This window comes from Ambystoma mexicanum, chromosome 2q, assembly GCF_040938575.1.
Source record: "Ambystoma mexicanum isolate Mex_15411 chromosome 2q, UKY_AmexF1_1, whole genome shotgun sequence".
Lineage (NCBI taxonomy): Eukaryota > Metazoa > Chordata > Amphibia > Caudata > Ambystomatidae > Ambystoma > Ambystoma mexicanum.
The window spans coordinates 799,619,490-800,772,922 of record NC_090924.1 but is presented as its reverse complement, the minus strand read 5'-3'; positions in this window follow the sequence as shown (position 1 = coordinate 800,772,922).

Below are 1,153,433 nucleotides of genomic sequence, written 5' to 3'. Positions count from 1 at the left end.
ATTAGAAGGTGCCAGTTTATTGGTGCTAACTTTTCATTGGAGGATTATCCTCTCTTCCACCTCCCAAGAGCCAACCTCTGTCTGCCTATAGGCCCGTGGAGTTCCATGATTGAAGGGAAGTGGAAAGGTACACACATTCTATCATTTGCATTTTTTTCATGACAACTTTTCTTTTTTTTTTTCTTTTTTTTTTATCTTTTGAAAAAACTACAGTTTGACATACCGAAAAAACCTTTGTTTCAAAAGCTCCCTTCCTTCATTAAATAAGTAAGTAATAAACTGTCCATTCACACTTCAAAAGACTTTGTTTCAAAATTCCTTAGATCCATTATCTAGAAAAACACAACCATACCAATCATACTTCTAAAAGATAGAAGAAGGAGAAAGAAAAAAAAAAACGAGACAGACACAGGTTTCTAAGAAACCGTCTTTCACACAACGTATGGTGGTGGAATTAGCTCCGCCAATATTTTGTAGACCAGCAAAGTGTCGGCTTTATAAGCATAGCTTAGAGAGGGAACTTCAAGAGTGCATCCAGGTAATTTACAATGGCACAAACATGTTTGACATTATTACCAGAAGAAATCAAACACCACCAGGCCGCCATGTCTTCATCTAAGGGCGCAAATTGTCCGAGGTGTGTAGAACGTAAGTCAAGGGTTGCCTTGCAGTCCAGGATTAGATGTTTCAATGATTCGACTGTACCAAGGCAGAAGCTGCATAGGTGATCTTTTATCAGAGGATCTTTTCTTTGCCATAAGATTTCCTTAGATTTCAAGATGTTCAATCGAAATCTAAGGAATTGCTTACGATAGTATCGAGAGTAGCATCGCAGCAGGTAGGAGGACTGGGAATTTAGTTTTTTTTGTTCACTACCCAGCCAATTAGTTGAAGCCAACTTTTCACGTTTCTCTAAATTGACAATCCATGCCCAGGACTTGAATTTTCTTTTTGCATATTGTGGCCGGATGAACAAGTCGTAGTTGCTAATTGACACAGCGTCAACCCATCCTTGCACTCTTAGCCGCCATTGGTCCAGTAAACAGACTTTTTTTGTCTCATGTTTGTTGATGAATATATAGTAGGCCGAAGCCTTGCTATCCACTTTCATCTTTCGCATTAGCGAGATTGATTTCCAGATCACGTGGCTGTACAGTGAATTCAGTGATAATTCATGGCGTAAGAATATGAGTGAGACACATTGCGGAAGATTGGGGGCACTCCGCCAGAAGCCGCCTTCAAGTTGGTTCCAGGTTTGCTCGTTAATGTTCCAGCTAGCTTCAGCGCCGAAAGTTAGTATGGGCACTACCTTTTGCAAGTAGAACATTAGAACTGGTGCTAGAGAAATTTTACCAAAGCTTCTATTTATTTTTGCAGCTTGGAGAGCTAATCTTGAAGACTTCAATTTCAGATCCTTAACCCACTGATGTTCACAAATTGAGTTATTAAACTGAACTCCCAGATAACGTGTGGAGTTAACTGAAGACAAAGGCTGGCCACCAATGGCCCACTTAAAGGCTCTGGGCCTCATTACGACCCTGGCGGAGTGGGTTTACGCCAGCGGTATTCGCGGCGGACCCGTCCGCCCTACTACGAGTTCCCGTAGCGCGGAGTTTCCGGGCGGAGAAATCCATGGCGCTACGGGACCTTGTTGTTAATTACGCCACCGTATTTTACGGTGGCGTAATTAACGCCTTCCCCACTCCCATTATACCCTATGGGGCAAAAATGGGAATGGGGAAGGGTAAAATGGGGAATGGGGATTTACCGCCCCGCCAAGGTCGGAATGGGGCGGTAAATCCGCCAACCCCCATGGCGCTATCGGCAGCTTTCCGCCGTGCTCCATGGTGCATATTGCACCACGATTTCCACCAGGGTCGTAATGAGGCCCTCTGTCTTTCCTACCAGTCACAGTTCCAATAGACACAATGTTAGTTTTTTCTGTGTTTTTTGAGAGTTCGTTAATAGATAGGTAGTCATAAAGACAGAGAAGTAGACGCTGCAGGCCAATCTGAGTTCTGTCCATCAAGACTAGGTCATCTGCATAGGCAATATATCTTACAGGGACCTGATTTATTTTAGGCGGAAAGCAATGGACCTGCTCAAGGTGGGGAGGCAGATCGCCAAAAATAATTTAAATAAATCAGCGGCAAGTGGACACCCCTGCTTTCCTCTCGTTGTTGATAGAATATTGGCTGATAGTTCGCTCTTGTTGAGATGCACCCGAATCGAGGTATTCGAGTGGAGGGCCATTATTGGTTCGACAATGCTGACTGGACAGTTCCAATTGTGCAGTTTTGCCCAAAGCAGGTCGCAATTTATCCTGTCAAAAGCCTGCTTCATATCGATGAATGCTAGATGAATTTTAGATCTCTCTTTCTTGCCTTCCAATTTTAAGATTGTTAGTATCAAAAGGTGTACGTCGACACCTATGCCCTTTGAGAAGCCAGTTTGACGTTCATCAAGAATACCAGCACCGTGAGCCCAGTTCACCAGATTCAATCGTAGGTTAGAGCCATAGATTTTACCGATTGAATCAAGCAGTGCAATGGGGCGATAATTTTCGGGAATATCCCAACTACCCTTCTTGTGAATCGGAACCACGATTGCTGTTAACCATGACTCTGGAAGTTGTTTATATTTGGCAATTTCCCTAAATAGACACTCAATAAAAGGAGCCCACATCAATATATTTTTATTGAGCATCAAATTGCTGATCATGTCATGGCCAGCAGCACGGGAGTTTTTTAACGTCGTGATTGCTCAAGTTATGTCGAGTTATGTCGACCTGCGACATTTCCACTTCCAAGGGCCCGGCTTTGACCCTAAGATGTGGTTCGGATTCAGGGTTTACGCTGTTAAACACTCTGGAGAAGTGCCTGCACGAACTATCACCAGAGATGGTGTTCTGGGTCGAGTTTAGGCTGTTGACAACTTTTTCCCTCAAAATGTCTCTACATGGCAAATTTAAGTAACTTACTGATGAGTGGCATAATATGCAGATATTAATGTTCCCCTACTCATGACAAGTTGGTGGAGGTTACTTTCCTTTGGGCAGGTTACTGCTTGGGCACGCTATTGCTTTTTGCTCTTTATTTAAAAAACTAACATAGTTGGAAATATGAAACTTCATAATCCAATAACTAATTTAACAAGCCATTAGCTTCCCAACCTTCAGATCTGAAGCATTTTTGGGGCAGCTAGAAGCACTTGTTGTGCTGTTACTAAAATGCCCCAAATCACATTAGAATGAAAGTTACATTAATAACATTGCCTGAAAATGTGCTTCAAAATGACATATATCACAACCCTGTAATTATCACATTCACAAAATGATTAAATAAAATGACATTTGCAATGTAAGTAAATAGCCATATATTTACACATAGTTTTAAGGATTTTCATTTTTCCATTAGCTCTGTTAGTTTCCATTTAGCTGGAATCGTGTGATGCAGAGGATCTGCAGTCTCTATGCTGAATGTTGATTTAAGGCAATACATACTTGACACACATAAACTAGGTCATTTGCTCTTCAAAAGAATGGGCTTTTTAGAGACGACAGAGCCACACAGATTTGGAAATGGGGGATGAATGAATAGAAAATCTGCCCAGCAATTAGAATATATGCATGTTTTTGTTCGGCTCAGAGGAGCTTTACATGTGGTATCTGAAAACAAAACAGCCTTTTCAAGGATTACATGTGTTTCCCAGTGCAGCATTTTACTTATTTAAACAACTTGCACCGTTCTGTTATTGTTCAGTGCGCTTTTGCATCAGGGCATTTTCTTTCAATACTGTAATGTGACTTTTCATCTTCACATACTTCTTCGTGTAATTTTAAGAAGGACAGACCTGTTCCTTGATACACTGTTCAATGAGTCATTTTCAGCAAGGTCCATAGTGTAACTCACAAGGCCCCTTTGCTGTGTTTAAGGAGTTAAGCCTGTCATTATTTCTAGTGTGCCTGCCAATCGAACAGTGTATTTCAAATGGAAGGCCTAACCTGGCCTTTCTTTTTCTTTGCTGGAGCTATCATTAAACCCCTCACATCCCCCTGGCACTTTCATGGATCATTCATGGGAAAGAGTAGGGGAGAGTGCGGGTTTCCTCTGAAGCCTTTTTTTCTTCTTGTTGAATCCCGTCTGTCTCATTTTCTTTCCTTAGGGAGTGGGTGTTGCAGCCTCCCTTTCCATCTGGTCAATGGGGAGTATGGGATGGAACCCACTCCTTTTCCTGGGTCCCTGAAGTCCTATCCTCTGGATCCTCAGGCTGGAATGGAAGGACATTATTTGTCTACAACTAGGAAGAAAAATAGAGGTTCAGTATTTTTTGCAAAACATATTTCCCCAAAAGATAGGACTTAGCATTTGAAAAAATAAAACAACATTGCATACTAAGGGATATTACATTTCATATAATAAACATCACACTTTTTCTTCTTTTAATTTTTTACAACTTCCTTCTTGACATTTCCAATGAATATCAATGGAACTACTTACCTTTTATAAGTCTATGCCCTGGGTTTTCATCCTCACTTCTCATTCCTCAGATGGTTCCTCAGATCGACTTTCATTGGGTTCCTCAGTGAGTCATAAAGCTTGTCTGGGATTACATCTTTTCAACTGATTGATTTGGACCCATTTGACTTCCATGTGTTCTCCTTTTGGGATGCAGATCTTGTAGGCAACAGGTGATATTTTATCCACAATGTCAAAGCTCCCACGCCAAGATGGAAGGAACGTCCATTCCTTTCTTTGTCTGGTTCTTCTGGAATTTGTACAGGTAAACCTTGCCACATATCTTGTAGTCCTTCTTTGTAGTCTTTAGATCATAATAGGTTTTAGCCAACGTTTCCAAATTGCGCTAAGCATAAGCAAAAGCATGATGGAGGTGCTTCCTTAAATTTTCAATATACTCATGAGTGATGGACACATTTATCAGTGCCTGCTCCTGATTTCTATAGAGCAGATGCTGAAGTAACACTATTTTTCACCTGGAACACCATTTTTCATCCGGTCATACGCTCAAATGGAGATATTTTTGTTGCAGAAGATGGTGTAGACCTAATAGCCATTAGGACAAGCGGTAATAAATGGTCCCAACTGGGTCCAGAGTCAGCCACAAACTTCTCTAAAATGTTCACAATTGTCATGATGTATCTTCCTACCCCCCTACTTGAGGCTAGGCAGTAGGAACAATTGAGTTTTCTTTTTACCCCTAGAATCTCCCACATTTTCACCATCACCTCACTGGAAAAATGACTACATTGATCCGACTTAATCCTTTGCGGGAGGCCAAAACGAGAGAAGATATGGTTGATCATTAGTGCAGCAGTAGTCTCTGCCTTACAATTTGGGGCAGGAAGACATTCTACCCACTTTGTGAACAAGCATGTTACAGACAACATGTACTTGTTTCCTCTAGAAGAGTAAATCACTGGACCGATGAAATCAACTTTGAAATCTGTCCATGGCAGTGTCATTTCCCTTTTTTTGTAGTGTAGCTCTGTGGGTGAATGAACTGGGTTTGAAATGAGCACATACAAGACACACATTTAGGTAAATGTCAAGGTCCTGGCTCATGTGCGGCCAGTAGGCAACCTTGCACAAGATTTCCAATGTCGTATGAAACCCAGTATGACCGGCAGTGGCTATGACATGGGTATGGTTCAACATCAGGCTTCATAATGAGGTAGTACCACCTACTAGTCACAGTCACATCCAGATAAGGCTTTCTATACCAACAAATCGTCTTGGATCCAGAACATCTTGGAAACCTTTATCAACACCCAGAGAACCTCTTTACTGTCATAATCTGATTCTGTTAGAGGGTACCTCAATGGGTTTTCAATGTATTGATAGAATTTTCCGATATTTGAGTCCTCCATCGTAGCAGTGATCAAATCTGCATTTGGGATATCTTTACTCTACCTGTATGAAATCCCCCTTCAGAGCTCTGATTCTAGCCAACTGGTCAGCCAGGTCATTTCAAGGGTTTTCTGGCCCCTCTATTTTGGAATGACCTCATATTTTCTTCCAACAGATGGTCATCTTAAAAGAAGTCACTCTTTTGTCAAATGACTGTATCAATTTGCCATGCTTTAATGATTTGTGGTTGGCACAACGCGTGCTTCGATTCTTCCAGTTAATGAATCCATTCCTGACATAATCAGAGTCAATGATTATGACCAGTTCCTTGATTTGCTGGTGCACTGCAGTAAGGATGGCTAGATAAACGGCCATCAACTCTGCCACCTGGCTGATTTGGGGTCCTATTTTGTACCCAGCAGAGGGCTCCAGGATATCATTTACCCAGGCATTCCCAATGCCAGCCACAAGTTCTTTTGTGCCATTGTTATCAACGTAGGAACACCCATGTCCTCGCTTAAGTTGGAGGGGAATAGTGAATTTTTGCACCGGTCTTCGTATGGTAACCTCTTCTTGCACATGAACTTCAACCACATACATAAAGCGGCAATTGTGCTGACCAGAATGCTTTTTCAGTGTTGTCAATGATCATGGGGTAACCCCACCAGTCGTGACCAGGATTTATTATTAATTAGGTCCAAATTTATTGCAAATCAGTTCAGAATGTCGCTGCCTAAATAAAAGGCAGTAGGGACATCTCTCACGACCCAACAATTATGTTCTATGCTTTTGCTTCCAAATGACATTTTTTGCATTCAGGGCTTCCAGACCTACTTCCTATTTATCAATCTATTTAAAAGTGGGAATGGTCTGATAATTTGGGAGTTTCCTGAATAATCCTTCACTGATGGAGTTTCTTCCATTCCTCAGGCATACTCTGGCAAGCACAGGCTCCTTCCCATCATTTATCGGAATGGGGAAAAACAACTGTTCACCCTTTTTCTGAATGTCCATCAGACTTTGAGCTGGTTCTTCGTCGTCTTTTTTCATGGGACTCAATGTTTCTTCTGACTTTGGACTGGTGCAAACTTTCTGAGTGTTCCATTTCAGTGTAGAATGCCAATTAAAACTGGGAGGAAGGTTGATTTTCTAGAACAGAGGAGGGTGCCATCACCAGCTTGTTCGACTACAGAGATGACAGTAATAGCTGGGACCTGGTTATTCTTGAAATGGAATCCTACTTTCTTGGACTGTCATTCGATCAAATGACAGGTATCATTTGTGTCTTGGCAGGATAGCTCAGGGTCAACATGCTCGTCTTGGCTTAGAAACCTCTGGGTATTAAGCGCTTTATAAATAACCAATTATAATTATAATTATGTATTTATTTATTTATTTATTATAATCATAGTTCATGCGTACATATTTAGTACTCATTTTCTATTTTATCGTCTGGTTAGTCTGGGTCCAGAGGACCTTGATTACACTGTTGATCAGAGGTGATAACCTCCTCAGGAGATTGTTCCCCAGCAAACAAGGTTTGCCCTCTGGAGTCACAACTGATGTCACCCCATTTTTATTTCCAGATCTGCAGTCCCTTTGACGGAAATGTCATTCCTGTCAGAATTTTGGAGTTGCCCGTGAAGAGGTATGAGGAGAATTTGGTGACCCATGACCCTTCCTGAGTTGAGCTGGTCAAAGGCCTTTTTTGGTCAGGAGGATGGCTTGTGATCCAGTGTCCACTAGAGCTGATAATTCACACTGACTCTGCACCTTGACTGGCACATAACGTCTGCCTTCTTTCTCCCCAAAGGTACAAATATATTGTGAGCTATATGCCAGCCCGGTGGTCATTTTGTTTTGAACTCTGACACTCTGTGATCTTGAGCGATTTTTCATTTCAGAGATCAGTAATCTGTAAAATAAAAAGTACAACTAACAGTGACGGATTTGGGGGATTTTCTTTCTCCCCCGATTCTTTGCTGTCTCCCTTTACCTGGACACAGTTTGCGAACCTGCTTGGGGGAAGGACACCTCCTCTGTTTCTACCTTGTCTGGCTCACATATTTGGGGTTGAAGAGTTTCTTGGTCAGTCTCCAAACTCTCCCTGTCCAACTCAGGGTGTTTTTGGACCAATTTTTCTTAGGGAGGGATCCCCCATTCCTGAAAGAGGTGGTTTGCTTACCTGAATCCTTCAGGGACTAGTCTCTTTCAAATGAGATTATCTTTGGCTCCTCCACAAAGCGGGTTCTTCTTCGGCCTCTCCTTCTTACCCTTTTATATGTGAGTTCTAACTTCCCTGGGCTAGAAGATTCACTTTCAGGCTGAGAGGTTTCTATGTGTTTTATCTGGGTGAGAAAGGAAGCTTCCACTAGAGCTTGGCATTTCCCCTCCACCTGGGCCCCCTCCTCAGGAACCTGTTTCTTGTGAGATGTTTCTTCCTGTCATTTCTCTCCTGGGGCATCAGACCTGGGCGTTAGGGAATTCTGGGAGGCAAGGTTAGGTTGAGGGTTGGACTGAGCCCTCAGCATGTGCCCCAGATTGTCAGTTAGTTGCTGGACTTGTCGCTCCAGCTGAAAGATGTTTTCTGGGTTGTAGGGAGGTGTCGAGTCGTACCTCTGCTGCTCCCGAAACAGGTTACTGTCCCTTCTTCCAGAATAGCTTAGATACTGGACATATCCTCGATAGTTTTCCTTCCGGAGTCTCAATTCTCGCAGGTTCATGTTTCTATTGTCCTGGATCCGGGGAGAGAGAGGAGGATTTTTCTGGAAGTTTTAATGGGAAAAAAGTTCAGGATGGGATGTGGAGTGATACTTCTCTCCTGAGGGAAGTTTGGTGAGATGTTTTCTGGGGCAGTACTTACCTGGTTGCCCCCCTGGCAGGGGGAGCTTATATATACCCAAGGATTGATGTGGTGCCCTTGTACCTAAGACTTACATAGGCATCAGGGTCAGAGGGATCATTGTTCTGAATTCCAGCCTGATTAGCATTCAGTTGGGCCAGAGCAGAGGGTCCCTTCTGCCTTCCATTTTGCTTGTTAGCCAGAGGAGTACTTTTAGGCCCCTTGGCTCCAGGTCCAAAAGAGGGGTAGCTCTCACCTCCACCACCTATGCAGTTTCAGGGGTGTTTATACTCTCAGTTCCAAATGCTCCTACACATAATACTTGGCATTCTTATGATAGGAAGCTCTTTATGGCCTTGATCTGTCTGATTGGGTCTTTAACCAAGCCATTTCCCTGTTTTGCCATCTTGTTCTTCATCTGCACCTGAGTCTGACTCAGAGCTGCTATTTGGACTCCATTCCCTGCCCTATAGGTGCTCCCCACCTCCGTAAAATGGTGAATACCTCCCAGACTCATAGTTTCTGGACTCCTCTCACCTGGACTGCAGTGAACTCTCAGGGTCACTTTCCCTATTTTCATGTTTAGGCCCAGGATAAAGCACATTTTCTTCATGCCTCCTTCCAGGGAGTCTGGGGAAATCCCCCCTTTCCCATGTTTGGAGGTTTTTAGTATGTCCTTTTAGTATGCCCTTCCTAGGCTGAAGCTCTGACTTTTCTCCTCTAGTGAAGCGGGCGAGGTGGTCTCTTTGTAGTCTCATCTTGAGCCAATCTAACTCCCTGATGTTCTCATCATAGGGGTTTTCATGGTCTGAAGGGTTACCAGACATTTGGTCGAAAAAAATTGGTCGACCAGACAAATGGTCGAACCAATTTGGTCGAAAACCAAATGGTCGAATTTTTTTTTTTTTATTTTCACCCCTTTTTTTTTTTTTTTGGGGGGGGTCCCCCCAACCCCCTTTTTTTCTAAAAACCCATTTTTGTAAAAAACGAAAACCCGAAAAATTAATATATAATTAAAAAAAAAAATTCGACCATTTAGTTTTTGACCAAATTGCGTTGACCAAATGTCATTCGACCAGTTTTAGGTCGACCAAATGTCTGGACACCGGTCTGAAGCACTCCCAATATTCTTTTCAGTCTCCCAGGACACGCTGGTCTGGCCCCCTTCCCTTCCAATTAATAGAGATGAATACTCATCAGTAGCAGACAAAGACTTGCCTTCTGGATCAATTTGGCAAAGCATAGGTGAGTCCAACGGTAAAACGTCCTTTCATCTAAAGACTTGTTTTCGATGGTTATTTTTACGAAAGTTTTTCAACTAAAAAACTCATTGAAAAATATATGGGATGTGTAAAAGTGCAAATAAGGGCTGAGTGGAATGGAATAGAGAAAACACAATAGGAGATGAGGGTTTGGGGGGAAACCCCCCAAAATAAAATAGATCAAATTCAATGAGAGTTTTCATTGAAAAATATTAATTATAAAAATATTTGAAAAAAAATCTGTTGATGAAATGACATATAACAAGTTCAACTGACTCATGTTCTCCAGTTCTTTCTCAGTGACATACATGAGGTCAGTTCCCATTTGTGCACGGGAGGTTGTGGATGACTGGCCTGAGGTCCCTGATGGAAGGGACATCTCTCCTTGATCAGAAAGCCCTATCCCATACCCTGACTCATCAGGGTGCATCAAGTCCTATTTATATTTTTCGATTTCATTTATAAACTTCTAACTCCTACTAATTTTCTTTGTCCTTATTTCCTGTTGGTATTCAGAGAGCTGTTTTTTTTTTTATTCTGACTCCAAGGCCTGACTAGTCTGGAGCACCCTGCCCTGTGCCACTAATCGACCCTTAATTTCCCTTACTTCCTCCTGAGATTTTGAATTTCCTCTTTTGGGGCGAGCTGCATTATGCGTGCATATTCCAGGTGCTTGTCTTTCAAGAAACTAATCTCCTTCTCTTAACGCACCCCTACTATGTGCTGCCTGTCACAGGTCAGCTTCTGCTTGTTTCACATGCCCCTCAAGTGCAATGTCCTCTTCCCTCATTCTGGTCATTTCCTGAGAATCTGACTGGCCCTTCTCTGCATTCCTGTCCAATTTGGATGCATCTTGGGCTATACTTAGTTGTAAGTACTGTTTCTTCAGAATATTGATGTCCTCAAGCATTTTGTCAAACTCCTATTGTTAGTCCATCTCTTTGATGGTGAACCAATCTGGTCATTCAATTTGCATTAAAGGTGGCTCACATTTTCTGCACTCTTTTCACATTTGTTTTTCAGCTCAACCAACTCTATCTCTCAATCTACTCTGGTATGCAGGTGGGTGTTCGCCTCAATTTGTAATTATTCAAGGAGGTTTTGTTGTTTTACTTCAAAAATATGGCTCTGGTGTGCTTTATCTTCTAAATGTTCTTTCTGTGCCTCTTTCAAAACCACACTCTGATTCAGCACTTAGGCCTCCCTAGTTTGCACTCTCTCTTCTACTAGCTGCAAGTGGAAATATAAATACGCTGTGAGCTGAGACATTTGATCAGTTCTCCACAAGCATTCGGGGTCATGTAAAAATGCATATAATGCTTTGTGCAATATCCCACCTTCAAACCAAATGTAAGTGCTCACTGAGGTATCCTCCTGGACCATTCTGGTTTCCCAGCTTCTGGCTTCGCCCTCACTCCATTCTCCTCGAATGAATAGCTTAGCCAGGAGATGCTTTCCAGCATCACTTATTTCTACAGTAGTCATTTTAAAATGGCTTTTTACAACTTTGTAAAAGTTTCTTTGTGCAGGGGCAAAATCACCATATTCCTGCTGGATTTCAACACAAAATACCAAATCAAACATATATTGTAATCATTCTGCTTCTTGCATTGGTACTCTACACAACCTTTTTTTTCTACACCTACACACCTACTTGGAACTCCGGGATCACTTCCCAGTCGCACTTAAACAGAGAAAAAACAACTTTCTATCCACCTCAATGTGATTACACCAGAACTGGTCTGTCACAATTCACTTGTCATGAGTCAAAAGACAATAAGCAAAATCCCAGACAAGCCCCCATTTGTAACGATATATTGTGAGACTCCGCTCAACTAAGTGCACATACATGCGTGTCTAATTGCAAACATCACAAAATGTGTCTAAGCAAGGCCTCTTCATATGACAGGACCTATTTTTCTAGCAAAATGCATACAATAATTGGCTTTCAAATGTGGCATAACAATGTGGATATACTGGATAACTAATGTGCCACTACTAGGAATGAATGATGGATAAATGAATTACTAATGATAACATAACAGGCCAGCATAATATCTGGTTTTACACCCCAATTAAATGAGAGCACAATAGATCTTTTTTTTTCGTTTGGATACATTGAGCACTATTTATGACTCATATAGAGACACATGGATCCCTCTCACTGTGCTAACCATGAGCCAAGAACCAGGCAGGGGTGTAGACTGAATATATATTTATTTAAAGTAAATGTTCAATAGATCTTTTAATGGTTACACACGCCTTCTTTCCTGTGGCACAAACAAATCTTCTACACCAATACACTTTCCTTTCCATAATAAACAGGTAAATATTACTTGATAAAAAGTAGATGGAAAACAAGGGACTGTTTTGATTTTAAAACAAGTTACACATCACACGTTCATTGTTTGATAAATGGGGGTTGTCTGCACACTTGAAAATGCTTGCAGTTTTGAAAACACACAGACTTTAAAAATACATGTGCAAATAGAACCGTGTTTCCTTTTCCTTTTTTTTTAAATGCAAGGTTTGGGATTGGTGACAATTATGCATTTTGTTTTGTGGCAATAGACACCCAATTACTTTATGTGACTATAACTAAACTTCCATTATGAAGAGGATGGGGGTTTCAAACTCTTCGATACTCCCCCCTTGTCAATCTATTTGGGAGTTAATTCAATTAATATACTGTCAAATATGCTAAGGGTCTACACAATTTTCACCCACCCACTATGAAGGGAATATATTAAGGCATGCAGATCCCCCACACACTTGTTTTCAAATGGATCAGTTATATTAACATTGGTACTCTGTTTTGGGGCACTCGGGGATGTGAGCCAGGCTCCCCTAGTAAAAAAGGGAAATTATATAATAGTTTTTTTTTTTTTAATCAGGATTAAAGATTCTATGTATTGCACAAATACCTTTAGGGTATTCTATTTTGTTTCTGCTTTCCTGTGGCCTGTGCATGGGCACATCAGTTATGCAATATTGCAGTATCTGTTACAGCCTTTGGAACAAAAGTCTCATTACAATAAGCGATGAATAGGTGAACAATGCTAAGAAACAGATTTAAGGCTCCAAACAACAGGTGCATCAACTAAAGTGTATTCATATTTTAATGTTAAAAAGCATGCAGGAAGGAATACATTGCGTTAACTGACAAGTAATGACAGTTTTATTTTTAAAACAAATAAATAAATAATGCATGCAATTCTGGGTTGGTATAGCCACACTTCATGATCACTTAGTCTACTTGCGTTGCAGCATCTGTACAGTTATAAAACGACTTGTATTTTCTTAGTGCTCTTCACATGTGCAATCTTCATTCCGCACATGAAAGGTTACTCCATTCTTTATTGTGCCATCAGATTCCATAAGGTCTACACTTTCTCTTCTTTGACCATTCTTCTTAGTGTGTCATCTTCACCTCATGCGACGCCCCACATTTTCCCTTTCATACATTCCTTACACATCTTCAGGGATCTCTCTTAAGAGACCATCATCTTTCTGTGAGAACCTCTTATAGGGCTTTCTCAATGGATAACTTGTTTCAGATATCTTTTGCGGTATAAGTATCATTACCGGCGTTGTGCATGGCACAATTTCCGGCTTCCAACATATAGGCAGAATGAAGGCAGGACTTATTGTAGAGGCATTTGGCTCCTCCTCTACACTAGTGTGAACATTCTACAGTTATAAGTAGCAGGACATGGCATTCACTATGGCAGTAGAAGTAATTTAAAAACACTATTAAACTATTGTGATGGTTGATGCAGTGAAGCATGTTTTGCAGCATAGAAAACCACTTGCAGTTTAAATGAAGTTAAAGGCAAGGTTGTATAATACAGTATAAGGTTTGCTATAGTTTTGACAGTAGGAAGGTCATTTTTTGAGCAAACATGTAATTATTTGTTGTACTGCAGGTTGATAATTTAGGTATGTATAATTATAGAATTGCATAATTGCCAACATCATCTATTCCAATATGCAGGTGTTTATGCAGTGATGGTGTTTGAGTTGCATTGTGGGTGCTGTAGTCTTAGTTTTATATTGGGAAATACAGAACTATAAATTCCAGAATGTAAAGAAAAAAAAACAGGACTGGATAAGCACCTACAAATTGGAATGGGTCGTGTATAAATAGTAGCACAAGTAAGTCACTTTGTATGTAGAAACACTTTTAAAAGCATTAATTGGGTATTTGGATAGGTGCTAGAGTGAAGTGTGTTTTACAGCACCGAACATCAATTGTTCTTCAAGTTCTATTATAAAAAACGAGGTAGAAAATATTACTTTTGAAATCTGGAAATAGAAATCTGTAATAGTTTGTACAGTAGGATGTGATAGAGGAAGCTCTGAATCACAGCATAAATGCACTCTCAGAGTTGCAAGATACATCTGAACTGTTGAACTAATGTGAGAGGGTTAGTGAAAGATGACTGTGGAGGCTGCAGACATGGCAGATGACTGCAGAAGTCGGGGGCTCAACCAATCAGGCTTTCTCTTTGTGGAGGGGGAGTTGAAGTGCAGAGGAGGACAGGGTAGCAAGTCCTTCATTTCTTGTTTGAATTTCTGAAAGCATTGAGCTCAACAAGTAGACTCTAACGATTATAGGAGATTTGTGGGTTAATTTGGTGCACATATATGCAAAGCAACTTGGTATCTCACATTATCTTGGCTTTGGAAATGTGGAGGTGGTATGATATGGAGTCCACTGTTACCCAAGTGTGAAGATATGATGCATTTGAAACATCCATAAATGATTGTGGTACATTGTGGAGGTAATTTACGGTGTGTAACTGGTGTGTCTTTGTAGTTTGCCATGTTTGATACTTCCAAATGTCTAATGGAACTTTTTACACAAATAACGTTTATTCTTTCACAAATTAGTCTGTGACAAGTGTGGAAAAGATCCACAAATAGAAAATGAAAGATGGGATGTCAATAAAGCTGAATGTGAATTTCTGTGAGATTTTGGAATGTCATCTTTTGAAAAGGATAATATATGACATGATGGAGTGAATATTTTCAGAAAAGATGGAGTACATCTAACAAGTATTGGAAATTACCATTTTCTTTGCAATATTCAGAATGGAAAAATGTATTAGTATACATTGTACGTGTACATATTAAGATCACGGTCTTAAAGGAACAAAAGATCTCTTTAAAGAGTCCACATTAAAGAGTATAAAAAGAAGGAATAAAGTTCATACATCTTCTATTCTCTGTTTTTTTGATCGTCTAGTCTGCTGACATGTTCTCCCGTCCGCAGACATCAAGGGTGAAGATACACAAAAAGGGAGCTAATGGTGTTTGCTGGTGTAATGAGAATGGAAAAAGTAAACACCTTCTATTAACATCACATTGCACTTTTCATTGTTTGTATGGCAGGGACGAGGGGTGGAACAGAACTTAATTGATGTCTCTTTTTTCCTCTAAGCTATACACATGCTCCACTATTTGCACCAGCATGGATCTTAATGCCGATTACAATATTGGAGATTCTTATGGAGTCCACCTGCTTTAGGTGTCAATATAAATCAGAATCCGTAAGAATCTATTATAACCATTATTTGTATTCTATTTTTAGACTTTTAAATGTGGTCTCCAACCTATTTTTGGTTTTTGTTTTCTGTTATTTTTCATTTTTTGGTTGAACGAGGGAGGGAAGGACGGAGCATTCCGAGGGGCACACACCAATTTAACGAAGGGACAGGTGGAGAAGGGAAGATGTGGAGCACTTGTCATAACAACTAAGGTAGAGGACAATTACTTTCATGGGACTACACAGTAGCCTTGAAGGCACTGCAGAATTGATCCCCAATGCAGGTGAATGCATCACAGTACACACTTAAGACAGTTGTCCATTGAAGGTATGGGTCAACTGACTCCTGTAAGGTCTTTGTTGCAGTAGGAGGAATCCTCTGCCCCACTGATGTGAAATGAGTGGTAGAAGATGAGGTCACAGTAGATGAGGTGCCTCTATGTCCCATGAAATGAATTGCCTTTCTGAGGGTAGTCGGGTGGAAAGTCTGGGTGTGGTGGTGCATGGAGGTACACATCCTCCTCTTCCTCCTGCAGTTCATCTGCTGCAGTACCCCTGTTCCCTTCTCCAGGTCCTCCAGGTGGTTGTGGTGATGGGGGAGGGATGGCCATGACTGATGCCATTTTGCCATTTTAGAGCTCTCCAGCTTCCAAAATGCAGCTCCAAAATGTTAGGTATTTTTCTGTCCTCTGCCAGTTTGAGAATGATTATGAGAAATGGGAGGGTCCTCTTGGAGGAACCGTCTACAGTCTTTCCTCCTGTCTGTGAACTTCAGAGACCAAAAAGAGCATTAAAAGTTGTGAACTGTTCAGAGAACAACAAAGAATGATAGTAGCTGTTGTGGAAGGGTAAAGTGTCAACTTGAGAGTTGGTAAAGTGGGCACAAATTGGATTTCAAGATGTCCACAAAGAGCAGACAACAATCACAGACATGCCATTGGGCTGAATGTTAGCACACCCGTGTGATTTTGCACAGGTGCACTGCAATGACCACGGATGAGACCTGATGTTTGCAAATTAATTAAAAGTCCATCACACCATTGCAGACACATTCATAGATCGCAAATGTATTCACAGCCGGGAGACATCATTCGGGTCCACTATCGGGGCAGAAACAGCACTCTGACATTCGTGAACTAACTAAAAGTGCTTCATGCCATTGCAGACAGGTTTGTTGATCACAAATGTCAGTGCAGCTGGAAGACGTCATTCAGGCACTCTATCAGGGCCACGACCGAGCTCTGGCATTCGCAAACATATTGAAAGTGCGTAAATGTCACTGCTGACATATCATTCTATTCGCAAACATCGGCACGCCACATAAAATGATTACATGTAATCGCGCTGACACAAACATCTATTTAGTCTGCAGACTTCAAATTGTGGGTTAAAAAATAGTGAACACATATTTACATGATATTTCAATTCATATACATTTTGGTAGGGAGGGAGAATCACTGTGTGATACATAAATAGGGGAATCTTGGAGTCGTATATGTTCATGATTGGGTGAATCAGGGATACAAATCTCAGCAAACCGTTTATCACTAATATCTTCTTGCAATGATTCGGGTGATTTATGGGGGAAATGGTCAGAGCTACAAGTAGGGCAATGAAAATCAATATTTCGAATGCTAAGATTTATTTACATATCTATATAGTTCTGTAATGTAATTTGTAATTTAGATTAATCTGTGCACATAATTTCTTCATCCTACTTTTAATATTGTGTATTGTGTTTAATAAGTGTTTCTCTACTTTTCCCTCATGATTAGTTTCTTCGTCTTGATTGTGAGGTATAAGAGATATTTAATGGATTGAGTGAAATAGTTTATGTATACATAACAGAATATAATTGTTTTGTAAAATATGAAATCATTTAGTATGTTGTTCTATCTTCTTTTGGGAAATATAGCTCTAGCCATTCCAGCATGCTTGCCATTTATATTATAATATATAATGTTTATATTTAGTTATATAACATTTTCACACACTTATTGCAATTACATACTGCATGTTTATAAATGAAATTCAAAGTTATTATTTATTTGCTAAAGTTTTTATATGATTTTCCCCACTGCAACCAATGTTGTGCTTCAGAGCCTGTCAGGTGTTAAAGTGAATTGTTTATATAGGGTACACAGTTTTTTTTCAATATGTGGTACAATCCATAATATTGTGTTATCATTTTGAAAAAAGTATTTCATTTTCCAAAGTTACAAGGGATGTAAAACATGCTTGTATTCATTGTTTACATTGTTGCTCTATGCACCATGTTTCCATTGAACCAATAAATCGTATATTGTCTCCCCTTGTGATTTTTGAAAATATTTATGCCATCTGTCCCCAGGTACGTCACTTGTGATGTCATCTTTGATGTCCTGGGTGTTAGTTTTAGCAGTGCACGGTGGTGGCTCAAGTTATGGTTGCTTAGCTTACCATAACTGGCTAATTGCTGAGGTTTTTCGATTTTACTTGTAACCGTAATATCCCCTTAACAAAGTTTTTCCACTAAATTTGATAGATTTTTATTAGTGCAATTTAACCATAATGTCCCTTTAACATTGTTTTTTCACTGAATTTCATAGGTTTTTACCAGGATACCCTTAATTTGACTACCACGGACTATGCGACTGTCCGCGGATCTTGGGCAGCATTCATACTGGCCAAAAGTACAGGGGTTACTGTACATTGTTGTAGCATGCAGCAAATAAACAGAAGATATTTAAAGGACAACACATATATGTACCACAATAAAAAATGAAATACATCTGCAAACTCTGTACTTATGAAACCTGAAGTACAATTACATAGGTTGTGTAACATAGTGGAATGCACCAAGCACAAAAGTGACCTATGCATCTAACAATATTACCTCAGTGCTGCTTTACTTATACTATCAGAAGCAACTGTCACAAGCAAGTCCAACCTAGTAAGACGAAACCCATACAAAAAGTAGTAAGTACACCATATTTCTTCTTGTAACATTGGACTTTGTTTTATGTACATGACTTGTATGAAGTATTGTTTTCTTCACACAGAAATGGAAAGCTGTAAAGACTGGAGTGGGGTAGCTGCACTCTGTATATGGCAGAATCGAAGCACAGAGCACCCTAGCCAAGATTCTCTATGTGGTAAAACATGGACAAGCAATTAAAGCTTAAGCTCTCAGGAGGTGATGCAGGTTGGTTCTTAAGTACTGTGTAGGCCCCAAGCACCCACACACTATGCTAGTGATAACGCAGTATTTATATAAATAATGTTCAAGTTATATACACAATCACAATAACACACTTTGAACTCTGGCAATACTATAATGGCAAATATAAAAAGGTCTACGTGGTACCACTCTTAAATATTGATTCCTTTGAAATGCATCAACTGCTAACAGCTCAAATGTCATACAAATAACATTGTAAGATGAATAAATGATAGACCACAGAAAGAAAGCAAGTTAAATCAAACCATGGCAGAACAGTCTATGCCACTACCATGAGACTGTTCTGTGTGAGGATCCCCCCACCTGGGCAACCTGTAAATAAAGACCAGTCCAGGTGAGCTTAATATAGTCTCAATAACTTCTAAAGGGTCTATGACCCCAATGTACCTGGTTTCGTAGAGTTCTTCGATGAGTCGTGGAGGGGCCCTTCTTGAGTGAACTCCGTTTAAAGCAGGAGCATCGTGATGTTGAGATTCTGTGAAGAAAAAGGGTGAACACTGTTGCTGCAGCAGCAGCTTCAGTTCTTTCAGTGCTTGTTGATGATTGGTCAAAAACGTCCTGCAAGCTGAGGCATGCGGGGCACCTCCATGATGAGTGTTCGTATCCGCAAAGAGTTACTGAAGAACTTTGCCCCAGCAAGGGCGTCAGGTCGTCAGCAGCTGGCGTCAGCGATCGGGATGTGAACACTGCAGGCTTTTGGAGCTTCGTCAGCATCTCTGAGGTCTTCAGGTGGTGGGGAAATCCACCGGCGAATTCTCCTCGGTTGTCGACCATCTTGACTTACTCCAGCCGGACAAAGTGGTTGACGATGATGAGCAAGGGAGTCCTTGGTTCAAATGTCTTAGGCACTGGAGCATTTTGGCTCCGGTCTTTGAGCAGCACGACGTCAAGTATTCTGAGCAACACACTTCGACAGGCTTCCAGTGGTTATAGCAAACCTGTGAACACTGGTCAACGATGATGGACGGATGTCCAGGTGCTTCACTTTGGATTCCTCATCGGCCCCGTGCTCCATTCAGCAACCTTTCGGCAAAGATCAGCTGTTGCACGATAGTCCCTTGTAGCTCGGGAAGAGGTGTCCTAGCCAGGTCCTCTCTTGGACCAGTTTTGTGAAGGTACAGCAGCTTTCAGATTGCGTTGAAGGGAAACAGCAGTTAACCTTCTTCTTCCTGCCCGGCTTCGAGAGTAAGTATCAAGTATCGACTTCAGCTTCTCAACAATTTCCATCAGTGGGAGGACCCCAGATATACTGTTTGGTCTCTTATTCACTCTTCTGGGTCACACTCAGGCAACCAATCATTCAGAGGGGCATTCATGCAGCGGCGGGCAGCCAATCAGGCGCAGAGTGCATCCAGGCCATTCTTCTCCATCCAGACACTCACAAAACGGAATGTGGATTCATACAAGCACCCAGCCATTCAGCACGCCACACTGCATTCATAACAGTTTCAGGCAGGGCTGTCTCAGTCTTTATGTCACTCACTAGATACTAGACACCCATAACATGAAATGCATATTCGTCACACACTCCATTCACCAAGGTCCCACCCTATAGACGTACCCATAACATATAGACCATGGGAAGGCTCCAGCCAGTCTGGCCTGGACTTCCCCACACTACCATATATGGAACATCCACCCAACAGCCAGTCAGGGGAAAGGACAGTCAGGGATTCCCAGGATTTTGGGAAAACAATTTAACAGGCAATAGAAAGCAAGAGGCCACAAGGGCCATCTTGTCTCCTATCAGGAATCAACTGATTCCAATGGCAGGGCCTGTGTATTCCAAAATGGAGGATAATCAGAGCACCTGTCAAATTCAGCATGGAGTGGGCCATGCACAGGTGCCAAAAAACATACCCTAGGACTACAGGGTTGTACCCCCACCCATGAGTGCCATAAGGGTATCCCAAGGGTATGTTCACCATGAACAAAAAGAGGAAGAGCAGCACTGCCAGGAGTCCCACATGGGAATGCAAGAAAAAATTACTCTGGAGTTTGGAAACATATCCATGACTTTCCCAAGTGCCTCCTTCATCGCAAACTGCAGTGAAATTCCGGTAACATGGCCTAAACTGTTCCCTCAACAATTAACAACAATAATGGCGGGATGATGGCGCGTCACCAAAGTGGCACAAAGTAGAAGCAAGTCAACCCACTTCATGCTGTGTACTCCATACCACTACACATCAACATGTTCAAATCCAAGATGTGCAGCCACTCCACACTGCTCTGCATACAGCTGCAATCAATGGGTCCACAAGTCCACCTAAATCCACACACTCTGCCTCCCGAAAGTCAAAGCCATAGCCATCTGCACTCTAAGCAAACAGACCTGCCACACTCTCTCCTTGCATACCACACCCAGGAAACCTTATTGGCCAATCCCCTGGCCTCTACAGTCCCATTTTCATGCCTGGCATTCTCAATTTAAGGGGGTGGGGAAAGAAATGTAACCCAGGGTAGAAGAATTAATTTGTAGTGGTGGCTCTGAAAAGAGCCTTTTTTTAAGGTGCTTGTAAACAAACACCTTTTGTTTTGTATTTTTTTGGCCTTTTCTTTTCTTCCTGACAGGCTTAAATGAACCTCTTCAAAGCAACCATTACATTTTAAAGGAAAATGGCATTTCCAATGTTGGATAAAAAGGCCATCTGCAGTGAAAAAGTTCACACTCATAGAATTAATGTTCTCATTGTGGAAAGAGAACATTCAAGCACTATGCAAAAATGAAGACACACATCTGTTTACAAGACACCTTCCGGCATCTTGCTGAGGACAGACTACATTGGGGTTGTTCCATACTGCTCTAGGTGGTATGTGCGAGAAACCCACCTTGGCACTGGGAAAAAGCAGCATCAGTGCCTTCACCAAGTCCTTCAGTGTAATGAGCAATCTTACAGCACTGATATAATCCAAATGCACTCATCCACAGCGCACCACTTCAACATCAGGAGTACTGAAAGTGGCTATATCTCTGCAAAGTACAAGCACTCCTTTCGAATTGCAGCCAGGCACACCACACCACCATACCTTCACTCCTTGAAATCCAAGATTGGCAGAAATGCGACTTCCTTCTGCATACCTCTGCAGATCACTCACAAAGGAATCTCCCATCATCCACACACTAACTATCTCCATCTCTCCAATAACAGCCCTCTTCACTAAACACAGAAATGAAAAAGGTATCTCCCTCTCTTCCTATAAAGTACAACCTGAACACCTGATTGGCTAATCCCCAGAGTCCCATTTCCATGCCAGGTATGCTAAGAAGACCAGATGTTGCATGCCCTTTCTGCGGACGACCGTGTGTCTACAGACTGTAACATACGGGCTGCCCTTCTTCCCTTTCCACTTCACTCTTTGCAGCACTCCCTCATTGGCTACTGTTAAGCAGTAACACACCCATTCACCAATCACATCCAAGAACTCTACATCTAACTCTGTCATCACAGTTCAACACTTCAAATGTACTGTCTAACACTCAGAGTACAGGTCTTTTGTTATTCCAAAGCACCTACATCAAAAACTACTGTAAGACTCTCCAAGATTTCTACTTCCAAATTAATTTTGTACAGTACATTTCAAACTCTTTTACAAATGCATCTGAATTGGGTTCCTGCCACTTACCCTGCATAACCTACTCAATAATCACACTCTCATTTATGCCATCTCCTGACATCAAGTGGCAGTTACTTACAATGTTGTGTGCTTTCAAGGTTGTCTTTTAATGCCCACTTTCATAACAGTTTCAAACCACATATCAAAATTTTAGCAGCACTCTGTGATATTTTTGTGAAAAAAGAAAACCACATTGGGAACATTTTCACAGCATGTTCAAGTGCCAGATCATATGTGAAACTTGAATATATTACCATGACATGCATGCTTGCCCATATCACCCATTCTAATGTGCAAAGTCTTATTTTCTTCATTCATTCTGTCACTTTTAAAACCACTTCTCCCACTAACACACCTGCAGTAAAACTCCCACAATGCACACATAAAACAAAAAGTGCATGTATGTTACCACTAACCTCAAAACTAACTATAAACTCAACCTTAGACCTAGCCACCTAATGTTGTCTCCACCACTGCCCATCTTGAACACGAATACCCTTCAGCTCAATAACCATAAGCCTAAAGTTTGTAACAACTCTGACAAACCTATCTGAGTCAACAAAGCAGCTGAGGCCCCCTCCCTCAAAGGAGCGCTTCTCAACGCAAGATCACTAGTCGCACATGCTACCGATATTGCCGACTTAATCACTGAAGGGAACTTGGATTTCCTCGCAATTACGGAACATGGCTGCATAATGCAGCAGGACCTGCTGTTATGCTAGCTATCCCTGATGGCTATACCATAGTCAGACAAGACCGAGATAATGCCCGAGGTGGCGGCATTGCGATTATCTCTAAATCTACTCTTGGCCTTAGACTAGCCCCTACCCATCTATCACAATCATGTGAAGTTCTCACTGCCAAAATCCAGATAAATAACTTGCAATCCCTTACTATGCACCTAATATATAGACCACCGTGCCCTCTTGGTACCTTTGAGGAAGATTTGCATAACATAATTATGAATAACCTTAAACCTGCCTCGCAACTACTCCTATTAGGAGACTTTAACCTAGGTTTTAATGGCCAAATGGATAAAAATGCAACCGACATAGCCTACACTATCAACGCATTAGGCCTCACCCAAAAAGTCAATAAACCTACCCACCTTAAAGGGAGAATACTGGACTGGATAGTGGACCTTAACACTCAACGCACTACCAGAAAATGTTGATCCTAGCATCCTAGTTCAGGAATTTAACAACATTATGCTCACCACACTGGATAAAATTGCCCCTGTCAAACTTAGACCTGGCAAACCAATAGTCCATTTAAACAAATGGTTCACTCCACAACTTAAAGACCTTCGCACCTTAAAGAATAAAAGTGAAACTAATTGGAGACTTTGCCCCTCTAGTGAGAACAAAGCTAAATTAACCTCACTTTCCTCACACTAAAAGAAGGAAATTTGCTGGGAAAACGTAATTCCTACAACAAGCGTATTGCTAACTCTAACCCGAGCATGAAAGAACTCTTTTCTATAATCAAAGAACTAGAGTCCCCAATTGCTATACCTGATGTCTGTACCAAGGACAAAACCTGGTGTACAGACATCCAACATGCCTTAGCTAATAAAATGAATACACTCCAGAATAAAATTCAACAAAAAAAGAAGTACTGAACTTACAGCACTCGCCCAATACCCTCTTGCCCAACGATTCACCATCGGCACACAATACTACCTTCCATTTTTCTAAAATGTCTATCCTGGAGGTAGAAAAAAATATCCTATCACTGAAGCCTCCGAACTTCAAAGGCGATATTTGCCCAGCTCAATTAATAAAAGATGCTGCCAGAGAACTCTCCCCATTCATAACTAAACTGATAAATGCCTCATTTGCCACAGGTACCATACCTGCTAACCTCAAACAATCTTGGCGGCTACCCATCCTCAAGAAACAGACACTAGATCCTCTTATTCCCACCAACTACCAGCCCATCACTACGGTCCCATTTCTACTAAAAATATTGGATAAAGCTGCATACATCCAAATTCAAAAACACCTGGAACTGCACAAACTTTTAGGCAATAGGCAATCTGGTTTCCGTCCACTACACGGAACAGAGACAGCCTTAATTGACCTAAAGTCCCAAATAGACAAGCAGAGAGACAAAGGAAGGACAGTACTCCTGCTCCTACTCCTACTTGTTCTTTCTGCCGCATTTGATTTGGTCAATCACAAGGTCTTATGCCGGCACCTTCACTCTGCAGCCCACTTCTCCACAGGTGCCATCAAATGGATTGAGTCCTTCCTGAGTGAGAGAACCATGAGAGTCTTCTCCCGCTCAGCAGCTGCCGACCCAATACCCATCCTATGCGGTGTTCCCCAAGGGTCTTGTGTTTCGCCTACCCTCTACAATATCTTCACTAAGCCACTGTTCGACGATCTGGACCAGCTGGGTATCACCTACACTAACTATGCAGATGATACTCAGATTCTCCTCCCACTTTCTGGGGATTACAGTATGGACATGGGTTTAGTGAACAAAGTTTACCTTATCATCCAAGCATGGATGGCCACTCATGGCCTGTGTTTGAACGATGATAAGACTGAACTTATAATTTTGGGTTCGCAGGCTAATATTAAAAAACTAGGCCAAGTATTCTCCTCATTTAATATTGACGGGAACACCATCCAAGTCTCCAAGGAAATAAAAACCCTTGGATTCTACCTAGACTCTACACTGTCCTTCGATAAACAGGTCAAATCCCTCGCCTCTGCCACGGCTTACACCTGCAAGCTACTTAGAGCTGGTAAGCCGTTCCTCTCTAGAATTGACTATTGTAATGCCCTATACAGTGGTGCCAATAAATCTACCATCCAAAAGCTCCAAACACTACAGAATAATGCACTAAGAGCAGCCCTAGGCATAAACAAGAAAACTCTCATCTCTTCCTTGAGACACCAACATAAATGGTTATCCACATCCAACAAAATACAACTAAAAATGCTTTCCTTGACCTACAAAGCCCTTAATAATGCAGCCCCCAGTTACCTTATAGATAAACTCCAGAGAAGAACCTCTTGCAGACCTCCCAGAACTGGCAATGCTAACTGACTACACCCAAATATAAGCTCACTACTATTGGGGGCAACAGCTTAACTGTAAAGGCAGCTAAATTCTGGAACTCACTGCCTCAGGAGCTGAGAGTGGACCAACTGTACCTACATTTCAGGAAAAACATAATAAAACACATCATTGCTACTGACCCTTAGTCTCCCTTTACCCACTGGGAACCTGTCCACTTCCAAAGAGACATGGTCATCCTGCATTAATAGTGTACTACTGCGCTAACTCTGAAGACCTTGCGATCTACTTGGAAGCCTAAGTGCTTTACGAAGGGCCCCACTTTTGCACGCATATCTTTTTGTACAGTGCCTATTGTTTATTTATGTAACTACATTGGCTACTCTTTGTCTTCGCCCTATTTTGTAAATTGTATATATCCTGTAATCATGCAAAACTGTATATTTTGTAACCTTGTAAATACTGTATCCTGTGTATACTCGTAACTTTTGTAAGCTTTGCATTTCCATAATGTTGCGCCCTTTTACCCACGAGTCTGGTGCGCCTAACAAATGAATAAACAAAACGAAACAACACAAAACCAAAGCATGCTAGGGACAGGAATTGCAACATTTAAAAAATGCACTGCATTTCCAACTACTCATTTCAGCACCATTTGAAGGAAACAACATAAATTCATGTGTACATTAACAACAGTGCTGTCTGTACATTTTAATAAATAAATAAAAGGAGCAAGAAAGGATTTCTCCAACACACTGCATTAGGACTCATGTAGCAAGCATCCATGTATGGGAAAATTAATAAAATTGTACACACAAACATTCTTCTTTCTAATCTGTACATCTTTCTTGGCTTCTGCCTTTTTCTCAGCCTACTAAGACTTGTACTACACCATTTCCTCTACAAATAGTACAAAAGCAGCTCTCAAACTGCAGCACAATAGGGCTTACTTATCAGTGGACCACCGACCCTAATACCAACGATGCTGATGCTCCCAAGTCCCCATTTCTATACAGTGCTGTACAATTGCACGGACATATAAACTAATGTTTTCCAACTCCTGACTTTCCAGGCTAACATGGCCTCTAATATCCTATTGACACTGGTAATCTTGCTGCCAAACAAGTATTAGGAATCTGGTGGCAACCCATCTGCACCAACAGCAGTGTTACAACCACACTTCTAATCACGTGAATTGTTACTAACTCTTCTTTCCAACAAATCCTCCTACAGTGTAAAAGAATCTGTTCTCCTACTATAATTGTTTTGCCATTACCACACATTCCCACTTATTTTCTTCTTTCATAATTGCAGTGAAGAACAGCCTCTTGAAAGACAGAAACATCTCTAATAGAACATACAACCCAGAAGAAAACTACTCTTGACATCCAACAAAGTAAGTGCAGTATTGTAGTAGTATTCTTTCTGTTACTCATACAGTGCAGTTTTGTTGTATAGTAGCCTACAAAATTCTATCCAATCCAACAGCATTTCCTCCACTCTTACTCATTGCACCTCATCAGGTGCACTCTTTGTATTCTCATCTAAACAACAGTATCGTAACACCCACTATTATCGTGAAAACATTGTGATGTACTTACTTACCTTCCCAACCAGAACCAACAGCCAATTGCACAGTCACACACCCGTCGATTTATGCCTGCCCTGATATTCATACACTCATGCACAGTGCACGCAAATACATTGCACACGATTAAAACCCACCCTTTCCTTTTTTCTCCAACAGACAGAAGAGAATGCCTAACAAAAAGCAACTCCATAGAAAACAATGCAAAAATAGAGTGGATACAACTAAAAACATGCAAAATTATCATCCACATCTAGCAGAGTTTGTAGAAAATATTCAAACTAAACAGCTAATACAATCACTGAAAGAAACTGAACCAGCTAGCAGGAAAGAATGTATGGCCCCCTTGCAAAAATTAAAAATAAAAATAAATGTAATAAGAAGAATAAAACCACCAGTAATGCTAGCACTGCATCTACCAATGTTAATCTAGCCACAATTAAGCATTCCAAAAAATTCATTTTACAAAAAGAATTCCAGCACAGAGTACTTCAGAATCTTATAAAAACAGCAGAGAAATCACGCTCAACGCTTAAAACTTACACCAGAAAGTGAATTCTGGAAGCTCTCATTGACTGTGCAATGCTCCTTAAAAGAAAACTGTTTATATTAATTTTAATCAGAATGAAACTATTAACAAAATTAATCAGTAAACTACAATAATTACTTTGCAACATGTGCAATATCAACATAGATACCTTTGCAAACAACTGTGCAGGTGAGTGGATTCACGCAACCAGCACAGAGCCATATTGCAATGAAGAGGCATACAAACAAGAGAAGACAAACTCAATTGCCATACATACCAGCGGCCGAGGGTATGAAATGGTAGACACAACCATTATGGCAGAAGAAACCCTCATTGAAAGAATGTCCCCAACAAACTTACAATCAACTCTCCATTCCAATGAACCAATCCGTCCCGTCTACAAATGGCCCTGCATCTCAATGTGCAACATATGAAGACAATCCTTCAAATCTTTACGCCAATTCCTCAATCACTATGTGAAAGTGAAAGACAAAATAAGAATAAAAACTTAGCAAATCATGGAAGCCTGTCCAGTGTGCAATTGTACAGGTCTGCAAGGACATTCATTAGCCTGCATTTCAAGACCTGCTTGCAAAAGCACCTTCCACCACAGCAAAATGTTAGCGACACACCACTACTATAGAGAATCTTGTCCAGAGACTGTAATATGCAAAATGTCTTGCTTTAGAACTGGAAAATTTCAATAATATTCTCCTATAACGCAGAGTCAAAGAACTCCTTGAAGAAATAGACCACATACAAAGCAAATATTTTGGAATGGAAGATCACTTAGAAAATCCTGCATCTTTAGAAAACAGTAGCGAAAACCTTACAATGTCAACCTTCTAGTACACACATACAAAAGAGAAAAAGGACATTTTAAATGCACATCTGATGAAGTACCAAACCAAGTGTGTGTATGTTGTCGGAGAAGATTGTATACAAAGAGCAACAAAACTGTAGATATACCGTACCAAATAGAAGACAATGAGAAATCCCAATGGTTCCAATTAGCTCTCTATCTCATAGCAGAAAACAAATACCCCTCAATACTTTGCACTATTACAATACATAGCTTGATAACAACCAAATGCCTTCACAGGCTATCACTAATAACTTGGAAATATTCCCACTTCCAAAACCTCTCCAACAGTTTAATTTATATGAGAGCATTATAATCCAAACAGTATACCCATTTCAAGCTATAATATGCCTTCAACCTAAAACAGCCACGTTGCCTCCTTCTGAATTACTGAAAGGCATTTGTGGCAAAGTAGTTTATTTTCCATTAAGTCTTAAAGAAAATGTAGACACTCTAGGAGTGCAACGGCCAATAGATCAATCGTTGATTATACTAGTGAATGGTGTACCTATGAATGAAAACAAAATTTGGAATCATCTAGCAGACTTAAACAAAGTTAGAGAAGCCCTACAATACCTTAAAGAGAACAATGAGTACTACAAAGAAATAAACATTGAACAAAACCTAAGGGAAACCACCAAAATAATTCAGGATTCCTCAGTAACTGGGCAGTTTCAACTTGTCGATCCTATTACAGCATCCAATATTTTAGACTAGTATACAATTCACCCACTGCACTCCAAAGACACCATAGATGATGCACTAGAAACATATCAAATGCGGCAAGCCAAAGGATCTCCAATCAGCTTATGGGGGAAAAACTGTAGAAGCACAAGCCTTTTCTCTACTCTTTCCTAATGGAAAAGGGGGAAAGTATGATGAAAGATGCACACAAATAACAGCATCAGAATACCGCTCTTTACGAATGTATTCTGAAGACCCTAGATTCAGACAAAACATTAAACAGGTTCCAGTTTTTTAAACAAGTCTGCTACCAAACTACCTCAAATGGTAAAAGACAAAGATGCTGTGTTGCAGTCAAGTATCACAAATCTCTTTGCAAACTTGCGTGGTACAAAATAGTACTGGTTTCATCATCATGCTGATGTACAGTGTATGCTACGGAGCCTTGGCCAACCCATATGGTTTGTCACTTTGAGTTGTGCAGAATATGCATGGGAGGACTTGCAGGACTTCCTCCGCATATCAAATCAAAACAAAGGAAGGATGGACATAAAAACTCCAGGAGAACTCTGCTTTCTTGACCGTGTAAATGTATCTAAATACTTTCACCACCTCTTTATTGCCATGCTGCACTTCATCCATAAGAAAACAAGTCCTCCCCTCAGAGAAGTGCAACACTTTTTTGGGAGAAAAGAATATCAATCCAGAGGAGCAGCACACATCCACATGCTTTTGTGGATAAAAGATGCTCCTAAATTTGATCAGGACAGTGATGCCGCTGTTTTGCAGTTCATTCACAAATATGTAACCTGCGACATTCCTTCAGAAAGCACACATAGTGAGCTGCATACACAAATGTTACGCTTCCAAAGACAGAAATGTGGCAAATATTGTCAATGCAGATATAATAACAAATCAAATACTACACCAAATGCTGCTCTGGTTTCTTTAGACTAGTTTCAGAAAAAGGGCAAGTAAAGAGCTTCATGTCTTTTGTTAGACACAGTGTGAAAGGCAAATCGCCTAAAAACACATACTGTATTAAAAGAACATCAATGATTACAATGCAATCATTGCCCTCTTGTGGAATGCAAACATAGATATACAGTACATTACAGACAATTCTACTGTTGTTGCACGATATGTCACAGTTTACCTAACCAAAGCTGAGAAAACAGAGCTAAAAGACCTCTGCGATGACATATCATCTGACAAATCACTGTCACAAAAATGTTACAGCTTTGGGATCAAAATGCTCTCCCATAGAGAATGTTGATGTTATGAAGCTCCAGACTGTTTAACATGCACAGCCTTATATAGAAAATCGGAAAACATAGTCTGGCTAAGCCTTGGTCCTGCTGCATCCAGAAAAAGAGTGCTGAAATCATACCAAGACATAGAAACAATAGCCATAAAATGATCCCAACAGCCAGAACAATGTATTGGACATACACTGCCCAACCAGAAGAAGTGCTTTGGAAAACATGTGCCTATGCCATATAGCCCAAAATGTCTCGTACAAGAATAATATTAAACCAGATGAAAAGAAAAAGGTAAATACATAGTCAAAACTTGTGGAGGCAGCCTTGTTAAACGTACCACACCCAGCCTAATTAATCATATAAAGCTATCATTTAAAATGCCTCAACATAGAGAACTATAGTATATGTCCCTAATACAACTTTTTAAACGTTGGAGAAAAGAAGAAGATTTATTAGGCACCCACGACTCCTTTGAACATGCTTTCACTGCAAATGAAAGCAGTATAGCAAATACTCATTTCAATCAGTACAAACATGTTGAACGCCAACATGAGGAAGAAGTTCAAGCACAACTAAATGGACACTCCTGAGGGTGGTTAACCTTCTCTAACAGGAAGCAGAGAGCCACACATAGTAAAATAAGCAGAATTAGCCATGACAGAAGTAGAAAACACCATCTGTCAATATGAGGAATTAGAAGAAATCTTTGCTCTGCTGAAATAACAACTCAATGATGGGCAACGTAGCATTTTCCTAGAAGTAACTAAAGAAATTGAAAAATGGTTTGCAGCATGAAAGTAACACTTGAAGCTGTGAAAATGATAAACCTGTAATCCTGTATGTAAGTAGTGAAGCTGGTTCAGATAAAACATTCTAAATAAAAATCATCAGCAAATTCCTCTACAAATTAACAAACAACAAGCTTTCAGCTGTTGTAACAGCCCCCACATGTTTAGCCCTACAACATAGAAGATGTTACTTTACACTGACTGCTGCTCCTTCCAGTATAACACCAAAACAAACTTTCAACAGAAGCTGCTATGGAGCTACGCAGAATTTTGAAACAAATGAAAATGCTCCTAAAAGATGAGGTGAGCATAATTGCAAGAGGTCCTTGAAACGAACTACAAATGACTCTTTGTAGGCAAATACGTTATTGTGTTCGGATATCTCCTACAATTGACACCAGTGAAAGGTGAACATATTTTTAAAACCTTAGGACACAAACAGCGCCGTAAAACACTTGGCAGCATAGGAAATGTAAATCTCTGGCAACATTTCCAATACAGAGAACTAACTCAAAACATGCGTCAGTCTGCAGACCTCACACATGCTAACATTTTAAAAAGCATTTGGATTGGTCTTCTTTCTAAGGATACACGCTCTATCTTAAATAGTAGACTCATCCATGAGCTATATAGGCATGATACATCTGCTCCTGATGTCATGGAACAATTATCACACAGCAATGTGAAATGTATGTCCTTAATGCCAACCCTAGAAAGCTGTACGCAATTCAATGAGACAATGTTAAAAAAGAAAATGCATCCAACAGTGCATATTTACTCCACAGACAAACTGGAACTGTACGGCATGCCACTCCGTATGTGTCAACAAGCACCAATACGACTGAATAGCTTAGAAAACTATCTCCAATACTGCTGGTCGGGAGAAAATCTTAACATTGCGTTTAAACTGTAAAACAATTCTGAAACGTAACCTTAACTTGGAACAAGATTTAGTTAATAGAGCACTTGGAACAGTAGTTTGCTCACAGACATATCCACGTGACAACAACATTCAGTTTGTCAACATCCACTTTGACAAACTTTCAGAAATTAAAAGGAAAGGATGCTCAACAGCGCAATATCTTCTTTTCAAACACATGTATGTACGCAGAGCACAGTTTTCTCTATCTCTTGCATACGCAGTCACTATTCACGAATTGCAACGTCTAACCCTAGATCAGGCATTGATTGACTTTGGCAGCACTGTCTTTAAGGAAGGTATGAGTTAAGTAGTACTGTCATGTCTATGTACACAGGAAGGACTATTTCTAGTCAATTTTGATACAAACAAAATCAAGGCTGACATTCCTTGCATCGTGGAGTACAATAGACTACGTGCACTCTACACACCCATCTCGATATGTACCCTGTTCCTCAAAAAGGAAAACTTGTTAAAAGAAAAGTTATGCAAACAGAATGTATAAGAGATCTCCAACAGTACCACCAAAGAAAGTGAAAGCAGCTGCTACTTCATCAAGTAGCTCAGCCATAAAACTATTTAGTGCAAATACAAGTACACATCCAACAGCACAAACAAAGAGAAATATGTCTTCTAACAAAACAAATGGAGGTCCAGCAAATAGAACAGACACAGAACTCACTAGTCAATTTAAATCTTCCAACACAACTATTGTAAATTGCAATGCACATGTAGCAATCAATGTTCTGTTCCAATTGCCACCAATTGTCCAAAACATTTACTTGAACGGCACACAAGTCCTATTTTAGGTCTTTGCCTTTTTATCAGCTACCTGTGTTTTTAGCATTGAACTTAATTACATCTGTATTGTGGTGCCAGGAAGCCGAACGCTATATATTGACCACAGAATTGATGAAAAATTAGGCATGCACTGTGCATTTTTCTTTACTGTTTTAAAAGGAGTGTTTCAATAGTTTTGTCTAATGTATTGTATCAAATATGATACCAAAACTAGAATCGATTTTGCATTACGTAATATTTGGTACAGACATTATTAATCAATATATTTTGACACTCCAAGATGTCTGACACATGTCTGGCGAATAGATGTTTGTTCCGTAGAGTGCATGAGGAACTCCTCAGTCACCACAGAGTTATAACAATATACTAAAGTCCTATTTCCATGTTGTTTCCCTTGTATGTGATCAAGCGGGTTGCTAACCGCGAAACGTGTTATTGCCTGATTTTCCCTGTCCGCGGCATACTCAATAAACTAATTTATTGCTATGGAACTTCTGGTGCATCATTTCAAGCAGATCGGAAGATTGTTTCCCGCTCTGCTGCTCTGAGGAGTGCAGTCTGCCAGCGTACCACAGTACGAAGTCTTTTCATCTTTCACACATATTCACACCGAGGAGGAAGGCGTTGGACTACACACCCACTGACGATATGAAGCGTAGTTAAGCTTTCCATTTCATCTTTGAAAAATGTATTCTGCACTCTGGATGACCTGGTGGAATTTCACGTTGAAGAGTGCCACGGGCTGCGCTGACTGCCAGATGAATTGTGGGCGGATGTTTTCCTCTCATCAGAGGGTGGAGGGACAAGCTGTTGCCACGGTAAGCTTGGCCCACACAGCCGATGCACGTACTTTCACTCTTTACGGTCATCCGTTTCAGCATAAACACGTACCCACCACAGAGGGGCGAAGGTGTTTGAGGAGCGGACATTGTTCCAAGTTGAATATACACCACATTCCACTGTGTTCATTAACATGACGTAACAAGTGGACAGGAAAAATGCTTGTATAGAACAGGCTGCTACTTTGTTCAGTGAAACACAATTCCTTAGTAATAACACCAGCAAAATGACAATTCCCCAGGATGTCACACCAAACAATGAAGTGAAGCTACTGAGAGAATTAGAAAAATTACAGGAGAGAGAGATCAGCAAATGGTGGGAGGAACACTCACTTCAGAATTATATAGATGCAGGTAGATTTCCCAGAGGTCTGCACATTTTAACTACACCATCGTTTGAAGATCAAGACCCCACCAAGTTACAACTATGGGGTGAATCCAATAATACTTGATCATTTACATTCCTGAATATTCTTATTAAATATGCACACACAGATAGACATAAAATCTTGCAAAGGATAGTTGGAGGATCAATTGTTGCTAAATACCCCCAAGGTCTACTGATTCGAACAAACATGGAGAAGGGCTATACAACTTTTGAAGATGACATTAAACTGAAGAAAGAACGATAGTTTATTTGAGATAAAGATGATTATGACAAGGGACCTGTGTATAAATGTGCACACTCTGACTCAAAAACAGTGTCAAAATCAACATGGAAACACAAGATATGTCAGTGGTTAACCTCTCTTCTTATACCTTTACTCTAGAACAGATTAAGGTATTAAAATTAGGTCTCAATTACTGCCCTACAATCCAATATGACTATGCGCAAACAAGAATTGACTTTGATAAGTTTATGTAGAAGGTAAGACGCAAGAAATTCTTTGCCATCAATCTGCCAAACCTTCAACATAAGGAGTCACTGCTTGAGGACACAGCTATGGCCATTGAAGAAATGCAGATCCTAGTGGATTTAGTACATTTAGAATCAGGACATCAGACTTAAGAAGGCATCAGTGAAGAAGAGTGGAATTCACTGGATATTCACATCGATTGGCCCGTAAAAAGTTAGCTTAAATTAAAATCTAGGTTCAATCCTATTTTCCGACAGGAAGGCCACATGGAAGCATTTCAGGACCTTGTTATTCATCATTTTGAAAAGGGGTTGAAGAAGAAATATCACAATAAACACAACCTGACCTTTCATGAGAGAGATACGTTGATGGCACTCCATACATTGTCTGACTGCATCATTAAACCCTCTGACAAGAATGCTAACATTGTCAGTTTGAATCGACACGATTACATCGCTGAGGCTAAAAGACAGTTTACAGACAATGGCCCTCATTACAACACCGGCGCTAAACCATGCGCTATTAGCACCATGGTTGGTGCCGGTGTTGTAACAAGTCCGCCATGGTGAAATGGGGAAATACCGCCCCGTTCCAAGGTTTGCGGGCGGTATTTCCCCATTTCACCATGGCCCTTCCCCATTCCCATTTTTGCCCCATAGTGCTCAATGGGAATGGGAAAGGCGGCAATTATGGTACCGCAAATTGCGGTACCGTAATTGCCTACGAGGTCCCTTTGCGGGTCCCTACTTTAACGGCTGGTCCAGACCAGCCGTTCTGGTCGGGTCCCGCAAAGGGACCTCGTAGTAAGGCGCTAAGTGGTTATCGGCGCCGCAGCCTTTTACGGCGCCGTTAACCACTTAGCGCCTGGATCGTAATGAGGCCCAATGAATGCTATCAGAAAATGGAGGGTGATCCCTCAGAAGACATGAATACTAAACATTAGGATTTCCTCAAACTACAGAAGGTGCAAAGCACTCTAGATGAAGAAGAATGTAGATTTCTTCAACCCAGATTTCCTATCATGCCAACCATTTATTTTCTGCCGAAGTTGCACAAAAGCATGAAGAAACCTCCTGGCAGACCTATTGTAACTCTTAGTGGAGCTCTCCTTGAAAATATATGTAAATATGTTGTTGAAACTTTGGTTTCTTTTGTGACTTCGTTACCATCGTATTTGAGGGATACCAAGGATTTCCTCAGCAAAATTAATGGCGTTTTGTGGGAATCCTCTTTTTTACTGGCAACACTAGATGTTATGTCCCTATATACTTCCATTAAACATGCGGACGGACTACGAGCTTGTGAATTCTTTCTAAACACACAATCCATTACCTTTTTAAAACATGGTAAAATCATCACAGAAATGATCCACCTTTGCCTTACTAATAACATTTTTTTGTTTGACAAGGATTATTACATCCAACTCCAAAGGACAGCCCTGGGCACTATGTTTGCTCTAACTTACGCCAACCTCACCATGGGGTGGTGGGAGAAGTTTGTGGTGTGGCATCCAGATAATAATGTATACACAGACAAGACTGCCCTTTGGCTACGATATATAGATGATGTATTCATCATATCACACTGCTGAATAATGGCTGATTTCTGAAAATTCTCAATGTGAACAAGCTCAATCTTAAATTCACAGAAAGCCACAGCAAGATTGCAATCATCTTTTTGGATATTCTTGTCAAAGTGGAACATGGTGAACTCATAACAGAATTTTATAGAAAACACACAAGCTCCAATACACCTCCACATGCAACAAGTAACCATCCATCAGTTCAAAATGGAGCATCCCTTATGGGGAGTTCATTAGAATTCGAAGGAACTGCTCAAAAATGTAAATCTTCAAGAAAGAAAGAACCACGATGGCACAAAGATTTCAGAAACCCTTGGGTATTCCAAAAAGGTGCTTGAAAGGGCATTCATCAAAGAGTGAGATCGGAACTTGCTTCTAATATCTAATTCTACCCAGAACATGGTTCGGGATGATAAAGCGATATGCCTGATTCTTCCCTATGGAGAGGGATGGAATAATATATGCCAAATCATGAACAAACATTGGCATGTGCTAAAACTTGATGAATATTTGGGATGCATCTTGGCAGAAAAAATTAATATCATCTTTTGGAAATTGATGTCCCTAAAAGAGAGTTTGGTGTCAAGTTACATGAGCCCGAATGTCAACACCATGGCAGATTCCTGGTTGAGCAAATTTACCCCTGGGTTTCATAGATGCATGAAATGCAATGCTTGCCAATATGCAACCAATTTAACAAGCTATTGCCATCCTGTTTTGGTAACAGATATTAAGATCAAGTCACAGACAACTTGTAACATTGTCTATGTGGTTCACGTTCTCATGTGTCCATGCAAAAAATGGTATGTGGGGAGTACTATTGGCCAACTCAAACTCAGGATTCCTCAACATATATGTTTTATAAAGAATACTGATCCCACATACCCTATGGCAGTACATTTCAAAACAGTCCATGGAGGTAAACTGGATGGGTTCACATTTTTTGGCATACATTTTGTTCCTGAACCACCGAGAGGAGGCAATCGTGAACTCCAATTACGACAACTAGAAACTAGATGCATCTTGGATCTAGAGACAAGGAAACCCAGGCGACATAATTTGGACAAGGAATTGTACACCTTCTTGGGCACATGGGCACCGGGAGGATAGCTTAGCGGCAACGTGCGTGCCTTGGAAGTAAGACAACACGAAGCAACACAAGTTCGATCCCCGGGTCCGCGCTTAGAAACCTCTGGGTGTTTAGGCGCGTTATAAATAAGCAACTAAGTGCAAAAAAAAAAAAACGAATCATTCCTGTAACAGCACCTCGATGCTCGAATTTTTTCTATTCATTTACTCATGTCAGATAGTGGATCAGAACAGTGGGGGCTCTACCATATTTTCTCAGGTCCTCCTTCTATTCCTTTCTATTCTTCCATTTCATTACAGTTATCTTGTGATCTTCTCAGAAATGCACCTTCTAGCTCACTGTTTCTCTGCCTGTCTTCCTCTTTCCTTTCCTTTCTGTTCTCTACTTTTCTTTTCTTTTCTTGTATTTTTAAACATTGCTGGAACCTGCCCTGTATGGGCATTGCATTTATCAAGGTACAATAGAATCTTCATTGGCATACCTGAGGGATTGTCATTCACAGAACTCTATTTTTAGAGGATTGGGTCTATTGAATGTTCCCTGAATTATTTTACACTTGGAATTTAGACATTTGCTCTATTTTCCTCATTTTAAGCCTGTTTGTTATTAGGGAAACTTTTGAATTTGTACATTATTGTATATATTGGTCATTACCACAGAGATGGCTATATTGTTTGCCATGGCTAATTGGCTGACAACATAGAGTTATATCAAGATGGGCATTGGCTTTTCATGCTTTTAGTCTCTCTGCACTTTCGTATAGTATTTTCCGGTGGGGTCAGTATGGGTTGCTTTTGACCGTTGTTTATTAGAGGGATTATTCCTGACACGTCAAGGCCTACAGGATTACGAAATGTACTTGTGTAAATATGGTATTTGAGCTGTAGAGTCTCCCATTGCTAATTGTCTTCTCCGATTTGTGTGTTCTTCTGCATGACACTTAGCCAATGGATTACAGCATATATCTCTGACATCATGACCAAATTTTGTTTCATTCTGCACCTGGCACTTTATTGAAAGGAGATTTTATATTATTCAATACAGCATTAGACCTGAGGGTGCATCAATAGTCTGCACTCTGGACGATGCTAGAGGTCTAAACATGAGTATGACAATATAGAATGTATTGACTATGCATTTTATTATATTGTGATATTGCACATTCATTACACACTATGCACTTTATTCAGAACCTTGTATTTGCACTGAATTGCACTAGGCACTTTTATTGTCATATTTATTGTCATATGGCTTGAAAAAATATCTCAGTTTTTTATGAGACCTTTCAAGTCGTCGGCTATGCTTTCGTAATTCATGGTAGTCGTTTATATGTAAATGCTGAATATTTTATCTGTATTAAGCATGTTATAGCATAACAGATATTCGCACTGAATTGCACTGAGCACCTTATTATTATTCAACAATTGTCCAAAACATTTACTTGAACGGCGCACAAGTCCTATTTTAGGTCTTTGCCTTTTTATCAGCTACCTGTGTTTTTAGCATTGAACTTAATTACATCTGTATTGTGTTGTCGGGAAGACGAACTCTATACATTGACCACAGAATTGCTGAAAATTGAGACATGCACTGTGCTTTTTTTACTGTGTTAAATGGAGTGTTGGAATAGTTTTGTCTAATTTATTGTATCAAATATGATACCAAAATGAGAATCGATTTTGCATTACTGTATAGTTGGTACAGATGTTCTTAATCAATATATTTTGACACTCCAAGATGTCTGACACATGTCTGGCTAATATGTGTGGGTGCCATAGAGTGTATGAAGAACTCCATAGTGACCATAGAGTTGTAACAATATACTCAACTCCTATTTCCATGATGTTTCCCTTGTATGTGATCAAGCGTTGTGCTGACCGCGAAACACATTGTTGCCTGATTTTCCCTGTCCTTGGCATACTCAATAAACAAATTAGTTGCTGTGGAACTTATGGTGCATCATTACACGCAGATCGGAAGATTGTCTCCCACTCTGCTGCTCCGAGGAGTGCAGTGTGCCAGCGTATCACGGTACAAAGTCTTTATATATCTGTCTAACAATGCCCTCTTAGACAAAGGCAATTTTCTGGAGAAAAAGGTTAGCATTTGAGCTAATTTGCATGACCAGAATGCCTTTCTGTTGTGGCTCAGAACTGGAGGTGATCTTCCAGCGATGGCTACTAAGTGGCATTGTGGAATATGTGACTTGGCTCAAATGGACTTTTCTACTACATATATATTCAAGGAAAACACTTTAGTTACAGGGACATTAAGGTGAGCAATACATCGTAACAAAACCTCTGAAATTGAAGGAAAAAAAAAAACGTTAGTTGCCGGGACATTACGGTGAGCAATACATCATAACAAAACCATTGAATGTCAAGGAAAACACTTTAGCTGCATAGACGTTAAGGTTAGAACTTAATGCAAGAAAACCCTGGAAATTCAGCTAAAGTCACCTTAACTTTGTGCCCCTGTGGCACAGACTATGACCACAAAGATCACATCACTAATCACATCACATTTTCTGTTTTATAAAAATTCAGATGCCATGTGTTATGAGATATTTAAAACTAAGAAAACACATGGCATTCAGGACCATGGACTGTCTGCCATACATGCAATACATGCAATAACCCGGACCAACATTGCTCTGTTTCAAAACGAGGAAGGATCCACCCCCTTAGGCCATGTTTCTCTAAGTTTTCTTCTAAGGTGGGGCCCATATATTAGGCAACATGGCTTTAGTGGGCTGACCCCTTCCTCACTTTGAAGCTAAGCAGTGTTCGTCCCAATTATTGCAGGTATAGGAAATCCACTGTTGCTGTAAAAATACCTATTTTTTATTTTCTATTATTAACTGGGAGACTACAAATACCAGAATGCACTTCAGCAAATGGCAAAAAATTGGCTCTGAGTATAAAACCTTCAAGGGCTGATAGAAGCACGGTTTAAAAAAAGGAAATAATTCAGATGCCCATTGGGTCGCCCATCCATGCAGTAACCGGGACTGACCCTGCTTAGCTTTAAAGCGGGAATGACCCCGCTTAACATCAAAGCAAAAAAAAGGGCCGGCCCATTCCTCTAAACGGTCTTGTAAGTTTGGCTCATTTATCAGGCAACATGGCCTGAGGAGGTTGGCCCCGTCCTCACTTTTAAGCTAAGCAGAGTCTGTCCTGGTTGCTGTATGAATGGAAGACATAGATGGCATGTCATTCGGACATAGCCAGTGATTTTTCACCCCTTACATTACAATAGTTATAAAAATATCTTTCAAAAACATTTTTTTTAAAGTAACTGTGGGTACCGAACTACACATGCCTGCGGTTATCGGTAGTCCTTCGTAAACTGGGATATAGCAGAAAATATCCACAAAATAGCTAGGAAAGAAATGCTTCCCTGCCCCCCAGGCCATTACCAAGTTCCCCCCTCATCAGTGCCAGCTACCCCCACACCCCAGACGGCCTCCTCTCCATCCCTGCCCTTTCCCTTTAAGCCCAGAGCACACGCTGCCTCTCTGAGGCAGTTTGCTTTCAGATGTTGGCTATTCGCAGCTATAGCTGAGGCTACAAAAAGTTTGTGTTCCAAACTCGGTCCCTGAACCCCTTCCAACTGCCAAATTTCACTCAGTGCTTTCTAGTCATCCCCCACGGATTTGCATATTTTTTGACCTGCAAATAGCTTTTTACTGTGTTTAATTTTCCCATAATCTCGGCTTGAGAGAAAAACAAGATGGCAGTCATTTTATTTCTTAAAAACCAGGATCCTGCAATGCGCCATGGGAGATATAACTATAATTTTTGGGGAAGGTGGCACCCCCTCTCTGTCAAATGTTTAAAATAAAATAATTACGGTACAAAATAACCTCAAATCAAGCATGGATCGTGAGTCAATGCTTCGTGCGCAAGTTGTTTTGGACCTGGTCCAAATCTGTTGAGCGGTTTAGGCTGTGTGATTTGGCAAAAATTGAGGTAGGCTGCACTTTTGGAGTACAACTTTCTTTTGGACGATCAATAACTTTTAAAGAAATCTATATAAAACATTGCAGTCTGGGGGGCCCCCAAACCTTTAATCACTTTCAAAATTTCGGCCAAATCTATTACTCAAAGCAAAAGTTATTAACAATAACATTTTGAGGGGTTCCTATGTGTCTCTGACTTACCTTAACTATAAGATGACGACCACCGCCCTATAATATATATATATATACATATATATATATTCAGTGAAAAAAACTTTGTTAAAGGGACGTTATGGTTAAGTTGTGCTACTAAAAACCTATGAAATTCAGTGAAAAAAACTTTGTTAAAGGGACGTTATGGTTAAATTGTGCTACTAAAAACCTATGAAATTCAGTGAATAAACTTTGTTAAAGGGACGTTATGGTTCCAAGTAAAACCGAAAAACCCTTGAAATTCACCAGTTATGGTAAGCTAAGCAACCATAACTCGCGCCACCACCGTGCTCTGCTAAGACTAACACCCAGGACATCAAAGATGACATCCTTGAAATTCCATAAACCATTTAAATATTATTATTTTGTATACATTTAACATATATATATTTTTTTATACAGAGCATAACAAAATAGAAACTACCTCTGAAGAAGCTGTTATGGAAAACACGCTTGACAACATAAAAGAAAAAATTGATTTACTGTTGACCAATTTTAATAATTTAAAAACTTTTGTTGAAGATAATTTTAAAACAAAAACGTCATACCATTGCCCCACATGTACTTGTGCCTCCTCGCCATATCCCAGTCAATTATCCCCAAACCCTCTCCATAATCCAAAACGTTTTGATGAGATTTCCATCCCTTCCTCACCTAATACCAATCATGTTGAAACCCCAAATTCTCCTGTTTTTGTTTCTGTTTCTGCCTCACCTTCTCTGTCATAAATTATTAATATATGTTAAATAAAGTTTAATTTTTATATTGTATTGTGAACAGTTTCCGTTTTTTTTTTAAAAACAATAAAAGTGTCCGCGGACAGTGCGAGTGTTCTGAAATGTTCGTACATAAACGAAAATGGAGGTGTCCTAAAGAACACCACACCTGTTCGTACTGTTCGCTAGCAAGTTGAAACTGTTCTAAGAACACACGTGGTGTCCTGAAATGTTCGTAAAGAAACAAAAATTAAAGTGTTCTAAAGAACTCTATATATGTCCTTAATGTTCACTATCAACTTAAAACTGTCCTAAGAACACAATTGCTGTCCTGAAATGTTCCTAAATACACGAAAATGATGTGTCATGAACAACAGTACAACTGTTCGTAGTGTTCGCTACCCAATTGAAAGTGTTCTAAGAACACAATTGGTGTCCTGAAATGTTCCTACATAAACTAAATTACACGTGTCCTGAAGAACACTATATCTGTCCTTACTGTTCGCTACCAAGTTTAAACTGTTTCACGTGTGACGCACTTTTAATTACTTCAGAACCCGAACAGTGTCCGTAGGACATCAATGCGCATGCGCTAACCAATCTCCGTGCACTTGGTGTCCTGCGGACAGGCGCTTCCTTCGCAGACTAGTTCACAAACAGATCATATGACCGCGCCCACGCTCATCGTGTGTCCTGAAATGCGGACACTGTTCGTCTCCCCGAACAATTTAAAAGTACATTTTCAGTTAATCCATAATATTTTTCAATAAAATCTCATCATGCCACAAGTCCCATATAGCAATCTTGACTTTCTATATACGTTTTGAAACTTTCCGATCCTTTTTTTGTGTTCGATCTGTCCGTGCACAGTGCGCATGTCCGTGGACCGCGCACAAGCACCCCTATAAAAGACCACGCCCAAGAGCTTATTCCCATTGTGTTTCTGGCTATTCTTCAGAACACAGTGATTTTTGCTGCCACCTGCAGACTACACCATCATCGACATGGCATCCTTGGCTGCTGAACTGCCACTTGGTGCTGCACCTGCTTCAGCACCACCACCACTCCCCCAAGGGCCTGAAGAGGGGAACAGGAGTGAGGATGCGGAGGAGGAAGAAGAGGATGATGAGAATGAGGTAGAGGAAATCCCTACTACCCGCACTAGGCGTGAGTCTTGGGTGTGGCGGTTATTTACCATTCATGGGAATGGTCCTAAGGCTCGTGCGAACCATGTTACCTGCAATGAGTGCAAAATGATACTCAGTCGCGGGAAGCACGGTAACCACAGCTTTGGGACCACTACTATGAAGCGACACCTGAGGTCATTCCACTCTGGGGCTATTCGCAGGGTTGTACCTTCATCCTCTGTTTCTGATCCTGTCACCACAAGGACCACCTCTGTGGGACAGCGTCTTTCTGAAGCTGCCTCACAGGCCATACAGAATTCTGATGACCCTTACCTTTCGAGGGTCAAAGTTGTATGTATGTACTGTGAAACAGTACTCTGCAGGGGGGAGCGACTTCGGAGTGCTTTTGAGACTATCGTCTCAGAGCACGAGAAGACCTGCTCACCACCCAAATAAAACCCACTCTACATCTTCCTCTCTCAGCTCGCCCTTTCTTATCCCTGTGGTTGGTGTCCCCCCCTTTACCCTCCTCTACCCTCCTCTCCTACTGTGTCGTGTCTGAAAAACCCAAAAAAATACAAAATTACAAAAATCAAAAAAAAATAAGGCTCTTTTCAGAGCCGCCTTTCCCAGTTAAAAAATAGAAGTGAAAATAAATGAAGCAGGGCTCTTTGTATTTTTTAGAAGTCCGCGAACAGTTCGCGAACATTAAAAAAATTGGGTTACTACTCCATCACAAATATTGTAATTTTCTCTGGAAGTGGTGGCTCTGAAAATAGCCTTTGGGTGGTGTTTGTAAATCAAAAATTGTAAATGCTTAACATCTACTTCAAAATTCCAAAAAAGGTCGCAATGCATTTTGTACATTTCTCAGAAAAATCTGATTGCCAGCATAAGTAAGATGGACTCCATCTCTGCGAAAAATGTATGTACTACAAAACATAATATTTTCATTGTGAAAAGAAGACATGCCAAAATCTCTTAGAAAGCCACAAACAGCCTTATTAACATTGCGCCTTGCTTTTTCCATTTGTGGACCAAATGAAGAAGAACGAAGCCACATTTGTCTCTGCGCAATCCGTGAAAATATCACTTGCAAATTAGGAAACATGTCCATAACCTTCCTCAGTCCTTCTTTCATAGCAAATTGCAAAAAAATTCCAGTCACATGCCCTAAACTGTTCCCTCCACAATGAATTACAATTATGTCTGGATGTTGCTCTGTCTCTAAAGTAGCACAGAGAGGTAGTAAATCCAACCACTTCATTCCACGTACTCCATGACAGTGTACTTCCACATGTGGGAATCCAAGATCTACAGCTACTCAACAGCTTTCTGCATGCACCTTCAACCAATGTATCCACAAATCTCCTAAAATCCAAACAATCTGTTTTCTGAAACACACAGCCATAGCTATCTTTTGTTCTCTCAGCAAAAAGAGTATCTCAAAAAATCTCTCCTGGCACAACACACCCACCAAACTTTCCTGACCAATCCCTTTCAGTGCTTATTCTCATTTGCATGACTTCTGAACCCAAAAATCCCCGGATGTAACTCCCGATGTCCTGGAACTAGCGCCATGTCCGCGGACATATCGTAACATGAACAGCCCTTCTACCATTTCCACTACACTCCACTACACTCTCTCTGCCATTCCCTCATTGGATGTACTCAAAAATCACATGACCATTCAAAATCACATTCAAGACCTCTACATCTAACTGCATCATCATAGATCAGCACTGCAAATGTACTCTGAATCTCTCTGAGTACAAGTGTCATATCATTGGCAAGCAGCATCTACCACAAATACGGTACAAGTCTTCAAGATTTCTACTTGCAGCTCCACGCATATCCATATGCATGAACACAAACTTCAGGTATGCATATTTTCTGTATAGTACATGACATAGCTCTCAACCATTTTTGTTTTACAGGCGGGTGAAATCACCCGATTTTGTTTTTAGCGGGTGAGACGCCCATTGGAATGAATGGGCGTGCAGGAGGCTTGGCGGGTGAGTCTGCCCTTTACAAGGCGTGTGACACCCGCCAAAAGCGTGTGACTTGAGAGCTATGGTAGATGAACACATTTTCAAACAGACTTTTACCTTGTAAAATCTGTTAAATGAATTTACTGTACTTTTTTCAATTTCCTAAAATCAACTACCACTTATACACCTTTATACTTTTTACTTTCTTTAAACACACACACTCAAATCATGTTAAACTAACATTTTTTAAATGAAATATATAGACTACATATATTCAAACAAAATTGCATGCAAACACAATCTATGTTTAAACCTTTAGAAAAATACTTATACAATTTCATATTTTTTGTTTTTATTTATTTATTTACTTAATTACTTTAAATTAGACATGACATTGAGGCTCTATTACCTAGAACAGTTTACTTACAGAAATAGTGGTATTCACTAATATATTATAAATTTCACAAGACATAGTAAAGATATTTTATTTTTGCTACAGTTAGTCAATCAATACAATTTGTTCATTAAGAACATATCATATACACTGAACTGATGCAATGTATCTTGAGTAAATAAATTAGTTTAATAGTTTTACAGAAGGCACTGAGGATTTCAATTAAAAAAATCAATATCTAAATTAAAAACAGTGCTATATACAAAGTTACTAATTTGAAGCTTTCACAGTTGCAGTGAAGACCAGTTTCCTGAAAAGAAGCAGCCGAATTCGAAGAAGAAAGAAAAACTAAGAAGTTACCTGTTAATTTTACAACAAAAAGTAAGTAACATATCACCATATTATTTATATTATTAATCAAATATACTATAACATTAATACCAGCTATTTTGGTTTCTTAAAATAGAGATTTTGTACCATTTTGTCCAAAAATTTCCATTTCGTAAACAGCGATTTACAACCAGAATGGCCCACAAATTTCTATTTTTGGACACACAAATTAGCCAACTGAACCACTACAATTTTCATATTATAGAACAAACAACTGTTTTAATTGTATACATTACATTTACTATTTGTACTTTTCCACACCACTAGCTTACTTTTTTTTTGTCATCTGAACCCCAGTTTAGTGACACATAAATTCAAGAATACCTACCCCTACTAGTTTTAGTTCCCAATGCACAATCACACACCATTACATACATCTTTATCATCTTACTCAAACACTCATGCACACAGCACACATACATTCCAGAACACCCCAACCCATATCTTCTTTATTTTTTTCAACAGACCCTAAAGAATGCCTACCAAAAGACAACTCCGTAGAAAGCAACGCAAAATCAGAGCAAATGAAAATAAAGGTGTCCAACATAAGCATCCATCTCTAGCAGAATGTGTAAAAAAAGTTGAAACAAAACAGCTAATACAATCATTTAGTGAAACACAAAAAGTTTCAAGTACAACAACTTCGCTTCCTCTGTCAAAATGTAAAACAAACCAAAAAACAATTAACAGAACATCACCTATCAGTACAGATAAAACTACTTCTTCAAATTTTAATATAGTGCAAAGTAAGCATACCAAGAAAAGTATTTTAGCCAAAATATACCGTCACAAAATCCTTCAAAATCTTATAAAAACAGGAGAAAAATCAGGTTCAAAGCTTAAAACCTATTGTAGGAAATTAATCTTAGCAGCATTGATGGACAGTGCAATTCTTCTCAAAAGAAATGTATTTATTTTACTGTTAAACAAAATGAAACCACTAACAAAACTAATAACTAAATTACAAAAAAGACTTCTCAATAAGCGAAATGTCAACAGAAAGAACTTCTTAACTATCTGCGGAGGTGAATGGAATCACACTACGAGCACAGAACCATATTTTAATGAAGAAGCGTACAAACAAAAGCAAACAAATACAATTGCCATAAATAGCAGTGGTCGAGGTTATGAAAAAGTGAATAATACCATAATGGAACAAGAAGTACTCCTTACAAAAATATGCCCTGAAAACTTAGAATTACCCCTCCATTCAACTGAATCAGAACGTCTAGTGTACAAATGGCCATGCACGTCAATGTGTAACATTCCCAAACAATGTTTCAAATCTTTACACCAATTCCTCAATAAATATAGATACCTGTCCAGTGCGCAAGTACACAGGACTACAAGGACATTCATTGGCCTGCATTACAGGACCTACTTGTAAAACCACTTTCCATGATATCAAAAGGATATCAACACATCATTCAACTATAAGAAATCTAGTCTATAAACTGTACTATGCTAAAAGTCCTGCTTTAGCACTAGCAAAGTTAAATAACATCCTTCTACATGGTACAGCAAAAGACCTACTTGAAGAAATTCACTATATCCAGAAAAAATATTTTATAAGTGAAAGCCATTTACAGAATGAAATAGCTTTAAACCAATTAAGCAACAATTCTACACATGGCAACCTTTTGCTAAACACATACAAAAAAGAAATACTAAAATTTACAAGTATATCAGCTGAAGTACCAAACCATGTATGTGTATGTTGCCGTAGAATTTTTTATAAAAGTAACACAAAAACCGTGGACCTATCATACAAAATAGAAGACAATGAAGATTCTAAATGGTTTGAATTAGCTCTCTACCTTCTAGCAGAAAACAAATATGAAATAACTGAGCCCTTAATACTTTGCAGTTATTGCACTACAAAACTTGACAACAACCAAACTCCTTCACGTTCTATCACAAATAATTTGGAATTATACCCAGTACCAAAACCTCTACAACAACTTAATTTATATGAGAGCATCATAATTCAAACAGTACACCAATTTCAAGCAATAATACGCCTTCAACCAAAAACAGCAAAATTACCTCCCTCTGAATTGGTAAAAGGCATTCGTGGAAAAGTAGTTTATTTACCATTAAATCTAAAAGAAAATGTGCATACTCTAGGAGTGCAACGTCCAATGCAGCAATATTTAATTATATTAGTAAATGGAGTACCTACAAAAGACAAAAAAATATGGCAACAGCTGGTAGATTTATATAAAGTTAGACAAGCCTTCCAATATCTTAAAGAGAATAATGAATATTACAAATAAATTAATATTGAAGAAAACTTGAAAGATACAACTGAAATAATTCAAGAAACACAAGAAGCTGGTCAATTTGAGCTACTAGATCCTGCTACAATATCAAATACTTTAGACCAGTATACAATTCATCCTTTGCACTGTAATGACACCGTACAAGATGTACTGGAAACTTACCAAATGCATCAAACAAAAGGATCGCCAATCAGTATATGGGAAAAAAGTATAGAAGCACATGCTTTTCCTCTACTCTTTCCAACTGGCAAAGGAGGAAGATATGATGATAGACCTATTCAAATATCAGCTTCAGAATACCGCTCATTACGGATGTATTCTGAAGATCCCAGATTTAGACAAAATGTGGAATGCATATTCCACCTACTCTTTGAAAGTGAACTAGCAACTTTATGTTACGGAGTTGCACACATATTAAAATCAGGATCACACTTTCAAAATATGACAGCTACACAAATATTAGAGAAAGTGCAACAAAAGGATGAGATTTTACAATCAAATATTACAAATCTATTAGCAAATATGCGTGGTACTAAAGAGTACTGGTTTCGACGTCATGGTGATGTACGTTGTATAATCAGAAACCTTGGCCCACCCACTTGGTTTGTTACATTAAGTTGTGCAGAATATGCATGGGAAGATTTACATGATTTCCTACGCATATCAAATAAAAACAAAACAAACATAGATATTCTAACACCTGGAGAACTTTGTTCTTTGGATCCTGTTAATGTTTCAAGATATTTTCACCATCGCTTCATTGCTATGCTACATTTTATTTGTTTTACAGTTTATTGAAAAATATGTCACTTGTCAAATTCCATCAGAAGCCACAAATAGTGATCTTTGTGCACACTTTTTACAATTTCAAAGACACAAATGTGGAAAATATTGTCGTCGCAAATACAAAAACAAAGGCAAATACTACACCAAATGCCGATTTGGTTTCCCTAGACCTAGACCAGTTACAAATACAGGTCAAGTAAACAACCTCATGTCTTCAGTTAGACATACTTTTAAAGGAAAGTCACCTAAAAATACATATACATAAAAAGAAAAGAAGAAGAAAAATATATCAATGATTATAATGCAATCATTGCTCACTTATGGAATGCAAACATAGATGTGCAGTACATTGCAGACAATTCTACTGCAGTTGCACGATATGTCACAGCATACTTAACTAAAGCAGAAAAGACAGAGCTCCAAGACCTCTGGAATGACCTGTCATCAGATAAAACAGTATCTCAGAAATTATACAGCTTGGGCATAAAAATGCTCACCCATAGAGAATCTTATGAAGCAGCTGATCGTTTAACTGGTACTTCATTGTATGGTAAATCTGAAAATATAGTATGGCTAAGTCTTGGTCCAGCTAAATCTAGAAAAAGAGTTCTAAAATCATATGAAGATATAGAAACAATAGCCAAACATGATCCCAACAGCCAAGACATTTTAAAAAACAATTTATTGGACACATACTACCCAAACAGAAGTAATACTTTGGAAAACATGTGTCTATACCAAATAGCCCAAAACTACACATACAAAAATAATATGAAACCCGATGAAAAAAAAGGTAAATATAGAGTGACAGACTGTGAAGGCAGCTTAGTTAAACTCACTAAACCAAATTTAATTAATCATATCAAATTGTCATTGAAGACTCCTCAACATAAAGAAGTATATTACATGTCCCTGCTACAACTCTTCAAATCATGGAGAAAAGAAGAACAATTACTAGATAACTATGACTCATATGAGGATGCTTTCAAAGCAAATGAAAGCACTATAACTGATGTAAACTTTACACAGTACAAAACAATGTTGTACAATGAACAACAACATGAAGAAGAACTCCAAGCTCAACTAGATAAGGATACTCCTGACAGTAGTCAACCTTCTGTAACAGGAAGCCAAGAACCACTGGGAGAACCACTAATAACAAATGAGGCAGAATTAGCTATGATAGAAGTAGAAAACACCATGTGTCAGTATGAAGATAAGGAAGACTTAACTATACTACAATCAAAACTAAACAATGAGCAAAGTAGCATTTTTCAAGAAGTAACAAAACAAATTGCACATGGTGTAAAACATGAAAATAAAGAATGTTCCTGCCATAATCATAAACGTATACTACTGCACGTCAGTGGTGAAGCTGGTTCTGGCAAAACATTCCTAATCAAAATCATTAGTAAGTTCCTTCAACAATTGACAAACAACAAACTGTCAGCTGTTGTCACTGCCCCCACAGGTTTAGCTGCCTACAACATAGGTGGTGTTACATTACACCGATTACTACTATTACCAGTAGAACACCAGAACAAATTAGACTATTACAAAATTTCTGCAGAAGCTGCAATGGAATTTACGCAGAGTATTGAAACAAATGAAAATGCTACTAATAGATGAAGTGAACATGGTCTCCAACCTGATGTTAGCTTTGATTCACCTCAGATTACAACAAGTACTCAAAACAGACCCTGAAGAGCTCTTTGCAGGAAAACACATTATTGTTTTTGGAGATCTGCTTCAATTAACACCAGTAAAAGGTGAACCTATTTTTAAAACATTAGGGCACAAACTCTGCCGTAAAACTGTTGGCAGCATTGGAAATGTCAACCTTTGGCAACATTTCCAATACAGAGAATTAACAGAAAACATGCGCCAATCTGCAGATCTCACTTATGCCAACATTTTAAAAAGTTTGAGAGTTGGTACACTTTCTAAAGAAGCAGAAGCAACATTGAAAACCCGGCACATTAATGCACTTTATGGCGATAATGCATGTGCTACAGATGTTATGGAACAATTAGCCCACAAAAATGTCAATTGTATGGCCTTAATGCCAACTCTTGCAAGCTGTCTCAAATTCAATGAAATAATGTTAAGTAAAGAAATGCAACCAATAATGGAAATTAGCGCCACAGACAAACTAGATGTACATGGTATGACACTACCCATGTGTGACCAAGCCACAACAAGACTAAATAATTTAGAAAAATCAATCTCAAACACAGCAGGCTTAAACGTAACCTTGACGTGGACCAAGGACTAGTTAATGGAGCACTGGGTACAGTTGTTGGCTTTCAAACATACCCACGTGACAACAAAATTCAGTTTGTCAATATACTCTTTGACAAACTTTCAGAAGTAAAAGGGATAGGACGCTCAACAGCTAGATTCCTTCTCTTCAAAGATATGTATGTACGCAGAGAACAATTTTCTCTAACTCTTGCATACGCAGTCACAATTCATAAATCACAAGGTCTTACCCTAGACAAAGCAATGATAGATATTGGTAACACAGTCTTTAAAGAAGGCATGAGCTACGTAGCACTATCACGCTTACGTACACTTGACGGTCTATTTCTAATCAACTTTGATGCAAGTAAAGTAAACGCTGATATTCCTTGCATTTTAGAATATAATAGACTTTGCTCACTATACACTCCCCATCTAAACACATATTCTGTTCCACAAAAACTAAAACGTTGTAAAAGAAAACTAAATCAAACTGAAATGCAACAGGACGTCACTGGAAATCCTCCAAAGAGAGTAAAAGAAACTAATACTTCATCAAGTACCACAAACAAAAAAGAATCAATTAGAGAAAGTAAACCAGGTACTTATTTAAAGAAGGAAGACAAACTCCAAAAAAAGCAGTTAGATACAGAACTACCTGGACCATTTAAATTCACAAATATAGTTGTTGTAAGTTGCTATGCAAATGTAGCAATGAATATTCTATTTCAATTACCACCAATTGTTGACAACATTTACTCACACAGTACAAACCCATTGTGTTTGCAAATGTTAGTACTTCACAGAAATGCAGCAAACAATCCTGACAACACATATAGTGTTTTTGGAATAAGACGACAATTGGACTACTGTGCTGGAATGGTGAAATTCACTATAAACTCACAGGAAGATCCACAAGAATTTCTTATGTACTTACTACAAGTACTGGAAAACAAAAACATACCTATAAATGAAATCTTTCAGATTTCATACATGTGGAAACATACATGCACTCTCTGCAACAATGTGACACAAGAAGAAATCCCCAATGAACGCTTCATATATATATGAATACCAAATTGTGAATCCATTCCATTTCAGCAACTTGTACAAAATGCAAACCATGGTAGATTATGCTTTACCTGCAATTCAGATAATCGCTCCACGTTAGTAATACAAACACATAGTAAATACGTAATACTAATGCTTCTACGTTACAATGCAGATGGTACCAAAAACAACTGCAAGCTGACTGGATTCACACATGGTCAAATATCACTTGGTAAGAAAACCTTCACAACAATAGGTATATTCTACCACGCAGGAGCCGCAACCAATTCAGGGCACTACACTGCATACATAAAAAAGAAATGTGGATGGTTTGAATGTAATGACAGTACCATTACTCTAAAGCAGAGATTACCAGCAAATCTTACAAACGCTTATTTGATGTTCTTAAAACCAAAATTTGATAAATAAACTGTATTTAAACCTTTAAGTAAATTTGTGTTACAAAAATATAAACTGTTAGAATACTCCAAAAGCTATCTAACTGCTCAAAGATTCTACAACAACTAATCAGATAAATGAATACCACTAAATTAGACCAAAAAATACACAGTTAGAATACGCCAATTGGTATCTAACTGTCCCAAAATTATAAATGTGTGTTAAAGTAATATAAACTGTTAGAATACTCCGAAAGCTATCTAACAGCTCAAAGATTCTACAACAACTAATCAGATAAATGAATACCACTAAATTAGGCCAAAAAATACACAGTTAGCATACGCCAAATTGGTATCTAACTGTCCCAAAATTTAACAATATCCAAATAGGTAAATGGAAACCACTACAATATATTAAAAAAATAGACAGTTAGAATACGCCAATTGGTATCTAACTGCTCCAAAATTTTATAATATCAAAACAAATGAAGAATTTGTTACTATTCCAAAAGAAATACAACAAAGCAAAGTATAAAGCATTAGCCAGAAACAACAAGTGAACACTGAAAACAAACAAACAAATAAACTGTAGCATAACAGAAAAAGGGTTTTTTTTAAATCCAACATGGATTTTTTTTTCTCCCACAGACCCAATGATTTTAGCAACAAATACAGAAACTGAGCAAATTGCACAGTACTCTGATTTGTACTCTACTAAATATGAGGGTCGAAAAAAAATAAAAGTATATTGCTTATACAAAGTAATAAGTCATTACAAAATACTAATACTAACATGCTATTTTCTTTTATCACAGAAATGAAGAAAAAAAACATGGACTCCCATTACTAGACCAAACAGTAAGTATACAATAATAAGGACAACCATAGCAGCACATCACATCCATAGTATCTAATAGCTTTGTTCCTTATACATTTGTTTTTCACCCAAAGTTATAAACAAATATGAATGTGATATGCTGCGGTGGTTGTTGCCAGGGCATAGAGTCTTGGGTGCATGGCCAAATGGCCATGCACCCAAGACTCTATGCCCTGGCAACAACCACCGCAGCATATCACATCCATAGAGTCAAACATTTCAACTATGATCTATGGGAAACTTTTAATGTCCGCGAACAATGTGAGTGTTCTTAGAACACTTTGAGCTTGCCAGCGAACAATACGACACCGTTTTCAGGACACCCCCTACGGACATTTCAGAACAACGCGATAGTTCTTAGAACACTTTCAACTTAACAACGAACAATACGGACACCGTCCTAAGGACACCCCCTACGAACATTCCAGGACACCGGGAGTGTTCTCAAAAACGTCTTCAGAACACCCCCATCTTGTTTATTTGCGAACAATTCAGGACACCGCTAGTGTTTTTAGGACACATTCAACTTGACAGAAAACAATACGGACAGCGTCCTCAGGACACCCCCTAAGAACATTCCAGGACACCGGGAGTGTACTCAAAAACGTCTTCAGAACACCCCCATCTTGTTTATTTGCGAACATTTCAGGACACCGCGAGTGTTCTTAGGACACATTCAACTTGACAAAGAACAATACGGACAGCGTCCTCATGACACCCCCTACGAACACAACCCGGACACCGGGAGTGTTCTTAGAAGCGTCTTCAGAACACCACCATCTTGTTTATTTGCGAACATTTCAGGACACCGCGAGTGTTCTTAGGACACATTCAACTTGACAAAGAACAATACGGACAGCGTCCTCAGGACACCCCCTACGAACACTCCCCGGACACCGCGAGTGTTCTTAGAAGCGTCTTCATAACACCCCCATTTTGTTTATTTGCAAACATTTCAGGACACCGCGCGTGTTCTTAGAACACATTCAACTTAACAGAGAACAATACGGACAGCGTCCTCAGGACACCACCTACGAACACTCCCCGGACACCGCGAGTGTTCTTAGAACAGTTTCACTTTGCTTGCGAACAAAACTGACACATTTTGACTCCTTAGAACACCCCCTAGTCAGTTTATTTAGAAAATTTCAAAACACCCGTGATGTCCGCAAACAAATCGAACACAAAAAGAACGTCTAACACATAAAAACACAACTTTCATCCTATCTCACACACTCCCACCCTGTCACATCCCGTTCTTGTTGGAAATTGCCATGGCGTTTATATGAGCGCTCTTCAACACACAGAACCCACTAAACTACAATTCCCATCTTCCTACTATGTTAGTCACGTGACACGCACGCACCACGTTGCCGTGTTATCTGAAGACCGTATTTAATACTGTCTGTTCGAGTGCCCAGCGCTCCTAAACTGTGTTAGTTTCGAGCATTGTTTCCTGACTCCTGTTTGATCTTGAATCCTGTGCTGAATCCAAGCCTTCGCCCCTGCCCTTTCCTTCCTGTTTCCGACGCCCGCCCCTCTTCGACTGATTTCCCCGGAATCCTTGAACTCGGCTTGCATCTCGACCTCCACTTGTTAAAGTCCTCTGGCTGTGACGCTTTTTTCACTCGAGCATGATAATAAAGGAACTAGCGTGAAGTAACGCTTATTTCCTTTGCCCTTAATTTTGTTTACTTCAACAATCATTTTTTGACACTGTTTAATTTGGACGCTTTGCTGAATTCTCTTTAAGTTATTTCTGGGTATTTTCTGGACGCTTTGCTGAATCTACTATTGGATTGCTTTGGACATATTGGGATGCTTTGCTGAAATCGATTTGGATCACTTTGGGATATTCTTTGGGACGCTTTGCTGAGTCTACTTTTGAACACTGTGGATATCTTCTTGGAACGCTTTGCAGCACTGAGGTCCTGAGGCACTGGCGCACTCCTCCTTCACCGTGGATATAAGCATTCCCCTCTTTGTCCATTACTAGTAGGTTACTGGTACATTTTTGCTACGGAACAGGTAAGAGTGGGTACTTGGGGGGTGTTGTTTGCTGTTAATTCGGCAATACCTGGCTGCATTCTGAACGTCTGCTCTGTTCTTCCCTCCTTTAGCTCTGCTGAGTCTGCTCCTGCCTTTTCACTCAAGCCCTCAGCCTGACAGGTGGAATAGATTCATTGTAGGCTGAGCTCTTGGGGCGGGAGTCTTTGGCATATCACGTTAGAGACTTTCGTGTTCGAAGACAGAAGGATACTTTTCCATAATTGGGAGAGTAGTATCTGTGGCAACTGGGATACCATACCTAGGCTGTGACAGATTTAGGAGCCTCAATTTTAACCGTCTCTCGGTTATGGAGGCTGGATCGGACCCATTGGCAGCCCTCATGCAGGCTTTTTCTGCTCTTCGTACCGATATGGCATCAGCACATGCGACATTACATCAACGCATGGATGTTTTACAGAGCTTTGTGCAGCCCTTACCCCATGACGAGGAATTCGGTGACGCCGCGGCTGCGGTGCCTCCTCCTGTACCACTTGTACCACCTCCGGCTCCAGCTCCAGTAGTCCTCCCTGGGCCATTCCCTTTGGCCCCACCAGAACGCTTTTTGGGTGATCCCAAAATGTATCGGACCTTTGTGAACCAATGTCGCCTTCATTTTCTTTGTCGTCCCTTGTCATTTCCTGATGCTACTACAAAGGTGGCATTCGTTCTTTCCCATCTGGGTGGCACTGCTGCAGCATGGGCTAATCCATTGCTAGAAGCAGATGACCCGGCTCTGTATGATTTCGATAGATTAATCCAAGCCATGAACAGTGTTTTTGATATGAGATATAAAGCACAGTCCTCGGATCTGGAATTCTTGGCTATTAGTCAAGGCAAGTCGGATCTCTTGACGTATCTTGCCCGTTTTAATCAATTAGCGGCTGAAACCACATGGCCAGAACAGAAGAAATCGGCTGTGTTTTATAAAGGTTTGTCAGACGACCTGAAAGATGCCCTATCAGTGGTACCTGCTCTTCCATCTGGCTTCCCCGAATTGCTAGACTTAGTCTTACAAGTCGATGCTCGACTCCGGCAAAGACGTGGCGAACGTCGCTATCCCGATATTCGCAACACCCCTCGACCAGATGGAAGCACACCTGTTTCTCAGGGAGAAGCTGAACCTATGCAAATCGGGGCAATTAGGGGTCCATTGTCCAAGACTGAACGAGAAAGGTGGGTGGTGAATAATCTATGTTTCTACTGTGGACAGTCAGTCCATTACATCCGTCTGTGTCCTAAAAGACCCGCTAAGTCGTCGGGAAACGCCAGGACTCGCCCTTGAACCGGGCCTTCCGGACGAGTCAAATGATCCCAGGCCCGGGTGAGTGTTTTCCGTCTTCGCATGTTTACCTTGCTATGTCCTTTACGGCTCCCGGCGTCATTACCTTTTCCAATCCGGTAATGATAGACTCAGGGGCTAGCGGGAATTATATGGACCTTAAGTTGGCCAAACGTTACGGACTACCTATATTTCCTAAAGCAAGACCTGAGGAAATACATGCGGTAGATGGTTCACGTTTAATATCTGGACATGTGACGGATCAAACAGGTCCACTACAAATGTCCACATTACAAGGACATTCGGAATCCATCACTTTCGACCTTATCACGGCCCCTCAATTTGGCATCATTCTGGGGCTTTCTTGGTTGCAAAAACACAATCCTGTAGTTGACTGGGTTGAACAAACCGTACGGTTCTCCTCCTCTTTTTGTATACAGAGGTGCTTTACGTCCCGTAATGTAGCGGTATTGTCCCCTTGTCTGGCGATGGTAGATTGCCTCCCTTCTATCAACGCCACGTCATCTAACCCCGTTTCGGTCCTCCCTTTGGAATACCAGGAATTTTCTGATGTGTTTAACAAAGGACTTTCAGAAAGACTGCCCCCACACAGATGCTATGACTGCCCCATCGACCTGATACCTGGAGCAACAATTCCCCATGGTCGAATTTACTCCCTTACACAGAAGGAGGAAGAACATCTACGGAGCTATATTGACAACGCCTTACGTTTCGGACACATACGTCCGTCCCGTTCACCAGCGGCCTCCCCAATATTTTTTGTGCCAAAGAAAGAAGGGGATCTGCGCCCCTGTGTGGACTACCGCGCCCTTAATAAAGTCACGGTGAAGAACCAGTATCCGTTGCCACTTATTACTGAGCTCCTCGATAAAATGACCTCTTCCACTATCTTCACCAAGTTGGACTTGCGTGGGGCATACAATTTGGTGAGGATGCGAAAGGGAGATGAGTGGAAGACTGCCTTTAAGACAAAATATGGGCTTTATGAATATTGTGTGATGCCCTTTGGGCTTTGTAATGCCCCTGCGACATTTCAGCATTTTGTAATTGACATCTTCAGGGATATGCTGGATTGCTATGTTGTTATCTATTTGGATGACATTCTAATATATTCAGACACTTTGCCCCAACATATACAGCATGTGTGCTCTGTTCTACTTCGTCTAAGGGAATACTCTCTCTTTGCAAAACTGGAGAAGTGTGTGTTCCATGCATCATCTGTAGAGTTTCTGGGGTTTCAGATTTCCCAAAAAGGAGTACTCATGTGTACCTCCAAGGTTCGGGCAGTTTTGGATTGGCCCGTTCCGAGCTCAGTAAAAGCTCTTCAGTCCTTCTTGGGTTTTGCCAATTTTTATAGGCGTTTCATCGCCTCATTTTCTGAAATAGTAGCCCCATTAACTCGGTTGACTAGTCCTAATGTTCCTTTTTTGTGGGATGAAGAAGCGCAAACAGCATTCCAGAACCTGAAGGACGCTTTTACCACCGCTCCTGTATTACAGCACCCCAATCCAGCTCTCCCATTCATTGTGGAAGCAGATGCCTCTGCTATTACAGTAGGGGCCATCCTTTCGCAGGTTTGCCTCGCTACTCAATGCCTACATCCAGTGGCTTTCCACTCTCGAAAACTTTCCCCAGCTGAACGTAATTATACGATTATGGAAAGAGAACTCCTTGCAATCAAGGTGGCGTTCAAGGAGTGGAGGCATCATCTCTTAGGTGCAAGACACCCGATAACTGTGTATACAGATCATCGAAACCTTCAGGCCTTGTCGCACGTGAAATGCACCAACGCCAGACAGATACGTTGGCATTTGTTTTTTACCATGTTTGATTTCACGGTGACGTATCGCCCTGGTCCATTACATGGAAAGGCAGATGCCTTATCCCGCATTGGTACTGACACGGAAACTGTCAAACAATCCACCCCGGTATTACCATCAGGGGCTGTTATATGTGTTTGTTCGGTCTCTCGGTCAATTGTAGTCAGTTTACGGAGATGGGCCAGGGATCATGTTTCTGTCCTGAAGGAAATGGACGCTGAACTGATCTCCGGACTTCCCTACGTTAAAGGTCTACTATACCTACCTGACAACCAAACCAGACGGAAGGCTCTTGAATGGTCCCATGACCTCCCGTTAGCAGCCCATCCTGGCCAGGCAAAAACCTACGATCTTTTGCACCGTTGGTGCTGGTGGCCTGGAATGAAGAAAGATACCGAACAATACGTCCGTAGGTGTGCCGTATGTACACAATGCAAAAGACAACCTGGTAAACCCGTTGGTCTTCTAATGTGTATGCCTTTACCACCGCACCCATGGCACACGGTGACCCTGGATTTTGTGGTAGAACTCCCCTGTATCGGGGGTATGTCCACAATTCTTGTGGTAGTGGATGTCTTTACCAAGATGGCTCGGTTCATACCATGTTCGGGAATACCAACTGCTCCCACATTAGCGAACGTATTCTTTGACCATGTGGTACGCTTTTTTGGTCTACCTACGATTCTGATTTCCGACCGGGGTCTCAGTAGTTTACCTCGCGCTTTTGGCACGTTCTCACTTCCTCATTGGGTGTTGATGCCCGCTTGTCCTCGGCCTACCACCCCCAAACGGATGGCCAGACCGAACGTACCAATGGCACCATGGAACAGTTTCTTCGATGTCTGTGTCTACAACATCAATCAAATTGGCTGTCGGTCTTAGGTGCCGCAGAATTTGCCTATAACAACTCCCTGCACTCATCGGTTGGCTGTTCTCCGTTCTATGCGTTATATGGGTTGCATCCAAGGACCCTTCCACCTGTTTTGCCTTCCCTACGGCAAGTTCCTGCAGTCAATGCAGTTAGGGATTCATTGATTGCCATCCGTAAATCCGTATTGGCACATCTACAAGCTGCACAACATCCCACCAAGATACAGGCGGACAAGCGGCATGCTCCGGCTCCTCTTTATTCCTGTGGGGACCGCGTATGGCTCTCAACAAAGCACCTGGCCATTCGGGGTAAACGGAAACTTTTACCATGTTTTGTGGGTCCTTACACGATCCTGCGGTGTCTCAACCCTGTTGCTGTTCGTCTGGACATACCAGGACATTGGAGGGTGCACCCGGTCTTTCATGTCTCCTTGCTTCGGCCTTTTGTACCTGGCACCCGATTGCCTCCCATCCCGGCCCCACTTACCGTCCGTGGCGAGGATGAATACGAGGTGCGTGCCATTCTAGACACCCGCCTCTGCCGTGGGGTTCGGTCCTATTTGATTGACTGGGTGGGGTATGGCCCAGAGGACAGGTCCTGGGATCCAGCCTCTAATCTGAATGCACCCCATTTGTTGCGTGCTTTCTGGTTGCATCGCTTGCGCGGGCACTGGAGAAATCGCCCTTTGTGGAGGGGTACTGTCACATCCCGTTCTTGTTGGAAATTGCCATGGCGTTTATATGAGCGCTCTTCAACACACAGAACCCACTAAACTACAATTCCCATCTTCCTACTATGTTAGTCACGTGACACGCACGCACCACGTTGCCATGTCTTCTGAAGACCGTATTTAATACTGTCTGTTCGAGTGCCCAGCGCTCCTAAACTGTGTTAGTTTCGAGCATTGTTTCCTGACTCCTGTTTGATCTTGAATCCTGTGCTGAATCCAAGCCTTCGCCCCTGCCCTTTCCTTCCTGTTTCCGACGCCCGCCCCTCTTCGACTGATTTCCCCGGAATCCTTGAACTCGGCTTGCATCTCGACCTCCACTTGTTAAAGTCCTCTGGCTGTGACGCTTTTTTCACTCGAGCATGATAATAAAGGAACTAGCGTGAAGTAACGCTTATTTCCTTTGCCCTTAATTTTGTTTACTTCAACAATCATTTTTTGACACTGTTTAATTTGGACGCTTTGCTGAATTCTCTTTAAGTTATTTCTGGGTATTTTTTGGACGCTTTGCTGAATCTACTATTGGATGGCTTTGGACATATTGGGACGCTTTGCTGAAATCGATTTGGATCACTTTGGGATATTCTTTGGGACGCTTTGCTGAGTCTACTTTTGAACACTGTGGATATCTTCTTGGGACGCTTTGCAGCACTGAGGTCCTGAGGCACTGGCGCACTCCTCCTTCACCGTGGATATAAGCATTCCCCTCTTTGTCCATTACTAGTAGGTTACTGGTACATTTTTGCTACGGAACAGGTAAGAGTGGGTACTTGGGGGGTGTTGTTTGCTGTTAATTCGGCAATACCTGGCTGCATTCTGAACGTCTGCTCTGTTCTTCCCTCCTTTAGCTCTGCTGAGTCTGCTCCTGCCTTTTCACTCAAGCCCTCAGCCTGACAGGTGGAATAGATTCATTGTAGGCTGAGCTCTTGGGGGGGGAGTCTTTGGCATATCACGTTAGAGACTTTCGTGTTCGAAGACAGAAGGATACTTTTCCATAATTGTGAGAGTAGTATCTGTGGCAACTGGGATACCATACCTAGGCTGTGACACACCCTCCCAAAACACTCCTACATACCAACACACTCTACAAAATACACATTTTGAACAAAGTTTCACCGCGCTGTCCGGGACGTCCGCGAATCCAATATGGCGGGCGCTACCGAAAAATCTGACGCGCTTCACGCTCCACGTCGTCCAATCAGCGAACACTTTGCATGTCCGCGAACATCACGCAAGACGATTGGCCAATCAGGACACTTTCCGCGGAGCGAACAGGGAAGTGTATCCGCAAACCGAACACAGATATCACTAATTTTTTTTATCTACTTTTTGGTCATTTTTAAAAAAAACTACTGGACGAATTTTCACCAAATTTGCAAAAGCACGCTTTCGGGACCAAGCCGCTGCTCCTGGTCCAAATTTGGTGGAAATCCGTCCAGCGGTTTGGGCTGTAGACGCGAGCAAAATTTTTTTCCCATTCACTCTATGGAGAGTGACTATAATGTATACAAATATGAGCATATAGAGGGAAGGTAGAGTAATAAAAATAAAACTATGACAAAGTGCTGATACCATAATGATTATCTTCATGCACAGAAAGGATTCCTCTCTTTCAAGCCTGTATCTTCCGCTAAGAACATGTTTCATATATGATGTGACAGGAACCCAAGTCTACAAATATAGTACCTTTTCAATTTTTACTTCCTGACTGTTACTGTAGAAAACTATGTGGCTTCGATATGTCACTAAAGGATAAAAAGGGAGAGCCAGCCATGTGATGTCATCAGTTATGTCATCAATGACATTTGTGATATCATCTTTGATGTCCTGGGTGTTAGTGTTAGCAGTGCACGGTGGCGCGAGTTATGGTTGCTTATGTTACCATAACTGGCGAATTTCAAGGGTTTTTCGGTTTTACTTGGAACCATAACGTCCCTTTAACAAAGTTTTTTCACTGAATTTCATAGGTTTTTAGTAACACAACTTAACCATAATATCCCTGACATGTAACATAGAACATACTAATCCCCTCGTAGTGATTTTCATGTCCGCGGACTACCGCCATGTCCGCGGACACATCGAAAATCTGAGCGTGGTGAATGTAAATTTAAATAGTGTGCCCCATTTCCCCTTTGAAGTTGGCTCTAAAAAGAGCCGTTTTTTTTATTTTTTTTACAGATGCTTGACAGACACCTGTTATTTTATATTTTTTTTCTTGTTTTTTTTTCTTACTTTACTCCTAAAATCTTCACATAACCTTCTCCAAAGCAACCCTTACATTCCAAAATAAAAAGGCATTTCCGGTAAAAGATAAAGAAATGCCATCTTCTTTAAAATTAACAGCATTACTGGCATCAATATTCTCATTGTTACAGAAGAACATACCAGCTCTAAGCATGAAGGCACACATGCCTCGGTTGATGACACACCTAGCAATGTTTTGCTGAGGACAAAAAACTGAACTATTGTCCCATATTGCCCTAGGTAGTAATCCAGAATAAATTACTTTCGCATTTGGAAGGATCTTCACTACGGCTTGAACCAAGCGTTCCAAATCAGCCAACAAAGTAGGGGCACTGACGTTGCCCAAATGGAAAGCACCATAGTGCAAAACTACCACATGCGGACTGTTCATCGTGGCCATATCCGCACAAACTTGTACAATTCCCTGTACATTGCAATCAGGCACAGTGCTCCACACCACCTCCACTCCTTTAACATCAAAGTTCTTTGCAACATGCCTGCATTCAGCGTACTGCTGTAAACAATACACAAACATATCTCCGAGCACCAACACCCTGACTTTCTCCACTTCTGCCATCTTCACCACACACAGTCTCTTTCAACACAAATCCACAACCTCGGCATCTGATTGGCTGATCCGTACAGTCTTCTTTCCATGTTGGATTTCCTGGAAAAACCCGGATTTACCACGCCCTGTCCACGAACAGCCGCGGTGTCCACGGACGGCGTCCACTTTACTCTCTGTACCATTCCCTCATTGCATACAGCTAAGCAATCACACAATACGAATAACGTCCTCAGAACACCCCCATTTTGTGAATTTTCCAACATTTCAGGACAATTATCATTTCATTATTCTACATATTAACATTACAAATATTATACTTTTATCTTGTACTCTGCACACAATGCTATCTTTCTCCATTAGCAGCTCAGTATACTACATAGAATCCCATAATACAATGCTATTTATTGATATAAATGCATCGTTCAAAGCACTAATAACGGTATGATATTTATTGCAATATCCTTGACACTTTTTTCAGAACATTATAATGAAAATCCCTAGTACACAAATTCCATGAAAAGTACATACACATGTGATGTCATCAGTGATTTCATCAATGACTTTTGCGATGTCATCTTTGATGTACTGGGTGTTAGTCTTAGCAGTGCATGGTGTTGGCGGAGTTATTTTTCATAGTTTACCATAACTTGCTATTTTCAGGGGTCTTTTGGCTGTACTTAGAACCATAACGTCCTTTAAACAAACTTTTTTTAATATCACGCAAACAATATACAAACATGGCGTGCAAAAACCAACTTCTACAGATGGCTTTACACAGAATGTTGCAAAGTAAGAATTTATGCTCGTTCACAGTGAAGGTCAGCTGCTTCATTTTTTTCTCGGGCCCCGGAGAGGCACACGAAGCAGACTATAAGGTTGTATTGTATTTTGACCTTGACAGAAAGAGATTGTGATGAAAGACTTCTCTTGAAGGAGTGTTGCTAAAACGTAAGAGAAGATAAAGATGAAATTTCTGAAACGAAACCACTTTTACATATTATATCACTATGCGAAAGATCGTTGGCACACGCAGAGTCGTATTTTCGGACTGCACCACTCGTAGACAATGGAAATTGCAATTGTACTGTAAGTAACCCTTTACATTACTTTATACCAAATATAATTACAATAGCGTAGCATTAAAGACCGCTGAAGTTGAACTTGTTCGTTGAAAGTGGCATAATGTTTTCTACCGCGTACTATCACCGCCGAATTGATCCCCTGTCGTTTAGAGGGCTCTGAAAAAGGCAGACGACACAGAGTGGGTTAATAGAAATCATTTAACCGGTCTATAGGCGGTCAAGCGCTCTACTTGCTGTGTCACTTTATTGTAGCCTGTCAAGTGGCACAGCGAGTACAGCGCTCGCTTTGACATCCGTGCACAGCTTGTTAACGCAAGTTCGAATCCCGGCAAGCCCAAACTCAGCCTTTCATCCTTCCGTGGTCGATAAATGAGCACCACACACCGTGGTTAATAATAAGCACCGCTTAGATACCTCACGGTTCTTAGCGCTATATGAATGGGAAAATATTATTATTCGATAGCAAATAGTTTCACGCCCTAATAAATAAAATGATGATTTTTAATGAAGATCGGCTGGTGAGACTAATTTATGTTTTTTAAAACAGGTACGTGGCCCCGTTTTGTCTATGTCACGATTTACAGACTCCAGCGGATGGGGTCTTCAACTGCCAGGTGCAAGTCCAAATATGCAACTTCATGACCCTCACCATTTTATGGGACAATCGCCAAGGACCAATATGCCCTTACGCAGTACTAGCGGCTACAAACAACATACCAACCAATACGGTGGTCTAATGGCTCGTTGTTGGAGCAACCTTCCGATAATCAGAGAGACCATTTACTGCTTTTATCATAAACCAACAGCAAAGGAACAACGCGCGGCTCCAAATAAACTTTTGCTGATCGATAGCAGAGACAATAGCAAATCGCTGAATATTCACTAAACATTTAGGGCCTGATTCACAGAACGTTTTCCTATGGGATTGCGCCATTATAAAACGCTTCCATGAATCATGCCCAAAATGTGAAATAAATGTACTTTACCAAATGTACAATCCTGCTGTTTACTTTTAAACCACAGTTTCATATTCCGAATTGTGGCGCACTGAGTTGTAACCTGATCTAACACTCTCTGTACCGCAAAGGAACATCGCGTGTCTCGGGCGTGTACATCGATGCCAGCCTGACCATGACTAAACAAATCAATGTACTTTCCTCCTCCACGGCCTACACCTCTAAATTAATTGCGCTCAGCAGACAATTTCTGACCCCAGCAAATTGCCTCACCCTAGCCAGAGCACTGGTCCTATCGAAATTGGATTACTGTAATGTATTACTACTGGGCACATCTAACACCAACCTAGCCAAAATGCAACTTTTGCAAAATAAAGTCCTGAGGGCCGCTCTAGGCATAAAAAAATCAGACCACATATCCAAGATTAGGAAAAATGCCCACTGGCTCCCCATCAAAGCCCGTATTATCTTCAAAACATTATGCATCACCCACAAATGCCTTACCAAAAAAGGACCTATCTACCTCAACAACACTCTGCATCCCAAATCCGACATGAGACTACTTAGATCCAATGACAAACTCCTCCTGGACCCCCCCCGATTCAAAAACACAAGAGCAGGGGGCAGCAGCTTCACCACTTTAGCCCCTAAACACTGGAACACCCTACCCATCCACATTAAAAAAGCATCTTCCTTTACGATCTTTAAGAAACAGTTAAAAACCTGGTTATTCAACCAATATTAGCACCCAAAGATAGGACCCCGTCCATCTTATACTGCTGTGAATACTTAGGCTATTGTATAATATTGTGAATATTCTGTAATTTATATCATGTAATGGAACGAATGCAATGTTTTGAATTTTACTAATTGCTAAGCTGTCTTTTAACCACGCCGTGACACCTGAGGGTTTGGGCGTGTAACAAATAAAAAAAATAAAAAATAAAAAAATAAATAAAACATGAACTTTTGCGGATCGACAACAAAGACAAATGCAAATTGCTGAATATTCTCTAAACATTTGATGTCAAATAAATGTACTTTACAACATTTACAATCTTGCTCTTTGCTTTTAAATCACAGTTTCATATTCTGAATTGTGGCGCGCTGTGTTGTGACATAATGTGTGTTGTCTTCCGGGTTCTGTGTAAAGTCGCATAGTACTGGAGACGACTGGGCACGTTTCATTACGCACCCTGTAACGTCACGGAGAGAGGCAGGGAATATGAATGCTTTGATAATATCAGGCTTAGTGGCGGGAGATATGATTTAGTGTCGCAAAAGCAAGTCAGCCAGGTCAATAGCGCCAATCATAGGATTATCACATAATGTCGACGCACACCAGCCGGATTTATCGTTTCTTTAGTGGACAAAAAGTCGGTTGACGCCCCTAGGAAATTGTACTATTAGCGGACAAAAGGAGTGCTCCTAAAACACTTTCACCCTGACAACTAACAATACAAACAACGTTCTCAGAACACCCCCATTTTGTGTAATTGCAACAATTTCGGGACACTGCGAGTGTTCTTAGAACACATTCAACTAGACAGATTACAATACGGACAGCGTCCTGAGGACACCCCCAGTTTGTGTATTTACGAACAATTAAGTATACCGCGAGTGTTCATAGCTCATTTTTACCTTCCTTGCGAACAAAAATGACACATACTCCGTCCTCTAAACACCCCACCATTTCGTTTATTTACAAAATGTCAGAACAGCCGTGTTCTCAGCGGACAAATCGAACGCAACAAAAACATCTAGCACATAAAAAAACAAAGCATTGAACCTATCTCATACTCCCCCACCCTCCCCAAACACTCTTACACACCAACACACGGCACTAAATACAATTTTTTATCCACGTTTCACTGTGCTGTACGCGGTCGACTGCGAATACAAGATGGCGGACGCCACAGAAAATCTGATGCGCTCCACGCCCCTCGCCGTCCAATCAGCGAACACGTCGCATGTCCGCGGACATGACGCAAGCCCATGGGCCAATCGGGGTGCTGTCCGCGGAGCGAACAGGGACGTCCGTCCGCGAAGCGAACGCAGATATCACTAATTTTTTTGCCTTACATTTTAGTCATTTTTTAAAAAAACTACTGGACAGATTTACACCAAATTTACAAAAGCACGCTTTTGGGACGGGGCCGCCGCTCCTGCCGCAAATTTGGTGTAAATCCGTCCAGCGGTTCCGGCTGTAGCCGTGCGCAAAGTTTTTTCCCATTCAGTCTATGGGAAAAAAAAAGTTTTGGGACCCCCCTTATAACTTTGCCCCCCCTGGACGAATCCTCACCAAACTTTGCAAAAAAATTCAGAGTGACCCAACTACTTTTTTTTGCAAAGTTTGGTGAGGATCCATCCAGGGAGAGCGAAGTTATAAGCCGCCCAAAAAGTGCTCTTCCTATGGAAACAGCAACTTAACCATAACTACATGGCCACTACTGTGGCCATGTAATACATATATATGTATTTATATTTATAATTTTCAGGGTGTTAGGACATTTGGAACTGATCATATGCACAGCCATCTTTACCCTAAAACCTGGCTACAATTCTGTGCAGGGAAAGGAGTGATTAAATCCAGACCACCCTCGATCCCCAGTGGAGTGGCTGTTGCTGCAGCCCTTTTTATCCTGGCATGACAAGCCTGATGTTTTCCAAATTAATATATATTGTTAAATGTTAAAAACGTTATAATGTTAGGGTGAGTGATGTGAAAAGATGAATGGGCCACTAGCCAAGATGTACTTAGTGATTCGTCAAAACCGATTATCACAGAGCTATTTGGCAATGTAAAGATCTGTGGTCATTCTTATATTCCCTAAATGCACTTTGATTTAATGCAAAGCAGTATGGAAAATCACTTGGGCTATTTGCCCCCTTTTCCTTTATCACAGGGTTCATTATAAAGAGTACACTAGTACCAGACATTCCATCTTTGAAAGATAACCTTCTATTAGAAAATAATGTACATGGTTACTCTAGGTTTTGATAATGTGCATTGCTCATAAAGAAGTGTAACCTTTTAACTAGCATGTATATGTTAAGTGATCATTATAAATCGACATTGTAAAATCTTAAAATTATGCAGTTTAGAACATAAGTGGAATTACATAATTTCATTACCACTCCTTCCCATTCATCGGGGAGCGGTTGTAATGGAAACTGTCATGCAATTATTGGCAAGTGCACATGCTCACAGAGGATGTCTGTGGTGTATTAAACACATGAATGTAGAAACAGGCAGATTTTTAGTTCAGTCTCCCCACATATGTGGCCACTAGCCATTAATTCCGAGTGTCCTGACGAGTAGAATTTAAAAGCCCTGGCTGTACCCTGAATGATGGTTTCAGCACCGGTTAGACAATTGCTTAGGAAAATTCACTTTGGTTAAAAATGAGCCTCTTCTGTTACACTTTAGTGAATTGTATATACTTGATTTACAGCTGTGTGGACAGTGGTTGTCTGATAAGAGTAGTTTTTATGACATTATTTAAGATAACTTAAGGAATGTAGCTTGGTCTTTCCAATGTGAACTTTCTTCAGTTCTGATAAATGTACTCATGTACCCAGATGAAACTGCAACTAAACTATTAGAACATATGGAAGCCCAACTCATTCTGCCTCATCACGAGTTTGACGGTAACCCTTAAATGTGGCGGTAACACTATTTCCACCACATTTAAGGGTCCGACAAATTACGGGTTTGGCAGGATTTACCCCCAGCATTGAGCTGGGGGCAAATCTGCCACAAAGTTGCCAATTTTTGGTGCTATTACCGCGCGCTAATACCACCAGTGGTAGTAGCGCCAAAAATTCTCCATTGGACCCAATTGGGAATGGGGAAATCCCAAATGGGCCCAATGGGGACTTACCATTCACCAAACCTGTAATACGTCACTAATAGCAGTGTGGGGTTGGCGGTAACGTTAATAGCCCCGGCTATTAGCGTTACCGGTAATACCACCGGGGATACCTCCCAACTCATGATGAGGCCCAATTTAAATAGAATTAACTTAAGTTTCTAAGGGGAAAACTTACATTCTAGATTTTTATTTTGCACGTAAATGTGAAATTGTTTGGTTCTTGTACTGTTATTTCGGGATTGCAATCACTTTCACCATGGGTTATACATGTGCAAATTCTAAAACAATTGCTTCATTCAATAGACCATACGGTGTGCATGACAATATTCCATTAATGAGGGGATACAATTGAATACGTGATTATATTCTGTATATGATATTCCTCGCTCTGCTGGTATTTATAAACGTGAAATTGGATCCAGCTACTGTAAAAATGTAAGGTATCTTGGCTACCCTCTATAATTAATTTGGCAACTATTGTATTACTTGGGCATATGTTTAGTTTTAAAAATAACTGTGCAATCTAGTATTCTGACAAATTCATTTTGGCACCTCTTTCAAGAATAATTGCACAATGTACAAGGTAGCTCCGAAGCTTTTCCAAGAATAATCCGAGTTTACTTATGTATGGCCTGTGCCTAAATCGATTTTTAAGATCATCTTAAACGAGGTTGCTCATGAAGCCAGGATGGAGGATGGAGGTGCGGTTGCTTTCAGGAGAAATTGGCTATCTTGATGCCACCTTCAGTCCATGACACCTCAAACATTCCTAGACAAGGGCCACATTAGGAGTTTGGTGGTAGCCGTGCCTGTATGGCACCGTACCACCAACCTTACAATGAGGCCCAAGGTCATTAATGCAGTTACTTGGGCAGTGCTTGTCCAATATTTAATCTTAAAGACGTACATCTTTTGGACAATTGTCCTGCCTCTGATAAAACTGCGAAATCCTAGTCGACCCATGCATGCGCGAAGTTCAATTAAATTCACTTAACCTAATTTAATGTCATGCTCGGTGTAATGCCATTGTTACTTAACACCTTAATATTTAGACGAAGGGGTTAAAGCCATTGACGAGGATATTTCTCATTGTATTTTAAGCATAGACATTTGAGTTTGTGCTAAAATGCAGCTCACTTTCCATGAAACAGTTGGAAAGCTGTGTCTGCTACTCATCAGTAATCTCTATGCATCATTTGTTGACATTTTCTTACAGAGGGATTGGTGGATACTTTTATTTATAAAACCCAAGCAGCAGATGTTTCTATCTGACTGTATCCTTTATTTATAGAGGACATGGAGTTGTTTTGTATTATGTGTGCCACACATGCCCATTAATCATGATGTTCAGTCTAAGGCTGTGGGCTATCAGCTGTCTACAGGATAGACATAGAAGTGGACAACCACGGACTGTACAAAGTACTCCTCATATACACACATACAGCCTTCGGTCAAAGGGGGTGGGCGGTGTTGGTGTGTCCAAGTGTTACATATGGTGCACAGACCCAGACTGTGTATTACTGCACATAAGCAGTACACTAGGATGTGGCCATAGAACACATTTACGAATCCTGTACCTCAGTTTCATACACAGTGCAAGGCTTTGTGCAGTCAGCATATGCATAAATCACTGACCACAGCTGAAGACTGTGGCCAATTTTTGTTGTATCATAACACAGGTTATGATGTGTGTATACCACAAATGTTTTAAATATCATCTCCAGGACACATGAATGTTGACATAGACGTTCTTGTTCTTTGAGTAGAGGTGATTATAAAAGTTTAAATACATATTGGTTCCCTATGTGTCTTTCGAAGTTATATTGTGCATATGTAATCACACAGAAAGGTGTGATCATTCACATTGTAACCTATAATCGGTCCTCAGGGGGCCTACGATTAATTTAGTATTCAGTGTCTTTCACAATTGATAATGCATGTTAGTTTTCAACTTAGAAACTCTGTTTTCTCTCAACTGAACTCCACACAGTCCCATGTTTTCATTGGCTTCTATCACTTTCCATCAGACAACCCTCAGCCTCTTCCTCCATCTCGCTAATCCCAGACTGTCTATCAGCAATTCAGTGCTAGTGAGATGCTAATGATCTCTGCCTTAATGCCGGTAAAACAGAGATCGTCCACATTGGGACCCCTGCTCCCGTTTTCCCACTTTCACTCTGGCTGACCACCCTTGGTCCTGCACCCTCACCAACTATTGAGGCAAAAAATGTGGGGTTCATGTTCAACTCTACTCTCTCCTTCTTGTCTCACATCTCGGACATGTCCAGAATGTCCGACTATCAGCTGCACCTCCTCAGAAGTATTGTACCTTTTCTCACCTTCCCCCAGATGCTCACTGTATCAAGAGCCCTGGTTCTCTCCAGACTGGACTACTGTAACAGTCTCCTTCTCAATCTTTCTACCTCTACTCTCTGACCTCTTCAACTTCAGAACAGAACCGCAAGGCTTATCCTTGGCCTCAAGGTCAGGGGCTGCATCTCTCTGGTGCTGAAATCCCTCCACTGGCTCCCTGTGGCTGCAAGGATCAAGTTCAGGTCCCTCTGCATAGTCCACAATGCTTTCTGGGACCACCCCTCCCGTTTTTCCCCTACTCTTTGTCATGCACTTATATTATTATAAATGCTCCGGCCAAGTATGCTAGTTATTGCTCTTAGATCATTCGGAATCTTCAAGGCCTAAGAATGATGATGATGTACCCTTGTTCTCTTCCCTCCTTGAAGTGCATTGATGCACTTCACTTATGTATAAGCACTTTACAAATAAACAACTACAATTACTTACACAAAGCGTTATTTATCTATGGCTCTATGCTGCGTCTATCCATTCTATGTTCTTAACAACAGCTTGCATTGAGTTAATACACTGGTAACAAGTGTGATAGGTATACAGTGTTTATAATGAATATAAAAAGATGTTTTGTAAAAGTATATATACGGGGTATATTAAAAAAGGGTGAGGGGGTTTGGGGGAGGTAATAAAGCCGGGTGAAATGGGGGGCTACTACCGTAAAAAGTATGGCTTAACTTGACCCCACCTAGTCTCATGTTATTATTATGATCTTTACCATCTTTTTTTTTATCACAGCATGTTTAACAAATGATCACAATATATCTCTTTGAAACTATTATTGTTTATTTTCATTGTTTTGTTTAAAACCTGGACCTAGCTCGAAAGCAGCAGAGCGCTGAACAGGGCATGGGCATCCAGCATTTAGGTTGGTATCCTTTAACAGTAATTCAGTACTGTGTGTTGTGGTCTGTGTGTAGTCTGTCTGTCTATTGGGATTAGTCCTTGGTCAGCTCTTGTTAAAGAAAACACATTTTGAGAGATTTCCAAAATTGCAGAATTGTGGGGGGATTCCGAGCGGATACCGGGATCGAGTTCCAGAGTGCGGTTGCATGACAAGAGAATGATTGTTTGCAGGTCCTCTCTTTGCGGACAAATTGTGATACAACCTGGTTAGTTGATTTGGTACATGAGAAGCGTGTGCCAACAGATATGTGAATATTAGTCACCAGGAAAGATGGGTGTGCTATGTGTGACTGCTTTGTAGACGATACATGCAGCATTGAACCGTATCCTTGCCTTGAGAGGATGTCAATGTAGTTTGCATAGGATGGGGCGATCCAGTCAAATTTTGGTGCACCCATAATAAGACATGCTGCCATGTGGTGGACTGCGTTTAAGGGAGCCAAGTGAGTTGCCAGAAGCCCCATCAGGGGGGCATTTAACACACTGATATGCGAGAACACAAGGGCCTGCACAACTGGCCGGATGTCCTGTGTTTAGATGAAGGGTTTTATTTGCAAAAAGTAGACATTTGAAGCCAGACAGTTTGGGCCATCCTGCCTATGTGTTTCTGGAAGGGCAGGCTGTTGTCAATGGAGAGGATATGCTGAATCTGAGAGTTGCAGATCAAACCCCCATACCATTTATCTATTGTTGGACAAGTTGTTTAGCGTGAGGACTGATAAGGACCAATTCAGTCTTCGATGGGTTACGTTTCAGGCAGGCAGTCAACATCCAGGACTGTATGATGGCTACGTAATCACAAAGACAACTGATGTCCTGTAGGCCTTTTACTCTCATGTACAACTGGGTATCATCCACTTATTGGTAGATGGCTATATCTGCTCCATGTAAAGATTAAAAAGGACTGGTGAGAGGTTCGAGCCTTGGGGGATTCTGCAGGAGATAAGGAGTTGGTTAGAATGCAACATGTTCATCTGGATGGCATGGTGTCTACCCAGGAGGTAGAAGGTAAATAATTTCAGGAAACTTAAAGAGAATCCCATCCTGTCGGTGAGTAGGAAGAGGTGGATGTGGTGGTTGACGGTGTCAAATAGGGGTGAGTGGCCAAGGAGGACGAGGAGGCATGAGTCACCCTTATCCATAATTTGGAGGGCATCAACCATCATTTGATGGTGGCTTTATCAATGGTACATATGGGGCAGAACCCCAATTGATAGTCGCTTAGGAGGTGGAGTTGTGCCATTCTGGGGAGTAGTTGTGTATCGACTAGTTTTCCAAAGTTTTTGCCAATAAACAGGATGTTGGTAATGGGCCGGTAGTTTTGCTTCTCCTTCCATGCTGTTGGGCTCCTTACGAGATTGGTGGAATTCCTGCAATATTTCCATATACATACTGTCAAACTCAGTTAATCAGTTACTTGTTCCGTGGGATTTACTACTGGATCACAATTGGTGGTATGGCAGCATTACTCCCCATTGTCGAGTTCATTTGACTCCTTTGAGAGTTTGGGAGATTTACTGTAGTAGTTATTCATCCTCTGGTATATCTGACATTTGGTGCCAGTAAAGCAGAGATACCTTTATCTCAGTCAATCAGTAAAGTTTATTTCGGATTAAAAGATCCATCAGCCTTTCCAATTAAATAATACATCCTAAACACATACTTAAACATACAACAAATATGCAGGCCAATTCATGATAGCCACAATATAGGATATGATATGATAAGTCACTTATAACGCGCCTGTACACAAGTGTTTTCTAGGCCTGACAAGACAAGGGAGTGAAGACAGAGAGAGTACAAGACAAATGATCATACAAGGCCTTGTGTCATTCAGATCATACAAGTGCAAGAACAAGAGGTGCAAGGGGAAAGGGAGGGGGAAGCACAAGAGAGAGGGGAGGGATAAATAGGGCAGCAATGCTCAGAGTAAGTGCAGCCAGGGCAGTGTGGCTCTGGCTAGTGCAAGGAGAGCAAGGGACAGTAGGGTTACAGTTATAGGCCCCGAGGCAGTGCAAGGGTGACTGATCAAGAAGGAGCCTGTTACCCAGAGAGGCTCTGAGGTTAGCCAAGCAACCAGCTGTACAGCAGACAGGTAGGTCAGGTAAGTCAACAGCGGAGGGAGAGAGAAAAAACAAAAGAGAAGAGGAAAGCTTTGAGCTGCTTCAGGAACTTCATGATAAAATTGAAACCATTTTAAACTTGGGTGCCTCAAACCTACAATGGCATTAACATCACCCCAATTACCATATGACAAACACATATATAACACAATAAAACACCATGATGGAGAGTTTCATGTAACCTAGGTGCGAGAGCCCCTCACAGCATATTAAAATCATCCCAAAAGGAATAATCATAGCACCATGGAGGGTCAATTAATGTGTTCAGAACCCGAGTCCTTTCCCTCATTACCAGTCTGTTTTCTGGCTATCCGTTGCCAAGCTACCTTTAGGTAGCTTGCAAAAGCTGTGGCCACCTGAACTACAGATAGGGCAAGAGTAACACAAAGGCTGGTCTCTAGTGCCTCAAGACACTAACCCTGAAAACTTCAAGTAAATAGTGTCTTCTTCTGTCATTATAAAGCTGCCAAAACTAAGTAAAATGTATCAGTTTCACTCTCTCCACAAAAACAACATGCATGAGCTTCTACTGGTGTCTTCAGCCAATGGCATGTTATGGCTTTGAGGGGAAGGATATTTAGCTTTCCTTTAGTTAAATGAATCCTCTGACAACTATTGGAAATCTCAAAGAGGTACTTAGCTGCCCATACCAAAGGCGACAGGGGAGGGTAAGGACTGACTTGTGTTTTCTGAAAATGTGCTTCATCTCTGTTAGACTCCATAAGATTCAACCATTTCATTTTGGTCAGTGTCTTCACAATTATATCCCAAGCCCACTTTCTGTAATGGCTTCAGATTTTGAACCAGCTTCCCATCTGCATTAGATTCCTGAACAGCCCTTTTGTCAGTTCCCCATTTTCCCTGGACCAGAACATTTGCCAACATAAAAATGACATTAAAGCCAAAAGGTCAGAGAGATAAGTCAAACCATTCTCCAAATGTGCAGCATATGCTGAGGAAGAGGGGAGGGGAGGGGGCATAGACAGGAGGCATGTGAGGAAATAATTTTTTGTCTTTTGTAACACACACAAATTCCCATAGCCACATATCTCACTCCTATAGAACCCCACAGACATACCCTACTCCTATAAATTATCAACAGGTGTTCAACTGAATGATGCTGCAGTCTATCTCCAAATCTAAAAATACCTCCTACAACCTGTCTCATCTTGATCCGTTGTTTCTCTATATGATTTGTCTATGTTAACCTGAGGTTAAATCTAATCCCCAAGTAGACAAAATGTTCACATGCCAGACATCTCTATCCATCCAAGAAAATAAGAGGGGAACACATCTTAGTGCTGGAGATGTGTATAACATGAAACTTAGCTGTGTTAACCTTTAGACCTCGAAAGGACATATATTCACAACATTTGTTCACTAGCTTAAGTAACGACTTTGGGGTCCTGGCCAGAATCATAGCGCCATACGCATAACTGAGGAACGGCAACTGCCTGTTTGCACAGCAGGGTATGTCAGCCTCCACTGATTCAAGGTAAGTTGATAGAGAGTTAACATACAGAATAAAGAGAAGGGGTGCAAGCACCCTTGCCTGCCTCCCTTCCTAACCTTGATGTATGCACTCAATTCACCACCTGTGACATAGCAAACACATATCCGAGTATCAGTGTACAAAGCCTCCAGCGTGTTAACAAAGGTTCTGGGACTCCATAGACAGGAGCACCCATTCTGAAAACATACTTTGACAGGATCAAATATAGATTCAGGCCCTGGTGAAACGTACGTGAGCCAGCTCTAAAGGCCAGTGGTGTATCTTACATAATTCTCAAAGTCCACTCCTTGAGCCTCATTAGCAATATTCGAGAGAATAGCACTTTGACCAAAGGCATACCATCTAATAAAGTAGTAAGTCGATATGATGAAGGGAGAGACATATATAAGCACAATAACACTAGTTTACCAGATCATTGGGACCTGTCCTGTTTGACAGAATTATGGGGTCCTTTTCTGGTGCATGTGTTCAGCGTGATCATCCTGAGCATGGAACAAATAATTGGGAAAACCATAATTCCATGGCACTTTCAATGGTCTCTGCCTTCCGATCACATAATCCAACTCTCCAACCGAAGTTTAGCCTAACCTCTCTTCCTCTAGCAAAGTCCCTCCTGCTCTTATCATTATGGACATATCCCCAATTAAATAGGGCATTAAAGTGATCACTTCGGTCAATCTCATAGATAAGGACCTCTGGTACAGCTTGGGTACCCATGTCCTATGCGTTAAAATGTCTTTCTACAGTCCTCCAAAAGGTTTATACATTGGCTAATATAGGAGCCTCACATAAGTCATCCCAGTTTTTCTAAGCAATCTCCAACTTCTGCCTGGGCAAGGCTGTTTTATAGTCCTGCTGTTTCAGCAGTTGCAGCACTTAAAGCAGCGTCCAGGCTTAGTCGGTCAAGTGGCACATCGAGTAGAGCGCTCGCTTTGACATCCGTGCACGAATCCCGGCAGGGCCAAACTCAACCTTTCATCCGCCCGAGGTCGATAAATGAGAACCACACATCGTGGGTAATAATAAGGAGCGCTCAGATACCTGAGGGCTCGTAGCACTATATAAATGTGAAATTATTATTACTGCTTTAAGTGCTTCAAAGAGGGCTCTTTTTGACCTTGCAATTATCCGATACCGATGATCTCTTCTCTTTATGATTACTTTTCCCATTTGGTCTGGGAATTCTAAAAATATTATTATAGGCCACTGTAATATGTGCAAATGCACGGACAATTCCCTTTATCTATATCTGGAGGCAACTCGTCCACTTCAACTTCAAACCTGTGATTTGGTGATGGAGGGAGTTGGCAAAGGGATGGGATCCGAATTACTACAGTTTTACAAACATGTGTTCCCCACAACGCCTTTATGTTAATGGGGCCCTGTGTGCTAACAGTTATTGCATTGCATTTTTTATCCTGATAGCCAAATCCCTACCTGTGGCTTCCCCACGCTCTGCTCTTGGGACAAACGACTTTGATAATCGCTCTACTTGTCTTAGAAAATTATCAGAATCCCAGTCCTCCTAATAAGCCCATTGATTGCAATAATCATTTGGATCTTGTTCCCACACACAAGCTCTACCTAAATGAGACACTATCCATTTGGCCAACTTGATGCCCCTGAGCCTATTCTCACATTCTCTTACCCGCTGCCTTGAGCCACAAAACAACATCTCCCCTTACTGTGATGCTTCTGGGGATATAGCTCTTCAAATCATATAAAAAGTCTACTGCTTCCGCTTGGTCCTTCTTGACTTATTTGCCATGTTTGACATGATCGACCACCGCACATAGCAACAGTCCTCCACTGGTTTGCCTCCGAACTTTCAGGCAGATACAAAGCAGACAAAATAGTTGATTTCAGATCTTCAAACCATTGCTAGGCTTGACACTAAACTGGCACACAAAGAAAGAAAATGTGGGAAGTAGGATTTATCTTGCTGCACACCAGCCTACCTGAACAATCAGTGACAATTCTGACTGCTCTAATGCACCTGCAGTTCAGGAAGGAACTCAAACCCTGATTTTAAGGGAATACCTAGATGTCGCTTATGGCATGCTACTATTCAGAGCTATGTACCACCCCTAGGGTTTGGAATATCCTCTGTTTCTGCCAGCATCTTTTAATCTCAAATTACTTGTTTAGCACTCTTTTGCTTCCTAGATATGGTCACACAATATAGACGCAAATAAAAATACAACACAATACAAAATGAATGTGCCCTGCATGGACTCACACATCCCTCTACCTCAAACAGTACAGCAATATAGTCACCCCACCATCAATCACTTTGAAAAATGTAAACGCAATATTTAAGAAATACTACTTCAGAAATATCCCAGACACACCACATTCTGACTGCTACTGGGAATTCATATAAAGGGAATTGTATATATATATATATATCATTAAAGTGACAAAAAGCATCCTAAAAAGGTGCTTGACATTGAAAGACCTATTTAATGTCCTAATATAGAGAGTGGTAAATGCAGGCTCAGTACAGGAAATGGGTAACCCCATAAATACAAAACAAAAACACACTATTAACTTCTACGAAATGGGACTTTGATGTTTGGGGAACACATATCCAGATTTTACCCATAGACAATATCCCAAATGTCTTCATTAAGCTTTTCAATAACAATCGTTTTTCACCAACCATGCAATTTTCCTCCAACAATACGGGTAAAATTACACAGACCCTCAATACCTCCAGCCCCGACCCTCACAACCTCCCTAGGTGACTGCTTAAAAAACTGTAATTTAAAACACCCAAACCAAATAGATAACCTAGTTAAAACCTAGAAAAATGTAAATTCAATCCCACAAAAATGGTCATCTGAACTTGGTAGAGCATTGTCAATAGCAGATCTGCCATTAAAAACTCCACCAACATTTATCAAAGTTTTGAAATGTTCAACATTGATTTCCAGGGTGCCGATGAAATGTGATTTCCCAAAACGTACAACACGTCTTTCCATTTCAGCCTGCCCAACCGCTACAAACGGTTCTCTATTAATAGAACTATTCAACTCTGATGCAGGGTCAAGGATCCAAAACGACTGTGGTCAATACCCCTCACACTGTTCGTTTTGAGAAGTAAGCATGCAGCCCCACCCTTACCTGCCTCTCCCCCAATAGACATTGAGGTTGCTCCAATAGACAAGTAACTTCCTGATGCACATTTGTAAGTAGCATCGAGACAGGGCCGCCTGTGGCTAAGGATGGAGATTGGGGCTTTGGACGTTGGTAGGCAACACACTTCAGTGTTTTTCAATGTACGTTCTGTGCAAAATTAAAAATTGAAGAATTGTATACCACAAAACAAAATTCTAAACAGGTCTTTAGCACTATTTCTTATTAACATGAACAATGCAACACTACAAGTTGAAAAACAGAGTCGTTGATGATGGCAATGCAAACATTAAGGCAAAACAGCTCCTGTTCATTCAAAGGAAAAGATTTAAATTGTTATTCCAAAAGTCATGGCTACTGGCACTGCATTCGGAAATATGATGCTAATCAGGGTCATACCACTGCAGCAGTTTCAGACTGGAAGAGCTTACCTGAAATCATCAAAAACGTACCCTAGCATTAAGGAGGGTATTTCCTTCCACCAAAAGCTACTGGTCATGGGAGGGGCACAGGCTAAAAACCTTAACTTTTATTTCTATGCTATTTACTTATTCTACGGTTACACATCAGATGCACACCTTGTACTCCTTGTCTCTGCGCGGGGGTCTCCATTTTGGGATTGCTTAGCTGGGGTCTGTAAAATAGAAAGTTGTGTATCCAGCATGTCTAAAATGATCAGGGCAAGTGTATAGCAGCATATCCTGGTTAACGTCCTTTTAACTAAGTTACATAAATATCCTTTGACTTACCTGAATGTGAAAACTGCTCATGGGACTCACCTAGACAAATATAGTGTTTTTGTGAACATTAAAATAACTTAGCTCCTGCGCCTGTATTTGATAAATATTTCTGAAGGTCATGGAACCATGCCAGCTGTATGTGAGAAGTGAGGGCATGTCGGTGCTTCAATGGGCGAGCAATGACATGCATCCTATTCTATCCTTAAAAAGAACAAAGAGCAGGAACTGAAAGAGTAGACCAGTACTGCCTTCACTTGTTCCTCCAAACAAAGAAAAAGCATGGAGCCTAATAGTCATTTCTACCTCCAACCCCCACTCTCTTCAGTCAAAGAAACAAGGGATTTAGCAGGTAGAAATTCCTCGCTTCAGCCCTCATGCCACACCACCTGTTTGCACGTCACTTTTGCTTTGCCTACCTTTGAGTGTGCAACAATTAGAGTTTGCTTAAAAGTCAAGGCAATAGACCAACCTATTAGCATTCTTCTCAGTACTGGAATATTTCCTGAGAATGGAAGCAAACAACATTTACGAGGCCTGTGACCTGCCCAACAGACTCTTCCTTTATTAGCTAGAGATTGGAAGAGATTGGAAGAACACACCTGCCCCTGCAGAGCAAACAAGCCCGGATTCCCAAGCATGTCACATACCTACCCATTAAACCTGGTAAAGTAGCTCAGAAGAACAAGAGGATCGACACTGAACAGAGTAAGCACTGTACTTTCCATCGGGTGACTTTCTCGTTCTGCTCTCTACCGTTACTGTTTACAGTATGATATGTTATTGTAGAGAGAATAAAGCAAGCAGCTGACAATACAAATCACTGCCAATCTCTCGATCTCTGTCTCACGTTTTCCTGTCTTGCAAAACCTTCCACAATGTGTTCCGCCACAGCATGACTGTGCTGATGTGCTTACATATTATTTGTCCTTAGCAGAGGTTCCCCAAAGTCAGTGATTAACCCCGGTAGAAACATGACCTTGTCCCTACCCATACCGCCCAGAGGTACTGAAAATACAGTACATTCTGCCTTCACTGTGTTCTAATGCAGTAACGAATGTTTCTGCAGTTTATATCACACATGTCTCTCACGCTCTGTCTCACACTTTCCTTTCAGACGTCCCACTGTTTGCTCTGCTACAGTATGTATGTGGAGATTTATTTTTTATTTTTTTATATTACATTTGTTGAACGACCAGACCCTGGGTTATCATGGCGTTATTACAGATATCTTATAATTACTGTGAAAGAGTTACATTACATCAAGCAAAAACTGGTACAGCTATTAACACGGGTATATACAGTTTATGAATACATGCAATGTGTGCATGCATGTGGGTGAGAGAGAAGGAAGTGAGATGCAGGAGGGTAAGGAAAGTATAGGCAGGTTCAGCGGTGGGAGCAAAACGTGTTGGACAGAGGCGAGACTAGGAGGGAGTTGGAGTGTGAAGACAGGAGAGGGGAAAGAGAGCGGGATAAGAACATGGGGAGGAGTTTGGAGAGGGAGAGATAGAGGGAAAAGGTAAGAACAGTTGGTGGGTGGAGATAGGCGAATTAGATGAGACAAGTAAGATCCGGGGAGGGAGTGCACAGCAAAGAGAAACAGAGTGACAAGGATGGGTGTATGAGAGAAGTGAGGAGAACATGTGGCGGCAACTGTGAAAGTAAAGAGACAAAACTCATCAACTCCCTTAGGAAGCTACTGATGGAGAGAGTTAAACATGTGCACAGCCTTTAGCCCTTCTCCCCCTTAGGCTAACAGACAGGGACACACAATAGGGGTTCCATGGCTGTAGTATATGGAGATTACATTTATATTGGTGTGGAATAAGGAAGCCTTTGCTAGGAAGATTGGCGCCCACTTGGAGGGTGAGGTAAGTGGCAGGGGTCACCCCTAATATGAAGTCTAACTGATGTTCAATTGTTAAAATACCTGTTTTTTTCCCTATGAAAGGCTGAAAATGGTTCCTTGTGTTATTCCTGAAGCTAATCTATTGTTGTCTGCTGAAATAATCTAGCATATGCAAAGTGTTTCTTAACAGAGACCCCCCAGAAAGGTCTTCTGTTTGAGAAGGAGGAGGAGACGAAGGCACTGTACAGCAAGGCAGTGCTGGGCTGTAGCATGGAGTGGGAGGGGAAAACTGAAGCATGTGTCAAAGTTGTAGGTTTCTAGCCCATGTTCTTGACACACAGCGCCCATGTGTTGTAGATGTTCTCTGAGCTTGGTAACCACAGTAGGCTTTTAAAACATGGTGTCTACAGAGAGCACTGAATCATAGACATGCTGGTGAAGAGCACAATTGGGAATCCTGCACAGAGAATGCAGAGGAGACTCAGGTGTGTCCGTTTGGAGCCTCCAACCTTCATACCCCATCCCTTTTCCTAAACTACACCCACCCTCAAAGTCCCTATCTTTTCAATCACACCCAAACAAGTCCCACCTTCTCTTTGGCACCACTGTCTTCATCCCCACTTTCCAGTTTTAGGACATGCATGCAACAAGCTCCCTGCTTTCACACTATGACTTGATGAAGAAGACTGTTAGTCCCTGCGGCCTTATTTCCGGGGGATCTGGTTTCCAGTGTTTTTATTGTGATGTGTTGGCGGTTTTTCTTCTATGGTGTTTCCTCTTAAGCTTGGTGAGTTAAAGAGCCATGTTTTGACAGTTTTCTGAATTCTAGGTGATCTTATGTTGTTCATAGTTCCAAAGTGTCACTGCTACATAGTAGAATGCTGATCCCTGAATTTTTTGTTTTGTGGATTGTTTTGGTTCGAGGAAATGTCATTGCTGGACCTCAATGTTCAATTTGGTTTGTAGATGGAGATTTTTTTCCAGTATGAATTCCGCTGCTTGGCTGTGGATTGGTCTATGTCAGGGGTCTGCAACCTTTGGCTCTCCAGATGTTTTGGACTAAAAATACCACCAGTCCTAGCCAGCATAGAGAATCATGAGGGGCCATGGATTTTGTAGTCCAAAACATCTGGAGAGCCACAGGTTGCAGACCCCTGCTCTATGTGTTATGCACAGTATTTTGAAGAACATGTGCTATTTGACCATTAGCCAAAGTAGTGTTCTCACTTAGTGAGTCTGAGGAGCTGTCTTGCTGCTGTGTTCCGTATTCGTTTTTTTCATAATGTATTATGGCATTCTGGGATAGATGCTGCTGGTGTATCCTATTCTTGACATGACGAGAGAGATGATGGCGAGTGTTCTGTGTGGGAAGGTGAAGAAGGGGAGTATCCTCTTGACTGCGTGTAAGTGGAAGAAGCATTTCTTAACTAATGTGTTCACTTGCAGTTCTAGTGTTAATTTATTGACCATTAATATTTATTTCGGACTGCTTTGGATGGTTCTGGTGGGTTTCCCAGTTAAGGAGGTCATTGAATGTGGTGATGGTGCGACAGGTCATTGAGTGCAATCAATAATTTGGGTTGAGTTTAAGGCTGTTGGTGCTCTTCCATTGGTTTATTCCTGTGAGGCAGTTGGTAACGGTTGGGTTTGGGTCTTTGATGGTGTTGATTTTGTAGATGATTTAAGCATTGTCTGTGTAGTTGTAGCAGGTCTGGCCATGTTTTTTAATGAGGTTAATCGGGGGTTATGTGGATGTTGAAAAGCATTGGTGAGAGCGTTGAGCCTTGTGAGACTCCACATGTTGTTTTGCAAGGTGTTGACTCGAATGGTGTTATCCAAGTTATTTTTGTTCTTTCTGTCATGAAGCATTTTAGCCAGACAAGTGCTCTGTTGCCGATTCCTATATATTTTAGTCTTTTGATGAGTATTCGTAGTGGACTGTGTTGAAGGCTGCTGTTAAATCCAGTAGTATTAGTGCTGATTTGACATTGCAGTCTGTGTTGGTTTTTATTATTATTATTATTATTATTATTATTATTTGTATAGCGCGCCATACCCTGGAGTATCAGGGCGCAAACAGACAAGGATATGTTCGACTTGGTTACAGGTACATAGAGATCAGATGAAGGTGCAGAGATGCGCTGAGCTTGGTTACAGATATGCTCGGCTGATTGCAAGTACAGGAAAAGGCAGGAAGTGTAGACATAGACATCAGCAATATTACAGCAAGCAGATATGAACAAGGAGAGATCAAGGACAGGGGAGCAAGGAGCATACTCCTGTTCGCATAGTATGAAGTTATTTACAGTAATGTACAATGTGACAAGTGGACTAGTTAGCAGTCGTTGGGAGAGATCAAGGACAGGGGAGCAAGGAGGGATCAGGACAGGGGAGCGAGGAGCATGCTCCTGTTCACGTAATATATAGTTATATACAGTAATGTACAATGTGACAAGTGGACTAGTTAGCTGTCGTTGGCTCTCAGCCACCTAGTGAGGTTTTGTCTAAATTTTGCGAAAGGCTGAGGTTCTCTGACATCATGCGGGAGGGAGTTCCATAGCTGCGCAGCCTTGACCGGGAAGCTATTTCCTCCTATAGTGGCAAGTTTGAAACGCGGGACTTGGAGGCAGTTTGCGTTGGCTATTCTGGTAGGTCTGGAAGAGGTCCTTTTGCGTAATCTATCCATGAGGTAAGGTGGAGCTTTGTTGTTGATACATTTGTGGGTGAGGGAAGCGATTTTGAGATGAATTTTGTCTACGGTGGCGAGCCATTTGTATTCTCTTCTTGTCGAGGATATATGTTCGTTTCTATTAATCTTGAGTGCTGCTCTCAAGGCATTGTTCTGGAGCACTTGAATTTTGTGGATGGTCTGTTTATTAGCTCCAATGTAGAGTCCATTACAATAGTCTAATTTGGACAGTATCAAGGCTCTGGCAAGTGTAATGCAACTATTTGTGGAGAGGAATTGTTTGCTCGCTCTGATAAGTTTGCATGTATATGCGGTGGCAGAAGCTAGAGAGTTGACTTGTTTGGTAAAGTTCATGGTGGCGTCAAGGTAGAATCCTAAGGTTTTTACTTCATGCGCTACTTTTATGATGTTCCCATCAATAATGAAGCTGTCGTACTCAGGGGTGAGTTTGGATATATAGGTAGTGGTGCCCAGGATGATAAGCTCAGTTTTATCATCGTTCAGGCATAGGCCGTGTGTGGCCATCCATGCCTGAACGATGCTATAGATCCTGTTCACTAGGGCCAGGTCCTTGGCGTAGTCTCCTGAGAGCGGGAGGAGGATCTGGGTATCGTCTGCATAGTTAGTGTAGGCGATACCCAGATGATCCATTTCATCAAAGAGAGGCTTCGTGAAGACATTGTAGAGGGTGGGTGACACACAAGACCCTTGTGGAACACCGCATGTTATGGGGATTGGATCTGCTGAGGCTGATGGAGCGAAGACTCTCATGGTCCGATTACTCAGGAATGACTTGATCCAAATTATGGCCTCTTTTGAAAAGTGGGCTGCCGAGTCGAGGTGACTACAGAGGACTGTGTGGTCCACTAAGTCGAATGCCGCTGATAGGTCCAGGAGGAGAAGTAGGGCCGCTTGGCCATTGTCTCTGCAATCGTCTATTTGGGCCTTAAGATCTATTAACGCTGTCTCGGTCCCATGTTGCGGGCGGAATCCTGATTGACGGATTCCAAGTAGGTGGTTAGACTCTAGGAAACTTTGAATTTGCAAGTAAGCCACTTTATCTAAAATTTTTAGGAGAAAGGGCACAGTCGTGATGGGCCTGAAGTTAGTCGGAATGGTAGGGTCAAGGGTTTGCTTCTTTAGTAGTGGCAGTACCCAGGACTCTTTTAGGTTGATCGGTACTGAGCCTGAGGTGAAGGAAGAGTTGATTAGTTTGGTTATAAATGGCGACAGTTCTCTCGCAGCATCCTTGATGAGTTGTGCTGGGCATTGGTCGCCTTTGCAGTTAGACGGTTTGAGTCCCAGGATGACCTTTTCTACCTCTATGGGCGATACCTTAGAGAAGCAGAAACGGGCTCCCAACTTGGGCTGTGGCGGTGGCGCTGAGCTCTGAGGGATGTGTGGTGTTAGTGATGCCTTCTTGATGGCAATTTTGGTTTGTAGGTTTGCTACCTTGTTTGTTAAGGCAAGTTGTATGCTAGAGCACCATTTTTTATCCTTGGTGCAGTTTTCTTGGGGTACAATGGGTGTTTCCAATTCTTTCAGAATGCTGAACAGTTCTTTGACACTAGATTTTGAGTTGGATATTCTAGTATTGTAGGTTTCTTGTTTGGCTAATAATATTTCTTTCTTGTATTGGGAGGAGGCTTTGGAGAGGTTGAATTTATTTTTGACTGATGGGGAAAGTCTCCAAGTAGTTTCAAGTTTTCTTTTGGCCAGCCTAAGATTTTTTAGGTGGGGCGTGAACCAAGAATTGAGGTGTTTTTTAGGTTTGCTATTTCTTAGTTTGAGCGGGGCTATGTGATCCAGGGCTGAGGACATGGCTGCATTATAATGTTCGACTAACAGATTGGGGTCCATGCAGTCGGGTAGTGAGTTTAATTTAGGTATTATAACGGGCATTAGATTTTCTACTGTCATTAGTTTTTTATTTCTCGTTGGCAGGGGTGGGGCAAGTGAGGACGGGGCAGTGACCCGGTGGGTTGTCACTGAGAATAATAGTAGGTGGTGGTCAGTCCAGATCTGCGGTACAGAATCCGTAATATTTACTTTGCAATTATGTTCTGCTATCCAATCAAGGATGCGACCTTTGTTGTGGGTGGGTAGTTCAACTTTTTGGATGAATCCCAGCTCTTTCAAGGTCAGAGCAATCGCTGACGATTGGGTGTCCTTATTGTCATTATAGCCTAGATTAAAGTCTCCTAGCACTATTGTTTGGGATGTATTTTTTAGGTTATTGGACAGGGATGTCGAGATGTCCTCAGAGAAGGTTCCAATAGGACCTGGTGGTCTGTATATGAGGATGATGTTTAGGGTTTGGGAGTTGGCGATGGCTATTTTGACCGTGAGACATTCACAGGATTGCATATTGGTAGTAGTGATGATCCTCATGTCCAGGCTAGTTTTAGCTATGATTGCTAGACCTCCACCTCGGGAGGTGAGTCTGTCCGCACGTAGGATTGTATAGTTGTCTGGGACTGCTAGTGATAGGGCTGGGCCAGCCGCATCATGTAGCCAGGATTCTGAGATGGCCAAAAAGTCTAAGTTGTCTGTAGCAATGATATCTGAGATCTCTGTGGCGTGTGCGACTAGCGACCTGGCGTTTATAAGTGCACCTTTGAGATATGATTTGTGGTCAGCTAAGTTAGGGCTGGTGGTGTTATGACAACCTTTAGTTGCCTGTTTGGAGTTATTTATTTTAGGTCTGTTAGGCTTAGGCTGTTTCCTAGTAGGTTCCGCAATACCCTTCAGGGGTAACTGTATTTTGTTTCGGGATTTTGATAGTTCAGCCTTCTTGGCTGGTATCTCATGCAATTTGGACAGGCGAGCACGTAGTCTAAGGTTTCTGTCTACAGTGTTGCATGGCCTTTGTAGGGTGGTACTATCTGGATAGTGGGTCATTTTAAGTCCAGTATTGGGTTGTTGTGTGTTGAGCATGATATGGCGGGTGCGATGGGTGGAATAGGACGTGGTGCAAGGACTCAGAGTGTTAACTTTGGTGCTTATTTTAGGTGGTTGTATTCCTAATGTGATGAGGAGGGCGATATACAATGGTAGCCAGGGTGACCTGTAGGCAAGACCCAGGGAGTACATGCTAAGTGACTGGATGATAATCCGATAGGAGTAGTTTCGGTGGCAATTGAGGTGGCTAAGACTAGGCAGGCTAGATGCAGCTATCAGGCTAGGTGCAGTTTCAGTAGCGATTTGAGAAGGCCAAGAACAGGCAGGCTAGATGCAGCTGTCATGCTGGGTACAGTGTCAAGGCAGAAGGGCATAATACAAGTCAAGTGTGGTCTATTGCCGACCATGGGGCACAATGCAGATCAAATATGGTCTATTAGCGATCATGGGGCACAATAGGGCACAGTACAGGGCAAGTGTGGTCTATTAGCGACCATGGGGCACAATGCAGATAGAATGTGGTCTATTAGTGGCCATGGGGCACAATGCAGAGCAGGTGTGGTCTATTAGCGACCAGGGGCACAATGCAGATCAAATGTGGTCTATTAGCGACCATGGGGCACAATAGGGCACAGTACAGGGCAAGTGTGGTCTATTAGCGACCATGGGGCACAATAGGGCACAGTACAGGGCAAGTGTGGTCTATTAGCGACCATGGGGCACAATGTAAGTCAAATATGGTGACCATAGGGCACAATGCAAGTCAAATGTGGTCTATTAGCGACCATAAGGCACAGTACAGATCAAATGTGGTCTATTAGCGACCATGGGGTACAATGTAAGTCAAGTATGGTGACCATAGGGCACAATGCAAGTCAAATGTGGTCTATTAGCGACCATAAGGCACAGTACAGATCAAATGTGGTCTATTAGCGACCATGGGGTACAATGTAAGTCAAGTATGGTGACCATAGGGCACAATGCAAGTCAAATGTGGTCTATTAGCGGCCATAAGGCACAGTACAGATCATCATACAGAGCATCATAGGGTCAGGCAGAGGGGGTCAGGCAAAGCGATGTCGTGGTCCCGTGCACAAAGCCTTGTGCAAAATCGGGTGTCTTTCTACAGGCAAAGGTGCTCAGGGGCAAGGGAGCCTTACCATGGTGGATGGCTCGCCGGAACGTCGTGGTGTGGCTGGGTGCCGTAGGTGAGCATCGGCGTGGGTCGGCTCGCGCTCCGGATGCGAACTTCTGATAGTGAAATATCCTGGAGTTGAAAGGGCAGTGTTTCTGGCCCCTGGCTCCTACGGCTCCAAACAGGCACCCAACAGCCTTAGAGTGGCCTTGGAGCTGGCCGCCGGCGTGATCCGCCTGCCGGCGGTTACAGCTGATGTTAACGAGGCTCAGCCTCGGTTTCAGGCCGCGCTGCGCCCGGCATGCGCGGGTCAGGCGGCGTGTGGGGACAGGGTCAGGCAGGCCCTGTCCGTGTTCCTCGTGGTTCCTCTGCTGGGCTGGGGTGCTGGGGGGGCTCCTGCCCTCGCCCCACGATGAGGAAGAGTGGAGTGAGGGGGTGAGCAGGCACCCAACAGGCCTTAGAGTGGCCTTGGAGCTGGCCGCCGGCGTGATCCGCCTGCCGGCGGTTACAGCTGATGTTAACGAGGCTCAGCCTCGGTTTCAGGCCGCGCTGCGCCCGGCATGCGCGGGTCAGGCGGCGTGTGGGGACAGGGTCAGGCAGGCCCTGTCCGTGTTCCTCGTGGTTCCTCTGCTGGGCTGGGGTGCTGGGGGGGCTCCTGCCCTCGCCCCACGATGAGGAAGAGTGGAGTGAGGGGGTGAGCAGGCACCCAACAGGCCTTAGAGTGGCCTTGGAGCTGGCCGCCGGCGTGATCCGCCTGCCGGCGGTTACAGCTGATGTTAACGAGGCTCAGCCTCGGTTTCAGGCCGCGCTGCGCCCGGCATGCGCGGGTCAGGCGGCGTGTGGGGACAGGGTCAGGCAGGCCCTGTCCGTGTTCCTCGTGGTTCCTCTGCTGGGCTGGGGTGCTGGGGGGGCTCCTGCCCTCGCCCCACGATGAGGAAGAGTGGAGTGAGGGGGTGAGCAGGCACCCAACAGGCCTTAGAGTGGCCTTGGAGCTGGCCGCCGGCGTGATCCGCCTGCCGGCGGTTACAGCTGATGTTAACGAGGCTCAGCCTCGGTTTCAGGCCGCGCTGCGCCCGGCATGCGCGGGTCAGGCGGCGTGTGGGGTCAGGGTCAGGCAGGCCCTGTCCGTGTTCCTCGTGGTTCCTCTGCTGGGCTGGGGTGCTGGGGGGGCTCCTGCCCTCGCCCCACGATGAGGAAGAGTGGAGTGAGGGGGTGAGCAGGCACCCAACAGGCCTTAGAGTGGCCTTGGAGCTGGCCGCCGGCGTGATCCGCCTGCCGGCGGTTACAGCTGATGTTAACGAGGCTCAGCCTCGGTTTCAGGCCGCGCTGCGCCCGGCATGCGCGGGTCAGGCGGCGTGTGGGGACAGGGTCAGGCAGGCCCTGTCCGTGTTCCTCGTGGTTCCTCTGCTGGGCTGGGGTGCTGGGGGGGCTCCTGCCCTCGCCCCACGATGAGGAAGAGTGGAGTGAGGGGGTGAGCAGGCACCCAACAGGCCTTAGAGTGGCCTTGGAGCTGGCCGCCGGCGTGATCCGCCTGCCGGCGGTTACAGCTGATGTTAACGAGGCTCAGCCTCGGTTTCAGGCCGCGCTGCGCCCGGCATGCGCGGGTCAGGCGGCGTGTGGGGACAGGGTCAGGCAGGCCCTGTCCGTGTTCCTCGTGGTTCCTCTGCTGGGCTGGGGTGCTGGGGGGGCTCCTGCCCTCGCCCCACGATGAGGAAGAGTGGAGTGAGGGGGTGAGCAGGCACCCAACAGGCCTTAGAGTGGCCTTGGAGCTGGCCGCCGGCGTGATCCGCCTGCCGGCGGTTACAGCTGATGTTAACGAGGCTCAGCCTCGGTTTCAGGCCGCGCTGCGCCCGGCATGCGCGGGTCAGGCGGCGTGTGGGGACAGGGTCAGGCAGGCCCTGTCCGTGTTCCTCGTGGTTCCTCTGCTGGGCTGGGGTGCTGGGGGGGCTCCTGCCCTCGCCCCACGATGAGGAAGATCGTCCCATATGGATAGTAACGCTGTTTCCTCTCATGGGTGTGAAGGCTACTTGTACCTAAAAATCAGAGGTTTCAAGTTTCAAATGCGCTCAACCTAAATGTATCTAACGTGGTGTGGTTCTATACACAATGAGCATGAACCCTGATATTAGTGATAGAAAGTAATATTTATTGCTAATTAGTACATACTTGGAAGATCTTTCCAACAAAAAAACGTTGACCTAACATAACAATTAACCATGAGCCAACACACGTATTTCGAGACCTAAGTCTCTTCTTCACGGCTCCACAAAGTTTACAAATGATCAACAAATTAAGGCTTCACATTCACAACTTTCAGTGATGTTAGTAATATGTGTAATCAAAATTCAGTTAAGAAAACATACAATATCCTGACAGTTATGTCCCTGCTGTCAGGGACAACGTCACGCACCACAGTAATTAATCCAACAAAATGTTTTATATCAAATTACAGAAACAATAAGCAATCAAAATCCATGATAACATGTGATATGAAATAAGGACACAAAGACAGAAAACAAAGAAAAACAGTTTTTGAATGTCTCAACAGGTATTACACTTCAGATGACTTAACAATGAACCTTTAGGTTGCATGCTAAGCAGTGATGCATGTGTGTGACATGCGGCCAAGTGCACCCAGAAGCAGGAAACCTGGATGCAACAAATCCATTGTGAATGCTCCTACTAATACATTGCTGTGTTCCTTATGAATTGAGTATGAAGGGTTCATGCATTTCAAAAGCATAATACTGCAGGAACTAAGGTGCACAAGTGATGTGTCCGATGAGAGATTGCCTGTGATCTAAACGATATTATTTTTAAATGTCGATGCTCTATTGAATGTATGATTGTATTGACCGGATTGGGTTCAGTTCTTTGAAGGTCACACAAGTTTTAGTATTCTCCAAATGAGACAAAACGGAGAATAGAATATTCCTATTCTGGAAATCCAACAAGTGGTCACATGCTTTGTTAATGTAGATGGATTCATAACTTATTGCAATAGTTCATGTAGGATCAAATAACTTGCATTTAGTAAGGATTCACTGGTTTTGAGATCAATAATGGATGCTGCGATTGCGTTTAAAGTTCCCTGGTTTAAATGTAAGGACACTCTGTTGTATACAGTGGAGTCTCCTTACATTTAAAACATGGAGCTTTAAATGTGATGCTGGATTTATGCAGTGGAATAGCCAATACAAGACACCTCCTGTGATGAGATTAAGCAACACTGTGATCATGCATTCAGGCATCACATGGCCAGAAAATTTACAGATAGTAGGTACAGCTGATGCAGAAGCCCATGAATTGCAGCATCCAATAAATAAGAGTATCATTCTGTCACGAACAGGGCCCTTTATATGGGGTAGAATAGTACGCGGGAGGGTGCCATATTAAGTACTGCAATCAAACCATGGCACCTTAATCACAATTAACATTTTTCAGTGTGGGCAGACACAAATCATGAAAGTCAAAACATGCAACAATCTTGAAAGTTACCGAAGCCAGTGGTGGGTATTCTGCAGGAGGTTAGCATCTGCAGATCAGAGGGGTGCCCTTACTTCACTCTTGGAACAAACTTGCACATGAGTAGTACTGTTTCCACCTAGTGCGACACTGTGGAGAGAGTGGGGAGGTGCAATCATTTTCTCTTTAGATGTACTGGTGATGATGGAAAAATAAATAAATAAAACTGAGTGTCACTCCATGAGACAAGCTGTCTTACATTGGTGCCAAGGGTGCAGTGTGTGTCGGCCGAATTTTCATTTCATGAGGACAAGTACAGGTATTGTCCAGGTAAAATTGTTTTTTTCTCTGTGTGGTAAATCAAATGGTGATTTCTCTCTACATCAGAGTTACTTTCCCCAGCAAGGAACAGACCACATTGTTGTGAACTTGAGTAACATAAGCTTCAAATTACTTTGGATTATTTTCCACATATTTGGTAGTTGTTCTTTGTTTTCAACCTAAAATACGTTTGACTAATTTTACCAAAGTTCTCCTCTTGCGCCACAAATGGAGTTGTGATTTTCCTCACCAAAACGTTTTGACATATTTTTATCATTTTTCTAAAACCTCTGTTTATTGAGATTCCTGAAAAGGTGCAATGCAATTTTCCTTTTTTATAACTTCAGGGATTTGAATGGACTGTGAAGAATCAAGGGTATTCGTCCCTTCTCCCCAAGAGGGAGCATCCCTCTTTGAGGATAGGGAAGTGACCTCATTAGGAGACAGTCCTCCTTAGGGGCCAAGGACTCCTGTTCCTGTGAGGAACTCCCTAGCCCATCCACTATAGTAGCACATATGGGACTATCAGATACAAAGAACATTATAGATTCCAGAGACTTTGGTAAAAGATCACATTATGTCCATAGAGGAGGATCTGTCTCTGTAAGGAGAGACGTACATTTAACTGAGACATGTAGGCTGAAAAGAGAGAACAAACACTCTAGGAAGAGGAAGAACACGCCAAAGAGAGGTGAAGCACAGACAGAGAGAGAAGAGTGTAAGCAGGAGAAGACCTCTGATGACCTGACACCTGGAGGAGGCGGAGTCGAGGAGAGTTTCGGATCCCACAACTTTCAGAGGAGTCCTGAGCATCAGACAGAAACGCCTAGCATTTCTGAACAGAGAGAAGCTGAGCAGAAGGGAATCCTTATCCCAGTGGGGGCATGACCACAATGGCTTTGTGGTGGGCAGTGCGTCCATCAAACAGCACTGAAACATCCAGCATGAGACTCAACGAGACACCTTGCGACCCGCATCCAGACCCGTCACAAGGAGAGAAAAGACCAACTGCGGGACACCGACAACAAGGAGAAGCACGAGATCAAGAGCAGAGGAAGAGAACTCGCGTGAGCCCTGAACCTGATAGCGTTCCCATACAGAGGTAATGGAGAGGACGGGAGTACCCGGTGGCCACTGGGGTATCGTTAGGGAGTGGGAAAAACTGGTCCCAGTGAAATTGATGAAATTCTAATTATAAAGCCATTAAAGTGGAACAGGGTTAATTTGATCAACTGAATAACAAATACTCCAGAAAGAGAGAAGTATAAAGAACTGGGCACAAACGCCCTGGAAATAGGGGAACGTGCCCCATGTTTAAGAAATAAAGAGTGGAGGAAACCAGAGAGAGAAGTTTATAAATATGAATGGGAAGGGAAATCAAGTGAACCAAATAAGAGAAGAAATAAACTGAGCAAGCCTGGCTTACAGGAGAGGGGAAGGTCAAGTCACTACAAAGTAGGCTTGGGTTACAAGAGTCAGAAAGGCATATAAGCCTGAATCAAAGTAAAAGAAAGAGTGAGACAAAGGATTGTGGAGTAACTATAACAAAACATGAGACAAACCCAAGTACATTGTAAAAGAGTTACAGACATTGTCCAGAAGGTGGCAAGAGACTACTTGAAGATATCTTACTGAAGAAAACTAACCATGGACTAAGAAGAGACATTGTCATAAGAGATAACCAGGAAAGGGAAGACATTCTCGTAGTATAATTTCAGTTAGTTAAACTACTGGTAGAGTCAGTTAGAACTAGTTTTGGACTGCTGCCTATGCATGCACAACATATTTCAGTCACGGCTCCCTTTACACAAACCAGCTTTCTCAAGAATACCTGTATAGATACATTTCAGTGTGTAATGTGTTTCATGTATGATGGCTCTACTTGCGCCTATGCTGACCATGCTTGAGTGCTTGAGTGTTTGAGGATTTTGCTTTGAAATTAAATGGCACTGTTCCAAACGATATCCGAAGCTAGATGATGGGTGTATCTTGCACTGCCAGCTCATGCAAAAGGACAGTCATCAACAATCAAGGATCCACAGTTTAAAATAATGTTCCCAAACAAGCCATATGCAGAGGTACTGGTCCCTGTAAACCAATGTAACCCCTTCCTTTACCCGTCAAAGCCTAGAATGCCATTATTTGAGCAAATACAGCCACAATTTCCCTACAGAGAGCCAGGTCTCGTGCTCAGGCACAAAATAGTCCACTACCAGAATACGTGCTTCACCTCATGGTGTCATGTTCGATTGCAAAAAGATCTACTTGATCCTTGATCGTTACACGTTTAATAAAATCAAATCCATTGAGTTAGGTAAAGATATACATTGATTATCTCTCTAGAGCATCACAACGCTCTCCTGGGGGAATATGCACTCTACCAATATACCTGTTAATTTATGTCATCGCTCATACCTATTATTATATTCCCATGTATGCCTCCATATGCCCAAGTGAATCATGTGGCCACACCACTGGTCCTTGTACTTTGGAGGAAGAATGGCTAATAGTGTTGGCTAATGGCCAATGGTGCTCAGATGTGCTTATGGTGCAACATTGTCTTCAGAAGGAGAATCTCTACTCTGTGATCCATCTGAAAAACAAAAGGCAGTGATCTTCCTGACAAAAGGCTATGCATGCTTTCATTGGACAATCAATCTCACATACATATCATTTACCTTAAACTGAACCATTCAAATGAGGGAGTTTGGGGTGTGTGGGGAGCGTTTTTTGTGTGGATGTGTCATTTCGCTCACTGAATCATTCATGTGACTGACCCCTCTGACCTCCCATTTCACACCACACTTTATCTACGAATGCACAAAAGTCGCTCAATCAGCAATTTGGTATTTTAGTCACAATATCTATGTCTGATGGGCTGTTAGCAGGTGTGAGGAATGCATGAGTGTATCAAGCTATGTTGAGTGTGTGCCTTTGCATGTGTTGGGTGAAGATAGCTGGTCGATGAGAGTGTTGACTAATTGAAATGAAACAGCCACTCATGACTAATGACAACAGAAGACCTATCTGATACACAATCTGCTATTGACATCAGGCTCCAAACATTTAACTCTGTGTGTTTGTATGTAGAGGCTTTTCGGCATGCATATTGTACATGTGGAGGTGGAAGCTGTAAGATTTGGCCAGGTATTCACCATCATTGGTCCATTGATTACTGTGCCTTGCATAGGGTGGCCATAGCTGGAAACATTCTGTCCATTCTTATATAATAGCAGTGAATGGGCATCTGAAAGTGGACTCTTGACATATGTTACCTCTAGGCTAGTCTATGATTGCTATACATTGGAATATGATATGTCCTATGATGGCAGCAATTGGCAGGGGACACAATTGTTCTGCAATGTGTGTAAATGCTTCATATGTTTCTGGGTACTGCTTCTTTATTAACACTCTTGTAGTTTAATTGAACTTGATAGGCCTATTGTTGTAAACCGACTGGTAATGCGCATTAATTGGACATGCTCCGAATTATCACTTTGATGTTATTGGTCAAATGCATTGATTGTAAACTGCATTTACACAAATCCTGAATGAAGTCATCCTTGGCGATTAGTGTGAACAATAACAGATACACACATAAAATACTGATCAGTATTGAAATAAACATGCAAAGGTCACCAAAAGAGATCATATGTGACAACCTTTCTTAGGTTTTCACTTTGCCAATATTCAGAGAAATTGGAAATTCTTTCCCCTTCTGAACCTTTTAGCTATGTGAAACCTGCACATTATTGTACAGGATTGCGATTCTGGCAGTTTGGACTCGTTCACACATGTACAATAACATTAATTTGCTGAACCACACAAGTCTAATTTGAATGAGAGTTTAACTCACAACCACTTGAATATCCTGTGTCCAAGTATAACGTTTCAAAGGTAACGATCATGTGAGATGTAGAGGTTTCACATGTAGAAGAAGTTAAAGTCATCAGCACCCACATCACTAGAGAGTGTTCACCAGCAATGTTGTATGTGTACTTGTATTTATTTAGTAACAGTGTCACTCTGAAAAGAAATGACTTACAAAGTAGGCAATAACAGGGTGCAGAGGCAGTCCTAGGTTAGGGTACCTTTACACATGAAGACAGTTATATTCAATGATGTACACAGGATTATGAAAGAGTAAGAAAGCAAACGAATTAAAAGACTGGTGCTGGAGAATATTACACAATTTTTAACATTGAAAGCCTGAGACCAATATCTATATATTTACAAACTACATTAAGTAATGCAACGGCAGAATACACAAGAGCTGGTTTGGGAAGTAGGTTTGACTAGGAGGATGAAAGGGTTGGAAGGCTACTTCTGTTGCTAGAAGTTGGAGTTTGAGCCTCGTTTTGAAGAGTTCCACTGAAGAGATGGCTCTGGTGGGTGGGTCAGAGCATTCCAGTGGAGGGGGGCAAGTAGGGAACAAATGCACGAGTCTGCCTGAGGTCAATTTGACTAATAGGTTGTAAAGAGTGGAGACACAGAGAGCTTAAGAGAGAGAGAACAATCGAGATGTGTTCAATGATGTAGTGGGGGAAAGTAGCAGACATGGATTAGAGAAAGTAATTCTGCATGGAAAGCCATCCTGCATGAGACTGTAGGTAGAGGTGGGAGAGGGTCTGGGTAGGTTGAAAACTGTGAGCATCACAAATTGAGGACTTAGTAGAGGGGAGGAAGAGACTGTAGCAGTAGACCAAGAAATAAGCCAGCACAGTAGTCCAGTTCGTTTTAGCACAAGAGTAGATATAAGGGTTTTAGTGGAGTGGTGCATGAGGTATGGGTGGATTATTCAATTAGTCTGGCTGCAGTGGCCATGATGAAGTAGCAGAATTTCGGATGGCTGTCAAAGTGACCCTGAAGGTTTCAAGCCATGTGTGGGGGTGAGGAAGCCAGGGGGCAAGAAAGGGGAGAGTGGTGAGTAGGTTTGGCATTGGAGACAGGTAAAAAGATGACTTCCATCTTTGAATAGTTTAACATGAGGCATTGCACAGTCATACAGTAATGAAAGGCAGTTAGCCAGTTGGTTTAGAGATTGCGGGAGAGAAGGAGGGGAAAACGAAAATGATCTGAGTATCATCAGTGAATAGATGACAGTTAAAGCTAAAAGAGAAATTGAGTTTGCAAAGGCAGGCGTTATAGGGTGAAGCTAAGTCAGCCAAGCACCGGTCTGTGAGTTACAACCATGAGAAGGGGTGTTGGGGAGGAGGTGCTAGAGTCCCTTGACATGAAGAAGCATTGTCAGAGAGATAGGGGGACATCCAGTCAAATGTGGTGTCCTTGAAGCCAAGGAGGGAAAGATTTAGAAGGAAGGAGGGATGATCTAGAGTGTTAAAGGCAGCAGAACCTTTAAGAAGAATGTGAAAGAAGAAGAGGTGGGAGTCGTGGGCAGTGTTAGAAACATTGGTGACATGGATAAGTGCAGTCTTGGTAGAATATTTGGACTCGATGTCAGATTGGTGGGTGTCACCAAGAGATTTTATTTAAACAATTGGCTGGTTTAGCATTTTGTGACAGCAAAATAAAAGAATACAGTTGCACAGATAAAAAGCACCAAGAGAAATCCAACAAATACAATAAATACAATTTGCCTAGACGATGCTGGTTACAAATACTTCAAATCACCTATCCATCCACATAATAGACTAAATGCCATCTTGGGAGAGCAGAGAGAAAAAAAGATAATATGGATAAATAACTTCCATGCTGCAACCCCAGACCACCACTATGCCAGATCAACCAGTGTTTACAGACTACCCATCTTAATTGCTCTCTGTCACTAAGCCCCGCATATAAAACCTTCAGTTGCTTTGAACATCAGCTCTAGCAAGATGACCTCTGCCTGCTACTAATATACCCACCCAACCTAAGTGTGCCAAGCATGCCAGGTCACCTATCTCATCCTTCCTCGTTCTTACCCCTAGAGCTTCTTTGAGATTTAACAACAGGGACGTATGCGTGGCCGTGGAATGGTACAGAGGTTCCGAAGTATGGGCTAGGTCCAACTCCTGAGATCTTTCAACAGCTGCTTGGGATTTCCAAGAAAGATTTGACGCAATAACTACACACAAATATGTGAAAACACCTTGATGAATTCACCAGCCAACTTAAAAACGGGACTTAGGTTTCCAACTCCAGCATTATTGAGAACCAGGCCTTTTGACTTGGGTTTATTCAAAATTAGGTGATTTAGTGCCTAATTCGCAGAAGCCTTTGAATGATACTGTCCGATCGGAAAACGCCATGTGAATACAGCCCTTAGGGTACAATAAGTTGTTACTGCATGGAGCTGTGCTCTAAGGGCACTTGGCATCCTCACAAAGAGGTCTCAATCATTCATATAAAGTAACATCGGCACAGGCTTCTTGTGAGTCTAGTAATTACCCGCCCATAGCACAGGCGATGTATTTTGATGGCCGAAAACCAACCACATCATGTATTCAGCCTCGTTAGTACAGACTCATGAGCATGACCAGACAGCGTCCATTTTGTAGGAATAGAATTCGCCATTTTGATTAATTTTCACTTCTTGCTTTCTGTTCAAACTGCTTTGCTGTAAGCGTATTCTATTCCGTAGTTGCTCATGCAATAGAGCAAGGCCACAAGATACATGTTGAAACACAACACAGGCAACCCAGACAGCAATGCCCAGTCTCCTCCCTCACAAGCCCTTGGAAGTAAGCAACAAGGCATTTAATCACTACGCAGGTGCCAGCTAGTCTCGCTGATGCGGTAGAAATGGTAGGAATGAACAATTAATGGCTTGAATTATGCTCTCTTTTACGGTCCCCCTTCACTGACCCCTGTAGAGCGAGTTGACCCCTAGCACACGAACAGGAACTGGAAGATAGTGAGGCCTGGAATGTGTCTCTCCCCTGCATGCAGCTTGCTTGTAAGAACAAGGGCAGTATGTTCCCTAAAACAAAGAATCGTGTCTGCAAGTCCGCAAATTGCAAACTGTTGCTAAATGAATGTCTATTTCAAAAGAAGTACATTATGGGTGGTATTGAATATGTGATTTCTGATAATAAGATGTTTGTTTTGTATATATATAATTGTTGTAGAATGCTTGCTCTCTTGCGTCCCTCAGGGTCTGGAGACACATGTTGGGGGACGTGAGACCCAGTTGGCCAACTGAGACTATTTGCTTTGCAATAAACCCTAGATTTTGGGAATTGAACCTCGTGTCTGGCGTATCAGTTCGTGTGTGGTGATTGTGCCTTGTTTCCATATGCGAGGGTCCCCAAGGGGCCCCATCAAAATGCCCCCCAATTAGGGACCCTCCCCCACTTGTTCCATCATATACGTTGTAATTTAAAGAAGACGAGAGGAGAAAACGAAGCGAGGACGAGACGGTCGAGCCGGGACCAAGAGGTGTTCGGGGTGCCCCTGTGACAGTGATGAGAGACTCCTTTGCAGATCTGTACACAGCTGATCCCTGGTCGACGTGTCCAGCCAGAGAACAAGGAGGCGAGGGTCCCGAAACGAGGCAGAGTGAGCCAAGATACGCAGACACAACGATTTTTGGTTGCCTCAGTATATGGACGAATTGCGTCTTCAAAGATGATTTGGTTGATCAGGTGAGTCGTGCCCCAATTCTAAATAACCCTGATATTGGTTGAGAGTCAGTTTTGCAAAATAAAATGCCCAGGGTAAGGTTAATTAACTAAGGGTAAGGTTAAAACATGCCCGGGGTATTGGCTTCCTGCCTAGTGGGATTTTTCCACTGCGGTAGACAATCTTTGGAAACTGGCCAGGTCACGCCACCCGTTGGTTCACCGGCATATGAGATTTATGTGAAGTATGGTATAGGGGCAATAACGTTTTGTGAAATTTGGCATAGGCAAACCAGACACGAAGAAGATTTACAATGGCCAAAACACGGGAGTTATGAAATTGCGAGGATAGATTATTTGGAAAAGGTATTGCTGCGAAAAAAGCACACCCTGCGGCATTTGACGTCATTAGAGACTGGAGGAAGGAAGCTATGCTTCATTGGAAAAGCAGGGAGAAAAATACACGCATGCAGAAGTCAAGAACAGAGAGAGTGAAGGAGCAGGATGAAAAGGAGTGGGATGATAATTTAAGAAGGTCAGAGAGATGTGGTCAGTTGGGAGTAGACAAAATATATCCTCAACAAGAATTGCATTCATCAGATGAGCTAATAAATAAAATATTAACTGAGAAGAGACAAGAGCGCCCAAAAAGAGAGGCTAATGGAATTACACCAGTGCCCATTGCTCAACCCCCTTCAGTTGCACAGCCCATCCCTGCTGCTCGGATCCCAGTGCAGACGCAGATCATACAGCAAGGAGCGCTACGGCCCGCATCTCCAGCGCCGCAGCAGCCACTCCCCGTTCACGTTGTCCTATCCGCACCTCCCTCTCAAGACATTCCCCTTCCCCCTCCGCCCAATGAACTTGAATTAACTGTAATAAGAGAAGACGATACAGGGAAAGAGGGGACGGCACAAAGTGAGTGCACTAGAGTAACCCGTAGTGCGGTCAGTATGGAGAGAAAACGGGAGCTGAAAGAACAGGCAGAGATGTATATAGATCGAAATGATGAGACATCAATGCTGGATTCGATGTATGATTTCAGAAAGACTGATGAAAAACAGGTACTGTTGGAATGCATAGGAGAATATTTAATGGAGAGATGGAAGCAGTTAATTGTAATGGTACCACCACAGAAGTTGCAGGATTTGAATGCGTTGGCACGATGCAGAGAGTTTCGATGTAGAAATAAAGGAACATGTGGACAGGCTTTTTGAATTTAAAAATGAACTTGATGATGCATATGCTGAAATGTTTGCCATTCCAGGGTATAGGAATAAAGATATATGAAGGGATAGGAAAGAGGCGGTACCATATGTACAGCAGCGATTTCATCCGCCGTCAAGACAGGCTAGTGAAAAAATGAAAATATGTACACGGAAGGCGCTAAAGTGGATTACAGATCCTAGTGTTCCCACGATGGAAGTGCACAAAATATTCGATCAATATACATTGCCAATGAAGAGAAAAGCACTGCAGGGGATGGTTGAATATTTACAGGATAGAGATATAGAAAATAAACAAGCTAGCCCCCCGAATTGATGGCACTATATAAGAGAGCTATTGAACGAGGAACAGGAGAAACAGCCTTATCACTTGATTTGGCAATAGTATTGCATATGAGGGAGGGAGGGGGAAAAGTAAGTGCGGTATTTCCGATGAGGGAAGTCCCACCTACTTTTGTGCCGAAAGTAGAAATTCCTGCAACAGCTGATCAACCAGCACAGGTAACAGAAGCACATTTTACAGCACAGTATGCACATGTCCCGTTCTCCAGACAAGAGGTGAATAATATAAAACAAACGATTCCTGATTTGAGGAATAATCCAGCTGGATTCTATAAGGAAATAGAGTCCTATTTGAGATCGTCAATTTTTACTATGAATGATATAGACTTAATATTCCCAGTAATTGTGCCAGCAGACATATGGAAGCAAATAGGAAAAGTGAATGATGAGGATGCCTACGGTGCCACGTGGGAAAATATAGCTATAGAGGATAAGAATAGAAAAGCAGGCGAGAAACCATCACCGAATATGCAAGCACTACTAGGACGAATAATACAAAAACTGTAGGAAATAGTTCCAGAAAAAAGAATTGTATGGGACAAATTAACTGCATGTGTTCAAAACAAAAATGAGCTATCTACAGATTATTTCAATAGATTTGAGGAAGTATTTATAGATTTTAGTGGGCAGGATGTAAGCACGGAGGCAGGTAAAATACTATGGGCCTCATTACGACCCAGGCGGTAATCTTCCGTCATTACCGCCATGGCGTAATGAGCGTTTACGCCGTGGGCCGATGGCGTAAAGAGCGCCACATTACGACCCATCCCGCACGAGCATTACGCCATGGCGGTAATGCAATTAACACCATGGCGGATAAGGCCCCTACCGGCATCGTAAAGCGAGCAAGGTGCACTTCCGCCACCGTAAGTAGCGGCCACCATAATTAGCGGCCACCGTAATTAGCGGCCACTGTAATTTGCGGTGGCCATAAAAAGCAGGACCGGAAATAGCGTCATCGCGCCGGAACGGGAAACAGCACGTTGGCCATCTTTAAAAACACAATCCATTGCCATCCTACCGAACAACACCAGATCCAACCCTGACACCTGTCCCAACCAATCACCCACCCATCCAACTACCAAAAATGCCTAAAGCTGTTAAGAAGGCATGTGACCGCCAGCGCCAGGAAAGATGGGAGCCGGGAAGAACTCTGCATGCTTGCGGAGACCCTGCAAGACAACGCAGCTGTCGTTTTCTCCCCTGAAATGACCAGGACAGCGATAGGGAAAAGGAAGGCCATCTGGGCCCTGGTGGCCGAGCGCGTCAGCGCGGTGGGGACCATACCCCGCACCCCACAGCAATGCAGGAAGCGCTGGGACGACCTCCGCATACGGGTCAGAACGGTCATCTCTGCGAACCGCAACCTTGCAATGGGTACTGGTGGAGGGTCGGAAATCCCCACTAAAACTCCAACCGTGGGAGGAGATTTGTGCAACCACGATTGGCATGGAAGCCATTGAAGGCGTCGGAGGGATGGAAAGGGGAGCTCCGACATCAGGCGATGAAGGTAGGTGCCTCAAACAAGACATGCCATAGTCACTGCAGTCCATTCATGTGTAGCACAAGGTTGCCCTAGAGTGTAAATGCAACACATTTCCACACTGCCCATAACCACATGCGAGCACCACTCTGTATACACTGCTGGCACCTGCATACCTGCACCACATTCCACACTAAAAGGAGACAACCTGCATGGCCCTGCCTGAAATCTGCCTCATCTACTGACCAGAATAATGTCTATCATTGTCATTCCAAAGTCCGCAGACCCATCAATAAAGCCCTCCCTCCTTTGCTCCACCACAGGTACAGATTCACACCCCGAGGACCAGGACACCCCTGCGACGAAGAGAGCCAAGAAGGCCAATTATACCGTCCCCGCACCCTCGACCTCAGCTGCAGTGAGGCAGACCCCACAACAAGCAGGACCCACTGCAAGCATACCGGACGTCCCACCGGCAAGCTCCCCTGTAGTCAGCAGGCCAGCAGCAGCTGCTCCACCTCTACCAAAATTGCCTGCCACAGAAGGCACCGGGTCAGCGGCCAGCAGCAACATGGGTGAGACAGCTGCAATAGCTGCATGTTCAGACTCAGACATTGAGGAGCACGAAGTCCGAAGCCCCACTGACCTACTACATTCCCCCTGTTTGTCAGACGCCAGCCCCCATGAGGATCACACACAGGGGCACACAGAGGTAGAGGAGTGGCCTTCTACCCCATGCCCAGTCCTCAGTCCACAGGAGGGGAGCAGCCCCTCCAACACACCACCAGCACTGGCCATGGGCCAGCAGGGGCAGCAGTCCCTCGAGGACATCACAGAACGGCAGCAACAACTGTCCACGATGCTGGCTGAGCATGCCGCTGAATGTGTGGGGGCTAGGGCAACCATTGAAAAGGCCACGGAGACCCTAAGGGCTGAAGTTGCTCAGAGCACTGCCACCCTGAGGGATGCCATGCAGGCCATGTCCAGGGACATCTGTGCTGAACTTGCCGGCTTGCGTCGTGCGCTCACTGAGCTCACCCACACCCTACAGGACGGGCATTCACGGGGGCAGGCAGGGACATCCTCCACTGCCAGTTCTGCACAGAGCAGCCCCGTCCGGCGTTCCGGACGTAACCTGCGCTCCACAGCCAGGGGTGCCCCGGGGGCCGGGAGAGGGGGCTTGTAACAGCCTGTGCCCACTGTCACAGGCATCTGTTGACACCTACATGGGGTGTGTTGGGGTGTGCAGGGGGGAGGGGGGAGGGGGTGTGTTGGGGTGTGCAGGGGGGAGGGGGGAGGGGGTGTGTTGGGGTGTGCAGGGGGAGGGGGTGTGTTGGGGTGTGCAGGGGGGAGGGGGTGTGTTGGGGTGTGCAGGGGGGAGGGGGGAGGGGGTGTGTTGGGGTGTGCAGGGGGAGGGGGGAGGGGGTGTGTCACGACGTTTCATAGTTTAAATACACTTTTTTCTTTCCCAAAATGAAATGTGTGGACATTTTCATTGTGTATGTGTGCTTTATTGGTGTACAGTCCACAGTGTGCATGTCCCAGAGACACACAGTGCCCCAAGTGCAGTCTCCATGTAATTCACACCAGCCGTGTGTGCTAGAAGCAGTGGTCGATGATACTTAGGCGCATTGCACGCCCCTCCTGTGCGTCGCCTCCTCCATGGGGTGCCGCCCCATCTGCACCCTCCTCATCCTCATCGTCAGGTGGTTGCAGTTCTGCGTCAGGGGGCAGGGGCACATTCCGTCTGACGCACATATTGTGTAGCATGACACATGCCATGACGATCTTTGCCACCTTCTCATGGTGGTACAGGAGTGCCCCACCAGACCTGCTGAGGCTTCAGAACCGTGCCTTCAATAGGCCAAATGTCTGCTCTATGACCACACGAGTACGTGTATGTGCACGGTTTAAGTCCTCCTCGTGCTGGTTCTGCGGGTTACGGACTGGTGTAAGGAGCCACCTCTTCAGGGGATAGCCTGCATCACCTGTATGTAGGCGAGAATGTATGTGTCAGTCATGTCGTCTGATCAAGAACATGATGTGCCAACATGGCTTGCATCCAACTGTTACTTTGGCTCACTTCTACATGCACTAATTGATGCACACAATGCAACCAGTATATGCTCATGGCTCCCAAGGCCTGTTTTGCATGCCATCACCCAATGTATGCAGAGGGGTTGAGTGCAATGTGAGTGCCCATCCTCTGTCTCCGTTCTCTGTGTTACTCACAGCCAGGTGGAGTATGCATCATTCCCCCCCCTATCTGCCAGGTGGAGTATGCATCATCCCCCCCCCTTTCAGCCAGGTGGAGTATGCATCATCCCCCCCCCCTATCAGCCAGGTGGCGTATGCATCATTCCCCCCCCTTTCAGCCAGATGGCGTATGCATCACCCCCCCCTTTCAGCCAGGTGGAGTATGCATCATCCCCCCCCTTTCAGCCAGGTGGAGTATGCATCGGTACGTCATTCACCTGCCCACTTCCATGACATTGGACTCACTGAGTAGCCAGGATCTTGGGCCTGCATGTCGCTCCATGTAGCGTGGTATTGTGGAGTTCCTCAGGACCATAGAATCATGGGTTGATCCGGGGAATCGGGCACAACAATGTGTGATGATCTTGTTGGAGTCACAGACCATTTGCACGTTGATTGAGTGGAACTGTTTCCGGTTGCGGTACGGTACCTCCATGGCACGTGGAACCACCAATTCCACATGGGTGCAGTCGATGGCACCAATGCAACCGGGTATGCCGGCTAGTGCATGGAAACCCACTTTGGTGTTTGCAATGTCCTGGGCAGTCCGTGGTAATGAGATGTGGTCGTCTGTGTGCTTGAGGAGGGCATCGAGCACTTGGATGAGTGTTCGTGAGAATAATGGTTGTGAAATGCCATGCAAATGCCCCACTATGTGCTGGTATGTGCCTGTGGCCAGGAAGTGGAGTACAGACACTACCTTCAGTAGGGGGGGATGGCGGTTGGAGTGTCTATCATGCTGACGATGTCGTTGTGTATCATGTCTACGATGGCGGTGATGGTGTCCTGGTCCAAATGGTACAGGGTGTGGATCTGCTCAGCAGTGAGGTTGAATGGATTGGCTCTGATGCGTGGGATTGGGGGCTGCCTGCGTGTTGGCACTGGCTCTGCTGGTGGGGCTTGCTGGGCCTGCCTTGCCCTCCTTCTCCTCCTGCGTCTCCTCTGTGCTGCCTGTTTTTGTTGTTGCTGTTGTAGCACATGCATTGCTATCAGGTCCTCCAGCCCCAACATTGCTAGTCGTATTGGTATCATTGTGGAGTGTGACTGGGTGTGGGAAGGGGTGGGGTGTGCTCTTATTGTACTTCTTGAGTCTGTATTGCCTTCACCTGTGCTGTTTCTGTGCACCTGTGGCAGCTGCATTCACTTTACATGGCCCTTTACGGTTGGTTCGCGATGGCGTAATTAGCACCATGGCCGTAAGGTACTTAACGGGCTGGGTGATGGCGTTAGGTACATGTCCGCTTGGGTCGGCATTTGCGTACCTTTCCGCCATGGCGCTAAGTACGGTGTGGCCGGTCGCGTGCGCGCATCCTTAGCGCCGTTAGCGGCAGCGTTAACTACAATGCCGCTAATGGCATCGTAGTTAACGGTCACGGGTCATGATCGGACCTGGCGGAAAACGATGGCGGTAACCATTTACCGCCATCATTTTTCACTTAGCGCCAGGGTCGTAATGAGGCCCTATATGTTGATAAGTATGTGAGAGGATTAATACTTCCAATTCAAAACAATAATGACATCGGAAAGTGCAAGGCAAGCAAAATCATTGAGTGCAGTATTACACATGGCCCAGTATTATGAAAATAGGGTGAATACAGAGAAAGAGAAAGAGGTGAAGGATAGGGTAAATTTGAAAACGAGGGTGTTACTTCAGCAGGTAGTGGGACATAATAGAGGGAGAGTAAATACACAAGGGAGGAGTAATTCTAACATGCATGGAGGGCCTCTGGGATTAAATCAGTTTGCATATTGTAGAGAAGAGGGTCATTGGCGAGTGCAATGTCCACACTTGCAAAATAGGTATGAGTATGGTCGGAGAAGACCGCACAGGGGACATCCGGGAACAAATGGACAGAGTAGAAATAATAATATGCAGCAACCCCAGAATAATCAAGGAAATGGCACTCAGAATCAGAGCCAAGATCAGAGTCAGATTTCTCATAACCAAAATCAGAGTGAGCGAAATAAAGGCAGGAGCGGAAACATTTTTGACACACAACCCAATACATATTATTGTGGCGATTATACATCGGATGATGTGTTGTTTCCTCAATAGGACAGCCCAAGACAGGGATCGGAACCAGTGTCCATTCCAGTGAATCAAAAAGAACCCTATGTAGAAATGAAAGTTGGGAATAGAGAGCACAGCTTTCTCGTAGACACAGGTGCGCAGAAGTGCTCATTAGACCACATTAGACCACCACTTAGTTCCGGAAATAACACTGTCAGGTCAAAGAAATATTTCAGTAGGGTTTGCAGGTATGCCAGTAATCAATCCAGTGTCCCAATCAGCACCAGTAACATTAGGTCCATTTACTGAATATTGTCCATTTCTCTTAACAGAAAATTGTGGGGACAATATTTTAGGATTAAACTTGTTGAAGAAACTGAGTGCAGTTATCCATTGCACTCCTAATGGAGTGTTCTTGACAATATCGCCACAGAATTTACCAGTATCTGAGTTCCTGTCCAAACCTTTGCCGGGGGAGTTGAGTGAAGTACCAGCTTGTATATGGGCGATGAATGACAATGATGTGGGATGCTTGAAGATAGAACCAGTCAAAATTGCTTTGAAGGAGGGAGTAACATTGCCACGTATTCCTCAATACAAGATTTCAATGGAGGGCGAGAAAGCATTGAAAAGTATTGTTTCAGATTTGGTAAAATTGAAGGTAATTGAAGAAATTACAGATAGCACATGTAACAGCCCCATTCTCCCGGTGTATAAGAAAGGAGGGAATGAGATACCGTATCATTTCATAATTGATCTGCGCGCATTGAACAAAGTGGTTGATCCTCAATTCCCATTGGTCCCGACGTCACCACAATTTTGACAATGATACCTGCCTCCACAGAATATTTTAGCGTAATAGACCTTAAAAATGCATTTTTCAGCATCCCAGTACACAAAGATAGTAGATACTTGTTTGCTTTCACATTAGGAGGGCGGTCATTTACATTCACGTGCATTCCACAAGGCTAAACAGAGAGTCCGAGTATTTATAGCAGGGCATTGAATATATGTTAGAACTACCGGCAGGTTGTGTATTGTTACAATATATAGATGATTTATTAATTGCTGCTGATACAGAGGAGATTTGTAAAAAGAGTACTGTCTTGTTGTTGTCACACTTAGCAGAGCATGGCCATAAAGCAAGTTTGCAGAAATTCCAATATTGTCGAAAGGAGGTGGCTTATTTGGGCTACCTACTTTCGAGAGAGGGGAGAAGACTGACACCAGAAAGGATAGAAAGTATCTCTGGTATGCCTATTCCAAAAATGCAGAAAGGAGTCAGAGCCATAATAGGCATGGCGTCCTATTGCCGGCAGTGAATAGTAAACTTTGCGATGATTGTGAAACCAATGGTGGAATTGACAAAAAAGGATGCAGTGATGCCTTTGCAATGGAATGAAGAATGCTAGAAAGCATTTGATCTGCTCAAAACTGCAATGTGCTCTGCCCCAGTTTTGGGCACACCAAACTATGAAAATAATTTCAAATTATTTGTGCATGAGAATGAAGGCTGCGCGTTGGCTGTTTTGACACAATAACAAGGTGGAAGAAATAGACCATGCAGCTATTTTTCTTCCGCGCTGGACCCTGTCACTTGCGCGTTACCACATTGTTTGTGAGCTATTGCAGTGGCTGCTGAATCAGTGAAACAAACTGAAGGAATGGTGCTGGGGCACACCTTAACTTTAATGGTGCCACAGGGCATAGACGTTCTATTAAATAGAACGCAGACGCAACACCTCACATCCGCTAGATTGGCTAGATTCGAAATTGTCCTATTTGCACCACACATTCAAATTATGAGGTGTCGCGTTTTGAATCCAGCAGAATTAATGCCACTGCCCAATGAAGAATTAGGTGAGAATGAATCACATCCCCATGATTGTTTAATGGTTACTGAGGAAGAAACGAAAGGAAGAGTTGATTTAACAGACACCCCAGAGAAAGAGCCAGATGGAGAACTGTTTTGTGATGGCTGCTGTTTCAAATTACCTGATGGCACATCAACTGTCAACTGCTGCCTATGCTATTACGACACAAAAAAGTATTGTAGAAAGTAAAAGAATCCCCTACAACTCCGCACACGCCGCAGAGATAACAGCATTAACCAGAGCATGTGAAATTTCAGAAAATGTGAGTGTAAACATATATACTGACAGCCAATAAGCCTTTGGGGTGGTACATAACTTTGGCCGACTCTGGGCTGAGAGGGGTTTCTTGACATCACATGGAACTAGGATACAACATGGCCCTTTGATTGTACGATTGCTGTCTGCACTTACGTGTTCAAAGCGCCTAGCAATAGTGAAATGCGAGGCGCATAAAAAAGTAACATGTTAAGTGGGAGAGGGAAACACATTTGCAGACAGGATTGTGAAACAAACTGCCACTGATTTGAGTACCAAGATGTTAACATTACAATCAGAAGTGCCTTGTACGATAGAGATTGGAATTGCCACTGTCAAAGACATGCAGGCAGGAGCAACTGCTGAGGAAATACAAGAATGGGCTGAGGGCTCTGCAGAACTAGATCTAGAAGGTTGCTGGGTGGACAAGAAAAGTAGAAATTGGTTGCTGCCCAACTCCTATGTAACCGCAATGGTCACAATGGCCCACAGTCCCACTCACATTTGTGCAAAGAAAATAGTTCAGCACTTAGCTACAGTATGGCAGAACACACACATAAAGAAAAATGCAGAAAGACTGGTACAGAATTGCATAACGTGTCTGCAACAAAATTTTGGAAAAGGAACAGCTACTCTAACAGGTAGCTTCGGGCCCCCTCTATGCCATTTGAGGTAATCCATTTTGATTTTATAGAGATGGAAAGATGTCAGAACTTAAAATACGTCCTAGTGGTTGTGTGTGCATTCAGTAAATGGGTAGAAGCATATCCATTGAAGGACTGTACTGCCATGAGCACTGCAAATGTGATGTTAAAGGAGTACTTTTCACGGTTTGGCTTGCCCCCGGTCATATGGTCAAACAATGGCCCTCATTTTGTGGGCGCAGTGGAATTACAGATTTGCGCAGGTCTCCAGATTGACAAACGATTCCATTGCGCCAGACATCCTATGAGTGCCGTCCTTATTGAGCGCCAAAATGGCAAATTGAAAGCCAAAATTAGCAAAATCTGTGTGGGGAATAAGATACGCTGGACAGATGCATTGCCCCTAGCGTTATTGTGCATGCGCACATCTGTGCAGGTAAGGACTGCGCTCTCCCCATATCATATTGTAATGGGGAGACCTGCAAATGTTTGGTGTGTTCTGCAGCCAAGGCGATTAAATGTAATCGAGTACCCTGTGCTTAGTACGAACTGTAACCTGTTAATACAGAAATTGTGTTTGATTCATCAGCAGGTGCAGGAGGCTATTGCCATCAGATACACTAGTCCGGGGCATTCTCTGCAACCAGGCGATTGGATATTAGTGAAGAACTTTGAGAGAAAATAATTGCTGGCACCCAGATGGCATGGACCCTACCACGTACTTTTGGCAACACAAACAGCAGTCCATGTGGATGGTAGGAAGGCGTGGATACATGCCACGCATACAAAGAATGTCCCATTGTCCTTGAAAGAACTGCCGATCCAGACGACCAGAGAGAGGCAGCTGCTTCTGAAACGAAGGAAATTGTTGCCAGTTCTGTGCCGCATAATTTGTCTGATCCTGAAACAAAGCCTGGAAAGATAGCTATAAAGGAGAAAGGGCTAACAGTGCCGCAACGTTGCTCAGCAGAATCTGCATCACTGTTGGCTGACACAAAGCCTGCATCGACACTTTGGCGCCCACCACTTATTGTTGCGCCGCAGGCTGACTCTGAGCCTGAGTCTGGAAGTGCACCTGCACTATTCTTTGATCACACAGTACCAGGAGCAAGGCGGTATAATTTGAGTGATCCAATCTTCGTTTTATTGATCTTTGTTGCCTCTGTTTCCCATCACGGATGAAGTGGGAACCGGAGGCCTAGGGGAGAGAGGCGTGGGAGTTGTACAAATCCGACAGCTCAGGAACGCGGCTCCCCGGTGCTATCTTCCATGTGTAGATCACCCCTCATGGACAATAGGGGCTCATATGGTACGAAGGCAATTGATAACTGCTCTGGAGTTCTATGAGCAAATGGCACGATAATCTTGCCCAACGAATAGCAATCCAGGCTGCTGAGAACTGGCAAAACACTTTGTTGACATTCCTGAACTTGTTAACGTTCGAACAAGTGCAACGGTAAGAGATTTTCACGACGAACATTCTTGGCGAAGAAGGTCCACGAGAGAAAAAAAAAAATGCCTGTACCAGCTTTTGCCTCCTCCTGCATCGCTGCTGATAATGAGTTAACTGTAAAGACTGTAAAGTTACAGAAAAAACATTGCCAAAAAATTGTATGCAGTAGTCATGTGTGTTATGATTATATTAGCGCCGATAATGGCAGTACTGGTACTATGGTATTTAGAAGAAATGCACCTATTAGAAGTGTTCTTACCTATTAGAAATATTTCTGCCACTCAAAGCCCGGTCCACATAATGTCCTATACTTTGTCCCCAATGGAAGAGAGACACAGGGAAGGATATGGAAATAACACATTACTCTTGATAATGAATATGACACACTAAATTCTGAGAAAAAACTATTGTTGGGTATGTGCTCACTTACCACAGCATGGTGGTAAGGAATAGGTTGGTATGTGCAGCCATTGCCATTCAATTCTGCATGTTACGCATCCTTAAGTGCATTGTACTATGGGAAATGGAATAAGAGTGAAAGGGGTCAATTGGATAAAACAAATATGGATAAATTCGAGGAGGTGGTAATGAAACCTATAGGTTACTCTATATTTAGCAAAGCAAGATTAATAAGACCAGCAGTTACACCACAAGATAGATTATATGTGCCATATAAAACATCTGTAATCACGTTTCATGTGAACCTAGAAGGAAATAAAGATAGAGTGCCCCCCTCCTATGCAGTAAATTACAGTCCACGTTCTGTTCCATTTTGCATAAAGAAAAAAGGCTCCTATTCGGTAGGGACATACACCAGGTGTATGAACATTGCAATCCTTGAGAGAGAGGAAGAACCAGTGTATATAGGTGACCCTGTCTATTTCATATGTGGAGAAAAAGCTTAGCCCTGGTTTCCTAGAAATTGGGGAGGTACTTGTTACTTGGGGATTCTGTTTCCAGGGGTGTTTCTTTCAAAAACAGCAGACATAGCCAAACTATCTAGATCAAGACCATGACGAGACGAGGAAGGAGGATTAATTGCAGAGTACATAGCAAAATCATTTATACCATTTTGGGGCCAAGCAATAAACTCCTATAATATAAGACAACTGTCCAGAATATTAGAGAAAACGATAAATGGGACAACGGACATATTATACAACATGATGTTGGAGGAAAAAGGGATTAGATTGCTGACACTCCAAAATAGGATGGCTCTTGACATAATTTTGGCTGATCGTGGGTGAGTTTGCAAAATCGTGGGATCATCGTGTTGCGTATTTGTAAGTGACTCATCGCCTACGATTTTTGAATCAATAAAATAGTTGCACGTTTTGAGCTCCGACCTCCATCCCCCAGAAGGTAGTTGGGAATTAAACATAAGCTCCTGGTTTTGGGAAATATTACGCTCATGGGGATGGAAACTAATTACAATCCTAGTAGCAGAGCTAGGAATATTTATGACATGTTGTTGCATACACTGTTTACCAATAATTTGCACTGAAATAAGTGAGGAGTGCGTACATATAGTAACACAAAAAAAACCTCCTGAGTTGGATACTCAAATGAATCATGAACTGAAGACAGTGAAAGAATTCATGTCAATCAATATTGATGACAATGATGACGATTATAGTAGTATGCAAAGTTCGGAATCAGATACTTGGTCAGAAGAGGATGCAATGTTTGGATGATGCGCTTGGCTTATAGCCAAGAGATGGGTTTGTGAGTCTAGAAATTACCCTCCCATAGCGTATGCAATGTATTTTGTTGGCCAATACCAACCACATCATGAATTCAGCCTCATTAGTACAGACTCATGAGCATGACCAGACAGCGTCCATTTTGTAGGAATAGAATTCACCATTTTGATTAATTTTTGCTTATTGCTTTCTGTTCAAACTGCTTTGCTGTAAGCGGATTCTATGGTGTTGTTACTCATGCAATAGAGCAAGGCCACAAGATACATGTTGAAACACAACACAGGCAACCCAGACAGCAATGCCCGGTCTCCTCCCTCACAAGTCCTTGGAAGTAAGCAACAAGGCATTTAATCACTACGCAGGTGCCAGCTAGTCTCGCTGATGCGGTAGAAATGGTAGGAATGAACAATTAATGGCTTGAATTATGCTCTCTTTTATGGCCCCCCTTCAATGAGCCCTGTAGAGCGAGTTGACCCCAGCACACGAATAGAAACTGGAAGATAGTGAGGCCTGGAATGTGTCTCTCCCCTGCACGCAGCTTGCTTGTAAGAACAAGGGCAGTATGTTCCCTAAAACAAAGAATCGTGTCTGCAAGTCCGCAAATTGCAAACTGTTGCTAAATGAATGTCTGAAGGTGTCATATTCGTCACAATTGTCAATCATCAAATCTATTTCAAAGGAAGTACATTATGGGCGGTATTGAATATGTCATTTCTGATAATAAGATGTTTGTTTTGTATATATATAACTGTTGTAGAATGCTCGCTCTCTTGCGTCCCTCAGGGTCTGGAGACACACGTTGCGGGACGTGAGACCCAGTTGGCCAACTGAGACTATTTTGGGAATTGAACCTTGTGTCTAGCGTATCAGTTTGTGTGTGGTGGGGGTCTCCTAGAGGCCCCATCATTCTCATCAATAGAGGGAAAATCTTTTCATTAGTATCTTTGACGAATGTGTTCATGTTATGTACAGACAGAAGAGAACCGGTGCAAGTAGGCAGCTCTGCTTGACCTGTATACTTGTTGATATTTTCCATGTGAGTTGGCCACAGGAGCCGAACCTATTCTGTAATGCAGTCTCAGAATAAAGAGCCCTAATAATGTCGAGCAGAGGTCTGTCAATTCGCAAGCTGCTAATATGCCAATGTAACATTCGCGCTTCCTGGCTGTCTCTTGGTTTCTTTCTCACTCTCTCTGTAATGTTCTCTTTCTCTGACTCTTTCTTTCTCATTGCCTCCTTCTTTGTGGGTAAGAATCATGTTGTTAGATGTGCATTTGCTAGTACCAGCCCAGTTGTTGCTGAGAGATGTGTAGCCAGAGGGAAAAAATCAGATATGTTAGGTGGGAGGCAGCTGTGTTGTTTTGCAAAAGCGGCAATACAAGAGGAAGTTATTTAATCATACTAACATTGTTAATTGGCCATTGTAGAATGCTCTTTTGCAATGATCACTTCAAGTATATATGATAGTAATCATTAGAAACTTACAAGTGGCTTACTGGGCAAAGCACATTATCAAAGCCTAGAATAAGCATATACTTGATTTCCTGATAGAAGAGAGAGGTACAGTCTGATACACTTCTAGCGCACGCACAAAATACATATATGAACAAAGGGAAGGGGACAAATGAAACCAGTGACTGTTGCTTTGAATTAGAACAAAGAACATTTTGGGAAAATAAGAATGGCCACAGATCGTTACATTTGACAAATACGTTTGTGATAACACGTTTGCACGTTTGAATCACTAAATACATAATGACCACACTGTGTTTGAGGTTCATTTCGTTATAATGTCTTTCTTTATCACCGGAACTCACCCGAACATTACAATGTATTTAATTTGGAAACATATATACTGATTCAAACAGACTTGTGAGTGGAATGGGTCAAACATCAGTCACTCCATCGGGATTCAAGGCTTGCAGGATGTTAGTCAAGTCTGAAGGTAAGGATGGCTGTTACATGCTCAGTTACCTATGCACATGGCATCCTAAGCGAATTGTGAGTATATATAGTAGGGGATTTGACACAATATGAAAAAATTAAAACAGTTGTTGTTTGATGCTGCTAAGAGTTCCCTGATCTCCCTAATAATAAAGTTACTTCAGGGGCTCTGAAAAAAATAGTGCATTTGATTCATATTTTTTCATATTGCCACCAAATGAACTGAAGTTTGCCATAAACCGCAAATACACATTGGGAGCACCAATTGTGTACAGCAAATCTGCTCTGTGTTTGTTAGAGTTGTATCATTACTCCTATGGTCCAAAGATACACAAGCAATCTAGAAGGGAAAACGCCCCTGCAAGACAACAATGGAAGAATGGTGGGGGAATACACAGCAGGGGAGTACAGTGTAGAAGGGTGGATTAATGGATCCATGAGACACCCTGTGTGCTCACTATATACATAGGATAGGCTATGTATAACGCGCTTAATACCCAGAGGTTTCTAAGTGGACCCGGGGATCGAACCTGTGGTGCTCCATGTTGTCTTGTTTCCAAGGCACGCACGTTATCCCTGAGCTATCCTCCTGAGACCAGCTGCATGCTCCTAAACCAACCTTATGGGGCAAGATGCTGGTGTCAAATGGCCAGGTTGTGGCATCGAATGTCAAGATATTGCGGAACATGCCAATATTAACACATGCACCAGGAGCACATGTCACTGGACTGGAAGGGGGTTGTACAGAAGGGTAGTATCATTGTGATGACTTCAAGTGAGAAACATAGAGGGAGATTACACATGCAAGGAGGACTGAGATAATGACAGATTCGTAAGGCCATCTCTTGAGGTGGCATACCTATGTGAGGCCTCAGGCTTAGCTAAATGCATCAACAACCTAGGTGATTCCTCGCACGGCCAGGTGCTCTCCCCAAATGATCAAGTAATCCACTTTATTTCTTCATATGGCCAAGTGATCTCATTATAGGACATGTATTCCAATACATTGCAGGCAAACCCATCAAATGATAAACTTCTGCTACAAGACGCCAAGAATTAGTATCATGTTACTAATGCAACATGTCAGCAATGGAGGGAGAGAGATGGGGTGTCTGGGGGTGAACATGTTTATAGGTGCAGCAGCAATTTCATGTTTCCACGTATTACCATCGTAATTTAGTGGAGACTTCATGGCCAGCTACAAGGGTCCTGGGCCCAGGTGCATGTTCATTAACATATGTCTTGACATTGTAGCCTCTGGAACGGCCATCAAAGGTCCTGCTCGTGTCATCAATTGCTCTGCTAGTCCCACAAAAGCCTATGCTCTATCTGCATTAAAGTCAGTTGCTCAAACCATGTGGCAGATAGTGCAGTCATATGCCAAGGCAGTTCCATTATAGTTTAGGCTTTGTCATAACATGCATGCACTACTATCAAATGCACAGACACTGCCTGACATTGCCACCACATAAATCAAGTGGTGGCATTATTTGCTCATACACTTCCATTATAGGTCACTTATGGCTACACTATGCTGGTGTGAGTCACAGGTGTGAATGTGTGCATACCCAAACACTCACGCATGCTTGGCTTTTTTCCCATTCCACCTTTTTCCACATTTTTCCACACTCTCACGGACCCCCGGACTGCTACTGAGTGGCCGATATGTCCACAAAGGGCATGGCCTGAATACAAAGGCTTTGGGGTACAGTCAAGGGCAGTGAAAAGAGCTGACTGAGGGCCAACAGAAGCCACGGGGCACTGGCAGAAAGGATAGGAACTGCAGGCAGGTACAAGGAAAGACATCTATTAAGCACGTTAAACACAGCACATGCAGAGAGCAAACACACAATTGCAATGCCTTTGCAGGAATTAAGTACTTGATCCAGTTGATCTCACAGGCTGGCTGGCGTGGACTTCGGCCTGTGAGGGGTCAGATGTGGCTGTGCTTGATCTAGCGCATCTAAATGAAAATTGCAATCATGCGCACCCATTTCAGGTGGTATGTCCTGTATTTTACTTGTATTTCCTATCCAGCACTTGGCATGTGGAGCAAAATAACAACATTTATTGTGAATGCCAACTGTTTTGGCTTTTGTGAAGGTATGGGAAAGGCATTTGCCAGCCACTGCCGTAGTGGTAATAATTGGCCAATGATGGCAGCAGCTGAAAAAATGGCACAAGTCGCTACGAATATAATAGCAGCATCTAATAGCAGTGCCTGGCAAATCCCTAATGCTTATACACTAGCCAAAACTGTCGGCTTTGCCAATGCTAGGTTTTAGTAGAACTTCAGTCAAGGACACGTAAAGTGCTTATAAATAGAGCTGCTGAGGGCAGACCTGGATAAGACATTTATATTACACCAGGAGAACATTTACAGCTCCAATTAGGCCAATAACTCTCAGAAGACTGCTTTAAAAAAAAAATACTGGCAGACACTTTGAGAGCAAAATCTGATGGCTAGGCTTGATAAAACTACCTCAAAGAGATCTCAGGAGGATGTGTTTTGTGAAGGGCAGGACGCAGGGGGTAACGGCCATAGGGATCACCATGGCTGTGGGCCGTCAGTGGGTGGATGCATATAACCAAGCACCACCAATAAGCAGCTTTGTATCACTCGTCATACGCCATTTCTGCCTAGATGTATTTGAATGCAATAGTTACTGCTTATAGGTGGCGCTTTACCACCACCGAATAGCCAAAACTAACAAACAAATGGATATAAGCATATGACTCCTTAGTAATGCAAGCGCATTAAAATCACAAAATGAAAACTCTGGAGAAATTATTCATAGTCCTCACGAACCTCTAATAAATCCAAACACCTAAATGCGTATTGTACGTAGAACATCTCTGTGAGGGAAGCGAAGCACCTTTTAATGAGAGCCCTATTTGAAACTTGTGAATACCTATCAGGGTTAAGCAACACACAACATAATGACAACTTGTTTTGTATATAGTGCTTTCTCCCACAGTTGTTGAATAGTCAACAGCACCGTAAATAGCAGCTGTTATTATTACCCAATGTAATAGTACACATTTCATCATCCTTGAAGAATGAAAGGCTGTGCCAGTGCAACCAATTGAGGAACCTGTGCTGATTGAACAGAACTCAGCAGGAGGGTTTACCTGCTTGGCAGGCTATAGGACCAATTATGTAAATGTGACTAAAGCAGAAAGGCAACCTTGGCAGTTCAGTGTTGAGTGTACGAGCAATAGACACACAACAACCTGCCATGCACGCGAAGGCAGTGAAATAAGATGTCCTGGCTTCGAAGTCTGCGGAAAGTGCCTAGGAAAATGTGTCCATGTTTAGAAACGCGTGTCAGAATGTAGCAGTGAAACTGACGCGCCACAGCTTCAGCTAATCTTCCACAGTCTCGCCTAGAAAGAAGTATGTGTGTTCCTTAGCGGGATAGTTGTGGCGCTGACCGTCAATCACGGCTCGTGCTCGCCGACTTCCAAACTCAAGGCAAACATGCTGACTCATCCCTCGGGGCTTCCACGCCATTCCTGCTAGACACGTGTATTAGCGCCACACGGCCATCCACTGAGTCAGGACCCAATTTATTATATTCAGTCTGAGGGGGAAAAAAAGGGTAGCTGGAGAGATCTTTTCAAATTGACAAACACCGTAGAAACGACAGGAAACAGCATAACGCAAAGCACATCATCTGCTGATTAAGGGAATGGCGCGCAGCTCAATTTCTTTCTTGGCAAAGGCTCTGACACAGATTAAAGCATGATGTGCGCTGATGGGTGAAGATGAGCGGCTTAAGCCGGAGGAATCCTCTTCATTTACTGTAAGTCCTGTGACTGTGTCATTTGACTCAATTAGCTCAAATGACTGGGGTAGAGCAGAACAAAACATAACATGAGCCCCGTGACTCATGCTGTCGCCCATGCCAGTTTACGAAATCAGTGTAATTGGACTAAATGAGAATGGATATCCAAGGGGAAAACTTGGCACCACAAACCTGAATATTAATGTGTAATTCTGTAGGCCTGTTAATGGGTGATAGATCAAGTTGTACAATGGAATATAAATACAATAATTTGATGAGCATTTTCCATCAACATATAAACAAGCAGCTTAAAATACTGGGTTCTTCTAGCATTCTGAATACATAGCACTAGATATATTTGTCAACATTACTCAGTGCAAAATGGCTGTGCTCATTCTTATTTGAAAAAATAATGGTTTACTTGTTATTTTGAATATTGACATATCTTAAATAAGAAGTTATTTGATTATGAATGATGTTGGAAAGATAGGTAGGCAAGTTAAGACCACCGTCCACCCACCACCCATCTGTTTCATACTGGATGATACAGGTTTGCATCCTGACTGGGCCGACTCAGTTTTTCACCCTTTTGCGATCAATACATTGAATAAAATTAGTGTAGTAAAAAAGAAAAAGGCATAATAGAGGATAACTTCAAAATGGTGGAAAGCTGAATGCAAGCCGTGTAGGAGTAGGGAAAGGCCGCCCTGAAGCTGTATATTGAGTTGACTAGAGGAAAACCAGTGTATTGCACACCTGTGAAAGTTATCCTGATAGGGCAACACATTCAAGTTTGCATCACCATATCTCAGTAGCCTAAAGCACCTTCTGCAGATTCCTGACTATAGTTTGCATGGATTTAAACTGAGAAAACTCACAGGGAATGGGTGCTTATCACCGGGAATGGGTGCTTATCAGGTGGCTGGAAATGTGGGTGAGAACTGATAGTGTACAGCCCCCATTTCCTGTTTCCCAAAGGCCCTTCCCCGGGTGTGACCATTGTTTTGGGCACATCCCTTGGCACATCTCCAGGCCCTTGCCCCATCCCTTCCATCCCTGCAGCCCACATACCCCCTTGCCATTTCTCAGCCCCTAGCGACCCCAAACCTCACCTTCCTATTGGGCCACCATTATAAAAATATAAAAGAGACCTGAATGGGAGACCACCAGGGGGCGCAGACATGCAGGCAGCCTAAGCCCGTGTCTCCCTCTCCAGCGACAACGAATGCTGAACAAAATTGTCCTTGAAAGACCCAACGCAACGCAAAAAGTGTACGGGACCAAACATGAACATTTAGGGACGAAGCGGAGGAAGTCTGGAGAAGAATCGTAAGCGTCTTCCCGGTAAACGCGGTCCCGGAAGAAGAACGCTCGAAGCCGTCACACCAACAACAAAGATGGCGGCCGACTGATCGAAGCCGAGGATTCAGGACATCCCGAGGCGGGCGAGAGCGAAGTGCCCTGCAGCCACGAGCCACAAACCGGCGGCAGCAGAAGAAACGCAAGGGATACCCGGTAAGGAGTGCGGGAGGGCGCGATTGAAAGCCCATAAAAGTGAGGAACGGGCTCCCGTAGCTCCATCCGCCCCTCCCCCCACGGAACCGCCGGAGGCACGCATCCCATCGTACCCGGATTCCCGGCTCAGGTCAGGGGCGACACACGTAGCGAGAGACTGGTGGTTCCGCGTTACCTGGGGGAACCCTGCAGGGGCGGTTCAACGAGCGCAGGACACAGGGAAGAGCTCTCCACAGAATATCAAAACTCGAGCCCCCAAATATTCATAGCCCAGGTGCACGCCAGCATGAGAGCCACACGTTAACTCGTTGCACAGCCACCACAGATTGCTGAAAGCGTGTGGACACTCTCACGCACTTAAATAATAAAGCACCGGTGGCCATCACATCCCAAATTGGCACCTGGCTCCATTCAGGCTCCAAATCTTTCAACAAGCTGGGCGGAGACCCCCAGCGACACGCATGGACAGAGCACTGGCGCTCTCATACAGAGGCGCAAAGCCCCAACGCCCAGAGAACCTTGAGTTATCTCAACCCACTGCGACACGTGTGCACAAAATATAGAGATATACTTTGAAAAGCTACCCATTCCAAGATAACACCAAACACCTGCCAAACTCCACGCACAAACTGGATCCAGCCACCCAGGCAGCGCTGCGCAGGTTCAGTCGCTCAAACGGGGCAATGGAGCAGAATGAAGCGCAAAGCACCTCGGAGATACCAGGTAACGACCGTGATAGTGCCACAAAATCTGACATTCGCCTCCTGCTCGGGGAGATCAGGTCAATAAAGACAAGCCTCACAGAAACTGTAACAGACCTCCAATCAAAAATGGTCAAGGTAGAAGATAGGCTGGACGCCGTGGAGAATGTCCAGCAATCAGGGGACATTATCACCATGCAGTACGAAGCTCGGCTCCAAGACCTAGAGCAGAAGGAACGAGACGCAGAGTCCAAAATTGACGATCTGGAAAACCGGGAGCGGAGAACCAATATAAGAATCATGGGCCTCGAGGAAACGCAGGGGGAAACCCCAACCAGCTTGGAAAGCAAAATAAAATCCCTGATTCTATCTCTCTATGAGGGCGATGACCCTCCATCAATGCAATTCGACAGGGTACACAGAGCGGGTGGCCCACCGCGTGGACCCCGCTCAGTCCTTGTTAAATGCCACTATTACACGCAAAGGCAAGAAATCCTAGCAAAGGCAAGAAACAAGGACACCATAGACTTCGAAGGCTCAAAGGTTAAACTTTTTCAGGACCTATCCGCAATGACCCTGGCTAAAAGAAGAGGATGTCGGCCCCTAACGGGGTGGTTGCAGGAAAAGGGAGTTCGTTATCGCTGGGGACACCCTTTCTCGCTCTCTTTCGGATACGATGGTGAGGAGTTCAGGCTCACGTCGGTTGAGGAAGCAGAAAGAGCTCTAAAACACCTGCAGGTCTCGGGGGGCGATGCAAATTCCGAGCCCAGAAGAGAACCAACAGGCCCATTGCGAGATTCAGCACCAAAGCCACCACGACGAGGACGGGCGCAATCCAAATGGAAATTCAAGAAACTTAACACTCCTTGAGAAACACTGACGGAATGCATAAGCACAGCAACTCTCAAGGACCACGAGGGAAAGCCGGCTTCGATCTTACCCACCTCAGCACCACAAGCTAATAGTTGATTGGACATTTGGCATGTTAAAGTTAAGGCCATGAACCCATATAAGTTAATAGTTGCACTAAGCAGGCCGCATTAATTGTTCAAGTTTTAGGTTGAAAATATGCAAAATCGCTGGAGAGGGGCCCCTTTAGTGTGGCCCTTCTATGAAAAGGGCGTCTCATTCACACACAAATGGGATGCTCCCGAGAGCATCTCGCAGGGGAGGGGAGGGAAGGGAGGGAGGGGGGAACAAGCAATCCTATAGAACAGAAAAATCGAAATGTTACAATACTTTACAAAGGGGGGTACCTCCTCAACATGGCAATAACCAAAAACTAGTGTGGGAAATAAAGCTACCTCAAAAGCTACGGATAAAAAGGGCACAACACAAGATTTACACTGGTCAGTATGGCTAGGACTTATGGAATCGTCTTCGGTTCCCTTAATGTTAAGGGCCTCAACTCCCCTCAAAAAAGATCAATGTTAACTCGTCAATTTAAACAATCCGGAGTAGATATTCTTTTCATCCAAGAGACGAAATACACCCAAGGGGAAGAACGTAAAATTGTGGGCAGGGACATGGAAGACTCAATATGGGCATCAGGCCCGCGCAAGAAAGGAGGGGTGGGAATACTATATAGGAAATCCCTGAGCCTCCAAATAGACCACATACACAGAGATAAAGAGGGCAGGTTCGTAGCTCTGAAAGGCAGGATGAGAACACGTAAGGTTACTCTTTGCTCAGTATATGCCCCGAATCAGGCCCAGTCCGCCTTTATCGAACCATTGCTCGATTTCCTAGAGAACTGGCGAGAGGGCACCCTGATTTGCGGGGGAGATTTCAATGTAGTGGCAGAAAGAGAAAAGGACTGGCTCTCAGTGGCACAGAATGTCCATCCCCCCAGCCACTTACAAGGCGATAGATTTCGAAGCATGTTAAGAGAACATCACCTAATTGACTCCTGGCGCACAACACACCCAGAGGACAAGGAATACACCTTCTACTCACCCCCGCACCAAACGTTCTCGAGAATAGATTATATACTATTGGGAGCAGAGGAGGAGAGTGCTATCTTGAAATCCACCATAGAGATTGTAGCCTGGTCAGATCATGACTTATGCACTGTAGAGCTAGACCTCGGCCCATCGCCCACACCCGAGCGCAGATGGATTTGTAATGACTTCTTGTGCAGAGACCCAATATTTAAAGAAACCCTGGCAGATGCCATCACTAATTATTTTGAAGATAATGATGTTAATGACATGCCACTAAACATAGTATGGGAGGCAGGAAAAGCCACGATTAGGGGACTCCTCATAGCAGAGGGTGCCGCCAAAAAAAGGCTTAGGCAGCTCAAAGAGAGGGAATTGAGAACAGAGATAACATCTCTAGAGAAAACTCTGAGGCAGAATCCAACTCACTAGGTAGACTTAATTGACCAAATCAAGGGACTTAGGGGAGAATTGAGAGACATATGGCAGGGCAAGGCACTCACGCAGCTTAAGTACCTAAAGCAGAAGTTCTTCGAAAAGGGGGATAAGGCCCACACAATGCTAGCGAACCGACTTAGAAAGCAAAGAGCGGAAAGGGCAGTCCATAAGATTAACGATGAATCGGGCTCCCTTCTCACTGGTCCACAGGACATAGTCAACCGATTTGCTAAGTTCTATTCAGAACTATACACAACAGAAGGAGATGAGCATGCTCCGGCTATACATCCATATTTATCCGCTCTCCCCCGACCAACAATAACAGAAGAACACCTAGGAGTACTAAATAATCCAATCACCACCTTTGAAGTTCAGGGAGCGATTTCTAACCTAAAAGCGGGCTCAGCGCCGGGACAAGACGGCTACACACCAGCCTTCTATAAAACTAACAGTATCTCCTTGACCCCATTCCTTACTAAATTATTTAACTCAATTTTGGAGACGGGCCAGGCACCTAAATCTTTCACTGAATCCATAATTATTGTAATTCCAAAGGAAAATAAAGACCCCCTGGAATGCTCATCATATCGCCCTATCTCCCTTATTAATGTAGACGCCAAAATCTATTCTAGCGTCCTAGCGGCACGGTTGGCGGTAGTCTTGCCACAGCAAATCCACACCGACCAGGTCGGGTACATAAGAGGAAGGCAGGGAGCGGACAACATCAGGAAGACCCTGGATCTCATGGCGACACTGCGAGAGGCGGGAGAGGGCCCCCTGCTCCTATCGATCGACGCCGAGAAAGCGTTTGATCGTGTGGAGTGGCCCTTTTTACGGGCAGTACTAAGATGGGTCGGCCTAGGAAACACATGGATCCAAGGGGCCAAAGCACTCTACCATTCTGCTCAAGCTAGAGTATCCATTAACGGTGTCGCCTCGACGTCATTCACCCTAACACGGGGCACGAGGCAGGGTTGTCCGCTATCCCCCTTAATATACGCATTAGTTATTGAACCATTTGCCCAGGTCATAAGATCAAGCCCCCTGGTTCACGGAATTCCACGTGGAGGAGAGGAATACAAATTAGCTATGTTTGCGGATGACATCTTATTATACCTCACCCGACCCGTTGAATCCATACCAGCCCTCTTTCAAGAGATACTCCGTTATGGGGCTCTCTCGGGCTTTAGAGCCAACCTGCAAAAAACCATTGCGGTTCCACTAAGACCTGATATCGCAGCTCTGGAGCGATTGGGGGCGGACTGGGGATTCTTGGTGCAGTCCCACTCTGTAAAATACCTGGGTGTAAACATAACGGTTCCCATATCAGGCCTATTCGAAGCCAACTACGTCCCACTATGGGAAGCCATCCAAGCAGATATACGTAGATGGACGCGGTTACCGTTATCCTGGGCAGCCCGCTTCACCTCCATAAAAATGAACATCCTACCTCGTTTATTGTTCCTGTTTCAATCCCTCCCCATAATAATACCAGAGCCGTTCATGGCGGAAGTCAAACGAGCGCTCCTAAAATATCTCTGGGCTGACAAGAGGTCAAGAATTCCGTATTCTACAATGATTCAACCCAAAGACGCAGGGGGTATGGGATACCCAGATTTAGAAGAGTACTACAGGGCATCACAGCTCAGAGTCTTATCAGACCACCTCTGGGAAAACCCCGAAAAACAATGGGTAGCCATAGAAAACGACATTTTTGCACCAGTCACGTTGGGAGAATGGATGTGGGTTCCTCTACCAGCAATGACCCGTAGGATAAGAGAACACCCAATTCTGAAGGTCTTATGGGCTCTATGGCGCCCTTCCCGAAAAATGGAGGGGGTCACAACATGGCCCTCCCCTCTCAGTCTCATTTGGGCTTCTCCCATCCGTGATCTCATAGCAGAGGTACAGCACTTTCAGCCTTGGCTCAATGCAGGGCTGTCGCGGGTGGGCCAAATGTGGAAAGAAGGCAATTTTATTACGTACGAAGAAGCGAGAGAACCAATGCGTGGAAACGAGGTGACCCCTATGCTATACCTGCAGCTAAGAAGTGCCCTGAACGATGCCAGGTGGGGCACAAAGTTAAAACGCCCCCTCACTCCATTTGAGCAGATAATAAGTGTCCCCCAATCAATGAAAGGCCTGATCTCACGCATGTACAAAGCCTTGCTCACGAGGGGTTGTCTGAAACGCCCCCAATCTGAAGCCAGGTGGGAACGAGAGTTAGGCCTCACTGAACAACCGAAAACCTGGGACACCATTTATAGAGCAGTGTGGACGTCATCCATCTCAGTCCAATACAAAATGCACAATGCACGCTTATTGGTCAGATGGCATTATACTCCCCAAAGACTGTCCAGGATGTTTCCCGGTACGTCTCCACTCTGTTGGAGAGGATGTGGTGAAACCAGTGATTACTGGCATCAATGGTGGAGCTGCCGAGTAGTGCAGACGTACTGGAAAGAGGTCTTGGGCTGGATACAAGCCATAGATGGAATACACAGGGACTTAACTCCGATCCTAGTCCTGTTCGGAGTAGAGCCAGACGGAGAGGATTCCAATGCAATACTTGCACACATGCCCCGCAACTTAATGTTAGCAGCAAGGGTCTGTCTGACAATAAAATGGAAATCCCCAACCCTGCCCACAAAGAACGACTGGGTCACTAAAGCGCACGCCATCTTTGAAATGGAAAGCCTCACAGCAGCAATCCAGGAATCTAAGAGGAACATAAACACGATATGGCTGCCCTTCTTAGAATTCTACTCAGCGCACAGGGATACCATGAGACGAAGTAACAGACACACACCGACATGAGCAGCAAGAAACATACAGAAAATTGCCCCCACTAGCTAGCTAGCCCACACAGAATAGCCAACAGAATGAGAAGTTAAGCACTACACCCAGCACGAAAGATCTCATCTGGTAAAGTTAAAAAATAAAAAAAAATAAAAAAATAAAAAGTTCCACACAAACTGTTTGATAGGACTCGACCATATCTATATTTGAGCAAAACCAGGGGAGGGAGGGGGGGAAGGGAGGGAGGGGGGGAGGGAGGGGGGAGGGGGGGGGGGAGGGGGGGCACAAGTGTTAATTTAGTATCTATGTGCAAGTCATCCTTTTCGTTGTCTGTTTTTTCTACCTGTTTAAGCTCATCAACACTAAGAACGACTTAAGATACAAGTATTACTGTGATTGACATGCATTATTTGAAACTTGTTGAAATGCAAAAAAAAATATAAGAAAACAATAATAAAAATATATTTAAAAAAAAAATGAGACCTGAATTTATTTTCATGGGAGAAAGGGCTCACACAAAACGCGCAAAACCCTAGCTCAAGTGAACAGAAATTAAAACTATTAATACAGCGGACCGAGCCCCGGGATGCAAATAGCTATGACCTCCTTGCTGGGTGGCACAACAGGGACAGTAATGGCCGTGCACCCTGGTTGAGACCCTCACTTTGCTTGGTCCTGCCTAGGCTCAGGCTGGTGGACCGTTACTGGTCCTGGTATGCCCCTTGATGTGATTGCCATAGTCATCAATCAGGCAAACAATCTTCAGAAGTTGATAACATTTGTACAGTTGATTTGGCAAATGTTGGGATTTGTACCAGATCTGTCCCTCCCCATATCTGGGGAAGCCTAACTATTATGCGTCAGGCAATCCTAAATCAGATGTGTATCCTCCAGAAGCTGGTAAAATATGTGGTATCAAGGTTTGTAAAATTAAACTATGGCACTTCATGGCAGACATGGACCTCTGCAATACATTTACAGCTGGCATATGATCAGCCACTTGCCAAGCATGAATCATGAAACCATTCCTATCTCATATGTTGATTACATGTGTAGCATTGAGATGGGTAATAGGGAAATGAGATGAGATTATGATAACCATGTAAGTGTGTAGGTGTAGTAACACAAATATCTCCGGTCCTTGCTTTCCTGAAGAATTCATGTATCTGCCCTCTGAAAAAATAAACAGTTGTTTTAGCTTTTGCTTTGAGACAAATTGGCACACCAGAAGAAAGCAATTAGCCTTAGTTTCAAGAGATGCTTTGTTATCTTTGAAGCTAAACTGCCAGAAACATACCACTTGAACATTTGAACATTTGAGATGCTCTTGAGGAAGAAAATCTTCAACCTTCTTAATTTACAAATAAGGAGACAAAATCTTGAAGGATGAGATAAAAGACTATGGGCCTCATTCCAAGTCCGGCGGTAACCAAGCCAGAAAAAACGGAAGGTTGCTGCCAGACTTGGAATGAATTACGGCCTCCGTGATTGCCAGAATCACCGGTGCATTACAACCCCAGTGACCCGGTAAATCAGGAGGCGGAATTCCGTAAATCCCCATTACCATGGAGTCCGATAGGGACACTGGTTCCGTCTATGACGGAGCCTGTGTTTCCATTTCTGTCTGCAGGCGGGTGGCATTACTCCCGCCAGGTCAAACCTGGCGGGAATGACACCTTCTGTCTGCAGAACTCGTAATTTGCTGGTCTGAAAATAACCGTGGCGGCAGGTTTACCGCCACCGTTGTTTCCGGACCAGCAGAGTCTAAATGAGGCACTATGTTTGTTATCTTCAATTCCATTTTTTGGAACTCAATACAATGCCACTGATTTCAACTGTAGCTTTTTACCTGGCAAGTATATCAGATAGTAGTGGGGAATATATCTGAATTCCGACATCAGTTAAATGAGAGGACATTGCAGGGTAGATCTGCAGCTGCCTCAGGAACACTAACTCTGTGAGCGAAGACAAGCACTATTGCCTCTCTATGGCTACTCATACTATCTTGTGGGAGTTCATATAACATGAAAGGGCATGCGACTTTCACAGAAATGCATCCACATGTCAGGATGACTTAAGTATTACAGTAACAGATCCGATGCCCAATGGGGTGCAAATAATGTCACAGATGGTTCCCCATCTGAAAGAGTTGCTCATGATTGCTTATGATTGTCAGGATGAGACTATGAGACTAGTGAAGCAAGAAACAGGTGTGCTTGAGTGAAAATAGTAACAACTAGAAAGGAAGAAAGGGTCAGCAAGGAAAGACCAGTGACAGACAGATGTGGTCTAGTAAGAACAGATACATCAGTAAGTGAGAAAAGATACATGTGTAGAAATTATTTTACTACATGTAACACCTTTCATTAAACAATGTGTATTTTGATGGGCTTTTGTTTGCATATCATTAAAGACAACAGGAACATGTGCTGTCTTTCAGAAACTAAGTTAGCAAATGCATAAGAGTGTCTCTATATATGCAGACATGTTGCATGAAGAACATACAGACGTATACAAATTATATTTTAATATTCTGCAAGGAGATAAACAGAAGTTGTAAAATACATTATTTATGATAGATTGAGTTACATTTGGTGATATACTTACACCCTATTAAATTGTGAGTACCAGTAAAAATTGCACACATAGTGCTTTTTCCCTTAATGTGTGACTTTTAAATGGTCATGGTAGTTTAAACTCTAGTAAAACCTGAATTATATGTTCATGCAAAGCTGTCTGAAAACCAGGAAGGAAAGAGTCTGTTTTCTTGAAAGCTTATATTTTTAGGTTTAGGTGGATGGCGTCCCTGGAATGACACTGGTGGATGCCTACCCAACAAGTAATGGAAACTTCAGGGGAACATATACCTACACCCATCCTGACCTCTGACCTGGCAGAGCAGTAAGCCCCTTTTTGTGTACCTGTTCCATTACGGAGCCCATTAAAAACATATTTCTTTTTAAGAAAATTGATGTTTTTGTCGATACTTTGATGCCAGCAACACACTAATTCAACATGAATTGTTTGGTAAAATGTGCACCAACATAATGCATTGGAAGGGGAAAATAATGAACGAGATTATCAACTCTCATTTGTATACCCTTTGTTCTATTTAAAAACCTAGACATCATTTCAATACAGTGGAGTGGCCCTGATTAAACCCATTTAAGACAGATACATTAAAACGTATGAACCATTATAAAATGTACATATTTTAATAACCCCATTACACCTGCAGGTACATACATGTGAAGGATTCCTCTGAATTCAGTATTTTATTGTGATTCTTAATTTATAGGTTTTATTAATAGTACATGTTCATTTAAAATGTATAAGGGAAGGACTTATTTCAGTCCAATTTGATCACACTTTCTGAGGTGAGGGCTATCTCTTAGCCAAAAACATCCACTTATGTCATGGTAAAATACATTGGGCAAATTAAAAAAAAGAATGGGCAGTGTGTGAGTGTGATTAAATGGAGGGAGACTAGCACAGGCCTGCCCAATCCAAAACTGCCATGTCAATGATCCTGCATGGGTGAAGTTTTCTGGATATTGAAAAGTCAAACTCATAGGTAGAGGTGATAGATTTTTTGGAAGAAAGCAAAGTAAGAGACCCTACCTGGAAGGTGAAAAATGGATTGTGGTTCCAACTTCAAAGGCGAGGCTAGGAACCTCGGGGCCATCTTTGACTCCACCCTTTCCTTCTCCGCCCACATCTCTGAGGTCTCTAAAAAGTCAAATTTCCGACTGCACCTCCTTTCCTCTCCTTCCCCCAGAAGCTCATGGTATCTCAAGCTCTGGTTCTCTCTAGCTTGAAGTATTGTAACAGCCTCTATCTTAATCTACCTGCCTCTACTCTCCGCCTTCTGCAACTAATCCAGAACGGGACTGCAAGACTTGTCCTTGGCCTCAATCCCTGGGATCATATCACTCCAACTCTGAAATCTCTCCACTGGCTCCCAGTGGATGCAAGGATTAAATTCAAAACCCTCTGCATTGTCCACAAGACTTTCTGGGGTCTGGGTCCAAAATACCTTCAGCTATCCCTCCGCAAATACCTCCCCTCTCGAGCTCTTCGCTCCTCTACCTCCAACTCACTCAGGGTCAGTCGTTTTTCTAAGAAACGAGCTGGAGGTAGATCTCTGTCTTTGGCTGGGGCCTCCCTCTGGAACAGTATCCCTGCCACTCTAAAACTTGAGGAGAACAATCTCCGGTTCTGGAAGCAACTCAAAACCTTCCTCTTTTCTTCTGCCTTCGCTCCCCTCTCCCCTGCTGATCTGTTCTCTCTTGGAACCGTGCACCTGAGCACCCTCTGTCTTTTGGGCCCAGGTACCTGCTCATCCTGCCACCCTCCCGCACTGCCTCCGGGCCTACCCATACAGCCCCCCCCTTTTTCTTCCTGCACTTATCAGACCTACCCTGCCTGCTGCCTTAAACCTAGCACTTGCAAATTGCTGGCTGCATTACCACTGTTTGTTGCCTTTATTATTTATTTATTGTTATTTATCTGTTTCTCCTCCTTCTTCGCACTGCTTCGCACTTTCCACCTCTCCCCCCTTCCATGCACTTTTCCCTTCCCCCATGCACGTGCGCGTTCTCAATGTCACTGGGCCTAGTAAGATCGCTGTTTTGTTCTACCCTGTTCTCCTCCCTTGCTTTGTTGCGCTCTGAAACATTTGTGTACGAGCGCGATAGAAATAAAATATCAATCAATCAATCAATCAATCAATCAAAGAGATGAAAGAAATTATCTTTAAGAAGTCCTTTTCCAGAGGAGATGAATGCAGAATCCTTTCCCTAGAAAGAACCAGATTGTCTGAGAGGGATTTGTAAGCAGGTGGGCGGATGGAAAGCAAAACATACCTGACAGAGTTGCCTCATGCTGTTTATGCCCATAGCTGTCCTGGCCCTTTGAAAGACAACCTAAACATTTGTACAATAACCCCCAAGAATTAATTAATCTCTAGAAAACATTTGTAAGTATTTTGGGGGGACCTTGCTTACAAGTTATGTTACTCAAGTAGACTGGGCCCGCGAAAGAAAATTTGGCAGAAATATATTTTTAAAAGAGTGCCCTTGAATCTATAATTGTGCAGGGCATATAGGGCCTCATTATGACCCTGGTGGTAGGGGGTTAACGGGGCCGGTAGAGCTGTCGGCCCCATTAACCTCCTACCGCCTCATTACGAGGTCTCCTCTCTCGGGACCCGCTAAGGACACCTGGTAAAACCAGGCATCCTTAGCGGGTCCCGCAAGCAGACCAGGATGCAAACAACGGGCCCGTTAATGACGGGCCCGTTGTTTGCATCCTCCCCATTCCCATTGAGCCCTATGGGGGCTCAAATGGGAATGGGATGTACTGCGTCTGGGTTCCCTGAATGGGGAAATACCGGGACCTCCAAGGTTCGATTGGTCCAGTATTTCCCCATTCAGGGAACCCGGACCCGGTACCCAGTATGGGGGTAGCCAGGCCCCAAATAGCGACATGGCTACCTCCATTGTCGTAATGAGGCCCACAGTCTCTGAGAGTAACCACGTATTTATTCCCTGCATTTCATGGGACCAACTAATATTTGGGTTTGTGACCACAGTTACTACGTGACTCACAGATTTTCAGAGATCATTAAACTTCTTGTCCTACCGATGAAAGGTGACATAAAAGAAACATCCTGACTACAGTTTTCTACTCATCAAAGTGCAACATGGATGAAGTAACATTAGCCCCTTCATTCCCAAGAGAATATTGTCAGTTTAAATAACCAATGTATTTTTTTCCAAATAACATTGTACAGAAATTGAAGGATTCTGCCTTAGAGGGACTCCTAAAGCCAATTAAAATGGAGTCCATGATTACTGTTCATTTTCAAATCTATACTCGCAAGCTTGTGTGACCCCTTAATCCATTAAGATAGTTTGCCCTCCAAGAAAAGTTGTACCCAAGCCTTTACAATGAGTTAAACCAAGTCAAACCTTTAAAACATTCCTGTATCTATGTACAAGTTTGAAACCAATGGTGTCCAACATTTTAGATTTGAATCAGCCCTAGAAAATCCCCCTAGGCACTCCCTGGCCACAGCATATGTGCTCTCAGCCCCAACTTTCAGTGCTATGCGGATGACACTCAACTTATTTTCAGCTCCCTTCGGCCACCTCTTCTCCTTCTCTCATCTCTGACTGTCTGTCTGCTATCCAGGAGTGGTGTGCCGCCAATGATCTCTGCCTTAATGCCAGTAAGACTGAGATTATCCTCATCAGCATACCTCCACCTTCCTTTCCTGTCACTCTCTGGCTGGCCTCTTGTGGCCCTCTTCCTGCTCCCACCTGTAAGGATAAAAACCTCTGGGTCATCTTCAAATCCACTCTCTCCTTCTCTCCTCACATCTCTGACATCATTAAGAAGTCACACTACCAGCTGCACCTCCTCAGAGGTATTCTTCCTTTCCTCTGCTTCCCCCAGAAGCTCACTGTGTCCAGAGCTCTGGTTCTCTCTAGGCTGAAGTACTGCAACAGCCTATTTCTAAATTTGCCTGCCTCTACTCTCCGCCCTCTGCAACTCATCCAAAACAGGACTGCAAGACTTGTCCTTGGCCTCCAGCCCAGGGAGTGTATCTCTCCAGGACTGAAATCTCTTAACTGGCTCCCAGTGGCATTGAGGATAAAGTTCAAAACCATCTGCATTGTCCACAAGGCCTTCTAGGGCCTGGGGCCTCAATACCTGCAACTCTCCATTTCTAAATATCTTCCTCCTCAAGCTCTTCACTCATCCGCCTCCAACTCCCTGAGGTTCTGTCACTTCTCCAAGTTAGTGGTAGATCTCTTTCTTCTGATGGGGCCTCCCTCTGGAACAGCCTCCCTGCATCTCTGAAACTTGAGGAGAACCATCTCTGGTTCCGGAAGCAGCTCAATGCCTTCCTCTTTGCTTCTGCTTTCTCTCCTCCTCTCCCCTGCTACTCTGGTTGAAACTGAAACTGCACTGGTTACCTGGCTACCCTCTGATCTCTGTCCCAGGTCCCCTCCCTGCCAGTTGCACACCTGCACTACCCCTGTGGCAACCCTTGCACTAGAGGACTGTGTCTGTATACCTACGGCCCCCAACAATCACTTGACACCTGATGCCTGCCCTAAGCCTTGCACTTGCCACTAACTGGCCGCACTTTGTATTTATTGTCTTTATTTGATTTATTATTCATTTATATTTATTACTGTTATCCTATGTACTGCACTGCCCCTGCCCCCTTCCGCGTGCACTTTTCCCCTTCCCCCTCCCCTGCTCTTGCACAATCTCAATGTCACCTGGCCTAGTACGATTGCTGTCTCTGTCATCCATCTGTTCCCCCTCCCTTGCCTCATAACGCCTTGAAACACTTGTATATAGGTGCGCTATAAATGCCATATCATATCATATCAAAAGGAAAGTCAATCATTTGCTCTGATGCTTACACCTTTCAATGGTTTCAGAGAAAACAAAGTGAGTGTTACTGTGTAATGTTTATTCTAAGAATCGCTTAGTCTTTTTCATTCCAATGACCAGTGGCAATGTGTATGTTCGTAGAGGATGTTACTCTTTTGTCTAGAATAATTATTTAGGTTAGCCTTCATAATTATTGTCATGATCCACTTGTGTACAGGCGCGTTCTAAATGCCACATCATGTCATATATCATATTATGATAATGTGTACATTCACAATACACCCACACATCCACAACACAGAGGACATGTTTCTTTTCTGTGGACAAGAGACCTGTAGTTCCTTGATTTATTAGTTTAAAATAATCAGATTGAAAACAGTGTGTTTCTTGTTCCAGATTGTGATGTGGTGTGGCCATGAATAGTGTGTGGGAGGGGAACTATATCAGAAATATTTCTGTGTAGAACTTTAGAAATGCAGATATATTACCAAGCTGCAAGTCATTTCACACTCACCTGAAGGTACCTAATTGGCAGCACCAAATGTAGGATGGGTTGAAAGGTATTGTATCAGAAGTTGAAGAAGAACGATCAAGGAGATAGCAACAGGACTGAGAGGAAAGCTAATATCAGGAGATAAGGTGTAGGGTGTGAACAAGGATTGGGGTATCTGGAAGCTACATCTATAATATTAAACTCACCAAAGTCCCTTACACCATTGGCTCATATTGTGTAATTCAAATTACATTCTTGCATACTTGTATATGTTTTTTCGGGGAATAAAAAGTAGAACAAAAAAATATAGGAACACATCTCCAAATCCTTACTCTTTTGGCACAGCGAATACTGAGAGCCACACAACTCCACACAAAGTTAGTGCATGTATTTGTACTGTGTTAAGCACAGTGACATGTTGCTGCTCCACACCCTCGGAATTAGGCCACAAGTGATGCTTGTCTGTGTAAATCGGACCTCCCTTGCTGATAATAACATTAGTGGCCATTGCGTCGAATTGAGGGAATTCGTCACTGCTCCCCAAGGGGGAGCCTCTTCCCCCTGTGAGGCTAGGGAGGTGAGCCTGCTCTGCAACACCCTCCCTAGGGTTCGTTGAAAGGGGAACCTCACCAGGAAAGACTGTCCCTTTGGGGACAAGGACTCCCATTCCCGTGAAGAACTCCATAGAGACAGTCAAATCATCACGTACATGATGGGTTCCACAACCACAGAAACTACTAACTGTGATGAAGAAACACTGAATAGATGCCAGAATATTACAGGCAAGGAATATGTCTCTTTAAATCTTAATATCCCATACACTGGGATGAGTATGATAATAACGGACACCCAACATACAGCAAGCAGAGAAGCAGAGTCAGCATAAGCCGACAAGCCTGTGAGTTTGAAACTCGCTTGAAGCGGGAGACAGGAACGCTGAGAAGGAACCCAAGGAGAGATGCTGGGACCCCAGAGTCAGGGTGCAAGCCACACATGAGAAACCCAGAGAGGAGAGACAGAGAGAGAGATTCTGGGATGCCAGAGCCATGGTGCCAGCTGAGCCTGAGAAACCCAGAGAGAAGAGACAGAGCAAGAGGCACTGGGCTGCCAAAGCCAGAGTGCCAGCTGAGCAAAAGAAACCTAGAGAGGAGAGATGCAGAGAGAGATAGATGCTGAGAAGTCAGAGCTAGGGCACCAGCCAAGCATGAGAAATCCATGGGGCAGGAGCCCAAATGAAGGTGGTGAAAGGACCACAGGACCCCATTGGGGGCAGTCAGTCCCTCCAACGTCACATATACCTCCACACATATAAGGACAGAGAGTGTCTGACACCTTTTCAATGGACAAGAGTAAGACAAATTAGAAGCATGACACCGAACGGAAGGCTATGACAGCAGGAGACCGGAGAAGAGACCCCAAAACAATAATTCTCCCAGAAGCATTTCCCCACATAATAGAAGGAAATGGGGAGAACGCTGATAAAAGACTGCCAAGAAGCAACCAGTATGTAAAGCAAATAACCTTTCTCTGTAGAAGTCACAAGATAAAGTTCCTCTTTGAGGAAATCACTTTAAATGGGGATGTAAGAGGAAATAATAACATAAAAGAACATAATACTAAACAGAGAAACCAACTGGGGATAACAATATCCTGGGAAACAGGGAGAGTCACAAGCCAATTTATATAAGAAGAAGAGAATATACAAAGGAGACATTACAGTGAATCCGACTTTAGAGAAATCAGACAAGTGAAGCTAAACAAGAGGCCAGTAGACCAGAGTAAACCAAACCACAATTGGCCAAGAGAGAAAAGCTGTTCTGACATAAGGAACCCATAAAGGATTTCTGAAGATAAGGGAAAACTACAAACTGCACTTAATTACACATACTTATAAAATACATCACAAGAGACTGAGGATGTCCATCCTACTAATGAAGAATCCTACAAACTGGTACTGGAAGTATCCTCAGGAGAAGGGAGTCCTTCTCCACCTATAAGTTAGTTTACATAGTGGTAGGGTCAGTTAGGGTAGTTTTTGAATGGCAGACATTTTCCTTTGGACATTCACAACTGACAGGCGAGCACCTTAGAAATATAGACAGGGACCACAAATAGAGACAGAGAAAGTTAGGCCTTATCCTACATTAATATAAATATTGTAAACCATGTCCATGAAGTGTTTCTGTCCTTCTGACCCACCACACCATCTAGTATTCACTTTCACTATCGCCATCCAACTCCTAATGAGCTCAGATGTGACAGGTACATTGCAAAAGAAGGTTAACAAAATGCTTATGTATGCAGAGTTCCAAAAGGAGCTAATGCACTTTACAGTACAATGACACGTGAGAGACTACAGTGCAATATGTGAACTCAAGCCTAAAAACTGGCTATTGCCATAAATCTGAATGAATATGTGAAATGGTGCATACAGTTATACAACCATGTTAGTGTTGAAGGACAGCTAGAACACATAGGTAGTGAAACAAAGAACACACTTGGTATGCATGTTTTTCTTCAGCATTCGTCATTAAAAGCATATTCACACACAGACACACACATATAATAAATATATATGTATGCATACTAAGACCATTACTTACTGTATATGACTATGTAGATAAACCTCCCTGTACTTTTACTTTATACATATACTATACATATACTACTGTATACTTCTGTGCACTACAATGTAAATAATTTGGCTAAAATCTTGTAACAACACATTCTGAGCTCTATCTCTGTGTATCTCACTTGTCAATGTATACTTTTTACCATTATGTAACTTTGTAAGCTTCGCATTTCCTTGCTGCGCCCTGCTACCTTCGGGTCCGGTGCGCTCTACAAATTTAATAAACAAACAAACAAACAAACAAACAAACAAACAAACAATAGAAAGAAAATGATTTCGGACAGTTATCTTTTATGTTGATGGTCTTTACGACTATATGCAATCTAAAGAAGGCAAATCAATATTTTCCTTTTTTGACATCATTCCTTGTGCACATTTGCTGCCACATGAACCATATCCTGTGTTATTGTTGATTTGCAAATTGCTTGCGCTCCCTCAAGAGTAGTAACTCCTTGCTTATTCGGGCACGGTTTGCAGATCTTGGATATGGATATTGTCATGTGTCAGACAAGTAAAGAGGAAGAGCTGTACAGTTTCCTTATTGTCACTGCACAACAGGCATTGGTCAGTATTCCTTATAGAGAAGCCAGCGAGTCACACTTAAGGGCATTCTCACATATAGGTTTCTTACATAAGGCCGGAACATTTCTCCATGGAACTTTCTGAATCCTTAATACTCTTTACACATAATTAGCTACCTTCCTAAGAGACGTACCATTTGTCTGGCTATATATCTATCAGACAGTGTGGTTTGAAAGGCCTTTTCAATGCCCTCGCAGTGATTCTGTTTATCAATGTTCAGTTGCTCCACAGGGCAGGTATTTCTATCCATAAAGCCATGTCAGTGGCATACTTAATCTACAATAGAGAACAGATACACAAACGTTTCATTAAATCAAACAGTTCATTGTAAAAACTACCCAAACACATATTGTCCCTATGATGGACCCAATATAACAGAGGCTTGGTGTTTGCCCTATTAGTTATACTTGTTATATCAGGTTTGTGGTACAGAGACACAGTGGGACTACTTTTTGGGAGACTGAACAATCAAACAATGCTTTCAGTGCTGATCTAAATACCATTGTGCGGCCCCCATGCTCCCAAAATGATGCACCATAAAGGGCAGCAGCTTCCACCGGTTTAACATGAACTATGTTTGACTTGATTGTTGTCTTGCCCAAAGCATAGGCAAAAGTAAGCATTGCTAAACTAGCTCTTATTAGAGTGCTGTTAATCTGAGGTCACCATGTCCTTTGGTTACTAAAATGCATGCCCACATAGTGAAATAATTTCACCTCTTTGATTACTATCTCTTCAATGATCAACTTACATTTGTGCACCTTTTTATTTCCAGAAGCACAAATTATCAGGTTGTCTTTCTTACTTTTGATTTCTGTTCCTTTATTAGGACATATCCGTTAAAATGGCCCAAATTGTTTTTTGAGACCTATTGATGTCTTTGAGATTAGAACGGCATAATGTGCATAGAGGAGAATACTAAACTCCTCGACACCAATTATTGGACTGTCAGCCTGAACAATGGAAGTCTGTTCCACCAATGTATTCATGTAGAGGCAGGAACATATGGGACCAAGAATGTAGACCTGGTGGATGCCCTTTTTTAATAGGCAAATACTTATTTGTCCACCCGCAGGGCACCACATAGCAGAAGCTGAGTTCTCACTGCACAGGGCAGTCACTGCTCTCAGTAGAGGAATAAGACCATTTGATTGGCCAAATATTTCCCGAGTTCAGACCGTGGGATGCCAGCAAAGGCCTTAACAACCTGGAAGACTGTCATGCACTACCCCAACAAAAGCCTACTTGTCATGCACTGAGAACATTGCTTTCCTTTAATCATTTTTCCAACAGATTTAAGGGGCAACGTCCCATATACCTTACAGAGTGCAAATGAGACCATAATTTGCCCGAGCTTCACTGTCCCCATTTATATATAAATCAATAAACTGTGTAGTATGCCAAGACGTGGGTACAGTTATCAAAAAATCACTCATATTAAACAGAGTAGTTACATAGGTGGCCCATATTTGGATTTGATTCATAAAAAGGTCAATTGAGAAGTTATTTGGGCTGGGTACGTTTTCCATATTTCTGTTACGTTAATGTCCCCCTACATCTGCTAATATTAATGTTATGCTTTTAGCATCTGCCTTGCAATGGCTGCATAGTTCCCCTAATGTGTCCTATGCAAGTTGAGTATAGCGCCGGTTCCTCTTTATGTAAACCTCAAATGTTGGAAAACAGGCCTCTTATGTAATACAATATTATTCGGCCGCCCTAACACTATTCCCCCCTAATGGTGAAGAGACACATCCCTAGAAAGACTGAGTGTTTTTTGTAATTACTTTAACCGTTCACAGATGAAGCTTGTGTGTTTTTTTTTGTTTTTTACTTTTTTACTTTTAAGCAATGGCTTATAGTGTTATCTTGCCACAATGCTTTTATTTTAAGCCCTTCCCTCTTAGATTCTCATGGGGTGGCTTTGTGATCTATCATTTAACAACTTTCACCAATACTTCATATGACTGTAATATGGTATCTGGGTGTGAGTTTAAAGCTCCAAGTACTATTTCAAGGATGGGGGTCCCATTAGTGTATTTTTCAGTGATGACTCTTTCCCTAAAAATACATTCCCGTTGGATTTGTTGCCTCAATTTACCAATACTCATACTGTCATCTCGGGTGTTGGGAATGTGGCATACATCAGTTATTTCTGAGCCCACCACCACCAATTCTGATCTCAGGTTCACCGTTAGACCCCGTATACACTACAATTTCATGTGCACTATCAAATGATGGAGCAATTGTGCTTTAGTGATAGAATTTGCACTCATATTTCTGGACATGTGCACAACATATTATTATTTGTATTTATTTGTATTTATTAAGTTTATAGAGCACTTTAATCCAAAGCGCTTTACATAGCAATAACAAGATTACATAGAAAAAAATGGAAGCATAATTATAAACCTGAGACAAACCTTCAACAAACAATAAGTAGAACAATTCACCTAGGTCTATAACAGAGAAGCAGAACAGAGAAAGAGTAAGAGGGAAGTAATGAGGTTAACAGGACGGGGAATGAAGAAGATGAGATTTGAAGGAAGAACGAAAGGAGGGGTACGAAGAAATGCTGCTCAATGACAACGCAAGATCAGATTGGTTCTGTTAGTAACCATTAGTTCGCTAGCTGTTTCTCAGTTGTCACTGATAGGGGATTATTTAACCAAGAAACTACATGTCTCATTATTATTATTATTATTATTATTATTATTATTATTATTATTATTATTATTATTATTATTATTATTATTACCCTGTGTTAGAGTGCATGCCTCGCTCTGTATTGTTGCAAAACACACACTTGCAAATCTATAGCATCTTCCATTTCAGGGGATTCAGAGAAATAAAGCTATAATTTAGTGGAATTTCCTTAAATATACCATTCTGTTACATTATAATTTCTCTGGTAGAAAAAATGGGAGACATTTTCCTTTTCTTCCTAACTTCTTGCCTTATTAGTTTCTGTTGTCCATAAAGGTGTACTTCACCTGGTATTATATATGTACACCCCCCTAACCTGGTTTCAATCTTTATTTAACTAATTTTGAGTCAAGTGAGTTTGTTCATTTTCATTATTTTCTAACAATTGCAAATGACCATGCCCAGGATCTGGGCATAAAGGTCTTTTTAGGCGGAAATGTAATCTGGCCTGTTTCCTAAAATTATCCTTATCTAGAACTGGTAACACAATACGTTATATGATGTCTGTAACAACATTTGATGATTTAGAAACAACTGGCAAACCAGCAACATGGATATCCTCTTTACCAACTTGTTTTTCCTTGATATCTGAAAACAATGATGCAAGTTTGAAGATGAACAAATTGGCCTCTCTAATAGGCACCTGGTGGTGTATGTATTTCTTCTTGAAAGGGGCTGGTGATCTTTGTGCTGTTTTTAGACATACTCAAACCGTTAATGTTAGAATGGATTTCTAAACTCTGCTATGGTGAACAGAGGTTTAGGAGGCCACCCTTGTTAGCGAACCAGGGGACACTTCTGGGAAGATAACCAGGCCAATTCACAGTAGCTTGGAGTGCTGTCAGGGCCAAGTCTCAGGAGGAGTGAGGGTGATCATAGGCCTTTCATGAGCACACACAGCGCAACACCAACAAAAACCATTAGACAGAAGTACATGAAAATATAAAATGTATTAGGCCCAAGAATAAACACACGAATAATGAAAAGCAATAGTAAAAATACCACACAAGCAACACACAATGTAAAAAATACACAGTCACTGAAGTCAATGTGATAACGTTTTGAACACCACAAATAACTGTAAAAAAGGGCAGACAATCTTTATAGCACAGACAGTCTTCAGAAATGGAAATCCCTAACTTTATAAGTCCAATCCTAGGATGGATGGAGCCTTGTGCTCAATGTTCGATACGTGCGTAAAAGCGCTCAGTCATGCGTAAAAGTCACAAAGTACCTTTCTAAGGAGCTCGCAAAGTTAGAGACAGGATTCTGAAGGGTAAAACAGGTTCCAAAAGTCAAGGGAGGATCTGATGCGATGAAAAAGCTATTCCCAACTTTCAGAAACTTTAGGAAGCTGAGGCTATACAAGCCAAAGAGAAGACCACAAGGCATCCTAAGTGCGTAAAATGCAATGGATGAACAAGGGGTCACCAGTAAGGGGTTTCAGTATTCACTGCCCTTAGCTCGGTTTTGGTCCAAACTTGGCAGATCTGGAGGGGGTTGTCAAAGGTTTGATTTCCTGCTCTCAGTTTGGCTGCAAGGTGTACAAGCACTGTGGGTCCAGATGCGGGTCCAGTTTGCAACAGAAGCTGTACCTCTCAATTTGTTTGAAGAACAAAGAAAATACCAATGCAGTTAGATACCTTTTGGAATATTCTAACAGTTTATATGTTTTACTACAAGTTTACTTGAGGTTTAAGTACAGTTTAGTTATCAAATTTTGGTTTAAGAACATTAAATAAGCGTTTGTAAGATTTGCTGGTAATCTCTGCTTTAGAGTAATGATACTATCATTACATAGAAACCATCCACATTTCTTTTTTATATATGCAGTGTAGTACCCTGAATTGGTTGTGGCTCCTGCGTGGTAGATTATACCTATTGTTGTGAAGGTTTTCTTACCAAGTGATATTTGACCATGTGTGAATCAAGTCAGCTTGCAGTTGTTTTTGGTACCATCTGCATTGTAACGTAGAAGCATTAGTATTACATATTTACTATGTGTTTGTATTACTAACGTGGAGCGATTATATGAATTGCAGGTAGTACATAATCTACCATGGTTTGCATTTTGAACAAGTTGCTGAAATGGAACGGATTCACAATTAGGAATGGATACATACATGAAGCGCTCATTAGGGATTTGTTCCTGTGTCACATTGTTGCAGAGAGTGCATGTATGTTTCCACATGTATGAATACTGGAAGATTTCATTTATAGGTATGTTTTTGTTTGCCAGTACTTGTAGTAAGTACATTTGAAATTCTTGTGGATCTTCTTGTGAGTTTATAGTGAATTTCACAATTCCAGCACAGTAAAGGCTCAAATTGAGCCTTTCCACAATAGTCTCTCTTAACCTTTTAGTGCTCTATAGACCACCTATTAATACTCCTTTTTTCGAAGAACAACTGCTGGCTTTCATTGGCAACTTCTGTAAACCCCATTCACCTACTATTATACTGGGAGATATTAACCTCTGGGCTGATAATCCCTTGGATGCTTTGTCCACTTCCCTAGCAGATTCCCTGTCCTCTTTATCCTTTACTCAGCACGTTAAAGCCCCCACTCATATTGGTGGCAACATACTGGACTGGGTAATAGCTAAAAATGTCCCTATTATTAACATTGATGTTAATCCATGTATCTGGTCAGATAATTTTTCCATAATTTTTCAGACCAACCATAATCATATTTTGAGAAAAAATAATCAGCCTATTTTACCTGTTATGTCAAGGAATTTACGCAAAATCACCCAAGATGCCTTTCGTACTACGGTCATACCTCTCTTAACCTCCTTAGAGATGACCATGCCACTTGGAGACTTTGTAGCTAACATAAGATCCGCACTTGATGCTACACTGGAAATATTAGCCCCACTTAAACCTTCTAACAAAAAAAAGTGAAAAAATGCTCCTTTTATTTCATTCTCAGTGGAAATTACTGAGGCGCATTCTAAAAAACGCCAACTGGAACAACAATGGCACAAACAACCATCTGAGTCTAGTCTTCCCTCCTATAAGCAGGCTCTTCTACATTATAAATCTCTTATTCGTTCTACAAAAGAATTGCATCTCAATTCCAGGATTTCTAAAGCCAAATCCAGCTCTAAAGAGCTCTTTGTTATCCTCCAGGAGCTTAGAGGTTGTACTACCATCTCATTGCCCCCGGCAGACAGTGCTTGGTGTCAAAACATCCACAATAGCTTCACTTATAAAACTCTAACTCATCAAAACAATATTAATACTCAGGTCAAACTATTAACTAATACTACATCCATTCTAGATAACATGGATTCGCCCAATGGTTCTCCTGTCTTCACTCTTAAACCTGTTTCAACAGTAGAAGTTATCGACACCGTCTCTAAACTCAAAACCACTTCTTGTAGGGGAGACATCTTTCCAGCCTCCTTATTCAAAGATCATATCCATACTCTTGCCCCATGGGTCACTACTCTTGTTAACAGATCTTTCAGTGAATCATATGCCCCCGAAAACATAAAGGAAGCATGGGTTACTCCTCTGCTTAAGAAGGAAAATCTGGATCCTGCAGAGGCAGGAAATTATCGCCCAATCACTAATGTTCCCTTTATGCTGAAAATCATAGACAAAATTGCCTACTGTCAATACCAAACTTTTGTCGAGGAACATGATATCCTAGACTCACAACAATCTGGGTTTTGCCCCAATCATGGGACTGAGACCGCACTGTTAGATTTAAAATCTTACATTGCTGGTCTTGTTGACAAAGGGCATACTGCCCTGTTATTATTATTAGATTTATCTGCTGCGTTCGATTTAGTCGATCATCAACTATTGGCGGATAGACTAATCACAATCGGCAAATGTTCCCCTGAAGCCTCTGCCTTGTTCAAATCATTTTTGGGTCCACGGAACATGAGAGTTACTAAGGATAATGCTCACTCCATTGCTTCTTTACTAGTATGTGGTGTTCCACAGGGATCATGTCTTTCGCCTCTACTCTTTAATATTTACTCTCGTCTTCTCTGCGCTCTTTTGTCTGCCATAGACATTTATTTTGCCAATTACGCTGACGACACGCAGGTTGTTATTAAACTCACTGGTGAGTATCTAAAAGATGTAGAGTACATTCATTCCATCTTTGCTGAAATCCAGAAGTGGATGGCGCTAAACTCATTGGCCCTCAACAATGCAAAAACAGAGCTGATGATTTTAGGTACCCAGCAAAAACTGAAGAAACTTGACACAAAATATGACAACTTTTTGATTGGTCAACATATAATTCCTGTATCTAAATCCGTAAAAACCTTGGGAGTCTATTTTGACCCGCAGCTATCCTACACCCGTCAGGCCGATTACCTCAAATCCTTGTGTCACTATTATATTCAGCTTTTATGGCAGATTCGTCCCTATCTGTCTAAAAAAAACCTTGCAGTGATTGCAGCTGCTATTGTAAACTGCAAGCTGGATTATTGTAACAGTTTAATGATCGGTACCTCCCAGGCCAACATTACAACTTTGCAGATTAGACAGAATAATGCAGCACGCGCTGTAATGGGCCTTAAGCGCAACATGAACGTCTCTGACGCCAGGCGCAGCCTTCATTGGCTGCCAGTGAAACAGCGCTTACACCACAAAGGCCTAACTACTGTGTTTAAATGCCTTCATGGTCAAGCTCCATCTTAACCTCACTACTAGGATTAAAAAGAAACCTGTCACCCATTCCTTGCGCTCAAGTAGCAATACTGTCCTGGTTCAACCCCCATTTATCCTGAAAAGATTTGGGGGTACTAGCTTTGATTCTTGGGCCCCGGCTCTCTGGAATGTATTCCCTAAATACCTTGCTAATAATGAGTCTCTGCCTATCTTCAAAAAGCAACTGAACCTTCCTGTTTGACAAAGGATAGGACTCATCTGTGTTTTTTAGCATAGCTCTCTTGGTATCGAAATCAGTTTTCCGCTATATTTCCTCATTCTGCTGGTCTTTGTGAGGTTTGGGTTCCCCAAGTCTCCCTGTCTCTTTGTTTTCCCTGTTTGACATTGTTTTCTGTTGTCTGCCTCCTTTTTCCTTTTGTGTGCGCCCTGAGGCCTATGGGTTAGTGGCGCAATACAAGAATGCAGATAGATAGATAGATAGTAGTCAATTTCTGTCTTATTCCATGAACACTATACGTGTTGTCAGGATTGTTTTTTGTGTTTCTATGAAGGACTAACATTTGCAAACACAATTGGTCTGTACTGTGTAAGTAAATGTTGTCAACATTTGGTGGCAACCAGGACTAATGTCTGGCAGAGGGACTCCCAGGACCCCCCCTTGTTAATTTGCAATTGAAATAGAATATTCATTGCTAAATTTGCATAGCAATCTAAACCAGTTATATTAGAAAATTTGAATGGACCAGATAGTTCTGTGTCCAAGTCATTTTTTCGGAGTGTGTGTTGCTTGGTTGTGGTAATTGATGAAGTATTAGCTTATTTTACTCTCTTTGGAGGATTTGCAGTGAGATCCTGTTGCATTTCTGTTTTAATTAGTTTTCTTTTACAAGGTTTTCCTTTCTCTGGAACAGGATATGTTTTTAGATGGGGGTGTATAGTGAACGTAGACTATTGTATTCTATAATGCATGAAATATCAGCATTTACTTTACTTGCATAGAAGTTGATTAGAAATAGACCGTCAAGTGTATTTAAGTGTGATAGTGCTACGTAGCTCATGCCTTCTTTAAAGACTGTGTTACCAATATCTATCAATGCTTTGTCTAGGGTAAAACCTTGTGATTTATGAATGGTGACTGCATATGCTAGAGTTAGAGAAAATTGTTCTCTGATTACATACATGTCTTTGAAGAGAAGGAATCGAGCTGTTGAGCGCCCTATCCTTTTTACTTCTGAAAGTTTGTCAAAGAGAATATTGACAAACTTAATGTTGTTGTCACGTGTGTATGTTTGAAAGCCAGTAACTGTAGTCAGTGCTCCATTAACTAGTCCTTGCTCCACGTCAAGGTTATGTTTAAGCATTACTCTACAGTTTAAGGATAATTTTAATATTTTCTCCAAACCAGCTGTGTTGGAGATAGAATTTTCTAAGGTATTTAGTCTTGTTGTGGCTTGTTGACACATGGGTAGTGTCATACCATGTAGGTCCAGTTTGTCTGTGGAGCAAATTTCAATTATTGGTTGCATTTCTTTTTTCAACATTGTTTCATTGAACTTGGAACAGGTTGCAAGAGTTGGCATAAAGGACATACAATTGACATTTTTGTGCGCTAATTGTTCCATAACGTCAGTAGCACATGAGTTATCACCATAAAGTGCATGGATGTGCCAGGTTTTTAATATTGCTTGTGCTTCTTGAGATAGTATGCCACCTCTAATACTTTTTAAAATGTTGGCGTATGTGAGATCTGCAGATTGGATCATGTTTTCTGTTAATTCTCTGTATTGGAAATATTGCCAAAGGTTGACATTTCCTATGCTGCCAACAGTTTTGCTGCAGTTTTGTGTCCTAAGGTTTTAAAAATAGGTTCACCTTTCACTGGTGTCAATTGAAGATCTACGAAAACAATAATGTGTTTTCCTCCAAAGAGCTCTTCATAGTTTGTTTTAAGTACTTCTTGCAATCTGAGGTAAATCAAAGCCAACATTAGGTTGGAGACCATGCTCACTTCATATATTAGTAGCATTTTCATTTGTTTTAACACTCTGCGTAGTTCCATTGCAGCTTCTGAAGAAAGTTTGTAATAGTCTAATTTGTCTTGGTTTTCTACTGGTAGGAGTAGTAATCGGTGTAAAGTGGCACCGCCTATGTTGTAGGCAGCTAAACCTGTGAGGGCAGTTACAACAGCTGACAGTTTGTTGTTTGTCAATTGTTGAAGGAACTTGCTGATGATTTTGAATAAGAATGTTTTGCCTGAACCAGCTTCACCACTGACGTATAGTAGTATAGGTTTGAAATTTTGGCAGGTACATTCCTTATTTTCATGTTGTACACCATGTGCAATTTCTTTTGTTCCTTCTTGAAAAATGGTGCACTGCTCTTTTTTCTGTTTTGATTGTAGTACAGTTAAGTCTTCTGTATGTTCTTCATAGTGACACATGGTGTTTTCTTCTTCTGTCATAGCTAATTCTGCCTCATTTGCTATTAGCGGCTGTCCCAGTGGTTCTTGGCTTCCTGTTACAGAAGGTTGACTACTGTCGGGAGTGTCCTTATCTAGTTGTGCCTGGAGTTCTTCTTCATGTTGCTGTTCATTGTGCAACATTGTTTTGTACTGCGTAAAGTTTACATCGGTTATAGTGCTTTCATTTGCTTTAAAAGTGTCTTCATAGGAGTCATAGTTATCTAGTATATCTTCTTCTTTTCTCCATGGTTTAAAAGGTTGTAGCAGGGACATGTAATATAGTTCTGTTGAGGAGTTTTTAATGATAATTTGATATGATTAATTAAGCTTTGTTTGGTAAGTTTCACTAAACTGCCTTCACAATCTGTCACTCTATATCTACCTTTTTTTTCATGGGGTTTTATATTATTTTTGTATGCAAAGTTTTGGGCTATGTGGTATAGACACATGGTTTCCAAAGTGGTACTCCTGTTCGGGTAGCATGTGTCTAGTAAATTGTTTTTTCAAAATGTATTGGCTGTTGGGATCATTTTTGTCTATTGTTTCTATGTCCTCATATGATTTGAGAACTCTTTTTCTAGATTTAGCAGGACCAAGACTTAGCCATACTATATTTTCAGATTTTTCCATACAAAGAAGTACCGGTTAAACGATCTGCAGCTTCATAGGAGCAACATTCTCTATGAGAGAGCATTTTTATGCCTAAGCTGTACAATTTCTGAGATACTGTTTTGTCTGATGATAGGTCATTCCAGAGGTCTTGAAGCTCTGTTTTTTTCTCTTTTAAGTAGGCTGTAACATATCAAGCAACTGCAGTGGAATTGTCTGCAATGTACTGCAAATCTATGTTTGCATTCCATAAAAGGGCAATGATTGCATTGCAATCATTGATATATTTTGATTCTTCTGTTCTTTTTATGTAATATGTGTTCTTAGGTGACTTACCTTTAACACAATGTCTAACTGAAGACATTAAGTTGTTCACTCCACCTGTTTCTGTAACTGGTCTAGGGAAACCAAAGCGTCATTTGGTGTAGTATTTCCTTTTGTTTTTGTATTTGCAATGACAATATTTACCACATTTGTGTCTTTGAAATTGTACAATGTGTGCATGAAGATCACTATTTGTTGCTTTTGATGGAATTTCACAAGTGATATATTTTTCAATAAACTGTAAAACAATGGAATCACTGTCTTGACCAAATTTAGGAGCATCTTTAATCCATAAAAGCATGTGGATATGTGGTGCTCCTCTGGCTTGGTATTCTTTTATCCAAAAGAAGTGTTGCACTTCTCTGGAGGGAGGAACAGTTTTATTAAAAATGAAGTGCAGCATAGCAATGAAACGATGATGGAAATATCTTGAAACATTAACTGGATCTACAGAGAAAAGTTCTCCAGGTGTTAGTATATCTATGTTTGTTTTGTTTTTGTTTAATATGCATAGGAAATCATGTAAATCTTCCCATGCATATTCTGCACAACTTAATGTAACAAACCAAGTGGGTGGGCCAAGGTTCCTTATCATACAACGTACATCTCCGTGACCTAGGAACCAGTACTCTTTTGTACCGTGCATGTTTGCTAACAGATTTGTAATGCTTAATTGTAAAACCTCATCTTTTTCTTGCACTTTTTGTACTAATTGCTTAGCTGACATGTTTTGAAAGGAGGTTCCTGATTTCAATATGTGTGCAATTCTGTAACATAGAGTTGCCAGTTCACTTTCAAAGAGTAGGTGGAATATGTATTCCACCATTTTGTCTTAATCTGGGATCTTGAGAATACATTTGTAACGAGCGGTATTCTGATGCTGTAATCTGAGTGGTTCTATCATCGTATCTTCCTCCTTTGCCAGTAGGAAAGAGTAGAGGAAAAGCATGTGCTTCTATACTTTTTTCCCATATGCTGATTGGTTATCCTTTGGTTTGTCACATTTGGTACGTTTCTAGTGCATCTTCTATGGTGTCCTTAGAGTGTAATGGATGAAATGTATAATGGTCTAAAATATTGGATACTGTAGCACGATCTAGAAGTTCAAACTGACCAGTTTCTGGTGACTCTTGAATTATTTCAGTTGTTTCCCTTAAGTTTTCTTCAATATTTATTTCTCTGTAGAATTCATTATTGTCTTTTAGATATTGCAAGGCTTGTCTAACTTTATGTAAGTCTACGAGTTGTTGCCAAATTTTTTTGTCTTTTGTTGGTACACCATTTACTAAGACAATTAAAGATTGCTCTATTGGACGTTGCACTCCCAGAATGTGCACATTTTCTTTCAGATCTAATGGTAAATATAATACTTTGCCACAAATGCCTTGCACCAATTCAGAGGGAGGTAATTTTGTTGTTTTTGGTTGAAGGTGTATTATTGTGTGAAATGGGTGCAGTGTTTGAATTATGATGCTCGCATATAAATTGAGTTGTTGCAGGGGTTTTGGTAGTGGGAATAATTCCAAGTTATTTGTGATAGCATGTGAAGGAGTTTGGTTGTTGTCAAGTTTTGTAGTGCAGTAACTGCAAAGTATTAATGGGTCAGTTATTTTGTATTTGTTTTCAAACCATTTTGAAACTTCACTGTCTTCTATTTTGTATGTTATGTCTATAGTTTTTGTGTTACTTTTATAAAAAGTTCTGCGGCAACACACACACACATGGTTTGGTACTTCAGCAGATGTACTTTTCGATTTTAGTATTTCTTTTTTGTATGTGTGTAGTAGAAGGTTGCTATGTGCAGAATTGTTGCTAGTCTATTGTAAAGCTATTGAATTTTGTAACTGGCTTTCACTTCCAAAATATTTTCTCTGGATATTGTCGATTTCCTCAAGTAGGTCTTTGGGTGTACCATGTAGAAGAGTGTTATTTAAATTGGCTAGCGCTAAAGCAGGACTTTTAGCATAGTACAGTTTATAGACTAGATTTCTTAAAGTTGAATGATGTGTTGATATCCTTTTGATATGATGGAAGGTGCTTTTGCAAATAGGTCCTGAAATGCAGGCTAATGAATGTCCTTGTAGTCCTGTGTAATTGTGCACTGGAAAGGTATCCATATTTTGCAGCACTTTCATTTTGATTTTGTCTTTGCCTTTCACATACTGATTGAGGAACTGGCGTAAAGATTTGAAAGATTTTTTGGGAATGTTACACATTGACGTGCATGGCCATTTGTATACTGGATGTTCTGGTTCAGTCGAATGGAGAGGTAATTCTGAGTTTTCTGGGGATATTCTTGTAAGCAGTATTTCCTGTTCCATTATCGTATTATTAATTTTTTCATGACCTTGTCCACTGCTATGGATGACAATTGTGTTTGTTTGGTTTTGTTTGTATGCTTCTTCAATAAAATATGGTTCTGTGCTTGTGGTGTGACTCCATTCACCTCCAAAGATATTTCAGAAGTTATTTTTGTTGACATTTCATTTATTGCAACGTTTTTTTTGTAATTTAGTAGTTAGTTTTGTTAGTGCTTTCATTCTGTTAACACTAAAATGAATAATTTCTTTTGAGAAGGATTGCTCTGTCTATTAAAGCTTTAAGATTAATTTTCTACGGCAGGTTTGAAGGGTTGTGCATGATTTGTCTCCTGTTTCTATATTCTGAAGGACTTTGTGGCGGAACATTTTTGCTAAAATACTTTTTTTGGAATGGTTACTTGCTAGTATATCAAGATTTATAGGAGCAGTTTTAGCAGTAGTGGTAGCTGAATTCTTGTTAAGCATTTTTCGTTTCATTTTACATTTTGATAGAGAAGGCAAAGTTTCTGTACTGGAAGCTTGTTTTGTTTCGCTAAATGACTGTATTAGCTGTTTTGTTTGAATGTTTCATACACACGCTGGTAGAGATGGGTGCTTATTTTGGACACTTTGATTTTCATCTGCTCTATTTCTGCATTGCTTTCTAAGGACTTGCTTTTTGGTAGGCATTCTTTGGGGTCTCTTGAAAAAAAAAGAGGGTATGGGTTGGGCCGTTCTGCAATGTATGTGTGCTGTGTGCATGAGTGTCTGAGTATGATGGGAAAGATGTATGTGGTGGTGTGTGATTGTGCATTGGCCAGTTACAATTAGTTGGGAAGGCTATTCTTCTATTTGTGTGTTACTAAACTGCGGTTCAGATGAGAGTAGAAAGTGTGCTGGTGGTGAGGAGAAGCATTAATAGTAAATCTAATGGTATAAAATTAAAACAGTTCTTTGTTTTGTAGTACTAACATTCTAAGGGTTGAGTATGTTATTTGTGTTCCAAAACAATGGGGATTTGTGTGTCATTCCACCTGCTAATCTTTGTTTAATAAATGGGGATTTCTGGGCAGAATAGTTCAGAAATCGCTGTTTTTTTTGGTGCGCAAATTACATGAATGAACCACACAGTGTGTTTGAAGAACAGTAACAATATTAAGGTAGTATTGTACTTACTCTTTTTTTGTGCAATGAGCAGGTCTCTTCGGATATGTTGTTTGTAGTTCAAATGCTGCTGATTTTCAGGAGAGTGGTCCTCACTGCAATTGTAAAGGAAAGAAGTTAGTAATTTTGTGTGTTTATAGCACTAAAGTTAATGTAGACGTTGATTTTTATGTTTTTGTGGTAGTATGCTTGTTTGATATCTGAACATAGTGTATGCATGCATTTCATTTGACTATGTGCAGCGTTTATATTTTATTTACAATATGTTAGGTTAACATGCTTTGCAAATGAGTAGAATTTTAAGTGCATGAAATTCACTTGTTTTTTTAAAGGTTTGTTGTAGATAGCAGACAGGTTTGGAAGTGACAGTTGATTATAGTAGATGGGAAAAATTTCAATAAGTTATTTTTATAGATAGACATGCCAACAATTGGGAGCAGCTGAGAGGGAGATTTCACCACAGCAATCGGGAACATTTATTTTTCTCATAGGATTGCATTGAGATTAGCATTAATTTAGGTGGGATACAGTCAAAAATAGTTTGATTTTTCAATGAAAAATCGGGAGTCTCGCGCCTAAATCGGGAGGGTTGGCATGTATATATAGGTAATGCGGGAGACAGTAAAAAATGGTGCAATTTTTCAATGAAAAATCGGGAGTCTCGCGATTAAATCGGGAGGGTTGGCAAGTATATATAGGCTATGCAGGTTTAGTGGCATTACTCTGTTTATATGGATTCATAACACGTGTACATGTACTGTGAATAAAATATGCATACCTGTAGTTTGTATTCATGTATGTGGATATGAATGCAGCTGTAAGTAGAAATCTTGGAGACTTGTAGAGTAGTTTTTGTAGTAGGTGCTTTCCAATGATATGAGACTTGTACTCAGAGTGATCAACAGTACATTTGAAGTGCGGAACTCTGATGATGGAGGTAGATATAGAGGTCTTGGATGTGATTGGCGGATGGTTGTGTGACTGTTTAGCTGTATCCAATGAGGGAATGGCACTGAGAGTGATGTGGAAAGGGTAGAAGGGCAGGCTAAGAGTTAGATGCCGCGTGGACACAACGGCTGTCCGCGGGTAGGGCATGCCACATCCAGGGCTTTCAGCAAATCTAGTATGGAAAGGGGACTGTAGGAATCAGCCAATCAGATGTTGACGTTGTGGATTTGTGTAGAAAGAGAGTGTGTGAAGTGAAGATGGCAGAGGTGGAGAAAGTCAGGGTGTTGGTGCTCGGAGATATGTTTGTCCATGGTTTACAGGAGTATGCTCAATGCAGGCATGTGGCAAACAATTTCGATGTTAAAGGAGTGGAGGTGGTGTGGAGTGCTTTGCCTGATTGCAATATAGGGGGAATTCTACATGTTTGTGAAGATATGCGTAGGATGAACAGTCCCCATCTGGTAGTTTTGCACTATGCTGCTTTCCATTTGGGCTATGTGAGTGCCCCTACTTTGTTGGCAGATTTGGAACAGTTGGTTCAAGCAGTAATGAACATCCTTCCAAATGCGAAAGTAATTTTTTTCTGGATTACTACCTAGGGCAATATGGGACAAGAGTTCTGCTTTTTGTCCTCAGCAAAACATTGCTAGGTGTGCAATCAATCGAGGCATGTGTGCTTTCATGCTTAGAGCTGGTATGTTTTTCTGTAATAATGAGAATATTGATTCGAGTAATGCTGTTTATTTTGAAGAAAATGGCATTTCTTTATCTTTTTTTGGGAAATTCCATGTTGTTTTGGAATGTAAGGGTTGCTTTGGAGAAGGTTATGTGAAGATTTTAGTTGTAAAGTAAGAAGAAAAAAAAACCAGAAAATACAAAATATGTCAGGCATCTGAAAAAAACAAAAAAAAACAGCTCTTTTCAGAGCCCACCTCAAAGGCGAAATGGGGCACACTATTTAAATGTACATTCACCATGCTCAGAACTTCGATATGTCCGAGGACATGGCGGTAGTCTGCGGACAGAACATATTACATACAGGGATTCTGGGGTAGAGAGGCATGCAAATGAAAATGAGCAGAGCTAGGGATTGGTCAATAAAGTTTAGTGGGTGTGTTGTGCAAGGAGAGATTTTGTGAGAACGTCTTTTTCCAGAGAGACGAATAGATAGCTATGGCTGTGTGTTTTCGAAAACAGATTATCTGGATTTTAGGAGACTGATGGATACATTGGTTGGAGGTGCATGCAGAACGTTGTGGAGTAGCTGCAGATCATGGATTCCCTCATGTGGAAGTGCACTGGCATGGAGTGCGTGAAATGAAGTGGCTGGACTTGGTACCTCTCTGTTCTACTTAGAGACATAGCATCATCCTGACATAATTATAATTCATTGTGGAGAGAACCATTTAGGACATGTGTCTGGAATGTATTTGCAATTTGAAGGACTTGAGAAGGTCATGGACATGTTTCCAAATTTCCAAGTAATTTTTTCTCGTATTGCGCAAAGACAAATATTGCTGTGTTCTTCTTTATTTGGTCCACAAATGGAGAAAGCGAGGCTCAATGTCAATAAGGCTGTTTGTGGCTTTCTAAGAGATGTTGGCATGTCCTCTTTTCACAATGAAAATATTATGTTTCGTAGCACATACATTTATTTCGCAGAGATGGAGTCCATCTTACTTATTTTGGCAATCAGATTTTTCTGAGAAATATACAAAATGCATTGCAACCTTTTTTGGAATTAGAGTGACCTATTTTGCAGTAGATGTTGACGATTTCAAGTTTTTCAAACACACAAAAACACAACCAAAAGGTTCTTTTCAGAGCCACCACTTCTTCCCAGAGAAAAGTGCATTGGTGTTGCTAGGGAGCACCCTAAAATGTTATATGTCCTAGGACTGTCTGCGGACCTTCAAAAAATGCACAGAGCCATGCACTGTTTATTTGACACTTCTATTTTTAATCTGTGAAATGCAGCTCTGAAAAGAGCCTTTTTTGGGGATTTTTGTTGTTTTCTTTGGGGTTTTTTTACACATGACACACTAGGAGAGGAGGGAAAAGGAGGGGAAGGAAGGGACACCAACCACGGGGATAAGAAATGGCAGGTGGAGAGAGGAAGATGTAGGGTGGGCCTTACTTAGGTAGGTGGCAGGTCTTTTGGTGGTCCGCGACCGTAGTCTCAAAAGCACTTTGAAGACTCTCCCCCCTGCAGACTACTGCATCGCAGTACATACACAATATTGTGACCATCGAAAGATAAGGGTCAACAGCATCACAAATGTCCTGTGAAGCAGCTGGAGGGATGTGCTCTCCCACAGGAGTGTCTCTTGTGGTGAGAGGAGCGGAAACTGAGGATGCTGTAGAGGAACTCAACCTACTACGTTTATCACAAGGTACAACCTTGCGAATGTCCGCACTGTGGAACGAAGTTAGGTGTCGCTTCGTGGATATCGTACCAAAGCTGTATGAACCACATCTCCCACGACTCAGCACCAATTTGCACTGGTTAAGGTGACCTTGTTCGCACGTGCTTTTGGTATGTTACCATAAACGGTAAACAACTGCCACACCCAAGACTCCCGGCGAGTGCTGGTAGTAGGGAATTCCTCGACCTCATTCTCTTCATCCTCTTCATCCTCGTTCTCTACATCCTCACGTGTGTTCCCCTCTGCAGGCCCTTGGGGAGGTGTGGTGGTGGAGGGTTTGGGGTGGTGCTGAGGCAGATGTAGCAACAGCAGCCATGGATGCCATTAGGGTTGATGAGATAATCTCAGCAAGAGCAGCAAAGGCAGCAAAAGTCAATCTGCAATAGCCAGAAGTACAATGAAGATCAGCTCTGGGGTGTGGCCTTGCATAAGGGTGGAGGAGTGCGCCTCGCGAACATATCGAACACCCAAAAAGGTTCAAAAAGTTACAAAAAGTATATGGAAAGCCAGGGCCATTGTCTGGGACATGTGAAATGGTGAATTTCTACTGTAAAATAATTTGGATTGTCTGAATAAGTTCTTTAAAAATGTTGGCGAACCGGACAGAGTCCGCAAATTAGGTCACACGCTCAGCGTGGTCGAGGGAACATGATGACGTCAGGAACACGTCCGCGAAGGGAACAGGTGTCTGCAGGACACCAAATGCACAGGAACAGTCATGCGCATGCGCGCGGGTGTTCTACGTACAGTGTTCGGTTCCTGAAGCTAATTAAAAGTGCGACACAAGTGAGACAGACAGTTACGGACAGGCACAATGTTTGCAGGATTTACGGGTGTGGTGCGCATGTGCGTAGATGTTCTGCAGACTGTACGGCCAGGTATAGTGCCCTTAGGACACCTCCATTTTGTTTGACTACAGACATCCCAGACACCATGTGTGTTCTTAGGACAGTTTCAACTTGGCTGCGGATGGTACGGATTTGTCCATTTTGTTCACTTACGGATATCTTGGACAGCAGGTGTGTTCTACGAACAGTTCCATCTTGGTTGCGAATGGTACGGACAGGTATATTGTCCTTAGGACACCCCCATTTTGTTAATTTACAGACATCCCGGACACCTGGTGTGTTCTAAGAACAGTTCCATCTTGGTTGCGAATGGTATGGACAGGTGTAGTGTCCTTAGGACATCCACATTTTGTTAATTACGGACAGGCCAGACAGGTGCGTTGTCCGCGGTCATTTTAACTGCTTTAAAAAAAAAAAGACACAAACAATGTCATTAAAAGAAACATAAAAATGTTTTATTATTACATGGACGCAGTAGCGTCCATGTAGTTATGGTTAAGTTGCTGTTTCCATAGGAAGAGCACTTTTTGGGTGGCTTATAACTTTGTTCCCTCTGCACGAATCCTCACCAAACTGTGCAAACAAAGTATATGGCCCACTCTGAATTGTTTTGCTAAGTTTGGAGAGGTTTGGACCAGGGGGGGCAAAGTTATAGGGGGGGTCCCAAAACGTTTGTTTTTTCCTATAGACATAATGGGAAAAAACTTTGCACATGACTACAGCCTGAACCGCTGGACGGATTTACACCAAATTTGCGGCAGGAGCGGCGGCTTGGTCCAGAAAGCGTGCTAAATCTGTCCAGTAGGTTTTTTTAAAATGACCAAAATGTAAGGCAAAAAAATGAGTGATGTCTATGGCCAATGGGCTTGCGTCATGTCCGCAGACATGCGACGTGTTCGCTGATTGGGCGGTGTGGTGCGTGATGCACGTCAGATTTTCTGTCGCGCCCGACATCTTGCATTTGCCGCCGACCTCGGACAGTGCGGTGAAACTTGAATTAAAAATTGTATTTAGTGGCGTGTGTTGGTGTGTAAGAGTGTTTGGGGAGGATGGGGGAGTATGAGATAGGTTCAATGTTGTATTTTTTTTTATGCGCTAGACGCTTTTGTTGTGTTCGATTTGACAACACGGCTGTTCTGTAATGTTCGTAAATAAACAGAATGGATTCGGTGTCAAGTTGAAATTGTTCTAAGAACACTTGTGGGCTCTTGGAATGTTAGCAGGGGGTGTCCTGGAGACGTTGTGTGTATTGTTCGTTTGCCAAGCTGAAAGTGTTCTAAGAACACTCACGGTGTTTACGTAGACAAAGAAAATGGGGGTGTCTTGAGGACGCTGTCCGTATTGTCCTCTGGCAAGTTGAATGTGTTCTAGGACCTTCCTTGTGTCCGCGGACATTAAAATGGTTGCAATGCTTGAATCTATGGGTGTGATATGCTGCGGTGGTTGTGGCCAGGGTATAGAATGTTGGGTGCATGGCCATTTGGCCATGTACCCAACACTCTATGGCCTGGCCACAACCACTGCTGCATATCACAGTCATATGCCATGCACCCAAGAGTCTATGCCCTAGCTAGAAGTATCGTAGCATATCACAGTTATATGTGATGCACCCAAGAGTCTATGCCCTGGCCACAAGTATAGCAGCATATCACACTCATAGTGGCTAAGAACACTCGTGGGGTGTTGGAATGTTCGCAGGGGGTGTCCTGGAGACGTTGTCTGTATTGTTCGTTGGCAAACTGAAAGTGTTCTAAGAACAGTTGCGGTGTCCTGAAATGTTCGTACACAAAGAAAATGGGGGTGTCCTGAGGACGCTGTCCGTATTGTCCTCTGGCAAGTTGAATGTGTTCTAGGACCTTCCTTGTGTCCGCGGACATTAAAATGGTTGCAATGCTTGAATCTATGGGTGTGACATAGTCATATGCCATGCACCCAAGAGTCTATGCCCTGGCTAGAAGCACTGCAGCATATCACACTCAGAGTGGCTTATAACTGTGGGTCAAAAACAAATTTATAAGGAACAAAGTTATAAGCCAGTATGGGTGTGATATTCTGCGATGGTTTTATTTATGATGTTATACTTACTATTTGATTTAGTAACGGGAGTCCATGTTTTTCTTGTGCATTTCTGTGATATAAGAAAATAGCATGTTAGTATTAGTATTTTATAAAGAATTATTACATTGTACAATCAACATTTTTTCTTTTTTTTTTACCCTCATATTTAGTCGATGACAAACGAGAGTACTGTGCAATTTGCTCAGTTTCTGTGTTTGTTGCTAAAATCATTGGGTCTGTGGGAGAAAAAAATCCATGTTGGATTAAAAAAAAACCTTTTTCTTTTATGCTACAGTTTATTTGTTTGTTTGTTTTCGGTGTTTACTTGTTGTTTCTGGCTAATGCTTTATACATTGGATTGTTCCAGTTTTTGGGAGCAGTAAGATATTAGGTATTTGTTTGGATATTGTACAGTTTTGGAGCAGTTAGATACCAGTAGGCGTATTCTAACTGTTTATTTTATGATACAATTTCGTGTTATTGATTTATCTGTTTGAATATTTCTAAATTTTGGGACAGTTAGATACCAATTGACGTATTCTAACTGTCTATTTTTTGATTTATTTGAGTAGTCCTAATTTATCTGTTTAGTTGTTGTAGCATCTTTCGGCAGTTAGATAGCTTTTGGAATATTGTGACAGTTTATATTTTTTTACTACAAGTGTACTTAAGGTTTAAGTACAGTTTAGTTATCAAAGTTTGGTTTTAAGAACATTAAATAAGCGTTTGTAAGATTTTCTGGTAATCTCTGCTTTAGAGTAATGGTACTATCATTACATTCAAACCATCCACATTTCTTTTTTATATATGCAGTGTAGTGTCCTGAGTTGGTTGTGGCTCCTGCGTGGTAGATGATACCTATTGTTGTGAAGGTTTTCCTACCAAGTGATATTTGACCATGTGTGAATCCAGTCAGCTTGCAGTTGTTTTTGGTACCATCTGCATTGTAACGTAGAAGCATTAGTATTACGTATTTACTATGTGTTTGTATTACTAACGTGGAGCGATTATCTGAATTGCAGGTGGAACATAATCTACCGTGGTTTGCATTTTGTACAAGTTGCTGAAATGGAACGGATTCACAATTAGGTATTGATATATACACAAAGCGCTCATTGGGGATTTGTTCTTGTGTCACATTGTTGCAGAGAGTGCATGTATGTTTCCACATGTATGAAATCTGGAAGATTTCATTTATAGGCATGTTTTTGTTTTCCAGTACTTGTAGTAAGTACATTAGAAATTCTTGTGGATCTTCCTGTGAGTTTATAGTTAATTTCACCATTCCAGCACAGTAGTCCAATTGTTGTCTTATTCCATAAACACTATACGTGTTGTCAGGATTGTTTGCTGCATTTCTGTGAGGTACTAACATTTGCAACCACAATGGGTCTGCACTGTGTAAGTAAATGTTCTCAACAATTGGTGGTAATTGAAATAGAATATTCATTGTTACATTTGCGTAGCAACTTACACCAACTATATTTGAGAATTTAAATGGTCCATGTAGTTCTGTTTCTGACTGCTTTTTTTGGAGTTTGTCTTCCTTCTTTGAAGAAGCACCTGGTTTACTTTCCCTAATTGATTCTTTTTTGATTGTGGTACTTGATGAAGTTTTAGTTTCTTTTACTCTTTTTGGAGGATTTGCAGTGACATCCTGTTGCATTTCTGTTTGATTTAGTTTTCTTTTAAAACATTTTCCTTTTTGTGGAACAGGATATGTTTGTAGATGGGGGTGTATAGTGAACGAAGTCTATTGTATTCTAAAATGCAAGGAATATCAGCGTTTATTTTACTTGCATCAAAGTTGATTAGAAATAGACCGTCAAGTGTACGTAAGCGTGATAGTGCAACGTAGCTCATGCCTTCTTTAACCCTTTAAGTGCCATGGGTATTTCTCCCCAGTGCCAGGGCCTTTTTTGGTGATTTTGGTACGTGGCCATTCAATGGCTTGTAACTTTTTTGTTACATGAGATATCTTGGCCAAATTTGGCTCCTTTTTTTTCCACATGTAGGCGGTCGTAACGCCACCCAGGAATCCCAGGTTGCTGTAGGGGGGTGAGAGAAAATAAGGAAAAAGTGTGAACATTTTGGGTTTTTTCAAAAAATGCCAATAAAATGATGTACAAAGAAGCCTGTGTTTTTTTCCTTGTAAGAGCTAGGAACAAATGGTTTGCTGTGCTGAGTTCCCCAATGTTGTGGCTTTCAGGAACAGGTTGAGTGGAAATGGAAAAAAATTATTTTGATGTGGTTATCAACTGTTTTGTGAGAGGTAGGCGATTTTTGCCATTTTTGCCAATTGGACATGCATGGACGGAATGGAAGAAAAGGGCAGGAAAGCCAAATTGGAGGACAGAAAGGCATATATTTCTGAAAAGTAGACAAAATTCCAAGTTTAGGAAGGGGTGATTTGCATAGGTCAGGCAACAACTAGGTAGGGGAAACTGCCATCGAATGGGGGAAAAGCGGGAAAATGACCGAAAAAAAAAGGTATGTGTTGGAAATGGTTGGCTTGGTACGGCAATGGCTTCTATGAATTTTGAGAAAAGCAATGCTCCGCTACATTCCCCCGACTCTTGCAGTTAGGAGAGCATACCATTTTTGCAGTGTTTTTACAAAACAAGCAATACCACAAGCCAAACACTGAGCCATGGTACACAGGAGTTTTACGCTCACGGCCTGACCAGACGCACTTAGCATGTGTAAATTGGGAAAACCAATGTGGTGAGGAACGGCAGCCATACATTTTTGGAAAGAGCACAGGCAGACCTTTTCAAGGGTAGGTGACTTGTGCAGGTTACAAAAGTGTATGGTGGCTAAAGCAGCGACTAAATGTAGGTCACATTTGGGAAAAGAAAGGGTTGTGAGACAAAGGGCACCAGCAAATGGGTCAAAACGTTATGAAAACCACACAAACACAACACATGGCCTACCGTCCCGCGTTCCCACAGGTGTCCCGATGAAAATGGTACCCCACATGTGTGGGTGCACCTACCTGACCGCCAAGGGGAAAGCCTAAAACACAAGTAACCCCAAGTCTGTTTTCAGAGGGAAATCTTAGACATTCTGCCGACAGGCACAACGTACAGATATGGGCCTCGGGTGTCCAAGCCACCAAGGAAAACGGGGAACCCCATGCATTTTCGAAAAGAGGACACCCGTGGGAATACGCAGAGGTATGATTTGCGCACATCGCCCCGGAATTTATTAGCCAGACAGCCCCGCAAAGTCCGAAATGTCGGGAAAAAAACGCATTTTCCGCACATTTCGCTTGACACACCCATCGAAACACGCCCCCAACAACAAATGGCCTACTGTCACGCGTTCCCACAGGTGTCCTGATGAAAACGGTACCTCACATGTGTGGGTGCACCTTCCTTGCCCCCAAGGGGAAAGCCTAAAACACAAGTAACCCCAAGTCTGTTTTCAGAGGGAAATCTCAGACATTCTGCCGACAGGCACAACGTACAGATATGGGCCTCGGGTGTCCAAGCCACCAAGGAAAATGGGGAACCCCATGCATTTTCGAAAAGAGGACACCCGTGGGAATACGCAGAGGTATGATTTGCGCACATCGCCCCGGAATTTATTAGCCAGACAGCCCCGCAAAGTCCGAAATGTCGGGAAAAAAACGCATTTTCCGCACATTGCGCTTGATGCACCCATCGAAACACGCCCTCAACAACACATGGCCTACCGTCACGTGTTCCCACAGGTGTCCTGATGAAAACGGTACCTCACATGTGTGGGTGCACCTACCTGGCCGCCAAGGGGAAAGCCTAAAACACAAGTAACCCCAAGTCTGTTTTCAGAGGGAAATCTCAGACATTCTGCCGACCGGCACAACGTACAGATATGGGCCTCGGGTGTCCAAGCCACCGAGGAAAACAGGGAACCCCATGCATTTCCGAAAAGAGGACACCCGTGGGAATCCGCAGAGGTATGATTTGCGCACATCGCCCCAGAATTTTTTACCCAGACACCCCTGCAAATTCCGAAATGTCGGGAAAAAAACACTTTTTCTGCACATTTCGCTCAACGCACCCATCGAAACACACCACCAACAACACATGGCCTACCGCCCCGCGTTCCCACAGGTGTCCCGATGAAAACGGTACCTCACATGTGTGGGTGCACCTACCTGGCTGCCAAGGGGAAAGCCTAAAACACAAGTAACCCCAAGTCTGTTTTCAGAGGGAAATCTCAGACATTCTGCCGACCGGCACAACGTACAGATATGGGCCTCGGGTGTCCAAGCCACCGAGGAAAACAGGGAACCCCATGCATTTCCGAAAAGAGGACACCCGTGGGAATCCGCAGAGGTATGATTTGTGCACATCGGCCCAGATTTTATTACCCAGACACCCACGCAAAGTCCGAAATTTGGGGAAAAAAATGCATTTTCCGCACATTTCGCTTGACGCACCCATCGAAACACGCCCCCAACAACACATGGCCTACTGTCACGCGTTCCCACAGGTGTCCTGATGAAAACAGTACCTCAAATGTGTGGGTGCACCTACCTGGCCGCCAAGGGGAAAGCCTAAAACACAAGTAACCCCAAGTCTGTTTTCAGAGGGAAATCTCAGACATTCTGCCGACCGGCACAACGTACAGATATGGGCCTCGGGTGTCCAAGCCACCGAGGAAAACAGGGAACCCCATGCATTTCCGAAAAGAGGACACCCGTGGGAATCCGCAGAGGTATGATTTGCGCACATCGCCCCAGAATTTTTTACCCAGACACCCCTGCAAATTCCGAAATGTCGGGAAAAAAACACTTTTTCTGCACATTTCGCTCAACGCACCCATCGAAACACACCACCAACAACACATGGCCTACCGCCCCGCGTTCCCACAGGTGTCCCGATGAAAACGGTACCTCACATGTGTGGGTGCACCTACCTGGCTGCCAAGGGGAAAGCCTAAAACACAAGTAACCCCAAGTCTGTTTTCAGAGGGAAATCTCAGACATTCTGCCGACCGGCACAACGTACAGATATGGGCCTCGGGTGTCCAAGCCACCAAGGAAAACGGGAAACCCCATGCATTTTTGAAAAGAGGACACCTGTGAGAATACGCAGAGGTATGATTTGCGCACATCGCCCCGGAATTTATTAGCCAGACAGCCCCGCAAAGTCCGAAATGTCGGGAAAAAAACGCATTTTCCGCACATTGCGCTTGATGCACCCATCGAAACACGCCCTCAACAACACATGGCCTACCGTCACGCGTTCCCACAGGTGTCCCGATGAAAACGGTACCTCACATGTGTGGGTGCACCTACCTGGCCGCCAAGGGGAAAGCCTAAAACACAAGTAACCCCAAGTCTGTTTTCAGAGGGAAATCTCAGACATTCTGCTGACCGGCACAACGTACAGATATGGGCCTCGGGTGTCCAAGCCACCGAGGAAAACAGGGAACCCCATGCATTTCCGAAAAGAGGACACCCGTGGGAATCCGCAGAGGTATGATTTGCGCACATCGCCCCAGAATTTTTTACCCAGACACCCCTGCAAATTCCGAAATGTCGGGAAAAAAACACTTTTTCTGCACATTTCACTCAACGCACCCATCGAAACACGCCACCAACAACACATGGCCTACCGCCCCGCGTTCCCACAGGTGTCCCGATGAAAACAGTACCTCACATGTGTGGGTGCACCTACCTGGCTGCCAAGGGGAAAGCCTAAAACACAAGTAACCCCAAGTCTGTTTTCAGAGGGAAATCTCAGACATTCTGGCGACCGGCACAACGTACAGATATGGGCCTCGGGTGTCCAAGCCACCGAGAAAAACAGGGAACCCCATGCATTTCCGAAAAGAGGACACCCGTGGGAATCCGCAGAGGTATGATTTGCGCACACCGCCCCAGAATTTATTACCCAGACACCCCTGCAAAGTCCGAAATGTGCCCCAGACTTTGCGGGGGTGTCTGGGTAATAAATTCTGGGGCGATGTGCGCAAATCATACCTCTGCGGATTCCCACGGGTGTCCTCTTTTCGGAAATGCATGGGGTTCCCTGTTTTCCTTGGAGGCTTGGACACCCGAGGCCCATATCTGTATGTTGTGCCGGTCGGCAGAATGGCTGAGATTCCCCTCTGCAAACAGGCTGGGGGTTGCTTGCGTTTTCGGCTTGCCCCTTGCCAGCCAGGTAGGTGCACCCACGCATGTGAGGTACCGTTTTCATCGGGACACCTGTGGAAACGCGTGACGGTAGGCCATGTTTTGTTGGGGGCATGTTTCGATGGGTGCGCCGAGCGAAATGTGCAGAAAATGCGTTTTTTTCCCCACATTTCGGACTTTGCGGGGGTGTCTGGGTAATACATTCTGGGGCGATGTGCGCAAATCATACCTCTGCGGATTCCCACGAGTGTCCTCTTTTCGGAAATGCATGGGGTTCCCTGTTTTCCTTGGTGGCTCGGACACCCGAGGCCCATATCTGTATGTTGTGCCGGTCGGCAGAATGGCTGAGTTTCCCCTCTGCAAACAGACTGGGGGTTGCTTGCGTTTTCGGCTTGCCCCTTGCCAGCCAGGTAGGTGCACCCACGCATGTGAGGTACCGTTTTCATCGGGACACCTGGGGGAACGTGGTATGGTAGGCCATGTGTTGTTGGGGGCGTGTTGCGATGGGTGCGCCGAGCTAAATGTGCGGAAAATGCGTTTTTTTCCCCACATTTCGGACTTTGCAGGGGTGTCTGGGTAATAAATTCTGGGGTGATGTGCGCAAATCATACCTCTGCGGATTCCCACGGGTGTCCTCTTTTCGGAAATGCATGGGTCTCCCTGTTTTCCTTGGTGGCTTGGACACCCGAGGCCCATATCTGTATGTTGTGCCGGTCGGCAGAATGGCTGAGATTCCCCTCTGCAAACAGACTGGGGGTTGCTTGCGTTTTCGGCTTGCCCCTTGCCAGCCAGGTAGGTGCACCCACACATGCGAGGTACCTTTTTCGTCGGGACACCTGTGGGAAAACGAGAAGGTATGACATCTGCTGTTGGCGACGTGTTTCGGTGAGTGGACACAGGGAAATGTCTCTGAAATTGGCCGGAAATGAAGACAATTCTCAGACATTTCGTCTGGCCACCCACCGAAACACACCGCCAACTACACGTGGCTTACCTTCCAGCGTCCCCACATGTGTCTCGATGAAAACGGTACCTCACATGTGTGGGTGCACCTACCGGGGGCGCAAAAGGAAAAGGGTAACCCACTGGGAACCCCAAGCCATTTGCCACTGCCCATTTTGTTCATGTGGGCAACCTACAGATTTGGGCCTACGGTGTCGAAGCCAGCAAGGGAAACGGGGAACCCCATGCATTTCCCAAAAGAGGACACCCGTGGGAATCCACAGAGGTCTGCCTTGCGCAAATTGCCCCAGTTTTTATTAGCCACAATCCCCGACAAAGTGTGACATTTGGTGGGGAAAAAACACAATGTTCACTTTGTCTGGGGTTCTGGGTAATAAATTCTGGGCCGCTTCGCGCAAGTCAGACCTCTGTGCATTCCCACGGGTGTCCTCTTTTGGGAAATGCATGGGGTTCCCTGTTTACATGCTGGCTTCGACACCCTAGGCCCAAATCTGTAGGTTGCCCACATGAACAAAATGGGCAGTGGCGAAAGGCTTGGGGTTACCAGCGGGTTACCCTTTTCCTTTTGCGCCCCCGGTAGGTGCACCCACACATGCGAGGTACCTTTTTCATCGGGACACCTGTGGGAACACGAGAAGGTATGACATCTGCTGTTGGCGACGTGTTTCGGTGAGTGGACACAGGGAAATGTCTCTGAAATTGGCCGGAAATGAAGACAATTCTCAGACATTTCGTCTGGCCACCCACCGAAACACACCGCCAACAACACGTGGCTTACCTTCCCGCGTCCCCACATGTGTCTCGATGAAAATGGTACCTCACATGTGTGGGTGCACCTACCGGGGGCGCAAAAGAAAAAGGGTAACCCACTGGGAACCCCAAGCCATTAGCCACTGCCCATTTTGTTCATGTGGGCAACCTACAGATTTGGGCCTAGCGTGTCGAAGCCAGCAAGGGAAACGGGGAACCCCATGCATTTCCCAAAAGAGGACACCCGTGGGAATCCACAGAGGTCTGCCTTGCGCAAATCGGCCCAGAATGTAATACCCAGAACCACCAGCAAAGACCCACATGGGAGAAGGGTGCCCAAGGCCAGGGATATTACCGCAGACTTTGCTGGAGCCCTGGCTGCCCTGCGTTACAGCTTCACCCCACCAAGGAGTCTCGGCAGTGTGCCAATACCCCCACGAAGGGAAAAGCTGTAATGCAGCCCAGCCGCAACTCCAGGACAGTTGGAGGTGATCTGCCCAGACGGGCCATTCCCACCCACACCACCAACAATCCAGCCCCAGTCTCACCCACCCCACTGACAGTGGGCCCTAACCATAGAATAATAAAAAACAGTACTCACATAACGATGCAGCTGCTCGGGTAGAAAAAGCTGTAAACAAAACAAAGAACATGTGTTACCTACGGTCACACCAGCAAAATGTAGCCCTCCCCGTGGGCAGATAAGGAGGGGGTCTGTCCTGCACTGCTCCCTGGGCTCAGGCGTCCGTTCCTAGGAGCAGATATATGGTCCCAGGGAGGGCTGCATGACTTTGCACCCACTCCATTGCGGGTAGGGGGGAGGGGGTCAACGCCCCATCCCATTAGAAAATTCCCTGACCCTTTGGGGTGCCCCACCGCCCCCCCCCCCTAAAAAGCGTTCCATCATTTTCATTTTTTTCCTTTGGTAACCCAACTCCCCTTGGTGCAGAGGGTCACATTGGTGTGCCAATCTGGCACCGGGGTGCCCAAACCTTACTGCCCCATCTATTGGGGGTCCTGCCCCACCTTTTGGGGTGCCCCCCCCACCCCCAATGGCTGGGGGACACACCTCATGCAGGCCTCCCTGGGCCTCCTCCTAACGGCTGCGTGAGGTACACCCCCCTCCATTTGGTGTGAGGGGGGAGAGGGCCACCCCAAAAGGTGGGGCAGGACCCCCAATAGATGGGGCAGTAGGGTTTGGGCACCCTGGGGGCAGATAGCCACACTAATGTGGCCATCTGCACCAAGCAAAGTAGGGTAAACAAAAAACAAAATACAAATTCATAAGCTTCTTTTTAGGGGTGGCTGAGGGCCACCCTAAATTGGCAGCGAATGATGTACCGCAACGGGGGGTGGCTCTCAACCGCCCCCACCCCAAATGGAGGGCCCCACCGCAAGCAACTTTTCCCCCCCGCCCCTTCGGGTCCTCGGGGGACCCCACGCGGGCGCCCAGTCCCTTCCTCAGCAGTCCCTCTCTACCCTTTGGCAATTTCTTTGTTTTGCAATTTTCTTTTCATTTTTCTTTCCCCAACGCTATTTAAGTGCAATTTTATTCCGTGCTTTACTTTCTTTCCATTGTGCATTTCCGCTTAGGCTCCTTCTAAAGGATGCGTTCCGGTCTCCTTTCCCCTTTTTGCTCCTTTATTCTTACCCCAGGATTCCCTCTTCCCCATTCCCCGGGTTGGCTTATTATTATTGTTAAATTATCTCTCCCCAAAAAGGTCTTCCTCCAACCCATCTTGCCAGCGAGCCCATCTCCCCCCTTCCGCCTGGTGAGTGCAGCCGCCCGTGTTTTAGGTCCGAATCCACCCTTCTGGTGGCATCCGTAGTCCCCGTTCCCCCCCGTAGCCCATCCGCCTCCCATTCCCTCCCCGCATCCATTTCCTCATTCCCCGGCCCTCCCCGCCTCCCGCTCCCGCCCACCCCCTCCCATTGGTCAAGCCAACTTCTCATCCACCCTAGCTACTCGCGTGCCCGGCCTGGCTCCCATAGCCCCCGAGAGCCTGGTGAGTGCAGCCGCCCGTGTTTTAGGTCCGAATCCACCCTTCTGGTGGCATCCGTAGTCCCCGTTCCCCCCCATAGCCCATCCGCCTCCCATTCCCTCCTCGCATCCATTTCCTCATTCCCCGGCCCTCCCCGCCTCCCGCTCCCGCCCACCCCCTCCCATTGGTCAAGCCAACTTCTCATCTACCCGAGCTACTCGCGTGCCCGGCCTGGCTCCCATAGCCCCCGAGAGCTTGGTGAGTGCAACCGCCCGTGTTTTAGGTCCGAATCCACCCTTCTGGTGGCTTCCGTAGTCCCCGTTCCCCCCGTAGCCCATCCGCCTCCCATTCCCTCCCCGCATCCATTTCCTCCCCGCCTACCGCTCCCGCCCACCCCCTCCCATTGGTCAATCCAACTTCTCATCCACCCTAGCTACTCGCGTGCCCGGCCTGGCTCCCATAGCCCCCAAGAACCTGGTGAGTGCAGCCGCCCGTGTTTTAGGTCCGAATCCACCCTTCTGGTGGCATCCGTAGTCCCCGTTCCCCCCTGTAGCCCATCCGCCTCCCATTCCCTCCCCGCATCCATTTCCTCATTCCCCGGCCCTCCCCGCCTCCCGCTCCCGCCCACCCCCTCCCATTGGTCGCATCAAGAGGACTTCCATTCATAGCCAATCCCCCCAGGGCAGCCCCTGCCCGGCAGCCCCATCGGCTAAGGACCCATGGCCAAGGGCGGCTCCAACAGAGGCGGCTCCAGGAAGTGTCAGCAGGTGTCCGCAGGGGACGCCAAGGAAGCCAGCAACCAACAGTCACCACCAAAACCGTGAGTGTGGTATGGGTAGGGGAGTAGAGCAATCACTCCACTCCAGAAAGCCCATGCCACTCTATCTTACCACCAAATAACATAGATTGCCATAATGTTAGCATGTCCACTCCTAGACGGAATTTGTGAAAGTTAGCATGTCCACTCCTAGACGGAATTAGTGAAAGTTGGCATGTCCACTCCTAGATGGAATTTGTGAAAGTTAGCATGTCCACTCTAGAACTGTGAAAGTTAGCATGTCCACTCCTAGACGGAATTGTGAAAGTTAGCATGTCCACTCCTAGACGGAATTCGTGAATGTTAGCATGTCCACTCTAGAACTGTGAAAGTTAGCATGTCCACTCCTAGACGGAATTGTGAAAGTTAGCATGTCCACTCCTAGACGGAATTTGTGAAAGTTAGCATGTCCACTCTAGAACTGTGAAAGTTAGCATGTCCACTCTAGAACTGTGAAAGTTAGCATGTCCACTCTAGAACTGTGAAAGTTAGCATGTCCACTCCTAGACGGAATTGTGAAAGTTATCATGTCCACTCCTAGACGGAATTTGTGAAAGTTAGCATGTCCACTCTAGAACTGTGAAAGTTAGCATGTCCACTCCTAGACGGAATTGTGAAAGTTAGCATGTCCACTCCTAGACGGAATTTATGAAAGTTAGCATGTCCACTCTAGAACTGTGAAAGTTAGCATGTCCACTCCTAGACGGAATTGTGAAAGTTAGCATGTCCACTCCTAGACGGAATTGTGAAAGTTAGCATGTCCACTCTAGAACCGTGAAAGTTAGCATGTCCACTCCTAGACGGAATTGTGAAAGTTAGCATGTCCACTCCTAAACGGAATTGTGAAAGTTTGCATGTCCACTCTAGAACTGTGAAAGTTAGCATGTCCACTCCTAGATTGAATTGTGAAAGTTGGCATGTCCACTCCTTGATGGAATTGTGAAAGTTAGCATGTCCACTCCTAGACGGAATTGTGAAAGTTGGCATGTCCACTCCTTGATGGAATTGTGAAAGTTAGCATGTCCACTCCTAGACGGAATTGTGAAAGTTAGCATGTCCACTCTAGAACTGTGAAAGTTAGCATGTCCACTCCTAGACTGAATTGTGAAAGTTGGCATGTCCACTCCTTGATGGAATTGTGAAAGTTAGCATGTCCACTCCTAGACGGAATTGTGAAAGTTAGCATGTCCACTCTAGAACTGTGAAAGTTAGCATGTCCACTCCTAGACGGAATTCGTGAAAGTTAGCATGTCCACTCTAGAACTGTGAAAGTTAGCATGTCCACTCCTAGGCGGAATTTATGAAAGTTAGCATGTCCACTCTAGAACTGTGAAAGTTAGCATGTCCACTCTAGAACTGTGAAAGTTAGCATGTCCACTCCTAGACGGAATTTGTGAAAGTTAGCATGTCCACTCTAGAACTGTGAAAGTTAGCATGTCCACTCTAGAACTGTGAAAGTTAGCATGTCCACTCCTAGACGGAATTGTGAAAGTTAGAATGTCCACTCCTAGACGGAATTGTGAAAGTTAGCATGTCCACTCTAGAACTGTGAAAGTTAGCATGTCCACTCCTAGACGGAATTTGTGAAAGTTAGCATGTCCACTCTAGAACTGTGAAAGTTAGCATGTCCACTCCTAGACGGAATTGTGCAAGTTAGCATGTCCACTCCTAGACGGAATTTATGAAAGTTAGCATCTCCACTCTAGAACTGTGAAAGTTAGCATGTCCACTCTAGAACTGTGAAAGTTAGCATGTCCACTCCTAGACGGAATTGTGAAAGTTAGCATGTCCACTCCTAGACGGAATTGTGAAAGTTAGCATGTCCACTCTAGAACTGTGAAAGATAGCATGTCCACTCCTAGACGGAATTGTGAAAGTTAGCATGTCCACTCCGAGACGGAATTGTGAAAGTTAGCATGTCCACTCCTAAACGGAATTGTGAAAGTTTGCATGTCCACTCTAGAACTGTGAAAGTTAGCATGTCCACTCCTAGACGGAATTGTGAAAGTTAGCATGTCCACTCTAGAACTGTGAAAGTTAGCATGTCCACTCCTAGACTGAATTGTGAAAGTTGGCATGTCCACTCCTGATGGAATTGTGAAAGTTAGCATGTCCACTCCTAGACGGAATTGTGAAAGTTAGCATGTCCACTCTAGAACTGTGAAAGTTAGCATGTCCACTCCTAGACGGAGTTGTGAAAGTTAGCATGTCCACTCTAGAACTGTAAAAGTTAGCATGTCCACTCCTAGACAGAATTGTGAAAGTTAGCATGTCCACTCTAGAACTGTGAAAGTTAGCATGTCCACTCCTAGACGGAATTATGAAAGTTAGCATGTCCACTCTAGAACTGTGAAAGTTAGCATGTCCACTCCTAGACGGAATTGTGAAAGTTAGCATGTCCACTCTAAAACTGTGAAAGTTGGCATGTCCACTCCTAGACGGAATTGCGAAAGTTAGCATGTCCACTCTTAGATGGAATTGTGAAAGTTAGCATGTAAAAGTTGCATTTAGAAAGTGTGCCTTACAGCCTCTCCGTCAAGCTTAGAAATGTGCCCAATAGCCTCTCTGGTAAATTGAATTTAGATGTGTGCCCAAGATCCTCTGTGAAAGATGCATTTAGAAGTGAGCCCAATAGCCACTCTGTGAAAATTGCATTCAGTAGTGTGCCCAATAGACACTCTGGAAAGCCGCATTTAGAAATGTACCCAATAGACACTCTGGAAAGTTCCATTAGAAGTGTGCCCAATACCCTCGCTGTGAATTTAGTAGTGTTCCCAATAACCACTCTGTGAAAGTTGCTTTCAGAAGTGTGCCCAACAACCCCTCTGTGATATTTAGAGGTGTACCCATTAGCCGCAATGAGAGTTACATTTAGAGGTGTGCCCAATAGCCTCCCGGGTAAATTGAATTTAGAAATGTTCCTAATAGCCTCGCTGGAAAACTGAATTTGGAAGTATCCCCAATAGCCTTGCAGGAAAATGAAGTTAATAGTGCGCCCAGTAGCCTCTCTGTGGAAAATTGAATTTAGATATGGGCCCAATATCCTCTGTGAAAGCTACATCTAGAAGTGTGCCCATTAGCCACGCTGTGAAAGCTGCATTTAGAAGTGCTACCAATAGCATCTGTGAAAGTTGATTATAGAAGTGTATCCAATAGACACCCTGGAAAGTCTCAAGTAGAAGTTTGCCCAATAGCCTCTCTGGAAAATTGAACTTAGAAATGTAGCCCAGTAGACGCTCTGTGAAAATTTGCATTTAGAAGTGTACCCAATAGCCTCCGCGAGTGTTACACTTAGAAGTGTGCCTAGTAGCCTCGCTGATAAACTGAATTTAGAAACGTTCCCAATAGCCTCTGTATGGAAAATTGTACTTAGAGGTTCGCCCGGTAGCCTCTCTGGGAAAGTGATTTTAGAAGTTTGCACATTGAAAGAGCATATAACCATTCTTACCACACCCCACGCTTACTCTCTCCTTTACATCACCACTCAACTAGAACACAGAGATACTATGACACCATTCGGTATAACTGTTCCCATACGAACATCCACCGCTTACTCCACATCATTCTATGTAAACACTGCTGGTCTCACACCCCAGCCAGGCGTTTTCCTCAGGCCTAACGCAGCCACATCTGTTCCGGATAAATCCTGCCAGAACGAACACATTCTCCTGATCTCTCAACCACCACACCTATCAATAAGAATCAGCTATTACATGTGTACCGCACGAGCTGCACACATATCCAGTGCACACACGCACCTTTTGACTCTCCCTACTCTCTCTACTGATCTGAACTTCGGTTCCCAAGGGCGTTCAACCTACCAGCGCCTTCAGACCATACCAATGGTATATAAGGCGCTATATAAGTGCAAAATAACAATAACAATAACAATAACAATAATGTTGACAGGTGCATTCTTTGTTTTCATGTTGTACACCATGTGCAATTTCTTTTGTTACTTCTTGAAAAATGCTACGTTGCTCATTGTTTAGCTTTGATTCTAGTATAGTTAAGTCTTCTTTATCTTCATACTGACACATGGTGTTTTGTACTGCTATCATAGCTAATTCTGCCTCATTTGTTATTAGTGGGTCTCCCAGTGGTTCTTGGCTTCCTGTGACAGATGGTTGACTACTGTCAGGAGTGTCCTTATCTAGTTGGGCCTGGAGTTCTTCTTCGTGTTGCTGTTCATTGTGCAACATTGTTTTGTACAAAGTTTACATCAATTATACTGCTTTCATTTGCTTTGAAAGCGTCTTCATATGAGTCATAGTTATCTAGTATTTCTTCCTCTTTTCTCCATGGTTTAAAGAGTTGTAGCAGGGACATGTAATATACTTCTTTATGTTGAGGATTCTTTAATGACAATTTGATATGATTAATTACATTTGGTTTGGTGAGTTTTACTAAGCTCCCTTCACAGTTTTTTCACTTTGTATTTACGGTTTTGTTCATCAGGTTTTATATTATTTTTGTATGTGTAGTTTTGGGCTATGTGGTATAAACTCATGGTTTCCAAAGTGTTACTCCTGTTTGGGTAGTATGTGTCCAATAAATTGTTTTTTAAAATTTCTTTGCTGTTGGGATCATGTTTGGCTATTGTTTCTATATCTTCGTATGATTTTAGAACTCTTTTTCTAGATTTAGCTGGACCAAGACTTAGCCATACTATATTTGCAGATTTACCATACAATGCAGTACCAGTTAATCGATCAGCTGCTTCATAGGATCCACATTCTCTACGAGACAGCATTTTTATGCCCAAGCTGTACAATTTCTGAGACACTGTTTTATCTGATGACAGGTCATTCCAGAGTTCTTGGAGCTCTGTCTTTTCTAATTTGGTTAAGTATGCTGTGACATATCGTGCAACTGCAGTAGAATTGTCTGCAATGTACTGCACGTCTTTGTTTGCATTCCATAAGTAGGCAATGATTGCATTGTAATCATTGATATATTTTTCTTCTTCTTTTCTTTTTATGCAATATATATTTTTAGGTGACTTACCTTTAACACTATATCTAACTGAAGACATGAGGTTGTTCTCTTGACCTGTATTTGTGACTGGTCTAGGGAAACCAAATCAGCATTTGGTGTAGTATTTCCCTTTGTTTTTGTATTTGCGACGACAATATTTGCCACATTTGTGTCTTTGGAATTGTAACATTTTTGCATGAAGATCACTATTTGTGGATTCTGATGTAATTTCACAAGTGACATATTTTTCAATAAACTGTAAAACAGTGGCATCACTGTCTTGATCGAATTTAGGAGCATCTTTAATCCATAAAAGCATGTGGATATGTGGTGCTCCTCTGGGTTGGTATTCTTTTCTCCAAAAGAAGTGTTGCACTTCTCCAAGGGGAGGAACAGTTTTGTTATAATAAAATGTAGCATAGCAATGAAGCGATGGTGAAAATATCGTGAAACATTAACAGGATCCTGTGAACAAAGTTCTCCAGGTGTTAGTATATCTATGTTTGTTTTGTTTTTGTTTGATATGCATAGGAAATCATGTAAATCTTCCCATGCATATTCTGCGCAACTTAATGTAAGAAACCAAGTGGGTGGGCCAAGGTTTCTGGTCATACAACGTACATCTCCATGACGTTGAAACCAGTACTCTTTAGTACCACGCATATTTGCTAATAGATTTGTAAGATTTCCTTGTAAAACCTCATGTTTTTGTTGAACTTTTTGTAATAATTGTGTAGCTGTCATATTTTGAAAGTGTGATCCTGATTTTAATATGTGTTCAACTCCGTAACATAAAGTTGCTAGTTCACTTTCAAAGAGTAGGTGGAATATGTATTCCACATTTTGTCGAAATCTGGGATCTTCAGAATACATTCGTAATGAGCGATATTCTGATGCTGATATTTGAATAGGTCTATCATCGTATCTTCCTCCTTTGCCAGTAGGAAAGAGTAGAGGAAAAGCACGTGCTTCTATATTTTTTTCCCATATGCTGATTGGTGATCCTTTTGTTTGACGCATTTGGTACGTTTCCCGTGCATCTTCTATGGTGTCATTAGAGTGCAATGGATTAATTGTATAATGGTCTAAAGTGTTTGATATTGTAGCAGGATCTAGGAGCTCCAATTGACCAGCTCCTTGTGTCTGTTCAATTATTTCACTTGTATCTTGCAAGTTTTCTTCAATATTAACTTCTTTGTAATATTCATTGTTCTCTTTAAGATATTGTAGGGCTTTTCTAACTTTATGTAAATCTACCAGTTGTTGACACATTTTTTTGTCTTTTGTAGGTACTCCATTTACCAAGATAATTAAAGATTGCTGCATTGGACGTTGCACTCCGAGAGTGTGCACATTTTCTTTTAGATCTAATGGTAAATAAACTACTTTTCCACAAATACCTTTCACTAATTCAGAGGGAGGTAATTTTGCAGTTTTTGGTTGAAGGCGTATTATTGCTTGAAATGGGTGCACTGTTTGAATTATGATGCTCTCATATAAATTAAGTTGTTGAAGGGGTTTTGGTAGTGGATACAATTCCAAGTTATTTGTGATAGCACGTGAAGGAGTTTGGTTGTTGTCAAGTTTTGTAGTGCAGTAAGTGCAAAGTATTATGGGGTCAGTTATTTCGTATTTGTTTTCTGCTATAAGGTAGAGAGCTAATTCAAACCATTTAGAATCTTCATTGTCTTCTATTTTGTATGATAGGTCTATAGTTTTTGTGCTACTTTTATATAAATTTCTGCGGCAACATACACACACGTGGTTTGGTAATTCAGCTGAAGTACTTTCAAATTTTAGTATTTCTTTTTTGTATGTCTGTAGTGAAAGGTTGCCTTGTGCAGAATTGTTATGAAGTTGGTTGGCAGCTAATTCATCTTGTAAGTGGGTTTCACTTCCAAAATATTTTGTCTGGATATAGTCGATTTCTTCTAGGAGGACTTTTGCTGTACCATGTAGAAGAATGTTATTTAAATTGGCTAGTACTAAAGCAGGACTTTTAGCCTAGTACAGTTTATAAACTAGATTTCTTATACTTGCATGATGTGTTGATATCCTTTTGATATCATGGAAGGGTGTTTTGCAAGAAAGTCCTGTAATGCAGGCCAAGGAATGTCCTTGTAGTCCTGTGTACTTGCATATTGGACAAGCATCCATATTTTGCAGTAGTTTAATTTTGATTTTGTCTTTGCTTTTCACATATTGATTGAGGAATTGGCGTAAAGACTTGAACATTTTTTTGGGAATGTTACACATTGACATGCATGGCCATTTGTACACTAGATGTTCTGATTCAGTTGAATGAAGGGGTAGATCTACGTTTTCAGGGCATATTTTTGTAAGGAGTTCTTCTGGTTCCATTATGGTATTATTAACTATTTCATAACCCTGACCACTGCTATGTATGGCAATTGTATTTGTTTGCTTTTGTTTGTAGGCTTCTTCATTAAAGTATGGTTCTGTGGTTGTAGTGTGACTCCATTCACCTCCACAGATATTTAAGAAGTTATTTCTGTTGACATTTCGTTTATTGAGAAGTCTTTTTTGTAATTTAGTTAATAGTTTTGTTAGTGGTTTCATTCTGTTTAACACTAAAATAAATAACTTTGTTTTGAGAAGAAGTGCACTGTCTATCAACGCTTCTAAGATTACTTTCCTACGATAGGTTTGAAGTCTTGAACCTGGTTTCTCTCCTGTTTTCATAAGATTTTGAAGGACTTTTTGACGGAACATTTTGGCTAAAATACTTTTCTTGGTATGCTTACTTTGTACTATATCAAGATTTATAGAAGTTTTATTTGTAGTGATAGTTGATTTTCTGTTAATTGTTTTTTGGGTTGTTTTACTTTTTGATAGAGGAGGGAAAGTTTTTGTACTAGAAACTTCTTCTGTTTCACTACATGACTGTATTAGCTATTGTGTTTTAACCTTTTTTTACAAATTCTGCTATAGATGGATGTTTATGTTGGAGACTTTTCCTTTCATTTGCTTTACTTCTGCGTCCCTTTCTACGGAGTTGCTTTTTGGTAGACATTCTTTAGGGTCTGTTGAAAAAAATACAGAAGGTATGGGTTGGGGTGTTCTGCAATGCATGTGTGGTGTGTGCATGACTGTTTCAGTAAGGTGATAAAGATGTATGTAATGGTGTGTGATTGTGCATTGGGAAGAACAACTAGTAGGGATGGCTATTCTTGAATTAATGTGTTACTAAACTGAGGTTCAGATGACAGAAAAAAGTAAGCTAGTGGTGTGGAGAAGTATAAATAGTATATCTAAAGCTATACAATTAAAACAGTTGTTTTTTCTACAACATCTAAATTCTAGCGGCTGAGTTGGGTAATTTGTGTGTCGAAAAAATTGGAATTTGTGGGCCATTCTGCCAGTAAATCACTGTTTAAGACCGGGGGATTTTTGGTCAGAATGGTGCAGAATCTCTATTTTTAGGCACAGAAATAGCATGAATTAAGCTTACAGTGTTAGTAATAATTCAAATATTATGGTAACATTCTACTTACTTTTTTTCTAAAATGAGCAGTTTGCTTCTTAGTTGTTCTTTGTAGTTCCAATTCAGCTGCTTCTTTTCAGGAGAATGGTCTTCACTGCAATTGTAAAAGAAAGAAATTAGTAATTTGGTTTGTATATAGCACTCTTTTTAATTTAGACATAGATTTTATACATTGAAATGCTCAGCGCCTTCCTTAAAACCATTAAAACTATTTTAGGACTAACTGTAGGAAAGAAAATATCTTCACTATGGCTTGTTAAATTCATAATGTACCACTGTATACCACTATTCCTGCAACTAAGCTTTTCCACGTAATAGTGAGTCCATGTCATAGCCTGCTTTTCCACCTAATAGTGAGTGAATGTCATAGCCTGCTTGTCCTATATAAATGTAAGTAATTATATAAACTAAAAAAAGTAAAACCAAATATGTGTTTGTACAAATATTATTCTTTGAGATTTGGTCATAGAGTGTGCATGTAATTTTGTTTGATTATATGTAGTCTATATATTTTATTTGAAAAAGATTACTTTAACATTATTTGCGTGTGTGTGTGTACGAAGAAATTAAACGGTATAAAGGTTTGTAAGTCACAGTTCATTTTAGGATAATGAAAAAATGATCGTAGATTCATTTTACAGATTATACAAGGTAAAAGTCGGTTAGAAAATGTGTTCATGTACTGTATAGAAAATATGCATACCTGTAGTTTGTGTTCATGCATATGGATATGGACGAAGCTGCAAGTAGAAATCTTGGAGATTTGTCTAGTATTTCTCGTAGATCGTGGTTGCCAATGGTATGAGACTTGTAGTCCGAGAGATTCACCGTACATTTGCAGTGCTGATCTATGATGATGCAGTTACATGTAGAGGTCGTGGATTTGATTGGTGGATGGTCATGTGATTTCTTAGCTACATCCAATGAGGGAATGGCACAGAGAGTGAAGTGGAAATGGTAGAAGGGCTGTCCATGTTACGATACATTCACGGACATGGCGTTAGTTCCAGGACACCGCGTATTACATCCCGGGAATTTGGGGTTGGGAGGCATGCAAATGAGATTGAATGTAGCAAGGGATTGGTCAGTAAAGTTTAGTGAGCTAGGAGAGGTTTTCTCTGATATTCTTTTTGGTGAGAGAAGAACAGATAGCTATGGATGAGTGTTTCAAAAAACAGATTGTGTGGATTTTGGGAGACTCGTGGATACATTGGTTGAAGGTGCATGCAGAAAGCTGTGGAGTATCTATAGATCTTGGATTCCCACATGTGGAAGTGCACTGGCATGGAGTGCGTGGAATGAAGTGGTTGGACTTGCTACCTCTCTGTGCAACTTTGAAGATAGAGGAACATCCAGACATAATTGTAATTCATTGTGGAGGGAACAGTTTAGGACATGTGTCTGGAATTTCTTTGCAATTTGCAATGAAAGAAGGACTTCAGAAGATCATGGATATGTTTCCAAACTCCAAAGTAATTTTTTCACGGATTGCGTAGAGACAAATGTGGCTTCGTTCTTTCTCATGTGGTCCACAAATGGAGAAAGCAAGGCGTAATGTCAATAAGGCTGTTTGTGCTTTCCTAAGAGATTTTGGCATGTTCTCTTTTCACAATGAAAATATTATGTTTCGTAGTACATACATTTTTCGCAGAGATGGAGTCCATCTACTTATGCTGGCAATCAGATTTTTCTGAGAAATGTACACAATGCATTGTGACCTTTTTTTTTTAGAAATGCAGCATCTATTTTGAAGTAGGTGTTAAGTATTTATAATATTTGACATACAAACACCTCCCAAAGGCTCTTTTCAGAGCCACCATTTCCTCCAAGAGAAAAAAGCAATGGTTACAATAGGGCAGCACCCCATTTTTTTTTTATTTTCGCGAACTGTCCGCAGACTTTCAAAAAATAAAAAGGGCCCTGCATTCTTTATCGTTACTTCTATTTTTTAACTGTGAAAGGCGGCTCTGAAAAGAGCCTTATTTCTTTTTGATTTTTGTTATTTTGTATTTTTTTGTTTTTTTTACACACGACACACTAGGAGAGGAGGGGAAAGGAGGGTAAAGGGGGGACACCAACCACAGGTATAAGAAAGGGCGAGCTGAGAGAGGAAGATGTAGAGTGGGTTTTATTTGGGTAGTGAGCAGGTATTCTCGTGCTCTGAGACGATAGTCTCAAAAGCACTCCGAAGTCGCTCCCCCCTACAGAGTACTGTGTCACAGTACATACATACAACTGTGACCCTCGAAGGTAAGGGTCATCAGAATTCTGTATGGCATGTGAGGCAGCTTGAGGAAGACGCTGTCCCACAGAGGTGTTCCTTGTGGTGACAGGATCAGAAACGGAGGATAAAGTAGAGGCAATCAACCTACTAAGCTCTTCGCAAGGTACAACTTTGCGAATGGCCCCAGTGTGGAATGAGTTCAGGTGTCGCTTCATGGTCGTAGTCCCAAAGCTATACGAACCATGCCTCCCACGACTGAGTACCATTTTGCACTTGTTGCAGCTGACACGGTTCGCACGAGCCTTAGGACCATTCCCATGAACGGTAAACAACCGCCACAACCAAGAATCACGCCGCGGGCGGCTAGTAGGGATTTCCTCTACCTCATTCTCGTCATCCTATTCTTCTTCATCTGTATCCTCACTCCTGTTCCCCTCTTCAGGCCCTTGGGGAAATGGTGGTGGTGGAGAGGGTGGGGGTGGTGCTGAGGCAGATATAGCACCATGTGGTTATAGTCGAGCCATGGATGTCATAGGCTTGGAGATGTAAATCTCAAAATCTGCAAAGTATGCAGCAAAATGCAGTGAGCTCTGTGGAATAGTCAGAAACACAATGAGAATGCGCTCTAGGGGGTGGTCTTATATAGGGGTGCTTGTGCGCGGGTCGAAGACATGCGCGCCGTCCGCAAGACAGATCGAACATCAAAAAAGTTTTAAAAAGTCACAAAAACTATGTGGAAAGTTAGGATTAGCATGTGGGATTTGTGGTATGGTGATTTTTAATGAGAAATATTGTGGATTACTTGGAAATGTACTTTTAAACTGTTTGGGGACACGAACAGTGTCCGCATTTAGAGCACGAGATGAGCGTTGGCACGGTCACATGTTTGTTTTGTGAGCATGTTCGCTAAGGTAGCGGCCGTCCGCAGGACACCCAATGTAGGGACATTGTTTTGGGAATGCGTGTTGATGTTCTACGGACAGTGTTCGGGTCCTGAACTAATTAAAAGTGCGTCACATGTAAATGAACAGTTACGGACAGCCGTTTGTTCTTAGCACAGTTTAATTTATTTGCTAACAATACGGACAGACATAGCGTTTCAAGCACACCTCCATTTTCATTTATTTACAAACAATTCAGGACACCACGAGTGTTCTTAGAACAGTTTCTGCTTGCTAGCGAACACTACGAACAGGCATAGTGTTCTTAAGGACACCTCCATTTTCGTTTCTTTCCGAACATTTCCGAACAACCGCGCTGTCCGTGGACACCTAAATTGGTTTCATCACAAAGAACTGAAAGTAATTACAACAGAATATAAGAAAAGTGACTTTATTTCATATATATATATATATATATATATATATATATATATATATATACAATTATGACTGGGAAGGTGGGGCAGAAACGGAAACAAAAACAGGAGAATTAGGGATTTCTAGATAACTGGGATCAGGGGAAGAAGGGAAGGAAAGCTCATCGAAACGCTTTGGCCCATAGACAGTGTTTGGGGTTAACTGAGTGTGATAGGGTGAGGGGGGACAAGTGCAGGTTGGACAATGGTGTGCTGTTGGTGGTTTCACATGATTTTCCACAAAGTTTTTCAAATCCATAACATTTTGCATAAGGTCGTCCATTTTTTTGATTAATCTGTTGTAGAGTGATATCCTCTGATTGTTGTTGTGAGATGCTTGGAATTTTTGTATGGTCTGTAATAAAAAAAAAATGTATATGTTAAATGTATACAAAATAATATTTATTAATTGGTTTATATAGTAAAGTGTGTACCATTAGGTGGACTATATTCTAACATTTCCTCTCGTAGGAAATGCTCCTCTAGCCAGTCGAGAGTACTACACATTTCTGTGAGAAAATAAAAAAGTAATATGTTTTTTTTTCTTATAAGAAAGTTTATAAAAATATGAGTAAAAAGAAGTGCACTTACTATGTCTGGTGAGATATGTAATCAGTAGTCTATACGTCTGGTCTTGCTGTTGGTTGTGGAGCGTCTGTGAGGTAATTATGGTGGAAGCCACTTTATCTTCTTTTGGTATATGTTTTAAAACATATTGTATTTAAATGAATGGTTAGTGTGTTACATATATGGGTTACATTTTTTAAGTATTACTACATATACTTTGTATGTGTGCTGTTTTGTGAACGTGTTAAATGTTCCTATGTTATGATATAACTATTAAACATACCCCCCAGAGTTTTTAGGTGGTAGTACTGTTGTCCGAACATGTCTGCGGACCGTCAAATTCAGTAGAAAGGGTTCAGTATGTTCCATATTATATGTACATAAAGTCAAAGTTATTATTGTTAAGTTGTGCTACTAAAAAACTATGAAGTTCAGTAAAAAAACTTTGTTACAGGGACGTTATGGTTAAGTTGCACTAATAAAAACCTTTGAAATTCAATGAAAAAACTTTGTTAAAGGGACGTTATGGTTAAGTTGCGCTTCTAAAAACCTATGAAATTCAGTGAAAAAACTTTGTCAAAGGGACGTTATGGTTCCATGTAAAACCGAAAAACCCTTGAAATTCGCCAGTTATGGTAAGCTAAGCAACCATAACTCGCGCCACCACCATGCACTGCTAAGACTTACACCCAGGACATCAAAGATGACATCACAAATGTCATTGATGACATCACTGTCCCATCTCCTCCTCCTCAACAGCATCAAGTGCCTCATCACCTGCAAAAACATAAAAGAAGAGTAATGAAAACCGGCATTAGCACCGTAGCCCACACACATAGGCATGATGAGGCAGACATCAGTACATAAATGACACCTGTCACACATGACAATAACTCTGGCATGCATGCACTGTCAATGAGTTGGAAGGGGAGGCAAAAAGCAGACACTGACGACTCCAAGTTGGAAAAACAACACATGTGCTGCATGCTGGATAGCACTGGCATCACACATTAGCCTGTGAGTGGCATGCACAATCCACATACATGACACATGCCAGCACACAGATGGCACATAGCATAGCCATGGCAGATTTGACAAGGACACCCAGATGGTAGCAAATCAGTACTGCCACCCATCCATGTGAGATAGACATCATGAAATAAAACATGCAACATAGTGTGACAAAACATGCATGTGCCACACGCTGCAACAAAGCCAGTGTTCACTGATGTAGTGATGGCAGGCACATGGATACATCAATGGTTGGTCACTTCGACATGAGAGGATACAATTGTCATCTTCAACATTCAAACTGTGCCCCAAAATGATTGTGTTCAGGCCATGTGTAGGTGCACATTACTCAATCAGCCTGACTGTTCAAATCTTTCCCATAATAAGTCAAGAAATGTGGCCCATTGTGTGGTGTAATCTATGACTGAAGTATGTCACATTTGGGACAGTAGGACACAAAAATGTGTGGTAAAAATGCTAACAATGTAATAAATCAGGCATCATGAACAGGAAAATAGCATGGAGAATGTTGTGGCAAGAGGACAGCTGAAGGCCAAGTGCAGTAATTCATGTGCAAAAAGTGAACTGTGGTCAGAAGGGATACTGTGAAACGGAAACACAAGTCCGGTAAATGGTTTTGAGGGACCACATGGGTGACCCATAGCACTCATGACTACACATCCTCACCTGTCACTCAATCAGAACACATCACCCAAGCAACATACACATGGATTGCACACACATGCATGGTCACTTACCAGACATTGCTTCAAGATCTGGTAGGTCTCCCACGCCTTGGATCTGATCCTCTGTGATGAATGCTCCAGTGACAGACTCATGTTCAGTGAGTTGTTCCTCCTCTGTTGGAGACCCACCACCAGTCACCAGAGTAGAGGCATGATTTGAAGCCAGCTTGTTCTTTGCTCTGCATTTCAGGTCATTCCACCGCTTAGAGCAATCATCAGCTGTGCGCTTCACAAATCCAATTGAACTAATGTGGTCCGCGATGGTCTGCCAGTGGGCCCTACTTGAGCAGTCGTAGTCTTGCACCCTGCAGTCACCACCATTTCCCAGCCATGGGCCGACACATAGCCCACAAGTGCATCTAGTTCGGCATCACTGAACCTAGGCTTCCTTGATGTGCCGCAGTGGGTAGCCGTGTCTGGGGTCCCAGCCTGTACCGCAAGAGCACCCTTCTTCCTCTTGGAAGGTGGTGCGGACCCTTAGTGGCTTACGCCGCTCTGGTTGGTAGGGGCAGAAGCGCAGGTGGACTGGGCACTGGAAGTAGCCAAAGGCACGATGACCAAAGGTCTCACTGCAGGCATTGGCTGCTGGGTGATGTTGGCAGGACCAACCTCGGTGTAATGGACTTGGACCAACACTGTCCCGGCTGGGAGACTAGGAGCTGCGGTAGATTGAGCTGCAGCTGCCCCTGCAGCCTCCTCACCCTGGCTATTTGTGGCAGCAGATGACATTGCTACCCCAGTGCCACGTGGCCTGGTGACAGCAACTTTCACTGCCACATGTGGCTTAGACTTGGTGACCCGGAGGTCAGCCTGGCAGTCATCCAGTGCCGGTTCGGTTGACAATATGGGCGGGTTTAACAAGGCCTGAGCTGGGATGGTGTGTTAGGCAGAAACCTGTGCAGTTCCCTCTGGGACCACTGCAAAAAGTTTAAGACTACAGGAGTTTGCAGTAAACCCAATTGGTAGCAGTCTGCACCACCCAGATTTGCCTGGTAGTTGTGGCTGAGCAGTCAGACATCTCTCAAGATGAGTTAGGCAGTATTTAGAGTATACAAGATAGGGCAATTTACACAGTAGAACAAGCAGACACGGATCAGAGCTTGGGTGTAAAGATATATAATTATTTATTTAAAAACAAATCTATGAAAAACACACTGGCACTAATATGGCAAACAACTTCAATCACAGTTACTATAAGTATATATCAATCCCATAACAATATTTCGACAAGTCTAGGTTGAAGACACCACTTATTTGCAGACAGAGGTGAGTGCTTCACCTAGATGGCACTCTAATATTCATTAGAAAGGGAGAGAAAAAGGCAGGGTAAGAAACCAACTCAGTACCAACACTTTCACGAAGCAAATTCAAGGCAAGCAAGGCAGGGTCTACTGTAGATCACAAAGTTCAGAGGCCAGGCACACTCGGAGAGAGGCAAGGCGGTATGTCCCAAAAGTATCACAGTGGAAATGCACTTCAAGTCTTTGTAGCAAAATGTCACAGAAAGGTTGGGCCAGTTTTTCGAACAATAGTTAAGAGGGTCTGGAGGTGACCCAGTGGAAAGGTAAGGATTTAAGACACCTCACGCTAACCGTCACAAGGGAAGCCAGGTGGACACAGTACCTTGAAAGTGAAGAGACAGCTCCAGCGGGGGCAGTTGTTCCTGGTGGTGGATGCAAGTCGGGGCTTTGCCAGAAGATGAGATGATCTCATCGTAGAGGAAAGTTGAAGATCGTTGCACCACCAGGGAAGAGACCAGCCGCGGAGTGCTCAGTCACAAGGCACCACCTTTTGGTCGTGGTACAGTGGTTAGTGGCTATCCAGTTGCCGGGGTGCTCAGCACGGGCAATTCGACCACTAGATGTCCTGGAAGCGAAGAAAAAGCAAGGGACTGGTTGTTCCCACCAGTCAAAGGGAAGAAGACTATCCAGCAGGGAGATCTCCTCTGTCGTTGGGAAGTGGTGAGTCGGTTCAGCAGGGCTCCACCGGAGGTGTCATCGTTGCAGGTCGGCTCAGCTTTACCCTCGTTGGATTCTTAGGTCCTGTGGCGACTTCTCAAGTTCCAGTCCCAAAAGCCCTGCTTTTATGCAGAAAACCCCCATTCATTCAGCCGAGCTGTCAATCAAACATGCTAAGTGGTGAGCGGGGCGGCTCACCACTTGGGCCAATCACACCAGGGTGCGACTTGAGTTGGCAAGGCAACTCAGTCCAGGGTGCCTAAACCCCCTCTAACACCCCTGTGGTACCCAGACAGAATGGCACCACTCTGGAGAGCTTCTGTGCAGAAGCCCGCCAAAAGTGGAACAAAGGGCTCAACCTTTGGTTCGGAGTTACAGAGGCGAACACATACGCCTTTTTAAAAACCGAGTTCTGGCAGAAAATACCAACCAGTGAATTTATTTAAAACAAATAAACCGGCGGTATGGTAGAGACTAATGTGAAAAATTATTAACCTCGAACAATGGGAAGAATCCCATAGGAATATATTTGCGGTCGAATATAAAAAGTAGTATCCACTGCCACCAGCCAAAACTCGACGAGGGGGGACGGGACAGTGCCCCCTCGAACAACAGACTCAGGGGTAATCGAATTACCCCTATCAGTACGTCCACAATAGGATGGTTTGTACTGGTTCTGTTAGTAAATTTAGGTCTAGTAAAGCCAATGGTGACTTTACATGCCCTGGGAGGCAGTAGTCAGTCCCAGGGTATGGAGTCTATGGTGGGGGTCACCTAGGACACCCCAGTGTTACGGCACAGAGGGTGCTGTGTAACACACATAGCAAAACACATGAGACCCTATGGAGTAAAAGACCCCATAGCCCATAGAACACATTAACATTCAAACAAATACCACAAATCATGTCCAAGAGTGGAAGGAAAAGAGTCTCACTCTTGGCAGGATGAAAAAAACAAACTCCAGAAATCCAGCAAAGCTGCTGGGGGACTCACTAGGTTAGGAAATTCAGCCTAAACAGAGAATTCTCCCTAACACTCGCCCCCCCCCCCCCCAGACTAAGGGACTGGAGGATTTAATCCACTCCTGGATGAATCTCATACCTCTAGTCGATGACATACATCCTAGAGAGACCATCAGCATTTTGGTGGTGACACCCTGACCTGTGCTCAATGGTGAAATCAAACCCTTGCAGGCAGATTGACCATCTCAGTAGTTTTGGGTTTTCCCCTTTCATTTGCATTAACCATCTCAAGGGTTGGTGGTCAGTCTGAATGACAAAAGTAGAACCATACAAGTATGGCCTACACTTCTTCAGAGCCCACGCAATAGCAAAGCACTCTCTTTCGATTGTTGCCCACCTTGTTTCAGGATCCTTCAGCTTGCGGCTGATGAAGCAAACGGGGTGCTCCCTACCTTTCCCATCCAGTTGACTGAGTACTGCACCTATTCCTACATTTGAAGCATCTGTCTGCACAATGAAAGTTTGGTGGTAATCAGGAGCTCTGAGTACTGGGGCTTGGCAAAGAGCCTTTTTCAGGTTTTCAAAGCCCTGATTTCTCTCCTCATTCCATTTAACCTTCTTAGGGAATTTTGGAGAGGAGATGACATTCAGAGGAGAAGCTATGGTCCCATAGTTCTCAATGAAACTCCTGTAATACCCGGTGATACCTAAGAAGGCTCTCACCTGGGTCTGAGTAGTAGGTGTTGTCCAATTTTGCACAGCTTCAATCTTACTGAGCAAAGGCCTTATTTCTCCACCTCCTACCTCATGTCCAAGAAAGACTACCTTACTCTGTCCAATTTGGCATTTACTCGCCTTTATGGTCAGATTGGCTCGTCCAAGAGCCTGCAAAACATCTCTTAGGTGGTCTACATGTTCTTCCCAGGAATTGCTGAACACTGCTATGTCATCCGAGTATGCCATGCAGAAGTCCTCCATCCCATTCAGAACCTGGTTTTCCATCCGTTGAAATGTAGCAGGTGCATTTTTCAATCCAAAAGGCATTACCCTAAACTGGTATAAGCCAACGGGGGTAGAACATGCAGTTTTCTCCTTGGCATGGTCTGTCAGAGCTATTTGCCAATAGCCTGACGTCAAGTCAAATGTGCTGAGGAACTTGGCTGAACCAAGTCTATCCACCAACTCATCTGTTCTTGGCAAAGGGTGGGCATCAGTCTTGGTGACTGCATTAAGAGCTCTATAGTCCACACAGAATCTAAGTTCTTTAGATCCTGTCTTTGGTACTAACACCTTTGATGTGGGTTCTTACATTTTCTGACATTCTGTATCCTCTGCTTTTGACCGGCAGACAGTCACCAGTGAGTATGTCATGCTGGCCCCAATGGGTCAAGCCTGGTGAAAGTGAGAACAGAGAGGCAAACTGATTCAACATAGAATTGCACTCTTCTTGTTGCGCAGTTGTCAGATTTGAAGAGAGATTTACTCCTTCAATCTTTTCGTCTAAAGGTAAGCCTCTGAGGAGATCCGGAAGAGCTTCACTCTCTTCTTCTTCCTCTGATGATGCTAGAAGCAACGCTCCTACATCAGGTCTGGAGACATACGCTTTGAGTCGGTTGGTGTGGAAGACTGTTGGAGCCTCCTGGGGATTGCCCAAGTCCACCAAATAGTTGACCTCTCCAAGTTTACCCACAACTCTGAAGAGTCCCATCCATTTGTCTTGCAAGGCCCTCTGCCTTGTTGGCATCATAACGAGAACTAGCTGGTCTTGAGTGAACTCTACCATGTTAGCCTTTTGATCATGCCAGTGCTTGACCAATGCTTGTCCAGCTTTCAAGTTATCACTTGCTTCCACCATCATGTGTGACATTCTCCTCCGGAGACCTATCACGTAGTCAGTCACTCTGACTGGCTTGGGGGAAGGAGCATTCTCCAACCCCTCCTCAATCAGGGCCAATGGACCTCTGACGGGATGACCATAGAGAAGCTCAAAGGGAGAATAACCTACTCCCTCCTGAGGGACTTCTCTATAAGCAAAGAGAAGGCATGGCGGTAGAAGATCCCACTTTCGTTTAAGGGGGTCCTCTAAAGCACCTATCATGCTCTTCATGGTTCGGTTGAACCTTTCTACCAATCCATTGGTTTGTGGGTGGTAAGCTGTTGAGAACTTGTAAGTAACTCCACAGGTTTTCCACATGGCTTTCATGTAGTGGGACATAAAGTTTGACCCCCTGTCAGAGATTACTTCCTTAGGAAACCCGACCCTGGTAAAAATACCAAGGAGGGCCTTAGCCACAGCCGGAGCTGTAACAGTCCTCATAGGAATCGCCTCAGGATACCTAGTAGCATGGTCTACTACAACAAGTATAAACCTGTTGCCTGAGGAGGTTGGAGGATCAAGGGGTCCAACAATGTCAATCCCTACTCTCTCAAATGGGACTCCCACAACGGGGAGAGTCACTAAAGGTGCCACATTCTTGGAGCCAACCTTACCAGAGGTCTGGCAGATGTGGCAGATCCTGCAGTGTTTTTCTACTTTGGCCCCCATCTTTGGCCAGTAAAAGTAGAGAGAGAGCCTTTCCTTAGTCTTCTTGAAACTCAAGTGACCAGCCAAAGGAATCTCGTGGGCTAACTGCAAGAACTGTTGTCTGTTCTCTTGGGGTACTACAAGTCATTTGTAGTCTCCAGGTTCAGACTCTGTCGGTTCACTGTAGAAGAGGCCATCTTCCCAGTGCAACCTGTATTTCCCAGCTCTTGCCCTTCAGCCTGAGCTTCTGCCTGGTGGCGAAGACCTTCCAGAGTTGGATATTCTCTCTGTCCCTTACTGAAGTCTGCCCTGTTGGGTCCACCTTCTGCAAGTAAAGACTGCAGCTAGGATGGTCAACAGGATCCAGATCTCCAATGAGTTCATGGCCTTCCATTAGCTCTTCCTCAGAGTCTAATTCTACCACACAGGGTTGTACCACCCTCTCAGCCTCAGCTGGAGGGGGAGTTACTGGTGTAACTTCAGACAACTGAGGGGAAGTCCTTGTCGGCTGCACTGAAGTGCTGGTTTCTGGTTTCTGTTTAGAAGTTTTAGGTTTCCCTTTCGCTTCCGATTTCTTTGAGACAGCAGCTGACAAATCCAGTGGAGCAGGAGTGATATCCTTCTTCATCATCTCCTCGGGAGTACCTCTCATGGTTCTCTCCCTTGCAGGTCTGGTTAGCTCCTGTAACCGTTTACTAGGAGGTGTGGGGGTATGAGATACAACTACAAGAGTTTTTAAATCGTTACCGAGCAGAACGCGTCCTGGTACCTCACTTTGTATGCTGACAGGTATCTTCACAGTCATGTCGTTACACTGGATGAGAACTGGTAATTGGGGAAGCATCTGCACAGGCCCTCCAGCTAACTTGGTGAGGCGTTTGGGTGCCTTAGCAACATCCTCAGCCTGAAAAAAAGATTTATCCACCAGTTATGCTGGCCCAAGTGTCCGTAATGGCAGGAGTCTCCTGACCATTCACCTGGACACTGTCCTTATAATACTCTTTAGTATTATCTGGGATAGAATTATAGACATCTAAATTCTGTTGTTCCCACAAACCCAGAGACACTAAAGAAACACTGGCTGAGACTCCAATGGGTTCATCAGCCAGCAGTAGAAAGTTTCCACTTGCCATTTGGACTTCCTCCTCTGGAGCGAAGGCTAAGGAGACAAGCTGGACCCCTGAAGGTTTACCCTTGCATCTGGGATCTCCTTTCACATGGTCAGTGGAGCCACAAACAAAGCATTTACTGAATGCTTTCTGGAATGGTGGCTTGTTCTGGCCTCCCTCTGGTTTGGCACCAGAAGGTACACTATTCCGCTGTGGTTTTCCTTGTGGCTTACCCTTATGGTTTTGTTTGGGGCCCTCTTTGGAATTTGAGTTATTAAAATTCTCTTTTGAGTCTTTTTTAGGCTGTTTTTTCCTCATCCTTTTTCTGAGTTGCCCCAGAATCCTTATGAATAGCCCTGTTGGCAACCCACAAGTCAGCAGCCTTAGCTAGCTTCCTGGAATCCAATTCCTTTGAATCAGCCAAGTGCTGTCTGAGCTCAGGAGAACAGGCATCATAAATTGACTCCAACATAAAAATAATCTTCATACCCTCGTAAGTGTTCACCTTGTAACCCTTGATCCATCCCTCTAAGTTTTTCAACCCTTCACTCACCCAGGTAGCCCAAGGGGTACCATCATGCTTTTTGAGGGATCTAAACCTCTTAAGATACTGGGAAGGGGTCTTCCCAAATCTAGCTATCAGAGCTAGTTTCACACTTTCATACTCTCTCCTATCCTCCTCCCCCAACTCCATTACCACATCAGTTGCAACAGGGAGGAGCCTAGAGAACAACCAGGTAAGTAGCTCATTACCTGTGATGTTCTGGAGCCCATGATTATACTCAAACAAACTCAGCCAATCCAACACATCCAACTTTGGTTCATACATACCAATTAATTCCTTAGGCATCCAGGGTCTTTTGGGACTGGAACTTCTAGAGGAGCCAGAGCCAGAAGCAGTTTCAACAGACAACATTTTCATTTCTAACTCATGCTTGAGCTCCATTTCTCTGAGCCTAAGAATTTGTTGCATTTCTTGGTGTTTCTGTTCAGTTTGAGCAGTAATTCTTCTGAATTCCAAGTCTATTTTAATTTTTTCTAGTTCAAGGAGTTGAGGACTTAGTGTGGGACCTGCTATATGCCCTGTAGGTACAGCTGGTAAGGCAGACAGAGGGGTAGGTGAGACAGTTTCATTAGCCTCTCCTTCCTCTTCAGCCTCTTCATCACTATCATCAGAACTTTGATTTAGATCAACACCATTACTGTCATCTACATTTGCTGGAGAAGTTGGTTCCTCTGAACCAGTACCCAGACTTTGGTTTTCCAGCAATCTTGCTATCAGTTCAAATTTCTTGCCTTTTACAGAAAGATTCTCTTGTCTACAGAGAGCTCTCAAACCCTCAGTATTTTTACCTGACAAGGACTCTTGACTGTAGACTTCCATAGTAGACATGTTTTTTGAAAGTTGCTTTTTAGTGCTAAGCTTTGTGGTTAGTTATCCTAAAGTGTTGAAAAACACTCTAAACTGTATACTCGATACAAATCCCACCGCTGTACACCAGTGTTAGGCAGAAACCTGTGCAGTTCCCTCTGGGACCACTGCAAAAAGTTTAAGACTAGAAGAGTTCACAGTAAACCCAATTGGTAGCAGTCTGCACCACCCAGATTTACCTGGTAGCTGTGGCTGAGCAGTCAGACTTCTCTCAAGACGAGCTAGGCAGTATTTGGAGTATACAAGATAGGGCAATTTACACAGTAGAACAAGCAGACAACGATCAGAGCTTGGGTGTAAAGATATATAATTAGTTATTTAAAAACACATCTATTAAAAACACACTGGCACTAATATGGCAAACAACTTCAATCACAGTAAATATAAGTATATATCAATCCCATAACAATATTTTGACAAGTCTAGGTTCAAGACACCACTTATTTGCATACAGAGGTGAGTGCTTCACCTAGATGGCACTCTAATATTCGTTAGAATGGGAGAGAAAAAGGCAGGGTAAGAAACCAACTCAGTACCAACACTTTTACGAAGCAAATGCAAGGCAAGCAAGGCAGGATCTACTGTAGATCACAAAGTTCAGAGGCCAGAACCACTCGGAGAGAGGCAAGGCGGTATGTCCCAAAAGTATCACAGTGGAAATGCACTTCAAGTCTTTGTAGCAAAATGTCACAGAAAGGTTGGGCCAGTTTTAGAACAAAAGTTAAGAAGGTCTGGAGGCGTCCCAGTGGAAAGGTAAGTATTTAAGACACCTCACGCTAACCGTCACAAGGGAAGCCAGGCGGACACAGAACCTTGAAAGTGAAGAGACAGCTCCGGCGGGGGCAGTTGTTCCTGGTGGTGGATGAAAGTCGGGGCTTTGCCAGAAGATGAGATGATCTTGTCGTAGAAGAAAGTTGAAGATCGTTGCACCACTAGGGAAGAGACAAGCCGCGGAGTGCTCAGTCACAAGGCACCACCTTTTGGTTGCGGTACAGTGGTTAGTGGCTATCCGGTTGCCGGGGTGCTCAGCACGAGCAATTTGACCACTGGAGGTCCTGGAAGCGAAGAAAAAGCAAGGGGCCGGTTGTTCCCACCAGTCAAAGGGAAGAAGACTCTCCAGCAGGGAGATCTCCTCTGTCGTTGGGAAGTGGTGAGTTGGTTCAGCAGGGCTCCACCGGAGGTGTCATCGTTGCAGGTCAGCTCAGCTTTACCCTCGTCGGATTCTTAGGTCCTGTTGCGACTTCTCACGCTCCAGTCCCAAAAGCCCTGATTTTATGCAGAAAACCCCCATTCATTCAGCCTAGCTGTCAATCAAACATGCTAAGTGGTGAGCAGGGCGGCTCACCACTTGGGCCAATCACACCATAGTGCGACTTGAGTTGGCAAGGCAACTCAGTCCAGGGTGCCTAAACCCCCTCTCACACCCCCTGTGGTACCCAGACAGAATGGCACCACTCTGGAGGGCTTCTGTGCAGAGGCCCACCAAAAGTGGAACAAAGGGCTCAACCTTTGGTTCGGAGTTACAGAGGCGAACACATACGCCATTTTAAAAAACGAGTTCTGGCAGAAACTACCAACCGGTGAATGTATTTAAAACAAATAAACTGGCGGTATTGTAGAGACTAATGTGAAAAAGTATTAACCTCGAACAATGGGAAGAATCCCATAGGAATATATTTGCGGTCGAATATAAAAAGTAGTATCCACTGCCACCAGCCAAAACTCGACGAGGGGGGACGGGACAGTGCCCCCTCGAACAACAGACCCAGGGGTAATCGAATTACCCCTATTAGTACATCCACAATAGGATGGTTTGTACTGGTCTGTTAGTAAATTTAGGTCTAGTAAAGCCAATGGTGACTTTACATGCCCTGGGAGACAGTAGTCAGTCCCAGGGTATGGAGTCTATGGTGGGGGTCACCTAGGACACCCCAGTGTTACGGCACGGAGGGTGCTGTGTAACACACATAGCAAAGCACATGAGACCCTATGGAGTAAAAGACCCCATAGCCCATAGAACACATTAACATTCAAAGAAATACCACAAATCATGTCCAAGAGTGGGAGGAAAAGAGTCTCACTCTTGGCAGGATGAAAAAAACAAACTCCAGAAATCCAGCAAAGCTGCTGGGGGACTCACTAGGTTAGGAAATTCAGCCTAAACAGAGGATTCTCCCTAACATGGTGTCAACTACATCTCCCTGAACCATTGGGGGGGGCATAGGTGTCCCTGATTGGTCCTCCACACATTGGCCTCTTGGGCCTCCCTGCATTTCCTGGCCACGTCCCCTACCGGGCCCACCTCTTTGAGGTCGGCCACCTTTGCCTCCCTTACTGCTTGGTTGCCTCCCAACCATGGCACTGATGTTGTTGTGCATAATGGAGTTGCAGTAAACAATTGTCCTGGGCAATTGGGGTGAAAGGGGTAGGGTACTAGATGGTGACCCCTGGGGGAAGATGACGGGTCACGCAACACACAGGCACCCCGAAAATAATATTTAAAGTGCACGCAACATCTGGTAGACCGCGTGCATGGAATGAAGAACCTGCACTACGCTGTGGCACCTAGAAACACAAAAATAAGCGTACGCGTGGTACACAGCCTACAATGGCCTCTGAATGGGTATGCGACACACAGGGGCAACCACAGTTGAACAATATGTGCGCAACTCACCATCTGCCTGGAAAAATAATGTGAAAAAGACGCACGTGTGCGTGTTGGCAACATCCCCGCCAAAAGAAGAATTGAACGCTGTCTGAGTATAAGGGAGTACGAACTGGAACCGTTGTGAAGTAATCACGTGTGAACCGACAAGAAGTACAAGAATCACCCATTCGCTCTCCACTAAAACACGTACAAGAAAATGGCGTCCTACGCGTACCTTTTAACCCAGCCCACATGTGCATCGTCACTTACGTGCGTACGCGCTAAGGCCCTTTCCTCCAATTGCACGCAGTGACACCCAGATGTTTTTGCACGTGTAAAATCAACATGCACCCGTGTTGATGGAAATGCTTTTGCACGTCACTTCACAGACGCGCTTACGCGCTAAGGGCCTTTCCTCAAATTACACACAGACGTGCAGTTTTTTCACGTGCCAAATCACTCCGTATCAAAATGGCCACGCAACAACACACAGAAGACCACGCTCCTGCCCAGAAGGCCATTTTCCTGCCCCCCCAGAGCCCTGAGCACGCTACCACCCACCATCTGCTGCTGCCTGCCTGCCTGCTGCCCACGTCCCCTACTGTTTGGTACCTGCACGTCAGCCATCTGCAGGGGTGCAGTTGCTGTGACCACCCCTGCTGGAACAGAAGACTTCCGACTGGTATACTATCTCTCAACAGCCCAGCCCCAGGACCCAGTTGTCCACCCACACCTGCCTCTGTGGTTGCCATGTCGGACACAACACTATCTGGCACCACTGGCAAACCCCAGCCACAGAGTCAGAGGGCTACCAGCTTCAGTGCCAGTGAAGTTGGTATCCTGGTGGAGCAAGTCATGGGGCAGTATGATGCCCTCTTTGGAAGTTCACGCACCGACAATGAAGGACGGAAGAGGATCTGGATGGACATCGTGACTGCCATCAACGTGGAGGGGTTGGCAGTCCGTGACATTCAACACGTCCGGAAGCGCTGGGAGGACTTCATGTCCAGGACCCTCAAAGGGGTGCCGGGTCCGCCTAACCAACAACCAGATGAGGGTCCTGGAACGTATACGCCCAGCGCTCCACCTCCAGGTCCTTGAGAGGCAGACCCATCTGGAATCGAGCGGTAACTGTACATGCGTACTGATTGGACGCTGTGCATGTTGAGGTGTTGCAGGAGTGTGCAGGTTGTAGATATGTCTTTGTAGGGCCATGTATGCATGTGTATGTACAGGGAAATGAGCCTGCCGCATGTGAGTCCTCTCATGTGTGAGACACATTGGTGGTGTATGTGTTGGTAAGCATGCTGCCCAAATTTTGGGTACACACATTTTGGGTGCACACATTTTTACATTTCTGTGTATGTACAGTGGCATGGTTGTGGTGTCACACATGGATGGTGGTTCCACCTGCATGTATCTGCACTATGTACATGTGAATGTGTGTGTATTTGACAAGTGTGCAACTGTGATACACCATGGATGCATGTGACACTGACATGTAGGAGGCTGATTGCCAGATGTGACATGGATGGTGATGTTATCACTGTGACAGGTGGTGGAGATGTACAGATGCATGTATATCTGGTGGCGTGTGTGCATGTGTTCTGCACTCCCCGTGTTGCATATGACGTGAGGCTCACCTTCGCCTGCGCATGCTGTTGTTTGTGTATGGATGGTGCTGACTGGTGCAACATTCCTGTTGATTTGCTCATGTGAGTGAGTTGAAATAACATGTGTGTTGGGGAGTGTGATGCCATGTCTGAAGTTTGACACTGCCATTCACGTACAACTGCCATGTGTTTATCAGACCATTGTACAGTGCCCTGAGGCCTGTGTTCTATCTCTCCCTGTCTGCAGCGTTAACTGATGAAGAGGGCGGAGACGGTGCTGTGGAGCAAAGCAGCAGGGATCCCACCGCCAGCCGGAGACGCAAGGCCCGGCTCCCCCCCCATGTTGTCATCTCGTCGGGGAGTGAGGAGTCTGGCGCCGCGTCCGTGGCCACAGCTGCTGAGGGTAGGTCCAAGAGGCAGAGGTCGGAGGTGACTCCTCAGCAGCAGAAGGGGCAGCTGAGACCCCACAGGGTCCGATGGAGGAAGATGGCACAGAGTCATCCAGGTTGGTGGGGGGTTTGGTTGAGGAGGAGGCCGTGGAAGGGACAGACACAGGGTCTGGAGGGGGGATTCCACTGCTGCTAATGGTGCAGTCCAGGGGCTGCAGGCAGCACAGGCTCCCGCGGCGGTGCCTGTTTTTTAATCCTGTCCCGATCCTTTGACTGCATCATCCCGCACGAGCAGGGATGCCTACGTCCAGACCCGTTCTCAGAGAGGGGATGAGCGCACAACTGACCTTCCTCTCCCTGCGGATGTGGCAATCCAGGACCGTGTTGAGCCTATCCTGGCTGGGGTGGCATTGCGCCAACGGGGAATGCGAGATGACCTGCAGTGTTTTCGTGAAGACAATGCACGCCATCTCGGATGCCTCTTTGACCACTTTGACCTACTGGGATGGGAAACTAGTGCTGGATTCCTCTGTCTGCTGGACCTTCTTCCGACCCCCTCCTCACCTGAAACCCCTATGCGCCAGTCATCCTCCGTGCCATCTTCCGGCCCATGTATCACTTGAGTACCCTGTGGAGCTGCCTCTGACCCAGCGGCCAGGCTGGTGGAGGACACACCAACAACAACTGCACCCCAGCAGGAGGAGGACATGCAGGCATCAAGAGCCAGGGCACAGGCACAGCAGCAGCAGGCTCAAGGTGGGAGCGATGATGGCTCGGGGCCATCAACATCAGAGGGGCTAGCATCGGCTGGAGGGCAGGAGGACCCTTGATTGGAGTGTCTTCTGTGTGGCAGCAGTTGGGCCAGAACATAGATGCGGAGCGGCGGCGGGCGGAAGAGGCACGGCTCACTATGGTCAGGGTGGAGAACTCCGTGCGCAGGGCGCTGAGGCGGTCCGAGTGCCTCAAGGAAATTCGCAGGGAGTTGGAGGTGGACATGGCGTTATCCCTGCGAAACCTCTGGGCCACGGAACAGGCCCACCTCCAGGACATAGAACAGGAGTTCAATGATGCACTGGCCCGGGAAATCGACAAGTGAGCCGTAGGACTTGCCAGCCGCCACTGTATATAGTTAGTTAGTGTTAGGTTTCATTTATGTTTTTCTTTCATTTGGGGTGCTTGGACTATGCCCCACCTTTTTGTAGATAGTTCTTTATTAGGTAGTCTTTTTTGTAGGTTTCATTTCAATAGTTGGGCTCATGGACCCTGGATTTGTTATTTGTATATAGTTGAACAGTGGATTTTTCATCATTACTTTTTTTATTTGACCATGGAGCAATAGATTTTTCTTATTTCTTTCCCTTTGGATTTGCTTTGTTGGACGGAGACTTTGGACACATCTTCATTTGGATTTATTTGGATTCTGATTTCATATATTTTATTCATTTTGGGACATGCTGCATTTTATTTCTTATTTCCATTATTGTGTGTTACCATTTAATTCCCTTCATTTTGTGTTCACTGCATTTTTGTTTCGTACTTCAATTTGTGGTATTCTCTCATTGGTTTCATGCATGTCACAATGTGGTTTTTCACATTCACTGCCACCCATTGTGTGTGTGTGTGACGGACATGTGTTGATGTACATACTTGCCATTTGGGTTGTGTCATGTAATGGGCATTTCAATGTGGGGGTGGATGGAATACTTGGTTGGCTCTTTGGACAGGGGTGGCATGCAGTGGGCTTTGGGTGGCCATAAGGCCCATGATTGTGGATAGTGATGACGTGGTGGGGGGGACATGAGTCGGGGCCTGCTGGCAGGTGTCTGTCACTGCTGGGTGGGTGGGGGTGCAGGGGGACATGAGTCGGGGCCTGCTGGCAGGTGCTTGTCACTGCTGGGTGGGTGGGGGTGCAGGGGGACATGCGTTGGGGCCTGCTGGCAGGTGCCTGTCACTGCTGGGTGGGTGGAGGTGCAGGGGGACATGAGTCGGGGCCTTCTGGTAGGTGCCTGTCACTGCTGGGTGGGGGGGTACAGGGGGACATGTTTGGGTGCTTACTTGTGCATGATGATCTGTGGGCTGGCTGGGGGGCTTGGCCAGGCTTGCAGGGTAGTCCCCTGTGTTGTGGACTGCCTGCAGGGCCTGGAGAGGGGGGAGAGTGCACACCTGGGAGGACACACACTGCCAATTTGCGTTGGTGCATCCCAGGAATACACGTACCCCGCTCGGCCAAGGCCTATCGCGTGTATGACTTCCCGCGCACCGCTCAGAATAGACGTACCCCGCTCGCCCAAGCCCTATCGCATGTATAACATCCCGCGCAGCCCTCAGAATACACATACCCCGCTCAGCCAAGGCCTATCACATGTATAACTTCCCGTGCACCCCCAAGATACACGTACCCTGCTCAGCTGAGGCCTATCGCATGTATAACTTCCCACGCACCCCTCAGAATACACGTACCCCGCTCGGCCAAGGCCTATTGCATGTATGACTTCCCGCGCACCCCTCAGAATACACGTACCCCGCGCGCCCAAGCCCTATTGCTATGACTTCCCGCGCACCCCTCAGAATACACGTACCCCGCTCGCCCAAGTCCTGTTGCGTGTATAACTTCCCGCGCAGCCCTCAGAATACACGTACCCGGCTCAGCCAAGGCCTATCACATGTATAACTTCCCGTGCACCCCCAAGAGACACGTACCCTGCTCGGCCAAGGCCTATTGCATGTATAACTTGCCGCGCACCACTCAGAATACACGTACCCTGCTCGCCCAAGCCCTATCGCGTGTATAACTTCCCGTGCAGCCCTCAGAATACATGTACCCCACCCGGCCAAGGCCTATCGCATGTATAACTTCCCGCGCACCCCCAAGATACACGTACCCCGCTTGGCCAAGGCTATCGTGCGTATGACTTCCTGCGCACCCCTCAGAATACACGTACCCCGCTCCGCCAAGGCCTATTGTGTGTATTACTTCCCGTGCACCCCTCAGAATACATGTACCCCACGCACCCAAGCCCTATTGCATGTATGACTTCCCGCGCACCCCTCAGAATACATGTACCCCGCTCGCCCAAGCAAGCCTATTTCATGTATAACTTCCCGTGCAGCCCTCAGAATACACGTACCCCGCTCGGCCAAAGCCTATCACGTGTATAACTTCCCGTGCACCCCCAAGAGACACGTACCCTGCTCGGCCAAGGCCTATTGCATGTATAACTTCCCGCGCACCACTCAGAATTCACGTACCCCGCTCGCCCAAGCCCTATCGCGTGTATAACTTCCCGTGCAGCCCTCAGAATACATGTACCCCACCCGGCCAAGGCCTATCGCGTGTATAACTTCCCGCGCACCCCCAAGATACACGTACCCCGTTTGGCCAAGGCTATCGTGCGTATAACTTCCCACGCACCCCCAAGATACACATACCCCGCTTGGCCAAGGCCTATCACTTGTATGACTTCCCGCGCACCCCTCAGAATACACATACCCCGCTCACCCAAGCCCTTTCGCATGTATAACTTCCCACGCAGCCCTCAGAATACACGTACCCCGCTCGGCCAAGGCCTATCGCATGTATAACTTCCCGCGCACCCCCAAGATACACGTACCCTGCTTGGCCAAGGTTTATCACATGTATGACTTCCCGTGCACCCCTCAGAATACATGTACCCCACTCGGCCAAGGCTTATCGCGTGTATGACTTCCCGTGCACCCCTCAGAATACACGTACCCCACTCGCCCAAGCCCTATCGCGTGTATAACTTCCTGCGCAGCCCTCAGAATACACGTACCCTGCTCGGCCAAGGCCTATCGCGTGTATAACTTCCCGCACACCCCCTAGATACACGTACCCCACTCAGCCAAGGCCTATCATGAGTATAACTTCCCGCGCACCCCTCAGAAGACACGTACCCCGCTCGGCCAAGGCCTATCGCATGTATGACTTCCCGCGCACCCCTCAGAATACACGTACCCCACTCACCCAAGCCCTATCGCGTGTATAACTTCCCGTGCAGCCCTCAGAATACACGTACCCTGCTCGGCCAGGGCCTATCGCGTGTCTAACTTCCTGCGCACACCCAAGATACACGTACCCCGCTCGGCCAAGGCCTATGGTATGTATAACTTCCCGCGCACCCCTCAGAATACACGTACCCTGCTCGGCCAAGGTCTATCGCGTGTGAAACTTCCTGCACACCCCCCAAATACACTGTACCAGCCCTGTGAACTGGTGAAGGGTTAGCATGGACCTTTGCGCTGCATTGGGGATATCAATGCCTTATCCTTGTGCAAGGGGCATTCTTGGGGGCGTAACTGGAGCTGCGGGATGTTCGCTGCACCAGCCCTCAAAATGGCTTTGATATTCCATGAATATGCGGTGCGCCAGAATGCTGTTTAGCGCACACGGCTGGCGCACGCTGGCACACGCTGCCTCTCTGTGCTGCTCGCGTGCGCTGCCTCTGCGCTGAAATCTATGAATTACCAAGATAATGTGTTTATCTGCTGCTTTTTGAACTTGTGCAGTGTTTATATGGTATGGTAGAACAATTTCAGATACCCCCTGAGTGTTTGGGTAGTGTTGATGTTGTCCGCGACCGTCCGCGGACATCAAAATCATTAGGGGGGTGTTCGGTATGTTCTATGTTATATGTATATAAAGTAAGGGAATCCTAGTAAACATCTATCAAATTTACACTATGAAAATGTATATTCAATAAAAATCTTTGTCAAAGGGACGAGATGTCATCAATGACATTTGTGATGGCATCTTTGATGTCCTGGGTGTTAGTCTTAGCAGTGCACGGTGGTGGCGTGAGTTATGGTTGCTTAGCTTACCATAAAAGGCGAATTTCAGGGGTTTTTCGGTTTTACTTGGAATCATAAGGTCCCTTTAACAAAGTTTTTTTTACTGAATTTCATAGGTTTTTAGTAGTGCAACTTAACCATAACGTCCCTTTAACAAAGTTTTTTTACTGAATTTATTTTAAGCTTTTTCTCTACTGAGTATTTATACAATTCAGAGAACATATTCTTTGCACCTAGATAAGTGTAATTCAGCAAAACCAGGTCATCTGCATAGAGAAGACATGGCACGGGAGACCCTCTCCGTTTAGGACAACGTACAGTGCTTGGTAGTAACTGTTCGGGCAGGTCAGCCATATACAAATTGTACAGCAACGCTGCCATAGTACAGCCCTGTCGCCGTGCTTTGTATATTGAAATAGATACAGTTGTATTCCCTTCATCAGTTAGGTGCACCCGCACTTGAGAGCCCTCAATCCACACACCCGCGATCCACGCCATCAAACGCGACTGAAAAGTCTATAAAAATTAAATACAATTTGGGACCAGCCACCTCACGCGTTTCTTCGATAATTGAATTGAGAATTCTCAAATTGTGAGTGGTTCCAGCCCCAGCTCTGAACCCAGTTTGGGTACAATGTAGTAACTTGGTGTTGTCTACCCATCTTTGTAACACATCATGGATAAAAAATTAAAATAATTTGCATGTAACATCAAGTAGAGAGAGCAATCTCTAATAGTATGGTAGGCTGCGTTCACCCTTTTTGCACACAGGCAGTAAGTTTGCCTGGTGCCATGACTCAGGACTCTTTTGAGTTTGGCACACCCTGTTGAAAAAAACCATATCAGTCAGTATCCAACAGTGTCACTACTGTAACAGAAAGTGCAAGTGATGGTGGCTCCTACCACCTCCTTACAAAGTTATACAAATTCACTGTGCCCCATATCAGGTTCAGTTGACAGACATTTGTCTACACTCTAAACAGCAAGACCAACTCAAGTTCAAATTGGTGAACAGAGATATGACAGAAGGCCATCTAGTGAGGGAGTAAAACCGTGTCTATTTTGATGTTTACTAAATAACACACAATTATGTGGTTTATTCTGTATTTGAAAGGGGAGCCTGCTATTCAAACCGTCCTTTCTTAAAGATACATGAAAAAAGCATACTGCATGCATCTGCCCCTGCCACCATTCTTCCGACAACTGCAGCATCTGTTCATCAGTGACTTAGGGCAGGTTCAAAAGTCACCTATTTAATTCCTGACAGCTGCTGTGTCCCAGAGTAACTGCAGATTGGGATTAAATTTGGCATCTCTGATTCAAAGTGTAATCATTTTTGCTGTATCGGTCTGGTGGCAGGTTATTCTCTAAAAGTAAACCATAACTAGTTATGTTTTGTTGAATGATAAAAGCACACACATATTACAGCCACACCAATTTGATATCATACACGTGTCAGCTCTGTGAGCCCACAACAGCTATTTGAGGAAAATGTATTGATTGCGGCCTGGTTGACTTCACTCCAGTAAATGAGACAATAGGCAGGATGCTGCCTTCCTTTGTTTCTGTGGGAGGAAGGGTAACACAGGAGCCACAAAGGAGTTCCACAAACAGATTTACTGGGAACCTTTCTTCAAAGGGGCACTCATATAACAAGGGACAGCCTAACACCAAAGGGCCTTTGAAGACCAAAGGTATGGGAAGGGACAGAGTTAGAGTAGCCAGAGAGGGAAAAATGACCCTGATAAAGGGGTTCACTGTTTTGTTATTTTCTGTTGTGGCTCTTCTTATTCCCGTCCCCTCCATATCCTGCAGAACAAGGTGCTATGGGCTTGATGTAAGAAGGCAAGGGCACAACAATCCATTCCAAAGTCCTCGCTCATAACAGCGAAGACAGAAGGCCTTGAAGGTAGAGGAGAGCACTGTTTCCTGACCATCTCCAGGGAAAAGTGGGGGTGACTGTTGTTAACCAAGGCCTCAAAGTTGACTGCGCTGGTACCAGGACCCTGTCTACAGGAGGTAAAGGATCACCTGTATGTACAAGACAAGCTCCCTAAGTGGCACTGCCATCAAATGACTTACACTGTCCCTGGAGAGAGACATTGGATAGGTCATCCTAGTGACCCAAAAGTCAAGGAACAGCTCTGGGCCCTGAATCCCGCATTGAACCACATGAGAGCTTCACCAACCAAGACATCACATGCCTGTCACAAGAGTATTGGTACCACATGCCATTGCTGCTTGCACCAGCTCACCAACTCAATATTCAATCATCATCTCAGGAGCATCCTAGAAGCTGCCTCAATGCTGTAGATGCCCCAAAGACAAAAAAGGGTAGTGTGAAAAGGCCCTGCATCTAGGTCCACTTGTGGGACAATCATACATTTAAGCCCCCATCTCTCCCATAAAAACACATAATCTTTGAACAGTGATTTTGCTGGCTGCAATTGCTTGCTTGGTCAGACCTGTTCAAGTAGTCAGAGTGCTATTCTATACCAGTTATGCATTGTATGTGTTCTCTTCATGGCAGGGGGTTCTTTATGGTGTTTTCAGTGAGATGTTTGCATTTTAGATTGTTTAATTACAGTACATATAGAACCTTCAATGGATATTCATTTACTTTGTGTCTTTTGAAATATTGATGTTTGTGTTGCTACTGTTATTACTTCACACCCCTCCTGAGAGTACAGCCTGACTATGGCCCAGGTTACCAAAACTGTGAAGAAGGTCTACTTGTTGGGCTTTGTCTGTGCCTTGGATCGCTGTTAGTTTAGAAGTAGCGTGGGTCTGAGTCGGCAGCTGAGTCACTACTCATTCCTGCACTCCTGCATAGCCAAAGTCGTTTTGTCAAAGGAGTTGCACTCAAGTTTAATGTAAGTTGCACAAATTGTGCTCAACTTGATTTACCTTTCAATTAAAATGCTGAAAAGGAGCGCTCGACCTAAATGGTCTTATGCTATTCAGGAAAACCCAAGCCGAGTCTCGGCTGAACATTTTCGAAATAATTCACAGAGAAATGGAAAGAGGCAAAAACAAAATGTTACTCTCATGGGCCAATAAGAACACAACACTATTACAAGCGATTGGAAGTTCGGAGGAGGAACTGGAGAAAAACCCAGAAAAAACAAAAAACAATTTAAAGACTGGGATTGGATTGGAACATTGGAGGCAGCATCAAAGAACAAATTAACCATACATTTACCGACTATAAGCAAAAAGTAAATGAACCAATGGAATATTTGAATACATTTCCCAATAGGAAGCTGTGTACCACGTTTTTGAGAGTGCACCTGAACTTGCTGAAAACAAATGCGATCCTTGCATGAGAGGCTTGTGAAGTTCCAGTAGCTATCGCTACTGTAAAAACAAAGACACACTAGAAACGATTCGACATTTGCTGTTGTCGTGTCTGGGCACAGTGGCAAAAAGAGACATATATATGGGACACCTTTTTAAGGACCAACATTCCTATGTCGGGGAGGCCTGGAGGTCTCGGTTGTTGAGTGGAGACAACACTAAATTTGTGATTGCCATTGCACATTTCTTCCAAAACCTAGGACTCGAGAGCAGGCGGAAGAAAAACCATTATTAGAAAGTTAACGAAGCCCCTAATAATTTGACCTTGGACATTGAGGAATGTATATTTGTTTTCTTTCGTTTAAAAACCCTAGACCAAACGAAAAGCGGAAAAGTAAAATGGATAAATACTTTCTTCTTGCAAAAATTGCAAAAAAAAGGAAGCAAAGGAAATAAAAAAAAATGATTTTTTTAATGTTGAAAAGTGCAGCGGCAGAAAACAAATAAAAGCACATTCACAATGGAGATGCAATTAAGAAAATATACATGTTCCTTACATGGTCAACCTGGCGTAATCCCCATCACTATCACACATCACTTGTCACTTCACTGCAACTGTGGACATGGTATAAGTATGCCATCTCTACTTATTTATGCATGCACCTCTCTGTGCTACGCACAACACCTGAATGATCAACTGCTCCATGATGGTGTGCCTGTCAAAGTGTGTGTGTGACCAAAGCACAATAACAGCGATGACCATGGTGAACCCTACTTTCTATTATTGCTTCTGACATTGCACCCACAGCGGTAAAAAAATATATATGTTGCCAACCTCAATTTCAGGGTCTGCTGTAATATAATGCTTACATTAACATAAATGTTATCCCATATCAATAAATCTGAGAAATACGTTAATATATGATATAATCTTTGTAATCAATTTCCTCAATTTGTATTTTGCACCATAAATCTAATTATGCAATGTGATAGAGCATCATGTTTTAAGCAGGTGGGCAAGGGAAGAGGGAGACCTATGGACTACTGCTCTCCCCAACCTGCTGTGCCAGGATTGGAGCCCAAATCCCACCACCCATTACCAAGAATACTGGACGGATGTCAGGCTATCCTCCCAGCCAGACATACATAATGACAACATAAATGCAGAGAGTTCAAAGCAACATGAATGTGAATATTGTGTGTTCTGTCAAGTGGGAGAAGAATTGGTCACTGAAGTTATGGGACTGATCTTTCAGTGGACAGCTTACAAGCCACATAGGCACAGCAAAATTGCCAATAGTTTACTGGTAGCGTGGGTGGGGGAGGTGCAGTGCTACACAGGTGCCATATGTTACCCCTGCTTTCTGGCCCCAGCCTGGGCCAGCCCTTGTGCTTTCCCTGCCCCTTGGTAGGGAGGGTCCCCTTTGGAAAAATAACACCCCCACTCCTTAGGCCAGCTGGATAGGGAGGGGTGCTGCACCTACAAAATAAAATTGCTTTTAACATGGTTACTACAAGGATGTCCTGGTTGAGTCATATTTGGGCTCCACCAGTGAGGGATGATCTGCCGGATTCACTGCGCTTTCAAAAATGGTTTGAAGCTGGCTTGCCATACAGGACCTGCAATCTTGCCTTAATGTCGGTGAGCTCTCAGTATTTAGTTATCTGCATTTGAACTGAGTGTTGACTGCTAATAAGTGGAAAGCAGAAATACAGAGGGACTTAACTCTCACAAAAAGATACTGGACATGCTTTTGGATGTTGAGGGGTTGATCTCGAGGCTGTATGCGCCATTGGGGGTGCTGAAGGTAGAGGGCACTGGGGTAATCAAACAGAGATGGGAAGAGATGTGGAGAGGCAGTTGGATGACAAGTTGTGGACAATTCTATGTAGATCTGAGCATAAGACATCTATAGCATGTCAATATAAACTGCATGGTATCAAACTTTTGCATCAATGGCAACATGATCCAGTGAGGCTATCCAGGATGTTCCCGGTAGTGAGCCAACTTTGTTGGAGGCATTGTGGACACACATCCAATTATTAACATATGTGGTGGTCTTGTGTCAAGGTACAGTGTCATTGGAAAGAGGTCCAGGGCTGGATTAGGGGATTGGATGGTATAGAGCATAATCTAGATCCTATGTTGGTGTTATTCAGGACTGAGGATTCGCAGGAGGGGTAGAGGGCTTTGACACATACACCTACTTTACATTGTTGATGACTAGGGCCTGCTTGACGATAACTGGAAGTGAGATTTCTTGCTGTTGGAAAGGGAGTTAGTCACTAAGATGAAAGAGATATATGAAATGGAGGACATCACAGCATGGATGCATGAATTTAGGGATTCATGGGAATTGGAATGGTCGGCCTTTCTACAGAAATATGAACACAGGCAATGGGTGCATCCCTGAGTGTGTGTGTGGCTTCTGGAGGTGAGTCTAATGTGGCTAATGCTCAGTCAGAGATGCCTCGTGTGTCAGGGCTAAAAAGGGAATTGGATGGAAGGATTTCCATGTATACCTGCCATTTTTGTTGTGGGGGAAATTACCTGCCTTTTCAGTATTTTTGTATTCATGTATTCAGATGTTGGATCACATCCAAGGGGAGAATGATGGGGGGGGCGGTGTTCTATTTGAGACATGTTTGATACGTCATTGTATTGTGATGCAAAACCTTAAATTGAATTGGAAAAAAGAAAAGGATGTGTCTTTAAGGGGAAAAGTTGCCAAAGTAATGTAACCAGTCTCTAGAGTCCGAAATGGATCAGGAGGGCAGTTATGGGTCAATAGTACCTTCTTGGTGGTTTGAAAGCGTTGAACCAGACTTTGAGGTATTGTGCAAGTGAAACAAACCCAGTTCAGGTGCGTCGAGTCATCTTGCTCAAGCAGCAAGCTGGGGTTGAGTCAGTTTGAATGTGGTGGCTCAGAATAGTTGGAAGGTGATGTTCAAGCAATTCAGGTCAGAGTACGCACCAGGATCAGTGATAATCGGTAAAAACCACTAGGTAGGGTTGATGCGTCATGCTCCAACAGTTCAAGTTGAAGATCAGTTATAATTCAAAGGGCTGATCCTGCTGTTCTGGTGTGTTGTCCGATGGAGTGGTGGTTCCAGATCCAGCGGGGTTGAGTCATTTAGAAACTGCTTGTTCATGTCAATGAGTGCAATCCAGTGGTTCGAGGTGAGTCAATTGATGAGAGGTTGGTTTGAGCCAGCCGAGCATGTGACAGGATCTGTGAGGACATGATGTGGCATTGAGCTGTTTCAAAGTTGCAATCATGGTGCATCAAAGGTTTGGTTGAGTGCCAAAAGCAGCACTGGCAGTGCAGCTTGATGGTGGTGAACATGGTTCGACTGTGGTTCAACTGGTTTAATGTGGCAGAACAGGGATCCTTAGCTAATCTAGTCTTCTAAATGCTGTAAATTCCACTCCAGCGTATCAGGGCAAGTTGAGTCCATTCACGGCCTGCTCCCCACCCATCCTACGGAGGTTTTATGCATAATGTCAGGTCCTGGTCCACAGCAACAGTCACCCCCTTTGTGCCCTGGGAGTGGGTGTCAAACAGAGCTTGAATCTGATTTTGACTGCTCATTCTTCAGGTCAATGGCTGAGGGCTTTGGAAATATCAACTTTCCAAAAAGAGGGCCAAATGAATCCTTCCTTAAGTTGTCAATGGTCTAAACGTGAATCCTAGAAGGAGTGGGAGACCCCATCTTTTATTAGCTGAAATCCACAGGTGATTGGACAAAAGCAAACATGCTTCAAGAGGTCCAATCCCTGCCATTTTGACAAATGGCCCTTCCCATCTTCCATCATTCCCAAACTGCTTTGTGCTAAAGTAATTGGAAGAGACAGACAAGAAGGTGGTGTGCAGAGTGAAAAAAGATGGTTGAATCATTCCCCAATTGTGCTGAGCTCCCTAGGTCTTCACTAACCCTACCCCCTTCTCAGGCCCATAAGAACACAAGCCCTGTAGTATCCTTCACTCATGGTGTGAGGATGGTCCTTTTGTGTTGGGTGTATCCTTTGATTCCTGTTTCTCAGGACAGCTCTTTAGGAGAGCTGTCTTTCTTGAGAAAGGTGTTACCTGACCTCACAAAGGATTAAAAGAAGGCAACCACTTCTACCGCCCCCACTGGCTATGGACCTGCTGGGTGCAGCAGTGACACCAGTTGGGAGAGAATACACACAGCCTGTCCATGGCTATTCTGGCTCACATTGTTGACACATGTATGATTCAGTTACAAGTGTGTCTGTAATAATTATATGAAATACCAGCCACTATAACACAAACTCAGATAAGGTTAACGTTTAAAGATCAAGCTGCTACCAGAATGGTGATTGTTTATAATTATGTAGTTTTGGAACAGAGATATATATTTTAAATGCAACTCCTTTGTTGGAGTGACTTGACTGTCACTACAACTGTCAAGATGGCACTTGTGATCTCTCAACGTGCTTGGTGCCCCTGGAGAGCAGGTGCTGCAGATCAGGATACTGATGCAGCATGGCGCTGGTGCACATTGTGCTTTTGGCATGTAGTTTTCTGAAAGACCATCCTTTCTAAGAAATAATTCCCTGGCATCATTTTAGTATTATTACAAATCAAAAAAGCAAGAGCTTCAACACCCTTGCCAGATGGCAATTCTTCACAGTTGCTTCTGCATGCTAGGCCCAGGCTCAATAAATACCACAATAACATTAATAATAATAATAATAATAATAATAATAATAATAATAATAATAATAATAAACATTTTAATTTAAGAACATGCAGACTTTTGGTCAAATTGACATTGCTCAGAAACTGTATTCACCACTTCTGGTAAATTTTCCAAAATCCCCATGGAGTCTTATGGACTCCAAAAATGCCGAATTACACGGTCCTACCACCACTCATGATCCTATGGTAAGACCACCGGAAAAGTGAGGGTAATGGTAAACGATGTTGGCAGTGTGTCTTATTCATTTTTGACACTTCTATCACTCCTGGTGGAGGCAATAAAAAGAAATAGGTATACTTTCTGTGTACCATTATTTCTAGGTGTACACCCTGATACAATATTGGGCACTGGTAACTCTCATAGAGCATGAAGCCCATCTCCTGTCATTATTTTTACAGGTTGCTTCTGTCATCAAAGTTATTGTTGGGGCCCCTCACATAGCCAGGAACCATGTTACCATTGTGGACTTGCTAGATGAGATCACGTTATGCAGGCCAGGAAATGGCTCCATTGGCTAAATGTAGAATCAGAAATTCAATTTCAACTGGTTTGCCTGCCTTCAAATGCCACAGCAGTCGTGCACATAGCAACTTAAAGAAAAACAGTATATATATAGCCCTATAGACTGAGGGAGGGGACATTATCATGGGGGAAAAAAGCAATAGACATCCTTTTGACTTTAGCGCAGCAGTGCCCCTTTCTTTATTCAGAACGTTCTTATAAAAATGTGTTCTCCTAGGCAGTTTGGTGAATAGCACCCAGACATGCTTACAGGTACAGTGGAACTGTACAGAAGTGAGATTAATCAATCAATCAAGGACGGACTTGTGGATGGAAGAATTAAAATGAATACAAAAATACGAATTGAAATGTTTCTAAACCCAGTGCAGTTCGGGCATTACACACTACATAGCCACATTAGGCCTCATCACAAGTTGGCCGGTATGGTAAAAATGCGGCAGTAATAGCGTTACTATGAATTGTGTGGATTGTTGGAGGATTCAACTCCAGCTCTGAGCTGGAGGTAAATCTGCTGACTTTCTGCCCATTTTCAGTGCAATTACCACCGCACTAATTGTGCCAAAAATGCACCAGTGAGTCCAGTGGACTCCAAAAAAATGGGGACTTACACTGCCACCGGTAATCCATCGGTAACGGTGATCTGCCGGGATACCGGCCAACTCGTGATGAGGTCCTTTGTCTTCAAAAGGCTATCCTTGATTATAATACTCACTGTGGAGTCTGCCACGTTGACAATTCTTGTACACAGATTGCTTTAAGATGTGCCACAGTTAACAAACCCTCTGCCCCACCTTCTTACCTGTTTCACATCTACAAACTAAGCCACGGGTATTGTTAGCACTCCTGATAATCCCTGTTACTGGACAAATGCCTAGACAGTCACAGGACTGCATGACTCACTGAGCCACGCCATAAACGCCCAGCACACTAAAAAAAAATCAGCATCTCTCGCAATTCCTTTTTCATAAACAACTTTGGCAATCCGATACAGAGGCTGTTTTAGTTACATTCCACATAGCGTGCATTCTGCTCGTGCTCGGCAAGAAGTTCAGGGTCATGTGGAAACCCAGGCATGGCTTACTCTCCAATTATCACTACTTTGTTGCATTTAGTGCTGCGATGATTTCAGAAAATGGTGGGGGCAGAGATCATCCCTCAGCTGTTCAAGTTAAGCTATGCAGACATGGAGTTTGGAAACGTGTACTTGCCTCTGCTTCAGTATTTCTGGGCTGTCTCTCTACGACCGCAAAGCTGGAATGTGGAAAATGACTTCCAGCCCTCTATGACTGATGGAAGGTACACCCAGGTTTTGAGTGATAGTAGAAATGAATGGCTGCAACTACTCAATAAAATGACTGCTTTATTTAGAAAGTGAAAATTGATGCAAACTTAAACATAAAATGTCCTCTTGAACAACAAAATGAATTTCATTCTTCCACTGGATATTTTTTTGAAAAGAGGGAACAGTCTTTCTGTAGAGATGACACTTTTCACCAGGCTCCATTATGAATTATTACTGCGGTGAAATGGTTGGGCTGCATATATACATTTCTTATAGAAGTATTTCCAAAAGTTGACTTTATACTGAGTACTCTGTAATGTGAAGCACGCAAAATGACGTACGGTAACATTACAAATCGGGCAGCGAAAGCAATAGACGTTTGAAAACATGTTAGCTCTCCATGGAGTTTTCCTGTTACAGAAAAGACTGCAGCTGCATCCATGGCTCTTGTTACACAACAAAACAGTAATTACATATTCTCAAAGGAGCATACCCGCATTTGTATTCGGTGAATCCGATCTAATTTGGATAATGTCCTTATGTGCATCCCATGTTCCCTTTATAGAAGCATGCGAATGTCCCAAGCAGCCCTTCCGTGGCGTGATACATTGTACTGTAAAGCACTGTAAAGTGGCATTGTAGTGCATAATTTCTGCCATGTTGGCAGCATCATGGCACATGTAACTGGGAGTAGGATTTAGGGAATGTCAGTGAGAGGCAAGGGAGAGACAGTTGTTAAAACTGGGGTGTAGGTGGGTGCAGCCTGAAATTATCTGATTCTTAAGAATTTGGCATATTTCTAGATGTTTCTGGTCGTGGCAATTGGGGTGTCTGTATTTCCAAATCGTCGAACCAAAATTCATTTTGTAAACAGGGCTGGTGTGTCACGAAATATGCTGGTCTGGGAGAGAATGGGTGCATGTGTGGTAGTGGCCAAGGTTATTGCATAATAATGCAGAGCTATATCTCCAGGGTTCAGCTGTGCTTAGTGAGCTGGCAAGGATCCTAGCAATGACTAGGTAGAAGTGTGAGCCATGTATGTAGGGTAAGAAGTAGGTTAGTAGGGAGTGGGCAATGGGCTGAATTCAGGGCTGGCTGTATTCATCCGAATCCTGGTTGCCCTCGCTTTAGTTCTTATGACTAGCTGTTCCCGGTGTAACATACCTCGTTCTAGCATATCTTAAAGGTCAATATTGTGGCAATAAGTCCCCAGGTGGCGGGCCAATACCGCCCCAGGTAATGCCCCCGCGGCCGTAGTTACCGGCCTGAGCGTAAACGAGGGTCGCATTGCCATTAGCACCCCGGCCCGTTAGATCGGGGTACTAATGGCATTTTTTTTCTGTTTCGTGCGTTTCAAAACAGAAAAAAAATAAATATGAAAAAAAATGGCCACCGGGAAAGGGAAAACGTAGTCCGTTTTCCCTTTCCATGGCGGCCATCGGGAGTGGACCAGAAGAAAAAAGAAGGTAAGTGGGGTTGGGAGGGCAGAAGGGAGGGGAAGGGGAAGGAAGAAAAGAAAAAAAAAAAGTACTGCGGTCTCCGGCGGGGGACGATGGAAGCCTCCAGCCGTGTGGAGGCTTGGAGTGGGGATGGCCGCACACGGCTGGAGGTTTCCATCGTCCACCGCTGGAAACCGGGGGATAGAAGGTAAGTGGGGTGGGAGTAGGGAGGAAAGGGGGAAGAAAAAAATGTCTTACCTGAGTCCCAGCGGGGGACGAAGGAAGCCTCCAGCCATGGGGAGGCTCGGAGCAGGGATTGACCTGTTTCGAGCCTCCTCATTGGCTGAGGGGCTGCCACACCCCTCGCCAGGAACAGAGTACCCGGCAAACACGGCGTACAAGGGAATACCGTGTGGTATGGCTCGCAAATGAGCCAATTACCATGCTGTATTCCCATTACGCCGCGGGTGCCGAGTACTAATGGTCAGTAATTCATAGGGTCACTTCTGTCCACCTTCTTCAATATCAGAATTACCACTGATCACTTCCAGGAAAGAGGTGTGGGTCACTGCGACTTACTAATGGTCATTGAAAAGGCTAATCGTATCAGATGGAATGAGAGGCATGTGCGGTATAAGAACAGTACCTAAGTTCCATCAATCACGCAGGCCTCTAGGAAGTGTCTTTTTAGACGTGTAATTGTCAACCTTGTTCCATTGCAGAGTCCTGTGATGGCATAAGATTGTGTAGTAGCATAATTACAGCAAATGCTCTAATTAACTGCTCATTGACACTGGGCTCTGTGTGAAGAGAAGTGGTGTGGAAAGAAGTAACTTCCAAAATGTTTGCGATAGTGGAAGGTGAAGGTGACCGGGTAGAACCATGCTCATTCTGTTAGTTGAAATGGTAGCTGTTGTTGAAGTGGGTGAACTTTGCATTTCGACAGCAGAGGGCAAACTAACACTGATACATTTCATCAGCTGTGTAAGGAAACATACCAAAACATTTTATATTTAAATATAGATATCTTTTGTGTAGTTGCTAATTGGTTGTGTTCCAATTTACTCGTCCCCATTTGGTGAGTTCCTGTGAAGAGGACTTGATGTCCCATTTCCATGCTGACCGAGACGGTGACCTTTAGAGTCAAGAGAGAACATTAAATCCTATGTATGATGCAGCAGGTGCTTGAACGATAAGACATTCATTGGCATTGTCTCTTCGTTATGTTTGTCCTGGGTACAATTGTGCCTGTGCTTGAGGGGGTGTTAATAGATAGTCAAGGGTGTTTGGGCCACATGTCTGTGCTGTACTGATGCATTAGCAGGGAGCTGACAGGTCCTGAGAAACATTTGCAAGCTACCATAGTTGGTCACGAGTATGTGGTTTGAAGCCTGAAAGCTTTCTTTCTATGTTGCCACTTCAGAACATTGGTGATGTAATCTCATCAGGCAGATCAGTCCCTAGTCCTTCAGGTTTCAGAAGCACTCCTGGAGGAGGTAGAGAAGCTGTAGTTTCTCCTCCAGAAGAGTTTCCAGCTCCTCATTAGGTATCTCGGGTCCATGGGCAAGCTATTCCCCTGACATATTGCAAGGACTGTAACAGAGTGCTTTAGACCCCCAATAAACTGAATATCTTATACTTGCCTACCCCTTCCTCCCAGAATCATGGCTAGGGGCCTTAATATTCTTCACTGGACCTGAGATACACACCCTGCATTGTGGTTTTTCCTCCTTCCACCTCTAATTCCTTCCTAAGGCCAATTGATATAGGGCCTATGGACATACTATTTTCTTTCCACAAACACGCTTTGGTGTTCTTGTACTTTTTCCTCTTATTTTCTCCTACCACATCAGTGTATGAGGCTGTTATGTTGCTATCTTTGTCTACCAACATCACTTTTATTGCCACCATAAATGGTCCCATGCTCCCTGAAAGCTCCGGTGTATATGTCTGCAGAGGTTTTTCTCACTAATTTGTACTGTGCCAGTTCATTCACTAATACTCATGACCACACAAAGCTATTAAATATTATCGCCATTTTATGGATATACTTCTCCATCCATCTGCATGCAAAGGGAACTTAAAGAATATAACATTAACAGCAGGTTATTCATGTCTATGGTATGTATCAATGCCTACATACTCGGCTTCAGCTTGTCCCACTTTACAAAGTCCAATTCCAAGGTCATCCTAAGTTTGCCAAGATTTTTCATCAGGACATTTCTAATGTGTCTTGAGAATACAATATCTAAGTATTTTATTTTATTTGGTTCCACTTCAATGGGAAGTCAGCAGAGTTGTCCCTTTAGGCCCTCATGAACATAGGCATCATACTTGACTTAAACAAATCATCCCTGTATACTATACAACACACATAAAATGATCAAGTGTTGGTAAGCTTGGAGGACTACGAACAAAGTTTGAGATAATTTAGTAGCATTTCAACCGCAAATGATAAGATCTTGTTTTCACAGTTACCTATCCGAATTCGACTGTGATTCTGCACTTCTTTATAGAGATTTCCAATGGATTCCTACAACGTTGAAGAAGATAGGTGATTGTAGACTGTCATGTTTAGAGCCTTTCACCAGCGGGATCAAGGTTCAGACTACGCCATGAGTATTGACCCTTCTTGGAGAACCCAGGCACAGTGCCCACACATTTCATACAGAATGTCTCTCCCAAGTTCACCTTTTTCTAAAACTGCAAATATGATGTTCAACTGGACATTATGAAATGCATTCTCTGCATCGAGCCTATGAGATGATATTCCCATCTGCCTTTGCTGTGGTGAAAGATGTCCATTATCTGTCTGGTATGGGAGTTCTTATTTCTTCTTCTTGTTCTTCATCATCTGAGTCGGATGTATACTTTGTCTATGGATTGACCCCAACCTATCTATCCAAATTTTTCCGAGGAGGTTTGCATCCAGGTTGATCCTCAAATTTTGCATGTCGTTTGCTCATTTGAGTGGATCTCTTCCTGGTTACTTTACTACAATAGTGAAGACCTCCGTATCATTGCTGACAATAGAATCTCTAGTGTTAGGACATTATCAGTATCCTTGTAGAAGCAGGTCTTATAACCATCTGGATTTGGTGATTTGCCCAGTCTGAGCAATTCTATCGTACATTCAGTCTACATATCTGTTGTTTTGCAATTCAGAAGTTAATTGTCAAAGTCAGTAATTTTTGGACACTCTGCACTTCTATAAGGATGACATTTATGCTTGATTTGATTTTAGTGTGCCATATACATGACAATAGATTTTTTCAAAAACCTGGTTTACCAGTTTCCTTTTCGCCAGGATACATCTGATTGGGTTCCTTATAGTGTATTCATTTTTGGTTTGCAAGTTTCTTGAGTTTATGGGCCAGGAACTTATCAGACCATTCACAGCTTTCCCAATAGTTTTGTTTCATTCGGCTCATTACCCCTTTTTGAGTTGTATTCATTCAGCTCATAATTTGCTGGCCCCAGGCCTTTCTTTGTATCAAAACAAGGGACCTTTGACCTTTTCCTGCTCCTCGAGGTACTTGAGTTCTTTCATAATATTAGACAGATTGACTTTTTCATTCTTTCTGTATTTAGAAGCCTAATTTATCAGCAAACCTCTGAGGAATGGCTTCAAATGGTACCAAAGTGTAGCAATGCTGTCCAGTGAGTCTCTGTTTGTGTCCAAACATTGTGTTATCCAAGTAGTATCCTTGAATGCCGAGTCTCTGCCCTACAGAAGGTTAGAGTTGCAGGGACACTGAAAGTCTCTTACTTGGAATTTCCCCATGCGTGATGATATGTCCACATGAGCATGGTACAACAACACAATGCTCCCAATACGCAAGTCTAGGATGGATTTCATAATCCCTATGTCAGTCATAAACAACTCTATCTGCAAATAGAATGCTATGCCATTGAATATAAGTTTAATCTCTAGTACTAGAGTTCAGTATTCTCTATATATCTGATCAATCCTGAAATGTTTGGAAGTCATTGAGGTTATTTCTATTTCTGTCAAGTTTGTCACTAATATTGCTACAATCTAAAGGTCTATGAGAACTAAATTTGAAGTCTTGTCTTAGAACGATATCTGCACCTTGTTTTGAGGCAAATCCTTATCTAGGCTCCTCAGGAAATTTGAAAGCTTAATTCTCAGCATATAGACACATGCCAGCATCAAATGATTCCCTACTCTAATACTCAATTCAATTGTGGGTCCTATTACTCCAAGAAGGATATATCCTTAAATCGCTTATGAATTAAATATTGATCCTTTTTACTTCTTTTCATAGGTGCTGTTGTACTCTAACCTCACCTGCTCTCTACCCAAGTTGGCAATCTCAGTCTTGATTAACTGTTAAATGGTTCTCCTGAAGCATAGTGATGTCCACCTTATTCTTTTAAAAATGATCACTTTCTTATCAACATTTACCCTTTATTCTTGTCACAGTCTGAATCCAACTCAAGGGTCCCAAAAAGCAGAGACCTCTGTAGATATCAGGCATACACCTGAAGAGGAGACAAGGAATTAGGCAGTAAATAGGATGGTATGGATTAGAGCAATTGAATAAGGCATGGAAAGTATGCTCTACCAGGGGACCAAGAATGAATACCTTACAGGTCGTGCTCTGTTTGCATAGCAATGACTGAGAAGCAGTTTCAATAGGGATTGAACACTACCTCCTCAAGTAGGACCAACAGGAATCTGAAATGTTTAGGATCCAATGGAAGGGATGCCAAGCTATGAGAGGAGGTAGGAAGGGAAGATTACAAATCCTACAACTATTAGTAGTGGTGCCTTATCAAATGAGAGGTAATGTATTATCATCCCTTCAGTTACGGGCACTTTTCTTTGTTGACATGGTGGTGGCAGATATGCTTTTCTGCAGTAGGGCCCCCTTTCACTAATTCAGTTTTCATTCTCTGTCTTGTTTGAGAATTGTTACAGTTCAACAGTGAGAATGACCATTCAGCAGTACAATGGTGGTAGTGTAGTGTGTACTGTTTGCTCTTAAATCAGTCTGAAGTGAGCATACATTGTATCTATTTCAATAGTGCTGTACAGTACTGTGTGATTTGTATGTGTTTTTAGCCATAAGGGTGCATCAGACTGACTGGTCTTTCATTAGTTGCCAGCATTGTCCATGCTCTCATATGATTATATGTGTAGTGCCTTTGTTAAATCAGGTGTAAAGTACTTAGACTATGGTTTCTATTATCTTAATCTTATTTGGTTAGTTGATATTTACTTCTTCATATAAAAATAAGTCGAATTGGAAACCCAACTATACTCTCAAGGAAGATCACATTCAATTGGCTAAAGAAGAGCACACATTGTTACATTAATTATAATTGAAATAGAGAATGTGAAGATATATGAAATTAGTAAACAGCACACCTTTACTATCAATGATATTTTTTCCAGTGTTGGTGACCATACAGGTATTGTATGTATAGCGTGCTAGATATGCAGGGATATGGAATGCATTATACATGTTATTAGGAACCAGGGTGGCACCTTGCACCAATACAGTTGCTTGAATCATTGGCTTTACGTAACGGTATGAGTGAGCTGCATTCAAAGCAAGCTACCTGCTCCAGCTCCACTGACACCTCCTATCTTCCAGTACCATCTCCTACCTTGCATCATCTCAAAATGAAAAACAAAGATTGCTTATCTGCCGCAATTGCCCTGCATGTGGAATCTGCATATTTGACATCAACCATGAAAATGTGCTCTTCTGATAGCGAACACATTGTTTATATTGTTTTTAGGGTTTAGGTAAAAACAGATGTGATGGATTGGAATCTAACTTTTCAGATGTTTATTATTAGCACCCGTGACATGGGGTGGCACCAACCAGGTTGCCCGGATCACGGGCTGAATCCCATGATCCACGCTCGTGTTACAAGCAACTTGGCAGTTGCTTCCCCTGCCCTGCCATCTTCCCCCCACCCTCCCTTCCCTTAACATAATTGTACCCATCCCTCCCTCCCCATTTACCTGATGGATGTGGCGGCAGCAGCCCAGCACCGCTGCTGATTCTCTGACTTGCTTATTACTTCCGCCATGGAAATGGAAGAGGGGTTACTCTTGGAGCCCTGCCATGCAGCTCTGTGGCGGCCTACTCTACACAGCCTTTTCTTTGAATGAAAGGGACGCAGCAAGGTGTCCTATTAATTCATGGAAAAGACACCGCTATCAGCACCTCGGGTTACCAGATTGACAACCCAGGGTGCTAATGGAGTTAGTAACCCATACTAAGGGATATACTGGGTCGGGGTAATGTACCGGTGCCATCGTGTGGAACATGTTACCGGGTTACTAACACCATAATATAAAACAATGTGTGTAATTCTTTTTGAGAGGAAGGTCTGCTATTTAGACCCCCTTTACATAAATGCTTCCATCCAAGATTATAGTGCACACATGGGCTTCTAAGTAAACAACCTGTGGGTGCTCTCTGCCCAGGCTGTGTAGTGTCACAGGTTACTTTCAAAGGTCCTCTATGCATCCTTGACAGCTGTATTCCTGACAACATTCCTTCCTGAAAATGTGTCCTTTTTAATCTTCAGCACCTCTGATCTAAATTATAATAATTGTATGCCTTAGTGAGTATGGTGGCATGTACATCTTCAAATGTAAGCCATGTCTAGTTGTGTCATTGTGACTGATAAGACCACACGATTATACAGCTACAGAAATTTGATTTCACACTAGTGTCAGCACAGATAGCAGGGCTGCCTAAGAAATGACTGATGGGTATTGGTGCCCAAGATGCAGCCTCTTTGATTCCCCAGAGGAAGGCCAACACCTTCCTCCAGGTCTCCTGCAAACCAATGCTTCAAAGGCAACCCTGACATTACAAAAGTCACTCTCACACAAGGGGGATGACCACTGGAGTACTTTTCAAGCAAGCAGGCATAGGGAAAGGGGCTTTGTTAGAGTAGCCAGCAAGGAGAAGTGGGCTGAGAGAAGGGTTCCACCAGCTTGCTTTCTTTTAGGGATCTCTTCATTTTCCTGTCCCCTCTATTTCCTGTAGGCATGGTACTGTGGGTGTCATACCATGAGGCAAAGGGCACTTGCTATGACCACCTGAATTGGACTGCTTGCAGAAGGCTTGTGAAAACAGGTTCCCTGGAATGCTCCTTCTCACCCCATGAACATGATGGCCCAAGAGTTAAAAACGCAAATAGCAACTAACTATTCGGACAGCCTCCAGGAGGGCCGGTGACATCCACATATGCGGAAAGATATATCCAATCAATGTCTTTTTGGATACAGGTTCCTCAGCACTGGTCATGGACCCAAATGCCTCGATGGATGATGTTGACTAATGCCAAGAAACCATTGTGCTGATGTCATTACTGACACCATGACATAGCCACGTTAGGGACAAAGTAAACCTGCAGCCATGCCCAAAGTTACACGGGCATGCACGGTTTCACACAAGAACACACTTAGACAGTTCTGTAGATAGAGGAAAAATACCTATACATACTGTCATAAGCTTTTATTATTTTGCTCATTAGCCAAGTGCAGAAATGCTAAACGCAAGGCTACAAAGAGGTACAGAGAAAGCTTGTAGATGCTTATCACAACTAACCCTACGGAACTACAGGATTATGTAAGGAGCCTGGAAGGACTAAACACGATTAACCTATGGGAAACATAGCACAGTATAGATATGTAGAAATCAGAGTATAACTATAATGAGGTTACATGAGGCTGCAGCCACAGGATGAGAAACAAAGAAAAAAGAAAAACAGAATTAGGCTGCACAAAGCACATAGCCAAGGCTTGCAGCCAAGGTCAGAGACAAACAACACATTCGAAAGCTAAGAGGCACAGAGCCATCTGCAGAATAAATTAATAAATCCTCAGAAATTGCAGACCAGAGAGCTTGATTTCATGGTCCTCAACTACGTGGTGCAGCAGAACGAGACAATGGTCATTCACCTACGGTGGGTAGAAGGACGGTTCTCAGTAACACAGACATGAAGTGAGACATGGAATCTTTAACAACGTTGCAAAGCTGAGAGGACTTTAACAGGCATAAGTGGTGGTACTAACAATTACATTGAGAACACATAGTCATTATCATCACGTTGACAAGGTGCACTGAGCGCTGAAAGAAAGCTGGGTCCCAGGCCTTGGGAGATCAGCTCCAGCCAATCAGGGAATAGAAATCCAGGGGTGGATGGCAGAGGACAAGGGCCAATGGTAATCCTAAGACCCTGCAACAATGTAATCATTTCTTGGGAAAGGGGAAGGCCAGCCACCTGACATGTGAGGACCAATAAAACAATATCTATAGGTGCCGTACGTAAGTGATAACATCCCAATCACCCAACCAGGTGAACTCTTAGGTTTTTTGGGGAACTGCACAGGTTGTGATGTTGCAATGAAGCAAAATGGCCCAAAACAGGCTTGGGAGAATTGATTCTGGGAATTTTCAAATGTAATAAATGACAGTTGCAACTTGCCTTTGGCTGAGTCCTACGTTTGTGTACTGCAGGAGGGTTGTTGGGCACCGGGAGCTGAACCATTGAGCTCGTATTCACCCCCAGTCCCTCTTGCATACCTAAGCCAATAAGTTGGTAACTGAGGGATGGTTGGCTATGCCAGTTCGCCATAAGCTGCCTCTTCCGCTGCAGTGCCTGGAGTACTGTGGGGCACCTCCTGGTAAGCGAACCCTATGGGAGGTGTAGCCCCGTTCAACAGTCATGAACCAGCTTGGAAATATCCTGCCTGCAGTCCATGAGGAGCCTGGCAAATCAGAAGAGTGATGTGGCAGCTCTGGGGGAGCCGGTGGGCGAACTGCATGAGTGGATCTCAGAGTGTAAGTATTGACTCAGCCACACAGCAACTGAGGAAGGTGGTAAATAATGTTGGGTGTGGGGTGGTAAAGAGTATTGTTGAGTACCTTTGAAGTATGGTCAAGTATTGTTTAGTAGTATCAAGTATTGTAAGATATAGTAGGGTAAGGAGCAGAGGTAGATGTCATTTTTGTGGTTAGGGAACATTCAGTCTGACAGAAGTATGGATGACAGAAGTTATGTGCATATCAAATTCACTGTGGATTGGGAATTTTAGCTTGGGTCATGGATGATGATATCCCTCTGTAAAGGCTCAGCAAAGGGAGCTAACCTAGATTGCGGAGGGTGTTCTTCTGATTAAGTCTCGCTGAGGTGTTTTATCTACAAGGCGACGCTGTAGGTACAGATTGAGCACATTGGTATTCCCTGTTACGAGGCAGGAAGATAGCTGTGGGTCATGTTGGGGTTGTGAAAACGTTTTTGTAATGAGACATTAGCATTGTGAGTGTTGTAGGTGATCTCGAGCACTCCCTTATTTAGTAAAACAGTGACATCACCCATCAGGTTTGTTCTGTGAATAGGACGAGGAGAGCACGATGAGGAGTTGGTGTTGAGAAATTAAAATTGACGGAGTAGGGTGCTCTGATGTGGTGCGCGGAAGGCGCATACTTAAAATTGGTGGGTGTGCCTGAGGAGTAGAAGGGTGGTGCGCGGAGCACGCTTAACAGGTTGGTTGGGAGCCAGAGAGACTTTTTGAAAGCGGGTGAAAACTGGTATTTGAGAAATCAAAAAAGCAAAAAGAACAATATTGAATGTCTTTTTTCCTATCTGTATAAAAAACAGAAGTGTTGAAAGCCTCAGTTTGAGGTCAAGTCCAAGGAAATGTATCCGGGGAAGTGCAGGGGGATATTCCCTCTACAGCACCTATGTAAGGCCCTTCCACGATATAAGGACAAGATTCGTTAATATAGCACGGAATGGACAAAAAGCAAAGAAGATATATTGACTAAGCTGTGGCCACAATGCAGAAATTTCTCCAAAAATGTGCAGCAACCATTACAGACGCACATACAAGACACATACAAGGGGAAGAAGTTGACCAATCACATTGCGATATTCAACTCTGGAAGATGTTCCAAGAGGATAAGGGGGAAGTAGCAAGGCGTCAATGGATGCTGAGTCAGCACGAGACACCAGGTGAGGGCCCTGTTTCCGGTTCCTCCACTTCCTCCTGAGCATGAGAAAGAAGGGTCTGCAGCAGGAGTGCAGGGGTTATACCCTATATGGGAGCTAAAAGCAGCGGAGGAGTACACAAATCCAATATTTCAACCTGCGCCATATACCAAGGAGGAGGGGCAGAAAGGCATCAAACAGGCAAGTGGTGGTAAAGGAGCACACAGCAAGACACAGACGAGTACCAAGGATGGGGCTAGAGGGCAAAGCATCGAATGAGTGGGTAGGAGGGCAGATACTTCTGAAATTGGATGCAAGGACAATGGGATAACCAGCCATGGTGAGTAAGGAAGTAGTGAGTCATAAGGGGAACAGCGAAGTGCGAGAATGGGCAGAGGCGTTGGAGGAAATAGAGAGGGAAGAGTGTGAGAGAGTGTGAAGAGAGAAAGAAAAGACAGAAGAAAAAGAGCGGGAGCAGCGAGAGACGAGAAGGAGGATGGAGATAGATGAAATAGAAAGACAGAGAGGAAGACAAGAAGAAAAAGCAAGTTCTGGCATGAACGGAAAGAAGAAAGTGGGAAATAGTGTGACTTGCAAGAGAGCGCAAACGCAAGGAGGAGGAGTGTGTAATAAGAGACATAAGAATAAATGAGAAATGGGGATGGTAGGTGACAAGGTGGGTGGGGAAAGGTGAATGGAGCAACACCCCGGCTCCACACATTACAGGACTGCTCCACCATCACACAGGACAGACGCAGGGTCCTCCAGGAGGGGGGACAGTGGGAACTTGATTGAATTTGAGGAGGGGCTAACTGAAGACACAAACTCAAAGAGGCTAAACTTCGTGGACGATATTGACAGTGACATGGGGGTCATGGGGGACACCGAAGCGAACGAAGATGTAGGGGGAAGTGAGGACGAGGGAAAGGGGTGACCCAGGCATCAATCAACGGGGAGAAGTGCAGATAGAAGCATGACATGGGAAATAGAAAGAGACACAGGGAGAACTAGGGGTGACAAAGACGAGAGATCACAGCAGTCCAGGGACATATCCCGCAGTATGGACAATCTAACCCATTACATGCAGATGACGGAAAGGGAGAACCGGCAGAGGAACTTTCTGACATTAAAAGTGTTGAGATATCGGATAGGCAGATCAGGCTGACACAAGGAGCGGATGGGGAGATCGGGTTTACACAGTTGCCCTTACTGGAAAATGGAGGGGCAACCTCAATACATACCATGGAAGCATATAGATAAGGAAAACCTGAGGTGTAGGTTACCTTCGTTAACCGTGGGTGGGGGAAATGTATATACAAAATGGAAAATATGACAGCGGGACAATAATTAGCAGTAGGAGACATAAAGGGACTATTGGTTACAGTTCTCAGGGAAGCAGCAGGTGACGTATGGAAAAGGGTGGGGTACTCAGGAGTGACTACCCTGGACACAGTGCATGATGGCATGCCATTTGCTAGCTGCCAAGCGGCCATTTGGCATGCTCTATGGACACAGCCCATACACGTCAGACATTAGTGCAATTATGGCACGCAGAGTGGGAGAAAACGAAGACCCCTTACATTATATTCAGACTATTCAAGAGCTTTGGCGCCTTGAAATGTGAGAACTGTGGCACAAAACAATGGCATTATTCTATCATATACTATGCCACTGGCTTCCTGACTAGGTGCAAAGGGAACTAAAGAAATTGGTGGTGATAGAAGCAAAGCCTTGGTTAGAAATACAACTCACAATACTACTCTATTGCAGGTTAATGCAAGAGAAAGTGAGGAAAAATTGCGAGGAAGGAAATCAGGAGGAGGCAAGGTTAGTACAGAAGAAGCTATCTAAATACGAGATGGAAGGGGCGGTATTAACAAGGATGAGAGGACAAGGGGCATCACAGAGGCAGTACGGCCAACCGCCTGTGGGAGGTGGGTTCATGGGGCGGGGGATGAGCAGCATGGGTTCTAAGGAAGAGGGTGGCCACCAAGGGGACACGTTTACAGGCATCAGATGCATCAGAACCAAGGAGGGTTTACGGGGGGTCTTGAGGATATGGGCAGCAAATGCAGCAGGGTCCAGAAGGGTTTTCTGGGGGGTATCAGAGGCAAATGTGAGAACCACCCCAGTGCTGAGTGTGTGGACAGTTAAGGCATATCACAAGGGTATCCAGAAACAGGGGAGGGACACAACAAAATGGGGGAATGCAATAACAGCCACCATTTCAAGGACAACAGAATGAGTTCTATACCCAGGACCAGACACAACCACAAGGACATACACCACAATTCCCACCGACACACCAGCCCATGACACAGGCACCACAAATGCAAGTGCCTCTGCAGCAGTATTCGCAGGCACCACAGATGCAAAAACACACAACACGCATACACAGCACAGCAAAAAACGCAGATGAAGAACAGAATACAACCAAGACGGTATAGTGTCACACACAGACTACATGACCATGACTCCCATACGGAAATTAGGGGGGGTCACTGTAGTTGGGTGCAACCTATTCGTGTACCCTCAATAGGACAGCCCACAGACAGACTTGATATGTTCCATTCTATTGATTACATTACACCTAACCCGGCGGATGAACCAGGTATAGGAGACAACACTTTTTCCTTTCTTATAGACACAAGGGTGACTAAATCCTGCAACCGGGAGGGGAAATATAGTATGTCAGGTGATGCCATGAATGCTCAAGGGTTCTCTGGGGCGACATAAGTGTTTTTTTTACAGAAGATATTGCACTTTCCATAGGGGAGCACGACTTAGCTTTGCCCCTGTAAATTTTCGACAGACACTTGTAAACATACTAGGGAGAGACATCATGAGCAACCTTAACATGACCATTTCATTCACTGATAAGGGGATAGTTTGTTTCACACCAGAGATACATCTTCTAAGCTTGAGGGAGATCATTCAGGCTTATTGTGGACAGAAGGTACACAGGGGGTGCCAGTAAACAAGGAGTTGTTTCAGTATGGAACTGAAATAATAATAGCATGGCTCCCTGGGATTCAGGGGGAAATGTGGCACATTCCAAATGAGTACTTATTCAGGCCAGAAATACCATTAGATGAGAAGGAAGGGATGATAGTGCCGCTAGAATTAGATGCGGTAATAGTGGAGGACGACTGGATAGCAGTGCATGAGACAGACGACAGGGAAACTGTGGCGAGCAGTGATTGCTGTCGTAGAAGGATACAGGCTGACCAGAGTTACAGACGAAGAACTATTCAAAGACAACAGATCAGACCACGAGATGGTCTTCAAAATGAGCATCACATATTGGGTGAGAATACATTACAGAGAGGTACCATAGAGAATGGCAATGGCACTGAAAGCACCTCCAAACATTCTTGCAGAGGATTTGGCAAGGGTCCCCAGCATCTTCTGGAACACAAGTACCTATAATATGGGCTCCTGAAGGGGATAGGAGCTGTGGAGATAAAGCTGAAGCCAGGAGCCATTTTTCTGCAAGTCAGGAAGTGGCCACTTTTGAGAGAGGCAGACAAAGACATCTATGGGACCAGTGCAGCACTAGTTAAGCAGGGCATCCTAGTGCCATCAGAATCACCATGGCGGTGTACACTGTCAAATGGAAAAAGAGGAGTCATGGTGTTTTAAACAGGACTTGCACCCTCTTAACCACATTGTAGAAGCAGAATTTACTTTAGTACCAAATCCAGTGACAATCTTGTGTAGCATTCCCACGAAAGCTGCCTACTTTATGGTCATAGTTGAAGAATTAATTCTTCTCTATACCACTTCTCCCAGACTCACAGGACTTAACTTCATTTCTAAATAGAACTAAGAAGTGGAAACATACAAGACTTCCTCAAGGGTACTGTGAATCACCTTCAATATTCAATAGTGTACTCCAAATAGACCTAGCCAATGTACTGATGGAGAGCATAGTTATACAGTACGTAGCTGACATGTTGATTTGTAGCAAGACAGAGGAACAGTGTAGAAATGACTCAGTACACATGTTGACAGTACTAGCAGAAAAGGGTTACAAGGTGGACAAGGCCAAATTACAATATTACCAGACAGAAGTGTTGTACATTGGACAGATGATATCGCAAAATGGCAGGACAGTAACACCAGAAAGGGCAGAGGCAATAAGCTGGATAGCAATGCCCACAACAGTTAGAGAGAGATACAGCAGTTTTTAGGACTATACAACGATTGCAGGGCATGGGTATTTGACTACAGCGCTTACACTAGGCCCTTACTGAGCACACTGAAGGAAGCACAAAAAGTGGAATAGACATTACAATGGACAACAGAAATGACTGAGTCATTTGATGAGATGAAGGAAGCAATATGCACTGGTCCAGAGTTAGGGATCTCAGATTATCAAAAATAATTATTTCTATTCTCGCACTCCAATGGAGTGGTTATGACCGCAGTACTGATACAGAAGACGAGCATGGGGCACAAACATCTAGCCTATTACAGTGGGAAATTAGACCCAGTCATGAGTGGACACAATCTATGCGAACAAGAATTGGCTGTAGCCGCATTCACAGTTGAAAAATCTGTGAGTATTACCATGGGATGCAGCCCCACTCTTTATGTGGAGCATGGTCTCTTTGCAATACTGGAAAGAATGAAATGTACATTGACTACACAAAGAGCTAGGTACTACTGTCTAACCCAGCTCTCAAGATAGTGAGATAGAGACTTGTCAACCTGGCAACTTTCATTGCTGACATTTTATAGGAGGGTGACTATGCACATGATTGCACAGCAAACATAGAAGAATTCAGTGACACTCACAAGGTACAGGAGAACACACTGGAGGGGGGCGAGGTGAGGTACATTGACAGATTGTCAACAATTAACCCAATGACTGCGGAAAGACATACTGGGACAGCAGTTGTGAGATTGAGAGAGGATGGGACAAGCCAGGTGGTTACAAGCGCACGTCTGTTGTCACATTATTCAGCACACGTAACAGAATTAATGGCCTTAATATTGGCATCGATATGATATGAATTGATATGGTGTTGCATTTATTACACGCCTGTAATCAAGTGTTTCTAGACACAACATTGGAGCACAGCAGGGAGAAGGAAGTCACGATTTATTCAGATTCAGCCTATGTGACATCCACAGTGCATTCTGGGCTGTCACGTTGGATGAGGAGGGGCTTCAGGCCTGTTGATGGATCACCAGTGCAGAACGCAATCCTACTAGGCGGATTGAAAGAGGTAAAAGACCTCCCAGAGCGAATAGCAATAGCGAAGTGACAAGCACACGCAAGAGGGGAGGATCCCATCTACAGGGGCAACAAAGCAGCAGACGGGGAAGGAAAACATGCTGTCTACTTTGGGGACATTTTAGAAATGGACGCTTCGTCCCACACATTCAATTCTGTAAGAGCTGTGATACTAAAAGAAGGGTACAGCACATTACCAGTGACACAGCTCATTGAACTGCAGGTAGTTGCTCCCAGGGATGAAATAGAGCTGTGGACAAGGAGGGGATTCCCAGTGTCTCTGACAGATGCCTTATGATGGCAAAACAATACAGGGAAGGTGGTCATGTCATTCTCATTACTGCACACTGCACTGACACAATTACACTATCCAACTCATACTGGGAAGGAGGTGTTTTCTACTCTTATTGGAGAAACATGGTTCTGTCCTTTCTTGGTGGAACACGTGGCTGAATTCATGACTAATTGTCTAGTGTGCAAGCAATATATGGCATGCCATACATTAAGGGTAGTGAAAGGATCCATAGCTCACCCAATGGGTCCATTTGAACATCTACACTTTGACTATGTCGACATTATCCAAGTTTGCCAAGGTTACTGCTACATAACAGTGGTTGTATGTCCATTTTCCGTTAGATCAAGTCTGATCTATGTTCCCATCCCGATGTCCTTAGAGTGGCGAAATTCCTGGTTCAGGAGATAGTCCCATGATAGGGCGTGTGTGAAGTCCTGCGGTCCGACAATGGCCCTCACTTCACCAATGATATGTTCAAGCATATCACAACCTCGTTAGGAATTAAACACAAATGCCTATCACCCACAAGCAAACAGGTGTGTGAGCACCTCAACGGCTTGCACAAGGAAGATATAGCCAAAACTAAAATGATGATGAATAAAAATTGGCTCCATTGCTTTCCCCTAGCCTTTTTCGCACTGCGTAATAAACCCAGTTCCGACCACCATTTAACCCCCATGAGGTGGTGACAGGATGGCGCTTGCAACTTCCCCTGGCTCCTCCCACTAGAGCAAATTAAAAACGCTAAAAATGCATCTGATATATTGGGACAAGAAATGTAAGAGTATACACCTTCTTTGATTGCTATTGCCTCTTTTATTTCTCACCAGCTGCGGAGACAACAGGAGAGGCCTGAAGTTGGAGAAGGGAGCAACAGCAAGTACTTTGATGCAATTTCTCTAGGAGGTGTGATGTCCTGCAGTTCTTAGGACCGCACATTGTGTAACTGATAACTGAGTGAGCAGTTAAACTGGTCGGGAAGAAAACTTGGAACCACCTCGGTAACATCAAGCCCTACAAAGCAGTGGCCTCTCCTAGCACCGACATCAACAGGGCCATGATCCATCACCAGAAGAGCAAAACAATAACCTGGAATTAGCCCAGCCCAGCAGAGGACACCGAATGGTTACTCGCTCACGAGCAGGAGAGATAGGGCAAGGACTTCCAACACATCCAGAGTGAGGATACACTGTCTGTTTATTTTTCTTTCCACACACATTACTCATGAAAGTGTGACTGTTTTATTCCATTTGTTCAATGATTCACCCTGAAACTTTCCAAAGCCAATTTGTCCAATTTGTTAGGAGATCCAACACCATACAGAGACGTCATAGTAATGTGTATTTCCGTGACTTCATAACATAGCTGGCTCAAGTCTATCCACACCTTGAAAGGGGAAATCCCTCAGTCCTTGCAGTACTCTGAGACCCTAGAATTAAGGATTCGTGGGAACTGCTATTCCTTCTTGCTATGGTGGATAACTTTGTTTGCAGGCCTTGAACTAATTCAATTTTAACACAATAACACATGTTTTGCACATTTCAGGGGGGCAACTGATATCTTCAAGCTGCGCTAGGATCCAAGCAGAGTAAGTCATGGAAACGGTTATTAAAAAAGGGCTCATTATGTCTTGTTTCTTTTGTCCAAGTGGTGTTTTTGTTTTCATTTTCTGGTGAATATCTCCTGCATCTAGTGCTACCTCTGTATCCTCTACTAAATTTGCCCCAACTTCAGCAGGTGGAACGACCATGTCAGGTGGACAAGGAAGCACTGTAAGTCTAGTAGGGAGAGGTAAGTGCAGTGCTGATACAGACATTGGAGGGGTGGACCTTTATCTCACTGATACAGCATGAGTATCTAACAACATGTGGTACAAGCACATGATTAAAGTAGGTAAAGACACCACTGGGGAGAGCTGCTGTGTCTGCTCACTAATATCCTATGACATGAGTGCCTTCAGAACATTCATAGCCACTGAGATACCAGCATCAAGAGCACAAAGCCTTATGTACCTATCCATGGTTAGAACCTGAGGAAGATTCCAAGGGAAAACAGCAACATTGAGATGGATGTCCAAGGCAAAATTTCCCTATGAAGACAGTTATATAAAGACTCTTGACATGATGAATAATTATTGGCAATAAGACCAGGCCATACAATACATAACCGATGGCTCACAGAAAGGAGAGACAAAAACAATACCACTGAAGGAATTACCATGCCCGAAGAGGGGGGGGGGGTCAAGGAAATAGGAGGAGAACCGCGTTGTTGGGAAAGACCACAAATGTATATGGCCTAGTATACACAGGTGAAGGATGGAAGGAGGGAGTAGTTAGAAGCAAGGGATCCAAGTGTGAGCACCAGTAAACACGGTACAAACACAGTTCAAGGAGAACATGACAAGTACCTGAAGGAATGGCATGCGAGCACCAAGTTACTGACCTGGGTGGACAATGAACCTGGAACAATGCCCATAATACCACTGAAGAAACCAGAATTATGTTACCAGAATGTTGGTGCAGTAAAGGTTGGAGAAAACACGTAGTGCAGATACACAGAAAAGCATTATTAATCGATCACTTTTTGGCGTGCAGATCCAAGGCATACAAGAAGCTACCACCCAACTGAGGAGATTTTGCTCGTTGGTACACATCAATATGCCACCACTGGTGGTGCCACAAAAGGACATCAAGATGGATGACTTCCCTAACATGGATGATAACAAAAGGAAAAAGAGATCAGTGCAAATAGAAGAAAAGGGAAGAAAGAATAGGTCAGTAGAAGTGACTATAGTGAAAAGAAAAAAATATTTCTCATCAGAATCAGAAGCATCACTGGATGATGTGTGATGTGCCACCTGGAAACGGCTATTCAGTAGTACAGAAATGTTTTCCGCATCAGTAGTTCCAGCTCTGCAAAAATACACAAATGCAAAATTGTTGCAGATAACAAGATGGGAGCTGATGCAGACACTAAACTCAACATTAAATGGCTTCGAAGCAATAAAAGAAGAGCTCTGAGCAGTAAGGTTGATGGCTCTCTGGAAGAGATATGTTCTAGACCTTCTCACAGCAATGGATGGAGGAGTTTGCACCAAGTTCTGGAGTTCCTGTTGCACGTGCGTTCCCGCAAATGACGGCGAGAATAGCACACTGACAGAAGCAGTGACAATATAATCAAAAGTACATGCCAAAATGGATTAGGAAGTAAAAGGAACAGGAAAAGACCAGAGCTGGCTATCATATGTATGGTCATGGATGCCAACATGGTTGGCGGACGGAATGAAGGTATTACTAGGGGCACTAATATCAGTACTAGTAGGACTGTGTGTAATTAAGATCTGCATTACACAATGTCACAACACTACTGAGAAAACTATAGGGATGAATGTGTTATTGGATATAAACATAGACAAAGAAAAGGACAAGATAGTGTAAGAAAGAAATAACCTGAGGGCAAAGATAACGCAGGGCCCATGTTTCCTGACTGAGATGATAACATTCAACAATCCCTTTGACAAACACAGATACTGGGTGAAACGAGTATGGTGCAACCCGGAAGGGGACCGCAGTTATATGACATGAAGTTTCGATGACCATGCAAATTACTATGGACATCTTGGAGGAGTAATGAAGATCTGGCTACGAAAAGCAAGGTTGATGAAGTATGGTGGTTTGGTCAACAAGTCGACCAGAAGGGTGACTGAAGAGAGGGTTGCTGGATTGCCCCTCCTCACCCCATGAACATGACAGCTCAAAAGGTTAAATACGCATGGAGCAACTCACTTTTCGGACAACCCCCAGGTCACATCCACATATGCAGACAGATATTCTCTTAGGCAGCCATTCAAATCTTATCCAATCAATGTCTTTATGGATACAGGTGGTTCAACACTGGTCATGGACCCAAATGCCTCGATGGATTATGTTGACTAATGCAGAGAAATCATTGTGCTGATGTCATTAGTGATGCCACATTAATCACAAAGTAAACTTGCAGCCATGCATGAAGATACACGAACATGTATGTGCACACACGAAGAACACGCTTACACAGTTCTGTAGATAGAGGACAGATACATATACATACTGTCATAAGCTTTTATTATTTTTCTCATTAGCCAAGTGCAGAAACGGTGAATTCAAGGCAACAAAGAGATGCAGAGCAAGCTTGCAGATGCCTATCACAACTAACCCTATGGAACTAAAGGATTATGTAAGGAGACTGGAAGGACCAAAAACAATTAACCGATGTGAAACATAGATTGGTATATATATATGTGGAAATCATAGTACAACTATAATGAGGTTACATGAGGCTGCAGGCCACAGGACGAGAAACAAAGAAAAGCAAAATTAGGCTGCACGAAGCACAAAGCCAAGGCTCACAGCCAAGGTCAGAGACAAACAGCACATTCCAAAGCTAAGAGACACAGAGCCATCTGCAGAAAAACAGAATCAATCCTCATAAATTGTAGTCCAGAGAGCTCGATTTTGTCGCCTCAAACACATGGTGCAGCCGAACCAGACAATAGCCCTTCACCCACGGTGGGAAGAAGGATGGCTCTCAGTAACACAGACTTGAAGTGAAACATGGAATCTTTATCAACATTGCAACACTGAGGGCACTCTCCCATGCAGAAGTGGTGGTATTAACAGTTAGAATGAGAACACATAGTCATTCTCATCACCTTGAGAAGGTGCACTAAGCGCTGAGAACAGTGCTGGATCACGGGCCTGGGAAGATCAGCTCCAGCCAATCAGGGAACAGAAATCCAGGGGTGGATGGCAGATGCCAAGTGCCAATGGTAATCCTGCAACCCTGTAACAATGTAATAGTTTCTTGTGGAAGAGGCAGACCAGCTACCTGACATGTGAGAACCAATAAAACAATATCTATAGGTGCCATCCATAAGTGATAACACCCCAATCACCCAACCAGGCAGACTCTTAGGCTTTTTGGGGAAGGGCCCATGTTGTGACTTCAGAATGAAACAAAATGGATTCTGGGAATTTTCGAATGTCCTGTATGATCCCTGTCAGTGTTTGTAATAAATGACAGTTCTAGCTTGCCCTTGGGGGAGTCTTCCATGTGTGTACTGGGGGAAGTTGTTGGGCCCTGGGGTACGATGTCCTTTCATCACCTGCATGTTCATCCCCTGGCATTTTAACATGCACATGCCATCAAATGTGCTCATCCAGTTCCCCAACCCGAAGCCAAATCAATATTTTGGAAAGAACCATGAAGCCTTGCTTGATGAAATTGAGACACAGGAACAAGACAAAAAGGTAGTTGAAGAGGCCATGTTCCTTTGGATCATTTTAAAGGGTCATAGTGACTTTTAAGCCCCCTTTCCTTTTTTTTCAAAAACAGATCATTGAACATTGACACTGTTGCCAATAATTTGCCTGAACACCACAGCTCATTTACCCAGAATTCCTTTTACAAAAGCTCATCACATTTTTTAGGGGGATGGTGGGAAATGGCAGATAAGGGCTTGGGTGGGTAGGCAATAGCCAAAAACATGTGTGGGAGGGGAGGCTTGGGCGGGGGGAACCCCCCAAAAAAAAGAAATTTTGAGCATTTTCGATGGAATGTGCACGTTAAAATGACAGGGGATGAAATTACAGGCGATGAAATGACATGGAACCGGCCCTGGGAACGGAACCAGTGAGCTCGTAGTAACCCCTAGTCTCTCTGGCATACCTATGCCAACACTTGCATTGGACAGCTCTCCTTTGACATTTGATCTTTAAAAGGTGAGATGCACCCCCCCATGCTGTGACTTATTTTTGGACTCTTGAAGCACAAGAAAAATTCACTTTTGGGAGTGCAGTCCATTCCAAACTCTTCCACCTGTGAGATGAAGACAGAAGACATCAAAGACAGAGGCACGCTCGATCCCAAACTATCCCGAGGGAACAGTGTGGGTGAACTGCTATGGACAAAGACACACCTCTCTGATGGCTCACTAGAACCTGATTCCTGTTGATTGGCAGTGAAGCTTCGCCTGTAGGCGCAAGCCAACTTCCTTGAGTAAAAGTTCAGAACTGAATGACTCAGCTTGTCCCTAGAAATGCTGTAATAGGCCTTGCCTGTCACACAGAGGTAAAGGAACAGCTCTTTGTCCCGATTCCCACATCACACTGCTTGTGAGCTACACCAACGGGTACATCACCTGCTTGCTTCAAGCTTCTTCATGCCACATGACATTGCTGCTTGTGAACTGCACTTTGTGTTGGACCTAGTCATCCAGTTCCCCAACCCGAAGCCGAATCAATATTTTGGAAAAAACCATGAAGCCTTGCTTGATGAAATTGAGACACAGGAACAAGACAAAAAGGTAGTTGAAGAGGCCATGTTCCTTTGGATCATTTTAAAGGGTCATAGTGACTTTTAAGCCCCCTTTCCTTGTTTTTCAAAAACATATCATTGAACATTGACACTGTTGCCAATAATTTGCCTGAACACCACAGCTCATTTACCCAGAATGCCTTTTACAAAAGCCTGCATTCTATGTCTTTATTTTACAGAGGTGGGTTTATCTAGTGTTTTCTAATTAATTGATAGCATGTTATTGTTTCATTTCTAAAGTCTACATTTTGACAAACCCTCGATTAGACATTCTTTTATTTTGAAATCATTGCACTAAAGCTGTTTGGGTTGCTGCAGTTATCAGCACACACCCATCCTAAAGAGGATAGCCTGCCCTCCAGCCTCATTACCACAAATGGCGAAGGAGGCAAACCTGACGGGTTGTGTCTGTCTCACCTTTATGTATGAGATCACTTCTGGTTTAGTAGTACTGTGGGGCCGAGTAGGTGTTTTAGCCACTGCCCATCCCTGTACACCTGTAGAGCAGCAGCGATGTTGTCACAATAGGTCTGTGGCGCTGGCTGTTTTTACCCTCACCTAGTCAGTGGCAGATTTAAGGCAAAGGGCCCCGTGGGGAGCACCTGGTGTGGGCCCTAGGTGGGCAGGTCATGGAGGTGGAGCTTTGGGTGGGCGGTGTTAAGTGTGGTCACAAGAGCAGGACGATGAGAAAGAGGGGCGAGGGAGACAGAGGGGCAAGGGAGAAGTGAGATGAAGGGATGAGAACGAAGGAGAAAGAAATATAAGTAAAGACAGGAAGGCTGGGAGAGGTAGTAAGAAATATTATATAAAGTGAGTAAAGAGAAAGAAAGATGGAACATAGGATGGAAGAGGAAGTCGTGGGGGAAGGGCGATGGGGTTAGAGAAGAACACAGGTGAGAGAATGGTAGAGAAACAGATGAAAAACGAGATAGGGCGATGGAGGGGAAGGGAGAAGAAGGCGGGCCGGACAAGAAAGATAGAGAAAAACGCTCAGAGAGCTACAGAGGTAACAAGGTGGGCCCCTGAGGGCAGCCTGTGTGCTGCAGGGGAGCCGTGCAGCTGCTATACGCAGTGCTGCGGTCCATGAATTCCCCTCTGAGCCGGGCCCTGAGTCTCTGACTCAACGGGCTAGGGACGGTCCCTGTCCTGGGGCTTCCTTTGGGGCAGCCCCCAACTTCAGGGCGCACATCAGTGCAGGCAGCAGTTCCCTTCACGGCTTCGGACTGTAGTGTAGCGCCTAGGGAAGGAAACCGCGGCGCTAGCGAATAAGGCAAGAAACTTGGCCCATACTTGATGTCCTGCCTCCAACACAGCCAACATGTAACTCATACCTGGTGGCCTGCCTCCCCATTCCCAAAATAACAAACGCACACTGTAACAGTTCTGCTCTTCTTTCACAATTTTAGGCTAAAGTTTTGACACTGTGAAAGAAGGGCAGAACAAACGCACACACAACTCAACTCGAACTGGAGTGACATCACAAAAGAAAGGGCCTTTTGCTGTGTGGAAGGGGTGGGGCCTGGGACAGGGGCCCCGTCGCCATTTGTCTGCCTGGCGACCGTTAGATCCGCCTCTGCACCTAGTCACACTTATCAACCTCTATATTAGTTCACCTGTGTGATTCATTATTTATTGAATGGGCTATGTATGCAGAGTTGCTAACGTGTAACCCGTACACCTTCATTTATTAATAACTTTCTTCATTTTCTGACACTATACAATAATTCCCAGTGCCAGTGGGAAATGTCTTGTGTTTTTGCTGCTAACTTTCCCCACTTCCCACTTGATTTAGGGTTTGCCCTTTAGTTTTACGAGTATTATAAGCAACATGCTGCCTATAGTGTGTTATGCTGATAACGCGTGACATAAGCGATATAAAAGGCTGGTCTTTTTAAAAGTTATCAAGGAGCTTTGCTGCTTGCTCATTGTCTTCAACCACAAACCGAATTATAGTCATGGTTCAGCAGTTTCTGTATGACTCAGCCCGCTGTTGCTAAGGGCTGCTTCCTATTTAGCAGAAACATGGAAGGCTTACTATCTGATTCATGCGCACTGGCGGTTAAGTGCATTACCATTTAGCTGAGTTATGCTTCCTGAAAATCTATTTTCGAACACGGGCAGAGTCTGCATTCGGGATTTTCCAACCAAGTAGGAAGGCTTCGCGCTCCTTGTTGCTCTTCCTAGATTTTCTGTATTACTGTGTTAGTATTGTGTTACTTGGGGAGAGCCTGCACACGACAATGGCTACCTATTCACTGCTGAGCGAAAACAGAAACTGAGCAAATACGGAAAGAGGAAGTCGCTTGCTCGCTCGCCCTCTGTGACTAAGAGCATGGTACATTCAGTCCGCTTGGCAACCCATCACAGCAACCCAAAACACCAAAGGCTCACTGCACAACTGTTTCAAAGGACATCTGTTTATATTGCTGCCTCTGAGCAAGAACTTATACTGTCCAGCTTGGCTGTTTTTACAATAAAGCTCAATTAGAACTGGACATCATATTTGAGAAGAAAACTTGAAATCGTGGCAATGTAATGAAATGTTGCCATGTTAAAAAAGAGTGTGGTTTTGTTTTTGCTATGCCTGTGTTAATGTATGTCCCATATCAAATAGTTCAACATAAAGAACGCTGTTATGATATAACACAATGATAAAAGGAAAGAAAACTACAAAACAGTTACAAATCAGAAATGGGTAATTCAAATTAAACTTTTCTTCAATGATTCCATGATGTTAAAGTGGCCCTCATTACGACCCTGGCGGAAATCGAAAAACGATGGCGGAAATGCAATACCGCCATCGAATAGCGCTCGGTGCGACTATGACCCGTCACCGCAAAGTACGATGCCATTAGCGACACCGTGGTGAACGCCAATGCTAACTGCACCAAGCACGCGCGCGCGCGCCATGCCAAACCGTAAATACCACCATGGCGCAACGGTACGCGAATTCCGACCCTAGCGGACATGTACCTAACGCCATCAAGCACGGCGGAAAGTACCATTCCGCCATGGCGAGAAGTACGGCATCGCGAATCAACCGTAAACGGCCCCACTGAGTGCCTGTACACCGCTCCCTGCCCACAAAGTACAACTCCCCGTAGGTGCAATGAAGTCACAATGCAACCAGTGAAATGTACAAGTCACCCATGCATGCCAACGAACAAAAGAATCACAAGAGGGGCCAATGGGAGCTGCAGGGCACAGATGGCACGAATACAGAAGCCATCCCAATGGACATGACCACAGTCCCCCACTAAGAAATACACGCAAACACAGGCACCTGTGACCAGCAATATTCCGAAAATCACATCATTCCACCAGTCCACCTGGCTGACCGGCATCTGTTACACAAAACCCAATCCCCCGCCCCTGAGCATGACAACATTCAAACAGTCATATTGGCAGCCCCCATCCCTAACCTCACTGGGCTTCGTAGGCAAACGCGCCCAGCACAGTACCACGCAACTAAACTCCGAAGCTGGAACCCAATGCAGATCTCCTCACAATACATCGCTCCCCAAATAGGAATATGCCACATCACTTGCAAAGAAGAACGCTACACGGCCCATATCAGAATAGAAATTTAATGCACAACAAAATCACCAAGCCCATACAGCCATTAGGCCATGAACTCCAAAACACATTTCACCATTGTGGGCTGCATCCGCAAGAAATGACCAGCTACTACTTGTGTGACGCCCTGTTCCATCATGGTACACAGAGCCACATTCACGTACGAAAAGGCAACATGGAAGCGCACAGAACCGCAGGGCCGTCCCAATGGGGAGGCACTAGTCCAGCTGAAAGGCCGAAATGTTGCTCCGAGCCACTAGTACTGCGTAAGGGCATGTGGCCCATTGGCGATCGTCCCATAAGATCGTAATGCTGCTCCACTGATTAACACGAAGCAGCAGGTGTCGGGAGTAAAAGCCATCTGCAGGAGTGGCATACAGATGGCAGTGGCAAAAGGGGAGGAGATACCTGTCAACCAAAAGAAAAGAAAAAGAACAGAATGGCCATCAGAACTACATTCGAACAACTCACTTCAATGATCACACTAAATCCACAGCCATATGCATGCTAGCCCACTCCAAAGGATCATCACCACCCCAAAACCACTTGCGACTCATAACTATCTATATCGAGGTGTAAACACCATCACAAACGAGTGTACCTGTGCATGCATCTGTGAAAACAGAATCCATCAGATGGGAATGTTAACGTGCATGGACACAAGTGTCTGAAGGCGCGTCGAGACAGGGAGGGCTCAACAAGGCCAGATAGACGATGGTCCCACTATGGCAGCCCTGCATCACATAGCGCAGGGGAGGCGGACAGATTCCAAGAAGCCCTGTACATGGCAAACTCTGTATCAAATCATCTGCCCATGCATCCATTCATCATTCCCTCATCCCGGTATAAAAACGCCTGAATATTTACTCACATAACATTAGAAATATCCATTGAGTCTGTGCGTTATGCAGGCTGCAAAATCCACAGTGCCCCAGCCCGGAATTCCAGTGTTGTGAAGTAACATGTATTTGGGAATGTCCGGCCTCATCGCCCACGTCGCAATTGCGCATCCCAAACTATTCATATCAATCATTGCATCCTCGCCATGGCCCCTGTCTCAAGGACATTGAACAATAGAACGTTATATTTGCAGTCAGACCTGTGGGCATCTCCTCGCCGCTAGCTGAAAACCGAAAGCGCCGCCCTTCGAATTCCTCATTTGCAACATCACGTCGAAAAGGCATCTGTGGCCGTTTGAAATCACAAATTAATCCATCTAGTGCGGCTGTGTGTGAAAATGGCAACTGCCTTCACCCACAAATGGGACGCCCCGCCCGTCGGTGCAACTCGGTACAGTGATGCATGAGGGCCCACCGTTACTCGAGTACTACGTTCCACTGACCCTTCACAAGTCTGTTCGCGACTGCAAAGATTGTATGTGAAACAATGGGACCATAGCCGAATGTACATATCAACCAATGTTACACGGCCATCGGGTACAAATACATGATTGCAATAGCAAGATGCCATTACTCGAATTGCAGCGTTGTGTGCGGGACGTGCTCGGCCAAAGGGGAGAGCAGCTTGCACAGGTGGAATGAATCACCACAGGTGGAGGCCATACAGCCTGAAAACACATAAATTGCACACCCAGTCTCCTCCCACACCCACTCCGAAATGCTACCGACAGGACTCGCGATGTTGGCCCTGGGGGACCTGATAGCACTGCAAGTACTCCAACTCCAAGAAGAAGACGAACACCAACTACAACCGGCCGCACGGAGGAGACGCAGGAGGAGGAGGAGGGCAAGGCAGGGCCAGCAAGGGCCGCCAGCACAGCCACTACCACCACGCAGGCAGCCCGCAATCCCACGCCTCCGAGCACATCCGTTCAACCTCACTGCTGAGCAGATCCACACCCTCTACCGTTTGGACCGGGACACCATAGCCGCCATTGTGGACATGACACAGGCTGACCTTGTCAGCATGATAGATAGCCCAACCGCCATCCCACCCCTACTGAAGGTGGTGTCTGTACTCCACTTCCTGGCCACAGGCACCTACCAGCACACAGTCGGACAGTTGCATGGCATTTCTCAGCCACTGTTCTCACGGACACTATTGCAAGTGCTCGATGCCCTCCTGCAGCACGCAGACGACTACATCTCTCTACCACGCTCGGAGCAGGAAATTACCAACACAAAAGTGGGATTCCATGCACTTGCCGGCATACCGGGTTGCATTGGTGCCATCGACTGCACCCATGTGGAATTGGTCGTCCCACATGCCATGGAGGCCCAGTACCGCAACCGAAAACAATTCCATTCCCTGAATGTACAAATGGTGTGTGACTCCAACAGGATCATTACACATTGTTGTGCCCGATTCCCTGGATCAACCCATGATTCTATGGTCTTGAGGAACTCTACAATACCACGCTACATGGAGCGACACGCAGGGAACAGATCCTGGCTACTCGGTGAGTCTCATTTCATGCATGATGATGTGGGGTATGTGATTCGGCAATGACCTGGCAGGAAGGGGGGGGGTGTGCGTACGTAGCAATGGCATTCCACATCATACGTTTATCGTCCACATACAGGTGATGCTGGATATCCACTGAAGAGATGGCTCCTCACACCAGTCCGGAACCCACGGGACCAGCATGAGGAGGACTACAACCATGCCCAGTCACGTACCCGTGTAGTCATTGAACAGGCATTCGGCCTACTGAAGACTCGTTTCCGCTGCCTCAGCAGGTCTGGCGGGGCACTCCTGTACCGCCATGAGAAGGTTGCAAAGATGGTCATGGCATGTGTCATGCTCCACAACATGTGCGTACGTAGAAATGTGCCCATGCCCCCTGACGCAGAACTGCAAGCACCTGAAGATGGTCATGATGAGGGTGGGGATGTGGCAGCACCTCAAGGAGTCTGCGAGGCACCGGAGGGCCGTGACATTCATCAGCATCTCATTGATGCATGCTTCTAGCACTCACGCCTGGTGGCTGATACATGGACACGGTACTCGTGGCACTGTGTGTGTCTGGTACATGCACAATATGGACTGTACGCCTATGATGGCCTAGTACACAAAGATCATTGTCCACACATCTCATTGGTTGATCGTGCATTGTTTATGGCATATGTGATATCATGTAGAACACCCTATCGACCCGCCACCCAAGTGAGCCCAAAACACCCCCTCCACCCTCCTACCTCTCCCCCGAACACCAGTGTCCAAAGATGCTCATCGTCAGTGGGCAGTCGCTATTGCAAGCCCCCTCTGCGGGTATCAGGGGCACCCCTGCCTGTGGAGCGCAGGTTCCTCCCAGATCTACGTTGGGGGCTGCCCTGGACGGAACTTGCAACGGATGATGTCTCTGCCTGCTCACGTCCATGCATGTCCCTAAGGGTTTGTGAGAGCTCAGTGAGCACACGGCGCACTGCGGCAAGTTCGGCACATACGTCTTTGGACGTCGCATGCAGTTCCCCCCTCAGGCTCTCGGTGCTTCTCTCCATTTGTACTCTCAGGCTCTCGGTGCTACTCTCCATTTGGACTCTCAGGCTCTCGGTGCTACTCTCCATTTGTACTCTCAGGCTCTCGGTGCTACTCTCCATTTGTGCCCTTAGTGTCTCTGTACTTCTCTCCATTTCTGCCCTAAGTGTCTCAGTTGATGTTTCTATGTCTGCCTTAGTGCCCCCACATTCATCGGCATGGTCCTTGAGGAGCGTGGCCAGTTGCTGCTGTTGCACGATTAACTGGTCGAGGGACTGTTGCCTCTGCTGGGCCATGGCCATTTGCGGTGGTGTCACAGAGGGGCTGGTGACCTCATGTTGCCTTGCCACAGGGCTTGTGGGGGATGGCCAGTCGTCGTCTTGTGGGTGCCCCTGCGTGGTATCCTCATGGTGTACGGGATGGGACAGACAGGGGGATTGGGACAGGTCATGGATGGATCTGACTTCGACATCCCCGTTTTCTGTGTCGGAGCATGCTGCCATCAATGGGGTGTCACCTATGGTGCTGCTGCCACCAGAGGCAGTGCCTTCTGTGGCATCCATTGGGGGGACCTGTGGTGGTGGTGTTGTGGGCATGCTGGCTGCTGGGGTGCCTGTTGATGTTCCCTCCTCTGTGCTGCCACCTGATTTGTGCTGCTGCCGTGTCTTGATCCGTGCAGCTGAGGTGGAGGGTCTTTGGCCGTTGGTCTTGGCCCTCTTTGCAGGTGTGCTGGTAGGGGTGTCCTGATGCTCGTCGTTTGGATCGGACCCTGTGGTGGAGTAAAGGAGGGCGAGGGTTATTAATGGGTCTGTGGGAATTGGAATGGCATTGTATCACATGCATTGGGGTGGTACCTGAGGGTGATTTGGGTCGGGGCCTTGGAGGTGCTTTCATTTGTGTGTGGAGTGAGGGTGCAGTTGTTTGGCAGCCTGCAGTTAGGGTGTGCCTGCTGCACGTGTAGTGGGTGTTTTAGGGGTTTTTAATTATTTATGTATTTATTGTGAGTTTTAAAGTGCGCTATCAGGCCAATGTGTGTGGAGGTTCTCCTGGACATGTGTTTCTGTTGCACTATGGGGACACATGGTACTTCACATGATTGGAAATTGTGGATTTAGCATTGTTTTATTTGGGCCACCTACCTGATTCTTCGGATGTCTGCACTCCTTTCTCCATCCCTCCGACTCCCTCTATGCTCTCCATTCCAATGGTGGAGGCACAGATTTCTTCCCAGGGGGTCAACTTGATGGGTGATTCAGGACCTCCCCCGGTGGCTGTGGCAATGTTGCGGTTGGCAGAAAGTATGCTACGGACGCGTATCCGCAGGTCGTCCCATCGCTTTCTGCATTGCTGTGGGTTGCGGGGTGCGGTCCCCACCGCACTTACACGCTGTGCCACCAGGGCCCATATGGCCTTCTTGTTCGCAAGTGCCGTCCTGGTCATTTGCGTGGAGAAGACGACGGCAGCATTCTCCTGGAGGGTCTCTGTTAGCACGGTGAGTTCCTCACGGGAGAAGTGGACCTGCCGCTTGCGGTCGCAGGCTTTCTTCGCTACTTTTCCCATTTTTCTTGGTTTCGCTAGGGTGGATGACGGGTTGGGGTGTGTCTCAGGGTAGTGTTTTTAGTGGTTGTGTGGATTTTGTGGTTTTATAGGTGTACGGCGGGATGTTTCCCGTTCCGGGCCCATGTTTTTACTTCCGTTTCCGTATATTTACGGTCACCGTACTTTCCGGTTGGCGCTCACTGCGGTGTCCGCTAAGATGGGTGGCGGTATTGCACCTAGGGCGCCGTACGGCGGCGGTGTGGGCCGTTTTGGGGTCATTTCCGCCATTGCAGACTTTGCACTTCCGCCATGCCGTGGTGCTCGTGCCCGATGGGTCGGAATGGGCCGCACTTTGCTCCTTCGTGCAATGGCAGAAACGCTATTTACGCTGTGGCGGTCCGGTCAGTCACTTTCCGCCAGGGTCGTAATGAGGGCCAGTGTGTTGAAACACTTTTATAGTGTGCCAACCGGAGTGTGGGAAGGCAGGTAACTCCTGTTGGTCCTTATAGCTCGACCCTGAATATCAATGGGGGGAAGAAAAGAATCATTTGGAATGCTAAGAATATGCAGAGGTTCTACTCCACCCTGGGGAGACTATTTGGCAAGGGGGAACATGAGTCTCAGCGCCTTATGATCCCATACCGGGATGTATTGGCCAGAATATACACAGAAATGCTGAGCCCTTACGTGAGGGTACAGCCTGTCAGGAATCATTCCTATGATCCAGTTGTCCAACTGGAAAAAAAGGACCTAAGGAGGTTGCTTAGAAATGGGAAAAACCTCACACTCCAGGATGGTAAATATATGAAGGATGCGTATAGGCGCTGGCGGTGCCTCTATAAGTACGAGATGGTGTTGAAAGATGCGTCCAGGATGATATATTTGAGTCTAGGAACATTGGTGCATTCTGACAGGCAATGTTGTGGCTGCCCCTGCCTCACGTGACTTGATTAATCCTATAAGTGAGCACAACTGGGTGACCCACTACTCTGAAGTTTATAGAGAGGCAGCTAGTGATGTCAATATGGGGGAGGTCCTCCCAGAAGTCCTGCAGCAGCTGACCTTCAACGAGAAAGCCATAGAGCACATTATTATGCGCATTAGAACCTCCGAAACCCCAGGATCTCATGGTCTTTCTAATGCAGTCCTTAATCTCAATTCAAAATGATGGTCACTTTTTGGAGGAATTCTAGAAAGAGCATCAATTCCGGCGAGTTGTAAGGAGTCGATTGTGGTACCAATTCACAAAAAAAGAATGCTTTTTGATAGCATGGGTCCGAATTAGTCCTGTTAGGTGGACCAGGGTCCTGCAAAGGTTTTGTACGATCGGACTGAAAAAAAAGGTCCGACCGTACAAAACCACCGAAAAATGCTACCACCAAAGGTTCGAACACCAAAAGTTCGAACCTTTGGTGGTAGCATTGCAGGCAGGTAAAAAAAAAAAAACCTGCAACACCCGCTCACTATACTGTGTGGCATATTGAGTGGGGTGTTGCGGGGACACTCCTGCAGCACACCTGCAAAACAAAAAATATGGAAAAAAACAGGGGCCGCAGGGGTTTCTCCGCAACACCCCACTCACTATACTTTACAGTATAGTGAGTGGGGGTTGCAGGGAAAATACCTGCAGCCCCCGTAGTATGTAAGTTTGTTCGCATGAGAAAGGTGCAAACTTTTGGTAGTTCGTACCATTCTCAAGCGAACATTCCGGCCGCGGCAAAATCAGCCACGGTCGGATCACTTAGAATCCCTTCAAAAGGGAGTAGATGGAAATTTCCTAAACTGGAATGATAATTGGGTTGTGTTTTCCAAGGCTGGTTTGGATAAATGTAAGGTAACATGCAATGTAATGCTGGATGCATGAAGAGCTTGAGAATGTGCTTAGCAAATCATGGAAGTTTAGTGGCAAAATTTACTCCAGGTCAAACTACAAAATTCTTTGACTTCCAAGCCTGAGACAAGAGTTGCATAGTCAAGGATAGACTTTGTATACAACTGAATGTTCTGCTATACCCTGCTATTCAGTATACTTGCTGTTTCCTGTTCAAGGTTGGAACTTGCTTCCTTGCTCTGGTGCTCATTGAAGTCCTGCAGTAGCATGCTGATAGCTGACAGTGTTTGGATAACATCATAGTGTAATTTCCCCATTATGGTGAAACCCCAGCAAAAGAAGACATCACAAATATCTACAAAGGGTGCATACACTCGACCCAGTTATCCAAGTGGTTTAAATGGCAAGACCACACTAGGTGGAATGGGTTCCATAGCAGCAGTCATGCCAGCTGAGTCAGCTCTTGAACCAGCCTCGCTGAATTACCTTCAGACCTCTGGTCCTAACTATGCCATAGAACGGGTGTTCCCTGTCTTCAGCTTTTTCGCTTTGTATGCCTCAAGAAGTGGTTGCCCCTCTTTTCAGGGCAGATAGCTCTACTTCGGGCGTACCTCTGGGCATCACAAGTGAGCTAATTGATCCCTCCTCTGATGGTCTCTCAAATAGATCAATTTTAGAGGCTTTAGAATGCTCAATTGATCCTCATTATGAGGGAAGCTGCTTGCAGAATGAACATGTGAGGGGGGGTTTGGTGCGAGTCACTTGGAGTAATAGTCCCTAGTACTACTGCATGTCCGTCTATTTCTTTGGCCGGCGGCCATGCTGACAAGAGCGTTATTTTGGCTATCTCTGCCTTTCCTAATGCCATTGGTTGTTTTGATGATATCCCTGTCAACATCAGTGCTAGAGTACAAGCAAGACGAGAGATGCAAAGGACGCTCTCTCCTTCCCTGCTTACAGATTTACACTCTATTTCTTCTGGTTAGCCTCTGCTGGCCCTCTAGAATCACCTTGGTCAGCTTTTTCTCCAGACCTTCTTGACAAAAGTGATATCATCAATGCATGCGACCAGGAGAGTGTACTGAGTAATTCACGGTTCTTGGTTGACTGCGTAAATCACTTTACTGTTGCCTTCTCAGAAATAATTAACTCTCTAAGCATACTTCAGGATTTGAGTGAGAAGGACACTGAGAAGATGGATAAATGTCTGGACATTATCTTGTCTTTGACTTCTTTTCTAGGTAGAACTAACAAGCTGGTAGAGTTTGGCATGCATGATTTGGTGCCTGGACCTCGCAGTAAGTCATCAAACAAGGCCAATGGAGGCCAAACCATGGGCAATATCAAAGGTAGCTCTGTTGAAAAGCCAACGCGCCGAGGCAGTCCGGTTTCCATAGGCATCACTAACGATACTGCTCTTGCTGGGCCACATAGCCTAAACTGCGGGCTGCCATTCGCTGTTCAGAACTCTGATCCGCCTGAGTGTTCCACCCTAGGGGTGTTTAACTCACAATACTGCCCAGCATCCAAGGGCACGAGCCGCAAGTTCTCTATTAACATCAACCCTGAGCCTTAGGTTTTGGAATTGAGTTCTCAGAGCCTGCATAAGTCCTCAAATAAATCTGGTGAAAGGATCGCTATTTACAGTGAAGACCCTCTAGCTGGATAGAGGGAAAGTAATTTGATTTTGTGTTTTAAGGGCCTGACAAAAGGCAACACAAACGTTTATAAAAGAACATTAGTTAAAGGCATGTCAGCAAATTTGGGTGTCAATGATATTTCTTTTAAACTTTTTGTCCAGGGAGCGCATTTTATCTGATTGTATGTACTGTAAAGGCTGCAATGATCATTTTTGTTTTTCTAATCAGTATTTTCAGTATTGTGGATCAGACGATCGAGAAGCTCTGTCTTGCAAAGCAATTGAAGTATACAAGGACGCTCGGCTTCACATTTGCCATTTACACGGGAGTTGGTATGTTCCTTGTGAAACTGTAGATACAGTTGAGCCAGTAGTTAGGCAGGTCGATATGAAGTTGTTCCAAGAAGAAAAAGCTAAATTAAATTGTTTGATAATAGATCTGACAGGTGTGGAACTAGAGCAGATATTGTTTGGTTCACCTCTTCAACTTGTTGTGTGTCCGAACAAGCCCAGAAGAAGGTATATGCCTGTATTCTACAGGTCTTCCCTAAAAGGTACCTCTAGATTTTGTTGGTATAGAGTTGACTACATTCCCAGCAGATGACCCTTTGCTTACTCTCGCATCCAGAATGCTGAGGCAGGTGGTTGCAAGTGATCTGCCACGGGCCCCATTGCACAAGTGAAATTGTTTAGCTGGAATATGGCTGGTGTCTGAGGCAAACTAGTGGATGTCGATTGGATAAATTGGCTAAAAACCCATGACGTGATCTGCCTGCAAGATAACTAGTTAGAAGACGATTCTCAGCTTGCTACTATTTCCCATGAATTTAGATTATTGTCATGTGCTGCAACTCGCACGGGGTCGAGCTGTCCGAGAAAGGGCTTAGTGATGCTAGTACATATGGCTCTAAATTGTAACCCTGTGTAAATTCCTAGACCTTCTGACCAAGCCTTAGTGGTTTCTGCTGCTCCGATTAGTTTTGCTGCATGTAAGCTTCTTATTATTAACATATACCTGAATGAGAATTCCAAAAACATTTTAACGTTCAATGGTAGGTTATCAAATTTGATCTCAGACATTGGTGATGCAAATATAGTTATTTTGGGGGATTTCAATGCCAAATTGGGAGGGAATCCAGTAACTGACAAAGAAAGGAAATTATTGGAAGTTTCTTGTGGGATCCCAAAGAGAAATCATTGTATGCCAATAGGGGACCATGTGTAGGTCCCTACTCAACTTCCTTTTGAATTATGAAGAGTCTTGTAAAGCTTCCCACGTGATGAAATTGTTCAAGTATAAACTAGCTTTTGTATTGGCTGCAGCAGAACCTGTTGGGCAGGATCGTTCCACTCAGGCTCTGCTAGAAGGCCCTCGCCTAAGAGAAATTAACCTTGTTAATTGCTAGTAAATACTGTTAGACACCGAGCACTCTTTGGGTCGGCGGGCATACAAGCATAACAATGCATCCTGGTGTGATGGGGAGTGCTGCAGGGCAAGATTTCAATTGTGTGTTGCGTCAAAGAATAAGAATGACTGTAGGCAATTTATATAATCTTAAACAAGAGTACAAAAAGCTTTTAAATAGTAAGAAAAAAGTTTTCACTGAGACCCAGTGGGATCTTTTGGATGAGACAATTAGGGGAAATGGCGTGAAGAAATTCTGGAACCTTGCGGCTCGTGGATTCCTTAATAGCGCTCAAGCGAAGGGAAATTTAATTTCATAATCTGAGTTGGCCTCTCATTACAAGGAAATCCCATTTAATGTGGATGCAGAGGTTCCCCTCTATGCTTGGAAAGTATGCTTTTACAATAGTAAGGTTACATTCTAAATTTGAGAGGTTATGCACGCTAGCTCCGGATGGTATTAAGTCAGACATCTACAAATGTTCCCGGTTGGGTAGGCCCCAATCTTGTTGGAATTATTTTATGTGATTTCACGCACTTTGGTTGTTCCTTACACCTGGAACAAGAGCATTATTATACCTGTTTTCAAGTAGGGATCACATGCCGACCCCCACTGCTATAAACCCATATCCTTGTTAAATAGCGCTTCTAAGATCTTTGCCAGGTGTTTGGCTCCAGACTTGCTGTGTGGGCAGTGGACAATGATACTCTGCCTGCTTATCAAGCCGGTTTTAGAAAAGGATTTATGACAATCGATCATGCCTTCGTTCTTAAAACATCATAGAAAAATATGTCTCATTAAGAAGCGGCCGGGTATACACAGGCTTTTTCGACTTAGCGAATGCCTTTGACTCCTTGAAACGGGCCTTGTTGTGGTGTAAGCTGCACAAATTGGGCGAGCCCGCCACTGTTTTGCAATTGATCATCTGTCTTTATTCAGATACAAGGGCCTCTGTTGTTAGCCATGCTGGGAAGGGGGCACCCATTGAGTTTGCCACTAAAAAAAGGGGTAAGACAGAGCTGTCCAATGACCTCCTTGCTTTTTATCATTTTTTTTCAGATTTTAAGCCTCATTCCCAACAGGAAGGTACAATATCGCCAGTTTTAAATGTACACGGATGAGGCCATTCTACTTGATCTTGCACTGAAGGTACTGGGATGTAGCCTGGGTTATGGAGCTAGCTACTTTGATCTCAATGGTTTGAATTTTAATCTTTCTAAGATGAAGATAGTATTCTTCAGTAGCAATGTTCCTTAATATACTTGGTCAATTCATAACGTTAAGATTGAAGTAGTGAGCATGTATTGCTTCCTAGGGGTTGTTTTTTCAGGCAATTGTTCCTGTACTTTGCATTTAGAGCAGGAGGAATAACTGATAGGCCTGCCGAGGTTTTATTAATGGTTCAGTTGCCACTAGCTTGATAAATGCACCCATGTTATGGAGACAAAGGTTCACGGGCTGTTCTGTACAGTAGTAAAATCTGGGGCAATGTGAATTTGTTTGTCCTGGATTGTATCCAGCATGTGTTTTTGGGGAAGCTCCTGGGTCTGGACCTAAGCACCCCAGACGTGGGTCTCCGTTTGGAAGTGGGTATTCTCAGTATCAGTCTGGAGGTTGAATTGACATTTCTGGAATGGCTCGGGAAACTATTCACATGTCCCCAGAAAACACAAATGTCAGGAATGCCACGGGGGAGATGGTGTCAAAGGGCCCCCATGTACTATTGATTTAGGAAGTGTGCCATCTTGTCCAAGAAATGGTGTCTAGATACTACTCAGCTGAAGGTGAGTGCCATCAATAAACAACAGCTGAAAGAGAAAGCTAGGTAGTTGGAATGTAACCAAGCTCTGGAGGGTATAACGAAGTTGTGCTCACTGAGATATGTAGCTGCTGCACACAGCTCAGCTCCAGTAAATACGCCAATAAGCACAATACGATCACCTGCCCAAAGGTGCATTGTGGCAATGGTCAGGCTTAATACTCTACTGTTAAAGGATTGTATGTGTTAGCTTTTTAAGAAAGAATAAGCACTGTTCCTGTGGTAATGGGGCTATTGAGTATTTACCCCATTTTCTGTTAATTTGCAATATACTATTGGATCTAAGAAGGCAGTGCCTTCATGGTCATTTTACGTAACAATGTTAGATCGGTTTCTGAGGCAATGTTGTTTACCTTGTCTTGTGCTGATAGGTGTTTTATCTTTGATTTCTGTGAATATATAAATGCCTCTTTTAAATGGTTAGGAAGACAATTATAACTTAGCCTTCCCCAGCCAGCTTTATTTATTCAAATTTGGCAACCAATGCATTTAAATGTATGTGCATAACTGTATGTATTTTAGTTTATACAACATGTTGTATTTGTATATGCATGATATACTTATTTATTATTCCCTTGTAAATGGCATAAGCCATATAAAGCGTTTACTACTACTACGTTATTGGTAACCGAAGGCAAAGACATGATGTGGTCAAATGAAAATGTCCTGCATCTAGTTATTAAAGTGTTATTGCATGGCATGACATGCTACGCTTTATTTTAGCTCACTATGAGGCAGGATGGTGCACTTCTTGGAACAACTGTCCCAATGCAGGATGTGTTCATTAAAATATGAGAAAGGCAGAGGTAGATGTGAGACCAAACAAGGTAGCTACAAAGAGAAGAATCCAGAATCACCTTTGAAGGCATGCTTATTAATTTAAGTGAATCGTACTGGGCCTCTGGCAATTGAAGGCACACATTTTATTAACACTACACTGTAAACTGAAACATTATAAAATTATGTGAGAGAACGATGTGATAGGAACAGTTACTCGAAGGACTGGCAGAGGAAGAACAAGTACAACCTCCAGGGCTGCGTTTTCCTATGTAACTCTTTAACAAGCAAAGCTCTGTGTAAAACGACCATGAATACACACATTCCAGGAAAAAATGTATGCATTTACCTGCTGTACATTTACTTTCAGTACTGGGTGTTTTTTTTTCTTCATTATTGCTTATGTGGTGCGAGCACTTTGTGGACGTATGAAGTGAGTATGCCTTGTGAATAAGGAAAAGAAAATTAAACGTGATTCCTGGCTCCATGGGAGATGAAAGCACTGGAGGAGTTGTAAAACCAGTTTTCTTTATGGAATGTTTGCACAGCACTTAGCTTCATTTGTTTGCTTGTTTAAGTTTACGTATCCCACTTTTTGGATTTTCCGAATGTAGGTAGTTATAGTAGTCTACTCTGTTTTTTATTTACTCCATTTAATTGCAGGAATGTTTCTTGCATCCATTATTGTATATGTTGCATCCAATATTTTACTCTTTGTGCAAGAAGAAACATCTTTGGGTTGTGTTTGTGCTGGTAGAGAGGTTCCCAGACCTCCCTTGTTTTGCATAAATTAACTTTGGGTCTCACCCTAAATTACCAGGGTGATCCAGAAGCTCACTGCTCTTAGAGAGGCACAGCTTCACTTCACTGATGATGCCCAACAAGGCTGAAACACGTGTATGAGGTTGCTGTTGGTACTCTTGTTCAGAGGAGAATGGGCTAGTATTTCAGTGCTGGACTGCACCTTAATGCTAGTAAGACTGAGATTCTACTCATCGGCACACCCACTCCCTTCTTCCCTGTAGCTCTCTGGCCAGCCTCGCTTGGCCCTCCTCCTGCTCCTACCTGCAAGGCAAAAAACCTTGGGGTCATCTTCGACTCCACACACCTTCTCTCCTCATATATCTGACGTCTCTAAGAAGTCACACTACCAGCTGCACCTCCTCAGAGGTATTCTTCCCTTCCTCTCCTTCCCCCAGAAGCTCACTGTCTCCCGAGCCCTGGTTCTCTCGAAGCTGGACTACTGTAACAGCCTCTATCTTAATCTGCCTGCCTCCACTCTCTGCCCCCTGCAACTCATCCAGAACAGAACTGCGAGACTTGTCCTTGGCCTCAAGCCCAGGGACCGTATCTCTCCAGGAGTGAAATCTCTACACTGGCTCCCAGTGGCTGCGAGGATTAAGTTAAAAACCCTCTGCATTGTCCACAAGGCCTTCTGGGGCCTGGGGCCTAAATACCTTCAACTCTCTCTTCCTAAATATCTTCCTTCCCGAGCCCTTCGCTCATCCATCTCCAACTCCCTCAGGGTCAGCCGCTTCTCGAAGCAACGAGTTGGGGGTCGATCTCTCACCGTGGCAGGGGCCTCCCTCTGGAACAGCCTTCCTGCCTCCCTGAAACTTGAGGAGAACCATCTCTGGTTCCGGAAGCACCTCAAAACCTTCCTCTTTGCTTCTGCTTTCTCTCTCCCTCTCCCCTGCTAAAGTCTCGACTGAATCTGCACCGAATCTGCAACTGGGCCACTCTCACCGACCTCGGTCCTGGTCCCAGCCACTCTCCTCTTGCACTGCCTCCCTGGCAACCCCTGCACTGAGGGACTGTCTCTGTATCCCTACAGCCCCCCCTTTCCCAGCACTTGTCTGCACTTACCTTGCACTTGCCACCAGCTGGCCCTATTTATTTACTTATTCTACTTACTTGTACTGCACTTCCCCCCTCCCCTTCCCCTTGCACTTTTCCCTCCCCCGTACCCCTGCACTTGCACGGTCTGAATGACACCTGGCCTAGTAGGATCGTTGTCTGTCTTCCCCTTGTTCCCCCCTCCCTGCCTCGTCGCGCCTTGAAACACTTGTGTATAGGCGCGTTACAAATGCCATATCATATCATATCATATCATCTGGGCAAGACAAAGACTGATATGCAGGGACATTTCTTCTCTGTGAAAGGGACAGTGAGCTAAAGACTTGGTAGGGTCTCACCCTAAATTACCAGGGTGATCCAGACGTGGACCCCTTGCTCACTGTTCTTAGAGAGACACAGCTTCACCTCACTGATGATGCCCAACAAGGCTGAAACACGTGTATGGGGTTGCTGTTGGTACTCTTGTTCAGAGGAGAATTGCCTAGTATTTTGGTCCTGGACTGCTCCTGGGAAGGACAAAGACTGATATGCAGGGACATTTGCCAGATCTCCCTTGTTTTACATCTGCAGTGGCACCTAATGCCATTCTGATCTGTATATTAGCAAAATGGCTGATTGTAATAAATTGCCATCTGGAAAGGTTGTGAAAGACCTCACCTTTTTTATTGTATTAAATAATAAAATAATGCGGGTCATTTCATCTCTGAAAGAGTAATCTGCTGATCAGATTCCCCTTTCATAAACTCCATGCCAAAAGCATAGTGTGTAACTGTGTCCTGCTGCATCAATATCCTGAATTGCAGAGCCTTCTCTACCAGTGGCACAGAGCAGGTTCAGAGGTCACAGCTGCCCACTTGACAACTTGACAGCTGCAGCAAAATCACATTTCGCGGTTTGGGTTTATACTGAACCACATGCACACTCCTTAAGAGCCTAGCCCTCCCTCAGCCGATGTTACCAGAAAAGGCAAAGGAGTCTCTTAAGTGTGTCTGTTTAACCTTTATGATTGTGTTGGACCTTGGTTTGTAGAAGTGTGAGGGCTGAGTGGGCACTTCAGCCTCCACTCATCCTTGTACTCCTGCTTAGCACAATTTAATTTGTCACACTGATGGTCAACATATGACATTTTAGATTGCAGTGGATCGGCACAACTACCAGAGGATGGGCCTCATCACGACTTTGGCGGTAACTATTAAATCCGGCGGTCGCGCTATTACCGCCGGATTTAAGGGTCCGCCAATTCAGGACTTCTGCGGATTTCGCCCCAGCTCTTGGCTGGGGGGAAATCCGCCGAAAATGTGCGCTATTACCGCTGGTGAGAAATCCCCCGGCGGTAAGAGCGCGAATTTTCCCCATTGAGCCCACTGAGGAATGGGGCATTCCCGAATGGGCTCAATGGGGAATCGGGAATTACGTTACCGCCGAACTCGTGATCCGGCGCTATTAGTGCCGGGGAGTTCGGCGGTAGGGCTAATACCGCCAAAGTCGTGATCAGGCCCGATGTGTATAATTACTGAAATGTAGGGGTAAAAGTTATTGCTCAGAGAACCCTGAGAGGTATGGGGAGAGTCTCTATTCCAAACAGAGCTCTCAATAGGTTTTGTTAGTGTCACATCCAACATAAAAAGATTTCATTAAATATAGAGGGTCCACAAAGGTGCAGTTGTCGTGCTCAAAATATTGAATAATTATTGAATTCTTGACATGGTTTATGTTGCAGATCCATTCAATAACATCCAAATGTTGTTTTGTCCTAATCTACACTGATTATGAGGTCTAAAGCTCATCTCACTTCACATATTAATGGTGTTAAGATAACAACCAGTTATCTTTCAATGGATAATTCAATCATCCATAGTCGAGACAATGATTTAACAAGCTTTAGTTTTAGTTTATTGTAAAATGGTTTATATTGGGGTGCAATTAATCATGTAACCCATTTCAGTAGATTCATCAAATGAAACACACCACAATGCAAAATACTGATAAAACATTAGCCACTTTAATTCATACATAAACTGTTTGTAATGAGAAAAAACCGCATCACTATCAGTATGATAATTATTCCCTGCTACCTTTTAGGCCTCCCAGTGTAGCACTTGGCTAACCATCAAACCATATTGAACAATACAGTGAAAGGAAATTAATAACGAAGCAAAGATTAAGGCAAACATTAAACTGGATATATACAGTGTGACAATGCTGAGCTATACTCAATCATACCAGTAGGTCAGACAAAGTAGAAGATCTCCCTGTCCTTTTCCTGGACTTTTGCAATAAATAAACAAGAACAATGAGTTAAACGGTTTCCATTGGGGCGCAAAACAATTCTATAAACGTTCATCAGAATGTTTTTTCCTTTAAGCAATCAGTCGTTAAGGGTTATAAACCTCACCCAAGGATACTCTCCCAGAAGTATTATCACTCATCATTAACAGGAAAACATAAGTTTATGATGTTTAACAACAAGATATCTTCACATTGGGGCTCAAAAATAAGTGTATAGGTTTTGTTAGCCACCATCGTGTGATTATTTTTTTTTATATTCTTCTTTTCCAATCACTCATTTTATGGCTGTGTTAAGTGTCCCCACGTTCATTTCTTGGCTTTGTGTTCTGTTGCTTTGGCCATCTGCTTCTCATCGTGGACTTCTGGAAACCCTTGACCTGGGTTTCAGGCCCCACATGTGCTTACACACATTAGGCTTAAACAGTGTCAGAATGTAATGCCAGTTAACACTAATGAAAGCCCCAGAGAGTCCACCAGGACGCTCACCACCTGTCCCACAACATATTCCTCCTTCATGACTTGGAGTCATGACCCAAGTCTCCAACAGACCATTCTCATCTACATGATTCTTTCTACGAGTCCTGTCCTTTTCCTTTTCTCCTCTACTCTTTACTCCTACGTTGACACCTCTTAAATCTCCTCAATGCTCAAACACTCTTTAACCCTCACCTGACAGACATATTGCTTGTATGTTCTTTCACAAAAACCTCTTTAACCTCTCCTCGGATGCCTTGCTTCTCCTTCCCTTCCATCTCTCTGTTTTCAACTTCCTCATTACAACTTTTCAACTTGGTGTTTCCATCAACCTCATTTATGTATTTTCCCACTCCTTTTCTCTTAGCACTCTTCCTCCGGACACCACACTCCCTTCTCCACTCTTCATATCCTCCTTGCTCCACTCCATCTCTTTACTCTCCACATCCTCCTCCTTAATTTTTACCAGTTCATTACTCTTTTCCTCCTTCTTACTCTTAAGTACCACATTGATTTTCACCAAATGTTTACATTGTCCAGTACTTCCTTTACCACCTCCTTTGTTTCCATCACCTCCTTGAATCTCACTACTTCCTTGTCTTCACCTCGTTTCATGTGCCACCTTCTCCTGGATCTACACTACCTCCAGACTCATTCTCTGCCCTCTGATATTCTTTCTTCAGCCTTCTTTAATCAACTCCAGCTTAGCCTTCTCCTCCTCCTCATCATCCTCTTCTTGCTCCTGAATCTGATTTCAGGGCTCTCCAAATCCAGCAACTTGCTGTCTCCAAAAACCCACACTAAACCTCCTAAAACCAACACTCCCCATTTTTAAACTACTGAAGCTCATTCCCCAGTCTCATCCCCTTGCAATTGAAAACTATGATGTAACATTATTAGATCTTTTTGGAAATCGTTTGGCAGGGCGAGCTCTGGGAATAAACTCCTTTTCCAAATAAGCAGCCATGTTGTGTTAAGTGATTAACCAATATCTGGCACAGCCACATTCATAGATCTCATATCGGTGATCTGTACTGTGGATATGTGTGATCCTCTCCATTTCTGGATGCAGTACTCCCTTCCACTCAGCTGTTCCTACCATAGCTTGCACCTGAATAATAAAACATTTAAAAAAATGCTGGTAGTGTGGTTACTGGGGCCCTGATATTTCTCCAACTGTGAGGACACACAAATATTACAGGCCATAAACAAACCTTGATTAGGCTCTGATCCTGAATGTGCCTGATGCTTATTAGTTGTTCACAGGTTTTAGGGGGCACAGCACCTGCTAAATCGTACATAATATTTGAGCCCATTAAAGGAGCAAAAGCAGCACCTAATTTACTGTCACAAGCTCCTGCCAACTGATTGACGCATGGTGGGATACACCATACGGTGCTCCTAGCATATCCCCCTTGATCAGCACTGCTTAGGAAGCAGCAGCACCTCTCCCCCATATCTAGCCCCCATTTGCTCCTAGAGTCAGGCAAGGGACTTTGGGCTTCATCCTGAGTTGGGCGGTATCCCGGCGCTAATTTTGCCAGGATACCGCCCAATGCTATTAGCATGACCGCAACTCGGTCCAGCACAATTCGCGCCAGATCACGAGTTGCGGTGGGGATGTAAATCACCATTTCCATTTGGACCCAATGGTGGTTTCTTAGAACTATTAGCACTGGCGCAAATAGTGCTGTGCTAATAGCGCCGAAAACAGGCGGAAAGGGGAGCCTTTACCTCCAGCAAAAAGCTGGAGGTAAAACTCCCACTTTCCACACAACTCGAGATCGGGTGGCACGGTAAATGATGTGGTGATAGCATTACTGCTGCATTTTACCACTCTGCCCAACTCATGATGAGGCCCTTTGTCACAATACAATTACAAACTAATTTAAAAAGGCAAAGTTTCATAGCCACTCATTATTTGGTTACCTCACCTCTAAACACTAGCTAAGAAAAAAGGATTGAACAATTTCCTCAGAACAGGCCTCATTTAGCACTAACCAACAGCACATCATTCACCATCTTCTGCCTGATTTGCATATTCTCTCCCTAGTGAGGTACACAAACATAGTTCCCATAAAATATATTGATGTCCGAGTCCAACACAGAAGTCCAATGGGACCTCAGATAAATATCACTTTGGTTTTCCTTTGTCTATAAAGCCCATATGAGGTGTGATAGTTCTCAGGGTGTGGGTGTGCTTTAATTCTAAAATAACAAGCTTTTCAAAGATTTTTCTTTGAAATAGACTTTTGATAGCTGAACATTTGTGCATACTCTGATAGCCCAAACTCATAACATTTGCAAAGACAAGTGTAATGGTGCAGACAAAGGAGGCAGACACAAAGGTGGCATGTCTGGGGCCACAGGATTTTATTTAATAGGAAAGAAAAAAAAACCTAACTATTCCTACTCATAGGAGGAGTTTCTCCACCTCATCCAAAGAGATAAGGGGACTGTCAGGATGTCTATCAACTAAAACATGTCCACCGTCCAATGTTAAGAAACACCTTACTTCTATATCTTATGCTAGAAACTAAATAATAAGGCAGTACTGTCCTTGTTCCAGGAGAATGACTCAATTCTCCTGGGTTAGGGTTCTTGTTTTATCTAAACAATTCCCAAATCTTAAGAAAATCTCAGGTCGCCCCACATTGTCAGGGGAATGACTCATTTCCCCTGATGGTGAAGTTCCAAACAATACTTGTATTCTTCTACTGGATGTGCAAGGAGAATGTCTCGCTTTCCCTTGTGTTTGGTCTCACATAGTCTGGCGAATAACTCCCTTTCTTAGGGTTTCGGACCTTACTTCCAGTCCGAATTACCAGAAGAATTACTCCCTTCTCCTGATATCCTGTTATGAGTTCCTTACATCCAGAGGGATCATTCTCTTTCCCTGGTCTGCTTTTCCTGTGGATGCACACCTACTTTACCCAATTCGAAGTGTTAGGAGGGTCCATGACCCTGGCTTCTCATCTTCTATAATTTGACTCTCTTGGTTCACTACTTTGCCAAGCACTGTGGCGAGGAAGATGACTTTCTTACTTTGGGTTCCAGACACTGGTTTCTCCTCTTCTTTGCACTGGCCCACTTGGTCCACGTCCCTGCCCAGTACTGCCGCAAAGAAGATGACTTGTATCACTTTCTTGCTTTGGGTCCCAGACCTTGGTTTCTCCTATTCTTTGAACTGGCCCACTTGGTTCACTTTCCTGCCAAGCACGACCACGAGCAAGATGACTCATACTTTGTTTAGGGTCCCTGAGCCTCCTATGGCTGTCACTGAGCTTATCTCTGCCACTGCCATGAAGGACTCTCCCTCTCAAGTTCTCTTTCTGATGCTTGGGGGTCATCGACCCTTCTTTGGTGGTCAACGGGCTTCGTTCTACCATTGCAATGAGCAGGAGAAGGTTTTCAGGATTTCTGTGCCTGCCTTGCCACCCAAGCATTATGATGGCAAAGGGGCCTAGGGACAACTGCATGCAACATCTTGCTGAGCTGCCCCACATCCCTTATGGTACTCCCATGCCACTGTTTACATTGTTTGCATTCCCGGCACAATGCTGGGGCTTCCTGGCATGGTGTGCATTCGGTTTGGCTACTCTGGAGTCCTGCTTTCCATGTTGCTGTGTGATGGCATTCCCTGCGGCCATTCTTATTCCTTCCTCCCCTCGACAATGCTGTGCACAGGTCTGCTTCCACTAACCTTCAGATCTACAGATGTAGCGGACTGTCAGCATACTTGGAACTCACTCCCTTAGGATCAGCGACGCAGGTTTGAATCTCCAAGTTTGGTGTGCAGCTCACCTGCAGTCTTCCGCGGCTGCCCAATCCATTGTTGATCTTTATGCAATGTTGCCAGCAGTGACTGGGCTCATTGTTTATGTCCTTTGTCTCTTTCAAAGGTTCCATCTTCATTGATCCTTGGGGCCAACTCGTGCCAGTACTTCGATTACCTAAATTCCTGTCATTCCTCTACATCTCAGTACTTCCAAGAACCTTGAGGTACTCTGCCTTATAACGGTACATTGTTCTACTGTCTACAAATAGGTGAGAAGAGGAAGGAGGGGATGGAATATGTGGGGGTGTGATGGTCTTATAAGGGCTGTACCCTAGATGGTTGTACTTACCCAGAAGTGGTATCCATCCCCATAAGACCCTCCGCATTATACCACGCCAAGGGGGACTATCGGGTAGTGGCCTCACCTCCCTTGTCTCATGGGAAAAGCTTCCCCCTCAGGGAGAAGTGACACCATCTAGTGAATCATCACACAACATGGTTAAACAGTATATGCATTAAGTCATGTGCCACCTCAACTCCCTTCAAGATTGCAACAAGCAGAGAAGATCCCCAGAAGTACTGGGTATACTAATTCACAGCTATTGTGAGAGCCGTAGAACCTTTGAATCTTTTCCAAGGTAGCAAAATGTTTGAGGCTCACCCATGGGTAAGAAATGAGGGACCTGTTAAGTAGGGTAGACTGCTGCCATCCCTCACAGATCTAACATGCTCACTACCCTAATGGGGTTGACAGTTGCCCTCCAGACAGAAGGTTCAACTTTTGTACTAATAGTTATATACAGTCCTAATCAGCAGCACTAGATCATAAAATAGAACAACCAGCTTTATTAAGACCAATATGTGCTTAGACCGATGTGGCTGGCACCAATCTGCAACAATTTCATGAGGCCCAAGAGATCAACAGTTGTAATTTCTATACCCCTCTCACCTCTGTAAACTCTCCTCTACATTCAAGGAGAAGCCATAATGGGATTGAAGAAATGTGATCATGTGTCCAATGTTAGGAGAAGCCTCCACTGGTTACCTATGGAGGCAAGGATTTAGTTCTGCCTATTTACTATTACCTGATACGGTGGTATCCAGTGTATCTGGCAGGTAGGCTTAATAATAAAAAAGAAATCAAGAACCTTAGATCTAATAATTTTAAGTTTTTTAGCAATGCCAAGAACTAATCTGTCCGTGGTCAAAAGAAGTGCATTCTCGGCGGCAGCACCCGGAAGCTGGAATGCAATGCCATTTGACATCAGAAGACATGAGTCGTTTAAAAAACTAAAAACCTACTTGTTTAGATAGGTTTAGGTTCAGTGGTTCAGATGGCCTGTGTCAGCATTTGTTTGTCCTGTTTAACCATCTTTGTTGGACTCTAGCCCTGGGCGCCCGTATGCCTACGGCGCATTTTGGTTGTGCATGTATATTTTAAATTATTATTAGTAATAATAATAATAATAATAATAATAATAATAATAATAATAATAATAATAATAATAATAATAATAAAAATAAAAATAATAATAATTATACCGTCTTGTCTCCCAGGCCCTGAGCTATTTTACACTCCCTCTCCTTCCATGACATTGTCATTTGCTTCTTATCGAAGATATGTAAACTGCCAATGTCAATGCCCTAATTACCTCCCACCTCCCTCCTCATTACCTGCTTCTAGCTCATCTGTATCGAGGCTTCACTCTTTCTCCTCCGCCACACTGAATGAGCTGCTTTTCATTTTCCAGAAAACCAACCCATCATGTGCTCAGGTGGGACCCTTTGCTGCACTAACCATCAAAAATGTGTACCTATTTGCAGATCCTCTATCTTCCAACTCTTAAACCTCTCACAAATTTCTGGAAAAAAACGCTGTATATTCTGAAAAGTCATCACCATTCAATCTATCCTTAAGAAGCGCTGTGCTGATCCTAACAATCCACTTAACTGTTCCTCTCATCCCAACTACTAAAAATCCTAGAAAGTGTGGTTTCCAGCATGATTACCATGGAATCTAATGGACTCAATCCCACTTTAATCTGGGTTCCACTGCTGATATTCCACTAAACAGAACTGACCCCATCTCCAACTTTGTTACCACTGCCCATCACATCAAGGTCTCCTCTATCGTCATTCACTTCTCTGCAGCCTTCAACACTTGACGATCAACCCTCTTTCCTAGTAGCTCTTTCCAGTGTTGGTATCCAGGACACTGCATTCAATGCCTCCACTTCTCTGGTTGAAACGTCTTGGTTTCCTAGAACACTGAAATCTCTGATCTGATCTTATCCCATCCCAGCAGATGTGCCACAAGCATCAACTCCATGGAGGAGTAATCCACACAGAGTAGGTAGCGGGCACTGAATGAAACCCTTTCACGGTTTCAAATAACACCCTTTCTGCATATGTACAAGCTTGTTATCCAGTAAAGCAAATAATTACAAATATGGATAACTGTCTGAAGGACCGTTCTAACAGCACAATTCCATTTTATCTTCATGTGGCACACATAAACATACCAACATTCATATATTTTATTTATTAATTTATATGGCGCTCCAACCCCAAAGGTATCTGGGCACAAATGCCCTGACGAAAAGGCGGGGAAGTGTTACATCAGGTAGTGTTACATCAGGTTTACTGTTGTGAAAAGACACAGCAGAACAACTGTATTATATGGTGTCACAGTGGGTCCATTCACTCATTGCATGCCGAAACACGTTTAGGCAATATCTGAGAAGATTTTGGAAATTTCAAACAACATTCTTTGGGGTCATCACAAGTTGGGTGGAGCGGTAAAAATGCAGCAGTAACGCAATTACCTCTGCATTACCGCTCCGCCCAACTATGAGTTAGGTGGAATGTCTACAGATTTACCCCCAGCTCAGAGCTGGAGGTAAATCTGGTGACTTTCCACCCATTTCTGGCATAATAAGCTCTGCAGCAATTGTGCCAAAAATGTACCTGGGGTCCAGTGGACCCAAAAAAAGTGTGGACTTACCTGCTAATAGCGACAGACAGAGTTGCAGTAACGCTATTTGCATTGGGTGGTATGACTTACCGCTGGGATATCGCCCACTCCTGATGAGGCTCTTTATCTGTCAACAACATTGATTATTAAATTCAAGTTTCGAATACCAGCAGCAACGCTCTCTTCAGGGGGTTTCTGTAGTAGTTATTCAGGGTACAATTAGACCATATAAATACTTGTACACCAATTACAGCAGGTGTCAAATGCCAGTGCTAGGCAATTGAAGGTGTCGGATGTCAGTGCCAGGCATTTAGGACCCTATTAATGTTGACCTCCTTTCCATGTTTTGTTGAATTACAGTAATTTGCATTGTGTTTTTGTTGTCTTGCATAAATTACATTTTGCATAAACTAAATCTAGGTCGTTTTCTCAAATCATGTATGCACAAACAAGCCTTCTGTGAGCTCTTCACTTTCTTTTAGACACCCTCCTAACCCATGCCCCTCCCTGATTTACGGAGCATAGCCGAAAATCATGCGTGCTACAATGATGTTCTGTGTCTTTTCACTGTATGTCCAGTCCCTCAACTGTACATGAGGTCAATGGCCGTGGCCCCGACAATAATAGGGAGGAAGAAACTCTGAGTCCTCATAACATATGTGGCAACTAGGATATTTCCAAGTTTCACCACTCTGGAGAGCAAACCTATTGTCATGATACGGGTGATGCAAGAATATGGAATACAAATGACTACCCTTTGCCGCAGGATCTTGTATGTTAGCTGGGACCCTTGTGGAGACCCACAAACATTTAAGCAGGATTGGAAGCACTGCAGACCAGCAATACAGCATACAACACTTCATCACTGGCTGCAGGATGCTAGCTGGATCCCTCAGGAAGACTTGCCAGAAAGAAAGGAAGACCATTAGTGCTGCTGAGATACAATACAGCCTACAAGATTTCACTAGAGGATCCAGTATGCCAGCTCAGATCCAAGGGGAGATGCAAATGAATTAAATGAAAACCATGAGAATTGAAGCCATGGAAGCTGGAGCAGTCATGGGAACGGGAAGGGCAGCTGATGGACTCAGAGGAGAGACACTGAACTGCAAGGCGGGGCTTCTGACTAGTTTCAAGAATGCCACGTTGCAACCTAAGCATCAGAGCATAGCACAGAGATCAGTTTTGAGACAAATTGTTTTCTGAGATGCGGGGAACTATCAGAGGGCATGGAACAGTGAGAGAAACGTTCTAACCAATGCATTGGGCCTCATTACGACCCTGGCGGTAAGGGGTTAACGCCAGCGTTAGCTGCGCCGACCCCTTACCGCCAATTACGAGGTCCCCTAGCGCCATGGTGCTTTTAACACCTGCTTTTAGCAGGTGTTAAAATCCATGGCGCTAAGGGACCATGGAGTTAATTACGCCACCGTAATTTACGGTGGCGTAATTAACGCCTTCCCCACTCCCATTATGCCCTATGGGGCAAAAATGGGAATGGGGAAGGGTAAATGGGGATTGGGGACTTACCGCCCCGCCTAGGTCGGAATGGGGCGGTAAGTCCGCCAACCACCATGGCGTAAACGTAGTTTACGCCATGGTGGTAAAGTCACGGCCCAGGCGGTAACTTACCGCCTGGGTCGTAATGAGGCCCATTGTCATTGCTGGTCACACTGAGCTTCAAGGAGACCTGTAAAAAGCTGAACATGTTCAGTTGCAGTAGGGCAGACAAGATAGATGATCAATGTGGATGCAGTGATTTCACACAGTCACCCAGAGCACAGGGAGTATTCAGGATGGTGGCAGAGTAAGCAAAGCATCTCAACAGGAGTACAGAGTTCCTACTTGCAAGTTGAGGTGGAAGCTAATTATCGTAGGAATGTTGCATAGCCTGAACCCGATAAGGGGGTTGCAAGAGTTGGTGTGGAGCTGAGAGCTGAGAGGCCTGAGAAACCTACAAAGCCTGAGAGGCCTAAGAGGTCTTGACCCATGGCACTGCTGCAAAGTCCAGGGAGCTGGACACTATATCCCTTAGACAAAGGAGCTGGTCACTGTATGTCTAGGTGCTGACAAGAGGTGAGGTGGGCGCTATAACCCTGAGACATGAGAGCTGAGAACTATATACCTTAAAGGTATATACATAGTGACCTGGGTGCTATATTGTATCGGCATTATTTAGTGAATTATCAAGAAGCTATTTCCCTGAGACTGACTTTTGAGAGGCAAGAGATGAGCTGGGTCTACATCCCAGAGACTGTACTTAGAACAGAGATCCAGAGGGAGACCGGAAGCCCTTTTAGTTAGGAAACCCTGGATTCACTATAGTTTAATCCCCGCATACAAACTTTCTGCCAAATAACTCAGATATAGAAACACTTTTTCCTGTTGTAGAGAAATCGTGAGTGCCTATAGTTATTTACCATGACAAGAATAAAATATCACAAACTAAGTATGTTTGTCACATATTCGTTTGGAGTGCGATATTATGGTTTCAGACTTGGGATCGACATACTTTGGCCAACTGATTAACACTTTCTGTAGGAAGTAGACTCAATTCTCCACTTCAGGAATGGGACAAGATGAATCTTGCACTGGTGCATGTGCAGATGACACAAGGGCAAAATTGGCCTAGTGAAAAAAACATGTTGTCAATTCTTATTTTCACCTGGCCTACGTGTGCCCTACTTCTATGCCCTGGTTACAAAATGCATTGATAAATATTCTTTCTACAATACAGAAATGTATTCTCCAGTGCTAACTGCACTTGCACCAATTAAAGGTTTCTTTAACATGGCACTAGGAGTAATAGAAGAAATGTATTTGAGAAAGTGTATTTTCTATTTCACAGGTAGTCTCTTTAAAAACCCATGTTTCTTGGGAGGTTTATATTAGCTCCCTACCCAGAAAAGGGGGGAATTTGGTATGAATTTTACTAAATCTAGACACTCAGAAAATGGATGCAAAACTCTGGAATCCAAACCTAAAACCACACTCTTCAGGAGACAGCTGGTTTCCAAACAGCTCTTCCTTCCTGAAGAGCAAGAATTAACACAGATAACACTATAAGTTTACAACTCTTGTGACTTTATGGAACGAGTGCAGGCCTTTGTAAAAAAAAATACCAAATCCCCTAAAGAAATGTAGTGTGGATGTCTTACCCGATGGCCAGAAACAGATGGAACATAGACACAAGCAGATCTAGACAATGGGTTTTCATTACATGTAAGGCAGTGTGGTATAAAATGGTGGTAATGCAGTGGCAACTGTTACCAGTGGATTACCGCCACATTAGAGCACTGCCTACTACAAATTTAGTGTTGAGGCAGAGGAAAAACCTGCAGAAAAATGCTGCAGGTAATTCCACCGGGCACCACCTTACTGCCAAAATATGTCCAAATAGGCAGAATTACTGCTGCCAATATCCCCATGGAGACCCATGGACTCGATATATGAGGAATAACCCTTCCATCCATAGCATGGATAGGCCGGAAAGCTTTAAATCTCTGTGGGTGGAGAACCTGTGCCTCGGGCCGCCGAGCCTGTCCTACCACCAGAATGTGTTTTCCTGATGTGTGTGGAAAAGACTGATGCATTGACAGGTGAGCTCCAGAATCAACAAGCGAAGAACCCCTGAAGCTTGGGATGATGTGGCCCCTCTAAGGAAATCCTTCCCCTTGCCCAGAAGATACAGATAAAGAGACACCAGAGATAGAAAAGGAAGGACTGCATTCCCGGGTAGTGGACAGGTTTGACAAGCACTCTCCGGTTTCGAACACAAGGTTGCAGTGTCAACATCCAGTCAAGCAACTGAGGCACTGATAGACTCTGGAAGCCTGCAGAGTTCTTTATGATGGCTTCTGATATCCCCAGAGCATCTGCTAACCAACAACACAGTTAAGATAGTCTGTGCTTATGTGGCTTTGGGGACATAAACAAAAGCCTGTATAACACTATGATTGTGAATTGCGGTTATCTCAGTTAAATCATCCATTTTTCCAGGTTTACCGTGGGCAGGTCAGATGATTTTCCATGTAAAAAAAACTCCACGTTCATACCAAATCATTTTATTAACAGGCTACACAATTTGGATGAATTTGATTTTGAGGGAATGCTATCATGGCCCCAGGATGCTCTACCCTCCAGCGAAGTGGGCAGTCATTCACCATAACTACTGAGGCTAAAGGCCTAAAAAGAAGTCATTCCTCAATTCCCACAAAAATGTCCCAAGGAACAGGAGAGAACATTATTTCAGGAAGATCTACCAGGGTTCAGAAAACCAGAAGAAACTCCCCCAAAAAAGCATTACAATGAATCATCTGTCCTGGCATCCAATAGGTAGTCAAATGTTAAGGAAGAGCCAAATTAAAAATGTATCTGATTAAATCAGATTCCTGTCCCAAGAGCTGAAGAATTGGCAGGACAAGGGAACCATTCTACCAAGGTCTTCGGCATGAGCCATGAGCTGCCTGGAGACTGTCAATTGTGAGGTCTGCAGACACCTGTCATGAACCATGCACCGTCCCTAAACAATGGTACATAACTCCTAAGCACACTGGTTATAATTATGGTTGTCACCACCAACCACACTCCTTAGGTCCAGTTCCCCAATTGTATATATTGTCAGAGGCAGTGGCATCCTAATAATTGCAGTGAGTCTGAATGATGAGTTCTCACAACATTATTGGCAGGCCAAGCACATTTAAAATGTTAACATTCTGGAGCAAAAGCTCATTGTCAAGATGTGCAGGCTGCACAGATATGGAATAGAAACAATTTAAAGCACCATGCGCTAGGAAACACAATCATCAAAAAGCTCATTAGACATAAGGGAGTTGGAAACTGCCAGAGTCGGAACCCAATTTCCAGACAGGGTATTAAACATGTTGGCTTTAACTGAACATAGAGGAAACCTTGTAACAACTCAAACAATGTGTGTGTTACTTTGATTAGTCCAGCAACATTGTATAGGGGAATGGCTAGCACCCACTGCACAGCCCCACAAATACAATGTATCTTTCCCCCTATATGGGGTTAAAAGAAAACAAGCATGTGCCTCCAGCATCAGAGGAATATATGCATCAAATACACAGCAATCCAATTAAAGTTATCTTTGGATTCTCCACTTACCGGAAGTTGTCTGCAGGAGTAACACATATTTTGGGTTCTTAGAAACACACAGGGAAGAGCAGAGAGCGTACAGCCCAAACCAGTATGAAATCCAACATGGTGGAAGGTCCTTATAATATTCCGGGACAGCTCCCTCAGAGATCACCTGATCCCTATCACATAGACCAAGCAGAGGGTGGCATATCCCATACCAACCAGGGGAAACATTTCACCCTAGAGCACAACAAAAGGGAAGGAGCAGATATCCTTTGAAACGCGGCTGTGGTGTCAAGGGCGGTGCGCTGGTGAAAACAGAGCTGTTAGGCTGCTGTTTGGCTCTGGTGGTGAAGGAAGAGTGAAGCCTTTGCGGAGCGCTCCTGACGGTTTGGAAAGGTGCGGATTAACTATCGTTACTCCAATCTCTGTGGATGAAGCTGGATGAGCACAAGGTCGTGCTCTGGTGTGGGAGTCAGAGCGCTTTCAAGGAGTGCGATTCCGGATTCCGGACTAAAACAGGAGGTGAGCGTTACTTGATTAGTTCACCCCATCAAATGACTCAGCAAATTCCTTTGACCTTCTAGTACAATAATCCAGTATATCCACAAGGGCTGCAGTGGCCCCTATTTGTGATTAGCACGACTGTGACTGCGGGGTATGACCCTTTGAGTATTCGCGCTTACATATATAGTTTGCTTCTGGTTTAATCGGCTTGACTGCGATTGTGGGGTTCTACCCTTTGAGCAGTCGAGCCAATTAGTGTGCCTTGGTGTCCTAAGAGGGCACATTTGTGAATTCTTTGATATAGCTCTATTGACTCCATTGACTTCAAAACCTTTCAAAAACTTTGCCAAACTTACCGATTCTTGCTACTCACCTGCAATCAAACTGTGAATTGTTAACCTTGGTATGCAGATCTTGGAGAAGGTAATTTGGTGAACTGTTAGAAGATATAAAGACCAAAAAAACCATAGTGGGTTGGCCTAAGATCCTGATTCATCCTGATTCATCCTTTGACTTTGTGAAGTGAGTGCATCATGGCATACAAACTAACAACAAGTATGCCGCCGAATATACCGCATTTAGCTTCAATCAGCAAACCATTGAATACAGGTGATTCAGAAGCCATTCAGCAGAACTTTTACTCAATCACCTCAATCACACCAACGCGAGTATTGTTCGTTTCAAAATCCAAATTTACTTTTGAAAATCAAATGAATGAATCTATTGTTTCCATTTCTTCTATGTCAACTCCTCACTTAGCCAATTATAACAAATCTGGTGGGCCTGAGAGAAATAGCTTGCCATTTCCTGTGAGCACACTTTGTGTGAAGGTTAACCCCCAACCACTATCTGACCATACAATGTTAGTGTCTACGAAACATATTCCGAGACACTCTTCCTCCCGCATTGTCACTTCACCTATAAAGTTTCCTTCCTTGTGTAATGATCATACTTGCTTGTCCATTCATGCAAGCCAATGTGCATCTCCAGTATTATGGAGTGACAAGAATTGTTATGGTGAGGTTGCCCACGCGGAAGAGGAGGTTTCGATTCAAGTAGATTCACGAGATCAAACTCGTAACTCGATGTTACAATCTTTTGCTTTTCCCACACCTAGAGCTACCAAAATAGTTCCAGCTGATCTTTTTCTTCAACATGCAACTATGATTCAACCAGCTCTTATTGCCATTAATACTACCGTCATGAGTTTATGTAAACTGTTTGAGTCATTAGATACAAAAGTCTCACATCAGTCGAAACAATTTGATGATTTAACAAAGTGGCTATCGGCATATTTCTCTACTGTTCAGTCCAAGAGTCTGCTTGCGCACAATGATCTATGTGCAGTAAATAAATCAATAGAATGTGTGGATGCTAAGGTTGATGATATTGAGTACAATCAGATCAGGAATAGTGAACAGATAGATATTGCTAATCAAAAGGTGTCGACTAAGGTTTGTACTTTGCCTTTGATCCCTGGCATAATACGTTCTAATATGAGCTTGTGTTCTGGCCCAAGTGAGGAAGCAAAGCCTACACCTATGGTTCATATACCTCAAAAATGTGTAACTGATGAAATCCAGGCAAATATGGTGTTACCACCTGAACGGCCAGTAGGCCAAGGTTTGAGCCACTTAGAGGCTCTAAAAGTGAGAAATCCCAAAGTTGTTCAAAAGATGTGCTAAACAAAAAAACAAAGAATATGGTAAATGTTAAACATACCAAAAAAACACTCAACTCCTTTTTCAAAGCTTTGAACAAAATGTCTGCTCCTCAAGAAAAGGTACAAGTGCTAGGTGAATCAGCTCCTATTGTAACAACTATACCAGAAGTACCTCTGTTCTCATTTTTGGCACCTCTAATTACAAAGGGACCAGGCAATAAAGATGAGCGGAGCGGCCCCTTGTCTCCTCTTTCACAACTTGTACTATCTATAGCCCGTAACAATGAGGCTGACAAACAACTCGCTGCGTTAAAAAAACATAATAACGAGGTGTTTGGTCTACCTGAGGCTAAGTCCACTGAAGTGTTGTCAAAGCATACAGTATGTAACCTGCCAACTATGCCAATTAAACTCTTCAGTGAACAAGTATGTGAACCAACTGTTTTGCCTATTATAACCAATGCTAATGCTTCTCTTCCAAAAGTGCATGTACCAATAACAGATGGTTTGGTAACACAACATGTGTTTGAGAATTTTAAACAGAAGGTAGATGAATACTTGGCCACGAATATTGCTAGGATGCAGCACACCATACCTGCGGTGGTGGCGACTGCAAGTGGACATAGTTCACAAAGCTTCGGTCGCAAAGAACAACAAATGCAGGAGGAAATGTATAATGATCATCGTAATATGAACACTGACAATTCGAAACTATCATGGAAACCATCAAATCCCAGCCTGCAATCAATTTCACGCCACATACACCCACGCAGGGCACATTTCCACACTTTCATTTTAAAATGTAGAGATGGGAATTTCCCATCCTATGACTTGAATCATCAAAGTGTGTTGAATATCTTTGGAGATATCCCTGATCTATGCAATGTATCAACACAGGATATCGATCAAATCGAATTCATTTCGGACGTGTCACAATCAATTGTGAGGTTATGGCTCCCCTCTGGAGTAGTCTGAGACTCCATTTGGAGATGCAGGATGCGATTGTTTGACATGGGTTTCCTCCTAGCTGAAGATCCTTCAGGTATACGCTCTAAAATCCAAAATGTATACTTGAATCCAAATATTTATCATGGAGTAAATCAAGATAATGTAGTTGTTCAAAGTGGTGCGACTCAAAATTGTTAAACACCAATAAGTGTTGCCCCTTTTAAAATAGCAAGTTGGAACACAAGGGGCAATTCTCATTTACAGTCCTCCATTACCAAATTGGCCAAACTTTGCCAGGTGTTAGCTTTACAGGAAACTTGGCTCATTGATTGCCCACTGTGGGATGGGTATGAGATCGCCCTTCTTTATGCCCTTCCAAGTGGGGGTAGACCGTCGTCAGGTCTACTTGTCGCAGTCCACATTGAGAGTGGGCTGCGTGTCAAGCCCTGGTCTGTTGGGGCGCAAATAGAATTAGTCCAAGTTGTTAGTCACACGCAAATTATAGCCTTTGTTAACATCTATAGGAACATTGCCGTCATTTCTGATGACATCTTCTATGATGGCTTATCTGGAATATTAGATATAATAATGATGAGCAATAGTATATCAGAAACTATCATTGCGGGTGATCTCAACATGGACTGTCTAAACACAACGAGCAGCACACAGAATGTCCAGAGATGAAATAACTTCATGCAAGACCATAACTTTTTTATGCTTAATGGCGCTGTAGATGGAGACATACCTTTTCAACATACGTGGCAGCGTGGGTCTAGCAGAAGTACAATTGATTATATCTACATGAGTGCTCGCTTATTTAAAAATGTAATCAAACTTGATATCTGTGACCATGCACACAGTGATCACAGGTTGTTGATTGTGCACTCCACTTGGAATGCAGTGCCAATCAGAGACAAGCAAACATTACATGCAGAGGTAACAGTTAATGCCGCTAGAAATCGTCTTCGATGGAACCCTAATACTCTATTTAGTTTTCAAAATAGTGTGGAACAAAATGCTTTACAAGCTGACTCCAAGGAATATTCTGATCTGCTAAATCCATTTAGGAAAACCATCACAATCCTTCGGTCCAACCGAATACGACATCCAGACATTTTTAATGCAGAGATACATCGCATTAAAGCAGACTATAAAAATCTCCAAAAAGAAAAATTAGCAGCATCTCCAGATCCATTACAGTGGCAGCACCTAAAAACAGCCAGATGCCGCTACGAAAATTGGCTGAAGAGTAGAAAGGCAGTTCAATTTCAACGGGACAGTAAGACCACGTTAAAGACCATGTCCAATAAAAATTCTGCCAATATGTGGCAGTTACTGAATGACCATGAATGTCATTTACAAGGAGACGCACAAATCAACAGCGTCAAGGAATTGGACTGGATTTCCCACTTTTCTTCGTTGTATACTGATTCTGCTTTTTCACAGATTGTTTATTCACCTTCTTCGGCTTCCATGTGGCAATTACAGATTTCCACAGAAAGAATACGTGTCATCATTATGCAGGCAAGTTCCTCTAGGGCGATGGGTTCTGATGGACTTCTGAACTTTATGTTCAAAACCCATCCTGACGAATGGGCGAATATTCTTTTTTCCATCTTCAAAGAAATTTTGTCCACACGGACCATCCCCCTTTCTTGGAAAACGTCCATTATTGTTCCGATCTTCAAAAAGGGAGATTAAAGTGTTCCTGCCAACTATTGGCCGATCACTTTATTAGATGCACCAGGAAAAATATTCACTAAATTAATTCTCTGTGAATTCAATGCCTGGACTCTACAATGCCAGCTACGAGACCCACATCAAACAGGGTTCGTTGCTGGCATGGGAACTACCATAAACATGTTTGCACTAAATTCAATTAAATCACAATGCCAGGCGCTTAAACAACAAGTCTTTTTTGCTTTTGTGGATCTCAATGCCGCTTTTGACTCAGTGAGCCGGGTCCTTCTGCTTACCAAATTGTCTAGAGACAACTGTCCAGTGACATTATATGATGTCATACATTCATTGCATTCTCAAACCTCCATCAGAGTCCGGCTACCATTAGACGGCTTATTGTCTGAGCAGATTAGTACCTTTCGGGGTTTGAAGCAAGGATGCAAGCAATATTCAACTATTTTATTCATGACGTTCGATCTGTCTTGATAAATGTAACGTCAGATTCTCCAAAGCTCAATATACAACCTATTCAATCTCTTATGTATTCAGATGACCTAGTTCTTATATCAAAAACGCAACCAGGTCTGCAGCGCTTACTGGAGGCGTTTTACATCTATACTCAAGATAATGAGTTGCAAATCAGCTTAAGCAAAACTCAAATTGTTGCTTATTCACCTAAGCGTCAAGGCCCACTATCGTATATATGGACATTTGATCAATCCCCCATACAAATGGTACCCCAGTACACTTATCTGGGAATCATTTTCGAGGGCCAGTACAATGCAAAAGCCCATATAGCACAAGTAGAGACAAAACTTACATCATGTATCTCTCAAGCGAAAATAATAATGTTTAAATATGGTAAATTCTCCATAAAGCCCGCTTTGGTGTTATGGAATATGAAAGCAATTCTGGCTCTTTTGTACAGCCTTGAAACACTAAATACCAACTTAAATTTTCCGTTTGATAAATGGGAGGCAAAATATTGGCGAACTGCCGCCTGGATAAGGTATGAACTGGGATTGATCTCTATCCATGCCATATATCAATGACATCTGTGTGCATTTTTCAGAAAAATGTTTGATTTCAATTACCTTAAATGTTTTACTAAAAACCCTGACAGAATATATATTTACCACCGGTCAATCACTCATTAAACAATGGCTTGCAAAGGTCTCCCATATACTAAACGCGCAGATGTGTCATTAGACCTATTAATTCAGAATCCCGACAGAGCTAAATCAAAATTATTTGATCTTGATTGGATAACTACCAGAACTCTATGTCTTTCATATCATAATATAGAGTTATCCCCATTCCCACACAAAAAATCAAGAGTCTTGCCATCATATCTGATTCGGTGTCCCTCTCATAGAATTCGTAATGGTATTCTAAGACTATGTTTTAATTTATGAAATACCAGGGATGTGCAAGCGAAGCGGAAACAAATAGCTACAAATGACAACTATTGCCGCTTTTGTTTGATGAGAGACGCTTGTGAAACTTTAGAACACATCATATCAGAATGTTGTGCACTACAAGCTTTGCGTGAAATACATTATACAAGGCATTGTAAATATTTGTCCTTTACAGAACAGGAACTGTGTTGGTCATTAATTTTGAGTGCTTATAATCTACCCTTACAAATTGCAACTGTTAACTTTTTAACATGTTTAAAGTTGGAGATTACAGAAAACTAAAAATAGCATTGCACATGGAACAAAAAGAAAAAATATGATTACCTATGTGCATCCATATGTGGTGAATTAACTCTGATGCTCTTTTAAGCAACAATATCCCTCTGTGTCGATTTTACTAAACATTGGTTACATGATCATGTACTCCTTTGTTCTCCCACCGTTTTAGTGGTTTTGCAGAATGTAAGATAAATGTCATGGATTCTAATATGTATATGGTTTTGAAATTAATATGTAAAAATGTATTTTTGTGTAACTAACATTTGAAAGGTTGATTAATTTCAGCTGATACAAATAAAAGAAAAATAATAATAAATAAAGCCCAGCCAACCCAGTCAAGGATTATCAGTCCTGGGAAGATCTGTGAGAGAAGCAGATTCTGGGAGACCAGCTAGTGCGTTGACTTGGCTTTAGAGTCATGAATCTGGTGAGTGCTGGATGATAGGGGGATTCATGGTCTACGAGACCAGGACCATGTAGGATGCACAACAATGATGTGCTGCAAAGAGGAATCCCCTTCAAGAGGTAAGATTAGAGAAGCATCAGAAATTATATAATATTGGGGACTACTCGAGAGAGAGGCCCTAGAGGAGAAAACTGGCAGTTTGGAGAAGGAAACAAGGGATAACATCTCGGAAGTAAAGGAGAGGGTGAAGCAGAAGTGTTTTAAAAAAAGAAGAACCGATTGTCTGGAAAGAAAGAGTAAAAGGTGCCGGCTGGGAAATGATGGGTACCACATGGGAAGAGGAAGAGGTGTGAAGAGAGAAATATTACAACAGATACAGGTTGTTGGAAGGATGCCTAGACGTGGGTCCCGTACCTGCTGTGCCTAGAGAACCAAGCTGCTCTTCACTGTTGAGGCCCAACTAGGCCAGAACATGTCTGGGGATGCTTGTGGTCTCGTGCAGAAGGGATGTGACCAAGCAGTTTGGCTGGACTGGCCCTTTTGTGGTGGGATCAAGCCTGGTTTGCATATGGTCTTTCCCCTTTTGTAATGGGTTGGCAGGTTAAGAATGGTGGTCTGAAGGAATGCCCAGGGCAATGCAAGAGGCTAGGATTAATTCTAAACCTTCCAGACATCACCTCTTTTGTTTTGCTATGGTTTAAGGGAAGACAGGAAGAGGGAATGGCTATGGGGAAGTATTGAAGAGAAAGAGACCACAGAGGGAAAGAGAGTATTTGGGACAATGACGTCAAGTGATATTGGCATTGGCGCAAGGAAGCAACTAAAGTGCTAGAGTTAGGCAAATATCCTATGAGACCATGTGATAAAGAAGAGAATAATAATAGAGAGACAAGAATGTGGCGGTTCCTGAGAACCAAGTTGGTCCAGGGTAAAGTGTATTAGGGGGAGATGGTTCTTGATTGCAAGAGCTACTGGGCCTATGAGAGATGATATGCCTTAAACAGCTGCAAGACTTGAGTAAGCTCTGCTTCCTAGAACCCTGCAACCATTAGCTAGTTGCTAAATAACTATAACAAGTGAGCATGCCGATACAACACTGGGGCAAGTCTGCTGAGCACATCAACTGGAACTGACAAGAAGTGTGCTTTGCACTACATCCCTAAGAGAAATGTGCTGTCCACTGTATGCTTTAGAGACAACAAGATGTGAGCTGAGCACTATATCCCTGGGTCAAGTGAGCTGAACTATACCCTTAGAAAAGTGAGCTCAACAATTTATCCTCAGGTCACTTGAGCTGGCCACAATATTTCTGGAGACTGAGACAAGTGAGTTGGGCACTACATTCCTTTGCACTGACTAAAGTGTGAAAAGTTAGGCTTGATGCTATGTCCCTGGAAGGATTACTAATAGCGAGATGGTCCTATATGCCTGGAATTCTGTTTGGTGAATGGCCAGGAAGCAGGCAGGGTGATATAAGGTGAAAAGGGAATTCTGCCTAACCCTCATTGACTCTCACCGGCTACAGGGCACCATAACTCACTCCTAAATCTGTGACTATCAACTCCACTCACACAACTAAGGACCTTGCTGAATATTTCACTGCAAATATTTCCAAAATTAGAGAATCTCTCCTGACCTTCCTAAGACTACCTCCTCCTATATTTTACTCTCTGCCTACTGTACCATCATCTTCTGCCTCTATCTCCCACTTTAGTCTCACTAATACTGTCGAAGTACTATCTCTACTGCTGAAGGCTAATCCCTCTTGTGCACCATCGGACCCTTTTGCTCCTCAACTGTTCAAGTCTATTGCCCCTTTACTGGCCTCAAACGTAGCTGAACTCTTCAACCTGTCCTTCGACTCTGCTTGCTTCCCCTCGATTTTCAAAACAGCCATGGTCACCCCTCTCCTAGAAAAGCAACGGCTAATAGCTAATCTTTGCCCTCTGTCACTCCTTCCTCACTACCATCGTACTCACTTCTTAGACATCCATAACCTTCGAGACCCCCACAAGCAGGTTTCCGCTCCTGTCACTTCAGGGAAAATGCTCTCATGAATGTGTCCAACTTCATTGCCTCTGCTAAGAACTCCCACCTATCCTCTATACTAATTCTTCTGGACCTGTCTGCTGCTTTTCACACTGTTGATCACTCTGATCTCCTTAATATTCTCTTTCTTCTTGGAATTTGCAATCAAGCCCTGGCCTGGATTGAATCCAACCTTGCACCTTGCCAATCCTCCATGTGCTGGAGCAACAAGACCTCTTAACTCCTCTAACTGTTTGTGTTCCACAAGTTTCTGTCTTGGGTCCACTCCTCTTTACACTTTATACCTCTGCTCTTGGGGAACTAATCTCCTTCTTTGGGTTCTCGTACCAACTCTTCACAGATGACACCCACATCTTCTTCTCTTTTCCTGTGCTCTCCTCTGATCTCTTTATCAACATTTCCAACTGTCTCTCTCTGCAATGAGCTATTGGATGGCATTGTACTCTTTGATGTTAAACTCTACCAAAACAGAGGTGCTCTTCTTCCCTGCCAAATGCTCTCTCTCATCTCTTCCTCTGCCTATCCAGTTACCACCTGACACTCTCCCCTACTTGTTTTCAGCTAAAAACCTCAGCATCATCTATGACCCTTCTCACACCTTCTCTACTTTCATCTTCAAAATTGAAAAAGTAGCTTGCCTCAACCTCCTAAATATTAGTAAAATCTGTCACCCCTTTCCTTTCAGCACAGCAAAGCATCTCTTAGCCACTCTTGACTTCTCTAAACTGGACTACTGTGCCAGCATCCACTTTTGTCTCCCTAACTATGTGGTCAGTCCTCTCAACAAGATCATTAACTTCACTACCAGGACCCTTTTTGACTGTCCTCATTTCACACCTACTTCCTCATACCGTTCTTTTTCAGTGCTCGCCCCTACCCTGTGGAATAAGCTTCCGTTTTCACTGCGTAATAGTGGAGATTTTCTCCAATTCCGCACAGCACGGAAACATATCTTTTTTAAATATTTTTTATATTAGAAGTGCTTCTTTGGACTGTCCTTCCTTTTCAGCGCCAAGATGCTCTTGAGCCTTAGTTTGCGCTTCACAAGTTTAGCACAATACAATACAATACAATGCCATCACCAGGCTGAATGGCTGACTATTCAAAACAGGGTCAGATTTAAATGTCTTCTCCTGGTTCACAAATCTATCCATGGTAAGGCACCACTGTATCTACCCTCCTCTACCCAACTCTACAAACCTTCTCGTAATCTCTGCTCTCGACTACCATTGTGGCTCCTGGCCCTCCCTCTGCTTCCTCTTGCTGCCACTCATTCTCTCTTCTTGCTTCACTTTATTGGAATGCTCTTCACCTGACATCCTAGAACAGTCCACACGGATTTGTTCAAAAACAAACTAAAAGCCTTCCTCATCGCCTCCAAGTTACCCTCTTAACCTGCCTCTCATCTGCCAGCTAGCTAACATTTTTCCCTCAGCTCTAACCTTCCTCTGTCCCTCACTTTTTCTGCCTCCACTCTAGCACGATCCTTCATGGTCACATCCCGAGTGCAGCTGGCCGAACTGCCTACCTGCACTTAAAAATATCCAATGTTCACTGTCCTTAATCTATGTATGTCTACTTATGTATTGTACCCGCGACTATTCCATTTACTCCCCTCCACAACCTAGTCAGAATGTCCCTCAAACTCACCCCACTGTAAACAGCTCATTGCTTCCCATCAAATCTTATTTCTTATCTATTGTACATTCTTTTGTGATAAAAAGAGCATTGTTCCTTCTGTATATATAGAAATATATATGTATAAAAAAACAAATATATCTTTGAGTCTGTGTTTTGAGAGTCAAGATCTGTGCTAGCCACTATATCCTGACACTGTATTAAGAGCATCCTTGGGGCTTCTTCCCAATATTGCATATAGAGCAGAGATCCAGAGGGAAGCCATTGTCTTTATTAGATAGGAACCATCAGATGTACTTTGTTTAATCCTCTTCTACACATTTTGCTCCGAAAGTTTAGAGACAGGAACATCCTTTTTATTTGTAGAGCAACCCTTCCTAATGTTATGCATTTATACTATACTGGCAATAATTCAATATTTGGAACCTTATCTTTTGCGTCAAGCATTCCAGTGGTCTGTCAGCAGGTCTAGTCGTTCATCGGTAGTACCAGTTTTCTTTGCAAACTACAGGCTATACATTCCTTTAGCTGCTTTATATTTTTAAGCTTTAAGAAGAGCACTCAGCACAGACTCAGAAGAGGAATACAGTCACTCCTACAGCCTTGGCCCAGTGCATCACTCTCCAAAATCCCTTAGGATCTTTTCCATGTTTGGCCCTATTCAACACTAACCATTTAAGTCTAATAAATTAATACAATTATTTATACAGGCCTAGGTGGATGGTCTTAACTCCTAAGTAAGCAGGTAATTACAGGTTTTGTAAAGAGAATGAGCATCAACTTGAAAAATTCCTAAGGGCCTACTGAACGGACCGTTGAAGTGTCTAAGTAGGGCGGTAAATGGATCATAATCCTCACATCTCTAGACTGGCCACAAGAGCAGTAGACATGACTCACTGTTCTGTTTATATGCAGCAAATAAAGCTAAAAACAATGTAAGAGAAAAGCAGAATTGCTCGCTCCAGACACAAGGACAAGCCCCGTCTATCAGGGCAGGCTACAACAGCATTCAGACAGGCCTCACAGTTGTGTGATGCATTTTTTTCTTGGCAAAATAAGAGAACATTGCTGAAGAAAGTTCGGCAAGTTGCTAAGGTAGAAACGCTGCCTGGATACCATTTTGTATTTTTTAGGATGGATTTATGCTGCGGTTAATTGGAGTACATCACAAATCGGTGGCAATGAAACATGTTTTGAGGTTATTTTGAGAAAGGAGGAGAGGGGAATCCAGTGGCTTGTATTTGGATTTGTTATGAGCATTGCAATAATACTGACACATATGTCATGGCTTGTTAATGGTTTGCTTATTGCTGATTTAGTCATGGTTTCCTGTACTTTCATGTGCCTGAATCATTGCTTTATTGGATTAATCAGACTGACTGCATGGCCTTATCAAGCAGTATGAACTTTGTCCACTTGTGTACATGGAAGTATTTGTATTGTGCACATTTACTTGAATTAACCTTGCAATACAGAATCGTGCACTATTTTAGCAGTCCCTGTGCATGATTCTTTCTTGTAGTCATCTCATATAATCCAAAGATCCTACCTACCAGTTAGAAACTTTTACTAAATATTTTGCAGAATTCTCTCATTTTGTGTAATGATCTAACAATGAGAAGGAAACAATCAGAATGGAGAAGGCGAAAGACAAGTGTTCGATCTGAGTCAAGATTGAAGAGGAGAAAAGGCTGATGTAAAACAGAGGTGAAGAGGATCACACTTAAGCAATAATTACTTGCTCCAAGGGATCGAATGGCTGATAATGGCCCATGGCCGGAGTTAAAGGCCTTAGAGTAGCCTGGGCCTTTAACGAGGGTCCCTGATGCTGTTATCACGCGTTCCAGCCCTTGGAATGGGTGTTTATTCCTATTAGCACTCTGGATTGCCAATCCGGTAACCCAGGGTGCTGAGAGAAAAGGATTTCTTTTGAATGAACGGGGTGCCTTGCGGTGTCCTGTTCATTCAAATGAAATACTCACGAAAGATGGCTGCCTTGGATCAGGATTTCCATTGCTGCCAGTGAGGACATCGGGAGGAGGAAGTAGCAACGGCAGCGGGCACCCATCGCCATGGTAATCAGGTAAGTGGGGGTAAGGGGAAAAAATTAAGAAGGGAAGGCAGGGTGGGGGAAGATGGCGGGGCGGGAGAAGCAGTCATCGGGTTGCTCGGTACAGGGGCTTGTATCGGTAGATCCAGCCCATGATCCGAGCACCCTAATTGGTTGCTCCCCCCACCCTGGGTGCTAATGCAAAAATAAAGGCTAATGGCTGGAAGCTTTTGAATTAAACGCAACCACTGGCAGTGCTCTGAGTGACCCTACAGGACATCATTTTTCAACTTTCATGCCATTACAAAAGGGTAAAGACAATATACAAATCAGACTAGCCTCCATTCCAAAAGGAGCAATTTAGCTGAGCATACTCAATTATATCCCGTTTTCATGAGGCCACAGGCAAACCCAGAAATACTCTACCTCTATGGGCATCATCAAATACTCTACCTCTATGGGCATCATCAGTTAGGCATTGCTTGTGTCTCTATGCATAGCAGGCTCACAGCCTACTTCTGCACACCCACTTAGGCTGAATAACTATGGTATGCAAGGTTTCCCATAACAATGCCAGTGAGTTTTGGTTTATTATTCACTGTTTCGAGTAGTAATATACCCGAGATGATGGGATATGCATAGAAGTGTGTTCCGAACTTGCTATGATGACCTTACTGATGACCGTTTAAGAATCCCATACATTCATGCATACGTACATTACAATAACAGGGGCAAAAAGATGTCTGTGTCTACTCGTGAAATTGTTAAGAACAGATGTGATCTAGCTGTTTAGGCTGGACTGCCTCTTAGGTGGGACCAAGCTTGATTTGCTTATGGTATTTCTCTTTCTTTAATGACACGGAAAGCTGAAAAAGAGTGGTCTGGATGTTTTGCACAGAGCAATACGAGTGGTTTTGGAGGTGAAATGGACCCTTAAGTTTGAACAAGAGGACATTTTGGAAATCATTAAGAAGACTAGCTCCTTTCAGGCTGCCGGTCCGAATAATCTTTCCAATTGTCTCTTTAAATTGGCTGCTAAAATCTGGTCTATGATCTTGTTTATTCTCTTCAAGTCAAAGGACTCTGCAATTCCCTATTCCTAGGAAATCTCCTTTGTTATTCTCATATATAAATGGGGCATTAGATCTGACCCAACAAAAATACAGACCCATTGATATAATGGACACTGACAACAAGACACTTGCCTCGCTGTTATTGAGAGTTAGAAAACTGGGCATCCAGCTCCCAGAGGCTCAAAAAATATGAAACAGGCTTCTGTAAAAGTATTGGTACAACATTGAATGGTTTCTTACAAAAATATTTTCAGGAACTGCCTTGGAGAAAAGAATGTAACTCCATATTTGTGGCTTTAATTTATTTGTCAGCTGCTTTTGATTTGGTCAACAGGAATCTCTTGTGTTCTAAATCAGCGAGATGGGGTGTCCTGGGTGGATTTTTGAACAACATAATCTGCCTCCATAGGGACTCCAATATCCAAGTTAGACTCAATCATCTTGGTCAACTTTCGAAAAAGATACATTTGCAAAATGCCCTCATTATTTGCCACCTTTGTTCTTCATATATATCCAAATCAAAATCCAAATAACTAGCCCAGTCTGAGTAGTAGATTAGAAATCCAGAAGGATATCAGTTTCCCTGTTAAATAGGAAGTCTCTGATGCAACAATTTCGCACATCCTAACATTATTTGTTAGGTTGTTCTGAGAGAGAAATATCCCTAAACCTATAGGTGGTTAGCCCAACTGCATCCTGAAAATGCTAATAAAATCTTTAAAACATACCTTTGGGTCACATGTCTTTTTAACACATATGGTACATTGCAGAGCTCCATGCTTGAAAAGTACATACTGGCGTTAGACACAATAGTCTGTAGGGCAGAGTGAACCAAAGAAGGCTCACAGAATTAAGAGCAGATAGTCCTTAAAGTGGTCTAGCTTTAGTCTAATTGCCTGTTGGCTTACGCCTTTAAAAGAAAGGGGTCACACACCACTTCTTGGAATCACCTTGAAGTATCCTTGGCTCATCACTTGAGAAGATTTTCTTTGACCCTACTGGGGGAGCAGTCCTTTCCAGAGTTCCCCATTTGTGAGGTGAAGGCAGGTGGCCCAAAGCATACGAGAGCTCTGTCCCATAACCATTCCCAGAGACCATTGTGGGTGATCGCCTGCTGGAATAGGATCTGCCTCTCTGCCAGCCACAGCGGTACCTAGGACCTCACCATGTTGGAGGACCCCTCCAGTTGTGCAACATGCTCCCCTGTGTTTGATAGCTAGAGAGCAAGGCCCCATCCTGTCCCTGAGTCCTTGGAGTGGGTTGCAACGCAACCCAAGAAGTGACCTGCTGTTGGTTCAAGGCCACCTCTCTGCCAGCCAAAGTAGTACCCAGGATGTCACTGTGTTTAAAGACCCCTGTAGTTGTGTGTCAGCCTCTCACATCTTTGGGAGCATGTGAAAAGGACTCATCTTGTCCCTCGACCCCAGAATTAGGACTCACACCACCATGAGAGTCAAGACAGCCGGGACCCTAGAGTTTTTGTTGTTGAATTGCTTGGAGTGTGTTTCAAGAACTGTTCAACACATTAGAACCAGTAGGATCCTCTGCTGCTGCCTTTTCCTCTCTCCTGATCTCTGCACAAACCAGGAAGTCTGGTTTGGTGCTGTCGAACTACCAAGAACTGGAAACATGGTACCATTGACTGCTGACTGCCCCTTTGGTCCATTTGTGGGCCCTAGAGACTGGCTATGTTACTTTCAACCCTTTTTACTCACAAGTACATATTCCATTTCAGGAACATTATGCATTTGCTAGCTTTTCACCCCTGATTCATTACCCAGAGTGCAGCATCTACAATCTTTGATTATTCTGTGTTCTTTATTCAGGGGTGGGTTTTGTGTACTGTTTTTCTAGTTAGTTATGAGTGTACATGGTGTGTCTGAATAAAGTATATATTTATACAGAACCTTGATTGGACATTCCTTTATGTTGGACTGTTATAGTTTGCTATTTGGGTTGCTACTGAACCACATTCACACTCCTCTTAAGAGTACAGCCTTCCCTTGGCCGAAGTTACCACCAAAGGCAGAGGAGGTATATCTCTTGACTTTGCTTGTTTTACCTTTATGATTGTATTGGCAGAAGTGTTAGGACTGAGTTGGCATTTTAGCCTCTACTCACCTTGTACTCTTATGGGACAGAAGTAAATTTGTCACACACGGCTATTTAAAATCCCTCTCTACAGACATCACAGAACAAAACTTAACAGCTCTATAACCAACCTACACACCACTGCCCTAGCCAATGTATCCCAGCACCAAGGGCACACTAGACTCCAATCTGGATACAATTACTTCTATACCCAGGGCACAAAACACCTAGAAACCGACTTGCTTGAAGTAACTGGATACTTCAGAACTGCACCAACACAACACCAAAACTACATCCTAAAACATGTACGCTTACACACACACCTAGATGAATGTTGCTCTCATACCCAGCTTTAACATACTTTAATTAAAATGACAGGTACAAATTCACAAGCAAAATATATTAAATACAAGCTCCTGAAAGTTGGATAGCAGTGAACACTATATAACACTTAGCTATCACAGCATCAGCAAAAGTGGAGCAATGTATGTTGTCAGCAGAAGAGCAACAAATCACAAAAGGTACTCTCTCTTCATCCTTTTGTTTTGAGGTGTTAAAGAATCTCGTTCTTAAGTTGCATCCAGTTACACACATATTCATTTAGAAACATTATTGAGCTGGGTTTTATAGTGCTTAAAACTGAGGTTTGAGTGTTTGCAGCATTACAATGATATTTCTCCAAAGAGTTGCTTTCCTTTGCACTACCGAAAACCTTATGCTCTTGTTCAAGGAAGGTTTGTACAGTAGCTCTACAGTCTAGTCCCTACAAGCCGTGCCCCATTGCAGCTCTGATTTGTACATGTTGTGTTGACTGCATTTTTCTATATAAAAATCATAGGCATGGATGTAATGTAATGTAATTTGTCATTTATATTGCGCCTTTTCCCATTGGTATGGTCCCAAAGCGCTATAGGTGAATGCCCTCAGATGACCGAAGCCCAAGGTGTAGGAAAATTTCTCAGAGGAATTGAGAATGCAGGTGTGCATTTTAGCCAATGTGAAGTTGGGTAGGGGGGCCAAGTTCCTACTAACTACTCATGTCGAAGGGGCTTTTTTCTGTTGGCGAGAAATGAAGAAATTCACCTTAGTGCTGGGTCCCTTATGCCGAGGGAGTGGAGTCTGTCGATGAGGATGCTGTGGTCGATGGTGTCGAAGGCCACTGAGAGGTCGAGGAGTATAAGTGTGGTACAGCATTCTGCACCTGTGCTGTTTTTGAGGTCATCCCAAATGGAGACTACGGATAATTCAGTTGCACAAAGGTGTCTGAAACCGCACTGGGCGCAATTGAGAAGGTGATTACGTTCAGTGAAGAGGCAAAGCTGGGAGTAGGTTGTTTAGTCAGTGTGTTTGGCTAAGAAGCAATTGTTATAAAGGGGTTTATAATTGCCTTGAAGGAGGGGGTCATGTAAGTGATTTCTACCCAGCACTTCACCTAAGTCAATTCCTTGCCTGGGATGCACAATTGAAACCCTTAATTATATATTTTTGTCTCTAAGTTCTTTTATTTCTGAATGATGTACCCTTATATCACGCCCCTCTCTTTGAATCCCCTGGTCTCACTGAACCGGGAAGCAGGCTGTTTTGCAAAGTTAAAAGATTTATTTTTCTGAATTTGAACAATACATATATATATCACACTATTAATATTTATACAATTGTGATTGTTTGATTCCCTTAGTTCCCTTTGTTCCCTCCTCCTTCCCTCCTTCTGCGCTCTCCTCACCTGAGCTGCCGGAATTGTTGTCCGTAGACTGTAGTTTTCGTCTGGCCAGGTAATCCTTCTCCCTTCTTGGATGAATGTGCTTGTCACGGAAGGAAGCAAAAATTACCGCTAGGAAACAGCAGTTCCGTGGCCCCTTTTCTGGAATCAAGCCGGAGGAAGGGAAAAACCCAATCGGGAAGAAAAAACCCTTCATAGCACTTGAGTTCTCTTCTTTTTCTTCTCTGTAGGTGTCGGTGAAGGCTGATCAGGAAGCGAACAAGCAGTATGGCGTGAAGATCGGGCAGCGCCTTTGAAGGAAGCGATGATGGAAACAACACTGGCAGAAGAGACCTCCGGAAGGTAAGCCGAGGATGGGTGAGTCCACCCAGTAGCTCCGAAAGAGGGAGCCGGGTCTGGTAAGGAAAGGAAGAGACGGCATAAAGGAATCTGGGGAGTCCAGCCAGAAAGGGGGAAGAGAAGGGACACAGAAACAGGTAAAGTGGAGAAAGGCAGGTCCGGAGAAAATAAGGAACCGGACCTAACAAAAAACACTGGAGAGCGCCCAAAGGAAGAAAGCCAGGCGTCAGCAAAAGCACTTCGCGGGAACAGCGAAGTGGAGGACATTGGAGTGAGGAAAGGTTGCAGCAAAGCAAGGAGTACCAAGCCTCGGGAGCGCATAAACCCGGAAGGGAGACTTCCAATGCGGGTTGCAATGCAGAGTCTGCTGGGAAAAAGGAGGTTTTAAACTCCCGGCAGGCAACGCCCACAGAAATGGCCGAGAATGATGACCATAGAAAGAGGACTAAAACACACTGCCCCTGTGCCGCCACCTGTAACGCGGAAGAATCCGCCAATCGCGGCAGCGGCGGATGACAACAATGATCAGCATTGGGTGATATCACAACAATCAACAAACTCTATAATCAGAATGGGTATGGATAAGAAAATAATGCAGCATAGAATAATACTTGATATGGGTATGAAAAGAATGCAGCATAGAATAATACTTGATATGGGTTCAATCAAATGCAATATCACTCTTTACCCCTCATACTACTCAATCACCCCCAATATGCCAGATAAAGAGATGGAAGAGGAGAACACAGGTTTCAGGAATAAACACTCAACACATACAGTTTCAATCCCAATTCCCCCCAGCAAGCATAGAGAGAAACAGGAATGATTTCAAAACAGTTCAAATGCTTTTTAATGTGGTTTTGAATTAATGGGAAAAACACTGAAAAATGAATTTAATTCTCTAAATTGGATTCAAAACTAGTGGGAGCCACGTTTTATAGTTTCAGGTAAACACTAGCAATGATGATTGAATAACAAGCAGATTGGAAACTGAATTTTGAGGTCAGATGCAAAGAATAGCTGTTTTACACGTGATGAAATTGAGCCAAATGCAAATTTGCTGCAAACTTTTCAGCGCGCGAGAAACGCTGGAGATTTTGTTTCTAGCATGTACGGTTCAGAAGTTAAGAAGGTTTTAGTAGAGGTCGATTTTTCTCAGAGTCAATATTTTCAAATGAAAGATGCGCTTTTGAATTACAAACAAGGATTTTCTTTACACTAAGGAGTCTATGAAGATGCAAGATACCAAACAGACAGCCACCAGAACAGCGGCGCCTCTGCTCTGACTTTTGCCCGCCAAGACAATTGTCTTTCTTCAGCAAATATATTAGCTCAAAGATGGATTTATCACTACAATTTACAAAGGACTATATGGATGAGGGAAAGATTCAGAAAAACAAGAAAGAGATTTTACAATGCAGTTCTGGATATGATAGAATGGGTTGGATTGGGTTACTTAAGGATATGAGATTGGCTAAGGACAATTCTATGCTATAGATACTCACTACTATGGTTTGGAATAGGCCCGTCAAGTTCTGGTCAAAAGGTTTTGGACTGGAATTCTGCTAGCCCACCGGACAGAATTCAGGCACCCGGTTCTGCACTCAGCATGGCACTCTGGTCTCTGCACGGCCTCTGGACTGGATCTGACGGGTTGGATCTGGGTTACAGCCATCTGGTTACAGCTCTGCTCTACTGGTTTGGATCTTCTGGGTTCTAGCAAGAGTTCTTGGCAATAAAGCAGAAACAGTACAGCCAGGCTGTTCAATTTTTGGTGTGCCCTTTGGAAGTCTGGGGTCAAAATCAGGTTTCAAGATTTTAAAGGCCAGCTGGGAAGGGTTCAGCTTTGGAATTGGGCCTTCTGCTTTAAGTTCTGGAGTCTTGGATCTGGGTTCTCCTGCAGAGTGCTTTGCCAGTAAGTCAGTTGATGGGTGAATCTGTGTGTCTCTAGGTCCTAAACTGTCCCTATTTATGTATTTCCCAAAGGGGTGAGTAGGCTGAATTATACTAAGCACACCCTCTAGGAATCCTATTGGTTAGAATATTTCCCCTCTCCTGATTTGAGAAGGAAATCTAGCGTCATAGTGATGCTTTGTTTTACAATCCAGGGAGTACCTCCCCTTTGTTTCAGTACAGTAAATCTATTTTTCACATGAATCATATTTACAATATCACCAACTTGCAAATAATACATATTCACATCACAGATTTAATTGAGCACGTATCCGTCCGAGTCTCATTTTAGTGCAAGCTTAGGTTAAAAATTCACAGTTTTTCGCGCTTTTGGTGGGGTACCCAGTGTCAGATCTGTCCACCTTTTTCTCCATACATGCGCATGACATCTGGGTATAATCCTGTGAAGTTTCATATATCTAGCATTATCACAATTGCTACAACATCAACATTTTGGTAGTCCTGTCTCTGAACATCGCACAAGTTCAGAGTAGTTTCAAACTGTGAGAAAAAATTTCATTTTAACAACACTATATTTACAGATTTTTACAGATTTGGCACAGTTCTCTGTGAGTCTTTTTCAAAAAGATATTTTCTTGTGGGTCAAGATACACATATCTGTCTGGTCCCGCCCCCCAAGGTTTGGCTGGATCCAGAGCACTCCCAAGCTCTCTTCCTGCTGGCATTTATTTTCTGTTGACAGTTGAATCTGCATATCTTTTCAATCAAGGGAGTCTTTTGTCTCTCCTCAGAGCAACAGGCAAAAGTCTCCTACCACCTCCATTAACAACACAATGACAGTTCCTGAGCAGAGAGCTGGGGGAAGATGCCTTTGTTTGGGGCAAACTGTGGAATGTGCCTTTGAAGTACTGTGGCTAACATTAGTTCCCTTTTAAAATCCCTAGTTTAAAATTGTCTTTTCTAAATAAACTTACATTTTCAACAAATATACACACAGATCTCATAATTCCAGTCTTTTTCAAACATAGAGATTGAATTGTAGCAACCTATATTGCTTTTGATGGCAAGTCTCTTCTTTTCCAGAATTTGATCTTAATGTAGAAGTATAACTAAAAGTATAAGTAAATGACAGCTCTGACACAGGCGAGCGGCGGTACTGCGCCCATATTTTGACATATTTTTTCAGGCAAGCACCTTTTTGAATGGGGATATTTTTGTGATGCAATGTGCTTCTCCTGACATTGTGCTTAGGTGGATTCTTTAAATAAAGTGATGTTAAACACCCAACAAGGATGTTGGATCTTTTCTGATGTTTGGGAACCATGATTTTGCACTTTCAACAGCCAAGGAAAAACTGATTTTAAAGCACTTCTGGGTTTTCCTGACAATGCAGCACTGCCTTTTCAGGTAATTCCATTTCACTCTGTGGGCAGCCCAATGACAGGTTTTGGTAGTGTGGTCTCCGGTTCCACCACTGACAGAGGCAAAATAGATTGGCAGCTTATTTTTCAGGTTTCCCTACGCGCTTCCCCGAGATTTATAGCGCATAGACCTTTTTAGCAGCCATCCTGTTGTTTCTGATGAAAGCAGCACACAGTGATGTTGCAGGGCAGAGCCTAGTGGGTCAGAACATCCCACAGTCAAGTGAAGATTATTTGAGGAAGGGTTTGATGTGTGATGTCTTGAATGCTGCTGGGAATATGCCTGAGGTGAGGGAACAGTTAAGGATGGATCTTGCAATGCTGCCTGTACATGTTGAAGTAAAGATTTATTTGATGAGGGCAGGAGGGCAGGAGTATCTCAGTGATCTGGATGAGCGGCTGCAGGCAAGTAGCTTAAGGATTTCGAGTCTAGAGAAGGAAGAGAAAGAGGAGAAGATAGCAAGGGGGCTAGGGGTATAGGGGTCAGGTGGGGTGTAGATGATCAGGGTGGGAGTGCTGCTAGGTTTGTGCCAATGGTGTAGTTTAGTTTAGTTTAGTTTCTTTATTTATACCGCGTGCCGAACCCTGGGGTAACTGGGCGCCAGAGACTTAGAGGAGGTTACAACATGGTAAAGACATACAGTAGACTAACAATAAGTGCGGTTGACCGGGTGACACGGTGGTCAACAGGAGACAAGTACATTAAGAAAAAAAGTCAGATGACAGTGGAGTTCTTGTTGGCGAGCCATGATTTGGTTTGGGCTCTAAAAGTCCAAAAGGATGGTTCTGCTCTAAGGTTCAGTGGTATACCGTTCCATAATTTGGCGGCTAAGACCGGGAAGCTGGAACCGCTTGCTTATTTTAGGGAGAATTTGGGGATGGATAGGCAGTGTGAGTATGGTGTCCTGGTTGGTCTGGTTGAGGTGTGTTTAGAGAACTTGTCTGCCAAGAATTTGGGGGCGTCATTGGAGAGGCATTTGTGGACGATAACAAGGGATCTGAGGGTGATTCTGTCTCATACCGGGAACCAGTGTGCATCTTGTCTGATGCTGGAGATATGTGCGTGTCGTGGGATACTCAGGGCGGCTCTGAGGGCATTGTTCTGAAGCACGTGCAGTTTGTTCAGATTGCGTTCTGAAGTGCCGAGAAAGAGAGTATTGCAGTAGTCCATTTTTGAGAGCACTAGCACTCTGGCTAGGGTAACAGAGCTGGACAGAGAAAGGAAGGGTTTGCAGGCGTTGATGAGCTTATTTGTATAAGCTGTGGCTGAGACTGTGGCATTCACCTGTCTTTTGAGCGAGAGAGTGGAGTCTAGATAGACCCCAAAAGTTTTAATTTCTTTGGCCACAGTGATTAGTTTACCGTCTATGTTGATGGATGCCTAACAGGGGTCCAGTTTGTTTAGCCATGGTTGGGAGCCAACAAGAAGGAGCTCAGTTTTCTCATCGTTGAGGCATAAACCGTACTCTGCCATCCAGGCTTGGATCTCCAGGTAAAGATTGTTGATCTTTGTGGAATCCTCTTCATAGCACCCTGATAAGGTGATGAGAATCTTGGTGTCATCAGCATAGTTTGTGTATGTGACGCCCAGGATGTCAAGGCGGTCGAACAATAGCTTGGTGAAGATAGTGTATAAGGTCGGCGAGACACACAAACCTTGAGGAATGCCGCAGAAGATGGGAATGGGGTGGGCTGAGATCCCCGGGGAGAAGACCCGGGTGGTTCAGTTGGCTAGGAAGGACTGGATCCAGGCAGTCGCCTGGTTAGAGAAAGCCGCAGATGCTGTCAGATGTTTCATGAGGATCTGATGGTCGACAAGGTCAAAGGCTGCTGAAAGATCTAGCAGTAAGAGAATGGCTAGATTGCCCTTATCTTTAGCCTCATCCATCTGGATTTTTAGGTCCAGGGCGGCTGTCTCTGTTCCATGCCTTGGACTGAAGCCTGATTGTCTAAGAGGCCCAGGAGGTTGTTCTCTTCTAGGTGTTTCTGAATTTGCAAAGATTTTTAGGATGTAGGGAACAGTGGTAATTGGCCTGTAGTTGGTTGGGTTGTTAGGGTCTAGTTTTTTTTTTTTTAGTTGAGGCATGACCCAGACCTCCTTGAGGCTGCTAGGGACTGAGCTTGATTTGAAGGATGCTTTGATTAGGGCAGTTATGAAAGGGGCCAGATTGTTGGCACCTTCCTGGATGATGGGAGCTGGACATGAGTCCCCTCGGCATCTGGAGGGCTTGAGGCCTTTGATGATGCTTTCCACTTCTTCCGTAGATACCGGGGAGAAGGGGTGGCAAGTTGGGACTTCAGAGGTGGGCGGTGATGGTGGAGTATTTGTTTTTTTGGCTAGGTTGAGCTTTTTTTGTTCAATTTTGGATTGAAGCATGGTTGTTTTGTCAGCCAGGGCTTTCTGGATCCTCTCACACCAGTCTGCATCTTTCACGCAGATTTCTAAGGGTGTGGATGGGGACTTGAGTTCCCTGAGGGTGGTGAAGAGGTCCTTTGTTTTAGATTTGATGCTCTCAATTCTGTTGTCGTAAGTCTCTTCTTTGACCCTGAGCATGGCAGTTTTGTAGGTGGTAGCTGCTATCGTAAATTGTGGTTTGTTGGCTTGGTTGGCTTGGGTGATTTTCTCCAGGTGGCTTCTGCAGCTCGTTTGGCATTCCGGAGGATTTTTAGCTCTGTGGTGAACCATTTGTTCAGGTGAGCTGCCAGTTAGGTTTTGGTGAGTTTGATAGGGGCGAGGATATCTACTGCTGATTCAAGAGTTTTATTATAAAGGTCAGCGAGTTTGTCCGCATCTAGGTTGGCGTAGTTTGCGGGGGTGAGGATGTTGTGGATAAGAGGGCTAAGGTTCTGCACAGTGGTGTTGCGGTTATTCCTGGTGAGGGTTTGCGGGATGGTGGCTGGAAGGGTGATTGGTTGTGGCTTCCCTTGGAAAGAGAAGGAGGTGACGTGATGGTCTGACCATGCAATTGGCTCGTTTTTAAGGATGGCTGTGGGACAGTTCAGATCTGCTAACCAGTCCAGGGTTCTACCTTTGATATGAGTTGGGGCTGTGATTCTGAGTTTGAACCCTAGTGGAGATATAGTATTCTTTCAACCAACGTGTTGTAGAAATGTCAGAGAGTGCATCATAGAGTGCTTGGGTGATGTGAGAGGACGGTGAGTGCAGGGGGGCACATGAAATCTGAGATGATCTTGTGGAGTTCCTTGCTGTTTTTATGGGCGTTAGAGATTCTGTTCCCGTAAAATGATTTTTGGGCATTCTGGATTTCTGCCTTGTAGACATGGATCTAATAGGTGTAGCCTGTACTGTTATTGGGAGATGACTCTGCCCATGATTTGCTTTCTAGTGTGTGGATGAGTGTTTTGAGGGATTTGAGGAAAGGGGTGAACCATCTAGGTGAGGCGCCTAGCCTGTGGGAGATGGATCTAGAGGGGGGTGAGACATATGAGGGCACTGGAAAACCATAGGCCAAAATGGCTGATAGAGTACAGACCTCTCTCGATTGACAGATTAGGAAGGTAGGGGAGTAGGGAGATTGCCAAGTTTGGGGTTACTATGAACTTGTTCCACAGCAGGACACAGGTGGATGGTCCAGTGTTTGTCATACGTGGAGGAGAAATCGGCATCAGAATCAAGTATAGAATAGCTATGTGGTCCGTCCATATATGAGCAGTTGTGGGAGGAGCATGGAGATAAGGTTAGTGGAGCTGAAAATTGCATCAAGGATATGTCCTGCTGTGTGTTTGGCACTTGTTACCTGCTGAGTCATGTTGAGGGCTTCCAGGTTGTGCAGGAGTGGTCATGTCATGGGGTTGTTCCGGGAATTGAACCATATGTTGAAATCTCCTAGCAAGGTGAGGGAGGATTGGGTGACCAGGATGGCTACTAGGGAGTCACTTAGGGCATTAGCAAAGTGTCTGTTGTAGCCGGGAGGTCTGTAGATGAGTAAGAACCTATGCGTAAGAAAGGGGTTGGTGAGACATTTCACTAGGAGGTATTCCCAGGGGGTCATTACAAGGTTGGCGGTAGGGGTTTAACAGGGCCGGTAGAGCGGCCGGCCCTGTTAAACCCCTACCGCCGTATTACGAGGTTTGCTCGCGGAACCTGGTAAGGGTGCCTGGTTTTACCAGACACCCTTAGCGGGTCCTGCAAGCAGACCAGGGTGGTAACAACGGGCCTGTTATTTGCGGGCCGGTTGTTAGCACCCTCCCCATTCCCATTGATCCCTATGGGGACTTGAATGGGAATGGGGAGATACCGGGACCCTTAAATGAGGAATTACCGGGTCCTCCAAGGTTGGAATGGTCCGGTAATTCCTCATTTAAGGAACCCGGACCCGGTACCCAGTAAGGTGGTAGCCATGCTGCTAATAGCAGCATGGCTACCTCCAACCTTGTAATGGCCCCCCACTCCCCGTCTCCATTGCAGGCTTACTCCAAGAAGTGTGAGATGGAGAGGTGAGATTTATGGAGTATGGCAATCCCAACTGTTGTAAGTGGGGAGTGTGTAGGCGGGGGGGTGTGCCTTGTGTATGATGTTCGGGTGACATCTGAGAACCTGGTTTCTGTGATGAAAAGGATGTCTGGGCTTTCTGACGAGATGCGGTAGTATATATTGTGTCCGTTTTGGTGACAGATCTGGCATTAATGAGAATGCAACAGATTAGGATACAATGGCTGGGGTTGTTAGCCTCTGGAGAGGCGAGCGTAAGTGGGAGGTAAGGATGTGGGATTTAACATGTAAAATTAGGAACATGGGAGATATGTTATCCTTTTAAATAACACCGATATACTACTCACACTAGCATGCATTATAAAGAAACCTTTTACATGAACAACCTTTTCAGAGACGTCCAGATACATTCCATGGTGCATTCTGCCATTCAGATCGTTAATGGTGATTCCTCATTATAGAAAAAATTGATAATTTATCTGAACAAATCAGTCCTTGTCCTGTAACAGGGATTTGGTGCTGTTGCATTGTTCAAAATCCTATATTTGTAAATATCTTAGGATGTCAGTCTATTGGGAATGAAGCATGTGCCCAGGCATCTTTGCCCTCAGATCCAGTAAAATTCCTGCACATTTCAAGATGGCCTGTTGACAACAATGGAGCTATTGATGACACAGCCGTTTCCACCTCACATCTGTTGTACTAATCTGTATACATGTTACAAACAGTTCAATTTTAGGGTGAGTGCTGTGAAACATGAAAAGAGCAGCAATCACTAGGTGTGTTGTGTACCTAGTGATTCGATCATAAAGAATTGTAGTAAATCTAATGTTCCTAAAATGCTCTTTGATTTTATGCAAAGTAACCTGGAACCTGTTCTAGTGATATTAGTCACCTTCCCCTTTCTCATGAGGATATTTTCAAAGAGTACAATAGGAGTGTACCAAACTGCCCATCTTAGTATGCTATCCTTAGATAAGAAAATTATTCACATGGTTATTTTAGGTTTTGATGATGTGCTTTTCTCAGTAAGTAAAATGTTCTTATTATGGCTGTTATATATTGGAAGTGGTCATTAGAAAAACATGTATATCATTACGTTATTTATTTTTTGAATAATTGCTTTTGCATACAAAATCACACAGCCGACCCTCCTCCTACTACTTCACTGTCAAGATAACCTTTAGCTTTTTTTTGTTCTGCTATCGCAAATGTCTGCAATGGATAGGATGTACATAGCATATACCCATTTGACTAGGTAACCTGCATCAACATATGAAGAGTCATAGAGAGGGTGAAAGTAAGTGAGCACTATAATGGCATTTGATATGCTGTGTACAACTAGCTTGACATAATTGTAAAACATGATTGCTCTTGATCTACACCGAATATAGATTGATTGTGTTCCATAATGTCTAAGAGTTGTTTCAAAATGGAGGTAGATAATTTGGGGTTAGTAGTGTGAGGTTGCAACTCCAAAGGCTTGAGCTCTTGTTACACTTTCATTTACTGGTTTTAAGTGACAAAAAAAGCTAATTGGCAATGCTCCCTACTCTGATTTTGTGTCTGCAAGTGCTGATACTTGAGTGATGTTGATGGTGAGTAAAGTCATATTAGATTTGAACGAGACCAAAAACACATTGGAAAGTACAGGAGGATGGTCCAGCAATGCAGGAAAATGTCTCAATCAATATAGCTGGATGGTCCGAAAGTAACAAAGCAGTGTTGTGCGACACATTAGGACAATTAAGTACCTACATTTGGCAAATCATTCCAAAGAAAATTACACCTATCCCAATCTATTCAGAGATGTATTTGCAGTTAACAGAAAAGGCAAAATGTACTCACTCAGTAAATGAGACTCATTTGACACAGTTGTGCTTTCAGGCTTCTGCTTCATTACAGAAGCCCAAATGCTGTTAACCGGTGATAATAAAACACCCGGGGGAGTCTGTAACTCACCTAGAGAAAGGTCTCTGAAACATTACATCAAACAATACCCTTCAATTCCCTCTCTACAACTCTTGTTACAGCTTAAATTACTTAATCACAATAATAAGCAATACATACAGAGAAAAAATATATGATTGATGAAAAGCATTAATAACCCAATCTCGCTAGGAAACAAATTTATTTCACCAAAAAATATGTTCTACATTACAAGAAATGAACAAATACATACATCTTGCACTTGCCACCTGCTGGCTGTACTTTTACTTATTGTTATTTATTTTCTTATCCCATGTACTGCACTGTCCTCTCCCTCTTACCCCCCCCCCACACTCTCCTCCCTCCCCTGCCCATGCACTTGCGCGATCTGAATGACACCTGGCCTAGTAGGATCGCTGTCTGTCTTCCCTCTGTTCCCCTCCCTTGCTGCCTCACGCCTAGAAACACTTGTGTCTAGGCGCGTTATAAATGCCATATCATATCATATCAAAAAAGAACATATACTTTAACACAATACAAAATGATAGTGCTTATTAAGCACACCATGAATAACTCCTACTACATTTCTAAGTGTATCAAATTCACAAAAACGGATACAAAGATTTGATAAGGTGACATTAATTGAAAACAGTAATACATCACCACTAGCCTTATAAACAATAAAAGTACAACGCCATTAACCACAACAATAATACATCACCATTTGACTACTAATCTATCATTTAATTAGTTTGGCTTTGAAAGATTGGCCAACATGATTGAACTGCTTGGTGTTCCTCAGGGTATCAACATTACCTAAACCATCTAAAAACAGATGGAAAAAATGGTAATTGTTACATTTCTTTCCTTGCTCAATTAGAAATAATTCATAAATTATCAACAACTGAAAACATTGTAACTCAGTTACATCATGAATTCAAATGTGATTACATAGTTCACAATCTTTCGCTTAAATAGGCAGGAAGTACATCATTGCTACATTTAGGCAACATCTTATCATGTCTTAGAGTATGAACACAGCAACATAATGTGGTGTTGATGTGGTTTTACAAATTCTAAAACACAAGGGCCCTTTTTACAAAGCCTTTTTGAATGGGGTTTTCCTATAGGAAAACGCCCTTGTAAATCAGGCCCATAATTTCATATTTATCTTAAATATCATTTTCTTGTGCATACATTAAGTGCTATATAGAAAGAACACAACGCGATGTGAATTTCAGGATTACAGAACAAGAAGCAAGCATGAATCCTTTAGTTGTTCCAATTTGCAGAAAACGAGAGCCAGACAAAGTTAAATTTTCAGGTGTTTGTTACTTCCACCTTTATTAATTTCCATTCAAACTTCCAGAGGAAGGCAGAGGGCTCCAACAGTGGCTGTGGTGCTGTACCATTGGCCTGTCCACCAGAAGCAGGACAATAGGGCCTGCAGTTGGAGTTGGGGGGGGGAGGCGGATCAGCAATTGGTGAATTAACGAAAAGGTAGGCGGCCTGGACAGCATTACTCGAATAGCAGTGTCAATTCATTTTACCTTCATTTTTCTAATCTCCGACCAAAGATGATGCCTCACTTCCTCTAACAAAAACTCCCCCTTACTATACACTGTACAAGTGGTGTGCGGCAACTGCAGGGTTAATTCCCTTTGAGCAATGTGTTAGGGCTGTGAGCGCCATGAAGGCAAGCTGGTCCCCTATGTAACTAAACTCAGTGCAGTCTTTTCAGGTTGGAGGTTGGTGTACGAATTCCTCCAGTCGGGGTGTTCTGCCCTATAGCTCTGTCCTATAGCTAAGTGTGAGTGTTGCTGGAGTACAGTCTGGCTGAGGTTAGGCGAAAGACATTCCCCCTTTTGCCTCAGCTTTTTGATATAGCCTGATGACTCAGCGTTATCCTTCAAGAAGCAGAGGGCAGTCTCTTCTGCCAGAGGATAAAGTGGCCATTGCTAGCCAGTGTTTAAGTATGGAGAGGGAGCGGGCGGCCATGAACATGAATAGGAACACAGAGAAGAATATGTGTATTATTGTGGAGCTATCCTGTCCGCATCCTCTTTTGAATCTTCCACCACTCCCAGCACCCCCCGCTATGGACTGTCATGAAAGTTCGGAGCAGCTTGTGGAACAAAGAGAGCCCTATGTGAGTGGTGTAACCCGCCCTATTTCCTGCCTAGAAAACCCCAGAAACCCCAAAAATTGTAATAGGCAGCCAGTTAGTTGACCCTGACGGTGGTGAAGTCGACATGAATTCTAGGATCTCTAGGGTCATGCCTAAGGTCTTGATAACGATCTCTTCAGGTGGGGAAATAAGCAATGCAAGTAGTACAAGGGGAATGGCATTAATGGCAGAAATTAACCTTGACACCCAAGTCAAGGAAGCTCAAGGTCATATACTGAAAGGGAAAGATTACTGACTACGTCCCAAAAGCATTTGCGGTGGCCCTTGTGGGTGAGTGCCGGCAAGTTGAGCTGGCAGTGGGAGAGATCGCAGATGCAGAGTTACTGGGAGGAACAGCTGTGCTGGAATCCCAACTCTTGTCTTCCCCCCATTGTACCACAAGCGCATCAGCCAATGTAAATGCTAACGTTGCTAAAGCTGTTAATGCAGGGCCCGTGTTCCCACAGCCCCCTCTTATTCTATCTGTACCCCCTTACCCTGTGCCTTCGTACCTGGTGTACCATCTAATGTGGATCATAGCTTACATTACAATTATGATGGCCATGGACAGAGGAGAGATCCCTCCTGGGACAAAAAACTACAAGGGAAGCGAAGAGGGGTTCAAAGGAGTAGCAGCAACGTCTATGCCATATGCACCACTTATACACAGAGCTTCTGTGAGTGATCTGTCTGAAGTTGCACTAGAGAGTCCTGTGTTACAGACAAACATGGACCCTTCGAGAGAGAGGCTGAAACCTTATACCCATTGAAACTTAATAACAATAAGGGATAGGGAAAGCTCAACAGCTCCAATTCGATGGATAACAATGGTATTCCGGCGCCCACACAAAGACCATGGAGAGAGAGCAGCAGTGATGCATTTAATCCACTAAGTCAAGGCAATTCTAACATAATGTCAGCCTTAACCATCACATTGAATCGTTTTTTAAAATTGTATGAAGTTATAAATGACAACTTAAATGACCACACCACCCTACTAGCAATGTTACATTAAAAAATAAATTTTATAGAGGGGTTTGTCACGGCCGTGTAAGCAGGTTTTTGCAAGAAAGAAGATCACATCCTTTCACTGGCGCAGAATGCAATGCACCCTATGACAAAAGAATTGACAGAAAAACTTGACATGGTTGAAGGGAGAATTTACAGGACCAGACATGATTCGAGCCCATCAAGAATATGAGAAAGATTAATCCAGAGGACTCGAATGATGTCAACAGAGCTAGCTCTTCTGGGCCTACAGGCTTAACAAACATCACTGTGGCTCCACAGACATCCAATGAAGTGACTCATCGTGTCAATCTTTTCATAGAGGAGGAGACCCCAAAAATCACCAAGCGGGTAAGTCACAACCCTGTTCATACTCGAACTCTATTGCCCTCTGAAGTAGATGGGATTATTGAGGTTATTGGAGACAAAGTTCCACTGGTCAACCAGGATCAGGTGACTGGACAAGCCCAACTGTGTCCTACTAGTGGGTAGGATGATATGGCGCCCTAGCAGGATTACTGTGTCTTCTCTCACAGAAGAAAAAAGGAAACCTCTTCGTAAAGTGCAGCAAAGGAAATCTAAAAATGTGGGTCAAGGAAAGAAAATCAGATCAAATGACTCTAAAAGCTTAAACGTAGCACCTAATATAGATGAGCCAACTAAGACCTCAACCAATATCACAAAATTGTAGACCCCTCAATGTGAACGTTGAAACTAAACTGAACGCAGTTGAGGAGAACCAATTGTCCATTGTTCATGAGAGATCGAGGAGCTCACAAGACGAGCATGTGGAGGTAGTTTTGAATATGTCAGTATACTCTGTTGCTGAGAGTCAAGCTCATCTCCATCAAAGGGCCTGGAATCCAGAAGCTAACCCTGAGTCTATACATCAGAGGCCAAAAGAACACTTGGAGGTCTGTGGATCACAAAAACTGAATCTTAGGGGTGAACGAATTTTGGAAGGAAACCACAAAGAAGCCATACTACATTGAATAAAGACCCCCCTCGCACCTAGCCTTTCAAACTTTAGAGCAAAAAAAGGCTGATGGCCCATACATAACACAACCAGAAACTAAAGAAACTCCTAACATAATGACAAAAACGATTGCCGTGGGAGATTTGGCTTGTCTACAAAACAACTGATTTCCTCCCAGGCTGAAGTATAAAACTAGCCTGGATAAATGTGTTTTACTAGAACTAGTGTTTGTATAGCAGCGATGCCCTAATATCTAATCGATCTAATATCCTCAAGTTCTTACATTGTATTCCAAAGCTTAGAGCTTAAGTGATATCAATTTGGTTGAGTTTGTTGGTAAAAGTAGGCTGGATACCTTTCTGGTGCATTTAAATTCAAATCTGATAAAGCAAACACTAATGGAGGCAGCACCAAATCTGCTACCACTAGGCTTTGATTTGACCTATGTCCAAACAAGATGAATGTCATAAAATACAGAGTTTTGACAAGTTAATCTGTGAAACATATGAGGATGTTTGGCCAAATGGTGAAGATAATCTAAGCTTCTTTTCAAAGCAGCGCCCGCAGTTCATGGTTAGGTTTAAAGGCCGGGGAAATCGTGAGAGGAAAATAATAATTCAGGAGACAAGGGGGTATCAAGAAAAGGAGATGGACTAATGGGCGTGGATGGTAAATGCCCTGGTTTTGAATAACGAAAGGGTTTAACTAAGAACAAAATCAAATTCCAGACTTATAAAAGTAGGGTCATGGAACACACAGGGCTTCAGTCGTCTGTTTGGGAAGGGCACAATTAATTTTGAGGAGTTCCATATACTATGCCTGCAAGGGACATGGCTTTGTTACACTCTGAGTCTGGATGGATATTCAATCCACCTAAATTCGGCAACCAAAGACTGGAGAGGAAGACTGGCCTCAGGCCTTTTGGTTGCAATTAGAAGTGACATAAGTATAGGGCTGGTGGAAATGAACAACCCAAATGTATATTTTCAGCAGTTAATAACACAATGGAATAACATGAGTAGTATCAGTAGTAATTTGTGTGTTATTCTCAACCTGTACTGGAATACAGCAGGTAGAGGGGATGAGGCTTTTGTAGTTTTGTAGAGTGCGTGATGGAGTTGATTGACCATTATCTTGAGACGATAGAAAACCCCATCATCCTGATCTGTGGGGACTTAAACAGCAAGTGCACAGACAGAAAGGGACAACTTATAAAAGAGGAACTCTCCCTTTCCAAATCCGCTGAGAATGGAGGGGCGCGTTGGCTCAAAGAAATTAATTTTAGGGACGACCAACCTGTCAAAGGAGCCCTCAATTAGAAACCCTGGACTACTTGTTTATATCAAGCAACTCTTTCCAGCATGTCGCAGGGTTTGAGGTATGGGGAATCCTACAGCAGTGATCACAATATCTTGCAACAGCTCTGGGGTACCTTAGATACACCACCCGTTTCACAATATGAGGAGCAGTTGGAGGCCACAGTGGGTGGAAATCGGTTGAAATTGTGGCCTAAACAGATCACATTGTTTACAAGGAGATATGCTGAATACGTAAGGAACTGGAAGGGCCAGATGACGCAAAGGCATGAGAATACTCTCTAATTCTGTCAGACTTCATGGAGGTGAAGAACATGGGGCTGAAGAGGACACTTTCGACCAACAAATCACAGAAAGGAAAAAAAAACTCAAGCGAGAAATTAAGCAAATTAAAGCTCATGCAGGGGTAGGAGTTGAGGTTAGTATTAAGAACATAAGACAGTAATACAAGAACTGGATATGGTCACATAGGGCTGCCACGATCCAACAGGATGTCGAGAGTGTTCTGAGGAAGATAGCAAAGATGCAGACATGGGAAAAGTGGCAATTGATCCACTCTCTCAAGATCCTGCAGTTGGCTGTTCAAACAAATGCAGTAACAGAGGAGTAATGAGTTGCCCATTTTTCCAACCTGTTCAGGACTCCAGACACAATGGGCCTCAGTCCGAGTGTAACTGTCTGGAAATAAGGGTGCTGGTCACACTGTACAGGCACCCTTTCCGGACAACCACACTCCAACTCGTCCTTCCTCGGCTGCTGACCAGGTAGTTGGAGCTGTCACGGAAGCACTGGCACAGAGAGCAATGGTGCCGGGGGTTTTCATGTCTGCATTCCCACAGAGTCCTCTGGGACTGAATGGGAATGGGGACTTACACTTTCCCCCGCCTGATATCCCAGGCCGCCGGGACTTGTAATGTCCCGGTGGCACCGGGGTATCAGGCAGTGGAAACAGTATTTTGAGTTCGGCGGCAACCTCATAATGAGGACCAATGACACCATTAAGAGGAATACCACAGGTCACAGAGTGTTCTTTCCAGATTGATAAACAAGACATTTTGGCCCTAATAAAAAAACAAGTAGCTCGAGAGCACCGGGCCCAGACGGGTTCACAAGTGCCATGTTAAAAACAGAAGCCGGAGCTATGGGCGGGCTTCCTGTTATTACTGTATAAACATATATCAAAGCTTAGAGAAGTACCATTATCTTGGAAGTCTGCCGTCATTGTCCCAATTTTCAAAAAGGGCAATAGGGCTGATCCTAATAATGATCACCCTATTGCCCTTTGGACATGGTGGGTAACCACTCAATCATTTTACAGGGCTTAAATAAATGGGTGGAGTCCTCTTCCAAATTTAACATCTTCAAGTCGGGTTTTGGAAAGGATGTAAGAACAGTACTGAATGTGTCTTTGCTCAATATCCTGAAGACTTGTACATTACAAAAGACCCCAAGATTATAACTAGCATTCATTGATCCGACCCAGGCGTTTGACAGCATTGACAGAAACCTTCTTTGGGTGAAATTGGAGAAATGTGGGTGTCCAAACGATCTGTTGCGCGCAATTAAGGCCTTGTACAAATCTACCTCGCCAAGGGTCAGACTGAACATGGCTGGATGTCTATCAAGACAAGTAACAACGGGCAAAGGATTAAAGCAGAGTTGTCCTTTAGCTCCAGCTCTGTTCATCCTGTTTGTTTCGGGCATGGGTGCAACCGTGAACAAGGCTTAATGTTTTCTACCAAAATTAAATGGGAAGACATTGAGTTGGTTACTGTACAAGGATGATCTGGTCCTATTAGACCAGAGGCAGATAGGTTTGCAGTGCCAGCTCAATGCCCTAAACGTATATGTTGAACAGAATGGTCTGAGGGTGAACATGGCAAAGTTGAAAGTCTTGACATTTTCACCTCGCTTGACCAAAGAAATAAGACGTTTGAGTGGCGCTTCAACCGAGAGACCTTACAGGAGGTGGACACTTTTACATACTTGGGTATGTGTGAACATTAGCTCAATTGACGTACCAAGAGAGAAAATCCTGAGAGCCAAGGCTACAAACTTGGCTTCACAGGGTTTTGTTTTGTTGAGGAAGTACTGTCATTACTCGTTGATACTAATTCTGAATTTATACAAGTTGAAAGTTGTAGCCATATTATCATATGGAGAGGATGCCTCCTTTGCACTGCTATATATTGTTCGGCCTGTTTTAGTAGAGCTATATTGGAGCAAAGTATTTCCCTGCCTATAGGAGTCTAGGTGTTTCTACATGAGCTGGGCCTCAGCTTGCTCTACTCTATGGTGATGTGGAAAACTCTATCACTATATTGAAAATGTATAGACCCAGATACACCAATTGTATTTCAAATACTGAGGGGCACTTTGCTGAAAAAGAATGAGCCAATACTGAATGAATGTAAGCATGCTTTCTGCAATATCATTATGAAATTGTCACAACTGAACAAGAACAAACTAGTGTAAAATCATCTGATTGGTGTGAAAAAGAAACTATGGAACATGGACTGAATTTAGTCTCTAGAAGCAAGGGCAAAATATAACCTGTATCATCAGTGCAGCTTGGACTGTAGAATGTACCACACTCTACCCCGATATATGAACAAGTTTCCATTGGCTATCATTGTACCCAATTTCTACAGTTTCATATCAATTTGTATTCCACAAAAGACATGTTGATTACAAGGAAAGTATGAGATGTAGCATATACGATTTTCACATTTTTACAGTGAACAATACTATAGAGACACTGTAGACACTCCAGCACCTTTCGCTAGTTTGCACAGGCTTAACAGAGATAAGAGCACAATAACTGGGGAATTTCTTCTCTGAAACTCACAGTTTTGGACCAGATGAGTGGTGGAATATATTTTTAATGGGTGAAAAGTTGTTAATTTTGGTTAGATTTTCAGATGAAGTTTTAAAAGAATATGATCAATAACCGCTCTGTTTGATGATGATGTTTTGTTCATTTTTAAGAAATGTTGATGAAAAGTTTGTTTGTGATCTTGATATGTGTTTTTATACAGATGGTGAACAGTTTTTTATGAGCCAATAAATCAAATGAAACATAAATGCATTTACAATCTCTCTGAAAGGGATTCCTCCTGGCTGCTCCTGTAGCCTTATAGGTAGCTCCATTAATGAAAGGTGTTGCATAAGATCTTTGAAGCCATTACATGGCATAAGGTACGAAGGTCAAGAGAGCATAAGATTAAATCAGGCATTAAAGGACGTAGAAGCCGTCAGAGATATTCACTGCTAATGTTACCACTGGTTGTCTATGACAGCCATTTACGCTATGTTGGTTTAGAAACTAGTACAATAGCCTGGGGTTCATGAAGGATGCTTCACTACTGCCCTCCGGCAAGTGAACACTATTAGAAGCAGAGAACTTCTGCATCTGGTCAGACAATAACAGGCCACATATGTGATACCTAGTAACTGCTAAGCAATTGATAAACTTGCTCCCATTGGAGAATATGATGACCTTCATGGCACTGTGACAATGCACAGGGTCATACAGGCCATGGAGCCCGAAGGAGCTGAACAAGTGTACACAGAATTATTAACTGACCCTAAATCTAAAATCCTCCACTCTACAGCAGGTAAAGTCCCTACATACTCATTGAACTTGATAATAACAACAGCTATCATATGTACACACTTCTTAGGATACACTCTAAAACAGTGTGACATTGTAAATAAATACTCAGGTAAATCTAAACAACCCCCAGATCTTTTGAGTGGTGCATGTATAGCAAGCCATGGTCTCGCATTCGTCTTTTAGTAGAAATCTCACAGTTATTATGCACTCAAGTGTGTAGGCCATGCTCTGTAATTGGAGAACAAGGAAACTAGCCCACAGTTTAATCGTTCACAGTTCAGGTGCATACAGAAACATGTTGGAATCAGGATCGGAGTGGTGAACAGGTGTTATTGGCAAGAGGCTGAAGCCTTGGTGTGAAGGAAGAGTGGAAGAGGGTGTGAGAGCTGAATAAAGGTGAAAGGGCGAGCTGCGTGGAATACCTGCCGCAAGTGGCAATGACTTGCAATAGGAAGGCAATAGTGCAGCAAAGGAGATGAAGAGGGCTGTCCAAACAAACAAAGTGGCTAGTGCTTTCCCAACAAAAAGTAAAGCCAAGGAAGTTGGCAGTCTATCCTTTACTCCCTTTGTCACATATATATTAAAAACCTGACAACATTAATTAAACAGAAGGCGGTTACTCCAAGGCAGAAATACCTTGGAGCCAATGATTTGAGGTATTAAACAATGTGAACACACACTGGAAATTCTGCAAGGAAATGATAATGTGAAAATATATTTATTCAGGTTAGCCTTAAGCTCCCCATTTTCTTTCATGCACTCAATCCATCTTGCAAAATCTCCTATTTGGAGCTGCAAGGAATCGCTGCACAAGAGTGCTGAGAATGTTGTTGCAAATAAATGAGCTCATTGTTATTACAGCCTTGGATCTTGCACAGACCGGACCAAGCACAATGAAATATTTTCGTCTGCAGCTGTTAATTGTGTGGGTCTCACAAATGCACGTACTAATAATAAGAATAGTTTATGACACAGGAAATGTTCTGTTCTGTTCTGTTTGAATCAGGAAAGGGTTATATTAAAGAAACTGTAAAACAGTTAATGTTGGTAGGAATGTCTCCTTTCAGTGAGACCACTCTGTTGTCTTGTAAGGCCAGATAGCTAGATTGTACAAGCATAAAATCACTGACAATTGTATGTTTTCACAGAAAACCCTATACGTAGCAGAGAGCTGTAATCTATCCATGACCTCTATGACGTCGCAATCGTAGAATAACTCATGTAAACTGGGGTGCAAAAAAGGATGTGATTTTTTTTCCTTACATTGCTCACTTTTGCACAGCTATTGCTGGGTAGAACCTGGGTCCGCTTGAAGCAAATAAACTCTGTTGTTTATGCTCATCTCTGTGTCTGTTGGTCTTATCTTGTTTGCAGTACAGTCACCAGATTTTGGTTTTACAATAACTAACTACTTATTTTATTTATTTATTTATATAGCGCTAAAGCCCGCAGGCATCAGAGCGCATTCCAAAGAGACAGGACGGTAAGAAACTAGGGTAATTCATAGAATTTCGCTGAAAAGTGTCGCAAGCGGCTGGCGCAGAGTGTCCGCGTGCGATTGACTGCGCCAGGCATGTGCGCTAAAACCGATTTCCGCGCACAGCGTATTCATGGATTTCATGCTCCCAAACCAGCCGTGGCGCAGAGTATCGCAGCGACCCTGCAGCAGCGCCAGTAACGCCCCCAAGAACGCCCTCGCGCAAGGAAAAGCCATCAAAATCGCTAAATCATCGCAAAGGGCTGCGCTAACCCTGGACCAGTTTACAGGGCTGCCAAACAAGGAACGCAAAGCGGGTAACGTGCATATCAGGGGTACGCGTGAAGTCATACACGCGATTAGCCAGGGTACGTGTATTACAGGGGTAAGCGGGAAGTTTAACACGCGATTGGCCAGGGTACGTGTATTACAGGGGTACGCGGGAAGTTTAACACGCGATTAGGCAGGGTACGTGTATTACAGGGGTACGCGGGAAGTTTAACACGCGATTGGCCAGGGTACGTGTATTACAGGGGTACGCGGGAAGTTTAACACGCGATTAGCCAGGGTAAGTGTATTACAGGGGTACGCGGGAAGTTTAACACGCGATTAGCCAGGGTACGTGTATTACAGGGGTACGCGGGAAGTTTAACACGCGATTGGCCAGGGTACGTGTATTACAGGGGTACGCGGGAAGTTTAACACGCGATTAGCCAGGGTACGTGTATTACAGGGGTACGCGGGAAGTTTAACACGCGATTGGCCAGGGTACGTGTATTACAGGGGTACGCGGGAAGTTATACACGCGATTAGCCAGGGTAAATGTATTACAGGGGTACGCGGGAAGTTTAACACGCGATTAGCCAGGGTACGTGTATTACAGGGGTACGCGGGAAGTTTAACACGCGATTGGCCAGGGTACGTGTATTACAGGGGTACGCGGGAAGTTATACACGCGATTAGCCAGGGTACGTGTATTACAGGGGTACGCGGGAAGTTTAACACGCGATTGGCCAGGGTACGTGTATTACAGGTGTACGCGGGAAGTTTAACACGCGATTAGGCAGGGTACGTGTATTACAGGGGTACGCGGGAAGTTTAACACGCGATTGGCCAGGGTACGTGTATTACAGGGGTACGCGGGAAGTTTAACACGCGATTAGCCAGGGTAAGTGTATTACAGGGGTACGCGGGAAGTTTAACACGCGATTAGCCAGGGTACGTGTATTACAGGGGTACGCGGGAAGTTTAACACGCGATTGGCCAGGGTACGTGTATTACAGGGGTACGCGGGAAGTTTAACACGCGATTAGCCAGGGTAAGTGTATTACAGGGGTACGCGGGAAGTTTAACATGCGATTAGCCAGGGTACGTGTATTACAGGGGTACGCGGGAAGTTTAACACGCGATTGGCCAGGGTACGTGTATTACAGGGGTACGCGGGAAGTTCAACACGCGATTGGCCAGGGTACGTGTATTACAGGGGTACGCGTGAAGTTATACACGCGATTAGCCAGGGTACGTGTATTACAGGGGTACGCGTGAAGTTATACACGCGATTAGCCAGGGTACGTGTATTACAGGGGTACGCGGGAAGTTTAACACGCGATTAGCCAGGGTACGTGTATTACAGGGGTACGCGGGAAGTTTAACACGCGATTGGCCAGGGTACGTGTATTACAGGGGTACGCGTGAAGTTATACACGCGATTAGCCAGGGTACGTGTATTACAGGGGTACGCGGGAAGTTCAACACGCGATTGGCCAGGGTACGTGTATTACAGGGGTGCGTGGGAATCATCACACGCGATTAGGCTGGGTGGGTCCTCACAGGTGTTCCCTGTACACCCTCCACGGCCCCTGCAGGCAGCCTACAAAACAGGGGACTACCCTGCACACCTGCTCATGTCCCCCTGCACCCCCACCCCCCAGCAGTGCAGGGGCAGCCTCCACCAGGCCCCCACTCATGTCTCCCACCACCCCCACCCTCCCGCCACCAGGGGCAGCCTCCACCAGGCCCCCACCCATGTCTCCCACCACCCCCACCCCCCCGCCACCAGGGGCACTCTCCACCAAGCCCCCACCCATGTCTCCCACCACCCCCACCAGTGCAGGGGCACCCTCCACCAGGCCCCCACCCATGTCTCCCAACACCCCCACCCACCAGCACTGTGGGGCACGTGGCCAGCAGGCAGTCAGGCAGCAGCAGATGGCAGGTGGGAGCGTGCTCAGGGCTCTGGGGGGCAGTAATTTGGCCTCCTGGCCAGGAGCGTGGTCTCTCGTGTGTGAACGCGTGGACAGCCTGATAGGGAGTGAAATCCCACACGTCAGCAAAGGCCCTTAGCGCGTAAACCCGTCAACAGCATATGCGCGCCTATAGTCACCTGCACGTGCAGGAAATTGTTGCGTGACACGTCCCAGTGTCAAAGCGTGTGATTGGTGAAAATGGATGTACACGTAGAAGTGACAAAGCGTGTGATTGGTGAAAATGGATCTACACGCAGAAGTGACAAAGCGTGTGAATGGTGAAAATGGATCTACACGCAGAAGTGACAAAGCGTGTGATTGGTGAAAATGGATCTACACGCAGGAGTGACAAAGCGTGTGATTGGTGAACGTACACGCCGCGTAAGTGACGCTGTACGTGTGGGCCTGTATATAAGGTACATGTAGAACACCATTTCCTTGTACGTGCTTTTCGTGGAGAGCGAGTGGGTGAATTCTGTACTTCTTGTCGTTTCACACGCGATTTACTTCACAGCGTTTCCAGTTCGTATTCCCTGTTACCTCTGACAGCTTTTTCTCTTTTTTCTCTTTTACTGGTTTACCTGGGCCTGTTCCCTCAAACAGTGTCCCCTTCTACTGTTGTCCTGTCTTCTCAGACAGCGTACACATCTTCTTTTGGCGGGGGTTTAGCCAGCCAAACGCGCTCATTCTTCACGCTCTTTTACCTGGCAGACGGTGAGTCACGCACGTATCCAACTTCTGTGCTTGCCCCGTGTGTAGCCTACCCCTTCAGAGGTCATTCTAGGCTGCGTGTGACACGCATACGTTCATTCTTGTGTTACTGGGTGCCACAGCGTAGTGCAGGTTTTTCTTTCTGCACACGTGGTCTAGGAGGGGTTGCGTGCACGTCATCTCCCTTTTTTGGGCCTCCTGTGCGTTGCGTGACCCGTCATCTTTCCCCAGGGGTTACAATCAGCCGTGCTAGAGCACTAGGGTACAATTACCATCTGGTACCCAACCCCTTTGACCCCCAATTGCCCAGGACAATTGTCTACAGCCACTCCCATACGCACATTAATATCAGTGCCATGGCTGGGAGGCGAGGATTCCGTAAGGGTGGCAAAGGTGGAAGAGCCACAAGTGGTGGCCGTGGTGGATCCGGTAGGGGACGTGGTCGTAACTTGCAGGGTGAGCCTGTCCCCCCATGTGTGGAGGACCAGTCAAGGGCACCCATCATCCCCCCCCTCTCCCCCCTCCCCCCCTCCCGTTGAGGCTGAAGTGGCTGACACCATCCATGCTCAGCCCTTGTTGGACCAGCCCATTGTGGCACCAGACCTGGCTGACTCCATGGCTGACGTCCAGGTCAGCAGGGCTACGACACGTGCGCTGGTGCACGTTGATGCCATCATGCCACGTGGATCTGGGGCAGCAAGGTCATCTGCTGCACCAAGGAGGCAGGGCGGAGTGGCTGCAAGTGTAGCTGTGGCTCCATCCACCCCAGCCCTCACACACCCAGCCAGGACAGTGTCGGTCCTAGTCCATGCTGCTGACATTCCCCCTGACACCATCACACTAGAGCCAATGCCTGCACCAACTCCCATGCTGAGTGTGCAATCCCACACTCCTGATACAGAGTCCACCAGGGCTCCTGCCCCTAGTGTCCAGAGCGGCGCAGGACACTCAGGATCACCACCACCTTCCAAGCGGAAGAGGAAGAGTGCTCGTCCGGCACAGGCTGATGCCCCAGACACGGCTACACAGTCCGGCCCGTCCAGGAAGCCCAGCTTCACGGATGACGAACTGAATGCACTTGTCGAGTATGTGTACGGACATGACAACGAGATGGTCATTGTTGCAGGATCCAAGACCACACCTGCACAACGCCAGGCACACTGGCAGACCGTTGCGGACATCGTAAGTGCCCTTGGAATCGTGAGGCGCACAGCCAATGATTGCTATAAGCGCTGGAATGACCTAAAGCGGAGGGCAAAGAGTAAGCTGGCCTCAAGTCATGCTGCAACTCTAGTGACTGGAGGTGGGTCTCCAGTAGTAGACATGGAACTCACTCCACATGAGTCAGTCGCTGGGACCTACGTCACGGAGGAACAGATCCAAGGCGTGGGAGATCTGGCTGATTACGAGGCATTGTCCGGTGAGTGCACATGCATGTGTGTGTCATCCATGTGCATGGTGTGTGTGTGAGGGCTTCTGTTTGGGTGCCAGGTGAGAGTGTGTGCGCCTCAGTCGTATGGGTCAGCCATGTGCTTCATGCAATACTTCCTGCGCAGCTGCATTTGGCCATAGCAGTATCCCTTCTGCCAACAGTAGACATCTAGCACAACTGCACGCCAGTTGCCCTTGAAGTGTCACCTTGACACAACATATTTGCTTATTTTTCACTGTTCATTCAGTCAGTTTGTTTGCATTCCACCACTTTCACTAGGCATGTCGCTGTCCACTAGTCACATGTCTGACATGGGTATGGTAAAGTGGAGTGACTTTGTTACCTGGATATCATTTGTACACACATGTCCCTGTGCAATTTGACCATTTCAGACTGGCAGCTCCAGGTGAAAAATCTGACCTGTTAGAATCAGAAAAGCCATTACATGCGGGAACTGGACTGAATGAATAGGTGCTGCCCTCCTCTCCATCTTCACTCAATAGCAATGGTACATGCCATCTGTGTGATGGCATGTGTGTTTCACCTGCCAATCACAGGCCAATGTGTGATGCCACTGCCAGGCAGCATGCAGAAAATTTGTTCATCTTCCATCTTGGTGTCATCAGTGTGTGCCATTTGCCTGCACTTCATACGCAGTGAGGGTGCATGCATGGGAGGGTTTTAGTCATGTGGGACATGTGTCAATCAAGTACTGGTTCTCTTGCTTCTCAGCCCTCAATGTGTGCCATGGTGCTAATGCCTGTTTCCATTACTTTGTTTTCATGTCTTTGCAGGGGAAGACGCACCTGATACTGCTGGGGTTGTGGAGATGGTGCAGACCCAGGAGGTGTCCCAGGGCCGACCAACCACCAGTGAGGGACGTGGTGTGGTGGTGGGGGAGAACCCACAAGTGCTGCAGGTCGTGCTCTCAAGGGGTGTCTCTGGCTGCACCTCCCCCGAGCTGTACTCAGGTGTTGATTCGGATGAGACCTACGTGCCGTCGCTGGTGAGTGTTCCAGGGAGGGATTCTGTTCTGTCTCACCCACCTGCACCAGGGTCAGTACCCTCCATGGGGATGTCAGTGTTGGCAGCTACGCCTTCGGTGGTTACGGATGCAGGGTCACACTCCGCGACCTCTGATCCTGTTCCTGGGCCAGCAGATCAGAGGGGGAATGCAGTCCTGCAGCCTCAAGCAGTGCCGGCACAGCAAGGCGCAGTTCGCCTTGCCCCAGACAGGTGTGGTGCCCGCCGACGTGGTGGCCGTACGCCACCCGGCAATACCGCATGGGAGCAATCCATTTACGGTATGGCTACCCAACAGGCTGCATCATCCGAGATGATGGCTCAGGCCATGGATAGGGTGGCCACTTCCATTGTCCCCCCAGAAAGGCTGATGGAGCGACTAGAGCAGGCAACCGACTCCATCTGCCAGTCACACAGGGAGGACATGTTGGGGTCCAACAGGGACAGGCGGGCGGCACTGGCGACTCTGCAGGAGGCCATCTCCATTGAGTCCCAGGGCCACAGGGAAGCCCTGAGGCAGGAGCTCCTACACCTCAGGACGACTCTTGTTGAGCTTGAGGCTTCAACACACCAAAGGACAGAACAGCAGCTGGAGCGTCTCACCCGTACGCTCTCAGCTGAGATGCAGGCAACGAGGGCGGAGGTCCGGGCATCCCGTGAGTTGTTGCATGGGGACCTCCGCACACTCATCCTCCAGAACCAGACCTACCACACCCGCATGCTTGCAGCCATGGAGGAGCAGACTAGGGCCTTGCGTGGGCTGCCTCCCATAGTGCAACCACCTCCGGATGCAGCTGCACAGGGTGATAATAGCGACAGCAGTGATACTCCCACAATAGGGTAGCCGTGTGGGCCATGAGCCCATGGAGGTGTTTTATCTTCCCAGGATCCACGCAGGTGGGTTCTGGTGTGCATCCTGTCCTCGGACCTCCTGGGTGGCCTCCCCAACCCCCCCGGGCCCATCAATGGCCATTTTTGATTGTTTCTTTTTTATATTTTTATTTTGATTTCTTTTATTCCCAATTTTTTTGGCACGATCTGTTGGCTCCGATCTGTTGGCTCCGATCTGTTGGCTCCGATCTGTTGGCTCCGATGTGTTGGCTTCGATGTGTTGGCTTCCGTGGTTCCTGTGGGCATACGCTGCATTGTGGCTGGGCACATGCAGGCTTGTAATGTATTTGGTTCAGATGCTTGGGTTTGAGTCACACACACCCCTCCTGCTTCCCGTTTCCATGGGCTTGCAAAGGGTGTGCCCAAGTGACAGTGAATTACACAGTGACGTTGGACTCCCATGAGCTGTGTGGCCAGTCTGTAGTCAATACTGTGTATACATTCATAGTGCATATTGCTGTTGTGTTGTACACTGCATGTTGCATTGATGTGTAACTCTTCTTCTGTGTCTACCTCCCAATTTGCAGGTCCCTTCCTCAAGTCCACACAAGGACCTCTAGTCTGGCGATGGGGACCATGTTGGCAGCAGTGCACCTACAACTCTACATGGCGCCAACACTGCACAGTTGGTAGTGGTGGGAGTGCAGGCATTTCCAGGTGGTGAGACTACTAATATGTAACATTTTTGATGTCATGTTAATGGTACTACGTGCTCAAGTATGTTGTTGGTCCGGCATTGCTGTGAGCATTTCAGGTGTTGCAGGTTTCTAATAGTGCCACTGTACATAGTGAGAGTGATGTCATGTTGTGGGGATTACTTTGTTTACCTGCAATTAGCATGACATGGCACGGTGTGTCGTGTGGCAGTGCTGGGGTTGGGTTGGCTGACATGGCACTGTCCTCTTGTTGCATTTTGCAAGTGGGTATTCATTTTAGCTGCTTCAATGTGTAACTTCACAAAACTGCATTGGTGGTGTCTGTGTGGGTAGGGATGCACACATTGTGACACTTCCAGGTGAACAATCTCAGGCTGATATGGTATTCACGGTTCATTCTCCAGACATTCAGGATCAGTGTCAGGTTGAGTCATCATTGATTGTCAGATGGAATGTGCCAGGGCAGTGTGCACTCCACAGGGGTGTGATTTCTATGTGAAGTAATTAGCCACTAGCTGTGTACGGGCTGCCTCCCCCCGTGCCCTTTCCCCTCCCATGCGCAGCGGCTGTGCATGTGGTTGGGGATGTGGGGCCACCACCATGTCCACGGCCAGGCCCCGGCGTGTTGCAACGTTGTGCAGGACACATGCTGCCACTATGATCCTGCACACTACTGGGGGAGCGTATAACAGCTGCCCGCCAGAACGGTCAAGGGAGCGAAAGCGTGACTTCAGCACTCCGAATGTGCGCTCCACTATGCCCCTGGTTGTAATGTGGGCTGTGTTAAATCTTACCTGGGGTGGCGTGGTGGGGTTCCGAATTAGCGTCATCATGTGGGGGCTGAGAGGGTAGGCACTGTCCCCTGTGGAGGTGGGGATTGGTATCATTGGTGAGGTTGTGACCTTGCTCAGTATCCAACATGCATGCATGTGCAGTGGCATACATACTCACCAAGCAGCCATGTATCGCCATGCCGCCCAGCTTCTAGGTCCCGGCTTAGGGTGGACATTCGGTAAATGAAGCTGTCGTGGGTGGAGCCGGGATAGTTTGCATATACTGAGGTGATGATTCCCTTGGCATTACATGCTACCTGCACGTTGATGGAATGCCAGTGCTTGCGGTTCCTATAGATGTGCTCAGATGCCCTGGGGGGACGTAGAGCCACATGGGTGCAGTCGATGGCACCTAGCACTTTGGGGAATCGTGCCACTGCGTAAAAATCCAGGGCGGCAGCATGCCTTTCTGCAGGTGTTCTGGGCAGGTATATGTGCCTGCGGACTGATGGGCGTGCAGTCATGATGTTCAAGACCTGGTGTAGGCAGCGTGACTGGGTGGCCTGTGACACCCCACCCACTATGGCACTTGTCCGCTGAAATGATCCAGTGGCTAAGAAGTGCAGTACATTGAGGACCTTCTCCAGGGGGCTGAGTGCTTGGGAGCACAGGGTGGGTGATGTGAGGTCATCCTCCCACTCACTCACCAGGTCCAGTATGATGTGTGGTGGAAACCTGTACCTCCCATACACCTGGTCATCAGGCATCCCGAAAAGGCTGGTTCTGGGTGTGAATATTCTGGCCCTGACTATCCTCCTCCTCCTCCTTTGGTAGCCCACTGCCACTGCTGCTAGGAACGGTATGTTCATCCTGGCGTCTGAGCTTGTTATTGTTAAAGTCCGCAATTTATGCTTAGCGCGTGTTCTAGGCGAGCGTGTGACCCGCGCACCCCTGGAATCCAGTTCCCAGTCCAATAGCGTGTGGAAATTCACACGCACCACGGGATACAGCGTGTGACCCGCGCACCCCTGGAATCCAGTTCCCAGTCCAATAGCGTGTGGAAATTCACACGCACCACGGGATACAGCGTGTGACCCGCGCACCCCTGGAATCCAGTTCCCAGTCCAATAGCGTGTGGAAATTCACACGCACCACGGGATACAGCGTGTGACCCGCGCACCCCTGGAATCCAGTTCCCAGTCCAATAGCGTGCGGAAATTCACACGCACCACGTGATACAGGTTCGCTGACGTACTTGCGTGTGTAAGTGGCCGCGCACCCATTAAATACACGTACATAGGCCAATCGCGTGTACGCGCACTTTTGTCCAATTACACGCGATGACACTCTGATGTGCAGTATCTCCACGTGTGCCCCGTCATCACGTGCTGAGTGGGGAACACCCGTGCGGGTCACGTCACAGACGCGCTTACGCGCTGAGGGACTCTGGTCCAATAGAATCGCGTATGCGTGCTGACGCGCTTACGCGCTAAGGGCCTTTCCTCGGATTTCACGCTGACGTGCAGGATTTTCACGTGCCAAATCACTCCGTATCAAGCTGGCCACGCGAAAACACACGGAAGCCCACGCTCCTGCCCAGAAGGCCGAGTTACTGCCCCCCAGTGCCCCGAGCAGCCTCCCACGTGCCATCTGCTGCTGCCTGCCTGCCTGCCTGCCTGCTGCCACCGTGCCCTGCCATTTGGTGCCTGCACATCAGCCATCTGCAGGGGTCCAGTTGCTGTGTCCACCCCTGCTGGAACTGAAGACTCCCGACTGGTATTACATCGCTCCACAGCCCAGCCCCAGGACCCAGTTGCCCACCCACACCTGCCTCTGGGGTTGCCATGTCGGGCACTTCCACATCTGGCACCAGTGGCAACCCCAGGCCAGAGGGGCAGAGGGGCACCAGCTTCACTGTCAACGAAGTTGGTGTCCTGGTGGAGCATGTCCTGGGGCAGTATGATGCCCTCTTTGGATCGTCCCGCGCCAGCAAGGAAGGACGGCAGAGGATCTGGGCCGACTGTGTGGTTGCCATCAACGCGGAGGGGGTGGCAACCCGCGACGTCCTGAAGATCAAGAAGCGCTGGGAGGACTTGAGGTCCAGGACCCTTGTGAAGGCCCGGCGCCTCGTGGAGGGGGGCCGGGGCCGCATGAGTTCCATCCAGATGAGGGTCCTGGAACGCGTACGCCCAGCGCTCCACGCCCAGATCCTTGAGAGGGAGGCCCGTCTGGAGTTGAGCGGTAAGTGTCCATGCATTACTGTGTGAGACAGGGCATGTTGCGGTGTGCTGGTTCTATGATACTTGCCTGTATGTGTGCCATAGGCCATGTATGCATGTATGTGTGCAGGGACATCATGGTAATGCATGTGCGACCAGTGATGTGTGATGCACATGGTTGTTGCATGTGTTGAAATGCCGCATGGGGAGCCCTATTCAGATTTTGAACATGAGAGCATGCCAGTCTCTGTACCTGGACATGGGTGGGGGTGAGGGATGGGTGCTGATGCCAGGTACATATATGGTAGCCATGTCTGTGTGCCTGACCTGCGTGTCTGTGACTTGTGCATGCCATGGATGCATGACACATGTGTGTGACAATGCACAGATTCAGTAAAGCAGCCAAATTACCCTTGTAACCGCTGTGTTTGGTGTGTTTGGGGCCAGATGGATGTGACTGAGGTGAAGTGTGTGCATGTGATGGGCATGAGGCATGATGCATGTGAGTTACATATCATTGAATGTTTCAAGAGTCCATTGGACATGCATGGAAATGTCCATGGCATGCACCATGCCTGTTACTGTGTGTGTTTTGCCTGGACTGACCCATGTGTTGTGGAGGGACATGATGGAAGTGTACTTTGACAGTGGTGCTCATCTGCTATTGCTTCCTGTCTAGGGGACCATTGTACAGTGCCCTGATGCTTGTGTTCTTTGTCTCCCTCTACGCAGCGGCTAGTGAAGAAGAGGGCGGAGACGGCGCTGTGGAGCAAGGCGGCGGGGATGCCCCCACGGCTGCAGCGGAAGGGGTGGGTGAGCCCCCACAGGGGCCTGCTACGGTGGGAGACGGTGAGGAGCCATCCAGGTTGGTGGTTTGCACAGAGGAGGAGGAGGCCGCCACTGGGGCACACATGGGGCCTGGTGGGGGCATCCCTGCTGGTGCAAGTGGTGCAGTCCAGGGCCAGGGGCAGGAGGCAGCACAGGTCACCGTGGAGGGGCCTGTGCATGTCGCTGTCCCTGACCCTGTGAGTGCACCACCATGCACCAGCAGGGATGCCCCGTCCCAGGCCTGTCCGCAGGTAGAGGGGATGTCCATGTCACCTGACTCCCCTCCACCTGCGGACGTGGGAACCCCTGGCCGTGCGGAGAAGGTCCTGATTGGGGTCGCGATGCGCACGGCTGTGATTCGTGATGCCGTGCGTGCTTCCCGGGAGGAGCACGCACGTCATCACGAAGTGCACCGTGCCGACGTGGCCCAATTGGGATCGGCCATGTTCGGGGGTTTCCTGCATGTGTTGGCCAATGTGGCGGCCCTCTCCTCCTCTGTGCAGGCTATCCACCAGTCGTTCTCCTTGCCGTCTTCCAGCCCAGATGCCACCAGGGCCCCCTGTGGACCTGCCCCGACCAATGCAGCCAGCTCGGTGGGGATCCCATCCCTGCCACAGTCGGGAGTCAGAGATCCAGCAGGGGTGGACACCAGACCAACTGGACCCCAGCAGATGGAGGATGTGACGGCATCATCGGGCAGGGCACGTGCACGACGGCGTCGGTGGTTTCCATCAGCCTGGATGCCGTCGTGCTGGCACAGGCAGTTGCGTCGGAGGCAGCAGCAGGCTCAACGTGGGAGGCATCATGGCTCGGGGCCATCAACATCAGGGGTGCAGGCATCGGCCGGAGGGCAGGAGAACCCTGGAATGGGAGTGGCTTCCGTGTGGGAGAGGTTGTGCCAGCGGATAGGTGCGGAGCGGCAGCGGGCAGAGGAGGAACGGCTCACGATGGTCAGGGCGGAGGACTCCATGCGGAGGGCGCTGAGGCGGGCTGAGTGCCTGGAGGGTCTTCGCAGGGAGTTTGAGCTGGACACTGCGTTATCCCTGCGGGACCTCGGGGCCAGGGAACATGCCCGCCTCCAAGCCATTGACCAGGAGTTCGATGATGCCCTGGCCCATGACAACAACCAGTGAGCCGTCCGAATAGCCCGCTGCCTTTGTATATAGTTGTATAGTTAGGGTTAGGTTTCCTTTGTTTTTTTGATTTTTTTTTGGTTGCGATTGGACAATGCACCACTTTTTTGTATATAGTTCACTTTTTAGTTAGTAGTCAGTTAGGTTTAATTTGGTAGGGCTCATGGACCCAGGATAATCTTCTTAATTGGCTTATTTTAATTTTTCAGAATTTTTTCTTGGACATTCATCTTGTTTTGTTTGATTTGCTTTGTGTTTTTTCTTATTTGCTATTCAATACATATTATTTTTTTAATCTTGAATGTGTCGTATCATCTCATTGCTTTCAGGCATGTCATGTTGGGTGTTTTGTCATTCACTTGCAGCCATTGTGTGTGACAGACATGTGTTAAATTGCATTATTTACATTGGGGGTGTAACATGTAATTGCCTTTGATATGTGGGTGGGTGTGATAGTTGGTTGGGCCTTTTGGCAGGGGAGGATGGGCATTACGGACATGATTGGGGAATGTTGGGACCCAGGTGCAGGGGGGCATGGATTGGACATGGGTGGGGGCCTGCTGGCAGGTCCCACACAGTGCTGGGGGGTGGGGGTGGTGGGAGACATGAGTGGGGGCCTGGTGGAGGGTGACCCTGCACTGCTGGGGGGTGGGGGTGGTGGGTGACATGAGTGGGGGCCTGGTGGAGGGTGCCCCTGGTGGCTGGGGGGTGGGGGTGGTGGTAGACATGAGTGGGGGCCTGGTGGAGGGTGACCCTGCACTGCTGGGGGGTGGGGGTGGTGGGTGACATGAGTGGGGGCCTGGTGGAGGGTGACCCTGCACTGCTGGGGTGTGGGGGTGGTGGGTGACATGAGTGGGGGCCTGGTGGAGGGTGACCCTGCACTGCTGGGGTGTGGGGGTGGTGGGTGACATGGTTGGGGGCCTGGTGGAGGGTGACCTGCACTGCTGGGGTGTGGGGGTGGTGGGTGACATGAGTGGGGGCCTGGTGGAGGGTGACCCTGCACTGCTGGGGTGTGGGGGTGGTGGGTGACATGAGTGGGGGCCTGTTGGAGGGTGACCCTGGTGGCTGGGGGGTGGGGGTGGTGGGAGACATGAGTGGGGGCCTGGTGGAGGGTGACCCTGGTGGCTGGGGGGTGGGGGTGGTGGGAGACATGAGTTGGACATGGGTGGGGGCCTGCTGGCAGGTGCCCCACAGTGCTGGGGGGTGGGGGTGGTGGGGGACATGAGTTGGACATGGGTGGGGGCCTGCTGGCAGGTGCCCCACAGTGCTGGGGGGTGGGGGTGGTGGGGGACATGAGTTGGACATGGGTGGGGGCCTGCTGGCAGGTGCCCCACAGTGCTGGGGGGTGGGGGTGGTGGGGGACATGAGTTGGACATGGGTGGGGGCCTGCTGGCAGGTGCCCCACAGTGCTGGGGGGTGGGGGGGGGGGTGGGGGACATGAGTTGGACATGGGTGGGGGCCTGCTGGCAGGTGCCCCACAGTGCTGGGGGGTGGGGGTGCAAGGGGACATGAGTTGGTGTTCATTAGTTCAAGGAGACATGTGCCTTTGCTGGGGGGCATGCCCATGGTGGGTGGGCTGCCTGCGGGACATGACCAGGGATGCAGGGTAGTCCCCTGTGGTGTGGGCTGCCTGCAGGGGCCGTGGAGGGTGTACAGGGTACACCTGGGAGGACCCACACTGTCAAATCACATGTGGAACTTCCCGCGCACCCCTGAAATACACGCGCCCAGGCTGTTCGCGTGTGGAACTTCCCGCGCACCCCTGAAATACACGCGCCCAGGCTGTTCGCGTGTGGAACTTCCCGCGCACCCCTGGAATACACGCGCCCAGGCTGTTCGCGTGTGGAACTTCCCGCGCACCCCTGGAATACACGCGCCCAGGCTGTTCGCGTGTGGAACTTCCCGCGCACCCCTGAAATACACGCGCCCAGGCTGTTCGCGTGTGGAACTTCCCGCGCACCCCTGAAATACACGCGCCCAGGCTGTTCGCGTGTGGAACTTCCCGCGCACCCCTGAAATACACGCGCCCAGGCTGTTCGCGTGTGGAACTTCCCGCGCACCCCTGAAATACACGCGCCCAGGCTATTCGCGTGTGGAACTTCCCGCGCACCCCTGAAATGCACGCGCCCAGGCTATTCGCGTTTGGAACTTCCCGCGCACCCCTGGAATACACGCGCCCAGGCTATTCGCGTGTGGAACTTCCCGCGCACCCCTGGAATACACGCGCCCAGGCTATTCGCGTGTGGAACTTCCCGCGCACCCCTGAAATACACGCGCCCAGGCTATTCGCGTGTGGAACTTCCCGCGCACCCCTGAAATACACGCGCCCAGGCTATTCGCGTGTGGAACTTCCCGCGCACCCCTGGAATACACGCGCCCAGGCTATTCGCGTGTGGAACTTCCCGATCGCGTGTGAAACTTCACGCGAACCCCTGTGATGCACGTACCCTGCTGAAATCGCGTGTTAGACTTCCCGCGCACCCCGGTATACACGCACACGTATTTTTTGTCAGCGGGTGTCCGTGTTTGTGGGTACCCCTTTGCACGTCTTTTTTCCTGGAGGGCCACAGTATGGGACATTCATCATGACAGTATATAGGTGCGATTTGTTGGCGCACCTTTTGGCGCACATTTCTTACAGCCGCAGAGACGCTACCGCCTGCTTTCTTGTGGCGGTCGTGTTTGTGCCTGTGCGCTGGTTTGAGCGTGCGCTTTTTTCCCCTATTCTATTCCATGAATACGTGTTGTAGGCGAGCGTGTGGGCGTTCCGCGCACTGGTGCCCTGTACTTCCCCCGTGACGCCCACGTTTTGGCAAGTTGTTCCCCATTCCGAGTGTTACGCCCGTGTTCCGCCTACTTTTGTTGCGTGCGCCGCGCTATGTGCGATTTTCGCTGTGGCCTGTGCGATTTTCGCAGTGACCTGGCGCACGCTGTTAGATGGCCTGTGCGCCAACGTGCGCCGCGCACTTTTTATCGCACATCCGCTGGTTTTCTCGCGCACGGCCTTCCATGAATCGACGTGCGCTGCTTTTCGTGCGATTTTCGCAATTGCACTGCGATTTTCGCTATTCCACTGCGATTCGCACGTTTTTGCCCACTTGCGCCGCGCTAATTATTCCATGAATCGGCCTAAGACGGGACAAAAGTGGGCCAAGCAGTTATTTCATAGTGCTAGGTTTGTCGTAATTCAAAGATTTATTTGAATAACAGTGTTTTCAATTTCTTCCTGAACTGAATATAGTTCAATTCGAGTTTCAATGAAGTTGGTAATTCATTCCATTTTTGGATACTTCTGGTCGGAAAGGCCTTGCCAAGACCATTTTGCTTTTTCCTTGAGGTAGTTTGTAGGGAGCCTTTGTTCGATGATCTAAGGCACCTAGATGGCGCGTGTCACTTAAAATGTTTCTTTAAATAAGCCGGAGCGTCTGATACAGTCTCTGCCGGTCTCATGGCTGGACAGGTCTCTTTCCCCAACCGGGAGACCCCGAGCAGCCCTGCAGCACTGCAGCGCCAGGCAGAGACTCTGAATTTTCCACAACTACAACTACAGCTACAGCAACTGCCAAGTTGGCTGCCGCCATGCCCGAGTGCATACCTGGCTCCCAGGCTGCCCTGGGCCTGCGACAGCCTGATAGGGCAAAATCTGCATTTGAAGGAGCCAACCCCCTGCACCTGAAGGTGAAGCCGGCTTTCACCAAAGGCTAACACTCAAGGCCACTGCCTGATCTAGTCTCTGCCGGTCCCATAATGGGACAGGCCCCCTTCCCAAACAGGGAGACTCCCAGCAGCCCCAAGCAGAGAATCTGAATTTTCCACTACTACAGCTACAGCAACTTCCAAAATGGCTGCCGCCATGCCCGAATGGATATCTGGCTCCGAGGCAGAGAATCCGAATTTTCCACAACCACTACTACAGCAACTTCCAAAATGGCTGCTGCCATGCCCGAGTGAATACCTGGCTCCCAGGCAGAGAATCTGAATTTTCCACAACCACTACTATAGCTACAGCAACTTCCAAAATAGCTGCCACCATGCCCGAGTGCATAACTAACTCCCAGGCAGAGAATCCGAATTTTCCACAACCACTACTACAGCTACAGTAACTTCCAAAATGGCTGCCGCCACGCCTCTCAAGCAGAGAATCTGAATTTCCCACAACCACTACTACAGCTACAGAAACTTCCAAAATAGCTGCCGCCATGTCCAAGTGCATACCTGGCTCACAGGCAGAGAATCTGAATTTTCCACAACCACTATTACAGCCACAGCAACTTCCAAAATGGCTGCCGCCATGCCCGAGTGCATACCTGGCTCCCAGGCTGCCCTGAGACTGCTACAGCCTGCTGGGGCAAAATCTGCATTGGAAGGAGTCAACCCCCTGTGCCGGAAGGTGAAGCCCGCCCCCACCAATGGCCAACACTCAAGGCCACAGTCTGATCAAGTCTCTGCCGGTCTCATGTGGGGGAGGCCCCCTCCCCCAACAGGGAGACCCCCCAGGAGCCCTGCAGCCCCAGGCAGAGAATCTGAATTTTCCTCAAGCACTACTACAGCAACTTCCAAAATGGCTGCAGCCATGTCCGAGTGCATTCCTGGCTCCCGGGCAGAGAATCCAAATTTTCTACAACCACTACAACAGCTACAGCAACTTCCAAGATGGCTACCACCATACCCGAGTGCATACCTGGCTCTCAGGCTGCCCTGGGCCTGCTACAGCCTGATAGTGCGAAATCTGCATTTGAAGGAGCCAGCCAGTGTGTATATTTAGAAGTTGTGCCCAATAGCCTCTCTGAGAAAGGTTGCATTTAGAAGTGTACCCACTAGCCAATGTGTATATTTTGAAGTTGCATTCAGAAGTTGTGCCCAATAGCCTCTCTGAGAAAAGTTGCATTTAGAAGCTGTGCCCAATAGCCTATGTGTATATTTAGAAGCTATGCCCAATAACACCTCAGAGAAAAGCTGCATTTAGAAGTTGTGCCCAATAGCCTCCCTCAGGAAAAGTTGCATTCAGAAGTGTACCCAATAGCCTATGGGTACATTTAGAAGCTGTGCCCAATAACCCCTCAGAGAAAAGCTGCATTTAGAAGTTGTGCCCAATAGCCTCAATGAGAGAGTTGCATTTAGAAGTAATGCCTAATAGCCAGTGTGTATATTTAGAAGTTGTGCCCAATAGCCTCTCTGAGAAAGGTTGCATTTAGAAGTGTACCCACTAGCCAATGTGTATATTTTGAAGTTGCATTCAGAAGTTGTGCCCAATAGCCTCTCTGAGAAAAGTTGCATTTAGAAGTTGTGCCCAATAGCCGCTCTGAGAAAAGTTGCATTTAGAAGTGTACCCACTAGCCAATGTGTATATTTAGAAGTTGCATTTAGAAGCTGTGCCCAATAGCCTATGTGTATATTTAGAAGTTGTGCACAATATCCTCTCTGAGAAAGTTGCATTTAGAAGTGTACCCAATAACCTATGTGTGGATTTAGAAAATAAACAAAGTATCTGGAGCGTATATAGTACAATCTGGAATGCAGAGAACGTTTCGAAAGAGCATATAACCCATCCTATCACACCACCACGCTTACTCTCTCCTTTACATCACCACTCAACTAGAACGCAGAGATACTATGACACCATTCGGTATAACTGTTCTCATACCAACATCGGCCGCTTACTCCACATCACTCTAAGTAAATCTGCTGGTTTCACACCCCCCAGCCAGGCGTTCTCCTCAGGCCTAACGCAGCCACATCCGTTCTGGATAAATCCTGCCAGAACGAACACATTCTCCTGATCTCTCAACCACCACACCTATCGCTAAGAAGCAGCTATCACACGTATACCGCACGAGCTGCACACATATCCGGTGCTCACACGCACCTCTTTGACTCTCTCTACTCTCTCTACTGATCTGAACTTCGGTTCCCAAGGGCGTTCAACCTACCAGCGCCTTCAGACCATACCAATGGTATATAAGGCGCTATATAAGTGCAAAATAACATAACATAACATAACATATAGGCATCAATGGACCATGGTGAGCGACTTGAAGATAATTCTCTCCTCCATGGCCAACCAATGAAGATCTCTTCTGTCGCCTGTGATGTGTTCCCTTCTTGACCTGCCTGTAATTGTCCTGATGGCGTTATTTTGGATCACCTGGCATTGTTTCAGACATTTACTGTTCGCTCCTAGGAGCAAGGAGTTTCCATAGTCTAGTCTGGATAGCATTGTTGCTCTGGCAATGATGGTACTGTTCTTATGATCGAGCAAGGGTCTAATTTTCTTCAAGAGTATTTGATGGTATTGGCAATTTCTCTTTAGGTAGGCTGTGTGTGCCTCTGCTCCTAAGGAGGCTTGTAGATAGACTCCCAGAGTCTTCACTTTCTCGGATATTAGGATTTGGGTGTTTTTGATACTGAATGAAGAGTACAGGGAACTCAGTTTCTTTCTGGCCTGTGTGGATCCGAAGATCATAAGCTCGGTCTTAGAGCCATTGAGACACATCCAGTTGTCCTTCATCCAACTCTCGATGGCGTTGTATATGGTTGAGAGTTTGTCAATGTCCTGTTTGTAATCCCCACTGAGCTCAAAGACCAGCTGGGTATCGTCGGCAAAGTTGGTAAAAAATATACCCATTTCGGACAGGATGGTACAAAGGCAGCGCATATACAAGTTGAATAGCAGTGGGGAAAAGCTAGCTCCCTGTGGAACTCCACAATCCACTGGTTTGGTGTTTGAGGCTTTATTTCCCCAGACAATCCTGGATTGCCTATCATCTAGAAACGAAGCTATCTACTCAGTTGCCTCTGGTGAGCAGTTTCCTGTGTTTTCGATGGCCTCTCGGAGTCTAGTATGATCTAGCAGATCAAATGCTGCTGAGAGGTCCAATAAAATTAACAAGCCTGATTTGCCCTTGTCCAGAATGGACAACATTTTGGTCTGGAGATCTAAGAGAGCCGATTCGGTACTATGACCGGTCCTGATGCCGGACTGTTGGAGATGTAGCAGGTTGTTGTCGTCCACGTAGTTTTGGAGTTGTTCGGTGGCTATTTTATCAAGAATTTTCAACAGAAAATTGCAGTTTGTTATGGGTCGTGGGTTGGCTGGGTCTTGTTGGTCTAAGTCGGGTTTCTTAGGTAGAGGGGTGACCGTGACTGTTTTGATTATAGTGGGTACAATATGGTCCCTAAATGAAGCATTAACCATTCTTCTGAAGAAAGGAGAAAAGATATCAGGGTTGTCTAAGATAAGTTTTGGTGATAGTACGTTTTCCGAACATGAAGTACATCTCATGTTTGAGAGTGTTTTCTTCATTTCTTCTAAAGTAATGGTCCTGAATTGAAATTTAGGATTTCCCGGATCATTTTTCTTTTCTGTTGGTTTAATCTTGATCGGTATGCTTGTGGCTTGACAATTAAGAATGGTCTCTGGCTTTGATGATTTTGTTATGGAGGGCCATTTGAACTTTCTCACAATCTGTTTCAGTTGGCTGGAAAGGTGGAGTGAGTGTTATGGGTTTGTCTATGGATTTAAGAACCTGAAAGAGCTTTCCCGTGGAGTTGGCTGTTGTGCTAATAAGCTTGTTGTAATAGTTTTTCTTCAGATCAATAAGTTTGGATTTGTATCTGCGGTCGGCAATCTTCCAGTTTGTTTTGTTTGTTTCAGTGGGATCTTTTAACCATTTCCTCTCAAGATTCCGTTTTTCCTTTTTAAGATCAATAGCTTCCGCATTGTACAATTTTGGTGATTAGTGTAAGGCCTAATGTTGTTGTTTTTTAAAGGGGCTTGGAGATCGAGTAGTTTTTTCATGCCTTGGTTGTACGTCAGTATGATGTTTTCGCATGAGCCCTCATCTTTAGTGTTAGTCATGATTTTATTAATTCCTTCTGAAAGCATATTGCTAGTGATTTTTTTCAGATTCCTGTCAAGTACAGATTTAGGTGTGTTATCTATTCTTTCCTTTTTTTGTTTCAGAGTCAGGGAGGTTTCGATTTTGAAGTGATCTGACCAAATACATGGGTATGTTCCAAGCATGGTCAAGTTGGAGCTATTTGAGATAATCCAATCAAGCTGGTTCCCTGTGACTGCCGTAGGGCCCTTGTAACAAGACTTCAGAGCATTAGAAATGAAACTGGACTGACACTTTGTACTTATCTTTGAAAGTTACAACTGATACATCAGGGCACAATAATAACAATAGTTGTAATTTGTGTTCTTAAATAGTGCTTCAAGACAGATTCCTCTAGCTTAGTAGTGCTATAATAACAGGGGTTATCCCCAATCCCCAAGTGAATGGCATTTACCATGGACTTCATATTCTGTGAGGCTGTTTGCCAGGAAGTAATTTAGGCAGGGCTTAAATTGCCCTGTAGCACGTCAGCACCAGCGTGTGAGCAGAGGTAGCTGGTTAGTGCTGCAGCTCACCATACTATATTAGTTATTGTTTTAGCCTTCTACTGACTTTATTTCACTTTTAAATTAAGTATCTTACTGTTCTTAGTGGAGGGAATGTTATACTTGTCCAAGTAGAACTGAATGAATTGAATTGTGAATTGAATTACTTATACCACAGACTTCATATCCCGTGAGGCCATTTACCAGGAACTAATTTAGGCAAGGCTTATATTTGCTCAGCTGCGCGTCAGCGCCAGAACGTGAGCAGAGGCAGCTGGTAAGTGCTGTTTTGTGTCTGAGCTGTGTCCGAAGAGGTCCTTGCCTATCGTTCTTTGTATCACTGTCACGGCTGTCAGGTACTTGTTTTCATTAATTTTTCCTTTGTTTAGCTGTATTCGCTTTTCTAGTTACACGATGGCAATACAGTATTAGGCTCTATGCCCACTGTGGGTCAGACTAATCATCGCACCAACATTCGTGCCCATGAGATTGTGTTTTGTTATCTTGCAATGGACTTTGGTACTTTTTCTAATAGCCCTACGAAGCCATTACAAAACATGGCACCTCCACCATCTTCACTCTTATTATCATCACCCGCTAGGAGTATCCAACTCACAGATTGTACCTTGGATGATATTCCCTATTTATTGTGATATAAAGCATGGTATTTTGGAAATGTTAAGCCTACTGCTTCCATTGTTAATACTTTTGCATGTGATAGCAAAAAGAACGTTGTTAACCTTATCTTTCCTAAAGAAGACTTAAGAACTACACCCGTAATTATTCCACATACAGTACTTTCTTGAACTTCCAATATCACCATCCCTTTGTTCTCCTTGCAGAATTTGACCTGTTCACTCACTAACACTGGGGAAGTACCTAGGCTGAATCAAAAAGTAAACACACCTCTGTACTTTCCAAAGGCATATTGTGTACGATCCACCCCTGATGATACTTTCTTTAATTCCGTTCAGAGATCATAGCATTCCTTGAAATCAACCAGGGCTTGGTGACATCTGCCGGAACCCTGTGGGAGTCACTGAAATGTTACGTCAAAGGGATCTGTTTGACTAAAGAACAGGGAATTTTGAAACTCATTAGACGGGAACTGTCCTAAAGCGAGACCCGCTTAAAATAACTCAAACAACTACAGTCCACTTCACCAGAGCCACAGGTGCTAGAATCCTTGAAGACAGAGCTAGGCAAGTTCAGAGCAGCAGCGGACCATGAGCTAAAATTGCTATTGCATGGCCACCACGTCCGCCAATAGGGAGAGGGGCAGAAACTGGGCGCCCTTCTCGCGAGGCTGATAGCGGCAGACCGAAAACCCACACAGATTGAGCAGATCCGAAACATCCAGGGCACCCTAGTACATACCGGCAAGGAAATAGCGGAAACATTCTGCACCTGTTATCAAAACCTATACGGGACCAACTTCACAGCCACACAGGAGGAACTGACCCACTACCTAGCTGACATAGAACTATATTAGGTGGACACTATGCCAAGGGAACCCCTAAATACACCCATCTCTTCAGAGGAGATCCTCCAGGCCATTAAAGACCTACCAGGCACTAAGGCGCCGGGCCCCGACATGCTAATAGGCGAGTTCTACAAAGCTTTCACGCCCATCCTCGCCCCACTACTGCTACAGGTCTTTGAGAAGGCACTTGAGTCCGGATCATTGCCCCCGACCCTCCGAGAGGCAGACATGATATTATTACACAAAGCCAACAAGCCCCCAGAAGAATGCGGCTCGTACAGACCAATATTACTGATCAACTTGGACAACAAAATATTAGCCAAGATCCTGGCCTCCAGACTCATTCCCCTGATGCCCGCGCTGGTACTCGCAGACCAAGCCGGATTTGTACCAGGCCGCAACACAACATTCGGCATCAGACGCATGTTCGGAGTCATGGAGGCACTAGACCACTCACACCAAGTGGTGGCGGTCCTCTTAGACGCCGAGAAAGCTTTCGATCCCATTGAATGGCCCTTTCTCTTTGAGATCTTTCAACAAATGGGCCTCGGCAAGAGATTCCTCCAGCTAACAGCCCTTCTCTATAATCAACCCCACTCACACATCATCCTAGGGAAAACCAGATCGACAGCAATCGATCTCAAGCTGGGAACAAGGCAAGGGTGCCCACTATCCGCCTTGCTCTTTGCTCTGGTGATGGAGCCCCTCGCCTCAGATCTTCGAGCCAGAGACATACACAGAGGCCTGGCCCTTGGTCCCCACAAATTAATAATCTCCCTGTATGCAGATGACATCGCCCTTTATATACGTGCCCCGACAACAAACCTAAATCCAGTAATACGCGATATAATAAAATGTGGCTTTTTCTCCTGATTAAAGATCAACCACAGTAAGTCAATTATTTTCCCACTCACCCCAGAGACCCAAGAATTCCAAGGTGACTTTGGTTTCAAATGGGAACACACAAATGTTCGCTATTTAGGCATCCAAATGGCCAGAGACCATCAAACCCTCTTCCAAGACAACTATGGTAAAGTAATCCAAACACTACTATCCAAAGACAGATGGAAATCACTACCACTCACCCTATGTAAAAATGGTGATACTCCCCAAACTCCTCTATCTATTCGTAAATCTCCCCCTACTGGTACCCCAAAAACATCTCCAACACCTGAGGAGCATAAGTCTGGAACTCCTCTGGGGGGGCAAACCAGCCAGAATCGCCTACAAATCACTAATTCAGCCAGTAAAAAAAGCCATTCCCTGATGTAAAACGCTATTACTGGGCAGCACAAGCCCCATTCTTTGGTCACTGGTACGCCACGCAATTCGTCCTCCCCCACGTCCAGCTAGAGCAACCTCTCGCATCCTCTAACCTGCTCAGAGCAGCCATCTTTGGCCTGACGCATACCCCACACAACACCCTAAACACGGTTCCTTCCACCATAGCAATATGGAAAAAAATTGCGCTGAAATGTAATATTCAGTCCAGGTACTCCCCCCTACTTCCGGTAAAATTCATTCCCAGAGTCCCCCTGACCGCAGAGAAACTCTACTTGAATTGGGTCGACAAGTTAAAATTAAAAACCATGGGCGACCTTTTCATCGAAGGGCACTTCTTCACTCCCCAACAGGCCAAAACCTGCAGAGGCTCCTCCGCCCTTGACACGTTTATTTACTTCCGCCTCAGAGGCACCCTGCAAGCCATATTACCCTTGTTTCCGCAACAACCCGCAACATGGCAACTGCTTCACAGGGTCATCCAGTCGCAAGGAGAGGGTAAGCTAGTTTCGATGCTATACGAATCCCTACTATCAGAAACAGCCCTGAAACCAATAACACCTAAAGTGAGATGTGAAAGGGCCCTTCAGTCCTCAATTCAAGATGAAGATTGGGAATACATTCTAGCACAAACCCAGAACGTATCGCTAAACACAAGATACAAACTAATACATCTAAAATTCATTCACCAAGCGTACCACACCCCCGCTAGAATCCACCACTACCACCCCTCGACCACCTCGCAGTGCGGTTGCTGTGGTGCATCATCGGCAGACTTCCTCCATCTCGCATGGCCCTGCCCAGTAATCCATCAATTTTGGGAAACGATACTGGAAAAGACAGCCGCGATAGTAAGCATACCCATAGAACCGGACCCCAAGACCACCCTATTGGGACTCACCAAACACTTTCCCCCCTCAACACGCAAACTAGGAGGGCTACTGCTATTGTTGGCATGCAGGAGAATCGCAATGTCATGGGGAAAGGGACCCATACCGACCGCACAACAGTGGCTGAAGGACATATCATATTGTCAGGACACGGAATCAAACTTTATCAAATTATTACCCCTGCACGCTTGGCCGCCCGGGGCCCATATATCGCTTACTTATTGTCCACCGGGCACAGTGACTCCTCTCGAGACACATCCCCAGAGTCCCAACGGAACCACACGTGCACGCGTCCCCTACCGAATACAGCAATCAACTGTTGATCACTACTACCTCATGCACAGGTGCATCCTGGGGTGGGCGAGGGATGGGGAGGCGGGAAATGAAGCACATGTTACTTCCATGTGTGTCGTTATGTTATAATTTCTTTTGTTTATAGTACATATACCAAAAATAAAGTTTTTAAAAAAAAATACTTTCTTTAATAACTTAAATGGGGTAGTTCACAGCTACTTTAAGAAATCTGCCACTCCTAAAATGAAATGGGAACTTTTAAACACTAGGGGCCTCATTACACGGACGGCGGTAAGGGTTAACGGTCACCGTTAATGGCAACGGTGACCGTTAACCCTTACCGCCGTACTACGAGGTCCCTTAGCGGGTTGGTGCTTTAACGCCTGCTTTTTGCAGGCGTTAAAAACCAACCCGCTAAGGGACCTCGGAGCTAAGTACGGCACCGCAAAATTGCGGTGCCGTAATTAGCGCCTTCCCCATTCCCATAGAGCCCTATGGGGCAGAAATGGGAATGGGGAAGGGCAATGGCGGAAGGGGGATTTACCGCCCCACCAACCTTGGAATGGGGCGGTAAATCCCCTTTCCGCCAAGGCGGTGCCGGTAATTTACCGGCATGGTCCAGGGTGCTAATAGCACCCTGGATCACCGCCTTCCGTGTAATGAGGCCCTAGATCCTTGGCTCAACATACGGTAGAGTTACTTGATGTAATTGTTGAAGCCAATTTGAATGTTTTAATTATACCAGAAAGCAGCCCTTGCTACTGCAGCCAGCTTTTAAATTATTTCAGTAGATCGTATTGCATTATGAGGTGGGGGTGTTGCGATTATACATAGGGATTCCCTCAAAATCCACCAATCTAACATATTAGTTATTGATGGTTGTGAAGCGCTTTTAATCAAGCTTAATCTTGATCAGAAAACATTGATTAGCATCTGCCTGATCTACAGGCCTCCGGCCTTAGCTACTGACTTTGAGGAACAATTCCTTGCCTCCTTAATGGATAATTTGAACCCCACATCCCATTTCCTTCTTCTGGGAGATTTTAATTTTTGGTTTTTGACCAAACTGACATCTATTAATGAATGCCCTTCAAGAAGTTGGCTTTAAGCAACATGTAAAGTACGAAATGCATAAAGTCGGCAACATTTTAGACTGGATCCTGACAGACAATATTTATTTTGAGTCTCTCAACATCAAACCATGTTTTTAGTCAGATCATCATCTAATGTTCTTCATCTTGCTGCTACCTTCCGTGGTGCAGCGTGTAGATAATAACTTGAGAATTCTCCAAAAAATGAGGATCCTAATAAACGTTCCTCCGCAACTATCGAACACTTTGTTGTACCCAACCTGGTGAGGTTAGCTGCCCTTAACAATGTTAATGATCTCATACAACACTTTCAACAATCCCTCCTTGATGTAATTCATACACTCCCTCCCATTTATACTAAGACATTAAAAATGTATACCACCAAAAATACATGGTTTGATAATAATATCATCAGAACCTGGAAGGGCAAAAGACACAATGGGCCTCATTACGAATCAGGCGTTAAGGGGTTAACGGCGCCGTAAACGGCGCCGACCCTTAACGCCTGATGCCAAGGTCCCTTTGCGCCATGGTGAGTTTAACGCCTGCTTTTTGCAGGCGTTAAAATCCATGGCGCTAAGGGACCATAGTGCTAATTACGCCACCGTAATTTACGGTGGCGTAATTAGCGCCTTCCCCACTCCCATTATGCCCTATGGGGCAAAAATGGGAATGGGGAAGGGTAAAATGGGAAATGGGGATTTACCGCCCCACTCACCTTGGAATGGGGCGGTAAATCCGCCATCCACCATGGTGTAAACGTAGTTTACACCATGGTGGTAAGGGTACGACCCAGGCGGTAACTTACCGCCTGGGTCGTATGACAGACTATTGCATAAGAACCCTAGTGCTGAGAATGTATTAGCCTATAACAAATCAGCCAATGAGTGTAAATAGGCTAGTCTTGATGCCTATCAATCAGCCTATAATACAGGAATTACAAACGCTAAGTCTAGAGAACTATTTGTCATCCTCAAAAGACTTGAGTGTTAGGCCGTACCTAAGACATCTCTGGTTGTCTCCAATGAATGGTGTCAAAACATAGAGAATGAATTCATGAACAAAATTATCCAACACAAACAGGCAATCTCTTTCAATCAACTTTTACTTGATCCTATTCCACCAGATGCTGGAAGTATCAGGGTCAAACCTAAGACAGTTCAGGATTTCCCTCGTTTTTCGTTTTGGCAAATTACTGTGGATGACGTAAGAATTATTGTTGAAAAGCCCAAACCCACTGTCTGCTTGGGAGATAGTTGCCCCTCACAGACTTTAAAGGACTGCTTTAACTTTTTACTCCCGGGAACCACCCAAATTGTTAATCTCTAATTTCTGATTTCAATATTCCCCCTCCTTAAAACAAGCTTAGATCACACCAGTGCTTAAAAGGGATAATAAGGACCCAACTTTGACAAATAATTACTAACAAATAACTAATTCCCCTTAACTTATGGAGATTGTAAATAGAATTGCCTATCTTCAACTCCAACAATACATCAAAGAACTTAATATTTTAGGAGCTCACCAGTCTGGCGTTAGGGCTAGACATAACACAAAGTCAGCACTATTAAATATAAAAGCTAACATGAATAAGATCATTGACAAGGGACACCTGAATTACATCTTTTATGGGGCGACGCACAGTGAGAGTAGCAGTAGGTGGCTCATATGCAATCCAAGTGGCTCTTGAGTGTGGAGTGACACAGGACACATGCCTCTCATCAACACTGTTCAATATATATATATATATATATATATATATATATATATATATATATATATATATATATATATATATACTAAGCCACTTTCAATCTTTTGGATGGCATCAGCATTTCATATACCAACTTCACTGACAACTACCAGATCTTACTGGAGCTTTCCAATAACTATGAACAAGACCCACGGACTCAACAAGATTTTCACCCTTATCCAGGTGTGGATAGCAAGTAACTCCCTGTCTTTAAATATGACAGCAACAGTAACTCATTTCTGGCTCTGGACCACATTTGAGTAAATTGTACTCCAGGAAGGAGTACTTTGTTATTGTTGATTGCTGCATTAAGGTTGCAGCCTGTGTGAAAACATTTGGAGTCTACGTTGACACTCAATTGTCCTTCTCTAAACAAGTGGACCAATTGAGCTCCACATTTGGTTGTATTAACAAATTATTACGCCAAATCCATCCATATACTTCTTTGGAAAACAGATTTCTATCGGCCACCGCTCTTATAAACTCCAGGCTAGACTATGGTAATAGCCTGTTTTCTGGTATTTCCCCAAAAAACTTGAATAAGATGCAAGTTCTCCAAAATGGAGCAGTCAGCGTTTGTGAATTAGGCAAGGCCAAGCATGCCACGCCATTCAGGCATGCCCTCCATTGGCTCCCAGTGATGTACCTCATCCAATACAAGGTGATGTCATTGACTCAGAAATGCATTCATGGTGGTGCCCCGGGCTACCCGAGTGCTTGTTTGCATGTGAAGCCCATCAACAGAACTCTTTGTTCTAACTCTATCATGTTGCCGTGTCAACCAGGACATAATCTTGCAAAATTTGCAGGATACAGCTTTGATATCTGGCCCCAAAAATGTGGAATCTCCTTCCAGCTGATCTTCTGAATCTTTCCTGCGCTAATAAATTCAAAAAGGACCTGAAAACCTTTCTTTTGGCCTGATTGATCTTCCCCTCTTTCTGTTCCTTCATGATTTGTGTCTGTTAGTTCGGGCAACCTGAGGCCATTGGGTATGTGGTGCCTTATATAAAATTTTAAATAAATAAATACATATTCAAGTGGCGTGGTGGATGTGAGTGGATAGAGCAGACCTACTATTATAAGAGCGGGGACTCGGTCCCTCTTTTGGCCCATCAATGGAGGAGGGAATGGTGTTCCACTGAAATGTGAGCTTGCAGATCTGAGCACCCCATGTAGGGTCAAAATGATTATCCCGTCACTGCTTTGAACTATGTTAGTTATTGGTACATCTTCTGTAAATCCTGATCAGCTGTTGGCATATGAGTGAGTTGGGGTTTCAGAAGGGATCTCCTTCTCGGACAAATCTTGAGTCTCATGAGGAGTGTTAACAGTGGATCATTTGTGATGTAATATATGAATCTGCTTATCCACACGAAAATCCAATACAGCCCCAGTAAAATGGTTCTTAAAGCCAGCTAAATGCCAGGACAATCAGAATATGGCCAGGGAGAGCAGATATTTTAAATTTAATTGTAAATGATTAAGTACTAGGATAAAGTGAGAAATGTGGCCAGTAGTTTGTCAACATCACTGCAATGGTAGTTCTGTTGGGTTTCATCATTACCTCATCACCAGGTTCTTAGTATGCAGACTACAGCAATGTGGCAGAAGAGAAAACATGTACTGTTGCCAGTCAAGAGAATGTATTAAAATGGGCCATGTTTCCATGTTGGCGTCCCCTGAAGTCACTTCCCCTAGTGCAGTTGCACATTTGGTATGATATTTAGGCTCTGGCTCATTCTTGTATTTTCATTTAGCACTTGCTCCCGGACATATCTACTTCCCTGACTTTGTTTTCTTACAAATCTGCAGATATACTGATATAGCCACATGCTGGTTCAAACAAATGGAATGTAGAGATGTTATTACCTTACTTAGATAAGGGTTACTTCCCACTGAATTAATAGATCAAGGGAAATGTACCCAACATGTTGAGATGCCGAACATATAGCTCAGCAAGCAAATGACTCAGATATCTGCGTGAGCGTCTAGTCACCACTTTGCAACCTGCTAAGGCAGACCCAACCACAGCCCTTCAGCTCTCTGCGTTTGATAAATGGAGTGCCTAACATCCTGATTCTTTGTACTGATTGTTAATCATCCTATACATTTAATTCGCCAAGGATGTGTGTGCATTGGGGGCCGGACATGTTCAGAGTTGGGCTTCGACTCTCTGACCTTACTGGTGTCTATTAGGCCTTTTATCACCCACTGGAGTAAGTTACAAATGAAATGAACTGCAATCTGAATCACTTGTGTAGGAGCGCGATAGAAATAAAATATCAATCAATCAATCAATCAATCAATCAATCAATCACAGTATTAATACAAACCATTTATGACATACACATATTTACAATATAAAGATCTATGGTCATTCTTACAGTCCCATAATGCTCTTTGATATAATGCCAAGTAGTCAGGAACCTGCAAAATTAGCAGGATACGGTTTTGATATCAGGCCCCGAAAGTGTGGAATCTCCTTCCAGCTGATCTTCTGAATCTTTCTGTTCCTTCATGATTTCTGTCTGTTAGGTCAGGCAACCTGAGATACTTGGGTGTGTGGCACCTTGTGGAACCTTTATTGATGTTATGTGTGCCCATCCCCTTTCACACAGGGGTATTTAATAATAATAATAATAATAATAATAATAATAATAATAATAATAATAATAATAATAATAATAATGATTTGGAATCCATCTTGGAATGATAACCTTCTATTAAAAATTAATATTGTTGTTCGAGACTGTGAATATGGGCTGTGTTCAGTAAGACTAGTGTAACAATCGTATAACAACTACAATGTTGACTGGAAGTGATCATTAGAAATAAACATTTTAAAATTCTATTAAGAACCAGTTTACAGTTTTTCTACAATGAAATGATGTATTTCGTTTGGTAAAATGTATTTCATTTTAAGAGACACACCATTTGTCTCTTAAAATGTCCTTCCTTCTTGGAAAGGAAGGAGATTTTAAAATCAATGATCAGTTTCTTCTGTGAGCGCCAAGGCAATGCTTGATTTTGTGCGCTGGCCACCGTTTGCACAAACACTTAAAATTAACATGGAAAATAACAAATGCAGTTGTAGATTCTGCATCCTAATCCTCCTGTACCTTACAAGGCCTGTCAGAACCCCAGCAACACCCGCAGAGATTATCAACACACACCTCACGTCTCCCTATTGCCTCAATGCAGCCTCATTTTGATGGCAACATTCTTGCAGGACACATGCTAACACCCTGTTATTCTCATTTCCTTTTAACCATAAAAACATCACCTTCTCCACCACCCCTTTCAAGATAGCTGAGTTACTATTTTTCTCTAGTCATGCTGATGCCTGCAGAGCTGGTTGTCTCTAGCTAATGGCAGTGTGTTTGGGAAACTTGGGGGGGCAGAGGGAGCGCTATGGATCAGCGTCTGATAAGCTGGGAACAGTTAGTCTGGATATAAATCAGCATTTTGAGTGTTTTTTTTCTACTTGAAAACAAGATAAACTGCACTGCCCTGGGAATTCGAGGACAATGTTCACACATCGGCCAGAATCTACTGAAACCAAGAACATGAGACAGACTACCTCTCACAGGTAACGTGCAGAACGCGTTCAGGGCACAGAACACACAACGGAGACAACTAGTGAAACGTACATAGTGTGTTGGCGTAACCTCCGAATCTCACCGAGAAAATGCTAAGAAGCCCCTTTAAAAGAAGTGTAAGCAAAATCGACTAAAAAAAATGTTCTGCCACGTTGACATACATAAATATGATGATTCTACTAAGACAACATGCAGTGGAAGGCTCGATTTCCTTTCATCTACTGTGTCCTCGTCAGACATCAGATGTCTTCTCATGAAGCCATAATGGGGCTGTTTATGTTTGAGGAAACTGTGTGTTGCTAGTAGGCATTTTCCACTGTCTAAACTCCCTTCTTCCTCCTCTTTCTCTTGGGAAAATGTGCTGATGTCATGCTCTGGTCACAGCTGCTGATTTGCCTGCACACTAATTTCCTTCCCGACTACAGACGAGAAGACTGAAGTTATTTGCAAGCGAAATGGAACTGAGGGCTAGGGAAAAAAGATTCGCATTTACAATGCTTACCTAGTATTGCCCTAATTACAAAGAACATTCAGCTCAGCCCAAGAGAGGATGGGGGTGGGGAGGGGGGGTTAAACACTGTCGAAGCACCAAACACCAAATCTCCTTCAGCGTGTATCAAACAAATGTATTACAGCTGCATCTTTTGCAAAAAGAAACATAGTTCATGCTTCATGATGTTTAACTGTAAGGGTTACAGAGAATAACAATTTAAGAATCCAAAGTATTATACTGGTAGGCACAAAAGATGGTTTGAAGCAGTCTTTTCTGGGGTATACATTTGTATGTAATTATCGCTGTATCTCTTATTTTACAATAATTAAGCGTACACAAGGCAAGGAAGCAAGAGAGGGAGAGAGAAACGGGGCAGGGGAGACGATGCAATATTAGCACATGTTGGTATTGACAGAATTCTGATCATTTTCTGTTCAACAGCAGACACGGTAACAACAATGCAAACCAGGCAACATTTCTTTAAATAAGACACCTCCTTACTGGGATGACCTTTTATTTCGCTGCAATACCCTATTTAACACATTAAAGAGAAGGCTAAAACATGGGAAAATGTATAGAGAAACCGTTTACTGTTACATGACAACTAATGCATGCTCATGTTAAAACATCTCTAGCTTAACCAAATTCACAATTGATATTCGTAACTTATGAAGACACCCTTGATATTTAAACCATTTCATTTACTATACTCACTATTAAGGTAATGTTTCTTTTTATGTACTCACCAAAACTCCCAAACACGTATTGCTGCTACTACTATGTGCTTATAACCCTAAAGACCTCAAGATGGGTCATTATCGCTCGGGATAATGACCCTTCCCCAATTTATGGCCCTCGGCTTTGCCTCGGGACATAACTTTGCAGCCGGTCATTAACTCTCAATAATGACCACTGCCTCGTTCTATAAGGCTATAGTATTTCTAGCTGGACATTACTGATGGAACAAGTTTAGAAAATGATCATGAATTTTGTAACTCAATACTTCTGCCATATGTTATGTTTCGTTACCAGGCATTTATTGTGCCCCAAAATCACCATCATAGTGATCTCAGTCAAGTTGACCTGTCTGAAGATTGGCGTATTGTACAGCCACGTGGGGGAACCCAGACTTTAGTCTGTAGAAGAAAAGGAGTAAGGAGAAGGTAAGAGAGTGGGAAAGTAGGTGAAATGCAACGCATGTTGGGATGGGGTATGCATAATCGCAAAATGAATGTTTTTTTGATAACTTAGATGTACATGGATTCATTAAGGTGGCACTCAGATCAGGATTGCAGAAAGGAAGGTATGTTGTAAACGTGTGTAGTATCAAAAGAATTGTCTTTGTTAAGCAGTTTAGTGAGACATACAGAGTTAATAAAATGTAATGTTTGGCTGCGTAATAGGCTTGAGATGTGCTCCGGCAACTCAGTTGAATTGTGGTGACTTTTGACCTGCAATTAACATTAGCTTTTTTTCCACAGACAAACTAGTACATCGGGACTAACAAACTGGAAGACCAGATGTGGTTCAGTCTAGAATAAACTATGTGAAAGATTAATTTAATTTGAGAACTCATGGTTAGAATCGGCTACTATGGATCAGTGGACACATTCTGGAAGATGGTGCAAGCCTGGAATCAGAAGGAGGCAGTCATTATTTTATATTCTATTAATTTGTTGCCTCGGAGTGCAGCTGCTTCACAACTCAAGGTTCCTGTACAGGGGGCTGTGTATGTTACATGGCTGTTATCATAAGGGTCTAACACAGTCGTTGCTTGGATAGTTCGACAGTACTGAATGCCACAGTGAGACCACCTCACAGGACTGAGGACTGGAGGGGGAAGCTTTCAGCCTGCAAGCTAACATTGCAAACACCAGTGCACCCAAACATTAGCATTGAGGGGCTATCCAGCCCATTAATGGGCAGTGCTATACTAGGTGTAGGAGGGTGAGCCTCAACATACTTTCATGTGTGGGTGGTTTTCAGTTTGCAGATTCCCTACTGAGGATGTAGCTCAGAAGCTAGCTGCTGCCTGAGCATTCGTTGGGCCTTGCTAACAAGCGTTGTGGAAGCCTCTGGGATTGTGTATACTGGCTCCCACGTAGGTGGTTGCTGGGCTCCTCTGAGAATAATCTGCATATAAACCACCCCTTTTCAACCAGTTCCTTGAGCTTCACAGGCATTGGTTGAAGTGTACCAAAAGAAGTAGTGGAACTGTTCCCTGCTTGCCTGCCCCAGAACTCCACAAACCCCATCACTGCACCCGCTCCCACACACAATCCAAACCTCCAATCAAACACACCTGATATTTAAGGGAATGTTCAGTGCACTGCACTGAAGTGCAAGCTGCAACTTCTTCCTACACTTGTATTTTAAAACTAAACCATTCCAGAACGGTTTCTTTTTAAAATAAAAGTATAGGAACAGTGAAACTTAAAAATAAAAAGTATAGGAGCACCGATCCCGACCGCTCCCACCCACTTCAATCTCTGTTCACAGGACTAGTTAGGGTAACAGTTGACAGTTTGGTGAACTCAGATAGAGATGGGACAAACATCTGAGTTTACCAGAACCATGCTCTTTGTTTAGAATAGAGCAGACTTCATGCCCAATTTGGAGAGAATAACTTTGAAACTCAAGTTAATTTGCTCTAAAAAGACTAACAGGCTAGAAAAACATAATCTGGCTAGCATATATACCTGAAAACCCTTGCAATAAGAACTGTCAGGATTGTTGTATATCATGAGATGCAAATTGAACATTTATGCCACTCCCTGCTAAATGAACTACATTTTCAATCCCATTTTAGTTAAATATTCTGTTTCGTATGTTGTATTACATAATGTTACAATGTGTTTATACTGCTCCAACGCCCCAAGTAACAGTCAAAGACCACCTTTGCATGTCTGGTTTATTGTGCCCCCACTACGGATTTACGGACTATAGTCTGTGAGGAAAGACAAAAGGAAAGGGAAAAACATGGTGTAACTATGGGGTGAATAGGGAAAGTCATAATCTAGTAGGTACGATAGAGAGGGTAATGTTTGTGAAAGTGTGCGTGCATGAATCTCCAATAAGCCTGGAACATGACTGAATTTTTTAGAAAGTACTGAGTACATTAAACAGTGTCTGAGGTTTCAAGCTATTTGGATCTGAGGCTTCCACTGTTTAGAAAACTGAACACTGGAATTATAGCCACTCCTATAGATGTATTTATTAATTTATTTATTCATGCATGTACAGCAGTGCACAAAGTCCAGGGGCATCTACAAGCTAGTTACAGTGTGAAGACAACGGCACAGCCGTAATCTGACGATCAGTTGAAAGGGTGGCTTCTTAGATTCTTTCTTAAAGATAGGTAGGAGGGTTAAGCCTGCAGGTGGGTTGGAGTTTGGTCCAGAAGGTGGCAACCCAAACTGAGAAGCTAGCCCCTCCTCCTTTTTTGCGGTTATATCTAAGTGTTTCCAGGCAGTGTTTTCAGGCAAGGCGTAGTCGTCTTGTGGGGGCTTTACTTTTTATCTTTTGGATAAGGTAGGATGGGGCAAGGTTGGCTAGGCATTGGTGAGTAATAGAGAATGTTTTGAATTGTATTCTTTCCCTGACTGGGAGCCAGTGGAGGGATTTCCTTATTTCAGACACGTGGTCATGTTTGCACAAATCGGTGGCTGCACACAGGGCATTGTTTTGGACTACTTGCAGTTTGTTCAAGTTATTCTCTGATGTGCCACAAAATAGGGAGTTACAGTAATCCAGTTCAGATCCAACGAGAGCTCAGGCAATGTTGGTGCAGTTCTTGGAGGATAGGAATGGTTTGCTCGCATTAATCAGCTTGGTAGCATAGGCAGAACTGGATGCAATGTGATTCACCTGCCTCGACATGTTGAGAAAGGCATCAAGGTAGACCCCCAAGGGTTTTACGGCAGACACCACGGGGATGTTGTGGCCATCAATGGTAAAGGAGTTGAAGGATTTGTCAAGCTTGGTGAGGTGTGCTGGGGAGCCAACAATCAAAAGTTCTGTTTTCCATAGTTCATGCGAAGGCTATCCATTGCCATTCACGTTTGAACGGTCTCATAGATGGTGTTTACATTGGAGTATTTGCCGCATAAGAGGATGAGGATTTGGGTGTCATTAGCATAATTTGTATAAGAGGTGATGAGGGAGTCAAAGAGGTCAAAGAGAGGCTTAGTGTATATGTTGTAAAAGGTGGGCGAGATACAAGAGCATTGGGGTACACCGCAAGTGATAGGGGTAGGGGTGGCTAGTGCAGTACTGGCAAAGAATCTTGATGTTCTATTGGACAGGAAAGATGCAATCCATTTAGTGGCTTTGCAGGAGAAGTGTGCTGAGGTGGAGAGGTGATGGCAAAGAGTGGTGTGGTCCACCAGGTCGAACGCTGCTGATAGGTCAATTAGGAGGAGAACAATAGTTTGCCTGTGTCAATGGAATCGTCCAATTGATTTTTACGTCAAGGAGGGCTGTCTGTGCCATGCCTAACCTGATTGATGGGTGCCCAGGATGTTGTGAGATATGAGGAAATCCCGGATCTGGCAGTAGGCTGACTCTATCAATGATTTTCAGCAGGAAGGGGACAGTTGAAATGGGCCGGTAGTTAGTGGGTATGGTGGGGTCCAAGGTAGGTTTTTATAGTGGGGGGAGATCCAGGATTCTTTCAGGGCAGTGGGCATAGTGCAGGTGGCAGAGGATGAGTTTGTGATGGCTGCAATGAGCGGGAGTAGTGGTTCTGCACACCTTTTGACAATAGACGCTGGGCATGTGTCCCCTTTACAGCAGGAAGGTTTCAGAGCCTTGGTGATGGTTTCTAAGTTGTTGGTTGAGATAGGTAGGCATTGAAAGCGTGGGTTGTCTAGGCTTGGCTCAGTATACTTTGTCAGTGACACCAGGGCTGATACGAGTGACCGCTTGGTGTGGATCTTGTTTTGTAGTTATTTAATTTTACCCGTGAGTGTATTCTGGACGGTGTTACACCAGGCGTTATCCTTAGTTACAAAATATGAATATTGGATTGTTTGGCGTGGTTCAAATACGGCTCTTTGGTAATAGTTAATTGTAGGATACCTAACCGGAAACCTAGAATTCAGTAGTAGTGGGGGCTAGGGAAATGATACAATAGGCACATCGGTGTCCAGTCATTTGGTCGAATTAAAACTGATCGAATACCATTTGGTCGACGCAATTTGGTCGAAAACCAAATGGTCGAATTTTTTTTTTAATTATATATTTATTTTTCGGGTTTTCGTTTTTTAAAAAAAGGGTTTTTTAGAAAAAAAAGGGGGTTGGGGGGGACCCGCCCCCCCCCCAAAAAAAGAGTGAAAATAAAAAATAAAAAAAATTCGACCATTTGGTTTTCGACCAAATTGGTTCGACCATTTGTCTGGTCGACCAATTTTTTTCGACCAAATGTCTGGTAACCAGGCACATCAAATGATTGCAAAAGACAAAAGCACAGTGGATGGACTTTTTTAATTTGCATAATTTTAAAAGTATGCAGATTAACATATCCACAAAAGTGAACTGCGCATTTCAGGGGGGTTAGGTGACAGTTCAAATGATGCACTGTTCATCCCCCTTACATAAATTAGTGTTGGTACATTCTCACAACACTAAAGTGGTGGCTGGTGAATTCTTTTGATTGACGGCAGTGGTCGAAGTGTACAAAAAAGAAGTAGTGGAACTATGTTCCCTGCTGGCCTGCCCCCGCTCCCCACAAACCCCATCGCCACACCCCCTCCCAGACACAATACAAACCCCCAAACACATGCATCTGCTGCTTAAGGAAACGTTCAGTGCGTTGCAGTGAAAGTGCAAGTTTCAACTTCATCCTATACTTTCATTTTAAAACGAAACCCTTCTGGAACGGTTTCTATTTAAAATAAAAGTATAGAAACGGTAAAACTTCATGTAAAAAAGTAGAGGAGCACCGCTCCCAACCGCTCCCACTCACTTTGACCACTGACTGAAGGGGTGTAAATGTTTACCAAGAATATGTAGGAGCGAACATATGTAGTGAGGGAGCCTGAATCGATCAAGAAAGGATCGTTGGGTTCCCCCCTGAGAGCATTTTAAAATAATGGGTTAAAAATGTGTGTCTTACAGCACACTTCCCCTTACAAATTGGTGTATGGGAGCTGGAAGCGCATCAGAGCCTTCTTTTGGAGAAAAAAATATTTCTATCTCTGTTTGAAGGACAGGAATGGAAGTGAGACAGCAGTGTTGCAAATCACTGCTGTTCCCTGTAAATGCATAACAGGTTCGACAATGACTAACATAGTTTGTGCATCCTCGTGCACCTACTCCAAATCAGTGCAGTGAAATGTGACAATATTTTCTCCATTTTAAAAGAGCAATCAATTTTTGGGATGCATTTTGAAATGCAGAGAAACACCACATTCAGAACAAAGCAAATGATTTTTGGCGCAAGTGATGAGATGTGCAAAATAATGATTCACCTTAACCACAAAGGTGAGTTGAGCATTTTAAGGGGGTTGTGCAGCAGTACAAATAACTAGCCAGAGCCCTTGCATACCTTATTATGAAGAGAATGCTCCTGACATAATGTACGCAGGATCCTAGCAGCCATGTGAAAGTGCAATTCACAGTGGCGGGCGATTAAATGGCCCATAAAAAAAAAAAGATTGCATTTCTATCACCGGTCCAGGGATGTAAATGCAAGGCAGCAGTGGGTCATACTGCTGCTGTTCCATTTAATTAAGTAATAATAGCGTGTTCTGTGGGCTTCACCAGCCGGTAATGGCCTGGTGAAGCCTACAGAACATGTTATTACTGCTAGTAACACCCTGTGACAAACCCTCATGGTGCTAATAACAACTGAAGAAATAAAAAACAGCTGTGCTGCTTCATTCGCAACAGCAGTCGGGGAGAATCAGGATTGCCATGGAAATGGCTGGCAGTGCTCCGCTCAGAACCCCTCTTCCATTTTCATGGCTTGATCAGGAAGCCAAGTGGATGGTGCGGCCCAGGTGGAGGAGCCCTTTTCAGGTAAGGAGAGTTAGATGGGGTTGGCGGGTGTTGAGGTGCTAGAATTGGGGTGTGAAGCAGGGCCAGAGGGAAAACAGCAATTCCGGGTGGAGGTTGGTGCGCGGACCTCTCGGGGTGCTAAAAGAAAATGCATGACAGGGTTGGCAATGACCCTATCATGTATTGCACATTTCCTTGTGGCAATTCCAAACCAGCAGAGACAAATGTGTCTATTTCTTTATTTATTTATTTAATTTATTGTGTTTTAGTTTTCATTGAAACTTTACACATAAAATACCTTAAATAAGAAAATGATTATAGCAAAAGAAACATAGATAATTAACAAAAACATTCGATAAAAAATTACCAGGGAAGGGAAAAACATTGAATTCTCTCAATATACATATCATTAAAAAAAAACCATATAAAACATCTTCATTTTTAAATTCAGATTTACAGTAGTCTCTATTTAGACATCGGATCAGAGACCGGACCTTGCCACGTACTGCCACCTATTCTCCAATAAGACTTTTCTATCTACATCACATATCAATCTACTTTCAGCGTTGTTACAATTCCTATAGACATGGGGACCTATGATGGCCAACAACAACTCTTAGATTTCACCGATGACTATTTAACAACTCTTCTTAATGTCTTCCTATATGTTTATGTTAAGGCTAGTTTCCACCTTCAGCCAAATATTATACAATGCCATCAGGAGCCTTATACTGTTGGAATTAATACAGTGATGCCAAAATAACTCCTCTTTAATATAATCTAGGTTATGCACAAAATTACCCACAGCAAGGTTTATGGCACTTAACATTTTATGGCATTCAGTCAGCAAATGTCTGGCCGTCTCTAGCTGATTCGTTCCTTTACATAACCGGCACAGCCGTAGTTCTGGGGGGATCATGTCTATTCTGCCAGTAATCGTTAGAGTAGGTAGATGTTCGAGCCTTAGTAGTAAGATAAAACGTCTAAGTCTCCTATCCGGGCATAAATTAAGGTAACTCTGAGGATTTTTATAACTGTACAGTCTATACTGGACAAACTGATAGCTTTTCAGCTTCTGGAGATGCGCGTAGTTCTCCAGCCAGTCCCAGAGCTCTATGCATTTGGCCAGGGCCCTTTGCATTTCTTCAGTGACACTACCCATCCTTAATTGCCAATGGTCATCAAAAATTTAGACATTTGCTCCTTCAAGGGGCACAAGGATTGATCCTTCAAAATCTCTAGGTAGACCGCATTAAGTAGCCCGTTCTTAGTCTCACCACTCATTCTCAAGTAGAGTAGGGCACGCTTTTTTACTACTACAGCTTTCAATGAGGTCAGCCCCAGTTCCAATCTTATTATTGCCATGGGGATTCCTGGTGGTAAGCCCAAGATAGAGCGCCAGAATTTCCCCTCAATCACCTGCAACCATTTCAAGTCAGAGTTGAGGAGAGCTTCCAGGCCGTAGGTGATCATGGGGGACAATACTTGTACGTAAAGTTGTTGCGTACCCCAGATAGTAAATCCACCTTGATTTACTGTGAATCTGTGGAACAATGCAGACAATTGGGTTGCCTTTACCTTACGTGACTGCTTACACATTCCATAGTCACCAATGCTCTCAAATTCTATCCCTAGGTAGCGATAATGAGGCGAATATGCAATGATATCTGAACCAACTCTAAGCTACACACGAGTGGTGTTCTTGTTGGGTAATCTCATTGCCTTAGTTTTTTCCAGATTAATTTTAAGGCCGTTCCTCTCGGCGTATTCCCACAGAGCAACGGCCGACCTTCATAGCCCACTAATAGCGTGGTCCAGTATAACCAGGTCGTCCGCATAAGCCAGGACAGGACAGATGGAGTCTCCTATTTTCGGTGGGCAATTTATTGCAGCCCTAATGGCCTCAGGGATGTCGAATACGTACATATTATAGATCAGAGGGGCCGTAACACAACCTTGCTTGACCCCCCTGTTTAGAAACACACTTCTAGTAGTTTGTCCTTCCTGATCTAATTTTACTTTGACAGATGTATTCTGATGGAGCAGTCTGAGATAATGGGTCAGGTCCTCAGGGCATCCCATTTCTTTTAACTTCCGCCAGAGAGACTCTCGGGGAATAGAGTCGAATGCTGCCGAAAAGTCTATATAGAGGGCATATAATGGTGGTTGCCCTCCTGATCTGGCTCGTGTCCTCAGAAGGTCCAGAACCATGATGTTATGCGCCATGGAATACCCTTGCCTGAAACCACTCTGGAATTTACAAAGTATGTCAGATTGCTCTACCCAGAGCTGTAACTCCTTTAGAAGGAGAGAGGCAAATATTTTGCCCGTGACATCCAGCATTGAGAGCAGTCTATAGTTGCTAGGGTCCGTTCGGTTACCCTTCTTAAAAACTGGTATAAGCACCGCTGTTTGCCAAGATCGGGGTATTTTCCCCTCATTTAGGATCTTTTTAAACATTATAACTAGCAAGGATGCCCAAAATTCAGGGTGCGACTTCATTACAATATTTGCTAGACCATTGGGGCCCGGAGCTCGGGAGGATTTTAATTCTATGATTGTATTCAACACCATTTGGTAAAATGCATTAATAGGAGGATTTAGCGGCCTATTAATCAATGTATAGGATTCCTCTATATCTACCTTGGAATTCCTATTTTCAAGAAAAGCTACCCATGTTTCAGCATTAACAGGATTGACTAGTGTGCCTTGTACAGTGCCTCGCGCTTCACCCAGCAAAGACCAGATATTACGAGTTTTGCCTGTACAGATCGTATTTACTAATCTTTGCCAGGACATGATTTTATCTAATTTCCGTTTGGCCTTGATCATAGCTCTATATCTGTTTTTAATGCTCCTTACTTTGCGTTGTTACAATTCCTATAGACATGGGGACCTATGATGGCCAACAACAACTCTTAGATTTCACCGATGACTATTTAACAACTCTTCTTAATGTCTTCCTATATGTTTATGTTAAGGCTAGTTTCCACCTTCAGCCAAATATTATACAATGCCATCAGGAGCCTTATACTGTTGGAATTAATACAGTGATGCCAAAATAACTCCTCTTTAATATAATCTAGGTTATGCACAAAATTACCCACAGTTCTACATTCTCTCTTCAGATTTCTAATTATTTTATCAAAGGGAAGCTTTTCCCCCCCACAGCTAATCATGGCCCCCATGCGACAGACAGCATGTTTCTCAACAAAAGTAGAGATCCAGTTTTCAATGGCATTACTCATCATCTCCCCGAGGTTCAATAGCAGGTTTAGATTATCATTAGCCAAAGCTGCCACAGCAAAGGCGACATTCTTATCCGACCAACTGATCCTAGTGCCAGCTTTATTTGGCAGAATGTTGCCCATGTTAGTACTAGGAGGAGCATTTGTTCCGATATTCAATTTGCATATGAGTGTAGCATGATCACTCCACTCATTAGGGGTTATTTGCATATCCTCCACTATCTCATACAATCTAGGGGAAACAAAAATGTAGTCTAAGGTACTACACGAGATGCCATTGGACCAGGTGTGATTGCCAGAAGAGTCGCTCACGGCTTTGCCATTGAGCATTTCAATGTCCCATAATTCAAACAAATGTTCCCATCCTTGGCCTTCAGGATCATTTTTTTTGTGTGTTGCATATAATTTCTAGCTTTTAACTTAGGGTTATGAGACTTCCCTTTGTTACCGCTCATGTGGCAGTTGAAGTCTCCCACCACTATTACCCCAGTGTTACCAAATTTTAACAACCAGGTAGCCAGTAGATTATGTAAGGCCTCCTGAAGTTGTTCTCTTATTAGTGCACCAGGGGCGTTATATAGACTGACTAATAGGAAGTGATCCTTTCCTATCTGGTTTTTATATTCGACCTCAACTGCCATCATATTTCTGGGACAATCGGTTTTCACTAATTTAGAACCAAACGTGTTGGCTACCCCTGTAATAAGTCCGCCTTGGGGTCTTCCCTTTGTGCCTTTATTTGCTGCCATTTGGTAGATGACAAAGCCATCCAAAATCAATGGCTCCATTGCCCAAGTTTTTTGAAGGCAGAAACAGCTATGTTTATCCAAGATCTTAATAGAACCCTCAGTTGACAACAGATGAGAAAAACCCCTACAGTTCCAAGACAGAATAGTAATATCTCGTTGCTTTGGCAACACACCAGGAAGCGAATCCGCTAGCCATTTTAGTACTTGTTGAATATCTGAAATGTCCACATTTTTTCGTTCAGGAAGATTGGGGCGGAGGTTAGTCTCAACTGTCAGATCTAACTTTGCCGGCAATTGTCCTAAGTCTACTGTATTTAGATCAGCGTCAACCTCCACATCAACCACTTTCAGTTCGGTCTTATAGTTCCTTAGCAATGACGCGGTAGATAGGAACTTACAATGTAATGCTGAGACCTGAGGATTCGGGCCTTTTAATGGTTCCACGAATTGGAAATCGTCTCACTTAAGGACCCTCAATTGCGGTACATAACTCAGTCTAGTTTACAATTCTGAGCGAGAGAGCCATTTTGAATTTTCGCTTAAATATAAGTTCTTTATCAGACATATACGATTTCCTTCCGTGGCAGAAGTAGGTTCGGTGGGACGAGTTATGATAGGTGTTGCTGGTAACTCTAATGAACTTCCAGGGCTCTCCTCGTCCACATTCACTGGTCCTTCACTCAGATTCTCCCCCTCGCATATAACCTCCACCTCCTCAGGCTCATTCATCTTATCTCTTTCAGGTATTAACCAACTAGTCAAACGACCCTCACCACTGTTCTTCCTTTTCTTTGCTCTGGCTGCCCGTTTTTTGGATTTCTTTGAGGGATGTCCAGAAGATTCTTTAGCAGGCTTAGATAGGGCCATTTCTTTGGATCTTTTAATCACAGCCGCCCTCCTAGCCAGTCTGCGTTGCTTACGCGAATAAAATAGTTCTTCGTTTTCTTTGTCTGCCTCCAACCTCCAATAGGTGTCAGCCAAACATTCACTTTCAGCTTCGGGGCTATCTTCCATGGAAGCCATCACCAGGTTCGGTGATACTGATAGTCTTCCCGTGGATTCAACTAGAGGAGGGGAAGGGAATGGAATATTTCTCTGCTTATTTGCATTGGAGCAGTGCATGTTGATAGGTATCGATCCTGAAGCAGGAGTCATTTTCCTTTGAATATTAAGACATAACTCCAGTAGTGAGTTATTGTCAATGTCATCATAATTAGAGGCACATATAGACCCTACATTAGAAAGCACGGGAGCCGAAGCTTCCTCAATAGTGGTGGAATTAGTTTCAGGAAGTGGGTTTTGTGGAAAAAACTCAGTGATCATTCCCTGATCCGCGGGTATGTCATTCTTAGCTTTCTTCCTGGGTTTTGCCCGTGCAGTAGCATTGTTCGAGGGACTCTTAACTGTCTCCATTCCCTTAATTCCTCTAAAATTGTACTTCGACTGTGTAGTTCTCTTCTTTGGAGGCATACGGGTTTTCACCAAGTAGCGCCCTCCGCACTTAAGTATAGCGAGGTACAATATCAGGAAATAAGTATAGAGATTGATGGAAGAAAATTATCGATCCCTTCACCCCTAAGAAGATGGAGAGGGATAAACCACAGTTATCCAGGTAATCCCTCTCTCCTAGTGACCAAGGAGTTGCTCGGCTCTCACAATGACACAAAACGCACAGGATCAAAGGCCTAAGCCCTCAGTCTCCTGTGCGTATGAGCTTGAGGACCGATTAAGTATAGCAGGCAGCACTGACCCCCCTCCTCAAGTTCAGCCGGATGGTCTCCTGGTACGAGTATGGAGTCCAACACTCCTCCCACGGATGCCCCACGAGCCAAGGGGGATGGAGATTTGCGCACAGCCGGGGGTTAGTAGGGAGCAATGGCTCTCAACCAATTTATAGTGTTATCAAGCTTAACACTATAGTTGTACTGTGCTAACAGATACATGCACAGTAACCGATAATCCTCAATGGGCACTATGTGGGGATCAATGTGCAAAGCAAGGAGCATAAAATGTAGCCCAAGTGATGTGGCTCGCACCTCTCCACTCACCTCCAATATTTGCAGCAAAAAGGCCCAGTGGAAATGTGCCAACTGACCCCGTATAGATAGGAGTCAGCAGGAGAGAGCACGGTGCCCCGCCTCACTGTTCAGCCGCTGCACCCCCACACCGGGTCCGTGATCACGGTCCCACGCCTAGCACCACTCCGCCAGCGCAGTGGCTCCCGTGGGTGAAGGGGGACAAAGGGCCACGCTGTATCTCGGTTGCTGCCAAAAAAACTACCAAAAAAACAAAACACAAACTCAGCCGCTTCGTCCAGCCGTTCCTCGGTCCTCACTCCTCACTCCTCGGTCAGTTAGAGGAAAGGACCGTGCGGCGTGGATACGTGGCTACGGCGTGAGTACGCCAACGAAGAGAGCTGTGTCAGGCGGCACCTCAATTCGGCGTACACAGTGTACCCAGAACAACGCTGTAAGAGGCCGCCTCCGACACAAAGCCTCTGCATTCAGGGTGGCAATGTGTCTATTTCAAAGAGCATTCATGTTGTACGTTCAGCATTGAAATGCACATGAATAAGCTCTTATTGTAGCAAAAGTACAAATGGAGAAAAATGTGTGTAGCTGTGATTTGCAAAAGAATATTTTTTGATGACATCAGTTGTAACGTTCAAAAACTGAAACACTGAATGGATTGGGTGTAACATAATGAGGGCGAGGTTGACTAGTTGCTGCAGGCCCGTAGTGATTTACCGGAAACAATGAGGAAACACACAAGTTGAAAGAAAACACAGTTTTCATGCAAGTTATAGAGAAAGAAAAGATGTCCGGGTGGTCAATCTCGTAAGACAGGAAGACTGAGAGACTCTCAGCACGCCCACATAACATTACAGTATTTAAGAGCGAAAAACCACAAGACTACCATACAATACAAAATATCGGGTGTATTACAATTCCAACATCCCTATTTTCTATCACCAATAAGAGTACCTAAACACTATATATGTTCCAACATTTCATTGGTTAGTGCAATCCTAGTGACATAGTGACTGCATCCCCCTACAGAGGCCCTAATTGCATAATCAGCAGAACATGGAAACAAACCCTCTGTAGCAACACAATTGAAACAGTGACCTTCTCTCCAATGTGACCGGTCATCTATCTTGGTAACCTCTCGTTCTCAGGCCTTGCAGCCCCTCAAGCAGTAACATACTTTCGGAACTATCTTAGTGTAACATATAGATGTATCCGACACTCAGTCTACTGACCAAAACCTCGTATCTCTTGGGAAGCAGGTAGCCACATGAGGAGCACAGTTAAGGCAACGGCTCTTGAGGGATGAATTATTTAATTTGTGTGTGTTCAGCCAAACTGCAGAACATTCAGAAATTAGCTTAGTGTTGTGAGTGGAAAAACCTATAACCGTAAAGTCAATAACTACTTCTAAAACAGCAGACAGCATTTTAGTGTTGAACATTAGGCTTAATGTGACCAATTGGTATTCTTTATGGTGTTTAAGAATGATAATGAAAATGACTGCAGGGCCTGTTGTGACAAAATGGCCTAACCTTGCTCAGCTTGCCAGAGCTCCACATGTGGGTAACCTTTACAGAGCCCGTATTTCCTGTTATGTTTGGTTTGTTAACGGTGCATCCCTATCTCTACATGTCTAAGTTACTGAAAAATTTTAAAAATGATAAGCCAAAAGTAAATTACTGGTCTGCTTAAATTATCATTCCATCGGGAAACACTGCTGGTGATTTTGCAATTACATAGTAGCAATTCGCTGGGGATGAATGCCACACGTAATAAAAACACGACGAGTGAAACATGTAGGTTTAAGCATTTCAAGCCCCCACTCAAACACTAGCAGGATTAAATAGCACCATTGGTAGTTACTGCGGGTGGTAAGAATTAAGCCGGTCACAATATATTTAAATTACAGGGGCTGTCATAAGGCCTTTAAAACACAAAACACTCATCCATCATCACAATTAATGTTACTTTCCATACAGCAGCCAGATATGGGTACTTTAAGTTTTAAAAATGTCCAAAAGCTCTTATTTTGCTCGAAAATAAAGACTGTTTGGGACTGCCTGTTGTATTTTTACCACTGATGGTATTAACCTTTGCTGGTAACCCAGTGAATTGTGTTTTTTGGTCTGGGGGTAATGGGAACTTCGTTAAAGGAGGAGATACATGGGGTATTTGCAGGAGCCTTCTGCCTGTCTTAGGCCCCCCACATCCAGACATTACTTCACAATATCCGTTCTTCTATAAAGAAAACCTGTTTTCCACCATGAAAAAGGACCAGACATGACCCTTCGCAGAATGGAGACCCTAGAAAGGTGGGTTAAAATAACAATGCCTGACAAATAACCTAAGCAAGCAGGTGAAATACATGCTGGTACACGTGTAAGAAAGATCCAGAAAAAATGTTGTAACCTCTGTTAAACCTCCCACCGTTTCAACCTTTGAAACGTGTAAGGCCCTCCGAGGCCCGCTGTGTAGGGCAAGCACTGAACAATAATTTGAATAAATACATTAATAAATACATAATGTGCCCAAGAGTGCAGACTGTGGCTGTCAACCGAAGCAAGGTGAGAGAAATACTTGCGGGGAGGATTTAGCAAAGAGGAGATCTTGTTAGCCTAGGAGCATGACCTGATGCCAGAGGGTGATACTATCAAAGCCTGACTTCCACCCTAAATTAAGAAGGGAGCATGACTTGCAGGTTTGCAAAGTCAAGAAGCGAGTTGGGAGCTATAACCTTGAGACTGAGAAATTGATAAGTGAGCATGGTGCTGTATCTCTTGGATTGAACTAATCAAGATACAAGCTGGGCACTAATAAACAGAGGCTATGTTTTACCAGTAACCCCACAATAGGAATACCATCATATTTGTATGCTTTGCTGCAGCCTGACACTGCTGACTGTCACCAATGCTAAGAAGGGATTCCCCTTTCTGTTGTAGAACTACCTCTAGACACTATATGCATACCAACCTTTTATTTATGAACTGAAGACAAGAGGTACATCAGGGACTATAACCCAGAGTTTGGGCGAAGGATTTGGGTTCATAAGGAACTCTAACATCCCTATTAAATTAGGGTAGAGACCCTATAGATTACCCCAGCCTAACAATGTTTTCTGTAGAATTTTCTCAGTTAAGAATATCCTGTTTTATTATGAAAAGTGCCCTTTTCCTCACAGACATTTATGTAAAACCCATCTGACTGTGTTAATAAATGTTCTGAAACCAACCACTGTGTCAAATGCTTATTGGATGTGCTACATATGGTGTTTCAGTGAGATCCACAAAACCTAATACAGAACTCCAATCTACGCCCCTGAAGGCACTGACACACTCCAATCTGAAAGCTTTGACTATGCTGCCCATACAAAGCTAAGTAGGAAATAGAAGTGGATACCTGAAATTCCAGGCTCCATTTTGCACTTGCTAAATGAACAGTCCATCAGTGGCACATAGGTATAAAGTCCACAATTTTAAGTTTAATGACTTCCCGGTAAACCGAAAACACTCATCGAAACAGACATACTGGTGGAGATTCCACAGCAATGTTTTGGAGCTAATTCTCTGCCACCACAATTCACTATTTTGAAAGGATTTAAGATCTTTACCATTTTGGGAACCAGCTGGGAAACAATGGTGATAATGCACCTGAATATTTCTGAATTTACCATATAAATTAACCAAGGGGACAACACTGACAGACTGCCTAGTGAGAATATGGGATACACAGAGAGTCCCTCAAAGGTTGGGGTCAGCCCTGAGAAACAATAAAACTCCACAATTTCTCCTATGGCTCAGTGGAATATTTGCACCATAAAGGAGCCATTCTGGGGAAAATAAGACACTTTGCATCCTCATGAACAAGACGTAGGGGAAGGAAAAGAAAATTATAGCAAAGGGAGGAATTGTGGGGCTTTCACTAGAGACTACACCAGTGGGGGTACCTGGAAAAGTAGAAAGGTTAGGGTAAGCTAATAATGCAGAAGAGGACATTGGAAAAGAGGGCACTAGGAAACCGTCAAGGATCAATGACATTTCCCTGCATTTACCATTTGACTTCATTTCACTGCCTTTTATGGGGGAGGCAGATCCCATTGACACCGTCCTTCCCATCACACCCTTCCCTAGCCCCCACCACAAGTTATCCAATGTAACCATCCAGCTGCCAGCACATACCACCTTGTTCCACAGTGATATGCTCTTCAGTAAAATGTGATGAAACGGCTGTGGTGAAATGTGGGTGTACCAACATGTATACATCCCTGGGCTATGAAAAGCTACTCTTATGGAGTTACTCATTCACTGTAGGCGCCCCCCAAACTCCTCTTTGGAAATAGGCTCTACCACAGCGAAATGGGGTGGACATAGGGGGTCTGCGGAGAAACTCCAGCCACCTGTGAAACAGAAAACTAAGTGTAGAGGTGGGAGAAGAGATGAATCCAAACTGGGCAATGACTGAAGAGGAAGACACCACAGAGCTTAACCATATCTCAGGGTGTGGGTAAATCCTCCAGCGGATGCAAGACATAGAGATCATAATGTAGATACATCTAGGCTGGGCAGTGAATTAGACCTCCCTGTGCCAAGACTCTAGGGACAATTGTAGGTGTTTATATAGACTCCTGGAAAATAATATCCAAGAGATTCCCAAATAGCAAAGGGCTATTATCCAGATTCCTATAACTGTGTTCTTGAGGGAGGTCACAGTCCTAATAGAGCTCCTCCATATGAACATACATAATTTCAAGGGCAAGAAACAAACCAGGTATCCCAGTGCTGACATTGAGTGAAAAGCAGAGAACCAAACAAGGCAGTGGACCCAAAAGGAACTTCTATATAAAAACATGTTGTAGGGTATTCTTATAGAATCACTGCAAATGGGGATATCATTAGAGAATAAAACTGAAACCTCTGCATTGATTTGTGGAGAGAATACCGGTGGAGGTCGGCGGATCGGATTGATGTGACGTATTCTTATCACAGACACCAGGATTCATTGGATTGCAGTTATTGTATTGTATTGAAGTATTCATTTATAGATCACCTTTCCTTATTTGTATGGTCTCAAAGCGCTTTGTGACAGGAACACCTTTGGGGGCCGAATACCAGGAATGGGAAAGGTCTGAGAGGAGGCCAAGATTAGGATTTAGGGGAGCTGGCTAGGCTCCAGTAAGCAACCCAAGAGTTCAGGCATATGGACGGGTGCTGAGGGATGTCTCGACAGAGCGGTGGTGCAGGAGACTCAATATGCTCCCAGCTAGACTGATATTTGCGATAGGTTGTTAGTGTATTCTAATGGCAGAGGTGTCGTGGTAAGTCTGGTGTTTCAGTGCGAGGAGGTTATCTGATCGGCTAGATCGAATTTGTCATAGCCGTAGCTGCATTCTACAGTTCCTGGAGGGATAGCGTTTCTGACGCAGATGTCCACCAAAGTGGTGCATTTATGCATACCATAAGCTCAATGGAGCTTATCTTTTATGTTGCTGTGTCATCTAATCTTCTGTGGGGAAGAGAAAGCCAGCTACCTTTTCTAGGCACTATGGACAGGCTACACTCAAGTCTACCAAGTGCAATAGACTGGTTGTCCCAGAACATCTTCTAGGTGGGATAGACAGGCTACCATAGAAACCAGGCTAATGGGATTATCTGAGTATAATAGACAGGTTGCCTTCATAGTCGTATTACATACGCTAAGACAATCAGTCTAATAAGTGCAATATTAAGGATACCTGCATGTAGCACTGTGTGTTACAATGACTAACTTATGCAGTGATAAGTGCAATGGAGGGTTACCAACATTATCTTCGAACATCATGGGCGTGCTAAACATTGTAGGCATAGCTGCTCTAATTGTGCCACATGTGTTAACTTGCATGTGTTTTAGTCTATTTGGTATGCCAGGCTACCCGCATATCTAGGTACAACCCCCTTGCTGTAATTACAGGTAGTGCAAGTAGGCTAACTGTCTGTACAAAGTACCAAGGCCCCAGAGTAGTGGCAAGTTATCCTGATGGATTTTTAAGCACAGAAGGGGCAATCCTAATACATCTTGTTGGTGCAATTAACAGTCTGATCTCGGATGGCTTTAGGCACATTGGGCCGGTTCTCCCTATGATCTTCAAAGTACAGGGGATAGGACATCATCCTAAGCATATGTGTGAATGGACAGGGTAACAAAAGAGTGCAACACCATTCCTACCACCCTTGAAAATCCATTTAGGTGCCACACTGTTCCCACCCCCAACAATCCATCTAAGTGCAACTCATTTCCTAGCCTCAAAATCCATCTAAGTGCAACTCATTTCTTACCCCCAAAATCCATCTAAGTGCAACTCATTTCCTACTCCCATAATTCATCGTAGTGCATCTAATTTCCAACCCCCAAAATCGATCATAGTGAAACTCATTTCCTACCCCCAAAATCCATTTAAGTGCAACACATATCCTACCCCCAAAATCCATCTAAGTGCAGTACACAGATAACTCCCAACGCTCCTAACTGACTGTCATATAGACTGCAAAGAAAATTCCAACCAAATTGAACTTTGGGAGTGTAGTGAAAACCAGTTACACAAATAGGCTAGATGGCAGTAGGTATGAGAGTTTACGTAATAAGAGTGGTGGGGTTTTCCTGGAGTACAGGAATGTCTGTACTCCCCGTCCACACCACACTTACCTGATTGGACGCTGTGGGTTGTCTGTGTCAGGCGTCCCAGGCAAACATGGGCAGACATGGAGTGGAGTTGCTCAGAATGGAGCTGCCCATTGCCTATGGCCCATAGCCAGCTGTCCAGGCATGGCTGCTCTAGGACAATCAGGGAGGGTGAAAGGCGAGAAACAGGGAAAGAAGGAAAATGCAGTAAGGATGTGGGCAAAGGGCCTGTGTTAAAGCACAAGGGAAGCAGCAGCCTGCACTAAAAACATACTTGGTGCTGAATTAAATAAATAAATGGTGTTGTGAGGCAGCAATATACTAACACGAGGAGGTTGAGGGAAAAGATGAGTCACCAGCAAACCCTCACATTAAAGGCAAAACCCTTATCAAGCAACAACAGAGCTGGGGACTCCAAATTTATACCGCTATTTCAACAGGGTGTAACTGAACCAACTGTCGACCTCAAGTTAACGAACCAACCGCAAATTTATGGGCAACATCTGAAAGAGAGTCCCAAACAATTTTTTTTTTAATATTTTCTTAAAATGATTTTTATTTCAAACTCATTTGATTATATTGGTTTGATACAATAACACAGTTAATTCACCTCTCATGGATTTAATCAATAGAGGAAAAAAATCAGGTTACATTTTTGTTAGACAGAACAATAAAGAAGAACCACGCCGTGTAGGGCCAAGACAGTGTGATTACATAGCTAAGACCCATACACATAAGATTCTAAACAAATCAAAATCTATCAAAAAACCAAATGTAATTCTTCATCAAAATACCCACCCACTCGTGACATTCATACCACTCATACTCATTCATGAGACATTATTCATTCATTCATACACCAATTGAATTTCAACATTGCATTAAAACCTGCCCAATATGTTTCTTTCCTATTACGGGTTTACTCCATGGAAATTCTTCAGGGGCAATATTAAAGTGGGAAAAAATATAATCGACACAGAAATTCATAAAATGTTCTGAGAAAGGTATTCAGACGGACGATATCAATCTGTCAATCTCACTAGATACCCAAAATCTGGTTACATAGGATTCATCATACAGAAGCATCAACAGGTGGTTCCCCCTGTAAAAGAGTGGTATGTAGCTTAGAATATGGATTTCTAGGCATTGTCAATTAAAGTACAAGCAGTACTGAAAAGGACTACAACCGAAATTAATAAGGTTCCAGAGAACACATCAAGCTTATAATGAGCTTACTAAATTCAACAGACAATGTTCTGTTCACATAGGATACAAAGGCAGTGCTGATCCCCAACATCTCATTCGTCAAACCTTATTTTTCTCGAAAGTAGAGAGTGTTCTTCAGCAGCGAGAGGGACAAATGTTAATCTAAACTACGTATCATGGGAGCTTCTTTTTCCTACTGTGCAAGACTGTGATGGCTCTAAGTATAGGGAAGTCTATGTCAGTCGCATCTCTACAGAGTTAGCTCCCCCGTCACTCCCCATTGTGGTGGGGGGCATGGGTACTTTCCAATCAGTTGGGCTCAATCATCTCATGGTACGATGTCGCATCTAAAATAAAGAGCACTCTGAACAGACAAAACAGATTTGCTTATCAAAATCACTTACGTCCTGATTGAACACTCCGCAGTTAATCCATCTAGGGAATGTTAGCTATTGATGTCCAGCAGCTGTAACCTGCTCGTATCCACAATTCGGGGTCCTAACTGGTGTGTCAAGCATCCAGTGGGTCACATATCACGGCTCTAGAGGAGCGGGAGAAGGGGTAAAAGGATGTATTCAATAATTCAAAACACGAACCTCATGAGCTCGATATACCGAAACAATTGTTATTGTGTTGGGGTACCCGTGTCCCCTTTGATAATTCTTACCCCACAAGCAAGGTAGACTTCACGAATAGGTTGCTGTGTTTCTCCACGTAGCAGTGCCCCTTTAAATGGTGTGCATCCACAACATTTGGATTAGCCGACGATCAATCTTGCATGCCCTACGTCAAATAGCAAGGTCTGGTCCATGGATTAGAAACCAACACCAACCGGAAAAAGGGGAAGAAGAGAAGAGAGATAACGGTCGGTTACGTGTTACCCAATTCAAAAAAATGGCCTCAATTAATCCACCATACGTAATATCCCAGATTCTAACCAATACGGTCTCCACACGTCCCATGAATGATGTGTAAACCCTCGTGCGACGTTCTATTTCAACAGAGATTGCATTACTCCGGGGCTATCCAGCCCCCTGCATCTAGAACGATTCAATCGAGACGCTGGAAAAGTAGTCTGCCGTGTTAGCGAACCGGAGCAGGGGAAGGAGGGAGTGCAGTGTGTCATTAGCACATTTCAGCATGCCTCATTAGCATAATTTCAGTGTATTACGGTCAACCGGCACTAACGGATGAGTCCGTTGCTACTCCCGTGGACATAGTCAGAGTGCTTACCTCCAAAGGTTGGCTCTGTGTTGGACTCGAGTCGGGTGTCGCGTCCTATACCGTTCCGCTAGCGAGTTACATTCATCCGTCCTCCAAATCGATCGAGACCGGAGGGAGTTCTCTTTTACCGTGTCAGGTGGCTCACTATCGGCCAATCAGTTGGTGCGCACTCCGTACTCGTTCTATGTCACGTGATTACTGAATTCAACCCACCCGATACCTTGTATACGTTGTCATGGTTAACCGGGTCAGCTGGCTCATTTTCAGCCAATCAGCTGATATGTGGTCCGTACTCATTCTTTGTCCCGTTATCATAGAAATACGCCCACCCGACGTCTCGAGTACGTTGTCATGTGGAACGGGCCGCCGCACATGCCCCAAAAGGCACCAGCAGGCCTCCACGGCTCAACCCGTGTCTTCGAGAGCAGCAGCCTAGTTTAGATCGGCCTCACCTGTATGGGTGTTGCTGCGGTCCATGTTGAAGCAGGAAAGCACAAAGAGAGGGTCTGCCTCGGCAGCTGTTTAATGACGAGCTTCCTGCTGGCCCTGCGGCCAATCAGGGAGGGTGGGAGGTTTGGAGGCGAGAAACCGGGTAAGGAGGGAAACACTGTAAGGACGCAGGTGAAGGAGCAGTTTTAAAGTGCACGGGAGGCAGACGTCTGCTCAAAAAGCACACTCAGTGCTGAATTAAATAAATAATTAGAGCCAGGAGGCAGCAACCTGCTTTAAAAGCACACACAGTGCGGAATTAAATACATAATTGGACTCAGGAATCAGCAGCCTAGTTTAGATGGGCCTCACCTGCATGGATGTTGTTGTGGTCCATGTTGGAGTGGGAAAGGACAGAGCGAGGGTCTGCCTCAGCAAATTAGGCCTACTAGGGGGAAATACCAGCGTCTTGTACAGATAAGCAGTAGACACATACCCTACCCAGTGTGGCCCATTATGTGTTTTTTAGCACGACACAGTGCACTCACATGCGCTTCATAGCCAAGCCAGAGACATGTGCTCATCTAAAATCATCTGTTTTAATGAAGAAACTGTGTGCTTTGTAGATGATACATGCAGTCTTTAACAGTATCCTGGCTTGGAGTTGAAGCCAATGTAGTTTGTGTAGGATAGGGGTAATTTGGTCAAATGTCCATGAATATGCCGTAATAAGATGTGCTGAAGCATGGTGGACTGCTTTTAGGGGAGTCAAGTGAGCAACTGGGAGCCCTGTCAAGAGAGCATCTCCCCCATCGATGTGCGAGACTTCAAGGGCCAGCTCTAGGGTCCGGAAGTCCTGCGGCAGGATGAAGGGTTTGATTTTTCTAGGGTAGAAATTCTGAGCCAGGCTATTTGGGCCTTCTTGGCTTTGTGTTTCTGGAAGGTCATATTGCTGTCAATGGTGAAGCCTAAGGATTTTGGTGCTAGGTGCATATCCTGAATATTACTCATGTTGCCAACCTTGGGAACACTTTACTTTCTGTGGTCCCTGAGGGGCCATGGTTCTGTCGTTGGGCAGATCCCTTGCTGGGTTCCTCTTGCACTCCTGCTATTCTGGTGCTTTTTTCTCACCTTCCCTGCCCTCGATCTCCCACCCGCATTCCCACCACTATTAGGGGCATCATCCGGGTTCTTCGGTGCAGCACTGCATGCTCCTCTGGTGCTTAACCTGCCTGGCAGTCCTGCACCAAATTCCTCCTTCTCCTGGCAGCACTCTACATGGCAGTCCAGCATAGCTATTAAACACAGCACTCACCAGTGTGCCTTTCTGGAGCCGCATGTATTTTTCCCTTGTGGCAACTGCTACCGTGGCCGAGTGATTCTTCCTGGGGGTTGCTTAGCCTCTCGAATCAGAAGTGCACAACAGACCCTCAATTTCCAATGCAAGTGTCTTCTCTTGCTTTGCCCTCCCCGACTGAAGAAGGTAAGCCTATAAAAGAGGTGGTGGGGCGGTTTAGGGAAGTGCTTGTGAGCTGGGTGCTCCCAAACAGCCCTTTAAGATGAGTAGCAATACCATGGAGATAGATGGGGATGCAGATGTTATTCATACAACAATTATCAAGATGACACAAATAGTTTGGCAAAGTTTATCTGTTTCAATGTCAAGTATCTAAAACAGAGAGTAAAACGAACATCAGCAATCGCTCGATCCTCTGACTCTACTTACTTCATAAAAAAGTTGGTTTCTTATACCTATAACTGGTCATCGCTGACGTTCTGACCTGTGTTATTACCAACGTCATCCTACGCGGCAACTACAGAAACCTAACTGGAGGTAGGATTAGTTTGAAGTGAATAACTAAGCATAGGTTCCATATCTGTATAGAGTAACAGAGAGAAATAAATGGATAGTTAACATCAGGTGGGGCAACTAAGCCCTCCCCTCAAAATGGCCAGTATGAACGTCGCTAAATGTATGACATCACATTGGCTGCACAAGCTATAGGACCCCCAACTACGTGGTCCCCTACAATTGGTTGGATTCTAGCCCCGTCAGTATTTCTCCACCTACGTTAGCAGCATGCAGACTGAACAACCAGGTGCGGGTGAGCTCGTCTTAACACCAGCTTCCCACCAATTAACATTCATCCATTATCACCTCAATGGTCCAGTGTCAATTAGTGCTTTGAAGAGATGATGAAAAAAATGAATTGTATACAGAGGCAAATGGAGCAAGGTGGGTAGCAGGAGGTCCAAGAAGAAGAGAAGAACAGTAGAATAGTGTAAGTGATTTCAATCCAGCACACACCCATGTCAACGCTCAGCATGTAGTAGTGCACAACTGAAATCCTTATTTATTTTTGTCTAAAAGTTCACACCCTTCTCCTGGAACCCTGCCCACCCCACCTTCCCTCCTCCCCCCCCCCCCCGGTCACACCTAAACAGGAATCAGGCTGGTTTGCAAAGGTCAATATTTATTTATCTATTTAAAATGTAATCACAATATGTTTAATAGATATACAACAATCCCCAATGGGGTGACAGAACACTGAATAATATCTTTAGTACACTAGGAATAGGTACTAAGCAAAACAAATGCAGCACTGAAAATAATACTTTTGTGTTGGTTCAGATCAGATAGTACTGTGGTTAGAGGTTCCCCCTGCAACACCCCTCAATCCCCAATAGGCAATGTAAAGAGATAGGAGGTGAGAGCAGGTATTCAGAAATGGCAGAAATCAAACAGAATATCAATCCCACTTTCCCCCAGCAAACACAAGAGAAAAACGGAATTGACTGTCCAGCTGTCAGAATGGCTTTTAAAATCATTATAATGGCCTGGGCAAAACACCAAATGTGGTCAAAAACACTTAACTTTCTCTTATGGGAGCCGCTTTGTACAGTTGCACACAAACACAGGGAATGATTTAGTCCAAAAAAACATTTGAAATCTTAAAATTCCAGTCGGAAACAGTTAAAAGCTCTTTTACACGTGTAAAAATTTCTCAAAATTGAAATTTGCGGAAAACTTTTCAGTGTGCGATATTCGCGAAGACTGGAGAATCGCACTGAATTGGAATGTGGTGTTGGGTTCTATGGATAGGTACATATGTTAGCTGCAAGTAGGAGTTGAAATTCCATTTCTATCACAACAACTGAGGGAGTTAGGGAGTTTTAGTGGAGGTCGTTTTTGGAATGCACTTTTAAAAATGACAAATGAGTTTGCTTACACTAGGGGATGACTATGAAGAAGCGAATAACACACGGGGATTACATTCACTGGATCAGGGTGACCACCTGATGAGGAAACCCGAATTATTCAGATGAGAAAATGGGCAGCGCAACGATACTTCTAACATTACTGGTTCTGACTGAAAGATAGGATGGGTTGGAGATAGGGACAAGACTATGCAAAGGACATATGCTATGTGACATAATTCTTCCTATTTATACTCACTGGATGAGTTTTTAAATGGGACCGTCAGCATGGAGTGAGTCTGGTCTAAGAAAAACAGCACATCAGGCACGGGACTGGAACCTCTAGGCCGGTCGCCGGATTGGTACAGGATCTGCTAGCCCAGTTGGTGGGTATTTGGATCAGCTGGATGGCGAGTTCCTCAGGCAAGCCTAGTGGTGGCAAGCCACAGGATTTCTGGATGCTGGTTCAAAAGGCCTTCTCACCCACACAGCGCTTTCCTGAGTGGAGAGGATACATTGGAGGATCAGGGCCTTGCTGGAAATCAATAGTCTCTATTGCTGGCAAGAGATTTGACATCTGGATCTGGAAGAATAGTTAAATCTGGATATAGAATGCTGGATCAGAGTGCTCCGCCGGAATCAGGATGGTGGCTGGATCAGTGAGTCCCTATGTGCTCTCAGCTGTCTCTATTTATGCCCCAAAAATGACCTCACAAAGGGGTGTATGGACTGGTTTAGCTAAACCTGCCCCTTTGAAAGGTGATTGGGTCTGAGTCTACTCTCTTCCTTGATAGGAGGAGAGAAACAGAGTGTCAGCTTTATGGTGTAATTTTATGATGCTGAGAATCCACCCCTAGCCACTGGAACACAAAGTCTAATTTTGGCAAAATACATATTTACACATGTGCAATCTCTATAAAAATCACATGCATATTTTACATAGCAGCTATTCCTCAAAACCCCGTAGCTGTGGGATCATGTCTCCCCTTTCTACAGACTTTTGCCCTTTTCGCTATGAACACACTTTTCAATTTTTATGCAACTTTCCACAAAAGTGTGTGTTTAACATGGGAATGAGTGTATACAGTTTCACAATTCTAGCGGAAATACATTGTGTAAAATCACATATCTTGCCATTGCTGTCCAGAACATGTCACACAGATCTGGCACCTCTTCACCCGTGCAGCCGGAAATTAAATGAACAACTCTGTCCTTTTCATATTTTCCACCATTTTGACTAGCAAGTAATAAGTCTTTTTAAAAAGTGTTCTTTGTACATGTTGAGCCGCAGATGGTTGCTTGGGTCCGCCTCTTTTTGTCTCCCTGCAGTCCAGGAGCATGCTCCTCCTTGTTTGTTCCTTGCAGAGGCCGTTTATGACCCTCTTCACACTTCGAGTTTCCTGAGCTGCAGCTTGTCATTGTTCCTTTTCCCTCTGTAGACCAGATTCTGTCCTGCCCTGTAATTAACGCCTCCCTGTGAGTTCCTACTGAGTGAAGGACTTCCTTCTGTGAGAAAAAAACATGCTATTACAGTTTTGCAGCTTCAGCCAAACTAATTAACTTTTAAACTTAGCAAAAGAAATACACATCAGTTTCATCACATACAAATACATTTCTTTCTTGGCCTTAAAATCTGTGGAATCAAAACACAACTAAAATCTGTATTGTATTCCTTTTTGCAACAATCCTGTTTATGTTGCTACTTCAGCAGACTTTTTATTTTTAGGTCATTTTAAAGCTGCCTTACTGACTCTGACTACTGTCATTCAGGCAGCCCCGAGTACTGCACCCAGATTTTGGCTGTCAGTTTTCAGACTTTGTATGTTTCACAATGTTCCATTTGATACATGGATTTTAGCACCGGCAAGATTGAGAATGTTGAAAAGTATTGTGTTATAGGCATTTTGGAGTTTTTAGGCAACACAGCAAATGACAATTGTAGGCACATTTTTGGGTTTCATTCGCAAAGTGCTGCTTTTCTCTCTGCACTCTGTTTGCTGGTCATGGGTCCCACTGGCACATTTCTGCAGGATGTGCTCTATTCCACTGCACATGCACCATGGGTGGCAGGTTGTGCATCCCTCTTTTTCTGTGCTGAAGTACATAGTTTTTGTAGGTTTTTGTAGGTTTTTGGCGCGCACCAGGGTTTTGCCGCCATTGTTGCTGTTTCTTTCCCCATTACTGGCAGGGTGATGCCGCAAAGCATAGCGGAGTGGGTCAATACATCCCACAATAGTCACTAAGATATAAGGGCGGGCAAAGGAATTTTGGTGGCATTGAAAGAAAGGAAAGACTGCACATTCTGAACATTGAAGAGATTGTGATGACAGGAGCAGGCCGTAGTTGAAATAAAAGTGAAGAATGTGAGGGAAGAATCAAGGAAAATGCTGAGATTCTGAGCAGATGAAGAGCAGTTGAGAGAGGCAGGAATAGAGATAGAAGGAGGGGCAAAGGAGGACGAATAGTAGAGACAGGAAACAAGAGGACCTCCGTCTTCAGGGGTTTAGATGGAGATAATGATCTGCCATCCAAGACTGAATGGAAAGGTGCCAGGAAGTAACGGTAGAGTGAACAGAGGGAGCGAAACAGGAGAAAGTAAAAAAGAGCTGCGTACCGTCTGCATGAAAGTTGTTAGAAAGGAAGAAATAACCGAAGCTAGGGGAATTGTGTAGGGGGAGAATAGGAGCGGACCTAGAACTGAACCCTGGGGGACACCAAATTGGAGAGAGAGAATAGAAGATGTTTGGCCATCCTGGGAGACAGAATATGTACGATCTGTGAGTTAAGATGGAAACTAGTCAATAACAGACCCCCTGAAACCAAGAAAGGAGAGATGAGAATGATTGACTCTGTTAAAAGCTACTAACAGGTCAAGAAGAACTGGGAAAGAAGATTTCTTAGACTAGTGAGCAGAAGGAAGAGAACTCACAGACAGAAATAAGAGTACTTTTTGTAAAGTGAGAGGGCTGGGATTGGTGTAGGGGACAAATAGAGGCAGTACTTATATGGGTAGAAACTTGTGAATAAACAATATGTTTCAAAGGTTTGGAAAGAAAACAAAGGTGTGATATAATTGAAGGGGAGAGAAGATACCAGTGAGGGTTTTTTAAGAATGGGGAGTATAGGGGCATGTTTAAATAAAGAGGGGAAGGTAGAGGACTGGATAGAATGATTAAAGAAAGTAGCCAATCATGGAAAGAGAAAAGGATAGACTTTAGAAATAAGAGATGAGGGAAGATGGTCAGAAGTGGCAGCAGTAGGGTAAGCCTTGAAAAGAAAGGAATAAATAACTGAATGAATGCATGAAAGGGGAGAGGAGGAGGATGATGATGTGGAATCAAGGGCAGAAGAAGAGCGAAGAGGAATGATTTGAGAATTGAAGTAGCGAACAAAGTCGGAGACAGAAAGATAGGAGTGCAAAGAGGGGTCAGGGGAGAAGGAGAGAGAAAATGTGTCAAAGTTTGGGAAAGATGATGAGGATGAGAAGTAAAAGAGTTTAGAAGATTAGTGTAATAGAGCTGTTTTTTTAAAAACAGTTTTTATTGGTTTTGCAACATATAGCCATGCACCACAATAAACCATTGTACCAAAAAACTTACATGTACAGTTTCATGTTTTAATGTTCTCCCATCCCAACCCGTAACTCCCTCCTCCCCATGGCCTACATCATACCTTGATCTTCCAAAACCCGCACCTCCAAGCATTTCCCACCATTATTCCTCCCCTACAGAACTATCTGTCTCGAGGCTATCCCGGTCAAATATGGATAGCAGCTACTAAATGTCTCCATGCAACAAATGTTTCAGCCTCTGCTTCCCCACCTCCACCAGTCGTCACTTGCCATACCCTTGTTTCCGCATTCGCCCATTTCTTTAGATCCTGCCACCAGACATGTGCTGACCGTCTCATGCACACTTTCCAGCTCATTGCTATTCAGCATTTGGCCAATATATACGCTCAGTCTTTGAGTTTGTTTACATGTTTAGCTCTACAAGGCCTAGGGAACCCCCCCAAAAGGCATGCCCAAGGGGTGCTCACATCTAGGTTATTCTCCGCATGTGTCATGATTTGGGCCACCTCCCTCCAAAAACCTCCTATTTCGGGGCATGACCAAAACATATGTACCATTCCTGCATCCACTTTCCCACATTTCGGACATGTCTCTATACATGCATGGTTGACTTTGAACTCTTGAAATCACACATTTCTCGATACCTTTGTATGGTATCCTTGTGCTCTGATCCACAGAACATCCTCCATTGATTTCCCCACACCCTCCTCCCAGTTTAATCTCGTTTGGACAATCTCTTTCCCTATCTTAGACATCAGCAACTCATATGTACGGGAGACCTCGTGGCCTCCTTCAGACACATCATAAAATGTTTCTATCACTGCATCTGGCTTTAGGGCCAGCACCGCTTCAGGCCTCATGCCCTGTATAATCCTCACAAACTGAGAATTTGTGATATGCTGTCCCTGATGTAATCCTGTGTCCTCCACCAATCTATCAAACTCCTTGGGCTTCCCATCTATCCACACATCTCCCACCATCGCTATGCCCACCGGTTCTCACTTCCTTCTGATGTTCAGCCTAATTTGTTCATCTACGCGTTCCAGCGTCACTAGCGGTATCTGTGGGGAACACAGGGTCGGATTATTTATCAATTGGCAAGCTCTACACCACATTTTCATCTCCAGGCCAAGCAATCTGCCCTCTCCAACCCTCCATTGCTTCGGTAACCACATACTTTCATCCAAGAAACACGGAGTGCTTTCGGCACTCAACAGCTTAGGTTCAAGTGGTTGTTCTTCCAATAGCCACCTCGCTACATATTGGAGCTGGCTAGCCAGATAGTATACTTCAAGGTTTGGCAATCTAATGCCTCCTTCCTCATATGAATTTTGTAGCTTCCACAATGCTATTCTATTCCTTGAATTCTGCCAGATGAAACCACTTCCCCTGTAGTTTCAAGAAGAAACATTTGGGTATTGCATGTGGGATGCTTGCAAAGTAATGTAATAGCCTAGGCAGAACTACCATCTTTTATAATGCCGCTCTCCCCATCATAGTTAATGATAGTTTGGTCCAAAATGCCATACTTTTTTCTATTTTGGACAATGCCTTTTTTAGTATTCTGCCTGTGTTCTTCTTCAGTATTGTGATATACATCTATACCCAGCTATCTAAACGTCATGGTTTCCCATATTACCGGTAGTACCAGCAGTTTGTGTTTAGGTGTTCTTACATACCTTCCCAGGGGGAATATACTTGACTCTTGTGGGTTAACTGTTATACCTGATAACCTTGCATATTGTGCCATAACCTCCAGAATGTATTGTAGGTTCTCTTCTGGGTATTGCAGGTACAATACCATATAATCCGCATACAGTGATATCAAGTGTTGCCATCCTTTGGTGCTGATTCCAACTTCCCCATATTGCTGCCTCAGATACGCCACTAAGGGCTCCAACGCTAGAATAAAAAGCACTGGGGATCACGGGCATCACTGTCTGGTGCCCTTACTCAGCTGCCATTGTTCTGAAATACTAGAGGCCATTCTGAAAACTGCAACCGGCTCACTGTACAATAATCGCACCCATCTCAGGTGTATGGGCCCAACCCTGTATTCCTCCAGAACTGCCAGTAGCCAGGGCCATTTAACCGAGCCGAACGCTTTCACTGCATCGAGTGAAATTATTGACACTTCTTGCAAGCCCCCCTGGGTGTGATCTATGACATGATGGAGTCTCTGCAAATTTTCGGTTATATTGCTATGTGGAACGTAACCAGTTTGGTCTGAGTGTATAAGTTTGCTTACAACCTGTTAGCCATCACTGCCGTCAGGATCTTACTGTCCTGATTGAGCAGTTGGACTTGTCTATAGGAACCGCATTCTGTGTCTAGTTTATTGTGTTTAGGGAGCGGAATAATAATCGCCTCATGTATAGTCTCGGGCAGTGTGCCTGTACTAAGCACCTTGCTGAGCATCGCTAGCAGTGGGGGGATTATTTCCATCTTATAAGCATTATACAATTTGCTGGGTAGTCCATCTGCACCTGGGGCTTTGCTGGTGGGCAATAGCTTCATTACTTGCTCTAGCTCCTCTGACGTTAGCAGGACTTCTAGGCTTTCTCTTTCTGCTTCCCCGAGTTTGGGAAGTGTGATCTCTGTTAATGCTTCCCGTATGTCTATCTCTTCCCCTTCAATGGAATCTGCATAAAGTCACTTACAGTATTCCAAAAAGCATTTGTTTACTCCTTCCTGGGTTTCTCGTATCTGACCATCCATCCCTTGCATTGCTCTAATAGTCTGCCTAGAGGTCTCGCTTTTGTATAACCAGGCTAGTAATCTGTCTGGTTTGTTGCCTCCTGCATGCTACCTCTCAACATATTTCATATGGCTTAGATTGCCTAGCCTCTCCCAGTGGCCTCTGCATTCTTGTAATTGGGTTATGGTCTTGGCCTCCTCTGGGGATCTAGTGTCCCCCTGCATCATAGTTTCTAACTTCCGTTCTGCCTTTTGCAGTTTGTGTCTTATACCACCTGGCAACCCCTTAGATTTAGTATTTGCTGCTCCCCTCACTACTACATTAAATGGCTCCCATAATGTTCCAGCTGAGTCAACACTGCCCGTGTTGCGTCTGAAATACTCTTCTATCTCCGTCCTCAGGTCCTCACTGAACACCGTATCTTTTAATGATTCCGCCCTAAGTCTCCTTGTCGGGATTCAGGCTCTCGGTGGTAGGATCTGCCATGTTACCACCAGCGGGGCATGATCTGAAAGTACCATGTCTTAGTATTCTGCTCGTGTCGCTTCATTAATAAAATCTGTTCCGATGAATATTTAATCCAGCCATGTGTACAAGTTCTGTGGGGCGGAACAATGTGAATATTCTCTATCTTGTGGGTGCCGCAGCCTCCATACATTTATCAACTGAAAAGCTTGTAACAGGGTGTTTAGGGCTTTAGCTGCCAGGGTCGGATGTGTCAACTTCTTGTCTGACCTGTCCATCACTGGATCTAGGGTACAATTAAAGTCTCCCCCCACACCACAGCTCCATCAATATAAGGACTAATCTTGGTATACAGGGTTATGAAGTAGTCTGTAGTATCTTGATTCAGGGCATACACATTGATAATACACACTTCCTTATTTTCCACCAGCCCCCTTATCAATACCATCCTCCCGTCTGTGTCTATTGTGGACTGTATTAGCTTAAACGGGACATTAGGCACTATCCATGTTATGACCCCTCTGGCATACGCTGAGTAGGTTGCTCCCAGGGCCATCCCTTTCCATTGACTTATTATCACATCCTGCTTTTCTTTGTTCAGTTGAGTTTCTTGCAACAATGCTATATCTATTTTCTGTCATTTCAAGTACATCATAACCCTATTAAGTTTAATATAGTTATTTAGCCCCCTCACATTCCAGGTTGCTATCCTCATTTCACCCATCTTATCCAGTCCCAACCCTCCCATCCCAGCTCCCTCCCTCCCCGTCTCGCTTTCTGGTGTGTGGCTGTAGGCCTGTCCCTCTATAACTTCCCAAACCCCCCCTGATTTACCCCCAAAAATTGCCCAGCTCCAAAACGGAATCTCAGGCATCCCTGCTTCTCCCTCTTTTCTTGGCAATTGCCAGTACTTCGAGTGCAGCAGGCGGATACTGTGCTACCAGTTTCACAACTAACTAACCTACAAAGGGTAAGAGTGATTCCTGCACTGCCCGTTCTTACGCAGTGTGCATTGCTCCCGCATTCCATTAATAGTCATAGGTCCCAAAGCCTGCTTATCTAATAGTACAAGTGTCTCTATCGCCCCCACTCTTGTTACCTCCCCCGTCCCCCGGGTTTAATTACCCATATGGGGGTGAGAGTGATTCTCAAAACAAAGTTACATAATAGTATGAGTGTCTCTATCTCCATGATCTATGACATCTCCCCCCCCTCCCCGGAATGTGCCTTAGTGTCCCCATGGTCGTGTCACTTATCACTTCCTTCTGTGGTATGGTCACGCTGCTCCGACAGCATGTTCTGCTGGTACATTCAGTTGTTCACGTCTTCCGGGGTCTCGAAGAACAAAGCATGTTCTTTATACAACACCTTCATCTTCACTGGATACAGTAACTTAAACTTGAGGCTGGCTGCCCGCAGCCTCTGTTTCACTGACCCATAGATCATCCTTTGCTTCTGTACCAAGAAGGTGTAGTCTCGGTATGCTGTGATAGATGCCGACGCTCGATTGATGGTCCCACCTTTATGGAAAAGCTCCAAAATCTTCTCTCTATCCTTATAATTCAATATCTTGACTATTATCGGTCGAGGTGGGGCGCCGGTCTTCTCGTCAGATCTGTGTGCGCCCTCTCCACTGTAAACCCCTGAGTAAGTAGTTGAGCCCCTATTTCCTGTAGGAGCATGTTCTCAATATAGTTTGTTGGGTTTTGGCCTTCCTCATCTTCCGGCAGTCCGATAATGTGCACGTTATTTTGCCTGGCTTTGCCTTCTGCTTTCTCCGCCCTGTTTTCCAGGTTCTGCACTTGTTGTTTCAATGTAGTGACATCCATAGAGTTGTCTTTGCAGCTGTTCGTGTTGACCTTCACTTCTTTTTCCAGCGCCCCAGTACGTTCCGACACTGCTGTGACGTCTTGTCTCAAGAGATTCATATCTGTTTGAATTGCGTCTATTTTGAACTCTAATGACAATTTCAGTTCCGCTATGGTGACCAGTATCTGTTTGTCCATTCTTCCTTGTGAATCTCCTGCGCTGGCTTCTTGCAGATGTGGCTTGGCTCCTTTTCAAACGTTGGGTAGGCCTGGCAAATGTGTCCAAGGTTGACTGCTTAACTTTACAGTTGTTTGCTTGGGCCACCACTGTTATTGCCTTTTCCGTAGAATTCTTTTTCCTTCCTGGCATTTGTGGCATCAGACCACTACCGGCACTGTGCCTCGAGGGGGTTGTGCACTTTTGCTAGGTTACTGGTGCATATACTGTGCTTTCCTTATGGTGTCTTCTCCTTCTCACCGAAGTCGTCAATCAAGACCTTTATTATCTCACCGTTGTTTATACCACTTGGGACTTGTTGTTTGTGACCAGCCCTTGTTATTCTCCGCCTCGCAATGTCCTTATCTTTTATATATATATTCCTCGCACCCAGTTCTGGTGAGGTGCTAGGTATTCGGCAGTCCTTACAATAGTTCCACTTATGTCCTCCCAGGTTGAGGTTGTGCAGCTCCTCCTCTACAGTCACCCGTGACACGCCGCCAGCACCTCTCAGCATGCCCACAATGGGTCCCCATAAGTGTTCCTTCCTTGCGAGCCCTCCGGGTCAGCCCGCACAGGCTCTCCTTAGACTTCAGCCTTACTTCTTCCTCAGTCACGCTGCATGAGCCTTGTGCCTAATTTAGCACTCCTCAACGTACATGTGCCCATGCAGCATGGCTTCACAAGCTTCCTTTTCTCATGATTGCCAAAGTGGGGCTTTAGCTCCGCAGCCAGTGCCATCTTGTTGTGTTTGGAGCAAGTCACGGCAACACAGGGGTCGCTTTTCTTATCTGCCGCGTTATGGTTGTCCATGTGGTACATGAGCTGCCAGAGTCATTGTCACTGTTCCTCTTATTCTTGCCTTTTATTTGTGTGGGTCCCCCAGAGCCTTCATGTATTGCTACTTCTATGTATACGCTACTTCGCCTCATAAGGCTTACCTTTCACTAAGGAAGCCCATCCAATGTGTAGCAGGTGTTTTCTGGGCGCCCAGGATCGTTTGTGCCTTGGCGCCCGGCCGCTGGGACATTTACTCAGAGGGTTCCTTAACAGGTCCTCAGCTTTATTCTGCCCCTGGCTATCATGCTGCTGTCCCCTCTGTTCTGCGCCAGTCTTTGCTGTTTATTCTCGTGCCCTCCGTAGAATTCCGTTTCCCACACCGCCTCCTGTGCTTGGGGCTTCCAGACGTACACATCTGCCTTTCTGTCCTTTGCGCTCAGTCTATGGGGCTCATTGACGTTACTCCCAGAGTCTCGGTGCCCCCCCTACATGCTTGCGTCCGGCCCCCATGGGTGTTCCTTGCTAGTGAATACGCCAGGCACTGGAGGCAAAATCTTCATTCAGATTCTGCTTTCATTTGAGAACATTGCATACCGGGCTCCACCAACAGAATGTGTGCTCCACAGTGGACGTCTGCCTTTGTTGTAGGGTTTTACGAGCTTCCCGTTCTTTTTGTTTGCCAGAACGGGGCTACAGAGCCCGTGTCCTAGCAATGCTCGGTTCGCTTGGGGTCCACTGTATGGATGCGGTGATCAGCTTCCCTCGTCTGCCTTGCAATGCCGTCCCTGCAGTGCTACCAGCTTTGGGGGTTCACGGTCCTTTACAATGCATCCTATGCGCTACAATGTATCTTCAGTTCCTGCGCTTGTCCTCTCAGCTGCTCTCTCCCAGTGGACTGCCTCCTCTCATGTCGTTTTTTCTGTTTAATTCCGCTTTCACCCTCACTCTTTGGGTCTGTCTGCAATGTAAGGTGGTACGCCACTCCAGACCTGCAGTGTCACAATGACGCCTCTTCTCCTTTGTTCTTAGTTGGGTGCCATCCTGTGTTTGCTGTCTGATGAATCTTGCCAACTTTTACGACTCAGGAGTCGCTTGCTTTTGTCCTTTTCGCGTCGGATTCTTCACTGCTGCATTCCGCCAGCATTCATACAGCAGTGGCTTCAGAGACACTCTTTACAGCCAGCTTAAAGCACCTATTTCCATCAGGATCATTGTCTGATTGGCAGGATCCCCTGTAGCCACGCCCCATGTAATAGAGTTGTTAAGCAGACAATAAGGCACAATCAAAGTCTGCGTAAACATAGGAGAGATTTATAAGGTCAAGCAGATATTGGGATTCCCTCTATCAGCATTCTGCATTGTGCCAATGTACCTCGCGGAGCAAAGGGCAGGAGTAAGCCAAGGTTGATGTGGCTTTTAAGATGGAGAGAAGGATGAAAGAGCATAAAGAAGGTCAAGAGGGCCAGAGATGGTGGAAGAAAAAATAGAAGCAAAAGTGTCAGCAGATAGACTAGACAAAGTGTTAAGAGGAGGAAACAAATGTGGAAATGAAGGTAGAAGTATCAAAAGAGCAGAGATCCCGGGGAGAGGATAGAGGAAGGAGGAAGTAAAAATGAAAAAAGAGAGGAGAGAGTGGTCGGTTGAGTTCATAGGACGAACAGATAAAGAAAAAAGAAATGATGAGGAGGAGATTAAGTCCAAAGAGGAGACTGAAATATGAGAAGGGGGGTTAGGGAGATTAGAAAGATGATAACAATTGAGAATGTCCAGCAGTGGGAGCGAAGAATGAGTAGAGGACAGTAGAAGATTGAAATCACAAGGGACCAAGGCCATTGGATGGTAATTTACTGCCTGATGCTTAACTCCTCCATAACTGAGGTGATCCACCTGCCAGCTTCTAACACATCACTTCTCCTCCCTCCTGTCTATCCCCCGACACCCTCACCACATTTATTACCTGTGCCCTCATTAACCATCCCCCGATCTTCACCCACATTTGTACATGTCTTCTTTTTTCCAAATTGATAAACGGGCTACCCCCCACACCTTGCTAACTCATCACTTCTTATTCCAATGCTTGCCTTCTGAAATCTCAGATCCTCCTCAACCCATCTGTACTCCATCCTCCCTTTGCCATCTTTAACTTTTTCTCCTTTCCCGTACTTAATGCTGACCACTGAAACTTCCTGCCGATTGACAGCAAGTACATCCACAGCGATCGCTGTTCACGGTACACAACACATAACTCACTCCAAGCTCAGAAGAGCTCTCCTTTGATTTGCCAATCTTTGCTTTACTATTTAGACACCATTTACCTTATATAACTACAAGCACAGCAGTGTGTCGGTAATGGGGGAGGAGGGTGTTGCGATAGTTGGTTGTATATCCCTTAAGATGTGGAAATGGTGTGTGATTAGAAAGGGGAGTAGTGCATAAAACAGAATTCTGTGGAGATCAATGGCTATACATGTGTGATCATATGATGCATTTTCTTTCACTGTTTCTGTCAGTCCTGATAGTGCCATTTTAAAAGAGTGATTTAGATTTATAGAATTCAGGAGGGTGAAATAAAATGTACAATTGTTTTTCTTTTTGCTGACCATTTTACAATAACAATTTATATGCTGTCAGGTTGATTTATCATGTGATGTGTGCACATTTCAAGTAATCTCGTTAAAATGGAGTGCTATTTTATCCATGGGTTTTTGCACTTTTTTCAGACTTATCACATTTCTGGTGAAACTCCACCCCTATCTCTGCCCATTTACAGCGGCGTAGACAGGGTTAGGGCCTGAGCGGGCAAGGCCCACCCACAATCTGTAAACGCCCTCTCAGCAGCACTGTGTGAACATTTACAGATGTTAATGTCACTGTGGTGGGCCTATCTACATTAGCTTCACACCCCAATTGTTAGACAATCCTGGCTACGCATTTGCCAATGCCATTCCAGCCCCCACCTGAGGTGGAATCCATTAGTAATATTTTTGTTTTTGGTTATAAGGTGGCGCCAAAGCACCACCTAAAAGCTGAAACTACTGCATTAAAACACAGCTACGGAGCAATGGCATATGAGGAAGGACGCAAATCGTGTAAATGTTTTTTGGGGTTTTCCCACCCAGTGACTTCCCTCACTCTCAAAACACATCCTCCAGGGATCACTTTCAGCCAGCTTTACCAAGCCTTAACATCAAACTTAGTCTTCAAAGTACCTGCCAGTATTTTTTCAAAGCAGTCTTCTGAGAGTAAATGACTTAATTGGAGATGTAAATGCGCTTCTGGTGTAATAAAATAGTCAACCAGGTCTGCCATTAGTCACTCGATTTATAAGCTCTATTTGAGTCCTTCACTGAAGTGCTATTACAAGAGGCATTGTCAAATGTGTGTATAGGCGCGTTACAAATGCCTTATCATATCATATCATATCATATCATATCATATCATATCAAATCCAACAGTTTAGACATGTGTATAAGTATCAGGCATTTGCCAGGCACTGATATTACATGCACGGTTACTTGCCTGGAAAATGCCTGGTCTATCCCTACACAAAAGCCAAAACTGGGCTAAGGCTGCCAACAGCACATCACTGCTCACCCCTCCCTTGCCCTTTTTTCAGAGCGCCAGGGGACCACTCCGGTGGTGATAGTGCGCAGTACAAATATCCTTTAGCATTAACATTAACATTAACATTAACATAACCTTACACAAGAACTGTGAATGATAGCATGTCCCAAACTTAGAATTGCAAATGGTAGCATGTCCCATAAAGTTCAATTTAGAAGGTATTCCCAACATCACTGAATGTCCCCTAATAGCGTCTCTGTGTTAAAGTTCAACCTAGACAGTGTGCCAAATATCACAAGTGTGCTAAAGTCAAATCTAGAAAGTGTGCCTAATAGCGTCACTGTGACAAAGTTTGAACTTTGAAAGTATGCCTAATAGCGTAACTGTGGTGTAGTTGAATCTAGAAAGTGTGCCTAATAGCGTCACTGTAGTATAGTTAAATTTAGAAAGTGTGCCTAATAGTGTCACTGTGCTAAAGTTGGATCTAAAAAATGTGCCTAATAGTTTAACTGTGGTATAGTTGAATTTAGAAAATGTGTCTAATAGCGTAACTGAGGTATAGTTGAATTTAGAAAATGTGCCTAATAGTGTCACTGTGCAAAAGTTGAATCTAGAAAATGTGCCTAATAGTTTCACTGTAGTATAGTTGAATTTAGAAAGTGTGCCTAATAGTGTCACTGTGCTGAAGTTGAATCTAGAAAATGTGCCTAATAGTGTCACTGTAGTATAGTTGAATTTAGAAAGTGTGCCTAATAGCGTCACTGTGGTATAGTTAAATCTAGAAAGTGTGCCTAATAGCATCACTGTGGTATAGTTGAATCTAGAAAGTCTGTCTAATAGCGTAACTGTGGTATAGTTGAATTTAGAAAATGTGCCTAATAGCGTCTCTGTAGTATAGTCACTGTGGTAAAGTTGAATCTAGAAAGTGTGCCTAATAGCGTCACTGTGCTAAAGTTGAATCTAGAAAATGTGCCTAATAGCGTAACTGTGGTATTGATGAACTTAGAAATTGTGCCTAATGTACGCCCCCTGTCCAGCTCTCGTGCTTGATCAAAGGCACTTTACTGATAACCACCACATCAAACTACTTACTTACTCTCCCTTATACACCATCATTCAACTTGAACACAGCTGTACTATGACACATTCGGTCTAGCTGTTCTCATAATTAATATGACCCCACAAACTCCACATTATCCTAATAAAACACAGCTAACTGAGCACATTCCGACTAGCCTAAGCGTCTCTTCAGGCCTAAAGGAGCCAGAACTCCGCCTGGGTGTCCACCCTCCAGACTGAACACATCCAAATGATTTCCTCAGCACCACACCTACCGCTAAGAAGCAGCTTTCATGCAAAAACACACCAGCTGCACACATATCCGGTGTGCCCATGCACCATACCACACTCTCTCTCTCTACTGACTGAACTGCGGTTCCCGAGGTTTTTTAACCTACCAGTGCTTTGAGAGCATACCAATGATACATAAGGCGCTATATAAATGCCAAGTAGCATAACATATCAATGCCAATACTTGTTTCAATTTCAGCACTGCATGTATATCATCTACCAATGTAAGGCAACCACCCATGGGATTACCTAGTCAGTCAAACATGCCCATTTACAGAGTTTCTTGTAGAAGCTCTTCTCCATGTAGAAATACAAAGAATGCCATGCCAATGTCATACAATCATTTTAAACCCCTGTCAAATTCATATTGTGTTCCTGAGTGTAAGCTAAACTTTTCTATGTAGTTCTATATTACTTTGAAATTGGTTGTATTTCCTGGATGAACAATGGCAGGATTCAGGTGTGTAACCTAATATTGCTTACATGCCATCAGATACAAGAATTGTAAGGAAAATCTATGCAAATTAATTTGGAGTTTAGAGCATATGCAATGATGGAATGGCATATAGATCCCTAACCATCTTCATAATCTGCTTCATGGTAACTCTCTGCAACTCTGCACAATGTTTTATAGTAGCTAAGGTGACAACCTTTTTATATATCCCATGAAATGACTTTCTAAGTATGTTAGTGACTACTCAAAACTTTAGTTCTTTATTAAATCATCATGACTTTTAACTGGGGAGGGGAGGGTGTGGGGGCGGGGGGACACGCTTGCAGATTATACTATTAACTGCACCCAGCATCGGGTTTGCACAGTGAAGTTAAACCATTTTGGGCCCCCTTAAAATAGAGCAGACTTCTGTAACAGGATACGGTTTCTTTAATAGCCCCCCAAGTCATCGCTCTGTTTTAATAAGTGTCACGAATGTCTTGTGGCCTATCAGGAATACATGCCAGTAAGTAGGTAAGAGCGAGCCAGACATCTGATCTCATCTCCCGCTGTGATGCGCCTGAAGCCCATTGAGGACAAGGGCTACTCATAGTAACGCGGGGTATCTGAGCCTCATTGTTCTTTAATCAATACATTAACATTTGAATTGGTTAATTGCATTGGTCTGGACAATGGATGCTCGTATCTAGTCCCCTGCATGGCATGTCTGGTCTTTGTAGGCGATTAAACAATGGAGGGACAATGTTTACTTATCGACATGACAATGTACACTTAACAACATGAGCAGGGCACTAAGCAACATGCACAACTAACAAGGACTAACCAACCTGCACAGATCTGGGTCTGTGCTGCACGAGGCATGAAAACGAATGCATGCGTTAGGTGGGAACGTGTTTTATTTGCATAGATATTTTGCAGAGTAAACCTCGATTGTCATCAATGTGAATCGCTCTGGTTGAGTGTCTTCTGCAGGGCGTCACTCAGACAATTGATCATCGTGAATGCGTAACGCTAAAACACATGATATCACGCTGTTGTGGCTGCGCGTGGCACACAGATAATTAGTTATTCACAAAAAACCCAAAGATACCTGCCAGACGGATATTCGATTGCCAGTCATGAGACGCTAGAGCGAGTATAGCCCACGGAAGGCCGCTTTTCAAAATTACTACCTCTGGCCATATCGAAGAAAATCAATATTTACAGAGTGCAAGAACAAAAAAAAAACATGTTTTCAGATACACGTGTGAGAGGATCAAAGTGCAACTGGTTCCGAAGTAAACTCCCTAGTTGCCTAAGCAATTATGAAAGTGAAACTGCATTTAGGATACTTTGAAGAAGTAGCTTAATTTGATGAACGTATACTTGGGGACATTTCCCACTTATTGTATAAACGCCTAACAAGCAAACAATACAATCAATAAAAATAAATAAATAAATGTGGCTCATGGGAGTCCAATCCACCTTCTAGGCTACATTTCTTTCTCTCTTGCTCTAAGCTTATATCGTGCAAACACGGTTGCTGTTCTTTCAATGTCAGAGCTCGACCAATTAGAAACTCTCCAAAGGCCTGATAAGTTGTTCATTAGAAGGTTTTTAAATAGTTCACAAATATGGAGAAACTGGTTGAGCAAATGTGGTTTCCTCGCATACATTTGTGGATGAACTGTCAGAAATGTATTTTGTGCATTAACATCTGGCCCTTACTTTCATTCCAAACCTCTCAGAAAACCATTTCAAGACATGAAAACATGCTTGGTTTTAAATTCCCCATAGCTTAAGAACATTACCCTGGTTGCAAATTCTGTCATGCATCAGCCGCAAACCAACAATTTGCCTGACATGGCGTAGGAAAATATAGAAACCTCATTACACAAGAAACATCACGGCAGTAAATGAACACCCTGCCCAGAATAACCTGATGCTAGGCCAGTACTCCTTCAAACCTTTTAGCGGTGACGTCTTCTTGGGAGACGTTCTCTTAAGTTAGGCCATTCCAACCTCTGAGGAGGGGTACCGTGAGGCACACGTCTGGCACGCTGACTGCACAGTGCTAGTCACAGGAGATGGATGAGCAGCAGGCCTCTTGTCCCTACTCTCGTGCATACCTCTGTGATAGAATGTAATCTGTGAGAGTGGAATCGCCTGAGTTTTGTTTTTATTTTTATTTTTATTTATACAAAAAAAGTGGGCACTGTTAATCAGACTCGCCGTTAGGGGCAGTTACAGAGTGACATGTGCATGCATAACTGCAGACAGCCAGCTGCCATTTTTAACAATGGGCGCCCCAGAACAAAATTATACATACTTGTGTACCACAGGGACTGGTGGCAGATGATTTTTAACTAACTTTAAGCCATGTCTGGCCATGTTTAGCTCCTTTTGGTTCCTAGGAATATACAATTATATTAGCAAAAGCCAACTGATGTCATATTACGGTCTACTTGGTTACAAGTGGTTCCATGCGATGTGGCAGGGCCTTATGTGTGTCAGCATCTGGGAACTGGGTTTCACCCAAAACAACCATTTGAGGCTAGATGAGGAAGCTACGTTTTGATCCCTCTGAGAAGGTTTGACACCTTCTCTATAGAAAAGGAACTCTCCCCAGGGGCTGGGAACCAAATCTTCAAGGCAAGCGAAGCTAGTGCAATGGACAGGTCATACCAGGGTGACAATTACCTGGATCTCTTTGATGGAGGCAGTCATGAGACGTGAGTGGAGTTAGAGCAGCCAGGAGAGTAGTACCGGATCACGGAAGGGTCCCTACATCTTCTCCCAGAGCCCCCCATCTTCATGTGCTCACTCCACACTTACTGCAGAGATATTACACCGGGTATGCCATTGGTAGGAATTGCCATATGGCAATGGTTTGAAACCCCTGGATTTGAATGTTTTTTAATAAATAATACAATGATGCAGGTAATTCCATCTCTGTAAGGGCAATCTGCTGTTCAGATTCCCCTGTCATAAGCTCCATGCCAAAAGCATAGTATTATCTGTCACCTACTTCATGAATATCCTGATTTAAAGAGCCTGTTCTACCAATCGTTGCACAGAGCAGGTTCAGAGGTCACAGCTGCCCATTTCACAGGTGCAGTGACAGCCAAGTCTCTGAAATGCAGGGCTACATTTAGAAATATGCACTCCTGTTCCAAAAACGACATAACTCTGAAGTGGTTATCCTGGTGGCACACATAACTAAATATCAGCCATAAATGAGTTAGGGTATGTGACCAGCATCTCTAAGCATTATCCCAGCCACATTACCTTGATTTTGCAGATGTGTCAGCCCTATGGGTCCAGCTCAGCTGTGAAAGGATCATGTGTATTCCCCCAGACAAGGCCCATCCCTGTCCACTGATAAGACTAGCCTTGGGAGTTTGCTTCTCTTTGTTTCTTTGAAAGGGCAGGTAACACCCATTCGCCCAGGACAGCCACTCCACAGATGCTGGCCTGGGAACAGAAACCAAGAGGAACATCCATTCACAAAGAGCTAAGCCTCATCCCAGGGTTCTACATTTCTAAAGTCCTTTGATCCGATTGGGAGGGGGCAGAGTTAGAGTGAGCAGGAGAGGGGTCTGCACAGGTTTTGGAGGGTTCTGCAACCTTGATTCTCTCTCTCTTTTTCTCTTTCATGTCCCCTCCAATTCCACTGGAGCAAATCATTTTTGGTGTGACATCACAAGGCAGAGTCCACACATTCCAAGAGCAGGGATTGGACCCCTTAAGTAGGCTAGCTTTAGTCCAATCACCTGGGGACATTTGCCTTTAAAAGAAGGGGTCGCCCTCCACTTCTTTGAATCATCTTGGGAATCATCACTTGAGAAGATATTGCTGGACCCTGCTGAGAGAGCAGTCCTTTTGAAAGTCCTCTAGCTGTGAGTGGAACATAGGTGTTCCAAGGCAGAGATCAGCTCTGTCTCCTAACAATCCCCAGGGACCATTGGGGTTGAAATATGCTGGTACAACATTACCTGCTTCTTTGCCAGCCACAACTGTACCCAGGAACTCACCTTCTTGGAGGACCCCTGCACTTGTGTGCCAGCTACTCCTGTGTTTGAAAGCCAAAGAAAGAAGGACCCATCTTGTCTTTGAGTCCCTGGAGCTGGACTCACAGCAACCTAAGAAGTGACCTGCTGCTGGAGCAAGACCGCCTCTCTGCCGGCCCCAGTGATACCTAGGACCTCACATTGTTTAAGGACCCCTGCAGCTGTATGCCAGTCTCCCCTGTTTTTGGGAGCATGCAAAAAGGATTAATCCTGTCCCTGAGCCCTTGGATTGGGACTCACAGCACCTTGAGGGGCAAGACTACCAGAATCCTAGTGTTTTCTGCTGTTGAACTTCTTGGAGCTTGTTTCAAGAACTGTTCAGCACATTTGAACCAACAGGAGCCACTGTTGCTGCCTTTTGCTCTCCTGATCTTTGTACAGTGCCAAGAAGTCTGGTTCGGCACTGCTGAACCACCAAGATCTGCAAAGAAGATATGATTGACTGTTAAGTGCCCCCTTAGTCCAGTTTTAGTCCATAGAGAATGGTAAGGTCCCTTTGAACCCCTTTTGCTCACAAGTACATTTTCTTTTTCAGGAACAATATTGCTTTTGCTTGCCTTTCACCTTTGATTCATAACCTATAGAGTGACATCTACTATCGTTGCTTATTCTGTGTTCTTTCGTCAGGGGTGGGTTTTGTGTAGTGTTTTTCTAGTTAGTTATTATTCTACATGGTGTGTCTGATTAATGAGTATATATTTCTACAGAACGCTGATTGGACATTTGTTTATTTTGGACTGTTGTACTTCGCTGTTTGGTTGCTACTGAACCACAATCACACCCCTCTGAAGAGTATAGCCTTCCCTCGTCCCATGTTACCACAAAAGGCAAAGGATGTATATATCTCTTGACTTTGCCTGTTTTACCTTTATGATTATGTTGGCTCTTGGTTTGTAGAAGTGTGAGGACTGAGTGGACATTTTAACCTCTACTCTTCCATGTACTCCTGCAGGGCAGAAGTCAGTTCATCACAGAAGTTACCAGGCATAAGACTCTGAACCAGCAGTCAGGAATGGACCGCTTACATAAGGCTATTTGAGAACCAATCTGCTGTAGAAGAATGCCTATTTAAGGGGTGAGACATCTCCCACTGTAGAATCATCTTTCGACTACTGAAGAAGTATTGCAGCGGGAAATTTGTTAAAGGTACTGTCTACTGCAAACTCTCCTTCCATAGAGGTGAAGACAAATAGCTCAAAGAAAAGGGCAAGTCTTTTCCCTCAACCATTCCAGAAGAGCATTTAGGGTGACCTGCTGACTGGGCTCAGCTTACTACAATTTGAGACCACTGGTACCCAGGAATGTGTTCACTGGAGCTGACAGACAATGGAAATCTCTCTAAAAACCTTCCTGGCTGGGAAGTGCAGGTCCACCTAGCTCCCGGAGACCCTTCATGGTGTCCCGCAGCAACCAGAAGTCAAGAAACAGACTCCACCTTTTATCAATTTTTAAGTTAGATCACCCAACTCCAGGTGCTTTTAGAGGCACTGCAAGCACCTGGAGCTGCTTTGGCTCTCACTGCTTTCTGATTCAGTGTCAAGCCATGCAGCTGCTGACTTTACCCGTCTCCCCCCGTGCTCTAGACATTTGAATTGATCACAACTGAAGAACCAGATTGCATCACTGGAACTCCTTTAGCCAACTGAATCCATTTGTGATGCTGGCTTTCTCAGGAAAGGAGCATGGAATGCACACATGCGGAAAGGGAACATACATGGACATGTGGCACTAGCCACTGTTTGGACAATAACACCCTCAACACCATTTAGGCCCTACAAGGTGCTGCTTTGCCCTTTCTGTAGGAAGAAACACTATATACTACATTATGCACCAGGCTGCAGGACTATATCCCAGTGGACATTTTGGGCCAGCAATGTCATCACATCCATCGCGCAACCCGAGCATGGGGCTTGCGCTCGAGCTACCAGCAAAACAAGAGGTGAGTAGCTTGGAGCATGCACACCGAGAGCATGCTTTGGCACACAGGGATTGTGCAAGGGGCCAAGCCCCACTGGGCAACTACTGCTCCCTTCCTGTACTTAAGTTAAGTACCGGTGGGAGTGGGGAAGCAATCCACATACTGCGGACCGTGCACTAAAGAATAATAAAAATGTGATTCTGACCAGAGATACTAATGGCACTTCAGCCCACTAATGCTGCACCCTTTACCTGTGTCAGCTTGGACAAGAGAACAGACCACGCAGTGCATGTGCTTGTGTCAGTACAAATATAATAATAAAACTGCACAGTGCATGTGCGACAGGCCCTCTACTAACCAAGGTCACTAACTGATAGTGAACACTGCACAAACAATGTTTATGTGTGTGCAAGGAAACACATGTATACACGATTAATGGTACGTTTTTGCAGACTAGAGTACGCCAAGAATTGCGCCTCCAGGCAACAACAGAGGACGCTCTGCCCGCCCTGAACAAGCTGAGGGTTTTTTATGGTTCTGAAACTTATGGTCCTGAATAATGTTATGTTGGGATAAGTGGGGGAAGGCTAACCCATGATATGTATCTACGTCGGTTGTCTCCATGACCATCAGACTGGCTTCACAGCAGTCAGAAGCACGGAAACTACTCCCCTGAACATCCGTGAAGACTTGCTCTCCAACCTCGATTCTAATCTCCCCTCTGTCCTCATTTTACTCGATCTCTCTTCTGCCTTTGACATGGTCAAGCTTGCCATCATGCCCAACCGGCTCCATGATAACCTGGGTATTACCGATCAGGCCCTATCCTGGCTGACCTCTTTCCTCTCCAATCGACACCACCCAGGTCCAACTTGGATCCTTCCTCTCCTCTATCTCACTCTCTACCTGGCTGTTCAATCAATACCTAGAACCTCTTGCCCACCACAGTGCCTCTCTCTGCCCCAACCTTCAGTGCTATGCGGATGACACTCGTTTCCAGGCTCCCTTCTGCCACCTCTTCTCCTTCTCTCATCTCTGTCTGTCTGCCTGCTATCCAGGAGTGGTTTTCCGCCAAAGATATCTGTCTTAATGCCAGTAAGCCAGAGATTCTCCTCATCGGCACACCTGCACCCTCCTTTCCTGTCACTCTCTGGCTGGCCTTCCTTGGCCCTCTTCCTGCTCCCCCCTGTGAGGCTAAGAACCTCTGGGTCATCTTCAACTCCACACTCTCCTTTTCTCCTCACAACTCTGATGTCTCTAATAAGTCACACTACCGTTTGCACCTCCTCAGAGGTATTCTTACTTTCCTCTCCTTCCCCCAGAAGCTCACTGTCTCTAGAGCTCTGGTTCTCTCTAGGCTGGACTACTGCAACAGCCTCTTTCTAACTTCCTGCTTCTACTCTTCGTCCTCTGCCACTCATCCAAAACAAGATTATGAGATTAGTCCTTGGCCTCAAGCCCAGGGATCGTATCTCCCCAACACTGACATCTCTGCACTTGCTCCCAGTCGCTGTGAGGATTACGTTCAAGACCCTCTTCATTATCCACAAGGCCACCTGGGGCCTCAATACCTCCAACTCTCTCTTCGCAAATACCTTCCTACTTGAGCTCTTTTCTCCTCCGCCATCAACTCCCTCAGGGTCAGCCACTTCTCCAAGCAACAAGTTGGTGGTAGATCTGTTTCTTAGGCTGGGGCTAACCTCTGGAGCAGCCTCCCTGCCTCTCTGAAAATTGAGGAGAACCATCTTGGTTCCGGAAGCACCTTAATACTTTCCTCTTTGCTTCTGCCTTCTCTCTTCCTCTCCCCTGCTGAATTCCTGGTTGATACTGCACTGGTCACATGGCTACCCTCTGATCTCAGTCCACGTCCCTTTCCCGCCATGTTGCATACCTGCACTGCCCCCAGCAACCCTTGCAGCTGAATCTGTAACACTAAAGTCCCCCTACCTGCACTTTGGACACCTGCTGTCTGCACTTACCCTTGCGCTTGCCACCCGTTGGCCGCACTTCTTGTTATTGTTTGATCCCATGTACTGAACTGCCCCCTCCCCTTCCCCCTTGCACTTCTCCCCCCCTTTCCCCTGCACTTGCACAATCTCAATGTCACTTGGCCTACTATGATCATTGTCTCTGTCTTCCCTTTGTCCCCCTCCCTTGCCTCGTCGCACCTTGAAACACTTGTGTAAGTGTATAGGCGTGTTATAAATGCTGTATCATGTCATATCATACATTGAGCTAGACTATATAAGACAGAGTGTCTTAAATGATTGTGAAGAGCACATGACACCACAGCACCCAAGGAGGTGTGCAAGAGCTGAGGAACTTCCTTCCCTAATTCAAGTGAAAGCTGCCTCTGGCTCCAGGGTATCTGGCGGAGGCAGCGAGTGAGGGAGGTGCCCGAAACTCCCTTTGCTTAGTGTTCTAGGAGACCCAAATGCACTCTGTGGTGATTGGCTGGCTGACTGTCTGGCAAGGACAGCCACCCTGCTGGGTGACTGATAGCTAGGCTGGAATGAATGGGAACAAGCTGCATAGAAGGCAAGGCTTTTTGGCTTGGAAGGCAGAGTCTACCACTGGACGAAGGAATCCGAAGAAGAACTTGAAGAGGATGCCTGCTAAAACTCCTGGACCATTGGTTTGCCCGGTGAAGCCCTGCTGCTGTGCTGAAACTCCAAATATGTATTGACAGAGAAGCTCCTGCAAGGAAAACTTCCCCCTTTGAGTTGGTGGAACCAATCAACTCCAAAGTAAGCCACCTGGACATCCTCTCAAAGCTGGTCGAATATCCACTGCAGTCGCTACTTGAACCGGATAGCCAGGGAGAGGAACACCCGTTTGTGTGCATTGCTTTTAAGCTGGCCGAGAGTTCCAGGAAGATCCTCGGACCCCCAGGAAGCTGGACTGACAGAGCCTGAGCCCCCTCAACAGAGTGTATGATCCCAGAAGCAAGGAAAGCCCATCTCGACAGCCAGGAACCACGGTGTTGCTATTTGCAGTAGACACGAGGAGCTGAAACTCCAAACAGCATCTTGTTTGAAGTTTGCCAGTTGCGAGCGGTGACCGTCCCATTGCAGTGCTGGAGTCCCCAGATGTCCTCCCTCTTGTCCCCACGACTGAGACCCAGGAACAGTGAGATCTGCAGAGCTGCCCAGGAACAGAAATCATTTGCTGCACCTTTTCTTCAACATAAAGGTATTGTAAAGTCTAAGAGAACTTACCGCTTGTTGTGTAGCCACTTGTCCTCGTTGGAGACTTGCTTGGTTGCATGTGTAGAGTTACTGCCAGCTTCTTTACTTCACAAGCCTAAACAGATTGTGGCTCTACTGTGATTTTCTTCTATTCTACCAAGACTTTTTAAACATTGGAAAATACTTTCTACTTACCTGCAAGAAGTGTTTCAGTTCACCTTGACTTTTGGTAACTTAACATTGGCTGGCCTATGCTCCCTGAATGACTCTTCTCTCTGCTGCTTAGGTGTTTTGCCTTCCTTCCAGGAAAGGGTTAACTGAGTTTGCATTTGGGGGTTGTATTGAACGTACTTACCTACTTGAGAAAAACTGTGTGAATACTTGTTTCATTCTGAACTCTCTTCTCCTTAACACTACTCCTAAGAATATTCTAAATGCAACAGTGATATATTAATGTCAACAGCCCCCTAGCTATTGAAGTCACCTGAGGGTGGGTGTAGGTAGTGCCTGTGTGTCATCCCAAATGGGTATTTGCTGATTTAGATAACTAAAAGTGTGTATTTTTCAGCAGGGTGTGAACACCATATTCTTATGCTCTGCCTATTATGTTCCCCACCTTCCATTTGCACTCTTTCTCCCTTCTCTCCTGCCATACATTTCAATCTGATGTGTCTTCATAGTGCGTGACATGAGAGATGTTTGGCGTGTGATACCAGTTAAGACATTGAAACTGAAAACACTTTTGGATGGTGGAGAAGGTTTACGGCAGGTGTGATTTCATTGACGTCTATGGATGTCATAGGTCTTTTTGCTAGGGTAACAATTAGTCAATTGTGTCTTCTCATCCTTTCTTTTCTTTCTCTTCTCTTTCCCTCCTGTCTCTTCCTCCTCCACTCCTCGTTCTCCTGTTCTATCTCTTCTTCCACCCATTCTGTTTTAGTTGTGACTCTAGAATTGTCTCCTTCCATTTTATCTTATGCCTCACTCTGATTTCTGTTCTGCCACATCCCATCTGCATTCACTCACCTTGCTCTCCATCCAATCCCCATTCATGTCCACCCTATTCTATTTGTATCTCTTCTCACCAATACACCCCGTAATCCGTCTCTTTACAACTCCATTTTCTGTCCCTCCAATTACCCTTTCTCTCTCTCTATCTCTCTCTCTGTCATTCTCTCTCTCTCTCTCTGTTTCTCTCTCTCTTTCTCAAGTTCCTCTTCTTTCTATCTCAAATTTCTGTCTTCCCTCACTCTCATTCTCTTTCTTCTCTCATCTCGTCTTGTCTCCTCTCCATGTCTTTCTTGCCCTATCCATTCTTTCTATCTTCCTCCCAAGCTCTCTCACCCTTGCATCTAGTTCCCTCTCTTTCCAGTTTATCCACCCTTTCTGTTTCTCTCCCTTTCAATACATGCTTTTAAATTCAGGCTTACCAGAGGGCGACATGGCTCAACATTGGCAGGCTAGGCAACAGATTGGTTTGGGGGTTGTTAGTTACATGGTCATTGGGTGCAGCCAGGAATGGAAGCCATAATCATCTTCAGCGTGTGAAGTAGCCTCTTTATAAGAAGAGAAAAAAAGGAAAGACATACAGTTGTCAACTTGCTTGTTGGATTGTGTTTCTCCTCTCCTGCACCCAAAAGAATCATCTATAAATATGTGTCACGATTTAGTCTTTTATGCACCAAAAACAATCTCATGCAAACATGTTTCTCCTCTCCTGCACAAAATATATCATGCTTAAAGTTGTGCAATTGTAGTTCTCCTCTCCTGTGCCCCAAATAAACAAGTGTCAATATGTCATTTGGTTTATGCCTTCACACAAACAATATGTGGGATTTCTCTTTTATAGCACCACAAAAAATTATGCTTTCTCCTTCACTGCGTCCAAATGGCCTCTGTCGATGTCACTATATATGGGTCTATCTTTGTGATTGTGCCCTCCACCCTGAAAAAAACCTGGGCAAATGTTCTATCCTAACACCTAATTCTTCAATTTTCCTATCTCGAGCTCTATAATTTGAACTCTACGCAAGCCTATTCTAATAACAATCCTAGTCTACCTGATTCTAAGCACCCACACTACACACCAAATGCCTGCCACAAGCTGAACGGAACTTCTAGGCATCTGCCTTAAACCGACATAATCTAATACCTAATTTGCCTAGAGAACACCTATATTTTAGAAAGGTCACTCAAATTTAAGGTAATTAGTGGGGTGCAGGGGAGAAAAACAGACACTGGGTCGTATCAAACAATGTAAAGACAACAGGTGGCCACAAGCTTGTGGAACACTCCCGTCCCCTGCACACCCCATTTTTGTTGCAAAGACAACCAAACTATTATTGGTATAATTAGTGAAGATATTGCATATAGTGAATTTCCAAAAACAACATTTATCACTATTTTTCCATCAAAGTATTGTTTTATATAAAAAAGACAAAGTCTTTAGCTGTACATATATTTTCAATCAATAATCAATAAATACAGACTATTGTAAATATATCATAGCCTGATTATTACAACATAATTCAATCAGTCTTAATTCTTCAGGTAGACATTAGCATAACGTAAGACACCTTTGGTTCACAACTTTATATGTAGCTTGACATAACATCCTAACAAGCTCTATATATTATTCAGGGTGTTCTTTTATGCTTCTCACTTTACGCGTTTCGGGGCATGACTTTCACCTTCTTCAAAAGTTGTCTACAAGACCTCTTTTGTATTATATCTAGAGTGTACAATAAAGGGAATTTTTAGTTAATATCACTTTGCGACATATTATTCATATAGTCCTGTCATGATCTAATGACTCGGATTTTATCATCACCTGGATTTGTTAATAGATTATTTTATTCCTTTGATGATATGTTCCCAAGTGTATGGACCTGAAAAACCGAAAAATCCATGATAAGTATTTTAAAAGCATCCAGTTATTTTCTTAGAATGTATAGTAAGGAGACTAGTTCCAACAATTACCTGAGTCAATGATAATCACGTGTGTTGAAGGCCCAAGGTTTTTATATCAATAGGTAACTTTTAGGATCTGTAGTCCTTATACAGTAGATACAGTAGATACGTCAATAAAAATTAGACGATCTGTAGATAAATGCAAAGAGAGCTGGCTATAATGTCCGTTTGTAATTGTAGACTGTGTACAATTGTGAGTCAAGCCTCTTCTTAACTTCATACCTAATCTAGAAGCCAAAAATAAGTGTAGGTTAATCACCCATAGATATTCTAAATAACCTCTGCTTAGGTCAAGATGGTTTACATAGAATGTGAAATTCCAATCCCAATCTCATCAGTGATTTAGGCTTGCCTGTATGAAGAGCATGCACGTTGGGAAGCTTTTCGCGGAAATGCAGAAAAATGTCAAAAACAAAATGGCTGCTTGTTATGGAAACAGCGTGATGATGCTAACACGCATAAGTGCAATGACGTCACGTTGTTTACATTTGGAATGCAAAAGATGCATTCAAAACACTCGCAGTGTACCTGTATAGGCATAACACTAAATAAACAGCTCCAAGTTTTCAATGGCTGTGAATTCAAAGAAGATATAAATAACATTATTCTTATTAGAGCGCAATAATGTGTTGATTACCTTCATGATACTGTTATAGTCCCTTATCTGTAGTCTGGTGTAAACCAGTCATCTAAAGGACTGGTATAACAGTATATAAACCTTTCAAGGTTTTAAAATAGCTGTAAATATTAAAATTGCTGTAAATATAAAGAGGAAGTGAGTGACACTATTTGTATTAGAGCGCAATGATGCATCCAAGAACCTTAAAGAGGTGGGGTCGTATCATAGCTACAGTTATATGTTAAACTGGTTAACAATGAAATGAGGTGACTATATAGAAGTGGAATTATAAATAGGATCATGTGAGCAAAAACAAAGCTCATTATAGAATCTAATGTCGTTTTTATTTGTTTCTCTTTTGTCCATGTTTCTTCTTGTTCAGTGTGCTAACACTGACTCACAATTATGTCTAGATTTTTAATGTGCTATGTATTATTTGAAATGTAATCATGGCCTTGCACCTTCTTACATTTCATGTCTTGTTTCACTATATCAACCATCTAGCCAGATGCGTCCATCTATTAAACCTTTGTTTTCTCCTCAGCAACCAACTTCTCGATGTTGCCCATTGAAACTAATTTCTCCCACATTATGAAATGACTTTGCTTAAGGTACAGGTTATTATTCTGCCATTGTACTATTTAAAAGAATAGCGAAAAGAAAATCTACTCAACTTGTAATTTGCAAATCGCTAGTATACTTTTAGTTGGCATACATGTTTGATTTGCTCTATGTAAAATGTGTAATTAACTGCCTTTGTACTTTTTTTCCACATGTACTGTGTTTTTGGCTCAAAGCACAATATAAGTAAACCTCAGATAAATAAATGAATACATTTTTAATACCCACATGGCGCACTCCATCTGAAACAAAGCATTCTGACAAAGTAACAAGGGAAATGGGTTATAGAAGAAAGAATAATACAATAATGAAAGAAAATCTAAGCAGGCATGATGATGAAGAAATAAGCATCACTTTGTTACATGTAATATTTACTAAATTGGGCAAAACTGGAGATGAAAAAGCATCTATGGTGGAATGATTGAACATGGAACTGCTACCTTTATTTTTTTATCAGACTTTCTCAGGTATAAAATCTTAAATGTATTCAATGCCTGGGAGTTTGCAGCAAATCTGACCACTATTGTCTGCTAGGAACTGTAACCCTTTTATTCCAAATACTCATTGGAAACACATTAGAATTGTTCATGTGGACAGTAGGATGAATTTTGTTTATGTTCCATCATACATTCAAACAAGGAGTTCTCGGAAGTTCATATTTCCCAAGTGTGCAACAGATCTTCAGTTGATTGATCTGCTCAATGATTGTCTGTTAACACAGCTTGAGCATGCCTCCCTCTTGCTTGCTTATGTCCTCAAGAGTGCCCAAGCACATATTTCTGCAGGAAAAGAGTACTGCAAATTCAGATGGCAAATTCCTACTAATAATCGCTGGGAGTAACTGTGGCAGTACTACCAAGAGTAGACGAGGCTGTCTACGGACAGGTAACAGATGACTACTATCTGCTGAAGATTTCAAGCTAGCCAATCTGAAAAGCCTACATCTGATTATTACATTGAAGCTGCAAGCACTGAAGGATCACAGTTGTACTGAGTCATTGCTCCATGGGTTCTTGATAACAAGGATTTGAAAATTAAGATATTTTGCAAAACCTAGTCTCACTACCAAAACTTTTTCTGAATGCTGACCTGGCAGAAGATACATACCACAAATAAGCACTCAAAAGGACAAAGACTAGCCACCCAGGCTTTCTGTAAGTATGTGCACATCCTAGTGAGACAATCTTGCAGTTAGGGCATAAAATTGCTTTTAAAACTGGATAAACCAACGTGATGATTAGGGCACTAAAGGTTGGCCTACCAAGCCTCAAAATAAAAGGTATGTTCAAAGACTCAAAGAAGCCAAGATTGAATAAGGGAGTGTCAGAATGCAGGCAGACACTGTGGGATGTATTGATCCACTCCGCTATGCTATGCGGCATCACCCTGCCAGTGATGGGGATAGAAACAGCAACAATGGCAGCAAAACCCTTGTGCATGCCAAAAACCTACAAAAAACTGTGTGCCTCAGCACACAAAAAGAGGGATGCACAACCTGCCACCCATGGTGCATGTGCAGTGGAATAGAGCCCATCCTGCAGAAATGCATCCTGCGCCAGTGGGTCCCTTGACCAGCAAACAGAGTGTACAGAGAAAAGCAGCACTTTGCAAATGAAACCTAAAAATGTGCCTACAAATTACATTTGTTTCGTTCCCAAAAACTCCAAAATGCCTATAACACAACACTTTTCAACATTCACAATCTTGCCTGGTGCTAAAAGTCATGTATCTAATGAAGCATTGTAAACATACAAAGTCCTGATATGAAGAGCAAAACATTCATCAGAAAACTGGATTGTCTGACAACTGACAGCCTTGCCAAAATCTGGGTGCAGTACCCTGGGCCGCCTGAATGACAGCTGTCAGAGGAGAACTGAGGTTACTTCAATTTGACCTAAAACTAAAAGTCTACTGAATTAGCAAACCTCCACAGGATTGTTGCCAAAAAGGAATACAGATTTTAGTTGTGTTTTGATTACACCGATTTTAAGGCCAAGAAAGACATGTATTTGTATGCGATGCAACAGATGTGGGTTTTGCTAAGTTTAAAAAGTAATTAGCTTGGCTGAAGTTGCCAGGACTTGAAAGCAGGTTTTTCTCCCAGAAGGAAGGCCTTCCCTCAACAGGAACTCACGGGGAGGTGTTAATTACGGGGTTTGAACAGAATCTGATACAAAGGGCAAAGAAACAATGACCATCCTCCAAGACAGGACATTGAAGGTGTGAAAGGCCGTAAAGCTGCTGCAGCACAGGAAACTCCTGACTGACAGAAGCAAATTCCAAAGGAGGGGGCCACCACATGCTTCAAGAAGTGACAAACACTGACCATTTGGTGTTAACAGGATATGTAATCGACATTTTTAGAAAGTGTATAATTTATTATCAAAAGGGGTGCAAAATCTGAAAATGGCAGATTAATTAACCTAATTTTTAGCACTACCTTTGAAAATTTAGTACAACCATGTAGCTTATTCTGAACAGGAATGGCAATAAATGTGGGTTTATGTGGTCTGTATTTCCACTAGAATTGTGAAACCTTATACACTCATTCCCATGTTAAACACCCACATTTGTGGAAACTTGTATAAAAATTGAAAAGTGTGTTCATAGCGAAAAGGGCAACATTCCATAGAACGGGAAAACAAGATCCCACAGCTATGGGGTTTTGAGGGATAGCTGCTATGTAAAATACAAATCTGTGTATGTGAGATGCATAGAGATTGCACATGTGTAAATATATATTTTGCCAAAATTAGAATTGGTGTTTCAGTGGCGAGGGGTGGATTCTCAGCATCATAAAATTACACCATAAAGATGACACTCTTTTTCTCTCCTCCTATCTCTTTACATTGCCTATTGGGGGGTTGAGGGTTGTTGCAGGGGGAACCGCTAACTACAGTGCTATCTGATCTGAACCACCACAAAAGTACTACTTTCTGTGCTGCATTTGTTTTGCTTATTACCTATTCCTAGTGTACTAAAGATCTTATTCAGTGTTCTGTCACCCCATTGGTGATTGTTGTATACCTATTAAAACATATTGTGATTACATTTTAAATACATAAATAAATATTTACCTTTGCAAACCAGCCTGATTCCTGGTTCAGTGTGACCGGGGGGTGGGGTTCCAGGAGAAGGGTGTGATATGAGTGGTATATCGTTCAGAAAAATGAACTTTTAGATAAAAATAAATAGGGATTTCAGTTGTGCACTACATGCTGGGCTTTGACTTGGGGGTGTGCCATATTGAAATCACTTTCAGCTTGGGGGCTCGTCCGGGATCCTGAATTAGACATACCACTCATGACAGTCTAAGACAGCGTGCTAACTGACGGGGTACATACACCTTGTTGGGTTACCATACTGTGCTACACTGTAAAAGCACCCTGCAAAAGAAATGCTCAAAGGAGTTGGGCCTGTTTGCAATAGTAAAGTAACCCTGAGATAAGTCCGAAGGAAATTAATATTTCCGGAATGGCGACCCCAGTGGAAATCAATACTGCAAGGGAATACCTACTGCACAAATTGTTTGTCAGGGAATAAAATAAGAAGTCACTGAAACCAACCTTAATAACTGGCAAGACAAGGGGCCATTACATCAAGCACTCAGTGAGCTGTACATAACCCCTAAAATAAAAGAGGAGCAATGCAAAATTGCCAAAATAGCGGCCTACCTGTACCTCCACATCGGAGTTATAGAGGAAAAGTATGCAGACCATGTGGACTTCACAAAGAGGCAAAGGGAAGCACTGCAGAAAATCCAGACTAATCTGGACTCTGCAGAGCAAAGGCTCCAGAGCAGCCAGGAAGCTGTAACAGAGGCTAGGGTGTATGCCACCAAATTGCAAGAAGAACTGATGCTCTTACTGCAAAAGAATGCCCAGGTTCTGAAACTGCAAAAAGAGTGTCAAGAAAGGTTGGACTCTTTAAATCAGAGCCAACAAAAGCTTGAGCAGCAAATGAATTATAATAGAGTCTGTGCAGAACAGATCGTCACCCTGCAAAACCACCTAGAATCCTTAAAAGAGAGAAGAAAATATTAAATTGATTATCAAAGACCTAGAATCACGGAGTGAGATGAGGGACATCCTGGCTGCACAAAGGGGCAATCTAACTCAGGAAAGGGACGCCTTAGGTCAGGAAGTCAGCCATTTAAAAACAAAGTTAGGAGAAAATCACGTGGCCCTTCAGGAACTTGGTGGAATCAAAATGGATTATGAAAAGCTGTTAGAACACACCAGGTGGGTGGAGGAGGCTCTGGCAAAGAATAATCAAACCAGTAAGCGCCAAATTCAGGAGATGAGTCTCCTGCAGCAAAAATTGGCCCAATACTCCAAATTCAGACAGGAAGCAAAGAGAGACAATGAGGCTCTCTGTGAAAAGAATGACAGGCTCCAAAGACAGATAGCCATGCAAGAACTACTCATAGAGACCAGTAAGGCCTTAATAGAGGAACAAAAGGGTCAGATCTTGGCATGTCATCAGGAAATTGGGCCTGAAAGAGATGAGGTAAGATGGGAGAGAGAAACCCCTGAGCATAACCTCAGGAACCCTGGTATCAGGGGCTTTAATCCCTTCAATTCCATGACCTCTGCCACCCCCATATCCACTGGCTCATATGAACCAAGGGCCACGGGGATGGTAGACTTCAACACAATGGGAAATATGGGACTAATAGATCAGCACCTCCAAGATATGGATGGGTGGGCATCTATGTACAGGTTCCCAAGTGCTAGGGCCATCTTCTCTGATCAGGGAGACTCCAGTGAGGGGAGAATCAGAGAACTGGATCCTCAGAAATATCATCTACTTAGAGATCAGTCAGTGAAATTTGGTGGGAAATTCCAGAGGACTAGGCCGACTAAGAGCATACCAAAAACCTCGTCCCAGCTAGGTACTCAGCCAATCCTGGAAGCAAGGGAGAGTCAGAAGACTCTTCTGAGCGCCATAGGTCTCAAGAGACTTGGCCCTCACATTCTGCCAGCCATTCCCAAGCTCGCAGAATCAGGGAGAGCCTAGAAGATCAGACAGCCACCTCTGGTAGCAATGCCTCTGAGTCAGAGGATGAGTGGACCAGGGTGACCAGAACTAAAAAGGCCAACAAAGTTAAGAGGGCTCTGCTGAAAGATCCTCTGAAGCAAATCAAAGCTACTAGGAGCATCATCACACCCTACCACAAAAATGCCAAATATTCAGTTTGGGAGCACCTTAAATTGTTTGAGCAAATGATGGAGACGTTTCACCTAAAGGACAGCCAAAGCTGTATCCAGTATGTTAAGTGGACATTTTCACCTGAGTACTCCAGCTTCTTTGTGGGGCTGGAGGATCAGAACCATTCAAGATTGTCCACTTATAGGGTGGCCATCCTAAAGCATTTTTCTATTCATAGAAACACTCAAGAGGCCCGCAAGTCAGCCTACAAACTGCAATGTGGGGAAGACCAGGCCCCACAAGAATTTGTCCAAAAATTGAAACGTGCCTTTGCGCAGACCACCAGGAGGATGTGCACTGACAGTAGGGAATTTATTAATACCTTCTTTCATGCCCTTCCTAAATACATTATGACCCAACTAGTGAGGGACTTTCATGAGAAAAGATCACTAGACTGGGTCATTGAACAAGCAACTCACACCTACGAAGTGCAGAAGCCACTAGAGAGTAAAAATACTAGCAAAAGCCCAAAACCGACCAACTGTCATGGTGCATGCTCCAAAACATTTGGAGCTGGCTGGCCTTTTCCCAGTCACTGACATCCATCAGGGTTTATAAAGCCCCAAAGGGTAGTCCAAGAACTTCCTGGACTCAGTCCTGGCGCAGTTGGCGCCAGGCTCATGATTTTCCATCTGGTAATGCACTGCATGGGACTACATACAGCCCAGTCAAAGGGGGCTGAACCATCTGGTTTATCCTCGGTGTGGCTGTGGGACTACTTTACCTGTGATTGCAGAATGAGGCTGGAGGGACTATTTTATTGGAACTACTTACAAGGCTATTTAAACCACACCCTACCAACAGAACACGCTTCACGTTATTCTGCACTCCTGCAGCGTAACACTCACCATGGTTGCCTAGCTTCAGTACCTGAACCCCAGCAGCCACGCCCATTCTGGAATTTCGATCCATCGACACCTGAGAAGAGAAGAAGAGAAGAAAGAAACAGGAATTAATACCGAGTTTCGACCTTACCTGAAGGATTTCTTCCAAGCGGCCGCTCCTTCAACTGCTGTTCAGTCGCCGCGCCTGCAGAAAAAGAAAGCATCTGCAAGAAAAGCTGATACTCACCCAGAGACCGCTTCCATTCTAATTCCTCTGTAGCGGTTCCTCAGATCGCCGCTGCGGAGCCACGCTGCACCTGTATATCAGGAAAGAAAAGAAGACAGTAGGTTAGTCATGCAAGGGAAGAAACCATTATTAGAGACATTCTGCGTCACTCACGAATGCTATACTCACCCACAGATAATCTGCGCAGCGTTGAAGGACGAGTCAAATCTTCATTAAAAACTGCTTAAGGCCGCGCCTGAAAGAAAGGTGAATACAAGGTTAAAACTTGGGTAATAAAGACATTTAAGCAACTATTCCAAGCATCTATTGGCATAGAGACTTACCTGCTGAGTTAAGCAATTCAAGACTCTGCTACATCCCCACTGGATCAGTGAAGGAACTAGATCCAGGGAAAGACTGTAATATTGTGGCCCTGCAGCTTCAAGCGACGCCCCCGAGGAGACCAGGTGAGCTTGACACCAACACTCCTGCTGCTGCTAAGGTGGCAGAGGTAAAGGTTGCCCCCATTTTAGATCTGGAGATGGGGGGGCCTAAAAACTTTCCCACGCAGAATCTTACCAACCGCAGACCCAGAAAGGGAGTCAGGGAGGTAATCCCACCAATGGGACCCCTAACTCCCCTGACTACATCAGCCCACGATATAAGGGCAACAGGCCCATCCTGGGCTATGTGTGGACTCCTCCAGCACAAATGGGTGGGGGGATCCAACCAGGCAGCTGCCAACCCAGGGAACTTCCCTCCTCACTTTCCCCAGGTGGGCAGTAATCCCCCAAATGCCGGGCCCAGTTCTTTCCCCGATACCCGCCAAACCTCAACCCCCAAAATAACCCTTCTTTCTTTCCAAACTTTCCTGAGCCCATCAGCCCAATCCGGGAGAGGGGAGGCCAAGGGTGGAGGGGTACCAAAACTATCCTAACCAGGGGTATTATGGGAGAAGGGATAGTTACCCTTTCCGTGATCAACCAAGGGTAGTCCAGAGGACCCCGTACCAGCCAGAGCGGGTGTCCCAACTGGAGCGCCAGGTCCAGAACATGGCACAGGATCTGGGTTGCATGTTGAGGGCGCAGCAACACCCTCCAAAGAACATGGTGACTCAGAACTCCTCAAATCAAGGGTCTGGTGCTCCAGAACAATGACGGGGGAAGAACCCCGACAACCCACCGGTTCCCAGGGAGGAGGCACAAGGGGAAGAGGGGTGTAAAGCCTCAGAGGAAGCTTCCTTCCCCACTTGTGAAAAGCCCCTGGAAACCCAGGAACCGGGACCAGAATCTCCTGCCTCCGAAATCTGCAACCTAGGGAACAGAGGGTGGGTAGGAGAAATAAAGAGCTAAAAAGACCCATTTTGTGGAGGAGGTGTGAATCGTCCAATTTGAGGGAGAGGGGTCCTCAGAGGATTCTGGGAAAAGGATCTTCTCCTTCAGGGATGGGGGAACTCATCCCAAAGAAAAATGGGTCCCAAGAGATCCTGATCAAGACTGGGGATATGTGGGGAACGAATTAAAACCGCCATCATCAAACCCCAGAATGACCAGCAAGAAAATCCCCTTGTTCAAAACAATTCTGGTGACTGCCTCCAAAAAGGGGGCGGGGGCAGCCCAGAATCAGAACTAGGGGAGTCCAAAACTCCCCCCATATCCAGCTGCCAACTTTTTCTTAGAGGTTCCCAAGATCCCAAACAAAATCCTGCCCATATCACCTCTCTGTCAGAATCCAAAGCAAAGAAATGTACCCACCAATTGGCCAAAGATGTGCATATCTTTGCCCCCTTGAGGAAAAGGAGGGAAGATTTTATGCCCCGGTCCAAGTACAGGGGCAATGTACAATTTTGGCACTGGTGGACACTGGATGCCAAGCCACCCTTCTGACAAAAAAGGCCTTTGATCAGCTGAATTTGGGAAGGGGGGATAATTACCAAATCCCTTTCACCCATCTTCCTGGAAAACTTCAGAACTTCGACGGGAATGAAATTCCTGTCGAGGGGACTGTAGATTTAGACATTAAAATTGGGCGACACAAGGTGAAGCACCCGGTCATAATTGTGACTCCAGAGGGCACACCATGTTTACTAGGGAATGACATCCTGCGTAGATTGTCTCCCCTTATAGATTGTGTAAACAAGGTTCTCTGGACCCAGACTAACTGACCAATAAAATTGAAACATAGTGTCAACCATGTTAGTTTAAATGGCATATGCCACATGGTTGAGCAAAAACCTGACCAAATTGAATTCCACTTCAGGAATAACCAAATCCCAGACGTAACAGTAATTGCAGTAGGACAACGTAGGGGAGTCCTCTCTATTTCTGAAAATCAATATTCCTTCCAGTCTAAGGTGGCATTCCACACTGGAAGGGAATACTCTGAAATTCTATACAAATTCACAATAATAAAATCCTACTCCTATAGTTCAAAATGATGAGAAATCAGCTCAAAGCGTGGCTGATATTCAGAAAATTCGAGAGCAGTTGTTCCTCCTTATTCAATTAAATGAAGGGAAGGACTCTGTTCTCGCTCGAATGTGTGTGAAAAATGGTAAGAGCTTCATCAGCGAGGCCATGTTGCGCAAACTCCCAAAAGATCCAGACATTCCCACATTTAAACTGTTAGACAAATGGGAAATGGACCTGGATTCACCCAGTTCCAAACATCTCCTGCCTAGCAGGTGTATGCTCAAAATTTCCATAGGTAACAATAGCATAGTCCATAATTGTTGGGTTGTGCAAGATGTCCCTGCTGCATTTTATTTAGTCAGTGACATTCTGAATCGCTTTGCCATTAGTTTTGACCTACTAAACTTCAAAGCCTGCTCCCGATTAGTGGGTAATCCCATGGACTTTTGACACAGAGAAAGCATTTCTGTCAGCTCAACTGCTGCCATATGCAGTTGAATATCAGATTGGAGAGGAAGTCACCATGCCAGAATGGACCCGACAATTCTCACTGGAAGTAAAAATTAAAAGAGGAGAGAAACTGAAAAATCCTGACGCCTACGTTCATCGCAATGCTCATTACCAATATCAAGGGTTGGGGGTAAACCCAACACCACTAGTCCATACAGAACACAACACCATTCCAAAAGAGGTGGATAACAGCAACCTAAAGCGTATCACTCTGGCCGCAGGCACCATTATTGGAATGGCGGTTGATGACCAACATTTTTCAATAGATGTATGTAACAAACTGTTAGGACCAATCCCCAAGGACTGTTTTGACAGAGATCGTGACGATGACGCAATACCAGACAGGATCTTCACCTGCCATGGGGGAATTTCCTGGTGTACTCTTCTTGCCCTTATGGCAAGGAAGATGTGACCTGTGACTTCAGGAGGGATGAGGTGATCTTTCAAGTCCACAAGGACTACCTTCCCCACCTGAAGCCATCAGTCAAAATCAGTACTTTGACAAGGGACTTCTCCACCCAGATGGAGGAGGCTGCTGAGATAGCCAAACCAGAAGTCTTTCCAGGCTTCAGGCAGATGGTTGAAGAGAGAGTCAACCTAGCTGATGCCTGTGAGACTCTGGAGGAAAAGCAAAAATTGAAACAAGTTTTCTTAGATTTTCAAGATCTCTTTGCGGTGGACTCATATGACTGTTATCGCACCAACATCCACACAACAACAACTCCCATGGACCCTGGCATGACTCCAGTGTTTGTGAAGCAATATAGCTTGCCTCTCGCATCAATGGAGTCCCTTACTGAAATAATTAAGAACCTTGAGTCCTGTGGGATAATTTGTCCAGTCCACAGCACTTTCAATAATCCGGTGCTGGGGATTTTGAAACTAAACGGCCAGTGGAGACTCTGTGCTGACCTAAGGGAGCTCAACAAATGGGTCCATACTTCCCGATGGGCTCTTCCCTACATTGACCAAGGGCTGGCCCAGATCCAGGGGTCAAAGGTATTCACTGCCATTGACCTGACCAATGGGTACTGGACTGTACCTGTCAGTAGGGAGGACCAATACAAGCTGGCCTTTACCTTTGGGGGCAGCAGTACACTTGGACCCGGACTCCCTTCGGATACATCAAATCCGGCAATTAATGTAACATCTTTCTGCATAAGGCCATGCCCGACTTGGGTGAAAGGGGTAACCTGGCCTATGTAGATGATGTTCTAGTCAAATGCTCAACTGTGGAGAAACACACAGTGGAGATCCGTTATGTTCTGACACAGTTGAGGGCTGCTGGAGCAAAGCTATCTTTCCAAAAGGCACAGTGGTGTAGGACCCGTATCAATTTCTTGGGGCATGAGATAACTCCTGAAGGTCTCTGTCCCCAGGAAAAGAAAGTAGAAGCACTCCAGAAAATAAAAGACCCCACAACTCTGCGGGAACTAAGGAGCCTCCTTGGACTAACTAATTACAGCAGAAAGTTCAATGAGGACAACGCAGAGATCACGAGACCCCTGATCCGTCTGTTGAAGGGGGGGGTCAAGTGGGAGTGGGGTCCAGAACACGCTGAGGCAGTAAGACAACTCAAAAGAAGAATCTCACAAGCGCCTTGACTAGCTTACCCTGTCAAAAACAAGGAGTTCTTCTTGAAGACAGGGTTCTCAAATACATGCTTTACTGCAGTATTTTATCAAAAGCATGATTAGGTCAATAAAGTAATCTACTATGCTAGTAAAACTTTATCCTCTGTGGAGGAAAAATGCAACGATTGTGCGAAGGCACTCCTGGCGCGGTGTTGGCATTGAAGAATTATCGCCCGTTTATCCAGGGGGATCACATCATAGTGGAGACTCCACACCAACCTTTGCAATATCTCCAAAGTTACAGAATCCGGGCCAGAAATGTGAGTAATTCCTGAATTACTTCCTGGATTCTGTCAATGCAAGGCTTTCCTGTGGAGGTCAAATACGGACAAAACAAGAAGAGTCCCCTCGCTCAAAGTCTGGCTGACTTGCATGATTGTGCAAGAGAAAAGTGTCTCAAGGACGAAAGATTTAAAATCAAGGACAACATGGAGGCATACCTTAATTCCCCACACAAAGTCTATGAAGAAGACAAGTGTGAGGGAAAGCCCACTGTCTATGTGGATGGGTGCTCCTACCATGTTGACAACAATGGGGAAAAGGAACTTGTGGCCGGCACGGGGAATGCATGGGTGAATGATGCCCCAGAACCCTCCACTGGGTACAAAGTCGGTCCCTGAAGTAGTCAAGTGGCAGAGCTGATGGCTGTGCATCAAGCCATCCTCACTGCTGTCCAACTCCACAAACTAGTCATAATCACTGATTCAGATTATGTATGGAACGGGTTCATCGAGCACCTGGATAATTGGAAAACCAGAGGCATGCTATGTGCTAATAATAAACCATTGAAACATGGAAAATTAATACAAAATATTGATGATCTGGTCACCTCGAATGGGATGACCATCTACTGGAAAAAGATCAAGGACCATTCTAAAGTAGAGGGACCAGACAAAATTGGAAATGACCTAGCTGATCAGCTGGCCAAAACCGGAGCCATCCAAGGGGATATACTTAAGATTGATTCCCTGTTGGGGGAAATCCAGGTCACTGCTATCACTAGGTCCCAGACAAATGCTCACAATGAACTCTCAACTGCACAATGGAGTAAGGAGACCCCAAATGCTGATTGGATTACGGCTCAAAAAGGGGATCCAATAATTGGTAACTTTGAGGATCCTAAGAACTTTCCCCTGACGGATACCGATTACATTGGGAAAGAGGACCCCAGAGTGTTGATGAAATGTCCAAAAATGTTCCAAATCCAGGACAGTTTGCTGGTGAGGGGATCCATACCTGGCCATGACCAGTGGGTGGTCCCCATCTCATTCCGAAGCCTGATGCTAAGTCACGCTCATGATGCGGCCACAGCCGGTCATCAGGGGTTTCATACGACATTAGAAATCTTGCGAGAGGTTGCATAATTGCCACACATGGGGCAGGACCTCGACCATGTCATAATGCCTACCTCCAAGGAGCCAGACAGGGCCCGGCACCCTCAGAGGCAGGCAACATGTATACTAGGGAAGTCCCAGCCACCCCAGATAGGGGCTCTTTGGACTCAGTCCTGGCGCCGTTGGCGTCAGGCTCATAAGGGATAACAGTCCTGGCACCATCGGCGCCAGGCTCATACAAGATATGGAAGGAATAGTGTTTGGTGCAAACTTACCTGGCAGACCATGCTGCAATTTCCTTACCTGGCTGATCATTCTACAACTTCCAGATGAAAAAGGAACTACTTAACCACAAGGGTGTGGCTGGTGGCAGGATACATACCTTCAGTGGAAGGATACATACCTGGGACTACTTGAAAGGCTATTTAAGCCATGCCCAGACAGCAAACCACGTTTCGCGTTGTTCTGCTCATAGCCGCTGGATGCTCATTGTGCCTGCTCGTGCTCCAGTCCTCGACCATGCCTTCCAGCATCCTTCGGCTCTGCGACGCCCATCCAGATCTCCTGCAGCATATCAGCACCTAAGGGGAGACAAAGAGAAGAAAGCAAGGTGAGAAAGGGAAAATAACCAAGAAGCACTTACCTGCCAAGCTAATTCTTCTTACCTTCAGGTCGATGCCATTCCTTGGGCATTTCAGCACCCCGGCCCCTATGGGGAAAAAGCAAACATCACATTAGTGAATACAAGAACCGTAGCAAACAAACCATTTAAAACTTACCTGCTTAAAGGTCGGACTCAGCTTCTGCTTCGTGCCGGCTCCATTTCTTTGGCATTCTCGAACTCCGGCCCCTAAGGAAAAAGAGACAGGAAAAGAGAGTAGTGGGCCTACACCAAAACTCACCTGTAATCAGGTTTTCGACGGAAACCGCCCTCAGCCCGGAGTCTTCCGTTACCTGCAAAAGAGAAGAGGAACAGTTTAGACTCAAGCTTGCCATAAACATTTACGGTACTTACCGGAAACAGACAAGCGAACTCGAACTTACTATCCAGTGACGTAACTGGATCCCAACGCGCCCCTGCATCAGAAGCAGGATGGAGAGCTCGCCTTTTCAATCCCTAAGGTGAGTCTCCACAGGGAATTACAGAAGGGTTGCAAGGAGGGTGAGAAGGGGAACAGGAGATCAACACAAAACCCGCAGAGTATTAACCCTTCCTTTTCGCTCACAGAAGGGTATTTATCCGAGCCAGACAAGCCAGATTTGGGAACCCAGCCCACTCCATCCTTCGAAGAGGCCACTGCCGTCCAGACCACGCCCGCGCCTCCGTGGGAACCAGGTGAGCGTTACAGACCAATACTTGAAGGGGCGTCTTGTGTGTGCACAATTTCAGCCAACATCACTCACACACTGTGCTCCCCTCCAAAAGTGGGGGATGACACTACCCTGGTCAGATTTGCAAGTCGATTTTATTAGGCCCATGATTTGCTCCTCTAGGGGGAACAAGTACATGTTGACCGTAACATGCTTGTTCACTAAATGGGTGGAATGTCTCCCAGCCCCAAATTGCAAGTCAGAAACAGAATCTGCCCTGATGATCAATCACATCTTCTTGAGTGATGACCAAGATGTGGGAGATACTTGGGGTAAAAAGGAAATTACACATTGCCTACCGACTAGTCTCTAGTGCTGGAGTTGAAAGGTACAACAAAACTATTGTGAGCATATTAAAAAAGTTTGTGGCAGATTCTGGAAGTTGGGACATTTGATTACCCCTTGTCCTGATGGCCATCAGATCTATCCCTTCTTCTGCAACCAAAATGTCTCCATTTGAGCTGATGACTGGACGAAGGCTGGTGCTACCCCAGCATCTGCTCTATAGAACCCAAGAGCAGACCTTGATAAATGCCTCCACAACTCATGAGTATGTTGAGAATCTGAGAAAACACCTTCAACATGCTTTTTCCTATGCTCAGCGGAATCTAGAATGATCTGCAGGCAGTATGAAGACCCACTATGATCTTAAGACAACTGAAAAGGAATACCAAGTAGGAGACCAGTTCTACTTGTACAATTTCCAAAGGAACCAAGCCAAACAATGCAAATTCCTCCCAATTGTAATTGTAGACAGAATCTCACCAGTCATCTACAGAATCCGCATCCCAAGGGCAGTTTGGCAGAAGGGGAAGACAAGTGGGTCCGCATAAACCAGCTGAAGAGTTGCCATCCCAGGCATACTTTGCAGCAAATAGAGCAAATAGAGGAGCCAACCTAGAAGAATCCACCTGTTAGAACCATTAGTAAACCTAGATGGGGAGTATTGTAAATTGCATTCAATGCATGCATCTGACCCACTACACCCTTGGGGAGTAGTAGTGGGAACATTTCCATAACCATGCTATGTTCTGTTTTCTAGCATTGGAACTAAGAATGTTCTTATCACCAAGGAGGACCACTCGGGGACCGGGAGGAAAGACCCAAGGAGCCTGGAGTGCCGCTCCATACTCCCAACCAGAACCAGCAAGACTCCTGACCAGAATCGGCTTCGAGAGCATGTCGCTTCACCACTGACGGGAGAAGCAGCTGAATTTTTCCACATGGACAAAAGAAAAGAACATCCCAATCTCCTGACTTCCCCTTGACGGGTGGTCAAAATCAAGTCGGTAGGGGGGGCTCTGTAAGATATATTGACCCACTCCACTATGCTGTGCGGCATCACCCTGCCAGTTATGGGTATAGAAACAGCAACAATGGCGGCAAAACCCTTGTGCGCACCAAAAACCTACAAAAGCCTACAAGAACCGTGTGCCTCCGCACACAAAAAGAGGGATGCACAACCTGCCACCCATTGTACATGTGCAGTGGAATAGAGCACATCCTGCAGAAATGTGCCAGGGTGTCCCATGTCCAGCAAACAGAGTGTACAGAGAAAAATAGCACTTTGCAAATGAAACGCAAAAATGTGCCTATAAATTACATTTGTTTTGCTCCCAAACTCTACAAAATGCCTAAAACACAACACTTTTCAACATTCAGAGTCTTGCATGGTGCTAAAAGTCATGTATCTAATGAAGCATTGTAAACATCCAAAGTCCTGATATGAAGAGCAAAACATTCATCAGAAAACTGGATTGTCTGAAAACTGACAGCCATGCCAAAATCTGGATGCAATTTGACCTAAAATTAAAAGTTTGCTGAATTAGCTAACCTCCAAAGGATTGTTGCCAAAAAGAAATACAGATTTTAGTTGTGTTTTGATTCCACTGATTTTAAGGCCGAGAAAGAAATGTATTTGTATGCGATGCAACAGATGTGGGTTTTGCTAAGTTTAAAAAGTAATTAGATTGGCTGAAGTTGCCAGGACTTGAAAAGCAGGTTTTTTTCTCCCAAAAAGAAGGCCTTCCCTCAACAGGAACTCACAGGGTGGTGTTAATTGCGTGGTTTGAACAAAATCTTATACAAAGGGCAAAGGAACAATGACCATCCTCCAAGACAGGACATTGAAGGTGTGAAAGGCCAAAAAACTGCTGCAGCACAGGAAACTACTGGCTGACAGAAGCAAATTCCAAAGGGGGGGACACCACATGCTTCAAGAAGTGACAAAGACTGACCATTTGGTGTTAACAGGGTATGTAATGGACATTTTTAGAAGGTGTATAACTTATTATCAAAAGGGGTGCACAATCTGAAAATTGCAGATTAATTAACCTATTTTTTACCACTACCTTTGAAAACTTAGTACAACCATGTAGCTTATTTTGAACAGGAATGGCAATACATGTGAGTTTATGGGGTCTGTTTTTCCACTAGAATTGTGAAAGTTCAGACACTCATTCCCATGTTAAACACTCACATTTGTGGAAACTTGCATAAAAATTGAAAAGTGTGTTCATAGCGAAAAGGGCAAAATTCCATAGAAAGGGGAAACAAGATCCCAGAGCTACGGGGTTTTGAGGAATAGCTGCTATGTAAAATATGCAATCTGTGTATGTGAATTGCATAGAGTTTGCACATGTGTAAATATATATTTTGTCAAAATTAAACTTGGTGTTCCAGTGGTTAGAGTTGGATTCTCAGCAACATAAAATTACACCATAAGGATGACACTCTGTTTCTCTCCTCCTATCTCTTTACATTGCCTATTGGGGGGTTGTGGGGTGTTGCAGGGGGATCCACTAACCACAGTGCTATCTGATCTGAACCAACACAAAAGTATTACTGCATCTGTTTTGCTTATTACCTATTTCTAGTGTACTAAAGATCTTATTCAGTGTTCTGTCACCCCATTGGTGATTGTTGTGTACCTATTAAAACATATTGTGATCACATTTTATATACATAAATAAATATTTGCAAACCAGCCTGATTCCTGGTTCAGTGTGACCGGAGGGGTTCCAGGAGAAGGGTGTGATATGAGTGGTATATCGTTCAGAAAAATGAACTTTTAGACAAAAGTAAATAAGGATTTCAGTTGTGCACTACATGCTGGGCTTTGACTTGGGGGTGTGCCGGATTGAAATCACTCACAACACAGAGAAAAGTGGCTATTTGCCATAGCATGATGTGTTCACTACCAGAATGTCTATGTGTTTATATTGGCAAGCATGGAAAAATCCCCAACAACATACACTTAAGATAGCAAAGTTTGACATGTTGCTTACAAAACAAAACCTAATGATGGAGTGATGTAAACAAAAGGAAAGCATTTACCATTTTTGATTAACGTTTCCATTATTAAAAGAAAAAACATAAGAAGGAAAGATTATAATTTCCAACTGAAATATGATGGCAATGTCCTTTCTATTAGGGGCCTTTAAAATTAATTTCCTTAAATTGATGGGTGATTTTCTGAGGGGAGTAATGCAGTGAGTTCATAGTCTCAGAGCTAGGACAGGGAGCAAAACTGTGCATGCAACGTTTTAGGGTGAGACAAAGAGGTGGATTAGAGCAAGCTTTCGCCCATTGTCCTCCCCACCACAATGTCCTCAAGTTGATGAATACTGGCTATGATAGAGAGGGATGGACAGAATTATTTGTGTGGTCCACAGCCCAATCTCACCCTCAGAGTGTGGAAGTCCTGGGTGACACTCAAGAAAACATGAACAACGTGCCTTCTTCTGAGTATGGGTGCTCTATGGCAAAAGGTGAAAAGCAAGGTGGTATGGTTGAAAAAGAATACATTTGGATAAGGATACGGGGGTGGTCTGATTCAATGCTATGGAAGTAAGTCAGGAATATAGGGACACCCTACTTCTTGACAGCCATCCCAAATGTTAACATTCTTCCCCATGCAAATAATTGTCCTGGACAAGGGGTTGAGACTTGTGAGGCACAGGAAGTCCTGGAGATTGGGTGGTACTCTGGTTTGTACTGTGTTCCAGGTGTGCTCATTTGAGGTTGTCACAGGGAATAGAATGAAGAATTCTTAAAGGTGTCCCGCCTATCAAGTACAAAAAAGACTGACTGCAGATACAACAAATGAAGCAGAGACGAGAGAGAGAAGTTAAAGGAACAGAGGAGATGTCACAAAAGAAAGAAGTGAAAGGAGTGAGTGAAGGAAATGACAGGAAAGTGTGAGATTAGAAGAGGAGAAGAAAACAGGTGGAATGAGCAAAGTGGTAAGACAAATAGGGAAACATTTTGGTCCACAGAAAGAGTGAAATGGAAAAAAGTGTAGAAGCATAATAGTAATGTGTTCTGGAGTGATGGTAAGGTAGCACGGAGGATAAAAATAGAGGAGAAGTTGGAAAAGAGAGAAATGATCAGATCAGGTAGCAGAAAAAAAGAAGTGGATGAAGAGGAAGAAAGATCTCATACATGTCTGCTTGTCGTTAAATAAATAAAATATCTTTTGGAAGGCCAAAATAGTCAACTTTCTGTTTTTTCACTGGTGAGAGGATATTACTTTACTCTTCTACCATGATTTTAAGATGACAAATGTACAAACAATAGCAGTTTTACATACTCTGGGAGCTTCTGTGCTCCGGAAATCAGCACTCAAAAGTGGCCATGTAATGGCACTATAAAAACAATAAATGTAGGAAAAGCAATGAAAATGACAAACTGTGGGTAATGCTTGAGCATACATTCGATGACAAATTTTTAATTGAAATGTGTACCACTAAGCATTAATTGACAGGCATTTAAATAACAGATGATCATGCTTGCCATTTGCTGCTTTAGGTGTTGAGCATTTATCAGTGACTTTCATGTACAATGCAGCATGATCTCTTGGTGCCCGGTACAGTCTCAATGGGATCCACAGGTAGGATGTCATTTCTTTTTAAATGCATTTATTTCATTGTGTTAACTTAAATATAAACTTTAACAAAACATCATCTAAACCAGTCAAAAACAAGACCTAACAAGTCCAATTTTCATTTCCTCCCAGAATTTCTGATAATTCTTTGCTCTAGGTGTGTCCACTTTGTGTCACTGCAGCCCCACTGTCTTCTAAGACTCTGTTCAAATAGTTCACCACAGCACTGATACTGGACACCTTACTTCCGATTGTCATTGCTGTCCACCAGTCCCCTGGATTTAATGATGGAATGTATTTGATCATGGCTCCAAAATAGAGGGTTCCCAGCTCTGTAAGACCTGGACATAACAGCAGCAGGTGCTTGAAGGTCTCGATTTTCCTTTTTCTGTCTAGAAACGACACTGGTTTGGAGCTTTTGGTCCATTCCTTGATTGTATCGCTAACATTTTGTTAGTTGGAAATAGGTTTAATCTGAAACATAGAAAATGCATTTCTTATCAGGAATTTCATGAGGTATTGCAGAAGAGAACCCAATTTCTTAACTCATGGTCGAGTTGGTGGTGTAGTGTGTATACCCCTGCTTTGTCCAAGATGGTAATCCAATCATTTTCATACAGTTTCATTTCTATCCTACATTTTTTTTAAGGTCTTCTCTGCAGCTTTCCAACTCACTTAATTTACCGTCGTTATTGTATATCCATTTTTTTATTGTTTTGTTTGAGCCGTGTAGAATTTCTTCTTGTAATATCTTGAAGATTTCTTGGTTGACTGGGTCTATACATTTGCTGAACAGAGCCATTTGTTTCCACTCTACAGTCACCTGGAGGGAAGACATTTTCCAGTTATCTATGCAGGATGTGCATAGGTAGATAGCTGGGCCCTCTCATCCCTTTTTTCCAAAAGAGGCCCTCCAGTCGAATCCAAATGTTGGTTAGAGTTTTGATAACAGCATCTGAACCATATGTAAGGATTGGCACTACTTTCTTTAGGTAGAAATCCATCACAGGTTGTATTGTAAAACAGCCATTTTTCGTATTTATTTTGCATACCTGGGCTGCTAGGTTGTTTGCTTTGCAATGTAGGAATGCTGAAATTGGAGACCCCACGAGGCTGTTATTCCTAGGTACTTGAATGTTGTCACCTGTTCAATTCTTGTTTGGCCCAAGTACCATTTATTGGAGTTAGTTTGGTTCTTGGCCTTGGGTTTTCCAAACTCTGGGATCTTTGTTTTCTCTGTGGTTAGCTGTAAATTGTTCTCAGCGAAGTAGCTAAGTATCTTCTCAGTTGGTTTAACTGCCCCTGTAGACCCACCGGTGTCTGATCAATCAGAACTAAGTCATCGGCATAGAGGAGCATAGCTAGGGAAGCTTCTTGCCTTACCTAGCGAGTTGCCAATGACTGCCAGAAAAAAGTTGAAGGGTTCCGGAGCCAGGGTACACCCCTGCTTCAGGCCTCTAAATGTCGGATTTTGGCTGAAAGTAGGCCTGTATGGTTCTGTCTTGATCTTATTGATGTATTCTCATGAAGGTTCATTAAAGAGGCCAGGATGGAATCTGGACATTTCTTCTTTGCTACTTTATTCAAGAGGCGATTTTGGCTGACTTGGTCGAAAGCCGTTACCAGGTCCACAAAGACGAGGTACATCTTACTATTGGTTTTCCCAAGCTCTCGCCTCCAGGGTATTTAATATCAAGATATTGGCTCCAGCACTGGTCCCTCTTCTGAAACTGGTTTGGAGATGGTCATAGCATCCTTGATGTTGCAGCCAGTAAGATGGGCTGGACAGAAGGAAGGAGCCAAAGGTCTTGCTAATCATGTCCAGAAGGGTGATCGGGCGGTAGTTTCCAGGGTCTTCCCTGTGCCCCTTCTTGAATATCAGGACTATGACCTCTTTCCTCCATGAATCCAGAATTGTCAGAATCTTCAAAATGCGGTCGAACAAATTCTTAGTGAGCGTCACCCATTCTTTTGGATGCTCCTTCGGTGTGGCGTTACTCAAACCATTGGATCCGGGAGCTCTAGAGCTTGATCGTTTTTGAATTTTGTGTCTTATTATTTCTAGGTAATATTTGATTTCCTGTTGTGATTTCCTGAAGTGGGCGATCCAAGTTTCTTCAGACATGTTGTTTGTTTGGGAGGCAGATGGATTTCCTCCCAATGATTTCATCAAGGTCCAACAATCTCATGGTCTTCTCCCACATACAACTTCTAGCATTACCTCAGAGTCCTGCTGGTAATGATTATGTTTGTCAGTGCAAAGCCATCTTTTACATGACTTTTCCGCTAATTTTGCTTCAAGCCGATCTTCTGGCTTGTGTGATCAGACCGCTTGATGTCGCTTTTCCCTCATAAGCCTCCTTTGTTCCACAACCATGGGTTGGGTGGACTTGAATTTTCTTTCGGACTTGGATTGTAGTGGAGAAACATGTCAGCAGGGGAACAAAGTCAACTATTGTGCTCCAGAGCAGTGGTTCCTTCTCTGCAGATGGATCGAATAACTTGTTTGTGATGTGCTCAATTGCTTATTTTGTGATTCCCATCCTTGCCCCTCCACTGGTGACCTCAACTGATCGTGCCCATGATGGCCTTGAGATCCTGAATTTTTCCTCGCATATGATTTCTAGGAGGTCATGGTAACAACTCTAAATGCCAAAACAGCTGGGAGGTATGAGCCCGAGGCGAAGATTTAATCAAGGATTGCCTTTCTATCCTCGTCATGTCGGCTGCGGGGGGATGTTCTGTGCTATTGCCCCATTTAGGCAATGCATGTCTCTGTCTGCCATTAACGAGTTCCATGACTTGCTTCTGTCCGCTGATGAGCTCTCATTCGAGCAAGGCAAGTTGCGTTTGGGTCTCTGCATGATAATGCCAGACGCCTCCTGTTCAATATATGCATCATCTATGAGTGATTCTACCAAGGACAAAAAGGCAGCAGTCATAATTGCCGTGGGGTTCCAGTAGATGTTTATAATTGCCAGTCGTGAAAGAGAAACCGACTGCTGGTGACCATACTGCTATGGTGACTTGAGTGAAGAGATTTGCAAAGACCTGGGCAGGGTGCTTCAGGCCACACCCTGATTTTATTGCTCTCAAGAGGCCTGAGAATTGTCTTACTGTTTCTCCCTTGGCTGCAGGGATTAGGAATATCTAAAATCCGTCCAGGCATGGTTTTTTGCATAACCATGTTTCTTGCAGTCTCAAAAGGTTGTGGTTACCTAGGTTGACATTGCTCTTTACTGTAATGTGCTTGAAACCTCTTGTGTTCCACGAAGCCATCTTCAGTTTGCCAGGGGACTCAACAGGCTGCTATACGTTTCTTTGTAAGACAAGTGTGCCTGCTAGCCATGCCCATGAGGGGTGTTTGCTGTGTTGATTTGTGATGCCAATATCTCTCAAGTTCGTGTCATTAAGGATGTCATTTTAAGGTATATTCAATATGCCTCTAAAGAAATTGCCTAACCCAGTTCCTCCTCATATGTCACTGCCCATTTCTTTCTCAGCAATCAGGGTGATGGTCCTCTAAGAGTTCCTTTAGATTCAATACTAGAATGTTTGGAACGATCCAAGATGATATGCCTGAAAATGTTTGCAATTCAACATGGGTTCTTTTATTTTCTATTAGATGTTCCATTGTTGCTGATTAACGAATGTGGATAACGACAAATAGGTTAATTTCAAGATGTCTAGATGATGCCATTGCATAGTTTTAAAGATGTTTTTAATCACAACTGTAGAGACTTGAAAACTATCACACTGGTTGCCGCCAATCACATAGTGAGATTGACTGTGATAGGGGAGTCAACAGGAATGAATGAATATCTAAATGTTTGTCCTTTTTTATACATTTATCAGTAGATAGGTGAACACTATATAGCTCTGGGAGTTGAGTCTTCCATTGTGAGATTATTTTGCTTCTCCATTTACACAGGTCTTACAAACTAAGGAAAACAAATACAATTTACAGTTAAAGTTTAGATTAGGATCATATGGAACAGAGATTTAATTAATATTAGGAATCTGACTTGCCTTTCGCCTGTGACAAGATGAACAATTTCCTATCCCCCTTTTCTAAATACAATCGATTGCATCAACTCTATCTCCCTGGCTCTTAAATGCCACTGTGCACCATTTGGCCTCTCTCACGGGCAAATGCGCTAATACTTTCCAGCTTTGTACTGTTGGTGTAAAATGAATGTTCATTCTAAATAATCATGCGAATGACAATACATATGCAACACCCTGAATACTAGCCAACCACATCTTCCTAAAAGGTAAAGAATCAAACATTATGTTCAGTGCATTTTTCACCTTCATGATGCTCGGTTATCCCTGGCCTAGATCAGTGGGTAAACAACCAACCTCATCATAAAAAGTAGCCTCTTTAAATTTACCTTTGATCCCGAGGTATCCTTCTGGGCGCAGATCAACCAATGCCCAGAAATGCAAATTCGTCCATTCTTAAAACGAACTCACAAGATCGGAGCGATGCTGTCCGAAATTGGTGACTGTCATGTTAGTTACTAGGCCTTTGGATTCATCTAAAACCAGATTGATAGGCTTACCTTGAACCTCAGAGTTAGAGACTACATTATTAGCCTGTCATTGAAAAACCCTTCCTTGGCACAGAATCGAGCAAAGGATCATATTCAAAATGTTATGGCTGACAATTGTATTTTGCCACACCTGACTAGAGCTCCTAATTTAGACTGCTACTTTAAAGCTAGTTACGATCTAAATCTCGCCACACCTGCATTTGGCATGACTAGGGCCACTAACTTAGATTACCACTTTAAAATTAAAATCTCACCACTTTTTATTCATTGCCACACGTGCATGCTTCCTGACTAGGGCTCCTAATATGGATTGCTACTGTGAAGCTCACCGTTGTCTATACATTGCCAAACCTGCATTCACACTGCCGCATACATTTGTCATGCACACTATTTGTCATTACCCTAGCCTAAACATACATCATCCTCGTCAGAAGCTGCTATACAAATGCCACATAACAACACAAGAAGCAAAAGGGCATTAGGGTCAGAGCTGCCTATCCAACACGCATTGAGGCATATACCATAGACATCATTTACCAAAATCAATATTAAATCAAAGCCATAATGTTATGTAGCGGTAACCCAGAGCTCTGGAAAAACAACTTTCAGTAGATGAGAATAGAAGCATACTACTACTTAAGATATAACTTTGCACACAAGCATTTCAATAATCCCAATAGAAAAGGAAATCTCTTTCACTAGCACTTAAAGGTGGGATGGAATATTCTTACTGTAGTTGTGATCAGGTTTGGTTTTCCAGTAGAGAGCGCTAGACTTAGCGATTCTACTGATGTGACTATCTGTCATGCTTTCCCACCCTCTTTTCACACCATACCCCATTAAAATGTTTTATCCTCCCTCACAACTTAATTACTCTCCCACCTGCTCTCTAAAGTAATTTAACCATGTGTGCAGAACATCATAAAATAAAATAAAATAAATAGTTACTTGCATGTGGACATGACCCATCCAAATAAACCACACCTCCTCACAAAACCTGGTCCAAAATCATGTAGCTCATTGTGGAGCTAGACATGTGAATATGTTTTAAAAAAAGTCCACTTTCATACCAACACTTGCTTGCCTAAAACTGTGTTATTTCGAGTGGCAATCAAGGACCTTCCTGTGTTGAGAGATTAATACGGCATCTACGACTATGGCCCCTCCGCTGGCCCAATATCATAAAGGAGAGAAACTTTATTCTTTAATGAAACCATACCGCCCATATTCCAGGCAAGTACAGCAAGTGATGAATATGATGTCCAACTTGGGTCCTTCCTTTCATCTTTCTTCCTCTCTACCTGTGGTGTTCCCCAGAGGTCTAACCTCTCGCCCTGGCTTTTCAACCAATACCTGGCAACTCTCGCCAACTGCATTGCCACTTTCTGCTAAATTCCCAGTGCTACACTGAAAACACTCAACTCATTTTTAGGCTGCCCTCTCCCACCTCCTCTCCCTCTCTCATCTCTAATTGCCTAACTGCCATTCAAGATTGGTGTGCCGCCAATGATCTTTGCCTGAATGCCAGCAAGACAGAGATCCTCATCGGCACACCTTCACCATCCTTTCCCCTCACTCTCTGGCCGGCCTCTCTTGGCCCTCCTCCTACCCCCACCTGCGAGGCTAAGAACCTCGGGGTCATCTTTGACTCCATCCTTTCCTTCTCTGCACACATCTCTGAGGTCTCTAAAAAGTTAAATCTCTTACTGCACCTTCTCAGAGGTACTCTGCCTTTCCTCTCCTTCCCCCAGAAGCTCATGGTATGCCAAGCTCTGGTTCTCTCTAGCTTGGACTATTGTAACAGCCTCTTTCTAAATCTACCTGCCTCTACTCTCCGCCCTCTGCAACTAATCCAGAACAAGACTGCAAGACTTGTCCTTGGCCTCAAGCCCTGGGATTGTACCTCTCCAGCTCTGAAATCTCTCCATTGGCTCCCAGCGGATGCAAGGATTAAATTCAAAACCCTATGCATTGTCCACCAGGCCTTCTGGGGCCTGGGTCCAAAATACCTTCAGCTATCCCTCCGCAAATACCTCCCCTCTCGAGCTCTTTGCTCCTCTACCTCCAACTCCCTCAGGGTCAGTCGTTTTTCAAAGAAACAAGCTGGGGGTAGATCTCTGTCTTTAGCTGGGGCCTCCCTCTGGAACAGCCTCCCTGCCACTCTAAATCTTGAGGAAAACCATCTCTGGTTCCAGAAGCACCTCAAGACCTTCCTCTTTTCTTCTGCCTCTCTTGACACTGTGCACCTGGCCACCCTCTGTCCTACGGGCCCAGGTACCTGCTCACCCTGCCACCCTCCCGCACTGCCGCCGGGCCACCCCTTGCACTGGGGTCTGTATCTGTACCCATACAGCTCCCCCTTTTTTCTTCCTGCACTTATCAGACCTACCCTGTCTGCTGCCTTAAACCTAGCACTTGCAAATTGCTGGCTGCACTACCACTGTTTGTTGCCTTTATTATTTATTTATTGTTATTTATCTGTGTTTCCTTTGCTTCGCACTTTCCACTTCTCCCCCCTTCCATGCACTTTCCCCTCCCCCTCCCATGCACTTGCACATTCTCAATGTCACTGGGCCTAGTAAGACCGCTGTTTTGTTCTCCCCTGTTCCCCTCCCTTGCGTTGTCGCGCTCTGAAACACTTGTGTATGAGTGCGATAGAAATAAAATATCAATATCAATGTAAAGTGTACATAGCGAGAATAACTTAAACATGATCCTAGAATCACACATATGCATCCATAAGGCATGAAACAAATAAGCACTCATCATGAAGAAAATGCACCAAGTCAAATATGCATTTATACATGAAGAATATTAACTTTGCAACCATTGAGAAATGAAGCATACTAACATAAGCAATATATAAGCTAAATGCAACACGAACGACATGCGAGTCTAGCTCAGTTACATAGAAACGCAGTAATAATGGGCAGTCATTTTTTCCAAAATGGGTGGCGTAATAAGCTACAAGTAAACGAAAGGCCTCAAGTTCAGATCGATCCAAGGTTACTAAGAAATTAGGGAGGGTCTGCATGCCACAGAGAAGGCACAAGATGAGTGTTCCCAGGAAGTAGATGGAATACTCCCAAATTAATTAAAGTCTGGAAAAGTACAACCGCCTATTGCGAGCCAGGTGCTGAGTAATTATAAGTCAGAAGACCCCATAAAGAATGAGCTCAAGAGAGTTCACGGAGGTCGAGGAGACCATAACTTTTGTATTGATATTAGCTAAAATACTCATAAATGCAGGGTAAATTAAATCCAAACGTGGTCCTCTGACACGTTACTCATTATTGAAGAATATTGTCTATTCATCAGCGACGAACACCAATAGGACACCTGCCTCACTCCTCACACACATTTCCAGACACAGGACATTGCACAAGGATACCTACAAAGGTGATCACTCTAGCCCATTGCCTACAGATGAGGGATGGTATTTTTCTTGAATTAGAACCCTGGCAAGGGACAATCAGATTGTTAAACGCAATCTGATTGGCCCTCGCCGGGGCTTTACCTGGCACAGAATCCCTCGAATCTTCATCACCGGTGGAGGGGTGTGGCAGTCGGACAGCCAATGAGGAGGCTTGGAATGGTGTAATCCCTGCTCCAAGCCACCATATGGCCGGAGGCTGCCATCCTCCCCCACAGGGGATTCAGGTAAGTGTTTTCTCCCTCCCCCACTTTCCCCCTCCAAAACATCCCATCCTCACCCTCCCAACCAGCGTGTCCACTCCCGATGGCCGCCATTGAAAGGGAAAACAGACTCAGTTTTCCCTTCCCTGGTGGCCATTTAAAAAAAAAAAATAATACAAATTCTGTTTCGAAACCCTGCAGTGATTTGGAACAGAAAAATAATGCTATTAGTACACCGGTCTTGCCCGCAGTGAGGGGCTTATTACTTGATTTAGACAAGCAGCCAGTGGACCTCTCTTCCCCTACTCTTTTTTGGTTCAGGTGTTGATGACCTGCCAGTTGTCGAAGGTTGGTCAGTGCAATGCCAACCAATTAAACTCCTGGTGACAATCTGCCCCTTATGTATTGTATTAAGCAATAGTTAAATGCATAAATTATTTAGTCTTTTTTTAATGATTATTAATTTTTAAATTCACATTTTTATTGGATTATAATACAACACATTACAGTTTACAAAAACATGGGCCGGGCAGGCCAAGCACATTATTTACATTAGCTCCAAGAACCTCCCTGATATTCCTTCATACAATTTCAATTTCTTCCTTTTGTTCTAAATTACTCCCTGCATTTAAGACATTCTGCATAACTCATCAATCCAAGCAGACCTGCAAGGCACTGTAACATTTTTCCAATCTATCAGAATAATCACCTCGGTGGGTAGCTCAAATCTTACAATAGGCAATAGCCCCCCAATATTACAGTCTCAATGTCAAAATCCATATCCGTTCCTAAGACTTGATTCATTATTAATTCACCTTTGAACAATCCCAGATCATGTGTTTGAATGATCCTGCCATGTGACCCCAACAAACATTGGTATCACTGAAACCTCTCTCAAACCTGTTGACTGGAGTCCAGTATAAATTATTCAGTATTTTGGCCTGACAGGCTCTTTCCCCTAGATTCACCAATGTCAAGGCAATATTTCCACATATCTTTTCTCATCTCCCAGCCGTCATCTCTGAGCCCAGGCAATCAGACCAGGCAATAAGAATTTTTTCATTTGTTCCTGAAACTCATCAGGAATGTGTACATATTAGAAGCACAGTGACCCTTTACATTTAGTCTCAATCGATGTCTCCCAAGAACATCATCATCAGAAACTTTCTGCCCCCTCAATGCCAGCCTTCATTTTCGATAATTACTGTATGTGCATCCTTGAAGGCCCGTGGTGGTAACCAAATTGTTGAACGGGAACCACCTATCATCCTCAATCAGGTCTCTGCCCCACTGCACCCCGGTTAAGAACCAATCCAGCCAGAAAATGGGTTGCCCATCAATCTTGACACATCGATTTAGCCAAACCGATGACCTTGCTGGAACTTTGTCCTGATTCCCAAACATCTCCTCCAATTTCCACCACGTTCTCCTCAGAAAATCTGACTCTGCTGATGCTGAATGTCCTTTTATGTTCACGGATGCCAAGAGTGCCTGAGGAGATAGTGACGTGTTCAGACCAGTCTCTGCCCTTGTCCACTCATTAGGCGAATTTTCCAGGAACAGTAACTGGTGGATGGAAGACAATTATAGATGATACAATGCAAAATCTGGGATCCCTAGAACCCCCCTCTCACAAGGTAGTTGTAACTTCTCCAATTTAAGTTGTGGCTGTTTGTTTTTCCCACAAGACATTTTGTAACAAGCCGTCGATCTCCTTGAAATGTTTATTTTGTATCTGTAGAGGTAACATGCTCATCACATCATTTAAGCGTGGTGCAGATGACATTTTTATGGCATTCACCTTCCCCAATAGGGATAACTTTAAGTTTGACCATCTTGCCAGTTCTATCTTCAGATTGGAAGTTGTTCACTTCACTTTAACATTCACCATGCAACAAACTTCATTTGTTAGCCAGACACCCAGGTATTTCATTTGTTCTGGACATCATCGAAATCCAAGCCTTGTGACATCTGTGCTGGAGCAGGCAGCTACAGCTGGCATTACTTCAGATTTTGCCCAATTTATTTTGTATCCTGAAAAAGACTGAAAATCTTTGACTTGCTGCCAACAGTGAGGAGTCCCAGATCCATAGAACCAACAGCATCGTCATCGGCATGTAACCAAATCTTCTGCACCACATCTCCATACTGTACTCCTTCTATCTCTTCATCATGCCTGATCCTCCATCGCCAAAACGAAAAGCAGAGGCAGCAGTGGACAACCTTGCCTTTTTGATGTAGTCTTGTTGTTTTCAATTTTCAGGTGTTCTTAGGAGGAGCCATCAGTTAAGCATTATCCAATTCAAAGTTTAAGCCATATAGAAAATGTATGTAGTCAGTGCCCCTAACCAGTTCCCTTGCCCCTTAGGTTTCATATCACCATGTTATCATTCTGACATGTTTTTGATATAAAAAATGTTGTTTTGAATGAAGGGCTCTGAGAGAAACACTCCTTTGTTTGTGTGCTGTCCCTGATTTATCCTGGATTTTAATAACACTTTATTAACATGAAAGGTTTTGCCTTTCACATTTTTTATTCACGTTACCGAGTCCGACTTTTTCTGGCTCCTGGTCCTATGCATAAACCTGGGGTTTTACAGGTCAGGTTACAACTGCATGTCCCAGAGTCCCAGAAAACCACTCCCTGATAAATGGAGAAGGACAGCGTGTCCCTCATTTGAGTGGGGCAGGGGGTGGAGGGGTGGTTCACCACTTTGTCTCATCTTTACAGTTGCTGACCATCAGTCCTTTTGACTGTTAAGCAGAATGGCCAGGCAGGCTGGAAAATATATAAAAGTTCCCTGAGGTCACTAATTGGAAATTAATGAAATGGACCCATGCCAGAAGTTAAACCTTGACAGGCATAAAAGAAAGTTGAAAGACAATTCACAACTCAAAGAATTAAAGGTATTTTACTTGAATTTAAACAAAAATCACAATAGTCATGAAAGAGCTGGTCAATTAAAAACATAAGACAGTCTACCCCTAGGTAAGCAGATGATTATTTAGCAAAGTAAGAAAATGGAAACAGATCATGTTTTATAAATGTACTGGCCTCAAAAATAAAAAAGAAATCACTTTATTCAGCCAAATAGTAGTAACACCTGCGAGCATAGATCTGTTCCCCCAACTGCTGTAAGAGCCCAATATATGCATATCTACATGACACAAATCAAACAATCATGCATGACCCACACAAACCACTTCATTCATGTCCACCATCCAAACCTATACTTTGCACACTCACACACACACCTCCAAAAGACACCTACGCACGACTAAAAAACATGTTTCTTTCCAAATTAAGAATTGAATTGTGTTATTCAGTTCATGGTAAATTAAACTCTTGTGTCTATAATGAATCATTGTAGAAGAACAATATTACTGACTCGCTTGGTCAGATGGTCCTCTTGGACTTCTCAACACATTCCTGGGACTGTCAAGAACCGATAACATTGTGAGCAGCATGATCATTATCAATTCCAGAATGCACTTGAGAATGACTCTGGTAACACTCCTGCTCATGTTCACGTATCTCCTCAAGGTCCACTCCTACATCACCCATAACATCCCTGCCCCTCCCATCTTCAATTTTTTTTAATTCTCTGACATTCACAAGACTAACCACACTAGACCTGGAACAATTTTTCAATTGAACCACACTCCATAAAACTCTGGCAAACTTTTTCACACCAGAGGGACCCCCCCCCCGTTCTTAACAAAATTAGTATTATTAATCCTTATAATATATACCTCGGACAACATGACCACTCTTGCCCCTCAGTCTGCAAGATATTATTCCTTATATCTAGCTTGGCATCCCACAACCCTATGAAGCAATTCACTGGACTCCATTATTGTTATTGTCAGGGTGGGTTATTCGAATTACGAGATTTAATGCCTAATTTTCCATATCGCTGTGGGAGTTCCCTGCCTAGTATACTAACTAAAGTGCTTTTCAGTCTGTCTTGGAAGTCCAAAACATAGAATTCCTAACTTTGGCTTGGGGTATTACTCCCTTCCCCTTTAAATACTGGCAGTATCACACTGTCCTTTAATATACAACTTTCAAATATCTTCTCATTATTTCCTTGATTAGTCTCTGCAATTGTTATGATGGGTTTAAGAAGACTCTTTTCCATCTTTGGGTCTCTATTGCAGACATATCATAGGTTTCACTTCCTTCGCTGTATCTTTCACTATACATTTTTTATATTCCAGTAAGGAGGGTGGTTTCCTCCTTACGTGAATTTGTTTTACTTCAGCTGGGTCTTTCCAATCTTGCATCTGTGACACTAATTGTAGCTGTTTCTTGACTTGGAATCTGAAATGATCACCCTCTGTGTTCCCTTTTAATCTCTTCTCTTTTCCCAGGGTATGACTGAACTTTCCCAACATCACATGTTGTATTTAATTCAGAGTCTTTTCCCTTTTCCCAGTGTATGTTGTTTTTCACTATTGCCTTTCTCATAATAATGTCCCCTCTTGGGTTCTCACACTTTCCTTGACATGTTGTTGGGTAAATGGGTTTTGAGTTTATAATGAGACAAGTTGGATTCACAACATAACAATCTCCTCCTTGAAACCACCCATGACTACAGTACTCCCCATTACCTTCCTTTTCAATGGAGAGCATTTTTTGGAGTCGGGCACCTCAGAACTTCTCCTGTCTTTTACCGACCATTTGCATTTTCCCTTCTCGGATATAGGGTCTCTCATGGTTTCCTGTTCTCTATTGGCTTCTCGTCTCACCTCGTTATTCTGATCCAGCATTGTGAAACCGGACTGCTTCTGGCTCTGCCTTTACAATGGCCTTGCTGATATTCTTTGGACCACTGGTCCACCACGGAAATGTTCCCGTGGTCCAACTACCATTGGCGTTCAAGCTTCTGCCCGACTGAATACTTTCAATGCGGGTACACAGAAGCATTGGTGTTCCACTCATTCTGCTAGAGCGAGTTTGCGACTTGAGAGCTCTCGCATTCCTGCCACATACAGGGGTTTCATCCCTCAGGGCTTTCCCATGATGACATCTGCTCTCCTCTCTTTTTTTCCATTAATTGAGATTACATTATAAGACATGCTTGTCTCAATAGATTGGTAAATTCTTTTTAATGGGGCATCAACGTGTTCATCAAACAAATGGTATCACCGTAGAGTTTCTTCATCCCAGTCTGAATCTGAATAGATTTCCTGAGTTGGACAACATCTAATGTAGGCCGTCATTTTTGTCACTGTAGGGAGCACCTCACCGGAATGGGAGTCTTGTCTTTTAAGGGATAATCTCTCCTGGTGAGGTCCCACTTACCTTTACCCCTAGAGTGTGGATTGCGGAACAGGATCACCTACCTAGCCTCATAGGAAGTCGCTCCCCCTTGGGGAGAAGGGACAAATTCCCTTGATTCATCACAATTCATGGGATCATACATATGCAACCAAGACGAAAACACTTCAGTAGTGGGTATTTAACCTTTAAGAGCTACATAAGGAGGCATTCCACTAAGCATATTCGGAGGACTGTGATATGCCGACACCATTGTTTGAATAGCCTCTTTCTGATTCTAATTGGATGCTTGTGTCAATTGAGTGCATCTCATTAGAAGTCAATTAAATCTTTCAATCAATTTTTCCTAGCGCAATACAAAGCATATCTCTTTTGCCTGATTCGCTTCTTTTTTAGATTTGTCAAAATGGCAGCAAAGTGAACTGCAACTCATTGTTGGTCATGAGATATTCCTTCTTCAAAGAAAATGTAATTTAAAACCCATTTCAAGTGACACCACGTTTAAAAATAATTGCATGCTCTTTCAGTTAGCTAACGTGCCTTCAAAAACAGATTCAAAACTCTCCTAAAAATGTATTTTCTTAACACTTAAAGTATGCTCTTTTCATGTAGCTCCAAAACAATGTTCAACCCACCCTGATGACTCCATCCAATTTTGGCAGAATCTTTTGCGGTGGTGTATAATGGTCCTCTCATTTGCCTGACCTTATGAGAAAATGTCACAATTCTTAAACCTGAGAGATCAATTAGTGCTCCATTATATACTCCTGGATTTAAATCTGACTCGTGAAGCTCTTTTAAACTACTACCCATGTGTCCCCATTCACACAATCAAAAACACAAAACGTGTATCCTGAAAGAACCATCATGCAAACACTTTGTCCATGAATTAACATGTCTATAAGGGACCATTTCCAGAACCATGCTTGACCGTCAGAACTAAGGCTTTGATTTCTTAACAAGAATCTTCCTCTACTATTTAGTTTGCCATTCTGCACATGTGTGTCATTACCTTTCCTGTTGCACTTGTTGCTGGGTGCAATGTGATTGAAACTGTCACAACAATAACACACAGTTTTTTGTTAGGGTCAGTCCCAACTCTCCATACTGCCCTTCCATTCTTGTAAATACTTTTGCAGCACATGCAAGTGTCTTTATTCCCTTTGTATTCCACTTTGTTCACTTCACCACCGTAATTGAGTGCTGTTGAGTACTCCAGAGTTTGCTTAACTATTTGCGCCAAATCAATAGTTAATCAATAGTTAATTACATTGTCCATATCTTTACCATCAATAACCTTTCTTGTAGTTTTTTAATCATAGAAACATCAAAAGATCTGGTCACGATACAAATGATCAGATAAATGTTCAAATTGCAGTTTCCTGGCAAATCCCTAAGGGCAGAAACAAATGTTGATATGTTCTCATTGATTCCTTGACTCCTGTTGAAGAACCCATCTTTCTTAGATGACATTCTTCTTAGAGGCAAATTCTCGTTCCACCTTGATTACAGACGCTTCCTTTATATCTGATATATCACCAGAATTGAACCAACTCTAATGGGGGTAATGTTTCAAAAACTCTTTGGCCTTCCACACCACAAGTGTTCAAAAGAATGTCTTGTTTCCTTTCTTCATAATTATCTTTAGCTCATGTAAGATCGTTGTTTTTGTTCTCCCCTGTGCCCCTCCTTTGCCTGACCGTGCTCTGAAACACTTGTGTACAAGCGCGATATAAATAAGATATCATTTCATCAGTTCATTTCATTTCATGTATGTGTGGAACATTGAAAACCAATGTTCCTACTGATTAACAGGCTCTTTCGTGGTAGAGACTTCAAACACGTAGGGACAATGATTGTTCTTGAAGTAGCCATATTAGCTCTATTGTTAGAAAACAGACACAACAAGAAAAACATGGAACTGATATAATATGTCAAAATAGGTATCTGATATAAAAAGTTAATATACCAAGTTCAAATAACTACCATTCTCCAAGCAAAGTCAAAGATTACGCAGACTGTAGGAAAACAAATCACAGCAGAGGTGATCTTTAGTCTATGGAGTCACACAGAACTCTGCACAAATGAGTGCACAGTGCACTGTAAGAGGGTAGTACACCTTAAGAGCATCTTTGCATCCAGAACTCACTGCCCAGAAAGTCTCTGTCAGGACAGTTTGTGAGACTGAAATAACCTTTATCGGCACAAGCACCTTTCAAGTTTGTGAACTACACTGCACCAGACCTATTCTATACATTCTACATTTTTTCATAATGGATTTTAATCAATGAGGAACTGTCACATTTACCTACTAAATATTGTCTTCATACCAACTGGATGTTCATACTAAATATAATCAAGCATCAAATTATCCAATTAATTACACAGCTATAACTCAAATGCTTGCAGTAAGGGTGAAACACGTGTAGGCCACTTTTCTGGTGCATCTACAAATACATCTTATTTGTACCATCTTTGAAAACAAGACCATATTTTTAACATGCTCTATAATTTTTTTCATTTATATTGATGATATACTGTTAAAACGAGGGGGCTATGAAAAAACATTTAGAAACTTGGCTACGTAACCGTTTTCTGTGGCTCTGTGAGCTGCTCCTGTTTCTGGTGTCAAACACATTCATTGCTGAAGTTATCTCTTCTAGTATGGGACACAAATCAACCATAAGAGGTTAATGTAAGAAACTTGCGCTATAGTAGGATCACTTTTTTGGAAATGGAGATAAAGTTGTAATGCAGCAAATGAAAGATAACAACATAGGCAGATAGAGAAAAATGAAATGAGTTTGGCTTGATTAATCATATTCTCATATCCCTCAGCAAACACGCGTGATTGGTTGATTATATGACAGCGTAGATGCACTATATGAGAAGCAGGCAGCACCTCATATTGTCTATTGATATGCTCAGATTTGGTCCTGATAAAGGCCGTATGTGTAATAAGTGGAGAGACAGAGATGTTCCCACTGATTAGGCCAAAACACAAAAGTGTCGACATGGTGTTCCCATACAGGTTAGTTTGCAACATGTGTATGAGGTTCAATCTGATGCGTAGATAATAAGACGTACGTCATCGTCACAGATCATTTTTTTTAACTTCTGAACCACAGTTATGTCTAATTACATTTTCAGCATCTGTAGTTTTTGAGTTGTGTGTTTTTGTAACCTCTACCTTTGTATGTGAAAGTTTTGATCACATGTGATTTTTAATGATACTATTTCTTGTAAATACATGTGTTTTGTATAATAAAATTGCAGTTTTTGATAATTGAGGTTTTCGGATGCATGACCCTGTAATTTGGCCAGTTCTAATGTGAACATAGATTGAGTTTTTTTTATTTTTATAAAGTGCAATATTAGACCTATAAAACACTTTGTAAAATCAATTCTAAAAATTCTATCCTGAAAGATCTAGATGATCATTTAGAAGTCCTTAAAGATAATGGGCCTGATTTTCAAAGCTTTTTTCAATGGAATAGCCCCCTTGAAAAAAGCATTTGCAAATCAGGCCCAATATAGCATATGGAGAAATGTTTATTCTAAGAGAACATTTTCAGAACTACTTACCTTTTCAAAAGAAACTACTACTATCACACATTAGCTTCTGCTTACAGGACATGCACACATTCAATGCAGCAAAATTAAAATAAAACTGAAAAATAAAAAGGAGAATTAATAAACTACAGACCAATACCATATAATATGGCACGCAATACTGTCAAACAATAATCAGATGTATGCATTTATTTTCAACGAAACTGGCTTGTACTACTACATCTAAATCCATAGCTACAAGCCTACATTGGACATTCTGCAGACATTGTATACACTATAGAAAGAACAGTGCAGAGATTTCTTAATCTAAGGGCCAGATTTACAAAAGTCTTTTTCAATGGCACAATCCCATTGAAAAACGTTTTTATGAACTATGTCTTAGGTCATTTAGAAGCTAAACATAACATTAAACAAGCCACATGCTTTCCAGAGCATCTGAAGCTATTCATCAAATGTGCATGGTGCACCATCTGCCTCTTCATATTGAATGAAACCAAATAATTCAAAGTGGCCAACAGAAGAATACACATAATTGAAAAATTCCTCAAATGTAAAATAACTTTTGTGGTCTACTTTCTCATTTGAGCAAGTAATAAGTTGTATATTTTCAGCACTATCAGACAACTATGAACACGAATTTAGGAAAAACTCAGAGTTCCTAAAAGAGCATATGAACATTATCTGATGGCATTTAATTAGAAAGAAGAATCCAGAATGAAGCACATTTGTCTGGTTCGCTTTTTGACACTGAGCGCACTGAACAACATTCACATGATGGAAAATGAGAATTAAAGCTGTAAAAAGAAAAAACCATTTGGATTTACCAACTTTGGCAAGAGATGATGCTCTGAACACACATACCAAACGTAGGTCTATGTGAACAAAAACCAGCATTCTTCCCTTAAAAATATCATTGGGATCTATCATATCTATTATTTTCTTTTTGTTTCTACGTTGGTAAACATAAAATCAGTTACATTAGTCAAGCCTTAACTATGTCTGATATGTTGTATAATAATCAAAGGCTGACACCTGAATTGCCATGCGTATTTATTAACAACTTTAGCATTTCATATGCTAGTTCCAAGTTTGTACTGCTTCGTTATTATGTGTACGTTCATTATGTTAACATTAGCATCCTGTCATGTCATAAATTCAAAAACCAGTCAGTGTTCAAATAAATAAGGAGTGTGAGATATTTCAACCCATGCCAATGCACCCTACTACATCCCTTTGCCAATGGGGGAAAGAAACTGCCAAAAATGGAGGTGCTAACCCCTGTGTGTGCCAAATCTGGAAAACTGTGCATGGTTCACTATCACAAGAGGCTGCACACCCTGCCATACAAAGTCAAAATTGGTGTAAAAACTGGAATCATTGAATGTCACCTGTCACCTGTCAACTGTCAATTATATTAAAAAAAAGGAATCAGATGATTTCTATCTACACTCACACCTCATTCCCCAGATAAAGCAATCCGCTCGGTAACCCAGCACTCTAAGTCCTGAAAAAATTGACTTTGTGCATCAATTACAAACAATTTTTCATCAAATATATTTATTCCAAAAGATTTCTTTTTTAAAGTACCTAAAACATATGAAGGACCCTGACACAACACAAGAAAAAAAAAACAGATGGGACCTTTTAAATCCTTATTTGTGATTAAAGTTGAAACTCTTTAAATGAGCAACCTAAAGAGGGATACATCTGAACATTGGTAGACATTAACCTAATTTCAGGCTGTTGCTTTGAAGACATTGATGAAACCTGTACTATTTAAGAAACCAAAGTTATGAAAATATTCTCATTATAGCAGAACAATTAATGTTGCAAACCTAAGATTGTATGTACATGATCCACTGATAAGCGTCCAGAGATGTACCGAATTAGAATTATTAATCCAAAATGTTGTGGTTAAAATTAATACAAATCCGTAGAATGACAAAGACAACTCTCACAAAGATGGGGATTGAACTTGAATATAGACAATCAAATATGAAATGTATGTGTCCGATTTTATTAGGGTGCATAATTTTAGAAATGTACATTTGTACATTATGTAGATAATAGCTCTGTTCTGACTGCCAACCCAAACAAAGCATGTTCCTGCGGCCACTCACAGCCGTGGGGGTGTGTTTTCAAATTATGCCCACACCATAAACTTGGAGATGTCATTTGATAGAATAAATATAGGCACTTCACAACACATAGGACACTGCTTCCTGAACACATCCAGATTTCCGCGCAGCACGTGTTCCAGGACTCTTCATCTTGTAGCTGACTCCAGACTTCTTTGAGTCCAGATTTCTTTGCAGAATCCAGACTTTAGCATTACTGAACTCTTGCTAGCTAGACCCAATTTCAAACATCCAACACTTAGAAGAATATTTCTGATTCAGCTTGGCTTGCTACCATTAAGGCTTGCCCGCTGAAACTTGCATTCTGTAATATACCGTGACCGGTGACCAGAAGGGCCCATCCTAATCCAGTCTGAGGTGCAGTCGCAATTGACCAGAGCCGTGCAGCTGATCCAATCCCTCCAGAAGTGCCCTGCTGCCGGTAGACCGGACCCGATCCAATGACCAGAGCGTGACAGTCCAATTTCATTACAAGGGACTGTAAGTATTAATAGTAAGAACAGTGATCCATAGTATATCTGCATTGTATTATCCCAATGTCAACCCATCCCATCTTTAAATTCAGAACCCTAGTATTGTTAGAATCCTCCTTGCGCTGATTTTTCTCATCTGTGTTACAAAACCATAACCCATTAGTGATTTGGATTAATTAAAATAATTCCCATTCAGAACGGAAACTAGAGTATCACACATGAAGAGTTATGAGTGGCCGTGAGTAACTATGGAGATTCATGCGTGGCATTCTCTTTTTCATAGTCATTCATATAGTTTAATAAAGCCAAGCTGTCATTTATAAAATTGAAATCCTGTTCTATTTTCGCACTTATTTTTCACAAACGCCTCCCACTGAAACATCTATAAAGTCTCCAATTTCAAAGATAGAAATGGAATTTCAACTCTCACTGATATCTAAGACCCTTGGCTACACCCAAAACAAAAATCGTGGAACAGTGTATTTGACCCGTTTTTCGCATAGTAAAAGCTAGACATTGTCTTTCATTCTGAATACCTCCTGATTACTTCTAGCTGAGCAAAACCTTGTAGGGGGAATATTAACTTAAATGCTATCTGTTCACAAACCAAAACTGTTCTTTTTCTTGTGTTTTCTATTCTGCCTCATTATAAGTGAATTCAATTGCTTTGCTTACTTTCTGAATTGTATTGTCACCGTTAGGTGATTTCTGTCCCATATATATATATATATGTATATTCAATGAAAAAACTTTGTTAAAGGGACGGTATGGTTAAGTTGCGCTACTAAAAACCTATGAAATTAAGTAAAAAAACTTTGTTAAAGGGACGTTACGGCTCCAAGTAAAACTGAAAAACCCCTGAAATTTGCCAGTTATGGTAAACTAAGAACCATAACTCGCACCACCACCGTGCACTGCTAAGACTAACACCCAGGACATGAAAGATGATATCACAAATGTCATTGATGACATCACTGATGACATCACATGTCTGCTCCCCCTTTTTTCCTTTACTGACATATCTAGGCCACATGGGTTTCTTCAGTAACAGACAGGAAATAAAAATTGAAAAGGTACTATATTTGGAGACTTATCCCTCAAGTATGTTCTTACAGTAATTCCCTTAGGGTCCAGTCACATCATATGAAACATATACATAAGGGAAGACACAGGCTTGAAAGACAGCAATGGTTTCTGTGCATGAAGATAATCAGTAGGGTTATCAAAAGTTTCTGATATTTTCTTTATTACTGTACTTTCCCTGTACATGCTCATATTTGTATACATTGTATTCATACTAGTTTCCTTAGGGTCCAGTCATATCATGTGATACACATACATAGGGAAATTAGCAGCTTTGAAACAGAGCAATCATTTCTCTGCATATAGATAATCAGTAAGTTTATGAACTCTTCCTGCTACTACTGCTGCTTTTTTGCTTTCTTCACTTTCCCTGTAGATACTCATATTTGTATGTGTTGTTGTATCTTTGTGTTTTATCTGTAATAATGTAATTATGTACTAAGTGGGTTTTATTAACTACTTATTACATGTTTCACAGTACACAAAACTCTAATAAGAAAGCAGTTATCATTTCACTATTCAACAGGTCAAGATTATGAATATTGCACATTCATCATGTATGCTGCACAGAATGACTATTTTTCTGCATGAGTACCTTAATATACTGGATAGAACTTCATAATAGAATGCTATTTATATAAATGGATTGCTTAATGCACTAATTAGCTCATGATATTTATTCCAATGATCCTTGACACTTTATCAACATTATAATAAGACTCCCTTGTACACATATTTCATGAAAAGTACATACACATGTGATGTCATCAGTGACGCGGTGGTGGCGCAAGTTATGGTTGCTAAGCTTACCATAACTGGTGAATTTCAGGGGTTTTTCGGTTTTACTTGGAACCATAACGTCCCTTTAACAAAGTTTTTTTAATGAATTTCATAGGTTTTTAGTAGCGCAATTTAACCATAACGTCCCTTTAACAAAGATTTTTATTGAATTTCATAGGTTTTTATTAGCGCAACTTAACCATAAAGTCCCATTAACAAAGTTTTTTTTACTGAATTTCATAGGTGTTTAGTAGCACAACTTAACCATAATATCCCTGACTTTAAATACATGTAACATAGAACATACTGAACACCCAACTAGTGATTTTGATGTCCGCGGACTCTGCTTATGTCCGCGGACAGTCGTGGACAACAGCAACACTACCCAAAAACTCAGGGGGTATCTTAAATTGTTACATCATGCCATATGTAAACTGCACAAGTTTAAAAACCAGCATACAAACACATTATATGTAATAATAAATAAGAAGTGTAACCTATATATGTAACACATCAAACATCCATTTAAATACCATATGTACTCAAATGGAATATACCAAAAGAAGAAAGATAGGCTTCCAACATAATTACCTCACAGAAACTGCACAACTAGGAGCAAGAGCAGAGCTGAAAACCAGTACAAACACAACTTACTAGAAGCTAGTAAGTGTACTTCATTTTTATTATATATTTCTAAAATTTCTGTATTAGATACAATAAAAGTGATATATTTTTCTTTTCTCACAGACATGTCCAGTACCTTGAAGTGGCTTGAGGAGAATTTCCCATGTGAGGAAATGTCTGAAGATAGTGAGCCTAATGGTAGACACTTCTCTATATAAGCCAATTAATAAGCATTACTTTATGTACACTTAACATATATATCTATTTTTTACAGACCATACAAACATTGAAAATAGTACACCAAAAGATATATTGGATAAGACTCTCCAGCACATGGAAGAAAAAATGGACATGCTCATGGCAAATTCAAACAATTTGAAAAACTGGAGGACCAGATAAAAGAAAAAATAAGATACCATTGTCCCACATGTACCTGTCCCCCCTCTCCATATCCCAGTCAATTATCCCCAAACCCTCTCCATGAAGAAAAACTTTTCGATGAGACTTCCACCCCTTCATCTCCTCCTAGCAATCCTCTTGAAACCCCCAATTCTCCTGTGTTTGTCTCAGTTTCTGCTTCCCCTTCTCCTTTATTAATTTACATCTATATATAATAAAGCAAAAATATTATATGTGTCCTAATTCAGTTCGTTTTTGTGTTTTTTTTTTTAAAAAGCAGTTGAGGTGTCCGCGGACAGCGCGGGTGTCCGAGATGTCCATAATGAAACGAAAATGGGGGTGTCCTAAGGACACTATACCTGTCCGTACTGTTCACAGGCAAGTTGAAACTGTTCTAAGAACACAAGAGGTGTCCGGGATGTCCACAATTAACCAAAATGGAGGTGTCCTAAGGACACTATACCTGTCCGTAATGTTCGCAGGCAAGTTGAAACTGTTCTAAGCACACACTTGGTGTCCGTGGTGTCCGCAATTAACCAAAATGGAGGTGTCCTAAGGACACTATACCTGTCCGTATTGTTCACAGGCAAGTTGAAACTGTTCTAATAATACAATTGGTGTCTGGGATGTCCGCAATTTACCAAAATTGAGGTGTCCTAAGGACACAATACCTGTACCCATTGTTCGCAGGCAAGTTTAAACTGTTCTAAGAACACACTTGGTGTCCCGGATGTCCGCAATTAATGAAAATGGAGGTGTCCTAAGGACACTATACCTGTCCGTAATGTTCGCAGGCAAGTTGAAACTGTTCTAAGAACACACTCGGTGTCCGGGATGTCCAATTAACCAAAATGTAGGTGTTCTAGGAACAAAGTACCTGTCCGTACTGCCTAAAGAACATCTACGCACATGCGCACCACACCCCGTAAGTTTTCCGAAAATCGCATCTGTCCGTTACTGTTCGCGTCGCTTGTGTCTCACTTTTAATTCATTTCAGGACCCGAACACTGTCCGTAGAACACCCGTGCGCATGCGCACAACCGTTCCCATGCATTTGATGTCCTATGGACATCCATTCCCTTCGCGGACATGTTCGCGACGCCATCATGTCACCGCACCCACGCTGAGCGTGTGTCCTGAATTGCGGACACTGTCTGGGTCCCCGAACATTTTAAAAGTGCCTTTTCGGGCAATCCACAGTATGTTATGCTAAAAATGCACCATAGAACATGTCCTAGACAATAACCCTGACTTTCTACATACTTTTTAGAACTTTTTGAGCCCTTTTGGGGTGTTCATTCTGTCCGTGGACAGCGTGGGTGTCCGCGAACTGTGTGCCAGCACCCCTATAAAAGGCCACACCCCAGAGCTCATTCTCATTGTGTTTCTGGCTACCTTACAGAACACAGTGTATTTTGCTGCAATTTTCCAGATTTTTTTCTGAAACCTGATGGCATCCATGGCTCCTCTACTGCCAACTGTTGCTACATCTGCCTAACACCACCCCCACCCCCTCCACCACCACCACCTCCCCAAGGGCCTGAAGGGGCAGAACAGGCATGAGGATGTAGAGGAGGATGAAGAGGATGACGAGGATGAGGTAGTGAAAGTCCCTACTACCAACACTTGCCGTGAGTCTTGGGTGTGGCGGTTATTTACCATTCATGGTAACGTATCCAAGGCGCATGCGAACAAAGTTACCTGCAACAAGTGCAAAATGGTGCTGAGTTGCGGGAAGCTTGGTTCGTACTGCTTTGGTACGACTACTAAGAAGCGAAACCTAAGGTCATTCCACGGTGGGGCAGTTCGCAAGGTTGAACTTTGCAAGGAGCGTAGTAGGTTGAGTTCCTCTACTTCATCCTCTGTTTCCACTCCTCTCACCACAAGAGACACTCCTGTGGGAGAGTGCATCCCTCCAACTGCCTCACAGGCCAATCACAATGCTGATGACCCTTACCTTGCGAGGGTCACAGTTTTGTGTATGTACTGCGATGCAGTTCTCTGCAGGGGGGAGAGACTTCGAAGTGCTTTTGAGACTCTGGTCTCAGAGCACGAGAAGATGTAAGGCCCACCCTACATCTTCCTCTCTCCATCCACCCTTTCTTATCCCCGTAGTTGGTGTCCCCCTTACCCTCCTTTCCCCTGCTCTCCTAGTGTGTCGTGTGTAAAAACCCCCAAAAATATAAAACAACAAAAATCCCCCCAAAAAAAGGCTCTTTTCAGAGCTGCCTTTCACAGTATAAAAATACATGCGACAAATAAATGGTGCAGGGCCCGGTGCATTTTTTTTTAGAAATCTGCAGACAGTTTGCGAACATCTAAAATTTTGGGGTGCTGCCCTATCAAAATCATTGTAATTTTATCTGGGAGGAAAAAGTGGCTCTGAAAAGAGCCTTTTGGTGATGTTTTTTTGTATTAGAAAAACTTGAAATAGTGAACACCTACTGAAAAATGGATAGATGTAATTCCACAAAAGGACGCAATGCATTTTGTATGTTTCTCAAAATAATGTGATTACCAGCATAAGTAAGATGGACTCCATCTCTGCGAAAAATGTTTGTGCTACGAAATATAATATGTTCATTGTGAAAAGAGGACATGCCAACATCTCCTAGAAAGGCACAAACAGCCTTATTAACATTCCACCTTGCTTTCTCCATTTGTGGACCAAATGAAGAAGAACGCAGCCACATTTGTCTCTGTGCAATACGAGAAAATATTACTTGAGAATGTGGAAACATTTCCATGACCTTCCCAAGTACTTTTTCATCGCAAATTGCCTAAACTGTTCCCTCCACAATGAATTATAATTATGTCTGGATGAAGTTCTGTCTCCAAACTAGCACAGAGAGGTACCAAGTCTAGCCACTTCATTCCACGCACTCCATGCCAGTGCACTTCCACATGAGGGAATCCAAGATCTACAGCTACTCCACAGCGTTGTGCATGCACCTCCAACCAATGTATCCATGAGTCTCCCAAGATCCACACAATCTGTTTTCTGAAACACACAGCGATAGCTAACTGTTCCTCTCTCAGGAAAAATACCTTCTGACAAACTCTCTCTTTACACAACACACCCACCAAACTTTACTGACCAATCAATTGCTTTGCTCATTCTCATTTTCATGCCTCTCCACCCCAAAATCCCTGTATGTAATACACCATGTCCACAGACTACCGCCATGTCCGCGGACATATAGTAACCTGGACAGCCCTTCTAAAATTTCCACTTCAATCTCTGTGCCATTCCCTTATTGGATACAGCTAAACAGTCACACAACCATCCACCAATCACATCCAAGACCTTGTCATCTAACTGCATCATCAGAGTTCAGCACTTCAAATGTACTGTAGATTACTCTGAGTACAAGTCTCATATCATTGGAAAGCACCTACTACAAAAACTACTGTACAAGTCTCCGAGATGTCTACTTGCAGCTGCATGCATATCCACATGCATGAATACAAACTACAGGTATGCATATTTTCTGCACAGTACAGTTAAAACTCTTGTAAAAGAATATAAACAAAGTAACTGCCACTTAACCTGTATAGCCTATAAAATGAACATATTGTCATTTTTTTCCATCTACTATAATCAACTGTCACTTCCAAACCTATCTACTATCTAAACATTTTTTTACACACAACAGTATAATTGTACAAAAACACGAAGTAGTGTATTATAAAAGTACACACAGCCAGGATAATGTCATGCACCTTCATATACTCACACAGATAGACTCTATCATTGAAAAACTCCCCACTGCAATAACACCACTGCCTGTAAATCACATATTTCTGATTTATTACCCACACTTTCACAAATGCATACATTCCATGTTTTTCTATACAGTATCTGCTATTTACCTTCCTTATAAAAATTGCAAAATAGGTATATTATTTCTTCTGTCTCCTAACATTCAATAACACAGCCTTAAAAAACCAAGCGAGTTTCATACACTTCCTATTCTACTCATTTGGAAATCATGTTGAACTAACATATTTAAAATAAAATATAAGACTGCGCATAGTCAAAGGAAACTGCATGCTATATACACACACAATTACTAACTCCTTTCCTTTACAATTACAGTGAAGACCACTCTCCTGAAAAGCAGCAGAATCCGAAGTACAAAAAACAACTCAGAAGAAACCTAATCATTCCACACAAAATACGTAAGTACAATAATGCCATAATATTCTTACTGTTACTCAAACATACTGTGCGGTTAATTCATGGTATTTGTGCACCAAAAAAAAGATTAGTGCACCATTCTGCCCACAAATCCCCATTTGTTAAACAGGGATTTTCAGGCAGAAAGCCGCACAAATCCCCGTTTTTTGCGCACAAATGATATAACTCAGCCTCTAGAATGTTAGTATTGCAGAACAAAGCAATGTTTTAATTCTATACCATTATATTTAGTATTTGTGCTTCTCCTCACCACTAGCTTACTTTCTACTGTCATATGAACCCCAGTATAGTAACCCACAAATACAAGAATAGCCTTCCCAACTAGTTGTAGCTGCTCAATGCACAATCACACACCATCAAATACATCTCTACCATAATACTCAGACACTCATGCAGACAGCACACATGCATCACAGAACAGCCGAACCCATACCTTCTTTATTTTTTTCAACAGACCCCAAAGAATGCCTACCCAAAAAAAGTCTGTAGAAACAACGTAGAAGTAGAGCAAATGAAAAAAGAAGTGTCCAAAATAAGCATCCATCTCTAGCAGAATTTGTACAAAACGTTTAAACAAAACAGCTAATACAGTCATTTAGCAAAACAAAACATGCTTCAAGTATATAAACTTTGCCTCCTCTATCAAAATGTAAAACGAAACAGAAAACGATTATCAAGAATTCAGCTACCACTACTGCTAAAACTGCTCCTATAAATCTTGATATAATGGCAAGTAAGCATACCAAAAAAATGTATTTTAGCAAAAATGTTCCGCCACAGAGTCCTTCAGAATTTTATAAAAACAGGCGAGAAATCATACACAACCCTTAAAAACTACCGTAGAAAATTAATCTTAGAAGCTTTGATAGACAGTGCAATCCTTCTCAAAAGAAAGTTATTTATTTTAGTGTTAAACCGAATGAAACCACTAACAAAATGAATTACTAAATTACAAAAAAGACTTCTCAGTAAACAAAATATCAACAAAAATAACTTCTTAAATATCTGTGAAGGTGAATGGAGTCACACCCCAAACACAGAACCATATTTTAATGAAGAAGCATACAAACAAAAGCAAACAAATACAATTGCTATACATAGCAGTGAAAACCTTAATAATACCATAATGGAACAAGAAATACTGCTTACAAAAATATCCCCAGAAAACTCAGAATTACCTCTCCATTCGACTGGACCAACATCCAGTATACAAATGGCCATGCACGTCAATGTGTAACATTCCCAAAAAATCGTTCAAATCTTTACGCCAATTCCTCAATCATCATGTGAAAGGCAAAGACAAAATCAAAAAAGAAACTGCTGCAAAATATGGATACCTGTCCAGTGTGTAAATACACAGGACTACAAGGACATTAATTAGCCTGAATTTCAGGACCTATTTGCAAAAGCACCTTCCATCATATCAAAATGATATCAACACATCATCCAACTATAAGAAATCTAGTCTATAAACTGTACTATGCTAAAAGTCCTACTTTAGCACCAGCCAATTTAAATAGCAATCTTCTACATGGTACAGCCAAAGAACTACTTGAATAAATTGACCATATCCATAAAAAATATTTTGGAAGTGAAAGCCACTTACAAAATGCAATACCTTTACAACAGACTAGCAACAATTGTACACATGGCAACCTTCTACTACACACATACAAAAAACAAGTACTAACATTTAAAAGTATATCTGCTGAAATACCAAACCATGTGTGTGTGTTTTGCTGTAGAACTTTTTAGAAAACAAACACAAAATCTATAGACATAACATACAAAATAGTGGATAATGGAGATTCTAAATGGTTTGAATTAGCTCTCTACCTTATAGCAGAAAACAAATACGAAATGACTGACCCCTTAATACTTTGCAGTTACTGCACTACAAAACTTGACAACAACCAAACTCCTTCACGCGCTATCACAAATAACTTGGAATTATTCCCACTACCAAAACCCCTACAACAACTCAATTTATATGAGAGCATCATAATTCAAACAGTGCACCCATTTCAAGCAATAATACGCCTTCAACCAAAAACTGCAAAATTACCTCCCTCTGAATTGGTGAAAGGCATTCATGGCAAAGTAGTTTGTTTACCATTAGATCTGACAGAAAATGTGCATGAACGATCTTTAATTATCTTAGTAAGTGGTGTACCAACAAAAGACAAAACAAAAAAAATTGGTAACAACCCGACGACTTACATAAAGTTAGACAAGCTTTGCAATATCTAAAAGACAATAATGAGTACTACAAAGAAATTCATATTGAAGAATACTTAAGGGGAAGAACTGAAATAATTCAAAAGTCACAATAAACTGGTCAATTTGAACTTCTGGATCCAGCTGCAGTATCCAATATTTTAGACCATTATACAATTCATCCATTGCGCTCTAAAGACAGCATAGATGAGGCACTAGAAATGTACCAAATGCAACAAACCAAAGGATCACCAATGAGCATATGGGAAAAAAGTATAGAAGCACATGCTTTTCCTCTACTATTTCCTACTGGCAAAGGAGGAAGATACGATGATAGACCCACTCAGATAACAGCATCAGAATACCGCTCATTACGAATGTATTCTGAAGCTCCCAGATTTAGAGAAAATGTGGTATACATAGTCCACCTACTCATTGAAAGTGAACTAGCAACTCTATGTTACGGAGATGAACACATTTTGAAATCGGGAACCCACTTTCAAAATATGTCAGCTATGCAATTAATACAAAAAGTGCAAGAAAAAGATGAGGTTTTACAATCAAGTATTACAAATCTGTATGCAAACATGCGTGGTACAAAATAATACTGGTTCCGACGTCACAGAGATGTACGTTGTATGACCAGAAACCTTGGTTGACCCACTTGGTTTGTTACATTAAGTTGTGCAGAATATGCATGGGAAGATTTACATGATTTCCTACGCATATCAAACAAAAACAAAACAAACATAGATATACTAACACCTGGAGAACTTTGCTCTCTAGATCCTTTTAATGTTTCAAGATATTTCCACCATAGTTTCATTGCTATGCTACACTTTATTTGTAACAAAACTGTTCCTCCACTCGGAGAAGTGCAACACTTCTTTTGGAGAAATGAATACCAAGCCAGAGGAGCACCACATATCCACATGCATTCATGGATTAAAGATGCTCCTAAATTTGGTCAGGACAGCGATGCCACTGTTTTGCAGTTCATCCAAAAATATGTCACTTGTGAAATCCCTTCACAAACGACACATAGGGACCTTCATGCACAAATTGTACAATTTCAAAGACGCAAATGTGGACAATATTGTCGTCGCAAATACAAAAAGAAAGTGAAATACTACACCAAATGCCGCTTTAGTTTCCCTGGACCAGTTACAGAAACAAGTGAAGTAAATAACTTCATGTCTTCAGTTAGACAAAGTGTTAAAGTAAATCACCTAAGAACACGTATTACATAAAAAGAACAGAAGAATCAAAATATTTCAATGATTACAATGAAATCATTGCCCACTTATGGAATGCAAACAAAGATGTGCAGTACATTGCAGACAATTCCACTGCAGTTTCACAATATGTTACAGCCTACTTAACTAACGCAGAAAAAACAGAGCTTCAAGACCTCTGGAATAACCTATCATCAGACAAAACACTATCTCAGAAATTGTACCGCTTAGGCATAAAAATGCTCTCTCATAGAGAATGTGGTGCCTAAGAAGCTGCAGATCATTCAACCGGTACTGCTTTGTATGGAAAATCTGGAAATATAGTATGGCTAAGTCTTGGTCCTGCTAAATCTAGAAAAGAAGTTCTCAAATCATGTGACGACATAGAAACAATAGCCAAAAATGATCCCGACAGCCAAGACATTTTGAAAAACAATTTACTCGACACATACTACCCGAACAGGAGTACCACTTTGGAAAACATGTGTCTATACCACATAGCCCAAAACTTCACATACAAAAATAATATAAAACCCAATGAAAACAATGGTAGACATAGAGTGACAGATTGCGAAGGCAGTTTAGTGAAACTTACCAAATTAATCTTAATTAATCATATCGAATTGTCATTAAAAACTCCTCAACAGAAAGAACTATATTACATGACCCTGCTACAATTTTTTAAACCATGGAGAAAAGAAGAAGAGATACTAGATAACTATTACTGCTATGAAGATGCTTTCAAAGCAAATGAAAGCACTATCACCGATGTGAACTTTATGCAGTACAAAACAATGTTGCAAAATGAACAGCAACATGAAGAAGAACTCCAGGCCCAACTAGGTAAGGACACTCCCGACAGTAGTCAACCTTCTGTAACAGGAAGCCAAGAACCACTGGGACAGCCACTAATAGCAAATGAGGCAGAAATAGCTATGACAGAAGTAGAAAACACCATGTTTCACTATGAAGAAGATACAGAAGGCTTAACTGCACTACAATCAAAACTAAACAAAGAGCAGTGCACCATTTTTAAAGAAGTAACAAAAGAAATTGCACATGGTATACAACAGGAAAATAAAGACTGTACCTGCCAAAATTACAAACCTATACAACTATACGTCAGTGGTGAAGCTGGTTCAGGCAAAACATTCTTAATCAAAATCATCAGCAAGTTCTTTCAACAATTGAGAAACAACAAACTGTCATCTGTTGTAACTGCCCCCACAGGTTTAGCTGCCTACAACATAGGCGGTGTCACTTTACACCGATTACTACTCCTTCCAGTAGAACACCAAAACAAATTAGATTATTACAAACTTTCTACAGAATCTGCAATGGAACTACGCAGAGTTTTGAAACAAATGAAAATGCTACTAATAGATGAAGTGAGCATGGTCTTCAACCTAATGTTGGCTTTGATTCATCTCAGATTGCAAGACGTGCTTAAAACAAACTACGAATAAAACTTTAGAGGAAAAGACATTATTGTTTTCGGAGATCTTCTTCAATTAACACCAGTGAAAGGTGAACCTATTTTTTAAACCTTAGGACACAAACTCTGCCGTAAAACTATTGGCAGCATAGGAAATGTCAACCTTTGGCAACATTTCCAATACAAAGAATTAACAGAGAACATGTGCCAATCTGCAGACCTCACCTACGCCAACATTTTAAAAAGTATTAGAGTTGCTGTACTATCTCAAGAAGCACAAACAATATTAAAAACCCGGCACATCCATGCACTTTATGGCCATAACTCATGTGCTACTGATGTTATGGAACAATTAGTGCAGAAAAATGACAATTGTATGGCCTTAATGCCAACTTTTGCAAGCTGTTCCAAATTCAATGAAACAATGTTAAAAAAAGAAATGCAACCAATAATTGAAATTTGCTCCACAGACAAACTGGACGTGCATGTTATTACACTACCAATATGTCATCAAGCCACAACAAGACTAAATACCTTAGAAAATTCTATCTCCAACACAGCTGACTTGGAGAAAATATTAAAATTATCCTTAAACTGTAGAGTAATGCTTAAACGTAACCTTGATGTGGAGCAAGCCCTGGTTAAAGGAGCACTGGGTACCATTGTTGGCTTTCAAACATACCCACGTGACAACAACATTCAGTTTGTCAATATTCTCTTCGACAAACTTTCAGAAGTAAAAAGGATAGCGCGCTCAACAGCTCAATTCGTTCTCTTCAAAGACATGTATGTACGCAGAGAACAATTTTCTCTAACTCTTGCATACGCAGTCACGATTCATAATTCATAAATCCCAAGGTCTTACCCTAGACAAAGCATTGATAGATATTGGTAACACAGTCTTTAAAGAAGGCATGAGCTACGTAGCACTATCACGCTTACGTACACTTGACGGTCTATTTCTAATCAACTTTGATGCAAGTAAAGTCAACTCTGATGTTCCTTTCATTCTAGAATACAATAGACTACGTATACTATACACCCCCCATCTAAACGCATATCCTGTTCCACAAAAAGAAAAACGTTGTAAAAGAAAACTAATTCAACTGAAATGCAACAGAGTCTGACTGCAAATCCTCCAAAGAGAGTAAAAGAAGCTAATATTTCATTATTTACCATAAGTAAAGAAGAACCTATTAGTCAAAGTAACTAGGGTACTTCTTCAGAAAAGCAACACACACTCCGAAAAAATGACTTGGACACAGAACTATCTGCTCCATTCAAATTTTCAAATGTAACTGGTGTAAGTTGTTACGCAAATGTAGCAATGAATATTCTATTTCAATTGCCACCAATTGTTGACAACATTTACTTACACAGTACAGACCAATTGTGTTTGCAAATGTTAGTCCTTCATAGAAACAGAACAAACAATCCTGACAACACGTATAGTGTTCACGGAATAAGACCAGAATTGGGCTACTGTGCTGGAATGGTGAAATTCACTATAAACTCACAAGAAGATCCACAAGAATTTCTAATGTACTTACTACAGGTATTGGAAAACAAAAACATACCTATAAATGAAATCTTCCAGATGTCATACATGTGGAAACATACCTGCACTCTCTGCAACAATGTTACACAAGAAGAAATCCCTAACGAGCGCTTTGTGTATGTATACATACCAAATTGTGAATCCATTTCATTTCAGCTACTTGTACAACATGCAAACTTTGGCAGATTATGTACTACCTGCAATTCAGATAATCGCTCCACCTTACTAATACAAACACATAGTAAATACGTAATACTAGTGCTTCTACGTTACAATGCAGGTGGTACCAAAAACAACTGCAATCTGACTGGATTCACACACGGTCAAGTTTCACTTGGTAAGAAAACCTTCACAATAATAGGTATAATCTACCACGCAGGAGCCACAACCAATGCAGGTCACTACACTGCATATATTAAAAAGAAATGTGGATGGTTCGAATGTAATGATAGTACCATTACTCTAAAGCAGAGATTATCAGCAAATCTTACAAACGCTTATTTAATCTTCTTAAAACCAAAATTTAATAACTAATCTGTACTTCAACATTAACAAAAATTGAAACAAAAAACTATAAACAGTTAGAATACGCCAACAGGTATCTAACTGTCCAAGATTCTATAACAACCAAACAAATAAATGAATACCACTAAGTTGTTACAAAAAATAGACAGTTAGAATACACCAACAGGTATCTAACTGCTTTAAAAATATGCAACAAGATTACCAGCAAGTCTTACAAACGCTCATTTAATCTTCTTAAAACCAAAGTTTAATAACTAATCTGTACTTCAGCATTAACAAAAATTCAATGAAAAATCTATAAATAGTTAGAATACGCCAACAGGTATCTAACTAGCCCAAGATTCTATAACAACCAAACAGATAAATGAATACCACTAAATTGTAACAAAAAATAGACAGAATACGCCAACAGGTATATATAACTGCTTCAGAAATCTGCAACAATCCAACAGATAGAACATTAACCAGAAACAACAAGTGAACACTGAAAGGAAACAAACAATACATCACACCAATGTTTGATTCTATGGGTGTGATCTATGGGTGTGATATGCTGCGGTGGTTGTGGCCAGGGCCTAGAGTCTTGGGTGCATGGCCGACGCAAGTCGATTGGCCAATCAGGACACTGTCCGCAGAGTGAACAGGGAAGTGTGTCCGCGGACCGAACATAGATATCACACATTTTTTTTACCTACTTTTAGGTCATTTTTTTTAAAAACTACTGGATGGATTTTCACCAAATTTACAAAAGCACACTTTCGGGACCAAGCCGCTGCTCCTGCCACAAATTTGGTGAAAATCCGTCAAGTGGTTAAGCTGTAGTCGTGACCAAACTTTTTTCCCCATTCAATCTATGGGGAAAAAAGACATTTTGGGACCCCCCTATAACTTTGCCCCCCCTGTATCAAACCTCACCAAACTTTGCAAAAAAATAGAGTAGGCCATATACTTTTTTTGCAAAGTTTGGTGAGGATTCGTCCAGGGGGAGCAAAGTTATAGGCCGCCCAAAAAGTGCTCCTCCTATGGAATCAGCAACTTAACCATAAGTACACAGGCACTACTGTGGCTGTGTAGAGTATGTATATATATTAAACTTATGTGTGATTTGAATATTAAATAAATAAATATTTACCTTTCTTTCCTGTTCCTCTGAACCAAGATAGGTGTGAAAATGTGATTTTCAATTGATCATATAATTTCTTGTCACGTATGTATTTGCAGAATTTGAACAAATAAGTAATTGGTCAGCAGTCTGTCAGACAATTTTATTTTACAAATAACTTTGAACACACAAATAAAAATAAAGGACATACAAATTGTTATTTCATGATTCTGAGACATTGTTACAGTTTGGTCCAGTGCACCCACTACAAGTGATTCTGTCAACATATATATAGATAACACCCACTCCTGCCCCTAAGATGGAACCATAAATGTTTAATGTATCAAGTGTATCAAGTGCATAACAAGGCTCCATAACTACGTGCCATATGCAAAGTATATAGATGGGGCCTTTAGATTTTATTTTTTCGTCGAGAAACAGAGGTAGAAGCCCCCAGCTAGGTTTAGTGTTTAACCTGATATATAACGAAATTGTTCCCAAAAGCCAGCAGAAATCCAAATACAAAAACATATTTACAAAGTTTGATAAGACAAATCATTCAGAAATTAGATACCAAAACAAATTTAGACTGCTACACAAACTCTGAAGCTCTGCTCTAATAGAATCTACACATTTGTGATTAACCATTCCTATTCAGAATGGCTTGAACTGAACTATAGGTATTTCATTAGGATTAGTCAAGTTCCAAATAGCGAATGCATCCAAACAGTGATACAAATAAAAAACCTTTCATCAGATGTTTGTAAATACTTGAGATTGATGGCATTCTGGAGATAAGTTTCATCAAGGCCCACTCTCCACATGAAAAGAGACACAACTATGGGGGTAATTCATAGAAATTCGCGCACAAGTGGCACATGCGGCTGTCACACAGAGTGCGCGTGCGAATCTCTGCGCCAGCCGCGTGCGCTAAAATCCATTTCTGCGCACAGCGTATTCATGGATTTTAGCTACCAAAACCAGCCGTGGCGCACATTGGCGCAGCGACCCTGCAGCAGTGCCAGTTACGCCCCCAAGAACACCCCTCGCACAGGGGAAAGCCATCAAAATCCCCAATCCAGCGCCAAGGCCTGCGCTAACCCTGTACCAGCACGGCAAGCGGGGAACGTGTATTACTGGGGTTCGCTGGAAGTTTCACATGTGATAGGCCCTGTGCGAGTGGGGTACGTGTATCACTGGGGTTTCGCGGGAAGTCTCACACGCGATTGGAGCAGGGTACGTGTATTTCGGGGGTGCGCAGGAAGTTTCACACACGATTGGCCCTGTGCGAGTGGGGTACGTGTATTACTGGGGTTCGCGGGAAGTCTCACACACGATCGGAGCAGGGTACGTGTATTTCGGGGGTGCGCGGGAAGTTTCACACGCGATTGGCCCTGTGCGAGTGGGGTATGTTTATAACTGGGGTTCGCGGGAAGTCTCACACGCGATTGAAGCCGGGTACGTGTATTCCTGGGGTTTGCGGGAAGTCTCACACGCGATTGGAGTCGGGTATGTGTATTCCTGGGGTGCACGGGAAGTTTCACACGTGATTTTGCTGCCAGAGTGGGGTACGTGAATTTCGGGGGTGTGCGGGGAGTCCTACACGTGAATTGGCAGTGTGGGTCCTCCCAGGTGCTCCCTCTACACCCTCCATGGCCCCTGCAGGCAGCCCACACCACAGGGGACTACCCTACACCCCTGGTCATGTCCCGCAGGCAACCCATCCACCATGGGCATGCCCCCCAGCCAAGCCACATGTCACTGATCACCAACTCATGTCCCCTTGCACCTGCACCCCCCAGCACTGAGGGGCACCTGCCAGCAGGCCCCACCTCATGTCCCCCTGCACCCCCATGCCCCAGCACTGAGGGGCACCTGCCAGCAGGCCCCTACTCATGTCCCCCTGCACCCCCACCCCCCAGCACTGTGGGGCACCTACCAGCAGGCCCCCACTCATGTCCCACTCATGTCCCCCTGCACCCCCACCCCCTAGCACTGAGGGGTACCTGCCAGCAGGCCCCCACTCATGTCCCCTTGCACCCCCACCCCCCAGCACTGAGGGGCACCTGCCAGCAGGCCCCCACTCATGTCCCCCTGCACCACCACCCCCCAGCACTGTGGGGTACCTGCCAGCAGGCCCCCACTCATGTCCCACTCATGTCCCCCTGTACCCCCAACCCCCAGCACTGAGGGGCACCTGTCAGCAGGCCCCCACTCATGTCCCCTTGCACCCCCACCCCCCAGCACTGAGGGGCACCTTCCAGCAGACCCCCACTCATGTCCCCCTGCACCCCCACACCCCAGCACTGTGGGGCACCTGCCAGAAGGCCCCCACTCATGTCCCACTCATGTCCCCCTGCACCCCCACCCCCCAGCACTGAGGGGCACCTGCCAGCAGGCCCCCACTCATGTCCCCCTGCACCCCCACCCCCAGCAGTGAAATGTCGATCTCATGACACAAACCAAAAGTCAACTATGTACATCAACACATGTCCGTCACCCACATACACTGGTTGGCATTGCTTGTGTAACCCACATTTTCACATGCATCAACCCAATGAGCGAATCCCACACATGGAAGTAAAACATGAAAATGTATTATGTACATAAAATCAAAAATGAATTGAAAGCATACCAAAATATGAAACATGAAATGAAAAGCATGTGAAAAAGATGATTGAATGAAAATGATAACCAATCCAAAAAAATTAGAAAGAAAAACAGTCCAAAGTCACCCTTCAACAACGCAAACCCAAAGGAAATGTAAAAAAAAATCTCCATTGCTTCATGTTCATAATAAAAAAAAAGAGAAATCAATCCATAGTCCAACTATTTACAATCCATTGTCCGGAAAAAAGAAATCCATTGCTCCATGTCCATAATGCAAAAAATTAAAAATAAAAATGAATACATGGTGAAACTATATACAATCCATTGTCCAAGGATGTAAAGGGTCAATGATCCCAACCAAACAAATGAAACCTACCTAACAAACTACCTATATATATAACTATATACACATTTGTGTGGCATTGTCCATTGACCACAAATAAAAGGAAAACGAAAAGGAAACCTAACTCTAAAAACTATTTACAAGGGCAGCAGGTTAGTCCGACGGCTCACTTTTGGATGTCCCGGGCCAGGGCATCATTGAACTCCTGCTCAATGTCCTGGAGGTGGTCCTCTTCCATGGCCCTGAGGGTTTGCAGGGACGACGACATGTTCTCCTCCAACTCCCTGTGAATTGCCTCGAGGCACTCGGCCCGCCTCAGGGCCCTCCGCCTGGAGCTCTCCGACCTGACCATCGTGAGCTGTGCCTCTTCTGCCCGCTGCCGCTCCACATCTATAGCATGGCCTAACCGCTGCCACACCAAAGACACTTCCAGTCCTGGGTCCTCCTGCCCTCTGGCCGATGCCTGCCCCTCCGATGTCGAAGGCCCTGAGCCATGATGGCTGCAACCTTGTTGCTGCTGTGCCTCTGCCTGTGCCCTGGCTCTTGCTGCTTGCACATCCTCCTCCAGCTGGGGTGCAGTTGTTGAGGTGGCCACCCCTGCTGGACGTCCGACTCCCGACTGTGGCAGGGATGAGTCCTCCACCAGCCTGGCCACAGGGTCAGAGGCAGCTCCACAGGGTAACCAGGTGATACATGGGTGGGAAGATGGCAAAGAGGACAACTGGCGCGTAGGGGGTTCAGGTGAGGAGGGGGTCGCAAGGAGGTCCAGCACACGGAGGAATCCAGCACTGGTGATCCGTCCCAGCAGGTCAACGCGGTCAAAGAGGCACCCGAGATGACGTGCAGTCTCTTCACGAAAAGACTGCACGTCACCTCGCATGCCCCGTTGACGCGACGCTATCCCGGCCAGGACAGGCTCAACACGGTCCCGGATAGCCACGTCCGCAGGGAGAGGAAGCCCAGTTGTGTGCTCATCCCCTCCCTGAAAACGGGACTGGACGTAGGCATCCCTGCTGGTGCCAGATGATGCAGTGACAGGATCAGGGACAGGATTGCACACAGGCACCTCCGCGGCGGCCTGTGCTGCCTCCTGTCCCTGGTCCTGCACTGCACCACTAGTACCAGTGGAATCCCCACCTCCAGACCCCATGTGTGTCCCTTCCATGGCCTCCTCCTCCACCAAACCCCCCACCAACCTGGATGACTCCATGCCATCTTCCTCCGTCGGACCCTGTGGGGTCTCAGCTGCCCCTTCTACTGCTGAGGAGTCCACCTCCAACCTCCGCCTCTTGGACCTACCCTCGGCAGCTGCGACCTGGGACGTGGCACCAGACTCCTCACTCCCCGATGAGATGACAATCTGGGAGGGGAGCCGGGCCTTGCTTCTCTGGCTGGTGGGACGATCCCTGCCGCTGTGCTCCACAGCACCCTCTCCACCCTCTTCTTCAGTTGACGCTGCAGACAGGGAGAGATAAAACACAGGCATCAGGGCACTGTACAATGGACTGATACACACATGACAGTTCCACATGAGTGGCAATGTTTAACTTCAGACACGTCATCACACTCCATGACACACATGTCATTTTAACTCACACACATGAACATTTCAACAGCAATATTGCACCAGGCAGCACCATCCATACACATGCAACAGCATGAACAGCCAAAGGTGAGCCTGACATCATATGAAACACAAGGAGTGCACTAGACATGCACACACGCCACCACACTTACATGCATGTCTACATCTCCTCCAACTGTTGCAGTGATGAGATCGCCATACATGTCACATCTGCCATTCATCCTTCTACATATCAGTGTCACGTGCGTCCATGTTGCATCACAGTTGCACACTTGTCAGATACACATACATGCACATGTACACAGTGCAGATACATGCATTATGAACCACCATCCATGCCACAACCATGCCAATGTACATACACAGAAATTCAAGCTTGTGTGCTCCCACACCTGCATTTGCCCAGCATGCTTACACACATACACCATCAATGTGTCTCACAACTGAGAGGACTCACATGTGCAGCCTCACGCCCATGTTCATACACATCCCTACATGGTCCTACATAAACACATGTGAAACCTGCACACTACTGGCACACCACGACACGCACAGCATACTATCAACATGCATGTACACTTACCTCTCGACTCCAGAAGGGTCTGCCTCTCAAGGATCTGGACGTAGAGCGCTGGGCATACGCGTTCCAGGACCCTCATTTGATAGTTCGACAGCTGGCCCCGGCGCCCCTTGGCATCTGCTGCCTTAGCGAGGCGCCGGGCCTTGTTGAGGGTCCTGGACCTGAAGTCCTCCCAGCGCTTCTTGACATGATGTAAGTCGCGGACTGCCACCCCCTCCGCGTTGATGGCAGTCACAATGTCCATCCAGATCCTGGTCTGTCCTTCATTGTCGGCGCGCAAACTTCCAAAGAGGATATCATACTGCCCCAGGACTTGCTCCACCAGGACACCAACTTCGGTGGCAGTGAAGCTGGTGGCCCTCTGCCTCTCTGGCTGGGGGTTGCCAGTGCTGCCAGATGGTGTTGTGCTGGACATGGCAATCCCAGAGGCAGGAGTGGGTGGGCAACTGGGTCCTGGGGCTGGGCTGTGGAGCGATGGAATCCCAGTCGTGAGTCTTCGGTTCCAGCAGGGGTGGTCACAGAAACTACACCCCTGGCTGACGTGCAGGCAGCAAATGGCAGGGCACGTGGGAGGCAGGCAGTCAGGCAGCAGCAGATGGCCGGTGGGAGCGTGCTGGGGACTCTGGGGGGCAGTAATTCAGCCTTCTGGGCAGGAGCGTGGTCTTCTGTGTGTTTTCGCGAGGCCAGCTTGATACGGAGTGATTTGGCACGTGAAAGAATTGCACGTCAGCATGTAATTCGAGGAAAGGGCCTTAGCGCGTAAGCGTGTCAGCTCACGCACGTGATTTTATTGGACCAAAGGCCCTTAGCGCCTAAGCGCGTAAGTTACATTACACGCGCGGGCATTTCACTTATAGCATGTGATGACAGAGCACACGTGGAAAAACTGCACGTCCAAGTGTCATCATGTGTAATTGGAGGAAAGTGCCCGCGTACACACTTATCTGACGTGTACGTGTGGGCCGGTTTAAAAGCTACGTGTAGGACGCCATTTCCTTGTACGTGCTTTTCGTGGAGAGCGAGTGGGTGAAATCTGTACTTCTTGTCGGTTCACACGCGATTACTTCACAGCGTTTCTAGTTCGTACTCCCTGTTACCTCTCACAGCTCTTTTCAGAATTTTTGTTGGGCCTGTTTCCTCAAACAGAGTTCACTTCTCCTTTTGTCCTGTCTCCTCAGACAGCGTACAATTCTCCTTTTGGCGGGGGTGTTGCCAACGCGCACACGCACGTATTTTTCACGTTCTTTTTCCAGGCAGACGGTGAGTTCTGCACGTACTTAGCAACTGTGCTTGCCCCATGTGTCGCGTTCCCCTTCAGAGGTCATTGTAGGCTGCATGTATTATGCATTACGCTTATTTTTGTGTTTCTGGGTGCCACAGCATAGCGCGGGTTCATTTTTTCATGCACGTGGTCTACGAGGGGTTGCATGCACGTTAAGTTTTGATTTTGGGCTGCCTGTGTGTTGCATGACCCGTCATCTTCCCCCAGGGGTCACAGACAGCTTTGTTAGAGCACTAGGGTACGAATTCCATCTAGTATCCTACCTCTTTGACCCCCAATTGCCCAGGACAATAGTTTACTGCAACTCCCATACGCACAACAACATCAGTGCCATGGTTGGGAGGCGACCAAGCGGTAAGGGAGGCAAAGGTGGCTGACCTTCAAAAGATGGGCGTGGTGGGCGCGGTAGGGGACTTGGCTGGGATTTACAGGGTGCCCCTATACCCCCATGTGAGGAGGAACAATCAGGGACACCCATGCCCACCCCATGGTTGAGGGAAACGTGGCTGACACCATCCCAGCTCAGCCCCTGTTGGACCAGCCCATTGTGGCACCTGACCTGGCACAGGATGACTCCCTGGATGACTTCCAGGTCAGCAAGTCTAGGCCACGTGTGGCGGTGCAAGTTGTTGTCACCAAGCCACGTGGATCTGGGGCAGCTATGTCATCTGCTGCCCCAAGTATGCAGCTCCATCCACCGCAGCTCTGACTCTCCCAGCCAGGACAGTGTCAGTCCAGGTCCATCAAACTGACGTTCCCCCTGCCAACATCACCCTGCAACCAATGCCTGCATCAAGACCTATGGTCATTGTGCATTTTCACACTCCTACTACCCAGTCCACCGGTGATTCTGCCCCTACTGACTAGAGCGGTGTAAGCCACTCTGGCTCTGCTCCACCTTTAAAGAAGAGGAAGAAGGGTGCTCTGGCACGTCAGGCTGAGAACCCAGACACGGCTACTACTCCGGTATCTCAAGGAAGCCTTGCTTTAATGAGGCGGAACTTGATGCACTTGTGTCCTATGTGTCGGCACATAGCCACGAAATGCTGGTGACTGCAGGGTCCAAGACCACAACTGGTCAACGTAAGGCACACTGGCAGATCATCGCCGACCGCATAAGTGCCCTTGGATTTGTGAGGTGCACAGCTGATGATTGCTACAAGCGGTGGAATGACCTGAAACGCAGAGCAAAGAACAAGCTAGCCTCAAATCATGCCGCTACTCTGGTGACTGGTGGTGGGTCTCCACTTAGGACAACAAACTCACTGAACATGAGTCTGTTGCTGGGGCCTTCGTCACAGAGGAACAGATCCAAGTTGTGGGAGAACTACCTGATTATGATGCATTGTCCGGTGAGTGCCCATGCATGTGTGTGTAATGCATGTGTATGTTGTTTGGGTGACGAGTTCTGATTGAGTGCCAGGTGAGGGTGTGTGTGCCTGAGTGGTATGGGTCACCCATGTGCTTCATCCAAAACATTCAGCGGCCTTGGATTTGAGTGTGACAGTATCCCTTCTGCCCACAGTAATAATTTAGCGTAACATTACGGCAGTTGCCCTTGAAGTGGCATCTTGCAACAACATTGTTTGTATTTTTCAGTGTTCGTTCAGGCTGATTGTTTCAATTCTCCCACTTTTGCTACGCATTCCTCAGCCCTATTGTCACATTTGTGACATGCTTCTGTCATTGATGAACCCCACATTGGCTCACATGTGTTACCTTGTTAGGTGAATGATTTGACCATTCAGGCTGATTGAGTATTGGCCTGATCACATACATTTTTGGGGCCTGTTTGAATGTGGAACATGATAGTTGTTTCCTGTCATGTTGAAGTGCGCAACCATTGATGTGTACATCGGCCTGCAATCACTGTATTTTGTACACTGGATGTGTTGCAGTGTGTGGCACATGCATATTTTGTCACACTATGTAGCATTTTTCATCTCATCATGTCCATCTCACATGGATGGCTGACAGTATTCATTCACTGACATATGGATGTACTTGTGAAATGTACCATGTCTATGGTACATGCCATCTGTGTGATGGCATGTGTCATGTATGTGTATTGGACATGCCACTCACAGGCCAATGTGTGATGGCAGTGCTACCTAGCATGCAGCAAATGTGTTGCTCTTCCATCTTGGTGTCATCAGTGTCTGCCTTTTGCCTCCCCTTCCAACTCAGTGACAGTGCATGCATGGGAGGGTTATAGTCATGTGGGACATGTGTAAATCATGTACTGGTTCTGTAGCTTGTCAGGCCTATTTGTGTGCTATGGTGCTAATGCCTGTTTCCATTTTTTGTCTTTCATGTTTTTGCAGGGCATGACACACTTGATGCTGTTGAGGTTGAGGAGATGGTGCAGACCCAGGAGGGATCTCAGGCACGACCGGGCACCAGTCGGGGACGTGGTGTGGTGGTGGGTGAGAACCCAATCTTGCTGCAGACCATTCTGTCCAGGGGTGTCTCTGGGTGCACCTCCCCAGCTCTCTATTCAGGTGTTGATTCGGAAGATGAGACCTATGTGCCATCGCAGGTAAGTGTTTCTGCCAGGGATTCTGTTCTGTCCAACCCACCTGCACCAGGGGTAGAACCCTCTATGGGGATGTCAGTGTTGGTAAGTCCGCCTTTGGTGGTTACGGATGCAGGGTCACACTCCACAACATCTGATCCTGTTCCTGGGCCAGCAGATCAGAGGGGGAATGCAGTCCTGCAGCCTCAGGCAGTGCCGGCACAGCAAGGCACAGATCGCCTTGCCCCAAACAGGTGTGGTGCCCACCGACATGGTGGCCATACGCCACCAGGCAATACCGCATGGGAACAATCCATGTACGGTATGGCAACCCAACAGGCAGCATCAGTTGAGATGATGGCTCAAGCAATGGAGAGGGTGGCCACTTCCCTTGTCCCCCCTGAAAGGCAGACAGAGCAACTACAGCAGGCAACAGACTCCATTTGCCAATCACACAGGGAGGACATGTTGATGTCCAACAGGGACAGACGGGCGGCACTGGAGACTCTACACCAATCGATATCAATAGAGTCCCAGGGCCACAGGGAAGCCCTGAGGGTAGAACTCCATCACCTCAGGGAGACTCTTGTTGACCTTGAGGCTTCCACTAACTTGAGGACAGAACAGCAGCTGGAGCGTCTCACACGTTCTCTCTCAGCTGAGATGCAGGCAACTCAGGAGGAGATCCGGGCATCAAGTCAGGTGGTGCATGGGGATCTCCGCACTATAATCCTCCAGAACGAGACCTTCCACACCCGCATGCTTGCTGCCATGGAGGACCATACCAGGGCTTTGTGTGGGCTGCCTCCCATAGCACCACCACCTCCTGTGGCAGCAGCAGAGGGTGATGAGAGCGACAGCAGCAGTTCTCCCACATTGGCATAGCCGTGCAGGCCATGATCCCATGGAGGTGTTTTTTTTCCCAACATCCACACAGGTGGCTGTTGGTGCGCCCCTGTCCTCAGACCTCCTGGTTGGCCTCCCCTCCTGGCCCCCACATGGGCATTTTTGATTTTTGATCTTTTTTTTACAGTGTGTTGCCTTGTGTGACTCCCGTGGGCATCCACTGTATTCCGGCTGGGCACATGCAGGCTTGTCCTGAGTTTGGGTTAGATGCTTGGGTTTGTGAGACACACACCCCTCCTGCTTCCCGTTTCCATGGGCTTGCAAAGGGTGTGCCCAAGTGACAGTGATTTACACAGTGACATTGGACTCCCATGAGCTATGTGGGCAGTCTGTAGTCAATACAGTGTATACATTCCTAGTGGATATTGTTGTATTGTACACTACATGGTGTATTGATATGTGCTTGTGCATCCATGTCTTCCTCCTAATTTGCAGATTCATTCCTCATGTCTTCACAAGGCCGTCTACTTTGGAGATGGAGTTCATGTTGTAAGCAGTGCACTTACACATTTGTGTGGCAGCAGCACTGTACAGTTGGAAGTGGTCGATGTGCTGCCATAATCAGGTTGTAAGACTACCACTACTTTAACTTAGTACTGTGATGTTTATACTATGTTTGAGGTTGTGCAGCTGCATTGTATTGTTGGTAAGTATTTGGTCATGCGTGTTGTTAGTTTTACATTACTGGGAGCATATTGTGTGTGGCCAGTTTCCATTAGGGACACTGTACTTTTTTGACACTTGTGTCATGTTTTGGGGATTGCTTTGTTTGCTCTCACATAGCATGACATGCCATGGTGTGTTGGGTGGCGGTGCTGGGGAGGGGTTGGGTGACATGGCACTGTGTCTTTTGATGACACAGCATTGGTGGTGTTTGTTTAGGTAGGGATGCACACAATGTAACACTTCCAGGTGACCAATCTCAGGCTGGTATGGTTGTGACAGTTGACTATCCCTTATGTCATCATCATTGATTGTCAGATGGTATGTGCCAGGGCTGTGTGCACTCCACAGGGGTGTGCTTTTAGGTGAAGTAATTAGCCACCAGCTGCGTATGGGCTGCCTCACCCCGTGCCCTCTCGCCTCCCATGCGCAGCGGCCGTGCATGTGGTTGGGGATGTGGGGGCACCACCATGTCCACGGGCAGACCCCGGTGTGTTGCAACGTTGTGCAGGACACATGCTGCCACTATGATCCTACACACTACTGGGGGAGCGCATAACAGCTGCCCGCCAGAACAATCAAGGGAGTGAAAGCGTGACTTGAGCACTCCGAATGTGCGCTCCACTATGCCCTGGGTTGCAATGTGAGCTGTGTTGTATCTTACCTCAGGTGGCGTGGTGGGGTTCCGAATTGGCGTCATCATGTGGGTGCTTAGAGGGTAGGCACTGTCCCCTGGGGAGGTGGTGATGGGTATCATAAGTGGGGTTGTGACATTACTCAGTATCTGACATGCATGCATGTGCTGTGGCATTTATGCTCACCGAGCAGCCATGTATCACCATGCCGCCCAGCTTCTAGGTCCCGGTTTAGGGTTGACATTCTGTAAATAAAACTGTCGTTGTTGGACCCTGGATAGTTGGCATATACTGAGGTGATGATTCCCTTGGCATCACATGCTACCTGGACGTTGATGGAATGCCAGTGCTTGCGGTTTCTATAGATGTGCTCTGATGCCCTGGGGGGACGTAGAGCCACATGGGTGCAATCAATGGCACCTAGGACTTTGGGGAATTGGGCCACCCCGTAGAAATCCTGGACGGCAGCCTGCTTTTCTGCAGGTGTTCTGGGCAGGTATATATGCCTGCGGACTGATGGGCATGCAGTCATGATGGCCAAGACCTGGTGTAGGAAGCGTGACTGCGTGGCCTGTGACAACCCCCCCACTATAGCACTTGTCCGCTGAAATGATCCAGTGGCCAAGAAGTGCAGTACATTGAGGACCTTCTCCAGGGGGCTGAGTGCTTGGGAGCACAGGGTGAGTGATGTGAGGTCATCCTCCCACTCATTCACCAGGTCGAGTATTATGTGAGGTGGAAACCTGTACCTCCCATATACCTGGTCATCAGGCATCCCAAAAAGGCTGGTTCTGGGTGTGAAAATTCTGGCCTGACTATCCTCCTCCTCCTCCTGCGGTATCCCATGACCACTGCTGCTAGGAACAGTATATTCATCCTGGCGTCTGAGCTTGTTTGTTGTTTGCGTGCATTTTTATGCTGCGCGGGTCCATGTACGCCTGCTTCCTGCTGGCGTAGGTGTTTCCGGATTAGCGCGTCTTTTTTGGCGCACGCGTTAGCCCCGTTCAAATCCATGAATATGTGTTTTGAACGTGCGTGTGGGCGTTCCGCGCATTTGCCTCCTGTACTTCCCCCGTGACGCCCACATTTTCACGCGTTGTTCCCCATTCTGCATGTCACGCCCTCTGTTCCTCCTTCTTTTGTTGTGTGCGCTGCGCTATGTGCGATTTCGCTGTGCGCATAGCGCATGCTGTTTGGAGACGTTTGCGCCAGCGTGCGCCACGCAGAATTCATTGCGCACATCCTGGGATTTACACGCGGACGGACTTCCATGAATCACTGTGTGCGGGTTTTGCTGCGATTTTCGCACTGGCACTGTGATTCGCACACTTTCGCACGCTTGCGCTGAAAATTTCAGCACACATTAATTTCATTAATCGGCCTGTCTATTGGGAACATTCTTTACTTGAAAGTATGCAATATAAGGGTCTCAAGCATTTACAAAGACATCAGGAAAATAGATATAATGGCCTAAAGAAGCACAATATAAAAAAAACCAGGGACATCTGGAGCAAAACTAATTTAGATATGCCAAAGGTATATGGATGCATGGAATTCCTAGGCAGACTCTTGCAACACAAAATGAGCTTCAGGATGCATTAGAATCGAGCCAAAATGTGGTTCCTGGTGGTAAATGTGTGTGAGAAGTGGAACAATTTAGTTACTTGAAGGTGGTATGCGCAGGGGTGAAGCAACACTAGAAATACATTTATAAGTGACACAGCTTTGAATTGATCATACTTAAACCATACCCCTGACAATCATCCTCCGTACACTAAGTGATTCCCCAAGCATTGCAAAATGTGATCTAATATGGCTGAAGAAAGCACTTTGGTTGGGAAAGAAAGCGATCTTCAAGCATTGGAAACCTAATGAGAAGCCTCTGATAGAGGGTGTGGCAGACTAACAGGTCAAAACTGGCTTCTCCAGTGAGAGTGACTTTTGAACTGAGGTAGATGCAGGAAAACGTTGAAGTACTCTATTCTCAGATGGCTAGATCCACGTTTAGGAATCACAACCTCCTTACTACATGGGTATAAACATCTGTTTTTACAAAAAGAAGGTGCAAATCGAAGAAAACGTTGAAGTGACATCACAGAAATATCTAATTTTATATGAATGAAAACCATGGTTTGGAGTCTTCAGGTCAGGGATGACCGAAAAATACTGCAGTGCTAAGCATCCAAAGAGGCTGCTTGAAAAGATGATGGAGGTCAATTCCTTATGGGCAACGCAGCACGGTACCAAGCGGGCCAGGTAACTTGTGCCCCATGGCTGCCAGGCTGGGGAGAGGGGCGAGCAGCAGCCCTACAAACAGGGCTGTGCTCCTCCTCTCCCACACCACAGCCACAAGTCAACATGCAGTCGCTGGCCGGGATGACAGAAGGGAAGGGCAAGGTGTTAAAGCAACACTTTGCCCTTCCTCCCAAACGGAGAAGAAACACCAGTGCTCTGAGAAGCAGGAAGTAGGGGGAGAGGAGCATTCTTGTCAGGCACCATTAGGTGCAGATTGCTGTTGGCATCTGCCGGCCAGGGGGCTGGCACCACAGCCCCCACACAGACACAACAAGGACCCAGGGGACAGCCCTAGGGTCCTATAAAAGGAGCTGCTTTTGGCAGAAGAAAACAGAATCAGTTTGGGTCCCTGCACGAGGACCCACGCAAACCAGTTTGTCGTCCCTGCACATGGACCCAAACAAAAGAGTACTTTGAGGACACACACAGGCCGATTCATGGAATAATTAGCGCGGCGCAAGTGGCCAAAAACGTGCGAATCGCAGTGGAATAGCGAAAATCGCAGTGCAAGTGCGAAAATCGCACGAAAAGCAGCGCACATCGTGTACGTGGATTCCAGGGGTGCGTGGGAAGTTCCACACGCGATTTGGCCGGGTACGTGGATTTTAGGGGTGCGCGGGAAGTTCTACACGCGATTTGTCAGGGTACGTGGATTTCAGTGGTGCGCGGGAAGTTCCACACGCGATTTGGCCGTGTACGTGGATTTCAGGGGTGCGCGGGAAGTACCACACGCGATTTGGCCAGGTACGTGGATTTCAGGGGTGCGCGGGAAGTTCCACATGCAATTTGTCAGGGTACGTGGATTTCAGGGGTGCGCGGGAAGTTCCACACGCGATTTGGCCGTGTACGTGGATTTCAGGGGTGCGCGGGAAGTCTCACACGCAATTTGGCCGGGTAAGTGGATTTCAGGTGTGCGCGGGAAGTTCCATATGCGATTTGTCAGGGTACGTGGATTTCAGTTGTGCGTGGGAAATTCCACACGCGATTTGGCTGTGTGCTCCCAGGTATTCCCTGTACACCCTCCACGGCCCCTGCAGGCAGCACACACCACAGGGGACTACCCTGCACACCTGCTCATGTCACCCAGCACCCCCACCCCCCAGCATCCAGGGGCACCCTCCACCAGGCCCCCAATCATGTCTCCCACCACCCCCACCCCCCAGCCGTGCAGGGGCAGCCTCCACCAGGCCCCCACTCATGTCCCCCTGCACCCCCACGCCCCAGCAGTGCAGGGGCACCCTCCACCAGGCCTCCACTCATGTCTCCCACCAGCCCCACCCCCCAGCAGTGCAGGGGCACCCTCCACCAGGCCCCCACTCATGTCCCCCTGCACCCCCACCCCCCAGCATCCAGGGGCACCCTCCACCAGGCCCCCACTCATGTCTCCCACCACCCCCACCCCCCAGCAGTGCAGGGGCACCCTCCACCAGGCCTCCACTCATGTCTCCCACCACCCCCACCACCCAGCCACCAGGGGCACCCTCCACCAGGCCCCCACTCATGTCTCCCACCACCCCCACCCCCCAGCCACCATGGGCAGCCCCCACCAGGCCCCCACTCATGTCCCCTATCACCCCCACCCCCCAGCAACCAGGGGCACCCTCCACCAGGCCCCCACTCATGTCTCCCACCACCCCCACCCCCCAGCAGTGCAGGGGCAGCCTCCACCAGGACCCCACTCATGTCTCCCACCACCCCCACCACCCAGCCACCAGGGGTACCCTCCACCAGGCCCCCACTCATGTCTCCCACCACCCACACCCCCCAGCATCCAGGGGCACCCTCCACCAGGCCCCCACTCATGGCCCCTATCACCCCCACCCCCCCGCCACCAGGGGCAGCCTCCACCAGGCCCCCACCCATGTCTCCCACCACCCCCACCCCCCAGCCACCATGGGCAGCCCCCACCAGGCCCCCACTCATGTCTCCCACCCACCCCCACCCCCCAGCCACCATGGGCAGCCCCCACCAGGCCCCCACTCATGTCCCCTATCACCCCCACCCCCCAGCAGTGCAGGGGCACCCTCCACCAGGCCCACACTCATGTCCCCGTTCACCCTCACCCCCCAGCATCCAGGGGCACCCTCCACCAGGCCCCCACTCATGTCCCCTATCACCCCCACCCCCCCGCCACCAGGGGCAGCCTCCACCAGGCCCCCACTCATGTCTCCCACCACCCCCACCCCCCAGCAGTGCAGGGGCAGCCTCCACCAGGCCCCACTCATGTCTCCCACCACCCCCACCCCCCAGCCACCAGGGGCACCCTCCACCAGGCCCCCACTCATGACTCCCACCACCCCCACCCCCCAGCAGTGCAGGGGCACCCTCCACCAGGCCCACACTCATGTCTCCCACCACCCCCACCACCCAGCCACCAGGGGCACCCTCCACCAGGCCCCCACTCATGTCTCCCACCACCCCCATCCCCCAGCCCCCCTAGCCACCAGGGGCAGCCTCCACCAGGCCCCCACTCATGTCTCCCACCACCCCCACCACCCAGCCACCAGGGGCACCCTCCACCAGGCCCCCACCCATGTCTCCCACCACCCCCACCCCCCAGCAGTGCAGGGGCAGCCTCCACCAGGCCCCCACTCATGTCCCCCTGCACCCCCACCCCCCAGCAGTGCAGGGGCAGCCTCCACCAGGCCCCCACTCATGTCCCCCTGCACCCCCACCCCCCAGCAGTGCAGGGGCACCCTCCACCAGGCCCCCACTCATGTCCCCCTGCACCCCCACCCCCCCAGCATCCAGGGGCACCCTCCACCAGGCCCCCACTTATGTCTCCCACCCACCCCCACCCCCCAGCCACCAGGGGCAGCCTCCACCAGGCCCCCACTCATGTCCCCCTGCACCCCCACCCCCCAGCATCCAGGGGCACCCTCCACCAGGCCCCCACTCATGTCTCCCACCACCCCACCCCCCAGCCACCATGGGCAGCCCCCACCAGGCCCCCACTCAAATCTCCCACCCACCCCCACCCCCCAGCCACCATGGGCAGCCCCTACCAGGCCCCCACTCATGTCTCCCACCACCCCCACCCCCCAGCCACCATGGGCAGCCCCCACCAGGCCCCCACTCATGTCTCCCACCACCCCCACCCCCCAGCAGTGCAGGGACAGCCTCCACCAGGCCCCCACTCATGTCTCCCACCACCCCCACCCCCCAGCAGTGCAGGGGCACCCTCCACCAGGCCCCCACTCATGTCCCCTATCATCCCCACCCCCCCCGCCAACAGGGGCAGCCTCCACCAGGCCCCCACTCATGTCTCCCACCACCCCCACCCCCCAGCAGTGCAGGGGCAGCCTCCACCAGGCCCCCACTCATGTCTCCCACCACCTCCACCCCCCGGCAGTGCAGGGGCAGCCTCCACCAGGCCCCCACTCATGTCTACCACCACCCCCACCCCCCAGCCACCAGGGGCACCCTCCACCAGGCCCCCACTCATGTCTCCCACCACCCCCACCCCCCAGCCACCAGGGGCACCCTCCACCAGGCCCCCACTCATGTCTCCCACCACCCCCACCCCCCAGCCACCAGGGGCACCCTCCAACAGGCCCCCACTCATGTCCCCCTGCACCCCCACCCCCAGCATCCAGGGGCACCCTCCACCAGGCCCCCTCTCATGGCCCCTGTCACCCCCACCCCCCCGCCACCAGGGGCAGCCTCCACCAGGCACCCACTCATGTCTCCCACCCACCCACACCCCCCAGCCACCATGGGCAGCCCCCACCAGGCCCCCACTCATGTCTCCCACCACCCCCACCCCCCAGCCACCATGGGCAGCCCCCACCAGGCCCCCACTCATGTCTCCCACCATCCCCACCCCCCAGCAGTGCAGGGACAGCCTCCACCAGGCCCCCACTCATGTCTCCCACCACCCCCACCCCCCAGCAGTGCAGGGGCACCCTCCACCAGTCCCCCACTCATGTCCCCTATCACCCCCACCGCCCGCCACCAGGGGCAGCCTCCACCAGGCCCCCACTCATGTCTCCCACCACCCCCACCCCCCAGCCACCAGGGGCACCCTCCACCAGGCCCCCACTCATGTCTCCCACCACCCCACCCCCCAGCCACCAGGGGCACCCTCCACCAGGCCCCCACTCATGTCTCCCACCACCCCCACCCCCCAGCCACCAGGGGCACCCTCCACCAGGCCCCCACATATGTCCCCCTGCACCCCCACCCCCCAGCATCCAGGGGCACCCTCCACCAGGCCCCCACTCATGGCCCCTATCACCCCCACCCCCCCGCCACCAGGGGCAGCCTCCACCAGGCACCCACTCATGTCTCCCACCACCCCCACCCCCTAGCAGTGCAGGGGAACCCTCCACCAGGACCCAACTCATGTCTCCCACCACCCCCACCCCCCAGCACTGCAGGGGCACCCTCCACCAGGCCCCCACTCATGTCTCCCACCACCCCCACCCCCCAGCCACCAGGGGCACCCTCCACCAGGCCCCCACTCATGTCCCCCTGCACCCCCACCCCCCAGCATCCAGGGGCACCCTCCACCAGGCCCCCACTCATGGCCCCTATCACCCCCACCCCCCCGCCAACAGGGGCAGCCTCCCCCAGGCCCCCACTCATGTCTCCCACCACCCCCACCCCCCAGCCACCATGGGCAGCCCCCACCAGGCCCCCACTCATGTCTCCCACCCACCCCCACCCCCCAGCCACCATGGGCAGCCCCCACCAGGCCCCCACTCATGTCCCCTATCACCCCCAGCCACCAGGGGCACCCTCCACCAGGCCCCCACTCATGTCTCCCACCACCCCCACCCCCCAGCAGTGCAGGGGCAGCCTCCACCAGGCCCCCACTCATGTCTCCCACCACCCCAAACCCCCAGCCACCAGGGGCACCCTCCACCAGGCCCCCACTCATGTCTCCCACCACACCCACCCCCCAGCCACCAGGGGCACCCTCCACCAGGCCCCCACTCATGTCTCCCACCACCCCCACCCCCCAGCAGTGCAGGGGCACCCTCCACCAGGCCCTCACTCATGTCCCCCTGCACCCCCACCCGCCAGCATCCACGGGCACCCTCCACCAGGCCCCCACTCATGTCTCCCACCACCCCCACCCCCCAGCAGTGCAGGGGCACCCTCCACCAGGCCCACACTCATGTCTCCCACCACCCCCACCACCCAGCCACCAGGGGCACCCTCCACCAGGCCCCCACTCATGTCTCCCACCACCCCCACCCCCCAGCCACCATGGGCAGCCCCCACCAGGCCCCCACTCATGTCCCCTATCACCCCCACCCCCCAGCCACCAGGGGCACCCTCCACCAGGCCCCCACTCATGTCTCCCACCACCCCCACCCCCCAGCAGTGCAGGGGCAGCCTCCACCAGGCCCCCACTCATGTCTCCCACCACCCCCACCCCCCAGCCACCAGGGGCACCCATCACCAGGCCCCCACTCATGTCTCCCACCACCCCCACCCCCCAGCATCCAGGGGCACCCTCCACCAGGCCCCCACTCATGGCCCCTATCACCCCCACCCCCCAGCATCCAGGGGCACCCTCCACCAGGCCCCCACTCATGGCCCCTATCACCCCCACCCCCCCGCCACCAGGGGCAGCCTCCACCAGGCCCCCACCCATGTCTCCCACCACCCCCACCCCCCAGCCACCATGGGCAGCCCCCACCAGGCCCCCACTCATGTCTCCCACCCACCCCCACCCCCCAGCCACCATGGGCAGCCCCCACCAGGCCCCCACTCATGTCCCCTATCACCCCCACCCCCCAGCAGTGCAGGGGCACCCTCCACCAGGCCCTCACTCATGTCCCCCTGCACCCCCAGCCCCCAGCATCCAGGGGCAGCCTCCACCAGGCCCCCACTCATGTCCCCTATCACCCCCACCCCCCCGCCACCAGGGGCAGCCTCCACCAGGCCCCCACTCATGTCTCCCACCACCCCCACCCCCCAGCAGTGCAGGGGTAGCCTCCACCAGGCCCCCACTCATGTCTCCCACCATCCCCACCCCCCAGCAGTGCAGGGGCAGCCTCCACCAGGCCCCCACTCATGTCTACCACCACCCCCACCCCCCAGCCACCAGGGGCACCCTCCACCAGGCCCCCACTCATGTCTCCCACCACCCCCACCCCCCAGCAGTGCAGGGGCACCCTCCACCAGGCCCACACTCATGTCTCCCACCACCCCCACCACCCAGCCACCAGGGGCACCCTCCACCAGGCCCCCACTCATGTCTCCCACCACCCCCACCCCCCAGCCACCAGGGGCAGCCTCCACCAGGCCCCCACTCATGTCTCCCACCACCCCCACCACCCAGCCACCAGGGGCACCCTCCACCAGGCCCCCACCCATGTCTCCCACCACCCCCACCCCCCAGCAGTGCAGGGGCAGCCTCCACCAGGCCCCCACCCATGTCCCCCTGCACCCCCACCCCCCAGCAGTGCAGGGGCACCCTCCACCAGGCCCCCACTCATGTCCCCCTGCACCCCCACCCCCCAGCATCCAGGGGCACCCTCCACCAGGCCCCCACTCATGTCTCCCACCCACCCCCACCCCCCAGCCACCAGGGGCAGCCTCCACCAGGCCCCCACTCATGTCACCCTGCACCCCCACCCCCCAGCATCCAGGGGCACCCTCCACCAGGCCCCCACTCATGTCTCCCACCACCCCCACCCCCCAGCCACCAGGGGCAGCCTCCACCAGGCCCCCACTCATGTCTCCCACCACCCCCACCCCCCAGCAGTGCAGGGGCACCCTCCACCAGGCCCACACTCATGTCTCCCACCACCCCCACCACCCAGCCACCAGGGGCACCCTCCACCAGGCCCCCACTCATGTCTCCCACCACCCCCACCCCCCAGCCACCAGGGGCAGCCTCCACCAGGCCCCCACTCATGTCTCCCACCACCCCCACCACCCAGCCACCAGGGGCACCCTCCACCAGGCCCCCACCCATGTCTCCCACCACCACCACCCCCCAGCAGTGCAGGGGCAGCCTCCACCAGGCCCCCACCCATGTCCCCCTGCACCCCCACCCCCCAGCAGTGCAGGGGCACCCTCCACCAGGCCCCCACTCATGTCCCCCTGCACCCCCACCCCCCAGCATCCAGGGGCACCCTCCACCAGGCCCCCACTCATGTCTCCCACCCACCCCCACCCCCCAGCCACCAGGGGCAGCCTCCAACAGGCCCCCACTCATGTCCCCCTGCACCTCCACCCCCCAGCATCCAGGGGCACCCTCCACCAGGCCCCCACTCATGTCTCCCACCACCCCCACCCCCCAGCCACCAGGGGCAGCCTCCACCAGGCCCCCACTCATGTCCCCCTGCACCCCCACCCCCCAGCATCCAGGGGCACCCTCCACCAGGCCCCCACTCATGGCCCCTATCACCCCCACCCCCCCGCCACCAGGGGCAGCCTCCACCAGGCACCCACTCATGTCTCCCACCACCCCCACCCCCCAGCAGTGCACGGGCACCCTCCACCAGGCCCCCACTCATGTCTCCCACCACCCCCACCCCCCAGCAGTGCAGGGGCACCCTCCACCAGGCCCCCACTCATGTCTCCCACCACCCCCACCCCCCAGCCACCATGGGCAGCCCCCACCAGGCCCCCACTCATGTCTCCCACCACCCCCATCCCCCAGCAGTGCAGGGACAGCCTCCACCAGGCCCCCACTCATGTCTCCCACCACCCCCACCACCATAGCAGTGCAGGGGCACCCTCCACCAGGCCCCCACTCATGTCCCCTATCACCCCCACCCCCCGCCACCAGGGGCAGCCTCCACCAGGCCCCCACTCATGTCTCCCACCACCCCCACCCCCCAGCAGTGCAGGGGCAGCCTCCACCAGGCCCCCACTCATGTCTACCACCACCGCCACCCCCCAGCCACCAGGGGCACCCTCCACCAGGCCCCCACTCATGTCTCCCACCACCCCCACCCCCCAGCAGTGCAGGGACAGCCTCCACCAGGCCCCCACTCAAGTCTACCACCACCCCCACCCCCCAGCCACCAGGGGCAGCCCCCACCAGGCCCCCACTCATGTCTCCCACCCACCCCCACCCCCCAGCCACCATGGGCAGCCCCCACCAGGCCCCCACTCATGTCTCCCACACACCCCCACCCCCCAGCCACCATGGGCAGCCTCCACCAGGCCCCCACTCATGTCCCCCTGCACCCAGGTCCTCACAATCACCAACCATGTGCGTAATGGTCAGCCTCCACAGCCAAAAGGCCCTACCAAGTAACCCATTCACCCACATGGAAATGAAAATTACATGTTACACCCCCAACGTACATAAAGCAAATGAACCCATGTCTGTCACACACAATGGTTGCAAATGAATTTGAAAACACCCAACATGACATGCATGAAACCAATGAGATGATACCACACAGTGAAGTATGAAAACAAAAATGTATTAAAAAAATATGAATGCAAATGAAATGAAACAAACTACAATGCCAATGAAAAAAAGAAAAGGTGCATGTCCGTCCCAAAAAATGAAAAACACAAAATCCAAAAAATATGTACTTCAAAGTCACATTAAAAATGAAATCAATCCGACAGAAAAAAAATAAAATCCAAACACCATTGCTCCATGGAGAAGAAAAAATAAAATTAAAAAATAAAACAATCCAATGAAGAACTATGTACAAAATATCCAAGGGTCCATGAGCCCAACTGAACAAAGGAAACCTACTAAAAACCCTAACAAAAAAGCAACTATATACAAAAAGTGGAGCTGTGTCCGTCGACTCCAAATCATAAGAATAAACAAATGAAACCTAAAACTAAAGAACTATAAACAAAGGCGGCGGGCAACTCCAGCGGCTCACTCCGTAGTGTTCCGGGCCAGGGCATCATCAAACTCCTTGTCTATGTCCCGGAGGCGGTCCTGTTCCATGGCCCCGAGGGTCCGCAGGGACGACGCCATCTGCTCCTCCAACCCCCTGCGGATTGCCTCAAGGCACTCGGCCCGCCTCAGGGCCCTCCGCATGGAGTTCTCCGCCCTGACCATCGTGAGCCGCTCCTCTTCCGCCCGCCGCCGCTCCGCACCTATCTGCTGGCCCAACCGCAGCCACACGGAAGACACTTCCTGTCCTGGGTCCTCCTGCCCTCCGGCCGATGCCTGCCCCTCCGATGTTGATGGCCCCGAGCCATGATGCCTCCCACGTTGACTCTGCTGCTGCCTCCGACGCAACTGCCTCTGCCAGCACGACGGCATCCAGGCTGATGGAATCCACCGACGCCGTCGTGCACGGGCCCTGCCTGATGATGCCGGCACATCCTCCATCTGCTGGGGTACAGTTGCTGTGGTGTCCACCCCTGCTTGACCTCCGACTCTCGACTGTGGCAGGGATGGGATCCCCACCAGCTGGCTGCATAGGTCAGGGCAGGTCCACAGGGGACCCTGGTGGCATCTGGGCCGGAAGACGGCAAGGAGAACGACTGGCGTATAGCCTCCACAGAGGAGGAGAGGGCCGCCAGATTGGCCGACACATGCAGGAAACCCCCGAACATGGAAGATCCCAATTGGGCCACGTCGGCACGGTGCTCTTCGTGATGATGTGCGTGCTCCTTCCGGGAAGCACGCACGTCATCACGAATTGCACCCGCGCGCATCGCAACCCCAATCAGGACCTTCTCCATACGGACACGGGTCCCCTCGTCCGCAGGTGGAGGGGAGTCAGGTGACATGGACATCCCCTCTACCTGCGGACGGGCCTGGGACGGGGCAACCCTGCTGGTGCATGGTGGTGCACTCACAGGGTCAGGGACAGCGACATGCACAGGCCCCTCCACGGTGACCTGTGCTGCCTCCTGCCCCTGGTCCTGGACTGCACCACTTGCACCAGCAGGGATGCCCCCACCAGGCCCCATGTGTGCCCCTGTGGCGGCCTCCTCCTCCTCTGTGGAAACCACCAACCTGGATGGCTCCTCACCGTCTTCCACCGTAGCAGGCCCCTGTGGGGGCTCACCAACCCCTTCCGCTGCAGCCGTGGGGGCATCCCCGCCGCCTTGCTCCACAGCGCCGTCTCCGCCTTCTTCTTCACTAGCCGCTGCGTAGAGGGAGACAAAGAACACAAGCATCAGGGTACTGTACAATGGTCCCCTAGACAGGAATCAATAGCAGATGAGTACCACTGTCAAAGTACACTTCCATCATGTCCCTCCACAACACATGGTCAGTCCAGGCAAAACACACACAGTAACAGGCATGGTGCATGCCATGGACATTTCCATACATGTCCAATGGACTCTTGAAACATACAATGATATGGAACTCACATGCATCATGGGTCATGCCTATCACATGCACACACTTCACCTCAGTCACATCCATCTGGCCCCATACACCCCAAACACAGCGGATACAAGGGTAACTAGGCTGCATCAGTGAATCTGTGCATTGTCACACACATGTGTCATGCATCCATGGCATGCACAAGACACAGACACGCAGGTCAGGCACACAGACATGGGTACCATATATGTACCTGCCATCAGCACCCATCCCTCACCCCCACCCATGTCTAGGAACAGAGACTGGCATGCTCTCATGTCTAAAATCTGCATAGGGCTCTCCATGTGGCATTTAAACACATGCAACAACCATGTGGTTCACACATCACTGGTCGCACATGCATTACCATGATGTCCCTGCACACATACATGCATACATGGCCTATGTCACACATACAGGCAAGTATCAGAGAACCAGCACACCGCAACATGCCCTGTCTCACACAGCAATGCTTGGACACTTACCGCTCAACTCCAGACGGGTCTCCCTCTCAAGGATCTGGGCGTGGAGCGCTGGGCGTACGCGTTCCAGGACCCTCATCTGGATGGAACTCATACGGCCCCGGCCCCCCTCCACGAGGCGCCGGGCCTTCACGAGGGTCCTGGACCTCAAGTCCTCCCAGCGCTTCTTGATCTTCTGGACGTCGCGGGTTGCCACCCCCTCCGCGTTGATGGCAACCACACAGTCGGCCCAGATCCTCTCCCGTCCTTCCTTGCTGGCGCGGGACGATCCAAAGAGGGCATCATACTGCCCCAGGACATGCTCCACCAGGACACCAACTTCGGTGGCAGTGAAGCTGGTGCCCCTCTGCCCCTCTGGCCTGGGGTTGCCACTGGTGCCAGATGTGGAAGTGCCCGACATGGCAACCCCAGAGGCAGGTGTGGGTGGGCAACTGGGTCCTGGGGCTGGGCTGTGGAGCGATGTAATCCCAGTCGGGAGTCTTCAGTTCCAGCAGGGGTGGACACAGCAACTGGACCCCTGCAGATGGCTGATGTGCAGGCACCAAATGGCAGGGCACGGTGGCAGCAGGCAGGCAGGCAGGCAGCAGCAGATGGCACGTGGGAGGCTGCTCGGGACACTGGGGGGCAGTAATTCGGCCTTTTGGGCAGGAGCGTGGTCTTCTGTGTGTTTTCGCGTTGCCAGCTTGATACGGAGTGATTTGGCACGTGAAAATCCTGCACGTCAGCGTGAAATTCGAGGAAAGGCCCTTAGCGCGTAAGCGCGTCAGCACGCATACGCGATTCTATTGGACCAAAGGCCCTCAGCGCGTAAGCGCGTCTGTGACGTGACCCGCACGGGTGTTTCCCACACAGCACGTGATGACAGAGCACACGTGGAAAGACTGCACGTCAGAGTGTCATCGCGTGTAATTGGACAGCACGTCAGAGTGTCATCGCGTGTAATTGGACAAAGGTGCGCGTACACGCGAGTGGCCTATGTACGTGTATATCAGGGGTGCGCGGGCACTTACACACGCAAGTACGTCAGCGCACCTGTATCCCGGGGTGCGCGGGAATTTCCACACGCTATTGGACTGGGTACTGGATTTCAGGGGTGCGCGGGTCACACGCTCGCCTACAACACGCGCAACGCATAAATTTGCGCGCTAACAAAATAACAAGCTCAGACCCAGGATGAACATACCGTTCCTAGCAGCAGTGGGCGTGGGCTACCAAAGGAGGAGGAGGAGGATAGTCAGGGCCAGAATATTCACACCCAGAACCAGCCTTTTCGGGATGCCTGATGACCAGGTGTATGGGAGGTACAGGTTTCCACCACACATAATACTGGACCTGGTGAGTGAGTGGGAGGATGACCTCACATCACCCACCCTGTGCTCCCAAGCACTCAGCCCCCTGGAGAAGGTCCTCAATGTACTGCACTTCTTAGCCGCTGGATCATTTCAGCGGACAAGTGCCATAGTGGGTGGGGTATCACAGGCCACCCAGTCACGCTGCCTACACCAGATCTTGAACATCATCACTGCACGCCCATCAGTCCGCAGGCACATATACCTGCCCAGAACACCTGCAGAAAGGCATGCTGCCGCCCTGGATTTTTACGGTGTGGCACGATTCCCCAAAGTGCTAGGTGCCATCGACTGCACCCATGTGGCTCTACGTCCCCCCAGGGCATCAGAGCACATCTATAGGAACCGCAAGCACTGGCATTCCATCAACGTGCAGGTAGTATGTAATGCCAAGGGAATCATCACCTCAGTATATGCCAACTATCCCGGCTCCACCCACGACAGCTTCATTTACCGAATGTCCACCCTAAGCCGGGACCTAGAAGCTGGGCGGTATGGCGATACATGGCTGCTTGGTGAGTATGAATGCCACTGCACATGCATGCATGTCAGATACTGAGCAAGGTCACAACCCCACCAATAATACCAATCACCACCTCCACAGGGGACAGTGCCTACCCTCTCAGCCCCCACATGATGACGCCAATTCGGAACCCCACCCCGCCACCCCAGGTAAGATATAACACAGCCCACATTACAACCCGGGGCATAGTGGAGCGCACATTCGGAGTGCTAAAGTCACGCTTTCGCTCCCTTGACCGTTCTGGCGGGCAGCTGTTGTACGCTCCCCCAGTAGTGTACAGAATCATAGTGGCAGCATGTGTCCTGCACAACGTTGCAACACGCCGGGGCCTGGCTGTGGACATGGTGGTGGCCCCACATCCCCAACCACATTCACAGCCGCTGCGCATGGGAGGGGAAAGGGCACGGGGGGAGGCAGCCCGTACACAGCTAGTGGCTAATTACTTCACATAGAAATCACACCCCTGTGGAGTGCACACTGCCCTGGCACATTCCATCTGACAATCAATGATGACTCAACCTGACACTGATCCTGAATGTCTCGAGAATCAACCGTGAAAACCATATCAGCCTGAGATTGTTCACCTGGAAGTGTTACAATGTGTGCATCCCTACCCAATAAGACACCACCAATGCAGTTTTGTGAAGAAACACATTCAAGCAGCTAAAATGAATACCCACTTGCAAAATGCAACAAGAGGACAGTACCATGTCAGCCAACCCATCCCCAGCACCGCCACACGACACACCGTGCCATGTCATGCTATTTGCAGGTAAACAAAGTAATCCCCACATCATGACACTAGTGTCACAATGTACAGTGTCCCTAATTGAAACTTGCAACACCTGAAATGCTCACAGTAATGCAGGACCAACAACAAACTTGAGCAGGTACTACCATTAACATGACATCACAAATGTAATAAATTAGTAGTCTCACCACCTGGAAATGCCTGCACTCCCACCACTACCAACTGTGCAGTGTTGGCGCCATGTAGAGTTGTAGGTGCACTGCTGCCAACATGGACCCCATCTCCAAACTAGAGGGCCTTGTGTAGACATGAGGAAGGGACCTGCAAATTGGGAGGTAGACACAGATGATGAGTTACACATCAATGCAACATGCAGTGTACAACACAACAGCAATATGCACTAGGAATGTATACACAGTATTGACTAGACTACCCACACATGTAGTGGGAGTCCAATGTCACCATGTACGTCAATGTCACTTGGGCACACCCTTTGCAAGCCCATGGAAACGGGAAGCAGGAGGGGTGTGTGTGACTCAAACCCAAGCATCTGAACCAAATACATGACAAGCCTGCATGTGCCCAGCCACAATGCAGCGTATGCCCACAGGAACCACGGAAGGCAACAAATTGTCCCCAAAAAATTGGGAAAAAAATAATTAAAAATAAAAATAAAAATAAAAATAAAAATAAAAAAAAATAAAAAATGGCCATTGATGGGCCGGGGGGGTTGGGGAGGCCACCCAGGAGGTCTGAGGACAGGGTGCACACCAAAACCCACCTGTGTGGATCCTGGGAAAAAAAACACCTCCATGGGCTCATGGCCCACACGGCTACCCTATTGTGGGAGTATCACTGCTGTCGCTATTATCACCCTGTGCAGCTGCATCCGGAGGTGGTTGCACTATGGGAGGCAGCGCACGCAAGGCCCTAGTCTGCTCCTCCATGGCTGCAAGCATGCGGGTGTGGTAGGTCTCATTCTGGAGGATGAGTGTGCGGAGGACCCCATGCAACAACTCACGGGATGCCCGGACCTCCGCCCTCGTTGCCTGCATCTCAGCTGAGAGCGTACGGGTGAGACGCTCCAGCTGCTGTTCTGTCCTTTGGTGTGTTGAAGCCTCAAGCTCAACAAGAGTCGTCCTGAGGTGAAGGAGCTCCTGCCTCAGGGCTTCCCTGTGGCCCTGGGACTCTATGGAGATGGCCTCCTGCAGAGTCGCCAGTGCCGCCCGCCTGTCCCTGTTGGACGCCAACATGTCCTCCCTGTGTGACTGGCAGATGGAGTCGGTTGCCTGCTGTAGTCGCGCCATCAGCCTTTCAGGGGGGACAATGGAAGTGGCCACCCTATCCATGGCCTGAGCCATCATCTCGGATGATGCTGCCTGTTGGGTTGCCATACCGTAAATGGATTGCTCCCATGCGGTATTGCCAGGCGGCGTAAGGCAACCATGTCGGCGGGCACCACACCTGTCTGGGGCAAGGCGAACTATGCCTTGCTGTGCCGGCACTGCCTGAGGCTGCAGGACTGCATTCCCCCTCTGATCTGCTGGCCCAGGAACAGGATCAGATGTCGCGGAGTGTGACCCTGCATCCGTAACCACCAAAGGGGTAGCTGCCAACACTGACATCCCCATTGAGGGTTCTGACCCTGGTGCAGGTGGGTGGGACAGAACAGAATCCCTCCCTGGAACACTCACCTGCGACGGCACGTAGGTCTCATCATCCGAATCAACACCTGAGTACAGCTCGGGGGAGGTGCAGCCAGAGACACACCTTGAGAGCACGACCTGCAGCACTTGTGGGTTCTCACCCACCACCACACCACGTCCCTCACTGGTGGTTGGTCGGCCCTCGGACCCCTCCTGGGTCTGCACCATCTCCACAACCCCAACAGTATCAGGTGCGTCTTCCCCTGCAAAGACATAAAAACAAAGAAATGGAAACAGGCATTAGCACCATGGCACACAATGAGGGCTGAGAAGCAAGAGAACCAGTACTTGATTGACACATGTCCCACATGACTAAAACCCTCCCATGCATGCACCCTCACTGCGTATGAAGGGGCGGCAAATGGCACACATTGATGACACCAAGATGGAAGATGAACACATTTTCTGCATGCTGCCTGGCAGTGGCATCACACATTTGCCTGTGATTGCCAGGTGAAACACACATGCCATCACACAGATGGCATGTACCATTGCTATTGAGTGAAGATGGAGAGGAGGGCAGCACCTATTCATTCAGTCCAGTTCCCGCATGTAATAGCTTTTCTAATTCAAACAGGTCAGATTTTTCACCTGGAGCTGCCAGTCCAAAATGGTCTAATTGCACAGGGACATGTGTGAACAAATGATATCCAGGTAACAAAGTCACTCCACTTTACCATAGCCATGTCAGACATGTGACTAGAGGACTGCGAAATGCCTAGTAAAAGTGGTGGAATGCAAACAATCTGACTGAATGAACAGTGAAAAATAAGCAACAATGTTGTGGCAAGGTGACACTTCAAGGGCAACTGGCGTGCAGTTGGGCTAGATGTCTACTGTTGGCAGAAGGGATACTGCTATGGCCAAATGCAGCTGCGCAGGATGTATTGCATGAAGCACATGGCTGACCCATACGACTCAGGCGCACACACTCTCACCTGGCACACAAACAGAAGCCCTCATACACACACCATGCACATGGATGACACACACATGCATGTGCACTCACCGGACAATGCCTCGTAATCAGGCAGATCTCCCACGCCTTGGATCTGTTCCTCCGTGACGTAGGTCCCAGCGACTGACTCATGTGGAGTGAGTTCCATGTCTACTACTGGAGACCCACCTCCAGTCACTAGAGTTGCGGCATGACTTGAGGCCAGCTTACTCTTTGCCCTGCGCTTTAGGTCATTCCAGCGCTTATAGCAATCATTGGCTGTGCGCCTCACGAATCCAAGGGCACTTACGATGTCCGCAACGGTCTGCCAGTGTGCCTGGCGTTGTGCAGGTGTGGTCTTGGATCCTGCAACAATGACCATCTCGTTATCATGTGCGGACACATACTCAACAAGTGCATTCAGTTCGTCATCCGTGAAGCTGGGCTTCCTCGACGGGCGGACTGTGTAGCCGTGTCTGGGGCAGCAGCCTGTGCCGGACGAGCACTCTTCCTCTTCCGCTTGGAAGGTGGTGGTGATCCTGAGTGTCCTGCGCCGCTCTGGACACTAGGGGCAGGAGCCCTGGTGGACTCTGTATCAGGAGTGTGGGATTGCACACTCAGCATGGGAGTTGGTGCAGGCATTGGCTCAAGTGTAATGGTGTCAGGGGGAATGTCAGCAGGATGGACTAGGACCGACACTGTCCTGGCTGGGTGTGTGAGAGCTGGGGTGGATGGAGCCGCAGCTGCCCCAGCAGCCTCTCCGCCCTGCCTACTTGGGGCAGCAGATGACCTTGCTGCCCCAGATGCACGTGGCATGATGACATCAACGTGCACCAGCGCACGTGTCATAGGCCTGCTGACCTGGAAGTCAGCCATGGAGTCAGCCAGGTCTGGTGCCACAATGGGCTGGTCCAACAAGGGCTGAGCATGGATGGTGTCAGCCACATCAGCCTCAACGGGAGGGGAGGAGAGGGGGGGATTATGGGTGCCCTTGACTGGTCCTCCACACATGGGGGGACAGGCTCACCCTGCAAGTAACGACCACATCCCCTACCGGATCCACCACGGCCACCACTTGTGGCTCTTCCACCTTTGCCACCCTTACGGAATCCTCGCCTCCCAGCCATGGCACTGATGTTAATGTGCGTATGGGTGTGGCTGTAAACTATTGTCCTGGGCAATTGGGGGTCAAAGGGGTTGGGTACCAGATGGTAATTGTACCCTAGTGCTCTAGCAAGGCTGAATGTAACTCCTGGGGAAAGATGACGGGTCACGCTACGCACAGGAGCCCCAAAAAAGGGAGATGACGTGCACGCAACCCCTCCTAGACCACGTGTGCAGAAAGAAAAACCTGCACTACGCTGTGGCACCCAGTAACACAAGAATGAGCGTATGCGTGTCACACGCAGCCTAGAATGACCTCTGAAGGGGTAGGCTACACACGGGGCAAGCACAGATGTTAGATACGTGCGTGACTCACCGTCTGCCAGGTAAAAGAGCGTGAAAAAGGAGCGCGTTTGGTTGGCAACACCCCCGCCAAAAGAAGATTTGTACGCTGTCTGAGGAGACAGGACAACAGTAGAAGGGAACACTGTTTGAGGGAACAGGCCCAGGTAAACCAGTAAAAGAGAAAAAAGAGAAAAAGCTGTCAGAGGTAACAGGGAATACGAACTTGAAACGCTGTGAAGTAAATCGCGTGTGAATCGACAAGAAGTACAGAATTCACCCACTCGCTCTCCACGAAAAGCACGTACAAGGAAATGGTGTTCTACACGTACCTTTTATACAGGCCCACACGTCCATCGTCACTTACGCGGCGTGTACGCGCTAGGGCCATTTCCACCAATTACAAGCTTTGTTACTGCCGCGTGTACGCGCTAGGCCCATTCCCACCAATTACACGCTTTGACACTCGGATGTGTCTTTCATTTTTTTAACACGCAACATTTTCAAACGTGTGCCCAATTCAACGTGCACGTGACTTCATAGACGCGCATACGCTGGTGACGCCTTTACGCGCTAAGGGCCTTTGGTCCAATGACATCGCATATGCGTGCTGCCGTGCATACGCGCATAGCCCTTTCCTCGTATTACACGCGGACGTGCAGTTTTTCACGCGCGCTGAAATGCGCATGCACGTCTGTACGCGTCAGGTCACAGGGGCGCTTGCGCTTGAGGGGCCTTCTCTCCAATGAAAATGTGTATGCGTGCAGACGCGCTTACGCGCTAAGGGCCTTTCCTCGAATTACACGCTGACGTGCAGATTTTTCACGTGCCAAATCACTCCGTATCAAGCTGGCCACGCGTATGTACACGGAAGACCACGCTCCTGCCCAGAAGGCCGGACTACTGCCCCCCAGAGCCCCGAGCACACTCCCACCTGTCATCTGCTGCTGCCTGACTGCCTGCTGCCCATGTGCACTGCCATTTGCTGCCTGCACATTAGCCTGGGGTGCTGTTGCTGTGACCACCCCTGCTGGAACCGAAGACTCCCGACTGGGATTCCATCGCTCCACAGCCCAGCCCCAGGACCCAGTTGCCCACCCACTCCTGCCTCTGGGGTTGTCATGTTGGGGCAAACACCATCTGTGACCACTGACAACCCCCGGCCAGAGAGGCAGAGGGGCACCAGCTTCAGTGCCACCGAAGTTGGTGTCCTGGTGGAGCAAGTCCTGGGGCAGTATGATGCCCTCTTCGGAAGTTCCCGCGCCGACAAGGAAGGACGGACTCGGATCTGGACTGACATCGTGACTGCCATCAACGCGGAGGGGGTGGCAGTCCGCGACTTACAACATGTCAGGAAGCGCTGGGAGGACTTCAGGTCCAGGACCCTGAACAAGGCCCGGCGCCTCTTGAAGGCAGCGGATGCCAAGGGGCGCCGGGGCCACTTGTCGGAAGAACAGATGAGGGTCCTGGAACGCATATCCCCAGCGCTCCACGTCCAGGTCCTAGAGAAGCAGACCCGTCTGGAGTCGAGCGGTGAGTGTACATGCATCCTGATTGTGAGCAGTGCGTGTGGTGATTATTCGGTAGTGTGCAGGTTGCACATCTGTTTGTATGGGGTCGAGTATGGCTGGGGGTGTACAGGGCCGTGGGGCTGACACATGCGAGGGCTGTAATGTGTGAGACATGGATGGTGCTTGTGTGTGTAGGCTTGCATGCCAAATGCAGTTGTGTGGGCACACATGTTTGGATGAATGTGTATGTAAGTAGACATGTCCGTGATGTCACGCATGTATGTTGTTTTCGGCTGCATGTATCAGCACTGTGTACATGTGCATGTGTGTGTATTTGACAAGGGTGCAACAGTGATGCAACATGGATGCATGTGACAGCGGTATGTGGAAGCCTGATTGGCAGATGTGACATGGATGCCCGTCTGAACACTGCGACACTTGGCAGAGGTGTACACATGCATGCAAGTGTGGTGGTGTGTGTACATGTGTGGTGCACTTCCTGTGTTGCATGTGATGTCGGGCTCACCTTTGGCTGCTCATGCTGTTGTATGTGTAGGGATGGTGGTGGCAGTTGCGATATGGCTGTGGTATGGCTCATGTGTGCGAGTTGTAATGACATGTGTGTTGGGGATTGTGATGACATGTCTGAGGTTTGCCAATGCCACTCATGTGCAACTGTCATGTGTGTATGTGTCCATTGTACAGTGCCCTGATGCCTGTGTTTTGTTTCTCCCTGTCTGCAGCGTCAACTGATGAAGAGGGCGGAGAAGGTGCTGGGGAGCACAGCGGCGGGGATCCCACCGCCAGCCGGAGACGCAAGGCCCGGCTCCCCTCCCGTGTTGTCATCTCGTCGGGGAGTGAGGAGTCTGGTGCCGCGTCCCAGGCCGCAGCTGCCGGGGGGAGGTCCAAGAGGCGGAGGTTGGAGTTGGACTCCTCGGCAGCAGAAGGGGCAGTTGGGACCCCACAGGGCCCAACAGGGGAAGATGGCACGGAGTCATCCAGGTTGGTTGGGGGTTTGGTGGAGGAGGAGGCCGTGCAAGCACCAGAGACGGGGTCTGGAGGTGGGGATCCCACTGGTGCTAGTGGTGCAGTGCAGTACCAGGGACAGGAGGCAGCAGAGGCCGCCACGGAGGTGCCTGTGTGCAATCCTGTCCCCGATCCTGTCCCTGCATCATCTTGCACCAGCAGGGATGTCTACGTCCAGACCCGTTTTCAGGCAGGGGATGAGCTGACATCAACTGGCCTTCCTCTGCCTGCGGACGTGGCTATCCAGGTCCTGGTTGAGCCTGTCCTGGCTGGTGTGGCGTTGCGTCAACGGGCCATGCGAGGTGACCTGCAGTCTTTTCATGGAGAGACTGCACGTCATCTCGAATGGCTCGTTGACCACGTCAGCCTGCTGGGACAGGTCACCCAGGCCGGATTCCTCCGTCTGATGGAGCTTGCTCCGACCCCCTCCTCAAATGGACCCCCTACGTGCCAGTCGTCCTCTGTGCCATCTTCCCACCCATCAGTCACCTGGGTGCCCTGTGGAGCTGCCTCTGACGGTGCGGCCAGGCTGGTGGAGGAGGCATCCCTGCCACAGTCAGGAGTCGGACGTCCACCAGGGGTTTGCCACATCTACGACTGCACCCCAGCCGACGGAGGATGTGCAGGCAGCAGGAGGCAGTGCACGGGCAGAGGCAGAGCAGCAGCAGCAACATGGTGGGAGCCATGAAGGCTCGGGGCCTTCGACATCGGAGGGGCAGGCATCGGCCGGAGGGCAGGAGGACCCAGGACAGAGAGTGTCTTCCCTGTGGCAGCGGTTGGGCCACGCCATAGATGCGGAGCGGCGGCGGGCGGAAGAGGCGCGGCTCACAATGGTCAGGGCGGAGAACTCCATGCGGAGGGCCCTGAGGTGGGCCGAGTGCCTCGAGGCAATCCGCAGGGGGTTGGAGGAGGACACGGCGTCGTCCCTGCGGACCCTCGGGGCCATGGAACAGGACCGCCTCCGGGACATCGAACAGGAGTTCGATGATGCCCTGGCCTGGAACACCACGGAGTGAGCCGCTGGACTTGCCCGCCGCCTTTGTATATAGTTCTTTAGTTTTAGGTTTCCTTTGTTTGTTCTTATGATTTGTAGTCGACGGACACTGCTCCACTTTTTGTATATAGTTGCATTTTAGTTATGGTTTTTTGTAGGTTTCCTTTGTTCAGTTGGGCTCATGGACCCTTGGAAGTATTGTACATAGTTCTTCATTGGATTGATTTTATTTTTCATTTGACTTTGGACAGCATTTTTTTGGATTAGGATTTGGTGTTTTTATTTTTTTAAACGGACATGCAGCTTATCTTTTTTTCATTGCCATTGTAGTTTGTTTCACTTCTTTTGCATTCTTATTTTTTTTAATACAATTTTGTTTTCATACTTCACTGTGTGGTATCATCTCATTGGTTTCATGCATGTCATGTTGGGTGTTTTCCCATTCATTTGCAACCATTGTGTGTGACGGACATGGGTTCATTAGCTTTATGAACACTGGGGGAATAACATGTAATTTCCATTTCCATGTGGGTGAATGGGTTACTTGGTAGGGCTTTTTGGCTGTGGAGTCTGACCATAACGCACATGATTGGGGATTGTGAGGACCTGGTGGAGGCTGCCCATGGTGGCTGGGGGGTGGGAGTGCAGGGGGACATGAGTGGGGGCCTGGTGGAGGGTGCCCCTGGTGGCTGGAGGGTGGGGGTGGTGGGAGACATGGGTGGGGGCCTGGTGGAGGGTGCCCCTGGTGGCTGGGTGGTGGGGGTGGTGGGAGACATGAGTGGGGGCCTGGTGGAGGGTGCCCCTGCACTGCTGGGGGGTGGGGGTGGTGGGAGACATGGGTGGGGGCCTGGTGGAGGGTGCCCCTGGTGGCTGGGTGGTGGGGGTGGTGGGAGACATGAGTGGGGGCCTGGTGGAGGCTGCCCCTGGTGGCTGGGGGGTGGGGGTGGTGGGAGACATGAGTGGGGGCCTGGTGGAGGGTGCCCCTGGTGGCTGGGGGGTGGGGGTGGTGGGAGACATGAGTGGGGGCCTGGTGGAGGCTGCCCCTGCACTGCTGGGGGGTGGGGGTGGTGGGAGACATGAGTGGGGGCCTGGTGGAGGGTGCCCCTGCACTGCTGGGAGGTGGGGGTGGTGGGAGACATGAGTGGGGGCCTGGTGGAGGGTGCCCCTGCACTGCTGGGGGGTGGGGGTGGTGGGAGACATGAGTGGGGGCCTGGTGGAGGGTGCCCCTGGTGGCTGGGGGGTGGGGGTGGTGGGAGACATGAGTGGGGGCCTGGTGGAGGCTGCCCCTGGTGGCTGGGGGTGGGGGTGGTGGGAGACATGAGTGGGGGCCTGGTGGAGGCTGCCCCTGCACTGCTGGGGGTGGGGGTGGTGGGAGACATGGGTGGGGGCCTGGTGGAGGGTGCCCCTGGTGGCTGGGGGGTGGGGGTGATAGGGGCCATGAGTGGGGGCCTGGTGGAGGGTGCCCCTGGATGCTGGGGGGTGGGGGTGCAGGGGGACATGAGTGGGGGCCTGGTGGAGGCTGCCCCTGCACTGCTAGGGGGTGGGGGTGGTGGGAGACATGGGTGGGGGCCTGGTGGAGGGTGCCCCTGGTGGCTGGGGGGTGGGGGTGGTGGGAGACATGAGTGGGGGCCTGGTGGAGGCTGCCCCTGTGGCTGGGGGGTGGGGGTGGTGGGAGACATGAGTGGGGGCCTGGTGGAGGCTGCCCCTGGTGGCTGGGTGGTGGGGGTGGTGAGAGACATGAGTGTGGGCCTGGTGGAGGGTGCCCCTGCACTGCTGGGGGGGGTGGTGGGAGACATGAGTGGGGGCCTGGTGGAGGGTGCCCCTGCACTGCTGGGGGGTGGGGGTGGTGGTAGACATGAGTGGGGGCCTGGTGGAGGGTGCCCCTGCACTGCTGGGGGGTGGGGGTGGTGGGAGACATGAGTGGGGGCCTGGTGGAGGGTGCCCCTGCACTGCTGGGGGGTGGGGTGGTGGGAGACATGAGTGGGGGCCTGGTGGAGGGTGCCCCTGGTGGCTGGGGGGTGGGGTGGTGGGAGACATGAGTGGGGGCCTGGTGGAGGCTGCCCCTGCACTGCTGGGGGGTGGGGGTGGTGGGAGACATGAGTGGGGGCCTGGTGGAGGCTGCCCCTGCAATGCTGGGGGGTGGGGGTGGTGGGAGACATGAGTGGGGGCCTGGTGGAGGGTGCCCCTGCACTGCTGGGGGGTGGGGTGGTGGGAGACATGAGTGTGGGCCTGGTGGAGGGTGCCCCTGCACTGCTGTGGGGTGGGGGTGGTGCGAGACATGAGTGGGGGCCTGGTGGAGGGTGCCCCTGGTGGCTGGGGGGTGGTGGGAGACATGAGTGGGGGCCTGGTGGAGGGTGCCCCTGCACTGCTGGGGGGCGGGGGTGGTGGGAGACATGCATTGTTGATCAGTAGTGCAAGGTGACATGTGGGTTGGCTGGGGGGCATGCCCATGGTGGATGGGCTGCCTGCGGGACATGAGCAGGGGTTCAGGGTAGTCCCCCGTGGTGTGGGCTGCCTGCAGGGGCCGTGGAGGTTGTGGAGCGTACACCTGGGAGGACCCACACGGCCAATTCACGTGTAGTACTCCCCAGAACCCCTGAAATACACATACCCTGCTGAAATCGCGTGTGGAACTTCCCACGCACCCCTGAAATACACGTACCCTGCTGAAATCGCGTGTGGAACTTCCCGCGCACCCATGGAATACACGTACCCTGCTCGCACTGGGCCAATCGCGTGTGGAACTTCCCGCGCACCCCTGAAATACACGTACCCTGCTGAAATCGCGTGTGGAACTTCCCGCGCACCCCTGAAATACACATACCCTGCTGGAATCGCGTGTGGAACTTCCCGCGCACCCCTGGAATACACGTACCCTGCTGAAATCGCGTGTGGTACTTCCCGCGCACCCATGGAATACACGTACCCTGCTCGCACTGGCCCAATCGCGTGTGGAACTTCCCGCGCACCCCTGAAATACACGTACCCTACTGAAATCGCGTGTGGAACTTCCCGCACACCCCTGGAATACACGTACCCTGCTGAAATCGCGTGTGGAACTTCCCGCGCACCCATGGAATACACGTACCCTGCTCGCACTGGGCCAATCGCGTGTGGAACTTCCCGCGCACCCCTGAAATACACGTACCCTGCTGGAATCGCGTGTGGAACTTCCCGCGCACCCCTGGAATACACGTACCCTGCTGAAATCGCGTGTGGTACTTCCCGCGCACCCATGGAATACACGTACCCTGCTCGCACTGGCCCAATCGCGTGTGGAACTTCCCGCGCACCCCTGAAATACACGTACCCTGCTGTAATCGCGTGTGGAACTTCCCGTGCACCCCTGGAATACACGTACCCTGCTGACATCGCGTGTGGAACTTCCCGCGCACCCATGGAATACACGTACCCTGCTTGCACGGGGCCAAACGCGTGTGGAACTTCCCGCGCACCCCTGAAATACACGTTCCCCGCTTGGCGTTTGCTGTTTGCCAGCCCGGTGAACTGGTCCAGGGTTAGCGCAGCCCTTTGCGATGATTTAGCGATTTTGATGACTTTTCCTTGCGCGAGGGCGTTCTTAGGGGGGTTACTGGCGCTGCTGCAGGGTCGCTGCGATTCTCTGCGCCACGGCTGGTTTGGGAGCCTAAAATCCATGAATACGCTGTGCGCGGAAATCGGTTTTAGCGCACGTGCCTGGCGCAGACAATCGCACGCGGACACTCTGCGCCAGCCGCTTGCGACACTTTTCTGCGAAATTCTATGAATTACCCTGACAGTCTCTTCTTTTTCTTTTACAAAAGTTTGCTGTGTACTCAGCGTCTTCTGTATCTTCCCCTTTCCCTCTTGGAACAGTCCCCTGTTCAAACAAACCTTTTTCGAGCACGGCAGGAGCTGTGTGATTTACCTCGAAACATCACGGTCAAAAGAGAAGGAAAGGGAGTCAGAGCCTACAGCAGCCCCGGAAATCACCACCTGAACTGTAGGAGAAGACCAACGCCGTCACCCATCAGCTGGGACCAGAGAGCGGCGTGTGCTAAAAAATAGCGCAGCTAGGAGGAAGAAGGCACGGCGAGGGAGCCCGGCACAGGCGACGACTGCTACTGTGGTTCAACTAAGTCAGTCCCTGCTGGGTTTACCCGGCAACAGGCCTCCATACGAGCACCTTTGTTAAAAGGTGGGAAACAAGCCGACACGGAGCAGGGCTTAAAAGCTATACTGTGCAAAAAGACTTTAGCGAACATAAGCGGGAAAGTATAATATGGCCGTAATTTTTCATTTTCTTTACTTGAAAGACAATAAAATGGTGAATTTTTAAGGCGCATGGCCAAGGCATTAGTATCATGTTGGGACGAATATGAATATGGAAATTATTTAAACGGCACCGCTCAAAAGGACCTTAGCAAACAAAATTGGGGAGGATAAAGGCGCGGCAGTATTGTATTCCGTAAACTATATAACATATGAGAATTGTTAAACACTTTCCGCGCAAAAAGACTTTAACGAACAAAATCGTAGAAGATAATAGCACACCAGTATTTTATTTCATAAACTTTAAAGGTGCAAAATTGTACATGTTTGAAGGGGATCCCAAGAACTCAACTATAACACCATGAAGGTTTCAAGCCACGTCTCACACATGTGAAAGCGAAATGGCAGATTGAGTTACAAGTCAATATCTACGGCCAAAGCAGTAGTAACATGTTCTAAAGATTAGAAAATATGAATACCCGGTTACCGGACACAGCACAGAATTTACCTGACATGGGTAACAAACAGTTTGATCTATTTAGTTTTCATTTACCTGCCATGGGTAATAACAACTGTTCAGTGTTTCTATTCATGTAAAAAAAAATAACTTGTGTAGCCACTACACAATAAAACAGATCTTACATTTTGCACAGTCAAATGCGGTGGGGATTACGTTTGGCCCAGCCGCTCCGGTCACAGCGCATTGCACGATACCTTGACCAGTGCCACTACGGAGGGGGAAAAACTACGGCTGCAGACTCTCAGTAGGTCGCAGGCGAAAGAAAGAAGAGGCTGACATCAGCCCATCCCCACCATCTTTGCCATAGATCCTGACAATAAGTTTGGGGCAATGGGCAGAGAACAAAGGCACAGGGCGGGCAGCCCACAGCAACCGTCGAAGACAAGACAGCCAATGGACAACTACACAACTCAATCCCTCCAGCACCACAGAGACAACTGATGGCACAGAAAATGTGAAGAGCATTAACATGGGTAAATACATTCCGCATTTTGGAAGCAGGACGACGCAGAGCATAACAAGATCGTCAGGTGCAAGTTGGTGCACAAACTTCATTTAAAAAAGGGGGGCACCACCATCTACAGTGCGCCCATTTGAGCAAACTGGAAGCATAACCAATGTCATCAAACAAACAAGCTCCCTAAAAACTTTCAGTTAAAAACACTAGGGGGTTTGGCCAATAATCAACGGGTAGAGCATGGGTCTACCAGTAACAAAATGCAATTTTCAAGCCACCGTCCAGACACAGAAAGCAGAATGGCAGTTTGAGTACAAACCAATATTTATTTAAACCAAGACAAATCACACAAGTCAAGTTTTTTCCTTCATGAGCACAACAAAATTCGTTTACCCATGCCCATGAGACGAGTTTTTAAATGCACAAACCAGTACACTGACACAGAGCAAAGCAAGACACAGAACATGCTCGCCCAACAAACAGGGGTAGACCCTGGACAGCGCGCAACAAGCCAAATAACCAAAAGCATTGCAGTTTCTCAAAATTGCCAAAATTATTTTGCATAACAAGCAATGCTCAAGTATCAAAGGGGAAAGCAAGAACAAAGGAGAAAGTCACGGCGGTCACGCAGCTCTTTATTAGAACACCAGTCAGCTCAGCTGGCAAAAGCGCTCAATTTTTGTACATCCACACAGAACCTGCTGATGCCGATTTTTAAGCCCGGCAGAGCCGACACACAACCCAATGCAAATCAGCACCAGCCAGAAACAGAAGGCCATGGAAAGGAGATCCCGTAGATAGGGATCTCCAACTCCAAGCAGCTATCCGAACAGAGCTTGCCAAATATTTCTGTGTACGCAGAATAAACAACAGAATCCTGAAACAGGGTTCAAAACAGTACCTCAAAACTAAGGAAAACCCGTACTCGGGGGACTTTTTACAACAACACTACTGAGGTAGTGCAACAGAATCTTCCCCTGGCACGGACGGGGGCGACAACAATACGGCAAAGAGCACAGAAGCGTTCAGTACATCGGGTGCTAGCGGTAAGGAGCCATGTGAAGAAGGGGAGACGGCTTACTTCAAGGTAAGTAAGAGAGAACCCACAGGGGGCACCAGAAGACACATGATTTCTCAAACCTACCGACGGTCCCACAGCCAGCCAGGGGCCCAAAGAAACACACACTCAGGCAGACAAAAACAAGCCAGTCCTGAAAAAAACTGCTTAAAGAACTGAAACAACGGCTAAGACAGGACAGACAACCAAACAGTTAGGTAGCACAGCAAGCAGAGCGTTGGCATTCGTACATCTGCTCAGAAACTATGGTTCCAGGGGCCAGTCGGGGCTGTACCAAACACTGCCCACCAGCCATTAAAAATCAAAAGACCTATTCATCTCATATTGTAAACCCGCACAGAAATGCAGAGCCAGGCCTTAAGCACAACAAGCAGAGCGCTCCTTTAACATCGGCCAAGAGCCTGCAGACACAGTTTTCAAACCCCGGCAGGGCCAAACTCAGCTTTTTACCTCTCTGAGGGCAAAAAATCAGCGCCACACATGAGGAGTTGTAATGATATAGCACTCAGAGATCCAAGGGGCACAATTTAAAGTTTTTGCAGGACCAAGACCCAGCAGTCGCCCAAGGTGCTCCCACATACCAAATTGAGAGCCGAATGATTATAACAAACCCGAAACTAAGGTGTCAACAAACGAGAAGTGTTCCAGACCATTTGGGATTTCCTGCAACATGCAGGTAGTACACAAGTTGATGACCAGTTTTTCCAGCGGTCAGAGGTGACAGACCACAGCAAGGGGAGAATCCACCCAAGGAAGACACAGAAGAACGTTTCTCTGGCAGATGATTAAAACAGAGTCACAGATACAAGCATATCCAACCGAGATGGGGTAAGAAGCAGCATCAACACAAGAAAGCAGGACAAACGAGCACAAACTGGGGCCAGAATAAAAGCCCAGGCTTGCCACGATGGGCAGCCAAGGTAACAGAAAGAGCGATATATCAGACCACCCTCCCAAACTGTACAGAACAGTAAAGAGGCTGAAAAACAAAAGGGGTATCGGAACGAAGAGAGGCCATAGCACATATGAAAAATCACGAATCAGGCAGATAGTACATCAGGATGCTAGAGAATAGGGTGACACGGCCCACATGGCAGCAAAATAGGGCTGGGACAGGAAAGCTGCAAGTAGCACTGAACCTGAAAACAGGTATCTACAAATTAATAAGCAGTGGGGAAAAGCACCACACAGCATAATATAACAGGCCAACACCCGAGTGCCGGGGCCAGGGAGCTACAAGTGTGCACTGAACCTGAAAACCGTTTCGACAAAATTAATAAGAAGTGGGGAAAAGCACCACACACCACAATATAACATTCCAATGCCCGAGGGCCAGGGCCAGGGAGCTAGAATTTAGCACTGGACTTGAATGCGGGTGCTAAAAAATTTTAAGCAATGGAAAAACAGGGATGGATCGTCCCATAGGAAACCCGGGAGATTTCACAACAGGTTACCGCAATTTGAGTCGCAGGGGGGAGATAACTCACTCGTATAAGAAAAAGGTTTTGGCTTGCTGGGAAAATGTACCAGGGCCCATTTGGAACTATTGATTCCAGGACCCTCTAATTTTGCTCTCAGTCCACCCCTGGTGGTAAAACACCATGCAGCACAAAGCCAACAGGCCAACGCTGCAAAGGGCCTAGGCCCCAAAGCATCTAATAGCATAAAAAACAAAAAATGGTTTGAAATAGATAACAGGCCAACGTCACAAGGGCCGGGGCCAGAAAAGATAACAGCATGATATCCAAAACCGGCTGAAATACGAGTAAATGGGAATACAGGGGTAGCACGAGGGGACTCCCCAGGAACAGCCAAAAACACTAGCACAATGCAGGAAACAAATTAGTAAAGCCAAGCCAACCCTGCAATGAATAAAGTGTTAACAAACCTACAGGCACAGTGAACGGGCCAGAGGGCCCCCCTGAGCAGGAGTACATGTAGGTACTGCAGCAAGTGGAGAAGTAGAAGGGGGCCCAGAAACAGTAAGACCATGAGCGTCAGAGCAGGAGCACCCTCACCCCATACCCAAGGGGTAGGAAAGGTTTATTTTTTCTTAAACAAACAGGATTGATGGGTTTATTAAAAGAAACAAGTTTAGGCAACTGTACAAGGGGAAACAGGAGGCTAACACATGAGGTTGGGCCACACATAACTACAAGCGAGCAAGTGTGTAGCAGGGGGAGGTTCAGTATTTAATGCACCCATTTTATGAAACCCCTCACAGGGTCCAGTACCAGGCACGGTCAAAGGGCAAACCCCAACTATAGGGAGCAGACAATGCAACTGGGGGGAAGCAATGAGCAACAACTTTTGGGGGAACCTGGACAGCCGACAAGCCATCCAGGTCATGGCGGCACGGGCCAGAGGGGGTAACCTCGGGACCTGATGCCCAAAAGTACAGCATATTATAGTTACTGTAATTATGATTATGTTTTGTTGTGACCATAATTGTGCAATAAAATCCCACTGTTTTTTATTGCCAACACTTGCCCAATGTCTCTCGTGCACTACCTGGGGGGAAGGGCTTGGGTCACCACCCCAGGACTTGTCATCAGTCTGCCTGCATATGGGTCCACTGGTTATATACCATGGTAAAATAAAGTGGAGGACTCATTAACATACTAATTGAATGTGGTGTCACCAGAAATAAGCATATCAAGGTGCCCTCTGAAAAAAGTGGGGGGACTACATCCACCTGCATGTACCCTGCATCTACCCCCGAGTTGAGTCCAGCTTTTATGCAATTATTTTCATTATTAATTTGTTGAACTTTGATATCTTTTTTTGTTCCTTTCTTTAAGAGTATCTGAAATACTTATGGATTAATAGCACTATCCATTTTTTTTTCAACATAATTAACTATTATTCAAACAAAAAAGACCCACAAACAAGACTTTTTAACACAGGAAGTACCGACATCTTCTCTATAGCTTCCTGAAATTGATGAATTGTACACCTGCCCATTCTTTGGAGCTAGCTACAGTTCACAGCGCCTATCAGGGAAACAATCTGCTTCCTCGCAGTGCCAGTTTTGGCTCCTACTTCTCTTAACCTCTGCTCTTCTGCACACCAAGTCTCTGTTTGTCTCTGCTGGGGCTGAGGTTTGTAAAATGAGTCACATCTCCTTCCTGCCTAGCTTCTCAGCAGGCTTCAAAGCCATGGAGCACTCGTGTGGGTCCAAACCGAACCAACTGGTAACCGCATCAGAGAAAAGCCTCAACCCTTGGGCGGCTCTTCACTTGCTGTCTTCCTCAGAAATCCAAGCAGTGCTTCTTTTCCGAGGACTCAGATTTCCTGTAGAAAATGCTCTCTCTCTCTCACTGTCACTGAAACTATGAATTTGTCATTCAAAGTACAACCGTAACAGTGGTCGAAACGGAAACAAATTACTCTGGGATTCAACCTGAGGGGAGCAGGAGCCTGCATTTGCCAGTATGCAAAGTAATGTGAGCCTAAAATGCTCTGTGTTTTACAACTGTACTAGGAAGACTGAATGAAACACATTGAAGGGCAATGCCTTATCTGACAACCTGCTAGCAGTAATTATTTCCCATAGCATGCAGCAGTTTATGTCTCAAAGCATGCCGTTTAAACACCTCTCCCCTTTCTAATGGCAAGGAAATATATTCCAGGGGCAACACATTTGACTTGGAAGCAACATAAGTTCGAATCTTGATCCCACACTTAGAAACCACAGTGCTTGTATTAAGCGCGTTATAAATGAGCAATTAATTTACATTAATCACAAACCATTTACACCTCTTAAGGGAAATGCAACAACCCATACCCACCCCCATTACCCAATGCCTGCTGTTCCTTCAGCTGACCAACCGTAAATGCACTAAAATGAAAAACAAAGATAAACCGTAACAGAGCTCTTTTGAGCCCATAAATTAGTCTATGTGAACAGATGATCACTTCAGGTGCAGCGGTATATGGTATTTTAGGCCGGGCTTTTGATATCTTTAGCTCCGATCTCTGGAGTGACCATTTTTCTGGGAGTCCGAATGCGAGGAAATCCGGCACAATTCCACCACTGAACCACTATTTCCTTACAGGTCACTCAGCCAATCAACATACTAACACATTTACTGTAGATGCAATTCTGGGCTCTACAAAGGATGCCCTTTCAAGAAATGTCAAGCCATGCTAGGGATGCAAAAATACTCTGATGGCACGGCATCTTGCTGCATATATGAACACTTGCTTCCAGAGAAAAGTCATTTAACCTCTGAGATTTTCATGCCTGAGGAACCGACTCCTGGGTGCCAGTTCTTGTAACAACATTGTAAAATATTGAATCCAGGCCTGTGAACTGCACGTGGCATTTATAAACTATCATAGAGCTTGAAGTACAAATGTAAAACCGTATCCTTCCAGTACCAAAATACCAATGCCTTACCATCTATCTTTCATGTTAAAACCAAAGTACATTAATGTACAAGAATATTTCATACACCGAAACCGTAGCCATTATTAACCTCGACAACAAATGTGAAGCACTGAATTCATATATGTCTATATATATATATATATATCGAAAAAACAAGGAATGGGCGCACTCCAAATCCCTGCACAACCTTCCAAGCCACTGGTGTTCTCCTCCGACCTGTTTCTGTGCCAATACACGTCATCAGGGAGGCCGTCTTAACCAACAGCTCACCGCAGGTACAGGTGATGATAATCTGCTGCAAGGGCTTCTGGTGGTTGTAGTCATCAGGTTAGCAAGGAAAACGCTCACGCCCAATCCCACAGTGGAGAAAGGGGGGGGAGTAGCCTACATTGAGGCACTCCAAAGCCGGGCATATATCACCCTGGTGCGGCACCCTGTCAGGTCTTGAAGATTCCACCCTTCAAGATCCTGCAAAAATCGAAAAAACAAGGAAGGGGCGCACTCCAAATCCCTGCAAACCCTTTATCAACGTTTTTTCACTGAATTTCATAGGTTTTTAGTAGCGCAACTTAACCATAACGTCCCTTTAACAAAGTTTTTTCACTGAATATATATATATATATATATGTATATATTACATGGCCACGGTAGCTGCCATGTAGTTATGGTTAAGTTGGTGTTTCCATAGGAAGAACACTTTTTGGGTGGCTTATAACTTTGCTCCCCCTTGACGAATCCTCACCAACCTTTGCAAAAAAAGTATATGGCCCACTCTGAATTTCTTTGAAAAGTTTGGTGAGGATTCGTCCAGGGGGGGCAAAGTTATAGGGGGGTTCCCAAAACTTTTTTTTTCCCCATAAACTGAATGGGAAAACATTTTTGCTTGCCCCTACAGCCCAAACCGCTGGATGGATTTTCACCAAATTTGGACCAGGAGCAGCGGCTTGGTCCCGAATGTGTGCTTTTGCACATTTGGTGAAAATCCATCCAGTAGTTTTTTTTAAAATGACCAAAAAGTAGGTCAGAAAAAATTAGTGATATCTGTGTTCGCTTCGCGGACACACTTCCCTGTTCGCTCCGCGGACAGGACGGTGATTGGGCAAGCAGCTTGCGTGATGTCCACAGACATCTGATGTGCTTTTCTATTGGCTGCCGCGAAGCGTGCAGTGCGTCTATTTTCAGAGACGCCTGCCATCTTTATCGCAATGGGATCTGCTGCCTGCACTGTGTAGATGTGGCCTGCATCGGCCACGAAAAGGCGGTGAGACACAGGCCCTCGTGTTTCTCTCTTGTTCCCCCCACCCCCTGCTCATGGCCCATGTCTCCCATGTCCCCACCTCGCTAATTCTCTGTGTGTTCCTCCCACCCTCCCGCTCATGCTCTGTTTCTCTTTCACGTTCCCCCCGCTCATCTCCCATGTCTACCTCGTTCCCCCCACCCCCCACTGATGCCTCGTGTCTCCCTCCTTTTCCCCCACCCCCCGCTCATGCTCCATGTGTCTCTCCCCTTTCCCCTCACCCCCCGCTCATGCCCTGTGTCTCTCTCCCCTTCCCCCACCCCCTGCTCATGCCCCGTGTGTCTCCCTCCTTTCCCCCACCCCTCGCTCATGCCCTGTGTGCCTCTCCCCTCCCCCCACCCCCTGCTCATGCCCCGTGTGTCTCTCCTCTTCCCCCCACCCCCAGCTCATGACCCGTGTCTCCCTACTGTTCCCCCCACCCCCGCTCATGCCCCGTGCCTCCCTCCTTTCCCCCACCCACGCTCATGCCCCGTGTGTCTCTCCCCTTCACCCCCACCCCCCGCTCATGCCCCGTGTGTCTCTCCCCTTCCCCCCACCCCCCACTCATGCCCCGTGTGTCTCACCCCTTCCCCCACCCCCCGCTCATGCCCCATGTGTCTCTCCCCTTCCCCCCACCCCCCGCTCATACCCCGTGTCTCCCTACTGTTCCCTTCACCCCCGCTCATGCCCCGTGTGCCTCTCCCCTTCCCCCCACTCCTGCTCATGCCCCGTGTGCCTCTCCCTTTCCCCCCCACCCCCAGCTCATGCCCTGTGTCTCCCTACTGTACCCCCCACCCCTGCTCATGCCCCGTGTCTCCCTCCTTTCCCCCACCCCCTGCTCATGCCCCGTGTGTCGTCTCCCTCCTTTCCCCCCACCCCCCGCTCATGCCCCGTGTGTCTCCCCCTTTCTCCCCTACCCCCCCGCTCATGCCCTGTGTGTCTCTCCCCTTCCCCCCACCCCCGCTCATACCCCGTGTCTCCCCACTGTTCCCCCCACCCCCCGCTCATGCCCCGTGTCTCTCTCCCCTTCCCCATCACCCCCCGCTCATGCCCCGTGTGTCTCTCCCCTTCCCCCCACCCCCGCTCATGCCCCGTGTGTCTCACCCCTTCCCCCCACCCCCCGCTCATGTGCCGTGTGTCTCTCTCCCTCCCCCCACCCCCGCTCATACCCTGTGTCTCCCTACTGTTCCCCCCACCTCCGCTCATGCCCTGTGTCTCTCTCACCTTCCCCCCACCCCCTGCTCATGCCTCGTGTGTCTCTCCCCTTCCCCCCACCCCCGCTCATGCCCCGTGTCTCTCTCCCCTTCCCCCCTCAACCCGCTCATGCCCCATGTGTCTCTCCCCTTCCCCCCCAACCCCCGCTCATGCCCCGTGTGTCTCTCCCCTTCCCCCCACCCCCGCTAACGTCCGTGTCTCCCTACTGATCCCCCACCCCCTGCGCATGCCCTGTGTCTCTCTCCCCTTCCCCCCACCCCCGCTCATGCCCTGTGTGTCTCTCCCCTTCCCCCCACCCCCTGCTCATGCCCCGTGTGTCTATCCCCTTCCCCCCACCCCCCGCTCATGCCCAGTGTCTCTCTCCCCTTCCACCCCACCCCCCGCTCATGCCCCGTGTGTCTCTCCTCTTCCCCCCACCTCCCGCTCATGCCCCGTGTCTCCCCCCTTTCCCCCCACCCCCGATCATGCCCCGTCTCTCCCTTTAGTTACCCCCCACCCCCAGTTCATGCCCCGTTCTCCCTTGTGTTACCCCCACCCATGCCCTGTCTCCCCTTTTACCCCCACCCCCCGCACATGCCCCATGTCTCACTTGTGTTACCCCCACCCCCCGCTCATGCCGTGTGTCTCTCCCCTTCCCCCCACCCCCCGCTCATGCCCAGTGTCTCTCTCCCCTTCCACCCCACCCCCCGCTCATGCCCCGTGTGTCTCTCCTCTTCCCCCCACCTCCCGCTCATGCCCCGTGTCTCCCCCCTTTCCCCCCACCCCCGATCATGCCCCGTCTCTCCCTTTAGTTACCCCCCACCCCCAGTTCATGCCCCGTTCTCCCTTGTGTTACCCCCACCCATGCCCTGTCTCCCCTTTTACCCCCACCCCCCGCACATGCCCCATGTCTCACTTGGGTTACCCCCACCCCCCGCTCATGCCGTGTGTCTCTCCCCTTCCCCCCCACCCCCTGCACATGCCCCGTGTCTCCCTCCTTTCCCCCTGCTCATGCCCTGTGTGTCTCTCCCCTTCCCCCATCACCTGCTCATGCCCTGTGTGTCTCTCCCCTTCCCCCATCCCCCTCTCATGCCCTGTGTGTCTCTCCCCTTCCCCCACTCCCCGCTCATGCCCTGTGTCTCTCTCCCCTTCCGCCCACCCCCCGCTCATGCCCCATGTCTCTCTTCCCTTCCCCTCTACCCCTGCTCATGCCCCATGTGTCTCTCCCCTTCCCCTCCACCCCCCACTCATGCCACATGTCTCCCTCCTTTCCCCCCACCCCCCGCTCATGCCCCATGTGTCTCTCCCATCCCCCCCACCCTCCGCTCATGCCCTGTGTCTCTCCCCTTCCCCCCACCCCCTGCTCATGCCCCGTGTGTCTCTCCCCTTCCCCCCCACCCCCCGCTCATGCCCCGTGTGTCTCACCCCTCCCCCCACCCCCGCTCATGCCCCATGTCTCCCTACTGTTACCCCCACCCCCGATCATGCCCCGTGTCTCTCTCCCCTTCCCCCCACCCCCCGCTCATGCCCCATGTGTCTCTCCCCTTCCCCCCACTCCCCGCTCATGCCCCGTGTGTCTCTCCCCTTCCCCCCACCCCCTCTCATGCCCGAGTCTCCCTGCTGTTCCCCCCACCCCCCGCTCATGCCCCGTGTCTCTCTCCCCTTCCCCCCACCCCCCGCTCATGCCCCGTGTGTCTCTCCCCTTACCCCCACCCCCGCTCATGCCCCGTGTCTCTCTCCCCTTCCCCCACCCCCCGCTCATGCCCCGTGTCTCTCTCCCCTTCCCCCCACCCCCCGCTCATGCCCCATATCTCTCTCCCCTTCCCCCCACCCCCCGCTCATGCCCCATGTGTCTCTCCCCTTCCCCCCACTCCCTGCTCATGCCCCGTGTGTCTCTCCCCTTCCCCCACCCCCTCTCATGCCCCGAGTCTCCCTGCTGTTCCCCCCACCCCCGCTCATGCCCCGTGTCTCTCTCCCCTCCCCCCACCCCCCGCTCAGGCCCTGTGTCTCTCCCCTTCCCCCCCACCCCCTGCTCATGCCCCGTGTGTCTCTCCCCTTCCCCCCCACCCCCTGCTCATGCCCTGTCTGTCTCTCCCCTTCCCCTCCACCCCCTGCTCATGCCCTGTCTGTCTCTCCCCTTCCACCCGCTTATGCCCTGTGTGTCTCACCCCTCGCCCACCCCCCGCTCAAGCCTCGTGCGTGTCTTCCCTTCCCCCCACCCCCTGCTCATGCCCCGTGTCTCCCTACTATTCCCCCCACCCCGCTCATGCCCCGTGTCTCTCTCCCCTTCCCCCCACAACCCGCTCATGCCCCGTGTGTCTCTCCCCTTCCCCCCACCCCCCTCTCATGCCGCTCGTCTCTCTCCCCTTCCCCCCCACCCCCCGCTCATGCCCCATCTGTCTCTCCCCTTCCCCCCCACCCCCGCTCATGCCCCGTGTCTCCCTCCTTTCCCCCCAACCCCCGCTCATGCCCCATGTCTCCCTCCATTCCCCCCACCCCCTGCTCATGCCCTGTGTGTCTCTCCCCTTCACCCCCACCCCCTGCTCAGGCCCCATGTGTCTCTCCCCTTCCCCCCACCACCCGCACATGCCCTGTGTCTCCCCTGTTCCCTCCCACCCCCCGCTCATGACCTGTCTCCCCTGTTACCCCCCACCCCCCGCTTATGCCCCGTGTCTCCATTGTGTTACCCCCCACCCCCAGCTCATGCCCTGTGTCTCCCTTGTGTTACCCCCCACCCCCCACTCATGCCCTGTGTGTCCCTTGTGTTACCGCTCATGCCCCCTGTCTCCCTCGTGTTACCCCCCACCCCCTGCTCATGCCCCGTGTCTCCCTTGTGTTACCCCCCACCCATGCCCTGTCTCCCCTGTTACCCCCTACCCCGCTCATGCCCCGTGTCTCCCTTGTGTTACCCCATACCCCCCACTCAGTCCCTGTGTCTCTCCCCTTCCACCCCACCCCCGCTCATGCCCCGTGTCTCCCTCCTTTTTCCCACCCCCCACTCATGCCCGTGTGTCTCTCCCCTCCCCCACCCCCTGCTCATGCCCCGTGTGTCTATCCCCTTCCCCCCACCCCCCGCTCATGCCCCATGTGTCTCTCCCCTTCTCCCCCACCTCCCGCTCATGCCCGTGTGTCTCTCCCCTTCCCCCCCACCCCCCGCTCATGCCCGTGTCTCTCTCCCCTCCCCCCACCCCTGCTCATGCCCTGTGTCTCGCTACTGTTCCCCCCACCCCCCGCTCATGCCCCGTGTCTATCTCCCCTTCCCCCCCACCCCGCTCATGCCCCGTGTCTCTCTCCCCTTCCCCCAACCCCCTGCTCATGCCCCGTGTCTCTCTCCCCTTCCCCCCACCCCCCGCTCATGCCCCGTGTGTCTCTCCCCTCCCCCAAACCGCCCGCTCATGCCCCGTGTTTCTCTCCCCTTCCTCCCACCCCACGCTCATGCCCCGTGTCTCTCTCCCCTTCCCCCTCACCCCCGCTCATGCCCCGTGTGTCTCTCCCCTTCTCCCCACCCGCTGGTCATTCACCGTGTTTCTCTCCCCTTCCCCCCACCCCCCGCTCATACCCTGTGTCTCCCTACTGTTCCCCCCACCCCCGCTCATGCCCCGTGTCTCTCTCCCCTTCCCCCCACCCCCGCTCATACCCTGTGTCTCCCTACTGTTCCCCCCACCCCCGCTCATGCCCCGTGTCTCTCTCACCTTCCCCCCACCCCCTGCTCATGCCTCGTGTGTCTCTCCCCTTCCCCCCACCCCCGCTCCTGCCCCGTGTCTCTCTCCCCTTCCCCCCTCAACCCGCTCATGCCCCGTGTGTCTCTCCCCTTCCCCCCAACCCCCGCTCATGCCCCGTGTGTCTCTCCCCTTCCCCCCACCCCCGCTAACGTCTGTGTCTCCCTACTGATACCCCCACCCCCTGCGCAGCCCTGTGTCTCTCTCCCCTTCCCCCCACCCCCCGCTCATGCCCTGTGTGTCTCTCCCCTTCCCCCCACCCCCTGCTCATGCCCCGTGTGTCTATCCCCTTCCCCCCACCCCCCGCTCATGCCCAGTGTCTCTCTCCCCTTCCACCCCACCCCCCGCTCATGCCCCGTGTGTCTCTCCTCTTCCCCCACCTCCCGCTCATGCCCCGTGTCTCCCCCCTTTCCCCCCACCCCCGATCATGCCCCGTCTCTCCCTTTAGTTACCCCCCACCCCCCAGCTCATGCCCCGTTCTCCCTTGTGTTACCTCCCCACCCCCCGCTCATGCCCAGTGTCTCCCTTATGTTACCCCCACCCATGCCCTGTCTCCCCTTTTACCCCCACCCCCCGCACATGCCCCGTGTCTCACTTGTGTTACCCCCACCCCCCGCTCATGCCGTGTGTCTCTCCCCTTCCCCCCCACCCCCTGCTCATGCCCCATGTCTCCCTCCTTTCCCCCTGCTCATGCCCTGTGTGTCTCTCCCCTTCCCCCATCACCTGCTCATGCCCTGTGTGTCTCTCCCCTTCCCCCATCCCCCTCTCATGCCCTGTGTGTCTCTCCCCTTCCCCCCACCCCCGCACATGCCCATGTCTCTCTCCCCTTGCCCCCACCCCCGCTCATGCCCGTGTCTCTCTCCCCTTCCCCCCCACCCCCGCTCATGCCCTGTGTCTCTCTCCCCTTCCCCCACTCCCCGCTCATGCCCTGTGTCTCTCTCCCCTTCCCCCCCACCCCCGCTCATGCCCGTGTCTCTCTCCCCTCCCCCCACCCCTGCTCATGCCCTGTGTCTCGCTACTGTTCCCCCCCACCCCCGCTCATGCCCTGTGTCTCTCTCCCCTTCCCCCCACTCCCCGCTCATGCCCCGTGTCTCTCTCCCCTTCCCCCCACCCCCCGCTCATGCCCCGTGTGTCTCTCCCCTCCCCCACACCCCCCGCTCATGCCCCGTGTTTCTCTCCCCTTCCTCCCACCCCACGCTCATGCCCCGTGTCTCTCTCCCCTTCCCCCTCACCCCCGCTCATGCCCCGTGTGTCTCTCCCCTTCTCCCCACCCGCTGGTCATTCACCGTGTTTCTCTCCCCTTCCCCCCACCCCCCGCTCATACCCTGTGTCTCCCTACTGTTCCCCCCATCCCCGCTCATGCCCCGTGTCTCTCTCCCCTTCCCCCCACCCCCGCTCATACCCTGTGTCTCCCTACTGTTCCCCCCACCCCCGCTCATGCCCCGTGTCTCTCTCACCTTCCCCCCACCCCCTGCTCATGCCTTGTGTGTCTCTCCCCTTCCCCCCACCCCCGCTCCTGCCCCGTGTCTCTCTCCCCTTCCCCCCTCAACCCGCTCATGCCCCGTGTGTCTCTCCCCTTCCCCCCAACCCCCGCTCATGCCCCGTGTGTCTCTCCCCTTCCCCCCACCCTCGCTAACGTCTGTGTCTCCCTACTGATACCCCCACCCCCTGCGCAGCCCTGTGTCTCTCTCCCCTTCCCCCCACCCCCCGCTCATGCCCTGTGTGTCTCTCCCCTTCCCCCCACCCCCTGCTCATGCCCCGTGTGTCTACCCCTTCCCCCCACCCCCCGCTCATGCCCAGTGTCTCTCTCCCCTTCCACCCCACCCCCCGCTCATGCCCCGTGTGTCTCTCCTCTTCCCCCACCTCCCGCTCATGCCCCGTGTCTCCCCCCTTTCCCCCCACCCCCGATCATGCACCGTCTCTCCCTTTAGTTACCCCCCACCCCCAGCTCATGCCCCGTTCTCCCTTGTGTTACCTCCCCACCCCCCGCTCATGCCCAGTGTCTCCCTTGTGTTACCCCCACCCATGCCCTGTCTCCCCTTTTACCCCCACCCCCCGCACATGCCCCGTGTCTCACTTGTGTTACCCCCACCCCCCGCTCATGCCGTGTGTCTCTCCCCTTCCCCCCCACCCCCTGCTCATGCCCCATGTCTCCCTCCTTTCCCCCTGCTCATGCCCTGTGTGTCTCTCCCCTTCCCCCATCACCTGCTCATGCCCTGTGTGTCTCTCCCCTTCCCCCATCCCCCTCTCATGCCCTGTGTGTCTCTCCCCTTCCCCCCACCCCCGCACATGCCCATGTCTCTCTCCCCTTGCCCCCACCCCCGCTCATGCCCCGTGTCTCTCTCCCCTTCCCCCCCACCCCCGCTCATGCCCTGTGTCTCTCTCCCCTTCCCCCCACTCCCCGCTCATGCCCTGTGTCTCTCTCCCCTTCCGCCCACCCCCCGCTCATGCCCCGTGTCTCTCTCCCCTTCCCCCCCACCCCCGCTCATGCCCTGTGTGTCTCTCCCCTTCCCCTCCACCCCCCACTCATGCCACATGTCTCCCTCCTTTCCCCCCACCCCCGCTCATGCCCCATTTGTCTCTCCCATCCCCCCCACCCCGCGCTCATGCCCTGTGTCTCTCCCCTTCCCCCCACCCCCTGCTCATGCCCCGTGTGTCTCTCCCCTTCCCCCCCACCCCCCGCTCATGCCCCGTGTGTCTCACCCCTCCCCCCACCCCCGCTCATGCCTCGTGTGTCTCTTCCCTTCCCCCCACCCCCGCTCATGCCCCGTGTCTCCCTACTGTTACCCCCACCCCCGATCATGCCCCGTGTCTCTCTCCCCTTCCCCCCACCCCCCGCTCATGCCCCATGTGTCTCTCCCCTTCCCCCCACTCCCCGCTCATGCCCCGTGTGTCTCTCCCCTTCCCCCCACCCCCTCTCATGCCCGAGTCTCCCTGCTGTTCCCCCCACCCCCCGCTCATGCCCCGTGTCTCTCTCCCCTTCCCCCACCCCCCGCTCATGCCCCGTGTGTCTCTCCCCTTACCCCTACCCCCGCTCATGCCCCGTGTCTCTCTCCCCTTCCCCCACCCCCCGCTCATGCCCCGTGTCTCTCTCCCCTTCCCCCCACCCCCGCTCATGCCCCATGTCTCTCTCCCCTTCCCCCCACCCCCCGCTCATGCCCCATGTGTCTCTCCCCTTCCCCCCACTCCCTGCTCATGCCCCGTGTGTCTCTCCCCTTCCCCCACCCCCTCTCATGCCCCGAGTCTCCCTGCTGTTCCCCCCACCCCCCGCTCATGCCCCATGTCTCTCTCCCCTCCCCCCCGCACCCCGCTCAGGCCCCGTGTCTCTCCCCTTCCCCCCCACCCCCTGCTCATGCCCCGTGTGTCTCTCCCCTTCCCCCCCACCCCCTGCTCATGCCCTGTCTGTCTCTCCCCTTCCCCTCCACCCCCTGCTCATGCCCTGTCTGTCTCTCCCCTTCCACCCGCTCATGCCCTGTGTGTCTCACCCCTCCCCCACCCCCCGCTCAAGCCTCGTGTGTGTCTTCCCTTCCCCCCACCCCCTGCTCATGCCCCGTGTCTCCCTACTATTCCCCCCACCCCGCTCATGCCCTGTGTCTCTCTCCCCTTCCCCCCACAACCCGCTCATGCCCCGTGTGTCTCTCCCCTTCCCCCCACCCCCCTCTCATGCCCCTCGTCTCTCTCCCCTTCCCCCCCACCCCCTGCTCATGCCCCATCTGTCTCTCCCCTTCCCCCCCACCCCTGCTCATTCCCCGTGTCTCCCTCCTTTCCCCCAACCCCCGCTCATGCCCCGTGTCTCCCTCCATTCCCCCCACCCCCCACTCATGCCCCGTGTGTCTCTCCCCTCCCCCACCCCCCGCTCATACCCCGTGTGTCTCTCCCCTTCACCCCCACCCCCTGCTCAGGCCCCATGTGTCTCTCCCCTTCCCCCCACCACCCGCTCATGCCCTGTGTCTCCCCTGTTCCCTCCCACCCCCCGCTCATGACCTGTCTCCCCTGTTACCCCCCACCCCCCGCTCATGCCCCGTGTCTCCCTTGTGTTACCCCCCACCCCCAGCTCATGCCCTGTGTCTCCCTTGTGTTACCCCCCACCCCCCGCTCATGCCCTGTGTGTCCCTTGTGTTACCGCTCATGCCCCCTGTCTCCCTCGTGTTACCCCCCACCCCCTGCTCATGCCCCGTGTCTCCCTTGTGTTACCCCCCACCCATGCCCTGTCTCCCCTGTTACGCCCTACCCCCCGCTCATGCCCCGTGTCTCCCTTGTGTTACCCCATACCCCCCACTCAGTCCCTGTGTCTCTCCCCTTCCACCCCACCCCCGCTCATGCCCCGTGTCTCCCTCCTTTTTCCCACCCCCCACTCATGCCCCGTGTGTCTCTCCCCTCCCCCCCACCCCCTGCTCATGCCCCGTGTGTCTATCCCCTTCCCCCCACCCCCCGCTCATGCCCCATGTGTCTCTCCCCTTCTCCCCCACCTCCCGCTCATGCCCGTGTGTCTCTCCCCTTCCCCCCCACCCCCCGCTCATGCCCGTGTCTCTCTCCCCTCCCCCCACCCCTGCTCATGCCCTGTGTCTCGCTACTGTTCACCCCACCCCCCGCTCATGCCCCGTGTCTCTCTCCCCTTCCCCCCCACCCCGCTCATGCCCCGTGTTTCTCTCCCCTTCCCCCAACCCCCTGCTCATGCCCCGTGTCTCTCTCCCCTTCCCCCCACCCCCCGCTCATGCCCCATGTGTCTCTCCCCTCCCCCACACCCCCCGCTCATGCCCCGTGTTTCTCTCCCCTTCCTCCCACCCCACGCTCATGCCCCGTGTCTCTCTCCCCTTCACCCTCACCCCCGCTCATGCCCCGTGTGTCTCTCCCCTTCTCCCCACCCGCTGGTCATTCCCCGTGTTTCTCTCCCCTTCCCCCCACCCCCCGCTCATGCCCCGTGTCTCCCTCCTTTCCCCCACCCCCCGCTCATGCCCCGTGTGTCTCTACCCATCCCCCGCAACCCCCGCTCATGCCCCGTGTGTTTCTCCCCTTCCCCCCACCCCCCGCTCATGCCCCGTGTCTCCCTACTGTTCCCCCCACCCCCCTGCTCATGCCCCGTGTCTCTCTCCCCTTCCCCCCACCCCACTCATGCCCCATGTCTCTCTCCCCTTCCCCCAATCCCCCGCTCATGCCCCGTGTCTCTCTCCCCTTCCCCCCACCCCCTGCTCATGCCCCGTGTGTCTCTCCCCTCCCCCCACCCCCCGCTCATACCCCTTGTTTCTCTCCCCTTCCTCCCACCCCCCGCTCATGCCCCGTGTCTCTCTCCCCTTCCCCCTCACCCCCACTCATGCCCCGTGTGTCTCTCCCCTTCTCCCCACCTGCCGCTCATTCCCCGTGTTTCTCTCCCCTTCCCCCCACCCCCCGCTCATGCCCCGCGTCTCCCTCCTTTCCCCCACCCCCCGCTCATGCCCCGTGTGTCCCTAGCCATCCCCCGCAACCTCCGCTCATGCCCCGTGTGTTTCTCCCCTTCCCCCCCACCCCCCGCTCATGCCCCGTGTCTCCCTACTGTTCCCCCCACCCCCCTGCTCATGCCCCGTGTCTCTCTCCCCTTCCCCCCGAACCCCCGCTCATGCTCCGTGTGTCTCTCTCCTTCCCCCCACCCTCCGCTCATGCCCCTGGTGGAGAGGGGCGTGATATAAGTGGTACATCATTCAAAATAAAAGAACTTATAGACACAAATAAATAATTAAGGGTTTCAGTTGTACATGCCACGCTAGGCATTGACTTAGGTGAAGTGCCGGATTGAAATCACTTACAAGATTGGGGCTCATCACAAGATCTCTGAATTAGACATACCACTTGTGACAGTCTAATACAGCGTGCTAACTGACGGGGTACATAAACCCTGTTGGGCTGCCACACAGTGCTACACTGTGAAAAGCACCTGTCAATAGGAACACTCTAAGGAATTGGTCTGTTTTGCAAAAATAAAATAACTCCTGTAATTCAGAAAGGAAATTAATATTTCCGGAATGGCGAACTTGGTAGAAATTAATATGGCAAAAGAACACCTACTGCACAAACTATTGGTCAGGGGTGAATGGACAGAGCAGGATCAGAATGTGTGTTTGCAGGGAAATCAAGGAACAGGCCACTAAAACAGGATTAAATCTATGGCAAGATCAGGGTCCATTACATATGGCACTGAATGAACTGTATATGGCCCCTTGTCATACAAGAAATTATATCATATATCCTATTGCAACGAAGATGTGTATATTGGCCTACGGCAAGCTGCTTATAAGCCACTTGCGAAGAAAATCGTGTTACAAGGTCCTCACCTTAGAATCAATGTAAGCCGCCATTTTATGTCAATCCGCCATTTTAGGTTCTCTTTGTAAAGTCACCCTGTGAGTTAAAATGGTGGACGATGTCATTCCGAAATACAACATGGCCGTCTGGACTTCTGTGTGTAATTAATATGTAACTTGCCTGCAGGCCACTTGTTGGGGTCGTGAACTGAGACCTTGTCCTTCGCTGACCTGTGTGTAAAGGATTACTCGTGCAATGAAACTAATCCACGAGCATATGTTAAGAACAATGTATCAAAATACTGAACTAAGAACACTTGTTTAACTACATTGTGTTAATGTTTGAGAAGACCTTTATGAGAAATCCTAAAATACACTGTTACCCTGTAGGCTTGCTGGCGAATGTATTAAAGAAAATCCCTATGCTTATAGTGGTGCGAACTTGGCATGAACCCTAGATCAGTAATGTATTAGAGGAATATTAACCCGAAGTAGGGTTGGACGTCATGTTCGCAAATGGTATAAAAGAGCAACGAATTCTAATGTACAGCGCCTCTCACTAAGCACACTGAACCACGCTGGAGTTCGTTGTGTTGTACTGAGGGCCGATAGCTATCTGTTACTTTTCTTGGAAAACTGTTCAGTATAAAATAAAGATCTTTGTATGTTCCTTAGTAACCCGTGTTCGGTGTATTTCCTTTTGGGGTACTCAGCCTCGATATTTTGATTTTGTTTTCACAGTTGGCTCCCGAATAGGGACCCTCAAGATTGATGCCGGATTGTCGAAGGTTGACGCATGCTATCGGACTGGGATACGATGGTGTGACAAAATAAGGGGCCCCTTCTGACCGAGACGCGACACCTCAGCAGCGCTGCACGACCCGATCCCTGAACGATTAGCTCGTGGTCCGAGATGGCATCTTGGTGAGGGTCCACTTATCGAGGCGGGCAGATTTGCCGAAATCACCAAACACGAGGTAAGATTAGTTAGGTAAGATTCTTTGTAATCCGATCGGACCTCCTTAGGACTGATCAGGTGAGTCGTTGAGTCGTGACCCGATTCTTAAATATCCTGATAATTTGATTTTGGCATATTGTATCTGCAGACACAATTATTGACCAGGTAACACCAATTATTTCATATGCCTGGGAAATTGTCTACCTGCTTCAGGGCGTTGTTCCGCAGTGATAGACAATCTTTGGAATTTAGCTGTCCAGCACCACAGGAGGGGTCGCCGGCGTATACTATGTACTGTAAACATGGCATTGGAAGTATACTGTTTAATGATATTTGGCACAGACAAACCGGACATGCCTCTGAACTTCAGTGGCCAACCAATGATAGTTTTGAAATCCCTCGCATTGAGTATTTAGAGTCGATTCTATTAAAGAAAAAGGCTAGACCTGCAGCATTCGATGTTTTGCAGAATTGGAAAAAAGAAGAGTTGCAGCAACTTAAGAGTAGAGAAAAACATGCACGCCGTCATAAGACGAACGCCGAAAAAGCATTATTGTATGACCAAGATAAATATTCTGAGTTGACTAGGAATATGGATAGGGCTTTCTCACTTGGAATTCAGAAAATGTATCCTTCTAAAGACCTTCATGTTATCGACAAATTCATCAACAAATTGCTAAATGAACGAAGGCCTGGTGCCTCTGCGCCCCCTCCGTATGTTCCTCTTCCCGCTGCTTTGCCTCTTCCTGTTGTTCCTGCTCCTACTAATGTTCCTCTTCCTCCAGTTACTGTTCCACCACCTATTCCTCCAACCCTTCTTATTGTACCAGTTACAGTACCTCTATTGAATTAGCCTGCTCCCCCTCTTCCAAGTGGTCTTGTGCCACTTGTAGTTGATCAGGGTGCGGGGTCAAGGTTTGTCACCCGCAATACTGTACCACCAGAGAAGAAACGGGATTTGATTGCATGGGCTAAGCATTGTATGGAGAGAGATGATGAAGCTAATGTTTTTGCAACACTTTTTAATATGGATAATTTTCCTGAGAAAAATGTTTTTATTAAACGTTTAGGGATTCATTTATGTGTAAGGTGGGGCAAATTAAATAATACAGATCTCCCGCAAGGGTTAAGGGATCTAAACACTTTAGCGTTTTCAAGAGACACTGTGGAGAAAGTTAATAAGCATGTCGAGAGGTTATTTGAGTATAGAAAGGAGTTGGAAAGGTTACAGAATGAGGATGACGAAGGGGAAAGTATGTATGTACAGAAACGTTCCTTCCTTGTCATAAATTGATATCTGAGGATGCACAAATTTGTACGAAAGACGCGCTTTGATGGATTTCAGATATGTCGATAACTCCAGTTGAGGTATATGAGACATACAGTCAGTATACGCAAGAAATGCAGAGGAAAGTGATACAGGTAATGATAGAATACCTACAGGATGATTGTGTAAAGAGAAAAATTAGTTGTCCCACAGAGTTATTGAGTATTTATAAGAGAGATTTTTCACTTGACACTTCTTCGACTGCTTTAGCGCTCGATTTAGCTCTGTTGCTTAGTAAGCGTTCGGAGTTGCCTACTTCTCAGTTGCCTATGAGAGAAGTTCCTCCGACATTTGGCCCGAAGGTTGAGATTGCGGCCGATGCTGCAGCAGTCACTGTGAACATTCCTGCACATTATGTATCGCAGTTTGTTCACATCTCGTTCTCAAGTCAGGAAGTGAATATCATTAGACAATCTATTCCTGATATTAGGAAAAATCCGACAGGATTCTATAAAGAAATTGAGTTCGTCTTCCAGTCTTCAGTGTTCACCCTAGACGATATTGATTTGTTATTTCCTGTACTCCTGCCCGTAGATTTGTGGAAACAAGTTAGGACTATAGGCAACCTACCAGGGGCTACATGGGCGAACATAACTAGATTCAATGGAGAAAGGCCAGCTGGTGAAAGACCGTCCCAGGTGATACTAACTTTGCCTGATAGAATTATTGCAAAATTGAAAACCATAATTCCTGAGAAAAGAATTATTTGGGACAAACTTACGGCCTGTGTCCAAGGGAAGTCTGAGGGTGCTACCGAGTTCTTTAACCGGTTTGAACAGGTATTCTCGGATTTCAGCGGACAAGACTTAGCCACAGAGTCTGCGAAAAGATTATTTATGGACAAATTTGTGCATGGATTGCTGCCCGACATACAGTCACAAATGATGTCTTCTGAGAGTCTTGTTAGGCGAAGTCCGAATCAGAAGTACTGCACATGGCTCAGTACTACGAGAATCGTGTCAACAATGAAAAAGATAGAGTTGAAAAACGAAAAAAGATGATTTAAAGACTAAAGTATTATTACAGCAAATTGTTAGAGGCCCCAGAGGGGGTAGTTCGCAGATTAGAGGTCAGTATGTTCCGCAAGGGAATGTGCCCTTGGGTCCTGTGAACATTAACCAATGTGCCTATTGTCGACAAGAGGGTCATTGGCGTGCACAATGCCCTGTCCTTCGACAGAGGTCAATATAACACATTTGGGAATATGGGTAGACGATCCAGAGGTCGCCCAGGTGTAGGGGGCCCTGGTAGATGTCAGTTTGCTCAGGATCCTCAGCAACCTTTCTCACAGGATAATCAGACTCCGAGTGTGGATACTAGGAACATATTTGATCATCCTTCTGCTGCATATCTATCTGAAGAGCTTCCTTTTGATGATATTCTGTTTCGTTAGGATTGCCCAAAACAGGGTTTGGAACCTACACCTATTCCCATCAATCAGAAATGTCCCTACGTTGAAATAGTAGTAGGAAATAGGAAACATCCATTTTTGATAGATACTGGAGCACAGAAGTGTTCTATTGATCATTCATGGGTTCCAAAGATTCCACTGTCAGGGCAAACTAATGTTTCTGCAGAGTTTTCTTGCACAGCAGTTGTTTGGCCAGTTTCTTCTCCGGTACCTATTTCTTTGGGTCCCTTTACGGACCACTGTCCATTCCTTTTAACTTCAAATTTTGGAGAGAATTTGCTGGGTTTAAATCTATTGAAGGAATTAAATTCAATAATTTATTGTTCTTCCGATGGAGTGCGCTTGACAATGTCAACACAGCAACATTCTGTCTCTCAATTCTTAACCAGACCTTTGCCGCCAGAATTCAGTGATGTACCAGAGTGCTTATGGGCTGTTGACGACAATGATGTTGGTGTTTTGCAGATTGAGCCTGTTAAGATAGTCTTGAAACATGGAATTGAGCTGCCTCGCATTCCCCAGTATAATATTTCAGTTGAGGGCGAGCAAGCTTTGAAATGCATTGTTTCCGATTTTGTGCATCGCGGGGTGATTGAGGAAATTTCAGGAAGTTTGTGTAATAGTCCGATTTTACCCGTGTACAAAAAAGGCGATAATGCAATTCCATTCCGTTTCATAATTGATTTACGTGCCATTAATAAAGTTGTTGCTCCGCAATTTCCAATTGTGCCTGATGTGACGACAATATTGACCATGATTCCAGCTACAGCTACTTACTTTAGTGTTGTGGACCTGAAGAATGCTTTCTTTAGTATTCCTATACACAAGGATAGTAGATACTTGTTCGCGTTCACCTTAGGGGGACGCTCATTCACATTTACTCGTGCACCTCAAGGTTACACAGAGAGTCCTAGCATCTGCAGTAGGGCTTTGAAAGAACAGCTTGATACCCTTGAACTGCCCTCTACTTGTACATTGCTTCAGTATGTTGATGACCTGCTTTTAGCTGCTAACTCTGAGAGCGCCTATAAGGAGGGCACTGTGTTGTTGTTTATTCATCTTGCTAAACATGGTCACAAAGCTTTGTTTAAAAAGTTTCAATATTGTTGCCAGGAGGTCGCCTATTTAGGCTATCTCCTTTCAAAGGAGGGAAGAAGATTGACACCTGAAAGAATAAAACACATTTCTGGCATGTCTGTCCCAAATACACAGAAGTAAGTTAGAGCCTTGATAGGAATGGCTTCTCACTGTAGGTTGTGGATCCCAAATTTTTCACTAGTGATCAAACCGATGTTGGCTTTGACAAAGAAGTGCATTTCTTCGCCATTGCCGTGGAATGCAGAACACCAGCAATCGCTTGACTTGCTCAAGACTGCATTATGCTCGGCACCAGTTTTGGGCACACCAAACTATGAAAAGGCCTTTGTGTTGTTTGTGCATGAATGTGATGGATGTGCTCTGGCTGTATTAACGCAGGAACATGGAGGGAAGAATAGGCCATGTGGTTACTTTTCTTCCGCCCTTGATCCTGTAGCATGCGTTTTGCCAAGAGATTTGCGAGCTGTAGCTGCTGCTGCATCTGTGAAACAGAGTGTGGGAATGGTCCTAGGCCATGATCTAACCCTGATGGTGCCTCACTCTGTAGATGTTCTACTGAACCGAACCCAAGTGCAACACCTCACTTCCGCACGGTTGACGAGATATGAATTGATCTTGTTTGCTCCTCACATCCAAATTAAGAGGTGTTGTGTTCTTAATCCGGCTGAACTCCTACCTTTCCCACAAGGTATTGCTTGCGGCGATGAAGAGTCACATGACTGTCTGTATACTACCAAACAAGAGACAAAGGGTAGAACTGATTTGAAAGACACTCCTTTGAATAATTCGCAAGGAGAGCTGTTTTGTGATGGCTCCTGCTTCAAACTTCCGGATGGTACATCCACAGCTGCTTATGCAATCACCACATTAAGCACGGTTGTGAAAACCAAGAGAATCACGCATAACTCCGCGCAGGCCGCAGAGATTATAGCATTGACCCGAGCTTGTGAACTTTCCGAAGGGCTCATAGTAAACAAATACACTGATAGTCAGTACGCCTTTGGGGTGGTTCACAACTTTGGGAGACTTTAGTCAGAGAGAGGGTTCTTAACTTCACATGGCACCAAAATCCAACATGGCTCCCTAATAGTACAACTGCTCTCAGCGCTTGCGCTCCTTACTCAGTTAGCCGTCATAAAATGTGCAGCACATCGAAAGATTACAGATGACAAGGGAAAAGGGAATGCTTTCGCTGATCAGATAGCTAGACAAACTGCTACCAATCTCTTTACGGAGATGTATGTTTCAAGGGAGACTGTAAACGCCTATGCAATGGATGAGGGTATTGGGTCTGTACGGGATATCAAAGCCGATGCCACATTAAAGGAATCCAAGAGGTGGGCTGAAGGCTTGGGGAAACTCGATGATGATGGGTGTTGGGTGGACATAGTTGAAGGGAAATGGCTACTCCCTGACGCTTATGTAATGATGATGGTCATCATGGCCCATGGTCCTACGCATATATGTCCCCAGAAAGTCACGAAAATGTTAGAGAAAGTTTGGGCAAATGACAAAATTTTGAAAATTGCCCAGCGCTATGTTCAATACTGCATGATTTGCCTACAACATAATGTGGGAAAGGAGACAGCAACTCCAAGGGGAAGTTTTGGGCCACCCTCTGTCCCCTTCGAAGTCATACATTTCAACTTTATTGGAATGGAACGGTGCAATCATATGAAGTACATATTAGTAGTCATCTGTGCTTTTAGTAAGTGGGTTGAGCCTTTCCCTGTCAAAGATGCTACAGCCATGACTACTGAGAAAATCATGTTAAAAGAATACTTCCCGCGGTTTGAAGTTACCAAGAGTCATCTGGTCGGACAATGGTCCACATTTTGTCACTGCTGTAACTCTGCAGATATATGCGGCATTGCAGATCGACAAACGGTTCCATTCGGCCAGACACGCTCAGCGCACTGGACTAGTAGAAAGACACAATAGTATCATCAAGAACAAGCTCGCTAAAACGTGTGCCGGCACTAAATTAAAATGGCCAGACGCCTTACCGATCGTGTTATTAGCCATGTGTACAACCCCTCAAACTAAGACTGGGCTCTCTCCATTTGAGGTGGTAATGGGGAGACCTGCCAATATCTGGAACCTTCCTAAATGTAGATCTTTGAGAAATATTGAAAATGTATTACTTTCAGATTATTGCAGCCAGTTGACTAAAAACCTGTATTTGATTTATCACCAGGTGAGGGAGGATTTACCTGTGCGATACGAGGGCCCGGGCCACAGCATACCGCCTGGGAACTAGGTGCTCATCAATGCATTTGAGCGCTCTTCCTGCCTTGCACCTCGCTGGCGGGGCCCATTCCAGGTCCTGTTGGTCACACAGACTGTGATGCGGGTTTCTGGCAGAAAGAACTGGATCAATGCATCGCACGTCAAGAAACTTCCTCACCTAGTGCCACACGATACAGAAGAAACAGAACCCCTCGCTAATGCTGCAACCAACAATCCCAAAGCAGTAGATAGCGCTGAGAGTGTATCGGAGAATCTTTCTGAGCCTGTGAGGCTTGGGAAACCTGCCATTTTGTCTCCACACTCTCCAAAGGTTTTGCTTCCGGAAATTGTCGTTTCAAATTCGACATCTTCACTTGCTCCTGATACGTTGCTTCCAATGGGAAGTGATGACACATTGTTTCCGGATCAATCAGTACCGGGAAAAACAAGGTACAATCTGCGTCCAAGAAGATGGACTTACGGCACGGTTTTGCTGTGCATCTGATAGACTTACGGCATGGTTCAGCTGTGCATTCGGAGAAGGAAAGGATCATTGAGGGCTTGTTTTTGGTAAAGTTTGAGAAAGGGGATTCTGTTGGCTAGGGTTGTGGAAGGACTAAGAAGTCACGCAGCTGGGAGGTCGCCAGCAATGAACATTGGGGGTTTCCGTTTGAAGACTACAATGCCTGCCACCGCTACAGCTCGTATGGGACTTGTAAATTATTGTGTGACCAACTGGGATAATGGACAAAGTACTTGGGCCCCGAAAACGTATTGCTGTGTTTTTTATAATATTTGGTTTTATAATAGTCACTGTCTTAGGCTTATGGTACCTCGAGGAAACTCATCCTTTAGAGTCCTTGTTACTGACTGAAAATGTACCTACTGTTCCTACTCCCTTCGTACATTTGCATACTCTGTCCCCTAGGGACTTCCAGCATAGACAAAGGTACCACAATAATACTCTGCTACTTATCATGAATGCCACGCATGCCAATTTTAATAAGTCCAATTGTTGGTTCTGCTCACATTTACCGCAACACGGGGATAAGGGGCTAGGTTGGTATATTCATCCATTACCTTTGACAACTGCTTGTTATGCTTCTCTTAGAGCACTGTTCTTTGGCCATTGGAACAACAGCATCTCGGGGAACTTTGATGGCACTAATTTGAATAGCTTTGAGAAACGTGTTCTGACTCCCCTGGGATGCTCGCTTTTCGCAAATAGGAGTAAGCTTAACATTGCTTCTATTCGGCCTTCTGATAGACTGTCTTGTCCTTTCCAATCTTTGATTTCCTTCAAGATGGCTCTGATAGGCAATAAGGATGCCATGCCTCCTTCTTACACTGTTAACCATAGCCCCGATTCAGTTTCTTTCTGCATGCAGAGGAATGGTACTCAGTCAATGGGAGATTTTAGAGGTTGTGCCAATGTTGCAAATTTGACTGGGGAAGACAGACCTTTGTATGTAGGCGAACCTGTCTACTTTGTTTGCGGTAATGTAGCATTTCCATGGTTGCCCAGGGATTGGCAGGGAACCTGTTATTTAGGGATCCTGTCACCTGGGGTATTTATAGCTAGTACAGTAGAGGTTTCAAAGGCCCGTCCACGGCGGGACGAGAATGGTGACACTCAGCACAGGTCTCGGGAGATGTAGCAAAATCATTTGTGCCATTTTGGGGCCAGATAGCGAATTCCGAAGATATCAGAAGACTAGCGAGAGTACTGGAGAGAACCATCAACCGGACCATGGACATACTCTATAATATGACATTAGAACAGAAAGCGATAAGACTAGTAGTGCTTCAGAACCGGATGGCATTAGATGTCATTCTAGCTGAACGTGGTGGAGTGTGTAAATTAGTGGGGTCCGCTTGCTGTGTTTTCGTGCCAGATTCTTCCCCAACTATCTTCAAGGCAATACAGAATCTGCACGTCCTTAGTTCAGAAGTGCATGTTCCTGAGGGAAACTGGGATCTTAGCGCTTGGTTCTGGGACTTCTTGCGATCTTGGTGTTGGAAGGTACTTTCGGTCTTACTGATCATTTTGGGAATTCTGTTGTTCCTTTGTTGTTGTATCCAGTGTCTACCTAGTATATGTTCAATGCTAGGGGGATGTTGCGCACAAGCGATAGGTACGATAAGACATAAAGTGTATGCCCCAGATAAAACCTCCAAGGAATACGTGTTAAAGGAAATTTTTGCAAATGATCCGATGGCAATAGATATTTCTGACAGCGATTCAGGGTGCATGGACGGTGATGCATGGAGTTACTTGCAAGGCGATCCGAAGTAGTTTAGCACTTGGCATAGGCCAAAAGGAGGGTTTGTCAAATGGGAAATTATATTGTACCTCCTATTGCAACGAATATGTGTATATTGGCCTATGCCAAGCTGCTTATAAGCCACTTGCGAAGAAAACCGTGTTGCAAGGTCTTGACCTTAGAATCAATGTAAGCTGCCATTTTAGGTCAATCCGCCATTTTAGGTTCTCTTTGTAAAGTAACTGTGTGAGTTAAAATGGTGGACGATGTCATTCCGAAATACAACATGGCCATCTTGACCTCTGTGTGTAATTAATATGTAACTTGCCTGCAGGCCACTTTTTGGGGTCGTGAACTGAGACCTTGTCCTTTGCTGACCTGTGTGTAAAGGATTACTTGTGCAATGAAACTAATCCACGAGCATATGTTAAGAGCAATGTATCCAAATACTGAACTATGAACACTTGTTTAACTACATTGTATTAATGTTTGAGAAGACGTTTATGAGAAATCCTAAAATACACTGTTACCATGTAGGCTTGTTGGCGAATGTATTAAAGACAATCCCTATGCATATAGTGGTGCAAACTCGGCATGAACCCTAGATCAGTAATGTATTAGAGGAATATTAACCCGAAGTAGGGTCGGACATCATGTTCGCAAATGGTATAAAAGAGCAACGAATTCTAATGTACAGCGCCTCTCACTAAGCACACTGAACCACGCTGGAGTTTGTTGTGTTGTACTGAGGGCCGATAGCTATCTGTTACTTTTCTTGGAAAACTGTTCAGTATAAAATAAAGATCTTTGTATATTCCTTTGTAACCTGTGTCTGGTGTATTTATTTTTGGGGTACTCAGCCTCGATATTTTGATTTTGTTTTCACACCCTAAGGTAAAAGAAGAGAAAGTAAGATTGTCAAAATAGCGACATATCTGTACCTTCACATTGGAGCAATACAGGACAAATATGCCCAAAACCTAGATCTCGCAAACAAGCAACTACAATCATTAGAAAAAGCCCAAACTGATCTGGACTCTGCAGAGCAAAGGCTACAAAAGTGCCATGAATCAGAAAATGAAACCAGGCAGTACCTGATAAAATATGGATATCCTGCAGCAGGAGAAGGTAGAGCAGGATACCAAAGTGCTGGCCCTACAGAAGGAGTGCCAAGAAAGTTTGGATTACCTACTGCAGAGCCAGAAAAAGCTGGAACAGCAAATACATTTTAACAGGGCGTGCGCAGAGCAGGTAGTCACCCTGCGAAACCGCCTAGACCAAGAAAAAGAAAAAAATAATAAATTAATTCTCAAAGACCTGGACACCCAGGCAGAATTTGATGAAGAGCGCCAGAAAACTGGTGCACTCCAAAAACAAAGAGACGACCTGGCTGCACAGAGGGGTACTCTTATTCAGGAAAGGGACACCTTAGGCCAGGAGGTCAGTTATTTAAAAGATACAATGGAAGAATATCACCTGGCCCTTCAGGGACTGGGTGAACTTCAAAAAGATTACACAAAACTGTTAGAGCACTCCAGGAGGATGAAAGATGCTCTGGCAAAGAGTGACATGACCAGTAAGGACAGGACTCAGGAGGTAACCCTCCTGCAGCAAAATTTGTCCCAATATTCTAAAGTTACACAGGAAGCACAGAGAGACAATGAGGCTCTCTGTGAGAAAAATGACAGGCTCCTCAGACAGGTAGCTATGCAGGAACAACTGATAGAGACTAGCAAGCCCTTGATTGAGGAACAGAAAGGTCAGGTTCTTGCATGGCAACAAGGACAGGGGCTGAGAGAGATGAGCTCCGCTGGGAAAGGGAAACACTTGAGCATGACCTCAGGAACACTAGTACCAGAGACCTTCATCTCTTCCACTCCATGGACTCTGCCACCCCCATGGCCACTGGCGCACATGAGCCATTGGCCACAGGGATGGCAGACTTCAATCCAATGAGGAATATGGGGCTCATAGATCTGCACCTCCCAGGAATGGATGGGCGGGCATCTGGGTATGGGTTCCCAAGTGATAGGGCCATATTCTCTGATCAGGGAGACTCCAATGAGGGTAGGGTCAGAGAAATGGATCCTCAAAGATACCAGTTACCCAGAGACCACATGGTAAAATTTAGTGGCGAACTCCATGACAGTAGGCCCACTAAGGGCATCCTGAAAACCTCTGCCCAGCTAGGACAGTGGGGGGGGGGGTACTCAGCAAATCCTGGGAGCAAGGAGGAATCAGAAGACTCCTCTGAGTGCCACAGGACTCATGAAACTAGGCCCCCACATTCTGCCAGCTATTCCCATGTTCACAGAATCTGGGAGAGCCTAGAAGACCAGACAGGTACCTCCGGTAGCAGTGCCTCTGCGTCAGAGGAGGAGTGGACCAAGTTCACCAGAAAAAGAAAGCCAACAAGGTCAAGAGGGCCTTGCTCAAGGATTCCCTAAAACAAATAAAGGCCATTAGGAGCGTCATCACGCCCTATCATAAGAATGCGAAATATTCGCTTTGGGAGCACCTTGAGCTCTTTGAACAAATGATGGAGACTTTCCATTTGAAGGACAGCCAAAGCTGTATTCAATATGTAAAGTGGACCTTCTCTCCCGAGTACTCCAACTTCTTTGCGGGGCTGGAGGATCAGAATCATTCCAGATGGTCCACCTAGAGGGCAGGCATCTTGAAACGTTTTTCTGTGCACAGGAATCCTCAGGAGGCTCGCAAGGCAGCCTATAACTTGCAATGTGGGGAAGATCAGGCCCCACAAGAATTTGTTCAAGAATTAAAGCGTGCCTTTGCGCAGACCACTAGAAGGGTGCGCACTGACAGTAAAGAGTTTGTAAATACTTTCTTCCACGCTCTCCCTAAGTACATCATGACCCAGCTAGTGAGGGACTTTCGCGAGAAAAGATCACTAGACTGGGTAATTGAACAAGCTACACGCATTTATGAGGTGCAAAAGCCAGTGGAAAACAAAAATAATCCCAAAAGCCCCAAAACAACCAACACCCCTGCTGCTGCTAAGGTTGCGGAGGTGAAGGTGGCACCCATTTTAGATTTGGAGATTGGGGGCCGAAAAACCTGCCCGCACAGAATCAAAGCAATTCCAAGCCCAGAAGGCCCTCGGGCCAATCACAAACAGGGTCACAAACAGGGAGCCAAGGAGGCAACCCCACAAATGGGACCCAAACTCCCTTGACTACATCAGCCCGAGCTACAAGGGTAATAGACCCATACTGGGTTATGTGTGGACACCTCCAGCCCAAGGGGGGGTCCAACTAGACACCAGCTAGTCCAGGGAACATCCCTCCTCACTTCCCCCAGGAGGGCAGTAATTTCCCAAATACTGGACAGAATTTCTTCCCAAGGTACCGGCAACATTTCAACCCCCAAAACAATCCATCCTTCTTTCCCCACTTTCCTGAGCCCAGATAACCCAATCCGGGAGAGGGGAGGCCAAGGGTGGAGGGTTACCCAAACTTTCCTGACCCAGGGTATTTTGGGCAAAGGGATAGCTACCCTTCCCGGGAACAGCCCATGGGAGACATGAGGACCCCGTACCAGCCAAAGCGGGTGTCCCAACAGGAGCACCAGGTCCAAAACATGGCACAGGATCTGGGTCGCATGCTGAGGCTCAACAGATCCCTCAGAGGAGCATGGCGGTGCAGAAGGCCTCAAATCCAGGACCTGGTGCTCCGGAGCAATGACGGGGGAAGAACCCTGACAACCCACCGTTTCCCAGGGAGGAGACACAAGGGGAAGGGCGGTGTAAAGCCTTGGAGTAAGCTTCCTTCCCCGCTTGTAGAAAGCCCCTGGAAACCCAGGAACCGGAACCAAAATCTCCTGCCCCTGAAAGTCTGCAACCCAAGGAGCAGAGGGGGGTAGGAGAAATAAAGAGACCAAAAAGACCCATTTTGAGGAGGAGGTACAAATCTTCCAGTTTGAAGGAGAGGTATCCCCAGAGGATCCTGGGAAAAGGCTCTTCTCCTTCAGAGATGGGGGTACTCCTCCCAAAGAAACATGGGTCCCAAAGGATCCAAATCCAGACTGGGTAGATGTGGGGACTGAGTTAGCACCGCCCATCATCAAACCCCAGAATCATCAGCACGGAAATCCCCTTGTTCAAACCCATCCTGGTGACTGCCTCCAAAAAAGGAGTGGGGGGCGGAAGCCCCGAACCAAAACCAGGGGACCCCAAAACATCCCCCATATCTAGCTGTCACCTTTTTCTTTCAGATTCCCAAGACTCCAAACAGAATCCTGCCCAAATCACCTTCCTGTCAGTGTCCAAAACCAAGAAACTAACCCTCCAGTTGTCCAGAAATATACATTATCTTTGCCCCCTTGAGGAGAAGGAGGGAAGATTGTATGCCCCGGTCCAGATACAGGGGAAGTGTACAATTTTGGCACTGGTGGACACTGGATCCCAAGCTACCCTTCTGTCAAAAAGGGTCTTTGATAAACTGAATTCGGGAAGGGGGGAGAAATACCAAATTCCTCTCACCCCTCTTCCTGGACAACTTCAGAAATTCGACGGGAAGGAAATTCCTGTCGAGGGGATTGCAGACTTGGACATTCAAATTGAGCGACACAGGGTGAAACACCCCGTCAGAGTTGTGACTCCAGAGGGTACACCTTGTTTACTAGGGAATGACATCCTGCGAAGGTTGTCACCCCTCATAGATTGTGCAAACAAGGTCCTCTGGACTCAGACTAGCCGACCAATGAAATTGAAACAGAGTGTCAACCATGTTAGTTTAAACGGCACATGCCACATGGTTGAACAAAAACTTGACCAAATAGAATTTCACTTCCAGAATAATCAAATTCCAGACGTGACAGTAATTGGAGTAGGACAACAAACTGGTGATGGGGGGTCCTCTATATTTCTGAAAATCAACCTTCCTTCCAGTCTAAGGTGGCATTCCACACTGGAAGGAAACACTCTGAAATTCTTTACAAATTCACAATCAGAAAATCCTACTCCTATAGTCCAGAAAGATGAAAAATCAGCTCAAAACTTGGCTGATATTCAGATAATTGGGGAGCCGTTTTTCATCTCTATTCAGTTAAATGAAGGGAAGGACTCTGTTCTCGCCGAGTGTTTGTGAATAACGGTAAGAGCTTCATCAGCAAGGCCATGTTCTGCAACCTCCAAAAAGATCCAGCCATTCCCACATTTAAACTGATAGACAAATGGGAAATGGACCTGGAAACACCCAATTCCAAACATCTCCTGCCTAGCAGGTGTATGCTAAGAATTTCCATATGCAACAAGAGCATAGTCCATAATTGTTGGGTCGTGCGAGATGTCCCTGCCGCATTTTACTTAGGCAGTGACATTCTCAATCGCTTTGCCATTAGTCTGGACCTAATAAACTTCAAAGCTTGGTCCCGACTAGCGGGTAATCCCATGGGCTTTGATGATCCAGAGAAAGCATTTCGGTCAGCTCACCTGCTGCCATATGCAGTTGAATATCAGATTGGAGAGGAAGTCACCATCCCAGAGAGGACCCGACAATTCTCCCTGGAAGTGAAAGTTAAAAGACGACAGAAACTGAAAAACCATGATGCCTACATTCATCTGAATGCCCATTTCCAACAGCAAGGGTTGGGGGTAAACCCAACACCAGTAGTCAACATAGAACATGACACCATTCCAATAGAGGTGGATAACAGCGACTTAAAGAGTATCACTCTAGCTGCAGGCAACATTATTGGAATGGTGGTTGATGACCGACATTTTTCCAAAGATTTAGGTAATGAATTGTTATGGCCAATCCCCAAGGACTGTTTTGACAGTGATAGTGATGATGACACAACACCAGACAGGATCTTCACCCGGCATGGGGGGAATTTCCTGGTGCACACATCCTGCCCTTATGGTAAGGAAGATGTGACCTGTGACTTCAGGAGGGATGAGGTGATATTCCAAGTCCACGAGGACTGCCTTCCCCACCTGAAGCCACCAGTCCAAATCAGCACTTTGACCAGGGACTTCTCCATCCAGCTAGAGAAGGCCGCTGATATAGCAAAACCGGAAGTCTTTCCGGGCTTCGGACAGTTGGTTGAAGAGAGAGTTAACCAGCTGATGCCTGTGAGACTGCAGCAAAAGCAACAATTGAAAAAGTGTTCTTAGATTTTCAAGATCTCTTTGCGGTGGACTCATATGACTGCGGTTGCACCGACATCCACACAACAACAATTCCCACAGACCCTGGCATGACTCCAGTGTTTGTGAAGCAATATCGCTTGCCTCTCGCATCAATGAAGTCCCTTACTGAAATAATTAAGAACCTTGAGTCCCGTGGGATAATTCGTCCAGTCCACAGCACCTTCAATAATCCGGTGCTGGGGATTTTGAAGCCAAACGGCCAGTGGAGACTCTGTGCCGACCTAAGGGAGCTCAACAAATGGGTTCATAATTCCCGATGGCCTCTTCCCTACATTGACCAAGGGGTCACAGGTATTCACTGCAATAGACCTGACCAATGGGTACTGGACTGTACCTGTCAGCAGGGAGGACCAATACAAGCTGGCTTTTAGCTTTGGGGGCCAGCAGTACACACGGGTTGTACTCCCTTCGGATACATCAACTCCGGCAATGAATTTAACATTTTTCTACACAAGGCCATGCCCGACCTGGGTGAAAGGGGTAACCTGGCCTATGTAGATGATGTTTTAATCAAAAGCTCAACTGTGGAGGAACACATAGCGGAGATCCGTTATGTTCTGACGCAGTTGAGGGGACACCAGAGAAAAACTCTCCTTTCAAAAGGCACAGTGGTGCAGAACCCGTGTCAATTTCTTGGGGCATGAGATTACTCCTCAGGGTCTCTGTCCCCAGTAAAAGAAAGTGGAAGCACTCCAGAAATTAAAAGACCCCACAACACTGTGGGAACTAAGGAGCCTCCTTGTACTAGGTAATTACAACAGAAAGTTCATTGAGGATTATGCAGAGATCACAAGACCACTGATCCATCTTTTGAAGGGGGGGTCAAGTGGGAATGGGGTCCAGAACAAGCCGAGGCAGTAAGACAACTCAAAAGAAGCCTCTCCCAAGCGCCTTGCCTAGCTTACCCTGTCAAAAACAAGGAGTTCTTCTTGGAGAGAGGGTTCTCATGTATATGGCAGTATTATATCAAAAGCATGACAAGGTCAATAAAGTAATCTCCTATGCAAGTAAAACTTTATCCTCTGTGGAGGAAAAATCAACGATTGTGAGAAGGCACTCCTGGCAATGGTGTGGGCATTGAAGAATTACTGCCCGTTTATCCAGGGGGAACACATCATAGTGGAGACTCCACACCATCCTCTGCAATATCTCCAAAGTGACAGAGTCCAGGCCGGAAATGTGAGTAATTCCCGAATTACTTCCTGGATTCTGTCAATGCAAGGCTTTCCTGTGGACGTGAGATATGGCCAAAACAAGAAGAGTCGCCTCGCGCAAGGTCTGGCTGACTTGCATGATTGTGCCAGAGAAAACTGTCTCGAGGACGAAAGTCTTAAAATAAAGGACAACACGGAGGCATAACTTAATTCCCCACACAAAGTCTTTGAAGGAGACCAGTGTGAGGGAATACCCACTGTCTATGTGGATGGATGCTCTTACCATTTTAACAACGGGGAAAAAGAACTTGTGGCCGGCGAGGGGAATCCATGGGTGAATGATGTCCCAGAACCCTCCGCTGGGTACAAAATCGGTCCCCGAAGTAGTCAAGTGACAGAGTTGATGGCGGTGCATCAAGCCATCCTCACTGCTGTCCAACAGCAACTCCACGAACTGGTCACAATCACAGATTCGGATTATGTACGGAACGGGTATGTGGAGCACCTGGTTAACTGGAAAACCAGAGGCGTGCTTTGTGCAAATAACAAACCATTGAAACATGGAAAATTATTCCAAAATATTGACAATCTGGTCACCTCGAATGGGATGACCATCTACTGGAAAAAAATCAAGGGTCATTCTAAAGTAGAGGGACCAGACAAAACTGGAAATGACCTAGCTGATCAGCTGGCCAAAACCGGAGCCACCCAAGGGGATCTACTTGAGATCGAGTCCCTGTTGGGGGAAATCCAGGTCACTGCTATCACTAGGTCCCAGACAAATGCTCACAATGAACTCTCAACTGCACAATGGAGTAAGGAGACCCCAGATGCTGATTTGATTACAGCTCAAAAAGGGGATCCAATAATTGGTAAGTTTTATCAATACATTGATGACCCTGAGAACTTTCCCCTGACGGATACTGATTACATAGGGAAAGAGGACCTCAGAGTGTTGATGAAATGTCCAAAAATGTTCCGAATCCAAGACAGTTTGTTGGTGAGGAGATCCATAGCTGGCCATGATCAGTGAGTGGTCCCTACCTCATTCCGAAGCATGATGCTAAGTCACGGCCATGATGCGGCCACAGCCGATCATCAGGGGCTTCATACAACACTTGACATTTTAAGAGAGGTTGCATACTGGCCACACATGGGGCAGGACCTCGACCAATATTTGAAAGGGTGTCTTGTGTGTGCACAATTTCAGCCAACATCCCTCACACACTGTGCGCCTCTCCAAAAGAGGGGGATGACACTGCCTTGGTCAGATTTACAAGTCGATTTATCAGACCCGTGATTCGCTCCTCTAGAGGGAACAAGTACATGTAGACCGTGACATGCTTGTTCACTGAATGGGTGGAATGTCTCCCGGCCCCAAATTGCAAGGCAGAAACAGCAGCTGCCCTAATGATCAACCACATCTTCTCACGTTTTGGACTACCCCAAAGGATCAAGTCAGACCAAGGTAGCCACTTCACTAGCGAAGTGATGAAAAAGATATGGGAGATACTTGGGGTCAAAAGGAAACTACACATTGCATATCAGAGAACCTCTCGTGGTGGAGTTGAGAGATACAACAAGACAATTGTGAGCATATTAAAAAAGTTTGTGGCAGATTCTGGGCCAAGTTGGGACATTCGATTACCTCTTGTCCTGATGGCCATCAGATCTACTCTTTCTTCTGCAACTAAAATGTTACAGTTTGATCTGATGACTGGACGAAGGATGGTGCTTCCCCTGCATCTGCTCTACAGAACCCAAGAACAGACTTTGATCAATGCCTCCACAACTCATGAGTATGTTGAAAATATGAGAAAACACCTTCAACATGCTTTTGCTTATGCTCAGCTAAATCTAGAAAGATCTGCAGACATCGTAAGCATCAAGGTGGACCATTCGGGGACTGGAAGGAAAACCCAAGGGGCCCCAGGAGAGGAGAACCTGTCGATCCAGCACTGATGGGAGAAGCAGACGAATTTTGCTATTTGGACCAGAAAGAAAAAACTGAACATCGCAATCTCGTGACGAAAAGTGGAATCTATCATCAAAATATCCACAGTAAAAAGAATGCTTGCCTGGGAAAATCTGTCATAATATGGGTGCAGTACCAGCAGCCACCTGGGACTGTTTCAAAAGCCTGCATTTAAACTGTAAGTTTGCACCATTAAGATCGAATTTCTTAAATATAAGTGACCTGTCATTAAGAGGAAAATAGGTTGTAACTATTTAATCTCCATGATTTAGAGACTGGAATCAGAGTTCTAGCTGCTTGATTAAAAATTGCAAGTTTTATTTTAAATTAAAAAAAATGTTATAAATTGACAGTGGATTTAGCTGAACTCAGGGTCACCAAACCAGTTTTCCCCAGCTTTCCCCTAACAAAAGGCATCTCCCCTGCTTCCCACAAAGGCCAGGAACTTACACCTTTGTGTTGATTAAGAGGGGAGGCAATGTTGGTCTGCTGCTCCTGGGAGAGACAATGAACCTTCCTTGGCTGAAAGGATATGCAGATTGTAAGTGTCAACAGTGGCCTCTGCCAGAGGAAGAAGGTGGAGATTGCTCTTGGGCTACAAGATGGAAGCAGGGATAGACATTTTTGTTGATTCTCAATGGACAGAAAGCATATTTTTGGAAAAGACTGATAAAGGACTGTGCAAATTTGTAAAAATTAGAGAACAGCATTGTGAATGTGATTTTTATGTGCACATTTTAAAAGGAGCAAGAACTCTGTGCGATGTTATGTCAGAAGCATGAAACTTCATATGATTATGCCCAGATATCATGCGCACATATGTACAAAATTTTGGACAAATCAGATGTTGTGTCCCTGACAAATGTACGAAGATTTGTCAAATCCAGGCCCAAGATCTCACAGAAACAAGGCTTGGAAGAGGGTGTGTGCCACAAAATATGTGATCTATGTATGCTATTGGTATCAAGATTGTACACACGTAAAGATGTATTATATCAAAAAGAGATTTTATGTGCAAAAGGCAAAGGGGGGGTTTTCCCTGTCTCATAAACCGCATCATCATGATGACACTCTGTCTTCTCCTCCAATCAAGGGAGAGAGCAGATTTTAGCCAACAGACTACCTAGGGGGTGCGCCTAGGATAATTCAGCATACCCACCCCTTTATCAAACACATAAATAGAGACAGCTGAGGACCTAGAGAGACACACTGATCCACCCACCATCTCAAATTTGGCGAAGCACTTTGAAGGAGATCCATTCATACTCCTTGTTGCAGACCACAGAAACTTTGCAAGCAGAAAGGCTCAGAGCATAACTGAACCACATTCAGCTGGGCCTAATTTCCAGAACCCATCCCTAAACTTAAAGGGGAAAACAAAGAAGCAGCCAGGCTGTGCTGTAACTGCTTGCCTGCCAATGAACCAGCTTCATAACCAGAAGGGCAGATTAAACCCTGTCTGGTGCCGTGCTGTGCTGTGCAGACCAGAGAGCCATTGCAGATCCAGTCCAGTCGTGCTGTGCAGCGTAGAACAGAGTGCCTTGCTGTCCAGCTCTGCCGTGCGGTGTCCAGAGGGCCTTGCTGATCACTGGCCAGACCAGTCCGGTGTGCCCAGCAGTCTATCCCAGAAAGTATCCCTGACCAGAATCCCTGACGATTACATTAAAAACATTGACAGTAAGTATCCATAGTATAGGATTGTCACTAGCCTATGTACTGACCATAGTCATCCCTATCCAAATCAAATCTATCTTATATTCAGAACTGTATTGCTAGAAATCCTTTTTGTCTTGCCTGAACTCTCTCTCTTATCCTATAGTCCTTCTGTAGTAATATTGTTAAAATCATCTTTGCGCTGATATATTGCATCTGAAGAAAGGCAAGCGTCTCGCGGGCAAAAACCTGATCATTGACGTCCTGGTCTGGTGGCTGTGCTGTTGTGTAGTTTGTATCTTCATAGTCCATCCCTAGTGTAAAGAAACTGTGTTATACTTTTAAAAGCGCATCTTATTTTACAATTTTGCCTCTTTCTAGAAAAAATCGACCTCCACGAAAACGTTCATAACTTCTTCATACTTTAAGCTAGAACCGGAATTTAAGTGTCTACTTGAAGCTAACATCCTAAGCTTTCTAAAGAATACAACCGCTTCTCAACTCCTTATAGTTTTTTGCAATCACGTTTACCACGCACGGAAAAGTTTACCATGAATTTTTCATTTGGCTCAAATCTATAACGTGTGAAATAGCTTTTCATTGCACTCGACCTCAAAATTAAGTTTTCAACTTGCTTAGTATTCTCACATCATTACTAGTGTTGGTTGAACCCATACAAAGTGGCTCCCATCAGGATTTAAATAATTTCAGTGAATTAAATCATTTTCAGTGTTTTACCCATTCATTCAAAGCCAACTTTGAAACCACTTTTGACAGTTTGCCAATCATTCCTGCTTCCCTCTTGTGTTTTCTGTGGGGAAAATTGGGATTGATACATTTGTTGAATTCTGCATTCCTGAAACCTGTTCTCTCTCCTTCTATCTCTTCATATTGCATATTGGGGGAATTGAGGGGTGTGCAGGGGGAAGTAGTAATCACATTGCCATTTGATTGAACACACACAAAAGCATTATTTCTGTGCTGCATTATTTTTCGCTTCATTACTCCTTGTGATTAAAGAGATTGTTCAGTGTGATATCACCCCATTGGTGATTCTTGTATACCCTTTAGAAATAGTGTGATATATATATTGTGAAATACATAAATAAATATTTTTAACTTTGCAAACCAACCTGATTCCTGGTTCAGTGTGACCGGGGGGGGGGTTAAAAGAGAGGGGCGTGATATAAGTGGTACATCGTTCAGAATAAAAGAACTTATAGACACAAATAAATAATTAAGGGTTTCAGTTGTGCATCCCACGCTAGGCATTGACTTAGGTGAAGTGCCGGATTGAAATCACTTACAATATCACTACACTTTCTCCAAAGAAAAAAAAATAAACTAATACTTCATCAAGTACCACAATCAAACAATCTAGTGGTCAAAGTTACTTAACTACTTCTTCGAAGAAGCAACACACACTCCAAATGACTTCCACACAGAACTACCAGGTCCATTCAAATTTTCAAATATAACTGCTGTAAATTGCTATGCAAATGTAGTAATAAATATTCTATTCCAATTGCCACCAATTATTGAGAACATTAACTTACACAGTACAGACCAATTGTGTTTGCAAACGTTAGTCCTTCATAGAAATGCAACCAACAATCCTGACAACACTTATAGTGTTCATGCAATAAGACAAGAATTGGACTAGTGTGCTGGAATTGTCAAATTCACTATAAACGCACACGATTTCAGATTTCATACATGTGGAAAAATGCATACAAATCTCTGCAACCATGTGGCACAGGAAGAGGTCCCTAATGAACGCTTTGTATATGTATCCATACCTAACTGTGAATCCATTCCATTTCAGCAACTTGTACAAAATGCAAACCATGGCAGATTATGTACTACCTGCAATGCAGATAATCGCTCCACCTTACAAATACAGATACATAGTAAATATGTAATAGTAATGCTTTTACGTTACTATGCAGATGGTACCAACAACAACTGTAAACTAACTGGATTCACACATACTCAAGTATCACTTGGTAAGAAAACCTTCACAACAATAGGTACAATCTACCACGCAGGAGCCACAACCAATGCAGGTCACTACACTGCATATATAAAAAAGAATTGTGGATGGTTCAAATGTAATGGTAGTGCCATTACTCTAAAGCAGAGATTGCCTCCAAATCTTGTAAACGCTTACTTAATATTCTTAAAACCAAATTTTTATATGTAATCTGTGTATGAACATAAGCAAAACTTCTACTTCAAAACTGTGCACAGTTAGAATACGCCAACAGGTATCTAACAGCCCCAAGATTCTGCAACTAGCAAACACATAAATAAATACCACTAAAATCAAACAAGGAATATACAGTTAGAATACGCCAACATGTACCTAACTGCCCCAAAAAATCTGCAACAACCCAACAGATAGATGAATAGCATAAAAGTAAAAATAAACAATTAGAATATGCCAACAGGTATCTAATTTCCCCACAAATCTACAACAAGCCAAAGATAGGAGATTAGCAAGAAACAAGAAATGAACAGTAAAACAATGAAATATATGTATTGTACCCCACCATATACGTGTTTTTTTTAATCCAGCATGTTTTTTTTCCCACAAACCCAATGATTTAGAAAACAAACACAGAAACTGAGCAAATTGCGCTGTACACTGGTTTGAACTATAGTACTTGTAAAGTACTAAATATGAGGTTAATAAAATACAGAAATGTCTATTATGCAGTGCAATAACTCATTATTAACTACTTGCTCTAACACAAGGTTGTCCAACATACGGCCCGCGGGCCAAAATGCGGCCCTCCGAGCCATTTCATGTGGCCCGCGAGGCTGTACAGACAAAGAAAGGAAATCTCAAAGGACCAAGCCGGCATGGGTTGTGATTTCCATTGTCTGAGAAACAGCCAATGGAAATACTGTTGCCATGAAAGGTACGTCATAGTAAATAGAAAACCTTGCATGGTCACAGTATTTCCATTGGCTGTTTCTCAGCCAATGGAAATCACATATGGGTGGAGTGAAGGTAAGGTATACGTGCCAGCGCCACCACCTTCACACTTCTGTTCCAGCCAGCATTCCAGCCCAGCCCCAGCATCACGTCGGGGTGACCGAGCAAGGCCTGGTAAGTTTTCTTTCCTTTCTTTTTTTTTTTGCAGGCCACGGCCCAGTTTATTTATTTATTTGTTCAATGTGTGTCGGGTCCGTGGACACGATTAATTAATTTATTTCTGCAATGTTGGGCCCGACCAACATTGCAGAAATAAATAAATTGATCAGGTCCACGGCCCTGACAAACATTGAACAAATAAATAAACCGGGCCGGACGTGGCGGGGCACTGTTACTGCCTCTGGTGCCCCCCTGGAAGGGGCACCAGAGGCAGTAACAGGCCACGTCCCAGTTTATTTATGTATTTGTTCTATGTTTGTCTGGTCCATGGACCAGGAAATAAATAAATTAATCGGGTCCACAGACCCAACAAACATTGAACAAATAAATAAACCGGGGCGTGCGTGGCTGAGCACTGTTACTGCCTCTGGTGCCCCCTGAAAGGTGGGCACCAGAGGCAGATAAAGGCCCGGTTTTTGTTTTGCCACAATGTTTGTCGGGTCCGTGGACCTGAATTCTGTGCCGTGGCAGGGGGAATTTTTCCTGCCTCTGGTGCCCCCTTCCAGGGGCAGTAACAGGCCCACGGTCTGGTTTATTTATTTATTTGTTAGATGTTTGTCGGGTCCATGGACCCGGAAATAAATTAATTAATCGGGTCCACAGACCCAACAAACATGGAATAAATAAACTGGGCTGTGCATAGCTGAGCACTGTTACTGCCTCTGGTGCCCCTACAAGGGGGCACCAGAGGCAGTTACAGGCCCGGTTTTTGTTTTGCCACAATGTTTATTTATTTATTTGTTTGATGTTTGTCGGGTCCGTGGACCCGATTAATTTATTTATTTCCGCAATGTTGAGTCCGACCAACATTGCAGAAATAAATAAAATAATCGGGTCCACAGATCCGACAAACATAGCCAATATGATAGCTCAGTGGGTTGAGCGTCCAATGCTGCGCTGTGTGTGTGATCTGCATGTTCGAATCCCAGCCAGGCCATCTCAGCCTTTCATCCTTCTTAGGTCGATAAATGAGTACCAACACAGGTTGGGGGATATTGTATGCATATTTCTTCCATAAAAAAGAGCTTTAGTGTAAGTGCTATAGTTATACAGTAACATATCATTTGGCCTTGAACGTCTGCTGCCACTCATAGTAATTTGACAATATGGATCTATACCCAAAGATATTATTGATACATATGGTGATCCATTCTTGTAGGAATGTGTTCAATATTTGTCGGGACCGTGGACCTGAGTAATTTTATTTCTCGGCCGTGGCAGAGGACAGTTACTGCCTCTGGTGCCCCCTGGACCACTCACCTGTGACATATTGCTACAGAGGCATATTTTGGGCACAACCAGCATGTCGCTGTGTTACATCAGTGACAGTGCTGTATTACCCTACATTGATCATTAAAATGTGTTGTGTTCTACAATGTTCTTGTCTGCTGTTGGTTACATGGAATGTACATGTTCCCCCTTAGAACTGATTGTAAACTTATGGCTTTTTGGTCACTTTTCCTGCTGTAAAATCCACCATTTCAGCCCCATATTTGGTAAAAAATCTTGGGGGGGGGCCCTCAAACCCTCCCTAGATCGTTATAGCTCCCTCGCTATGCTTGGTCGCCCCCATTGTTTAGGAAAAATATCAACACGTACACACAAGTGGAAGAAATCACAAGAAACTAACCTTGGATCACTGTCCCTAGCACCAAAAGCTATCTTTGGGACTGCATGGCTATCACTGTCAGTGATGCTATTGTGTCAAAGGTCACACACCATCGATTTTGAATATACTGCTTTGGGTGAGGGTGTTGACTTTTGGCTCGCCGGCTCACCGGCCCACCAGGTGAAAAAAAGTTCATGCTTCGGCCCCTCATTCAAAAAGGTTGGACAAGCCTGCTCTAACATATGATATTTTCTTTTATCACAGAGATCGAAAAAGTATGTCTGGTCCAGTTACCCATGTCATCAAAAAACTCCATACAACCACAAAAAACTCAACCAGTAAGTATTGAATAAATAAACTCAGAAACACTGCACTCCTTGTTACAACCTCTAAAATCTTAACTGCATAACCTAGCCAAAACTTCACATACAAACTCTACAAATGAAACAGTACACAAACTATTGGGTTGTGGATATTTGATGGGTGTTTGATTCTATGGGTGTGTTATACTGCGGTGGTTGTGGCCAGGGTCTAGAGTTTTGGGTGCATGGCCTACGGCCTATGGCCTTCGGCCATGCATCCAAGACTCTAGGCCATAGGCCATGCATCCAAGACTCTAGGCCCTGGCCACAACCACCGCAGCATAACACACCTATAATACCAAACGTTTTGACGGTGGTATGTGGGCTGCTTATAGATCATATTAATTATAATCAATGCTGTACTAACAACCCAAAACCAACATCATACTAAAGTAAAATAGCTAGTAGTGCATTCATTATGTCCGCGGACAGCTGCTACGACCGCGGGCATGGCGAACACATCAAGGGCACCTGCCACCTAAACAAATACAGTATTTGACCCATCTCTTACTCCTCAACCCTCCCTAAGCATTCCTGCACGCCAACACACTCCCCAAAAATTGCATTTTGCCTCTGTTCGCCGCCGCGCTGTCGGTGGATCCAAGATGGCGGGTGCATCGAAACAATGTGACGCGTCTCACGCCTCACCCCAGCCAATCGGCGAACACGTTGCATGTCTGCGGACATGACATAAGCCGACAATCCAATCGGTGTTCTGTCCGCGGAGCGAACAGGGAAGTGTGTCCGTGGAGCGGACATAGATATCACCAATTTGTTTGCCTTACATTTTGGCCATTTAAAAAAAAATACTGGATGGATTTACACCAAATTAACAAAGGCACGCTTTCGGGAATAAGCCGCCGCTCCCGTCACAAATTTGGTGGAAATCCGTCCAGCGGTTTGAGCTGTAGACATGCGCAAAGTTTTTTCCCATTATGTCTCTGGGAAAAAAAAGACATTTTGGGACCCCCCTATAACTTTGGCCCCCCTGAAACAAACCTCACTAAAATTTGCAAAAATCAGAGTGGGCCATATACTTTTTTTGCAAAGTTTGATGTGGATTTGTCCAAGGGGAGTGAAGTTATAAGCCACCCAAAAAGTGATCTTCCTATGGGATTAGCAATTTAACCATAACTACACAGAATACTAGGACATTTTTATAAATATATGATCCTCAAGAAGATATATTGTATAATAAAAATGTAAATGTTCGTGAGTCCATCATATTTTGTTGGAATATGTGCACTTTGTTTTATATCTTATTTTTACCATTTGACGAAACATAAATATTAGGTAACCACTAATGTCTCTGTAGCCTTTATTTAGCGTTCGTTGTCCTAAACAAAATAATGTTTTCCGTGTGTGATCCTTCTACAGTTACTCGGGGACTCTTGATTAGCTTTGTACAGTTCTGTACTATAAGTCTCTACAAACATTATAGATGTGTTACCCATAAAACAACTAAGATTTGTGTAATTTCCTTAGCAGATTTTTGCCGCGTCCTGTCCCTCTGCTGCGGTGCCTTTCCCCTTGAATATTCATCTGAACAATCGATAGATGTGGGTGTAGCGATTAGCAATCCATACCCTGCTGCGCTTGCATCTTATGCTGTATAATTGGGCAAAGCAGGCTGGTGGCGATTCCATTTACAGGCAGATGAGTGACGGAGGAAGAAAGCTGTGGGTGCTGCGATACGGACGTATTAATGTAATCAGACGCCATTACATCAGCGGCGCATGGTTTCTAATAATAAATAAATAACCATGTCAGGAAAATGGTTTGTTGCCATGGCACCCTCTATATATTTACAGTGGCGGTGTTGTCCTGACACTGAAAGGCTGGTTGTTCACCTTGCGCCTTGTTTAGCCTAGCCACGGTGTAAAACGAGGTTTATAGTAGAACCTATGAAATGTGACGTGTTTTTCAGTGTACTCGCTTATGCACCCAAACAAACAACACATTGAAAAGTGGGGTTTTGTGCAGCTTTTTGTTTCTGGGCATATTTGGAATGTGTCATGAGGTAGGTCATTCATAGCCCTCGAGGGCCGAAGAGGGGAAGCATCAGGCGGCATCTCAATAAAGCAGCATTAGTGATGTTCCGCGGGATGCCTGCCAAGATCCCTGGAGTCTCATGACAACGAACAGAGGCCCCCGCCCGCCCCCGCGGCCCATATATGAATGGGATGGGGGAGGTGTCTAGCAACCTAACTTGTTACTGGAGGCGAACCAATTACTGGAAGCCCTGTGTAAACATAGCCGTGAGTGGCGCAACAAGAATGTGCTGCGGCGCAGACACGGCCCCCATGCCAGGGCAGGCCTAACTCAAACCATGGCCTGCATCTGAGGCGTTTATGACGTCCGCTGTAGGTAACAGGAATGCGCTTTTGGCAGCATTAAGCTGCAAGGTATGCGGGGCAGGGAATTCCCTGACCCCTGCGCCCGGAGACCTTCTGACTTTGATGTGTTGCTACCCCTCCCCCTCACCATGCCAAGTTAATTACGAGCGTTATTGCACCACAATCGTTCACCCAATCCGGACTGCCCAATGGAAAAACACTAGCAGTTCTCAGCAATTAAACTCTCTGTTCAAGCAACATAATCGCACTGTTTCGAAAAGCGTACACAAATAATAAATAGGAGAACCGTGTAACAAGGCAACGTGTACAGTTAGTGCCATGCGCACGTGTGGAAAATACAGGCATAATTGTAGTCTTCCCCATTCCTATACATGTACTTAAGTAGACATGTTCCCTTAGAGGAAGAAATAAAACAGATGAAAAAAGCAGAGTTTAATTACGGAGAAGAACTCTGGTGATTCCAGAGCTACGCAGTTCATTATAACCCCTTTATCCTTGAATATAAAAAAGGAAACAAGGAGGGGATGAATTTCATCTGCGAATGGCATTTTGTGCATGCCAGGCCAAGGCAGGAGGGACAGCATATGGTCTCCTCTGAATCCATGCAGCTGGTGAATGGGAACCAGATGGAATCCATTTTCGGAATATTCCTGCGGACAGGCAAGGAGAACGCCGCCCTTCCCCCTTGAACACTCAAATAGAAAAAAAACAAGAACCCGAAAACGATGCAGTATATCGTGCCTTGTGTGCCGACGTTGATCCATTAATCCTACTTTTAATCAGAAAGGGAAAATGTATTAGCGTCCCTGATGATATCTACTCCTGCACGGGGTTAGAATTGTAAAAGAAAGGAAATCCTAACAAACTGCACTAATCACTCGTGTGGAGGGTATTGGCATGCAGTCTCTCCACCCCCTCTATTGCAATGTCTCATGCCCCCCGAATGCCCCCACTTCAGGTTAATAGCCCTTCTACCCCTTTTGAAGATCTTTGAACAATGACTGCAGCTTGATCTTTAACACATTCGGACACCTATCTTATCTGTGTCCCTGATAAGGCGTCTGCTGACATCACCGCCGTGATAAGGCAGACCAGAGCAAGAAGTCGCAGCGTTTCCTGTAAGCGCCCATTCTGCAGAAATCCGAATTCTTCGCATTCCATCCCCGAACGCAGGGCCCAGAGCGAAGGAGCCATTACCAGAAACAGCAGCCTCTCCAAATTTCAAGGCTGGGGTTTCTGTGGCGGGCTTTGTTGAATGTGAAAACATTTTCATTAAGTGATTTCTCAGCTTATCGGGTTCACGTTCTTTGAAAATGCCGGCATTGGAAAGTCACACAGCACATACCTTGGAGCAGTGGCGTACGTCTGACTCGATTGAGTAAAGCAATTTTATTCTCGAGTTCACAGTTAAATAAAATGGTGGCACTATGACAGCTTCCTTTATATCTTGCAAGTTAAAAACAGATAGTACGCACAACAGTACAAGCTCACGGACTGAAAAATAGATGTCAAATACCCAAAGCAACATACATGTCTTTCAGTTCCAACAATGGCATTGCCCCAACGTGTAACCCTGTACTTCCAGATCCAAATGGATGCAAGGTATGCCCTTAACTGTACGTATCATGGACCAGGAAGTCTAAGGCAAATCCAGAGGCATGTCACTTTAATACGTTCACATAGGTGTCAAAGCACGTGTGTTTATGCAGGAGCTTCCATTCTTCATATATCCACTTCAGGTTTGCATTTAGGCTCTCAAGTGACCCGCTATAGGTACTTCAAAGTGTTGAATCACACCAACAGATGTGACAAGCAAAGGATGAACTATTGAGATCAGTTGTCAACATGTCCCTCCCTGGTGCGTTAAACGCATTATCCTCTATGTGGACATAGATATGTTTTAGTGATAAAGCAGGCCTGACTTTCGTGAAAGGGCTTTCTAGGTAGATGAGCACGGTTGTTCAGGCAATAGATTGTCAACAATGTTACTGTTCAAGGACATGTCTTTCAGAACAAGGTAGAGAAAGGGGGCTTAAAAGTCACTATAGTCTCGAAAAGTGGACAAGATGCTGAGATCTTTGAGTAGATGCAATCCCAATGGATATTGGTGTAGAGTCAGTTTGAAGGTGCAGACTTCTGATGAGTTGAGTTGGCATTCAAAACAGTGAGACAATCGCTTCCAATGGTACAGGCAGTGATTGAGTCGATGGTGAGGCCATGGTTCTGTTCGGTCAAGTCAGCATTCGAGATGTGCGTGTCAATGACTTCCAGCAGACAAATCAGTGCTCTAGTCAGTTGCTCCCAAAATGTTGAGCCCGCAATTGGGTCGAGATGAGTCAGTCCACTTCAATGGGTCAAGACGTCCTGTCTATGGCTGTAATGCAGCAAGACGTTTGTAGTTTGCGTAGAACACCAAAGGCAGCAATGGTTGCGCTGTGACAGCTCAAAGGCATTGAGCTTGGTTGATCAGGCTCAAAAACGTATTAAGGTGGTGAAACAGGATTACAGCTGCTTCTGAGATTCTGGGTTGTTGAGAATCCCAATCCAGGGGCTGTAGAGACAAGGTGAACCATTCTGTTCTATTCAGTGCTCCAGCAAAATAGCTGGCGTGTTCAAGGGGCTCCTTCACCTTCAGGGAAGTGCTCAGATTACAATGTAGCAGCCAGCAGGGAAGCATTGATCAACAGCAGTTCACACTACTGTTCATTGGGGATTGCTAGGGAACAGAGCTCTCCTCTGCCTTGAATGCCTTCTGTTTACACCTCACTGGTGGAGCACGTTGTAATGGGTGACATCAACAACAATGTTTCAATGGTTTCTAATTGTTCTTCAAAGATTTCAGAGATGAATCACAGAAGGAGAGGAATTCCTCTCCTTATAAAGGCAAAATGTCACAGGGGATTGGTTCAAAAGAAAGGCTTCTGTAAGTGGTCAAATCCTGGCTGTTGTAACAACTCCCCTTTGTCCTCTGACATCATACTCTAAGTGCATTGTCCTGTGGGAAATGGGGAGGCTGGAAGTGGTAGACAGCCTTAATAGAAACCAAGATGGTGGAACCCTTCTCTCAGCCAACCTCTCCCTTCTGGTTACTCAAACTGTGCTCCCTTCCCAGGCCTGGTAACCTCAAAGGGACTCCATTAATCAGTACTGAGTGTGATTGTGGTTTTGTTTGGTCAGTGCAGCCTTAGAAGTACCTTTATCCAGGAGTACTCCTGGGGTAGGGTGTGTATGTCCTGGAGGAAGGTGTGAAAACGCCTCTGGATTTTCAAAGAAAGAAGATTATTGGCCACTGTCCCAAATAGCTGTTTTGGAGACATCCAGAAATGATGCTGATACACACCTATCCCTTCATAGCTGCAGTTCTGCTCAGAGAGTAAAGACTGCTATGACACCAAATTTCTATGACTATATGATTGCGTGCTCTCAGTAGTCTGAAAGGCATGAGCAAAGATGTCCTGTGCATCCTATGTCAAGAGAGAGGACCTCTCCCAGCACCAGGATTAATAAACCTGAGCTGCTGATCAGCCTCCAAAAGGCAAGTGTGGTTTCTCAACACTCCAGGGAGTCCTGAAGGTCAGGGGATAGTGTGGCATCCCATAGGTCCGAGGCCAATGCACAGCCTCTTAGTGGCCCAGTAATTGTTCTGGCTATAAATGAAGTAGCGGCTAGAGAGCTACTATTGCAGGTTAGGAGACTAGTACGGAAGGAACAAAAACAGCAGGGCCAGGTCACAATAGAGCTGCACAAGCTGGCACTCAAAGGGAAGGATGAGGACAACAGATTCACCTCTATCGAGGGCAGCAGTAGTGGTAAACATCAAGGTGACTGGGATAAACCCCAGTGCCACACCCCCAGAGATTTAGTACGGGCTTATGACGTGGGGAAGTACATTTCTGATTGGTTTGAAGTGCTTGAGCTTGCTTTTCAGCACAGGAGATGGAGGAGGTACTGCAGGGTGCACCCCTGATAAGTCGCTTACTGACACAGGGGACTGATGCAGTTCTTGAGTTAACCCCTGAAAAAAAGCCGATCTATAAGAGTATGAAGACAGCCCTTCTCAGTAAGTTCTGTAAAACCCCAGAACAATATCTCAAGAGCGTCAGAGAGCTCAGAATGAAAAGTGGGCAGACATTTTAAGTGTTCACTCACTTGTCATTGAAATATCTGAGCAGATGGGTGTCTGTAAACAAAGTTAACACATTTAAAGGGATGTACAATTTGATTGCGTGTGAAAATGTCTTGAAGAATTCTGAGGTTGACCTACACCAGCATCTTGTGGACAAGACTATTACAGACCCTAGGGGGCTTGCAAAGGCTGCAGACAGGTTTGTAAGTACTAAAGGTCAGAGAAAAGCTCAAGTGAGCACACACAAACCAGATGAGAAATCCTCAGACAAGAAAGGTAACAAGGATGGGAAGGACAAAGGTTCAACCCACTCCTCATCTAAGTCAGGTCCCCCAAAGCATGAAGGGAAATCCCACAACTCTAGTTCAGCCGTGCACTCCGAAAAAAGCAAAGCGCAAGGAGCCCTAACACTGAGACACCTACGTTCTCACACCCCAAAGGTTGTTTCTTGTTTAAGGAGCCCAGGCCATAGGAAAGGGGATCCTGCTTGCAAGGGTTTAGCCAAGCAAGCCACATTGAATGTTCCACAATCGAGCAACCAGGGGAAGCAGCATCCACCGGAATCCCAGCGGATGCAGGAATGATAAGGAGAAATCCAAGAACTGTCTTCAAGATCAGCGCCTCACAAGGCTTTATATATATATATATATTACATGGACGCGGTAGCGTCCATGTAGTTATGGTTAAGTTGGTGTTTCCATAGGAAGAGGATTTTTTGGGTGGCTTATAACTTCGCTCCCTCTGGACGAATCCTCATCAAACTTTGCAAAAAAAGTATATGGCCCACTTTGCAAAGTTTGGAGAGGTTTGGTCCAGGGGGGGCAAAGTTATAGGGGGGGTCCTAAAACTTTTGTTTTTCCCATAGACATAATGGGAAAAAGCTTTGCGCACGCCTACAGCCCAAACCACTGGATGGATTTACACCAAATTTGCGGCAGGAGCGGGGCTTGGTCCCAAAAGCGTTCTTTTGCAGATTTGGTGTAAATCCGTCCAGTAGTTCTTTTTTAAAATGACCAAAATATAAGGCAAAAAAATTAGTGATATCTCTGTTCGCTCCGCGGACGGACTTCCCGGTTCGCTCCGCGGACAGTGCCCTGATTGGCCGAGCGGCTTGCGTGATGTCCGCAGACGTGCGACGTGTTCGCTGTTTGGACGGCGTGGTGCATGAAGTGCGTCAAATTTTCTGTGGCGCCCGCCATCTTGCATTCGCGGACGACCGCGGACAGCGCGGTGAAACTTGGATTAAAAATTGTATTTAGTGGAGTGTGTTGGTGTGTAAGAGTGTTTGGGGAGGGCGGGGGAGTATGAGATAGGTTCAATGTTCTGTTTTTTCTATGTGCTAGACACTTTTGTTGTGTTCGATTTTTCTGCGGACAACACGGCTGTTCTGAAATGTTCGTAAATAAACAGAATGGATTCAGTGTCAAGTTGAAAGTGTTCTAAGAAGACTCGTGGGGTCCTGGAATGTTCGCAGGGGGTGTCCTGAAGACGTTGTCTGCATTGTTCGTTGTCAAGCTGAAAGTGTTCTAAGAACACTCGCGGTGTCCTGAAATGTTCGTACATAAAGAAAATGGGGGTGTTCTGAGGATGTTGTCCGTATTGTCCGCTGGCCAGTTGAATGTGTTCTGAGAAAACTTGCGGTGTCCTGAAATGTTTGAAAATAAACAAAATGGGGGTGTTCTGAGGACGTTCTCCATATTGTGTGCCTGCTTAGCTGTATCCAATGAGGGAATGGTACAGAGAATGAAGTGGAAATGGTAGAAGGGCTGTCTAAGAGTTATGCGGTCTGCGGACAGGGCGTGCTACATCCAGGGTTTTCCAGCAAATCCAGCATGGAATGAAGACTGTAGGGATCAGCCAATCAGATGTTGAGGTTGTGGATTTGTGTTCAAAGAGACTGCATGTAGTGAAGATGGCAGAAGTGGAGAAAGTCAGGGTGTCATTGCTTGGAGATATGTCTGTGCATGGTTTACAACAGTATGCTCAATGCAGGCATGTTACAAAGAATTTTGATGTTAAAGGAGTGGAGGTGGTGAGGAGCAGTGTGCCTGATTGCAATGTACAGGGAATTGTACAAGTTTGTGAAGATATGGGCAGGATCAACAGTCCCCATGTGGTAGTTTTGCACTATGGTGCTTTCCATTTGGGCTATGTCAGTGCCCCTACTTTGTTGGCAGATTTGGAACACTTAGTTCAAGCAGTAATGAACATCCTTCCATATGCCAAAGTAATTTTTTTCTGGATTAGTACCTAGGGCAATATGGGACAATAGTTCCGTTTTTTTTCCTCAGCAAAACAATGCTAGGTGTGTAATCAACCAAGGCATGTGTGCCTTCATGCTTAGAGCTGGTATGTTCTTCTGTAATAATGAGAATATTGATTCCAGTAATGCTGTTTATTTTAAAGAAGATGGCCTTTCCTTATCTTTTATGGGAAATGTCATTCTGTTTTGGAATGTAAGGGTTGCTTTGGAGAAGGTTATGTGAAGATTTTAGGAGTAAACTAAGAAAAAAAAATACAAAATAACAGGTGTCTGTCAAGCATCTGCAAAAAAACCCCCCAAAAATGGCTCTTTTCAGAGCCAACCTCAAAGGGGAAATGGGGCACACTATTTAAATTTACATTCACCACGCTCAGATTTTCGATATGTCCGCAGACATGGCGGTAGTCTGCGGACATCGAAATCACTAGCTAGAGGTTCAGTATGTTCTATGTTACATGTATATAAAGTCTGGGATGTTATGGTTAAGTTGTGCTACTAAAAACATATGAAATTCAGTAAAACAACTTTGTTAAAGGGACGTTATGGTTAAGTTGCGCTACTAAAAACCTATGAAATTCAGTGAAAAAACTTTGTTAAAAGGGATGTTATGGTTAAGTTGCGCTACTAAAAACCTATCAAATTCAGTAAAAAAAACTTTGTTAAAGGGACGTTATGGTTCAAAGTAAAACCGAAAAACCCCTGAAATTCGGCAGTTATGGTAAGATAAGCAACCATAACTCGCGCCACCGTGCACTGCTAACACTAACACCCAGGACATCAATTGACGTGAAAGGACCTAAACAGATGAGTAGGGTCTTTCACATCAACCGGGTTTTACTCCATTATAGCCGGGACGACTTCATCATTGCATTTGTGACAGACGGAGAGATTGAGGAGGAGACTGATCCCCTCCCAGACCTACTTCACACTGAAGCCACAGATGAGTCAGTTGAAGGTGTCAACCTTGCAACTGACCTGTCAGAAAAGCAACTAACACTCTGTTGCCATTGACTGGGACAGTTTTCTGGTCTGTTCTTGCTGACTCCAGGTCGCACAGATTGGTGCACCCATGATGTGGACACTGAACACAGTAAGCTAGTGTGAAAAGCAGCATTTACCCAATGTCCAATATGGTCAGGGATACCATCAAGGAGGACATTTCCAAGCTGTTGGTCCTAGGAGTGATGGAGTCATCCCACAGCCCCTGGGATAGCCCAGTGCCACTGGTATCTAAACAGACCAGTAATGGGAAGACTTAAGTCCGCTTCTGTGTGTACTACAGGCAACTCAATTCTGTCACAAGGACAGATGCTCACCCAATTCCTTGGGCAGATGAACTCATTGACAAGCTTGGTGCTGCCAAGTACAAGAGTACCTTTGACCTCACGGCAGGGTACGAGCAGGTCGGCTTGACAGAGAAAATGAGAGAGAGGTCAGCATTTTCAACCCCAGAAGCACATTATCTGTTGCCCCTGCCACTTTTCAGAGGATGGTTAACCAGGTTTTGTCTGGATTGGAAAACCTAAGTGTTACCTATTTAGATGACATTGCTGTGTTCAGCCACACCTGGGTGGATCACCTATCCCACCTGAAACAAGTGCTTCAGGCACTGAAGAATGCACATCAGAGTATCAAGGCCACAAAGTGTCAGATAGAGTGGGGCACACCGACCTACCTAAGCCACAAGGTTAGTGGGGATAAGAAACAACTTCTCAAAGCTATGGACAGGCTGTGAAGGATTTGGACATCCTTACCACACAAACTCAGGTGGGAGCCTTCCTATGCCTCACTGGTAACTACCTGTCATTATTCATCAAGGGATATGGGGCCATTGCCATGTCCCTGAATGATGTTATTTTGAAAAAGATGCCTGAAAAGTTAACTTGGACCCCTGCCTGTCAAACCTCCTTTCAGGAGTTGAAGAATGTATTGCGCAGGGCCCCAGTACTGAAAGTACCAGACTATGGCCAAGGTTTTTTTTTTCCCAGACAGACACCTGGGATTTCAGAATTCAAGCAGTGTTAGCACAGCTGAATTCACAAGGGGTGGAACAACCTATCGCCTACATTTACAGGTGATTAACAAAAAGGAAAAGGAACTGGGCTATTGATAAAAAAGAAGCTTATGCGACTGCATGGGCAGTGAAGATGCTGAAACCCTACACCTTTGGGTCACACTTCACCATCCAAACAGATAACTGGCCATGCAAGGGGAGAACCCTGCCCTTTTACGCTGGGCCATATCACTACAGGGATTAGATATGGACATCCAGTACAAGCCAGGCACCCAGCATGCAAATGCAGATGGCCTCAGCCGGTACCTTCGCCTGGATGACGAACCAGACCCTCAGTAGGGTGGTGGTTCACATGTTGTGGCTGGGGGTCATTTGAGGAATTCAACCATCCACAGGGTGGGAATGGGATTGCCTGGGCTTTTTTTCACATTTTCACTTAAATGAAATGATGGTAGACCAACCTCAAGAAAATGTGTGGGGCTAATCCACACACATTTTCCTATGCTACCAACACAACAATGCGAGTCATGTTTATTCTGGGCTGGACACCGCCTACAAACACAGTCTAGCCCTGTCATATTTAGTTGGAATGTGACAGCTGAGGAGTGCACAATGTTATCCCCAGGAAGGGTGAAGGACCAACCTTCCCTCTGCCATGGTCATCCTGATTAACTGACAAAGGCTCCATGAAACCACTGTGCTCTTTTGCTAGGCCCTGGAGCTGATAGCAGCAATTATCATACCTTCAGGGTGTACTTCAAGCAGGCCCACATGGGACCTGGCTGATGGGGATAACAAAGGAGATTGGAAACCCAACAACTGTTCATATGTAACTTTGTCAACCTGAAGCCAGCTACCGCCTTTCAATTTCAATGGCAGTGAACTGTAATGTCTGGGTCTATTGTTGCAGTAAGCCACCCCTGCCAGGGAGACCCAAGGTACAGGAATGTGATTTTCAGTAGCAAGAGACTCTGGTCTCTCAGCATCTTCAAGGGAGAACTGTTGATTTAACAGTAACCACACCAGGAAGACCACTAACCAGAGAGGGTCTCTGAACACAACACAGAGGCAGATGGGTGGGGCTTGGTATTGCAAGGGAGTGAGCTCAGAGCTCTTTTTGTTGAGAGGAGGTTACTGCCAGATTGGTTCTGGGACACCCTTTGTACCTGTTCTCACCCGATTTCCTTTCTTGTTACAAAGCACTCTAATTATGACCTCACACATACAGAAGATTGTTGGGATGGGACCCCAGGATTGGTTCACTAAGGTAGGGTTAGCCTACACCAATCACAGAGGCCCACTTATCTTTAAAAGAGGGCTGGAGCCTCTCTTTTGACAGATTATATGAAAACTTCACAAGATATGATATGATATGATGTGGCATTTATAATGTGCCGATACACAAGTGTTTCAAGGTGCAACGAAGCAAGGGAGGATGAACAGAGGGAAGACAGAGACAACGATCTTACAAGGCCAGGTGACACTGAAATCGTGCAAGTGCAGGGGGAAGGGGGAGGGGCAAAGTGTGGGGGGAAGGGTAAAGGGGGCAGTGCAGTACATAGGATAAACAGTAAAATAAATAAAACAAATAAAACAATAAATAAAAAGTGCAGCCAGCTGGTGGCAAGTGCAAGAGACAGACATCAGGTGTCAGGTGCTGGTAGGGGGCTGTAGTTATACAACAAACATCCCCTGAGTGCAAGGGTGCCAGGGGGCAGAGCAGGTGTGCAACTGATGGGGAGGGGACCTGGCCCTGATATCAGAGGATAGCCAGGTAACCAGTGCAGTTTCAGTTTTAGCCAGGAGATCAGCAGGGGAGAGGATGAGAGAAAGAAGAAGCAAAGAGGAAGGTCTTGAGGTGCTTCCGGAACCAGAGATGGTTCTCCTCAAGTTTCAGAGAGGCAGTGAGGCTGTTTCAGAGGGAGGCCCCAGCCGAAGAAAGAGATCTACCACCGACTTGTTGCTTGGAGAAGCGACTGACCCTGAGAGAGTTGGAGGTGGATGAGTGTAGAGCTCGAGAAGGAAGATATTTAGGAAGAGAGAGTTGAAGGTATTGAGGCCCCAGGCCCCAGAAGGCCTTGTGGATAATGAGGAGGGTTTTGAACTTAATGTTTGCCGCCACTAGGAGCCAGTGCAGAGATTTCAGTCCCGGAAAGATATTGCGGATTGAGTCCTGGAAAGATATGATCCCTGGGCTTGAGGCCAAGGACAAGTCTCGCAGTCCTGTTTCGGATGAGTTACAGGGGGCTGAGATTAGAGGCAGGTAGATTTAGAAAGAGGCTGTTGCAGTAGTCCGGCCTAGAGAGAACCAGAGCTCTGGAGACAGTGAGCTTCTGGGGGAAGGAGAGGAAAGGAAGAATACCTCTAAGAAGGTGCAGCTGGTAGTGTGACTTCTTTGAAACTGCAGAGATTTGGGGATAGAAAGACAATGTGGAGCCGAAGATGACCCTGAGGATTTCAGCATCAAAGGTGGGAGCAGGAAGAGGGACAAGAGAGGCCGGCCAGAGATTGACAGGAAAAGAAGGTGGAGGTGTGCCAATGAGGGGAATCTCGGTCTTACTGGCATTGACGCAGAGAACATTTCTGACACACCACTCCTGGATATCAGAGAGACAGTCAGGAATATGGGAACCCCAGCCAGTCCCTGCACTCCTCAACATTTGGGAACCCAGTCCTCCCTGAGGTCAGATTAAAGTCATGTTCCATATTCTCTCAGAGTGCCAGGATAATTTCTTTTGGTTATCCTGGGACAATCCACACCCTACACTGCTCCCTTTATCAGTTATGCCAGAGTAGTGTGGGAAATGGTCTGTGCAGTAAAATTGATAGTTTGCCTCGAAGTGACTTTTGTGAAGTATGATAGCTTGGGCAACAAGAGGAAGTCCACGCTGTCAAAGTATATAAATAAATCCAGATGCAATATAGAGAAAGGACATTCCCTTGTCAACAGCTGTTAAGGAAGTGGCACATGATCTATTGCATGGTATTGTCTAAATCCTGAATACATGTGATGGAGAGATGTTGATTGTGAAACTGATGTCATTAAAGTGTGTCCAGTAAATTATCCATATTCTTGCAGATTGAGGCTAACATCGAATGTGCATGAATTTAGAGAGTCGACAGCAAGGATGTATGATGTGGACTTCATAAGACAAAGAAAATAAATGGAAAAAAGTGTCACGCCATGGATAGAGAGGACTTCTAGGAAGGTAGCCCAATAGACACAGAGAGAGACCTGTATGGAAGCAGGTCTCCAAAATGCAACAGAGGGAGCAGAAGGCCACTGGAAGGCCATTGGAGGATGATGTGCTGATCCTGTCACCCATTGATGAAGACAAAGAAATAGCTTTGTGAGGGATATGAAAGGGAAACGGAAATGGGCAGAGGGGTTTCCTTGATGTGTAACACTTTCCTGTATTCTAGGGACCCAGTGTATAACGAGGCCTACTGAAGAGACAAGCAAGGCCCATGGGGAGAAGCACACCGGTGCGGCATAGGCTTCATTGACTTGCTCGATTCCAAGAAGGAGAACACCTGAAATCTTCCCCTTTCCTGTTCTCACACTTAAAGAAATAAAAAGCCACCTTCGGCATCTATTGGTAGCCTGGCGATTTATTATTTTTCGGAGATGCATTCTTACAAAACAGCACTCTTATTATTAACTGCTTTGGTGTATCCCACATATACTTTGTAAGGACAACTTCTGTGACACAGTTTTTCAAAGCAAGTCAGTTGACAAATTCGAGAATGAGGTTAAACCCTTCTTTATGGATCCTTGTATGGGTTCTATGATCCCAATTCAAAAGGCCTTTTCTGGCTTATCAAAGTGTTCTGTGGAGAATCTGCTCTCTCTGATTCCCTACTTTTAGAAACAACGTTGTAGCAGATCCTAGGACATAGTGGCCTTATTGTGTTCAATTATGATTCCAACAGTACAAGAATATAGCTTTCAATGTGAGCTATTAGGCTATGGATGTATAAAGTGCACTGTTTTTGTGTGGGATGGTATTTACTGCCTTCCAAATGTGGACTGCATGTAATAGCTTATATAAGGCAAACCTCGTTAGATCTAAAGATCAGGGACATCATTTATGGGTCGCCTGAGGTCTCCCTTGCTAAACCTAAAAAGAAAAAAAAAGGTTTTTCTGTTACAAATTGAAGCTCCTGGGCTGTGGCCAATGCTGGCTTTCTACTTCAGGCTTCTTAAGTTTAACACTTTGAGCAGTGACCCTAAAAAGGAAAGAATAGGAATAACAATGCAATAACTGCTAGACTCATTAAAAGTTTATTTTAGGCACACATCAAGAGGTGAGTCACTGATTTCGTATGTTCTTAAACAACTCAAATTCACAATGCAGGCAAAATACTCCAAAAAGCATTTAGAGTAAAATAGACATCCATTTCGGAATATGTATTTTGCTTTTCGCAAGTTGCAGTTAGAGCAAGTTTTTTATTTCTGCCAATACATATGGTGATCCATTCCTGTATGAAATGTTTATCACGTTACAGTGATATTGTAACCATATTGTTCATAGTGTACTTAGGAACAATGCTATGTGATGCTACTTCCTGTTTTGTCAAGGGGTAAAAGGACGAGTTCCATCGCTTCCCGTGATGCCACTTTGGGGTGGGGTCAAGTGACATCACTTCGTGTGATGTCATCAGAGGTCAAGGGTCATGCTATTTCACTTCCGCTACCCCTGGCATTTTGGTGAAATGACGTCCCTGCTAAAGATGTTGGCCAAATGCCATATCATAACTCCAGTCAGATCACCACAATTCCAGCCCTACACAACATCCTGAAGAAGGTGAAAATGAGGCAGATTTAGGTACACCTATATGACTCATGGCGACTTTATTCCATTTATTCAAGATTTAGAACCATACATACTAATCAGAGGGAACTGGTATACATTTGGGGAGTAATATATGAGCATCATTTGTTATATTAGACCCATATGTGGGCTTTCATACCACAGATCACATCGTCCTCTAATTAAGATGTTATTGGGTGGCAGTTTCGTGCTGCAAAGGTGTATTATCATCCACTCAATTGGTATCAACATTTTGCAGTCACCCATTGCATGAATTCAGTGTGGGGTTCCTAATAGGGTGGGTGAGTGATCTGATGATGGCAGATGGTCCATCAAAGAACTGATTTGATGATAAATCGGAACTCAGACAAATAATGACCTAGAGTTTTGTAACATTGCACTTAAAACTTCAAGAGCAAAGCTCTGCTGTAGGCAAACAGGGGAACGAGTGGAGAAGATATGGTACTACAAAGAAGAAATACAAACTATTCTGTGAGAAGGTGTGCTCTCCTTGCATGACAGCAGACATGTGTTTTTCAATCCTGTTCCCCAATTAAGAACAACATAGATAGAGGCACAAGTCAAACTCCTTGTACCAGACAACTGGGAGGATGGCCATGAATACAAAGCCCTCTACGGTATTAATAGTTTTAGGGATATCCTGAAAATCAAGGGGTCTGTTTCATGTCTTAGTTCAAAAGGAAACATCACACTTAACGTCCTGTATTTGTGACTATGTTCCCTCTTTTCTCTTTCTCTGATAGAAAGAGTGAGAGAGCATGTTTGCATAAGAAGGACATATGTTCCTAGATGGATTGTAGAGGCAAAATCATTTGGAGAGGAACTTTGTAAACATTTGCCAGAAAGTTGTATAATTCACACATTCTTGAATTCCATAAATTGCTGGACTGGCAGCCAGGACAAGGTTTGAAAAGTCTTAGTGGCATGGTCAAATTAATTTGTTTAGACTGAGAATCACTTGTACTGCTCTGTTTTAGACGGTCAGGAATTTTTTGATGCAACATTTAGGGAGGCCTTTGAACATACTGTTAGAAGAGAGAATGTTTGATAGTACTGCAGAAGTGGGTATGACTTGTTTCCTGTTACATTTGTAAAGCCCACCTAACCCAGAGCCATCTAGGCACTGGTTACAGTAGAACAATGTCTGGGGCAAAGAGCATAAATCAATATAGAGGATTCAAAGGTGTTCAGCAAATTCGTTGAAAAGCCACGTTTTTAGGTGTTTCCTGAAGGTCCAGTATGAGGTTCTGTGTGAAGGGAGAGCAGTAAATAGTTCCAGAACAATGGGACGGTGACAGGGAAACTGGAGCTGCCTGCGCTGGTGCGTTTGAATCTCGTTATGATGAGGCGGTGACTGTTGGCTGAGTGCATGGGCCTTGTAGAGACAGTTTTTGCGATCCTTTGTGAGAGGTAAGAAGGTGCTGCGTTAGACAGAAGAAGGTGCTGCGTTAGACAGGCAGTGGTGTGTGATGCCAAAAACATTGAATTCTATACATTCTCGGACTGGGAGGAAGTGAGAGTCTCCCCAAGATGAGGTGATATGATCTCGTTTGAAGAGGGCAAGAGCAGTGTGGATAGTGTTGTTTTGATGACTTGCCATTTGTTGAGATTCCGTTCTGTGGTGCCAGCTAGGAGAGAGTTGCAATTGTCAAGTTTTGATCCTATAATGTTACGTGCAATATTGAGACGGTTGTTGGTGGAAAGAAATGCAGACGTTTAAGAGTTTCATGCTCAAGGTCAGGTCAGGCTCGAGTACCCACCTTTTCATCCCAAGATTGGAGGGGGGCAGCTTTCCTGTAGCTGCACCCAAAATGTGGAACTTCCTCCCTATGCATATCAAATACAAGCAAGCCCTCCCACCAACGCCTAAAGAGCCTCATTAAAACCTGGCGATTCAACATGTTCTAATTATAAAGGTCTCTAGACACTTAACACCCTTCATCCATCCTCCCACTTTGTTTATGTTGAGAACATTGTTGTTAAGAACATTGCCATTTCTAAAAATGCTAGGTATAAAATGTATTGCCTGTATTGTACAACATCCATGCCATGCTCCGAACTGTGACACTACAATCCCTACATCGTACGCTTTTGTGGTTTTCCTCTATTTCCATGCTGTACTCCTGTAGTTTTTCACTGTAATTTCTACCTGTTACCAGTCAAGCCTATCTTAAGTAACCTACGCCGTGATACTTCCGGGTTTGGGCATGTATCAAATCCAATAAATAAGTAAATAAAATGCTATGGGCAGCGGATGAGGCAATGGGGTTGACCTGTCGGCCAATACCGAGAGAGGCGATCAAGGTGGACACCCAATGATTTTACAAATGGGGAGACTGGAATTGTGATGCAGTTTATCATGAAGATTTGATAGGCAGTGTCGAGTTCGGTGAGTAGGGCTTGACTGCCAACATGCAGGATTTCCATTTTGTTGACATTTAGGCAGAGCAGGTGGGTTTCCATACAGGCCTAGATGGTTTTGTAAATGGCATTGAGGTTGGCCATGTCCTGTTGGTAGGTGCCAATAAGATGGATGAGGATTTGTGTATCATCTGCATAGTTTGTGTAAGTGATGCCAAATGAGGCCAGGTGATCAAAGAGGGTCTTGTATAAATGTTACACAGTGTGTGGGATACGCAGGAGTTTTGTGGAATTCCGCAGGAGACTGGAGTTGGGGGGGGCAGTGGAGTCGCCAGCATGGATTCTGAAGGATCTCTTCTGCAAGAAAGGAGGCAATCCATTTTGTGGCTTCAGAGGGGAAGTTAGAAGCAGCTTTGAGATGATGGCAGAGTGCATGGTGAGCGGGCTTCTGCATAGTCCTTGATAAGTGGGGCTAGGCAGAGGTTGCCTTTGCACTGTGATGATTTGAGCCCTTTAATGAGGTGGGCAACGTCTAGTTCCAAGAGTGGAGGAAAGTTGAAAGATGGGAAGAAGGATGTAGGGTTGAGAGGGCATTGGGCAGTGTGCTGAGGCTTTGCATGAACGGTGGTTTGTTTTGTGAGTATGTTGTTTTAGAATGCAGCGATTTTGCCTGTGAGGGCATCTTGCACCTTATTGGACCAGGAGTCATCTTTGGTGAAGTTAGCAGGTGGGGTGGTTGGGGTCTCGAATTCACGCAGGTTGGCGAACTGTTCACTTGAATCGGATTTTGTATTTGCAATTCTGTTGTTATAGATGGAGGCTTTGGCTGTGTGTAAGGCTTGTCTATATTCCTTGGAAATGTTAGCAAAGCGGGATTTGTTAGTGTCAGATGGGTTTCGTCGCCATTCTGCCTCGATGGCTCATTTTCTGGATCAGATTGGCTGGATGTCAGGGGAGAGCCATGAATTTATGTGATTGGTAGGTTTGGCCGTACGCAGTTTTAGAGGAGCGAGTGTGTTAATGACTTAGAAGACCAGGTTATTTTAATGGTCGACAAGTATGGTGGGGTCCATCACCGAGCTTGAAGGCAAGGAGTGGTCGACTAGCAAGGGGAGGAGGCATTCCTTTGAGATATTACAAGTGCATCATGAGAAAGTGGGGGGAAGGAGGGAGGGGGCATGAGGAGGCTGTTTGGCAGTGGTGATGGAAAAGGCGATGATCTGGAGGTCTGACCAAGGACAATGTGTGTTAGAGAGGATTGGGATGGTGCAGTTAAGGTCAACGAGCCAGTCTAGTGTGAGTACAAGTATGAGGGAGGGGGCCAGTACATGCTGAGAACATCCTAGGCATTTGAGGGCGTGGGCTAGAGGGGTGGCATCTTTGTCAGTGATGTCTAAAACATAGGTTAAGGTCGATGGGCAGTAAGAGTTTGGAAGTAGGTTCACAGTTGTGGTGAGTAACTGCATGAGGTCTTCTTTGAAGGTGGAGGTAGGTCCTGGGGGTCGATAGAGGAGATGGTGGAGATGGGTCAAAAGGAAGGGGTTTGCAGACAGAAGTTCACAATTGGGGGGAGCTTGAGGTGACAGCCCTGATGGGGATGGCTTCCTTGTGTCTAAGCATGCCACCACCTCTGCTGGTAGGTCTATTGATGCAGAGTATAGCATAGTCTGAGAGTATGGCGACGGATAATGCAGGTCCGGTGACTGCATAGAGCCAGGTTTGGTGACAGTCAGGATGTCAAGATTGTTAGTTGTGATCAGGTGATGAATGTCTAAGGCGTGCGCCAGGAGGGAGCTGGCGATGATCATGGTACAGTTTAGTGGGGTTGATGGTGAGGTGGGGGGGTCATTAGTGGCAAGGTCAGTGTGGGTGGTGAGTGGTATGCTGTGGGTATGTTGTGTACAGGCGTAGTCGATGAGTGGTGCAGTCTTGAAGTTAAGTGGGTTGGGTACCTTGGTACGATTGCAGAATGTGCAGGTTTCTAATGGTGAGAGGGGAGGGAGTTAGTTGGCCCAGGTGCATGAGGGCAGGAGGCAAGATGATGGGGTCTGTTAAGGCCAAGACGAGGTAGCATGGTCAGTAGGGGATCAAGGTAGCTATGAATATTGGTGTTTGTTCTGTGTATGCCATTGATGGGGCGGGAGAGGTGCTGGCGGTACAGGAGAGGCTAGTATCAAGAAGGAGAGGAGTGAGAAAGTAGGTATGTGCTGGTAAGGGAATAAACAAGGCACATACGAGATTAACAGCAGTTTGCATACAGATATGGGCATGCTTACCTCAAACTAGTCGAGTTGTGTGCGGGCTGGTACAAATGGGTTGGAATGACAGAGCAGTGGTGATGAAGGGATTAGAGGATCAGAGGTGATGTGGGCCCTCAATGCCCAGACAGGCCAAGAAAGGAGATGAAGGCCTTAAATGGGGGCTGTCTTCACATTCTGGCTTCTGTCGTGGATCCAGCTAACCACCAATCGTCCAGTAAGGGCACTGCATGAATGGAGCAGCCTGCAATGCTGCAGGGAGGCTACGGCTGAGATGAAGAAAGGCAGGGACAGCAACAGCCATCTTACTGTGTAGCGGGAGCCCCAGGTTTATCATATCAATGGGAGCCTGGCTGGGCTTGCCTTCTCAATCAGAGTGGCTTGTTTGTGCATAAGGGATCGGTGTATAATTCATGTGCAGGAGCTGTGAAACAGGCCAAGACTGGAGATGAGGGCCTTAAGTGTGGACCTTCAGTGGGGCCGGCTTCTTTTCTGGTTTCCGGCTAAGGCCGCCAAGCATAGTCAAATGTCATTTTAGGGTTAGTAGGGCGAGCTCTAAGTATCTTCTGCAATGGTAACCACCATGCTTTTTGTTAGCTTCCAGTCCGAATTGATGCATCATTTCAATGTTATTCTTGGAATATTTCTACTAGGTTTTGACATTGGAAAAGAAATATTGAAAAACTCTATTAATTCTAAGAATGCTTCTAGAGTCATTAGTGTTGCTTTTATTGGCCAGGCAAGTTTTGGTTTTGCATAAAAACATAACACTCTAGAAAAGAATCTCTTAATTTCTTATCCAAATGAAATAATCTCTTCTGCTAAACCCAGGCCGTAATTCAACTATGACTGTTTCTGATTGATCAGGCTATGTTTGTCATTAGCATGTCTCTATATAACTGACCCAGTGAACACTGAAGATAACGTATAGGAAGATATCTAGAAAGGAATACTGCATTGTAATCCATAATGGTCGATTCTGGAGAAACTATGTGATTACTGCTGATTAACAATATAATATATTGAAACAGTTATATTCTTTTGGGTGAAGTGGGAAGGTCCAAATAGTATGACGTTCTTATATGCATTCTATTAACGTGTTATGTTATTTGATATTTATATAGCACCTTTCTGGCATTGTCATGGCTTTAAAAATATGTTGGGTGAATGGCACTTCAGCACAAGTTTGTCTCAACAAACATGAAGTAAAAAGAACATTACATTGCATGCAAATATCATTCATAATTTTAAGGAACTATTCATTCATTAGCAGAAATAACTAGCGTAGTCACATTATTATAGCTGTATAATGAAGAGTGTTCAGGCACAGCAAGGATTTCAGTCGCTATGTGGTCCAAAACATTTGTCATGGGAATCAGCCACATGCTCTGGGGCACAGTGCTAAAAGTGGAATGGGGGCTACAAAAAATATTATATTATCCGGAAGGGAAATTATGTACAGTTGATGGCTTGGCTATACTTTAGATGCAAATTGCATACACATATTTGTTAGTTATGTGAAACATACATTCAATGCATGGCCACTTGTAAGGCCACGTTTGTAAATGACCAGACCTGTACGACTTTCAAGGCCCAGATAACTGGCATAGTCATGTATGCACATGGGATGGGGATGATTTAGTATGCAATAACATGCAAGAAAAACATGTTTTATTGTGGTGTGTCATATTAGTGGTTTTCTTGCTTGTGAGAGCCCATTTTAAATGTACCATTCTTGGAAGGAATTGCCTCTCATAGTGAGAGTTATCCAACTGGGCTTAGGTTAGTGATCGGTGATATGCATATATAGGTGTCAGTGATGTGACCAGAAGCAAATATGATCAAAAGAATGAACAACAGCGTCCCTATTGGCCAGCAGAAACTTCATTAAGGGCATTACTAGTGTGGTGGAGGTATTACATTAAGTCATGCTGTGGATGAGTGATGGCCCTGAGGTGTGCTAAAGAATTCCTAGAGTCGTGGGGCCTAGATTATATTTCTTCTAATGTAAGTAAGCACTGGATAATTCCACAACTTTTCAAAAAGGTGATAACTCTACCAGGATATTTGAGTTGGATGAGGCAATGCATTTAGTTAACAGCTAGTATGTGCATCTCAATCGGTATGAGGACATATTGGGCTTAAGCAGTTAACATTAACAACGGGTTAATCATTCTAATGTTGTTAATGGTGGAGGTGTACTCTGTGTGGGGAGTGGTCATGCATTTAATCAATAGATTAAAGCTACCTGTGAAAAATCAATGCACTTCACCCTGTTTGTAGGTTCCATGCACAGCACAGACGCAAGACAAACTAATGAATGAAAGTAAATGATGAAAAGGAAATAGAGTGAATGAATCTGGTCCATGCAGAGACAAAGGTGAACACACGGTATGAGCAGGATTAACAGTTTGTGCCCGTTGTATCCTCTTGTTATCTCAGACTTATATTATGAAGCCAAAGAAATATATTTTGAGAGAACTAAACCTTCGCTCTAGATTATCTCTGATGAAGACTAAGGTTAATGATAGCTCACCATATAAACAGCTATTACCTACTGAACGAAGGAAAGCTTGGTAATGTGTTACTCTGACATTGTTTGTGTCTGAATCAGCATTGTTTCTATTATGAGGAATGTTATATCTATTCTTTTGCGGAAATTGAATTTTGCTCAACCAATGTGTATGTAAATCCGCTCTATGTAATCATTTAGTTAGAATACCTGTGGGCAGATTGTGAGAGAGTCACTATAATGCAGATGCTGTGGCGGCGGAGGTTAGCAGTGTTTCGGGGTGGTGTGAGATGACATTCAGTGTCCATCTCTTGAAGTGAGTGAATGAGACAGCTGCCATCAGGTGACAAGTCACACTCAAGTGATTTATGTGGAAAGTAGCAGAGATTGGACCATGATAGCGAGATAACAATTGTGTGCTTATGTCTGCAAGCTACTAGAAGAACATATATTCTTGTCCCAATGAAGGCCTTTTCATGTGTTTGGCTTTTGGGCAGAAACGGACTGGTAGACACATATGATAAATGTTTTCTTTGTGTTGTAGATTATGTACGTTTAGATTAATTTTATATTTAGGAATTAATGAGTGGGTATGCCATTGAATGTATGCTAAGAATGTGATTGTTTTTGATTTGTGTTTATGAAACGATTATGATCTTTTGTCTGGCTTGAACATTGTCACGATATGTGAAATAAAAGATTATTCGATTGTTGTATATAATTATATGTGTACAATTAAAAAATATACATTTTCCAATCCTAAAGTCCCATAATGTGGAGGATATTTTGGTAAACTGACTGTTGTTTATTAATTGATTCCCCTTTCGAACAATTCTTTGAAAATACAATGTGCGTATATTGCTACCAGCTGAGAAGTCAGAGTACTGATGTGGTGTTGCTAGGTACCGTCATGGCTTTCATCTCCTAGGCAGGAGCGGACATTGCACGAAGGCCCGAGCCATGGTAGGCCCGAGTTATGCGAGGGCCTCGGCTTGGGCTGTGGGCCATTACCATTCATGCCTGCACACACCAAGGTGTGAAAGCCATTCCTACCCCAGGATTAAGTGTACCAGCCCATCTCCTGAGAAAAAGAAAAAAAAAAGAAAAAATGGCTGCTGCCATTAAAATAGAAAAGGGACGACCGTCCATAAAAAAATGGCCACCACCATTTGAAAAGGGATCTAGACCTTTTCTATGTTATGCTTCGGGTGTGGGTAGTGATTACAGAATCGTACCCAGGAAAGACAGATTCGGATTGGATAATCTGTACTTCCTGGGTGTGAATGTTGTTTATTTTACTGAGTGTCAGAAGGATCTTTGAGTGACATTGGGCAACCTGTACAAAAGTATACTGTTACTGATTTTGAATATGATTGTTTCCTTAGATGAAATAACTGTCTTTTGAAGTCATTAAGCCTCAAATTACAATGCGTATGTCTTTCCTACTGACATTCAAACTGGTAGAATTAACAGTAGAATTGCTTGTGTGGTTGAGTTTGCAACACATTTCTATAAAACCTTGTGGAAAAAGGAGATAAAATGATACTATTTCAAATTTAAAATGTGCCCAGAACTTTTAAAACGAGCATCACTGGGACGAGAGGAGACTCGTCTAATTGTTGTGGGTAGGCTGCGGCTGGACGTTGTCAGGAAAATGTGTAGGAGCATCTCTGAAGCATGTTTTCCAGGGTGTCTTCCAACTGTTTCTTTCCAAACCCTTACCCAGAGTGCTGTCAATAGGGTTTTAGAGGTAGCTGTGACCTGGGAGTACATCTGCACATTGAAAAGCCCCCAGTAATAGAAAACACCAAGTTTGCACTTCAGAATGTATCTGGTGCTTCTTTGGAAGATGGATCTGGTGCTTTAGCTTCTTAGCCCCACCATCTTATCACTACAGTGCGGCATAACGGTCATGGATGTGTGATTTGAATTCACTTTTGGGCCATAATAAACTTGGCTGAGAGTGCCTGGTTGTCATCTGATCTGGTTTCATCAACAAAGGAGACATGAAGTGTGTCTCTGTCTTCAACAATGTGCATAAAAGAGCAGTTGATATTGCTTAGAAAAGAACCATTTACACCAAGGGGTCACACTCATTTTAATGGGGTCGTTTTCTCAGTCCCTCAATTACTGATTATAGTATTATGTTCTGTCTCTTCTACTCCAATACATGCTAGCTTTCTAAATGGTTCTCCTTGCCTGTAAGTGATATACTTTAGTGCCTTTCTAATGAAACCGATTGAGAGAAGAATGTCCCAGGCCTGTCCTTCTGGGAAACATATGGTAACACCATTGGTAGACACAATTAGTATTTTTTTCTTTAAACATGCCAAATACTCTGGAAGAGTAGACAGAGCTCCATTTGCATGTCGATGCAAACAGATAGATGAGGTGGGATTTCTGGTGAAAAGATTGGATTTGGCACAAGCGGAAAGGTCAGAAAGGGCCATGGTTAAACTTCAGATATTGAGTGGAAATACCGCCTTATCTCCAAAACCTGTTTCATTGCTGAACTCTTGGACCACACAGCATGCACGCAGCTATGCCTCTATACAGAACGTAACTGCCTCGTCGTCCCTGCCCAATCTAGATTCAGACCCTACCAAGGAACATAATCCTCTGTCATCTCTATTTGGGATGATCCAAAAAGGACAGCAGGCTCAAAAGGCTGTGCTGCACATATCCTCCTGTAGCTCTCTGCTGCCTTTTACACTATCAACCACACCATCCTCACGGGCAGACCACACTCTCTAGGCATAAGGGATACTGCTCTAAGATGGACCTCCTCATTCCTCTCCATCCTCTCTCAAATCATGCTCCTCCTTCCCTTCTACTCCCTCCCTCACCCTGTCCACAAACGGGTCCCAAAGGGAACTCCTCCACTTCAATCTCTACAATGGCCCCTTCCCCGCACTCATAACCTAACCTGCTACAGCTACACAGATGACACCAAGAACATTTTCAAGTTTCCCAAGTTGTCAGCCCACCACCCCTGGCCTTGCCTCCTGTCTCTCTGAAATAGACTGTTGGATGACAGCTAACGACCTTCTCCCTAACCCTGGCAAAACCAAAATCCTACTCTGTGGTAAAACATCTCTCCTTCCCTAACTCACCCCCTGGCCATCCTCTCTAAAAGCCACACCCACAGCATCCACGTCTGCAGAAAACCTGGGATCCCTTGGACTCAGACCTATCAATCTCCCTCCAAATCAATTCAGTGTCCAGAACATGTCATTTTCACCTACACATCCTGAGGCAAATCTTCCCCTATCTCTCCTACCCTCACAGAGTCTGAGCAATCATCGCTACCATCATCTCCCATTTAGAATACGCCAACTCCCTTTAACTGGGCGCTCCTGCCTATCAGCTCAGAATACTCCAGCAAATCCCAAACTCTGCAGCTAGACTCCTCCTTGCCCTCTCAGAGAGAGAACACATCACCCCTGCCGTTAGTGTCCTGCACTGGCTTCCAATCAGCTGACAGGCGACCTTCAAGGCCATGTGCACCAACAGTGCACCCTCCACAAGAGTGGCCCAGAATTCCACTAAGACAAGCTTACACGTTACTAACCCATCTGAAACCTTCGATAAGGCTCAGCATTCCTTCTGATACCCCTTTCAATTCCACCAGGATTGGGGGGTCCTCTTTCTCTGTCGTAGCTCCCACTCTCTGGAACTCCCGTCCACTGAACATCCACCACAATGAGGATTACCCCTCCTTCAAAACCTGGTTATTCCCTGCAGCAATCTGAAGAATCTCCCTCTCTCTCACTTACCTCATGACACCTAGGCAAGGTAAAGTGCAATTCTTGGAGCATAGTGGGTGACTCACAACACTCAGCCACACCAAAGGCAAAGCTCCAATCTGAGTTTCAAAATATGTAGGCAAGCACCACTTTGGTGGACACTAGCAGCCGGCACGGTTACCCACTTGCACGCATTCTCCTCCAGACACCAGACTAATACATGAAAAACAACATATCTATAATTAGAAGGCAGCGACAACCTATGAGAAAAATGTGGTTGAGCTGGACACAAAATGAGTATCTTGCACTTGAACACTCTCCTGACCACCCCCAGCACCCATCCACATGCCTGACCTTCAAGGTAGCTTACTAGGGCACGGCTAGCCCATAACTCCCTATCTCGGCCCAATTTGCACAGGCATAATATTCCTTCTGAGAAATCCCATACATTGGACTCCGGTCCCCGGAGGAATTCAGCATCCCACGCGTTGAGGCCATACTAATGGGATAGAGACGCTATATAAATGCCAAACTATTACTACTGCTACTAATATCGGCATGACTTTAAATGTATTTTTGAACCAGGGCAACGTTTGCCCTGTGCAAATTGTGCATTTAATGGGATGATCATCAGGTAGTGTACAGACATTCTGCCTTCTACTAAATTTAGGCTTTACATTATATGTTTTATTTTCTTTGACACATTCAGATGTGGATGGCGATGTTACTAATTTGGTGCAAAGTGATGGCCATGCTTTTTCAGCAGTGGCATGCGTGCGTTATATTTAGGTGTGTCTACTCAAAGCGTTTCTCTTGTTTCAGTGGTCATACTTTGGTGTTTGGTAGGGGAGCAGCAACTAGTTGTGGCACAACGTGAACCACCAGAATTCTGTGTGGTTAATTCCCTTTAAAAATGTTTAACACGTTTGGAGATTTGTCTGGAAAGGCTTCAAGTCAGCAATGGAAACAGGATGAGGGTCTTGAGAGGGTGGGCACATTTACCTATAACTTGCACCACGGACCTACTGGGGCCCGGAAGACCCCTGATGCTTGGGGCATGGTCAACCTTTTTTTTTCTTATTCGTAGCATTCTTGTATTGAAAAGATAAAGATAAAGATAAAATAAAGGTTATACTATTCATGGGGTGCTCTAGGGAGGAGTAAGGACACTGGAGCACTGGAGGATCAGGGATGCATAATAGTTCTTTTAGAGTGGGCATGGGGACTGGTTTGTAATCCCAAAGTGCAAACAGAACTTCGGGCTCTGTGTCATGTGAAAATGCATAATCACTTTTTTGAGAGTTCACACATGCTACATCAGCCATTCAAAAATATTAACATTGATTACATATCAGTATAAATACAGTTGTATTTCTTCCTAAAGGTTTGTCAAGTAAGGCCTAACTGTTCTGTGACAGTGTCTATCACACTACGAAGTACAATAGGGACCAATCATCCCATATGATGTAATAATTCACTTCAACCCTCAGTACTGGGATAATACTATAGCCACAATGTACAGTGATTGTCAGTGTAATCAAAACTAGGGATTAACCAATATCTCATCTATGAGTTCATTGTGAAGGGAGCTATGCTTGGGAAGAAGAACCAATGGATTTCCCTTGTTCAGTAGCAGATGCATGAACTGCGTGGACAGACACGTGGCATGTTCGCCGCGTGTTCAGTGAAAATGCCACCATCTAAAATGTAGTCAGTGAAAAATTGTGGTGAAACTACCTTTGCAGTGAAAATGTTTCCAAGCAAAAGGTAGTTCACAAATCTAGCTGCAAAGCAACAGCAAATGCACTGTTGGGTTAAGGGATAGGGTTAAGGTGGTTGTGCAGGATATGAAATGCCTGGTTTAGGGTTAGGGTAAGGCTAAGATGTACGGTAATGGTGAATGTTTCTGTTAGAATTAAGGTAAGTGTTTGGATCAAGGTGGTGATACTGGTATTTAGTTTGGGGCTATGGAAGAGTAAGGGTTAGGGCAAACTTTTAGGGGTTTTGCGTTAGACTCTGATTCACAGAGTAGGGGATTGGGTTAGAGTTAAGATATTTTAGAGAGCTGAAGGACAGCAAGTTGTAAAGGTTAGGGTAAATTAAGGGTTGAAGTAAGAGTTAGGGAGTGCTGTTGTTTTTTTAGAGGTTTGGTTCATTGATAGGGTTACAGCCATGTACTTTTGTGCGTTTAAAAATACATTTTTGGAACCTTATGACTGGCAGCATTTTCTCGCTTTACATTGCTAGTTTGGGATGACCACATTTTGCAAACTATTTTTTGCTGACTACTTTTTCACATGGCAACATTCCCCTGGCAACATTCTCACAGAGAACCAGAAAAACTGCTGCAGAGATGGCCTGATACCAGAAGCGCTGCATTCAAACCTATTTAAGTGTGTGAAGTCATTTAATTGGTTAAAAACGGGTTCTTGAGAGCTCCTCTTCTCCCTGTTTACATGCCCTTGACCTGTGTTCGTTTTCCTGTGCTCTGGTGACCGCAAGGACGCCTCCATTATCCCAATTTTTCAGCACTAAGTGGCTGCTTTAAAACTTTGATCCGATTGGGCATGTAAGTAAATCAAAGCACCCAGCGAACGGATGTTTTTAAAGGAGCGATATATCTGAGAACCAAACCATTCCATTTTCCTGTGACTAATCGGCAAATTCGATTTGTATCACTGTGTTTGTTGTTTTTAAAAAGTAGGTGCATTATATATCCTCCTAAAATATCAAGCAATTTCATTTTCAGTTTAACGTATTTTGCACGCGTGTTTTGGCAGTGACCATATAGTTTTACAAAACAACAGTGGAGAGATAAAAAGCAAGTTTGTGCAAGAAATCTAGCAATATGTACAATTAGATTTTGTTGGCAACCAGTGAGAAATCAGATGTTAGGCTTAACAGATCACATAAATAACAATGAGCGTGTCCCCATGCCCCATCCAGCAAATACATCAATCATTCCATCCCTGCGTCGAAGCAGCAGGCCATCCATCTATCCCTTCACCTCCCCCAGTCACCTTCCTCCATCTGTAATAACCTTTCTGGAGTAGGTATTAAACAATGGAGCGTGTATTTATATGAGCATATCGCCGCCATTCATACACCCCTGCACAGTGTTTAAAGCCCTCCGCCCCAATCCCCCTTCACCCCCACCGTTCCCCGCCCTATCTTGCTGAGAAGTGCATCTCTCAGCCAAGACACTGCAGGGTAGATCCCAAAACTCTATGAAGGGTTGCAAATCTTCATCCACTTTACTTTCTCCATTTTAACTGCCTCCTTTTTTGAATTAACTCCCTGTCTCTCTTAGGGCCCTGTCTATGTACTGACCCTTCAGGGTAAAACACTTAAAAAAAGTAGTAGTGGAAACGTTCCCCGATTTATTTTGTAAATGTCCTCTGCTCCTGTGACAATTGTTTCATATTTACCAGTGTTGTTGTACTATGGCCTGTTTCATTTGGACTGCGTTGTACCGTACTCTTATCACATGGCTGTTACTTTGGCGAGGAAGATTTAAATATAACTATTGTCGACTCGACCCCCTGTGAGCAACCCCATTAGACCAGCATTCTCGCTGTAAGGCTGGACGCGCATTCTCAAACACACAGAATGGAATACAACATCTGTCACTTTCCACATTTCACAACCCATAAGGTGACCCACATTGGCAAAATACCAATCTATAACATTCAACAAACCCGTCTTAAAATAATAATGCAATACAATAACCCACATGGTATAGATGTGTCACTCCCTTGCTCTATGGAAGCATCTGGCACTACGTCCTTTTTCATATGCACATGAGGGCAGCTGTTCCATGTGCAACGGGAGTGGTTCTCAAAGGTTAGCCTGCTGCAATGAAGGTGGGTGCAGAAGGAAGCAACAGCAGTCAATATATTGGCGGTGTCAGAGGTATGCCAATAAAGGGCAACATGCTCCTTTATAAAAGCACATGACACCAAGGAAGTAATTAGGGGACCCCTGAAGTCTCCCTAGCTACCCCTGTGATCTCCCTTGCCTTCCCTCCAAAATACATTTTAAAAAAAGTGTTCTTTTTATTGAGGCTCCTGGGCTTTGGCCAGCAGCATGTGGCTCTCTGTTTCTGGAGTGGTTGTTTTTCTGGTAGCTATAGCCGGTAAGATAGCTCAGTGGGTAGAGCGCTCGCTGCTACAATGTGTGTGTGATTTGCAGGTTGCAGGTTCGACTCCCGGCAAGGTCAACTCAGACTTTCATCCTGCTGAGGTTGGTACATGAGTACCAACACAGTTTGGGTGATATTGTATGTATATTTGTTCTATATGAAGCGCTTAAAAGTAAGTGCTATATAATAACACATAATTATCGTTTGGCCTTGGAGGTCTGCTTGCATTCACAGTAATTTGGTAATATGGGTCTATACGTGCTGATATGTATATCACTTTACAGTGATACCATAACCATATTTTTCATAGTGCACTAGAAACAATGCTATGTGTTGCCACTTCCTGTTTTGTCATGGTATGAAAGGTCATGTTCCATCGCTTCCCGTGATGTCACTTCTGGATGGGGTCGTCATCAGAGGTCAAGTGTCATGTGATGTCACTTCCACTACCCCTGGCATTTTTGGGAAATAATGTCCCTTCATGACCTACCACGTGACGTGTAAATGCAGCTCAGAACCTAGCTGTCATCAAAGGTACGTTTTAGTTAAAGGGATCACTACTGCGATAAAACGCATGGCCTAGTGCGTTAAAGATATTTCGGCCTGTAAAGAACATTGGGGTGCGGAATATTCTTGAAAGCATCAATTTACGCGATCTGGTTGCAAAGTATTTAAACATAAAGAATGCACAGTGGGAAGATACAGTAGCATGTGGCATGAGACATCCTTTAATGCACACAATTTTAATTTCTTTTGTAGGTAGCTTTAGGGCTGCCTCCAGGAAATTAGTCATTTCGGTAAACAATCTACAGAACGTTGGCTTCCAATCACCATAAAGGATAGTGCCTAGGACAATACTGACCCGGAAGCCAACCACATCCCATGGCGTATGGTAAAGAGTCGGAAGTACGTCCCCCTAGCTAATACTGAGAGCCCCGGAGAGCGTGTGGTGCTGCTGAAATGGATGTTAAATTATGGCATGCATAGTTAATTAAGAAATAAGTCTTGACAGGGCGATCATTTCGGGGATTAGTGAGACCTCGCGTGAATACTGAGGCAGGAGGAGAAAGGGTAATTGCTTTCAGCTGTCCGAGAAGTGTAATAATGAAATTACTGAGTATGGTCTCGCCTACTGCCTGTCAGCCACAGCATCTTAAATTGGAAAAGGACTAGCATATTTTAGTTGTCACATGGTGAAATGGGATGTGCATTTAGCAGGTAATTTCATTTGGATTAGCCACATGGATTGCTGGTTTTGCTATCTGTAATCTAAATTACAAAAGCTTGTTTAATGTGTCCTTGTATGCTCTCTATCATACCATCTGGTGCAGTCCCACATTATAATTAGAGCACATTTCTCTGCTCTTTGTGATATGTTTCCAAGGGGAGGCGGGGGTGGGGGGGACACGATTGGGTTAATAGAAAGCCCACTCTGTTAATCACCTTAACGGCTTTAAGTGAAGAATTGCATGGATCATGTCCACAATACAAATGCCTTTACTGAGAATGGAAATGATATATCATTGCATTCTGGCTTTTATATGTGGGACTACAATTGTATTACCTGCTCTTTTTGTGTAACACTATGTTTGCAAGATTTTTGTCATTTTGCCTGAAATCTCTTCACGTTATACATGTGTTTATACATCTGCATAACATATAGTTGCTATACTTTGGTATCTTATTAGCAATTTCAAAAGTGACTTCATGTAAAACCTCTCTCTTGAAAGTACCAGGATAGGATAGGAGAGAACAGGCAAGGTGAGAATGTGCCTGAATGGTCAGAGCAATATGAAACATTTCATTAAATAATTAAATATAAATCAACGTTTACATTCCTGCAATTATTTGAGGGCAAGAGCCTGATTTCCAAAACGTTTTCCAATGGGATTCTGCCACTGAAAAAGGCTTTTGAAAATCAGGCCCCAAAAGTATTGTTGTGCTGTAACCTCAGACTAATAGAATAGTGGAATAACCGAAGATGGGTTCGTCCTCCATGTAACAGGCTGGAGACCACAGGCAAGATATTTGTATGTTTATTCTGTCTGAGGGGCACTTGTAGCTTAAATGTAGTACACACATATACAGCACAGAAACTGGCCCATCCACACACCACAGCAGCTTCCTCCAACTGGCCATCTCCCAGCTTAACCTCCATGCTGAATCTGTTGGCAGTCTTCATGACCATCAATCTGGCTTCAGAGCTGCCAGAAACACGGAAACTGCTCTCCTGAACATCCGTGAGGACCTACTCTTGAACCTAGACTCCAACACTCCGTGTGTTCTCATTCTGCTCGATCTCTCTTCTGCCTTTGACACTGTCAACCATGCCATCCTGCTCAACCGTCTCCGTGATAACCTGGGTATCACTGGTCAGGCTCTGGCGTGGCTGACCTCTTTCCTCTCCAATCGACCCCCCAGGTCCAACTGGGGTCCTTCCTCTCTGACATCTTTTTCTCCACCTGTGGTGTCCCCCAGGGATCAAATCTCTTCCCCTGGCTGTTCAACCAGTACCTGGCACTCCTTGCCCACCGCATCGCCGCTCTCTGCCCCAACTTTCAGTGCTATGCGGACGATACCCAGCTCATGTTCAGGCTACCCTCGGCCTCCTCCTCTCCTTCCCTCATCTCTGACTGTCTGTCGGCTATCCAGGAATGGTGTGCTGCCAATGGCCTCTGTCTTAATGCCAGTAAGATTCTACTCATCGGCACACCCACTCCCTCCTTCCCTGCAGCTCTCTGGCTGGCCTCTCTTGGCCCTCTTCCTGCACCTACCTGCATGGCAAAAAACCTCGGGGTTATCTTCGACTCCACACTCTCCTTCTCTCCTCATATATCTGACGTCTCTAAGAAGTCACACTACCAACTGCACCTCCTCAGAGGTATTCTTCCCTTCCTCTCCTTCCCCCAGAAGCTCACTGTCTCACGAGCCCTGGTTCTCTCAAAGCTGGACTACTGTAACAGCCTCTATCTTAATCTGCCTGCCTCCACTCTCTGCTCTCTGCAACTCACCCAGAACAGAACTGCGAGACTTGTCCTTGGCCTTAAGCCCAGGGACCGTATCTCTCCAGGACTGAAGTCTCTACACTGGCTCCCAGTGGCTGCGAGGATAAAGTTCAAAACCCTCTGCATTGTCCACAAGGCCTTCTGGGGCCTGGGGCCTAAATACCTTCAACTCTCTCTTCCTAAATATCTTCCTTCCCGAGCCCTTCGCTCATCCGTCTCCAACTCCCTCTGGGTCAGCCGCTTCTCGAAGCAACGAGCTGCGGGTAGATCTCTCTCCGCGGCAGGGGCCTCCCTCTGGAACAGCCTTCCTGCCTCCCTGAAACTTGAGGAGAACCATCTACGGTTCCTGAAGCACCTCAAAACCTTCCTCTTTGCTTCTGCTTTCTCTCTCCCTCTCCCCTGCTAATTCTTTGCTGAATCTGCACCGAAACTGCAACTGGGCCACTCTCGCCGACCTCGGTCCTGGGCCCAGCCACTCTGCACTTGCACTGCCTCGCTGGCAACCCCTGCTCTGCGGGACTGTCTCTGTATCCCTACAGCCCCCGTTCCCAGCACTTGTCTGCACTTACCTTGTACTTGCCACCAGCTGGCCCTATTCATTTTATTATATATACTTACCTTGTACTGCACTTGCCCCTTCCCTTCCCCTTGCGCTTTGTCCCTTCCGCCTTCCCCTGCACTTGCGCGATCTGAATGACACCTGGCCTAGTAGGATCGTTATCTGTCTTCCCCCGTTTCCCCCTCCCTGCCTCGTCGCGCCTTGAAACACTTGAAACGCTTGTGTATAGGCGCGTTACAAATGCCATATCATATCATATCATATCAACTGTCCCTCCAGAAAAACCACCACTCAACCAGCAACACCACATTCCTTGACCCCCACACATTTCACTGACAGCTAGGCATGACGTAATGTACAGTAGGCACATCACTACAAATGGTCTCTCATCAACGTCCTGGCAGAGCAAACCAGTATTCCAGGAATTTCCATTTGATAAACTTCCTAAATTTACTTTGGTTCTGGAGGATCATGTTAAGGATTTCAATCAGGCAATACACCCGGGTCTCAGAATAGCATGAAATGCACAACTGTAATACTTATTTATTTTGTCTATAGGTTCAATATTCTGAGTGATACACGACTCATATCACACCCCTTCTCAAAATACCCCCAGGTCGCAATTGACCAGGAATCAGGCTGGTTGGTAAAGGTAATATTTATTTATTTATTTAAAATTCAAATCAAACATAGGTTTTAATATATGTGGGCAGCAATCAACAATGTAGTGACAATACCAATAAGAAAGTAAGCAATGCCGTTGAATTCACTTATAGCAACACAGAATATAAAACACAGAGAAAAGAACAGTTTTCGCTTGTTTGAAAGATAGCGCTTAAGTTAAGGTTTCCCCCTACAAATTTCTCAATTCGCAAAGAAGCAATTTGACACAGATGTAAGTAAGCAGCAGGTATTCAGGAATAAAGAACAGTGTATAGGGTTTGAATACAATCTTCCCTCTCCAAACAAGAGAGAAAATGTTCTTGGAACTTTTCAACTTTTTAAAATGACATTCGAAAATGGCTGTGTGAAACAATGATAAGTATGCAAAAATCCTTAAATTGATATAAATTCCTATACTGAAAAGATATTAACAAACATAAGCTATAATATGAGCAACAGTACATACTTTGAATCAGAATGGAAGCTTGGAAATACTTTGAATGGGAAAACACACGTGTAAAACCTTTGCAAAATTGTGAATTCCCGCCTAATTTTCACTATGCTCTTTTTAATAAAAAATTGGTCAAATACATACTATTTCTGGATGTGGGTTTTCGTTGTGGATCTAACTCTTAGGTTTAAGTCAGAGTTGAAATTAAGTCTCTAGCTATAAAATTGAGGAAGATATACAAGTTTGAATGAGAGGTGTTTTTGAAAATAAAGGCACAAAAATTAAAACAGAAATCAGTTTTCACAATGACAATTATGCTCTAAACTAGAGTATTCAGGCTGGTTACCAGTTTGAAACACAGTAAACTCCAGGGTGGTCAACGGAAACCAACCCCAGCACCTCCATGTACTCCTTGGAGGACTCAGTCAGATTATCTGTGGGAGAATATAAGAGTTTGGGATTTCACAAGACAAAAGGATTTTAAAGAAATTATCACAGACGCAAGGAATCAAAGCAAGGTTTCAAGACTGGTGTGACACTATTACAAGTTCTTAAGTTAAAGAGAGGATAGGTTATAGATTGGGATAGGACAAGGCAAATATACTATGGGTTACTGTGATTCCTATTGATACTTACAGTCCACTTTAAATTAAGATTTGGACTCTCAGGTTTATGGTCATCCGGATCGGGTCTACAGACAGCAGGGCACTCCTGGAGGGATAGGTCAGCTGGGCGGTTCTGGTCAAGTGGACTGGTACCTCAGACTGGATTAGATTGGATTGGCCCTTCTATTTGCTAGACACTGTAGATCAGTGGGATGGCGAGTTTCAGCAGGCAAGCCTTAACGGTAGCAAGCCAGACTGGATCAAAATTGCTTCACTGAAGTTTGGGATGGTTCAGGATTTGGGCCTAGCTGAAAATAGTTCAGCACATGCTGAGGCCTTGGCTTTTCAAGAGATCTGGAATCAGTAGCAAGATGAAGAATGCAGGAACAAAATGAAGAAGTCAGGAACAGAGCGTCACGCGGAAATCAGGATGGAGTCAGGAATCAGTGTGTCTGTGTGTTTTGAGGTTCCCTTATTTATCCTGCAAAGTGACATCATTCAGTTTATGGTAGGGTCAGACTTACAACCCACACCTACAATGTTGTGATAGGTCAAAGCACTGTTCCCTCCTTGCTCTTTGCTGGTTGGATGGCAAAAAGGTTGTCAGGTTTTATGATGTGGCTTGGAAAACTCCCACAGTTATTTGGACTAAATTTTAACTTTCCCACAATTACATATTTATATACTTATGCCCTCTAATAAAATCGGACACATACATTACATATTTTGTAGCTTACATTTACATCTAACTCCCAAGTCGGTAGGACCTGGTGTTGTTTTTCTATTGAATTTTAGCAATTTTAATGATAAAGGTTTGGTCTAAAAATTCCTAAATCGGTACATATATGTGCAATCACCCCTAGGACATGGGTACACAATATTAGATTTGCAGCATTTATAGTCTCTGCGCAATTAGTGTTTTTGCATAACTTTTGTTCCTTATGCAGTAAGAAATCCTCCCAAGTTTTCAACTAGCTAGCATGAGTTCAAATTTATACATATGCACTTTTCACTCATTTACTTATTCTTGCCACCAAGTTAAATGTCATGAAGTTCTGTGGCAAAATAAGCAAATTCAATTCAAAATCCATGTCATTTCTTTTTTTTGCTTCACAAGTGTGAGCAACTGGCAAGTCCATTGAAGTGTAATGAGAAGGCTCCTCCCGGGGAGTAATGGAACATCCTGCCCCTCCCCTGTAGGGATGAGTGTTCAAGCCTGCCATTGTCTTTGCCTGGCACCCAGACAAAAGTCTGATTAGGTCCTTTGTCATGAGTTCCCCCAGCAATTAGTCCTTCCTGCCACCAGTGAAGTCTCAATCTGAAGTGTCAACCTTTCCCAGGCTGAGGACTGTCAAAGCAGAATTGTAATAGTTAATTAACTCAAGACTTGGTTTTAACTTTATGTTACCTACATCTTTCATTAAAACATATAAAATGAATACATTTTATAGGGAATTCTTACATTAGCAATCCTTTGACATTTCTTCAAGAATTAGGCCTTTCAACAAGAACATGCTTTCAAGATAGTCGATTTTGCACTTTCTTCCTTGAAAAACACATTAAACTGAGTTCTTTTAAATCTGCTTTTCCTATGCAGCATATACATTTTATTCAGCACCAGTTGTTCCCTTGAGTGCTGGTATTTCTTTCCAGTCAGGATACATGTATCCAGCCTTTTTTTAAAGTTTGTGCCTGCACTGCTGAAATTGTTACATGTTGCAATTTTAGCCACATTTTCCCAGTGGAACTGAAAACAAAAGCTCCTGGACTGCCTTTTCCTTACATACATTTCAGAACTGCTGTCAATCAATGAAGCCCGGTTCCTCTGGCCACACTAAATGAACCTGACATTTCAGTACCCTTTTAATCTCACTGATTCAATGGAAAATAAATGGATCTAGTGCCAAAAACAACACTTTTGAAGCTTGCAGAGCTACATTTTAAAAGGCATTTCCGGTTTTCAGCACAATTCTGCTGTTCTGTTCCATGTTGAACGTGGCAAAGCCCACTGTCATGTTCCTGTAGTGATAACTCTGTTTTCACCCCCCACTTTGACTGTGTGTGGCAGGGGTGCAGCCTTTCCTTGGTTGTGACCCAAACGCGGTTTTGCAGAATTTGGCACACACAGGTGTCAGCTCATCCATTTTGGGCTGTTTCTTTCCCCATTTGGAAAGTGATGCAGTGGGGCACATTGGAATGGGTCAAAATATCCCAAAATCATACGTTATTGTGTCAGGGCATTCTAAAATTGCAGGACATTCTATCAACAAAAGTCCAGGGGACTGATCTACAAAAGCATTTTACAATGGTGCAATCCCATTGAAAAAGGATTTGTAAATCAGGCCCAATCTGTGGTTGAGACATATTTGTAGATTCCTTACTGATTCTGAAATAAGGTTTATTGATGGTGTAACAATGTCTGTAAGGTACTTTGGAGAAAGGATCCAAACTGTCTTATGTTGACTTTAATGTTGATCCTTTGTTGAACAGCAACTCAATGGGGTGTTTTAGAAATTGGACTAACATGGTCACGGGATATGAGGGCTTGAGTTAGTTAAGTTCCTTTGTCCTTCACCAGCTGTACTTGAGTCATGGAATTCTTGAAAAGGCCTCATTATTAACCATGACAGTAGTCGAGCTTGGAGAGAATTGGCGCTTTTAGCAATTCAGGTTTGAAGTCTGCGTTTAGGAGGAAACACATTTAATGGAAGGTGAAGTGTTTGTTGATGGCCAACTGTTTTGTTTTAGGTGGAAAATGTACATCAAGAGTCAAATAAGTATGTTTCCTTTTTATCTTTTCTTTCTCTACCACTTTAGGAGGTTGTGAGAGAATGGATCTCAACGACCGGTGGGGGGTGTCTGTACTTCCGCTCCCTATATGGTGGAGAAGAGGCACAGGAGACCCCAGCCAAGATTCTCTATTCGGCAGCAATGGTCGAGCAATCAAGGCCTAGCTTCTCAGGAGGTGATGCAGGCTGGTTCTTAAGTACAGTGTATCCCCAAGCCCCCACAAAGGAATATCCACACTCTGTATTGGTTAGAACACAGTCTTTATATAATCAATCGTTAAGGTTATGTACATTCATCATGATAACTCACTTTGTACTCTGGCAAAATCTACAATGACAAATATTTACAATCCTAAAGTGGTACCACCCTAGATCCCATTGAAGTGCATGAACAATACTGTACAATGTCACACAGACCAATAGAGTGAAACCAGCAATAGAGAGAGGGGAGAAAATAAGATGGTTGAGCAATAGGCAGAATACTGACCCCTACCACTAGGCACAGTTCTGTGTGGAGATCCCCCCACCTGGGCAACCTGTAAAGAAAGATATAGCACAAGCCCAGTCCATATATTGCTCTGCAAGTCTTATTTTCCCCTATAATGTTTTTACCCCCCCAATGTACCTGGTGGAGTCGAGTTCCTCGAAAAGACGTCGACAAGCGTCGAGGGACTCGCTGTTCGGCGACGGGGAATCGACGGCCCTTCTTGAATGCCTTCCCTTTCAAGCGGGAGGCACGGGGCGTCGAACGTCCGTCGACAAACGAGGTGGAACGATGTCGAAGAGGCGGCAGCTTCGTCCGAGCGGTGCTCGTCGGCGTCGGGGCGTCGGCGTCCTGCAAGGCGGAGGTGTGCGGGGCACCTCGATGACAATAGTTCTGGACCGCAAAGATTGTAGAGACGAGAGCCCAGCAAGGGCGTCGAGTCGTCCGAGTCTTCGAGGTCGTCGGGTGGCGGGAAACCCACCGGCAGGTTTCTCCTCGGCGCGTTGGTCGCCCTCGACTTTCTCCGGCAGGATAAGCGGTCGACGATGCGGTCGAGAGAGTCCTTCGATTGAATGTTCTTAGGCAATGGAGCGGACGGCTCCGATCGTCGGCGGCACGGCGTCAAGTGGTTCACACGGCTGGGCAACACAACTTCGACGGGCCTCCAGCGGTTCCACAAACCTGCGAACCCTGGTCGACGGCAATGGACTTCGACGGCGTCGATGTCCGGGTGCTTCACTTCGATCTCCTCGGCGGTCCCGTCTCGGGTCGACAGCCTTTCGAGGGTCTGTCTTCCAGGGCGCTTCGGCGAAGATGGAGCGGTGCTCGATGGTCCCTCGGAGCACGGGAAGAGGGCGCCTTACCAGGTCCTCTCTCGGGTCAGCCCTCGACGAATTCGACAGCCTTCGGATCGGTCGAAGCAAATGCCACAGCAAGTCTTCTTCTTCCAGCTGGACGTCGAGGATCAGCAGTTCCAGTTACTCTTGAGTGGAGACTCAGCTTCTGAACGCTTCTGAACTGAACACCTCCAGTGGTGAGAGGTCCCCAGATATACTATCCTCACTCTCATCCACGCTGCTGGCACACACTCAGCAGCCAATCATACTGCAGGGCATTCATGCAGTCAGTCAGCCAATCAGGCACACAGTGCATTCAGGCCACACTCCTCCCTTCCAGACACTCACAACAAGGAATGTGGATTGGGACAAGTACCCAGCCATTCAACACTACACACTGCATTCAGGCCAGTTTCGGGCAGGGCTGTCTCAGTCTTTGTCTCACATGCCAGAAACCAGACAACCACAACAAGAGGTGCATATTGGCCACACACTCCATTCACCCAGGTCCCACCCACAGGAGGTACCCACAACATACAGACACTGGGAAGGCTCCAGCCAGTCTAGCTGGGCCTTCACCACAATACCATACATGGAACTTCCACCCAACAACCAGTCAGGGGGAAGGGACAGAGTCAGGGCTTCCCAGGACTTTGGGAAAAACAAGACAACAGGCAATATAAAGCAAGAGGCCACAGGGGCCATCTTGTTTTCTATCAGGAATCAACAGATCCCAATGGCAGGGCCTGGGTATCCCAAAATGGAGGACACCCAGAGCACCTGTCAAGTTCAGCATGGAGCTGCCACCAGCCCATACCCTGCTCTGTGGGCCACCCACAGGTGCCCAAAAACATACACTAGGGGCACAGGGTTGTACCCCCTACCCATGGGTGCCATAAGGGTATCCCATGGGTCTGTTCACCAAACCAAAAGAGAGAGCTGCACTGCCAGGAGTCCCAAATGGACTCCTGGGCAGAAAACATGACAGAACACACGATAAAAACAGTAATAGGACAAGGATTCAGAGGCCCTGTCCCTCAGATGCATTTCCAGCATCACAGTCGCCCCCCCCAGACTGAGGTGGAGGGTGTCTAATCTCCCACGGGATAGACACCCTCATCCAGACGGTCAACATACCTTCTGGAAAGGCCATCTGCATTGTCGAGACTCTTCCCTGGTCTGTGCTCTATGGTGAAGTCTAGCCCTTGCAGGCTAATGGACCACCTGAGCAATTTCGGGTTCTCACCCTTCATCTGCATAAGCCACTTCAGGGGCTTATGATCTGTTTGGACCTTGAAGGCAGACCCCGTAAGGTAGGGCCTAAAACGCCTAAGGCTCCAAACTATGCTAAAACACTCCTTTTCAACAGTAGCCCACCTGAGTTCTCTACCCTTGAGTTGTCTACTGATGAATATGATAGGGTGTTCTCTCCCTTTGTCATCTAACTGGGACAAGACAGCTCCAATTCCGGTGTCGTAGGCATCCGTCTGGACGATAAAGGGTCGGCTGTAGTCAGGCGCACTCAACACAGGTGCCCTACACAGACTTTCTTTCAAGCCATCAAAGGCCCTCTGACAGTCTTCGGTCCAATTAACCTTCCTAGGCTGCTTGGGTGACGTTAGAGCTGTCAGAGGTGCAGCTATGGTCCCATAGTCTGCCATGAAATTGCGATAGTACCCAGTGAGACCCAAAAAGGCCCTCACCTGGGTTTGAGTAGTGGGAGTCTCCCAGTTCTGTACATCCTGTACTTTACTGGAGAGAGGTTGGATTTGACCCCCTCCTACCTCATGACCAAGATAGGTAACTTTCCCCTGAGCTATCTGGCACTTGGTAGCCTTGATAGTGAGGTTAGCCCTTTTCAAGGCCTGCAACACCTTATCCAGATGTGTCAAATGCTCTTCCCAGGTGGAACTGTAGACGGCAATGTCGTCTAAGTAAGCCACACAAAAGGCTTCCAGCCCACTGAGCGCATGGTTGACCAATCTCTGGAAGGTGGCAGGGGCATTCTTCAACCCAAACGGCATGACCCTAAACTGGTAGAGTCCCTCAGGTGTTGAGAAGGCCGTCTTTTCCTTGGCATGGTCCGTCAGAGCTATTTGCCAATAGCCTGAAGTGAGGTCAAAGGTGCTCACAAACTTGGCAGCACCGATGGTGTCCACGAGTTCATCAGCCCTGGGTAATGGGTGCGCGTCAGTCTTGGTGACGGCATTGACTCCTCGGTAGTCCACACAGAACCTCCAATCCTTGGTACCCGCCTGGGAACTTGCCTTAGGGACAAGGACCACTGGACTGGACCAGGGACTGGTTGAGGGTTCAATAACACCCAGATCCAACATCTTGGCGACCTCAGCCTGGATGTGGTTTTTGACGGTATCTGACATCCGATAGCTCCTGCTTTTGACAGGCACACTGTCACCAGTGTCAATTTCGTGCTTACACCACGGTGTAAGGCCTGGTGTCAGTGAAAACAGAGGGGCGTACTGTTGGAGCAAAGCCCTACAGGCCCTCTGTTGCTCTGTTGTCAAATCTGGAGAGAGATGTACTCCCTCCACTGAGCCATCCTGAGGGTTGCTATGCAGCAAATCAGGAAGGGGCTCACTCTCATCCTCTTCTTGCCCTGAAGCTAGCAAGAGACATGAGACCTCTGCTCGCCTGTGGAAAGGCTTGAGCCTGTTGACATGGAATACCTGAGGGGCTACCCCAGAGGCACCCATGTCAACCAGATAATTGACTTCGCCCATCTTGGAGATTATCCTGAAGGGTCCAGTCCATTTGTCGGCCAAAGCCCTAGGCTTTGTAGGCTCCATCACAAGGACGTCCTGTCCCGGAGTCCAATCCACTTGCGAGGCTTTAAGGTCATGCCAGTACTTATTCAATTCCTGGCTGGCCTTGAGATTTGCTGTTGCCTGACCCATCATCTGTGTCATCCTCCGCCTGAGGCCTAACAAGTAGTCCCCCACTTGCTTGGCGGGACCTGGAGGGGTGGCTTCCCAGCCTTCTCGGATCAAGGCGAGGGGCCCCCTCACGGGATGTCCAAAGAGTAACTCAAAGGGGCTGAAACCAACACCCTCTTGAGGTACCTCTCTGTAAGCAAACAGCAGGCATGGCAGGAGGAGATCCCATTTCCTCCTTAGGGGCTCTTCCAAAGCACCTAGCATGCCCTTGAGAGTTTTGTTAAATCTCTCAACCAGACCATTGGTCTGGGGGTGGTAAGAGGTGGAGAACTTGTAGGTTACCCCGCACTCTTTCCACATGGTTTTCATGTAACTCGACATGAAGTTGGATCCTCTGTCAGAGACAACTTCCTTGGGGAATCCAACACGGGTGAAAATGCCCAGGAGAGCCCTGGCAACCACCTTGGCCGTAACCGTCCGAAGGGGTATCGCCTCAGGGTACCTGGTGGCATGATCTACCAAGACCAGGATGAACCGATGTCCACCTGAAGTGGGAGGGTCAAGGGGACCGACGATGTCGATGCCCACCCTCTCAAATGGGGTGCCAACCACTGGCAACGGCTGCAGTGGGGCAATGACACTGCCTCCAGTCTTGCCAGACAACTGACAAGTTGGGCAGGTCCTGCAGTGGGACTCCACTTCTACTCCCATCCGTGGCCAGTAGAAATGGGCAGAGAGCCTCTGCTTAGTCTTCTTGGTCCCAAGATGACCAGCCAAGGGCACCTCATGCGCCAACTGCAGTAGGAAGGGCCTGTAAACCTGGGGTACCACCAACCTCTTGCGGGCACCAGGTTCAGGCTTAGTGGGCTCACTAACAAGGAGCTCACCCTCCCAATAAATCCGGAAATTCCTAGGCACCTCTCCTTGTGCCTGGGCCAGGGCCTGTTTCCTCAGTCCCTCGAGAGAGTGGCACTCTCTCTGCCCCTTACAGAAGTCCGCCCGGGAGGGTCCCCCTTCAGCTAACAAGCATTGAAGGTCGGGATGATCCTCCGGGTTAAGAACCTCTCCCACAGGAGAGTCTTCTGCCTCTTCTCCCAAGGGAGTTGAGTTGGGGTTTTCCACTGGACCCAGCCCGTCCTGAGCATAGATCCCAATGGGTGCAGCCGGAAGAGAAGGTGCTCCCTCCACAGAGGTGGCCTTCTTGGTCTTCCGCCTTCTTGCCTTAGGCCTCGCCTTTGGCTCGGGTATCTGACCCACAGCCGGACCCGATGTCACCTGTGATCTAGTGACGGCAGCAGCAGTCATGGGAAGACCATCCGAGATCAACCCCAACTCTACTAGATCATTCCCTAACAAAATGTTAGCAGGGACATTGTCCTGAACCAGGACAGGAAGCTTCGCTGTCTTGTCGCCAATCATGAGTGTGACTAAGGCTACAGGGGATAATTTGGGAGGCCCACCAGCTAACCTGGTGGTTTGCAGAGGAGCACCTTCATAGTCCTCTGGCCTGAGCAGGGTCCTGTCCACCACTGTCATGCTTGCCCCAGTGTCTCTCAAACCAGTAGAAGGCTGGCCATTCAAGAGGACACTTCTCAAAAATCTACGGGTGTTCTGTGGGATAGTCGCCAGTACTTCTGCGTACTGGTCCCAGGCCCCAAGGGACACTAAGGAAATCTCCACCGGAGCACCAAATGTGATACCGGCAGAGGAGGGGAGGACAGTGGCCTCCACCTCAGACACGGGGTAAGGGTAGGTCAGGCTGACAGCCTGTACTCCAAGTGCCTTACCTTTACACTTGGGGTCACCCCTTTTGTGATCCAGAGCCCCACAGTCCCAACAAGCGCCAGGAGTGCGGGGTACGGTACTGGAACCACTGGGACCCTGCTTTGCAGCAGGTGGACCACTACTCTTATTCCCACCCCCAGATGACTTATCCCCACTAGATTTTTGGGTCTTAGGAGAGGAAGGTTTTGGTTTACCCGACTGTGATTGCTTGGGGGACTCCTCAGCTTTCTGAGAGGCCCCCTTCTCTTTGTCCTTGTCCTTCCCACTGGAGTCCTTAGGGGACACCCGGTGGGAGACCCACTTGTCAGCCAACCTAGCCAGCTTAAAAGGGTCCAAAATGTTCTGGTCAGCCACATACTGACGCAGCTCTGGTGAACAGGCTTCAGAGAAATGCTCAAAAAACAAGAGGTGGGACAATTCAACAAAAGTCTTAACCTTGTATCCATCGATCCACCCCATCATGTTCATGTGCGCAGCACTCACCCAGTCAACCAAAGACATATTCTCCTTTTTCTTAAAATCCCTGAACCTCCTAAGGTATTGGGTAGGTGTCTTGCCGAACTTGGCAATCAAAGCAGACTTCATACACTCGTACTGACCCCTTTCTTCCACACTCAGCTTCAGAATACAGTCATACCCGGTTTGAGGCACTCTGCTTAACAAACACTTTGCCCAATCTCTTTTATCCACATCATGAATCTCACAAGCCATTTCAAACGCTTCAATCCATTGGAGGATATCCGAACCCTCCACAAATACACCAACCAAATCTTTCATAAACTTGGTGGCTGGGGACCTGACACTCTCACTGGATCTAGCTGAAGTCTCCACTCTAGCTTTCTCTAGCTGGATCCTCTGACATTCAGTGTCCTGGCTCTTGAGTTCAAGGTCCTTATTTTTGAGTTCAAGATCCCTATTCTTGAGCTCCACTTGTTGAGCCAATTCCTCTTTCTTAAGCTCAGCATCTATTTCCAACTTGCGGTATTCAAAGGCCAATTTCATCCTCAATAACTCAAGTTCTAAGGAATTGCTGGAGTTTGGAACAGAGGCAGCAGGAATGGCGGCATTCCCAGAAACAGATTCAGCTGAAACCCCAGGGGCAGAGTCCTCATCGGTTGCATTCCCCCCCTCATCAAGAGTTTCACTATCAGTCTGGTAGTCCACCAGGGCAGCTATCAGCTCAGCCCTAGACTTATCCACAAAGTCTAACTCCCTAGCTTCACAAGCACTCTGGAGAGCCTCCAAGCTCATCCGAGTTAATTTGCCATTCGCAATAGACTCCATTGTTTGTAATGCAGTTACCTTGTACACAACTAAACCTTAATTCAATAAAGGGCAAATATCCTTTGTAAGTGGCACGGTTATACACTGATTCTTAAAACCATAAGCATCCCACCGCTTGCCACCAGTGTGAGAGAACGGATCTCAACGACCGGTGGGGGGTGTCTGTACTTCCGCTCCCTATATGGTGGAGGAGAGGCACAGGAGACCCCAGCCAAGATTCTCTATTCGGTAGCAATGGTCGAGCAATCAAGGCCTAGCTTCTCAGGAGGTGATGCAGGCTGGTTCTTAAGTACAGTGTATCCCCAAGCCCCCACAAAGGAATATCCACACTCTGTATTGGTTAGAACACAGTCTTTATATAATCAATCGTTAAGGTTATGTACATTCATCATGATAACTCACTTTGTACTCTGGCAAAATCTACAATGACAAATATTTACAATCCTAAAGTGGTACCACCCTAGATCCCATTGAAGTGCATGAACAATACTGTACAATGTCACACAGACCAATAGAGTGAAACCAGCAATAGAGAGAGGGGAGAAAATAAGATGGTTGAGCAATAGGCAGAATACTGACCCCTACCACTAGGCACAGTTCTGTGTGGAGATCCCCCCACCTGGGCAACCTGCAAAGAAAGATATAGCACAAGCCCAGTCCATATATTGCTCTGCAAGTCTTATTTTCCCCTATAATGTTTTTACCCCCCCAATGTACCTGGTGGAGTCGAGTTCCTCGAAAAGGCGTCGACAAGCGTCGAGGGACTCGCTGTTCGGCGACGGGGAATCGACGGCCCTTCTTGAATGCCTTCCCTTTCAAGCGGGAGGCACGGGGCGTCGAACGTCTGTCGACAAACGAGGTGGAACGATGTCGAAGAGGCGGCAGCTTCGTCCGAGCGGTGCTCGTCGGCGTCGGGGCGTCGGCGTCCTGCAAGGCGGACGTGTGCGGGGCACCTCGATGACAATAGTTCTGGACCGCAAAGATTGTAGAGACGAGAGCCCAGCAAGGGCATCGAGTCGTCCGAGTCTTCGAGGTCGTCGGGTGGCGGGAAACCCACCGGCAGGTTTCTCCTCGGCGCGTTGGTCGCCCTCGACTTTCTCCGGCAGGATAAGCGGTCGACGATGCGGTCGAGAGAGTCCTTCGATTGAATGTTCTTAGGCAATGGAGCGGACGGCTCCGATCGTCGGCGGCACGGCGTCAAGTGGTTCCCACGGCTGGGCAACACAACTTCGACGGGCCTCCAGCGGTTCCACAAACCTGCGAACCCTGGTCGACGGCAATGGACTTCGACGGCGTCGATGTCCGGGTGCTTCACTTCGATCTCCTCGGCGGTCCCGTCTCGGGTCGACAGCCTTTCGAGGGTCTGTCTTCCAGGGCGCTTCGGCGAAGATGGAGCGGTGCTCGATGGTCCCTCGGAGCACGGGAAGAGGGCGCCTTACCAGGTCCTCTCTCGGGTCAGCCCTCGACGAATTCGACAGCCTTCGGATCGGTCGAAGCAAATGCCACAGCAAGTCTTCTTCTTCCAGCTGGACGTCGAGGATCAGCAGTTCCAGTTACTCTTGAGTGGAGACTCAGCTTCTGAACGCTTCTGAACTGAACACCTCCAGTGGTGAGAGGTCCCCAGATATACTATCCTCACTCTCATCCATGCTGCTGGCACACACTCAGCAGCCAATCATACTGCAGGGCATTCATGCAGTCAGTCAGCCAATCAGGCACACAGTGCATTCAGGCCACACTCCTCCCTTCCAGACACTCACAACAAGGAATGTGGATTGGGACAAGTACCCAGCCATTCAACACTACACACTGCATTCAGGCCAGTTTCGGGCAGGGCTGTCTCAGTCTTTGTCTCACATGCCAGAAACCAGACAACCACAACAAGAAGTGCATATTGGCCACACACTCCATTCACCCAGGTCCCACCCACAGGAGGTACCCACAACATACAGACACTGGGAAGGCTCCAGCCAGTCTAGCTGGGCCTTCACCACAATACCATACATGGAACTTCCACCCAACAACCAGTCAGGGGGAAGGGACAGAGTCAGGGCTTCCCAGGACTTTGGGAAAAACAAGACAACAGGCAATATAAAGCAAGAGGCCACAGGGGCCATCTTGTTTTCTATCAGGAATCAACAGATCCCAATGGCAGGGCCTGGGTATCCCAAAATGGAGGACACCCAGAGCACCTGTCAAGTTCAGCATGGAGCTGCCACCAGCCCATACCCTGCTCTGTGGGCCACCCACAGGTGCCCAAAAACATACACTAGGGGCACAGGGTTGTACCCCCTACCCTTGGGTGCCATAAGGGTATCCCATGGGTCTGTTCACCAAACCAAAAGAGAGAGCTGCACTGCCAGGAGTCCCAAATGGACTCCTGGGCAGAAAACATGACAGAACACACGATAAAAACAGTAATAGGACAAGGATTCAGAGGCCCTGTCCCTCAGATGCATTTCCAGCATCACAGAGGTTTCATCCAAAATGTTCAAAAACAAATACAGAATGCTTGATTTGGTCGAATTTCAGCTGTTCGAAAAATCTGAATGACTGAAAAGTTCAACCAGATCACGCATTCGGTGCTGGGGGCTGCAGGGATGTCCCCCACACCCTTGCTCACTATATTGTGAGCGGGGGTTGTGGGAGACACCCCCGCAGCAGTGCCCGAAAAAAGAAAAAAAGAAACAGGAAAGGACCTTGCAGCACCGGTTCACGATCACGGAAGTGAAAGGGAACAGGCGTCGCAGGGACACAGCGAGTCGGAATGCAAGGTAAGTAGGAGGGTGGGGGTGGGTAGGGATGTGGGTAGGGATTTGCGTGGGGGTATGGGTAGGGGTGTGGGCCAAGTCAGTAATGTTCAGGAGAGAAAAGACAGAATATTATTTAAAAAAAATAATCCTCTGTCTTTTCCCCCTCGAAAATATCTCATTCGGTCTTTCAACCCCAATCCCTTCAGGAGGCTTACCTAGTGAGTATGTCCATTAACGGTATCACTTGTTAGTATAGAGCTTCTGTCAGCCTCCTCACAATTGTACATGTTCTAATAATAGGTGTTATTGTTTTTCAATTAAAGGTACTTAAATTATGAACCTCAGGATGTGGAGTGCTGGCATAGATCTGCCCCGATTTAAATGTGTGATGGTACGTTATGCATATACATCCGAAGCGGGTGCTCATCTCTCCAGCTGGTTTTACCATTGCAATATAAACAGCCAATCATGCTCCCAAGCAACAATTTCAGACTGTTTAGTACCAGTTACACTTATACTATCACGTTAATAAAACATGCACCTCTACACACCTCTCATCAAGTGTAACCATGACACAAACACTTCCCAGGACACATTTCACCTCACCAACAACAATGCAATATCCCCAAAACTCCCCTCCTGCATACCAAACAAAGGAAGGCCTAAGGCATTTAATAATACTTCTCCTTAGATTAGTGCTTAATCCTCGTCCAATCACATTTCTCAGATTGCCAGAATGGCTACTAGTCATCTTAAATACCAATCACAGCTCTATTGTGCTAAACTGTAATCCCTGTAAAGTTGCATAGGTTGACGATCAAATGCAAAAGTTTTAAAACCTTTGCCAAGGGTTCTTTTAAAATCATGTTTTGTTAGTACTGTTAAAATAAGCTGTGACGCAACACAATGTAAAGCACATAAAAGTACACAAACGAAATACAAATTACAACCAGGGGTCAGATTACAGACACTTTGCACCAGTGCAAGTGCAAAGTTGCAAGGTATTAGCACTAGGGCAAAGATTGCCATATTTTTAAAAACATTTGGACATATTTGGTAACTTTTGCACTATGACAAGTACAGTTTGGCATGCACCAGGGCAAAGTTAAGACTAAAGTTCTTTACTTCCCATCCAAACAGGTTGTCTCTTCTTCTACACCTCTTCTTACCTTCTCCCCTGACTACCTTCCCTACTCTGCTTCTGCTCACAAACTTAGTGTTGTGTTCGACCTTTATCACAACCTTTCACACCCTTTCTCTCTACATCTCCAAATCATTGCAACCTGATTTAGGGCTTGATTCACAGAACGTTTTCCTATGTCATTGCACCATTATAAAACACTTCCATGAATCAGGCCTTTAATCTACCCAACATCAGAAAAATAAGATCTTTTCTCAGCAGGGAAGAAAAACCACAGCAAATGGCAGATGTTAAAAAACAATGCCCTATGTGCCGCCCTCGGCCTAAAGAAGCATGTGTCTGCTGCAATGCTCTGTCGCTGCCAAAGGCCATGACCCAGACAATCTGGCTACTGACCATGACCTTGAGGGACCAGCAATGGGGTTAAGGTGGGCATGGCCACCAGTGACCGACTACTATGTGGTAAAGTGTTTCGAAATATTGATAGGTTTGAATGGGAAACATTATTCTGCTCGTTGCTACAGCCCGAAGTGCTGGACAGGATTGCAGCAAACATTTGTGAGGAACATCAGCAAGGACGTGAAAGCATGGTTTTTCAAATCTGTCCTGTGCTTTATTTTTTCTAAAGTGTCAAAATGTAAGTAAAAACATCTGTGATATAACCTTGCTGCCTGGGCATTGGGCCTGGACCTGAGCAAGGACAAATGTAAACTCTAATTTGCTTATTGGGGTGTGCGGCTTGGCTGTAGCCTCAGGTTTGAATGGGAAAAAATATTCTGCTTGCGGCTAGAACCTGAAGTGCTGGACTGAATTACATCAAATCTACGCAAGGAGCATCAGCGGACCTGAAAGCATGCTTTGCAAATCTGTCTTGTGTTTTATATATATATATTATAGTGTCAAAATGTAAGTACAAAGAATAGTAACATACATTTATGCATGGACAGTGGGCCTGGGCCTCAGCAAGGATAAATGCCTACTCTGATTTACTTATTGGGGCATGTGGCATGGCTGAAGTCCTAGGTTTAAATGGGGAAAATCTGCTTGTGCCTGCAGCCCAAAATGCTGGACAGGATTGCAGCAAACTTGCTCAATGAACATCAGCAAGGAACTGAAAGCATGAATTAGAAAAATCTCTTCTGTGTTTTAGTTTTTTCAAAGTGTCAAAAAGTAAGTACAAAAAATAGTGTAATAACATTGCTGTCTGAGCAGTGGGCCTGGCTCTCGGCAAAGACAAATGTACACTCTGATTTGCCTATTGGGGAATGCGGCATGGCCAAAACCCATGCCTCATGGATTGTGGAGACTGGCCATGGCTGCAAGCCATTAGCACTTGCTGCTGGTCACAGTATGAGGCTATAGTGGACACTGAACTAGGATGCATTGTAAGTGCAGTGGATAATGGGGGTGGTTTGGTGGGGCTGGTGTCATGGTCGAGCCTCATGCCCTAGGCAATTCAATCATGACTTGAATCCCCAGCATGCGCTGCTGATAACAATACACATCAGTATGTGTTGCAACAAATATGTTTGTTAAAGGAGGTTTACAGTTCTTTCATATATATATATACATTATTAATACATTATTAACAAATGATAATTTAGCATTTCTGTAGTGCCACGATGTATGGTGCTCATTTATCAACCACAGAAGGATGAAAGGCTGAGTTTGACCCTGCTGGGATTTGAACCTGCATCAACAGGCACTGCACAGATGTCAAAGCGAGTGCTCTTCTCACTGTGCTATCAGACCGGCTTTAACTAACTTTTAAAAATAACTTTTATACAGTGATGTAACATCTTGAAACATTTTCACTAGTAAAAACCTATGAAATACACAGAAAAAACATTGTTAAAGGGAGGCTGTGGTTAAGTCGCACTAAAAAAAAAAATATGAAATTCAGTGAAAGACTTTGTTAAAGGGATGTTATGGTTACAAGTAAAACTGAAAACCCCCTGAAATTCACCAGTTATGGTAAGCTAAGCAAACATAACTTGCGACACCACCACTACCTGTAACACCCAGGACATCAAAGATGACATCACAAGTGTCAATGATGACATCACATATGAAATTTATTTTAAAGAAAAGTCCCTACAAGGGGTTGTATCATGGACTACTTAATGTTGTAAAGAACGTACACATCTAAACAAAACATTATATTGGAGAGTTGTTGTTAATACAGGAATGTAATCATGCATACACATAGGCAGTGGCTGCAGCATGCACCATAGAACTAAAATATTTTTAATCTGGTAATTTTGGATAGTAAAATAATGAATGCTTCCTTATTAGAGTTTTCAGTAATGTTAAACATGGAATAAATAGCTAACAGTGTAGTATAAACAATACATATGATGACCCACAATGAATACAAATCAGAGGCACATAAAGGAAAACTAAAGTAAGAAAGGAAGAAACAACATCACCAGAAAACATGTCAATAACATAAAAAGTACATCTAAATGTATACAAATGAATTGTGTTTGAGGCCTGCTTATTGCCCCATGCATGTGCACCATCAGCTGAGACCAAACCCAAAGAGAGTACTCTAGAAACATGACAAGGTTAACATCTAGATATATAGCAACTTTTGAATGTTCATATTCTGATTGTCAGTGTAAAACACCTGGCCTAGATATGTCAGTGAACAAAAACAAGTGGCTTAGATATGTGATGTCATCAGTGATGTCATCAATGACATTTGTGATGTCATCTTTGATGTCCTGTGCGTTAGTCTTAGCAGTGCACGATGGTGGCACAAGTTATGGTTGCTTAGCTTACCATATCTGGCGAATTTCTGGGGGTTTTTGGTTTTAAATGTAACCATAACGTCCCTTTAACAAAGTTTTTTCACTGAATATATATATATATATACAAGAAATATAGATAATACCATCATCAATTTGGGGGAGACTAATCATACTAATTTGTATGATGATTTGGGTAGATAGCTGTATGCTCAACTTCACTGGTCAATAGATGAGGCTCGATATGGCCGATATAATTCCATCAAATATGCCTGAAAAAATGGGATTGGGAAAGTTATTATACACACATGAGTTTGCTTCATAATTACCCCCAAATAGAGGGAATTACCCACTCATACTTCCTCCCACAAACCTATCTTTTACGGTGCCCAGATCAAGCAGTGCGTACATTTCGACTGTTAATGAGGACAAATCAACTCCCTGTGAGAGCAATATGTGGTGCCAAATGGCAGTTGTCTCTGAAGTCACGCTACTGTCATATTTGCAAATGCAGCTATAATCTTGAGGCAGAAAGGCATGTTCTCACTGTGTTTGGTGACGATATATATGTCTACCTATGGGCAGTTTGTCTAGCAGTATGATGCAATTAAAAATGTGCATTATTGCCTAAATACAACAACTGAAACGATGCACATTGTATTTCACAGTGTTTGGCTGCATGTTTTGCAACTCTTTGACCAACAATAACAAGAAACCAGAATACTAAACCTGTGCATGTAGAAGCAGCACTGTTATAAGTCTGCGATAATGAAAGGAGGACAGCTTATAATTCATAACTCATAGCTTTTCATCATCCAGATATCATTGACCACATTCTGAAGGGTTAATTTGTATTTGATTGCTAGTTGATATTAAATGATCAGAAATGTATGAATTGGAAAACTGTATATAACATTACTGAAATATTTATACATGCTTGTATTGCACTGAATTCAAATGTGAATTTTATTAAAATAATTGTAACAGTTTTAGAAGTTTCTAGGAACTAAAAACAACTATAAGAATGAATAAAATAATTATATATGGTATATATTGTAATATATTCGGAGATTTTTAATTTTTCTTTAACTGGGTTCACTTTTGGCACCCTTGGCAGTTGCCATGCCCAACAAACCTAACCATTCTAAAGTAAAGAGACCCTCTGAAACATCTTGAAAACTGCACAAAAAGTCTGCTTCTCCTAAGAGATAAGAATTTTACTGACCCTAGACTTTGAAACCTACCGATAGAACAGAAAACTGTCCTGCTTGTTCAACATTATGACCGGTGGCCACGGCCAGCTGAACATTTGTCAGGACTCTTGGGGGCCTATTTCAGTATGATGTCTGGGGACCCCCTTACCTACAGATCAGAAATAATAATGGATGTGTTGGAATGTAGTGTGGATATTAATTGCTGCAGATTATCACAGGGCAGCAGAGAGGAGAAACACTAAGGCCATGATTCACAGAACGTTTTCCTATGGGATTGCGCCATTATAAAACACTTCCATAAATCAGGCCCTAAATGTCCTCTGGAAAGCTACTAATTGCTATTTGTCAGCAAGGTGCTAAAGCAGAAGAAACTGGAGTAAAAGGCACCAAAGTGATAACAACGCTGCTGGATGCCGAGGGGCAGCAAAGTCAGCTGTAACGTGTAACGTGTAACGTGCAAGCAGCATTTTGCACATTTAAAGTCTTAAATTAAAGAAATACGTTTCGTGTAGTAAGACTGTCAACATGGGAGCAGCTGCTGTGGGGATGAAGGCTGAGGCTCAGAGCTCATTTCAATTGAAAAATGTAAAATACCCTGGCGCTATCCATGCCTGTGGCACCCACCAGTGCTAACCCATCCTCACATCTCCCTTAAGAGTTCAATATACTGCATCACCAGAACAATTCGAGGTTCGCCCCAATGCAGTGCAACCTTCATAGCACATCACTAATATCTGAAAGAATATCTCTGTCTTCCAATTTCAGTTCCTACTCTTACCAGATAATATCTTATATACAATGTGAAATGGTGATGCAGATGCTATGCAATGGCCTGCAAAGCGCTGGTATGAATGAATCTGGCCTAGGCTATGGTCAATAACACTGAGAAATAGCATACACCTGCTCATATGAAACGCTAGTCAATGTGAAGGCAGACGTCCCGAGGGTTGGGAACTCTAGCCTACCAGTAATTGCTTTGATCGCAAGAGCACCCAGAGTCCTTCAACGCCTTGTCACTGTGTATTCCGCCTTTATGAATAAACTTGACCTCCAGGAGCCAGATTAGAGAAGCTTTGCACCAGTGCAAGTGCAAAGTTGCATGGTATTAGCGCTAGGGCAAGGCTTGCCCTATTTCTAAAAACATGGGGACATATTAGAAAACAATTGCACGATGACAAGCACAGCTTGGCATGGTATAAACAATGGGGCAAGATTTTAAAAAAAGACACATTTTCAATTTATTTTTGCATCACAGCAAAGTTTGCCTAGTGCTAGTAGCACTAAGGCAAACTTTACCCTGTTGCAAAAAAGCAGTGAAAATGTTTATTTTTTGCACTAGGGCAATTTTTGTTTATACCACGTGTCATGATGCAATGGCTTTCTAATATGTCCCAATGTATTTACAAATAGCACAACCTTTGCCCTAGTGCTAATACCATGCAACTTTGCACTTGCACCGGTGCAACACTTCTGTAATCTGGCCCCAAATCAATGCAAGCAAATCCACAGTAATCGTTTATATGCCTGTCGGGCAAGGTGTTTCGATGCCAAAAATGCATAGCAACAAAATTGAATTCCCATGTGTCAAAAAATGTCAGTACCTTGCAATAAGTTTCACAACCAGCCTTCAGGGTGGTTGACATATTTCCAAACAAGCTATGAAATTTAAACAAGCAATGAGTGGTGTCTTGAGTTTTATGAAATTATATAATCCATTTGATAGAATTTTGAAAGTCTATAATGGCGAAGCAATCACGAAGGCTAGTTACGGTGCCTCATTATGGGGCTTCACTGAAGTGGCCTTGCTAGAAGTGGCAGAAAATGAATTCATTAAAAAACGTCTTGCTCTCCCTGATCGCCCCCAAATGTTGCTAGCCACCAAGAGGTATGAATTGGCTTCTTGATTGTTGATCTCATTACGCAACCTATCTTTGACTGGCTCGGATCATGGACTAATCCCAAGGCGGATCTCACTGAAGTAATTAACATGGAAATGTTAGCGAGAAGAGGGGCAGAGATCACCCCATGACTAATTCATCTTAAACCTATTTGGGGCAAATCAGCAGTTTGAGCTTATAAATTAGTGGGCAATTTCCTAAAAGAGGGCTAGAATCGTGGCTTTCATTCGTGTGAGGAGAGAAACCTATGAGGTAGCTACTCTTTCTAATAGGAGGCACTCTATTTTTACTTTGGTTGCTATTCAAAGATATTTGGTGTGGACGAACAACACGTCTGAAAGGTATTCGATAACAAGAGCAAGATTTAACTGTCTACCATTGAAGTCAGTAATGACCACTTGGCAAGGTAACGTCTCTGAGAATTGTTGTGCCTTGTGCCTAGCGGCAGAAGAGAATCTTTATTTTTATAAGGCATACAATGACATTCGAGCTAAATCCTTGATGGTTCTACTCAGAGAATTCTCTTTCACTTAGTGTTGTCTAGCACTACTCTTCTAGCTTTCCTGAGTCGCCTCTAACGGCATGGGCTGTACTACAATTTAGTACCTGGCGAGGGCGCAATCAAAATGAAAGAGCCATTCTGATTGGCCCTCGCCAAGTCATTACCAGGCGGGGAATCCGTCTATCGGGATTCCACAGCCTTTGTCCCTGGTGGGGGGCGTGGCAGCCCCTCAGCCAATGAGGATGTTCGAAGCGGGGCCATCCCGCTCCAAGCCTCCCCACGGCTGAGAGTCTGCCACGCCCCACGCCACGGACAAAGGCTGTGGAATCCCGACAGAGGGATTCCCGGCCTGGTAATGACTCGGCGAGGGCTTTTTTTTCTCCCTCCCTCCTCCTCCCACCTGCCTGCCCTCCCCACCCCACTTACGTTCTATCCTTTGTCCCCAGTGGGGGACGATGGCAGCCTCCTGCCGTGTGGAGACTCGGAGCAGGGCCATCCCCGCTCCGAGCCTCCACACAGCTGGAGGCTCTATCATCCCCCGCAGGGGACCCAGGTACATTTTTTTTTCTTCCCCTCCCTTCCACCTTCCCAACCGCACTTACCTTCTTTTTTTCCGGGAGCGGACGCGCTGGAAACGCTTTCCATGGCAGCCATTTTCTTTGATGTCTTTTTTTTTCCCCCTGAAATGCTGCAGTGTTTCGGGACAAAAAAAAGCTTTTAGTGCCCTGGTCACGCAGTTTTTGAGGGCCGGGGTACTAATAGCTTTATGCCCCTCGCGGCGGGGGCATCACCAACTCTGGTAATGCCCCAGGGCCTTCATATAATTATGGACCCCGGGGCATTACCTGAGTCGGTAATGCCCCGCCGCTCGGGGCATATTGCTTAAATGTAACACAGGCACTGTATAGAAGACATTGTATTCTATCTGCATAAACACTGCAGGAATCCGAGGTAACTATGTCTGCACTATGAGTTGTCTAGGCATATCACAAATCTTTCAAGTAGGATAGTTGCCATGTTACGAATTGCCTGTTCTAGAGACAATGTAACTAAGCTGGGACGAAATTCTTTTACTTATAAGCTGAAGAAGAATGTGTCTTATTATTTTTAACAAAAGCTACAATATTGCTGGTATTCTGATCAATGTATTTACTGCGGTTTTTAACTGTAGTTAGTCAATCTTTTATGGCCCAATGCCGAATAAAGTCTATCGCCTCATTACAAGTTGGGTTATACCGTCAGTAAATCTGCCAGAATACCTCCTCACACAATTACCATTATAGCCGGATTACAAGTGGCGATGGCGGTGTAGGTTCCCTTTTCATTTAGTCCATAGAACTCAATGGGGCATTTTCAGTGGAATTACTGCGGCAGTAATAGCGATGTGGTAATTCCGACGAATATGGTTGGAAACTCGACAGATTTACTCCAGCTCTGAGCTGGAGGTGAATGCTCCAAGGTTCCACCCAACTCATAGTTGGGCAGTGCGGTAATGCAATGGTAATGGTATTACCGCCACATTTTTACTGCACTGCCCAACTCGTACTGAGGCTTATGATGATGCTGCTCACCTGCATTTGAAAAGCGTCCCGTGTTCTCATGGGAACATGCCAAAACCGAAGGCATAAGAAACAATGAAATGAGAAACCAAGAAATGAACCCGGGCTTTCTCTGAAATGGCCATATTTATAGAATAACCCTAAATGCGGAGGAATGTGTGACGGGAGACTCACAATGAAATCAACCATCAAGCAAAGCATTTCCTATTCTTGTAAACACCACCACTTTCAACAACATTCTCACTGGGATTTAGTAATGATGTTCTTGATTAAGTAGTTAAGAAGTCGAGTTTACTTCAATTACAGTAAATAAATTAGCATGAGGGGATCACACCATGGGATCAAAGGAATCAGAGCTCTGCGTGGTGTTGATTGCAGTCCTGGAACACAAGGGATGCGAAACACTTGGAAACACACACATGGCAGTTGTTTATTTGATCACCTCCCGCCCACAGTTTTGTATTGATTCTGGATTCCTGGATGTAAAGGGGAGAGCTCCACCCACGGTGTGCTCAGCCTTCTTTCCCATGGCCTTTCTGGATGTGTCTGGGACGCATTATCGTTAATGGCGATCACACCGACTCTGGCATTTCTGTCTCTCCTCACAGGCCAATACACGCTCGGTTGCTTCTCCGAATTGGTTGGTTTCTGGGATCCAAGAGCATGCCACAAAAAGAAACACTAGAACATGTAATATATAATATTAATTTACCCCCTGGATAAAAAATACACATTTGAAATTAAAGTACGTTTCACTCGCTAAAAAAAGTGGGAGGACCTCTTTCAACCGAATTATAACCTCCTTCTAATCAGGGATTATAGTGAAAGGAGGATTTAAAGGTTTCAAAATGCGGATTAAGTGGCACATTTGAAAAAGGTTTTAAGACCCAAACAAACGTTTTTCTCAAACTCTGGATTACAGGCAGGTGTGGTTTAGGACCCACCTAATCAGATTGGGGCATTCTAATCAGAGATCCCGCCCTCCTCGGCATCCGATGTGGAATTGGGAAGGAAGTCATGTTTTGTAAAGAACAGTATGTTTCAATGATCCATTGCAGAAATATGTGTGGGCTTTGGAATGTTTTTGAAACATACCCTGTTTGTGATTGAAGGCCTTTGAATGCGTGAGAATGATGTTTGCTCTTCTGCTTTGTGATGCCAGGGCAACACCTCGTTACCATATTGGAAAAAGCATTGGAGAGTTATTGGCAGCCCATTGGGTCTTTTTCTGGAAAGCTTTAATATTGACTCAAAATCCCACAACACGGACATCCTGTCTAGATCGAGCATTAAAGGAAGGGGGGCTGCTGCATTCACACCAAGAAAAAAAAAGAACTACGAGCGGAAATTGACACACTGCTGGTGGGAAATGGTGACTGCTATCAGAAAATGGCACCATACCAACATAAATCATCAGACGGACAGAGAATGAATTAGATAAAGTACTGCCGAATCTGGGCAGTGAAATCCACCCAAAGCGGAACCCGAAGGAGCAAAAGTAACAATAAATAAATACACCTAGCTGGCGAGGGCACTAGAAGGAGGGTTCAACTACAACTACAAAGTGCTCTTGAAATTCGCATGCCCCTACTGAGTTAGAAATAAAGGCAAACATGATATTGATAATGATACATATGTGGAATGTATATAGTGGTTTCGCCAAAGCGCATTACATAGAAGGTTTGTAATTACAATTATTATCACCAAACCGAACTTGCACAGGCCACAGACAGGTCACATCAGCGAACACTCAATACACTGAGCTATCTTAAAAATAGAATGCAACTGAATCTACATTCAAACCCGCAACACCAGCACTGAAAACACACAGACTACAGACCTTTCTGGCAATGTGCGTGGAGGAAAACTCAGAGCATTGTCTGAGTATATGATGGCAAAGTAGCTCACAATGAGGAGGAAGACAATGGTGCACCAGGCCAGATGATAGTGAAGGCTGGAGTCTCGATGCATGATTTAGAAAAATCTCTCCTGTGTTTTAGTTTTTTCAAAGTGTCAAAAGTAAGTACAAAAAATAGTGTAATAACAGTGCTGTCTGGGCAGTGGACCTGGCCCTCGGCAAAGACAAATGTACACTCTGATTTGCGTATTGGGGAATGCGGCATGGCCAAAACCCAAGATCCTTGGAATTTCATGAGAACAAGGGGACTTTATTTGGCACGAACTGAATGAGATGTGATACAACATGACATTATCCCCGCCCCCCCCCCACCCCGGTAATCGCAACATGAAACTAAGCCTCCTATAAAATGCGAGCGCTAGCAAGTGAAGTTTTCAGAGCATCACGCTCATTGTGCTGGCATCTCCCAGCAAGTCTGCACCGCTTTACAACAAGTCATGGAGGCATGATATGATATGATATGGCATTTGTAACGCGCCTATACACAAGTGTTTCAAGGTGCGACGAGGCAGGGAGGGGGGAACAAGGGGAAGACAGACAACGATCCTACTAGGCCAGGTGTCATTCAGACCGCGCAAGTGCAGGGGTAGGGGGAAGGGAAAAAGTGCAAGGGGAAGGGGGAGGGGGGGAGTGCAGTACAAATAAGTAGAATAGAAATAAAATAATAAATAAATAGGGCCAGCTGGTGGCAAGTGCAAGGTAAGTGCAGACAAGTGCTGGGGGGGGGCTGTAGTGATACAGAGACAGTACCGCAGTGCAGGGGTTGCCAGGGAGGCAGTGCAAGTGAAGAGTGACTGGGCCCAGGACCGAGGTCGGGGAGAGTGGCCCAGTTGCAGAATCAGTGCAGTTTTGGTGAAGAATTTAGCAGGGGAGAGGGAGAGAGAAAGCAGAAGTGAAGAGGAAGGTTTTGAGGTGCTTCCGGAACCGGAGATGGTTCTCCTCAAGTTTCAGGGAGGCAGGAAGGCTGTTCCAGAGGGAGGCCCCTGCCGCGGAGAGAGATCTACCCCCAGCTCGTTGCTTCGAGAAGCGGCTGACCCTGAGGGAGTTGGAGACGGATGAGCGTAGGGCTCGGGAAGGAAGATATTTAGGAAGAGAGAGTTGAAGGTATTTAGGCCCCAGGCCCCAGAAGGCCTTGTGGACAATGCAGAGTGTTTTGAACTTTATCCTCGCAGCCACTGGGAGCCAGTGTAGAGATTTCAGTCCTGGAGAGATACGGTCCCTGGGCTTGATGCCAAGGACAAGTCTCGCAGTTCTGTTCTGGATGAGTTCCAGAGGGCGGAGAGTAGAGGCAGGAAGATTAAGATAGAGGCTGTTACAGTAGTCCAGCTTCGAGAGAACCAGGGCTCGGGAGACAGTGAGCTTCTGGGGGAAGGAGAGGAAGGGAAGAATGCCTCTGAGGAGGTGCAGCTGGTAATGTGACTTCTTAGAGACGTCAGATATATGAGGAGCGAAGGAGAGTGTGGAGTCGAAGATGACCCCAAGTCGAAGATGACCCACATGCTGCTGCGCTACCCACCCATGTAAGGAGCAGCACATCACAAAGGAAGGTTTCAATGACATATATGGGGAATCGCAACACTAAGGGTGCCAGAGATGGGATACATATACCCATAATGACCCAGTCAAGAATCCTACACGTATTGCGCCCTGCCTGCAACCACAGTATCAATGCCCAAGTGTTCTGCATGCCAACATGCCACCACCATTAGGGCATCTGGGTCCACACCGCTCAATCATATCAGACAGCATTTGGGTGCCTGACCAAATTGAAGCGAGACATAATGCACAGTCATGGTGCGAATGGTTTCAATACACCATATTTTGTGACTCACCACAATACATGCAGAGTGGGAGAAGCTTCACCAATGGGTGTTGTACCCCACTGACACATGCTAAGCAGAGGGGGTGGGATGATCTATGTTGTAGACGGCAAGATAGCTGAAAACCAATGTATCCAGGACATGGCTGACTGTACCAGGCTCTGTTAGTTTTTATAATCTCTTATTTCTATTGAATATACACTGTTTGTTACAGAGTTTTGAACATACATTCTTGGTTAATCATCAGTAGCATATACATGTATATCAGTGTTATAACTATCATCATGTAACCTGTTTGCTATCTCAAAGTCCAAGATTTCTTTTTCTTTTTTAGAAGACCACTATTCTCCTTAGATAGTTAACAGAGGACTACAATTTCTATAAAAGACCACTGCACACACAACTATGAGGGGCTTATAGGTCAGCAACAACATGACTCAAATGAAGACTTGTACCGAGTGTAACATTAAGCTTAATGCAAATAATAAGTATATGTTTGACCTTGGCATACATAGATTAATCTTCCAAGAGGGGTATGCAATGAAGAAAGGTTGTGTCAGCTGAAACAAAGCTAAACACCATTTTTAATATGTAAGACGTTATAATGAAAGAATAATTTACATTAATGGAGAATGATGGCTAAAAGGAAAAGGAGATTGCTGAAACAAAGTAAGGATAAGGGAGCGTGATTGTAATCCCGTCTGCGGACACACCAATAAGAGTAAAACACCTGCACAGGGAATGAGAACGGTTTGGCTTCTAATGAAGTGTACCACTCAGTGTTTACCTAGGTAGTTGTTGGAGGAACTTGGATTTTCCTAAAGGTGTTCCGTCGGTTATTCACGCTCTAAATTACTCTTTTATGACTGGCTATTGCTGGCACATCTGTGACCCAGTTTACTTCTGACATGGCTGACTCTCCATTCCACTGTCTGAGAATAGGCACTTTTGCTACAATGCATTTCCACTTATGTTTATTCATTTTACCTCCATCTAGGAAGTCAAGCTAACCGTTCAAGTTTGGGCAGTATTTGACCTGTGCAATCTTAAATCATGTTACAAACTTTCGAACAACATGTTTCGGATGCAACTCCACGAAGTATGTATTAGATCACCTCTATGCTGTCCACCTCTGCAGCTCGTGACATTGGTGGAGGTTCGAATGTTGGAGCAAGGCCACACCAATCAAGCAAGATTTTAAACCGTGGCAACCTTATTCTTGGTTCTCTATACGCTGTTGTCATGAGAGTTTTCTATTTTGATACAATGGTTAACGGAGAACTGGGGGTGCAATTTTGGTTCCCTCCATCCCAGAAACGCCATGTCAGCATTTTTGGATTGCAGTTCCTAAATTAGCTGACAGGAGAGAGATGATACATAGATCATCAATTTGTGTTAAATTGCCGAACTTAACAGTGAGAAATGCGAACAATATCTTCAGCTTCAGCTGCAATAATGCATTGTTTACACATGTTTGCATTAAATGTATACATACACGTCTGTGAGTTGAAGCTGGATTTTAACTCCCAACATATCAAAAAGGCAATGTAATTATGTCATCCTGCATAATGTCTGTCAAGTGTAGTTTTCCATACCCATTCTGTTGGGTAATGTAGAAATGGGGATACACTATCAGCAAACCAAATGTAACAGGAAGTATAGGCTGCGAGAATGTTATCCACATGAGGTGCAGGGGCAGAGCACATACTAGCTATTGTTTCAAAAATTAGGCTCTGACTGCACCTTCTCATGAAGCCCTTCCCAGGACACGTGTGCATACCACAAAGTAGTAGTTTCTGTCGTTGGCACAGAGCAGGCAAACATTGAAGTTACTAAAGGGCATTCTTTCAATATGAACAAAGATCATGTGCAGAGATGGTGTAAGAACAATAAACCAGGCAAGTGGTTCTACTGCCGTCTATCGAGTCTTGGGACTGTTGGGTACATGATAGGGTGGCTTAGAAAAACACACATAAATATGCTTTAGTTACACTTCTCATGAGGACACCAGCTTCCTCATAGATGGGGTATGTTAGCCAGAAGACTTTGTGCCAGAGAAAGCACGTTACACTAAGATAATTGCATTTTGAGGAGATGCGAGGCCTCAGAACTAGAGGGTTGCCAAGATGACAGGCCCTACGGGAGAGAAGTTCACTCTTTCAGGTTTATGGTCACAGGGAGTTGGTTTCAGTTTTTCTGCTGATTATGCAATTATGGTGTCTGCAGGGACATGCACTCAATACGTTACTAGGATGTTGCTAACCAATACAATGTTTTAATGTATGTTATGTTTAGGTGAGTATGTAGGTGGGAGTCAATGTGAATGAATATAATCATAATACACATAATATGTATTGTATTGTATGTTAATCGTGTCATTTTTGCCTTTAAATTCTGTAACCCAATTTCGGTGGGTTGAGTTGTCAGTTTTTCAGTCCCACGGAGCTGACTGACTCTCCTGGCCATTTAATTGCATGCATTAAAGCGGTTTTCTTTGCAACTCGTGTCTCTCATTATTATTTCCCTGGATTTAATTTTTGGGTATAAACCGCATTTTGGGTGACCCTGACATGATCTCTAGCCCTCCCCTGGGAAGCCAAGGGTCCTCCTGCTCCACGCCCTGGACTGTGGTGCCCCACCTCTGAGAGAAGTTTATGTGCAAAACTAATGCATAGGAGAGCAGATGCTTTGTTTGTCTCAATGTCTGTCTGCTCCCTGTGGGGGGGTGGGAGCCGCTGCCAGGCTGGGTAGTGCAAGTGGGACAAGGCATCGAAGGGACTCATAGAAAGTTCAGAGCACGCTATGCGTAGAAATATGTTTTGCTGCCTTTTCTTTTTGCTATTCTTTTGGTTGCTAAGCCATGTGGTGTTTTTAATGAGCAGGATGTGAATGCTACCCTGAGAGAGGAAAGACGACGTTGTGTAACAGATAAAAGGGTTAGCGCTCCGTACTAGAAAGAAGGGAACTTGGGGGGTTTTAAGTACCCTTGTCCCGAGGTAAGGGGACCGAGTAAGAATCTACATTATTGTGTATATACAGGTCTCTTTTTTGGTGCGGAAGCGCATGGGTGAATATTGTGTAAATGTGTGTTTTAATGGAGGATTTAATACATTCAATTGTACAAATGCAAGTATTTTATTTTCTCGTTTACTTCTTCTCTCTTCTATGTCTCTCACCCTGTCACTGCAGGTACTCTTAATGATATTGTATATAAAAGTGATTTTGCTGCCTGCTTTGCCACCCAGAGTTTAGATAGCTTTTGTTAGTCATTGTGTGTATAGGTGATGCTATCAATTCTTTAGGTGCCAGAGTTTGGTTGCGAGGCGCTGTAGGTGATGAGGTAAAAGCCAACGGAGGCTGGTGTTGTAAGTTGTTTAAGGGTGTGACTAGAACAAAACCTTGGGGAAGAGGGAGTTTTGAAGGTAACTGTGATATGACGTTTTTGGTTTGAGCTAAGTAGACTTTATTTTTTAAGTTGTTTTCGATCAAAGTATTGTGATAATATGGACACGCCATCAGAGCATATTCGTAAAGCATTACAACCGTACAAGAAGAGGATATTAAAATAACATCAGGAATGGGTTCAAGGAACTGTGGGAAAAATTTTCTCACCATGGCCCAAAGAGGGCACATATGATAAGAGTATATTGCTACATTTGCATACCAATTTGTTGTCAGCTTACAAGGAAAAGCAATTGGAAAATCATCACAGTATTTTAGATTTATGGGAAATCTTTGAAGTGTGGCAAAAGTGGGAGGGAAGGTGCTGCCATCACAAGTATACAAGCTGTTGCCCCTCTGCCCCCTTATAGGTCCTTCCCATTGCCGCCCACTGTAAGATACACAAACCAAAATTTTTCTCCCATGGAGGAAGAGAAGGGGAAGCCTGGGAAGCCACAGGGTGCCCCCAGGGAGTCCACGATCTTAGCAGTCGCAAGCAGGGCACGGAGGTAAGGTAAAGGATGCATTGCAGGATGCAGACCAAGAATTGAGGCACACATTGCAGGCCAGGAGCCATAACCAAGAGCATAACAAGCCCATAGGGACCGACGAGTGGAGAGCAGGGCACATATTCTTTAAAATAGAGGGCCATGTGGTCCAAGTGCCCCTGCTAAGGACCAGAGAGAGTGAGGATGGGGAACATACAAATAAGGACAGAGGGTTGCCAAAGCGGATTCATTGTATGCAGGGTGTGGAAAATATGAGGATGACAGTGAGTGTGAGTCAGATGGCTCGGAGGAGCAAACCCCTTGGAACAACATGCTTTAACCACAGTTTGGTTCAGTAGCCTTAGCTAAGGCCAGTAAACAAAGGAAAGCATTACAATCTAGGAAGCAAGAACACAGTTGCCACTACTACAGAAGGGAGTGGGGAGACCGCAGTATGTGCCCTGGCCCCAAATGCATCGGGGCAATCTGACACGTACCTTGCCCACCCGCATAGCCGGAGCAGGCAAGTGGATCTATGTGCTGAAAAAACACAGAGCATGACACTCACATTAGCAGTAGGAGATATGAAGCACCTGCTTTCCTCCCTTCCCAGGGAGCAGGCAGACAAGATTTGGAGAAAGGTGGGGTACAGCTGAGTGATGCTGCACAACACCAAACATGATGGTGCCCTCTTTAACAACTGTCAATAACATGTGTGGAAGGTTCTGAGGGATATATATCCGGATAAGGCAGATATGATTTCTATTATTGTCTACACACTGAAGGCAGGTCAGGGCCCTGCAGCTTACATACAACAGATACAAGAGATGTGGTGATTAGACAGGGAAAGGATGGGACAAGAACACACCCATTTTCTATCGCCTATTTAGTAAGGGTACAAGAGGACCTGAGTAAGATATTTGAGATAGAAGGAAAACCATGGCCTGAGATACAGGTACGCATAATACACTATTGTCGACAGAAGCAGAAGAAGGATAAGGATTGGGTAGAACAGACGCAGAAAGCAGAAGTAAAGTTAGTACAGAAGAAATTAGTTAAGATGAACATGGAGGGTGCACTATTAACCAGCACCACGGACAGACAACTCGAACAAAGGCCCATACAGGGAGGAGGACTGGGGCTTAGAATGGACATGGGAGGCCTTCATAGAAGACAAGGATGTTTTCAGAGGTGTAGAGGTGGAAGCTTCGGAGGGACGAGATCACGAGTGGGGCAGCTATGCAAGAATGCCGGAGCAAGGCAACCATGCCCTTTAACACTAATGCTCGGCTTCTTACCCCGTCTACAACCCTCAACAGCAGCAACATTTATTTATTTATTGCATATTTATAATGCGTGTAGGCCCCTGCCCCTTATGCTCTGGGACCTGCATCACAGGCACAACCCCAACAAGCACAGCATGAGAAAATGCAGGCCCAGGCATAGACTTTCGGCCAGGCATCCGTACCAGTGTGGGACAAGTGCATCATGCCACAGCGTACAGTGGCGAATTACACAGAGGCAAGATTGTGGGCAGAAAACCTTTCCCTCTCCCCACTAGGACAGCCTAAAGAAAACATAAGCATGCCTAGTGCTATCAGTAACTGCCAACCCGGAAGGGAAACCCTGAGTGGTAGTGAAAGAAGAAATAGAAGAAGAAATAGAACAGTTTCTTTTCTGGTCGACACAGGTGCCACCAAATCCTGCATTAGGGTGGGGGTCATTCCACTGTCAGACAAATGAATTCCTTTCACAGAAGATTTACTGAACACCATAGGCACACGTGACTTGTTAGCCCCACTGCTGTACTCACAAGACTCATCAGTAAATCTCCTGGGTAGGGATATCATGAGTAAGCTAAACTTGACCATCTCATTTACAGAAGAGGGCATAGTGTGCTCCACATCAGGCACGTAGTACACCAGGGTGGTTGCGGTCATCCAGGTGTTGTTGGCACAGAGCGTTTTGAGACAAATGCCCTCCACCCAGAGCTATTTCTCCAGTACTGTTGAGTCAGGCACCAAGGATTAGAGGAAAGATCTTTTGCATATCCTTTGAGTTTGTATTTAGACCCGCAGTTCAAAATGAAACAGAAACAGGTTCCATTGTTACGTTACATTTGGCAGCAATTGTCACCAGGGCTGTCCATGTCATTGTATGTGGTACTGAAAAATGTTACCTCGAGTGGCGCACCATCATCTGTATTGATCCAACACACAAGCTGAGGTATGTGTCGGCAAACACCTGTTTGAAGACATCCAGAGGGAGGTTCCATGTAATAATGTCCCCGCAAAAATATCGCCATGCAAAGAAATCGCTGATAAATGGCTGTTTTTTGTGGGGACATTATTACATGGAACATGCGGGGGACACCCCGGCAACCCCTAAACCTTTTTTTTGTCTTCATTGGGAGCGGGGGACACCCCTGCATCCCCTGCTGCCCCTGTCCCCATATATATGGTCACCCAAATAATATCGCCACGACTTTTTCCCGTTGATATTATTTACGGTGACCATATATATGGGGATAATATTACCTGATACCCAGAGGGAAGGGGAAATGACACTTGAGACAGGTATTCCCTGCCAGATCATGATAGAGAACAGGGAAGTGCCCCATGCCAAGCACCTAGCAAAGGATCTACCATGGCAATGGCAGAAAGATTTGGAGAAAGTACCAGTGGCCCACATGATGCAGGGTTACTGAAAAGCATAGGAGCGGGGCACATCAGGAAAAGCCAGGTGCAGTCCAACCTGAGTAAAACAGTACCCCAAGTCAAAGAAAGCGGAGGAAGGCATCTACCCAACCATTGTAGCATTGTGGTGGCAAGGGGTCATTCAGTTATCAGAATACTGTAAAACAGCTGTGTACCAAGTCAATAAAGTAGAAAAGGGGCATCCTAGAGAATGGTTCAGCATTTCCGCCACATGAATAACACTGTAGATGCAGAATTCCCAGTGGTACCTAATCCCGCCACCATCCTTTGCAATATTACTGCAGATGCAAATCACTTTGCTGTGGTAGACCTTAAGAATGCATTCTTTTATATCCCACTACACCCCGACTCCCAGCACCTTACTGCATTCACCTACAGAGGCCAAAGATTCCAACACACTTGTTTGCCTCAAACGTACTGTGAATCCCCAAGCATTTTTAACAGAGTACTACAGATGGACCTGGGAAACATACAAACACAGAGCACAGTAATGCAATATATAGATGACCTTTTAGTGAGCAGCACCACAGAGGAGCAGTGCATAAATGACTCAGTAAAGCTCCTGACATTATTGGCAGAGAAGCGCTACACAGTGGACAAGGAGAATTTGCAGTACTGTCAAAAAGAGGTAGTATACCTGGGACAAATAATATCATCAGCAGGGAAAAAATAATGCAGAAGAGAGTCACAGCAGTACAGAACACACAAACACCTACCACGAAAAAGCAGCTGCAGCAGTTTTTGGGGTTATGTAATTACTGTCAAGCTTGGATATTTGATTTATTCAAGGCACTGCTGCAAGGGCTTGAGGTACAGGGGGTAAAAGGGACAATTGTCTGGACAGACCAAATGACTGAGATATTTCAGGAACTCAAAAAAGCTATCAGTAACACCCCTGTTCTAGTCACACTGGATTACAAAAAGCAATTCTACTTATTTTCACATTCAAATGGTCAGGCAATGACAGCAGTTTTCACACAGAAAACATCAACGGGACACAAGCCCCAGGCTTATTACAGTGGTCTATTGGACCCTGCCATGCAGAGACACTTCCCATGTGAGCAGTCTTTTGCAGCCGCACCTTTCACCATAGAGAAATCAGTCCCCATCATGATGGGATGCCCAGTGGCCCTCTTCATAGAATGTGCTATTTTTTCAATTCTAGAAAAATCAAAATCTACACTCACGACACACAGAGCATCAGTATATGAAGTTATTTTTACAAACCACTCCATATAAGTAGTGAGGTGTCACACTGTCAATCTACCTACATTCATCACACAACCGGTACAGAAGAATGACATAGCACATGACTGTGCTACATATGAGGAAACCATGGACAACATGCTCCATGAAATTGAGGACCAGCTCGAGGAAGGGAAGGTAGATCAATAATAAATCAGAACTCAGGGGTGAGGCACATGGGAACAGTGGTGGTAAGCCTTAAAGGTGGGGAACACCATGTGAAGGACAGAGTCCCACTGCCCCCACACTTCTCGGTGCAAGCAGTAGAATTATTAGCACTAATAAAATCATTGCAGCTAACAGAGGGGTGTACACTAGAATGTATTGTGATTCAGCATACACTACATTTATGATACACTCAAGCCTGTCAGGATGGTGCAAGAGGTGGTTTAAAAAATCAGTTGGCACACAGGTACAGAATGCAGAACTACTCTCCAACCTCATAGATGTGCTATGCCACCCAGCAGCAGTAGCAGTGGTGAAATGAACCACGCACACAACCAACATGGACCTGATAGTGGAGGGAAACCACAGAGCAGACTTAGCAGCAAAAGATAGACAAACCATATGACACAGCATCACATGTACTGCTTTCACAACACACAGACATAACAGTACCCTACAATGTTTTTTCCCATGAGCAATTCATTGAGATACAAGCACAAGTGCCCGAGCAAGAAAATAAGTTATGGATTGAGAGAGGATGCTCCATATGCCCAAAATAACTAATATGGAGACAGAATAATTCAGGAAAGCCTGTCTTTACCAAAGCAGTACTCACGACTGCCCTTGATCAGTTACATCACTTAGTGTAAGGAGTACGGACATTTACCACATTTCTTAGGTCTGCTGTGTGCAGAGCCACCATGCACGGGCTAATAAGCACTGGAAGTGCATTACACTTGGGCCCAGACCGTTTCTTCTCAGAGACTAGCAGCCCCATGAGGCTTTGGGGTGGGCTGCATGTGGACACATGCACACTGGCACCTTGGACTTCTTAGGGAAGGCACTCTCCCGTAGCAGGTGTTGAAAATATTTCCTGATGAGGCACAGGTGAGCAGCATGAGCTTGGGCAGTGTTCTACATGTGCAGTCAACACGGCTCTCCTGTGGGGTTTGGGATCCCTGCAGGAGTCTCTGTGTGCAATGTACTTTTTCAGGTGAGCAGGGGTTTCTATCCTTCACCCCAATTGCCAGCAGAGAACACTTGGGCCCATACAAACTTCCCCCACCACATGAATGGACGACTCAGCCATGGGGCAAAGTTACTGTCTTTTTATTAGCAATCAAAATAGACAGGGATCACACCAGAAAACAAACGTCCTCCAGGGCTCTCGGTTTTCAAGCCTGTGTCACTGGGTTTTGTACAGTTGTGATGTCACAAACTCAGATTTCGTCCCACAAAGCTATCAGCCGATTACATTGGTCAGCTTGGGCCAGTTACATAAAGATAATCTATAGGTTAGTCCTACGATTGGAGACCCATGTCTAGGAACACCTCCTTAGATAACCCCTACTACTACCAGTCTACAGTGTTGTAGGGTTGCAGAGAGACCATTATCCCTTGCAGCATATGATTCCCCTCACACCTGTGAAAGTCGAACCTGGATTTGTCATAGTGTGTCATTCCATTCCTGAGACCATGGACAGTTGCCAGACTGAGTGTACCTTTTCTAGGCAATGGGAATTAACATGCAGGTGCAAAGTGTTCATTAATCTTGCCATTCTCTGATCACATAGGTCTGTGAGAGTGCATTCAGTTGAACATCCAGATGCAACACTTGTGGCTCCTTCTAGCTTGGTTCAATGGGAAGAGCTCTACTCATCTGCCTTGGTTGAATGGGCATTGTCATGTTCAGCTGAGTCATGTGTGGTGGGACCACCAAATGAAGCCCTCTTGCCTGTATTTATGAGGAATTTAGCCTGACTTTCTGCAGGTGGCCCATTGTCTTGGTAACAGGAACATTTCTGTGTCCATTTGTTCTCGGCTGAGTGTCTTAGTTCTGCATGCCTCTGGCTGCGGCGATCAAGTCAGCCTTTCCTTGTGCTCGAAGCCTGTCTCCCCTTTACCATCCCCTTCAGAGACCTATAGCTTCTATATCACTCCTTATGGATTATCTGTGTTAATAGCAGTCACGCATATGCAAGCTAAATGTATGAACTCTTTGCATCATGCGGTTTCAGCTTCAGAAAAAAATATGAACATGATATGTATATGTATTAGTCCTCTTAACTACATGTGTCAGAAGCATGTGCTTCATGTCTCTCTGCAATAAACTGGTGCATCTTGTATAACTTCATGAATTGATGCATATGTTCTTCGCGTAGTAGGGCTATGTCATGATGTCAGTGGTGACGTCATTGATTTCTGGTTTTGCACTCAGTCGACTTGCTCTATCGAGGTCAATTCCATATCATCATCGATTGGGTGTGGTCTGAACGGTTGTCTGAGTGAATATCATTTCTCACACCTGTGATACATTGAAGTTCATGGTGATGGGTCCAGATGTGAGGCACATCTATCATTTCTCTGCTTTCGTGTTGAGGATCATGTGGGGGGCATGAGGGTTAGATGTATTTGGTACCCCATCTACAGTGTGACCGAGAGCTGCCATGGATGCCTGAATACTTCTTTGCCTTCATCATTTCTGCTTGGAGTGGCCAGGGGCACCTCAAGCACAAGATAAGTAACCTGTGTGTTTTGTCTACGTTATGATGCTCTTGTCAAGGGGTTAGTCACAACTTTCTGGCTATATGAACCATGAATTCCTATAGTAGCGTCACCTCGTGTAGTAACAGGGTTGCGATGCTGGGCAGCATTGCAACGATTGGGAATCCGAGAGGCACACTATTTGTTGGCACATGAGGGTTGATAAGTGCCAGTCATGTGACCACTCAAGTTGGGAACAGGTGTACATGTTTAGCGGACTGGTCCATTGTGTTACATTGCTTTTCCTCATGCTCCCATTTCTGTATCATGTTAGTTTCAGATGCCATTTCATGTGCCGCATTTCATTTGCTTAAACCTCCAAGTCGTGTGCTGCATTATGTGTGCAACCGTTTTCATTTCATGTGCTGCATTATGTTTGTCTTAATCTTTAATTTTATGTGCTACATTATTTGGGTTCAATTCACTAGTGCGGTGAGTAAGTCTGTGAGCCCCGCAGCATAATAGGTTGTCACTACGAGACAGGGACAGTAGGAGTTGAGAGTATTAATAGGGCCTAGAAGAGATATGTATGTGCTGTTTGTACCTTTCCTTCCAAACCCCCTACTTATCCAATTACGTACCCTCAACCTCTTTCCGGTGTCCCTAACTTCCCCCATACACATCTACAACTTTTCCCTAACCCATTTCCCACCATTGGCTGCCGTGTGGTAGCCTGTTAGTATCACATCAGACACCCGTGCCAACCATGGTGGGAGGATCATACTACATTTGGCTTTGTGATTAGGGAGGAGTTGTCAGACCTCCCTCCCAGGCTTGACACCCAGCACACACCTCCACATTCAGCATTGTAGCTGACCTGCAAGAAGATTTAAAATTCTAAAGGTGCAGGCACTTGTCGATAAATATGTTGAGAATTCCATTATTTGCAAGACACACAGCCTTGTCCACACACTCAAGACACTTAAGGGAACCCTACCCCACCCTGAATGGCCCTTCCAACACCTGCACATAGATTATGTGGACATGGTTAACAGGTGCAATAATTATGTTTATGTTTATTTCTTTATATTGCGCTGGAGCCAGCAGGTATCAGGGCGCAACCACAAAAACAGAAAGAAACAGACAGTACCAACATATTACGATCCAGGCAAACACTAGTGTTTTAAGACCTTTCCTAAAAACTGAATTTTTACTCCCCAGCACATCTCCAAAATCACTCCCAGGGTCTTCACCTTGGGAACAACTTTAATGTAGTCACCTCCTATAGTAAAGCCCTTCTACAAGTTTACAGGTTTAGCGTGTGCCTGTGTCGAGCCAAAGATCATGAACTCTGTTTTGTTAGCATTAAGACAAAGACCATTCATTATCATCCAGACTTGAATGGCCTTGGACACTTTTTTCTATATTCTCCAAATCTTTCTCATTGACTCCGCTCAGCTCTATAATGAGCTGTGTGTCATTGGTATAATTTCAAAATGGCACGCCAATGCATCCTGAAAATCACATAGGGTGCGACAAAATATGTTGAATAGAACCGGGGAGAGACACGCTCCCTACGGAACACCACAATTGATTAGCTTAGACCCAGAGCATGCCTCAACCCAAATTATTCTTGATTTCCAGTCAAGAAGAAAGGACCTAATCCAATCAATAGCTTGCTAGAGCACCCTCCATGTACTGCAAGCTTAGTTTGTTAGACGGAAAATCATATTGTGTATCCTTTATTGTATATATCGGCCTATGCCCAGTCGCTCTACGAAGAAATCCACGCTTCAAGGTTCTGACCTTAGATCGATCAAACCGCCATTTTAGGTTAATCCGCCATTTTGATTCTCGCTTCCAAGTCACCCTGTGTTCTAAGATGGTGGACAGTGTTCTTCTGTTAAGTAACATGGCCGTCTTGACCTCTGCAAGCATGTTAAGGCTTAAACTGCCCGTAAGCCAAATGTTAGGGTCATGTACTGAGACCTTGTCCTTCGTTGACCTGTGGATAAAAGATTACCTCTGCCAACGATACTAATCTGCGAACATATATTAAGCACAATGTTGTGTAAATACTAAACGTGAACACTTGTTGAACCGCATTGTATTAAAATATGTACTAAGGCTTATGTTAGATCCTAGAACATACTGTTGCTATTGTGATATGTTGGACATGTAAACTGAAGGTCATCCATATGCGTATAGCTGGGCGAGTCAGAGGTGAACTCGGCACGAACCCTAGATTGGGAATTATTAAAGTACCGAGGGGCTGAACATCGTGTTACAAAACTGTATAAAAGGAGCGAATATTCAGATGTACATCCGCACTCACTTCACACACCGAACAGGGCTGGTATTCGCTGTGTTGTACTGAGGGCCTGATAGCTATCTGTTGCTTTGTCCTTTGAAACTGTTCAGTTGTAGAATAAAGATCTGTGTATCTTTGTAAACCCCTGTTGGTGCATTTCCTTTTGGGGTACTCAGCCTCAATATTCTCTTTTTGCTTTCACAAGTTAACAATTTTTCATAATCTACAAGGGCGAAGGCTGCTGATAAATACAGTAACATCAGCAGCCCCGTCTTGCTCCTGTCTATGATTTCGACCATTTCTAACTGTAGATCCAAGAGAGCGGTCTAAATGCCGCGGGAAACTCTAAAGCCTGATTGCTCATGATGAAGAATTGTTTACTTTCCACGTATTCTTGAAGCAGGATAGTTGTCAATTTGTCTACCATTTTCAATACAAAGGGTACATTTATTATGGGTCTAAACTTATTGCAATTTTTGCAGTCCTGCCAGGTTTTTTAATCAGGGGATTAACAGTCTCCTTCTTTCCCAGGGCTGGCACATGATTATTAATGAAAGTGGCATTAGCAAAACGCAATAAAAAGGGAATAAAGATTTTCCAATGTTCTAGAACAATTCTTGCAGGAATTATATCCTCCAAACAAGCGGTGGGGTGCATTGTTCTAAGAACCTTCTCCAACTCGTTTCTCATAATAGTTTTAAAAGCAAATTCAGGGGTGTTAGTACACCTTGATATTGTTACCTCATTGTTGTTTGTCCATTCTCACAATGGAGGCTGGACCCTGTGTCCACCCTGATGCAAAGAGTGCTGCAAGGTTCCTGGTGTGGGAAGTGTTTCCCCACTGGGGAATATGTGACATCATAAGATCCGAGTACGGAAGCCATTTTATCAATTAACTTTTTAAAGAAGTAGCATATCGGATCGGAATTGGGAAGAAGTGGCTGTTGGGCTGTGTCATACTGCCTACCTCGCTCCCTGAACGCTCTCTGCACTGTTTTGGGCTTTGTACCTCTCTGCTGGGTACCCAGCACCTTCGGCAAGAGGAAGCCGTACTCGTCCGTTTACAGACCACAACTTCTACTACGTGTCAAGTGTTGATGGGCTCTGCCCCCCGCCTGCCATGCCCCCACTCCACTTCTTACTTCAGGGCCCGCGCACGTGCATCGTGCGCGCATCGGAAGTGGGAAGAAGTGGCTGTTGGGCTGTTAGGCTGTGAGGATGTGGAGGTGGGCCCTGCTTACTGTAAGCCTGTGATTTATTTTTGCACTAGGCATAGCACTAAAATATGTTGTATATCTGTGGCTGTGCGGTTGTTTTGCTTGACTGCAGTGAAATAACCCTAAATGGTTTCAAGCCTTTGCAGTGGACGTGCTTTCAACTCACCTCTTCCAAAAAAAGGAATTACGACCAAAGCCCACAAAAGAAAACGAATGTCATTGTCAAATGGTGCTGAGAAGAGAACAGCTCCTGTTCCCTGTAAGGTTTCTGGTTTACCTGCAATGTGGGTCCCTGTCAGAGACCAGGACTTGGTACGCCATGAGGTAGCCTTTTCTATTGCATGTGCGCAAGCAGCTGCGGCGGCTACTAATGTTTCTCCCTCTACCCCTCCCAGTCCTAGCCCTATTCATGTTCCTCTAAAGCCGGCATGCAAGAGCTTTCTTAGTATGCGTATGGACGACCCAACCCCCGCCCCTGATCGATCAAATGAGGAACTTCCGTCTTCTCCTTCTGATAATTCTATACTTGCACCAATTGTACTTGCTGCACTCGAAAAACGGGTGCGGCTATCCCTTGGTCCCTCCACTCCAGTCACGCTTCCAAGTTGCAAGCGAGCCTAAGTACATATCCATTGTAAGGATGCAGTGAATGTGGTTGATTTCAATATTCATCCGGGACCGGACGTACACAAAATGAACTCTTGCAATCTTCCCTCCTCTAGTTCCTGTCCCTCCTCGCCAATTTCAAATCTAATCATACCACCAGATCCTGCATTGGGTCTTCTGTTCTCACCTACCAAAAAGCATTCAAATCATCCTTTGGAAATTGATTTACTGGAGCCAACTGAGGACATGCAATCCCTGGAAGCCTTGCATTCTGTACTAACAAGGATACTTAATTTACTAGATAGAGGCCATGAATATACCCATTACGAGAACAGGGATTGTAAGTCCTCATTGACGGAAATTCTTATAAAAATCAACAAATTGGAGGGATTTATATTTGCTGACAGTCTCAGACGTGAAACTGCTGCTCAGCAGCCGCTGAAAGTAGATGTGCCTTTTTATGCCTCTCTGACCACGCAAACAGATGTTATATCAGCCCTTGTGAATGAAATACCAACTCAGAATGCTCCATGTGTTACCTATTCATTTCCCCAATCTTTTGCTCAAACTGTACTTGCTCCACTGGCTGATACTTCTTGCCACATTCTCACGCATGCGCAACTATGTCAAGAAGTTGCTTTACATGCTGAGAAACTGGAACAGGTCTTATTTTTTTTACAATCTGGACCTGATGAGCAGAAGGAGGAAGTTCCTTCATGCAATATAGAAGATTGTCCTACCTTCCATCCTGACAGTCCCTCTGTCCTAACTAAACTGTTGGACGCAAAAGATCAATCTAACTCTCCCTCAAATGGCCTTGACACTGCATCCGCTGAAATTCCTTCAACTGACTCAGGGCATACTTTTACCTCAAGGAAGGAAAAAAGACTTTTCTTGCAAGCTTTGAAAAGAAAAGCTGATAGACAAAATGCAGTCCAAAACCCTCGTGCAGACCTAGCTGGACAAAATAAATTAAGAGAACAACCAAAATAAATTGCAAAGCGCAATGATCCCATAACCTCTATGGGTACTGACGGACAGTCTGCTAACCAGGAACAAACAGGTATTAACTTGGAGGAATTGTCTGCAGAATCCAAAAATGCACTTCAACACCTTAGCCCAGACGAACAGTTAACTTTTAAAGGTGGTCTTGATCCTTGCACATCCCATCCCAAAAAAACCTCGAAAATTGTGCAAGACCTGGGTGGGAATGCCCATGGTCCCCTCCCACAAACTCACATGAACACAGAAGAGAAAGCGCACTCTTCCTCTCAAACTCGATTACCAAACTTTTTTAAACCACTTGAGAATAAAATAATTCAAGTAGGGAAGGAGGTGGTCACAATACCCTCCACCAGTAATTTAGATCTTGACAATGATTCATCTTCCAGGGTTTTGATACCTAATGACATGGCCTATCAGTTGCAAAATCCTGAGAGCTGCCGTGAGTCCATGAAAAACCTCCCCATATCGCATGGTCTTACGGTGGTGAACACAAAGAAAAGCCAATGGTTTCATTCTCCGAAACATTCTAGGGGTGAGGATGAAGCTATGGGTGAAACCAGCAAACATTCTACGACCATCATAGGATGGGTAATTATTTCTGACAAAAATGGTATAAAGCGCCTCAATCGATCTGCCCTGTTGCAAGCATTTAGCAGAATTCCTGGACTGCGAACACTGAATACGGCGGACATAGAGTGGGCCACTCTGCCCCCAATTCAGAATCATCGAATAGTGTGTAAGGTGCAATCCGCCATCATTACTAATTTGCTGATGCAATACACGGAAGAATTGCGATTTATTGGCCTGATGCCGCATCATTTTGATTCTATCTATGATGCTATCTGTTTTAACGAAACTCCTATTCCGACCATCCCTCCAAATTCGCCAAAGATAACTTCTGGCGACACCCAGCGTGGTATAAACGCAGATGTAATTTCTCAGCTCGCAGGTTTATCTAACATCAGCAAGGACTGGTCGTGGTTATCTGCTCTAACTAATACTTTAAACCCAGCGACGGACAACATTCCCCAATAATCACCCTTCAACTTTATCCATTTTGTCCGGGAATTTGTGTGGTTTTAGAAATGTACGTTCCTGGATTAATCATGTGCATGTGGGCATTGAATGTGATATTATGTTATGCCAGGAAACCATGTGCGAGCAAGAACTTCTGTTGCCTGGATACACTGTATATCAAACTAAAGCTAAACGAGGCTTAATGGGAAGGCCTTAACTGTGTAAATAACAATTTGAATATGCTCATTTTAGATGAATATAAATCCATGGCTACATTGGCCTTGTTGGTTGTATTAAATGACAAACAGCCTGATCCCCTGCTCATTGTTTGCCTAAATCACAACCCGGCAGCACTTCAGTTATCAACTGTCTTCCAAGAGTTGGATACTCTTCTTGATGAAGTTTTAACATCACATCCAACTTGTGGAATAGTGTTGGGAGGAGACTTTAATGCCTACTGTTTGAAATCTCATAGCCACAATGTGACTGCTGAGGCCCAACACCAAGCGGGGTATAGAGGTCAGATATGGCATGATTACTTAGCATCTTAGGAACTTGATTTTCTTCCCTTTGAGGTCAGTGATGGCTGTCATACATGGAGGAGAGGTAATGCCTATATCTGTATTGACTATTTTGGTATCTCTGCGGACCTGCAGCCAATATCTAGCAAAATTGCTATCTATGATCCTTGTTATAGTGATCATCATATGATCCAATTGAAATTAGAGGTAGATGTGCCCATGCTCACTGATGATCATAAACAGGCATTGCTGGAAGGGGATCGTCCCGGGTTGTCAATTCGATGGTATACGAAACTCTGTGACAAGGTGAATGATTTGATTACTGCATGACTTACAAATTATTATAGTTTCTATCATCATCATTCTTCGCCGCAAGTGGAAATGTGTTGCTTATCCAACATTATTACTAAAATAACAACCACCTTGCGAGAGAAGTCTGATGTTTTATTCTCTTCTTCCACAGACGACAAGCTTAATACAATTCTTGTAGCAAAAAAGATTAAGAATGTGGCTCTTCGTGAACTCAGAAAAACCTCTCTTCCATGGGAGGCTTTTCTGAAGGAAAACAAAACGATCTTGAATTCATATCGTAATAAATGCTGGAATTACAAACATTTTATTCATAATTTGAATAACCAAAAGATGTTTAGTACACTTTGTCACAGGGACATGGGACATCAACATGGGCTATGCTTAGGACTGGATCAACCACACTACCCACAGATCAGGCATCTATGATATCTGCGGACTCTTGGAAAGTATTCTTTGAAAAGAAATTCTCTCTCCCTGCAGTCCTTGTTAAACAAGGGTTATAAAGTGTTGATTTGGTAACCCCTTCTTTCTTACCATGGTCTGCGTGTAGCATCGAAAACACGATACATGCACTGAAGTATTCAAATGCAGCTGGCCCTAACGGCATTCCCGTCTGCGTTCTCAAACGCAACCCAGCCATGTGGGCTCATATTCTCAAAAAACAATTTGACAACATCCTAACGAGTGGATTCATTCCCTCCTCTTGGTTAGCCTCCATTATTGTACCTATATACAAAAAGGGTATAAAATCTGACCCGTCCAATTTCCAACCTATTGCCCTAATTGACACCGCTGCAAAAGTTTTTGCCATTCTATTACTTAGTGAGCTTCAATCAGTGATTGGACAGCTTAAGATCCTGTCTCGGTATCAAATTGGATTTCGGGCAAGGATGGGGACTGCACTTAATGCAACAATAATGGCTCATCTGCTAGCAAAAACCAAAGTGCGGAATTCTGGTCCCTTGTATATGGCATCGATAGATCTTACTTCTGCCTTTGATTGCGTCATTTGATCCCTATTCTGGGAAAAAATGGCCTCCATGAACATACCTCTTTACATTATACAGCTAATCTCTAAACTTCACGCTAACACCACATATCTTGTAAGAGTCAACAATGCAGGTGCAACTAACGCGATTACAATTGATGTTGGTGCGAAGCAGGGATGTAACTTAGCAGCCACCCTCTTCAATCTATACTTATGTGGAATAAATGATATTTGGAACAAGCAGATCTCTTATCCGGCGAGACTTGGCCACTTAAAAATCCACTGGCTAGCTTTCGCTGATGATAAAGTGATCTTTGACCGCACCCTGAAAGGCCTACAAACCAAACTAGCACTATTTGCCTCCTACTGTAGTAATCATAATCTCAAATGCAATGTAGAAAAATCATATATTGTGGTTTTTAGGAATCTCAAGAGGAAATACACTCCTTACAAATGGACGATTGAAGATTTTCCAATTACCATAGTTCCTTCTATCTGCTACCTTGGCTATACAATAACCAATTCAAATTCCTTGATAATGTGGAAAGAGGCACTGAATAAGAAAGTGGCTCCCCTTGCGACCCAAATGAGGATGGTCTATATCAAGTACTGTGTATATTCATTACTTCCATTAATTCAATTTTATATTCTCAAAGTTGAATCCGTACTCTTGTTTGCTCTGGACATGTGCCTTGCAAATATTGATAATTACCTTGACCAATTGCAAGGTCGGTTATGGAAGGGGGACTTGCGCCTGGCTAAGTCTATTCCCAACATGGTATTGAGGCAGGAACTTGAATTTACTGCATTATCGGCGCAATAAAACTGGTGGCTATTGTCATACTTAGCCAAAATGTTATATCCTCCAGCTAATTGTCTATATGAGGATCTAGGCCAGATGCTGGTTGCCTCCTCCCCGTCCTCCATTACAAGATACTACGAACGAATGGTCTCTTTACTTGATGAAATAGCACTCAAACCATCAGACTTGGAATTCAGACTAATATATGTCAAACTTCGCACATTTGATCACGACTGGTGTAAGACCGTAAATGGAATGTCTGAATTTAATCTATACAAAGAAGCTCCTAAATTCAGTGCCCCTAGACTGCCACACAAACCTTATTTAATTCAATTTCCATGTAACAAAGCTAGAGAAACTTATCTCTGATTCAAATTAAATCAATTATTAAATCTAGAAAGAATTAGATGCTGGCATCCACTTCTGAAATCTGCTAGTGAATTGGGTTGTAGGTTTTGTAACAACCTAACTCTCATTGAATCCACAAAACATTTAGTCAGTTTTTGCCCACATTTTGAGGCAACTCGCCTACTAATATTTGATACAGAAGGTGTATGCTTGGATTCTCTCAAAAGAGAGTGGCTTTGGTTAGCCTGCATGTGGGGTAATAGAACACGTCTTGGCCCTTTGTAGATTTCTAACAATCATTAACTGGAAACTTGAGACTATGTATCAAAATTTAGAAGGTGTGAATTAATAACTTGATGTAAACTTTTAGCTTGAGTATTGTTTCTTTGCAAGCAATATTTGCAAAATACTGACCTTTAATTAGAAGTTTGTCTTTTGACTCTATACTCATATGTTTCTTTTCTTTTTTTGTCTTATACTGCCATTGTATAATTGATGAGATGCGTACAGCTTTGAAACGTTGACTTGACAATCTGTTAAATATGTCTTTTTTAACTAGAGTTCAAGCGGAATGACTAATTCATTATGACAAATGTATTACTTTTTCCTTTTAAAAAAATATTCATATGCAGTAAAGAACTGCGGTAATGTTATTTTATCACTTCGCAGAGCCTTCTTTGCTAAAATTGTTACTAATTGACTTAAAAGCTTTGCACTTGTTATAATCAAATGCAAAGAGAAGCACACATTATATGTAATATTCTATTGTAAAGAACTGTGAAACATAAAAAAAAGGTTGTAAAAGTTTGTTGATCGAACTAATAAAACATCAGTTTGAATAAAAAAAAAGAAGTAGCATAATTGCTAGGAATAAAGCACAGCTGTGCAGCGTTTACTACCGTCAGGCAAACGGAATGGTAGGTTTGCTATTGCAAAGATTTGCCAAGTTGTGTGATACCTTGATAACTTGAAAAAAAGTTGGCTACATTGACTACCCTTGGCTCTCTTTGCTGTAAGAAATCAGCCAGACTCAGACCATCACTTAACACTGTATCAGGTAATAAAATTGTGGCAAAAACGTTGCCAGTAAAAATAATTGCATCAAAAATGCTGTGGTTTGACCCGGTAATGGCGTACCCCATTATACCATTTAAGGGGAGCGGAAGTTGCAGGGGTGTCCCCCGCTACCCTTAAATGGTATAATGGGACTGGGGGTTGTGGGGTGTCCCCCGCATCCTTTACATGATTGTGGCGGCAAAACCACAGCATTTTTGCCATGATATTTTGTATTCACAGCCATTTATGCTGAAATTTTAAGACATGGAAACCTTAACACCTCATGAGATAGTCACCGTCAGAATGATGCATACGCCTGCCCAACCCGCAAGCACAGCATCTGATACCCACACAGCTGCACAATTTCTGGGGGATGAGTTTCAAGTGTACCTTAGGGAGCTATTCAAATCTATCAGATTTGGCAGACACTTCCATATATAAGGATGCCTAAGTGAAGTTCAAGGGGTTAACCAAGGAAGTGAATATGAACAAAATAATACTAAAGCTCCCATGAAGGAGGGGAGCTGACTTTGGGGTTAAATGACATGAATAAGGTTGTTTTCACAACACCTCCCACTGTCCAGTTTTCTAATAGTATAAGGAAGGGCCAGCCGCAGTGTGACAGACCTAGATTACAGATGGAAGGAGTGCTTTTGGCTAAAGAAAGATTGGTTTAATGTCTTATTGGATGTAGAGAACGATGGATCGTGGGGCTGCCTAAAGAGATCGCATCAGAAATTAATGGAATTTGTCTTTGTAATTGGAATAAGTATGTGAAACGTTGGACACTGCTTAACCAGTAAAAACCCACTAAAACAATGGACATTGTTCGATTCTCCCTGTGTTTCATAGGTAGTGGCGATATATTTCTGGGGAATAATAAGAACTGTGGCAAGACTGTTAGCATCCCTGACCTGCAAACTGGCACTGCAGCACTAATAGAAATCCTTTAGATCTGTGGGGAGCTGGACTATGTGCAGTTAACGCCGTCCTGGGCAGGTGTATGTTTAATGGCAACCCTGCAATTCCAGATGCTGGTGGTCCTTGATGTCAATTTTACAGCCATCAATGAGCACTCCCATGATGAAATCATTTCACAAGATGCATCAGCGGGCCCATTGGTCCTTGTGCCTTCAGCGTCATAGGGAAGGCAACTACCTATCAGAAAAATCTAGTAGAAGAGATACCAGCATAGAATCGACTTTACAGCAAGGCACAAACTTGCTTTGCTTCAATCTTTGTACCGGCAATACAAATAGCAGCAAATGCAAAATGACTCCAGATCACCAGATGGGAGCTCATTCAGCTGGCCAATGAAACTGAAAAGGGCCTAAATGTCGTTAAGGAGGATTTCAGCATGATTAGACTAGTGACTCTTCAGAATAGATATGTCCTGGACCTCCTCACTGCCATGGAAGGTGGTTTTTGTGCCAAGAAAGGGGCATCCTGTTGTACCTACATCGCTCCAAATGATGCAGACTAGGGCTCACTTACCCAAGCAATTTGTGCACCACCAGCCCACAGCATATTACTTGTGTGCCCTCCTGGATGAATATTGTATTTAAATTAATGATAAAAGTGCTGGTTTTGCTACTTGTGCTCTTTTGCAGCTGTCTGCTGATCATGGGATGCTGTAAGAAAACAGTTGGTAAGGTTATGCCATGATGTCACTTGTACTGCACCTATTAAAGACACATCCCTCTTAAAAAAGTTGAAACACAAGCAGAAAGTACTGGGGAAGTCAAGCCTGACAGGCAGTGCATGGATAATAGAGAACTCCCAATTGGGCCACCCGACACACTTTTTGATAATCATGTTGATTATGAAGGAGATGGGTATTGCTTTACCTTTCCATGCAGCCCAGAAGAGTGTAAAGGGGATCCCAGGAATGTTGGAACAGTTTTGGGTGCCAGTCGATCCTTTTGATAAGAGATACTTGTAGAGAAGTTGATAAATCAACTATTGGGGGAATGTTGAAATGGGGATGCACTATCAAATCATAAAATGTAACTGGAAGCATAGGCTGTGAGAATTGTATCCACGTGAGGAGCTCTGACAAGTTGAATATGTTTAGTCCATTTTTGTTGACGCAAGCCATTTTCGAGTCTCACCATCATCCTAACACTACTAAGTAAACCATTCTGTCACCTTATTCCTAATGTCTAACACTAAGATGACAGGATCTGCTACCTGGTGCTTTAGAGGAAGATGCTGACATTAGGGTCAAAGGTTTTTGTTATTCACAACAGTAGGCCCATTTCTGAATGTTCTGTCATTTAATAAAATAAAATTGCAGTCATGCTTCCCTTCAGAGAAAACCATGATGCCAGAGACCGTGGTGGAGGGGCAGAGCATGCACTAGCTATTGTTTCAATAATTGAGCCCTGACTGTTCCTTCTCATGAAGCCGTTCCCAGGACATCTGAGCATTCTACAAAGTAACCGTTGCTGTCTTTGGCACAGAGCAGACAAACACACGAGTTACTAAAGCATATTCTTTCAACATGAACAAAGATCCAGAACATTAAACCAGGCAAGTGGTTCTACTGCCCTCTATTGAGTCTTAGGAATGCTGGGTACATGGTAGGGTGGCTAAGAAACACACATACATATGAAGACTTAATTCTCCAAGAGTGGTGCTTTAGTTACACTTGCCATGAGTCCACCAGCTTCCCAAGAGATAGGGGTTCTTGGCCCGAAGATTGTGTGCTGAGAAAGCAACATGTTACACTAAAATAGTTGCAAAAAATATGCTACATCTTGAGGGGCTGCAAGGCTTGAGAGTGAAGGGTTTGCCAAGACGACGGGTCCCATGGGAGAGAACCTCACTGTTTCAAGTTTGTTGCCACAAGGAGTTTCACTTTTTCGTCTGATTATGCAATTATAGCGTATGCACTCACCATGTCACTAGGATTTTGTTGACCAATAAAATGTGTTAATGTATGTTGCATTTAGGTGCTTGTGTAGGTAGGAGCTAATGAAATGGAAATGAAGGAATTTTAATGCACCTGATATTTTGTGTTGTATGTTAATCTTTTGGTTTTTACCTTTAAATTATGCATCCCAAAGTGGGTGGGTCAAGTTTTCTGTTTTTCAGTTCCACAGAGATAACGGAGTCTCACGGCTGTTTAACTGCGTGCATTAAAGCTGTTTTTGGGTCTAAACCACAATAATTATATTGGTTTAGACAGTAACCGTATTTTATGGTTATTTTCCATACCCATTCCATTAAGTAATGATATTGGTTTGGACAGTAACCTTATCTTATCGTTGATTTCTATACCCATTCCACTGAGTGATTATATTGGTTTGAATAGTAGCCTTATGTTTTTTTTTCCTGCACCATATCAGTATCTCTTTATGTGTGCATGGATCTGCTCCCCTTTGGTGTGTCCTCCCAAGAATGTTTGTTTGTGGCTATTTTGGGTTGCTATTGTCATGAGTTGAATACCTTCTGAATATTATGTGTACATCCTAAGAAGTGTATTCCTACCTTGGTCCAGCAGGGGTCATTAAAATAAGCATGATAGAAACAAGCTAATTGATGTAGATGAGTAGCATCATAAAGCCGATTAGTGTCCAATGGTTATTCTAGCTGATTTCTACCAAACACAAAAGAACTCTCCCTTGGACAAAAAAAGCAAAGAAAAATGTTCGGACATTCCTTACACTTGCTCTAGTTCAAATGTCTCTTTCAGACATTCTTAACAGTTTAGGGTATCACTTCAGAACCTACAGTAACTGTAGTTATCTCTGTCAAAAGTCCTCCAGCTTGTCTGCTCTCTAATCCACATTGTAGGTTCTATAGATGTCAACGTGTCACAACAACTAGTTATAGAAATAACTGGATCATTTCCTTTGCTGACAGACAGATCTGACTCTATTTGCCAGCCCAAGTTTCCTCAGAGGTGGGACTGAGAAAAGGAGGTGAGACAGCAAGATTTTTCTTCAATTTATGAGTGATCAACAAAGGGCTCCACACTGAAAAAAGAGTTGAATTCTTTAATGAATTGAAATACTAGGAACATTATAACTATCTGTGATAGAATGATATGGTTATTTTATTGGGTACTTAAAAATGTACTTCTTTTTATGTGTCACAGAGGACCATGACTACAACAAACAGAGAAAATAAAACATTACTAAAACATGGATTGCAATATCACAATGTTATGAGGGAAGTTGTGAATACTACACGTATACAGTTTTGTATCCACTTAATGCACAAATTATATACTTCAACTGATTCAACAAAATGGAATGTCAAAATGAAATTCATTTGGATTGTTTGTCGAAGTAAAAGAAATAACATTTAGCAAATGTAATGACTTAAATTTCTACTTATAGTTCTAACCACATGGCTCCACAATGCAAATGTTCTCCAATTGCCTGCTCATTATCAACATGCACACTGGGACATCCGATATTGCAGCTGAATGGAACTAATGTGTTTGGTTTCAGTGTGATGTCTAGCATCCATGTTTATTTGAATCAACAAAATATTATACTACATCAGATAAAAGCACTATTTTTGATTTAAGGGGTTCAAATGATCATACATAGATCAAGGGAATCTTAACGTTTAAAATTATCTTGAATATTGGTCCTAGCAATACACATAATAGATGAAAAAATGTATTACTTCCACAATATTTATAACAGATTGTAATCAAATGACACCATCATTCTATTAAATTGGTTTTTAGTAGTGAACAGATGCAAGGGAACATCTCATGTGGCAGCAGAATTGAGCCAATAAGTGTGGCTTTAGCATCACCTTCAGTGGCCATCTTACATTTCCATTCAATGGCATTTTAACATGCCAAATGCCCACCTGACGCCATTTACACTTGCACATCGGTAAGCATTCCTTAAAGAGAATGTGCCATAAGATCACAACCGATCCTCCCAGAGCATAGTAAAGTATCTTAATGTCTATTGAAAAATACTTTTTGGAAGTTATCATTATCGGTTTCCTACAATTAAAGATTGAAATCAATTCTCAGTTTCAAGCAGTAATTGATGTACATTATCTCACTTTTTTTAGATTGTAAAGAACCGCTCAAAGACTGACCTGTATATTGTGTTACGGTTTCAAATTAATTAAAAGAAACATTTCACATAAAAGAGCAGAGAACACAAAAAGAAAAAGGGAACAACAGATAAGGGAGAAAACAGTATTAAAATGTACATTACACAAATTCATCCTGAATACATCTCACAAAACCCATTAATAATTCATCTAGAATACAATTGTTTAGAAATACTAATGTTAAATTATAAGACTATTTCAAATTGCATGGAGTTTAAAAAGAAATGTAGTTAAATTCAAGATTAAAAATGTTTGTTGTCCCTTTGTTTACATATTTAGCAAAGTGTTGAACTCTCAAGTCACGCGTCTCCTTCACAATCTATAACCAAATGCCTAATAGTCCCTTGCTGGTTACTATAACATAGCCTACATGAACAATTTTCTATGTTCAGGCTTAGACCCAATGCCTCCAAAGAAAAAGGCAAAAATTATGAATCATGCAACAGAAGGCTAAAGAAAATAAATAGGTGGAACAGAAGTACAGCTTGGTTCAGTAAACAACCACAAGGTGCAGTATGAACACAGCAGCAAACATGTCCAGTTCAGTCTTGAAAGTGCACAATCGTGGATAAAGCCAACAGTTGTGTCTGTTGTTGGTGAAAAACATGTTCTGAATACATGCACAAAAACACTCCTGGACAGGTTGGGTTATGTCAAGGGTAAATCAGACAAAGACGGGAGGCGGTGCAAAATGGATTGATAAATTAATACAAAAATGAAGATTGAGTAATAAAAAGACTAAAAGCAGATGGGTGTATGATTATGAGCATAGAGTATGTGGTGTAGGGATTATTGAAACATTATGAAGATGGATGAAATAATAAAAGTTTAAGGACCAATGATATTGTGAGGATGGATGGAGGGATACATGCATGAGTAATGGGAATCCATAGATTATTGAATAAGCACATAGGGAGGGATACACGAGTTTGAGGATGGGTGAATCAATTATTCTCTGATGATGGGTAAAAGAGTATGTGTGAGAACAGCAGTGGAAAGCCCAATGCAAAGCTTTGTCACTTGACACTATTGTATAATAAACAGTGGCCAGAAAATTCAATCATGCATGATTCAGTGTGTAAGGGTATGAATGTGATGGTGTGTGCTGTCACTATGAAAAGCCCAGAATGTGACAGGATGCATTAAGGTCTTTCAGCAGGCTGTTTCCGCAGTTTGGATTTATGTGGAGAGTGACAAGTGTACTTCAGCTGCACATTCTACCATTATTCCTCTCCTAGGAAGTATACAGTTGACATTGCCTTCTCACACAGTGGAAGAGGCAGCTTGTGTGCACCAATTCCTTTTGATTAACAAGCATTCTAACTCATTCAAGTTCAGTTGTTGGCTGATGAATATTTTCACTTCCTTGGCATTAATATTGCTGTTGAATAAGCATAATGGACCAAGCAAAGTGAGACACACCTAACTAATGTAGGGTGGAATTTGAGGGAATTTAGGATAGGTTTAGGAACAAATCCAAAAGATACCGGGTAACCAACAGTGCAGAGGATTATTTAACACCATTTTCATAATACCGGTGACCACACTATATGCCAGCACTGCCACTGTAAAAGACTTTCATTATGTTAGGGGCCACATTATACATCATCATTGACACTGTAATGCATCCATGATGCTGCAGCTGCATCCATAATATAGACCAGCATCATACAATATCCTGAACATTGTTTTAAAGTTTTTCTACTCTTCAGAAGGGAAGTGCAAGCTCAGATATTCTGTACAGTAAAGCAAATGATTTCTTAAGGACATTGTAAAGGTGTAAGAAACAGCGCATCTCTAATGCTCACCCTCCAACCACCTTTTATATGTAATGTGTAAAAAAGGGTCAGATATGATCCCTTTGTGCATCGGAACAAAAAGGTATGATCCTCAAATACAAACTATCATTACTATCATCAACATGAGGTTAAAAAATCATGTTCTTGGAGACATTGAAGGGGGTGTGAATTGATCATTTAAAAAATGTCTGTTATTTTATATTTATATTGTATTTTATTTATAGAAATGTACCCATCCAGTCGATCTGAACAATCATCAAGGAATTAAGAGTGAACAACTGGAAAATAGTGAATCATAATACTCATAAATCATGTAAAAACCAAAATAGCTTTAGAACAATCCTGAATTAATGAATGAACAACAAAAGATGAATTCCAATAAAATCCCAAAATGTTAACATCAAATTCCACCTATAGAGAAAACACAACATAAACATGGAAACACATACAAACATTCATAACACAACATTTACCTACTCCTAAACAATGACCACCAAGTATGCCTGTCATAAGCTATAGAACATCCAAAATCACCTGCATAAAGTATTAAACGCACTCCATTTTACAAGGCATAAATCCTTGAGACCCCTCTTTTACATCAACACTTTCTCATAGTTGGAAAGAACCCGCAGCTCTAACAACCATTATTCCACACAAGACTTTTTTCTTGTCTTCTAAACCCTCTAGAGCAGTTTCCCTGAAATAATCAGAATTTTATTGATCCATTCCGCATATTCCCTTGAGACAAGACGTCTCCCACTACGTAACATTAAGATTGCTTGAGCAGGCAACCTAGGAAACCTAATATTCAAAATCATGTCCATTCTAAACAAAACCTTCTCTAAAAGCCATGCTGAAGGCCAGAACCAGGAGTTCTAAAGACAAGAATTTGCTTTCGTAGATTTATCAAAGGCATTTGACACGGTTAGCAGTGGAAAACTTTGCAATAAGTTATATAAATGGCAATGTCTGAGAATGATTCTAGAGGGAATCAAAGATCTACAAACCAACACGACCCTCTGAGTTAGACTGGACAAAGCAGGTCTAACAACCAGCCAGATCCGGACTTGTATAGGTCTGAAACAGGGTTGTCCTCTAGCTCCAGTACGATATAACTTGTATGTTTCTGACATTGATGAGGCATTCAAACTAATATATACATTCCTACCGAAACTGGCTGGAAACAAATAATAGAAGGCTTTTGTATGCAGATGACATTGTCCTTATGGACCAGACACCAGTGGGTCTGCAATGTCAGTTAGAAGCCTTGCGGGTATACGTCAATGTGAATGAACTTTTAATAAACCCAGACAAGTCACGTATACTTTGCTTATCTAAATCTCAAAACAACAAAAAGAACAAGTTTAACTGGTCCCTGAAAGGGAAAAACATTCTGGAACTAAATTGTATCATTTATCTTGGAGCTTGCATCAATAACAGCAAAAGTGAGATCCCTACAGTAGACCTAATGAAAACGAAAACACTGAATCTGGCTGCACAGGGCAGGGGAAGATCCTATTACGAAGATTCTGCTGATTCTCTCTACTGCCCTTGTTATCTTTTTATAGATCAAAGGTAATACCAATACTGGTCTATGGAGCAGAAACAGCTTTTGCCCTTACTGAAAGGATTTGGTCAACTTTGGAGGGTTTGTTTTGGTCAGTCTTACAACTTCCATGCTCCCTCCCAATTCAGGCAATACAAAGAGAGCTTGCATTGACTTCCTTAAAAGCTGTAGTGAGTTGGAAGATCATCTCACTCTACATAAAATGCCATGACCTACCATTAATAGGAGGGTTTGAAGTCCTCAACAAGGCACTGAGTGACATCCATGAACATCAGCTTCAAAATTGGAAAATGTTGTGTGAAGCCATTTTAGAAGATCTGAATGAGACAAAAGAGGATCTCCTCAATAATCTCTCAAAAACCAAGAAAACACTTTATACAAAAGACTGGAGCCAGACCCAGGATGACTTGATGAAATACAAAAGTTACAATGAATTCTGTGCAATTCCATGAAAACTAAATAAGTTTCCAGCCTATCTGAGAATCTTCCCAAACTGTTATGAGAGATCACAATTTATGAGGTTTAGATGGAACATTCTGCCATAAATGAAATCAACTATAGATGATCCAAGACACCCGGAACTAATTTATGTAGACTGAGCGCAAACCAAGATGCAATTGAATCATTGAAACACTTAACACTTGATTGCAAGGGTTTAACTGATGAACAGAGTCATTGTTTGGAAAGAGTGGTGAAACACACTTTAAATAGAGAAGCTGTAGTATGGTGGGATGTTTTTACTGAAGGTGAAAAAACAACCGTTAACTTGGCTTTGGTTCGATTGATAACAATGATCTTTAAGAAAATTTAACCGTTGGACTAAGAAAGATGAAAGGAGAAAGGAAAGGAAAACAAAATCAAGTGCCTAGAAGGTGGAGGGAAAACTGAAAGTAACAGCGATGTGTTTTAGCATGACTATGTTGCATTGTCTATCAGGAATAGGTTTTATTAATTTTAGCTATGTGAATGTGAGGTTTAATGAATGGCTTAAGTTTTTTGTTTCTGTTAAAACGTATGATGCCTAAATAAAAAATAAAAAAAGCCATGTACTCTCGAACAGCTCCAGAACATATGTAGTAAAGTCCCCCTGTCTCTACCACAACCCCAGCAGACCCAGACCATGCACTAGCATCCAATAAAGATGCCCCACATTTTTCTGTCTTATCAGTCTAAAATTGATATCCATCTTATTCCTAGAACCAATTTTGAGCCAAACATCCCATTCCTCCAGTGATATTCCAAAGCTCAAACCATCTAACCAAGCTTGTCTTAACCCATCCCAAGGTTGCAGGTGTGACTGTTCTATGGGCATCCTAGCCATAAAAGTAGATACCTTGCGCACCGGTACACCAAATAATTTGCAGCGTCCTGGTCTAGACTCTAATGCAGCTATCAACATATCAGGTCTGCAACTCAATATAACGGGTCAACTCTCTTTTCCCTAACTGAAATTTCTTATGGTGTTCCCGGAAACCTGGCTACCTGCTCTCAATCAAAATTTCCCTCTCCCAATCCAGCTATGCCAATACAAACCTCTATTCTCAATTTGAAGTGCAGAATTGTGCCATAATGAAGCCATAATGAAGCATCATAATTTAGCCACACAGGTTGATCATTCTCCATGAACCATGTCACCAGTGCTGCTCGGGTAGCAATCACAGATTGTAATTTAATGTTCATCCCGTTAACTTTTACATTGAGTACAAACTATATAGAGCATATGGCTTGCAGACATCCATATCCCATTTCAACCAGAAGGGCTGAGTATAAATAATAAATAAAATAATGGGCTGCTTTCTTAAACAGAAATCCTCTGTGGTATTTCCCAAGATCTGAGTAGCCAAGCCCCACCCCCTCCTTTATGCTTCACAGTAAAATTAATCTCGGAATCTTTGCCAATTCCCCATAAGAAATTCTGTAAGATTTCAGCAATTTCCACAACATTGATTTAGAAAATGGCAACGGAAGTGACTGCATAATATACAAACCTTTCAGCAACATAACTATTTTAATAGCGCTCACTTTGTCCCATACACTCAAAATTAATCTCTCCCATTTTCTAACATCATTCAAAATCCTCTCCGACACTTTACCCACATTATATTAAACAATTTACTTGCAATTCAATGATGAAAGAATGCCTCTATTACAAATGGCTGAGAATATTGCCATTGTATCCGAGTTGATCCAATGCCACAACAGTTTCCCCACTTCCTCAAAAATTGACTTGAACAGCGAACCACAAACTCCTGGGTCAGAGAAGAGTACTGTCATCGGCATATGATAAAAACTTGATCTCTTGATCACCCACACAAATCCCATTCATTCTCTTGTCTTGTCTAATGTAAGCCACTAGCAGTTCTAAGGCTAAATTATATAAGTGTGGCGACAATGGGCATCAATGTCTAGTGGCCTGTGACAATGGAAACAAGTCTGATATTATACCATTTGCTTGAACTGTGTGCCAATAAATCCCAATGTACAATTCACAGCCTTTAAAAATACCAGACCAAACGTCGCTCTCTGTAATGCACATTCCGGAAATGTCCAGTTCATCGATCAAATGCCTTCTCTTCATCAAAAAAGGCTAACACATAATCCAACATCACATTACCATGAACTCCCATTACATCCAGAAACATCCTAATGTTATCATAACCATACCTACCTGACATGAAGCCTACCTGAGATTCATTAATCATCTCTCCGAGATAACCACCCAGTCTATTAGGCAATTCTTTTTGTAAAAGGTTTTGCATCTACATTAAGAAGTGAAACCAGCTGCAATTGCCACATTGACTGTTATTGTTACCTGGTTTCAGAATCAACGTGATCAAAGCATCCTTTGTCGTCTAGCACGTTTACGCATACAGCAAGAAATGAATAAACAGATCACTTAGAAAAGGTGCCAACTGGCTAACAAAACATTTATAAAATGTGGCTGATAGACAATAAAATCCCAGCAACTTCCCAGTATTAAGTTGTTTAATTGCAGCCAAGACCTCAACAACATCAATCGTTGCATCAATTGTAGCCTTACCTTCAGCCATTAAGATTGGAAGTTTCACCTTGTCAAAATAAATATCCAAACCCGACTGTCTCAGGAAATTATCTTCCTCATATAATGATGCATAAAGAACTGAAAAATGTCTGTATTCCTCACCAGCAATTTTCCATTCGGAGTCTCTATACATTTAGTACAGTATCACTCAACTATCCCATTAAGCATGTTAGCCAATAATCTCCCACTCCTATAACTGCTCTCCCAAAACCACTGTTTCACAAAGAGAATCCCTTTCTCAGCCAGCATATCTAACTTATTCACCAGCATATCTTTCACTTTCCTCAACTTGAGATTGTCTCAATCAGAGTTGGATACAGCACATTTTTTCAGAAGACTTTAAGATTACTCCCTAATTAATTCAACTCCTTCAACCCTTCCACCTTCACATGAGAGGATCTGCTAATGAATCCCCTTCTCGCAAGTGCTTTGAAACAATCCCAAACCCCAGGCATGTCAGCGGTCCCAATATTTTCTTTAAAATGCATTTAAATAAATGTTGACATGCCAGTAGTCACTGGTAGATCATTGAGGACTCCAGTATGCAATCTACATCTAGCAGTCCTTGATTCCACACTCGTAAGAAGCAGCTGAAAATTGAACAATGCATGGTCTGAAATCACTCACTCTCTTATCTACATACAAACAGTCTGTTTAATTAGTCCATCAGATATTAGCATATAGTCAATTCTTGAAGACAAATCATGTACAGGTGAGTAAAACATAAATTCTCTCCCTGTCAGGTGCAATTCCCTCCAAATGTCAACCAAATAATATTTTAGGAAGACATTTCTAAACTCCCTACTTATATGCTCACCCATAAATCATTTTGTGATCTGAAAAGATTTTACAAAAGTTGGATATATGACTACGATTAACTATCTATTTTCATTATAAATATGAGGGTGGATATTGACAGAAAAATATGAAAATACAGATACTGTTAGCCTTGAGCCAATGCTATTTCAATAACTGTGTGAAAAGTCTAGTGGTGGTCATAATTGCTGCAGGTAGTATTTGAGCCCAAAAAACAACTAGACTGTAATGAGTCCTTAATGGACTGCAGCAAGTTGTTTCCTGAATCCAAAGTGAATATTTATGGTATATTTATTTTGGAAAAAATATAGGTAGATCCATTTTATTCTTGACCAATCTCAAGCAAATAGTCTGGGTAGACACATAAGGTGCAGGTGGCCCATCAGTTCCTGCTTCCACGTTCGCATCCAGGCACACATATAAATTAAGCACTACAATGCCCAGAATGCGTAGCAAAAACCAGGACTGAACTAGACTGAATTAGTCAAACCTTGCATCATGGCAAAATATGAGAACATGCACAATGCTATCTGAAAAAGAACATTTCAGGATAGATGAGTTTCAAAGTTTGCAACAACTTATTCCATTTAGTAAAAAGGACACATTACAACAGCATCAGTATTTGTATTGATGAATTGAAATTAGCCCTACACCTCCATCAGGCCTTTACTATTCCCCCACGTCCAGAGTAACATTAATTTAGGATCATTCACTGTACAGCTAGTATTAAGGCAAATGTAGCCCAAGAACCAGAAGAACCTGTACACATCTGATTTGCCCCACATAACTGTTCTTTATGTAGCCCGAATGTGAAGCAAATAGCCCAATCTACTAACCCTGAAATGTTGGGATAAATATTAGGGTCAGGCAAACACTTGATTACATGAATGCCTTCCAGGGACCAACCAGCAAACCCAAGTACTCTGTATCCTTACTCAAATCTGAAAGTCCACTTTAGACAGTAGTAATATTTTGGTGAAGATTGCTTTGCCAACTTTCAGCTAAAATGTAAAAACAATTACCATGGACTATACACAACTAACAATAAAAGGAACACCAAAACATTATGAGGAAATTGGCTGTCTAAATGAACAGCTAAAGCAGGATTTAGAATTCATAGGGAAATATCCCTGTATCCCGAACCTGAATGTGGCATGTTTAAAAAATAAACAAGATGGGTGATTTGTATCATTTTTCGAACATGCTGTGGGAAGACTTTACTGTAACAGGCCTGGTCATGTAACTCTTGGGAGCTCATATAATTAATTTAAATTCACAAAGAGGCAACAGCAAATCGCAAAGCATAAAAATCCAGGGAGTTTCCAATTGCTTACAAAACACACATATGTAGTGAAACTTTGAAACAAAAGTATATTAATCAAAAGATATTAATAATGAACATCTTGCAGGAATCAGGACACAGTCTATGCCTTATAAATGTATATGTGTTGGCTTCCTTTTCAATGACTTTTGAAACACTGTTTTCTAATGTTAAGTATCAAATACTATCCTAATAGAAGCAGACCTTAGCGCAAAGTTCGGGTGAATGGGGAATTGAGGACAAAGCGGAATATCAATGCTTCGCTATAACTTTAGAAAGAAAGATGTCGGAGGGAAAGTTCCTGAAATACTCTCAATTAATCAGAGTGTCAATGCCTACAATTAATTGCAACCAATGGTTCTGGGGATTCCCAGCAGGTCTTGCCCATTGATAGATGATACCATTATAGACAATCATCTGTGCTTATGTTACGAGGAGAGTTGAGAGTTGAGAATCATATCAATGCCATGACTATTTCTATGAAAGATAACGTTTATACAAGCAATCCAGGAATTATAGATCTAATTGATGAATGGGTTTTAGCAAGTAAAATCAGAGTTAAATGGAGCTTAAAAACAAAAGAAAAAAATGACATTTTGAGCAAAGCAATGTGCATGCTAGGATAATCTCTAAAACGACCTCTGCCATTTCCCCACTTCCAATTTCGCCACCTTCACCTAAAGTAACGATCCTCTATTTCTCTACCATTTTACCTGAAATGTTCCAGTCTCTTCTGGCATGAGTGCTAAAACAGATGAACTAGAAGATTTATGATGTTCAGCTCTCTTCCAAACATTACTTGAGACCCACTAATTCCTGAGAGGGTTAGATAACTCACCAATGCTTTATTTCTTTATAGGATTGTACCTCTAGAATTCATTGAGGCAGTTTGCAAACCATGTTTTAAAAAATCACGGCTGGGCCAAACAAACCTAAATCATTTTCAAGTCATTTTGAGTTGCAGGTTGGCTGCATTAGCCGACAAGGCAGTCTTTAGTTAATTAGATTCACAAAGGGCAGCTTTCTCCTAGACCTGGCACATTGTGGATTTAGTCACAACCACTACATTTAAGTGGTGAACCTCTTGATATGGGACTGTCTCATGACAAATGCGGAGCATGACAACGCTGTGGCCCTGATCCTCCTGGATTGTTCATCAGCATTCAATCTAGTAAACCACACTATCCTAAAATATTGATGATTTGACCTAGGCATCAGAGATCTTGGCATTAGACTGTTCAATTTATTTTCTAAAATACTCTACTCAATGCTTTATATTGAAACCATTCCAATCTGGATGTAATAAATGTTTGTTTGGAACTCTGAATGCTCTTCACTTTCTCCACTTCCTATCAATCTTTAACTATCATTGTTTCTTAAATTCATTAGAATATCAATGATGTCTGTCCAAAAGAAAATTCTATAGCCCATCTAATATAAAAGCCATCCAATAAATTGTTACCTTTGATCAAGATTACGGAATCCATAAAAAAACTTTTAACACTGGATGTCAAGCAACCACTTGTTACTAATCCCAATTTTCTTTGCAGAAATCTGACCCTAATTCTTCAGTTCGTGGCACGTACCAATAAGGCCACTTGCAGACTTAAACTATCCGCTTGATTAAAAAAGGCATTGCCAATATTATTGTTAGGCAGAAATATATGCAGTACCCTTTGGGAACATCACACACAATTAGAACTACAAGTGACAGTACAAATTCACCTTTGGTGCAAGCCTGTACTACACAGTAAAGTGGTAGCGATGGCTGAGCAGCCAGACTTATCTCAAGAGTAAAGTGGGCAGTAACAATAGTTACACAAAGGACGGACAGCAATTATTATGATTCAAACAAACACTGACTCCAGGTTTCTGAGAAAAAGAATATACATTTATTTACACATCAGTTATTAGACATTTCATTATTATCAAGCAGTTGAAAAATCACGATGCTTTTTATGCAGTTTACCCCCATTCACCAAGCCTGGCTGTCAATCACACAGCAGGGTGGCTGTCCCGCCGGGACAGTCACCACAGCCAATCATACCAAAGTGTGACCTGGGTCTACAAAGAGACCCTGTGCAAGGAGTTTCAAACCCCTCCCTCACATCCTGTCCCCCTCAGACATACAGGTGCCTAAGGAGGGCTTCTGTGCAGAAGCCCGTAAAAGGCAAGTGAACAAAGGAACCAAACCTGGTTTGGCGCAGAGTAAAACACAAGAAAATCTTTTTAAAAAAGAAATGGTGTATAAACCCAGCCAGAACCGTATAAAAGTAAATATGGTCCCGCGGGTTTAAGTTCGAGGCTACCAAGATAGCCTAAAACAATACCAAAGCTATTTAAAATAACCCTGGTAGGAAAAATAGGGTAGTTGCCACTGCCGCCAGCCAAATCTTAATGAAAAGGGAATGAAACAATTTTCCATGAGAAACAGACAAAAAGGGATAACTAGTAACCCTTTCCAGTACTCTATGTAAGATAGTTTGTACTGGGTATGTGGATTTAAAAAGACTAATAAAGTCAATGGCAACTTTACATGTTCTGGGAGACAGTAGTCAGTCCCAGAAAATGGAGTCGGAGTTGGGAAGTCAAAAAGACAACCTTGTGTCACTGCACTGAAGGTGCTGTGTAACACACAGTAAAAAGATGATGCCTATGGAGTAGGTGAGAATCCGCAGTCTATGAAAACAACAATTCTTAAACACACACAGCAAAACACATGTAAGAGTGGGAATAAAAGGCTCACACTCTTACCAGGTGAAGAAGATAAATCCTAGAAATCCAGCAAAGCTGCTGAGGGACTCAGTAGGTAAGGGAAATTAGCCATTCTGGAGAATTCTCCCTAACAATTATGGTTACAGATCTTTCAATGTGTCCATAATTACCTCTTTGGCAAAAATGACATTGACACCTTAAAACCTTCAGGAGAATCCTTCGAATTCTTGCATTTCTTCAGAAATACACTGCACTTTTTTCCATCATTCTCTTAAGACTTGATTATATATATATATATATATATATATATATATATATATATATATATATATATATATATATATATATATATATATATCTTTTTTACCTCTGCACAACAGAATACTTGAGTCCGAATTTTGGCTGTTCATTCTCTCCTGCAAATATCATACACGAACAAACTTTTACAGCACGTTTTTCATTAAAATGTCTCCCTGCATGTAAAAGAATTGCCTTCAAATCTCAATGCACCACTTTCAAACATTCTTGTCAGAACAACTAAAATTATGCAGATCTTCCCAAAGTCTTAGATAGTTTGCCCAAAAGACACGTGGCTCCCATTCAAACAATCAGCATGGAAGATCCTGTTTCTCGTTCTTGGTCCCACCGTTTTGGAACATCATGTATAGGCTTATTAGGTCTATCCAATCTAATTCAGTTGTTATCCCACAGGATGAAACATAACATTTTACAAGCATTTTGCCTACCAATCTCCCCTCTCCTGTCTGAGGCATAGAATCTTCAGCTGAATTACCCTTGTGCTAAATGCATCAGATGATCATACTTACCTAGCTTGCCTAAAAGAAAATTCCCTTTCATTCCACACATAGCCTAACCCATACATCAATTTCATGTTGGCCTATTTGTAAAATCTTGGGATGTTATACAACTTGCTGGATTCATGATTTTATATAATCCCTATGAAGTGGTCGGGCTGCAGACTTGACTTTGAGATTTCTGAAAGGGAAAGAGGTGGTGACACACAAACTCTGTCAATGGGAACTCGTAGTAGGATGTTGCACTCAGGAACGTATAGGGAACCTGAGACATTGAGCAAGGTGGTAGCCTTCAATACAGGAGTTTTGATGTCCTGTCTCAATCATTCAACTTCACCAGAAGATATTGTGCTTTCACCTTTTTGTTGCTAACTTCAGGGACATTTTAGTACCACAAAGTTGATAGCAACAGCTATTCTGGAATAAAATCATGGTTATTGACCACAAAGGTAGAAAGACCAAAAAGAGAGCACCCCTTGCAGCTCAGAAAGTGGATTGTTCTAATATTAATGACACTAGGCAAAAGAGGCAGGACCATCCATGTAAATTGGGAGAGAGAAGGTCATAGATTGCCAGGGAACACGGGCATGCACTATGTGTGGTGGTTACTTCTCATGACACTAAATCCTTACGCAAGATCAATTCCAAAAATGTTAATGGCCTTCACATGGCCTTTTCAGAGGCAGCAGATGTTTTTGAGTATGTGAAAGATTGGATTAAGCACTTACACACTTTGTATAGTACTAGCAGAAACACACGGAAGGTGAGCTTTATTGTTGTGTTGCTCCGATGCCTGGATGATGGGAATGTACTTCCTTATTCAGTTAGTCAATTGCTGTTTGTAATTGGAAAGCAGAAATTATCCAAAGCCCCTTGGTTTGATTGGATGGCCAACAATCTATTGTGTGCTAGTATCGAACTGCAGGCTCCCTTTCTGACTCAAGTGTTTAACACTATCATTATTACCAGGTTTATTCCAAAGAAATGGAAAATTGGTATTATTATACACCTTTACAAATATCATCTTCATATCACCCAATAACTTGGGTGGTATCTCTGAGCATTTTGCTGGGATCTTACTGAATACATTGCAGCAATGGGTAATGGAAAACGGCATTTTAGCAGATACTCAACGGGCCTTCAGGGCAGGAATGCCACTGTCAACTAGAGCCTCAGTTCGGACTTTGACCAAGTGGATAGGAGGATCCTTTGGTCAACTCTTTATGAGTTGGGTATTCTGAGGCCCTTGATTCGGATGATCAAGGCTCTCCATACTGATTCTCAAGTTCAGGTTCAATATGGCAAAGGGGGTGATCTGTGTGATCCTATTGAATTGGGAAAGGGAGTCAGGCAGTGGTGCGTGCATGGATCCATCTTGTTCAACCTTATTGTCACCTCTCTCCCATCTATTTTAGAAGCTGCAAGCACCGACGTACTCTGCTGTTGGGAAGGAGACAGCCCATATTCAGTTATTCTAACAATGCAGTGTTGCTTTGGAGATATTGTTTGATAGTTATAGTAACAATATGTCACAACGAGGATTGAGGTTCAGTGCTGGGAAATGAAACTTTATGTGCTTTTACCAAATGGAGGACCACTCAAATATCAATGTATGGTCACTGACTCATGACCTGTGAACAATTTGATTATCTGGGGATTAGATTCAGATTCAATAAACATCTTGCTTGAAAGACCCATGTTCACAAATTAGAGGCTAAGGATGAATGAAATTATTGGGGGCCTTTTCAGATTTGCCAAAACTATGAAACAGCATTTGGTCGAGCATATGTTAAAAATCTACAGTGGCAAGGGACTTTCTACGGGGCCCTATGGGAGTGGGCCATGGGGTTGCAGAAAGTTGGTGACCTTACTGAGGGCAGAACATCTTTTGTTAGCCTGTCACCTGGGTATCCCTTCTTCCACCCTTATGTATGTAAATTGGTTTAGCGTTCCTTACAGCTTTATTATCCTTGAGGCTGCTGGGTATCTTGCTATGGTTTCAAATACATACCACTGTATCCTCTTGACAAAAGGCCTGATTCACAGAAGCATTTTATAATGGAGTAATCCCATAGGAAAACGTTTTGTGAATCAGACCTGTAGCGTTTTCCCTCTCAAGGTTATGACATGTAAATGGTCAGGTGAACACAATGTAGACAGCGCACACTGCCTGTGATGTGAGAGGGAAACACCTGCAGTATTTGGTACTGTTTCCCCAACCTACATTGATGCTTGGAAACATTACCTATTGAATTTTCAAAGATGTAGCGGTTTCCGACAATGGAGTTACTGTCCCTGCCTGAACCTAAGGTTGCTTTGACCCTTGCCTGCTATTTGAAAATAGCTTCGAAGCAAAAAACAAAACTACTGACAATGGCTTTGTAGCATTTTATTATGTGTACATTTTAGGTTCTTGATGATTCGAGTCGTTGTACACCTTAATGTTTCTCCTAGCGGGATGAGTAATCACTTTTACATTTTCTATGGATTCTATTTTAATGTTTATGATATTCTGTATGAATTCTATTCGATTTATATGTATTGTAGTGTTATTTTTTATGGATCATATATAGTCAGAAATAAACTAATAAACACAAAACAAACGTAACAAAATAGCAAAACATCCTTAGATATAGCACAGCAAGAGAAATTCCACTTTACAAAGCCTTTTTACAACAGAACAGTACAGTACATTCAACTTGGTCAGTCGGAAAAAACTGTGGAAAAAACTGGGCAAATTAAACATGGACCTAATAATCCAAAGAAAAATCCAATCCTCTTACTCAGCAAGAGTCAAAGTTAGTCAGAAGGGCAGACTAAGTAGAAAACTGAAGACCACAAGACTGAAGCAAGGCTGCCTGAAGCAAAGCAGCCTGACTGTGTGTAAACGACATGCCAAATACAATTGGAAATTTGCTTAGGGACATGACATGGTTTAATGGCTGTGACATACAGATGCTGCTGCATTTCATAATTCTAACCTGAACCCTACATGAAATGCACTCCAAAGAATTTCAATCAAAAAAACACCGTTTTTGGAACCAGCTACAGGAAAAGATATGTTTAAACGAAAGGCTGGGACAAGTAAAGGAGTGTCCTTACCTTGGCATCATAATATAAGAGTCACTGACCTGGAAACCCCACAAGGATAAAACTGAAAAAAGGCAGAACTGCAAATGGGATGAAAAGATTACCGGGAAAACATGACGACAGAACCTTCTCCAAAATGAAAGAAATATGTATGGCAAAATGTGGGGGACAAAAAGAAGTATGGAGCAGAACAGTGCTCATATGGCCAAAGCTAAGAATAAATGCATATCATTGAAATAAACTTTTGATAGAACAGTTCAAATCTGCTACAATAAATAAACTTCATCTACCTAGCTAGGATGGGGATCCTTCTTTATGCTTCACACTTTGACTTTGTCAATCACTTACGTAGATACATTGGGTGGCTGTAGAATACAGAAATGTCAAGCCCTAGTATAGACTGGTGTGCCTTGAGGAAAAGCTTTGGAAGTCTATTTTAAAGATTCTCTGAAACTTCCCAACTGAGACATTAAAATGCTATTGGGTTTTTAATCCAATTTCCGAAGTTGATAACATACTGCAGGTTCCATTGTTTATTGAAATATCATAGCAAGAAGCACAGATGCACAGATGGTAGATTCAGCGTGAAAAGAAAACAAGGATAGCATGCATCCAAATGATTACCTGATAATTCTCCAGTTAGACATAAGATCACAAAAACAAAAATTAACTGCCATGAATAAGTTGCCCTTCCACTGAGAGGAGACAAACAATCAGGTGTCGGGGTAATTTCCCGGTGGCCGGCAGGGCCGTCCGCGGACCTACGGGGTTGGAGAAGCCCCAACTCCTCCCGCGTCCCACAGGAGTATGAGACATACACAAGAGCAAAGAGTTACAGCTGTTTATTGCACAAAACAGACAGGGACGAGCTCTCAGGTCATAGGCATCCGGGAGACCTCTTGTTCGTCGTGGGCTCACAGGCCCTTTTTCTAGCTGTATCATGCGACTAAGTGCATCACCTGGGAGACTAGCCCCAAAATCTAACGCCATCTCGGGTTGGCTCCCCGAGTGGTAGGGTCAATATATGCACATATAGAGGAAAATGTTGTGGTGGAGAAAGGGTCAGGTGGTACACTTGGGTCGTCCCTAATAATTGCTACAAGAGAATTGTTACATGGGGACAATTAGTGATTGGCTAAACTATAGTGGCGTCAATGGTGAGCCCCTCGTATTCTGATTGGTCCACCCGCAAGCCCCCAAGCCTGGGACCATCGCTGTTCCCAGCTCGCGGTGTACCTGATGCTGGCAACAAAGTATGACTATGTGTCAGTGCTGGACAATGGACAGGTCTGACTATTAGCTGGTGTGCGTGCCTTTCCCATCGCTGTCGGTGTCCAATTTGTCACTTCATTGTTGCAGTCTGTGTCCCAGACGTGAGACCCCACCGCTTCTCTGGTCCTTGGGGCTTGACATCGTACCAGGTCGGCCTGGTCACGTGCTGTGAGAACGTGGCTGGAACAGAATTATGAGCATTTGATTTGTATTTCAGCTCTGAGGAGCATTTAGCAGTGTAAAGTGTAACCTTGGCATGGGGAGCATGGCATGTAGATTACAACATGCAGCCTTGGCTGTGGGGCTCTCGTCAGGGTTCGTTCTGCATGATCAGCCCCTTGCAGCTTTGTCTGAGCTGCTCTGGCCTGGGAACTCTGGCTTTGCAGCCTACGTTGGCCTGATTTATGAGTGGCGACACATAGTCTATAATGTGGGGCTCACGAGAGGCTACAGAGATTCATTTGCATTAGTCCATGTACAGGGTTACATCTTCATGGTTTTAGAGGCGAAGAAGCGTCTGCAAGCATGTACACGAGCTCTTCTGGCATCTTGCGTTTCTGCAGTGCTATAGTTGGCCTCTGTTAAAAATAACAACGATGAATGTGTGAGTGTAAGTGGTCCTCTACGTCATAGCACTGAGTATGTTCTTTGTGTGGATAAGTGTGTGCATGACCAATGTGCTTGGTGGCTCGTGTGTTCTTGTCCGCTGGCTATGTCGTCATGGCATCTCTAACAATGGTGGTATTTGTGGGTGCTGTCTAATTGAGTTGATCCATATGGTCGATGTCAGCTCCACCTGAGGTTCCAGCACGTGGTTTGATTGACGGGCAGCTTCATATGGTATGTGGGGTGTGATCTTGACATCTGGGGCGGCAGTGAGCGGGTCGAATTCCTCTTGTGGTGGGTGCTTGGTATGTGACGTCCTAGGCCATGGTCTGAATGACAATCGGGGGAAGGGATCGTCCCATTTTCTCTTTTCAGTCCCCCCTCTGGTCGACTTGTCGACCACAAAATTGTCCACTCTCTTGTCTCCTCATACTCGCCATACCTTCGTTATTCCTGCCAAGTGTCCGTACTGGTCCACATGATCTTCAAATTACCAGTACATATAAACTCATCCGCCACCGGGTTTACAATAAACTCATTTTCCAATGTAGGTTTTCAGGTTCCTTGGGTTCTCAACCTTTATTGATGGTGGATATAAGTCTGCTTCTACTATCTGCTGGCGTAGCCGTTCACGTTCCTTAATAATGATGTCTGTGTGTTGGTCATCTTCAGCTGGAATTAGGACATGCATACCAATAATTTCTTCAGCAGTACGCTTTGATCTTTCCTTCCATACCTTTATCCCCATCAGAAAAGCCATTCCTAAGATTATGCATCCTGCCACAACCTTAAGGCGAACTGAGAGCCATGATGGCATCCAGGACCAGATGTAAGAGAACCAGCTACCGTCCTTCTTCGCTCCCTTTGCTTCATCTTTCATCTTAGCGTGCATCTTGGCCAGCTGTGATACTGCCTCAGATAACGTACCATTGTCCTTGTCATTGGCAGGAATAAACGTGCAACATGAACTTCCAATTTTTGCGCAAACACCACCTTCCATTGCTGTCAGGAGGTCCAGCACATATCTGTTCTGTAGGGCCATCATCCTAATCGTTTAGTTCTTCCTTTATCGCTTTGAATCCGTTAACTGTGGAGTTGATTGTCATCATTAGCTCCCATATTGTTATTTGGAGCCACTTTGCATTTGCATATGCCTGCACCCCTGGATGTATGATGGAGGAAAAGAACATTGCTGCTCTGCTAAATAGCCTGTTTGCTTGTGGAATGTCACTCAGAGCTGTCTCTGACTTTCCCCACAGGTAGTTTCCTATCAGTGGTTCTCCTTGTCTTTTTTACTCTGGACAAGTGTGTAGTGTCATTCTGTTGCTTTCTTTCTACCATCTTCAGTGATCTTTTCTTCCTTTTATTCCCTTTGTTCATTTTAGGGAAGTCCTCCATGTTGACGTGCTTTTGCAGTACTACTAGTGATGGTACGTTGATGTGTACCATAGTGCACATTATATTCCACAACAGTGGCAAGCTGCTGTATGCCTTCGCTCTGCAGGCCCAATAGTGGTCCATCAGTACTGCTGTTCCTGCACCCCCCCAGGAAGCCTTATTGTTCTCTTGCAACCTACATTTTCTCCAACATCAACTTCTCCATCATGCTGGTAACACAGTGTTGGTGCTGTGAGTGGAAGTACTGTTATGGGTTCCTCCTCTTTATCTAACCATGTTACCAATGCTGCACTCTTTGTCCACTCCTTGTACCATTTGTCGTTTTCTTCTTGCACTGTCATCACTGGTGACTTTGCCAAGGTCAACATTATACTTCCTACAACTCAATCCACACACCCGCCTTTCGCGTATACTTTGCCATATATTAATATTAGTGGTCTTTCCCAGCATCCTGGTTCACCTGCAACTTCTTTTGCGTACCACTCACATGGTAGGTAATTCAGTGTAACCTCTTCTGTCTCTCCTTTGTCGGGTCCATCTGTTATGTACTTGAGCCCTTTGGTCTGCTACCACGATTCGTCATACATTGGTAGTGTTTTGATGAAGTTATCTTCATAGGGGTAGGTTGACCTTGATTTCCATCTTAGTGTTGCTCTTTTCCCTTGAAATCGTCCACGTCTTTGGAACAATGCTAGATATAACAAGCATTCAGCAGTTGTTGCACTTACTTCAGTTGCCACGAACGTTCTTGAGACGCTCATGGCGTATGGGATCAACGAGCACACATAGCAGTTGTCCTTTGTCGTGTCCTTGCCAAATTTGCACATGTGCTTGTACCGCATGTTGTCGGAGACGTGTGAAGATTCTGTGAGATATGTGTCCACCCCATGTATGTCAATGGAAACACTACATTTGTCCCTCTTTATTTTTGACCCGGTGCTACTTGTACCACTTGACACTGTGCTCCTTGCCATGGTAGCGGAAATGATAGTAGTGGAAGATGCCATCACATAAAAAGCATAGTAGGCCTGCCAGACAGCGGCAGTAATCAGGCCAGTGGTGAAAAATATTTGTAACATCTTTATTACAGTTGCTATTACCACTGGCATGTGCCTCTTACCTTTGCTGCAGACCTGCAGCTACTTTACTTTCGATGATATAGGTGCCCGCCTGAAAATCTCTGAAAATGTGCTTTATTGTTGTTAGTACTTTTATTCAAGCCCTGCGTATCAAGTAAATCATTCAATGCCCAGGCGAAAAGCTCTTCCCACGCTTTCCTTACCGTCCTATCTCTTAGGGCGGGTAATGCTATGTGGAGATGTGGAAATGATTGTGCTATTATCATATGGAACGTGTTATAATATACACATATTCTCCTTCATCTTATGTATTTTGGCCTTTTTATAACGTATACAAACTGGTGCAACAGTGCACCTGGGATGTTATCATCTGCGGGTAGCATTTACCCCTGGGCAGTGACGTATGTTTCAGTGACATATGTTCCTTTTTCTTTTTATTGCATACACAATAGCAATGCGCAATACCTGCATGTGCGAGACAAAAAAGAGAAGAGAGCATGCATGTGTTTACACAGTGTGGTGTATATTGCAGATTGTTTTGACAATGTTCTTCATTAACTGGTGGCTGGTGGGAGTTAATTTGAGCTAACTTATTTATTTGTCTGGGATCTCGTGATCATAGGGTGGGCTATTGGTGGTTGGTTGCTTATGTCCTTTGGGGTATCTGGTGAATGTACTGTGTCGTTGTTGTTACCAGTTGTTGTTGCTGAAGTGTTATCCCCTTCGATGAGGGGAGGGGGGTCTGTGCTTTGTAGGGCTTGATGTCGTGGATGTGTGTCCACACGTCTTTACCGTGGAACTTGACTGCTCTAGGGGCTATCTTTTCCACCAAGTGGGGACCTGTGAATCTAGGATTGTTCCACTTTCTACGATAATTTTTCAGGAGAACCTGGTCTCCCTCTTTCACTGTCCACTATGCAGTCTGTTCCTGTTCCTTGTTGGTTGCTTCTCATTGTTGGTTGTTCTTCGACTCGCACTGTGTCCGTTGGATCTGTTGAGAGATAAAAGCGGCACTCCTAACCAAGAAAGAGACATACTCGTGCATTTCTTCACCAAAAACAGTACTTGTAGTGTGGCCGTCAGTTATTGCTCTTGATGGTGTTGTGAGTGGAAGGTGCCTTTGACGTCCGGTCACCACCTCGTGGGGTGTGAGGTGGTGGTCTGACCCTGGTCTGTTTCCCAACTCAAACAAGGACAACGGGAGGCAGTACAGCTAACTCTTTTTGGTTGTTTGTTGGATCTTTGCTATTTCTTCTTTTAGGAGGCCGTTGAGGCATTTGCTTATGGGTGATACGTGCATGCAAACTTATGTTTAATTCCCAAAAGGGCAGTTACGTGCTGGAACAATTCATTGGCAAAGTGTGGGCCATTGTCTGACCACAGCACTTTGCATACTCCCCACCTCGTGAACACCTCCCTCACCAAGAATTTGGTTGCTCTGAAGGCATCTGCATGAGAGCATGGACCAGCCTCGATCCAGCTTGAGAATGGGCACACTACTACAATCATGTATCTTCAACCTTGACATACATTGATCATGTCAATGTAGTCAATGTGTAGGTGGAGAAAAGGTCCTTCAGGCCAGGGAATTGTACCTTTGATCACTTGCAGCTTGTGACCGGCCGTGAATTGCTGACATGTGAGGCAGTTGCTAATGACATTTGCAACATGTGAGTTTAGCTCAGGGCAGCACCATGATTCTTTTATCCGTGCAGCAATTACTTCTTTCGCTGTATGCATGGGACAGTGTAATTGGGTCAGAGCTGTTTTCTATAGGGCCAGGGGCATCACAGCATTCCCTGTATTATTCTGTCACCATAATGCATCTGTGGGGGACATGGTGCATCCTCTTTTGACCCATAGTTCCTTCTCTGCCATTGGTGCTGCTGCCTGCAGTTCAATAATCTGTGTTTCTGGGATGTGTGTGTACCCATCCTTCATCAACATCTGTCTTACCCCCCTTATCTTTTTGTTTTTCTGAGAGGGTCCATGTCTCGCCAAAGTACTCAGCATATTTTGCATGTGCATCTGCTGTTTCGTTACCTCTTGATATTGGGTCATCACCATTAGTTTGTGCCTGATACTTCACAAGTGCTACTTCTTCTGGGTAATTAATTACTTCAATTAGTTCAGCCAGTAGGAGAGCATGTTGTACTGGAGTACCATCTGCTCTTCTGAATCCTCTTCTTGGCCATTTTATTAATCCTGCGTGTACTGTTGATGTGACATATGCACTGTCAGAGTATATGGTTACTCTTTTCTCATTGCTTTCTTCTAAGGCCAAAATGAGCGCTACTAGCTCTGCGGCTTGCGCTGAATAAAGTTGTGGTAATTTGACGCATTTGACTGGAACATGAGTCCAGTCCTCTCTCAATCGTACTACTGCTGCTCTTGTCCTTATCCCACTGCTTTGATCAATTGTTGATGACCCATCAATGTACATTATCTCTCCCCCCTCTAGGGCATTTTCTTCCACTTTTCTGGTACTGGATACATTTCAATTGCCTGTGTGCAGTCATGTGCATGCCCTCCATTTTCTACTTCTTCTGCTATAAACCGTGCTGGGTTAACATTACTACACCTTACAATTTTCAGCTCTGGTCTGGAGAGTATAATCTCGTACCCTGTAGCTCTTTGAGTGGTCAGTGTTGATTTTGGCTTGTTAAATATTGCAAAGGGGGCATGCTCCATGTACAGTGTGGTGGGGCATCCCATGGTGATTGAGGAAGATCTTTCAATAACAAACGCTGCTGCCGCTAGGCTCTGTTCGCACGGGAAGTGGCCCATCATTACATGATCCAAATGGCCACTGTAAAATGCCACTGGTTTGTGTCCCATGCTTGTCTTTTGTGTTAGTACTGCTTTCATTACTGCAGTATCACAATGTGAGAATACGTAAAATTTCTCTTCGTAGTTGGGGTAGCTAGTACTGGTGCAGTTGAAATGGTGCGTTTTAATTCATTGAATGCCTCTGTCATTTCTCTTATCCATCCCAACTTCCTTGCCCCCTCTGTGCTTCCCTAAGGGCTTCGAGCAATGGTCCTATGTATGAGCTGTAGTCAAAGACCCATGCCCTGCAGTAGTTGCATAGGCCCAGAAATTGCTGCAGTTCTCTTACTGTCTGTAGCTATGGTGTATTCGTTATTTCTTGTGTCCTTTGTGGTGAAATGTTCCTTCCTTTTTGTGAAATGATCTGCCCGATAAAAAGCACTTGTTCCGGACAGTACTGCAGTTTCCCCTTGTCAACCTTGTATCCTTTCTCAGCCAGCACTGTGAGCATCTTTACAGAGTCCCCCCTGCACTTCTCCTCAGTGGTGCTGCAGATGATGATGTCATCTACATATTGCAGCACCATGCTTTCCATGTCTATGTTTCCTAGGTCCATTTGTATTACTCTGTTAAAGATGGATGGTGACTTGCAGTATCCTTGGGGTAGTCTGGTGTGTTTCCACTTTGTGCTGGGGTATGTGAAACTTGTTAAGTCTTGTGAATCAGGGTGTAAAGGTATTGAGAAAAAGGCATTTTTGAGGTTGATCACAGTGAATCGTGATGCCTCTGCTGATATCCCGCACAGTATGGTGGCTGGGTTAGCTGCTATTGGGCATTCTACCTCTACAATGTGGTTGAGAGTTCTCAAATCATGTAGGAAACACCAGGACCCTCCCTTTGCCTTGCGCACACGGTACACTGCATTGTTGCATGGTGACTCTGATGGTACCAATATTCCTCTATCCACTAGAGCAGTAATTGTTTCATAGATCCCTTCATCAGCTTCTTAAGATAGTGGGTACTGTTTCACTCTGGGCAGCCTTGCACCTTTCTTTAGCTTTATTTGTACTCCTCCAATGATTTTTATGCAGCCTATGTCATATGGACTAGTGGTCCATAAAGAGGCAGGTACAGCTGCCAAATCTTCCTCGTAGAAAGGTACTTGGGTAGGGGTCGGAGCTTCTAGTGCCATTGCCATTTGCTGTGCTACCTCCTTGTATGTCACTCTCAACCAGATATAGACGCTCATCTGGAACACCATCTCCGCATCTCCTGCTTCATCCGAGGGCTCCTCATCTGACACCTGTGTTAGCCTGCATCCTTCTGCTAGTGCTATTACTGCCCTCCATGATTTCCCTTACCCATCCTGGGGGTGTACTGCAATGTAGTCTGTGGTTGCCACAATACTCTCTATGTCCACTGATATTATTGCCCCTTCCTCTTCACTAGTGGTGTTTCTGGTATGAAAAGGTATTCTGCTGGTCTCCTCCACACCTTGCCCTCAATTCCTGGTAGCCATGCTATTGCCATGTCTGTTCCATATTGGAAGAGGTCCCCGTCCACTGGTTCTGCCCTAGCCACTGTCTTGCCACAGTAAGCCTGGAGTATGTGTCGTGCTGTGAGCATGTGTATGCCTGGTGTGGAGCACACCATTCCCTTGTCAGTGAAGGATATAGTCATGTTCAGTCTGCTCATAATGTCTCTCCCGAGTATATTTACTGGTGATTGTTTTGAGTATAGCAGTGGTAGAGATAAGTCGAGATCTCCAACAGATAATGAGATGTTATCAGTAAAAGGAACCAGCCCTCGAGCCCCAGAGAATCCTTGAGTGTGCATGGCTTCGCCTGACAAGTGGAACTTCCCTTCCCTAATACAGGACCTAGTGGCCCCTGTGTCAACTAGAAAAGAAAATGTTTTGTCACCTATCGCTACCTTTATGCGTGGTTCTTCCGGAGGGTTAGGTGTTACTGATAGGATGGGACACATCAAGGACGTCTGTGGGCTGTCTTATTTCGGGTATAGGGACTGTCCTCTCCCTGCGTATGGGTTGTGACCCTGCGTATGGGTTGTGACCCAATATTGTCACCCTCCCCAACTGTGTCTGTTGTATTGGTGTGTCTGCGGGTGGTAATTTATTGTCCTGTATTTGTGTGAGCTGTTGTACTGTCTGGACATGTTGTTGTTGCATTGTGGCCGCTTGCTGTTGTGCCTGTTGTTGTGCTTGTTGGTACTGCACCTGTGGTTGCTGTGCCGTGTATGTTTGTAGTTGCTGTTGAGGTGTTGCTTCTTGTTGTATTTGTGTTTCTATCACCTGTTGTGGCTGTTGCTGTTGATAGTGTTGTTGTCCCCCATTGTAACCCTATTGCCCTTGCTCTCCCCACCCTGCTTGTGCCTGTTTTACTCTACACGTTCGTGATATGTGTCCTACTAGCCTGCATGTCCAGCACGTTGGCAGCTCCCATGTTTGCCACAGGTATCCTCCAGAGCTATTTGAATACCCCTGATGTCCATATTGGGTGGGCTCCCGGAGCCATCCTCCTTGCGGTGGTGCTGCTGGTCCAAATCCTCTCCCTCTCGCTGGCCCACCCCTCCCCCTGTAGTTGTATGTGTAACCATTTCACATTTACGTGTATCCACCCCCCCATCTGTGCCGTATATTGGTATTGGGCTGTTTATGGCAGGGGGGGTGGCATTTGCTGTATTGTCATTTGTGCTTGCTGTAGTGCTGCTGTTTGTTGTTGTGTAGAGTCTGGTGCCGTAGTGACCTGGGTGGGGCCTGTTATTAGCGCACCTTCCATGGCATATTTGGACAGTTTCTTTTAGACCAGTTTTGCCTCCTCTGCCTTTCTGTCTTCCTCTTTCTGTTTCATCTTTTCTTGCCATAGCCTACAATGGTGCACTATTGTCAGCTTTAATTTCTGTAATTGTCTCTGTACTGCTTCTGGGAGGCCTTGTATCAGTATGTGGTAAAAAATAGCTAGTGGTTTGTCCCACGGTTCCCGCGTTTCCAGGCGCCACTTCTCTTGAATTTCCTGGATGTTATCAAAAGGATCTTCATTCTCACGCATTTTGCATGAGGTTATTGCGCCTATGTCTGAAGTGTCTGGATATTGGACCCTCAGTGCCTGCCATAGCACATGTCTGCAATTTGCAAATGGCGCCCCATCATGTGATGTGTCACTTATTGTCACCCCTGGGAATCCCGCCCTCTTCCAAATGTCATCTGCTGCATCACCCAGTATTGAAATGAACAACCCATTTACATGGCCCACTGCAATTTTTTGCCCTGCAGTTTGTTTTTCCATTTCATATATCCATTTCCCAGCCCCTCCACTCAAAAATGGAAGCCTGCATGTAGTGTTTTCTTTGGCTGCATGCTTCCATGGGACGTATTGTGGCCTTGCTCCCCCTCTCTCTAGTAATGGCATTAGAGTGTACTCCTTCACCTTCCCTGGCGTTCATCTGTGCGGGGATGTGTGCATGTATTCACTGTCCTCTTCCATGTCAGAAAGTTCTTTAATAATGTCTGTAATGTGTTGTGTTACTCTATCACCTCCTATACTCTAGTTCCTTCTCTGTTGATCCACTTGACCCTTCCTGTGTGTATTAGCTGATTCTTCCATTCTGTGTCCTGGGAGGTCTCTATTAACATATGGCGTGCGCTGTGCTGGCGGTGTCAGTGGCCGTGGTGTTCTTTGTTTTAGTTGCCTTTTATTTTCCCTCCCTGTGTTTTCTTCTTCCCGTGTCTCACACTCCCACGATGACCCGCAGTCTGTGTGTGTTATGTATAATTTGCTTAGCCCCTCCCTACTTCCATCACTCCGTCCTCCGCAAGATCCCTCCTCCTCCTCACTGCAAAATCCATCTGAGAATGTCAACCCTGTGCTTGGGCGTTTCCCCCCACTGTGACGGTCCCTAAGTCTATGTCTGTGTACTCACCTGTCTTCTCCGCACCCCCCTGTGCCGGTGTTGTTGTTACCTCCTTATTGCTACATGCATATGTCTTGGCCCCATGTTCCTTGCACGTCTCTCCTAGCACTGTATTGATTTGCTGGTTCACCTCACCACCTACCTCTGCTCTTGCCCTACACAGCTCATTCATAATTGTGTCGCTTAGCTGTTCTAATACCCTTTCCTCTTCCTCCTTGTTGCTCCATATTCCGCCCTCCCTGGCCAGTATACTTTCTATAATTCTCCCTTCCTCGTACTTGCGTGCGCTCTCCAATATAATCTTCTTCCTCCATAATCACATCTCCCTGTAATTTTCTTTTCTTTTCTCCTGACCTCCCGCTGCTCCATGCGTGCCACACTTTCTGCAATCCCCCTTATGCAGTCCCTTCTCGTTTCCTTCATTCCTCCTCTTGCAGTTTTAATCCCACCTTGTCCCCCTTACTTTCCTTCCTCTTCGCCTTCCTTTCCCGCTCTTCCTGCTCGAAATGTCTGATCAACACGCTTCCCTCAGTTCTGCTAATTTCACCTCCAGCACCGCCTCTTCTTCCTGTGTCATTCTTCCCTCCTCCTTTTTACTTACCCCGCACCCTCTCTCTGTGTATTCTATCTCTTCTTTACCAACCTTCTTTACCACTTCTTCCTCTTCCCCTGTTACCGTCCCTCGAAGCTTCAGTAACACCTGCGCTGCGATCCATTCATCTGGTCCTATACTTGCTAAGTCTATTTGTGCCCTGTTTTCGCCCCCAGTGCTTACCTGTGTTGGTTTCGTGTCTGCTGCACTCCTCGCACCCCCCCTCTTTTGGTAGCTGTCTGCTGGTGCATATGGTGGTGGGCTGTATGTAGGGTTGGAGTATCTTTCAGCTGCTGTTAATTGTGATTGTGTTGCTTCCCTCAACTCTCTTATTGGATGCAGCCCTTCTGTTTCTTTCTTTACTTCTTTAGTTATGGGTGTCTCTCCCTCACCTTCCCTTTTTACCTCTCTAACTGGGAATGATCCTTTTGATTCTTCCTCACTTTCCTCAGCACTGGGGGGAGCGTAGGGTGTGCTGCACCCGCCCTCCCCACTCACCTTCTCCTCCTTTACTCCCTGCACGGTGAACATCCCTGGTACTCCTGGTGTGCACCCCTGAAACATTTTCCAGAGGCTAAAAACTTCTAGGTGGCTCACTAACTTCTTCCCCTTATATGTGTTATGTAGATACGCTAGCAGTGAATGTTGGGTGCACATGTCAAAAGTGCCGTTGGGCGGCCATGGTATCCTTATTTTGTTGTCTGTCCCTTGTGTCCATGCAATACTGTACTTTACTATTTTATCTCTGTGCGGTATTAGTGTTGTGCAGATATGTTGGAGTGGTGTTGTTAAGGCGCTGGCCCTGTCCCTAATCAATCCCCTAGCCCATAATACATAGACATTTTATAAAGTTTACTTTCTCAGTACCACCGTTACCTGGCCCCGTAAATTGGGGTCTTCCGACTTTCCACTGCAAGGAAAAGCTATTTTTTATTACAATACGTTTGTGCTGGGCGCCACCACCCTCTTGATCTTTACAGCAATGTCACCTTCTTTTATTCTTCTCCTTCTGGTGCTAGGGCCCCCTTCAACCCATGGCACATGAAGCCCCCTGCGGCTGCTTTTGAGCTGCCCCGCCTTTCCTGTGCCGCCGCTACTTGGCGCACCTGCAAAGTACTTCTAACTCCTCCCCCTTCTCCTCTGCCCTCACCGCCTGCGCAGTGTATGCCCTTCTTTTCCTCTCCCACCGGCCGCACCACCTCCTTGTGCGACCCCTGTTATCGAGGATGTGCCGCGTGTGCCCACCCGATCACTCTTGGAGGAAAAAGACTGCGGTATCCTATGCAAGTCCTATGGGTGACGTCACCAACTACTACAAGGGGTTACCGGTACGTACTATTACAACAAAAAATGAATGCGTGCCATATTTGACAATGTTATTCCCCGTGATCCCCACAGCTGTCTTCCCACCAAGTCTGGAGTGGAGTATTCATCAATAACTTCGTTATTACAATTGAACTGCGCACACTGTGTCACCTCGCGTGAGCTACGCCCCCTCTCTAGCGGAGCTTAACCAGCCAATTATCTTCCGCACTGAGAAACAATCTAGCTACCTCCTGCCGCAATACATCATCTATTCACAGAGCTAAAACACTCAATCAATAGGAATCCTCATCTATTCATTGATCTACAACGCCAACTCATAGGAATACCACACCCCTTCATGCAGGTGTCTGCAATCTAAACCAATCAGCGTGATTCGCCAGTCACTCGTGGGTGCTTGAAGCCCCACCCAATTTGCTCTGTAACACTACAGGGGACGGCCCTCGTGCCGATCCCAGCTACACCTTACACATTGATCGCCGCCCAATGACCAAAATCTTTTCTTAACACACTGTAAGAGCCACCCGCCACCCTAATTACAATGCCTCCCTCCTCTTGCACAACCCTGTTTTGCTGGTTGTGTGTGCCATACTCACATCGAGCTCTCGCCTGCCGGTGCCACTCAACTGCGGGCACCCCTCCCAATCAGCTTGCCGCCTCCCCTCGTATGGACCAAGCCTGGACACTCGCAAACCGTGGACTGGATACTTCTGAAGTCAGCTCCCGACAGCTAATCTCTGGATTGCGCTGTCCAGTCTCTCAGTTTCGCGATGGTCCTGTAGTCCTCCAAAGGAGGCAACGGCAGAGGGGGCAGCGTTGGCGGGCCACCTTGACGCAAGCGGCCTCACTGTGATCTCCCTCAATCTCAGCAGATCTCAGCAGTGCCTCCAACTTATCGGGGTAATTTCCCGCGTCCCAAAGGAGTATGAGACACACACAAGGGCAAATAGTTACTGCTGTTTATTGCAAAAAACAGACAGGGACAAGCTCTCAGGTCATAGGGATTCAGGAGACATCTCGTTCGTCGTGGGCTTGCAGGCGCTTTTTCGAGCTGTATGACATGGCTACGTGCGTCACCTGGGAAAACTAGCCCCAAAACCTAACGCCATCTCGGGTTGGCTCCCCGAGTGGTAGGGTCAGTATATGCACATATAGAGGAAAATGTTAGTGATGGAGAAAGGGTCAGGTGGTATGCTTGGGTCGTCCCTAATAATTGCTACAAGAGAATTGTTACAAGGGGACAATTAGAGATTGGCTAAACTATAGTGGCGTCAATGATGAGCCCCTCGTATTCTGATTAGCCCACCCGCGAACCTCCAAACCTGGGACCATCGCTGTTCCCAGCTCGCGGTGTACCTGGTGCTGGCAACAAAGTATGACTATTTGTCAGTGGCGGACAATGGACAGGTCTGACTATTAGCTGCTGTGTGTGCCTTTCCCATCGCTGTCGGTGTACAATTTGTCACTTCATTGTTGCAGTCAGTGTCCCAGACATGAGACCCCAGCGCTTCTCTAATCCTTGGGGCTTGGCATCGTATCAGGTCGGCCTGGTCACGGGTTGTGAGACCGTGGCTGTAGCAGAATCATGAGCATTTGATTTGTATTTCAGCTCTGAGGAGCATTTAGCAGTGGCACATGTAACCTTGGCGCGGGGAGCACGGCATGTAGATTGCAACATTGCAGCCTTGGCTGTGGGGCTCTCCTCAGGGCTTGTTCTGCATGATCAGCACCTTGCAGCTTTGTCTGAGCTGCTCCGGCCTGTGGACTCTGGCTTTGGGGCCTACCTTGGCCAGGCTTATGGGTGGCGGTACATAGTCCATAATGTGGGGGTCACGAGGGGCGACAGCGATTCATATGCATTAGTCCATGTACAGGGTTATATCTTCATGGTTTTAGTGGCGAGGAAGCGCCTGCAAGCATGTACACAAGCTCTTCTGGCGTCTTGCGTTTCTGCAGTGCTGTAGTTGGCCTATGTGAAAAATAACAACAATGCATGTGTGAGTTTTAGTGGTCCTCTACATCATAGCACTGAGTATGTTCTTCGTGTGGATTAGAACGTAGGGCTTTATAAGACAGCTACATCATCATTCTTCTTGCCCGAGTCCATAATGTTTGTTATGGCTAGTGCGTTAAACCTTCTAAAAGCGGTCAATCCAATATGTCCGTCTTAATAAACTTCAATATCTTGGGATACATCAAGCAGACGTCTGAAAGAAAGCCAAATCCAAAGTGATAAAGAAAGGCATGGGCAAAATGTTCAAATTAGTCCTTCTATCAGAAGTTACAAGATAAAATGGTTGTTTTTAATAAGTGTGGAGAAAAAAGGAAATTTCAAAAGCGCCAGCACAAACATGCAATCGCCGGGTAAAGCAGTACAAATTGCTAAAGGTGACCTCACAAAACATTTTATCTTGAGAAAGAGGGAAGAATCTTAGTGATTACAGAGAAGTGGAAATGCAATATACCCACATGCATCTCTGATCACTCCTGCTACATTGCACACAATAGACAAAAGCCCAAAATGTGTAAAATCTTTAGGTGCCTGGAGCATCTTTAAGATGGACAAGTGCAAATGCAGTTCACAAAGATCTTTTCAAGTGCATCTTCTCATCTCTTCTTCTCTCATTATTATCCTGGCTTTGGTATTCTGGTAGGAATTTCGTGAGAAATGTTTGGATATAGTGATTGATCCTGGCCCAGTATTTCTAAGATAAGATCTTGAAAGTAATACAGTAGTTCTTGAAAATCGTTTTGAGTCATTTATGGTAACTGGGAATTACCACTGTTGTATGTTATGGAGTAGAAAGGGATGGTTGAAGCGCTTTGTATTAGCCATCAGGTGATACTCATACAGTAAAGATAGATTATACTCATACAGTAAAGATAGATGATACTCATATGGTATTTCAGCTCATTTATATGATGGCACCTTGAAACACTTGTGTATAGGTGTGTTATAAATGTCATATCATACATGATACACTTATTCCTTTTGTTAGTCTGCCAGATGTACTCTGCAGTTTAAGTCTCCAATGTTTTTGGTCACCATATGAGGCCAATGCCAGTGAGCCAATTGCTGTGTTTATTGTTTTATTGTTTACTCTTTCATTCTCTTATTCTTCCCCGCTCTCCATCAGGATGCCTAAGACATCTCTGGGATCCTACCCACATACAATTTTAATTGGGGAAATGCCAGTGGATGCATAAAGGGTCTTCTGTATTGAAAATAATGTCCAAGGGATAAGGTCATACCAGGTCTTCTTGTGTTCTCGTCCTGGTATACCGGTTTAGGGAGGATTTGCTTTAAGGCCTTTTTAAACTGCCCCACAATGTTCTGCTGGTTTGTGGGTTGTAAACAGAGGTTGGCAACATTGTTATCTTCAAAAGTCTCTTTGTTGCATCCATGTGTTTAGGCAGAAAACGTAACCTTGGTCAGCCAATATCCCCTTGGGAAAGCTCACATGTGTAAAGTGAGAATATTTTTAGTATTAGACCTTAGAGGAAATGCCGCTGGATATTTGGTTACATACTCCATTATTACCAATATGTATTGATGTTTGCTCTTTGAGTGTTCCAAGAGTGTTGAAGGGCTATGGCCATGTGGCTAACTAAAATGCACATATCGATCCCAGGAACGGGTTAAGGAGGTGCTCTCCACATGTCAAGTTAAAAAGCATGTGTAAGTGAAAACTGGTGGGAAAAAATATGAAAATGATGTACTGATTTTAAGAATGCTAAGCCTTTTAATCCTTTCACTGGCCTGGTATTGTAAGAGTACTCCATATTGAACAGATATGCTGGCTAACTAGATGCATTTCCAATTTGCCCCAGAAGCGAGAATTAATACACACACTTGCCAATGGCAGCACACATCTTTTTTTATGTAATTCTGCACACAAAGCAAATTTCGAACCTGATGCAAGTTGACCTAGCTTCAAATGAAGCTACTGAAAATGGTTTTGAGGTGTGATTGCTATGAAACCACACATTGGTGCTGATATCACTCAGAAGGGGTAGAGAGGGTTTGTGTCATTGTAGCACCTCTTCTTCAGTAGTCAGTTTCACAAAGGCAAAATTCCTTTAGGCTGTGTAAGGGATCAAGAGTAAGACTTGGACACAGTGGCATTATGGTGATTGTTATAGACTTGTATTTATAACATTAAAGGGATGGTTGTGGAAATCCTACCTATCCCTTACTCTAGAAGGAGTTTCCCTACCCTCTAGAAAGGGTTTCCCTGCCTCAACAAAACTAATTAACATCTGTAGAGGATCAGGTGGTTGTGTTCTGCCTAGCTCTGGCCCGCTCACCGCTATCATATTGAAACAGCAGGAGAAGAGCACTATATGAGATGCCATGTGTTGTCCCTATACCTCATCAAGTGTATGAGAGACAATATGCACTCAGGCAACCATACCGTATTACCCTCGTACTGAAAGAGTGGAAGGATGTCAGCATGCACCGTTGGACATCATGGAGGGCTCAGTGAAATCTGATGAGGGCAGAGGGATGTCATCAAATAGATATACGAGGACAAACTGAAACAATATGAAAATACTTAAGAGTAACGATGTGACTACAGCGACAATAGAAACATGTACAAAATGATAAAGTAATATATATGTAAAGAAGATAAAGTAACTTGCTGACCAATAAGTATAAAAGCTTACTATGGAGGAAAATATAGCGTTGCTAGGATGGCCATAATATGATGATGGATGTCGGATTAATCCAGCTACCTCAGAGACAGACCAGGGTTGCAGAGCCAGGATACATTGGAGAAACAGCTTTGTGTGCAGAATAAAGGGGAGTCTTAGTTGGCCTGGGATCAAGGATGCTATTTTAAGCAATAGTTACAAGGCACAAGGGGAGGCAGACAGACAAGCCATGTACGTAAGACATATTTCTCTTTGATTAAAGAAGAAGAAAACATTTGCAAGAGCCAAGTCCTGGACAATTAAAAGTGGATAAGACCTATACAAGATGGAGTGAGCAAGTCTCTAGAGGCCAAGAGGAGCAAGACCAACCAGTATAAGTACATAAAATAGCAGTAAATAAGAGGTTGAAAAGGACAAATATGCGGTCTCGCCACACGTGATTCAGAAGTCAAAAAACAACCATTATTTGTTAAGCTCCGGATGAAGATAATGATGTGGTTACACTCCCTCAAATGTCCCAGAACAGAGAGCAGACTACAAGGTCAACTATAGGAGGGAAACTTTGGCTTATGGTCGGACTGATGAGAAATGATGGATTAATGGGTTAATTGGACCAATCTTCTATAGCCTCAGATTAGTTTTGCTCTGACTTGCATTATTTGGAGCCTTCAAATATGCTTTCTATCTTAATGTTTTCACTTATTCCAGCTGATGACTGTCTGAAGAATTGCAAGGATTTGCAAGTAAGTGTCCTGGTTTTATGGTATTTCTTTTTTTTTTAACATTTCTGTCTGTATTGTTCTATACTAATTTGTTGGTAGTTTATCTTCAATTATCAAAATTCATTTTTTTTCTGTAAAAGAATAAAGTGTCAAATATTGTTCTGCAATTTACAAATGACATTTTTGCACTAAAGCTTTAAATTCAAGTTTAATTTTTAAATGTAATACTTACATGAGCATAAACGTATGTATTAAGCCATGGTTTAAGCGACACATCTACTGCTGCTAAGCACATGCTAATAGGCAACATCATGACCCAATATAAATGGAAACCACCAATGTACATCACCCAAACACAAGGAGATAATGGTATTTGGTATCAAAATTAAACACAGAGTACACAGAACCGTTGTACCACTTGTTAAACTTTATAAGATCAAGCGGTTGAACAAAAAACTGTATAGAGCATAAATGGGTTGTTCTGATATGCACACATTCACACTTGAGGTGTATTATCTTGCTGCTCCCACTCCTCCCGCTAAATTTCACTCCCCCCTCTGTTGCAGCACAACATGCCAAGTGGCTGAAGGTGATCTATATAAGACCATTTTACAATACAATGATTTATGCAGTGCCTTTTCACAATAGACCCTCACTGCCATTGACAGATGGGACCCAGTGAGCAGACTTTCTTACGAGCAATGGGGGGTAAGGACCAAGGCCGTTAAGCCAGCGGTGCGGGCTGCACTCCCAAACACCACTCGTGGTGTATAGATTCAAAGTGGTTCAAAGCACAAAATAATGAACTTCTGTCAGTTTACTACAAAAAATGATAGTTTAATACTTGATTTTCGTCATCAATTTAAGTAATTGTACATCTTAGAAAAAGCAGATGTGCAGGGCGAGCTCAAACAATTGGCCAATGCATTTCGGAACACTGTTCCTTCGTCAGGGCCAGCTCATTCACAAACTAATCAGATTCGAGTGCTAAAAATTGAGCAAACGAATCCGTTGGATAACCCACACTATGTCAGCAACATTAATTAATTGAACATACAGTAATTATAAAGCAAATCCACAGGGATCATAACATAGCAAGAAAATAAAGTCATCAATGTATACATCATCATCATCATGATTTAGGAGTTTTTCAAGCATGCCGGGTGTGGATACATTATGCCCAAAGTGGCCATATGGATGCACATGTTCAATGACAATAACCGCAATGAACAACACGATTTCAACACATACCAGGAGAAAGGTTACATGTAATAAAGAGTCCATACATGTCATGAACCATAAGATTACCAACGGATACCAATAGTAAAAAAGTAAAAATAATGTAAAAAATACATACGTGAAATCCCATTTTATGTGCGTGATGATAAACCGTGGAATTACAGCAAAGAAGGAAGAAAAGAAAAAGGTAGAAAAATGACCACCAAAATGCCATATATCGTTTTATCTAATAGGCATCAAGTAGTGACGTGACTATTTCAACACTGACCTTGTCAAAGATACAGCATGGACTTGAATTTCACACCAACACTTCCAAAGTAAACGTGCTTGACTGGCGTTTCTATGCGTGTGCCGGCGTTTTACTTTGCGTGCAGACTCTTGCCTGGAAGAGACATGCAACGCGATTAGCAGTGTGTCAGAGTTACCATTTAACTAAAGACGCACGGACGCCTACGAGCATAGTCGCTCATAAGAGAGCCATGCAGCGCGGCACCCGGCGTGTCATTGTTTCATCTTATAACAAAGGCTCTAAAGTTGACATGTAGCGCGAGACGCGCCGTGTCAGAGTTCCATTCCATTAGAAGGGTTCAGATGCCTACGAGCACCATAACGCTCAATCTTGCTTCTTACCTGACAGTAGAAAGAAGGCGAGCCATGCGAACACGCCACTAGGACGCGTTCACGGTAGCCATAGTGCTAAATGTTGTGTTTGTGTCACATTGCCAAGCAACACATGGAGCCGCAAGTACTGAGAAACGCCGGCGGCCATGTTGGAAAGGCTGCTGGTGTGTATCCCGAGTATTACATGTCTGATAAGGTGTACACTCTACGTGAGCTCGTAGTAATAATGATTGAGTTCACATTGCGAAATAAAATAGGAGCGTAATTACATAACATTTCTACATGGATGAAAATAATGACAAAATAATAATATAGAATCATAAAAAAATCAAACTGGGAAATGTGAAACCAAGCATAATGAGGGAGAGAAAAATTAAAGAATAAAAAATAAATGAAATCAACACCATTTCTATAGTTAAAAATACGCCTACCTTGTCTTGAAACCTATCGCCACAGTGTGCACTGGCACAGGCGAGAGTAGTTTAAGCTGTAAGCTCCCCTGTAAATATCCTTAGTTAGAGGTAAAGGAGGTAAAAAGAGAGTAAAGAGCAGATCAACGTTGTGAATGCCCCGGGTACTATATCTAAGATTATCATCAGGTGAAATAATCCTATGAAAGCAAGAAGGAAGAAAAGAAGGAACTTAAGACAAAATTCTCCGACAGTATGGAGATGGTAACCTGGATGAATCCAAAGCGAGTATACAGTACCTTATTGGTCATAAAGGCCATGTTGTATACCTTTAGAAATAAGTACATTCTTGACCACACCCCTGTTGGCATATCCTAAGTGAGCCTAGGATTGGCTCAATGTCATGGTAAATTCTGACATACCATACATTATCAACTCCACAGTATATCATAATACAGTTACTCAAGCATCAAAGGAAACAACTGAGGTCCAGTTCCTCGTTCATTCCATTCGGTGACAGCGAGTCGAGTTTGTTGATCCAGAAAGCCTCCTTCTGTGCTCGCCAGTGTTTGATGTCTCAAGATTGTCCTTTGGAAAACATAACTTCTTGCACGAGAAACCTCAATTGGCTCACCGTGTGCCCATTGTCATTGAAGTGTCTGGCTACAGCTGACATCCTGTTGTTATTCCTGATGTTTGATTTATGCTCGTTTATCCTGATCCTGATTTTGCGTGAGGTCTCTCCCACGTAATACTTTCCACAGGGACACTTTATCGCGTAAATGACATTCTCAGAAAGGCATGTAGCATGTTGTCTTAGTGCGAACCTTTTGCCAGTTCTTGGATGTGTAACTGTGCTACCTTTGATGATGCTGTTACAATTCCCACAGCTCATGCAAGGATGAGTCCCAGGGAATTTGTCTGGTCTCTTGGCGGGTATTTTCTCTTTGGTTTGTACTAATAAGTTCCGCAGGTTACTGCTCTTCTGATACACAAATGTTGGTGGAGTAGGAAACAGGTCAGCAGTCCGTTCGTCGCTTGTGAGAACATTCCATCTGTTGTGTATTATAGCCTTAATTTGCTTACTTTGCATTGAATATTTGGTAACGAAAACTAATTCAGGACTGTCTTTCACCGGTTTCTTCACCAACAGTTGCTGCTGTTCTTGTGCATCGGTTTTGTCACAGGCAATAACTAAATCAGTCTCTGGATATCCTCTTGCTTGCAATTTCTCTTGTAGTTTCTGTAATTGCAAGCGGCAGTCCTCAGGGTCACTTACAATCCTTTTAACCCTTAACATCTGCCCATAAGGCAGATTCTGAAGAGCTTTGGGCGGGTGAAAGCTGAGCCGATGGAGCAGATTATTATGGTCTGTAGGCTTTGTGTACAGCGTAGTGGTAATTCTATTGGCTTGGATGACTGTTTGTACGTCAAGATAATGTACATTAGGATTACCTATCTCAATAGTAAACTGGATACGTTGGTCGATCCCATTAAGGAATATCAGAAACTCTTGAAGATCTTGTCTACTACCTGACCAAATGCCAAAAATGTCATCTATGAATCTGACCCATGTCTTCAACTGGTGTTGCCATCTTGGATTGGATAGCACATGTGTGGTTTCAAAATGGTGCATAAAGCTGTTAGCATATACTGGTTTCTTACGAGCAATGCCTTCCTGCATTATCCAGGGGCTCTGACAATCAGCAACCACATGGATTCCTTGGAATGTGATACTTCCCACACAAACCTAAAAATGTATTGAAAAAGGGGTTTTGGGAACAGGGCCAATCTGTCTGGCCACAGTCCATTCCCTCTGATGCTTATGCAAAAGGTCTGCGAGCACCTGTACTGAGAACGAACATGGCCAAATAAACTGTTCTTTAGGTAGGTTCCCACTCAAGTGGGTCTACAGCCTTGCTTTACCGAGTGGAAGAAATTCCATAGAACAGGGTATTTGAACCATGTTCATCATCAGTATAGGGGCTCCCACACTCTTGTTTACTTTGTCAAACCTGGGGTTTTATACTAATTAACCAAGGATAATCCAGACCTGGACCCTTTGCACACTGTGCTTTCAAGATTCCCGGCTTCACCTCACTGAGGAGGCCCAACAAGGCCAAAACACGTTTCTGCGGTTGCTAATGGTACTCTTGTTCATAGAAGACTAGCCTAGCATTTCGGTGCTGGAATGCCATTGTGGGTGGAACCAGACTGATATACAAATGAACATTTCTGCTCTGTGAAGGATGCAGTGAGTTAAAAGTGGTTGTAGACCCTCTGGAGTGGAAGAAATTCCATGGAACAGGTTATTTGAACCATGTACGTCCTCAGTAGAGAGGCTGCCACACTTTTGTTTAACATGTCCTCTGATGCTTTGTCCCTTAGATCAGACAGGGGCCAAGGACTAGCTGGGGGACCTGTGACTCAGGTAGCTCAAAGCTCTGGAAGTTGGTGTTCCTGTGTCACAGAGTCTCTGACATGACCTGAGACAGGATCAGGTACCTGACTTGCTCACAGTTCTACCAGTTTTAGAAGTCTCAGTTATTATCACCCAACTGAATTCTGATCCTATCTGTTGTTTATCGCTGCCCTCTGTAAACATTTGCCTAATAGAGGGTATAGTTGTCTTAATAAAAATCTAGAATTCACAAGGAAATTAATCTGATCATGGGTCTTGTTCACTGGCAATCGTTTTCCTTAAATGTTTTTTTAATGAAATAGGTTGGGCTATGTTCTCTTTATCTGCTGTGCTAATTGTTTCCATATGTAACTGGTCATTGAAAGAATCTTTTTTTCGCTTTCTCTTTCTTAGCTTCCTGTTGTGCATAATGTGTGTAGAAGTGTGTACACGCTTTACTGGTAAATGCGTTTTTATGCGAGTGCAATCGTCATTGCATGTAATCAGTGAGATCCCACATATATTTCCTCTTCTGCTCAGTTAAGCAGCTATATGTTTTACCACTTTCTTTCTTTATTAGTACCCGGCGAGAGACAAGCAGAATGCAACAAGCATCATTAGATTCTCGGCCGGGTTTCCGGCCGCCTTGTCCGCCTTGTCCTCGGCTGGGGCGTGGCAGCCCCTCAGACAAAGAGGAGGCTTGAAGCGGGGCCATCCCCGCTCCGAGCCTCCCCATGGCTGAGAGGCTGCCTTCAGCCCTGCCGGGGACTCGGGTAAGCTTTTTCTTTTTTTTTCTTTTTCCTTTCCTCCCTCCCTCCATCCCCCCTACCCCACTTATCTTTTTGCTCCCGCGTCCCTGCTGTGGAACGATGGAAGCCTCCAGCTGTGTGGAGGCACGGAGCGGGGATGGCCCGCTCCACGCCTCCACATTGCTGGAGGCTTCCATCGTCCCGCAGAAGGGACGCAGATACGTTTTCTTTTTTTTTTCTTCCCCTCCCTCCCTTCCGCACTCCCAACCCCACTTACCTTCTGCTTCTTTTTTTCTTTTTTTTTTCGGGAGCACGCGCGCTGGGAACACTTCTGTTCCCAGCGCATCAGCTCCCGATGGCCACCATGGAAAGGGAAAACGGTCTCCGTTTTCCCTTTCCATGGCGGCCATTTTCTTGGTTGTTTCTTTTTTGTTCTGTCCCGAAACGCTGCAACGGGGCCGGGGTACTAATAGCAATATGACCCTCATGGTGGGGGCATTACCGGCTCAGGTAATGCCCCAGAGCCTTCATTAAGGAACTATGGGCCCCGGGGCATTACCTGAGCCGGTAATGCCCCCACCACTCGCGTCATATTTCTTAATTATTCATTTCTGAGTTTCAGATCGAATAAGGAGTGTAAAGTAGCTTTACAATTTGGTTGTTAAATTCATATTTAGCTTTAGTTATCTTTCTTAGCAGATTCTTCCATGGATTTTAAATACATTCCAGCATCATCTTGTCTCTGAAAAGAGCTTTCCCTGTATCCCAAAGCTTGTGTACATGATAAACTGAGCCTGCTTTCATTATGAAGTATTTTTAAGGGATTCTTTGAGCAAGTGTCTTTCCTGGACGTTCTTAGAGGAGACTACATTATTTTATTAGTTATGTGTGGGTCAGAGTGGTTTGATATGACTGCTTTCAGTATGCCACAAGTAACCATTAAGGAAACCAATGTATGTGTCAAATGTGTCTTTCACTCCTTGAGTGTCACTTATTTCATTCTCCCCCTTCTTCTCACCTGCATCTTCAGAAGAACTGTCCTGTAGGCGTCCCTTCCTTTTCTGGTCTCTTCGTTTTTTCCTGAAGAGATACGGCCTCCCTCGGATTGAAGCCACTCTGGCGGCTTAATGGATAAGGTGGACAGAAGACACAGTTCCGAGAGTGCCTTGGAGAGGAAACAGCCAAATGGCAGAATAAACCTCTCATAGTCCGTGAAGTGTGGTAACCTTGGTCTGCAGAATCCCAGTGGAAAGTATTCACAGAGGCGGTGGAACTGAATGAACTCCAGGGACTCCTGAAGAAATGGGCTGGCTATTTCAAGCAGGAAGGTGGCTGACGGAGAATGAACTCCTTCGTTGGGGGAACAGTCTTTCAGGAAGGGAAAGCAGCTACCGCTGATCTCAAGCCATGGCGGAAGAATATTCAGTGCTGTGATTCCAAAAACAGAAAAAAGAAGAGGAGACGGCAAGCGCTGTGGGATGGAAGAACTGCATGCGTGGAAAAAAGGTAAGAAAGGAAGGTAGAAGGCGGAACCGGAGAAAGGATACAAGCAGAGCAAGGACCGCAAGGGAGCACGGCTGCGAGAGGAGATGGGATAACCCGTACGAGCACAGTTGGAATGGATAGCTACAGAAAGGAAAGGGGTGAAACCCGTACGAATAGTGAAAGAAAGGGTTGAAAAAGAAAGGAAAAGTAACTATCAAGAGCACGAAAACAAGCAAGCAAACAAGCGCGTAAACCCGGAAACGAAAGCAGTAGGGTTGCAATGTGTGGTGCCCAGAAATGGGCATGGTTAAGAAGGAAAGAACACAGAGACAGGCAGAAAGACTAGAGCGCGTAACCAGGAAAAGAGAAGAATACAGAAGGCACATTTTAAAACTGGGTCGATGCGTCTCATATGGCTGTGTAACTGAAGACGGTAAGCCACAGGATTGATCCGGTCCAGGATGGGGAAAGGGCCTAGGAATTTTGGTGACAGTTTTGAGGGTCACAACCAGCAGGGAAGGTATTTCGTGGAAAGCCATACCGTGGTACCCTTCACTCATATAGGGGAAGATTGACGGTGAGGATTCTTTTGCAACAGTATCGTAGTTGACTGTCCTGTAGGCCCTCCTTGGCCACCCAGTGGGCTTCTGTGATAGTAGAGAGAACAGAATCTACCGAAGGTACAGAGGATGCTTGGGCTTTCTGAGGTAACAAAAAGCGAGGATGGATACTGTAGGTGCAGAAAAATGGACTGAGTCTGGCTGCGAGAGGAGATGGGATAACCTGTACGAGCACAGTCGGAAAGGATAGCTATAGAAAGGAACGGGGCGAGACCCGTACGAATAATGAAACAAAGGGATGAAAAAGAAAGGAAGAGTAACTAGCAAGCGCACGAAAACAAGCAAGCAAACAAGCGTGTAAACCCAGAAACGAAAGCAGTAGGGTTGTAATGCGCGGCGCCCAGGAATGGGCGTGGTTAAGAAGGAAAGAACACAGAGACAGGCAGAAAGACTAGAGCGCGTAATCAAAAAACTAGAAGAATACAGAAGGCACATTCTAATGGCGGGGAAGCCGCCATGTATTCCATAGTCTCCAGGAAGGCAGGCGTGTGGCAGTATGTGAGTTAATTAAAGGATGTACGCATTGTGAATGTGAGATTTAAATGTAAAGTCCCTCTCAGTGAAGTTGTAGGTTTGCCATGGATTTGCTATTCCACTTTCATAAAGGATGTCATTCATTTTTTCTCTTTCTCTATGGCGGTAAAATATCCCTAGACAGGTTCTAATTCAATGGGACAAGTGTATGTCCTGACACAGTTGAAATTCTGTTCAGGTAGGAAAAGAAAGGTAATTTTACTGCACTGGGAGCATGATTTATAGACAGAGTTGGTACTATTTGAAAAAAAACATCTCCAACTATCTTCCTTCCATCAACATTTCTCCTTTTTGTAAGACCCAGAGTTCAACCGTAGTAAAAAGTTGGAAATCCTGGGTTTTTCCTTTATGTCCTCATAACCTTGTCTCCTCAGGTGAACATGGTCATGACTAGCTGATTTTTCACCATAGAAATTAGAAATGTTCCTCTGCTCTTGTTGAAGCCTAAGTCATTATTGGTGGCAGTACACATCAAACCTCCGTTGGCCAATATAAAGGCCTTGTAAGAAGTATGCCTTCCTACTTGATGGCCAGAGAAGACAACATGTTTTTTAAGAGACTTGGGGACTAAGAAAAAAGATCATGTGTCCCTCAGCAGGACATCATAACCAAGGACGTCATTTAGGGGTTGCCAGAGATCATAAGAGCGACCCCTGTTTGGTGGTTTGCAACCTCTGGGCCAGTCCTATGACACCATGCAAATCCACCAATCAGGAGCCTGCAAATGGGCCGGGGGCATATTTGAATGCGCGCTGAGGCACGCACGTTGCTGGGATCCATTTTGTTTTAGCCAGCGCATGAGTATATCAGGCAGCAGACAGCCCTGAATCAACCTGCGTCTCGTATATGCAAATTTGCCCGTCCCCCGCACGCCCTGATGTTTTTAAGAGTCACTAACTCTTAACTGGTGAAGACTAACAGAGGGATGAAGATGACTGCGTTGACTGGGATGTGGTGAGGCTCACGGCTAGGCAGGCCCAGCCTGCCGGGTCGTGAAAGAGGTAAGCGCACACATACACAGCCCAGTCCGGGCCTTGCCGGGGCGGTCGGTTCCTCCGTATCATATTTGTGTAGCTAACTGCTTTTTCCCAATGCATTGGAGCAGAGCTGGAACCTTTTTTCGTAAATAACCTCTAAGGGCCTAATTCACAGAATCATTTTATAATGGCAATCTCCCATCGGAAAACACTCTGTGAATCAGGGCCTAAGTGTGATGACTTGGTTGGCTGGATCACTAATGCACAATATTTGAAAAGTTCTGTTAGATGGTAACGTGCAAAATTCTGCAGGTTGCAGCATGTTGCATTTCTTGAAAGGTTGGCTTCCTAATGCCCGAAGGTGCTCGGGTGGATTTCGAGGGCTCATGTGGCACGCGCCTTTAAAAAACAAGATCACGCGATACGTCGAAGGTGTGAGACACAGTGGGTCAGTGGTCACTCACAGTCCGGCAGGCCCAGGGCTAATAAACCCATCAAAATGCCTGTAAATGTCTGGGTTGCAACGGGTGGCCGTCTTCAAACATTATTCACTGTTTTTTCTCCATTTACTGCACGTGAGGCCGTTTTTATGTGGGTAGCTAAGTGCGTTTTCCACTGCATCGGAGCAGAGCTGGAACCTTTTCGTAAGTAACCTCTAAATGTGATGGCTATCATGGCTTGGATCGATCACTAATGCAGTGTTGGTGCTACCCAGGGGCAGAGGTAAAGGCACATGAGCCAAGTCCTTCTTGGACAGTACATCTTGTTTGGTGGAGGAGTAGGAGTGTGCAGGGGTGGGCATAATTGATGTTAAGTTCTGTTAATTCATCAATATTTTTTAAGTAAATAGTATTCTGATTCCAGATATACATCTTGTTTCAAAGTACAATCCTACACATGCTAAGAAAATGGGTCGTCGAAGAGGTAAGTGCACATGGCCCAGCCCAGCCAGGGCGTGTGGTGCTGTGCAAACATATGTGCTTGGCTGGTTAGCTCTTATGCATCACCATCAAATTCATGGGAGGCATACCATGAGCACCAGCAGCCCTGCTGCGGGCCTCTGTGGGGTCTTCCCTGGGCACGTCAGGGTGTGAGAGAAGCTCACATGCCGGTCTGCTTCTGCTGTGTGCTGTGGTGCTTGAAAGCCTCTGTTCCATCTGTAATTAGTTTCCTTTCAGGACTGCAGTTGATAAGAGCTGAGACATCGGCCAGGCCCACAGTTTGAACCTCAAAAGCTGCAATAGATGCAATGAGGGGGGGGATCCCCAGGGGGCACAGGTATTGTTTGCTTATTTGCCCACCCATTTACTGTCCATGGCCATGCAAATCTCTTTAGCCTTTCCCATCCAGTTTCTGCCCCTTCCTGCCCAAAACACCTCCTCCTGGGAATGGGATCTCATTGATCTCACTTTAATCAATCATTACCATCAAACGTTACACTCAAAGAGCCTGTCAGTATCTTTTTAAAACAGTCTTCTGAGAGTTAATGACACAGTGCTACATATAATTATCCACTCTTGTATGAAATGTACTATACCCCACTCAATGTTGAATTTGAGGATTAATATGGTCTCACCTCACTTGTTTGCATACATCAAGATTTGACTTCCTCTACCATTGTGGCATTTCATTTATACCACACAATGTATTGCCATTCATGATCCTTCACAATACTATCATCTGACGAGCTACTCCTTGAAGATGAGTTGTATCAGGATAACCAACAACCACTTGCACACGGGTACTCCATAAAGCTGGTGGGATGCAGACCAGTAACAACCCTGTACATGGTGTTTTTGTGTAAAAGTAATAGCATGTTTATGTACATTGATATAATTCTTTAATGGATTAGGATTTCAACACAAATGCATCTGCCCCATCATCTCCTCTTCCCCAGTTATTTGCTATCCCCAACATCTCTATCATCTCAATTCACTTACAACAATTATGATCCCAATGCAAAGCCATTGGATCATTTTCAAACACAAGCAATAGAGCATTCAGTGCCTGTCGTACCGTAGATGGTCTCCTACCAACACCACAAGCATCAACCCTACTCACAGAAGGTACGCATTTTCATGTGTGGCACTTGCACTGGATACCTAGTGGATGCAGTTGACATCTTAGGTGCATGCATCCACATGACCCCCAATGACTTACACCACCACCTGGGCTAGCCCTGGATTGATCACCCAAAAGGACCTCAACTAGGTAGGGATCATGGTCAGTCCCATTGTGTTCCAGTCACACACATGTAGACATGCTCATAGGCATTGTACATGTTAGTTCCATGTTTGACATGCACATCCTGTTTTTCAGTTAGGTCCTCTATAAGCTAAAATGAAGCAACAATATTGTCCCTAAGAGCATTTTGGAAAGGAAAGGCTACTGTTAATGTCAACTTTGTGTCTTGTTGACACATACACCTGAATTGGTGGGCAACAGTGTGTGGAGAAAATTATATGGGGTCACATTTGTGACGGCACCAAATAGAATCAGAAGGACTGTAGGTGGCAATGCACAGGATGCATTGGTACAACTGATTGCATCACATATCCCCCTGCCAGACACATCCCTTGAGGTAGTTAGGCACACAGGTTACTGTGGTAAAAGCATATTGGTTCCAACCTGTTCTTCCTCTCCTACAGATGGCCCTGCAAGAGCATTGCCACAATGTCATATTAAGTGTTTGAGCATATTGAACATGAAAACATAGGGCATATCCTGAGTTACCCACACATACTTCTTAAGGAGATATGAGACCTGATGTGAGCATAAGAAATTGATCAAACAATTTAAAAGTGTGGTATGATCCCCTTGCATGTGCAATGAGCTGTATGTTTCATTCAGACACAAGCAACTCTTTGTCAGCGTCATCTTTGTGACATATCAAACAATGACATGCGTACGTTTCCAACACGTGTACTTTTGCATAAAGGTCAACCGCAATGGAAAAATAGAAAATAAATATGCTTGTCTCTTCCAAATGTATTCTTGCAGGGATCAAGATGAAAAATGGATGATCAGGAGTAACACAAATTACCTGGCTATAAGGTGGCAAACTGCAAGGAGAAGCCTCCTGAGAATGAGGAGGTGAGACTCTCAAAGAGTGACTTGTGTATTTCAGGAGGGTTTGGACAATAAAGCAAAAAAGTGCTGTCGAGATCCCTTGCTTGCATTAGTGTTGGGAGCATGCTGTGACGCTAATACATGACTGGCTCCTAGCAACCACGTGGCTACTGCGTATACCGTGTACTTTACCATCGTCATTTAGTTTGAGGTGCATATTCCTCATCGCTGATTCATCCCTGAATGAGTTCCTGGGCATTTTTGGATCTTCTTCCAAGATGCATCCGTTCTTCATCTTCTTTGTCCCGAAGCAAAGCAATGCTCTGTAAGTATTTATTTTTATGTATGTAGCAGGTTCCGTGATGCGAACATTCTTTGTTGTCTTTTTCCTTGATTTCACTTTCCTTGTTTTCTTTTTCCTTGATTTCACTTTCCTTGTTTTCTTTTGCCATGAATTTTAAAACATAATATATTATATGTGTGCGGGGATTGGGGGATAGTGGGTGGTGGGGCATTCGGGGTAAAGAACCCCTCCCTCCATTTAAGTAAAAACAACATTAAGGAAAGAGACATTGTGGAAAATAACACGTAGAATCGAAACTGGGAGTGCAGTGAACATAGACGGAACATTAAAGGGCCTGTCTCAGTCAAATGCTCGAAAAAAGGCATTTAATGCAGGTGTAACAGCTGTGGATTAAACTGCACGTCACTCTTAAAGAATAATTCATGACAGGGTCAGTTATGACCCTTTCGTGATTTCCGCTTGCCTCTGCACCTGTTCCCAACAGTAGCAAGGGCGATGCACCTCATTTCGGTGCATTTAAAAGCACATCCCTTTTGATAATTGGTGATGCGCCCTACAATACGCAGAAACACCATCTGATTTGAGCAAATGCGCAGAGGGGTGAAAAGGGGAATCTGAATGGTCGCATCTAGATACACTTATTCAGATGTCCTTTGTAAATTGGGATGTTTCTTTTTTTTTTTTTTGATGCAAGTGATAAAATGTGCTACCATGAGTAGTGCACATTTCTCTAGTGTTGATCCCAATATTTTCATTTTAAGTGACAATTTGTGAAAGGTGGAGTTCATTCACTTTTTATGTGGAGCGATGCCAGTGGTTTGGTTAATTGCAGAACACTACTTACAGTCCAGTAAAGGTTAGTAACAGTGTTATTCAGTGTCTTTGCTTGTATCATTGGTGGGATGAAACTTGATCACATCTCCTCTGTGTGCTGCTGCTCCAAATGCAACTAACTGGCAAAGATATCCGGTAGTTTAACCAGATTAAAATATTATAGACACTCTCAACAGCATATCAATGTATCCCCACAAATTATTGGCAGTTAATGGTTCTGCCAATAAACATGAGGATTTAAACAACCACGTTTCGAGTATATGTTTTTGATAATAAGCCTTCACAGAAAGCCATACACATATGCAACATTTCTATACAACATAAAACACGTAATCATACTTTTCCTTGTCCTTCCGCCTGCATTTAGTTCTTAAATATGTTTAAAAGCCATCTCCAATGTACATTTGGTTGAGGATTATAGTAAATGCGCATCCTTAACTGTTCTCATTAATAGCTCAAGAATATAACAATTATCTCCTCTCATTTAACATGCTTCCTCAATGATCTCATTGCACAAGGGCTACTCGTTCACATCTGGGTAATTCCTCCCTGTTCGTTGTACTGGTTGCAATCAGAGATGACAGAGTTTGAAAGTTTAAAAGAATCCCCACCACTTGTTCATGAACTCAATACCTTTGTGATTCCTTAGCTTTTGCAGAATTTTTGCAGACTTTGTAACTAAATAGCATAGAGATCAATAATTCAAATCATGAAGAAAGCTTGCGGATGAAATCATGTTTCTAACAACGTATGTACTGCATTCAAAGATAACACGTCAAGGTATGTTTCCAATATATCTAATGTGCCTAATGCAACATGTGTTCAATGTAGAATGGATGACAGTCTGTCCTCCACTAAAAATAGTTCTTGTTTCATTTCATTTATTAATGAAACTGCCCTCATCGACTTGAAATCTCAGGTCGATGAGCTGAGAGACAAAGGCAAAACAGCTCTCCTCCTATTACCTGACCTCTCAGCCGCATTCGACCTCATGGACCACTAGGTCCTATGTGGCCACCTGGACTCAGCTGCCCATTTTTCCACAGAGGCCATCAGCTGGATAGAATCATTCAAGCAAAACAGCTTTCCTCCTATTACCAGACCTCTCAGCCGCATTCAACTTTGTGGACCACAAGGTCCTATGTGGCCACCTGGACTCGGCGGCCCACTTTTCCACAGAGGCAATCAGATGGATAGAATCATTCCTGAGTGACAGAACCATGAGGGTCTTCTCCCCGTCAGCAGCGGTGGACCCTATTCCCATCAGGTGTGGTTTCCCCCAGGGATCTTGTGTCTCCCCAACATTATACAATATATTCACCAAGCCCCTGTTTGATGATTTGGACCTTCTGGGCATCGCCTACACTAATTATGCAGATGATACTCAGATTCTCCTCCCACTTTCCGGGGCTTACGACAAGGATTTGTCATTGGTGAATAGAGTGTACCTCATCATCCAGGCATGGATGGTTACTCACAGTCTATGCCTGAATGATGACAAGACCGAGCTCCTTATCTTGGGCACCCACTCTAACCTAAAGAAATTAGGCCAGGAGTATTCATCCTTTACTATCAATGGGAACCTCATCAAGGTGGCCAAGGACGTAAAGACCCTTGGCTTCTACCTTGACTCTACCCTCTCCTTCAACAAACAAATGAAATCAATGGCCTCTGCCACCGCTTACACCTGTAAACTCATTAGGACAGGCAAACCCTTTTTTGTCGAATGACAACTGCATGATCTTAGCCAGAGCCTTAATACTCTCTAGGCTAGATTATTGCAACAACCTTTACATTGGTGCCAATAAATCAATTATTCAGAGTATACAAATCCTCCAAAACAACGCCCTAAGAGCTGCACTTGGTGTGACCAGAAGATCACATATCTCAGCGACTAGGCGCCAAAACAACTGGCTCTCCACCCACAGTAAAATTCTCTTAAAAACTGCATCCCTCACCCATAAAGCACTCAACAATGCTGCCCCCAGCTATCGCATGGATAGATTCCACAGGAGAACATCTATCAGACCTTTGAGACTTAGCAACAGTAACTGCCTCACCATTCCCAGATTCAGACTCACTAAGGCAGGTGGCAGTAGTTTTCCTGTGAAAGCTGCCAAACTCTGGAACTCTCTGTCACATCCACTTAGTGAAGATGAGCCCTACCTGCATTTCAGAGGTAACTATATCAACTTGCTCATATCTACCGACCTGTAGGCCTGGCTACCGGGCTACTTACTCCTCGGTACTATGTATAGTCAGTCAAAGTATCTTTTAACATAAGCCTCTTGTATTTATGCATCTCTCTGTGTATAAGCTGTTCATATGCTGTATTCTCGACTACATCCTGTAACCTTGCTTAATTTGTACAAATGTTGTATCCTTGCCTATGTTTGGTAACATATAATTTAAGCTTTGTATCTGTTGTAATTGCTGCGCCCTGATACCCCCGGGTCTGGTGCGCATTACAAATGAATAAACAAACAAACAAACAAACAAACACACCTCAGGTACCAGGCTCTGCACTGGTGATACAAAGGTAACTCCTAACAACTGCCCCATAACCTTTAGAAATACTAGGAATTCACAACACAAGCCATGTAGCATGAATGGGGGTTGCTTAGCAAAGTTGTACAAACTTTTTCCATGCTTTACTTTCTTTGAATTCTCTGTTGGGGATTATTTTTGCCCCAAACAAAACATGCCAGAAAGTATTGAAGGTTGTATGTGCATATCACATGCTTTTTTTCAGTACATTAATGTTTATTTTGCTGATAAAATAATTTCAGGTGACATTTCCATGATAGACCTGTTAGACCTGATTGTTATCTCGTGATAACAGTGGACCTGCACCACCTCGCGACTTTCTGAGTTCATTTAGCAATAACAACCTTCATTTTTCCTGGCACGAGGGAACACCATGATCTTTGATTCTCAAGTATTTATTTTTTATATTATTTAAAATGCAGTACTTCTCTAATGCAAAAACTGAGCGTTGTAACCATTAGGAATTTAAATAAGCATTTATAACTAGAATCCTACTGCAAAAACTCCCCAATAAAAACTGAATAAGGAAAAAGTCACAGACACATTTAGGGCCATGCACATAGCAGACATCACAAACTAAATTGTGTTTTGGCACCTAAACATGATCGCCTAGGAAGTATGTCTACCACCGAAAATGCAACTGCAAATAAAACAATGATCATTCATACTTTAACACAAAATAACAATAATCAATTTGATGACAATAACATTTACACATTTTTTGCTGCAGCATTCTGCTGCTTCGTAGCCTTTGAAATGGCAATATGGTGTACTTCTTGCATACCATCAGAACAGTGAAAGGATTCTATTGTACAGATAGGCTTTTAGTTTGTTTGCCCACAAACACCAGCCGTTTTCTTTTGCTTTTAAGCCAGACCCACCCTTGTTATAATAGACATGGGGGTGATGGGAGTATTGTTCCTTTATATTTGTTAAGACTCCTGTAGATTGCTTATAACACTGTATCGAATTGTACTCCTGGGATATGTCAACCACGTGCTAAAGATTATTTTCGTTCAAAGAGCGTGACAATAACAATTTGAGTTAGATTATTGAAATGAAAAATGAAATAAAATAAAATAAATGCCACATTATTGTCATCCATTCAGACAGCCACATTTCTAAGCAGTGAATCAAGAATCAGCTGTGTCCTCAACATGCTGTCATTCACACTGTGTGAACCCTCCGCATGAGAAAGCCATTTGGAAAACTACTTCATGAAATGGTCTAAAGGAAGGCTCATGTCACACATTGATTTGGTATTTTGTACATGTATATCTAAAAGTCAAGGTTACTGGAACACTTTTTGCCACATTCTATGAATTACTCTAATACAGTCGTCGACCTGGGCGGGAGGGGAATGGAGCAATGCTCCTCTACTTTTTTTTTTTTAATTCAATTTTATTGGTTTTTCGAGGCAACAAAGCATTAATACAAACAATGGCAACCGGGCACCGGCCCGAGCCAACTTCGATTAGAAAAATCTCTGCTGTTTACACCCTACCTCCCCCTCCCGCACAAGACCCCTAACGATGAGGCACACGATCCACATCTCCATGAGTAAACGTTTCGGGCAGCTCCAACCGGGCATACAAGGAATTAACATAAATGGACTTTACTTGAGGAAGTGCAAAGCGTCTCCTGCCACAACCAGTTTTCGGTCCGGGTGGGGTACATCAGCTAGGCTCCCATATCATCCACAACATTGGCGAACGCTTCCATAAATTGCAACCAATCAGTCTCAACCTGCGTGCAGGAGCCGTGTATTGCTGATGTTAGTCTCTCCATGAAATAAATGTCTTTGGCCACCAACACCCATTCCCTCTTCGAGGGGAGAGATGCTCTCTTCCAAGTCCTGGCCCGTACAGCTCTGGCTGCCAATAGCAAGAAGTGTGTCAGGTCCGGGAGTTTCTCCCAGTGGTCGCCCCTGTAGCAGAGACCAAATATCAATAACAATGGGTCTGATGGGTAAACCCCCTCTCCCGCCTCCTCGAGCCAGCTGAGCACTTCTGAACAATAGACTTGTACTTTCCTGCAGGACCACCACATATGCCAGTAGTCGGCTCTTTCCCCACATCCGTGCCAACACAACGGGACAGTATCTGGGAACATCCTAGAGCGGGAGATCGGGTCGTACTGCCATCTGTGGAGAAGCTTGATGGCGTGGGACTTGTACTGGCATGAGATGGAAGTCTTAAATGCCCTGCTACATAGCCTCCCCCAGAGCCCATCCCCGATGGTACAGCCCAAGTCCCTCTCCCATTTCCCTCTAAGGCTCTTAGTCGCTCCCTCGCGGGAGGTCAACAGTGCTCTGTAAAGGAGGGAGATGAGGCCCTTCATTTCCATGTGGGAGTCTAAGATTTTCTCAACCAGGGTCAGCCCTCTTTGTAAGCATGATTTTAGTTTAGGTTTCATTAGGACGCCCTTAAGGCGCAGGTATAGGAGCAGGGAGAGCCTGCCGATTCCCAGAGCCTCTTCGAGTTCCTGGATACTTATGAAAGTGTCTTCCCTTACCAATTGGCCTACTCTACACAGGCCCGCGTCAAACCATGACTGATGGTGTTCGTGGCCCGGAATTTCTTCGAGGACTGGCGTTGACCAGATGTGGCTCAGAGGGGAGGGCCATGTGGTGACTTTCTCACTAGAGCCTTTCCCTGCTAGTGCTTTCCACATTGTGCCCAGTATTGGGTGGTACCTAATTCTTTTGGGGAGCTTTTTCAGTGGGACCCATAGCCATTCCCCCATGGTGACCGGGCGTAGGTAGACATTTTCCATGTATACCCATTGTTTATTTGTGTCCTCTCTAAGATGGGGAGCCAGGGCCCTAAGTTGGGCTGCTCTATGGTAGGCATTAAGGTCCGGGAGGGCAACCCCTCCTCTATCCTTGGGGAGGGTGAGAGTCTCGTACCCAATCCTATGTCTCTGGCCCTGCCATATGAACTTCACTATGCGCCTCTTGGCTTCTCTAAGGTATGATTCAGGAGCCTCCAAGGGGAGCATTGGGAAGATGTACAACACGCTGGGGAGCAAATTCATTTTTATGGCGTTTATTCTACCCATCCAGGAGATCTGCCCCTTCCCCCAAGCCTCCATGTCCCTGAATAGTTTATCAAAGAGTGGGGGGTAGTTTGCATGGCCTAGGTCCCCGTCGGGACGGACTATATTGATCCCCAAGTATTTTATCTCCTCCGAGCAGATTCGGAGGCCCAGTGGGACGAGTTCCGCAAGGTCTCTATCCGCATCAGGTGCGAAGGGAAAGATCATGGATTTGCTGATGTTTACCTTGAACCCGGAGAAGTTGCCAAACTGTTGAATCACCTACAAAGTGGCTGGGACCGTCCCGCAGGTGGAACAGGATGTCGTCTACATAGAGGCCTAATTTGAAGGTGCGTTCGCCCACCTCAATTCCTCTCACCATTGAGGCCCCCCTGAGGTACTCCGCCAGAATCTCGATTGTCATGGCGTTGAGGAGAGGGGAAAGGGGGCAACCCTGCCTCGTACCTCTTTGGAGATGGAAGACTCGTGACAGGCGCCCGTTGACTGTAACTCTGGCGGTGGGTGACACATATAGGGCCTTGATGGCTTGTTTAATCCCCGCCCCGAAGCCCAGCTTCTCAAGTACCCCCTGAAGGAACCCTCAGTCAACCCGATCGAACGCCTTCTCAGCATCAATGGACACCAGGACGGGGTTCCCACCCTTCGGTGCTGCCTCTCTCATCAGGTGCAACGTCTTGCGCAGTGTATCTGCACCTTGCCTTCCCCGTATGAAACCCACCTGATCAGAGTGAATTAGTCTCGGCATGTAGCTGTCCAGTCTCGAGGCGATGATCCTGGTAAATAGCTTTGCATCTACATTCAGGAGGGAGATAGGTCTGTAGGAGCGGCAATCCGCAGGGTCTTTCCCCTACTTCGGAATCACTGTGATCAGCGCTTTGCCAAAGGAAGGGGGTGCCCTCCCCATTCTCATAATATTCGAGAAAAGGTCTGCAAGGAACCCCGCCAGGAGGCCCGAAAAAGCCCTATAGAAACCTGCCGAAAACCCGTCCTCCCCCGGGGCCCTGCCCAGTTTAAGTCCTGATATGGCTCTAAGGACCTCCTCCTCAGTTATGGGGGCATCTAGGGCCGACGCTTCTAAGGGATAGAGGGAGGAGAGGGTGACCCCATTGAGATAAACCGCTCTCTCTTCCTTCTCTGTCTCCCCTTCCCTCCTGTAGAGCTTCTCATAGAAAGAAGCGAAACTCTCGACTATCCCTTCCGGATCCGATCTTTCCCCCTCTTCAGCGCTAACCACTCTCGCCACCCATCTATCAGCCCTTTGGCCTCGCAATTTTGCTGCCATCATAGCGTCAGCCTTGTTTCCCTTCTCATAGTATTTCTGACGTAGGTGTTGGAGCCCCGCTACAATTTTCCCCATCTCCATTTCCCTCAATTCTAGTCTCTTCTCCCTCACTATGCTCAGATCCCTTTCTTTCTCTGTCTCCGCCTTCCACTCCGAGTTTTCTAGGTGGATTATTTCAGATCTCAACCAGTGGGTCAAGAGGGTCCTAGTTCTTTTTTTGGATGCCCCTTCGCTGATCAACCTTCCTCTCCAAGTCGCTTTAGCCGCCTCCCACACCATCTCCCGGCTCACCTCTCCTGTGTCATTTAGCTCTATGAATTCTTTAATTGCGGCGGACATTTCTTCCTTAAAGACCGCGTCCCTCAGCAGGAAGTCATTGCACTTCCAAAGAGACTCCCTGGGTTTCAGCCCCGCTATGCTGACATCTGACCAGACCATGTCGTGGTCTGTCCAGCTGACCGGGCGGATGTCACAAGCCTCTATTCTGCTCGTGTGCTGACTCCCCATGAAAAGGTAATCTATCCTGGTCCTGGTGCCATGGACTGCGGAGTAGAAGGTGTATCCCCTACGTCTAGGGTGCAGCTCCCTCCAAATGTCTACCAATCCCTGCTACCACATTAATTCCCGCAACCCGCCACGAGGATCAGCACCTCTGTTGCCTGATGTGGCCGAACTCCCACTATGGTCCAGCTCTCGATCTGCCCACATATTGAAGTCCTGACCCAGGATCAAGAGCCCTTCCATTTTAGCCATCACCTCCTCCAGGGCCACTTGAGCAAATTCCCTCTGGCCCACGTTAGGGCAGTATATCACTGCTAGGCTGACTCTGGAGTTGTGTAAGTTGCCGGACACTACCAAGGCTCTTCCATCCTCCCTCTCCCACGGGACACCTCTGTAAGTTTCTGGTTCCTTTGGAGTAGGATGCCCACTCCGCCTTTCTTTACAAGACCTGATGCCCAAAAGGTCTGACCAACGTGAGATCCTGGAACACACTGTACACTGCTTGTGTTCAAACACGAGCCGCTCCTCCCTAATCTTTGAGCAACTCCTGCCAAAAAGGCCATTCGTACTTCCTGTAACCTGTTTGAATTGCCCCCAAAGCGGAGGTTATGGGCCCACAGTTACTGCATATTCTAATCCCATAGCCTGAAAAAGGGCGAGCCTTTCAAAGGTAGATGGCATTACCCGGTGGCAACGTCGCGACATGAGCAGAAATGGAAACTAGACTTTTAAATCGAAAACAAGTAGGAGCTGAAACCTCTAAAGCCCCATTGGCTCTCTTGCATACTGTGTAATATAAATTTGCAAGAGTCACATAACGAAACCCATTATGGCATGAAAGTGAAACAAATTATTTGAGAAGCAGTGGGTAAATAACGAAATGCGCCAAAATTGAGAAGCTGTAATTTCGAGACAAATTGTGAGCCAACCACCCCAAAAAACAAGCTGCATACACTGGTCAAGCAAACACAGTGAGTGAAGCAAGACTAATGAAATTGACCATCACTCATCTGAAATGCAGCATAACGGAAGATGCCAGGATGTACATTTATTATGTATATCTATTTAGACTTCCCAATGCATACGTAATATGGCCCCATAAACTTAATATGGCCACCTGTTTAGGCATGCAAGTCGCCATCTTTAAATCCCAGCGCCACCTCTCGGTATCCAGTACCTGCAGGGCGTGATAAACCCACCCCCAGTCCAAGGACCCCAATAACCCTGTGAGCACTGCGAGCAACAACGTAGCTCGAAGAAATGCGGTACACTGGCCTGCCTGCTAACGGTAATGTCAGAACCTGCTGTCTCAACTGCAAATAACGAGAATATGTCGAAATATTCCCTTTCCCAAATTCACTCCTTGACTTGCCTGGGAATATGCAATGCTAATTTAGACCGGTAAGATAATAGAGGTGCAATAGTTACTAAGGGAGTGGCAACCCCCTCCAGTTCATTCCCTCTGGTGCCGGTAATATCGTTCATCCCTGCTAATCCCCCAAGTTGCTGCTGTGCGTATACCTCCAAAGCTGAGGTTGCAACCCCCTTATCTGCAACTGCATCCCGGTGCCCACCAAAACTGATTGAGTCTGTTGTTGTAAAGGTGCTAAACAACTTGGTGAGACTACCCGCCCCCAAGCCCTGCAAACTACTTACCCTGCAAACCCCATGATTGCTGCAGGTTTTGGGGGACCCTCGCAGACTCTTCTAATGCTCTCACTGCTGACCCCTCCCCCTGGCGCCTGCACCACTCCCCGTAGTAATTTCAGCATTTCATCCAAAGCATTGCTTATCTTTTCACTTATCCCTGCATCACTTGCACACAGTGTTCCTAGATAACCACTGCCCAACTGCTCCCCCGTTTGTGGAGACACAAACCCAACTATAACCCCTAACTGTCCCACTGGCGGCGGGACCACCTGCTGCATTTCCACAGGGTGCCCCGCAGGATTAGCCACCACCTCTACAAACAGGGGTTCCTCTACAAACAGTGGTTCTTGTGGAAAGACAACCACGACCTTACCCCTTGGTTTGCGCACAGCACATTTCTTTGGTGGTGGTGCCTCTGGATTGACTACCCCATGTGACAACACAGCTTCTTGTGACAAGACAGATACAGCCTTACCCCCGGTGCACACGCTGCCCTTTTTGTTTTGGATGGTGTTGTGATGGCAGGCATCTCATTTGCCGGTATAGTGTCCAGTACTGGGGGCGCGCACACCTGGGCCTGCACAATCTGCCCCTGAGTGTGCAACTCCTGTTTGTCCACCAGCATCCCTTTGGCCCAGTCTTTCACTTTCCTGCACATTTTCTCCTGGAAAAGTGAGAACATTTTGTCATCTTCCTCAAACTCGCCACCGCTGGGACTTTTCAAACATTGATGCTGGCAAACATGTCTGGTGAACCTACTTGTTGCATGTCCTAAATTGATGAAAACAAATTGTATTGGTAATTGACAGGCGACAGGGAAAAGGGGGACAAAAAGATTGTCTCCCTAGGCCACGTATTCTCAGGCTACTGTAATTAACAATTTTCTCAATGCAATTATAACTCCCACTTAGCCTTTTACCCTCCTCCTGATGGGGCAACTTTACTACTACTTACCACGCTCCTCACTTGTACCTTGACCGACACACCAATAAACTGTCCTCTCTGGGAATCCGTGAACCTGTTTTTGTACAGAAAATACACTGTTATTAACATTCAGTGGATCCAGTGAGTTTGAACCAGGGGTGGACTGGCCTATTGGGAACTCTGGAGATTTCCTGGTGGGCCTCTGCAACCTGTGCCTCTTTTGTGTGGCATTTCCAAATGTTCTTATAGGAAAAGCATTGAGCTTGTTGAAAATGTGTCATACGGGGCCACTTTAAACATTATTTCCAGGGCCTCTTTTAGTTCCCAGTCCACCCCTGGTTTGAACCTGTGTTGTGCTGCATAGCCTCGCTTCCAACTAATGTAACACAAACTGTACGCTGCTTGTGTTCAAACACAAGCCGCTCCTCGCTAAACTTTGAGCAACTCCTGCCAAAAAGGCCATTCATACTTCCTGTAACCTGTTTGAGTTGCCCCCAAAGTGGAGGTTACGGGCCCACAGTTACTGCTTTATCATGCATATTCTAAACCCATAGCTTGAAAAAGAGCGAGCCTTTCAATGCTAGATGGCATTAATTACCCAGCGGCAACGCTGCGATATAACCAGAAATGGAAACTAGACTTTTAAATCGAAAACAAGTAGGAGCTGAAACCTCGAAAGCCCCATTGGCCCTCTTGCATACTGTGTAATATACACTTGCAAGAGTCACATAACGAAACCCACTATGGCAAAAAAGTGAAACAAATTAATTGAGTAGCAGTGGGTAAATAACGAAATGCGCCAAAATTGAGAAGCTGTAACTTCGAGGCAAATTGTGAGCCAACCACCCAAAAAAACAAGATGCAAACACTGGTCAAGCAAACACAGTGAGTGAAGCAAGACTAATGAAATTGACCATCCCTCTTCTGAAATGCGGCATAACGGAAGATGCCAGGATGTACATTTACTATGTATATCTACTTAGACTTCCCAATGCATACGTAACATGGCCCCATAAACTTAATATGGCCACCTGTTTGGGCATGCAAGTCGCCATCTTTAAATCCCAGTGCCACCTCCCGGTATCCAGTGCCTGCAGGGCGTGATAAACCCACCCCCATCCAATGACCCAAATGACCCTGTGAGCACTGCGAGTAACAACGTAGCTCGAAGAAATGTGGTGTGGCGCCGCCCGGTGACAGGCGCGCATGCGGCGGTGTGACGTTGCACGCCGTCGCGTGCAGTACAAATAAACAGGGCGTTTCCCGGCCACGCTAGAGCAACTGGGAAGCCCGAACCAAGACGGACGTGTGGGTCTCAGTCCTTGGTGCCGGGGCTTATGGCGATGCGCGTGGGGGGGCGCCAGACACCCTCAACAGTGGCGACGAGTGGGGGAAACGATGCCCGGGCCCGGCAGTGATCATCGGAATAATTTTTCACCCAGACGAGGTCGGAAAACAGACTTCGTTTCATGCCGCGGCTAGTGCGTTGCCCACGCGGCTGGCGGCCATTTTGTGCAACGGGCTGTGGGATTTCAAGGAGCTCCGGTTTGGGCCCTGAAACGACCCCAGGCCTAATTTTTGGACATTCCAGTAGCTGACAGCTACATCTGCACAAAGGTATGCCCAATTAGTGCATCGACTCAATTTTGGGTTTCCTACGTCGAGTGGAAGCTAGGAGAAGGCCTATCTTGGCTGGGCCTGTTGGATCCAGTTATTATTTTGGCTACCAATTTTTGGAACAACCAAAGGCATACTGCTTTTTCATCCCCTTCATCATCATCCTGGTGACTCCACCTATCTTCACCCTCTATATCATCACAGAGGTGGCAGGAGTCACTGCATCCAGAGGTGGTCCATGCTGAGAATCACTCTGGGCTGAATGTTTGAGTTGCGGCCCCGATCAGCATTATGGGGGTGCCTGTGCGCTCAAACTCATGAGTGACACCGAGGATCAGGATGGAGCACACAGTGTGGCGGCGGAGTTTCATCCTCGTGCACCAGTGGCCCCTCAGGGTCTACTACCTCCAATGCAGCAACCGGCAGCTCCAGCAGATGGTCAGGCAGCGGTTCCCGCCCTCCAACTCCCAGTTCAACCTGCTGCTGCCCCTGGTGTTCAGCAGGCGGCGCCTGCCATGGCACAGGTACGTGCGCATGCTGCCCTGCAGCCCATCCCCGAATTTTACGTGTCGGGCCCGCCATCCAGCTTGGGGCCCAGATGGAGAAGGTGGGTGGACCGCCTGGACATGTATTTCAGGGCTGCGCAAGTGGTCGATGATGACACCAGGCTGGCCACGATGTTGTACTCGGCAGGGCCCTCTGTCCAGGAGACTTTTGAATCTTTGCCACAAGGGAATGGAACCTACGATCATGCGAAGGCCGCCCTCCAGGCATATTTGCTGCCCCTAGCCAACGCGGACTATGAGCGATTCGTGATGCTCTCTGCCAAACAAAAAGATGACGAGACCTTGGACACGTTCTATGGGCGCCTAAGGCGTCTGTCGCTCGCCTGCGCCTGGGGCGATGCAGAGGACATGATCAGGACCATGCTTATCCAGGCGTGCTCATCAGTCAAGCTCAGGCGCCAAGTGCTGAGGGAGCCTGGGATAACGCTCCAGCGCATCCTTGAGCTAGGAAGGTGCCACGAGGTGTCAGAGGCGAGAGCTGCGAGAATGGAGGCCGGGTCGCGCCCTATCAAAACTGAAGAGATCTGCGCGATGTGGCGAGGGGGGAGAGGTGCTAGGAGATATGGCGGCGGCACATGGGACAGAGCTGGGAGGGCAGGCGAAATTTGTCAAAAATGCGGATACGACCTGCCTCACCCAGCGGAGTGCCCTGCAGCTGGAAAGACCTGTGGACGGTGCGGGTTGCCAGACCACTTCTCAAGGGTGTGTAGGGCGGCCTTGCCCATACTGGTGCCAAGGGGCCAAGGCCGAGCTGTCTCCACTCGCCAAGGTCAGCCGTCCAATGTCGCTCAGGTGGACCAGGGCGAGGAGGAGGCTCAGGTGGAAGAAGCAGAAGAAGAAGACGAAAAGAACATATTCTATGTCTCAAGTGTGGAGCTTCTAAGAGGCAGGAACCGACGACAACCAAGGTGCGTGGTCGAAGTGAACCAGTCTCCAGTCCCTGTACTCGTGGACACAGGGGCATCGGTAAACGTCATGGCCCGAGAACATTACAACGCCATGGACCAGCCACCCAGGCTGGTCACGCCAAAGGCCCGCATCTTCGCATTCGGTGGTGTGGAGCCTATCCCTCTGGACGGGGCCTTTATAGCAAAAGTAGAACACGATGTCTCCCACATCACAGCCCGCTTCTACGTGACCCCAGTGAGTAAGAACACTTTGTTGAGTTGTGCAGCGGCAGAGGCTCTCGGCATCGTCAGCTTCGCGTACTCCGTCTACCTGGAGGACATTAATGACTTGCTGGAGAAGCATCATGCCCTATTCAAGGGGATTGGGCAGATGGCCGGGGAGCCGGTGCGGCTGCACATTGATGATTCGGTACAGCCGGTGGCCCTCAAACATCGGAGGGTACCTTTCCACCTCCGTGAGCAGGTAGACAAAGAACTGGACAGCCTCGTCGATCTAGACATTATTGAGAAGGTGGAGGGACTGACTCCTTGGGTGTCCCCCATAGTGGTGGCAAGGAAACTCAAACAACCAGGCGCAGTCAGGATCTGCGTAGACATGAGGATCCCCAACAAAGCCATCAAAAGGGAGAGGCACCTCACACCAATGCTGGATGACATCATTGCGGAGGTGCAGGGCGCTCGTTTCTTCTCGAAGGTCGACCTCAGGGCCGGCTATCATCAGGTCGTCCTCCACCCTGATTCAAGGTACATTACCACCTTCACCACACACCGGGGACTATATCGCTACAAGAGGTTGAGTTTTGGGGTGTCCTCGGCCGCGGAAGTATTCCAGAACATCTTCCGGGGTGCCCTAGCCGACCTCGAGGGCGTCCTAAACATAAGCAACGACATTCTGGTCTTCGCAAGGACGGAGGTGGACCACCTGAGGCGTCTGGCGAAAACATTTGAGAGGCTGCAGTCGTTGGGACTCACACTACATAAGGAGAAGTGCAAATTTCTGCGCCCCTCCCTGGAGTTCTTCGGGTTCGTGTTCAAGGAGGGGGGGTGTCTCCTGACCCAAAAAAGGTACTGGACATACAGAAGGCCCAACCACCAGAATCTGTGTCGGAGGTGCGAAGCTTTTTGGGCATGGTCACGTACTGTGGCCGGTTCATCAAGAACCTGGCATCCAGGTCTGAGCCCCTCCGGGCCCTGACAAGAAAGGACACCATCTGGAATTGGGGTCCGCTGGAACAGGCGGCTTTTGATGACATTAGGGGTGCCCTCACGGCTGAGGACACGATGTCGTTCTTTGATCCTGCCCTAGCATCGGAGATCATCGTTGACGCCAGCCCATTTGGCCTGGGTGCGGTGTTGACACAGGTTGACCGTGATGGCGGCGTCCGGCCAGTCGCCTACTCGCAGATTGAGCGCGAGGCGCTGGCGGTGCTGTGGGGATGCCGCCACTTCCGGCTCTATGTACTCGGACGCCCGGTGACGGTGGTTACTGACCATAAACCACTGCTGCCCATCCTAGCAGGGTCTTCATCCAAACCGCCGGCACACATTGAGAGGTGGATGCTGGCTCTTTTGGAGTATGGGGTGACCCTGGTTTACCGGCCAGGGGTAAACAACGCAGCTGACTACCTATCCAGACACCCCGGAGCGCCTGGAGAAGGAGACCGTGACATCTGTGAGCAAGAAGCTGAGGAGCATGTCCAAGTCGTGGTAGTCATTGAGCAAGAGAACGTGCGGAGGGGGCTTCGCCAACAACAGCTGGAGCCGGGCGATGAGGTTCTCATTCGCAATCGACACCCGCATGGAAAACTCTCTTTGCCGTATGAGCCTGAGCCACTGGATGTCGTGGCAGTCCGGGGCTCTATGGTGACTGCGTCAGATGGACGGTCGGAAGTGACTCGCAATGTGAGTTTCTTCAAAAAGATCAGAGACCCTAGAACTGACCCACCTCCTGATCCGGACCTGGGAGGAGTCCTAGAGAACGAGGGAGACCCACCCTACATGCCGGAGTCCCCAGCTCGGGGGCCGTCGGCAGACAGATCACCCGTGCCGGAGGCGAGCCGGAGGTACCCCCAGAGGGCTGGGCGAGGGAAACCAGCTCGCCTCACCGACTACGTACTGGGACAGTTGGCTGAGGATCCGGAGGGTGAGAAAGGCTAGCTAAGGGGACCCGGGTGGATGCCAATAAAGGGGTGTTCACGGAACAGGGGTTTTGTGATTTGTTTTCATTGCCTCATTGTTTTCATGACTTGTTTCAATTGCAGTGTTGTATAGTTTGCAGTGACTAGTTCAATGATAATTGTTGGTTCTCCCCGAAAAAGGAGGAGTGTGGCGCCGCCCGATGACGGGCGCACACGCGGTGGCGTGACGTTGCCCACCGTCGCGTGCAGTACAAATAAACGGGGCGTTTCCCGGCCGCGCTAAAGCGACCGGGAAGCCCGAACCAAGACGGACGTGTGGGTCTCAGTCCTTGGTGCCGTGGCTTACGGCGATGCGCGCGGGGGACGCCAGTCACCCTCAACATGCGGTACGCTGGCCGCAAAAGGTGCATGCACACAATTAACCGGTACATGCTAGTGCTTCGCTGCCCATTTTTAAACACTCTGGGGTGCCCATGATTACTTTGAACCCTGTGACCAACATACGATTCAATCTAATGTGGCGCAGCGGCCATAAAAGGTGCCAGCAGACAAGGAACAGATGCATACTAATGCATTGCGGCACGTGTTAAAACAAATTGTGGCACTCGTAAATTTACTGCGACCCTGGGAACAACCTCTTCAATTAAATCAGATGCGGCATGTCGGCCGCAAGAGGTGTATGCAAATAAACAATATGGAGATTTAAATACATTGTGGTACATGTTCAAAAGCACATCCTCTCAGATTAAATCAGTTGCGGTACAGTGGCCACAAGAGGTGCATGCAAATAAACACTATGATTATTTAACATTTCAGTACCTGTAAAAAGCACAATACGGTGCCGAGCATGGCGTACGTGTACCTTTCCGCAAACCTAGAGACCCTGCCTCTGTTGTATCCTCTAGACAACGACCAAACAGAGGAATACAACGGAGGCAATTTACAGAAAGAAAAGCCAATAATAAAAAAAAAACAACGACCTATGCAGCATGCGCACAGGGAACACAAATGAAGGCCGAATTTGGAATTGTCCCCCAACCGTGGCTCGGCATGGGACAACGCCCACACAAAGAACACATGCAGTGAGGAAAACCTCCAAGTGAACCACTCACGGCATGGCAACTGCCCAGGGTAAACACGATAAATTGGTTCAGAGCAACCTTGCCCATACCCCAGTGAGTCGCAGCCCGCCAATACAATCACCAGCCCAATTGAGGCAGCGCACTCTATTTCCAATACCTGTAACCCACGCCAGTCTGGCTCGCTCTGAAATATAGATGAGGACCCGTACTCCCCATAACCACAGAATATTTACCTCACTACTTCACAACTCTTCAAACAACAAACTCTGACCACGATCAAGCTAGACGTCTTCAGGCGGCTGGGTGTGCAACAGTGAGGAGCCAGGCAACCCCCTGCCTTATAACTGCTCCCGGGAGCCCATGTCAGATGTGTCCATGCCCGGGGACACCCTTTTCCACAAGGGTAGGAGGAGACGTGATAGGTGATCCCGGGAGGGACGGGGGTCGCAGAAGGACATACCGCTACGTGGGCTGTCCCACTAACTCACGCTCTGGGTGCTGGACAGCCCCTTAGTTTGTAAATAAAAGAACAATTAAAAGAACAATTATAGTTCCACTGCTTCTTTTCGTACATTTCGACCACTGCTCTAATCTAAATTTGATAATCTGCTTTCTTATATAGACGCGAGAGCTCAAGTGAAAAATAGACGCATGTTACTGCTTGGATTCGAAGGAGTCTATCCACTGGGAGAAAGTGTATTTCTCTGGCCTGTTCTCCCACTGTCAGGTTTCTGTTGGTGAAGTTGCCAACAGTAGTGACACATGGGGCCTGATTCACAGAACGTTTTCCCATGGGATTGAGCCATTATAAAACACGTCTGTGAATCAGGCACTTGGGGTCAACCTCATGTCATCTCACAATAATATATCATTCTCCTCTTGCATTTTACTAAAACTCACAGGATTGTCAACAGAAACATTTGTGCCTACTGTAGATAGCATACACATACTGACATAAGGCTCAGTGATGTGGTGCAAAGTTACTGCAACGTAGGTTTATTTGTAGAGCATGCATTGACCCCCGAAGTGTTATCATAGTGAATTAGACATTCAACAGTCGACATCGGGAACCTGAAGGGGTGAGTGAACCTGCTGGGATTTGGACCTGTGACTTTGAGTTGAAACAGCTATATCTCTGTAGTGGGTGCTTTAGTCCGGAAAGCCACAGGCCCAGCTACAGGTACAAACCTTTATTTAACAGATGAATCTCTAATCACGTTTTCCCCTTTTAATTGGAAAAGGAGAAACCATATGCAAGCGATATTTTGCTCTGGGGAACAAAGGATCTGACAGCAGAATCTTTACTGAACCTACCATGTTCGTCTCCAGTTCAAGTCAAATAAACAATGACCTTGTCATGCTTTCAACTCCCCTGCAATGGTCTCCATGTTAAAGGACCTGACTTAATTTAAAACAACTGCTGCTACTATATATCTCTCAACGACAGACTTAGATGTTTTTGATGGCCTTGCACCAGAAATAACTATGGAAAGATCGCGTTATGAGAATGTTTCCTACTAGAAGACCAACTCAATCAAAGATCAAAGAAACATGCAACAAAAGACAACAGTGCGAAAATCCCAAAATGTTAGCCACGTGCATTCATTTAACATGTGAAACTGTAGTTCAATAGTCGTGCATTTATGCAGATTCACACACAGGCTCAATAATATGGAAGCATCGAAGCAACGGAGATAGTAAAGCAAGGCCATACTGCAATAGGAGACAGCATTAAATGGAGGGATATCGAGCAAAGGGGATGCAGAAAATTACAGGCAGGGGATAAAGTTTAATAAGGGAGAGCTGTACCCAGTACTGATTGATCTGTTGGTGGGCCCTTACCTTGTTGATGTTGAAGCTAAATTCATGTGACTTTCATTATCGTATCTCAGACTCTATCAGCTTACTTTCAATGATTTCACCTCAGAATGAAAATATGAGCAAACATTTATGAAAGGCATAATGTGGAGCACACCGTTAATATAATACCGTCAATTACTCCAAGCAAAATGTCAGAATAATGTCACGATCCAAACGAAATATTATCTTACAACCTGACATTGACAGCCAGCGTCAACTGTAAAAAATAACAAAACATTCAGAGACATATTTTGCCTTCTTCGGGGTTACCAGTGCAGAACAGTTGTAATGAGTTTTGTTTTAGAAAGGGGCACTAAGGCCATGGACCCTAGAATACATCCCAGCCCTTCAACTACTTGAACACTGGACACATTCAGAAAGTGAAGGGGATGCGCGGTTGAGTACTAGTAAACCTCTAACTGCTAACTAGATCTAGTACAATGGAGGTCTCCAGGCGATCTTTAAACACACTCCTCGACCGATTTGAGAACTCACAAAAAAGTATTAAAACTGATTCGCCAGTTTTCTTTCTGGGACACCCAGGTGCTTTACATTGCAGACAACACATACCATCCCGGGTCCCAATCCCACAGAAGAGAATACAGACAACTGACTCTGAACCTCAGAGAAAGAGACTGTTACTGCTCCAAGATGCTATGCAAATGCCAGAACGCTGGCCGTTGAAATGAAATATTTCTAATTTGGAACTTGAAATGTCTCTGACCTCATTCCTCCCACATTGTGGAAGTCTGTCCATAGGATGACATTCTAATATGAGAGGACCTAAATTGGACAAACATATTTGTGGTTGCTGGCTTGTAGAAGAGACATGTGTGGTCTCCAAAACCCATAAACAAAATCCGATTCCCGCTCAGGTGAATAGAATTTTTTAATTTTCCCCAGGGGGTACAACATTCCAGGACGTCCCATTTTAAGTACAAGGATGTTTAGTGCAGATGGCCTTTCCTGAGGTTTTGGGGGGAGTTTGGGGCCCCGGATCACATGTGTACTCTGCTCCCCTGTGCCTGCTAATATTGGTATCCTCATTACAAGAGCACATTTGTTTTGCTTCTATAAAATCTGCTTGTTTCTTGCCTGTGGTTAATACTGCATGGCTAGACAGTTTAGATGATCAGATGTAATGCAACAAAATGCTTGAAATTCAGTGGAAGTGGGAAGTGATGATCATCTTAACTCAGCGTCCCCTGCTGATGACACCCAGGATCTAATGCTATGTTATTTATTTAGCGCTTACACCTAAGCGTTTTACATAGAACATATATACATACAATGTCACCCAACCGCAGTTGGTACTCAATTATCGACATCTGATGGATGAACGGCTGAGTTGGCCTTGCCAGGATTCAAACCTGCGTCCTGCAGATCACACACCGATTGCAGCAGCAAGTGCTCAACCCACTGAGCTATCTTGCCAGCCTCTAATTTCTTATGTCATTGTGAATACCATCTGTTAGGTATGTGCTCATGGGCTTTTGTTGTGTTAAATCTGATCACCTTAACTGTCTCTTAACCAAAGTATTTTCAATACATTTCAAGAGTTTTGTTATACCATAGTTTATTCAAGGGTCATGGCCACTATACTTGTTGCACCAATTGGTTTCTTTAGGACTGACTAGCCATGTCCTTCAGCCTTGGCTAGTGTACATGTTCCACCAATAGGTTTTCTTGGGCCCCACTAGACACAACCTTCAGTCCTGGCCAGTGAGCATGGCCTTTGGCTGATGCCCAGTGTCGATTCTGAAACACTAGGTTTCTTTCAAGCCCACTAGTCATGGCCATTCGCTGCACATGTTACACCAATATGTTTCTTTGGGGCCCACTGGCCAGGGCCAGTGGCACAAATACCCCCTGCCTAGTAGATATGATCACTACAGATGTCTGCTAATTTATTGTTTTCCTCAGTTCTCAGTTTCCATTGCCCCTGATAATCACTGATAATTACTGCAGTAGTTGGGCTCCAATTACTGCAATAATGCAAACATTTTAAAAAGTCCTCACAGGTGCCTATATATATATATATATATATATATATATATATATATATATATATATATATATATATATATATATATATATATATATATAATATTACATGGCCTCTGGTAGCGGCCATGTAGTTACGGTTAAGTTGCTAAACCCATAGGAAGAGCACATTTTGGGTGGCTTATAACTTTGCTCCCCCTGACGAATCCTCACCATGCTTTGCAGAAAAAGTATATGGCAAAGTTTGGTGAGGTTTGGTCAAGGGGGGGCAAAGTTATCCCAAAATTAGTTTTTTCCCATGGACATAATGGGAAAAAATGTCTGTCGCGCCTACAGCCCAAACCACTGGACGGATTTTCACCAGATTTGCGGCAGGAGCGGCGGCTTAGTCCCGAGAGCTTTTGTTAATTTGGTGTAAATCCGTCCAGCAGTTTTTTTAAAACGACCAAAACGTAAGCCATAAAAGTTAGTGATATCTATATCCACGCAGCGGACTAATTTCCCTGTTCAGTCCGAGGACTGGCCTCTGTTTGGCCAGAAAAATTTGCTGACTTTTGCTTGGTCCGCAGACATCGGGACGCGGCCGCCGATAGGGTGGTGAGAAAACGTGAAATGTGTCAGTTTTCCTGAAACGCCAGCCATCTTCGATTTGCAGACTTTTTTGGGGTCTGCGGACAGCGCAGTGAAAACATTAAAAAAAAAGCATTGCACTTGTCAAACTCAACAAACAATCTCTGGGGATGTGGGTTGGGGTGAGGATTGGATTGGATATGGCCATAAGAAGCCAAAAAACTGGTTATTTCACCCACCGAAAGTCCACGAACACTCCAGATGTCTTGGGGCAGTCCTGTGGTGTGGTGCATTGCTGGGTGGGGGAAAAGCAGTATTTGGATGGCTTATAACTTTTGCGCCACTCAATGAATCTGCATGCAGTTTTGCAATTCTATTCTAGAACTAATCCTGAATGATTTTGCAAAGTTTTGTGGGATTCTGTCAAGAGGGGGCAAAATTAGAGGGGGGTCCCAAAATATTGTAAAGGCATATAAATGTGGTGTAATTTGACAAATCTACACAACATTTGGCAAAACGATTTTGGATCTAGAAATAAATGGTTTTCTAAGGTTTGGTGGGATTTTCTCAAGAGGGGGTGAAATTAGAGGGGGGGTCTCAACATTTTTAGACAGCTTATAACTTTTTTTGCTATTTGATGAATGTGGACACAAGCTTTGAGAAAGATTATACAACCAACCTTCAATGTTTGTGTAAAGACTGAATGGATTTTGTCAAGTGGGGGCTAAGTTATATGGCGATTTTAAGTATATACATTTTGATACTTTTAAAAAAAAAATGGGCGGATTTCAAGCAAACTCGTGAGGAGCATTGACAAGGACATTAAAGCATGGTTTTGCAAATGTGCCCATGTTTTATTTTTTGACAAGTGTCATAATGTAGGTACAAAAAATAGTGATATACCTTCGGTGACTGAGGTATAGCCTGTGGCTGTGGGCAGCAGCCAGATTGTCTGGGTCATGGCATAAGGTCACAACGCGGACAATCTGGCTACTGGCCATGACCGCTAAGGACGTAAAATGGTGTTAAAGTGGCATGTCTACCTGGGACCGGCTATGTGGTAAAGTTATTCGAAGGTAGGATAGGTTTGAAAGGGAAAAAAGTGCTTGTGGTAATATGTTCATAGGGTTTTGCAGGCTGCCATGGCAAGGGAAGAGGGGCTGTGTATGGAGTCCCACCTTCTCTTTCCATGTTGGCTCTCTTGGAAAAGGCTAATCCTTCCTTCTTACAGCGGGACGCCACAGGCGTCCCGCCATAGGAAGAAAAATCTATGTTTTAGCATCCTGGGTTCCTGATTTGGGAACCAGGGGTGCTAATGGCCTTTATCCCCCACTTCAGGGGCTGCAATGGAAGATAATGGTCCGTAGCCCTCCTTATTTATTTATTTATTTATAACACGCCAAAGCCCGCAGACATCAGGCTGTGTGGTTAAAGTATTTGTTGAGGAAGGTGAGGTGGAGGAAGACAGCTTACTACTTGCTGAGAAAGGAACAACCTTTCTCAGAGCATTGCGGTCATTAGATTTGGTGTGGCGGTCAATGGAGGTGGTCCCGTAGGAGTACTGTCCAGGTAGTCTGCGACTGAGAACAAAATTTCACTCAGTGCATTTCACTTTGGTAGCTTTAGCTTTTGGTACACTCCCAACAGTAGCAAAGAACTGGCACACCCATAATTCGATCTTGGTGCTAGAAGTAGGCACTTCCTCTACCTCATCTTCTTGGTCCTCTTCATTGTCTTTGAAAGTACTGTGCTTTTTTTGTTGTGAAGGTCCTCCAGCTGGTGGTAGTCGTGGCTCTTGGGGAGGAAGGATGTCAATAACTGATGCCATTTTTTAGATAAATAGCAGTTTTGATAAAATTCATCCTAGTATGTACTGTGTACTAGAATGGTAATGGATAATGAGTATGAAAAGGTGAAGGAGGTATGCAAGGAAATTTTGAAGTTGAAAGTTCCTAGATCAATAGAAAATGCAGTTCCGAACTGTCTTCGAAGCATGGATCTGATCACGAAGTGCAGACCGCTTCGCAAACACGTCATCATGCCAGGCGCTAATGTATGGTCACGTGGCACTGTCCAGAAGGTCTGTGATTAAGTCAGACGTTCCCGGACATCTATGGATGCAAAATGATAACAAAAAGTTGCAAAAAGTGTATAGACATGTTCAAAATGATGCTACAAGGTGGGAAATGGCAGAGTTTTAAGTTGAAACTGTGTAAATTGGACAAAAATATTGATTATTGGTTAAGTATGTTATTAGTAAACCCATGAAATTCAATGAAAAAACTTTGTTAAAGGGGCGTTATGGTTAAGTTGCACTTATAAAAACCTATGAAATTCAATGGAAAAACTTAGTTAAGGGGACATTATAGTTAATTTGCACTAATAAAAACCTATGAAATTCAATAAAAAAACATTGTTACAGGGACGTTATGGTTATAGGTAAAACCGAAAAAACTCAGAAATTCGCCAGCGTGAGGTGTCTCACATTTTCTGATGCGGCCGCCATGTTGGATCCGCGGAGGGCCCGAAACCCAATTTTGGGGAGTGTGTTGGGGGAAGAGGGGCTGGAGAGGGTGGGGGAGTGAAAGAATGGTCAACTGCTGTATTTGTTTAGGTGGAAGAAGGCCGTGTCGTGATCAGTCCGTGGACAGAAGCATCATTGGGCAGATTGTTGGGTATTTTACTATGTTATGATGTATTGCTATTGGGTAGTTAGTAGAGTACTGGGTGGATAGAGGATGCATTGAACAGTTTTTGCATTGTCTACAAATACTGTAATAGTATGTCAAGTGAAGTGGATAGGGCTTGATGTGGTTATGTTATTTTTTTGAGTTGTGGTAAGTAGGCAGGTGTTTGCTTGCATGGCTGTGTTATGCTGCGGTGATTGTGACCAGGGCCTAGAGTCTTGGGTACATGGCCATGGCCACAACCACCGCAGCATAACACAGGCATGCAAGCAAATATTTTGACAGTGGCATGTGGATTGCATGGAGTTATGTACTGAAGAGTTTGTCCACTGGCTGCAAGTAGTGTAATAGTATTTGCTGAAAAGTGGTCATGGTGTGTGGCAGTTGGTTTGTTGGACTGTGTTGATAATGTTTGGTGTATGATATTGTACGGCTGGCTACAACTATCGTATTCTAATACAGGTATGCACTGAATGTTGTGACACCAATCATTGTATACTTACTGTTTGCATTGTTGAGGCAGTATGCAGTTCTTTGCATGGTATTGGAAAATGTAGCAGAAATTGTTTTTTCATTTGCTGTGATTAAAGAAAAGATCACATGTTAGGGTAGGTACTTTGTAATGTGTTACTGCATTGCATAGCAGACATTTGTGTACTTTGTGGACCCTCATAGTTAGTAATTTACAAGTACTATGCTTCAAACCAGTGTACTGTGCAATGTGCTCAGTTCCTGTGTTTGTTTGCATAATCATTGGGTCTGTGGGAAAAAAAATCCATGCAGGATTTAAAAAAAACCTTTCCACGTTTATTTGTTGTAATATGTCACAGTCTTTTTCAGTGGTTGATTGTAGTAGGAGAAATTGAAAAGGTGTATGGTTTTTGGTTTGGAAGTGGTGGTACTGTTGTTGCAGTTAAATACCAGTTTGTGTATTCTAATTGTTTATTTCCTGTTGCATTTTAGCAGTATTCATTTATTCATTTGGTTGTTGATCTTTTGTAAGTCAGTAATGTTGCAGAATTTTGTGGCAGTTAGATACCTGCTGGCGTGTCTAGCTGTTGATAGTTTTGAAGTTGTTGAGTGTATGTTTATATGTAATAAGTGTTGCAGGGTTTCCTCAGAAAAACATATATTGCAGAATTATGGTTGCAGTTAGATACCAGTTGGCGTATTGTAACTGTCCACAGTTTTTCACTACTGCAGGGTATGTTTTCAAGCATGTTTTCTCTTGTTGTTGGCTGGACATTTTCATTGGTAGATAGCTGTTGCTTTATTCTACCAGTTTGTGGTGTTAAAGGTTATTGATGACATTTTCTAGACGCTCATACTAAGATTAGTGAATTAATTTTGGTTTTAAGAATATTAAGTAAGCGTTTGCAAGATTTGCTGGTATTCTCTGTAGTACATAATATGCCATGGTTTGCTCTTTGTATGAGCTGCTGAAATGGAATGGATTCACAGTTAGGTATGGATACATACACAAAGAGCTCTTTAGGGAATTGTTCATGCATTACATGGTTGTAGAGACTCCATGTATGTTTCCACATGTATAAAATCTGGAAGATTTCATTTATAGGTATGTTTTTGTTTTCCAGTACTTGTAGTAAGTACATTAGACATTCTTGTGGATCTTCTTGTGTGTTTGTAGTGAATCTCACCATTCCTGCACAGTAGTTAATTTGCTGCCTTATTCCAGAAACACTGTGTCAGGATTGTTTGCGCATTTCTGTGAAGGACTAACATTTGCAAACACAATTGGTCTGTGCTGTTTAAGTAAATGTTTTCAACAATTGGTGGCAATTGGAATAGAACATTCATTGCTACATATGCATAGCATTTTACACCAGTTCTATTGGAAAATGTGGATGGACCAAACAGTTCTGTGTCTGAGTCATTTGATGGAAGTGCAAGTAGTTTCTTTGAAGAGGTACTTGGCTTTGCTTGTGCAGTTGGGTATGCATTTATTTCAGTGCTATGTAACTCATGCCTTCATTAAACACTGTTCTGCCAATATCAATCAATGCTTGATCTAGGGTAAGATCTTGTGATTTATGAATGGTGACTGCATATGATATGATGATATGATATGGTATTTGTAACGCGCCTATACACAAGTGTTTCAAGGCGCGACGAGGCGGGGGGAACAAGGGGAGACAGACAACGATCCTACTAGCCCAGGTGTCATTCAGATCGCGCAAGTGCAAGGGTAGGGGGACTGGGAAAAGTGCAGGGGAAGGGGAGAGGGGAAGTGCAGTACATGGTTAGTAGAATACGGGATAAATAAAAGGGCCAACTGGTGGCAAGTGCAAGGAAAGTGCGGTACATGGTTAATAGAATACGAGATAAATAGTAGGGCCAGCTGGTGGCAAGTTCAAGGTAAGTGCCAGGAGAAGGGGCTGTAGGATACAGAGACAGTCCCTAATGCAGGTAGGCAGTGCAGGGAAGAGTGGCTGGGCCAGGACACGATATCAGTGAGTGGCCCAGTTGCAGATTCAGTGCAGGTCATATGCTAGAGACAGACAAAATTGTTCTCTGCGTACATACATATCTTTGAAAAGAAGGAATTGGGCTGTTGAGTGTCGTATCCTTTTAACTTCTGAAAGTTTGCCAAAGTGAATATTGCAAACTGAATGCTGTTGTCACGTGGGTATGTTTGGAAGCCAACAACTATACCAGTGCTTCATTAACTAATCCTTGCTCCACATCAATGTTACATTTTAGCAACACTCTATAGTTTAAACACAATTTTAATATTTTCTCCAAATTAGCTGTGTTAGAGATAACGTTTTCTAAGGTATTTAGTCGTGCTGTGGCTTGTTGACACATGGGTAGTGTCAGACCATGCACGTCCAGTTTGTCTGTGGAGTAAATTTGCACTATTAGTTGCATTAATTTTTTCAGCATTGTTTAATTGAATTGTGCACAGCTTGCAAGAGTTGGCATCAAGGACATACAGTTTACATTTTTGTGTGCTAATTGTTCCATGACATCAGTGGCACATGTGTTATGGCCGTAGAGCTCATGAATGCATCTGCTAGTTAATATAGACTGTGCTTCTTTAGATAATACACCAACCCAAATACTTTTCAAAATATTGGCGTAGGTGAGGTCTGCAGACTGATGCATGTTTTCAGTTAGTTCTTTGTATTGGAAATGTTGCCAATGATTTACATTTCCTATGCTGCCAAGTTTCTTACGGCACAGTTTGTATCCTAAGGTTTTAAAAATAGGTTCACCTTTCACTGGTGTTTATTGAAGAAGATCTCCAAAAACAATAATGTGTTTTCCTCCAAAGAGTTCTTCGTAGTCTGTTTTGAGAACCTCTCGCATTCTGAGGTGAACCGAAGCCAACATTAGGTTGGATACCATGCTCACCTCATCTATTAGGAGCATTTTCATTTGTTTCAAAACTCTGCATAGCTCCATAGCAGCTTCTGCTGAAAGTTTGTAGTAGGCTAATTTGTTTCGGTGTTCTTGTGGAAGGAGTAGCAATCGGTGTAAAGTGACACCACCTATGTTGTAGGCAGGTAAACCTGTGAGGGCAGTTACAACAGCTGACAGTTTGTTGTTTGTCAATTGTTGGGGGAACTTACTGATGATTGTTATTAAGAATGTTTTGCCTGAACCACTTACATACATTAGTATAGGATTGTAGACTTGAGAGGTACACGTTTTTGTTTTATGCTGCACACCATGTTCAATTTGTCTAGTTACTTCTAGGAAAATGCTTTGCTGCTCATTGTTTAGTTGTGATTTGAGTATAGCAAAGTCTTCTGTAGAGTGTTCATACTGACACATGGTGTTTTCTACTTCAGTCATGGCTAATTCTGTCACATTTGCTATGAGTGGCTGTCCAAGTGGTTCTTGGTTTCCTGTTAGAGAAGGTTGACTGCTGTCAGGAGTGTCTATATTTAGTTGTGCCTGGAGTTCTTCTTCTTGTTGGGGGTCATTGTCTAACATGGTTTTGTACTGCATCAAATGTATATCTGTTATAGTGCTTTCATTTGTATTGAAAGCATCTTCATAAAAGGCATGGATATCTAATAAATCTTCTTTTCACCATGGTTTAAGAAGTTGCAGTAGGGCCATGAAATACAGTTCTTTATGTTGAGGAGTTCTTAATGGTAGTTTCATATAATTAATGAGGCTGTGTTTGGTAAGTTTAACCAGGCTGCCTTCGCAACCTTTGACTATGTATTTTTTTTTCTCATCTGGTTTAATATTATTTTCGTATGTGACATTTTGGGCTATGCTGTATAGATAAAAGGAGCCCCTAGGGGACCCTGACGTCTATTGAAACAAGGCGAGTCACCACACACGATAGATACGCCAAACACGAGGTTGTATTCCCAAAGCTATGGTTTATTGCAAAGCAAAAGTCTCAGTTGGCCAACTCGGTCTCACGCCCCGCGACGTGTATCTCTAGACCTCGAGGGACGCAAGAGAGTGAATTACGTACATCAGTTACATATATACAAAATGCATATCAAACAATCAGCTATGAAATGTTTAACAACCCCCTTTATTGGGTTTCTTTGAACTTGGTGTGATGATGGACATCTCCGACTACTATGACACCTTCAAACATCTATTCTAGTAACAATCTGCGAGTGCGAAGGCATCTTTCAGTTGTTGAATAGAACACAGTGCTTCTGTTCTTGGAAGCTACATACGGGGGGAAGAGTTGCATTCCGGACCTTGCTATATATTAGGTGCTATTCTCGTCCTGGGAGCCGACACGCTCTAGCGGGCTCAGCAAACGGGGGCTGTAAGAAAAGCATAATTCAAGCCTTTAGCAGTATTATTCTTACATATTCTACCATATAACGAGACTGGCTGGCAGCTGTGAAATGATTAAATGCCCTGCAGCTCTGCTTCAAGGCTACATTTGGGAGGGAGCCGGGCATTCTTCCTGGCGCTGCCTACGTTTGTGTTTCAGCAAACTCTTGTTATCCTCTCGGCCCAGCGACCTTGAACTTTTCACATACGGACTACAATGTTTTACAGTCGAGCAGTGTTGGCGGAAAATATACTGCGAAGCAATAGGAACAGGAAGCATTGAGCAATGGTTAGAAAACAAAATGGCAATTCTTGTTACATCAAAATGGCCGTTCATTGGCAAACTTGAAAACCTATATTCTGTCATATCGTGCATGAGACGGTTGGCTCACGGCCACCAAAATGCGTTTGCGGTCACAAAGTAGAGGTATCCATTTTTCTACACTGACATAGACACATCGTTTCCAAAGCAGTACTCCTGTTTGGCTAGTATGTGTCTATTAAGTTGTTTTTCAAAATGTCCAGGCTGTTGGGATCGTTTTTGGCTATTGTTTCTATGTCTTCGTAGGATTTGAAAACTCTTTTTCTGGATACACCAGGACCAAGGCTTAGCCACACTATATTTTCAGATTTCCCGTACAAGGCAGTGCCGGTTAAACTGTCTGTGGCTTCGTAGCAGCCACATTATCTATGGGAGAGCATTTTTGTGACAGTGTTTTGTCAGATGATATGTCATCCCAGAGGTCTTTCAGCTCTGTTGTCTCTGCTTTGGTTAAGTAGGCTGTGACAAATCATGCAACTGAAGAGAAATTGTCTGCAAAGTACTACACATCTGTATACGCATTCCATAGAAAGGGCAATGATTGTATTGTAATCATTGATGTACTTTGATCCGTCTGTTCTTTTTATGCACTATGTGTTCTTAGGTGATTTGCCTTTGACACTGTGTCTAACTGAAGACATTAAGCTGTTCATTTGCCCTGTTGCTGAAAACTTGTCTAGGGAAACCAAAGCGGCATTTGGTGTAGTATTTCCCTTTGTTTTTATATTTGTGCTGACAATACTTGCCACACTTGTGTCTTTGAAATTGCAAAATGTGTGCATGTAGGTGGCTATGTGTATCTTGTGAAGGGAATGAACTACAAAAAAGAGGCATCACTGTCCTGACCAAATTTAGGAGCATATTTAATCGAAAAGCATGTGGCTGTGTGGTGCTCCTCTGGCTTCACATTCTTTTGTCCAAAAGAAGTATTGCGCTTCTCCGGGTGGAGGAACTGTTTTATTACAAATGAAGTGCAGTGTGACAATAAAGCGATGATGGAAGTACCTTGATATATTTACAGGATCAAGAGAGCAGAGTACTTCTCGTGTTTTTATGTCTATATTTGCTTTATGTTCATTTGCTATGCGTAGGAAATCATGCAAGTCTTCCCATGCATACTCTGCACAACTTAATGTCACAAACCATGTGGGCGGGCCAAGGTTGCTTATCATACAGCATACATCTGCGTGACATTGGAACCAGTATTCTTTCGTACCATGCATGTTTGCTAAAAGAGTTTTGATACTTGACTGGAAAACTTCATCTTTTTCTCTACATTTTGAAGTAGTTGCGTAGCAGATATATTTTGAAAATTGGAACCTGTTTTCAATGCTTGTGCAACTACGTAACATAGAGTTGCAAGTTCACTTTCAAATAGCAGGTGGAATAGGTATTCAATGTTTTGTCTGAATCTGGAGTCTTCAGAATACATTTGTAAAGAGCGGTATTCTGATGCTGTTATTTGTGTGGGTCTTTCATCGTACCTTCCACCTTTTCCAGTAGGAAAAAGTAGAGGAAAGGCTTGTGCTTCTACACTTCTTTCCCATATGCTGATATGAGATCCTTTGGCTTGCCGCATTTGGTATGTTTCCAGTGCATCGTCTATGGTGTCTTTGGAGTGCAGTGGGTGAATTGTATAGTGGTCTAAAATATTGGATGCTGTAGTAGGATCTAGAAGTTGAAGTTGTTATGTAAGGTAGGTACGCTATTCACTAGGATAATCAAAGATTGATCTATTGGCCGTTGCACTCCCAGAGTGTCTACATTTTCTTTGAGATCTAATGGCAAATAAACTACTTTACCACAAATGCCTTTAAGTAATTCAGTTGGAGGCAGTTTTGCTGTTTTTGGTTGTAGGCTTATTATTGCTTGAAATGGGTGCACTGTTTGGATTATAATGTTCTCATACAAGTTAAGTTGTTGGAGTGGTTTTGGCAGTGGGAATATTTCCAAGTTATTGGTTATAGCCCGCAAAGGTATTTGGTTTCTGTCAAGTTTTGCAGTGCAGTATCTGCAAAGTATTGAGGGTTTAGTATTTTTCGTATTTGTTTTCTGCTATAAGTTAGAGAGCTAATTTGAACCACTGGGATTCCTCATTGTCTTCTATTTTGTACATTTTGCCTACAGTTTTGATGCTCTTTTTTATAAAAAGTTCTACGGAAACACACACACACATGGTTTGGTACTTCAGCAGATATGCTTTTAAACTTTAGTATTTCTTTTTTGTATGTATGTAATAGTGGGTTGACATCTGCAAGGTTGTTGCTACTCTGTTCTGAAGGTACTGGATTTTGTAAGCGGGTTTCACTTCCAAAATATTTGCTTTGTGTGTGCTCTATTTCTTTGAGTAGTTATTTGGCTGTACCATGTAGAAGAATGTTATTTAAATGGTCCAGTGCTAAAGGAGGACCTGCATAGTACAGTTTATGAACAAGATTTCGTACAGTTGAATGGTGTGTTGCTAAATTTTGATATGGTGGAAGGTGCTTTTGCAAGTAGGTCCAGAAATGCAGGCTAATGCATGTCCTCATAGTCTTGTGTATTTGAGCACTGGACAGGAGTCTATATTTTGTAACATTTAAATGTTTAATTTGTCTTTGCTTTTCACATACTGATTAAGGAACTGGCATAAAGATGTGAAAGACTTTTTGCGCACGTTACAGATTGATGTGCACGGCTATTTGTTACTGGACATATTGGTTCGGTGGAATGGTGGTTGATGGTAAGTTTGTTGGGGATATTTTTGTGAACAGTGTTTCCTATTCCATAATGGTATTGTTAACCTTTTCATACCCTCATCCACTGCTATGTATGGCAATTGGGTTTGTTTGCTTTTGTTTGTATACATCTTCATTGAAATATGGCTCTGTGCTGGTGGTGTGGCTCCACTCACCTGCAAAGATGTTTGCAAAGCTATCTTTGTCGATATTCCATCTGTTGCAAAGCCTTTGTTGTAGTTTAGTAATTCATTTTGTTAGTGGTTTTATTCTGTTTAAAAACAAATATAAATTATTTCCTTTTGAGAAGGATTGCACTGTGGATGAGAGCATCCAGGATGAGTTTTCTGCAGTAGGTTTTAAAGGTTGAGCGTGATTTGTCCCGTATTTTTATAAAGTTCTGAAGAACTCTGTGGTGGAACATGTTTTGTAAAAGAACTTTGTTTCGTATGCTTACTTGTGGCAACATCAAGATATATAGGTGCAGTGTTAGCACTAGTGGTAGTTGCAGTCTTCTTAATATATTTCTTTTTAGTTTTACATTTTGAAAGAGGAGTCAGAGTTTCTTTCCTGCAAGCTACTTCAGTTTGGTTTAGCACTGTATTAGCTGTTTTATTTGAACTTTTTGTACAAATTCTGTTAGAGGCAGATGCCTATTTTCTACGCTTTTAGTTTCAGCAGCTCTATTTCTGTGTTGCTTTCTACAGAGTTGCTTTTTGGTAGACATTCTTTGGTGTCTGTTGGGAAAAAAAGAAAGTGTGGGTTGGGAGGTTGTGCAATCTATATGTGTGCACTGTGCATGAGTAACTGAGTACGAGAGTAGGCATGCATGTAGAGGTGTGTGATTGTGGAATGGGCTGTTACTTCATATTGGGAAGGTTGTACTTGTATCTGTGTGTTACTATACTGGTGTTCAGATGACAATACAAAGTGTGCATCTGCTGCGGTGCAATCAGTAATAGTGAATCAAAATGCTGTTGGGTTGATACAATTGTGTGTCCTACAATACACGAACACTGGACTGTCTGAGTAACAGGCAGAACACTATGACAGTATTGCACTTACTTTGTTGGATACAAGAGTAAGTTTCTTCTGCATTTTGTTTTGTACTTGAGACGCCACTGGCTTTGAGGAGTGTGGTCTTCACTGCAATTGCGAAAGAAGGAAGTTAGTACTTATGTGTGTTAATGGCACATTAATTGCACTGGAAGAACAGTTTAGTTACATTTGTAGGAGGATTTCTTGCCAGGAAGAGGTACTGTATGTGTTAAATTGCAGAGCTTTGTATATGAATGGGGACTTTGGAGCATCAGTATAATTTCTAAGGGGGTTAGTGGAGTATTCATAAGTGTGTCCTACGATGTGCACTTTTGCAAGTGTATGTGTTGCTGTTGAACTATTTAGGTTGGAAATGGATTAGTGGAAGTTGTAGTAGGGCGAGAAAAAAGCTAGGTAAGATGTACAGATTGGAAAGGAGAATGTTTCTGTGTGTGGAATTACATTACTTTGTCTGCACATAGATGCTTGCTACAATGGTTCTTTGATTTATTTATTCACATTTCAAATGGCACTGTTCTCAATGTACACATGCATTTGTTTGTTTTTGCAACAATTATACATTTTGTTAATTGTGCAAAGTATGTACTTGCCATGGTTTGCCAACATACCTGCAGTTTCCCTTCTATGTGTGCATTATGGGCCTTTTACATTGGACCTGACACTTCAACTTGCTTTAAAAATGATTGCAACATGGTTTTCTTTTTTTCATGTCCAAATACATCAGAGAGAGTGGTGATGATATAGAAATATGAAGTTTGAAACAATTATGCAAGTGGGCATTACAAGAAAGGTTTGTAAGCACACCACTTTGTAAGTAAGTGCCACTTGATGTTAGGAGATGGGACAAATGACAGTATGATTATTTGGTAGATTATGGAAGGTAAGTGGCAGGCACTCTGTTCCAATGCATGCAACGTATGTACTTGCAATGCTATGGTAAGATATAAGCTTGATTCCCGTTCTGTGTGCATTCTAGGAATTTCATAACAGGTTTGTTTAGGGGGAAGTGGTTGTAAAAATAACAGAAGGAAAGAAGAGAATAACAGTTTGTACATTAGTGATATGGGTAAATGGAAACTTGGAAAGCACAGAGCTTTGCAAGTGACACTTGATGATAGGAGATGCGAGAAATGACAGTATGCTTTTTTGCAGGTTAAGTGGCAGGTACCCTGTTCACATGCATTTCACATGCATTTATAAAGAGTTGCAAATGTACTGTACACACAATATTCTTATCTGTAGTTTGTGTTGATGCATGTAGATGTGGATGAATCTGGAAGCAGAAATCTTTGAGAGTTTTACAGTAGTTTTTGATGTGGATAATTTGCAATCACAGGAGACTTGTACTCAGAGTGATGATCAGTACATCTAAAGTGCTGAACTGTGATGATTGGAGGGAGTGGAGGCTATGTGGTGTGATGTGCCAGGGAGAAATGTGCACAGTGTACTTACACTTTGGAAAAATATGGCTGTTTTTAGGGATTTTTTGGGATATGTAAGTGCAATAACTTTGCAGGGTGAACTGAAACAGTTCTTGAAGGCACTAATACACCTCTTTCCAAGTTCAAAGATCATCTTTTCCCAAATACCACATAGGGCGGCATGGATGTGTCGTAGTGTTTTTGATTCTCAACAAGCCATAGGAAGGTGTCTTCTTAACCTATGGATATCTTCTTTTATGTGTGCTGTTGGGATGTCATCATTCCAAAATGAGAACCTTTTGGAGGATGGTGCAAGTTTTTTTTTTTTTTTTGTGATGGCATTACTTTGACGGATTGTGGTAATAAAATCTTTCTTATTCAAAATTCAATCAGAGGGTTGTTGTAAAGTCATGTAGATTGCATTTAGTAGGTGTAGCTGAAAACAATCTGAAAAGGCCCAACCCAAAAAAAAGTAAAAAAAGGAAAAAAGGCTCTTTTCAGAGCCACCACCAAAGAGGATATGTGCTACCCTGGTTGCAATTTCTGTCCCCACCCTCACAAATTGCACAACATGTCTGTGGACACTGCGGTAGTCCACGGAGCCCACGTGCCCCATCTGGGGATTTTGAGGCTGGTAGGCATGGAAATGGGACTCTGGAGGCCAGGGGATTGGTCAATAAGCTTTACTGGGTATGATGTGTAAGGAGAGACTTTGTCAGAAGGTCTGTTTGCTGAGAAGAGAGAAGATGGCTATGGCTGTGTCTTTCAAGAGGCAGAGTGTCTGGATTTTGGGAGACTTGTAGGTCCATTGGTTGGAGGTGCATGCAGAGCATTGTGGAGTCATTGCACATCTTGGATTCCATCATGTGGATGTGCACTGGTATGGAGTGCGTGGAATGAAGTGGCTTCATTTGGTTCCTCTTTGTGCCACTTTGGTGACACACCGTTATCCAGAAATTATTATTATTCACTAGCTGTCCCCGGCCACGCGTTTCTGTGGCTCAGTCTGGTTAAATGGAAAAGAAAGAAAAGAGAAAGTGCACGTTCCTAATATGTTTAATTTGACAATGCGTGTGGGTAGTTTTTAATGGCTCTGGCGGTTCTACAAGTTGAGGCAGTTTAATTTTCCCAGCGGTGCAACACATTCCTTTCGTTTCTCCATTAAATTTCAGAGCCTTGCAATAAGGACACACTTCAGTCATGGTGCCAATGAAAACATGCAGGCTTAAACTATAATCATCAGCTGGGTTTTACCGGAATGCGAAGCGATTGCAATCACGTGATTGCTGAGCACAAAGTTGTGTGTGACGCTGATCGGCTGTTTCTCGTTGATGTCTTTCAGCCACTCTCACCCTGTCGCATTCGTTCTGTTGAGAATGAAGCAGATCTGAAGCTAAAGAATGCAATTGCTGTGCTCGCAACAGTGCATCCTAAAGTCTGGCTGTACGTCGCTCTGCTGCTTCCTCGGTACGTATTTGAGCTGAAATCATAAAATAGCTGGGTTGTTCCCAAATGCAAGGCGATTGTAATCTCATGATTGCTGAGCACGGAGTCGTGTTTGACGCTGATCTGCTGTTTCTCTCTTTTAGCCACTCTCAGCCTGTTGCGTTCATTCTGTTGAGAATAAGGCAGATCTGAAGCTGCAGAACGTGATCGCCATGCTTGCAACCGTTTTAATTTTCCCAACAAAGTTGGTATTCTCTGAACAGTTCCGCTTAGCTCAGAGACTACTGACTTTGTTGGGAAAATTAAGACAATTCATGAGAAATTCAAAACACGAGGTTACAAGCCCCCAGTACTAAACAAAGCTGAACGTGATGTCTCAAATATGATGAGAGCTGAACTGTCAAGTTAGACTGATAACTAGATTTAATGTCGATAGTAATAACATTTATACAATTTTGACGCGTCATTGGTATTTGCTACATTTATATCAAGACTTAACTAAATGGCTGGAACCCAAAACTGCCATTATTTTTAGTAGAGCCCCGACATTGAAAAACATTTTGTGTCCATTACACATGGCAAATCAAAAAAGGAGTAGCACATGGGTGTCTCATGGTTGTCCGAATGGCTTTTATAAATGTGGCAATTGCAATATGTGTGCACACACAATGGAAACGTCAGTATTAGACTTCGGAACTCTGCGGAAATATATGATTAATTCATCAATTGCAATACAAAATTTGTAGTCAATTGTATAATATGCATTTGTGGATTACGTTATATTGGCAGTACTATTAGACCTCTGAAAATCAGAGAACATCTGTCATCTATGTCCAACCGTGAGAGCAAATACCCCTTAGCGATGCACTGGCTGGAAGTGCACCAAATGGATGACAACAGGCTATTCGTTTTACTGGTATGGCACAAGTAAATGTCACACAAAGAGTAGGCAACCGTGAACTTAGACTTAGGCAACTGGAGGCAAGACTAATTTGCAAATACAGAATGGTAACTCGGGGCCTTAATTCAGATCATGAATTTCATATATTTTTGTAAGCTAATGCAGTATATATTTTATGATGTCATTAATTGGTATTTTACCAAAGATGTTGGAATTTGAACTTGAGTACTAATATGTGTGACTAATGGGAGATAGATATTGAGACTATAATGAGGAATGGTATGTAATTTGTGAATTTTTGATGAATATTTGCCTTTCCGTTTTTGAATGATGCTATTGTAATTGACTAACGCGTCATTATGGATTGAACTGAGTACGTACCATGACGCTGTCAAAATATGTATGAGTTAAACTCAAAGATCAATTTATAATGATTGTACCAATACGGTAGTTAAGGGCCATGTACATCCTTGTTTTTATCTCCATTCAATGATCACAATAGTGGCTAGTTTCACATCATGAAATATATGGGTTAATGGTTAGGTATATATATAGTGGGTAAACCTAAATTGACTATATGAAATGTTATAAACAATTGGAAGATCCGCGCATTCCGAATGCCGTAGATGTTGGCAAAATAACTTTAAGGGGCTTATCAACTATTGTGGTAATTACAAATTTATAAGGATATGTAGCTTAAATATAATTCGGAAAAACTTTTATGAGCTGCCTGGATTTAGGCAATGTAACAATTTAAGCGCATGCAATGGGGTGAATTTTGTTCCAACTATAGATTCACTGGACAGTCATTCACTCAAGATGGCGGACATGTAGTATCGCACAACAGCGTATTGGCTAACAGTCTAGTTTCTATATAGCAAATGAGGGAGAGACGAGTCGAGTTCTCCCGCAAATCCGACAGATGCCGAAAGGCTTGTGAGTGAGATGGTTGTGAGTTTGAGTACGGTCCCTGGAGTAATTGTATAGACGTTGCAAGAACAATTAGTTGAATAATGAGTAATTAGGTGCCCATTCGGGATTTCTTCTTTTTCTTCCGTTTTGTTCTTCCCATTACCTGTAACAATTTAAGCGCATGCAATGGGGTGAATTTCGTTCCAACTATAGATTCACTGGACAGTCATTCACTCAAGATGGCGGACATGTAGTATCGCACAACAGCGTATTGGCTAACAGTCTAGTTTCTATATAGCAAATGAGGGAGAGACGAGTCGAGTTCTCCCACAAATCCGACAGATGCCGAAAGGCTTGTGAGTGAGATGGTTGTGAGTTTGAGTACGGTCCCTGGAGTAATTGTATAGACGTTGCAAGAACAATTAGTTGAATAATGAGTAATTAGGTGCCCATTCGGGATTTCTTCTTTTTCTTCCGTTTTGTTCTTCCCATTACCTGGCTATCTGTAACTATTGTCAAGATTGAACACAATCAGGTTGGATGGATGATATGCAGAATTAAGTGCTGGCAAATGCTGACATAAATGACAGAAAATCTAATTAAAGAGGGTTGCTAATGTACGAGAGTGTAGGTAAGAACATTTTTACAATAAGTTCTATAAATAATATGTGATACCCTAGCATGGGTGCACTTTAATAGTGAAATTGACGTAACTCCTTGGCTTACAGATAAATTGGAGAAAATATTGTTGCCTAAATATTCGTGAGGGTGAGTTACAATCTTATCAATTAAGTGTAAATAAACAAATGTACATGTACAGTTTGATTAAGTGATGCTAATTGGCCTCTTTTTTATGTTCCATATTTGGGGAATAACACAAGAAATCAGATCATTGGAATAGGTCATTATGTATTTTAGTTATTTTTTGGAATGATGTGACACAGCACAAATCTGATCATTGATTCAAACAAGTTTTTGAAAGAGACTAAAAGGTCCTTTACTTTTCATTTTCCCTTTTCGTCTACCTAAAATGGTAAATCGTATGTTGATGCATTATAATTGTTGCACACAATAATTGTAATATGATTTGGAATTCACCATCCCTTGATACACCTTGTGATGTGCTCACCCAATTCGGTTTGTTAATTATATTTTTGATTAATTTCTATATTGATGAATGCATAATAAAGCAATATGCCCGAGTGGCGGGGCATTACGACTCAGGTAATGCCCCGGGGCCCATAGTTAACGAAGTTCCTGGGGCATTACCAGAGTCGGTAATGCCCCTGCCATAATGGGCATATAGCTATTAGTACCCCAGCCCAGAAAAACTGCATGACCGGGGCACTAAAAGCTTTTTTTTGTCCCAAAACGATGCAGAGTTTTGAAAAAAAAAAAAGACAAAGAAAATGGCCTCCGCGAAGGGAAAAAAAGGGAAAAAAAATGTACCTCGATCCCCGGGATGGCCGTGCTCCGAGTCTCCACATGACGGGAGGCTGCCATCGTCCTCCGCCCGGAACATAGGCATATGAGCTAATTGGGATGGGGAGGGCAGGGAGATGGGAGGAGGGAGGAAGGGGGAGGGGGAAAAAAAGCCTTAACTCTGTCCCCGGCGGGGGGTGAAGGTAGCCTCTCAGCCATGGGGAGGCTCAGAGCGGGGATGGCCACGCTTCGAGCATCCTCATTGGCTGAGGGGCTGCCACGTCCCTTGCCGGGGACAAAGGCATGGAATGCGGACAGAGGGATTCCCGGACTGGTAATGACTCGGCGAGGGCCAATCAGAATGGCTCTTTCATTCTGATTGTGCCCTCGTCGGGTACTAATTTTTGTTATAAATTGTGTGTAAATCAGCCTCAGAAGAAGAGACATTCTCGAAGCACGTGTCATGCTGATCCTGTTCTATCATTAAACTTGCATAACTATGCATTCAAGAAACTCATTGTTTGGTGCAGTGTGAGTGTATAAACTCTGTATGATACTGTTCTTGAATTGTGGAGTGTAGGGCAATACGCCCACACCATACTAATCACCTGCAGCCTTTTAACAATCAACTACTTAGAGTGTTTCCAAGCGCTGGATGCCCCTGTCTTAATTGCTCTACAATTCCCATCTATGTATAGTAGGTATATAAAAACACACGTCAATTCGAATGCAATGTTGTGTCAAAATTTCAAAGCAATCGGTGAAGAACTTTCTGAGATTTAAGATTTTGAACAAACAAACATTTACATTTTTATTTATATAGATTGTGGAGGGAGCCGTTTAGGACATGTTACTGGAACCTCGTTGCAGTTTGCAATGAAATAGGGACTTGGGAAAGTCATGGACATGTTTCCAAACTCCTGAGTATTTTTTTCAAATGCTCTTCTTCATTTGGTCCACAAATAGAGAAAGCGAGTTTCAATGTCAACAAGGCTGTTTGCGCTTTTTTGAGAGATGTTGGCATGTCCTCGTTCCACAATGAAAATATTATGTTTCGTAGCACAAACATTTTTCACAGAGATGGAGTCCATCTTACTGATGCTGGCAATCAGATTTTTCTGCAAAATATCCAAAATGCATTGCAACCCTTTTTGCACTAAGTGTTGGCCACTTGAACATTTCCAAAAACAAACACCAAAAAAATGCTCTTTTCAGAGCCAACACTTCCTCCCGGACAAGAGTGCAATGTTTGTGATAGTGCACCACCCAAAAATGTTTCAAAGTCTGTGGTCTGTTTGAGGAATTCACAGGTTGCACATAGGCCTGCACCAATTTATTGGCACTTTTTGGAACTGTGAAAGGTGCCTCTGAAAAGAGCCTTTTTTTGGGGGGGTTGTTGTTTTCTATTTTTTTTGTTTTTTGTACATGACACATAAGGAAAGGAATAGAAGGGAAGGTAGGGGAGGGGAGGGGCACCAACCACAGGGATAAGAAAGGGAAAGTGGAGAGAGGCAGTTGTTGGGTGGGCCTCACTTGGGTAGGTGGCACTCTTTCTCATGCTCCCCGACTGAAGCCTCGAAATTGTTACCCCCTGCAGAGTACCGCATCACAGTATATGCACAATACAGTGCCCATCGAAAGATAAGGGTCTACTGCGTTGGGTAAGGCCTGCGAGGCTGGTTTAGGGGTATGCTGCCCACAGGAGTGTCTTTTGTGGTGGCAGGAGCAGATACAGAGGATGTTGTAGAGGAACAAAACCTACTACTTCTTTCAAAGGGGACGACCATCCGAACTGCTGCCTTGTGGTACAACCTTAGGTGTCGCCGCATGGAAGTGGTCCCGTAGCTGTACAGACCTGGTTTGCCACAACTGAGAATCGTCGCACTCAGTGCAGCTCACCTTGTCTGCATGTGCCTTGGGTACCCTTCCAACAGTGGTAAAAAGCCTCCACACCCAAGACTCATGTTGGCTGGCAGCAGTAAGAACTTCCACTACCTCATCCTCATCTTCCTCTTCATCCCTCTCTACATCTCAATGCCTGTTCCCCTCTCCAGGTCCTTGGAAAGGTGGTGGTGGTGCATGGGGTGGGGGTTTAGTTGAGGCAGAGGCAGCTGCAGTGTAAGAAGCCATGGTTACCATCTGGAATAGTTCTCCAAAAGTAAAGAATCACAGCACAGCAGGCACAGCTCAGCAGCAAATCCAATGTAGGACACCAGCAATGTGGAGCAATGCTCGCTCTGGTAGCCAAACACAGAATGAGGAGTAGCTCTAGGGTGTGGCCTTTTATAGGGATGCTGGGGAGCACTCTGAGGACAGCCGCACGCTCTGCAGACACTTCGAACACCAAATAGTTCTCAAAAAGTTCCTTAAAGTATCCAGATTGCTGGGGGCATAGTCTGGGACCTCTAAAAGGGTAAAGCTTCATAGAAAACATCTTGGATTGCTCAAAAAAGTACTTTTGTGGTGTCCGGGTGTCCGGGGGCCCGCAGACAAGGGCCTACGCTCAGCATGGGTGCAGTCACATGATGACATTGCGGACACATTTGCGAATGGAACGGCTGTCCGTAGGACACCTATTGCACACCTATTGCGCTTGATTGTTTGTACACATGCGCATAGGCATTCTACGGACAGGGTTTGGGTCCCCAAACTAATTAAAAGTAAGACACACATGCGGGGGACAATTCCGGACAGGCGCAATGTTCGTAGGACCCCGAGATTGTGATGCGCATGTGCACAGGTTTCCACTGAAATGGGCAATGGTCCCTAAACTAATTAAAGGTGTGTCACAACTTTGTGGAAATGCGGACAGGGTCTGTATTCTATGGACACCCGCATTTTGATTATTTAGGACATTCCGGACAGTCGCACTGTCCGCGGACTCTAAGCAGGACTTTTTAAAAATAAAACGCAAACACATACAACAACAGTATACAAATAACTTTATATACACACACACATAAATATACAAATTATGAAAGTGAGGGTGAAGCAGAAATGGAGACATATACAGGGGAATTGGGGTTTTCTAGAGTGGGGTGTTAGGGGAGGAAGGGATTGAGGTCTCATTGTAATGTTTTTGGTGATGGGGAATTTGTGGGGATGGTTGGCTTGGACATGGAGAAGGGGTACAGATGCAGGTGGGGCAATGATATTCAATATTCTCCATGATATCTCTTTGTACAAAGTCTTTCAAATCAAGAACATTGCTCAATAATTGATCATTTTTTTCTTCCAAGTGCACTAGATGATTTTCCACAGTGTCACTTTGTTGTTCCATATGCTGTTGGAGTTCTACATGATGTACTGTTTTTTGGGCATTGTTGTTATTTTCTGTATGTACTGTTAAAAAAGAATTGTGGCAGGTACATGTGAAATAGTGTGTATTCATTGACTTACTTTGGAAAATGCAGTAGTATCATTGTCTTCACTCATTTTATCCCGGGGAAAATTGTCTTCAAGTCACTCCAGGTTGCTAGCCATTTCTGTCTAAAAAAAGGTACATTATTTTTTAGTGTACCACACTGAACAAAGTGTGTTGCTATAGGAATTAATGTAGTGTACTTACCAATTTGTTTTTCAGTGTTGCTTTTAGTGCTTTGTAGGTTTACTGTGGACATTTGATTTGCAGTTTCTGTATAAAGCAGCAGTGAGGTAATTCTGCTGGCATAGGTTATTTTTGTTTTTGGTGTGTTAAATTATGTTGCATATCCTATGGAATTGCACTGTTGGTTTCTGAAGCATACAGTTTGTAGTTCTAGTTTATTTTTGTTTGTAATTCATGTATGTGCAGTGTCTTTGGTGTACGCTACAACAATATAAGATACCCCCTGAGCTTTTGGACAGTGTGGATGTTGGCCAGGTCCGCGGACAGTCGCATAGTCCGCGGATCCTGCAGCCATTAGCATGGGCCATGTATTGTATATCTATATAAAGTAAGGGTATCCTGGTAAAAACCTATGAAATTCAGTGAAAACAAATGGCATTGATTACATCACTGATGACATCACATGTAAATTTACTTTTCATGAAAAGTTTGTAGAAGGGATACTTATTATAATGTTGGCACAAAACTGTCAGAGGATATTGGGAGAAATATCATGAGCTACGTAGTTCATTTAGCAATGCCTTGCTCTGAACACCATTTTATTATAGAATTCATAGAGGTGGAATATACATAATGTTGTCATGTTGGATAGTAAAATGATAAATGTTTCGTATTAGAGTTTTCTGTAGTATGAAACAGGTAATAAGAAGGTAATAGAGATCCGCTTACAGCATAATTGTACTACTGCAGATATGAAATAAAGAGCATAATGCATACAAATACGAGTACATACAGGGAAAGTAAAGTAAGCAAGAAAGTAGCAGCACTACTAGAAAGTGTTCATAACGTAACTGATTATCTTCATGCACAGAAATGATTGCTGTGTTTCAAGCCTGCTTTTTCTGCTTTCTGTACGTATCATATGATATGACTGGACCCTAAGGAAATTAGTGTAAGAATAATACAAACAAATATGACCATGTACAGGGAAAGTAAAGTAAGCAAAAAACCAACAGTACTACCACAAAGTGTTCATAATGTAACTGAGTATCTTCATGTACAAAAATGATTACAGTGTTTTAAGCCTTCTTCTTTCTCTATGTTTATATATCATATCATGTGAATGGTCCGTTAGAAAAGTAGTGTAAGAACATATGAGAAGAGTAAGGTCTACAAATATAGTACCTTTTGAATGTATAGTTCCTGACTGTCAGTGAAGAAAACCACCTGGCCTAGATGTGTCAGTAATGATTAAAAAAGGCAGTCAGACATGTGATATCACCAGTGATGTCATCAATGACATTTATGATGTCATCTTTGATGTCATGGGTGGTAGTCTTAGCAGTGCACGCTGGCAGCGCAAGCTATGGTTGCTTAGCTTACCATAACTGCTGAATTTCTGAGAGTTTTCAGCTTTACTTGTAACCATAACATGGATAGGTTGTTATTAGTGCAACTTAACCATAACGTCCCTTTACCAAAGTTTGTTCACTGAATATATATATATATATATATATATATATATATATATATATATATATATATTTATATATATTTTCAAGGAAAAACTTTAGTTGAAGTGCTCTTAAATTGAGTAAATATAATGAAACAAAACCCTTGAAATGCAGTGCACTGGGAAAATCAGGACGGCTTAACACTGTGCTTTCCCATTGATCCTCATAATGCCATATCCTCCATAATGCAATTTTGTATGGCATTGTGAATCCCTTCTCTTATAATACGTATGTGCTCTTCGGATTTGCAATTGGAACACAATGAATTAAGCCGGTGCTGAGGTTCCCAAAGAGCTGAATTTCAAGGGTTTTGTTGCTTTAAGTTTACTCACCTTAATTGCAATTAAACTAAAGTTTTTCCTCAAGGATTTGGTCATACCATAGTTTAAGCACCACTGGCCATGACCTTCTTCCATGCCCTTCGGCCCTGTCAACTGTTTAATTCTCAGTGCCACTGTCTATGGCCTTCGGCCATGCCCACTTTATATTTTAAATCCAAAAACGGGCGACTACCCATGCTGTTTGGCCATACCCACTGTACATTTTACAAAACTACAAGGCTGTAAGCTGCTTAAATTGTTGCCATGGCTGTTTGCCATGTCCAGTGATTTTTCACCTTGCCCTCTCTGTACCTGCACAAATATCTTTTTTTAAAATTACTTTCCCCTCATAACCGTGGCTACAATTGCAGTGTACTACTTCTAGCCACAGTTGTCTGTAGTTTTCGCATAGCTGTGATTATCAGCAAAAATGGCAAAAAATTAATGCTACCCTGGACCCCCACTCACTCACCATGACAAGGGCTCCACTCCCACCAACTCCTATTTGCGTCACCAGCCCTATCCCGTACCCCCTTAAACAATAGTTCATCTATGTGATGCACTTTCATTTCCAGATCTCGTTTTCTACAGTAACTGCGACTATTGGACCGAATACCCTCGGCTAGGGAAACATGTTTATGCTGCAAACTCGGCCCCCCTCCAACTTTCAAATTTCACATGGTGCTGTCTCCCTCCACCCCAATGATACCACCTTGATAGCATTTCTCAATTTGTTCGCCTTCAAATGCCATTTTTCTGCTTTTGGTTTTCGGGTACCCTCGGGTATAGCCACGGTTATCTCTCGCATCAGAAAAAAAGATGGTGGGTTTTTCATTTCTGAAAAGCCTCTATTCCGCAATGCATAATGTTGACATACCTATAATTCAGGGAGATGGGGCACTCCTTCTCTGTCAAATATTAAAAGAACTACTGGACATAATAACCCCAAAGCCACAAACGCTTGGTGCCCAAGTTGTTTCAGACCTGTTCCAAATCTGTCAAGGGGTTTGGGCTGTGCGATGGGGTAAACATTTTCCTTTTTCTCTATGGAACAATGAATGGGGAGTAGGCCAAAAGTGCTTTCTTTTGTTTTATTAATAACTTCTTTATTTGTAAACAAATGTTTCCAAAACGATCTAGTCTGGGGACGTAGGGAGCGGGCGTACAAATGTGTGATCAAAATTTTAGCTAAATTTGTAGCATGGTTCAAAAGTTATTAGAAATTCTTGTTTTTGATTTTCTATAGAACTCATGACTCACCTTAACTATAGGGTGATGGGCAAGGATTTACTACCATTGCTCCCTCCATGTCCATGTCGCACCTTCAGATGGGTACCTTCATTGAGAGATAGAATGATGTCCAGTTTTCTTCAGCCTATCTCAAGATGTTCAGCACAAAGTGGTTGGTTGTCCACATTTTCTGTGTTTTTTTTTCCCGAAATGTCCCAATGTCACAAATGTAAGGTATGTGCCCATGCTATTAAACAGAACATTTTTAAACATCCTATTACTGTCAAACTTCATGCGATCAAGCATTTCATTACATGTGACACCACATGTGTTATATATAAACTTTGTTGCCCCTGCAATAAATGGTACTCAGATAGAACCACATGCAAGCTTAGGATCAAGATTCTCCAACATCTCAGTGCAATTAAAACTTCTGATTCATCTTATCCCATGGCAAAACACTTAAGGAGCAACATGACAACAATCCCACTTTGCTAACTTGTTTTCATGTAGATCATGTTTCTATCCATCCTAGCGGTGGTGACAGAACTCGTCAACTTGAGACAAATTGATTTTGGTCTTTGATACTAAAGCACCTCATGAACACAACATTGATGAGGAACTGTATACTTTTATAGGAGTATCACTTTATCTGCCCTTTATTACCATTTGTATTATGTATCATCATACTTTTGTTCTGCTGCTCATTCAATATTCCCTATATTATTTATGTTTATTACCATTTTGTATCTATCTGTCCTATTAGTATCGTATGTCTGGCTCCCAATTTGATGTTCCATCATATTGGTTTTCTCTTTTGATTTGGTCTCTTTCTGTCTGGCTGCAGCTGGGTGCTAGATATACATTTTCTATGTGTTACCTGTTTATAAATGTTGCCCCGATTCCGCAGGATTGGCATGGCATGATGTATCTACACGTCCAGCCCCTTTGTCATCTTAGCCCATTTAAAGCACCATTTTTCAGGCTGCATTTGCTGCCCATTTTGTAGCACAGCTTTCTGCTCTTGTTGGTGAGTATTTTGCCCTTCCTTTGACTTTTTGCACACTATCATGTGCCATCGATTTACAGACCACCTGGTCTGTCTGCGTGCCTTCCTGGGATGTGTGTGGCTATTCACTCATTGCCGATATATACGGTAATGTTGTTATCTATTACATTTATCACTAGTACATGATGGTCTCGTGCAATATTGTTTGGTTAATAGTACCGTTAGGCCATCACACTGTGTGTACATGGATTTTATGTCTTGATTTCCACATAGCCACATGCATATTATTTTGTTTGACATTGCCATATGTATTAGGAAATCATGGGCCACATCACAAGTTGGGCAGTGCAGTAACATGCAGCAGTAATACTGTTAGCACCCCACATTACCGCACTGCCAAACTATGAGTTGGGCAGAAAGTTATAGGATTGAACTCCAGCTCCTAGCTGGAGGTAAATCTCCCAGTTTTAGGCACAAATACTGTGGTGGAATTACAGTCACAGTAATTGTACCAAAAATGCACCATTGAGTCCAACGGACTCCAATAAAATGGGGACTTACACCACTAGTTGTAATCCGGCAGTAATACTACCAGACCAAGTGGTGGTAACGGTAATGTTGTTGAACTTACTGTCGGGATACCGCCCAACTCATAATGACCCCCATATCTCTCCACTCATAGTCTTTGTAACATTGCATAATTCACAGCATCAGTACAGTCAATTTGACCCTGGTTGGTGGGGGGCCCGTGTGGTTACCTAGCAACTAATTTTCACATTAGGTTTTTTTGCTACCATAGATGTTGACATTTTCAGCATTATCCTGCTGCTGTACCCACTTGCACGTGTGCCTTTGTCAGCCATTTATGAATTTGCACTTCATTCGATGGGCATCTGTCATCACTTGAATGTTGAATTTCATAACATAAACTTGGCTGCTGCATGCACTCACACTTTCGTCTGTGCAGGCCGTATATGCTTATGCAACTCATTCTATTGGCTGCTGACAGAATTTACACTTTACGTTTAGATTGCCCATTCACATTTGTCTTGTTGGTTTTATACATATGTACCAACGTATGTGTTCTCCATGTTCTAGCGCACTAACAATGTTGATACTTTACTTTTGTTTGGCCAGCAGATATTTCATTGCTCTTGTGGTATTGTGGATGTCCCTGCTGAGTCTACCATTGAAAGATGTCTGCTTGCATGTCTGTTTACTGCTTGTCAAAAAGGGAAAATGGACAAGAATGCATTATGTTACTGTGTAGCCATTCGATCTATTGTGCGAACATGCACTTTTGAGAGTGAAACACGTCACTTAGGATTCTTAGTCCCCGTCTACCCTTCATGTTGATGTCCGTCATTCACTAAAGTTTCTGTCTCATTTATCTGACGGAATTGTGGACTTTTTGGCATCTGCTGACCTCGGAGAGCGATCCAGCTGCTCTGTGTGGAATGCTGTAAAAATAGCATAATTCAATTACCTCAAATATTACCTGTTGCCCTTTCCAGAGAGGTAAGTTGAAAATCACTAAATGTTGCAGAAAATGAATGTACGCATTTGTTACAGGATTCCAACACACACTAAAGGAAGACCTGATTTATATTTTCATGCTAATGTATTTCAAGACACGAACTAGAGTAATTCCGTTGTTATCCAACAACTCATTAACCACCAAATTCTTTTATCTGGCATATGCCCTGTCCATAAATAAAACTGTTCCATGCATCAAAATATATGTTTATTTTTTTCAGATAACCAAATGTTGAAATACACCAACATAGCACAAAGGTCAGATGCTCGATGACCCAGACTTTTCTCTTTGTGAAAAGACTTGGCTAATCGGCACTTGGTTATTCGTTATATGTTCTGATCTGGTATCTTTGGGTTTCCAAAGATGTCAGGTAGCAAAGATTTGACTGTAATAGTATTCTATATTTAAATACGCGGATATGCAAAGTTTCTGTTTGCATCGTCTCTGCATTCCCAGTACTGCCTTCAGCCATGCCTCACACATGATCTGCATATAAATACGACAGGGATAATAATAACATGATTAGTGTTCTCTACCTGTAGATAGGTCTTGTGGGCGGCAAGAAGAATTCCGTGATCTATGTTTAGGTACTGGTGGTTGCCAAGATGAATGTCCTGTTTCAATTTCCATAGTTTGGACTTTTGTTTTCCGTGTCATTAGTGCATCTTTTTGTTTGGTCAGGGCTTGCTGTTGCTAGAGTCGTTGGTTTATTTATATGTGGCCTATTTCCGTATGTTTAGGATGGAAGCTGCTGACACGAATATCGTTGTTCACTTTTCATTGATAGAGTTTAAAAGAGCTTGTGTGATAATTTAACAAAAAAATAGTTCTAGGTCATGTTTCTTATTTTGATAGTTTAAAATTAGAATGGCTCACATCTAGACAGATGCGTGGCCCTTATATAGGAACACGGTTGGCAAGGGTTTGTATAGCAGTTGTAATAACTGAGATGAGCTGGGTTACAGACTATAGTATCGTACTCCAGGGCTGAAGGGATTCTGGCATGTACAGATGCTTCTACCCATGTCACAGACTTCTTGGCACTGTGTGAAGACCGAGAGAGAGCAAAAGGCAGCAACGGAGGGTCCTGCTGCTTCAAATGAGTTGGACAGTTTTTGAAACACGGCAGTTCAACAGCAAAAACGGTGTTGTGAGTCTCAATCCAGGGGCTCAGGGACAAGATAAATCCTTTTCTCATGCTCCCAAACAAACTGCAGGGGTCATTCAATTCAGTGAAATCCGGGGTCCCGCTGTGGCTGTCAGAGAGGTGGTCTTGCTCCAACAGCCGGTCACTTCTTAGGTTGCTGTGATTCCAACTCCAGGGACCTAGTGACAAGATGGGTCCTTGTTCTCGGGGTCCCAAACACAGGGGAGGAGGGCACACAACTGTATGGGACCTCCAATACAGTGCGGTCCTGGGTACCACTGTGGCTGGCAGAGAGGCAGGTCCTCTTGTAGCAGCAAATCAACCACACTGGTCCCTGGGGATGATTAGGGGACATCATTCTCTCCTGTCTTGGACACCTGCTTTCACCTCACAAATAGAAGACTCTGGAAAGGAATGCTCTCCCTGCAGGTGAAAGCCCAATTTTGAATAGTAGTTTAATTAGGCTAACAATGTAACAATGAACAATTTGCGACTTCTGATGGAACTCTCCAATTAAGAATGACTTGGATTCACAATGTGGGTGACTCACAATAAACGTTTTAGTGGTAACATGAATACAGACACACCATTGTGTTCACACAATTTAATATGCATCGATCAATGTTTTCATTGTTATTTCTGTATGGATTTTAATGCGTCTAAAAAAACTGTACCTTTTTACCCTTCTATATTCTTTCCCTGTTTGACCCTCCCTGTGTTTTTTTAAACCTTTAGTCAGACTTTCTGATGTTATATTTGGTCTGTACAAGATTATATGTATATGGAATCGCCACAATTGCCTTGAAAAAGACCAAAATAATGTTGAAACATGTGTCAGGTTTTGACAAATAAAAAAGGACTCAGGCAATGACACGCTTGGTCTTAATGTTCTGTTTATCTATCATTAGAATAGCTTCAGCATGATACCAAGAATTTAATCATTCATTATTTAATGACTAAACAGTGGATTTTTTCTTTACTAATTAAGTTTCAAAAAATGATTTGATGCTAGGACCTCCACACTAACCACTGCAGAACGTTTTCAGTAACATGTATCCTGACAAGTTATATTTATTTATATATTTATAATGCGCCGAAAGCCCAGAGGCATCGGGGCGCATGTTAACACATAAGTCAAAAGCATTAAAGTCAAGACAAAGAGAAGTAAAGATTTCCTGAGGGCAAAATTCGGCAAGACTTTAGTTAAACAATGGAGTTTTAAACAATTTGCGTATATTCAAAGGCAAAGCATTGTAAATCAAGCCTGCCTGGACTGGGTAAGATTTGCCTGTTCCTTTGTCCGTTTAAATCTAGCATAGCACAAAAGATTAGTATTGCAGGATCGTAGTACCCTCTTGGGTTCATATTTGACCAACATTTTCCTGAAGATAAGCAGTGACACTTCCTACAAACAATTATTCACTTGATTAGCCACTTTAAACTGTATTCTTGCGGCCACTGTCAGCCAATGCATGTCCTTCCTAATGCTGGAGATCTGAGCTCTGTAGGGGATATCCTGCACAATGTGAATGGCATCATTTTGTAAGACTAAAAACATATGTATGCAGTTTTTACTTGCACCAACTAAGAGTGCATTGCAGTCATCGATCCTCAGCAGAATAATAGCTCGGGCTAATGTAATACAATACCTTTCAGATACAAAAAGTCTGCTGTGTCTCAGAAGTCAGAAGTGATATTGGCAACTTTTCACTATTGGCATGTGCATTTGCACCAACAAAAGATTACAGAAGAGCACCTAAAGTGTTCACTTGTGGGAGTGTTTGTAAGTTGCAGCCCTCGATGGTCCAGCTAGCATACCTAGGATCTAATTTAGCACATGCGTGAGGAGAGCCAAAGATTAGTAGCTCCGTTTGGAGTTGTTAAGGCACATCTACTGCATTGACATCCAGACCTTGACAATTTTATGAATAAGCGCACAATTAGCTGCACTGCTTGCATAATCACCATCCCCAGGAATATCTGCTTATCATCAGCATAGTTGCTGAAATACACTTCCGTCTCAGTTAAGAGATCACGCAATTAGGGACATGCTCACAGGTATTGGTGTGTAGCTATTCTTTCATTGTTTAATTTTTGGCGATGGGCACAACCTTTTATACACCTGACCCAGCAGCAGTCAACAAGGACATAACAGATTATTTTGTATACTTTCCTAGGCACAGCAAAGCGTTGTTTACGCAAAAAAACCTTTTCTATGTGATCCATGCTGAATAATCCTTTTGCAGACAAACAACTCTGCTCAACATTTCTACTGACAACTCTCCGTAGGTTCCTTGAAGTTTGGCAGCATGCCAGTTACCAAGTGATATGTGCATTTCTGCCAACAGACTGATAGTGACCAAAGCTCTAGCCACCAAGGTCTGCCCTTAATAAAAGCTATCCCTGATCCAACAGCATATAACGTTGTGCTCACAGAACATGGTTTCAGAGGAAACTCTAAATATAAGCCATGACAGGTTCTCAAACGGTAGTCTCTGGCAACCTACAATTATGCTGGTCAAAACATGTTTGTGTCATTTACTTATTAGCTTGGTTAGTAGTGACCTTCCTGGTAGGGCCTCCAGTGTATTTACTGTCTGGGACTGAGTTTCACCTTAAACATACCATGTAAACTCAGTCCCAGGAAAAGTCTTGGTCTTGATTTTGAAAGGTTTTCCGGATTCCAGGAAGACACAAGCTGTAACCAGGGAACTGGGGGAGGGTCATTGCTTCAAAGGACAGGCTTTGCCAGGCCGATAATTAACATAGCCTCTTTGCTCTATGCAGACAGGGGAAGGGGTGGAATAGAGTAGCCCAGGGAGGAGTTTCGAGCAAAAGAGTGTCTCTACACTCTCTGTGCCAACTCCTCACTTCCTGCAGGCAAAGCACTCTATGTATAACGTCAATAAGTCTTTAAAACAGTAGCCAAGATTTGACCCCTTACAGAAAGCTAGAAAAGAACCAATACACCAATACACTGTGGTCTTTTGCTTATATAAGCGAGGGGAGCACTCTCCACAAATTCATTTATGGGCACTTCAAGAAGAAGGACTCATCTGAAGCCTGTTTGGGAGTAGAGTCTGCTCAGGATTCCTCTGCCATAGATGTGAAGATCAACACCTGCAAATAAGAGGCACTCTCTTCTCCTTAACCTCCTCAAAGGATTATTTGAGGGGACTGCTGGCAGAACAAAAATGACTGCAGTTGAGACCACTGCTAACCCGGACATGCTCACTGGTGAAGTAACAGAAATCTGCAAATGCTCCCCATTACTTTCCTCAGTGGGAAGTGTAGAGGAAATGACTTATCTTACCTTTGGAGACACTGGGTGGTGTCCCCTCAGCACCCAGAATTCAAACATCAGCTATGGACTCTGTTTTCCAGCCTTACTTATTTTTGAGCTGGAGCTATCACATCAAGCCACTTTTTGAGCCACTGCAATCGCCCAAAGCCCGCCTTTGACAATTACCTGTTTTTCAATTAGCTGTCAAGCTGCAGACTCAACCCATCGCCTGTCTGCACTCTGATGTTTTTGAGACGATCACCATTGAAGACCTGTATTGAATTGAATTGATAATTGAACTGATATTTTAGTTATATCGCGCTCATACACAAGTGCATCAGAGAGGAACAGGGGAGAACAAAAACAATGATCTTACTACGCCCACTGACATTGAGAACGCGCAAGTGCATGGGAAAGGGAAAAGGGGAAAGTGCATGGAAGGGGGGAGAAGTGGAAAGTGTGGTACAGAGGAGAAAGAGATGAATAAATTAAATAAATAAAGGCAGTAAACAGTGGTAGTGCAGCCAGCTAATGGCAAGTGCTGGGTTTGGCAGACTTTGTATGTCTGATAAGTGCAGAGGAAAAGGGAGTAGGGAACTGTATGGGTACAGATACAGACCCCACTGCAAGGGGTGGTCTGGAGGCAGTGCACGAGGGTGGGAGGGTGAGCAGGTACCCGGGCCCGGAGTACAGATGGTGGCCAGGTGCACAGTGTTGAGAGAGAAACAGATCAGCAGGGAAGAAGGGGGGCAAAGGCAGAAGCAATGAGGAAGGTCTTGAGATGCTTCCGGAACCATAAATGGTTTTCCTCAAGTTTCAGAGTGGCAGGCAGAGTGTTCCAAAGGGAGGGCCCAGCTAAAGACAGAGCTCTACCCCCAGCTTGTTTCTTTGAAAAACAACTGACCCTGAGGGAGGTAGAGGTACAGGAGCAAATAGCTCTAGAGGGGAGGTATTTATGGAGGGATAGTTGAAGGTATTTTGGACCCCGGCCCCAGAAAGCCTTGTGGACAATGCAGATGGTTTTGAATTTAATCCTTGCATCCACTGGGAGCCAATAAAGGGATTTCAGAGCTGGAGAGATACAATCGCAGGGCTTGAGGCCAAGGACAAGTCTTGCAGTCCTGTTCTGGATTAGTTGTAAAGGGCAAAGAGTGGAGGCAGGTAGATTCAGAAAGAGGCTGTTACAGTAGTCCAACCGAGAGTGAACCAAAGCTTGGGAGACAGTGAGCTTCTGGGGGACTGGGAGACAGTGAGCTTCTGGGGGACGGAGAGGAAAGGCAGAGTACCTCTGAGGAGGTGCAGTAGGAAGTTTGACTTTTTAGAGACGTCAGAGATGTGGGCGGAGAAGGAAAATGTGGAGTCAAAGATGACCCTGAGGTTCTTAGCCTCGCAGGTTGGGGTAAGAGGAGGGCCAAGGGAGACAGGCTAGAGAGTGAGAGGAAAGGATGGTGAAGGTGTTTCCGATGAGGAGGATCTCAGTCTTGTTGGCATTTAGACAAAGATCATTGGCGGCACACCAATCTTGAATGGCAGTTAGACAATCAGAGATGAGAGAAGGAGAGGAGGTCGCAGCCTGAAAATGAGTTGAGTGTTGTCAGAGTAGCACTGGAAATTTGAGCAGAAAATGGCAATGCAGTGGGCAAAAGTTGCCAGGTATTGGTTGAAAAGCCTGGGCGAGAGGTTAGACCCCTGGGGAACACCACAGGTAGAGAGGGCGATAGATGATAGGAAGGACCCAAGTTGGATCTGGGAGGGTAGTTCAGAGAGGAAAGAGGTACGCCAGGACAGAGCCTGATCAGGGATACCCAGGTTATCGTGGAGATGGTTGAGCAGGGAGACATGTTGACCGTGTCAAAGGCAGTTGGACTCTTTCCAACATACTCAACTCATTTACGCTGCTGACTCGATTCATTGCCACTTGTGTTCTTCATCCAGACAGCTTTGCATCATTTGACAGTTTTAAGCTGACTTGACCAGCTCAATTGCAGTGCTCCAGTGGGAATCACTGACTTGAAACATCTTTATGCTGACCAAGCCAATTCAAAGCATCTAGAAAGATGCCTTGAGGTTGCCAACAAGCATTCAAAGGTATTTGAAGTTATTGTCTTCTCTCGGGCCAGATTTAAAAGGCACTAGTAACTCGTATGATCCCACACACTTTTTAAGACATTTTCACTAACATTGACAATTTCTGCTGAAATCATTGCATTTGTATCCCTGTTTTCAAATCCTTAGTGCCCCTTATAATAAGTTCTGCATTGTCTGTGTTTTCTTTTACAGGAGTGTGGCATTTGTATTTTTTAATTATTAATTTTGCCTATTTTATAGTTTAATTAAAGTGTCCTATATTAATAGAACTGTGGTTGTACATGCTTTTATTTTCGTGAAATAGTACTATTGTTGTTTGGTCTACTACTGTACTACCTCAAGTCCGCCTGAATAGTATGGCCTGCCCTTGGTCTGTGCTACCCTAAGATGTGAAGCCTGTTCCCTCTATGATTTGGATTCCTGCTAGTTTATTACTAGTGTGTGAATGATCAGGAGTTTTATTCTCTTCTCATCCCAGTACACATGCAGAACAGTAGTCATTTCATCACACTTATCAATGGGTTGTGTTTTTGTTTGAGGGGACGCCACATGGGACAGTTTGTTCACCAACTGGTGCTGGGGACAAATATGATAATGACTCAGGGCTGGACACCACTCAAGTCAGTAGATACTGGGCCCCAGGGTGGACTGGGAGGATGCCCTGGTCACTACACTTTGGCCCCCTTCACATGGCATGGGACAGCCATAGTGCTGCTCCTTGCACTAGTCCTGTAAAGTCAGACCTTCACACACAACCAGTCCATTAGGGGAACACAGTCCTGATAGCCCTGTCCTTCCAAAAGCCCATAGGTGTTATACCGAAAAAGTAATCACATAGCCCGAATGGTACGAATAGTATGTTGGCCAGAAGCAAATCGCATCATGTGACAAACTTCGCAAACTAAGAAACCTGAATGTGACCCTAGGGAGTCCATTTTGTAAATGCTGGCCATTTTCTTTTATGTAACACTTTGCAAATATATTCTATGCTTTAGATCCACACACAGTGCGAGGCCACAGCTTGAACTCTGAAATACTAATGTAGGCAGGAATGTAGAGCCGTGCAGAAATACATTGTTTTCCCTCTCACTGATGCCTTGAAGCTGTAAAGAAGTTGCGCCTAATCAGTAGTCCAGGTGCCGGGTTGTCTTGCAAGCGCTGTTGTAAAAGGCAGTTAAACATGAATTATATGCAGCTAGCGGTGCTCCTTCACAAAGGATGGTATTTTCTGCCTTAGAACTGTCTGACCCTTAGCTCATGAGCCACAGCGAACAGATAATGTTGTATTGAATGTTTCTCTGCTAAGAACAAGATATCCTTCCTGTGCCAGTGCTCCATGTTCCTCATAACAGAAAAGTGTCTCTGCAGCCTTTGCTAGAATAACTACTGTTTAGACCTAGATGAAGATGTGTCATAACTGTCAATTACCGAACCCTAGCCTGTATGTCATGTGTAAGGGCAGGATGAATAGGATGAGCAAATGTTGATATATGATGGATATATATGACTGCTTGAGCGCTGTTTGCTCTCTCTCGCATCTCACGGTGTCTGGGAACAGATGTCGTGAGGCGTTGAGACCCAGTCGCCGACTGAGATACTTTGCAATAAACCAGATTTGTTTGGAAATCTAACCTCACGGCTGACGTGTCATTTGGTATATGGTTATTGTGCCTTATTTCCATGTACGGACTAGCATAGGGAGAAACCACAGTGTACACCACCCACCAACCAAGAGTGCCCACAGTTCTCTCTCTTTGCAGAACACAATTCAAAATGCTGGTAAAAAGGAGGTTTCCCTTCAAGGGAGAAAGTTTCCATGCATTTGTCGGCAGTACCAAATGTTCATATACTGTTGTCACCTCCTTTAATACATCAAAGAACTCTTTCTGACACTTTGCAAGTTTGTGACTTCTTGAACACAGCAAAGTCTCCTGCTGAGGATAAAATATTGTTAATTTCCCAAGTGCCCTGTGAAATGAAGTACACCCCAGTCTTAGCCAGTGTGTTCCCAGCCAAGGAATAACATGCTGGTAGGAAGAGCAATTTGCAGGTGAGGGGTGGAGAAAGCAAGGGAGTAACGTAGTAGGCAGTGCTTTTGGAGGGAGTGGACAGTGTGGAAGTACCAACATTTCAGAGGGAGAAGAATGGCAGCTCCTTAGCTAAAAAGAGCTGGATGGTATGAGGAGGCTGTGTCAGCCGAGGTACATTAAGGAGGAGGAATGAGATGCAAGCAGAGAGGGCAGATGGGAATGAGTGAGCTGATGGGGAGGAGACTATAATTCTAGGGAAGGAATGTGGCCCAGGGTTGAGGAACTGTGAATTATCAGAAGCAGATGTTGATGAGCATGGACCATGCAGACCCCAACAAAGACACTGCAACTGTGGTGCTATCTTGTGCAAAAGACTAGACAACAGAGGGGGAGACTGCTCATCCTGAAAGAATAAGGTCAAAGAAAAGGGTTCAGGGTCCCATGGGAAAGCTATAACACAACTGGGGAGATGAGAAGCTATCTCAACAAATGAGAAGGACTTGGCATTTGATATGCTGAATATGTTGTTGACCAACCTTTGTCAAACAAGGGTTATGGAAATTACCTCCAATGTTCAATCGTTTGTGTATCCTACATAGGCCTCATGACAGGACTTTCCTGTAATAGGCTGAGAGAGCAGTTATAATACAGTCCATATATGCTCCTCAGTTTTTAAACTTTAGAATTATGCCTTCAACTCTATAATACTTTGAGATAACCAAAGGATCTAGCTTTCCCTTGATATTTGTACTTGTCTTTGATGGAAAACCTTCTTAAATTCACATTAAAAAGAAGAACAACTGCAGTGAGTGGGTTCCTATTTTTTTTTTTTTTTTTTTTTATTGTTTAATCAAAAAATAAGATTTTACAATACGGACTATGGATTCTATCACCAACATCGTTGTCATCACCAGCTTTGCCAGACTTTTTCTATCCTATGTCGTTAAGTTCGTTGTTGGATTCGCGTAGTTAGCCTGTGCTTTACAACATCCATTTATCTGGTTCGATTGTCTATTGCTTGTCATTTTCATTTAATAATTTGCTTTCGATGTGTCGGACCATTTGTGCCATTGCGATTTGCCATGTTGTTCTTTCTCCTCCTAATAGTCGCGCCCACCATGTCGCTTCTTCTGCCAAAATGTCAAACCCTGCCATTGGTGCGAGATATTGTGATCTGATACTAGCAGTGGCTGGGCAGCTCATGATTAGGTGCCTTAGTGTTTCTTTTGGAGGGACAGAAGTGGTTTTGCAAAAGCGGCATCCATTTGTTGTGACTTGTCCGCGAATGTATAGTATCTCCCTTGTTTTGTACAAATTTAGCCGTGCACGCAGGATAGCAGTACGAATATGTTTACTTGGGCATTGGATGACATATCTTTGTAGTTCATTCCTTTTTAGGGTGTTGCCAGGGAGATGTGAGGTGAGTTTTAGTTTCGATGCGTTATCTATTGTCATGGCCCAGTCATTGTCTTTTAGTTTTTTTAGTATTTTGCATGGGTTGCTTATGAGCTCCTGCTCTTCGCATGCGATGATCTTCATAGCTAGTTGATTTTTGTCTTGCCAGTCATTTAGCATTTTACATTTTCTACTGTTCATTTCGCATTTTAATAGCTTGAGGACTTCGTTATTGTGTGCAAGTAGACATTTTCTGTACAGCATAAGGGAGTTGCAGAGAACTGTACATTCTAACGATAGTAAACTCAGCTCACGCCTGATTGCTGACCCTGATACTGACAGTGGAAGATGTAATACTGTGCGCCAGAACAGCGCTTCCAACTTAGCCCATAAGCCTGTTGGCAAGGTGGGCATCGCTTCGGCACCATACGTAATTGACGGCACCACTTTCATTTTATAGAAATTGATAGTTGGTATTAATGAGAATTTTCCAAATTTGCCATCCACGAATTTAGCTTGTGCTGCTAGTTTCTTAGTCTTTGCATAGAGTTCTGTCTGCATAGCTGTTTCCTTTTGTGAGCTGTCCATAGGTACTCCTAAGTATTTGCATTGCGCAACGGTCTCCAGATTGATTTGACCCAAATGCCATTTAAACTTATTTCTTTGTTGATTTCTTTGTTTGTTACCGTTGTTTTGGAGAATCATAACTTTGGTTTTGCTCGTGTTTATTTGCAAGTGATTTTTTATGGCATAGATTTGTAACGCATCGAGTTTTCGCTGCAGACCTATTTCCGTCTGATCGAATATGGTTAAATCATCGGCGTACAGAAGGTGCCCAATCTTCGTTTGCCCCAGCTTTGGCGGAAATGCTCTGGTTGTTTCGTTTATGCAATTAATATCGCCAATATAAGCCAAGAAGAGTGCAGAAGCTAACGGGCATCCTTGTTTTACGCCTCGGGTGCTATGAATTTCATCTGATAGCAGTCCATTACGATTCAAACGCACTTTCATTGAGGTGTCGCAATGTAGTGCTTGGATTGGGGCCAGTAGCTCAGCGGGACATTGCCACGCTTTTAGTTTGTCCCATAGTATTGATCTTTCTACTCGGTCAAAGGCTTGCGTGAAGTCGATGTATACAGCATATAGATGTTGCTTGTTTTGCAATGCGTTTGCTTTTAGCGTGCTGCACAATAAGATGTTGCAAGTTGTACCTGCACTTTTCTTAAATCCCAATTGGAATGGGTCATTGCACTTGGCTCCCACTGCCCATTTTTGGAATTTGGCCATTAGGAGTGAGGCATACACCTTACCCATTACATCCAGTAGTGCAATCGGGCGAAAATTCTCGGGATTACTCATATTGCCTTTCTTGTAGATTGGGATGATTATCGCTTTGGTCCAGGAGTGGGGTATGGACTGAGTTTCTGTGCAGCGCTGAAATATGACACTCATTAGCTTTGCCCAATCTTTTGGATGACTTTTTAACTCAGCATTCGAGATCCCGTCTGGGCCTGGTGCCCTGGAGTTTTTTAGTTTAGTGATGATGTTCACGATGTCCTCTTCTTGTTCTAATTCAACCCAGGGGACTGTGGGTACTTGTTGTTCTTTGTCGGGAGTGAGTAAGGCTGATTGGAAGACTTTGGTGAAATGCGTTATCCAGGTTGCTTGATTGATGTTGTTTAGGATCTGGTTGTTCGACGTGTTATCGGCGTCCTTTATTAGAGACCAGAATTCTCGGCTATTGTTAGTGACGAGAGCTTTAGTTATTTTCTCAGCATCCGCTTGGTATAATTTGTGTCGATGAAATTTCACCCAGTCCTTGTACCTTTTCTTCACAGCATTTATGGCGTGTATGATGTCTGTGTTCGTGTACTTACGTATTTCTCTTATTGCTCTTCTATAGTTGCGCCTTGTCTCCACTAATTCCTTGTTGAAGATGTGTTTGGGACTCTGGTCGGAGACTAGTCTGTTTCCTCGTTTTTGCTGCATGTATGGAATCAGTAATGGTTGATAGTTTATACCGTCAGCAACCTCTGCGGTTTTGTTTTCAGTGTATTTCTTTGTTACTTTGCAGATCTCTGCAGGCTTTATTCTTAATCGTAGTCCTTGCGTATTAGCTTCAATGTTAGTGTCGTGATATGTGTTTGTTTTACTGGATAGGAACCAGGCTGTTTCAAGTATATTATGGTCACTCGTGGACGTGCGATGTATCGTAAATGCTTCAGTGATTGGTAATAATGACTGCGATACAAATATGTAGTCGATGGTGGCTGTTGCGGGTAGACGCTCCCACGTAGGTGGCCTGTCTAATGCTGGAAGTGCGACGTCTAGGTTATGGAGCCCATGGAGCTCACAAAACTTTAGCCATTCTTTCCCTCTATGCGCTGATGCCTGTTGTGCTGCTGTAGATGATTTTTTTATCTCGTTACAAGTTGCGTTTAAATCACCACACATAATGATGTCTGCTGTGGGATAGTCAATCAATGCGGCTACAAGTAGGTTCTCGCACAAATCAATGAATGCTTTTGTTGTTATTGCCGCTGGGTTCCAGTATCCATTAGCTATGACTACGTTTCTAGATTGCGCATTTTGGTTGTTCTGAACCTGCACCGAGATTACAATTGCTAGCAGGAATTGATTTGTCAATAAGATTTTCTCAATTTGTATTCTAGTTCCAATGCGGCATGCTATCAGCAATCCTGAGGTTGGGCGCCCCTTGTTTCCTCTGATGGCCGGGACTAGAGTAATTTGATATCCTTCCAATCTTGGGGTTGTTTGTAGCCACGTTTCCTGCAGGCAGATGATGTCGTATTCCACTAAATTGGGGCCACCTGGCATCGCTAGGTGGGAGTGACCTCTTGTATTCCAAGAACATAGGGTAAGTCGTGTCGGCCTTTCTTTTGCTGTGTCGCAAGTAGATGGTTCTCCTTTCATGGATGGCTATTGTGACCGATGGTTTGCAAGCATTTTGGGCAGCCAGGCCCATAGCCCTTTTTTGCTGTGTCGAGATGGGTCTAACTGTGTTTGTGCGCACTTCTGTGTTTCCGATGTTTTTAAGACCGTTGTGTTTGTTGATTTCTGGCTGTTAGCTGATTTCTTTTCTTTTCTGTCTCGACTTCTCTCCCTTGAGGTGTACGGTTTTTGATTATGTTCCTTTTCATTGTTTCGCTTGTAACTGCTGTCTGATCTTTGTTCTTTTCTATTCCGACTTCTCTCTTTTGGGTAGTGGATTTTCAAGTTACGTTCTGAGTTTAGTTGCTCATCCCTCCGTGTGGTGTTTTGATCCTTATCTAAATAGGGTTCTCGGTTCACTATTATTTTTTTTGGTTTTTGGCTTTTTCTCATTTTCTCTTGCCCCCTTTAGAGTTGGGGGAGACTTATGTCTGAGGTTCTCATATCTATCTTTTGAGGTAGTTTGTTGTCTACGAGATAAAACTTCGGGACTTCCATGTGGGAGCTGGATGGAGACGTCCTCAGTATGAAATCCCTGTCTGTAGATGTCAAGTTTTTGGTTTAGAATTTTTGTGTGTATTGTGTTCGAGTTTACATGGAGTAGAGTGCTTGCTCCCGATCTGTCGTGCCATGGCTCCACAATTTTTATATCTGCCGTGTGAATTTCTCGTAGTTTACCAATTTTGCTGAATATGGTCATGACAGTTCGTCTATTCAGAATAAGGTCCTCTGTGTTTGAGCGTCTTTGTGACATCTTTATTGTCCATCTGTACTTTGTGTGTTTGTTAGAATTTTGGTGTGTCTCTCCATAGGTTTGTTTTTCAGTCCTATATTTCCTTTGAATGCTGGGACTTTGTCTACTTTTTTCTTTTTCGTCATTTCGGATGTCTACGTCCCTCTTTTGATGTTTTTTCGTTGTGTTTCTGTTGTTTGCCTTGTTTTGATCACCACGATAGATCGAACGTGCAACTTGATTTGACAGTTCCGATTTTTCTCTTTTATTTTTTATTGAGGTTTCACGAATTTGCCTAGATCTTTCTGCTGGCTCTTTTCTGCAATCCCTGCCCCTCTCTTGTCTGTGGCTGTCAGTTTTGAATTTCTTCTGGGTTATTTCTTTGTCTGCCGTTTTCGGTGCCTTATTTATTGTTTTCGTATGTTTTTCTGCCTCATTGGATTTGAAATGATATTCTAGGCGATTACGCCTTTCTTCGAGGGTTTCGAAGTCACGTTCCTTACCCGATTTGTTGCTTGCTCCCTGGGGTGCAGAGAACGCCTGATTTTTATGGTTAGATCTTGCCTTGTTTTTAGAGTGATCCGGAGTTATACTTGAGCAAGAGTCGTCAGCAGAGTAGACGCTGAGATTTAGTAGTGCGTCTTCTGAGTCGAAGTCCGACAAGTGGTTTCTTGCCGCTGAGGTGCTTCTAACCATATGTTTTTCGATTGTTTTATTCAATTTTGAATGTTTGATGTTGTTACTCGTTGTGGCCTTCTGGCTTATTATATTGTCAGTGTCCGATGTTTTTGCCTGTACTTGTCTTCTTTGTGGACTATCGTTATTTGATGTACTTTTTTGTGGTGCCTTGATGTTTATTTTCTTGTTGAGGTTGTGGTTTAAATTTGCCGTTGGGTTTTCAAGACTCAATTTGTCTTTGCCGTTGGACATGTCGAAAATGGAGTAGATAAGCTCGTTTCTGTCTTTCCCAGCCTGATTACTTACAGGCACCTTGTTTAGAACGAACAGTGTATTGCTGGTCTGGTGTGATGAATGTGGCGGCGACTTCTCTTTGGGAGTGAGCTCAACAGTTTGGTTTTGTACTGCCCCTTGCATTGACCTTAGGTCGCTGGTGCGCTTTTCTTCTGTGAGGTCAATAACTGCATTGGTTTGTGTTCCAGTTTCATGTGCAATCTGTTCTTTCCTTGTTTGTGTTTGAACATGAAGATGAGTAGCTACGGCTTTGTTTTTTGATGGACCCTGCGTATCCAACTTGTCTTTTGTCACTGTAACGTTTTCTTTTGTTGTTATATAGGTCTCCAAGTATAATACTTTTGTGAGGATCATGGCTAGCATCACCTGCTGGTCTTTCACCGTTTCTTGCATTGTTTCATAAAGTTTGCAGAAGGGATTCAGGGCAATGGTTATCACTGACATTATGCCTTGGAGATCCGTTTTCTTTGTGTTCGTCTCTTGTGATGTATGTAATGTTTGCTGACTCATATTTTCGTACTGTGCTAGCCCGGAGGCGGAGAGCCGCTTGCTTGGTGTTTGAGTTGAGTGGCTAGCATTCCCAATGTTTATGGATGCTGTGGTATTTGTCAATGATCGATATATGTTTGGTTCTTGTATGTTGGGTGTGATATCTTTTGCTGCCGACACCCTCCTGTCTTTAGGAATGGTGTTGGTTTTCGTAGAGGCGATTGGTTTCGCAAATGACTGTTCTTGTATTGTGTGACCTTCTGTGGCTGTCTTTACTTCAGTGATCCCTTTTCTGAGCTCAAGCTCTTGTGCATCTGTTACGATGTTGGACTGTGCTTCTATTGGGTCCTTGGGAATTGCAGGATGTTGACAATCGTCTTCTGCAGACTTCACACCATTATCAGTTCTTGGGAAGTGGAGTGAATTTGTTTTGCTTGCTGTGCCATCCATTTGCCCTAACGCTGTGTTTGCTGCTGTGAGTTCTTTTACCGAAGGAACCCTGATGTAGTTATAGTTGTCTTTGGTGGATAAGAGATCACTGCTCAATGTGTTGTTTTCATCTCCAATCTGACTTTGTGTTATTTGCTGGTCATCTATGGTTTGTTTTTCCGTATCTTGTTGGTCATGAATGCTGCTCGAAGGTTGAGTTCCACTATGAGCGGGTAATTCCTGGGCTGGCTCTCGGTTGTGAAGTTCATCTATCTTCTCCATAGTTTGTTGCTCCCTTGCTTCTACATCCTGAGATTCAGACATTAGTGGTGAGTTGGAGAAGTCTTTTCTTATGTGCTCGCGTTTTCTTTGTTTTGCCGGAGGTGGCAGGTCAGACTCAACTGCGAGCATTTCCGCGTCAGAGATTTCGTCACACATGTTGATTTTTGTGTGTGGTTGAAATTCGAAAAAGTCGGTCAAAATTCGTAGAGAGTGATTTTTCCGTAGTCTTGTGTATGTTGGGTTTTGAGTCGTGCTGCCTCTGATAGCTTGTTGTTTTTTGGATGGTGGCAGCTTTTTCTTATTGCTTTTAGTGCATTTGGGTCTTGATCTCTTTTTGCCATTATGATCTGGTAGGGGTTTGTTGACTTCACCGATAGATGTTAATAATTCTGGTGATGTCCCTGTCCGGTCTGGCGAGACTTGAGCTGTGTCTTCGTCAGTGGGAACATGAACTTGTGACTTCGCATTACTTGTTGAAACTGAAATGAGCTTATTTCCTGTATTTTGCTGCTGCTGTGTGCACTCATCATTGTCTTTGTGCCCATTGGTATTGAGTGATGAGGACACTGTGCTCAGTTTGGACTTCATGAATGCGTTGCTACTAGAACCCAGTGCAATGCTACGGTCTTTGTCACACTTCCTGGCTTGTACAGGGTCGCAGGTAAGACTTTGTTCAGTCTCCCCTCCGGAAGACTGCAACTCGGCCAGTTTCACTGCGCCGTGTATTGCTTCGGATGGCGTGATGGCTTGTGTTGTCTCATTTGAAACCTGTTTCTCCTTGTCCTCAAGTGTGCCCGTAGCCGCTACTAAGCGAGCTAAGTTCGTAGTAAGGTCTCTTGGAACACAGGTTTTTCGTATGATGATTGCAGTGGTGAGACTACCCTCTGCTCTCGCCGCTTGTGGACTAGTTCCTCGTGGTGTGGGAGGATGTGGGTCACATTCCGTTAAAGACCTTGGATCTTCTTTGCGTGGGCACTCTTCCCCTTGCTTAGAGCTACGCAAGCGCATGTCCTCATCCATACACAACGAGTAATGTGGAGTAAGAAGAGCAATTGTTACGCCGTGTCAACTTACCCTATGTTTGTCAGCTATGAGGTGCTTCGGTGACTGTCCACTGCGGGCTCCCACTCTCGTATCGCGCCGTCCGCGTCGAACAGCCGTAGAACAGCCGGCGCCCTCTACTCCTATCGGGCTCAACGCCGCGAGGGTGCGCTGTCTCTGCTTTTGTGGCAGAGGATGTCACGTGAGCGGTCACGTGAGCCACAAAGCTCCGCCTCCTCCAGGAAGCGAGTTCTAGTCTGTGGCTGCCTGTGGGTGCGCGAGTGATGACGACTCCCAGCGCTTACTCAGGCACAGGCACAGCGTCCACCAGCTCCCGATGCGTGATTGCAAGGTTCGTTTTTCGCAATGAAAAGTGCGCCGCTCGGCAGCGCTGTCTCTGCTTTTGTGGCAGAGGATGTCACGTGAGCGGTCACGTGAGCCACAAAGCTCCGCCTCCTCCAGGAAGTGAGTTCTAGTCTGTGGCTGCCTGTGGGTGCGCGAGTGATGACGACTCCCAGCGCTTACTCAGGCACAGGCACAGCGTCCACCAGCTCCCGATGCGTGATTGCAAGGTTCGTTTTTCGCAATGAAAAGTGCGCCGCTCGGCAGCACTGTCTCTGCTTTTGTGGCAGAGGATGTCACGTGAGCGGTCACGTGAGCCACAAAGCTCCGCCTCCTCCAGGAAGCGAGTTCTAGTCTGTGGCTGCCTGTGGGTGCGCGAGTGATGACGACTCCCAGCGCTTACTCAGGCACAGGCACAGCGTCCACCAGCTCCCGATGCGTGATTGCAAGGTTCGTTTTTCGCAATGAAAAGTGCGCCGCTCGGCAGCGATGTCTCTGCTTTTGTGGCAGAGGATGTCACGTGAGCGGTCAAATCAGTCATTCATAAATTATTTTGGACATGGCAAACCAAAACTGACATTCATTCCATTCCAACTACAAGCCGAGAAGATCCTCACCACCACGGATCCAGGGACTTCATGGCATTAGTATCTTGGAAAGTATAAGAGACAAGCAGAGTGATTGAAAAAGAAATGGGTGTACATAGTAATACTCTGGTATGTACCTCTAGCCAGACATAACATGCCATAAACCTGGACATATACCATATGTCAAGTTGTGTGAATACAATTTGAAGCTCAACTCACAGTACTGGATGGTGTCCATGATTTGAAACCTTCGCTGAGCCATTACAATATGCACACTTTTGGTGTTGCATACAACAGGGGTCTAATTGTGATTGTGATGCGTTTACATCTGAATCCACACTCTTGTGTTCTGTTGTGTATATTCTCTCCTTGTACGTAATGATCCAAGAAGTGAGGAAGATTCAAAAACCATGTTTAGAGGTTATAGCCATTGTCAGTTGTTCAGGAAATTAAAATGTGACATAACGTGGAGCACATGATATGAGTTTTGCTGCATGTGACTTCAGGCAGCTGTGAGGGTGTTTGTCTCAGCGGTTATTAGGATGACATCATGCTATTGAGCACATCAGAATCACAGGGCTGAGGCCTGATACATTGACTTTTCTGGATCTATTAGTGCAGGTGTTGTTGAATTTGTAAAGCTTTTCCATACAAACCATATTGACAAAGCATTAAGTTATGTGCTGAAGATTTAAACATTTACTTTTCTGCAATGTTTTTGGCCTATTTAATGCTGAACATCAGTTTTGTTTGTATGTAGGATGGCATAGGAATGGGTGGGGGAATACAAATGATATCTGAATATAGAGGCAACATTTTTTATACATGGAGTAAAGCAACTTTTGGTCGGCAGTGGCAATAGAACAATGGTCAGGACATGTTATGGAAAATGTGGATATTAATGTTGGCCCTTAATTTCCCCAAATGCATTTTAATGCTACCCTAGAGAAAGGACTTATTTGGTTGGTTACTTTTATTAAAACGATTGTAAAATATATATGTAAGAATGTTGTTTTGAAGATGAGAATGGTTTGGTGTGAACCGAGAATGTGTTATGGGTTATAGTATAAATGTATGTGCAGACCTCGTTTGGGTTAACAAACAATTTATTTGGGCTGCAGAGCAGCTGTGCTGTTTTAAGGATGACACTATGTCAGAGGATTTTAAAGAGCATTTTATCATGCACTGTGCAGAAACATTTTGCTTTTTCACAAGCACTCGTTACTAGCAATACGTAGAAGACTTTAAAGTATACACGGGGTAGGCATACAAAGCAGAGAAGAGTACTGCTTTCTGATTTATGGAGAAAGATAGCACTGGAAGGTTCAAATGCATTTCGCAATTATGGCCTGGCAAAGGAATGTTTCCACACACACACACACGTAGTCACGCAGGAATTTTCAAGGGACAAGATAGGGCTGCGATGACACAGAAAGGAAAAACTATGGGAATTACGAAGCCACAGATATGAAACAGACATGTTTTAGCTGCGTGCAGGAGCGAAATGTGGGAGGAAGATTATGACACATTCTTCAAGCATACAAGGAGGATAACAGCACAAAAGAGAAGGGGAAGTTGGCAAGACTTGGGAGGAGGACACACCCTTCACAGTACAGTGCAAAAAACACATGAACAGTACAGTAGGCACCAGATCACAGTGTCTGGTGTATGTGCCGCAAATTTAACACACATCACAGACAAATGGGGCCATTGCAGGCACCAGGACAAGGCAGGTACAAACACATAGAAAAGGGGGTTGGATCACGTTGAGGGGGAACCCATTTCAGGGAGCATAGTGATGTTTATTTACATCATTTATGTTAGCATTCTATAGTTAGGGAAGACACACAAGCATTCCAATAGAATGGGAAGTTTTTTCACAGTAAACGCACACATAGCAGATATGACCAACAGAAATAAAAGGCATATTGTCAGCAGATTTGTTCAAAGGAAGGGCACACACAGAGAGGGAAAAATCAACAAATAGCTATCAGCAAGCTTCAGAGGTACAATGGTGAGAGGGGGGAGAGTGACGGCAATCACATGAGATAAGGATGAGGGGCAGAAAGGATAGACAACTTTTGATGAAAGGGCAGGCAAACTCAGTGGAGAGGTGGGGGCGGGTTTATAACAAGTGAATGAGTGTTCAATACAAGAACAAACCCACAGAAGGGGGTGATTTGACATTAAAATGAATTATGTTGCAAGCTGGCAGCAGACACGATAGATACACATTAAAGTGAACCAAGTTGGAGGATTGGTAGGAGAGGACATAGTATATTTCTCAAAGGGACCAAATAAATGTTTTAGGGGATTTTTTTTGTCAAGATTTCTTTTTGGCCTGAGGGAAAGGGGGCAACCATGGCAGACAATATTATTGCAACAAGAGAATAACGGCAGAACATATTTAGTACTTTAGAAGTACTATAGTTCAAACCAGTGTACTGTGCAATTTGCTCAGTGTCTGTGTTTGTTTTCTAAATCATTGGGTCTGTGGGGAAAAAATCCATGCTGGATTAAAAAAAAACTTCTATGTTGTGGTACAATGTATTTATTTTATTGTTTTAATGTTTATTTCTTGTTTCTTGCTAATCTTCTATCTTTTGCTTGTTGCAGATTTTCCGAGCAATTAGATACCTGTTGGCGCATTCTAATTGTTCATTTATACCTTTATTCTATTCATCTATCTGGTGAGTTTTTTCAGATTTTTTGGGGCAGTTAGGTACCTGTTGGTGTATTCTAACTGTATATATTTGGTTTGATTTTAGTGCTATTTATGATGTTTTTGCATGTTGCAGAATCTTGGGGCAGTTAGATACATGTTGGCGTACCCTAACAGTTTTGAAGTTGAAGTTTTGCTTATGTTCATACACAGATTACGTATTCAATTTTGGTTTTAAGAATATTAAGTAAGTGTTTACAAGATTTTCTGGCAATCTTTGCTTTAGAGTAATGGTACTATCATTACATTCGAACCATCCACAATTCTTTTTTATATATGCAGTGTAGTTACCTACATTGGTTGTGGCTCCTGTGTGGTAGATTATACCTATTTTTGTGAAGGTTTTCTTACCTAGTGATACTTGACCATGTGTGAATCCAGCCAGCTTACAGTTGTTTTTGGTACCATCTGCATTGTAACGTAAAAGCATTACTATTATGTATTTACTATGTGTCTGTATTTGTGAGGTGGAGCGATTATCTGAATTGCAGGTAGTACATAATCTGCCATGGTTTGCATTTTGTACAAGTTGCTGAAATGGAATGGATTCACAGTTAGGTATGGATACATACATGAAGGGTTCATTAGGGACTTCTTCCTGTGCCACATGGTTCCAGAGAGTGCAGTATGTTTCCACATGTGTGAAATCTGAAAGATTTCATTTATAGGTATGTTTTTGTTTTCCAGTACTTGTAGTAAGTACATTGGACATTCTTGTGGATCTTCCTGTGAGTTTATAGGGAATTTGACAATTCCACCACAGTAGTCCAATTCTTGTCTTATTCCATGAACACTGTAAGTGATGTCATGATTGTTGTTTGCATTTCTATGAAGGACTAATATTTGCAAACACAGTTTGTCAGTACTGTGTAAGTAAATGTTCTCAATGATTGGTGGCAATTGGAATAGAACATTTATTGCACATTTGCTTAGCAATTTACAGCAGTTATATTTGAAAATTTGAATGGACCTGACAGTCCTGTGTCGAAGTCATTTGTTGGGAGTGTGTGTTGCTTCTTTGAAGAAGTAGTTGAGTTACTTTGACCAGTAGGTTCTTCTTTCGTTGTACTTGATGAAATATTAGTTTCTTTTTTTTTTCTTTGGAGGAATTCTAGTGATATCCTGTATCATTTCAGTTTTAAGTAGTTTTCTTTTACAACGTTTTGCATTTTGTGGAACAGGATAGGTTTTTAGATGGGGATGTGGAGTCAACGCAGCCTATTGTATTCTAGAATGCAAGGAATATCTGCATTTACTTTACTTGCATCAAAGTTGATTAGAAATAGCCCATCAAGTGTACATAATCGCGATAGTGCTACATAGCTCATGCCTTCTTTAAAGACTATGCTACCAATATCTATGAATGCTTTATCTAGGGTAAGACCTTGTGATTTTTGAATGATAACTGTGTATGCTAGAGTTAGTGAAAATTGTTCTCTGCGTACATACATGTCTTTGAAAAGAAGGAAGCGGGCTGTTGAGCATCCTATTCTTTTAACTTCTGATAGTTTGTCAAAGAGAATATTGACAAATTGAATGTTGTTGTCATGTGGGTATGTTTGAAAGCCAACAAATATACCAAGTGCTCCATTAACTAGTCCTTGATCCACGTCAAGGTTACGTTTAAGCATTACTCTATAGTTTAAAGATAATTTCAATATTTTCTCCAAACCAGATGTATTGGGAGATAGAGTTTTCTAGGGTATTTAGTCTTGTTGTGGCTTGTTGACACATGGGTAGTGTAATACCATGTACGTACAGTTTATCTGTGGAGCAAGTTTCAATTATTGGTTGCATTTCTTTTTTCAACATTGTTTCATTGAATTTTGAACAGCTTGCAAGAGTTGGCATCAAGGACATACAATTGACATTTTTGTGCGCTAATTGTTCCATGACATGAGTAGCACATGAGTTATGGCCATAGAGTGCATGGATGTACCTGGTTTTTAATATAGCTTGTGCTTCTTGAGATAGTACACCAACTCTAATACTTTTTAAAATGTTGGCGTATGTGAGGTCTGCAGACTGGCGCGTGTTTTCTGTTAATTCTCTGTTTTGGAAATGTTGCCAAAGGTTGACAATTCCTATGCTGCCAAGAGTTTTACAGCACAGTTTGTGCCCTAAGGTTTTAAAAATAGGTTCAGCTTTCACTGGTGTCAATTGAAGAAGATCTCCGAAAACAATAATGTGTTTTCCTCCGAAGAGCTGTTCGTAGTCTGTTTTGAGGACCTCTTGAAATCTGAGTTGAATCAAAGACAACATTAGGTTGGAGACCATGCTCACCTCATCTATTAGCAGCATTTTCGTTTGTTTGAAAACTCTGCATAGTTCCATTGCAGCTTCTGTGGAAAGTTTGTAATAGTCCAATTTGTTTTGGTGTTCTACTGGAAGGAGTAGTAATCGGTGTAAAGTGAAACGGCCTATGTTGTAGGCAGCAAAACCTGTGGGGGCAGTTACAACAGCTGACAGTTTGTTGTTTGTCAATTGTTGAAGGAACTTGCTGATGATTTTGATTAAGAATGTTTTGCCTGAACCAGCTTCACCACTCACATATAGCAGTATAGGTTTGTAGTCTTGGCAGGTACAGTTTTTATTTTCATGTTCCACCCCATGTTCAATTTGTTTAGTTATTTCTTGGAAAATTCTACACTGCTCATTGTTCAGTTGTGATTTTAGTACAGCAAAGACTTCTGTAGCTTGTTCATACTGACACATGGTGTTTTCTACTTCTATCATGGCTAAATCTGCCTCATTTGCTATTGGTGGCTATCCAAGTGGTTCTTGGCTTCCTGTTATAGAAGGTTGACTACTGTCGGGCGTGTCCACTTGTAGTTGGGCCTGGAGTTTGTCTTCGTGTTGCTGTTCATTGTGCAATATTGTTTGGTACTGTCTAAAGTTTAAGTCTGTTATAGTGCTTTCATTTGCTTTGAAAGCATCGTCATAGGAGTCATATGTATCAAGTAACTCTTTTTCTTTTCTCCATGGTTTAAGAAGTTGTAGCAGGGACGTGGAATGCAGTTCTTTATGTTGAGGAGTTTTTAATGACAATTTGATATGATTAATTAAGCTGAGTTTAATAAGTTTCCCTAAGCTGCCTTCACAATTTACCACTCTGTATCTACCTTTCTTTTCATCTGGTTTAACATTATTTTTGTATGTGAGGTTTTGGGCTACATGGTAGAGACACATGGTTGTGCAAGTGGTACTCCTGTTTGGGTAGTATGTGTCAAGTAAATTTATTTTCAAATTGTCTTGACTGTTGGGATCATTTTTGGCTATTGTTTATATGTCCTCATATGATTTGAGAACTCTTTTTCTAGATTTAGCAGGACCAAGACTTAGCCATACTATATTGTCAGATTTTCCATACAAGGCAATACCGGTTAAATTGTCTGCAGCTTCATAGCAGCCACATTCTCTATGAGAGATCATTTTTATGCCTAAACTGTACAATTTCTGTGATAGTGTTTTGTCAGATGATATGTCATCCCAGACGTCCTGAAGCTCTGTTTTCTCTGCTTTGGTTAAGTAGGCTGTGACATATCGTGCAACTGCAGTGGAATTGTCTGCAATGTACTACACATCTATGTTTGCATTCCATAGGAGAGCAATGATTGCATTGTAATCATTGATGTATTTTGATTCTTCTGTTCTTTTTATGTGATATGTGTTCTTAGGTGATTTACCTTTGACACTATGTCTGACTGAGGACATGAAGTTGTTTACTTGACCTGTTGCTGAAACTGGTCTAGGGAAACCAAAGCGGCATTTGTTGTAGTATTTCCCTTTTCTTTTATATTTGCTACAGCAATATTTCCCACATTTGTGTCTTTGAAATTGTAAACTTTGTGCATGAAGGTCACTATGTTTTGTTTGTGAAGGGATTTCAAAAGTGACATATTTTTGGATGAACTGCAAAACAGTGGCATCACTGTCCTGACAAAATTTATGAGCATCTTTAATCCATAATAGCATGTGGATGTGTGGTGCTCCTCTGGCTTGGTATTCTTGTCTCCGAAAGAAGTGTTGAATTCTCTGAGGGGAGGAACAGTCTTATTACAAATAAAGTGTAGAATAGAAATGAAACGATGATGGAAATATCTTGATACATTTACAGGATCTAGAGAGCAGAGTTCTCCTGGTGTTTTTATATCTATGTTTGTTTTTATTTTTGTTTGCAATGCGTAGGAAATCGTGTAAATCTTCCCATGCATATTCTGCACAACTTAATGTAACAAACCAAGTGGGTGGGCCAAGGTTTCTTATCATAAAGCGTACATCTCTGTGACGTCGGAACCAGTATTCTTTTGTACCATGCATGTTTGCTAAAAGATTTGTAATACTTGACTGTAAAACCTCATCTTTTTCTTGCACTTTTTGTAATAATTGCTTAGCTGACATATTTTGAAAATGGGTACCTGATTTAAATGTGTACGCAACTCCGTAGCATAGAGTTTTGCTAGTTCACTTTCAAAGAGAAGGTGGAATATGTATTCCAGGTTTTGTCTGAATCTGGGTTTGTCAGAATACATTCGTAGAGAGCAATATTCTGATGCTGTTATCTGTGTGGCTCTATCATCATATCTTCCTCCTTTTCCAGTAGGAAAGAGTAGATGAAAGGCCTGTGCTTCTATACTTTTTTCCCATATGCTGATTGGAGATCCTTTGGCTTGTCGCATTTAGTACGTTTCCAGTGCATCATCTGTAGTGTCTTTATAGTGTAAAGGGTGAATTGTATAATGGTCTAAAATATGGGATTCTGTAGCAGGATTTAGAAGTTCAAATCTACCCGTTTCTGGTGACTCTTGAATTATTTCAATGTGTTCGCTCAGGTTATCTTCAATATTTACTTCTGTGTAGTATTCATTGTTGTTTTTAGATTTTGTAGGGCTTGTCTAACTTTATGTAAATCCAACAGTTGTTGCCAATTTATTTTGTCATTTGTAGGTACGCCATTTACTAAGACAATTTAAGATTGATCTATTGGCCTTTGTACTCCTAGAGTGTGTACATTTTCTTTGAGATCTGATGGTAAATAAACTACTTTGCCACAAATGCCTTTGACTAATTCAGAGGGAGGTAATTTTGATGTTTTTGGTTGGAGGCGTATTATTGCTTGAAATGGGTGCACTGTTTGAATTAGGATGCTCTCATATGAATGTAATTGTTGCAGGGGTTTTGGTAGTGAGAATAATTCCAAGTTATTTGTGATAGCAGGTGATGTGTTCGGTTGTTGTCAAGTTTTGCAGTGCAGTAATTACAAAGTATTAAAGGGTAAGTAATGTCGTATTTGTTTTCTGCTATAAAATAGAGAGCAAATTGAAACCATTTTGAATCTTCATTGCCTTCTATTTTGTATGTTATGTCTATAGTTTTTGTGGTACTTTTATAAGAAGTCCTGCAGCAACACACACACACATGATTTGGTACCTCAGCGGAGGTACTTTTAAACTTTAGTATTTCTTTTTTATATGTGTTTAATAGAAGGTTGCTATTTGTACAATAGTTGCTAGTTTGTTGTACATCTATTTCATTTTGTAAGTGGCTTTCAATTCCAAAATATTTTCTCTGGATATGCTCTATTTCTTCGAGTAGTTGCTTGGCACCACCATGAAGAAGATTGTTATTTAAATTGGCTAGTGCTAAAGCAGGACTTTTAGCATAGTAGAGTTTTTGGACTAGATTTCTTATAGTTGAATGATGTGTTGATATCATTTTGATATGATGAAAGGTGCTTTTGCAAATAGGCCCTGAAATGCAGGCTAATGAATGTCCTTGTAGTCCTGTGTATTTGCGCAATGGACAGGCATCCATAATTTGTAGTAGTTTCATTTTGATTTTGTCTTTGCTTTTTACATTCTGATTGAGGAACTGGCATAAAGATTTGAAAGATTTTTTGGCAATGTTACACATTGATGTGCATGGCCACTTGTAGACTGGACGATTTGGCTGAGTAGAATGGGGAGATGATTCTGAGTTTTCTGGCGATATTTTTGTGATCAGAGTTGCTTGTTCCATAATGATGTTATTAAGTTTTTCATACCCCCCTCCACTGCTATGTATGGCAAGTGGGTTTGTTTGCTTTTGTTTATATGCTTCTTCATCAAAATATGGTTCTGTGGTTGTGGTGTGACTCCATTCACATTGACAGATGTTTAAGAAGCTATTTTTGATGATATTCCGTTTATTGAAAAGTCTTTTTTGTAGTTTAGTAGTTAGTTTTGTTAGTGCTTTCATCCTGTTTAAAACTAAAATAAATCAATTTAGTTTGAGAAGGATTGCACTGTCTACGAGAGCTTCTAGGATTAATTTTCTACGGTAGTTTTTAAGGGTTGTGCATGATTTCTCTCCTGTTGTTAAAAGGTTCTGAAGAACTCTTTGTCAGAACATTTCCTGTTATTTTTGGTATGCTTACTTGCCACTAAATCAAGATTTATAGGTGCAGCATTAGCAGCAGTGGTAGCTGAAGTCTTGTTAATCACTTTCTGTTTGGTTTTATATTTTGATAGAGAAGGGAAAGTTTCTGTACTGGAAGCTTGTTTTGTTTTGCTTAATGACTGTATTAGCTGTTTTGTTTGAACTTTTTGTACAAAATCTGCTAGAGATGGATGCTTATTTTGGACACTTTTATTTTGATTTGCTCTACTTCTGCGTTGATTTCTACAGAGTTGCTTTTTGGTAGGCATTCTTTGGGGTTGGTTGGAGAAAAAAAGAAAGTGTGAGTTGGACTGTTGTGCAGTGTGTGCGTGCTTTGTGCATGAGTGTCTGAGTATGATGGTAAGTATAATTGTGGAGGTGTGTGATTGTTCAATGGGCAGCTACATCAAGTTGGGAAGGCTATTCTTGTATTTGTGTGTTACTATACTGGACTTCAGTTGACAATATAAAGTATGCAACGGGTAATGCAAAGCACTAATACTACATCTAATGGTAAAGGGTTAATATATTTGTTTCTTCTACTATACTAAAATGCTAGTGTGTTTGAGTAACAGTTAGAACATTATGTTAGTTTTGTACTTATGTTTTTGTATGGAAAGAGTAGGTTTTTTCTAAGTCTTTGTTTGTACTTCAGATGCTGCTGCTTTTCAGGAGAGTGGTCACCAATGAAATTGTAAAAGAAAGAAGTTAGTGAATATGTGTGTTTATAGCACGTTTGTTAACATACACATTGTTTTGCACTTTCCTTTGCCTATGTGCATCCTGTATATTTTATTTAGAATCTGTTAGTTGAATATGTTTTTCAAATGAGTATAATATTAAATGTATAGAGCACACTTGTTTTTTTAATGTTATGTTAATGGATGTTAAGAGATTGAAGAAATTATCATATGAATGTTTTGCTATTTTTACAGGGTAAATGGCAGAGATTGTACATAAAAGCATTCAATTCATGGCTTTGTGAAGGTGTGGGAAATAAAGCAGAAGGAGTTCATATAGAGGCAGTGGTGTAGTTTGATCCGGGAGCCTTTCTAATGATATTGTCTGCGCATGTGCTTGAATGAAGATGTATGTACTCATCCTGGCCGCATGTAATTTTATAATACACTGGACAGTCTTTTTCATAATTATACTGTTATTTTTCCCATCTTATAATATGAAACAATATTTTTTTATATAGGTGTGTGTGTAAACACAAATTTGGAGAGCTGAAAAGTTTGCAATTGACACTTCATCATAGCAGATGGGAGAAATGACAGTAAGTTAATTTTACAGTTTAGACAGTGTAAGTGGCAGTTACTCTGTTCATATTTTTATTTATTTTATTTTACATTTTTAAAGCGCTTAGGCAGCCCACGGGAATCGAGGCGCTGATACAGTAATTGTTTGTTTTTTAGTTGCGTAATTATTTTGACTTAGTTACGTATTTATAACGCGCTTAAACACCCAGAGGTTTCTAAGTGCGGACCCGGGGATCGAATCTGTGTTGCTTTGTGTCATTTTGCTTTCAAGGCGCGCACGTTGCAGCTGAGCTATGCTCTCGGGATGAATTGTACTACTAGAAGAGGTGTACATGTACTGTGTAGGAAAAATTCATACCTGTAGTCTGTGTTTGTGCATGTGGATGTGCATGAATCTGCAAGTAGAAATCTTGGGGAGTTTTATAGTAGTTGTTGTTGTGGGTCCTTTGCAGTCACAGCCGAATTGTACTGAGAGTGATCAATAGTACATCTAAAGTGCTGATCTGTGATGACAGAGTTAGATGTAGAGTTCTTGGATGTAATTGGTGGATGATTGTGTGACTGCTTAACAGTAGCCAATGAGGAAGTGGTTCAGAGAGTGTATTGTAAAGGGTAGAAGGGCTGCCCCAGTGTTACATACGCGCTCTGTGGACAGCGCGGTTGTTCGCAGACAGGACATGCCACATCTGGGGTTTCCGAGCATGAAGTGGGAGTGTTTTTTGAGGATTAGCCAATCAGGTGTTGAGGTTCTGCTTCGTATGAGAGGGGCTGTGTGTAGTGAAGATGGCAGAGGTTCAGCAAGTCAGGGCTTTGGTGGTTGGAGATATGTTTGTGGATGGTTTGGAGCAGTATGCTAAATCTAGGAATGTGGCTAACCGTTTTGACACAAAAGGAATCGATATGGTGTGGAGCACTGTGCCTGATTAGAATTTGCAGGCAATCCTAGTAGTTTGTCAGGATATGGCTAGGTTTCATAGTCCACATGTAGTTGTCCTACACTTTGGTTCTGTGCTTTTCGGCTATGTCAGTGCCCCTACTTTGTTGCAAGATCTGCAAAACTTGGTTCAGGAAATCATGAAAGTCCTTCCAAATGCCAAGGTTATTTTTTCTGCTTTGTTACCTAGAACAGTATGGGACAATAGTTGTGTTTTTTGTCCTCAGCAAAATATTGCTAGGTGTGCAATCAACCTATGCATGTTTGCTTTCATGCTTGGATTTTTGTAATAATGAGCACATTGATTCTGGTAATGTTGTTTATTTTAAAGAAGATATAACCATTTTGTAATAATGAGCAGATTGATTCTGGTAATGTTGTTTATTTTAAAGAAGATGGCATTTCTTTATCTATTATGGGAAATTCCATGCTGTTTTGGAACATAAGGTTTGCTTTGGAGAAGCTAATGTGAAGATTTCTGGTGGAAAATAATAATAATAAAAAATACAAATCAAAAGGTGTTTCTGAAGCATCTGCAAAAATGAATAAAAAAGGCTCTTTTCAGAGCCAACATCAAAGGGAAATGGGGCACACTATAATTTTCATTCCCCACGCTCAGATTTTTTGATCTGTCCATGGACAGCGCGGTTGTTCACGGGCAGCGCATATTACATATAGAGATTTTGGGGTTGCTAGGCATGCAAATGAGACTGAGCAGAGAAGGGATTGGTCAAAAAGGTTTACTGGGTGTGTTGTGTAATGAGAGAGTTTGTCAGTAGGTGTTTTTCCTGAGAGAAGAGTAGATAGCTATGGCTGTGTGTTTCAGAAAGCAGATTGTTTGGATTTTGGGCGTTTCATTGATAAATTGGTTGGAGGTGCATGCAGATCGTTGTGGAGTGGCTGCACATCTTCTTGGATTCTCTCATGTGGAAGTGCACTGGCATGGAGTGCGTGGAATGAAGTGGGTGGATTTGGTACCTCTCTGTGCTTCTTTGATGACACAGCATCATCAATACATTATTATTATTCATTGTGGAGGGAAGATTTTAGGACATGTGTCTGGAATCTCTTTGCAATTTGAAATGAAAGAAGGACTTGGGAAAGTCATGGACATGTATCCAAACCCAGAGTCGTTTTTTCCCGTATTGCGGAGAGACAAATGTGGCTGCGTTATTTTTCATTTGGTCCACAAATGGAGAAAACAAGGTGCAATGTTAACAAGGCTGTTTGTGTCTTTTTGAGAGATGTTGTTACGTCCTCTTTTCAGAATGAAAATATTATATTTTGTAGCACACACATTTTCGCAGAGATGGAGTACATCTTACTTATGCCGGCAATCAGATTTTTCTGCGAAATAAACAAAATGCATTGCAAACTTTTTCGGAATTACAGCAATCCATTTTGTAGTAGGTGTTGACCATTTGAAGTTTTTGAAACAAAAAAAACACAAAAAGGCTCTTTTCACAGCCACCACTTCCTCCCAGAGAAAAGTGCAATGGTTGTGACATGGCAGCACTTCACAGTTTTTAGATGTCCACGGACTTCCAAAAAATGGACAGGGCCCTGCACTATTTATTTGTCACTTCTGTTTTTAAACTGTGAAAGCCAGCTCTGAAAAGAGCCTTTTTTTGTTTTTGTTTTTTTATATTTTTTGTTTTTTTTTAAACACGACACACAACATTGGGGATATGAAAGGGCAGGTGGAGAGAGGAAGATGTAGGGTGGCCCTTATTCAGGTAGGTTGAAGACCTTATGATGCTCCTTGACCGCAGTCTCGAAAGCAGTCCGAAGGTTCCCCCCCTGCAGAGTACTGTGTCGCAGTACATGCACAATATTGTAACCCTTGAAAGGTAATGGTCAACAGCATCATGAATGGCCTGTGAGGCAGCTGGAGGGATGCACTGTCCCATAGGAGTGTATTTTGTGGTGACAGGACAGGAAACAGAGGATGCTGCAGAGGAAATCAACCTACTACGTTTATCGGAAGGTACAACCTTACGAATAGCCCCACCATGGAATGATATGATATGATATGATATGATATGGCATTTGTAACGCGCCTATACACAAGTGTTTCAAGGCGCGACGAGGCAAGGAGGGGGGAACAAGGGGAAGACAGACAACGATCCTACTAGGCTAGGTGTCATTCAGACCGCGCAAGTGCATGAGTAGGGGGAAGGAAAAAATTGCAAGGGGAAGGGGAGGGGAAGTGCAGTACAAAGTAAGTAGAATAAAAATAAATAAATAGGGCCAGCTGGTGGCAAGTGCAAGGTAAGTGCAGACAAGTGCTGGGAAGGGGGGGCTGTAGGGATACAGAGACAGTCCCGCAGTGCAGGGGTTGCCAGGGAGGCAGTGCAAGTGGAGAGTGGCTGGGCCCAGAACCGAGGTCGGTGAGAGTGGCCCAGTTGCAGATTCAGTGCAGTTTCAGTGAAGAATTTAGCAGGGGAGAGGGAGAGAGAAAGCAGAAGCAAAGAGGAAGGATTGAGGTGCTTCCGGAACCGGAGATGGTTCTCCTCAGGTTTCAGGGAGGCAGGAAGGCTGTTCCAGAGGGAGGCCCCTGCCGCGGAGAGAGATCTACTCCCAGCTCGTTGCTTCGAGAAGCGGCTGACCCCGAGGGAGTTGGAGACGGATGAGCGAAGGGCTCGGGAAGGAAGATATTTAGGAAGAGAGAGTTGAAGGTATTTAGGCCCCATGCCCCAGAAGGCCTTGTGGACAATGCAGAGTGTTTTGGACTTAATCCTCGCAGCCACTGGGAGCCAGTGTAGAGATTTCAGTCCTGGAGAGATACGGTCCCTGGGCCTGAGGCCAAGGACAAGTCTCGCAGTTCTGTTCTGGATGAGTTGCAGAGGGCGGAGATTGGAGGCAGGCAGATTAAGATAGAGGCTGTTACAGTAGTCCAGCTTCGAGAGAACCAGGGCTCGGGAGACTGTGAGCTTCTGGGGGAAGGAGAGGAAGGGAATAATACCTCTGAGGAGGTGCAGCTGGTAGTGTGACTTCTTAGAGACGTCAGATATATGAGGAGAGAAGGAGAGTGTGGAGTCAAAGATGACCGCAAGGTTTTTTGCCTTGCAAGGTCCAAGGAAGAGGGCCAAGAGAGGCTGGCCAGAGAGCTGCAGGGAAGGAGGGAGTGAGTGTGCCGATGAGTAGAATCTCAGTCTTACTGGCATTAAGGCAGAGGTCATTGGCGGAACACCATTCCTGGATAGCAGACAGACAGTCAGAGATGAGGGAAGGAGAGGAGGAGGCCGAGGGTAGCCTGAAAATGAGCTGGGTATCTTCCGCACTGAAAGTTGGGGCAGAGAGCGGCGATGCGGTGGGCAAGGAGTGCCAGATACTGGTTGAACAGCCAGGGAGAGAGATTAGATCCCTGGGGAACACCACAGGTGGAGAAAAAGATGTCAGAGAGGAAGGACCCAAGTTGGACCTGGGAGGGTTGATTGGAAAGGAAAGAGGTCAGCCACGCCAGAGCCTGACCAGTGATACCCAGGTTATCACGGAGACGGTTGAGCAGGATGGCATGGTTGACAGTGTCAAAGGCAGAAGAGAGATCGAGCAGAATGAGAACACACGGAGTGTTGGAGTCGAGGTTCAAGAGCAGGTCCTCACGGATGTTCAGGAGAGCAGTTTCCGTGCTTCTGGCTGCTCTGAAGCCAGATTGATGGTCATGAAGACTACCAACCGTTTCAGCATGGAGGTTAAGCTGGGAGATGGCCAGTTTCTCCAGGAGCTTGCCCAGGAAGGGAGTGATGGAGATTGGGAAATAGTTAGCCGGGCAGGAGGGGTCGGAGCAGGGTTTCTTAAGAAGAGGGTGCACAAGGGAGTGCTTGAGGGGGGATGGGAAGACTCCAGAGGCGAAGGAGTGGTTGCAAAAGTCAGCCAGGGCAGGAGCCAGGGAGTCAATGTGGTCCTTGATAGTTTTGGAGGAACAGGGTTGAACCTGTTTAGACAAGACTTTCATAGATCGGACTTGTCTGGAAACCTCGTCAGCAGAAAAAAGGGGAAAGGCAGAGAAGGAGGGAGGAGGGGTGGCTGCAGAAGGGCCAGAGGAAGAGCCAAGAAGAGAGGGAGGGAGGTGATAGGAGGAGAGTGTGGACAGGATGTCCTGCGTTTTAGAGATGAAGTTAGAGGCCAGTGCAGAGGGCCTGGGAGGGGACAGGATAGGTAGAGACTGCAGCAGGTCTGGCAAGCTCCTTGCAGATTTTAAAGAGTTCAGCCGAGTTGTTAGATGCCGCAGAGATGCGGGCTTGGATAAGGGCTCTCTTCTTGGTGAGAACGGAGAGACGGTATTGCCTTTGGAGCAGGCGGCAGGCCAGTTTGTCAGAGGATGAACATGAAGCACGCCATTTCCTCTCTGCCACCCTGCACTTGCGTTTTAGGGTGATGAGATCCGAGTCATACCAGGAGTTACATTTGGCTTTGGGCTTCAGGCAGATTCTCATGACAGGGGCAAGGATATCAAGAGTATCAGATATAGCAGAGTGGAGCATGGAGAGGGCTGTGTCAGGGTGGGAGTCAGCTGAAGGGGGGCGGGGGGGGAGAAGGTGGCAGCGAAAGCCTCAACTGACATGCGCTTCATGGGTTGGATGACCGAGAAGGTGGGTGGCAATGATGAGGGTGGCTTTGCCTGTGGGGTAGGGAGGGTGAGTTGGGAGGATAGGAGAAAGTGATCACTCCAGGAGAGAGGAGTGGGGAGAGGGACGGAGAGGGGAAGGTCAGAAGAGATCAGAGCATCAAGAGTGTGCCCTGCAGAATGAGTAGGCCCAGACGGGAGAATAGAGAGTGAGAGAGAGTCGCAGAGGTCACGAAAGAGTCCAGTGGGGGGACAGGAGGCATCCAGGTGGATGTTGAAGTCACCAAGAAAGAGGAGTTGAGTGGTTGAGGACAGGAGTGAGGAGGAGAGGTCAGCCCACTCAGAGAGGAAGGAGGAAATTTGACCAGGTTGCCGATAGATAGTAGCCACGGTAAGGGAATGGCTAGGAGAGAGAGAGAGTCGGCAGACAAAACATTCAAAAGAGGAGTAGGTCTGCGTAGGAGTGACAGTGGCAGGAATCCACTCAGGGAAGATAAGGGCAACACCCCCCCCTGCACGCTTGGTCCTGGGCACGGAGAGGATCTTGTAACCGTCAGGTAGGAGTGTGTCAAAGCTGGTGACAGAGCTGGCTGTGAATCATGTCTCAGTGAGACCGAGGACGTCAAGGTCCAGTTCCTCAATAAGGCTACAGATATCATAGGAATGCTTGATGGCAGAGCGAGAGTTAAGAGTGGCAATGTGGAGAAGGTTGCCATCCTTGAAGGACTTCCGTGGAGGGGTACAGATCAGAGGTACTCCCTGCGGAGGTGTAGAAGAAGGAGGTGAAGAAGGAGCACGAGAGGGGGCAGGGAGGGAGGGTAGAGGCAAGTTAGCCGAGGACAGAGGAGAGGGGACAGCAGGAGAGGAAAGGAAGTTGATGAGGCTTGGGAAGCGTCTATGAAAGAGGTGAAGGTTGGCCTGAGGGCCTTGGACCAAAACGGTCCCATTAGCGTAGACATTAATGATGGCCTTAGAGGAGCGGAAGGGGGCCAAGAGGACATCCCAATGGGTGCCACCATTAATGGGAGTGACTTTAGGTGTTGCTTCATTTATGTAGTACCAAAGCTATACGAACCAGCCTTACCACGACTCAGCACCATGTGGCACTGAGTGCAGATCACCTTGTTCACTTGAGCTTTTGACTTTCCATCAACCATGGTAAATATCCACCACACCCAAGACTCACGATGAGTGCTAGTAGTAGGGACTTCCACTATCTCATCATCTTCATCCTCTTCATCGGTCGCCTCTACATCTTAACGCATGTTCCCCTCTGCAGGCCCTTGGGCATGTGGTAGTGGTGGAGTGGGTGGGGTGCTGATGCCGAGGCAGTAGCAGCAGAAGCAATTTGGAATGCCATCTGGAGGGTTAATAACCAGGAACTAGGAACGAGGAACCAAGAAAAGCAATCTGCAGAATTGTCCTGTTGTAAATCTTGGAAATCCAAAAGCAGAATGAGGATCAGCTCTGGGATGTGGCCTTTTATAGGGGTCTTGGGGCACGGTTCGCGGACACCTGCTACCATCCCCGAACACTTCAAACACCAAGAAGCGGCTCAAAAAGTTCCAAACAGTATGTAGATCAGCAGGGACATTGTATGGGAGATGTGCAATGGTGAACCTTTACTGTAAAATACCTTGGATTGCTCAAAGAAACAGTTTTTAAATGTTCGGGGGCCCAGACAGTGTCCCCAAATAAGGACACACGCTCAGCATGGGTGCTGTCACATGATGACGTCGCGGACACGTTCGCAAATGGGACGGCTGTCCGCAGGACACCAAATGCGCAGTGACGGTTGTGCGCATGTGCACAGGTGTTCTACGGACAGTGTTCGGGTCCCCAAACTAATTAAAAGTGCGACACATGTGTGGCAGACAGTTGCGGAGAGGTGCGATGTTCCTAGGACCCAAGTGTAAGATGCACATGTGCGCGGGTGTTCCATGAACCATGTTGAAGTCCCCGAATAAAATAAATGTGCGTCAAAACTTTGCATACAGGCGGACGGGATATGTGTTCTACGGATATATTCATTCTGGTTGCCGACATTACGAACAGCGGGTGTGTTATTAGAACACCCCCATTTTGGGTGATTGTGAGAGGCGGACATCTTGTGTGTTCTAAGGACACCTCCATTTTAATTACCGACAGTACGAACAGGTATAGTGTTCTTAAGACACCCCCATGTTGGTTAATTGAGGACACCCCGGACAGCCGCGCTGTCCACGGATACCCTGGCTGCCTTTAAAAAAAAAAAAGAAGATGCAGGCATATACTAAGAACACACTTAAAATTGTATTATTGTTTAACAGAAAAATTAGGAAAGAGAGCGGGAAGCAGAAACTGAAACAAATACAGGGGAGTTAGGGGTTTGGATATGATGTATGGGAGGGGAGAAAGGGATGGGAGTCTCATTGTACCGTTTTTCCTGGTGGGGAAGTTTTGGGGATAGTTGGCTGGGATATGGAGAGGGTGAACAGGTACATGTGGGACAGTGGTATTTAATGTTTTCTTTAATGTGGTCCACAATACACTCTTTTAGTTGATTGAAGTGTTACATTAACAAATCCATTTTTAGTTCCATTTGTTTTAGAGGATCTTTTAATATCTCCTTTGGTACATAATTTTTATTGGTTGTCTGGTCTGTTAAAATAAAATGTGTTAAGTACACATAAAGTAATGGTTATTAATTGGCTTATATAGAGAAATGTTGTGTCTACCATTGTTATCACTATATTCACTATCTTCACTCATTTCCTATCGTGGGAAATGTTCTTCCAGCCATTCCAAAATAAGGACATTTTAAATATTAGTTTTAGTGTACATAATACAGAAAATGTATAAGTATATGAAAAAAATGTAGTCTACTTACTACTTTTTTTTATAAAATGTTGCTGTTACTGCTGTGTAAGTATGCTCTTGTTTCTTCTTGTGCAGTTTCTGTGAGGGAATTCAGTTGGAGGCATATTTATTTTGTTTGGTATATCCCATTATATTGGAAATGCTACTTCAGTGGATGGTTGGTGTCTTACATATACAGTTTTCACTTCTTATTTATTATTTGATGTAATGTATTTATGTGGTGCTTTTTGAATATGTTTGGTGTTTTTATTGTATGATACAATAATGTAAGATACCCCCTGAGTTTTTGGATAGTTCTGATGGTGACCGCGTCCGCCCGAGGACATGCACACAGTCCTTTATATTCAGTGAAAAAAACCTAGTTAAAGGGACATTATGGTTAAGTTCCGCTACTAAAAACCTATGAGATTCAGTGAAAAAAACTTTGTTAAAGGGACGTTATGGTTAAGTTGCGTTACTAAAAACCTATGAAATTCAGTGAAAATTACTTTTTTAAAGGGACGTCATGGTTCCAAGTAAAACTGAAAAACCCCTGAAATTGGCCAGTTATGGTAAGCTAAGCAACCATAAACTTGCACCACCACTGTGCACTGCTAAGACTAACACCCAGGACATCAAAGATGACATCACAGTACTGCAGGTTCGTAAGGACATCTTGACGAGGGCCCACATATCGAGGCGGGTATTTTTGCCAGAATCGCCAGCCACCTCGATCCTTTGTAATCCGATCGGACCGCCTTAGACTTTGTAATCAGGTGAATCATGCCCCGATTCCTAAGAATCCTGATATTTGGTTGCAGTTTTGCACTTCCAAGTACAAATGATGCCAGGTAGCACCAGTGATCTGATATGCCTGTGAAATTGTCTGCCTTTTTCAGGGGTTTATTCTGCAGAGACAGACAATCTTTGGAATATGGCCGACCGGCGCCACCGGAGGGGTCGCCGGTGTGTACTATGTACTGTAAGTATGGCCTTGGTAGTATAGTATTCAATGATATTTGGCACAGACAAACTAGACATGCTCCTGAACTTCAGTGGCCAGTTCATGGTAGTTTTGAATTGCCTGTATAGAGTATTTAGAGTCTATATTGTTAAAGAAAATGGCTAGGCCTGCAGCATTTGATGTAATTAGGAATTGGAGAAAGGAAGCTATGCAGCAATTTAAGAGTAAAGAGAAACAAGCACACACACCCACTTTCAAAACACATAAAAGCAGACAGTCAGGACAGATAGGGACATTCTATTCCATCTGCTGCGGGACGCTCTGCCGGGAAAATCCATACTCTACCTCCATCAACCTCCAGAGAGCCAACATAGAGACTTCAATCTATCCACCTTCAGAGACCAAGACTTTACTTCAGCATTATTCTATGATCAACAGAAACAGTCGGAATCTATTAGAAGCATGGATAGGGCTTTTCAACTTGGGGTACAGAAAATATATCTGTCTCCGGACTTTCATGCCTCAGACAAACTAATGAATAAGCTTTTAAATGAGCATAGGACTGTTGCTACTGCACCACCTCCCTATGTGACTCTCCCTGTTGTTTTACCTCTTCCCGCTGTTGCACCTCCTCGCGTTGTTATTCATGTTATTCCTGTTGCAACCATTGTTGCTCCTCTTCCAGTCATTGCTCCTCTCCCTGTTGTTGCCCCCCTTTCTGCATCTCCACCCTTACAGATATTTACGTTCCCTTAATTCCATCTCCACCGCCATCAGTAGTGTCTCCACTACCTACTGAACAGGATTTGCCTGAATTTCCTTTTCCAAGGGGTTCTGCTCCACTTGCAGTGATTGAAGGAGCGGGTGCTGATTCAAGAATAGTGACTGGTAGCGCAGTATTCAAAGCTAGAAAAAGAGAATTGTATGCATGGGCTACGAAATATATAGAAGAGGGTGAAGAATAAGCTGTTTTAGTTGTGATTTCTGTTCAAGAAGTATTCCAGAACAGGCTATTTTGATAGAGGGGATGGAATGCATTTAGCTGATATTTGGAGTGATTTGACGGACATGAATGTCCCACAGGAGTTGCGGGATTTGAATGTCCTTACCCACTCAAGTAACACTGCAGAGAAAGTACATGAGCATGTTGAGAAGGTATTTGAGTTTAAAAGGGAGCTAGATCGGTTACAGAAAGATTAACTGGATAGTAATAGGTTGGAAGCCTCATATGTACAAAAGCAGTTTCTTCCTTCATTGAAACCAGTGAGTGTAGAAATGCGCATTTGCACAAGAGACGCTCTTAGATGGATTTTGGATGTTTCAATTTCTCCCATTGAAGTGCATGACACGTTTAGTCAGTATGCTTCGGGTATGCAAAGGAAAGTGTTACAGGTGATGGCAGAGTATCTACAAGATGAGTTTATGAAGAGAAAGGTTTGTTGTCCCACAGATTTGATGGTAATTTATAAGAGATCATTTTCACCCAACACTGCTTTGACTACTTTGTCGCTAGATTTACTTTGTCGCTAGATTTAGCTTTATTGTTTAATAAATGTTCAGAATTACCTACTTTACAATTGCCGATGAGGGAGGTTCCTCTGACATTTGTTCCCAAAGTAGAAATTCCAGCTGATGCCCTGGCAGGCACACCAGCCACTACTATTGAAGCACACTATGGGCCTCATTATGAGTCACCATACCGGCACCGTTTCCGTGACTGTGTAATCACGACCCTGGAAAAACCACCACCACAAACCGCCGCCGCGGAGTTAAGGGATCCGTAAAATGCGTCAGCGGTGAAACTCCCCAGTTACAGACAACACGAAACACCCTGGGCATCACGAGTACCACAGACATGGAAACTCCGCCATAATGGCTGCTCGCCACCATCAGATCGGCCACTTCCCCAAACAGGCACCTCCAGGCTGCTGCCGTGCCTGATTGGCCCTCCTACCCTGTAAATCAGCCAATCTACGAGCCGGGAGGCGTAGCCGGCCCGAGCACCAAGGCCCGCACGAAGGCTGACTCCCCTGTCCCAGCCTGTCCTTGCCTTTCCGGCCATCGGCCAGAACCCCTGCCTCACCACTGGCAGACATGGAACTCCCACGGGACTCCTAATACTCATGTACACCATTGCTGAACACTTCACTACTGCCTGTACCAACTTCACTCCTGCAGCCATCCTAGATGTGAGTACTAACGTGCCTGATCCTCTACCCCTACTACTGCACATGATGCACGATCACCATGCGATGTTCTTTACGCTGTTTCCGAGCAACTTTTTATCTGCTTGAACAATCTGATTAACACAACTATGCAAATCATCTCCTTGGCAACTCATCTCACGCCTCCCCTAACATACTGTGTCTCGGATCCGGAACACACTGCAATCACTGATTTCTAGTGAACTGCCTATACCTACCTGATTATAAATGACCCACTAATGTTTGTTTGAACACTTTATCTGGCCTTGTCTGCCAAATTTGACTCTAGGGGATCCATTGACGTTAAACTGTTCTTAGATAAGTATATTGTTACCTATTTGAGACCCTTTGGTCGCCTGCCACTGCATCTTGCTACCTATTTGAGACCCCTTCGTCGCTTGCCACTGCATATTGCTACCTATTTGAGACCCTTTGGTTGCCTGCCACTGCATTTTGCTACCTATTCGAGACCCCTTGGTTGCCTGCCACTGCATTTTGCTACCTATTTGAGACCCTTTGGTTGCCTGCCACTGCATTTTGTTACCTATTTGAGACCCTTTGGTTGCCTGCCACTGCATTTTGCTACCTACTTTAGACCCTTTGGTCACCTGCTACTGCATTTTGATACCTATTTGAGACCCTCTGGTCACCTGCCACTGCATTTTGATACCTATTTGAGACCCTTTGGTCACCTGCCACTGCATCTTGCTACCTATTCGAGACCCCTTGGTCGCTTGCCACTGCATATTGCTACCTATTTGAGACCCTTTGGTTGCCTTCCACTGCATTTTGCTACCTATTCAAGACCCCTTGGTCGCTTGCCACTGCATATTGCTACCTATTTGAGACCCTTTGGTTGCCTGCCACTGCATATTGCTACCTATTTGAGACCCCTTGGTCGCTTGCCACTGCATATTGCTACCTATTTTGAGACACCTTGGTCGCTGCCACTGCACCTTGCCACCTATCTGAGACCCCCTGATCGTTTGCCAGTGTATCCTGATAGACCCATTGGTTGCTTGCCACCTCACTCTACCTACTAACACCGCTATGACATCTCCCATGTCTAACACACCTATATGCTACTTAGCCATACTCTCTACACTTACCACCTTAATTATCATGGTAACCCCATACCACAAACTTCCTACAGAAAGGGATCTGACCAGAAAGCTGCAAACACATCTACCACAACAACAGCCTGCCCCCTTTACCCAGGCTCAACCTAATCAGGCCTGCCCTATAGAATTAAGAAACCTCAGACTAGGCACTAGACTACCCAAACCACCACGCACCCACCTACCTCACGGCCTCCCTAAGACGGAGCCAATACACGCCAGGCATAACATGCACTTAAGGAAACTCAGTCACAATCAAACACCCTGTACTAAATCTCCCAAAACCTTGCACAACTAGGTGCACAGCAACATCAACTCTAAAACAATACTCAACCTCAAAGGAGGTCTCATCAACGCTAGATCTCTAATAGCCCACACCTCTGAAATTGCAGACATCATCACCTGCAACCAACTCGACTTCCTAGCAGTCACTGAAACATGGCTACACAAAGCTGCTGGCCCTGCCCTCCTGCTAGTCGTTCCCCCGAGCTTCACCATCTTCAGAAAAGATAGAGAAATCTCCAAAGGAGGTGGCATAGCTCTGATCTGCAGAGCCAACCTCACCATAAAAGAAACAGACAACATCACTATGCCGTCAGCTAAACTACTCTCCCTAAAACTAGAAATGTCCGCTTCACGTACTATCACGGTACACCTCATCTACAGGCCCCCTGGTCCACTCAGTACCTTTGAAGAAGACACCACCACCCTCTTAAACACCAATGCCAAACCGGGAACACAAATCAACTTAGGCTACAATGACCCCAAAGACACCAATGCCTCCACCATAGCCAACACCATCTTGGAAGCAGGCCTCACCATACGGAATAACGGCTCCACACATTCTAAAGGCCACACATTGGACTGGGTTGCAGACATCAACTGCGCTTCCCTCATAACGGCCATCGAACCATGCATATGAACTGATCACTACTTGATCTCATTGACCATTTCAGACACTCCCCAACCTAAATCCACCAAACTACTTGCTCCTCTTGCCCTCACCCGCTGCAAAAAAAATATAACACTCCCAAACCTCCTTCCACTGATCCAACCTATCACTAATCACTCCAGCCTAAACACTAACCCTAATGACCTAGCTGACCTGTACAACAACACCATTAACTCAGCAATTGACGCCATTGCGCCGCTGAAGCTCACCAAATCTAAACCTTTTGCCCATCTTAATACTTGGTTCACACCTACGCTAAAAGCCCTACGCAAGGAGAAACAACATGCAGAAGCATGCTGGAGAAAAAACCCTTCTGCCCATGACAAAAACCTCCTCACTACCCTCACCAACAACTACAAAAAACAAATCATCCAGGCAAAAAAAGATGCCTTTAATGGCAGAATCAAAAAAGCAAATTCGAACACCAGGGAAATCTTCTCTATCCTGAGAGAATTAGAATCCCCAATTGCACCCATAGGCCCTCATTACGACCCTGGCGGAAAGTGACTGACATGACCGCCATAGCGTAAATAGCGTTTCCGCCACGGCACGACGGAGGAAAGTGCGGCCAATTCCGACCCATCGGGCACGAGCATCACGCCATGGCGGAAGTGCAAAGTCCGCGATGGCGGAAATGACCCCAAAACGCCCCTTACCGCCGTCGTACTTCGCCCTAGGTGCAATTCCGCCACCCATCCAAGCGGACACCGTAATGAGCGGTCAGCGCAAAATACAGTCACCGTAAATATACGGAAACGGAAGTAAAAAAATGGGGCCGGAACGGGAAACTGCACGCCGCACACCTATAAATAGAGAATCCCAACACAACCATTAAAAATCCGACCCTGAGACACATCCCAACCCGTTAGCCACCCCAGGTAAAATAATAAATATGGGCAAAGTAGCAAAAAAAGCGTGCGACCGCAAGCGGCAGGTCCACTTCTCCCACGAGGAACTCACCGTGCTCACTGAGACCCTCCAGGAGAATGCTGCCGTCGTCTTCTCCACGCAAATGACCAGGACGGCACTTGCGAACAAGAAGGCTATATGGGCCCTGGTGGCACAGCGGGTAAGTACGGTGGGGACCGCACCCCGAAACCCACAGCAATGCAGAAAGCGATGGGACGACCTACGGATACGCGTCCGGAGCATACTCTCTGCCAACCGGAACATTGCCACAGCTACCGGGGGAGGATCGGAATCACCCATCAAGTTGACCCCCTGGGAAGAAATCTGTGCCTCCACCATTGGAATGGAGAGCATAGAGGGAGTCGGAGGGATGGAGAAAGGAGTGCAGACATCAGAAGAATCAGGTAGGTGGCCCAAAATAAACTATGCCAAATCCACATTTACCAACCATGTGAAGTACCACGTGTCCCCATAGTGCAACAGAAACACATGTCCAGGAGAACGACCACATACATTGCCATGACAGCGACCCTTAAAAGCCAGATTAAACAAATGAATAAATAAAAATCCAACAAACACACTCTACATGTGCACCATGCACACCCTAACTGCAGACTGCAAAATAACTGCATCCCCAATCCACACAGAAATGAGACCACCCCCAAGGCCCTGACCCAAATCACCCCCAGGTACCACCCCAATGCATGTGATGCAATTGCCATTCCAATACCACAGACCCATGAATAACGCTCGCCCTCCTTTACTCCACCACAGGATCCGATTCCAACGACGAGCTCCAGGACACCCCTACCAGCACACCTGCAAAGAGGGCCAAGACCAACGGCCAAAGACCCTCCACCTCAGCTGCACGGATCAAGACACGGCAGCTGCACAAATCGAGTGGCAGCACACTGGAGGGGACTCCAACAGGCACCCCAGCAGCCAGCATGTCCACAACATCAGCACCACAGGTACCCCCAATGGATGCCACAGAAGGCACTGCTTCTGGTGGCAGCAGCACCCCAGGTGACACTGCATACATGCCAGCATGCTCCGACACAGAAAACGGTGCTGTCGAAGCAGGACACAGCCATGACCTGTCACAATCCCCCTGTTTGTTCCATCCTGTACACCATGAGGAAACCACGCAGGGGCACCCACAAGACGACGACTGGCCAACCCCCACAAGGCCTGTTGCAAGGCAACATGAGGCGTCCAGCCCCTCTGTGACACCACCGCAAATGGGCATGGCCCAGCAGAGGCAACAGTCACTCGAGCAGATGGTAGAGCAACAGCAGCAACTGGCCACGCTCCTCAAGGAGCATGCTGCTGAATGTGGGGGTACCAAGGCAGCCATTGAAACCTCTACTGAGACACTTAGGGCAGAAATGGAGAGAAGTACCGAGAGCCTGAGGGCAGAAATGCAGAGAAGCACCGAGAGCCTGAGGGGGGAACTGCATGCGACGTCCAAAGACGTATGTGGTGAACTTGCCGCTGTGCGCTGTGTGCTCACTGAGCTCTCACAAACCCTCAGGGACATGCATGGACGTGAGCAGGCAGAGACATCATCCGTTGCAAGTTCCGTCCAGGGCAGCCCCCAACGTAGATCTGGGAGGACCCGCCGCTCCACAGGCAGGGGTGCCCCTGATACCCGGAAAGGGGGCTTGCAATAGCGTCAGCCCTCTGACATTGAGCGCCATTGGACACTGGTGTGTGGGGGGGTAGGAGGGTGGAGGGGGTGTGTTGTGCTTCATCGGGTGGCGGGACGATTGGGTGTGTCATGTCATTTCACATCTGCAATACAAATCTTCACATCCATCAAATGAGTAGCGTGGACATTGATCTCTGTGTACGAGGCCTATCTTGGCGTACAGTCCACATTGTGCATGTTCCAGACACACACAGCGCCACAAGTCCCGTGTCCATGTAACAGCCACCAGGCGTGAGTGCTAGAAGCATACATCTATGAGATTTTGACGGATCTCACGGGCCTCCTGTGCCTCGTGGACCCCTTGAGGTGCTGCCACATCCCCACCCTCATCTTGACCATCTTCAGGTGCTAGCAGTTCTGCGTCGGGGGGCATGGCCACATTCCTACGTACGCACATGTTGTGTAGCATGACACATGCCATGACCATCTTTGCCACCTTCTCATGGCGGTACAGGAGTGCCCCGCCAGACCTGCTGAGGCAGCGGAAACGACCCTTCAGTAGGCCGAATGCCTGTTCTATGACCACACGGGTACGTGAGTGGGCATGGTTGTAGTCCTCCTCATGCTGGTCCCGTGGGTTCCGGATTGGTGTAAGGAGCCATCTCTTCAGTGGATACCCGCAATCACCTGCATGTGGACAACAAAGGATGTTTGTGGAATGTCATTACTACGTACGCATCCCCCCCCTTCCTGCCAGGTCACTCACGCATCACCTACCCCACATAAACATGCATTTAATGAGACTCACCAAGTAGCCAGGATCGGCGCCCTGCGTGTCGCTCCATGTAGCGTGGTATTCTAGAGTTCCGCAAGACCATAGAATCATGTGTTGATCCTGGAAATCGGGCAGAACAATGTGTGAAGATCCTGTTGGAGTCACACACCATTTGTACATTGATAGAATGATATTGCTTCCGGTTGCGGTACTGGGCCTCCATGGCATGTGGGACAACCAATTCCACATGGGTGCAGTCGATGGCACCAATGCAACCCGGTATGCCGCCAAGTGCATGGAATCCCACTTTTGTGTTTGTAAGCTCTTGCTCCGTGCGTGGTAAAGTGATGTAGTCGTCTGAGTGCTTCAGGAGGGCATCAAGTACTTGGAATAGTGTCCGTGAGAATAGTGGCTGTGAAATGCCATGCAACTGTCCGACTGTGTGCTGGTAGGTGCCTGTGGCCAGGAAGTGTAGTACAGACACCACCTTCAGTAGGGGTGGGATGGCGGTTGGGCTATCTATCATGCTGACAAGGTCAGCGTGTGTCATGTCGACAATGGCGGTTATGGTGTCCCGGTCCAAACGCTAGAGGGTGTGGATCTGCTCAGCTGTGAGGTTGAACGGATTAGCTCGGAGGCGTGGGATTGCGGGCTGCCTGCGTGGTGGTAGTGGCTGTGCTGGTGGGGCTTGCTGGCCATGCCTTGCCCTCCTCCTCCTCCTCCTCCTCCTGCGTCTCCTCTGTGCGGCCGCTTGTTGTAGTAGTTGGCGTTCGTCTTCTTCTTCAAGTTGGAGTACTTGCACTGCAATCAGGTTCCCCAGGCCCAAAATCACTAGTCCTGCCGGTAGCATTCTGGAGTGGGTGTGGTTGTGGGAGGGGGTTGGGTGTGCAATTTATGTGTTTACAGGCTGTATTGCCTTCACCTGTGGTGATTCATTCCACCTGTGTCAGCTGCAATGCCTTTCGTGCGAGCACGTCCCGCACACGACGCTGCAATTAGACGCATGGCATCTTGCTTTTGCATTCATGTTCTTAATCCCGATGTCAGTGGAATATTGGTTTATACGCGAATTCTGCTATGGTCACATTGTTGCACATACTACTTTTGCATTTGCGAGCAGACTTCTGAAGGGTCGGTGGAATGTAGTGCCCGATCAGCGGTGGACCCTCATGCAGCACTGCACCGACGTTAACCGACGGCGGGGAGTCCCATCAGTGATTGTGGCCAGTTACCATTTTCACACACAGCCGCACTGCATAGATGTATTTGTGGATGCAAGCGTTCACAGCTGCCTTTTGAACGTGATGTTGCAAATTAGGAATTCGAAGGGCAGCGCTTTCGGTTTTCGACTAGTGGCGTGGAGACGCCCACAGGTCTGACTGGAAAAGTAACGTTCTATTGTTGAATGTCCTTGGGACAGGGCCCATGACGGGAATGCAATGAATGATATGATTTGAATGGGATGCGCTATAGCGTAGTGGACGATAAGGCAGGACGTTCCCAAATACATGTGACTTCACTACACAAGGAATCCGGCCAGGAGCACAGTGGATTTTGAAGGCTGCATTACGCACAGACTCAATGGAAATTTCGAATGTGATGTGAGTGAATATTCAGGCGTCTTCATAACGGGATGAGGGAATGATGAATGGATGCATGGACAGTTAATTTAAATGGGAGTCTGCCATGTACATGGCTATTTGGAATCTATCCCCTTACCCTGCGCTATGTGATGCAAGGCTGCCATGGTGGGACGATCGTCTGTCTGCCCTTGTTGTACCCTCCCTGTCTCGACGCGCCTTCTATCACTTGTGTCTATGCACGTTGATGATCCCATCTGATGCATCCTGTTCTGACAGGCGCATGCACACAGACACTCATTTGTAATGGAGTATTCACATCGATTTGGGTCGTTATGATTCGCTAGTGGTTTTTGGGTGCAATTGGTCCTTATGAGTGGGCTAACATGCATGTGGTTGTAGGTTTGGTGTGTTGAATGATGTGAGTGATACATGAGAAGTTCGGATGCCCATTCTATCTTCTTTTTTCTTTTGGGTGACAGGTATCTCCTCCCCTTCTGCCGCTGCCATCTGTACGCCACTCCTGCAGATGGCTTCTACAGTCGACACCTGCATCTTCGAGTTAATCAGTGGAGCACCATTACGATCTTATGGGACGATCGCCAATGGCCCACATGCCCTTACGCAGTACTTGTGGCTAGGTGCAGCATACCTAGCTTCCAGCTGGACTAGTGCCTACCTCATGGGACGGCCCTGCGGTCATAGGCGCTTCCATGTTGCCTTTTTGGAGGTTGATGTTGCCCCTGTGTGCCATGAGGGTACAGTGCGTCACACTTGGGGTAGCTGGTCATTTATTGCGGATGCAGCCCACAGTAATGCTGATCATTTGTGAGTTCCTGTTGTAATGGCTGTATGGCCTTGGTGATTTCGATGTGCATTAAATTTGTATTCAGATGTTAACCGTGTAGCGTTATTCTTTGCTAGTAATGTGGCATATTCCGTTTTGTGGCGCGATGTTTTGTGAGGTGTTCTGCATTGGGTTCCGGCTCCTGGGTACAGTTGTGTGGTACCTGCTTATGCTGATGGTCGGTTTGACTACTGGCATGTGTACAGGGCTGGTGCAGTCTCCCTCAGGTTGCTGCTTTGGATGTTGATTTGCACTGGTGGCAGGCGATGGGGGACAGTTGTTGTTTTGTGTCATGATGGTATCTTCAGTTCATTTTGGTGTACTTGCACCTTCAGATGCCTGTGCTGCATCGGTACGGCAATGGTGTGTTGCCAATTGTGGGTGGCCACTCACAGGGCACTTGGGGCCCCTGCATGCATTTGTTCGTTGGCATGCTTGGGTGACTTGTGCATTTCACTGGTTGCATGGTGTGACTGCATTGCGCCTACGAGGAGTTGTGCAATGTGGGCAGGGAGTGGAGTACAGGCACTCAGTAGGGCCATTTACGGTTGGTTCGCGATGCCGTATTTCTCACCATGGCGGAATGGTACTTTCCGCCATGCTTGATGGCGTAAAGTACATGTACGCTAGGGTCGGAATTCGCGTACCGTTGCGACATGGAGGTAATTACGGTTTTGCAAGGCGCGCGTGCGCGTACTTGGTGCAGTTAGCGTTGGCGTTCACTGCGGTGTCGCTAATGGCATCGTACTTTACGGTGACGGGTCATGATCGCAACGGGCGCTATTCGATGGCGGTATTACATTTCCGCCATCGTTTTTCCTATTCCGCCAGGGTCGTAATGAGGGCCATAGACTCTTGCACCAAAGACAAAGCCTGGTGCACAGACATTCAAAAGGCCCTATGCAACAAGATCACAATGTTACAAGACAAAATATCAGCCAAAAAATCCTCCCTCCACAACATTGCCCTCTCCACTCAAGAAACCATCCTTCTGGAACTTGCCGCCAACCAAACTAAACGTCTTAACCAATTCAGTTTTAGAGCCATCTCCACTGCGGAAACTGCGGAAACTAAGAACATCATCACGTCTCTTAAACCGTCTCGATGCCTTGGTGACACTTGTCCAGCCCCAATTATTAAAGAGGCTGTACATGAACTAGCCCCTTTCATCACATCATTTATCAATACATCATTCAAATCATGTTCTGTGGCAACCAACCTCAAAGATGCCTGGATACTACCTCTCCTGAAAAAAGCAAATCTGGACCCTAATGTCCCAACGAACTATAGGCCCATAACAACTGTCCCGTTCCTCCTCAAAATCTTAGATAAAGCAGCTTACTTACAGATCCAATCTTACCTGGAGACTAAAAATTTACTAGGGACTAGACAATCAGGATTTAGACCGAGACATGGAACCGAAACGGCTCTCCTTGATCTTAAAAACCAACTAGATGAACGTAAAGACATTTCTATTCTCCTACTCTTAGACCTATCAGCCGCCTTCGACCTGGTAGATCATAAGGTACTTTGTAACCACCTTAAATCAGCGGCCAACTTCTCCACAAAAGCCACGGCCTGGATAAACTCATTCCTGGTTAAGAGAACCATAAGAGTCTTCTCACCCACATCAGCAGCGGATCCAGTCCCCATCACCTGTTGCATCCCCCAAGGGTCATGTGTTTCCCCCACTTTGTACAATATTTTTACAAAGCATCTCTTTGACATATTGGACAAACTGGGGGTATCATATACCAACTACGCTGATGATACCCAAATTCTTATCCCAATCAAGGGAATGACACTAGCCACATAAATAAAATCTACCAAATTATCCAAACCTGGATGGCCACACATAGCCTTTGTCTCAACGACGACAAGACCGAGCTCTTAATCATCGGGTCTACCAGTAAACTTAACAAATTATCCGACTCATACAACTTCATTACTATTGACGGTATCAAAATCAAGGTAGCCAAGGAAGTCAAAACCCTAGGATTCCACCTAGACTCAGCTCTTACCCTTGACAAGCAAGTTAACGTTACAGCCTCTGCTACCAGCTACACCAGCAAACTTATCCACGCTTGCAAACCATACCTATCCACAGACAGCTGTACCACCATTGCACAAGCCCTCATCCTCTCCAAATTAGACTACTGTAATGCACTGTACCTAGGCACCAGAAAACACAACACCAACAAACTCCAAACCCTGCAGAATAACGCCCTCAGAACAGCACTAGGAATCCCTAAAGGGCAGCACAATCTGACCAAAGATGAGCTGTCAACTGGCTGGCCATCAACGACCGTATTAAACTCAAAACTCTGAATATTACACATAACTGTCTGAACAACAAAGCACCTGCTTACCTCACAGAGAGATTCACCAAGCACACCTCAGAACGCCCCATCAGAAAGGCCCACACAAATAGTATCAAAATCCCCAACTTCAAACTGAAAAGAACTGAAGGGTCCAGCTTTCCAGTACTAGCAGCTCATCTTTGGAACTCTATCCCAGACTCACTACCCCTTCCTTTCATGTGTTCAAAGCTAACGTCAAATTATGGCTTCATACTAACGACTGCTAAATGCCTCAATTGCATCAAATATTGTGTAAATATATGAGACATATCCCATCTGTAAACCCTGTGACATTGCAATCCATGTGTCTTCAGTATATATAGTACTATATATAGTAATATAAGTACTGCCTGAATTATGAACGTGTAACATAAGAAATTGTAAATATTCTTGGACTTTGTAACATAAGAAATGCCCGATATATGATCCTGTAATATAAGAAATTGTATAATATTCTTGTACCTGTAACCTAAGTTTTATTTCTTTGCAAGCGCCCAGTTGCTTAACGGCCAGGTGCGCTCTATAAATAAATAAACAATACAATAAAAATGATGGAAAAACCGTGGCCACGGAGGCGGTATCGGCGCAACCGCAAACATGATGTTAAACAATGCCTGGTGAGCTGAATCAGGCCACATGTGCCCCAAATGAGCCCAGCTGTACCCAGCAGGTCCCTGGGAGCCCTGAAAAGGGCCACACCCACACCCAGGCCAACTCCAAACACAACTATGCATGCAGCAGCTGCAGCAGCATTGGGACCGGGGCTATTGAACCTACAGGCAGCAGTGCACATGGTGGCAGTAATTGTGCAGAGGAGGATGAGGCAGAGGCAGAGGAGGTGCAGGCGGCAATTAGCAAACCTGCACCCATGCCAAACCCAATTGTGCAGCTGGCATGACCCCGCAGGCAGCCTGCAATACCCTGCATCAGGGCCTCACCCTGGAACCTGACCCCAGGACAGATCCACACATTTACCGGCTGGACCGTCCAACAATCATCTACATCACCGCCATGATTGAGGATGACATCAGTAGCCACATTGCCATTTCGACCCACATAAAGCTGACAGTACCACGTGCAATAGAGATGGTCTACCTCAATAGGAAACAGTACCACTCACTGAATATACAGATGGTATGTGATGGCCGACAATTGATTACACATTGCTGCGCACGTTTCCCAGGGTCAACACATGACTCAATGGTCCTGTGGAATTCCACATTGCCACGCTACATGGAACGCTACGCTGGACAAAGCACATGGCTATTGGGTGAGTACAACTGCCAATGCACAGGCCCTGTGGAAGTTTGTTGTGTGCCAAGGCCAATGACCTGCGTGAGTGGGCTGCTACAACTGCACATGTATCACCCCCTGGCCCAGGTAATGTACGGTCAGCATAACCCACACATCACAAAGCTACACATGACAGGTTGGCACAGTACACACCCTGCCAAATGAGACATACGACCAATGCTACCACAATGCCATACAAGTTGATCCTCTCAATACAGCCACCCACACTTAGCACCACTGCCCCCCCAATGCACATGACGGTTGCACATGAGACATCCTGCAACAGCCAAATCATCACAGCCCATAGATTGACTCCTCCATGTGTGCACGTCATTGTACAGTGCCATACTTACCAACCACTATTGTCCGCAAGGGCAACTACATATGCACAGCAAGTCATTGGGCAATGTCCAAATGCCACCATCTACAACAATTACCCATGATTGGCAATCAGCCATCCGTCCAACCACTGCTTGGCCCATATGGATGAATGAATGATGACACAAGATTGCACTACATCAGATCAAGAGATGATACCACAAACAGTGACATGTACCACACATTTCCATCCCATGTATGTGATGCTGGATATGGACACACGCCATGGCTGATGACGCCTGTACAGAGGCCAAGGAACAGGCATGAGGAGGTGTAAAACAGGGCACACGTCCACACACGTGGCATGATTGAGCAGACATTTGGCCTGCTAAAGGCCAGGTTCCGCTAATTGAGCAGATCTGGAGGATCAGTGCTCTTCAACCCAGTGAAGATGGGTAAAATTTTGTTTGTGTGTGCCATGCGGCACAATCTGTGCATGCGCAGGAACAATTCTCTGCTGCCAGACACAGAGAATGATGATGGAGTTGAAGATGGGGATGGGGATGGGGATAGGGTGGCTCCACACCCTCCCGGGGGTGCACAAGATGGCCAACAAGCACGGGATACACTCATTCGCATTTACATTTCAGAGACTGCACATTGACATGCATGGATATGACGATGCTGGTGAATAAATGGATTTTGTCTGCAAATGAAATAAATAAATACATTTGGCATTTATATAGTGCTACGAACCCTGAGGTATCTGAGCGCTGCTTATACCCACGGTGTGTGTTGCTCATTTATCGACCCTGGAAGGCTGAAAGGCTGCGTTTGGCCCTGCCGGAATTCGAACCTTCGTTATCAAGCTCTGCACGGATGTCAAAGCGAGTGCTCTACTCGATGTGCCACTTGACTGGCTGTCCACTCATTATGGTAGTTTACAAAAGTGTTGTATTATCAATAAACCAGGCAAGAAAGTGCATTGGTTAGGGAAGCTGTACACCCGTGACCACCCACCACCCAAACATACCCACCCCCCTACACCCATGGTGTACCCAAATGTCATGTTCACTGCCATACCCACATGCCACTATTGCGGGGGCGCTAATGCGCAGGCGTGTCCTTGCTGGCGGGTCCAGTCAGCCGACTAGAGTGCCTCCGTGGGCTGCCAGTGGCAGAGCTGGATGGGGTGGTGCTGGCTGAGGTGACTGTCGGTGTGACTATGGGCACGTGTCCTTGAAACGCCTGCTGGGCAACCAACATTGACTCCGCAATGCTGGATTGCACACTGTTCCCTTCCCTAACATGGCGTGCCAGGGTGACAATGGTGGCGGCAAATCGTCCAATCGACGAGGAGAGCCGACGCACCGACATTGCATTGCTCTCACGCTGCAGCCTGGCCTCCTCTCGCTGATGCATGGCCTCCTCACGCTGCAGCCTGGCCTCCTCCAGCTGTCTTTCCACCTGCTGCGTCAGGGTGGCCTGTTGTTGCTCGATGTGCTGCAAGCGTGTATTGAGCTCAACCATGGAGGGAGTTGGAGAGTGCATGGGGCTGTGCAGTTCTTGGGGGCTGAACTGTAGGCCATGGATGGGTGACAGCTCATCCATGTTGTCCCCATTCACCCTGTTGTAAGCTTCGGCCTGCATGGCCGGGGCACTTCCATCACTCGATTCAGCCTCCTCAGCAGTGCAGATGGGCTGCAAATTATCATCCAGGGCCATGGTGGGTGCCTGCATGAGGATGGTGTCGTCTGCTGGTGTGCCTGATGCAGCTGGTGTGCCTGATGCATCCAGTGTGCTTGATGCAGCCGGTGCTTGTGTGCCGGAGCAGCTAGCATCATCCTCCTGGGCAGGAGTGCTGCATTGGGTGCGTGCAGGTGGCCGCTGCATTGCCTCTTGGCCGTCATCTCTGTCACTTGTCACAGCTGTGCATATACAGAGAGCATGCTGCTAGTTGTGTGATGTTACTTAATGTGTCCATCACATGCATCAAACTGAACAATCCATGACCACTTGCATGTACACACTTGTGACTATTGATGCACTCTGGTGCGTGTGTCTCTGCTTCCAGTCAAACACGCACTGTGCAGGGGTCATGCTTTGGGGATGTGGTACTTGTCATCTGTGTGGTCAGTGGGTCCATTAGGTCACTCCTGTCCTGTTTGGGGGGCATTGTGAGTGGGTCCATTGGGTCACTCCCATTCACAATGATGGCTTTGTACTCTGTGCACTTACCGGCATCTGCAGGTGGGTTCACTCCTGCCGCTGCATCTCCTATGCCGTAGATGCCCTCGAGGAGCATGACACTGTTGCAGCGCTCCTCCCATGATTGCAACTTGAGAGGGGATGCAGGGCCTTCACCAGTGCCAGTGCTGTGTTGGCGGTGTGCAGTGATGAGGTTGCGCACCCGGAGCCTGAGGTCATCCCACCTCATGTGGTCACACCGACCACTGTGCACTTGCGTGTTGCCTCCGCCCACACCTCCTTGCGGCATTGCTGAATAGAGCACCACTGGTCTGTACTAAAGAGCATTTCCGCATGCTCGACAATGTGCTCCACCAGAACTGTGAGCTCAGCCTCACTGAAGCGCTGCTTTTGCTGCCTGCGTGCTGGGATCCTGGATGCCATGATGATGTTAGATGTGTTGTCAGTCTCAGGGAGGTGTTCTGACCTGTGGTGTCTGAGGATGGCAGTGGATTGTGCTTTATATAATGGCCGCTTCTCTGTTTCCATTTTTTTTCCCGCGGTCATGGTATTTCCGCTTCCGGTGTTTCTGTGTCCGCGGGGGCGGACACAGTTCTGCACCGTTTTCTGTGGCGTAAAGTCTGTGTGCATGGGTGTTTACATGTCGGCGGTGACTCCGTTTCCGCCTCGGTGTGTTGCGCTCGACCCGCGTGCCGTAATCGGCCCTTCTTTCCGCAACCTTGCGGTCGCGGAATCGGAGTCACCGTCATCACGGAATCACCAGATTCCAGCACGGCGGACTGGTAATGAGGCCCTATGTCTCACAGTTTGTGCATGTACCATGTTCTAGACAGGAAGTGAATACCATTAGACAAACAATTCCAGATATTAGGAAGAATCCAACAGGATTTTTACAAAGAAATTGAATCTGTCTTGGATTCATCAGTTTTCACACTGGGTGATATAGATTTGATGTTCCCTGTGATCCTACCTGCTGATTTATAGAAACATATTAGAACTGTAGATGATCAGGCAGGGATGGGTGATACATGGGTTAACTTGGTACGGATAGATGGAGAAAGGAAGGCTGGTGAGAAACCGCCACAGGTGATATTGACACTGCCAGACAGAATAGTAACTAAATTGAAAACTTTGGTTCCAGAGAAAAGAATAGTTTGGGACAAGCTTACAGCTTGCCTCCAGGGGAAATCTGAGGGCGCTACCAAATTTTTTTATCAATTCGAACAAGTGTTTCAGATTTTAATGGTCAGGACTTAAGTGCTGAGTCAAGAAAAAGGCTGTTTGTAGACAAATGTGTGCATGGATTGTTGCCTGATATCCAATGACAAATTATGACTTCTGAAAGCGACTTGCAAGCTAAATCGCAGTCCGAAGTATTGCACGTGGCTCAGTATTATGAAAATAGAGTCGATACTGAAAAAGAGAGGATACAAAAGAAGAAGGGAGACTTGAAAACTAAAGTACTACTGCAACAGATTGTTAGGGGGGTCAGAAGTGGGAATACACAGTTTAGAGGTCAATTTACACCACAGAGTAATGCGCAACTGGGTCCTGTACACATGAACCAATGCGCATATTGTAGACAGGAAGGTCATTGGCGAGCACAATGCCCGATCCTTCAGCAGAGGTCAAATTGCACATATGGTGTCATGGGTAGACGATCCAGAGGCCGTCCTGGGATAGGGGGTCCTGGCAGAAGTCAGTTCACTCAGAACCAACAGTCATCTTCACAGGATATTCAGCAACATGGTGTCAATAGTGGGAACATTTTTGATAATCCTTCAACTGTTTATTTCTCTGAGGAGTTCGCATTTGATGACATACTGTTCCGTTAGGACAGCCCCAAGCAGAGTCTGGAACCAGTACCTATTCCCGTCGATCAGATAGGACCCTACATTGAGATGCAGGTGGGGAATAGGAAGCATCTACTTTTGATAGACACAGGAGCACAGAGGTTTTCCATAAATCATTCACAGGTTCCGGATATTCCTCTGTCAGGGCAGAACAACATTTCTGTAGGGTTTTGTGGTACACCCGTGGTCAGTCCGGTCTCTCAGCCGGTACCTATTGCATTGGGGTCATTTACCGATTTGTGTCCATTTCTTTTGATGACAGATTGTGGTGAAAATTTGTTGGGGTTAAATTTGTTGAAAGAATTGAGTGCCGTAATTTACTGTTCTCTGGATGGAGTGCATTTAACGATTTTGCCTCAACAAACTTCTGTCTCACAGTTTTTGTATAGACCTTTACCATCTGAATGAGATAAGGTTCTGACATGTCTATGGGCAAATTAATGACAATGACGTTTGCATTTAGCAAATTGAACCAGTTAAAATTGTGTTGAAACCAGGTGTTAAACTACCACGTATTCCGCAATATAAGATTACGGTTGAAGGTGAGCAGGCTTTGAAGAGTATTGTCTCTGATCTTGTACACATTGGTGTGATTGAGGAAATTGCAGAGAGTGTGTGTAATAGTCCGATTTTGTCTGTGTATAAGAAAGGGGATAATGTGATTCCTTTTCAGTTTATTATTGACTTGCGCGACATAAACAAGTTGTTGCCACACAGTTTCCGCTTGTACCTGATGTGACTACAATATTGACAATGATTCCAGCTTCTCATTTTAGTGTAAAGGATTTAAAGAATGCTTTTTTCAGTATTCGTGTACATGTTGACAGTATATATTTGTTTGCGTTCACCTTAGGAGAACGCTTGTTTACATTTACTCGTGTGCCACAAGGGTACACTGAGAGTCCAAGCATCTATAGTAGAGCATTGAAGGAACAGCTTGATACACTTGAGTTACCTTCTTGAGTTACCTTCTACTTGAACGTTGTTACAGTATTTGGACGATCTACTTTTAGCTGTGGATTCTGAAGTTGCTTGCAAGGAGGGCACTGTGTTGTTGTTTACTCATCTAGCAGAACATGGGCATAAAGCTTCACTAAAAAAGTTTCAATATTGTCAACAGTAAGTTGCCTATTTAGGCTACCTCCTGTCGAAGGAGGGAAGAAGACTGACACCTGAACGGATACAAAGCATCTCTAGCATGTCTGTCCCAAATACACAGAAGGAAGTCAGAGCTTTGATAGGCATGGCTTTGTACTGTAGACAGTGGATCCCTAATTTCTCATTAATGATAAAACCAGTGTTGGCATTGACAAAGAAGGACATTTCTTTTACTTTACTGTGGGACAACATGTCAAAGGTGTATACTAATATTGTTATATTTGTCATGTGAACTGGGCACGAACCCAAATGTGTAACTTATTAGTTTGGAGAAGGGCTGGGCTATGAGCACGACTGTGTATAAATACTGCGTGCTTTGTGATGACCAGTATTCATTCCCTCACAGTGTCTGCTGGTACACACTGCAAGGCTCTTGGGAGCCAAATAGCTATCTGCTTTGATATTTGAATCTGTACAGAATAAAGTTATATTCATAACTTTGACTTCGTGACTGGTGGATTCAATTTTTGGTGGTACTAAGCCTCGATATTCCTTGCTGATCTATCATCCATAAGGATTTTGAAAGATTGGAACATTGCTTACCAACCTTGGACTCTTGGCAGGCCACCAAGATATGAGCTAGACATACAGTAGGGTGAGAGAGGCCCATTGGACATTCTTCCTCCAATTGAAAGTTACCATCCCTAATTCTCAGTCCATGAGACCAGACAATACCTGTATTTGGCCTTGTGTGGCTTCTCAGGTCTAAGTGCACTTTTGGGGAGTATGGCAGGTGTCCAATCTGATGTTGCTTCGAATAAATAGCCAGTGTTTTCCAAGTATGGGTCACGTTGGACGGGACCGTGTTTGAAATAGATTTACCTTCTATTCACTGAGATTTCAGCTAATATTAATGTGCATGTTGTTTTCTCTATTACCACTAGGGAGGCGCTAGAGTTACTCTCATGGAGTCCTTTGGCTTACTGTCTCGTTGCATCTGGCTAATAAAGGCTTATTGTGCTCTTATAACACTTTAAATTAATCTGGGAGTATACTGCTTGTGTCTTGGGATTGCTTTCTCATACCTTCGTTCAGCCGTACCAATCCTCCCTAATTTCACTTTAAACTTGGCACTATTTGCCAGCGACTGTCTGAACTCTGCATGGATAAGTATTGCTGTGGATTCTGCCTTTTGAGTTTTCCAGAGACTTTGAGGCCTATGCTCATTTAGAGACCTGCTGCGGCTTCCATTTTTAATAATATGGCTGCCCCACTACATTTTTGTTTCTATGTTAGCAAGCTATATTTGCATGCTGTTCATGTTGCATTTACGTTATACATTGATCATGTTAGTGTTCTTCATGTCTGTAGATGCTATGTTAATATTCTTCAGGCCTAAATTCATATATTACATAGTGTACATGCTCATCATGTAGAGTGCATATTTGCATCATGTCTAGTGTATGCTTTTCTACTGTTACAATGTTAGTTAGAATGCTTTTGCCATCTGCAGCTCACATAGATCCCAAGTTCTGCTGTACCTGCTGGGAATAAGGGTAGAAAGGATGTCTCAGTGTCCCATTGAGTAACATTGCTCACCTTTGAAGTATTGATGCAGAGGAGGGGCAGAAGCTATGGATGATGTAGTCATCTGCCTCACAACATTCTCCCCTCTGTTCAAGTTCTTGACCACAGTAATTCTTCAGCTCTCCTCATATAGGTCACTTTGGGTAACCATATTTTACTCACTCCCCTTAAGCAACATCCATGTCTCACGTGTGTGTCTGAATTCTAGGTCATATATCAGCATTCCCCCTCTAAGTCACAATCTACCCAGCGCTTTGTGTAATTGTGGGAGTTCTGCGGATAGGAGAATTCTTACCCAGGAGGTGCAATAGGGCTCTGCACTATCTTGGTATGGGGAGCATCATCCATTTGTGTATACTCATGTACGTGAGTATCCAAGTGTATGACTATTTTCTAACCTACTGACTTTTTGGCAATCTTTTTGCATTGGCTTATTACTATTCTCAAGACAAAGAAAGCCAATAGTACAAGTACAAATATGGCCAATAGTATTTTTAATGTGTTAGCAAACCATGTGTGTATCCATGAGAACAGGTAGGTAAACCAATTAATATCTGCAATGTCATCCACCTCTACTGGCATTTTTCTGTGCAGCTCTTTCAAGGTGATTATCACCTCTGTGAGGGTCCCATTTTCCTTATCATGGGCAGGTGTGTACGTGCAGCAAGATGGTCCAATCTTTGCACACACGCCACCTTACATGGCTGTAATAAGGTCAAGGACATACCTATTTTGGAGAGTCATAATACTGGCTGCTCTCAACTCTTCCCTTATGGCATTAAAGCTTTTCACAGTGGTACTTATTGTTTGCATCAGTTCCCACTGTTTTATTTGCAACAACTTATCATGGGCATGTGATTGCAAGCCGGCAGTGCAGTAGGATGTAAATAAACTTTCTGTTCTACTGAACAATTTATGTTCTGGGGCCAGATTATAGAAACTTTGAACCGGTGCAAGTGCAAAGTTTGCAGGGTATTAGCACTAGGACGAAGTTTGCCCAATTTTATTAAACACTGGGACACATTAAAAAACTTCTTAGCCAGACAATTAATCTTCTTTTTTGATTTTAATACTCTTTATTAAGATTATAGAAGGTTAAGAACAATACATGTTAATAACATACTTCAATTCTTTGCACATGACAGATGTTGTTCCACCAACCCCTGGTGGATAAGTTGTGCAAATCCTTCCAATTGATAGTGATGAGCTTCAAAGTGAGGACAATGAAAAAATCATATAACTTGGCAGAGGCATGTAGATTAGAGTTTGTGACAGCCAAGCTGCCCAAAATAATGTTCAGAAAGGATAGTGGAACATCCACTGCAAATATGAGTTTAAGGAATTTCCAAACCTCCTGCCAAAATTTAAAAACATATGGACATTTACAAAACCTATCTTTATAGGAGGCAGGCGCATCACCACATGACCAACATTTATCATCTGAATCGCTTTTTTATTTGGATAATTTCAAGGGGGTAATAAAAGCTCGATGAATGAAGAAAAACAGATGATGTGTTATGTTGGCGGAAGCAGATATGCCCCTGATCCTAGTGTACAATAGAGACCATGTGTGATCTTTGGGAATGCAGCCCAGGTCATGTTCCCATTTCAAGCGCACAGGCCAAACAGCTGTCCCAGAAGTTAAAACATTGTACAATTTTGAAGCCTTAATATTGGAAACCAGGTCAGTAGCAAAGGTCTAGAGGCATCAGGTGAAAAAATGGTGTTTGAATGGAGTGCATCAACCAAGTTATTACAGAAAGTAAAGTCAGAAACAGGAATGGAAAAGAACATTCTCAATTTTTGGAAGGAGAGAATGGAGGCGACATCGACAATTTGTTGAATTAATCTGATGCCTTTACTCAGCCAGGATTTATGATATAACGCTCTATTGTTAATAGTAATATGTTTATTATGCCAAAGAAAGGGAGAGAGGTTACTGGATGGGGACTTAGTCTGAGGGAAGAGAAACAATCTTAGAGCAGAGATAGATGGCTTGATGGGGTCGGATAGGGCTTTTGAAAAGTGATTAAATATGTAAGTAAGGTCTGAAATATCACAAGGGCGTACCAGGTGCTTTTCTAACACACGCCATAAAAGAATGTCAGAAGAATTAGGAGGAGCAAACCAGCGGCGGGATTGTTTAAGAATAAATGCTGAATGATACAATTTGAAATCCGGAAACCTAACTCCTCCAGTATCGTAAGGGGCTTTTAACTTGGAAACAGCAATCCTCTTACATTTACCTGAGCCCGATAGGAAATTGAGAACAATTGAGCGGATCGACTTAAAGAATGAGGAAGACAAGGAGACCGGGAGGAGTTGCAATTAGTATAATACAATGGGGGACAAAATCATCTTAATGGTCTTCTAACCCCTCAGATTTAGGAATAATTCTAAAAGGGAACATTAAATACAAAAGAGGTTTTGAGTTGGTGGAATCATATTAATTAACAATGCCAAACAAAACTGGCATGCCTATTCCACTGGCCTTATTCAGTAGACACAAACAGGGAAAGCTGTCTTGTTAAGGAGCCACTACTTCAGGCCAATGTTTCTTACTGTGGGATAAATCACAGAAGGATACATTTGAATGGGTAATTTTAACATTCGCATGATCATAATTATTGTATGCGCTCATGAAAGCTGTAGTTATCAAGGAAGGAAACCACATACCTCAATAATGGTCTACAGCCTCTTATATTTTCATTGCAATCTTGGTATAGGGCGATCACACTTTCTAGTCCAATCGTTATGGGCCCACTGTGTTCAAATCTTACTGTCCTGTAAAACAGAACCAGGTTCTATGTATATCTTTTAACTACAGTACCAGGTAATGCAGAATTGTCAAGAGTGTGAATGTATCACACATGTATCCATCATGTCAGCTCTTTTCACAAATAGAGGCCAACATCTGTTATATTGCAAGTGACAATCATAACTAAGCTCAATTACACCACAGACCCCTCGACAACAAAAAATCCATTGGGTGTGACCTGCTAGATATTTGTTTATAGACAACCCTTGGTTATTGGGTCAAGTCTCATCAAGAGATATATACGTGAGCAAGAAACGTTGAGTAAAGTATTGATCAGACAGTGTAATAAGAAACCTGCATAAGATCAAATTAGTCTGTTTTCTTTTAACATCAGGATCTACCTAGATTTTATCCGTACAGAAATAACATAATGGATAATAGAAACATCACCTTGTACACAGATGAAAATTTCCAACGACTTATTAAACAGCCATCACTGTTACAGAATGATCCAAAGATAGGCATCACCAAATTGAATGACAACGACATAGAGGTGATTATACAAAAGAAAAAGAAGCTGGTAAAGACCGAACTGTACGGGAAACTCATGTTAGAGTACTTAAAAGAGGGAGTAATTCCCGAGTGCCTCCAACCCCGGAATAACCCAAGGGTATTCATTGATAACCAGAAAATGTAAACTTAATTTCAGTTGAGTAGGAAATCGCTGCAGCCGTGATTGGATAATTCTTGTTATCGAGACGGCTGAAGAAGAAGGGAAAAAACAAGGCGAAGAGCTAGAAGCCATGGAGAAAAAACTGGCAGAAGATCTTATCCCAAAATATGTGAAACTATTATTAGAGAAGATTAATGAAGAGACACAAACATTTCGCCAATTCAATTTAGACAAAAAAGTGTGGAAATTAAAAAAAGATATCAACACTTATAAAGAAGAACAGAAATACCCTTATGCTACAACAGATTTTTTTATAAAGATTAGAATAAAGGATATTCACAAAATTTTCCACAAAAACAAGGTGGCCAAAAACAGAACTTTGTCACTTTCTCTGACACTTCGAACACCACAAGCAGCAGTGAATCCGAACAAGGAAGAGACGAAAACCTGTCCAGTTCAGGAGCACAAAATGCACCACTACCACGTTTTTTTCATGGTTGAGGGGGGCTAAGAGGTAGAACCAGGAGAAGGAGAACACAAACCAAATACGGAGTGCGCACACAGCAGTTGAGCGACCAACAAAAGGAAATATGGTAGCCCCTATCTTCACCCTTATGAAGCACCACCTTACAACAATCGAAGAGAGAGTACTATTCAAAAGCCTAAGTTAGGTCCCTATGAAAGTTGCTGACAATTTCCAGGTTGAATTAGGATGATTTTTCAGGACCGTGAGGTTGAAATTATTTTTTCAAGACAAAGACAACACTGGGAGAGAAAGTGACCAAGTAGAAAATGTAACAGGTCTGAAATGACCCTCGACATTTACACCACCACCAGCCATGGTCAGCCCAGAGATCAATGCATTTGAAAATTAGGTGCTGAATGAAGTGAAAAATATACTGAAAACACAGAATTATACAAGAAATAATTTAACAAAAGAAGAACGGGGCGCGGTCAACATCTTGATTCCAAGCCAGATTTGGTAATAAAGCCGGCTGACAAAGGCAACAGATAGTCTTGTGGGAAAAAGAGGAATACTGGAAAGAAGCACTGACACTACTGAAAAACAACCAGCATTACAGACCATTGACCACCAACCCGACCTCGAGACTACAAGAAGAAATCAGTAGTTTAACGTCTCATGCAGCAAGGGAAGGATGGATCGATGAAGATGAAAGAAGATTTCTTAATAAAGCACACTCTACTATGGCTGCATTCTATATTTTGCCTAAGATACACAAAAACAACCAGCACCCACCAGGCAGAACGATCATCTCAGCGATTGGATCAGTCCTTGAACCTCTCTCTCAATATGTCAATTTATTCTTAAGACCCTTTGTCAACCAAATGAAATCCTTCATACGTGACACTACTGAAATGATTAATGCATTATGCAACACCGACACTGAGGAACAAGATATATTAGTACATTTTAATGTTAAAGATTTATATACTAGTATACCGCAAATAGCTAGCATAAATGTATTAAAGGATTATCTAGAAAAAAGACCCAACCCTGAAAGTAGAGTCCCCACTGCTTTCATCCTAGAGTGCACAAGAATAGAACTCACCGAAAACGTCTTTCTCTTTGAAAATAAGATCTTTCAACAAATCCATGGAACCAGCATGGGGGCGATGTCCGCACCCGACATCTCAAACTTTTATGTAGATCATTTTGAGACCAACTTCATCTTTAATGATGCCAACCCGTTCAGACAGAAGATGAACAATTGGCATCGGTATATTGATGATATCTTCACCATTTGGACGGGCACTAATGAAGAAATAGGACATTTCAAAACATGGTTAAATATGCAAGATCCATATTGCAACTTCACCATGGTGGCAGATAAATATTCTTTGGCATTCCTCAAACTATTGATTAAAAAAGACGATTCAGGCCATCTTGAAACAACGTTATTCCAGAAACCCACAGATAAGAACACTGTGCTCCATTTTGGAAGCTATCATCCAGCCAACTTGAAATTGAATCTTCCTTATGGGCAGTTTTTACGCATTAGAAGCAACTGTTCCGCTGTGCAACAATTTGAAGCCCATGCAAATGACCTAACAGAGAGGCTGGAACAATGAGTTTATTCTCGGAAATCAATAAAAAATGCATGAAAAAGAGCCAAGAATGCACCACGTGAGGTTTGTTTAACAAAACCATGCAAGACAAGATCACGTGTGTGACAACGTACAGTCCTATCAGTAATGCCATCAAAAAAAGTATTTTGAAAGACTGGCCTTTAGTGAAGACACCAGACTTTAACCCACAAAAAACAAGATTTGCCTTAAAAAAAGACAGCAATTTGAAACAACTGTTGGTACACACTTACAAAGAAGACTCTACCACGAAAAGTGACCAAACGACACTGCAGAGTATACCCCCGGTAATAGGTCACTTTAAATGCAGACAATGTTCCGTGTGCCATGTCACGACTAGTATGAATTCTGTCGACCGGTACAACATCAAATGGGACCTGTAGGAATTTACGCACTGTAAAATGACCTGGGATGTGTATGCCATTAGATGCCCTAGCAACTTGTTATATATAGGGAAAACAAAGAGACTTGTTCGACAACGAATATGCAAACACAGATTGTGCTTAAAAAAATAAAGTGGCTGACAAACCACTTGTCAACCATTAGTCTAATAAAAAACACCTGTACACAGACTTCACGTGGTTTGTGATACAGTTAATGCAGAAACACGTGGAGGCGATAGAGATCTGGCCTTGAAGAAATTAGAGCAAAAATGGATCCAGCGGAATGTAACCCCTTCCTGACACTATCTAGTGTCAGGAATGGGTTAAATTCCTCAATAGAATGGGGTCTGTTCTTTTGAACTCTGGACCCAAGACATGACATTTCCAAGATACAGCAATTCATAGTAGCCAACAATGGATTTTAAGCAACAACGATCACATTACATAGATGCTGAGATGTGCGGGATTGACTTAAACTGAGGTCAAAATCCATGCCATTACATGCCATTATTTCACACAAAGTCATCAAAATATGTGACAGGCATAAATGCATCATGCAGAATGGCGGATTGATATCAGAAAGTGGTTGACATACATAAAGTGTGCAAGTATTTTTGAAATATGTGGCATGTTTTACATTGATTGGTAACTGCTGAGCCATGGATGCATAGAGGTAAAGATCTTCATCAATACTGTAAGTTGCCATAAAGTAAACACCAATGCAGAAATGTACAGATAGTGTGTGATTCTCCACCAGTGCCACACATCTCAAATACCAGAGACTAGATCTATAAATGCACCATATAGAATGTATGTTCTGCCTACTACAACAGTTAATATTAAGATCTACTGGATGTGCTTGACATGTAACACTGGCACATGAGACCTGGCAGGCACTAATAGGCTATTACAGGATGTGCCCCATTAATATGGTGTTTACAAGTGAATTATATATCTCTAGGTAAGCATGACCCAATTGCTATTACAAGCATTAGCCCATTCTACCTGAACTTAGCAGTCCTCTTTTTATGACCATGAACAATAGTCAGCTGACCGCTAGCGGCAGCTTTGAAAACTGCATGGATTATGGAGACAGGATCTACCAGGATTTAGTGAGGTAGTACGAATTGAGGGATACGATAGAACACAGCAAACTATAGGTAAGCAAACACATTTGCGCAAGACAATGGAATGTCGTGTGGGAATGGGACGTTCGTCCTGCAGTACCGGCGACTGTGAGGGTGAGGGGCAGCCCAGCCCTTTATGAGATATGCCGTGCATGCACGGGTGTGAATGCGCCAGAGCACGCCGGTAAACCAATGTTAATATAAAAGTGCAATGTGAATGAGAGCCCATAGTTACAAGCCTGTTAGTGGCACGTACTATCTTTGAAAAATATACAGTAACTGCGCACGGTATACTACATAAAGCAAACAGCTGGGTGAAACATACTGCAATTGCACATTTATATAGAGTTGTGCCTCTCAAGTAGATGAAGTGATTGAGAGATTCTGGTTCTTGACAGGAATGCATTATCTAATAGCAGTGAGTGGACATCGACATGATCAAGATGTGGGCCACGTAACAAGTTTTGTGAGGTACGTGTCTCCATCCGAAAACAAGATAATAAGTGACAGCACACTGCAGTCCTTATAACTGTGTGGGGATGCTGTTTGATGCTTGTACACAGTTCCATGTTGTACAGAAGTAGCCAACATTTAAAGGAATGGTTCGCCCAAAATTGTTTATTTCAAAAATAGATAGGCAATATAAAAAAAAAACGATTGCCATTTTTTTTTTTCGAAGTCCCTATGTAAAATTTTGAGAAATTCAAGCTCAAAAATGTGCAAAAGCAAGCACATGGGCGCATCCATTTGGTGAAATGGATGCCCGCCTGTGCTGGCTTTTGCTTTTGCGGCACTAATGAAGGAAAAGCCAGCCAGCTGTCGTAAACAAAAGCTACCACTGGGTGGCTTTTCATTCATTGGTGCCGGGACTCGGAGGACGCGGACCGGTGTCTAGGGGCAGAAAAGCTGCAGCTGCATCTCGGTAAGTTTTTTAAAATAAGCATTAGCTGCGTTTTTTTTCTAAGTTTTCCGGGCTGGAGGACCCCGGAAAACTTAGAAATAAAACCACAGCTTTAAAAACGTTGTATTTATGTTTGCGGTCGCTTTTGAAGTGACCGCAAACATAAATACAGCGTTATTGTGTTTGAAAACGCTGCGGTTTTTCTTTCTAAGTTTCTCAGGCTTTCTCCTAGAAAGAAAAAACGCAGCGTTTTCAAACACAACCGCGTTGTGTTTCTGCCTAAATCTGCTTTCCCATTTGGGGCTTTAGGGCTCCCCACGGGGAGCTCTACAGCCCCAAATGGGAAAGTAGATTTAGGCAGAAACACTGCAGCATTTAGCATTTTCCATTTGGGGCTCTCGGGCCCCCCGTGGGGAGCCCGAGAGCCCCAAAAGGGAAATCAGCTGTAGGCAGAAACACTGCGGCATATAAACACAACCGTGTTGTGTTTCTGCCTGCCTTTGCTTTCACTTTGGGTCTCCGGTGCTCCCTTGGGGGAGCACCGGAGAGACAAAGTGATAGCCACGGCAGGCAGAAGCACAATGCGGTTGTGTTTGAAAACGCTGCGGTTTTTCTTTCTGAGTTTCTCAGGCTCCTCCGAGCCAGAGGAGCCTGAGAAACTAAGAAAGAAAAACCACAGCATTTTCAAACACAACAACGTTGTATTTATGTTTGCGGTCGCTTCAAAAGCTACCGCAAGCATAAATACAACATTTTTAAAGTTGCGGTTTTCTTTCTAAGTTTTCCGGGCTACTCCAGCCCGGAAAACTTAGAAAAAAACCACAGCTAGTGTTTAAAATAGCACTTACCGAGATGCAGCTGCAGCTTTTCTGCCTGGAGTCTCCGGTCCCCGTCCTCCGCGTACAGCACCAATGAAGGAAAAGCCACCCAGTGGTAGCTTTTGTTTACTACAGCTGGCTGGCTTTTCCTTCATTAGTGCTGCAAAAGCCAAAGCGAGCACAGCGGCGAGCATCCATTTCACAAAATGGATGCCCCCATGTGCTATCTTTGAGCTTGAATTGCTCAAAGGTTTACATAGGGACTTCGAAAAAAAAATGCCAATCTTTTTTTATATTGCCTATCTATTTTTGAAATAAAAACTTTTGGGCGAACCATTCCTTTAAAAGTAATGAGGGTAAGTCCTGATTGATCCAAGAGATTTAAACCAGAGGCAGATGAAACAATGAGCTTAGTTATGATTGTCACTAGCAATATCACAGAGGTTGGCCTCAATCTGTGAAAAGAGCTGAAATGATGGCTACATATGTGCCGTATTCACACTTTTGCCAATTCTGTACTACCTGGCACTGTAGTTCATATTAAGATATACATAGACCCTGGTTCTATTTGACAGGACAGTAATATTGGAAAACAGTGGGCTCATAATGATTGGACTAGATAGTGTGATGGCCCTATACCAAGATTGCGATGCAAATTTAAGAGGCTGTACACCATTATTGAGGTATGTAGTTTCCTTACTTGATAACAACAGCTTTTGTGAGCGCATAGAATAATTATGGGTCGTGGGTATAATAACATTGCCCATCCAAATGTATCCATCTGTGATTTATCCCACAGTAAGAAACATCGGCCTGAAGTAGTGGCTCCTAAACAAGACAGCTTTCTCTGTTTGTGTCTACTGAATAAGTTCAGTGGAATAGGCACATCAATTTTGTTTGGCATTTTCAATTAATATGACCCCACCCACTCAAAACCTCTTTTTGTTTTTAATGTTCCCTTTTAGAATTTTTCCTAAATCTGAGGGGTTAGAAGATTAATGGTCTGGCTAAGAAGTCATCTTTTGTGTGTCCTGACTAAGGCCTTTTTGAAAAACATTGGGGGAACCTGCAAGGGATGGGTTCACCTCAGAGCTATAGGCCAAAATGCAGTACGTTGAATTACCATCTTTGAAAAACATCAGAAAAAATAATAACTCTTGGGGGTAATGGACATGCAGTACCCCACAGAGACGAGGGAATGCAATGAAGAGATAGGGCTTAAGAACTAAGTAAAGGCTAAATGCCAGGTGTAGAAATACATGATATATATTAGGAATGGCAAGATACCATCTATGCATCAATTTGCCTTTCCAAATAAGAACTGACTTTGTGAAAAAGCTCTTTTTCACTTAGTGTTTCATCTTCTCTGATACAAAGGTGTGCAATAATGAATGTACACTGTAATTCATTATTTTGTTCTGTGCAGAGTTAATGACTCTATGGCATAAGATAACTGTCACTGTGCAATACACTAACCCATGAAGCATGATATTAATTGTTGTTTGTATATTGAGACGTTGTTATATGTGTTTTTTTAAAAACAATACACGTGGAACACAGGAATCTATTGGTATATTGAATAATTTCATAGTTGCCTGGGTAAAAACATGCAGTGTTTGAATTTGGTTTACACACATCGACAGATATGTTAATCGTTGTGTGACTGGCGTGGGCCTACGAAAAAGTATTTTAAATACAGGAGAAGGAGGTAGTTTGTGGTTCTCACATACATAATCTTCAGATTTTCTTCAGGTGTGGCTTTTCTGAATCAGGTGTGACGTAGAAGGAGCAGATGTGCTATAGTTCAAGCCTTTGAGCAGCAGGACCTTATTATATTGTCACAAAACAATGCAAACAGGCACATTATTACAATTTCAAATGCTTTTAAACTCTGAAATGTCAGACAATGCCTAAAGGTGCCAGAGTGCAGAGTATTGTTGGTAAAAGTACACAAAGTAATTGTAGACTGCTGTCATGATGAAGGATTTGCCATCAATGAATCCCAGATTCTAAGGCATGGCACCTAGGCTCCTGCTGCGCACTCCCGCGTTTGATATATTTAAAAGGCAGAAAAAAACAACATTAAATAAAAAGAGACCAATCCCACAAACCTGGTTTTGAGGCCCCTCCCTTTTCCCAATATCCACCAATACTGTCCACGGTTCTCTAGAAAGACTATGTCAATCCATCACTTTTCTTTTCTTGCAGTTTCTACATTTAACTGTTACGTATGCCTTACCTTCTTCTGTGATTTGATATGGCCATTGATGCTTTCATATCAATCTGTGTTTATGAATAGTGTGCAGTATGTGGGAAGCAATTGTTAGCTCTATAGTGTGACGGATCATTTCATTATAATAATGCATACTGTTATAAGTGGCCAGTGCAGATGTTGCACTACCCTTTCTTATATGTTCCATGCAATTTTCTGGCAGGAAAGCTATATTCTCGAGTTGCTATTTCCTTTATTAGCTTTGGTTTTTCTGCAAAGAGGTGTGGCAGGAATTGGTTTGTTTTGGTCCCCATTCTATTGGAGTATAGGACCTTGTCTTTGGGGTTGCGGTGCATGAACTAAGAGGTAGGACTATGGACCAACTTGATTCCTACTAAGAGCAGGTTTTGCTGTGTTCCTATTGCCACTTTTTTGTAAGGTAAATATCTGAGTTGCAAGCAGATTTGGATCTCAGCTGTGTAGCTCCATCATTTCTGATATGGGGAGAGATTATGACGAGCGGAATTAAATGTAAAAGGCTCATATGAAAGTAAGCTTTGGGAAATATGTGGGTGCTGCTTTAAAGCTGTGTTAGGTAGAGAAACCTTGAGGGAGAAGGTGTAATGAGAAATTAGGATGTGAGGTGTCCCTCATAACACAAAAAGGTGGCACAGAAAGGGTGCCATGTTGAAGATAATCAGATGTTTACATTTATTTCAGACTTTTCGGGAAGTGGCCCCAAGTGTGTTGCTTCTTCGAGTGCACCTTTGATGGGTGGTTTTGATTCAACATTTGAAGTCACTGGCAGAGGTAATGCAAAGTATCTGCAGAAGAGAGCCAAATTTGTGTTGATAAGACAGACTGGTACAGGCTCAGGAGAATGCAGAGGAAGTCTTTTTGGGGATGTATCTTTCAAGGAAATAGGAAAACCTGTGCCCACCTTTAATACATTGGATAAGGCCCAGGCTTCCTTCAAGAAGCTTTTCCAGACATGGGTCTCTACGAAGGCCAGCTGAGAAAGACGTTGATCTTCCACCTGAGCTCTGTTCACCAGACATAGTGGTGGCCCCCATGAACAGGGATATTGGAGCTTCTATTCTGAACCCAGGGCCAGACCTATGCTTTTTCTATAGTGTGGGCACAGCCAGTGTGAGAAGATATATCAAGAAATAGGCCAGATTTTCAAAAAGAGGGTGCTAGAGTTAGGAGTCCCAAGCGGTAGAGACAGTTGCATTGTTAATAGATGTGTTGAAGCCAGGAGATTTGTGTATTTGCCAGGATATCAAAGATCCCTATTTGCTTTCTTTGCTTCCCATGGTAACATTGTATTTTAAATTTGTTACTCTCTGTTCTTCAGTATGTCATCTGCCAGTTGACACTTTTCCATATTGCTGAAGCCTGTTGTTGGTATATTGCAAGCAAAGAGTATCAGGTTGCTGATCTACTTAGACAATATCCGTATTATGGGTCAGTCCCCAAATTTGGTCCAGTGTCATATGCAAACAATTGTCAATTTGTTAACAAATTTAGGTTTCATCATCAACTGGCGGAATCCATACTTTCAGCCGTCGCAGAAGCTTTGGTTACTGGGCATCAGCATTTATTTCTTACTTCCACTCTCCAATTATCCCTGTTGAGGATTCAGGGGATAACAAAGGAGGCTGCTGAGGGTCTCTGGGGCCGCAATGGTGGCCTCCATGGGATAGCCAGAATGATAGGACTTCAATCAGCATCCAATTAAACAGTGTTGTCTGCCCTTTTCACCTCATTGCCCTAAAATGGTTCAACATTCAAAATCCTCATTGAGGATTTAGTTATTCTGATTGGGTGCAACATTCTTCAGAGGTGTGTGAAGATTGGCTTTAGTGACTAAAATGTATGGATGCCTGAAATGAGAGAGCGATTTTTGGTTCTCACCTGGCTCTTGTCTAAGAGTTCAATGTCAGTCTCACCCAGTAGGGGGCTTGCCATAGTGAGGGATTTGCTGGTGCCCGTGGTCTTATCAGGAGTTTCACAGGCTTATAAACATTTTAGAGATTCTTGCTGGGACCTTTAAGGTTTTGCAAAGGACAGATGGTGTTGCACCATCAGGCTTCAAATTGCCAATCTTTTAGTGGTCCAGTACATCAACAAACTTGAGAAGAACAAAATCTAGGGAGTTGTGACACCTAGAAAAGCAGTTTTAGGAATTTATCCTGCCTCAACAGCTGAAGGTCGAGGCAAAACATATCTGGTGTTCTCCAACATATTCACAGATTGGTGCTCCAGACATTGGTATGATCCAGTGGGCTGGTAGCTGCAAAACTAGATTTTTCATGGATTCCAGAGACTGCATATTCTCTTTCAGTTGGAGCTTTTTGCTTCCTGTCTCAATGTCCAGCTTCCACAGTTTGATAGTTGGAGACTATATCAAATGGCCATAGCAAAAGATGTGTTTGACCAAAACTAGAGTCCGGGTTGTACGTAGGTGTTTCCTCCTTTTGCAATGTTTCATTGGGTCCTGCTGCAGAGTCAGGATCAAGATTCAACTGTTGTTTGGGTCATTCACCTATTGGCCTTCCCAGGCATTGTACCCATTGATTTTAAAGTTTGCCATTGCCAGTCTGATTATTCTGCTTTTTTTCTGACATGATATGGGGAACATCCTCCAATAGTAATGGACAACCAGTTGAATCTTATGGATTGGCTTTGTCAGGCATAGATACAGTCCCCCAGACATTTCATAGTCAACTTCCTTGTTTGCCAATAGTAATTAATGGACCAATAGTTCACCATCAATTGGACACGTTGGCAAGAAATTCAAAGGACGATAGAGAAGGATGGAATTAGAGCGTGAAATGCTGAAATGGAGCTTTGCTGTATTTATATATGATGTACATTTTCTCCATTCACAAAATAAAGTGTGGTTCTGCAGTAAAGCATAATGGGCCTCATCACAAGTTGGATGGTATCCCTTAAATGCAGCGCTATTACTGCCTGCGCTATTAACGCCGGCAGTAATAGCACTGAAAATCCCCATAGAGTCCTATGGACTCTTGAAAAATGGGGAATTACTGCCTTACCACCACTCGTGATCCAGCGCAAATTTCAGCCAACGTCATGATAGAGCCCAATGTACCTTATTGAATTCCACAAACAAGATATTTGGAGCCTGTGAAATGCAGACCAAAACTTTCCCTAGATAATATATAGCACCATCCCATACAAATAGTGTGGAGTTGACCACACATTTTGAATGATGAATATTCAATTGAACTGCACATGGCAAAATGTCAGAAAGCAAAATAACTGTCATTTTGTTTCACATCACCTGGAAATGTAGCCATGTAGTTTTAATGAGAGTGCCTCATTGCACTTATCACAACGCATAGACTTATCACATTCCTGTCAAACATTGTAAGGTAAACATGAGTAGGATGCCCTCACATATTATTTTGATCATAATCAGAATTCATAACTATTCCATAAAGATTGGGGGTGTATTCTGCAAGATTATAGAATACATCAATGGAAATAAGCATCATCATAATGCCCAAGGAGAGGAGGTTTTAAATATAAAAGAGATTACAACAGTTATAGAGGATGTTTTAGTATTATCATTGTAATTATTATTAATACCCTACGAAGAAACAAGCAATCTCTTCATGTCAAATTGCTAAATGAAGATCAAAATTCTCTGATTCATACTCTAAACAAAGTAGTGGAAGCAGTGGAGGATTATCCCCTTAGGAAATTCATTATGAAATATGAATCCATCTCATCTGACTTAAATATAGATATTACAGTACTGAGAGAAAACCCTATACTCCTAAAAAGGAAATTAAAGGAACAGGGTGACCTGCAAAATTGTGTTCATGTAGGTAAACTAAAACTGTTTAAAGCATATTCACTGTCCCTCACGGGATTGCAATCACCAATGGCTTATGTGAAGAAATGTCCCTTGCCCACATTGAGGATGTGGAATTTAAGATTATGTTTCAATATTTTACATACACTGGAAGTGATTGGCTCACTTCACAAAATCTCACAGGAGATCATACTTGTAGGATTTCAAAGCTAACAATGAAGAAATGTTGCACTGGCCAGCCCTCTATCTGTGTAAAGATGTCAATTATATTTTGAGAAGTTTGTTCAGTCAGTAGGTGATGATTGTTCTTAGGCTCTGTGGGTGAAACTAATGATGGCAAGGCAACTCACCTTATCTTTAGCTTTAATATCATTTCTGAAGAAAATCATCCAAATATTGGGGGATTTTGTATACCATCGGAACGATCAGGAATGAGACAAGTAAGAATACTATTAGAAGCAAATTAGTCCATTTTAGGCTAAACACCACAAACATGCAATAGAAATATTGTTGGCCTGACAATTGAGAGGATCACAGATCGTTTACTCTAACTATAGCACTTTATTGAAATTGTTTTTAGATATATGTGAATATTGAAATGTACTGTTCATAAAGTATCAATGTATTATTGGTTGATCGATTAATTATGTGTATATATAAATGTTTCTATTATTATTGTTATTATTATTAACATTATTGGAAGGAGATGGATGGATGGATGAATGAGAGATACCAACTGCAGAACTGAGATTTTCTAAAGGCTGAAGAAAGGATGGTCCCTATTTTAAGGAGATGAGCATTCAATATTTGAACAAGTCCAGAGCAGGTTGGGAACATTGGGGTTCCAAATCTGAGAGGGTCCAGGCAGATTCCAATAAATGAGAAAACACAATCTCAAATAAGTACATGAATACCCAATATAACTCCTGATTGCTTTTTAGTCCAGTCCATGGTAAATCCCTGGTAGGTGTCTTAGTGTAAAAAGCAGAACACTATTTTTGAAGAGAAGTGTAGTGTAACATTCACTGTGTTCTTTAATTCAATTAAGTGTGAAGTGAGATTATTTTTCCATAAAGATGAATGCATTTCTGTATTGAGTGTGCCTTTGTTCCTGTGTGATTAAGACAAATTAACATAGAATACAGGTGTTCCTATCAGCATAGTGAATGGTTTGGGCTATGATACATAAATCATTGATTTTCCTGCCTTATGGAATCATCCACAAGTATGTGTTGTTCAATGTCTGCAACATTATGAAAGTCTGATGACTGATTTGAAAACATCATCGGGGAAGTGTTTCTGCCCATTCATTATTCTTTGTCCGCTTGTTACTTTTCCATCTCTGGCTAGATAGGTCAAATGGGACAGTAAGGCATAGGGGTCGACGGATGTATGTTTGGGTCCAATTCTGGCAGGGTTGCCCTGGAATCTAAGACTTTTTGGTCCAGAGCCAGGTTAGGAGATATTCACAAGATAATTGATTGACCTAATGCCTCACCATTTTCGTACATTCTGTTGTAAGCCTTTAGTTCATGCTTCAGCTGTAATCATTTTGAGGCATTGAAGTGTAAATAATAGGATCCTCCCTGATATGCCTTATAATAGTGATTAGTCCTAGTATGCTACAATGGGCAGTCATGATTGTAATAATGGCACGGAGGTGAGTATTATCCCTCCTCCCGTTCCCTGCACTAATGGTGTTAATTACAACAAGAGTTTGGCATAGATTTTTCATGAAGGTTTTTGGTTCCCTAATTTGTGCTGTCAGTGTTCATTCGGTTGATGAAGATTTTGTTCGCAGATCAAAAAGAGGAAAAGTGAATGATTAAGATGTACTTTGAAAAGAACCATGGAACAGTATCAATGGATATTGGTTAAATGGTGGAACTTCAACACCTGGATTGAGAGAGTGGTAATTTGCTTTTTTCACTTTTGTCGTGTTGCTGTTATTCAAATTAAGAAAAGGGGCAGAGTACTTTATTAGCCTCCCTACCATTAATATATTCACAAATATTTGTTGCACTCTTGTACGACTATTTAGTATTGTGGTCTGCATTCATACATATTAAGCAAAAAGGGGAGTGCCTTAAACTGAAATGCTGTACATGATTACATTGAATATATCAATCTCAAGACAGCGTTTTTACAAGAGGAGTAGGTTGAAAATGAATTGGTGGAGGGGCAAGATATGAGTCAGAAGATGGAATTTTAGCAGTGGAAAACCACAGATATCACATCAACTTAGAACATTATTAGCATGTATTATTAACATCAAGTACATTTAAATCCCTACAAGTACAATGAGAAAATAAGGTTGATGCTGGTGGAAAGTAATGACTCCTCTATGGGCTTCTGTTGAGCAATGTTTCGAGGGCAGTTCTGAAGGCTGGGAGAGGGACTGAACTTTTCAGTTCTGGGATAGGGAGTTCCAGTGGTGTGGTTTAAGCAGAATGAAGAGCATGTGGACAACTTGGAACTGTCAGACCTAGTGGAGCCTTGATTGGCAGATTGTGAAGTGAAGAGTCGTAGGAGATAGAGCTGGCCATTTAAGGGGCAGACACTGCAAAAAGTGACTTAAACACAAGGATTAGGAATTTGAGGATGGACAATGCTTGTCTGTCACAATTATTTTTTTGTAGTGAGGGAGGAGTACTGCAAAAAGTGACTTAAACACAAGGATTAGGAATTTGAGGAGGGACAATGCTTGTCTGTCACAATTATTTTTTTGTAGTGAGGGAGGGGTGTACTTCAAGTGTAATATGTCATGTTTTCTTTGACTTGGTATTGCTCATGCTAATACCAAGGAGACTTTCTTGCCTCATGTTCTACAGTACATGGTATGCTAGATGTTGTGATGGATGGTCTGTTGCTGGCAAACTAATACAAGTTATTTCTATTTTGTCACATTGCATGGAATATATAACAACACACTGGGCCTCATTACAAGCATGGCGGTCTGAGAACTACAGTACCGGTAAGCATGCCGGTAACATAGTTCCCGGACTGCCATACTACATGCTCTGCTCGTGGGTGCTGTTTCACTCGCCAGGTTTTTCTTGGTGGGTGTAATGGCACCCGTGAGCCGAGCACGTCGGATGCACACCGGCACAACTCTGTATGTGCCGGTGCATCCGACCTCCCCATCCCCATTCAGCCCTATGGGGCAGAATGGGGATCGGGAGACCCTTGATTCCAGCACTCGCAAAAGGGCAATTACCAGTTCCGCCAATCTCGGCATGACCCCGTTCTTGCCCATTTGCGGGTACCGGAAAAAATGCAACTCCGGTGGCAGCCGTGCCCGTAATAAGGGCACGGCTACCGCCAGAGTTGTAATGAGGCCCATTCTTAGTTTACATGACCAAATTGCAATTATGATCATCATGAGTGCCCCAAAGTGTACTGGATTGTGGCAAGAATGTTATGGTACAGGTCTGTAGTGCCAGAGATGTGGACGGTCCTGGTACCTATAAGTCTTCGGCATGTCCTGATTGTCTAGGTTAGTTGAAGTCATGTATGAATGTGTGTGTGATTCTGTAGGACGTGTGTCATCTGTACATATCATAGCTGCTTAATACAAGATAAAGGTTTTCACATATTTGGCATCAATTAATTTGCACATGTTCAACTTGTGTTTGAACTGGATGTTAATATTTCCCCAGTCTTGCCACACCTCAACAGACTTTGAAGCATTCAACCCCTTAGATTTCTGCGGAAAGAACAGGTCTTCCAACAACTCTATGCCCATTATTAGGGCTCATCCTGATGCAATGAGGTAAATGAAGCGCTGAAAGGGAATTTGAAGAGGAATGATATAAGAAGAGGATTCCTGAGCCTACCACTGACTTGCGAAGGGTTCTTTCTATACTACATCATAAGAGCCTCAACAGTAAAAGGGAAACAAAGCCTATGTGTAAAGCAGGGAGGGAAGTCAATTGGGAATTTCCATATGGAATCTCACCATTACCTGACAGTATCTCCAGACAACTCAGGTACACCATTCAGGGCAGATGATCTTCTCAGGGCACCTGTCAGTTCAATAGTCTAGTGCCTTAGGCTCCCTCACAGTGCATGTCATACACTCATGCCCTTCCATTTGTTTCTGTTTCTTTAACAATGTGTTGGCTTTGTAGCATCCTAAAGTGTACCGAAGTACTGAAACACAGATATATGGTAGCATGGTAGGGCTAGACAAAACAAAACATTGTTTTGTTCTTTGTACATGCAATATGCATGATCCTAGAAAACACTTGAAATAATACACCACTTCCCTTCACCTCCCTTCACTGAATTTCCTCACTTTTTACAGGAAAATCCATTGTCATTTAGTACAGTTTGAGGCTCCTTCTTGGAGTTCAACCTGTGGTTTCCTAAATGGTTCTTCCGTATCACTGATTTCCTTTAACATGTATTTGACTACACTGATACACCTCATTGAATCATGTGTACCTGCCTGCCATTCCTAACTGAGGATGCCTGGAACTATTTAATGTTGCAGGCAGTCCAGACCACTTTAGAGTATTGTCTTGAAGTGGTTAGCAGATGAATGCAGGGGAACTGGCTGCAACTTAATGTTGAGAAAACAATGCTAATTTTCTTTAGTGAGCCCAATGCTGCAAAGACATTTCCTTACCAAACTGCCCTGCTCTCCTTTCCGAAATCTAATATTTCCATCAAAAGGAAGGTTAGACATTAGGGAATTTGGAGGCACTCAGGTATTTGGCTAAATCCTAAATTAGTAATACTATCATGGAGGTCTGTTATCATCTTTCGAATGCTTGCCTATCCTTTCCCTTATACCTCCTGATATCAGAGCTACAGTGGTTGGGGCACTCTGTAACTCTCACAAGGATTACTGTAATGTCCTGCATTGAAGTCCTATGGGGAATCTGATGCACCAGCTTCGGGTTGCTGAGAATAAGAGATGCACTTGCAGTGAGGAAAAATAGATAACTGCTGTCACCATTAGGAGATCTCTCCACTTCCATCAGGCAGATCCGGTGACTGCAGGCCCCCAGATTAAGGTATTTGAGCCCTCCGTGGGCCGTGTGTTGTTGTTTTTCTGCCCATTCTTGGGCTGCTGCCATTGTTTTTTCCCCTTGTGTGTTCTCCCCAGCAACCCTCTCTCCCCTTCCGTGTTTCTCCTTGGTCCCCTCCCTCCCTCCCGCCTCCAATCCTCCCAGCTCCCCCCTGATTGGCTGCCGGCCCGTGTCTCCTCCTCCTCTTATTGGTGCTACCAGGCCAGCCCCAGCGGCTAAGGGCCCCCTTAGGCAAAGGGCGGCTCCCTCCTTTGCGGCTCCCGGTGTGTCTGCAGGTGTGACGCCAGGGCCATTCCACAGCTTCATCTTGTGAGCTCCACCTGCTCCCTCGGCCCACCCCACCCCTACCTGTTCACTTCCTCGCAGTGTGGCTACACTTCTTTGTGTTCTGAATTTGTGGTAAAGTAGGGTTTTTTCTCCCCCCGCAGGATTTACAAACTTAGGTGGCCTCTCCACTGTGTACCTGATATGCTTACTATGTTCTGAATTTGTGGTAAACTAGCGCCTGCCGCTCTCTTACTGTCCGCTTGCGCTTGTCCTGTCTTCCCCCACCCACTCCCTCCTATTCTATGGTGCACTCTATCTCACCGATCTTTTCTAACTGCTTCTCCATTGACTAACATGCTCTCCTCACGAAATCTGGTAGGAAAAAGTTTAAAAAGGACATCCTGGTCTCCAACCCAGGCCTCCCTATCGCTGACACCTACACTAGTGCCTCCTCCAAGGAAACTCTCACTGACATCCTCTTTTTCGTGCCTTCTCCTGACCTATGGACCCTTCATATGGTCTCTGTGCTCTCTCCTTTCTCCTCTTCTCCCATTAATGGTGGCACCCGTTGGGATGTCCTCTTGGCTTCCTTCCACTCCTCTAAGGCCATCATTAATGTCTATGCTAATGGGACCGTCTTGGTCCAAGGCCCTCAGGCCAACCTTCACCTCTTCGATAGACGCTTCCCACGCCTCATCAACTTCCTTTCCTCTCCTGCTGTGCCGCCTCCTCTGTCCTCGACTAACTTACCTCTTCCCTCCCTCCCCACCCCCTCTCGTGCTCCTCCTTCACCTCCGCAGGGCGTACATCTGATCTGTACCCCTCCCCAGAAGTCCTTCAAAGATGGCAAACTTCTCCACATTGCCACTCTTAACTCTCGCTCTGCCGTCAAACATTCCTCTGATATCTGCCGCCTTCTTGAGGAACTTGACCTTGACGTACTCGGTCTCATTGAGACATGGTTCACGGCCAGCTCTCTCACCAGCTTTGACACACTCCTACCCAACGGTTACAAGATCCTCTCTGTGCCCAGACCCACCCGTGCGGGGGGAGGTGTGTCCCTTATCTTCCCTGAGTGGATTCCTGTCACTGTTACTTCCACGCAGACCTACTCCTCTTTTGAATGTCTTGTCTGCCGACTCTCTCTCTCTCCTAGCCATTCCCTTACCGTGGCTACTATCTATCGGCCACCTGGACAAATTTACTCCTTCCTCTCCGAGTGGGCGGACCTCTCCTCCTCACTCCTGTCCTCAACCACTCACCTCCTCTTTCTTGGAGACTTCAACATCCACCTGGATGCCTCCTGTCCCCCCTCTGGACTCTTTCGCAATCTCTGCGACTCTCTCTCACTCTCTATTCTCCCGTCTGGGCCGACTCATTCTGCAGGGCACACTCTTGATGCCCTGATCTCCTCTGACCTTCCCCTCTCTGTCCCTCTCTCCACTCCTCTCTCATGGAGTGATCACTTTCTCTTCTCCTCCCACCTCACCCTCCCTACCCCACAGGCAAAGCCACCCCCATCACTGCCACCTTCCTTCTCGGTCATCCGACCCATGAAGCGCGTGTCAGTTGAGGCTTTCGCTGCCACCATCTTGCCCCCTCGTCTCCCTTCGGCTGACTCCCACCCTGACACAGCCCTCTCCACTCTCCACTCTGCTATATCTGATACTCTTGATATCCTTGCCCCTGTCATGAGAATCCGCCTGAAGCCCAAAGCCAAATGTATCTCCTGGTATGACTCGGATCTCGTCACCCTTAAATGCAAGTGCAGGGTGGCAGAGAGGAAATGGCGTGCTTCATGTTCATCCTCTGACAAACTGGCCTCTCCCCTGCTCCAAAGGCATTACCGGCTCTCCGTTCTCACCAAGAAGAGAGCCCTTATCCAAGCCCGCATCTCTGCGGCATCTAACAATTCGGCCGAACTCTTTAAAATCTGCAAGGAGCTGGCCAACCCTGCTGCAATCTCTACCTCTTGTGTCCCCTCCCAGGCCCTCTGCACGGCACTGGCCTCTCACTTCATTTAAAAAACTCAGGACATCCTGTCCTCACTCTCCTCCTATAACCTCCCCCCCTCTATTCCCTGCCCTTCCTCTGGCTCTTCTGCAGCCACCCCTCCTCTCTCCTTCTCTTCCTTTCCCCTTTTTTCTGCTGACGAGGTTTCAAGACAAGTCCGATCTATGAAAGTCTTGTCAAAACAGGTCCACCCCTGTTCCTCCAAAACTATCAAGGACCACATTGACTCCTTGGCTCCTGCCCTTGCTGACTTCTGCAATCACTCCTTCGCCTCTGGAGTCTTCCCATCCCCTCTCAAGCACTCCCTTGTGCACCCCCTTCTTAAGAAACCCTCTTCCGACCCTTCCTGCCCAGCTAACTATCGCCCAATCTCTATCACTCCCTTCCTGGGCAAGCTCCTGGAGAAACTGGCCATCTCCCAGCTTAATCTCCATGCTGAATGTGTTGGTAGTCTTCATGACCATCAGTCTGGCTTCAGAGCTGCCAGAAGCACGGAAACTGCTCTCCTGAACATCCGTGAGGACCTGCTCTCGAACCTTGACTCTAACATTCCATGTGTTCTCATTTTGCTTGAACTCTCTTCTGCCTTTGATACTGTCAACCATACCATCCTGCTCAACCGTCTCCGTGATAACCTCAGTATCACTTGTCAGGCTCTGGCGTGGCTGACCTCTTTCCTCTCAAATCGACCCTCCCAGGTCCAACTGGGGTCTTTCCTCTCTGACATCTTCTTCTCTACCTGCGGTGTCCCCCAGGGATCTAACCTCTCTCCCTGGCTGTTCAACCAGTATCTGGCACTTCTCGCCCACCACATTGCCACTCTCTGCCCCTACTTTCAGTGCTATGCGGATGATACCCAGCTCATTTTCAGGCTACCCTCGGCCTCCTCTTCTCCTTCCCTCATCTCTGACTGTATTTCTGCTATCCAGGAATGGTGTGCTGCCAACGACCTCTGCCTTAATGCCAGTAAGACTGAGATTCTACTCATCGGCACTCCCACTCCCTCCTTCCCTGCTGCTCTCTGGCCGGCCTTTCTGGGCCCTCTTCCTGCTCCTACCTGCAAGGCAAAAAACCTGGGGGTCATCTTCGACTCCACACTCTCCTTCTCTCCTCACATATCCGACCTATCTAAGAAGTCACACTACCAGCTACACCTCCTCAGAGGTATCCTTCCTTTCCTCTCCTTCCCCCAGAAGCTCACTGTCTCTAGAGCCCTGGTTCTCTCTAAGCTGGACTACTGTAACAGCCTCTATCTAAATCTGCCCGCCTCTACTCTCCGCCCTTTGCAACTCATCCAGAACAGGACTGCAAGACTTGTCCTTGGCCTCAAGCCCAGGGACCTTATCTCTCCAGGACTGAAATCACTACACTGGCTCCCAGTGACTGCGAGGATCAAGTTCGAAACCCTCTGCATTGTCCACAAGGCCGTCTGGGGCCTTGGGCCAAAATACCTTCAACTCTCTCTTCCTAAATATCTTCCTTCTTGAGCTCTTCGCTCATCCGCCTCCAACTCCCTCAGGGTCAGCCGCTTCTCCAAACAACGAGTTGGGGACAGATCTCTTTCCACTGCAGGGGCCTCCCTCTGGAACAGCCTTCCTGCCTCCTTGAAACTTGAGGAGAACCACCTCTGGTTCCGGAAGCACCTCAAAACCTTCCTCTTTGCCTCCGCTTTCTCTCCCCTCTCCCCTGCTAATACTACTGAAACTGCACTGAATCTGCAACTGGGCCATTCACCGTTCTCGGCCCAGCCACTCTCCCCTGCACTGCCTCCACGGCAACCCCTGCACTACGGGACTGTGTCTGTATCCATACAGCCCCCCTTCCCAGCACGTGTCTGCACTTACCTCGCACTTGCCACCAGCTGGCTCTTGTTATTTATCCTGTATGCTGTATGCTAATAACCCTGTACTGCACTTTCCCCTCTCCCTTTCCCCCATGCACTTTTCCCTTCCCCTCTACCCTTGCACTTGCGCGATCTGAATGACACCTGGCCTAGTAAGATCGTTGTCTGTCTCCCATTGTTCCCCCCCTGCCTCGTCGCGCCTTGAAACACTTGTGTATAGGCGCGTTACAAATGCCTTATCTTATCATATCATATCATATCCACTGGTTACTCAAGTCATTACGGAGTTACATTCAAGATTGTCTAACTCAAGTGTCAGAACTTTTAAGAGTCATTCCCCTTTGTCATCAAGCCAAGGAGACTGTATATTTCCTCACTTCTGTGCACACTCTGAAGATCAGTCCCTGCGGGATCAGCATATCTTTGAAAAGAAAGGTTTAAATGCCATTTTAGTGTACAGATGTTGCTGCTCTGAAGTAGCACTCCCATTAGTACAAGATAAGATGCTTAATATTCGGACTTTAGGAAGGGTTTCAAAACAAACCTTGCTTTTCTGCTAAAGTTCATTTGCATTCTGTATCCTATAAACGTAGGACAGACCTCAATAAGAGGTATCTATACAATCTAAACAGAATTGAATTTCCACCATGACTTACCAAAAACATATAAACCTATTTAGAACATAATCAACAAAGAATGGCCAGATAGTCCAGATTATATACACATTCAAATAATATTAGTAAAAATGATATGTGTGGCTCACCTTTCCTACCTAACTAACCAATCTCTGATGTAGAAATAACAATGTATTATTCCATAAAAGCGTAAATTGGGGTGTTCGTCCACAAGACACATTTTTTAAATCTCAAAAGGTTTGGATATATAAAACTATCCACAAGAATGTGAAATACAATTCCAAATATCATATAAAACATCAACAAATGTGCATATTGGCTCCAAACGTTTGCAATAGCTGGGTACAATAGGACAGGGGGTCTCTCTTGTTTTTACGAACTTTTGATAAGGTTTAGTAAATTGAAGTGTGAGCCACTCCCCCATTCTAGAAGGCAAACTCTTCATTATTTAGCTATCCCAAATCTGAAATTTTTTACTTAAACCTGTAGTTCCTGGTTATCCAGTATAGGTTGGCGACACATGGGATTTTATAAGTAAGATGGTCTATCATTTCCATAAAACAGATTCTATTTACAGATGAAGTTGAATCTCTCTAAACAAACAGACCACGGGGAGAGGTACTTGATGAGTTTACTCTAGCACTGTGCAAACTATCCCAAACTGTACAGGTACCCATTGATTTCCTCACATAATGTTTAATGGTAGCTCTATCTATGCACTTCTTCAGGTTTGCCTGTAAGAAGATTCAATTCAACACTACAGCTAAGTCAATGCCTAGTCTGGGATACTGAATGGAAACCCTTATTGATATATCTTTATGTCCAGTTCACGAGTTCTGGATGACTACCCCTATATAAAACCCCTCTCTTAGAATCTCCCTGACCCCACTGAGCCAATAAGTAGTTCTGTTTTGCAAGTTTAAAAGGTTTATTTGAGAAATAAGACAAAATAAGACAAAATATAGATACCACGCTTTTATAATAAATTAATAATCGATATCGCCCTTATAAATATAATGTTAATCAACAATGGTAATCTGACACTCGCACACTTCTTTATAATCAATGAGGAGTTAGTATAGGATGGAACAAGTAGCAAAAATACCTTTATGATTTCAAGGGAAAAGAAATGAGGAATAAAATGCAGTACAGAAATACTTGAGATGATTTTAGCAAAAGATAATATAATCACTTTTTCTCTGGCAATTCACCCCCCTCCCCTATGCAATGTAAGACATGGAAGTAGATGGAAAGAGGAGCACAGAGTTCTCAGGAATGCAATCAAATACAATACGAAATTCAGTCCCCCCCCAGCAAGCTTAGAGAAAACCGGTATGAGTTTTAAAAAAACAGGCCCAAGTGCTTTCAATGTGGTGGCAATGAAGTGAGAAATATGCTGAAAATGGTTTTAATTCCCTTTAGGAGGTTCAGGGTGAGTTAGAGATACTTGGGATGAGTTCAGGCTCACTTTAACAATGATTCAGAGATGGTGATTAAGAGGCAAACAAATTTTTAGCAAGGAAAGAAATGACTGCTGATGGTTACACGTGGCTGGATTTGTAACCAAATCGCAAATCGCGGTAAAATTCGTGATTAGCAGTAGCACGTCGGAAAGCTGAGATTCTAAGCTTTCAGAGGAAAGTTAAATTTCGTTCCTATCCCAAACGGTTCCAGAGATACGGACGATTAAATAAAGGTATTTTTTCGGATTTAAAGAAAACTCAAAATGACAGGTGACAGCTTGCAGCTTCAGAATTGACAGGTGACAGTTGTGCAGCTTTACAAATGACAGATGACACGATTTCTAGGAGGCTGTTCTACTTAGGTTAAAATAGTTTGGATTTGATTATTTTAACTAAGAGATTGGTTCTGCACAGTTCTGCTAGGTACTCACAATATAAATTTGAAATAGGCCTCGCCACGGATCTGGTCAGGTTTTGGACTGGACTCTGGTTCTGGTCTCGGCACTTCACAGTGATCTGGGTCAGCTCTCTGGTTCTGCTCACAGCGGTCTGGGTCACTCTGGATCTCTGGTCTGGTCTGTCCGGATACAGCGGTCTCTGCACGGCTCCTGGATCTCTGCACTGGTCCTGGCAAAAGTTCTTGGCAAGGGATTCAAGCAGCTCGCCCGGCTGTGAGTAGCTTGCAATGATTTGAGGCCTGCTGCAGAGAACTCAGCTTGTGGTTTTAGGCCTCTGATTTAGGTTCTAAAGTATAAGTTCTAGGTTCTGGAGTATGTAGCTGGAGTCAGTCTGGAACTGGTATCTTCTGGATGTTGTGTGGTCCAGCAAAACGCTCCACAGCAACTGGATTTGAATCTCCCTACCTGTCCCAGCAGTCTCTTTTTATGTGTTTTGAAAATGGGTGTGTGCCTGGGCCTAGCTAAGCCTGCCCCTCTCTACTTGTCATTGGCCCAATTCTCCCCTCTCCCATGATTGGGGGAAGGAAATGTGAGTCAGAGTGATGCTGTAGGTTTTATGGGTCAGAGGATCCTCCCATGGTCAGTTTGCCCACAAATCTATATTTGATTCAAATACTTCCTTCCCAGATATACAATTTGTTGAAATTACATGTTCACATTATATATTCCTTATGGTCCATGCTTGTCCGCCTCTGATCTTCCTGGGGGCTTGCATTCAAAAATTACAACATTTTGCACTTTTTAACTGGTTTTGCAATATCGGACATTTACCCAAATTTACACACATGTGCGCAAGGAGTATGGACATTAATTGATGAAGTGTCAGATTTTTTAACATGCAGAAATTTGGAGTGAGACCCTATTTTCTGCTAGCAACCCCCCAGAATACACCACAGGGTCCTAACGCATCTCAAAATGTTCACAGAAAAATCACAAAAATAATGCTATTACTTATATAATTCTGACAAGTCCGCACTTTGAGTTATCTATCTTTTTAAAATTATGCCCTGGTCAAAAAGGGGTGTGGCTTCCCACATCACAGGGTGAAATAACTGTTTTATCCACTTCCCCCAAGCTCAGCTGCTAGCAGAGGCACTGCCCCTCCCAGTTTCCCCTAAGAGGAAGCCACTTTACGGCCCCCCAATACAACATTTGCCTGAGTCCAGGACAGGCCTTTGTTCAACTCCCTGTAGTCCCCAGCTGCTCCACCCCTAATCTAATCAACAGGGCCATGTGACCTCAGGATGCAGCCAGGCCTGGCAGCCAGGCCTGGGAACACAGCTGTTGATCCAGTATCAACTCCTGTCGGGGGTAGTTGTCAGGCAGAATTCAGTTTCATTAAGCCAGGTTTCAGCTAAATGTCACTTTTTGTAGCCAGTTTTCTACATTCAAATCAAACTGACAATTTTTACATATACATTAAATAATTACTTCCTTCAAGTCATTTCAGAATATAGTTTTACATTGTATCCACCTCTTAGCAAGTCTTTCCTTGGTCTGGTTTTGTTTCATTTGTTCAGTTTTACACAAAAGTCTGGTGGTTTTAAAACGCCGGCTTTCTGATAGTGATGAGTACTGGTAATGCAACATTTTTGGGATTAAGAAAATGAATTCCCCACAAGAAGGTTGTATCTTTGGAGTGGTCTCGTGCCAACTGCGCAGTTCTCCTATTCTGGCGTGAATGTGGGCGGCGATAGCTCATCCCCACATCCACCCAGTCTATTGATTTAGTTTGTTCTGGGATAGAATAATGGGCGGCGACAGCTCATCCCCACATCTACCCAGTCTATTGATTCAACCTGGGTCAAAACCCATGACAAATCCTCCCGCCCGAATGCGCTTTGATTCAAGTCGAGGGGAAGTCGGGTGCAAAGGAGGTTTTGAGCCCTTGCATAGGTATGTCCCCATTATCTTCTTCCAATCCTGTAGGTGGCACAGTTCAGCATCTTTTCCTCCCTCCAGTCGATCAATCAGTTCTCGTTGCTGGCCCTGATGGGAGTATTGGGCGGTACCCTGTGCCCCTCGGGTCTCGGCTCCCGGTCCCCGGTCGTCCTCCTTGGTCAGTCTCCAGGTTTTCTTTCTCCTAGGACGACAAAAGAAAAGCGGCAATACCTATTCGTAGACATATTTCCACCACTATTAATGGTGTGGCAGACATATACATTTTATACTTTAACATACCTAACATTTTACTTTTGAGATACAAGTTACCATTCAAAGACAGTGGCTTACAAGAGTATAATATTTTAGAGACTATATGTGGGATATTTTAGGGTTGGAACTGAATTAATCTGGAGCGGTACCCTCTGGGATTGCAGAAGACTCCTCCAGTTGCTGAAAAGTGTGCCTGGGATGGCAACACTTCAACTGGTTCATGTGGACCCACTTGTCTTCCCCCTCTGCCAAACCGCCTTTGGGGATGCAGATCTTAGATTTTGTCTATAATCTCAAAGGGTCCCTTCCATGTAGACAAACATTTGCGCTGTCTTGCCTGGTTTCTTTGTAAGTTGTATAAATAGACCCGGTCCCCCACCTGATATTCCTTCCTGGAAGTTTTCAGGTCATAGTGGGTCTTCATACTCTCAGCTGATCTTTCTAGATTCCGCTGAGCATAGGCAAAAGCATGTTGAAGGTGTTTCCTTAAATTCTCCACATACTCATGAGTTGTGGAGGCATTTATCAGTGTCTGCTCTTGGGTCCTGTAGAGCAAATGCTGGGGAAGCACCATCGTGCGCCCGGTCATCAACTCAAATGCTGACATTTTGGTTGCAGATGAAGGGGTAGATCTGATGGCCATTAGGACCAGAGGTAATCGGATATCCCAACTTGGCCCAGAATCTGCCACAAACTATTTTAAGATGCTCACAATTTTCCGGTTGTAACGTTCCACTGCTCCAGAAGAAGCTGGCCTATAAGCAATATGTAGCTTTCTTTTGACCCCCAGTATCTCCCACATCTTTGTCATTACTTCACTGGTGAAGTGGCTACCTCTGTCTGACTCAATCCTTTGAGGTAGACCAAAACAGGAAAAGATGTGGTTAATCATCAGGGCAGCTGCTGTTTCTGCCTTGCAGTTTGGGGCTGGGAGACATTCCACCCACTTAGTAAACAAGCATGTAACGGTCAACATGTACTTGTTTCCTCTAGACGAGCGAATCACAGGGCCTACAAAGTCGATTTGCAAATCTGACCATGGGAGTGTCATTTGGAGAGGTGCCCGGTGTGTGAGGGATGTTGGCTGAAATTGTGCACACACAAGACAACCCTTCAAATATTGGTTGAGGTCCTGGCCCATGTGTGGCCAGTATGCAACCTCTCTTACGATTTCCAGTGTTGTGTGAAACCCCCTATGACCGGCGGTGGCCGCATCATGGGCGTGGCTTAACATCAGGCTTTGGAATGAGGTAGGAACCCACTGATCATGGCCAGCTTGGGATTTGCTTACCAACAAACCGTCTTGGATTCGGAACATTTTTGGACATTTCATCAACACTCTTAGGTCCTCTTTCCCAATGTAATCAGTATCCGTCAGGGGAAAGTTCTCAGGGTCCTCAAGGTGTTGGTAAAACTTACCAATAATTGGATCCCCCTTCTGAGCTGTAATTAAATCAGCATCAGGGGTCTCCTTACTCCATTGTGCAGTTGAAAGATCATTGTGGGCATTTGTCTGGGACCTAGTGATAGCAGTGACCTGGATTTCCCCCAATAGGATCCCCTTGGATGGCCCCGGTTTAGGCCAGCTGATCAGCTAAGTCATTTCCAGTTTTGTCTGGTCCCTCTACTTTGGAATGACCCTTGATCTTTTTCCAATAGATGGTCATCCCATTCGAGGTGACCAGATCATCAATGTTTTGGATTAACTTGCCATGTTTCAGGGGTTTGTTATTAGCACATAACATGCCTCTGGTTTTCCAATTAACCAGGTGCTCCACGAACCCGTTCCATACATAATCCGAATCTGTGATTATGACCAGTTCGTGGAGTTGATGTTGGACAGCAGTGAGGATGGCCTGATGCACAGCCATCAATTCTGCCACCTGACTACTTCGGGGACCAATTTTGTATCCAGCGGAGGGTTATGGGAACTCCTTCACCCATGCATTCCCTACGCAAGCCACCAGTTCTTTCTCCCCGTCGTTGTCAACATGGTAAGAGCATCTATCCACATAGACAGTGGGCATTCCCTCACACTTGTCTTCTTCAAAGACTTTGTGTGGGGAATTAAGGTATGCCTCCATGTTGTCCTTGATTTTTACACTTTCGTCCTCGAGACAGGTTTCTCTGGCACAATCATGCAAGTCAGCCAGACCTTGCGCGAGGGGACTCTTCTTGTTTTGGCCATATCTGACCTCCACAGGAAAGCCTTGCATTGACAGAATCCAGGAAGTAATTCGGGAATTAGTCACATTTCCGACCCGGATTCTTTCACTTTGGAGATATTGCAGAGGCTGGTGTGGAGTCTCCACTATGATGTGTTCCCCATGGATAAACGGGCGGTAATTCTTCAATGCCCACACAGTTGCCAGGAGTGCCTTCTCACAATCGTTGAATTTTTCCTCCACAGAGGATAAAGTTTTGCTCGCATGGGAGATTACTTTATTGACCTTGTCATGCTTTTGGTATAATACTGCCGTCAAGCATGTATTAGAGAACCCCGTCTCCAGGAAGAACTCCTTGTTTCTGACAGGGTAAGCTTGGCAAGGCGCTTGTGAGAGGCTTCTTTTGAGTTGTCTTACCGCCTCGGATTATTCTGGACCCCATTCCCACTTGACCCCCCCTCAACCCCCCCTTCAAGAAATGAATCAGGGGTCTAGTGATCTCTGCGTAGCCTTCAATGAACTTTCTGCTGTAATTCGTCAGTCCAAGGAGGCTCCTTAGTTCCCGCAGAGTTGTGGGGCCTTTCAGTTTCTGGAGTGCTTCCACTTTCTTTTCTTGGGGACAGAGACCCTGAGGAGTAATCTCATGCCCCAAGAAATTAACACGGGTTCTACACCACTGTGCTTTCTGAAAGGAAAGTTTTGCTCCGGCGGCCCTCAACTCGGTCAGAACATAACGGATCTCTGCTATGTGTTCCTCCACAGATGAACTTTTGATGAGGACATCATCTACATAAGCCAGGTTACCCTTTGCACCCAGGTCGGGCATAGCCTTGTGTAGGAAAATGTTGAATTCATTGCCGGAGTTGAGGTATCCGAAGGGAGTCCGGGTCCATGTGTACTGCTGGCCCCCAAAGGTAAAAGCCAGCTTGTATTGGTCCTCCCTACTGACAGGCACAGTCCAGTATCCATTGGTCAGGTCTATTGCAGTGAATACCTGTGACACCTGGATCTGGGCCAGCCCTTGGTCAATGTAGGTCAGAGGCCATCGGGAAGTATGGACCCGTTTGTTGAGCTCCCTGAGGTCGGCACAGAGTCTCCACTGGCCGTTTGTCTTCAATATTCCCAGCACTGGGTTATTTGAAGGTGCTGTGAACTGGATGGATTATTCCCCCGGACTCCAGGTTCTTAATTATTTCAGTAAGGGACTCCATTGATGCGAGAGGCAAGCGATATTGCTTCACAAACACTGGAGTCATGCCAGGGTCCATGGGGAATGTTGTTGTGTGGATGTCAGTGCGGCCACAGTCATATGAGTCTACCGCAAAGAGATCTTGGAAATCCAAGAAAACTTGTTTCAACTTTTACTTTTGTTCTAGAGTCACACAGGCATCAGCTAGGTTGACTCTCTCTTCCACCATCTGCCTGAAGCCTGGAAAGACTTCTGGTTTGGCTATCTCAGCGGCCTCCTCCAGCTGGGTGGAGAAGTCCCTGGTCAGAGTGCTGATTTGGACTGGAGCCCTCAGGTGGGAAAGGCAACCCTCATGGACCTGGAAAATCACCTCATCCCTCCTGAAGTCCCAAGTCACATCTTCCTTACCATAAGGGCAGGAAGTGTACACCAGGAAGTTCCCCCCATGCCAGCTAAAAATCCTGTCTGGTGTTGTATTGTCATCACTGTCACTGTCAAAACAGTCCTTGGGGATTGGTCCTAACAGTTCATTTCCTAAATCAATGGAAAAATGTTGGTCATCAATCGCCATTCCAATAATGGTGCCTGCGGCTAGAGTAATACTCTTTAAGTCGCTGTTATCCAACTCTATTGGAATGGTGTCATGTTCTATGTTGACTAATGGTGTTGGGTTTACCGCCAACCCTTGATGTTGGAGAGAAGCATTTAGATGTATATAAGTATCAGGGTTTTTCAAATGTTGTCCTCTTTTAACTTTCACTTCCAGGGAGAATTGTCGGGTCTTTTCTGGGATGGTGACTTCCTCTTTGATCTGAATTTCAACTGCATAAGGTAGCAATTGAGCTGACCTAAATGCTTTTTCTGGATCATCAAAGCCCATGGGATTATCCGCTAATCGGGACCAAGCTTTGAAGTTTATTAGGTCCAAACTAATGGCAAAGCGATTGAGAATGTCACTGCCTAAGTAAAAGGCGGCAGTGACGTCTCGCACGACCCAACAATTATGGACTATGCTCTTGTTGCCAATGGAGATTTTGAGCATACACCTGCTTGGCAGGAGATGTTTGGAATTAGGTGCTTCCAGGTCCATTTCCCATTTGTCTATCAGTTTGAATGTGGGAATGGCTGGATCTTTTGGGAGTTGGCGGAACATGGCTTCGCTGATGAAGCTCTTACCGTTGTTCACACACAGTCGAGCGAGAACAGAGTCCTTCCCATCATTTAACTGGACAGGGATGAACAACTGCTCTCCAATATGCTGAATATCAGCCAGTCTCTGAGCTGACTTCACATCTTTCTGGACTATAGGAGTTGGAGTTTCTTATTGTGGATTAGTAAAGAATTTCAGAGTGTTTCCTTCCAGTGTGGAATACCACCTTAAACTGGAAGGAAGGTTGATTTTCAGAAATAGAGAGGACCCCCCATCACTAGTCTGTTGTCCTACTGCTATTACTGTCACGTCTGGAGTTTGGTTGTTCTGGAAGTGAAATTCTACTTGGTCAGATTTTTGTTCAACCATGTGGCAGGTGCCGTTTAAACTAACATGGTTGACACTCTGTTTTAATTTTATTGGTCGGCTACTCTGGGTCCAGAGGACCTTGTTTACACAATCTATTAGGGGTGACAACCTTCTCAGGAGGTCATTCCCTAGTACACAAGGGGTGCCCTCTGGAGTCGCTACTATGACCGGGTGTTTCACCTTGTGTCGCCCAATTTTGAGGTCCAAATCTACAGTCCCCTCGACAGGAATCTCCTTCCCGTCAAAGTTCTGCAGTTGTCCAGGAAGAGAGGTGAGAGGAATACGGTAATTCTCCCCCCCCTTCCTGCATTAAGTTCCTCAAAGGCCCTTTTGGACAGAAGGGTAGCTTGGGATCCAGTGTCCACCAGTGCCAAAATTGTACCCTGCCCCTGTACTTGTACCGGGGCATAGTATCTTCCCTCCTTCTCCTCAAGGGGGCACAGATAATGCACATTTTTGGACAACTGGTGGGCTAATTTTCTGGTTTTGGACATGGCGAGAGAAGAGATTTGGGCAGAATTATGTGGAGAGTCTTGGGAATCTGAAAGACAAAGTTGGCAACTGGAGATCAGAGCCATTGTGGGTTCCCCTGGTTCCGGTTCTGGGCCGACCCCCCCTTTTTGGAGGCAGTCACCAGGATGGGTTTGAACCAGGGGATTTTGGTATTGTGGGTTCTGGGATTGGATGATGGGCGGCGGTAGCTCAGTCTCCATATCTCCCCAGTCTGGATTGGAATCCCTTGGGACCCATTTTTCCCTGGGAGGAGTTCCCCCATCTCTGAAGGAGAAGATCCTTTTCCCAGGATCTTCTGAGGATCCCCCTCCCTCAAATTGGAAGACCTGTACCTCCTCCACAAAGTGGGTCTGTTTGGGTCCTTTGTTTCTCCTACCTCCTCTCTGCTCCTTGGCAGACTTTCAGGGGTAGGAGATTTTGTTTCCGGTTCCTGGTTTTCCAGGGGCTGTTTACAAGTTGGGAAGGAGGCTTCCTCCAAGGCTTTACACCCCCCTTCCCTTTGTGCCTTCTCCCTGGGAACCGGTGGATTATCAGGGTGCTGCCCCCGTCATTGTTCTGGAGCACCAGGTCCAGAGTTTGGGGCATTTTGCGGTGGCATGCTCATCTGAGGGTTCTGTTGAGCCTTCAGTATGTGACCCAGATCTCCTGCCATATTTTGGACCTGGCGCTCAAGTTGTGAAACCCGCTCAGGCTGATACGGGGCTCTATTTTCTCCCCTGGGCTGATCTCGGGAAGGGTAGCTATCCCTTCTCTGGTAGTACCCCTGGTTGGGAAGATTTTGGTACCCCTCCACCCTTGGCCTCCCCTCTCCCGGATTAGGTTGTCTGGGCTCAGGGAATTGGGGAAAGAAGGATGGATGGTTTTGGGGTTGGAAATTGGGTGGATACCTAGGGAAAAAGTTCTGTCCAGGATTTGGAGAATTTCTGCCCTCCTGTGGGAAGTTGGGAGGGAAATTCCCTGGGTTAGGTACTTGGCTGGATCCCCCCCCTTGGGCTGGAGGAGTCCACACATAACCCAGGATTGGTCGGTTTCCCTTATAGCGGGGACTTACATAGTCAGTGGAGCGGGGGACCCCATTTGTGGGACTACCTCCTCGACTCCCTGTCTGTGACTGGCCAGAGGGCCTTCTGGGCTGTGAATTATTTGGTGCAGGCAGGTTTTTTGGCCCCCCCATCTCCAAATCTAAAACGGGGCAACCTTTACCTCTGCGACCTTGGCAGCAGCAGGGGTGCTGTTGGTTTTGGGGGTTTTTGGCGTGTTATTTTTATTATCGATAGGCTTCTGCACCTCATAGATCCGGGTAGCCTGTTCAATGACCCAGTCTAAAGATCTTTTCTCATGAAAATCTCTCACGAGCTGGGTCATTATATATTTAGGGAGAGCATGGAAAAATGTATTGACAAACTCTTTGCTGTCTGTGCGCACCCTTCTGGTGGTCTGCGCAAAAGCACGCTTTAATTCTTGCACAAACTCTTGTGGGGCCTGATCCTCCCCACATTGCAAATTGTAGGCTGCCTTGCGAGCCTCTTGGGGATTTCTGTGCACAGAAAAATGTTTCAAGATTGCCGCCCTGTATGTGGACCACCTTGAATGATTTTGGTCCTCCAGCCCCGCAAAGAAACTGGAGTACTCTGGTGAGAAGGTCCACTTTACATATTGAATACAGCTTTGGCTGTCCTTCAAATAAAAAGTCTCCATCATTTGCTCAAACAGCTCTAAGTGCTCCCAAACAGAATACTTGGCGTTCTTATGATAAGGCGTGATAACAGTCCTTATTGCCTTTATTTGCTTCAATGGGTCCTTAAGCAAGGCCCTTTTTGCCTTATTGGCCTTTTTGGTTCGGGTAACCCTGGTGCATTCATCCTCTGACTCAGAGGCACTGCTCCCAGAGGTTCCTGTCTGATCTTCTAGGTTTTCCCGGATTCTGCGAGCCTGGGACTGGCTGGCAGTATGTGGGGACCTGGTCTCCTGTGTCCTGCGCCGTTCAGAGGAGTCTTCAGATTCCTCCTTGCTGCCAGGATTTGATGGGTACCCCCCCCCACTGACATAACTGGGCAGAAGTTTTCAGGATGCCCTTAATGGGCCTACTCTCCTGCGGTTCCCCACTAAATTGCACTGTGCTTGGGTGCCCATACCCAGATGCCCGCCCCTCCATTCCTGGGAGGTACTGGCCTATGAGCCCCATACTTCTGGTTGGATAGTAATCTGCCATCCCTGTGGCCCAGTGCTCATGTACGCCAGGGGACATGGGGTTGGCAGAGTCCAGGGACTGAGAGATATGAAGGCCTCTGGTACTAGGGCTCCTGAGGGTATGCTCAGGAGTCTCCCTCTCCCAGCGAACCTGGTCTCTATCCGCCCCTGCTCCCTGTTGCAATGCAAGAGCCTGCGCTTTCAGTTACTCAGTTAAGGCCTTACTAGACTCTATCAGTCTCTCCTGCATCGCTACCTGTTGCTGGAGCCTATCATTGTGCTGACAGAGAGCCTCATTTTCTCTCTGTGCCTCCTGATTGGTCCTGGAGTACTGGGCCAGTCTCTGCTGCAGGAGGGTTACCGCCTGAGCAGTGTCCCTATTGGCCTGCTCCATTCTTGCCAGAGCATCCTCCACCCTCCTGGTGTGCTCTAACAAGTTCTGGTGTTCTTTTTGGAGATCACCCAGTCCCTGGAGGGCCAGGTGATTTTCTTCCATTTTCCTTTTTAAGTGGCAGACTTCCTGGCCTAAGGTATCCCTTTCCTGACTAAGAGTCTGCATCTGTGCCGCCAGGTCGCCCCTTTGCCTTTGGAAGGCACCAGCTTTCTGGTGTTCTTCATCAAACTCTGCCTGGGTATCCATGTCTTTCAAAATCAATGTATTGCTTTCCTCTTTCTCTCTGTCTAGTTGGATTTGCAGGGTGGCTACCTGCTCTGTGCATGCCCTGTTGAAATTGATCTGTTGCTCCAGCTTTTTCTGGCTCTGCAGTAAGGAGTCCAGACTGTCTTGGTGCTCCTTCTGCAAAGCCAGAATTCTGGTATCCTGGTCCGCCTTTTCCTGTTGCAGGATATCCATATCCTTCTTTATTTTAATGATGTACTGTCTACTCTCATTTTCAGACTCCTGGCTTCTGTGCAGCCTCTGCTCAGAAGAGTCTAGATCAGATTGGGCCTTCTGTAATGCCAGCAGTTGCCTACTCGCCAGATCTTGGCCTTCAGCACATTTGTCCTGCATGGCTCCCATATGTAAATATAAATATGCTGCTACCCTGGCAATCTTGTTGTGCTCATCCTTGGCCTTAGGGGCCATATATAGTTCTCTCAGGGCCACATGTAAGGGACCCTGGTCTCTCCATATATCTGACCCTGTTTCTGTGATCTGGGGTGCGATTGCCTGCAACCAGACCATCTGGTCCTGATGAGTCCACTCACCTCTCACAAATAGCTTATGTAAGAAGTGCTCTCTGGCTATTTTCATATCTACCAAGGTCGTCATTCTGGAATTTGAGTTCCTTCCTGACTTACAGAAGTTTGTATTTTATTTTTGCAAAACAGACCTTTCCCTTAGAGCGTCCTTTTGAGGAGTGCTTTACAGCGTAACACAGCGTAACACAGCGTGGTGATCCAACCGGATGTATGTATCTTGTCAGTTAGCACACTGTATTAATCTGCACAAGTGATAGATCTAATCCGGAATCCCCGGGTACGAGCCCCCAATTTGTCAGAAGATTCAATTCAACACTACAGCTAAGTCAATGCCTAGTATAGGATACTGAATGGAACCCCTTATTGATATATCTTTATGTCCAGTTCATGAGTTCTGGATGACTACCCCTATATAACACCCCTCTCTTAGAATCCCCCTGACCCCACTGAGCCAAGAAGTAGTTCTGTTTTGCAAGTTTAAAAGGTTTATTTGAGAAATAAGACAAAATATAGATACCACGCTTTTATAATAAATTAATAATCGATATCGCCCTTATAAATATAATGTTAATCAACAATGAGTAATCCTACACTAGCACACTTCTTTATAATCAATGAGGAGTTCGTATAGGATGGATCAAGTAGCAAAAATACTTTTATGATTTCAAGGGAAAAGAAATGAGGAATAAAATGCAGTACAGAAATACTTGAGATGATTTTAGCAAAAGATAATATAATCACTTTTTCTCTGGCAATTCACCCCCCTCCCCTATGCAATGTAAGACATGGAAGTAGATGGAAAGAGGAGCACACAGTTCTCAGGAATGCAATCAAATACAATACGAAATTCAGTTTCCCCCCAGCAAGCTTAGAGAAAACCGGTATGAGTTTTAAAACACAGGCCCAAGTGCTTTGAATGTGGTGGCAATGAAGTGAGAAATATGCTGAAAATGCTTTTAATTCCCTTTAGGAGGTTCAGGGTGAGTGAGAGATACTTGTGATGAGTTCAGGCTCACTTTAGCAATGATTCAGAGATGGTGATTAAGAGGCAAACGAATTTTTAGCAAGGAAAGAAATGACTGCTGATGGTTACACGTGGCAGGAGTGCGTGAATCGTGATTACGGCAAAAGTATAAGGAGTAGCAAGTCGGTTCTAGGTTCGTTGGAAAGCTGATTTCCTATCCCAAACGGTTCCAGAGATACGGACGATTAAATAAAGGTCGTTTTTCGGATTTAAAGTAAACTCAAAATGACAGGTGACAGCTTGCAGCTTCATAATTGACAGGTGACAGTTGTGCAGCTTTACAAATGACAGATGACACGATTTCTAGGAGGCTGTTCTACTTAGGTTAAAATAGTTTGGATTAGATTATTTTAACTAAGAGATTGGTTCTGCACAGTTCTGCTAGGTACTCACAATATAAATTTGAAATAGGCCTCGCCACGGATCTGGTCAGGTTTTGGACTGGACTCCGGTTCTGGTCTCGGCACTTCACAGTGATCTGGGTCAGCTCTCTGGTTCTGCTCACAGCGGTCTGGGTCACTCTGGATCTCTGGTCTGGTCTGTCCGGATACAGCGGTCTCTGCACGGCTCCTGGATCTCTGCACTGGTCCTGGCAAAAGTTCTTGGCAAGGGATTCAAGCAGCTCGCCCGGCTGTGAGTAGCTTGCAATGATTTGAGGCCTGCTGCAGAGAACTAGGCCTCTGATTTAGGTTCTAAAGTATAAGTTCTAGGTTCTGGAGTATGTAGCTGGAGTCAATCTGGAACTGGTATCTTCTGGATGTTGTGTGGTCCGGCAAAACGCTCCGCAGCAACTGGATTTGAATCTCCCTACCTGTCCCAGCAGTCTCTTTTTATGTGTTTTGAAAATGGGTGTGTGCCTGGGCCTAACTAAGCCTGCCCCTCTCTACTTCTCATTGGCCCAATTCTCCCTTCTGCCATGATTGGGGGAAGGAAATGTGAGTCAGAGTGATGCTGTAGGTTTTATGGGTCAGAGGATCCTCCCCTGGTCAGTTTGCCCACAAATCTATATTTGATTCAAATACATCCTTCCCAGATATACAATTTGTTGAAATTACATGTTCACATTATATATTCCTTATGGTCCATGCTTGTCCGCCTCTGATCTTCCTGGGGGCTTGCATTCAAAAATGACAACATTTTGCGCTTTTTAACTGGTTTTGCAATATCGGACATTTACCCAAATTTACACACATGTGCGCAAGGAGTATGGACATTAATTGATGAAGTGTCCGATTTTTAACATGCAGACATTTGGAGTGAGACCCTATTTTCCGCTAGCAACCCCCCAGAATACACCACAGGGTCCTAACAGATCTCAAAATGTTCACAGAAAAATCACAAAAATAATGCTATTACTTATATAATTCTGACAAGTCCGCACTTTGAGTTATCTATCTTTTTAAAATTATGCCCTGGTCAAAAAGGGGTGTGGCTTCCCACATCACAGGGTGAAATAACTGGTTTATCCACTTCCCCCAAGCTCAGCTGCTAGCAGAGGCACTGCCCCTCCCAGTTTCCCCTAAGAGGAAGCCACTTTACGGCCCCCCAATATAACATTTGCCTGAGTCCAGGACAGGCCTTTGTTCAACTCCCTGTAGTCCCCAGCTGCTCCACCCCTAATCTAATCAACAGGGCCATGTGACCTCAGGATGCAGCCAGGCCTGGCAGCCAGGCCTGGGAACACAGCTGTTGATCCAGTATCAACTCCTGTCGGGCGTAGTTGTCAGGCAGAATTCAGTTTCATTAAGCCAGGTTTCAGCTAAATGTCACTTTTTGTAGCCAGTTTTCTACATTCAAATCAAACTGACAATTTTTACATATACATTAAATAATTACTTCCTTCAAGTCATTTCAGAATATAGTTTTACATTGTATCCACCTCTTAGCAAGTCTTTCCTTGGTCTGGTTTTGTTTCATTTGTTCAGTTTTACACAAAAGTCTGGTGGTTTTAAAACGCCGGCTTTCTGATAGTGGTGAGTACTGGTAATGCAACCATTTTTGGGATTAAGAAAATGAATTCCCCACAAGAAGGTTGTATCTTTGGAGTGGTCTCGTGCCAACTGCGCAGTTCTCCTATTCTGGCGTGAATTTGGGCTGTGATAGCTCATCCCCACATCCACCCAGTCTATTGATTTAGTTTGTTCTGGGATAGAATAATGGGCGGCGACAGCTCATCCCCACATCTACCCAGTCTATTGATTCAACATGGGTCAAAAACCATGACATGCCATTATCTTCTACCTTCAAATGAAGGGCACCGCCATGGGAGCGGCTCTTGCCCCAATATTGGCAAATTTCTACATGGCCCAGTTTAAAGATAAATGTGTCTATAGTAATAATACATTTACTCAGAATATCTCCAACTGGCGGAGATTTATTAATGACATTTCTTTTGTTTGGAATGGAACTCCAGAGAACTTGAGTGAGATCATCATTTGTTGCAACTCATGTAACATGAATCTTAAATTCACAGGCAACAGGAGCTCTGAAAAGGTATTTCTAGATACACTTGTCTATCACTCACAAGGCCAGATGACGCTAATTCTGCAAATGAATGAGACTGATAGGAATACCTTGCTCCAATTCAAAAGTAATCACCCACAAGACCTTAGAGAATCCTTACCGTTTGGGAAGTTCCTCCGGTTCAGGAGTAACTTCTCCAAATTGCAAGACTAGAAGAGAGAAGCAGATCATTTAACATTACGACTGTTGCAGAGAGGATATCCAAGAGCAGTTATAAAGAGGGCACAAAAAAGAGCATGGTGCGGTGACCAGGAGACATTATTATCCCCCAAACTACAGGAAGAGTTGAGGAACCAATATAGAACTGTATGTGTTACTACTTATTGCCATCTTAGTTACACCATATGGAAAGTGGTAAGAAAAAAACAGGCATTGCATACATTACATGGCCTGCAAGGAAAAACACTATTCACCTTTAAGAGAAGGAAGAACTTACAAGATCTTTTGGTTCATTCAGATAGTAGGATTCTCCTGAGACAGCAGCCACTATCGAATCAACTGTCCCTGACATGCCACTTTCCATTTGGAAACTGTCATGCATGTAGGTATATAGCTAGGGCACAGCTGTTCTCACAGGAGGAATTTATACAGGTACTTAACTTTTGTTCAACATGTTAAACCACTAATGTGATATAATTTATAAAATGTCATTGCAGAGTGTTATATGAGGGCAAGGCAGGTAAATGTATGAGCTTAAGAATAAGTGACATAGATCTAGGATCAGAAATCAACAACTTACTATGTGGCCCACTAAATACAGGCAGGCGACAATGAAAATGATAAATGGTAGTGTGTACTGAATGTGGTCTACACAAATAGTAGGCTACATAACACTGATGAACTATTGCCCAAAAGAGAAATATTGTGGATGATGCTGGTTGGTTCACATGAGAAAGTTTGAATGAGAAATCATAAATCTGCTATGCTGTTATGGTATATGTGTTCTATGACCTAAACAAGTGAATGAACATGTAAATGTGTTACATTGTAATAGGCTTCCCCTAATCTTTTGATAATGACCACTGAAGTGTTGGTACTTGTTAATATATTTGCTCCATCTTGAACATATGTGCATTGGTCATTCATTATACATGAGAGGATTCTGGATTTTTGTATACAAAAGTGTGCCGAATGATTGGTTTACAACAGGTAACAGACCTAAGCTGACAGCACATTTAAGATGCTTATAGTCACCTTTTTTATTTTGTTTACCAATAAAATGGCTGCCATACATGTGTGCCTCCTTTCAGTGTGGTGTCTTATCTATGTGGTCTAGTCAATAAATGCTGTATAGAAAATGTCCGCTGTACCATGTGGCGTGGCAGCTGGAGGCTGTGTTTGTCAGAAGTAGTACAGCCTTGTTGGTGAAATATTCAACAATTAGTGTTTTATTTAGTGTTTTTAAGTAATTATTTCCATGAACGGCAAATATATATTAATAACAAAGTGTTGCTTAAATGTAAGCAAATATTTTCTAGACAACAGTTAGTTGATGAGCCATCCATTATGAAATAAGTCAAGGCATCTATCTATATAGTGTATATACAAGCAAATCATGTATGCCTCTTGTCCTGCTTCTCTACACTAGCCAGATCTGTCTAAATACGTTCTTTTATACACTCTTTACTAATTGGTGTTTTTGCTTATTTAAATTCTATAGATTCCCCACTGAAAAATCTCTTTTTGGGTACTATGTTTCTCCCTGAAAAAGACTCCATGAAATAATAAGAGGGAGTCAAAACGAGCTTGAAGGAGGACTGGCATGACGATGTGAACAGTATAATGTTTGGGATTGTACTTCACATAATTATGGATACTTTTATAAATCCAAACTGTGTGACATTTTACGAAATTTGTGTTGGGGACGAATGTCCAAATTTATCATCGTAAAAAATTATTTACTGTAAACCGATGAATTTTAAGGTGATTGTTATGATTTGGATGACCTAACACACATTGTTTCATGTCTTTGGATGTTTTATGTTGTTGTGTACTGCATATGCTTTCATGCAATTATATATTGTTATTTCAACATCATAGATTAGTTAGTTAAGTAGGAAGAGGGTTCAACACATACAATTTGTAATAATGTCATTTTAGTTTGAATATATTCTGGAATAAAGCTCATTCTTTGTTGATTATGTTTGAAATATGTTTATGTGTTTTTGGTAATATATGGTGGAAATGCAATCTGTAGTCAGAGCTGTTCGACACCTTGATATAGTTTGCTTCATTTTAGTGTGTCTTACAAGTGTGTTGTCTTTTCATCGTTTCACCGCTGTCACTCTTTCACCAAATTCACCACAATCATGCCCCCGTTCTTTTCACTCCAAAATGGACACCAGGTTAAACTCTGTGCTAGTAGACACTTGATTATGGACGGCCCATACTTTCGCTGATGTAAGAATATCACTGGAGGGGCCTTTTGGTGTGTGCAAACGTATGGTGAACCTCCCTGCATGCACACTCTGTCACATGGAGTAGAAGTCCATAGCGAGGATCGGAACAAGGTGAGCATAGGGAGAATTTAAATGGTGCAGAATTGAAGGCGAGGCAAGGGATGTATTATAGACACATTGCTTTTTTAACAAAACAAACTCCTTTATTGTTGTTGTATCGTAGCACATCAAGACAGTCAGGGCTTTTTGATGCACACTGAGGGATAACAACCTTTTGGCCGTTCGGATTGGGCGAGTCTAAATTGCATGAAGGATTTATTCCGCCAACGTATTCTAAAGGCTATTTGTGAAAAATGATCTAAAGATGGTGTCTCAGAAGTCGATTGAAAAGAGGAGTGAAAGTCCGAATACACACCTTGTGTATTTTCTGCAGGTGTTAACCTAAACGCTGTGCATGTGCGCATTGAAGCGCTAAAGACATGAACAAACTGAAACACTACATTAGCTAATTGCGATGCTAAGGTGGTGGATTTGCTGAGTGTTTTGGTGATTGCTTGAAACTCTTAGGGTTTAGATAATTTCTTGCACTAATGGCTACATTTCTGGTATTTTCCAGTTTGGAATGAATATGCTTGTAGAAGAAACCCCCAGAGTATGGTTAAAGAATCCAAATTCACAGACATCAGTATCTGTTGATTGTAGCATGAACATCTTCTTTGCTCCTGATGAATCTTCGACACCAAGGCGTTAGAATAGAAACATGGCATGTTGAGCAACTTACTATGGAATGGATGATACCTACATTTTAATAGTTCATCTGGGGTTCAAATATGTGGAAAGGTTTTCATTGGGAAATGATGCCCAGGTATTTGTAGTTTATAGAGTGAATATTTAAATATTGTACATTGGGCAATCAAGTAACAAGGTTACGGGTCACACACAAGGATGGTGTTTTTCACAAGATGATAAGTGATGGTGTATTAAATTGGGATTGTGGAGTTCTTTTAAACAATGTCAAAAATGTTTGTTTATATATGTTATGAATAATAAAGTGTATTTTGTATTAATATGATACATGCATTTGGCTTCTTAGTGAAGGTTAACTTCCAAACTGCCTAAGCGCAGGGTAACACAGTCCCATTGTTTGTTAATACCCAGCTTTTCACACCATCACCCATGTCATCCCCATGACACTACTCACTGCAACGAAAATAAGACCATAACCACCTCCCATTACACTGAATGTTGGCAGAGTGTTGGCCTGAGCCTGCTGTGTGGTGTTGCTGTAGAAGGAAGGACAGTACCAGAATTTGCCTGCCATTGCCATGCAAAGTAGTTGGAGCCCTACCTATGCACTCTCCACTCCCGACACGGAGCGTCGCAGAGTGCTGGCAGAGTGTTGGCGTGAAACTGCTTTGCTGAGCAGTGTTGCAGTTGAAGAAAGGACAGTTCCAGAGTTTGCTTACCATTGCTTTGCAAAGTGGACAGAGCCCTACCTATAAACTCTCTCCACTCCCAACGCGCAGCATCGCACAGTGTTAGCAGAGTTTTTGCCGGCTAATGGAGCCGACACTAACTTTTGGGGTCGGAAGGCTGCAAAGAATGCACTGTCAAGCACGGATTCTGCCGAATGGAGGGAACAGAGTGATCAGCGTGAACTGTCTGACCCATGCAAAAACGGTACCAACCACAGTAATCCCCAGTTGTGGGCCCAAACCGGAGCATGGCGGCTACAGCCCCAGCTCCCAAAACCAGACCAGGGCTGCTCTCTGTGTCCTTGCCTCCACTGACTCCTGCAATCCCTGCCTCACTTCCTGCTCCCTCCACCCTACCTGTAGAAACACCAAGAACTTCACCAAGAACCTCACCTCCCCTTCATGCCGATGCCCTGTTGATAGTGGAGTTTTGGGCTTCTGGACAAAAGAATATCGAAAACAGAGGGAGGGGGTGTGGCGGAGGCCAAAGTGGGGAAAGGTCTGTCTCTGTCAAGGGCTCCTTCCTCTCTAACGGAGCCATGAAACTGTGGAGCCCCAGAGGTTCAGGTCTCGTCGAACGCAACAGTGATTGGGAATGAAGCAGTCCCATTCTCCGCTTTAGTCACAGGCACTAGAAGCAAAAAGGGAGATCCTCATCCTTCAAAACCAAGGAACAAATCATTGTTGGATCACGCCAAAGTAAAATGGCATTTTAAGTAAAGGGAGGTGCCTCAACCCACATCAGCTGTTGAGGACCCCAGAGCCCATACTGATGAAAGTACCATCAGCAGCTCAGCGCACCCATCTTTGGAAGAAGAGTGGCATGAACCATTGGACACCGACCTGCTGGCTAATTCTAACTCTCCTTCTTTGCCTCCACACGTTGGCCCACAAGAGCCACCTATTCGAACAAACAAACCTGAGGTGTAGCCCTTCTCGCTGGTGCAGGCAATAAGGATTAGGATTCCTTCAGGAGAACTGAGTTACGTTCAAGAAAACTGTGACAGCCAAACTGAAGAACAAAGCACCACCCAAGAAATCACTCAAGAAATCTGTGTGGCCCCAACGGCTTCCACTTAGCCTGTCTTGTATTCTGCTATCTATGACTGCTCTTAGGCTTCATAGCTGCATCTAGCTGATTCTCACATCGCTATTTGTAAACTACTCTAAAACTTAACCCCTGACCCTAGCATGTTAGATCCTGCTACCAGAAAAGCCGTATCCCTTACACAGTCCCCTAGGGTTAGCTAACTAGCCGCCTATCTGACCTACAGAGGACGTCCCAGTACTCTGTACCAGTATGCACACTCTCGGTCTGGGCAAACTCCCTCTTGTCACCCACTATAGGACAGTATGGTTATCACTTTATATTGCCTCTTCCATCATACTAGTAGCACAGACCTACAGCCTACTTACCAAAACTAGCACCTTGCTCCTTGTTAGTATGCCCGCCTCCAACTATTTCACCCAAAAACATAATACAGTACCTAAAATGAACCAGTATCAAAATTACTCAACCGTACAAATGCCATGCAATACCACGGACAGAAATTTAAGACTACGCGCTCGACTATCTAAACTACATGAATTGCCGGCCCAAAAAATTGAACAGTTAAATCAATTAAAAAATCACTTACCTCATAAGGTAACTGCAGAGTCCAACATGAAACATCCCAATCACAAAAGACCCATAAGGAACAGCACCAAACCAACAGCTAAAGATGGACCCAGTACCACGCACCTCACTCCTGAAAGTTACTATCCCAATCTCAAAGGAGCGTTCATAAACGCTAGATCTCTAGTCGCCCATGCAACAGAGATTTCAGATATTATACTAACAGACATCCTAGACTTCCTGGCCATCTCAGAATCCTGGCTGCATGATGCGGCAGGTCCTGCCCTATCGCTAGCAGTTCCCAATAACTATACAATCCTGCAAGCTGATAGACACACCTCTCGAGGTGGTGGAATAGCAATCATAGCTAAGATTAGCCTAAACATGAGAATTATCGCAACCTCTACTATGAAGTCCTGTGAATGTCTCACGGTCAAAATCGCTACCGCTAACTCACAAACACTAAACATCATTCTTATCTACAGACCACCAGGTCCCACTGGAACCTTCGCAGAGGATATCTCTACGACCTTGTCCAATAACCTAAAAAGTACCTCCGAAACGTTAGTGCTAGGTGACTTTAACCTAGGCTACAATGACACTAAAGGCACCCAATCAACTGTTATTGCTTTGACCCTGAATGAGCTGGGATTCTCCCAGAAAGTTAACTTACCCACACATAACAAAGGTCAAATCCTTGATTGGATAGCAGAACATAACTGCAAAGTAAACATCACAGATATTGTACCTCAGATCTGTACTGACCACCATTTGCTATTATTTACATTGACTACTAACCTGGTCACTGCCCAGCTCCCGCTTGCCCCACCTGTGCTCACAAGAAACAAGAAACTTATGACAGTGGAAAAATTGATGCCCCTCATAACACCCAAACTTAACTCAATTCCAGACACCATGGATCCAAACTCTGTAGTCAAACATTACAACGAGGCTATGAATTCAGCACTCAACCACATCGCTCTGCTCAAATTAAGGAATAGTAAACCTAAGAAACATCTTAACTCATGGTTTACTCCTCATTTAAAAAATCTTAGGCTACTCAAAAGAAAGCATGGAACGGCCTGGAGACTCTCTCCATCTGCCGAAAACAAACTCAACTTGACTAAAGCCTCCTCCCAATATAAGAAAGACATACTATTAGCCAAACAGGAAACTTATAATATCAGAATCGCTCAATCTAAATCTAGTGTCAAAGAATTGTTCAGCATTTTGAAAGAATTGGAAACTCCTATCGTACCACAAGAAAATTGCACCAAGGACAAAAAGTGGTGCTCTAGCATACAACATGCCCTAATGAACGAAGTTACCAACTTACAAACTAAAATTGCCCTCAAGAAAGCCTCTCTAACTCCTCAAATCCCTCAGAACACAGCTCCACCCTCACAGCATAAACAAGAATCACGCTTCTGCTTCTCTAAAGTTTTGACCATGGAGGTGGAAAAGGTCATACTGGGACTTAAACCGTCCAACTGCAAAGGCGATCAATGTCCAGCTCAACTTATCAAGGATGCCGCCAGAGAATTATCGCCCTTTATAACTAAACTTATCAACTCCTCCTTCACCACACGCTCTGTTCCAAATAATCTGAAAGAGTCTTGGGTTCCGCCATTATTAAAGAAGCAAATCCTTGATCCGGCCATTCCCACAAATTTCAGGCCATTTCTTCTAAAAAGTTTAGGCAAAGTGGCCTATATGCAAATACAGAACTTCCTAGAATCCAACCGCCTACTCGGATCCCGTCAATCTGGGTTCCTCCCGCAATATGGGATGGAGACAGCTCTAATTGATTTTAAGGTCCAAATAGACGAGTGTAGAGACAATGGCCAAGCAGCTTTACTTCTCCTTCTAGACCTTTCGGCTGCATTCGACTTGGTTGACCATACAGTCTTATGTAGCCACTTAGATTCTGCAGCCCATTTCTTGTACTGCACTGACCCATCCCACTCCCCCCAGCACTTTCCCCCTTTCCCCTTCCGCTGCACTTGCGCAATCTCAATGTCACCTGGACTAGTAAGATCATTGTCTCTGTCTTCCCTCTGCCCCCCCTCCATTGCCTCGTCACACCTTGAAACACTTGTGTATAGGCACGTTATAAATGCCATATAATATCATGTTTGATTCCTGATTATGAGGGTATTCCTTGTTGCGGTCCGTGCCACAGCTTTCAGTTGGTATTGTGGATTTTGCTGGCTCCACTGATACAATTCTTAAGTTTCTAATAAAGTTCTGCGCACCACAACCCATTGATGTTTTCAATGTGGACATGTTTTCTTTTTTACTGCTCCGGCTTTTTTGCTTTTGCCAGCACTTGAACCTGTTTTCGAGTCTCTCAGTTGAAAATAAGGAAGTGGTCTGCACTAGTTCTCCCAACTATTTCCTCTATCCTGTCCACCCACTGTCGTTAGTTCAGAGCTGCAATCTGCTCGTACCTGAGGGTGTCCTGTGAGACCCTGAGTGGCGGCCTGCCTCTGGTTCATCAAGGGTTCCGAGTGGGCTACATGCTTCCTGGGGGACGAGACCCATAAATCGTCAATGTTCTCTCGAACAAACGAAGATTGGGCACAGTCCACTAACACCACTGGGCTAGAGGTGGTTTTTGACTGTGATGGTCTCAGAGCTGTCTCTGCGGGCACTTGTTTAGTATCCTGATTTCTGTCTGTGATGTTATTTTGTTGTTTCAGTTGTGTAATAGTGTCGCAGATCCCCCCAGGAAAGCCTTTTTGTCTTCCCTTGCTTCTTGAATTAAGTCGATAAGGGTTTTGATTATCACTCACTCTGTGTCTTTTTCCCTTAATCTTTTATCTCTGGAAGCTTGGATAAATGATTCGATGAAGACTAACCTGGCATGCATTAGGGCGAGTAGCGTTGCCTGATCTTTGAAACTGTTGTTTACATTTTCATACATGTTTATAAAGGGTGACAATGTGATAGAGCCGATGGAGGCCTGTAGCTGTGCTGTCTGGGCATCTAGGTGGCCTTCCTGTGAAGAGGTGTCTGTAATGTCTTGCATGCGTGAGCTGGATGTTGGCACACAGGTTTCTCTCGTCTCTTGGTGATTTTTCAAATTCCAAGTTGCATCCTGGTCAGAGTCCTCGCTGGAGTCTTAGCTCGAACCTGGCAAATAATGCTGCTGACACCTTGGGCACTCCCCATGGAAGTCCAGTCTAGAAGCAGTTCCTGATGACGTGTGGGGGTAGACTGAAAGGCCAAAGGGGCATCAAGGGGTAGAGTGGTTCTTAGCTTCTTGGGGGGTATGGCCAAACCTGGCTCTGAGTCCCTTCCGACTTCCGAGATCTGGTGCTTTTCCCCCCTTGAGTTGATGTCCGTGCTTAGTTGTAGCATCAAACTTGCAATGTCCTTGGTAAGTCTTACAGCCAATGTATTTTTCTTGCGTAGGCCTGCCATGTCCTCACCCAGATAGGACCTTGGTTCTAGGGTCAAAATTGATTTAACAGTAAGTTTAGTTTAGTTTAGTTTAATTTATTATTTATAATGCGCACCAGACCATGGGGCATCAGGGCGAAAAAGATAGGAATATGTTCAGCTTAGTTACAGGGTACAAAGGTACATGGTATACAACGAAAATACAGGGAGATCAAAAGTGCAACACTATATACAGATATATACAATGTGAAATGGGTGATCAATATCACGTGGTTAGGTAACAGGGTGCCTGTGTGCAAGATAGTCATAAGGAATATATATACAAGAATATCTAAACAGGTTACAATAAACAGTTATGTACCGTAGTGAGTAGAAGAGGCACCAAGTTCTTACTGTGTGGATTATCTAATCAAGTCGCATAGTAGTAGGGTGAACTCAATACATCCCTAATGTAGTATGATATGATATGATATGATATGGTATTTGTAACGCGCCTACACACAAGTGTTTCAAGGCGCGACGAGGCAGGGAGGGAGGGAAACAAGGAGAAGACAGACAAACGATCCTACTAGGCCAGGTGTCATTCAGATCGCGCAAGTGCAGAGGTAAGGGGAAAAGGAGAAAGTGCTGGGGGGGGAGGTGGGGGGGGAAAGTGCAGTACAAGGTAAGTAGCGTAAAAAAAAATAATAAATAATAAATAATAAATAAAAGGGCCAGCTGGTGGCAAGTGCGAGGTAAGTGCAGAGCAAGTGCTGGGAGGGGGGCTGTAGGGATACAGTGACAGTCCCACAGTGCAGGGGGAGCCAGGGAGGCAGTGCAAGTGGAGAGTGGCTGGGCCCTGACCGAGGTTGCTGAGAGTGGCCCAGATGCAGGTTTAGTGCAGAAATTCAGTGGGGAGTTAAGCAGGTTTAGCAGGGGAGAGGGAGAGAGAAGGCAGAAGCGAAGAGGAAGGTTTTGAGGTGCTTCCGGAACCGGAGATGGTTCTCCTCAAGTTTCAGGGAGGCAGGAAGGCTGTTCCAGAGGGAGGCCCCTGCTGCGGAGAGAGATCTACCCCCAGCTCGTTGCTTCAAGAAGCGGCTGACCATGAGGGAGTTGGAGACGGATGAGCGAAGGGCTCATGAAGGAAGATATTTAGGAAGAGAGAGTTGAAGGTATTTAGGCCCCAGGCCCCAGAAGGCCTTGTAGACAATGCAGAGGGTTTTGAACTTAATCCTCGCAGCCACTGGGAGCCAGTGAAGAGATTTCAGTCCTGGAGAGATACGGTCCCTGGGCTTGAGGCCAAGGACAAGTCTCGCAGTTCTGTTCTGGATAAGTTGCAGAGGGCGGAGAGTGGAGGCAGGCAGATTAAGATAGAGGCTGTTACAGTAGTCCAGCCTAGAGAGAACCAGAGATCTGGAGACAGTGAGCTTCTGGGGGAAGGAGAAGAAAGGAATAATACCTCTGAGGAGCTGAAGCTGGTAGTGTGATTTCTTAGAGACGTCAGAGATGTGAGGAGAGAAGGCGAGTGTGGAGTCAAAGATGACCACAAAGTTTTTAGCCTCACAAGTGGGAGCAGGAAGAGGGCCAAGAGAGGCCAGCGAGAGAGCAACAGGAAAGGAAGGCGCAGGTGTGCCGATGAGGAGAATCTCAGTCTTACTGGCATTAAGGCAGGGATCATTGGCAGCACACCACTCCTGGATAGCAGACAAGCAGTCAGAGATGAGAGATGGAGAAGAAGTGGCAGAGGGGAGCCTAAAAATGAGTTGAGTGTCATCCGCATAGCATTGAAAGTTGAGGGTAGCAACGTGGTGGGCAAGAAGTGCCAGGTATTGGTTGAACAGTCAGCGAGAGAGGTTAGACCCCTGGGGAACACCACAGGTAGAGAGTGAGATAGAGGAAAAGAAGGACCCAAGTTGGACCTAGGAGGGTCGATCGGAGAGGAAAGAGGTCAGCCAAGCCAGGGCCTGATCGGTGATGCCCAGGTTATCACAGAGACAGTTGAGCAGGATGGCGTGATTGACCGTGTCAAAGGCAGAAGAGAGATCAAGTAAAATGAGGACACAGGGGGTGTTGGAATCCAGGTTGGAGAGCAGGTCTTCAGGGATGTTCATGAGAGCAGTTTCCGTGCTTCTGGCAGCTTTGAAGCCAGACTGATGGTCATGGAGACAACAGATTCACTGATGCAGTTGTCAACATACGAAGACTACAAATCTGATGACACTGTGGAAGAAAACCTGACAGAAACTAACCTGACTTACCCAGAAGAAGGGCCAGAATATCAATCTAAGAGTGTGACTCAACGAAACTCATCATTTCTGATATTGGAGGACAAACGGGCAAGAGCGACGAGTAGGCCAGGCACCTCAGAGAAGCCATCCACACTGCTGGACAGAATGATCAAGCACTCCTGTAATGACAGACAGATATGTGAAGCGGGGAGAGAGCAAGATATCAATAACCGGACCAGAGTCTTCAGTTCTCAATACACCTCCCAGACCAGAACCTCTAAGAAACAGGATTTGAACTACAGTAGCAGTAAGATAATCCTGGAAAGGGTACTGAAGGCCGACGATGGATAATACTGAACAAAATGTGTCTCTTCCACCATGTCCCCCGACTGCGAGTGATTGAATCCAAGGAAATCAGGATCATGGACTTCGGAAAAACAAGAACAAAAATGACTGAGTGTGCTTGCATATGGCCTCTGCCTCCCTGACAGCCATCCTGGCGAATGTGAATGACGACTTACGGGCTTTGGGTTTTGACTTGAAAGATTGTAAATCCCCAACAAAACTAGCCCAGGAGCTAGACCCTTCTTTATGTACACAAAGTTGAAAGGAGAGGGTCAAAGGAGTAAGTAGAGACTGCAAATATAAAGGTGACCGACAAAGCAAGCCTCTGAGAGACACGCCAGTGGTACTACATTGCCCAGATCACCATAAGAGGAAATGGAAAAGAAACAGCATCTGCGAGCCGGGATTTGAGATCAGACCCTTTGAAGCTTAAGATTGACAAAGAGCAGTCTTGGGACTGGTTGGCAAGAGGCCTAGGACTGGTCTCTATGGACTAGAATCTGACCCTGAGAGGATCCAGCAGGTTGGACAATGGATCCTGGGACACCAGAGGATTCTCCCACCTGTTCCAAGCCTTTGATGCAAGAGTGGCCAAATTGGACATCATATTCCAACGGGAAATGTGGCTGAGAGAAAGACCATTACTGGACGGCTTCACCGGATAACTAAACAAAGCAACGAAAGGAGATCTTGGAAGGCTCCGGCCTGTTGACATTGATAAGAAATAGCTCCATAGAGAAGGTCAGTCAAGTTATACATCCCAACCGCCTCATTCAGATACCAATAATACAAATACTGGATCATCCCTCGGACATGAAAGGGTGTTTGGCGCTCTTCACCCATTACTATTTTCTACAGACCCTTGATTGGACATTCCTTTATTTTGGACTATTAGACTTCACTGTTTGGGTTGCTATTGAACCACATTCACAACCCTCCTGAGAGTTTAGCCTTCCCTAGGCCCACATTACCACAAAAGGTCAAGGAGGTTTATCTCTTCACAGTTCCGGTTTTACCTTTATGATTGTGTTGGCTATTGGTGTGTAGAAGTGTGAGGGCTGAGGGGGCGTTTTAACCTTTACTCAACCTTGTACTCCTGCAGGGCAGAAGTTAATTTGTCTCACTAATGACCAAGGAAAACCTAATCATGACCTACCGTACTTAGGAAGCATAAGGAAAAGCCAAAGCATTTTGACTAAAGACTGACCTTGTGAACATTACCTGCCTAGGTAACTACAATAATCACTTTGATGCAAACGGTGTAATTATGTATATGTAAATTAATTGGCTGTGAATCGTGCAACCTCTTTTAAGAAAATAACACACCAGCTAAAAATCAAAACAAAAGACTCATACATTGATACTGTTTGACATTGAACTAATCTTGTATATATAATGCAGTCGTTTTCACTGCAAACTGGCGTCTCCAGATCTGATGGTGCAGCTATCAGAGTTTTGTCTTTTAAACAATGTGCATGTATCATCCCTCGGATTCTTGACGTCTCATGGATGACACCAATGGCAGCCTTATTTAAGTTTGCAGTGTTTTCTTCCATGCCCTTCTTCTGCCAGTTAAAATGAATCCAATGACATGAGTCAGACAATACCGGAAACATTGAGTTCCTTTAAATCTGAAATAAGGCTGAAATAACATGCTCTTTGCCAGCATCTATTAATCAAATTGGAAATATATGCATGAGTCCAACTTTATTTTTTTGCTTCTGAACAGTACAGAGTGCTACCCATTTGATGAAGTAGTGGCTAAACTACCTAGTCAGCCCCACACTATTATTAAACCAGCAGTGACCCCAATCACAAAGGTCAAACAGAAACCAAGAGGCACCCCCATTCACCGAGAGCCAGGCCTTGCACAAAGGGTGTGCATTTCTAAAGACCTTTGAGGAAAAGGAGCAGCTTATTTCATAGGCAAACGTCCCCAGGTGACTGGACTAAAGCTATCCTGCTTTGTGGGTCTAAACCCAACTCTTGAAATGTGTGGACTTTGCACTTATGGTGTTGAACCCAAAGTGGAGGAGACAGGAACGAGAAAGAGAGGCAGAGAGAATCAAGGTGGTAGAACCCTCCCAAAACTGTACAGATCCCTCTTTGGCTACACTAGCTTTGCCCCATTTCTTTCTCAATAGGATCAAAGGTCTTTAGAAAGGCAGTCCCTGGTGTAAGACATCGCTCTCTGTGTATGGGTGTGCCTCTTGGTTTCTGTCCCCAGGCCAGGGTCCTGTAGAGTGGCTGTCATGGCGTAAGGGCCTTACCTGCCCATTCAAAGGAACAAAGAGAAGCAATTCACCATGGCTACAGTCCTGTCAGTGGACAGGGGTGGGTCTTGTCTGGGATGAATACACATAATCCTTTCACAGCTGAAAATGGCCCACATAGCTGACACGTGTGTGAACTCAAATGGATGTGGCTGTAATAATTATGAGAACACCATCCCCCACACCCAAACTCAGATATGGCTTATGTTTAAAGATTATTCTGCCACCACGAGGTAGGCCCATAATCATAGGGTTTTTGGAAAAGGGGTGCATATTCTAAATGCAGCCCCTGCACTACAGAGACTTGGATGTCACTGCAACTGTCAAGAGGGCACCTGCTACCTCTGAACCTAGTCTGTGCCTCAGGTAGAGCAGATGCTGCAAATCAGTATACTGACAAGTGCAAACAATGCTTTTAGCATGGCGCTTATGGCAGGGGAATCTGATTAGCAGATTTCCCTTTCAGAGATGGAATTACCTGCATCATTTATTACTTAATAAAAACATAAAACAAGCAAGGGCATTCACACCCTTTCCAGTAGGCAATTCATTACAATTAATACAGAGCAGCTCCAAGAACCGTGAAGTAATTTGTTTGTACACCATATGAAGAGTCTGGTGTCTGAGGTGTCATTCAGATCACTTGCCTAATTCTGAATAAATGCTGCAGTGGTAAAACCCATCACGTACACAAGTGAAACAAGCAAACTGCACCATTGGGCATTTAGATTGTATGATTGTTTGTATTTTAATTATATTGAATCAATAAAACACATCTTCTGATTGTGTGGAATCTGACTCTTCAAATAACCATTCATCTCTTTCTATTCTATAAGGTGAGCTATCAGCAATCAGCTTCCTAAATGACCCAAATCCAATTCTTCATCCTCCCTGGAATTGTCAAAGCTCTAGGCACTGCTTCCTCTGACTGCAGGCCTTAAACTGAAATGGCGTACAGAACAACTCATGCAACATCAGGTTTGGTATTCTCACATCACACCTGGTTGGCAGGCTCTTTAAGCCTGATTAGCCAAAACCACTTGTGGAATAGGTTTTGGGTGATGCTGATTGAGTCCAGAGATAGGTGCCTATAGAAGATCTTCTGCCGCAGTCTTCAGAGGTTCCTGTAACTTTCACCTGCCAGCCCCCTATCATCCAGAACACAAAACATCCATCTCAGATAATGTCTCTTGGGCATTCCATGATTTTTGCTTATAATTCAGTGGCAATGTAAGCCTCTTGCCACTATCGTCATGGCAGGTGTACCCTTCTTTGGCTGTTCTCAGATACTGCATGGTCATCCACAGAACTGCCTATCAGATTTAAAAGTTTAGAAGAGCATCACAATGGCATTGCAATCTTCCCTGGATACCCGATGCATCTACTGCCTCCAATCACTGCTTGACTAGTCCAACTCATCCTTCGCCTTTTCAATTTGCTTCTGCGTGTTCTTGAATCAATCCAAACGTGCCCCAGTTACCACTGTGACTTTTTCTCCCACAACCTTCCCCTTCAATTCACCTCAATACTGAGGCTCGGGTTCCCCTTCCTTTGCCACTTGTAATTCCCATCATGTCTCTAAACCTATCACTTTGCTTTAGAATGCTGCTTCTTTACCCCAATGCCAGGTCCATCTAAGCTTCTGACCATATTGCAAGCTAATCCCTCATCACAGTAACATACCCTATCTATGCAACTCCTTAAATCATTTACAAGAGTTTCACAGAGCACCAATTATGCAGTTCAGTGGCTTGAAGACCTCCAGACACTAGCACACAGCTAAATCCCACTGAACGATAATGTAGCTACCCACGAATTGTAGCAGCATCTATCCATGACCCACTTACTTGGTTAACTTCTCCAACCTATTCCTTGAATATCAGCAACATTGCTGTACCGGTAGCATGGGTACAGAAGAAAGCTCTCACGCTTTCTGCTATAGCTACAGACATTGAAAAAAGGTTTTAACATTGACTATCAAAGAAATCCTTAAAATGTTAAATGTTGTAGTGGTGTCGAGGATTTATAGAGTCTTGGTTACAGCTGACCTGGAGGGGAGGCAGAACTATAGGCAGCTCTAGGAGACAAGGGCAGAGGCAGAAATATCGGAGAAAACCTGGGGGAAAATCTGCAAACTAACGCTTGCGGGCTCCCTTTACACATCAGCGATGGAGCACAACTTTAAAGTCCTTCACTCCTGGCACCTACCCCCGATAAGGCTATCCATGATGTTTGTAGGAACCTCCCCATTTTGCTCAAGAGAATGTGGTCAAATATGTGGTGGGATCGCCCACTCATCCACGTCTACTGGACGGAAGTTCTGAGCTGGTTCAAGGATCTGGTCAGAATTCCCCCGGTGTTCCAACCCCTTGAGATTTTGCTTGGTGTTTTGTCGCCAGACTCCGAGGCTTCCAGGTTCCAGAAAATAGTGGTGGCCATGCTACGAGCTGGAGGGGTAGCATTGGCTAAAAAATGGAAAAGTAAATTCGCCCAAACTCACAAAGGATGGCTAACTAAATTGTGGGATATTTTTACATATGAGAAGCAGACAGCGATTGTTCATGATAGAATGGAAGGTTTCCTGTCAGAATGGGTACTTAAGAGAAGGATGTGAAGGCCTTAAGCTCTAGCATGAAGGGTGATCCCAAGTTTGTAGATAGCGCCTGATCTCCTGGCCTCCTGACGGCATGGTCACGATAGATGGATCTCCCAACGCCAAACTTGGTCCCACATACTGGTCTTATAGCCCCACTGGATGGATGTTTAGGGTAGCTTATATGCAGGGGGTAAAAAGAAGGGGTGAGTTACAGGTGTTGTTGTTTTCTTAAAATGCACTGTATTGCCTAATGAGAAATGCTCAATAAGATTTAAGTGCCAAAAGAAAAAATGTAAAATGTTTATAGACAGAAGAAATAATACTTGGCAGAGAGAATATGTACTAATCAAATAATCAAAATGAATTATAGAAATTGTACATGCCAACAATTCTAGATGCAGTGAAACGATGTATAATGACTCTGGAAGAGTATGCTATGTGAAAATAATAGACCTATTCTTAAACCTATGTGGGCCTCAGTGCAGATTCAGACATGATCACCTTGGAAATGTCCTTGCAGTTCTCAAAAAACAATCTGTGCTCTGGGAGTTGTTCCAACAGATGTGCTGCTTTGGTTCATCAACAACAAGAATGTGGAGACACATATGGATCAATTGATGGTGGCTCTTCAACCAATGGGGGACTATTTTAAAGGCAATTTTCGAGATGGCGGACCCCAGCCAAAGAGTACTAGACAAAAAATATTGTAGAATACTTCCGGGTCATCATAAACAAATTTCAGGGACCTCAATTTCACTGAATGGTGCATTACACCACAACACTTCCTGCTCATCAGTTCTTGTTTTTGTCTCATCTCCTTGTCTCAGTAGTTCCTGTACCAGACCCCAACTTCTCTAGCTTTCTCTCTGCTGTGGTTTTTTACCTTCTCCTCTCCTATTCAAATCCTTTCTACATTTTACTTTTCTCGTAGATCTATGCTACCATTTCCCTGCACCTTGGATCATGTTTTTTAAGACCTATTTCATCATCAACACTGGATATTTTTCCAAGGTTTTTTTTTTTTTTCAAAGTGATATAGACATCCATTCCTGACCACACTCTCCTTGCTACATGTTAATGAACTGCCGGCAGACTATGAATGTAATTTTTTCTTAAAATAAAAGCCCAGTCTTTACAGACAGGATCACATTGGCAGTAACTAAGAATCTATTGAAAAAGTAAAAAGACTGCTGCCCTGGTTCAAACCAAGTCGGTATTGTGATTTTAATGTTTTCATAGCCACTAATTACAGAAGATGGAAATGAGTTAAAGAGCACTCTAGCCAATTAGAAAAAGCATGTAGTCTCCTAAGATGTGCTAATTAAAGTTAAAAAGCCATGTCATAACAAGTATAATATTTGTTGCATTCTCCTATGGGGTTCTGTTCATTTGATGGCTAATACCCTTGACAAATGAAAAAGGAAGAATGCTTGAAAGGGCTTAGTAAAAACAATATTAAAAAATAATGATTAACAAAAGCACCATTATTGATGGATATTATAAGCAAGAAGTTGGTAATATTTACAATCACTGCACCAAAGTAAAATAGTAAACATGTCTCTAGAATCAGTCTCCACAGCATCAGCTCAGATGTCAGGATCTAACTTCCAAAGATCCAGGCATCATATCATATTCAAGTTTTAAATCCACATCTGACATCTGCAGAAGTGAGACACTATTGCAGTCTATGCTCCTGCATGCATTCTAGTAATGAGCTGCATGGTAGCCCAGATGAGCCCAGATTGTTGCAAAATGCACACCCAAAGAAATAACAGGACAGTGTACTTTGAATTCAGCATTGCTCTTTGAGGAGTAGAATATAGCCCCTGAATGGCCAATGTAAAGAGACCACGCCAGGCCAGTATTTAAGAGTGAAACTGACTGGTGCTATCCATTGGAAAATGAAGGCCAGTCCAAAAACACTTATTTCTATTACTTTATGCCAAGTGCCACGTAAAGAAATGGGCCTACTTACACTCTACTAAAATGGACAAGTGCGCAAGTGTAGAAAGGTCTATGGTAGAATTGCGATATCCATGTTATGTTAACTGTTAAATTAAAGAAATACATTACACATGGACATGGAAAATAAACAATTGTGTTTTCGGAAGCTAAAAAGGACGAATGATATCTGACATTTAAGAAATAAAATGAAGGACAGAGTGTCAGCAGGAAGAAAGAGATATTACTTGCATCATTTAAAATGACAGCATGAACAAAGAAAGGCCTGTTTTGCTTGGTGTAGATTTGAATACTGCTTCCTTGTGTACCTATGGGCTGCGTGGAGAGAGTGACCTCAGTATTGTTAATATTATATAAAGAAAAGACTTTATGCATGAACAACAGGCTCTGGTGCAGCATTGAATGTTGCATGTACACAGTAGTTAAATGTAACGTGCTAGCCTTTCCGAATGATAAACTGCCTCTTGTTTTTCACTCTAAGCAGAAATCCCCCATTGGACTGTGAATTAGATAAGTGTTTCTTGATACTAACCTTGAAGCCCTTTGCTGTGATGAATGCTAGGGGTGAAGGACTGGTTTCAAAGATATGCTTAAATATATATAAAGAAAGAGGTTGATTTTGTGGTGAATTGATGATAACACAACCAACAGACATGGCTTTAAAGGTCAGGTTCTCCATTAAATGTGCATTTAGTTATGAACAAAGGCCCTTTGAAATCTGAACTCCAGACCTATTGGTACTGGCTCCATCAAGAAAAATGTCTGTCAATTAGTTGCTGATAACATGTCCTGCAGAAGTAATCTTGAGGTCAAGCTTCCCTTAAACTGTACATTAAACACTGAGCAAGGCTTTGAAGTCCAGCAGGACATGTTAAGATAAACACAGATAAACTAGATGGCTGGTCACATGGCTTGAGAGAAATGTAACTTACTGGGGCCATGTTATGCCCTGCCATTGATTAAACATTGAATACAGTTTTTCCTTGATACAAGTAGCGGCGTGTGTCCTATAGAGCCCACCGCGGGTTCAAATTAAACAGGGGAAAAGAAAGCCCATTGAACCCTTGTAAAATTAGATTTGTGTGATGTACAGAACCTAAGTTATGTGGAAAAATATGATTTTTACCATTTTCATACACCTAGGAAATGGGAAATGTGGCACAGGAGTAGATCATAAACATAAGGTTTAAATTGGAACCATTGGTCCCAATTTTAGCTATTTCGGCTCAGCAGAAAACAGCGAAAAATGGTAGCTCTGCTCAAGAAGGGTGTGCCGAAGTAAAATTAGTATGGCCTGATTTACCGTAAAATATAGAACCCATATCTATATATCATCATGGGGTTATTTGAAAGACCAAGGGAGTTATTACAGTATGAGATTTGTCAGAACAAAAGGTGCACAAATCCTTGTCATTTCTATTCTCCTCCCTACATCATACATATCTCCCAACTTCTGGTCCTATCAGCAGCTAGTGGGCGTCGTGGTGGGAGGTGAATGGAGCAAGCGGACAAATTCCTAATCACAGGAATTATGACCATATTGCAGTGCCATCCATGCTATAAAAGGGCAGGTTTGCATAAGAACTGGGCTTTTTGTGAATTATTCCGGGAGAGATGTACTGCTGGATGCTTGCGAGGAACAACTAGCAGAGAGGCCTCAATCCTTGAATTGGAGACAGTGGCTGGGAAATAGAGAAGTTAGCTGAGACCCATACCAGAGGAGCAGAGGAAGTCTGGGTGCAAGAGGAAATCCTTGACTGAAAGCCCTTGACCCGACCTGTGCTGTCCTCAGAGAAGCCTGGCTGTTTTCCCTGACCAAAGCCTCCCATGTAAGTAGATATCCCAAAGCCATCAATTGTGTGGGGAGTCACCTGCCTGTATCCCTTTCCATTGGTGGGTTAAGGAGGGGGTTAAACAGGATAGGCCCATCGCACAATGTATTAAATCCATTCCAAGTAAATTCCCCATTGAAAACCACCCTTTCTGTTGAAATTGCATTGTGTTGGGAGCAGCCAGCCGTAGTCCTTTCCATTAAAGTGTGGGGAGGGGGGAAGCTATGTACATCCTTAGCACATTGGATTAAAGTAAATCAATGAATTCCCATATAGAAAATTACACGGTGAGTGTTGTTAGAATTTGAAACTAACAAAAGCGTGCAGCTTGTGTGTTAGAGCCAGTATAGTAAATACTTGACTTCCACATAGAAAAGGGGGAGAGGCACCCATAATCCCAAAAATAAGTATTCCACAAAACACCACCTGTCAAGTCAGTGTGGGGGGTGCAAAAACAAATTCCCCATTCATTTTAAATCAGAATGACATAGTATTGTTCTCATCTGTATGGGTGTTACTAAACGAAATTTCCCCTTTTGTTCCCATTTTTATCTGACAGCAAATTACCAAGTTAAATAAAAGCTGCATTTTTTTCCATTGTATTAGTTTCCCTAATATTGTATTTCCAGTAACAAGCACAAAATGATTTTCCCATTGAAGTCCCTTCCCAAACAGCACCATTTTAAATCAGTAGCCAAAAATGTTTCCATTGTGCTCTCACTCCTTGCACCTTGCCTTTCAATCATGGGGTCATATTTAATTGAGGTCTGGAGGGTGGAGGGGGCTAGGGGAAAAGTATTGTTTCAAATTAAGTCATTCCTGTGGACCCTGTATTGTATTGTGAATGTTCTCAATTGGTTGAATCGAAATTAAATCTGCTGTAAATTCTTATTGCATGTTTCAAAATGTTATTGTGTTGTTTGAATAGAGTTATTGTTGTGAACGTGGGTGTTGCCACAGCATTGGTGGCTGATGATAGCATTGTGCCAAACCTTATATAAATAAATAAATAAATAAATAAATAAATAAATAAATAAATAATCTTATAAACGGCCGGGTTGCTAGTCCATTGGTGACAAAGGGTATTTGTTGGGGTTGAGTGCGAGACGGGTTGGAGGCCTCACCAAAGTGAACTTGAATAAAAGTGCTTTATTGTGCACCACCTTGCTTGGGGTGGGGGGCGGGGAGGCGGTAACTCCCTGAGTCGAGTTTGACTGCATAATAAATTGCGACATCTTTAAAGCACTAATAGTAATAATCTGTTGTTTATACAGTGAGTTCACCAGAGTGCTTTGATAACAGAGAAAAAGGAGCCATTAAACATAGTCAGAAAAGTCGATTTCTCAGAACCTTAGGGTTGAGAACATCTCGGATGCCAGGCATTTTTAAAGGAGAGACACCTTTCTTTTTCTGCTTACTGGGGACCATTGTGCAGTGCCGGCAGGAGTGAAGCAATCCCTAGCAAGCAGTAGAGGTTCCTGAGGAATTCTTGCGTAATGATCCACTAAAAGGAGAGCGACTTGGTTGTGCTGAGATTGCAGTGAGCTTTCTGCTTTCTGTTTCCCAGTGAGTGGTGGAAACACTTAGTGGTTCACTATAGGATTATCAGCAAGTCCCAGAGTACTCAAATCAGAGAAGGGGGGGAGTCAGAATCCCGAAAATCGTTGAACTGATGGTCAAACAGGTGTTTCAGTTATGCTCAGGACTTGTGGATTTAATTAATGTAGTTATGGTACATCAAATAAATAGAAATAAATAGTAACCGAAATGTGCTTAAGGTGCATTTGAGGTTGTTGATTGTAGTAGTATATTGCAGTACTTCTACTTTAACGGGTCACCACATAAGAACCAAACATATTGATCAAATATCAATATTTATTACATTGATAGTGCATTATTAAAGTGACAACATAGATTTATTTTATATATTGTATAAGATATGTTAGTATATTACAAAACACCCTTGCGAAAACTCCTGTCCTTGATAAATATCCCTCAAAGTTATAATTGTATCCTATCAAAACTATAGCCGATATAGTTTGTAATCCATTAAATTTGCACAATAATATAGGAAATCACAATTTCACATGAATGCTCAGTTTTAATGTGTGCCGACTAAAGTTTTGGCAAAATGAGCTTCTAATTGCAAGAGTGTGGAGCAAGGTATGTGATTAGTGTAGAAAATAGAATCCTTTATTGCAAGAGTTAATTAAAAACAATCAATGGCCTCATTCCATGTACGTGGTAATTGCAAATATGGTCATTATAGGAAAACGCCTGTTGAAGGGTAGAGGTCCTGAACTGATCGAAACTATGCATTTGAATGTATACATGACAAAAATGACTACATTTGTATCAAAACATTTCCAGCCTGAAAATAATACCTGCTCAAAGTCTTGATCCCTTATTCGCTGCATTCAAGTTTAAAATAGTAAATGTGCAAACATGTATTGAAGCTATCATTTAAAATATCAGTTTCTAGAAGTTGCACATACATCAAAATACTAATCTCAGGAGTAAAGGCAAGCATTTTAAGTGCTGCATTCTAAATGAGTGCTTTTTTAGTTATCTCTTTAGCTACTTCTATGTGGGCAACTAATAATATATCCACCTAAGAATGTTATTAAAACCAGTTTGTATTTGAGGTTATGTAACACTTATATCATCCCTAAATGTTAGAATAAAAGAGGAGGGGTTGGAGCTTACTACAGCCAGTTTAGAGGTGTCTTGATTGTGCTCATTCTGATGGTGAAGTGTCATTAGATATTAAGCCGCAAAATGATGTTAAAGTGTCCTCCATTTCATTTCTTAAGGTGACGGTGAATCTTCCTGAAAAGGAAACATGCACAACAATATAGATAAGGACATATTTTATAAGCCTCATATTCCTAGTTAGCCAGATACAACCAGTTTCCACATCACAAACACTTTAGTACACCTAGGCTAAAGAAGCTCCCCATTGAGGGTCTGCAGTGTAACATCCTAGAAGAAGCAGCCACTGCATATCATTTGCGTGCTCTATAAACGCTTTGCAATTGGGGTAAGAGTGCTGTTTCTAGGCCCTTTCTTTTCACGAGTAATGAGATGCAAGTCTCTTTCTGAAGCAGCACATTGGGCCTCACTGTGGGAGTGTGGGGAAAAACTGGTGGTAGATCCATTACTGCCTCTTTGTGCGGCGGTAATGGAATTACCATCATTTCTACCGTACACTGAACTACAAGTTCGGCCTTGAAGTGGAGGGTTTACGTCCACCCTTTTGCAGGATATAAATCCACCAATTTTTGGCCAAATAAAGGCAGAATTGTGGCAGAATTCCCCTTGAGTATTATGGACTCCAAAAAGGGGGATTAACACCACCCTACCACCACTTGTAATCCCCAGGTATACCCGCAGGACCAAGTGGTAGTAACAGTAAAATGATCTGGCCATAATTTGGCAGATTTACCCCTGAGTTACCATCAAATTCATACTGAGGCCATTTGACCTTGAGAATCAACAAGCATGTCTATTGATGTGCTAAGTGTAGGCACTAAAACATCCAGTAGTTATCTTCATATGGCTAGTGTATGTAGCTGGGAGATACTCTACCCCCCTACTTTTGCAGTGTACATTTACACTTATGACTACTGCCTGGGGAAGCTGGCATGCATGACAAATAAACACGAGCTGAGGATTGTGGGTTGAACTGTAACTAAGTCTCTCCAAAGGATGGATAAAAGCACATGAGCATCGTCAGCTAAAGCGCAACTGAGAATCTGCTAAAGGTAAAGAATAAAGCCCATGTCGATTTTGAATTTAAGATTTCTCATTCCTATGAACCAGTTAAGAATGAAACATGACAGTAATTAAACTGTAGAGCGCATTTCTCGCGCTTTGATTCCGCAAATGTTGAAGCAGCCAGCGCGAGAGAGCCTGTTCTATCTTTATACCTATTGTATAAAGCCTTGACTGTCAGGCTTATTCCGCTGGCACGCAGCTCATGCTGCTCTCCTTCTACTGGAATTGCAGATGAATGCCTTTTAATGGCGCCTCGAATGTTAATGGCACTTCTACTTTTGTGTTGAACAATGAATGCAAAGAAGAAACTTAGGAGACTCCGCTTATTTGCGCACCTGGAAGCACTATCCCGCCCTTGTTCAGTACAAGAAGTGGAACAATGCCTCCCAACTTCCTATTCCATACATCAGACATACAAAAGTAGAATCCCAATGGTGTTTCCCAGTATGCCATACTCATGTATGATGGATGCAGATATAATTCCTACATCCAATCTAACAAGGAATTTGTGATTGTGATATGTGAGCAAGCCTTTGCACACCCGGAAGACCAGACGTTAAAACAAGTCAAAAGTTCTGCCTCTGAATTACACACACATCTGTCCTGTTGTTTCACAACCGCCTAGAGTGTGGTAGCCCATCAAGGTTCACCCAGTATCTGCAGGATCCTTCAGTGCCAGAAACACGGAATGCTAAACAGAACTACCTGGAGTCCAAAGAATGTGGTGACCCACTGAACCTTGACAGAACCCCAATCACATGTATCCCTCACCTATTAAACTATCAGTTTCACCATAGGGGCAAAAGCAGGTCTGAACACATTAGCAAGATAGGCTTTCTGAAGTCTCTGGGGTTGTCTGATTGAATGTCTATGGACGCCCGAGTGAAGCATGCCAAACCACCGTGAAACGAGACTGTTGACCATTGTTTTTTTTCAATTTAGCATTATTATCCATATGGTGCCACCACTTGAAAAGTGTGGTTTTATGACCCTTTGCCGACGCTCGTTTTTTCGAAGAATTTTCTTTGAATAAATTATTTTGAAAAAACGAATCAAATATGTATTTTTATTCTGTGGGGGTCTCCCCAAATTCCCACTTTCCTATACTTTTACATCTACCCCAACACCCTGCCAGGCTCTTTTAACCCCTTACCCCCTACATATATATATATATACTAGAACATTCTTTTGAAAAAACAGGTGCCGGTGTATCCACGCAATACCGAAAAGTGCACTGTCAACCTCTTTTCAAATTGTATTTAAGGAAGTTTTGATGTAGTCATTGCAAATATTTTCAAATATAGGTACTCTTTTTCAATTGTTTATTTGAAACTTTGATCACTTACACTATGGAAAAGTACCAGAAAATGTCAGTCAACACTTGTCTCACACTCGAGCCAATGGTGATTCTTCTTTTTCAGAACTTGCATATATCGTTAGAAACAATTTCTCTTGTTTGTAATGTTATTCTATGCATGCGCCTCATGTGGCAGCCATATTACTGGAGAATCTAACCCATCTTAGTTTAAAATAAATGCAGTTAGAGTTCATGAATTTGGTAACATTTTCAACTACCATAAAAAACTGCCAAAAATAGGAAATTAGAAACACAATAACTGGCTTCCTTGAACCCTTGGAGACCCGTCACAGTAATAACTATAAAATGTATTCGAAAGAGAAATAACTGAGCCCAGGTGCAATGGGACCAGTGCATGCAGGGATCAAAATACACAAGGCAACACGAGTCTGTTCTGTTCAGTAAATGCCCCAGTGGTGATTTGTTGCTTACTGTTGACTATTCAAGCTCAGAAAAGAGTGGTAAAAATGTGGGAGGAGCTCCTTAATGGCTTGGTTCCTTGAGGGACCTTCAAGGAATAAAAAGGTGGGCACTTCCTCCACAATGCCCATGCCAGGAACAGCCTCAGATGAGAACAGTGATGCAGACCCACTGCTGAACATTGCAGTTTTGAATTTCAGATGTCTTGGAATGTCAAAGAAATACAACTTCAAGTTTGGCACCTGTGTTTTATAAATGTGTAAGTGCTTCCCCTTTTGAGGTTGACGTTCTGTGAAATAAACAACAACTCTGGGATTATATTTTATAATATTTAGGGATGGGTTGCAGTTTTCCGCCCTCCTTTACTTTTTTCTATGCACTTACTCTATCAGAATTGTCCCTGGACCTGGTATGATAGCAACAAATGTTTATCTCCTCCCCTCCTCCCTTTAATTGTGCCCCCCTCCAGCACTATCTGAAATGTTGTCAGGCCTACTACGATAGTTGCTTGTTTTGTTCCTCTCACTCCTTTCTCCCCCTCGCTCCCTCAACTCTGTTAATCTCCGGCTCTACCAGAAATCTCGTCAGGCTTAGGTCGGTAGTCGCCTGTCTGCGTCCCATTTCCTTCCTATCTGTGTTTTAGCTCTTGCACTACCTGAAATGTCGTCAGGCCGAGTACGATAGATTCATATTCTTGTTGTTCATGGTCTGTAAGAATGTCATTGTATTTTCCCTTGTTCACTCTCTTGCCGTGAAGCGCTTTGAAACACATTGTGTATATGTGCTATATAAATAAACTATCATATCATATTCTCAAATGAGTTGGCAGAGCATCGATAAGTCGGAAGAAGCTGGCTTGTGTAATGTCAGTGACCGGGCACAAATGTGCGATCAACATCAATCCACCTCTCAAATTCTTTTCATCAGCTCTTGGAGCAAGTTCTGTGCCCATATCAGTCAGACACAACTCAGCCGAGCATCATGGGTGGAACCAAAATCTCTGTGTTAGTCTGTTAAGCCTGTTATTACTCACTACCTCACACAGGTCAGTCCTCGTATGGATGGGGATCTGGGCCTTTTTGGTATAAATGCACATTTTGAGGCTGAAAGACTCAGTCAACCAGGACAACGGAGTTACATGAAGATTAAACAAAAAGGGAAGCAGGCCTACACTCTGTGGATCAGCGCTCTCAATGGTTGAAAGGAAGACTCAAACAGTGAAAGAGTGACTGATTGATGGCAGTCAGATAGGATAGATACTATCCATCCCAGGGTCAAACAAGATGGTTCCATACAGAGTGGACATCAAGCAGGAGCAGATGGACAATGATGAAAAATTCCAATGAAGGCTCTAATGCCTTCAAGGCGGTGACAGTACAACCATCAGCAACTCTTTTGAGATGATCAACCACACCTACCATTACAGATTCTATACACATACCAGGGCGAAAGAAAACCTTGCTGATTTTGGAGGACCTAGATAACATGGGAAGTGCCTGAATTAGCTTTCTGACTCCATATTCCAGCAGCCTTGCTGGATGTGGGAGAAGACACATGGAAGAGGAGTTGATGGCAATAGTAGAGTCAACAAACATGTTCTTTAACATAGGAATCACTACAGCCTTTGTGGAATCTCCCTGAAAAAGACTGGGACGTATTTATGAGCGTATGTAATGACGGCAGTGTCTTAATGTAGTTGGAAAGATTGAGTTGAATAGTTTTGATGTATATTGGTTAGATGATAAAACAGAAAAGTTGATGTTACATACAGATTTGAATACCCATGAAAAGGCGACACAAAAATCAATATTCATGCTGCAGATGGAAGTTAGTGTTGATTCAGAAGTCGCCATTTCGTTTTTTTAAAAGAAGGCCAGGGTATCGCATGACTCCTGGGAATTAGTGCTGCAGTGTCCTACTGGAGTGCAACATTCCGGAAGGATAGAATATTCCACATTATAAACATTGGAGGCACCAGCTACCCATTAGGTACTGTACATTTTTTTTTATTTCTATTTTTGCTTTGAAAATTGTCATTTTATTCAGCCACATATGTTAAAGTGATCTGTAAGGGGGCATGAACAGGAGCAGGGAGATTCTGGAGTCTAGGTGAAGCCACCCGAGAAGTGGTATACCCACTGCAAAAAAAACTAGATTCCAGCAAGCCTTACTGCCACTAACCATTAGGGAGACCCGAAGCCCGATCTGAAAGGAGGGTAGCCCTCCTAATTAGGCTGATTACTGCATGGGTTATATGGCTAATCACCTTGATGCCCCCAATTATCTCCTGTGGAGTAAGTTACGACAAAGAGTCAGAATACACACACAAAAGATTTGAGGGTCAGAAGCAATGAATACAGTAGATATGCTGAGCGTTGTGTTACTTCCATCAGTGCTCAGCGAATGTGTTTTCAGATAACGACTAGTATCTTGCGAATGCTCGCAGGGTGAGGACGATCAGGAGTAAAGTGCATACAAAGAAGAATGTGTAAGATGTTAGTTACAAGGTGGGGAGGAAGCACAATTTGCTGTACCGTTATTAGCTCTGAAGTCCCTTTGCGGGTCCCTCCCATAGCACCTGGTAAAACCAGGCGTTATGGGAGGGACCCGCTAAGGGACCTCGTAGTAGGGCGGTAAGGGATTACCGGCACCGGTGCCCTTACCGGTGCCGGTAATCCCTTACCGCCTACCGTGTAATGAGGCCCAATGTCTTCAAAGATGTGTACTCACTCTGCAAGTCTCATCAGACATCCTCTGGTAGCGCTTGCCTAGTGAAACATTAGAAACACACCAGATGTGCATGATCAGCAAGCCTGCATCAATATCAGGGGCACACCAGATGTGTGTGGTGTTGCCAAGCAAGCCTGTAAGGACATCAGGAACGCACTGGATTCTCATATGGTACTCACACCAATAGCACTACCTTTATTCCTTGGTAGCAAAATCAGGGGAACTGTGCCACATTAAAAAGGCTGCCCTTTTGCTTGCCTGAATTTAAAACATCAGAGTAGCATGAGTAACTGGCCCCTTGGCATTTTACACCAAGAGAACACTAGGAAGTGAACAGCCAGGTTCGTAGCGGGGCGGGGTGGAAAATCAAAGATGTCAGACCAACCCTTCCCAAAAGTGCCAAAATAAAACACAGATGAAGTAATGCAGCATCTCACTCATTGACATCAGAGGCACAGACCGTTAATAAGGTAGGGTAGTTGTTTAGCACAGTGGCATAAAGCAGTCATTTGAAGAAAAGTGAAGGAAGAAGTAGTTCTGTGGGAGACAGAAGCAGGTTGGAGATGAGGGGGGAGAAACCAGAGAGGGATACGTCAGGCTACCTCAACGTGAAGGGGTCAGGCACACAATAAGAGGAAGAACAAGCATGTGCCATTGAGAAAGCGCAGGACCAAAGCAGGAGTAGGGAGATATTGGAGAGGAAGTCAGGACCCAAGGAAAGAAACCTGACAGATTTCACTCCAGCACCTTTGTTGAGACTCTGGATGGAAAACTCGGTTGGTTCTGTCTCCGCATTAAAGTGAAAGCCTACTACTACAGACTGCTCATGGTGGAAATCCAGTGATGTTTATTTAAACTAAAAGTCGCCTTAGGAGGTGGTCATATCACATTCACAACCAGAGACACGCAGGAATGAGTCTAAAGAGAGTTCCCTTGTGACTGTGAGTGATGGGGAAGTACCCTCTGAACTTTGCCAGGAAATCCTATCCCTGTTGGAGATTGTGTATTGAGAGGTATGACTACAAGCACAGCTGCCAGCAATCTGTTTTCAACATATATGTTAGACTGCTGGACACTGGGGGAACTTTGTGTGGAGAGGTGTCACATCATTTGAACATCCAATGAGGCCCTAGGACAGGCCTTTGATCAACACACCTGGGCTTTGTTGGGATTGAGAAATCTCCTCTAGGCACTGTTCCTACTCATCACAGTGTTCATGTGACAATTGGCTCAGCCTCTCAATTAGCCTTGTTGTTCCAATATAGAGTGAGCAGGGCTCTGTAGTCTGAGGTTCTGGTACCGCTGGTACCGCTCCATCCCCTAGACATGACTGTACTGGTAATGAGGCAATCCATTTTATTTCAAGGATTGAAGCAGTATAATCATTGGTATTTTCAGTCACTCCACTTAGCTGCACCAACATATTGACCTCCGGGGCAGTAAACTGAGGGTGGGACTTTTTGAAAATGCTGGCACAAGAGTTGGGGAATATGAGGGATGGCCCTGGGAGATAATGGGGGCTAATGAATAATGGGAATTGGACTATGTCATCATACTATGTCATTATACTTGATGAAAGGTTATGTCGGGCCAGCATGGAGAATAATCCCACAAGGCTTAAACTCTTGCATTAAGACTACTGTAGCACATGGCACTGGAAACAATGGATCATCCTAATGTAGCCTTAAAGATAAAACTCCATTCTTCTCAGCATGTGATTTTATTGTTCATCGGAGGGGGATGTGGCTTCTCATCTGCTATTAATCGAGCGTTTGTTCAGTACAAACAGGAATACACAGAAGGTGAGTATTCCATTTGCTATATATGGAAGTTCTTACTTTTGTTTCCTCTTTTACTTCTGCATGACCTTTGCCTAGATTTTGTAAGAACCTTTGCTGTCACATTATTTGTGAGAAAATGTACAATAATTGGACATGTGCACTCTTTTCTCAAATCTCCTACCTGTGAGGTCCAATGGGTACATTTGATGTCCACTAGAAAAAAAGATGAGATGTCCAGGTTAGCATAGACTTGAGAAATAAGATCTGTCACAATTCATCTCAAGTCAAAAGCAAATCCTTCTGTATACTCTGGAATCCCCCATATACGTAAACAACATTGATCCATACAGCCTTGTTGCATGGCCAGGCTCTTAGTTGCCTTAGTCCATTAATTACGACTTTGCAAGCAACTTGGCTGCATTTAAGTGCCACCCACAGCTCTCCTTAACCAGCAGTAGTCAGAAATAAGCCTGGCGTATTGATTCTTATAACAAGATGCATCTTGATTCTAGGGGTTAATGATTACACCAAGTGTTCCTGAGCCAGTAATGCTTCAGTGGCCATCCTATTAATGGTGCCCCCCCCCACCACGAGTGCGAACATCTGTAGGCAGATTATATTGTTTGGATAAACAATTTTTTTGACGGGCGACTGCAGATTTCTTCCTCTTCAGCACATTTCACTAGGTATTTCATTGATTGTGTCTTTTGCAGTCACATTGGCAGATGCCTTCAACTAACATCCCCCCTCTTCTACCTCTATCACCAGTACTTCTGGAGTGGTTATCATATTAAAATCTGTTGTTTGTTTTCAATCCCAACTTCTGCACCAAAGCCAATGGTTCAGTGTTGGTAGGCCAAGATGGGCTAGGGGTGAGAGCAGGTGCGTAATTATAAGCATATATTGCATTGTATATGTTGATGGCAGATGCTAAACCCTGCCGTGTAGTCCCATTAGGCCTTCTTGGTGATGCAATGTTCACCCCTTGCCCCTACTCCTTAGTCCACATGTTGTTCTTCAATCTGATAAGTGGATGAATGTTAAATCAACAATAACACTTGGGAGCTCTGGGTGCCCATCCACTCTATCCATAGCAGTGTCTCTATTAGCCATTGTGTATGAGCCTCCAGCAAGTGCTGTGGGCGACCCCATCTCGTACCACTACAATGTCCCCTGCATAAACTCGCCCAATTGCAAATGGAGAATCCCTTAAAGGAAGTATTTTTGAATTAGCTGTGCCTTAACAGAGGTTCCTTGCTGAAATGTATTCGCTCTTTGAATATTCTGGAGGAAGAAGATGCAGAGCAAGATAGAAACGAAAAGCAGCCCTAGCCCTAAAAAAAGAATATCTGTGAAAGGGCGACTGGCACCAATACTTACAAAAACGTTAAAATCGATGGGGGAAAACAAGGGTGGAAAAGACAATGGAAGAAAAGGAAGTGGGGATTTGGAGGGTATTGAGTTATTATTAACAGAGGTTGGTTCCCAAAAGGTACATTTAATCTCATAGGAACAATATAGAGAGGAAGATACTCATGCATCAATTGTGGAAGATCAAAATCCCATTGTTGAGAGCACAAATTGAGATGCTAAATCAGCGGTTCGGAATCAACAACAATCCGGGGGAATCTCAAAAGTGCTCTTTCAACTAAGCAAGTCAATAAGTTCTAATAAACTTCTAGCCAGCAACCCATTAAGTAGTGAGTTAAGGAAAGGTCAATTGTCTGGATTCTTCTGCAACTTCCACAATCTGAACAGGTGCACTAAAAACCGATAGTAAACAATACTCTCCTAAATATGGAATCAGTTTTCGCCAAGTGAAGACAGGGTGATATTAAATCCTGGTCTGGTATATTCCTTCTCAATTTACCCAGAATTATATTCTTTCAGCAACTGATGAGCTTAGACAAAGAGGCTTTGATTGATGACACTCAAGCGATTTAAGGCCACAGAGGATTAACTTTGCTTATACAATACCTCAGCCTTTTACCACGTCATGCACATTGGGTCAAGTACCCACCGGGATAATAATGTCAGAGCCTGTTGTGACTCAAAGACAGCATATTGAAGATTGGTCTTGGTTGGTGGGGTCCCTGATGGCTTTAGCCCCACAGGCTGAGGTAAAGTATCCTGGTGTTTAGCATCTCCTCTGGAACTCCAGGGGTTTTCTACACCTCTTGAAGGGTGAAACGATCTGTGGCAAATTACGTGGATCAGAGATACTCCTACTGCAAGAAACTTTCCTACAAGAAGAACTGGCTTTGGATGGATTTCAAACCATAATCCAAAGGGCAAGCTTGAAGGCCAGACTTCAGGGTGGTTTATTAATTGCAGTACACACATGCTGGGCCTGTGAAACAAACGTTTTGGATAATATGCTGGTCTATTAGCAACACACGTAAAAATGAGAGAAAAGGGAGCAGATTATCTACTGATTAATATTTACTGCAATTACAAGGAAACCCCCACAAAAGATGTTTGCAAAAAAGTAAGCAAAAGTATTATTAAAATAGTAAAATACCTATAAAAATGACAATATTGTGATAGCTCGAGATTTCAATGCATATTTTTCGGGGATTTAAATAGGTACATTTATATAGAGTAATACTAAGGGTGATTACCGTTTGAAACAGCTAATGATGGGGAACCATGGTTAAAGTTCTTTATGAAGTGTAATTTAATGATACTGAATGGCAATTTTGAAGGCGAACGGGAAGATAGATATACCTGCATCGTGAAGACCAACAATCTAGGATTGATTTTATTTTTGTATCAGAAAAAGTATTTCAGATATGTGAGCAGCTTTCTATTGAGATATATAGATGGAGCCCCTAGTGACCAGCACATTTTATGTGCCAGTTTTTCAGGTTACAACCAACAAGTGCGGGAATGTTGTGAGCCACCAGTAAAGGTTTGCAAAGGGAAAGATAGGTTGATATGCACACCAGACATCATAAGTAGTTAAAGATAAGTGTGTTTATTCATATGGCCGCACCATGCAAAATTCTTTGGATCTCATGGCAATTTTTATTTTTATTCCGTTTTTGTTAGCCCTTCATGGTGACATGTGTTTCGGCTAATGCACCTCTTTCAAAACCGGGCTAATATATTCATATTAGTTGAAGATACGGCACATATATTGTTTCGACCAACCAAAAATTTAATGAATACTGGATATGCATTATAAAATTGGTGCAAGATAGAAAATAGGGATTGGCAATAGGGAGGACGAATTAGGGAGTAAAATAGAAAAGAAACAAACATTTGTGTTTAAAATACTTTCATTGCTAGTGTATCAGTTCATGGTCCTTATTGACAAATATGCTCTTTTAACTGCAAGCTTCTAATTTGCATTGTTGTACACACTACTTTTGCTAATAGTGTTATCATTAGTTTGTCTAACCTTAAGACCCCATTGTATCAAGGTTGGTACTTCCTTTAGAGCACTAAAGAACAAGCATTTCTTCTTGTGCTCACCTCGTTTTCTTCTGTGCTTGGTTTCCCCTCTCAATTAGACTGATAGCCTTCGATGTTGATGGGATAATCCCTTCCTGGAATGTTAGCGTTTCTTTGTATTTAAAAGTCAGTATTCCACTTGGACTAAATTTACTACATTGCGCTTTCAATTCAGCCCCTGGTTTTCATAAAGAAGTAACTTCAGCGTCATCCTTAGTTCTGCTTATCTTGATTTAGTACTTTAGGATACTCTGCTAAGGGTAGAGCCTGTACTTATTGACATGCACGAAATAAACCTATCCAACTAGTCATTTTCGACCGTGTTACAAACTTTAACTTGTTTCATTTGCAGTGTGCGCTCTTTACCATCCCCTGGCATCGGCACTCGTACTTTCCAATTGAGTGGACAGCACCGTAAGTAGTTACAATGCAAAAGTGAGGAGGTAATTGCGTCAAGCAACTTTAGAAAATAAGAAAATACAATTCCCCATTTTTATTAAAAATGCTTGAATATACAAAAATATTTCTCTGAACACATATTCGGCTCTAAGTTGGATCTTTAATAAGGAATTCAAAGAAGCAAAACGAGAACTTTAAAAAGTCTGAGAAAAATAAGTAAGAGTAATTAAGAGGGGTTTGATGAAGGGAAATTAACTCTGACGGTGAAGCAGAAATATAAAAATTAAGTTTATCCAAAAAGAAGATGAGGATATGCTCAGTTGTATTTTTAAAATATATTATTAAAATTATTGGAAATGTGCACGTTATATAGGAAATTTCCAATTGTATTGTCAGGAAAATTCTATTATAGAATCAGTTTGGACCCAGAACTTTGCAAATTTATATGTATTCCCCATAAGAATGGAAACCATGAAGGAAACGTAAGGTGTTTGGTCATTAAATTTTAGGAGATATAGATATTATGATAGAGTAGTATGTAACGAGCATCTGGGCGAAATGGCATCTGTAATAAAGTTTTAAAGGAAATCTCAAAAATTTGGGACATTTTTTTTAAATCACATTTTTAGGCCAGTAACACTGGAAAAAAAGAATGGCAGTCACCTGGAAGGCAGCATATGTGGTCCCAATTTTCAAAAGGGAATACATGCAATCCGACGAATTACAGATGTGTAGCGTTATTAGACATATATTCTAAATGCATCTAATTCTGAAGGAATTTAAACAGTGGGCTTCTGTAAATGAGATAGAAGTGGGAACAACATTGGTTGGCTTGTTTATAGACCATGTGCAGCAGTTAACTTGGCAAAAGGTGCTACCTACGATATACGTTGTGAGCATTGACTTATCCCTTGATTTTGACAAAGTGAATCGTAATCACTTATAGGCTAAATTAAAATCTTGGGGTATCCCGAGCCACCTATTCATTTACATACCAATACAGTATTGAGAGTTAGGTTAAATTTGCTGGGTGAAACCATACAGTAAATGCCAACATTTAGGGGATTGTGCCAAGGGTGCATATTGGCGCCATTGCTCTTCAACTTATATCTTTCTGACATGGATGAATCATTAATGGAAGCTTCCTTTTCCCCCAAAGATTTATGCAAGTAAATTGCCATGGGTAAACTATGCAGCTGATATTATCTTGTTTGATTTTATCTGGCTAGGTTTACAAAGACTAACAAGCGCCTTTCAACAGTACACAAATGCAAATTATCTTGCCATAACTATTAGTAAAACCCAGGTTCTGAGATTCTCGGCAGGTAGAAAAACTGATGGACAAAACTGGCAGCTTTCAAGACTGAAACTGGAGACTCTGAACAAGATCCAATATGTGGGTTTAATAATGTACACACAGCAGAACAAAATGTCAATAACTGAAAATTTGAAAGAGAAACCGAGGCATTTGCTTATGCAAATGAAACATTGTAATCAGTGGTCGAAGTGTACGAAAAGAAGGAGTGGCCATTTTGGGATGGTTTCTTTTTAAAATAAATGGTATAGGATCAGTAAAACTAAATTTAAAAAAGTAGAGGAGCACTGCTCCCGCGCACTTTGACCAATGATTAAAATGTTTAATAGTTGCTTTGGAAAATGTTATGAAGGAAAGAATATGCCTTCTATAATCTTAGATCTCGAAATCTACCATCTATTGTCGGATCTTGATCTTACCTTTATTGAAGGACTGCAAAAGGATCTTTATCCTTACCTCAATCCAAACTTATGACAGTAATTCGTTTTGAACTGGGCATTGTCTTACTCAACATGAGAGTGTTGTGGAAATGCCTTTTGTTATGTAAAACATTTGTGGAACCACCCCAATATTCTCTATATGGAAACTTTAATTTAAATAAGGTAGAGATTGTTAAGTCCTATGTAAGCAATTGTGAAATCCAACTTAAAAAAATATTGGATTTACAGGATGTTATAAATAACCTAACTGCATATGCTAAATGCAGGGGGTGTGGGGTCCAAGTACAGCCAGTCGGTCAGAAACTGGGTTAAGTGCAGAGAGATGCCACTCTCATGTGTCATTGACCACGTGTAGTAGGGATGAGACAAGGACAGGCCCGGAGGCAAGTGCGAGAGGACTGGCGAGGGTGCCAGGGACCGGTGAGACTCTGAGGTACACCCAGTGGCCAGTCAGCAAGCTGTGTGGAAAAGGAGGAAGAGAGGGACAGGGTGGAGAGAGAGGTTAGCAGGGTAGAGGGAGAGAGAAGGAAGAGGAGAAGAGGAATGTCTTAAGGAGTTTGCAGAACTAGAGGAGATCAGGCTCAAGATGAAGGGCGGCAGGGAGGCTATTCCACAGGGAGGCCCCTGCTGATGATAAAGATCTCCCTCCAAAGCTCTGCTTGGAGAACCGGGTCACTCACCGAAGGTTGGAGGTAGATGAGCGCAGGCCTCGGGAAGGACAGTATTTCGGTAGTCATCAATGCAGATAGGTAGGTCCCAGGCCCCAGAAAACCTTGTGGACAATGCAGAGGGTCTTGGACTTGATACCTGCAGCCATGGGAGTGAGTGGAGGGATTTTAGTGCCGGAGAGTTGCCGTCCCTGGGACTGAGAGCAAGGATAAGTCTTGCGGTTCTGTTCAGGATGAGTTACAGAGAGCACAATGCAGAGCCAAGGAGGTTAAGAAAGAGGCTTTTGCAGTAGTCCAGCTTTGAGAGAACCAGGTCTCTGGAGACAGTGAGCCGCTGGGGGAAGGTGAGAAAAGAAAGAGTACCTCTCAGGAGGTGCAACTGGTAGTTGGACATTTTAGAAATGTCCGAAATGTGAGTAGAGAAGGAGGGAGTGGAGTCGAAGATGACCTCAGGGGGGTGCGGGTGCAGGGCCAAGGGTGGCTGGCCAGAGTGAGAGTGGGAAAGCGGGAGCAGGAGTCCCAATACAAATGATCTCAGTCTTACTGGCATTGAGGCAGAGGTAATTTGCAGCACTCCATGACTGAATTGTAGGCAGACAGTCAGAAATGAGCTAGGTAGAGGAGGTGGCTGAGGGTAGCCTGAAGGAGAGCTGTGTGGCATCTGCATAACACTGGAAGTTAGATGTGAAAGTGGCAATCACATGTGCAAGGGCAGCCATGTAGACATTGTAGAACCAGCGGGATAGGTTAGAACCCTGGGGAATGCCACAGATTGAAAGAGTGATAGTAGATTGAAAAGACCCAAGATCCACCTAGGATGGGCGGTCGGAAAGGAAGGAGGCTAATCACGCCAGAGCCTGACCTGTGATTGCCAGGGTGTCACAGAGATGTGCGATCAGGATTTTGCGGTTTACTGTGTCAAAAGCAGAGGAGAGGTCAAGAAGAATGAGGACAGAGTGAGTGTTGGTGTCAAGATTTGAGAGCAGGTCTTCACGTGTGTTCAGAAGAGCAGATTCCATGCCTCTGGATGCTCTAAAGATGAATGATGATCGTAGAGGCAACCAGCAGATTCAGTGTGGAGGGTGAGCTGAGAGATAGCCAGCTTTCCAAGGAGTTTGACCAGGAAAGGGATGAAAGAGATGAGGGGGTAGTTTTCCAGAATGGAGGGGTCGGCAGAGGGTTTCTTAAGTAGAGGGTGCATAAGGGAGTGCTTAAGAGAAGCTGGGAAAGCTCCAGAGGCAAAAGAGAGGTTGCAGCGATCAGCCAAGGCTGGAGTGAAATAATCCATGTTGTCCTTAATGGTTTTGGAGGGGTAGGGGTCCACCTGTTTGGATGAGGCCTTCATAGATCGGACTTGCCTCTCAACCTCATCAGGTGTGATAGAAGTGAGAAGAAGTGGTGGAAGGGGAAAGGGAGGCTCCAGAGGTGTTGGTGTATGATGTGGTGTGGAAGTGAGAGAGGAAAGGATGTCTTGGGTTTTTGCGGTGAAGTGTGCAACCAGGGCCCAGCAAAGGTCCTGGGTGGGTGTGATAGAAGAAGAGGCTGCTGCAGGCCAGTTCCTTACAGACTTTGAAAGGTTTGGCCGTGTTGTTTGATGTACGGAGATGCAGGCTTGAATAAAGACTCTTTTCTTGGTGTGGATGCAGAGTCGATATTGCCTTTGAAGGAGGCATCAGGCAAGTTTGTCAGGTGGTCCGCCTCACGTATTCCATTTCCGCTCAGCTGGCCTACACTTACGTTTAAGGGCAGCAAGATCAGAATCGTACCAAGATTTGCACTTTTTGGAAGGCTTCAGTCAGACCCTTGTGACAGGGGAAAGAGTATCAAGGGTGTTAGAGATAGAGAGATTAAAGTTAGCGAGGGCTGTGTTAGGGTGGGAGTCAGCCGAAGGAGTAGGAGTCAGAGAGTAGCTGGAGGCAAAGGCAGCTGCCGTCACTCTTTTCATGGGTCTGGTGACTTTAAAACTAAGTTGTCTTGCCGTGTGTGCCGATGCAAGAGGAGAGCTTCAAGTGTGAAGAGAGAAGAGAGTGGTCCGTCCAAGAAAAAGAGGTAGTGAGAAGGATAGAGAGAAGGATGTCGGTAGAGATGAGAGCATGCAGGGTCTGGCCCGCTGGGTATGTGGAGCCAGAAGGTAAGATAGAGAGGGAGAGAGAATCGCACAGGTTGCGGAAAGATCCTGAGGAGTCAGGAGAGTCTAGACAGATGTTGAGGTCACCCAGCAGGAGGAGTTGAGAGGAGGAGGAGAGTAGAGAGGAGGTCAGGTTAGCCCATTCTGAGAGGAAGAGAGTGGACTGTACTGGTGGCCGATAGAAGGTGGCCATAAGGAGAGAAGATTTAGGAGAGAGTGAGAACCTGCAGGCTAGGCACTCAAAGGAGGATTAGGCCTGAGTGGGGATGATGGATACTGGTATCCATTCTGGGAAGATCAATACAACTCCCCCTCCTGACCCTTTGGGCCAGGGCCCAGAGAGGATCTTGTATCCTTCATGGAGGAGTTTGTCAAAGCTTGTGACAGAGCTGTCCTTGAACCATGTCTCCATGATGGCGAGAACATCTAGATCCATGCGTTCAAGGAGGTTGCAGATGTTTGACGAGTGTTTGACAGCAGAGCGAGAGTTAAGCGTGGCAATATGGAGCAGCTTGCCATCTTTGACGGTCTTCCACGAGGTGGTGCAGGGGACGGTGGTCCCCCCCCCCCGAGGTTGGCAAGAGAGCCAGAGGGATAGTGGAGGATGGCGGTGGAGCCAAAGCTGACAAGGGAGCAGGGACAGTGTGGCAAGGCAAGGGCACCTGTGCAGAGGAGGAGGAAGACACAGTAGGCAAGGGAGCCTGTGCAGAAGAGGAGGAAGGCACAGCAGGCAAGGGAGTCTTTGCAGAGGAGGAGGAAGGCACAGTAGGCAAGGGAGCCTATGCAGAGGAGGAGGAAGGCACAGTAGGCAAGGGAGCCTGTGCAGAGGAGGAGGAAGGCACAGAAGGCAAGGGAGCCTGTTCATGGGGGAGGTAAGGTTTGAGAGATGAAGTAGGAGTCTGTCAAAGAGAAGAAGGTTGGGTTGAAGACCCTGATCCATGGTGGTTCCATTCCGATAGACATAAATGGTGACCCTGGAAATGAAGAGGTCAAGGAGGACCTCCCAGTGGGTGCCACCATTAATGGGAGAACAGGCGATAGGAGAGAGAAAGCCAACCATGCACCGGGTCCATAGGTCAGGTGAGGTAACGACAAAGAGGATGTATGTGAGAATCTCCTCAGTCAGCAGCTGTGATATAGGTCTCTGCAATAGGAATGCCTGGGTTGGAGGCCAGTACGTCCTTCTTAAGTTTCTTCCGACCAGATTTAGTGATAGGAGAGGGATAGGAAATAGAGAAGTAGTTAGAGAAGATAGGAGAGATGGATAGTGACATATCTAGCTGCAATGGTGAGGAGGACAGTTACCAGGCTGATGTACAGAGACACATGGAGGAGGTGGTTGTGGAGGGCAAAAACATAGGGGGTGTGGGACAGAGGTTTCTAGGGGAGCACTGAAGTCAAGATAGGACAAACAGGAAGTTAATGCAGGATGAGCTCAACAGCAGACGTTGTATGTAAAAAGGTGGTAACATTTGTGCACCCAGTAAAAATGATTTTCACACAAACAGGTACTTTCAAAGGGTAAAGGGGCACAGCTAAAAACGATTTTCAGGCAAATAGGTACTTTCAGTGGGGAAAGGGGCACAGCTAAAAACGATTTTCAGGCAAATAGGTACTTTCAGTGGGGAAAGGAGGCACAGCTAAAAACGATTTTTAGGAAAACAGGTACTTTCAAAGGGGGGAGGAGGCACAGCTAAAAATGATTTCCAGGCAAGCAAATACTTTAAGTGGAGAAAGGAGACAGAGCTAAAAACTATTTCAGGCAAACAGGTACTTTCAAAAAAGGACGGAGGCACAGCTAAAAGCGATTTTCAGGCAAACAGGTACTTTCAGCTGGGAAAGCAGCACAGCTAAAAACAATGTTCAGGCAAACAGAGACTTTCAGTGGGGAAAGGGGCAAATCCAAAAACGATTTTTAGCCAACAGGTACTTTCTGTGGGGAAAGGAGTCACAGCTACAAATAATTTTTAGGCAAACAGGTACTTTCAAAGAGGGAAGGAGAGAAAGCTAAACATGATTTTTAGGCAAACAGGTACTTTCCGTAGGGAAAGGAGGCAGAGCTAAAAATGATTTCAGGCAAACTGGTACTTTCAAAGTGGGGAGGAGGCACAGCTAAAAACGATTTTCAGGCAAACAGGTACTTTCAAAGGGGGGAGGAGGCACAGCTAAAAGCGATTTTCAGGCAAACAGGTACTTTCAGTGGGGAAAGGAGGCCCAGCTAAAACGATATCAGGCAAACAGGTACTTTCGTGGGGAAGGAAGGACATCTAAAAACGATTTTCAGGCAAACAGGTACTTTCGATCGGGAAAGGAGGCACAGCTAAAAAGTGATTTCTTTCGATTCGAGAAGGCACAGCTAAAAAGTGATTTTCAGGCAAACGGGTACTTTCAGTGGGGAAAGGAGGCACAGCTAAAAGCTATTTTCAGGCAAACAGGTACTTTCAAAGGGGGAGGAGGCACAGCTAAAGGCAATTTTCAGGAAAACAGGTACTTTCAGTGGGGAAAGGGGCACAGCTAAAAAAGATGTTCAGGCAAACAGTGTCTTTCAGTGTGGAAAGGGGCACAGCTAAAAGCGATTTGCAGGCAAACAGGTACTTTCAAAGGGGGAAGAAGGCACAGCTAAAAGCAATTTTCAGGCAAACAGGTACTTTCAGTGTGGAAAGGGGCACAGGTAAAACGATTCCAGGCAAACAGGTACTTTCAAAGGTGGAAGGAGGCATAGCTGAAAGCGATTTTAAGGCAAACAGGTACTTTCAAAGGGGGGAGGAGGGACACCTAAAAGCGATTTTCAGGCAAACATGTATTTTCAAAGGCGTAAGGAGGCATTGCTAAAAGCGATTTTCAGGCAAACAGGTACTTTCGGTGGGGAAAGGACTCACAGCTAAAAGGTGATTTTCAGGCAATCAGGTACTTCAGTGGGGGAAGGAGGCACAGCTAAAAACGATGTTCAGGCAAACAAAGACAGTATTAGAGAAATGGCACAGGAAGTGGAGCACAGCAATGCAGAATTTGGAAACAGTGTGAATGAATCATAGAGAGTGGGTAGAATGCAGAGTCACCGCAGATCAAGTGTCATCTGAAAGGTTCATGTCTAGAGTGGCAGATGAAATGAGGTCAGTGACGCTCTGGCCAAAACTGTTACACTCACCTGGTATCCACGGGGACGCCACTCAGCCCTGGTTGCTTGATTTGTGCCTGGAACCCTCTTAACGATCCCAGGCGGTGCCTTTGATGTAAATCGGGCCTTAAAGCACTGGATGACTGGATTCAAGATCAGGTACAGTCTTCTCCCACCTCCCCTGAGTTCGACCCTATGGCCCTCCCCTCACCTTATTGTAATATTGGCGTGCTCTCCGTCCTGCCTTCTTTGCTGGGGTGCGTAGTCTTCAGTGGGCTTGGGCGACTGAGTTACTCCACTGGTGCAAGCCCATTCAAGTGACTTTAAGGTAGGTCTTATTGCAGCAGTCTTTGTATGTTACTGTCATTGCCTTCCTTTCTTTGTGGTTAATGTCTTTTCTTTACCCCCCTAGATGAGCGGGAGATTCGGAGTGTCGTGCGGGTTGGATTGAGCCCCTGTCGGTATGGATGGCACAAGAAGCGCACTACGATTTGGCAAGTAACGCACTAAGCACGGCGCTGCTTCGCCTTTTACTTGCAAACCTGTGTTTCTTCTCTCCTTACAGGTCGCGCTGGTCTTATCCGGTGAGCGTGGTATTCCGGAACGATGCCGGGCAAGAGGTTGTCAACCAGGTGAGGTTCTCGTGATGACTGAGGCTTACACCGTAAGTAACCTTTTCTAACGTTGTCTTTTTCTGTCTCCCTTCAGGTTGCTTCGTTCCGGTGAGTACGCAGTGTCCAGGAGATGGTTTAAATAGCCTCCCAGCAAAGTAGTCCAGGTAAAGTAGTCCCAGGCTACCACACCCAAAACACTATACCGCATAGTCTAGTTCAAGGGAACTAGACTGTGTGGGTGCCTCTATGTTGGCTGCAGGCCCAAGGAAAAGTAGTCCCCTTCAAAGATGTTCCTTATACCGAATATGAGCCTGGCGCCAAAGGTGCCAGGACAGACTCCAAGAGAGTCTTGGAAGGTAGTGCAAGGCTCCCGAGGCCCTAATTGAACCCCGAACCCTGACCTTACCTGGCATGTGAGCATGCCAGTGGGGGTTTGGATAAGGGTTGTAACAAAAACTGAGTTGCAGTACTCATGTGAAGACATGCTTAGCGATGACAAAGTCAAGAGGACTGTTGAAGTAAGCATTTTACTTCAAGAATCAGGGAGGCGGGCCCGGAGCATGGTCAGGCATTTGCAGGAACGGACAGAGCCTGAGAGGTGGGTATTTGAGGAGGAGGCCGGCTAAATCCTGCCGGTCCCCGATAGGACAAATGTAGTAAGCATGAACAATCATGAGGAGAGAGCCGAGTGAGGAGGGAGTCCGCGGACCTTCTCAGGATGCGAATAAGGCGGCAGCCATCTTCAAATGCTATGTGTTGCCAGGCAAACAAAGGCACTCACGTGAAAGATGCACAACACGGCCCAATGTAGTCTGCCTCAGAATGTTGGTAGGCAGTATAATGCTCAGCACAAAGCTACACAGTTGATGGCAAATTTAAAGAACATTTAAGATTTGTTTTTTAAAGGGCTTTGCTAAATAACGCTATGTATGCTCTAAAAATGAAATCCTACCACACATAATCTTTTCAGCACAGCTGAAAGGATTTCAGCATCACGGCCAAGTAATGCAGCTTCAGGTGATGCAAAGTGGATTGGAAGGCAATGGGTCCCGTCCTCTACATCCAAAGGCTGGTGCAGTTTTCCACCCACTACCAGACCTCACGTGCACCACCTCGTACTTCGTTCACTTACAGTCCACACCACCCAAGGCGTCCCTTGATGATCATAATGGCAACCCCTAAGTCTGACAGGTGTAACCCATCACCCCAAAGTAGCCATGTGTTTTCAATGTGATTAGATGATGCTTGAGCCAGCCCATGCCCATGCTTTTTTTTTTTTAATCTTCCCATTTTAGTGTTCAATTTCCTCCTGGACACCTCAATTCCTTTGTGACAGTGTGTCCCTTGCCTTGCTTACCTGGGTATTATTTCAAACCATGGTGACTCTTCGAACCGAAACCCATTGCCCACCTGTGTCAGAGTGCCCCACACTCTGCTCAAAAGCTCCCATCTTCTCAATGGCACCAAGTCGTTACCCCCAAAATGGATAACTAGAACATCTGTTGGGTGTGTTTGTACAATGAGTAACACAAAATCTCAGGCAAGCAAAGCATCTTTTTCAAAAGATCAAAGTGGATAGGCCACCTGTCGTCCCTGTTTGCCAGTAATCCTCTATCCCAAATCCTCAAGGCTGCTCTCACGTGGAAACTCTTGGTTGGATACCCATTGCCCGCTAGTTGGCTATGAAAAGCGATCACGCTGTCGTGGCTGCCACCCATGACTTTGCCTTTTGAGTGTCCCGAGCCCATAACAAAAAATTGCAGTATTTTGTTCCGCCAATTATCATTTCCTATGCCCTTCGTTGCCTGCACAAAGGTGTTGAAGTTTCTGCTGTATCTGTCCCGTGTGCACACCGATAGTGCCTCATATTCTTTTCCAGCTCACTAGGTTTCACAGGTGACCATCGAAAGGTGTCATCATTTCCTGCGTCCCTTGGTGTCTCATCCCAGGTGCAAACCTCATTCCCAAATTGGGGTTGATGCAGTGCTTTGGACAAATACCCCCTCAGAGCCACCTAATAGATGCTGCAGGCCCCACAATTACTGTTAAACACTTTCCAGTTCCATCCTAGTTTTATCCCTTACTAGGTTTGTGTACTTTTACGGCATATGTATAAAAAACAAGCACTGTTCAATGCTAAACATGGGTTGAAGAGAAATGATGAGCAGGCAAGCCAGTCATTTATATATGCCCAGGATGTGGTAAGCGGTTGCAAACCTGGATGGGTTATTTTTTCCCATTGTGGCCATGTGTTGTTTAATAGGGCATAAGCAGAGGATACATGTGGATGGGCACACTTTTTAGGGTGTGGCCGCTACCTCATTTGGGTATTTGAGTCTGATCAACATGCTCAAGTGTTCGGGTACCATGATTTCACCCAGGTTGTCATGGTCCAGTAAAAGACGATTCTCGCAAAACCACACCATGTCTCTTAATATTTCACCATAGATTATTGGGATTAAAAGGTGAGCACCTTTTGCACTTTCGCAGCATAGTTATTGGATTCTGGTGTGGATTGATGCTTTTAAATGTTACAACTTTTTTCTGGTACACTTTCTTCTAAGGGGATACGTCAATTGAAAAATAACGTGTACATCTCATTTACAGATATGTCTGCTACAGTGAGAATATTCTTAAATGCCAGCCTTTCATTTTCTATGTAGCATGGGTTCCATGTCGAGTGATGCAAGGGAGCCATACCCATCCCCTAGACGAAACACCATATTTACTGCACAGAGGAATTTACAACATCCTTTGTGATAGTCCCCTCAACTGCTCTATAGCGTTGCAATGTGGCTAGCCCCCCGATGAAGAGGGCAGCCACCGCTTTGGTATACTCAAATCCAGCAAACTGCTTGAGTGTTCGGCCACACTTACCTCACCCAGGTCAACATGTTCGAAGTGAAGATGCCTAACCACAAGACCACACAAATGCACTTTCAAAACAAAGGTCTCCCACTGGGAACTTGCTTTGCTTGGACTATTGACCATACCCTGATGCGATAACCTGTTGGCATGCTGCACTCATTGCCAGCGTATCTACCGAAATTCTCCTCTCTCAGGTCCTTTCCAGTGTTAATTAAAGTTTTAAGACCAAGGCTCTGCACTTTCTTCTAAGGGGAAAGGCCCACTGAACCAAACATATGTATTTCCTTTCAAGATACGTATACCACTATGTGTACATTTGTAGTTCCAGCCCTACACGCTTGCTCTGGGGCTAGAGAATTCCACACTCAAAGTCGCGAAGGAGCCGTTTCCATCCCATAGTTGAAACAATATAACTCCATTCCATTTGCAGAAACAACGGGCAAAAGCCATGTGCCCTGTAAAGACTGGAGGGTGTTATCTGTATTCCTGCTCTCTATCTGGCAGTTGAAGCACAGTGCACCCCAGCCAAGATTCTCTAATTGGTAAAACGTGGACAAGCAGTCACGGCTTAGCTCTCAGGAGGTGATGCGGGCTGGTTCTTAAGTAGTGTAGTCTCCAAACACCCATGAAGGAGTGTCCACACACTATGTTAGTGATAACACAGTTTTTATATAAATAAGGTTCATGTTATGTACACCATCACAATAACACATTTTGTACTCCGGTAATACTATAATGGCAAAAATATACAGGTCTATGTGGTACCACACTTAACTATCTATTCCTTTAAAATGCATCAACTGCTACCAGTTCGAATGGCGTACGAATCAGATCATAAAATGAATCAATGAAAGAAAGCAAGTTGGGTCCCTACCAGCTAGACACAGTTCTGTGTGAGGTACCCACCACCTGGGCAACCTGTAAATAAAGTGTATTGTCAAGCCCAGTCTAGATATGCTCAATATAGTCTTGATTCCTTGTGAAGGTTCTACGACCCCAATGCACCTGGTTTTGTAGAGTTCTTCAATGAGTTGTCGACGGGCCCTTCTTGAGTGAACTCCCTTTAAGGCAGGAACCGTGGGTCCTCGAGATTCATTGGTGTAGAAAAGGTGAACGCTGTTGTCAGGAAAGCAGCTTTGATGCTCGTGAACGCCCTCTGAAGATGAGGCGTGCGGTATACCTCAACGATGGTAGTTTGTTGCTGCAAAGAGTTAATGAAGAACTTTGGCTCAGCAAGGGCGTCTGGCATCGGCAATCGGGACCTGGCCACGGCTGGCTGTTGGACCTTCAGTGGTGTCTTTGAGGTCTTCGAGGTGGTGGGAAACCCACAGGTGGATTCTCCTCGGTCGTCGACAACCTTGACTTTCTTCAGCCGTACAAAGTGGTTGACGATGCTGAGCAAGGGAGTCATTGGGTCAAATGTCTTAGGCAAAGGTGGAGCATAGCAGCTCCTGTCATTGAGCAGCTCGACATCAAGTTGTCCCCGCTTCTGGGCAACACACTTCGACGGGCTTCCAGCGGTTATAGCAAACCTGCAAACCATGGTCAGTGACGATGGACTTGGATGTCCGGATTCTGCGGTGGTCCCCTTCTCCGGTCGGCAGCCTTTCGTAGGTCTGACTTCCAGGGAGCTTTGGCAAAGATCAGCTGGTGCACGATGGTACCTCATAGGTCAGGAAGAGGTCTCCTAGCCAGGTCCTCCTTGGATCAGTTTCTTGAAGGCACAGCAGCTTTCAGATTACGATGAAGGGAACAGCGGTTCACCTTCTTCTTCCAGTTCGGCTTTGAGAGCAAGCATCAAGTATCGACTGCAGCTTCAGAATGATTTCCATCAGTGAGAGGTCCCCAAATATACTGTTTGGTCTCTCATTCACTCTGCTGGGTCACACTCAGGCAACCAATCATCCAGAAGGGAATTCATGCAGGCAGGCACTCAATCAGACTTGCTGTGCATTCAGGCCGTTTTCCTCCCTCCAAACACTCACAAAAAGGAATGTGTATTGGGACAAGTACCCAGCCATTCAGCACTCAACACTGCATTCATACCAGTTTCGGACAGGGCTGTCTCAGTCTTTTTGTCACATACCAGAAACCAGACACCCATAACACGAAGTGCATATTGGTCACACGCTGCATTCAACCAGGTCTCACCCCAAGGGCATACCCACAACATACAGTCACTGGTAAGGCTTCAGCCAGTCTGGCCTGAACTTCCCCTCAATACCAAATATGGAACTTACACCCAACAGCCAGTCAGGGGAAGGGACAGAGTCAGGGCTTCCCAGGACTTTGGGGAAACAGGTAACAGGCAATATAAAGCAAGAGTTAACAGGGGCCATCCTGGCTCCAATGACAGGGCCTGGGCATCCCAAAATGGAGGATACTCAGAGCACCTGTCAAATTCAGCATGGAGCTGCCACCAGCCCATACCATGTTCTGTGGGCCACACACTGTGCCCAAAAACATACACTAGGAGTACAGGGTTGTACCCCCACCCATGGGTGCCATAAGGGTCTGTACACCAAACCAAAAAGAGGAAGAGCTGCAACTCCAGGAGTCCCACATGGAGTCCTGTGCAGAAAATAACACAGAACACACATGATAAAAGGACTACAGGACAAGGACATGGAGGTCCTGTCCCTCCAATGCATTTCCAGCATCACATGCCCCAGAGGAAGATACAAATCAAACTTCTCAGAAACAGTAGCCCAAGCCGCCGAAGGCTATGGAGGTACATTATTGAGTTTCCTTTAGTACCGCCTCACTTCTGACACTGCCACCCTTGCAAAAGACACCAGTAACAACTCACACTGGACGCCACGCAGTATCTGTCTCCTGCTCCAGTAATACCAACGTGTTTTCACTGTCCTGCACCAAACAAGAGGGGTCCATACATCCTATAATGCTCAGGCCCTGGAAACCCCATGTCCGCCCCTGGGTACTAACCATACAGTCTTTCATAAGCAATCGATTGCCATCAGCCATGGCGGACCTCCTTTCAATTGGTGCCCGAGATAATTTTTAGTCTAACCCTGCTTGTTAGTAATTCCACTTGCCTGCATATTTTCTTCTTTGCCCAATGGAAGCCCACCCATCAATGAGTCTTGCTTGTCCAGCTTCATATCCATGAGCCCAGCACACTGCCCTCCATACATTCTGAAATTAAACATTTGTCAAGATTGCACACTGCCAAAATTCACTTGCACCACACGCGGCACTTCACTTTCACATGCCCGAGAGTGAGAGGAGGCGTGAACACAGCAGCTTGCTGTTGGTGGCTGCATGATATACCCATTGAGCTATTGGTATCCCCTCTCATCAACATACCGCCCTGCACGGCCCCACCGCAAAGCCTGGTGAAATGGAAACAAATAATTTCCAATGATTTCCCTAACATAAAATGCCCTGGTCGTCCCCACTACATTGACCCGCCAACTGGCTACGACCGCCTCTTGAACTGTGAACATGCAGGTATGTAATCTAAATGACTGTTCGACCCAGCCATCGACAACCCGATCCGTTTCCGGTAAGATAGCTGAATGGGTCGAGCGGCCGTCGCTACCATCCAATACGATTCGCAGGCCCGAATCCCTGCAAGGCCAACCCAGCCCCCCATCCCTCCAAGATCGACAAACCATCACCAAACTCAGTCGGGTAACATTGTATGCACATTTGTTACCTGTAGGGTGCTTAGGCGTAAGTGCAATATAGATAAACATAGTTATCACTGCAAACAGTTTGAGGAACGGACTATCTGTTCTAGCTTGCACCCGAGACCTTGAATGTCCCGCTATTTTTGCCTACTGTTAACTACAATGGCATTACCCTAGTTCTCACAGCCTTTCATAAACATTATGCCCTTGTGCATTGCGCCTACAAGCAGTGACGTCGCTAGGGGGAGAGCTGGGGGGGCGCCCCCCCCTGTGAAATCCTGTGCCCCCCCCTACTGCCCACCTACCTAAGACGAGCAGTGACCATGTTCTCCCCCTACTTTTGTCTATGCCCCCTACTTTTGTCTTTGGCCCCGTTTGTGCCCCTCCTAAATTTGATTCCTGGCGACGCCACTGCCTACAAGTAATGTCCTTAGAACTAAATAACGTGCTCTCAAAACTCGTGTCTATTTCTTGCTTCTGCGCAACCGCATATTGAACCCACCCAGCCATGTTTGAACAATAAGCTCTTATCAATTCTTGGTTCTGAGAAATTAGTCATACCAAACCCTGCACTTTATTGATTTTTTCTTTCATATGTGCTTGCGACATGGCAAGCCACACCAATCCAGAGGCTGAGCCCAAAGCCACAATACTGATCTGGAAGGGACACCCCATTAACCATGAGATATTCTAGGAGAGGACACTGGCATACTCTGGCAGGGGATGCCCAGAAAAGAACGATGACTACTGGGAGTCGTAAAACAAGGCGATCAATACACGTATGAGCTCGATACCAGCTCCCAACAAATTGCCATGCACGGTGAGGTGTCACCGGTTACTTCATGTACAATGTAATGCAACAGAAATCAAGTTAATAAATAAAGCAAACCCAAACTGGTCTCCATCTAATTTGCTGACAAAGAGCCAGTGCAGGGGAAGATTGATGTGGCGCATAAAAGTATGAGATTAACGGGAGAAGTACAGACCTCACTTAGTTGGGGTGGTGATGGAAGCTCTGGTGAGAATAGTTGTGGGGGACCGCCAGCAAAGGAGGAGGGAGCAGGGGCTGCCAACCGCACTGTGAGAGGGAGCATTGGATAGAGCTGCCAGGTGCACTGCGGCAGGCATGGGAAGGGAAAGTGGGCCATGGGAGAAGGGGGAGGATGGGCCAGCTGTGGCGTGCGGGCTAGGGCAACGCCGCATGAGGACTGGTACTCCCCAGCCCCCTTCCATACTCACCCTTTGCACCAGGCACCTTATATAGGATGCTCTTTGGCCTTTCTCCCCTTCTCGTTGCCCTCCTGTGACGTGGCGCCCCCTCCCTATTGGCAGGAGCAAACCCTGCAAGGCCCCCCTCCTCTTTGTCAGATCCAGGGCTTGGTGGGCGTCCTCGCTAAGAGCGGCGCTCGCCGATAGCCGTCGTGATGGCATGGTGGCCTGGCATTCTCCTTGCCAGTGACACCACTTATCCCATAACCACACACAGCACAGTCCGTCTGATCGCAGTCCCTTTCAATGCCTCCAGAAATAAGAGACAAAGGAGTGCAGCCACTGTCTGCCTCACAGAGTTGCTCATCCCGCCTTTGAAAGGGAACATAACAATGGGCATGCCTTGTGTATTTGCTCTATTCCTCACCCCCACTCAGGCCACATCCTGACCTTGACACAACCTAATCCAATGATGTCCTCTTGCCTTCCCCAGAGAACTGGACAGAGAGCCTGTCTAATGATAGAGTGCTTTACCCCTTTCAGACACACAGCGCACTGCCGGGACCACAGTCTACCACACAGTGTCGTCATCTTTAAAACCGCATCTAGCACCGCACACAGACTTACGGTGGCGCCATCCTCACACACAGACTTCCTGCTTGTGGTGCCACTTCCTTACACTTAGGTTTAAATAGCTCTGGTCCGTGACCACATGGCTAGGACAGATGACTGCGGACGCATGATTGTTAATCGTGGCATCAATGCCCTTTGTTAATTTGTAGGAAACCTCAATGCACACCCATTGGGTTTACCTCTTACTTTCTATGACAGTCTTCTGAAATTGTGAGTCTTTTCATTCATTTTCGGATCACTTCCTGCAGCATTGTGTGCATGCATGTCTCTCTGCGTTTGTAACACTTGGCATGACATTTTTGACATACACATATCGGCACAAAACATCTGAAAATGTCTCTCTGGGCCCCTCCCCCTTTCCAAGACACTGAAGAATGAGATAGACAGTTTGCTTGGAGCGCAATGCTGAAGCAGGACAGTTTGTTCCCTCTCAACCCTGACGCTTGATATTCTGTTACATGATTCTAACTGCTTCCAGCGATGAACTAAGAAGTGCTCTTTACACTGACTCACAGGCGAGCTGGCTTTACAGAGCATTCTGTACAAGACACATGACGTTGCTTCACACTCATTTCGATCAGGTTTTGTTTTTTTGGGCAGTGGATTGGTGTCACATTTGTGTGTCATTGCAGATCTACAATTATACATTGTATTGTCTACATTTTTTATTGAGCTGCAACATATTTATTTTTCCTTTCTTTGGTACCGTCTATAACAGTGGTCTTCAAACTTTTTTGGCCTGGGCCCCCTGAGCAAAATTTGGGCAGGCCGGGCCCCCCCCAAAAGTGCCAGATGGACAGTATGTAGAAATTGCTATGAACTTTTGCGTGCCGTCAACGCATCCTAATCCCAGTACAGACCCTGGGCTCTCCCCACCCTACTCCCACCACTATCCCAGTGCTGCCGCCCATCCTGCTCCCACCACAGTCCCATAACACACACATACACACATCCATACACATTTAAATAAAAAATTAATCGCCATAAATGTACCTTCTGCAGGGGCCTGCGTGTGGTTGCTAAAATGCCCCGCTCCAGGTTGCTCTGCCTGTATGTGCGAGGAGGCGCAGGAGCACACCCTCGCACATACATACATGCAGTGCCCCAACCAGCATTTCCAATGAGCTATGCAAGGCTGGCGAGGCAAAACACCCTCAGCATTGCTGGCTCAGTGATCATGTGCGGCTGGGGAAATGAACTGTCAAAAGCAAACAGTGTTTCCCTTTGACAGTTCAGCCAGCCCACGAGCGCTCCCTCAGCTGGAAAAAGCAGCTGAGGGAGTGCACAGTGTTTCACTGGGCTGGCTCCTTGGCTCCTCCATAATGGGTGAGGTGGCCAGTGGGTGGACGCCCCCTCACCCATTATGGATGAGCCGGCAAGCTTGTACTGGCCTATAGGGCAATAGGGCGATTACCATACCAGAAATGCAAAATGTTAGTGCCGGCCAGTCAAAATGGGCCACTTTGATGAGTTACCTCCCTATGCAGCTAGTAGTTTTGACCATTGTTGCTGAATAAATATTCTTTAAATATCACAATTTGTTTACATTTGAACAAAAAACAACCCCTTGGGTACTATTCAAACAGTCTGCGACTAAAGCACTGAATATCCATTTGCAACTGCTGGCCATTGTTTCATTGGTGCCTAAGACCATTTTATGGTCCAGTCTGACCATGTGAGCTGCCCTTCCCATTTTCTCCAATCTACCAAAAAATGTTTTTTTTTTTTATTTTTACATTTGATGCTGGACTCTGGCGCCCCCGCTGGGATGCAACCGTGCCCCCCTGGGGGGGGGGGGGCGCCCGACAGTTTGAAGACCTCTATAACCATAGTACGAAAAAAGAGCAAATCTTTCCTAACACGCTGTGGCAACCCCGTCCTTTATGTGGCGTGAATTCACAATACTGCAATGTGTCCTCACATGCTTTGCATTAAGTGGTAAAACAAACAGGCACATGATCTGAGCTTGACAGTCTTCTGTGACCCATGACTTGAGTGCATCCTTCCCATAAAAGAAGCCGCTTTACTCTCGATTGAAATCCCTTCTACTCTCATGACCAGCACCCACCGACCCCCGATGGGCTGGCACAGTATTCATCACAGTGGTGCTGCACACAGCCAAGCTGCTCGTGTGTGTGACAGATACCCATCCTGCTGTGCACCATGTGGCTAAGCTGCGAGTACTCTGCTGGTGCTTCCGGTCATGCTGGGATGCTCGACCTGTGTTCCACATGGTTGAGCTGCATGGAACATGTTCTACTGACAAAACAGTGCATGGCTCGCTGAGTTACAAGACCTATGCCGGATGCATCTGTCCTGCATTAAGTCAAAAACAATGTGATGTCCAGGGATGGCAGTGACCTTCCCCCCATGATGTGCTCTAGGCAGATCATTCCCAATTCAAACACTGTTAACGTGGCTGCACTAAATGGTGGCTCTCTATGGGCAGTTGCCATGGAGACCTCTTTGTTGGGTTCCTGGCAAACAGCAGCCATCCTTCTGCATCTGCCCCAGAGCACTAGTTAATAGAACCTGCCACTATGTATACAATAGGCCACTTTGGTTTCTGGTCCCCTTGAAGTCCACGAGTCGACTTTTCCACACTGCCATCACAACACAACATGTTTAATACCATCTATAATAACTGCCATCTCTACAGTGAAATTCTTTAATATACAATCACCCTAAAAAAAAGTATTCCAATCCAATGGCAACCAGCCCCTAGGTACACATGAACAGCTTTGTAGGGGATGCTTTTTTTTGTCATTCTATATACATTTTTCAAAACAAATGTTCTGAATTCCTATGAAGTAATTGGGCCGATCAGCTGGTTGATAGCATTAAGAATGCAAATCCTCTGACATAATTTAAGTGTGAGGGTCACAACAAGACAAGTATTTAATTGTATTGGTCAGTAAGGTCAGTAAAGATCTATTTTTGAATTGCAGGCTTCCCTTTGAAGCAATAATCTCTTCCAAATTGATCCATATTACATATAAAGCCATGAATTGGTCAAGACCTACATACCGGCCAAAATGCTGCGATACTGCGAAAGCTAAGAGAAACCGCAACAGAAGCTCTAACAAGAAAGAAAATCTCAGCGCACCAAACTTATGAATGTCAGTCCAGCTATTTTACAGAGGACAAGACTGTACACAGAAATTCAGAATATAGAGAATGTTATATCTATTAACCAAAAGCTAACACCTCTATACAAAAAAAATACTTGTTTTAAATACTCCTAATGAACCATCAATAACTAAGGGACATGGAAACACGTGTTGAGGGAACAAGAGAATCAACAATGTTTATTAACATTTTCAAAATAAGAAGTTCATGTTTGATTCATTACAAACAAGTTTGACAATGTATACAAAATCTAGACAATTATGCCCAATAAATCAGGTTTTGGCACAAAATAATTGGATCCATTTCTTCATTTTTTATTCTACAAGGTACTGGATAGCCTCACCACAGTAGGATCCAACATTGCTGCCTCTGCATAGATCTACATAAATGGAGATTCGCCAACAGCTGCTTTAAGGCTGTATATCAATTATTTCTACACTGGTCAAGACCTACATACCTTGGGGAACAATTCAAGATCTCACGGGGGCTAAAGATGTTTACGCAGAAGGGAGCTTTATGAGTTGAGGTTCCCAGGTTTAGACGGTCATCCTTTCATAAAATATCCTTTTTATGCACTGCATTTACCTAATTGGAATGCCCGTCCTCTGGAAATTCGCACCATAACTGATTATTTAAAATATAGGAAAGCTCTGGTTTTGGAATTCTGTTTTTTAGCTTTTTTAATTTTCTGGTGTTCTAGAATGCACTCTACCATGGAATTCTATGTTTTATTGAGTCAAATATTGCAAGGTTTTTAAATATCTTAGTTTGGGAAATTGTTTAAAGTGGTGTGGGCTTAGTAGTTTTAGTATTTTGTTATTGCTGTTACCTTTTATCTGATTACATTGTATGTTTTGTATTCTACTTTTCTCAGATGTATTTTTGTGACTTGCCTGCACTTTATACAAATGTTTAATATTAATAATACATATTTGACTGTGACAGAATGCCATTTGTGAAGTTGTGCTATCCTCAGCTTGTTTTATTTTTGTTTTGCTGGACTCTGTCTACTGACACCACAGCAGCTGTAATGAAATTTGGCAACATAGCAGTTGTAGAGTAACATGTGTTCTTTACTCATCTTGCTGGGATACCATGAATTCTAACAGGAATTGTCTGTCTTTAACAGTGGGCATTGATGATTCACACTGTACATAACTGGGTATCTCCATGGCCTGGTGCCAGAAATGTTGTTTAAGAGTAAATACACAACTCTACAAAATCTAGTTAGATACAATGGCCTGTGTGAAAATCCTTTGATAAATGCTGAAACCCATCTGATGTCATAGTCAACGTTAACTTTCTTTCAGAAATAATTCACATAAAAGCACAAGCAGAAATAACACAAATCTTGCATTTCATCAAAACGTGTAACAGATAGAAAAACATGAACATTCTAGTACAAAATGGATAATTTCATTATTTCAAATCTTTGCAACTGCCATGCCAGGCAATATTAATAAAACCTAATGGAAATATAATTTCTGTATTTAATGTCATTTTACAAAGCACAGTGTAGGCTTGGTTAAGAATCAATTCACACAGGTGCAGTGATGATGTTAGATTGTGTAGTTTACATAAGTTCTCAAAAAGACTTATTGAAGAGTCTTGTCAATTGGTATTATGGTGATTTTATAACACACCTAAGCCTTACCAATTGACAAGACTCTTCAATAAGTCTTTTGGAGAACCTGTGAAACTACAAAATCTAATATGATCACTGACCCAGCGCCTGTGTGAATTGGTTCCTAACCAAGCCTACCCTAACCTTTCTGAGAAGGAAGGGCACCATCTCCCAAGAAACCCGCACCGGCAGCAGGATCAATTATACTTATCCGTGATCAGTGCAGTGAGCTGCATATTCTAGTGCTCAACCCTACCTTGTATCTTACAAAGCACGTGTACATCTGTCACAGAACTTACACTATGGGCCTCATTACAAGTCTGGCAGTAACCCGGCCGGTGCTACCGGCGGGTTGCTGCTGGACTTGCAATATTTGCCTGCACCTGGCTAGCCGGTAACACTAGTGGATTCCAACCCTGGCATTCTGAGAAGTCAGGCACCGGTGAAGTGTAAATCCCCAGTCCCATTTAAATGGGAATGGGGACCACGGAAGCACCAGCACGTTAACAACGGTGCCGGTGCTTCAGTGAAACTCTGCGGGCGAGTGCCATTCCACCCGCCAGTTCTGACACTGGCGGGCAGGGCGGCACCCGCCCGCAGAGTCGTACTGTGCCGGTCCAGTAACAACCGTGCTGGTAGGGTTACCAGCACCATTGTTACTGGACTGGCACCGTTGTAATGAGGCCCTATGTTTAGTAAAAACTGGTAGAAACCATTTTTTGTGGCCAAGCTAAATGCAGGAAAACTTCAAAAGAAATGAACCTCCTTTTCAATTGCAAATGGGCACAAAGGGTTGCATGTTTGTAACCAAATCAACAGTAAAATCAGCCACTGGGAAGATATTTCATTATTTTTATTTTTTTCCTGGTAGAGCAGCATTTTCTTAGTGGGGGTAATCACATCCAAATAAGATTTAGCTCCTAATTCAAATTATGAAGCTGGGAATCTAAACTGTCTGGTCTTATCCTGTTAATTCGCTATTCATAATAGTTTAAATCTGTCCTTAACAGATTTAATGTCATGGTCAGTCAGATGCTCATCTGTTCAGACAGGCACACTCTCACCAATGGCTGCTAAAATGTTTTCATACTACCCCCACATTTGCCCCTTCTTCTGAACAAATTACATGTGATGTCATGTGATTGGGCCTCATTACAAGTGTGCTGGTCTGGTATCAACAGTGCCGGTAAGCCTACCGGCACTGTTGTTACTGGACTGGCACACAACGACTCTGCGGACTGGTGCCGTTCCACCCGCCAAGGACAGACCTGGCGGGCGAAATGGCACCAGCTCGCAGAGTGTCATGGAAGCAACGGCACTGCTGCAAATGGTGCTTCCGTGGTCCCCATTCCCATGGAGCCCCACAGGACTCCATGGGAATGGGGACTTTCAAAATTACTAGCACCTGATTTTACGGCTACCAGGGTTGTACTACCCTGGTGTTACTGAGAAGTCAGGCACCAGTAATTATTTTCGAGTCTGGGTGCAAGTCGCCATTATAACCGGCAGCTTACTGCCAGACTCGAAATGAGGCCCATTGTCAAGCTGGTTTCCGGCAGGTACCAGAGCCTTTTGTGTATTGCTGTCTGAGCATGGGTTTCTCACCCACAACAAATGTTGGGCTCCACCCTGGATGCCCCTTTGTTCATCTAGGAGGACAGGACATATCCCCATGTTGAAGGGTGTGAATTAAATATTTTAAGGCAATATCTGCAAAACAATGGGGAAGTGAAACCCGAGGGATATTTATTGGAGTCTTTTCGAAGAGAGGGAGAGTCATAATATAGCTGGGAGAGAGATAGGGTCCAACCTTTTCGAAAATGCCTACGCCATGCTTCATTCCTGCAAGACCTACATTTCTGCACACAAGGTACTCCGGTAGCTGACATCAGAAGGCAAACCCTTGTTACAGCAGCAAGGATTAGCCCCTTAAACAAATCTTGAAAGAAACCAATCTGCTGGGGCAAAATAACAATATAAGGGTGTGAAGCCCACGTTAGCTATTTGAATCACATCCAGGGAAGCATCTTCTTGCGATTACGTACAAGACATCACTAGAACCTTGTTGGAGTAATGCCTGCCTAAAGTTGACCTTTCCCTTAATCACTTTAGGGAGACATTTGAAGTGACCTGCAGTTGGAAAGTCTGATGCTGTTGGATCACTTGTACCCAGGACTCTGCCACTTGAAATGTCCAACCTGCAAGTGTCCCTGGACACCTTCCTGGCTGGGAAGAGCAGAAGCCAAACTTCACTTTACCTAGAGACTCCCGGCACCACAGGACCAATGGAAGATGCTTCTTTCTCTCCCTGCATCACCGAACTGCTACAAGCCGGTTCAAGTGCCTTCAAGACCCTATGAGCCACTGCAATGACCCAATGGAGCTGCTTTTGGCACTCACTGTGTTGAACTGTTTTGAGCAAATCCATGACTGCGACTCGACAAAGCCCACCTGTTTCCCAGCTTCTAATAGCTTGGAGCTGTTGCTCCTCCTGAACAACACTGTTGTGTTGAACCCAGTCTAACCATCTTACCATTGAAGTTGAATCCGCACACAGAAGCACTGTTGAGTATTTAAACCATGAAGCCTACCCAGTGCCACTTGTCCCAAGCTTCTTTCAGCCTCAAACTGCTTGTTGAACTACTCTACCCTGACTTGATTCCCCGGAACGCGCCCAGAAGCCTGGCTCGACATTGTCAAGCTCCTGAAAGAACACATTCATTTATCTACAGTGGTTCTGTCCCATGTACCCTGACATTTAAGATCCCATTATTTACCTTAAAAAAGATAGGCCCTCATTATGAGTATGCCGGTCTGGTAACAATGCCAGGATATATTCCCGAAACACCGGATCCGGCATTGTTACCAGACGGGCACACTCTGAGTTTGCCAGTAGGGGCCGTGTACTACCGGCAGGCCTGACCTGTCGGGAGTTCAAACCCATACCGGCAAAGAATTGCCCCTCTCACTGGCTCCATTACTATAGGTGCTGATGACAGGGACAAACCCATTCCATGGAGTCCTATGGAATTTCATAGAATGGGAACTTACCACTTTTGCTGGCACCCGTAATACCCCGGTAACACTGGGATATGTTGTGCCGGTAATGGTAAGGTAATATTGCCAGTGCTACCGGTGGGTTACTGGCAAACCTGTAAGGAGAGTCATAGTATTGAACTTTAACTTGCTACACAGACTATTTGGATTCAGACCTACGTTCTTCACTACCCAAAAGGCTCTTTCTACCCACTGTTTGCATTATCTGTGTATATACTTACCTGGCTGGGTTTCTGGTGTTTTTAATAGATTGTCTGTCCTTTTAATGCATTTAATGGCGTATGTTATAGCACCACAATTGGACATTTTTATTTTTTGTACCACAGTACAATTGCTGATTCGAATGACGCCTTGCTGGCTCCCACCATCTTCCAAGGTATAGCATTCCCATGACACCTTCAAGAGATAAAGGAGGTATACGATTGAAGTTGTGCCTGTGTTACATTTATGACTGAGATAACTGCTGGTTTAGTAGTAGTTTGGGTTTGAGTAGGAGTTTAGAAAACACTACTCATACCTGTACTCCTGAAGAGCATAAGTCATTTTTATCACAGTGTCACACACTACACTGCTTTTGTTTAATCTTTGTGAATATATGGTTGCTATCTTTTCATTAACACTGTTGGCAAATTCTGATCTAATATAAAATCATAATAATTTTGGATGCAACCAGCCTATTGCACATTTAAGGGTCAGCACCAGCCAATTTGTATTTTATTTTGTATAGCTATCGGCTCATTAAGTTCCACTGTTGGTCGCTACCAGCCTGTTTGTAATTCTTTTGGGGCTACTGGCCTATTGTATACTACCAAACATTGGGTAGTTAGCTGTTTCCCACTTCCTTTCATATGCACCCGCTCATCGTCATCCTCCTCCTCCCCAAATTCTCCCTATCCTTCACTAGGGGATGTCATGCCTACACAAGTATGACTTCCTGCTGCTCCTCTCATCCAATCTATTCCTTTCACACAACTCACAAAAGGCACACTAGTGGTCTCTTTCACAGCAATCTACCCTACCCCGATCAAATACATTTGTGCTCCCCTTTTATCCCCAACTTTATTCACCCGTCTTCGGCGCTCTCTTTGGTTCTGGAATGCCCTATCACTACAAAATAGAATATCCCTTTTTGCAGACCCCTCCAGATTTCCAACATTCAGAATTCTATTGGTGGACAACACAAAAACATGAATATTATACAGCCACACTTATAGCCTTCCAGATGGTCTCAGCCACTTTTCGACTCTCTTGTCGAGCAAACTAAGTGAGGTGGAAGAGTTGGCCATCCGCCTCCTCTCACCATGTGACTTAACACTCATCACTCCCACCTTGCGGAGGATTTCTCAAGGGAGTTCAAGCGAGACCGTCAAGAATATGCCCAGATTCAGTGGTGGTCGGAGGGTTCAGAAGAGATCATCAACCACGTGAGGGATTCTAATAACGCTGGGGGGATTGTACAAAACCGAGCTTACCGTTTTGTTTCTGGGTTTAATTTTGATTTAGAAAGGCGAAGAAAGGCTGACCCACATTATAGAAAAAGGAGTTTGAGAGATTTTGGAAGAAGCTTAGGCAACAATTTTAATTAATATGAATGTATTGCTAAGAAACATTTTACTGAGGGAATCTTTTTGTCGCCTTTGTTATAGAAGCCAGTTTGCTTGTTTTTAGGGAAACATCTTTAGGCATTGTTTATTATTTTCGGTATACCATCATTTGTTTTTGTGCGTAGGGGAAACCTTTTTTATTGTGCATGTGTGGTGTTATGGAAAACATACGTTGTTGTTTTGTTTTTGCTTTGTTGGTTTGGGTTTAATTTGGGGACCCTTATTTGTTTTCCCTGTGATAGTTTTGTCCTCAGTTCTGCACCTTTTTTGTCTGTTGTTTTTGTGGTGCCCTTTTCCATCAATGCAAGTGCAATGCTTTATATGCGGTTCTGTTCATCACCGAGTACAGCCATCCTGATGCTGGGGCACATATATGCAGAACTATTCTTCGCCTACCTTCACTTTGAAGTGTGGTTGGCACATTGTGTTAAACTTCTTAATCGTTTGAGGTACCCAACTCTTTCTAGAATAAAATCAGAGATGAGGATGATGGTGATTGATGAGACTTGTGGTGCTGGTGATGATGATGATGAAGGTGCTGGTGGAGATGGTAAGGATAAGGGGCCTTCATGGGGAGGAAGATGAGCGGTTTCGGGGGATGAGGAGCAGACTTATTGGGACGAGCGGATGGAGGGGAATAGAATGATCAAAGCAGCTTGAGATAGGATTGGTGTTGTGTCAAAAGTGGTGGTGCGAAAATGTAATACAAAAGTAGCGCTGAAGACTGGACCCGCTCAGAAAGACTCTATCCAACCTAATTGTGTTGTTTTATAATTCAGAATGATGCAATTTACAGCTCTGTTTTAGGGGGTAATTATATTTAAAAGAAAACATCAATATTCATAAGCAGGTCTGCAGGTGAACACCTGGAAAATGTTCAATACTAATTTTGCCAACATCATACATGAGCATTTGACTGCAGCAAATCAAAATCGTATGCGTGTGTGTGTGTACCCATCAGAAAATGTTTGCCCAAGGGAAACACTGGATACACAGAGGAAATGTAAAGGTATTTTTGCTACTGCACTGAAGCAGTTGCTGATACAGTGTGTCCCTACCACATTGGTAGACATGGCATTCTTAAATCACATGTCAGTAGCAATTGCACCAGGAGAAGTATCAATGAATTCACTTCATTTTTCCTGTGTGGCTCAGCAAGATAGAGGTGCCATCCATTCGATGTTAATCATCCTAACTGGAGGCAATGTTGGACTGGGGCTTCTGACCGCAGATCCCACTTGCAGACCCATTTGAGCTGTGTGATGCTCTTCCAGCATCTCCTCCCCTCAAAGGGAGCCAGAGAGAGGCTATCTGGTCAGATAGCACAGCGAGTAGAGCGCTCCCTTTGACATCCAGCGCAGAGGCATCCTGGCAGGGACAAACTCAGCCTTTCATCCTTGCGAGGTCGATACATGAGCACTGCACACCGTGGGTAATATTAAGCAGCGCTTAGAAACCTGAGGGCTTGTTGCGCTATATAAAGGCAAAATTATTATTACTACTGCCACCTTCTTATTGCACAAACGTAACAGTGCTTGGAAGCCCAGTTCCACACTGCTTGGTGGAGCCCAACCATCTTGAGTCCAGTAGCACTAAAGGGCACTGCTGTATGTTACCCAGAGTGGTTGATCCTGAAGCATTCAAGGAAGAGAGATGAGAGGTAGCCCACTCTAATTTAGTCCTGTCGAACGGAGAGGAATGCTGCCGCGGACGGAGCCCAACTTGCTAGCATGTAAACACATTGGCAGTGTACTGCTTGAATGGGCACCTGTTGCTGATGTCGTATTATATTACCTGCCACTGCTTGGGGGAACCCACACGGATAGTTTCTGTAGCACAGACAAGTCACAGTTGAAGAGACAGACTCTTGCACAATAACTGAAAACTACACGTGTAATGCATTTTTTTGTAATTGCACTGTTTTGCTGTAAAATCGGTAGAACGATTCCAATGTCCCACGCATACATTTGATTTCTACATCCCCTTCCTTTTCTTTCAGTCTTTTAATTTTTTTTAAACATTTTTTAAAAGCCTGAAACATTTCTGTTGGTGCAAAGTCCTACTGGCAGTCTTGGACCAATAGTTTCAGGGCCCCCGCATTGCTGAATCTTTATCACTGAGCCAGCTCTGCTGAGGAGGCTCACCTTGCTGCGGTCCCAGAGATCTGATAAGGCACAAAACAGTGAGTTCTTACTGCTGCAGTCCCATAGCTCTCATAGGGCTTTACAACAGATACCCTTGGGATAGGTGCGCACTATAAATGAACAAATAAATAAATAAACAAGGAGCTCACCCTCCAGAAACCGTATGCCATACATTACGAGGTATTGGTATTGATCAATGTCTGCCATTGAATGAAAGAGCATTACAGTTTACACAGGTAGGCCCTCTGGCACTGGCGGGGTGCTAATGTCGGTAGCACACACTGGTGTACCGGTCATTCATATCAAAATAGATATTAAAATCAGCCATGATCAACTAGGAGGATTTATGTATTTATTTATTTGAAAATGTTTATAACGCTTACTAAGACCAAAAGGCGTCTAGGCGCTCTGGCGGGGTCAGTGAATCCAGCAAAAGAGACCTCTACACTTAAGAAATGAACACATTAGAGGGTCAGAACAGATACGTTTTTAGTGCTCTGCGAAAAGCAAAATACTCCTCAATGGCTCGTAAAAATCTGGTGAAATCTGGGACCTGTTAATTAATAGGCAACCAGCTCTTTTATGCCTAACTGAAACTTGGCTGACACCGAGCTCGGCACCTACAGTAGTGCAAGCTCTCCCCCCCAACTACCGCATCACTCACTATGATCGCCCCCCCCCCCAAGCGCGGTGGAGGCATTGCAGTTATTTTCAGAGACAAGTACACGGTGAGCCAGATACCTTGCTCGCATACACTTAATATGGAAGCCCTCCTCTGCCGATGCGAGCTATCGACATCATGTGCCACCCACCTCCTGCTTATTTACCGCCCCCCAGGCCCTATGGGAACTTTTGGGAAGGACTTAGCTGACCTTATTGCCGCCCTAAACCTGCAGTATACCAATCTTGTGGTACTAGGTGATTTTAATTTGCATTTTAACCCTCCAAGATCAGATGAACTAAACTTGCTTTTAGATAGCCTCTCCGATCTTCATTTCTGCCCATTGATCCAAGCACCCACCCATCTGCATGGAAATACTCTAGACATGGTATTTGCCAATGATGCTTTACTTGGCCCTGGCCTTATTGAGCCAGTGACTTGGTCTGATCACCATCTGATTTCATGCCCGTTTATTCTAGCCACCCCTGTCTGTAAAGCTCGCCCCCCCAAGACGTTACTCCGTTCTTGGCGATCAGTTGACCCCAAGGCACTCGGTGCCTGTATCGTTTCCAAGTGCACCTCCTTGGGACCGGTATCTCTATCCACGCTCTCAACATCGCTGCTTTCCGCCGCTAATGTTTTCGCTCCACCTAAACTTACCCAGAGTCGGAGATTACTCTCTCAGCCCTGGTTTACTGATCAGCTAAAAAGCGCCCGCCTGCTACTCAGACAAGCCGAACGCAAATGGCGGGCTAGCTACAACCCTTTGCTTAAAGACCTGTACAAGCTCAGTCTTTCCACCTACCTAGCCAATGTTAAGCTGGCTAAAGCTACTTTTTTCGCTCAACAAATTGAAAGTGCTCTGTGTAAACCCAAAACACTATTTTCTATTGTTCAATCACTTTCCTCCTCTGAACCCCTCACCTCGATGGTCAAACCATCGCAAAAGCTATGCAATGACCTGGCATTGTTTTTTATTACGAAAATCGTTGTGATACGATCTAACATCGCCACATCTCTCGCCACGCAACCTTCTGGCACTACTAGCTTTGTGCCACTCACCTCCACTGACCCCCCCGGCCAGCTGGTCCACCTTTCCTCTATTTACTGAGGCAGAGGTTTTAGCAGCGATTCTTAAAATTAAGTCCTCCTCTCCAGAGGACGCCATTCCGGCAAGTATGATGAAGACTATTGCCCCAGACATCCTGTCTGACGTCACAATGGCTATAAATAACCAGTCTGGCCTGGTCCCGCCGGAACTCAAATCGGCTAGGGTTATTCCCCTGCTTAAGAAGCCGTCCCTTGATCCTACTATCCCCTCTAATTTTCGCCCCATATCCCTGCTCCCGTTCTTGTCTAAGCTCTTGGAATCTCTGGTCACGCCCCTTCTCTCCTCCTTTCTGGAATCCTCTAAGATCTTTAATCCTGCCCAGGCAGGTTTCAGACCTGGTAGGGGAACGGAGAGTGTGCTTGTCTCAGTGCAAGACGACATGTCTAGACTTGCGGACGCAGGTGGAGTCGGGGCTTTGATTCTGCTGGATTTGTCCGCCGCATTTGATACAGTGGACCATCCTATTCTCCTCTCACGTCTAGCACAAATCGGGATCTCTGGATCAGTCCTGGCTTGGTTTACCTCCTTTCTTGCAGACCGCACTCAGACCCTTGCTATGCCCCCTTTCCTTTCTGTCCCTTGTGCCCTCACCTGCGGTGTTCCCCAGGGATCCTCTCTTTCCCCTATTCTATTCAATATTTACATATGGGCGCTGGTCTGCCTTATCCGTTCGTATGGACTTAATTGTTATTCCTACGCGGATGACACTCAAATCCTGATCCGTTTAGATCAGGATCATACCAAGGCCTCAGCTTCTCTTCATGACTGTTTGACATCAGTCGGCGCTTGGATGGACCAAAACTGGCTCAAGCTTAATGGCGACAAAACTGAGGTGATGTTGGTGGGTTGTCCCCCCTGCCCGTCACTATGGACCCCTGCTTTTTGGCCTACCTCACTGGGCCCCCTGCCCTGTCCAGTGGACAAAGTAAAGAACCTAGGAGTCATTCTTTCCACTTCCTTGTCCATGACAAACCAGGTCTCTACGGTCTGCCAATCTGCCCATCACCAGATTAGGGTACTTAAGAGGGTCCTCCCTATGATCCCAGAGGCTATGCGCCCCCCTGTGGTAGCTGCATTAGTCCTCTCACGGTTGGACTATTGCAATTCCTTATACCTCGCCCAGCCAATGGGCCTTCTCCAACGTCTCCAACGCACACAGAACCTGGCAGCCAGACTGGCCACAGGTTCCCCCTATGGAGCTCATATCTCGCCAGTGCTTCGCCAACTCCACTGGCTCCCGGTGGCCCAGCGAGTTAAGTTCAAGTCACTGTGCATTGTCCACCGGGCAATCCAGGGCCTAGGCGCTGAGTTTCTTCAAACCAAATTTGTCCGTTATATCCCGGAACGCAATCTTCGCTCCCTGAACACCAACCTTTTGGTGGTTCCTAAGTATAACCGGGAAAGACTCGGTGGCAGAGCCTTTTCCATTGCTGCGGCAAGGCTGTGGAACACCCTTCCACTGCCACTCAAGTCTATCTCCAACCATCTAGCTTTCAGGAAAGCCCTGAAAACTACTTTATTCTAGCCCTCCGACTATTACTGTTCTCTCTGTTTGATAGCTTCCTCATCAGCGCCATGATGCCCCTGGGCGACCGTGCGCTCTACAAATTCAGGTAACATAACATAACATAACAATGTGGGGGAGAGAATTCCAGGGTCTGGGCGCCAAAACTGAAAACGACCAGCCCCCAAGCCGGGCCCGCTGGAGCCTAGGAACTTTCAAGAGCCACTGGGCTGCAGATCGTACATGTCTGGTAAGACTTTAACGTTGAATCTTCTTCTTGAGGTATTCAGGACCAGAATTATGCATAGCACAGTGAGTGATGCAGAGCGTCTTCAAATCTATCCTTGAAGACGTTGTAAGAACTCTGAAGACTGAGTCAACCAAGGTGCCCTCAGCGCTAGTCTGGTTACCGAGTTCTGAAGCACCTGCATCTGCTGGATTTGGTATTTAGGTTTCCCTAGATAAATACCATTACAATAATCCCAGGACCCCCGAATGGTGGAAGTAACCACCGTAGTCTGACAAGGGGGTGGGAGCATAGGAAGAATTTTCCTCCAAATTCTTTGCTTCCAAGGCGTTGGACTTTCTGAAGTGCAAATAGCTAATTTTCAACTGTATTTTTGCCCATCCCTGGGCGCACCTGACCTCGTGTGCTGTGTGAGGATGGCAGTGTGGCCGGCAATGGATTCCTTTTGAAAATAAGAGAAAAGAATGCCCTGGTACCTGCTTATGTTCTATCCAGTGGAGGCACTGACCACACAGGAACTTGGTCTGCACTTGTATCTGGAAAATTCTTCCAGTGGCCATCTCTTTAAGAGGTCCCTTCTCGGTTGTAATTTAATATTACCCACGGTGTGTGGTGCTCGGAAGGACGAAAGGCTGAGTTTGGCCCTTCCAGGATTCAACCTGCGTCATCAGGCTCTGCACTGGATGTCAAAGGAAGTGCTCTACTCTCTGTGCTATCTGACCGGCTTAGTCTATATCCCCATGAAAGTATAAGCATTGATATTGAAATAGATTGGACTTTTGTTAAGGTCTGTCAGCACCTATTTTCTGTGCCCTTTGCTGTACACTGATGGTGAAGTGCACTCTCTAATTCTGCCAAACCAATGTTTTCCCAGCCTACCTGATGCCAACTATGGTGAGCAGGGACGCTGTCCGACTTTGATCCTGCTTTCAGTGGGCGATGGGCATAGCGCCAAGACTCTTCCATTTTCATGCAGTTTGACCTGCCTCATGGAGCATTCACTTCCAGAATTTCTCTACTTTGCAGGAAGCAGGATGCACTAGGCAGGGAATGCTTGGAATGCAGTCCCGTTGAACGTCTCAGTCGTCTATCGTGTGTTTGAACATAGCCAGCACATTGCTTGTTCTGTCACCAGTCAGACGAATCTGAAAAAAACGAATCTGCGCCATGTAGCACTTTCAAGGCAGTCAGCCGCCTTCAATTGTACTCAATCTGGCACCTTCCATTAACGTTAATAAGTGCAAAGTAAATTTCATTGCTGCCGCCAGCAGCGACTCTGTTCATACGTATTAATGTTACAGGGATAAGTACTTCTGTAAAAATATGACAGCTCGTCTAAATGGCAGGAACAGCAATACATGAATTCTTATTGCGTTTGCCATTTCTCGACTGAAGTTGTAAGTGCAGTGTTGTAGGTAAAGGAGAAAAAGCTGTCTTATGTTGTGATCGCCATAATTTAGTCTGCATCACGAATGTTCTAAAAGAGGCTGCTATTCCAAGGCGTTGGACTTTCTGAAGTGCAAATTGCTCATTTTCAAATGTATTTTTGCCCATCCCTGGGCGCAGCTGTCCTCATGTCCTGCGTGAGGATGGCAGTGTGACTGGCAATGGATTGCTTTTGAAAATAAGAGAAATTAATGCCCTGGTACCTGTTTATGTTCTGTCCAGCGGAGGCACTAAACATACAAGAACTTGGTTTGCACTTGTATCTGGAAAATTCCCCAAATACGGGCTGCCATTAGGGGAGGGTGGATCCTCCAAATTCACAAAGAATTGTGAATGTACAGGGTGCCTCCCCAAATTCACTAAGAATTGTGAAGCTCTGCGGAGGACAAATGTTCAAGAGTCATTACATAAATCGGCCATTTCTATACCTGAGGTATACATTGTCTCGAGAGGATAGCTTAGGGGCAACATGCTCACCTTGGAAGCAAGACGACGGTCCCTGGGTCGCGCTTAGAAACCTCTGGGTATTAAGCGTTTTATAAATAACCAATGACAATTACAAAATTACAACCAAGAAGGGACCTCCGACTAAACTAGTCATGTGGTTCCTAAATGTTTCAACTGGGATACTAAATCTGAGAACACAATCGCATGTCATCTTCTAGGAACAATCCACTATCGATATGCCATCTTCAAAAACAGAAAAAAAGAACAATTGCAGGAGCTGTAGGCAACAAAAAAAACAAGTCTCTCTATTTCTTAAAGATAAAGATTGTGTCAGCTGTCAAATGTGCTTAAAATAGTCTGGGACCTTAAATGGTCACCCAATTCTCATGAGAATTCAAAAGCATGAGTTCTGTAGTTCTTTGAGTAGTCCATTGAGCCCAAGTCTCGTGCACACAGAATACCCTGACTTCAGGAGACACAAGTTCACCAAAAACTCGACCTAGTTCTGCAGGCAATGGTTTCTTACAGAAAGTGGACCTTCTGTGTACAACATGAAGAATGGCAAATGCCATTAATCAGGTATGTGATGAAAACTGTGATACCTGTATGTAATGTGTATTCTTTGTGTGTTGTATAGTACTGATCCCTAATGTGTGTCTTATAATTAGGTCGCATCTAACATCCTGGGGCAGGGTGTAAGCAATGTGGGCCTGACAGATATGAGAGAGAATTGAAGCAGCCACGTTGTCATTCTTTTTTTAATAGTGCCTAAATCGGAAGACTGGAACAGACCCAGAACTGCTTGCATTATTTCAAATTTGGTATTTGCGAGGATCCTGGTATCAATATTAATACTACCTTACCAATGGCCACATATTGCACATTAGACTCGATTCAAAGAGTATCTTTACCATAAAGTCATCATATCCTTATATGGCAATGCTGATGGTGGCTACTAGGTACAGCTTAAAATGCCTCCGGGGCTCAAAAGCACCACATTCAATGTCCATTCTCTCAGTCTAGAAGATGTATTTCTTTGCACCCATATGCCAATTCAGCACACACACACAAAAACCAAATATTCCAACATAGCCTAAAATCTAGCTACTAGAATACCTTTAACTTTTATAAACGACAAAGAAACACAACTTCACACAATATGATCCTAAATGGTCTTTCATGTTCGATGCTTTCTGACTTCTTTAGAGGACAAAAGTCTTCAACCTCCTTTGCGAATTATCCTATTCCAATTTAATGTCGACATCAATATCTTCGATTCTTGAGCCCTTTGTCTTAGTATTACAATGGACAAACCCTACCCTCTTTCATTTTCCGAATACGTGTTAAACAGTTTTAAACTAATGAAGCAATAGAACCAGAGGAGGGAAGCATTACCAGTCTGGTAAAGCGAGGGTTTTAACATAGCCCTGGGGGCATTACCAGACCAGTAATGCCCCCCTCCTCGGGTTCTATTGCTCTTAGTACCCCAGCACGTACGTACAGGGTATTAAAAGCATTTTTTTCTCGAGGTGAGAAACAACATTGAAACCATTTCTTGACTCGAGAAAAAAAAAAGCAAAACGAATAGCTGCCAGGTATCGGGAAGAAGGGACTACACAAAGTCCTTTCTACCTTTCCATGGTGGCCATTGAATTAATGGGAAAATACATTAACAAATAGAAAGGCCACTATTGACAGGGGAGAAGGGACTGTATAGTCCCTTCATCATTTCCATTGCGGCTAATCACGTGCCAGAGATACACCTCAGGTAAGTGGGCTAAAGGTAGGGAGGGGTTGAGGTCAGATATTTGGAATGGGGAGGTATGGGGGAAAGGGTAGGGGACGCGGGGAGTGCACTTACCTTTGGTCCCGGCAAGGGAAGATGGTGGCATCCTGCGCTGAGGAGTCTTGGACCGGGGTATTTGCCTGAGTGGTAAGGACCCTTTTCCAAACCTCCTCATTGGCTGGGAGGCCTCCAGACCCCCCTCGCTGGTTACTAATTTTGGTTTAAAAGCCTTCATACAGCCCTTCACACATTTTCTGGCAGTTTAAGCTTGATAGTCAGAGACGGGTTGTTTATGATTATATACCTCTTCGTACCGTCACCCGGTTGTTGCTAGCGCATTCAATGATGTGCCTATCCCTTGTTTGCTAAAGCATGCATCTAAACATGGGGAATTAGCATCCTTTTATTTTATTTTATTTGGGTCCCCTCTGGTTACAATTGTCAGACCTATCGTAGGGTGTGTAAGAGGATTCAATTCAACACTACAGCTAAGTCAATGCCTAGTCTGGGATACTGAATGGAAACCCTTATTGATATATCTTTATGTCCAGTTCATGAGTTCTGGATGACTACCCCTATATAACACCCCTCTCTTAGAATCCCCCTGACCCCCCTGAGCCAAGAAGTAGTTCTGTTTTGCAAGTTAAAAGGTTTATTTGAGAATTTAAACAATATATATATATATATCACACTTTATAATAAATTAATAATTGAATATCACACTTAATCTGAGCAGTAATCAATAATGGATAGTCTGGCACTAGCACACTTCTTTATAATCAATGATGAGTGGTTATAGGATGGATAAGATAGCAACAATACTTTTATGGTTTCAAATGGATGCAAGGTGGAATGAAATTGCAGTACAGAAAAAAAACTTGATAGGGTTTCAGGAAAAGACAATGTAATCACTTTCTTGGACAATTCACCCCCCCTTTTATGCAATGTAAGGAGATGAAGATGAAGATGACACAGTTCTTAGGAATGCAATCAAATAGGATTCAGTTCAATTCCCCCCCAGCAGCTTATACAACAGATAGGAGTTTTGAAACACAGGCAAAATGCTTTGAATATGGTGACAATGCAGTGAGAAATATTCTGAAAATGCTTTTAATTCCCTTCAGGAGGTTCAGGGTGAGTGGTATCTAGTTAATATGAGTTCAGGCTCACTCTAGCAATGATTCAGGGATGGTTCTTAAGAGGCAAACGAAATTTAGCAGTTCAGGCAAAAGCAGCTATCTTTTTACAAGTAAAGAAATCGGGCCAAATCGCAAATCGCGGCAAAATTCGCGAGTGCGAGAATCGTGATTATGGCAAAGGTATAAGGAGTAGCAAGTCGGTTCTAAGCTTGTTGAAAGGCTGAGATTCTAAGCTTTCAGAGGAAAGGTAAAGCAAGTTCCTAGCACAAACGGTTCCAGAGATACGGACGATTAAATAAAGGTCGTTTTTCGGATTTGAAATTTTAAAAGTTCAAAGCGACAGGTTACAGCTTGCAGCTAGAAAATGACAGGTGACAGCTTTGCAAATGACAGGTGACAGTTAGGAGGCAGTTCTGGTTAGATTAAAATAGATGGAATTATATTATTTTAACTAAGAGATTGGTTCTGCACAGTTCTGCTAGGTACTCACAATATATTTTGAAATAGGCCTCCCCACGGATCTGGTCAGGTTTTGGACTGGACTCCGGTTCTGGTCTCGGCACTTCACAGTGATCTGGGTCAGCTCTCTGGTTCCGCTAACAGCGGTCTGGGTCACTCTGGATCTTTCTGCACAGCTTTCTCTGGACCCAGCGCTGATCTGCACGGCTCCTGGATGCTGCTACCGCTGTTAGCTTTGCTGGATGCTGAGGCCTACTGAGAAGAGTTCTCAGTTTGTGGGTTTAGGCCCTTGCTTTGAGTTCTGAATCAAGTTCTTTGGAGTTTTAAAGTCTAATTGTTGAATCTGGTATCTTCTGGATGTTGTATGGTCCGGCAGAGCGCGTTGCAGCAACTGGATTTGAATGTCCTCTCTAGCTTCCAGTGGCTCTTTTTATGTATTTTGAAAGTGGGTGTGTGTGCAGCATCACTAGCCAGCCCCTCTTTCAACTGCCCATTGGTCAAGCTTTCCGCACTGCTTTGATTGGGGGAAGGAAATGTGTGTCATGGTGATGCTGTAGGTTTTATGGGTCAGAGGATCCTCCCCTGGTCAGTTTGCCCACAAATCTATATTTGACCTAAAGACATATTTCATAGATACACAGTGGTTTGAAATTACATGCACCCATCACGTATCACACGAGGTATACTCTGTTCAAACTCTGATGTTTCTAAGAGCTTGCATTCAGAAACGGCAACATTTTGCGTTTTTTTACTGGTTTTGCAATATTGGTTTTTCATTAAAAATTATACACATATACACGGCCGGTCCATACATACTCCAGTAAATTCCCATGTCTCTAGCTTAAACACAGAGTCTGTAGTATACATAAATAGCAGGGTTTTGCCCCAGAACATCACACAAATTGGAGTTTGGGCTTGAATCGAAGGTACATTTTTTAAATGAAGGCTCTCAAAGTTATACATTCCTGTCATTTGATTACAAAGAGTTATCAGTGTTTCTGTAAAATATATATTTTGCTTTCAATTCAGTTCTCAGAGTGTTGGAGTCCGCCTCCAAGACTTGGGTGGGTCAGTGATCACATGTGTCTTCTGGCAGGCCGGCCTTTGTTGACAGGAAACAGTCAAAATCAACATATTCTATTCAAGTGCAAGAGCCTATTGTGTGGTCTCCAGGAGGCTCCCAGCCAGTCTGCCTTCTATCAATCAAGAGGTCATGTGAGAGGTTTCCAAGCCTTTTGCCTGTTAATTAAATCAGATTGTCTTCTGGGAACAGCATGTGGTTAAGATTTTAATTAACTCCCAGCCTTTGATGTAAAGGCCTCTCCTGCAACTCCTGACATGCAGTTTCCCTGTCAGAGTTTAGACCGCTAGCGCCGCCCTCAGTCAAAAGCGGGTACTGCATGCAATTCTTTTTTGGATCAGTCTTGAATTCAAGCATTTCAAACAAGAGATATTACATGGAAGTATATTGTCCAGGTTCAAATGGCATTGGTGTAGTTCTGCAGTAAAATAATTTTGTGCCCATAAATTAGCCATGTTTGACCTGAAGAAAACGAATTCCCACCAGTTATGGGTTGCTTTTGGCAATCAGCATTGCCCCTTTTACAATGGTTTTAGGCTCTGTGCCCTTCTGTGCTCACAACATAGGCAAAAATGGGTGGCAGCCTATTCTTCATGCATTTCCCTGTGCATTTTCTGGGAAGTTCTGGCCATCATGATGTTTAACATGCCAGTACTGCACAGTTTTTGTGGTAGGGCTCGGATGCATGGGTAAAAACATCCCACAAGCCCCCCTCTTGCGATGGCCATTCTGTTTCACTGATGGAACTCGCAAGATCTGGGATGTTCTCCTCATCTTCTTCCGGTAGATGGCACAGTTCAGCATCTTTTCCTCCATCCGGTACTGATCGATCGGTTCTCCTCGCCGGTCCTGATGGGAATATTGGGCGGTACCCCGGGCCCCTTGCGTCTCTGCTCCCGGTCTCCGGATCGTCCTCCTTGGCCAGTCTCCAGGTTTTCTTTCTCCTAGGATGACAAAGGAGGAGCGGCAATACCTATTCATGGACATTTCTCCCCCACCATTGATATAGTGGGGTGGCATATATTTTTTAGAACTCAACAGATATGAACATGCACATTTTTTAAATTAAGCGACAGGAACACATAAACTTGAGAAACACAGAATTTGCTAGGTTATATGTAGGATATTTTAGGGTTGGAATTGAATTACTCTGGAGCGGTACCCTCTGGGATTGCAGAGGACTCCTCCAGTTGTTGCAGAGTGTGCCTGGGATGGCAACACTTCAACTGGTTGATGTGGACCCACTTGTCTTCCCCCTCTGCCAAACCGCCTTTGGGGATGCGGATCTTGTAGGCCACAGGGGAGATCTTGTCTATAATCTCAAACGGTCCCTTCCATGTAGGCAAAAATGTTCGCTGTTTGGCCTGGTTCCTTTGGAAATTGTATAAATAGACCCGGCCCCCCACCTGATATTCCTTCCTGGAAGTTTTCAGGTCATAGTGGGTCTTCATACTCTCAGCTGATCTTTCTAGATTCCGCTGAGCATAGGCAAAAGCATGTTGAAGGTGTTTCCTAAAATTCTCCACATACTCATGAGTTGTGGAGGCATTTATTAGTGTCTGCTCTTGGGTCCTGTAGAGCAAATGCTGCGGAAGCACCATCTTGCGTCCAGTCATCAACTCGAATGGTGACATTTTGGTTGCAGATGAAGGGGTAGATCTGATGGCCATTAGGACCAGAGGTAATCGGATATCCCAACTTGGCCGAGAATCTGCCACAAACTTCTTTAATATGCTCACAATGGTTCGGTTATATCTCTCTACTGCCCCAGAAGAAGCTGGCCTGTAAGCAATGTGTAGCTTTCTCTTGACCCCCAGTATCTCCCACATCTTTGTCATTACTTCACTGGTGAAGTGGCTACCCCTGTCTGACTCAATCCTTTGAGGTAGACCAAAACGGGAAAAGATGTGGTTAATCATCAGGGCAGCTGCTGTTTCTGCCTTGCAGTTTGGGGCTGGGAGACATTCCGCCCACTTGGTAAACAAGCATGTAACGGTCAACATGTACTTGTTTCCTCTAGACGAGTTAATCACAGGGCCTACAAAGTCGATTTGCAAATCTGACCATGGCAGTGTCATCCCCCTCTTTTGGAGGGGTGCACGGTGCGTGAGGGATGATGGCTGAAATTGTGCACACACAAGACACCCCTTCAAGTATTGGTCAAGGTCCTGCCCCATGTGTGGCCAGTATGCAACCTCTCTTAAGATTTCCAGTGTTGTGTGAAACCCCCTATGACCGGCGGTGGCCGCATCATGGGCGTGACTTAACATCAGGCTTCGGAATGAGGTAGGAACCACCCACTGATCGTGGCCAGCTTTGGATTTCCTTACCAGCAAACGGTCTTGGATTCGGAACATTTTTGGACATTTCATCAACACTCTTAGGTCCTCTTTCCCAATGTAATCGGTATCCGTCAGGGGAAAGTTCTCAGGGTCCTCAAGGTGTTGGTAAAACTTACCGATAATTGGATCCCCCTTCTGAGCTGTAATCAAATCAGCATCATGGGTCTCCTTGCTCCATTGGGCAGTTGAAAGATCATTGTGAGCATTTGTCTGGGACCTAGTGATAGCAGTGACCTGGATTTCCCCCAACAGGGACTCAATCTCAAATAGATCCCCTTGGATGGCCCCGGTTTTGGCCAGCTGATCAGCTAAGTCATTTCCAGTTTTGTCTGGTCCCTCTACTTTGGAATGACCCTTGATCTTTTTCCACTAGATGGTCATCCAATTCGATGTGACCAGATCATCAATGTTTTGGATCAACTTCCCATGTTTCAAGGGTTTGTTGTTAGCACATAACATGCCTCTGGTTTTCCAATTAACCAGGTGCTCCACGAACCCGTTCCGTACATAATCCGAATCTGTGATTATGACCAGTTTGTGGAGTTGATGCTGGACAGCAGTGAGGATGGCCTGATGCACAGCCATTAATTCTGCCACCTGACTACTTCGGGGACCAATTTTGTATCCAGCCGAGGGTTCTGGGGACTCATTCACCCATGCATTCCCTACGCCGGCCACCAGTTCTTTCTCCCCGTTGTTGTCAACATGGTAAGAGCATCCATCTACATAGACAGTGGGCATTCCCTCACACTTGTCCTCTTCAAAGACTTTGTGTGGGGAATTAAGGTATGCCTCCGTGTTGTCCTTGATTTTTAGACTTTCGTCCTCGAGACAGTTTTCTCTGGCACAATCATGCAAGTCAGCCAGACCTTGCGAGAGGGGACTCTTCTTGTTTTGGCCATATCTGACCTCCACAGGAAAGCCTTGCATTGACAGAATCCAGGAAGTAATTCGGGAATTACTCACATTTCCGGCCCGGATTCTATCACTTTGGAGATATTGCAGAGGCTGGTGTGGAATCTTCACTATGATGTGTTCCCCCTGTATAAACAGGCGGTAATTCTTCAATGCCCACACCGTTGCCAGCAGTGCCTTCTCACAATCGTTGAATTTTTCCTCCACAGAGGATAAAGTTTTGCTCGCATAGGAGATTACTTTATTGACCTTGTCATGCTTTTGGTATAATACTGCCGTCAAGCACGTATTAGAGAACCCCGTCTCCAGGAAGAACTCCTTGTTTCTGACAGGGTAAGCTAGGCAAGGCGCTTGTGAGAGGCTTCTCTTGAGTTGTTTTACCGCCTCGGCTTGTTCTGGACCCCATTCCCACTTGACCCCCCCCTTCAGGAGATGAATCAGGGGTCTGGTGATCTCTGCGTAGCCCTCAATGAACTTTCTGCTGTGATTAGTCAGTCCAAGGAGGCTCCTTAGTTCCCGCAGAGTTGTGGGGTCTTTCAGTTTCTGAAGTGCTTCCACTTTCTTTTCCTGGGGACAGAGACCATGAGGAGTAATCTCATGCCCCAAGAAATTAACACGGGTTCTACACCACTGTGCTTTCTGAAAGGAAAGTTTTGCTCCGGCGGCCCTCAACTGGGTCAGAACATAACGGATCTCCGCTATGTGTTCCTCCACAGATGAACTTTTGATGAGGACATCATCTACATAAGCCAGGTTATCCCTTGCACCCAGGTCGGGCATGGCCTTGTGCAGGAAAATGTTGAATTAATTGCCGGAGTTGAGGTATCCGAAGGGAGTCTGGGTCCATGTGTACTGCTGGCCCCCAAAGGTAAAAGCCAGCTTGTATTGGTCCTCCCTACTGACAGGCACAGTCCAGTATCCATTGGTCAGGTCTATTGCAGTGAATACCTGTGACCCCTGGATCTGGGCCAGCCCTTGGTCAATGTAGGGCAGAGGCCATCGGGAAGTATGGACCCGTTTGTTGAGCTCCCTGAGGTCGGCGCAGAGTCTCCACTGGCCGTTTGGCTTCAATATTCCCAGCACCGGATTATTGAAAGTGCTGTGGACTGGACGGATTATTCCCCGGGACTCAAGGTTCTTAATTATTTCAGTAAGGGACTCCATGGATGCGAGAGGCAAGCGATATTGCTTCACAAACACTGGAGTCATTCCAGGGTCCGTGGGGATTGTTGTTGTTGTGGATGTCGGTGCGGCCACAGTCATATGAGTCTACCGCAAAGAGATCTTGGAAATCCAAGAAAACTTGTTTCAACTTTTGCTTTTGTTCCAGAGTCACACAGGCATCAGCTAGGTTGACTCTCTCTTCCACCATCTGCCTGAAGCCTGGAAAGACTTCTGGTTTGGCTATTTCAGCGGCCTCCTCCAGCTGGGTGGAGATGTCCCTGGTCAGAGTGCTGATTTGGACTGGAGGCTTCAGGTGGGAAAGGCAGCCCTCATGGACCTGGAAAATCACCTCATCCCTCCTGAAGTCACAAGTCACATCTTCCTTACCATAAGGGCAAGAAGTGTACACCAGGAAGTTCCCCCCATGCCGGGTAAAAATCCTGTCTGGTGTTGTATTGTCATCACTGTCACTGTCAAAGCAGTCCTTGGGGATTGGTCCTAACAGTTAATTTCCTAAATCAATGGAAAAATGTCGGTCATCAACCGCCATTCCAATAATGGTGCCTGCGGCTAGAGTAATACTCTTTAAGTCGCTGTTATCCACCTCTATTGGAATGGTGTCATGTTCTATATTGACTAATGGATTTGGGTTTACCCCCAACCCTTGCTGTTGGAGAGAAGCATTTAGATGTATATAAGCATCAGGGTTTTGCAAATATTGTCCTCTTTTAACTTTCACTTCCAGGGAGAATTGTCGGGTCCTTTCTGGGATGGTCGCTTCCTCTTTGATCTGAATTTCAACTGCATAAGGTAGCAATTGAGCTGACCTAAATGCTTTTTCTGGATCATCAAAGCCCATGGGATTATCCGCTAATCGGGACCAAGCTTTGAAGTTTATTAGGTCCAAACTAATGGCAAAGCGATTGAGAATGTCACTGCCTAAGTAAAAAGCGGCAGTGACGTCTCGCACGACCCAACAATTGTGGACTATGCTCTTGTTGCCAATGGAGATTTTGAGCATACACCTGCTTGGCAGGAGATGTTTGGAATTGGGTGCTTCCAGGTCCATTTCCCATTTGTCTATCAGTTTGAATGTGGGAATGGCTGGATCTTTTGGGAGTTGGCGGAACATGGCTTCGCTGATGAAGCTCTTACCATTGTTCACGCACACTCGAGCGAGAACAGAGTCCTTCCAATCATGTAACTGAACATTGATGAACAACTGCTCTCCAATTTGCTCAATATCAGCCAGGCTCTGAGCTGATTTCACATCTTTCTGGACTATAGGAGTGGGAGTTTCTGATTGTGGATTAGTAAAGAATTTCAAAGTGTTTCCTTCCAGCGTGGAGTACCACTTTAAACTGGAAGGAAGGTTGATTTTCAGAAATAGAGATGACCCCCCATCACCAGTCAGTTGTCCTACTGCGATTACTGTCACGTCTGGAATCTGGTTGTTCTGGAAGTGAAATTCTACTTGGTCAGATTTTTGTTCAACCATGTGGCAGGTGCCGTTTAAACTAACATGGTTGACACTCTGTTTTAATTTTATTGGTCGGCTAGTCTGGGTCCAGAGGACCTTGTTTACACAATCTATTAGAGGTAACAACCTTCTCAGGAGGTCATTCCCTAGTAAACAAGGGGTGCCCTCTGGAGTCACTACTATGACCGAGTGTTTCAACTCGTGTCGCCCAATTTTAATGTCCAAGTCTGCAGTCCCCTCATCGGGAGTTTCCTTCCCGTCAAAGTTCTGCAGTTGTCCAGGAAGAGAGGTGAGAGGAATACGGTAATTCTCCCCCCTTCCGGCATTTAGTTCCTCAAAGGCCCTTTTGGACAGAAGGGTCGCTTGGGATCCAGTGTCCACCAGTGCCAAAATTGTACCCTGCCCCTGTACTTGTACCGGGGCATAATATCTTCCCTCCTTCTCCTCAAGGGGGCACAGATAATGCACATTTTTGGACAACTGGTGGGCTAACTTTCTGGTTTTGGACATTGCTAGAGAAGAGATTTGGGCAGAATTCTGTGGAGAGCCTTGGGAATCTGAAAGAAAAAGTTGGCAACTGGAGATCAGAGCCATTGTGGGTTCCCCTGGTTCTGGGCTGCCCCCCCCTTTTTGGAGGCAGTCATCAGGATGGGTTTGAACCAGGGGATTTTGGTATTGTGGGTTCTGGGATGAGATGATGGGCGGCGGTAGCTCAGTCTCCATATCTCCCCAGTCTGAATTGGCATCCCTTGGGACCCATTTTTCCTTGGGAGGAGTTCCCCCATCTCTGAAGGAGAAGGTCCTTTCCCCAGGATCCTCTGAGGATCCCTCTCCCTCAAATTGGAAGACCTGTACCTCCTCCACAAAGTGGGTCTGTTTGGGTCCTTTGTTTCTCCTACCCCCCCTCTGCTCCTTGGGAGGCGGGCTTTCAGGGGCAGGAGATTTTGTTTCTGGTTCCTGGTTTTCCAGGGGCTGTTTACAAGTTGGGAAGGAAGCTTCCTCCAAGGCTTTACACCCCCCTTCCCCTTGTGCCTCCTCCCTGGGAACCGGTGTGTTATCGGGGTGCTGCCCCCGTCATTGTTCTGGAGTACCAGGTCCAGAGTTTGGGGCATTCTGCGGTGGCACGCTCATCTGAGGGTTCTGTTGAGCCCTCAGTATGTGACCCAGATCCCGTGCCATATTTTGGACCTGGCGCTCTAACTGGGAAACCCGCTCAGGCTGATACGGGGCTCTATTTTCTCCCCAGGGCTGATCCCGGGAAGGGTAGCTATCCCTTCTCTGGTAGTACCCCTGGTTGGGAAGATTTTGGTACCCCTCCACCCTTGGCCTACCCTCTCCCGGATTAGGTTGTCTGAGCTCAGGGAATTGGGGAAAGAAGGATGGATGATTTTGGGGCTGGAAATTGGGCGGATACCTGGGGAAAAAGTTCTGCCCAGGATTTGGAGAATTTCTGCCCTCCTGTGGGAAGTTAGGAGGGAAGTTCCCCGGGTCAGGTGCTTGGCTGGACCCCCCCCTTGGGCTGGAGGAGTCCACACATAACCCAGGATTGGTCGGTTTCCCTTGTGGCGGGGATTTACATAGTCAGGGGAGTGGGGGACCCCATTTGTGGGACTATCTCCTCGACTCCCTGTCTGTGACTGGCCCGAGGGCCTTCTGGGCTGTGAATTATTAGGTGCAGGTAGGTTTTTAGGCCCCCTCATTTCCAAATCCAAAATGGGGGTGACCTTTACCTCTGCCACCTTGGCAGCAGCAGGAGTGCTGTTGGTTTTGGGATTTTTCTGGGTATTGCTTTTATTTTCTATGGGCTTCTGCACCTCATAGATCCGGGTAGCCTGTTCAATGACCCAGTCTAAAGATCTTTTCTCATGAAAATCTCTCACGAGCCGGGTCATTATATATTTGGACAAGGCATGGAAAAATGTATTGACAAATTCTCTGCTGTATGTGCGCACCCTTCTGGTGGTCTGCGCAAAGGCACGTTTCAGTTCTTGCACGTATTCTTGTGGGGCCTGATCCTCCCCACATTGCAAATTGTAGGCTGCCTTGCGAGCCTCTTGAGGATTTCTGTGAACAGAAAAATGTTTCAAGATGGCCGCCTTATAGGTGGACCATCTTAAATGATTTTGGTCCTCCAGCCCCGCAAAGAAACTGGAGTATTCTGGTGAGAAGGTCCACTTTACATATTGAATACAGCTTTGGCTGTCCTTCAAATGGAAAGTCTCCATCATTTGCTCGTAAAGCTCCAAGTGTTCCCAAACAGAATACTTGGCGTTCTTGTGATAAGGCGTGATGACACTCCTTATTGCCTTTATTTGCTTCAATGGGTCCTTAAGCAAGGCCCTTTTTGCCTTATTGGCCTTTTTGGTTCGGGTAACCCTGGTCCATTCATCCTCTAACTCAGAGGCACTGCTCCCAGAGGTTCCTGTCTGATCTTCCAGGTTTTCCCGGATTCTGAGAGCCTGGGATTGGCTGGCAGAATGTGGGGACCTGGTCTCCTGTGTCCTGCGCCGTTCAGAGGAGTCTTCAGATTCCTCCTTGCTGCCAGGATTTGATGGGTATCCCCCACTGACCTAAATGGGCAGAAGTTTTCAGGATGCCCTTAATGGGCCTATTCTCCTGGGGTTCCCCACTAAATTGCACTGTGCTTGGGTGCCCATACCCGGATGCCCGCCCATCCATTCCTGGGAGGTACTGGCCTATGAGCCCCATGCTTCTGGCTGGGTAGTAATCTGCCATCCCTGTGGCCTGGTGCTCATGTGCGCCAGGGGACATGGGGGTGGCAGAGTCCAGGGACTGAGAGAGATAAAGGCCTCTGGTACTAGGGCTCCTGAGGTTATGCTCAGGAGTTTCCCTTTCCCAGCGAACCTGGTCTCTATCCGCCCCTGCTCCCTGTTGCAATGCAAGAGCCTGCGCCTTCAGTTCCTCAGTTAAGGCCTTACTAGACTCTATCAGTCTCTCCTGCATTGCTACCTGTTGTTGGAGCCTATCATTGTGCTGACAGAGAGCCTCATTTTCTCTCTGTGCCTCCTGATTGGTCCTGGAGTACTGGGCCAGTCTCTGCTGCAGGAGGGTTACCTCCTGAGCTGTGTCCCTATTGGCCTGCTACTTTCTTGCCAGAGCATCCTCCACCCTCCTGGTGTGCTCTAACAAGTTCTGGTTTTCTTTTTGGAGGTCACCCAGTCCCTGGAGGGCCAGGTGATTTTCTTCCATTTTCCTTTTTAAGTGGCCGACTTCCTAGCCTAAGGTATCCCTTTCCTGACTAAGAGCCTGCATCTGTGCCGCCAGGTCGTCCCTTTGCCTTTGGAAGGCACCAGTTTTCTGGCGCTCCTGGTCAAACTCTGCCTGGGTATCCAGGTCTTTCAAAATCAGTTTATTGCTCTCTGCCTTCTCCCTATCTAGGTGGCTTTGCAGGGTGACTACCTGCTCAGCACATGCCCTATTGAAGTCTAACTGTTGCTCCAGCTTTTTCTGCCTCTGCAGTAGGGAGTCCAAACCTTCTTGGTACTCCTTCTGCAAGGCCAGAAATCTGGTATCCTGGTCCGCCTTTTCCTGTTGCAGCACATCCATATCCTCCTTTATTTTAGTGATGCACCGTCTGCTGTCATTTTCTGACTCCTGGCTCCTGAGCAGCCTCTGCTCAGAAGAGTCCAGATCAGATTGGGCCTTCTGTAGTGCTAGCAGTTGCCTACTCGCCAGATCTTGGCCTTCAGCACATTTGTCCTGCATGTCTCCCATATGTAAATATAAATATGCCGCTACCCTGGCAATCTTGTGGTGCTCATCCTTGGCCATAGGGGCCACATATAGTTCACTCAGGGCCACATGTAGGGGACCCTGATCTCCCCATATATCTGACCCTGTTTCAGTGACCTGTTGCGCGATTGCCTGCAACCAGACCGTTTAGTCCTGATGAGTCCACTCACCTCTCACAAATAGCTTATGTAAGAAGTGTTCTCTGGCTATTTTCATATCTACCAAGGTCGTCATTCTGGAATTTGAGTTCCTTCCTGACTTACAGAAGTTGGGTTGCCTAATAAACCAACAGAGTAAATCTACTAGGCCACACGAACAATGGACCAGCACACGTACTTAGGTTACCATGTATTTCTTTGAAAGCAGTTTGAATTTTATTTTTTTTTTATAGACTTTTAGTTTTGTAAAAGAAAACAAACTTTTTGTCAATCACGTTCCCACTCCCCAACCCACATCATTACATATTTTTACTTTTTGCATTTTTGTAATGTTCCATTTAGTTTCTTTACACTAGAATTATGCGTACGTGGGCTAGTCAATCCATCTGTGGTAGCGTTCTTAGGGTGAAGGACCAGGTTTATGATGGTTGTATCAATAGCATATCCATGAAGTTTATCACGTTACAAGTTAGCTGCACATTTCTTCCCGTGATCAAATAGGACCACCACTCCACCATATTGCCGTTTTTAGGGGCATAACTTTCCAGGTGTAGGGTGCGCTGGTCATTAATCTGTGAACATTCAATTATTAGATGTTTAATGGATTCCGGTTCCTGCTTGCAAAAGCCGCAGTTTTCATCAGTAATCATGGGATCTTTTATTCTCCTCATGCGCATCTTTGTATTGTGCAGGTTGAGGCGTAACCGTAAAAATTGATTTCGATGGTAGTTTGACGGAAATTTAGCCAGATATTTCGGTAAGGTGCCTCTTTTTTGTTCACACAGACCAAGGTCAATTCCTGAGGATAACGCAGATCGTCTTTCCGCATTTTTGATCCACTTTGATTGCATAAATTTTATTTTTGCCAGTTTTGGTGTCTGTAGGACCAGAGACATTTTTATATTTGTGTCTTCCAGAATACCTAATAGGTTCTCTTCCCATCTGCCTAGCAGAGAGGTGAATGTATCATTATTCTTATTGGCCAAGATTGAGTATGCCTTTGTCTGTGGGAGTAGTCTCATTTTCCTTAGCAATAGTTTAGATTTCCACACTTCTGTTGAATGCAGAGAATCTAGGCCCAATTTGTGTCTCAAGGCCACCATTTAGACACATTGGGGCAGCTGGAGGACTTTACGCCAAAAGCAGCCCTCTACTTGAGCCCAGAGGCAAGCGCTGATGTTCCACCCTGTTCCTCTGCCGAAACATATTGCTGGTGTCACTTTTTGCAAGTAGAAAGTCGTCACCGGTTGAAGTGAAAAATTCCCATAGATTGTGTGTAGTTTGCGCCCTTGTAGTGCGAACATTCGCATACGCGAGATGATTTCATTTGTCCATCTCCATTCTCTGATTGATATATTGAATGAAATGCCCAGATATCGAATCACATCAGTTCTTAGCAATATCTCCTTGTCAATTTTCCAGTTGAACCTCGCTTTTCTTGACTTAGTGTTAGGTCCAAAGGCCATCACCTGGGATTTGTTCACGTTTATCATTAAGTGTTTGCTATTAGGTAGGACTGTAGTGCTACCAGGGATCTTTGTAGGCCTATTTCAGTGCTGTCAAGCAACACTATGTCATCCGCATAAATTATATGCGTTACATGTGTGCCGTTGATTTTCGGGGGAAAACACCTAGTTAGTGAAAAGGCTTCAGGCAAATCCGAAATGAAAAGTTTGAACAGCAAAGCTGCAAGCGGGCAACCTTGCTTTACCCCCTTTGTAGTTGTTATTTCGTCGGTTAAGTCCCCTTCTGCATTTAGGCGCACGCGAATGCTGGTTTTGGCATGTAATGCCATCAGTGGGGCCAGTAGATCATTTGGACATCTCCACGTCTTTAGTTTTTGCCACAGAAGATTTGAAAATCTCATTTTAGTACACAATGGCTGGGATGAAAATAAAAAAGTGCAATGTAACGAACTGGACGTGACATTTGCAACCACGTAAAATAATACACAAGTTGTGATCTCACATTTCACATTGGAGTGAACACATTCTCAATTTTTCAGACCAAGATAGTGATGCAAACGTGCTTCAGAGGAACCCCTCTGCCCATGATAAAGCTCTTTTCTCTCTTAGTAATTCTATTTAGACGTAACCTTTTGGCTGGCAAAACAAAGCTATCTGTAACTTTGAAAGATATTAGAAATATTGGAAGGCTTACGTTGCTCTCAGTTTGCACTTAGGATATCGGTCCCTTTCATCACATAGAAAACACATTGAAAACATCTGTGCACATGTCACCCTGTTTATTTTGAGAATGGCTGCTTTAGGCAGAATGATTCTGCAAATTCCTCGTACTCCAAACCTCAAGTCCCCATCGTAAAACAGTTTTAATCAGGGACGTCATTTAGGGGTCGCCAGGGGTCGCAACTGAGACCCCTGAGGTCTCCCTGGCTACCCCTGTGGTCTCCCTTGCTACCCGTAAAAAATAAAAATAGAAAAACGAATAACACTTTTTTTTTTTCTTTTTAGTGCATCCTCCTGGGCTGTGGCCAGCACCATGTGGCTCTTTGCTTCTGGAGTGCATGGCTTTCTTGTTCGGGCCTCTTAAAAAAAAAACTGGTTTCCGCAAGTTTAACACTTTCAGCAGTGACCCTAAATAAGATAGAATAGGAATAACAAATCATTTGTCTTTCTGGAATTCTATACAATATTTGCTAAAATCATTAAAGGTGTATTTCAGGCACACTTTAGGGTGTGAGTTACTGATTTAGTCTGTTCTTAAACACCTCAACTCAGCCTTTCATTCTTCTGAAGTCCATAATGAGTACCAACACAGGTTGAGTGATATTGTATATATATTTGTTCTATATAAAGCGCTTAAGCGTAAGTGCTGTATAATAACACATCATTATCATTTGGCCACGGACGTCTGCGTGCATTCACAGTAATTTGGTAATATGGGCCTATACACACTGATTTTAACGATACATATGGTGATCAATTCTTGTATGAAATGTATATTACACTATAGTGATATCGTAACCATATATTTCGTAGTGTACTTAGGAATAATGCTATGTGATGCAACTTCCTGTTTTGTCAATGGGTGAAAGGTTGTGTTCCATCGCTTCCCATGATATCACTTTGGGGTGGGGTCAAATGACATCACTTCCTGTGATGTCATCAGGAGTCAAGGGTCATGTGATGTCACTTCCACTACCCCTGGCAATTTGGTGAAATGACGTCCCTGATTTTAATGTGTGCCTTTTATTTCCAAACTAGCATAATCTGTGCCTGCATTTAGTATCTACACCCCCAGTGTGCACCCATGGTTTGCACCATTCTAAACACTAATCATTTAAGTATGTTAGGGTCCATTTTTAGTATGTTAGGTGATTAGTAGGGTAATGTGTGGTCCCTAATCATCTTATACACTACACTGCAATGCTGTGCTACACTATGCTAAGGTATTGTATTAATTCAATTTAAGCTACACTATGCTCACACCTTTCTTTGGTTTGTATGAATTACCATCAGTGTCTCACATCAGTGAAAAGCCACACACATCGGCTGCAGGCTACAATGCCATCCTACACTTGGACACTAGCATACTCCTTCTACAGGAGTCTGAGGTGCCGATAAAATTCTTGGACCGTTTAAAATGCTGCACTACTTGTTGTTCCTACAGGTGCGAGCTGTGCTTCCTGCTAAATGTCATGCTTGTGTGCATTCCATGCATGCTTTTTCCACTCGAAAGTGAGCAAGAACATGGTATGCCAAAGTGAGAAAGTGGACAGAATCTTTTCCAATTCCAAAGGAGGATTGGTTGTCATTACCCCTTGCTAGCAATTTGCTTGAAGTGACAGCAAAAGTGCTGTGTTGGAAGAGGAAAAACTGCAAGGAAAACTCTTCACTGACAATTTATTGGGGGGACTCCCAGGTATGCCAGAGCGATTCCGGTTTCTGTGGACTTCGAGGGCCCAACACCCTCTCAGAATAAACAGAGGACTCAGTCAACAGCAAGTACAAACTGCGGTTTATTGCAAATAAAACCAACAGGGATGAATATGAGAAAACAGGAAGCCTCAGGTACATTTCAACACTTCACAGCATGCAGGCCAGTTTTGTGTGACTCTGTCATCATTTGGGCCCTTCCCCAAAAAACCTATCAGCATGAGGGATTGGGTATCAAGAGTGTTGTTACCTATGGGGTCTCCTATAGAAGGTATTCAACTGGTTCTCACATGTCAAGTGGCTGGCCTGCCCCATCCCCAAAGAACTATCTATTACACTGTTGCAGAGTCGTGGATTTACCATTGGCTCGTGCTCCTTACCATCCACCCGTGGGTTTCTAAACTGTGATTGGTTAGAGCTGATATGCCCAGGCCTGGGACTCGAACAAGTTCTCAGCTCGCAGTCCACCTCTTCAAAGTGATGTGAACAATTATGTGTCTCTATGGTAACTTGTGTGTAGCACCTTTGCTTATGAGTAACGCTCCTCACGTTCGCAACACTTGTTGCTGCCTGCATCTGTCTTGCTGGGATTGGCTCCCCTTTCTCACTGTGGATGATGGACCATTGTCTCGTCTGGTTGTACCATGTGTTTAGAGACCACAAATGTGAGCTCTGCAGCTCACATTTATGTGGATTTATTCATTTCTCTGCTGCTGGTCCCCTTGTCGTCTGAAGATTGGAATGTGTCCTCATATCTCTAACCTTGGCTGCAAGCCCGTCTTGTATGTCTCGCTCTTTGTGCAGTCAGTTCAGTTTGTGTCGTGTTCAGTGGCTTGAGGCCTGCTGTAATTTTCCTAAACCTTATGATGTGGTTTCTACATTATCCATGATATGCTATGTTCTTTATATGTTAGTCACACGTGGTCCTATCAGGTTCCATATATATCCCTGTAATTCCATAGGGTTATTCATGTTAAGCATCTGCAAGCTTGCTCAGGATCTCTTGTGCCTTACGGTTCCGCATTACTGTATTTTGCTAATGGAAAAATAATAAAAGCAGTGACAGTATGTATATGTATCTGTCCTCTAGCTATAGAACTGCAACTGTGCACTTATAATCTTTATGTATACAAGTGTGTGTTTGTGTAAAGCAGGGCAGGACTGCAAATTTTCTTCATATCTAACGTTGCTACATCATGGTGTCACTGATGACGTCAGCATCATGGCTTCTTGGTGCTCACTCGAGGCGGTCCATATAGGCGTCTCTATCCATGATCTCTGGCTCTTCTCCAACACTTTTAAAGATTTGCATTGCATTCGGACTGTATGGCTGGCTGAGAGGATAACCCTCTGTGTACTTGTCAATCATTGGTGCACTTGGGATTAGTCCGAAATAAGATGGGTGGCTGCAAGCATTTCTGGCCTTTCGTCTCATCATGAATTTTGGGAGTGGAAAGGCGGCCTCCGGACCCCCTCTTCAATGTAGTCTTTCTATACAGAACAGCCAGGTATACAAGGACCATCTTGTGTGCCTTTAAAAAACATTTCTCGATTAGAGGTTGGATGATAAAAACCTCCAAATGCCAGGCCATGCTGGTAGAAAAAAATAAGAAACTCCTCCTGGTGGGTTCTTTGCTTGAAAAGGTTATCTTTTTTGCTATCTGTGGAAACAATGTTATGACTCATAGTCTTGGGAAAGTCAAGTGGACAAGAGCATAATCATCCTAGATCATGCTTGTCCACGCGGTCTGCAATGCGACCCGCCAAGCCGTTTTCTGTAGCCCACTGCTCAATGGCTTTAGCCAGGCACAGTCAGCTAATAACACAGAAGGACATTCATGCAAGCAGGCAGCCAATCAGGCTCAGAGGCATTCAGGCCATTTACTCCACCCTGACACCCATAACAAAGAATCTGGATTGGGACAAATACCCAGCCTTTCAGCACACTACACTGCATTCATGTCAGTTTCAGTAAAGGCTGTCTCATTCTTTTTGTCACACACACAGAAACCAGACACCCACAACAGAGAATGTCAGTTGACTCACAACTCCATTAGCACAGGTCCCACCCCTAGGGCGTACCCACAATGCACAACACCTGGGAAGGCTCCAGTCAGTCTGGCAGGAGGCAGCCCCAGAGACATACATGGTATTTCCACCCAACAGCCAGTCAGGGGGAAAGGTAACAGAGACATATATGATGTATCCACCCAACAGCCATTCAGGAGGAGGGGACAGAGTCAGGGATTCCACAGACTTTGGGAAACAAGTTAAAAGGCAAAAGAAACCAAGACGCCACAGGGGCCATCTTGACATCTATCAGGAATCCATTGATTCCTATGGCAGGGCCTTGGTGTCCCAAAATGGAGGACACTCAGAGCTACTTCCAAGTCAGCATGTACCTGCCAAGAGCCCATACCCTGCTCTGTGGGCAACACACAGTTGCCCAAAAACACACATACGGGGTACAAGGGTGTAGCCCCACCCATGGGTGCCATATGGGTATCCCATGTGTGTTGTTCACCAAAAGATAAAATGAAGAGCTGCACTGCCAGCAGTCCAGGCTGGACATCAGGGGCAGAAAACATAAGGAAAACAGACACAGAGAATTGGCAGCACAAGGACTAGGCGGCCCTGTCCCTGCATAAGGCATTTCCGGCATCACACCACCATTTGGCAAGATTCCCAGAGTACAATTGCACTCTCAGTTGCAAACAGCAGAGTCGGTTCTGATAGCCCCCCTCCTAATATGGCTAAGCATGGTACCGCCTGGTTCTGGGAACTATTGCAGATAAGCCGATACCACTAACATTTATTCTGAATTTGCTGGTGTGACCTTGGTGAGAGTTACACACATCTGTAATCTGAAACGAGCCACTTCTCATAGATTTGGATGTTTTGGGGACATATGGGCATCCTTGTGCCTTTTGCAATTGCTTTTTCAGCAAAACTTTGCGGGCCCCTAGTACAATAGGTCAGACGGTTCGGCATGGAAGTCTTGGGGTTAGCTGGTCTGTGCAAAGGAGTACAGATCCCATTCAAACAGGTTTAGTGCATGAGGTTTAGCTAGGGTAAGCGAGGTTTATGGATGACAAAAAACTAACTGGCCTTGAACGATTAAAAGAAATGAACTCCTGATCCTTGGTACTGGTGCAAAACTAAAAATAATTGATACCCAGTATGACAGCTTTCTAATTGAAGGTAATAATATCACTGTTTCAGAACATGTCAATACTCTCAAAGCCTTATTTGATCCTCAATTATCCTTTATAAAACATGTTGCGTATCTGAACTTCTCATGCATGAAGCATTTGCTATGGCAAATTCACTCTTATTATTTGGAGAAAAATAGGGCCCTAATTGCAGCAGCAACAATAAACAATAAACTTGACTATTGTAATAGTCTCTTAGTGGGCACTTCCCAAACAAATTTAAACAAGCTGCAAGTGATCCAGAACAGAGCAGTTTGTGCAGTATGTGGACTTGACCGAAGGACCATGTTTCTACAGCACATCCGAAATTGCACTAGCTCCCCGTCTCTCAGAGAATACAATTTAAGACCTCTAGTTTGGTCTATAAATGTCTGTCTAATGACTGCCTGTCTTATCTCGGATTAAGAGAGCCCCCATTGGGCGCATGTTGCGTTGAAATAAGGATAACCCTTTGGCTCAACCTCGTTTTACATTAAAGAGGATTGGAGGATGCAGTGTTTATTCATGGGCCCCCATTACCTGGAATGTACTACCATGTGCACGTAGATCCATTCCCTCGATCTCACAATTTAAAAAAGGTTTGAAAAAACTTCTTTTTGAGAAAGGAAGTGATTAAATGTACCAAGGCTATTTCTACTGTAGAGTTATATGTGTTTTGTCGTATGTCTTATGAGCGCTCTGATGCCTTCGGCATGTTGGCGCTATAGAACAATTCCACAGAATATAATAGAATAGGTGTATTTCATTGTAGAGCTTTGTAGATCTGGCCAATAAGGCATCCTATTACACTATACACCTGTATAGAGTAGCCTTTTCCACCAGTCAGGAGCTTCAGATCTGGCTGTTAGAGAACACTTGTTGGTTTGTAGGCTTTTGAAAGGGGTAAGACATTTAATAAAAGGTGACTCAAAAATAAGGTTAACCACCTGCCATACTTCCTGACCTTTGGGGCAGCAGAGTGTTGATGATTATTTCTATTTGTGTCAGTGTGTGAGTTCAGTTTGATCAGACATTGGAGGAGGACTGGTCCTCCTATACCCATATATCTGGGATGTTGACATATTACTCTCTATGTTTCAAGATTGGCCAAATAATGTCTTATTTTAAAGCATTATCAGCCAAGTTCGTTATATAGATTCATCTTGTGGCTTTCTTTAGAGTTGGGACTGTACGAGTTTTGAATCTTTCAGGAAGAGTCTCTACCCTTCACTTCTTACGGTTTGCAGAACTGAGACTGCTTTAAACGTTACTGAATTAGCCATCCTTATATGCCCTTCAGTGTTAACACAAATACAGTCCACTGCAGTCTTTAACCACTTAACTGCTAGAGAAAGATGATCATAATGGAGAATATCATTCACCCAGGACGAGCAATCTCGTCCTTAGCACTTAAAAGAGGGGGCAAGTGAACCATGAAGGAAACATGGGGGAATGTTTCAATGTTTGGCGCTCTTCCTCAAGGGGTTCTATGGAATTGAAATCCTTTTCGGCTGGAGCAAACCAAGAGAATAATCTCAAGTAGAAGGACTGGTCCAATCCATCTGTATGTTGCCAATTTCATTGTAAACCTTTTATGCATGCTTCAGTCGTCGTTATTTTGTAACTATAAGCAAAGCTGAAGGTTGATGGCTGGAAGGTTTTGAATCAATCATATCCATGCACATTTTTCTGGCAACCCTTTAAACCAACTTGTAATTTAGCCGAGCATGTCATTACATAATTGGAAAGACCATATGCAAATAAGGCTGAGTCTCACAACAAAAGGGGCAGTCCCAGTCCAAACTGCTAGATCAAATCCCTTCAGCACGAGACCACAAGAAACTCCAGACATGTTTCAGGCTCATTGGTCATCATCGGGGTGGTGTAACTTGAGTCTCTATGCCGAGCAGGCTTGGGTCCTACGACTGGGCATACCCATCCCACTCTGGGAATCACTCAAGTGCGATGGTGGGAAGGTTTCGAATCAATCATAAGCATGGTCACTGCTCTTGGCAACCCTCCAGACTATCAATGTCCAGCCTGCCATGCCATTAAAGAAGAGGAAGGACAGCTTTGAAATATGAACAATAAGAGCCGATTTGCCAAAGATTTCTGATTAGTTTCAGTAGATTAATGACTGATGGGTAAGATTCTATTAAAGGCACAGGGGTGAGTTATATACTTCCCTCCCCTCCATTTTACTTATGCCGTTTTCAATCGCAGGTGAATCCGAACCTATTTTTGAGGACAAACCCAAACATGCAGGATTATGGTGACTACTTGGACTTTATAAACTACCCTATGAAGGTATCCTTAGAGTCGATCACACATGGAATATGGGTCTTACTCTGCACCTTAGCAGGAGATATAGAGGCATGATGTACACCATGGTGGAGGGTTTGGAAACGGAGGGGGGCATACACAGGGATTCTGGGAATTTGTTTTTCTTTGCAGGTTGCAAGGTGGAACCAGATAATGAAGACGGGTCACCTCATTAATAAAGCGCACACGAAGCCGGAGAAAGTAAGCTGGTGAAGGAGTATGTTTATTCTATTGGTAGACACGTAAACGTCGCTCAGGCCGAAATGCAGTGGAGAAGATGTAGAACGCTCTTCATGTTATTTTCACGATTTCCCAAATGCGAGCCAAAAAGGAGCGTGCCACAAGTCCATGCAATAATCAGTGGGAGGCCTTGCAGCATTTGTGCGCATTGGGAGTTAGAACATGTGAGGGATATTACAACCTAATACAGAACATAAGTACAAAAAACAGAATGGCCATTTTGCCTGAAGCAGGCTTTTCACACAGAGCAAGTCAGTGAGTCAACTTAAAATATTCCACTTTTTTTGCTAGCCGGACAGTTAAAACAGTGCCTTCTATTTATGCGGTTTCCAGAATTCTCAATAACACATTCCATTTTTAGGCCCTCGGTTTTCTGGTTTAAAGAATGCCTTGCAAACAAATCTCATGGCTGAGTCATTGCAAAAGAATCCAGGGACAAGTCGCTGCCGCACAGCACCGAGACCGTTTCCAAACATGATTTAAGAGTGTCATGAAAGGACCTGCTGGTTGGCAAGTTGACACGTAAATCTAGCTCGTGTGTGTTATAGATTTAGAGCTACTGTTTAAACCCTGCTTTGAGCAATCAATTTAAGCAAAGCCCGCAGCCGTGCAAAATCGCGAAACAAAGATGTTTTCAATGGAAAGAGCGAGAAAACCGTTCAATCGTCTATTTAAAACGAGCATTGGCCAAGCCAATACGTCTGCTTTTGCTTTTTATCTTTGCTTCGAACAGTGGCCATATTTTGCGTTGTGTATGAATATGTTTCACGCCTACTGACTGGTAAAATTATGTTCGAATACTGGCATGTCTAAGGAGTTTTAGCAGAAAGGGAAGAAGTGAAAGGCAACTGGAGTTACTTCCTTGCAGTTGTTGACTGGCCTATAGGGAACTCTGGATGTTTCCCGTTACGCCTCTGCACCCTGGGTCTCTTTTGTGTGGTGATATATTTGACTTTCGAATTGTCTCATAGGAAAATGTTTGGGCTTGCTGAAAATAGATAATATGGGGCCACTTTGAACATTGTTTCCAGGGCTTCTTTTGGTTTCCTTCCCAACCCTACTTCTTTGTTACCCTCTTAAGCAGCAAAAGAAAGGGAACCAAACAGCAGTGCTCAGTAGGGCTATTAGACTTCATTAACAAGAACAGCACCCCACAGCAGAGTTGCTGTATGTTCACATTGACCGCATAGCACTTCCACAGAAGAGATAATGTGCATTTTCTATGACAGAGCAAGAACGTCTAACCACAACGTGATTTTGTTCTTGGAACAACCTATGAGGGTTTCTATTCACTACAATAGTACAGTACTGTAATTTGCTGGAAAACTGATTTGTGAGGCCAACGAGATATTCTGGCGAAAGAACATAAATTCCACTTGCAGAGTTTTGAACCGGTTGGATGCACATTGTATTCTCTAAACATAGACTTTTTCGTGACATTGCCCAATGCCTAATATAGCTGCCACTTCACAGCCCTTCCAAACCTTCAAAAATACGCACAATAACGTTTATATGTGAACAAATATATAATTTTTTCTTTACTCCTTGTACACCTAGGTTCCAGTAAATGGAAGCCATGATCGATTGGAGTGTTTCATTATTGGAAACTTAGAGGCACAAATACCTATAACAGTGGCAGCCATGAATAATTGGTAAGCTCCCCAAGCATCCCGTAAACAGTAAAGGAGAGGAAAGGTTTAAGAAGAAATGTAGCAGAAAGATGCAAAGAATCAATATGCTATGCACCATAAAAACAGAAGGAGCTGTTGGTGGCAACACCCAACTTATACAGTGGCCCTAGCTTCTACAAATTGATCAAACCTATGACAGAAGACCTCACCATGATGTAGTCTACACCACAGACTATATGATTGGAAACATCATTCCTCTACTTGTTGCTACAGAAACACTGGAAGAGAGCCTAGGCTCTCTAAAACACACCAAACAAGAGCCAAGCTGATTAAAAACCGGTAGCCCCCGTCAGTTCACTACAATTATATACTTGTACAATTTTGCAAGGTATTTCAATCCAGCATGACGAATATGTCTAACCCTTTCTTTCTTTGTTTTATTTATTTGTTGCATTTGTTGATAGTGACCAAACCTCGAAGTATCACAGCGCTAATTAAGGTAACCGTGACAAAAGCCAGGCATTAGGCATGCTTGTCAAACAATGAAGTTTTGATTTTTTTCGGAAGGTGAGATAAGGGGGCTCTTCTTGGATATAAGGAGGTAGAGAGTGGCCGCTATGACAGTAAAGTTTTCTCTACCTGCTCTTATTCTGGTGGATATGGGAGTTGCCAGAGATAGGGTGGTGGAGGAGCGTAAGCCGTAAGCAGTGTGGTTTGGCACTTTTGGTAATACGTTGGTTAAGGTAGGTGGGTGCTAAATTGTGGATATATCGGTACGTGATTGATAGAATTGTAAATTCAATGCAGGCTTTGATGGGCAGCCAGTGAGCTTTGCGCCTAGATTATGAGATATGGGACCTCATTACAAGTCAGCCGGTCCGGAAACAACGGTGGTGGTAAATCCGCCACCAGTGTTGTTTCCGGACCGGCTGATTCCGAGTCCTACAGGCGGGAGGTGTCACTCCCGCCAAGTCTGACTTGGCGGAAGTAACACCACCCGCCTGCTGGCGGACATGGAAAAACTGGCTCTATCATTGATGGAACCAGTGTTTCCATGGTCCCCAATCCCATGGAGTCCCGGAATTGGGCTTTACAGAATTCCGCCTCCAGAATTACCGGGTCACCGGCGTTGTAATGCCCTGGTGATTCCGGCAATCACAGAGGCAGAATGGTGTTACCGGTCTGGCAGCAGCCTGCTGGTTTTTCTGGCACGTCTACCGCCGGATTCGTAATGAGGCCCATGGTGTGATTGTTTCATGCCCCACACTGCTCGGAGTGCATTTTCTTGGTAGAAGTTGGAGTTTAGTCAGGTTTTTTGTTGAGGTTCCTGAGAGGATGGCTGTACATTAATCTAATTTACTGCCAGTGATAGCACTGTCTAGCGTAAGGCAGTTGTGAAAGACAGGAATTTTCTGCTCAGGTTTATGAGTTTGGTTGAGTAGGCTGCAGATCAGGGAAGGGCCTTGACATATTTTTAAATCGATCGTTCAGAGACTAGGTAGACTCTCAGGGTTTTCACATGGCTAGAAACAGGAGTAATGTTTCCATCAACTGAAAATTAGGCAAAAGCTGGGTCAAGGTGTTTGAGACGGTGCAGGGAGCCGATGGTGAGGAGAGCAGTCTTGTCATCATTTAAGGAAAGATGGTGGTTAGCCATATCATCAGCAAAGATGTGTAGGGGATATCAAAGCTGTCAAGATGATCAAAAAGCGACTTGGATTACTAGTTGTATAGCATGGTTGGCTGTCATGAGCCTTGTGGGATGCCATAAGATACTGGGATAGGATCTACCGCTTTGGATCCAGCAAAGATCCTGGTTGAGTGTTCACTTAGAAAGGAGTTGATTCAGGTGGCTGCATCTGTGGAGAGTTTAAATAAAGAGATGAGATGGTTACACAGGATGTTATGGTCAACCAGGTCAAATGCAGCAGATAAGAAGAAGGAGAATAGCGAGCTCTTCTATTTCACGTATGCTGACAAGTTGGATCTTAAGATCAAGCAGGGCGTCCTCCGAACTGTGTCTTGGTCTAAAGCCAGTTTGGCGTGAGCCAAGAAGGTTGTTGAACTCTAGAGGGGTTTGGAGTTGAAGATAGAGGAAGTAAGGTACAGTCATGATGGGGCGATAGTTGGTGGGAAGGGTGGGGTCAAGAGAGGTTTTTCTTCAGTAGGGGGGTGACCCAAGCACTTTGATAGCTGTAAGGAGGTGAAGGAAGCATTGATGAATTTGCAATGATAGGTGCAAGGTAGTCCACGCAAATTTTAATGATTAATGATGCGGGAGGGGCATATGTCTCCTTTGCAATTGGAGGGTTTAAGACACTGGATGATGAACAGGACATCAACAGGAGGGATGCTTGAGAAGTGGAAGGGGAGCGTGGTGGTAATGGGGTGATCCTTTTCATGGGACAGAGATGCATTCTCGGTGAAGAGTGAGGATGTTTTAGGATGGTTTTGCCTCTGAGGTGGTGGGTTTTGTTTGTCAGGGCAGCTTGGACGAGGGGAGCACCAGGCTTTGTCTTTCGGGAAGCTAGCAATAGGGGGTGCTGGGGACTCAAGCTTCTTGAAGATTTTGAAAAGATCTTTAGTATTAGAACCAGCGTCACTGATCCTTGAATTGTAGATGTTAGATTTGGTGGCGATGATAGCAGCTTTGTATATCTTAGCAGAGGCTAAGAAGGCTTATTTCTCCATAGGTGTTCCTGGGCCCTTTTCTGTTTATGGAGGCTTATAAGTTCATCTGTAAACCAGTTGTGGTTGTTGTTTTCTTTTGTATCATATTTTTGAGGGGTGCATGGTGGTCAAGTGTGTGTAGGAGAGTCGCATTGTAGGCGGTGAGCATGGTTTTAGGGTAGCACTATCGGGCAGTAGAGCAAGGAAGCACAAATGGTGGATTCAAGCATCTGCTTAGTGAGTTTGCAGGTGTGTCTTGCCATGAAGGGGAGGCAGTTGGTGTCATTGCGGGCTGTAAGGGATTTAAGAGTCAAGGTGAGGTGGATCAGCAAGTGATCAGACCAAGGCAGGGTGTCAATGATGGTGATCATGGTGGGTGTATTGAGGTACATGATCCAGTCAATAATCTAGCATTTGGCATGAGTAGGGCTGGTGATAGCTTGTGAGAAGTTCATCTCTTGAACTGTGGCGCTAAGGGCTCTGGCCTTGGAATCCATGGTGTGCTTGAAGCCAAGGTTAAAATCACAGAGAAGTATGAGTTTGGTGTTGGGTTTAATGAGTGGTGAGAGGAGAAGAGGGCTATCAGTATCCAGGGAGCTGATGTTGTTAGGCTGGCGGTACAGTAGTGCAATGTTGATGGTTGTTTGAGGGCATGGCTGAATTTTAGTGAGCAGCAGTTCGTAGCCAAGCAAGGTAGGTAGGGGGGAGGTATAGTTGGGAATGGGCGATATGGAGATGATAGTGACTCCTAGACCAGGATTAGTGGGTAGTCTGATCGGAGAATGGAATAGCCATTGACCATTGGAGATGGCGACAGCTAGAGTGGGACCTGCTGCCTCATGCAACCAAGTTAAATCCAAAATTAGGTCATATATATCCAGGCATTGGGCACAGAGTGGGTGTGCTTAATAAGGGCACAAGTAAGGTGATCAGGTTTAGGGGCTTCGGGGGGAGTAGATGGGGATGTAGGTGGATGCACCTGGGTGGTTAGTGTCTTCATTGGAAGGTGAGTTGGTGCTGAAATCAATCTAGTAGTTTATGAGTGTAGTTGTTTGTTTCATAGAGTGATGGCACACGGTGGGTGATTAGTGGTGTTGGTGCAGCCACGGAGGTGCCGTAGTCAGTTTAGTGCTTGTCATTTTTTCAGTGGTGAGGGGTTCCATACCGGTGGACATAGGTTCTGTGCTAGTGGGAAAGGGTTTGAGGCATGCAGGGGTATGGCCAGATGTGATTGGCAGGCAATAACTCCAGCCTTGGTGGCAACCAGACACAACAGGAGCTGCAGCACTAGGTGCCACCAGGTAGAGGGGTGGTAGGAAAGGCGTGGGAGTGGTGATGTGGGGAGCAGCGTTGAGATTAATAGTTTTTTTGTTGCGAGTCAGGCGGTGAGTTTAGGAATGTCCGAGATGCACGTTGGTAGTTGGGCAGTGGAGGGTAGATAATCTGGTCCTCTTTTGGCTGTCTGAATGTCAAGACGCAGAGTATTGGGTAAGGGCACATGTGGCTGACATCTGGTGAGCTGGGTAGGCAATAGCTGTGCATAGGGGCTCAAGTCATTTTTAGCAGCATTAAATAAGAGCATATTTGGTGCAGTGCATGCGGTCAATAGCGGGGCATAGGGGTGCATATAATTTTTAGCATCATCAGGTGCAATTCAGGCAGGCATTTGCAGCGCACAGGTGCAAAAGTCATTTTTTGAAACATCAGGTGTAATACAGGTGGGCATTTGCAGTGCAAAGGGGTGCAAGTCATTTTTTGCAACATCAGGTGGAATACAGATGGGCATTTTCAGCGCATACGGGCGCAAGTCATTTTAGCAACAGCAGGTGAAATACAGGAGGCCACTTGCAGCGCAAAGGTGTGCAAGTCATTTTTAGCAACATCAGGTGCAATACAGGCGGGCATTTACAGGGAAAGGGGCGCAAGTCCTTTTTTGTAATATCAGGTACAATACAGGCAGGCATTTGTGGCGCAATGGGGCGCAAGTTATTTTTGGCAGCATCAGGTGCAATACAGGCAAGCATTAACAGCGAATAGGGGCGCAAGCCATTTTCAGCAACATCAGGTGCAATTCAGGCAGGCATTTGCTGTGCATAGGGGAGCAAGTCATTTTTGGCAGCATCAGTGGCGCATATCTGCAGCGCAGTAATAGAAGCGGGAGGGAGCAATGTATCCCTTTGAGACGTGCTGCTGGCAGTACAGTGGGAAGTCTGATTGGTTGATTCCTGCAGAGCTATTGGTGCTGTCACAGGCACCTCAGACGCAAGCAAGGAAGACAATAACCTCACAAATAGTGGGAAGGTATCAATGGAAGGCAGAGTATTTCCAGATAGTGCGGGAAAGAGGAAGGCAGGTACATGTTTTGTGCGTGATGCAGGCACAGCAGGGGCAGATAACACACTATCAAGCTGTGCAGGTGCAGCAGAGGAGGGTGTAGTGTTGCCATGAGGTGCAGGCATGTCAAGGGGGGCACCGGGTACAACCTTTTCTCGCACAGTGCGCAAAACGAAGGCAGGCTAAACTTTTTGATGCAATTTTGGCATAGAGGGGAAGAAATAACCCTTGCAGACAGTGCATGCTTATCAGTACTGGGCACCGTATTTCCGAGCAAAGCGAGCGAGATTAAGGCTGTTGACCATTTTTTATACACTGCAGGCATAGCATGGGAACACATCACTCTGTCCGGCAGTGAGGACGCAGCGACTTTATTGGACAGCACAGAGTTGACAGTGTCGACAGCCTTATGCCTGCTGGAAATGGGCAGAACGGTCATAATGGTAGTCAGGGGTTTCCAGGGGGTAGGAAAGGTGAGGGTGGGGGTAGTGGTATGTGCAGGGTTCACGTGAGTTTGGTGGTGATACAAGGCAGACTATTACACAACACAGTCGATGCGTAAGCAGAAGGCCGAGGCAAAGTCTACCTTGGGGCGATCAGTCAGGTAGGATTACAGGAACGTGATGGGATCACCTCTATAACGGTATTGCAGGACTTGCAGAGACAGGCTGAGACTGATCTTGATTTTACAGGCCTGAACATTTGGCCTTTGGTTGGTCAACTCCGCCTGCTGGCTACAAGGGCTGGATGGAGATGATCGGAGAAGCCATTAGGAAGCTGCTGGTGCTTGTTTCATGTCATGAGGGGTGGCACCGGCCATCTTTATGTGTTCTTAGTAACATGATGGATCAATACTGCGGAAAGCTGCACCAGGGCTGGGTTCGAGAAGGGCATCAGGATGGTTCAGCTTCGAGGGTTTGCCTGCCAGCACATATTATAGGCATGTTTTCAATAAACTGGTTGAAAATAAAGCATACTTTAATCTTTCTATTTATCACAGACCAGCTGGGGTATCCAACATTGCCTGTGTCCTGATCGAGTGTTGTTTCATGTGCCCTGGAGGATGTTGCTCTTGTCCTCTTGTCGGCAAGTCTTTCTTCAGTTTGCTGTGTCATCTCATTTGCCCTGGAGAAAGTTGCTCTTGTCCTCTGGTTGGCAAGTCGTGCTATTGTTTGTTGTTGTGTTTCAGAAGCTTCTGATACTGATTTTCGCTTTGTATCAGATGAAGCATTTCCAAGTGGTGTTCGTTTTTTGTGCAGCATGTTTCAGTCGCTCAATGGCTTCAGCACATTTGAGAAAATGTCCAAGAAAGATTGATTGATTGTGCTCTCTTCTTGTGAATGAACTTAAGTAACCTTGGCATTTTCCATATTTGGAGCGGCGTGATAAAAACAAATTAAAAATATTCTTTCTTCTATAATTCCCTTTAAAGGTGCTTTAATTTACACTTTTGAAATGTTTACAGTAGTAATGCATTTCAAAGGAATAACCAACACATCGACCATTTTGCTTCAGTCACTTTTCCAAATGTTGCCTCCTTCTAGTACATACTGTAGTGAATCGGGGTGAGCATCAGTAAATGAGGATGTCTATGGAGTGAATTCTTTGCATCTAAACATAGACTACAATCTTGCCCTAGACACAAATGAGGATTCCATGCACAACATTTTAGCAGTGCGTTCAACAGTGTGGATTTGAATAACCAGACAAACATACACACACACATTGAAAAACATTTTTGCATTTATGATTTTTGCATCCAAACATAGACTGCGATTTTGCCCCAGGCAAACGAGAAATCCAGGCAAAATTTGGTAGATGTTGGTTCAATGGTTTCGATTTGTATAGCGGACAAACATACAAACATACATAAATAAAGATCTAATGGTAAGTCAATATCATGTAATGGCCTCTCCCAGCAGCATATACATTTTTTGCAGTGTGAACCTCCCTCCTGCAGTGTGAACTTCTAGCAGATGTGTGGGCACTCTTCAGAAGTGTAAGCTGTGTCTAGAACTCAAAGCTCCCTCCAGCAGTGTTGTGGCTGTACTAGGGAACCACAGCATGATCTACCTTCTTAGAAGTACTTTCGACGCTAAAGGACGGAAGCAGTGGTGTTTCAATGGAGCAGTTCTGTTGCCAGAGTTACAGGACCTCAAATGTACATCCTCTCTGAAGTTACTTTCATTGCTACACAACCACAGCAATGCAACGTCTTACAAGCTGTGTCTTCTCTTACCATCCCGTGCTGGGGTTATACATGCTTTATACACCCTCTTCAGTGCTTTATTTCAGTGTGATAAATCAGGTCATCCCCTTTTAAAACATTCCGGACACAGTGGGGCAAAGGTGAGATAGCCATTAGTTTATGCAGGCCTCTGACCTTCTGTTACGGGTAAATAATCCCATTGTAAAAAAAATGTGAACATTATTTTCAGGAAGCATCTCCCTAAGCTTCTTGACTTGCATTCCCAATCATCACCCATATGTGCAAAAACACACTGTTAAAACAGCTCTTCAACTTAAGTGTTCACTTCAGAGATCTCCCTGGAACCTGAAGTCAGTGTGCATATCTTGCAAATCCTCCCAATGTTATCAAACTGAGTAAACTTTGCTGGGAACCAGCTCACACTCCTTGGCAAAGTGAAGACTTTCATCCCTGCCTCCTTCAAAGTAGTCGTTCAAGCCCTGGTCATCTCCCACGTAGAAATCCCTACTCTAAGGAGTCCCAGATGACACCTTGGCATCTCTGCAATCCATCCAGCATTCTGTGTCATGCCTCATCAGAGGACTAAGGAAATTGAAGCACATCGCCTCCACCCTCAAGGAGCTGCACTGCCTACACCTTCAAGGCCGTATTGTGTTCAAGACAGCCTACATCACATAGAAAGTAGTCCTAACCAAAATGCCACTCTGCTTGACCAAGAAACCAGAAACCCACCATCTCCAGGAGCCAGCACACCACTGGAAGCCACAATATTGACAACTTGAAACAACGAACGGCAAGAGGGTATAACAGAACACAGACCCTTTTCTGCTATAAACCCTGCCTCTTGAAAAAGTCACCAACACAGATATGTCTGGCCTTCTTCCATCCTACACTTCAGAAAATTCCTTAAGACATTACTCTTAGAATAACATCATGGCAATCACTGATCACTCCACTCTACCCTCATTCTCCACATCTGGAGCTTCCCCCCTCACTTGCTCCCCTCATCCATCCCAGCTCCACTGCTAATTTCCCCCACCCATACTGGTAACCCTGATTGACTCCTCCATTTGCAGCACTCTCTTGCTTCCCAGCTAGGTTTGCGCTTTATAAATCCCATACATAAATAAATGTACATTAATAAATGGTGAGTGTTTTTTTACGCTAGGTATCTGACTTTAACAAGAATCTGGGTATCCAGAAGAAGACTGCATAGAACAGATGATACATGATAAAAGTTATCTGCCACCAACCCAATCCTAGCTGCAGCATGGAAGGCAAATTAATGTCTTTGAACACACCAGCTAATAATGCATTTGGGGAAGTCGTTCGGAAGTCTGAGAGATTGTGCATTACTACTGCCGTGCATATTGAAACGTTGGAATCTGAACTGGTCACGTTGCAGCTGGCAACCCCGCCTCTCTGTGCTCCTCCTACCTCACCTCACTTCCTATAACTCCCAGAAGCATGCACATTATTGCGCGCATTCGGGGAAGTCGTTCGGAAGTCTGAGGTAGGCTGCTTTGCTGCTTCGCTGCAGCGTGAGCAGTGAGTTTGAGCAGCAATTTTCTTTTGTAGAATAAGTGTGTTTGTAATTTGATATTTCTAGGGGAAACAGTTGTTTTTGTGGACAGACTTGTTTTGGCTGCATTACCTATTCCATTGTTATTGCAGGCTCATTTACATCGCCTGCAATCACAAATGTCTTTCAGTACCGTGGTTACGAGAGCGTCAGCTTGCACAAAGGGTTGTGCACTTAAGCCAGCTTCTACGACACTCTCATCAAAGAAAGGTAAAAAGCGGCAGACATTTTAAAATGTAAACCCTGCAATGTTGATATTTGCGAATTTTATAAAAGTACATGCTGAGATTGCGTCCATTACATCTGAACCTGATTGTTTTTTGAATCCATCTGAAACTACTAGTCCTACTTTTTTTTCAACCCAGATGAATAGTGAACTCACCTCAATTGCATGCACTGACGCCATCTCTGATTCTGTTCTACTAATTAGTGCAAAAGAGGTTACCATCACATCACTTAATCAGGAGGTAAATCATTCATCAGCATCAAATGATCTATCTGCTACATTTTTAGAGAAAGAAGCAGGCATTCTCAACATCCCTGATAGCACGGGGGTAGGCAGTGTTGAGTACGTAGCAGTTGATATTGTAACCGTTCCAACACAGGTAGACATGCTCGAATTTAACAATGCTCCACATTTACTCCTTGGGTCTAATGGTGTCGGCTCATCCCATAATAATCGATCCTTGTCTCAGTCTCCTGATATTTTTGAAATATAAAAGCGTGAGTCCTTTGATCTGTCATTTATTCGTCCTACTCCTCGAAAGAGTGGACATCCACCAAGTGGAATTCCAACTGCCCAAATTAATCATGAATTACCTAACATACAGTCGCTGCTTGTAGAAATAACACTAATGGCAATGCATACAACCATGCAAGCCCTTATTAAGTTGTTTGAGACACTTGATTGTAAAATTACAAAGCAATTGGCAATAATTGAACATTGTGGATGAATACTCTACAGTATAAGGAGAGAAATGACTCGAGGCAACACGTAGTGAAAAATCATATTGATTTAACAAGGGACGTTCACAAACCTGTTGAAATTTAGGACCATTGTTACCTACCATTTCTCATATTATACGTGCAAATGTGCCCAATATCATGTCACAAACTAACAATATGGAAAGTCCAATTGAGTTTCCAGAGGCTGATTTGATGCTGTCACAAGCGGAGAAGTTAATTCCACCGCAGGTAGCATCCCATTCAATTTTTTATGTACAACATGTGCAAATTAACATCAGGGCCTCACACAAATAATTGACATTAGTTAATAAAAAATAAAACCAAAAATCAAAAACCACAAAACCTGTGGCCTCATCACAGATTAGGCAATTTGTTCAGAAAGTTCACATCCCAAAAATACAAAACGGAATTGCCAGCACAGCGGTTCTTGCTAAATATAAAAAGATGTCGGCTGCTTCAAATGAGGCGCATAAATCCAAAAAGAATCCGCCAAGTGCTCACCAAACTTTGAATGATTTGATGACCACTATAGAAGACGATCAAAAAGCTAGTGATGTTAATCCATTGAAGGTGGGTGAAAAGTGTAATAAAAACGCACAACCGATAGGCCACAGGGATAAGAGCAATATAGAAAGTGTTGAGTGAAACTTTTTTGCCTCAAATAAGAGCGGAAATTCACAAATCCATTCAAGATTACCTGATAAAAAAGGCCCAACAGCAAACATTTGCTAAAATAGATGATGTTGTAGCCTTAGAAACTCCAAAATGCGGGGACAATTATGAAGGGCATGTTCTATAGGAATATCCCATATACTGCAATAGGTTGAAACATGGGGTCTCTTTCCAGTCTGCACAAGGTCCAGAAGTGCATACTTATTCTGAATTTAATTCTGTGAATTATGTGAAAACTAAAAATCCAAATAATTTTCATCGATTAATAGTTAAGTGTCACCCAGCTCCTTTTGTGTCTTATGATTTGCGCCGTTCAAGCATTTTAGCTATATTTAGTGAATTACACAATTGGAGGATATCATATCATCTGATATTGATCAAGTGGAACTTTTAAATAGTAATGACTTGGCGACTGTGAGGTTGTGTATACGATCAGGCGTAGTACGAAATTATGATATGGCTGGCAAAAATTGACCTTTTTAGATAGGGTTTGTGATAGCTCAGGACCCAACGGTATTTGATCCTCCTTCTAAAGACATGCTCCATGATTCTGGTGAATGGCCTATAAAGAGAATGTTTAACAAAGAGATGCATGCAGCATCCCTGAATAATATAACTAAGTCTGTGATAGCAGCTGAACAACGGAGTACAGGCAACATACATTAGCTAGGTTTCAGAATTGTAAATAGAAAAATTACATTAACAAGTTGGAAAACACAAGGACATGTTCATGTCTTTAATGACATTTTTGATATCTTAATCCTGCAGGAAACCAGGTTAATCGAGCAGCCGGTGTGGGAATATCATACCATTAATTTCATTCCAGCAATAACAAAGAACAATAGCTGTCCTACTTCTGGCCTCATGATAGCCATAAAAAAGAATGCAGGCTTAATAGTACAACTATGGACATCTCCAAACTCGCATTTTCAATTGGTGAAAATTCATTATTTTGGTGGTGTACACTTCAGGTTGTAAATTGGGAATTTCTCCTGTTTTTTCTTCCCCCTTCCCCTCCTGTCATCCTTACAGGTAGAGGAACCATATTAATGCAGACGACGCTGCAATAGTAACGAAGAGGGCACTCACCCGCATGCCCACAATCTAAGCCCTGATGAATGTGGTTTAACTACCCCTTACCACAGAAACCGGTCGACTATGAAATGACCTGACCTAGAGGACAATAAGATCACCCAGAGTCAGTGCATTTGGACTATGGATCCCCAAACCAACTAACCCCGAGGGTCCCACCTTTACGAAAGAATCGAGAGAGATTCACAGAAGAATATCCTTTTTTCTTATTTTTTAACACTTCTGCACCTGCCTGACAGAGTAAACCCATTGTAGATTCCAGTTCTTTTCATCTAGAAAGCAGCAGACACATGGCCCACCTTTTACGTGGCCCAACATGTGTTTTATAGCACGACACAGTGCACTCACATATGCTTGAAAGCCAAGCTAGAGACACGTGCTCACTCGAATCATCTTTTTTAACAAAGAAACTGTGCATTTCCTAAGTGTGACTATCAGAAATTATATACAATTAGTGGTATGTAAAGAACATCTGAGGCATGTGTAAGGTGTGAAAAAATCACATTCCATGCGTGGTAACATCAAAGTGATCCAAAAAGTGAATAAAGAATGACCCTAAGCATTGTATTTGGGAATAGATTTAAGATTGTTTCCCATGCACATTCCATCCTTTGAATGTGACAGATGTTATTCCACCAGCTTCTGATGCACAAGGAATGGGAGTCTTTCCAATTGACAGTTATGCTCTTCAAAGCCATACTAATAAAGAGATTGTAGAGTCTGGTAGCTTCTGATGGTAAGAAAGTGGTTATAGCAAGGCTTCCCAAGACAAGATGGGTCATTACAAGTTGGGCGGTAAGGGTTTACCGGCACCGGTAAGGATGCCGGTACCAGTAAACACTTACCGCCCTATTCCAAGGTCCCTTAGCGGGTCCCAGCAGGAACGGCTGGTCTGACCAGCCGTTCTTAGCGGGACCCGTTAAGGGACCTTGGAGCTAATAACTTTCGGGCCCGTTATAAGCACCTTCCCCATTCCCATTGAGCCCTATGGGAGCTCGAATGGGAATCGGGAATGGTATTTGGCATGGGGACTTACTGGGTCCGCATAGGTCGGAATGTCCCGGTAAGTCCCCATTCCACCTACCGGGACCCGGGTTTGGAGGCAGCCATGGCACTAATAGCGCCATGGCTACCTCCAAACTCGTAATGACCCCCAATGTTTATGAAAGAAAGTGGGATGTCAGAAGAAAAAAGAGATTTAAGATATTTCCATACTAGTTGCCAGAACTTGAACGTATAGGGACATTTAAAAAACATATGTTCATAAGAGACAGAAGCAGTTCCGCACGACCAGCAATTATCATTACTAACTTTCTTAGATGAAAATAATTTAGCAGGCGTAATGAATGCCCTATGAATAAAAAAAATAGAGTTGAGAGATATTCGCTGATGTAGAGATATGTTTAACTCTGGAAAAAAAAAGTAGACCATATGTGATCTTTAAAAATTTACCCAAATTCATCCTATTAAACACTACAAAACCCATCAGAACGGCTTCCTCCCTTTAGGTTATAGAACTGTCTATGGCATCTGCCAGACACACACACAATCCACCCTTTCCAATTTCAGGTAGGCACACAGGATTTTTCAAAAAATATACATATTTTAATGTCTATCAAATACATAAAACACAATCATAAAAAGATCAAACTTCATTTATAAAAAAAACAAAATGGTTCACAAAAAGTGCTGTGTCTTTCTCTTATGAGCACCATTTCATTGCAGTGAGTATGCATCACAACACATTTCGCTGTGTTTTTCAACCCGACCAACACATATACCCACAATTGGCTGTATGTTTTCAATGTAATATTCCCCCTTTCCTTGAGGAACAAAGTGTGTCAACACTCAACATGTGTTTCTGGAATTTATATACAATTTACAAATACAATACAGGTAAATTGTCTTTTGCATTTTCCATAGATTCTGTCTTCAGGACACATTTTCTTTTCATCACGCAGCCATATTATACATGTTGCATACTAAGAACGGGTACTTCCCCTCAGATCTGGAAGCTTAAAGAGTTAATCTCGGAAGTAACACAGGTTCTCTTCACCTGTAGGGCTCTTCTGGAACTTCTGCATGCTCTTTTTGCAGAGTGGAGGTCCCGTTTCAGTAACAGCAGCAGAACCCTGCGGTGGCAGCTGCCCTGCCACACACAGCCCGGTCCCTCTAGTAACAGGTGCCGCCACCAGAGCCCATGGAATGGCGGCCGGGGGTGAAGGCGCTCTTCAAGGCGGGTCAGTCTCTCTCAGCCCTGTCACACTAAAATTCATCCTCCCAATTGAGGCGCACAGTACACATCTTTGATGGTGTTATAAGTATATTATACAATTTTTAAGCCTTAATGTCACAATACATTGTTAGCTGTAATAGCTTAAAGTTTTCAGGAGTTAGTAAGTCATTAGAAGAATTATGGAGAGCAACAAAGCAGGAGTTGACTAATTTGTTGTAGAAATTGAAATCTGTATTAGGAATGGAGAATTTGTGTTTGAGTTGTTGAAATGATAGAATAGAGGGCCCATCTATGATTTGTTGTATGAATCTAATACCTTTTTTCAACCACAATTTTCTATATAGGGTTCTATTATTAATCAGAATCTTTGTATTATGCCATAAAAAAGGGGAGAGGCTTTTTTTGGGAGTTTGTTGTGAGGAAAGAGATATAATTGGATGGCTGATATGGTAGCTCTGATAGGGTCTGAGATGACGAAGAGGAATGATTAAATAAATATATAAGGTCAGTTATGTCTAAAGGGTGGACTGTTTCTCTATGGTGCACCATGTGGGAATGTCTGATAATATGGGACAAGCAAACCAGCATCTAGATTGTTTCAGAAGAAAGGCAGAGTGATATAATTTGAAATCAGGAAACGTAACCCCTCTTTTAACATAAGGCACTTACAATTTGATCAGAGCAATCCTTTTGCTTTTGCCTTCCCCCACAGGAAGTTTAGTAGAATAGAGTAAATAGATTTAAGAAAGGAGGGAGAAATAGGAGCACATAGAAGTTGAAGGTGATATAAGATTATTGGTGACAGCATCATCTTGATCGTGTTAAGTCATCCCCACCAAGAAATATATAAGGGGGACCATCTAGAGGTTAACTCCCTTAATCTATCAAGTAAGGACTGGGAATTAAGTTTAATGGTATCCTGGATTGTAGGGGTGAAACACAAACCTAAGTACTTAATAGAGGAGCTACACAATTTAAAACCAAAAGAGTCAATCTCATGTTTAAGACAGTAGGGTTTGAGGGGCATATTTTCAGATTTTTCTTTGTTAAATTTGTAACCTGATACTGAGCCAAAGTGAGATAGTACATTGAGTAAATATGGAAGGTGTATTTTAGGGTTCTTAATGAGAATGAGGATGGCATCTGCATATGCAGCCATTTTTATATGAGATGTACCAAATGATATACCCGGGATATATTGTTTAGATCAAATTAGTTCCAATAACGGTTCCAATGAGAGGTTGTATAAGGTAGGTGAGAAGGGGCAACCCTGTCTGGTACCTCTGCTAAAGGTGAAGAATAAGGTGGTTAGGCCATTAATACATATTGAATATTTAGGGGAATAGTAAAGTAACCTGACAAAGGAGATAAACTTGTCACCATAACTGCTAATGAAGAGACTGAACCATGAAGTCCCAATTGACCTGATCAAAGGCCTTGTCTGCATCTAGTGCTTATCTTTTTTATTTTTGACCTATAGGTGGATAGCATTTAAGAGTAGTCTGGCATTGGAAGAAATATTGTGCCCTTTTACATAGCCGACTTGATCAGGTTTTATTAGGGCCGGAAGAAAGGACTCAACCCTGTTGGCTAGGATTTTTGCAAAGATTTTGCTTTCAACATTAATAAGAGAGATGGGCCAATAATTACCCGTGAGAGAAGGATCTTTATCTGGTTTAGGAAAGAGTATAAGTAAGGCTTCTGAGAAAGATCCAGAGGAGGCTTTTTGGGAAATAAAATAGGAAAATAAATTTTAAAGCTTGGGGATGAGGGTTTGAGACAGGCTATCAAAGAATTCAGTGGAAAGACCATCTGGGCCAGGCGCCTTGCCTTTACCTAAGCCTTTAATTGCATTGTAGATTTCAGGAAGGGTGATATCATTGTCTAAGTGTGATAGATCCAATTGAGGGTATGAGGATCTGTTAATGTTATCAAAAAGGAAGTAATGTTGTCACGGGAATGGAGTTTTCAGGGGTATATAGATTAGTATTAAACTTTTTGAAGCAGTCTATGATATCGTTAGGATGATTATATACAGTGCCAAATGAGTCTTTGATATGAGAAATAAGAAATTTCTGTTTTTTTGTTTTCAGATAAGAGGCTAGTGCCTTAGCCACTTTATTGGCACTTTGATAGATTTGTGTTTTGTATTTAAGGATAGTCCCTGCTGCAAGATCAGTGATCTCATTATTAATTTGAAAGCGAGTGGTCACGAAGATTGGTAGGATTGGAGTTGTGATAATAAAGTTATTCATCTAGGGTGAGCTGAGAGTAAAGGTCATCAAGACGTTTTTTGCGAAGAGATTTTTTTCTTCCCCAAGTAAGCCATAATGTGGCCTCTCAGAGCAGCCTTAAAAGAATCCCAGTTATTCACGGCCGATGTATCACTGTCTAGATTGTCTGCATAAAAGTGTTGGATGAAAGATTTAACGGATAGGATAAATTGAGGATCTTGTAGGAGAAAATTATTAAGTTTCCATCGGGAAGAAGTTTTATGCACATCAGAAAGACTAAAGGAAGAACATACTGGAGCATGATCAGATATAATAATATTTTCTATTTGTGAGTCAATAATGGAGCCTGTAAGGGTTTTAGTGGAGAAAATGTAATCTAGGTGGGATAGAGTGTTATGAGGGGATGAGTGAAAAGTATGGTCAAGTTGAGTTGAGATATTCTCCATGTATCAATAAGGCCAGTTTCAGTCAAGCAACCCAAAAATGATTTGTGTGACTTATCACTTTTCAACAGACAACTGGATTTTCAGTCAAGGAAAGGATCTAGAACCTGATTAATATCCCCGCACATGATTAAGTTAGTGAAGTTATTTTGAAGAATCAGTGTTTTGATGGATATCCAAAAATTGGGGTCAGGGTTCATAGGACCATAGATGTTCAGTATGGTTAAATAAGTAGATTCTATCCAAAGTTTGACCCAAACCCATCTCACATTTGTATGTATCCGTGCCTTGGTCAAGAATTTGACAGGGTCATTTCTTGTGAATTAATATAGCTACTCCATTTTTCTTAGCAACATCGGGACTAGAGATGATTTCTTTAACCCAACAGGACTTCAGTTTATTGCCTCTTCACTAGATAGATGTGTTTCTTGAATGCATGCTATGGAAGGATTGAATTTGTTTAGATGTGAGACTACTTTACATCTCATAATGGGGTTATTACAACCCTTGATGTTCCATGTAACACATTTGAAGATCATCATGGCATTTCAATAATAATGATAACATAACCCGATATCATGCAAATGAAGAAAGTTAGTGCTAACAATTTACCAACAAGATCATAAAAGTTATAATGGAGACACAAGAGGAAGACACATTGGGTAAAGGAAAGGGAGGTGGGGGGTCTGATCATAAATAAGTTGCGTAGAGTACTAGATATTAACATAAAAATAAAGATCAGACAGAAATAGGGAGACAAAAGGAGAATAAAATAGTAAGGATGGGTGACGTCCTCTGAGTCGTCAAAAAAGAAAAAAGAAAAAGTGACTCAGGATGGAAGGCGAATATTGCAAATACACCCGTCCCACAAGTTAAGGTTAAAAGATAATCATGGCATTGCGAAGAAGATAGGAGAGCTTATGAGGAGGAAAAGGATACATTCATGTAATTGAGGAAGTAGAGGTGCTGGCAGGAGATGATGTGTCCATGCCTTCGGATTTTATGGAGTGTATAAAAGCACTGAGGTCAGCAGGCTCATCAAACATGGTTGTATGACCTTCATGTGTTACTTTGAATGAGCAAGGGTTGTATAAACCTATAAACCATATTGAATAGTTATCTGTTTCAAGGCTGGACGAAAGGATGGAAATATTTTAATGCGTTGGGCAGTGCTTTTAGCAACGTCTTGTGAAATGTATATCTTCTTGCCATACCAAATGAGTGATTCTCGTTCCTTAGCAGCAGACAAGGTGAGCTGAAGTTGGGAATATTCCAGAAGGTAAACAAATTGTGTTCTGGACAATGTTTCTATGAGCACGCTGAATGTTTAGTACTAAATAAGAAGGTAGGTGGAGCAGGGTGGATAATTGTCATCCGCCAGGCCGGCCGCAGCCGAGATTGGCGGTTGCTTCCGCGTTGGAGCTGGAGACGCGGAGGGATTGTTTAGTCCCTTCTTTGTTTCCGCGTCTCCAGCAATGCAGCGCAGCGCGGCCGGTCGTATTTAAGGCCCCGCCTTCCGGCAAGACACTGCGTTGCAACCCTCCTTTGGATGTTTTCCTGCTTCCGGGTTAACACGCTGTGTTGTTTCTGTCCTCCGGCTTCGGCTTTCTTACGGAAACTTTCCTTACCGGTGCTGGTCTGTGCATCTGCTTCCCGCTTTTTTCTCTGGATTCTCGCAGTCGGCACCTTCCTTCCCCGCTGCGCGGAGCCGGGCTCTTTAGGTCTCTCTCTCTCCCTCTCCACTGCGGCACCTGCCGCTTGTTTCCTTTTTTCTCCTCCTCACTTCATTCTCCTTCCCTCTCTTTTCCTGGCCTCTCAGCTTATCCTGGAGGCTTCCGCCACATCCAGCGGTACCATTTCCAGGTCCAGCCTTCCTTCCTGCCTCGTATTGGCCGTATCTTCCCGGACTCTGCTACTCCGGCACTCCTGGCATCTGGACTATCCCTTCGCTACAGACACTGTGCTCTGCCTCGGATTCGACCTTTGCCAACGGTCCATGCTGACATCTGGATTGAAAAGCGTCACAGCTCTACTGCAGGGTTTTGTCCCCTTTGGGGGTTTTTCCCTGATTTCTGGCCTGGTTCCGGAAGGGAGTCACGGGACAGCTGTCTAAACAGCCGTCACTGTGGCTTCCCTCCGTGACAAGCACCATCTTCCCAAGAAACAGAAGGACTACCTCGCGAGACGGCACCTGCAAGAGCTCGACACTTCTAGCAGCTCAGGTGAGGAGAGTGTGTGTACTGGGGAGGCCGAGGTCGGGGTGCATACTAGGTCACAATAATAACTTTTTGTACGAATGCTATGGTATTATTTCCTTCTGAGCCCTTCGGCAGACCTGAAATGCAAAGATTGTTGCGTCGACTACAATTTTCTAAATCTTCATTGTGCTTTGAAGGTCTTTGTAGATTTCTCAAGCAGTGCAACTTCCTCACCAGGCCAACTCTTTGCTCCACTTCATCCATTCTATTTTCAAAGCCCTTCTATTTGTCATCTAGTTGTTGTAATTTTTTATTTGTGGTCTTGATGAAGGGTTTAAGTGATCTAATTTCTGATAAGATGCATCAATGGCAGGATCCGACATACCCAGGGGGGTGGTGAGTCACTCTTGGGTCTCTTTATGTTAGAGGCTGAGACATTATATTCTTTAGTATTCGTCGTATTCTTTTTATTGGCAGCCATGTTGTTAAATAATATAGATAGGATTGTGGAGATATTTAAATAAGTATATAGATGTTGAATTTCTCAAAGATGACCTTGTTATCAGCAACATATGCCAGAATCCAGTAATAGTGCAGACACAAAGAGGGCCCATGATGGTGTCTGTAGACAAAGAATGGCAGAACCATAAGCGTAGAGTCCTTCAGTTTACAATTATTATTTCCATATTATGCATGTGGTGTTGCTCCTAATAAAGGTGGTTAAAATGGGGACACTTGAGGATTATAATGAGTAAACCAAGGGGAAATTTATGAAGAGCCACTGGTCCTGTAGTGGTGATAATACATCTAGCACATACAGGCAATGAATTGAGTAATAGTCAGTTTGAATAATACATGCACCTCTGCAAATAAGTGTATTCCTTAAAGAATATGAAAGAAGTAGATGTGTGGGCCTTAACCACTGGGGGAGTTAAGGTGTCTGACTAAGAGGTTCAAAAATGGTAGCAAAAAGAAAGGGTGAAAGTCTGCTTCTTTATATGAAGGTGTTGACAAAACTGTCAATTTTATGTGCAAATTATTCTTTGGGGAAATACTTTGCTTCCAGCAGTACTTTTAACAACGTATACACAAGTTCATGTAGCCTGTATAAAATAACAATAATACAATTTCCCATCAGCGTGTGGAGAAATAATTTGCAGATAATGTGGAAAATGATGGTGCGGCTTTGCCTTTAAACGTTCTGCCTAATAAATGAAGCGTTAACCGGAAGTTCAGTTCTCTTTTTTTCATTTCCTTTTCTTACTTATAGGGATGTCAGAAGCCAGCGGTGGCAGCACTGAGAAGGAGAAGCAACCAGGCCCAGACCGGCATGTCGCCGTGAGTGCATCACCGAGGCTTTCCTCAGGAAGGGCGGGCATCTCTGACTGCAATTCTCGGGAGCGGGGCTCCAGAGCTTGCCGAACGTTGAGGAGGAGGTTGAGCCACTTAGGAATAGCAGCTGGATAGCAGCCGGAGTGCATAGCTGCAGCAAAATTAGGACTAGTGAGTGAAGGTAAGTGAAAAAAATGTAGTAAAGTAAACGAAATGCTGTATTTAAAGAAGCGTGGGACAGAGCGATGTGCCTACGCATCCATCGTCATTGGCATCAAGCCACGCCCCCTGGATTTGATTTGGAATTGCGAGATAAAAAAAAGAGAACTGAGGCTCCACGGAAGACGAGTCCTGTTAAAACCTACACACAAAAGACCCGCTCTATTCGAATCACTAAAATGCACATATAATCATTTGCGACAAAGTAGAAAGATACAACTTCATCAGACAGATGGGGAATTCATTTTAAAAGCTCTACATGAGAAAAAATCAGCGCAAATATGGAGATTCCTGAATGTGGCGAATCATAACACACAACACCCGATACAAATTAATGGAGTCACAAATGAGCAGTGGATCCCATATTATACTCAGCTATATGCTAGCCCCAAAGACACTGAGAACAGCTATCCGCTGAATCCTGGAACCTCTTATCAGATAAGTATTGAAGAGGAGGATATCTTGTATTATATAATGAAATCTAGTAATTCAAGAGCCCCCGGCCCTGATGGCTTACACAATAGAATGTTTAAGCAAAATCCACAGCAGTCCGCAATGATACTCAATGTGTTTCGGCATGTTCTTACCACCGGAAATATTCCCGATTCATGGCGCCACTCAATAATTGTCCCCATATTCAAGAAGGGTGATCAGTCGTGTACTGCTAATTACCAACCAATTGCACTTCTTGATGCTCTGGTCAGGGATTCTAACCAGTTGTCCACCATAAATTCCCCTCAAAGCTGCTTTCAAACGGGGTTTGTGGCAGGCTTGTGTACATCAATTAAACTGCTAAATATCACAGACATTCAACAGCACCATTTTGATAGCGGCCAACCTCTCTACATGGATTTTGTAGAGTTCCAGCCTGCTTTTGACTCGGTCTCGAGGGAAATTTTATTTGCTAAGTTGAAAAGAGCTGCCTGCCCCGCAAATTTGATTGCAGTAATCCAGGCTCTACACACAAATACCAAAAATACAAGTATGAAAATCCTTCATGGGTGATCTAACTCCACTCATTGAGACTTTTTCTTGGGCTGAGGCAGCGATGCATAATTGCCTCAGCTCTATTCAGTTTTTTAATTTGTGACATGGGTGACGGATTTGATGATATTGATAGTGATGCCCCTAAGTTGAATGGACAGCAAATTCCAGCATTATTTTATGCTGACGACCTTGTGTTGATGTCAAAGACACCACAGGGTCTTCAGCGTCTCCTAGATGCTTTGTCATTGTATGTTGATACAAACCTGCTTACAATCAATCTGAGTAAAACAAAAGTTTTAATATGTGAAAACAAAAAGGGAACTAGAAGGCATAAAGATTGGTTGTTACAGAATACTGTCTTGGAGATTGTACAGCGGTACATATATTTGGGCATATTACTTAGTAATACTAGAAATGATAAGGCTTATATCACGAATCTTGAGGCGAAACTATCTACAGGAATATCTCAATCATTTGCTATACAAACGAAATATGGGAAATTTACACTTAGTCCGGTGATCAGGTTCCACAGACAAAAGGTTACTCCAATACTGCTGTATGGGGCAGAAACTAAGCTCATATTTACCAAAATAACAGTACAGAAATTTGAAAGTCAATATTGGAGACGCATGTTGAGTCTACCGAACTGTGTCCCAGTTGTATGGATTTGGTTTGAATTGGGTTTATTACCATTGTATCACATATATTTATGTCTAGTAATATCATTGTTCAGAAAGTGCTTATTGTCTCCAGACTCAAAAATGTTGATAAGTATATTGTCCAAGCACATGTTCACACCAACTGAAATCTTTGTCAAGAAATGGATAGGTCTAGTTGTGCACACTTTGGCGCAAGAAGAAATTTCGATTCAAACTCTCTTAGAGAATCCGAACTAGTCAAAAACCAAACTTTTCCAACAAGATTGGATTAGCACTAGAAATAAACGTCAGAAATACAATGATTTCTAAAAGAATCCGTTTCATGACAAGAAATACAGCACTTTCAAACCATACATGATCCAATTACTGTCAGTATGACATATGCTTGATTTTATGAGACTAAGGTTTAATTTATGGCCCACAAGAGACATCTCAAATAGATGCGGTCAAATTGTAAAAATGTTTGTCGATTTTGTCTAAATATGGAGTGCAAAGAAACGTTGCAGCACTTGGTCATAGATTGCATGATGTTACATGAATTACGCACTTTGCACTTTCAAAAATTGGCATGGGAGTACCAAACCATCTCTTATGAGCAACATCACACATCGAATTGCTGTTTTACATTTTTTATATGCATTGAAATTGACTGAATAGAGTTTCAAAAATGGCATTTTATTAGAATTGTTTTACATATACTATATGCACTTTGATGATCTTATTTCTTTTTTTGTGACTTCTTTTTTAAATCGTGTAAACTATAGATTTTAAATTGTAAATCACAAGAAATTATGTATTTGTGAGAGTTGTAATTTGTAAAATTTATAAATTGTAAAGTTGATTTATCAGCTAAATCAATAAAAAAGTTAAAACATAATGCACTCTTACAGTTGACATATATATATATATATATATATATATATATATATATATATATATATATATATATATATATATATATATAGTGAGAACATGCTCCTACAGGAAATAGGGGCTCGACTACTTACTCAGGGGTTTACAGTGGAGAGGGCGCACACAGCTCTGACGAGAAGACCGCAGCCCGGCGCCCCACCTTGACCGATAATAGTCAAGATATTGAATTATAAGGATAGAGAGAAGATTTTGGAGCTTTTCCATAAAGGTGGGACCATCAATCGGGCGTCGGCATCTATCACAGCATACCCAGACTACACCTTCTTGGTACAGAAGCAAAGGATGATCTATGGGCCAGTGAAACAGAGGCTGCGGGCAGCCAGCCTCAAGTTTAAGTTACTGTATCCAGTGAAGATGAAGGTGTTGTATAAGTGAGAACCGGTGGGCATAGCGATGGTGAGAGATGTGTGGATAGATGGGAAGCCCAAGGAGTTTGATAGATTGGTGGAGGACACAGGATTACATCAGGGACATCATATCACATATTCTCAGTTTGTGAGGATTATACAGGGCATGAGGCCTGAAGCGGTGCTGGCCCTAAGCCAGATACAGTGATAGAAACATTTCATGATGTGTCTGAAGGAGGCCACGAGGTCTCCCGTACATATGAGTTGCTGATGTCTAAGATAGGGAAAGAGATTGTCCAAATGAGATTAAACTGGGAGGAGGGTGTGGGGGAATCAATGGAGGATGGGCTGTGGATCAGAGCACAAGGATACCATAAAAAGGTATCGAGAAATGTGTGATTTCAAGAGTTCAAGTTCAACCATGCATGAATACAGACATGTCCGAAATGTGGGGAAGTGGATGCAGGAATGGTACATATGTTTTGGTCATGCCCCGAAATAGGAGGTTTTTGGAGGGAGGTGGCCCAAATCATGACACAAGCAGAGAATAACCTAGATGTGAGCACCTCCTAGGCATGCCTTTTGGGGGGGGGGGTTCCCTAGGCCTTGTAGAGCTAAACATGTAAACAAACTCAAAGACTGAGCGTATATATTGGCCAAATGCAGAATAGCAATGAGCTGGAAAGTGTGCATGAGACCGTCAGCACATGTCTGGTGGCAGGATCTAAAGAAATAGGCGAATGCGGAAACAAGGGTATGGCAAGTGACGACTGGTGGAGGTGGGGAAGCAGAGGCTGAAACATTTGTTGCCTGGAGACATTTAGTAGCTGCTATCCATATTTGACCGGGATAGCCTCGAGACAGATAGTCCTGTAGGGGAGGAATAATGGTGGAAAATGCTTGGAGGAGCGGGTGTTGTAAGAGCAAGGTATGATGTAGGCCGGGGGAGGAGGGAGTTACGGGTTGGGATGGAAGAACATTAAAACATGAAACTGTAATGTTAATTATGCTTGTAGAGCAAGCCTGAAGACATCCTGGTGCTAATCGGTGTGAGGACAGAAAAGAAAGAAAAAAAGTAGAACAGAATCAGCAGATGAAGACAATTTAGAACAAGAGGGTTTTAAGATGGTGCCAAAACAGGAAGTAGTTATCAACAGCATGTAGGGAGCGTGGCAGCTTATTCCATAGAACTGCAGTAAACCCTCGGAAAGGCACAGCCACCCATCCTGGTCTGATGAAACATAGGGACCTGAATCACAAAATCAGAGGCTGAGCGCAGAGCTCTAGCTGGTGTGTAGTGACTGAACATTTCCTGCAAGAACTCAGCACTGAGATCATAAAAGGCTCGGTGCACAATGCAGAGGGACTTGAATTGAATTTACCGGCTAACAGGGATCCAACTAGGCGGCACAGAATGGGGGAGATATGGTCCCTCATAGAGATGCCAGCAGCCACTCTGAAGTATCTCTAGACAGTTAAGTACATATAAGGGCTGGGACAGAAAAAGTAGTCAAAGGAATGAAGATGGGGTCCCAGAATGACCCTGCTCACCCCCAGGAACGCGACGGCCTGAATAGTCAAGAATACCCGGAGTCAATCATTAATTGGACAACCCCAGAGTGCAACATTGACTGCCACGTATGAAGAGAGGTATTCCCTCAGACAACCATTCTAACCTTATCCAGTGCATGTCCTCACAGATACAAGTGACTTGACGGTAATCATGGATCCAAACACCATAATGGACTGCATCGATTAAATCCCAAGAAACCGCTGTGCTGGCGTCATTTGTCACACCATGACATAGCTGCCTTAGCCATGAAGAACACTCACAACCGTGCACAGCTTACACAGACACTCATTCGTATACATGAAGAATATGCTTACACAGTTCTGTAGATAGAGGACAGATACATATACCTACTGTCAAAGCTTCTATTACTTTCCTCATTAGCCAAGTGCAACAATGCTAAACACAATGCAACAAAGAGATCCTGAGCAAGCTTTCAGATGCTAATACCAACTAACCTTTTGGAACTGCAGGAGTAACCATGGAGCCTAATAGGGCTACGTATGACTGAGCTATAGGAAACATAGCACAATATATGTAGTTAAAATCATATTATAAGTCTAATGGAAATCACAGAAGGCCTTAAGCTGCAGGACACCAGACAAGGGAAGCAGAATCAGGCTGCACGAATCCGAAAGACTGAGCTCACAGACAAGGTCAGAGATAAACAAGCACATTTCAAGCTTCAAACGACAAGGGGCCAGCTGCAGGAAAACAGAATAAATCCTCATAAATTCAGACCCAAAGAGCTCGATGTTGTGGTCCACACCACGAGATGCAACTGAACTAGACAATGGGTATCTACCCGTGGTGGGAAGATCAACCGTTTTCAGCAACACCGACGAGAAGTGAAACAAATATTGCAACTTGGAGCGCATTCTCATAGGCAAAGGTGGTGTTACTACCAGATACATTTGGGACACAGTCACTTCACATCATCTTGAAGAGGTGCACTGAGGGCTAAGAACCAAACTGGATCCCAGGCCTGGGGAGACCAGTTCCAACTAATTAAGACACAGAAATCCAGGGGTGGATGTCCGAGGGCAGGGGCCAATGGTAAGTCTACGACCCTGTTACAATGTAATAGATAGTTCTTCGGGGACGCACCAGGTCAGCTACCTGACATTGAATTTCGAGTAGAATTAGACCTAAACGGACCCCCTATAGGGTCTACTACTTCGAGCACCCAATACCAATAAGGATGGGTTTTTGGGAGAGAGCCCAGGTGATGACGCAATTTGGTATCAAAACGGGAAACAGGTCTTATAAAATTGGAACTGCTGGAGAGTCGTGATTGTCCTTTATGGTCCCTGTCAGTTTTTGTAATAAACTACAGTTCTAACATATCCTTTGCTGAGTCCTCTGCTTATTCTGGGGAAAGGGTTGTTGGGCCTTTGGGAGCCAGATGGGTAAGGTCCTAGCCATCCCCAGACACCTGGCATGCCGGTTTTCTCTCCAACAGGAACCAAAAACAGAGGCCGCCACCACAGGGTCACGCATGTCAGGGGTGAGGAAGGAAGAATCTTACGTACAACATTAAGCTTAAATTAGCCTCCTTGACAAACTGAGCTAACCTGAGTGTCTATAGAGAGGGTGGCCGAGATCTTAACATTGATGTTCTTGACAACAGCAACAAGCTTAGGGAATGGGCCAAGGGGGGGAGGCCAGTGTTCAGGTGTCCAGACAAAAGTATTAGAGCAAGCACCCACAATTAAGACCTCAGTCTTGTTGTCATTCAATTTAAGGCAGTTACGACTCATTCAATGCCTGACTTCAATCAGGAAATTCCCAAAATTAGCTGAAGCCTCAGAGAGGGCGAGATTGGGGGCCACCACAATCTGGGTATCATCCACATATATGTAATAGTGGAGGCCAAAGCATTGGATGAGTTTAGCTAGCAGCTGCATATAGACTTTAAAGAGAATTGGCAACAGAGCAGAGCCTTGTGGGACCCCACAGGTGACAGGGACAGAGGAAGACTGGAAAGGGCGCAGGGACAGAGAGCGGTCAACAAGAAAGGAGTGCCCAGAAGATGGCCAGAGATACCAGCAGCTTTCAACCTTTCAAGTAAGATGGTATGCTCAATGGTGTTGAATGCTGCCGATCAGTCAAGTAGAATAAGGGCCCCACACCACCATGGTCAATAAGCATGGCCAGATCATCCAGGACCAAAACAGTCTCCGTACCCCGGCCAGGTCAAAAACCAGTCTAGAAGGAGTCGAAGAAAGAGGATTCTCCTAAGAAAGAGACAAGCAAAGGACTGACAAGAGACAATTGTTTTCATCAGAAAAAGTGGAAGGGAAAAGGGACACTAGTTAACTGGGAAAAGGGGATCCAACAAGGGCTTTTTTGAGTGGGGATGACCAAGGCATGCGCCGGGACTGTAGAGATAAAGCTGAGGGACTGTGAGTTGTTCATTGCCTCAGTGAGCAGTGGGGAAAGTTCAAGAATGCATGCTTTCACAACCGAGAGCGGGATTGGATCCAGATGGGAAGCTGACTTAAGTTTGGTAATAGCCTCAAAGATGTCTTTAGGTCCAAAGTAAAGAAAAGGGGACCAAGAACAGGTCGCTGATGCGATTATAGGGAAATTACAATTCAAATCAGATGTAGGCAATGAGTTAAATATAGCTTGTTGAATAGTGTAAATATTGGTAACTAAGAAAGCTGATAAGAAGTGGTATAGCTCATGAGACGGCATCAAAGATGTTGAAAAGGAAGCCATATTGGAGAGACAGTGAACAGTTTTAAAGAGCTCCCTGGAGTGGTTAAGACCTGACTCAATTTGGCCCGTAAAACAATTACTCTTAGCTTCGAAGATTGCATGATGGTAAACCCGAGAAGCTTGTTGAACAGCCACTTTGGCCGACGGACAATAGTTGGCACACCATCTTCTCCCTGCCGGACGGTGGCAAAAATGCAGTTCAGCAAGATAAGAAGAGAATCAAGGTTTGGAAAGGCAGTCCCATGGCTCAGATGGTAAAAGTGGGGCCAGATGATCAGCTGCAGTAGTCAATGCCTGGGAAGACATATCAATGGGGTTGGAGGTGCACATAGACTCAATCTCATTCGGGATAGTACTAGTGTAAATAGCATGCCACCTCTGTTATGGAGGGTGAGGCAAAACAGAGAGGGGTTAAGAAGAAGAAAGAAAGACAAAGAATGGATGGATCATGCGGTTAGTCCAATGGACAGGAAAGGATGGAAACACTTTAGCCAGAGAAGGCAAGGAAAAAAACAGGTCTAATGTGGCACCCAAATTATGAGTGGACCCAGTAACTAGTTGTTGATAATGACGATCATTCATGGCAGGTATAAATCAATCTTGAAATATGTCAGACAGCTGCAGGAAGTGGAGATTAAAGTCACCTAATAGTAACACATCTGAGAAATGATGTGAGAGGTCGGTAGCAAATTCCAAAAATTGAGCATTGATCATGAATGGCTTGCACGAGGGCAGGGCCAGAGGAGTCCTGAAGCCAAGTTTCAGTAAGGAAGCAAAGCTCTGGAAAGTGATCCGGCAACAGGTCAAAGCAATAAGAGGCATGGGCCACCAGAGAACATGCAGTAAGCAGAAAACATTTGACTTCACCCAAAGCAGAGTCCACTGTTACTAAAGTGTGGGATTGTTTAGAAACAGTGCAGGAAATTTGGGAGCTGGATTTCAGGGGCTGTGGGGCTGCAAGGTGAAAAAGGGAAGAGTGGTTGTAGACCAGACAAGAGCAGTCAGAAATAGTGTTTTCTGCCCACGTTTCATCCGGGGCCCAGACGGGTACACGTGGGCGTGCCTTTAGCACGTTGTTGGTGCGATGTGGGCACACCTGCTGGATGTCCGCTTGCTAGTGCACATTAGTACAGCGAGCCACGTGGGGGCCGGGCTAGCAAGAAGAAAGCAATGGAAGAAACACTTCCAATCAAGCAAAACACAGGTGCAAACACACTAATAGTATTGGAGGTTCTGGCAGGTTAAAATAAATGGAGTAGCGAACAGTGGTGGGACGACTTCAACACAGTCTTTCAAAGTGAGATTAGAATCAAATTGTAATTCCAGGATGCATACAGATAACACCAGGAAGACACTATGGCCTAAAGGGCCAAAGATGATGGACGGGTCTGACCGTTGACAGAAGACTTTTTAATGCCATAAAAAGGATATTTGAATAGTGATTCATTTTCAAAGAAGCAGAGGCCATCCATGCATCAATCACCTAGAGCAGTTGTCTTCAAGCTGTAGGGTTGCCCCCCCACACCTGTAGGGGGGCACAAAGGATCTCTGGTGGGGTGTGAGTCCCTTTAAAACGTGTTTATGGTTACTGCCTTTAATAAAAACAAATAAGCTTTTAATAGAAAATATAATCAGTTACAGTTTGTGGGGTGCCTGGAAACAATATGTTTACTCAAGGGATGGTAGTGTGTGGGGGGCTGCTGAGTATAAAAAGGTTTGAATAACACTGACCTCAAGGCAGCACCCAAGGAAGTGGACATGAACCTTTGACTTATACCAGAAGATAGAATTGTATATCATTGGCACCATGATGGAGAGAAAACCAAAGTCTGCACTCTGATCCCTCAGCAGCTTCACTTAAAGTGTGAAGGTTATCAGTAACAGGAGGGACCTCTAGGGCACTACGCAATACAAGGGCAGATGGTTTGCATGGAAGCATTCATCTCAACATCATGAGTCGTGCCCAAGAAAAAATATTTAAACAACTTCAGAACAACACCCGCAATGGGCCAAAATAAGATGCAAAAGGAAAACAGTGTTCCATTGTCCAGGCAAATGTGGGCCTAAAGCAGCGGTAAAACTGCCTTCTAAATTATTTTTGCTAGAAACACAAGCATGCTAATGGGAAAGAAGTTGCTCAAAGTTGTTGAATCTGGAGCAGCAGCTTCTTTGTTTTCTTAAATAAAAAAAAGTAACAACGCCAAGTTTCAATTAACCAGAAACACTTCCTGAGTCAAAGCAGTAATAAGAATTATCTTGAATGGGAACAGAATCAGAAGGAACATCTTTGATATAGTTTGCTGGAAAAACATAATCTGAATACCCAGTCAGTATAGTGAAAACGAACTGAGGCACAGAGTCCCATCTGGGGCCTAACATGTTTCAACGAAATACTGGACTGGCATAAATGCTGGTAAACTCATCATCAAAATAATGATGACTTGAGATCCAAGATGGCTGCCTTGGGAAGCGGTCACGTGTAAGAGCCTCTCCCCACCCGGCCGCTGTAAAGTGCAAAATCAAGCAACGGGGACGAATATAAGACCATGCAGATGGTACCGGAGATACATGTGGCATAATACCCCCAACGAAGAGAGTCAAACGAATGTGGCGAATCCTTCCAGGGGATTAACCACATGCTCTGCAGAAAGTGACCAGCGAGTGGCATACGCAGCAACCAACGGCTGACTAGAGGCGGGCCCTGGCAACAAAGCCAAAATAGCAAAGAAAGGTCCTCCCAGCTGGGGGAAGCAGAGGAGAAGGGAAGCCCTCAACCCAACATATGGCGTGGGGATACCAAGAGGTACGGGGAGTGGCAGGTGTAACAGAACACCCGACGAAGGGGAAGAGCAAAAGTGCACTATTGGACGGGCACCCACCACCACTTACAAGCAGGCTCCTGTTTACGCTTGGAAGCATTGTAAGGGGACAGATAACACTCAGAGCAGCTGGGGTGAGTAAGGCAAGGCCCCACCGCTCTCTCTACGTGGCTACACACCTTGGGAAGAAGGTGTCTGGTGGCCAGTAAATGAAACAGGAGGTAAACATCTGAGTGCAGGGCACAAAACATCCAGTGAAATACAGGCGGAAGCAGAAAACACGGGGCAGTGGTGGCAGGGGCAAGACCATTTTGAGGGCGGAGGCCTCAGGAGAGGGATGGGGGAACCCAGAGACAGTGAACAGACTTATTCCTGGAACTTCAACACTGTGAGAACAGGTAAAGTGCAGAGTGGGCAAGGAGAAGAGACTCTGAAAGTGTTCAGTAAAAGCTGACAGATCAAACCCAAGGTACTGCGGACCCCATAAACCACATGTCCAAAACGAGGGGGAAAGCGGTGGTGGCATTGACCCAACAAACTCCCCAAGTAAAACAGACTGTGAGCTTAAACAGCTGTGGAGTACGGAGACAACAGCGGCTACACAGAGTGGAGGAAAGAAACAAAGCCCGAAACAACAGGAGACCGGAACAGGAGGAACAATGACAATGTGCAATGAAGACATGCAGAACTGGTTCATGGAATTCCAAGACCAGTTTATGGCCTCTTTCCAAACTCAATTTGAGACTTTAAAAGTAGATATGAAACAGTTGATGCAGGAAATAAAACTGGATGTGGCCAAATTGGAATAAAGGACAGACATATTAGAAATCGCAGTCCAGGAAATGGAGGAAGACTCGAAAAAAACGAAGAGGCCCTGGAACATCTGGCGTGCCTGACGCATAACTTGCAAATCTGAAGATCTAGAAAACCGCTCACAGAGGTCAAATATAAGAATGAAGAATCTCTCTGAAAAAGTGGAGGATAAGGACCTGAAAACCACTGTCCGACAACATTTTGCAGAAATATTGGCAACAGACACAGTAGACATTGTTAAGACCAATCGGATACACTGTGTAGGCCCGCACAGAAGTCGAGAACCGGGGGCGCGCCCCAGAGATGTATTGGTAGAAATCACCTCTTATGGACAGAAATAACACATTTTGCAGAAGGGTAGGCTGGCATGCCAAGTACGAATTAATGGGGAAGAGGTTCAGCTTTATCAAGATCCTGGTGCAGGCAACATTGCAGAAGAGAAGGCAGATGGGCCCAGTAGTGAAATATTTGATGTCAAAGCAGACGATGTAAATGGACATTTCCTTTTGGATTGCTTTACATGTGGGAAGGACGGCAACACAAAATCACCACATGCGAAGAAGGAGAACTAATCTTAAACTTGCAAGAGGACAGCCAAGAATTAAGCGAGAAACAATGGAGAAGAGACAAAAAAACACAGGAAGCCGTTGGAATGGAAAACAGTCACCGACACGATAGAACAGACAAAAGGAAGTAAAGGGGCATGGGAAGCCATAGACAGAGAACATATACAACCAAGGTGGTCAGGGTGTCATAAACTGGACCCCATATAGGGGACAAAAATCATAAATGTTATAATGAATATAGATGAATCTTGAAACTCCTAGTGGGGTTTAGTATTCCCCGTGTTAATATCTCTGGAAGGCTAGAGGGCCAGGCGCGGCAGACATGCCATCTGAGCATTCATAGGATCCTAGTTCCTCCTCAGGGAGTTGGGAAGGGGAGGGGCATAATGTTGGGGTTTGTTGGGGTTAGGAGGGAGGGGAAGGGATATGAGGGGGGAAGAGGGGTGTAGTTCCAGGGATGAGAGACTAAGACCAAACAGAATAAATGGGGATAGGATGCCATCATTTAAAATGTTAACATATAACGTGAGGGGACTAAATACTCCCATGAAGAGGAAAAAGGTGGAACAACTAACTAGGGGGATGAAAGTGGACATATTAATGTATCACGAGACGCATTTTAAGAAAGCAGATAAGAAACAAGTACAGATGAGAGCATTTTCACAAATATATCCAGCTAACATTGGGGATAAAGGGTTGGGCGTCCTGATAGCAATACAGGAGGGACAGGGCATACAGGTGATTTGGCTGATAAGGAGGGATGCTGCCTCTTCCTAAATATAACCTATGGGAATTGGAAATTAACGTTGGCCTCAATATACGCCCCTAATACAGGACAAGGAGGGTGGGTTGCTAAGGGGGCTTCTCTCTAGTTTAGAAGTAGAAGGATTTGCCATGGGTGAAATTATTCTAGCAGGGGATTATAATGTAGCCTGGGACCCCCACCTGGACAGGAGTAACATTGCATGCTCGAGGGTATTGGCCACATCAAAAGCATTGAAAAATTAAATTGAGATGTTACATTCCTCTTTGCCTCCGCTTTCTCTCCCTCTCTCCCCTGCTAAAATCACTGAACTGCACTGAATCTGCAACTGGGCCACTCCCCGATCTCGGTCCTTGGCCCTGCCACTATTCCTGCACTGCCTCCCTGCACTACGGGACTGTCTATGTATCCTACGGCCCCTCCTGCCGGCACTTACCTTGCACATGCCACCAGCTGGCCCTATTATTTATCTTGTATTCTACTAACCCTGCACTGCACTTTCCCTTCCCCTCTACCCTTGCACTTGCGCGATCTGAATGACACCTGGCCTAGTAGGATCGTTGTCTGTCTCCCCTTGTTCCCCCCCTTGCCTCATCGCGCCTTGAAACACTTGTATATAGGCGCGTTACAAATGACTTATATCATATCATTATCATATCATATCATACCACTCCACAATGTTTGGAGGGTGGTAAGGGGAAAAACACAGGGATACACACTTTACTCCCATGTCCACACCTCACAATCAAGAATTGACTATATATGGGCCTCCACGGGACAAGTAGGCAAGGCAAAAGAGGTTGACTTAGGCTCTATATCCCTCCCTGATCATGCCCTGATTATGGCGACATTCATCTTAGGACACAATAAAGGAGAATTATGGAAATGGAAGTTCCCTACGGAACTCCTACAAGACCAGGTTTAGCGGCACTCCATAAACGGGAAGATTGAACAATACTTTTCCAACAATGACACAGGGGATGTATCGCCGAGAAAGGTTTGATATTCCTTTAAAGATGTATTAAGGGGGACCTGATAGCTTTAAAGGCAGGACGGGATAAACAGAAACACAGGTGGGAGGATGAGCTGGAAGCAAAGATCAAAAAGATTTAAGGAGAAATAGTAAAGAACCCAAATAAAAAACTGAGACTAGCACTCAGACACGTTCAGGGTCAGTTGCGAACACTATGCAGTAAACAGGTAGAAAAATCACTCTTATACCTAAAACATTGGTATTATATGAGTTAATAAGGCCAACAAACATCTAGCTAGGTAACTAAAGGCAAGAGAGAAGAGTAGAACAGTAATGAAACTCCAGGACAAACAGGGGCAGGAGAAGACCCAGGACAAATATATGGGCGAAATATTGAGGTACTATTATCAAACACTATACACTTCTGAAAGCGGACAAACAGATGAATAATTAGAGAATCTCAAACTCTCCTCGATATCGGAGGAAGATAATGAGAACTTAGAGGGAGACATAACGGAGGAATTAGTGAGGAAAGCAATTAAAATTATGCAGAGAAACAAGGCGCCGGGTCCCAATGCATACCCAGATGGCTTTTATAAAATGTTTAAGGACATCTTGGCCCCTAAATTAACAAACTTGTACAATTCATTTAAAACGCAAGGTAACATTATCCGATCCATGAACAAGGTTGAAACTGGAGCAGGGTAAAGATTTAGAACTCCCAGGATCATAACGTCTAATAGCTCTAATACATTTAGATGCAATGTTATATACTAAGGTGCTGGCAGATAGAATATTGCGTCTACTCCCTATACTAATAGCACCAGATCAATCAGGGTTTATTCCGACAAGGCAGACATTTGACAATATGCGTAGGGTATGTCATCTAATAGAAAAAATGGAACAATTACACAAACACTGGCAATACTTATCTCTTTGGATGCAGAGAAAGCATTCGATAGGGTGGAGTGGGCGCAGTTATTTCATACAATGGAATGAATGGGGTTTGGACAGAAATTCCTCCAAATGATTAAGGGCAACTACCACTCACCACAGATGCAGGTTGCCTTAAACGGAATATTGTATTAAACGGAACCAGTGATCCTGGGGAGGGGAACAAAACAAGGATGTCCATTGTCACCACTATTGTATGCGATTTATCTGGAGCCACTACTGGCCAGGAGGAGGATGAGGTGGAGAGGATAGCAATTGCGTTAGGGTAACACAAAACGTGGCATTCACTGATGATATGCTGCTAGCATTAACAGCCCCTGAGCACTTCTTGCCGGAGTTTATGAAGAAACTGGAAAGGTTTGGGCAATATCTGGACTAAAAATAAATAAACACAAATTAGAAATTTTAAACTTGACGGCATGACAGGACACGATAGAAAGGCTTACCCAAAATGCACAGTTAAAAATGACAAAGACAGGGATAACATATTTGAGGATCACAATAACATCATCAGTTAGCCAATTCTATAAAGCAAATTATCCAAACTTGTTAGAAACATTTAAGACGTAGATCAGGAAATGGAATCCACTAACATCTTGGTGCGGGAGAATGGTGGACACTAAAATGGTGTTACTACCAAAACTGTTATATTATTTCCAAGCGCTACCCATTAGGATACCAAATCTTTAAATCCCTGAATAAAACCATAAAGACATGAAGCAAAAGACACCAAGAATAGCGATGCCAACAATGATGGCAGCCAGAAATCAGGGAGAATTGGCACTTCCCCAATTTCGTAGGTACTATGGAGCGGCCCAACTGCGAGTAATAAAGAAATGGCTAGCGAACACTCCACAACGTATATGGGCAAGACAGGACAGGGCTGTGGCGGGGTCCCCACTCTCGGGTCTGCTTTGGTTTGAGAAACAACATAGGCATCAGAATGTCAAGATGAGTGAAGTGTAAGGAGTGGCGATAAAGAGAGGGGCACTGACAACCTATCCCTCCCCATACCTCCACATGTTCGAAAACCCAGACTTTCGACAGGGATGGATACTGCTACATATAAAAAATGGGTACATGCAGGATGCCGAGCGATTCAGGATATGTATCAGGGGCAGAACATTATGACATTCCAAGAATGCAATTAAGCTTTGGGGTTAACCATCAAGGACATCTTTAAGTATACCCAGCTCAAGCACTGGCTTCCGACCCCCCATATACGGCAGGCAGCCACAAGACAACTGACACCCTTCGAGCTATACATGATGACAAATCCGGGAACAGAGAAATTAGTCTCAAACCTGTATAGGCTTCTGAATGCCCAGGGAGAGGAGATGAGATGGAACTATATGGTGAAGTGGGAAAAGACATTGGGGGAAACAATAACACAGAAACAGTGTTAATGCATTTGAGGAATTATCCCAAAATGAACATGATCAATACAAGTCCGGGGAGATGTGGCAATCAGTGATACTTCAATGGCACTATATGCCAGAGAGGCTAAACACAATGTTTCCGGTGACACCGGACAAGTGCTGTAGAGGTTGCACCGGCAAGGGGGATTGGAGGCACATTTGGTGGAGCTGTCTGGCAATTCAACAATTCTGGGATGGGGCGAAGGAACAGGTAAGCACAATGGTAAGAGGAACAGAGCAGCTCCAGGAAAGGGTTTGGATGGCAGGGATGTGGGAACCTGGTCTGGTAGGCCTCACCAAAGCACAGAAAAGGGTCTTTATGATATTGGTAATATCAGCCTGGCTCTCAATAGCCCAACAATGGAAGAAAAGAACAGAATCCTCGATACATGAATGGTTGCAAAAAGTCTGCAATGTTGTATCCTTGGAATGGGTAACATACAAACTCCAAGGGGCCCATGAGGCATTTATGGAAGAATGGGGGAAAATACTGAGACGCCTACAAAGTGACTGTATGCAACATAGGTGCCCCCGCAATATTAAAATAATGGACATTCTACAATCATAATGGAACTCAGAGACTGAAACTCTGCACAGGGAGGGGAAGTGGGGTGGGTTGGGGAAGGATAATTGAACGAATGTAGCAATGTAAATGTATGAATACAAATAAAAATACTAGTTTAAAAAATAATAATAATGGTGACTCTTTATAGAACACAAATTGATCTGTTAGCAGTGATTTAATTAATGAATCTAGTTGAACATTTAGGACACGAATCCCCACTCCATATTCCACACTCTTTCAAGGGAAAACGGATACAGTCTCGTTCACACATGAAGGGCTAGAAATTTGTATGGAAGTTTGTGCCACTCTTGATCCTACCAGGGACTTAACTTACCTGTTGCAGTAACATCTTGATCTCCTGGGACCAGATGTGGTTGCATGTCCTCTGTTGCAGTCTAAAGGACTGGGCTGCAAACTGAGGTCTTCTTTAATTTAACTGTGGAGGCGAATCTTCTCCCAGGACAGTCTCCCTTACCAGTACATCTCCAATGCCTGATTTAACTGAGCTCACACACTGAAACAAATACAAATAATCACCATCAGGTCAGGAATTATTACTGCAGGCAGTTAACCTTATATTAGAGTGATTTTTTATTCCATGCCACAATATATTGGACCAAAATAAAGATTGTCTTCTTGTCATCCTCAAAATAAAAGGATGGTCATACATCAAATACATATTGCAGTTCTATTAAATACATCACTTCAGACACAGAGTTATTAAAATCCTATTAGCATTTCAATGTTATTATACACATATTGTGTGTATTTGACTTTTTGGTTAGTATTTTTTTTATACTCACCTCTTTAACATTTCCTTTGTTGGCTTGCTATTGCTTCCTTCCACGAATCCCCCTCACCCCCGGCACCCTTACAACAATCTTCACGGTAATACTTTATTTTTACTGATACTGCTTTTTCATTCTTTATTCAAACATTCAGGCCCCAATTCTCATCCTGGTGTTGAGTACCTAAAAGGTTGTTAAAAGGGGTAACAACCTTTATGGTACTTAACACCTATTCTGAAGGTGGTGCATTCTTCTGAAGTTGGAAGGAATGCACCACTTTCGGAATACATGTGGCAGTTGCTAGGATGGGTTGGAAAACAATCTAGCAACCGCCACATTCGTAAACTGGCTTTTCTCAAGGGTATTCCTGTGGCACTCCTACAGTTTATGCATATGTAAAGCAGTGATGCTGGAACCCAATTCATTTGACCTTGCAAATCTATGGACAGAAGGTATTTAGCCTGGTGTCAAAATGCATTGTTGAAGAAGTAGAATGATTCAAAGTCGTCTAAAAAATAATTCGATTCTTGGTTGAAAAAGATCAGAAAGGGGATTATTCCCTCAATTGAATTGAATTCAGAAATGCGTTTAATGGTAGCATGTCTGATGAAATTAAGTAATGCCCTAAAATAAATAAAGAAGAAGAGAAGAAAAGAGCACTCTCCTTTGCTGTCTCCAGTATTCTGTGGTGCATTTACCTAAATGGTGAAGAGGTTTGTTATTTTATCTAAGTCCAACACCTACCAACGTATTAGAAAGTCACGGATAACGTACAAAAGTCAGATTAGCATTTAAGGTATCGTGTAGAACACGATTGTGCAAATACTAATGCATGGCTATGTGAAACTTGCACCAAGTTTTGTAGTAAGCTTCATAAGTTCAAAAAATGTTGCAATGATGCATATTTGCATTAATTAAGCTTCCAGGAGAGTGAAGATGATTGGGTGTTCACCTTTGATAATATATACCAATCAAATTTGGTAGTGAATTAACTTTTCACATTTATTGATTTGCTCTGATCAATGTTATGTTATGGGATTTTATAGAGCGCATGGTCGCCCGAAGGCATCATGGCGCTAGAGAGGAGAGGAGGCCATAGAGCCAGAAAGACCGCAATGTGAGAAAAACTGAATCAAAACAAGAGGGTCTCTAAGGCTTTCCGGAAGGTCAGATGATTAGTTAGAATTCTCACCGATAGTGGTAGGGTGTTCCACAGCAATGCTGCAGCAGTTGAAAAAGCCCGGCCACCCTCCCTGGAAAGACGGAAGAAAGGTCCAGAGAGCCAGCCAAAAGCAGTGGAACTCAGGGAGCGGTTAGGGACATATTTTACGAACTTAGTGTGCAGGTACTCAGCACCTTGATCGTTGAGAGCACAATGTACGATACACAATGTTTTAAATGCACTGAGCCACGGGGAGCCAATGTAGGGAGCGCAATACGGGGGTAATATGGGCCCCAACACAGGGGTAATATGGGCTGCCATATTCTGAAGACGTTGCACATGGCCAAGCAGCCCCTTAGGCTGGGCAAGGTAAAGGGAGTTGCAGTAGTCTGACTTATTCAGAATCATGGCAGCTACGACTGGGGGGCGAAGGATGACAGGGATCATATGCAGTACATTTCTAATGATTATTAACTGAAAATGCCCAGACTGGCAGGCCACCGATACCTGGGCGGTCATGGAGATATTGTCTGACATAATGACTCCATGATTTTTTACTTTACTGGAGGGCACCAGGAGTGGGTCCAACGAGTGGGGGGGCAGTAGGAAGAGATCCAGAGTGAGGGGTTAGGAGGAGAACCCACCACCAACACCTCAGTTTTATCCCCATTCACTTTGAACCAGTTATGGCCCATCCACTCCACCACGGCCGACAGGCACATATGTAGGCATGCTGACACCACAGCTGAATCTAGGTCGAGATGGATCAGGAGCTGGGTGTGGTTGGCATACAAATAGCACCTGACGCCAAAGGAGCAGATGAGGTGCGCCAACAGAAAGACATAAATGTTGAAAAGAATGGGGGACAGAGCAGACCCTTGAGGAACCCCACAGCTAAAGTGACAGGATTTAGATGTGAAAGGAGGAAGAAAAAGAGTTGGAGACCTATCTGCCAAGAAGGAAACAAACCAAGCCAGTGCCTGACCTGAAACACCAATCTGGTTCAGGCGCAAGAGCAAAGTGGCGTGTTCTACAGTGTCGAAAGCCGCTGACAGATCTAAAAGAATCAGGGCTCCAACACCGCCACTGTCCACCAGCCTAGCCATATCATCCTGGACAGAGACAAGGACACTCCCCGTACCTCTGCCGGAATGAAAGCCCGACTGGGCCGGTTCAAGGAAGCTGGATGATTCATCGAAAGAAGGCAGAATAGGGGAAACCAGTGGTTCCAGAAGCTTCATCAGAAATGGAAGAAGAGAGATGGGTCGGAAATTAGAGGGCAGTGCTGGGTCCAAGGATGGCTTCTTGCGTAAGGTAATCACCAAGGCCACCTTAAGTTCAGCTGGGAAAAGTCCCCACTGGCAGGAGATGTTAACAGCCGCTGTAATTTCACTAAGAAGGTCTGCCGAAAACTCCTTAATCAACTCCCAGTGGATGAAGTAAGATGTAAATGCCAGCTGAATCCATTTTGGCTGATTAATTAAATGAAATGGTGGTGTCAATTGAAAAATGTGCTCTTGTATTAAACTTCATCTTATATTCCATTTTGTTAAAATAAGTAGTTTGAGATGTGGTTTTGACAGGGTCAGTACCATTTTCATATTTTCTGTTGAATTCTATTTGAGAATTAATGTTGTTCAGATATGTTTTAAAGCAGCGGGAAAGATTCCTCATTCAGACCACTGGTGTGTGTTGCCAATCTGTGGATCCATCTTGCCTCCTTCTGTAACAAACAGAGGTATGTTCAGCAAGTTCTTGACGACATCTAGGATCCACCAGAGGATGTTTGTTCTCAAAGAGGGGCGCCTATGGACTAGTTTTTGAACATTAAAGTGCATCTTCATGTACACAAATGAATTGTGTTTGAGGGGCCTGCTTATTGCCCCATGTATGTGCACCATGAGCTGAGAGCAAACCCTAAGGAATATACTATAAAAACATACATCAAGGTTAATGTCTAGATATATAGCACCTTTTGAATTTTAATATTCTGACTGTCAGTGAACAAAACCACCTGGCCTAGATATGTCAGTGAACAAAAACAAGTGGCCCAGATATGTGATGTCATCAATGATGTCATCAGTGACATTTCTGATCTCATCATTGATGTCCTGTTTGTTAGTCTTAGCAGTGCACAGTGGTGGAATGAGTTATGGTTACTCAGATTACCATATCTGGGGAATTTCTAAGGTTTTTTTTCGGTTTTACTTGTAACCATAACATCCCTTTAACAAGTTGTTTTCATTGAATATATGTAGAGTGTGTGTGTGTGTGTGTGTGTGTGTGTGTGTGTGTGTGTGTGTGTGTGTGTGTGTGTGTGTGTGTGTGTGTGTGTTGTCTTTTTTAACTGATGAATCATATATGAAATAATAAAAAGATATATATGTTTTGGTAAATCTGTTGACTCATACAGTTATGTATACTATGGTTGTGATCATTGAAATGCCTTTTGAAGGGACATGGCCTCCAATTTCTTGTCCTACGACTTATCTGTGTGGGTTTTCTGTATTTTTATTGCCACTGGGGTCCAGCCTGCACCTCGGCAGTGCAGCTCTTCATTTTCCTTTTTGGTGAAAAGCACCCATGGGATAGCGTTATAGCACCCATGGTTGGGGATACACCCCTGTACCTACCCTTGGTGTGTTTCTTGGGCACCTGTGTGTTGCCCACAGTGCAAGTTATGGGGGTGGGGGGCAGTTACATGCTGACTTGACAGTGGCTCTGAGTGTCCTCCATTTTGCAGGTACCCAGAATCAATGGATTCCTTGACAAAGGCAAGATGTCCTGGGAAGCCCTGACTCTGTCCCTTCTCCCTGACTGGCTGTTAGGTAGAAGGACCAAATATGGCTCTGGGGCTGCCTCCTGCCAGACTGGCCGGAGCCTTCCCAGGGACTGTGTGCTGTGGGTACACCCTTGGGGTGGGACCTGTATGAATGGAGTATGAAGCCTCGCTGCTCGTCCAAAGTTACCAATTGAGAGCCTTGGCTGAGGTGCTCTGTGCTCCTGAACCACCCATACAGAGGGTCAAAATAGAGATAACCCCCCACCAGTCTTTACAATGGTCTCCCCTTGTGGCGCTAATCAAGAGAGGGGATATTTATGCATATAGAGTGTGACAATACCAGAATATCCCCTCCCCATCTGAGTCCCTCAAATTGTGTTTGAATGGAGCGTATCCCATTCCCACGATACTTGGAAAACAATACATTACAACGGGAATGAGTACCGGTAATGGACAGGATAGCAGCATGGGGGTGACCAGTGACTGCAGGTATTTCCTGGGGGAAACTATTGCAGAAATAAAGATGGAAAAAAGGGGCATGGGCTGCGGGCCACTGCCAAAGGCAATGGCTTGTGGGATCTGGAAAGTCAGTAGGGAGGGTATGGACATTAGCCATGGCCAAATTACGTGGCTACTGCCAGTGGCCGAAGCCAAAGGCCCTGGATAGTGGTTTCTGGTTAGTTACAAGGCAGGGGGAATTGTCCTCAGTCAAAGACCAGAGCCAGTGAGCCTCCATCTTTTTTAATCAATGAGGCAATATTGGCAGTGGTCACCAAAGGGGATGTCCAGTGGGTCCCGGAGAAGATATAACAAAACCCTTGCAATTCACTGGAATATCTTTAGTTAAGGCATAGGTAAGATGCCAAGGCAACTGGCCATTGCCAAAAATCCCTGGGCAGTGGGCCTCAAACCTTTTTAATAACTGGGGCAACAGTGACAGGGGCCCTGGCCAGTGTCCATCAGAGAAGATAAAGCTTAAAAAACCTTGACATTCAGTGAAAAAAACCTTTGTTAAAATAGAGTTAAGATGATCTGATGTATCACAACAAAACCCATTATGTTCAGCAGGTGTGGGAAGTGACAACCATCTTACCCCAGTCCACTCAGCCAGTTGCTCAATCCATGATCAAATAAATGAGATGACAACAGTGAACAGCAATGAGATCAACAATGACATGGGGGGCGGGGGGTGGGTCCCTGAATATTATGTTACTAGTTGCAAGAATCAAATTACATCCCAAACTTTTTAAATCAAAGATTACGTCCTTTACCCAATACATTAACAACAGTTTATTTTTAAGAATGCAACATCAGGACTGGATTGCAAATTAAACATTTCAATCTATGGACCCAATCCGCAAATAATGGTTCCAGCTGTGTATGCAAGTGTGAACAAATGATTGCAGTTCACATGAGGTGTGGATCACAGAAAGAAAAGTGCATTAGTGAAATGCCTGTGTACATGCTGTTTTTGCCCACACAAAACATTTCCATTTCTATGGCATGCTAGTAGACTGTTAACAACATCCCATTTAGATTCACTTATGTGATTTGCACCCTGTCTCCGACCTATCAAAGGGAAAATTGCAGTGGTGTTGGTTTCTATTGTTGTGCCCCTTTAAGGAGAAGGGGCCCCTGTGCAGGGCTCGGCTCATGTCACAAGTCAGTGACCATGTGACCACATCAATAAAAGGGATGAGCAGTTTCCCGCTCAACAGCCAATACCAACTGATGCCTGCTTGCTGTGTCGTTCTTCTGGCAGCGCGATGCTGGCGCTGCATAGCAGACAGATGGCCTACCCTGTAGGGCACTCTACCAGGACATTGCTCCTGCTGGGCAATGCTGTCCCTGATGTCCTCCACTGTGTTTATCAGAGCCTCTGCCGTGTAACTCTGCGTCCGTGTCCCAGTGCCCCTGCTGGGCAACTTTGGTTGTGTGCACTGGCCAGGGTGCACCCAGGCCATGATGCGACTATGTGCCCACAGTCCAGCAGGGTGATCCCTGCACCCAATTGTGTTGGCTGGGTGACCCACAGCCATTGTATGCCTGGACCCTGTGCCTGCCAGGCCCACGCATAACAGAGGTGGTAAAATGGGTGAGCACCTAAAACGGGAATTGAAATGTGTGAGCCATTTAAATAAACACCACCTGTAATTTCCACAATGCACCCACATGGGCAGAGGCCCAGACCCAGCCAACCAATCACATCGAGGCAGCGGTTGTTACGAAAGATTTCTCTTTACTGCACCTTTCCTTCCATGTTCATGGCAACCCCAAACATTTTGCTTTTATTTTTTAATGTGACCTGTACTTTTTACAGTGCAGTGAAGTCTTAAACTTCACTGCAGTGGCTTTTGCTTACATGTCATGGCAAAACTGACATGGCCTTCAGGTTGTCAATACTGGGAAACATTGTTTCCCTTAGTCGTATTACTGTGTTTCTACTTTTGGTTACTTTTGTATCACTTGTGGTAACTTTTATCATTACACTGCAGTACAATGGGGTTTTGTTTTGCCCTAGACTAACACTCAGAGGATTGCTGGTTACTCTGGATGTCCTAAAAGGATAAGCTGGTGGATGCAGTGACTTTTTCCCACTTTTTGGGAATTTTCATTTTAGCTTTACCATGTTTGGCTACTAACTGTGGCTACTGGTCAACCATGGCTGTGCCACGTGAATTTTTGCTTGCCCTTTTGCCATCTTGTTCTTTAGCCTTCTTCCTGGCCTGAAATCCTTATAAGGACTTCTAGTGCCTGGAAAAGCAGAAGCTTTTGGCGGGCTTTGGGCGGGCTACTTGAGGGCAGTGTGTATTGGCTGGCAGGATGTGGGCTGGGACTGTCTGGTCCCAATCCACAAATTGGTTCCAGTGTGTCTGAGTGGTATGGATGAATGTTCCCGCCAGTGGTCCTGATTGGACCACTGCTGGGGTGTGTGTGTGGGCTAGTCCTGCTTTTGACTAGTGGGAGTTTCAGCACTTGCCTGGCTTTTTTGTACAACAAGAGGACTGCTGCACCCATTCTTCTGAGATCCTGGAGAAACCTGAAGGAGCCAAGAATACTGTCAAGCTGTGAGACCCGCAAATAAATCTGAGACCTGTCTGAAGGAGGCCAGGCAAACAATTTCTGATGCTGTCCTGGAGGGGCCCTGTCTTGGTTGTGATCTTTAGCAGTCCTGCGAAGGAGCTGCAACCCTTGAGTGGTGGGATGATCCATTTCTGACATCTACACAGTGCCCTGCCAAATGAAGCCAAATGCAGTTGACCAGCTTCGATTTTGGGTTACTGTGCTGCTGGCGTCACCGTTCTGGATTTCGGCATGAAACTTGGGAGATCCTTAGCTGGCCCTACAAAGCTAACCTCTGCAGAATCCTAGCATCGAGGGCACCCAACATAGGAGGGAAAGTCCGACTGCAGCTGCTGAGCCCTTTGTGTTGCTGTGCTGTGGTGATCACCAATCCAAAATTGCTTACCTGACCCAAGCCCAGTCCTGAGAGGGGTCCTGCAAGTTTTTGCTGCATTCTTCCACGAGAGTCCTTGCAACTGTAAAAGACACCAACTGGAGATCAGCGCGGACCTGCAACCCATGGGAATCAAGGACTTACGACTTTCGGTGGGAATAGCAACCTCGGACCCTCATCCTTTGTCCTGCCAAGTCTGGGGAAGAATCAGAGTACGGGGGGGCGGGTAAGTTACAGAGCTTCTAACCTATCCCTATACTCCCTTTATAAGTCAATGGGCTTATAATAAACCTTAATTCTAACAATATTGTCTTTGCCATTGCTTGCTTGCGCAAGACTTCTGACCATTGGAGCTACTTTTGGGTATTAGTCTAACTTGAACCCTAACCCTAAGAACCCTTCACTGGACCATATAAATCCTGCCTGCATGTTTTCCTGCTTCATAACTTCTGTGGAACTTTCACCTGAACAATTCGGCAAAAGGCCCCAGACAACTTAGAGCTGGACAATTTTAGTTAGGGATCTTCTCTGTGGACCTTGGGTGCCTAATACTATTCCAACCTTTCCTTTTCAGGAGTTTCTGTTATGTATTATGTCCTATAACAAAGTGAATGTATATATGTATTTAGTTTAATAGTCTTGTGTGATAACTCTACTTGCTAGTAGTCATTTTTCAATAGTGTGTTTTGCCCAATAAATAATAACTGTATTTGGATACCTCCTTTCCTAGTGTAATGCGTGATTCCTGTTGTGTGATCTCATTGTGGACCCCTTACAAGCTCACCACATCTGAAAATTGTAGCCTAGACCGCCTGTCACTGCTACCTGAACTGGTTTGGCTACAGCTCTCCAGAGTTGTCCCTGTAACAATATAGATTGGCCTTCTATACATCTGTCCACCAGGCCAGAGTATAGCAGATCAGTCCTAACAGCTGCTGAATGCAAATCCAGCTGTCAGGTAAACAGCCAACTGGAACCTAGGAAATGGGGGGGGTGAAGACACCTGTGATCGGAGCCTGATTGTCCATCTACATACAGGTTTTTTTTGTGGCTCAAAGGAGTTGTATGCCGACCATGTAACAAGCTCTTTGCTTGTCTTCTACAGTGAGTTTTAATGAACCCTAAATATTTAAGTGTCTTTCCATTATCATGTACTAGAATAAACAATCCTCTCCTGCCAGAAAAATACATCAGGTGAGAAGTAGAAAGACTACAAGAGGGACATGTGGTCAGGGAAGTGAACTTTGTTTTAGCTCATAAACAAGCAGATTCTTCTTCAGCCAATATAAAACAGATACATAAGTCTGTCCTGCCATGATAACGACTGGTTTTTGCAGGCGCTTAATGATGCAATGCCTTCAGTTAATTCACACAAGTGCAATGGGATCTATACATGAAAGCATCCGTGCATTAGTAACACAGAATGTTAAATGTATTGCAGATAAAGGTAAATGTTCACAAAACATATTACTATGATTGGAGAACATTGTGAGGAAACGGACCTGAAAACATGTGAAGCCGTAGCATGCAAATCAAGCACATGTTTACCATGGATAAAGAAAGGAATAAGGGGAGACATACTTCTTTTTCCACCATACCAATAGGTTTGGCAGATGCCAGCAAGGAACTATGGATCTGGCATACCGTGGAATAGTATTATACGGGAGACATTGTTCAGGGGCCCTTGGAGTTCCAATTATAACTCCTAACCATACGCTTGCTTCAATTGGGCTGTCAGAAAAATCTGAACTAGTTCTCCATATTTAACGATATTTGTGAAAGTGGTGGTCTAATTATACACTGTTGGGGTTTAATAACAATTAGCACATAGGACATACTTGTGCAGCACAAGCAATAGGTACCTTGGAATGCATGCTTTGTACCACGAAAATATGGCTAGTCCTGGAGCTAGGTATGCTATGGTTTGTTGGTCGTTCATTGTGTCTTTACATGTGCGATAGACTCATGCTACTTCATCAGTACATTATTTTTCGACTTCTGCATCGGCCTGCAGGAGTGTCTGTAGAGTGTCTTTAGATTGCAGTGTTTTTCCCCCTACGGCAGAGGTATGTGTCTGGTTTGTTTCAGTTTTTTAGTGTAAGTATGCAGAATATTAGGGAATTTTAGTCGGGTTGATTGTCAATCGTCTGATTCCGTTCTGAAGGTTAGGTTGGTCCATCAAGTTCATATTATTCTATGGTGATTTGTTGTAGGATACTTTATTTCTCTGGGTGGCCGTATTTTGGGCAATCAGGTTTTCGTTGTTTTCAGTGTTTCTATAGTGTTGTGTTGGCGGACATCCTTCGGTGGAGTTTCATGTTTAGCCTGGTGAGTTAAAGAGACATATTTTTAACAATTTTCTGAACGTTAGGTGATCTTATGTTATTCGTATCACCTTGAGGAGCGAGTTCCAAATTCTGGCTGCTGTGCAGGAGAACACTGATTCCCCGAATGTACGCTTTGCGTATTGTTTCGTTCGAAGCGTATGTCGTTGCTGGACCTTAATGTTTGTTTTGGTTTGTAGATGGAGATTTTTCCCTGTACGAAATTTGCTCCATGGCCATGGATTGCTCTGTGTGTTATGCAGAGTGTTTTGAAGAATGTTTTTTATTTTACCGGAAGCCAATCCAGTGTTCTCAGTACTAGTGTGATGTGTTCTCTCCTAGTCAGTCTGAGGAGTAGTCTTGCTGCCGTGTTCTGTATTCGTTGTAGTTTTTTCATATGGTATTCTGGCATTCTGATATAGATGTTGTTGGCGTAGTTTATTCTTGACATGATGAGAGAGATGATGGAGAGTGTTCTGTATGAGAAGGTGAAGAAAGGGAGTATTGTCTTCGTTGTGTGTGGGTGGAAGAAGCATTTATTTACAAATGCGTTGATTTGCAGTTCAAGTGTTAGTTTGTTGTCCATTAATATTCTGAGATTTTTGACCACTTTGGATGGTACTGGAGGGCTTTCCAATTCAGTAGGCCATGGAATGTGGTGATGGTTTGTAGTTCATTTGGCACGATCATGATTTCTGTTTTGTCTGGATTGAGTATAAGGCTGTTGTTGCTCATCCATCTGTTTATTTCTGTGAGGCAGTTGGTATGTGTTGGGTTTTGTTCTTTGCTAGCGTTGATTTTGTAGATGATTTGTGTGTCATCTGCATAGTTGTAGCAGGTGAGGCCATGTGTTTTGATGAAAATAATCAGGGAGGGGTCATGGAGATGTTGAAAAGCAGTGGTGAGAATGATGAGCCTTGTGGGATACCACATGTTGGTTTGCGTAGTGTTGACTCAAATGGTGTTATCCAAGTTGTTTCTGTTCTTTCTGTCATGAAGGATTTTATCCAGAGTAGTGCTGTTTCCTTTATCTTTAAGTCTTTTGATGAGGGTTTTGTAGTGAACGATATCAAAGGCTGCTGATATATCAAGCAGTATTAGTGCTGATTTAACATAGGAGTCTGTGTTGATTTATAGATCATCCCATATGGATAGTAATGCTGGTTCTGTTCCTCTCATGGATTTGAAGCCTACTTCTGCCTGGTCTAGTATCCGATTATATACTACATTTTCCAGGATTTGTTCGTACATGTAACTTCCTTTTAGCTTTGCTGAGTATGGGATGTTTGAGGTTTGTCGGCAGATGGTTAGGTCTTCTGTGTTTCCCGATGGGTCTTTAAGATGTGGCTTGATGTATACTGATTTGAAGGCTCATGGCACAGATCCTGTTGCTAGTGAGCGGGTGAAGAAGTTGAGAAAATATTCTGCAGGTATTTCCTGGGTGAGGATAGTCTTGTATATGTCTGGTGGGCAGGATTCTGCTGGAGAGCCGGCTCTATTGCTTTTGCTTATCAGGCTGTTGAATTGTTCTGTTGAGATTGGTGAGAGATGGTTTAGGGTAGTAGATGGTTCTGGCATTGGCTGGTTGGGGTCTTGTTGGTGTTTTTAGGCATGATCTTAATGACTTGTGGGATGTTTGTGATTTTGTTTTTGAAGGGGTCTGCAAGGTCATTGCATAGTTTTGTGATGGGATTGGTGTGTTGTTGCATGCTATTCGGTTTATTAGCTCATTGATGATGTTGAACATCTCTTTCTGGGTTTTGCTTATGTTTTTGATCAGTTTGTTGTAGTATGTCATTTTTGCTTTGAGAATTTCAGCCTTGTATAGTTGTATCTGTCTTTGGTATGTGATTTTCTTTCTGTTGGTCTTAGTATTTCCTTCATTATTGTTCCAGTTTCCTGTTACTTTCTTCAGTGCTCTGATATGGGGTGTCACCCACTTTGCCATTGTTTTCTTTAGTGACCAGTGAATGGTTTTTCTGGTGCAAAATCATCTAGCGTTTTTGTGAAACATTGATGGGTTGTTTCAGTTCTTTCCTTTAAACTGGTTGAGTCTAAAACAGCAATTGACGTCTGGCTTTAAGGTCTTCAATGTTTATGGATTTCCAGTTTCTTTTTGGAATTGGAGGATTTATTGGGAGGTTGGCTAGTATGCACGTTGGCGGGGGATCACAAAATATATTTTGAGGTGGTTGCGGCAGAAGATTTTCATTGGAGGTCAGTTGTGACCAGGTTTTTGTTGCAGAAGATTGCATCTGGGGTCTGGCTTGCTGTGTGTGTCGCTCCTTTCACCAGTTGCTGTAGGTGCCAGTCAGTCAGGCAAACAAACTTTTATTCGGAATATAAAACACTTAAGTACAAAAATCCATTGTTAAAAGGACAAAATATCATAAAATGTAAACTATAGAAGGCTGACTGGAACAGAGAGTACCTGGAAAATCCCCCCCCATAGATATACTCCGAAATTAGGGGTATAAAAGATCTTTCCCGAGCAACCCCACACGAATAGACCATATACAATTAATCCTACCCCGTTCCTGTGATATTTTAAATTACCTATATGAAAATATCTTCTTTGTTCATCATATTTTAGATGGAGCTTTGCTTCAGAGCCATTTTCATTGGAGGTCAGTTGTGACCAGGTTTTTGTTGCAGAAGATTGCATCTGGGGTCTGGCTTGCTGTGTGTGACGCTGTAAAGACGGCCGGTGGGGGGTGTCTGCACTTCCGCTCCCTATATAGAGGAGAGGCACAGAGGACCCCAGCCAAGTTTCTCTATGCGGTAGCTATGGTCGAGCAATCAAGGCCTAGCTTCTCAGGAGGTGATGCGGACTGGTTCTTAAGTACAGTGTTGTCCCCAAGCACCCACAAAGGAATGCCCACAAACTGTATCAGTTACAACACAGTCTTTATATAATTAATATTCAAAGGTATATACAATATCATGATAACTCACTTTGTACTCCGAAAATCAGCAATGGAAAATATATACAGTTCTAAAGTGGTACCACTAACGTTATTAGATCTCATTAAAGTGCATACGGTTAGAATGACACACAGATCTGAATAAAGAGGAAACCAGCAGTAGAGAGAGGAAGGAAAGCAAGATGGTTGAGCAATTGGCAGAATACTGGCCCCGATACCTAGACACAGTTCTGTGTGGAGATCCCCCCACCTGGGCAACCTGTAAAGAAAGATACAAGCCCAGTCCATATATTGTTCACACTAGACTTTCCAATAGTTCTGCAACCCCAAATTGCTTTGGTGTTGTAGCATTCCTCGTCGGGGAATCGACGGCCCTTCTTGAGTGCCCTCCCTTTAAGGCAGGAGTCATGGGTCGTCGAACGTCTGACGGAGAACAGGTCGAACAGGTCGAGCTACAACATTGAAGTAGCCGCATCGTTCCTAGCAGTGCTTGTTGACGGGGAAGCGTAAATGTCCTGCAAGGAAGAGGCATGCGGGGCACCTTGGTGTCGATAGTTCTGGACCGCAAAGAGTTTGAAGAACTGTGGCCCAGCAAGGGCGTCGAGTCATCAGCGTCTCTGTGGTCTTTTGGGTGGCGGGAAACCCACCGGCGGATGCTCCTCGGCGCGTTGACGGTCAGGCCTTATCTGGCAGGATACAGCGGCGACGATGCAGACGAGAGCGTCCTTGGATCAATGAAGTTCTTAGGCAAACGGGACCATGGCGGCTCCAGTTGGCGTTGGCGGTCGTCGACAGCGGCGGACAACATTCCGGGTGCTTCTCCTTGGAGTTCCGCAGCAGTCCCCGTATCGGGTCGGCAGCCTGTCGAAGGTCTGTCTACCAGGGAGCTTTGGCAAAGGTCAGCTGGTGCACAATGGTCCCTCGCAGCTTGGGAAGAGGGCGCCTTACCAGGTCCTCTCTGGGTCAGTCCTTGGAGACACAGCAGCTTTCAGATTGTGAAGGGGAGCAACAGCAATTCTTCTCTTCCAGCAGGGCTTCAAGGTCAAGTGTCAGTTTCACTCCAGTTACTCTTCGTAGTTCGGACTTCAGCTCTGAACACTTCTGAACACGATTCCTAGAAGTGAGGGGTCCCCAGATATACTGTTGACCGCTGGGTCACACTGAAGCATCCAATCACTATGAAGGGCATTCATGCAGGCAGGCAACCAATCAGGCACACAGTGCATTCAGGCCATTCACTTCTCTCCAGACACTCACAACAAATGATGTGTATTGGGACAGGTACCAAGCCATTCAACACTTCATACTGCATTCATACCGGTTTCGGGCAGGGCTGTCTCAGTCATTGTGTCAACCACCAGATACTAGACACCCACAACATAGAATGCGTATTCGTCACACACTCCATTCACCCAGGTCCCACCCACAGGTGTACCCACAACATACGGTTTGTTGAGAAGGCTCCAGCCAGTCTGGTCGGCACTTCCCCACACTACCATATATGGAACCTCCACCCAACATCCAGTCAGGGGGAAGGGATAGAGTCAGGGCTTCCCGGGACTTCGGAAAGATCAAGGTAACAGGCGATGGAAGGCAAGAAGCCATGGGGGCCATTTTGTCTCCATCAGGAATCTACCGAATCCAATGACAGGGCCTGGGCATCCCAAAATGGAGGACGCTCAGGGCACCAGTCATTTCAGCACGTAGCTGCCACTTGCCCATACCCTGCTCTATGGGGCACCCACAGGTGCCCAAAAACATACACTAGGAGCACAGGGTTGCAATCCTACCCATGGGTGCCATAAGGGTATCCCATGGGTCTGTTCACCAAACTATGAGAGAGAGCTGCACTGCCAGGAGTCCCACAGGAACTCCTGCATGGAAAACATGACAGAATACGATAAAAAACAGTAAAGGACAAGGATACGGAGGCCATGTCCTTCCGATGCATTTCCAGCATCACAGCCACTCCTTCCACCAGTTGCTGTAGGTGCCAGTCAGTCAGGCATACAAACTTTTATTCGGCGTATAAAACATTTAAGTACAAACATCCATTGTTAAAAGGACAAAATATCATAAAATGTAAACTATAGAAATGTCATGCTAACTTTGTAAATATATGCAACAAATTTAAAATCAGGTATATAAAATCAAACAATAAAAATCAATTCCATTATTGAAAACACATATCAAGGGAAGGGCGAGCTGTCTGTGGGGAACCGAGATAAAGAAAGGCTGACTGGAACAGAGAGTAGCTGGAAAATCCCCCCATAGATATACTCCATCATTAGGGGTATAAAAGATCTTTCCCGAGCAACCCCACAGGAATAGACCATATACAATGAATCCTACTCCGTTCCTGTGATATTTTTAATTACCTATATGAAAATATCTTCTTGGTTCATCATATTTTAGATGGAGCTTTGTTTCAGGGCCCTTGTTCTTTGTAACCATACCCCGTGTGTGTAACGCGCCAATGCAAAGACAACATGGGGCTGCATAGACTGTCTTACAAATTACATAGCTTCCCCTGTCTGGCGAATCTCCAGATCCCTCAAAACGGGTTTCAAATAAGAGTCTCAGGTTTAATTTCATGGGGCAGATTAACAGTAATGCATCATAGTTTCCCTTGCTGCCCCACACATAGAACACACCCCTAGCCCGGTGTCAGAACATGATTGTGTAAAAGATGCTATTTGCACTATCCCCCACATGAACCATATGTACAAAGATCGTTCATAGGGTGGGGCAATCTTATCTTATCTTGGTATTAAACCCAACCATCATCCTACTCATGAGGTATTCTGGTCCCAGTTTTAAATGTGCTGCTTTTTCCTCTAGCTGCTCTTTTGCTCTTAATCTTTCATTTTGTTTCAGTGTCATGGCACCCAAACCTGTGCGGTCTGATGGACTATTCCATAGGCCTCCTCCTCCTCAGTCAAAAAGGGATTTCTTCACATGTATGACCCATCTTAAGCTTTTGACCTCGTTCAGTGACATTATATGGATGAAAGCATCTCAATATGTCTGTAGGCCCACCGTTTTCCAAAGTCTTTCCCAGTATAGAGTGGGCTTGAGGGAAAAAACATTGCCAGTCATGGTAATAGCAAGCTCCAAATAAATTAGGGTTGTTGGAGCACTATGGGGGATAAGGACCAATTTTGTTCAGCAATTTATGTTCTAATATATTCAACTTCCCAGCCTTAGTGTAACCCCATAGGTGGATGCGGGCAATGCCTGCTTCTTTTATAGGTCCAGCACCAGAGAGACTGCTCCACTTCTATGCTTGATAAAGTAGGACTGGGTACCCTCACTGTACTTCCCCAAAGTAATGCCAGACTTATGTACTTGTTCTGTCCATCCGTCTGACTCTTGGAACTTAATACCCCAGAAATTCTAATGTTTAACCTGCTCCAATTTCATGTTATTCCCTTCGATTAGTAAAGGACTATATTTTGAAAATTACAGCTTAAAAACCATGACCTTGTTCAAATCAAGATGTAACTCATTACTGTTGGTCATGAAGACCTCCAATTTCTTTTTTAGGCATGGGGAGTGGTGGCCAAGATGACAGCATCATCAGCATAAAATAATGCTGGATATTGCTTAGCCCACATCTTTGGATAGTCATGACAGTCCCTTGCCACTATGTCTATGATCTCCTGGATGTAAATGGAGAAGAGCAGGAGTGCCTATATGCAGCCCTGTCTCTCACCTAAGGGGTTCTGTCTGCTCACCCCCGGTGCCATAGCACACAGTGGTTTAGCTCTCTGAGTAAAACAGCTCTATGGCAGAAATTTACTGTGAGGGGGCATTTCGAGTTGTTAAAATGTGCCATCAAATGTCCCTTGATACAGAATCGTACAAAAATGTCGACCTGGGAATTGCGACGGCCGAAAATGGCGACTTTCTTTTTTTTAACCCCCCCCATTACACCACATATATATGTGCAGGGTTTAGAGTATAATATTAATATGGGGGATGCGGAGGGTCTCCCCCTGCATATATATGCGGTGTAAAGGGTTACAAAAAAAAGGTCAGCATTTTCGGCCGTCACAATAATCACATAGATCCCTTGATACAGAGTCAAATGCAGTTCTCAGATCCAGAATTACAGCGTGCAGTTTCATATTCTGCAGCACAGTGTACACCTGGATCATTAGAAACAACAGAAAATAGTGGTCTACTGGCCCCCTATTTTTTGAAAAGCCTGCCTGAAGGTCACTGTTAATATTGTTAGTGTCCACCTATTCTTGAAGGTGACTTTTCCAAAGGTTTTTCCTACCCTGTCAAGCAGGGATATTTTCTGGTAATTTCCTTGGAAATTCCTGCCTCCCTTTTTATATATTGGTGTTATTACCACTTTTAGGCATGATTTGGGGACTGTCCCTAGTACAATTGCTGCATTAAAGATCTTACATAATATCGGGGCCCATATTTCCTCTTTGTCTTTGTAGAGGTCGATTGGTATTAAATCTGGATTCGCTGCTCTTCCACTAGATTGAGTTCTCAGTGCTGGTAAGACTTCTTGAGTTGTTATGAGAAGGTTATCATGAGCGGAGGTTGTATAATCTGTACTTTATAATATCGTCATCACTGGGGCCTCCAGGCTTATATAGAGTCTTGAGAAATGGGACTGCCAAACACTGCAGTTATGGAGCATTGCTGTGTTTGATCACCTTTCAGATCTCTGGCAGTAATCATATGACAAAATAGGGTGTTATCAGTGCTTCTAATGCTTTATCAAGGACACATCACTCATCTTCTGCAAACTCCCTTTTTTTGGATTGGATTAGACCCTTGTACTCAGCTCTTAGGAGGCTCAGTCTGGCTGTATCCCGCCTAGATTAGATCTAACGCAAGACACTTGGCCTCATTATAAGTTTGCCGGTCTGGGAACTATGGCACCGGTACGTTTGTCGGTACCATAGTACCCGGACCGGCAAACTATGAGTTGTGCTTGCGGGTGCCTTTCTGCCCACCAGGTCTGACCTGGCGGGCAGAGCGGCACCCGCGAGCACAGCATGTCGGATGCATCGGCACTGTTTATATTTACGGGCATGGCCCTCTATACTGATCAGATGGTTCATATTGAAAGCTGATGCTGATTCTATGGCCGGCCTTATTCCTGACACACCTATTGTTAGAGGGTAATGATCACTTTCTGATCTCACACAGACCTTGAAATTACTGACCCTTCCCCACTTACTACCAGAAATAAAAATATAATCAATATGGGAAGACCCATTACAGCATTTAGACATCAAATTGGCCGGTTGGTCTTTGGATGACCGGCCATTACATGCCCTCATATTTAGATTGAATAATAAGCAGGCTGACTTTATTGCCAATCAGTGGGTACTTTTAGGAGGAGTCGCTATCAAAGAGGGTATGTTCCAGGCCATGTCTTGGTCTTCCCGTAGACCTTCTATTTCCCTTATCGGTTCTATCTGTAGAGTCCTATCCCCTGTCACTATGGTGTACCTACTGCCTGTGATGGGGGAATTACTCAAGCTCATGAGTTCCTGGAGTCTATTCAGTGTGGTCATTCCCTGAGGTCCGTGTGGCCTGTTATAGATATTAAACAGCAGAAGACCTTCTCCCTCTCTGGTAATTATTGACAGGAATTGAAGAGTAACATCAATCTATGCTTGGAGTCACCCCCTTGCTCTTCCTTTGGGCCCTTTTACCACCGGAATGGTGTAAGCTACATACCCCTCAAGCAGATTGGTTCCTATTGCCCATGTCTCCTGCAGTAATATTATTTGGAACTTGCGAATATATGAGCTCCAATGTGGGTAATCCATTAACTTAGCCAATCCTGCTACATTACAAGATAACAATTTGTAATCCTGGTCTTTGCGTGTTCTGTTTGTCCTCTTACCCAGCCAATCAACACCTAACAGGTCACTGGAACGCATGGCATTGACTGGACCAGTATATCCCATATAATTACGTCATGCTCCTCTGCTCTTGTTCAGTTGTTGTTCCTCCTCGAGGAAGCAGACCTGACCTATCTTGGATTTTCTGGAGATGCTCTATTGATTTAAGAACAATGTTACGTTCAGTGGAGGATAGGCCCATAGATCAATGCTCAAGACCCCTTCAACTAAATCCCAGGAGCTCAAGACAATCTGTATATGATCAGTTCTAGAGTGAGAATTAGTGCCACTAAAACAAGTGACTATGCCTTCTCTTATTATTGACAAACATCCCTTGGTGTGTCTAATCCAGTATATGATCTTATTAATGAACATCTCCTGATCTTCTGACACACTGGGTGGTAGACAGGGGACATTTGTCATTAGGACAGCTGGAAGAACAATACAAACTAAATTATTGGGACCATTCACATTCTTATTAAATTATTTATTTATTTCCACTGGGAAAAGATTGGAGTCCGGTGGTGGGGGTGGAAGGGCTGTGCGAAGTACTCTATTAAGGTTACCAGGGCCATTCTGTATTCCATTGGTAGAACTTCTCTGCTCCCCAGGCTGTTTAAAACTATGGCGTAGGAGTCATTGCAGGTGTCTCTATGAGGTGCCCTATCTGAAATGCCTCTGCAATTATTTGGGCCAATACTAGTAATTCTCTGGTGCCGCATATATCTGATGAGCTAATTGGTTGACCTGTGCACATTCTATTGACCATCACATTTTTACTATGAACCTGAGTGGCTATGTGCATCTGTTTGGATCAATGCACCCTTGGCTGTCAGCACCTGTATTGTATCTGCTCAACAAAACTACCTTCTCCTTAATAACCTTTATTTCTTCCACCATCTGTCTGTTTTATTAATGATGAGAGCTTTAATTTCTGTGAACATTTTCTTAGCTTTGGAAATGAGCATACATTCCCCATGAAGTTGTTTTACATATTGCTCCGAGTCATGAGTCATGTGTTCCCATAGTTTGGGTATGCTAAGCCTTTTCCTTAGGGGGCTTTCTTTTCCTTCTTAACCCTGTACCTATTGCCTTTGCTTTACTTTTTATCTCTTCTTCCCTCCGGCTAATACCCCTCCTCTCTGTTTCAACCTCATCAACTTCTAGTAAGAGTGGTTCAAATCTATTAAGAAACTGGACCTGTGAATTCAAACGTGCATTCAGTTTTACTACAGAGTCCCCATATGCGTCTTGTGTGTTGTGAAGGGGCTGGCCCCTGTAGGCTTTGATTAATTGTCAAAAGTCACAGATTGCTCTTCTGTGCCTGCCCCCTCCCGATAGATGTCAATTTCCACGATATTGGGGCCTAGCTTCCCTTACCCCACTTTGTTGCCTTTCAGTGGAAAAAAATAGATCTTCCCCATCCCTTGGCCTGGTTTCTGGCTAGTTTCAAATTATGCCAGGGGGTCCTCATTGGACAGTCGTGAGGTTGGATTTGCCTTAGTGTTCCCTATTGCAGATTGGGGTTCATAAGGTGCAATTATGTCAACCTCATTGTCTTTTACTACACAGTTGGTATGACTGACACTAGAGGTTGGTGGTTTGCCACATAGAGTGCCCCAATTTATCTCACCTTCTAATATACACACTCCCCTTGTCACTGTAGTCCATCAATACCGAACAGTATACACTGTATTTCTGTGATTAGGGCAATAACTTGAGTGATGTGTCTTAACATCCTAGAGATTATGATACTTCTGGCTTCCGGTCATATGGGCAATTTTGCCTTTTGCTTGGCCATAGTTAAACCACAGGAAACAAGCCCTTACGCTCTCCCCTTTCACTCCCTACTTCCAGAAATACAGTGTATAGTTTCATATTCAGCAGCACAGTGTACTTCTGGATCATTAGTATCAGCAGAAAACAGTGATCTACTGTCTCCCTATTCTTTTGAAATCCTGCCAGAAGGTCACTGTTAATTTGGTTAGTTAACTCTCTCAGATACTGATTGATTGCTGATAAACACAAAGGGGTAGGGGGCAAGGGAGCAGGACCCAGGGCAGGAAGGAGGGGGAAAAGAGAGCAGCAACAAACCAGAAAAACTCCACCCAAGGTCTTTCCTCTGATTAACCTTGGCTGGCCTTTACTTAGCAAAGTAAAGCAAGAAAAGGGTAACGCGCAACTGGGTGAGATGGGAGAGAGAGGCAACAGAAAGAGGGGAGCTATGAGTCGAGTCACTTAGGCCAATGATTCAAGTGTGCAGTTTACAGTCAGCACATCACACACAATAGGTCCACACCTTGGTGAAGCTTTCCAGATCCAGTCAAGTCTGCTTAATTGATCTTATCAACTCACTACTGGGAGTGATTAAAATGCACAATTGATGGTAGAAGGCATGCGCGACTGGCTTGGGGGGGCATCTATATTCTGACTCCCTGCCTTACATTCTCCCTTAAGTGTGTTACAAGACAACAAAATGGAACAATACTTGCTGCCTTATGCTGGGGTTTGTGGGTCACAGAGATGCACTAATTCACAGCAGTTCACGAGCGAGGTCCACAGGTCAGGTGTAGGCAGAAGCAATCCTCTTTAGTCAGGACCGAGGAGAAAAAGAAAACAGATGGATATTCCCGATTTCCACATAGAGGAGGAGTTTGCAAGGTTGTTGATACAGACTCTCAAGAAGGGTGCCCAACAAATTACAAAGTTGAAATCTGTGTCACAAGGGATTAAGCCGGGGAGAACAATCATTTACAAGAACCGTACAGTCTGTGTAACAGATTGGCAGAGAACCAACAGACTGACTCAGCAGACAAAGGACCTCCCGTTGTCCTCCCAGCAAGAACACCTCTGCCGGTGCTAACACCCAGCTTTCCCCCGTGGGCTATGCCATTGCGGGGGAGTGCTGGGTAATTATGAAATCTGAGGGTAAGTAGGTGGGGCAACCGTCCTTTGCTGCAGCAGCAGCCTCAGGCTGCAGAAATCGAACAGTTCAGGCTCACACTGTAAGCCCCTGTCAGGACTAACACCGTGGCCTTTTCCCCCGTGGGCTTCATGGGGGAGTGCTGGGTATTTATGGAGTCCTCATGTAAGTGGGTGGGACAGCGGTCCTTTGCTGCAGTAGTGGCTCCAGAAAACAAACTGTTCAGGCTCACACTGTAAGCCCCTGCCAGCACTAACACCCCACACCCTTTTTGCCCTGCCGGCTTGGTTGCTAGCTGATTTGTTCAACCTTTGGGTGAATCGATATTTTCTCCTTCGAACCAGATGTTGAAATCACCCACTAAGATCACGTGATCATGCTAAATGGCGATGTTGGTGATGGCATCCACAAATGTGTCCATGAAAGTAAAGTTGTATGTCAGTGGCCTGTAGACAAGTAGGAACGATAGGTTGGTTTGGTTTTGTGATCTAAGGCTGAGTGTGATCTTGCTGAGCACTGGTTGCATTTTTTCTGAAATCAATCTTATAATCTGTGGCCACGCCAGGGGAGAGGGTGGATGAGGACAATCACAGTTGGAATCTGGGAGATCTGTCCTCCTCTACAGAGGAGGAGGGGCTTGCTGTTGATTATCTTTAATATGGTCTGTGAAGATCCAGAAATCAGTGTAGCATATGGGAGTTCTAAAGGGGGATTGCTTTGCTCTATTCAACAGGTGTGACTGTGCATGCATTCTACCCCTCAATAGGTTAATATTCTGAAATCTTCAAAAGTAGTGACCCTGCCTTGCCTCACTGCCCTGGCTCCCTTGTCGTCCTTGGCTCCTCTGTCATCCTCCCCTTTCCCTGTGGCTTGCTCGCCACCCTGGGGGGGTGGGGGGGACCACCGTCCCCTGCTCCCCCCACAGAAAACTTTCAAAGATGGCAAGCTGCTGCATATTGCTACACCTAACTCTCACTCTGTGTCAAATACGCATCTGACATCTGCACCCTCCTTGTAAGCATGGATCTAGTTGTGCTCGCCATCACTGAGAGATGGTTCAAGAACAGCTCTGTCACAAGCTTGGCACACTCCTCCCTGAAGGATATAAGAATGTGCATAAGCCGAAGGGGTCAGGAGGGGGAGTGGCGCTGATCTTCCCAGAATGGATACCAGTGTCCATCATCCCCACTCAGGCCTACTCCTCCTTCGAGTGCCTTATCTGCATGCTCTCACTCTCCCCTAAATCTTCCCTCGTTATGGCCAGCTTTTATTGGCAACCAGGACAGTCCACTCTCTTCCTCTTGGAATGGGCTGACATGGCCTCCTCACTACTCTCCTCCTCCTCTCAACTCCTCCTGCTGGGTGACCTCAACATCCATCTGGACTCTCCTTGCTCCTCAGGACCTTTCTGCAACCTATGCGATTCTCGTTTCCCCTCTATCTTACCTTCTGGCCCCATGCACACAGCGGGCCACACTTTGGATGCTCTCATCTCTACTCTCTCTCCCTCTCACTACCTCTCTCGCTTGGACAGACCACACTCTTCTCTCTTTCCACTTGAAGCTCCCCTCTCCTCTTTCATCGGCACACCCAGCATGGCCACTCAGTTTCAAAATCACCAAACCCATGAAAAGAGTGACAGCCACTGCCTTTCCCTCCACCTACTCTCCGCCTTCTACTCCTGTGGCTGAACCCACCCTGACACAGCCCTCACCAACTTCAATCTCTTTATCTCTAACACCCTTGATAATCTTGCCCTTGTCATGAGGGTCCAACTGAAGCCTTCCAAAAAGTGCAACTCTTGGTACGACTCTGATCTGGCTGCCCTTAAACGCATGTGTAGGGCGGCTTCATTGTAAATGGAATTCGTCAGGCGGACCTTCTGACAAACTGGCCTGCCGCCTCCTTCAAAGGTAATATTGTCTCTGCATCCACACCAAGAAAAGAGTCTTTGTTCAAATCTGCCTCTCCGCTGCATCAAATAATATGGCCAAACTTTTCAAAGTCTGTAAACTGGCCAATCCTGCAGTAGCCTTCTTTTCTGTCACACCCACCCAGGACTTTTGCTCCGCCTTGGCTGCACACTTCATTGCAAAAATCAAAGACATCCTTTCCTATCTCACTTCCACACTAACACCTCTGGAGCCTCCCTTGGCCCCTCCACCACTTCTCTTACTCCCATCACACCTGATGAGATTACCAGACAAGTCTGGTCTATGAAGGACTCATCCAAACAGGTGGAACCCTGCCCCTCCAAAACCATTAAGGACAAAATTGACTCTCTCGCTCCAGCCTTTACTGATCTCTGCAATCTCTCTTTTGCCACTGGAGTTTTCCCAACTTCCCTTAAGCACTCCTTTGTGCACCCTCTGTTTAAGAAACCCTCTGCCGACCCCTCAATCCTGGAAAACTACCGCCCCATCTCTATCACCCCTTTCCTGGGCAAACTCATAGAGAAGCTGGCTATCTCTCATCTCACCCTCCACACTGAATCTGCTGGTTGCCTCCACAACCATCAGTCTGGCTTTAAAGCATACAGAGGCACAGAAACCGCTCTTCTGATTACCCATGAAGACCTGCTCTCAAATCTAGACACTAACACTCCCTCTGTCTTCATTCTTCTTGACCTCTCTTATGCCTTTGACACAGTAAACCACAACATCCAGATCGCACGTCTCTGTGACACCCTGGGAATCACAGGTCAGGTTCTGGCATGGTTAACCTCCTTCCTTTCTGACTGCCCATCCCAGGTGGAATTTGGATCTTTTCTCTCTACTATCACACTTTCAACATGTAGCATTCCCCAGGGTTCTAACCTATCCCCCTGGTTCTTCAAGTTCTACATGGCTGCCCTGGCATGCGTAATTTCCACTTTCAACTCTTGTAAAGACTGGAGGGGGGCTGGGGGTATCTGTACTCCTGCCCTCTATATGGCAGAGTAGAAGAACACAGCACCCCAGCCAAGACTTTCTATTGCTGTAGCAATGAATGAGCAATCAAGGCTTAGCTCTCAGGAGGAGATGCAATCTTAAGGCTGGTTCTTAATCTTAAGTACAGTGTAGTTCCCAAGCCCCCACTAAGGAATGTCCATGCACTATGTTAGTGATGACACAGTTCTTTATATAAATAATGTTCATAATATATACACCAACATTAACACATTTTGTGCTTTGGCAATACTAATATGATACATATGTACAATGTCTATGTGGTACCACAGTTACCTCTTGACTCCTTTAAAATGAACCAACTGCTGACAGTCTCACTGGCATACAAATCAATTAGTAAGGTGAATCAACAATAGACATGGGAACGAAGACACATTGGGTTAAAAAATGGCAGAATACTTTGTCCCTATCAAAGACACAGTTCTGTGTGAGGATCCCCCCCACCTTTGCATTCTGTAAATAAAGTATATTAACAAGCCCAGTCCATATATTGTTTAAAATAGTCTTGTTTCCTTCTAAAAATGTTCTACTACCCCAATCTACATGGTTTAGCAGAGGTCTTCGATGGTTCGTCAATGGATCCCTCTTGAGTGAACTCCCTTTAAGGCAGGAGCCATGGGACGTCAAGATTCCTTGAAGAAAAGGTGAACAAGGTCGTCGAAACAGCAGATTTGGCCTTGGCGGTGCTCATCGACAATCGGTTGTGGACGTCCTGTTAAGATGAGGCATGCGGTCCACCTCGATGACGAGAGTTTGTTGCTGCAATGCAGCTCAATGAAGAACGTAGGCCCAACAAGGGGGTTGGGTCGCCAGCATGACGATCGGGAGTCGACCACAGATGGCTTTCAGATCTTTGCCTGCGTCTTTGTGGATTTCGGTTGGTGGGCAACCCACTGGCAGATACTTCTCGGTTCGTCAGCGACCTCGACTTTCTCCGGTGGGACAAAGCAGTGGATGGTGATGGCAATGGAGTCCTTGATTTCCAATTGTCTTAGGCAATGGAGCGTTGTGGCTCTGGTCCACAAGGTTACTTACAGCAGTCCTCCGAACCTCAGTCGACGGTGATAGTCATTGACGGCTTCGACGTCCTGGCACTTTACATCCGGATTCCTCTGCGGTCCCTGTCTCTGATCAGCAGCTTTTCGGGACTGACTTCCAGGGAACCTTAGTGAAGATAAGCTGGTGCATGATGGTCCCTCGTAGCTCGGGAAGAAGTATTCTAGCCAGGTCCAATCTTGGATCAGTTCTTGGAGACACAACAGCTTTCAGATTGTGGCAAAGGAAAGCAGCAGCAAAGCCTTCGTCTTCCAGCTGAGCTTCAAGGGTAAGCATCAAGTTTTGACTAGAGCTTCTGAACAATTCTGGTCAGTGAAAGGTCCCCAGATATTCTGTTCTGTCGCTCATTCACACTACTCCTCAAACTATCCAGAAGAGACCACATCACTCCTGCCCTAAAAACACTACACTGGCTCCCAGTAAAACATTGCATCACCTTCAAAACAATGTGTGTGCACAAGGCAATCAGCGGACAAGGAGCAGAATTCCTACAAAAGAAAATAAAAAATCTACAAACCAACAAGACCCCTCAGATCAAACAACGAGATCCGCCTGGAACTTAAACCATATCTTAAGAAGAAATTGGAGGCACCTCCTTCTACCACTTAGCTGCAAAAACCTGGAACAACATCCCAAAAGAAATGAGAAACACAGAAGATCACCTAAAATTCAGAAAATCACTAAAACCCTGGCTCTTCAACACCACAGACTCAAACTGAAAAGAAAAAGGATGACTAAACGGGAAAGGACACGGACAACCCCAGAACTGACAGGGAAGATACCACAGCACCCGGACGGGTGACTCCAGGCAGACTGTAACGCAGGCGACACACATGGAGACCAAGTCAACTACCCCAGCCAACCTCATTCAACATCTTTACCTGCCCTTAGTTACCACCAGGTACCACAATGTTGTGGAATTGTAGGGAATTGACAACCACCACACTATCTGAGTTGTTGACATTGGCAGATGCACTGGCCACAGGAGTATGATGGGAGGACAGGTGGGGCTATGAGAGAGCCTGATGGAGGTGGGGGCCAGATGAGAAAGGGACCTTGAATGCAAGACGGGCCCAGATCAGGACAGAGGTGCATCAGGGGAGACTACGCAAGCCCAGCACCTCAATTCAGGATAGAAATGACAACTAACCAACTCCACTAACAATTTCACTCTCTGTATACACCTCTCAAACTCCAAACCAAACACAACAAAAACCTACAGCACAACAAACCGTACAAACTTCACTACATTGCAACAGCAAAATAAAATTCACACATAGACTTGCACAACAGTACACGATGACTAACGGCCGCAAACACCCCAGGCCCAGCCAATGGACCCACCGGGCTGAGGATGCCAACATCACATCACTGCTCTCTTGCACTTTTCCTGCTTCCTCCCACTAACTCAACCTCCCATCCTCTTTCACAGCCACCAGAGCGCCAGGGGACCACTTTGGTGGTGATAGTGTGCGGTACAAATATCCTTTAACATTAACATTAACTGATGAGCCAGGCTCAGGCAGCCAATCATTCAGAAGGGCATTCAGCAGGCAGGCAGCCAATCAGGCTCTCAGTGCTTTCAGGCCATTCTTATCCATCCAGACACTCACAACAAGGAATGTGGATTGGGAAAAGCACCCAGCCTTTCAGCACACCACATTGCATTCATAACAGTTTCAGCAGAGCTGCCTCATTCATTGTGTCACACACCAGAAACCAGCCTCCCATAACATGAAATGTATATTGGTCACATACTCCATTCACCCAGGTCCCACCCCAAAGGTGTACCCACAACATACAGTCATTGGGAAGGTTCAAGCCAGTCTGGCCTGGACTTCCCCACAATACCATATATGGAACTTCCACCCAACAGCCAGTCAGGAGAAGAGACAGAGTCAGGGCTTCCCAGGAGTTTGAGAAAACAAAGTAGCAGGCAATAGAAAGCAAGAAGCCACAGGGTCCATCTTGTCTCCTATCAGGAATCCCTTGACTCTTATGGGAGGGCCTGGGTATCCTAAAATGGAGGATACTCAGAGCACCTGTCAGATTCAGCATGGAGCTGCCACCGGCCCTAACCTGCTTTGTGGGCCACACACAGGTGCCCAGAAACATAAAATAGGGATACAGGATTGTACCCCCACCCATGGGTGCCATGAGGGTATCCCAAGTGTCTGTTCACCACAACCAAAAAGAGGAAGAGATGCACTGCCAGGAGTCCCACATGGACTCATGTGCAGAAAACAACACAGAACACACATGATAAGGGAGTACAGGACATGCACATGGAGGCCCTGTCCCTTCAATGCATTTCCAGCATCACACCTCTTACTTCCAGTGTTATTCGGATGACACGCAACTCTCCTTCAGGCTACCGCCAGCCACCTCCTTTAATTTGTTCATATCCCACTGCCTGTCATCAATTCAGTCATGGTGTGCTGCAAATGACCTCTGTCTCAACCCCAGTAAGACTGACATTGTTCGCATTGGGACTCCTGCTCCCGCTTTCCCACTCTCACTCGGGCCAGCCTCCCTTGGCCCTGCACCTGCACCCACCTGCGAGGAAAAAAACCTCGGGGTCATCTTTGACTCTACTCTCTCCTTCTCCACTCACATTTCAGACATTTCTAAAATGTCCAACTACCAGCTGCACCTACTCAGAGATACTTTTCTCACCTTCCCCCACTGGCTCATTGTCTCCAGAGCCCTGGTTTTCTCAAGCCTGGACTAGCGCAACAGCCTCTTTTTCATCCTCCCTGCCTCTGCTTTGGGCCCCCTGCAATTCATCCAGAACAGAACTGCAAGACTTATCCTTGGCCTCAAGCCCAAGGACCGCATCTCTCTGGCACTGAAATCCCTCCACTGGCTCCCCATGGCTACAAGGATCACGTTCAAGACCCTCTTCATTGTCCACAAGGCTTTCTAGGGGCTGAGACCTACCTATCTGCAATGATGCCTACCTAAGTAGTGTCCTTCCCAGTCCTCCTCTCATCTACCTCCATCCTTCTGCGAGTGAGCCGGTTCTCCAACCAGAGATTTGGAGAGAAATCCTTATCCACAGCAGTGGCCTCACTCTGGAATAGCCTCCTTGCTGCCCTCTGTCTTGAGCCTGATCTCCTTAAGTTTCAGAAACTCCTTAAGACATTCCTATTCTCCTCTTCCTTCTCTCTCCTTCTACCCTGCTAATATCTCTATCCACTCTATCCTTCTCTCCCTCCTTTTCCAGACAGCTTGCTGACTGGCCGCCAGGTGTACCTCAGAATCTCACAGGTCCATCGCCAGTCCTCTCGCATTAGTCTCCGGGCATGCACTTGCCGCATCGCTACTGCACTTGGTCAATGACCCATGAGAGTGGCATCTCTCAGCACTTTCCCCAGCTTCTGACTGACTGGGCGCACTTGGCTCCCCCCCCTCACTTGTTCTCCCTCACCTCCACTATCCTGTATCCTCTGCGCACTTGTACAATCTGAACGTGCCATGTCTTGTAGATCGTCTATCTATCTTCCCTGTCTCCCCTCCTTGCATGGCGGCGCCTCAATGCACTTGGAAAAATTGCATAATCACCATCAGACCCATTTACTGTTATCTACACTGTTATTTGTATTACATGCATTTACTCTGCCTGTGTAGACTTGTATCGTTCAAAAATTCAAGGGTTCTGAATGACTGTTGTTTTTCTCCTTTTCCCCTCCCTCCTTGAGCACTTTGAAACACTTGCCTTGTGTATAGGTACTTTACAAATAAGCATTACCATACCATACCATACGCAATCTGCCGGTTCCTTTTCAAGAGCTCTCAGTATTCAGCTACCAGAAATAGCCACTAAGACTCATTTTTTGGGTGGGAGTTCCACCATTATAGAAGATCAAATCAAGGGAACAGGGCGGTCTCATGGGCAGAAATTGTATATTCTCTGCCCAGAAACAGTTTTTTCAGGCTAGGGGCCAAAATGGTGGCTGCTTGCTTTTACATGTGTATCATTTCACCAGAGGCGGAGAGTTGTTTGGCCTGTTGGGAATTTTCGGGCCTGAATATGAAAATGTACTTAGAGAATAGGGGATATTCTTTAGGACCGAATGTCCACCCTTGTTTGGGCCTTACAACCTGCCCAGATACGAAATAGTAAATACCACCCTTTCTCAGTGCCCACCATCCACCTCATTTGCAGGGGACTGACAACTCGTCAACCATTCATCCAAAACGCGTGTATCAACATTGCAGGTTTTGTTAATTTGCCATTCATAGAACATTAAGAAAAAATACATCTGCTGGATCATTTGACCCTCAGCTCCAGAAAGCCTATCTTCACCCATTGATCACCATCTTTTAAAGCATGCCAAGAGGCCTAACATTGGGAAAACAGAGAATATTCTCTGGGGAGCATGAAAGGGAAAGTTCATGCCAAATTAGAACCTTAATGGCCCATGAGAGTACATTTATTTAAGCAATGGCTATGTTTCTTGGCTATTGGGATAATATATCCCTCCACAATGTGTTTCTTCTTCGCTGTGATATTAAAAGTATGTAGGTTCTGCAGTGCGGTTATGTGTAGGCACCAGGGGCCAGTGTGTGTTTCTGTTGCCAGCTGATCAGCCCCCTGTTCTGTTCCATACGAGGCTACGTCCCCAGATCGCCTCTGCAGAACGGGAGAAGTACGTATGCCTGCAACGCATACATCAATGGTGAATTCGGTCACCTTATCATCCTTCGGGCATTTACTAATCTTCTAATACACCCAAGTAACATGATGTGGGTGTTTATCGCCACACACTTGCTAAATATAGATAGCACACGATCTAGCAAAAGCTAACCATGGTGAAAAGGGACATGAATAGGTTAAATGTGTCGGACACAAATTAGACTCTGCTTTAACTCTTACTGTACCAAAGAGACAGGATTTGAAATGTGCTTTCGTTGTACTATGACCTCGTATACCATCACAAGATATAGCTATTTTGGAGTTATGTTCCAGGATGCAAACCTTGTTTTATAGTTTCCATATTTCTGAAGTCGGTATGTAATTACAGATGATACCGAACTTCCAGGCTGTAGGAAAATGGAGTTAGAAAAGATGATGAATCGGGCTATTGAGACCTCCCTGTCTGGGTACGTTTTCTGCAAAATGCGTGAAAAGGAAATAAAAAACCCCAGAGTGCTTTCAAATTATATGTATGAATTTTCACTCCAACTTTAACTTGATCTCGTAACGCAGCTCGGGTGTCTACTGCTTGTTCTGTTTACATTCAGCTGACAGCGTGATGCATACGGCATGTAATGTCGCATTGTTCTCTTATGTCCCAGGCATTCCTAGCCCCTGACATCACACGTTCACAGTGGAGTTCAAGCAGGCCAGCTGAGAGGATGGATCGTGAGCAAATGCAAAATACAAGTTGAATGCGAATTTAATTAGACACTTTCAGAAGGCTCTGGCAAGACTACGTAGGGCAAAATGTCCATTCTTTAGTCCATTCATGTTTTTTATTACAAAAATGTGCATCATTGCAACACAATGCGGCAATGTGAAAACCATCATAAAAATGATAATGGCAGAGCAATTACATTGCGGCATTGAACTACACAAACTGAAAAGGCAATAAATAATGAACAGAAAAAGTAAAATCATCCTACAGTAATTCACAATCTACGCCCAAAAGTATGACTGAGTACACTGTATATCTTTATTCTGAAAGTAAATAGTGTGTGTTTAAATGTGCGAGCCGGAGGTCTCTGTGGCATTTGCGCATTGGAAGAAGCAGTGTGAATGCGTTTGCAGTGACCACGGCGTGGGGCAAGGCTGAGTATGTGCACCACTCGGGAAACAAACATGAGTGTGTCCTTACCTGGGGATCCTAGTACGTACTGAAGCAGCCAGCACGGTCGTGTTTTTTGTTTTTCCGGTGACATTGCTGCCATTATGGGCAAAGCAAACGTGTGTGTTCTTAGGAGGGAATACTGGTGATTAGGTGTGCTTGAATGCAAGAATGTGTTCATGTGTTCGATGGTTAGAGGTGTGGGTGTCTGCGAGCAAGTGTGCGTGTCTATGTTTGGGAGCATGGGGATGTCTGTGTAAATGAATGTGCACGAGTGAATGGGCTGGGAGTGTCTGTGTGTATGTGTCTCGATGAGATAGTATGAATGTTTTGTGGAGACAGGGGCCTGGGGTAAGGCCACATATGCGCACCATGGGTGAAGCCAAAGGGAGTGTCTCCTTACTTGTGGATGCAAGCACATCATGGCACAGCCAGCAAGGGCATGTTTTATTTCATTCGCATTACTGGCATTCTGGGCAAAGGGAACATGAGGGTGTTAGCATAGCCGGTATTAACCTCTTTGATTTTAATGTAATTACTGGGAAGAGGAGATAAGTGAACACAAGAGAGTCCGTACATAGGGTTACTGGCATATACCAGCACATGCAGTATGGATTGTGAAATAAAAACAACATGGCTGTGGGAGAGAGTGAGGCGGAAGAGAAGTACTGCGATTTTGATCAGACTGATTTTTTATATCCCTTCTCATTTTCATGGTCTATTGGTGTGTGGAAAAGATGAAGGATGTGGATGCAGATGTCAACGCAAACTTTCCCATCAATCCAGCAAGTGGTTGTTCGTTCACAAGAAATCATCCTTCAGGTAAGTTACTGACTAGATGGGTATCGCTAAACTGTGGCACCATGTAGTGGCTTATTGGAATCAGCATGCTATAGTTTATAGGAATCTGGTTATTTTTATTTTCAAAGATATGGGTGTGTGTCAATTTTGCATGCGCACAATCTGCCGATCGTAGTTATGAGTGTTTGTGGCAAGAGTTTAGCATTGCACCCCAGAGGTGGTGTGTCATGCTGAACTCTCTGTGGACAGATACAGCTGTTATTTTTTGTAGCCTAATTCTGTGCAGTTTGTCCCTACCCAATTTGTGGATTGCAGAGTTTACTGGTGGAAAGAACACCTTCTTGCACGCATCTGTGTGTCTGATACATGGCACACTGAGTGTAGTTATTTCTCTTTCATGGGGGGCCTCGATGTCAGAAAACCACAAAAATGCACTTCAGATATTGTAAGTATGCTTAATGTTGTCCTCCTATCGTGTAGATTGCGAGTAGAGTGGTGAGATCCCAGATATTAAGGGGATGAACTGTTGTCGTAGATCCCATCTGGTGGGAGAAAGAACATAAGAAAAATGCTTGAACTTCAGCAATATGAAATCTTTATTCGAGGTGACATTAAAGTGCATAAGAAAACCCCCTGAAATTGAGCAGGCGTCGGAAGCTGTGCCAGCTTAACTCCCAACATCCTCGTTACACAGCTCATGACCACACTGATGACATCCCATTTGCCATAATTCATTGCATAATTGGTAGATGTCATGGATGGCTTCAATAAATCTCAGACTTCGAAAGTTAGGTAATGACCTAAGAATAAAAACATTATCTATCTGGCTCCCTCAAGAGTTCTACTAGGGGTGTCCTAACCACACACTCCCCTGGTTTGATAATGGGACTTGGGGGGCTTATTGTGCCAGAAACAGACCCCCTGGACTTTTCTCTCAAGCACATGCTGCGCCTCTCTCTCCTTTACCTGATGTCGCTATTCCTTCTGCCTCTCGGTCTACTCTCTCCCATCTTCACCTTCTCCCCACCTACTGGTGGTCTTCCTCTACTCTCTCTCCACTTCTGTCCCATTGATGTCCGTACTCTTTCTTCACCTCTCTCTTCAATAGTCCCTTCACTTCAGCTCTCTAAACACCACCCTTCTCACTGCTCTAGATACCTATCTCCACCCCACTTTATACATCCTTCTCCTGATCTCTCTATTCACACAACTCTCTAACTATCCCTCTAGGTCAGGGGTGCACAACTGATTTTGACAGAGGGCCGAAAGTACCTTACATGAGGGCTATAGTGGGCCGAAAAGTAAAAGTGGGCGGGGCGGTAGGCGGGACATGTCAGGAGGCTTTTTCAACCCCCAATTTGTATTAAACACATGGAAAAAGATATGTTTTTGAGGGGTAACGATTTTTATTGCATTTCAAACTTACATTTTGTACTACACATTTTCCATTGCTATCATTTATTTCTAACTGTGCCTGTTTTATCTTTATTATTGAGTTCACTCTTGGAGTGCAACACTATGCCCCATGGACCCCTCACCACCAACCAAACACTATGCCCCATGCCCCCTCACCCGCAACCAAACACTATGCCCCATGGCTCCCACCCCCAAACAAACACTATGCCCCGTGGCCCCCTAACCCCCAACCAAACACTATGCCCCATGGCTCCCACCCCCAACCAAACACTATGCCCCAAACACACTCAAGCATGCACCCATGCAGACCTAAACCCCCCACCCCCCAACTCAGCACACACACTCTCAAACATGCACCCATACAGACCCGAACCCCCCACCCCCCAACTCAGCACACACACAAACATGCACCCATACAGACCCGAACTCCAAACCCACCCCAACTCCAAACCCCCACCCCCAACTCAGCACACACACACTCAAGCATGCACCCATACAGACCCGAACCCCCCACCCCCCAACTCAGCACACACACTCTCAAACATGCACCTATACAGACCCAAACCCCCCACCCCCCAACTCAGCACACACATAAACATGCACCCATACAGACCCGAACTCCAAACCCACCCCAACTCCAAACCCCCACCCCCAACTCAGCACACACACACTCAAGCATGCACCCATACAGACCCCAAACCCCACACGCCCCAACTCAGCACACACTCAAACATGCACCCATACAGACCCGAACCCCCCACCCCCAAATCAGCACACACACTCAAGCATGCACCCATACAGACCCAAACCCCACCGCACCAACTCAGCACACACACAAACATGCACCCATACAGACCCAAACCCCCCACCCCCCCAAATCAGCACACAAAAAACATTCAAATCAAAACATTCATACACATCCGACACCCCCCCACCCCCGCATCTCAACATACACACAAAATACATTCAAAAACAAACATTCACACCGCCCCACATCTCAACATACACACAAAATACATTCAAATACAAACATTCATACACATCCGACACACCCCCCCACCCCCGCATCTCAACATACACTCAAAATACATTCAAACACAAACATTCATACACATCCGACACACCCACCCACCCCCGCATCTCAACATACACTCAAAATACATTCAAACACAAACATTCATACACATCCGACACACCCCCCACCCCCACATCTCAACATACACTCAAAATACATTCAAACATAAACATTCATACACATCCGACACACCCCCCCACCCCCGCATCTCAACATACACTCAAAATACATTCAAACACAAACATTCATACACATCCGACACCCCCCCACCCCCGCATCTCAACATACACTCAAAATACATTCAAACACAAACATTCATACACATCCGACACACCCCCCCACCCCCGCATCTCAACATACACTCAAAATACATTCAAACACAAACATTCATACACATCCGACACACCCCCCCGCCCCGCATCTCAACATACACTCAAAATACATTCAAACACAAACATTCATACACACCCCCTTCCCCCATACACACACAAACATAAAGCAAAACAAACCCGACACACAAACACAAACAGACCACTTACCGGAGACGTGCTGGAAGGCAGGCAGGTAAGCTGGAAGTCGCTGGAATCGCACTACGGCTGGCATGGTCCAAGGCTGAAATTCCTTCCGGCATCAAGCCTTATGGACCACGCCAGCCGTAGTGCTGGCCCTCCATTGGTGCAGCACACACGCATTCCGTGGCTCGTAGGAGCGACGTGATGCGTGTGTGTGCTGAGCCAATGAGGGCCAGTGTTTTCACCGGCCCGGAAGTCAACAAAGACTTTCCTAATGGAGGGCGGCCGCGCCGGCCGCCCTCCATTAGGAAAGTCTTTGTGCCTCGCGGGCCGGTCAAAAGGGCATGGCGGGCCGCAACTGGCCCGCGGGCCGTATGTTGTGCACCCATGCTCTAGGTCCTAAGTTTACCAAACTCTCTCTGCCTATCTCTTCCAGCTACATTCTCTCTCCTCCTTCACTCCACCCTCACCACGTCTCCCACTACCACCTGGCACACTCTCCACATCCTCCTACAATACACTCTCTTTATACTGTTCACTCTCTCTCTTATCCCCCCTACACTCTCTCACATCTTCCTCTCGATATGTTCACTCTCTTTTCACACACCTTTCCCACTTCAGCATACACTACATACAACTGGTATCACTGTCTCGAACAAACAACCATCATCTCAGCTGTCCTGCGCTCCAACTCTGCCACCAACTCTTCAGCCTCCCATTACATCATCTATCCTCCACCTGGTATCTCGGTCCTCCTCTACACCTACTGACCTCACCTTTAAAGCCCACACTCTGTGTCCTATTCATTCTCCTTTTATAGTGATTGCTTCCTGGCTCAGTCCACCCCTCTTCCTTTGGTTCCACTGCTCAGATGACTCTGTGGGCCAATCTGCAGCTGTCTTTTCCCCAGGGGCTTGGCTACACATGTATAAGGCTTTAAAAACCCAACCCAATTTTCGAGTACATGTTTGCTTACAGTCTTTGAAGTTTTTTTGTTTTCTGTTTGTTTTGCCATTCTGTTTTTCATCACTGTAGTACGTTTTCTATGCTGAATGCTGTCTGTTGTGTGTGAGGATTTGTAGTCTGCACTGGTTGCAGCGTTTCTGATTTTTGGTTTATTTGGACCTTTTGCTGCCATCACAGGGGGTTCTGTTACTGAGAGTCCTGTTAGATAAACGAGAGATTTCTTCACAGAAAACACATTTAGACGTATTATTCAACAGAGGGTGCTACAATTGTGAGGGGGTTTCAGGACTGGGAAGTCCCTAACTCCCTCAGCCAACAACCCAGAGGGATCCCCTTTTCTCCCTGACAGGGTTATTACCCTAACCCTTAATCTGTTACATATATTTACATTACCCAATGTTTCTGCCTGCTATCTATCTTGTTCCATATGTTGTTCAGGAAGTTTGCTCTACTGAGACTTCTCGATGTCTGACTGACTTTTGGTGGTCTTTTGGGACAATGATTGGAGATTTGTCCCTTAACCCTACAGGCGTTAGCAATGAGTTGCTTGGTTCACCCAGTGGGATACAACTGATTTCCCATGGTTCTGTTTTTTCTGGCATAAGAACACCATCCGTACACAAAGTACAGGAAATCTACTCTTGAATACCAGATCATCTGGGAGATTCAGGATTATAATGTCTTTGGTGTCCCAGATAGTTTCCCGCACTTGGATTGGGACCCTTGAAGTACTGTGCATTATCCAGTCCAAATGGATATAGCAATTAGCCAGGTTATTCCCTTCCTGTGAGCTGGGTGGGGATAGCGGCTCCAGGTGTATGGTGTTGTTAGTGCTGCCAAGGTATAACATGGCCCAGAAGATATTTGCCTTGATCTAGATCAACAACCCAGAAGGTTTAATCCAGGTTTATTCCAGCAGGCCAATCCAAGCATACATAGCTTTCATTGGAAACCCTTCTACTGTTCCTCCCCTGTCATGTTGTTTTTATTAAAGGGGCCAATTCCGGCTTCTAGTACCCCGGGAGAAAGCATGATTTTCAATATGTCCTCTCACCCTACTGACAATGCATAACATTTCCTCTGCCTTGATTTCTCTGCTATTTGGGAGGTCCAAGTTTTCCTCTGTGGGCCACTTTGGCAGGATGTCCGGGGAGGGTACTTCATTCTTTTCAGAGAGAGCTTAGTGCTGTATTGAAATTGGTTTGTGCACCATGTAACGCATGGGGTGCTGTGTATTGTAGGTAATTATTTTTGTATGATCTCAGAAAGATATTCTGCCTGTGGACTTTTGACCATATGTTGGGTCTTTTCCCAGGGTTCTCCTTGGGATGGGTCTTCATGTCTTATCTCCTGCCCCATCAAATTGCTCCTCATCTCTTCTTCCCCAGGGTTCAGAACGGCCAGTTTAGGGCCTCTTGTCTTTTCGTGTTCCAGGTCTGAGCTATCTCTTTTGAGGGGAGGTAAGGTTAGTCCTTCCGAACTGGGCTTCATTGAGGGATAGGGTGGGACTAGATATGTGCCTTTGTCTTCCCCACTCTCTGGCCCCTTTTCAAGATCTTTCTGTAGAGGTATTTCTTGCTGAGGCTGATAATGATCCTCAGACCGCTAAGTGTTATTGCAGTACCCTGCAGTCTTTGCTCTTATGCTGCCCACCGCTGGTGGAAAGTACTACGTCAAGTCTTTTCAAGGCTTATGTGGAATCCTTTAGGTCGCCATGCCAGAAAGATGTTGTGCCCTCAGCAATGGGACGGGATTCCCAAGGTGGACCCCAGCTACCTTTGTAGATGCTTAAACTCACTGGATCTTTTTTGGAGGTCTGCAGGGTATCCCACTGATACCAGCCAACTATCTCCACCCTCTGGAGCTCAATAGGGGGATGGGGAAGCAGAAGTGGCTGACCAGTAAGGGACCAACATTACTCTGAGGCTCTGTGGGGTTACCTACTGTAATTAACCGGTAAGCTGATACCTTTGAGTTACACTGGGTTGGATACAATTTCCAAAGTTTTTCACCTGTGGGTCTCATCCACGGGGACCCAGTAGTTGTAAGTGCTATGAACAATGTAAGTGCTTTCCCATGAGGATCTTTAGGATGGTGGGCATCCCTGTTCAGTCAGGGCCTGAAACATTGGACCTAGGACTATGCTCTATCAGATAAGGCTCTGCTGATGTTAATGTCTAACATGGACTTCTGTTTTTGTGTCATGATTCTCTCTCCTGTAGATAGCCTCTGTATCAGGGACTGAATTATCCCATGATGACAGGTCGTGTCAGAGATGGCTTCAATAACTCTCACACTTCGAAAGGTGTTTCAAGGGTTTTTCCTTTTATAGATGTTAATAATCATGTTTTTGTTTCTGGTCAGGGCATGGGCTGGATCTACTAATGTATTTCCCTCTCTCGTTTCCAGTTAGTGATTGGTAACACCTACTGTCTAAATCCGACTGTATGTGATGGCCTAAAGCAAGAAATCCTCATCTACCTAGCTCCCTCCAGTGTTCTTCTATAGGTGTCCTTACCTAATATTCCCCAGGTTTTTGTCAATGTGGCTTGCTATTCTTGTGCAAGCACCAGACACCCTTGACTATTCTTTCACGTGCAAGCTCCCTGTCACTCTCCTTTCCCTGAACTCACTACTCCTGTCTCACCCTCTACCCTACTTGCTTTTGACCGCTTCCTTGTTTGGCTTCTCAAACACCCTTTGGTCTTCTTCCTCTCCTCTCTCTTTCCTCTTCCATCTCTCCAATGTCAGCATTCTCTATACACCACTTTCCCGAATAGTCCATTCTCTTCACCTCTCTAAACCCCCTTCTCACCTCTCTACATGCCTGTCTCCTAAACCCTCTATAGGCCCCACTCCTCACTTCTCGTTACACCCTACCCTTCACTGCTCTATAGACTCTTCTTCTAACTTCCCTAGTGCACCAGGCCCCCTGTCTACACCTCCACGCCCTAAGCTTGCCACACTCTGTCTGCTTATCTCTTCCAAATGCATGACTCCACTTCACTCCACCATCACCACTACTCCATCTAGCACCTGTCACACTCTCCTCACCCTCCTACTATACAGTCTATTTGTCAGTCACGCATTCTACTTTCCTCCTAAGCTTTCTCTCCCCTTGTCTCTTTGTTGTGGCTCTCCTTTCACCCCCCTCCTCACACTAAACTACATAAAACCGATACCACTATCCCTCACAACCAATAACTCACCTGCACTCTGCTCCAACTCAGCCACCAACTCTTCAACTTTCTGCTATACCAACCGCCTTCTGTGCGGGCTCTCACTCCACCTCCATACACCCTGACCTCATCCTTATAACTCAGCCTCTTTCTCTCATTTGCTCTCCTATTACACTGCTTTCTTCCTGGTTCAGTGCCACCCTCTTCCATTGATGATGATTCATAATCTTAGTTGGTTGCATCATTTTGCAGGGATTATGATACTGGGAGTCCAGTAAGAAAAAGAAAAAAGAGATCATTCTGGGCAGAAAACTGTGTTGGAGATATTGTGTGACAAATGGTGGTACCATTTTCAACATGCATGGCACATTAGGGGGTTTCAGAAACTGGAACCCCACCAACTCGTTTACCCCACTTCTGGGAGGGATCCCTTTTACCTCTCCGACAGTAGCATGACCCTGACCCCATCACAAAGAGCATATTAGTACTGAAAGGGAGAAAGATGCAATTAATACATATAAAACAGTACTACAATCTATAAAATGAAAAATTGAGTATACAGTGCTTGTTTGTCTTCTGTTCTTGTTTTTTTATTACATTTTATTGGTTTACTAGAATTTTTCTCTACTCCTTTCTCCGCCTACAGAAAGTCCTAAACTTTGCTACCCATATTCTGAGCAAACTACCCACATCCTCTGCCACTTCTACCAACCAAATCCATGCTAGTTGGCTCTTATGCACACCCGCTGCCTTTCAAGTTCCTTCGTATAGTCTACTAATTCATCAATGTTCTTGCAATACTCAGTACCTGGCTGACTCTGTCTCTGTCTATTCGCCATCTAGACCCTCAACCTCAGTCTCCAGACCACCATGCCTCCCCTCACTTCCGCTCTTCCTCCCTATACACCCTGTTCCACAGTAATCTGCTGCCCAACATAATTAAAATCAGCCTGACTGTAATCTTTTGAAAGGTTTGCCTAAGCTTCACCTTCTGAATAAAAAGGTGGTTCCACACCTGCTCCCCATCATTTCTACCTGACCCTCGCACTCCCTCCAGTGCTATGTAATAATGTTAGTTTTCATATGTGTACATTTAGTTTGCAGTAGGGGCCCCTACGTTCATTTATTTTGTCCTAGGTTGGCATCCCACTTTCTTCACACCCTGATAAAGCTGACTTACCACTTTTTTGCATGTTTGCACTGTTGTACATGAACACTTTTTAGGAATACCTCTGCCATCTGTAAATGTGTTTATTGTGGTTGTGTGTATATACACAGGTCAGGGGAGAATAGAGTTGCTCTAGAGCACCATTCTATGTTGTGTCAAGTTATGTTATGTCAATTATACTTGTAGCGGGCACCTGAAGGCATCATGGGGCCAATGGGCGGGAGGTCAGAAGAGAGAAAGGAGAACAGGACGGGCAGATGTAAAAGGCTAAAACCAGAGGGTTTTAATGCAGTGCAGAAACAGGAAGTGATAATCAATGGCGTGAAGGAAGCACAGAAGCTTATTCAATAGAGCTGCAATGGACACTGAAAAGGCACAGCCGCCAATCCTGGTCCAATGAAACCTAGGGACCTGGATCAGAACATCAGAGGCTGAATGCAGAACTCTAGCTGGTGTGTAATGACAGAACATTTTCTGCAAAAACTCAGCACCGAGATCGTAAAAGGGCTGGTACACAATGCAGAGGGACTTGGATTGAATTTGACGGCTAACAGGGAGCCGATGAAGGTGGCACAGAATGGGGGAGATATGGTCCCTCATAGAGACACTAGCACCCACTCTGGCCACAGTGTTCTGAAGTATCTCTAGAGTGTGTATATAAGGGCTAGGAAAGAAAGAGTGAGTTGTAAGAGTCAAACGAGCCAAAGAGATTGGCTGCCACCACAAGGGCACACATGTCAGGGTGCAGGAAACAAACTGAGCTAACCTAAGCGTTCATAGAAAGGGTGGCCGAGATCTTAACTCCAAGGTCCTCGGCAACGGCAACAGGTTTGCGGAATGGGCCAAGGGATGGAGGCCAGTTCTCAGACGTCCAGAACAAGGTATTTGAGGGAGCACCAACAATTAGGACCTCAGTCTTATCACCATTCTATTTACCTCTCCAGTGACCTTTCCCAATGACACACAACAAAAGGTGTTGACCTAAAATATGAGGCCCATGCAGTACAACTAGTTATGGGGTCAAGCAACAATACATGTAAGATAAAAATGCTTGGAATAGATTGTGCAGCTAGGAAGTGTGAATATAGGTGTTATTTCCTATTTAATGAATTTATCCTTGCAACAATGCCGTGACCCTTTACTTTTCTTTTACAGGGCCATGATTATAGCCTCCACACATGGCAAGTAATGGCAGTGCAGTAAGAATTAATGCACATGTATATTAAACTCCAGAGACTAGGGAGTATATCACTGTATTTTTAACTGAAGACTGTTCTGAAGAAAGTGGTTTTAGCAAATTTACACCACTGAAACCGGTAGACAGTAATAAACTGTAACAGGGGTAGTACCAACCTACCTAAGTGCACAGTTTTCAGACCAGCAAGCTACAAGGGGCCGTAGATGGATCAGATATAGTGTCTTAGTACTAACATAGCAAGTGGTTGTTATATTGAACACTATTTTATACTTTTGAGACCTTAGGGAGAAATTCATTTGGCTATGGGTTCATAAATTGTGTTGTAAATGGATAGGTGGAGTTTGCCATAATCTCTCTTTTTTTTAAGCATGAGTGATAGAGATTGATTGAACAGAAGAGAACGAGATGATCGAGATCAGTATTTTTCTTAAACTACACCAGAGCGTGGCTTATGAAGAACGTAGAAGACAACTGATCTTTCTTTTTTTCCGATCTTTTTCTATCTACTTTTCGATAAACGGCACACCAGCACAACCTAGAATGAGTACAATGATAGGCAGGTTTAGTGAGACAATCACCCTATCCGTGTGTCTCTTTAAGTGTATGGATATGCAGGTTACATCCTCTTTAACCCTTGGATGCATGTGGAGCACGTTGCAGTGCACCTGTTTCAGATGTGTTAGCCCTTCCCTGTGTTAATACCTGAATGTCAGGGCGTACCCTGTTTACTTAGCTATAAGGCTCCCTATTGTGTTAATTTGCCATTCCAGTTAAGCCAGTTACGTCTTATCCAATCCCCGACCGCAATCAGGCAATTCCTAAGATTAGCTGAGGCCTCAAAAAGGGCAGAATTGAGGGGCACCATAAATTAGGTACCATCCACATAGTTTTAACAGCGGAAGCCAAGGGATTAGATGAGTTTAGCCAAGGGCTGCATATAGACATTAAAGAGAAATGGCAACAGAACAGAGCCTTGTGGGACTGCACAGGTAACAGGGACAGAAAGAGACCGGAAAAGTGGCAAGGACAGATACTGAGTGTGGGCGACGGTACCTTCCCTGGCTCCATGAGACTCCCTGTGTGGAGCAGCTCACAACTTATGCTTATCTATGACAGGCCCTCCCCTTTGAAGGACAGCCCTTCAAATCTGTATGGATAAATCATGCCTGATTTTGCTTTTGTCCCATAATTTAGATGTGGCAAAAGTAAGGACAATTGTGGAACCCTTAGCTAGCAAGGGGCCAGAAAGGGAGAGATTCCAAACTTTAGAGTGCAGTCTTATTAGAAAATCCATCATATCCATCAGCCCTGTCTGTCACTGCCAGGATACTGCTCTTCACTATCCTGCACCAATCACAACTCCCTATCCCCATTTTAAGGCTAAGGTGGTGCACATGTTTTTGACAAAGCCACACTACATCTGCCATCTTTTCTGTTCTCGTTTCTGTGCAAAGAATCCCCTGCAGGGTTACAGCATGAAACTGAAGACCGTGTGCCATGTCAACATCTGGTGAGATGTGTCTGTTAGTGGTGGCTGAGTGGAGATTTAATTTTGGACTGTCTGAGAGGGGTTTGGGACTTGTAGGAGACAAGAGGATAGACCTCTGAGCAAAATGAGCAGGGATGCAGCCCCCCTCACCCCGTCCAATGCATGATGAATGCTTTACAAACACCTTGAGGTGCCTTGATAGACTCTGCCCTCGATGGGAAATAGTCCCAGCAAGCCATTTAGTAAAGTACCTGAACATGTTAGTGTGAGAGTTAGAGTTTAAGGCATCTCTCAAACTATTAACCAACATACTAAAGAAGGTGAAATCGTTGACTGCCGTCCTCAAATTTCAAGCTGCCCTTCAACTGAAACTTAACTTCTTTCCTCCCATAAGCCTTAGGTGGTTATGGTAATGTCTGAGTTTCCATGCCACTGCTGGGACCTGTCTGAAAATGCCCTGGCGTAGCAATGCAGGGTTGCTGGCTGTTTTGCCTTGTAAGGCCTACTACCACCGTCCCCAAACTAACCGACTCTCCGCTAAGATCTCCTGCCACCTTACACTACACACACAAACCTAGCTATTAGCACATCAATACTAACCTGACCACAACTAAGCTCACTCACATCATCGGCTAATCACACCCAAAGCACTGTAGTCTATCAGATCTTGTGCTCTTCACTTTGGATAACATACTCCTAAGTTTCTCTCCCAAATGCAAAGAAAGGAGACTGACACCCAAGAACCGGGTAGTTGTGAACTGTAACAATCAACACCACAGGTTTTACATCTTCCTTTCCCACTGGCCCACTAATGAACCCCATCTCCCTTTTCTCTTACAGAGCGAAGCACAGAAAGGCCACCATTAGTGGCAGATGGGTGCTATACAAGACCTCTTACATTACATTACATTGCATTTCTAGTTGCCCTTGACCATCCCTGTTCTTCACCTTTTGCATGTTTTATATGTGTATGATATTACAATTAACTGTATAATAGAAAATCTACATTTATAAAAGTCAAAATGTGTGGGTTTTGGCTTCGCGAAGCTTTGCTCGTTATACAATTACACAGTCTTTCACATATCTGCACCAAATTTTGCATAGTTACCTGTTAGGACCCTCCAGACAATACTGGCAACATGACATTTGGACACCCCAACCCACCCCATTCCTCCGATTTTCGGCAAGAGTCAAAATTTGCTTGTGGGTTTGTGGCTTGGTGAGGCATTGTTACAGTTTCACACTGTTTCACCAATCTGTACCAACTGTTGCATAGTTACCTGTTAGGACCATTCGAACATTACTGGCTACATGACATTTGGACACCCCACCGCTTTCCCTGAATTCAGCAAAACATTACATTTGTTTGTGACTTTGTGGCTTGGTGAAGCGTTTTTCCTTAGACAATTCCACAATGGTTTAGCAAACTGCACCAAAGTTTGCATAGTTACCTGCCAGGACCCTCTGGACATTCCTGGCTACATGACAATTGGACACCGCCTCGCCCCTTTCCTCGGATTTCAGCACCTTCACACATGAGACGGTTGCCTTCCAAACTCATTACAGCACGCTTTGATATCTATGAATAAGAGCAAACCACTGCCACAATGGAGAGGGGTAACATGAAGGACTGCTCACTATCATCATTGAAGTTTGCTTTGGATCTAGGGAAAATATTACCCTGGTTCAAAAATACTTTGAACACATGTTTTCTGCACTGGATCAAATTTTGCTCTCATGCCCAATATGTATTGTTCCTGCACCACTGAAAGGTTTTTGTAATACTGCTCTGAATGCCTAACTTTTGAATGTTTGAAAACATTTTTGCAATAAAGCACCTTCATTTTTCATGCCATTATGTGTTTTCCACTGATGTCAAGTATGATGTCATCAGCAGTGTCGTTAGTGTGCTCTACTTTGCACTGATGTCACTTATTATTTGTTGTGTGTTATAGTTTGTTTTGATTGTTGTGGTGCTTGTTTGCCTGTTTGATGTTGCACCCGTCTGCCTCCGGGCCTAAGGTGTATAGTAAAAGTGTAAACATAAATATAAACATCCATGTTCTTACTAAATATAAAATGGAGGGAATCACAATTATACTGCTTAGCTTTTAAAGCTTGCCAAATTTCAGGGGTTTTGTCACATTAAACCACCTCATCTAAAGTTGTTTCAATTATATATATACACACATATCCGTATTAAGGTTATACCATGTTTATCAACTTTTTATCTTTTATTGAGTGAACAACTTGCAGTAGGAAGTGCCTGCAATGAAACATAATCAAGAAAATATGTGTTAAATCAGTCTGGCATTCACCCAGACCTTCCGAAAAGTGATTCTAGATAGATAAAAGCTGACACCCCCTTAATCGATTCCTGAAAGCTCACCCTCTCAATCTTCTAGTATTTCAGTAATTTGCCTTCCCACAATTAGCGCCTATCCAGCAAACCAAACTATTGTTGAGGGACTTTTTGATTGATAACCTTTTATTGTACCTTGCAATCTCAATTATAATTAGAGATCTGTTGTCCTTAGTTAGACTGTATATATATTAGCTTGTGTCGCATGGGTGTGAGCATCTACAGCGACTAAGAGACCCTCCACTCCGTTGTTAAATCACATAAAATTGGGATGAGCTTACACCTTCTTATGTGCGAGTTTATTTCAATATCCTTGATATGAGCTCAAAAACTTCCTCATAAGAAAAAAACTCCAGTATCGCTTAGTTGTAAAAGATTCTTTATTGTGTGCTTTTGTATCCCTTTAGTGGATGACACGTGTTTCAGCAACCGAGCTTTGCCTTTTTCAAATACGGGCTAATTTTGATTGCGAACAAAAAAAGAAAGACAAAACCATAGAGAGAATGAAACATAATTGAGTTGTACACATATACCCATCAAAAAAGAACCCCTATGTGGTTGGTGACTTTTGTTGTGATTTCACACGCAAGCGTAAAAAAATAATAAGTGAACATCTGATTATTGAATTGATTTGATATGGGCAAGTGTGTGGTTGAGCAGTGCATGAATTCTTTGGCTGGCTGTACAGAGTCAGGGGGAGTGAGGCTGAAGGAAATGATAGAAACGAGGGATGATAAAAATCGAACCCGGCTTGTCATGCACATCCAACTGCATCCCAGCATTATCATGGATACCATCATTTTAAACACCGTGACTGAGTTCTCTTACCCTTTAGGTAATTTCGTCTCACGTGTGTGAATAATTGCATAATGCCATGATTCGTTCTATGGGCTCAATCCCACCTGTATACGAAGTAGACATAAATGAATATGTAACTTAGTAAGTAAATTGATAAACGCAATATTTATTGCTTCAAAATAATGGGAAGTTCTGATGTATAGCAGACATAAGTTAGTATCCCGCTGAATGGCCGTTTTGTCTGATTTGACGTATTAAGATCACTGTTTGCATTGTAAACGGTACGTATTCGTTGTTGCATTGGTTTAAAAATAAATATAAAGCATTTTCAAATGCGCATATGTTTTGTACATAGTGCCCAGCGTGACACCAACTTAAAACGCGTACCAGGCCACATTGTGTACAATTTCTCATTGAGCAAAGCCATGTGTGCTTATGACACCTCTATCCGCATCAGTATGCTTAACAGCATCATGTTCCATATACATGTGGGACAGAAAAACATTGGACCCGTGTTTTCAGGTGGGCTTGTATATCGGGGCTTACCTCATGATTATCTGTCTCCTGCTCCAAGCGTTGTGTGCGTTCTCGTCCGCATACAGAATCCTATTGATTCGATTTGTGTGTGATGGTCCTACCTCAGTTTCAACTGTGGCAGCCATGTTTTGGGCTCAGATGCCATATCTGTCATTGCTACCGCTACAATCTGTCCCAATTAGTGTTGTGTTACAAATGAAACGTGATTATTATTGAAGAAGGTCCATCTCTTGCCTCATCCTAATTCTTGGATGTTGTACTGGGTAGACCCGGTTTATTTAACAAGGGACACAACTTGTAATTGAAAGTAAATAGAAAAAGCGTCATGTTACAATTTAATCTCAATAATTAGGCCAGCGTTTTGCGAGCCGTGATAGGATTTGCAACATGTGGACATTAATATTATGTAAATGCTAAGTGATCCCGGCTGATATGTTTGTGGGGGCGGAGGGTCTGATTTTTTGGGGGGGGGGGAAGGACAGTTTAAATGGAGAAATAGGAAGCCATATTGAAACCCAGTGTTATGAGTGCATTATGGTTATTGTAGTTGTTACATTCCTCCTTCTTTCTACCCATCTCTAATATTCAAAAACTAAGTATTCACGTACATACATGAACATCAATTAGCTAAATAGAAAATAATTGACTTGATTGTCATCAGAGAGGGAAACATTCACATTAACATATTGTCATAACCTTATTGCATTAGGAAAATCTGTCCAAGTCATGTTACAAGAAATGGACCATTTCATTGTCCGAGTTAAGGCCAAATTCTACAGTTCTGAAATGCCAAATCAATCTGGCTTCTGCCTGTCTCAATCGTAGTTTTTGATTAACACCTCTTCTACTCATCTGAATTATGTGTAAGTCGTGGATTTAATGTCTTTTTTGTTGTCCATTTGGTGGTGGGTTTGCCAGTGTTGTGATAGTGGTAAGTTATTGTTCTGGCTACCGATGGCTGATATATGTTCCCTTACATGCACTCTTAGTTCTCGTATTGTACTCCTGATGTATATTGATTGGCAAGTGCATATAATTGCATACACAACATATTTTAAGCGACAATTGATCTGTTGTTTTATTGGTGTTATGATTCCATTTCTATCCTTAAACATGGTGGTTTCTGGTGAAGCATGTTTGCACATGGTGCAAAATCCACATTTTCTGAATCCTAATTTCGGTTGCTGTAGCCAATTCGTTGATAATATTTCCTCTTTTTTGTCCGGAAGTAGGGATGGACAGAGAGTATTTTTCAGAGTTTTGGCTCATCTAAAAACTAAAGTAGGTTGATCTTTGATACAATTTCCAACATCTTTGCTGTTTGCACATTATATAGTAATGAACTGGACAGTATCATCTTGTTTTGATTCTTTGGTCCTTGGGGTCAATGTTGACTGTCTGTTTATTTGTTTAGCTTTAGTCTGTGCTATTGCAATGGCTTTTTGGGGGTACTCCCTGGCATGGAATCGCTTAGATAGTAGTTCACATTCAGATTCAAAGGCAGATGTTTCTGTGCAATTATGTTTGGCACATATAAATTCTCCCTTGGGGATGTTTCTGATGACGGGTTTATAAGGGAGGCTTGTGGCGAAAAGAGTTGAGTTGACTTCTGTTTCTTTTCTATAGGTTTTGGTTTTGAGTTTGCCCCCTGATGTGAAGATTGAAAGATCCAAAAAATTGATTTCTGACTTGCGCATAGTCCATAGAATTCAAAGCCATACGAGTTATCATTGACCTGATTTCGAAAGACTTCCTATTCATGCTCGGTTCCACTCCAAATAAATAATACATCATCTATGTATCGAGTCCATTTCACCACTTGGTTTCTGAATGCAGTCAGTTGATATATGAATAGGTCTTCAAACATTCCCATAACCAAGTTTGCCAGAGCTGGTGTATACTTTACGCCCATTGCGACTCCACGTGTTTGTTTAAAGAAAAGACTATCAAATATAAAGATGTTATTCTCCAATGTCATCAACATCTCTTTTAACATACAGACATAGTTGAAGTGTGAGGCTGATTCCTCTTTAAAAATGTAGTCCAAAGGTACACAAGGCATTTGACACAATTCCCGAAGGAAGGCCTATTGTAAGTGGTATTGGATGGGCAACGGAACCACTCGCAGAATACATTGACAATATCCTTAGACCAAATGTATGTCAAGTCAAAGCATACCTTAAAGACACAACTGCAGCTATCACAATTCTAGAACAAATACACTGGCAGAATAACTACCTATTGGCAACTTGGGATGTTAAGGCCGTGTATACATCCATAGGGCACAATTTGGCACTTGAAACAATGGACTACATTTTTAAAGACGAATCAGCCTCACACTTCAACTATGGAGTGGCGGTGAGTGGCAGTCTTGCAATCTGCCCCCACCATTCCAGTGTTTCTTCCTGCTCTACTACTTAGGAGGCGTGTTTCCAGATACTGCTGCTCTACATAACTTCTTTTAGTCCGCAGAGAGGACGCAGAGTGGCGGTGAGTGGCAGTCTTGCAGTCATGCCAGGTAAGACTGCAAAGGGTGCTAAGTCTACACCTCCCTGGAAGCCGTCCTTTGACCTACATGATGCCACAGGACGTTGCCTAAGGAGTTCTCACAAGACGTCCCCATGCAAAACTTTGAACACTGCACCTGAGCGTAAACAACCCTCCTCTACCAAAAGTGGAGAGATCCTGGTAAACCCTTGCATGAATGGAGTTTGTCCAAATACACCACGTGTAGCATGCAGTGAAAAACATCTTCCAAAAGAACATCTTCAAAAAGAACCACTCGCCTTCTTTTGTGAAACAAATAATACCTTGGACTTTTTTTTCTGACGGAGTGCAGGACCTCTCCATGATTTCTGCCCCTCCACAGGTCGACTTGGCGCTTGCCGGAGCTCTGCGTCCCCTCGGAGGGGGGGGGCGCATTGACTTCTCCGGTTCCGCTGACTGTCGCGTCGATGGAGCGGCCGGCACCAGTGTCCGCCCCAGCGAGAGCTCTGGTGTCCCTCAGAGGGGGGGCACGTTGAGCCCTTTGGCATCGCCGGCTGGCGCCCTGTCTGGGCGAGCTGTGGCTGTTCCAGCCCTGACCGGAGCTCCACGGTCCCCCGGAGGGGAGGCGGCGTCGAGTTCTCTGGTGGTACCGGAGTGTAGCAGCAGAGACTTCTCCTTGGGCCCGCTAGCCGCCCCCTAGGGGGGCTGTTCTGGTGGCGCGCTCCTAAGGAGGGACGGCGATTGGGGCTCCGATACTGCCAGAGAGAGCCCACCTGCAGAGGCGGCTCTGCCATCCCCGCATACGCTGGAAGTCACGCACCCGACTCGAACTACTGAAAGCGAAAGTAACTCTGTCCGGGCTCCACCTACTACCGTATTAACGGTTAAAGCTCTGATCCACAACCAGAAAACTCTAACGTCGCTCTCCGAAGAGAAGGGATCAGAGGATTTCAACACCATCGCACTGCATGAACAAATACCCCACGAAATGGGGGAAGAAATATTTGACAATCAAAAAAAAAGATCACGGTCTATGGAAGACGCAATTAAGGTTAACCTTGACAAAGACAAAACTAATAAACAAGCAAAACTCTCTACAAAGCATAAGGCCATTGAAAAACAGGGAAAGTGCAATAAAACGGGCCGTTCTGACCATAAAGGTACAAGAAAGGGTATAAAGAAAAACCAACGCCCCTAAAACTGCTATCAGACTTCTTCACTAAACATTCTAAAGCCATTCAGGAAAAGTGCAAAGAATTAACAGACGCTGAAATACTGGAGGCGGCAGACGAAATTACACCACCCTGCAAACAGCGTAGATTGGTAATAGCACAAAGAAAATCCTCTCTAGCAATCTTGAAAGATGACGATTACCTAGCCCATGAAATAACCAGGGCCAACTGGCAATTCACAGAAAAAGTTATTCCTACTAATGCGCATATAAAGCCAACTCAACCGCATGCCGAGCATGTCTCAGATCCAAACCGTTCATTAATGTTGTCTCCAACAAATCCAACGTCAAACACAGCAACTGATAAGACCAAAACACCCAAACTCACCCAAGAAAAAATACAAACCCTCAACATCAATGAGTCCGCATCAGATCAGCAAACTCCAACCCTATCTCAAGAGGTACTTCAGGCGGTGAGGTCTTCTATTCCACCAAAAAGCCAGAGTACACCAAAGCACGAGTGCCAAGAAACAACCAGGCCAATTCAATCTCCGTCACAAGACTGGACAGTTAATTGCGATCCTAAACCCTGCACAGGGGAAAGCGATAACCATAAAGATCGGGTTCCAAATCCCTTACCCCTACCCCCAGAAGAGCCATGCAGAACCAACATACAAACTGAAGAAGACGAGCACGGAAATAAGTATCCTTTGAAATCAAAAAACAGACTTCAGTTTGAGAAAACTCTAGACTCTCTCTACTCAAACCTAGATAACTATAACAATCAAAGAAGATACTCCTTGGACCAACCAACTAAAATGCCATCCTATGTAAGCATGCCAATAACGCGGCCACCTTCTCCAACTAGGAGTAGAACATCCTCTCAAAGCTCCACAACAAAAAAAAACTGACATGTGTACCCTGATGTCAGCATTAACAATAGCCCTCACTCCATTTACCAAACTGTACGAAACAATTGGAGACACCCTGAAAGACCATACATCGATCCAAGCTACAATGTTAACTAAACTGACTCTCTTCAAAGGCTATATCATGGCCTTAGAAGCAAAGAAAACCTCTGTTGACAGTATTCTGAACCAAAACCATCTTCCACCTTTCCTTTGCAAGACCCATCATCGATCACGAGACTTAGCCAGTGACCCTCCTGAAACTGAAGACAACAGTAAAAGATGCACGAGGGTTGCAAAACGAAGAAATCGAGATAATTAATCAATCCCCAAGATGGGTTGAAGCCTTCCTAAACAACAAAGACATGATGAACATCACCCAACACCTTACGGATTCAGCAATAAGTCCTAATCTGGAGTCCAAAGTGAATCCCGATTCTTCTGAAACGCTTACCCATTCACATTTAAATACCTTCAAAGAACCTTCAAGGAATTATAAAGACTCACAAAAGTTCTCTTTTTCCCAGCTTCCCCTTACTTCTCTACCAAGATCCAACCCTCAAAAACAAGAGAAAAATAAACGAAACAACCCTACACATCGGTCGAGGTCACGACATGAAGACAAACCACGTAGATGATCTCGGGAGCACCGACCATAGAGCAAACCCCTATTAGAGACCACGCAAAACCAGCTTCAAATATAATCTACAAATCCAAAACGGACAAATACCAAACGAAACATCAAATCCGATGGATACTAAAATTAGAACAGATTCCGGGGAACAATGACAAAGTCACGCTAAACAGAAGAGCAGTTATCGACTTATTTACCCACATTCCAAAATTGTGTTCAGTGAAATCGGCTGACCTCCAGATAGTTGATCCAAGCCATCATCGTACTAAGGCTATCTCACATCTGTACATAGCATCGTCGACTATAAACAACCTTCTGAGATCAGCAATAGAAGAACTTCTAATGATGGGCTATGATCTAACTGAATCGTCGAGAAAAATAAGAACACATAAAAACTTGGAACCTAAAGAGACCCAGTAGTTTGCAAAAGCTAGCGATCGATCCAGATCATCACATCAAAAACCGTACAGTTCATCGAAAAGAACTAGCACCACCCAAGGGTCAAGGGCAAGTCCGAACAAGGCCTACCAAAACACAGTACCAGCAATGCCTCAAGAACAACTTGCTAATTCTCCAAAAGCGGTTAAACAAAATCCAAGCAATCAAGATACTTCACAAGCCCTAAGTTCTCACCTTAGTTCGTAACATCGAAATGACGATCAGAAAATTCAAAGGAAGGTCCAGAATGAACTCTATTCCGACGTGGCCATACCTCCCCCAAGCACCTCACTTCAGTCCATGTGCTTGTGGCTCCCAAAAGCCTTAAAGTTAAACTGCCAAAAATAGCCACCCAAGAACAAGACCTTCAGCAACATGAGCGACCTGATCCCAACCAGCGACCAAGAGGAAATAAACATTTGCTCATGGAACATGCAAGGCTTTCTGCACTTAACAACTCCTGGCACCATTAACCTGAGCAAGTACGACATTATTTGCCTCCAAGAAACATCGCTACTCCAACCTCCTATCCTCGATGGCTACGAGACTAACACAGTCCTGGCCAAAAAAGGATCTTCGGGACGTCCAACAGCGGGCCTACTAATCGCAATTCAAAGTGGAAGAGGTTTGACTGAAATCCAAAAACTGAAAGAGAATCATTCCATGCTGATGGTGATGTTAAACTGGCTAACAAGTGATGTAAAAACGAACAAAATACAGACAAGGAAGATAATCGTTTTTACAATTTATTGGAACCCTGCCACTGTAGACTGTTCAAAATTCATTAGCACGATTGAATTGGAAATTGATTGGGCCCAAGTAAACCATCAACCAGACCACATAGTTATATGTGGGGATCTTAACATCAGTTGCCAAGTACCAAACGACGCCACTACAAGCAAACCTAAAAACCAACCGACCAACCAGAGGTCAATTAAATGGCAAAATTTGATGAAATCCAGATCATTCTCCAATCTTGACCAAGTCTTTCTCGATCCAAACAGACTACCAACCTGGGAAAGAGCTAACTCTAAATCAACAATCAACCATATTTATGTGTCACGATCCTTGTTACCGCAATCACCACATTTAAAGTGGTAAGATCGCCTGAAAGTGACCACAACCTTTTAGAAACAACTTGGGCCTCGCGCCCACCTAACAACCAGCTAATGGGTGCAAATATTGAGGTAACACATCAAGGAACTAGACTCAGGATGACAGAATGTGCAATAAATTTGATAACATCGGCCTATAAAGATCATAGCAACGACGCATATTGGATGGAGGTGGACTATACCTCATTGCTGACTACTTTCAGAGTCCCACATGGGAAAAAAAAGTTAACTACGACTGAACAAAAACATACCTATGATAAATTGATTGCTGAAAAAAAGAGAGCGCTTAGAAAAATAAAAAGACAGGCACGAAAATTAGACTTTGAACAATCTTCAAACATCATTAAAGCAGCTGTAAAGACCTACAAATCATGGCTGAGAGCCCACCGCCATAAACTATACCAACAAGATGGCGAAAATATTCTTAAGGCTATTAATGGCAATCACGGCAGAGACTTCTGGTTCTTAATCCATTCAACAACTCCAGGTTTCCGACCATGCCAACTCAACGGAATCGGCCAATCGGCTTGGGAGGCCTACTTTGAAACTCTTTTTCAGAGCCCTAAAATTACTCAGGTTGCTACGGGAAACTGCGAAGCCCCTTGGTTTCGCCTGGACAACATCGAGGACATTCAAGACCTGATAAGAAAACAAAAACCATTGCGCGCCCCAGGTCCTGACGGAATCACCAACCTCGATTTGAAAACTCACCCAGAAGCTTGGTCTTTACTCCTGAGCCAAATCTTTAGTCGCTGTGTTTCCACCAAGTCCATCCCACCATCATGGAGATCTGCGAACATAGTGCCCATCTACAAAAAAGGAAACAGGGCAGATCCATCCAACTATCGCCCTATTGCCCTTTTAGACCCCATAGGCAAACTCTTTGGGTCTCTTCTTTTGCAACACTTTACTTCTTGGGCTAACAAAGCTCCGTGCCAGGACAACATGCAAACCGGCTTTAAAAAGAATTTGGGCACCAACGCAAACATCTTAATCCTGAATTCACTGAAAAGTAAAATCCTGGAAGGGCGCCCTCGTTTATTCATGACTTTCGCCAACTTTACCCAAGCGTTCGATAAAGTTGATCGTTCGAGATTATGGCAGAAACTCACCAAGTGGAATTGTCCACAAGACATACTTGGTCCTATTAAAGCCCTCTACTCTAACACGTCTATGCGGGTCTGACTGAACCAACAAGGGTCCCTCTCTGGGGAGATAGATACGGCTAGCGGTGTCAAACAGGGCTGTCCTTTGGCCCCGGCCCCATTTCTGGACCTATTTAGGAGACTTCCAAGAATCTGAAAAACTAGTGCAAGCCTTTCCGCCGAAACTCTGAGGCGATCAGATCAGCCGCCTGCTTTACGCAGATGATCTAATTCTTTTAGACCACACCCCCTAGGCTTACAATGCCAATTTACCAACCTAGAGCTCTATATGGCAGAAAACAACCTAGAAATTAATGAAGCAAAAACAAAAATGATGGTCATTGAAAACCTGCGAAAAAAAAGGAAAAGATCCTCCTCCATTTGGGCTCGACTACAATCGAGAGAGTCACCAATTTCAAGTACCTTGGTGTTATCTTGGACAGCTCAGCCAAAGAAAAAGCAATGCAAGAGGCACTTTATGCCAAAACCACAAAATTGGCAACCCAAGGGAAGGCCATCGACATCAAATTTGGACGATTCTCAATCATCCCAGTCAGAGACTTCTATAAAAAGAAGGGCATACCATCTTTGGCCGAAGCCATACTGAATTTACCTCCAGAACTGTGGCCAAAACTAGAAGCATCCTTTTAGAGATCAATCCTTGAACTCCCAAAATCAACACCCATCATATTGATTAGACGCAAACTCAGTCTCTCATCTTTGAAAACAACAATAGACTGCAACAGCGTCCTGCTCTACAGGAAATGTATTCAAAAAGATTTGCCATACGCCTATCGCCTGATAAATGATAAAATCCAACTTGGCTCTTGCCAAATGCTGATAAGATGGGAAGCCAGGGACTTGTCCATCATACATTCAGTTGAATGCAACGTAGACAAACTCATAACCAACCCAGTAAGAGTTATCAAAAAGATCAGAGAGCTCGACTGGATACAGACCATCGAAACTGCGAGCAAATACAAACTCACCAGCCATCTCCCTCCGTTTTTCAAGACGTTGGACACTTTACAATCATACATGAAGCTTTTCCCAAGTAGGTCGGCACGTAATAACCTTCTGAAAATCCGCCTGAACCTATTAGAAACAAATGAAGTCCTGGCTATCAGACAACAATCCCTGACAAATTGCTGTCGAATTTGCAAGCACACTACTGAAAAGGAAACTATTCGACACCTTCTCCTGAACTGTATAGCGACGAGAGATATTCGTTCTAAATATCTGAAAGACAGTTTATCAATTTTCACTCTTCAAGATGAGGAAAACTGCTGGAACAAACTGATTGGAGGTGACAAACAAAAATGGCTGTTAGCCACAGTGAACATTAAGCAGCATGTTTTCAAAGTGATGCTCCCATCTCAGAACTTAATAATTGTTCCTACTTCATTAACAAACTAAATTACTCATCTGCCTTCTTCCTCTTTTGGTATACTGTTTTTTCTATTTTGCTAAACAGTTTTTTTCTTTTTCTTCCTCTTCGGTTTGAACTACAGATCTTCAGTTTCTTTTTAGTGCTTTTACGATTTGCAACAACCACTACAAATTTTGTTAAAAAATCTGTAGAGATTAAAAACAAATATAAAAAAACTTTTAAAAAACTATGTCTGTATGTTAAAAGAGATGTTGATGACCACATTGGAGAATAACATCTTTATATTTGATAGTCTTTTCTTTAAACAAACACTTGGAGTCGCAATGGGCGTAAATTATGCACCAGCTCTGGTAAACTTGGTTATGGGAATGTTTGAAGACCTATTCATATATCAACTGACTGCATTCAGAAACCAAGTGGTGAAATGGACTCGATACATAGATGATGAAATACTTATTTGGAGTGGAACCTAGCATGAATTGGAAGTCTTTCGAAATCAGGTCAATGATAACTCGTATGGTTTTGAATTCTCTGGACTATGCAGCAAGTCAGAAATACATTTTTTGGATCTTTCAATCTTCACATCAGGGGACAAACTCAAAACCAAAACCTACAGAAAGAAACAGAAGTCAACTCAACTCTTTTCGCCACAAGCTGCCATTATAAACCAGTCATCAGATACATCCCCAAGGGAGAAATTATACCTGCCAAACGTAATTGCACAGAAACATCTGCCTTTGAATCTGAATGTGAACTACTATCTAACCCATTCCATGCAAGGGGGTACCCCAAAAAAGCCATTGCAATAGCACGGATTAAAGCTAAACAAATAAACAGACAGTCAACATTGACCCCAAGGACCAAAGAATCAAAACAAGATGATACTGTCCACTTCATTACTGCATATTGTGCAAACAGCAAAGTGATCAGAAAGGCACTTAAAAATAATTTGTATCTTCTGAAGTTGGACCCTCATGTTGGAAATTGTATCAAAGATCAACCTACTTTGGTTTTTAGAAGAGCCAAAACTCTGAAAAATACTCTCAGTCCATCCCTACTTCCAGACAATAAAGAGGAAATATTATCAACGAATTGGCTACAGCAACCGAAATTAGGATTCAGAAAATGTGGATTTTGCACCATGTGCAAACATGCTTCACCAGAAACCACCATGTTTAAGGATAGAAATGGAATCATAACACCAATAAAACAACAGATCAATTGTCGCTCAAAATATGTTGTGTATGCAATTATATGCACTTGCCAATCAATATACATCGGGAGTACAAAACAAGAACTAAGAGTGCATATAAGGGAACATATATCAGCCATCGGTAGCCAGGACAATAAATTACCACTTTCACAACATTGGCAAACCCACCACCAAATGGACAACAAAAAAGACATTAAATTCATCTGCGTACACAATATTAATATGAGTAGAAGAGGTGGTAATCAAGAACTACGATTGAGACAGGCAGAAGCCAGATTGATTTGGCATTTCAGAACTGTACAATTTGGCCTTAACTCGGACAACGAAATGGTCCATTTCTTGTAACATGTCTTGGACAGATTTTCCTAATGCAATAAGGTTATGACAATATGTTAATGTGAATGTTTCCACCTCTGATGACATTCAAGTCAAATACTTTCTATTTAGCTAGTTGATGATCAGGTATGTACTTATGTATGTGAATACTCAGTTTTTGAATAGTAGAGATTGGTAGAAAGAAGGAGGAATGTAACTACAATAACCATAATGTACTCATAACACTGAGTTTCACTATGGCTTCCTATTTCTCCAATTAAACTGTCCTTTTTCCCCCCTCCAAAAAAATCTGCCCCTGCACCCCCACAAATATGCAAGCCGGGGTCACTCGGTATTTACATAAGATCAATGTCCACATGTTGCAAATCCTACCACGGCTTGCAACACGCCAGCCTAATTATTGAGATTAAATTGTAAGATGACGTTTTTTTCTATTTACTTTCAATTACAAGGTTTTCCCATGTTAAATAAACAGGGACTACCCAGTACAACATCCAAGAATTAGGATGAGGCAAGAGATGGAGCTTCATCAATAATACTCGCGTTTCATTAGCAACACAACACTAATTGGGACAGATTGTAGTGTTAGCAATGACAGATATGGCATCTGAGCCCAAAACATGGCACCACAGTTGAAACTGAGGTAGGACCATCACACACAAATCGAATCAATAGGATTCTGTATGCGGATGAGAACGCACACGACGCTTGGAGCAGGAGACGGATAATCATGAGGTAAGCCCCGATATACAAGCCCACCCGAAAACGCGGGTCGAATGTTTTTCTGTCCCACATTTATATGGAACATGATGTTCAGCATGCTGATGCAGATAGAGGTGACATAAGCACAAATGGTTTTGCTCAATGAGAAATTGTACACAATGTGGGATGGTACTCGTTTTAAGTTGGTGTCACGCTGGGCACTATGTACAAAACATATGCGCATTTGAAAATGCTTTATATTTATTTTTAAACCAATGCAACAACGAATACGTACCGTTTACAATACAAACAGTGATCTTAATACCGTTAAATCAGACAAAACGGCCATTGAGCGGGATACTAACTTATGTCTGCTGTACATCAGAACTTCCCATTATTTTGAAGCAATAAATATTGCGTTTATCAATTTATCAATTTACTTACTTTATTAATTTATGTTTACTTCGTATACAGGTGGGATTTTGCCCATAGAACGAATCATGGCATTATGCAATTATTCCCGCACGTGAGAAGAAATTACCTAAAGGGTAAGAGAACGCCGACACAGGCCCTCATTATGACCCTGGCGGAAAGGGGTTTACGCCGGCGTAAAGCATGGCGTACCTTTCCGCCTGACTACGAGTTCCCGTAGCGCCATGGTGCTTTTTTCGCCAGCTTTTTCCAGGCGGAAAAATCCATGGCGCTACGGGACTTGTTGTTAATTACGCCACCGTAATTTACGGTGGCGTAATTAACGCCTTCCCCACTCCCATTATACCCTATTGGGCAAAAATGGGAATGGGGAAGGGTAAATGGGGATTGGGGACTTACCACCCCGCCGAGGTCGGAATGGGGCGGTAAGTCCGCCAACCACCATGGCGGAGTTGGCAGCTTAGCGCCATGGACCATGGTGCAAATTGCACCATGGTTCTCCGCCAGGGTCGTAATGAGGGCCACAGTGTTTAAAATGATGGTATCCATGATAATTCTGGAATACAGTTGGATGTCCATGACAATAATCAGATGTTCACTTATTATTTTTTACGCTTGCGTGTGAAATCACAACAAAAGTCACCAACCACATATGGGTTCTTTTGTGATGGGTATATGTGTACAAAAAAATTATGTTTCATACTTGCTATGGTTTTGTCTTTCTTTTTTGTTGCCAATCAAAATTAGCCCGGATTTGAAAAAGGCATAGCTCAGTTGCCGAAACACCTGTCGAATCATGGCATTATGCAATTATTCACGCAGGTGAGACGAAATTACCTAAAGGCCCGGATTTGAAAAAGGCAAAGCTCGGTTGCCGAAAAACGTGTCAACCACTAAAGGGCTACAAAAGCACACAATAAAGAATCTTTCACAACTAAGCGATGCTGGATTTTTTTCTTATGAGGAAGTTTTTGAGCTCATATCCAGGATATTGATATAAACTGGCGCATAAGAAGGTGTAAGCTCATCCCAATTTTCTATCCAGAAAATCATTGACAGTACTTAGAGCTGAGGATTCTTTTGAACACCTTTGAGCAAAGTTATTCTTTCATAGTACCTCCCAACCATTTCAAGCCGCAGTAGCTTTAAATATTTTTCAAATAAATATTTGGTTGGGCTAAAATAGCGTCTAAAGCAGATATTTGTCAGGACAGTTCATCCCATAAAATCACACAATGTTTCATAATGTATGTATTATTTACTGGTAATCCCATTGTTCTGTGTGCTACTGTTTCTCATTCCGGACCATACTCATTGGGACATTTTGTGACAGGCAGCCCCTTGCTTATTATATCAAAAAAATATGTGTGTACTTATCTTTGACTCTGAACCTCACCCTGGTCAGAGGTGAGTTTAAGATCACCAATATATGCTTATTCCGCCTGCCCATATCGCAGCTTTTTTTAGCCCTCAATATTCACCCAAGGTGGGGAGAGGACATGGGACTGGGAGTAATACTCAAAGAAATGGGATTTGCTTTAAGAAATCTATGTATTTCCCCATCAACCTTCTTAATCATCCCATGACTTAACGTATTGGGGACATGAAAAGTAGTACATCGGAATACATATGTTTTAAATATAATGCAGTACAACACTCATCAAGCTTATTATTTATTGCAGTCTCAGTCATTAACTAATAATAAAACTGCAGATCAAAATGAATGCCTAAGGGACCAATGTCCAGTTCATAACGATTAATACAAAGGTTAGGAGATGCCCGTGTAGCTGCCTTGCATATGCCACCTAAGAGGGCCCATTTGTAGGCACACCAAAGTGAAGACAGAATGTAACAAACTGTCAATATTTAACAATGCTGAGCGATTAAAACAGACCCTTACAGTCCTACCCACAGCTGGTGTATGTTGTGTTGAGGCCTCAAATACTGGACTTTTCTCACTAAGAGCTAGGAGGGTAAGGTCCTTGTGCAAATGGAAATCAGTTAAGACCATTGACTTATAAAGTAGAGAGGGCTGGAGAATTAGGCAATCATGGACAAATCATAGGTAGAGGAAGCATGTGTAGAAGAGCCCCTAGTTCTCCTGGCCTGCAGGCTCAATAGATATCAACAACAGAAACAAACATGTATATGATAATATACTCATGGCACTGATTTAATTGGTTCAAAGGAAGGGTTAACATGGCTATGATAATAAGAGAGGAATCCCAAGAGAGAAATGGAGAGCAACCCCTAGGGTGGTAGAAATCCAATCCCGTAGGGGCACATGATGATGTAAAGAGCCTGCTAACCACTAGCTGAACTCTTATGGAAGAAGCTGGTAGCCCCAATTTAAATTCATCTTGCAGAAATTCAAGCACCCTTCCTTAGTCATGAAAGGGTGGGAAGGCCAGGTTTAGGGTACCAGTGTGGGAACGATCTCCAGTGATGTACGTATGACTTAAGGGCAGACAGACGTTGCAAGTCTTGGATGGCTATGGCTAAAGTAGGGGATAAACTCTGCTTTTCCAGTCCTAGTCTTTCAGCCAAAATGCCATCAATTGGACCTTTTCAGTGCTTATTATTGTAGAAATTGTCATTTGCGTGAGATTCGGAGGGTGCCCTGATGAAGTGGTGGTTGTATCATGAAGAAGAGATGAAGAAAAACACATTATCTTTAAGGACAATGTGGCACTACTATGATGACATGAGAATTAAAAGAAGAGGGAGACCAGCCAAGTTAAAGTCAGGTTCTCCAAACCCAGGTCTAGTAACTGGGTAGAAGAGCATTCTAGTTTGAGACAAACATGTCCAAAATAGTATTCCTGGATAATGCCTATGCTCTGTTAGAACTCTATTGAGGAAGGGAATATTCTGTTGAGGGTGTCTGGCCTTATGGTTTCCCCCCATGAGAAAGCCAGTTCTTCTCTGTCCAGCTCAATATCAATGTGTCATTAACAGATGGGAATGTAACTGTGCGTTGCCCAGCTGATTTATGTTGGTCGTGGTTACAAAATTGTCTGTGCTCAGCATAACCGTCAAACTGAGGAGGTTTTCCCTACAGCAAAATGCCTTTGCCACCAGGAATATGATGAATTAAGTTCCTGATCCCTGCTCTAAACAGGGAAAAAGCATAATCACTAATGTGATCTCTAGCTTCTGAATCCCCTCCAGCAGACCAATCTATAAAAGGAGGTGCTTGGGCCATGCAGTTAGGAACGTCCAGAAACTGGGGGATTGAACTAATGCCTATGCCTTGCCATTGTCTTACTATGTGCCAGTACTCACAAATAGAACAGAAGGTTGTGTGGTTGCTCGTCTCTGTAATAACAGGAACCCCAAGCCTGTACAGACATGGTCTCCTCAAAGATGGTGTCCTTCCCCATGAAGCACCCCTCTGCCCGTTTTGGTGAATCCGGGCAGAGCTGCGATTCAAATGAACGAGCAAAAAATACCATCAGGTATGCACCAGGCTGTAAAAACAAGCATAGATCCTAGTACCAGTGAAATAGCAAAGTAACACAATAGATAATTTGAACATGACACTAACTTGGATTGAGTGGGCGCTAGGCTGTAATTCAAGGAATCGTCTGGTGGCAAAATGAACTTTGATTCCTCACTCTAGTAACAAAAGAAGAAACAAAACAAAAAATGTGGAAAGGGTACCAGAAATCTAACCCAGACTCTCGGGGACGAGAAGGCTTACATATTAAGGGCAGAAGGGATGTCCTAAAATGTAGACTAGTCATAGTACAATTCCTGCAGAACAGGAGATGATCGAGATGGCAGGACTAGGTGCAGATAGGAAGGGAAGTTAGTAGGGCTAATAGGGACCTGTCCCCCGGGCAGCATGAGGACGCGCTAATGACAAAAAAGTGCACAGTTGTTTGAGGCTACAAAGCGTCCAAAGTCCAGTGCGCAACACCAATCCTAGGGTAGACAGAATTCTATTATCCAACAGGTATTACCATGAAACAATCATCAGTAGGTGGAAAATCCAGAAGCAATCCGTATAGCGTAAGCAGAAGTCATGACCGTAACGACACAAGCAAAGGTACCAAGACGGAATCCAAGAGATGGTCAAAAGAGCAAAAGCAGGGCCACAGGAGTCATAAACAAGATATAGCAGGATCAGAACACCAGGGCACTTACTTCAATCATAAGCGCTGGCGTCAGGGGTTTGCTGTTTTTTATGGCATTGTGGAAGTTCTGCAGTGTGCATACGTTGCACCTCGCGTCAGGTAACCATAGCAACATAGGAGTCTACCGAACGCAAATGTGCAATGGCTAAATCACGTCACGTTGGTTTGTGGTGTTGATGTAGGCGCCATGGCAACTGCCAAAGCCGTAGCAGTGGAAATGAAGGACAACGCTGTTTGCGCAGAAGATGCGTGTTTGTTCTTTGTATCGTGACAGTATCCTCCCCCAATGGACAAGACACCCCTCTGGAAGCATGGAACTGGGACAACAACAATGGGGCATTAATGTTCTCAACTGGTTCCCATGTTCTATACTAAGGGCTGTAACCCTTCCAGTTGCCGTAATACAAATGCTTGCCCTAGCACAACCCTAGAACCCAGTATTCCTCTGCCTCCTTAACCGTAACAGGGGCCAGAGGAGTCTGCACTCTGGTAACAGAGGAGCAACTTTTCAATAACGAGAAATGAAACACTCAGTGTATTTGCCAGTTTGAAGGCACTTCCAGGTGAACTGTAACAGGATTCAATACACAGGAAATAATGTACGGACCGACGTAGTATGGCAGCAGTTTGCATTTGCCGGATATCTTCAGGTATTTTGTTGACAACCATACCTTCATCCCAACCTGGTACAAAGGTGCAGGACTACGATGTACATCCACAAATGTCTTTGTTCGATATTGTGTCTGGACCAGATGCTGCTTTATTTCTATGTGTAGTGCTGACAGCTACGGGCTGCCAGATTCTAGGCTGGAAGGGATTGGTCGAAGGGAATAGACCTGGGATGCTGCCCTTACAAAGCATATAAAACAGATGAATCGATTGGATTGACGAATGCACTGAATTTTTGTAATCGAATTCACGGGTAAACAGAATCAACAACGAGTTGTCTTGATGTTGTAGGCATAGACCACAGAGATATTGTTCTAAGGTGGCACTTAGCCTTTCGGTTTGCCCATCCGTCTGAGGGTGGCAGGTGCTGTAATATCGATCTTTGATATCGAACAAGGTGGTCAGGGACGTTCAAAAATGAGACATGAATTGGGAACCCCTGTTTGTAATGATGATCAAGGGTAATACAAAGAAACAAAATATATGTTTGAGGAACAAACAAATTTCCACCAATTCCGGACATCATGAACACATTTCCTTTGACTTGATAGCTGCACCTCAGTACAGGGTTCATTCTTGGCCTTCCTTTGTTATAAGCACATAATCTCCATATCGACTGGGACAAACACGCAGCATTGGTTAATAAAGGTTGATATGACTTAGGGTCACCATTGAATCTTTCAGGTGGTACCAATGAAAACTGGGTAGACACCATGACTTGTACTTGGTTTTGCCTATGAGCAGAAAAGCTGTACCTACAGCCGCAGCTCCAGACTGTCCATCGTCCTGAGGTCGAGGTTGTACCATATCCTGTAATTAACCCATCTTGCGATGGATAGCATCATGGGCAGCAGCCATGTCACTACGTAGCTCTACTACGAGTTGCATCAAGGCATACAAGGTATCTCCAGCCTCCATTAGGTGTGGTTTCTGATTCTGTCAGTACTCACAAATAGAAAAGGAGGTTGGGTGGTCGCTCTTCTCCGTAATAACAGGAACCCCAAGTCTGTACAGACGGTGTCTCCTCAAAGAGGGTGACCTTCCCCTTGAAGCACCCCTCTGCCTTGCTAGGGTGCTCTAAATTGGTAGCTGAAGGGGCGCTTTTGTTTGACTGTCCTAAGCTTGGCAGGGGCAGGCAGTGAACTTTGACTAGCTTTACTAGATTTTTTATTTCAGAAACAAAGAGATGTTGGCAAATGAAAAGTATGTGGAGAAATGTAGATCTCTGCTCTGCTTACCCTTTGACTAAAGTGGGCAATCTGAATTGAAGACAGGGGTGTGCAGGCTCTGATTTCAGCAGCCAATGCCAAGGTTATTGACAAGGTTCAGACTTTGGCCTAAGGGAGCAATCTGGATTGAAGACAGTTGTTTGCAGGCCCTGATTTCAGCAGCCAATGCCAAGGTTATTCACAATGTCTTTAAAAGGGTAGACAAGGGGTAGTGAAGGTGGGGCAGGTAAACATAACCATTTTAAATACGTTCAATGCCTTATCTTTGGGGTGCGACAATATTGATCGAGGCTTCTGGGTGCTTTACTGCAGTTGAACTGGTGTTAAGACTTTAAACTTATGGTTCCCAATGGCGATTTGGTATCGAGTGATTCAAAGTGAGGGCTCCTGGAGGCTCCAGTCACTGCTAGAGATGATGGATTGACGTGGGCCACTGTGTCATATGAGATGGGTCTAGTCAATGGCCGTGGCTTGAGTTGGCATTTAAGTCATGACAATGCTTACACTAGATTGAGTTTGTGGTCAAGACACTGTGAGTTGTTTGCTTCCACAGAGTCGAGCCAGCGATAGAGTCAGGATTATTAGCTTCAATGTGTCACATCGGGGTTAAGACAATTAGAAAGGCAGCTAAGCAGATTGAAGCTCTTAGGTTAAACTAACTCTGATAGCGTCTCATGGTGGAAGACTGGCTTTCTGTTTCTTTTGGGCTTCTGAGTTGATGGAAGGCACAGTCCAGGCTTGCTATAGCAAGGTAAGTTTACCAAGAAAGTTGTGTAGAAAGTATTTTCAGGTTTCTGTCAGATCTGGTTGGTAGGGTCCTGGGTACCATTCGTCTCAGTTGAAGACTGTCCAGAAAGCAGTCACCCAAAATATTTCCTTGGGATGGCTAGGTGTAAGAGCTTGCCTCTCCTTGGAGCTCTATGTCTTCACCTTCATGGCAGAGGATATAAGTCACATATTGTACTCCCAGGAGCGTTCATGGTGAATCCTTCTTCATTAAGAGTTCCTACCTTAGAGAGCAAATTGCCAACGGGGATGGGCCACACTAAGCCTGTTGTTAAGGAGATAACAAGGGGGGTCCTGGGAGACTCTCTGCCAGACATGAGTCCTTGTTACAAGAGCCTTACCCAGAGTCTTTAGCTCACTATCTTTCATAGAGAAGAAATATCCCAAACATATCAGTCTTTGTCCTGCCCTGGGGCAGTCCAGCACCGAAATGCTAGGCAATTCTCCTCTGAACAAGAGTGCTAACAGCAAACCCAGACACGTGTTTCGGTCTGGTTGAACCTCATCAGTAGGGTGTAGCTGTGCCTCTCTAAGAATATTGAGCAAGTGGTCCACGTCTGGATTCCCCTAGTAACTTGGGGTGAGACCCAAAGTTACTTGAAATATGCAGATAACAAGGGGGGTCCTGGGAGACTCTCTGCCAGACATGAGTCCTGGTTACAAGAGCCTTACCCAGAGTCTTTAGCTCACTATCTTTCACAGAAAAGAAATATCCCAAACAGATCAGTCTTTGCCCTGCCCTGGGACAGTCGAGCACCGAAATTCTAGGCAATTCTCCTCTGACAAGAATACTAACAGCAACCCCAGACACGTGTTTCGGTCTGATTGAACCTCATCAGTAGGGTGTAGCTGTGCCTCTCTAAGAATAGTGAGCAAGGGGTCCATGCCTGGATTGCCCTAGTAATTTAGGGTGAGACCCAAAGTTACTTGAAATATGCAGATAACAAGGGGGGGGGTCCTGGGAGACTCTCTGCCAGACATGAGTCCTGGTTACAAGAGCCTTACCCAGAGTCTTTAACTCACTATCTTTCACAGAGAAGAAATATCCCAAATATATCAGTCTTTGTCCTGCCCTGGTGCAGTCCAGCACCAAAATGCTAGGCAATTCTCCTCTGAACAAGAGTACTAACAGCAACCCCAGACACGTGTTTCGGTCTGGTTGAACCTCATCAGTAGGGTGTAGCTGTGTCTCTCTAAGAATAGTGAGCAAGGGGTCCACGTCTGGATTCCCCTAGTAACTTAGGGTGAGACCCAAGGTTACTTGAAACATGCAGATAACAAGGGGGAACAAGCTGTTGGTACTCTTGTTCAGAGGAGAATTACCTCTTGTAACCAGGACTCATGTCTGGCAGAGAGTCTCCCAGGACCCCCCTTGTTATTTGCCTGTTGTTAAGGTCCAATCCTAACTACTGTAACAGGTGTCTTTTACTTTGTGAGTGCTCTGTCTGTGGGGAAGTGGGGAAGGGGCCAGGACATTTGAGAGCGCTAGGAAAATTCAGCACCCCTCTGTAGACTGACACTCTCCCTTTAGTTACTCGAACACTGCTCCCTTCCTCTGTCTGCCTACATCAAAAGCACTCCAGTAATCAGTAGTCTGGTGAGGTGTGGCCATTACAATGACATAACTGTCATTGAAGTAGAATTCCCAGAATTTCCCAGCTGAACCTCCAAAGAGGGATGTTGTTCAATGGAGGATGTAACAAGCCTTCTCTGTGGGATCAAAAGGAGGGTTTCCTGGGAGGTACTCACATGGTTGCTTTGGGAAAGCCCAGCCCTGAAAATCTGAATACACGGAAAACCATGTCATTAATAAATCAGTGTTCAGCAAGCTATCAAATGACATCAAATGTGTGTGGCTGTACAATTGCGTAATCCCAGTGGTCACTGGGCCTGATTTACAAAGGCCTTTTACAATGGCACAATCCCATTGAAAAACGCTTTGCAAATCAGGCCAACTGTGTCAAATCAGACATGGCTTATATTCAGATATTTCAACTGCTGATAGACTTTCGGGTGGTACACAATTATGACATTTTGAACCAGAGATACATACATTTAAAAAAGCACATTTGGGATCCAGCAGCTGTGTTCCGGAATGCACATGTGACCTTTCAACCTGCCATGTTGTCGCAGTTATTATTATTGCAAGGCAGCTGCTGTGCAATGTCAGTAGAGAGTCCCAGCAAGGTGCATGTGTGTGCTACACGTTTTAGCAGGCAGCATTATGAAAGCGAGCTTGATTAGCAGAGCTCGCTTTCAGAGGCAGAATTACTTGCAGCATTTTATCATTCAAAATAAAAAAGCGTAGACTTCTACACCCTCACAGAGGACGCTCTGTTACACCTATATAGCACGCATTTGTTATATGCGATCCCTAGATTTACATGTATGTGAAGCCAACAATTATATGTGAACTCAAATTCCCTGTGCAACAAAAATGCACAGCTATTTTGGATGCATGTTTACATGAATGTAGCAACTGATCACATGTCACACTGCTATGAATTTACCAACATGCCACCATGTCGAGTGCATTAAATTCCACACATCTTCAAATTATTTACACCATTGCAAATAGTAATGGACATTTAAAGTGGTCTGAACACTTATGTGTGCTACAATCGCAAGGAAGTGATTGATCCAACCTGGGCTTCAGACATTTTCTGGGATGTATCCATGCTGCAGTGCAAACACACAGCAAGAGACACACTATCAAATGGTGTTAATCATTCATATCCGCTGTCTCAGTAACACTAATTCATACCTATCCCTAAACACCTAAAGCAGTGCCATAAAATAAACACAAAGTTACCCAATATGAACTACCAAAAATATATTCAGTTGGAAGCAAATCATTATCAGCAAAGCACCAAATAAAAGGGTATGTTTTCCTCCAAACAGTTCTTCTTATCCGGGCCTATGCAGTCCCCGCATTCTGAGGTTCCCTCCTCTATTAGAATTTTAATTTTACTTTAGAATTCTCCCTTCATCTAATGCTGCCTCGTCTGAAAAGGTCTGGTAATCTAGTTTTTGGTGGCACTCAACTGAGGAGCTGTAGTAGCCAATGTCAACGTGCACCGCACTCTTCAGAGGGGGCTGTGCCTAGCTGTCAGTTTGAAAGTAAGGCTCATTTACCATGACTGCATTCTCTTCACTTGGTACCAGTCGGTGCCCCTGTGAAGTTTAGACACCTGTTCTTGCTTTGTTGGCCCCTCTGTAATTACAGCTCTTATTTTTTGGTAGCTAAAACGTAGGCACTATGGGTCAAAGTCACAGAAGCCTTTTATAATGGTTCAATCCCAATGGGAAATGCTCTGCGAATCAGGCCGTATATGTGAGTTAGCAGCTTCGATCCTCCTCCTGCAGTGTCTCATTTATAGTTTGCTCACGCACTCAGGGTGATGGTTGGAGGCAGAGCCTTTCTATGTAGGTGGGTTGACTCACGAACGCTGCCATACCACAACCAACCCGAAAGCAGTTATCATGAACCCAGCTAGGTGGAAAGATGTGGCCAGTGGTGTTTCACAAATAGCTGTCAGTTCCTGTGCATGCTTTGGTGCCACAGTGAAAAGAACGGTATCAGCCAATTGCTGAGAGGACCAAAATTTCAAACTGGGCAATGCCGTAGGGCCGCCTAAGGCGAAGCCGGGTAATTTATGTTACCATCAGCTGGCCAGGAGAGGGGCAGCCCCACCCCCTTGCCTGCTCCTCTCCCCCTCAATCAGCTGCGAAGACACGCAGTCTCTGCTACACAAAGCTGAGGAAGGGTAAGGTGTGAACAATCACCTCACCCTTCCTCTAAGCAACAAGGTGCTACGCACCTAAGGAAACCAACAGTCAGGCAGGGCTCAGGTTCAAAGACCTGCCCCCCCAGGGTGCCAGACAATTGGCTACTCGGCCGGGGGCTGGAATACAGCCCCCACTACTATACACATCAAAGACCCAGGGCTCCCTTGGGTCTTATAAATAAGAGCAGCATGCTCTGAGAAAACACAATCTGTTTGTGGACCCTGAACATGGACCCAAACAAACAGGAGGTTCGCTGTTTACTCAGTATATTCCAACCTTTGCTTCTTTAGCAATCTTAAAAAGTTCTCTGAAACCGCAGTGTCTTTTTTCCTTCACTCAGAACATTGTCACTGTTCAGAACTTTCCATCATGCAGAGCGAGCGGCATCAATCTTGGACGAAAGAGAAAGACTCTGGGATTTACGAGCAGAAACAGGACCCAAAAGCAGCCCGAGCAAGTGAAGGAAAAACAAACGAGGCACCCGGCGTAGGCAGCTGTGTCGATTTCAACAGCGTTTAAGGTGAGCCGCTACGCCGGGTTGTAAGGTAGGTTTTTATTTTACGAAGCGGACGCTAGTATAAACATTCCACGAGCAGCAGGTTAAAGGAAGATTCCCTTAGCTGCATAGCGCCCATTTCACTCGTGTCAATTACAAAGTAAAAGTAGCACGTTTCTCAGCCCCCGGCAGCCACAGAACACACGTCGGCTTGTTGTTAATTATCAAAGCGAAAGTAGCATGTCTCTGGCCATGCCGCGTGAGATTTAACAGCACAAACCCCCCGCATGAAACCATAACGATACAATAAGAAAGAATAAGCAGCGCTCAGATGCCCATGACCTCATAGCGCTATATAAAATGTTAAAAAGCAGATAGCGGATCACAAGCCTACATCGCCCCTGGTCCTTTGAGCTAATACATGTTTTAGGTAACTCAGGAAAGGGTCCAGGGTAATAATAAGCAGTGCTCAGACAACCAATATTTATAGCCCGGCAAATAATTTTTGAGCTTAAGAGGGCCTCCAGGGAGCGACAAAGAGGCGGGGAAGCAAGCCAGCCCAGGGGCAACAGGGGTCCAAAGCTAGCAAATCACCGCACGGGCAAAGAATGAAAAACACACAAGGGCACTGGGGCGGAACCAAAATTACTGGTCACGCTAAAGATCTTTTCTTTCTTGTAAAATGCAAAAGATTCACATCAACCCCACCCCACCTCCCCCACGATTAGCACCTGGCATAATCCCCATCAATCCAAACAATTTTAGAGAAGCACTTATGAATTACCCAGACAGAGAAACCAGCGAGGCAATCCTACAAGGTTTTACCAAGGGTTTCACCATCCCTTTCAAGGGCATTGGGTCTCAGAATATCCCAAAGAACCTGAAGACCACCAGGGACAACCCACAAATGGTGGAGAACAAAATCAAGAAGGAATTACTACTAGGCACGATTGCAGGACCCAGGGACTACATGCCTCTCGAAGATTACATAATATCACCACTGGGACTGGTCCCTAAAACGGAACCCTGGAAAATGAGGTTAATTCATCATTTATCCTATCCTAAGGGCCAATCCCTAAACGACGGCATTCCACACACAGAATCCACGGCATCCTACACACATTTCCAAGAGGTGGTAAGACTCATACAGGAATGTGGCAGGAACGCCCTGATGGCCAAACTGGACATCGAATCCGCTTTCAGACTTTTGCCAGTCCACCCAGATTCCCAGCCATGGCTAGGTTTTACTTTTAAAAACAAATTCTATGTAGACAGATGCCTACCCATGGGATGCGCAGTATCTTGCACCCTATTTGAGCAATTTAGCTCCTTTTTTCAATGGGCTTTCCAAAAAGAGAGACCATGGACCAAGAATGTACATTACCTCGATGACTTCATAGTAATGAGTCCAGCAAATTCTGAAGAATGCAGCAGGGCCCTGGCAAAGTTAGAAGGAATGGCCTCACAGTGGGGCATCCCCCCGGCAACAGAAAAAACGACCAAACCAGCCACCAACATCATTTTTCTGGGTATTGAAATAGACTCTGCAAGGGGCTTATGCAAAATCCCAAAAACAAAAATAGCAGAACTCCTGGAGCAAATTCAAGGCCTGACAACAAAAGACAAGGGCACAGTAAAAGAGATTCAGTCATTAGCAGGAGGTCTCAACTTCGCAGCCAGAATCACCCCTCAGGGGAGGGTATTTTCCAGAAGTCTGGAACTAAAAATCAAATCATACACCAAACCCCACCTGCACATCCGGCTAGGCACAGAGGTGAAACAAGATCTGGAAATTTGGGAGAATTTCCTCAAAGATATCAATGGGACCTCACTTTGGCGCACGCCATTGAACACGTGGACAAAAAGGTTCCGTTTCACTGATGCAGCCGGGAGCAAGGGGTTTGGAGCCATACTAGACTCAGAATGGGTGGCAGGACACTGGCCCAACTCATGGCAATTGGCAGGGTGGACAAAAAACATAACCCTCCTAGAAATAATTCCCATTTGGCTAACCTTACACATCTGGGGCAGGCAGCTAGCTAATACGGAACTCTTGGTCTGGTGCGACAATACGGCCATGGTAGGCTCCATAAACAGAAGGTCTACCAAATGCTCTTTAGTGCTGAAAGTACTACGAGCCATCACAGCCGTCACACTACAAGAAAATATTGTGGTCACAGCAAAGCACATCTCAGGGGCGGATAATAACATTGCAGATGCCTTATCTCGCTTTCAGTGGCCAGGATTCCGGGAGCTAGAACCACACACCCAGGAACAGATGACGCCAATACCAGCGGAATGCTGGCCAATAATGGGAACTCAAGAATAACGGCATCAACGCCAGCGCCAGAGAACCCAGGCCAGGATGCCCAACAAGAACCAGGCACCTCAAAACGGGTGCTAACAACATAACGGCATCAACGCCAGCGCCCGAGAGCCCAGGCCGGGATGCCCAACTAGAACAAGGCACCTCAAAAACGGGTGCCAACAACCCACTGCCCACAGAAAACGTGACCCCTGGCACGGGTTTCCTAACAGAGATGGCAGAGAAAGCACTGGCAAGAACTACCGCAGCGCATTACAGTAGGTGCTTACAAACAGTATTCAGAGGCACAGGTTTAAACCATGTAGAGTTTATAACGATGAAAGACATAGAAAGATTTTTAAAATGGGCGCATGAGCAGGGCTTTAAGAGAGACTGGGCAACAAGACACCTAGTGGCAATCTCATATTTCTCAAAAATACAGGGTGGCTCAGATCCCACCCAGAACGCCCTCATTTCCTACGCAATGAAAGGATGGGCCAGAATAGAGGGCCCCCAGGTAGACACCCGCCGCCCCCTTGATTTCAACAAACTGGTAAAAATAGCAGACCAACTGAAAGCCATATGATGGCATCCATATGAGATCACATTGTTCAAAACAGCATGTTTTCTGGCCTACTTCGGGGTTTTCCGGGTTGGAGAACTCATTGCTTCCAGCACCAAAGCCACAAACGGTTTAGGCGTCATGGAAGTCAGGGTCAGACAGGACAGTGTCAGCATAGAAATCCAACAGTCAAAAACTGGGGCCAAAAGAACCATCAACATTTGTTGTATTGACGAGGCACCAAACTGCCCGGTATTACGGACAAAGGCCCAAGGTGGGGGGACAGGGTTTAATCCACAAAGACGCCTCGGCACTAAGCCACTACCAATTTAAAGGGGTGCTGATGACAGCAATCAGCAAAGCAGGGTGGGATCCCAAGGGTTTTGGTACCCATTCCTTTAGAATTGGTTCAGCCACCTCAGCATGGCAGGGAGGACTGGCACCAAAACAGCTCAAAAATATAGGGGGATGGAAGTCAGATTGCTACAAAGATACATCAGACCACAGCTTATATAACCATCCCCCACGCATTTTCTTTCTCCCGCACCCCCTGCAGAAACAACGGGCGAAGGGAGGACCTCACTCAGATCAGCATGGATAGTCGGCCACTCATTCGTCTTCAGGACAGGCCGATGGCCAGAAGAAACCAAAGAAGGGCCACGCTTCAGAAACACCATTGCTTCACGGTGGGGATACAGAGGCCTAAGGTGGGCCGACATCCACGAAACACTAGCAGAGCTGGTCGTATTCAGAGACCCGCCAGAATTTCTGATAATACACCTAGGTGGCAACGATCTAGTCACCACAGGAAGGAGACATTTATTTGAGGAAATTTGCTCCTCCCTAGCCGGCATTTCACACAACTAGAGGGAAACAGAAATATACTTCTCGGCCATCCTACCCAGAAAGAAATGGCAAGGGGCCAACTGTTACAAATCTGTAGACATTTCCAGAAGGAAACTCAACAGGGGGCTACAGAAATTCTGTACAGCAAGAGGACTGGGCTTCATAAAGCATCCGGCCATAACCCTGGGTGACCCGTGTCTTTTTCTCAAAGACGGCACTCATTTATCAAACCAGGGCATGGAACATTTCTTTAGAGAAATTTCAGCAACACTAGCCTCCAGGGGTTGTCACTAGGAGATACTTTCGGGGGAACACCGCCAGCCGTCAACCTGGCCTGTGTGTGGCGGCATGGGCCAGAGGGGGTAACCTCAGGACCCGGTGCCCTGAAGTATGATACTATTATGATATGTGATTATTGTTATCTCCATAACCATATCTGTACAATAAAATCCTATGGCCTTTTATTGCCAACACTTGACAAAATTTTGTGAGCCAAATTATTTCGGGTGAGGGTAAGGGGTTGGCCAACACTAATGCATGCATATGGGTTCAGCAGTTATGGGCAATGCCGCAGGGCCGCCCAAGGCGAAGCAGGGTAACTGATGTTACCATCAGCAGGCCAGGAGAGGGGCAGTCCCACCCCCTTGCTTGCTCCTCTCCCCCTCACTCAGCTGCAGGGACACACAGTCTCTGCTACGCAAAGCTGAGGAAGGGTGAGGTGTGAACAATCACATCACCCTTCCTCTAAGCAACAAGGTGCTAAGCACCTAAGGAACCCAACAATCAGGCAGGGCTCAGGTTCAAAGACCTGCCCCCCCCCAGGGAGCCAGTCGGCTACCCGGCCAGGGGCTGGAACACAGCCCCCACTACTATACACATCAAAGACCCAGGGCTCTGAGAAAACACATCTGTTTGTGGACCCTGAAGGGGACCCAAACAAACAGGAGGTTCGCTGTTTACTCAGTGTCTTCCAACCTTTGCTTCTTTACCACAAAACCCTCCCACCCTACAAAATAAGGGAGAAGAACGAAGGAAAAGAGGTACAAGGCACTGTACGGTGCCCACAACAAGTCATGGGACATAAGAAGGCGGCTCGGGCCAGAGGGGGTAACCTCAGGACCCGGTGCCCAAAAGTATGATACTATTATGATATGTGATTATTGTTATCTCCATAACCATATCTGTACAATAAAATCCTAAGGCCTTTTATTGCCAACACTTGACAAAATTTTATGAGCCAAATTATTTCAGGTGAGGGGTCGGCCAACACTAATGCATGCATATGGGTTCAGCGGTTACCCCAAAAAACTGATTTTCGAGGGGCACATTACAACGCAATTATATGCGGGGGAGGGGTTAGGGTTATACAAAATGTAGGTGGGTCATAAGGGGTGGCTGCGGGTGGTCCCCCGCTCCCCCATATAATTGCGGGGAACTGTTCTGGGGGAACATAAATCGTCCTTTTTTGATTCGCCATTTTCGATTCACAGTATTCACATAGATCCCCAAGAACCGAATTCCAGAAGAAGACTGTGACTATGAAGAAGTTCTATTTAAAATAATTATGTGGGGGGGTGGGGGGGCTTCAAATAAGTGATTTATACACACAGCATGTTATGTATGGAGCTCAGTGCTTCCTCTATCACATCATATGCAACATTGTCTGTATGACAACTGCGACTATTGTCTGGCAACGGCCAGTTAAGCACTTGTCCAGGCTGCTATTCTCTGCCAGCAGAACAGAGGTTCGAATCGCACAGAGCTGACACTGCCCCTTCACGCGCCAGGAGTATGATGGCATTCTTCACTGTTAACACCCACTGTTTCATTGCATTATTATTATTCACAATCGTAATTGTTATACTAATAATGTATAATAATTTAGTTTCTAGGCTACCTTTGGTTATAAATAATAAACAAAGGAAGCCTTAAGACTGCATTATAATCATATAGTATTGGTATCATGGCAATCATTATCACTATTTTATTATTATTATCATTATTATTATTACTGTTTTTATTATCATTATTATTATCGAGCCTAGACTTTTTTGCAAAATCAGTCACGAGCACATTCTGGCCGGTTGATGTGCTGGGTTTCTGGTTCACAGCACTACATTATGAGTATAATTGCAGTTGAAAAAAATATGGGGTACCTCAACTCCCACCGTATTAAAAGTTGAGACCACGCAGCATATTTATGACATGGGGTAAATAGACATTAACAGGAAAATGCCCCATGTTTACCCCGCGCAGTATTTTCGATATTACACAGATGGGCAAATACCCCGTGTGATCCCTACTCGTAATTAAGTGGTATTTTAAAGAATAGAAAGTGTTGAAAGTTGCCACTGTGAGACTGTGTGCGCAAATCGCTGGCGGTGTTGTGTTCTGCAGCACTCGCTGGTGTTGATAAGAGATGAAAGGCTCACACATTCTCTAAGCTGAACATGTTCTGCTTTCAGAAGACAGACACAAGGCGTATGGTTGTCATCACCTGACGTGAACTACATTCAATACGACTTGACTTGTCTTTCAGCCATCTTGCCTGCCCTGCAGAATGTTTTGTGGCGATCAATTGTCTGCTGTTGTCACGGGTGGCTTAGCTATCCTGATAATCCAGCTTTTCAAGTTGCCCTGCAGGCTTTAAATGGTCGAAATACTATCAGGAGGAAAGGTTTAGAATGCGTGCGGTTTCATGCTAGTTAGTTTCATGCTTCTCGTATATGGTTACACCGCTCCAATGTAAACCAGGATTGCGACACACACGATAACGCCTTCAACAGTAGCAGGCAGCGGGCTGCCATCTTGTAAAACAAAATAGTCCCATAAAGTTTGAATGAAAGGTTGTGTGCTTTTTGCAACTCTACATGTTTACGCCTTTGACAGAGAAACATGAGTTGAGAGCCAAAAAGGAGAGCCGGGTCCAGTATTTTAGATGTGGGGTACTGTCTAAGTTGCAGGCCTTGGATAGCAAACTAGAGGGTTGCGTTTAAATCGTGGGAGTCCAGGTAAATCACTTTACCTCCTTGTAAATGAAGGGGTAACATTGTTTAATGCAATAACCAACGGTAGAATATGCCTTCATATTATGACTTCAATGATTTAACATTCTCTGACAGGAAACAGGACGAGGAAGCCATCTACAGCTAAAGCAGCACAGAAAAGACAGCAGACTCCTGAAGGTTTAGGCTGCTAAATGAGTTTATACGACTTGCGGTTTGCAGACATACTGCTTGGGCAGTCTCATTGATGAAATATGCAGCAAGCCTGTGTGGATGATGTGATCAGAATGGCTGGAGGCTTGAATCACTGCTACAGATACATCATATATAAACACCTGGGTTCATTCTTATGTTCCAAAAATGCTTTGGGCGAAGCAGCAAGTAGCTTATATTGGTGCTATTTGTTCTCCTCTCCTTGCTCACAGGGTTTAATGGCTGACTGGTGATGCATGAGGGTTCAGTGGTGCCACATTTCAGAATGGTGCTTGGATTGGTGCCCCCTACCTAACCCATGTAAGGCAGCTGTTTGGCACATAAACAATAATGGAGATGTTGCCTAATGCAAACTGCGATGGGCTGGTTTCCCTAGGTTTATCATAGAGGACGCTTAACACGAGTCCCTCCTTTAACGTCATTATTTGCCAAGCATATTCCATGCCCGCCACCAAAGAGCTGAAAGCAGGTTAAAGCATGTTAGTGATAAGTTAACATCTTTTGAAGAGGTCTAGTTTTGGCCATCAAAAGCCCGTTCAAAATGACACAGTCTTTAATTGGTGCCTCACTAATGAATATGTGCATACTATAAGCCCTTCCTTGTTGTTCCACACTGTGGCAAGATCTTAAAGAAATGGAGTCAGGGCGTTAATAGCAGAACATCATCATGGGATAGGCATCCAGCAGTGGAGCTGTCGACCTCAATGAGCACCTAAGAAAAGCTATTAATCACGCTTGGCCTTTATTTACAGAGAAGGTGAGCCACTCACTGATTGAATTGCTTATAAACTGAGTGACAAAGTGATTTCTTTACAGACAGCTAATTATTTAGAAACGGAACTCGCTTTATCTAGAGTATGCAGACACTACCACAGAGACAATGCCTAGTGAGCCAAAATGCTGGACGTTTACTGGGCCTCATGATGTAATGTTTGGGGCAGGTGATCCCTGCCTAAGCCACGTTCCACCTTTTGTCCAGACCGAACGCAATCTGGCGAAACCCTCTTTCCAGAGCCCACCTTGATTTCACATTCCACTGAAAGCACACCTGCAGTGCTAAGAAGCAAAAAACACTGTCTCATGTATTGCAATTATACATGTCTGATGCCAATTGTACAGCTACCCATTTAACTTGTCAGGATTCCCTGAACATCGTGGCTCATGAGGAAGATGACGTGGTAGAAGCGCCATGTAACGAAATTTCCATGATGGCCAGCGAATCTCCCAATAGCTATAGTACACCCCGTCAGCTGGCTTGCAAGAAACCAATGCAGGCTCCTAATAAACAGGCATCCTTTTCAAATAAGAGCTCTATTAGATGTACACAGGCCCCAGTAAGCGCCCCACAGAGTGGTCTATCGGAGAAAAAATGGGTCAGCAAGATCCAAGCCGATGGTTCCCTTCACCAAGTTATTCTGCGCGACCCATTTGACCAATCGGCCTACCCACAATTTGCCCATCAGGATTACCCAGCCCTTGGAATCAAGTAAACTATCCTGGCTCCAAATGATGACATTGCCGACCAAGGAGAAGGGCAGTAGACCAACATATGACATTAAAACAACTGCCGAAAGAGGACAAATTATGATTCCGGAAAAGTTGGATTAAACCATGCCCACCCCCAACAGAAAACAGTAAGTAATGGGCACGGATGGTTGGAAAAAGAGGCCTATGAATGAATCAAGGGAGGGCCCTACGATTTCCCGGATACAATGTGCCACCTGACTCCCCTAACCCCAGCTGAGAGATCTGTACTGGGAACTATGGCAAAACTGGAAGAACTGTACCCAACATTCTTGAACTGATCCACCTTGCTGCATATCTGGGGGAGTGTCCCCTGCCTATCAATGATCACCAGCAGAGACTTGTCTCAAATCGAACTTCCGATGTGGAACAGCCAGACAAACTGGGCTCTGGTTAACTTTGTATCCCCTGTGACGGTCTCGTTATTATGTATGGCCTCCGATTCCCTTCGAGGCACTTGATACAAGTTGACAGTATGTTATGTTTGGCATCTACATAAGATTAAAAACCCTTGAATATTATGGCCAGGGAGAGCAGAGGGTTTTGATAGGCTCTAAGGGGGTCCCCCAGGGCCCAAGAGTAGGGGTTCTTGGCAGGTGGCATTCCACCCGACATCCAATGCTTGGGAAACAAGCAGCTTGGCTGGCGTCCCCACCTAGTAGATAAGGTGGAACAGAGGACGCTAAGGGAGAGAGGGGCGGGAAGGGTATTATTGTATGATGACCCGGCCTCTCCAGGGACCTCCTGGTCACATGGCTCCTGAAGATGCACTGTGGCAAGTTGGAATACCAGGGGTAACAGGCACCTAATGGGTAACGATGGGTCTGCCCCCCTAGTTGGAGAATACAATATCTTTTTATCACAGGAAACCTGGTTAAAGACCTCCATGTACTTTGAGGGGTTCTGTGTCTATAAAATTAAGGCCAATTGGGGCCCTAAGGGAAGACCATTTGGGGGGTTGGTAATAGGTGTTATCCAAGCTCTTACATCGCGACAAATACTCCTTACTCCCGTTAGTAGTGCATTCATGGCAGTAGAGGTAAGCTGGATGAGCAGAGGTTTGCGAGTAAAAATGTTAATAGTTAAGGTGTACATCCCCCCTTATACTGCTAGCCTGAACAAAACCTTTGACCACCTGGGTGAGATCTTGGCTGACTGGGCTGGAACTAGTGATAATGAGTTAATATTAATAGGAGGGGATCTCAATGCCCGTTGTACAGATGTTCAACAATGCCCCCCTACACTAATGTTTCCAAAGAAAGTTTAATGCGGAAAAGTAAGGGTAACAACAAAGGTGATCAATGGGTGCAGTTTTTGGGCAACTGGGGGTTAGCCCTGTTGAATGTAGTGTAAGGGGTGATGTACCAGGCCAATACACCTGGGGCACACAGACAAAAGCAGAGCAGCGCTAGATTTCTTTGGAAATAACGCTACTATGCTCAAAACAAGGGAACTAAAAACTGGACTAAACAGCTTTATTGACCATGCTTGGAATGTCGTAAACCAGATGCCACTGCTCGAGTCCTTAGGGGTGCGATGCTAAACCATGCAGGAATTAGTTGAGGAGGTCCAACCTCTCTCCTCATTGAAGAAAATATGTGGTGCCAGCATTAGCCTCTAGCCCCGCTCCTTATGGAATTGAATGCCTAAACACTTTGCGGAAAGTGGCACAATAGCTCTTTTTAAGAAGCAGCTAAAAATGTACCTGTTTCATGTCGGACATGGTTAATTTACACTCATATCTCTGGCGCCCACCCTCTATATATGGCCTCTGGTAATTACACCTACTGATTTCTCTGACTTATTTGAGGGCGGTCTCAGACTTCCCTTGTCTCTCTATTGCTGGGTCGTCTTATTTGTCTGTATGTTTTTTTCTGTTGTGAGCACCTTTAGGCCTTCGGGGTTGTGGCGCAATATAAAAGGATAGATAGATAGATAGATAGATAGATAGATAGATAGATAGATAGATAGATAGATAGATAGATAGATAGATAGATAGATAGATAGATAGATAGATACCGTATTTGCTGGACGGCAAGGAACGTTCACAATGCCAATCATCTATTCCCAACATATCCTATCCAGAGACTATGGTGATCTCGTCCAGTGGAAGGGAAACAAAATAGAAGACTAGCTTAGATCACTAACACTAACCACTGGGGTGGTACAAGGTGGAGACCTGGCTGTGTTTGATACACACACACACACACACATTCGACTTAACGATTTGTGATGCAAAAATAACTATGAGGAATAAATTGAGGAAAATCAGAGGGTTGGGTGGCTGTTCCCTTGTTAAGAGTAGGCTTAACAGGACTACAAAGTTGGAGTATAAGCAATGGCTTAAGCAGTGGCGATTTTCTAATAAGAATACCCACTGGCAGCATATGATTGGGACCCTGCGAAACAGAAATGCCACTAAAATATGGCAGATCCTTTCTTCTGCCAAAGGTCAAAGAATGAAGATGACTTTGAACCCTATACAAGAAAAAGAGTGACAGCAGCAACATAAATACAGACCAGGGGGGAGCCACATTATTCAGTGTGTGGTACCTCTGCCAGGTGGATGGCCCTTGATAATAACCACCAAGACTATTGAGGGGATTATACTGAGCCTAAAGAGCTCAAGGGCCCAAGGTCCTAATGGGCTTCCTAATATCATCTTAAAGCAAGACCCAATGGCTTGGGCTAGACTCCTAAAAATCCTATTTACCAGAGTATGCCTCGACCAGAATGTTCTGGACTAATGGCGCCAGTCTATACTCTTGCCTATTTATAAGGGAGGAGATAGACTATCGCCATGTAATTATAGATTATTGTCTCTTCTGGACGCCACCGGTAAGATTTTCTCTATGCTGGTCTTAACGGAACTACAGTCCTGGGCAGACAAAAAAGATTTCCTTCTTTTACACAAACTGGTTTTTTGTCCAGGTCGGTCTACTACCCACAATTTGCGATTCTCGCATATATTAGCCGAGAAGCCGCAACTGGAGGTGGCTCTCCCCTGGATGTTTTTTATGTTAATTTCTGCACAGCCTTTGATGGTGTTAGTCGGCATAAACTATGGGCTAAACTGGAACAATGGGACAGCCCTCAGTGGTTACTTGACATTTTGATAAACCTATACACAAATATGATAAGTCAGGTAAGACTCGACAATATGGGCACTATGTACTCCACATTTCCCTTTGATAGGGGGGTTAAGCAGGGGTGTACTCTGGCCATGCGGTTGTATAATCTTTACTTGGCAGACCTACCCTCATGCTTTAACAATGTGGTGCGGTGCTGCCCTAGAATTGGAGCAGACCCAATCCCTGGCCTTCTATATGCTGACGACTTGGCCATTTTTAACCATACCTGCAGCGGCATAAAATATATGTTTGAAACCCTGGCTGCGTATGCAGTAGAAAACAAACTGGTGGTTAATATGTCCAAGACGAAGATTATTATGGTCTCGGCCTCCAAGGTAAACCGCCCCATCCTAAATACCAGTTTGGGCATATTGCCATACATCAACAAGTACCCATATTTGGGCCTAGACATGAGCCTGAGTCAGTCTTATATACACATTACAGAGTCTTAGACAGCAAAAGGCAGAGGGCTGACTAATCTGATTGACATGTTTGCCTGGATAATAGCAGGCTACTCCTTGGAGGGAATTCTGACCCTATACTGCCAATGATTTTGCCCAATGATATTATATGGCTAGGGGGCCCTCCTAATAACCAATCTGTGCTGGTTAGATCAAGTTGAGGGTTACTTTTGGAGGCAGGTCCTTAACCTCACAAACACAGTACCAGTAGAATTACTGCGGCTGGAATTAGGGTTGGTCTCCCTGAGGGGCCAACTATTACTTAGACAGGGAGGGCTTCCTATGAAGGGTAACTCTCAGCCTAAATGTAAATGTTGGCACTAGTGGGATTAGACAAGGGATTTGCAGGAAATGTGTAGGAGGGGAATATACACGTCTGAATTAAGAGCTGGATGAGAGCCTTGACTGAACCCCCGATTTTAAGCGGGGTAGTAATTACGACACCCTAAAAGCATTATTTAAAAGAAAGCTGGAATGCTGTGACCGGTGTTATAATTATACTCGATTACCAACACTGCGGTCATATCAATTTGTGGCCAAGGTGTCCTATAGTTATTTATGCCTGCAACCCTACCTCCGACAATGCCCCTGTCCGGCGGTCTGCATGCTGATGCTCAGACTGTGTACAAACCAACTTGCTCTTATGAGCTTCCAGGGTGCAATGATAAAAATAGCATTGGATCAAAGAATTTGCGGAATATGTAAATTGACAGGTTATATCGAGACACCCAAGCATGCTTTTGCAGAATGCAATCTACTTGGAGCTACTTATATGACTATACTTGGGCGTTATGTCTACAGCTATGACTCAATCAAAAGTGAGGCATTTTGGACCTATTGCCTAAACTCAGACTTGGAAGCCCTCCACAACTCATTATATTGGCTTTGGTGTAGCATTGAAAAACGACTCCAAGTTACAAAGCTCTGAATACAACCACTCATTGATTAAGCCCTCATGACTAACTTTGTTGCCCCATGTTGCTAAACTCTTTGCATTAAAATAGGGCTATTAACCTTGATTAGTGATTTGGTTGTACTCTCATGCCCTATAAATAAAGAATGTAAACTACATGAGACTCTTGGTGTAAGTTGATATAAACTATGCAAATTACTATAGAATTTTATCTCATGAAACTTTTATGAAATGTTTAAGGAATTGTATGAAATCCGTGGTTATTTGTGATTGTATGAAACCCATTGCTTGAGGCAGTTGATTGAAGTACTACTTTGAATAGTGTGAATATCATTTTATTTTTATTTTATTAATCTTATATTATCCTATGCATTTTCTGATCTGCCTGATTAATGAATAATGAATGAAAATGCAAGTTTAAATTCTGATTTCCAGATTTAAACATCAAATTGAGTTGAACTGTATGATAAGTAAATTAAAATTGAAACTGTTTTAATTACTTTGTAAAGATTCTTTGTAATCATAAATAAATAAATTCAAATTGTATAGCAATTATCCTCACTTTCACCATCTTTGCTTTTTTATTGTCCTGTTGTTATGACTGATGTTTTTGCCAGTTATATGCAGTGTTTAAAGACAGTTTACCCATGAGCATCAATGCCCTTAATATTCAAGAATGGACATTTAAATACTTGAGCACCACAATGTGTACTTAATTTTTAAAATAATTTGCAGCGCTGGGTGATTCTGAAGAACTTGCTGACTTAAACATCTGGTGTAGTTCTGAGGCAGGCACTTGTCTGTTCACATTATTTTCATCAGGAGAACCAAATGGTTGATGACAGTTCCCATCATTGAAATTCTTTGTTTATTTCATTTTTATTTTATTTGAAAGTTTTGTATGGTGCCAAATCGTGGTAAGTGCCATTTCCCAGGGCAAGTGGGCAGGTTACATGAATTAAAATCAGCACCAATAGGGGAAAAAGAGGCAGTTGTCAATAATGTGAATGGGTTACGGTTACATGCCCGAACCACAGTCACTGATAAAACACGGATGGAACAGACATAACATACAATGAAAACGGACATGTCTGATAAATGTTTGTAGCGCCAATGGAGGTAATTTAGAAGCTAACAGTAAAAGTTGTGGTGGAGGCTGGAGAAAGCAAGAACTGCATGGTGATTAGGTATATGTGTGTAGTGTGCATGACTGAGACGATGTTGGATAAATGCAGAGTCCAAATGATGACAGAGAGGTTAGGAGCCCCTGTCAGCCAGCTAGAGCTTCAGGTGAGTCAAATCTTCTGAAGGTAAGTTCCGTTTGCAGGTTGGCCTTGGTCTTTTAGCCATATGTCAGCATTTGAGAAATGTAAATTGGACTGTTATGCACATTTAAATCTACTGATTAGCGAGTCTAACTGCAGTCATCATCTGGTCACTCTTCCTTTTCCCGGTCATCACACATTGAAGAGAACCATCTCATGAGACAGGAAACTCCTTTCCTAAAATACCCAAAAATAAAATTGTCCTCCCTGGTCAGGGGAAAGTAGGAGAGAGCATAGCAGTGCAGATATAGCCTTACTCCCTCTGTTTGTGTTCCTGTCTCTACAAACAGGTAAGTTGTTTTCAGAAGGTAAAGTATATATTGACACATTTCTTTTGTCTCCCCTACTGAGACTGGATCTGCAGGCTCTGGGACATTCCAGACCATTGTTCAATCTTGAAATATCAGATATGACTGTGCATAAGTCACCTTCCTTGAAGGCTCAGTGTCACAGTTTGGACCCCCACCCCAGTTCAGGGTTGAACTTGCACCACCTTCAGCAGGAATGGAGGCCATCTACATCATTGTATTTTTATCCTTTACTAGTTGTTAAGTGTGGAAGGTGGGATTGGTGCTGGGGTGGCACTACACTAATGATTATTAATAAGGGCCTAAGCCCCCAGTCTAATTTTACTCTAATTAAAACTGTATTTAAAACTGTACTCTGAACCACTGCATACATTGTTGGCTGCATGAAGATGTGTACAAGACATGGCCACTCCCAGAAACAGTCCCATAGTGAAGGATCTGACGAACACAGTTCCCACATCCAATCACAGGAGTGGAACAGTGATGAAAGTGGGGGGAGATATTGGAGAGACAATTCCTGAACTTGCTCCTGCCAAAAGAAGTACACAGGGAAAGAACCCCAATACTCCATGGGGCACCCCCATGCTTAATGACTAGATACATTGTCCCTATATATTCCAATATGACTATTACCATATGGGCAGCTGAACTCCGGTTATTGATCAATGGGACAGTAAACAGTGCCATTGATGCATGCATCCCTCTCCTCCTTCTGTCCCATCCTCCGGTACCATTTCTGATCCCGAAATCCTCCATCCAGAAAAAGGGCCAATTGATTCGGTGATCTCTGCTCCTACACATGAAGGGCCCAGGGAGAAAATCTGACATGGGGTGTGGGGAGGGAGGAGGACGCCGTCAGGACACAGATGGTATATTTGAGGGAATATTCCTAAAGAGGGTAATAGTGAGGTGGAGGTTATGCACCTTGTGGAGGGTTTTGACCCATGTGGAATCATTAGACGGGGTAAATATGGGGATTAAGCTGTCGCTGCCCATCATTTTACCCCAGAACAAAAATAAATCATTGGAGTGCGTAAAGATGGGGATGCGCTGTCGCCGCCCATCATTTCATCCCAGAATCCAGGAGAGCTGCGCAGTTGTGCGCAAACCAAAATGGTTACCTAACTTGCCACCCACCAGTGCGAGAATGAAAGGCCGGGTTGCCATGAGGGAAATGGGTTGCCAAAGGAAAAACAGTAGCGCCGGTTAGCTTCAAAGCGCTTTAAAACCACCATTGGACTACCCGCAAAGTAGTCTGAAACCATTGGGAATGGCAATGCTGATTGCCAAATGCAACCTAGAAGTGTGGGGAATTCATTTCTTAAATCCCAAAAATGAGTGCAGTACCAGTACTCACCACTATCCAAAAGCCGGCGTTTTAAAACCACTCTGTGTGTTTTTCTGAAGGCAAGCAAAATGCCTATTTCAAACCTTGCAACATGTGCAAAATATTCACTGAACACCAGCAGACATTTGGCAGAATGGAGTTTTGTGTGCCTACAAAATCTGGGAAATGAAGAGCCCAAAAACAATGCTTATAACAAAAATGCTATGGAGTCAGCAGCTTAAGCCTAACTGCAACTGGATTTAAAGACACTAAAATCGAAAATGTTAAATTAAATGAGTGACCTATGTTTGGTGTCACATGCCTTTGTAACTGTTGAAATGTCATAGTTTTGCACTTAGAATCAGCATTCTAGCTGCATGTGTAAAATTACAAGTTATTTTAAAAGCAACAAAAAGTTAGCTGAAGGTCTGGCTTAAGGAACTTGATTTTGCCTAGCAACTACCCCCATCAGCAGTGAAACTTGAGTCACAACTGTGTTCCCAGGCCAACCTTCCTTTTGCTGCCCAAGCTAAGGATATGCCATCTATCTGATAATTGAATTATCTGTGCTCTGCAAGAGAGTGAACAAAGCCCTCTTCACTCAGGCAAAGGTTTTTTATTACAGACGTCGTAAAAAGTGGCTTCCTCCTGGAGAAGCTGGGAGGAGCACTGCCTGTGAGAGCAAGCTGGCTTGGCAGAACTGGAAAGAACCAGAAATTCAACCTTGTGCTGAGGGTAAACCACACCCCTTTGGAGCCAGAACATAACTTTAAAAAGATGAATAACTCATAGAGCGGACATGTGAAAATTTTATAAATGATACCATAATTCTTGTGATTTTTCTGCCCACAGTTTAAGACGTGGTAGGAACCGGTGGTATGTTCAGGGGGGTTTTAGCGGAAAAGTGGATATTACTCTCAATGTGTGCATGTTAAAAATCTGAAACTTCATCAGTTAAGGTCCCTACCCCCTGCACACATGTATGTAAAGTTGGGTCCATGTCGGAAATTGAAAAAGCAGTTAAAAAGTCAATTATGTACACTCTTTGAATGCAAGCTCCGAGAATGAGCAGATTTGGACAGAGACATGGCTAAATTCAGCCACACCATGTATATGTAATTTTAAACAAATGTGTACCTGTGCAAATATGTTTTTAGGTCAGATATAGATTGTGTGTAAAGTTGACAGGGGTGGGTTCTCTGTATCATAAACAGACCTCATCATGATGACACTTCATTTCATTCCCCCAATCAAGTAAGGGATGAAAGTTTGACCAATTAGAAGCTGAGAGAGAGGTAGGGTCAGTGATGCTAGAACACACCCACATTCTAAACACATAAAAGCACAGAGTCAGGACAGATAGGGACTTTCAAAATCCATCTGCCGCTGGAAGCTCTGCCGGAAAAATCCATACTTTACCTCCATCAAACCTCCAGAGAACCAGAGAGAGCTGAACCAGATCACTGTGAAGTGCAGAGGCCAGACCAGACCAGAGTCCAGTTTAAAACCCTGACCAGATCCATGGCGAGGCCCATTTCACTCAAGAATATAGTGTGAGTACATAGCAAACTGTGTAGAACCAAGCTTTTAGTTTCAATTCATCTAATTCAATCTATTTAACCTAAGTAGAACTGCCTCCTAGCTGTCACCTGTCATTTCTAGTTGCAAGCTGCACTTGTCATTTTGAGCTTTTGAAATTTGCAAACCCAAAAACGACCTTTACTTAATTACTCATATCTCCGCAACCGTTTGGGCTAGAGACTTGCAATAACTTTTATCTGATAGCTTAGAATTGTAGCTTTGAATCGCACCAAGAACCGCATTCCTACCCCTTATAGTTTTACCGCAATCGCGGAACACGCATCCGCGAATTTTACCGCGATTTGCAATTTCTTCACGTGTAAAAAACTGCTGCTGCTGGCTTTCCATTTGCCAGAAATTCGTTTAACCTGCTAACTATCCCTGCATCATTGCTAGTGTGAGCCTGGACTAATATTAACTAGATACCACTCACCCTGAACCTCCATAAGGGAATTAAAAGCAAATTTAGCATATTTCTCATTCATTGCCAGCACATATCCAAGCATTGCCTGTGTTTTCAAAACTCCTATCTGTTTTCTGTAAGCTTGCTGGGATTGAACTGAATTACAGTTGATTGCATTTCTGAGGACTGTGTGTTTTCCTTCCATTTCCTTGCATTGCATAAAGAGGGGGGGAGGGAATAGCCCGAGAAAAGTGATTACATTGTCTGGTTGAAATCATATTGCGTATTTTCTGTACTGCATTCATTGAATATTGCATCCACCTGAGCTACATAAAGCATCCTCTACCACATTATACTTTTGTTCCTATTTACCAGTGTGCTACCTTATCCATTTCATGTTAACTCATTAGTCATTATAAAGAAGTGTGCTAGCGCCAGATTCTCCGTTGTTAATATTTACCATATCAGATTAAGTGTGATATTCAATTATTAATTTATTATAAAGTGTGATATATATTTTAATTTATCAAATAAACCTTTTAAACTTGCAAAACAGAATTACTTCTTGGCTCAGTGGGGTCAGGGGGATTCCAAGAGAGGGGTGTTATACAAGGGTAGTCATCCAGAACGCATGAACTGGACCTAAAGATATATCAATAAGGGTTTTCATTCAGTATTCTAGACTAGGCGTTAACTTGGCTGTAGTGCTGAATTGAATCCTCTTACAAAGTGGGGGCTCGAGCCGAGACGTTGGGTTAGATTTACCATTTGTGCAGATTAATACAGTGTGCTAACTGACGGGATACATACATCCAGTCGGATCACCACGCTGCATTACGCTGTGAAGCATTCCTCAAAAGGGACACTCCAAGAAAAGTTCTGTTCTGCAAAACTAAAATACTAACTTCTGTAAGTCAGGACAGAGACCAATCTCTAGAATGACGACCTTGGTAGATATGAAAATAGCCAGAGAGCACTTCTTACACAAACTATTTGTGAGAGGTGAATGGACTCACCAGGACCAAACAGTCTGGTTGCAGGCCATCACGCAACAGGTCACTGAAATAGGGTCAGATATATATAGAGATCAGGGTCCATTACACGTGGCCCTGAGTGAACTATATATGGCTCCTAAGGCCAAAGATGAGCACGACAAGATTGTTAGGATAGCGGCATATTTATATTTATACATGGGAGCCATACAGAATAAATGTGCTGAAGGCCATGATCTGGCAAAAAGGCAACAGATGGCGTTAGAGAAGGCCCAATCTGATCTGGACTCTTCTGAGCAAAGGCTGCACAGAAGCCAGGAGTCAGAAAATGAGACCAGACAGTACATCACTAAAATAAAGGAGGATATGGATGTGCTGCAAAAGGAAAAGTCAGTACAGGATACCAGATTTCTGGCCTTGCAGAAGGAACACCAAGAAGGTTTGGACTCCCTACTGCAAAGCCAGAAAAAGCTGGAGCAACAGCTAGACTTCAATAGGGCATGTGCTGAGCAGGTAGTCACCCTGCAAGGCCACCTAGATAGAGTGAAGGAGGAGAGCAATAAACTGATTCTGAAAGACCTGGATACCCAGGCAGAGTTTGATCAGGAGCGCCAGAAAGCTGGTGCCTTCCAAAGGCAAAGGGACGACCTGGCGGCACAAATGCAGGCTCTTAGTCAGGAAAGAGACGCCTTAGGCCAGGAAGTCTGCCATTTAAAAAGAAAAATGGAAGAAAATCACCTGGCCCACCAGGGGCTGGGTGACCTCCAAAAAGAAAACCAAAACTTGGTAGAGCACACCAGAAGGGTGGAGGATGCTCTAGCAAGAAAGGAGCAGGCCAAAAGGGACATTGCCCAGGAGGTAACCCTCCTGCAGCAAAGACTGGCCCAGTTCTCCAGGACCAACCAGGAAGCACAGAGGGAAAATGAGGCCCTCTGTCAACACAATGACAGGCTCCAACAGCAGGTAGCGATGCAGGAGAGACTGATAGAGTCGAGTAAGGCCTTAACTGAGGAACTGAAGGCACAAATGCAGGCTCTTGCATTGCAACAGGGAGCAGGGGCGGATAGAGATGAGGTTCGCTGGGAAATGGAAACTCCGGAGCATAACCTCAGGAGCCCTAGTACCAGAGGCCCTCATACCTCTCAGTCCCTGGACTCTGCCACCCCCATGTCCCCTGGCGCACATGAGCACAGGGCCACAGGGATGGCAGATTACTATCCAGCCAGAAGCATGGGGCTCATAGGCCAGTACCATCCAGGAATGGAGGGGTGGGCATCCGGGTATGGGCACCCAAGTACAATACAGTTCAGTGGGGAACCCCAGGAGAGTAGGCCCATTAAGGGCATCCTGAAAACCTCTGCCCAGTTAGGTCAGTGGAGGGGGTACCCATCAAATCCTGACAGCAAGGAGGAATCTGAAGACTCCTCTGAACTGCGCAGGACACAGGAGACCAGGTCCCCACATTCTGCCAGCCATTCCCAGGCTCGCAGAATCCGGGAAAACCTGGAAGAACAGACGGGAACCTCTGGGAGCAGTGCCTCTGAGTCCGACGAAGAATGGACATGGGTTACCCGAACCAAAAAGGCCAATAAGGCAAAAAGGGCCTTGCTCAAGGACCCCTTAAAGCAGATTAAGGCGATCAGGAGCGTCATCACGCCTTACCATAAGAACGCTAAGTATTCTGTTTGGGAGCACTTAGAGTTGTTTGAACAAATGATGGAGACTTTCCATTTGAAGGACAGCCAAAGCTGCATTCAATATGTAAAATGGACATTCTCCCCAGAATACTCCAGTTTCTTTGCGGGGCTGGAGGACCAGAATCATTTAAGATGGTCCACCTATAAGGCGGCCATCCTGAAACATTTTTCTGTTCACAGAAATCCTCAAGAGGCTCGCAAGGCAGCCTACAATTTGCAATGTGGGGAGGATCAGGCCCCACAAGAATTTGTGCAGGAGTTAAAGCGGGCTTTTGCACAGACCACAAGAAGGGTGCGCACGGATAGCCGTGAATTCATCAACACGTTTTTCCATGCCTTGCCCAAATATATCATGACCCAGCTCGTGAGGGATTTTCACGAGAAAAGATCTTTAGACTGGGTCATTGAACAGGCTACCCGCATCTATGAGGTGCAGAAGCCCATAGAAAATAAAAGCAACGCCCAGAAAAACCCCAAAGCCAACAGCACTCCTGCTGCTGCCAAGGTGGCAGAGGTAAAGGTCACCCCCGTTTTGGATTTGGAGATGGGGGGGCCTAAAAACCTACCTGCACCTAATAATGCTAGGCCCAGAAGGTCCTCGGGCCAGTCACAGACAGGGAGCCAGGGAGGCAGCCCCACAAATAGGGTCCCTCGCTCTCCTGACTATGTAAGTCCTCGCTACAAAGGTAACAGACCCATCCTGGGTTATGTGTGGACTCCTCCAGCCCAAGGGGGGGGATCCAGCCAAGCACCTAACCCAGGGAACTTCCCACCGGAGGGCAGAAATTTACCAAACCCTGGGCAGAACTTTTTCCCCAGATATCCTCCCGACTTTCAGCCCCAAAACCATCCATCCTTCTTTCCTCAATTCCCTGAGCCCAGACCACTGAATCCGGGAGAGGGGAGGCCAAGGGTGGAGGGGTACCCAAATCTTCCCAACCCGGGGTACTACCAGAGGAGGGACAGCTACCCTTCCCGGGATCAGCCCAGGGGAGAAAACAGGGCCCCGTATCAGCCTGAGCGGGTTTCCCAGTTAGAGCGCCAGGTTCAAAACATGGCGCGGGATATGGGTCATATACTGAGGGCGCAGCAGAACCCTCAGATCAGCATGCCGGCGCAGAACGCACCCAACTCTGGACCTGGTGCTCCAGAACAATGACGGGGGCAGCACCCCGATAACTCACCGGTTCCCAGGGAGGAGGCACAAAGGGAAGGGGGGTGTAAAGCCTTGGAGGAAGCTTCCTTCCTCACTTGTAAACAGCCCCTGGAAACCCAGGAACCGGAAACAAAATCTCTTGCCCCTGAAAGTCTGCCTCCTAAGGAGCAGAGGGGGGGTAGGAGAAACAAAAGACCCAAACAGACTCAGTTTGAGGAGGAGGTACAGATCTTCCAATTTGAGGGAGAGGGATCCTCAGAGGATCCTGGGAAAAGGATCTTCTCCTTCAGAGAGGGGGGAACTCCTCCCAAAGAAAAATGGGTCCCTAGGGATGCAAATCCAGACTGGGGAGATGTGGAGACTGAGCTACCGCCGCCCACCATCTCATCCCAGAACCAACAGCAAGAAAATCCCCTGGTTCAAACCCATCCTGGGGACTGCCTCCAAAAAGGGGGGGGCGGCCCAGAAACAGAGCCAGGGGAACCCACAATGGCTCTGATCTCCAGTTGCAAAATTTTTCTTTCAGATTCCCAAGACTCTCCACAGAATTCTGCCCAAATCTCTTCGCTAGCGATGTCCAAAACCAGAAAATTAGCCCACCAGTTGTCCAAAAATGTACATTATCTGTGCCCCCTTGAGGAGAAGGAGGGAAGATATTATGCACCGGTACAAGTACAGGGGCAGGGTACAATCTCGGCACTGGTGGACACTGGATCTCAAGCTACCCTTCTGTCCAGAAGGGCCTTTGACGAACTGAATGCAGGAAGGGGAGAGAATTACCAAATTCCTCTCACCTCTCTTCCTGGACAACTACAGAACTTTGACGGGAAGGAAATTCCCGTTGAGGGGACTGCAGACTTGGACATTAAGATCGGGCGACACAAGTTGAAACACCCGGTCATAGTTGTGACCCCGGAGGGCACCCCTTGTTTACTAGGGAATGACCTCCTGAGAAGGTTGTCACCCCTAATAGATTGCGTAAACAAGGTCCTCTGGACTCAGACTAGCCGACCCATAAAATTAAAACAGAGTGTCAACCATGTTAGTTTAAACGGCACATGCCACATGGTTGAACAAAAATCTGACCAAGTAGAATTTCACTTCCAGAACAACCAAATTCCAGACGTGACAGTAATAGCAGTAGGACAACAGACTGGTGATGGGGGGTCCTCTCTATTTCTGAAAATCAACCTTCCTTCCAGTCTAAAGTGGTATTCCACGCTGGAAGGAAACACTCTGAAATTCTATACCAATCCACAATCTGAAGCTCCCACTCCTATAGTCCAGGAAGATGTGAAATCAGCTCAAAGCCTGGCTGATATTCAGCAAATTGGAGAGCAGTTGTTCATCCCTGTTCAGTTAAATGATGGGAAGGACTCTGTTCTCGCTCGAGTGTGTGTGAACAACGGTAAGAGCTTCATCAGCGAAGCCATGTTCCGCCAACTCCCAAAAGATCCAGCCATTCCCACCTTCAAACTGATAGACAAATGGGAAATGGACCTGGAAGCACCTGACTCCAAACATCTCCTGCCAAGCAGGTGTATGCTCAAAATCTCCATTGGCAACAAGAGCATAGTCCATAATTGTTGGGTCGTGCGAGACGTCACTGCCGCCTTTTACTTAGGCAGTGACATTCTCAATCGCTTTGCCATTAGTTTGGACCTAATAAACTTCAAAGCTTGGTCCCGATTAGCGGATAATCCCATGGGCTTTGATGATCTAGAAAAAGCATTTAGGTCAGCTCAATTGCTACCTTATGCAGTTGAAATTCAGGTTAAAGAGGAAGTCACCATCCCAGAAAGGACCCGACAATTCTCCCTGGAAGTGAAAGTTAAAAGGGGACAAGAGTTGAAAAACCCTGATGCTTACATACATCTAAATGCTTCTCTCCAACAGCAAGGGTTGGGGGTAAACCCAACTCCATTAGTCAACCTAGAACATGACACCATTCTAATAGAGGTGGATAACAGCGACTTAAAGAGTATTACTCTAGCCGCAGGCACCATTATTGGAATGGCGGTGGATGACCGACATTTCTCCATTGATCTTGTAAATGAACTGTTAGGACCAATCCCCAAGGACTGTGTTGACAGTGACAGTGAGGACAATACAACACCAGACAGGATTTTCACCCGGCATGGGGGGAACTTCCTGGTGTACACTTCCTGCCCCTATGGTAAGGAAGATGTGACCTGTGACTTCAGGAGGGATGAGGTGATTTTCCAGGTCCATGAGGGCTGCCTTTTCCACCTGAAGCCTCCGGTCCAAATCAGCACTCTGACCAGGGACTTCTCCACCCAGCTGGAGGAGGCCGCGGAGATAGCCAAACCAGAAGTCTTTCCAGGCTTCAGGCAGATGGTGGAAGAGAGAGTCAACCTAGCTGATGCCTGTGTGACTCTGGAACAAAAGCAAAGGTTGAAACAAGTTTTCTTGGATTTCCAAGATCTCTTTGCGGTAGACTCATATGACTGTGGTCGCACCGACATCCACACCACAACAATCCCCACGGACCCTGGCATGACTCCTGTGTTTGTGAAGCAATATCGCTTGCCTCTCGCATCAATGGAGTCCCTTACTGAAATAATTAAGAACCTTGAGTCCAGGGGAATAATCCGTCCAGTCCACAGCACCTTCAATAATCCGGTGCTGGGAATATTGAAGCCAAACGGCCAGTGGAGACTCTGCGCCGACCTCAGGGAGCTCAACAAACGGGTCCATACTTCCCGATGGCCTCTGCCCTACATTGACCAAGGGCTGGCCCAGATTCAGGGGTCACAGGTATTCACTGCAATAGACCTGACCAATGGATACTGGACTGTGCCTGTCAGTAGGGAGGACCAATACAAGCTGGCTTTTACCTTTGGGGGCCAGCAGTACACCTGGACCCGGACTCCCTTCGGATACCTCAACTCCGGCAATGAATTCAACATTTTTCTACACAAGGCCATGCCCGACTTGGGTGCAAGGGGTAACCTGGCTTATGTAGATGATGTCCTCATCAAAAGTTCATCTGTGGAGGAACACATAGCAGAGATCCGTTATGTTCTGACACAGTTGAGGGCCGCCGGAGCAAAACTTTCCTTTCAGAAAGCACAGTGGTGTAGAACCCGTGTTAATTTCTTGGGGCATGAGATTACTCCTCAGGGTCTCTGTCCCCAGGAAAAGAAAGTGGAAGCACTTCAGAAACTGAAAGACCCCACAACTCTGCGGGAACTAAGGAGCCTCCTTGGACTGACTAATTACAGCAGAAAGTTCATTGAGGGCTACGCAGAGATCACCAGACCCCTGATTCATCTCCTGAAGGGGGGGGTCAAGTGGGAATGGGGTCCAGAACAAGCCGAGGCAGTAAAACAACTCAAAAGAAGCCTCTCACAAGCGCCTTGCCTAGCTTACCCTGTCAGAAACAAGGAGTTCTTCCTGGAGACGGGGTTCTCTAATACGTGCTTGACGGCAGTATTATATCAAAAGCATGACAAGGTCAATAAAGTAATCTCCTATGCGAGCAAAACTTTATCCTCTGTGGAGGAAAAATTCAACGATTGTGAGAAGGCACTCCTGGCAACGGTGTGGGCATTGAAGAATTACCGCCCGTTTATCCAGGGGGAACACATCATAGTGGAGACTCCACACCAGCCTCTGCAATATCTCCAAAGTGACAGAATCCGGGCCGGAAATGTGAGTAATTCCCGAATTACTTCCTGGATTCTGTCAATGCAAGGCTTTCCTGTGGAGGTCAGATATGGCCAACACAAGAAGAGTCCCCTCGCGCAAGGTCTGGCTGACTTGCATGATTGTGCCAGAGAAAACTGTCTCGAGGACGAAAGTCTAAAAATAAAGGACAACATGGAGGCATACCTTAATTCCCCCCACAAAGTCTTTGAAGAAGACAAGTGTGTGGGAATGCCCACTGTGTATGTGGATGGATGCTCTTACCATGTCGACAACAACGGGGAGAAAGAACTGGTGGCCGGCGTAGGGAATGCATGGGTGAATGAGTCCCCAGAACCCTCCGCTGGATACAAAATTGGTCCCCGAAGTAGTCAGGTGGCAGAATTGATGGCTGTGCATCAGGCCATCCTCACTGCTGTCCAGCATCAACTCCACGAACTGGTCATAATCACAGATTCGGATTATGTACGGAACGGGTTCGTGGAGCACCTGGTTAATTGGAAGACCAGAGGCATGGTATGTGCTAACAACAAACCCTTGAAACATGGGAAGTTGATCCAAAACATTGATGATCTGGTCACCTCGAATGGGATGACCATCTATTGGAAGAAGATCAAGGGTCATTCCAAAGTAGAGGGACCAGACAAAACTGGAAATGACTTAGCTGATCAGCTGGCCAAAACCGGGGCCATCCAAGGGGATCTAATTGAGATTGAGTCCCTGTTGGGGGAAATCCAGGTCACTGCCATCACTAGGTCCCAGACAAATGCTCACAACGACCTCTCAATTGCACAATGGAGTAAGGAGACCCCTGATGCTGATTTGATTACTGCTCAGAAGGGGGATCCAATAATTGGTAAATTTTACCAGCACCTTGAGGACCCTGAGAACTTTCCCCTGACGGATACCGATTACATTGGGAAAGAGGACCTAAGAGTGTTGATGAAATGTCCCAAAATGTTCCGGATCCAAGACGGTTTGTTGGTAAGGAAATCCAAAGCTGGCCACGATCAGTGGGTGGTTCCTACCTCATTCCGAAGCCTGATGTTAAGTCACGCCCATGATGCGGCCACTGCCGGTCATAGGGGGTTTCACACAACATTGGAAATCTTAAGAGAGGTTGCATACTGGCCACACATGGGGCAGGACCTCGACCAGTACCTGAAGGGTTGCCTTGTGTGTGCACAATTTCAGCCATCATCCCTCACACACCGGGCGCCTTTACAAAAGAGGGGAATGACACTGCCATGGTCAGATTTACAAGTCGACTTTGTAGGCCCTGTGATTCGCTCGGCTAGGGGGAATAAGTACATGTTGACCGTGACATGCTTGTTTACCAAGTGGGTGGAATGTCTCCCAGCCCCAAATTGCAAGGCAGAAACTGCAGCTGCCTTGATGATTAACCACATCTTTTCCCGTTTTGGTCTACCTCAAAGGATTGAGTCAGACAGAGGTAGCCACTTCACCAGTGAAGTAATGACAAAGATGTGGGAGATACTGGGGGTCAAGAGAAAGCTGCATATTGCTTATAGACCAGCTTCTTCTGGGGCAGTAGAGAGATATAACCGGACAATTGTGAGCATATTAAAGAAGTTTGTGGCAGATTCTGGGCCAAGTTGGGATATCCGATTACCTCTGGTCCTAATGGCCATCAGATCTACCCCTTCATCTGCAACCAAAATGTCACCATTTGAGTTGATGACTGGGCGCAAGATGGTGCTTCCGCAGCATTTGCTCTACAGGACCCAAGAGCAGACACTGATAAATGCCTCCACTACTCATGAGTATGTAGAGAATTTAAGGAAACACCTCCAACATGCTTTTGCTTATGCTCAGCGGAATCTAGAAAGATCGACTGATAGCATGAAGACCCATTATGACCTGAAAACTTCCAGGAAGGAATATCAGGTGGGAGACCGGGTCTATCTATACAACTTCCAAAGGAACCAGGCCAAGCAGCGCAAATTTTTGCCTACATGGAAGGGACCCTTTGAGATCGTCGATAAGATCTCCCCTGTGGCCTACAAAATCCACATCCCCAAAGGTCCTTTGGCAGCGGGGGAAGACAAGTGGGTACACATAAACCAGTTGAAGTGTTGCCATCCCAGGCACACTCTGCAACAACTGGAGGAATCCTCTGGAATCCTAGCGGGTACTGTATCAGACTAATTCAGTTCCAATCATAAAACGTACCACATCTAGTCTCTAACATACTGTGATTTGCATGAAACTGTCTCTTAGTTATACTGTTTTTTATCAAAATAAGAATGTAATGTTTCGTCATGATGAAATGCATATGCTGTCCCACCATCTCAACAGTGGTGGAAAAAGTCTATGAGTAGGTATTGCCGCTCTTCCTTTGTCGTCCTAGGAGAAAGAAAACCGGGAGACGGGCCAAGGAGGACGATCCGGAGACCGGGAGCAGAGACGCAACGGGCCCGGGGTACCGCCCAATCTTCCCATCAGGACCGGCGAGGAGAACTGATCGATCTGACCGGATGGAGAGGAAAAGATGCTGAACTGTGCCATCTACAGAATTGGAAGAAGATAATGTGGACATACCAGCGCCAGGGTTCAAAACCTCACTTGCAACCGACTCCCCCTCGACTCAAGTCAAAGCGCAGTCGGGCGGGGGGGTTTGTGGAGGGTTTTGACCCATGTGGAATCATTAGACGGGGTAAATATGGGGATTAAGCTGTCGCTGCCCATCATTTTACCCCAGAACAAAAATAAATCATTGGAGTGCGTAAAGATGGGGATGCGCTGTCGCCGCCCATCATTTCATCCCAGAATCCAGGAGAGCTGCGCAGTTGTGCGCAAACCAAAATGGTTACCTAACTTGCCACCCACCAGTGCGAGAATGAAAGGCCGGGTTGCCATGAGGGAAATGGGTTGCCAAAGGAAAAACAGTAGCGCCGGTTAGCTTCAAAGCGCTTTAAAACCACCATTGGACTACCCGCAAAGTAGTCTGAAACCATTGGGAATGGCAATGCTGATTGCCAAATGCAACCTAGAAGTGTGGGGAATTAATTTCTTAAATCCCAAAAATGAGTGCAGTACCAGTACTCACCACTATCCAAAAGCCGGCGTTTTAAAACCACTCTGTGTGTTTTTCTGAAGGCAAGCAAAATGCCTATTTCAAACCTTGCAACATGTGCAAAATATTCACTGAACACCAGCAGACATTTGGCAGAATGGAGTTTTGTGTGCCTACAAAATCTGGGAAATGAAGAGCCCAAAAACAATGCTTATAACAAAAATGCTATGGAGTCAGCAGCTTAAGCCTAACTGCAACTGGATTTAAAGACACTAAAATCGAAAATGTTAAATTAAATGAGTGACCTATGTTTGGTGTCACATGCCTTTGTAACTGTTGAAATGTCATAGTTTTGCACTTAGAATCAGCATTCTAGCTGCATGTGTAAAATTACAAGTTATTTTAAAAGCAACAAAAAGTTAGCTGAAGGTCTGGCTTAAGGAACTTGATTTTGCCTAGCAACTACCCCCATCAGCAGTGAAACTTGAGTCACAACTGTGTTCCCAGGCCAACCTTCCTTTTGCTGCCCAAGCTAAGGATATGCCATCTATCTGATAATTGAATTATCTGTGCTCTGCAAGAGAGTGAACAAAGCCCTCTTCACTCAGGCAAAGGTTTTTTATTACAGACGTCGTAAAAAGTGGCTTCCTCCTGGAGAAGCTGGGAGGAGCACTGCCTGTGAGAGCAAGCTGGCTTGGCAGAACTGGAAAGAACCAGAAATTCAACCTAGTGCTGAGGGTAAACCACACCCCTTTGGAGCCAGAACATAACTTTAAAAAGATGAATAACTCATAGAGCGGACATGTGAAAATTTTATAAATGATACCATAATTCTTGTGATTTTTCTGCCCACAGTTTAAGACGTGGTAGGAACCGGTGGTATGTTCAGGGGGGTTTTAGCGGAAAAGTGGATATTACTCTCAATGTGTGCATGTTAAAAATCTGAAACTTCATCAGTTAAGGTCCCTACCCCCTGCACACATGTATGTAAAGTTGGGTCCATGTCGGAAATTGAAAAAGCAGTTAAAAAGTCAATTATGTACACTCTTTGAATGCAAGCTCCGAGAATGAGCAGATTTGGACAGAGACATGGCTAAATTCAGCCACACCATGTATATGTAATTTTAAACAAATGTGTACCTGTGCAAATATGTTTTTAGGTCAGATATAGATTGTGTGTAAAGTTGACAGGGGTGGGTTCTCTGTATCATAAACAGACCTCATCATGATGACACTTCATTTCATTCCCCCAATCAAGTAAGGGATGAAAGTTTGACCAATTAGAAGCTGAGAGAGAGGTAGGGTCAGTGATGCTAGAACACACCCACATTCTAAACACATAAAAGCACAGAGTCAGGACAGATAGGGACTTTCAAAATCCATCTGCCGCTGGAAGCTCTGCCGGAAAAATCCATACTTTACCTCCATCAAACCTCCAGAGAACCAGAGAGAGCTGAAACAGATCACTGTGAAGTGCAGAGGCCAGACCAGACCAGAGTCCAGTTTAAAACCCTGACCAGATCCATGGCGAGGCCCATTTCACTCAAGAATATAGTGTGAGTACATAGCAAACTGTGTAGAACCAAGCTTTTAGTTTCAATTCATCTAATTCAATCTATTTAACCTAAGTAGAACTGCCTCCTAGCTGTCACCTGTCATTTCTAGTTGCAAGCTGCACTTGTCATTTTGAGCTTTTGAAATTTGCAAACCCAAAAACGACCTTTACTTAATTACTCATATCTCCGCAACCGTTTGGGCTAGAGACTTGCAATAACTTTTATCTGATAGCTTAGAATTGTAGCTTTGAATCGCACTAAGAACCGCATTCCTACCCCTTATAGTTTTACCGCAATCGCGGAACACGCATCCGCGAATTTTACCGCGATTTGCAATTTCTTCACGTGTAAAAAACTGCTGCTGCTGGCTTTCCATTTGCCAGAAATTCGTTTAACCTGCTAACTATCCCTGCATCATTGCTAGTGTGAGCCTGGACTAATATTAACTAGATACCACTCACCCTGAACCTCCATAAGGGAATTAAAAGCAAATTTAGCATATTTCTCATTCATTGCCAGCACATATCCAAGCATTGCCTGTGTTTTCAAAACTCCTATCTGTTTTCTGTAAGCTTGCTGGGATTGAACTGAATTACAGTTGATTGCATTTCTGAGGACTGTGTGTTTTCCTTCCATTTCCTTGCATTGCATAAAGAGGGGGGGAGGGAATAGCCCGAGAAAAGTGATTACATTGTCTGGTTGAAATCATATTGCGTATTTTCTGTACTGCATTCATTGAATATTGCATCCACCTGAGCTACATAAAGCATCCTCTACCACATTATACTTTTGTTCCTATTTACCAGTGTGCTACCTTATCCATTTCATGTTAACTCATTAGTCATTATAAAGAAGTGTGCTAGCGCCAGATTCTCCGTTGTTAATATTTACCATATCAGATTAAGTGTGATATTCAATTATTAATTTATTATAAAGTGTGATATATATTTTAATTTATCAAATAAACCTTTTAAACTTGCAAAACAGAATTACTTCTTGGCTCAGTGGGGTCAGGGGGATTCCAAGAGAGGGGTGTTATACAAGGGTAGTCATCCAGAACGCATGAACTGGACCTAAAGATATATCAATAAGGGTTTTCATTCAGTATTCTAGACTAGGCGTTAACTTGGCTGTAGTGCTGAATTGAATCCTCTTACAACCTACTACACAACCTCAACCTTTGAGAGGTCCCAGCACCTATCCCCTTATACTGCAGATGCCTACAGCCTCACAGTTCCTGCTCCACAATCTGGACTTCAAAGTGTCGGAGACAGTATAAATATAGACGGGAGGTAAACTGAGACAGACACACCCTATAATGCACCCAATCAAGGGATTCAGCCAAGAGTCCCCAGAACAACTGAGTAGCATGGAGAATTACGCACCCTATTACCATATGAAGGTGAAAATTGCCTTGAAGAGATCGCATGGGTCATCAATCTTTGCACTCAATTATTCACCCTACACGGCTCAGACAAATTACCTGATAGCTAATACCTAATAGCTGACAGTGCAAGTGTTATTTTTGAGAACAAAAAACGAAAAGAAATAATGGCTATAATAGCATTTTTAAAATAATTTTCCCTACGTGAATTCTAATCTAAAAGTTACAACAAACCCTTTCATTTGATCCTTTATATGTTTTGAACTGCAAAGTGGATTTGTGAAAAATATACCCCTTTTGGGGGTCTGGGTGAAGCACCTTTTATGTAAAATTTGATGCTGATCCATCAAAACCTATAAAACATATACATTTCACATTACCAGTGGGTCATGCCAATTGGCACCTGGAAACACTTTTTTGATGTATAGGCGCCATACAAATGCGCAGTAAATAAAATAAAATCATAGGTGTCACCTGCACTATAGGGTGACAAGCAATGCCCTATCATAAATATCACAAATGTCATCCATACATAAGCACCTAGTGTGACGAAATGACCATTGCTGGATGATCAGTGAGTAAGCTCTTACTCATCCCCATACTAGTACTAAACAAGCAGCTGACAAGGCAAATCCAGGCGACCCCACAGCACAATTGGAGGAGGGGATCACAAGGCCCTGCCCCGGCAGCCGCCTAGCAACGGGGGTGGCGAGAGGGGGGCTTACCTTTGCGGCTTCAGGGCTGAGACAGGCTGACGCAGCCAATAAGGAAAGACCTTATATGGCTTCTGCAGCCTGTCCCTGCTTTCTATGATTAGCCATCTCACTCAAACACAGAGATAGATAGGTAATGATAGAAAGTGGACTGGATTTCGGCTTCGAGTTAAGTATTCTAGCAAATATTCGCCATAAGCGAATAGCTGGTTTTCAGCCGAAATACAGCCAAATACTTACTGGAAGCTGAAGTTCAGTACACTCCTAATTATAAATCAATGATGACACCAAGCAAACGTGAGAGGGTGAAGGAAATACTATATATATAATGATATTAACTTGGAGACATAATGCTGCATATAATTCTTCTGAATGGACTGCCTTTGTTTAATGCCTCAAACATTGGATATTATGTTCCTTAATAAGAATTATATTTATGATTATTTTCTAAATCATGTTGGAACATATTTTTGTTCATGCCCTAGCATATGGAACTTGTAGGATCTGATGGGACTTGAATTTCTGAAGATGGTCGACAGGAGTCAAACGAATCACCGTTCAAAGACTACAAAAGTAGTGTTACAAATTGTGTTGATTTTTAAATAGTCCAATACAGACCAAGTCAGGTGAATCATCAGAAGATAGTCGTCAATTTTTTAGATCCCTGAGAATAAGCTAATGTGGTTTAACTGTTCATGACTAACCTCACATAGATTCCGTAGAAATTATCATAATCCTCAATATGTGTTTCACAGCAAATCTCAGCTTCTTCAAGATAACATTGGTTGTAACAATTCTGTATACACTAATATTGGGTAAGGTAACAGAAGAAAACAAGCATTGACAAACCCAACAATTGTGGCTTTTGTGAAGGTATGGGATAGGTAATTTCTGATAATTCAATAATAGTACTACCTGGTTTACAACTGCAATTAAGTCATTGTCTTGCAGATAAATGCTTAGAGATAAAATTGCAATCCTCTTAAAAGGACAAAGTTATCTTTAAGAAATCCTAGGGGGAAAGTGTCGTGGGTAGAAAGGAGCAGAATAGCGATAATGCATAGCTTGGCAATCGGCGGTCAGTAGATTGGTAAAAAGCTAAACCCCAGCCACAAGCTGTGTGTTCCTTCCCACATCCCATAACTCTCCTAGCTTAACTTCCATTATGAATAGTTGGCTTGTGAGCAGAGCTTGAACTGCCACCTAATATCGAAAAAACAAAAAAGGAAGGTGGAAAACAAAACGTAAACCATTTTTGTTTCATGGTAAAACATAAGCATACAGGAGCATTTCTTGCTCAGGACAAATTGCCCTAATCTGTGATATTAGCGTCAAAAGCATTGCATTAACAATTTATGGAAAAGCAAATATAACAATGAAAGATAGAGGCGGACCTACTAGGACTTGTGAGCTCTTGTTAATTATCATGTTGATAAAATAGATACTACTGAAGCTGTTAACAGTACAGTGTGGTGACCTAACATAGCTTTATAGACCTGCAGCGAGGGCCGTACCAGGAGTTATGGGCCCTGAAGACCGAGTTAATGGTCGAGCAAAGTTAGGTCCTTTAACAAGGTATGAGGGACCATAACGCCCGGTACGGCCCGAGCTGCAGGTCTACAAAGCTATTAGAACACCCTCACTGTTTAATTAAAGTTGAATAAATGAGACATGTTTAATGGAAGTACAAAAAATTGCAAAATGGCAAATAAATGTTGTTGACATTTTTTGTACTTCCATTAAACATGTTTCATTTTTTTATAGGGTGGTGGAAGGTGCTAGGTTGGGAGGAGTATCATAGTAAAGTGGAATCAGGTGTGGTTATGCCTGCCTCCTGCTCTAATTACATTTACTTTAGGGGTGCTTTATTACCCCCCACTACACAAATGTTAGGCACCACTTACTCCACACAAACATGCAAGTTAATATACTTCTACAAGCTCCAGATGTACATACATTCACTTAACAGACAATTCATTTGCTTACCTTTCCGTGCAACGTCCACAAATGTCTGCAACATTTCCTCTGATTTTATTGCTAAATATAAACTTTTCTATTTGTTCCCCATTATGCTGCAGTGCAGCTAATGTCAGCCCCTTTTTCATTTGAAATGCTGCGAAAGCGTTTAATTTGCTTTTGGTTCCTTTTTTCCTGTCCATGAGCCTACGTGCACACTTTGGTCTAGGAATGTGTATTTCAGAATGGAAAGTTAACTGTTTCCATTCCGGAATACACACGCTGACCAATGCGTCCACTGCTGTAGGTAGCTCTGCTGGATCTCTTAACTCCTTGCAGCCCGAACTACGGGCTCTAATCAGATTGACCAATCAGCAATGTCAAACACCCGCTAGGGTGTTCTAATCATAATTAGTACACGGCGCGCCAATGCCACGGGAAACACTGAATGTGGATTGGCTCAATTGCCAATTGCGAGGCATACCACAGTGTAATCCGTGTACGCATTTGTAAGCATCTAGCGCCGGGTCTAAAAGCCTCCTCTCTCACCTCCCCATTCATTACTACGGATCAACTTGGCCCAAAATGGCGCCCTGTGGATCCGTAGTAATAAAGCAGTGTTTGTGCATTCCAGTCTTTCTAGAACTAATGGGTACTGCAGCGGCCGCCTTTTCAAACGGCAAAACAAATTCTGCTTGAAAAGTATAACAACGCCATTAGTATCCTGCGTCTAAAATCCCTGGAATACAATTGGCAATAAGCCCCTTGCTGGCGGGCCATAACTGCCTAATGGTAATACCCCCAGAGCCTCCGTAAAGGCCCTCGCGCTATTCAGGCCTTAGGCGGTAATGGCCCGCCAGCTCGGGGCTTATTGCCACAGCATTACTTGTGAAGCACTGACTGGTAGGGTGGGGACGGAATCAGCCATATGTCATAAGTGAGTGAAGCCACCTTTCATCTTTCTGACTGAGATAATTTGAGTAGAAAACTAAAGGCAAGACTTTCTATTACGAGATTGAGCATAATCAATGACATGTCCGGTATATAAGTGTGATGAACTGCCATCCTGCAAGTGTGAAAGCCCTGGATTAAAAAAAAAATAATAATAATAAAATGATGTGGGTAATTCCAACTCTGAAAGGGAAATCTGCAGATCAGCTTCCCCGTCATAAGCTCTGGCCAAAAGCACACTGTGTAACTGTGTCCTGCTGCATCAGTACCCAGATTTGCAGCACCTGCCCTATCAGTGGCACAGAGCAGGTACAGATGTCGCAGGTGCTCATTTGACACCTGCAGTGACAGCCAGCTCTCTACAACACAGGGACTGCATTTACAAAATGTACCCCTGTTTCAAAATCCTATAATTAAGACTCTACCTCCTGGTGGCTGAATAACCTTTAAATATAAGCCATACCTGAGTTAGCATATGATGGGTGGTATTCTCATAATTATTACAGCCACATCCACTTTGATATCACAAATGTGTTAGCTCCTTGAGGCAAGCTCAGCTGTAGAAGGTGATTATTTGGCCCAGACAGGTTGAGTCTGACAGGCAAGAACCTGAATGGCCATGCCTCTTCTTTGATCTCTTTGTGAGGGCAGGCAACACCCTCCACCAGGGACAGCCACAGAGCAGGCAGCTGCCCTGGACAGAGGCATCATAGGAGCACACCCATTCATAGAGAGTAGCCTCACACCAGGGCGCTGCATTTCTAAAGGCTTTTTTTTCCTATTGAGGAAGGGAGGGGCACATATAGGCTAGCCAGAGAGGGGTCTGTAGAGTTTTTGGAGGGCTCTGACATTTTGTTTCTCTCTGCGTCACTTTCTTTTTTCTGACCCCTCCCCTTTCTCTGGAGCAAAGCACTTTGCGTGTGACATCATAAGGGCAACGTCCACTCATTTTAAGAGCAGGAATTGGGCCCTTAAAGCAGGCGAGCTCCAGTCAAATCACCTGGGGACTTATGCCTATAAGAGAAGAGGTCTCCCACCACTTCATTGAATTATCTTGAGAACCATCTTGAAGCCTCTGTGGATGCTATGTTTTGTTGATTTATACCATGCACTGCTACAACCCAGGGGCAGTTTCCAGCTGCTCACGTGGCTCTGCAAGAAAGCAGGGTGGGGAGGTTAATGAGGATAGGATGGGAGCATAGGTTCAGAACCAGGAGGAAATGGCAACTGTGTGTGTTGTTTTGCATGTGGGAGTTGGTGTGGGAGGTGGGCGTTGTAACCGTATGCGTAAGACGGAGTGCCTTGGGTGTGTGCTAGTGTTTGTGTTGGTGTTAGTGTGTTGTGTGGTGTTGGGGTGGGTTCTGGTTGTACACACTGGTCAGATAGTATCCATAAGAGATCCAGAATCGCGGGTGGCCGTAGCTGTAAGACTATCTGGCGTCTTGGTACGTATTTGCTTAGTTGACGGCGTAATAGACTGTCTCTGTCGGGTGGTTCACTCTAGTTGTGCCTCCAGCATCTAATAGATGGTGTGTGTGAACGTAGAAATGATTATTGGTTTGTTTATTTGTAGTGTGACTAGCCCAAGGTATGGTGTAGTCACTTTGTTTATGTTGGAGGAGCAGAAAGGGGAAGTGGGTTAGTACGTTTGTCAGTTTGATGGAGCCTCTGGCATGACTCTTTGGTTGCTGCTTGATGGTATCTACCCGGGATCCTCACTTGAGAAGATATCACTTGACCCTGCTGAGAGAACAGCCATTTATGAAGTCCTCAAGTTGTGAGATGAAGGCAGGTGTTCATAGGCAGAAACCAAGTCTGTCCCCTAACCATCCCCAGTAACCATTGGGCGTGATCCGCTGCTGGAGCATGACTGCCTCTCTGCAAGCCACAGTGGTACCCAGGAACTCACCGTGTTTGTGGACCCCTGCATTTGTGTGCCAGCCTCCTCTGTGATTGGGAGACTGAGAAAAGGACTCATCTTGGCCCTGAGACGCTCTATTTGGACTCACAGTGACTTTAGAGCCAAGACATCTGGGATCCCGGTGTTTTAAGCCATTTAACTGCTTGGTGCGTGTTTCATGAACTGTTCTGCACATCTGAACCAGCACAACACTCTGTTGCTGCCTTTTGCTCTCTCCTGATTTTCACACAGCACCAAGAAGTCTGGTTTGGTGCTGCTGAAACACAAAGATCTGCAATGAAGGTACTATTGTAATTGTAAATTCTAAATTCTAAATTATTTATTTGTTAAGCGCTTATACAAAAGTGGAGTGCTTCAAGGCGGAAAGGGAACAATGGGGTATAATCGTAATTCTTAGGCCTTGAAGATTCTGAATGATATAACAGCAATAACTAGCATACTAGGCCAGAGCATTTCTTCTAGTATAAGTGTGTGACAAAAAATGGAGCGAAAATTGGGGGGAGGTAGGTATAGGGAGGGGAGGTAGAGGACATGACAGACAAACATGCTAAGCCTAGTACATACAAGGTCACGCAAGTGCGCAGACAGATGTGCGAGGGAGGGGGAGAGGGACAATTGCGCCCGGTCCAGCAGGGGCCAGGTTTAAGTGCAGAGTGGGTGCCACTCTCATGTAACGTATTCCAAGTGCAGTAATGCAAGGCAGAAGCCTGGGACCTGTGAGGCTCTGGAGGTGCACCAGGCGACCATTAGGTTGACTGAACAGGTTGGGCATGAGGAGGGAAGCCGTAGAGAAGAGAAGGAGGTTAGCCACGGAGAGGGAGAGAGAAAGAGGAAGAAAAGAGGAATGTCTTGAGGAGTTACTGGAACTTAAGGAGGTCTGGCTCAAGACGGACAGAGGCAGGCAGGCTGTTCCATAGGGAGGCACCTGCAGGGGATAACGATCTACCCACAAATCTCTGTTTGGAAAAACGTCTCACCCACAGGGAATTGGAGGAGGCCAAGCAGAGGCCTCTGGAAGAAGAGTATTTAGGAAGAGAGGGTTGAAGATAGTAAGGTCCCAGGCCAAGAAACCTTGTGCTAACTGCCCCTTTGGTACATTTTTGGCCCCTAGAGACTGGATAGGTCACTTTGAACCCTTTATGCTCACACGTACATTTCCTTTTTCAAGCACATGGTTGATTTTGCTTGCATTTAACCCCTGATTAATTACCTAGACGACTGCATCTACCATCTTTTCTGTGGGGTGGGCTTTGTGTAGTCTTTTTCTGGTTACATATTATTGTACATGGTGTGTTTTTTAAGTGTATATACTTGCATAGGACCTTGTTTGGACATTCCTTTAAATGGACTGTTATACTTTGCTGTTTGGGTTGCTACTGAACCACATCTATACCCTCTTAAGCGTATAGCTTTCCCTCAGTCCACTTTACCACAAAAGGTGAAGGAGGTACATCTCTTGATTGTGCCCATTTTATCTTTATGATTGTGTTGGCTCTTGGTATGGAGAAGTGTGAGGGGTGAGTGGGCGTTTTAGAGCCTACTCATTCTTGTACTCCTGCAGGGCACAAGTCAATTCATCACATCGGTGGGCAGCGGTTGGGATTTAGAACAGACAGTGCCTACAGCCTAGTCACCAAAATAAGAGTGTACCTTTAACATTTAGTTTCACTGCCAAGGCATATTGTTTAATTGCTAACAATGGGGCTCACAATGGTTGTAGTGCACAACCTGGAACAGGTTGCCTGCATCTATTTATTATTTTATTTATTGAACATTTGTAATGCGCCTATACAACAGAATTGTGTTTCCAGGCGCCACAAGGCTAAATGGGGAGGGAACAAGGGGAATGAATACCATTGGCAAAAACAGTAAATATACATTTATGGTCCTACTAGACCTTGTGGCATTCAGACGTGCAAGTGGAGTGAGGAGAAGTGTAGGAGATAGGGATGGGTGTGGGGGAAAGGGAATAGTGGGGGCCAAGGGGGAGCCAAGGAGGAGGCCCGAGGTTAAGTGCTAGGGTGGGTGAATCCCAAGGGTGGGATGCACACCAGCCCACAGGGGCAGTGCCATGGGAGAATGGTGCTGGTGTCAACTGAGTAGAGGGCCTGATATCCTGTAAGATTCATGAGGACCAGGCCACCGGTCTCAGCGGCAGTGGTGTGATTAGCAAGGAAGGGGGAGAGGGAAAGAGGTAGAGAAAAGCAGAGTTTTTAGATGTTTCCAGAACTTAAGGAGGCACCGACTCAAGTCTGAGAGGGGCAGAGAGGCTGTTCCAAAAGGTGGCACCAGCTGAAGAGAGAGACCTGCCCCCCACTCTCTGCTTAGAGAAATGTTTGACAATCAAAACGTTCGAATTAGAGGAGCAGAGGGCCCTAGAAGGTGGGTATTCAGGGAGGAAATGTTGGAGATAGCGTGGTCACAGGCCCCAGAAAGCCTTTTGGACGATGCGGGGGGTCTTGAATTTAATCCTCACGGCCACAGGGCACAAGTGAAGGGATTTTAGGGCTAGAGAGATATGGTACCTGGGCTTAAGGTCAGGGATAAGACTTAAAGCCCTATTCTGGATTAGTTGTATGGGGCATTGGGAGGAGAGGAGGAGATTGAGGAAAAGGCTATTGGAGTAGTCAAGCCTAGGGAGAACTACAGCTCTGGGTACATTGAGCTTCTGGGGGAAGGTGAGGAAAGGGAGAATGGCTCTGAGGAGGTGAAGCTGGAAGTGGACATTTTTTATTTTATTTATTTATTGGGTATTTATATTGCACTTAAACAGCAAAAAGTGTTTCAAGATGCAAGAAGACAAAGAGGGGGAGGTGGAACAGGGATGAAGAAAAACAAAACCAGTCCTACTAGGCCTTGTGTTATTCGGCTCCTGCAAGTGCCGTAACAAGAAGTGCAGGGGAGAGAGAAGGGGAGAAGTGCCTGTCAGATTGGAAAAAAGGGTCCATAAGTTAGGCGAGTGCTAAGGTGAGGCCAGGTGGACAAGTGCTAGGGGAATGCAGAGAGTGCAAGGGACAGAAGGTCCACATGCTAAGTGTGATGTACGGGGTTGGAAGGGGTGAAGGGGTGCAGGCTCAGCCTAGCTAGTGCAGGGAGAGGGAGCCCGGAAGGGCAAGTGCAGGTAGGGGAGTTCAGGGGAGACCAAGTGCAGGGGTAGACTAGTCTAGGAGGGCCAGGTGCCCTTTAAGAATCAGAAGAAACCAACCAGGCAGCCAGTCAAAAAGAGGTAGAGGGTGATATTAGCAGGGGAGGAGGAAAAGAAAAGGAGGGTCTTGGGAAGCTTCCGGAATTTAAGGAGATCCAGCTCAAGTCTGAGAGGGGCATGAAGACCATTCTAGAGAGAGGCACCTGCGGAGGAGAGAGATCTACCTCTCATTCCCTGCTTGGAAAAGCATCTGATCTGCAGAGAGATGGAGCTAGAAGACTGAAGGGCTCTAGCAGGGAGGTATTTTGGGACAAAGAGTTGGATTCAATGGGGTCCCAGACCCCATAAAGCTTTGTGGATAATGCAGCGGGTCTTCAACTTGATCCTCGCAGCAACCGTGAACCAGTGGAGAGATTTTAGGGCTGGAGAGATGAGGTCCCTGGGCTTGAGGGCAAGGATAAGTCTTGCAGTCCTATTCAGGATTCGTTGACGGGGGAGATGAGAGGAATTAGGCAGATCGAGGAAGAGACTGTTGCAGTACTACAGCATGGAGACGACCATAGCTCTGGAGACATTCAGTTTCTGGGGAAAGGTGAGGAAAGGAAGAATGCCTCTGAGTAGGTGCAGCTAAAAGTGGGACTTCTTGGCAAGGTCTGTGATGTGAGGAGAGAAGGAGAGAGAGGGGTGAAATATGACACAAAGGTTTTTTGCCTCACAGGAGGGTGAGGGAAGGGGGGCCATGGAGGGTGGCCAGAGAGTAGGAGGAAAGGAGGGAGCTGAGGTCCAAATCAGAAGGATCTCAGTCCTACTGGAATGGAGGCAGATATCTTTAACAGTGCACCATGCCTGAATAGCATACAGACAGACAGGATTGAGAAAGGAAGAAGAGGAGGCAGTGGAGGGAGGATTTAAGGAAAGCTGTGTGCCATCTGCATATCAATGGATGTTAGGAGAGAAGGCGCAGGTCAAATGGGCTAGAGGGGCAAGGAGCCACAGCGAGAGTATAGAGCCCTGAGGGACTCCACACGTGGAAAGTGTGATGGAGGAGAGAAAAGCACCCAGCTGAACCTGTCAAGGTCTGTCAGAGAGGAAGGAGGTCAACCAGTCCAGAGCCAGGCACATGATGCCAAGAGTATCACAGAGCTGATTTATAAGGGTGGCATGACTGACTGTATCAATGGCAGAGGAAAGGTCAGGAAGGATGAGAACGGAGGAAGAGTTGGAATCGAGATTAGAGAGCAAGTCTTCACAGGTGCTCAGGAGTGTAGTTTCTGTGGCTCTGGCTGCACTGAAGCGCCTGTGAGAGAGCCAAGACACAGTGATCATCGAGCAAAGCACAAAAGCACAATAGGTGCGCAAATTGGTAATGTTTGGAGAAGTAAGGTTTCCATGAAACTTTATTCAGTTTACTTTACTGAATAAAGAGGATCAACAAAGAGGTTGTTGGTCATCTGCAATCAACAGTGGACCATTGATAGAGGATACAATCTAAATATAATCAGTGATAAAAGAGGATGCTGTGGTGTACATACTCCTCATTCTGAGAAGAGTATTGGATTATATGCTGAATACAGTGGGACAAGAGATCTCAAGGCCAGCAAGGGTCATTGGTCAATTTAAGAACCAAGACATAAAAGTATATCTGAATCAGTGAGCCTGTGAGGGACACAGCCCAGAACATCTGTACTTCCTCCAACAACTAAATGTGGAGATTATGTGGCTCACCCCATCTTTTCAGAATCAAGACATAATCAGTACTTCGCTTTTTGTCCTGATGAAGGTTGTATCAACACAGGGGCAAGATCTGTAATGCCCTGCTCAGACAACTGAAACATGTGTCGACTTGTAAATCTGTTGTAATTTTGATACACAGATAGATACACTGGTATTGAAGAAAGGGTGAAAAACATTGTGTTAATCAAATATTTCAGATGGTCATAGATGTGATGTTGCCATGTTTTGACCCAGTAAAGATAGATTTTTTCAATGAGAGTGTGAGTATGAATGCGTGATGGGATAAGTGATTGTGAGAAAAACATCTTTTTATATGTGGAAAAAGATCAAATATGTCAAATTTTTGGTATTTGAAATAAAATAAGGTTTTGAGTTAATAAGGGTCTAAAAGTATATTGTCATCCTCGATCTACTGGTACATTGTGTGTTATAATTACTGCTCTGAAGCCAGACTGGTGGTCGTGGAAACAACTAACAGATTCAGTGTGGTGGATAAGATGGGCGATGGCCAACTTCTCCAAGAGTTTGCCCAGGAAGGTGGTAATGGAGATAGGGCTGTGGTTAGCTGGACAGGAGGGGTCGGCAGAAGGCTTTTTGAGGCGAGCGTGCACAAGGGTGTACTTGAGGAGTAACGGGAAGGAGCCTGTGGCAAAGCAGTGATTGCAGAAATCAGCAAAGGCTGGAGCAAGGGAGGCAATGTTGTCCTTGATAGTTCTGGAGGAGCAGTAGAGCACCTGTTTGGATGAGGCTTTCATAGAGCGCACATGTCTAGAGACACCATCAGGTGAGATGGGAAAGAAAGAGGAGAGTAGGAGGGAAGGGGAGAGTGGGGGTGATGGAGAAGGCAGCGGTGTAGAGGAGAGTGAGGATAGGATGTCTTGAGTTTTAGTAATGAAGTGAGAGGCCAGTGCAGTGCAGTGGGTCAGGGACAGCAGGGGAGAAATGGAGACTGCAATAGGGTTGGGGAGTTCCTTAGAGAATGTGAACAGTTCAGCCATGTTGTTAGTGGCCACAGAGATGCAGCCTTGGATATAGGCATTCCTCTTCGAGTGGATGGATAGTCTGTATTGCCTTTGGAGCAGGCGGCAGACCAGTCTTTCAGAATGGTTGTATACGAATTGATCGTTTTACAACTGCTCGAATGACAATTGACCTTTTCACAATTGACCGAATTGTGAAGGTCAATTGTACCATATATGTGGGGGGAAACCCCCTACAACCCCCCACCCAACGCCAAACCCCCCAAAACCCATATATATGTATATATATATATATATATATATATATATATATATATATATTACCAAACCGATATATATATATATATATATATACATTCGGTCAATTGTGAAAAGGTCAATTGTGACCCTTTAAATTCGGTCAATTGTTCATTTGAACAATTGTAAACGACCAATTTGGGTAATACCTTCAGAATATGTGCTTGAAGCCTGTGTCACAAATATTTTCAGTATTGACCAAGACCCAGGAATTTCTTATGGACTGACCTGAACCAGATGAGGCAAATGCTGCTCTGAGGTATTTCCCCATTGACTCTGTGCCTCCAACTCTGCTCTACAGAATTGCGATAGACTGAACTGCCAGGGAAACCCTGTGGGGAAAAAAAACATGATGGCAGGGAGTCTACACTAATGTTGTCGTGCTGTCGTTGTTCTCGTAAGAACAGGAGCCAGGATAGTCTGCTTCGGTAGCCCGGATATCTTGAGGTTAACACTAAAACCAAAAGCACAAGTAAGTGGGGCTATAACTCTGACAAGCCTGTAGTAGTATAAGAAAGAGGATTACCCTGCGCTGGACTTGAGGCTTTGTTGCAGTAACTGGATGTCCCCCTCTGAAGATTGCACAGTCTGAGGCTGGTAAACAGGAGTCACTAATCTGAGGGATTCAGGAAAAGTGTCAGGTAAAGGGAGAATCGTGAGAATACAGCTACGGGTGAAAATAGAAGAGAGCAACGTACCTGCATGCTTGTTGCACTCAGACAGCGCTGCTCTAGTCAAAGGAATCTAAAGAGTTGGAGATGTTAGTAAATGTATATGGAAAAGGTAGCAGTAAGATCTAAGTAAAATGAATGATGTCGTATAACAAACCTTTGCTAGGCAACCAGAATCCACAGTAATGCTGGTGGAAAGCGTGGAGAGAAATCGCACTAGGTAAAACCAAATCGCTAAGAAGGACAGAGAATCGTTAGGAACAGATAGTCCAGACAGAGTCAGAAAAAGGGGATTCAATGCTGGATCAAACTTACGGAGCACTTGCTGTGGAGAGTAGTAACGCAGCGCTTCCTTGTCTAGGCTCCCAGATAACTTCCTCCACTGTGCGGTCTGGGCGGAGCCAGGGCCGGGGTAACCAAAATGCCTGTAATGCTGCCAGAGTTACGAGGCGCCATCTTGGGGGAATGAGTAACCATGCCAATGCGTCTCCAACGATCCCAGAGAGACCAGCACCATCTATGGTGTATGACAGCCTGCTACTTCTGCTCAGCAGCTCTGCACTTGCATTTCAGAGACACTAGGTCGGACTCATACCAGGTGTTGCGCTTGAAGGCAGGCTTCATGCAGACACTCATGACAGGGGCAACAATGTCCAGAGTGTTGGAGATGGGGAGGTGAAGATTAGTAAGGGCTGTGTCAGTGTGAAGGTCAGTGGCAGGAGTGGAAGGGGGAATGAAGGTGGCTGCAAAAGCAGCAACTGACACTTGCTTCATTACTTGAATGACAAGAGAAGGAGGCTGGCAGTGTGGATGGGGGCTTAGCCGGGGGACCCAAAAGTTCCAGGTGAGAGGACAGGAGAGCATGATCAGACCAAGAGAGAGGTGTAGTGAGATAGTTGGAGATGGGGATGTCTGCTCAGATGACAGCATCCAAGTTGTTTCTGCCTGAGTGCTTCGTACCGGATGGAGGCATGGAAGGAGAAAGAGAGTCACAGAGGTTGTGGAGGAGTCCAGAGGCTGCATCAGGGTAGTCAAGGTGAATATTGAAGTCTCTCGAGGAGGAGAAGCTTGGAGGTGGAGGCCAAGAGAGAAGAGGTCAGGTCAGGCCACTCTGAGACGAAGAGGGAGACTGGACCAGGGGGCCTGTAGATGGTGGCAAGAGTCAGATGAGAGGATAGGAGGGCCACCAAGCCTGCAGACGAGGCATTCAAAGGAGGAGTAGGACTGACTGGTTATGATAGTAGCAAGAACCATTCAGAGAAGATCAGGGCCACTCCACCCCCAGACCGGTTAGGTCTGGGATTAGAGAGGATCCTGTAGCCCTATGGGAGGAGAGTGTCAAAACTTGTGACAGAGCCGGCCGTGAACCACGTCTCAGTGAGAGCAAGGACGTCAAGGTCTTCAAGGAGGTGGAAGATGTCATAGCAGTGTTTAACGGCAGAGCGAGAGTTGAGGGAAGCTAAGTAGAGCTGGTTGCCACCTTTAAAGGACTTCCGAGGAGGGGTACAGGAATGTGGTACACCGGTCGGTGGTGGCAGAAGCAGGAGTGGCAGGAAAAGGGAGGAAGTGGATAAGAGAAGGGAGATGCCTATGAGGAATGCAGAGGTTGGGCTGAGAGCCCTGGACCATGACAGTCCCATTCAGGTAGACATTAATGATGGCCCTAGAGAACGGGAAATATGCCAAGAATGCTTGCCAATGGGAACCACCATTAATGAGTGAGCAATATGGAATGGGGAAGAGAGAGGCTCTGGGCAGAGGCGCAGAATGCAGTGGGGCTAATATACTTAATTTTACCAATTAAACAGGGCTCATGGAATACAGGAGCTGGGGGCAAGACTACAACACTTACCTAATGCTTCCAACGTGTGTGCTCTCAGGTGCTCAAGCGAGGCTAGGCCCTCAACGAGGAAACTCCACGGCAGAGGGCCAATCAGGTGAGGTGGGAGGGCTGGGACCTGGGCGCCCAATCAGTGGAGCTGGGAGGGCTGGGAGGAAGGTGGACCGGAGCAAAATGAAAGGGGGAAGCAAGGGGCTGTGGGCAGAGGCACGGGATGCAGTGGGGATAATTTCCTTAATTTTGCCAATCAAACAGGGCTCATGGAATACAGGAACAGGGGGGCAAGGCTACAACACGCACCTAATGCTTCCAACAAGTGCTTCAGTATGGCCAAGAACTGATTAATCTGAAGTATTTTCTGTGATCATTGAGTGGATGATATGATATGATAGTTTATTTATATACCGCCTATACACAATGTGTTTCAAAGCGCTTCAAGGCAAGGGAATGAACAAGGGAAAAAACAATGACATTCTTACAGGCCATGAACAGTAAGGATGTGAAATTAACTCTCGTACTGAGCCTGATGACATTTCAGATAGTGCAAGAGCTAAAACATAGATAAGGAAGGGAGGGGGAGAGTGGTAAGGAAATGGAAACAGACAGGCGACTACCGTACTAGACCTGACGACATTTCTGGTAGAGCCGGAAAAAAAACAAGAGGTGAGGGAGAGGGGTGCAGAAAGGTAGGGGAGGAACAAAACAAGCAACTATCATATTAGGCCTGACGACATTTCAGATAGTGCTGGAGGGGGGTTGTGGAGGAAAAAAACAGTAAGGAGAGGGAGGAGGAGACAGACGAGGTTGCTATCATACTTGGTCGAGGGACAATTCTGATAGAGTAAGTACATAGAAGAAAGTAAGGGGAGGAGATAGGAAAAGGGAGAAGGGAAAGGAGGAGAGAACAGAAAGTTAGCAGTCAAAAGAGTGGAGAAGCAAGAGGGGAGAGTGAATACAATTGCAGAAGTCAGTAGTACCACATAATGTTGCAAGCCAGGATACAAGATGAAGATGGGAACAGCATGATTCAGGGCCACCATGAGTACAAGATGCAAAAGAAGTTCAGCATGAGAGTTGAGAAAGGGTGACGCACCATGAATGAATGAAGTCCACAAAAGTCAAATCCAGCATTGTCCACAAGAAGGTGATGGTGAAACCAGAATGTATCAGGACAGACATAGGCTTGAGTGGGCTAAGGGGGGAGCAGGGTAGAAGAATCAAGCAAAAAAAACAGGCAATACCTGTGTGCGAGAATGGGGAGGCACAAGGGAACCTCACGGGGGGACCAGAGGGAGTAACACATGTTGGTGAATGCCTACCTGCTGTCTGAGCAGGGGGTCGGGCCCTGGGTCCTCCTGGTCTGAACAGGTCCAAACAGGAATTCCCCTTTTCTTCATCTGCCCGTCGCTTAGGACGCCTGGGCGAGAGACGCCCTTGATCTAATAGTTAGGAGCAGGAAGGAAGAGGCAGGGCTAAGAAGGTGTGTGGTGCTTGCTAAGTGGTGAAAAAGAGCATCAAACAGGAAGGCACCACGTGGGCGGGGCTTGCTAAGTGGTGAAAAAGAGCAGCAAACAGGAAGGCACCAGGTGGGCGGGACTTAGGCCAGGTGACCTAGATCCACTTGCACCTGCTTCCCATCTGCAAAGGAAAAGAAGCTGGAGGGCTCCTTAAGTAGGGAAAAAGAGCGGCAAACAGGAAGGCACCAGGTGGGCAGGACTTGCTAAGTGGTGATGGTATTCTACTTACAAATCCGCCAGAGCACCTGGAGACCTTGAAAATGGCAGCGGTGAGCAGTATAAATCACAATAACATAACATGTAATTTATGGGCAGAGATCAACTATAATTTGAGTTCTACTCCTTCTCTGCTTTTTTTCCGCAATGGAACACACCGCTTGCCGACAAAAAAGCTCATGGTTTAGGGAATTGGAGGTCACGGTGGGCTCAAACTGTTACGACATAAACTTATTTTGCCACAATAAGAGTAATATCCCCATATTTTTGAGTAAACTTAGTGCCAAATCTCGCATAGCTGACCGGATCTCATCCCTCAGCAGATTGGCGGAGACACGCAAGTATGCTACCTATACCCAACAGAGGTTATTTGGGGACATTCCCTGCAAATACCTGGTGTTGCTCTGATTCCCGGCACTCACTAGATTTATACTCTACGCCTTGATTTATTACCGGTATTAGCCTATAGATGGGCTTGGATGGGGATCACTAGAGATTCCTGCCTCTGTCGGCTCTGCCAACAGACCAATTGCAGGGACTTGTATGCTTTGTATTTAAGGGGCTATGCCAAATTTGTTCATTTTGAATCTGATCAGTTTTGGAGCATGCTCTACTCTGCTGAATCCGATTTCATTTCTGCCTCGGCCTTCTATGTGTGGCTTAAAATTAACAAAGAACACAACATATTTAAGTAACTTTGCTTTTTTAGGCAACTGTGTGTGAGGAATTTACCAACCTAATGTATTGTTTTAAGAAATGTATAAGCATGAAATGAATTATGAAGTGAAAGGTTGTTATGCATAAGTAGCAAATGAAACCCGTAGCGAGAAGCCATGGTTGATGTATTTTATTGTTTGTTCTTCTTTTTTAATCATTACAGGGCCATGTCAAAGGCTTGGTATATTGATATTTTATACTGTGTGAAATGTCCAATTGTGTCTTAAATGCACATAACAATAAAATAATTTAAAAAAATAACATGTAATGGTACAGGAAGGGATGCACTGGATATGAGTTTGCCCCATATCTGTGTACGGTGCCTGTTGCATATGGGACCACACAGATGTGGCACTCAAGCCGGTCCTTGCTTTCCCTCAGCACGCTGTTTTCTGGTAGAATGTGCATATTTCCAGATGTTTTCTGTTTACTCTCTGTGAAGTACTTCCACACTATTGACTTACATAGTGGGCTAGCAGACAAGCGGTTTTAATGTGGGTGTGATGGAGCTGGTAGCAGTGGTGCTAGTAGAGTTCTGGTTGCCATGCAATGCTGTTGTAGAGGGCAACTTGTGGACAAATAGCTCAGGAGCCTCTGCTTCTTCTTACCGGTTGGTTTATTGCAGATTCAGGTTGCAGATCAAATGGGTATAGTTTTGGGATAACTCATATGAAAGACACATATAGGGGAAAATGGAGTGGACACATCAATCCGAACATCTCGTCCAGAACCCAGTTATCAATTGATTCTCATGGAACATTCAACCAGGCAGCACTATCAATATTATACTCAGCACCATGCAGGCATGTCATACATTCCACATTCACCCATTCACAGGATGCAACACCTCCCTTCTTTCCGAACATGCATTCACACAGGGGGGGCAGGATGTAGCACCTCCCCTTCACACTTCAACCATGAACACCCAGGCTTAGACTCACCGGAAAACAGCAGGCAGTGACCAAACACAGTGTTATAGTTTATTGCCTTACTGTAGTTACGTAGTTAGTGTTCCATGGAACACTAATTGTATATAGATTGTTGGTATGTGAAAAGAGAGGGGGGATTACAATTCTAGAAGTCAGTTTCTGCTGGCTGGCTGTGTCATGGGTTCCACATAAAATAAATTCATGTTGCCTCTCCTACTGCAGTCATGTCTTCCTTAAAACATTGGCAATGAGTGGTACGGACCCCAGGGCTGTTAGACCTATGTGTGGACAGTTGGATGATCCAAACTCATGCAGGAAGAGTTGTTTCCGGGGCGGCAGAGGAGACAGTTCATTTTTGCCCTTCGAGTCTTCAAGTGATGCACTGATGCGCATTTATGTGCGAAACAGCAAGGGCCCAATTTGCAGGGGAATGATCCCAAGACCCATGCAGTGAGCGGAGCGGTGAGTGATGGTGTGAGGAACCAACAGCATGGGGAGCACACATTTCGCACATAATGGTACTGCCAAAGTATTTGATGATGCGTCATAAGGGGGAGTTAGAGGAAAGAACCTGAAGCTGCACCAGGATGAGCAAAGCAGAAAACACGGAGCAGGGAGCTCCAGAACAACACAGAAGACACAGGAACACATATCAAGAGGGTAGGGAGATTGGGGAGGCTAAAGGTGTCAATGTGGCACTCAGCTCATCACAGGTAACCACATTTCCATTAAACAAATGTAAAAATAAAAGGAAAAGAGGGGCCAACAAGAATAAAAACAAGAATACTGTAAAAAGCATTTGTAGTTAGTGGAACAGGAGATTATAATAGTTCTAACATGCAGCAAGTCAATGCCAAATCACCCACATAGTTTTAACAACTTTGGGAAAGCCACCCATTGTGTGGAACTTGTGGGTATACAGTGGAGCAACATACACTGATGACCAAAGGGGGGTGGCTGTTCTGAACTGGTTATGCACAGAAGGCTTTAGGGTTTTCAGACAACTTCTGGGTGCGGACATGAGAATTTCAGCCCCACAGGGTAGGAAGGGAGCAACATTGGTCAGCATATATGAGACAGCATTGAAAAAGTTGGACACAGAATTTGGGAGAAAACCCAACATAGTGTAAGAAAGCTAGCACTTCTTTTCCAGGGCACAAAGAACCTGCTAATCTATAGATGCATATGTTATGGCATTGAGGTCCCCGATTGCTACATTCAAGTATATTGGGGTACAAAATTAACATGTAAGAAATCAGGTAATGATGTGGACATGTAACACCAAGATTGGAAAGAGTCTATGGATCAACAAGGATCCACCATTGGACAAGGCTCTTGAAATGGCAAGAACAATCGAGCAGTCTAGCACAAGTGTACAAGTAGTATCTGAGAAGCGCACACAAGAAGCAGTGCAGGCAGTAGTAGCGAACAAGAGAAATAGCAATGCAGAGGAAGGACAAATTTGCAAAAAGTGTGGATGGTCGAGTCATGCAACGGGAGCAAAAGAATTCCCTGCAAGTGCAGTGGAATGTAGATGATGTGGTAGCAAGGGGCATTTCGCTAGAATGTGTAGATTTATTAATGTAGGAGCAGAGAAAGATAGCAATAATGGTTGTAAACAGAGCGTTAAAATTATTGAAACTGAAGAAGGCATGAGAATGACAGAAAAGGCATTGTTGAAAGTGCAGGGGGAGAAAAAAAGTGGATCATGTGACATGTTAAAAGAGATGGACGTTTAGGCTGGGATGTTGGTTGACTCATGTATTTATTTATTTATTTGTATTTGTTTAAAGCGCACAGCAGCCCGTGGGCATCGTGGTGCTGTTACATATATGCATATCTGGTTACAAGGAAGGTTTATTAGTTGCATTGGTTATTGTGTTTACAGTACATGTTGGAGATACAAAGTACAGCAGTTAAAATATAATTGCAGTCAAATGAATTTCTAACAGCATGGTTAGTAGCAGTTGGTCAGTTAGCCAGGTCCGGTGGAGTACGCATTATAGAGTCCCATTATACCATGATCTCAACAGAACTATATGAAGCAAGTTATGGTGAAGGGATAAATAACCTCAAAGTGCCAGACATAAATCCAAGTGCTTATGGACAAGTACCCATAAAAGTATTGGACTATGAATGGGCAAGAATAGAATTCATGGGATATTGCAGTACTTGAAAGCTATTAGTTGTACTCAAAGGACCAAGTGTCCTCAGGTAGGAGAAACAAGCTTCACTGGATATACAAATTTGCACGGGAAGGAAAGTGCTGGTAGGGTGTGTCAGTGAGGCAAATAGAGAACATTCTGTGACAGGAGTGTCGGCTGAGTATCTTAAAGGGATGTATCCCTTAGTATTTTCAGAAGGATTGGGGAAGTTACGTGGATTCTCCCAAAAAATCATTCTAAAAACAGGAGCTGGCGCCAGTTAGGAATGTTCTGGCATTAGCCAGAGATGTGGTCAAATCAGAGTTACAGAAATTGAAGGATACTAATATAATCGGGGAAATTGAATCCTCAGAGTGGTTATCTCCTGTGAAAATGACACAGACGCAAGTTGGTGGTCTAAGACTGTGTGTGGGTTTATGGGAGTTAAATGCAAGCATTGGGTAGACACAATAAACTTCATGTTGTCTTTTCTGTTGCAGTCACGTCTTCCTTACACCACACTTCGCTCAAGTAAAGACACAAGTCGTCCAATTTTGGAGACAGTTGATTCTCCATCAGTGTGTAGACCTTGTGTGTGCTGCCAATCCAAACATAACAAAAACCATGTGGGGCATCCTGCTGCAGACTGAGTTGTAATGTATGCCATTAGAGTTGGGGTGCATGAGCAGACTGACAAAGTGGGCTCAAGCACTTTAGTGCTGATAAGCAGAAAGAACTGAGAATGCATGGACCAGGGGCAGGATGAGTGCCCCATATGCCCTTTCCTCATGTTCTCCTTACTTGTGGGAGCCTATTCTGGTGACAGCCACATGTATTCAATTACAACTGCACAATACAAATGTAGTTCCATCTCTCTCTGTTCTATGATGAAGGCATAGCCTTCAGATATGGTCCTGATCCAATTTCAGGGAAAAACTTAAACAAACATGTGTTGACACTGGCCTACGGTTGATGTCTTCGCCAATGTAAATTTGTTCTGAATCATGTCTGTGTAGGTTCAACTTACTCCTCTGTGAAACTTCTCCCGTTCTTCATTCTTCAGAGGATTGCTGTACTTTATTATTGGTGGGTGGCACTCCCCTGTCCCTCACCCCTCTGGGTGAAACGTATGTCCATTATAAAGTGCAGTTGATGTTCACCTGAACCTCAATCCTTTGAGGGATGTCCTTTTTGGAGTACGGTGAAAGCTTCCCTATAAACCTTTTCAGGATTTGTAGCACGATGGGGGCAAGCACATTTCACCTTGGTGGATGCTCTTCTGGTCCTCACTGCCTGAAGGTTGACTGTCATTCACCAGGCACTCTGCTAGTAAAGGCTGGATCAACCTAGATGAGTTTTACACAGATCTTGGCCCTCTCAAGAGATATCTCTACAGCATGAGCAAAGTAAGTGCCCCATGAAAACATTGATGATATAGATCAGAAATGCGTCAGAGAGCTGAATGCAGTTCTTGAGTGGTTGGTGATGGTAAAGGCTGGATCAACCTAGATGAGTTTTACACAGATCTTGGCCCTCTCAGGAGGTATCTCTACAGCTTGAGCAAAGTAAGTGCCCCATGAAAACATTGATGATATAGATCAGAAATGCGTCAGAGAGCTGGATGCAGTTCTTGAGTGGTTGGTGATGGTGTGTGACACATGCGAGGCAGTGTGTCCCATTAGCCTCTTGATCCCTAACACTTAGCATTATTAGAAGTGTCACCAAATGTAGAGGGGTTGTTGTGCACTGATAACTCAGGAGCCTCCTGTTCTTCTTAGTGGTTGGTTTATTTTAGATTCAGGTCTCAGGTCATAGGTTGTAGGGTTGAAGTAACTCGTAGAAAGGTCAGATCAAGGTGCAAAATGGAAAAAATGAAACTGGGCACACCATCTCATCCAGCTCTCATGCACCAAATGACTTTCATAGAGCATTCACCCAGGCAACACTCTCAATATATCGCTCATCTCACTGCTGTCCTGTCATATTTTCCACATTCACTCATTCACAGAATGCAACAGATGTAATGAGCTTTCTGATCTGTGAAAGAAAGGCTGTTTCTCAAAGAGACTGAATGCAAGTGGGACACACTGCCTCTACTAATGCTACAGAATGTGCACCTGTAGTGTCATTCTCCTTTACCTCCTCAGTATTGTGGATATACAACATCATTATGGAATGTAATCTTTGTTTTGACCCTCATCCATTGCATCATCATTAAAGTCTGACCTACCTTATGTGGCAGGCTCCTTCCAGCAAAATCCTGTTAGTTAATCCTCTTCTACAAACTGCTTCAGGGATTCCTAGATCCTCCCACTTCACCTCCTATGAGCCACCAGGCGGCATTTGTCTCATCCACTTGCTTGAAAAGATGGACACTATTTGGATTGTCACTGGCTGCCTCCCCGAATCTCTGGTGATGGCAATTGTGTTGTTTCCCACTCACAATTACTGACAGTGTCACACATTGCTGCGTAAGTAAAACCAACTATGAATCTCACTCTCTGACTGGGTCCCGATCCCTCACTACCACTCTCTACCATTCTTCCTATGACTATTCCAAATGCCCTCCAATTTAGTAGACCTTTCATAAATAACCTTAGTCTGGCTGCTGCAACAAATGCTCGCCTCTCTGAAAACTGCTGGAGACTGAATCAGAGCTTCAGCCATGTGTCCGTGCTTAAGTCATGTGAACAAACTTAAGATGAACATTTCCAGAGTTCATCCAAGTTCATCTATGTTTTGCTCACTCAAAATTGTGGGTATTCATGTTTGTTTTGGGAACGTTTATCCAGGCCTCCTGATTAAGCAGTGGTTTATCATGTGTTCTGTCGTGTGTTCCGCGCAGGAGTTCATGTGGGACTCCTGGCGGTGCAGCTCTCTCCTTTGGTTTTGGTGAAGAGACCCCTGGGATACCCTTATGTCACCCATGGGAGGGGGTACAACCCTGTGCCCCTAGTGTATGTTTTTGGGCACCGGTGTGTGACCCACAGAGCAGGGTACGGGCTGGTGGCAGCTGCGTGCTGAATTAACTGGTGCCCTGAGCGTCCTCCATTTTGGGATGCCCAGGCCCTGTCATTGGAATCGCCTGTTACCTTGATCTTCCCGAAGTCCTGGGAAGCCCTGACTCTGTTTCTTCCCCCTGACTGGCTGTTTGGTGGAAGTTCCATATATGGTAGTGTGGGGAAGTGCTGACCAGACTGGCCGGAGCCTTCTCAACGACCGTATGTTGTGGGTACGCCTGTGGGTGGGACCTGGGTGAATGGAGTGTGTAACGAATATGTATTCTATGTTGTGGGTGTCTAGTATCTGGTGTTTGACACAATGACTGAGACAGCCCTGCCCGAAACCAGTAGGAATGCAGTGTGGAGAGTTGAATGGCTGGGTACTTGTCCCAATACACATAACTTGTTGTAAGTGTCTGGAGAGAAGTGAATGGCCTGAATGCACCGTGTGCCTGATTGGCTGCCTGCCTGCCTGAATGCCCTTAGTCGTGATTGGATGTTTGAGTATGACTCAGCGGAATGAATGGGAGATCAACAGTATATCTGGGGACCTCTCACTGCTAGGAATCGTGTTCAGAAGCTGAAGTCCACTACGACGAGTAACTGGAGTAACTGAAGCTTGACCTTGAAGCCCTGCTGGACGAGAATAATTGCTGTTGCTCTCCTTCACAATCTGAAAGCTCCTGTGTCTACTAGGACTGACCCAGAGAGGCCCTGGGAAGGCGTCCTCTTCCCGAGCTACGAGGGACCATCGTGCACCAGCTGATCTTTGCCAAGCTCCCTGGTAGACAGACCTTTGACAGGCTGACGACCCGAGACGGGGACTGCTGCGAAATCACAAGGAGAAGCGCCCGGACTATTGTCCGCCACTGTCGACGACCGCTGTAGCCGACTGGAGATGCCGTGCTCCCGTTTGCCTAAGAACTTTCGAATACAAGGACGCTCTCATCCGCATCGCCGGCGCTGTATCATGCTGGAGAAGGCCTGACTGTCAACGCGGCGAGGAGCATCCGCCGGTGGGTTTCCCACCACTCAAAGATCACAGAAACACTGACGACTCGATGCCCTTGCTCGGCCACAGTTCTTCAAACTCTTTGCAGTCCAGAACTATCGGCACCGAGGTGCCCCGCACGCCTCTTACTTGCAGGACGTTTACGCTTCCCTGTCAACGAGCACCGCTAGGAACGATGCTGCCACTTCACCATCGTAACTCGACCTGTTCTCCGTTGGACGTTCGACGACCCTTGACTCCTGTCGTAAAAGGGAGGGCACTCAAGAAGGGCCGCCGATTCCCCACCGAGGAACACTACAACGCCAGGTACTTTGGGGTGCATAACTATTGGGAAGTCTAGTGTGAACAATATAGGGACTGGCCTTGTATCTTTATTCTACAGGTTGCCCAGGTGGGGGGATCTCCACACAGAGCTGTGTTTAACGGTAGTGACCAGTATTCTGCCAATTGTTCAACCATCTTGCTTTACTTCCTCTCTCTACTGCTGGTTTCCTCTTTATTGATCTGTGTGACATTTTGACAGTATAGTTGCTGCACTTTAATGAGATCTGATAATATTTGTGGTACCACTGTAGAACTGTATATATTTACCATTGTAGATTTCTGAGCACAAAGCGAGTTATTGTGATAGTGTACATAACCTTGAATATTAATTATATAAAGACTGTGTTTTAACCAATACAGTGTGTGGCCATTCCTTTGTGGGGGCTTGGGGACTACACTGTACTTAAGAACCAGCCTCGCCATTATCGCCCTGAGACGGTGAGCTGGAGTAGTGCAATACGTACCAGTGTAGAGACTGAACTATACGGTGGGATGGGGCAGGTGGGGGGCTGGGGGGGAGAAACAGGGTAAAACGCAAAGTTTAAGTCCACCCTAATGTGGGTGTGTATTTGTATTTGTTACAAAAACCAAAAATAAAGGTTTTAAGAACCAGCCTCGCCATTATTGCCCTGAGACGGTGAGCTGGAGTAGTGCAATACGTACCAGTGTAGAGACTGAACTATACGGTGGGATGGGATAGGGCAGGTGGGGGGGAGGGGTGTCAAAACAGGGTAAGGCACAAAGTTTAAGTCCACCCTAATGTGGGTGTGTAGTTTTATTTGTTATAAAAAACAAAAATAAAGTTTTTAAGAACTACCTCCTGAGAAGCTAGGCCTTGATTGCTCGTCCATCGCTACCACAATAGAGAATCTTGGCTGTGGTCCTATGTGCCTCTCCTCTACCATATACAGAGCAGAAGTAGAGACCCCCCCTCCAGTCTTTACAGCGTGTTCGAAAAATAGCATGCCTGACGCAGCCCCACCCACCAAACAAACAGACATGAAGAAACATTTTCCATTCTCACCGGCCGTAATCCTTAATGTATTGGCATAAGACTATATGCTTTCCTAAGTATGCCACATTCGTATTGCAATCAAAGCAAACGTAATGTGGCTTGAACGCTTTTATTTTTAGCCAGCATGACATAACGTGGACCCCTGCCCCCACCTCCTCACGGAAGAAAAACATTCTGTTGTCCACCATAGTATTTGAAAGGCTGCAAGGAAAATAAACACTATTGAAAAAATGAATACATTTTACACACGTTATTTCCTATGAATAGCCATCTGCTAAATGTCATATATGTACATGTGTAATTGATTTAAACCTACATTTGCCTACTTGTGAAAACATACTCACACCTGTTAATTACCTCACTCAATTACATACTCCACCCACCCACTACTAATAACCTCCCAGAACCCTATAAAAAGCCACAACCAAGTGAATGGCTGCAGCATTGGAGCTTGTACTTTGTACTCCTACAGTCTGTATTTTGTGAAAAATGGCACAGAAATCATTTAAACTCCTTGGAAACCAAACCATTGAGGAGTGGCTCCAGGAAGAAAATGAAGAAATGCAGGAGAAGATTGAAATTCCTAAAAGACACAATTGTCTCTCAGATGCTGATTTAAATGCCCTAGAGATCAACATGTACGAAGCCAACACACAAACTGCAACTAAATGTGCAGCCAATATCTTCAAAACCTGGCTAGCACAGTGCAAACTATCCTTGCATTTTGAGGAACTTGCACTTCCAATACCAAACAATTTTCTGTGAAAATTGTATAAAGAGGTACGTAATTCATCTGGCTCTGAATATCAAACTTGCAACCCTAATTTCAATTTGCACTGGCCTCAATAGATATCTGAACAACCTTCTGTTTTTGTGAAATGTGAACTTGATGCATGGAGAAGAGTTCTAGAGTGCCACCAATATTTTCATTGCCGTGATAAAGAAAGCATGACATGAGTGTAAAGATCAAACAACGCACACACCGGGCATCAGCGGAAAAGATCTGCACAGACTGAAACATAGTTACATTTTTAATACAGACCATCCAATAACTCTGCAATATAAAGTATGGTACGATATCCAACTATATTTTGCACTATGAGGAAAAGAAGGACAACGTGCCCTGGCAAGTGATGCTTTCCGTATTTCACAGACGAAACAGGCTGCAAATATGCCACATTGAGATTCAATGAAACAACCAAAAACCACCAATCTATCACTCAGAAAAACCGAGATAGTCTTCGTGGGGCAATATATGAAGTTCCAGATGTTGAGGAATGCCACATTAAGTCATTGGAACTATATCTACAAAAACTCCCCCAGAATGTACCATGTTTGTATGTCCTGGCCAAGAAAATAACAATTACTGAAGCTAATCTGAACCCGATTTGTTATACCCGCAGACCACTTGTGCAAAGTACACTGGGCTCAATGATGCAAACAATCAGCAAGAAAGCAAAATTAAGTACTATCTACACAAACCACTCCTTGCATGTGACAACTGTGCAGATTTGAGCCAATGCAGGTTTGGAAAGTCGGCAAATAATATAATACTATCTGTTACTGGGCACACACATGAATCCTCCATGAAAAGCTACTGGACCACACAGTACTCTGAAAAAAGGGAATGGCCAGACTTCTACATAATGTAGGAAAACCTGAAAAAAATCTTCAGCCTTCCTTTCTATCACAACGCCGGACACAGAGACACCAACAGCAAGCAAAAAAAGGCAACATCCAGGACTAACACAAAACACAGAGAGACTAACTGCAATAACTTTACCAGATGAAATTCCAAGCACATCATCAAACCCCAATACTGTTACTGCTATTGTGTGCACTCCGGCAACCAACAAAAATTATAAATATCCTAAACTGTCATAGAAAACAAACCAACCAACTGAAGAAAGTTTTCCAGATGTACTACCAAGCACATCATCTGTCCATAATTCTCCGTCTTCCACCTCAACCCCAAATGTAAACAAAACTGCAGTCCCCAGTATTGTTCCACATGGCTAATTTATCAATTGCATCCTTAATTTCTATGGCATCACACACTTAAACTTAAAATAGCCATTTTTGTTCAGAAAACTACCCTTTCCAAACTGTAACCATTTTCCTAATGAATACTTAATTATTGCACCATTTATGTATCATTTCTAATTTTTTCTACTTTACTTAAACACCAACGATGTTCTAATAGCTTTATAGACCTTCGGCTCTGGCTGTACCAGTGTTATGGTCCCTCATACCTCGTTAAAAGCCTGAGCAAAACTCGGTCTTCAGGACCCTTAACGCCTGGTACGGCCTTCGTTGCAGGTCTATAAAGCTACTACATGACAATGCAAGGAAATCCATCGCCTTAATGGAAGGTTTTACATGTTGGCATACATCAAAAACAGTGATTTACTGAAATAGGTGAATTTTAATCATTGTGGAGTTTAAGATACTTCGTTTCTACCAGTAGAATGACATTTTCAGAACATTGGCATAAACACCCCGGCATAAATGTTACTTTACACAAATTGATTTTGGTTATGAGCTGTCAATTTCTCAGCACTTGTTTTGTTTCATTAAACATTGAGCCAGAGGTTAGATGGGAGAACCCCTAAAACCACCAGGGGCCAGATTACAGAAACTTTGCACCGGTGCAAGTGCAAAGTTTGCACGGTATTAGCACTAGGGGCAAGTTTGCTAAGAGCTAGGCTGTGTGTGTACGCAAGGTTAAATATGTGGCTGCCACCGCTGCTGGGATATATTACCTGTTTTACAGCAAGAAGTGCTGGCGTTCAGTGGAGAGGCCTCCAGAGTAAAGGAGCTGTAACTCGGCTTTTCTGCACACAGATAGTTATTGATTTGGGTTGGATGCAACCAGGTTTCTTTGGCATCTATATCTGATACAAATCTTTATACTCTTGTACAAAGGTCTAAAACGTGTGTCAATGCTTCACGTCTAACACCATTGCCTAGGGAGGCCACTACAACATAGCTGGTGTGTTTGTAGACCGCTTGCAGTTTGTTCTTCCAGTCGCCTAATTGTTACCCAGGCGGGGATTTCAAAATCACCGTCTACAAAGGCAAACGTGTTTGATTCAAGCAGCTTCCTTTCTTGTTATTTCCTCAAAACGCCCGTAGTCGCAAGGTAGCCATATGTGGAAAACACCAGTATTGGGTCAGCAACAAACTCATGTATTGCAACTGTTGTGCTGTGATGTACAGCAATGTATGGTATGGTAATGTTTATTTGTATAGCGCCTGTACACAGGCAAGTGTTTCAAAGTGCTCAAGAAGGGAAGGAACACAGGGAAAAACAACAGTGGCTCAGGCTCAGAGCCCTTGAATTTCTGAGACGACAACAGTCTGCACAGGCAGATTATAGTGAATATTATACATTTAACCAGTTAGATACAGCAAATAGGCCTGACAGTGATTCTGCATTTCTTTTCAAGTGCACATTAAGGGGTGAAGACAAGGGAGAACAAACGGAACGATCTACAGGCAGGGCTGTATATTGAGTGTGCAAGTGCAGGAGGGCAAAGAAGGAGCAGGGGACCAAGTGCGCCCAGTCAGTAGAGACTGGTGAAGTGCAGAGATAGAGTTCTCAAGGTTTTATAACAAGTGCTGTGGGGTGTAGGGCCTGGCGGCAAGTGCAGAAGGACTGGCAGCAGTGCCTAGGACCTGTGAGGCTCTGAGGTACACCAGTAGGCCAGTCCATATGCTGTATAGGAGGAGGGAGAGAGGAAGGGCAGAGAGCTAGGTTAGCAGGGTAGAGTGAGGAAGAAGGAAGAGGAAGAGGAATGTCTTGAGAAGTTTCCGGAACTTGAGAATTACAGGCTCAAGAGGGAGGGTGACAGGGTGGGTGTTCCAGAGGGAGGCACCTGCTGCTGAAAGGGATTTCCCTCCAAATCTCTGCTTGGAGAACCAGCTAATTCGCAGAAGGTTGGCGGTAGAAGGACAGAGGGTTCAAGAGGGGCAATATTTAGGAAGGCAACGTTGAAGATAAGTGGGTTCCAGGCCCCAGAAAGCCTTGAGGAGAATGCAGAGGTTCTTGAATTTGATTTTTCAGCCACGGGGAGCCAGTGAAGGGATTTCAGCACCTGGGAGATGCAGTGCCTGGGCTTGAGGCCAAGGATAAGTCTTGCGTTTCTGTTCTGGATGAGTGGCAGAGGCTGCAGGGTGGAAGCAGGGAAGTTGAGGAAGAGGCTGTTGCAGTAGTTCAGCCTGGAAAGAACTAAGGCAATGGAGACGGTGAGCCTCTGAGGGAAAGTGAGAAAAGGTAGAGTGCCTCTAAGGAGATGTAGATGATAATTAGACTTTTTTGAAATGTCGGAAATGTGAGAGGAGAAGGAGAGAGTGGAGTCGAAGATGACCCTGAGGTTTTTGGCCTCCCAGGTGTGGGTGTGGGAAGGTGCAGGGCCAAGGGAGGCCAGCCAGAGTGAAGGGGGAAATGCGGGAGCAGGTTTCCCAATATGAACAATCTCAGTTTTACTGGCATTGAGACAGAGGTCGTTTGCAGCACACCATGACTGGATAGCAGACAGACAATTAGGTATGTGTGAGGAGGAGAAGGTGGCTCGCCATGTCACTCCACACTTGCACACCACCACATATGCAGCCTTGATAAAGACTTTGGTTGAAACACATGTTGGCTTTTCTTTCATGTAACCATGATCACATGTGTCTAGTTAATTACTTGAACTTACGCACTGAATAAATCAAGCCTTGTCAACCAACCTGGGTACACTTACCCCTTGCTTTTGTTGATACGCCATCCACAATATGTGATTGAAATCCAGCGCCAATTCACAAAGGCTTACCGATCTACTCTCATGAGAGTTAGACTCGACATTCTGCACCTTGCAATTAACTTAATAAAGTGCTGGCATGATCAGTATGAATCGGACTTCTTTCCCTGTCTGTTGAAGTGACGCAAGGACATGATGCATTTCCTCATCTTCTGCCATTACTATTGAGAGTTGAAAGGAAGATGGTTGGTTCCGATAATTGATCAGTGAACCATAGACATCATATGAAGCTCTTTGCCTCTTTCATGAATTGAGGATCAATGCATTTGTATAGATTGGTAACTTTTGTCAGGTTGGGTCTGCTTTGTTTAACCTGCCAAGAGAAGATATAATATATTTCCCATAAAAAAGTCGGTTTTATAATGTTTGAATATTTAAAGTGTGGTGTGTGTGTCTATTTACTATCACATTGTGATTCTTTTATTTTATTTGTGTTTGTTTCATTGATTTACATTAATTGTTTCCAAAATAAACTAAAATAAACTATAAACTCCTGCAGCCTCATTGAGTAGAAACCTGCTGAGGCTGAATATGGTGGCATTGTAATTACAAGTAGCATTATGGTATTCAAGCCAGTGATACACATATCACAACGTCAACGTCACGCTCCTTGCTACTGCTCAGTTTCAATAGCTAAACAAAGTACTATACTGAGTAATATTTTAGACCCATGAGTTGAATGTCCCTCTTTTTAACACATTCCAGAGCATATCTTATTGTCACTGGATGTTATCTCCTTTTTAAAGTAGATATGTTTTCTGTAATGGGGATTTCCTTTGGAGGCAATTTTTGAATGGAATGGCAGAGTTGATTTCATGAAAGCACTGTATTTTTCCTCATATGTAGTGGAGTGCACATCCTTGAATTTGCATCAAAGGTTCCCCAAGAAAACTTGGATGAATAAAGTTTTCAGCCTCATTTCAACCACAACTTTGCACATGTCTTTTGTGTTTGTTTGTGCTGTACTTGTGAATCAAACCAACAGCTATTTTGAAGACCATAGGAGAACATCAATTATTACAATAACGGAACATCATTGCAATCTGGTAATTCATTGCTCTCCTACTATTGGCCTTCCGTTTTGTTTCCACATTGATGTTTGGGGTGCAATTGTTTACAAATCAACATAGTTTAGTTTTCAAATAAATTTGCCTGCAACTTGTTTAAGTCAACTTTTACTATACCTTTTAGTGAGTCTCACGTTCTCTGGCAGCTAAGAAAGCCTGCATAATGGCAGCGATCCAGTTCCACCGTACTACGAGAGCCTGCACGGCTTGCCTCTGAGTCATGCTCGCTCAAACAACATTCTGGTCTGATCCATGGGATCAGTGGTGTCCCGCCTGCGGAGAGTGACTCAGGGCAGGTAGCGCTTTTCAAATGGCTAGGACATCTGAGTCAGCCAAGAATGCTTTTTTAACAATTGGTCTGTTCACCTTACAAAATATATAAACCACATGATAATCATAACTTCAACCATGTCGAAATTTCTGAACATGAAATTCAGTATATTATTTGAAGCTTGCTAGATTACAGATTTTAATTTGTGTGTGACAGAATTTATCTGCCTATATCGAGGGATTTTAAGATATGGGATAAAGTAGCACCCAGTGTAGGGCACCTTTACGATATAAAGATGTTGCAGATCACTGAGACGTTATGACCCTAAAGAGGCACGAGGCCAAAACCAAATGCGTTTATAAAGTCGAAGTGATTTGTAGCTTCATTGTATCCTATTGCTGCAACATGAGCTCACCCGCTACTATGCCAAATATCTAATGCCAGGGGAGACAAGGCACTTTTTTAAATATTTAACTTCCCTCTTGCACTCTTTACTCAATATCCTGTTGTCTTTCTCTTTTGGTTTGCCTCATGGGTGTTATGTTTAGGCCCCTAGCGTATCCAAAAAGTAATGCCAAGAAAGGGAAGAATGGATGGTGGAATTCTTGGATGGCTACAGATATGCCAGTGCTTTATCCATGTGGATCCTCTCCAAACTAATCCTTTGGAGGCAGTGGCCCACAGCACAGCAGGACATGGACGATATCTGCCATTGGAGCTTTGACATGTCACATTTTGTAAGTGCAAGCGTTTGAATGAAATTGTGGCTGGCACTGTAGCTCTTAGCATGCACACACATTGTGCAGAACAGCCACGTTTTGGCTTAAATATCCCTCAGGCCCCTCCAGTTAACGCCAGCACTTCGTGCTGGAATACGGGTAATAAATTCTGGCGGCAGTGGCTGCATCTATAACCGTGCATACACACACGGCCTAGCCCTTAGCATGCAAGCACATGTGCATAACAGTCGAGTTACCGCTCATTTATCCGGAGGCAGCAGCCCCCCTCTCGCCCTTATGTTAAGCCAACTACCCAACAGGCTTAGCCACAGATGTGTACCAATACATCAGATGGCCCATTTTTCCAGCCGATTGAGCATGTGCTTACTTTAGCACGCCAGTGGGTGAGACTAGGCCACCTAGATGCCAGTCCTCCCGCCACCCACCCTCACTTCACACACCCATCCCCTGCACATTGATCACCTTGCTGCTAACACTGGCACGGGCCCTCTCTGCCACTTACACCGCAGGAATACTAGCATTATGTTCACTATTGTTCGTCCCACACGCACGCACAATCATAAATATTGATAACGCTCAGTCACTTAATTTACCCTGTTCCTTCGCTGGCACTTACCACAATTGCCTTTACCCGATACTGTGGCCTGGCAACCCCTGCTGGTGGGACCTTCATTGCTGCCCCATCACACCCACCACTACCACACACCATACAATGACCACCTCAATCCAGACTCCCTATCTAGGCTGCACAGAACGTTCTAGCAAGCCATTTCTACACAGCCTCAGTCCTCAATTCCCACTCCAGCCCCAGGCATCCATTCAATTGATTACCACTCAAATGCTTAGTCTAAATATGACGCTTAATTGGTAATTACCTCAATTTTTACAGTGGCTACTCAGCTCCCTTACTCAAGGAAGAGTGACCAGCAACTAGCTCCACTCTGGTAAGAACATCAGTTTAACAACTAACCCAGGATTGCCTCCATATAATTCACACAAACTAACTAATCCTTCCTCTTCTCCCCCCACCCGCACCCCCTCTACTCTTTTCTTGGTGATACAAATTATCTATATATGTAACTAACTAATGGGACCTTGTCTAAACAGCATATACTGTAACAGATGATCATGTACACACCCTATTGTCACATCACCACCACCTCAATCTCACCATGAATATGTGTAGCATGTATTGGGTCATAAATGCACTCATGTATTGCAACTGTTGTGCCATGATGGACAACTATGTATCGCCATGTCACTCCACACTTGCACACCACCACATATGCACAGCCTTGTTAAAGACTACGATCAAAACATGTGTTGGCTTTTCTTTCTTGTAACCATGATCACATGTGTGTAGTTAATTACTTGAACTTACGCTCTGAACAAATCAAGACTTGTCAACCAACCTGGGTACACTGACCCCTGCTTTTTTTGATACGCCATCCACAATACACGATTGAAATCCATTACCAATTAGCACAAGGTTACCCATCTACTCTTGTATCTACAAACTTAGGGAATCAGTGAGCTTGTCCTAAGTTAACCCTGTACGCGGCAGCAGGCTCAAACATTCTGCACAATCAGACTTTAGATAGCGCAAGGGTCTGCCTTCCTCTAAGCTCACTACTTCTTACTAACCTAGTTTACTCTCATGAGGCCACATCTATGGGGCTGGCAGGTTACCAAATCATTCCATTCCTAGTTCCCTCACTTGCCCTATAAAGGAAGCTGGTGTAGCTCCTCATACTAGCTTTTTGCAGTGATACTATTCAGCACTAGTGTACTCTCTCCTCAACTGCTAATTTACATTCTGTAACAGATAGCTATGTTCCTCTGCACCATAGTTCCTACTGCTGGTCTATTGGTCTGCCACCTCCTCCTCCTCTGATCTCACCCAAACAACTCACAACATCCTGAACCCTGAGGTCTCATTCAACCCCATTCCCTGTCTTTTGATTGGTCATTTTACCCTGGCCAATCTGGCCCCACACTCCCCATCAAGGAGGGACAAGAATTACAAAAGTTTTTAATTAGTGGGTTAAGTCCCAACCTTTTCTCTGTGCAGGGCTAATGTACTGCAGCAATATCAAGCCGCACTGCAAATAGTTCTGTGCCTCGTTACCTCTTAACTTAAGTTCATGTCTCATGTTTTTTAATTCTGTTTTAAGTCCATGGTGGTCTACCGGAACTGCAGCAGTTTTGTGAGCCTGTGTGCCAGAGCTCGTGTTCAGTCTGGGGCTTTTGCAACTACTGTGTAAGAGATCCGGCTTGAGGTTTGGTTGTTCTCTCTCTCTCTCTTGTGATGGGGTTTTATGCATATCATGTAGGTAGCTGTGCTTTGGGTGGACTCCTCTTTTGTTTGTGGTTTCTCTGGCATGTCTACTAAAAATAACTTTTTTTCCGAGGTGTGGGGTGATGCAATTTAGTACTACACCTATGTATACTGGCAATTGTGGAGGGTACAGGAAATGGAGCTCTACTAACTGCTGTCACCCCCCTTTGTGGTAGGACTGGCTCTGCTTTCCTCCCTAATTGGCCACCCCCACCCCCCTGAGATAAGACTGACTCCCTGTTTGAAGGGTTCTGATCTCCTTTTGACAAGGTCAGCTTGCTGACCTTCTCCCGCATCTCCCAGACCTTTTTCTCATTATGAGTAACATATCCATTACCTGGCCAACATTAGCCTCTCTGCCCATGGTCACTTAGGCTATTGACACTAGAACACCTACAAATTGAGTTAAAACAATGCTCTTTGCCTTCAGAAAAACACCAACACACCCAGAGGCTCCAAACGTTTGCCTCAACAGTTAATTGGACAACAGATTTCAACTTAAAGACACTAATAGCGGATCTTTTTGAGGCACAACCAAGCCTGTGCTGCAGAGACAGAATTCTCCCAGAGGGTTCCTTAAATATGTTATTTGCATGTTTGATAAGTAAAGCCCGCAATACGTTGGACAAGAAATGTATTCCCAAATAGTTTATTGTCACTAACTCCAGATGGTTACCTTTACCAAACATTTCAAGTTGGACTCCTTTTAACTCTCTGTTACCATCATCTTTCATTTATCAGGTTTCACCATCAAATAATGTCCATTGCAAAATAGAGTCAAACATTTTAGGAAAACCTCTTAACCCAACTCGGTCTTTGCCAGCAACATTGTGTCATCAGCAAAGAGCAGCCTGATCCATGGATCTTTAGAAGGATGTGTTCTCTCCAAAGACTTTCCTCTTTTCAGTATCCACACAATAAACACCAAAAGCCTGAAGCCTGCAACTTTACTGGCGATGTCAAAGAAACCTTTGCATGATCTGGCAACTTCAGAGAAAGGTTTGCATTAAATCTGTGGCAAACTCTACAAGACTGGAAAAATAAATGTTAAGAACATGAAGGGGAGGGATATGACTTGCTTCCATTAACAGATCCTGATTGTCCATCGAAAACTTCTAGGACTAATCACAACTCTAAGGCATGGCACACAGAGTTTTACTATGGACAATATTTCAAAGCTTGAAAGAACCACTGCCGAAGCATCTACATTAGGCTTACAATAGAACATATAAAAAGGTTGCGATATTAGCCCAATCAACTACCTTGAGAATATTTTCCAATCTGGCACCCAACCAAAAGCTCTCAAATGTTGTGGCATCCCTGGCAGAAAAGTCCCCAAAAATGTCCACCAGCTGCCTTCATATTCCCCTTGATCCATCTAGCCAAAGTAGGAGATGACAAACTCATTTGTGTTGTTTTCAAATTGCCTGTCAAACTTTAATATTGTTGTAAATACAAAGCAACACAAACTTAAGGGTTATTTGGGAAAGGAGGATAAACAATGGATGGCAGAAGTTTTGGAACACTGACACAAATAAAAAGAAACACAGCACTGTGTGTTTTGCCTTGTTTGCACCTTTTTTCTCTGGATCTGTGAGGACGTCTTGCTTCAGTGTCTACCACGTACAGGAGGTGGTCTCAATCTCTACAAAAGCACCACATTGGTGTGGAGTGTGGCACATGTTCAGCGCTGTGTGTTTTGTATGTTTGATGCTTCCATGAGGGGAGATTTGAGAGTTAAGTACTGGTAAGAAAAAAAACGTTCTTACTTGGTCAATACACCAGTAAGAAAAGGAAACCAAGCTCTTCTTTCTCCATTTACATAGCTAAGAAATAACTAACTAAGATTGCCAATATTTTTTATTGCAATTGGACACTCTGCAAGGACGGTTTTTCTTTGAACCTCTGGTATGATATGATATGAAATGACATGGCATTTATAACGCGCCCATACACAATTGTTTCAAGGTGCGATGAGGCAAGGGAGGGGGAGCAGAGAGAAGACAGAGACAACAATCCTACTAGGCCGGGTGTCATTCAGATCGTGCAAGTGCATGGGAAGCAGTAAGGGCAAAGTGCTGGGGGGAAGGGAAGGGGACAGTGCAGTACATGCGATTTAATAGAATAAAAGACAATAAGTAAATATACGGCCAGCTGGTGGCAAGTGCAAGGGTAAGTGCAGACATTAGGTGTCAAGTGCTAGTAGGGGGACTGTAGAGATATAGAAAACAGTCCCCAAGTGTGGTGGTTGCCAAGGAGGCAGTGCAGGTGGCCGGGTAGGGGACCTGGGCCCAAGATTAGAGGGTGGCTAGGTAACCAATGCAGTTTCCGTTTCAGCCTGGAAATTCAGCAGGAGAGAGGAGGAGAGAAAGCAGAAGAAAATAGAAATGTTTTGAGGTGCTTACAGAACCAGATTTGGTTTGAAATATTAAAGAAATATCGAGGCTTAATACCATATAATAGAAATACACCAGTCACAGGTCCAAAGGTACATTTACACTTTATTTAACAGGAAGCTGTCTGGCGCTGAACACCACACAATGTGTGCAAGCATACACCGTGAGATGAGAGAGTGCTGGACATTACAAAAACACAAGTATTTATACAGTTTTCTCACAATCCCGGACACATCGTCCAGCCCCTCTTTGTGTAACACATTTACCTATTGGTTCATAGCCGTTCCACATATCTAATACATGTTTAAACATCTTTGACTAGTTGGTTGTTTTCTGCTAAACACTTGATATGTTTTCCAAACATTGTACACAAAGATAACAGTCCTTATTTCATTTGCTTATATTTGTCTACAATGTGTTCTTGAGTTTAAAGCCAGCTTAGTTTCAAGGAGCAAAAAAAGATTTCTGCAAAAGCACATGTTCAGCTATTCATCATTCTGTTTCACTATTTGAACCAGGAAGACACTGTTGGTACAGATGGCATCTAAATTACTGATTAGTTCGGCTCTTGTTTAACTCCAAGGTTTCCTTAGTGCAGGACAAACAATCCACCTTAGCAGCTTCAGCATGCTTATCTACGTTGACACAGTGCACAGTTCATTTTGCTCTGCTGGAATCGGAATAACAAATTCTAACATGGGACAGAAAGCAGGAGTTAATCAAAATGGCGGATAACTTAAAATGGCGGCATAGTCAGCCTGTTTTCAGGATCATTCAAATGCGATTTCAGTGCAATGCGAATGTGCTTAGGCCAATGTTTACTATCAGGCGGCATTCATGCAAAATATACTTTTACAGGTTCTCCTGAAGTTTCAGGGAGGCAGGGAGGCTGTTCCAGAGGGAGGCCCCAGCTGAAGAAAGAGATCTACCATCAACTCGTTGCTTGGAGAAGTGACTGACCCTGAGGGAGTTGGAGGCGGATGAGTGAAGAGCTTGAGAAGGAAGATATTTAGGAAGAGAGAGTTAACGCTATTGAGGCCCCAGGGCCCCAGAAAGCCTTGTGGACAATGCAGAGAGGTTTGAACTTAATCCTGGCAACCACTAGGAGCTAGTTCAGAGAATTCAGTCCTGGAGAGCTAACATCCCTGGGCTTGAGGCCAAGAACAAGTCTCACAGTCCTGTTCTGGATGAGTTGCAGAGGGCAGAGAGTAGAAGCAGGCAGATTTAGAAAGAGGCTGTTGTAATAGTCTAGCCTAGAGATCCAGAGCTCTGGAAACAGTGAGCTTCTAGGGAAAGGAGATGAAAGGAAAAATACCTCTGAGGAGGTGCAGCTGGTAGTGTGACTTCTTGGACGTTAGAGATGTGAGGAGAGAAAGAGAGTGTGGAGTCGAAGATGACCCCTAGGTTTTTAGCCTCGCGGGTGGGAGAAGGAAGAGGGACAAGAGAGGCCAGCCAGAGAGTGACAGGAAAGGAGGGAGCAGGTGTGCCGATGAGAAGAATCTCAGTCTTACTGGCATTAAGGCAGAGATCATTGGCGGCACACCACTCCTGAATGGCGGACAGACAGTCAGAGATGAGAGAGGGCGAAAAGGTAGCTGAAGGTAGCCTGAAAATGAGCTGAGTCTCATCCGCATAGCACTTCAAGTTGGGGCAGAGAGCGGCAATGTGGTGGGCAATAAGTGCCAGGTATTGTTTGAAGAGCCAGGGACAGAGTTTAGACCCATGGGGAACACCACAGGTAGAGAAAGAGATAGAGGAGAGGAAGGACCCAAGTTGGACCTGTGAGGGTCGATCAGAGAGGAAAGAAGTCAGCCATGCCAGGGCCTGACAGGTGATGCCCAGGTTATCACGGAGATGGTTGAGCAGGATGGCATTGTTGACCATGTCAAAGGCAGAAGAGGGATCAAGTAAGATGAGGACACAGGGGGGTTTTGGAATCAAGGTTGAAGAGCAGGTCTTCACGGATGTTCAGGAGAGCGGTTTCCATGCTTCAGGAAGCTCTGAAGCCAGACTGATGATCATGGAGACAACCAACAGATTCAGTGTGAAGATTGAGCTGGGAAATTGCCAGCTTTTCCAGGAGTTTGCCAGGAAAAGAGTGATGGAGATTGGGTGATAGTTAGCCGGGCAGGATGGGTCGGCAGAGGGTTTCTTAAGAGGCACAAGGGAGGGCTTCAGGGGGGATGGTTAGACTCCAGTAGCAAAGGAGTGGTTTCAGAAGTCGAGCAGAGCAGGAGCCAGCGATTCAATGTGGTCCTTGATGGTTTTGGAGGAACATGGATGAACCTGTTTTGAAGAGACTTTCATAGATCTGACTTGTCTAGAAACCTCATCTGGGTAGAACAGGGGAAAGGCAGAGAAGGTGGGAGGAGAGGTGGCCAAAGAAGGGCCAGAGGAGGAGCAGGGAGTAGAGGCAGGAGGGGGAGAGGAAGAGAGAGAGGGCCGGATGTTCTGAGTTTTAGAGATGAAAGGAGAAGCCAGAGCTGTGCAGAGGGCCTAGGAATGGACAGGGGAGGTAGAGACTGCAGCATGATTGGCCAGTTCCTTGCAGAGTTAGGCCAAGTTGTTAGATGCCTCAGAGATGCGGGCCTGGATGTGAGCTCCCTTCTTGGTGAGGACAGAGAGCCGGTATTGCCTTTGGAGCAGGCGGCAGGCCCGTTTGTGAGAGGATGTACCAGAATCACGCCATTCCCTCTCAGCCACCCTGCACTTGCGTTTGAGGGTGACGAGGACATGGTAACTAAACTGCGGCTTGAACTATTCTATTATTAAGCGCAGGAGCTAACTGTGGGCTGTTTTGGCCTTCAAACCTATGGTAACTAAACTGCGGTTTGAGCTAGTGTATTATTAGGTGCAGGAGGTGACTGTGGGCTGATTTTGGCCTTTGAACCTCGCTGCACATAAAATGCCATTGCACATATAGCTTGGTGCTAACTGTTAGGATTGCAGTATAATGCCTGCATCTACCTGAAGATATTCTCTTCGCTCAAAGAAACGTGCAGTGTGCACTCAAGTCCTGGCGGCAAGTCCGACGATGAGAAAGAAGGGGAACGCTACTAAGAATATTCAGCAATTGAAGGCAACTTTGGCAGGAGTTGCACATTCGATTTGGATATTAATGAGATTGCCACATCAGAACGTGGCAGGATCACAGTGTTTCTCAAACCGATCAAGAAAACAAACGCTAGCATACTTGCTTCAAATATTACCCTTAAAGACCCAAGCAGTGCCACGACAAATGAGCATAACCAATCTGTGGAAAATCCAATTGATAACAACTCTCTACTTCATTTGTGCCTAAATATTCAGTCAGCGACAAACACAACAATTCAGCCACCCATACTGCCTTCCAATTTAGCAAAATCATCAAATCTTACGGCAATTGCAATGAACGCTTATTCTTCCTCACCTTACCGCCATACAAGTTGCTTCCAGTGATGCCTCCTCTTTGGATGATCCATTGAACCTGAGTTTATGATTTTGCTTAAAGCTCTGCTCTCATTATGTAATGTCATGTATAAAGATCAGCAAATCATGAAACAGGATCTAAATGAGATTGCAGTAATGCTACTCCCTCTGCAGACTGCATTGATACCAACATGTAATGAGCAAATTATAAATAAGCCAGAAGAAGCCAACATTGCAGTCACTGTCATTCAAAATACACAGGATAATGAATGTTCCAATGACACTGAAGCCCATGAGAGTTTTAATGTAGCCACACCACAAAAAGAAAGGATGGTGTTAGATAAGCATTTGAACCAGAGGCTGCCAAATAAAAAGTGCACAACAAAATCAAAGAGCTGTGTAGCGACACAGGGGAAGGCTCTTGGCAAAGTAAGGGTGAGAAGACAAGGCTAGGTGGCAACTTGTCCTAGTAATCTGACTGTTCAGGAAACTGCGAAGGGGTTTGCTATTATTCCAAATAAGGCTCACGAAAACAAGAATAAAAAATACAGGGATATATAGCTGACCTACAGTTGAAGAATATGACCAGCCCACAAAAATAAGTGAGGTTGGGCACCAAGTCTATTAAGGATAACTTTTTTTGCTCAGTGAATAATACAAAAAAAGACAACAAGATGCCTACCACATCGGAGAACATACATTTGGTTTGCGAGCAAGAAGATGGTGGAGATAACCAGCCCACAAAAATAAGTGAGGTTGGGCACCAAGTCTATTAAGGATAACATTTTTTGCTCACTGAATAATACAAAAAAAAGACAACAAGAAGCCTACCACGTCGGAAAAAACATACATTTGGTTTGCGAGCAAGAAGATGGTGGAGATAACATAAACCATACAGACATCTTTCTGCCCAAACAATTAGCATTGCGCCAAAGAAGATAAAAATAATAGATCTTCACGCAACATCAGATAGTCCTTTTTTATACCGCGCAAACGTATTAGAATAATTTCACCAAGTATCTGCATTAAATATGATCACGGCTCATCACATAAAACAGGTTGAAATCCTGCGACATTGCTGGGAAGCAAATTGAGCAGTGTTTCATTTTGTATCCCCTAATATTACAGAGCTAATTATGACACAAGATAACACCATTAAGTAGTTGGGATACGAAATGATTAAGCAGAGAAAGGTGAATCCCAGGTATGAGACTATGTCAAAAAACTTTAAAAGAGGAGAGTCTATACCCGAACATGTAATAAAGGACATTGCATCTAAGATCTACCGATTGGAATGATTATTCCAGGTAAAAAATCAAGCAGGCTTGACATATGACATGGAAGCTTGGACCTATTCTGAAATGGATGGGGTTGAGTGCCTAAAGTACCCTAATAATGTACTTATTTGATCATGGAATTCTATGGGTCATAGGTCCTTTTTGAGAACCCTCTGGGTATACATGACCTAATTACATCAGGTATCTTTCAACTACAAGAAACTTGGCTAATGCGGGACTTGGTTCTAGGTGGTTTTACTATGTTTCAAAGGAAGGCATGCAAACTTTAGAAAGGTCACCCCTTCGGAGGACTGATTACAGTGGTTGCAAACTACTTAAAGGCTAAAGAGTTTCTTCCTGTACAGCAAATAGAGTATGTGCTAGCTGTAATGGTGGAATTGTCTTTGAAACATGGAAATGTTTACATCCTTCTCCTAAACGTGTTTAACCCTCCCATGAATGCCAAGTTAAATCAGATAATTGAGCAATTGGAACTCCTGATTACAGCTTGGAGAGCTATATACCTGGGTGGTGATTACTACATTATTGGTGATCTTAATTTTCATTGACCGAAATATAAAGGAAATGAAGTAATTGTCTTTCAGGAATACTCTTACATGATGAACCAATTTGATTTATGGCTCTAGGAAGAGGAATAAGATAAGACACTAGTTGTTGGCTTTTATTCTTTCAAGCACACCAATTGTTCCTATTAGTAAATGTGAAGAGTGAAGAACTGTATTATACGTGGTCGATTGGCATACAATATTCATGGATTGATTTTATTCTAACTACAAAAAATGGTTTTATGCATGTTAGCAATGGTATCCTTTTCCCTAATGACCTCAGTGATCATGTTATTATTTAAAGTACTCTTGTTTTAACTGTTGCTCTTCCCCCTAATCAATTGACTGGAGAGATCAAAGTTAGTAGCCAAGGTAATAGAATAAGGTGGACGGAAAGTAATGTGACTACGATTGCTACTAGATTGTTATCTCTCTTAGAGAAAGGATATGCAATGAACTTCACAAATACTAAGTCATTTTACAAGATAATTAATTCTTTTAATTCAGAAGTTGTAAGAGAACAAAGGAAGAAATAAAAAAATCCACATTGCAAATAAAATATATCCGAAAAGTGTATGACAATAAGGTTGCATTAAAAAAGAAGCAGCTTATGAAGGATATACGACGGGTCAAAAAACATGTACAGGGTGAGGTGGATAAAACTCACAGTATTAAAAAGTTAAGATCCTATTTTAAAAATTGGTATAACATTAATAAAGGCACTACTGCTTCAGCTCAGTGGAAAGCCATGTGGTCAGTACTAAAGGAAAGGGATACAAAAAAGTTCTGCTATATTTTCCATACATTTAATGCAAACCATTCTACAGTCAAAGAAATAAATCTTATTTCGTCCACGCAATAGGAAAATTACCTTTTGGTTCTTTATTTTATAGAGAATGCATAGGAAAAAAATGAAAGCTATCATACTTATATAACACCTTTTTCAAATTCAACAAGGAAGATATTGAAAAAATCATAAATGAACTAAAATCTTCTAGGGCCCCGGGACCAGATGGTTTGCCAAATGTTTTATTCATAGCTCACCCTCAACTTTGGGTGCATTTCTGTCTATTAGCTTTCAGAGCATTGTGAGAACAGGTGATATACCAGAATCTTGAAAACGGTCACAGCTGATCCGGATGTATAAAAGAGGTTTTATGGACGTGACTAGAAATGATAGAATACTAGCCATGATAGACTCCAGTGCTAAGATTTTTTGTAAGTTATTACTAAAATACATTAATACATGGTTAGAGAAAGAGAATATCCTAAGTATCCAAGAGCTGGATTCAGAAAGGGCTTTTTAGCACCACCACAAACCTATAGATTTTAATGGATTTCATCCACAGTACCTTGCTGGATTGAAGTAAGACCCTCTATATTTGTTTTATTGACTTTACAAAGGATTTTTGACACTGTCAATCACCAAATTTCATGGGGAAAAATGAGGTCACGAAATCTGCATAAGCAGATATTATATTTTGTCAAAGATCTTCACCTGAACAATAGGGTTCAGATTAGAATAAATCAAAAAGGTGATTTAAGTGAAGAATTTTAGGTTATCCATGGGTTAAAACAAGGTTGTATGTTAGCCCCTATTTTTTTAATATTTACTTAGCTGATAACCCCTCTACAGAACTGTAATAACAATCCACCACAAATTGCACAATTCCCAGTGGCATGGCTTTCGTATGCGGATATTATTATTTTTGACCAAACAGCCTTGGGTTTACAGAACAGTTTAAGGAACTTGGAGAGGTTTGCCTTAGAAAACGGTTTGAGTAAAAATTTAGGAAAAAACAGGATTATGATGATTAAGACGAACAGACAAAATATAAAAAAAGTACAATTGGACTTTACAACGGAAGAATTTCAAAGAGCTATCGAGTTATGCATACCTTGGTTTACTTATCACTAATAATATGAACAAGGAGATCCTTTCTAAATCTATTTTTGATAGGATAGTTATAAAGTTCAAAGCTATAAGAACTTTTATTCAAAATTCTGGAGGACAGTCAACCGAAGGCTTGTTAGAACTGTAAAAAAAAAACTTTGTGGTACCAGCTTTTTGATATGGCCTTGAGGTATATACCCTGAAAGAAACAGTTTGGCTATGCATATTGGTGGGGAAACTTTGGCGTGCAGCATTAAGATTATCACAATGTGCACCTGTGGATGGTATCTGCAGTGAGCTGGGGATTATTTCCTTAACTACTAGGAAAATTATATTGACATGCAATTTGTATATTAAAATCCTGATGAGCAAGGATAAAATTAAATCACTACATGAAAACTTTTTATATAAACAGGGTGTTTTTGTGAGTTCAGTAGCTCTGAAAGAATGGAGAAAAGACATTAACACCCTTTTGACAAACATAGGATGTACGTGCGAAGTAACTGATCATGTGGCTAATAAATGTAAAGAAATACAAATTAAAGCCGCTATTTGGGAAACAAATCTATGCGGAATACTCCAGACAATCCTTTCCTGTTGATACTCCTTGTACATATGTAAAAAATGTGCAAGGCTCAGAAGTTAGACAATTTCTAATGTTTTTCAGGTTCAATCAACTTCCTACGCTTGTGAATTGTGGTGCTTGGAATAATATTCCCTATCAGGATTGTCTATGCAGATTATGCAAAATGGAAGTTGAAACCCCTAGATATTTTGTTTACCAATTGTAATAAGCTGAAGATTTTATATGGTAAGGCCTACGAGACATGGGTACATGCATTGAATTCTATTCACACTTATTAATTCTGGTCTAATGTATTTATGGGAGATAATTTGGTTATGAATTTTATTCTATATTACGTGTGGAAATAAATAGTTAAAACACTAGAAGAATTTAATTTTCAGCTGAATTGTTTTTATGAATTGTATTTTTTTATGAAATGAATATGTGTAAACCATTCATAAGATATGTTGTTTTTGCTAAATGAGAAAATGTGTAAAAGGTTTTATTTAACCAATAAACACAATAAAAAAATGAAACACTTGTCGGTCTGAATACTCTTCTTGAAGATCCAAAGCCCAGACATCTAATACTCTACGGAACACCACTCAGCACATCAATGTGGCCAACCTAGCTGTCAACAATTTCAACAATAAGGTGGTCACTTCACGATAAAATACAGAACCAAATTCACAGCCCACAAATGGGAATACCATGGTGCAGGAGGCAATGTGATAAGGATTCCTTTTAATAGGCGACAGACCAGTGGATGATCACCAAATAGCAAATCATGATTCACAAAAATAGTGAAGCGATATATGTTAACAGTATAATAAGAAGACGACTCAGATAACTCTGCCAAAATATTAACTACTATCACCACAGGTACTTATGAGGAATCCAAGTCTTCCTGAGAACACCAGCAAAGCCAGGCTAAAATAGGTGAATTATATGATCGAAGGGGACTAGCGGTCCAGGATCATTTGATGAGAAAGAAAGGTAGCTGAGAAACACCTTGAGGTGTACATCTATCAATGAGATCAGTCAGACCATGAGAAGCAAACCACTGTCTACCACTAACAGATGATGCTCGCCTAAAGGTACCCCTGAGAATGCTAGGGAAAGACAGTAAAAGAACCAGACTGGCAATGAGCAATGGATAGCATGCCTCAAATGGCCATAAGGGGATGGCCAAGACTAAACATGTGGCCTCAGCCTGCACCTGAAAGTGAACCCAGTGCATCATTCTTAAAGGGAGGAAAGGCAAAGAGGATACTCAGACCCCACCGTTTGGAAAATAAAATCTGTTGCCATGGCATATGATTTCATCTGCAGCTGAAGAATTGAGGAATGAGAGCACTGAGACACAATGCAGACAGGTCCATCTGAAAGGGACCCCAAATAGCATGGAGCCTCTGAAAGACCCTTGAATGCAAGTGCCAGTTCACTGCATACTGCTAATATTTGGAGCAACAATTTACAGTCACTTTAGAAACCCCTGAAATGAATTCTACCTGGACCTTCAGCTGTCGTGGTAGACAGAATCCTCTGAGCTGCTTTGCCAGAAACAACAATTCTTTGGACGTTGTGCCCCCCTGCAGCAAAAGGATTGACAATAATCCCTAAAACATTGATATTCATCTGAGACTCCTGCTGAGACCACCAACCTCCACTGAAACCTCCATCGCAGCAAGCTCCCCATACTTGAGTCTGGATTTGGAGTCTACGGCAAGGCCCAAGAGAGAGGTGAAAATTGCTCTTCCATTTGAGGCATCCTTATGTTCTAGCAACCAAGTCACTTCTTTGCACACCTCAGAATAAAGTTACACCCAATCGGAATAAGCTAACCCTCCGTGGAGATTCTGGGGTTTTATTCTTTGGAGGGCCCTGTAATGTAAAGGACAAGAAAGAGGGCTTAATTAGACACTGAAAGATGGCCACTAATTTTGGTCAGTCTACAAAGGGTCACCATCTGGGTCTGAGGAACCCAAGAAATATCCTTTTTGATAACCTGAACTCTGGATTAGGGATTCTAGGGTGTCTGAACTACTGATTTTTCCCAATTTTTAATTGCTCAAAACTCATTAGCATGTTGATAGTTAACCCCAGATGATGACAGACCAAAGAAGGAGGATGAGCCTTAATAAAGGTATCATCTAAATAAATCAGCAACCTGGTACCATTTCTCACAACAACAAAAAACTACAATTGATGGTAACCACTTTTAAAAACACAGAAAGGCAGATGAAAAACCATCACACAGTGAGTAGAACTGAAAAATACACTGACACCACAGAAACCAAAGTGTCTATGCTCTAGGGAAATTGAAAGATAAGAAAGACGTATTTGAGATCCAAGCTACCTAGTCTCAATACATCTCATAACAATAAAACTGTCTGCATTTTGAAGTGATGTTACAGAGAAAAATGTTTTAGACGACTGAGGGTGAAAGCATTTTGCTGAAGGATTTGTCATTCCATGGGATTTTGCTTGTTTCCTGGCGTATCACCTAACCTTATGCTGGATAAACCTGAAATGGGGTTGGAGAAGCCCTATGCCGAGGGACTGCAACACATTCTATGTGATACGCCCTGACTGTATAAAATACCAAGGGATGCTTCAAGACATTTAACCTATTTTTGAAAAAGTATTGAACATGGCCTCCCACTGGAATACGAGGAAGCAGCAATTGAAGCACATGTATGCCCACCAGAGACAGTTCAGTCACCTCTCCTCTCCTGATGCCTCCAGTTGGGTCATTGTTGCAGAAAGAAAGGAGGACTGCGACTGCATTAATACTGGAAATACTGATAAGCTTTCTGACAGGGGACTGGCTCACCACTGCGTCTGATGACCTGAGCTCAGCCAAACCACTGACCCTGTAGAGGCCCATGCAAGATAAGCCCTGAATCTGAAAAACATGTTTCAAGGACATCTGGGACCTGTACAATGTACTGAAGGTGGGCATAAACTTCCCTATCTCTTTGACCCTGAATATTCACCAGACGAATCACTGTATGATAATTTTCATGAAGACTGCCCTTTTCACCCATAACGGATGGCCGCTTTACTGTCACTCACCAAACACAAAGCTCTCTGGGCCCACCAGGATACCACCTCATGGTCTAAAGGCTATTCATTAGCTCTGGCTTTTTCAGCAAGATTAAATCATTTTAAAATGGGGCCCACGGAGTTGAAGAGATGGTCCTGATATGTTGCCAAGGCTGTTTCTCTCCTTTTGAGAAATTGTTGCCATACCTGGAAAAAATAAATAACTAGCATGTTCTCTGTGCTGGGGACCAAATGCTGTTTTCCAGACATGACTGACCCGGGACATGTTGCCCTCATTTTCCTTCTGGAATTATTATTAAACTTTCTTCTGAAATGTTGGACAGACCTTTCAAGTGGGAAAGAAAAGGCACTTGGTGGAAGTAGGGTCGGTGAGACAAAAGGATTGATCATTGGCCCACCCATGTGATCAATCTCTGTATTTCCTTGCCAGACATCATCAATTGAAATGTAGACGACTATTCAAGATAAAGGGAAACAAGATGAGACCCTGGCTTAATTCAACCCTAGTGATGACCACAAACTACAGAGACATCATAACACTGTACCCAGTATCAAGAGAAAAACCTTCTGTCCATATTCCAGCCATGCCGCAAGGTCCCATTCTCCAACATAAACTGTGGACCAAATGAAAAGAAAAAAAATTGCCTCGATTCAGCAGGAAAGTCACTGGTGTTCATGGAACTTTGAACTCTGTAACACAAATCTTTACGCCACAAATTCCAAGAAGTGTAAACGGCTGTGGTGTGGAATATGTGCTAGCAGATCTACTGAACCCTCTTTGCTGCAGTATGGAGCACTGTTCTGCTACCACTCTGCTACCACTCTTACTGAATTCATTACTAAAAAGAGCAACACTCATAAAAACAAATCACAGAAGGGAAGGCTCATACTTACCCCTTAGCATGTGGGATAATCAAGAGAAGAGCTATTTGGGAGCATAGGAATGGGCACCAACCTGTATATTTGACAAATCGGTCTTTGGTAAAAAAGGGTTGAAATCTTGAATTACTAAGTACATAATGGAAACTGGACTTGTAGATCATTTCATTTTTTACAACACTCACCCCACTAATACAATACTTGTATTATTGAAGCATATATCCTGGTTCAGTCTGCCTCTGTATTTCGATGGAAGCATAACATGGCTCAGTTGCTTTTCCCCCTTCTGTTCAATCTCTATGTCCAACCCCATGCACCACTCCGTGAATCTCTTGGCTTTGATTCTTTACCTATTCTGATGACACTCAACTACTAATTCACATCAACATCTGCTTTCTATAACAATGCATAATCAATCTGAAAAAAGACATGCTTCCATGTGCTTTTCCGCATGACAAGTAGCTGTTAAACTACACCTTTGAAATACGGGAATGTATCCATGCAAATCCTTTTACTGTGAGACAGCTGGCGTTCAGACAGAGCTATTTCTTCTATGAAGAAATGCAGTACATGTTGCATGCATTTTAAAAAAAGCATTTGTTCTGTACCAAAGATATCCTGCACTTTATATCAAACTGACTGAAATGTATAGTTCAGCTACTCATGAAGGTTGGTTGTGTTTTCCTAAATCATCCCTGCTTTCAGGCTGTGGGAGGGCTATGACTAAGAGCCAGGTTTTCCTTAATACATTATCGCTACTGTAGTTAAGAATGTTCTCGGAAATCCCTCTGTGCGCAGAAAGTATATATGCAAGCATTGATGTCACACATGTCATTTTGTTTTCTATTGGTGTCCTAGAAATCGGCTTCCTTGCTGCAATTTGCCACTATTATTTTATTACATGTTTTCATGAAAGGAAACAAACCAGACATGAGCAATTAAAAATATGTCTGAAAAATACAGTGTAGATGAATGAACAGTAGCTGCTTTTTGTTATGGTGGACAAATAATCAGATTTGGTTATATTTTTTAATAGCACGTGAAGACTTTGTTCTGGATTTCAGACTGAAAAGTATGTGCTGCAAGTGAACAAAAGAAATCCTTGGGGTGATAACTTCCCACTTCATGTTAACTGTATCAGATATTAAATTGCTAATTGGAAAATGGGTGTAGTGCTAAATAGGTGCCAATGTGTGTAACCATTTTGCAGATATTGATACTTAGGTGAAGAACAGTTAGCAGATAATGCAGCAAGGCAAATCATTGCATAGCAGACCCTTCACTGAGGGTAATTGACATGGAGATGTTGCCACCAGCAATTGTCCTTGCCAGATGGAAACCCAGTCTCCTGCATACCCAAACCCGCACGCGTTATTTAAAAAAAACAATTGGTGTTTTGCACACGATTCCATAACGTGTGCAGAGAAGTAGGAATTTTAGTCCGCTGGTTATTGACATGGCATGCTACTAGAGGACTTTCACAACTGAAATCTGCTTCAGCTTTTAATAATGTTGTCAAAAATGGCTCTTGCATCAAAATTAGCATTCATGAGGCAACCAATGCAGCAAGCGATTCCAGTATCACCGTCTGCATCGTAATTTGACTTTCAAGAAAAGCTGAAGCACATCTAGGTGACACGATTATACAGAATATAAACAAGTATTAGACACAGGTTTCCTTCTGATACAGCAAAACAAACAAATGATAGATGATTTTCAGTTTGAAGTCAAATTGTAATTAGAAGTCGTACCTAAACCTTTTTAGCCCATTGCCAAAATAGCCACATATAGCCGGAAAATACAGAAACGTTATAGTGTGATCATGAACCAGTTTTTGTATCAGGAAAACAGTAGCCCTGATGCAGAAATACATTGCTGAAGTATTTGGAACCATTTTCATAACCTTATTGTAATAATGTATTTATTATTATTTATGTATTTGTTTACTTATTTATTTTTGACATTTGCAGAGCGCACCGAACGCAGAGGCAACTGAGGGCGGCGCTGTGGAGCAATCAAATGTGATGGCTGGTTAGCTTTAGAGCTTCGCTCAACGGCACCATAAGTCAAAATGATATGCAATCAGAAAAGTTATAAAATGGATGAATGGATGCTTCCCAGCAAAGGGAAATGGAGCAGAGCATGGAGTAACAACTTTGCTTTAGCGGAGCCGCAATCAAAGGGGGCTCATTGATGTTTTCCGAAACACATCGCTGGACATGAGAGCTGAGCCGTGGGTGCCATAGGCTGAGTAGTGTGGGTCCCCCCCCCCTGCTCTTGTCCCTGTTGTTCTATGCCCTGACCCAGAAATGATAATGCGTACACAGTTATGTTTACGTGGAAAAATTAGTGGCCGTAGGCCTTTTTATTATATACCAAGTTGACTCTACACACTGGTTATGACAACTGTACAATAGCCAACGCTTTTTGGGCACCTCGTGTCCAGGGGTTGGGATTCCCACCTTCCTTTGGCCTCCATTTCGTTGTCCTGTGGCATCCTTTCCTGGACACGTGCCGCCGCCTACGACTTTTCTTTTACCGTGTACCGAAGAAAAGTACTCGGCGTTCCTGTTCCGGCTTTCCTCCTTCCTTTCTTGTAGGGCAGGTTGGGTGGCAAAACGTCTCCTTGTCCGCCTTTTCCAGGCCCTGGGAGCTTACCCGAGTGAGGTGAGCTCCTAACCTGGTTGTGACTTGGCCCTGCTTCCCTGTGGTACTTATACCCCTTCCCCCTTTTGTTGTGCTGATTGGGGGCCGGTGTTCCTTCCTGTCCTCCCCCCCTGTTCCTTTCACACCTTGTCTTTCCTGTTTGCGTGTCCTTGGGAACGCCGAGGGTGGGGGCGCCGCTCTGGCTGCCCCTCCCTTTTGTTTTCCCGCCATTTGTCCCCCCACCCTGCGCCTAACTCCCCAGGCCCTCTATCGTGCCGCCCTTCGTGTATCACGGGGCCTGTGGCATAGGCTGAGTAGTGTGGGTCCCCCCCCCCTGCTCTTGTCCCTGTTGTTCTATGCCCTGACCCAGAAATGATAATGCGTACACAGTTATGTTTACGTGGAAAAATTAGTGGCCGTAGGCCTTTTTATTATATACCAAGTTGACGCTACACACTGGTTATGACAACTGTACAATAGCCAACGCTTTTTGGGCACCTCGTGTCCAGGGGTTGGGATGCCCACCTTCCTTTGGCCTCCATTTCGTTGTCCTGTGGCATCCTTTCCTGGACACGTGCCGCCACACCTGAGGGGTTGCTTGTCTACACCGCTCAGGTCCCCCCAAAACAGCGGCCCTACCGCCCCCCTATTTGCAACCCTGTACCGCTAATGCTTGGAAGATGTTGTCCGCAAATCTCCCCCAGCCCTTGTTGGACAGGTGTACCCCGTCCTGGTGGAACCAGTCGGGGTCGTTCTGTGATAGCCCATGTTTTATAAAGTGGAGTCCTGTGCTCCTGCAGTACTTCTCTATTGCTTTGTTCAGTTTTTTCCGTGCTGTCTCAATAGCCTGCCTCTTGCGCGCCCCGTACCAGATTCTGCGGGTTATGATCTCTGACATAAAGATTTTCGTTTTACCCCAGCACTGAGCTATCGCCCCTAGTGATTCACACATGTCGCGCATTAGTTCCCCCTGGTTCGTTCTGACCAAGTCGTTCCCCCCGAGGTGGATGACCAAATACTCGGGAGGGTCCCTGAAACCGATTAGATCTGACAGCCTGTCGTGGATGTCCTCCCAATGCATCCCTGGGAGGCCCCACCATGAAGTTACTGTCCGTTTAAAATGCAAACCCTCTCTGTAGTCCTCGATCCACCTGCCTGCTCTGGTCACGATTGAATTGCCGACAATCCATGCTGACTTGTAGGGTGTTTTGTCTGCATGGAAAATGGGAAATGAATCATATCATGTTTTCTCGCACATATCTTTTGAAACATTGCAATTTCCAACCCCCAATTCTCTTTACTCCATCTGCCCCCAGCCCACCTGCCCATGCCGATGTGGCTGCACCTATTCTGAAGGAGTGGGTCCCGAACTCTGCCTTGTCCCACCCCGCCTTTGCTATAGTTTTCTTTAGTACTGCCTGGAATTGATACCTGCTGAGGGCACTACCGTCCCTATGTATCAATAGTTGGCCCCCTACTTCCGGACGCACTTTGAGGAATTGTTTTGTGATGCACCTCGGGCAGTGCTCTCTTTCCTTGATACAATTTAGTTCTATTGTCCGCCCCCTCCCCTCTTGGTCTGTTTTAGACTTCCTTAGTAGTATTGCCATTCCTTCGGCCCTTATGCAGACGTCGGTTTTTGCTAAGCCATCCCCTGCCGCTGTGTTACGCGCTACTAGCTCCCCGACCCTTAGTGCCCCATAATATGCTAATGCAAATGCTGCCCTAAACAGTTTGATCTCGTAGCTGCGGTTAGATGTGCTGTGCAGAAGTTTCAACAGTATCGTCATCTTTGCAAAATTCAAAGGCCTCCTGCTGTCAGGTATCTTTCCTTCTAACCTTGCCCACCCCTTCATCGCGTATTTTATTCGTGAATTTGTTGTCGGGTCTGCTATCACGGCCACTTTCACTGTGTATGCTATTGCCGCCAGATGTGCTGCCGCCCAACTTTTCCTCTTTCCTTGCGAAAACGCGCTCCCCACAAAATCACATAACATTGCCACTGTGATATCCCCGACCTTTTTTGCTCCCGTTTCTCTTAACACGTTATTCACATGCTTTTTGTATTGCTCACCAGTTCTGTATGTTATGGCGTTTCTGGCCAACTTCTCTACTGTCTGCTCCTGTGGTTCCTCCTCCTCTTCTGAGCCAACCTTGTATTTGACCGTGCTTCCTCCCATTCTTCCAGAGGTACCCATGCCTTCCTTGGCGTGGGCGTTTTTTTCCTTCTTGCATCCGGGCGCAATTCTCTGAACCTGACCCACTGAAAGCGAGATAAGGCGTCCGCGACCACATTTGCTTCACCTGCGATATGCCTTGCCTTTAGGCTGACATTATTCATAAGACAACTCAGGGTTATAGCCCTCATTATTTCTAGCACCAGTGGGCATGAGGCGCTCCCGTTGTTTATGACATGCACTACTGCCATGTTATCCGACCATACCTTTAAATCCTTGCACCTCAGCTCCTTTTCCCATGCGCATAGCGCAACCCAAATTGGGAATATTTCCAACAATGTAATATTACTAGTCCATGCTGCTTTTTGCCATTCTTCTGGCCATTCTTCCGCACACCATTCTGTACCTAGAATAGCGCCGAAACCGAACCCCCCGGCTGCATCTGTGAACAATACCCTTTCGTTTTCTTCGTTCATAGGTGTGCGCCAGATAACTGATCCATTGAAGGATTTTAAGTATTCTGACCATACCCCAGGTCCCTTTTTATACCTTCCCCAATTCTTACTCTGTGGTGTCCTTCTTTGGCCCCCCTTGTCCTCTGTTCTAACCTTCTCTGGAATATCTTACCTTGCGGTATGATTCTTCCTGCAAAGTTAAGTTTTCCTGCCAGTGATTGCAGCTCTTTGACTGTGGCCTTGTTTCTCCCTATTAGGTCTTTGATTTTACTTAATAAGTCTGCTACCTTTTCTTCTGGGACCCTGCATTCACCCATTCGTGAGTCTATTTCGATGCCTAGGAATTGTATCGTTTGTGTTGGGCCTGTAGTTTTTTCTTCTGCTAATGGGAAACCCCACTCTTTCGCCGATGTTATGAATTTCTGCAGGGTATCTTGACACTGTCTGGAACCATGTGGCCCCACAAATAAAAAGTCATCCAGGTAATGTACTACCTGCGCCCCCTCATATTCTTTTGTAAGTGCCCATTGCATGAATGAGCTTACTTTCTCAAAATATGCACATGAAATGGCGCAACCCATCGGAAGGCACCTGTCCACAAAGTATTTGCCTTCCCACTGCATGCATAGCCACCTCTGAGACTCCTCTCTCACTGGTAACAGGCGGAAAGCCGACTTTATGTCTGCTTTTGCCATCCATGCTCCCTTTCCTGCTTCTCTGACTATGTGCACGGCTTCCATGAAATCTGAGTAGCTGACTGACACTGCCTCTTTGTTGATACCGTCATTAACTGAAGCCCCTGTTGGGTATGAAAGGTGGTGAATCAGCCTAAATTCGCCTGCCTCCTTTTTTGGAACTAATCCTAGTGGTGAGCATATGTACTCTTTGAATGGGGGGGAACTATACGGGTCTCTGATCCTCCCTAGCTTGATTTCTTTGCTGATTTTCTTGGTTACTAACTCTTTGTTTGCTAATGCTGATTTCAGATTTTTGGGCATGTTGGTTGGACCGTGCCCGTCAAAAGGGATCTTAAAACCTTCTTGAAACCCCTGCCTGATCGTTTCTGCCATTTCGTGATCTGGAAACACCCGTAGCCATTTCTCCATTTTCTCTATCTTTACTGGGGTGACCCCTTTCTCGCCTCCCCTTTTAGTTCTGCTTCTCTGGCCCCCTGTACTTATTGTATGCTGTCCTTGTGCATTTAATGGTAGCATGTTCCCCCCCACAATTCTCGCATTTGTGATAGAATTTGCATTTCTTCCCCCAGCTGCATGGCACCCCTTTCTCGAAATTTCTGCATTGCCCTGGCTGTGTTCTTGGACCCCCATTCTCTCCCTTGCCACCCCCTTGTGCTGTTGGTGGTATGCTGCTCTGCCAACTTCTCTGTGCCTCGTACTGCCTGCTCCGAAAATTTTGCTCGCTGGCCCTGTCACGACTACCCTCGAACCTCCTGTTGCTGTATCTGTAATCGCTTCTATAATCGTTGTACCCATACTGTCTTCTGTAATAGCTGCCTGTATTTGCCTGTTCCCTGCTGTCCCATTTTTCTTTTAATACATTAAAGATGTACAGATTGTAATTCTCTTCATCCCACCCAATATCCGGGAAACAATCCATCTCTTTCCTAAACTCATGATCATACTCTTTCCATGCATCACCCCCAAATGCTTTGTAAACTTTCAGTACACTCTGCTGATAGGTGACCAACGATGGGCCGTCCTCAGGGAATTTCTGTAAGATGATGGACGACATTATCTGAAATGCTGCTGTCCAATTGTCAAAATTCCTTGTTACTGCTGATCTTTTCAATAACCCTTTTTCGTCCTCTTTTATGTCCTCTTTTGCTACATCGTGGCCCCTTTTCTGTACATCTAGCAAGGTGAATATATCTATTAACTCTTTTCTCCATATTTTTTCCTTAACTTTGTCGCTAATATGCCAGGCTTGTGCTTTCAATGACCGCCCCTGTGCATCTTTGCCTATCGTGGGTCTCCCATACTTTGTCATATTCGTGGGTGGCTCATTTACTGTTACTACAGCAAGCTCTGGCGTTGCTATAGGGTTTGGGCTTTGGGGTGGCCCTGGTATAGGGGTGTTAGCCCCGTTGTCTGTTGGCCCTTGCCCCCCTGCCCCCATACCCCCAACTATCCTGTCCTTAGTATTTCTTCCATTACCTATTACCCCTTTCTTTTTCACCCAGGCTCGCAGGTGGTCTCTCTCTTCATCCTCGCTACTTTCCCCTTCAGATCCCGTGTTGTCTTGCTCTCTTTTCTTCCCCTTTTTGGCTCTGGGCGACATACCCTGGGCCTTCATGCATTTGACATAATCATTTAATACTTTAATCATTTTGTTAATGCTGCTGTTTAATTTTACGATACCTTTTTTCTGTTTTTTCTTCGGCCTCTCTGGCTCCTGCGACTCTTATGCTGCTCCTCTTGCCCTTTTCTGACCTTGGGGTACCGCAGCTTCCTCATCGCTGTCAGTGGAATCCTCCAGCAGCAGGGGCGACATTGCCCTAGCCCTTTCCTCCTTTTGCATCACTTCCAGGACCCATTTGGTCCCATTGTCTTTTTCCGCTTTTTTGGCCCATGCGCTGAATTCCTGCGCTCTTCTTATTTTTTCTTCCATCCTTCTCAACTTTTTGCCTCTTCGGGTTTATTTGCGTCTGGTTTCCTGTGCTGCCTGCTCCGTCCGATTGTTCCAGTTAATTTGCTTCTTATTGTTCCGGTGTTTAATTGTGTCCCAGGCCACAATGCCCCACCAGCCTGTTCTCCCGGCTGTTGTCCCAGCACGTGCTGTTTGTTTGCAAAATAAATGTTACATTTGTTATCCCTAGATCGTTATTTCGTCTATCTGAGGGTGGACTCGAACCTCTAACCTTTCACTTCCTAACCTCGGGCATTGATGAATTGTGCCACTGAAACTGCACCGAAAATGTTTTTTTTTTTTTTTAAGAAAAAAAACTTTCCGATGTCAGCAGTTGGAGGGTTGGCGCGAACCCCCAACCTTCCCGGTGTCAGCCTCGAACCCTTCTTGATTGTTCCACCGCGACTGGCAGTATGTACTGCCGCTTTAAAGCCTCTGATGCGTGTCCTTCGCCCCGCCCCCTAGGCGCGACGTTTCTCCTGTAACTTCCGCGGCTGTCGTGGACGCCCGCTTCAGCTCTCCGGCTCTCTTAATCCGTGACGTGTTTGTCCGGCTTCTCCCGCTTCGTCCACCGCCTTCGCTGCCTGGTCTTCCCGGATGGCTGGGATCTTCGCTGCCTGGTCTTCCCTGATGGCAGCGGTCTTCTTTCTTCTCCCGTACCTCCGACTGCAGCTCCGGCTTCCCAGGTACGAAGCCGTTGGTTCAGCTTCTCGCCTTCCGGGTTCTCGATCTTCGCCGATGGATGCGCCGCCAAGTCGAGGTGGGTCTTCCTTCTTCCGCTCCTCCTACGTTCTTTTGTCCTTCCCGCCGCTTAAGCCCGCAGAGGCAAAATTGACTAGGGAACCGACGACACGGACTACGCCTAAGCCCGCAGAGGCCAAAACGTCTCCTTGTCCACCTTTTCCAGGCCCTGGGAGCTTACCCGAGTGAGGTGAGCTCCTAACCTGGTTGTGACTTGGCCCTGCTTCCCTGTGGTACTTATACCCCTTCCCCCTTTTGTTGTGCTGATTGGGGGCCGGTGTTCCTTCCTGTCCTCCCCCGCCCTGTTCCTTTCACACCTTGTCTTTCCTGTTTGCGTGTCCTTGGAACGCCGAGGGTGGGGGCGCCGCTCTGGCTGTCCCTCCCTTTTGTTTTCCCGCCGGTTGTCCCCCCCACCCTGCGCCTAACTCCCCAGGCCCTCTATCGTGCCGCCCTTTGTGTATCACGGGGCCTGTGGCACAGTGATCGGCAGAGGTGAGAGGGGCAGGGGCCACTGCATACAGACTTCGTCATAGGCTGGGAGAGCATCAGAGGTGATTGTGCACTTAACCCGGAAAAGGGCGCTTTGCAGCGAGTTGTGGGGCCGTCTAAAATGTTCCTTCAGCTCTGCTATTGATAAAATGCCCAGCGGGCTGGTGGTGAGTTACTGTGATGCGCGGATCTGCGTTTCTGCTCTTTCCTCACTGTTTTTTCTGCCATTTTGGGACAGACTGGCAGTGGTGGTTGGACGAGATTTGAGACCATCAGTGTTCTGCTTACCTGGTCGAAGATTGGGGCCACATGTGTATGGATGAAAGCTTCATTTGCTACATTCTGGTGAAGTGAGTTACAGGCAACTGACAAGGTGCAGCAATTAAGCAGCTGGCAGGATCATGAGAGCGTGTTGGACCCCGGGAGGAGGTGTGCAGTGTACAGGGGCAGAAATCTGGGTGGCAGAGGCCAATGGAAATAAGGAAGTGTACGAGGTAATTTATTTGACATTAATAGCGGACATTATATAGTTATTTAAGAGCATGATAAACAGCCTCCTGCCTATTCCTAAGACCTCAATATGGCTAGAGGCGCTAGTGGTGGTAAGAAAACTGGCAGTATGGGCAAATTCACCTAATCAAGCCCCCACCATGAAGGGGAGGTCCAGCAACAGGGAGCCACCCACACCTGAGCCTTCGGAAATGCAGCAAATGTTAAATACTATGCAAAAAGGGTTTGCGGCAGTACATGAAAAGCTGTGCGACATCACGAGGACGGACACCACTGGCCAAGGAGGTCCAGCGCTTCAAAGATGCAGAAGAAAGTATTGGTGCAACGGAGGACACTGTGCAAGAATTGCAAACCGGAGTGAGTACCCTGACAAAGGAAATTCGATATGTTAAACTTGGAATATAGGACTCAAAGAAATAATGTGTGGATAGTTGGTGTCCTGGAAGATGCCCTTTCTGGTAACATGGAGCAGGGAGTTGAATCACTTCTCAAGCAGTTGCTGGACACACCCACTATCTCCTTTCTTCGCATTTGAGGGAGCGCACAGGACGCTTACCCAGAAACCTAAACTGGGAGACTTTCCACAACCAATCAGAGCGAAAATATTAAGCTACCAGGACAGAGAGCTACTGTTGAAACTAGCAGAGGACAAGAAAGAACTGCACTACGGATCCCACATAAGTCGATTATTTCCAGACTTTTCAATATCAGTCCGGCAAGAGCATTACCAATTTCTAGGTGTGAAGAAATTACTCCGGGAACATAATATACAATATGCCATGTTGTATACGGTCAGGTTACTTTTTCAGTTTAAGGATACATTGTATTTCTTTATGGCCGCAGACAAAGCAGTAAAGTTAATTGAAGCCAAAGTCCCAATCCCACGGTTTGGGTCTGCTGAAGGACCCTCAGTGACCTGAAATGGGTGCTGACATTGCAGTCATTACTGGTTGTGTTACAATATGGGTAAATGGTAATGCAAAAAATAAAAAAGATGTTGATTTACCTAGCTACGGAACAAGATGTCACAAAAAGGTGCCATGAGCGGCGACTGTTAGCCCTGTTGCGATTGATACTTTGAAATTGGTGGTGGGAAGGGGCAATTACACTGTGAGCTATGGGATGCTAGTGAGGCTGGGAGGGATTCAGAGGTCATTGTGGGGTTTACAATTTAAAAATACTTGGTGCAGGGACTGAATAGATGTATGGTACAATTTGATCATTTTATCAGACGCATATTGCTCTTAATATCAGGAACACATGACCGGATGAACCAGCTTAAACTGGTGGGCTGGAATGTTAGGGGACTCCTCAATTGCATAAAATCTAGGAAGGTTGTGGCACGGGGCAACCGTTTAGGGGTCAAGATACTTTTTCTTCAAGAAACACATCTATCTGACCAGGTTTCCCAGAAGTCAGCTCCGAACTGGGGTGAGCAATGATATTATACTTAATACTCCACCAAGGCTCGTGGGGTTATGATAATGATTCACAAAGGTTTGCAGTTTACCTTTCTACGGACCATTGTGGATGAGGGATGGGCCTTATGTGTGAGTGCATGGTTATTTATGAAGGAAGAAGTTTGTTCTTGTTAATAGTTACAGCCACATTTATGATGATGCCGATTTCTATGGACGTTTTACATCAGCTGGCTGGGATCCCTATGGCAGTTCTCCTGTGTGGGTGTCTTTAACACTATAATGGATGGGCCTCAGACAGATCTAGTCCAGGCCTACCTTTAATTGCCAAAGCAGGGCACACAATAGCAGATGGGGTACGGGAACTATTATTTGGCGTTGCATGGGATGCAGTCTCGTACTGATTTCTGGTTTCTGTCCTATTTCCTAGGAATCTCTCTGATCGCTCCCCACTATTATTTATATTAAACTGGTCCTCTGAGGTTCCCGCCAATGTGGAAGTTTAAGTCAGAAGTGCCCAGGGACCCAGCGTTCCCTCTTAGCCTGCAAGAGAGTATTGACCTGTATTTTTCTGTGAATGTAGCTCAGTCTCATCAATATCCATGCTTTGGCATGCATTTAAGGTTTATATTAGAGGTATGGCAATGGCAACTACACTTGATGTCCATAAGACATGAACTTGGTAAGGTGGAAAAAAAGTTGAAAGATTTGCAAGACAGCTACGCAGGGGACCCTACACCCTCTCCTATAAAACTCCAAATAGATCATTTTCGGGACCTGGCACAAAGCGAAATAAGATGTCTAGACATACCAGTAATGGCACATAGGTATGGAGAAATTGACCGGTCTTGGCATCTGCTTGCACGACTCGTGAGAAAGGAAACAGGCAGGACCCATATTACGTATATTGACAATGATGCAGGTGAAAGGGCGTATAGTGATAAGAACATAAATGCAATATTTCATGCTTTTTATAAGTCATTTTACCAACCGAAAGGGAGGCCTCTGTGGCTTAAAATTTACAGAGCTAGAGGTGCAAGAGATGATTATGGGACTGCCTAATGGTAAGGCACCAGGGACATACGGGTTGGTGGTGGAGTTGTATAAGGACTACTGTGATACATTAACCCTGTATTTGATTCAAATGTGGGAAGAGGCTCTGGGATATGGGCATCTCCCATAGTTAGTGCAAGTGTCCATGACAACGTTGTTGTTGAAACCAGTTAAGTCATCCAATTAATGCACCTCGTATCGGCCTCTTTACCTACTAAATGTAGATGCCAAAATCTTCGATAAGTTGATAGCCAACAGATTGATGCCATTAATGCCCCATTTGATTCATAAGATTCATTCAGTATTCCTTCCGGTAGGACCACTGCATTAACACTAAGACGATTGTACAATGTGATATCGCTTTTCTCCCTGGAATCATTTGGGGTTGCCATTTCCCTAGACATGCAAAAAGTGTTTGATACAGTCCATTAGCCATTCTTGTTTCAAGTAATTCAGATTAACGGGGTATGTGCCCCATATTATAGCTTGTGTGACACTATTATACACAATGCTGATAGCATGGGTAAGCACACTAGTGGGATTATGTCTGAGGTCATAAGGCTGGTGGGTGGTATGAGGCACTGGTTCCCATTATCCCTGCTCCTGTTCACCTTGGTAATTGAACCCTTAGCAGATATTGTGAGACAGCAGCATGGAAATTGTGGCTTACGGTTAGGTGGACCACCAACTTTAACATCCTTATAGGAAGATCAAATATTATTGTATATCCGGATCCCTTTGGAGAATGGGGGCAAGGTGGTTAAGACGGTAGAATAGTTTGGCAGGTACTCAGGCTTACGGTTAAACAGCGATAAATTGGAAGTATAACCCCTGGCCGAGGTGACCTTAGTACCAGAAAATGGCATGGGCTCACAGTTGTGGAAACATCACTGAAATACCTGAGAGTAGAGATACATAAGTCACAGTGGAAGATGAAAGCATTGATTTTAAAAACATACATAAGACAATTGAAAGCTAAGTTGGTGAAATGGGGGAAAATACACATTTTGGTTATGGGGCGGCTCTCATTGATCAAAATGATTGTTATCCCGAAAAATATATTTGTTTCATAACATACTAGTATGGCTGGGCAGAGCAGTGTTTCAGGAACGGCGGCCTACATGCACATCATTTATCTGGGGCAACTGAGGGATCTGTATGGGGTGGAAACCATTGACCAGTCCCTGGGAAGAAGGGGGGGCTAAAGGGCACCACACTTTGAAGTGGATAATATGGCTGCACAGGGACTATACACAGCATATTGGCAGGACGTTGATGATCCCCCGCCACATGTAGGCTTAGCAAGATGTGCGTCAGGTGGTATCCCATTGAATACCATATTGTATGGGGCCAAATACTATCATAAGGGTCCATTAGACCCAGTGAATGCCACTAAGACAGCCTGGCTCAGACTATGTAAGATGCACAGCATTGTAGCCCGTTATACTAGGATGGCTGCTCTTTGGGGAGTACAGGACCTGTCACCAACCTCAGATTCTTTGATTGAAAGAAGTTGGAAATTGGCTGGATTTGTCATTATGAGGTTTATCAATAAAAATGGGAAATCTGTTAGGGTGTGTGGGAGGTATGCCATAGCGGGTTATGTATTACTGTTGAATGAGGTCTGCTTTTAAAGCTAAGTGTCTGTGTTTCCTGAATGAACCACCAATTAATCTTGGTGGGGCATATATACATGAGTCATTAGTTGAGAGAAAGCTAAAATCATCTCATTGTTGTACACGCAGTTGTTGGGTGAGGTTGGTCACAAAGGCCCTGACAACAAGGTGTTGGGTGTCCTGACCCACGTTTGAGCTATCATGCTGCAACATTTGGTGCTGTGGGCTTAGAAAATCGAAGATGGCCAAAAAGCCCACATGATCGCCAGAATCCAGGAGAACCACCCAGTTTGTGCGCACACCAAAATGGTTGCCTAACTTGCCACCTACCAGTACGAGCATGATGGGCCAGGGTGCCATGAGTGGAATGGGTGCCAAAGGTAAAACAGCAGCGCCTGTTAGCAAAAAAAATAAAAAACGCTTTAAAATTACCGTTGGTTTCTCTGAATGCCAGCTCAAAATGCCTATTTTCAAACATTGCAACACATCCAAAAATCTCACTGAACATCAGCAGACATCTGGCAGAATGAAGTTTTGTGTGCCTACAAAATCTGGGAAGATGAAGAGCCCAAAATAATGTTGATAACAAGATTGGCTGAGTGCTAAACTGAACTGAAAGACACTAAAATCGAAATGTTTAGAATAAATGAGTGACCTACTTTTGAGTGTCACATAGTTTTTCACTGTTGAAATGTCATAGTTTTGAACTTAGAATCAGCATTCTAGCTGCATGTGTAAAAATTGTAAGTTTGATTTAAACTGGGAACCCAAAATGACATGTAGCTAAAAACTGGCTTAAAGAGATTCCAATTCTGCCTGACATCTACCACCACAGGAGTTGAAACTGATCAGCAGGTTCTCAGGCCTGGCTGCATTTTGTTGCCCCTGCCAAAAGGAGGTCACACACTCTCTGATCGAATTACCTGGGGACTGCAGGAAACTAAACAAAGGGCCCAGGCAGATGGTTTATTGGGGGGGTCGTAAATGGCTTCCTTTTGAACAAATCCCTTCCTTGACTCAGGTAGATGGTTTATTGGGGGGGTCGTAAAGTGGCTTCCTCTTGGCAGAAACGGGGAGAGGCAGCCCCCTCTGAGGACAGGCTAAGCTTAAAGAAAGTGGATAGACTGGTTTCTCCACCATGTGACCTGGGAAGACACACCCCTGTTGGCCAGAATATGATTTTAAGAAAGATGTATAACTCATGGTGAGGACTTGTCAAAATTATCTAAATGATACCATAATTCTTGTGATTTTTCTGCCCACATTTTAAGAGGTTTTAGGACCCGGTGGTATGATCTGGGGGTTTACGAGCGGAAAAGAGGCTGTTACTCTAAATGTATGCATGTTAAAAATCTGACACTTCCTTATCTAAATGCCCACATGCCTAGCACACAATTGTATACATTTGGAGAAAAATCCGATATGGGGAAAGCTACTAAAAAGCGCAAAAAGTTGCCATTTCTTTACCCAAGCTCCTAGAAATGCCAGGGTCGGAACAGTGCCTCCCATCAGTAATGCATGATGTGTGTATGCAATGACAAACAACTGTGTATCTGTGGAATATGTATTTGGGTCAAATATAGATGTGTGTGCAATTTGACAGGGGAGTGTCCTTTCTGCAGGCCATAAAACAGCATCACCATGACTCACATTTCCTTTCCCCTATAAAGGAAGAAAGAAAAGCTTGACCAATGATCAGTTGAGAGAGGGGCTGGCTTAGTGATGCTGCGCACACACCCACTTTCAAAAGACATAAAAAGAGCCACTGGAAGCTAGAGAGGACATTCAAATCCAGTTGCTGCGGAGCGTTTTGCCGGACCACACAACATCCGGAAGATACCAGTTCCAGAATGACTCCAGCTACATACTCCAGAACCTAGAATTTATACTTTAGAACCTAAATCAGAGGCCTAAAACCACAAGCTGAGTTCTCTGCAGCAGGCCTCAAATCATTGCAAGCTACTCACAGCCGGGCGAGCTGCTTGAATCCCTTGCCAAGAACTTTTGCCAGGACCAGTGCAGAGATCCAGGAGCCGTGCAGAGACCGCTGTACCCAAACCAGTGCCAGACCAGACCAGACCGTGCAGAACCGCAGACCCAGAGACCAGATCGCTGTGAAGTGCCGCTAGCCTGATTGATCAGATCCGTGACGAGGTCCAGTCCTTCCAAAATATATTGTGAGTACTTAGGTCAGATTGTGACAGAAATAAGCTCTTAGTTTAAAATAATCCAATCCAAACTATTTTAATCTAACCAGAACTGCCTCCTAGAAGTTGTCACTTGTCATTTTGTAAAGCTGCACCACTGTCACTTGTCAATTCTGCAGCTGCATAGCTGTCACTGTCATTTTGAGTTTTACTTTAAATCCGAAAAACTACCTTTTTTTAATCGTCCGTATCTCTGGAACCGTTTGGGCTAGGAACGAAATTTAACTTTCCTCTGAAAGCTTAGAATCTCAGCTTTCCAACGAACCGACTTGCTACTCCTTATACTTTTGCCGTAATCACGATTCACGCACTTGCGAATTTTGCCGCGATTTGCGATTTGGCCTGATTTCTTTACCTGTAAAAAGATAGCAGCTTTTTGCTTTCCTCTGCTAAAAATTTGTTTGCCTCTTAATAACCATCCCTGAATCATTGCTAAAGTGAGCCTGAGCTCATCCCAAGTATCTCTCACTCACCCTGAACCTCCTAAAGGGAATTAAAAGCATTTTCAGTATATTTCTCACTTCATTGCCACCACATTCAAAACACTCGGGCCTGTGTTTTAAAACTCATACTGGTTTTCTCTAAGCTTGCTGGGGTGGGAATTGAATTTCGTATTGTATTTGATTGCATTCCTGAGAACTGTGTGTGTTACTTCCATCTCCTTCCATTTCTTACATTGCATAGGGGAGGGGGTGAATTGCCAGAGAAAAAGTGATTATCTTATCTTTTGCTAAAATCATATCAAGTATTTCTGTACTGCAATTTATTCCTCATTGCTTTTCCCTTGAAATCATAAAAGTATTTTTGCTACTTTATCCATCTTATACTAACTCCTCATTGATTATAAAGAAGTGTGCTAGTGTCAGATTACCCATTGTTGATTAACATTATATTTATAAGGGTGATATCGATTATTAATTTATTATAAAAGCGTGGTATCTATATTTTGTTTTATGTCTCAAATAAACCTTTTAAACTTGCAAAACAGAACTACTTCTTGGCTCAGTGGGGTCAGGGGGATTCTAAGAGAGGGGTGTTATATAGGGGTAGTCATCCAGAACTCATGAACTGGACATAAGGATATATCAATAAGGGTTTCCATTCAGTATCCCATACTAGGCATTGACTTAGCTGTAGTGTTGAGTGAATCTTCTTACAGATTGGGTGCTCGTAGCCGGGGATTCCGGATTAGAACTATCACTTGTGCAGATTAATACAGTGTGCTAACTGACAAGATACATACATCCGGTCGGATCACCACGCTGTGTTACGCTGTAAAGCACTCCTCAAAAAAACGCTCTAAGGAAACAGTCTGTTTTGCAAAAATAAAATATAAACTTCTGTAAGTCAGGAAGGAACTCAAATTCCAGAATGACGACACTGGTAGACATCAAAATAGCCAGAGAGCACTTCTTACATAAGCTATTTGTGAGAGGTGAGTGGACTCATCAGGACCAAACGGTCTGGTTGCAGGCAATCGCGCAACAGGTCACTGAAACAGGGTCAGATACATGGGGAGATCAGGGTCCCCTACATGTGGCCCTGAGTGAACTATATATGGCCCCTAAAGCTAAAGATGAACATAATAAGATTGCCAGGATAGCGGCATATTTGTATCTAGGTAGGAGAGGGAGACTCCTGAGCATAACCTCAGGAGCCCTAGTACCAGAGGCCTTCATATCTCTCAGTCCCTGGACTCTGCCAACCCCATGTCCCCTGGCGCACATGAGCACCGGGCCACAGGGATGGCAGATTACTATCCAACCAGAAATATGGGGCTCATAGGCCAGTACCTCCCAGGAATGGAGGGGCAGGCATCCGGGTATGGGCGCCCAAGCACAGTGCAATTTAGTGGGGAACCCCAGGAGAGTAGGCCCATTAAGGGCATCCTGAAAACCGCTGCCCAGTTAGGTCAGTGGGGGGGTACCCATCAAATCCTGGCAGCAAGGAGGGATCTGAAGACTCCTCTGAGCATTACAGGACACAGGAGACCAGGTCCCCACATTCTGCCAGCCATTCCCAGGCTGGCAGAATCCGGTAAAACCTGGAAGATCAGACAGGCACCTCTGAGAGCAGCGCTTCTGAGTTGGAGGATGAATGGACCAGGGTTACCCGAACCAAAAAGGCCAATAAGGCAAAAAGGGCCTTGCTTAAGGACCCATTGAAACAAATAAAGGCAATAAGGAGTGTCATCACGCCTTATCATAAGAACGCCAAGTATTCTGTTTGGGAACACTTGGAGCTCTATGAGCAAATGATGGAGACTTTCCATTTGAAGGACAGCCAAAGCTGTATTCAATATGTAAAGTGGACCTTCTCACCAGAATACTCCAGTTTCTTTGCGGGGCTGGAGGATCAAAACCATTCAAGGTGGTCCACATACAGGGCGGCCATCTTGAAACATTTTTCTGTGCACAGAAATCCTCAAGAGGCACGCAAGGCAGCCTACAATTTGCAATGTGGGGAGGATCAGGCCCCACAAGAGTTTATGCAAGAATTAAAGCGTGCTTTTGCGCAGACCACCAGAAGGGTACGCACGGATAGCAGAGAATTTATCAATAAGTTTTCCATGCCTTACCCAAATACATAATGACCCAGCTCGTGAGAGATTTTCATGAGAAAAGATCTTTAGACTGGGTCATTGAACAGGCTACCTGGATCTATGAGGTGCAGAAAACTATCGAAAATAAAAATAACGCGCCGAAAAACCCCAAAACCAACAGCACGCCTGCTGCTGCCAAGGTGGCAGAGGTAAAAGTTGCCCCCGTTTTAGATTTGGAGATGGGGGGGCCTAAAAACCTGCCTGCACCAAATAATTCACAGCCCAGAAGGCCCTCGGGCCAGTCACAGACAGGGAGTCGAGGAGGTAGTCCCACAAATGGGGTCTCCCGCTCCCCTGACTATGTAAGTCCTCGCTATAAGGGAAACAGACCAATCCTGGGTTATGTGTGGACTCCTCCAGCCCAAGGGGGGGGGGATCCAGCCAAGCACCTAACCCAGGGAACTTCCCTCCCAACTTCCCACAGGAGGGCAGAAATTCTCCAAATCCTGGGCAGAACTTTTTCCCCAGGTATCCATCCAATTTCCAGCCCCAAAATCATCCATCCTTCTTTCCCCAATTCCCTGAGCCCAGACAACCTAATCCGGGAGAGGGGAGGCCAAGGGTGGAGGGGTACCAAAATCTTCCCAACCAGGGGTACTACCAGAGAAGGGATAGCTACCCTTCCCGGGATCAGCCCAGGGGAGAAAATAGAGCCCTGTATCAGCCTGAGCGGGTTTCCCAGTTAGAGCGCCAGGTCCAAAATATGGCACGGGATCTGGGTCACATACTGAGGGCTCAACAGAACCCTCAGATGAGCATGCCACCTCAGAATGCCCCAAACTCTGGACCTGGTGCTCCAGAACAATGACGGGGGCAGCACCCCGATAACACACCGGTTCCCAGGGAGGAGGCACAAGGGGAAGGGGGGTGTAAAGCCTTGGAGGAAGCTTCCTTCCCAACTTGTAAACAGCCCCTGGAAAACCAGGAACCGGAAACAAAATCTCCTAACCCTGAAAGTCTGCCACCCAAGGAGCAGAGAGGAGGTAGGAGAAACAAAGGACCCAAACAGACCCACTTTGTGGAGGAGGTACAGGTCTTCCAATTTGAGGGAGAGGGATCCTCAGAAGATCCTGGGAAAAGGATCTTCTCCTTCAGAGATGGGGGAACGCCTCCCAAGGAAAAATGGGTCGCAAGGGATGTCAATTCAGACTGGGGAGATGTGGAGACTGAGCTACCGCCGCCCATCATCTCATCCCAGAACCCACAATACCGAAATCCCCTGGTTCAAACCCATCCTGGTGACTGCCTCCAAAAAAGGGGGGGTGGCCCAGAACCGGAACCAGGGGAACCCACAATGGCTCTGATCTCCAGTTGCCAACTTTTTCTTTCAGATTCCCAAGACTCTCCACAGAATTCTGCCCAAATCTCGTCGCTAGCAATGTCCAAAACCAGAAAGTTAGCCCACCAGTTGTCCAAAAATTTGCATTATCTGTGCCCCTTTGAGGAGAAGGAGGGAAGATATTATGCCCCGGTACAAGTACAGGGGCAGGGTACAATTTTGGCACTGGTGGACACTGGATCCCAAGCTACCCTTCTGTCCAAAAGGGCCTTTGATGAACTAAATGCAGGAAGGGGGGAGAATTACTGTATTCCTCTCACCTCTCTTCCTGGACAACTGCAGAACTTTGAGGGAAGGAAATTCCTGTCGAGGGGACTGCAGATTTGGACATCAAAATTGGGCAACACAAGGTGAAACACCCGGTCATAGTAGGTACTCCAGAGGGCACCCCTTGTTTAATAGGGAATGACCTCCTGAGAAGGTTGTCACCCCTAATATATTGTGTAAACAAGGTCCTCTGGACCCAGACTAGCCGACCAATAAAATTAAAACAGAGTGTCAACCATGTTAGTTGAAACGGCACCTGCCACATGGTTGAACAAAAATCTGACCAAGTAGAATTTCACTTCCAGAACAACCAAACTCCAGACGTGACAGTAATAGCAGTAGGACAACAGACTAGTGATGGGGGGTCCTCTCTATTTCTGAAAATCAACCTTCCTTCCAGTTTAAGGTGGTATTCCACACTGGAAGGAAACACTCTGAAATTCTTTACTAATCCACAATCAGAAACTCCCACTCCTATAGTCCAGAAAGATGTGAAGTCAGCTCAGAGCCTGGCTGATATTCAGCAAATTGGAGAGCAGTTGTTCATCCCTGTTCAGTTAAATGATGGGAAGGACTCTGTTCTCGCTCGAGTGTGTGTGAACAACGGTAAGAGCTTCATCAGCGAAGCCATGTTCCGCCAACTCCCAAAGATCCAGTCATTCTCACATTCAAACTGATAGACAAATGGTAAATGGACCTGGAAGCACCTAATTCCAAACATCTCCTGCCAAGCAGGTGTATGCTCAAAATCTCCATTGGCAACAAGAGCATGGTCCATAATTGTTGGGTCGTGTGAGACGTCACTGCCGCCTTTTACTTAGGCAGTGACATTCTCAATCACTTTGCCATTAGTTTGGACCTAATAAACTTCAAAGCTTGGTCCCGATTAGCGGATAATCCCAAGGGCTTTGATGATCCAGAAAAAGCATTTAGGTCGGCTCAATTGCTACCTTATGCAGTTGAAATTCAGATCAAAGAGGAAGTCACCATCCCAGAAAGGACCCGACAATTCTCCCTGGGAGTGAAAGTTAAAAGAGGACAAAAATTGAAAAACCCTGATGCTTATATCCATCTAAATGCTTCTGTCCAAAAGCAAGGGTTAGGGGTAAACCCAAACCATTAGTCAACATAGAACATGACACCATTCCAATAGAGGTGGAAAACAGCGACTTAAAGAGCATTACTCTAGCCGCAGGCACCATTATTGGAATGGCGGTTGATGACTGACATTTCTCCATTGATTTTGGAAATGAACTGTTAGGACCAAGGACTGTTTTGACAGTGACAGTGAGGACAATACAACACCAGATAGGATTTTCACCCGGCATGGGGGAACTTCCTGGTGTACACTTCTTGCCCTTATGGTAAGGAAGATGTGACTTGTGACTTCAGGAGGGATGAGGTGATTTTCCAGGTCCATGAGGGCTGCCTTTCCCACCTGAAGCCCCCAGTCCAAATCAGCACTCTGACCAGGGACTTCTCCACCCAGTTGGAGGAGGCTGCTGAGATAGCCAAACCAGAAGTCTTTCCAGGCTTCAGGCAGATGGTGGAAAAGAGAGTCAACCTAGCTGATGCCTGTGTGACTCTGGAACAGAAGCAAAAGTTGAAACAAGCTTTCTTGGATTTCAAAGATCTCTTTGCGGTAGACTCATATGACTGAGTTCGCACCGACATCCACACCAAAACAATTCCCACGGACCCTGGAATGACTCCAGTGTTTGTGAAGCAATATCGTTTGCCTCTCGCATCCATGGAGTCCCTTACTGAAATAATTAAGAACCTTGAGTCCCGGGGAATAATCCGTCCAGTCCACAGCACTTTCAATAATCCAGTGCTGGGAATATTGAAGCCAAACGGCCAGTGGAGACTTTGCGCCGACCTTAGGGAGCTTAACAAACGGGTCCATACTTCCCGATGGCCTCTGCCCTACATTGACCAAGGGCTGGCCCACATTCAGGGGTCACAGGTATTCACAGCAATAGACCTGACCAATGGATACTGGACCGTGCCTGTCAGTAGGGAGGACTAATACAAACTGGCGTTTACCTTTGGGGGCCAGCAGTACACATGGACCTGGACTCCCTTCGGATACCTCAACTCCGGCAATGAATTCAACATTTTCCTACATAAGGCCATGCCCGACCTGGGTCCGAGGGGTAACCTGGCTTATGTAGATGATGTCCTCATCAAAAGTTCATCTGTGGAGGAACACATAGTGGAGATCCGTTATGTTCTGACACAGTTGAGGGCCGCCGGAGCAAAACTTTCCTGACAGAAAGCACAGTAGTGTAGAACCCGTGTTAATTTCTTGGGGCATGAGATTACTCCTCAGGGTCTCTGTCCCCAAGAAAAGAAAGTGGAAGCACACCAGAAACTGAAAGACCCCACAACTCTGCGGGAACTGAAGAGCCTCCTTGGACTGACTAATTACAGCAGAAAGTTTATTGAAGGCTATGCAGAGATCACTAGACCCCTGATTCATCTCTTGAAGGGGAGGGGGTCAAGTGGGAATGGGTTCCAGAACAATCCGAGACGGTAAGACAACTCAAAAGAAGCCTCTCACAAGCGCCTTGCCTAGCTTACCCTGTCAAAAACAAGGAGTTCTTCCTGGAGACGGGGTTCTCTAATACGTGCTTGACGGCAGTATTATACCAAAAGAATGACAAGGTCAATAAAGTAATCTCCTATGCGAGCAAAACTTTATCCTCTGTGGAGGAAAAATTCAACGATTGTGAGAAGGCACTCCTGGCAACGGTGTGGGCATTGAAGAATTACCGCCCGTTTATCCATGGGGAACACATCATAGTGGAGACTCCACACCAGCCTCTGCAATATCTCCAAAGTGACAGAATCCGGGCCGGAAATGTGAGTAATTCCCGAATTACTTCCTGGATTCTGTCAATGCAAGGCTTTCCTGTGGAGGTCAGATATGGCCAAAACAAGAAGCGTCCCCTCGCGCAAGGTCTGGCTGACTTGCATGATTGTGCCAGAGAAAACTGTCTCGAGGACGAAAGTCTAAAAATCAATGACAACATGGAGGCATACCTTAATTCCCCACACAAAGTCTTTGAAGAAGACAAGTGTGAGGGAATGCCCACCGTCTATGTGGATGGATGCTCGTACCATGTTGACAACAACGGGGAGAAAGAACTGGTGGCCGGCGTAGGGAATGCCTGGGTGAAGGAGTTTCCAGAACCCTCCACTGGATACAGAATTGGTCCCCGAATTAGTCAGGTGGCAGAGTTGATGGCTGTGCATCAGGCCATCCTCACTGCTGTCCAACATCAACTCCACGAACTGGTCATAATCACAGATTCGGATTATGTACGGAACGGGTTCGTGGAGCACCTGGTCAACTGGAAAACCAGAGGCATGTTATGCACTAATAACAAACCCCTGAAACATGGGAAGTTAATCCAAAATATTGATTATCTGGTCACATCGAATGGGATGACCATCTACTGGAAGAAGATCAAGGGTCATTCCAAAGTAGAGGGACCAGACAAAACTGGAAATGACTTAGCTGATCAGCTGTCCAAAACCTGGGCCATCCAAGGGGATCTAATAGAAATAGTGTCCCTGCTGGGGGAAATCCAGGTCACTGCTATCACTAGGTCCCAGACGAATGCTCACAATGATCTTTCAACTGCACAATGGAGTAAGGAGACCCCTGACGCTGATTTGATTACAGCTCAGAAGGGGGATCCAATTATTGGTAAGTTTTACCAACACCTTGAGAACCCTGAGAACTTTCCCCTGACGGATACCGATTACATTGGGAAAGAGGACCTAAGAGTGTTGATGAAATGTCCAAAAATGTTCCGGATCCAAGACGGTTTGCTGGTAAGGAAATCCAAAGCTGGCCACGATCAGTGGGTGGTTCCTACCTCATTCCGAAGCCTGATGTTAAGTCACGCCCATGACGCGGCCACCGCCGGTCATAGGGGGTTTCACACAACACTGGAAATCTTAAGAGAGGTTGCATGCTGGCCACACATGGGGCAGGACCTCAACCAATACTTGAAGGGGTGTCTTGTGTGTGCACAATTTCAGCCATCATCCCTTACACACTGTGCGCCTCTCCAAAAGAGGGGGATGACACTGCCATGGTCAGATTTGCAAATCAACTTTGTAGGCCCTGTAATCCGCTCGTCTAGAGGAAACAAGTACATGTTGATGGTTACATTCTTGTTTACCACGTGGGTGGAATGTCTCCCAACCCCAAACTGCAAGGGAGAAACAGCAGCTGCCCTGATGATTAACCACATCTTTTCTCGTTTTGGTCTACCTCAAAGGATTGAGTCAGACAGGGGTAGCCACTTCACCAGTGAAGTAATGACAAAGATGTGGGAGATACTGGGGGTTAAAAGGAAGCTACACATTGCTTACAGGCCAGCTTCTTCTGGAGCAGTGGAGAAATATAACCGAACCATTGAGAGCATCTTAAAAAAGTTTGTGGCAGATTCTGGGCCAAGTTGGGATATCCGATTACCTCTGGTCCTAATGGCCATCATATCTACCCCTTCATCTGCAACCAAAATGTCACCATTTGAGTTGATGACTGGACGCAAGATGGTGCTTCCCCAGCATTTGCTCTACAGAACCCAAGAGCAAACGTTGATAAATGCCTCCACAACTCATGAGTATGTGGAGAATTTAAGGAAACACCTTCAGCATGCTTTTGCGTATGCTCAGCAGAATCTAGAAAGATCAGCTGAGAGTATGAAGACCCACTATGACCTGAAAACTTCCAGGGAGGAATATCAGGTGGGGGACCGGGTCTATTTATACAACCTCCAAAGAAACCAGGCAAGACAGCGCACATTTTTGCCTACATGGAAGGGACCCTTTGAGATTATAGACAATATCTCCCCTGTGGCCTACAAGATCCGCATCCCCAAAGGCGGTTTGGCAGAGGGGGAAGACAAGTGGGTCCACATAAACCAGTTGAAGTGTTGCCATCCCAGGCACACTTTGCAGCAACTGGAGGAGTCCTCTGCAATCCCAGAGGGTACCGCTCCAGAGCAATTCAATTCCAACCCTAAAATATCCTACATATAGCCTATCAAATTCTGTGTTTCTCAAGTTTATGTGTTCCTGTCTCTTAATTTAAAAAAATGTGCATGTTCATATCTGTTGAGTTCTAAAATATATATGCCACCCCACTATATCAATGGTGGGGGAGAAATGTCCATGAATAGGTATTGCCGCTCTTCCTTTGTCATCCTAGGAGAAAGAAAACCTGGAGACTGGCCAAGGAGGACGAACCGGAGACCGGGAGCAGAGACCCGAGGGGCCCAGGGTACCGCCCAATCCTCCCATCAGGACCAGCAAGGAGAACTGATTGATCGACTGGAGGGAGGAAAAGATGCTGAACTGTGCCATTTGCAGAATTTGAAGAAGATTATGCGGACATACCAGTGCGTGGGTCAAAACCTTCTGTGCACTCGACTCCCCATCGACTCAAATTCAAAGTGCAGTCGTGTGGGGGGGCTTGTTGGGTGTCCTGACCCACGTTTGAGCTAACATGCCGCAACATTTGGTGCTGTGGGCTTAGAATATCCAAGATGGCCAAAAAGCCCACATGTGCGCCAGAATCCAGGAGAACCACGCAGTTTGTGCGCACACCAAAATGGTTGCCTAACTTGCCACCCACCAGTGCAAGCATGATGGGCCAGGGTGCCATGAGTGGAATGGGTGCCAAAGGTAAAACAGCAGTGCCTGTTAGCAAAAAAGAAACACTTTAAAATTACCTTTGGTTTCTCTGAATGCCAGCTCAAAATGCCTATTTTCAAACATTGCAACACATCCAAAAATCTCACTGAACACCAGCAGACATCTGGCAGAATGAGGTTTTGTGTCCCTTCAAAATCTGGGAAGATGAAGAGCCCAAAAGAATGTTGATAACAAGACTGGCTGAGTGCCAAACTGAACTGAAAGACACTAAAATCGAAATGTTTAGAATAAATGAGTGACCTACTTTTGAGTGTCACAGAGTTTGTCACTGTTGAAATGTCATAGTTTTGAACTTAGAATCAGCATTCTAGCTGCATGTGTAAAAATTGTAAGTTTGATTTAAACTGGGAACCCAAAATGACATGTAGCTAAAAACTGGCTTAAAGAGATTCCAATTCTGCCTGACATCTACCCCCACAGGAGTTGAAACTGATCAGCATGTTCCCAGGCCTGGCTGCATTCTGTTGCCCCTGCCAAAAGGAGGTCACATACTCTCTGATTGAATTACCTGGGGACTGCAGGAAACTAAACAAAGGTCCCAGGCAGATGGTTTATTGGGGGGGTCGTAAATGGCTTCCTTTTGAACAAAGCCCTTCCTTGACTCAGGCAGATGGTTTATTGGGGGGTCGTAAAGTGGCTTCCTCTTGGCAGAAACGGGGAGGGGCAGCCCCCTCTGAGGACAGGCTGAGCTTAAAGAAAGTGGATAGACTGGTTTCTCCACCATGTGACCTGGGAAGACACACCCCTGTTGGCCAGAATATGATTTTAAGAAAGATGTATAACTCATGGTGCAGACTTGTCAAAATTATCTAAATGATACCATAATTCTTGTGATTTTTCTGCCCACATTTTAAGAGGTTTTAGGACCCGGTGGTATGATCTGGGGGTTTACGAGCGGAAAAGAGGCTGTTACTCTAAATGTATGCATGTTAAAAATCTGACACTTCCTTATCTAAATGCCCACATGCCTTGCACACAATTGTATACATTTGGAGAAAAATCTGATATGGGGAAAGCTACTAAAAAGCGCAAAAAGTTGCCATTTCTTTACCCAAGCTCCTAGAAATGCAGGATCGGAACAGTGCCTCCCATCAGTAATGCATGATGTGTGTATGCAATGACAAACAACTGTGTATCTGTGGAATATGTATTTGGGTCAAATATAGATTTGTGTGCAATTTGACAGGGGAGTGTCCTTTCTGCAGGCCAAAAAACAGCATCACCATGACTCACATTTCCTTTCCCCTATCAAGGAAGAAAGAAAAGCTTGACCAATGATCAGCTGAGAGAGGGGCTGGCTTAGTGATGCTGCGCACACACCCACTTTCAAAAGACATAAAAAGAGCCACTGGAAGCTAGAGAGGACATTCAAATCCAGTTGCTGCGGAGCGTTTTGCCGGACCACACAAAATCCAGAAGATACCAGTTCCAGACTGACTCCAGCTACATACGCCAGAACCTAGAACTTATACTTTAGAACCTAAATCAGAGGCCTAAAACCACAAGCTGAGTTCTCTGCAGCAGGCCTCAAATCATTGCAAGCTACTCACAGCCGGGCAACCTGCTTGAATCCCTTGGCAAGAACTTTTGCCAGGACCAGTGCAGAGATCCAGGAGCCGTGCAGAGACCGCTGTATCCAAACCAGTGCCAGACAAGACCAGACCGTGCAGAACCGCAGAACCAGAGACCAGATCGCTGTGAAGTGCCGCTAGCCTGATTGATCAGATCCGTGACGAGGTCCAGTCCTTCCAAAATATATTGTGAGTACTTAGGTCAGATTGTGACAGAAATAAGCTCTTAGTTTAAAATAATCTAATCCAAACTATTTTAATCTAACCAGAACTGCCTCCTAGAAGTTGTCACTTGTCATTTTGTAAAGCTGCACCACTGTCATTTGTCAATTCTGCAGCTGCATAGCTGTCACTGTCATTTAGAGTTTTACTTTAAATCCGAAAAACTACCTTTATTTAATCGTCCGTATCTCTGGAACCGTTTGGGCTAGGAACGAAATTTAACTTTCCTCTGAAAGCTTAGAATCTCAGCTTCCCAACGAACCTAGAACCGACTTGCTAGGTTTTCATGAAAAGTACATACACATGTGATGTCATCAGTGATGTCATCAATGACATTTGTGATGTCATCTTTGATTTCCTGGGTGTTAGTGTTAGCAGTGCACGGTGGCGCGAGTTATGGTTGCTTATCTTACCATAACTGCCGAATTTCAGGGGTTTTTCAGTTTTACTTTGAACCATAACGTCCCTTTAACTAAGTTTTTTCACTGAATTTCATAGGTTTTTAGTAGCACAACTTAACCATAATATCCCTGACTTCATATACATGTAACATAGAACATACTAACCCCCTTGTAGTGATGTTCATGTCCGCGGACTACCGCCATGTCCGCGGACATATCGCAAATCTGAGCGTGGTGAAAGTAAATTTAAATAGTGTGGCCCATTTCCCCTTTGAAGTTGGCTCTGAAAAGAACCGTTTTTTTTGTTTTTTTTAACAGATGCTTGACAGACACCTGTTATTTTGTATTTTTTTTCTTGTTTTTTTTTCTTACTTTACTCCTAAAATCTTCAGATAACCTTCTCCAAAGCAACCCTTACATTCCAAAATAGAAAGGCATTTCCCGTAAAAGATAAAGAGGTGCCATCTTCTTTAAAATTAACAGCATTACTGGCATCAATATTCTCATTATTACAGAAGAACATACCAGCTCTAAGCATAAAGACACACATGCCTCGGTTGATGACACACCTAGCAATGTTTTGCTGAGGACAAAAAACTGAACTATTGTCCCATATTGCCCTAGGTAGTAATCCAGAAAAAATTACTTTCGCATTTGGAAGGATCTTCATTACGGCTTGAACCAAGCGTTCCAAATCAGCCAACAAAGTAGGGGCACTGACGTTGCCCAAATGGAAAGCACCATAGTGCAAAACTACCACAATCGGACTGTTCATCGTGGCCATATCCTCACAAACTTGTACAATTCCCTGTACATTGCAATCAGGCACAGTGCTCCACACCACCTCAACTCCTTTCACATCAAAGTTCTTTGCAACATGCCTGCATTGAGCGTACTGTTGTAAACCATGCACAAACATATCTCCAAGCACCAACACCCTGACTTTCTCTACTTCTGCCATCTTCACCACACACAGTCTCTTTCAACACAAATCCACAACCTCGACATCTGATTGGCTGATCCGTACAGTCTTCTTTCCATGTTGGATTTCCTGGAAAAACCCGGATGTAGCACACTCTGTCCACGATCAGCCGCGGTGTCCGCGGACGGTTTCCACTTTACTCTCTGTGCCATTCCCTCATTGCATACAGCTAAGCAATCACACAATACGAATAACGTCCTCAGAACACCCCCATTTTGTGAATTTTCGAACATTTCAGGACAATTATCATTTCATTATTCAACATATTAACATTACAAATACTATACTTTCATCTTGTACTCTGCACACAATGCTATGTTTCTCCATTAGTAGCTCAGTATACTAGATAGAATCGCATAATACAATGCTAATTATATCAATGCATCGTTCAAAGCACTAATAACGGTATGATATTTATTGCAATATCCTTGACACTTTTTTTGCAACATTATAATAAAAATCCCTAGTACACAAATTCCATGAAAAGTACATACACATGTGATGTCATCAGTGATTTCATCAATGACATTTGCGATGTCATCTTTGATATCCTGGGTGTTAGTCTGAGCAGTGCACAGGGGTGGCGCGAGTTATTTTTCATAGCTTACCATAACTTGCGATTTTCAGGGGTCTTTCGGCTGTACTTAGAACCATAACGTCCCTTAAACAAACTTTTTTTAATATCACGCAAACAATATACAAACATGGAGTGCAAAAAACAACTTCTCACAGATGGCTTTACACAAAATGTTGCAAAGTAAGAATTTATGCTTGTTCACAGTGAAGGTCAGCTGCTTCCATTTTTTTCTCGGGCCCTGGAAAGGCTCACGAAGCGGACTATAAGGTTGTATTGTGTTTTGACCTTGACAGACAGAGATTGTGATGAAAGACTTCTCTTGAAGGAGTGTTGCTAAAACGTAAGAGAAGATAAGGATGAAATTTCTGAAACGAAACCACTTTTATATATTATATCACTATGCGAAAGATCATTCGCACACGCAGAGTCGTATTTTGGGACTGCACTACTCGTAGACAATGGAAATTGCAATTGTACTGTAAGTAACCCTTTAGATTATTTTATACCAAATATAATTACAATAGCGTAGCATTAAAGACCGCTCAAATTGAACTTGTTCGTTCAAAGTGGCATAATGTTTTCTACCGCGCACTATCACCGCCGAATTGATCCCCTGTCGTTTAGAGGGCTCTGAAAAAGGCAGACGACACAGGGTGGGTTAATAGAAATAATTTAACCGGTCTATAGGCGGTCAAGCGCTCTACTCGCTGTGCCACTTCACTGTAGCCTGTCAAGTGGCACAGCGAGTACAACGCTCGCTTTGACATCCGTGCACAGCTTGCTAACGCAAGTCGAATCCTGGCAAGGCCAAACTCAGCCTTTCATCCTTCCGTGGTCGATAAATGAGCACCACACACCGTGGGTAATAATAAGCACCGCTTAGATACCTCATGGTTCTTAGCGCTATATGAATGGGAAAATATTATTATTTTATTTTTAACATACTCAGTTGCACTATCTTCGATAGCAAATAGTTTCACGCCCTAATAAATAAAATGATGATTTTTAATGAAGATCGGCTGGTGAGACTAATTTATGGTTTTTAAAACATGTATGTCGCCCCATTTTGCCTATGTCACGATTTACAGACTCCAGCGGATGGGGTCTTCAACTACCAGGTGCAGGTCCAAATATGCAACTTCATGACCCTCACCATTTTATGGGACAATCGCCAAGGACCAATATGCCCTTACACAGTACTAGCGGCTACAAACAACATACCAACCAATAGGGTGGTCTAATGGCTCGTTGTTGGAGCAACCTTTCGATTATCAGAGCGACCATTTACTGCTTTTATCATAAACCAACAGCCTATCTACCGCAAAGGAACAACGCGTGGCTCAAAATAAACTTTTGCTGATCGACAGCAGAGACAATAGCAAATCGCTGAATATTCACTAAACATTTCATGTGAAATAAATGTACTTTACCAAATGTACAATCATGCTGTTTACTTTTAAACCACAGTTTCATATTCCGAATTGTGGCACACTGAGTTGTAAGCTGATCTAACACCCTCTGTACCGCAAAGGAACATTGCGTGCCTCAACATGAACTTTTGTGGATCGACTACAAAGACAAATGCAAATTGCTGAATATTCTCTAAACATTTGATGTCAAATAAATGTACTTTACAAAATTTACAATCTTGCTGTTTGCTTTTAAATCACTGTTTCATATTCTGAATTGTGGCGCACTGTGTTGTGACATAATATGTGTTGTCTTCCGGGTTCTGTGTAAAGTCACTTAGGACTGGAGAGGACTGGGCGCGTTTGATGACGCACCCTGTAACGTCACGGAGAGAGGCGGGGAATATGAATGCTTTGATAATATCAGGTTTAGGGGTGGGAGATATGATTTAGTGTCGCAAAAGCAAGTCAGCCAGGTCAATAGCGCCAGTCATGGGATTATCACATAATGTCGGCGCACACCAGCCGGATTAATCGTTTCTTTAGTGGACAAAAAGTCGGTTGATGCCCATAGGAAATTGTACTATCAGCGGACAAAAGGAGTGGTCTTAAAACACTTTCACCCTGACAACGAACAATACAAACAACGTTCTCAGACCACCCCCATTTTGTGTAATTCCAAACATTTCGGGACACCGCAAGTGTTCTTAGCACACATTCAACTAGACAGATTACAATACGGACAGCGTCCTGAGGACACCCCTAGTTTGTGTATTTACGAACAATTAAGTACACCGCGAGTGTTGATAGCTCATTTTTACCTTCCTTGCGAACAAAAATGACACATACTCCGTCCTCTAAACACCCCACCATTTAGTTTATTTACAAAATGTCAGAACAGCCGTGTTCTCCGCGGACAAATCAAACACAACAAAAATGTCTAGCACATAAAAAAACTAAACATTGAACCTATCTCATACTCCCCGACCCTCCCCAAACACTCTTACACACCAACACACGGCACTAAATACAATTTTTTATCCATGTTTCACCGCGCTGTACGCGGTCGACGGCGAATACAAGATGGCGGACGCCACAGAAAATCTGACGCGCTCCACGCCCCTCGCCGTCCAATCAGCGAACACGTTGCATGTCCGCGGACATGACGCAAGGCCATGGGCCAATTGGGGGGCTGTCCGTGGAGCGAACAGGGAAGTCTGTCCGCGAAGCGAACACAGATATCACTAATTTTTTTGCCTTACGTTTTGGTCATTTTATAAAAAACTACTGGACGGATTTACACCAAATTTGCAAAAGCACGCTTTCGGGACCAAGCCCCCGCTCCTGCCGCAAATTTGGTGTAAATACGTCCAGCGGTTTGGCCTGTGGCCGTGCGCAAAGTTTTTTCCCATTATGTCTATAGGAAAAATCACAAGTTTTGGGACCCCCCCCTATAACTTTTCCCCCCCTGGACGAATCCTCACCAAACTTTGCAAAAAAAAGTGGGATATATACTTTTTTGAAAAGTTTGGTGAGGATTCGTCCAGAGGGAGCGAAGTTAGAAGCCACCCAAAAAATGCTCTTCCTATGGAAACACCAACTTAACCATAAATACATGGACGCTACCGCGTCCATGTAATAACACCAACGACATAAATTGCAGTGTTTTTATTCTCGCAATAATAAATGCAGGCGGCTCTCTTTCTCTTTCAACAGCTCTTATGAATAGAAACTTGAATTTCACCTGTTGTGTATCTTTCAACTTCATTTTATTTTTTGTTTCTGCTTAGTTACTATATTTTATCTTTGGAATTAATACTATGAGGGATTCAGGGCCAACTTACAATGAGCCTCTTCTTTCAGTGCTACACAATTCCAAGGTCCCCCTGGCTTTCAATTTCGCTTTTATCAGAGACATGAAAATAAGTTCCTATTTCAATTTTGATCTCTATATAAAAAATAAGACAATATTTTTTCTCTTCACCAGAACATAATATTTACTACAAACATTACTATTAATATACACATTCATAGTCAGAAATGAATTATTAATTAATCAAACAAGACTAAATACACATGTGGGAGAGCGTTCTGCTATTTCTAGTATGCCACTTTTATATTGCACAGAGATTACTACTGATGTTCCCAGTCACATTTATTTGGGTAAAAACAATAACTACTAACTTGTTTTAACACAATTAAACCGGTGTCCAGTACTACCAATGAAAATTCAATGCAATGTGTACAGATATTTTAATAAAATAGTAACCTTTTCACAAAATAGTGTCATCTTCGTCTACAATTGCAAAAAAAAAGTACTCTCTCATGCAGTGTCATCCCTAGGGTAGTGTCAGGCAGGGAACCTACCTCCCATACAAAATGTTGTGGCTCCCCTTGTGCCCCACATCTTAACAGGTGGCAGGTGTGGGCATGTGTTGCTGTGCTTGCTGCCTCTTGATGGAAAAAGCCAGCACAGAACAGAAGGGGAATGCACTTCAGGGATGACACTTTGGGACCAATATCATGAGGCCGTTCAACTAGCGCTGCCCACTGCTGCTCGAAGGGTGTTTTGCCATGGTCTGGATGATTTTGGGCTTCTTTTGTGGGGCGTGGAAGGCAGGGGCTGTGGTATGAGGCTTCTATTCGGCAGGAGGCCAGGTATGTCACTTGCAATCTTGGTGGTGGGTGCAGGATTCCAGGAATGGCAATTGTGCTCTTGGTCATGGGGGATAGGATGCCAGCTATGTGGCTTATGCCCAGGGTATTGTGGGTAGGATGGCAGGTATGGTGCTTGTGCAGTGGGGGGCAGCATGCCAGCTATGCAGCTTGTGGTCTTTTGTAGTGGGGGGCAGGATGCTAAGAATGGGGCTTGTGATCAGGCTGGTGTGGGTACAATGCCATGAATGGGGTTTGTGCAGTGTGCAGTGGGGGGCAGGATATCAGATATCACTTATCTTTGATACTTCCTTGATGCCTTATAGAATATCTGCACTATCTTGTCTCTGCATCTCTTCTATGTATGTAAGGCTTGCTTCGTGTGAAGTCACCATTCCTCTCTTTCATTCATGGGTCCTGTTTCTTCCGGGATTTCGTTCAAATGGCCATCATGTTATGTTATGTTATGTTATGTTACTTGGCATTTATATAGCGCCTTATGTATCATTGGTATTACCTCAAAGTGCTGGTAGGTTGAACGCCCTCGGGAACCACACTTCAAGTCAGTAGAGAGAGAGAATGTGGTATGGTATGATATGATATATATGATATGATATGATATGGCATTTATAACGTGCCTATACACAAGTGTTTCAAGACACAACGAGGCAAGGGAGGACAAACAATGTCCTACTAGGCCAGGTGTCATTCAGATTGCGCAAGTGCGTGGACAGGGGGGCAGGGACAGTGCAGTACATGGGAATAGATAATAACAATAAGTAAGTAACGGCCAGCATGTGGCAAGTGCATGGGTAAGTGCAGACAGCAGGTGTCAAGGGCTGGTAAGGGGCCTGTAAGGATACAGAAACAGTCCCCAAGTGCTGGGTTTGCCAGGCGGACAGTGCAGGTGTGTGACGCTGGCGGGGGAGGGACCTGGGCCCGAGATCAGAGGGTGTCCAGGTAGCCAGTGCAATTCAGATTACAGCCGGGAGGTCAGCAGAGGAGAGGAGGAGAAAAAGCAGAAGCAAAGAGAAAGGTTTTGAGATGCTTCCGAAACCGGAGATGGTTCACCTCAAGTTTAAGGGAGGCAGGGAGGCTGTTCCTGAGGGAGGCAACACCCGAGGAATGAGATCTACCACCAACTCAATGCTTGGAGAAGCGACTGACACTAAGGGAATTGGAGGCGGGTGAGCGAAGAGCTCGAGAAGGAAGATATTTAGGAAGAGAGAGTTGGAGGTATTGAGGGCCTAGGCCCCAGAAGGCTTTGTGGATGATGCAGAGAGTTTGAACTTAATCCTCACAGCCACTGGGAGCCAGTGCAGAGATTTCAGTGCTGGAGAGATATGATCCCTGGGCTTGAGGCCAAGGACAAGTCTCGCAGTCCTGTTCTGGATGAGTTGAAAAGGGCGAAGAGTAGAGGCACGCAGATTTAGAAAGAGGCTGTTGCAGTAATACAGCCTTGAGAGAACCAGGGCTCTGGAGACAGCGAACTTCTGGGGGGAGAGAAAAGGACGAATACCTCTGAGGAGGTGCAGTTGGTAGTGTGATTTGTTAGTGGTGTCACATATGTGAGGAGAGAAGGAGCGTGCAGAGTCGAAGATGACCTTGAGGTTTTTAGCCTTGCAGGTGGGAGCAGAAAGAGAGCCAAGAGAGACCTCCCAGAGAGCTACAGGAAAGGAGGGAGCTGGTGTGCCGATGAGGAGAATCTCGGTCTTAGTGGCATTAAGGCAGAGGTTATTGGCAGCGCACCACTGCTGGATAGCAGACAGACAGTCAGAGATGAGGGAACTGGAGGAGGCCGAGGGTAGCCTGAAAATGAGCTGGGTGTCATCCGCATAGCACTGAAAGTTGGGGCAGAGAACGGCAATGCAGTGGGCAAGGAGTGCCAGATATTGGTTGAACAGCCAGGGAAAGAGGTTGTACCCCTGGGGTACGCCACAGGTAGAGAAGTGGAGAGGGAGGACCTAAGTTGGACCTGGGAGGGATGGTCACAGAGGAAAGAAGTCAGCCACGCCAAAGCCTGACCAGTGATACCCAGATTATCACAGAGACCGTTGAGCAGGATGGCATGGTTGACAGTGTCAAAGGCAGAAGAGAAATCAAGCAGGATGTGGGAGCAAGAGGTGTTAGAGTCAAGGTTGGCGAGCAGGTCTTCACGGATGTTCAGAAGAGCAGTTTCCGTGCTTCTGGCAGATCTGAAGCCAGACTGATGGTCATGAAGACAACCAACAGATTCAGTGTAGAGATTAAGCTAGGAGATGGCCAGTTTCTCCAGGAGCTTGCCCGGTAAGGGAGTGATGGAGATTGGGCGATAGTTAGCCGGGCAGGAGGGGTCGGCAGAGGGCTTCTTAAGAAGAGGGTGCACAAGGGAGTGCTTCAGTGGGGATGGGAAGACTCCAGTGGTGAAGGAGTGATTGCAGAAATCAGCCAGGGCAGGAGCTAGGGAGTCAATGTGGTCCTTGATAGTTTTGGAGGAACAGGGGTGAACCTGTTTTGACGAGACTTTCATGGATCAGACTTGTCTAGAAACCTCATCTGTGGAGAACAGGGGAAAGGCAGAGAAGGAGGGAGGAGAGGTGGCTGCAGAAGAGCCAGAGGAAGAGCAGGGAGTAGAGGGAGGGAGGGGATAGGAGGAGAGTAAGCACAGGATGTCCTGAGTTTTAGAGATGTAGTGAGAAGCCAGTGCCGTGCAGAGGGCCTGGGAAGGGAAAGGAGAGATAAAGACTGCGGCAAGATTGGCTAGTTCCTTGCAGATTTTAAAGAGTTCATCCGAGTTGTTAGATGTCACAGAGACGTGGGCTTGGATATGTGCTCTCTTCTTGGTTAGGACAGAGAGCCGATATTGCCTTTGGGCAGGTGGCAGGCCAGTTTGTCAGAGGATGTACATGAAGCATGCCATTTCCTCTCGGGCACCCTGCACTTGCGTTTTAGGGTGACAAGGTCTGAGTCGTACCAGGAGTTGTACTTGGCTTTGGGCTTCAAGCGGATTCTCATGACAGGGGAAAGGATATCAAGCGTATCAGATATGGCAGAGTAGAGCGTGGAGAGGGCTTTGTCAGTGTGAGAGTCAGCCAGATGAGGAGGGGTGGTGTGAAGGTGGTGGTGAAGGCCTCAACTGACATGCACTTCATGGGTCGGATGACCGAGAAGATAGGTGGCAGTGATGGAAGTGGCTTGGCCTAAGGGGTAAGGAGGGTGAGGTGGGTGAAGAGGAGAAAGTGATCACTCCAGGAAAGAGGAGTGGAGAGAGGGACATTAAGGGGAAGGTCTGAGGAGATTAGAACATCCAGAGTATGCCCTGTAGAGTGAGTCGGGCCAGAGGGGAGAATAGTGAGTGAGAGAGAGTCGCAGAGGTCGCAGAAGAGTACAGAGGGAGGACAGGAAGCATCCAGGTGTATGTTGAAATATCCAAGAAGGAGGAGTTGAGTGGTTGAGGCCAGGAGTGAGGAGGACAGGTGGAGATCTGACCAGGTGGCCGATAGATAGTAGCCAAGCTAAGGTAATGGCTAGGGGAGTGATAGAGCCTGCAGACGAGGCATTCAAAAGAGGAATAGGCCTGTGTAGGCGTGACAGTGGCAGGAATCCACTCAGGGAAAATCAGAGCTACACCCCCTCCGGAGCCATTGGACCTGGGTGCAGAGAGGATCTTGTAGCCATCTTCTAGGAGCGTGTCAAAGCTAGTGACATAGCTTGCCATGAACCATGTCTCTGTGAGACCGAGGACATCGAGGTCAAGTTCTTCCAGAAGGTGGCAGATGTCAGAGGAGTGTTTGACAGCCGAGCGAGAGTTTAGGGTGGCAATATGGAGAAGGTTACCATCCTTGAAAGACTTCCGGGGAGGGGTACAGATCAGAGGTACTCCCTTCGGAGGTGTAGTGGGAGTCTGAGAGGGGGCAGAGAGGGAAGGAGAAGGCAGGGTAGCCAAGGGGGAGGCAAGGTAGCAAAGAGGGCATCCCAACGGGTGCCACCATTAATGGGAGAAGAGGATAAAGGAGAGAACAGAGAGAACAAATGAAGGGTCCATAGGTCTGGCGATGGAACGACAAAGAGGATGCCGGTGAGAGTTTCCTTGGAGGAGGCACTGGTGTAGGTGTCAGCGATAGGAAGGCCTGAGCTGGAGACCAGGATGTCCTTTTTAAACTTCTTCCTACCAGATTTAGTGAGGAGAGCAAGATAGTCAATAGAGAAGCAGTTAGATAAGATATGGGAGACAGAGAGCACCATAGAGTAGGTGGGAGAGGAGAGGGGGAGACACTATAGAAAGACACTAGAGTAGGCAGACAAGACAGCGAGAGGCAAGCAACATAGAGCAATAGAACAAGATGACGACACTCAGGATTAAGAGCTCACAAAAAGCACATTTTAAGACAGGAGGGAAACACACCTAAGTTTGAGAATCCTGAATGGAGGGAGAAAAGGCCTAGGTTTCACAATGCATTTTTTTTAAAATACTGATACAGTGCATATTATAAAAACAGGGGGAAAAACACACCTAAGTTTGAGAATCCTGAATGGAGGGAGAAAAGGCCTAGGTTTCACAATGCTATTTTTTTTAAAAAATACTGATACAGTGCATATTATAAAAACAGGGGGAAAAGCACACCTAAGTTTGAGAATCCTGAATGGAAGGAGAAAAGGCCTAGGTTTCACAATGCAATATTTTTTTTAAAATACTGATACAGTGCATATTATAAAAACAAGGGGAAAAACACACTTACGTTTGAGAATCCTGAATGAAGGGAGAAAAGACCTAGGTTTCACAATGCAATTTTTGTTTTTTAAATACTGTTACAGTGCATATTATAAAAACAGGGGGAAAAACACACCTAAGTTTGAGAATTCTGAATGGAGGGAGAAAAGGCCTAGCTTTCACAATCCACAGTGGGCGCACCGGATATGTGTGCAGCTGCTGTGGTTGTTGCATGATAGCTGCTTCATAGTGGTAGGTGTGGTGCTGAGGAAATCCGTTAGATATGTTCTGTCTGGAGGGTGGACACTCAGACTGAATTCTGGCTGCATTAGGCCTGATGATACGCCAAAGCTAGCCGGAATGTGCTAAGCTAGCTGTGTTTTATTAGGATGATGTGGTGTTCGTGGGGTCATGTTAGTATGAGAACAGCTAGGCCGAATGTGTCATAACATAGCTGTATTCTAGTTGAATGATGGTGTATAGGAGAGAGTAGTAGTGTGATATGGTGGTTTATCAGTGAAGCGCTTGTGGCCAGGCACAAGAGCAGAACAGGGGCCATACATAGCGGCATACGTATATAAAGCGACAGGATGGATAGGATAACATGGGGATATAGGTACATAGCAGTCGTTCCATCCGCTTTATACGCTCCATCCTCTTCATCGGTTCCATCCACTTACATCTGTTCCATCCACTTCATCCGTTCCATCTACTATATCCACTCCATCATCCACTCCATCCTTTCCATCCATTCCATCCACTTCATCCACTCCATCCACTCCATCCATCCATTCCATCTACTCAATCCATCTATCCACTCCATCCATCCATCTATCCACTCCATTCATCCATCCACCCGTTCCATCCACTTCATCCATTCCATCCACTTCATCCGTTCCATCCAATTCATCTGTTCCATCCACTTTATCTGTTCCGTCCACTTCATCACTTCCATTCATTGCATTCACTTTGTCCATTCCATTCTCTTTGTCCGTTCCATTCTCTTCGTCCGCTCTATTCTCTTCCGTTCTATCCACTCCGTCATCCGTTCTATCCACTTCTGTCCACTCCATCATCCACTCCATCCTTTCCATCCGTTCCATCTGTTCCATCCACTTCATCCGTTCCATCCACTTCGTCCATTCCATCCACTTCATCCGTTCCATCCACTTCATCTGTTCCATCCACTACATCCATTCCATCCACTTCTTCCGTTCCCATCCATTTCATCCGTTCCATCCATTTCATCCGTTCCATCCATTTCATCCGTTCCATCTTCTTCATCCACTCTGTCCACACTGTCCATTCCATCTGCTCCATCCACTCCATCTACTCCATCCATCCATTCCATCTACTCAATCCATCTATCCACTCAATCCATCCATCTATCCACTCCATCCATCCATCCATCCATCCATCCATCCACCCATTCCATCCACTTCATCCATTCCATCCACTTCATCCATTCCATCCACTTCATCTGTTCCATCCACTTTCTCTGTTCCATCCACTTTATCCGTTCCATCCACTTCATCACTTCCATCCATTTCATCCGTTCCATCTACTTCATCCACTCTGTCCATTCCATCTGCTCCATCCACTCCATCCACTCCATCCATCCATTCCATCTACTCAATCCATCTATCCACTCCATCCATCCATCTATCCACTCCATCCATCCATCCATCCATCCATCCACCCGTTCCATCCACTTCATCCATTCCATCCACTTCATCCATTCCATCCACTTCATCTGTTCCATCCACTTTATCTGTTCCATCCTCTTCATCACTTCCATCCATTTCATCCATTGCATTCACTTTGTCCATTCCATTCTCTTCGTCCGTTCCATTCTCTTTGTCCGCTACATTCTCTTCATCGTTTCCATTCTCTTCGTCCATTAACAGCATGTTCATCCTCTGACAAACTGGCCTGCCGCCTGCACCAAAGGCAATACCGTCTCTCTGTTCTCACCAAGAAGAGAGCCCTTATCCAAGCCCGCATCTCGGCTGAACTCTTTAAAATCTGCAAGGAGCTTGCCAACCCTGCTGCAGTCTCTACCTCTCCTGTCCCCTCCCAGGCCCTCTGCACTGCACTGGCCTCCCACTTCATCTCTAAAACTCAGGACATCCTGTCCTCACTCTCCTCCTATCACCTCCCCCCCTCTCTTCCCTGCTCTTCCTCTGGCCCTTCTGCAGCCACCCCTCCTCCCTCCTTCTCTGCCTTTCCCCTTTTTTCTGCTGACGAGGTTTCCAGACAAGTCCGATCTATGAAAGTCACGTCTAAACAGATTCACCGCTGTTCCTCCGAAACTATCAAGGACCACATCGACTCCCTGGCTCCTGCCCTGGCTGACTTTTGCAACCACTCCTTCGCCTCTGGAGTCTTCCCATCCCCCCTCAAGCACTCCCTTGTGCACCCTCTCCTTAAGAAACCCTCTGCCGACCCCTCCTGTCCGGCTAACTCCCTTCCTGGGCAAGCTCGTGGAGAAACTGGCCATCTCCCAGCTTAACCTCCATGCTGAAGCTGTTGATAGTCTCCATGACCATCAATCTGGCTTCAGAGCGGCCAGAAGCACGGAAACTGCTCTCCTGAACATCCGTGAGGACCTGCTCTTGAACCTCGACTCCAACACTCCGTGTGTTCTCATTCTGCTCGATCTCTCTTCTGCCTTTGACACTGTCAACCATGCCATCCTGCTCAACCGTCTCCGTGATAACCTGGGTATCACTGGTCAGGCTCTGGCGTGGCTGACCTCTTTCCTTTCCAATCGACCCTCCCAGGTCCAACTTGGGTCCTTCCTCTCTGACATCTTTTTCTCCACCTGTGGCGTTCCCCAGGGATCTAATCTCTCTCCCTGGCTGTTCAACCAGTATCTGGCACTCCTTGCCCACCACATCGCCGCCCTCTGCCCCAACTTTCAGTGCTATGCGGACGATACCCAGCTCATTTTCAGGCTACCCTCGGCCTCCTCCTCTCCCTCCCTCATCTCTGACTGTCTGTCTGCTATCCAGGAATGGTGTGCTGCCAATGACCTCTGCCTTAATGCTAGTAAGACTGAGATCCTACTCATCGGCACACCCACTCCCTCCTTCCCTGCAGCTCTCTGGCCGGCCTCTCTTGGCCCTCTTCCTGCTCCTACCTGCAAGGCAAAAAACCTCGGGGTCATCTTCGACTCCACACTCTCCTCATATATCTGACGTCTCTAAGAAGTCACATTACCAGCTGCACCTCCTCAGAGGTATGCTTCCCTTCCTCTCCTTCCCCCAGAAGCTCACTGTCTCCGAGCCCTGGTTCTCTCAAAGCTGGACTACTGTAACAGCCTCTATCTTAATCTGCCTGCCTCCACTCTTCGCCCTCTGCAACTCATCCAGAACAGAACTGCGAGACTTGTCTTTGGCCTCAAGCCCAGGGACCGTATCTCTCCAGGACTGAAATCTCTACACTGGCTCCCAGTGGCTGCGAGGATTAAGTTCAAAACCCTCTGCATTGTCCACAAGGCCTTTTGGGGCCTGGGGCCTAAATACCTTCAACTCTCTCTTCCTAAATATCTTCCTTCACAAGCCCTATGCTCATCCGTCTCCAACTCCCTCAGGGTCAGCTGCTTCTCGAAGCAACGAGCTGGGGGTAGATCTCTCTCCGCGGCAGGGGCCTCCCTCTGGAACAGCCTTCCTGCCTCCCTGAAACTTGAGGAGAACCATCTCCGGTTCCGGAAGCACCTCAAAACCTTCCTCTTCACTTCTGCTTTCTCTCTCCCTCTCCCCTGCTAAATTCTTCACCTAAACTGCACTGATTCTGCAACTGGGCCACTCTCACCGACCTCGTTCCTGGGCCCAGTCACTCTTCACTTGCACTGCCTCCCTGGCAACCCCTGCACTGGGGGACTGTCTCTGTATCCCTACAGCCCCCCCCCCAGCACTTGTCTGCACTTATCTTGCACTTGCCACCAGCTGGCCCTATTTATTTATTATTTCATTCTATTCTACTTATTTGTACTGCACTCCCCCCTCCCCCTTCCCCTTGCACTTTTTCCCTTCCCCCTACCCCTGCACTTGCGCTGTCTGAATGACACCTGGCCTAGTGGGATCGTTGTCTGTCTTCCCCTTGTTCCCCCCTCCCTGCCTCGTCGCGCCTTGAAACACTTGTGTATAGGCGCGTTACAAATGCCATATAATATCATATCATATCATTCCATTCGCTTTGTCTATTCCATTCTCTTCCTCCTTTCCATTCTCTTCCTCCTTTCCATTCTCTTCATCTGTCCATTCTCTTCATCCGTTGCATTCACTTTGTCCGTTCCATTCTCTTTGTCCGTTCCATTCTCTTCGTCCGTTCCATTCGCTTCATCATTTCCATTCTCTTCGTCCATTCCATTCTCTTTGTCCATTCCATTTGCATCGTCCGTTCCATTCTCTTCCTCCTTTCCATTCTCTTCGTCCTTTCCATTCTCTTCGTCTGTTCCATTCTTCGTTTTTCCATTCTCTTCATCCGTTCCATTCTCTTTGTCCTTTCCATTCTCTTCTTCCATTCCAATCTCTTTGTCCGTTACATCCACTCCATTCGCTCCATCCACTCCATTCGCTACATCCATCCAATTCGCTCCATTCACCCCATTCGATCCAACCACCCCATTTGCTCCATCCACCCCATTCGCTCCATCCACTCTGTTAGCCAGAATCCTGTGCAGTGCCCTTAGGGACCATTACACACAATTAAGACTACAAATGGTAATACAAGTTCACCTTTGGTACAAGCCTGTACTACTATGGTAAAGTGGTAGCAGTAGCGGAGCAGCCAGGCTTATCTCAAGAGTATATGAGTAGTAGCAGAAATTACACAAAGGGACCACAATTACTGTGACTCAAGAAAACACTGGCTCAAGGTTTCAGGTAAAAAATATAAGTACATTTTTTTTTTAAACCATCTGTAAAACACAAAACATCTATTAATTCAAAACCACACTACAAATACACTACAAACAACCAATTCACTTGGTATAGTATAACTGAAGGTAAGTACCCTATGTTTTAACGGACCGGTGTTGTGAACCAAAAGACGTTACCGGGAATACATATACGGTCACTTTTTGACAGTAATGACAGTTCGGTCATGGAAAGAAATGTTACCGGGGCAAAAACACACTTAGCACCTAAGTTAACCAGAGAGAGTTGGGGGCAAAAATCATAGGCAATACTTTTGTCAAGGCAGACAGAATCAGAGAACACTTGCTGACAGAAATACAAAAGTCAATAGGCCAGAGCCAGTGTCAAGTGGAACCGAGTTCCTGTTGTCGGGGATCACACAGTCAGACAGTTCAAGATTCAACGTTGCCAGGAGTACTTGGATATTGTCAACAGAGGAAGCAAAAGTTATAAGAGGGAAGGAAGACAAGGGCAAGCCTTGGATGAGGAGAAAAGGGATTCACCCTAGTTCCTCGAAGCAGAACACAGTACCTTATTCAAAGAAGAAGCTGGTGTGTAGGCAGTTGTTCCTGGTAGTTTCCTGCAGACGCATGGTTCCTGGTACTTCGGTCATGGAGACGAGAAGGAGGATGTCTGGAGGGATCTGCACCACTCAGGGATGAAGCCAGTAGCAGCGACGGTGTATAAAAGGTGCGCTCCTTTAAAAACAGGAGAGGCTCATCAGGTGGCTATACGGACCATTACAGCAGGGTGCAGCGATTTCAACCATGAAGAGGATCCTCTGGCTTTGGAAGATGAGCTGGTTGACCCCAAAAGGCTCAAGAAAAAAAGACCCCGGACTGGATCTTCTCTGGTCGTCAAAGGGTAGATAGCTCAAGACTGCAGCAGGGCTTCACTGGGATGGGGTAGTTGCAGCAGCCATCTTCTCCTCCGCTTCACTTCGGTTCCTTGTAGTTCCAGTGGCGACTCTGACTTCCAGCCCAAGAGTCCTGCCTTTCATGTGAAAATCCCCCATTCACACAGCCTGGCTGTCAGTCACGCAGCAGGGGGGTTGTCCAGCCCGGACAACCACCTCAGCCAATCATGGCAAAGTGTGACTTGGGTTTCCTAGGATACCCTGTTCAGGGGGTGACTGCACCCCTCCCTCACATTCAGTCCACCTAGACACCCAGGTGCCCAGAGGAGGGCTTCTTGGCAGAAGCCCGCCAAAAGACGGTGAACAAAGAAGGCAAACCTGGTTTGCCGCGCAAAGTAAAACCAAAGAAGGACTTTAACAGAAAGAAATGGTGACTAAACCCAACCAGAGCCAAAAGAAAGAGTATTTGGTCAAGCAGGTTTATGTTCGAGGCTAATATAATAGCCTAAAACAATACCACGTTTATATAGTATAAACGCGGTAGAAAAGTTAGGGTAGTTACCACTGCCACCAGCCAAGTCTAAATGTTAAAAGAGCAAAACAATGCTCCAGGAGGGACAGATAAAAAGGGCTAAGGATTAAGCCCTTTCCAATACTCCATGTAAAATGGGGTGTACTGGATCTGTGGTATTTGACTATGTAAAGTTAATGGCAACTTTACCCTTTTCTGGGGGACAGTAGTCAGCCCCAGAAATGGAGTCAGTGGGAAGTCTCAAAGACAACCCTGTGTCACTGCACTGAAGGTGATGTGCAACACACAAAAGAGTGGGGCTACTGAAGTGGTGTGCTCCAGAGTCCACAATCACAAAACAGCTGAAATACACATGGCAAAACACAGGTAAGAGTGGGGGAAAAAGCTTACACTCTTACCAAGTGGAAAATAATAAACTCCAGAACTCCAGCAAAGCTGCTAAGGGACTCACTAGGTAAGGGAAATTAGCCATTGAATGAGAATTCTCCCTAACACACTCTATCCGTTCCATCCACTCTATCTATTCCATCCACTCTATCTATACCATCCACTCTATCCGTTTCATCCAATTAATTTGTTCCAACCACTTCATCCGTGCTATCCACTTCATCCATTCTATCCACTTCATCCGTTCCATTTACTTCATCTGTTCCATCCACTTCATCCTGTCATCCATTCTATCCACTCATCCCCTCCATCCACTCCACCCACTCCATCCACTCCATCCATTCCACCCACCCGCTCCATCCTTCCCATCCACTTTGTCCGTTCCATCCGATTCATCCGATTCATCCGTTCCATCCATTCGACTCCATCCACTCCATCTGTTCCATCCTTTCCATCTGTTCCATCCACTCCATCCGTTCCATTCACTCCGTCGGTTCCATTCACTCCATCCGTTCCTTCCACTTTATCCTTTCCATCCACTTTATCCTTTCCATCCACTTCATCCATGCCATCTACTTCATCTGTTCCATTCTCTTTGTCCGTATCATCCTCTTAGTCTGTTCCATTCTCTTCATCCGTTCCATTCTCTTCATACGTTCCATTCTCTTCATCCGTTGCATTCTCTTCATCCGTTCCATTCACTTTGTTCGCTCATTCACTTTATCCATTCCATCCACTCTGTCCGCTCCATCCACTCTATCCGTTCCATCCACTCTATCCATACCATCCACTCTATCCATAACATCCACTCTATGCATACCATCCACTCTATCCATACCATCCACTCTCTCCGTTTTACTTACTCTGTCTGTTCCATCCACTCTATTTGTTCCTTCCACTTCATCCGTTCTATCCACTTCATCCGTTCTATCCACTCATCCCCTCCATCCACTCCATCCACTCCATCCAATTCCATCCACCCACACCATCCTTCCCATCCGTTCTATCCACTTCATTCTTTCCTTCTAATTCATCCGTTCCATCAATTCCATCCACTCCATCTGTTCCATACACTCCATTTTTTCCATCCACTCCATCCATTCCATCCACTGCATCCGTTCCATACACTCCATCCGTTCCATACACTCCATCCGTTCCATACACTCCATCTACTCATCCATTCTATCCCCTCCATCCACTCCATCCATTCATCCCCTCCATCCACTCCATCCACCCACTCCATCCTTCTCATCCGTTCTGTCCAATTCATCCGTTTCATCCATTTCATCCATTCCATCCATTCCATCCACTTCTTTGATTCCATCCACTTCATCTGTTCTATCCATTTCATCCGTTCCATCTAGTTCATCCACTCTGTCCATTCCATCTGCTCTGTCCACTCCATCCACCCATTTCATCTACTCTATCGATCTATCCACTCCATCCATCCACTCCATCCATCACTTCATCCGTTCCATCCACTTCATCCGTTCCATCCACTTCATCCTTTCCATCCACTTCATCCGTTCCATCCACTTCATCACTTCCATCCACTTCATCACTTCCATCCACTTCATCTGTTCATCCACTTCGTCCGTTGCGTTCACTTTGTCAATAGTGTGCACTTTGTCTGTTCCATCTACTTCATCCATTCTATCCACTTCATCCGTTCCATCCACTTCATCACTTCCATCCACTCCATCCGTTACATCCGGTTTCATCGACTCCATCCATTCCATCTGTTCCATCCGTTCCATCCGTTCCATCCACTTCATCCGTTCCATCCACTTAATCACTTCCATCCACTTCATCATTTCCATCCACTTTGTCCGTTGTGTTCACTTTGTCGTTGCGTTCACTTTGTCTGTTCCATCTACTTCATCCATCCTATCCACTTCATCGACTCCATCCGTTCCTGTCATGACCACTGTGAGGGGGCACAAGTTGTGCCACAAGCAGGCTCCTACCAGAACCCTGAGGGCCTTAAAACCACTGCAAAAGGGCTTGTGGAGGCAGTCCTGGTGCCGTTGGCACCAGGCTCATATGTAGGAAGGAAGGGCTGTTCAAACTAGGTCCCATTTATGTACATTGGCCTTTAAATCCAACATGGAAGCACCCGCACAGTCTAGTTCTAAGAACCAAGCCATGCGGTCTAGTGTTTTGGGTGTGGCAGGCATGGAACTACTTTCCCTGGTACTACTTTACCTGGGCTATATAAACCACACCCTGACTGCAGAACATGCTTCGTGTTATTCTGCAACTAGCAGCGTGACACTCACTGTGTCCAGCTCCTGGTCTTCTTCAGCATCTTCCTGTAATCCTGCAAGAACAAGATTATTCTGTTTTACCTGAGAAAACACCATCCAGCACTCAGCATCTCAACTGGGCTGCAATCTGTGGAAACCGAGAGAAGAAGAAACATCACTCACCTGTGAGTACTAGCTTAAGGACTTCCGGTGAACTGCTGCCACAGCTGCTGTTAGAACATTGCGACCTGCAATAACGAGAAAGGGAAAAACAATATTAGAACGCGCGCTTTCAAAACATCAAATTCCATAATTACCTTAACAGATTCCGGGGGCCTGTTTTACATTGCGCTCTCATACACTCACAGCACCACAGCGCCCTGTGAGGAGGAGAAGAAGAAAACACAGGTTAGCTTCAAAAGAAAATAAAGGCACTGCGCTTCACGCTTTCTCTTACCTAGAAACGTTCCTCTCCATCCGGCACGCCAGCATCAAGACCTTCATACCCGAAAAGAAGGAGATAAAGACATTAACGAATTCCCACCATAAACAGAACAAAGACTTACAATTAACAAACCTTCGTACCTACCGGCAGATTCGGGGTCACAGCAGGCCTGGGCCCAAGGAACGTGTACTGCACCAGTGAAGCAACTCAGGCAGCGGGCCAACAAATGTCAAGCGCCAATAAATGTCAAGCGCCCCTGCACAAGAAACGCAGGACGGATAGCTCACCCTACAAATAACTAAGGTGAGAAAAGAACCCAGTGGGAAGGGAATCGGTCAGAGGGAGGTGGGAGATTCACCCATTAGAGACAGTTATCACAAATCCTCCCTTCTGTAATTGCAGATTCATTATTCAGCACTGGGCAACTACGCATCCAGGGTTCCAGATCTCAGAGCCTTCCAGATGCCCCCCAGGGTTATCAGGTGAGCGTAACAGTTCCATCCGTTCCACCCATTCCATCTACTCCATTCGTTCCATCTACTTCATTCGTTCCATTCACTCCACTGGTTCTATTCACACCATCCGTTCCATCCACTCCATCCGTTCCGTCCACTTCATCCACTCTATCCACTCTATCCTCTCTGTCCACTCCATCTGCTCCATCCACTCCGTCCACTCTATCCGTTCCGTCCACTCCATCCACTCCATCCACTCTATTCATCTATCCATCTATCCATCTATCCATTCCATCCTTTCGATCTGTTTTTTCCACCTAATCCGTTCCATCCACCTAATCCGTTCCATCCACTTCATACGTTCCATTTACTTCATCCGTTCCATTTACTTCATCTGTTCCATCCACTTCATCCAGTCATCCATTCTATCCACTCATCTCCTTCATCCACTCAATCCACTCGATCCATTTCACCCACCCGCTCCATCCTTCCCATCCACTTCATCAGTTCCATCCACTTCATCCGTTCCATCCACTTCATCCGTTCCATCCGGTTTCATCGACTCCATCCGTTCTATTGGTTCCATTGGTTCCATCCACTCCATTTGTTCCATCCTCTCCATTGGCTCCATTCACTCCATTGGCTCCATCCACTCCATCCGGTCCTTCTCCTTTCCATCTCTTTATCTCTCTTCCTATATCTAAGGATGGGCTTGGTTGATCACTTCTCTCCTTGTCACGTCTCTCTTTGTCCCTTGGGACTTTAGAGGTTACTTCTTTCCCAGAAATCTTCTCTGCACCCTCATCACTGCTTTGCGCAGGCGACTCATATGCCAGATTGCTTTACCATTTTGCTGCCTTAAGCTCTCTTAGTGGGTACAATCCGTCATCTTTCCCATTATCATTTACTTCAGGCACGGTAGGGGGAGCAGAAGGCTCCCTACCTCCCTCTTTGCATACATCAAATATCCAGTCTTCAGGAGGTTGCTCTTCATTTTCCTCCTGGTACATTTTCCAGAGCTCTAAGCCCGCTAACCTTTTGTCTAACTTTTTTCCCATGTATGCTGCACGCAAATATGTCATCATATGCTGCAAAACTGCCTTCGATAGTGATCACCCTTGTGCCCACGGCATGAACATCTTGTCTGCTGTGCCCTTAACCCATTCCGCACTGTACTGTTTAAGCTTGGCTGTGTGTTTCGGCAACTATTTGCACAGATGTGTAAGCAGAGTAACATCCTTCATTTTGACTCGTCACACTTGACGGTCAATACTCACCTTTACACTTTGCACTTTTCAAAATTACGTTTCAAGAAAATAACACAATATGAGCGTATACCAACGTCGCAGCTCCAAACCCTCTCCATCACTTTTTACTCCAATCTACTTTTTCATTAAACATCATCAATTCAATTCCACCAAATAAATAATTAACTCTTTAATCTCACGTTTTCCTTTTTATGTCTCTTAATTCCTCTTTTACTTGTTCACCACATACACATATATATATACATATATATAATCAATCACATAAAACAGACAGACAAACAGCCGCATTCGACCGTCCACATATATTTCAGGCTACGATCCTCACGACTTTATTATCGCCCTAAAAAATACCCCGATTGGGATGTGAACCGTTCTCTTTGGACTGTCTTTAAACAATTCTGTAGCCTACGTCATCCGCAAGTGGGACTCTAGATACGGTTCCTTCTGTTACGTGCCTATGATGCAGGACACTGGGCATCCTCTATCGTGACGCTCTTCGACTCATGATTTCTATATTGCTTGGCTTCTCTCCGAAAGTCAATTACTTAATAACTCGACACTCACTGTCTCGAGTTGCTTTTACCCCAACCTCCCTCCGTTACTCGTTTTCCCTTATCACCACTTACTGCCCATTCATAAATTTGGCACCTCAGTGAGTTTTTACTCAACATTTGCTTTTTCGACTTCTGACTATCGGGTTCAACGCCTTTTTATTAGCGAATTCATCATTTGTTCAGCTTCCTGTAGAAGTCGGGAGGGGTTTCTGCCTGAAAACAAGGGACCCGTCTAACCTGTGCTTGCAAGGCTTATGTCTTAAAAATTGGTCCCGGTATCTGCAGGGAGCTTCACGTCCTTCCAGTTAAATGGCAGAGGATGCTCGATATTGCCGGGAAACCAAAGATTACATTCTCAATGGATTTTTAACCATCATCACTCTGCTACCACGTGAACTGGGGGAGTCGCCACCGCCCTTTAAGACAATGTAGCAGTACTATGAGATGAATGGGGATGCAGAAGTTACTGAAACATTAATAATCAAAACGACTCAGGTAGTTGGCAAAAAGGTCAACTGTTTTAATATCAATTATCTAAAACAGGGAGTACAAAGGTCATCTACGGACGTCTCAAAGCATGGTCTCTCAATTTGCTCAAGAAAAAACACTGTGCTTATGGTAAAAACTTGTCATTGATGATGTGAACATATGTATTTACTAACGCCATCCTGCGTGGCAAACTAAAGAAAACTATTGAAGAGAGTGATTGGTTCTAAGGGAACATCTAAGTATACGTTCCATACTAGCCTAAGTAAATGATAGGCTCCTTAACATCAGGTGGGGCAACTAAGCCCTCCCCTCAAACAGGTCCCTATGAACGTCACTAAATACATGATGTCCCATTGGCTACACAAACTATAGGGCCGTTAATTACACAGCCCCCTACAACTGGTTGGCCCTCTTACATCCGTCAGTACTTTTCCACCTACGTTAGCAGCACGCATGCTGGACTTCCAGGTGCTGGTGAGCTGGTCATAACCGTAGCTTCCCACCAATTAGCATATCATCTATCATCACCTCAGTGGTCTGCTGTCAATTAAGGCTTTGTACTTGTCCTTGGAAATGTTCTTTGCTCTGGAGAATTCAGGGGAATGAAGGCATGCTCTACGTTCATGCATAGGTGTGGTTCGTCATGCTTGTCCAACGTCATTCTTCCACGTAACTGAAGACCACAAATTTGAGCTCTGGTGCATTTAAATACTATTTTTGAATAGACCTCTGATGTCTTCCATGTTTTTGTCCATGTCTTCTGAACAGGAGTTTCGTTCTTTCAAACAATTTGTAACTACGTTCTGCTCATTTAAGTCCGATAACACCTTGGCTTCTTGGGGCTGATCCAGCGTCGCCTTTCTGATATCTGCTTCTTTAATTCAATTGCTTTTTCAACTGCGACACACTGGAAAAGACACCTTTCTTCTCTGGTCCAGCTCTGCTATAACACGTAATGGAATCATCCATTCTTTACTTATTTCTATGTATGTATACATTGGCGCTTGCCACAGTCTATTCACTACTTAGCTAGCCTCAGGAATACTTTGTCTGCTTGCAATTCCTTGCAGATGTACATGTGTAAAATTACTTGATATCTTCATTGTTTCTGTAGCATATGTTTCTTCATCTGGAGCCCAAGATGTCACTTATCTTTGATACTTCCTTGATGCCTTATAGAATATCTGCATTTTCTTGCCTCTGCATCTCTTCTATGTATGCCAGACTTGCTTCGTGTGAAGTCATCATTCCTCTCTTTCATTCATGGGTCCTGTTTCTTCTGGGATTTCATTCAAATGGCCATCATACTGCCGTGTTTGCAGGTCTGGCTTTCTCAGTGTGAACCTTACTTCCAGCAGTCTCTTTGGTATCAGTAGTTTCAATGGTACTGCATGTGTCTCATTCTCTGGTTCCCAACATATGGGCAATATGGGCGTACTGGTTGAGGTGGGGGTACTTCGCTCCATCTCTACAAAGATGTTTCTCAGTATACCTCAAAATGCCTGCAAGAAGGCATGTCCGCTTGTTCAACTGTTACATCACAGAAAGCCCTCCAGAATAATCAACATGTGCATCCTAGGTGTCTTAGGTTCCCTTAGGTTTTACAAAATTGTGGTATGGGTAGGTGGCATTCCCCATATTAAACGGTTCAGCTTTCGGTGTGGCCATGGGACTGAGAGTGCCTTATTAGACCTCCAAACCCATATGCTTTCGGCCTTGGAAAGGAGTGGCTTGGGCATCTGCTGATTTTATTAGATCTATCAGCAGCTTTTGCCCTCCTTGGCCATAAAGGGCTGCTGCGCAGATTGGCTGATATTGGTGGTTTCTCACCGGAAGCCGTGACATAGATGGAATCATTCCTTTTTGGCCATTGGGGAGATGCTTCCTCACATTCTGAGCCAATTCTGTGTGGTGATTTGCAAGGGGCCTATCTATCCCCATCTATTTTCAATATTTATATCGAACCATTGTGTGAGGAAATAGAGATATTGGAGGTATTCTTTGCGAATTACGCAGATGACTTTAAGCTCTCCATAGAACTCAGTGGGGATTATGCAGCCAATTAAGAAAAGTTACATGAAATCTACATGCTCATTGAAGGCAGGATGCCATCTTACTGGCTTTGCTTAAATGCTACTAAAACTGAGCTTGTGGTGTATGGGTCGAAGCATGCCTGTGACAGCCTCTGACGGGAATATGTGAGCTTCCGCATTGATGGAGGCCATATACCCGTGGCCAGTAAGGATAAAACCCTTGGCACTTTCATGGAGGCCCCACTTAATGCAGAAGCCATTTTTAACTACATAGTTAAGAACTCGAATTAGTACCTAAGATTTCTTAGGCAAATCTGCCTGATGGTTTTGAAGATAAACTGTGAAAAGCTGGTCCGAGCAATCATCCTTTCGTGGCTAAACTACTGTAATTCTTTGCTTGTGGGAGCAAGCAAGGAATGCATGAACAAGCTTCAAAATGATGCAGTGCGCATAGTGTGCAAAATTTCACAGAGACGTGGTATCTGAGGCCCGCAGGGCGCTTCTTCAGCTCCCTGTGGTAGCCAGAGTTCATTTTAGGATACTTACGCTGGGCCACAAGTGTCTATTTGGGACTGCACCACAGTATTTGAAGGAGAAACTGGAGTTTTATAAACCAGGGAGAGCCCTGAGATCATCTGGTGCTCGCAGTCTAAGTGTCCACTGGTTTAACAGAACCCGGGGAATGGTCAGTCTTTCCCCATTTTGATTATGCCTGCTTAGAAGGAAGTCCCAGAGTCTCTACAGAAGAGGACCATCTTATATTCGGAAAACTAGATTATTCACCTAGCGAGGTCCGACGACTGTCTTCATCTGTATCTTTGCCTTGTCCGTTTGCCATTGTCTCCATGCAGCGCCGGGATGCCTATGCTGCTTTAGAAATATACAGATAGATTGATAGAGGTAAAGTGGGCAACACTTTTGGTAAAACTGCTTATGACATTTATCTTCAGTGCATTGTAGACATCAGGCTGTTCTTAAGTAGGACAACATTGAGTGTGTGTGCATAAAGCACTGTTTCTGAAAAATGGCAAAGTTATGGTGACCACAATTATTCTCAAAATACTGTTCTTCCACTCAACTCGTTGTAATCCATCCCAGATGAAGATGTTTTGTGATTGAGAAGAAGACAGTAACAGTATTTAATCCCTGGAATTGTGACGCAGTTCTTTGCAAACTGAAGGCTTTGGCAACAAACCCCATTGTTTTTTTGCTGGTTTACTTACATCACCATTGGCAGGTGCTTCCACTGCGGCTTGCTTCTGCAATTCTTCTCATTTGTTTGAAGCTGGAATGAAAACAAAAAGGGGGGTGACTTTGTTTGTGAAGGTGTCCCTTTTCATTTTTCCAATTGTGTTTTCAGTGAGGCAATTTCTGTTTTTTATTTGAAGCGCAATTATCTTTTCCAATGCACGAAGGCTCTACTTGCGTTAAAGCATGTCATAGCAGGCTATATGATTCATTAACGTCCTTCATGAGATTTAAATGTTACATAAAAATGTACTCACAGAAACAGCGATGGCCAAAGCAGTAATGATATCTTAGTTCCAATAATAAAAAGGGGATACAGTAGGCTTGTCTAGATTATTTCTAATGCATCCTGAAAGTCTATGAGGCACTTTTATCAATTTTGAATGCAAACGTGTTTGTGTACAAACTATAGCAGATCGTAATATATAAACTATATATATATATATACATATATATATACATATATATATATATATATATATATATATATATATATATATATATATATATATATATATATATATATATATATATATTACATGGCCACGGTAGTGGCCATGTAGTTATGGTTAAGTTGCTGTTTCCATAGGAAGAGCACTTTTTGGGTGGCTTATAACTTCGCTCTCCCTGGACGGATCCTCACCAAACATTGCAAAAAAAGTATTTGGGTCACTCTGAATTTTTTTGCAAAGTTTGGTGAGGATTCGTCCAGGGGGGGCAAAGTTATAGGGGGGGTCCCAAAACTTATTTTTTCCCATAGACTGAATGGGAAAAACATTTTGCTTGCGTCTACAGCCCAAACCGCTGGAGGATTTTCAGCAAATTTGGACCAGGAGCAGCGGCTTGGTCCCGAAAGCGTGCTTTTGCACATTTGGTGAAAATCCATCCAGTAGTTTTTTTTAAAATGACCAAAAAGTAGGTAAAAGAAATTAGTGATATCTGTGTTCAGTCCGCGGACACACTTCCCTGTTCGCTCCGCGGACAGTGTCCTGATTGGCCAATCGGCTTGCGTGATGTTCGCGGACATGCAACGTGTTCGCTGATTGGATGGCGTGGAGCGTGAAGCGCGTCAGATTTTCGGTAGCGCCCGCCATCTTGGATTCGCGGTCGTCCGCAGACAACGTGGTGAAACTTTGTTCAAAATTTGTATTTAGTAGAGTGTGTTGGTGTGTAGGAGTGTTTGGGGAGGGTGGGAGTGTATGAGATAGGATGAAAGTTGTGTTTTTTATGTGTTAGACATTCTTTTTGTGTTCGATTTGTCTGCGGACATCACGGGTGTTCTGAAATGTTCTAAATAAACTGAATGGGGGGTGTTCTGAGGACTCAATATGTGTCCTTTTTGTTCGCAAGCAGACTGAAACTGTTCTAAGAACACTCGCAGTGTCCTGAAATGTTCGCAAATAAACAAAATGGGGGTGTCCTGAGGACGCTGTCCGTATTGTTTGTTGTCAAGTTGAATATGTTCTAAGAACACTTGCAGTGTCCTGAAATGTTCGCAAATACACAAAATGAGGGTGTTCTGAAGACGTTGTCGAACACTCGCTGTGTCTTGAAATGTTCGCAAATATGAATGTGGGTTGTGGCTGACAAGTTGAATGTGTTCTAAGAACACTTGCGGTGTCCTGAAATGTTCGCAAATAAACAAAATGGGGTGCTCTGAAGACGTTTCTAAGAACACTCCCGGTGTCCTGGAATGTTCGTAGGGGGTGTCCTGAAGGCATAGTCCGTATTGTTCGCTGGCAAGTTGAATGTGTTCTAAGAACACTCGCAGTGTCCTGAAATGTTCGCAAATAAACAAAATGGGGGTGTCTTGAGGACGCTGTCCGTATTGTTCTCTGTCAAGTTGAATGTGTTCTAAGAACTCTCGCGTTGTTCTGAAATGTTCGTAGGGGGTGTCCTGAAGATGCTGTTCGTATTGTTCTCTGTCAAGTTGAATGTATTCTTAGAACACTCATGGTGTCCTGAAATGTGCCCAAATAAACAAAATGGGGTGTTCTGAGGACACTGTCCGTATTGTTTGTTGTCAAGTTGAATGTGTTCTAAGAACACTCGCGGTGTCCTGAAATGTTCGCAAATAAACAAGATGGTGGTGTTCTGAAGACGCTTCTAAGAACACTCGCGGTGACTGGGGAATGTTCGTAGGGGGTGTCCCGAGGACGCTGTCCATATTGTTATCTGTCAAGTTGAATGTGTTCTAAGAACACCCGCGGTGTCCTGAAATGTTCGCAAATAAACAAAACGGGGGTGTTCTGAAGATGTTTTAAGAACACTCACGGTGTCCTGGAATGTTCGTAGGGGGTGTCCTGAAGGTGTAGTCCATATTGTTCGCTGGCAAGTTGACTGTGTTCTAAGAACACTCGCAGTGTCCTGAAATGTTCGCAAATAAACAAAATTAGGGTGTCCTGAGGACACTGTCCGTATTGTTCGTTGTCAAGTTGAAAGTGTTCTAAGAACTATCGCGTTGTTCTGAAATGTTCGTAGGGGGTGTCCTGAAAACGCTGTCCGTATTGTTCGCTGGCAAGTTGAAAGTGTTCTAAGAACACTCACAATGTCCGCAGACATTAAAAGTTTCCATAGACCATAGTTGAAATGTTTGACTCTATGGATGTGATATGCTGCGGTGGTTGTTGCCAGGGCATAGAGTCTTGGGTGCAGTGTCCTCATTTGGCCATGCACCCAAGACTCTATGCCCTGGCAACAACCACCACAGCATATCACATTCATATTTGCTTATAACTTTGGGTGAAAAACAAATGTATAAGGAACAAAGGTATTAGATACCTTGTATGGATGTGATATGCTGCTATGGTTCTCCTTATTATTGTATACTTACTGTTTGGTCTAGTAACCGGAGTACATGTATTTCTTGTTAATTTCTGTGATAAAAGAAAATAGCATGTTAGTATTAGTATTTTGTAATGATTTATTACATTGTATAATCAACATACTTTTTTTTTTGGACCCTCATATTTAGTAGATTACAAATCAGAGTACTGTGCAATTTGCTCAGTTTCTGTATTTGTTGCTAAAATCATTGGGTCTGTGGGAGAAAAAAAAATCCATGTTGGATTAAAAAAAAAACCTTTTTCTGTTATGCTGCAGTTTATTTGTTTGTTAGTTTTCAGTGTTCACTTGTTGTTTCTGGCTAATGCTTTATACTTTGGCTTGTTGCATTTTTTGGAGCAGTAACATATTATTTATTTGTTTTGATATTATAAAATTTTGGAGCAATTAGATACCAATTGGCATATTCTAACTGTCTATTTTTTGGTCTAATTTAGTGGTATTCATTTATCTGATTAGTTGTTGTAGAATCTTTGAGCAGTTAGATAGCTTTTGGAGTATTCTAACAGTTTATATTTTAGTGGTATTGATTTATCTATTTGGATATTGTTAAATTTTGGGACAGTTAGATGCCAATTGGCGTATTCTAACTGTGTATTTTTTGGTCTAATTTAGTGGTATTCATTTATCTGATTAGTTGTTGTAGAATCTTTGAGCAGTTAGATAGCTTTTGGAGTATTCTAACAGTTTATATTTTTTAACACAAGTTTACTTAGGGTTTAAATACAGTTTAGTTTTTCAAATTTTGGTTTTAAGAACATCAGATAAGCGTTTGTAAGATTTCCTGGTAATCTCTGCTTTAGAGTAATGGTACTATCATTACATTCAAATCATCCACATTTCTTTTTTATATATGCAGTGTAGTGCCCTGGATTGGTTGTGGCTCCTGCGTGGTAGATTATACCTATTGTTGTGAAGGTTTTCTTACCAAGTGATATTTGACCATGTGTGAATCAAGTCAGCTTGCAGTTGTTTTTGGTACCATCTGCATTGTAACGTAAAAGCATTAGTATTATGTATTTACTATGTGTTTGTATTACTAACATGGAGCGATTATCTGAATTGCAGGTAGAGCATAATCTACCATGGTTTGCATTTTGTACAAGTCGCTGAAATGGAATGGATTCACAATTTGGTGTTGATATATATATATGAAGCGTTCATTGGGGATTTCCTCTTGTGTCACATTGTTACAGAGAGTGCATGTATGTTTCCACATGTATGAAATCTGAAAGATTTAATTTATAGGTATGTTTTTGTTTTCCAGTACTTTTAGTAAGTACATTGTGGATCTTCCTGTGAGTTTATAGTGAATTTCACCATTCCAGCACAATAGTCCAATTGTTGTCTGATTCCATAAACACTATACGTGTTGTCAGGATTGTTTGCTGCATTTCTGTGAAGTACTAACATTTGCAAACACAATGGGTCTGTACTGTGTAAGTAAATGTTGTCAACAATTGGTGGTAATTGAAATAGAATATTCATTGCTACATTTGCATAGCAATTTACACCAACTATATTTGAGAATTTAAATGGTCCAGGTAGTTCTGTATCTAACTGCTTTTTTTGGAGTTTGTCTTCCTTCTTTAAAGAAGTACCTGGTTTACTTTCCCTAATTGATTCTTTTTTGCTTGTGGTACTTGATGAAGTATTAGTTTCTTTTACTCTCTTTGGAGGATTTGCAGTGACATCCTGTTGCATTTCTGTTTGATTTATTTTTCTTTTATAACATTTTACTTTTTGTGGAACAGAATATGTGTTTAGGTGGGGGTGTATAGTGAGCGAAGTCTATTGTATTCTAAAATGCAAGGAATATCAGCGTTTATTTTACTTGCATCAAAGTTGATTAGAAATAGACCGTCAAGTGTACGTAAGCGTGATAGTGCTACATAGCTCATGCCTTCTTTAAAGACTGTGTTACCAATATCTATCATTGCTTTGTCTAGGGTAAGACCTTGTGATTTATGAATCGTGACTGCGTATGCAAGAGTTAGAGAAAATTGTTCTCTGCGTACATACATAACTTTGAAAAGAAGGAATCTAGCTGTTGAGCGTCCTATCCTTTTTACTTCTGAAAGTTTGTCAAAGAGTATATTGACAAACTTAATTTTGTTGTCGCGTGGGTATGTTTGAAAGCCAACAACTGTACCCAGTGCTCCATTAACTAGTCCTTGGTCCACGTCAAGGTTACCTTTAAGCATTACTCTGCAATTTAAGGATAATTTTAATATCTTTTCTAAGCCTGCTGTGTTTGAGATTGATTTTTCTAAACTATTTAGTCTTGTTGTGGCTTGGTCACACATGGGTAGTGTCATACCATGTACATCTAGTTTGTCTGTGGCGCTAATTTCCAGGAATGGTTGCATTTCTTTACTTAGCATGATTTCATTGAATTTGAAACAGCTTGCAAGAGTTGGCATTAAGGCCATACAATTGACATTTTTGTGGGCTAATTGTTCCATAACATCTCTAGCACATGCATTATCACCATAAAGTGCATTAATGTGCCGGGTTTTCAATATTGCTTCTGCTTCTTTAGAAAGTATACCAACTCTGATACTTTTTAAAATGTTGGTATAAGTGAGATCTGCAGATTGCCGCATGTTTTCTGTTAATTCTCTGTATTGGACATGTTGCCAAGGGTTGACATTTCCAATGCTGCCAACAGTTATACGGCAGGGTTTGTGTCCTAATGTTTTAAAAATAGGCTCACCTTTTACTGGTGTTAATTGGAGCAGATCTCCAAAAACAATAATGTGTTTTCCTGCAAAGAGCTCTTCATAGTCTGTTTTGAGTACTTCTTGTAATCTGAGGTGAATCAAAGCTAACATCAGGTTGGAGACCATGCTAACTTCATCTATCAGTAGCATATTCATTTGTTTCAATACTCTGCGTAATTCCATTGCAGCTTCTGCAGAAAGTTTGTAATAGTCTAATTTGTTCTGGTGTTCTACTGGTAATAGTAGTAATCGGTGTAATGTAACACCACCTATGTTGTAGGCAGCTAAACCTGTGGGGGCAGTGACAACAGCTGACAGTTTGTTGTTTGTCAATTGTTGAAGGAACTTACTAATGATTTTGATTAGGAATGTTTTGCCAGAACCAGCTTCACCACTGACGTACAATAGTATAGGTTTATAATTATGACAGGAACATTCTTTATTTTCATGTTTTACACCACGTGCAATTTGTTTTGTTACTTCTTGAAAAATGCTACTTTGCTCATTGTTTAGTTTTGATTGTAGTATAGTTAAGTCTTCCTTATATTCATACTGACACATGGTGTTTTCTACTTCTATCATAGCTAATTCTGCCTCATTTATTATTGGTGGTTCTCCCAGTGATTCTTGGCTTCCTGTTACAGAATGTTGACTACTGTCAGGAGTGTCCTTATCTAGTTGGGCTTGGAGTTCTTCTTCGTGTTGCTGTTCATTGTGCAACATTGTTTTGTACTGTGTAAAGTTTACATCAGTTATAGTGCTTTCATTTGCTTTGAAAGCATCCTCATATGAGTCATAGTTATCTGGTAATTGTTGTTCTTTTCTCCATGGTTTGAAGAGTTGTAGCAGGGACATGTAATATACTTCTTTATGTTGAGGAGTCTTAAATTACAATTTGATATGATTAATTAAATTTGGTTTAGTGAGTTTAACTAAGCTGCCTTCACAGTTTGTCACTCTATATGTACCTTTTTTTTCATCAGGTTTCATATTATTTTTGTATGTGTAGTTTTGGGCTATGTGGTATAGACACATGTTTTCCAAAGTATTACTTCTGTTTGGGTAGTGTGTGTCCAATACATTGTTTTTTAAAATGTCTTGGCTGTTGGGATCATGTTTGGCTATTGTTTCTATATCTTCATATGATTTTAGAACTCTTTTTCTAGATTTAGCTGGACCAAGACTTAGCCATACTATAATTTCAGATTTACCATACAATGCAGTACCAGTTAAACGATCAGCTGCTTCATATTATCCACAATCTCTATGGGTGAGCATTTTTATGCCCAAACTGTATAATTTCTGATATGCTGTTTTATCTGCTGACAGGTCATTCCAGAGGTCTTGGAGCTCTGTCTTTTCTGCTTTAGTTAAGTATGCTGTGACATATCGTGCAACTGCAGTAGAATTGTCTGCAATGTACTGCACATCTATGTTTGCATTCCATAAGTGGGCAATGATTGCATTATAATCATTGATGTATTTTTTTTCTTCTTTTCTTTTCATGTAATATGTATCTTTAGGTGACTTACCTTTAACACTATGTCTAACTGAAGACATAAGGTTGTTCACTTGACCTGTATTTGTAACTGGTCTAGGGAAACCAAATCGGCATTTGGTGTAGTATTTCCCTTTGTTTTTGTATTTGCGACGACAATATTTTCCACATTTGTGTCTTTGAAATTGTAAAATTTGTGCATGAAGATCACTATTTGTGGCTTCTGATGGAATTTCACAAGTGACATATTTTTCAATAAACTGTAAAACAGTGGCATCACTGTCTTGACCAAATTTAGGAGCATCTTTAATCCATAAAAGCATGTGGTATGTGGTGCTCCTCTGGCTTGGTATTCTTTTCTCCAAAAGAAGTGTTGCACTTCTCCAAGGGGAGGAATAGTTTTATTACAAATAAAATGTAGCATAGCAATGAAGCGATGGTGAAAATATCTTGAAACATTAACAGGATCCAAAGAACAAAGTTCTCCAGGTGTTAGTATATCTATGTTTGTTTTTGTTTTTATTTGATATGCGCAGGAAATCATGTAAATCTTCCCATGCATATTCTGCACAACCTAATGTAACAAACCAAGTGGGTGGGCCAAGGTTTCTGATCATACAACGTACATCTCCATGACATCGAAACCAGTACTCTTTAGTACCAAGCATATTTGCTAATAGAGTTGTAATATTTGATTGTAAAACCTCATCCTTTTGTTGCACTTTTTCTAATAATTGTGTAGCTGTCATATTTTGAAAGTGTGATCCTGATTTTAATATGTGTGCAACTCCGTAACATAAAGTTGCTAGTTCACTTTCAAAGAGTAGGTGGAATATGTATTCCACATTTTGTCTAAATCTGGGATCTTCAGAATACATCCGTAATGAGCAGTAGTCTGAAGCTGATATTTGAATAGGTCTATCATCATACCTTCCTCCTTTGCCAGTAGGAAAGAGTAGAGGAAAAGCACGTGCTTCTATACTTTTATCCCATATGCTGATTGGCGATCCTTTTGTTTGACGCATTTGGTAAGTTTCCAGTACATCTTCTACGGTGTCATTACAGTGCAAAGGATGAATTGTATAATGGTCTAAAGTATTTGATATTGTAGCAGGATCTAGTAGCTCAAATTGAGCAGCTTCTTGTGTTTCTTGAATTATTTCAGTTGTATCTTTCAAGTTTTCTTCAATATTAATTTCTTTGTAATATTCATTATTCTCTTTAAGATATTGGAAGGCTTGTCTAACTTTATATAAATCTACCAGCTGTTGCCATATTTTTTTATCTTTTGTAGGTACTCTTTACTAAGATAATTAAAGATTGCTGCCTTGGACGTTGCACTCCTAGAGTATGCACATTTTCTTTTAGATCTAATGGTAAATAAACTACTTTTCCACGAATGCCTTTTACCAAATCAGAGGGAGGTAATTTTGCTATTTTTGGTTGAAGGCGTATTATTGCTTGAAATGGGTGTACTGTTAGAATTATGATGCTCTCATATAAATTAAGTTGTTGTAGGGGTTTTGGTCCTGGGTATAATTCCAAATTATTTGTGATAGCACGTGAAGGAGTTTGGTTTTTGTCAAGTTTTGTAGTGCAGTAACTGCAAAGTATTAAGGGCTCAGTTATTTCGTATTTGTTTTCTGCTACAAGGTAGAGAGCTAATTCAAACCATTTAGAATCTTCATTGTCTTCTATTTTGTATGATAGGTCTACAGTTTTTGTGTTACTTTTATAAAAAGTTCTACGGCAACATACACATACATGGTTTGGTACTACAGCTGATGTACTTTTAAATTTTACTATTTCTTTATTGTATGTGTTTAGCAAAAGGTTGCCATGTGTAGAATTGTTGCTTAATTGGTTTAAAGCTATTTCATTCTGTAAATGGCTTTCACTTCCAAAATATTTTTTCTGGATATAGTGAATTTCTTCAAGAAGGTCTTTTGCTGTACCATGTAGAAAGATGTTATTTAACTTTGCTAGTGCTAAAGCGGGACGTTTAGCATAGTACAGTTTATTGACTAGATTTCTTATAGTTGAATGATGTGTTGATATCCTTTTGATATCATGGAAAGTGGTTTTACAAGTAGGTCCTGTAATGCAGGCCAATGAATGTCCTTGTAGTCCTGTGTACTTGCGCACTGGACAGGTATCCATATTTTACAGTAATTTAATTTTGATTTTGTCTTTGCTTTTTACATATTTATTGAGGAATTGGCGTAAAGATTTGAAACATTGTTTGGGAATGTTACACATTGACGTGCATGGCCATTTGTACATTAGACGTTCTGATTCAGTTGAATGGAGGGGTATTTCTATGTTTTCAGGGCATATTTTTGTAAGGAGTACTTCTTGTTCCATTATGGTATTATTCACTTTTTCATAACCTCGACGACTGCTATGTATGGCAATTGTATTTGTTTGCTTTTGTTTGTATGCTTCTTCATTACAATATGGTTCTGTGCTCGTAGTGTGATTCCATTCACCTCCGCAGATACTTAAGAAGTTCTTTCTGTTGACATTTCGCTTATTGAGAAGTCTTTTTTGTAATTTAGTTATTAGTTTTGTTAGTGGTTTCATTTTGTTTAACAGTACAATAAATAACTTTCTTTTGAGAAGAATTGCACTGTCCATCAACGCTTCTAAGATTAATTTCCTACGATAGGTTTTAAGCATTGAACCTGATTTCTCTCCTGTTTTTATAAGATTTTGAAGGCCTTCGTGATGGTACATTTTGGCTAAAATACTTTTCTTGGTATGCTTGCTTTGCACTATATTAAAATTTGAAGAAGTAGTTTTATCTGTAGTGATAGCTGATTTTCTGTTAATTGTTTTTTGGTTTGTTTTACATTTTGATAGAGGAGCCAAAGTTGTTGTACTTGAAACTTCTTGTGTTTCACTAAATGACTGTATTAGCTGTTTTGTTTCAACTTTTTTTTACAAATTCTGATAGAAATGGATGCTTATGTTGGACACTTTTATTTTCATTTGCTCTACTTTTGCGTTGCTTTCTACGGACTTGACTTTTGGTAGGCATTCTTTAGGGTCTGTTGAAAAAAATAAAGAAGATATGGGTTGGGGTGTTCTGGAATGTATGTGTGCTCTGTGCATGAGTGTTTGAGTAAGATGATAAAGATGTATGTAATGGTGTGTGATTGTGCATTGGGAACTACAACTAGTAGGGATAGGTATTCTTTAATTTATGTGTTACTAAACTGGGGTTCAGATGACAAAAAAAGTAAGCTAGTGGTGTGGAAAAGTAAACATAGTAAATCTAATGTATACAATTAAAACAGTTGTTTGTTCTATAATATGAAAATTGTAGCGGTTCAGTTGGGTAATTTGTGTGTCCAAAAATGGGAATTTGTGGGCCATTCTGGTTGTAAATCGCTGTTTAAGACATGGAGATTTTTGGACAAAATTGTACACAATCTCTATTTTTAGGCACAGAAATAGCTTGTATTAACGTTATAGTATGTTTGAGTAATAATACAAATATTATGGTGATATTCTACTTACTTTTTTTCTTAAATTAACAGGTAACTTCACAGTTCTTCTTTGTTCTTCGAATTCGGCTGTTTTTTTTCAGGAGACTGGTCTTCACTGCAATTGTAAAAGCTTCAAATTAGTAACTTTGTTTGTATATAGCGCTGTTTTTAATTTAGATATAGATTTTTTTTATGTAAGAAATCCTCAGTGCCTTCTTTAAAACCATTAAACTAATTTATTTACATAAGACACATTGCATCAGTTCAGTACATATGATATGTTCTTTATGAACAAATTGTATTGAATGACTAACTGTAGCAAAAAAAAATATCTTTACTATGTCTTGTGAAATTTATAATATACCAATGAATACCACTATTTCTGTAAGTAAGCTGTTCTAGGTATGTCTAAATTAAATTAATTAAGTAAATAAATAAATAAATAAAAACAAAAAAATATGAAATTGTATAAGTATTTTTTAAAGATTTAAACATAGATTGTGCTTGCATGCAATTTTGTTTGATTATATGTAGTCTATATATTTCATTTAAAAAATGTTAGTTTAACATGATTTGAGTGTGTGTGTATAAAGAAAGTAAATAGTATAAAGGTTTATAAGTGATAGTTGATTTTAGGAAATTGAAAAAAATACAGTAAATTCATTTTACAGATTACACAAGCTAAAAGTCTGTTTGAAAATGTGTTCATCTACTGTACAGAAAATATGCATACCTGAAGTTTGTGTTCATGCATATGGATATGCATGGAGCTGCAAGTAGAAATCTTGGAGACTTGTACAGTATTTCTGGTAGATGGTGCTTGCCAATGATATTACACTTGTACTCAGAGAGATTCACAGTACATTTGGAGTGCTGATCTATGATGATGCAGTTAGATGTAGAGGTCTTGAATGTGATTGGTGCATGGTCATGTGATGTCTTAGCTACATCCAATGAGGGAATGGCAGAGAGAGTGAAGTGAAAATGGTAGAAGGGCTGTTCATGTTACGATATGTCCGCATACATGGCGGTAGTTCGCGGACATCGGGAGTTACTTCCGGGGATTTTTGGGTTCAGAAGTCATGCAAATGAGAATAAGCACTGAAAGGGATTGGTCAGGAAAGTTTAGTGGGTGTGTTGTGCCAGGAGAGAGTTTCTCAGATACTCTTTTTGCTGAGAGAACAAAAGATAGCTATGGCTGTGTGTTTCAGAAAACAGATTGTTTGGATTTTGGGAGATTCGTGGATACATTGGTTGAAGGTGCATGCAGAAAGCTGTGGAGTAGCTGTAGATCTTGGATTCCCACATGTGGAAGTACACTGGCATGGAGTATGTGGAATGAAGTGGTTGGACTTGCTACCTCTCTGTGCTACTTTGGAGACAGAGCAACATCTAGACATAATTGTAATTCATTGTGGAGGGAACAGTTTAGGACATCTGACTGGAATTATTTTGCAATTTGCTATGAAAGAAGGACTTGGGAAGGTTATGGACATGTTTCCTAATTCTCAAGTGATAGTTTCACTGATTGCGCAGAGACAAATGTGGCCTCGTTCTTCTTCATTTGGTCCACAAATGGAAAAAGCAAGGCGCAATGTTAATAAGGCTGTTTGTGCCTTTCTAAGAGATTTTGGCATGTCCTCGTTTTACAATGAAAATATTATGTTTCGTAGTACATACATTTTTCGCAGAGATGGAGTCCATCTTACTTATGCTGGCAATCAGATTTTTCTGAGAAATGTACAAAATGCATTGCAACCTTTTTTGGAATTCCAACATCCATTTTGAAGTAGGTGTTAAGCGTTTATAATTTTTGACTTACAAACACCTCCCAAAGGCTCTTTTCAGAGCCACCACTTCCTTCCAGAGAAAATTGCAATGTTTGTGATGGGGTAGCAACCCAATTTTTTAAATGTTCATGAACTGTCCGCGGACTTCTAAAAAATACAAAGGGCCTTGGCTTCATTTATTTTCACTTCTATTTTTTACATGTGAAAGGCGGCTCTGAAAAGAGCCTTATTTTCTTCTGGATTTTTGATATTTTGTATTTTTTTTGTTTTTTTATACACGACACACTAGGACTGGAGGGGATAGGAAGGTAAAGGGGGGGGCACCAACCACAGGGATAAGAAAGGGCAAGTTGAGAGAGGAAGATGTAGAGTGGGTTTTATTTGGGTTGTGAGCAGATCTTCTCGTGCCCTGAAACGATAGTCTCAAAAGCACTACGAAGTCGCTCCCCCTCTGCAGAGTACTGTGTCACAGTACATACATCAACTGTGACCCTCGAAAGGTAATGGTCATCAGCATTCTGTATGGCCTGTGAGGCAGCTTGAGGAAGATGCTGTCCCACAGAGGTGGTCCTTGTGCTGACAGGATCAGAAACAGAGGATGAAGTAGAGGAAATCAACCTGCTACGTTCTTCACAAGGTACAACCCTGCGAATAGCCCCAGAGTGAAATGACCTCAGGTGTCGCTTCATAGTAGTGGTCCCAAAGCTGTACTTACCGTGCTTCCCGTGACTGAGTATCATTTTGCACTCATTGCAGGTAACACGGTTCGCACGAGCCTTAGGAACATTCCCATGAATGGTAAATAACAGTCATACCCAAGACTCACGCCTAGTGCGGGTAGTAGGGTTTTCCTCTACCTCATTCTCATCATCCTCTTCTTCCTCCTCTGCATCCTCACTCCTGTTCCCCTCTTCAGGCCCTTGGGGAGGTGGTGGTGGTGGAGGGGGTGGGAGTGGTGCTGAAGCAGGTGCAGCACCAGGTGGCAGTTCAGCAGCCAGGGATGCCATCTCGATGATGGTGTAATCTGCAGGTGGCAGCAAAAATCTCTGTGTTTCGAAGAATAGCCAGAAACACAATGAGAATAAGCTCT